This window comes from Paroedura picta, chromosome 10 (genome assembly GCF_049243985.1).
Source record: "Paroedura picta isolate Pp20150507F chromosome 10, Ppicta_v3.0, whole genome shotgun sequence".
NCBI classification, from domain to species: Eukaryota; Metazoa; Chordata; class Lepidosauria; order Squamata; family Gekkonidae; genus Paroedura; species Paroedura picta.
The window spans coordinates 17,747,454-18,900,886 of record NC_135378.1 but is presented as its reverse complement, the minus strand read 5'-3'; the positions used below and the strand labels follow the sequence as shown (position 1 = coordinate 18,900,886).

General features: G+C 44.5%; 4 protein-coding genes and 1 long non-coding RNA gene across 25 annotated transcripts; 2 read left to right on the top strand and 3 right to left on the bottom strand.

Moving 5' to 3' along the window:
- Nucleotides 1-266,853: 266,853 nt before the first annotated feature.
- Nucleotides 266,854-286,337, bottom strand: LOC143819688 (uncharacterized). 2 transcript variants are annotated; one of them, XM_077301595.1, is made up of 2 exons: nt 285,797-286,337; nt 266,854-267,026 (listed from the first exon to the last, which is right to left on the bottom strand). In XM_077301595.1, the coding sequence occupies exons 1-2, from the start codon at nt 286,335-286,337 to the stop codon at nt 266,995-266,997; spliced, it is 573 nt and encodes a 190-aa protein (XP_077157710.1). In that variant the 3' UTR covers nt 266,854-266,994. The 2 variants fall into 2 exon arrangements, with proteins under 2 accessions (XP_077157710.1, XP_077157711.1); XM_077301596.1 differs by lacking the exon at nt 266,854-267,026 and adding an exon at nt 271,325-271,580.
- A 425-nt stretch (nt 286,338-286,762) lies between these two features.
- Nucleotides 286,763-637,627, top strand: SLIT2 (slit guidance ligand 2). 9 transcript variants are annotated; one of them, XM_077301590.1, is made up of 41 exons: nt 286,796-287,157; nt 289,852-289,923; nt 291,104-291,175; nt 340,327-340,398; nt 502,169-502,240; nt 521,994-522,065; nt 532,421-532,492; nt 537,406-537,569; nt 540,504-540,642; nt 554,914-554,985; nt 555,837-555,908; nt 559,210-559,281; nt 563,340-563,483; nt 563,647-563,810; nt 564,530-564,553; nt 568,604-568,621; nt 569,792-569,942; nt 577,982-578,056; nt 580,167-580,310; nt 584,467-584,610; nt 586,377-586,543; nt 588,052-588,184; nt 589,065-589,133; nt 590,908-590,979; nt 591,457-591,528; nt 592,684-592,755; nt 595,248-595,411; nt 597,049-597,081; nt 602,802-602,926; nt 605,908-606,005; nt 608,659-608,798; nt 614,317-614,343; nt 618,354-618,447; nt 621,512-621,649; nt 621,750-621,990; nt 626,184-626,314; nt 628,749-628,903; nt 631,130-631,418; nt 633,895-634,045; nt 634,572-634,660; nt 635,723-637,627. In XM_077301590.1, the coding sequence occupies exons 1-41, from the start codon at nt 286,991-286,993 to the stop codon at nt 635,886-635,888; spliced, it is 4,608 nt and encodes a 1,535-aa protein (XP_077157705.1). In that variant the 5' UTR covers nt 286,796-286,990; the 3' UTR covers nt 635,889-637,627. The 9 variants fall into 9 exon arrangements, with proteins under 9 accessions (XP_077157706.1, XP_077157708.1, XP_077157705.1 ...); XM_077301592.1 differs by having other exon boundaries at nt 633,834-634,045; XM_077301594.1 differs by lacking the exon at nt 634,572-634,660.
- LOC143819689 (uncharacterized) lies at nt 612,258-618,104 on the bottom strand. The gene is made up of 3 exons (XR_013225040.1): nt 617,926-618,104; nt 614,250-614,324; nt 612,258-612,361 (listed from the first exon to the last, which is right to left on the bottom strand). It is a non-coding gene; the product is annotated as an uncharacterized LOC143819689 (long non-coding RNA).
- Nucleotides 637,628-645,714: 8,087 nt separating the features above from the next.
- On the top strand, nt 645,715-660,004 carry PACRGL (parkin coregulated like). 2 transcript variants are annotated; one of them, XM_077301566.1, is made up of 9 exons: nt 645,715-645,866; nt 647,582-647,661; nt 647,782-647,927; nt 650,968-651,035; nt 652,860-652,950; nt 656,250-656,384; nt 658,415-658,522; nt 658,960-659,040; nt 659,660-660,004. In XM_077301566.1, the coding sequence occupies exons 2-9, from the start codon at nt 647,610-647,612 to the stop codon at nt 659,714-659,716; spliced, it is 738 nt and encodes a 245-aa protein (XP_077157681.1). In that variant the 5' UTR covers nt 645,715-645,866; nt 647,582-647,609; the 3' UTR covers nt 659,717-660,004. The 2 variants fall into 2 exon arrangements, with proteins under 2 accessions (XP_077157681.1, XP_077157680.1); XM_077301565.1 differs by having other exon boundaries at nt 645,830-645,999.
- Nucleotides 660,005-661,862: 1,858 nt separating this feature from the next.
- On the bottom strand, nt 661,863-1,072,479 carry KCNIP4 (potassium voltage-gated channel interacting protein 4). 11 transcript variants are annotated; one of them, XM_077301554.1, is made up of 9 exons: nt 1,072,358-1,072,479; nt 715,617-715,722; nt 704,459-704,579; nt 677,337-677,406; nt 672,225-672,295; nt 666,789-666,896; nt 665,612-665,716; nt 664,061-664,123; nt 661,863-663,151 (listed from the first exon to the last, which is right to left on the bottom strand). In XM_077301554.1, the coding sequence occupies exons 1-9, from the start codon at nt 1,072,416-1,072,418 to the stop codon at nt 663,104-663,106; spliced, it is 753 nt and encodes a 250-aa protein (XP_077157669.1). In that variant the 5' UTR covers nt 1,072,419-1,072,479; the 3' UTR covers nt 661,863-663,103. The 11 variants fall into 11 exon arrangements, with proteins under 11 accessions (XP_077157669.1, XP_077157676.1, XP_077157675.1 ...); XM_077301561.1 differs by lacking the exons at nt 715,617-715,722; nt 1,072,358-1,072,479 and adding an exon at nt 975,241-975,745 and having other exon boundaries at nt 704,459-704,583; XM_077301560.1 differs by lacking the exons at nt 715,617-715,722; nt 1,072,358-1,072,479 and adding an exon at nt 860,454-860,943 and having other exon boundaries at nt 704,459-704,583.
- Between the last annotated feature and the right edge of the window lie 80,954 nt (nt 1,072,480-1,153,433).

Genomic DNA, 1,153,433 nt, shown 5'->3' with positions numbered 1-1,153,433 from the left:
AATTAATTTTTCAGGCTTCAAGCAGCCCCAGAAGTGGTCAGCTGGCTAGGTCTCCCTGCCATGCCACCTGGAAGTGGCCGGTCACCCAAAGTGACATCATCGCCTATATTAGCAGACAGGTTTGAGGAGAGGAAGGAGTCAGTTGAAGGGGGAAGGGGAAGCAATAGAAGTGGTCCGTTTCCTAGATTCTGGCCAAGCCTATGAAGGCAGGAGAGGAAAGGCCATAGGCCCCCTCCAGAGCTCCCGAGGACCCCTTAGAGGTTCGCAGACACTTGGTTGGGAATCCCTGCCCTAGATAAATGGGTAATGGGGTAAAGAGAGAGAGAGAGAGAGAGAGAATGGAGTTCTCCAAAATTAGGAATGATACGGGGAAAGGCACATTTTTATTCTCTCTTAATATTAGAATAGAGTAGAATATTCACAGTGGTTCATGTTATTTGGCCAAGCAGAGCACTCATCAGAGAAGAAAAACATGAACAAACAGTTTGGCACATAGTTCACGATATGCTTGACATTCTGTTTTAAAAAAGAAGGTTACCAGGCACTTATTTTCCCTTCTCCCCTCTAGGAAACTGTAGGATACTGAGAATTTTAATTTCTGGAATATCTAACCAGCAGGCATACTAGGCACTCCAGTTTTCAAACGGCACTGATGAAAAACAAAAGACTAAAGACAAAATATTGGAGGGAGGTTTTAAGGACCCTCCCTCCTCTGATATTGTTAGATTGTCTCTTAGCAAGAGCCAGCCACAGTCTGTCAGTCAAAGGGTTAAACTGTTTGTTTACACTTGTTGCTAGTGGGGACAGGCAGGGTGGGTCATCTGGTCTTGTTAGATATGCAGATTTGTTTAGGGGCCACTGCCTAACTCTTGTTTGTCACGCCCACAAGTTTAGCAGGAAGAGAAGAATTCTCCTTCCTCCCTTTGTTTGAGAAGAGATCTGCTTGAGATCTGCTTTAGGTAGAGAGTCAGATCCATCTTGAATCTTCACCATATAATAGCTAAGGTGTAGAGCTCCTGAAATGAGCTATAGGAAGCTATGCATTTTCTTGTTTTGTCTTCCAGGTTCCCCTATCCTGTTTAGCTAGTAAAATTGTCTTTTTATATGCAGTATAGCTGCCTTGTCTGGTCTCAAAATTGATATATTAACTCTGCTATTTTTATAACACAAACTACCAAATTACACCAACAGATATCCCACTGCCCCCAAACACAAGGCAGGTATTGTTGTCAGGGTAATTAACACACCAACGGTTCACAGCCTGATTAAAAAGTAGCTAAAGGTTTCTTTAGGAATTAATATACTTGATAGGACAGAGGAGCAACAGAGAATAGGTTTCAAACTACATCTCTAGAGGGGAGACAAAATAAGAGTGAGTGGGGCACTTCCGAGCAGAAGGTGGAAATTGCCCTGAGAGTAGCAATTTAGAAACAGACAAGGAAATGGGAGTTGACAGGTGGGAAGATGCTGACTTCACTACCCTAATTGTCTCCTTGCTGCCATCTGCAGGGTCGTCTTTTCTTCTTCCCAAGAGCAGCGGCTGCTCATCTGAAGAACCGGGTTCATTTCCTCACTCCCCCACATGCAGTGGAATGACCTTGTGTCAGTCACAGTTCTCTCTGAACTCTCTCAACCTCACCTATCTCCCAGGACATCTATTTGTGGGGAAGGAAAGGGTGGGCGATTATAAGCTGCTTCGTAAGGAAAAAGCAGGGTGCAAAAAACCAGCTCTTCTTCTTCTATGTACACCAAACGTTGACTTTTCCAACATATTTAAATCGATCCCTTCTCTGTCACGTGTTAGGGAGATGTCTCCTCACCTTTTAAAAAAGGAGATTTGATTCAATCCATAAAGATGTGGTCTGATTTATGGCAATGCCTACCGTGATGTATGCTTGGCACTGACTTCCTACCTGGCCACTGCCAACAGCTGCAGAGGAGTAACTAAGATGGCAGTTTAATTTCAGTGTGTGGGAGGTCAATGCAACATCTGTCTTCTTTATCCCTCTGCCAGCTTTCACAAATGGTTCTCCTCCTTCTTTCCTCTCCTGCAGCCCTCGGTTGAAGATCTTCTCAAGCACAATAATCACTCCCATCTTCACTTCATATTTTTCTTCTTCTGGAAAACATTGTCAGACTTCTGCAACTCATTTCAATCCTGACTTTTAGGGGTGCCCCAGAGCAGAGTCAGATTTTATGTTTTATGCATTGCTGATATGTGTCCATTGTGATCATGGTATCATCGGGAACCTCAGATTTTATTTTATTATTTTATTACATTTCTATATCGCCCTTCCTTGCAGATCAGGGCAATTCACAATGAAGATTTGTAGTACAATACAGAAAAAGCAGAGCCTCTTGTGGTGCAGAGTGGTAAGGCAGCAAACATGCAGTTTGAAGCTCTGCCCATGAGTCTGGGAGTTCAATCCCAGCAGCCGGTTCAAGGTTGACTCAGCCTTCCATCCTTCCGTGGTTGGTAAAATAGTACCCAGCCTGCTGGGAGGAATGGCAAACCACCTCGTATTAAGCCTGCCATGAAAACGCTAGAGGGCGTCACCCAAGGGTCAGACATGACCCGATGCTTGCACAGGTGATACCTTCACATTTACCTTTCAGAAAAAGCATCAAAATTATGAACTTATAACATTTATAACAGTAGAACATTTAAACTTTATAATTGTGTTTACTGCAAACCTCAAGTCTGATCCAACATTCAATCAGATTATAAAATTTGCTTGCAGCATGATATGGAAAGTGGGCTAGGATCCAAAGAGTTACTTTAGGATTGCTCAGGGGACCAGGCATGCTCACGGGGATTGTCCTTTTCTTTGCTTGTTTTTCTTTGAACAGCCGATTCCTACTTTTGAAAATCCACTCAGATCCAAATGAGATGTGATGCAGAAGGCTGATGAAGTTTCTCCATGAGGGACATCAATATGAATGAAGCAACGAGGGATGGGGAGAGTTCATATTATTTTCCCTGTTTGTTACCTGCCAACTAAAGTTGCTGCCTTGAAACTGCATTCCTTCTAGAGGGGGACAAATGACTGAATCACAACTTGGCAAAGCTGATGTGGCCCACAAGGAAAAGGTTATAAGCACCAAACCCAGCCCCACTACTGTTCCTAGATCAAATTCAGAACCTCCACAATTGGGTTAAAGCAGGGTGTCTCAACCAGGTTTCGTCAAACCCTGGGGTTTCTTGATGGCTCTGGAAGGGTTTAGACTTGGGCTGATTCTGCACTTACTTTGTTTATTCCGGTGTGGATCCTATTGAATTCAGATTGATTTGAACTTGGGTCTTCCTCTATCCCCCCTCCCACCAAATGAAAGAGAAAGTGTTCTGCACATGATTGGGGAAGCTCAGAACAGAGAGGGAAGGAAAGTGCATCAGGAGGCTCTTACTTTCTTTTCTTGAATGGGGAGGGGGGGGAGAGGATTGGAGACAGCAGAGGAGGGGGAATAAATCCAAGAGGCAAATCTCTGCTGAAAGAAGTTAGGGCTTCTGGAGTGAAGTCACTTAAGGGAAACCCTGCCCAATAAGGGAAGACTCCCAGGCATGGAGCTGCATGTTACTTCGCAAAAAAGAGCCGTCTACACATTTACTCATGGTGGTCTTTCAAATATTGAGGCTTATATCCACTCCAGGATATTGCGGGGAAAGGGAGGGTCACCGCAAATCAATCATGCATGTTGCAGTGAGAAAATGTATAGCACCCAAAATCAAAATGGAAATCGATTTCAGTGTAGACTGCAGTGATTCATTCGAACTGGGAACGGGTAAAAAGCCCCATGCAGACTACAACTTGTTTCAAAAGAGGATTATAGAACGGGATTGCTATTCTTTCTGCAAATACTCAGCCACCAGAATCACTTCCAAGGAAGAAAAACACAGAGGAAAAATGCGTACTCACCCTTTGTTCCTCTGGACTTGGGAGTCAGCAAGCCAATAATAACAAGAAATGCCAAGGAAGAGGAGTACATCACTAAACTATAAAAACCTAAATGTGGCATAGCATTAGAGAATCTGCTTTAATAATAGTGCCCAATACAGTTGGCATCTGGTAGGTGGTCCAGCGTATCTCCATGAGGTAATTGATCTGACTAATTAAACTTTTGTTTCTGTATTTTCATGCTTCATATTTAGTACTTAAACACCAGAGGTTTTCTGGAAATATAAACCTCTTCAAGATGTGATTTCATAAGTTCCAGGAAATACTTTGGAATATGACTTTTTAAAGATGCAACAGGCTTCACTTGGCCTCATTTCCCTCCAAATATAGTATTTCACAGCGAATCATTAAAAGTTAGGGTCAGATTCTAGTCTCTCTCCCATTCACATTGGCAATCCTTGTCATCGTTTTCATTCACCTTTAAAAAAAGCCAAATCTTCCAGAAGTCATCGATCTTAACTTCCCAGTCGTGCAAGTTGCAGAAAGAAACAATGTGGACATGATCCAGCAAGTCAAGTTAAAACTCATGAGAGCTCTAAAAAGAAAACACTTAAGCTGGATTGGACTGTGCCTTATAGTTTATAAGGAAAGTTTAGTATGTGAATAGGACTATAAAGTAGCTGTGCCATAATCAAAGACTCAAAGCATAAATCTCAGAAAGGGGTAAAAAAAACTGAATTAATTTTTGCACAGCCTAATGAGGAAATGAATGGCATGCGTTGGCCCCAAGCAAAACAAAGTTATGCACTCCAAAACCCCAATTTCAATCAACGTGATGGATTAGATGGGAGTAAATGAAGTGCCTTAGATTGGAGGGAGGGAACAGTGGCTGCATTCAAATGTCACAACACTTTGCAAGTCAATTGGGATCAAGCACAAATACAGCTGTACTCTTGCTCCTCCCTCCACATTACAGAGGCTGTTTCAAAACTTCCTGGATCAATCCAACTCCAGCGCATGGTGATCTTTGAATGCAACATTCCGCATGTTAAAATCCATGCACATAGAGCAGGAGCAGGCATGAATTGGTCGTAGGGATTGTATCCACTCCATGTGATGTTCGGTCAATTACAAAATGAACAGATTCATTGAAGGAAAATCTCTTTATTGAAAGAATAGTAAACGGGTCGTCACGGGGCTCTCACCAATACTAATGATCCTACCTCTACAGTCCCCATATCCAGTGGTCCCAAACCCCCAGTCCGGGGACTGGTACCGGTCTGTGGATCATTTGGTACTGGGCCGTGGCTCCTCCTCATCCTCTTCCTCAGCTGCTGCCTTGGGGGCTGCCCTGCCACTCTGCCACCGGCTCACCTTTGGTGCTCTCCAGTGGCCGCCATGGCTGGGGCTCCCCCTTGGTCTGGCACTGTGCAGCTGCTGCTGGCAGCGCCCCCCCTAGTGGGTGACAGGAAGTCAGGGGCGACGGCGGGAATGCAAGCGGAGCAGGGGCTCAGGTGGTGGTGACGTCCCTCGGCAAAAGACTGCCCCCCCCCCGGGCCTCAATAAAATTGTCAAGCGTTGACCAGTCCCCAGTGATAAAAAGGTTGGGGACCACTGCCCATATCTACTTTCCACCAATGGTTTGGATGAGAAGGCATTTTCCTGACCGAATGACCAGGACAGATGCAGGCACTGGCAAAGCCCTCAAAATAGTGGGAAATATGGTTGTCCCCCCCCCCCTTCAAACACAGGGCCTCTCCATAAAACCCCAGGCCAGTTTGCTACATTCACACCTATGCTAATCAATCAACAATGGATCAAATACTCATACAGCATCAAAGATCAGAGTGATATGCAGATAGGACAGGAAACAATCCAAGGCAAGGCAGGTCAAGCAATACAAGGTAAAGGTATAAAATATGGCATCAGAACAGTCCATGGCAATGCAGGTCAAGCAAAACCGGCAATTCATAGCAAAAGCATAAAGTATGGTTTTCAGACTCCAACCATGGTCCATTTACACTGGTTCCCAGTCTGTTTCTGGGCACATTTCAAGGTGCTGGTGTTAACCTTTAAAGTCCTACAGGGCTTGTAGGCCAAGTATACCTAAAGACCATAGACTCTATTAGGAACCTACCCAACCACTACAGTCATCTTCCAAGGCCATGTTTCAGGGAGCCCCACCTTCTGAGATAGCTCAATTTATTATCCCTTGTTCCAACGATTTTCTAGAAAAGAACTAGACATGTGAGGAAAGACTTAGAAGCAACAATGTATAGGTGGTCTTTGAAGCAGCTCTGAACATAAAGAGTGGCAAGGAAGGAGAAGAGTAATTTAAAGATACAAGAAGATAATATCAATTCAAAGATCACAGACTAGAATGGGCCTTGATGTGAGGGCAAAAAGATCAAGGAAGACAGAGCCAGGAAGGGAAGCTTGTGAAGTTTGTGATGCATCAAGGAGCAGACAAGGAATCCAGTTTTGGATCCAGCAACACAAGAGATTTTCCACCACCACCTCCTTCTACAAAAACCATGGCCCCAGCTTGGTGGAATGAGCTGCCAGTCAAGACCTAGACCCTGTTGAAACTATCCAAGTTCCACAGGATCTGCAAAATGACCAGGCATTTGGTTGAAATCAGAACAAACAAATTGCCAATAATATCTCTGGGCCTTCCTTGACCCGTCTCTGTCATTCTGTCTACTGAATCAAAATCAGAACAGCAAGACCTTTACCATCTACAAAACAAACTAAGAGATGGACCAGCAGAATCACCAGGAGGTACAATGGAGCACTGCAATGTTTTAATGGTGCTTTAACTGTCATTTTATATGGATTGATGCGTGAGGGGAGGGGTGATATAGAATAATAATAAATACTAAGAATAATAAATAAATAGTACCTGGCTTGGAGCCATATATCAATAAATCTGAATCTAATAAATAAATGTCCTTTGTACTGGGTCTTAATTTCTCAGATTTGCACTTGTAACCTGATTCATTTCAAAATCAATGCATTTGATGTGTAACTTCTGTTTGTGGCATTGGATCTATGTAGATCTACTCAAAAATATAAGGCACCATTTGTCAAGTCCTGAATACTGCGTGTGCAGATCGACCTTGTGCAAGGATGTTATGAATGCTCTCTCTCTCTCTCTCTCTCTCTCTCTCTCTCTCTCTCTCTCTCTCTCTCTCTCTCTCTCTCTCTCACATTTGTATGCCGCCCTCACCTAAGGCACAGGGCAGTTCACATACAACGTAAAAGAACAATACATAAAATTTACTGATTACAATAAATAAAAAGTAATAGTAATAACAGCAATACACAGAGAAAATAGCATTCAACATAGCGAACAATCTAACAGACATATGGTTGGTCCAATCTGCCACATGGGTTCAAGGGCCGGAGGGAGGTTCAGGGCCCAGTAGATGTTATTTAGTTTAGGTTGGTCTCAACCAAATGCCTGGTGGCTGGCTGTGCCTCTGTCTCCTTCATACATACCTTTAAAACCCATGAGTTGTACATACAGTATTTTCTTACTTCATAAGCAGTTAGTTCCAAGTTTGGGGGAGGGAAGGGAACACAACCTTCATATTGCCTGTCAATATATTCAGGACAGAGCCTGGATAGATCTTCTCGACACAGGGTTCTGCTCCAATCAGGAGGGAAGGCAGGATGTGTAGAAAGTGTTGACTTTTATTTCTTGAGAACATGCCAAACATTAATTGAAACACTTTCAGAACCAGAATTGTTTCAGCAGTGATGTCTGCTATCTCCATTTTCCAGAATGCCACATTGTTCAGTCTTAAAAGGGCAATAGCATATAAACAGCCAAACTTAAATGGTTCCTTCCTGTCACACTCTTCCTCTCCCCCCCCCCCATATAAAACATATCATATCTCAGTATATGTCACGTTGGTCAACCTCCACTGATAGTAAAATTACAAAAAGTATTGTGACTGATACCAAGGTCCACTCATCTGTGCCACAACTGAAAGAAAATACTGGTAAGAGAGTGTCCCAAACTGATCATATGTCAGCATCTGCAGGAATAATATTTCTTTTTCTAGGCCATTTGTGGTCTGTGACAAGTATATTTGAGGGACCATCTTTCTCCCTATGCCCCCTGCAGTGCTCTCTGCTCTCTGGGCCTGAACAAGTTTATGATACCACATGAGAAGTTTGCCTGGCCTCGACCAGAGACAGGGCCTTTTTGGCCCTGGCCCCTGCTTGGTGGAATGAGCTCCCAGAATAGCTATGGGCCCTGTCAGAGCTAATGCAGTGCTGCAGGACCTGTATGATAGAGCTCTTCTGCCAAGAGTCAAGGCCAGGCTGATTAGATGATCTGGCTCCTCATGGAGGGCTCCCTATAAATCACCCCAATTTGGGGAGAAAGAGAGGGGAAAGGGATTGGCTATGACTTTAGTTGTGGGTTTGTGGGAGGGTCTATATGTTTTTCTTGTATGTTTTTCTTGTTGCTTTTATTGCTTTAGCTGCTATGTGCCAGCTGGCCAGGAGCAGCGGCCTAAAAATGTAATTATAAATAAAATAAATAAATAGATGACCCACAGCATTCTGTGGAAGCCCAAGCAAGCCCGATTCCATTAGATCTCAGAAGCTAAGTTCTTGGAAGTGCCATGTTGCGGAATACCAGGGCCATGAGTTCGGGACAGGCAATGACAAACCACCTCCCCTTTTTTTCACCAAGCATCCAGACTGCCAAGGATCTCCTGGCTATACTACACACATGCCCTACAATAAATAAATAATGTGGAGATGCTACCATTCCAGTGCCATCCATTGTATTGGAAGGGCCTCATTTTTCAACACTGGGTTCAAGTCACCTTGTAGCCTGAGCCATGATGATGTCATGAAGTGACAAGAGGAGATTCTATTTGAGCCTGCGGAGTAAATACCTCTGTATCCAGGCTGAGAACAATAGCTGTGCAATTTCCCTTATCTGATAGGGGAACATAGCTTAGGTAATCTGCAGTTCATCATCCAAGGAACTGAACCCCATGTCCGAATCATCAGAGCCACAACATGCAGTTTTCATCTGATATCTAGCTATTCTAGTCGTGCCCTTTCTAGAGGCATGATCCATGGCTATGAAATCACAAGGATGTAAGAGATTAACAGCACCCTACCCTACCTCTGGCTCGACATGATCAAAGCTGACACAGGGATGACCATGAAGCAACTAAAAGAAGTGGTCATTGATACACATGGTGGAAACTTTCCTAAAGAATCGCCGAGGGTAGGACACAACTGAATGGAGACATCATCATCACCCATCATCAGATTGCTTGGTCACCTCCAGACTGGACTTCTGTATCTCACTCTACGCTGGCCTACCCTTAACTCTGACCTGGATATTGCAGCTGGTGCAAAATGAAGCTTCTAGGGTCTTCACGGGAACATCTTGGAGAGCCCACATCCAACTGGTGCCGAGGCAGCTGCATTGGTTGCCAGTTGTGTCCTGCAATGGTGTTAAGGTTGTAAAATCCATCAACTGCATCCAACAACTGCATCCATCATTGTTTCATTGATTCACCTGGTTATTGGTCTATGTCAAGTGGCATCATGGATAACTCACTAACATCCATATTTGATTTTTATACGGATCAGTTAATTCCCTTACCTAGTGGTGGGTGAGAATACTAAATCATGCAGATCATTATCCTTGTCCCCTGTGAATGTAGGCACAAAACAGAAGTAGCCTCACAATTTTTCTGTGACTGCCCATTCCAGAGCCATGAATTCCAATTGCCCTGCAAGTTGATATTTTAGTCTTTTGTTGCAGTGAGTGTCCTTGCCCAATACCTTGAAGTTATGTTTCCTGTCATTGATAGACAGCTGTGCCTAGTCCTTCTTCAAGGATATCCACATGTAAAATAAAAGGTATTTGGGTATGTTATTACTAGAGGCTATATTAATTGGTCCAGTAACTCATTCAATACATTCTGTGCTCCTTGGTCCAAGTTCCTGGTTGCATGGAAGGCATGTGACCAGAAAACCCTCTTTCTCCAGCCATTTGTTCCCTTTGCTAGATATATTTGTGAGACTCAGCTCTTGGGAGACACATTTGCAGGCCATACAAAGGTTTTTGCTACAGGATAAAAAACTGAAATATAAGAAAGAAATCCTGGTACGGAATGCAGATTTCATCTCTAAGATACTCAATGCCATTACATTAGTCAGTAAAAATGGAATCTAGCACCATTCATAAAGATCACAAACTGTAATAGTGACACGTGACAATGATGTTCTGTGGTATATACCCTTGATGGAGTGCTTTCCTCTGAACTAAATCTGCAAACCTAAATCTGCTTCCTAGTACATTAAGCACATCCTGAGTTCGAAGAATGGGCCGTCTGCTAAGTACCATTTTCCTATTCAGTTTCCAATGATCTTCGTAGAGGCAGAGTCTCCCATCCTTCTTTTCAATACAAATCAATAAAGATGAATACAGTGACTTAGATTTTGTAATACATCCACTGGTAAGGAGATCTTTTATGTATTCCTTTACTTCTTTATATATCTGCCTCACAGTACCTTTTGTTACTCCATTTCCAATCTGACAGGCCAGGTTTCTAAAGCTCGGCCTTTCTCTTTGCTGAAGATTTCTTCTCATGTACCTTGAAACCTTTCCTCTGGATTGATTCCACTCTCAGTGGTAGCTTCCTCTCCACCAACATTTTACTGTCAGTTGTGAAACTGATGCTAGGAGAAGGGACACAAAGGACAAGCCTCCTCAAATGGGTAAACAACAACAGGCAACATGGAATATTAAGGTCTCCTTACAAACTGCTGTCAACTACCACAAAACACACTGTTCAAAAACACAAACAAGAAACTTCAAGTGGTGCCTGTAGATTTTCTTGAAGCATCTGGCTGGCCACACATAGAAATAGGATTGAGTGATCCAGGGCCGGGGGACCAAGCCCTATGAGGAAAGGCTGAGGGACTCAGGAATGTCCAGCATGGAAAAGAAGAAGAAGAAGAAGAAGAAGAAGAAGAAGAAGAAGAAGAAGAAGAAGAAGAAGAAGAGTTGGTTCTTATATGCCGCTTTTTTCTAACTGAAGGAGGCTCAAAGCAGCTTACAGTCACCTTCCCTTTCCTCTCCCCACAACAGACACCCTGTGAGGTGGGTGAGGCTGAGAGAGCCCTGATATCACTGCTCGGTCAGAAAAGGTCACCCAGCTGGTTGCATGTGGGGGAGCGCAGAATCGAACCTGGCATGCCAGATTAGAAGTCCGCACTCCTAACCACTACACCAAACTGGCTCTCCAGTTGAGAGGGGACAGGATTACTCTCTTTAAGTATTTAAAAGGTTAACACTTAGACGTGGGCAGGGAGCATTTCCTGTTGACAGCAGAGGCGAGGACCCACAGTTATGGGTTTAAACTACATGTCAAATGGTACCAGCTACATATTGGGGGCGGGGGATTTCACAATCAGAGTAGTTAAGCAGGGCTGCCTAAGGTAGTGGTGAGCTCCCCCTCACTGCTGCCTTCAAGTAGCAGCTGGACAGCTATTTATCCTGGATGCTTTAGGCTGATCCTGCATCAGCAGAGGGTTGCACAAGATGGCCTCTATATGAATACCCTTCCAATTCTCTGATTCTATGTCCCAATAATTAATCCCTAGTCTGATTCAGCCAGGCTCCATTTATGCCTGTGTCCAACAAGGAACTGGGTGGCTTTTCTTATATTCTTCCACTATTAGATCACTGTGAAGACATTGAGTGGAGAAATAGATGCACACTCCTTCACAACCCAATGTATAATTATCACTCCTTTCGGAAACCATAAACTGTGGGGCTCAAAACAAAAGGAAAACATATGTGTTTATCCGCGAAGCTGCTTTGAACGCATCCCAAGTTCTGTTTTGCAAATGCGGCGGAATGTGTTTTTTCCGAAAGCGGCAACACTTTTCGCAAACTTGTTGGGAATTAATCGTTCGGCATATGCTTCTGTCAGATACTTTTCAACAGAATCACGTCTCTGTGGCAATCAGTGCTTTACCGAGACTGCAGCGGAGGCCTGAGACTATAGCCCCAAGTGACAGTAAAACAAACAAGAAACAGGGTACACTGCCTAGTGAGTCGCAGCATTAAACTCCTCCTTGGCAGAGCAGAAAAAACTTTCCTCTTTCTCTGGGCAGTAATTCCTCCCCACCCCCTTGCAAAAATAACAATTTCTCCTTTTTGTTTGAAGCTACATCATGGGTGACCAGCTTGCCTTTCAAAACACCGCCAATCTCTGAAGGGTGGTGGCAGTTGCTTTGTTCCTGCTAATTGTATCCAGAATGTTTGTTTGGAAATTGGTAAGCTCGTGCATCGGACACAAAAATGTGGCCTGCCAAATATGCTGGTGCTGCAACATTTTGGCTCAGCTTTGCTTTAAATACCTGGTTCTTGGTGCCACTTAGAATGAAAATGGCTATAAGATGCCCCTGCGTCTTTCCTTCACACGCAAGGTTCAGGAGTGGTTTACGACAGTGGTCCCCAACCTGCGGGCCGCGGCCCGGTGCCGGGCCGTGAAGGCCATGGCGCCGGGCCGCAGCTCATTCTCCCCGCCCCCCCGCCCCGCAGTAAAAAACTTCCCCGGCCGCAAGCTTGCGGCCCGGGAAGCTTCTTACTGCGGCAGGGCGGGGAGAGGGAATCTGGGGCCGGGCCGGGCCGCGCCCATGCGGGCGCGGGCGATGTGCGGGCGCGGCTCGCGGGGTGCGCCCCGATGCGGGGGCGCGGCCGATGTGCGGGTGCGGCCTGCGGGCGCGGCCCGATGCATGGGCGTGGCCCGCGCAGGCGCAGGCCACTGGCCGCGCCCCAATGCCCTGCCGGTCCCCAACCTCAGAAAGGTTGGGGACCACTGGTTTACGATACCATTCGCAATGGTTCCCCTCCCCTTCCACTACGTAAGAATTTCTTGTTCTTTCTTTCCATGCATATGGAAGATCTATGTCCTGATATGACCTTCCATGTGAATAGGGCAATTCATATAAAAGCATACAGCTAGGATATTGTATACACTCCAATTGTTCCCATTTATCAGTTCTCACGCTATGGTAAATTAGTTGGCCTGTTTTACAGTCGGGTAAGATTTTACTGATGAATGTCAAAAACTGTTCAACTAGAACCATTATTTCACCAGGCCAGCCTTTCTCAACTGTTTCACCATCAAGAAACTCCTGAAACTTTCTTCAGCCTTTGAGAAACCCCAGAGGTCATACAGAATATGGTTGGGAAGTATTGCTGTGTACAGGCCAACCTGGGGCCCTTCCCCTTTCCACCACCTCCAGGTCCATCATTTTGGGAGGGGGGCAGGTCAACATGATCATATATGGCAGGGGTAGTCAAACTGCGGCCCTCCAGATGTCCATAGACTACAATTCCCAGAAGCCCTTGCCAGCAATGCTGGCAGGGGCTTCTGGGAATTGTAGTCCATGGACATCTGGAGGGCCGCAGTTTGACTACCCCTGATATATGGTCATATCATGATAAATGTTTAACAATTGTTTTTAAATATTAAAAAAATGAATTAACTTCTATGCATTCAAGAAACCCTTCCAGGGCTGTCAAGAAACCTCAGGGTTTCACAAAACCCTAGTTGAGAAAGCCTGTACTAAGTTGAAGGGTTGATAAGAGTTTAGCAGAGCTAGAGATGACAACCTCCAGGTCAAACCTGCGAATTCTCCAGAATTACAACTCCTCTCCCAGTTATAGAAAGTAGTTCCTCTGGGAAAAGTGTATGTTTTGGAAGGTACACTCTAGCATTGTATCTCACAGGTCCCTGTCTTCCCCAGGCTTCACCCCCAAATCTCTCTGTCCTCCCCAAGCTCTACTCCCAGGAGTTTCCCAACCTGGATCTGCAACCCTAACCCCCGACCCACTGTCGGTGGTTACGGGGAACCTGGAAACCCTAGGCAGAATAGCCCAGTACTGATTGTAAAAACAACAGCACCTGATTCCTGTTATTCTGGGCAAAGTGACATTTTCAGTGAAGCTGATCTGAACATCCTCTATTCATTGTGGGAGGGGGGGGCAAACCAAAGAAGGTGGAAATTTCCCAAATATGTATTGACCTTCGACCCTTTGTGAACCTGGTCACTGCTGTTCTTAGCTCTAACGATCTGTATGTGGTCAGGTTTGGGGAAATGACGACAACACTTAAGATAATGAAGCCAATCTAAAGCGAGCACAGTGGATTCCCAGTTGGCTTCTTATTCCCTTTGCACTCCCTTTTTTGGTCCTCAGCAATGTTCAGTCCAGATCCTGTAGCCTTGCTGAGAATCTTCCCACAGACAATGAACTTCTGTCAGGGTTACTCATGTGCTGAAAGTCATTAAGGCTGAATGTTCTTGTAGGTTCCTTCGCTGCCCAGACTCAAAACACCACACACCCTGCCTTGCAAATTATCATAAGTGAAAACATAGATTTTGTGCATCCCACCAGGGTGTTACATTTCCACTGTAGTCAGTATAGAATAGTGATAATGAGTCAGTCTAGGAACTGGAAGATTCAGGTTTATATCCCCTTTTTGCCATTGAAGCTTGCTAGGTGACCTTGGGCCAGTCTATGGATACCAGCTACCCAGTGGGGCCAGTTGATCCCCTAGAAGTGGGAAAGCAAGTGGAGCGGTGATGTCCCTCGGCAAAAGACTACCCCCCCCTCCGGGCCTCAGTAAAATTGTCAAGAGTTGACCGGTCCCTGGCGATAAAAAGGTTGGGGACCACTGATATAAGGTGCTTTTTTCATTATAGTTCTCTCTCAGGCAAGTATGAAAAATTGACCCACTTGCACATTGCTTTCTGAGCAAATTGACAATCCATCGCCTAAATCCATGCTGTCATCTCTGCCTGGTACTTGAGAAGTCCTTATAGCTTGCTGATGCCAAAGTCATTCAAGAGAATGTCCAACCATCCCAAGGGATAGAAATTTCCAAGTCTAGGAATTAACATCTGGAGAACAAGAGTGTTTCCCAGAAACCATGTTGACCGCCTCTGTTGTGATATTAAACAAAGGAGATTTGGCATGCACATGGATGAAGATGGAGTGTCCAGTGCCAACACCTGAGGGGACAGAGCCACGGTATACCACACAATCAAGCCCCCCCCCCTTGCTGGTGAGATGCAGGCAAAGCCTCTGTTATCAGGGAGAAGGGAAGTTCTGCCACACTCTTACTCCTGTCTTCTTTTGTCCACTCCGGCGCTCCAAATGCAAGGTAGAGATATGGCCCATTCTTCCTTGGCTGGCCAAATCCTTGCCATTTAAAGGATTTCCTGTGGGTTGAGCCACCATGGGCTTGTTTAAATCCCCACCAAAAAAGGTCATGGTTCTACCAGTTGTGAGGAACTGAGGTGGTTGAAGTTTAGGGCCAGGCCTTACCCACCTGCACCTTTCCCTCCCTTATTATTTTATTTATTGATTCAATTTATAGGCCGCTGCTCCTGGTCCAGCCAACCAAGCATGAAGACAATCACAGTCCGTTCTTCAGGCAAGCACATGGGGTGGGAATGCTGCCTTGCATATTATTTGTGTCTGAGGATAGATTTTTCAATGAGTGGTTCCCCACTCCCAAGTACCTCTGTTCTCTTAGCAAACAGATGCCTGGTAAAAATTAGGTTGGCCAGTCTCCAGAAGAGGCCTCGAGCTCTCCCAGAATTACAAATGCCCTCCAGGCCACAGAGACGAATCTCCCTTGGGAAAATGGTAGCTTTGGATGGTAGATTCTATGGTGTTTTAACGTGCAAAGGTACCTCCCCTTCCCAAACCAGCCTCTACCTCTAAATTCCCTGGAATTTCCCAGTACAGAGTTGGCAACCCTAGAGAAGACAGATGGTTTTGATAATTTAGGGATCTTATATTCCTTGCCAATGCAGGAGACGCAAGACGAACAGCAGATAATTTATTATATCATGAAAAAAGTCCGTGAATGCAGCAACAAAAAACCATCCATCCTTATCTGGCTCATTATTTGAAACACTGAATGGCTGGATTCATTTGTTTCCTTTCTTATCAAGTACAGAGCAGGCTTCCGAAATCAAGCTTGCTGTGAAGTTCGTGTTTTAATTACCAAAAAAAGACAGGCTGATTTTGCTGTGATTATCTTATAATTTTGCTTATGTATCTTGTCTGAAAGGCCTATTTACCTCCTGCCAAAACACCTCACTTTATAGACAATTTACTTAACACGATTTGCATAACTTTTCAGCATATGCAAATTAATCATGTATGTATTATTCATGATAATCTGCTTTGGAAAAATATTGCTCTCAGATAAAATCCTTTGTTGATCTACCGGGTGCCACATCCACTTACACAACGCTAATCGCCCTGGAAGGGCACACCGCATCTTTGCAGCAGATGAGAGAATTCTTGAGCAAACAACGACATGGGCAGAAATTACATAAAATAACAAAAAAGGCTTTGTGTTTTGTTTTGTTTGAGCCCGTGCTCAGGAGCGCTGGATGAAATAATCCGGGTAACCTGCAATAAAATCAGTGCTTGGACTGGTTTTCTTTTCATTTTATACCATTTAAAAATGTACGTGGGGGTTGGGGGGTTGGTCCCCTATAATGCTGCCCAAGGTAGTTTGAAACAGTACGAAAAAAAAGAAAACAGAACATAGACTGAAAATGGCCTTGAAGAAGAAGATGAAGAGTTAGTTCTTATATGCCACTTTTCTCTTCCCGAAGGCATCTCAAAAGGACTTACAGTCGCCTTCCCTTTCCTCTCCCCACAACAGACACCCTATGAGGGAGGTGAGGCTGAGAGAGCCCTGATATTACTGAAGAAGAAGAGTTGGTTCTTATATGCTGCTTTTCTCTACCAGAAGGAGTCTCAAAGTGGCTTACATTCGCCTTCCCTTTCCTCTCCCTACCACAGACACCCGGTTAGAACAGCTCAGTGCTGTGGTGAGCCCAAGGTCACCCAGCTGGCTGCATGTGGGGGAGCGCGGAATCAAACCCGGCTCACCAGTTTAGAAGTCCGCACTCCTAACCACTACACCAAAAACAACAACAACAACGCAACCACATTCCCAAGCAGGGGTAGAATTCCAAGTCTGGAAGAAAGTCAGTCCCCCAAAGATCACTGATATGAAGCCACTGCTATAAATCAATTATAACACAAAACAGTACAATGTGTCACAACAACTATAAATAAGTACAGAGCTGGTGACTCGGTAGACTACTTAAACATGTGAGTGCCTAATTTTGGACATCAAAACAAACCTGCTGAAATGTGTGAGTTATACCCTTCTATATAGGGTTACCAGGTCAATCTTGAGAAATTGGGGGTAGCTTGGGGAAGGGCAGAGAACCCAGGGGAGGGGTCTAATGCCATAATTGTAATGCCAGGCTCCAGGTAGGACCTGGGGATCCTCTTGAATTCCAGCTCATCTCCAGGAAACAGAGATCAGTTCCCCTGGAGAAAAGGCCACTTAGAAGATGGACTTTATATTGAAGTCCCTCCCCAAACCCCACCCTCTGCAGACTATACCCCTGTAGTCTCCAGGTTTATCCCAACCCAGAGCTGGCAACCCTGGCCATAAAGCTTACCCTCAGAAGCTACCATTTGCTCCAGGAGACTATGTAGTCTGGCTACATACCAGGCAGCTGCCAACCCTATTTCTAAGTCCATTGAGGTCAACAAGCTTACAGGGAAGGGGATAACTTGCCTTAGGACTGCATGGTTGATCTTCTCAATATTTCCATTGTTTTCTGTTAGCCTAACACGAGTGCAAGGTAAAACTTTCTGAGCAAGGCAAGCAAAAAGTTAAACAAGAGCCTAGGATGATAATAACTTGACCTGCTAAGCCCACCTCAGCTCCCCATGAATTCCACCCCTACTACCAAGAAACCAAAATCAGGAGAAGTAAGAAGTAAGAAGCAAAAGCCTCTAGATTAGAGGTCTCCAGGACAGCGTCCACGAGGACTATGATGCAGTTCTGATTATCCAGATTAAAATAAGATTGTTTCAGTGGTAGCTGCTTCTTATTCTCTTTTACATCTCTTTCCCAGTGTATTTTCCAATTTCTCTCTTCTCTCCTGCACTTGAGCTTCCTTTTCATGAGACAGCCATTTATATTTGGCTCCATCACCTGTGGCAGCCATCTTATGGCTCTGCCCACTACCCTGTGACAAAATCCTGAAAGCGCCCACATGGTCCAAAAGATTTGGGACCCCTGTTCTTATTCTACACACTGCCATGTAGAAATGCATAGCCACTGTTTTCTGAGGCATCCATTCCTGGGACAATAATATGTATTCAAACCACCTATACCATGGAGATACCAGGAAGGAGAGAAGTATCTGTGTGGTAAACCACACATGGGTGCTGTTTCTTCATGAGATATTAGCTTGTCTCTGAAAGGGAGGAGAAGAACCCACCCCGAGCTTTCCTTATTTTCTCATACTGATGACTTCCTTGGGTGCTTTAAGCTGATCCTTCATTGAGCAGTGGGTTGGACTAGATGGCCTGTGTGGCCACTTCCAACTCTATGGTTCTATGATTCTTCTTGCATGAACTAAAGCTTCTGAGACACTTAATTTTGATTGGTTCTTGCTAACACCCTGATCTGCATGCTGTCTTGCAGTATTTACTCCTGTGGCTCACTTTTCCTGTAGCTGCCAAGTTCATTATTGGCTCTGCTCTGTTGTGTTTTTCAGTAGCCTAATGCTAAAAAAGGAAAGTCAAAATGCTTCTGGAAGAGAAAAATCTACTGGAGAATCCACCTCTTATTGGAGTCACAGTTACGAGAGTTTAGTTTGGATTTTTTTTCCTTCTTTTTTTTCTTTTTTGAGATAGCCCCTAACAACCTTGAGTAGCGATGTATTAAACACCCCATTGAGCTGTTAACCTTTTTTTTTCAAAATATTGAGGAAATATCCATAATAGATCCTGGATTGGTGGTGATACAAACATGACTAACAAATAAATAAAGGTCCAGCCCATTGGGAGATGCTTGACAGGCAGGACCAACCAGACACAGGAAAAGCTACCCAACCTTGTTTGTCTGTGTAATTCATAAAAATGCAGATAACCCCGAGAAGTTATCTATGACCTTCAGTTTTTCACAAAATCAATAAGGTAGAGCTCAAGAATTGCTTAGAACAGCCCAGCATCTCTGTCACTGATTGCAGTTCTTATCACTCTCCAAACAGTTTGTCAAGGAGCTCAAGTTAATTAAATAGCACCAGTATGTCAAGCATTGTTAAACTGTAGAGCTGAAAGGTGCTTACAAAAGTCCAGATCCTTCTGTCATTATGGGAAATAATGTGAGAGCAATTTTTTTCTAATCAGATTTGGGCTTAAGAAAGTGGTGTCAGTTATGTTTACATCCCTGCTGCTGGTCAGACAAGAGAAATTATTTATCCAGAGAATAACTGTCTTTGAACACAAAAATGAAATGTTGGTGTATAGGTTTAAGTAAAGGGAAATATATCAATCAATGAGTTCACTTACGATCGTAGATCATCCAATAAGCAAAAAACATAAAATTACAAATTTAAAATCAATGATGAATAGATAAAGGAATTATATAGGGATCCAGTATAACAAGTGTTAGTATGAAGGGTTGGTCCAGTTCATTCCTTATTTTAATAGCTATCCAAGCATATTTAGCAATTATTTTTGTTAGCTCTTTATTTGTGTCTGACAATATTAATACATTGTTTCCTCAACCCTATGGGACATTCTTTAAGCATTGTGGCTAGTGGACCTGTATGTAGAAGATGATAAAGTTTACATTCCAGTAGGTCATGTTCAGTTGTCTCTATTTGGCCTTCATTACAGATACACTTGCATGCTTCTATCGGTAGCCCTTTGAACTTTCTGTCCAGAAAGGTGGAAGGAAGAGCATTATAGCGGAGAAGAGTGAACATTCTTCTTTATTCAAGGGTTATGATATCGGTTAGATATGATATCAATATAGTCTTATTAAGAAGGCCTTTTTGAGATAGTGGGTCCAAGATCTTATTAAGATCGTGCTGCCTTTCTACTTCTGTTTCCCTGATCTTTATTAATTATTTCGCCTTATCAAATCCCAGACTCGGAACAAGTTGATATGACAAACCATAGGATCCTAGCTTTTCTAACAAATGAATCTGTCAATAGGAGATTAGTAAGACCCCTTTGCCGATATATCAGTTTTAGACAGAACATAAAGGTTGCCACCCAACATTAACCATTCCAGTCTCAATCCTAATTGCGATACTGGAAATGTTATTTGGCAATTGGAGAATTGTTCTCAAAAATTTAGACTGGACCTTCTCTAATCTAGACAGATTACCAGAGATGCTTAATAAGGGGAAATTTAAAAAGTACTAGAATTAAAGCCCTTTGTAGCTGTAAATACAACAGGTGCTTGCTTGGGGAAGGGTGTAAAATATATGGAAGAGAGAGAGGTAGGAAGAAAGAGAGTGCTTAAGAGACAGAGAGAGAAAAAGAGGAGATAAAAGAGAAAGTGAGAGATAAGCAAAGAGAGAAATGAGAATGATAGAAATAAATATAGAGATGGAAAGAAAGGAAGATATAGAGATAGAAAGAACACAGAGAGAAATATAGAGGGAAAGAGAGAGAGAAAGACAGAGAGTGACAGAGAAAGTGAGAGAATAAAAGAGATAAAAAGAGAGGGAGAGAAATGAACAAATAGAGAGAAAGAAAGAGATAAAAAGACAGAGAGAAAGAAAAAGAGATAGAAATAGAGAGATAAAGAAAGGGAGAGAGGGGGACAGAAAGAGAGAGAAGGAGAAATGTAGAAAGAGATCAAAAAGAAAAAGAGAGAGAGGAGAGAGAGAAAGTGGAAAAGGCCTGCCGTGGCATCTCCCAGACTCCTCAAGGCTTTTTTGGGGGGAGGGGGAAATTCCGTTCACCCACTGCCATGAAAAGGCCTGGCAAGCCTGAGAGATGCCCCAGCAGGCAGCTCTCCTGCCCTCACTCCCCCCTGGCTGGCCAAGGGCTGTCACAGCATCTTCAAGGCATGGTGGGCCTGAAAAGGTCCAGTGAGCCTTGCAGCCTTGCCCCCCACACTCACCTATGGCTGGGAGGGCTGCCTGCCATGACAACTCCCAGGCTTGGCCCAGCGAGGCTTGCAGAGACTGCAGGCAGGAACTCCATTCCTCTCTGCAGCCCTACCAACCTCCTTCCACAGCGGCAGTCAGAGGCAAACTGGCAGCAATTATGCCAGAGTTCTCCTCGCCGGGTAAGTGGGGATGGGTGTGACCATTCTGTGGGCCAATCAGGATGCACGCATCTTGTTTAGCCCATGGAAAAGAAGTGAAGACCAGACAGGGTCCGCCTAGGAAGGCTCTGCTCAATTATTTTAACAGTAAAAGCTGTTAAAGATAGAAAACATGTGATTTTAAATGTATTATGTATTAGTTTAGAGCAGTAGATATTAACCATCACAGATAAGATTGGGAGACTATTTAAAAATTCTGTCTTCTTCCCCACCCCCTCTCCATGTTCTTCTTCCAATTGTATTTTAAATTTTCTAATATATTATTATTATTATTATTATTATTATTATTATTATTATTATTATTATTATTATTATTATATAACAACAATAACTTTATTTATATAGCACACTCTTCCTGGTTAGCTCAGGGCAGGTAACAACAAGGCATATACAAGTCATAACGTTACATTGATATATAGTCATTAAATGTTTTAAATTAAAATTCATTAAATTGTATTATTAAATGACCTCCATTAAACCTTATAAAGGGGAATTCCTTTTCTGTTAGGCGGTTGTTGTCTTGTGGATGGGTCATTCCTGTTTTGTGAGCAGGGGAAAAAAGAAAAATATATTTGAAAAAAAGATGGTTGAATACCCTCATATAAGCATAAGCACACATGTATCTGTGAGCTACATACAAACCATCTTATCTCTATAACAGCTTCCAGGAAACTTGAAAAACAGTCCGGAAGGATTGGTTTTGAGTGGCTATTTTATCTCAGAAAAGGGTCAACACCATTCTCCTTTCCATTTTGATCCAAGAACTGAATTCTGATCAAACACAGAAGGCACTGTTTCATCTTTTGTCTTTCCTTGTTGTGTTTGAATGGAAGACCTTACCAGGTGTATGTTGTCTTTCCCCCCTTGATGGAATGTTAGGTACCAAAGCAACTATTCATACATAAGCTATTGCTGAGAGATAAAGGGGATAGGCTGCTGTTGTTCACTTTCCATTTTATAATGGCTTGTTATTCCTATGTTGCTTCATTTCAGCAGCAGTTCAGAAATATCAGGTAATTGAAGAGGGAGAGTCTGCACAGAACTGTATGCATTAAAACTACAAATGAAAAAGCCTGGTGGAGTTTTAGGAAAGCAAGCCCCCTGCCAAGTGAAGCCTGCTTTCCAATGCCTACTGCAAATGAACACAGGGACACACATGCACACAAGACTTTGAAAACATTGTTTTAGAGAAAACTACAGTCCACTCTCTCTGCTGTAATGTGGAATAGTCAGTAAGTCAGAAAATAACTTTACTGGCACTCTGGAAAGACTCCTATGAAAACTCCAGGGAATTGTGACAGAGCAGTCCTGTCCAATTAAGAAAAACTGATTTTTGGACCCCGCTTTTTACTACCCAAAAGACTCTCAAAGTAGCTTACAAATCTCCATCCTTCCTCTCCTTATTATTAATTAATTAATTAAACTTGTATACCGCTGCTCCCAGAAACTGGCTTGCAGCGGTTCACATAATACATAAAAACACAATATGTTGTTGTTAGTTGCGAAGTCATGTCCGACCCATCACGACCCCATGGACAATGATCCTCCAGGGCTTCCTGTCCTCTACCATTCCCCAGAGGACATTTAAGATCACACCGACTGCTTCAGTGGCTCCATTCTGCCAGTTCATTTTCTGTTGTCCCCTTCTTCTTTTGCCCTCAATCGCTCCCAGCATTAGGCTCTTCTCCAGGGAGTCCTTCCTTCTCATGAGGTGGCCAAAGTATTTGAGTTTCATCTTCAGGATCTGGCCTTCTAAGGAGCAGTCCGGCCTGATCTCCTCTAGGACTGACCGGTTTGTTCGCCTTGCAGTCCAAGGGACTCGCAAGAATCTTCTCCAGCACCAGAGTTCAAAAGCCCCAATTCTTTGGCGCTCGGCCTTCCTTATGGTCAAATTTTCACAGCCATTCATTGCAACTGGGAAGTCCATAGCCTTGATGAGACACACTTTAGTTGGCAGGGTGATGTCTCTGCTTTTTAGGGTGCTGTCTAGATTTGCCATAGCTTTCCTCCACAGGAGCAAGCATCTTTTAATTTCTTTGCTGCAGTCCCCATCTGCAGTGATCTTGGAGCACAGGAAAATAAAATCAGTCACTACCTCCATTTATTCCCCATTTATTTGCCAGGAATTGAGAGGGCTGGATACCATGATCTTAGTTTTATTGATGTTGAGTTTCAAACCAACTTTTACAGTCTCCTCCTTCACCCACATCAAGAGGCTCTTTAGTTCCTCTTCGTTTTCTGCCATTAGAGTGGTATCATCTGCATATCTGAGGTTGCTGATATTTCTCCCTGCAATCTTAATCCCAATTTGTGATTTATCTAACCCTGCCTTTCTCATGATGTGCTCCGCATACAAGTTAAATAGGTAAGGAGACAGTATATAACCTTGCTGAATTCCTTTCTCAATTTTAAACCAATCAGTGATTCCATGCCCGCTTCTCACTGTTGCTTCTTGACCTGCATATAGGTTTCTCAAGAGACAGATAAGATGCTCTGGTATTCCCATCTCTTTAAGAACTTGCCACAATTTGTTGTGCTCCACACAATCAGAGGCTTTAGCATAGTCAATGAAGCAGAAGTAGATATTTTTCGGGAACTCCCTAGCTTTCTCCATGATCCAGCGTATGTTGGCAATTTGATTTCTAGGTGTAAACTGCACGGAGCTTTTATTCCAACCCCAGATTGATTCAGTCCCTGCCCTCTACACAGAGTGCGATTTCTATTTGGATTTTGGGCGATTTAAATTTTCCTTCTGCAGCAAGAAGGATTGATCTGGAGTGAACCTACCTTTATTGCGCGATATCTTGGAGTGCTGAAAATCCTGAATAAAGAAAGCTCCATGGTAGAGAACCTCTGATAGGCTACACCTGGTCATGTGACATGCTTGCCTTAAAGGAGAAGCCCCTAACTTCTCTCAACTTCTGTCGGTCCTGGATTTTTCCTCCCTCCTCTGCCTTTTTCGATCCTCTCCTCCCCCCTCCCTTCAAGAAAAGAAAGAGGCTCCCTGCCTGGCTCCTCTCCCCCTCCTTCAAGAAAAGAAAGAAAGAGCCCCCCCCACCTTCTGAGCCTCCCTAACCACGTGCAGAAGACTTTCCTGTTTCAATGGGGAGGAGGGAGTAGAGGAAGACCTGAGTACAAAGCGATCTGAATTCAACAGGATTGACAATGGAATAAACAAAGTAAGTGCAGACTCTGCCCTAGTTCCTCTAGAGGAACTATCCCCATAAAAACAATTAAAAAACCCTTAAATTTATATCCTTATAGTAGTATTGCCATAATACTCCCCACATACATGGCTGATCACAAGCCACTGCCAATGTAACCCAGCCAACACCAACCCTTGCAATACTAACCTCCCCCCTAATCACTCACAATCCTTTAACAAGGCATGACTGCATCGCTCCTTTCTTAACCCTACTAAAAATTAACTTACACTACCTAGCTGTTACTAGCTATCTCACCCTAACCCACCCCACCCATCCCTCCCCTAAAACTCCCTAACCAACTTCCCTCCACCCCCTCACAACCTAACAACTAGACCCTACAATCACCTCCCTCATAGAGGGAAAGGCCCTACTAGATCCTGCCTTACAGGGCTCTCCTTATAATACTAAAGTTAAGCTCTAGCTACTCGATTAGGTGTTAATGGGTAAAGAAATCAGCACCAATCACTTCCCATCCAACAGTTCCCCACTTCCAGATCTTCAAAGTTCCTATAAAAAAGCATCTCTGCAACTGCCAGAGGGTGCTAAAAAACAGAGTCCTCCTTCTGACTCCTGTTCTTTGTCTGACCACTTTAATCTCTGGAAGCGGCCCACTCTGGAAGCAGGTGGATTCCAGTCCAGTTGGACAATAAGCAGTTAGTCCAGGGAATCCCAAGCAGAGGGAGGGGGCTGCAAAACATCCCCCCTTCTCTCAGCCATCATGTCTTTAGCCAAACCATTTCTGATCTTAAAGCCGGCTTTTCTGGCTCTACTTGGAATATCTACTCCAAGCAGCTTTGGCCTCATTGGTCCTCTGCTCCCCAAGCCCAGCCCCACACCCGGCTCTGCCACCATTGGGCTGAAGGGACTCAATTACCAGAGTCAACCAACACCACCTGAGGGGGCCTGGTGCAATCTCCACTGGTGCCCAGTTTGTCTTTGGATTTGAAACCCACCAGAAAGCCAAGGGGGTAAATGTTCCTGTATTAATCACCCCAACCTTTGCAAGGTTCTTTCCCAGGGTAAGGAACACCAGGAGAGAGGGGAGAGGGGGGAACAAAGCAATGTCCCAGCCAGCATACCTCCAGTCTAAGCTTCATCGGCTACATTTGGAAATATTTTGGATCGAAATCATGTATTAACCTCCGCTGTGACTAAATTTGCATTGCAGGCGACTAAAATAAGGAAGACATGGGAGAATCGAGAGAAAAGACAGTGTTAATTACAAGCTGCATTGTATTTTAATTTAAAATTTTATTAACTTTTATGGCTTGGAATCTTTTCTTGTTTTAATTTCCGTATATTCTGTTGTATCTGTACTGTAATTTGTTTCCTGGTCTCGTACCACATTAATAAACTGAACTTGAATCTGAGAGCCAGGTGTGGTGGTGATTCTAACTAGAACCTCGGGATGTTCGCCTGGCCTCGACCCAGACCAGGACTTTTTCGGCCCTGGCCCCAACCTGGTGAAATGAGCTCCCGGAAGAACTAAGGGCCCTGCCAGAGTTAACAGCTTTCCTCAAGGCCTGCAAGACGGAGCTCTTCCGCCAGGCATATGGTTGGGGCCAGGGCGGGCAGTCCCGACATTAGATCTGGGCTCCCTGGGTTCATCTGAATGATCTGATTGCCTCACTCCCATATTAGCAACCTGAGGTCCCCCAGCTAATGTGGGGCAGTTTGGGGGGGGGGGTTAGTTGGGTTAGTTAGTGCTCGTCTGTTGCCTAACATCGATAGCGTGAATTAGTTTTAATGGTTTTAACTATGGGTTTTATTGTAATTTTTAATGTGTAAACTGCCGTGAGCCTAAGGGAATGACGGTATAAAGGTTTTAATATAATAATAACAACAACAAAAACAACAACAACAACAACAACAACAACCTGGTTTAATTCTCTACTCCTCTACATGAAGTCAGCTGGGTTGTCCTGGGTCAGTCATGGTTTTCTCACAGCTGTCTCAGTCCCATCTCCCTCACAGGGTGTCTGTTGTGGGGAGATGAAGGGAAAGTGATGGTAAGCCGCTTTGAGACTCCCTCGGGAAATGAAAAACGGCATATAAGAACCAACTCTTCTTATTCTTACCCTCTCCTCATAATAGAAATCCCTCCAAGGACTGAATACATTCAGTGGCCATTGCCAAGCACAACATTATTGCCAGGCCTCAAGCTTTGTTTTCTGTCAGTAGAAGACAGGGAGAGGGTCAGAGTACTTTCCAGAGGTGCGTGGGCCTTTGAAGGTTCATTGGGGCCAGGCCTCACAGCAACAATCATGTGACTTGTCACCACACATCTTGCTTCATCCCTCCAAGTCTGGCTGCTTCCTACTTTTCAATAGCAGCCACCACACAAAAGCCAGCCTTTCTCAACATTTATAGTGCAGCCTTTCTCAACTTTTTTACCACTGAGAAACCCCTGAAACATTCTTCAGGTTTCAGGAAACCCCACAAGTGGCATGATCATGCAGAATATGGTTGAGAAAAATAGCTGTGGACATGCCCAGCCAGGGGCCCTCCCCTTCCCACCCACTCCAGGCCCATTATTGGCCATGGGGGGAGGCAGGTCAACATGACCATATATGGGCATACCACCCGATAAACATTTCACAAATCCAAAATATATTAAAAATTAATTAACTCCCACCCATTCAGTAAAACCTAGTTTTTAAAAGCCTGATGCAGTAGAATCTGGGAGTCCCAAGTTCAATTTCCCCCTCTGCTCTTTGGGTGTCCTTGGGCCAATTACACATTCCCAGCCTAACCTACCTCAAGGGGTTGTCATGAGGATACATTGGAGGAGAGGAGTCTGATGTGAGCTCCTTGGGTCCCCATTGCGGAGAAAGGTGGGTGTACATGAAATAATAAATATTGCTGAAGATGGGGCGCAGATAAAAGGTAGAAGAAGAGTTGTTTTTTATATCCCGCTTACTACTACCCAAAGGAGTCTCAAAGTGGCTTACAATTGTCTTCCTTTCCTTTTCCCACGACAGACACCCTGTGAGGGAGGTGGAGCTGAGAGAACTGTTCTGAGAGAACCAAACAGTTCTAACAGGACTGTGAATAATGCAAGGTTACCCAGTTGGCTGCATATGGAGGAGCAGGGAATCAAACCCAGCTTTCCAGATCAGAGGCCTTCACTCTTCACCACAACAGACAGGTGATTTGGTCGGTGGAAAGGACAGAAAGCAACAGGAAAATGCAATGAGAGCTTCCAGGAGGAGGAGGAAAGGAAGTATGTGGGAAGAGGGATGAGGTACCTTATGCAACTTTGTGCAAGTTCCCTGCCAGTCAACTGGACCAGATATGGCAGCTAGCATCACATAGAGTTTTCCCACAGAAATGCTGCCAGGGGATAGGAAGGGATGAGGAACTGAAGACAGAGAAGGAAATATAGGCCAATTAGCTAGTGGGTAGGAAGGAATTTAAGAGAAAGGAAAATGGGACAGCCTATCGAGCAGGCTTTCTCAACCAGGGTTTTGTGAAACCACAGGGTTTCTTGACATTGCTGGAAGGGTATCCCAAATGGGTGAGAGTAAATTCATTTTAATTGTTTTAACTTGATGATCATTTGTCAGGTGACATGACCATGTTGACCCACCAACCCCTCTCAAAATGGCCAGTGATGGGCCTGGGGGCGGGGGGTGGGAAGGGAACAAGCCCCAGGTAGGCGTGGACACAATTATGTTTCCCAACCATAGTCTGCCAATTCTCGGATTTCTTGAAGCCTGAAGAATGCTTCAGCCAGTTCTCAGTGATAAAAAAGTTGAGAAAGGCTGTTATAGGGACTTTCAGGACCAGGAAAGGGAACACATTGTGGGAGGGGGAAATGAGCTGCCCCCCTCCATCCTTGCACATCCACTACTTGTACTTATACATTCCGCCCAAAGATAACTGGTTTTAATTATAATGGCACAGAAGGCACTATTAAATTCTCAGGAGGCTGGGAAACTGGCAAAGCACCAGAACGGCACAAACAATCTTTAAATCCCCCCCTTTCTTTTCTTTTCTTTTTTGGTATTTCGACTGACAGCTAGGGTGAAACATCACTTACTGGAAAGACATGGAGGGGAATTCAACTCCATCTTTTCTATTTTAAGTTGTCAAAATAGAGATAATTTAATTCGCATTCCAGCTTATCTTGATCTATAAATATGTAACTGAGGAAAGAATGCAGTCTGTTGGCCAGTCCAAGAAAACACTGGCTTGCTTTAGATGTATAACATTTCACTGCTTGACCACGAACCTGTACTTCATTAAGCTCAGGTTGTCAAGCATGTGACTTCTTCCAGTCGTGTCATCTCACGCTCCAGCAACAGACGGAAAGGAGAAGGAGAACCTCCAAGCATAGCTCTCTGGGGACAGCCCGTTCTCTTCAAGACAAACCAGGAGGAGAATTTCGGAGTACACAATGTATTATTGATCCTATCTGCTTCATTGTTATGTTTGTTCAGGTGATGGGAAAACACTGTTTTCGTTGTCATTGGCTATGCACAGGTGTTTTAAGCATGTCCCAGAAGTCTAGAGATATACATATCTAAAGCCGTCAACTTAGAAGAGTACCCTGTTTTTCACTACCCGAAGGAGTCTCAAAACAATTTATAATTGCCTACCCTTCCTTACCACATAACAGATAACCTGTGAGGTTGGTGGGGCTGAGAGAGCTCTGAGAAAACTGTGACTTGCCCAAGGATTCAAAACTTGCTTCTCCAGATTAGAGGCTGCCGCTCTTCACCTTGACATCAAAAACTGCACTCTCTCCATAGAAATATTATCTACTGCACTGAGCTCAGCAAAAAGTCCTTGCACTAGTTTCCAGTAGAAGCTCTTTTCAATTGACTGGCTTTTGTGACATGAAAACCCCAGCCCTTTCCCCCGAGCATTGTTTTAACTATTTAAAAGAAACCAAAACCAACAACCCTGTTGTTGTTTTTAAAAAGCTGGAGACCAAACAAACATTGAATTTGGTATGTACTGTAAAACATTTAATAAAGCTTTAAAAATGAACCAAATGGTCCACTGGAAGCATGGCAGAGAAAGTCAGAAAGGAAAAGAAAATCAACCCTAGTGGAAAAAAGACTTTGACAAGGGAAAAAAATGTAGATTAAATATAAGATTCTATTGGATATGAAGGAAAGAGAGGGTTTGGGACTACCGGATTTGAAAGTATATTTTGAAAGGATGGATTTTATTGGAACATAGAAGATTATTGTATTTGGAAGGTTATGATCTAAAGTTTGGTTGGCATGTTTATTTATGCTATGACAATTTCAGATTTTAAAAATCATATTAGACATGCAATTTTAAGGATCTGGAGCAAAAATATCAATAGGTTTTATTCTAAAATATCATTATGGATCTCAACACAAGAAGCTTTTTTTCAGATGAGAGATGGGAACAAAGGGAATGAAGAATAAATGGTTAACTTACAGAGATATTTCAGATTTTGCTCAAGAGAAAGTAGAAGATTTAATAAAAGAAGGTTATAATTGTAAATTGTTCAAAAGATTTTAAACTGATTTAAAAAACATTGTTTTGTAAATTTTTAAAAGGCTTTTGAAATGGAACTATTGGGATATTTGATTAATATAGCAGAATATGGCACAAGGTGGTAAGGCAGCTGACATACTGTCTGAAGCTCTGACCATTCATTCCCAGCAGTTCATTCCCAGCAGCCGGCTCAGGGTTGACTCAGCCTTCCATCCTTCCAAGGTCGGTAAAATGAGTACCCAGTTTGCTGGAGGGTAAACGGTAATGACTGGGGAAGGCACTGGCAAACCACCCTGTATTGAGTCTGCCATGAAAACGCTAGAGGGCATCACCCCAAGGGTCAGACATGACTCGATGCTTGCACAGGGGCTTTCTTTACCTTTACCTTTAATAATGATTAATATTAAAGCTCTTATGGATGTATGATATGGAAGATTAATAGGTAAAAGACTATATGACAAAATGGAGTAAAATGTTGAGTACAATATACAAATGGAGCAATGGGAAAATATGTGGAATAAAGGCATTAAATTTACATTAATTCTAATTTTAAAGAAAATTTTTACAAAATGATGTTTAGATTGTGTATGACACCAAAGAAATTGTATAAAATGTGTCATAATTAAACAAAAAATGTTTGAAATGTGAACAACCAGGAATGTTATATCATAGATGGTGGACTTGTACAAGAGCTCAGAAATTTTGGACACAAGTACATGCCTATGGGTCCATCTTTTCCTTTCCCTTCCCTAAGAGTATTAAGTTATTTGGATCGGCATCTTCTCAGGGTCCCCGGCCTGAAGGAGGTGAATTTGGTCTTCACCAAATCTAGGGCCTGTTCAGCACTGGCCCTAACCTGGTGGAATGTGATCCCAGAAATCAGGGCTCTGCAGGACCTAAATAAGTTCCACAGAGCTAAATAAGGCAGAGCTATTCCACCAGGCTTATTGATGAGGCCCAAAATAAAATAACATCCACTAATAAGGGTAGCCTCACCAATAGGAGAGGAGGAGAACTAGAAAACCAGTGCCTAATTAAACACCCTCTGTCTGGGAATTTTGATGCGGCGCAAATATAATGATTTTTAACTTTAAATTTGTATATATTTTTAAATGTTGTTACCTGCCCTGAGCAACATGGAAGAGCGGGATAAAAATTTAAAAAATATATATTATAAAAGATTTTAAAGATTAATATATGGTTGAGGCTGGGATCAGCAAACTCGGGACATCCCCCCCCCGGGAGTTAGGAAGTGTACATTGCACTCCTCCATTATCTCTGATATTAGTATGGGGAGGGATGGGTTATTTTCCCTTTGCCGCCATGTTGGTATTAAAAAATTTTAATGGGGGTTTTGATGGGTTTTAATGGGGTTAAGATCATTGTCACCCGCCTCGAGCCTTCCGGAAGAGGCAGAAAAAAATTGAAATATGATGATGATGATGATGATGATGATGATGATGATGATGATGATGATGATGATGATAATAATAAATGAGGCCAGAAGCATTTTCTTGGGTTTAATGGACAATGATCTGGAAGTCCAGCATAATATTTTGTTTGGGTATATGACAATGACAGCAAGAGTTTTATATGCCCAGAACTGGCAAACTACAAATCTGACAACAGTTGAGGTCTAGATTGTTGAGTTGTTAGAATTGGCCAAATAGTCAAACTCACAGCAATGATTAGAGAAAAAACAATATTTTAATTTACGAAGCCATGGAAACCTTTTGACTTTTTATACAAAAGAGAAAGAAATGAGTGGATGATCTGTAGTTTTGAAGATTAAAGAAAGCAAACATAGACCTACTTACAATTTAAATATGAGGAAAGGTATAGATGATACAAAGAAAGTGGAAGGCATAGTTAGTGGTTTATGATTTACAGTACGGAGAGATTGAGAAGTTCAAGAGAAATAAATTACTTATAACTGTAAGAAGAAGAAGTAATCTTATAGTGTAATATGAGCGATGTAGGGTGCGTGTTCTTTATGCTTCATTTTTATGCTTTAAAATTTTTGTAAAATAATAAAAATCTATCTTAAAAAAATAAAATGAAATCAGGCCTGAATTTTTGGAGGCAACAATATGCAAGGAGCAAAAGCAAGAGGCAAATAGTGAAGCTGGGGGAGGGGTTGACAACTCTGTGTTTTCGGGGTGGAGCCTGGGGAAGACAGGGTTTGGGGAGGGAAGGAACCTCAGCAGGGTACAATGCTCTAGAGCCCATCCTCCAAAGCTGCCATATTCTCTAGGACAATTGATTTTGGTCATCTGGAGATTAACTGTAATGGCATTAGGACTCCAAGTGCCAACTGGAGGTTGGCAACCCTACTGTACTTCATCAGTACACCCCCCCCCCCCGCAATAAAGCATCATCTAAAAGTCCAGTTAAACTAGATTCACAATAAAGCATAGTGCATATTCTGTAGATGAAAAACTCACAATTTTTGCAACTTTTTACACCAATATTAAATTAACTAGCCAGTTAAAGAATTGAAATTGATTTATTTTTTTATGTTATTTATTTCTAATTTAACTTAGATACCATCCCTCTCAGATTTGCCGTCCTGGGGCGGTTAAAAGCAGATTCAAAACCATATTGCGTTATAAATGTTTCTAATTATATGCCTTTTGGTCAATGAATCCTCACTTTTTTGGTTTTGGTTTTAAATTGAGTATTACCAAAGCCAACAGAGGTGTCTTTTTCAAATGCTCAAGGAAGGAAGTAATCTGCGAGTTCATACACAAAAAGCTACTTCTTACTTTTACAGCCATTTTACTAGTTAAATTCTTTCGAATAATACCACCATACCAAAATAGGCTCTCTGTGACCTCTGCAGGATGTTCTTAAGAACACTTTCCTGGGAGTAAGACCCATTTGACAGACCTGAGTAGGATTCTGAGTAGATCTTTTTAGGAAAGCATTGATAGTCTCTTTCCTCCTGGTTGAATGTTTGGATTCTGCCAGTAAAACTGATTAAAGTACATTGCACCCAAGCTAACAGTTGTGTTTCCGTGGCTTGCCATCATCTTTTCCTGTACTGTATCTCCCTCAAGCTACTGATTGTATGGAGCCTTTGTTAGCAACATTTCCATTCCATATCTTTCTTCTTTAGCTCCATCCTCACGGTGATAGCCTTATAAATAATGAAGAAGCAACAGAAGACCTAAAATTAGACCTCAACATGTCTGGTTAGCATCACAAACTGTCCTCAACTTAGTTAGTCAGTCGTTGAGCTGATTGGTTCTAGTCATGGACCAGCACAAGTAAATCTGTAAAACAATGATGAATATACAAGTCTATACGGATATAAACAAATTTTAAACAATATGTTACACGGTGCTATTAGAGCCATAAACTAAACCATTTCTTACTTCAATTGAATCTTGGACTTTTTGATTTTTAAGCCCATGCAAACAATGATATTCTTTGTGACCCATAGGCGTCAATATCTGAAAGCAGAAAATATAATTTTCTCTGCATCTGGGTAGAAGTTTAAACCAGGGTGGATTCCTGTCAAGCATTTAGCCCTAGAATTTGCCTATAAGTCCTCCAAAGAAGAGGAGCCACAAGTACAATACACTGATCCCTAGGAATTTGCAAATAACATTGTCAATATAGCCAATGGTACAGTGTGAAAGCTTCTCTTTGACCGATCAAATTAATATCTGACTATTCAGATGAACCAAAGAAACCTCTACATATCTATAATTCCAACTGAGGGGGATCAATACTATTTCTTTTTGAGTACTTGGGCTATAGCCATTGACATTAGTCTGGGACCCCCACCAAAGTAGAAGAGGGATGCATAACCTCAACAAGGCTAGCTTACCTGGAACCCAGAAGCACCACCATCTCCAAATTTCTGGCTGTCCAAGGTACTGTTGCCACCAACAGGGAGGAACGGAGGGAAGATTCTGCAAACAATGATTTTTACCAACCAGCAAAATTACTGCAGAAGTTCATGCTCATAGACCTTTCTTTCCAAAGTGATTTTCCCAGTCATGTTTCCATCTCAGTAGCTTGGTGGAGGACTTTGATTCTACGCAAGCCATGGCTTCTGTTTTCTCAAGCTCTTATGTACTTCTAGCACTATGCCTGCTAGTCACAGGCACAGGCATTTTATTTGTACACCCAGGTATAGAGTCAGTGGGTATGTTTGCCAGCCTCCGGGTGGTAGGTGGAGATCTAATGGAGTTACAACTGATCTCCAGGCAACAGAGATCAGTTCACCTGGAGAAAATGGCCACTTAGGAAAAGTGGACTCCACTGAAGTCCCTCATAAGACCATCAGAAGTGCCTTGCTGGATCACACCAGTAGTATATCTAGTCCAGCCTTCTGTCTCACACAGTGGCCAACTAGTTCCTCTGGAGGACCTCTTGCAGGGTATAGAGGCTGAGCCCTTAATAAGGACATAAGAAGAGCCCTTCTGGATCAGGTCAATAGCCCATCTAGTTCAGTATCTTGTCTTACACAGTGGCCAACCAGTTCCTCTGGCGTGCCAACAACAGAGCACAGAGGCTGAGGCCTTCATAAGAACATCAGAATAGACCTGCTGGATCAGAGCAATTGTTCATCTAGTCCAGTGTCCTGTCCCACAGAGCAGCTAACCAGTTCCTCTGGAGCAGCAATATTTTGACTCTGTATAAGGCACTTTAAGTGATGGGTTTTAATTAAAGGGAAATCATAGCGGGGCCACAAAATGCTGGCTTTCCTTTTTTTATTGAGCCTAAGCACATTTCTGTGGGTTTTGGTCAAATAACGTGCCTGATTTGTGTTCCAATAGCAACCACTCATGAGGAACAGAAGCTGGAGCAGGGCAGTAAGTAAAAAACAACGTTAACCATTTATGATATTTCTTTGTTTTTAACACCATCTATCTGTTGTGCTTATTCTTTGGAATAAACGAACAATATCTCTGGGACCATGAACAAAAATTTTAAGATCTGAACCTAACTTCATCTTAGATTTATACATGTTAAACATTTTAAAAGTAGCACGAGCCAAATATCCTTTTTTTCACAGTCTGCAGCCCAATAAAACTCTCAACCTAAACATTATATTATGAGCCACAGCTAGAAAAAGTGCTTTATGTCCGTGTCTCTATATCATGTTGGAGGATGACCTCATCGCTCATACCAAATTCCGTAAAGTCAACCTCTGAACTTCTTTCTGGATTCCATCAGCAATTTCCACACAAGTAAATTAATTAGCAAAGCTCAATAAGAACACTTATTGGCCAAAGGGGTGAGGTCATATTAAACCTCCTGGAAATGAGGTCTTGTGCGATTGGACACAATTTGCCCCTTCAGCAGTGCCATAATCTAACACAGTTAAAGCAAGTTAATGCTCAATGAAATCACAGCCCATGGTGTGGAGAGCCAGGTTGGTGTAGTGGTTAGGAGTGTTGACTTCTAATCTAATTCTTCTTCTTCTTCTTCTTCTTCATGTTAATTGCAGGGCTTTCTCAGCCTCACCTCCTTCACAGGGTGTCTGTTGTGGGGAGAGGAAAGGGAAGCAATTGTAAGCCACTTAGAGACTCCTGGTAGAGAAAAGTGGCAAATAAAAATCAACTCTTCTTCTATGTGAATTATTGTCACTGGATGACTTCTCATCTTCATCCAACGTGATTGCAAAGAAAGTATGATAGAATAGCATTTCCTTCAGGCCATCTCTGGATTTCATGCTGGGACAAGACTCAAATCTAACAAAAGGGACTCACACTGCCTCCAAAGATTGCGAGAATCCCAGAATTCCATAATATATATTCACGCAGGGGTTCCCAACATGGGACCTTTGGCCACCCTGCCACCCAGTGACACCTCTTCTGGTAACCACCTAGCATTTTTAGGAAATTAGCGGGGCCAAGGAGTGTTTTTGCCCCACAATGCTTTTGATAGGCTATTGGAGATGTGATTAACTGGGCATAATTCTTAAAAAGTTGCTGTTGCAGCAGCTGCCACAACAGCACAAACATTCTCACTGATATAAAGCTGCAGCAATTGTTTTGCTGGTGGATCAGCCTGGTGTGGCAGCCATTTGGTTGCTGTGCCCAATGCACTGTTTCAGGATTCTGAATGTGCCCACAGACTCAAAAAGGTTCGCTTTTTGGTTTGCTGCTGTTTGATAAGTAGGATGCTGAGAATACTGAGGCAAGAGCTAGAGGAAAACAGCAAAGGAGGAGGAGGAGAAGGAGGAGGAGGAGATGGTGGTGGTGGTGGTGGTGGTGGTGGTGGTGGCGGCAGCATATGAGTGGTTTTGTGCCCTGATTTTCACTACCTGAAGGAGTCTCAAAGCAGCTGACAATGTCCTTCACTTTCTCTCCCCACACAGACACCCTGTGATGGGCGAGACTGAAAGAGCTCTGAGAAAACTTTGACTGGCCCAAGGTCACCCAGCTGGCTGCATTGGTGCACACCAGGGACCATAAAAGGAAACGGTTGGGCAACAAACGCCACAGCAATAAGGCTTGGGTCCTCCCCATCTTTGCCCCATAACATTTCCCAATAACATTTCCTTCACGTATCTATATGGCGTTTTTAATAGCTTCACACAAGAGCCTCTTGTGGCGCAGAGTGGTAAGGCAGCTGCCTGAAAGCTTTGCCCATGAGGTTGGGAGTTCAATCCCAGCAGCCGGCTCAAGGTTGACTCAGCCTTCCATCCTTCCGAGGTCGGTAAAATGAGTACCCAGCTTACTGGGGGGTAAACGGTAATAACTGGGGAAGGCACTGGCAAACCACCCCGTATTGAGTCTGCCATGAAAACGCTAGAGGGCGTCACCCCAAGGGTCAGACGTGACCCGGTGCTTGCACAGGGGATACCTTTACCTTTTTAATAGCTTCACATACTTGAAACTACAACCTACCCTTGGGGCTTTCAACTCTTTTCCTGGTGCTCGTCAAGTGTTTTTTTAAAAGTGTGTAGAGCTAAATGGGACCACTGATTGATCATTGGAGATTTGATTATCTCTGTGGATTTTTAAAGACACAATGGCAGAAATGTTATCAGTGATGGGTAATAACCAACTTTATCATAAAGAGTGGTGGACCTTATTTCTTAGTTGTAAATGCCTTATGAATCTAACTTATGAATCAGAACAGGAGAGATGAGGGGACAAAATGCTCTTTTGAAAAGCCTAGTGGATTGTTTCAGTGGAATTTTATCAATACTGCACTTATTTTTATTTACAAAATTTATACCCCACCTTTCTGTCTTCATCAGGGCCACCAAGGCAACTAGCAAATGACAAACATGCATAATAAAAACACATCTTAAAACCATTTAAACCAAACAAAAATACATTATTCAAATGATGAAAGCCACATGCAATAAAATACACATCGATAAAGTGACAATTATAAACAGGGGAAAGAAGAGGGTCACAGAGGGAATGACAGTCAAAACAGAAAAAGTCTTCATCTATTGGATGAAGTTGACAACAGAAGGGGGCAGACATGTTTCTATGGCATCACTGTTGGAATATGTAAGATCTGTGATGTGCATGATTTAAGAGCACGAGAAGACTATCCTGCAGGGGTCATCAGAGGAGATGTGTATTTAGCACATTTAGATTAGAAACTCCTGATTTTTTTTTCAGATAGTCTCCTATGTCCTCAATGGCTTTTTGGAGTCTTCCTGCTCCTTTGAGCACACTTCCTCTCTGATCACATTCACAATTGACAGAATGAATGAAGAGGAAGAGTTAGAGAACCTCTGATTGACAGCTGGCTTCAAAAGTGGGGCTTCAAAAGGGTACAATGCCTAAGAGTCCACCCTCCAAAGCAGCCATTTTTGCTTGGTGAGTTGATCTTTATTGCCTGGAGATGAGCAGTAATTCCAGGAGGTCTTCAGTCCATACCTGGGTTGGAAATATTCCTTGAGATTTGTAAGTGGGGCTTCAGAAGGGTATAATGCCTCTGCAGCTACCCCATCAGCCACTTAGTTCCTCTGGCCTATTTCAGGTGAAGAAAATGTTGCAGAGAGGAGGTAAGGTTGCCTAATAGGTGTAGGTTTATGTTCTGGAATCTGCACTTCCTAGGTGTGCTTGAACCTGCCTTGGGTCTGGACTGTGGTGCACAGAGAGACCTCCTCTTAGGGTTGCCAGCTTCCAAGTGAGGTACAAAACTCACACCAAACCATGAGCTAGTGCCTGTTGCATTACAGCACACAATGGGCTTTACTACTAAAAAAACAAGTAAATTGTGTTAATCCAATCTTAGCTCTAATTGGCCTTTCCTGGCTACACCCTCCCCTCCTTCTCCCTATACAGTGTGTAATGATTGGTGAATTCTGTTTCAGTGCTTGTACACGGAAGCTCACACCCAGAATAAAACTTTGTTGGTCTTAAAATGTGCCACGGGGCTCAAATTTTGTTCTGAAGCTATCCAGTTGCTGATATTCTGCGGGCAAAGGCTGAATTATATATTTTTAATGTATCCAAGCCTGCTCTTTTTTTTAAGCCAGTAATTTATTCTCATTGGAAATACTTCCTGTTATCACAATGTGCATGTAAAGGCACATATAAAGATTTGAAGATGAATCCGGGATGTCGCGTAAAGCCTTTGAAACCAACCTCTCAGGCATCTGTTTTTCTCACCAATATCCAGGACATAACAGAAGCAAAATTGGTGACATTTCAAAAAGACCAGGGGAAAAAAATGACTCGACGATCTGTGTAATAACCACTTGGAGAATCCAAAAATGATTCACTGTAAAATTTAGCCTGTAATTTAAGTGTACTTAAACCAACATGGAATGACCGAGGGTTGGCAAATGAGTAGCTGAAAAGGTCTTGCGGCAGAAAATCTGAGCGGATGTTCCGGAGATCGTGTGTCTATTTTTGTTTGTGCCGCAAATTTCCTGCACACCAGTGGGAAAGGCAAACTCGATTTTCAGTGATTTTCAATGGCTGCTTTTCACTTGCAGCTATGAGTTTAGTCTTACATAAGTTCAGCCCTGGGTGGCCATCTTCTCAGTTCTTAGCTATAATTTGACTTTGCATCAGATTAGATTTGATGATAAGGGTCCTCCTAGGGAAACACGGCAATAATGGTAGTGACTTAAAAAAATCATTACATTTGAAAATATAGGGTTGAATCCAACATCTCTCCTCTGCTAGGACTTGTTCCAACAGAAAAGAAGAAGAAGAAGAAGAAGAAGAAGAAGAAGAAGAAGAAGAAGAAGAAGGAAGAGGAGGAGGAGGAGGAGGAGGAGGAGGAAGGGAAGGAGGAGGAGGTGGTGGTGGTGGTGGTTTTTCTACCCCTCTTTTCACTATTCAAAGAAGTTTCAAAGTTACCTTTGATTGTCTCAGATAATAGTGTTCCCTTCCTCTCCCCACAAAAGACTAACTATACTCAAAGTACCTCATCTCTCTCTCTCTCTCTCTCTCTCTCTCACACACACACACACACACATGCAAGACAAATTTCTAGAACATTCCACCAAGAGAAGTATGTGTGTACAGTTTTTCCATGAATAATTCAAACACACACAAAGGAATGGATTACATGATTTATTTTTTTCTTCTTTCCATTGAAGGAAGTTGAACTTCCTAGCAATTAATAACGCCATATGTGACAAAAAGGGTATTGCACCGGTTCAGTTTCCATAGACACTTCAGACTCCCCTTTTCACATTTTTCAGTCTGTGGTCCCCACTGAAAATGACCAATCTAAAGGAGTAAATAAAAGATCACTATTCCACTAGGCTTAAGGTTGAGGCAGAACAAGGAAATAAAATCATATGGACCTCTCTCCTTCCCTCTCCAGAACATAAATAAATAATTATAAATAAATAAATCCTGTTAGCTCAGGGTGACTGACAACATCCCACCACTGAATACAGGCACTAGAAGCAGGAAGATGGAGCATGGCGTATGTATTGTTTAATTGTATTTATTGTATTTTAAAATGAATTTTAATACATTATACCATGCCCTGAGGCTATTCACAGTGAGGGGCAGTCTACACATTTAATGACTATTAATTAATGATGGCGGTAATAGTACTAATAAATAAGGAATAGTGGAACATGAGTCGATACCTACGCATACAATCGGAATAATATCTTTAAGGAACAGGATTTTCCTTATAACATATCCCTTCACCCTACTGTATTCGCTGGCAAAGTTTTTCTTCTCTCATCCATAGTACCTAATCTTACCACTCCTGTGATATCTTTTCAGTTTTCCTTTCTGGTGCTTTTAATCCTCATAGATATTCCCACTAGCTAATCCTTTGCCTGGCACGTAGACATTCCCACCCGTCTGCTTGCCCGTTTCCAGGCGCACGGGCAAAACAAAGGACTTACTTAATCTAAGGGAGTGTCTTGAGGGTTGTTTGAATTCAGGCTTGGCTGCCAGGTGTATTTCACTCCCCACACATGGCCCAGCTTTAAATCCTGTCTCACACCTTCTTCCAAGCAAGCACTATCTTGGCAGGTTTTGTTTCACCTGGGGAATCCTTTGCCAGCTGGCATGACAACTCCTGGCCCAAATCCTCAAGCGCCATTTGCTCAGATGTGTACAGCAGATTTATTATGTTGTCAATTATGGGGCGGTATTGTTTTCCCCTTTCTCTTGCTGCGGTATTCTTAAAGATAGATAGATAGATAGATAGATAGATAGATAGATAGATAGATAGATAGATAGATAGATAGATAGATAGATAGATAGATAGATAGATAGATAGATAGATAGATAGATAGATAGATAGATAGATAGATAGATAGATAGATAGATGAGAGAGAGAGAGAGAGAGAGAGAGAGAGAGAGAGAGAGAGAGAGAGACTGTGCTTTTATAGGGAGCACTATTTAAGGCCTCTCCTGTGCATGTTGCATCAACAAGGACTAAATTATTTAGCAGGTTTGATTTTAAAAAACCTACGGCAAGAAGACCGGCTCATAAACATAATGAATCTCAGCTAAGAAATGCACAGCAATTTGCAATGGTGAGCACGCCCATTTCCTCTGAAATGACTATTTAACAGGGAAATCTGTTTGGTTGATACAACTTCGTCGAGTGACCTCCAAGTGCACATGGAGGCATTGCTGACTATTCTCAACTCACCCTTTCTGCACATAGCAAGATGAGCCATGGACATGATGCCAGCCAGAGTGCTAAGACTCTGTGACTGCACATTACAAGGCTGGGCTGTATAAACAGAGGCATCACATCAAAATCGCAAGATGTTATAGTCCTGGTAAGAAAGCCAGCTTGGTGTAGTGGTTAGGAGTGTGAACTTCTAATCTGGCAAGATGGGTTTGATTCCATGCTCCCCCACATGCAGCCTGCTGGGTGATCTTGGGCTCGCCACAGCTCTGACAAAGCTGTTCTGACGGAGCAGTGATATCAGGGTTCTCTCAGCCTCACCCACCTCACAGAGGGTCTGTTGTGGGGAGAGGAAAGGGAAGGTGAATGTAAGCCACTTTGAGACTCCTTCGGGTAGAGAAAAGTGGCATATAAGAACAAGCTCTTCTTCCTTCTTCAGTGATTTCAGGGCTTTCTCAGCCTCACCTACCTTCCAGGCGACTGGGTAGTAAAAAGTGGGGTACAAAAAAGCAGCTCTTCTTCTTCTTGATTGTCACTGGAACTCATTTCACACACATTGGATAATGCACTTTCAATGTGCTTTAGAAGTAGGCTTTCCTGTTTCACACATGGAAATCCAGCTGCAAAAGGACATTGGAGGTACATTACCCAATGTAGGCAGAATGAGCACCAGTGATAGGTTAACACTGAGATATTGCCTTCTGTGAATCTTGAATCCCTCCAAACTATAAGAACATAAAAATATAAAAAGAGCCCTGCTGGACCAGACCGATAGTCCACCTAGTCCAGCATCCTGTCTCACACAGTGGCCAACCAGTTCCTCTGGAGGGCCACCAACAGGACAGAGTGTCCAAGACCTTCATGAGAACATCAGAAGAGCTCTGCTGGATCAGACTAATAGTCCATCTAGTCCAGCCTCCTGTCTCACACAATGACCAAATTGTTTCTCTTGACACCCAACAGCAGTGCATAGAGGTTGAGACCCTTCCCTGATGTGGCCTCCAGGCTCTTGGATTCTGAATGGAAGTTCCATTCCTCTGCATGGAAGTTCTTCTTAGTCACCATGGCTAGTAGCCATTCATAGACTTCTCTTCCACGACTCGATCTAACCCCCTTTTCAAGCTGTATATCCTTGTGGCCGTCTCAGCACCTTCTGGCAGCGAATTCCACATTTGAATCAATCTGTGTGTCAAGTAGTATTGCTTCTTACCCCTCCTGAGCCTTTGGCCCATCCTGAACCTTATTTCCATTTGCATTTCATAATGTGCAATTTCAGCCTCAAAATACATGTCCTTCAGGGTGACAGCTTGAGCTTTGAACGCGGAAACATTCAGTGAATATTCAGCAAATATTTGAGCCTGCAGGTAATATCTGGATGGCATTAGGCATAAAAACCTGCAAAGGAGAATGATTAGAAGGGAATTCATTTCAGCTCTATTTATACAGCTCCCCATTTGGGTCTTTGCACAGGGAACTGCACAAAGTTGTACTAACAAAGTGGAATCCCCAGCAAAGAAGGCAGGCAACATCAAAGCGGACCCCCCCCACACACCCCACCGTCTGCAATGAATAATCTTCAACTTTATCACTACAATATGGGAACAGAAAATGATTTTCCTGGCCAACAGGAATTTATCTTTATTTCCTTGCAGATGTAGGAAGTTTCTTAGTGTCAGCTGGCTTTCGGTTACTGCGGTTTATCAGGTGAACCGCCCCACAGGATAAAATAATCTGCCTGGATTTATTTTTTCTTTCCCCCCTGTCCATTTCAACTTGTGCTGTTCAACATTTCGGAACTGACAACTTAATGCCATTCTGCCAGAAAATATATGTCCTTTCCAAAAAGGGGGGGGGGGGGAACAACAACCTTTTTCATATTAACAACGCAGGCCACTTCAAGGGGGGAGGTTATCGTGAGATAATCGTACCCATAGGGGATCACGAGCTCATAGATCACCATAATCCAATCTCAAACGTTACTTCCTGATCGCAGGCAGGCGGGTGCCAACTGTAAATACATATTTCCTCTTTAATAGCTTTCAAAGAAGAAAAACATCAGGATCTTAGTCTCACTCTTCGCTTGCGTAGAATAAAACGGGCTCATAAAACAAAACATGCACTCGTCTTTCAGTGGGGCAACCAAAGCTTTTTTTGGTCCCTCTAATTTGGCCTAATCTCCGATTAGAAGGGATCTAAACCAGACTTTCTCAATTATTTGACTGCTACAATCTTCAGCCTCCAAGAAACCCGGGAAGTGGTACAATCGTGCAGTATATGGTTGGGAAGCAGAGCTGTGTACTCACCCACCCGGCGTCCCTCCACATCGCACCCCCTCCAGGCCTGTCACTGGACATTTTGGGAGGGGTTGGTGGGTCAACGTGACCATATATGGTCACATCACTGATGTTTAACAAACTTTAAAACTATATAAAACAATAATCAGCTCCCATCCATTCAGGAAACCCTTCCAGGAAACCCCAGGATTTCAGAAAACCCTAGTTGAGAAAGCCTGGTGTAGACAATTGGCCCTCTCCAGAAAAGCTTGAAGTTGTCCAGCCAATGATTGGTCCTTCATATCATGACGAAGAAGAAGAAGAAGAGTTGGTTCTTATATGCCGCTTTTCCCTACCCGAAGGAGGCTCAAAGCGGCTTATAGTCGCCTTCCCATTCCTCTCCCCACAGCAGACACCCTGTGGGGTGGGTGAGGCTGAGAGAGCCCGGTCTGAACAGTTTATCAGTGCTGTGGCGAGGCCAAGGTCGCCCAGCTGGTTGCATGTGGGGGAGCGCAGAATCAAACCTGGCATGCCAGATTAGAAGTCAGCACTCCTAACCACTACAACAAACTGGCTCTCTGTATGTGTGTTCCCTGTATGTATGTGCTAGATATGATGTGACCCTGTAGTCCAGGGGTAGGCAAATTGTGGCCCTCCTGATGTCCATGGACCACAATTCCTTGAGCCCCTGCCAGCATTTGCTGGCAGGGGCTCATGGGAACTGTAGTATATGGACATCTGGAGGGCCACAGTTTTCCTAGTCTGTAACTGTACTGAAGAAGAAGAAGAAGAAGAAGAAGAAGAAGAAGAAGAAGAGTTCGTTCTTATATGCCGCTTTTTCCTACCCGAAGGAGGCTCAAAGCGGCTTACAGTCGCCTTCCCTTTCTTCTCCCCACAACAGACACCAAACTGGCTCTCTGAAATGAGTGGCATGTTTCACGGGTGCTTACAATCAGGGATTCTGAGTACTTAGCAGGAGTGAAATTGCAGCAGATGCCCTAAATACGTCAAAATGCCTGTTTTTGTCGCGTCTAGACCCATTTTGGATCAACTCAATTTGCTTGGAAGTTCTGTTGCAAGATGCATTGTATTCTCACAATGGCAGCATTTGGCTTGCACATAACTTCTGTTCACGAGTGTGGGATGACTGTCTGCCAGCCATCACAAAACATCTCTTTTAAAATTAACTATTTTCAGTAATGAGAGTTGCTTTAGAGGGTGGACTCAGTGGCATTATATGCCATTATATGCCACTGAGGTCCCTTCCTATCCCAACCTTTCCCTCTCTAGAGAGCCCTGACAGCCCAAACAAGCCCAGTTCTGTCCAATCTTATTTATTTATTTATTTATTTATTTATTCATTCATTCATTCATTCATTCATTCATTCATTCATTCATTCATTCATTCATTCATTGGACTTATTGCCCGCCACTCTTATTACTGGCTCGTGGCGGATTACAGTTTGTCCATGTTAAAAACTCCCATTAAAACCCCATTAAAACCATACTGGATATTTCTCCATATACAACAAGCTCCTAAAAACATTTAAAAGACCATGTCAGACTACATTCCACTAACCCCTCAAAAAGAAAACTAATACAGGCGCGGGAGTAGGGATCGCAGATGACATATTGAGTGCTATGCTCTTAACATTGGCCTCAACCATAGGCCTGGTAGAAGAGCTCCATTTTGTAGGCCCTGTGGAATGCTGAAAGCTCCCGCAGGGCCTGCAGCATCTCCGGGAGCTCATTCCTCCTGGTAGGGGCCAGGATTAAAAAGGCCCTGGCCCTGGTTGTGGCTAGGCACACCTCCAGTTTGGTGTAGTGGTTAGGAGTGCGGACTTCTAATCTGGCATGCCGGGTTCGATTCTGCGCTCCCCCACATGCAACCAGCTGGGTGACCTTGGGCTCGCCACGGCACTGATAAAATTGTTCTGACCGGGCAGTGATATCAGGGCTCTCTCAGCCTCACCCACCCCACAGGGTGTCTGTTGTGGGGAGAGGAATGGGAAGGCGACTGTAAGCCGCTTTGAGCCTCCTTCGGGTAGGGAAAAGCGGCATATAAGAACCAACTCTTCTTCTTCTTCTTCTTCTTCCTCCCTTGGGCCAGGAATAACCTTGGAAGCTAAACTAGTATTTGGATGGGACACCTCCAGGATATGGGTGATAATTCTTCCTAGTTGATTGATTTGAACTTTGGTGCTGGAGGAGGCTTCTGTGGATTCCCTGAACAACAAAAACAGCAAACAAGGAAATAATATAGTGCATAAAGCCTGATATATTACGGGAAGGCAAAATCATGAAACTCCAGCTCACTTAGTTTGGCAATCTCACATGATCCAACTCCGTGGAGAGAGCAATTATGCTAGGACTGGCCAGTGATAAAAGGAAACCAGGCCAACAGAGAACATAGTAGTTAGGAGGATGGACACTGAAAAACATGGCAACAGTTGACCCATGGGGTGGCCAAGAGTCGGACACAACTGAATGATTAACATCCTTCTCCTAGGAAGAATAAGGCTAATGATACAGAGGCGGGCAATGGCAAATGACCTCTGGCTGCCATACAATCATTGGATCTTGTGGCTATATTACACATACCATACAATCAATAAACAATAAATACCCTCTCCAGGCTTCACATTCAAATCTTCAAGAATTTCCCCTATCCTAGGTCAACCTACATAGTGTCTGGAGGAGCATAACTTTAGGCCTGGGAACTTGAAATAAAATTGGCCAGTGCTTTCTTAGATGATTTCTTCAGGAAACAGATTCCCACCCACCCAAGCACCCCAATAGGGAAAGGTTTCTAGTTGTGGAAAGTTCAGCCTTGATGGTGAGATAATACATTTTGTTTTGTACATTGACTTTTGTACCCTTTGGGCACAAAATGGTATTGGGGATGGAGCTAGTTGTGGCCAAGCATTCCATGATGGCTCATGCCTCAGTTATTCTCTGTTTGGACAGTTTCTTCTTAACCAACACCAGGCCAGAAAGCCATGAAGGACAGATGAAGCCCTTGAAAGAAACCATTTGTTGAGTAGTTTGACTGTGCTGAACACAACTTCCAGACATCCCTTCTGCTTACAGTCATGGAATATCTCTCCTTTGTAGTTCTTGTAATCCAGCTGTAACCTGGGCTATGTTAACGTGATCAGTGTTGGCCTGATCAATGTGAGAAAATCTTGCTTGGAGGCTGGGAGCTTGAAAGTCCCTGCAGGAGTAGACTGTTTGCCATTAGCTACAGCTCTCACATTGGCCTGGGTGACTCGATCTTTGTTACATGCTGATGCTTAGTTGCCCTGTGTCCCAAGACAGTATTAACTGCTCTCAGGGGGATTTTCTCCCTCTCTCGTGCTTGTTGGCAGTACATATCGTCAATGCCTGGCTCATCCAGGAGTTTTGGATAGCTTAATTAATTCCTCTTTGGCTCACAGCCAGCATTTAGGATATAAGATGCCTAGTTTTAGTTATGCTCTCAGTCTCGAGGTTTACCTAAGCTTTGCTGTGCATGTGTGCGTGTCTCAAGACCCAGCTGATTATACATTAGCCTGCATTTGCTCTGATAACTGTTGGAATTGCAATCAGCATGTAATTTCTGAAGTCAGCCTTAAAGGGCTGTCATTAAGCTATTTAAGCAGCTGAGCCGTACCCAAGTGCTCCCTAGTGGCATCAAGTGGTCACAGGTGAGGTTGCAATGGGAAAACCCCAAGCACATGTTCCTTTGATTAAGGTGGGCTCCTGCCCACTTCCTCTTTCTTCAGGAAGAACAGATCAGAGTATGTGCTCTGAAGCAAGGAGCAGACTCCATTAGGCTCTCTGCTCTCTCCATGTAGTCTGCCTGCAGCTTAGGTACAAGAGGCTTGCAATGTGTTTTCTTTGTAACTATCTTTTAAGCTTTTGTGCTCTGCTTCAGTAAGGGGACTGAAGCAGGTGAATATGATACATTTCTGTAAATAAACATCCAGTAAAGATTTTCTCTCTTTTAAAGCTGTGAGTCTGGAAATGTGCCTCATCTACAAAGGTAACTAATAACTGCATACTTTCAAAATGCTCTGTTACTCTGCAGCTCCATTTCTCGGGAGGGACTCAGGTCAAAACCAAATCTAAAAGTTTCAAGAATAACTCCGATGGGTTATCCTCAGAAGTGAACCCAGATCTCTTGTGTCAGTTCTTTGGGGACATCTGTGAACCTGTAGAGCTCTTGGTCAGGGACCATAACAACTCTTTACTAGTGAGATCCAACTCTAGACTTCTATTGTTGCAGACTATCCCCTAGGCCTTTCTTACTTCGGGATACGTTATTGAGCCCCTTTATATATTTAAATGTTGTCATTGTGCATCTTTTTGACTGACCCATATGAATTACCAGGTATAGGCTACATATCAATTATACTTCCTTTATATGCCACAATAAAATCCATATTGAAAAACAGCTTCATTAATTTGTGCAGGAAAAATTCAATATAGCAGCACAAAAAATTATCATAATAAAGAAATCCAAGTAAAACAGCACTCTTGTGAAATTCAGTAACATTCCTATTTTTATTTAAAGGCTTTTCAGATATAGACCCTGGAGTCATAGTTTTCATCTATAGCGCCTGCTGAGCAAGTAGAACATGATGAACACCGATGGAGGAATTGTATATCAACCATACAGAAAAATTATTTATTTAGAAGTAGGAGAGTTCGCTTTTACCCCACTTTTCACTACCTAAAGGAGTCTCAAAATGACTTACAATCACCTTCCCTTCCTCTCCCCACAACACACACCCTGTGAGGTAAGTGGGAATGAGAAAGCTCTGAGAGAACTGTACTGTGAGAATAGCTCTAACAGAGCTGGGACTAGCCCTAGGTCACCCAGCCAGCTGCATGTGGAATCAAACCCAGCTCTCCAGTTTAGAGGCTGCCGCTCTTAATCATGACACCAAGCTGACTTCACCAAGTTGGTTTCAAAGAACACATCAGCAGCCCGGTTCTCCAGATAGCCAGAGGAGAAACCTGGCTGAGGCATATCCAGGATGTATCCTTTCACACACACCAGCCTGTTCTTCTCAAGGGTCAATATCCTCTCATTATCATGGACAGACCAAACAACTGGGTACTCTGTTCTCTCACAGAGGTGAAGCTAAAGCATTCTGCAATACTACCACAGAGAGTGATCCTTTGAACTACCAGTTTTTTTTTCCTGAGGCAGAATTGTGGTGTTTTCATGCATACTAAATTATACATTTTCAGTCCACTGTCAATGCAGGCTTGGACTATCTAACACCAGGTGGGCTTCCCCTGCCAACATGCCAGGTCCCATTGGTGACCCCATCAGGGGAGGAAACATGAGGAAACTGGCTCAGCATATATATACAAACTAGGGGCAAAGCCCGTTGTATCCAAGAATACAACGGGCTCTAGAGCTTGGCAGTGGGAAGAGGAAGGGGAGGAGTTGTCCAGTCTGTAAGGGTATGGGGTTGAATGTGTGTGTTGTGTGGGAGGTTGTGGTGGCGTAGTGACAAATGAGGGCATGGGTGTGGAGATATGGGTTTCAAGAACCTGTGGTGTGGAATGTTCATTGAGTGTGGGAGAGGACTGACCTTTGGGAATTTTTGCATAGTGGTTACAGATGAGCTTTCAAGAGCCATGTCCTCAGATATGTGAAGGGAAAATCAGACTGGAGACTCTTCTTAGGGGAAGATTACATGGCAACCAATTCCTCCCAGTTCTGCGTCATTTCCCTTCTTGTGTGAATTAGGCCACATTCACCGAAATGCCCCTCTGCCCTAATACACATGGGGTAGTCACAATACACAGGTGTCCACCCTGTTCCTTCTGTCTCCCATGTTTTCAATGTTGGTAAAATGTGCCCACATGCTTCTTTCATGGTTGCTCCTTAGAAGAATGGATTTTTGTACCCTATTGCTTACTACCCAAAGGAGTCTCAAAGTGGTTTACAAACACCTTTTCCATTCGTCTCTCCACAATAGTCAACCTGTGAGGTATGTGGGGTTGTGAGAGATCTGAGAGAACTGGGAATGGGCCGCAGTGACCCAGCAGGCCTCAGGTGTCTCAAAGCATTTTCCAATCATCTTCCCTTTCTCTCACCATAGCAGACTCCACATGAGGGAGGTGGGGTAGCGAGCCTCACAGGGAAGCTGGCAACCTTAAGAGGAAGACTCTCTGCGCACAGCAGTCCTGACCTTAGTAAGGTTTTTTTATACTGTGTTTTTTTTTTTTGCCAGGCCAAGGTTATTTGCCAGGCCAATAAGTCATTTCAGTTACTATGTGTCTCCAGACATTTACTTGTTCTCTATTTACAGTTTCAGGCTGTAAATATTTATTTAGATCTTCCTGCACTTTCCAGACTCACAGGACTGATGCTGGTCTGCCTGTCTGCACCCCAGAATACAAACAGTTGCTGGTAAGGGCAGGCCATAACCCATAGGCCAGGAGGGACATTCCTGCACCACTCCCTACCAACTTCAGGCAAAAATGGCTCATTTGAAGGCTGGAATCTGAGGCATTGTATGATTTTGAAGTCCCACCTCTAAACCTCCAGGAATATTTCCAACACAGGGGTAGCCAACCTACAGGTGTGGCCTGGAGAGCTCCTGGAATTACAGCTCACCTGGAGAGTATAAAGATCTGTTCCCCAAGCAGAAAGGGCTACTTTGGACAGGGTTGTGGTAGAGAAGAAACATTTAAGGCTTCCCACACAGGTTGTTGTTGTTGAATTGAAAGACCTGAGGCCTACTGCACAGGGTTGTTGTGCAGATGAAACAGGAGACAAAAGTGCCAGTTTCCTCTGCAGAATAACGCTGTGAAGTGGCCTCAAATCTGCAGAGAGTTGCAAAGAAGAAAGACACGTGGCTTGGCTGTGTCTAACCTCCGTCCAGAGCAGTATTTTAAGTGAGAAGGGGCTTTTCTGTGGCCTCCCTGTCAGGCAACTGTTTGGCAGAAGGAGAAAGCCGCCCCCCTCAAAAGGAAGGCCCTCAGTCTCCCCTGTGTTGCTCTTGGAAAGGCCTCCTTCCCTCAGTCAGGGCCTGTCAGAGGTTCCTTCACAGCAGGCCTGAAGGGGGGAGGGGGGGCCCTCTACAGCCTCCTGCCAGCTCTGTCAGGGTTCTGAGGCAATTTACAGTTGGACTGACAGTTAGGACAGCCTTGGGGCAAAAAGGGCTGGCGCAGCCTCTGTTCTCATCCCCCTTGGCAGCCCTACTGACCTCCTCTCCCTGCGGTGGTCAGGAGAAGACTGGCCGCCAGACTGGGCTGAGTGAATGGAATTTTGGTCTGTTCTGGTGAGGGGCCAATAGGAAGGCGCTTTGTGTGCCTCCCCATTGGCTGCTTGGCCCTGGATGGACACTCGGAGGGCTCTCTGAGTTTTTATCCTGGACAGAGCCCGCCCTAACTCCTCCCCAGGTGGCCTTACCCTTTTATTTAACCGCAGGAGCGGTTAAAGATATATAACCCACCCCGAGATGACTGGATCACGAGGGGTGGGCTATAATATCTGTCTGTCTGTCTGTCTGTCTGTCTGTCTATTGGATTTGTAGATCACCCCTCTCTGGAAACAGTCCTGGGGCAGTTAACAACATGTAAAAAACACTTACATACATAGTTTCAAAAACAGACAATTAACATTTAATTTTCTCTTTAAAATATAAATGTCCTGCCCATCTTTCTAAATACAATTTCTTAGTTGAGTTTTGGATCTGAACACCCGGTGGTGGTACTGGGGGGGCAGGGTATAGAGAGGAATGGAGGGAGGCCTGTTTAGATCTTTCTATGTGCTTGTGTTGGCCTCAGCTGTACAGCTGGCATAGAAAAGCATCATTTTGCAAGCCTTTCAGAACTCAAATTGCTCCAACAGGGCTTGGATCTCTGCTAGCAGCTTATTCCACCACACTGGATCTAGGGCCACAAAGGCCCTGGCTCTGGCTGAGACCAAACACCCTTCTTTGTGGCTAGGCACCACCAGCAAGTTGGAATTAGCTGGACATGACACTCTTTGGGGAGCATATTTGGAGAGACAGTCCCTCAGATACACAGGACCCTAACCTTCAAGGTCAAGACCAACACCTTGAACCTGATCCAAAATTCAACTGGCAGCTAGTGCAGCTGTTGAAGATCAGATCAAATGTGATCAAATATTCTCTAGGTTGTATAATTTTCTATTAGATGCTGGTAGTAAATGGCAGAAAATATTTGTAAAACTCTGGACAAGAGATCTGAAAACCCCAATAAACTCAGAGGTTTGGGCATCGGTGTTAAAAAAAAATGTTTAAACTTCCCAGGAAGCCTTCCTGCCAAAGAAAAGTTAATGCAAATATTATATCACTGGCAACTATCTCCCCATAAATTAGCATACCATCAGGCTAATGGGGACTGTTGAGAATACGAGGGTATCAATGCCAACTTTATACACATCTGGGGAAGGTGTAGGAGAGCAGCAGAGTTCTGGAATAAGATCACTGTAATTATTTTTTTAAGTATTAAAAAAGAGACCTGCTGTTATCCCTTAAGGGTTTTTTAATGGTTGTTGTTGTTAAATCATGTAGAATTACCTTTTAGAGATTTTTGTGATTTTGTTCTTAATTCCATAACATCTGCAAGACGTTTGCTGAGAACTGGAAGAATATAATCCCAGAGAAAGTGGATTGATCAGAGAAATAACTAGAATGTATTCATATATGTAAACTAACTTGGTCTGATAAATTTGGGAAATTGAGTGCTTTCATCTCTGTTGTTGTTGTTAGGTGTGAAGTTGTGTCCAACCCTTCGCGACCCCATGGACAATGATCCTCCAGGCCTTCCTGTCCTCTACCATTCCCCGGAGTCCATTTAAGTTTTTGCTTTCCTCTCTAGAATGAGAAATTAGTTTACCACTTGTATAATTGATAAAATCGTAGACTTATAGAGTTGGAATGTACATAGAGGCCATCTAGTCCAACCCCCTGTTCAATGCAGGATTAGCCTAAAGCATCCATGATAAGTAGCTATCCAGCCACTACTTGAAGACTGCCAGTGAGGGGGAGCTCACCACTTCCTTAGGTAGCCTATGCCACTGATAAACTACTCTGACTACGAAAAAATGTTTTCCTGATATCTAGCCAGTATCATTCTTCATGTAGTTTAAAGCTATTGCTATGGATCCTATCCTCTGCTGTGAACAGGGACCATTGCTGCCCTCCTACAAGTTATAGCCTTTCAAATAAAGAGAGCCATCATGTCCCCGCTCAACCTCTTCTTCTCTAGGCTGAACATTCCCAAGTCCCTCAGCCTTTCCTCATAGGGCTTGGTCCCCAGGCCCGGGATCATCCTCATCTCTTTCCTTTGCACCCTCTCAATTATGTCCAGGTCCTTTTTTGAAGTGAGGTCTAAGGAATAACACCCAGTACTCCAGGTACAGTCTGACCAATATGGTATACAGTGGGACTACAACATCTTGTGATTTTGATGCCATGCCTCTGTTGATACAGCCCCAGGCTGCATTCACCTTCTTTACTGCCTTGTCACACTGTCTGCTCATCTTTAGTTTACAGTCCACAAGCACCCCAAGATCTCGTTCATACACACGGCTATCCAGAAGAGTACCCAGAAAGGTATCTCCCATCCAGTATGCATACTTCTAATGTTTTAGAATAACTTTGTAATTTGAATGCTTTGTGTTAGTTTCATTTCTCTGTTTATTGAAAGTAAACAAAAAACCAAAAAAAATAAATAAGCAATGAATTAATACCTGAAAAAATACCAGTGCACATCTCTAGAGAGCCAGTTTGGTGTGGTGGTTAGGAGTTCAGACTTCTAATCTGGTGAGCTGGGTTTGATTCTGTGCTCAACCACATGCAACCATCTGGGTGACCTTGGGCTCGCCACAGCACTGACAAAGCTGTTCTGACTGAGGAGTAATATCAGGGCTCTCTCAGCCTCGCCCACCTCACAGGGTGTCTGTTGTGGAAAGAGGAAAGGGAAGAACATTGTAAGCCCCTTTGAGACTCCTTCGGGTAGAGAAAAGCAGCATATAGGAACCAACTCTTCTTCTTCAGTAATATCAGGGCTCTCTCAGCCTCACCCACCTCACAGTGTGTCTGTTGTGGGGAGAGGAAAGGGAAGGCAAATTCTTTGAGACTCCTTGGGGTAGAGAAAAGTGGCATATAAGAACCAACTCTGCCTGCCTAAAGAGATGAATAAAACTATAACAAGAAAAGGAGACATAGGAGAATTTCCTTGAAGAGAAGATGGAGGTTGGGGGTTTCCTCTGCAGTTGAGAAGCAGCTTCAAGGGATGAAACCCACCAGGCATAGGAGGGAAGTGCAAAGATGGGTCCCTGGAGCAAGGAACTGAGTCTGGAAAGATGAAGGGGCCAACTGTAAGGCAAGGTAAGAGGATAAATCAAAAAGCTACCAAAATTGGGCCTGGGGTTATCTTCTTATAGCCTTTTGCCTGAAATGAGGACAGGAAAGGGTGTTGACCAAAAAACCAAGAAAAATGCAGTCTTTCTAGGATGTGCAAGCCTGAAAAGAAATCCTTTGTTTACATGGCAGAGGGACATTCTTTTGTACATGTAAACTATCAAAAAATTTTCCTTGAGGAGACTGCGCTGCTGGATCTATGCCCAGGTACTTGTCTTGATCAAAGAATAACTGGAGCTTTCCTTTATGGTAATTTAGATGCCGAGTAAATGCCTGAAATCAATCAATCAATCAATCAATCAATCAATCAATCAATCAATCAATCAATCTATCTATCTATCTATCTATCTATCTATCTATCTATCTATCTATCTATCTATCTATCTATCTATCTATCTATCTATCTATCTATCTATCTATCTATCGTTGGTGGATTGGTTGGTTGGTTTGATGCTTTTCCCTTTAGGCTCAGGGCATCTCACAGAATATTAAAATGCAGTACAACATATAATAGACTGAATAATATAAAACTGAAAATTCAGTTCAGCATTAGTCAAAACAAAACAGAGGCCCCAATCTGCACAATTCATCTCTTATTCAAGGGATGGCCAAGGGGTCACTAATGCAATCTTCCGTGAGGTTTAATTGGGTGGATATGGATGTTTAGGCCAGCAAGTTTTAGACATCATCTTCAGGCCTCAGCCATAGGCCTAGCAGAACAGCTCTGTCTTGCAAGCCTTGTGGGATTGTTTAAGGTCCCACAAGGCTCTGATCTGCTTCGGCAGAGAGTTCCACCAGGTTGGGACCAGGGCTGGAAAAAGCCCTGGGTGAGATCAGTTTTATTTCTTTAGGGCTTGGGATTCTGACTAAGTTTTGGACACTAGACTGTAATGCTATCAGGGAGACATATTGGGAGTGGTGGTCCCATAGGTACGATGGTCCCAGACCATTTAAAGCTTTAAAGGCAATAAACAAAGGGTAATGAACAAAACCTTGAACCTTATCTAGTCTTCAATCTGGATCCAATGCAGCTCAGAAGCAAAGGTTGTATATGCATTCTCCAGAGGGTTAGGATCCATGCTGTGGATTGCTTGCTTGCTTGCTTCCTTACTTCCCTCCCCCTCTCTCCCTCCCTTTCCTTTCTGAAATCTGAGTCTTTTCTTAGGATCAAATTATCTGTGAGGAAGCTCCAAGGTCCTTGGGGAAAATGGCCCTCAACTGAATCCCTCTTAGAGTATGTTTTTCCATGAGTGATAGAGGAGCTACCCTGTATTTCTTTCTTCTTTGGCAAGATTTACTGCCTTTGATAATGCTTTAATTCGGGCTCCTATATAATTTCTAGGCCCACACTCAGGTGGATAGGTATATCAGATGGAAAAAACACCCTCAGGGCCTGAGGCTCTCAGGAGCATGACTGTGCCTAGTGCCTAAAAATTTGCTGAATTTGGTTTCAAAATCTTACAGCATTTGGAAACTTCCCAAACTATTTGCTGGCTGTGCGATTTAACAAGTTCTCTGAATGACAGGTGTGCTTTGCTTTCAATGTATTGGTCCCCCCCATGTGATTTATTACATAGTCATGCTATCATTTATAGTTAAGTATTGACCATTTATAGGTATTTCCCAGCCAAAATGTTTAATCATACAGTTATGTAATTCCTAAGATTTTTTTTCTGTTTTCCTCCCCAAAATAAGTCACTGCTCTGCTTTGTTCACCCACCAGGAAATGCCTCCCCTTATATTGCATACTTTGACGTCTGGCTTAACATTTCAGGATGAGTAACACCAGGTATGAATACCTTACTGACACTAAAGCCAAATTTACCTGGCAGAGAACTAGCTGTTTTTTCATAGAATTCATTTTTCTTAAGTGGATTAGACTAAGGATTAAGGGCTAGGCAAAAGAGACATGTCTGACTATTTATTAATATATTTGGTTTACAGATTCCTTCTTCAAAGGAATAATACTAGCTTTTTAAGAAATGTAAAAATGACATCTTTATTACCAAAATCTGATCACCAAATCTGTGTTTCCTTAGAATTTGAATTGCTAAGAGTCAATTACATTGCGATTTGAGAATGCTCCAAATAGGAACAAAAGAATTCCACAAGTGAATTGTCTCAGGGAAGGTGTTCTTGGAGGGGGGGGGGACAAAATGAGGGAAGCTATACTGAATTCAATGGGAATTATTTCTAGATAGTCTAAATATAATTGAGTTTCACTTGTTCTCTCATGAATAGGCCTTTCCAGTGTTTGCATATGTATGTCACATGTGAAATGGGTCTCCCCCCCCCCCTTTTGCAAGGGATCCTTATGACATTGCAAAGTGCATGAAACATTCAGAACCAAATGGGCTGGAAATGTTGCAAGATTTAATGAGGGCACTTTCGTGAAATATTTATGCGTAGTGATGTAATCCTAAAGGTATGCCAAAAATAGAAATAGCCCAACATTTTCTTTTCAGGCAATAGACAATGTGGTCCGTTTCAGAACTGTTGTCGGGAAAGCCCTGTGTAGTTAGTGAGTATTTATTCACATAGATACATGAGTTTTTTGTTTCATGTAAGCTATAGAAAATAACTTCCATTCAATAACAGTAATAGTATAAGTTAATTTTCAACAATATAAATGATCATCGGCATAGGAGATAGAAAATTTAGCATCCAGAAAGTAAATTAAAAACATTATTTGTTTGTGTTTGTGTGTGTGTATTAATGACAGCTTTTTATATGGTGCTAACTCTTGTGGCCAAGAGTGGTAAGGCAGCAGACATGCACTCTGAAGCTCTGCCCATGAGGCTGGGAGTTCGATCCCAGCAGCCAGCTCAAGATTGACTCAGCCTTCCATCCTTCCGAGGTCGGTAAAATTAGTACCCAGCTTGCTGGGGGGTAAACGGTAATGACTGCGGAAGGCACTGGCAAACCAACCGGTATTGAGTCTGCCATGAAAACGCTAGAGGGCGTCACCCCTAGGGTCAGACATGACTCGATGTTTGCACAGGGGATACCTTTACCTTTTAACTGAAAAACTTCCTTCCAACTAAAGTTGTGAGTGAATACATGGAAGGAAGGAAGGAAGGAAGGAAGGAAGGAAGGAAGGAAGGAAGGAAGGAAGGAAGGAAGGAAGGAAGGAAGGAAGGAAGGAAGGAACCATAAAGGTTATTATCTTTAAAAATATCCTTAAAACTAAAAACCATGGGAGAGACGTATTCTGTGAAATACAGACGATTTATGGAATCAATGAATGTGTTGCCCCACCGAAAAAGACTTATTTTTTATCTACACTCCCTCATTGAAAGAAAGGGAATCCTGACCAAGGCTAATGTTTGCTTTTCATTCCATAGCTGAGTAAAGACAGGGCCATTTCACACAGTATGTCCCCTCCCTACACACACCAGCTATTAGTGAGAGTCAAATGAATAACATCAAGTGTCTTCAACATCTCATTGCCACTCTATTCTCTCCCCCACTCTGAGGACCGCATCAAGTTCCATCTATAAATGATGAAATATCATACAGAATTTTATAATTGTAACAATTTTGAGAATTTTATCACTGTAATAAATGGTTTTAGTTATGCTTATGATTTCATCATATATTATAAATTGCCCTGAACTCATGAGGGAAGGACAGTATAAAATCTAATAAATAAATAAGCATAATATTATACACTATTGGCTCTGAACTGCATCTGAGATTCACTTTCTTTGGACCTTGATAGGAAGGCACTTTGTACGTTTCCCATCCTAATATATGTGTACTTTAAAAGGCCTCTCCATTATATCTCTTCCTTCCGTTGCAGTTATTCATTTTAAAGCAATCTCAACTGGGTCCAACATTTTGAAATTATTGTGTATTTGTTCAAAGTCTAGAACCACTGTGTAGTGCAGGGGTAGTCAAACTGCGGCCCTCCAGATGTTTATGGACTACAATTCCCAGAAGCCCCTGCCAGCATTTGCAAATGCTGGCAGGGGCTTCTGGGAATTGTAGTCCATGGACATCTGGAGGGCCGCAGTTTGAATACCCCTGGTGTAGTATGTAATTTGCTGGCTGGTAATTTGTATGTCTGTCCACTGAAGAAGGCTGAAATATGCATGGCCAAGGTCACATATGGCCCTTATTTGAGAATGTGAAATATTTTTATATGTTTGGAGGCTATCTTTGGGACCTATAAATTGCTTTTAATTATTTTGGAATAATTACATGTATTTTTCTTATAATTGATCATTTTAACATTGTATGTGGAAAATCTGAATTACTAGGCCTCTATATTTTGATTTATTTAATCTTTGGATTCCCAAATCATGTTTTTGGGATAAGTTTCTTTTTCTGATTGTTTTCTGTCCAAAATAGACCCTGTATAAGCTAGAGCAGGGGTAGTCAACCTGTGGTCCTCCAGATGCTCATGGACTACAATTCCCATGAGCCCCTGCCAGTGTTTGCTAGAGACATCAAATATGCAGAGGACCTCACCTTTATGGTCCTCTACATGCTCTCTGTTATGTGTATATTGAACTGAGGGGGTCCAAATTATGGTCGTCCAAAAAAGATGGCCCCAGGAAAGTGCTTAGGGAGAAAATATCAGATGCAGGTTCAAAAGTGTATAGTATGGACCCCCTGCAAGCTACACACCTCAAACAATGGGGAATATCATCCTGTGCTTGGAATTTGATAAACATTTTGATTGAATGTAGAAATGTATCCATTCACAAACCATTGTAAACCACCATGAGACATTGAAAAGTGCATGGAAGGTTCATGCAGGATGACCTACCACTGAAGTTGTACGGACTCTCCATTGGACAGAATGGAGAGATGGGGGCACCCTCTTTCAGAACCCCTGGACGTGCACCCCATGGTCCAATCATTGTGAAATTTGGAGGGAAGTCATGGAAGAGGGTCCCAGAGCTACCCTGAAAGTTCAGAGGCTGTACCTGGAACTCCCCCCCCCAGGCCCCAGGACAGGTGGGGATGCCAGACTTCCTATTAAAATCAATGGCGCCATTGACTTTAATGGACGCTGAAGCCGAATCCATTTGGATTGGGCCCCTGGTGCACAAGCCCAGTTTACTCTACAATCTGGGCAGAAGAATATTATCCAGGTAGGATTGCAAGTTCTACTTTTTGTATATAATAAAAATCAGTCCTCTTCACAGACCTACGAACCACCAGAAGTCTTCATGGCATTTACTTATCCTATTGATGAAACTGCATACATGAAAGTATCTTTGAAATAAGGCGTTTGTAGATGCTGGGTGTGTGTGTGTGGGGGGGAGTGCTCCACAAATACATATGGAACAGTTCTTCCCAGCTGGGCAGCCACTCCACAACTTGTGCGTTACTGTCAAAGCTTCTTCAGGCCTCACCTGACTGTAGCAATTCAGTTCAATAACTCACTTGTGCACCGTCCTGCAGGAATGTCACTGTGTGTTTCACACCATGCCAATCGTGCTGCGTTGGGGGGAAAAAATTGTTTAAGATTAAAATAGCCGGAATTCATTCAAGGAAATCAAAAACCACCATGCCCTATAAGTGTTTCTCTAGCTTTCTGACATGCTTTTAAAAACAAAAACACCCAATCTAGCGACAAATCCTTGTAATGCCACTTCCATTAGAAGTGGCAATCAAATTATCCAGAGTTTTCAAGTGTGGCTTGACCTGCCTTCGAGGAGGAACATATACCCACAGCACTTTAGAAAACATTAGAGGACATGATGACTTTGAGAAAACTTGACAGATCTGGGCTGCAGCCTTCAGTCCTTGAAAGACTAACAGTAAGAAGAATGTCCTTTACAGGCATGTATTCACTTGGCTGGAACTGTGTTTTTTCTGAGATGTGCAGAACACACTGGGTATGTGGGTGGCCTGGTATGTACAATGTGGTACCCATAAGCTAACAAAGATTCCCATCATTCCCTTGAGATCTTCCATAATGCCTCTCTCCAGTTTGCCCCATCCGCTCTGTTAACTCAGCTGTTGTTTGTGTGCTTTCTTTTTGGTGCTACATCTCAAGGCTGTGTCTTCCACCCACCTACTTATTCAAGCCCACTCCAGGGAAATAAACAGCCCTGCGAGTGAGGACAGATACAATGAAAGGAGATGGAGAACAAGAGATTCTGAACACCCAATATGGGATGGATTGACTTTAAAAACGAAGCCATGGCACTCGCTTTGCATGACATGAGCAAGGCTGTTAATAAGAGGATGTTTTGGAGGACATTAATTCATGAGTCTGAAATGACTTGCTGGCACTTCATGCATGCATATACACACACACACCAACTAGAATGAAAGTAAAAATAACCTCATACGTTATGATGGGTATACAGTACATTCAGAAGTCTTCAGGGACAAGGAAGCCATCTGAAAAAAAGGTGGCCGTGCCTTCAAACCTGGACTTCTTCTCGACTTTACCTTATGTCATTTGCTGGCAGAAAGACTCCGCAGCACAATGGTTTCACGTCATACATTAAATAAAAACAAGCTTTAGGATGCTTTGGGCTGATCCTGCGTGGAGCAGGGGGTTAAACTAGATGGCCTGTATGGCCCCTTCCAACTCTATAATTCTATGATTCTATGATAAGCTAAAGAGGCATGTCTCCTATCAAAAACAGCATTCCCGGCTTTTATGCACTGGTGTTTTCTTTCACTTTCGCCGTGTTTTCCCATCAGGTTTTCTTTTTCATTCTATATTTCGCCTCACTTTCATCGTGCATGTGTATCAGGCTTTTCCCCATTCAGAATGGATTTTCTTTGCTTCCGTGTTCAGTTCATTTTCTATTCCTGTTTCCTCACGTTTTGTGAGAGTGGTTTTGTGGTGGTGATTCCCCCCTTGTTTGGCTCCCAATGTGAAGGTGATTCAAAAGCATAATGATCTCCCTCACACACCCTGCCTTTTGTCTGTCTCTTGGAGGCCACTCCTCCACTGCCCACATTCTGCAGCGTGGTCTCTCTTTATTGGTCTCTCCTTATTGGCAAATTAAACTTATATTCATTGGTACTTCCGATAGTGTTTAAACATTTAAAAATTCTCCTGACTCTCAGTGGGTATGTGGGACACATACCTGCTCTGGGGCTACTTGGTCAGAGCCGCTCCCCTCCCTTGTAAACACACATAGACATACACAAACACAGAGAATCCTTTCTCTTCCACCTCCCGCCTTACCTGTTGGATTCATGACCTCCTCCTTGGCTCTCCCCCCCTCCCTCCCTTGCAAACACACACACAGCCACACTGAGACTCCCTTCTGCTCCCCCTCCTGCTTCCTGCCTTACCTGTTGGTTTCTCAATCTCCTCCCCGCCTTTCCCTCCCTCGCTCCTTCCCAAGCAAACAAACACACATATACAGAGAGAGAGATTCCCCACCATTCCTTGCTCCAATTTCCTCTTACCTATTGGTTTCCAAACCCCCTTCCCTCCCTCCCTAACAAACATACACACACACACTCCCCTTCCCCGCTCCCCCTTCCCATTTACCTTTTTACCCTGGGGCCACCTCCACCTCTTCCTCACCCCCCCCCCCACACTGACATCGCAGTTCTTTCCCTTTCAGTCTCAGCAAATTCAAATCCCATTAGCCAGTACTTGAAGCTCAGATTTTTTATTCCAGTGTGCAAAACCTTGCACTTTCCTGTGTTGAAATCCATTTGCCACATTATATCCCACTCGCTCAAGTTGTGGAGAGCCTCCTGGAGCTCTCCACATGTGTCCTTGGGTCTTGGCAAACTTGGCCACTGTACTACTCACCACTCGTTCCAGACCACTTACGAACAAATTAAACAGAACTGGACTCAATACTGATCCTTGTGGGACCCCACGGCTTACTTCCTCCGCTGGGAGAACTGTCTGTTTATCCCTATTCTCTGCTTCCTGTCATTTCGCCAATTTTAATCCTCTTATCCCATGGCTAGTAAGCTTGCTCAGGAGTCTTTCATGAGGCACCTTGTCGGAAGCCTTTTGAAAGCCCAAGTATCTATCAGGCCATCGTTATCTACGTGTCTGTACACTTTCTCAAAGAACGCCAAGAGGTTGGTGAGGCACGAATTACATTTTGCAGAAGGAATGCTTATTTTCCCTCAGAAGGGTTTTCCATGTGCTCAATATTTCTGTCCTTTATTAAAGTTTCTGCTCATTTGCTTGGGACAGACATTAGGTTTCATGGGCCTACGGTTGCCTGGTTCCCCTCAGTCCCCCTTTTTAAAACTATGTAATGTTTGCTGGTGGTCCATGGCCCCAAGGATGTACATTTGGCCTCAATCAGGGCCAGGAGTTTTCAATCCTGGCCCCTACTTGGTGGAATGAGCTCCCCAGGGAGATGCAGGCTCTGTTGCAGCTAGCCTGTTCCACTGAGAAACTGCTCAGTAGAAACCTGGCTGATTAAAGTAGAAGACTGGATCTAGCCAAGATGGCTCAACTGACATTAAGAGTTAATGGAAAAACCGACGTTTTTCAAGAACAATGGGGTCCTTATTTGAACTATTTAAGAAGATAATTTTCAGGCAGGACGATGAAACACAATGGGACAGAAGGGTTTTTTTTAATATAAAATGTTTTGAGTGTATTTTATATAATTTCTTACAAATAAGTGTCTTTTATACTTATTCTATTTCTATCTTTCTGGAAAATTAAAACAAAATACTAAAAAAAAAAAGAATTCCAGGATTAAGAATCCAGGATTAAATCCAGGATTAAGAATTTGGGGAACGAAGATATATAATTCTAACTCCCATTGCAGGTAAATGATCCATCAAGAGGAACTGCATCAAGGTGATTGCAATCACACCCGACTTGACAGCAGAAAAACCTCTTTGCTACTGTGAACTGCATTCCCTGCTCGGGCGTTATTAACAAAGGTGTGGAAATAAGGCTGTTTCATTTCCCAGAGTTATTGGCTCCATGCTCTGTGTTTATTATATCCAGGGGACTGACCCTTGAAATATGCATCAGGGGAGCTATATCAGACATTAACACGTCAAAAGTTTTGTTGCATAACCAAGAAAATGGAGTCCAATAAAGCTAAAACCTCAGGCAAATATGCTGTCTGCCAATTCACTCTTGTACAGCGCAGTACAATTACATAAGGATCCTGCAAAGATTATAAACTCTGGTAAAGTGGTTTAAAAAACCCTTCGAGGGCCATGAGTTTAAAAAAGGAAATTGAGGAGGGGGGGGGAATCAGTCAGCAGGATAAATAGAAGTCGTCTAGAAACATGTTCCCCAACCCCCGGGCTGCAGCGTGGTACCGGGCCATGGCAAGGGGAGGGAGGCACGGGCAGTGCGCTGAGGGGGGGAGGCACGGGTGCAAATGTGCAGACGTGGTTCCGTGCCTGCGCATGTGCACCCACTGGCAAGTTCCACTCTAGGATAAGCTCCCCAGTTATCTAATAATAGTAACTCATCAAACCACAGAGGAAGTTACATTTCTCTTGAAGATCTTTATGTATAGGCAATGAAAAGATTTATGTGATTCTAACTGACCATTGTGTCGCCTTCAGAACCCTGCATTTCAGGGCCCTGTCATCTGCGGGAAAATGGTGGCAAATCAAGAAGCCCTTTTGAGTCACGGCACCAAAATTGTGGATTTTTCTCCCTAGAGAGATTTGAGCACCAAGGGGTGAATACTTTTCTTTGACTCAATTGACCCTCCTTCCTGTTTTAATTGTTGTTCAATGCTGATACAGTTGTTTACCGCCCCAATATGGTGAGTCCGAGAGGATCGGTGTATAAATTAGAAGAAGAAGATGAAGAAGAAGAAGAAGAAGAAGAAGAAGAAGAAGAAGAAGAAGAAGAAGAAGAAGAAGAAGAAGAACCCAACAGTCTATAGGTAAATCACTTGAGGAGAGTGGGTGGGGTAGAGTAACACTTTTTTTCATATACACATTCAGTAAAATACTCTGGCTATTAAATTCTACCCAATCACATGGGCAACATGGGGAAAACTTACTACTTGGTAAAGATCCCAGTTTTGGCCACATACATGCCAAAAAGCATCATACACCAGTTTGATAATACAGATCATTAAGACATGACACGGTACAAAATTCATCAGTAACACTGGTTCAATTTTACCTTTTTTCACAGAAGCGAGTCAGTGGCTTCAGAGAGAGCATAGTAAGAACAGTAATTTCTTTTTAAGGAGTGGCAGGAGAATTAGGACTCGTGTCTGCTTGAAAGCTGCATTTGCTGTACGAGAAGGCCTGCTCTGTAATCCCAGATGTATGCAGGTGAACGGTGGTTATTTGCTGGTAAAGAACTGCAGTTAGCGTAATCTCGGAAACATTTTATTATGACTTCATTTGCACCGCAGCTGTGCCCTGGCACTGGAAACAGACTATAAGGATTAAATCCCATCTAATCCCCAAGCAGAGACTTGTAGAATGTTCAGCCTTTCAAAGTGAAGTTTGACACAGATCTGTAAGCCCTAAAAGTACCTTTATCCAAAACTCCATTGTTTATTTTAAATCAGTGCAGAGCAGACTACTGCAGAAAGAGCCAATGTGTGATAGTCATTTCAGCACCAGACTAAGATCTCAGAGATCCAGGTTTGAATCCCCACTGTGCTATGGGTGTTTGCTGGGTGACCTTGGGCCAGTCACACACTTTCAGCCTAACCCACCTCGCAGGGTTGTTGGGAGGATAAAATGGAGGAATGGCAGGGTATAAATTACGTAAATAAATTCATTAGACAAGGTGAATTAGTGTAGTGGTTAGAGTGCCATACTAGGACAATAGAGACCCCAATCCCTGCCCATCAATTACAAACTTTACTAGATGACTTTGGGTAAATCACTTAGTTTCAACCTATGCTACCATCCAGAAGAGCAGCCTTCCTAGATTAGACCAGTGGTTCATCTAGAGCAGGGGTAGTCAACCTGTGGTCCTCCAGATGTCAATGGACTACAATCCCCATGAGCCCCTGCCAGCTCATGGGAATTGTAGTCCATGAACATATGGAGGTTGACTACCCCTGATCTAAAGCAGCATCCTGTTCCATGCTATGGCCAACTGATTGCCCTGGAAGACCAACAAAGAAGGTTAGAAGGCCTCCCTTTGATGTTGTCTACCGACCCATTTTCTTTCCATGGGTCATTAATGGATCTTCTGAAGATTTTAAGGGTCAAAAGAAGGAGGAGTGGGGAAAACATGTATACAATTCTGAGCTCCTTTGCAGAAGGTAACAGGTAAATCAGGCTTTCTCAAACAGGGTTTTATGAAACCTTAGGGTTTCTTGATAGCCCTGGAAGGGCTTCCTGGATCAATGGAATTTAATTAAGTTTTTAATTTTTTTAAAATTGTTAAACATTTATCAGGTGATATGACCATATGCGGTAATGTAACTCCACTCCTTCCCAAAATGGCCAATGACTCTGGCGCTGCTGGGCCCTTGCTGCAGTTTCTGGGAGAGCCTACCCCTATCAGCCTTCCCCTGTAAGGCCTTGCTCCCACTATGCCTTTTCCTGCCACCACCCAAGGTTTCCTCCTCAGCACCATGCTCCCCTGGGTGCCTGGCTCCTGCTTCCCACCCACCCCCACCCCCCACTGAGCCTCTCACCCACTGCTACCAACAGGAGGAAGAAGGAGAGATACACCCACATGGGACCCTGATGAAGTGGACGCGGATGCCCTTCACCAGGGGGATTGCTGCCTCCCGACTGCTGGGAGCTGCTGTGGTCACTAGGCCTCTCTGCCCCATCTCACTCTCTCCACAGCTACACCAGCACACAACATTGATAGTGTCTTGCAAAGAGGCCAAGCCTTACACGTGGTGCCTTATATAGATGCTGAGAGCCCACCTCCCCCACGCCACAACATATGCTATCTTTCCACACCACACACGCACTGGCAAGGGCACCAAGATATGTTGCATCCCGTTCCAGCCAGCCCTCTGCCTCATCAACAGATGGCTGGCTGTCAGTTATATAGGCTCTGTGACCTATATTTCCTATAAAATGTGTTGTTTGCTCAGGCTGCTAAAAAGCTGAGGTCCAGTGTGGTCTCACTGGGAGGTGTTACTCAAGACTAATTTTTTTCCTTGTATTGTCGTCTTATACATTATGTAGTGTTTTATCTTTTATCTTTTGTTTTTGCAGTATTTCTTATTCTTTGCAATGGCCTATTGGCTTTAAGCAAATAAAATGTATTCATTCATTCCCTCATATTAACTGGAGGGGGCAATTTCCTCATTCATTCACTCTTTCAAACTTCACTGGCAATTCTTAGATTTCTTGTTTTTTTAGACGGTTCTTCAAACTGTGGCTCCTACTTTTGTTCCAAAGGGTCCACATGGAGGTCTAGTAACTTGAATTTACATATGACTGTAGATTACCTGCTTACCACATTTTTGAGGCCTGCCAGATAAACAAGCAAACGGATTCCATTGAATTAAAGAAGATGTTTTACTCTTCGACACTATAATGCCTTGCCTTCAGTTTATTTGGAAGGGAAATTTGAAAGACTTCCAATTGCCGAACGTACTTGTTTATGCAATGAAGGGTAAATAGAGACCTCTGAACACATTCTTTTTTAATGCAAATTCTATAATCACATATGAGTTGGTCCCTTGCTCTCAATTCCAGCAGACTGCCCCCATGCACTGAGATAACAATGATTTTGTCTGACACTCATAGAGATCTTACAACCAGGATTGCCAAATTGCCTGGCTACCTAGTAGAATACGAAAGCACGGGGCTAATGCTACGTAGCCTCCTTTGTCTGCTTTTTCTGCATATCTTTAGAGGATTTTAAAAATTGGGAGACTAAATATGCACAGACAGAAGTCATTGCTGCATAATACAAACAATTCTATGTCATGACCAGCCTTTGGGAACCATGTTGCCCGTGGCTGAAAACAGAGGATCTTGAGGTTTTTTGTCCCTTTTGGGATGCCATAGTCGGGGGGGGGGGGGGGGAGCCAGGCCTAGATGGCCTTCCGGATGGCCTAGGCCCATCATAGACCGCATTGGTGCCTGGGGCAGAAAAGGGAACACGGAAATATCCATGTTCCTTTGCTGTAGGGCAAACAAAGGCCTGAGCCCAGAGCCAATGTTGTCTGGAAGCAGGCTTTACTTGAATTCCCCATTTGGAAAAGGACATTGCTACTTTTCCTGGCAATATTACAATATTAGAAGGAGGGCAACTAGTTATTCAGTTGAGCAGCATGGGAACATTGCCTGAAATGGAACAACTACATCCCTTGACATCCTTATAATAACTCCAAGAGTACAGCTCTCAGGATTCAGTGTACCATCCCAGCACCACAAGACATAACCAATCGTTTGAAGGGCTAATAGTTGTTAGCAGAATTTCAATATGCTTAGATACTTAAATAATAAAATAGTTTTAATTCAAAACAAAAACAACTATGTATAGAAAGAGAAAGATAGAGAAAGATAACTATCGAGCTGCAATCATTCTGTCGTTCAGCAGTTGTTCAGCAGGCAAGCAGGGAAGAAGTGTGCTTAAACAAACAGTAAGGGCCATTCCGCACCGGGATCCATGTAGCAAATTGTTTGCTGAACGAAAAATCGCCATTTTAAATAGTGAAATTCAGCGTAACACATACCTGCCTTTGTAGTGGAATCCAGTTGCGTTTCTATCGTTTCCCGCAGGGTTCCGGTCTCGGCAAAAATCGCTAGAAAGGAAGCGCTATTGCTGAGCTGTGTCCCACCCCTGGCCGTCAAGCAGCCAATGGGCGGCCGTTATCATGCTCCCAAACAGCCCCTTTCCCTTTAAGGAAGGTTTAAAAAAAAACACACCCGTTGCAACAAATATGCGTTGATTCGAAGAGACCCATCCAGCTAGCAGGTGATGTTTGAGCTGCCGTTTCATCGTTGCCACGCTCCCCCCGAGTGAAAAAAAAAAAAATCCCCGCCCCCTCATGGGCGCGATTTTTGGCCGAAAACAGTGTGAAAAATAAAGTGAAAATAAACCAGCAAACGGGCCTCTGCGATGCTTGTGCTTGGTGACTTTAAACAGAGGGACTGCAGCCGGGGAAGCCTCACTGGGTAAACGAAGGCTTGCTGGTGCGTTGATCTCCGCTCGCTCAGAGAAAAAAAAAATGGCGATTGCTTGGCCGGAAGATCAGAGGGGAGAGCCAGGGGGAGGGGATTTGCAGAAACCGCAACAATGGTAACGCACAGAACTTTCCCGTTAGTGTTGCAGATTGGTTGCAGGCGTGTAGCGCTTTCCGGAGGGTGAATCCACTTTTTGGGATTTCCCTGAAAGCGCTACAACGAAGCGCTTTTTGCGGATCGGTTTCAGGAGTGTTGCACATTGTCAACGACGTTGTGCATAACTATAGCGATTTCAATTAGTAACCATTGTGCTATTTTGGACGAATGCGGAACGGCCCTAAGTCTCCTGCTGAGCCAATAAGGACACTTTGAAAATCATCAGAAAGTTCCTAATCTATGCTAAATATACATCTCCTCCAATGTCCCCTGTGGGACACCGTTTATATTCTGCTCAGTTATGCACACTGAAGATTTTATATAGTCCAACATTAGTGACCCCCCCCCCCCACAATAATTGTTAATAGCAAAACTTTGTTTTTCATAAGGGGGGATTCATACAAAAAAAATGAATCTTGTGTGTTGCAACAATCAATAAATTCTATCATGAGGGAAATTTCCTACACCTGGATCTGAAAAAATACATATTGTTGTTAGCAGACAAAGTCCTTGTAAAAAGCAAAACCCAATGTTCTTTAAATGTATGTACAGATGAAGAGAATATGAAGTGCAGAATTTATTTGAACCCACTTTTCCTTTCTGGGATTAGATCATTGATTCTCGTGATTTATATGAAGATAATATTAAAGGATAGTCAGTCTCCAGTAAGCATAAACAGATGTGTCTAGCACCGGCTATAAAAAAGAACATTCATTACAAAATAATTATAACCACATTGCATGTAGAAATTAATCACAGCGCTCAGGTAGAAAGGATCAGGCTGGCCTTTCATAAAAGTGGTGCTTTTGGAGGAAACACGTCTCTGCGATTTAGCCTTAAAATGCTAATGGTTGGATAAATATCACAATCTGTGTTGGAAGCCAATGCTTTTGGTTAGACTGTTTATTGTCCCAGTTCTGTGGTTTGATAGGGAATGATTCTTGCATGGAATCTTGAGGCATGGGAATTTGTGTGTGGGGAAAGACAACAGCCAGAAGAAAAGAGCACTAGGGATTGCTGATATTTTTTTTAAAAAAATGAAAACATGTGCTGCTCTGCAGCTCGTGAATTATTCAGCGCATTAAATGGCCTGTGGATAATTAAAAGCGAGCTGCTTAAAGATATGTTCTACACCCAAGGCATCTATCTTTGTTTTTGTTTGGGACTTGACCAGAGATTTAACACCCGGTTTGACTTCAGCAGTACGACCCTTTTTCAAAAGCAGTGCTTGTACTGTCTGGCTCTTTTCAGTGTTGGGGAAATGAGGGGAAGCTGGATCCAGTCCCCACATTTGTATCCCGAAAAAGTGGTTGGTGTGGACTGCATTCTGTGGAGGACTTTCCATGGATATTATAAAAATCCTGGATTGGGGAGAGCCATCATCCACATATGTGTGTGGTTCCACATCCAGCTAGGGATTCATTCAAAGAAATGTATGCATTATCAGACCACATAGACTAGGCTTTCTCAACCAGGGCTGATTCTACACTTACTTAGTTTATTCCGTTGTGGATCCTGCTGAATTTAGATCAATTTGAACTTAGGTCTTCCTCTATCCCCCACCCTTTCATTGCAACAGAAAGTGTTCTGCATGTGATTAAGGAAGCTCAGAAGGGGGGGGGGGGTAAACGCAGCAGGAGCCTCTGTCTTTTCTTGAAGGAGTGGGGAGAGGATTGGAGACAGCTCAGGAGGGGGAATCAATCCAAGGGGAAAATTTATCCCGAGAGAAGTTAGGGATTCTGGAGCTTCTGCTGAGAGAAGTTAGGGCTTCCCCTTTAAAGGAAGCCTTGCAACATGGGAACGAGGTAGCCTTTGAACTGACGCCCTGGCCAATCAGGGCTTTTCTACAGCGTTGGAGCTCGAGGCAGCAAGGTAATTTGGGGAAAGTAGAGAGCTGCACCTTTACTCATAACGATTTTTCAAATATTGAGGGTTATATGCACTCCAGGATATCATGGGGGAAAGGTAGGGTCAATCCAGATCAATCATGCTTCTTGCAGAAGGAAAGTTTAAATCAGCCAAAATCAAAATGGAAATCGCATTCAGTGAAAATGGCAGGGATTGAATCGACCTGAGATTTGAATGAAAGCTCCAGGCAGATTCAGCCCAGGTTTTCATGAAACACAGGGGTTTCTTGACAGCCCTGTCAGGGTTTCCTGAATGGCTGAGTTAATTTTTATATATTTTAAAAAAAAATGTTAAGCATTTATTGGGTGATAGGACCATATATGGTAATGTTGACCCTCCACCAAAATGGCCAGTGATAAGCCTTTAGGGGGTGGGAAGGGGAGAGGTCCTATGTGGGCATGTACACAACTATGTTTTCCCAACCATATTCTGTACCACCATGCCACTTCTGGGGTTTCTTGAAGCCTGAAGAATGTTTCAGGGGTTTCTGAAAGATAAAAATGTTGAGAGGCTGACATAGATATTCATAAGGGAACCTCTATATTTCAATAAAATACAAATGGTTTCCAGCAAGGCATATCCCCCAGAATGACAATAGGGAAGCTGCTTAAATATTCCACCAAAAGTATTTCTGATCATAAGAAGAGGGAAACAGCCTGAACAGGATTCAGGTGAGTAACCATGTTGGTCTGAAGCAGCCAAACAATGTTTGAGTCCATTGGCACCTTTAAGCCGAGTGAAGTTTTATTCAAGGTGTCAGTTCTCATGAGTACAGCACACTTCATTCGACAATGATATGGGAGGTACAAGACCACATGGATATAGATATAGGTATGGATTACTTTTAATGGCATACAATTAAAAAAAAATACAGATAACCACAACACAAATGGACATAGGTGATATACCCTGAAACTTAATGCGCAGGCTAGCATTTTTGTAAATACAAAATATTGACTTTTAATATAGAATTTAGTATATTAAGAATTTGCCATTCATTCCTCCAGTTCAGCCCTCATTTGGTTATATAGTCTTGAATCAGGATGAATTGGCTGCAAAAAGCCGGGAGGGAGGGAGTTGGGAACACCGCAACCATGGTCTCTGTGTTTCAGGCATATAGCACAACCTACTACAGGTTGCTTTTGAGGGGAAGACATTTAATCTTGCTAGGAGTAGTACTTTCCTTGCCTGAAGGGAGTACAAGGAATAAAAATAAGGAACAAGAACAAGATGCAGTTTAATAAAGATAAGTGTAAAGTTCTGCATCTGGATCTGAAAAATGAAAAGCATGCCTACTGGATGGGGGATACGCTTCTAGGTAACACTACGTGAACGAGACCTTGGGGTACTTGTGGTTTATAAGCTAACCATGAGCAGGCAGTGTGATGCAGCAGTAAAAAAGGCGAATGCCATTTTGGGCTGTATCAACAGATGCATTACATCAAAATCACAAGATGTCATAGTCCCATTGTATACGGCACTGGTCAGACCACACCTGGAGTACTGTGTGCAGTTCTGGAGGCCTCACTTCAAGAAGGACGTAGTTAAAATTGAAAGGGTACAGAGGAGAGCAACGAAGATGATCTGGGGCCAAGGGACCAAGCCCTATGAAGATAGGCTGAGAGACTTGGAATGTTCAGCCTGGAAAAAAGGAGGTTGAGAGGGGACATGATAGCCCTCTTTATGTATTTGAAAGGTTGTCACTTGGAGGAGGGCAGGATGCTGTTCCCATTGGCTGTAGAGAAAAGGACGTGCAGTAATGGGTTTAAAGTATAAGTACAACGGTATAGACTAGATATCAGGAAAAAAATTTTCACAGTCAGAGTAGTTCAGCAGTGGAATAGGCTGCCTAAGGAGGTGGTGAGCTCCCCCTCACTGGCAGTCTTCAAGCAAAGGTTGGATACACACTTTTCTTGGATGCTTTAGGATGCTTTGGGCTGATCCTGCGTTGAGCAGGGGGTTGGACTAGATGGCCTGTATGGCCCCTTCTAACTTTGATTCTATGATTCTATGATTCTATGAAACCAGAGTGACCCAAAAACTGTGGGAACAAGGGCTATAGGGGGCTGAGTTTATAGGTTGGTGTGCTAGATCTTCAAATCTTTGAGGAATTGTTTTAAATATATAATTTCCCTCTTGTCCCAAGAGCCAAAATATATCAATCTCTGCAGTTTTAATCCTGAAAAGAATTCAATTATACCAACCTGAAATGAATGGATCACTAAACATATCTGTAAGTAGGCATCCAGGAGAAGCTGTGAAGTTAATTTTTAGCCAGTACTTAATGGTCTGCAACCAGGCTTTGGTCACCAGTTGCAGCTGGCCCAATTCAGCAATTATAGTAAGATTGGTTACACTTTTGGGGACCTCCAGTATAAATCTTAAGAAAGCAGAATTTACAGATTCCAATATGTTATTGTAGGCCTCTATCCAGACCAGAATTCCATAGAGCAATCTAGGGATAAATTTCTGATTGTATACTTTTAGAATGGCTGGGACATTTTTATTGCCTTTCTGATGGAAAAAATCAAAAGAGCCAAGGACCCTTTGATGCTGTTGATTATTTTCTTTCTCTGATTAACCCATTTGTTGTTGTAGTAGTAATTTAACCCAAGGTATTTGAACTGGTTGATTTGTTCAATGGATTTGCCTCCAACAGTCCAAAGGCACTTGTGACGTGTTTTGGCAAAAACGATAACTTAGGATTGTTCAAAATTTATATCTGGATGATTATTACTACAGTAATCAAGCAAACCCAGTAAATAACAAAGCAGACTGATGGTTACCTGGAAGGGGAGACAGCATGATCAAGACCACATATGTAAGTTGAGATTGGGTCATGGTTTAGTAGACAGTATCATGAAGCTGTTTACTAGATACAAGGGTCTTATAGAAATAACAAGCTTAAGTTTATCAGGTTTATTCAAGTCAAGGGAGGGGAGGCACACAGTAAAGGAAGTAAAGATGTCAAGATTAAACATTAATGGACAGATGCATTCCCAGTGGTGGAACCAGAGAGTAATTAACAGGTTGACAAGTTCTCTTTTAATTACTGGGTAATTTTGCATGTGTTCTTTACACATGGGGGTTGTACTCCAAATATTATGGTCTCACACAGGTAGGCCATTCCGAGTACTCACGGAATCAGGGTTTCATGTTTCTTAGTGTTTTTTTGTGTTGTGTTATCCTAATCTAAAAGAACCACTTGTGGCACAGAGTGGTAAGGCAGTAGACATGCAGTCTGAAAGCTCTAACCATGAGGCTGTGAGTTCGATCCCAGCAGCCGGCTCAAGGTTGACTCAGCCTTCCATCCTTCCGAGGTCGGCAAAATGAGTACCCAGTTTGCTGGGGGGTAAAACTGTAATGACTGGGGACAGCACTGGCAAACCACCCCGTATTAAGTCTGCCATGAAAAAGCTAAGGGCGTCACCCCAAGGAAAAGACATGACCCAGTGTTTGCACAAGGGATACCATTTTTATCCTAATCTAGACCTGATTTCCCATATTTGATAGATGATATTACTTCAGAAGTTGTGTTGTGAAGGTGACATAATTTTGTCGACTTGGAAACCACCTTGACCCCCCCCCCAAGGAAAGATGGAGTAGAATCATAAAGTTGGAAGGGGCCATACAGGACATCTAGTCCAACCTCCTGCTCCACACAGGAACATCCTAAAGCAGGGGGAGTCAACCTGTGGTTTTCCAGATGTCCATGGACTACAATTCCCATGAGCCCCTGCCAGTGTTTGCTGGCAGGGGGTCATGGGAATTGTAGTCCATGAACATCTGGAGGTCCACCGGTTGACTACCCCTCGCCTAAAGCATCTCCAAAAAGCGTTCGTCCAGCTGCTGCTTGATGACTGTCAACGAAAGGGAGCTCCCAACCTCCCTAGGCAGCCGATCCCACTGCTGAACTAATCTAACTATAAAAATGGTTTTCCTAATATCCAGTCAGTACAATTCTCTTTTGACTTAGAGTGGTGCTTTTTGTTTATATCTATCCCGAACAGGAGTAGGATAGCCCCATGTCCAACAGCTTGGTGTAGTGGTTAGCAGCGCGGACATCTAATCTGGTGAGCCGGGTTTGATTCTGCGCTCCCCGAGCAGTAATATTAGGGCTCTCTCAACCTCACCTACCCTACAGGGTGCCTGTTATGGGGACAATTTATGTCAGAGGTGTGTTTTTAATCACATGTTTAATAGAAGCAACACTAAAACTTTATTGCAGATATTGTAAATATTCATAACTTCATGGAGATCAGTCATTCTCGTCTTCATCTTCTTCACCTTCACCTTGACTTTCACCTTCATCATCCCCCACTCCATGATAGGTAATGAAGTAAATCCATGCAGGAGGATGAGGTAGAAGAATGCTGAGATGGTATATTGGACTGTACTATTTCAAACTGCAGGGGAAGATTCAGGAGCACCATGTATTGCAGCTCTTTCCCTTATCTTAAAAACTCCCTGCATTCAGAAAACCAGCCCAACCATAGAACCGTTCTCCTTGTTGGCCAAATTTTCTATTTGCATGGAGGTCTCACAGCAAAGAAACATGCCAACCTGGAACCCACCATTTGCAGTTTGAAGTGGCACAGTCCATTTCACCACCTCAGGGTTCTACCTCATTGTCACCTCATTCTTTCAGGTCTCTTCCCTCAGATGTCACAAACAAACAAACAAAACACATTCTTAACGTCTGCCCACAGTCTTCATCCTCAGCTTCAAGGAAGTCTGTTCATTGCCCATGGTGATCTCTACATCTGCTCAAATTCACCAAACCACTCCGTGAATTTTAAGAAGTCTTGATAACTGATGGTATTACTTGGGTGATTTCCATATCTTTTGTTCCTGTTCCTCCTAACCATTGACCATGATCTTTTCATATTCTCATCCTTAAAATAAGCTTCACAAAATCTGACACAATCAAGTAACCTGGGCTATGGAGGTTAGGGCACTTAAATATATTGCAGTGGAATTATTAATGGTAGATTCTTAAGCAGAGTTACCCAGTAGATCCAACCAGCTTTTCTGCTGGATAAGAGTGGTAATCCCTTTGCCCACCCGAAACACCAGGGTGTAGTCTGCACGGGGCTGTTTACAGAGTCCTGGTTGAATTAATCCCTCCCATCTACACTGAATTCGATTTGAATTTTGATATTGGACGCTATAAATTTCCTCTCAGCAACAAGCATGATCAATTCGTGGCGACCCTACCTTTCCCCCACAGTATCCTGGATATAAGCCTCAATGAAAGGAGCAGAATTCAGGAGCATTCTTATTAGATAAGAGCCCGCAGGGAAGGGCAATATAAACATTTTAATATCAATAAACAAATCTATAAATAATGAATGACTGTTCTTTCTACAGGTGGAAAAATAACTGCAGATTTTCAGTCAAACCCAATCAAAACACTTTAAGTCAGAGGTATGTTTTTAATCACATCTTTAATAGAAGCATCACTAAAACATTATTATAGATTATTGTAAATATTCATAACTTGAGAGAGATCACTCTCTTCTTCTTCATCTTCTCCTTCACCTTCACGTTCAACATCACCCTCTCCACTTTCTGGTCCTTCACCCATAACTTCTATTGAAGGAGGGTTCTCAGATTTCTCAGCAGAGCTCTCTATGCCTTCATCTGCTATTGAAGATGCTGATTTTGGACTGGTGGCCTCTGTTGTTCCTGAACTCTTTTTTTCAATGGACTTATCAGAAGGAGTAGAAGGAGTTGGTGGTGGTGGTGGTTCAGGAGCAGGTGGTAGTGGTGGTGGTAGTGATGATGATTCAGGAGCAAGTGGTGATGGTTCAGGGGCAGGTCATGGTGCTGCTGGGGGTGGTGGTTCAGGAGCAAGAGGTGGTGGTTCTGGAGCACGTGCTGGTGGTTCAGGAGCAGGTGGAGGTGCCAGTGGTGGTGATGGTGGGGGAGGAGGAGGAGCAGGAGGAGGAGGAGGAGCAGGAGCAAGTTCTGCTGGTGATGGAGCTGGAGTAACAAGCGGACTCCAACTGGTCGAATCCACTTCTTCAAAGGATTCTTCATCATGCAGTTTGTCCAGTGTGTTATTATCCAGTTGATGCAGATTAGAATAGATATATTTGAACCAAAGAGGCTTATTCCTCAATGGAGAGGGTGTTCGGAGAATCTCTTCATCTGGCAGGAGTTTCTTTTCTTTGCCCAGAAAGCTCTTCTCCTTGGCTGCAGAGCGCTGAGACCAGACCACAATTAAGCAGATAATAACAACAATAATCAGAATGCCGGTGGTCACTGAAATAGCCAAGAGCAGCTTGTTGCCGTACCCATATGCTGGAATTCCCTCATTTGTTAACCTTCGTGAAGGCTTCTCCAGTTTTGGTCGGCTTGCTGTGGTCATATCAGCTGCATTCAAGGAGGGCCAAATATTCCATAGGGAGGATGTTTCCTTGAAGTGTTCACTAAAGAGTTTCATGAGGAGGTCTGTTTTCGTGATGAGTTTCGCACAAGCTACCTGGAGTGTGGGTGACGTGCAATCTATTTTCAGGATGCGGATCATGCGAGAGATGAGTTTCCTCACGGGTGTGTTTGGGATGAGGCCGGTCAACTTCTGTTTCAGCTGATTTTCAAAGACTTGACCATCACCCTGAATGTTGTCGTCTTGATGTGTCAAGAAGCCCGAAAGGGGAGAAACAGAAGTCTCCTGAGGTGAGGGCTCATTCAAGGAGGGTTCTGTGTCACCTGCCGAGATTTCTCCTGCAACGTGTTGAGTTGCCTGTAGGAGCGGTTTCAGCAGCTCTTCTTTAGTGAATATCTGTGACCCAAGTATCTTATTTAGTACTAGCACTGAGATTTCTCCATTAGGGAGGTTAGTCAAATCTTCACTGTCCACTACCATGGAGCCTTTGAGCTCTAGAACTTTGGGCTCTAGAACTTTAACTTTTAATCACATATTTAATAGAAGCAACACTAAAACTTTATTACAGACATTGTAAATATTCACATATCTTCTTCAAGATCAGTCATTCTCGTCTTCATCTTCTTCACCTTCACCTTGACTTTCACCTTCATCATCCCCCACTCCATGATAAGTAACGAAGTACATAAGTAAATCCATGCAGGAGGATGAGGCAGAAGAATGCCGAGATGGTATATTGGACTGTACTATTTCAAACTGCAGGGGAAGATTCAGGAGCACCATGTATTGCAGCTCTTTCCCTTATCTGAAAAACTCCCTGCATTCAGAAAACCAGCCCAACCATAGGACCGTTCTCCTTGTTGGCCAAATTTTCTATTTGCATGGAGGTCTCACAGCAAAGAAAGATTCCAACCTTGAACCCACCATTTGCAGTTTGAAGTGGCACAGTCCATTCCACCACCCCAGGGTTCTACCTTATTGTCACCTCATTCTTTCATGTCTCTTCCCTCAAAGGTCTCAAACAAACAAAACACATTCTTAACGTCTTCATCCTCAGCTTCGAGGAAGTCTGTTCATTGCCCATTGTAATCTCTACATCTGCTCAGATTCACCAAACCACTCTGTGAATTTTAAGAAGTCTTGATAACTGATGGTATTACTTGGGTGTTTTTCATATCCTTTGTTCCCGTAACTCCTACCCACTGACCATGATCTTTTCATATTCTCATCCTTAAACTGTAAGCTTCACAAAATCTGACACAATCAAGTAACCTGGGCTATGGAGGTTAGGGCACTTAAATATATTACAGTGGAATTATTCATGGTAGATTCTTAAGCAGAGTTACCCAGTAGATCCAAGCAGCTTTTCTGCTTGATTAAGAGTGGTAATCCCTTTCCCCACGCAAAACACCAGGGTGTAGTCTGCACGGGGCTTTTTATAGAATCCCAGTTTAATGAATCCCTCCCATCTACACTGAATTCAATTTGCATTTTGATATCGGATGCTTTAAATTTCCTCTCTGCAACAAGCATGATTCCACTGTGGTGACCCTACCTTTCCCCCACAGTATCCTGGAGTGGATATAAGCCTCAATAAAAGGCGCATAAGTCAGGAGCATTCTTATTAGATAAGAGCCCACAGGGAAGGGCAATATAAACATGTTAATATTAATAAACAAATCTAATAATGAATGACTACTCTTTCTACAGAAGGAAATATGACTGCAGATTTTCAGTCAAACCCAATCAAAACACTTTATGTCAGAGGTATGTTTTTAATCACATCTTTAATAAAAGCATCACTAAAACATTGCAACAGATTATTGCAAATATTCATAAATTGAGAGAGATCAGTCACTCTCTTCTTCATCATCTTCTTCAGCTTCACCTTCACCATCCCCCTCTCCACTTTCTGTTCCATCACTAATAACTTCTGTTGAAGGGGGGTTCAGGAGCAGGTGATGGTGGTACAGGGGCAGGTCCTGGTGCTGCTGGGGCTGGTAGTTCAGGAGCAGGAGGTGGTGGTTCTGGAGCACGTGGTGGTGGTTCAGGAGCAGGTAGTGGTGATGGTGGTGGAGGAGGAGCAGGAGCAGGAGTTGGAGGAGGAGCAGGAGGAGCAAGTTCTACTAGTGATGGAATTGGAGTAACAAGGGGACTCCAACTGGTCAAATCCACTTCTTCAAAGGATTCATCATCATGAAGTTTGTCCACTGTGTTATTATCCAGTTGATGCAGATTAGAATAGATATATTTGAACCAAAGAGGCTTATCCTCCAATGGAGAGGGTGTTCGGGGAATCTCTTCATCTGGCAGGAGGTTCTTTTCTTTGCCCAGAAAGCTCTTCTCCTTGGCTTCAGAGCGCTGAGACCAGACCACAATCAGGCAGATAATAACAATAATCAGAATGCCGGTGGTAACTGAAATAGCCAAGAGGAGGTTGTTGCCATATCCATATGCCCAAATTCCCTCATTTGTTAACCTTCCTGAAGGCTTCTCCGGGTTTGGCCGGCTTGCTGTGGTCAAGGAGGGCCAAATATTCCTTATAGAGGATGTTTCTTTGACATGTTCCGTAAAGAGTTTCATGAGGAGGTCTGTTTTCGTGATACGTTTCCCACAAGCTACCTGAGGTGTGGGTGAGGGCTCAGTCAAAGAGGGTTCTGTGCCACCTGCCGAGATTTCTCCTGCAACATGTTGAGTTCGCTGTAGGAGGGGATTCAGCAGCTTTTCTTTAGTGAATATCTGTGATCCAAATATCTTCTTTAGTAATAGGATTGAGTTTTCTCCATTAGGGAGGTTAGTCAAGTCTTCACTGTCCACTTCCATGGAGCCTTTGGGCTCTAGAACTTTCGTCTGAGAGTCCCATAAGAGGCACCAGGAACATACAAAGAAAGAGGTTAGCATAAGCCAGATCAGCATGGTGTATGCCACCGAGCAGGTCTTTGCAGACTGCACAGCCACCACTGTGGGCAAGCTTTATGCATGTCTGAAGACGGTTGTGACATCATTTAGCAGGATACTCCGCATTATAGCCTAACCATCCCTATGGCAACGATGAAGGCTTTGCTTGAAAGGCAAGGACTGATGGGCTTGAGACGCTGAAAGCAGCTGGGTATTGGCTGCAGGGTGCAGAATCATAGAATCATGGCACTGAGAGGGGTCTCCAGGCTCACCTCGTCCAATCCTCTGCACAGGGCAGGAAACATAACTACCTTGGCCCCCACAGTGATCCCAATTCCATGCCCAGATGACACATCTTTGGGAATGTTTTAAATTTACTGTCATAATAGTACCATACTAACATAGTTCTAAATATAATAGTGATATAATGTACAGCATATCCCTATTGTCCAAAATGTATTTCTTCCTTACAAAAATATGGATTTTAATGTTGATCTAGGACAATAAAAAGATAACGTATCATAACAGAATATCCTGAATAAATTGTTTAACATCTCAGCTTTGTCTATAAACTGTTTTCTCCAGGTACATATCTTACACAGAGCCATTCCTCTATAATTAGTAGTAGCTTCTGCTTCCAATATTCTGCTACTCAGACTATAGCCGCTATTAGCAAATTCTTTAGCAGCTCCTTATTGTTTCTAACCTATTAAGATAGCCGAACAGAACTGTCACTGGATTACATGCAATGTCACAATGAATAATTTCTGTTTGAATCTGATGTATTTCTTACCAAAACATTTTGACCAGGGATAGTAAACCTGTGGGCCTCCAGGTGTCCATGGACTACAATTCCCACGAGCCCCTGACAGCAAACACTTGCAGGGGCGCATGGGAACTGTAGTCCATGGACATCTGGAGGAACACAGGTTGACTACCCCTGATTTTGACCAAACCCATCGAATATGGATAAAAATACCTACATGCTTTTTAACATCTCCAGCAACTGAAAGAAGATGTGGATACCATTTTTGGCATTCTTGGTGAGGAATAAACCATCCGCGCATCATCTTATCTTATTGATATTTGATGAAGGTTTAAAAAAAAAAAATCAGCATGTCACAGTAGGTAAATAGTTTCTCTCATTGGCGTCTCCAAGTCAATTTAATCATTCCTTTTTCCATTCTCTGTATCTACTAAAAGCATAGATTTTGGGGTGAGTAGGTCCATTTAATCGATAGATTCAATATAGTTATTTGATGTTGTAGAGACAAAAGGGTACTATGAGTATATTGACGCATTAGATCTGGTGTTCATCCTACTTTACCTGTGACTTCCGGAAGAGTTAATAGGATAGACTGCTAGGGATGCCAGTCCCCAGGTCGGACCTGGAAATCCCCTGGTTTTACACCTCATCTCCTGGCAACAGAGATCGGTGCTTCTGGGTGACATGGCTGCTTCAGAAGGTGGATTCCATAGCAGTATGCTCCACTTAGGTCCCTCCCCACCCTAAGACCTACCCACATCCATCACCTCCAAAGTCTCCAGGTGCCTCCAAACCCATAGTTTGCAACCCTACTGAAAGCTCATGTATAACATCATTTAATTGTCCAGCTACGTCTTAAATGAATTAAAAATGATCATACCCATCATGAGTAAGACTAATATACATACTGATTCGTTCATTTTCAATTGAGACTTGCATTTATCCTGTGCCTCTGTCAAGGCTTCTGGAGTAGAATTCTCTTTTGACTTAGAGTGGTTCTTTTTGTTTTTATCTATCCCAAACAAGAGTGGGATGTCTCTATGAACTTGTTGGAGTGTGAACCCCCAGCCCCACGTCCAACAGCTTGGTGTAGTGGTTAGGAGTGCGGAATTCTAATCTGGTGAGCTGGGTTTGATTCTGCGCTCCCCGAGCAGTAATATTAGGGCTCTCTCAACCTCACCTACCCCACAGTTTGCCTGTTGTGGGGACAATGTATGTCAGAGGTGTGTTTTTAATCACATGTTTAAAAGAAGCAACACTAAAACTTTATTACAGACATTGTAAATATTCATAACTTCATGGAGATCAGTCATTCTCGTCTTCATCTTCTTCACCTTCACCTTGACTTTCACCTTCATCATCCCCCACTCCATGATAGGTAATGAAGTACATAAGTAAATCCATGCAGGAGGATGAGGCAGAAGAATGTCGAGATGGTATATTGGACTGTACTATTTCAAACTGCAGGGGAAGACTCAGGAGCACCATGTATTGCAGCTCTTTCCCTTATCTGAAAAACTCCCTGCATTCAGAAAACCTGCCCAACCATAGAACCGTTCTCCTTGTTGGCCAAATTTTCTATTTGCATGGAGGTCTCACGGCAAAGAAACATGCCAACCTGGAACCCACCATTTGCAGTTTGAAGTGGCACAGTCCATTTCACCACCCCAGGGTTCTACCTCATTGTCATCTTATTCTATGATGTGTCTTCCCTCAGATGTCACAAACAAACAAACTAAACACATTCTTAACGTCTGCCCACAGTCTTCATCCTCAGCTTCAAGGAAGTCTGTTCATTGCCCATGGTGATCTCTACATCTGCTCAGATTCACCAAACCACTCTGTGAATTTTAACAAGTCTTGATAACTGATGGAATTACTTGGGTGTTTTTCATATCCTTTGTTCCTGTAACTCCTACCCACTGACCATGATCTTTTCATATTCTCATCCTTAAACTAAGCTTCACAAAATCTGACACAATCAAGTAACCTGGGCTATGGAGGTTAGGGCACTTAAATATATTACAGTGGAATTATTAATGGTAGAATCTTAAGCAGAGTTACCCAGTAGATACAAGCAGCTTTTATGCTTGATTAAGAGTGGTAATCCCTTTCCCCACGCAAAACACCAGGGTGTAGTCTGCACGGGGCTTTTTATAGAGTCCCAGTTTAATGAATCCCTCCCATCTACACTGAATTCAATTTGCATTTTGATATCGGATGCTTTAAATTTCCTCTCTGCAACAAGCATGATTCCACTGTGGTGACCCTACCTTTCCCCCACAGTATCCTGGAGTGGATATAAGCCTCAATAAAAGGCGCATAAGTCAGGAGCATTCTTATTAGATAAGAGCCCACAGGGAAGGGCAATATAAACATGTTAATATTAATAAACAAATCTAATAATGAATTACTACTCTTTCTACAGAAGGAAATATGACTGCAGATTTTCAGTCAAACCCAATCAAAACACTTTATGTCAGAGGTATGTTTTTAATCACATCTTTAATAAAAGCATCACTAAAACATTGCAACAGATTATTGCAAATATTCATAAATTGAGAGAGATCAGTCACTCTCTTCTTCATCATCTTCTTCAGCTTCACCTTCACCATCCCCCTCTCCACTTTCTGTTCCATCACTAATAACTTCTGTTGAAGGGGGGTTCAGGAGCAGGTGATGGTGGTACAGGGGCAGGTCCTGGTGCTGCTGGGGCTGGTAGTTCAGGAGCAGGAGGTGGTGGTTCTGGAGCACGTGGTGGTGGTTCAGGAGCAGGTAGTGGTGATGGTGGTGGAGGAGGAGGAGGAGCAGGAGTTGGAGGAGAAGCAGGAGGAGCAAGTTCTACTAGTGATGGAGTTGGAGTAACAAGGGGACTCCAACTGGTCAAATCCACTTCTTCAAAGGATTCATCATCATGAAGTTTGTCCACTGTGTTATTATCCAGTTGATGCAGATTAGAATAGATATATTTGAACCAAAGAGGCTTATCCTCCAATGGAGAGGGTGTTCGGGGAATCTCTTCATCTGGCAGGAGGTTCTTTTCTTTGCCCAGAAAGCTCTTCTCCTTGGCTTCAGAGCGCTGAGACCAGACCACAATCAGGCAGATAATAACAATAATCAGAATGCCGGTGGTAACTGAAATAGCCAAGAGGAGGTTGTTGCCATATCCATATGCCCAAATTCCCTCATTTGTTAACCTTCCTGAAGGCTTCTCCGGGTTTGGCCGGCTTGCTGTGGTCAAGGAGGGCCAAATATTCCTTATAGAGGATGTTTCTTTGACATGTTCCGTAAAGAGTTTCATGAGGAGGTCTGTTTTCATGATACGTTTCCCACAAGCTACCTGAGGTGTGGGTGAGGGCTCAGTCAAAGAGGGTTCTGTGCCACCTGCCGAGATTTCTCCTGCAACATGTTGAGTTCGCTGTAGGAGGGGATTCAGCAGCTTTTCTTTAGTGAATATCTGTGATCCAAATATCTTCTTTAGTAATAGGATTGAGTTTTCTCCATTAGGGAGGTTAGTCAAGTCTTCACTGTCCACTTCCATGGAGCCTTTGGGCTCTAGAACTTTCGTCTGAGAGTCCCATAAGAGGCACCAGGAACATACAAAGAAAGAGGTTAGCATAAGCCAGATCAGCATGGTGTATGCCACCGAGCAGGTCTTTGCAGACTGCACAGCCACCACTGTGGGCAAGCTTTATGCATGTCTGAAGACGGTTGTGACATCATTTAGCAGGATACTCCGCATTATAGCCTAACCATCCCTATGGCAACGATGAAGGCTTTGCTTGAAAGGCAAGGACTGATGGGCTTGAGACGCTGAAAGCAGCTGGGTATTGGCTGCAGGGTGCAGAATCATAGAATCATGGCACTGAGAGGGGTCTCCAGGCTCACCTCGTCCAATCCTCTGCACAGGGCAGGAAACATAACTACCTTGGCCCCCACAGTGATCCCAATTCCATGCCCAGATGACACATCTTTGGGAATGTTTTAAATTTACTGTCATAATAGTACCATACTAACATAGTTCTAAATATAATAGTGATATAATGTACAGCATATCCCTATTGTCCAAAATGTATTTCTTCCTTACAAAAATATGGATTTTAATGTTGATCTAGGACAATAAAAAGATAACGTATCATAACAGAATATCCTGAATAAATTGTTTAACATCTCAGCTTTGTCTATAAACTGTTTTCTCCAGGTACATATCTTACACAGAGCCATTCCTCTATAATTAGTAGTAGCTTCTGCTTCCAATATTCTGCTACTCAGACTATAGCCGCTATTAGCAAATTCTTTAGCAGCTCCTTATTGTTTCTAACCTATTAAGATAGCCGAACAGAACTGTCACTGGATTACATGCAATGTCACAATGAATAATTTCTGTTTGAATCTGATGTATTTCTTACCAAAACATTTTGACCAGGGATAGTAAACCTGTGGGCCTCCAGGTGTCCATGGACTACAATTCCCACGAGCCCCTGACAGCAAACACTTGCAGGGGCGCATGGGAACTGTAGTCCATGGACATCTGGAGGAACACAGGTTGACTACCCCTGATTTTGACCAAACCCATCGAATATGGATAAAAATACCTACATGCTTTTTAACATCTCCAGCAACTGAAAGAAGATGTGGATACCATTTTTGGCATTCTTGGTGAGGAATAAACCATCCGCGCATCATCTTATCTTATTGATATTTGATGAAGGTTTAAAAAAAAAAAATCAGCATGTCACAGTAGGTAAATAGTTTCTCTCATTGGCGTCTCCAAGTCAATTTAATCATTCCTTTTTCCATTCTCTGTATCTACTAAAAGCATAGATTTTGGGGTGAGTAGGTCCATTTAATCGATAGATTCAATATAGTTATTTGATGTTGTAGAGACAAAAGGGTACTATGAGTATATTGACGCATTAGATCTGGTGTTCATCCTACTTTACCTGTGACTTCCGGAAGAGTTAATAGGATAGACTGCTAGGGATGCCAGTCCCCAGGTCGGACCTGGAAATCCCCTGGTTTTACACCTCATCTCCTGGCAACAGAGATCGGTGCTTCTGGGTGACATGGCTGCTTCAGAAGGTGGATTCCATAGCAGTATGCTCCACTTAGGTCCCTCCCCACCCTAAGACCTACCCACATCCATCACCTCCAAAGTCTCCAGGTGCCTCCAAACCCATAGTTTGCAACCCTACTGAAAGCTCATGTATAACATCATTTAATTGTCCAGCTACGTCTTAAATGAATTAAAAATGATCATACCCATCATGAGTAAGACTAATATACATACTGATTAGTTCATTTTCAATTGAGACTTGCATTTATCCTGTGCCTCTGTCAAGGCTTCTGGAGTAGAATTCTCTTTTGACTTAGAGTGGTTCTTTTTGTTTTTATCTATCCCAAACAAGAGTGGGATGTCTCTATGAACTTGTTGGAGTGTGAACCCCCAGCCCCACGTCCAACAGCTTGGTGTAGTGGTTAGGAGTGCGGAATTCTAATCTGGTGAGCTGGGTTTGATTCTGCGCTCCCCGAGCAGTAATATTAGGGCTCTCTCAACCTCACCTACCCCACAGTTTGCCTGTTGTGGGGACAATGTATGTCAGAGGTGTGTTTTTAATCACATGTTTAAAAGAAGCAACACTAAAACTTTATTACAGACATTGTAAATATTCATAACTTCATGGAGATCAGTCATTCTCGTCTTCATCTTCTTCACCTTCACCTTGACTTTCACCTTCATCATCCCCCACTCCATGATAGGTAATGAAGTACATAAGTAAATCCATGCAGGAGGATGAGGCAGAAGAATGTCGAGATGGTATATTGGACTGTACTATTTCAAACTGCAGGGGAAGACTCAGGAGCACCATGTATTGCAGCTCTTTCCCTTATCTGAAAAACTCCCTGCATTCAGAAAACCTGCCCAACCATAGAACCGTTCTCCTTGTTGGCCAAATTTTCTATTTGCATGGAGGTCTCACGGCAAAGAAACATGCCAACCTGGAACCCACCATTTGCAGTTTGAAGTGGCACAGTCCATTTCACCACCCCAGGGTTCTACCTCATTGTCATCTTATTCTATGATGTGTCTTCCCTCAGATGTCACAAACAAACAAACTAAACACATTCTTAACGTCTGCCCACAGTCTTCATCCTCAGCTTCAAGGAAGTCTGTTCATTGCCCATGGTGATCTCTACATCTGCTCAGATTCACCAAACCACTCTGTGAATTTTAACAAGTCTTGATAACTGATGGAATTACTTGGGTGTTTTTCATATCCTTTGTTCCTGTAACTCCTACCCACTGACCATGATCTTTTCATATTCTCATCCTTAAACTAAGCTTCACAAAATCTGACACAATCAAGTAACCTGGGCTATGGAGGTTAGGGCACTTAAATATATTACAGTGGAATTATTAATGGTAGAATCTTAAGCAGAGTTACCCAGTAGATACAAGCAGCTTTTATGCTTGATTAAGAGTGGTAATCCCTTTCCCCACGCAAAACACCAGGGTGTAGTCTGCACGGGGCTTTTTATAGAGTCCCAGTTTAATGAATCCCTCCCATCTACACTGAATTCAATTTGCATTTTGATATCGGATGCTTTAAATTTCCTCTCTGCAACAAGCATGATTCCACTGTGGTGACCCTACCTTTCCCCCACAGTATCCTGGAGTGGATATAAGCCTCAATAAAAGGCGCATAAGTCAGGAGCATTCTTATTAGATAAGAGCCCACAGGGAAGGGCAATATAAACATGTTAATATTAATAAACAAATCTAATAATGAATTACTACTCTTTCTACAGAAGGAAATATGACTGCAGATTTTCAGTCAAACCCAATCAAAACACTTTATGTCAGAGGTATGTTTTTAATCACATCTTTAATAAAAGCATCACTAAAACATTGCAACAGATTATTGCAAATATTCATAAATTGAGAGAGATCAGTCACTCTCTTCTTCATCATCTTCTTCAGCTTCACCTTCACCATCCCCCTCTCCACTTTCTGTTCCATCACTAATAACTTCTGTTGAAGGGGGGTTCAGGAGCAGGTGATGGTGGTACAGGGGCAGGTCCTGGTGCTGCTGGGGCTGGTAGTTCAGGAGCAGGAGGTGGTGGTTCTGGAGCACGTGGTGGTGGTTCAGGAGCAGGTAGTGGTGATGGTGGTGGAGGAGGAGGAGGAGCAGGAGTTGGAGGAGAAGCAGGAGGAGCAAGTTCTACTAGTGATGGAGTTGGAGTAACAAGGGGACTCCAACTGGTCAAATCCACTTCTTCAAAGGATTCATCATCATGAAGTTTGTCCACTGTGTTATTATCCAGTTGATGCAGATTAGAATAGATATATTTGAACCAAAGAGGCTTATCCTCCAATGGAGAGGGTGTTCGGGGAATCTCTTCATCTGGCAGGAGGTTCTTTTCTTTGCCCAGAAAGCTCTTCTCCTTGGCTTCAGAGCGCTGAGACCAGACCACAATCAGGCAGATAATAACAATAATCAGAATGCCGGTGGTAACTGAAATAGCCAAGAGGAGGTTGTTGCCATATCCATATGCCCAAATTCCCTCATTTGTTAACCTTCCTGAAGGCTTCTCCGGGTTTGGCCGGCTTGCTGTGGTCAAGGAGGGCCAAATATTCCTTATAGAGGATGTTTCTTTGACATGTTCCGTAAAGAGTTTCATGAGGAGGTCTGTTTTCATGATACGTTTCCCACAAGCTACCTGAGGTGTGGGTGAGGGCTCAGTCAAAGAGGGTTCTGTGCCACCTGCCGAGATTTCTCCTGCAACATGTTGAGTTCGCTGTAGGAGGGGATTCAGCAGCTTTTCTTTAGTGAATATCTGTGATCCAAATATCTTCTTTAGTAATAGGATTGAGTTTTCTCCATTAGGGAGGTTAGTCAAGTCTTCACTGTCCACTTCCATGGAGCCTTTGGGCTCTAGAACTTTCGTCTGAGAGTCCCATAAGAGGCACCAGGAACATACAAAGAAAGAGGTTAGCATAAGCCAGATCAGCATGGTGTATGCCACCGAGCAGGTCTTTGCAGACTGCACAGCCACCACTGTGGGCAAGCTTTATGCATGTCTGAAGACGGTTGTGACATCATTTAGCAGGATACTCCGCATTATAGCCTAACCATCCCTATGGCAACGATGAAGGCTTTGCTTGAAAGGCAAGGACTGATGGGCTTGAGACGCTGAAAGCAGCTGGGTATTGGCTGCAGGGTGCAGAATCATAGAATCATGGCACTGAGAGGGGTCTCCAGGCTCACCTCGTCCAATCCTCTGCACAGTGCAGGAAACATAACTACCTTGGCCCCCACAGTGATCCCAATTCCATGCCCAGATGACACATCTTTGGGAATGTTTTAAATTTACTGTCATAATAGTACCATACTAACATAGTTCTAAATATAATAGTGATATAATGTACAGCATATCCCTATTGTCCAAAATGTATTTCTTCCTTACAAAAATATGGATTTTAATGTTGATCTAGGACAATAAAAAGATAACGTATCATAACAGAATATCCTGAATAAATTGTTTAACATCTCAGCTTTGTCTATAAACTGTTTTCTCCAGGTACATATCTTACACAGAGCCATTCCTCTATAATTAGTAGTAGCTTCTGCTTCCAATATTCTGCTACTCAGACTATAGCCGCTATTAGCAAATTCTTTAGCAGCTCCTTATTGTTTCTAACCTATTAAGATAGCCGAACAGAACTGTCACTGGATTACATGCAATGTCACAATGAATAATTTCTGTTTGAATCTGATGTATTTCTTACCAAAACATTTTGACCAGGGATAGTAAACCTGTGGGCCTCCAGGTGTCCATGGACTACAATTCCCACGAGCCCCTGACAGCAAACACTTGCAGGGGCGCATGGGAACTGTAGTCCATGGACATCTGGAGGAACACAGGTTGACTACCCCTGATTTTGACCAAACCCATCGAATATGGATAAAAATACCTACATGCTTTTTAACATCTCCAGCAACTGAAAGAAGATGTGGATACCATTTTTGGCATTCTTGGTGAGGAATAAACCATCCGCGCATCATCTTATCTTATTGATATTTGATGAAGGTTTAAAAAAAAAAAATCAGCATGTCACAGTAGGTAAATAGTTTCTCTCATTGGCGTCTCCAAGTCAATTTAATCATTCCTTTTTCCATTCTCTGTATCTACTAAAAGCATAGATTTTGGGGTGAGTAGGTCCATTTAATCGATAGATTCAATATAGTTATTTGATGTTGTAGAGACAAAAGGGTACTATGAGTATATTGACGCATTAGATCTGGTGTTCATCCTACTTTACCTGTGACTTCCGGAAGAGTTAATAGGATAGACTGCTAGGGATGCCAGTCCCCAGGTCGGACCTGGAAATCCCCTGGTTTTACACCTCATCTCCTGGCAACAGAGATCGGTGCTTCTGGGTGACATGGCTGCTTCAGAAGGTGGATTCCATAGCAGTATGCTCCACTTAGGTCCCTCCCCACCCTAAGACCTACCCACATCCATCACCTCCAAAGTCTCCAGGTGCCTCCAAACCCATAGTTTGCAACCCTACTGAAAGCTCATGTATAACATCATTTAATTGTCCAGCTACGTCTTAAATGAATTAAAAATGATCATACCCATCATGAGTAAGACTAATATACATACTGATTAGTTCATTTTCAATTGAGACTTGCATTTATCCTGTGCCTCTGTCAAGGCTTCTGGAGTAGAATTCTCTTTTGACTTAGAGTGGTTCTTTTTGTTTTTATCTATCCCAAACAAGAGTGGGATGTCTCTATGAACTTGTTGGAGTGTGAACCCCCAGCCCCACGTCCAACAGCTTGGTGTAGTGGTTAGGAGTGCGGAATTCTAATCTGGTGAGCTGGGTTTGATTCTGCGCTCCCCGAGCAGTAATATTAGGGCTCTCTCAACCTCACCTACCCCACAGTTTGCCTGTTGTGGGGACAATGTATGTCAGAGGTGTGTTTTTAATCACATGTTTAAAAGAAGCAACACTAAAACTTTATTACAGACATTGTAAATATTCATAACTTCATGGAGATCAGTCATTCTCGTCTTCATCTTCTTCACCTTCACCTTGACTTTCACCTTCATCATCCCCCACTCCATGATAGGTAATGAAGTACATAAGTAAATCCATGCAGGAGGATGAGGCAGAAGAATGTCGAGATGGTATATTGGACTGTACTATTTCAAACTGCAGGGGAAGACTCAGGAGCACCATGTATTGCAGCTCTTTCCCTTATCTGAAAAACTCCCTGCATTCAGAAAACCTGCCCAACCATAGAACCGTTCTCCTTGTTGGCCAAATTTTCTATTTGCATGGAGGTCTCACGGCAAAGAAACATGCCAACCTGGAACCCACCATTTGCAGTTTGAAGTGGCACAGTCCATTCCACCACCCCAGGGTTCTACCTTATTGTCATCTTATTCTATGATGTGTCTTCCCTCAAATGTCACAAACAAACAAACAAAACACATTCTTAACATCTGCCCACAATCTTGATCCTCAGCTTCAAGGAAGTCTGTTCATTGCCCATGGTGATCTCTACATCTGCTCAGATTCACCTAACTACTCCGTGAATTTTAAGAAGTCTTGATAACTGATGGTATTACTTGGGTGTTACTTGGGTGTTTTTCATATCCTTTGTTCCTGTAACTCCTACTCACTGACCATGATCTTTTCATATTCTCATCCTTAAACTGTAAGCTTCACAAAATCTGACACAATCAAGTAACCTGGGCTATGGAGGTTAGGGCACTAACTAACTATGAACTTGTAGGAGTGTGAACGCCCAACGTCCAAGAGCTTGGTGTAGTGGTTAGGAGCGCGGAATTCTAATCTGGTGAGCCGGGTTTGATTTTCGCTACCCGAGCAGTAATATTAGGGCTCTCTCAACCTCACCTACCCCACCATTTGCCTGTTGTGGGGACAATCTATGTCAGAGGTGTGTTTTTAATCACATGTTCAATAGAAGCAACACTACAACTTTATTACAGATATTGTAAATATTCATAACTTCACGGAGATCAGTCATTCTCGTCTTCATCTTCTTCACCTTCACCTTGACTTTCACCTTCATCATCCCCCACTCCATGATAGGTAATGAAGTACATAAGTAAATCCATGCAGGAGTATGAGGCAGAAGAATGTCGAGATGGTATATTGGACTGTACTATTTCAAACTGCAGGGGAAGATTCAGGAGCACCATGTATTGCAGCTCTTTCCCTTATCTTAAAAACTCCCTGCATTCAGAAAACCTGCCCAACCATAGAACCGTTCTCCTTGTTGGCTATTTTTCTAATTGGCTAATTTTCTATTTGCATGGAGGTCTCACGGTAAAGAAACATTCCAACCTGGAACCCACCATTTGCAGTTTGTGACATTTGAGGGAAGACACATCATAGAATGAGGTGACAATAAGGTAGAACACTGGGGTGGTGGAATGGACTGTGCCACTTCAAACTGCAAACTACTCTTTCTACAGATGGAAACATGACTGCAGATTTTCAGTCAAACCCAATCAAAACACTTTATGTCAGAGGTATGTTTTTAATTACATCTTTAATAGAAGCATTACTAAAACATTGTAACAGATTATTGTAAATATTCATAAGTTGAGAGTAATCAGTCACTCTCTTCTTCTTCATCTTCTTCAGCTTCACCTTCACCAACCTCCTCTCCACTTTCTGTTCCTTCAATCATAACTTCTGTTGAAGGGGGGTTCAGGAGCAGGAGGTGGTGGTTCTGGAGCAGGAGGTGGTGGTTCAGGAGCAGGTGGTGGTTCAGGAGCAGCCACTGAAAGAAGATGTGAATACCATTTTTGGCATTCTTGGTGAGGAATAAACCATCCGCACATCATCTTATTGATATTTGATGAAGGTTTTTTTTAAAAAATCAGCATGTCACAGTAGGCAAATAATTTCTCTCATTGTCATCTCCAAGTCAATTTAATCATTCCTTTTTCCTTTCTCTGAATCTACTAAAAGCATAGATTTTGGGGTGAGTAGATCCATTTAATCAATAGATTCAATATAGTTATTTGATGTTGTAGAGACAAAGGGGTACTATGAGTATATTGAAGCATTAGATCTGGTGTTCATCCTATTTTACCTGTGAGTCCCGGAAGAGTTAATAGGGTAGACTGCTAGGGATGCCAGTCCCCAGGTCGGACCTGGAAATCCCCTGGTTTTACACCTCATCTCCAGGGAACAGAGATCAGTGCTTCTGGGTGACATGGCGGCTTCAGAAGGTGGATTCCATAGCAGTATGTTCCACTTAGGTCCCTCCCCACCCTAAGACCCACCCACATCCATAACCTCCAAAGTCTCCAGGTGCCTCCCAACCCATAGTTTGCAACCCTACTGAAAGCTCAAGTATAACATCATTTAATTGTCCAGCTACGTCTTAAATGAATTTAAAATGATCATACCCATCATGAGTAAGACTAATATACATACTGATTAGTTCATTTTCAATTGAGACTTGCATTTATCCTGTGCCTCTGTCAAGGCTTCTGGAGTACAATTCTCTTTTGACTTAGAGTGGTGCTTTTTGTTTATATCTATCCCAAACAAGAGTGGGATGTCTCTATGAACTTGTTGGAGTGTGAACCCCCAGCCCCACGTCCAACAGCTTGGTGTAGTGGTTAGGAGCGCGGAATTCTAATCTGGTGAGCCGGGTTTGATTCTGCGCTCCCCGAGCAGTAATATTAGGGCTCTCTCAACCTCACCTACCCCACAGGGTGCCTGTTGTGGAGACAATCTATGTCAGAGGTGTGTTTTTAATCACATGTTTAATAGAAGCCTTCTTCTATTAGTCGATTGCAGATGACTGCAGATTTTCAGTCAAACCCAATCAAAACACTTTATGTCAGAGGTATGTTTTTAATCACATCTTTAATAGAAGCATTACTAAAACATTGTAACTAAAAACATATTAGGGCTCTCTCAACCTCACCTACCCCACAGTTTGCCTGTTGTGGGGACAATCTATGTCAGAGGTGTGTTTTTAATCACATGTTTAAAAGAAGCAGCACTAAAACTTTATTACAGACATTGTAAATATTCATATCTTCTGAGAGATCAGTCATTCTCATCTTCTTCTTCTTCAATCTTCACCTTGACTTTCACCTTCACCTTCATCATCCCCCACTCCATGATAGGTAATGAAGTACATAAGTAAATCCATGCAGGAGGATGAGGCAGAAGAATGCCGAGATGGTATATTGGACTGTACTATTTCAAACTGCAGGGGAAGATTCAGGAGCACCATGTATTGCAGCTCTTTCCCCGTATCTTAGAAACTCCCTGCATTCAGAAAACCTGCCCAACCATAGAACCGTTCTCCTTGTTGGCCAAATTTTCTATTTGCATGGAGATCTCACAGCAAAGAAACATTCAAACATAGAACCCACCATTTGCAGTTTGAAGTGGCACAGTCCATTCCACCACCCCAGGGTTCTACCTTATTGTCACCTCATTCTTTCAGGTCTCTTCCCTCAAATGTCACAAACAAACAAACAAACAAAACACATTCTTAACGTCTGCCCACAGTCTTCATCCTCAGCTTCAAGGAAGTCTGTTCATTGCCCATGGTGATCTCTACATCTGCTCAGATTCACTAAACCACTCTGTGAATTTTAAGAAGTCTTGATAACTGATGGAATAACTTGGGTGTTTTTCATATCCTTTGTTCCTGTTCCTCCTACCCACTGACCATGATCTTTTCATATTCTCATCCTTAAAATGTAAGCTTCACAAAATCTGACACAATCAAGTAACCTGGGCTATGGAGGTTAGAGCACTTTTAAATAGGACAGGGTCCTATTAAATGAAAGAGTAAGGCCACCTGGGGAGGAGTTAGGGCGGGCCCTGTCCAGGATAAAAACTCAGAGGGCCCAATCAGGAGATGCAAAGCGGCTCCTGATTGGGCCTTCCGAGTGTCCATCCAGAGCCAAGCAGCCAATGGGGAGGCGCGCAAAGTGCCTTCCTATTGGCCCGTCACCAGGACAGAGCAAAATTCCATTCACCCAGCCCAGTCTGGCTGCCAGTCTGCTCGTGACCACTGCAGGGAGAGGAGGTCAGCAGGGCTGCCAAGGGGGATGAGAACAGAGGCTTGGACAGGCAGTGCCAGCCCTTTTCGCCCCAAGGCTGTCCTAACTGCCATGTCCAACTGCAAATGGCCTCAGAACCCTGACAGAGCTGGCAGGAGGCTGCAGAGTGCTCCCCTCCTCCTCCCCCCCCCCTTCAGGCCTGCTGTGAAGGAGCCTCTGAAAGGCCCTGATTGAGGGAAGGAGGCCTTTCCAAGAGCAATGCAGGGGAGCCTGAGGGCCTTCCTTTTGAGGGGGGGGGGACTTTCCCCTTCTGCCAAACAGTTGCCTGACTGGGAGGCCACAGAAAAGCCCCTTCTCACTTAAAATACTGCTCTGGCCGGGGGTTAGACACAGCCAAGCCATGTGTCTTTCTTCTTTGCAACTCTCTGCAGATTTGAGGCCACTGCACAGCGTTATTCTGCAGAGGAAGCTGGCTCTTTTGTCTCCTGTTTCATCTGCACAACAACCCCATGCAGTAGGCCTCCAGTCTTTCAATTCAACAACAACCTGTGTGGGAAGCCTTAAATGTTTCTTCTCTACCACAACCCTGTCCAAAGTAGCCCTTTCTGCCTGGGGAGCTGATCTTTATACTCTGCAGGTGAGCTGTAATTCCAGGAGCTCTCCAGGCCACACCTGTAGGTAGGCTACCCCTGGTTGGAAATATTCCTGGAGGTTTGGAGGTGGGACTTCAAAATCGTACAATGCCTCAGAGTCCAGCCTTCAAATGAGCCATTTTTGCTTGCAGTTGGTAGGGAGTGGTGCAGGAGTGTCCCTCCTGGCCTATGGGCTATGGCCAGCCCTTATCAGCAACTGTTTTTATTCTGAGGTGCAGACAGGCAGACCAGCATCAGTCCTGTGAGTCTGGAAATTGCAGGAAGATCTAAATAAATATTTACAGCCTGAAACTAAATAGAGAACAAGTAAATGTGTGGAGACACAACGTAACTGAAATAGTAACTGGCAAATAACCTTGGCCTGGGAAATAAAAAACAAACAGTATTAAAAACCTTACTAAGGTCAAGACTGCTGTGCACAGACAGTCTTCCTCTTAGGGTTGCCAGCTTCCCTGTGAGGCTCGCTACCCCACCTCCCTCATGGGGAGAGAAGAGGAAGACGATTGGAAAATGCTTTGAGACACCTTAGGCCTGCTGGGTCACTGCGGCCCATTCCCAGTTCTCTCAGATCTCTCACAACCTCACAGGTTGACTATTGTGGAGAGACGAATGGAAAAGGTGTTTGTAAACCACTTTGAGACTCCTTTGGGTAGTAAGCAATAGGGTACAAAAATCCGTTCTTCTAAGGAGCAACCATGAAAGAAGCATGTGGGCACTTAACATTTTACCAACAGTGAAAATATGGGAGACAGAAGGAACAGGGTGGACACCTGTGTACTGTGACTACCCTATGTATATTAGGGCAGAGGGGCATTTCGGTGAATGTGGCCTAATTCACACAAGAAGGGAAATGACGCAGAACTGGGGGGAATTGGTTGCCATGTAATCTTCCCCTAAGAAGAGTCTCCAGTCTGATTTTCCCTTCACATATCTGAGGACATGGCTCTGGAAAGCTCATCTGTAACCACTATGCCACAATTCCCAAAGGTCAGTCCTCTCCCACAATCAACGAACATTCCACACCACAGGTTCTTGACACCCATATCTCCACACCCATGGCCTCATTTGCCACCATGGCACCACAACCTCCCACACAACACACATGACAACCCCATGCCTTTACAGACTGGACAACTCCTCCCCTTCCTCTTCCCACTGCCAAGCTCTAGCGCCCGTTGTATTCTTGGAGACAACGGGCTTTGCCCCTAGTTTAAATATATTACAGTGGAATCATTAATGGTAGATTCTTACCATTATGTTACCCAGTAGATCCAACCAGCTTTTCTGTTGGATAAGAGTGGTAATCCCTTTGCCCACCCAAAACACCAGGGTGTAGTCTGCACGAGGCTGTTTACACTTGCTTTCCCACTGTGCCCCTGACTTCTGTTTACAGTCCATGGACATCTGGAGGAACACAGGTTGACTACCCCTGATTTTGACCAAACCCATCGAATATGGTTAAAAATACCCACATGCTTTTTAACATCTCCAGCAACTGAAAGGAGATGTGAATACCATTTTTGGCATTCTTGGTGAGGAATAAACCATCCGCACATCATCTTATTGATATTTGATGAAGGTTTTTTTTAAAAATCAGCATGTCACAGTAGGCAAATAATTTCTCTCATTGTCATCTCCAAGTCAATTTAATCATTCCTTTTTCCTTTCTCTGTATCTACTAAAAGCATAGATTTTGGGGTGAGTAGGTCCATTTAATCGATAGATTCAATATAGTTATTTGATGTTGTAGAGACAAAGAGGTACTATGAGTATATCGACGCATTAGATCTGATGTTCATCCTACTTTACCTGTGACTTCCGGAAGAGTTAATAGGATAGACTGCTAGGGATGCCAGTCCCCAGGTCGGACCTGGAAATCCCCTGGTTTTACACCTCATCTCCAGGCAACAGAGATCGGTGCTTCTGGGTGACATGGCTGCTTCAGAAGGTGGATTCCATAGCAGTCTGCTCCACTCCCCACCCTAAGACCCACCCACATCCATCACCACCAAAATCTCCAGGTACCTCCCACAGATCTAATAATGAATGACTACTCTTTCTACAGATGGAAACATGACTGCAGATTTTCAGTCAAACCCAATCAAAACACTTTATGTCAGAGGTATGTTTTTAATCACATCTTTAATAGAAGCATTACTAAAACATTGTAACAGATTATAGTAAATATTCATAAGTTGAGAGTAATCAGTCACTCTCTTCTTCATCATCTTCTTCAGCTTCACCTTCACCATTCCCCTCTCCACTTTCTGTACCTTCAATAATAACTTCTGTTGACGGGGGGTTCAGGAGCAGGAGGTGGTGGTTCTGGAGCAGGAGGTGGTGCTTCAGGAGCAGGTGGTGGTGATGGTGGTGGAGGGGGAGGAGCAGGAGGTGGAGGAGGAGCAGGAGGAGCAAGGTCTGCTAGTGATGGAGTTGGAGTAACAAGGGGACTCCCAACTGGTCGAATCCACTTCTTCAATGGATTCTTCATCATGCAGTTTGTCCACTGTATTACTATCTAGTTCATGCAGATGAGAATAGATATATTGGAACCAAAGAGGCTTATCCCTCAATGGAGAGGGTGTTCGGGGAATCTCTTCATCTGGCAGGATTTTCTTTTCTTTGCCCAGAAAGTTCTTCTCCTTGGCTGCAGAGCGCTGAGACCAGACCACAATCAGGCAGATAATAACAACAAGAATCAGAATGCCGGTGGTCACTGAAGTAGCCAAGAGCAGCTTGTTGCCATATCCATGTGCTGAAATTCCCTCATTTGTTAACCTTCCTGTAGGCTTCTCCAGGTTTGGTCGGCTTGCTGTGGTCTTATCAGCTGCATTCAAGGAGGGCCAAATATTCGATATGGACGATGTTTCCTTCACGTGTTGACGAAAGAGTTTCATGAGGAGGTCTGTTTTCGTGATACGTTTCCCACAAGCTACCTGAAGTGTGGGTGAGTGCTCATTCAAAGAGGGTTCTGTGCCACCTGCCGAGATTTCTCCTGCAACATGTTGAGTTCCCTGTAGGAGGGGATTCAGCAGCTTTTCTTTAGTGAATATCTGTGATCCAAATATCTTCTTCAGTAATAGGATTGACTTTTTTCCATTAGGGAGGTTAGTCAAGTCTTCACTGTCCACTTCCATGGAGCCTTTGGGCTCTAGAACTTTCGTCTGAGAGTCCCATAAGAGGCACCAGGAACATACAAAGAAAGAGGTTAACATAAACCAGATCAGCATGGTGTATGCCACCGAGCAGGTCTTTGCAGACTGCACAGCAATCACTGTGGGCAAGCTTTATACATGTCTGAAGACGGTTGTGACACCATTTAGCAGGATACTCCACATTATAGCCTAACCATCCCTATGGCAACCTATTAAGATAGCTGAACAAAACTATAACTGGATTACATGCAATGTCACAATGAATAATTTCTGTTGGGATCTGATGTATTTCCTACCAAAACATTTTGACCCGGGATAGTAAACCTGTGGGCTTCCAGATGTCCATGGACTACAATTCCCACCAGCCCCTGCCAGGGAAAAAACACTGGCAGGGGCTCATGGGAATTGTAGTCCATGGACATCTGGAGGAACACAGGTTGACTACCCCTGATTTTGATCAAACCCATCGAATATGGATAAAAATACCCACATGCTTTTTAACATCTGGTTAGGAGCGCGGAATTCTAATCTGGTGAGCCGGGTTTGATTCTGCGCTCCCCGAGCAGTAATATTAGGGCTCTCTCAACCTCACCTACCCCACAGGGTGCCTGTTGTGGAGACAATCTATGTCAGAGGTGTGTTTTTAATCACATGTTTAATAGAAGCAACTTTATTACAGATATTGTAAATATTCATAACTTCACGGAGATCAGTCATTCTCATCTTCATCTTCTTCACCTTCACCTTGACTTTCACCTTCATCATGCCCCACTCCATGATAGGTAATGAAGTACATAAGTAAATCCATGCAGGAGGATGAGGCAGAAGAATGCCGAGATGGTATATTGGACTGTACTATTTCAAACTGCAGGGGAAGATTCAGGAGCACCATGGGGCTTTTTGCACGGCTTCAAAATCGCACAATGGTTGCTAATTGGAAACGCTATTGATTTGCCATAACGCACGACGTCGTAGGCAATCTGCAACACTCCTGAAACCGATCAGCAAAAAGTGCTTCGTTGTAGTGCTTTCAGGGGAATCCCAAAAAGTGGATTCACCCTCCGGAAAGCGCTACACTCTTGCAAACAATCTGCAACACTAGCGATAAAGTCCTGTGCGTTAACATTGTTGCGGTTTCTTCAAAGTCCCTCCTCCTGAGCCTGTCCTCCAAACTTCCGGCGAAGAGATCGCCATTTTTTTTTCTCCGAGCGAGCGTGGATAAACGCACCAGCGAGCCTCTTTCTGTTTAGAGGCTTCCCTGGCTTCAGTCCTTCACCTTTAGTCACTAAGCACAAACCACATAAAAGCCCGTTTTCTGAAATAAAGTCCCTTTATTTTTTACACATTAATTCAGCCGAAAATCGGGCCCGTGAGAGGGGGGGGGGATTTTTTTTTATTACTCGAGGCAGCGTGGCAACGATCATACGATCAAACGGAAGCTCACATTAGGCAGCTGGATGGGTCTCTCCGTTGCAACGAATCTACACAGATTCGTTACAATGGGTCTGTTTTTTTTAAAAAAAAACCTTTCTTAAAGGGAAAGGGGCTGTTTGGGAGCATGCTAATGGCTGCCCATTGGCTGCTTGACGGCCAGGGGCGGGACGAGCTTGGAAATAGCGCTTCCTTTTCTGCCGAGACCGGAAACTGCGGGAAACGCTACAAAACGCAACTGGATTCCACTACAAAGGCAGGTATGCATAACGACGAATCCCACTAATTTAAATGGTGATTTTTCGTTCAGTGACCAATTTGCAACAAAAATCCCGGTGCGAAAAGCCCCCATGTATTGCAGCTCTTTTCCTTATCTGAAAAACTCCCTGCATTCAGAAAACCTGCCCAACCATAGAACCGTTCTCCTTGTTGGCCAAATTTTCTATTTGCATGGAGGTCTCACGGCAAAGAAACATGCCAACCTGGAACCCACCATTTGCAGTTTGAAGTGGCACAGTCCATTTCACCACCTCATTGTCACCTCATTCTTTCATGTCTCTTCCCTCAGATGTCACAAACAAACAAACAAAACACATTCTTAACGTCTGCCCACAGTCTTCATCCTCAGCTTCAAGGAAGTCTGTTCATTGCCCATGGTGATCTCTACATCTGCTCAGATTCACCAAACCACTCTGTGAATTTTAAGAAGTCTTGATAACTGATGGTATTACTTGGGTGTTTTTCATATCCTTTGTTCCTGTTCCTCCTACCCACTGACCATGATCTTTACATATTCTCATCCTTAAACTGTAAGCTTCACAAAATCTGACACAATCAAGTAACCTGGGCTATGGAGGTTAGGGCACTTAAATATATTACAGTGGAATTATTAATGGTAGATTCTTAAGCAGAGTTACCCAGTAGATCCAAGCCGCTTTTCTGCTTGATTAAGAGTGGTAATCCCTTTCCCCACGCAAAACACCAGGGTGTAGTCTGCATGGGGCTTTTTATAGAATCCCAGTTTAATGAAGTTTAAACATGACTGCAGATTTTCAGTCAAACCCAATCAAAACACTTTATGTCAGAGGTATGTTTTCTTTTTAAAGTTTTTATTTTTATTTTCCAAAATTAAGGACAGTGAGATATATGCAATCTATATTGTCAATACAGAAAAAGGAGGGCTATGCTCTTCATTTAATACATTTGGTTCCCTGTTTCAATCCCCTTTGTATTATTTTCTTAGTTAGTTCAGGTAAGGGCCCCATTGTTCTTGAAAGGCCTTTTCTGTTTTTCCATTAATTATCAGTGTCAGTTTAGCCATCTTGGCAAAGTCAGCTAGTTTATTCAGCCAGTCTTCTGTCGAGGGTAGTTCTTGCGTTTTCCATTTCTTGGCCAATTCTAGTCTTGCTGCCATCGTCGCGTAGAAGAATAAGCTCTGTGTGTGGGTTGGGAGGCACTGAGGAGGAACGCTTAATAACATAGCTTCAGCTTTCATAGGATTTTCTTTTCTTTGCCCAGAAAGTTCTTCTCCTTGGCTGCAGAGCGCTGAGACCAGACCACAATCAGGCAGATAATAACAACAAGAATCAGAATGCCGGTGGTCACTGAAGTAGCCAAGAGCAGCTTGTTGCCATATCCATATGCTGAAATTCCCTCATTTGTTAACCTTCCTGTAGGCTTCTCCAGGTTTGGTCGGCTTGCTGTGGTCTTATCAGCTGCATTCAAGGAGGGCCAAATATTCGATATGGACGATGTTTCCTTCACGTGTTGACGAAAGAGTTTCATGAGGAGGTCTGTTTTCGTGATGGATTTCGCACAAGCTACCTGAAGTGTAGGTGAGGGCTCTTCTTTAGTAATAGGATTGACTTTTCTGCATTAGGGAGGTTAGTCAAGTCTTCACTGTCCACTTCCATGGAGCCTTTGGGCTCTAGAACTTTCGTCTGAGAGTCCCATAAGAGGCACCAGGAACATACAAAGAAAGAGGTTAACATAAGCCAGATCAGCATGGTGTATGTCACCGAGCAGGTCTTTGCAGACTGCACAGCCACCACTGAGGGCAAGCTTTATGCATGTCTGAAGACGGTTGTGACATCATTTAGCAGGATACTCCGCATTATAGCCTAACCATCCCTATGGCAACGATGAAGGCTTTGCTTGAAAGGCAAGGACTGATGGGCTTGAGACGCTGAAAGCAGCTGGGTATTGGCTGCAGGGTGCAGAATCATAGAATCATGGCACTGAGAGGGGTCTCCAGGCTCACCTCGTCCAATCCTCTGCACAGGGCAGGAAACATAACTACCTTGGCCCCCACAGTGATCCCAATTCCATGCCCAGATGACACATCTTTGGGAATGTTTTAAATTTAGTGTCATAATAGTACCATACTAACATAGTTCTAAGTATAATAGTGATACAATGTACAGCATATCCCTATTGTCCAAAATGTATTTCTTCCTTACAAATTTATGGATTTTAATGTTGATCTAGGACAACAAAAAGATAACGTATCATAACAGAATATCCTGAATAAGTTGTTTAACATAACAGCTTTGTCTATAAACTGTTTTTTCCAGGTGCATATTTTACACAGAGCCATTCCTCCATAATTAGTAGTAGCTTCTGCTTCCAATATTCTGCTACTCGGACTGTAGCTGCTATTAGCAAATTCTTTAGCAGCTCCTTATTGTTTCTAAGCTATTAAGACAGCCTAACAGAACTGTAACTGGATTACATGCGATGTCACAATGAATAATTTCTGTTGGAATCTGATGTATTTCTTACCAAAACATTTTGAGCAGGGATGATAAACGTGTAGGCCTCCAGATGTCCATGGACTACAATTACCACGGGCCTCTGCCAGCAAACACTGGCAGGGGCTCATGGGAATTGTAGTCCATGGACATCTGGAGGAACACAGATTGACTACCCCTGATTTTGACCAAACCCATCGAATATGGATAAAAATACCCACATGCTTTTTAACATCTCCAGCAACTGAAAGGATATGTGAATACCATTTTTGGCATTCTTGGTGAGGAATAAACCATCCGCACATCATCTTATTGATAGTTGATGAAGGTTTTTTTAAAAAATCAGCATGTCACAGTAGGCAAATAATTTCTCTCATTGTCATCTCCAAGTCAATTTAATCATTCCTTTTTCTTTTCTTTGTATCTACTAAAAGCATAGATTTTGGGGTGAGTAGGTCCATTTAATCGATAGATTAAATATAATTATTTGATGTTGTAGAGACAAAGGGGTACTATGAGTATATTGACGCATTAGATCTGGTGTTCATCCTACTTTACCTGTGACTTCCGGAAGAGTTAATAGGATAGACTGCTAGGGATGCCAGTCCCCAGGTCGGACCTGGAAATCCCCTGGTTTTACACCTCATCTCCAGGCAACAGAGATCAGTGCTTCTGGGTGACATGGCTGCTTCAGAAGGTGCATTCCATAGCCGTCTGCTCCACTTAGGTCCCTCCCCACCCTAAGACCTACCCACATCCATCATCTCCAAAATCTCCAGGTGCCTCCCAACCCATAGCTTGCAACCCTACTGAAAGCTCATGTATAACATCATTTAAATGTCCAGCTACGTCTTAAATGAATTAAAAATGATCATACCCATCATGAGTAAGACTAATACACATACTGATTAGTTCATTTTCAATTGAGACTTGCATTTATCCTGTGCCTCTGTCAAGGCTTCTGGAGTAGAATTCTCTTTTGACTTAGAGTGGTGCTTTTTGTTTATATCTATCCCAAACAAGAGTGGGATGTCTCTATGAACTTGTTGGAGTGTGAACCCCCAGCCCCACGTCCAACAGCTTGGTGTAGTGGTTAGGAGCGCGGAATTCTAATCTGGTGAGCCGGGTTTGATTCTGCGCTCCCTGAGCAGTAATATTAGGGCTCTCTCAACCTCACCTACCCCACAGGGTGCCTGTTGTGGGGACAATCTATGTCAGAGGTGTGTTTTTAATCACATGTTTAATAGAAGCAACACTAAAACTTTATTACAGATATTGTTATGCTCAAATTAGAGTGGGAATTTCTGGCTCCCTAACCAACAAAATTCCAACATGCAAGGGCGTCAAGCAGGGATGTGTGTTGGCTCCCCTGCTGTTTAATTTATACATTAACAACATTGTAGAAAGACTCTCTGGCCCACAATTTGTTTCTCCTATACTAGGAGGTCAAAAATATCTATTTTACTTTACGCAGATGACATGGCCCTAATTTCCCTCACAAAAATTGGGATGCAAAGACTACTACAACAACTTGGTGCTTATTGTAAAGAAGAAGGTCTTAAAATAAACTACGATAAGAGGCTCAAATACCAGCTAAAGATTGGGCCCTGCATTTTAGCAAGGTATTTGGAGCCCATTTGGCTTCACCCCCAACAGCCATGTCACATTTACAACATATCCCTCCTGATCTAACAGATCTCCCAGTTTGGCCCACAGTTTCAGAGGCTGAAATCAAAGGCCTGATCTCCTCATTGACATCTGGTAAGTCCCCAGGGGAAGATCTGATCCCTACAGATCTTTATAAAGCCTTTCCATCATGGTGGTCTCCTATATTAGCAAAAACCTTCTTGCAAATAAACAATACAGGCCAAATCCCCCCTGGATGGAAATTTAGCATTGTTGTGCCCATTTACAAAAAAGGGGACAAATCAGCTCCAAATAACTATAGGCCTATTAGTTTGTTGGACATAGCAGCAAAACTTTACAGTAAGTACTTACTGATTAAGCTGGAGGAATGGGCAGATGAAAATCATATTTTATACCCACATCAAGCTGGATTCAGAAAGGGCTTTAGTACTATTGACCAATGTCAGATACTTCAGCAACTGGTCTATTCAGGGATAAATGGCCCTAAGAAAGTGTTGTACATTGCATTCGTTGACTTGGCCGCAGCTTTTGATTCTATAGACAGGCAGTGCCTATGGCAAAAATTAGCAGACTTGAACATTGATAGGCGGCTCCTATTTCTGCTGCGGGAGTTGCACTTTGACACTTATGCTCAAATTAGAGTGGGAATTTCTGGCTCCCTAACCAACAAAATTCCAACATGCAAGGGCGTCAAGCAGGGATGTGTGTTGGCTCCCCTGCTGTTTAATTTATACACTAACAACATTGTAGAAAGACTCTCTGGCCCACAATTTGTTTCTCCTATACTAGGAGGTCAAAAAATATCTATTTTACTTTACGCAGATGACATGGCCCTAATTTCCCTCACAAAAATTGGGATGCAAAGACTACTACAACAACTTGGTGCTTATTGTAAAGAAGAAGGTCTTAAAATAAACTACGATAAGACAAAAGTAATGGTCTTTAGAAAAAGGGCCAAAAAGTTCTCTTGGAGTATATCTGGAAATTCTGTTAGCCAGTGCAACTCATTTAAATATCTGGGTATCACATTTAGTGAGAGGCTGAATTGGAAACTTCATCTGGACACCATTAGAGCCTCTGCAACACACCTAGTGGGCACTATTCTGAAGTTTTATTATACAACAGGAGGCTTCCTCATCGATCCAGCCCTCAAATTATACAAGTGCAAGGTTATCCCCCATCTTTTGTATGAAGTAGAGGTCTGGGGATGGAAGGAAAACTTCATACCTAGGCTAGAATCTGTTCAAAATATATTCTTAAGGCGAATTCTAGCCCTACCTAGGGGAACTCCGGCTGTTTTGATGAGGGCAGAAACAGGTCTGCCTTCTCTTAGTGCCTGAGTACATTTGGCAATTTTAAAACAGTGGAAAAACCTTAGGTTAGCCAACATAAACAAATTTAGTCATCAGTCCTTTAATATAATGTTATCTAAGGATCCAGCACGGCATTGCCTTATTAATAGCCTTATTGCACGTTACTCCATCCCCGATGACCTCCTAAATCCTTCAGCTAATAACTCTCACCTTAGAGACTGGATCTTCAAAAGTGATGCCCAGTTAGACAGAATGCAAATTTTGGAAATAAAGACAGCAACATGGTTTAAGCGGTTTAAATATGACCATCGTAGATCCTCTTATCTAATGAAGATCACTAACCATAATCTCAGAGTAGCTTTTACATCACTTCGATTCGAAACGATGCCTACAGAGGTACTGGCGGGTCGATTTAGCTGTACGCCAAAAAACCAGCGTTTCTGTATTTGTGGTGCACAAGCTCTGGAGGATTTACCCCACTACATCTTTGACTGCTTACTTTATGCTCAACCCAGAGCCAAATTCCTCAATGAGACCTTACGGGGTTCTAACCTTCACTCCGTTGCTGAAAAGATAATCTATCTTTTATCTGACCAGGTTGATGATGTAACATATAAAACCGCCCTATTTGCCTTGGCTGCAAGGAAAATAAGGGCCAATGTTACAACCACTAAGGCAGCCTCTTAACACTCTTGCACTTTGTATGCTGTTTCAGTTTTTTGGTCTTAAATTTTATATTTTTATAAAGTTCCTTTTATTCTATTTTACTGTTTATAAAATTGTATTTTATATTTTGTAAAGGCCTATGGCTATATACAAATAAATGTATCTTATCTAAAAAAAAATAGAAGCAACACTAAAACTTTATTACAGATATTGTAAATATTCATAACTTCAGGGAGATCAGTCATTCTCATCTTCATCTTCTTCAATGTTCACCTTGACTTTCACCTTCATCATCCCCCACTCCATGATAGGTAATGAAGTACATAAGTAAATCCATGCAGGAGGATGAGGCAGAAGAATGCCGAGATGGTGTATTGGACTGTACTATTTCAAACTGCAGGGGAAGATTCAGGAGCACCATGTATTGCAGCTCTTTCCCTTATCTGAAAAACTCCCTGCATTCAGAAAACCAGCCCAACCATAGAACCGTTCTCCTTGTTGGCCAAATTTTCTATTTGCATGGAGGTCTCACGGCAAAGAAACATTCCAACTTGGAACCCACCATTTGCAGTTTGAAGTGGCACAGTCCATTTCACCACCTCATTGTCACCTCATTCTTTCAGGTCTCTTCCCTCAGATGTCACAAACAAACAAACAAAACACATTCTTAACGTCTGTCCACAGTCTTCATCCTCAGCTTCAAGGAAGTCTGTTCATTGCCCATGGTGATCTCTACATCTGCTCAGATTCACCAAACCTCTGTGAATTGTAAGAAGTCCGGATAACTGATGGTATTACTTGGGTGTTTTTCATATCCTTTGTTCCTGTTCCTCCTACCCACTGACCATGATCTTTTCATATTCTCATCCTTTACCTGTGACTTCCGGTCCATTTAATCGATAGATTCAATATAGTTATGGGATATATATATAGTTATATATAGTTATAGCTCATGGGAATTGTAGTCCATGGACTTCTGGAGGAACACAGGTTGACTACCCCTGATTTTAACCAAACCTATCGAATATGGTTAAAAATACCCACATGCTTTTTAACATCTCTAGCAACTGAAAGGAGATGTGAATACCATTTTTGGCATTCTTGGTGAGGAATAAACCATCCGCACATCATCTTATTGATATTTGAGGAAGGTTTTTTTTTTAAAAATCAGTAGGCAAATAATTTCTCTCATTGTCATCTCCAAGTCAATTTAATCATTCCTTTTTCCTTTCTCTGAATCTACTAAATGCATTGATTTTGGGGTGAGTAGGTCCATTTAATCGATAGATTCAATATAGTTATTTGATTTTGTAGAGACAAAAGGGTACTATGAGTATATTGAAGCATTAGATCTGGTGTTCATCCTATTTTACCTGTGACTTCCGGAAGAGTTAATAGGATAGACTGCTAGGGATGCCAGTCCCCAGGTCGGACCTGAAAATCCCCTGGTTTTACACCTCATCTCCAGGGAACAGAGATCGGTGCTTCTGGGTGACATGGCTGCTTTAGAAGGTGGATTCCATAACAGTCTGCTCCACTCCCCACCCTAAGACCCACCCACATCCATCACCACCAAAATCTCCAGGTACCTCCCAACCCATAGTTTGCAACCCTACTGAAAGCTCATGTATAACATCATTTAATTGTCCAGCTACGTCTTAAATGAATTAAAAATGATCATACCCATCATGAGTAAGACTAATATACATACTGATTAGTTCATTTTCAATTGAGACTTGCATTTATCCTGTGCCTCTGTCAAGGCTTCTGGAGTACAATTCTCTTTTGTCTTAGAGTGGTGCTTTTTGTTTTTATCTATCCCAAACAAGAGTGGGATGTCTCTATCAACTTGTGGGAGTGTGAACCCCCAACCCCAAGTCCAACAGCTTGGTGTAGTGGTTAAGAGCGCGGAATTCTAATCTGGTGAGTCGGGTTTGATTCTGCGCTCCCCGAGCAGTAATATTAGGGCTCTCTCAACCTCACCTACCCCACAGGGTGCCTGTTGTGGGGACAATCTATGTCAGAGGTGTGTTTTTAATCACATGTTTAATAGAAGCAACACTAAAACTTTATTACAGACATTGTAAATATTCATAACTTCAGGGAGATCAGTCATTCTCGACTTCATCTTCTTCAATCTTCACTTTGACTTTCACCTTCACCTTCATCATCCCCCACTCCATGATAGGTAATGAAATACATAAGTAAATCCATGCAGGAGGATGAGGGAGAAGAATGCCGAGATGGTATATTGGACTGTACTATTTCAAACTGCAGGGGAAGATTCAGGAGCACCATGTATTGCAGCTCTTTCCCTTATCTTAAAAACTCGCTGCATTCAGAAAACCAGCCCAACCATTGAACCGTTCTCCTTGTTGGCCAAATTTTCTATTTGCATGGAGATCTCACGGCAAAGAAACATGCCAACCTGGAACCCACCATTTGCAGTTTGAAGTGGCACAGTCCATTTCACCACCTCATTGTCACCTCATTCTTTCATGTCTCTTCCCTCAAAGGTCTCAAAAAAAGAAAACACATTCTTAACGTCTGCCCACAGTCTTCATCCTCAGCTACAAGGAAGTCTGTTCATTGCCCATGGTGATCTCTACATCTGCTCAGATTCACCAAACCACTCTGTGAATTTTAAGAAGTCTTGATAACTGATGGTATTACTTGGGTGTTTTTCATATCCTTTGTTCCCGTAACTCCTACCCACTGACCATGATCTTTTCATATTCTCATCCTTAAACTGTAAGCTTCACAAAATCTGACACAATCAAGTAACCTGGGCTATGGAGGTTAGGGCACTTAAATATATTAAAATGGAATTATTAATGGTAGATTCTTAAGCAGAGTTACCCAGTAGATCCAAGCAGCTTTTCTGCTTGATTAAGAGTGGTAATCCCTTTCCCCACGCAAAACACCAGGGTGTAGTCTGCACGGGGCTTTTTATAGAGTCCCAGTTTAATGAATCCCTCCCATCTACACTGAATTCAATTTGCATTTTGATATTGGATGCTTTAAATTTCCTTTCTGCAACAAGCATGATTCCACTGTGGTGACCCTACCTTTTCCCCACAGTATCCTGGAGTGGATATAAGCCTCAATGAAAGGCACATAAGTCAGGAGCATTCTTATTAGATAAGAGCCCACAGGGAAGGGCAATATAAACATTTTAATATTAATAAACAGATCTATTAATGAATGACTACTCTTTCTACAGATGGAAACATGACTGCAGATTTTCAGTCAAACCCAATCAAAACACTTTATGTCAGAGGTATGTTTTTAATCACATCTTTAATAGAAGCATTACTAATACATTGTAACAGATTATTGTAAATATTCATAAGAGTAATCAGTCACAATCTTCTTCATCATCTTCTTCAGCTTCACCTTCACCATCACCCTCTCCACTTTCTGTTCCTTCAATCATAACTTCTGTTGAAGGGGGGTTCAGGAGCAGGAGGTGGTGGTTCAGGAGCAGGTGGTGGTGATGGTGGTGGTGGAGGAGGAGGAGGAGCAGGAGGTAGAGGAAGAGCAGGAGGAGCAAGGTCTGCTAGTGATGGAGTTGGAATAACAAGGGGACTCCAACTGGTCGAATCCACTTCTTCAATGGATTCTTCATCATGCAGTTTGTCCACTGTGTCATTATCTAGTTCATGCAGATGAGAATAGATATATTGGAACCAAAGAGGCTTATCCCTCAATGGAGAGGGGGTTCGGGGAATCTCTTCATCTGGCAGGATTTTCTTTTCTTTGCCCAGAAAGTTCTTCTCCTTGGCTGCTGAGCGCTGAGACCAGACCACAATCAGGCAGATAATAACAACAAGAATCAGAATGCCGGTGGTCACTGAAGTAGCCAAGAGCAGCTTGTTGCCATATCCATGTGCTGAAATTCCCTCATTTGTTAACCTTCCTGTAGGTTTCTCCAGGTTTGGTCGGCTTGCTGTGGTCTTATCAGCTGCATTCAAGGAGGGCCAAATATTCCATATGGAAGATGTTTCCTTGACGTGTTGACGAAAGAGTTTCATGAGGAGGTCTGTTTTCGTGATGGATTTCGCACAAGCTACCTGAGGTGTGGGTGACGGCTCATTCAAAGAGGGTTCTGTGCCACCTGCCGAGATTTCTCCTGCAACATATTGAGTTCGCTGTAGGAGGGGATTCAGCAGCTTTTCTTTAGTGAATATCTGTGATCCAAATATCTTCTTTATTACTAGGATTGAGTTTTCTCCATTAGGGAGGTTAGTCAAGTCTTCACTGTCCACTTCTATGGAGCCTTTGGGCTCTAGAACTTTCGTCTGAGAGTCCCATAAGAGGCACCAGGAACATACAAAGAAAGAGGTTAGCATAAGCCAGATCAGCATGGTGTATGCCACCGAGCAGGTCTTTGCAGACTGCACAGCCACCACTGTGGGCAAGCTTTATGCATGTCTGAAGACGGTTGTGACATCATTTAGCAGGATACTCCGCATTATAGCCTAACCATCCCTATGGCAACGATGAAGGCTTTGCTTGAAAACAAGGACTGATGGGCTTGAGACGCTGAAAGCAGCTGGGTATTGGCTGCAGGGTGCAGAATCATAGAATCATGGCACTGAGAGGGGTCTCCAGGGTCACCTAGTCCAATCCTCTGCACAGTGCAGGAAACATAACTACCTTGGCCCCCACAGTGATCCCAATTCCATGCCCAGATGACACATCTTTGGGAATGTTTTAAATTTAGTGTCATAATAGTACCATACTAATATAGTTCTAAGTATAATAGTGATACAATGTACAGCATATCCCTATTCTTCATCATGCAGTTTGTGCACTGTGTCATTATCTAGTTCATGCAGATGAGAATAGATATATTTGAACCAAAGAGGCTTATCCCTCAATGGAGAGGCTTTTCGGGGAATCTCTTCATCTGGCAGGAGTTTCTTTTCTTTGCCCAGAAAGCTCTTCTCCTTGGCTGCAGAGCGCTGAGACCAGACCACAATCAGGCAAATAATAACAACAATAATCAGAATGTCGGTGGTCACTGAAATAGCCAAGAGCAGCTTGTTGCCATATCCATGTGCTGAAATTCCCTCATTTGTTAACCTTCCAGAAGGATTCTCCAGGTTTGGTCGGCTTGCTGTGGTAATATCAGCTGCATTCAAGGAGGGCCAAATATTCCATATGGAGGAAGTTTCCTTGACGTGTTCTCTAAAGAGTTTAATGAGGAGGTTGTTTTCGTGATGAGTTTCGCACAAGCTACCTGAAGTGTGGGTGAGTGCTCATTCAAAGAGGGTTCTTTGCCACCTGCCGAGATTTCTCCTGCAACATGTTGAGTTCCCTGTAGGAGGGGTTTCAGCAGCTTTTCTTTAGTGAATATCTGTGACCCAAGTATCTTCTTTATTACTAGGATTGAGTTTTCTCCATTAGGGAGGTTACTCAAGTCTTCACTGTCCACTTCCATGGAGCCTTTGGGCTCTAGAACTTTCGTCTGAGAGTCCCATAAGAGGCACCAGGAACATACAAAGGAAGAGGCTAGCATAAGCCAGATCAGCATGGTGTATGCCACCAAGCAGGTCTTTGCAGACTGCACAGCAACCACTGTGGGCAAGCTTTATACATGTCTGAAGACGGTTGTGACACCATTTAGCAGGATACTCCACATTATAGCCTAACCATCCCTATGGCAACCTATTAAGATAGCTGAACAAAATTATAACTGGATTACATGCAATGTCACAATGAATAATTTCTGTTGGGATCTGATGTATTTCCTACCAAAACATTTTGACCCGGGATAGTAAACCTGTGGGCTTCCAGATGTCCATGGACTACAATTCCCACAAGCCCCTGCCAGGAAAAAAACACTGGCAGGGGCTCATGGGAATTGTAGTCCATGGACATCTGGAGGAACACAGGTTGACTACCCCTGATTTTGACCAAACCCATCGAATATGGATAAAAATACCCACATGCTTTTTAACATCTCCAGCCACTGAAAGAAGATGTGAATACAATTTTTGGCATTCTTGGTGAGGAATAAACCATCTGCACATCATCTTATTGATATTTGATGAAGGTTTTTTTTAAAAAATCAGCATGTCACAGTAGGCAAATAATTTCTCTCATTGTCATCTTCAAGTCAATTTAATCATTCCTTCTTCCTTTCTCTGAATCTACTAAAAGCATAGATTTTGGGGTGAGTAGGTCCATTTAATCGATAGATTCATTAGAGTTATTTGATGTTGTAGAGACAAAAGGGTACGATGAGTATATTGAAGCATTAGATCTGGTGTTCATCCTATTTTACCTGTGACTTCCGGAAGAGTTAATAGGATAGACTGCTAGGGATGCCAGTCCCCAGGTCGGACCTGGAAATCCCCTGGTTTTACACCTCATCTCCAGGGAACAGAGATCGGTGCTTCTGGGTGACATGGCTGCTTCAGAAGGTGCATCCCATAGCCGTCTGCTCCACTTAGGTCCCTCCCCACCCTAAGATCCACCCACATCCATCACCACCAAAGTCTCCAGGTGCCTCCCAACCCATAGTTTGCAACCCTACTGAAAGCTCATGTATAGCATCATTTAAATGTCCAGCTACGTCTTAAATGAATTAAAAATGATCATATCCATCATGAGTAAGACTAATATACATACTGATTAGTTCATTTTCTATTGAGACTTGTTTTTATCCAGTGCCTCTGTCAAGGCTTCTGGAGTACAATTCTCTTTTGACTTAGAGTGGTGCTTTTTGTTTATATCTATCCCAAACAAGAGTGGGATGTCTCTATGAACTTGTTGGAGTGTGAACCCCCAGCCCCACGTCCAACAGCTTGGTGTAGTGGTTAGGAGCGCGGAATTCTAATCTGGTGAGCCGGGTTTGATTCTGCGCTCCCCGAGCAGTAATATTAGGGCTCTCTCAACCTCACCTACCCCACAGGGTGCCTGTTGTGGAGACAATCTATGTCAGAGGTGTGTTTTTAATCACATGTTTAATAGAAGCAACACTAAAACTTTATTACAGATATTGTAAATATTCATAACTTCACGGAGATCAGTCATTCTCGTCTTCATCTTCTTCAATCTTCACCTTGACTTTCACCTTCATCATCCCCCACTCCATGATAGGTAATGAAGTACATAAGTACATCCATGCAGGAGGATGAGGCAGAAGAATGCCGAGATGGTATATTGGACTGTACTATTTCAAACTGCAGGGGAAGATTCAGGAGCACCATGTATTGCAGCTCTTTCCCTTATCCGAAAAACTCCCTGCATTCAGAAAACCTGCCCAACCATAGAACCATTCTCCTTGTTGGCCAAATTTTCTATTTGCATGGAGGTCTCATGGCAAAGAAACATGCCAACCTGGAACCCACCATTTGCAGTTTGAAGTGGCACAGTCCATTTCACCACCTCATTGTCACCTCATTCTTTCAGGTCTCTCCCCTCAAATGTCACAAACAAACAAACAAAACACATTCTTAATGTCTGCCCACAGTCTTCATCCTCAGCTTCGAGGAAGTCTGTTCATTGCCCATTGTGATCTCTACATCTGCTCAGATTCACTAAACCACTCTGTGAATTTTAAGAAGTCTTGATAACTGATGGTATTACTTGGGTGTTTTTCATATCCTTTGTTCCTGTAACTCCTACCCATTGACCATGATCTTTTCATATTCTCATCCTTAAACTGTAAGCTTCACAAGATCTGACACAATCAATAACCTGGGTTATGGAGGTTAGGGCACTTAAATATATTACAGTAGTATTATTAATGGTAGATTCTTAAGCAGAGTTACCCAGTAGATCCAACCAACTTTTCTGCTGGATAAGTGTGGTAATCCCTTTCCCCACCCAAAACACCAGGATGCATTTTGATATTGGATGCTTTAGATTTCCTCTCTGCATGATTCCACTGTGGTGACCCTACCTTTCCCCCACAGTATCCTGGAGTGGATATAAGCCTCAACGAAAGGCGCATAAGTCAGGAGCATTCTTATTAGATAAGAGCCCACAGAGAAGGGCAATATAAACATTTTAATATTAATAAACAAATCTAATAATGAATTACTACTCTTTCTACAGATGGAAATATGACTGCAGATTTTCAGTCAAACCCAATCAAAACACTTTATGTCAGAGGTATGTTTTTAATCACATCTTTAATAGATGCATCACTAAAACATTGTAACAGATTATTGCAAATATTCATAACTTGAGAGAGATTAGTCACTCTCTTCTTCTTCATCTTCTTCATCTTCTTCATCTTCACCATCCCCCTCTCCACTTTCTGTTCCTTCACTCATAACCTCTGTTGAAGTGGGGTTCAGGAGCAGGTGGTGGTGGTCCAGGAGCAGGTGGTGGTGGTGGTGGTGGTGTTGGTGATTGTTCAGGAGCAGGTGATGGTGGTACAGGGGCAGGTCCTGGTGCTGCTGGGGCTGGTGGTTCAGGAGCAGGAGGTGGTGGTTCAGGAGCAGATGGTGGTGATGGTGGTGGAGGAGGAGGAGCAGGATGAGCAAGTTCTGTTAGTGATGGAGTTGGAGTAACAAGGGGACTCCAACTGGTCGAATCCACTTCTTCAAAGGATTCTTCATCATGCAGTTTGTCCACTGTATTATTATCTAGTTCATGCAGATTAGAATAGATATATTTGAACCAAAGAGGCTTATCCCTCAATGGAGAGGGTGTTCGGGGAATCTCTTCATCTGGCAGGAGTTTCTTTTCTTTGCCCAGAAAGCTCTTCTCCTTGGCTGCAGAGCGCTGAGACCAGACCACAATCAGGCAGATAATAACAACAATAATCAGAATGCCGGTGGTCACTGAAATAGCCAAGAGCAGCTTGTTTCCATATCCATGTGCTGGAATTCCCTCATTTGTTAACCTTCCTGAAGGCTTCTCCAGGTTTGGTCGGCTTGCTGTGGTCATATCAGCTGCATTCAAGGAGGGCCAAATATTCCATATGGAGGAAGTTTCCTTGACGTGTTCTCTAAAGAGTTTAATGAGGAGGTTGTTTTCGTGATGAGTTTCGCACAAGCTACCTGAACTGTGGGTGAGTGCTCATTCAAAGAGGGTTCTGTGCCACCTGCCGAGATTTCTCCTGCAACATGTTGAGTTCCCTGTAGGAGGGGTTTCAGCAGCTTTTCTTTAGTGAATATCTGTGACCCAAGTATCTTCTTTATTACTAGGATTGAGTTTTCTCCATTAGGGAGGTTAGTCAAGTCTTCACTGTCCACTTCCATGGAGCCTTTGGGCTCTAGAACTTTGGTCTGAGAGTCCCATAAGAGGCACCAGGAACATACAAATAAAGAGGTTAGCATAAGCCAGATCAGCATGGTGTATGCCACCGAGCAGGTCTTTGCAGACTGCACAGCCACCACTGTGGGCAAGCTTTATGCATGTCTGAAGACGGTTGTGACATCATTTAGCAGGATACTCCGCATTATAGCCTAACCATCCCTATGGCAACGATGAAGGCTTTGCTTGAAAGGCAAGGACTGATGGGCTTGAGACGCTGAAAGCAGCTGGGTATTGGCTGCAGGGTGCAGAATCATAGAATCATGGCACTGAGAGGGGTCTCCAGGGTCACCTAGTCCAATCCTCTGCACAGTGCAGGAAACATAACTACCTTGGCCCCGACAGTGATCCCAATTCCATGTCCAGATGACACATCTTTGGGAATGTTTTAAATTTACTGTCATAATAGTGCCATACTAACATAGTTCTAAGTATAATAGTGACACAATGTACAGCATATCCCTATTCTTCATCATGCAGTTTGTGCACTGTGTCATTACCAAGTTCATGCAGATGAGAATAGATATATTTGAACCAAAGAGGCTTATCCCTCAATGGAGAGGCTGTTCGGGGAATCTCTTCATCTGGCAGGAGTTTCTTTTCTTTGCCCAGAAAGCTGTTCTCCTTGGCTGCAGAGCGCTGAGACCAGACCACAATCAGGCAAATAATAACAACAATAATCAGAATGTCGGTGGTCACTGAAATAGCCAAGAGCAGCTTGTTGCCATATCCATATGCTGGAATTCCCTCATTTGTTATCCTTCCAGAAGGCTTCTCCAGGTTTGGTCGGCTTGCTGTGGTAATATCAGCTGCATTCAAGGAGGGCCAAATATTCCATATGGAGGAAGTTTCCTTGACGCGTTCTCTAAAGAGTTTAATGAGGAGGCTGTTTTCGTGATGAGTTTCGCACAAGCTACCTGATGTGTGGGTGAGTGCTCATTCAAAGAGGGTTCTTTGCCACCTGCCGAGATTTCTCCTGCAACATGTTGAGTTCCCTGTAGGAGGGGTTTCAGCAGCTTTTCTTTAGTGAATATCTGTGACCCAAGTATCTTCTTTATTACTAGGATTGAGTTTTCTCCATTAGGGAGGTTACTCAAGTCTTTACTGTCCACTTCCATGGAGCCTTTGGGCTCTAGAACTTTCGTCTGAGAGTCCCATAAGAGGCACCAGGAACGTACAAAGGAAGAGACTAGCATAAGCCAGATCAGCATGGTGTATGCCACCGAGCAGGTCTTTGCAGACTGCACAGCAACCACTGTGGGCAAGCTTTATACATGTCTGAAGACAGTTGTGACACCATTTAGCAGGATACTCCACATTATAGCCTAACCATCCCTATGGCAACCTATTAAGATAGCTGAACAAAACTATAACTGGATTACATGCAATGTCACAATGAATAATTTCTGTTGGGATCTGATGTATTTCCTACCAAAACATTTTGACCCGGGATAGTAAACCTGTGGGCTTCCAGATGTCCATGGACTACAATTCCCACAAGCCCCTGCCAGGAAAAAACACTGGCAGGGGCTCATGGGAATTGTAGTCCATGGACATCTGGAGGAACACAGGTTGACTACCCCTGATTTTGACCAAACCCATCGAATATGGATAAAAATACCCACATGCTTTTTAACATCTCCAGCCACTGAAAGAAGATGTGAATACAATTTTTGGCATTCTTGGTGAGGAATAAACCATCCGCACATCATCTTATTGATATTTGATGAAGGTTTTTTTAAAAAAATCAGCATGTCACAGTAGGCAAATAATTTCTCTCATTGTCATCTCCAAGTCAATTTAATCATTCCTTCTTCCTTTCTCTGAATCTACTAAAAGCATAGATTTTGGGGTGAGTAGGTCCATTTAATCGATAGATTCATTATAGTTATTTGATGTTGTAGAGACAAAAGGGTACTATGAGTATATTGACGCATTAGATCTGGTGTTCATCCTGTTTTACCTGTGACTTCCGGAAGAGTTAATAGGATAGACTGCTAGGGATGCCAGTCCCCAGGTCGGACCTGGAAATCCCCTGGTTTTACACCTCATCTCCAGGGAACAGAGATCGGTGCTTCTGGGTGACATGGCTGCTTTAGAAGGTGGATTCCATAGCAGTCTGCTCCACTCCCCACCCTAAGACCCACCCACATCCATCACCACCAAAATCTCCAGGTACCTCCCAGGTACCTCAGGAGCAGGTGGTGGTGATGGTGGTGGAGGAGGAGGAGCAGGAGGAGCAAGTTCTGTTATTGATGGAGTTGGAGTAACAAGGGGACTCCAACTGGTCGAATCCACTTCTTCAAAGGATTCTTCATCATGCAGTTTGTCCACTGTATTACTATCTAGTTCATGCAGATTAGAATAGATATATTTGAACCAAAGAGGCTTATCCCTCAATGGAGAGGGTGTTCAGGGAATCTCTTCATCTGGCAGGAGTTTCTTTTCTTTGCCCAGAAAGCTCTTATCCTTGGCTTCAGAGCGCTGAGACCAGACCACAATCAGGCAGATAATAACAACAATAATCAGAATGCCGGTAGTCACTGAAATAGCCAAGAGCAGCTTGTTTCCATATCCATATGCTGGAATTCCCTCATTTGTTAACCTTCCTGAAGGCTTCTCCAGGTTTGGTCGGCTTGCTGTGGTCATATCAGCTGCATTCAAGGAGGGCCAAATATTCCATATGGAAGATGTTTCCTTGACGTGTTCACTAAAGAGTTTCATGAGGAGGTCTGTTTTCGTGATGAGTTTCGCACAAGCTACCTGAAGTGTGGGTGAGTGCTCATTCAAAGAGGGTTCTGTGCCACCTGCCGAGATTTCTCCTGCAACATGTTGAGTTCCCTGTAGGAGGGGATTCAGCAGCTTTTCTTTAGTGAATATCTGTGACCCAAGTATCTTCTTTAGTACTAGGATTGAGTTTTCTCCATTAGGGAGGTTAGTCAAGTCTTCACTGTCCACTTCCATGGAGCCTTTGGGCTCTAGAACTTTCGTCTGAGAGTCCCATAAGAGGCACCAGGAACATACAAAGGAAGAGGTTAGCATAAGCCAGATCAGCATGGTGTATGCCACCGAGCAGGTCTTTGCAGACTGCACAGCAACCACTGTGGGCAAGCTTTATGCATGTCTGAAGACGGTTGTGACACCTTTTAGCAGGATACTCCGCATTATAGCCTAACCATCCCTATGGCAACCTATTAAGATAGCTGAACAAAACTATAACTGGATTACATGCAATGTCACAATGAATAATTTCTCCACACAATCAAAGCCTTTAGCATAGTCAATGACGCAGAAGTAGAAGAAGGCCCATGGCTATATACAAATAAATTCTACAACTACTACTATTGTTCATTCTATGCCATTATTTGTGGGCAGCTCATCAAACCACTCCTTTCAAAATGATGCAACTTTGATGATGAGACTAAATTCATTTTCTTACTAGGAAACAAAGAACTTCCTAGTAATTGAATTGGTTGCCACGTTTCTACAGTTGTGCAACAGTCTGGTCGACTGCTCCCAATAAACAGACTTTATGAAGAAATCTCTTTATTGAAAGTATAACAAAGTATGCATCTTTGCTAAAACTCCTTGGGACGGATGCCCTTATCAATCTCCAGACCCACAGCTCTCCACAAACATTAAATCATCCAAATGCCATGCCCCAAAGCTAGACCTGAAAACACAAGTTAGACACAACTCATACCTCAAGTTACACAGGGTCAGGGAGTGATAGTTGTTCTCAAAATATTGAACATTTTATAGTCGGATTGCAAAACATAGCTACACTATCCTAACCCAGCTATATTCACACCTACACAAACTAATTACAAACAGATTGCGTATGGGGCAGAAAGGCCAAGCTGACATTGGCAGCACAGTGGGCCGAATCCACACTGATGCACGATGTTGCCACCAGCTGGCCCCCTCCCAACCCCATACCAAGTTAGGGCCTACGATGGCCCTTGGCAAGAGAACACTGATTCTTCAGCATTTGCATGTTTGCAGGCTATATGGTCTCGTAACCGTAGTAGAACAATCAGTGCTTTATGATGAGGTTTTTTTTTGTCTTCTTGTTTTTTCATTCATTCTTGTTTTGCATTCAAGAACCAAGCCTATCTAAAAGCAGACCATTGTCCTAATTCTCACGTTCCCCAGAGTTATATCAAGTAGAAGTCACTCATTTGGTCCATGTCAGTCCATAGCATCATGTGATTTACAGGCTACTTCTAACCATATTCGCTCAGAAATAAATCCTCCAGATTTTCAAAGGATTGCTTTCCATATATATTTGCTTAGGTTTGCAGCCCAAGTTGCAATCAGTCAAAGGAAGTTAGTCCTGAGTGGTTTCAATGGGTGTAAATCGCAAATGATGGTCGCTGGATTGGGGCCAGCAACAAGACACCGGAGGCTGAACAATAGCTCTGTGAGTGTTCACATTGAGTAAAATTTTCATACAACCGTGTAGCTGAATGCATACTTCAAAGGAAAACATCTTTCCCCCCCCTCCTGTTCGGCAGGAGGAACTATATCAACACACACGAGTAGAGTCTTAAGCAGAATTATACCCTTCTAAGTCCATTGGAGCAAACAGCTTTGGAAGGGTTTATCTCTGTTTAGGATTACACCACAAGTCTTGTAGCAGGGCTGCCAGCAGATGCGAGAGTCACAGTTTCTCACAAGGTCAGCCTTGCCCTCTACGGGCATTTGAAATCCATCTGGTCCTGCAAATCCTCTCCAAACAACCTCAGAATGAACATAGATGATCCTTGACTGTTCCCTTTTGAAATACAGAATGAAAGGTTCTGGTGTATTTCAAAGTTTCCAGATGACTCTCTCTCTCTATTTTTTTAAGTACATCAGCAAACTGTTTTATTTCAGGGGGAAACACACTCTTGTGCGTGCCTGCAAAACATATCCAGTTTTCTACACAAATATTATCGGTCCGAGCTGGGCTGAAGCCACTTTGGCTTTGTATTCTCACTGGCAATTTAAAACACACACACGGAAATCTCAGAACTGTGTTGTGGTGCTGTTTTCACGTTGTTATTCTCAATATGTTTTAACTATGTTTTAAGGGAGAGCGAGGGGTGAGGCATGAATTGATATCAGGGGAAATACCTGCCTCTCAGGATGAATTCCCTGCCACTAACATACACTTTCAACTACGAGATTCTGTGCTGCCGCTTATAAAATACGTCAGCTATGGTCCACATAACATTTTATCTTAAATTTTGCTGTTTTAACTTATAACATTATTTTTATGACTGCTGATTGCCCATCTATACATTTGTTTTGTACATTTTTAATTTGCTGGTCTAAGATTGTATTAAAAAATACTGTACTGTTCTGACCCTAATTTAATCTCCCTCCCTTTTGAGAATGCTATGTCCTATGCAATTCAAAGAGTTGAGGGAGTTAATAGTTCAAATCAGAGGGAGAACTTTTTTTCACACCTCATTGGTTTCCCTACCAGGACCCTAGAGCTTCAGAAGGATGAGAAATCTGAAGGATTCTGTCTCAGCAGCTGAAGGAGAATGAGAATACAGCCTTCATGTCCCCTTCCTGGGATGCAAAGCATGCACCAACCAGCCCATCTTACCATTTGGTTCAGGTGGGTCACCCTGTTGGTCAGAAGAAGAAGAAGAAGTGTTGGAGGAGTCTCAAAACGGCTTGCAATCGTCTTCCCTTCCTTTCCTCACAACAGACATCCTGGGGGTGAGAGAGCTCCAACAAGACTGCTCTATGGCAGCAGTACTATCAGGGCTGTGACGAGTAGGGTTATGCGATTCAGCAGCTGAAGCAGCCATTTGCGCCCAGCGCAGCCGGCGCCACAATGTACGGGGGGGAGGCGTGGGCGTTGGCTCGCCGGGGGGCGCACACACGCAGGGGGCGCACACACGCCAATGCTGGCGCCTCCCCCCCACCCCCCGCAGCATGGCGTTGGCTGCGCCAGGCACAAACGGCCGCTTCAGCTGCTGAATTGCACAACCCTAGTGGTGAGCACCAGGTCACCCAGCTGGCTGCATGTGGAGGAGCAGGGAATCCAACCTGGCTCACCAGATTAGAAGTCACCACTCTTAACCACTGTGCCAAGTTTGATTCCAGTGGCACCTTTAAGACCACTGGAATTTTATTCAAGGTGTGAGTTTGCGTGTGCATGAACACTTCCTCAGACCTAAAGAAATGGGAATTTTGCAATTCACAGAAATATAGGCAGAAGGAGAGTAATAAATCTTTAAATATATACAAGCACCGTACAGGAATATCAAACTAAGTTTATACGGGTGACATTTGTTTGGGTTCAACTTGGCAGGGGCATAATGAAAAGAAAGAAATATGTTATGGTGAAATGTAGTGAAAGCCTGTTGTTCCCTATTGTTTTCTTTTGCAAGGTGGAATGCGGTGACATGGTCACAGTTAATTACTCTCCATTCCAAAATTGGGAATGCATCTATCCATTAATTTCCCATCTTGACATACTTATTTCTTTTTATGATTTCCCCAAGAATTGACAACTTTATAAACATAGCTTATTAATTCTTTAAGGCACTGCACCTCATGAGAAGGAAGGACTCCCTGGAGAAGAGCCTAATGCTGGGAGCGATTGAGGGCAAAAGAAGAAGGGGACAACAGAGAATGAGGTGGCTGGATGGAGTCACTGAAGCAGTCGGTGCAAACATAAATGGACTCCAGGGAATGGTAGAGGACAGGAAGGCCTGGAGGGTTATTGTCCATGGGGTCGCAATGGGTCGGACACGACTTCGCACCTAACAACAACAACAAATTTGTTTACTAATTTCAGTGGGTCACCATAAGTTGGAAGCAACTTGATGGCACTTAACACATACACAATATCCACCATACAATGTCGGACTGAATGTGTTTCAACCCCAAAGTGGGACTTCCTCAGAGATCTAAATCTGAACACACATGCAATAAAATAGAGAATGGAGATAGCAGCCAGTGAGATTAAAAAGTATTTTTTTCAATCTGTAAAAAATGAAAAAAGTAATTAGTTGACATATGCATAAATGAATTAAAACGGTTAAAATAGATAGCCCAGAGGTCATAGGCTCATAGATTCATTTTCTATGAATGACAAGATCAATTGAAAAGGAACTGATAGAAGATATATATTTATCAAGCATAAGTCTCCTATTAAATAATGTAAAAATATAATGTTGGAAATTATTTCTGGAGTTAAAAAAATGAGATTTTTTTTTAAAAAAAATAAAGTATACCTTCTCCAAAGCAAGCAAGACCTATAAACACCTAACTTTTGAGGTCCTAACTACTTGATGGCAAGTTTTGTTGGTTTTTGCATTTTGTAGCACTAACTCTCCTTTTTGGTTTTCTTTCAAGAACTAATTGGATCACATTATTCATAACTGAGCAAGCCAAAAACAGATCCGTAGTCCCACAGCATGTATCCACAGCAGCCCTTGCCCTTCTGTCCAACTCAAGCCGTTGCCCTTCTATGTAAAGGCTGGTGTATTCCTACAGTCTCTTATTAATACGGCTCCCATTTCCCTTCTCATTCTGTATTATTTCCACCCTGAGATCCATTTGCTTCAAGAACATTGCTCCTCAAAGCAATGAGGAATTTTTCATTGAGCATTACGGAATTTCGCTAACTTTTCAGGTGTTTCAAAAGGTGAGTGGGATGCCAGGCAGTGTTTGTCATGAAGAGAAAATGCTTTTTGAAGCTTCCTTTCCTCCAGCCTTTTCCCACTACTTGCAAGTAATCTGAACGCCGGCTCCCCTGGAGACGTATGAAAAAGACGAGCCATGAAATTGGTTTTGCTGAGTTATCATAATTTATAAAGGAGAACTGTAAACTGTGTAGGGATATGAAGTGGATCTTGTTGAACCTTCTCAACAGACTCCTGTTTCTTATTACTGATGGGCAACATGCCCATCCTGAAGACGGGAGAGCTCGTATATTGTAAAGGTCAGAAGGTGGCCCAGTGTGTACTGATGCCACACCACTGAGGGTCCCTCCAAATGAGGGGTACGACATTCAATGTTCATTGTTGGAAGTCACCCCAAGACTATTACTAGAGAGGGACCACCTAGAAATATAGTATAGAATAGCATAGCATAATAGAAGAAGAAGGAGGAGGAGGGGGAGGAGGAGGAGGAGGAGGAGGAGGAGAAGAAGAAGAAGAAGAAGAAGAAGAAGAAGAAGAAGAAGAAGAAGAAGAAGAAGAAGAAGAAGAAGAAGAAGAAGAAGAAGAAGAAGAATTTTATTTGTAGCCATTCTTGTATATGGTCACATTAGACCTTTGCTCTTATCTTGCTGTGTTTGGGGAAATTTGAGACAATTTGAGACAATGTGATACAGTGGTAAGAGTAGAGTCAGGGAGACATGGGTTTGAATCCCCCACTCTGTCCTCCAAACTATTTTGGATGACCTTAGGCCAGCCACACTCTCTCAGCTTAACCTACCTCACAGGGTTGTTGGAAGGATAAAACGGAGAGGAAAAATAGCTAAATAATAAAATTGTCAGCTTGTGTCTTATGAGTATAACTTGACCCATCTGACTGGCACTTCAGTGAGGCAATTTTTAAAATTGTCAGTGGTGTTGAGACTGACTGTTCAGCTCCATTTCAAACTTTTCAGGAAAAGAAGGGTTCCCACCCCCCCCCCCCCACCAACAGCAGCAAAGAATCCATCATCGGGATTCAGAATAAATGAGGGGTGTTTATAGAGATGTGCCAAAATTCACCAAAGATAAATAGGGTAATCATCAACTAATTACCACATCTGCCACTACTTCTGACCAGAGGATTTTCAATCATTCAAAATGTCAGGGGGTGGAGGTGGAGGTGAGGGAGATGAACATGCCTTGAAGCATTACCCTTTGTCTCCTATTCCATCGTACCTTGTACATTGTCACTAAACGTGTGTGCCCTTGGAATCACCAGCTGACAGAGCACTTTGTTATAATTCCCACCCACATATCAGCCGGGATCTGTTTTAAACTTAAATCAGATTGCTCATCACTGTATTTGGAAACCGGCAGGGAGAAATCCATTTCAAACAAAAGGAGGGTTTGAAATCGCTGCTGAGAAAAGGGCATTTAATACTGACCAAGAATGGATAAAAGTGGGGACTCCCCTGAGAAATTTCAATGCTAATGTTAGCCCTATACAAATTCTTTTCACTCTCTGTGAGATGACTCAGATGTTTTGCATGAGAACATCCAATATTAGCCGTGAATTTCGCTTTAGACAAAATCCGGAGTTGTGCAGTTGCCCCCTGGAGAAATTTCACTCACATTATCAAAACCATTTGGCTTCCCTCCAAATTCTTCAGATGCTTCACTGGAAGAGACACTCCCATATAAATGCATTTTGAATGTCACTTTGGGTGAAATTTTCAGTGACAACTCGAGATAAAACAGTAAAAGCGTAAAAGATTACTTCCTGGTATCCCCTGCACATTGACTTAATCATTTTGAAGGGACTTCTTTTGAAGGGACAGCTGTTCAACGTTGCCCCAATGTGGACAATGCAACGCTATGTGACCTCTGCAGAACCAGAAGTAACATATCAACATATGAAGTAGCCTCATACGGAGTCAAACCAATAGTCCATCGAGGTAAATATAACCTGCTGAAACTGACAATGGCTCTTCATGGTCTCAGGCAGAGGTCTTCCCTGGCCCCAGAGAGATCCATCTGGCCTTGACCAGAGCCAGGGCCTTTTTGGCTTTGGCTCCTCCTACCTGTAGAGTGAGTTGCCAATAGAGATCCAACCCCTGACAGAGCTGCCAAAATTCCACAGGGCCTGTAAATTGGCATGCTTCCACCAGGCCTGGGGTTTAGACCAGAGTGATCTAGAGTTATGTTTGAGTTCCCTCCTCCCCTATCCTGAATTCTCCAACCTTAGGCTTCTCCTCTGCCCTCTATTCCAGAAATATCTGTCAAATCTCAAGAAAGACCTGTGATGCTTGCATGGAATGATGGAGAACGAATTGTATTTTATTATGTTTTATTGAGTTATCACTTTAAATGTTTAAATTATTGTTGTAAAATGCCTTGAGGCCACCGGCAGGGAGGGGCGGTCTAGAAATTAAATTACAAATATAAATAAATTAATCACCTACTACCTGATTCTTTTAACTGATGATGCCAGAGACTGAATCACAAACTTTTAAAAAGCCAGCCAGATGCTGTGCCACTGAGCCACACCCCTTTCCTTGTCTAAAACAAAAATGGTGAAGGATTATTCAGAGAAGTTGCACGACCTTCAACTCAGGAAGCTACAAAAGATCAGGAAAGGGTAGAAGGCGCTCACACCATGAAGAATGGACAACCAAAAGATCCTTGGCCTTTTAAGCACCAGAGGACTAGGCAGGGTGCCCAACAGCCAAGGAGGCTGAAAGGTATCAGAACCTCTTGAGCCCACCAGCTAGGTCCCCCAACATTTTTGAGCACCTTTGGAATTCTGACACAAGGTACAACCAGAAACAGAAGGTGGAAACAACTCCAAAATGGCTTAAACGGAAGGGGGAACCCACTACAAAATGTCAATGAGCAAGCGGATACAAAACTCCCATAGTAATTCTTCAGCAGTTCAGATAGAAGACCCATCATCATGCCTCTGCAAAAGGCTATTTCGCCCCTTTGTCATGTCAAGGAATGCGTTGTTGTTAGTTGCAAAGTGGCAATGTATATAATTTACATGTATGTATAGCTTCAGTGCAGGCGATATAAAACTGATACATTGGGGGAGGTTGTAGTATCTCCTGAAGCTGTAGATGCATGGAAGTACTTCACATTGCCCTCCACACAAAATGGTGAGCACATGCATCAGGGTATATCAGAAACAGGCATGCCACACCACTACTGGGCCCAAGGAAACCCCCACTTTGGTATGGCTCCCCCACTTTGAGGGTTTCAGAAAGCAAGGAGAATCCACCCAAAAGAACTACTTTCATGGCGATCCTCACACCATCTCAGACCTCCCCCTCACCACATTCATTAAGACCAGGAAGAATATCCCAATGTGCTGACATCACCTGGAAGTGACATCAGCATGCATTTGGGGAATGATGATCTGGGTTCAGGGCAAAACTTTAGGTTCGAGGCTGATACTTTACCATAGCATTTTCCCAAAAGCCGGAGCATTGCACCTCGACATCATTTCTTCTGGATGCTCTTCTGGGTTTGGTTAAGGGGGGGGGGGAGCTCCTGGGGAGTGCTCCCCTCCCCTGTCAAAAGCTCAACAGCACCTGGCAACCCTAATCAAGAATGTCGTGGGTATCTCACATTCCTGGTCTATGTGATCATAATGTCTGAAAGAAGCTTGGAGCACTGAGGAAAGTTTGGCGTATTATTTCCTATTATATCCTTTGTAGTTAAAAAAAACCCATCAAGAACAACCGTTTTTACAATGCTGTGAATTTCCCAGAGGTGAATGTTAGAGCTGGTATATTCTTTTTTAAAAATCTCCTTTTGTTTGCAAGTAAATCCTTTTGGACATTGATTCCCAAGCCCATGTTGTTGTAATTAAAATCTCATTGAGAATTAAGAAGGCTTTTTCCCCCCCTGAATGGTCTAGATCTTGATCTTTGCCATCTGCTGAAGCGGAAGTGCAGACGGGCGAAAATTCCAACTTGAAGACAATGTTCGTCTTTGACTTATAGTGGTACAGTTTTGGAAGCAGTAAGCAAAACGCTGAGATTGTGATGGAGGGCAGCTTACTTTTTTATTATTTTTGTCTCCTGGGTCAGCAGTTCTCAAAGTTTAGCAATCCAAGGACACCATTTTGATGACAGATTTCTTCATATGCTCTCCTGCCCTCCCCTTCTCCCTTGCCAGCATGTCATCTGGCAGAAATGCTGATTTTATGAACTTAGGCAGATTGTGAGTGGGTGGGCAGGAAGGGATGTGCCAGTGTTTGGCTCTTGTTAGGCCCTTCCCTGCATACCCAGGAAATTGTGGATAGTTAGTGTGGGATGGTAGATAAAGTTCCTACAGGACAGGCTGGATACCGGAGATTTTTGGTGGGGGAGGGATCATTTGGGCATGAAATTGGGGTCACTGTGGGTGGGCAGGTAGTTGTGAGTTCCTGCATTGTGCAAGGGGTTGGACTAGATGACCCTGGAGGTCCCTTATAACTCTATGATTCTATGTACTATGCACCAGGTAGCTCTATTTCTAGTTATGGGCAGAAATCTTATTATACCCTGGGAAAGCTTCCATCCATTCTCCAGAAGACACAGCAAGACCCTGATCAGCTACCCTTTAAAAGCAAATTTAAGGGGGGGGGAAATTCTAGTGGCCTGCATCCTAGGGTCCCTTTCCACTTGCGGAAGCACAGCCCCTGAGCAGCTTATGATCCATCTCATGTAGTATTTCCAGCCTGCAGGTGAGGTTTGGAGATCTCCTGGAAACACCTGATCTCCAGACTAAAGAGATCAGTTTCCCCTGGGGGAAATGGCTACTTCGGTGGGGGGGGGAACTCTATGGCATTACACCCCACTGTGAGGAAGCTAAGGATATATATGTATGCCAATAAAGGTTTTCTGAGTCTAAGGATAAATGAATGGATGTCAGAGTGAATGTGAAAGAATATTCAACATACGTGTTTGAAGTGGTGGAACATAAGGAAGAAATTATTTTCTGAAATAGGTCTTCCACAAACATTTTTTTTAAACGAGTGCAAGAAAGGGATGACATCAAGGAAGGGAAACGGCTGTGTATTTCAATAAAATCTTCTTGACGATTACATTTATTAGACTATGAAATAATCTCAGAAGCAAAACACCAGTCCCCTGACAACTCATTTCAGTCGAGGCTGGACAAAAGACTAATAAATCAAGAGTAGAGAACAATACCATGTTGCCAAGGAGTTGGCCTGTTCAAAAGCTTCATGTATCGAATGTGTCTCTTCTCCAGGGAGTTTGGTTCTCTTTCAGTCCTCTTTGTAGAAAGAACATAGGAAGGAACATCGTCTCTAGCAAAGTAAAGTAACCACACAGAATTATTATTCCACAAGACAGTTCAGGATATAGTTCTCTGCTTTAAAGAACAAGCAAGAAGCTACCCTATTGGTGACCAGTTCGTGTTTTCAAAGGAATAAGATTTGTAATAAGTCACTGTAAATGTGATTCATGAAATCAGGAATTCATACAAAGTGTCTAGGAAATTGTATGATTGCCATTTAGATGTTCTGCTAGAAGGAATCCCAGTTGAGAACTAGAATCATGTCAACCTTTAAACATACAAAGCATTTGGGACTGCTTCGGATGAAAAATCCATAAATCAGGCTGAATTGGATGGTTCAGATTCAGCCTGAATCAAGTCAGGCCAAATCCAAAATGGTCCTAATTTTTTTTATTTTGCACATGCCTACACACAACAGTGGAAACAAATTTTTAAGTAATGAAGGAAAAACATTTCATAGTTTATGCATATGGAAGCATTTCGGACTGCTTCGGACAAAAAAAAATACACAAATCAGGCTGATTCGGATGGTACAGATTCAGCCCGAATTGAGTCGGGCCGAATCCAAAATGGTCCGAATTTTTTTATCTTGCACATGCTCACAACAGCAGAAGCACATTTTTAAGAAATGAAGGGACAACATTCCATAGTTGACGCACGAGAGCAGATGTCGTGTTCCTTTGAAATCCATCCATTGTTAGGTAAACTGGTCTCGCTGATTTCATTTGGTCAGTTAATAATTTTGGAATATTGATTGGACACTAGTGCTTCCCACCATTCTTAGTTATTTTTAATACAAGTCTTTATAAAAATGGGGGTGTCATTGATGAAAGTACATTCCTCCTTTCCCACACCTCCAAGCCACAGCATGCACACATCACCTGCATTGACGAAATTCTAGATTTTGTTTGAAATGGTTTCTTTCCTTCATATACAGCTTTGGGTGAATGTAGTCAATCAAAAGATGAAAAGTCCTGTGAATGACTAAAAAATGGTCCTATCCTGCCCACAGTAACTTGAAAGTAAATCCCATTGAAATGAGAACTGTGTTATGAGGCTTCTTTAATTGAGTGGCAGCTCTACTTTGGGGCTTACATATGACTAACTCTGCCATGGACTTTATCCAGTGCCCCCTTTTTCCTCGATTAATATTCCACAATCCTTTGGGCCTTCACAGATACGAAGGACAATTGTGGCGAACACTATTCCACATCATTTATACTTACAAGGAACATGCATAGTGAGATCTGTAATGGGGTGACAACCTGCATTGTGCTTATTGCCTTCCTTATTTAACATTAATAAAGGCATATATGACTTGCTTTTCTGGTACTGTGGCTGCTTCTGCTATCTCACACTTCAGAGGCCAATCACCACCATGTGGTTATCTTTTCCTATGAATGCCTGTGATTTATGCTCATGTTTCAGCGGCATGGCTGTGGTATTCTCCAACCAGTTGGTGCTTATTCCTGTCACCAGGCAATCACATGGAGCAGGCTTTTTCAACCTTTTGCTGAAATATTTTTTCAGGCTTTGAGGTAACGTGGAAGAGATGTCAGCTGGCCATGCCTCCCTGCCATGTCCCGCCCTTGGAAGTGAGAGGAGCCTTGGCTAACAAAGGTTGAAATGGCTGGGTCTCTTCTTACTGCTTCCAGGCCCATGATTGGCCACTTTGGGAAGGAGCAACATAACCTGCCCAAATAAGGATATTATTTTCTTTTAAAAAAAAATTCTTTCCTCTTTGCTCCCCAGGTACCTCCCCAGGTACCATTTTGAAAACCCTGATGCCACGTTACCGTTGAGGGACCTTCACGATGCCATAGAGCAGGTGTAGTCGACCTGTAGTCCTCCAGATGTCCATGGACTACAATTCCCATGAGCCCCTGCCAGTGTTTGCTGGCAGGGGCTCATGGGAATTGTAGTCCATGGACATCTGGAGAACCACAGGTTCACTACTCCTGCCATAGAGTACTGCGGTTACGTGGTTGGGAAACCCAGGGATAGAGAGATGCCCATGTACTTCAGGAATATAGTGGCACAACCACTACCAGGGTAACATGTATTAGAGTTTCTGCTTCTCAAAAGTTGGGTTATAAATATGCTAAAATAAATAAATAAACTGGGCTCAAGCTGGTAGTTCAACAAGTGTTATTTTGAGTACTGTAGAAAGAAGATCTTGCATCTTTCTCTCCATGGAAGACAATAGAGAGTTGTGCGATGGAACTTGCTTTTTGCAGCTGATAAATTGAGCATGTTGTCAAAGATCATGCTTTCCAAAGAAAGGATGCTGGGAATAACTGATAATTTAAATTTCAACACATTGCAGCGACCAGATGCTATTGATAGCAGAGTTTGCAGGCAACTCTGCAGCTGAGTTGCCAGTAACAGCATTCAATTTGTCACTACTGGAGAACATTATTGATTCAGTCAACACAGAAGAATTCCCCAGTGGAAAAAAAGAGGAATCTAAAAAAGGAAGTTAGACAATAGTTTTTAAAAAGAAGGGGGGGGGGGGTTAGATGATATAAGAATATTCACAGTTAAGGCTGCAAAATTTACACAGCCTGTCAGCATACATTCTTGAAGAACTAAGTCAACCACTCGCTGCCTCTGGTGAAGATAGGAATTTTCCCATCAGTAAGTTAAAAATTATTACATATGATTGGAGACGTCTAAGTCTTCCAAAGTATCAGCCACTGATATACAGAGCAGGCCACTACAACCGTACAGCTGTACATTGGAACACTTCTACAACTGCCTTTTCCACCATAATGAATGGAAACTGGTGACATCAGTTTAGGAATTGCACTCAGCATCAAAAGGCTATTTTGGATTGGGCATGAATAATTGCTCATTGATGATATTGGAATAACAAGACTCTTTTGCTGAACAATCCATTGACAAATTTAGTGGTACTTTTCATTAACAAGGTGATTTTTAATTGCAAAGAGCAATACTTCTCTGATCCACAGGGTCACTTGTGTGTTCAAAGAGGAATTCACCACTAAGCTAAATGGTGACTTCTTTCTTGGCTGGCCTTCAGACTCTACTTTCAATGGGCAGTCAGGACATACCTCCTTTACATGCTTTCCATTATCTCTCCCATGTTTCTGACTTCCAAATTATTAGTATTCTGAATATGGAAAACCCAGTTGATCCTAATGAAGATATTACATGGTTTGTGTTCTTGGATTTTGGGGGTTTATCTATGTGTGTATCTAACTCTTGCGCCCCCCAAAATGCTTTTAAATCATAGTAGTAAAATTGTTCTCTAAAAGAAAAGAAAACGATATGTATCCAAGAACGAGTAGAAATCCTGAAGATCCATTTCAAAATTATCAAGGGCAGCTGTCTTTTGTTCACCTGTGAAAGTTAACTTCCCTTATCTCCAGACAGCTTAAAAATAAGAAAATGGTTCATTTAGTTCTAAGGTTCAGTTTAGTAATGCTAAAATATATAATCAGATGCAATTTATATAAATGACACATTTTGTGTAGAATAATCAGCAGAATTTCTTCTGTTCTTCTATCCAAGGGGCTTTGCGCCTGCTTCAGAAATTCTGCTGATTGTTCTACATGAAAGGTATAACTTGTGTACATTGAGATCCATAAGAACCACATATCCAAGCAGTCAGATGGCTTGAATTAAAATAAAAGATTAATTTCTCCATTTGGCTTCCCTGTAATCATTAAAAAATATTTCTATAGTTGTTTGAAATATGGATAGTAACATATCTACCTTGCTCCAGATATTTTAGATCTTTTACACACATTAATTTCCTTCACTTTTAGTTTACATGTCCATTGTTTGTTTGTTTTTCTCCTTCTCTGCATATTTTGAGATTGCTTTCAGACTGATTATGGTTTTGTTACCTTTTCCTCCATGTTTTCTGAGTACTCTTTTGTAGCTATTCTCTTTTCCACTTCCAAGTCAAAGTGAAGTTTTCCCCCCTGCCTTTTGCCATCCCTTGACGTCAACCACCCCACCCACTTCAAAGTCGTCCTGCGCATTCAACCACCTCTGGCACTGTAAACAGAAACACAAGATGGGTCTGAAACATCTCCAAGACCTTTTTCGTCAATGCCAGCAGGGGACAGAAACCTCTTGTACTACTTTTTAATTTCCCTCCCTCGTTTTAATATTTCCCCTCAATGATCTGAAACTAGTGATAAAATAGAAGCCATAGTACCCGTGGCTGAACTTAGCTTCTTGTCACTAGACTAAAATCACTGAATTTTTTTAAAAAATTAAAACAACAGGGGGAGGGGAGATAAATTGAAACATGGTATGACAGTTTTCAGTGCCCTGCTGGTGTTGACTTGAAGCCCTGGCATGGATCGTCCAGGTAAGAAGAAAAATTGATATCTATACCCTGCTTTCACTGCCCAAAGGAGTCTCAAAGTGGCTTAAATCACCTTCCCTTCCTCTCCCCACAACAGACACCCTGTGAGGTGGGTGAGGCTGAGAGAGCCCTGATATTACTGCTCAGTCAGAACAGCACTATCAAAGCTGTGATGAGTCCAAGGTCACCCATCTGACTGCATGTGGAGAAGCGGGGAATCAAACCCAGCTCCCCAGATTAGAAGCTGCCAATCTTAACCACTGCACCATCCTGGCTGTCCACAACCACCACACCACACAAGCCTAATCCCGACAAATCTCAAAAGCTAAGCAGGGCCAACTCTGGCTCCAAGTTGAACTAGGGGTCATGATGCAGAGGCAGGAAATTGCAGACCACCTCCAGACATCCCTTGCCTGGTGGACAGACCATCCTCGGATCTCCTGGCCACACAACACACACCATATGGTAATTGACTAAATAATTGACTTGAATGGGAGATCAGGCAAATGGCAGCATTCCTAGTGCTGCATGGAAAAAAAATAAAATGGGGGAGGATTATCAGTGTGGAATGAAATTGACATAAGATGCTTAGAGAAAGAGACACTGGGGTGGAAGACGGGGATTTTGCCAAATAAAATCAGAGATTTATTCAAGGGGTGAGCTTTCGAGTGCTTGCACTCGAAAGCTCACGCCTTGAATCAATCTTTGTTGGTCTTAAAGGTGCTACTGGACTCTTCAGACCAAAGAATAAATCTGTGTTGGTCTTAAAGGTGCTACTGGACTCTTCAGACCAACACAGCTACTCATTTGAATTTAGTTTTGACAAGGTATGGCTGGAGATATGCATTTAAATGCACATATTGTTTGCAGCAAAGTAAGGCAGACAAGATGGCATAGGCCATATATTTTAGGACGGCTACTGAAACAGAGTTTTAGTCCTAAAACAAAGTTTTAGAATGAGTACTAAAGTCCGAGCAATTGAAGATAATGATCCCATCCATCTTTTCTTGTATTACTTTACTCAAGTGTCATATTTATTTTAGCTCCCCAAACAGACCGTCTCAATATTTAGAAGAGCCCAGTGCATAAATAAAGTCCTCGGAAGGTTGATCCAGCCTCATTTGTCCAGATTCATTAATCTAGCAAGCAATTGGCATTACCTCAGCAAGCTCTCTCTCTCTCAGGAAATTATTCCTAAAAAGACGGCATATTTGAAACCAATCCCATCGTAATTATTCCTAATATATAGAAAGCAAGGGCATCTACACAACGAGGGGTCTTGAGCCAGCAAGGTTGGGTTGCAATCCAAGTCCACTTATGACGGCATTTTTCGTATTGGTTGTGGATTTCAAAAATGGAGTGTCTGACCCCTTAACTAGGGTCTGGGAAATATAGATAGAGCATGAGGTGGAAGGTCACATAGTGAGAAACTACAGTGGCCTGATGGAAAGGCTGCAGTTGAAAGAGGCGAGCAGAACAAATAGGACAGCAAGACATCTTGACCAGGTGGTCAGTCTGGACTGTAGAGTGCGGTAGTATGTTATGGAGGCCCAAATTTCTAAAAAAGGGCTTGGCAAACGTAATTCGGGAAACTTTATTTTATGCCAGACGTACAAGAATGTCCGTGCAAGGCTGGATAATGAAAGGAGTCAGCATGAACGGTTCGGTTATGAGAAAAATAAATGAGTTTGCTTTAAGAAGGGTACATTGTAAAATCGTGCATGGTTTAGATCAGCCTTTTTCAAGCTTTTGACTGTAGAGGTACCAATGAAAAATTTTTCAGGCTTCAAGGTACCAGGAAGTAAAGCCAGCTAGCCACGCCTCCCTGCCACTACCCCCGGAAGTGAGAAGAGTCTTGGTTGGCAAATTGTTAAATGGCTGGGGCCCTTCCCTCTTCCCACTACCTCCAGGCCCATCCCTGCCCACTTTGGGAGGGTGTGGGTCAACCTGCCAAAATAAACATTGAATTAAAAAAAAAAAAAACATTTAAAACCTTTTTCTTTCACAGGGTAGGAGAGCTCTCTCCAGCCACCATTCTGGGGAAAAACCCATGCCATAGTACCATTGAGGGCCCTTCATGGCATGGTAAGGTACCCCAGTATCATAGTTAGGAAACCCCAGAAAAAGATTTATCTTTAAATCTAACCCTAGATAGAGTTGTTTCCATAACTCTGGTTCTCCCAATGAAATTATTGAACAGTAGATTCAGGACAGCTGAAAGAAAGTTGTCCTTTCTAGGAAGGACGATCACCAAAGCCCGAGGCAGCACATAGGAGAACAGTGCCATGGGGCGGAGAGGAGGGGTGGTGGCAGCACACCAGCCGGCAGCCCTCCACTCTGTGCCATGGTGATGGCCTCCTATGCACCACCTCAGGCTTCGGTGATCGCCGAGGCAGCCAATCCAAGCTGAGGATCACATCCCTAAATTGTATATTGCTATGGAAGTTATTATGCACACACCACCAATGCTTCCAAGGGGCAACATGGTAACTGTCAAAGTATACCCTGTTCCTCTGCATTATTTACCATCAGTTTCCTATCCCTTCCCTGCTGCCTGGAGAAACAGATAAGTGTGTGTATGGGGGTGGGTGGGGGATAATCCTGAGTCTGTGCTTCCAGCTAGCTAGCAAAAAGGACATGACAATGGAAGAGAGAGAACACTTGTTACAGAAACCTCGAAGATAAAATAGTGGAGAAGCTATTTATTAAAGAAACCTGGAGGCGGGGGAGAGAAACCTGGTGATTTCTGGAGTTTGAAAAATTGTTTTTCACCAGTATCAAGGGACATTTCTCTTCCTTTTGAAGTGGGCTAAATAAAATACAGTCCATCTGGCACCTTTTTCTCTCTTCTGACACTTCTTTGAGCATCCTCAAAACGGTTGGCTCACACGTCCGCATCCGGGGAACACAATCGGACAATGCCCCAGATTTCAAATCCTGAAATGATTTTTAAAAATGAGATGAAATTGGCAAGGGATTTATAAATTCCAGCTGCTTTTTGCTTTGCTACTGCAGGGGACAATTGTGTTGATTTGAGTTTTACCTGTGTCCTTGAATGACGGGACCAAATATTAAACATGATCTGTGTCATCAGAACATCATATTAAGCTTTCAGTTGTAGGTCGCTGCTAATAGGCTTCCTCTAACAGGAGCCAGATCTGGGGCAACCCCACCCTGATTATAAACTTGGCCAACATTACTGCCTGCTTCATAAATCTTGGCCTGCACTATGCTGAGAGGTGTTAAGCCTCATCTCACCCTCCCTACATGCCACTCAAACAGCTAAGGGATCGGATGATATTGCTAGGCCTCCCATTTACCTGCCTGTGTTACAGAATTACAATCACTTAGCTCCAATTTCCTGCCCCCAAGGAATTCAGGAGCTGGAGGAAAAAATGACCTCCATATAGTGACCTTATTATTTCCCTTAGTCTTTCTGGTAAAGTCCAGGGACTACAATTACCATGACCTATTTTCAGCTGCTCTAGGAATTTACTTTAATCTCTATGGTAAAGAGCATAGAGATACAGGGAAAATCCTAGAATGTCACAAGAGAGGTCATTTTCTGGCCCTTTTTTTCTCCCGCTCCTCAGTTTCTCCTGGGTGGGGAATTGGACCAAGGATAGGGGTTTAGCCATTATAGGTAAATGGCAAAACAACAGCACCTTGTATTGTACCCAGAACTGGATTCTGAATCTCTGATGTTTGTCAGATAAGCAAGCAAGGCTTTGACAAGTTGCTTTAAATCTGTGATTAATCTTTTGTGTGTATAGAAATTGATTTACACACAGAGATGTTTTGCAGAATTCATACCTTAGAAATCCCAGGTGTCATCTCCGTACGAACTTTATTATGTGGCTCTAAAGACACTGAAATCATCTCCACATCTGTAAACAGCCCGTGGCGCCACGGGCGCCACGGACTGTATAAAGGAGTAAGGGGTAGTGGGGAGGAGTTAGGGCGGGACCGGTCCGGGATAAAAACTCGGGGGGGGCCAATCAGGAGCCGCGAAGCGGCTCCTGATTGGCTCCTCCGAGTGTCAATCCCGCCCCAAGCAGACAATGGGGAGCCGCGCGAAGCGCGGCTCCCCATTGCCTGCTTCACTCACTCGGAAAATGGCGGCCCGCCTGGTGAGAGCCTCGGCTGGGGGGTGGGCCGGGAAGCCTTCTCTCGGCCGGCGGAGCGGCCTCGCAGCGTTGTGGACTTCCCCGCCCACCGCCGCCTTTCTCCGGAGTCTGCCGGACCCGGCAACCTCCAAAGGCTCCTGTCTGGGGCGGGGGGGGCTCGCCGGGAGCGCTGACATGGCCCCGCCCACCACCTGAGCTGACCGGCAACCTCCAAAGGCTCCTGTCTGGGGCGGGGGGGGCTCGCCGGGAGCGCTGACATGGCCCCGCCCACCACCTGAGCTGACCGGCAACCTCCAAAGGCTCCTGTCTGGGGCGGGGGGGGCTCGCCGGGAGCGCTGACATGGCCCCGCCCACCACCTGAGCTGACCGGCAACCTCCAAAGGCTCCTGGCTGGGGCGGGGGGGGCTCGCCGGGAGCGCTGACATGGCCCCGCCCACCACCTGAGCTGACCGGCAACCTCCAAAGGCTCCTGTCTGGGGCGGGGGGGGCTCGCCGGGAGCGCTGACATGGCCCCGCCCACCACCTGAGCTGACCGGCAACCTCCAAAGGCTCCTGTCTGGGGCGGGGGGGGCTCGCCGGGAGCGCTGACATGGCCCCGCCCACCACCTGAGCTGACCGGCAACCTCCAAAGGCTCCTGGCTGGGGCGGGGGGGGGCTCGCCGGGAGCGCTGACATGGCCCCGCCCACCACCTGAGCTGACCGGCAACCTCCAAAGGCTCCTGGCTGGGGCGGGGGGGGGGGGCTCGCCGGGAGCGCTGACATGGCCCCGCCCACCACCTGAGCTGACCGGCAACCTCCAAAGGCTCCTGGCTGGGGCGGGGGGGGGGGGCTCGCCGGGAGCGCTGACATGGCCCCGCCCACCACCTGAGCTGACCGCCAACCTCCAAAGGCTCCTGGCTGGGGCGGGGGGGGGGCTCGCCGGGAGCGCTGACATGGCTCCGCCCACCACCTGAGCTGACCGGCAACCTCCAAAGGCTCCTGGCTGGGGCGGGGGGGGGGGCTCGCCGGGAGCGCTGACATGGCCCCGCCCACCACCTGAGCTGACCGCCAACCTCCAAAGGCTCCTGGCTGGGGCGGGGGGGGGCTCGCCGGGAGCGCTGACATGGCCCCGCCCACCACCTGAGCTGACCGGCAACCTCCAAAGGCTCCTGGCTGGGGCGGGGGGGGGGGCTCGCCGGGAGCGCTGACATGGCCCCGCCCACCACCTGAGCTGACCGGCAACCTCCAAAGGCTCCTGGCTGGGGCGGGGGGGGGGCTCGCCGGGAGCGCTGACATGGCCCCGCCCACCACCTGAGCTGACCGCCAACCTCCAAAGGCTCCTGGCTGGGGCGGGGGGGGGGGCTCGCCGGGAGCCCTGACATGGCCCCGCCCACCACCTGAGCTGACCGGCAACCTCCAAAGGCTCCTGGCTGGGGCTGGGGGGGGGGGCTCGCCGGGAGCGCTGACATGGCCCCGCCCACCACCTGAGCTGACCGGCAACCTCCAAAGGCTCCTGGCTGGGGCGGGGGGGGGCTCGCCGGGAGCGCTGACATGGCCCCGCCCACCACCTGAGCTGACCGGCAACCTCCAAAGGCTCCTGGCTGGGGCGGGGGGGGGGGCTCGCCGGGAGCGCTGACATGGCCCCGCCCACCACCTGAGCTGACCGGCAACCTCCAAAGGCTCCTGGCTGGGGCGGGGGGGGGGGCTCGCCGGGAGCGCTGACATAGCCCCGCCCACCACCTGAGCTGTCTCCACACCATTTCTCAACTCACATTGCTCATGGCAAGGGCTCTTAGCTAACAGCATTCCTGCCTCATGAAAAGAGAGACAATTCTCTGCATCTCTGTTACTGTCTCTGAGAATGTGTGCAGGAGAGACAGACAGAGAGACAGACAGAGTCACAGACATGTAGTGAGAGAGAGATACCGCGAGAGAGAACAAGAGAGGGAGGCAGACTGACAGAGAGAAAGACCCCTTTCTGAGCTGCCTACTGAGCTGCCCGCAAACTCCACAGCATGTCTCAATTTACATTGCTAACAGCCAGGGCTCTTGGTCAGAGTCAGACCAAGAGACACAGAGAGGGACTAGCAGACACAGAGAGAGGAAAACCCCTTTCTGAGCTGCAAGCTGAGCTTCCCAGCAAACTCCTTCAGTCCCTGGCTGGGCCAGGAGGTGGGGGCAGCCCTGCACTGGCCCCGCCCCCCAACTGAGCTACCCGGCAAACTCCACAGCGTTTCTGAATTCCCATTGCAAACGCCAACGGCTCTTAGCTAACAGCAGTCCTCCGTCATGAAAAGGAAGATCGTTCTGTCCATCTCTGTGAGTATGTCCCTCAATGCCTGCAAGAGAGAGAGACAGAGACAGACAGACTCACAGACAGGCAGAGAGAGAACGAGAGAGAGCAAGAGAGAGAGACACACTGACAGACACACAGAGAGAAAGACCCCTTTCTGAGCTGCCAACTGTGCTACCCCACAAACTCCACAGCATGTCTCAATTTACATTGCTAACGCCCAGGCCTCTTAGCTCACATAATTCCTGCCTAATGCAAAGGGACATAGTTCTGTAAAACAATACCTCTGTGCATCTCTGTTACTGTGTCTGTGCATGGGTGCAATAGAGAGACAGAGAGAGACTCACAGACAGCCTGAGAGAGAGAGAGAGAGAGAGAGAGAGAGAGAGAGAGAGAGAGAGAGAGAGAGAGAGAGACTCACAGACAGCCTGAGAGAGAGAGAGAGAGAGAGAGAGAGAGAGAGAGAGAGAGAGAGAGAGAGAGAGAATATAATCAGCATCCTGTGCCACCTTTAAGACCAACAGATCTTTATTCAGGCCGTAAGCTTTCGAGTGCAATCACTCTTTGTCAGAGACAGACAAAGAGAGAGATACACACGCACACACAAACAGAGAGAGAGAGACACTGAGTGGGTGGCTGGGTGGATTTCACATCCCACCACAACTGTGCCTGACACTTGCACAAATCTTAACCTTTTTTTCTTACTACCACAAACTACGTTGCCTTTTCTCCTCCTTCCTTCATCCTTCTGCAGTACTGTCTCAGTGCCATTCTTGCTCAGTCCCATTCCGTACTCACTCCTTGATAGCCTCCTGCCCAACAAACTTTTCATACTCTACACCTATTCTCTTATGCCCCCCTTAACTCCCCACATCAAGACAACCCCACCACCCTCCAACTCAGCCTCTTCACAAGATAGCCATACACTACCTTTTTACACTACCACTTTAATCCCTCCTTAACAAAACACTACTGCACATTCCCACCAACTATATCTTCACTTTCCTGAACCTCTCCCATCCACTCTGCCCAAACACCTACAATACCACTTGCACCAACACCCAGCCACCAACAGCACTCTCAAATCTACACTTTCTAGCGCCCGTTGTATTTAAACATACAACGGGCTTTAAATCTAGTTAATTATTATTGCTTATTTTATAAGGTGTCTCTATTTCCCTATAGGTTATTGCTTCAAAGTTTCCGAATTTTAAACTGCAATTCATGTTGATTTTTGTGCTGACAATTTTATAATTGCTTGGAGAAACATATTAATTAGATTCAGGACACTATTAGCATACAGTTATAAAGTCATTACTATTTTTGAAGCATAGTGTTTAGAATACAGTTCTCTCACAAACCCTTTCTTTCTTTTCCAGGAGACGGTCATGCTTAAGGGGAACACTGAATACAAAGAAGTAAAATTATTTCTAATTTTATTCATGAAGAAAAAATAAAGGAAACATACTGCTGGGTAAAGACCAATTTGTGGGAAAGAAGGGAACTGTTTTCACAGTTTTGGCATCACAGAATTTAGGAATACATTTCTGGAGCCATGAGGCTTGAATCTGCTCTGGTTTGGTCTCACTTGGAGTATTGTGTTCAGTTTTGGGCACCGCAATTGAAGAGGGATGTAGACAAACTCGAGAGTGTCCAGAGGAGGGCGACAAAGATGGTGAGGGGTTTGGAGACTAAGACGTATGAGGAAAGGTTGGGGGAGCCTGGTCTGTTTAGCTTGGAGAGGAGGCGAATGAGAGGGGATCTGATAGCCGTCTTCGTATTTAAAAGGGTACCATATAAAGGATGGAGAAGAGATATTCTCTCTTGCCCCAGAGGCATGGACCAGATCCAATGGAATGAAATTAATGCAAAAGTAATTCCGTCTAAACATCCGGAAGAAGTTCCTGACAGAGCGGTTTCTCGGTGGAACAGGCTTCCTTGGGAGGTTGTTGGGTTCGCCCTCTTTGGAAATTTTTAAACAGAGGCTAGATAGCCATGTGACGGAGAGGCTGCTTCTGTGAAGGTTCAAGGGGGTGGCAGGTGACAGTGGATGAGCGAGAGGGTTGTGAGTGTCCTGCATAGTGCAGGAGTTTGAACTAGATGACCCAGGAGATCCCTTCCAACTCTATGATTCATGGGCCACCCAGTTGAACTGTAGACGGAATTTGTGATCAAAAGAGACAGGTGACTCAGCTCCGCCTCCTGCCTGGACTCTCCGCAGCCACTCTCTTCCCCTACCTGCAACTCATCTGGAGTTCTGCTGGCTATCTGCTTTTCTTTTTATTGAAATACCTTGAGCCACCACAGGCAGGCTGGTGTGGGAACAGTGGCATAGAAAAATAATAAAATAAAATAAAATAAAATAAAATAAAATAAAATAAAATAAAATAAAATAAAATAAAATAAAATAAAATAAAATAAAATAAAATAAAATAAAATAAAATAAAATAAAATAAAATAAAATAAAATAAAATAAAATAAAATAAAATAAATACAGGTTGCTTTGCATTCTCATCGGGGAGAAAGGAAGTATATAATTGGCGTAAATAATAAATATATCTGATGGTAGGTAGGTGAGAATAAGATAAAGAAGCAAATGACAGTGAGGATGTGGGGCTGCTAGGAAGAGGAAAATAACAACAACAATAGCAATACATTATACCTCATCCTCCCAATGCTCAGGACAGGTAACAGCATTAAAACATATACCGAAGTTAAAACTTTAAAACAGGGGTAGTCAAACTCCGGCACTCCAGATGTCCATGGACTGCATTCGCTAGCAGGGGCTCATGGGAATTGTAGTCCATGGACATCTGGAGGGCCACAGTTTGACTTCCCCTGCTTTAAAACCTGCCAGCTACTGTAATTCATGCCCCCAACTAAATGGGGAAGGTTTGGCAGGAGCTGATTTTTCATCTCTTCTCCCTCCTACCTTAGCTGCGAGGCCAGCTTCCCTGGTGGATGTTATTTTTGGCCTTGACCATAAGCCCGGTGGAATAGCTGTTTTACAGGCTCTGTAAAACTGATTCAGGTCCCACAGAGCCCTGATTTTTTCCTGGGAGCTCATTCTACCCGGAAAGAGAAAATACTGTGATAAGGGTGCTGGAAAAAATAGCATTTTACAACAATCTGCAATAAAAAATATATAAATAAGATAAAATACCCATACCGATATGCTGTAAAACCTAGAAGAAGAAGAAGAGTTGGTTCTTATATGCCGCTTTTCCCTACCCGAAGGAGGCTCAAAGCGGCTTACAGTCGCCTTCCCTTTCCTCTCCCCACAACAGACACTACAGGCAACTCCCCGTGTGGGTGAATTGGGTGACTTGGGGGGAAGAAGATAAATCCAACCCCAGAAATAGAGAGGGCAATATACATACCTCAATACATATAAATAGTACAGACATACGTATGTATGTATGTATGTATGTATGTATGTATGTATGTATGTATGTATGTATGTATGTATGTGTGTATGTAGGGGGAAACGGTAGGTGCACACTGGTCTCCTCCAAAGCTCATGGTGCAAATGGTAATGAGAAGCCCCTGAACAAACCCACCAGTGCATACAGCTCCGACGCAAAAGATCTACCTGTGGTTGCAAGTAATTGATCAACAGCTAGATCTAAAACAATTGGATCCCTAGTGGATCTGGCTGTGAGCTGCCCAATCAGAGTACGGCAAATACCATTTGAATCTACTGGCTCCTGTGGGGAGACCAGCCAGGCATGAGCCAATTGACGGCTTGGGAATACGATCCTGCCTCAGACCTCAAGCTCCGTGCTTGGCAGAGCCACATATGCAACATTGCGAATGCTTCTTGGGTAACCCTGTTACAGAAACGCCAGTCTTTCATCTAGATGATATGTCAGGGTCGGATTTGTACATGGACGGCTTCCGATCTGCTTCATATTTTTAGGGCCTCAGAAGGCGATGCTGCTCAAGACTACAAAAGCTGTCTGAGTTCAGCCTTGAACTTTCCATTCATTGCACCACGCTTGAATAACTGCATAGGGCAGAAGCTGAACCAGACAGTAGAGACACATCTATTTCCATTCCGAGATGTTTAGAATTTTAATAAAGAGGGTTTTTTTTTCCATACATCATCGAAATAATCTCTCTGAAAATGAACACTAAGACTAAAATTCTAGACAGACATAATGGAGTGTAAGCATCACGGAGCACGGTTGTATTTTCTTGCAAAATAACACACATAGGAATGAGTACTAAGCACGGTAATTCTTCGCGCATAATTCTTTTTTATTGTACTGACTTGTACTCTACAGTTTAGAGACAGACAGACAGGTGTATAGCAATACAAAGACACACGTACTATTGCTCAATGACAAAGCCTCTGCTTGGCATGCAGAAGGTTCTGGGTTCAATTCCTGGCATCAACAAATAACACAAAAAGGGAAACAAAAACCCAACCTGGAAAACAGGCGAGAACCAAAAAGGTTAGGCTCTGGCTCTGCAAACAATTAAAACAATAAAACAAAGCCAACCAAGGAATAAAAATGGAAGGGGGGAAACTAGAGGACAGCTGTTCCCTCTGCCGAAGTTCTGTCCCTGAATCTTTGAATCCAAATAGGAGCATGTTCTGCATTACTACTTCCCTGCTCTGCTATTGCCCTGCCCTACCCCGAACCATCTTCCATCTGGCCTACAAATTGGCTATTGGCCAGGAACAAATGTCCAACCAAGAAGAAAGGAGGGAGACCTAGGAGAGGAGAGGAGAGGAGAGGAGAGGAGAGGAGAGGAGAGGAGAGGAGAGGAGAGGAGAGGAGAGGAGAGGAGAGGAGAGGAGAGGAGAGGAGAGGAGAGGAGAGAGGCTCACATGATGTTAAGTCACTCTGGCTTCAACCATAGTCCTGGCAGAAGAATGTCATCTGACAAGCCCAGCAGAACTGCAATAGTTCCATCAGGGCCTTAATCTCTCATGCCAACTCATTCCACCAGACTAGGACCAGGTCTGAGAAGGCCCTGGCTCTGGTCAAGGCCAAGTAGATCTCTTTGTGGTCAGGGATTGCCAACAAATTGTCACTTGAATACAGTGATCCCCTGGGTTCATAGCTGTAAGAAACAGATACACCAGCTCCAGACCTTGGAGGGCCTTAAAGATCAACATCAAATCCTTGAACCTGATTTGTAATTCAGACAGCAACCAATATAGCAGTTGGAGGGCAGGTTGTATATGCATTCTCCAAGGGGTCCTCGTGAGTATTTGAGAAGCCCATTTTGTACCAGCTGCAATTTCTGGGTCAGGGCCAATATCCACACATTATTCCTAACATTGCTTACTGTACGGTACCATGTATGTGTGCAATTTCCACACAGCTTTCAAACATTTCAGTTTCTTTCACCCTCCATGCGGAACAGCTGGAAGCTCTGATTCCCTCTCCCCGCCCTCCCGCAGTAAGCTTGCGGCCTGGGAAGTTTTTTTACTGGGGGGGCGGGGAGAGGGAGCCGCGGCCAGGCACCATGGCCTTCGCGGCCCGGCACCGGGCCATGGCCCGCAGGTTGGGGACCATTGCCCTAGATGACCTGACACATTTAAAGACATGTGAATCTGAGAAGGAAACGAAGAAAAAGGGAAGTGAGAAATGGGCACGTCTGCTGGGGGTAGGATGGAAGGAAACAATGGTTAAGGGGGACAGCCTCTCTAGGAATGCATATTTCCTCCCTTTAACCCTTTACTTAAATGGAAACTATATCAAATACTTTCATGCAGCAGAAGAACCCTTGCTATAGCTATAAGTCAAGCCAAGGGTTGAAATGAGCAATTATGGATTTCTAAGGAGCTTTCTACATATAACTGAAGCAGTGATATTGAAACTATTAAGGAGTTGGTCCAACAGGCATCCTACCAGCTGCTCCATTGCTTTTGGACAAAACAGCACAAAGGTGATGCAAGGGACAAAAACAAAACAAAGGTCCTGGGACAAAACATATCTCATCTTCAAGTATAGGCTAACGGGGTCTGAACTTGCTGAGACTGAGAGGGGGAAAGATCTTGGGGTCGTAGTGGACAGCTCAATGAAAATGTCAACCCAGCATGCTGTAGCAGTGGGAAGGGCAAATTCTATGTTAGAGATTATTAGGAAAGGGACTGAAAATAAAATTGCCAATATTGTAATATCCCTGTATAGATCTATAGCAGGCATTCCCAACCAGGGGTCTGTGGACCCTCAGGGGCCCACGATAGCACTGTAGGGGTCTGTGGCCATTTCCCTTCCTTTAATGGACTTGACCACAAGCTAGGGAACCAGCCATTTCCATTGCTTCTGCTCCACACACACCCCAAGCCCAAGTGAGTACTCTCATGGTTTCTGCAGAGGGGGCAGAGCCTGCAAGCCTACTCCTGTCTTAAACCATCACCTCTCTCTCTCTCTCTCTCTCTCTCTCCCCCCATCAGTCCTCCTAGACCCTGCCTGTTAAGGTGGGGGGTTATGTCACTTCTGGGTGTAATCAGCTGACATCACTTCCAGAACTCCTCAAAGTTTGAAAAATTATTTCAATGGCTCTTCCATGGTCAAAAGGTTGAAAAAGGCTGATCTATGGTGCGGCTTCATTTAGAATACTGTGTGTACAGTTCTGGTCATTGTATCTTAAAAAGGACCTTGCAGAGCTGGAAAAAGTACAGAGGAGGACTACTGAAATAACAAAAGAGGTTGGAGCTCCATCACATGAAGAAAGGCTGAAGAGTCCGGGACCTTTCAGTTAGAAAAGAGATGACTAAGAAGGGACACAATAGAGGTTTATAACATGATGCATGAGGTGGAGAGAGTTAACTAAGAGAAATGTTTCTCCGTCTCCCAAAATATTAGAAATTTTGGGCATACAATGAAACTGATGGGTGGTAGGTTCAGGATGAACCAAAGGAGAGCAATTCAAATATGGAATTTATTTGCTGCCAGAGGATGTAGTGATGGCCACAGGAATAAACAGATTTAAAAACAGGTCAGTTAGATTCATGGAGGATAAGTCTATCAGTGGTTACTGAGGAAAACCTCCACACCCAGAGGCACTAATCCCCTGAATCCCAGAGCCAGGAGGCAACGACAAGAGAAGGTCTTGGCATCTATACCATGTTGTTGGCCTGCCAGAAAAGCTGATAGGCCACTCCATGTGACAGAACATTATATAAGATGGACCATTGATCTGATCCAGCAGGGCTCTTCTTATATTCTTATGAAACTTGTGAGCTTCTTGGTTTCTTGAAATTTAGATCAGTCTGAATCCTGGAAAGTTTGTGCCCCTAGGCCCCCTACCACACCAACCCTGCCTCTATGTTATCAATGCATGTATGTTTCTAAAGCATAGCCTCATCACATAAAGCTATCATGGAGTGATTATATGTACATGTGCATTGTTATTCTTTGTTTAAAAAATAGATTCAGGGGGGTTGCCATGTGTAAGTCCCATCTGAGAAAGCGTATGTGCACTCAAAAGCTTACACCCTGAATAGAAATAAGATTTATTACAAGTTAGTTTTAACAAAAGGTCAGAAATGTTGCAAAGGGAAGTTTTATGGGGTATAGGTCTGAATAAAACACTACAGAAAAGAAAAAAAAATCTTCAGACTTGCTCTATTGAAGTGATTGATTGATAGGCCATTTGCACATATGGAGGGGAGAATTATATTAATGAACCTAATGGGCTTGACAATATGGCCAGCTTATAGCAAAATTAAAATGTAGAGCAAGCAGAAATTATGGAAGGGAAAAGCATGGAACGGTAGTAGTTCATGCCTACTCAATACATGGGGCTAAAGTAACACAATTGCAGGAAAAGAGCTTATTGTGGTGAGCCATTTGTGTCAGCAGTACTTCAGGGGGACTTTTTTGTTTTTACCATTCCTGCATCTAAAGAAGTCAAATTAGCCTCATCTAGATGGAATACTCTGCTGAGCAAGATCAGGGCCTTGTGGGACCTCAACTAGTTCTGCAGACTGAGCTGTTCCATCAGGCCCATGGTTGAGGCCTATAAAGATAATACCATCAATAATTTCCCCCTTACACGTCAACATATATACGCCATTCCGATTTTTTTGATAATATTTTTAAACCACTGGTTCTTGTGTGCATTTTGGTGATTGGAGCCCAAAGCCTGTTTGTATGATGCTTCTCAGACTTGTTCCCCAAACATCTAGCAAACCTGACATGGGCGCTGAAGGCTCTGCTCTCGAAATGTCACAAATGGGACTATACCCACTGACACACTGCTGTCATGACGCTCACAAGGAGAATGCCTTGATGCAAAAGGACGTTTTGGGATTTTGCAGGCCGCTAAAACTTCCACACTGTTAAGCCTTTCCCTTTACCAAGGGGCAGGAGTGGTCCACCATTGACACGTCTGTCAGATAGTTTAAGATCGCATGGATGGAGGACAGAATCTCCCAACAGAGCCGAGAGAGAAGATTTCCTTCAGCCACATTCTGTCATATTAGATATGACAGCAGTAGAATTGGGGTGGAAAGAAGCACGCCTCACCTCTACACTTTTCCTAATAACAGAAACCATAAAGGTTCTCAATAACAATCATGAAATGAAACCCCTTTTGATCCATCATGATGACACCATCTTGCTCTCTCTGTTCATGGGATTCCTTCCCTTCCGGGTAAATTTTAAGAGACAGTTGGGGTAACTAGAATTAGCTTCTCCGGTGCCTTAATTGCTTTTGTTCTGCTCATAGTTTCTTCTCACCCTGCCCAGATCCTCAATAAAAACCTTCAGGCTACAGTCTTAGCAAATGTGTCATTGTCTGTCCATGTTTACCATGCTGTCACATTCTTGTTCTTGACAAGTAACCACAAGGCTGATGAGTCTGGGCTTAACCCAGACATAAAATATGACTTTGCTCTCAGCAAGCCTATGTAAAAAAAGGTTGCCTGAGGAAGAAACTAGGGCAGCTATTGCACTGGATTAGGGCAGCTATTGCACTAGGGCAGCTATTGCACTGGAGAAGGACATGAATAAGACAATGGCCATTGCAAGACCCAAGTGTTCTATGATGAATCAGAAACAGCAGGCTAGATCAGGAGATGATATCAAGTTGCTGCCTGATAAAGTAATAGTGTTTGCTCCTCCTTTGTTCCCTGCATTTGGATCTCTGTTCTGGGAGGAAATAGCATGCAATGGAAACATTTTCAGGTCCCAAACTGAAGTTCCTAATGGTGGTTTCGAATATTATTTAGTATTTTGGCTGATCACTTTAGTTTCAGGTGTGCAGTCAGCAGAGAGTTGCAGCCAATTACAAACCATGAACAGGTGCACTGGCATGAAACAGCTGTTTGCAAACTCATGTTTGATCAATTCACAGTTTACTTGGTGTCATGGTACCAGCTTGGTGTAGTGGTTAGGAACGCGGATTTCTAATCTGGTGAGCCAAGTTTGATTCCCTGTTCCTCCTCCACATGCAGCCAGCTAAATTGCCTTGCACTCACCACAGCTCTGATAAAGTTATTCTGATTGGGCAGTAATAGCAGGGCTCTTTCATCCTCACCTAACTCACAAGGTATCAGTTGTGGGAAGAGGAAAGGGAAGGCAAGTGTAGCCTGCTTTGAGACTCCTGGTACAGAAAGGTGAAGAACGGAGATAGGGAACAGAGGCGAGAAGCAGAGGTCAGAACAGAGGTAAGAAAAACAACTGAAGCAGAGGGAGAACAGGTCAGTGGGCTTACTAGTTCCATGAGCGGAGACTGGGGGAGAGATGGCTGTGGAAAGGCCTGGAGAGCAACCACGGGATAGCGAGCTGTGAGTAGCGATGGAGCGCAGCCAGTAAGCCTGAAAGAATGTGCTGTGACTGGCCTAGTGCTGTTTGGGTTGCTGCCTCTCCTGCTTCCTTTCTCCCGATCTCGACCGTCTCCCCTGAAGGTGCGCAACAAAGCCCCGGCCCTGGACTTTCTCTCTTGGAACAGCTTATAGCATCTCCATACAGAGAAATTAGCTCCCCTCTGTAGATAAATGTGATCAACTTGGAGCTGGCAGACCCTGATGTGACAGAGTGGAGGAGAGGGCTGCTGGCTGGAATAGAATATGAGCGAGTATCTCTGCCTGGGTTCCTCCTGTGTGGAGACTAAGACGGAATCAGGGCCATTGGACTGGCTGAAGATCAACAACCGTGAGGAGAGAGGATGGCCAAAAAGAGAATTTTTACTTTCTTATCTTTATTTCAGTGCTTGGGGAATGGAGTTTTTTTCTAGGTAGTTAGATAGGGGGTGGAATGCTAAGGGGAAGCCACTGGTACCCAGTGGGATCCCTGACGCAACACCATTTGGGTTACTGCTTTAGATGAGTTAGATTAGGGTGGATTCTGGGTGGGTTTTTCTTTTGGGGGTTGTGTGGGTAGCGGGAGGGGTGGTTAGTTTAGACAGCTAGAGTAGTTAGATAAGGTCCACTCTTGGTATGGGACATCATGAAAGGTAGTGAGGCTGAGAGAAGGGAGGCCCAGCCCAGTACTCAGATTCCAGTAGTGATGGGCCAAGGCAACTATAGCAGTGGGAGGGGGTTCAATAATAGGGGGCAGCGAAGAAAGGTCTGAGAAGGCCCCCAGTGGTGGAGTTTCCACTGCCGGTGGCCTGGTCGATATGGTCACTGCCCTTCAAACCTCTGTCCCATCCCTGGGTTTACAGGAGAGAGAGCTAGGGTGGAACCGGAGCTGATCCTATGCAACGCAAGGTCGATAAACAACAAGTCCTAAACCTTGCGATCCTTTTTCGCAAGGCATGTGACTGACCTGGCTTGCCTGACTGAAACCTGTGTGCGAGAGGGCGATACAGTCACTCTGAAAGATCTGGCACCACCTGGGTATTCAGTCCTGCATCAGCCCCGGCTCAAGGGGAGGGGAGGGAGGGGTGGCAATCCTGCTCAGAGAGTCTTTCTCCTTCAGGGCTCTCCCTGCTCCATCGATCCCGGGGATAGAGTGTGTTGGCCTAGAATGGGAGTCAGTCGAGAATGTGCTTATCTGGTTGGTGTACCGATCACCCACTGCACCTCTGGATTCCCTGCCAGGCCTGCTGGAGGCAGTGGCTGCCTGGACGTTGCAGTACCCAAAACTTTGTGTTTTGGGTGACTTTAACATCCATGCGGATGCGCTGCCCTCAGGACTTGGCCTGGACCTGGTGTCGGCCAGGTGTTGCTGGTCCCACTCATCAGGCTGGTCACACCCTCGATTTTATCTTTGGTACAGGCGTAGCGATAGATCTGGTGGTGAATAACATCATTCCATGGTCAGACCACCATGCCCTGAAGGCTGAGGATACCACCCCCTTCCCATTTGGATGATGGACAGATTTTTGTCCAGCCGCAGAGACTTATGGATTCTGAGAGATTCCTGAATGCTCTGTGGGACCCGATGCCAACTGGCGTCTCGCTAACAGCCTTCATGAAGGACTGGCAGTCCCGCCTAATGGCTGCTATTGACGAGATTGCTCCTAGGCACCCTCTCTGCCTCCGCCTCAAACAGGCTCTATGGTATACCCAGGAGCTTTGGGAGAGAAAGAGGGAAGTGAGACGGCTTGAGCGAGCATGAAGGAAGACTCACGACAAAGCTACAAGAACATCTCATTGCATGCTTATGAAGGCATATGAGAATGTGGCGAAAGCGGCAAAACAAGACTTCTACGCCGTGGAAATCGCATCCGCAAGCTCTCACCCAGCACAATTATTTAGAGTAATTTGGTCCCTTACTGCCCTTGAGGAAGGACGTCAAACGATAAGGAAATTGGATTTAAGATGTGTGGCTTTATCGACCTATTTCGCGGACAAATTTCTGTTGCTCCACCATGATCTGCCTGCCACGATTGATACAGTGAGTGAACTGGAGGCTCTGTGGCTATCCCAGCAGGTAGTGTTTGATGGCTTCAGGTGGCTTTCATTTACTGAAGTGGACAGATTATTAGGTTCAGTAAGAGCAACCACTTGCCTCTTAGATCCCTACCCATCTTGGTTGCTGAAGTCAGGCGATCAGTAGGTAGGAGGTCTTTTTAGTCCTCTATAAATTTGAGATTATCAACCTCTCCTTAACACCTGGGGAGTTCCCTGAAGGACTTAAGGAAGCAGTGCTGTGCCCTCAGCTGAAAATAACATTGCTAGACCCGTGGGACCCCACCAGTTACCGCCTAGTCTCATTTCTGGGCAAGGTGATAGAGCGAACCATGGCAGATCAGCTACTAGCATTTCTGGAAGAAACTTCGGCCCTTGACCCATACCAGTCTGGCTTCCATCCTGTCCATGGTGTGGACACTGCACTGGTCACCCTGACAGATGATATCTGGCTCCAGCTGGATCGGTGTGGTTTTGCCATACTCGTATTGTTAGATCTGTTGGCTGCATTTGATGTGGTCGATCATGAGATATTGTCACACCACCTCATCGGAACCGGAATAAGGGGGACTGTGCCACAATGGCTGGCCTCCTTTCTCCAGAACCGGATGCAGAGGGTTGCAGTGGGGGATGAGATATCTGACCCCTGCAAGCTCCCGTATGGGATCCCGCAAGGGGCGATACTCTCCCCCACTTTTCAACATTTATATGCACCCTCTAGCTCAGCTGGTCTGGGGCTATGGGCTGGGGTGTCACCAATATGCGGATGACACCCAGCTCTATTTCCTAATAGATGGCCAGCTGGACTTCCCCCCCCCCCCCAATATATTTGACAGTTGTTTGGAAGCAGTGGCTGGATGGCTCAGGCAGAGTCGCCTGAAACTCAACCCCTCCAACACGGAGGTCCTGTGGCTGGGTAGAAGAGGGTTGGATCAGGAAGCGAGTCTCCCAGGCCTGGATGGAGTGCAGTTGATGCCTGCCCCAATGGCCAGGAACTTGGGCATGACTTTTGATGCCTCCCTTTCTATGGAGGCTCAGATCATGAAAGTAGCCTGGACAGCATTTTTCCATCTTCACCAAGCTAGGCTACTAGTGCCCTACCTGTCCTCGGACCACTTGGCCAGAGTGATCCATGCAACGGTCACCTCTAGATTAGACTACTGTAACTCACTCTACGTGGGCCTGCCCTTGTCTTTGATCTGGAATTTACAACTGGTACAGAATGCGGCTGTTAGAATCCTCATCAGGACATCTTGGAGGGCCCATATCTAGCCAGTGCTTCAACATCTGCACTGGTTACCAGTTTGTTTCTGTATCAAGTTCAAGGTTTTGGTATTAACCTTCAAGGCTATATGCAGCCTGGGTCCTGCCTACCTATGGGACCACTTGGTTGCTTATGCCCCCCACATGGCCCTTCACTCTGTAGGTACAAATCTACTGGTAGTTCTGGGCCCCTGGGACATTCACCTGGTCTCAACCCGGGCCAGGGCCTTTTTGGCCCTGGCCCCAACCTGGTGTAATGAGCTCCTGGAAGAGCTGAGGGCCCTGCAGGAGTTGTCAGCTTTCCGCAGGGCCTCCAAGACAGAGCTCTTCCGCCAGGCATATGGTTGAGGCCAGGGCGGGAGGTCCCAACATTCGATCTTGGGCCTCCTGGATCCATCTGACTAATCTGGTGCCTCAATCCCATTAGGAGATTAGTAACATGGCTGTCCCTTGGCTGAACGAGGGGTATAGATAGTGAATTTTGCCTGCCACTTTGATATTATATTAATTGGCTTTAGAAGAAGAAGAAGAAGAAGAAGAAGAAGAAGAAGAAGAAGAAGAAGAAGAAGAAGAAGAAGAAGAAGAAGAAGAAGAAGAAGAAGAGTTGGTTCTTATATGCCATTTTTCTCTACCTGAAGAAGGCTCAAAGCAGCTTAGTCACCTTCCCATTCCTCTCCCATTCCTTTAATAGTTTTATTGAGGGAACTATGGGATTTTATTGTTATTTATTTGTTCTGTGAACCGCCGTGAGCCCAAGGGGAATGGTGGTATATTAATTAATCAATTAACTAATTAATTAACTAATTAATTAAGTTAGTAAGTAAATAAAAGCAGCATATAAGAACCAATTCTTCTTCTGCTACTTTTTAGGTATATGGCCAAAATAATTTGATAGTTAAAAGTGTAATATATGGAAAAGGCTCAAAGAGTTGCAGAGCAGTTTGCTTGGGGATCTAAAATAATTAACATCTATATTAACAGATTGGCCTCCTTCCTGTATCACACCCCACCCAGGGTGTTGGTTTATATTCCTGGGTGACATTTTAGAACTCTATAAATTTGAGATAAGCAGATGACCTTAGTAGCAGAAAATAGTGAAAACTTGAAATGACTACTGCTGAAGGCTAAAGCAGGATTGCAGCTGAACATCAAGAAGACAAACATAATGACTACTGGATAATTATACCATTTTGATGCTGACAGTGAAGAAATTGAAATGGCTAAAAGATTTCTATTCAGTGGCCCAAAGGGAACCCAAAGGGAACGTATACCCAAGAAATCAGAAGGAGATTGAGATTGGGAAGGGCAACCGTGAAGGAAACTGAGAAGATTCTCAAGTATAAACATGTGCCACTTCATACTATACTATTCCGCATGATTATGAGTATGGAAATTGAACAATGAAGAAAGCTGAATAGAAGAAAGTTGACTGATTGGAAATGTGGTGCTGGAGAAGAGTTTTAAGGATACCATGGATCACTAAAAAGAACAACTGAGTTCTAGAGCAATTCAAACCTAAATGCTCCCTAGAAGCTAAAATAACCAATCTGAGGTTTTTGTACTTTGTTCAAGATTCACTGGAAAAGATAATAATACTAGGAAAAGTTGGAGGCAGCTGGAAAACAGGAAGATCCACCTTTTTCTTTCCTTTCTTTTTATTCCCTTGGAAGTTAAAAGATCTATACATCTTGAGAAGCAGGGGGAGAAACACGTTCTTCAATTTTTTTACTGGGGGCAGGAGGACTGAGACACATTTTGCTACTGCTAAAGTAATTTTAAGATAATTATCTCTAAACAAACAAAACAGAGATTACAAAGTATTGGGTGGTGCTTGCTTCATAAAAAGCAGCTTAATATAGTAATCCCTAATATTCTCAACAACAGAACCTGAAGTCATGAGTCAGCCCTATTAAGGCCCGATGGACAAATTCCATCAGAATAAGGCCTATTCTAAAATCTTCCTTGTAGAACTATGGAGGGTTAAATATTTAATCTTCCAAACTGAAAGGCTCTACAGTAGTATTGCATAATTGAATAATACATATAAGGGGCTGAAGACTTGAGAGAGAACAAACTCAATGAGCATTGAATAATAAACTTCCATAATCGATTTCTTAAATTCTCCTTTTAATCAGAGAAAAAGCTTTTGTTTTACCTATGTCCATAATAAGCATAGTTGTCATACCAACAGGTGACAGTTTCTCATTGATAGCTCATCCAACTTAATTTGAAAGTGACTTGTTTCAAGGCATCTAAGACACCATTTGCAGCATACACAAAAGCCACCTTAATTATGGATGAAAGGATCTTGCTTTTAGGGATATTTGATCAAATTCCACCCAGAGTATAGCATTTGAAAAACAACATAGTACTTCCATCAGTTTTCAGAAAGCTAATGAAGAAAGGAGGCATTTTTTTTCTTTAAAAAATCAAATGCCAGCGTAGCCCTGGTTTAAGGTTAGCTCTTCTAGGGGTTTCAGAAAGTCCTTGATTAGCTATTTGCGCTTTTTCTTCTCTTTCACTTTGAATCTCTTTGTTGCCTTCTAACAGAATTGCAGTGTTAGTGATTTGAAATTTGAAAGGCTCTGTGGCCATTCCAAGAAGGAAGAAAGTCAACAAACATGCTCCACTTCTTTTTTGCAGTTGGTTCACAGGCATCAAATGGAGTATAAACATTGCACTGCAAATCTGAGACAAATTGAACATCCAATAGGAAGAGGGTTCCCATTTTGAAAGGCTGCATTACATCACTCAAATTGGCCCAAACTGATTCTATTCCAACTGGGGTCAAGAGGTTAATAATGACAGAAAATTAGCAGGTGAGGCAATAGCTTGTGAGTGTGTGTATTCCTAATCACACATGTTACCCTTTTCAGGGTTGTCCCTCTGTGTGTGTGTGTGTGTGTGTGTGTGTGCGCACACACATGCTAGCATTTTAAAACTAAAGTGCTTCCATATGTTTCTGACCTGTAACTTAATTAAAATATAATGCATGGTGAGATGTTAGAAATAATGTGGATCTTGAAGAACCATAGACATCTTAAAATAAATTCTGAAGTAAAGTTGTATTGTTTCTGTTTAATTTCAGATATATGAATGTGCACATACTAGAGTTGCAGATCTACAGGTGGGGCTTGGAGATCTCTCAGAATTACAACCAATCTCCCCTGAACAAAATGCTTACTTTGGAGGGTTTACTCTATGGCAGGCTGTCAAAATGCTCCTGGGAGCCTCGCTGTCCTGGGGGCCTCCTGGGAGCTACCTTGAATGACCTGAAGGAGTTCCTGAGCCCCACAGTGGGGTCCACCACTGAGTCCCTGGTGGCGAGCATGGCCGCCGAAATGGAGGAGTTCACAGCTATGACCCCTGCCATAATGGTGGCCTCTGCATCCACTGCTGGGGCCCAGAGCCTTGTCACCTCAGCTCCTGTTGCAGCTGCGGTCACCACCAAGGCCTGGCCAGGCACCAGCTTGGGTACTGCCAATGGGGCATTCATGGCTGCGAATGCCTCCTGGGATCAGGCAGGCCCCGGCTCGACTGGCTCCACTGCCACCACCGAAGTAGGCTCTACCACGGCTGTGGCCAGCATCATCACTGCTGCCACCTCAAGAGTGAGCCCAGGGAGTTCGGAAGCTCAGGGGTGGCCGCAGAGGGGCACCAAGCTAGCAGAGGGCCCTGTGCTAATTTGAGGGGCAGTGTCAAGCCCAGGGAGCTGCCACAGCAAAGACCTAGTATATTTCCCCCACTTCCACTCAAGCAACAGAGGAAAAAGGGATCAGGGAGGAAAAGGAAGGGGGGATTGAAGGGAAAAGGAACGGAGACCCCTTCTCCCCTCCACCCCAAAGTACACAACACTCACCTGTGGGAACTCAGGCAGAGAGGAGTCTGCCCAGGGGTGGACTGGGGCAGGAGCAATGGTCCTGGAGACAGGCCTGAGAGGAAAGAAAAAAGAAAAGCTGTGAAACAGGAAAGGGAAAGGTTAAAGTAAACTTGGGTGAGCTAAGAAGGAGAGGGCAAGGAGGGGACAGGGCAAGAAAGGGGAGAAAGGAGGAAAGAAATGTGATGGGAGATGAGCTGGAAGGAGAAGTCAGAAGAAGAAGTCTGAAGGAGAAGTCAGAGACAGGAGAGGAAGCAAGGAACCTGAGGATCATTCAGGGAAGGACCACACCCAGACAAAGGGATTGAGGTGGATGGAAGGAAGCCCAGACAAATCAACAAAGGAAGCTACAAGGAGATTTCCAGCAAGTCGGATTCATCTTCAGGGAGCTCTATTGAAAGCATCAAAACCCGACCTGTTTCCTCCTGCCTAGCCATTGTAACCTACAAGCCTCAGTAAAAATCTGAAGTTACTCTAAGACAGTGCTGCATCCATCTTCTTTTGTCATGTTGCTGTGAGGGAAGGTCCGCCTCAGGGGACCCCCATTGACCCTCACAACGGCTTCCTCAAGAGTGGTTTCATGAAGCCCTGGGGTTTGTCTGCAGCCCCAGGAGAGTTTCACTGTTTGGGTGGAAGTTAATTAATGTTTAATATATTTAAAAAATAAATATATTGGGTGATATGACTGTATGTAGTTATGTCAACCTGCCCAACAAAGGCCAATGATGGGCCTGGAGAGGGTGGAAAAGGGGAGGGGCCCTGGTCATAAAAACTCTTGCCAGCAGAAACTCATCACATGTAATGGTGACTGGAGTCCAGAGAGTTAAATTCTCTCATTTTAACTTAACTGCATTGTAAAGATGGCGGGGGGGGGAGGGGGAGGGATGTAGCAGCAGATGCTTATCCCAGATATTTTCCTGGCTCAGCAGAGTAGGCTTCTGGGCTATTTCTGGCATGGGGGGGCAGGGGGTGATGAAGCATGATGTCACAACTGGAATAGGCTGCCTAAGGAGGTGGTGAGTCCCCCCTCACTGGTGGTCCTTAAGCAGTGATTGGACTGATATCCTCATGGGTGCTTGAGGCTGATCCTGTGTTGAGCAGAGGGCTGGACTAGATGGCCTGTAAGATCCCTTCCAGCTCTACGATTCTGTGATTCTCTGACAGTAGCTCTGGGTGATATTGTAATAAATCTACTGTCTTAGGAGATGACTTCTTGTGGGTTTTGTTTGTTTGTTTTTTGCTTTGGGGCAGAATAGAAGATGATCTTTGTGCTTCGGTTTTTCCATGTCCTTGGGATGATGTATGTGTTGGCGTGTGCCTTTTTATAGGGTGATGGGAGGCATAATTCTGTGTGATGATCCCTAGACTGCTTACCATGGGCATCCTTTATATGTTTTGAAATAGGTACTGTTGCTCATAGAGAATTGACTCCATTTCTATTCCTGCCATTATGCAATATTCTTATGCAATGCCTAGTTCGGGAGACCCCAGGTAAAGTTTTAGATCTCCTTAACATCTAGGGAAGAAAGGGAAAATTCCACTGCAACTCTGAAGTAGTCAGTGTAGCACCAGTCCCTTTCAATATATCTCTAAGGTAATGGTGGCCTAGAGTCATAAAGACTGCTGGAGTATGCCACGCCAAGGCTAAACTGCTGAGTTCAGGCTGCAAATATATATCCAAAAGTTGTAGAAACTTCATGAAATCGATAACTGCACCACATACTTTCTGAGCCAAAAAGCGGATGGCAACAGAAGAGCTGTGCAGACATAATGGCACTAATTTGTTCAACTTGTGGGGAAAAGAGAGCTATATCTCAGCTGAGATCCGTGAATGGACAGGGGAGCAGATTTATAGTCATAATATAAGAAAAACTCCAGTGTGGCCAGGACAATACAGGAGGTGAATGATTTCAGTGGTTCTGTATCCTCCATTGTGGATCCTCCATTGGAATGCTGCAGGCTGCAAGTGCCAGGACAACAGCAGCTTGTTCATGGAGTATGGCCACAATGGGCATCGAGCATAAGATGCTCCAAATATTCTTTCTTTCATATGTTGGTTTGCCTATGTGTTTCAAAAGTTGATAAGGACAAAGGGCTTCCCTCATGCCCACGGGGAGGGTGTTCCAATATGGGGGGCAAAAGTTATGAAACAGGCCCCCTTCAAACACACTTTGTAATCCATTTTAGCAGCCAGTTCCTAGTGGATTTGGGGGTGACATTTCAGACACAGTCATTGTGGCTTCTAGCTGCGAGTGGGTTTTATATAGAAGAAGGAGAAGGAGAAGGAGAAGAAGGAGAAGGAGAAGGAGAAGGAGAAGGAGAAGGAGAAGAAGGAGAAGGAGAAGGAGAAGGAGAAGGAGAAGGAGAAGGAGAAGGAGAAGAAGGAGAAGGCAAGTTGGTTCTTACATGCTGTTTTTCTCTACCCAAAGTAGTCTCAAAGTGGCTTGCATTCACCTTCCCTTTCCTCTCCTCACAACAGACACCCTGTGAGGGAGGTGAGGCTGAGAGAACCCTAATATTACTGCTCAGAACAGCATTATAGAGCCCAAGATCACCCAAATGGTTGCATTTAGCTTTCCAAACAAAGCTCCTTGTGTCCTATTTGCAAAGCAGGGCTGAGCTGTATGTGTGTGTGTGTTTTAAACTCCGTTCCCCCAATTCCAGGTGTCCTTTGAGCTTTTGAATCACTCTAGTGTGGTGTTTGAAATGTCTGTGGTGCTTCTGAAAGTGCCACCTTCTTCCCAACCTTTTTGCTTGGTATCCTATTTCTGTTTTTTTTTTTAATATTCCAACTTTTGTGCCATAACACTATAGCAATATAGCAGTCAATGCTATATAGCGCTATAGCTATATTGATACATATTCAATGCTGTATTGCAAGAATTCAGATGGTTGTACATCCCCTGCTGGGGATCCATTGCCAGTAGAACCATGTTTGCTGAATGGCATGAGATACTTCTGGTAGCAAGACCCCTGAGCCTTAGGGGAGGGCAGTATACAAATATAATAAATAAATAAATAAATTACCATATAACTATGTATCTCCATGTTGTAAAGCAGTAATGCTTTCCCATTTATATCTTTTTCATTGCCAAAAATTTTGGTATGTGAGTTCAGCACTGGCAGAGAAGTGACTTCTGTGCCCCTAACAAGTTACTTTGACCACTTTTTCCATATTGAAAAGAGACAAGGAGCCCCCTTTGATCATCAAAGAGGATATGCTGAGGTCAGTACAACCTTTAGTTAAGAAGGGGAATTGGATGGCATTAGGCAATAAAACTGACTGGATCCAGTCCATTAATTTGGCCTCTGTCAAAGCCCGTTTCAACCTTTGGACCATGGAGGAATCCCTGAATGATTTTTCAGGCTTTGAGGAACCCCAGAATGGTGACATGCCCCTTCAGTGAAGTGGGTGCAGAAGTAAGATGCAGGAGCCAACCAACTGATTGACCGATCATTCACCATTTTCATTGTGGGGGAAGAGACTAGACTTGTAGACTCACAGGGGAAATGGGCTGCAGTCATGTCCGGTGATATCAGTGGCCAGCTGAATTTCTGAGAAAGGCCACATAACCCCTGATGAGCTCTGGTGGAACTCCAGGGGTCCTCAGAATCCTGGATAGGAATCCCAGTGCATGATTGTTCTTTGTTGGTTTGTTTTGCCATCAAGTCGCAGATGACATATGGCAACCACTTGGGTTTTTGAGGCAAGAGACTTTCAGAGGTGTTTTGCTGTTGCCTGCTGCCACATCGCTACCATGTTATTCCTTGGAGCTCTCCCATCCAGACATCAGCCAGGGCCAACCCTGCTTTGCTTCCGAGATCCAATGAGATTGGCCTAGCCTGAGCTACCCAGGTCAGGGCAAATTAATGTCCCTATATGAAAAATATGGTGTTGGGGATACATCTAACCCACATAGTCTGTTGTGTGCCCATGAAAACATCATGAGACAGAAAAGTCCCAATAACCAAGTCATTCATTTGTTGACCAACATGAAGGTTCAGGGCAGAGGGAACTCTTTGTCTATGTATTTCATGTCACCAAACAAAAGTGATGTTTATTTGTTTCATTTAACTTATATTCGAGCCTAGTACATCTCAGTGCCTTTAAAAGCTTATAATACTAATAATACCATGCATTTTTTTATGGATCTCAAATTTGGTTCCCAATAGAACAACTTGAGAAACTTCAGTCTGTCTTTTTCCACAAAATACTAACTCTCCCGCCATGTATTGCTTCTGATGCAGTGCGACTTGAAGTTGGCCTCCGCAGAATCTCAATGCAGATCTGGAAGGCCATAAAAAGATATAAATATCAACTGTTTAATGTTCAAACACCTCAGTTCTTCCTATGCCATCAGCATGTAAACACAGATGGTCAAGATGGCATGATGTTGCAGATGCTAAAATGAGGCACTTGAACTTCTGTAAAACAGAAAATTTAACTTTAAAAAGGACATTTGCTACTTATACAGAAACTTAAACCACCCCCCTCAGAATCCCATCAACAAGCCCTGGACCTGTTTGTATTATGATTGTTTATTGTTATACTGTGTTGTGTTTGGTTGCAATTGTTGGTTATTGATGTACATGTTCTACAGACTGTTTTATGTATGGTTCTCTGTTATAATGTAAACCGCCCTGAGCCTCCGGGGAGGGCGGTATAGAAGTATGATAAATAAATAAATAAATAAATAAATAAATAAATAAATAAATAAATAAATAAATAAATAAATAAATAGGAATCGTCTTTAATGAGAGGCTAGGCGGAAATGTTCTCCGCTCCACCTTGGAATTAAATACTCCTTTGCATTTGATCTGCCTCCGTGCTTTAACAAATTAACAGTTCCTAAATTGAGATGGTCATCTCTGATTGCATGAAGCAATGCACTACCACCGGCTTATAGAATCATAGAATCATAGAGTTGGAAGGGGCCATACAGGACATCTAGTCCAACCCCCTGCTCAACAGAGGATCAGCCCTAAGCATCCTAAAGCATCCAAGAAAAGTGTGTATCCAACCTTTGCTTGAAGACTGCCAGTGAGGGGGAGCTCACCACCTCCTTAGGCAGCCTATTCCACTGCTGAACGACTCTGACTGTGAAAAACTTTTTCCTGATATCTAGCCTATATCGTTGTACTTGAAGTTTAAACCCATTACTGCGTGTCCTCTCCTCTGCAGCCAGCAGAAACAGCATCCTGCCCTCCTCCAAGTGACAACCTTTCAAATACTTAAAGAGGGCTATCATGTCCCCTCTCGACCTCCTTTTCTCCAGGCTGAACATGCCCAAGTCCTTCAACCTATCTTCATAGGGCTTGGTCCCTGTGGCTTAGATGAAGGGTTGTTTTCTCCAAATACCTTTAATGTTCCCATGACTGTCAAATGGTGGCACTTGAGTCATTATCTCATATTCTCTTTTACTGTCTAAAAGAGGAAGCAGAAAGAGATAAATATCTGGGGAAATGTATCCTGAAATATTCATCCGTTTCTGCTAGTGTAAGATCAAAATGGACACCAGGCAGAACATTGCACGGCTAAGGGAGGCGGTGTGGGATCGGGAATTGTGGCGACAGCTGTGCCATGGGATCGCCAAGAGTTGGACATGACAGAATGGCTGGAAACAACAAGATCAAAATTGTTCTTGAACAGTTTACGTCAAAGCCATGTTGTTGATGTAGCAAACTTCTGTTGTACTGTTATTTTTTTAAAAAATCTTTAACTTTTAGATGTATGGCTTATGGGCCATTAATTCTTAATACAATGAAATGAAATGAACTTATACTCCTCCTTTCTCCCAAGTGAGGCTTACGTTGCTCTCTGCTCCCCCACTTTCTCCTCACAACTATAATGTGTGAGAGATTGGGCCCAAAGTCCCCCAGCAGTCTTCCTTGGCAAAGTGGGGATTTGAGTCTTGGTCTCTCAGACCATAGAATAAGAAGAGTTGGTTCTTATATGCCGCTTTTCTCTCCCCAAAGTTCTCACAAAGCAGCTTACAATCGCCTTCCCTTTCCTCTCACCACAATAGACACCGTTTGAGGGAGATGAGGCTGAGAGAGACCTGATATTACTGAAGAAGGAAGAAGAGTTGGTTCTTATATGCCACTTTTCTCTACCTGAAGGAGTCTTAAAGTGACTTATATTCACCTTCCCTTTCCTCTCCCCACAACAGACACCCTGTGAGTGCAGTAAGGCTGAGAGAGCCCTGATATTACTGAAGAAGAGTTGGTTCTTATATGCCACTGTTCTATACCAGAAGGAGTCTCAAAGTGGCTTACAGTCACCTTCCCTTCCTCTCCCCACAACAGACCCCCTGTGAGAGAGGTGAGGCTGTGAGAGCCCTGATATTCCTGCTCAGTCAGAACAGCTTTGTGAGTGCCGTGGCGAGCCCAAGGTCACCCAGCTGGCTGCATGTGGGAGAACATGGAATCAAACCCGGCTTGCCAGATTAGAAGTCCGCACTCCTAACCACTACACCAAGCTGGCTCTCTTAGGGTAGCACTCCAACCACTGCAGGACATGGGATCTGTTTTGTACCATTCCCATCCTACAAAAGAAGGACAGGAGAACATAGAAATTAATCCGCTTAACTTTGAGAAGAAAAAAAAAAAGTCAGCTTGACAGGGTAGAGAGATGAACTTTGATCCTTTACACGCAGGGGAGGCAGACTCGTCATTCAGCCGTGAAATAATAAAACCCTAATTAAAAACGTGGGGGATTTCCTTCTCAAAGATTTGGGATCATGTTATCTTTTATTGGGGATACTTTCTAAGAACATCTACTAATGAAAGCCAGCATCTCCCTGCTCTATGACCTTCATTCGTGTATAAGAATCTGTCTTCATTTCCTTTGTGGCCTCTTTTTCTGATTTCCCTTTTTACCGTCAAGACAGTCTGATTTGAAATTTTAATTTACCCAGAGGCCATCTATGTTTTTTTTTTAGAAAAAGAGAAGTAAACAACCAGCTTAGATGGAATCTTGTCCTATTCAGTGGAAGTTTGACTTTGCTGTCCACGACAATCCCAGAAAAAGAGTTGTCCGCATGACTCTGTGCACGGAGTACATGAATTCCCCCCCCCCTCCCACCTTTCCAGTCACCAGTTCATTAGACAATTTCTTTGAAGAGATTTGAATACTTGAATGTGTTGAAGTTCTCCTTTAAAAAAAAAAATCAGCAAGGAGATAATGCGGAAGCCACATTCAATTATTCCGAATGATTTAGCTGGCAGGGAACCCATTAGTTTAACTATATTTCCCCGTACTTTTCAGCACCATTGTTCTGTCATCTGGAAATAATAGAGGCCACAGCAGTGGATTTTGCTAGCTGGGGAGGCAGTGTGGAGGGGGGGGGCATAAATAGCAAGGATGGCTCACTTCCTATTTTTATGGTATGCTAATGTGAGCCCAGCTTAGCCAAAAAACGAGTGCTTCGTGGTAAACTTGGATTAGGTTTGCCTATGAAAAGCACGCTAAATTGGTGTTAAAAGCAACAGACCTGCTTTTACATATTTATACGCATGACGGCATGAACAGAAGCCAGCTAGCTATATGACTCCTGAAATAAAGCAACGTCGTAAACGGAATTCTCTCCCCCCCACTCACACACACCTCTTCTTCTTGCAAACCATATCCCAGTACAATGGATCGTCTCGTGAACACTCCTCTCATTGTAATGCCTCTTATCAATCCATCTGCCCTTCTTTTGCTGTTTAAACTTTCGAAATCCATCTGGGGTTGGCAAATTTAGCCATATATATATTTTTCCCCTGAACACTGTTTTTTAAAAAGAGCACAATTGACACCCTCTTTTGTAATTATTTCTGTCTGCTAGAGTCAGCATGGGAGCAGGGGGGGGGGGAGAGAGGGGTGGAGCTGGTTTAGCAAAGCTTACGAGACAGGCCAGGCAGATGAAACACGGACAACATGTCTTGCCCTCTGCACAGGATGCTATTTTTCACCGAGAATATTGTCTCCCAACCCAACGAAGACAGTCCATTAAAATTCATAACAAGGCTCAGATGTTGAATCCGGCAGAACCGCGAGGAAGCATGAATACGGCTCTCCTCCTCGGCCCCCCCACCCCCCTCCCCGCCCAGCTTTTTCGTTTGAAGGAACTGATACAGTTATCTTTTGACGGAATCATCGTTTTACCAAAGGGCGGCTCTTTATCTGAACTTTGGCTGCGGGAAAACTCTTTGAGCGAGGAGCAAAATTCTTCCACACTTTTCTAAGAAGAAAGAACAGGCCTGAGTATGCCTGGGCAGTTTGCCAAAGCTGGGGGCGGGGGGAGTTTAGAGGGGGGGGCTAACTCAAATGGCACAATAGGCTCCCAGCAATTATCCTTGATCTCAGCAGCTTGATCTAGGCTGTGTTGACCGTAAGTGTGAGATCCTTTAAAAAACTAGCTGGCCATGCCAATCCAAACTTCATAAAGACAACCCTGCATGGCCCAGACAAGCCGGATCTTGCCAGATCTTGGAAGCTGAGTGGGGTTAGCCCTGGATAGTGTTTGGATGGAAGACCACCAAGGAATATCAGAATCACTATGGAGATGCAGGCAATGGTGAACCACTTCTGAATGTCACTTCTTGAATATCCCACGGGTCACCGTAAATTGGCCATGACTTGATGCCACTGTCATGAGTCAGCCCCTGGCACAGGAGGACTCCTTGGCAGATGAAAGATCTGGTTCTATCAGTTTAGATCCAAACATAACAAGCAAACAGCCTGAAGCAAAGTCTCTGGAGAGAGATTCTGCGGAAAGTTCATCTTCTGATAACGAACCTCCCATACCTGTCAGAAAAACAAGTAACCAGCTTACCTGAAGCATGCACACCGTTCCAGCTAAGGAGATGGCAACAAAGACAAGAATTTAAAGAGAGAAGATGTAGTGCTCATCTACAGAATATCTGTCACAGGGAACTGGAAGAAGAAAGGAGAACTTTGCAGGATGAAGGCTGAGTGCGGGGATCCAGCTGCTGGAAATAATTCCAGGATCAGGGCTTGGAGATTGCCATGTTCTATATAAGTGGTTCACAACAGCAGCTCAGTGTGGGTGCAATGTGTGTGAATATTGGTCAGCTTTGTGCAGGACCCATCTGGCCTGCTCTGAAACCCTGGCTTTCATCTGTTGGACCACTGTTGGACCACAGTGACCTAGTAAGACCTTCCCTGGTAACCCAACAGGCCAATTCAACCTTAGAAACAAGTTGGTTCTTCTGTTCTGTTGCTATTTTGGCAATCCAGCCCTATGTAAGGAGCCATCACTGTATGCAAGATTTTTTAGTATGTATAATTGCCATTTTGTGTGAATAAAGCAATACATGTAGTTTCTAGTTTCAGTACGAGTTATCTAACCCAGGGACAGTCAACGTGTGGTCCTCCAGATGTCCATGGACTACAATTCCCATGAGCCCCTGCCAGAAAACGCTGGCAGGGGCTCATGGGAATTGTAGTCCATGGACATCTGGAGGACTACACGTTGACTACCCCTGATCTAACCCAGATTTTGGAGGGTATGTGCCACAGCTGGAAAATATACACGCTGCCCTGTTCACACAAAATGGCAACTACATTATTTAAGAGGAGTGTGTGTAGCATCCTCTTCTGTTTGGAGCCCCACATTCATAATGGCTTAACAGGCTTTAACTTAGGCACTACTGTCTTTTCTCTGTAATGTCTTCTCTGTGTTTGATCTCCACCCATAGTGCTCTCCAACCCATTTCTTGTCTTACCAGGCAGATATAGACAGGTAGACTGGGATATGCAAAGGAAACATGTTGGGGGGGAGGAACAGTTCATGGGGACCTGTCTGGCTGCTTCCCATTATAATTTTGGTATGAAACAAATGGCCGTGGAGTCCCATAGTAAACCACCTGAACCTCTGGAGAGAAAAAAACGGGATGGTAGAACCGAGTACAGCTTTTGTACTGAGTCCAGGAAGTTCTGTTGAACACTCGGCATGAGCACGAATTACTAAAACAACCAAACAACTCACACACACTATACCCCAGGTTTCCTCGACTTTTTTTACTATTGAAAACCCCCTGAAACATTTGTCAGGCTTTGAGAAACTTCAAAAGTGGCGCGATCATGCAGAATATGGTTGGGAAGCATAGCTGTGTACACAGCCAACCAGGGCACCTTCAGACCCAACATTGGCCATTTTGACATTACCATATATGGTCATATCCATTTAAATGCATAACAAATTCTGTGTGTGAGTGTGTGTGTATCTGTAAACCACTCCACGGGAGCAGTATAAATAAAAGAGTAAGGGGTAAGTCAGAGGAGAAAGGGGCGGATAAGAAAGGGCAGATAAAGCCATCCACGTGCCTCCCCCCCCCAACGGTAAGGCATCCCCGGAGTGTGTGTGTTGCTGCGTGTGCCAGAGAGAGAGAGAGAGAAAGAGTGGGAGAGAGAAAGGAGATAAAGGGATGGATGGGTGGAAGGAAGGAAGGAAGGAAGGAAGGAAGGAAGGAAGGAAGGAAGGAAGGAAGGAAGGAAGACAGAGAGAGAGAGAGAGAGAGATGGAGAGACAGAAAGGACAGAGAGAGAAAGGTAGGAAGGCAGGAAGGAGAGAAAGGGAGTTAGAGAGATGGAAGACAGAAAGTTAGAAATACAGAAAGTAAGAAAGTTAGAAGACAAAGATAAATGGAAGAAATAAAGAAAGAAAGACAGATGGTAAGACAGAAGAGAAAGGGATGGATGGGAGAGAGAAAGAAGATAAAGGGACAGATGGATGGATGGATGGATGGATGGATGGATGGATGGATGGATGGATGGATGGATGGATGGATGGATGGATGGACGGATGGATGGATGGATGGGTGAAAGGATGGAAGGAAGGAAGGAAGGAAGGAAGGAAGGAAGGAAGGAAGGAAGGAAGGAAGGAAGGAAGGAAGGAAGGAAGGAAGGAAGGAAGACACACTAGAAGCCAAGACACTCTCTAATCCACCCTTTCTAGCGCCCATTGTATTTACAAGTACAACGGGCTCTAAATACATATACACATACATATACATATACATTAAGGTGATCAGTTCCCACTCATTTGGGAAACTCTTTCAGGGCAATCAAGAAATCCCAGGATTCCATGAAACCTTGTCATGCCATCTCCCGTTTTCCCCTGGAGCTCAAATTCTATGTGTGGATTCCCCTCCTGTTTCGCTGATTCCTGTTGTTTGCTAGTGCCTCTAGGTATTCCTTTGTAGTTTCCTCTGGGCTATGTCATGTTTATCCCTGTCCTTGAGGAGTGTGAAGATACTCCAACGTCTTTGCAGCTTGATTAGTACCTGGGAACTCAGACATTTAGTCTCTGGTTTTTGTGCCCCATTAGATCAAAGGGGCACTGTATGAGAACTGGTTTTCCCTGCACTTTGTTAGGGGAGACACCCCCTAGTAGATATAAACCCTGTCCCCCCTTTGTTCCCCATCTTCGCCAATTTATCGGCTCTGTGTAACTTCTAGATAACTAAGCTCTGCTGCTATTCCTAATAAAAACCGAACTGCTTTTGGACTAAATGGAGTCATCGTGGTTCTGACTTAAAGTGAGTTTAGGCTGTGGAACATTTCCCTCAGTTCCTGAGAACCCTGGTTGAGAAAGCCCGCTGTAGGCCTTCACCATAACACCAGTTGCTTGAATGCATACTACTGTTGTATAAGTTTTGGTGTAGAGAGACAGTTTGGTGTAGTGGTTAGGAGTGCGGACTTCTAATCTGGCATGCCAGGTTCGATTCTGTGCTCCCCCACATGCAGCCAGCTGGGTGGCCTTGGGCTCGCCACGGCACTGATAAAACTGTTCTGACCGAGCAGTAATATCAGGGCTCTCTCAGCCTCACTCAGCCCATAGGGTGCCTGTTGTGGGGAGAGGAATGGGAAGGCGACTGTAAGCTGCTTTGAGCCTCCTTCGGGTAGGGAAAAGCGGCATATAAGAACCAACTCTTCTTCTTCTTCTAAAGGTATCTCCTGTGCAAGCGCCAAGTCATGTCTGACCCTTGGGGTGATGTCCTCCAGCGTTTTCTTGGTAGACTCAATACAGGGTGGTTTGCCAGTGCCTTCCCCAGTCACTACCGTTTATCCCCCAGCAAGCTGGGTACTCATTTTACCCACCTCAGAAGGATGGAAGGCTGAGTCAGCCTTGAGCCGGCTGCTGGGATCGAACTCCCAGCCTCATGGGCAGAGCTTCAGACAGCATGACAGCTGCCTTACCACCCTGCGCCACAAGAGGCTCTTACTGTTGTATATACAATTCATTTATGCACTCGGCAATGGAAAAGGATCTGTATCTTCACTTCTACAGTATCTTCCATCAACAACACACAACCTCTGTTGTGCCTTTGTGTTAACATTTCAATTAATATTTAAAATTTCTACCAGACAGTAGTTGAGGGCATATTGATCTCACCTAGAATTGCCCATGGTTGCTCAGACAAGGGCTTAAAAGATCTCAACTATTACAATGGAATTTATATTAATTGGCTCCCAACAATCTTCTCCCAGATGCTTCCTAAAATGTACTGATTTTATGTCAATAATCTCTAGACAATGGACCAACAATAGTGCAATGTCCCTATGTCTGGATATAGTCATTCTTTACTGGATTTTATAATGGAAAACAAAATTGACAGTTCAGCCCATCCCACCATTCTAGGAGTTTAAAACTTAAATTCAACCATGGGGAATACAATAGAGAGAGGAGGTCATGGAATCATAGTTCAGTGGTAGAGTTTCTGCCTTGCATGTCCAGTTAAACATATCAGGTAGTACGTGATATGAAATGCCTCTTTCCTGGGACCTTGGATAGCCACAGACCAAGCAAACAGAAATGCAATGAAACACTTTTAAACTCAGCAATAGGAGGCCTTATGCAATGTCTACACTTTATCAGGACTTGCCCCTCTCACATGCTGTTATAATCAGTAGTGGGGCACAATAGAGAAGAGCATAGGAATTCTGTACCTGGCTGCAGGAACACGGGGGCCTGACTCTCTGGATCTGGAGGTACCATTCCACAAGATTACAGCAGCATGCTTGATCTATCCCATATGTTTCCCATAACTTCCCTGCAGCTTGGCTCACAATTAGTGGGAAATTATTTGGAAACGTCCCAACAGATGTAGCTTGTAGTCATCAATATGTATATAAAGTACCCCCAAAAGCAAACAAAGGCCTGCTAAAACTTATTGCAAAATAAATCAGAGAAATTCATTCATATCCTGAGGAGCACACACCTAAATGAAGATAAATACCAAAAAAAAAAAAGTGCAGAAAGATAATAGGATAAGCTAGCTGTATATCTTATCATGTTTCTGTTGACTTTTCCACCAATGTCATTATATGTTGTTAAGGAACTGGAATAAGACTTTGGGAAATGAGTGCAAAACATCTGGAATAGAAAAGCAGCATGGACACCATTGTAAAATATTGCTAAATTTCAGAGTTGATGGCCAGAGAAAATTAAACATTGCATCTGCCTTCAAACTATGGGGATCCATGGATGAGATGGAAACATGGATCTGATGTGTATGTATTAAAGAGAATGTGGTGAAATACTAAATATTACTGCAGCGTGGACTTGATTTGGGACTTTCAGGATTGATTATGAACATTCAGGAGCTCTTCCTTTTATCTACAGCTTTGATTAACAGCCTTGTCTGTTATTAAGGAGCTGCCAGCATGCATGTTGATATTTGACAATGGATGTGGTTCACCCTCCACATTTCAGAACATTTGTTGGCATCTCCACTGACAAGAAAACCCATCCAAACGTAAGCTCTTGCTGGGGGGGGGGACGGGTTGGGGGAGAGAGAGCAGTGGCCAGCTTCTTGACACTGGAGGTGGGGCTGAACTTTGTGTTCTCAAGATGTTTTGGATATGTTTGGGATGGGCCCCACATTTCCCCGGACAAAACATCATTTCTGTTTTCGACCAGAATTATTCCAGGATGCTTTTGGTCCATAATGTCTCTCTATTGTAAGGCACAGCCGGCTTTTAACTACTGTAATATTTAAAGACATTTGTAGGGTTCCTATGGTTCTACAGTTGAGGATACGCTGGCTCATGTGTTGTGTGTTATTTTATATCATTATATGCAGGATGTTATTAGATATTTACTTATTTTGGTCCCAATTTTAATGGATGCAATTGTTGTAAGCTGCTTTGAGGTCTTAACCAAAGAGAAGCACTATAAAAATTGAAAAAAATAAATAAATATTTAGGATAAATAAAAGTTTAAAAACCTGTGTTTAATCTTATTGTGTTTTAATTATACGATGATTTTAACAACAGTTATGAGCCACGCTGGGCCCACGTTTATGGGAATGGGCAGTATATAAATTTAATTATAAATATTTTTTTAAAAAAATATTAGGATTGCATTTTGACTAATTCATTTCCAAAAGTATTTATTGGAAGTACTGATTTTAAATTGGGGTTGCAGTAAATTTTGGATTTGTGCTGTTTTTAGGGTGGGGTTTTATGGGGTCTTTTTACATGTTACCAGCCTTGAGTTCAAGGAGGAAGGCTGGCTAAAAACTATAATAATAATAATAATAATAATAATAATAATAATAATAATAATAATAATAATAATAATAATAATAATAATAATAATAATAATAATATAATATAATCGCCCTCCCCTTGCCTGGCTTTATTTGGTTTAAGGATGATGACTGACATGGAAGTATATCTGATTGGCTCTTCTTTTTAAAATAGTCATGGAAGTAATTAGTGAATGGAGCTCAGCAAGGGGGGGGGAGAATTAAGACGAGGAGGTTTTAGAAAACTTTTGTCCTTTCTCCTACAATCCCGCTTTTCACACCTGAATTCACACCTGGAGAAAATCCAGAGCAGCTCTAGTCAGAGACTGTCATTTCAGTTTCCCTGGCATGTTGGAGATGTTCTGAAGAAGCCTGCCAAGAATTTATGCTGTCTCGGACCTTTCTGAGCAGACCGTTCCCAGTATTGCCCTCTGCCACGGAATTTTGTTCTGGCTCGGCTCATGATTACAACTTTTGAAAGCACAGTCCAGAGCAGGGGCCTTGATTTGGCAGCAGAGCATCTGTTTTGCATGTGGAATGATAAAGGTCCAAGCCCCAGCATCTTCCATGAAAAGGATCAGGTTGTAGAGGATGTCAAAAACTTCTGCTGGAACTCCTAAAGAACTTACTCAGACCAGCCTTTCTGAACCTTCTTACCATTGTGAAACACCTGAAACATTCTTCTAGCTTCAAGAAACCCCAGAGGTAGTTTAAAATACGGCTGTGAAGCAGATCTGTGTACATGCCCACCTTGGGCCACTCCCCTTCCCACCCTCTCCAGGCTCATCCTTGACCATGGTTGAGGGATGGTCAACATGACCATATCTGGTTGTATCACCAGATAAATGTTTAACACATTTTTTAAAATGTATAACATTAATTAACTTTCGCCCATTCAGGAAACCTATCCAGGACCATCAAGAAACCATCAAGAAACTCCAGGGTTTCGTGAAACCCTGGTTGAGAAAACTTGGAGTAGACAGTGCTCACCTGAATAGGGTAATGGATTGATCCAGGATAGAGCAGCTTCATCTAGATTGATGGACCAGCTTACAGTGGGGCAAAGCAAGAGTATGGAAATTGAACACACACAAGAACTCATGAAGCTGCCTTACTTTGAAATAAACCATTGAGTATTGCTTAGGGTTACCATCCTCCAGGTGGCACTTGGGTATCTCCGGTTATTACACTTGACCTTCTCACAATCAAGATCAGAGAAAAGGAGAAAATGGCTGCTTTGGAGGATGAACCCTATAGCATTGTACCATGATGAGGTGCTTCTGTCCTGCATGCCCCACTTTCTCCAGGCTCTACCCCCAAGATCTCCAGGAATTTCCTGGCCCAGAGCTGGCAACCATATTGGCTGCAGTCTCAGCATGAGGTCTTTCACATCACCTACTGCCTAATCCTTTTAACAGGAGATGCCAAGCATTGAACCTTAAGCTTTCCGCATGCCAAGCAGATGATCCACCATTTAGTTAAAGCCCCTTCCCATATTGTTTGAGAGCCTCCCTGGAACTCCTGCAACATCCAATTGTTCTGTTCTTGTTATTATCCTGAGCAGTGGTGTATCTAGCTGATTTTGTGCCCGCGATGAAGGTCCTGAAAGAGAAATACCCTCCTGTAGCCAATGACTTCCTCATGAGTGGGGCAGTGGGATCAGCCACCTCAGGCCATGAGTTTCCCTGTCAAGCCAGCAGGAAGGTCATGGAAGTTTGTAAAGACTCAGGCAGCCAACAGGCAGCATACTACTCTGCTTTATGTCTATGGTGTCCACCTGCACTCACCCTTTTGCCTGATGTCTTGCTGCCTTCCCTGTGGGTGGCCACAGAGGGACCAGACACCTCAGACTGTAAGTCCCCCATCAATCTGGAGGGAAGGCCATGGGGAATTGCACTGGCCCAGGCAGCCATTGGGTAGCACATCATCATGGAGGAACACTGCACCCTGTCTTGGGTCGACAACATCCTGATATGCTGCCATACTCTGACAACCTGTGCCCACAGGGGAAGAATTAGGGGCATCGGAGGCACCAGTGGGCCTCCTGTGGATGCAGCAGGCTCCCAATGGAAGACAGGGCACAGGGCACAAGGGCACAGCTTCTGTGGCTCCCTCTTGGGTCCTCCCATCAAGTGGTGTGCAGGATATGTGCCCTGGCTGCCACCACTTATGTGAGCCTCTGCTCCTGAGCTAGGGAGTGAATTGTTCACAAATCGGTGAACAATTCAGGAAACATATGTTGTTGTTTTTTTTAATGTTCCAAGGAACCAAAAAAAATCAGAGGAAGAGCAGAGTTTTGACGTGCTTCTCGGGAATCATCTGTATGCAACCAAACATGGCACAGATCTGGAAAACTCTGGGGAAAAGATGTAACATTGGCCCTTTGTTTCTCTTGTGAATTCTAGAACAGGCTTACTGACCTGGACCATAGTGAGAGCAGGATTTAAAGTATGGGAACATGTGCTAGGAAGTTCTTTTAGTTTGGCTACTGTAAGAGTTTTCTGTGAAGATTGGCATTGTGAGGGCTGTTTTTTTCTGGAAGGAAATGGGTTTGCTTCATATGTATTAGTGGTCACTCCAGACTTTCTGCCATGAACTCCCATGAACCCTTCCCATGTTACAAAAACAAATCTTCCGATTTCATCTTTCCCCAAATCCACAACGCTTTGCACGTAAAACTGCCCAGATTTAGAGGCCTTCTGACCACAAAGAAGGCAGAGATTTCGGTACTTTCCACTGTGTGCCCTTTTGACTTGGCTGTTTCAAACCATAGGCTTGATAAAAGAAAACACAACAGACAAAAACAAGAATGCATTTTATAACAAATTTGTCCATGGATGTCTTGAAAGATCAGTTTCCATAGAAGCAGTTAGCTGTGCCTGTTAATGGATTTTTGGAGGAACTGTGAGCCACTCCAAAAAAGTAAATGTAAAAAAAAATAAAGAATGTGGCTTTGTGTGTTGTGTGCCTTCGAGTATCTTCCAGTTTATGGTGACCCTATGAATTCATGACCTCCAAAACACCTTATCATTAACAGCCTTGCTGAGGGCTGTGGTATCCTTGGTTAAGTCAATCCATCCCATGTTGGGTGTTCCTCTTACCCTGCTGCCTTCAACTTTTCCAGTGAATTTTGTCTTTTCATAAAGTGACCTAAAATATGGGGCAGGGTGTGAGCTTTCATGAGTCACTGCTCACTTCTTCATATGCAGCTAGAATATGAGTCCATCTGTCCTTGTATCTTGGAGAGTGGGGTGATTTCAGATTAAGAGAAAATTCTGGGCAATCAGCCAACAGATACACCACATCAAAAAAGATGTATCAGAGCTAGCTTGGAAAAACCATGGGTGGGAACCAGGAAAGCAGGTTAGACAATTTGTGTGAGAAAGGTACCAAAATCCCTATGCCAGCAATGCTGAAGCAAAAGGCCTCTTTGAAGGTGCTAGGCTTGTCAACTCTCCTGCTATAGTGAGAAACATCCCATCAACAGCCTGTCAACTCCAACAACCACTTGCTAGGCCAATTGGGTAAAAAATAAGGCAACAATTGCTGTCACATCAATGGTACAATATCATTTCCTGGGTGCATCAGGTAGTGCTGGCCAAGAGGACTAGAATGTCATGACATCACTTCTGGGTTCAACCAAGAAATGATGTCATACTGTTGATGTGACAGTACCCGCCATGTGGTCACCACCACCCTGTCTCCCACCAATGGCTAGTCACTAACTGACAACCCTAGAAAGCATCTTTACTCAAAAGACTTTGGATTACTCTGCTTCTTGGGGCATTCATGCAGCTCAGCTGTTGCCTTCTGAGAGTTTCTGGGGGAATTCCTGGCAGTTTCAGGGGCCTTATTGTGATATCTAACTCGATATTTCATCCAGGCAACTAATATTTTAAAGCCAGAGGATCTTGGATGCACAAAGCTATTGGGATCCCTGTGGGGGAGTGACCTCAAAGGTTACACAATCTAAGCCCCTTGAAGAAAGTGCAGGATAGCAAACACTTGAAAGACAGAAGTAAATTCCATTTATTTCAGTGGGACTGTACTTCCTAATCATATCTATATGTATCCAATTTTAGGCAAAAATGAAGCCAGCAGACTATTCAGACATTATCAACATATTAGACATGGAGGCTTTCTAGCTCTCCTTGTAAATTCTAAATGTCAATTTGCTTAAGAGAAGGCTTATCTTAAGCGGCAGTACCCAGTCTCATGCATGTATACTCTGAAATGTTGGGTTAATTCTTTCCTTCTCTCTCCATCCTTATGACCTCCTCTGATCCCGGCTAGGAATAACTCATGTTCTTCTGATTTCTGGGCTGTTTTTCTAACCACTGTTTGGTTGTCTCTGCTGAAAAGCCACAGGCACACACACACAAAAAAGAAAAACTTAGGGAAAATCTTGCCTCTGAGAATTGGATAGGGAGAGCCAGTTTGGTGTAGTAGTTAGCAGTGCAGACTTCTAATCTGGCATGCCAGGTTCGATTCTGCAGTCTCCCACATGCAACTAGCTTGGGCTCGCCACGGCACTGATAAAACTGTTCTGACCGAGCAGGAATATCAGAGCTCTCTCAGCCTCACCCACCTCACAGGGTGTCTGTTGTGGGGAGAGGAAAGGGAAGGTGATTGTAAGCCAATTTGAGACTCCTTCGGGTAGATAAAAGCTGCATATAAGAACCAACTCTTCTTCTTCTTCTTCTTCTTCTTCTTCTTCTTCTTCTTCTTCTTCTTCTTCTTCTTCTCATAGTCTACTATCAAATTCCAGTGCGTTTCATGATACCCAGTTGCTTCTTCAACAAAGCATCTCTTCCCAACAGCAAAGAGACTATAAGAACTATCTTTTATCCTCTTCAGTGGATAAAGTAAGAGTAAGAGATGCTTCAGAAAAGTCCTGGAGGCATCATGACCCCAGGGAATACTCATTCTGAAACATCATCTCTTCCTCATAGAAAGAAGCTTAGTTTTGAAGTTCTCAGTATTTGCCAACTGGCCCAAGTCTTTATGGCAGCCACTTTTTGGTGATGCCCATTCGTAGTTTTCCAAATTCCATCCGAGAGTGTTTCATGTGACAGGACTCACACAGACCTCTGTCTGGTATTGGCAAGAGCATTGAATGTTCTTTATAAATACAGACAGATTTGAAATCTTTCCACACATCTAGCAGAGGAGAATTATAAATCCAGAGAAGTCTGGCCAGTTGTAATTCATGTAAAGTTCTTAAGATAACTATGTCACTCTTAACACCCTTGTTAAGAACAGCAAGTGTTTAGCACCTGTGTTTCTGGGAAGCAAATAGGGGAAACTGGGGGAGGGGGGAGTCTTCCCAAAGCTTTGGCTTAAAGCGATAGGAAAATGAGGTAAGAACTGATAATAAAACAGACATTTGATGCAGAATATTTAATGAATACAACACCAAACATGTCGTAAGTGAGGGGTCTAATAAATACAATTCCATGTGTTTTGTTGAACATGCAGCTCTGAGAACTCTGAAAAGCGAACAGGATAACTGCACAATCCCCTCTGAATTTACTTTTATTTATGACCTTAAAATATCGTAGTTGGTGGCGATCCGAGTACACCAGAACCACAGAGTTTTCACTTCCTGTGAGATTACATCATTTCAAAAACGCAAGGCTGGCAAAACCCGCATGAAGATTTAAAGGTTTGTTAAATTCAGAGCCAAAGAAATCAATAACCATAAAATGATGGTAATTACCTGTATGGGTTACCAAGAGTGTCCAATAAATTACCTACAAAAGCTTTTCTATGGCATAGGAGAGGGGAACATGTCACCCAATACGGCTTCTCCTGCCATACAAAATGTAGGTCCATGTATACAGCAATTTCACTTCTTCCTTCTACTGTCAGTTTAATGGACTGTTATTTAGCAAGAACATATAGGTTATTAATTTATTTGGAGAAAACAACAGACGTTCCTGAAAATGATATGCTATAATATTGGCTTTAATGATATAGTTGTTCTGGGCCTTAGCCAGACTGTGATAACAAATGCAGTCATATATTTCTTTCTTTTCTTCGTCTTGTTTACTGACTGGAGAAAACCTTCTGGCCAACTATTGAAGGAGAAAGCAACCCAATCTGAGGCTTCCTATAGGAAGGTAAAGAGAAATACTATGAAAAGGGATGTAATTCGGATTGAGTCACCAGAGTCCTTTTGTTAAGGTTCCCCCAAGTACATTAGTTTCCCAGCTTTGGGTTGGGAAACATCTGAAGATTTGGGTGGGAGACCCTTGGAATAGTTGAGTTTGGGGTATAATGCCATAGAGCAGAGGTAGTCAACCTGTGGTCCTCCAGATGTCCATGGACTACAATTCTGATGAGCCCCTGCCAGCATTTGGACATCTGGAGGACCACAGGTTGACTACCCCTGCCATAGAGTCTACCTTCCAGAGCAGCCATTTTCTCCTGGAAGACAACTCTCTTTCCCCTGTCGATCACTTGGAATCCCAATAGACCTCCAGCCAGCATCCCCAGTAATTCTACCAGTACAAGAAATCACTGACTTGCATAACTCTTTTTAGATTTATGTTTCCTTTTGCTTGCCTTAAGGTGAGTAGAGAAAAAGGCCTGAGTTCTACAGTGTTCATGTGAGAAAAGGTGTTCATCTTCAAACAGGAGAGGGGCAAATATCTGTTAGAGATTTATGTTTTCCTTAGGGAGTGTTGTTTGTCCCTAGAAAAGTATCATTAGCAGTTTTTAACTCCAGTTTGTTCTCAGAGAATATGATGATGATGTTAGCCATTCACTTGAGTCACTGTTGGCAATCCTATGGCTCAGCTGTTGTCACAATTTTGATCTTGCACCAGTTCTTTTAGTTGTATTATGTTCTGGCCAGTGTCCATTTTGATTGCATCCCACCAAGTTGGTTTCCTTTTACAGCTGATCAATCCTAGCAGAATTGATTTCTCCATTGAGTTGGATTGCATGTTATGGCCAAAGTAAGTGAGCCAGAGTTTCGTGATTTTGTCGACCAGTGATATATCAGACTTTATGCACTGTAGTATTTCCTGGTTTATGACTTTTGCTGTCTATGGAATCCACAGAAGCCTTCACCAACACCAGTATTCAAATAAATCGATTCTTCTCTTGTCCAATTTTTTCATTGTCCAACTTTCACAGCCATTAGGAGCTATTGGAAATACTCTAGATATAACTAATCTGCATTTGGTAGTCAGGCTTATGTCCTTGCTTTTCCATGTTCAGTTCAACCTCATCATTGCTGAGCAACGTGGAACAATTTGACATTTTATTTCCATACTCCAGTCACCACTCTGATCAATTTGTGAGCCAAGAAAAATGAACTCTTGAACGCATTCAATTTCTTAACCATCAATTGTTATGGTGACATGTCTGTTTTTTTGCACTGGTCTTTAATTTTGTCTCAGAGAATAATCGGTATAAAAATTCTATCATTGGTTACCATTTTTATTATGTCCCTTTAGTTGGCTCCTAACGGTAAAGGTATCCCCTGTGCAAGCACCAAGTCATGTCTGACCCCTGGGGTGACGCCCTCTAGCGTTTTCATGCCAGACTCAATACAGGGTGGTTTGCCAGTGCCTTCCCCAGTCATTACCGTTTACCCTCCAGCAAGCTGGGTACTCATTTTACCGACCTCGGAGGGATGGAAGGCTGAGTCAACCTTTAGCCGGCTGCTCGGATTGAACTCCCAGCCTCCTGGGCAGAGCTTCAGACAGCATGTCTGCTGCCTTATCACTTTGCACCACAAGTTGGCTCCTAAAGGTTGCCAAAAGGATAGGGATAAAAAGAACAGTCTAAGGCAGAGAGATGATCTATTTGGCAGCAGATAATCCAATACAATTCTTGCTTTTGTCCTGTCCACAAATTAGGGTTGCCAGCTCCAGGTCTGGAAATACCTGGACATTTTGGGGGCAGATGGCAGTGTTTGAGCTATTTACAGCTGCAAAGGGAAGGTGTTTGTAAGCCACTTTGAGATTCCTTCTGGTAGAGAAAAGTGGCATATAAGAACCAATTCTTCTTCTTGTCTTCATCGTGTCTATCTGTCTTATTAGTGGGATAATTATCAGGTTAAATCAGATAAAATGGTTCCTTCTCTGTTGAATCATCATACCCAAAATTCACAAAGCTGGGATCCAGAATGGAAAGCTTCTACAACACCACTTTTCAGATGCTCACTCTCGGTGCACACTATTCACACAAAATGATGACTGTGTGCATATGGAAGATCTTCTTCCCTTGTTATGTGTGGTTAGTGCCCCCAAAATGAACATCTGAAGGGGGTCGATGTTAATTACTGAACCACTGGAGAACTGTTTTGGGAACTTGAGTAAACAGATCAGTCCTTAATGGTTACCAGAAGTACTCCTCGATTGGTGTCTACCTACCTCATTCATCAATGCTTTATTTGTTTGTTTATCCATTCATTTATTTATTATATGCTATTTATGTTCTGCTTTTCTCAGAGGGACTCAAAGCATCACATAGTGAATCAGTACAGTCAACAAAATGAGACACTTAATAATCAATAGGGATGGGCGCAAACTGGGAAAATGTGGTTTGATTCATGGTTTAGGATTGCACCACAAATCGAACCCTGAACCAAACCAAATCAGGAGAGTTGTTTACAAGCCAAAATACTTAAGACCCTGTAGACAGAATTTTCAGCAAGCCTAAAAAAAAACAGCTGAGTGGCAGGGAGTGGCTTGTTCCGTGCCTCTCGGCTGTTTTGAGTTGTCTGGTGTAGTTCCTTTAAACTGAGGGGAAATCATGGAACTCTGTTTCTATAATGACATGGACATGGTAGTAAGATGTGGTAGCCAGCCAATCAATCGATCATTTAACCGTTTCCACTGTGGAGAAAGAGAGTAAGCCTGTAGAGCAACAGGGGAATTGGGCTCTTGAGATGTCTAATGATGTCAGTGGCCACCCAAACTTCTGGGAAAGTAACCCCCGGAGAGCTCTCACAAGCAGAATCCTGAGTGGAAATATCTGCTTTAGGGTTTTCAAGTTAAGAGATTTCAGAGATGGTTTGACATCGCCTGCCTCCTTGTGGTAACCCTGGACTTCATTGGGGGTCTCCTATCCCAGTCCTAACCAGGGCCAACCCTTCTTAGCTTTCAAGGTCTAATGAGATAAGGTAAGGCTGAGTCATCTAAGCCAGGGCACTGACATAGCTACACCCCTGCAAATGATCCTGAAGTTCCCAATCTAAAACTCTGCCCTGCCTTTCCCCACCTCCCCAGAACAACACACCGTTACACTAGTCGACAACTCTCGAGAAAATTTGAAAACTCTTTTTGCTATTTTCCACCCACAGTGTCCAAATGCAAGAACAGCAAGCATAAACATCTTGGAAGAATGGGAAGATATTGATTTATGCACAGTCAACAGCTGAAATGAACAGAGTTCTTATAAATTTTATATTATAGTTTGGATAAAACTCAAAACAAACTGAAGAATCTGTTTGATCCTTTCAGTGCTTGTCTTAGTTCCAAACTTCTTGAGGTCTGCCTTAGTATAATGTCTCCCATAATATAATTACTCCTTTCAAGGAGAAAAGGAAGCTTGTAGAAGATTTTCTTTAAAAAAATAGTACATAAGGTGCTGATGGAGGGAAGGGAAGGAGACTCATTTTAATTTCCATTTTTTTCAACTGTTCCATCAATGACAAACGATTATGTTTGTTTTATTTAACTTATGATCCTTATTTCAAAATTTATGACTTCCACACAGTTCAAAAGATGCATTCTCTCTACTGGAATCCAGATGGTTAACAACAAGGGACATTGTAAAAAAAATGACAGCACATAGATGCATTTATTTGAACCTCATGTCTTTCAAATAAACATTAAGGGCATTTTTCGATGCTCTTGTGGTGGACCTCTGCTGTTGAAATATCCTGTCAGCCCCACCAGCGCATATTTCAAATCTTTTACTTTGGGGTGTCTGATAGGATATGGGGAGAATAAAACAAGGCCATCTCTGTGGAAATGTGCCCATATGGAACCAGTTTGAAATGCTGTTCAAAAACAGTTTACATGCATACAGTTTAGGTAGCCCTATATAATACGTGCCAACAAACCCAGATTTGCAACTCAGTATATCAGGCTTTCTCAACCAGGGGTTTGTGAAACCCTGGGGTTTCTTGACAGCCTTGGTAAGGTTTCCTGAATGGGAGGGGAGATGGATGGATGGATGGATGGAATAAATCTTTGTTGGTCTTAAAGGTACCACTGGACTCTGATTTTGTTTTGCTGCCCTGAAATATTCTTCAGGTTTCAAGAAACCCCAGAAGAGGCACAATCGTGAAGAATATGGTTAGAATGTATAGCTTTGTGCGTATTAAAAAATAAAATGGGCTTTATTTCTCGTATATATATAACCATGTATGTTCATATCAACCTATAAATGTTTAACACATTTTAAAGCTATGTTAAGAATTAGTTATCTCCCACTCATTCAGGAAACCCTTCCAGGGCCACCAAGAAACCCCAAGCCTGCTCCATGGTCTATATACAGCACTGTTTCAAGTACTTGAAGGGCTGTCACATAGAGGATGGAACAGAGTTGTTTTCTGTTGCCCCAGAGCATTGAACCAGAACCAATGGGTTGAAATACAAAATCATTTTCAGCTCAACATCGGGAAGAAGTTCCTGACAGAGTGGTTCCTCTGTGGAACAGGCTTCCCAGGGAGGTGATGAGTTCTCCTTCTTTGGAAGTTTTTAAGCAGAGTCTAGCTGATTTTATGAACTTTGGCAGTTTGTGAGTGGATGGGCAGGAAGGGATGTGTCAGTGTTTGTCTCTTGTGACCGTTCCTTGCATATCCCGGAAATTGCTGATAGCCATGTGGGGTGGTAGGTAAATTTCCTCTGGGCCAGGCTGGGCCAGATTTTGGGGGGGGGGGATCACTTGGGCATGACATTGGGGTCACTGTGGGTAGGCAAGTAGCTGTGAGTTCCTGCATTGTGCAGGGGGTTGGACTAGATGATCCTGGAGATCCCTTCCAACTCTATGATTCTGTGTATCTTCAACTAGTCTGCTCAGCAGAAGTGAGTTTGCCCTTTTATCGTTTTCTCTTGCCAGGACACATTTATTTTGCCTTCGGAATGAATCATTCATATCCTGCTCATTAGATTTCCTGGTATCTTCGCTTGCCCTTGCTTCATCTACTCTGCAATTATTCAGCTAACCCACATTTCTCCAAACGCTTTCCAGCTCTGTCCTCTTCACCTTTTTCTGTGACCTCAGCTCTTTCAAGTTGTAAGGCAAGAGCTATGCTAATAAATGTGTGCCTGGAAACCCCAATATTTCTCCTGCGAAGGGCTGGCAGGGGCAGGTCTGACTTTTCACCCAGCTGGACATACATCATGGGGGGGGGGGAATGGACCTTGCTCCAACTAATTTGTAAAGTGGCATGGAAAATAGCTGTCAATAGCTGCTGACGATTCCCAAGTGGACTCTTCTACATCAAATCCTCTTCTTCTTTGGTTGTGTCTGCTGTATGCAACATTCCATTTTAGTGGCTGGTGAAGAAGTCTTATTAATGGGTTCGTGGTGGAGGTTCTTGAACAGTTATAGGCTAATGAGAAATCCAGAGAATATATCAACCTTCCTCACCTTTTTTACCATTGAAAAACCCCTTAAACATTCTGTAGGCTTCGAGAAACCCCAGAAGTGGAGCAATTAAACAGAATATGGTTGGGAAGCAGAGCTGTGGACATGCCCATCAGGGAAGGGACCTCCTGGGAAGGGACCTCTTTCCCATCCTCCTCCCTTTCCTATCATTGGCAATTTTGGGAAGAGGGGGTCAACATGGCCATATATGGTCATATCACCCAATAAATGTTTAATAAATTTTAAAAATATATAAAAATTAGATCCCAAACCCCCTCAAGAAACCCAAGGATTTCATGATTCCCTGGTTGAGAAAGACCGGATGATATAGAGAAAGGTCAGTGTTTATGTGGGAAGGCAGTAGAATTGCCACTCCACATCCTTATAAGAAGAGTCTATTTTTATACCTCACTTTTCTCAACTGTGAGTCTCAAAACAGCTGACAGTCGCCTTCCCTTCCTCTCCCCACAACTCCATGTGAGGTTTGTGAGGCTGAGAGAGTTCTGAGAGAACCAGGGCTGGCCCATGGTCACCCAGCAGGCTTCATGGGGACTCTCCCAATTAGAGTCTCCTGCCCTTCACTACTACACCACACTGACTTTCTATGACCGTTTATGCACTGGAGGTTTCATGCCGGGCTGTAGGCTGGAGTTTTAGTCATGGCAGATTGCCCACCTCTTCCTGCACCCACATGGGGGAACATTTGGCTTGATGTACCTCATCCACCCCCAATTTGTACTCTTGCATGGGAGCTGGGGCAGTGAAGTTCCCAGTGCGTAAATGGTCTATAAAAAGCAAGCTGGATTTCCATGGATCAATTCAAATGGAAATTATTAATATAATGAAGCCTTCATGTACTCTCAGATCTTTTATATATATTTTTTATGTTATTCACAGATCACCCTTCTTACTGGGACCTGTGGAGGATTACAAAACCTGTTCAACGTTCAATCAGACAGCAAAAGACAGTTGATTTTTTTTAAAATGCTCTTGGACTAAGATTCAAATTGGAAAACAATGCAAACCACAAAAACAGAAGCAATAGTGAAAAATATCTATGTGTGATAAAGGCAGAGCAGTAAACAGAAGGTAATACATTAATGTTCCAGAAAAATTCTGTTGCACCTGAGAAACCAATCAAATGTTCTCTGGTATAAGAAGTTCTGCCTAAACATCCGGAAGAAGTTCCTGACAGTTAGAGAGGTTTCTCAGTGGGGCTTCCTCAGGAGGTGGTGGGCTCACTCTCCATCTTTGTAAAAATTTAAACAGAGGCTAGATAGCCATCTGACGGAGAGGCTGATGCTGTGAAGGCTCAAGGGGGTGGCAGGTTACAGTGGATGGGCAATAGGGTTGAGTGACCTGCATAGTTCAGGGGGTTGGACTAGATGACCCAGGAGGTCCCTTCCAAATACTATGATTCTATTATTCCATTGTGAGTTGAAGCTCACTTCAACAGTCCTTTGACTCATGAAAAGCTTATCCTGTGGGAAATATTATTGGTCTTTACAAAGAAGAACTGGTTTTTATACCCTGTTTTTTACTACCCAGAGGAGTCTCAAAGCAGCTTATAATCACTTTTCCTTCCTCTCCCTGCAGCAGACACTCTGTGACATAGGTGAGGCTGAGAGAGCTCTGGGAGAAGTGTTACTGGCCCAAGGTCACCCAGCTGGTTACATGAGGAGGAAGAGTAGAGAATCAAACCCAGGTCTCCAGATTAGAGGCCTCTGCTCTTAAGCACTACACCACACTACTAAAATACTATTGGACTCAATTTTTGGAAATTCTGGAGAATTGGGATGGGGGCACCTGGGGACAGTGAGGTTTAGGCAAGGGTTGGACCTCAGTAGGGCATAACACCACAAAGTCCACACTCCAAAATAGCTATTCTTTCCAGGGTAATTATCTGTGTAGTCCAGAGATCAGCTGAAATTTGGGAAGATCTCCAGAAGATCTAACTGAAATAGACTGCAATAATTTCCCTTAGAAAGAGACCTCTTTGGTTCTAATCTAAGCCCAAAGACAAAGGGAAATACAATCCATCTCTTTCACAAATATTATATAGGCAGTCGGGAAAGAGGAATGGAAAGCAAGACCATTGCATACTCCTTCCCATGCATTCTGCCTTTCCCAATGCAGGCTGGTTTGGGTGAAAGTAAAGTATTAGTAAGAGCTTTTTGCCAAGGGTTGTTGTTGTTGTTAGTTGCGAAGTCGTGTCCGACCCATCGCAAGCCCATGGACAATGATCCTAAAGGCCTTCCTGTGCTCTACCATTCCCCGGAGTCCATTTAAGCTCACACCGACTGCTTCAGTGACTCCATCCAGCCACCTCATTCTCTGTCGTCCCCTTCTTCTTTTGCCCTCGATCGCTCCCAGCATTAGGCTCTTCTCCAGGGAGTCCTTCCTTTTCATGAGGTGGCCAAAGTATTTGAGTTTCATCTTCAAGGGTAGGGTTGATAAATTCTCAAATTATTATTTTTTCTTTAACAACAAGTACTGATCTGTCAAATCTAGGCTTTCTGCGCTATTCTTCTTTCTTCCTTCTTTAAAAAGAAATTTTGATGGATTATTGGCAACAGCTAATGGCTTTATGGTAAGGCTGTTACGTGACCACTAAGTATTTGTAGCAGGGGTGGCCAAACTGTGACTCTCCAAATGTCCATGGACTACAATTCCTATTGTAGTCCATGGGCATCTGGAGAGCCAGTTTGGTCACCCCTGATTTATAGGTTGGATCCTGCAAGCAGTTTCCATTAAGGGCAGGAAGGCCATTTTCACCAGTTCCCCCTCTGACTACAGATCTCCAAGTACCCCCTTATACCTTTTCAGGGAAGACCTGTCCCTAGTAGCAGCATTGGGGGGATGCAATTTTGGTCTGCAGTGGGAATGGAGAGAGAAGGTAGTCCTGCAGCTTCACTGGCAGAAACTCCAGCTGAGATTTATTGCAGGGTTCAGATCCCTGTGTCCTTAAAAAGTTTCCTTTGAATGCCAAACCAAGCATTAATTTTAACAAGTTACAATTGGGGAGAATTACCCATCCAATATCAACTTGATATTTGTAATTACCGTAATAAGTATGTTCTGTACAACTGCGGAGGGTAATTGTTATGTACTTAAATGTGTTTTTATTATCTGCCAGCAGAACATGCCCAGTTGTGCATACAAGATTTAAATCATTTGATTCTTTGGGGAAAAGCAGTGTGGATGTTAATAACATGCTTCTGACAACATCCGTTTGAAGGTACATAGTGTAGTTTACAAAATGTTGCCAATGCAACCAATCTAGACAGCTCTGTACAATTGCATTGCTAGTGTTCATCACACTGGACGTACTGATCACCCTGTTTTGCTTGGACATTTCTTCCTGCCACCCAGTTGAGCAATGGTAGGCAATAGGAGCTAGAGGAAAGAGTTCCCCTGCCCCCAAAGGAAACTGGGAACCCTACTGCTTTCCCCTATGAAATTATGCCATTAGGTATGAATGCTGATACCAACAGAGTAATAAAGAATAACAAAAACAACAACAGAAGTCTCCATTTGATTTTATAGTACAAAGGAATTCTATTAAGACAACTTCCTGCATTTCTTATGCAACAAAGCAGATCTTTCTTTCTTCCATCCTCATCTACTGGTTTAATCTGCAGTTAATTTAAGCCAGGAGGGATAGTGTTTAGAAAATGTAAGAACAAATTGTTTGGGGTTTGTAACATGAGTCACGATCCACAGGAATCTACGGAGACCTCTTGTAATGAACCACTGTTGCCTAGTTAGTTAAATGAATGTTTGCACACACACCCATTTTGAATGATACAAAAATGAATCTCTGCCCAATGAACTTTAAACATCTGGTGTCAAATTTACACTGGAGCTCTTTGATGCCTCTATGGTTTCATTTAATCATATAAGTATTTATAAATCTCATAGATTGGCAGGGAATGCATCACTGCTCAGCTCCTACCTCCATGAGTGACAAAAGAACTGTTGCGGTTGACATCCGTGGGAACGTATGAAGCTTCTCATGACTCTAGATCAGGATTTCTCAATCAAGGATTTATGGAACCCTGGGGTTTCTTGTTGGGCCTTATACGGTTTCCTGAATGTCTGGGAGTTGATTAATTGTAATATATTTGAAAACATATATCAGGTGATTTCAGATCATGAGCTTCTTGTTGCAAAATTTAGGCTTAAATTGAAGAAAGTAGGGAAAAGCACTAGGCCACTCAGGTATGAACTAAATCATATCCCTGATGAATACACAGTGGAGGTGACAAATAGATTTAAGGAATTAGATCTGATAGACAGAGTGCCTGAAGAATTATGGACGGAGGTTCGCAACATTGTACAAGAGGTAGCAACTAAAACCATCCCAAAGAAAAAGAAATGCAAGAAATCAAAATGGCTGTCTGAGGAAGCTTTACAAATAGCTAAGGAGAGAAGGGAAGTGAAAGGCAAGGGAGAAAGAGAAAGATACACCCAATTGAATGCAGAATTCCAGAGAAAAGCTAGAAGAGATAAGAATGCCTTCTTAAATGAACAGTGCAAACAAATAGAAGAAAACAATAGAATGGGGAGGACCAGAGATCTTTTCAAGAAAATTGGAGATATGAAGAGAACGTTTCATGCAAAGATGGGTATGATAAGGGACCAAAATGGTAGGGACCTCACAGAAGCAGAAGAGATCAAACAAAGGTGGCAAAATTATACAGAAGAACTATACAAGAGCGAGCTTCACATCCCTGATGACCACAATGGGGTAGTTACTGACCTGGAGCCAGACATCCTGGAATGTGAAGTCAAATGGGCCTTAGGAAGTCTGAGCAACAATAAAGCTAGTGGTAGTGACAGCATTCCAGTTGAACTATTCAAAATCTTAAAGGACGATGCAGTAAAAGTGCTACACTCAATATGCCAGCAAATTTGGAAAACTCAACAATGGCCACAGGATTGGAAAAGGTCAGTTTACATTCCAATCCCAAAGAAGGGCAATGCCAAAGAATGTTCAAACTACCGCACCATCGCACTAATTTCTCATGCTAGCAAAGTTATGCTCAAAATCCTACAAGCTAGGCTCCAGCAATATGTGGACCGAGAACTTCCAGAAGTACAGGCAGGTTTTCGAAGAGGCAGAGGAACTAGAGATCAAATTGCCAACATACGCTGGATCATGGAGAAAGCTAGGGAGTACCAGAAGAACGTCCACTTCTGCTTCATTGACTATGCTAAAGCCTTTGATTGTGTGGAGCACAACAAATTGTGGCAAGTTCTTAAAGAGATGGGAATACCAGAGCATCTTATTTGTCTCTTGAGAAATTTATATGCAGGTCAAGAAGCAACAGTGAGAACTGAACATGGAATCACTGACTGGTTCAAAATTGAGAAAGGAGTTCGGCAAGGCTGTATACTGTCACCTTGCCTATTTAACTTGTATGCAGAGCACATCATGAGAAATGCGGGATTAGAGGAGTCACAAATTGGGATCAAGATTGCAGGGAGAAATATCAACAACCTCAGATATGCAGATGATACCACTCTAATGGCAGAAAGTGAAGAGGAACTAAAGAGCCTGTTGATGCGGGTGAAAGAGGAGAGTGCCAAAGTTGGCTTGAAACTCAACATCAAGAAAACAAAGATCATGGCACCCGGCCCTCTCAATTCCTGGCAAATAGAAGGGGAAGAAATGGAGATAGTGACAGATTTTATTTTCCTGGGCTCCAAGATCACTGCAGATGGGGACTGCAGCAAAGAAATTAAAAGACGCTTGCTCCTGGGGAGGAAAGCTATGGCAAATCTAGACAGCATCCTAAAAAGCAGAGACATCACCCTGCCAACAAAAGTGCGTTTAGTCAAGGCTATGGTCTTCCCAGTTGCAATGTATGGCTGCGAAAGTTGGACCATAAGGAAGGCCGAGCGTCAAAGAATTGAGGCTTTTGAACTCTGGTGCTGGAGAAGACTCTTGCGAGTCCCTTGGACTGCAAGGCGAACAAACCGGTCAGTCCTAGAGGAGATCAGCCCTGACTGCTCTTTAGAAGGCCAGATCCTGAAGATGAAACTCAAATATTTTGGCCACCTCATGAGAAGGAAGGACTCCCTGGAGAAGAGCCTAATGCTGGGAGAGATCGAGGGCAAAAGAAGAAGGGGACGACAGAGAATGAGGTGGATGGATGGAGTCACTGAAGCAGTAGGTGCAAACTTAAATGGACTCCGGGGAATGGTAGAGGACAGGAAGGCCTGGAGGATCATTGTCCATGGGGTCGCGATGGGTCGGACACGACTTTGCACATAACAACAACAACAATCAGGTGATTTGACCATACATGGTCATGTCAACCCACCCAACCCTCTCAAAATGGCCAGTGATGGGCCTTGAAGGGGTTGGAAGGGACCCCAGGTGGACATGTACACAGCTATGTTTCTCAGCAGTATGGACATTGAGAAATGCTGCTGTAGATACACAGCACAACAACTATAATTGAATACTACAAGATATCTGAGGGGGATTCTTAAGTATCTTAATTGAAAATCTTTTCCACTATAAAAAAAAACATTCCAGACCTGCAGTAAGAAGAAGAAGAGTTGGTTCTTATATACCGCTTTTCTCTACCAGGAGGAATCTCAAAGCAGCTTACTATTGCCTTCCCTTTTCTCTCCCCACAACAGACATCCTGTGAGGTGGGTGAGGCTGAGAGAACATTGAAATTAAATGCTTGGTCAGAACAGCTTTATTAGTCCTGTGGTGAGTCCAAGGTTACCCATCGGGCTGCATGTGGGGGAGCGGGAAATCAAACCTGGCTCACCAAATTAGAAGTCCACACTCCTAACCACTACACCAAGAAGGAAACTTCAGGTCTGGAAGAAGCCAGAAAGGCCACCTGAAGAGGCATTGGAATCTATATCAATATGACCATGAGGGTCCACAAGCTTGGATGGGCCTTTATGCAGTGTAGCTCCCAACACACTCCCTAGGTCCTGGGCCAAGTGTTCTGATGTCCCAACTATCTACCTACCTACCTACCAACTTTCTACCTGCCTACTTAACCAACTATCTACCTACCTACTTACCTACCTAATCAACATCCAGCATTTCAGTGGATAGAATAATCTCAAATCCATTTGTAACTTTCGAACTAGGAGTGGGGTGAAAGATCAACAATAAATCCTGGTTTCTATTTCCCAGCATTCTGAATCTGAGGTGCATTCTTATTTACTGTTTCTGCCACAAAATTGTTTGTTCAGTTTTGGATCCCCTCAGGTGATCCCCCGCCCCAGGATACGGGGTTTCTTTTGGTTTTCTTATGCCTTGGAGCTTTCCCTTGTTTTACATCCAGTGACAATTTGGCTGGCTTTCGGAAAAGCCCGCAACACACACAGAGGGGCGAGACCGAAATGTGGTCATGAGCAGTCATCGGTGTAAGGATCTTCTTAAGGTTAAAAAGGCAAACTCTTTACTTAAGCAAAGGTTACATTTATTAAGTCAGCAAGTACAGTTATTCAAGGTGTGGACAAAACTGGGGTTCGAGGCACAGGCCGTTGCATATATGTTCTCCTGGTCTCTCTCTCACCCCCCACTCCCATGGGAATCCCATACAACTGGAAACCTTTGCATAGTCAAAACATTCTGATAAGAGTCCAGGCTCCAGAATATGGGAGAGGGGGGGCAGGGAAACACAGGAGATGGTGCAGGGAGGAGAGGAGTAATGTGAAAGAATGCAGGGAGGGAATGAGATTGCTATAAACCATCAGAAGCGGCTTGCTCTAATTAACACAAGGTTGAATTCTAAGCACATAACGACATCTGTAAACCGCTCCATGGGAGCGGTAAGAATAAAGGAGTAAGGGCATTGTGGGAGGAAAAAGGGGCAGGGCGATTCTGGGCTAAAAACTCGAAGGGCCAAAGCCACGAAACGGCTCCCTATTGGCCCCTCCGAGTGTCAGTCCAGGGCCAAGGGGCTAATCGGGAGCCACACAGCACGGATGTGCCAGCCCTGCTCTGAGCCCGGCACTGAAGCTGCAACCTCGGGGGGAGGCGGCAGGGTGGGGGAGGCTTCAGTGCCAGCCTCGGAGCAGACCCAGCGCATCTGGGATGCGCCGGGGCTGCTCCAAGCCCGGCGCTGAAGCTGCGGGGAGAGGGCGCCGGTCTGAGGAGCCTTCAGCGCCGGTATTGGAGCAGCCACCGAGTGTCCCAGATGTGCCAGGCCTGCTCCGAGCCTGGCGCTGAAACTGCAGCCTTGCAGGGAGGCACACAGGCGGCGGAGGCTTCAGCGCCAGGCTCCGAGCCCCACGCTGAAGCCAGCAGATCAGGGGGTAGGGGGGCGGCCGGGGGAGGCTTCAGCCCCATTCTGAAGCCAGGGGCTGGGGGGAGGGGGGAGGGGGGAAGGCCAGGACCCTCCTGCACCCATCCACTGCCTTCTGTATTTTTGATATAGTGGGCTTAAATTCTAGTGTGATCTATATTTCATGGTAGAACCTGGAGGTTTCTAACAGTCAGGGGTGTGGCCATATGAGCCCGGTTCATGAGACGTGAACTATCCAATTTCATGTGTTTGTGGAGACCCGTGGGTTTGGTCATGCCCATCTCTAGCCAGCATATCTCATTTGGCTGCTGGTCTTTTGACCAACCCACCCATCCCTAGTTGCCCTCCTTCAGTCTTATTTATTTATTTAATTATTTAATTATTCAATGTATAGTCTGCTTTTCTCCTTGGACTCAAAGCAGATCACATAATAACACCGCACAAACCCCATAAAATCCCCTTTAAAACCTTGAAACTATAAAAAATCACCAACACAAAGTGATAGAAAACAAAAGTTCTGCAAAGTGAGCTTTGCCATGTCCATGATTGTACCATGAATAATGTGTTTTGAGAACATGTTTGGGCTGCATTGGCTTCATGTTGGATGCCAACATACAGCCCATTCTCAAAACATCCCTAAACCTTTCATCATCTGCATAAACAAAGGCAGATGTTTCATTCCCACACTCCATCTCTTGAACTGTCCCTGGAGCAACATAGAACTTTTCATCAGGCATAGAGGGATTAACACCAATTGCATCTTCCACCATATACAAAGGACAGTCAGACTACATCCCTACCTACCTTTACTTGCCCGAAAGACATCCCAAAATATTCAGTCCCTGGTGCTACCATGATTCTTCTCCAAAAACAGGTGTGTTATTTTTAACCATCTCAACACCTGCAGGTAGATTTCCTTCTGCAGGCAGAATTACATCCAAGGTGGTTTGTTTATTATGGACCTCATCCTGTTTTCATTACAAGCCCACCTTGGAGATGAGCTCTAGTCCCTTGGAAGCTTTACAGGACTTGCAACTTTCTTGGCTTTTTTGGGGCTTTTTTTTCCTTCTCTGCTTTCAATCGCTCGGAGATTAGCACATGATATGTTGGCAAAGTGTGCTGCCATTTAACAAGCTTAAGTGGTGTTTGAAAAAGAGATTTTTTCCCACTAAACTGTGGGATTAACTGGATAACTGGAAAAGAAGACCTTTTTTTTTGGGGGGGGGGGTAAGCAAAGGACAGCAGAATTACAGCCAGCTTTGCACTTGTTGTAACTTGGTGTATGTGTGTGTGTGTGTGGGGGGGGTGTATGTGCATATGCATGCATATTTGTTTGTGCACAGTCATACAGACAGGCAGGCAGACGGACAGACGGATGGGGAGAGAGAGAGAGAGAGAGAGAGAGAGAGAGAGAGAGAGAGAGAGAGAGAGAGGGTAAACCAACAAAGAAACTGCATGCCTGGACTGCCCTAGAGGTATTCTGCATGGAGCCAAAACAGTTTAAAAAACAACCAGTTTAGACCGCTTTATTATATTACAGTCATTGTTCTTCATTGAATATAGTATGTTGAAAAACTATGTTGCAATGCTCTCTGGATGAAGCAGTTCATAGGCCTGCCCCCTGTAGTTTTGCCAACTCCACTTTGTTCTCCAATGCAGTCACTAATCTGCATAACTAAGGAGTTTCTCTGCATGGCTAATAGTGCGTCTCAGTCAGGCAGGAGAGAAATGAATCGGTGAAAAGCATCTTTCAGAAACAACACTTAAAAGACGCTTAAAGCACTGAAGAGGCAGTTCACCATGCAGAGCAAAATCAGTTTTGGGGAATAAATTAACTCTTCTGTGCAGAGATCAGAAAAACAATGGTGTATTTAGTGAGTTTTTATCAGCTTATCGATCATGCAGAAGAGTCCCTAGTCTCTGCCCCCTGAATATGTATATGCAGCTTCAACGACTATGTTAGCATGGGCTATTTGTTTTAGTTAAAAGGTAAAGGTATCCCCTGTGCAAGCACCAGGTCATGTCTGACCCTTGGGGTGACGCCCTCTAGCGTTTTCTTGGCAGACTCAATACGGGGTGGTTTGCCAGTGCCTTCCCCAGTCATTACCATTTACCCCCCAGCAGCAAGCTGGGTACTCATTTTACCAACCTCGGAAGGATGGAAGGCTGAGTCAACCTTGAGCCGGCTGCTGGGATCGAACTCCCAGCCTCATGGGCAGAGCTTCCAGACAACATTTCTGCTGCCTTACCACTCTGCACCACAAGAGACCCGTGGGTTTGGTCATGCCCATCTCTAGCCAGCATATTTCATTTGGCAGCTGTTTTAGTTCCTTATGCCAAAAGTTGTTGTTTGTTTTCAGCTTGGATACACTGGAACTGTCTCATGAGACCAGATCAAAGCACCACAGAATTCATCTTTCACCTGAGGCTGACCAGCTATCTCTGGGAAGCTCCCAAGCAAGGTATAAATAAAAGAGCCCTCTCCTGTTGCTTCTCCCCAACACAGTGTGGGATAGTAACTAGAGAAATGAACCAGGATCTAGGAGACCATAACCTCAGGCTAATCTACCACATAGGGATGAAATGGAAGAAGGGAGGAATGGCATCATCCTCATCATTTTCCTCATCCTCAATACCTAAATAAAACAAACATTTGGAGATCCATGCTGTTGTTCATGGAAGTTCCATTTAGCTATCATAGTCTATCACCACAGATAGATTTATCCTTTCTTTTCTATCTAAGCCACATGTAGGCATGAGCACAAGCTACAACCAAGAAGCAAAATTTGTCACACATTTTGCCCTATTCATGGTTTGCAAGCCACAGCTCATGATGGATCTCCCATCATGAACTTCCACAAACTTTAAAAACATTTTGCGTCTGTTCTTGGTAGTTCATAGATAGAGTAGGAAGCAGGGGTTTAAAGGGAGCTAATTAGTCCCTTTAAACTACTGTTTTCTGTTCCTTGCAAAAGCCACCTTTAACTTTTGTGCACAAGAAAGCACAAAAAAAAAAAAACAGCTTGCTACAGCTTTCTTTTGGAATTTTTGCAAATCCCATTTAAAGGGAATGTGGTCCCTTTCAGCAAGGTTTGCGAAGCCACAAACCACAAACTGGTTCAGTTAACGAACAAACCTCCTAGTTTGGTTCATGGTTCAGTTAATGGTTCATGAACCATAAACCAACATGAACCACATTCTTCCAATTTGTGCCCATACCAGTAATGTCCCAGCATCTGATTATCTTAGGTTGTTCATGTTCCTTCAATCCACTTACACTCCGCCCTCATCTAAATTTAACCCACCTTTCCTTATGATGTGCTCTGCGTATTGATTGAAGAGATAGAGATAAAATACATTTTTGGCTGACATCTTTGTCAGTTGGAAACCGTTCTATTTCTTCATATTGTGTCCTAATTGTAGTCTTTTGTCCAGAGTACAGATTGAGCATCAAAACAATCAGATGCTGTGGCACACCCATTGCATTTAAAACTGACCATAGCATTTCATGATCCAAATAATCAAAAGCTTTTGTGTAATCTATGAAACACAAGCTCATTTTCTTTTGAAAATTTGGCTACAGTCTCTGGTTTCAACCCATAGTTCTTCCGGTTCAGGTTTACTTGAATTTAGTCATGCAAATCTGTTCTGTACATGGTTTTTAAATGTTGTTTAGATTTTGACACTATGGCTGCTTTTCTTCAGCTTTCTTCTGTTTTTTTTTATATTAAGAATTTATAGTCAGTAGCACTTCTCCATCTTCTGTTTCTATTTATGTAATCTCTTTGATTTCTGTATTGGCCATCTAGTGATGTCCACATATACTATTGTCTGTTTGATTGCCTGAAACATGTGTTTGCAATGAACAAATTGTTGTCTTCACAGAATTCTATAAGTCACTCTCTTCGCCAAAATTTTCTGATAAGATGTTATTCTATGTTGTTTCGCACTTTGGCATTCCAATCATCTAGGATTATCAGCTCATCTTGATTCAGTGTATGATCACTTTCTTCCTGGACAGGCACATAAAAGCTTTCAATTCTGTCCACTTTATCATCTGTAGTAGGGACAGAAACTTGAATGACAGTTATATCTATAGACTTTCTGGGGAGTTTTATTGGTTGTTGTCACTCAGGCTTTGCATTGTAGCCCCTGGTTGCTCATGCGACATCTTGCCTCACTTTTCGAGCAACTTTGTTTCTTCTGCATTTGTAATTTCCAGAGTTAAACGCATGATAATTTTGTCTGGAAATGCCCCCAACCTTTTTGAGGCTAGGGATCGGCAGGGCAACTGCCCGCCTGCGCATGCCGCACATGCCGCGACTGAAATCGCGCATGCGCAGTACTTTCGTGCATGTGCACATGTGTGAAAGTGCCGCGCATGCACGATTTCGGCAGTGCATGGTGCATCCTGATGGATTCATGGTGTGGTCCTGATTCCCTCTCCCCCCCTCCCGCAGTAAGAAGCTTCCCTGGGAAGTTTTTTACTGTGGGGGGGGCGGGGAGAGGGAGCCGCGGGGACCACTCTAGTCCACTTCAACCCACTGACGCCTGGGATTGCAGCATTTAAACACTGTGTTTCTTCTTTTACAATTTCACATTTACCTTGATTCCTACTTCCCAGGTTTCATGTTCATACTATATGAGGAGAAACCATTTATCACTAATGTGATAGCAAATTTCTCTGTATCTCTACCAGAATAAGATCAAGATGAACAATAGAAAAGCATAGGTAAATATTACTTCATTATCTATGATTATGTTTAAAGGTTAATGGATTAACTAAGCAAATTTTTTATTCTTGTAGCTAATATCCTATTATATATATATATATATATATATATATATATATATATATATATATATATATATATATATATATATATATATATATATATATATATATATATATATATATATATATATATATATATATATATATATATATATATATATATATATATATATATATATATATATATATATTAGAACATAAATATCCAAGGAATAATACATTTTTTCTTATGGCAAACAATATATCTGCACCTCATACTTACTTGTTTTAACATTGTTTAGTTTTCTAATATCTTTTCTTTATGTAGTAATACTTTTGCATTTTATTCATAATATTTTAATTATTATCTTTTGCTAGTAATTTTTATAGCTCTCAGTTTTGTATTATTAGTCAGACAAATTGACTGACTAAATCTACCTACCTACCTGCCTACCTGCCTGCCTGCCTGCCTGCCTGCCTGCCTGCCTGCCTACCTACCTACCTACCTACCTACCTACCTACCTACTATATATGTTCAACAGCTTGGGATTTCCCTACTGCATTCATTCACATCAGCAATTGAATGCCCTTCTGGCTTCAGCGCAGTTGTGTCATTAGGAACAGCTCTACTCACACATTTCTTCTGCTTTTCCCTAGTAGCTAATTGGGTGTGATCTGACCTGTCGTGTCTTTCTAAATATTTCTAAACATTTTTACTATTGAGAAACCCCTGAAACATTCTTCAGACTTTGAGAACCCCCAGAACTGGTGTGATAATGCAGAATATAATTGGGAAGCAGAGCTGTGGCCATGCCCAAACAAGGCCTCTCCCCTTTTGAACCCTTCCAGGCCCATCCTTGGCCATTGGGTGTGGGCAAGACATGACCATATGGTCATGTCACCCAATAAATGTTTAATGGATTTTAAAAATATAAAAAAATATTAATTAACTCCCATCCATTCAGGAAAGCCTTCTAGGGCTGTCAAAAAACAACAACAAAAACCACCAGGTTTTATGAAACCCTGTTGAGAAAGCCTGCACTAAATCTTTCTTTCCATTTTGGTGGTCTTACTATAGGGGCTTTGTGGTAAGAGATGGCCAGACATAGTTTAACATTGCTTTATTCTGTACAGTACTAACCAGGGGTAGCTAAAGTGGCCCTGCCATTGTCTATGAAAAATCCTCTGGCAGTGTCACCTTCTGCTTCTGCTGCCACCCAGTACCTACCTTTCAAGGCAGCCTTTTTCAACCTTTTGACTATGGAGGTACTGCTGAAATATTTTTTCAGGCTTTGAGGTACCTGGAAGTAATGTCAGCTCCCAGTCACACCTCCTGGTCACACCTTCAAGAAGTGAGCAGAGCCTCAGTCAGCAAAGGTTTAAATGGCTGGGCTCCCCCCCTTCCCACCCCCTCCAGGTTGTTGTTGTTGTTATATTTCTAGCCCGCCACTCCCAGAAGGCTTGCGGTGGATCACAACACATAAAACCCCCAATAAAACCACCTAATACATTAAAAGATCAAAGCCTAAAAAATCCAACCCAAACCCAAGTGGCAGTAGGATTTTCTCACCTAACCCAACATACTTATATCCGAGAGAGCAATCATTGGCCGATTTGGGAGCGGGCGGGTCAACCTGTCCAAATAAGGGTTGCATTTTTTAAACAATAAAAAAGTTTTCTTTCCTCTTTGCTCAGTGCTGGAAAAAGCAGGCAAAGAGTAGAAGGGCTCTCCCAAGCTGCTATTTTGAAAACTCCCATGCCACAGTACCATTGAGGGGCCTTCACAATACCACATGGTACCATGGTGAGGAAACCCTGCTTCAAGGACTGCTCCCGCTCCATCATCACTGGAAAGGTCAATCCTCTTTTGTTCATGTGGCCACTGCCTTCTGAATGTGCTAGAAGGATCTTAATCTGGTATCTCAGCTGTGACCATTCCACCTTGAGTGACTCTGTTTGGAGTTCAGCCTCTTGGCAGAGACTAGATCCCATTTGGCAGGGCTGGCCAAGTGGTGGCTGTCCAGATGTCAGTGGACTACAATTACACTGAACCCCTGCCAGCATGTAATTGTAGGCCATAGAGAGCCGCAGTCTGGCCACCCCTGCCATAAGGTGTAGTTCTCAGCTTCACTGACACTCACAAACTCGCTCAACACAAGAACCAGCTTGGAATAGTGGCTAAGAGTGGTGGCTTCTAATCTGGAGAGCTAGGTTTGATTCCTCACTTCTCCTCCACGTGCAGCCATCAGGGTGACCTTGGGCCATCCACAGTTCCCACAGAGTCCTCTCAGCCTCACCTACCTCACATAGTGTCTGTTGTGGGGAGAAGAAGGTAAGGCAATTGTAAGCCCCTTTGAGATTCCTCTGGGTAGTGGAAAGTGAAGTATAAAAACCAACTGATTCTGTGAAGGTTCAAGGGGGTGGCAGGTTACAGTGGATGAGCAATAGGGTTGTGAGTGTCCTGCATAGTGCAGGGGGTTGGACTAGATGACCCAGGAGATCCCTTCCACCTCTATGATTCTACGAACTCTTCTTTTAAAGTGTGCTTCTGAGATATCACCCACATACTAGACATAAATGCTTCTTGAATCCTTAACGACACACATGCTTAACTTTGCACTGGATTATGGCCAGTTTCCTTTTACTGTGGCAGAAGTAATTAAGGAAGTTTAATTTCCTCATTAAAAGAGAAAAAAAGCAACACCTGCAATCTATGGATCAAAATGAGGGGAACAAGGAGACAAGCATCTGTGTGAATCAATATTAAAGCCATGATCATATTAAAGAATTGCAAGGTGGAAGACAAGCTGTTGATTGCAAGCAAATTGGATCAGAAGGAGAATGATTCTGAGCACAACCTGGCACAATGGAAATCCAAATAAAAAGCTCCCTCTAGGGAGAGAGAAGAGCAAGTTGTAAGCAACAAGCTGAGCTAAATATGAGGACATTTGGGAGGCTCGCTGAACTGTGGGGCCTGTTGGACTTCTGTCTGTTGGGGAGGACTCCTGATTTCTTTCCTGGCCCCCACTTGGGGGAATTAGCTCCTGCAAAAACTGTCCCAGTTCCACAGGGCCTGCAAGACAGAATTCTTCTGTCAAACATATGGTTGGGGCCAGTGATCTCTATGAAATCAAATGGGTCTCCCCCAGACAACCCCCCATGCAACTTCTTCTGATAGGTTGCATTGGTGGTACTGAGCTGCTGAGATTTTGATTGATTTATTGTTTTTAAGGTTCTTAATTTCTATGTTCTGCTTGATGTGAACTGTATATTGTACACATCCCTGAGTCTCATTGGAAGCAGTTAGGTCTTTCTTAACACAGGAATCCCCCCTTTCTTAAAGAGACCGGGGCTGATTCTGCACTTACTTTTTTTATTCTGTTGTGGATCCTGCTGAATTCAGATTGATTTGAATTTGGGTCTTCCTCTATCCCCCCCCCCATTGAAACAGAAAGTATTCTGCATGAGATTAGGGAAGCTCAGAAGGGGGGAGACAAGTGCAGCAGGGGCCTCTTTCTTTCTTTTCTTGAAGGGGGGGAAAGGATTGGAGACGGCAGGGGAGGGGAAATAAATCCAAGAGGAAAATCTCTGCCGAGAGAAGTTAGGGCTTCCCCTTTATGGGAAACCTTGCAACCTGGGACGAGGAATCCTTTGAACTGATGCCCTGACTAATTAGGGATTTTCTACAGCATTGGAGGCTTGAGGCAGCAAGTTAGTTTAGGACAAACAGAGAGCTGCATGCTTTCTCATGCCGATTTTTCAAATGTTGAGGGTTATAGCCACTCCAGGGAATCACGGGGGAAAGGTAGGGTCACTCTGGATTAATCATACTTGTTGCAGATGAAAAATTTAAATCACCCCAAATCAAAACAGAAATCACATTCAGTGTAGATGGCAAGGAATAAATCAACCTGGGAATGGAATAAAAGCTCCATGCAGATTCAGCCCAGGAGGCACATTTAAATCTCCCCCTTCTTCCGTCCTTCCTGAACAGCTGACTGACATCATCTTTGTTTCTTTGTCTTTAGAAAAAGTTCCTCAAAGCACACATGGTTGGATTGGGGCCAGGGTGCAAATAAAAAGCTATAAGGAGGAAGGGGGGGGGGGCTATCAAGCATCAGGTAGGGATGTGTATTGGGATATTTTTGGTCCAAACATGCATTAAAAATACCTTATATGTATTTTTATATATTCAGATGGCCCCCAATCCCCTGACATCAGCCATCATTAGCGTCTTGGCACCAGATGACTCACCCCTCCCCTGCCTTCTGAGCCTCATGAGCACTGGAGGTGAATCTTGTGTACCAGTTTTCAGGAGCAGAGAGAAAGGAGAAGACTGGCGGCTCAGGGTCGAGTTAGCTTCAGTTCAGATGGAGAGTCCTTACAGGAGCCAGACTGAGACACAACCAAGTTGCAAAATTTTGGCACCAGCAGGTGGGACCTCTAGATAAAAGGGGGGGAGAAGGCAATAGAGCTAAGGTGTAGCAGCAATGCTGTGTTTATATTTGGATGCCACAGACCATATTTCTTTACTTGATATTCCCATCATGACTTTGGCTTATGATTTTGGATGCAGCTGCTGTCTGGCTCTTTGGACTTGGTTGCTTGTATTTCATTAGGACTTTCAGCATTGACATGAACTGTACTTAGATCTCAGCTTGTGTGGTTGGGTCTAGCTATGACAATAATCAAGAATGCAAACATTTTTCAGGTACCTCATGTATGGATCTGAAAAATACTGATTTCCCCCCCCCCCCACACACACACACACTGTTGGACATCCACAGCATTCACATTGGTCAGACTGCACTTGTATTATTGTGTGCAGTTCTGGAGGCCTCACTTCAAAAAGGATGGGGACAAAATGGAGAGGGTTCAGAGGAGAGCAAAAAGTATGATCCAGGGCCTGGGGACCAAGTCTTATGCAAACTTGGGAATGTTCAGCTTGGAGAAAAGGAGATTGAGAAGGAAGAAGGGCTGGTTTTTATATGCTGGTTTTCTCTACCCGAAAGAGTCTCAAAACGGCTTACATTCACCTTTCCTTCACTCTCCCCACAACAGACACCCTATGAGGTAGGGGAGGCTAAGAGAGCCCTAATATTGCTGCTCTGTCAGAACAGCTTTATCATTGCCACGGCGAGCCCAAGGTCACCCAGCTGGTTGCATGTGAGCGAGGAGCAGGGGATCAAACCCGGCCTCCCAGATTAGAAGTCTATACTCCTAACCACTACACCAAACTGGCTCTATTTTAAGTATTCGAAAGATTGTCACTTGAAGGAGAATAGGGAGCAGTTCCTGTTGGCAGTAGATAGGACCCACAGTAATAGTTTTAAACTGCATGTAGAACAGTACCTTCTAGATATCAAGGGGGTCCAGTCGCACCATTAAGATCAATGAAGATTTATTCAAGGTATGTGAATTCACAATTCCTCAGATAAAGGTAACACCTGACACATCCTAGTACAGTTACTATTCAGACTCCTGGTGCTGGTGGCTAGGACCAGTTTGGTGTAGTGGTTAGGAGTGTGGACTTCTAATCTGGCATGCCAGGTTCGATTCTGCGCTCCCCCACATGCAGCCAGCTGGGTGACCTTGGGCTCGCCACGGCACTGATAAAGCTGTTCTGACTGAGCAGCGATATCGGGGCTCTCTCAGCCTCACCCACCTCACAGGGTGTCTGTTGTGGGGAGGGGAATGGGAAGGTGACTGTAAGCCGCTCTGAGCCTCCTTCGGGTAGAGAAAAGCGGCCTATAAGAACCAACTCTTCTTCTACAGTAATATCAGGGCTCTCTCAGCCTCAGCTCCCTCACAGGGTGTCTGTTATGGGGAGAGGAAAGGGAAGGCGACTGTAAGCCGCTTTGAGCTTCCTTCGGGTAGGGAAAAGCGGCATATAAGAACCAACTCTTCTTCTTCTTGTTGTTGTTCTTCTTCTTCTTCTTGTTCTTCTTCTTCTAGAAAGGACACACTTTCCAGGGCAGATTGTTCCAGTGATGTGCGATGAAGGAATGCAACTCAGGACCAGTTTACCAATGCTATGGGAAGGGTCCCACTTAAAAGCACGAAGTTTCCAAATAAGGCTATCCTTGAGCCTTGCTGAATAGTTCTCAGGAATGGTTGGAGAGTCATGAATCTTGCCTGTGTGTGATGCAATGGAGCCCAGGTCCACTAGAGCCCTTTTCAGCATTCTGGATGCTATGACAACATAAACATTACTTCATCCATACACTATTGCAGTGCCGCAATTATCATCAGGTACAGGCAAAGCTGTTTGCATGAGCAATCACTGCTGTTGCTAGGATTTTACCCCACCTTAGTAAGGGCTCACTTAACATTCTTCTAAAGGAATCCATATCTGAGTCATGGTTCAAGAGATCAACCATCTCTGCAGCAAGATCAGCTGTCTGGAACCTGATTCGGCTGCATTGGTTCATGTTTTCTGAATTGGCCAAACTCGAATCAGTGTACCGAATCAGTGAGACGGTTGATTCAAGTTTCACTCAATCAGAAAAACGTGAATCTGAAAAGTACTGAGTCGTTCTCCTGTGTACATCTCTAACTGGGAGCCAATGTAGTCAGGCCATGATTGGAGTGGCGGGGTCACTACAACCGTCTTCAGTCAACACCCTGGCTGCAGCATTCGGCACCAGCTGAAGTTCCCAAAGACTTCTCAAGGGCAGCCCAACCCAGCGCACATTACAGTAATCTAATCTAAAAGTTCTACTTTTATCCCTTCTCCCTCTTTGTTGTTCTGATGATCAGCTCAGCAGGCAATTGTTTAATCAGAGAATGGAATGAATAAAAGAAATAAATGCTATGGTTTGTTTGTTTTTTCTTCAGTCCTGCCTGCCATTCAGTGTTTGTCTGATCAATTGTTTTAGCCATGTTAATACTTGCTGAACTCTTTGGAGTAACAGTCTTTTGTGCATGTGCAAATCTGCAACAGCTAACACAAGTTTATTCAATGAGTATTGCAGTCATTTGGTTCTGAATCAAAAAGACCCAGCAATTGGTTCATGTCAGATTGCCACAGTCTAATATGACATCTTCAACCATCAGACATTCCCTATAAAATTCACAGTTTCTGCAGAAATATCTGTTCCACAGTGTTGTATATAGAGATGTCAGGCCCATGTCAGCACTCCTCAGGAACACTTTGGAAACAGAAACTGGGAAAGGAAAGAGTTCCTGATACCACAGTCGCTGTGACGGTCTAACAAATCTCCCCAAACTCTATGATAAATACCACAGAACTCTAATCAGTGCTAGAGTGTCATGGCAAGGGAGTTCAATTGGGTAGCCATGCTGGTCAGAAGTAACATAACCAAAATTGAGTCCAATAGCACCTTTAAGACCAACAGAGATTTATTCAAGGTGTGAGCTTTCAAGTGCATGCACTCTTCCTCAGACAAAATAGAACAAGCATCATAAGAGTACAGATAGAAGGCAAAAGTAAATTAGTGGCAATTTAGTAAACTGTGTCATAATATCCAAATTATGCAGTATAGTAATTCTTTGCTAAAACAGCTAATCAGTCCTTTTGAGTTGTAGTTCACAAAAAACATTGGAGAAACAAAAATGTCAAGGGCAAGCAACTCGTCGCCTTTAATTACTTATTTTTACAACTGGGAAAGTATCTGCCATTAATTATTTCTGTGATTGGGTACCAATTACATCCAATTACCCTTCAAAATATTTGTGTGGCCTGGGCAGCTGTCCAGTCTCCTTTTGGCTTCTAGTATCTCAGGTTGCCTGATGGGGGCTCTGTAAAGTAAGTACCCAGATATGCAATATATTTATTAGACTGGAGGGAGGTGAGCACAGGGTTTGGTCCTGGGTCTGGTACTCTTCAATATTCTTATAAATAATCTGGATAAGGGCATGGAGGTACTACTCATCAGATTTGCAGATGACACCAAATTGAGAGGAACTGTGAACACCCCAAAAGATAGAGTTCAACAAGATCTGAACAATCCAGAAAAGCAAGCAAATGAGAACATCTACATCACAAAAATGAGAAGCATGCATACTTGATTGGAGACACACTGCTGCGCAGCAGAGTGGGTGAATGAGATCATGGGGTACTTGTAGACTGTAAATCACAAGATGTCATAGTCCCACTGTATACAACGTTGGTCAGATCCCACCTGGAGTCCTGGGTGCAGTTCTGGAGATCTCACTTCAAAAGGACATGAATGAAATTGTGAGGGTTCAGAGGAAAGCAATGAGGATGATCCAGTGCCTGGGGACCAAGCCCTATGAGGAAAGTCTCAGGGATTTGGGAATATTCAGCCACGAGGAGATGGGAAGGATGTGATTGTTCTGTTTAAATATTTGAAAGGTTGTTGCTTGGTTCCTGCTGACAGAAGAGGATAGGGCCCACAGTAATGAGTTTAAACTACTTGTAGAAAGGTGCTGGTTAGATACCAGGAAAAAAACTGTTCCCAGTCATAGTGATCCTGTACTGAGAAGAGGGTTGGACTAGGTCATCTATATCAGTGGTCCCCAACCTTTTTATCACCGGAGACCGATCAATGCTTGACAATTTTGCTGAGGGACGTTGCCACCGCCGCCTGAGCCCCTACTCCACTTGCTTTCCTGCCGGCACCCCTGACTTGCTGCTGCCTGCTGGGGGGTGCTGCCAGCAGCTGCTGCACAGTGCCACGCCGAGGGGGAGCCCCAGCCATGGCAGCCACTGGAGAGCATCAAAGGTGAGCAGGCGGCAGAGTGGCAGGGCGGCCCCCGAGGCAGCAGCCGGGGAGGAGGACGAGGAGGAGCCGCAGACCGGTACCAACTGATCTACGGACCGGTACCGGTCTCTGGATCGGGGGTTGGGGACCACTGATCTATATGACCCCCTCCAACTCTATGATTCTGTGATTCTAAGGCAAAGCAAGAATCCTAATAATGGTGACAGCAGATATCTTTCTGTCAGAAAAACAACAATTTCTAGTTTATAGATTGGGATCCCATTCTTTACCTCAAAGTGGGTGACAAAACAGATGCTATCTAAAGCAATTCCACTGAGCAACACCCAGAACTAAATAAAATTCTCCCACTAGCACTTGATGTTTTAGTGAACTTTACACTGTATAGAAATAAATCGATGGTAAAAAAAATTGTGGTGTCACGAACACCCTTCATTTTAACTGTATCTCCCTTTCTACAAAGCATAATGTTGCCCATGCAGCTAAGAAGCCGGGCGAAATCTACATATACATGAATCTGGGATCAATGGAGAAGATAAAAAGATCCTGGTATTGATCACAGAACTTTCCTACTTTCATTGACATAATTAAACGAAATGGTATCGCAGACTCTGAAAGGCAGAGATCGCCAAAGGAAAAAAAGGAGCTGCCTCCAGTACCCACTTTGATATCCAAATCTATCTTGCAGGCATGAGACCTACAGACACATTCAAGTATGCAAATGGCTGTATATGATGTAATGGCCCTTAAAGTTTGCATAATGAGCACTGATATCAAAAGGGACCTGAAAGGGAAGCATCAAAAAGACCAACCCAACAGGCCTGCAGCTCTTATCCAAAGAAATTGGCTCAACAGAAAATGCTGGCAAATCCAGAAAAGTCCAAAAGATGGTAGCTTGTTACAGAGAGGTTTTGTTTTATTTGTTTTGCCAAAAGCCACTTTCGGCGTGGGAAAACACATTTGAGGCATGGTTGGTGCACTGACAGAAAGATTGTTGTTATTAGAATCAGAGAATCATAGAATAATAGAGAGCCAGTTTGGTGTAGTGGTTAGGAGTGCAGACTTCTAATCTGGCATGCCGGGTTCGATTCTGCGCTCCCCCACATGCATCCAGCTGGGTGACCTTGGGCTTGCCACGGCATTGATAAAACTGTTCTGACCGGGCAGTGATATCAGCGCTCTCTCAGCCTCACCCACCTCACAGGGTGTCTGTTGTGGGGAGAGGAATGGGAAGGCGACTGTAAGCCGCTTTGAGTCTCCTTCGGGTAGGGAAAAGCGGCATATAAGAACCAACTCTTCTTCTTCTTCTTCTAATAGAGTTGGAAGGGACCTCCTGGGTCATCTAGTCCAACCCCCTGCACTATGCAGGACACTCACAACCCTATCGCTCATCTACTGTAACCTGCCACCCCCTTGAGCCTTCACAGAATCAACCTCTGTTTAAAAAATTCAGCCTCTGTTTAAAAATTTCCAAAGATGGAGAACCCACCACCTCCCGAGGAAGCCTGTTCCACTGAGAAACGGCTCTAACTGTCAGGAACTTCTTCTGGATGTTTAGATGGAATTTATTTTGAATTAATTTAATCCCATTCGATCTGGTCCATCTCTCCGGGGCAAAAGAGAACAATTCTGCTCCATCCTCAATATGGCAGCCTTTTAAATACTTGAAGATGGTTATCAAATCCCCTCTCAGTTGTCTCCTCTCCAGGCTAAACAGACCAAGCTCCCCCAACTTTTCTTCATACGTCTTGGTCTCCAAACCCCTCACCATCTTTGTTGCCCTCCTCTGATTAATTGTTATTGTTGTCATTACTGCTCCTGCCCATGGATGGGCTCAGAATGGTTCACAACATAAAACAGCCAACAATAAAACATCATCAATTAAAAAAAAATTCACAAACTCTAATAACAGTAACTACAGGCCAACTCATCTCTTTCCACCTACAGGCTGGTCGTTTGTCAGTGGGTCCCCTTGGAGGGGGAAAGAAATCTCAGAAAGGGGAAGGGAAAAGGTTGGAAAGTAGCTTGTGTCCTGTACCAATTATACAACCTGAACAAATTTGCATTTCTCTTATTTTGCATAATTTATTCCACATTCTTGACTGTTTGGGCTCATTTATTTTGTTTTTCCTTATCACAAGGGCATGCAAAAAAGCTGTTTGGGGCACTGAAGTCCTGTCTCTCCACACACATGATCTTGAGTCTCTGTTTATAGCCCTGAGCACTAGAATCTTGTTTTTCTTCAAAGCAGAAGTTCTCAGGAGCACCCAAATTCTGCCCCCAATGCCTCCCTGTCTGCATCTTCCCATATAAATTTGATCTTTTAAGGATAATTCAAAGTCTGCAAATCTGTGACATTTTCATCCATCCTGTCCTCCAAGGTTTTCATGGATTTCCCTTCCCCCATTTGATCCGTGGAGTAGATTAAAATTCCAGGGCATACTGGGGAGTTGAACCCTTGTTTAGAACATGGTGAGATGGAGAAGAAAATGTGTCATGAACGGTTTCAAGCTCAATATAGTGCAGAGAGATCTTGTGCGATCATGGGCTTCCTCAACCCAGGCAATGTTTCACCTTCGTTCATTTTTTTTCTAGCTCTTCCACTTCACCTTAGTCTTGTTCCCCTTTCTCTCTCAGAATATTGTGCATTCAATGTCTCCTTATATCCCCTCTTACCTGACTGCCTTGTGCTGTTCCGCTCACTCATTCACTTACTTGAATACTCAGTTTTTCACTTACTTGAATCATCTGGACTACTGCATTGGGATCCAATTTGGTGTTTGTCACTTTTACTTTGTCGGGGCTATTGCATCTATAACAGCAGCTTAGATTTCTACCAGTAGATTAAAACTCTCCTTCACTACATCTCTAAGCTTGGAAAAACTACTCCTGAATTTCTGCATTGCAGGTGTTACAGGCAAATATCTCTTTTTAAGTGGGATCCTTCCCATAGCATTAGTAAACTGGCCCTGAGTTGCATTCCTTCATCGCACATCACTGGAACAATCTGCCCTGGAAAGTGTGTCCTTTCTAGAAGAAGAAGAAGAAGAAGAAGAAGAAGAAGAAGAAGAAGAAGAAGAAGAAGAAGAAGAAGAAGAGTTGGTTCTTAGATGCCGCATTTCTCTACCCGAAGGAGGCTCAAAGCGGCTTACAGTCACCTTCCCTTTCCTCTGCCCACAACAGACACCCTGTGAGGTGGGTTAGGCTTAATGAGCCTTGATATTACTGAAGAAGAGTTGGTTCATAGATGCCACTTTTCTCTACCCGAAGGAGTCTCAAAGTGTCTTACATTTGTCTTCCCTTCCCTCTCCCCACAACAGACACCCTGTGAGGCAGGTGAGGCTGAGAGAGCCCTGATATTACTGCTCGGTCAGAACAGCTTTATCAGTGCCGTGGCGAACCCAAGGTCACCCAGCTGACTGCATGTGGGGGAGTGCAGAATCGAACCCGGCATGCCAGATTAGAAGTCTTCACTCCTAACCACTACACCAAACTGAAGAACGCACCCTTGAGTCACAACCAACTCTTTGGATGTTCAAGGCTAGAGATGAGGAGAGGTGGTTGCTATGGCTTTCCTCTGCATAACAAACCCAGTCTTCCTTGGAAGTCTCCAATCCAAATTTTGACCATGGCCAATCCTACATAACTCCCAACCTCTGACAAGGCTAAGTGGGGTTATTTAAGCAGTTCAAAAATTAAGATGTGCCATCATTCTATTCTGGTTAGAAAAAAAATAAGATTTGCATATTTAGCAGAGACAATAAATAAAGACATATGCTATTTAAAGGGGGATTTATTTGAGGATACGAGCATTAACAACAATTGCCTGCAGATGTTTTGTGCAGTTCACATGAACTGAGAGCACACACAGTATGCACTGCATATTGGGAGCATGCAGGTTTCTACAATGCACATGATTTGCCAGTGTGGTGCAGTGGTTAAGAGTGGCAGCTCCTAATCTAGAGAATGGAGATTGAGACCCCTCTCTTCTTCCACATGCATCCAGCTGGGTGACCTTGGGCTAAGTCACAGTTAGTCTCACAGCTCTTTCAGTCCCACATACCTCAAAAGGTGTCTGTTGTGGAAAGAGGGCAGAAAGGCAATTGTAAGTTGTTTTGAGACTCCTTGTGATACAAAAAAACAAAAACAAAAGAACAGCTCTTCTCTTCTCTTGTGAATTGGGCAACATGTGGGTTTCCATGTAGGCATGATTTCCATTCATGTTATCCAGAACCTAGTTTATCCAGGGCTCTAATTTGAAGTTCTATCTGCATGGAAAATTCACACACCTACAGTGCCCACTGATATGGTGCTCCTGAGTCACCTGTCTGGTAGACTCTTGGTTTGTGTGAATGGAATATTTATTTATTTATGTTTTGATTTATCTAGTACCACCCCCCTCGACCAAGTTGTCTTGGAGCTGTGCACAACAATTTAATAATTCTCAGGTTTGATGATAAAATTGTAAAATCAATTGAATTGAATGCAATTACAATACAATTAAAATACAACATCAAATGCTGTTATCCAGTTCAAATGGAGAAAAGTCACCCTAAAATTGGATGGTGAGCAGAAGATAGAAAATAGAAGAAACAGAATGGAATGAAAATGGTGGAAGCTTAACTAGATGGTAGATCTGAAGATGTTTTTTGCACTGGCATCAAGTATATTCTTGCTTGAAGAGCTCTGTTTTACAGGCCTTGTGGAACTCAGTGAGGTCTGACCGGGTCCTGAGCTGTTCCAGGAGCTTGTTCCACCAAGCTGGGGCCAGGGCTGAAAAGGCCCTGACCTGGGTCAAGGCCAGGCATACATCCTTGGGACTCTGCTTAGGTCTTTACTTGTACATAAATCCCATTTTAAAAGTACCTTCCAATATACTCCTCTCCTCATTGACATTAGGGTCCCTAACTTCTGAGTAAAATATTCTTGTCATCAGAGTGGCAGAGTATACAACAGAGCTATTTCCTTTTGGAAAGGTTTGCTATGCACAAGGAAACTTCTCAGAGTCTATTTTATGTCTTATTCCTTTATGTCTTATCCCTACACTTTTTTTTAATGGCACCATGAGTGTGTACAAAGTAGCATGGGCATCCAAATTCGACTTGATTAATATTTCAAAATCTCTGCATTTGTTGGTATGGCGGGAGAAAGAGGAGAGTAGAGGGTAGAGAATAAACCACAACAATAATTGTCCTTTAAAAAAAATAGTCCCGAGAGGGAAAACCCAAAAGGAAAATTAGATTTAAATGCATACTGTAATATAAACCAGTATTTGTACACTAATGGGTTTTGTGTGATATTCTGCAGCCAGGAAACGACACAAGGCACATCTGTATAAAATATATTTCCAATTTAACCAGTCTGGAATGACCACATTCATTTTCTAGTTCACTGCAAGGGTAAGTAATATAATAAGCACAATGTATTCACCAAATTTAATAATTTAGCATGCTTGGTTAGTTAACTTGTATTAACCAGGCCTACAGTCAAAGATAGACATTCCCCCTCATCTTGCTATGGACTGTATCGAACACAAAAAGACAAGGAGAGACAAAAGATACAAAAGGACAATTTCCTTCTTTTGTTTTCCTGTAGAACTGGATTTATGTCCAAAATGTACCATAGACTTTTTTTTTAACGGAGACTTGGGGTTAGTAAAATGAATAGGTTTTAGGTAAACATGCCTTGCTTTAATTCAGAAAAGGAAGTCATGCAGAGCAGTAAAAGTCATGAAGGTGAATTATAAAGCATGTTTTAAATGTTTCTTGAGGGATACTTCCATGAAATAAAAAATTAAGAATAAGATAACCAACCCGATGCAACGTTCCTCTTGAGAGAAGAATCCCATTGATATTAATGAGGCTCTGATCTAAAAGCAGGAAACGGGATCAGGTTCATCACAAGCAATATATTAAGAGATAAATCTGGCTCATAATTAGCCAGCAATCCAGACATTATGGAGTTACTTTCTTTGCATAATGCAGGAAATGTATTCCGTAGAGATCCACGATGTCATTTCCATCGGGAATAACATTAGCCGCAGCTGAAGGGCCAGAATTTAAGTTCATGAAATATGCATCTCAACCTCAAAATCAAATTAGTTAAAAACAGGTGTAACTATTTTATGGGTTTTGTGTTTCTTCTTGGAGGGCTTGATCATTATTCAAACGATATATTCAATATACTTGATTTAATATACTTGAACCTCAAAATGAGCAGAACAAAATACGGCCATTGCCCCCTCATCTGGCTCATATTTGTTGGAGTCCATTGAAATAACTCTCTGTACTTTCACATTGTCCCTGTGCTCTCTGGGTCACCCTCGGCCAGCATGCCACTTGAATAGATCATCCACATGAGAACTAAACTTTTTTTTTTTTTTGCTGTATTTCACCAGCATGCAAATGAGAGCTTATTTTGTCAGCTGATTTTGGTTCAACCAAGTAGTGAGACAATCATATCACTCTGTCTGGTCTGCTTTGGGAGCAATTGATCAGCCCTCAAGCAGGGTGCAACTGAATTTTCTCCCAAAAGGTTCTATTCTGAGAATTTTGATGTCATACATTTGGAATCATCTGCATTCAGACTGGATATTTGATACCTGTACTTGACATCCTGTGATTCTTACTTTTGATAATTAATAGCTGGCATGCAATTAGCGTTACCTAGTCCAGGTTGGGAAACACCTGGAGGCTTGGGAATGGTGCCTGGGGAAGACAGGGACCTCAGTTAGTGTCCACTCGGTGGACCAGAGCATCCATTTTCTCCAGATATATCTTGCAAACCTTTGAGGAAAAGAGAACTGTTTTGGATATACCAACTGAACTCTTTTACACACATGGCCTTAATGAAGAGATGGACTGGATGTCGGCATTTTAATATGTATCAATGTTGTATTAATGTACTTAAGTTTGCAGCTGGTAGACTGGGTATGGTGTCCTCCACCCCCTTTCCCTCCCCTACACACACACATTTTTTTTGCTGGACTTCAAGGCCAGTCCACAGAAGCTGATGCAACAATAGCAGGATTGCATCAGCCTTACAGATGGGCATAAATAGTTTCCTTCCTAATACAATGATATAGCTTTTTCTGACGCACATGAGATTACACTCTGAGTACTGAACTTAATGATAGCGAAGGTATGTATGGGGATACCCTGTTGGCAATATGGGCAATTTCACCCTTGAATTTTCTTTCAAAAGAAGTCTCTTATTTTTTACAGAGTGGTGACTTTTCTTGGATGCTTTAGGATGCTTAGGGCTGATCCTGCGTTGAGCAGGGGGTTGGACTAGATGGCCTGTATGGCCCCTTCCAACTCTATGATTCTATGATTCTATGATTCTATGACATAACATAGGAATTGGTCTCCAAAAAGGATATGATTTATACATATTGGTTGGAGCCATAAGTTACAGTAAGTCACCACTTCTTTTTGAATGATTTACAGATTAGACTCTTCTTTTAATTATGCTCATTGTGATATTTTCCAATATTTATTTATCTTTCAGGTCCCCACTCAACCATTCAGCTACACATTATAGAGAGTGCTATATAGTGTATTATTATAATTTTGACCACTGAGGAAGACCCGGAAGGGTCGAAACGCGTTTGGTCCTATGTGTTGTTAGTTCGGTATAGTTTTTAAGATGTTTTAATTCTGTTTTTAACTGTGCACTATAATAAATAATTAACAAGTTTTACATTGTTTTTATTGTTCAGCTCAACTCTTGAGCTTTTATATAACCACTGCATGCAGGCTGAATGTTCTACACTGCCCTGAGACAATGTACTTGAGAGGGGGCAGCATAAAAATTGAGAAATAAATAAATATTTTTCCAGAGATTACCCTCCCTCCCCCAAAAAAGGAAGAATTGTGAAATCGTTTTTGATTGAAACTAGACAAGGCATATTTGTACTGAATTAACTATCAGCCAGGTTATGAGATCACAGGTCTGAACACCTTCCAAAAGCAAAATAAGATGTCGCCTTCTTCTTGACAGGGCTCAGTCTTCCAATGTTGAAGCTGTTTTGGGGTGAGGGGAATCACATTCCAAATTACAGAGCTGAAGCTTGAAAAACAACCATTGGATTCTCCCTTCAGTGGTAATGGAGTGTGTGTCTGGAGAGGGGGTCTGTACAAACCGGGTCCCTTGGCCCCTCCACAGATTCCTTTGCCATACAGAGAAAAACAGGTTTCTTTTGTTCCTCCAGATTAAAGAGGAAGTCCCTGCGAATGGCATGATTTGTGCTCAGAATGGGCACCCTCTCATGTATACATTCCAATGTAATTCCAGTGCTTTCTGTCTTCCCTGGAGGGAAAAGCCTTATGTTGCAGCGTCCTAAAATGTTAGCCTGACCTGTCTTACTTACGGCACTTGGAAGACTGGCAAAAACCTTCCTTCATAGGCAGGTTTTTAACAAGAAGAGCTGTTTTTGTTTTTTATACCCTGCCTTTCACTACATGAAGGAGTCCCAAAGCGACTTACAATCACCTTCCGTGCCTCTCCCCACAAAAGATAGAGGTAGGCGGGGATAAGAGAGCTCTAACGGAACAACTCAAAGAGAAAGAGGAGGAGGAGGAGGAGGAGAAGAAGAAGAAGAAAGTTGGAGAAGGAGTCTCAAAGTAGCTTTCCCTTTTCTCTCCCCATGACAGACACTGTGTGAGGGAGGTGGGACTGAGAGAGCCCTAATATAACTGAAGAAGAAGAGTTGGTTCTTATATGCTGCTTTTCTCTACCCAAAGGAGGCTCAAAGTGGCTTCCAATCCCCTTCCCTCTCCTCTCACCACAAGAGATACCCTGTGAGGTAGGTGAGGCTGGGAGAGCCCTGATATTCCTGCTCGGTCAGAACAGCTTTATCAGTTTCTGTGGCAAGCCAAAGGTCACCCAGTTGGCTGCAGGTTGGGGAGCACAGAATTGAACCCTGGCATGACAGATTAGAAGTCCGCACACACCAAGCTGTAGTGAGTAGCCCAAGGTGACCAAGATGGCTGCCTGTGGAGGAGAAATAGGGAATCAAAATCAGTTATCCAGGTTAGATTGCCACTCTAAACCACAACACCTCACTGGCTCTCTTGTTGATCCTGGCTCTCTCACTCTGTTTTTCATTGAAGTATTATACTCTATATTAGGTTTCATCACTTATTTATTGGGCTTGTTAGATGTTTATTGCGTTAACTGTGTTACATATCCAGGCGAGGGAGAGACATATAATGAGTGATTGTAATGTTCAGGCCTAGAAATCATAATGAAAGGACAGCATAATTACAGAGATGCTGGATAGATGTACCTTGGCAACCTTCCTCTTTTCTGCAATGCAGAAGGACTCTTGGCTGAACATTTCTTCACCACAGGATATTGTACAGGATGTGTGAACAAGCTCAGAGAAGATGATGCCTCCTCCCCAGATTTGGTAAACACTGAAATATTATTCTACACATCAGAGCAGTCCAGCCATTTGTGGACTCTCCATTATCTCAGTTAAATTTGGTTCGGAACAGTTCGTGATCCAAAGGAAAGCCCTCAGTTCAATGTTATTTGCCATTTGTTCACTCTCCCCATAATTGTCAGTGGATATATCTGCATTTTGCACAAGAGATGGGAATAAGCTGAGGGAAAGAAACCCATACGCACATGTGTGCACACACAGAGTTGTTTTTCTTGGCTGAGTAAACAAGTGGACATTTGCTGGTCAGATTTCATGTGAAGTAATTCAATGAGCTTTTGACAAATTTTAAGCAGTCATATTTCAGGAGAGGTTTGCAGAACATATCCCAGTTACTATTTCACATTCAAATCATCTCTGGACAAGAAGGGTTTTTCGTACGATCTTGTTGTGCTGGGATAGTGTAGTGATTAAAGAGTGGCCAACTCTAATCTGGAGAACCAGGTTTGATTCCCCACTCCTCCATATGCAGGCAGCAGATGGGTGACCTTGGGCTAGCCATGGTTCTCTCAGAGCTCTCTCAGCCCCACCTGCCTCACAGGTTGTCTCTTATGCTCCCTGGCTTCTCCTGCAGCCCTGTTCAAATGAGACTGCATGAGAAGCCAGCCCAAAGCTGCTTCCTGCCAGCACAGATGATCCTAAGGCTGTCTTCTGCAGTCCCTTTAAACTTTAAAGAGACTGCAGTAGAAGGCTAACAAACAGCTTGGAGGCAAGAGCAGTTTTCAGATCTCTGCTGTTTTTGGGATCTACCCAGTAATTCCAGAATATATTCAGGATGAGAAGAAAATAAGTTGTTTTTTAATAACCCACTTTTCACTACCTGAGGGAGTCTCAAAGCACCTTACAACCGCCTTCCCTTCCTCTCCCTACAAAAGACACCCAGTGAAGTAGGTGAGACTGAGAGAACTTTGACAGAACTGCTTCATGAGAACTGGACTGACTATCCCAAGGTTACCCAGCTGACTGCGTGTGAAGGAGGGGGCACTCAAACCTGGCATTCCAGATTAGAGGCCACTGCTATTAACCACTATACCAAACTGGCTCTTTTTTGTTTTGTTTTCAAGGAAAAGAAATCCTGGACACCTTTAGGATGCCAAAATATACCTGCATAAATCTAAATAAGTCTTTTATATATATATATCCTGCCCATCCTAAGCGCTCAGGGCAGGGACCAACATGAGATAAGCATCAATTAAAATGTAAAATCATATACAGATATACACAATAAAACATAAATAAAATAATATTTATAAGGTATTTGGGGGATACATTTTTAGCTCAGGTAGATCTGAATGCACACCCTTATTCATCACTACAATGAAAAGCAGGACAGTTGAGTCTGATCTGTAGTTACAGTTTAGTGATGGGGGAATATGTATCTCCAAACAGAACAGGTTCAAGCATGCTGAATAATACATGCTATTCCCCATCTCCAGCTGTGTCACTTTGGAATGCTGAGGTAATTGTGTTTGACTGCACTCCACTATGGAATCAAATGCTCTGCATGTGGATAAAAGGCTACATTAGAATCCTGAGGCACTAGCTTTCCCCAAGCAAATATTGTCAGATGTGAGGAAGCATTCAGACGTGTCAAATGGGAAACAGGAACAACCAAGCTAGATCCATGCATATATTATTACTCCATACATTAATTAATTAATTAATTAATTAATTAATTAATTCTTTCTTGCTTGCTTGCTTGCTTTCATTTATTTGATTTCTATACCACCCTTCCATATGGCTCAGGGCAGTTCACATGCAACATGGGGGATACATGGCTTTTGCTACAGGCATTCAAGAGCAAACACAGTTTGGGTGTGCATTCTGTTTCAAAGCACAAAATCATTTTTTTCAGTGTTTCTATTAAACTGGGCAGGAAGGCATCTAATCCTGTAGGCATGTGCAACTGTACCATAGGTACATTTTTGTTGCTTTGGAGGAGAAAAGAGGCAAGAGAATCAACATCCACCCCAAGGAAGGGCCTGAAACCTATATATACTAATGTTTCCTAATAATACTTGCTGATAGCCCACTAAAGTCAACAATCCAGTGCATTTCCAAGGAGAAATTGCTTAATCCCAGTCTTTTTCAAGCCTTATTTTCTTTGGAGATGCTTCAGTTCTACAATTGCCATGGTAAGCTATTTTACAGCACAATCCTAAATAGGTGTACAACCGTCTAAGCCCACTGACTTTAATCAGTTTAGAAAACGTCATTCTGCTTTGGATTGCTTGTATGCCAATAAAGGTTTTGTGAGTCTTATGAGTCTGAGTCTTTGGATTGCATAGCTAGTCTAGTCATCTTGAACCCAACACAGTTATCCAGTGACACTCTGTCAGTCTTCCTTAATTTTCTTCCCTCGACTCTTTCGTCTCATTCCAACTGGGTATCTTGTTTATTGGTTTTGTCTCTATTCTCCTCTTGGCCAGATACAACCTTTTCTGTACTGGCAACTTGGCTGCTCTGGCTCTTGTGCAGAAGCACAAATCCAGGGTGGACGAGGTGCACTGGGCCAATTGCTCCCCTGTGTGGGAGCAGGAAGAAATGGGGCAACCTGCCCTGGCTCAAACTCTAGGCTGCAGCCCAGCACAAAGCCTCTAGCGCAGAAACAGACATATTCCACCGAAAGTGCCGACACAATCAGTGGGGGCATTATATTAACAGCAAGCTCTTGAATAAAGGATTTGGCAGGAGACCTAATCTAATCACAGTGGACAAGCTGGGAAGCAATCCCTTTCAATTTTCCTTGAAAAGGATAAGATTGGATGACACATTTTATGCTATTTCCATGGACATTTTTACAATGCGAAACCAAAAGTTTGGGAACAGCCCTGTTTCATACAGTATGAAAATGAAAATATTAAGAATTATATAGGCTATAATATGTGTGTATGGAAGAAATGATTAAGAAATGTATAACCAAGGGGTAGCCAAACTGTGGCTCTCCAGATGTCCATGGACTACAATTCCCCAGAGCCCCTGCTAGCATGCTCCGGCAGGGACTCCTGGGAACTGTAGTTCATGGACATCTGGAGACCAATAGTTTGGCCACCCCAGTCCTATTCAGAAAAAAAATCTGGATGCATTCAGTAACGCCAGGCTGACTGTGTGGGCGTCATTCAACAGCCGTATCAGATCACATAAACTTCTGTAAAGTCTGCTTCCCGATCATTCATCTACATATTTAACCCCTCTTGACAAATAAACTGAGTGAGATGTGAAAACACTGAGTGCATCTCATAAAAAAATGTTAGATTATTTATATTAATGTCTTGTATTGGATCCAGTCATTCAAAGAGAAAGCTACAGGCTGTTGTTTTATTTGTACATGAACATACAAAGATTTTATTTTAAGGACCAGCTGCATAAAGCCAGATTTGTTCAACAGAGACTGGACTTGCAATTGATAAATCAGGATTCAAAACCATGCTTTGCAGTCCATCTCGTATCTATTGTACTAAGGGATTGAGTGGTGGCAGCCTCTCATTTGGAGAACCAGCTTTGATGCCCCACTCCTCCATATGAAGGCATCTGAGTGACCTTGGGCCAGTCACGGTTGTCTCAGAGCTCTCTCAGTGCCACTTACCTCACATGGTTTCTGCTCTTGGGAGAGGAAGGGTAGGCAATCGGGAGCCGCTTTGAGGCTCCTTCAGATAGTAAAAAGTAGGATGCCAAAAATCAGTACTTCTAGTCAAGCTGGCTTAGAAGTCTGAAGATACCAAGGAGATGAAGGACAGGGCAAGTAGAAAATATGGATTAGGACATCAAGAAGAAGAAGAGTTGGTTTTTACACTCCACTTTATACTGACAGGAGTATCTGGCTTACAATTGCCTTCCTTTCCTCTCCCCACAACAGACAGCCCATGAGGTAGGTGGGATCGAGAGAGCTCTGTGAGAAACTGCTCTGTGAGACCAGCATTATCAGGGGTGTGAAGGTCGCCCAGCTGGATGCTTGTGGAAGAGCAGGGAATCAATCCTGGCTGGCCAGATTAGAAACCAGTACTCTTAACTTCTGCACTATGCTAGCTTTTAATAGGGCTGCCTTTATGCTTTTATGCCAATAAAAGGTGACTGACTGACTGACTGACTGACTGACTGACTGACTGACTGACTGACTGACTGACTGACTGACTGACTGACTGACTGAACAGGGTTGCCAATATCCTGCTATTACAATTGAACTCCAGAAAATCAAGATCAGGTCCCCTGGACAAAATGGCTGCTTTGGTGGGTGGACTCTATGGTATTATATCCTGCTGAGGTCCCTTCCCTCCCAAAACCCCACTCTTCCCAGGCTCCACCTCCAGAATTCCCAGGTTTCCCAGCCCAGAACTGGCAACTCTAGAAACAAAGGCTAGAAGTGTGGCTAGAAATGTAGGCTAGAAGTAGCATAGAGGGTTGAAAGCAACAAGAGAGAGAAATGGGAGAAGGAAATTGTCAACTGAGAATAAGAATAGGTGGACAGGTGAGCATCCCTAGGAGTACAGAGGTAAAAAGCACTGAAGTTTACATACTGAACTAAAATAACCAATCAGATATTTGCTAGGGGGGCATGAACCCTCAAAAGACACCAATACTGCCAACAGGAAAAGGTTTCCAAACAGGTCCTCTATTTTATTTCTCTCTCTCTCTCTCTCTCTCTCTCTCTCTCTCTCCACCCCCCATTTTGAAGTCCCGGCCAGCTGGCTCATGGCGGCTAACAACATATAAAATAACAATAAAAACAATATGCTGAAACCACAGGACCACTTCCACACTGGGAACTTCACTGCCCCGACTCCTGTGTGGGAGCACAAATCCAGGGTGGATGAGGTGCACCAGGACAAATGTTCCCCTGTGCAGGAGCAAGAAGAGGCAGGGCAACCTGCCCCAACTGAAACTACAGCCTGGAACACGACACAAAGCCTCCAGTGCAGAAACAGCCCTCCCATGCCAGTCATCCCCCTCTTCCCTGACTCCCGATTGCTGATATGACTCCAGAACGATGATATACCACACTTGCTGGGAATACTGGAGGAGGGGCAGGTTTCCTGTCTCCATCCGCCCAGTCTCAACGAAATGCCCAGCAAAAGAGCTCTATCTTACAAGCCCTGCAGAACCTATTTAGTTCCATCAGGTCCCTTTACTCTTCAGGGGCTAGGGCCAAAAAGCCCCTGGCCCTAATCGTGGCCAGGCAAATCTCACGGGGGCCGGGGAGCTCCAGTCTATTGGCAGTTGCAGAGCACAACGCTCTGTGTGGGGCATAGGGGGATTTAATATTAAGCAATATTTTCTAAATTCATATACAAAGAAGAAAATAAATATATAAAACAAACACTAAAGTTCCCATCCAACCAGGGACACATTTCGAATACAGATCTGTAGGAAGTAACAGCTAAGAATACAGAGAAAAAGTAAGAATTACATTAAGGAGGCAACCCCTCCAGAGGTGTTCCTACCCCTTTATGAGTCCAGGCTTTATCCCAGAAGCCTTTGAAAAGGCGATAATGCAATCCTGTATCCTGAGAAGAAACAGATGACTCAGAGGTCTGCTCCAGCAAAGAGGTATAGATTTCAAGCAGTTGTCCTATTGGTTTCCAGGCAACAGCAGTTGGATGATTTTGCTTATCCTTTCCCTTCCAGGCAGGTAGATTCTGGACTCCCTCTTTGGCTGGGGTGTAGAGCAAACTTTCCTAGCAGGCCATCGCTCCAACATTTCCCTGAGTTATTGGGGCATGAGACTCATACACCATTCACATACTGCCACTATTTATTCATATCTTAACCACGTCTAGATCAAGATCTTCATTGGTATATGTGTAGCGTTGCCAGGTGTGCTGGTGCCACCAGCAGGGAATGTGGAGATGCTTTCCAAGAGTGAGGAGGAATTATGCAACATGCTGACATCACCCAGAAGTGACATTGGTACATGGGGGACATTGGGGGCAGAACTCTGGCTTTTGGACAAAACTCTATGGTAGAATTAGCTTCTTCTAACCATACAATTAGCAAAAACCATACATTAGCTTCTTCTAACCACACAAGAGAGCCTCTTGTGGCGCAGGGTGGTAAGGCAGCAGAAATGCTGTCTGAAGGTTCTGCCCATGAGGCTGGGAGTTCGATCCCAGCAGCCGGCTCAAGATTGACTCAGCCTTCCATCCTTCCGAGGTCGGTAAAATGAGTACCCAGCTTGCTTGCTGGGGGGTAAAATGGTAATGACTGGGGAAGGCACTGGCAAACCACCCCGTATTGAGTCTGCCATGAAAACGCTAGAGGGCGTCACCCCATTGGTCAGACATGACCCGGTGCTTGCACAGGGGATACCTTTACCTTTAACCATACAATTTTCTCCAAAAACTGGAGTGTCACTCCCCCACAATCCCGACTTGCCAATCAGCACATCTTGTTAATTTGCAGCATTCTTCTGGTTTGGAAGGGTTGGGGAGGTGGGGTTTGCTCAGAAAGTGGGGGACCCTCATCTGGACCAGAGATCCTGGCAACCCAATATATATGTGCATTTCTTTTTGTTATATATGTTGGCTCAATAGTGCTAATTCTAAACACTTTGCAAATGAGGAAGCGTAAGCAAACCAATCACGGACTCTCCTTCTAAGGACTTATGGACCGATAACCAGTCTGTGATACGGACAGGCTAGGCAAACTGTATATACGTTTGTGTGGCATCTATGTTACCTGTTCGATGTTTCTGGTTAGAGTTTGGAGTTCATAAAGAGCGGATTGTTTTCAGAGAGCTGTGTCAGGGTCTACCAAACCTGCAGACAAAACCTGTTATGCAAAAAAAAAAAAAAATTAACACTGAAGAAAGTAAAAGAGAAGCTACAGTGTTTTGCTTTCATCGAACTTTTGAACTGTTCCCTTAATCCATCATCTTGAACCTAGTGTTATAAATGGACACTTTTTAGTCAGCTAGCTTTAAGCCGGCACTGGCCTCAACTTCACTTAATCAGACACACTATTTACTCTCTCAACTCCCAGGCCGCTATCTCCCCACTGCTCCCTTCATGGCTGTTTTCTAACGGTCTCTCCTCAACATGCCATCAGCACTCATCAGTCATTCTCAGGGAGAGGCAGAACCTAACCCGGGGTAGTCAAACTGTGGCCCTCCAAATGTCCATGGACTACAATTCCCAGGAGCCCCTGCCAGCGAATGGAGGGCCGCCATTCGACTACCCCTGACCTAACCTGTCCATCCCACAGGGATCTTTTTTTGAGAACTTGAACCTGAAGAGGAGTCCAAATTGACAACCGTTATTCCACTCAAATCCCCCACCACAACAAATTCCCTCTCTATCCAATTTGTTAATATTGAAATGATCTGATCCAACAAGAATTTTTGTTTCTGATAGGGTACATCGATACAAGCTAGAGATTCTGCACTCCCCCACATGCAACCAGCTGGGTGACCTTGGGCTCGCCACTGCACTGATAAAGCTGTTCTGACTGAGATGGAATATCAGGGCTCTCTCAGCTTCAGCTACTTCCCAGGGTGTCTGTTGTGGGGAGAGGAAAGGGAAGGTGACTGTAAGCCACTACTTTGGGTAGAGAAAAGTGGCATATAAGAACCAACTCTTCTTCAGTAATATCACAGCTCTCTCAGCCTCACCTCCTCACAGGGTGTTTGTTGTGGAGAGAGGAAAGGGAAGGTGACTGTAAGCCAATTTGAGACACCTTCGGGTAGAGAAAAGCAGCATATAAGAACCAACTCTTCTTCTTCTAAATATCCAACACTTTAGGGAAGCTTTTACAAAGTGAATATGTTCCTCTTTATCCTTATTCAGGGCCATGATCTCAACTTCTAATGGTTTTTCAAAAGCAGCCATGAATCCTTTCATTTTTTTAAAATAGCTTCAGCATGGTAAATATCCCTATTAAAAACTTTTCCTAAGTATTTCTGATGCACCAATTGCAAATTGGTCTAACGCATCCACACCATATCATAACTCTGCTTATGCAACGTCTAGCCTAATTTAAGTCGCTTTATGAGGCTGTTACATTCATTTATGTTCAGTGGCATGGGGTTTAGTGTAGTCATTTTTCACTAAGTTTATAATAGTAATGATCAAGTAATAAAGAGAAGATAAGCTAATGAGCCAGTCTACACATTCTTAATAAACTCACTTGAAAAGCAGTTAAAGGAATCAAAGTATCAGTTGTTAATGTTAATTTGCAATTGACTGTCCTGGACTCTCTTTGGGCATGAGAATTGCTATCCATGAGCATGAATATTTTCTCATACTCAGGTTGTTCCTCATTTAAATTATCTGCCCGTACTTCAGTATTGGAATTCAGAGTCTCCAACAGTCTCTTTGTATCTATAACTGTTCTAATGGTAATAATAGGCCGTTTATATCATACCACTAGCAAAAGGAAAACCCAGCATATAATCAGTTTTGTCTTTTGCCAGTCTGCTGGTCAAAGATTGAAAATATTTTCTTTTTTTTCTTTTTTTTTTCTTTTATTTTTTGTAGGAACTCAAAAGTTGAGCTGAACAATAAAAATAATGTAAAACTTGTTGGTTGTTTATTATGGTGGACAATTAAAAACAGAAGAAAATCTTCTTAAAAACTATACCGAACTAACAGCACATAGAACCAAGGACCAAATGCGTTTCGACCCTTCCGGGTCTTCCTCAGTGGTCAAGATTATAATAATACACTCTATATAGAAATATAGAACTCTCTATAATGTATAGCTCAATGGTTGAGTGGGATCTGTAATGTGTAAATTTTATCCTTTTGCCTTTTTGGAGACAAATTCCTAAAGTCACCACTTTTATTTTTTGTGTCAGGGCTGATATGTGAGGAAGAATTAACACCTTTTGCCGATCTAATCTTTAAACCAGGATTTGATCTTTAAAAATTCAAGATTTTATTTCTAATGATGTAAAGGTAAAGGTAAAGGTATCCCCTGTGCAAGCACCGAGTCATGTCTGACCCTTGGGGTGACGCCCTCTAGCGTTTTCATGGCAGACTCAATACGGGGTGGTTTGCCAGTGCCTTCCCCAGTCATTACCGTTTACCCCCCAGCAAGCTGGGTCCTCATTTTTCCGACCTCAGAAGGATGGAAGGCTGAGTCGACCTTGAGCCGGCTGCTGGGATCGAACTCCCAACCTCATGGGCAAAGCTTTCAGACAGCTACCTTACCACTCTGCGCCACAAGAGGCTCATCTAATGATGATTTCTATACAATTTAACAGATATGCCGAGTGAGAATTTTGTCCCTACTAATTCTAATGTTTATTCTTAAAGACCCATCTATTTTAACCTCTATTTCGGAATCTGAACCAAGGAAGCCTATGAGCAAATCTTTTAAATAGATTTTTTTTCAGATTAGAGCATACCACCCCTTTTTTCAATCCACAATTTCTTGCATTAGTTTTCCTCTTATTCTCTACTTCCTCTATCTTCTGTAACAATCTTCTGTACTAATAAGATCCTTCTCCAAAAGTTTTTTTTCTAAGTATCTATCTTGTTACCAGTCTCCTTATTCAGTTCCTCTATTTTTAGAAACCTCTGGTCTGTTTTTCTCCCCTAGCTCACTTACTTTTAGGGATATATCTTTCTTAAGCCCCTTGACAGATTTATTGAAATGACTAGATTCTGGTTAGAATTTTGTGCATCTTCTAGCTTTTGCATATCTTCTAGCATGGGCATTATCCCTTCTTGTGTTGTAGATTCCTTTTCTTTCTTTTTTTTGTATCTTATATTCATGCTAGTTTTTAAAATAATGCCTAATATCTGCACAGAGGGTCATTTATAATTTGAACAGAATTCCTTCTCTCTGAAGCTCTGAACCTCAACCAGTCTACTATCTCATGGCCGTAACTCACTTTACCACCTGGGAATGATTAGTAATCTACCACTATCATTTCACCCCTGCCAAAATAGCTCCTTAAAGGAGTCTATACTAGGGGGAGAGCATGACTACAATAACATCATTGTAAATGTCAAAAGATCCAAAAGATCCATGAGACCAGGAAAGATGTCAAGCGTTTTCTGACATAAATCCTTTCTGATAGCAGCAGGCCAAATCCAGATATTTAGATCCTCACTAACCAGAATGAACAGACATTCAAGACCTCCCCAGCAGCAGCAACTAAGTAGGTAATTCCTTCCCACGGCAGTAAATAATTAGATAATTCCTCTCCAGCAGCAGCAAGTAAATAAGCAACTTTCCTCCAACAGCAGCTGATAAATACTCAAGTTCTCTCTTGATGCAGCAGATAAACACTCATATCCTCCCCAATGGCAGAGAATCCTATGGAGAAGCAGCAAGAAGTTATTCCGGCCTTATTGACTGACAAATAATAATAATATTCCAGTCCACCCAACAGCTGCAGACAGTTATTCAAGGCTTAGTCGGGAGCTGTTGGTAAAGATTCAAGACTTATACAGCAGCTACTGACAATCATCTGAGTCTCATCAAAGAGATAGGCAAGACATTAGGCAAGTGTTCAAACCCAACCAATAGCCAAATATCAAAGCCCTCTCACAGCAGCAGATAAGAATTCAGGTCCAAGTCGGCAACACTGAGTGTTGATCTCACCCAACAAGGAGAGTGTAGAGCAGGGGTAGTCAAACTGCGGCCCTCCAGATGTCCATGGACTACAATTCCCAGGCTCCTGGGAATTGTAGTCCATGGATATCTGGAGGGCCGCAGTTTGACTACCCCTGGTGTAGAGAATCATGTTTTAGGCATAAAAGAATTCATGAAGGATCACGCCAGTAGCTCATCCAGTCCAATGCTGGAAACAAAGGCAACAGATCTTGCAAATCATGGCTGGCTGGTTATTTGCAGCTCTGGGTTGGGAAATACCTGGAAACTTTGGGGCTGGAGCTGGGATAGGGAGAGTCCCCAGTGGAGTATAATGATATGGAGTCCACTCTCCAAAGCAGCTATTTTCTCCAGGGGAACTGATCTCTGTCACCTGGAGATATGCTATAATGTCAGGGGATCTCCAGGTCCCACCTAGGGACTGGCATCCCTACTGGTATTGCCTTGGATCTAACCTGGTATATTTTTCTTCTGCCGCTGAACTTTCTGGAAGTGCTTCTCTGTCCTTTGCCAGCTAGGCCTGCTAAGAACATTCTCTATTCTAAAATTATTCCATTTCGACTTCTGTCAATCCTGACCCCATCGAAATCAATGGCCCAACTCCCACATGGAGCAGAATTTTCCCCTCTTTGCAGTGAGCTATTCTTGCTCTAATGATTCTGGGTTATTTGCTTTTAAAATGTGCATGTGAGTGATTTAATATCTATTCAAATATAAAGCCACAGAGACATGACCTTAAAAGATCCTTTCCTTGTGTTTATTTTTGTCTTTTCATTCATTTTTGTTATTTATAAAACCCTGTAAGAATAAACCCACAAATGGCACAATTCTAAAACCAGAAAAGAAAAACTTAGCCAATTATAACCCTGAGAGCAGGAGGTAGTCTGTAGTTTTTAAATCTTGAGGTAAAATTTTAATTTCATAACTTTAATTTATAACTATAGCTTATATTTGATTACATGTATTATAAATGTTGTTTATGAATACTGATGTAATCCACCCTGAGCCACTGAGGGAAGGTGGGAATATACATGAAAAAATTAAATTAATTTGGAAAAAAAAACATACAGAGCAGTAACTTCACAAAAGATTTTCAGTTTCAGTCAATTTTAATTGGCGTAAACAAAAGAATTTAAATACTAGAATTTTTTTAGAAAAACTTTACAATCTCTGTACCATGGAAGATGCTGAGAGTGAACTACTGTTTCACTTCACTGATAAATGATAAATATTAATTTCTTTGTATCAGCAGAGTTATATAAGGGACAGAAATGCACCAGGACCAAGACCTAAACAAGTGTGCCTGGCCTTGACCAGTGCCAGGGCTTTGGGCCATGTCCCCAGCCTGGTGGAATATGTTGCCAGTGGAATCTCAGCTCCTGACAGAGCTATCAAAAATCCACAGGGCCTGCAAAATGGCACTCTTCCACCAGATGCGTGGTTGAGGCCAGTGACACGTACATACAATCAAACACCCCTTACTTAGCCTCTTGAGTTTCCCTACCACAGATATTGGCTAGAAAAAACAGAGATAAATCTGGGGCCAAGAAATGAATCCAAACACAGGATCTAGGATATTGTTTTCTATTTTTACTGTCTTGTTTTTAACAGAATTTTGTATTGATGACTGATGTGTGTTGCCCTGAGCCAGACTGGAGAGGATGGTCTAGAAATCAAATGATTATGATTATGATTATGAAGAAGAAGAAGAAGAAGAAGAAGAAGAAGAAGAAGAAGAAGAAGAAGAAGAAGAAGAAGAAGAAGAATTGCTGTTTCCATACAGCCGCTTGAGGAAATCTAAAGTAGCGATCCCCAACCTGTGGGCCGTGGACCACATGTGGTCTGTCAACTAATTGGAGGTGGGCCCCAAAGGACGCCTTCTCCCCCTCTTTACTTCATCCCCTCCTGCCCTTTACAACATACTTTGGGTGTCATTGTTTCCCACACTCCCAGATGGGACTATCTCGTTGTAGAGAAACAAGCTCAGGGTTTCCATTGGTTTGTCATTGTCATGAGTTAAAATTTCCATGAAAATAAAATGTTCCTTATGTTCATTGTTGTGGCGTGTCTGTCTCTTATTTTGAAGGGATGTTTAAACATTACCATAGCGATCGGAGAGCGTTAGGGCAGTGGTTGAGAGTAGAGGAGTAAACTACCCCCCCCACCGGCCGGGCCTCAGTAAAACTGTCAAGCGTTGAGTGGTCCCCGGTGATAAAAAGGTTGGGGACCACTGATCTAAAGCATGTTCCACTGGGACAAGATATCACATTAAATGACATTTTTAAAGGATCAGATTTGTTCTGATGATTGCCATTTCCAAATTACTTCTCATAACATCTGCAGGAACTGGTATTCATTATGGGCAACCTTCAGGAACACCAAACACTCCTGTCGGCTTCATGGAGCCATGGACCTGGATGGGGCATTCTCTCACCCCCATGCTGGAGGTGGGGCCCCAGTGCCCACTGCTCCCCCCTTGCCACCACCACCAAGCCCCAGCATTGTGCGCATGAGCATGCTACATTGGGGCAGTCCATGTGCGCTGGAGGATTCCACCCTGCCACAAGGAACCGGCAGCATCCCAACTCAGCTGCTGCCATACATAATATGTCATGGAGGGGGAAAGGTGTGATAGTTTCTGTAGTGTTGTCCCACCCTTGTACCCACCGTCCCGTCTCCATTTCCTGCTCCAAGTATTTCATTTTTTAATGGTGTGGTCCATGTTGCAGCACGACCACAAAGCAACATTGTCAAAGGTTAAATAAAATCTTCCTTAAAGTGGCCATGGTCTTTTTGGGATCAGGCAGGCAAATCACGGACCCATCTGTTGTTTTTGGAAGCTGGGGAAAGGAGAAACGGGGTTCCTGGATGATCAAGCAGCTTTCTCCCGATCATCCAAGCATGCATGCCCCTTGTTTCAAAGCCTTCCACTTACACATAATGGGCTCCAGTTTCCCATGTGCGGCCTCTCAAGAATCCACCCAGTCATAAAGTTTTTAAAAATGTGATTCCCAAAAAGGGGGGAGGGGGATGCTGCATTGTTCTGGCATTTCTCCATAGCAACGTGGAAGTGTTGATTTTTATTTTATTTTTTAATGCATATGTGTTGTAGCATTGCCATATAGCAACACGGAAGTGCCTTTTTAATAAAAATTAATTTTGGGGCTCAGGGGACAAGAACGTTTCAGTCCTCAAGAGAACTGCTGTGCTGTGATTGGTGGCTTGCTGTGATTGACAAGCCAAGGAGCAGGGGGAGAAGTTCAGCTTGCTTTCTCTTGCAGCCTTATCAGGAGGAAACAACCTGCGACAGGGCAGAAGGAAAATACGGGAGGGGACTCCCTGTGAAGAGGGCTGCAAATGCAAGGTTTACCATCCCGTGTTTGCGAGCAAGAGGCCACTCGCGTTTGAGCCCTCCATGCAGAAATGGTCTATGTTTGAACTGTTTGCAATCTCCCTCTCCCCACTATAAGCTTTGGTTTTGGCTTCCCGATAAAATGCCTGAGCCCATAATTCAATAAACCCTAAAATATTAAAACACAAACAAAAATCAATGGACAATATATCCAGTGCACAACAATAAATGTCAAGTTTACAGCAGCAGAACAAAATTAATTGCAGGTCTAAGTAACAACAAAAGAGAAAAAAGGCCAGCACTGCAAACTGATAAGAAGAAGAGCTGGGTTTTTTGTACCCTGCTTTTTACTACCCAAAGAAGTCTCAAAGAAGCTGACAATCACCTTCCCTTTCCTCTCCCCTAAACAGACACCCTCTGAGGTAGGTGGGGCTGAGAGAGCTCTGAGAGAACTAATTGGCCCAAGTCTTCATGTGGAGGCTTCATGTGGAGGAGTGGGGATTCAAATAGACCAACATACTTCCAGGAGGGTGTCCCACAAACAGAGAAACTGAATCTCAAGAGGCCAGCCACAATGGTGGCACTTAAAGCAGGTCCACAGTGAATTATCTCAGTTCTCAGCAGCCCTGATTCAAAGCATTGGGCTCCTTGAGACCTCGCTTATCGCAACCTAAATATTGCCACTGACTCTGCCTACGATTTAGGAGCCAGGGAGACATGAAATATTAAGCTGACCATGGCATCAAAAAGACAGTGTTACTTTCCACCAATACATAAATCAAAATGAGCTCCTAGGTAAATTGCTTATTTTCATCAGTGTATCTACACAAAAAATAAACATTTCATACAGAACTGGTGCAGTATAAGAAATTATAATTTTTGAAATTATATGTTTTCAAACTGAATTAAATAAATCTCTTATTAATTATAACCCAGAATCCCCAGAACTCTCCAGCCTCACCTACCTCCTCCCAAGATGGCTACCTTGGATAAATGAAATGAAGGCAATTCTAAACTGCTTTGAGGCTGCTTAAAGCAAACTTTCTCAGCAAGGGTTTCATAAAACCCTGGGATTTCTTGACGGCCCTGGAAGGGTTTCCTAAATGGGTGGGAGTTAATCAATATGTAATATATTTCTTTAAAATTGTTCAATATTTACTGGGTGATATGACCATATTAGAGCCTCTTGTGGCGCAGCGTGGTAAGGCAGCCGTCTGAAAGCTTTGCCCATGAGGCTGGGAGTTCAATCCCAGCAGCCGGCTCAAGGTTGACTCAGCCTTCCATCCTTCCGAGGTCGGTAAAATGAGTACCCAGCTTGCTGGGGGGTAAACGGTAATGACTGGGGAAGGCACTGGCAAACCACCCCATATTGAGTCTGCCATGAAAACGCTAGAGGGCGTCACCCCAAGGGTCAGACATGACTCGGTGCTTGCACAGGGGATACCTTTACCTTTACCTTTATGACCATATATGGACATGTCAAACCACTCACCCACCCTCCCAAAATGGCCAATGATGGGCCTGGAGGGGGTGGGAAGGACCCTGAGTAGGCTTGTACACAACTATGCTTCCCAACCATATTCTGCACAATTGTGCCACATCTGGGGTTTCTTGAAGCCTGGAGAATGTTTCAGCGGTGTCTCAACACTAAAAAGGTTAAGAAAGGCTACCTTAAGGTAAAGAACAGTGGGGTATAAAACCAACTCTTCTTCAATCCTGGTTGGGTTGGAGACAGTTTACAATCACATTCATGCCAATTTACTGGGAGGGAAATTTGGAATCAGCACTAGGAAAATTACTGGTTACTGTAATCACAAATGCCTTCATGCAACCAATTTTCTATGTGTCTCATAAATTAATGAAATGGGTGATTGCAATTGCTTTTCAAGCAAGGAACCATATTTTGACGCTGTCTCCTCAAATCGTTGTAATAGAAATGTCTTTCCTACAGTTGAAGAGAAATATTTCCCCTCCTTAACCCCAGCCATTTGTTTATGTCATGTTTTATCAGCTGAGGGGGAAAATGTGTTACTTGATGTGAAAAAGGAATCGTAACACTAAAGGGGGCTCAGACAATTCCATGATAAGGTAATTTAGAGGGCAAGAGAGAAGATATGCAGATATAATGGCAAAGCGGAAGAATCTGTGGTTTTGTAGATAAAGCTGAGACATCTCCCCCGGAGACTGTGGGAAAGAAGACGCAGAGTAATTCTTTTGGCTTTGCTGCCCGTCAGAGTTAAGATTCAACCATGGTTCAATGAGAGCTGTGGACACGTGGGAAAAGGGAGACAGATGGAAATATGCAGGAGGTAATGGTTGTTCACACTGATATGTGGACCAAGACACAAAATGCGAAAGGGAGGCAAATCTATCAATATTTTTGTTGTTTTATTGTTTTTTAAGGCAGTAGTACAAACTCGAGCTTTATAAAAACACAGCGTGTGATATAAAAATAAAGTACAATCCAGAGAAAATGGTCACTTAATGCAATCCTATACAGAGTTCATTGAAGTCAGCTGTTGTAATTCAGCTATTCTAATCCTTTGTATTTTATATTAATGTAAATTGCCTTGAGCCTGCTGGCTGGGAGTGGCAGTAAATAAATGCAACCATCCTAACCATTGGAGGCTCTAATATTTCGGGGGGGAAAAACACTCTGGACACCACTAGGTGTCCAGCCAGTCTCCACCAGTACAGGCCACCCGGATTGGGCCAGCCCCTGGAGTGCCTGCCTCCGGAAGCTGGCCGCGAGGCGCTCAGACAACCTCACAGCCAGACACTGCCTGGCCAGCATGGAGGGTGCTCCCACAGTGCTGTGCCTTTGCTGCTGATTAGCCCACCTGCCAGCAGCCATGGCAGGCCAACCAGCAGCATGGCCATTGTCCAGCCTGCCAGTACAGTTACCACCTCGGCCACCATGCACCAGAATGACCAGCTGTGGGGCCGTTGCTCCAGTCTGCAGCACAACGCCCCCTTCAACTGCCGTGTGCCCTCTGGGCACCCACTGACCCATCGGCCCCACTACCAGCTCCCATGGTTGGTCAGGGGTCCACTAGTGCCCATTGCATCTTGGATGTAACGGACTTGAAGGCTAGTAAATAAATAAAAGTTGTTTAAGTTAAAGCTGGCTGCATATCCTTCCTGGGCTGAGCCAACAGTCAAAATATTGCCCAGTGATGGGGTGGAACAGCCAGAGTTCTTTGGCATAGAACTTTATGGAGATCAGTCAAGGGAAAGAAAAATGAAGGAGAAATCTTGCCTCTGAGAGAGGGATGGGGCCATCATACAGCTCCATAGCCAGAATCAGTCCCTTCTATTACATAAGCTGTAGTTCTTCGAGACTGGTTATGCATGGGGGGGATAGGCTGGGACAAATTCCCACTGACACACGACGTCACCATCAGCTTGGCCCCCTCCAGGCCCTGGCCTGATTTAGGGCCTCCAATACCCCACATAAGGGAATGCTGATTTTTCAGCACCCCCTTTTCTAATGCGGGCACCATCAGCACCTACTGTGTCCCAGCAGGGACACAAAATGCCCTGTTCAACTCCATGGCGCTACGCAGTACCGCGGAGCCAAACAGGGAATTGTTTCCCCCCACCCACAGTAGAATAGTGGTGTGTCACTATCTCATGATCGTGTGGGATAACCCACCATCACCACCACCACCCAGCCATCACCACCACTGTGGTGAGGCACAGCAGAACCTTTCTGGCCGGATGTTGTGCATGCACACACACAACTCTGGGGCAGACCATGTTTGCTGGGAGAATTCTTCCCCTGTTGGTACACAAGAAACTGCCGATGGCTTGGCCCAGCTACTGACATGCATAATCGGTGAGAAACACCTTTTCAAGGAATTAGGAGAGAAAGTTCTACAAGATTGTACTAACTAGATCCTACTGGATCCCCTCAACTGTGATTTGTGAATGTCATCAGAACATCTGGGTCCCTGTTTTGGGGCAACCATGAGAAGTCAATTTTTAAATATAAACCTTTGGATCTCTGTGAAAGAGCAGCCCCTCCTTTACAGCAATCTTTTAGGTCCAAATGTTCACCTTCTTTCAAAATAGCACCTCCCAAAATGGAGGAAACGCAACCCCTTGGCAAGGCATCACTCCGTGTAATCTTTCCCCTATAAAGTGGGATGCCTTTCACTTCAAGTTTGCTTTTTCCCCCTCCCCAAGCCTGGCCAGAGAAACCTTTATCCTGACAAGTGAACCCCATGAAAACACTGCCCAGCCCAACTTAAAATATCTTTAAATGTTACATAGTACTGCTATGGAGTATCATTCTTTCTAGTCTTTTCAAAGCCCAATGATGAACTCAAAGGAGCTACAGAAATCCCTAAACCAAGGGAAGCATTTCTTACAGATGAACAAAGGAAGCTTGATACCTAAAGAAAAGGTTGACATTTGCAAGGAGGTTGTTAATATAACATGGCTAGACAGATGTGGATGAGAGAAATGCCAAGTAAATAATTACAGACGAGTTTACATCCACCTCTAGGTCTGAGTAACAAGCACAACCTAGATTATAAAGGCAAGTGTTATTAAGTAAGGATTCTGTATGTCTTTGGCATTTCCAGATCCGATCGTTCAGAATCAACAAAGAATCCTGTGGCGTCTTGAAGTTTAACAAATTCATAAGGAGGCGTGTTTGTGGGTCAGAGTCCTCTCAGGCACTTGCTTGAAGTGAGCTTCAAGGCCACAATCAAATCATTTCATCAGTAAATTATTGTTAGCTATGGTACAAAAAGTGGACATGGGCAATGTCCCCTCTAATCCCCCCCCCTACTGAGCAGAGCAGTTCATATTCTGAGTGGAAAAGAACTGCTGTAATCTTAAAATGGGCAATGGGTAGCACAAGACCCTATGCGGCTTCAGATTGCTGCTGAGTGGAGCTTTCTGTGTCAATGAACAGCCATTCACATGCATAGCTTAGAGGGAACAGTGGACACGAGTCCCTGTTTTAGAATCTGCAGACATGAGAAACTTGGAATCAGTGAATGAAAAATAGGAGCTGCGACCAGGGAGATAAAGAGATCAAAACAATATCCTAGGGCCATTCCACATACATAAGATAATGCACTTTCAATGTGCTTTGGCAGCTGGATTTTCCTGTGCAGAATAGGAAACTCTACTTCTAAAGTGCATTGAAAGTGCATTATCTATTTTGTGCAGAATAGGCCCTCCTGGGAGACTTGAAGTAGTTGTACCTGAAGTAGCTGTTGAAAAATGAGGTATAGGATGTTTACAAGAGGGAAATTTCACATTACCAGTTCCGGGAAATGTGTGTGACAGATGCTTAAAATGCTTTGAACAATTATGCTGAAGGGAGGGAAACATATGTTACAACTTACAATGGGCTTCGGGAAAAAAAGATTATGGAATACCTTGTTTAACCGAAGTATGGAACGAGAGGATTTGATGGATGCAGCAAGCCTGTGCTGAGCACCAAACTATTCCCTAACTTGTCCCCACAAAAGATGTAAAAACTGACAAGTATTGCAAAAAGACCCATGGCTCAAAATGGGAGGCAAGTGACTGGAATTCTGAGTAATCAAAACAGCTGCCCTAACTGGGGAAGAAAGGTTAATGTACAAAACCAGACACACAATGGAATGCTTTAGTAATATCAGGGGGCTGCTCCCTCCAAGATGAAGAAAAAAGGGATATGACAGTGAATAAGGAACTGTTTATATTTGAGGCGGTGGTGGTTATGTATTATTTACTACCCCTTTGGCTTTCTCTCTGCTTAGTCTTTATGCTTTTCTTCCTCATAACCCTTGAGGAGGTTTTCAGCATGCGGTATAAAATGCGCTTAGGTGGGGTATGCTAGGAATGGTGGGTGATTATGCATTGCTTTAGTCCAGCCTTCTTCAGGAGCTCCTGAAATAACTTCTCAGTCTTCAAGGAGCCCCAGAAAAGAAGTCAGCTGGCTACACCTCCCTACCACCTCCCCCGGAAGTGACATGTCACCGGAAGTGACATCACCATCCGTAGTCAGGCTTGAGGAAGACTGAGGGGGGAAGGGAGACAGGAGGTGTTTTAAGGGGGAAGTAGGTGCACAGGCTCCGCCCCTCATAGGGAATGAAACAGTGAGAGAACGAGCTCATGTTCAGGATGGGAGAGAGGAGCAACGGAAGTGACTAGTTCCCTATCTTGTGGCCAAGACTATTAATGCCAGAAGGGGAAAGCTGCAGAGCCCCTCTGGAGCTCTTGTGGACCCTTGGATAGGAATCCCTCCTTTAATTGAATATAATTTAATTTATTTCATTTTTGAATCACTTCTCTTTGATTAAGAGCTCAAAACAATTTATGCTAATGAACAATTATATCAATTAAAACAGATACAAATATCCAGTAACGATACCCAGTAAAATGAATATCCAGTAAAATCCCATCTGTATGCTTACTATGGTGATTTTATTTTTCATTAACTGCAATGGTTTGCTGCAGAAGAGAGGAGAGCAGAGAAATGATGCTACAGTATAATATTATTGGATGTCCTGTTGCTTCACAGCATGCATTTCCACCATAGAGTAAGAAACTGTGTAACGGCTGTTGAAATCTCAGACAATGAAGAGTTTCCAAATAGGGTCACCTGGGTTTAGTTACCCAGCTTGGTGCAGTGGCTAGGAGCACCAACCTCTAACCTGTCGAGCCAGGTTTGATTCCCAGCTCCCCCACATGCAGCCAACTGGGTGACCTTGTGCTCGCCACAGCACTGATAAAGCTGTTCTGACCAAGCAGTCCTGTCAGAGCTTTCTCAACCTCACCTACCTCACAAGGTGTCTGTGGTGGGGAGAGGAAAGGGAAGCCACTTTGAGACTCCTTCTGGTTGAGAAAAGCGGCATATAAGAACCAACTCTTCTTCTTCTTCTTCTTCTTCTTCAGTAATATCAGGGCTCTCTCAGCCTCACCCACCCCACAGGGTGTCTGTTGTGGGGAGAGGAAAGGGAAGGCGATTGTAAGCCGCTCTGAGACTCCTTCAGGTAGAGAAAAGCACTATATAAGAACCAACTCTTCTTCTTCAGTAATATCAGGGCTCTTTCAGGCTCACCTCCCTCACAGGGTGTCTGTTGTGGGGAGAGGAAAGGGAAGGTGACTGTAAGCTGCTTTGAGACTCCTTCTGGTTGAGAAAAGCGGCATATAAGAACCAACTCTTCTTCTTCTCGATATCAAGGCCAAGGGCTCAGCTATAAGAATTCTCAAGAGCTCATCTAAGCCTCTTGTTCCACATTCCAGAAAAAGTCAACTGATCCTCATGGGATACCCCCATGCCCATCCTCAAGCTAAAACAAACCTTCAAGGAACCAGAGTCCACCTAACTGCCTTATAGTGACTCCAGGGCCTCCTCTCTGTGGACTGGCCTCAGACTGCTGGTGGAGAGTTTGTTCTGTTTCGAAATGGCTGCTCCCTTGGTGATCTAATCTTGAAGCTATGCTGCCAGACTCTGCAGGATCTTCAGTTTGGAGGGATCCTCATCCATCAGTAAGAGGAATGCCGCTCCATTCCACAGCCGGCGTGATTCAGTTCCGCGATCTTTGCCGCAACAAAGAATGAAGCCACTCAACGCTGCTTTATTTTTGGTTTGTTTTTTGGTTACCGACGGCCTGTGAAGACCTGCACACCAGGATCAGCTAGCTGTTTGCACAACACTACATAATATTTCGGTGTTTTACAGTTCTGGAATTACAGTAAACAAATGCACGGCAAAGAGTCCGCTGTTTGGGCTGCCCGTGCTAGTTGTTCAGCCCGTTCAGCTGTTCTATCCTTTGCTCCCCTTGTTCTCTACATCTGAACTAGTGCCCATGTCTCTGGCTCCCATCATCTCCTTGTCTTTATGAAGCCCTTGTTGCAACCTAAAAGGCTTTCAAGCCCTTTCCTGCATCGTCATATTGATTTGTGTTGCTGTTTAACGTTCGTTGTCCCCCCCCAACCACGCAACTCTTCTTTGAACTCTTCTTTTCCCAATATAAGGCTGTTTCTTGTATAGGGCTATCGTTTCTCTTTGAAGCCACTAATGGCCACATGAGATATATTCTGCCCATTACACAAAGTAAAGGTCTCTTTGAATTCAGGGTTGCATAATATAAGAGAGATGAGAATTTTTTTCTATTAAATTTTAGGGCACTCACTTCCTTCTGCACACATTTGAATGCACATATTTTTCATCTTTAAAGATCCCTGTAATATTATGGGATGTAGCATAAAATGTAGCAAACAGGAAGGGCCCCTCGAGTTCCTGGACTGGTTGCTTATGCCAAGGCCTGAAAGCCAGGATTCCTGAAAACTGATTAAGGTAGTTTTATATTTATTTTAACAAGCTGAAGCAATGTCTTTTCAATTACGAAACCCCAGATGGGACACCATCTGTTAGTATATGGCACTGGCTCTTAAATGACTGTTTACATCTGGGAGAACATGACTTCTTATTACAAAGAACAAGAGGATTAATATGATTTTTAAAAGTGAGGGGTGGTGGCCCGTTTTTATGGACATGGAAAGTACTTCCATTTTGTGGTGTAGAACATTAGGCAGGTTGAATATGGAGAGAGAGCCCCTTGGTTTTACACACACACAGGTGCATGGAAAAAGAAGTAAAAGACTGTAGCAGTTGAAAGCAAGACACTGTCCAGTGTTGGAAGAGAGTTTTAAGGATATCTTGGACCGCCAAGAAGACAAGTCAGTGATTCTAGATCAAATCAAGCCTCCATTCTCCCTAGAAGCTAAACTGACTAAACTGACGACAACAAGAAGAAAAATTGGTTCTTATATGCCACTTTTTTCTACTAGAAGGAGTCTCAAAGCAGCTTTCAATCACCTTCCCTTTCCTCTCCTCAAAACAGACACCCTGTGAGGGAGGTGAGGCTGAGAGAGCCCTGATATTACTGAAGAAGAAGAGTTGGTTCTTATATGCCGCTTTTCTGTAGCCAAAGGAGTCTCAAAGTGGCTTACAGTTGCCTTCCCTTTCCTCTCCACACAACAGGCGCCCTATGAGGTAGGTGAGTCTGAGAGAGGTCTGATATTAGGCACCTTCCATTGTTGGCCTCCTGGTCTATACCACTCCCCCTCCTCAAGCAATTTATCTATATACTAGTAGGTGCATCTTTTTAAATCTGTTATTTTACTAGTTGGTAATGATTTCATGAGATGGATTGACTCAGTCAAGGAAGCCATGGCCCTCACTTTGCAAGACGTGAGCAAGCCTGTTAATGATAAGATGTTTTGGAGGATATTAGTTTGGTTGCCATAAGTCAGAAGCTACTTGATAGTATTTAACCCACAAAATGCTGGCTGTCATTGGTTTTTAACTAGTTGGGATAGGCATTTGGGCCCAGTTGTACTAGAAAACAGTCTCTCCAGAGTGTTTCAGTAAGAGCAAGTTCTTGCATAATCAAGGCAGCCTGAAAGTGGTCACCCCATTCCTCACCTTTGTAATACCAAGAAAACTCTGGCTCATGAACAAAAACTGTGTTAGGGCTCTTCCCCATGTCAATATGGCCTCCATTTCTGAAGTGAGTTGGTGCTGGTTTGGTAGATTCATTTTTGTACACGAACCAAGAGTTCTGGCCATACCTCTTAATGGAACAGGAAGAAGCAATGATTTGCAACCCATGCATTGTTAGATGTTGTTCGTCTGTTGCATTCACAAGGAAATCCAAGTGTGAATGATCGCTAGAGTCCAATGACAACTCAATATCCAATATGATATGGATGCAACTTTGAAGAATGAATTACACTTCTGTTGTTATTCTTTAATTCTCTGTTTCCGTAGCAACTGTGTCCAATTCGAAATTCAGGGAACCATGGCAGGGGGCTATCTTACTCCTTGGAAGGTATTACCTGCTCACCTATTTTTCTCAAACAGAGCTCTGCGTCTCCCAGCCCACAAATGTGAGGCTGGCTGCAATTAGACACAGGGCCTACTTTGTGGTGATGTCCTGTCTTTGGAATGCCCTTCCCCAAACTGCGGCCCATGGACATCTGGAGGGCTGCAGTTTGACTACCCCTGCCCTAGATGATGCCTACTCCATTGACATTTGGGTGCAGGTCAAAACATTCTTGTTCAGATTTTTTACATTTGTTACCTCTCCCCCTTTTATTCTAACATTCTTTGTGTAAACGGCCTTGAGTAGTTTCTAGTTAATTTGCTAAACCAACTGCATCATTTTAAGCTGGTTATTTATCTGGTTATTTATCTGGTGTCATGTTGGTTTTATGGCTGCTAGCCAGAGACAGTTTTATTGCTGGTTGCCTTATTTTACTTAGGTTGATTATTTTAATGTTCCTTTTATTTGTTTTATGCCATAAGCTGCATCCTAGACTGATGGCACGTCAGTTTTCTAAATCGATGAATGTATTCTCTAAATCGATGAATGAATTCTCTAAATCAACGCATCAATAAATCCAGATCTCTATGCGCATGACGTTGTAATCTAATTAGTAAATGCTTGGTTTAATATTTTTGCACCCTCTCTGTATTAATCAAGTGTGTATTCTGTTAATTAGAGATGCGTGGCTTTTAAAAAAATGAATAGAAGAAAGCAAAAGTCGGATTAAAGATAATTTGGTTCTCTCTCTCATTAATGCCACTAGAAGCTATATCACAGTTCCAAAAGGAAACAAATAGCAGAACGTTTTAAAAATGAAGGTTGACCATAAATTCCCCAGCAAATGAACAACAAATATTCATATATTTTATTAGGCAGATGGATAGTCTTAGCACTGCATCAGCTAGGGACTACCACAATTTATTTTTAAATCCTCTGTAGTTGGTATATTACCAGTGTACGTGCTTAAAGGCCTACGGGATTGAGAAATCTATTCATCTGTTTCACTATTAAAGCAAACAAAATCAAAGCCTTCATTTGTTCCCCTGGAGAGTTATTTTATAAACCTATTCTGTCCCAAGAGTTCTAGTACCAGTTGCTGGCACAGAAAATTTATATCAAGCTGCACTTAATATGAACAAAACGGAAGCCATTCTTTTCCCCGGAAAGCTTTCCAAATACAGAAACTGTGCAAGTTCTACACAGCAGAGAGAGAGAGCCAAAGGGCAGAGGGTGGACCCTGGGTGTTTAAAGGTGGAACCAAGCTATGGCTATTTCTTAAGATGGAGGTAGGGTGGTCAAGTCTCTTGCTTCATCATTTGACCATAGAGTTTCATATACTCATGAGCAGTGACTTCAGGTTCTCAAGATGATGCCAGCAAACCAGTCCCCACCCTGAAATACTACCTGGGGTTACCACTAAAGGTCTGGCAACCCTGGGTATAGGTGATTAATTAGGAGAATGAACGGCCCAGTATTTTGAGCCCAAGAGAAAAACAATCCTGTATATTCCTTTGTTGTTGTTGTTGTTTTTTTGCCTTCTCCCAGAGACTCTGAAAAGGAGGCTTAAATCCTAAGAGAAAGAAAGCTCCCCTCAACTGAGGCCAGCCAAAGTCTTCTCAGCTCTGGTCCTGATCTGGTGGAATGCCCTGCTGAATGAAATCAGAGCCTTGCGGAACCTCAAGTTGTTCCACAGGACTTGCAATTCTGCCAGGCTTATGGTTGATAACATCGAGAAAATGCTATTCTGCCAGGCCTATGGTTGATAACATCGAGAAAATGCTGGAGCCCCTAACCAAGAACCAGCCCAATTACATAACTAGAATGAGATACATGGACTGGATACCGGACTCTGCTTAGACCTTGGCACAATCACCCAGCCGAGTGGGTGCAGCCCAGCAGGGCAGCATACCTCCTGTTGTCCTTCGATCAATCATACAACTTTCATTTAATCAAACAGAGACTATTAGATCATAAGCAGCACAATCTCTTGTCTTCTCAACCTGTGGTTTGTTCTTCTCTTTAAGGTAAAGGTAAAGGTATCCCCTGTGCAAGCACCGAGTCATATCTGACCCTTGGGAAGACGCCCTCCAGCGTTTTCATGGCAGACTCAATACGGGGTGGTTTGCCAGTGCCTTCCCCAGTCATTACCGTTTACCCCCCAGCAAGCTGGGTACTCATTTTACTGACCTCAGAAGGATGGAAGGCTGAGTCAACCTTGAGCCGGCTGCTGGGATCGAACTCCCAACCTCATGGGCAGACAGCTTCAGACAGCATTTCTGCTGCCTTACCACTCTGCGCCACAAGAGGCTCTTCTATTTAAACTGGCTTGCAAAATCAGTAGGGAAGAATTACGTCCATACCTTAGACTCTCCAACAAAAGGCTTTTATGTTAGGACAAAAAGAATCTGGGAGATATAGCTGCACCCCTTTCCATGAAAGACTTTGTCCAAATGAGATGGTTTACCTGATTCCATCTCCCATATAACCCTAGAATGTCCTCTCATAGGCATTCCTCATAAGAAATTTCTTTCAATCGTTCTACAGGACAAGGCTTAACTGGACAAAGATCTGCTTTCTGTGTTGTTCTTTCATTCTGCTTATTTTCAGAGGCAGTTGTTTCCTTCCTTCCAATGGGATCCTGACAAGAGAGGGACACAGAGCACTTCCAGCCAATCAACTGTGCCGATAAGATGCCAGAGAAAGGAATGTTTAAGGTAGATGTGTTGGTTTGCTGCATTGTCCACTTGCCGCATGTCCTGCTGCAGTAGATGGTGAGAAGCTCCAGTGATTCTCGCCTCCCATGTTTTCAGGTAGTACAGTTTGTATCTGTTTCTATTTTATTCGATGCATTTTCAAGAGAATAGTGATTAGCCTTCCATTTTTCATGCTATAGAAACCAACTACAGTGGATTGGGAGTATCTTAGGGAGTGGCTCCTGGGCTGAGGGCACATGAGCTTGTGGTTTGGTTTATTATGTTGTGTTCTCTGCAACTTTTGTGGGTAGGTGTGTTGTCAGAGGTAGTCTTAGTCAGAGGTAGGCCGTGTGGTTTCACAGTAAGGAGCACTATGCAGTGTGAGATTAGTGAGTGAGACAATGTCTGTCTTCACAGCCAAGTTTCACTTAGGAGAACCCAGTTGGACATAACTGAACTCCCGGGTGGTTAAATGAGGGGGGAAAATTCAAACCAGGAAAAGAAAATCAAACCAGGGAGGTTCCATGAGGTTTGACGCTTGCAGGTGATGACAGCTTAGGGACACTCCCCCATGTTTTTTTATAATTAGAGGTATAGCTGCTAGATATCCCTACCTATGGCTACCTTGCAGGTTTACAGGGGCGTTCCTGAGAATTTATTCAGATGGTTGTCATGTTGGTCTGAAGCAGCAGAACAAAGTTTAAGGCTAGTGGCACCTTTCAGACCAACAAAATTTGATTTGAGGTATAAGCATTTGTGTGCAAGAACACTTCTTCCAAAATCTGTAGCAATGTGAATAAAGGTTTGTTGGTCTGGAAGGTGCCATTGGATTCCAACTTTATTCCTAAGAACTGTTATACACATGGTTATTGAGAAATTAGTGGCAGGCCAGAGAGTGGTAAGCCAAGCACAATGAATGGAAGGCCAGTTAGGAGATCCAAGTTATACCCCCCACCCACCCAACCAACCAAAGATGCCACAGAAAAGTGCTTTTAGGGGAAATGTCAGGCACAGGTTCAAAAGTGTAAATTGCATACAAATGCACAAGGAATCTGTTGGTGTTTCTAAGGCTTGAGAATTTCACTTCCCGTGTTTAGAAGTTTCTGTCTCCCCAATACAATAGATAGCTCATCTGCTTCACAGACTGAAGGAAGAGAGAAAGAGAAGGGGAAAGTAAAATATTTTCTGAAGGTTAAAATATTTTGATTAGATTAAAGGTAAAGGTATCCCCTGTGCAAGCACCGGGTCATGTCTGACCCTTGGGGTGATGCCCTCTAGCGTTTTCAGACTCAATACGGGGTGGTTTGCCAGTGCCTTCCCCAGTCATTACCGTTTACCCCCCAGCAAGCTGGGTACTCATTTTACCAACCTCGGAAGGATGGAAGGCTGAGTTAGCCTTGAGCCGTCTGCTGGGATTGAACTCCCAGCCTCATGGGCAGAGCTTTCAGACTGCATGTCTGCTGCCTTATCACTCTGTGCCACAAGAGGCTCTTTTGATTAGATTATCACCATTCTAAAAAAACACCATATTTTAAAAGCTGGATTTGTCCAACATATAAAACTCTTTTTTAATATACAACTCTTTTAGAAAACTCTATATTACAAAATTCGAATTCACCAACTTCAATATTATGAGATTACAGGATTCAAAATTACATTTACCCCAAAACAAATACTCCAAACATTAAATTTTTAATAAGGAACCATCTTTAAAACTATTCATCCAGTTTCTTAGTAGTCCCTTGTGCACTGAACCAATTTATATACGCTCCCCACCACCATCTTATGCAATCGGCATTTCACAACCCTCTAGAGACAGCCACCACCTATGCTGCACTTGTGCTGGTTTTTGTTCTTTGTCATATCCAGGCATACTTTTTAGCCAATGTATTGGCCATTTCTGCATAAGGAAAATGTTCCTGGGTAGCCTTCGCATGCTGGCGGCATATAAAGACCCCTCCACATGACGATGCCTGCATCCCGAGGCTGTCCAGTAGCCAGGTCAGGATTTGGACATTTTTAAGTCACAATTTCGGGAATCCAGAAAACTGGATTTACCACCCTGAATCTTGCGAACCACCGGTGAACAGCCAGTGAGCAACTAGGGATAAGACTAAATGGAGGGGAAAACACTCAATAGTCTCAGCAGATTTGTCCTGCCCTTGCACCTGCCCTTCCCTCTCCCTTACCACCCCAAGATGGCAAGTTCAAGAGGGGCAGTGTATAAATTGAGCAATAAATAAATATATAAATCGAAAAAGAAAGATTCAGGTGAAGTTGCCATGTTGATCTGAAGCAACAGAACAAAGTTTGATTGCAGTGACACTTGTAAGACCACCAAAGTTTCATTCTGGGTATAACCATTTGTGTACATGCACAGTTATATTTCATTCATGCATGCACACAAAAGATTGAGAGCCAGCTTGGTGTAGGGATTAAGAATTGCAGCCTCTAATCTAGAGAACCGGGTTTAATTCCCCACTCCTTCACATGCTGCCACGTGTCCTGCATAGTGCAGGGGGCTGGACTAGATGACCCATGAGGTACCACCCACTCTATTATTCTATCATTCTATCATTCTATGATTCTACATGGGTGACCTTGAGCCAGTTATAGTTCTCTCAGTGCTTTCTCAGCCCCACCACCCTCACAAGGTATCTGTTGAGGAGAGAGGAAGGGTAGATGATTGTAAGCCACTTTGAGACAACTTTGGTAGTAAAAAGCAGGGTACCAAAAACTAGTTCATATACTCAGAATTAAACTTTGGTGGTCTTAATAGTGCCACTGGTCTCAAAATTTGTTTTACTGAAAAAGATGTCTATTTTATGGGGAATTTGACCAAAGGGAACAGAATATGGTATAGAAATACATATTAATGAGTTCAGTGACTGCTAAAATCAAAGTAGGTATTTTGAAGTTAGAGCAATGCAGATGAGTAATTCCTTAGCATCCCTAAAAGGTGCTTTATTTCACCCTACAAAATGATCAGGCTGCAAAACTGACTGCTTAGAAAAACCCCTTCACCGTGTGCCCACATGCAATATGCACCATTTTCAGCTATGTGATTTAGCTCCTAGCTGATTGTATCTAGCAGACTGTCTGATTCTTTTAAGGATAATATGCAAACCACAAAGAACCTGAAATCCACGAAACTATACAAATTGAAAGAGTATACATACAATTTTAATCACAATATGCAAACCCCACCAAACTATTCTCAGTTCCAATATACTCAATAAGTAATCAAAGGATCGTGGAAAAGTCACAAAAGGACAATGTTGCATAATGTCTCCTCACAAAAACATAAATCACAAAGTGTATCCATAGCTGAATTAGACCTTTATTTAGATATGAAGTTGATTGCATTAATTGAGAAGAGCAACCAAAGGCTTTGCTGTCTGTCTGTGCTGCAAGTATGTACTTCAACTAAGTTACTATCTGATCTTGTACATAGGGAGTTCTCCACCGGCTATCAGTAAGGACGACAAACACCATGTTTCTCCAGCTACAAAGATCCTTTGAAAGCTGTCTACAGCTGTGACCATCACTACATCCTCTGGCAGTGAATTTCACATTGTAATCACTCTCTGTGTAAAGCAGTATTTCCTTTTCTTTGGCCTGAATCTACTTTCCACCTGCTTCCTTGGATGCCCTTGAGTTCTAAAATTTGGGAGAGGGAGCAAAAAATGTGCTCTGTCCAGTCTCTCTATCCCACACATAATTTTATAAACCTCTATCACAGCCCTTTCCAGCCTTTTGACCATGATGGAACCCCTGGAATATTTTTCAGGCTTCAAGGAAACCCGGAAATGGTGACATGCCCCTTCAGAGAAGTGGGTGTGGCAGTAAGACGAGGGAGCCAGCCAATCAATCGATTGCTGAATCATTGTTGAGAAAGTGACTAGTCCTATGTAACAGCAGCAGAAGTGGGCTCAAGTGACATCTAGTGATGTCAGTATCCACCCAAAGATTTGGGAGAGGCCACATAACCCTCAGGAGGTCTTGCAAAACCCCAGTGCTCCCCGAAGCCCAGTTGAGAACCCCTGGATTAACCTACGAATGCAGGCTTCATTATTGGGAGGGGAGTTGTACTCTATTATTTAAACTTCCCTGGCATGACATTTCTTGGAGATTCCTTGCAAGTCTGAAAGAAAACAAGACATTAGTCCCAAGGCCACTTGACAAAACATGCTGGGCAGAAGCTGAAATTGGAAGGAAGGAAGGAAGGAAGGAAGGAAGGAAGGAAGGAAGGAAGGAAGGAAGGAAGGAAGGAAGGAAGGAAGGAAGGAAGGAAGGAAGGATCCTTCTGCTGATGCTGGATGTATTACCATGTGGGTCACTAGAGACAACGCATGCCATAGACAGAAAGAAAGAAAGAAAGAAAGAAAGAAAGAAAGAAAGAAAGAAAGAAAGAAAGAAAGAAAGAAAGAAAGAAAGAAAGAAAGAAAGAAAGAAGCTCCTGTGCCCCCCACCCCCTTAGTAGCAGACCCTTCCTTTTTTACAGGTCATTGTCCCCTCAAGGTCATAGCCTCAAGGGATATCTTGCAGCAATGAGTTTCAGATATTCATTAACATCTGGAAAGGTACCATGAAATGAAGAAACGATAGCTTTCTACTTGTAATTGCTCATAAGAAAAGGGAAGTGCTCCTATTAGGATGTAAAGCCAGAATAATTAAAGGACACCAGTATCTGCTTTACACATTAATGTTTGGCACAGAAAGTGATAAATGCTCAGGTGATATCCCTGGATGGGAGCATTCGATCGTGACATTATTGGACTGCAGCAAAGAAACAGCGCCAAAAAAAACGTTGATATTTGATGGAAATGCCTCTCTCCGTTTCCGTCAGGTAGACCTACAGTGCTGTGAAGAGGGCTGCAGCTCAAATGAAATTGCAGGCTTATCTCACTCAGGCTGGAGGGCTGGTTAGTTCTTCGGAGATAACAAATTGCAGTAAGACCTTTGGAGCTGCCCGTATCTGATCATTGACCTAAGCCCTCTATTAAGTGCCCACTGTTTGCCTTATCTAATACAAGGTAGAATGGGCAGGCCTTTTGTGAAGCTTTTTCCTCTTCAGAGTAAGAGGAGCCTGGGGGGGGGGGGATAGATATTTTTAAGGAGTCACTTTTCTAGCAAGAAGAGCTGTATATTGGATTGCCTCAAAGAGTTTTAAATAATATGAATTATAGTCAATACAAGCGGGGATCCACAAATAACTTGCAGGGGAGGGTGCATCCCTTCCCTTTTTGTTTCCACCCATTTCTAACAATCCTCGCACATATCTCACCCTCTTCCCTAGTCAGCTTTCACGACCTCTCGCCCACCCTTTCTCTGTTAATCTTCCCTATCTCTCTCTCTTGCCTCTCTCTTTTCTGAAACTCTCCCCCTCTTTCTCCCTCCCCTCTTATCTGTGAATCTACCACCCTCCCACTTCTACTCTGTCCATGTCCCCTTCCCTGTCAACCTTTTCCCTCTTTATTTCTCTCCCTCCCCTTCTCTGTCAACATACCCCTCTCCACTTTCCCCTCTTTCTCTCCCTTTCCTTCTCTGTCAATTTGCCCCCTCTCTATTTCTCCCCTTCTTTCCCTTTCTGTCTCAGTCATCCTACTCCCTGTCTATTCTTTCCCTCCCCTTTTCTGTCAATGTACCTCCCTCTATTTCTCCACTGTTTCTCCCCCTTCCCTTCGCTGTCAACCTACCCCTCTCTATTTCTCCTACTTTCCGTCTCTGTGAACCTTCTTCCTCTCTATTCTTCCTCTCCCCTTTTCTGTCAAGGTACCCCCCTCCATTTCTCCTCCTGTTTTTTCCCCTTCCCTTCTCTGTCAACCTACCCTATCTCTATTTCTCCCCCTTTCCCTTTCCTTCCCTAACCTACTCCCTCTCTATTATCCCTTCCTTTCTCTTTCAACATCTCCCCTCTCTATTTCTCCCCCTCGTTCTCTCCCTCCCCTTCTCTGTCAATCTACTTCCTCTCTACTTCTCCCCTTCCCCTTCTCTGTCAATATACCCCTCTCCATTTTCCCCATCTTTCTCTCCCTTCCCTTCTCAACCTGTTCCAATGGTGGTCAAACTATGCCTCTCCAGATGACCATGGATTACAATTACCATTATACCTTTCCATGGGCTCATGGTAATTGTAGTCCATGGACATCTGAACCACAGTTTGGCCATCCCTGTTCTATTCTCTCTCTATCCCCCCACCTCTTTCTTTCCCTTCTCTTCTCTGACAACATGAGTCTATGGGGTGAGATAAAAGTAAATAATAATAATAATAATAATAATAATAATAATAATAATAATAATAATAATAATAATAATAATAAACCTCTCTGTCTGTCCTTCTCCCCCGCTCTGTCAATATACCCTCTCTGTCCCTCTTTCTCTCCCTTACCTTCTCTGTCAGCATACCTCCTGTCTAATTCTACAATCCTCCCTTCTGGTCCATATTTCCCCCATCTCGCTTTCTCCTCCCTCTTTACCTTACTGGCTGCTGCAGCAGTGCTGTCCAGCATGGCCCCAGCTTCGGGGGGTGTCATTGTTCAAAAGCTGCTCTGGGCCCATTGCATGTACTCAAGAACTTTCATTCAGAACCTTTGCATACATTGCATTGTCAGAAACACATGCAAATTTTCAACTGTGCCTGTAAAACTGTAATGCATATAAGCCAGCTGTGCTGGGAAAGGCAGAATATACATTTAATTAATAAATAAAATAAATAAGTAAAAATCCTATTGAAGCTGAGCATCCATCTGGAAGGCAGCAAAATGTCACCAAAGAAGCACGTGGCGAGCCTTAAATTGAGAGACAGCCACTTGTTTGCCTCAAGAGAACCAATCACGAACTGCCTGTTCATCAATAGGCCAGAGGAAGTCAGCTGATCCTCTTTGATCACTGTAAAAGTTCTATCGCTGATGTCAGCAGCAAAGACGGAGTTGTCAGGGAGGTGATAAATCTCTGTCTGCTTTCACACTTTGGACTGCAGGTGAGGAGATAACACGATGGAACATTCCTCTTCATTAACAGGTAGCTTGGTCACTGCTGGTGACTAGAAATTATCCCCAGAGACCCTGGTTTGCAACAGACGGCCCTGAACAAATCTAGCTGTAAAACTATATATATATATCAATATATCTGCTGTACACCCTGAGTTCAGCACTGATTGAATTTGTCGGCCAGCTGTCAAGCCCTGCAAGAAACCTCCTGTTTCATATTGCGAAGTTCTGCTGTTGGAATCCTTTTTGCATCAATCAAGACAGCAAAGACAAAAGACTGAACATTGGTGAACTGTCAGCACTCTATCCGTGAGGCCTTTCTCTTTCTGTTTACCTTTTCCTAGCCCGGAGTAGGGCCATAGGGGAAAGGAGGAAAGGGGGAAAGGGATTGTTTTTTCTTTAGTTGGTTGGGTTTGCTGCTGAAATTGCATTTCCCTTAAAGGCATGTAAAACTGTGTCTGCATGGAGTTTATCCAATGACTTTTCAAGACAGCTTACGGATACACAGTGATTTTTTTCCCTAATGTTCAGAGATTTGGGGGGGTTGGGCTTTTGGCATCAAGACAAATCCTGGCCAACCTTGGTTCAAACTTGGGAGGGAGAGAGAGAGGGATTAACAGGGGAAACCTCTACACAGTTTTGTTCGAAGAAGAGCTCGTTTGGGTAGAAATGATGTTTTCTTCTTTGGACAAAGAAAGGTTTCTGTGTGACTGGGTTCATGATTTTTTAATGGGGTTCTTTGAAGTTACATCAAGGTAAAAAAAAAATTAAAGGGGAAGTGAGTTTCTTCCTTCCCCCCACACACAAAGGAGATTTTAAAAAAGGAGAAGAAGAACAGCAGAGGTTTTAACCAGTTTCTTGCAAAGAGACTGAGATTAGCCATTTTTAAATGTGTGTGTAGATATCAGTAATCGTTACTTCAATTGTTGGAGGAGGCTCATAGTTACTTTGCAAAATTGTGCTTGTCTTCCTGCAGAGAAAAACAAGCACACATTTCAGACAGTAGACTAGGGAAGAACCTTTGACAAGATAGTTTTCTACAGGAAGGGGAAGACTATTTTGTTTGGGAGATTGCTCATTTGTGTCAGCTGATATTTGCATTGTGAAATGATAACTCCCAGCTATGCTGGTTTATTGCCACAGTGCCAACAAATCTCAAGAGACGTACTTTAATTTGTCTTGACTCTCTCTCAAGTCACCATCCCTGGCACTGCCTGGCTATCACGTTTTTATCCTCCCCTTTCTCCAGAGACCTTGGGATCTTTACATGATTCTCCCCCTTTTTGCGCTGATGACAAACCAGGGAGGTAGGATAGGCTGAGAGAGACTGACCATTCCAGGGTCGTCCGGCAAATGTTACAGCTGAGCAAAAATTTGAACTCAAGATTTCCATGCCCTAGTCTGACACACCTTTTTTTCTTTTATACTTCTGATGCTATGCAAGTTTAAACATGCCCTAAGTGGTTCTGGAAACTAAATGCAGGTGCACATTTCTAGATTGAGAGCCAGCTTAGTGTAGTGATTAAAAGCTGCAGCCTCTAATCTGGGATGATTCTGCACTTACTTTTTCCCCCGTGGTGGTCACGAAGCTGAACTACCTATCCTGAAGTGGTGAGTGAGGGGGGGTTGGGTGAAGTCCAGCTGGCACTATTGCTTTATTTCTTCTCTTTTGACTCCTGAGCCAGCAGCAGCCTCTCTGAGAATGAGGCAAATCTCTGCTGAGAGAAGTGTGGGCTTCTGAAGCGCAGTCACTTTAAAACAGGGAAGGAAGCCTTGCAATAGGGAACCAGGAAGTCTTTGAACTGATGCCCTGGCCAATCAGGGAAGACTGCTTTGCTACATCAGCATTGCAGGCATGGAGCAGGAAGTTAATTCACAAAAAGCAGAAATCTACACATACTGGTGGAAGATTTTCAATATCGAGGCTTATATTCACTCCTGGATATCGTGGGGGAAAGGTAGAATCACTGTGGATCAAACCGTGGAAAATGTAAAGCACCCCAAATCAAAAATGCAAAAAGAATTTAGTGTAATCAGGAGGGATTTATTCAGGCTGGGAGTGGATAAAAAACCCTGTGCAGATTCAACCCTGGAGAACTGTGTTTGATTCCCCACTCCTTGTTGGGACTTTTGGATTAAGCTTGGTCCTGAGTCCCTCCAGAGAAATCGAGCTGCAGAGTAATAGAGTGTTTTGAAAGTATGCAGTTATTAATTACCTTTGTGGTTGAGGCACAGATTCAGACGCACAGCGCTTTGAGATTTAAAAGAGAAAATATACACTAGGAAAAATTGTTTATAAAATATATCATAATCATCTGCTCCAGTCTCCTTGTTGAAGCAGAGCTCAAAAGCTTAAAAGATGGAGCCTGGTGGCACATCTGGTGAGAGTGTTTGTGTGATGTCATTTCTGGTAACATGTGACTTCGGAGCAGGTGACTGGGAGGTGTGGCCTGCTGATGTCACTTCTGGGGTTTCTTGAAGCCTGAAAAATGTTTCAAGGTTTCTCAGTGGTAAAAAGGTTGAGAAAGTTTGGTTTAAATAGATAGTTATTGTCACAAATTATATCAGTCCTTCATAAATGTATGCAGATGGATGGATGATGAATGGACATTAATTTGTTTATATTTTTACTTTACTGGTCTGTGTCTTTTAGACCTAAGCAACATAACCATAGATAAAAACTCCACGCTCCAGGGACTGATCATCCAACAAAAGGCTGATTGCCTTGTCATATGATACATTAACAGAAGGCAGCAAAGGTAGAATCAGGCCTTGGTGAGGTCGATCATAATTAATACAATGTAAAATGGTATGATAAAGTGAATCTGGGGTCTCGATGGGTCGGACACGACTTCGCACCTAACAACAACAAAAAGTGAATCTGATTCATTATGGCAGAGCTGCAAACCCTTTTGTTGCCAGAGGTGCCCCTGTATCTGCCTGTAACCATAGCCAGAGGTTATACTTTAAATCTGGCTAACATAAACAGTCTACAATAAGATGGAAGTGTTAGATTTAAAAAGTAGTGGGCCAACATCCATTACATAGGATTTGGGAGCCATATTGGTTAAAATTAACACACTTTTCCTACTGCATGGAAATGGCCTGTGCAAACCTGATGCTATTGTTTGAATATGCAAACTGGATGGCTACTCTTCTACGATGTGCCTTTCTCTGTCTCCACACTGAATGGGCTTATTTCCAAGAAGTATCTGAAGAAGGGAGCAGCAACTCACAAAAGCTCCTACCCTGCCACAGATATTGTCAGTCTTTTAGGAGCTTCCAGACTCTTGCTGTTGTCTAGTCCCAAGCAGTGTTATGTGCCTCTTTAGCATTATTCAAAATTAGCCAAATAAAATATGCCAAGCATGTGAAAATAAACGAGATCCCCGTTTTGGTGAACTTCAGTTTGCCAATAGTTGACCCAATTGTACTCAGTATTGTCAGGAGTTGTAAAGATGAGGAAGCTGCCACAGAAAAGTTTGAAGAGGAACCTGAGAGTTCGTTGTTGAAGGCTTTCATGGATGGAGTCAACCAGCTGTTGTGGGCATTCTGGGCTTCAGAGACAGGACACGACAACATTTCATTGCTCCCTTTTGTATTTTGGAAAACAATCTCTTGACCTGGGAACCTCTGAAGATGTCGACCGCAGTTACTGGAGAAACATCATGGACTAAATCTACCAGACTGTGGCTATATCAACAGTACAATGTTGATATCATTGCTATTATTTAGTGTATATACTTGCATATAAGCCGACACACATATAAGCCGAGGCACCTAATTTTACTGCAAAATCTGGGCAAACTTATTGACTTGTATATAAGCCAAGGGTGGGAAATGCTCCATCATCACAGGCTTTCCCATCCAGCCTCCCCCCCCCAAACAAATACAGAAAAGTCTTGAGGTTGAATAGTTGCTGGGTTTTGTACCCCGCTTTTCACCCACAGAAACCAAAATAATAGTTTGGAAGACATGATTAAGAAGAGGAAGAAGTGAAGGCAAAAGGAAGAAAAAGATCAGAGTCCCTCAGTCAAACCGCTGATGTCCTACAAGCTGCCAGAGCAACGACTGGCTGGCTGGAGCAGGCTTTTATTTCAATTACCGTATATACCAGTATATAAGCTGAGAAGTGCTTTTTCAGTGTGAAAAAAGGTGCTGAAAAACTAGGCCTATACATGAGTATATTTGATTTATAAATTATCCTCTCCAGTCAGGCTTGGGGCGCTGCACATCAGCTGTCAATACAAAATTCTGATAAAAGCAGTAACACAATAAAAACAAAAAAACAATAGTCTAGGTGCTCAGAATTCATTTTTTTGTACCTTGTGTCTATCCCTGTCTTTCTGGCCAATATCTGTGATAAGGAAACTGGAGAGGGAGAGGGGGCCTCTGGCCTCAACCATACACCTGCTAGAATAGTGTCATGTTGCAGGCCTTGCAAAACTCTGACAGCTCCATCAGAGCCCAAGTTTCTGCCAGCAACATATTCTTCCAGGCTGAGGCTAGCATTCGAAGACCTTAATGTTCTTCTGGGGTATATGGGGTGAGGCAGTCCTTTAGATATGCAGGGCCTTAAAGGTTAAAACCAGAACTTTGAACTTGATTCTGGGTATATGTATGTCATGCGAACATCTTTTAACAATGTAGTTATTTGGTAGTTTTTTTGTTCCTTTTCTATCTCTTTGACTGTGCTTTAGTTTAATAAATCTTAACTTTAAAAAAAAGTGCTGTTTTGCATACTGTCATTCAGTCTGACAGCCAAATGACTCAGCATTGGAGTCAGTCTGGAATGCGATTGTTCCTAACTTTAAAATGTTCATAACTATGAAAGTCCTGCCTCATTCCTAAGCCTCCCTCAGAACTACTTTTGCCCTAAATTCCCCTGAGACACATATGTCCAAAGCCCAGCAAATTCTCTGGCCATGCACTTCCCTTCTCTTGCACATAACTCCTATTGTCTGACAAATCATCCCAGCCGCTGACTCAGAATGCCTTTCCCACATTCCAGGAAGCCGTGAAAGAGAAAGCATGAATTACTTGCGCTGTGCCTTTTGATGCGCCTCTTGTAAAGTGCAGAAAGAGAATCCATGCATCCCACCGACGGAGAGATAAACAAGGCTCTTCCCACATCTGGAATTTGCTCATTGCCACATGAAAGTGAAATGCAAGCTGACCCACTGCAGAAACTACAGGAGAAGCATGAAGCAGAAACTACGTCCTCCCTTTTTCACCACCTTGTGCTGCACGTGAAAGAGCTCGGACTGAAAAATGCCTTCCGGAGGAGGCTGTGACACATGCTGGGATTGGGTCAAGATGTACATACATCATTTGTGAGTCCTTGGAGAAAGTACACTTGCTTCAGTCTTCTACTAAGGAGGAAGCTCAAAGGAAACTTATTCTTCCTCTTTGCATACCACAACTTTCCCTACATGCTGGAAGTACTTCTGATTTTCTTGATCCACAGACATTGGAATCAGTTTTGGCAGGATTCATCAGTAGGTCTGGCCTCCCTGTGAATGTTCACCATTTTGGAGTCTGTTTATTTTAGCTTAGATAATGGGGATTTGCTAGGAAGGCTACTGTTGTCAACTGTGACAATAATGATGGCATTAGAGCACTCCCCTTATTCTGTAAAAAGGGCCCCCAAATATTGATATAATGTTGTAGTGTTGTAATGATAATTTATGTGGATTCCCAGCTTCCATTTTTTTTTAAGTAAGCCTCTATTCCCTTCCCTCACAAAGATATGCCTTTGTCAAGCCTCCATTGATTTCCAATAAGCAGATCGCTTATCCAAACAAGAAATCGCTTTATTGAAGAAAACGGCAAACAGAAGCAAGGATTCTCCTTGCTAGAACTGGCAAGCAAAACGAAAGGCACACTTTTACGCTATCCTCGCAAACCCCTCCCCCAAATTTGAATCTTGGCACATTCATCAACATGCCAGGCCAATTTTCCCAGGCTAAGAATGTGCGCCGAGTTCTAGACACAACAGGCATTCTTAAGATCAGGGGTAGTCAAACTGCGGTCCTCCAGTTGTCCATGGACCACAATTCCCAGAAGCCCCTGCCAGCGAGTGCTGGCAGGGGCTCCTGGGAATTGTAGTCCATGGACATCTGGAGGGCTGCAGTTTGACTATCCCTGCTTAAGAGCATAGATCAGTCCAGCAGGTTAAGAATGATGAAACAGGTGCAAGCAAGACACCACGGCCCCATTAAAGCCCATGTTGAAAACCGGTCAAAAGGAACATGACTCAGCCAAAACTTAAAAGCATATAAATATCATAAGATGGTTCAAGAAAACATGACATATAAATAGGTCAAGAAAACATTACATCGCAAGATCATGAAAACAGGCATGCATGATATTGACAGCGTTTTCACTGGATATCCTCCAAGGACATTAAAAAAAATAAAAGCTGGGAATTCAGAAAACCTGCTTAAAGTATTGATGCAACACTACATTGCTATATTGATTTTTAGAACCTTAAAAAAATGGAGGAATGTCTTGAGAGTGAGGGAGTGGCTCAACTATGACAATGGTCCAATCATTGAAAAGCTGTCTGGAGATGGATGGGAGTGGGCGGGGCAAAGAAAACCAAGAGAAATGCTATGTGCAAGGAAAAAGAAGACTCAAAAGTTGCCATCCAGAAAAACATTTGGGTAAAAGAGGCCTCCAAAGAGCTAGAAACGAAACTGGGGAGAAGAAAGAAAGAAGAACTGGGGAGAAGAAAGGAAGGGAAGGCTAAAGGCACAAAATCCCTGTGAAAGTCAGAAGATATAACAAAGCAATATGGGGCCAGAACCAATGGGCAGCAAGCAAAAAAGGCCCAGTTCAGCTTTGATTGAGCGTTTCCCAGTTCAGCTACAAGGCAGTCTTTGAAGCTGAATCTCAACTGATGGTGAAACAAACATTTGGGAAAATGCATACAGTGAACATTTTAAAAATCTGCATTAAACTCATAATTAGAACACCCTTCATTGGCATGCCAAATGCAAGCGGAAAACAGGATTGCTCCAGTTGTATCATACAAATCCTGGTCTTTGGTACATTCAGCGTTCTTTGCAGCAGAGTCATATGTATGTTTAGTCAAAAATAAGTTCCATGTTATTCAAGAAGGCTAACTTCCAGGTATGTGTCCGTAGCCTATCCAAAACTACACTGGAGTAACAGAACAAAGTTTGAGTCCAGTGTCCCCTTTAAGATCAACAAAGTTTAGTTCTGAGTATATATTTTCTGAAAAAGTGTGCGTGCACAGGAAAGCTTATCCCTAGAATTACATTTTGTTCATTGCTGGACTCAACTTTGTTCAGTTCCTTCAGACCATCACAGCTACCCACCTAAGTCTCTCTACCCTGGAGTCAATTATGTTAAAATCTATGAGATTTGCTTCTCTATAAACATTGGTAGGCTCAAACTGCACACACATTTTGGCGGTCAACTAAGGCTTTTTTTGTTGAAGTGTGATGGATTTCATTAACATGCCATTCAACTTGAGAAATGTCAATATTTAACTGGAATAACAGTCCCTAATATTACCTCTTTAATGGCACCTGGAAAATGCACTTTTCTCTAGAACAAACACAGGCTTAAAGAAGTGCAGGATCAATTGATTACCTGCGGAGTAACATAGCTTGGAGGTTTGGCTGCTCCGACACTAAAATATAATGGCTGTCATATATGTCTTTTTTTTAAGACAATATTTATTTATTTATTTATTATATTTATATACAGCCCTCCCCGGAGGAACAGGGCGGTTTACATATCTCAATGTGTGAAATATGTATTGTTTGATGCAGTCAGAGGGACAATGCAGTGAAGGGGTTAGAGCAGACTTTCTCAGGTTTTTTTTTCCCCCATTGAGAAACCCCTGAAACATTCTTCAGGCTTGGAATGTTGAAAAGCTAAGTGTGTCTTATTTGACTGGCTTGACATTACAGGGAACAAGACAAGGGTATGTTCACTTGCCCATTCGAACATTCCTTTCCATCTCCTGAAAACCCCTTCTCAGAGCCCATTTCCTGTTTGACCTAGAGCTGTGACAAGCCCAGAACTACCAAGTTTCTCAGTTGCAACCTCTTTTATGCCATGACTCCAATCATGCTACGGGTCGGGCATCGTAATGAGAAGTCTGTTGTTTGCTATTATGTGGCGACGGAGTGCGAGGACACATTCCGCAGCCATATGGATGCTTCTTTGCAGGGACATATGCTACACAACCCAAGGCACTGAAGCAATTAGCAGGCATTTGACTGAAAAGGAAGCATGGGCCCTTCCAATCAATTCCAGAATAGAAGTCTGACCGCAGCAAAATGCTCTTGAGTGAGCATTCTTTCAAAAAGAGAGAGCCAGCCAGATGATAAAAAGGACTGGGCCAGACGTGGTTGCATACAGCATCTGTCCCCAAAAGAAAGACGGCATGGGAATAGAATTTTCTTAGATAGGGGAGCAAGATGCCATACAGACACATATGCCCAAGCCATTGAGAGATCCTGTTTCAAGATCGGCAGAATCTCCTTACCCCTTGAGATACATTCTCAGTCTTTTCGCACAACACTGAAAAATAGAATTAGGGAGTATTGACATGGAATCTGGAATGGTTCCACATTCCGAGGAGGAAAGGGACCTCTTCTTCTCTCTTCTGTACCTGTCATGGTTGTTGCTTAGGAACATAACTTTTTTTTTTTGCAGCAGGGTAATTAACAATAAGAAACAGAACAGAACTGCAAACTTGTATGAACATGAAAGGTACAAATTGGTCATGGAGGGATTTCTATAAGAAGAGGCTTTTGGGGGGAAGGCAAGATGAGAAACACACATACTTTCCAAGTCAACAAGACAGCACAATGTAAGTGGTTCCTCTCCTGAGAAGAATCAGGTTTAAGAATCGCTAAAAGACAAAGACTTGAATTGCATCACAAATATTTGCAAATTTCTCCTTTCCCCTTCTCTTTCCCTCTCTTGTAGAAGCCCCCTATCCTCTTCCAGTGGGTATGGGGGGAAGAGAAGCAGAGATTTGTCATGGGAAGGAAGAATCAGCAGGAAATGCCATCATCACTCCTTGCAATGTCAGATATTGTCCAAGCAATTCAAGACAAGATTTTTAGAGATGTGCCCCCCCCCAAAAAAAAACATTCAAGCCAGTTTTTGTTCATTTGTTTTATTTTCACATCTATTTTGTTTCTTTTATTTTTAAGTTCTGCTTTCATACCACGGTTTTCAATGGGAAACACATTGTTCTCAGACATTTGATTCTTCTTATCTGGAGAAAGAGTCCCTCCTGCCCTGCATGTGACTCCTTTTCAGTCCAACAACTTGGGATGCCAGTTTCCAGGTGGAACCTGGAGACCCCCTGGAATTACAGATTATCTCGAGACAACAGGGATCAGTTCCCTTGGACAGAATGGCCACTGAGAAGGTGGACTGTATGGCATCACACCCCTCCCCAAACCCCACCCTATTGAGGCTCCAGGTTTTTTCCTAAAGTCTCCAGGTATGTCTCAACCCAAATCTGGCAACCCTACCAGCAAACCTGCAAGCCTCTTCCAGTCTCCACTGCTGGCCAATGCTGCCCAGACAACAGGTTACTCAGGAAACCATTCTTGGTTAGCACAGAATGAGTAGAAGAGGGAAGGAGAAGAGAGGAGGTAGTTGGGCAACAATGGGAAACTGAGGGGATGAAGATCAAGCTCTTGGAACACCCTGGAAGGCCCAGCAGGCCAGAATCAGACTGGGATGGGCCCTAGTCTTGAGGTGCAGGGGCTAGAGAGCCTTTTAAGGACTTGGAGGGCAAAGAGCCCATGGGCCAGGAGGCCAGTCACCTCAGAGAGCCAGTTTGGTGTAGTGGTTAGGAGTGCAGCCTTCTAATCTGGCATGCCAGGTTCGATTCTGCGCTCCCCCACATGCAACCAGCTGGGTGATCTTGGGCTCGCCACGGCACTGATAAAACTGTTCTGACCGAGCAGTGATATCATCGCACTCTCAGTCTCACCCACACCACAGGGTGAATGGGAAGGCGACTGTAAGCCGCTTTGAGCCTCCCTTGGTGGGGAAAAGCGGCATATAAGAACCAACTCTTCTTCTTCTTCTTCATGCTTGAGACCTATTGGGGAAGCCATGTCCCAGTATTCCTTTATTAGGCCTGCCTGGAGACAGCCAAGGGGGCAGAAGATCAGGTCTTAAACTCAGATTCCGAGGACAGGGAGAGAGGGAATCAAGGGGAAGGAATTCCCCCCTTCCCCATTGTTAAGGTATTGTTCAGAGACACTGGGAAAGGAGAAGTTAAAAAGTGGGGGCCCCAACTCTGCCCCCCCAACTAGCACAGACGGACACCTCTCAATGATTTCTCATGTAGAAATCTCTCAGATTGTTCTTTATTATATTTATTTTGTCTCTTGGTGGTTGCTCTCCTGATTTCTATTGGATATGGCAGACAGGATATCTGTCTGTAGAAAAAAGTGTTATCCCTTTAATAGAAGCTTAACTAGCTGTTTTCTTATCAGGTGATATTTAGCTCCAAACCATGATGAAGAGTAGTTTTTTTAATATCCTGCTTTTCGCAATCCGAAGGAGTCTCAAAGCGACTTACATTCGCCTTCCCTTCATATCCCCACAACAGGCACCCTGTGAGGTAGATGGGGCTGAGAGATCTCTGACAGGACTGCTCTGTAAGAACAGCTCTAACAGGACTGTGACTGGCCCCAGGTCACCCCGCTGGCTGCATGTGGAGGAGCAGGGAATTAAACCTGTCTTTCCGGATTAGAGTCTGCGCTCTTGACCATTACACCAAGCTGGCTTCAGCTGCCTGTTTGCACTCTATTAAAGGGGCAGGACATTTTCTCTGGGTCTGTTGGCAACAGTCCATAGGGAAAGCACTTTCCTCTGTGCCCCCTCTAGCCCTTCAGTCTTTGTCTACCTGACTGCCTTCCAGATGGTACAAACAATGAGGAACAGCTATTGTATTATGGTCTGCTAAGAATACACAAGAGCAGGGGTAGTCAAACTGCGGCCCTCCAGATGTCCATGGACTACAATTCCCAGAAGCCCCTGCCAGCATTTGCTGGCAGGGGGCTTCTGGGAATTGTAGTTCATGGACATCTGGAGGGCTGCAGTTTGACTACCCCTGCACAAGAGTCTTGGCAGTGGACAGATGCTTTTAGAGGTATAAGATTCATCATAAAAATTATGCATTGTTTGGCAATATAAGAACATGGAAAACTGGCAAGTCTCAAGACCAAAACAGAGGATTCTGCCAGTACGATTTCAACTCTGGATGTAATCAGAGTTGTTTTTTTTTATGTGATTTCCCTGAAATCTGAAGAAAAATAATGGCCTTTCAAATGAAAAGGAGGAAAAGGGAACATCTGTTAGATGAGAAGTAGAAAACTTTAAATAAGGAATTGCATGCTAGAGACAAAACAGAATGGAGAAAGAAGAGAAACTGAACATAGGAGAAATCCAAATCTTGAAAGTAAGTCCAAATTCATTTTAGGGGGGCTTCAGATTGTGACCATAATTGCAGAAAAGATTAAAATTTGAACCCAGCGGCTCCTTTAAGACCCACCAAGTTTTATTCAAGGTATGAGCTTTCATGTGCAGGCACACTTCCTCAGACAATGAAACAGAAATAATCAGAGTACAGATATAAGGAGAGAGTAAATTGGCAGTAAATTAGTAAACAGCATCATTAAGATACCCAGCAAACATGCAGAAAATGAAGTTGTTTAGCACAGTGGTCCCCAACCTTTTTATCACCGGGGACCGGTCAACACTTGACAATTGAGGCCCGTGGGGAGGGTAGTCTTATGTCGAGGGATGTCACCACTACCGGCTGACTCCCTGCTCCGCTTTCTTTCCTGCCAGCGTCCCTGACTTCCCGCCGCCCGCTGGGGGGTGCTGCCAGCAGCAGCTGCACAGTGCCACACCAAGGGGGAGCCCCAGCCATGGAAGCTTCTGGAGAGCACCAAAGGTGAGCTGGTGGCAGAGTGGCAGGGCAGCCCCTGAGGCAGCAGCCGAGGAGGAAGACAAGAAGGAGCCGCGGACCGGTACGAACTGATCTACGGACCGGTACTGGTCCCCGGACCGGGGATTGGGGACCACTGGTTTAGCACAAGCAAAGGTCTCACTAGAATAATAAACTGAGGCTTAATATATTCAAAAATAAACTGGAAACAATGTAACGAGAATGCTGGAAGGGAAGGGAGCATGTGAAGGGTGGGCGCTACTCAAACAGGGGCTATTGCATGCTCAATCAATGACTATCCCAGAAAGACGAAAACACTGCAGGAGCTCTAAGAAGCCTATTTGGATGAACAGAGAACTTCAAGAGGAACTAAGAAAAAAAAGGAAAATGTTCAGGAAATGGAGGGAAGGACAGAGCTCTAAAGAAGAGTACCTACAGGTTACTACGCACTGTAGATCAATCATCAGAAAGGCCAAAGCTGAGAGTGAGCTAAGATTGGCCAGGGAAGCCCATTGTAACAAGAAAAGATTTTTCAGTTATGTGAGGAGCAAACGTAAAGTAAAGGAGGCAATAGGCCCACTGTTGGGTGCGGATGGACAAACTCTAACGGAAGATGCAGAGAAAGCAGAAAGGCTTAGTGCCTATTTTACATCTGTTTTTTCTCACAGGTCAAAGTGTTTAGGCACATCTAGAGATGGCCATAGCCAAAGGACAGTGTCTGGGTGGCAGGTTAACATGGATAGAGAGGTTGTCGAGAGGCATTTAGCTGCACTGGATGAGTTCAAATCCCCTGGTCCGGATGAAATGCACCCGAGAGTACTCAAAGAACTTTCCAGAGAACTTGCACAGCCCTTGTCCATCATCTTCGGAACCTCTTTAAGGACTGGAGATTTCCCGGAGAACTGGAAGAGAGCAAATGTTATTCCGATCTTCAAAAAAGGGAGGAAGGATGACCCGGGAAACTACAGACCAGTGAGTCTGACCTCTGTTGTGGGGAAGATAATGGAGCAGATATTAAAGGGAGCAATCTGCAAACATCTGGAGGACAATTTGGTGATCCAAGGAAGTCAGCATGGATTTGTCTCCAACAGGTCCTGCCAGACCAACCTGGTTTCCTTTTTTGACCAAGTAACAGGTTTGCTGGATCGGGGAAATTCGGTTGATGTCATTTACTTGGGTTTTAGTAAAGCTTTTGACAAGGTTCCCCATGATGTTCTGATGGATAAATTGAAGGACTGCAATCTGGATTTTCAGATAGTCAGGTGGATAGGGAATTGGTTAGAGAACCGCACTCAAAGAGTTGTTGTCAATGGTGTTTCATCAGACTGGAGGGAGGTGAGTAGCGGGGTACCTCAGGGCTCGGTGCTTGGCTCGGTACTTTTTAACATATTTATTAATGATCTAGATGAGGGGGTGGAGGGACTACTCATCAAGTTTGCAGATGACACCAAATTGGGAGGACTGGCAAATACTCCGGCAGATAGAGACAGAGTTCAACGAGATCTGAACACAATGGAAAAATGGGCAAATGAGAACAAGATGCAATTTAATAAAGATAAGTGTAAAGTTCTGCATCTGGGTCAGAAAAATGAAAAGCATGCCTACTGGATGGGGGATACGCTTCTAGGTAACACTGTGTGAGAACGAGACCTTGGGGTACTTGTGGATTGTAAACTAAACATGAGCAGGCAGTGTGATGCAGCGGTAAAAAAGGCAAATGCCATTTTGGGCTGTATCAACAGAGGCATCACATCAAAATCACAATATGTCATAGTCCCATTGTATACGGCACTGGTCAGACCACACTTGGAGTACTGTGTGCAGTTCTGGAGGCCTCACTTCAAGAAGGACGTAGATAAAATTGAAAGGGTACAGAGGACAGCGACGAAGATGATCTGGGGCCAAGGGACCAAGCCCTATGAAGATAGGTTGAGGGACTTGGGAATGTTCAGCCTGGAGAAAAGGAGGTTGAGAGGGGACATGATAGCCCTCTTTAAGTATTTGAAATGTTGTCACTTGGAGGAGGGCAGGATGCTGTTTCTGTTAGCTGCAGAGGAGAGGACACGCAGTAATGGGTTTAAACTTCAAGTACAACGATATGGGCTAGATATCAGGAAAAAAATTTCACAGTCAGAGTAGTTCAGCAGTGGAATAGGCTGCCTAAGGAGGTGGTGAGCTCCCCCTCACTGGCAGTCTTCTACCAAAGGTTGGATGCACACTTTTCTTGGATGCTTTAGAATGCTTAGGGCTGATCCTGGGTTGAGCAGGGGGTTGGACTAGATGGCCTGTATGGCCCCTTCCAACTCTATGATTCTATGATTCTATGATTCTATTCTAATACGGCTTTAACAAGCCAGAAAGGAAAACATGGCGAAGAACACAAAAACCAGTCTCAAAAACATTGAAAGTTAAGAATATTGAATTCATGCTGTTTATTGTTAAATTCACCGATAAGATTAAAGAACTTTTTCATGAGGCAAAGTAGAAGTGAAGACAGGTTCCAGAGGAAGCCAAAAGGGGTAATTTGCTGAGTTCTTTCAGAGATCCCTGGTGAAATTTCTGCATTTGATTTGGGATCTCTGGTTCAAAGATCTAAGCCAGGGGTAGTCAAACTGCGGCCCTCCAGATGTCCATGGACTACAATTCCCAATTTTCCTGGGAATTGTAGTCCATGGACATCTGGAGGGCTGCAGTTTGACTACCCCTGATCTAATCTATTGGTTTGTTGGCATGTTAAGGGAGCTATAACCTGAAGCTGAAAGGACTCAGATGGATTTCTAAATGTGCCTACCAGATTTCTTAAAATTATCCATCGTTTTTACTGTAGCTTAAAAAATGTCCTAACCTATAGGTAGACAAGATCATAGCAATTAAAAATGCTCTGGTAAGAAGAAACCTACCACACCCCTTGAGCCTCTGGTCTGTGGAAAAATACTGAGCAATGAAGCGTATTAACATGACCAGGTAGGGAAGGAACCATGGGAACAGGTAAACAGGTAACATGTGAACAGGGTCTTGACACAGGGGAACTGATCGCTGTAGTCTGGAGAGCAGATTTAATCCTGGGAGATCTCCAGGCCCCACCTGGATGTTGGCAACTAATTCTTTCCTTCTTGTGACACTGATGAATGACATGATCAGAAGACTCAGAGGAGAAAATGTCATTAAATGCAAAACAGAGCAAGGAAAACAATGCCTTTAAGATGCCATGTGCATCATTTGTCTTGCTGTGTTTGAAAATATTTAGGTTTATCAAAGAGCTCTGAAACTTGAATGAAGAGCCAGCTTGGTGTAGTGGTTAGGAGTGCAGACTTCTAATCTGGTGAGCTGGGTTTGATTCCCCACTCCCCCACATGCTGCCAGCTTCTTCTTCTTCTTTGAGTATTCTCAGTACTCTTTAGTGCCTGATCAGGAACATTCTTGGTTATCCTCAGTCTGTAAATATTTTAATGCAATTGTGAGGCGGCGGGTAAACAGATGAATTGATGTTTCTGGCTATTGCAATATTTGGCTTTCCTTCACACTCTTGACTGTATTTTTGCAAGGCTCGATTTGTTGACCTTTGAAGTCTGCTTTGATGCTAGGTATGTATACATTTTAATTGCATAAGAAGAAAATAACTAGCATAAGAAGAAAATAACTCATTTTTGTAGTGTTTTCGTGCAGCTCTTTTACAGCGTAACACACCCTTTGTGCATGTGTGTTTAGAAGAGGAAAATGAATACTTATTTCAAAATGAAAAACAGCATTCTTTATGGGTGTTCCAGTATCTTTATCAGTAGGATCTTGAGCCAAGATATTTCTGCAAGCCTTTTGAGTGTTGAAATGGTTATAATATTTTTGGATCATTTTTCAGTATCTAATAATTTGTTCCCTTCTGCAGCATTCCAGTGTTCTTGTGTGTGCCTTGCAGGCATCTTTTCTCAAATATGTACTGTGATCCTGATATATTTTACCAGAGCTTTAGAGGGAGGGCAATTTCCATCAAAAGAATCACCCTGGAAATGTGGTAGACAGTTATGGAGGAGAGGTTATCAGAGGCATCTGGCTACACTGGATGAGTTCATATCCCCTGGGCTGGATGATGTTCACCTGAGAGTGCTCAAATCACTTTCTGGAGAGCTTGCAGAACCTTTGTCCACCGTCTTTAGGACCGCTTGGAACACTGGGGATTTGTCAAAAGACTGAAGGAGAATTAATATCATCCCAATCTTCAAAAAAGGGAGGAGAGATGACCCAAGAAACAGTGAGTCTGACTTCAGCTTCAGGGAAGATAATGGAGCAGATTTTAAAGGGAGTGATCTGTGAACATCTGAAGGACAATTAGTTGATCTGGGGAAGTCAAGCTGAAGGAAAAAAGGAAATCAGTAGGCTGGCAATAAAGATTTTCAAAGTCCAAAATGTTCTTTGGGTGATTTATTCCCAAAATTGTAGATAATTCAGATCAAAGTAATATGAAGCAATCAAAATAGGGTCCTAGGTAAGATACCCATTTTCCAGGAATTCTTCCTCAGTGATTACTTCCTAAAGTTATAAAAGTAAATATGTAATTTACAATAAAGGCTTGATAACAATTTTTAATTTCTGTAATATATATACACAACCTACCTCAGTATATGGGTAGCTTAATGTAATAATTATAAATCTCAGAATACCACATAGACAACTGCTCAGATGTAGTTTAATGTAAACCACCCAGAGCCGTATGGAAGGGGTGAATGAATGAATGAATGAATGAATGAATGAATGAATGAATGAATGAATGAATGAATGAATGAATGTTGTGGTCCATGTATACCCAATGAAAGACTAAACTCCAAAATGATCTGGGGAATTCAGCATGGATTTGTCTCCAACAAGTCTTGCCAGACCAACCTGGTTTCCTTCTTTTGCCAAGTGATGGGCTTTCTAGATCATGGAAACTCATTTGATGTTGTTTACCTGGATTTCAAAGAGACTCTTGTGGCGCAGAGTGGTAAGGAAGCAGACATGCAGTCTGAAAGCTCTGACCATGAGGCTGGGAGTTCAATCTCAGCAGGATGACTCAAGGTTGACTCAGCCTTCCATCCTTCCGAGGTCGGTAAAATGAGTACCCAGCTTGCTGGGGGGTAAACGGTAATGACTTGGGGAAGGCACTGGCAAACCACCCCATATTGAGTCTGCCATGAAAATGCTAGAGGGTGTCACACCAAGGGTCAGACATGACTCGGTGCTTGCACAGGGGATACCTTTACCTTTACCTGGATTTCAATGCGGCTTTTGACAAGATTCCCCACAGTGTTCTGAAGGCAAACTGGAGGACTGCAGACTGGATTTTTGGATGGTTATATTTATAGAGAACTGGGTAGAAAACTGCACCCAGAGTGATATTTCATCAGATTGGAAGGAAGTCAGCCATGGGATGTCACAGGGCTAAGGACTGGGTCTGGTACTTTTCAATATTTTGATCAGTGATCTGGATGAGTGGAGGGAGGGACTATCCATTAAATTTTCAGAAGATACCAAATTGGGAGGATGAGTAAATATCCCAGGAGGTGGGGCTAGAGATCTGAACATCCTGGAAAAGTGGGCCAATAGACTGTCACATTTCAGCCCTTTTAGGGCTTTCTTCAAAGGTCTGGTTTTAACACACACCTGTTCTTGAAATGTATAAAATATGCACAGCAGCCAATATCACACACTGCAATACATGCACTAATAAGGAAACAAACCATTGAAAATTTGGGGTAGATTTCTAAAATGCTAAACATGGTTCTTAGAGCCCAAAAAGACATTTTGTGTTAATAGTTGGCTTTAAAACAAGGTGCTCAGAGCCGTGTATGATTGGGAGATGGCTGCCATATAACCCCCCCCCCCTCTTTCCCAGCTCATTTCCAACCTCCAGAATATGTAAAACAGGGCTGTTTTTGCTTGCCCAAATTGTTAGGAAGCTAGACAGGTAGTTGAAGCCCAAAAAGACATTTTGTGTAAGGTGCTCAAACACCTGTATGATTGGGAGAAGGCAGCCTGATCACCCACCCTACTGTCTTTCCCAGCTCATTCCCCAACTCCAGAAAACAGAAATGGGGTTATGTTTTGCCTGCCTGATCCAAAAAAGACTGTGGACACTTTAAAGATTTTATTTCACCTTTGGCAATATAGGCTTGCGGTCATGCTGCAACACGGACTGTGCCATTAAAAAAAAAATTACGTGGAGCAGGAAATGGAGAGCAGAGGGCAGGTGAGAGGGCAGGACAAAGCTGCTGAAACTATCATGTTTTCCCCTCCATACAGTCTTATCCCTGGTTGCTCACAGGTTGCTTACCAATGGGACACATGATTTAGGGTGGTAAATCCAGTTTTGGCGATTCCGGAAGTGAGTTAAAAATTGTGACCTGGCTACTGGAGAGCCGTGGGATGTTGGCAACATCATGTGGAGGCAGAATCTAAAAGCCGCCAACATTCAGAGGCTGTCCAGGAACATATTCCTCATGCAGAAATGGTCACAGAACAGTAACAGATAGATGTAGTGGCATCATTGGGAGGTAGGGGGCAGCAGAACACACTGTAACAATAGCCTGGGATGTCTGCATCTCATCTATGCTAGCAGTGTAATTGACACAACCTTCAGTAGTTATGAGTGGCAGCCTCTAATCTGGAGAGCTGGGTTTGATTCCCCGCTCCTCCACATGCAGCCACCTGGGTGACTTTCGGTAGTCATATGGTTGTTAGAGCAGTTCTCACAGAGCAGTTGTGTCAGAGTTCTCTCAGCCCCACTTACCTCACAGGGTGTCTGTGGTGGAGAGAGGAAGAGAAGGTGATTGTAAGCTGCTTTGGGACTCCCTTCAGGTAGTGAAAAGTGGGGTATAAAAGCCAACTCTTTTTCTTCCTCTTAAACTATTGCATACACACACTAAACTATAATTAGTGGGGGGGGGGGGGAATGAACACATGTAACTTTCCCTACAATAGTAGCCCTAATTCATTGGCTGCAATTCTGTGTTTGTTGTTGTTGTACTGGGGCTTTTGTCAAATGCACAAAAGAAAAGAAGAGCAAGTTGTCAGATGAAATTACAGCAAGCAAGCATTACCGGCTTGATTTGTTTCATTGTGTGCTTTCACACCCTTGCGCCTTATTCACAAAGTGAGGCTGACAACTCAATCATAACTTTATGCAATTCTGCCATTCCTGTCTGCATACTTAACCATCTTGAACAATGGCTCTTCCACATTCTTCAGATTACTCTACTGTTTAGTGTTTGTAAACAGTCGTTTGAAATGAGAATCCCGTAATGCTGCAGTGCGTATGTTTTGGAGTGAATATATACTTCCAAACAAAATGGGAGCACCAGTTCTGGAGGAATAAAATGAAACTCACTGTGATGGCACTGGATAAATGGGACAGAATGAAAGGGGACAGCTGATGCCGCTAAGGATTTATCACATAAAGATGACAATGAGGCAAAAGAAAAAGACATTCCAGTGTTCTGAGCAATATCCCTCCCCCAGATTTTGTCATGGAGGAGTTCTCAATTTGCACTTAAAAGAGACAAGTTCCAGCACAAATGGTATAGGTTAGTCAGATTCTGCACCTTGAAGGTGCAGTATTTTTCCACACCTATATCAGAAGCTGTGCCAGCTTTTCTCCACTTTTTGACTGTGGAGTATCCCCTAAAAATATTCTTCAGGCTTTGAGTGACCCCAGAAATGATGCCAGCTGGCCATGCCTCACTGCCATGCCCCCATAAAACAAAATGCTTGCTGAAAAAGAACTGAGTTTCATTTTTGTGTGTACAGTACCTTGCCTGAGCAAAGCAAGGAAGCATTCATTTCAGCTGTCATAAAGCCCATCGTGCAAAAGCAGCAATTCTCCTTGGGAAAATGATATATGGAGACGTCCTATAACTTTGGGAGATCTCCAGGCACCACCAGGAGGTTGGTAATCCTAGAAAGTTCTGAGGAATCTGGCTGCTGGCTCACCAGCAGACCACTGATTACAGCTACGGCTGGAACCAGCCACAAAACAGGTGGTGTGACCAGGCTCAGCTGCTCCCCCCCCACATGAGATCCTGGAGCTAACACAAAATTCACCTGGCCACGTGGGAGGAAGTGGGGCAGGTGGGGTGGGCAGGGCTTGGAGCCTTTAACTGGGACCACACTAGTTGTTTTGTCTTCTGGTCCCAGCTTGTTGGCCATTTCCCACCCACCCACCCTCCCTGTACTTTATTTTGGACAAGTGACCCAGTCAGTTGATTGCTGTGACAAGAGAAGTGTGGCCCAGCTTGCCACAGAGGATATCTGAGGAATGTCAGCTGTGTCACACACTGAAGGGACATATCATCTGGTTTCTTCCAATATTACGGTCATGAGGGAATCAGATGGGGTCCAAGTGAAGGTGGGATGCAATATTTACGGCACCTGATGAAGGGACATTTACCTCAGTTTGGCAGCATGCCTGGAAGCTAAGCTAGAGACAAGAAGGAAAATTATGTATGGTTGAACTACCACCCTCTAAAACCTGAGCAGGATACTCAGCCAAAATGAGTATCCTACTACAGTGTTCCCCTGTTTCAAAAATTACAAGACACTTCTGACTGCTTCAGGATTAACCACACAAACGGAAACTGACTCTAATATCCAATTGGTCATTCAAGCAATGATGCTAATCATTATCGTGTATGGAAAATAATAAACAAGCTTTGGCCAATGTTTGATGGTTTGTTTATTTATAATGTGTTTTGAACAGAATGTACATTATAAATGTACCTCATCATATCTACATCTCTTGTTTCTACCTTTTGGCCAAGAAATATTCCTTCAGGGTTTAGCCATGTACAGGGGAAGCAAGGTAACTCTGATGGTACACAACACAAATTGTCACTGTAATGTAAAACCCAGTCCCTTGGTAGTTGTCCTCAAAATTTCCTCTCAACTGGCACCAAAGTCAGTCAGTTCTAGAGCTGTAATCAGAAAAAAATAGGCATGAAAATCCCATCATTACAATTAAGGCACAACAATCACAAACTATTCAACTTACAAGTAAGGCAAGTTATAAATGTGTAACAGATGCTTAATAAATTAAAATAACAATCACATAAGACAAGAAGTCTCTGGATAGAGATAAAACTTCCATAAAGTTTGACGCCATGAAAAAGAAGCATTTCTCAAGGAATATATACAATATACAATCTGGAATAAATACAATATAGTTCCTTGTTTATCAGACCCATTATTTTACTGCTTGAACAACTTAATGCATCATGTGTGCCGTCTGGCATGTTTATGAAATTTAAAAGTCTAAATGCCTTACGATACAATCTGAATCAGGGTTACACTGTTCTAAATCTATGGAATTTAATGGATTCAAAAGGGCGTAGCTCTGTTTAGTTTTCAAATAAAGGAGAAAATTTCCTTTATAAAGCTGATGATAAATCTCAAATGACCAACACCAGAAGACCATACATATCTTGGCCTCAAGGGCCTTCCTCAATTAGCCTCTATGTTTTAAATTATATTATTATTGCATACACTACAGAGTAAATATATTTCTTTTGATGCAAATTTTACTTGCTGAAGCCAAGCCTTTGAAGCATTCACTTATATATCCAACAAGCAAAACTTCAACTAAATACTAGAGGGAGATGATTGCAACCCAACTTTTTTGCCATCCTGAGACGTAGAAAATAAAAAAAATTGTCATGCCCGCAGCTCCCAACGAACTGCCTGGGGTTGTGCCAGAAGCTGTGGCAGACTGAGATTCTGAGCCTGGGTCAAGCCCACCACCCCCTGGGCTGCTGGAGCCTGATACCATTGATAGGGCAGGGGATCAGTATCAACCAAACCTGGTCCCAACTAGGAGACAACCCAGCTTTTTGCACATGTACCACCAGGGCTGCAGCATCAGGGTCCCTCTAGCCTTGAAGAGTCACCAGAGTGCTAAAGGTGGCAAAGGTAAGCCAACCTGACAGCTGTCAGAACATCAGCCTGGCTGTCAGCATGGTGTCAGTCTTGATGGTGAGCAGCTGAAGCTCCTTCCTCAGATAAGGATTAGGCTCAGCTGCAAACCCCCCAACTGAAGGTTATTCCACCCAGCCAACATGTACTTTAGGAGAGGCCTGGGAAAAACCTCTCTGTGGGTGCAATGTGTGTGTTGCCTGCCCATCTGTCTAGATGTCCAGTGTTCCTGGTTGGTGCAATGAACCTCTGCCCATTTGATCCTGGTTCCTGAGGTCAGCTTGACTCTTGACTTCATTCTGGCTTCCTGAATTCAGCTTGACTCTTTACTTAATTCTGCGTTCCTGACTTGAACTTGGCTCTTGACTTCATTCCTGTTTCCTGACTTGGGCTTCATTCTTGACTTTGCTCCTCGTTCCTGACTTCAGCCTGTCTCTTGACTTCATTCCTGGTTCCTGGCTTGGGCTTGACTCTTGACTTTGCTCCTGGTTTCTGACTTTGGTTTGGCTCTTGACTTGTTCCTGGTTCCTGACATCAGATTGACATCTGACTCTGTTCCCAGTTCCTGACTCTAGCTTGTCTTTTGACTCTGCTCCCTGGCTACTCAACTATGGTACAGCTTTGGAACTCTCTTTGGTGTCTGCCCCTGGCCCAGCTCTTGACTCCACACACCTTCACACTCCCTTGGTAAACTGACTTCCTTGGCTTACAACCCTGCAGATTGAACTGTGGACTCTGGACTTGCCTAATGATCTGGTCTTGATTTCCCAGCCAAGGGTGTAATTACCTGGTACCCAATGTGTGCTTCAGCAGGGCAGCATAAAAATGTCAAAAGCAGAAAACATAATTTTTGTAATAAACAGAAATATTTATTGTGTGGACAGAAATAATATCTGAATGCAACATGAACAATTTGGCCATGAGGTTAAACTGAGAGTGGAGCTTGTCCTACTGGCAACAGGCAGGCAAGATTATTATCCAAAGCCCCACTGGCTCAGTGACTGCAAGGACTAGGGCTCAGCTGGACCTAGTCACATGGAAGAAGCTGTAGGCTCCATTAGCAATTCCCCAATGACACATTGCTGAGAGCATGCAGATCATGTTGGCCACCATGGGCAAAAGAGACCTATCACCTTCAGAGGCACCTCTGGCTCACATAAGAAATCATGACCTTTTATTGCAGAGGGAGGGGGAAATGTCATTGATATCCAAAGGTAACACAGTGTAATTCTCTTAGTTAAAAAATACCTTCATACAATAAACCACATTGAAATGATCTCCTTAAAAAATGATCTCCTTGTGGAGGCAGAGCAGCCCATTACAGTGGAAAGAGGTGTCTCTCTGAGTGTCCTTAAAGAAGGGAAAGGGGGAGGGTATGGCCCTGATCCATGGGGGGGGAGACACCACACAGGGCCCCTGGAAGTGCAGGCCCCATAGCATGTGCTACTTGTGCTACTCGGATAAACCAGCCCTGTTTCTAACCCCCAAATGTATCCTCCTTCCACAAATTCTTAATCTGTTACTTTTTCACATGGTATCTTAATACCTCCACGTATGCAATTGAATGAAGTCAATCGGTCCACAAAGAGGCTTTTTAATTTTACTGTATGTACTTTATGTTTAATAAAAAGTTTTATCCAAGAGTAACTCTACCCCTGTCACTGGAGTTGCCCCTGCTTGGAAGCCATAGCTGGGTAGCCCAAGCAGAGCTATCTAAAACTCAACCCCTTCAAGACAGAGGTCCTATGGCTAGGGAAGAAGAGGGTGGGTCAAAAAGTGTGTTTAGCCACCCTGGCCAGGATGCAATTGAACATTGCGCCCTTGGTCAGGAATTTTGGGTGATCCTGGATGCCTCACCTCCAGAATTGACTTCTGTAACTAGTTGTCTCTGACCCGGAAATTGCAGGTAGTGCAGAATGCAGCAGCTAGGGTCCTCAGGGGAACATCATGGAGGGCTCATATCCAGCCTGTGCTGAGGCAGTTGCATTGGTTATTGATTAGGTTGAAGGTTTTGGTTTTGATCTTTAAGGCCCTTCACTGTCAGGGACCCACATATCTGAGAGACTGCCTTTTGCCCTATGCCCCCCACTGGGCTTTACACACTCTGGGTTTCAACTTACTGGTGATTCCTGACCCCTGGGAAGCCTGCCTGGCCTCGACCAGGGCCAAGGCCTTCTCAGTGGAAAAGCTGAGGGCCCTGTGGGAGCTTTCTGCATTCCACAGGGTCTACAAAATGGAGCTCTTCCACCAGGTTTATGGTTGAGGCCATGGCATGGAAAATCAAGGGTCCCTCCAGGAGAGACTCCGGAAGAGTCTATATTAGGCCAGACCATCAGCAGGTTGAACCATCATCATCATCTGTTGATTCCCCATGATGCACCGGGGGGATTAGTTAGTTGGGAGGTGGGGAGTGAGTTATATTTTTAATAAGGTTATTATAATTGTTATGTGGGGTTTTATTCTGTAACCTGCCACAAGATGCTTCTCTGATAGTGGCGGGAACAAATTCAATAATAGCAACAACAACAACAACAACAACCTACCGAGGAGTAGCAGAACTGTCACCTCAAAACTCACTGTGATGTCACAGAGAAGCCCATTATGGCGGCAGAAACAAGGAGGATCTCTGAAAGTGTGACCAAAGTCGGCTTAGGCTTTACCAGAAAAAGAAGAAGAGCTATTTTTAGTTTGGATTTTCACTACTCAAAAGACTGTCAAAGTGGCTTCCCTTCCTCTCCCCACAACAGACACCCTGTGAGGTAGATGGGGCTGAGAGTGCTCTGACAGAACTGCTCTGTGAGAATAGCCTTAAGAGAACTGTGCCTAATTAGGAACCTAAAGGTTGAAATACAAAATAATAATAATAATAATAATAATAATTTTAGTTTAAAATCCAAATATTTATTATAGCAATTGTGTGCCCATAATGAAAGTTAAAATCTCAGTTGTATATACTGAGCGGTAGAACAAGTACAAAGTCAACATGAATGCACAGAACTTCTAAGGAGCAAAAACCAGATGCGTTTCAACCCCTAAGGGGCCTTCCTCAGTGGTCAAATAAGTTTAAATGCACTTGTACATTACAGTATAAAAATGTATAATACTAGTGGCTAAGCCGGTTTTAATAGTGGGCTGGGGGCCCTGCAGGAGGTCGGCTAGAGTAATATTAGGGCTTACTGGGTGGTAAAAAATATATATCCCGGGGGGAAGGATGTTGTAATGAGCATTTACGAAAAAGATTTGGCAAAAAAAAATGATGTCTATTATTTATTATCATTAGTATAAATAAAAGTGACTAGCCCAAGGTCTCTCCCCCCACCAGGGTGCATGTGGAAAAACAGGGAATCGAACCCAGCTCTCCAAATTAGAGTCTGCTGCACTTAACCATTACATCAAGCTGTCTCTCTGGTGGTTCAGGTAGCGGCACGGATGGTGCAGCCTAGGATTCCCCTGAAATCTCACAGGACTTCTAGCTCTTGCAAGACTTTGAGGGTGGTTGCAGTGGCCTTTCAGGGAGCTGAGAAGGAAGCCAGAGAGGAGGAGGAAAGGTTGTGTTCAGGCTGTGAGAAGGAAGAAGAACATGGTGGTAATAATAACAACAGCGACAGCGAATTTCTATCCTTTCCGGTTTTGAAGCTCAGCAAAAAAAGAACAGAAAGGGCACAATGGATGAGGGAGCATCTGTAGACGCCCCTGAAACACACAGATATTGCATTCAATCTTGACTGAATCAAATAGGTGAAATGATTAAGACCAGCTACTTTAATTCACAGGTTGGGTCCTCAGAAAAATAGCTGAATGCACAATTCCCTCCCAAACGCTAATGGAAAGATGACAAAGTATAGGAGGGCCTGTTTTTTGACGTGGTGAAGAGCAGTGGCCTGTAATCCAGAGACCTGGGTTTGATTCCCCACTTCTCTTCCACATGCAGCCACTTGGGTGACTATGAGCCAGTCACATTCTCTCAGAACTCTCTTAGCCTTGCCTACCCTGCAGGGTATCTGTGGTGGAAAGGATTGTAAGCTGTTTTCAGACACATGAGGCCTGTTGAGTGACTGAGTGACAGTTCTCTCAGAGCTCTCTCAGCCTTATCTACCTCACAGGGTGTCTGCGGAGAGGAAAGGGAAGGTGATTGAAAGCTGCTTTGAGAATCCTTCCGTAGAGAAAAGTGGCATATAAGAACCAACTCTTCTTCTTGTGTGGAGAGGCAGGAAAGGCAATTGTAAGCTGCTTTGAAACGCCTTTGGGTAGTCAAAACTGAGCTACAAAAAACAGCTCTTCTCAAAGACTGTAGGGTAGTGGTGTGTGCAAAGAGAAAAAATAATTATAATTTTGTATCCAAACTTTGATGGGGGGTTAACAGGATTACTTATTTCTGTGGAGGACATTACTAGTTTGGGATTCAAATCCATCTGTTTACATAATTCAGAATAATTACTTTCAATGTGGAATTATTATTATTATTATTATTATTATTATTATTATTATTATTATTATTATTATTATTATTATTTCATTTATATCCCGCCTGCCCCCGGATGTATTTAAGGGTCTGGGGTAGCTGTTTTATTAAAGAAAATCCCACAAAAATTTCCACACAACATATCCCTCCCCATAGCTTAAAGACCCCCCCCCTATTTTCAAGTAACTTGGACCAAGGGGGTCAATTTTACAGTCCTCCAAAGTAGATGCCCCCTGGTGCAGAAGATAAAATAAACCAGCCTTTGATACTTCCAAAGAACGAACACATACGGACATTTTACGGTATGTAGATGGTTATGAGAAGGATTCTAATGATAGATATGCGTTTATTGAAGGCTGTTAACATAATAAATAGGGTTACCACATTGTGAAAAGAAAGACATATTACCCGACTACTCCAAGGTGATCACTATGACAAATCTCATTTGAAATATCTCCCTTCTATTGATAATTATTACAAACTTGGAATGCTCCTAATCTCCCAACCCCCAAAGAGGCCATTTTCATTGGTTAAAAAAAAAAAAATGAGCCCAAAAGAAAAGAGGACATGTCCTCTAAAAAGAGAACATCTGGTAACCTAACCCCATAATAAATGTATAGCAGGAAGTGTTCATGCACCAAATGCAGCATCAAAGGAATTTTATCATATGGTGCGAACATTCTGGAAAAGTTATTTGAGGGGGGCTCCCCGGTGCAGCCGATTCAAATGGCATAATACACACTGAGTTAGAGCAATCTTGAAAAGGGCATCTCTACATTACGGTGTTTTTCAGCAATACTAAATATCATGGCACCATAGGTGCCTGGTTACATCGTAAATGAAAGAAACTGGGGGCTATACATTCACACCGACACAGCAAACACTCAAGAAATTATTAATTTTATCAGATGCCGACTTGGATCCCATGTAGTATGAAAGGGCCTGTGCTGCATGAAGAAGAATTTTTCTGCCTTCCCTCTTCCCCATGTAGTTCTCTACCCCTCCCCTGATTGTCCACCCCTGAGTCAGTAGATTAACAGGAACACTGGGGGTCAGGTCAAAGTGGGTGGGAGGGCTACAGTCAAGAGGGGGAACTGTCAAAAATAGACTACCCCCTCATCAATGAATGGAAAGCGAGGTTAGGCTCTGAGATATTATTAAAGAGTATAATCAAGAAAGATATTAACCCGCAAACGTACACTGATCATGCCCCAATTACATTTAAAAACTGAGCTGTTGGCATTTCAATTGAGCGCTGCCGAAAAACTCACTGATGAAAGATTTTATCTTGAGAGAGTTATAATTGCAAACACATTTAAATCTAAATGCAATGCCCGAGATGTCTTGTAAGTCAGCGCGAGAGACAGGAAGCGATTATTTTTGTTCAAGAAATACATAGTATCGGGGAGGGGGGGGTGATGGACAACAAGTGTGCCGAGACAAATTTACTTGATTAGATCTTAGAAACAGAATATTTATTTATTTATTTATTATGTTTATATACCGCCCTCCCCGGGGGCTCAGGGAGGCCTGATATTTTTTGCATGATACAATAATTGCATGATACAACAGGGTCGACGTGTTTATGTACGATAAGCTTACCAATTTTTTGCATGATACAATAATTGCATGATACAACAGGGTCGACGTGTTTATGTACGATAAGCTTACAAATTTAAGACAATAACACAACAGGGGGGGAAATGATATCACACAGACTAGCATTTCTCAACTTTTTTTTACTGTTGAGAAACCCCTGAAACATTCTTCAGGCTCTGAGAAACCACAGAAGTGGCACAATTGTGCAGAATACAGTTGGGAAGCAGAGCTGTGGACACACCTATCATGGACCTCTCCCCTTCCCACCCCCTTCAGGCTCATCATTGGCTATTGGAGGGAAACCCTTCCAGGGCCATCAAGAAACCCCAGATTTTTATGAAACCCTGGTTGAGAAAGGCTAACAGAGACATTTGACAGTAGAAATCTGGATAGGGATGAGAGGATTGATGCTTGAGAAGGGAGAGCTAGAAAACAGCCAAGAAAAAAACGTAAACCAGAAATGTAGCTGGAGGAGGAAATGCAGAATTTATATTGTTCTTGGGAGAAACATCCTGATTTGGTGACCATTATTTATTAGATTATTAAAACAACATAATACATTAAAACAACATGAAAATGAATATAAAACATTAGATTAGAATATGAGGAAGAAAGATCAGGGAGTGAATGATCATAAAGCAAAAGTAGTTATGGATGCAAAGAGTAATCAAAGAGAGGGTCTCTTGGGAAGAATGAAGAGGAGTTTGGTCCTGAACATATTGCTTGCGAGACATCCAAGCATAAATAGCAAAGATGCAGTTGGAGATGCAGGATGGAAGGAGAAAGAAGGTCATCTCTGTGTGGATGGCACTGAAAACCATAGGATACGGTTAAGTCCTCAGAGGGCATTATGCAAAGTAAATATAACAAGGAAGAGTGTCCCGAGGAATTGCAATTGAAAGGAGGAAAGCATGTCTCAGTCAAAGCACTGAACAAATGGTTAGAACCTAACTCCTGCTGCTGAAAATAGAAACAGGATGGACTGGACTGCTATTCAGTTGGCAGGTTGTGGATTCCAGATTTGCATTTAAAAACTCCATTCAAATAGAAGCCTGACCAAATTGGGGGGGGGGGGGGATCTCTACCTTTTCTATTTGTTGTGCATGCTTCTTTTTTATTTTGCAGTTTTTCCTTCCAGTATACAGGAACATTTTTGAGATTCTCCACCTGAAGCCTGAGATGGTGCAGTCCATTTTATGACCTGCGATGGAAGTATGCACGAACAGAATAAAGGACTGTGAGGAGTTAATTCTTCACTGAGACAGAGTCTGAAGAGCTGCAGTCAGTCATATTTCTGTTTTGATTGAAGAGAGTCTGATTTAAGCTTTAGCTGAGCACAGTTTAACTCAAAAGGAAAATTGGGGGAAAGCTGGCAAGGACATTTGGGAAGTAGGTGAAGACTCCCATTAGGGTCAAGGAAAGGGGATACATATTCTAAAAAGAGAAGAACATTTCCTACCTAGTCAAACAGGGAGTGCAGAGTGCAGAGATTACTGATATTATATGGTTAGAAACTACCTTTAGAGACTTTAAGAATCAGTTAAAAACTCATGTTGAGTACTATTGTTTCAAGTTATTTGGGTATTGGAAAGAGTGTACCATCCTTCTGGAAGAGTCAAAAAAATATCCACAGAATGTGCACTGAAGTATTTTGAGAAAATGCTAACATAAAAATCCTCTCAACATAAAGATTTAAGTCACTGTGAAAATCTTAAGAACTAAAGTCTGTTCTTGTACTTGCTTTACCACAGAAATGTCAGTTCCTGATTTAACCTGACTTTTCCTCCCATGTTATGTTATATTATTTGGCTGGCTCTCAAATAGCAAAATATCAGTGCTCTCATGATGCAACATGGGTGAAGGATCAGGACCCGCTTTAACTTAAACAAAGTCAATTTAAATTAAATGGCATTTGAGGCATTTTGATATTTGTCCAACCATCTCTTGGTTACTAGTTGTGCATGTGATCCCTTCAAGCCAGGCGTAAAACCCGAAGACTGCAATTTCTTTTAGCAAGGCAGTGGAAGGCAGGTTCCCAAGTGAACCTAGATCACTTCACAAGTATCTTTCCAAATACATGTTTCTTTGCCCTTTCCATGAAAGGTGGCACCTTCCTAAACTCTGGTGAGAATGGTATGCCGAACTCTGGAAAGAGATTCCCAGTGGTGAGATCCACACTTAACAGTCATTCTCATTAATGAAACATTAAAAGATGTCCATGGGTTATTACTGAATGCTTAATGTAGGCTTTCTCAACCAGGGTTTCGTGAACCCCTGGGCTTGCTTGATGGCCCTGGAAGGGTTTCCTGAATAGGTGGGAGTTAATTTATTTTTAATTTTTTTTTTTAATTGTTAAACATTTTCTCAGGTGATATGACCATATATGGTCATGTCGACCCCTCTCCCAAAATGGCTGATGGGCCTGGAAGGGGTGGAAAGGGGGTAGTTATGCACACAGCTGTGCTTCCCAACCATATTCTGCATGATCACACCATTTCTGGGGGTTTTCGAAGCCTGAAGAATGTTTCAGGGGTTTTTCAATGGTCAAAAAGCTGAGAAAGGCTGGCTTAACCTAAGAAAGGAAGGTGTCCTTCATATCTGTAACAGTATCAATGTATTTGAGCTGTACATTAATCTTATCTTTCCTGGCTAGAATTCCCAAGTGTACAAATTCTAGCATGCTTCCCAGGAAGCAAAACCAGTTTCAATCCGTTGTGTAGACCAAGCCCTAAGCTGTAGCAAGTATCTGGAGTCGCTTCACTATATCTATTGTCTCTATACCTCTTGAAGCTCTTATCTTGGCAGGCCTCACCAGCCTCCTTCCTGCCTTAGATTATGCCTGTTCGTCTAGCCCTGACACCAGTCTTCTATGAAACTCTTTTTCCTCCCAACAATTCCCTTTCCCAGTTCTCATTCATGCCTAGAGGAGCTCTCTTGCCCCTCTCCATGCAGACCCCCTGAGACGGATGTGGCCCAATCTTGGCACTGCTGTTCCTCTTCTGCTTCAGAAAGGGAAGCTCCGTATAATCTTGGGAGATGTCAATTGCATCAGGTTTATATTGTTCTTGCACAGCCTAAAATCATCATTGCTCATAATTAGCTTCAAAGCAAAACTCCCCTAAAATGAAGGGCAATGCATCAAGAGCAATGGGTTACAGCTTGCCTAAACTCTTCACAGCTTTCGGGAGACGTGTTCAAAATTAGGTAATCAAAATTCAAAACAAATGCACTTTGTTCCTTGATATAGTTATGGTAGCACATCCAGATAGAAAAGTTAACATTTGGATATAATTAGGGAAGTTTATTCATTCTTTGTATCCTGATGCCTCTTGATGAAGCTTCAACTTTGGCAGTGATGCGGAGATGGGAAAGTGTGAATATCATGTCTAGGGATGCTGCCTTCCAAGCAGGCTCTGGAAATCACCCAGAATTACAGCTCATCTCCATAGAAAATTGATGTTTTGGAGCAGGGGTAGTCAACCTGTGGTCTGCGGCCCACTAGTGGGCCGCAAAGGCCTTGGTGATGGGCTGCCACGCCTGCCTCCCCCCCCCCCCCGCAGAGAGAAGCTCACCAGGCTGCGAGAGAAGCGGCCGCCAAAGCAGCTGCTTCACTCACGGCCCAACTAGTTTTCTGCTGTGAGAGCTGGGGGGGAAGATGCAGGCGCAGCCGCCGGCACGCTGGCGGGCACAAACGCGCATGTGCAGAGCTCCTGCGCATGCGTGTTAGCACCTCTAGTGATGAAAACTTGCATGCGTGGAGCTGCCATGCATGCACATTTTCATCACCAGGGGGTGCTAACGCGCATGCGTGGCGCCCGGGCCGCCGGCTCTTCACCACCCCCGGAGGCGGTCCTCAACCTTAAAAAGGTTGGGGACCGCTATTTTGGAGGGTGAATCCTATGGCATTGTAATCAGCAGAGGTCCCAAATCTTCAGGAGTTTCTCAGTCTGGATCTGGCAACCCTCTCTCCCCCCAGCACCACCCCCAGGTGGCCAGGGGGTACAATACCTGACAACCTTAATAACGTCTGTGCTTATTCACACAGACACAATCACAATACCTTTATTGGCCTAAAGCAAGTTAGGAGCAAGGGAAACAGAATAGTCATAATGCACGAGTCATTTTAGATTTTACAACTGCAGACAAAAAAAAAATCAGCCATCATAAAAATGACATTAGCACCCTTATCACACTCAGTAGAAACTGGCAGACCAGGTCTTTTTGATGAGTTCTCCATTTAGGTATAAGGGGTACGACATGCCTTCGCTGGAGCATGTACAAAAGGCAATCAAGTAAAATATGTTGGATAGCGTCAGGAACATTTAGTTCGCAAGGACATAATCTATTTTCGAAAGGAACCTTAGCAAATCTCCCTTGTAACACTTCGGGCTTATTCCGATTTCTGTAATCACTGTCTTAGGACACTGCTTATTAGATGTCTCTGCACATTAATTTTATGGATTTACACTGGGTAATCCACTTTTGAGTCAGCAAGACAAGTGATCCATAAATGTAGTAAATACATAAAATGGGAGATCATGACAGGAACAAATTTGGGGCTTTGACTAATTTGCTTCTCGAAGAAGAGCTGAGTTGTTTTCGGTTTCTTGTATCCCACTTTTCACTACCTGAAAGAGTCTCAAAGTGGCCTACAATAGCCTGCCCTTCCTCTACCCACCACAGATACCCTGTGAAGTAGGTGAAGCTGAGATAGCTCTGAAAGAACTGTCACTGGACCAAGGCCAGTTGTTAAGTAATATTGAAAAAATTCCACTCTCGTAGGTTCTAGTTGTCTAGAGCTGCTTGTGGTGCAGAGTGGTAAGGCAGCCATCTGAAAGCTCTACCCATGAGGCTGGGAGTTCAATCCCAGCAGCCGGCTCAAGGTTGACTCAGCCTTCCATCCTTCCGAGGTCGGTAAAATGAGTACCCAGCTTGCTGCTGGGGGGTAAAGGGTAATGACTGGGGAAGGCACTGGCAAACCACCCCGTATTGAGTCTGCCATGAAAACGCTGGAGGGCGTCACCCCAAGGGTCAGACATCACTCGGGGCTTGCACAGGGGATACCTTTACCTTTACCTTAGGTTCTAGTTTGTCATAAGACTGAGTGATTGTATATCAGAGAATTGTCTATCTGTTTATACAGATATGCAGAGCAGCATATATGAACCAACCCACCCCTATCATATCCTCGCAACAACCTTGTGATGTAGGTTATGGCAAGGCTAAAGCTCATGCAGTGACCTTCGTGGCTCAGTGGTCACCCTCTTCCGTCCCAATTCAATAATTTCTAAACGCTATAGGACACTGGCATATGGCTGCAACACGATGAGAAATCCCATTGTGTGCACATAGTTTGAAATTTCTAAGAAAGCGGGCAAGACGGTGTCATTGAGAGGGTTGAGAGCCAGGTAGCCATGCAACGTGTTTGCAGCTAAATTTATCTTCCACTTCTTTCTCTCTCTGCTTTACATCTGAAAAATAATTGCCATTGAAGCAGCACAACATGGATGCCCCCTTGTTGTCATGGTAATCAGAGTCACGCGGACTGAGAGCCAAGTGGGCTCCAACAAGGCTACATGTTATTCTCCAACTCTTGCCGCATTAGAGCCACCTATCTGAATATTAAAGCTCCTATGAACACCCCAAAATGTACCTAGCCGCTCTTCAGTTTGATTTATTTGATTTGATTTCTATTTCACCCTTTCTCAAAGGGTCAAGATGGATTACAACATTACGACTGCCTATAAAAATATGTTAACGTATTTTTAAAAAATCATCCACTGGCCATTCATACATAATAAATTATAGAGAAGTGGATGAGTTTCAGGAAGGCTCAGACCGCAATAACTAATGCAGGTTGTGTAAATGTTCTCACATTGTTCCAGTTCAGCAGGGGATATATGACCATGCAACCCCAAATCTCCAAATTGTTGCAGCTGCACAAAGCAAATTCACATTGATAAGCTTACTTCATGTAATTTAGAAGGAGGAGGAGGGTTGGTTTTTATACCCTGCTCAAAGCAGCTCATGATCACCTACCCTTCCTCTCCCCACAACAGGCACCGTGTGAGGTAGGTGAAGCTGAGAGAGCCCTGATATTACTGATGAAGAGTTGGTTCTTATATGCCGCTTTTCTCTACCTGAAAGGAGTCCCAAAGCGGCCTTTCCCTTTCCTCTCCCCACAACGGACAACCTGTGAGGGAGGCGAGGCTGAGAGAGCCCTGATATTACTGAAGAAGAGCTGGTTCTTATATGCCGCTTTTCTCTACCCAAAGCCACCAAAATGGCTTACATTCGCCTTCCCTTGCCTCTCCTCACAAGAGATACCCTGTGAGGTAGATGAGGCTGAGAGAGCCCTGATATTAAGAAGAAGAGTTTGTTCGTATATGCTTCATTTCTCTACCCGGAGGAGTCTCAAAGTAGCTTCCGGTCATCTTCCGTTTCCTCTCCCCACCACAGACATCCTGTGAGGGAGGTGAGGCCGAGAGGGCTCTGAGAGAGAGAATGCCCAGTAAGAACAACTGGCTTAAAGTGGAGAAGCAGGGAATCAAGCCTGGCTCACCAGATTAGAAGCCACCCCCCCTTAATCACTGCACCAAGCTGCCCAGGTTTTAAAAGGAGTTGGAATGTTTTGGCCAAGAAAAAAAAGGTGACAAGAGGAATAGCATGAGGAATAGGCATGGCGATTGTGTCCTTCTAGCAGAAGACCAATAGAAGTTTGGGACCAGAAATCACATGGCGTATCAGATGACTACTGGATTACTAGTCTGGAAGTATCCTTCCCTTGAATCTGTAGAGAGAGATTTGCAGGATTCCAAATTCCACTCCACTATGTTTTGGAGCCGTGAATTTAGAGAAGCACCAATTTTATATTTGAGCACTGAATGTCTTTTGTTGCATAATCCAATCAAGGATCAAAATGTCCCACCATCCACTAATTAAAAAAGTGATACCCAACTTTTGTTGATGTCAGATATCCACTAGCTCCTGCTGTGATTTGCTTGACCAAAGTCCCAGAACTCCCCACCTTGCTTCCCCCCCCCCCATGCTTCTGTTTCCATGCTCTGGGCCAATTCTTATGGCTGTTTTCTTCCCACATGCAGGTGTCAACTGTAAATTGTACCACCCTTTGATGATAATAACTGTTCTGTGTACAGAAAGGTGGAGGGAATTTGCCTTTATAATTGCTTTACATTTCCTTTTGCCTTTGCCTTTGGCAACACAGAAGACTTGTGATACCATTTGTACTCTTCTGAATAAATGACCTCAAGTTTGCTTTTTTGGGGGATATTTGCCATAGGACATGACAGCTGAGAATGAAATATGGATCAGACTCCCCCCCCCCCTTTTTTTTTTGCTATTCAGGAATGCAAATGCCTCCGGTTGGTTTCCTGCAAATGTTGTTCTGCAGCTCTGGAAGACGCTCCATGAGAAAGCTACACCTCAAAATGGATCCCAGACTGCCCTGATTTATTTAAAGATTCCACATCTACCCATGCAAAGGGTGGGGAAGAAGAAATGTTTGGGCTTTGTTCTAATGACTTATATGTTTTGTAAACAAAACTTTCATTATAAAGAGATGCCCCACCCGCTCCTCGCAGCATGAGTTTTAAAGAGATTGAAAAATCTGTTCTCTGCTGTGGTCCATTTCATTGCACGGTTGGTAAAAGCAAACAAACCAACAAACAAAATCCCAATGATTTTTGTGGAATAATAAATACAGAAAATTGATCTCACCTTTGATTAGACCAGAGAGGATGGTGTTTCCTAATCCATGGTAATGGTATCCCCTGTGCAAGCACCGAGTCACGTCTGACCCTTGGGGTGATGCCCTCTAGCGTTTTCATGGCAGATGCAATACAGGGTGGTTTGCCAGTGCCTTCCCCAGTCATTACCATTTACCCCCCAGCAAGCTGGGTACTCATTTTACCAACCTCGGAAGGATGGAAGGCTGAGTCAACCTTGAGTCAACCTGCTGGGATTGAACTCCCAGCCTCATAGGCAGACAGCTTCAGACAGCATTTCTGCTGCTTACCACTCTGTGCCACAAGAGGCTCTTGCGAATCAAACCCAATCTGTGGTAGGTAATGATTATTTTCAGTTTCTTTAGGCAGATTCAGTCTTCATATTTAAGAGTCGCAGAATCAAGAGGTTTACAATACACAGGCAGCAGAATGCACCATTGCATTTTTTCATTCAACATGACAGTAATCTGACAATGATTGTTTTTCTATGATTATCAGAAAGTGGAACCTATATGGTAGTGGGTAATCTGAAGCCTGGATAAACCTGAAAATATTCAAATAAATGCTGATATGAGTACTTTCCGGGCTTATCTGAGCTGAATCACACATTCCATCAGTTTAAGTGAGCCAAATCAGAGAATCTTTGGGCTTGATTCAGCTGATTGAGAAAGACCTTGCTAAGCAGCTGATTCTGAGGATCAGCTGTTTAGCAGTGTCTTTAAATGTCTCCCTAGCAGACTCTGTCTGAAGCTGCAAAGAGCAGGCTCTGCACAGCCTCAGACGGAGACTGCTGGAAAGAAAGACCTGAAGATAAGTTGCTTAGGTCTGTTTAAATGTATCCCAATTCACCAAACAGCTGGTTCCCTGAGAGGCTTCTCTCCACAGCAGGACTGATTGATTGATTTTAATATAGCATAATGCCAGGTACTGTAAAGTAATATCAAATAATAACACAGCAGGATCAACTGTACGGCAGCTGATTTGGCCAAATCGGTTTGAGTTTCCCAAATTGACCAAACTTGATTCAGTATATAGAATCAGTGACTTGGTTGATCTGAATTGTACTAAATCAGGAAAACTCAAATCCAAAAGGTACTGAATTGTTTCTTGGTCCCGGCTACCCTAGTCTCATCAGATCTCTGGAGCTAAGCAGAGTTGGCTCTGGTTAGGACTCCGATGGGAAATTCCAAGAAAGTCCAGAGTTGCTATGTGCAGAAGCAGGCAATGGCAAATCATCTCTGAACATCTCTTGCCTTGACAACACTATGGAGCTGCCATAAGTGGGCTGCAACTTGATGGCCAAGCCTGTTGCATTCAATGGGCACTAGATTAGGGGGGTGGGGTTGGAAGAACTCTGCAGACGGCCTTCCTCCCCCCCCCCCCCCCGGGGACCTGGAAAGGCTTCAGGCAGCTGTTAGGGAACTCACTGGCAGGGGCAGCTCTCACACAGCAGGGATTTTTAATTATTTAATTATATTACCATCCAAGAAGGGTAGGCCTCAGCAGATCCTGGTCTTTCCCCCTGTAGAAGAGCTTGTTTTTATACCTTGCTTTTCTCTTTTTTAAGGACTCTCCAGGCAGTTTACAATAGCCTTCTCTTCCCTTACCCACAACAGGTGGTTCTGAGAGAGTTCTGAGAGAACTGTGACTGGCCCAAGGTCACTCAGCAGGCTTCAGGTGGTTGGTGGAGGCGAATAAAACCCAGTTCTCCAGACAAGAGCCCACTGTTTTTCATCACGGCACTACATTGTCTGTGCTGCTGTTTTGATCTTTGAAGCCATCCTGTAAAGAAGTCAGTCTTTTTTTTTATTTACACATAATTCCTGCCTCTGTGATCTCCGCGTTTTACTTCCTCGCTACAAAACATACCTCACTGCAGTAGACCCAAAGCCTTGCTACCCTACGGAACATCCTGCAACTGAAGGGGAAAGAGTGGAAAACAAACGTGGTCCCCACAAAATCTGAGGCAGGGTAGGAACCTTTCTGGATCACTGCTCACCGCTTCAGGTACCTGAAGATGTGAGCAGTGACCCACGAAAGCTCCTACCCTGCGATAAATGTTGCTAGTCTTTCAGGTGAGAAGAAGAAGAACGGGGTAGGCAACTGTAAGTCTCAAAACAGCTTGACATCGCCTACCCTTCCTCTCCCTACAAAAGACACCCTGTGAGGGAGGTGAGGCTGAGAGAGCCCTGAGATTACTGAAGATGAAGAAGAGTTGGTTCTTACATGCTGCTTTTCTCTACCCGAAGGAGTCTCAAAGCGGCTTACAGTCGCCTTCCCTTTCCTCTCCCCACAACAGACACCCTGTGAAGCAGGTGAGGCTGAGATCGCTCTGAGAGAATCCTGACTGGCTCAAGGTCACCCAACTGGCTGCATATGGAGGAGTGGGGGATCAAACCGCTTCTCCAGATTAGAGGCTGCCACTTTCAACCACTACACCAAGCTGCCCTCTTGCTCTTTTCTACTGCTACAGACAGACTAACATGGTGACCCTATCTTGATGTGGCCTCCTCAGTTGGCCTAACACAAGGAACAAACCCTGTAGAAATGAAAAAATATATACAGTGTGGCAGAATTTGCTGATGACAACAGTTTCTTCCTGCGATGAAAGTATTTATTCGCAGAATGTGCTTGAAGAAAAAATAACTGGAAACGTTTCGATATGCACCTTCTTCAGTTCAGTTCTGTGAATCAAAAACAGTTGTATATCACATTCAAAACATTCAAATGGGAATTGACAGAGAACCTACAATGGGTTTCTCAGAGGCGGTCACTGAACCGAAGAAACGTTTTCAGTTCTTTTTCTCTTCAAGCAAATTCTGCTAGTAAATATTTTCACCAAAGGACGAAACTGTGGCAAGTTGGTTATTTATTATATATATATTGTGATTATCCTGTCCCTCAGTAGGTGACAAAGGCCTGTCCCAGGGGTGTGGGAAGCAGCATTTTGCACTGGCAGCCAGCCATAGCACCCTTGGGACTCCCGCCTCAGCACTGGGCCACCTCATTCTTTGGCAGGCCTCTCACACCCAAAGGACTGAGGTGCTCAAATGCTGAGGCAGGAAAGGGAGGCAGATGCACCAGGTTAGGAGAACAGGTGAGGGGAATGGCAGCTCCTCTCCAGACTAGGGAGATCAGTTCACATGGAGAAAATGGCTGCTTTGGAGGGGGTGGGGGAGTTTGTGGCCTTGTACCTATGGTTGTCAACTCTGGATTGGAAAATACCTAGAGATTTTGGAGGTGGATCTCAAAAGAATGGGATTTGGGGGCATGGAGAGACCTCAGTGGATTCAAATGTTATGGAGTCCACCCTCCAAGGTAGCCATTTCCCTACAGGGGAACTGATTCCTGTTGCCTAGGGATGAGCTATAATTCCAGGGGATCCCCAGATCCTACCTGGGGACTGGCATCCCTACATGCACCCCAGTGAGATCCCTGTCTTCCCAGGATCCACTTCCAAATCTCCAAGCATTTCCCAGTTTCCTACATCCTCTGTCAGTGGGCAACCTTAAGAATCCAGATTCCGAATGCATTGCAAGTAGAAAGCTAGCAGAGAGGGGGAGGAAGGGAGAGGGAGGGAGGGAAGATGGGAAGGAAAGAGCGCGTCTCCAGCCATCCCCTTTGCTTGCTGTGCTGACATTCTACTTGCAATGAATTTTTTAAAGCCCAGAGAAAACGGGCAGATTTCTCTTTAGCAGGGTTGGAAAAGCAAAGAAAAAAAAAAGGGGGGGGGGTGAGACGACACATTTCCTTACCACCAACTTCAAGCAAGGGCTCACTTGGACACATTTCATTTTAAAGCCCTCCTCCGACTGAATCTGCGATCCTTGCTGCTCTACTCCTAACCTGCCAATCCCCCCAAAAGAGGACATTTTCATCCCTTAAAAAAAAAAAAAATCGGGCGGGCATCCAGAAAAGAGGACTAGTCCTCTAAAAGGCAGCCACCTGCCCTCCCCCCCACCCTCCTCACCTGTAGGAGCCCGCAGGGCGCCCACCTGCGCCCCGGGGAGGCCAGCAATCCCTGCCGGGGCCCGGCCTTTCCCGCCTTCCGCTGCCCCTCTCCCTCCTCCCTCCTCCCACCTCCCTCCCGTTTCAGGTGGTGCCGGCGGGCTCGGTCGCCAGCGCTTGGGCCGTCTCCGGGCGACTGGAGCGAGGCGGCGGCGCAGGCTCCGGCTCCCGCCCCCGTCCCCTCCTTCCCTCCCCTCCCTCCCTCGCCGTCTTGCGCGCAGAGGGCGCTTGGCAGGCAGGCAGGCTGGCGTTGCGCGGGCTGCGCTTGGCACCGCCACAGGATCGGGCTCCGCCGGCAGGACCGCCGAAGAAGAGGAGGAGAAGGAGGAGGCGGCGTCGGCGTCCCGGAGCTCCGGCGGGGCTCCCTCCTCCACCAAGTTGCCTCCGGGAGTTTGCGAGGCTGAGATCTGAAAAGCAGCCGGGCGCCGGAGGGGCTTTTGCGCGTTGCGCTGCGCTGCGCTGCCCTTCTCCTCCTCCGCCTCCACCTCCTCCTCGCGGGTCATTTAACCTCAGCCGGCGCCGTCCAGCCTCGCCGGTGCAGAAGGAGAGCCGCTCGGCGGCGCGGGCGACCATGCGGCGGCGGCTGGCCCCGCGCTAGGCGGACGACGCCGGGTGGTCGCAATGCAGCTCCGTGCAGGCGGCGGCGGCGGCGGGAGAAGCAGCAGAGGCAGCGGCGGCGGCGGCGGCGAGCGACTCTCTACTAGCGGCGGCGGCGTCTAGCCCGGAGGGGGCGGTCCGAGTCCGGGTGTGTGTCCGAGCCCGGCATGCGGAGCTGAAGAGCGCGGCTCGGCGGGGAGGATCCGGCTGCAAAGGCTCGGCGGGGCTGTGTCCGCTCGGCAGGCAGGCAGGCGGGCAGGGAAGAGGGAGGGAGGCGGGAAGGGGCCACCAGCGCCAGGCCCCCCGCCCCACCCCACCCCACACCCCCCGGCGGGACCCGCAGCTCCGCTCCGCCCCGCGGCCAAGGAGGGCTGCCAAAGCTTCGCCTCCGCGCACCCGCCTCGACGTCGTTCGGCTCGCCTGGCCGGCGGGGAGGGGATTGCTTGTTCGGCGGCACCTTTCGGACTCGGCGGCCGGGCCGGGCCGGGGGAGGGCTCGCGCGCCTCTGCGCCTTCTCCCGTCTGCGGCCGGCGGATCGCCCTGCGCGGAGGAGCCGACGATGCGGCGGCCGCCGGCGCTGGCTTGGCTCTGCCTGCTGCTCCGTCTCGGCGCGCTGGCGCCGCAGCCCTGCCCGGCTCCTTGCTCCTGCGCCGGCAGCACGGTGGACTGTCACGGGCTGGCGCTGCGCAGCGTCCCCAGGAACGTCCCTCGCAACACCGAGAGGCTGTAAGTGGCACTGACCCTCCCCTCCCTTCCCCAGATAACAGGTCTCGGAGGCACCGGGCGCACCTTGCGGGGACCAGGCGGGCGGGAGGGCGGGCGGGACGGAGGCCTGACGCCCAGGATGGCACCGGCGGCCGCGCAGCCCACCCGGGGCGAGGTGCGCCTTTCGCCTCGCTCCGTATCCTCCCCACCCCCAGATCCGGATTGCTTCCCACCCACCCACCCCCCTTCCATTCCCTTCCCCCTCCCCCAATTGGGTCCCGTGCGAATGGCACATCGATCCGCTCCCTCCTGGCCGGATCCATCCATTTCCCCGGCCTCCCTTTGCCTCCGGCCTGGCCCTTTTTTAGGGGATGACCTCCGCAGGATCCCGTTGCCCTCGTCCTTCTTTCGCTTCCTTGACTTTGGGGGTGGCTGGGTTAGGGACCTTTATTTATGTTCGGCTTGACAGACGGTCCCTTCGGAGCGCCTCGCCCGGGCTTGGAGGGGGGCTGCGGACGGTGGTGCCCGCCTGCCCGCCGGCTTATTGATCTGGGGACTCCCCACTGGCCCGCGCGCCCTTCCCCTGCAATTCTCATTAAGGCTGGTCGGGGAAAGGGGTCGGAGACATGAAAGCGCCGAGCCATTCGTTCCAGCGCTTTGCTCCTTCCCCGGGAAACGGTAATAAGGCAAACACGCTGCGGCTTGGTAATTTGGGTCAGGAGGAGACCATGTGTGGAGATGGCGCTTCCCCCCCCCACCTCCTCCCCACCCCCAGCCCCGGCTTCCTGCATCTCTTTTTCGTGCCCCCCCTCCCCTCCAGCCCTTCTCCCTTTTGCAATCGATGGAAAGGCATCCTGGGCCGATGGGGGGGGGGGGTAGGAAACTTTCCCCCCTCCCTACAGCAATTTAACTGGGAGATTTGCACTGAGGAGGAGGGGAGAACCATTTTTGGAACTGCTGGGCCTGGAAGGAAACCTCACTCAAGGCGAGATGGATTCCAGCCCTCTTGTCCCTACCCATGAATTGCATTAGCTTTTTAAAGAATAAAGATAATATCTTTTCCCCCTTACCTTGGCACAGGCAGGGTTAAACTGGACTTGAATTGTTACAAGGGAGGCTCTTGAGATAGCCAGGAAAGTTACTTAAATCATTCCCTCCTTTATTATTTTGTAATATGCACACAAGTTGGCTGGAGCGGATTGTCACATTTTGGGGGGCATGACACTCCGAGCAGCTAGAAGTATCCTAACCATTTTTTTTCTTGTCTGGTCTTCTCATTTTACAAATGTTTCTCAGTGGCTGTTTACTGCCTGGGATTTTGGGTGTACTTGAATACCCAAACTGTCCAGGAAGTTCAAATGTTCAGGTATAAAGAGGAATGATAGGCTGGCACTTAACTTGACTGTTTATAACTTCAGTAAGTCAAGCAGGCCACTTCCTGGCTATTAAAATCTTTCGATTACATTTAAGGATGTTCTTCCAAAGTCACAATGATTTTTGTTGTTTTAAAATGGGAAGTCGCCAGCATTTCTGTAAAAAAAAAATTTTTTTTTTTGCTTTAAATTTTTTTAAAATGCTGAACTTTAGGAGAGGGGAAGATCTGCCTAAATCATTTGAGATTCCTCCCCGGTCTATTTGGTGGAAGTTCTTTTTCCCATCATATCTTTCCCAGATAACCTACGAGGCAATTAGGGTTCATTTCTACGAGAAGGGCGTAAACGTGTCTCAAACCATGTGATCAAAGTGAAGTCAAGCTAATCTATTTGGCCTTTAGTTAACTGATAACGGACAAAGATGGACACATTTAGATCCTGGACAAAAATATCGGATCAAGTCGCCAGTTACAGCTCAGATGCAGACTGAGGTTTTCATACTGTCACTGCAAATTGCACGATATAGTTAAAGTTTCTCAAATTAAAGGAGGAAATTTACCTTGCTAAAACCACAAATATGGGATTAATGTTGAGAGGGAATGCAGAACTCTGATCATAGCGTTTTTTAAACTCCCTAAATTGTTTCCTTAAGGAGGCTTAAACGTGTCGGGGCAATGGAGTTGTAGGAACTGCCAGAAGTTTTTGACAAACCATGACCACCAAAACCGTTCTGAGAAAGCTGTCAGAGATATTATAAGACCCTTTCCTTGTTCCTGGTGTCCCATTTGCTAAGTGTTCATGGGCCAGCTCTTATTCTGTAGGATATGCAAAGTTGGTGGGGAAGTTGTGGTGATTCTCGTCTGAAACACATAGTAGGACAAGTAGGCCTAGGAAAATCCCCCTAATCTCAGTGGGCTCTGGATTTGCTTTTCTGAACAAGTCAAGATATGTGTTGATTTCATGTCTGTTACACTCCCTGTATTCATGAAGACACTACGCTAACAAGTTAAGATGGCAGTGGACTAGTTTTTTCATTGTAATGATTCTTATAATCAAAGCCAGACTTATTGGTGTAAGATCTTGGAGTTATTCCCTCCCCTGTTTTCCAGTGGATTATATCTAAATGATTGAGGAGGGCAACTTTTTAAGAGAGGGAGACTGTGTGTGTGAGAGAGTGAAATTATTGTCCCCTTTGGGAATTCACACCAAGATAGGAGTGAGCACTGATGCACATATGTGATAAAAAAAGTTTGGTTCCAATAAAATGTTTCAGGCTAAAGTCGAAACAGTATAACCAGCAGTCGCAGAATGTTTTTCCTGCTTACCATGTTGTTCTTCTTAGGGATCTTAATGGAAATAATATCACAAGGATCACCAAGACTGATTTTGCTGGCCTGAGGCACCTTCGCGTTCTGTAAGTTGAGTTGCCCTTGTGCATGTTTTAATGTGTTGTTACTCCCTGCCGCAGATGTAAAGTCCTCTGCAAACTAACTTCTCTTAACAAACAAGCCTAATTCTTTACTTAACCTCTGAAATAACAGCATCTAAACTTACACGGCATGAGAAAAAGCAGTTGGGAGATGACATAAAAAATTGGATGACTGCCACAGTGGCAGTGCTGTATTTTAGCCACTTGTGGCTTTATGCTTTTCCTCAAATCTATAAATACAGCAAAATATCTGCCGTTCGGAAACCAAATAAACTTGAGCAAGCCTGGCAGGAAAAAAGGAAGAGAATATTTTGGATTTTTTTTTTGTGAAGACTGAAATAAATTGAATGCATTGCTGCAATAGGCTTGGATGTGAAAAATGCATTTTGAACTTAGATTTTGGCTTGGAACAAAAAGTAAACTAAAGAGAAAAATGTTTCTGACATGACTCTGTTCCAACTTCTGATGACATTGATTTCAAATGCAAAATAGTTTTATTGGCCATTTAGATATTCTTTAATCTCCCTTGTTTTGTTAATAGTTCGTAGGGCATGTTTATTTTTAAAGGTTGGGCTTAAGAAAATGGGATTGTAGTGATTGCTGTTTCATAATAATAGAAAATGCTTGTAAATCGGGAAGGAACTAGCTTGGCTCATTTTGACCATTCCCCTAAAAATGAAGAATTGCAACCTTCTTGGTGCAAGCAGCTCATTTCCTCCTTTGCAAAACAATTATGAAATACACTTTAAAATGCCGTGTACATTTCAACTGCCCTCCCTCCCAAACACTTCTTGTGTAGTTAACATTACAACTTTGTTATCAAAACAGTAGCTTGTTTCCTTGCTCCTTAGGTAAGGGGTTTTATTTTTCTCACCTTTGACCTTCAAGTTCTTGAGCAGGTTTAAAGTCTCATTTTTAAGAATGGAATGGGTATTCCACCTCAACCCCCCTCCCCCCAAAAAAAACCCATATGTCACAGTTGAGAGTAAGGTGACAGGTCTTAAACACATTAAATTGGATGTGAAGTCTCAGGCTAGAGTGCGAATTACAGAGTTAATAAAGGGGAGAGGATTGCATGCTTCCCCATTCCCGAAATGCAGTAATAACAGGTGTTAATCGCTGTTTGATTGCTGGCTCCTTTAAAACTCTTCACTTTGATTTGCAGTCAGCTCATGGAAAACAAGATTAGTACCATTGAGAGGGGAGCGTTCCAGGATTTGAAAGAGCTGGAGAGGCTGTAAGTATTTTTATTATTATTATTATTAATTCAAAAAATTACACAACAAGTCGGTATGAAGTCTCTTCCCTCCCCCTCCCCCCCTATTCGACTCTGTGTTAAACCACTGGGATTTGTTCACACTCTTGAATTACTTCTTGGAAGACAGAATAAAATTCTGCAGTTGACTCCTGGTGTTATGTGGCTTTAGAATCCAAACTGAAATTTCTGGTTTTAAAAAGGGCTGCAGAGAGACCAACCTGCCAGTTGCAGCAATGTAAACATGGGGATAATTTCTTTGGATCCGCTGCCATTTGCGGGATGTTTTTTTCAGTGACAGTGTGGATTGAATGTGTGCTTTGTTCCTCCACTGAAACTTTACCAGTGCATATATTTGGGTTTTTTAATTGTATGGATGCAGAAGAACAAAACTTGGGTAAGATTAAAAATCGTCCATTAAAGGCAGTGTAAGCAAGGCCTGTAAATCATGGGTTAATGTAACAATATGCAAACTTGTTTGTGGGTGGGCAGTAAGAAGCCGACAAAAAGTTTCATAAGGGCCTGATCAGTAAATGTTTAATTCAACGCCCCCCTCATTTGTTGTGTTATGTCTACATTTCTTCTGACGTTTTATTTCTGTTGTGTGAGTATTGCATTTTTCTGGCTCTCGTAACTGCAGTATTTTGTCCTTGGGGAATGCACTTCGACACAGGCATGATTTTATGAATTTTTGGACATTTAGTTCTCAGTTGGTGTACTTCCATGTTGTACAGTTCTTGAGTATGTGTTCCCACTGGCGACCTCAGCATGTCCCTTTGCTTACGTGGATATTTTGGGGAAACTTGAAGAAGAAAAAAAGAAGCTTTTGTGAGGCTGAATTAACAACAAGAAGTGGGCATCTGTTTTATTCTTTCTCCCCCATCCCCTCCAAATTGTCTTTCTGTATAGCAAGGAACTTTCAGTAATGCCATTTAAATGTTGGAAAGTCTTGGGCTAGCATGTTATTGATTGGCAAAGCTGCCAACATTTTTGAAGTTAGGGTGGAATGTAAATTCAGAAAGAAAGAAAGAAAGAAAGAAAGAAAGAAAGAAAGAAAGAAAGAAAGAAAGAAAGAAAGAAAGAAAGAAAGAAAGAAAGAAAGAAAGAAAGAAAGAAAGAAAGAAAGAAAGAGATGAATTTCTGTTTCAGTTGTGTGTGGGGGGAAGGCATTTGAAGAAATATTAATGTCCTATAATCTTTAATCATGCGCTGTTGTAAGCTTTTCACGAAACTGTTGTTTGAGTGCTGGTTAAAGCTATTCAAAATACATGTTTTGTGAGTTGTTGATTTTATATATTTCGTTCATATCTGTCGGAGATCCGTCATATGTTCCTTTGCTGAGCATTAGGGCTCAGTTCTGCCGGGTTATGCTTCCCTGGTGCCACAGGTTACATAAGATCTGTATTGATGCTCCTGAAATCAGAGTAGTTGGATCAGTTTCCTGTTCCATGTCGTATTTTTGAACTGGGTGTGCAATTTCCTGCTGCCTTTCAAGAATGAAGTTTGTCATTCCCCCGTTAGGATGGTCGTTAGTTGAAGTTCTTGTGCAGAGCTTGTTTCAATAAATGTTAGCTGCTAGCACGTGATCCTTGATATCTGAAAATGGGCATTTCCAGAAAGTTTTTTTCACGTGGGACGGTTGTAAAGCTGAAATGTACATACGTTTTGAGAAGTTGTTAAGTCCCATGCATGCATAGCTGTTACCTGGTGTAAGCTGGTTGCTAAATACTTGGTCATAAGCATACCTTGTCAGTTGCCCTGCTAACTGCATTTTCAGAAATGTCATTTCAGTTGGCCGTGAGTAGGATTGTACCCAGTGTCCAAATTGTAAAGCCTCCTATACATTTGATTTATATTGATATCTCCTTTCAGGGTTTTTTTTTTGGGGGGGGGGGTAAGAATTTAACATCAAATCATGATTGCTTTTATATAAAACAAATGAAGGTGTTCCCATGACTTAAAGTAGAGCAGCGGTTCTCAACCTGGGGCTCGGGACCCCTTTGGGGTTCGAACGACCCTTTCACAGGAGTTGTGGCAGGCCAAGCAGCTTGGCCAGGAGGGAGGGGCGCCAGCCACACAACAGCCTTGCGGGGTAGATCGAGATAGAGCGTTCGTCTGTCTGGAGCAGCGGAAAAGAGCGAGATCGGTATGGTGGGACAAGAGCCAGAACTGAACTGAGAAATCCGGGGGGGGGGGGATTTTATATACAATCATAAACAATGGATCTTCACGCCATTGGTCAGTTTCGTTTTAATCTCTGTGAAGGAACACTTGCATAATTTCATGGTTGGGGGTCACCACAACATGAGGAACTGTATTAAAGGGGTGAGGCATTAGGAAGGTTGAGAACCACTGCAATGGAGTATAAAGAGGGGGGAGTTGGGTGTGATACAAAGCAAAAAGAGGGTGTGACATTTCCGTGACCAGGTTCTGATACTGGAAGTTGGCCTAGCTAAATGGATGGCTGAAAACAAAATGCCCTCCCTAACGCTATTTTAGTTCTATAGAACAAAGTCGGAGTCCAGTAGCACCTTTAAAACCAATCAAGTTTACTTCTGGTCATAAGCTTCCGGGTTCATGCAAAAGCCAGGATTAAACTGTGGGTCTTCAAGGTGGCACTGGACTCAAAACTTTGTTCTGTTGCTTCAGATCTCTATGGCAAGCCACTTGAATCTCAGTTCTTCTATATTGCATGCTGGCTTTGCATGTGAGTGAGGTATCTGGCCCTTGTTTACAAAGGCAGGTCTATTGGCACTGCATTTAGTTTGGCTCTAGGGGTAGAACTGGCACATCAGAAACCGCTGCCCTTTCCTCCTGGGAACAGCTGTCCAGTATCTTGAATGAAACAGGCCCAGAAGTTGTTCAAAGGTTCATCTTTCTTCACTTTCCAGATATTTTTTCCCCTTACCCATGTCATGCTAGCAGCGTCACAGGTTTCTTTTCAGTGTAAGGCTCAAAATATGTGTTCCAGTGTGACAGAAGGGATTATAATTTTGAATGAAACCTAGTATATTTAAGATCTTTAAAAGCCATCCCCCACTGTTGGCTCATCCGATAGAGGCATGTTTGTTGTCTGACAGCCAAGTCATCTTTTTGGATTCTGGCATTAGTATTTCCTAAGAAATCCACTGATGCATTCATCAGACATTTCCTTTGTCATGCACATAGCATATCAAAGGCTTTGTGTTCACATGCAGAATATTTTCATACAAAGCTCTTTTTTTTTTTAGCAAACTAATCTAGCTATAGTGACACTCCTTTAGACTTATTAAATTGTCGTGGCATAGTGAATAGCCTTGGCTCTAAAGTGTTCTGTGGTTGATGGGTTTATTACAATTGGGACTGATGTTGTAAGATTTTTCAGAGCTGGCCTCCTTATGATCCTGCTGCGCATCGCATGTGTATATGTTAGCTCTTACTATGTTATCTTAGTAACAGCAAGCATACATTTAGAAGCAAAGTGTGTGTGATAATTCACATAGTCTACCATCTCCACTCACCATAAGGATTTTTGATGCCCCTGCATTGTTACTTTATATGTAGTGTAGTAATGAGGTTGTCATGGGATTTTTCTAACTTCTCTGTTGTACAAGTGTGCTTCCAGGTAGAGACCATGACATCTCTTTGAGCATCGTCTTCCCATGGCCTAAAGAGCAGAAGGCAGCAATTGATACCTACAGCCACAGATTTCAAGGGTCCCCTCGAATCCCATGACAACCAAATATAGTGGGAATAACACTTATGGCCAGGACTGGGTGGGATGGGTGATACCATGAAGACCACTGAACTTTCATTTAGAAGGCCCACATTGTTACCTGACATAGACCTTTCTCCTGAATTTATGATGTGTAATTAGTAATTCTAGGAGACAAAGCTTTGCGAGAATGGCAGCAAGTGAGAATTTCTCCCAATTTATATGGGGGGAGTATCTAGTAAAAAATCTCAGGCAGAGGCAGCTTTAGAAAGCAATACAAAGGTTTGAAAACAAAAAGTCCCTGTCATGCAAGCACACAAATTTAAACGAACGCATACACAGAGGAAATAAAAGAGGTGATTGTTTGTGATAGGGGGATGAAAGTTGGGTCAGAGAAAGTTACAATTACCATCTAATATGCAGAGAGTCCAGTACTGGGGAAAAGGAGAAGCAGCAACAGCCCAACCTGCAGGCTGGGTTCACGTACAGAGACCCAGAACATGAGGCAAAGATAGCTGCTGTTTGCCTCCTTTTTAGCTGATGTTTGCCTCCTGTTTGCCTTCGGTTTGTATCTCCAGGTTAAGATTGGGCGCAGCAGCCCTATAACAATGTCTTGATGTGATTAATGGCGCAAAATTAAAGTAAAAAAGTAACATTCTGGCCAGGTGTCCTGATAATGAAAACATGATGTCATCAGAGATGTCTCAATCTGCAACAGTCCCTAGTAATGCCTGGGGAAGTCCTGAGGAAGGATATCCAAGCCAAAACCAAAAAGGTGCGAACGGTCTACCTTAACAGGTCCTTAATTGCATATGGAAGCTTGACATTTCTGGGGAAGGCTTGAATGGGAATTTGGACCAGGGAGTGTATGCTTTGGGTGGAGCAGGAACGAAAAACATTTAGCCAAAGATGGGATTAGAAGACCTTCTGTGGCAGGCCATAGTCTTGCGGATAATACATCACTGCTGTGTTGGGAAAGTGACAAATTGGCAATTGGGGCATATCCTAGGTCAATTGACAGGTTACCTGCTATACAAAATGGAGTCTGGCTGGAGTGTACCTTTTTCCATATTTGTTTGTTTGCAGTTATTGGTGTTCAGTCTTGGGCTGAAACTGACACATTCTGGTACATTTTCAGTCCATAAAGGTGATGACCAAGCCATAGCAAGGTGCAGGCATGCTTAGTGAAGGGTCTTTGTAGACAAACTAGTACTCCTAGATTAAGTTCCCTGCTTGGAGAAGGCACAAAAGACTCCATAGGTGCAATACTGGAAGACACCATATTTTAGTCCTTGATGAAGGGTGGGTTTTTTTGGGGGGAAAGACAGAGATTTCATGTGGATAATGCATGGGTGTTGACATATGAAAGACAAGTGGGTTGTAGATCCAATCAAACTTGAACTCTTCCTAGAAGCTAAAATGACCATAGGCTATCGTATTGTGGTCACTTTGTGAAAAGCCAAGAGTCACTGGAAGAGTCAATCGTGCTAGGAAATATTGTAGGTAGCAGGAAAAGGAAGAGACCTAGCATGAAAAGGATTGACTCAAGGAAGCCACCGCCTACAGTTTGCAGATCTGAACAACGGTAGGGTGTTTTGAAAGTAATTCATTTGTAGGGTCATAAGTTACTTGTTGCCACTCCACACACACATGCACATACACTATGTCTGCTGCAATGGCAGCTACAGGAGGTGACATAGTTGGCTAGTCTCTTGCTGCAAAGATTGCAGTGAGAAACAGGAGATGGAGGTTCAACCACTACCCCTAGAACATAAATATGTGACCTCCACAGGGCACATCAGATCTTTTGGGGAGCCTGCCATCAGCAGCATCAAATTTTGATGGAAAAGGGGGCAGGATGCAGGATTAGAACATACCCTGGTCTACAACAGCAGAACCCACCCCTTACGGGGACCGAGCCCTTTACAGTCTCTGTGTGCTCCCTTCTCAGTATGGGGCCATGGTGCATTGGTTTACCATTCGAGAGGACCCAGGTTATGCTATCCGTTCTCAGAAGAAAAAGCTAAGAAGCCTCCACTAGAGGTGTGCATAAGAAAATCACCAAGCTGAAGGTATATACAGAACAGGCTAGTTCAGGTCAGTACAGTGATTTTCTGGACTGATATTGCAAATCCAGGGTTGTTTGTGTAATAAAGCTCCCTTCCCTGAAAGAATCAGTGCTTTTGTTTTTGTGTGTGGATGTTTACCAGCAAAACAGCATGCACGCTGTCTTTTTCTTTGATTCTACTTGTTTCCAGGCACTGGCATGTTGCTTCCAATCAGATTCTTGCAAGGGTGGAGCATAGAGACGAAGGAGGAGCATGTTGGGGTAGAGTCATTTTGTTCTTTGCAAATACTACGACTGGTAAAATACAGAGCTGGGGCAGCTTGCTCAGGGACCTATTGAGTTTGAGTTCTTTGTCCAATTTGCTTGAAACATGAGGGTTCTTTAGGATAGTGGTCCCCAACCACCGGGCTGATGCTCCCTCTCCCCGCTCCCCCCTGCAGTAAGAAACTTACCAGGCTGTAAGCTTGCGGCCCAGCAAGCTTCTTACTGTGGGAGGGGGGAGGAGAGGAAAATAGGGCTGCGCACACGCATTGCGCATGCATGGCCGGGTCGCGCATGTGCGGCCGGGCAATCGCCCTCCTTGCTGCCACCGGTCCGCAGCCTGAAAAAGGTTGGGGACCACTGCTTTAGGACATACAGCGCCCACTGCACTGCAATTTTGATGCCATTTGGTTGAAAAAACAGCCACTCTAGCCTTCCTGAAATTACCCCCTAGGAAATAATGTCCAACTAACAGGATGGGATTGGGAAGGGGGAGTCTGCAATTGTAGAGATGTGCAAAAATGAATGACAAGAATGCCTGCTGGGAACACTGGGAGAGTCCTGCTTCCTGAAGACCCATTAGATATAATGGAAGCCAGGAATGCCAGTTGATTTGCAATGAAGTTGCAGTGTGTAAAGCAAGGAGTGGCCAGACTGTAGCTCTCCAGATGTCCATGGACTTACAATTCCGATGACCCCCCCCCCCCATCAGCATAGGAATTGTAGTACACGGACACCTGAAGATCCAGTTTGGCCACCCCTGCTTTAAAGTAACCTGCTCTGGGCCTGGATGGACAGCCTTCAGAGTGCAAGAATTTTGAGGTATACTGTGTTGCTCTGCAGTGGAACAGCTGAAGTTGAATCCAATAGCACCTTAAAGACCAACAAGACTTTGTAGAATAATCATCCTGAACTGGTAATGTCCTGCCTGAAAGTAGCAACTGTGTCTCTCAGATCTCCCTCCAAATTCAGATTTAGATTTCTAGTGACGTCTTTCTGCACCTCTCTGGTGCCTCTTCCCCCCTCCACATTCCTGAGTTGACTGCATTATCAGCTGGAATGGCTGACACATAGATTGTCACTTCATAGAGATAGTAGTCTGTTTAGCTTGGACTCGAGGGTTCATTTGGAATAGCCTCTTCACCACATCCACTATCTCTCTGATGCTCATTTGATGGAATGATGATTTCCCCTGGACATCTCTGCTATCTGTTCCCCTTTGCTGCCCATGAAGACAGTTATGCTGGGGTTTGTGGGAAAGGGACTGCAGGGAAGAAAGAAATCAGACAAGGTCCCCCAATTTGTCATGCACTTTTCAAAAGACACTGGAACCATTGAAGGGAATTTTTGGCAACACCATATGGGAGACTGTCTCCCTCACTAGCTGCTGCTTCTGCTGCAGACACACTCCATGAGAGCACATATAATAAAACTTCTTCTGCTCCATTTACAACCATTCTGGGCTCTGTTTGAATTGCTGAGCTCCGTTTGCAAGACACTTGGGCACAGAATACAGTGGAAGATTCAGATAAGGCCTTGGGTGGGGTTGTCATATATATTTTCTATAGTTTCAAAACCTTTCAACAAAGGGGGGAAAGCAGTGATTTTCCCAAGTAACAAGCAAGTTTTACTACTTTTCAAAACTTATTTAATGCAGCTTTAGCTGGCTTTTCCTCCAAGGAATTCAGGGCATCTCCTACCATTGTTTTGTTCTCTGTTTTTATCCTAGCAATAATATGCATGGCTGCATATCGGGAGTTCGAACTCAGTCCCTAGTCCTTGTTCGGCACCTTAATTTGGGATCTCAACTTGTTGACAAGTTGTCTTTGGCATTTGCAGAGGCCATCTTCCACTATCCTTACACAAGATGCAGACCACGAACCAAGCTCATCAGAGCTTCTCCTAAAGCAGTCATGGCTGCTCGTCAAGGAGCAAGGCGCTGCTCCGAATGGCACTCCGAATGGCACTCAATGTGCTGCTCAGAATAGGCACAGCTGGCAGACATGTCCCTCTGGGTGTCACATGTGGGAGTGTCAAAAGAATGTTGGTGTCGCAGCTCCTAATGAGCCTGGAGCCATGAGCAGCAGGAACCCCAGGGGGAAAGTACTCTAGGTAGCTCTGTAGACATGGGTTTGAGTCCTGCTGGCCAGGATGGAGGAAGGCAGACTTTGGAATAGCGATATGGAAGCAGATGAATGCACAGTCAGCAAAGGCTGTTTTGTCCCCATAGTAGCACACTGGGGAAGGCCGATGGGAGCTCTGATTCACAGGAAGGAGGTTGTAGGCCAGAAGAGGAAGAGGAGAGGAAGAAAAAGAACTTTGCCGTGTCTGGGATACCATGATGGATTTCGATAAGTGGGATTGTCCACTCTCTTAGTCCAGGAGGACTCCTATACCTCTGCAAGTTTCATGGATTGATGACAACTGTAAGGGTGGTTTTTCTAGCTTCAATCAAGATTTAATCAAGGGTTTTCTTATTAGATTATTGATAGCTCTTGTCAAGTGAACCCCAGAATTCCTAAAACACCTAGAGTGGCAGATATCATAGAGGGGATTTTATGTGAAAGAAAGATCTTGATATAATGTTCTCAAAGAATCTCGCATTAAAAGACCAGGAGGTAGGAGAGCGTCTGCCTGTCTGAGTAGGCGATACTGTGCTTGATGCTCTGAATCATGATAAGGCAGCTTCACATGTGGGATTATAACACAGCAGAGCAGGGGTGACTGTGGTCGGTTTAAAAGTGGGGATTTTCCATCCTTTCCTACTTGTGTGGGGAGCAATGACTTGAACCCTCCTACTTTGAAAGAATGGCGCGCCTGGGTCGAGAAATGTCTGTGTACCTGTAAAGGTTCCAAGCAAAGAAGTGTTAGGCAAGTGTAGATTCCTTTGCCTGTTCCCTCTGTGGGGCTGAGGGCCTTCTGTGCATTTCTTGTTACCACCGTACCAGGCTAAGTGCCCCCCATGCTCTATGGTAATCAGAAACTGCTAGGTATTTGGCATAGGCTGGGATGGTTGGAGATAGAAGAATGCCACAAATTTGACTGGAACATATTCTCTGAGCTCGTATAGCTGATCTGACATAGTATACTTCCTTTATATAATTCTTGATAATTAGTGGAGAATCGCTTTCCCCAAATCTCAATATATTGTCCAATGTGGAGCCAAGACAAAGATACTTTCTTGTCTGTTTCTTGCATCCAGTAGGAACAGAAGTTATTTTGATTAAGCTCAGAGAGAAGTCCACCTTTCTTTGTTGAAAAAGAATCAGAATCATACAGAGCTGGAAGAGACCATCAACGACCATCAAGTCTCGCCCCCCACCTTCTCAGAGACTTATAAATCACACAGGCCTGACAGGTGCTCATCCAATCTCCTCCTAAAAACTTCCAATGGAGACTCCACCACCCTCCAAAACACTGTTTCATCTACAAACAGCCCACACAATCAGAAATGTTTTCTGGTAAAGGTAAAGGTATCCCCTGTGCAAGCACCGGGTCATGTCTGACCCTTGGGGTGATGCCCTCTAGCGTTTTCATGGCAGACTCAATATGGGGTGGTTTGCCAGTGCCTTCCCCAGTCATTACCGTTTACCCCCCAGCAAGCTGGGTACTTAAGTGGAATTTCCTTTTCTGTCATTTGAACTTGTTGCTCTCAGTCTCTAAAGCTGCAGTAAACAGGTTGTCTTTTCAGCATGTGTGCCTCTTCCATAGATAAACACAGCCATGATATCACCCCTTGCCCTCTTCCTTTCCAAGCCACACATACCCACCTCTCTCAATCTCATAAGGCATGGATTCCATCTTAAGTCATTCTTCTCTAAACATGTTCCATCATGGGAATATCCTTGAACTGTGGGCCCCACAGTATACCCAATGAGGTCCAACCAATGAAGAATTGAGTGGTATTGTTACTTCCCTTGCTCTACATGCTATGCTCTTAGCAATGCAGCCTAATATCACATTAGCTTTCTTAGCTGCCATATTGCACTGTTGGCTCAGATTCATCTTATTGTCTACCAGAACGTGTAAGTCCCTTCAACATCAAGCCAGGTTGTGGTGCATAAATACAAGATGAGGGATACCTGGCTTGACTTTTAAAATGACTTTTAACCTGTGTTTCAATGTTTGCAGCCATGCTTTGGCAGAGCCCTGCCCAGTTCTACTCTTAAGGCTATCCCAGCTACACATTGTGGGGTTTCTGTAATACATCACAAGACCTTCAAAGCCTTATGTGGTCTGGGCCCTGCATATCTGAGTGACCTCCTCTCATTCCCCAGATAGCTCTTTGATCACGCAATACCAACCCACTGAGGATCGCTGGCTCCTGCCCAGCGGAACGAGCTCCCAAGCAACATCAGGGCCCTGTCGGAATTTGAACAATTCTGCAGGGCCTGCAAGACTCTTCCTCCAGACCTATGGCTGAGGCCAGCTAGATAATAGCTAGATAAGAACTATAGCAAATATGGGGCCTTCCTCCTGCCCACGCTGCCCTCCTTTCCTCCCTCGTTCCCTCCTTATAGGTTAACTTCTCCTGGCTACAACTTAACCTCAGAAATCAGAACTGATACAACAGTGTTAAATTGTGATTCTGTGTCATTTTATATAATTTGTAACCAGGTTTCATCTCATGAATCATTGTTCTATTGAGATTCTAGACTTGTAAACCACCCCGAGATGGGTAACTGAGAGGGTAATAAGTGAGTCAGTGGGTGGGTAAGTGGGTGGGTGAGGGAATGATTGAGTGAGTGAGGGAGAGAGTGATTGGACATGTGGGTGGGTGAGTGAGTGTGAGAGAGTGAGTGGGTGGCTGGGTGAGTGAATGGGTGGGTGGGTGAGTCAGTGAGAGAGAGAAAGAGAGAGAGGATGGGTGAGTGAGTGAGAGAGTGGATGGCTGGGTAAGTGAGTGAATGGGTGAGTGAGTGGTGTAGAGGCTTATCTAATTGACTCAAAGTTTATGGCAGTTTTAGGTTTGTTCAGACTATAATTGCACTGTATATAGATTCAGGTGGGCAGCCGTATTGGTCTGAAGCAAAAGGACAAACTTAGGGCACACGAAAGCTTATACCAGAATTAAACTCTGTTGGTCTTAACAGTGCCACTAGACACAAAGTTTGTTCTGCAAGGTATCTACTGTGTTAAAGAACATGTAATTGCTACACTACAAAGTACTTTTTTCAGCTGGGAAAACAGAAGCCAATAATAATAAAACAGACAAGAGGAAATGTGTTTAGTTTCCAGACTTAGAAGCATTCTCTTGAAATGAAAGAAATATTTCAAAAACTGGAACCTCTGCTTACTGCAGGTGATTGAAGGCTTGGTGTGAATGCTATGAGCAATAGTTGCCTTCAGCTACCTCTGATGCTTTGAAAACCAGAAAGAAATCCATCTTCATGTCCGCTTCCAATATTTCAAATTACTGCATCATAGGTAAATTGGTCATAAAGATGAACTTCATTCATTCATTCATTCATTCATTCATTCATTCATTCATTCATTCATTCATTCATTCATTCATTCATTCATTCATTCATTCATTCATTCATTCATTCATTCATTGTCATTGACCAGCATCAAAACATAAGTAAAACTGCAGTAACATTATTAAGTTAACAAGCAAGTCACTTAACATCAATCAAGGATTTCTGCACTCTCCTGGCAATATAACAAAACTTTACCACTGAAGAAGAAACAGATTTAACTATCTGAAAGTAAGATGTTAACTATCAGATTGTTGTAATGACTCTGAACTCTTCAGTAGTATTTATTGCTGTATACAGTAAACACCTTGGTACTTAAGAACAATTTGGACAGAATCCATAGTGAGTAATTTGGGAGATGGTAATATTTTCAGTGATAAATTGGTATGTTTTGGAATTATCAGTAGTTTGAATGCACAATGCTGCTTTACACCGAATCAGGCCCTTGGTTCATTAAGGTGAGTATTGTCTACTCAGACTCCAGGGTCTCATGTGGAGGTCTTTCGCATCAACTGCAGCCCAGTCCCTTTCAGCAGAGATACTGGGAATCAGGCCCGGTTTACAGATTTGCAGGGCTCCCAGCACCAGAGCCAGTGGGGCCTTGGCAGAGCACGACTGGGACTGTTCTTTGTGTGCACAAGTAACAGTGGGGCACCCTCCAGGGGATAGTTTGGAACTTTGGAAGCATCTGACACCTTCAGACTTGAGTGTCTGGAGGAAAGGGAAGAGAAATTCTGTGCTAGTTTTCCAGGGCTTTTTCTTGCTTTTCCATCTTTGGCCTTGGACCATTTTGCTGTTGTTAGCTGCGAAGTTGTGTCCGACCCATCGCGACCCCACGGACAATGATCCTTCAGGCCTTCCTGTCCTCTACCATTCCCCGGAGTCCATTTAAGTTTGCACCGACTGCTTAAGTGACTCAATCCAGCCACCTCATTCTCTGTCGTCCCCTTCTTCTTTTGCCCTCAATTGCTCCCAGCATTAGGCTCTTCTCCAGGGAGTCCTTCCTTCTCATGAGGTGGCCAAAGTATTTGAGTTTCATCTTCAGGATCTGGCCTTCTAAGGAGCAGTCAGGGCTGATCTCCTCTAGGACTGACCAGTTTGTTCGCCTTGCAGTCCAAAGGACTCACAAGAGTCTTCTCCAGCACCAGAGTTCAAAAGCCTCAATTCTTTGACGCTCGGCCTTCCTTATGGCCCAAGGGGTTGGGGTTTTGAAGTTCTCTTGGACCATCAGTGGAGAGATGAGAGGGTAGGGTTGCCAGCTTTTGTTGGGAAATTCCTGGAGATTTGGGGAAGACAGGGACCTCAGTGGGGTACAGTGCCATAGAATCCACCCACCAAATCCATCCAGTTACTCCAGAGGAACAGATCTATGTAGCCTGGAGGTAAGCTATAATTCTGGGGGATCCCAAGGCTTAACCTATAAAATGTGCTATTGGAAATAGAGGGTTAGAGCTTGAATCCTGGTGTGCATCTAACCATGTATTAAGCCTTAAAATACCGAAGCCGTAAAATCCCCCCCCCCCCCCGCACACAGACAACTTTGGAATTCTACAAATCACATTCCTGTGTTTCTTTACTGTCATCTGGGATGGGGCTTTCTGGATCAGGGGAAATGAGCTAAATGCACCTCTTCGTTTAAAAAAATGCAGGGGGAAATGAACAAAGATGCTGTTTATATCCAAGCACATGTTAACAGGTGATGTTTTACCCATTAAGCAGAGCTAGGCTTAATTAAGCTGACCTAGGTTCTTCTCCCTTTGCTTCTCCCTCCCTCCAAACCCAGCACCACAAATTCCATTTTCAGTAAATCATGGCTTGTATTGAAGTGAACATAAGGGCTGCAATCTGTACAATATCATCTGTCTTGTGGTTGTATTAAATGTGATGGTGTGCTCTGTGTTTGTTAAAGATGTTTAGTTTGTTAAAGATGTTAGGCATGATGGTTATAATAATCTGTATGGCACAGAAGTTAATGGGGGAAATGAGGAAACTCTAGCAATTGGGCAGGAAATGCTCATTTGGTTCTGCTGGGCTTGCAAGACAGAGATGTCCCACCAGGCTTATGGCCGGGGCCTGAAGTAACCATCAAGAAGTGCTGGCCACAGTGTTGAGGTGGGGAAGATCCGCTCCATAAACTCTAGGAACTCCCCCCCCCATCTGCTATGTAATTAATCATGATGGCATTAGCTATTCAGTCATATCCTAATCTTGGCGATCCGATGACTCAGCTGTCTCCCAATCTTACACCGCTTCTTTTAGCTGTATAATACTCTGGCCAGGGTCCATTTTGATCGTATCTAACCACTGTATTCTTTCTCACCTTGATTTCCTTTTACCACTGACTAGTCCTAGCATAATTGCTCATTGAGTTGGGTTGCATGATATGGCCAAAGGAAGTAAGCCAGAGTTTTGAACGAGGACTATCTCCGGTGCATGTGCCCACCGTCATGTAATGTAGGTTATCTACTCCTTGATTCTAGACAAAAAAGAAAAAAAAAGCAGATTTCTGTTTTTGAAGTTCAGGGATAGCATTAATTTTTGCTCAACTTCAGGAGAGGACCACAGACACTAGTCCTCCCACCTGCGCTATTCCAGCTGCCTCACTTGCATCACTCCTGGTTACACATGCTGTTCAGCTATTCTGGAGAATGATGTGCAGGTGATGCTCAGCTGTGGTGCTCATGGGGGGGGCACTGCCAATCACACACACACTACCGAAAGCAGCTGGAGAAAGATCATGCAGTTAAGTTGGAGCATGTGCAGTGGGAAGACTTGCTAGTGGATGGGGAATGGATTCACAGGTAGAAGGGCTCGTGGGTGGTAAGGGAAGCATGAGAACAAGGTGGGCAAAGGAGGGGAGGGGGCCTGTGGGCACTCTTTTCCAGGGACCCCCCCCCCAAGACATGGAACTAGTCGTGGCTTATGCATATGCTACTGACAGATGATGTTAGCATTTCTGTATTAAGGTAGGGGTGGTGGCAGTCTTCGATTCAATGGTAGAGAGTTGGTATCAAAGGCATGTGCACAACTGAGTCAGCCATGTAGTTTGACACTGCCAGATTATGACTAACACGTTCTTTGCCTCCTGCAGCGCTTTTATTCCGTAGGAGTTTGATAATTTATTGGTAATTTATTTTAAATTGAGTGTGTTTAAACCTTGACTTTAACAGTCCTGAGCAGACTAGGGAAGGACAACATAATAATAAGAATAAGAATTCGTGTACATGGGCAGAAGGTAGCTCAATAAATTAGCTAGGAATATGGATCCCATTGTATCATAAAGATGAACAAGGATGCTTGAAATAGATGTCAGACGTGAACAGCCCCCAGTCTGTTTTAAAAGCAGAAGGTGCACACTTGTTTCAGGCTCACAAGGTTGGGTCATGGAATATAACTCCCTTCAAATGAGGGAGTAATGTCAGGTTTTGGGGGGGAAGCATGTGGAGAAGGAAAGAACCCCTCCTCCCCGTACTCTTGGGTTTAAGCTGGGTCAGGTCCCTGTGTACATTCAAAATGTCTTTTCCTGCAGTTTCCCAGTGGCTGCCAGAAAAGTGATCCTGGTCCAGGAACCTGGACCCAAATCGTTACAAAACACAACATATTGTTTTGCCCCAAATAAGAAGCTTCTTAGTGCTGGGTGGAATATGGAGTTCCTAAAAGCCTAAAAATGCAACATTGCAAAACTGCTACCTAAAATATGTAACTTATCGCTGAATCAGAAGCTTGGAAGGCAGCCAGTTTAGTGCCAGTTCTTTAAAAATGTATCCAGAGGGAATCCAGGAAACGACGTCTGTCAGCCTAACTCCTATCCCGGATAAAACTGGCAGAAAGTGTTAAGACAAGAATTGTGAAAATATACTGAAGTAAAGGCCTTGCTTTGATGAAGCGGCTCGTACTCAGTGGGGTAGCTTGATTTAATTTCTAAATTTGATTGACTGTGTCAGGAGACACGCAGAATTTCCGGAGCCCAAAAGGCATGGAGGAAGAACATTTCCTAGTATGTCCCAGCACAGTCTCAAAAGAGTAAAAAAAACCCCAAACAAACCATATTTCATTCTCTGGAAAGGGTTAAAGGCTTAGTGAGTTCTCTGAGGGTTGAAAACACTTGGAAATACTGAAGCTGCTGAAGAAAACACACCATTTGCAGAAGACCTAAGAAACTGTTATGGATAAAACAAGAGTATTCTGAGGATAGCGAAAGAATAACAGTCCGTCCGTGCTTTGAGGAATGAGCTGTGAATGACCACTGAATCCCAGACTAGCGTGCTTTTAAATGAAAACACAACTTGTCACTTTAGCTTCCCTCCACTGTGGATGACTAAAGAATAGAGGGCAAAAACTAGACATGGTGGTCAGACCTGTGAACACCATAACATGTAGTTTGGCCCTGAGAACAAATCATTTAGTGTGTGTCTTTCCTGGACACCACACTCTACATCAGTCAACCTGTGGTCTTCCACATGTCCATGGACTACAATTCCCATGAGCCCCTGCCAGTGTTTGCTGGCAGGAGCTCATGGGAATTGTAGTCAATGAACATCTGGAGGACCACAGGTTGACTACCCCTGCTCTACGTGCCTCCTTCGCCTGTAGACATACATCTTGACACCTGAGACAAAGGATTCCCTAATTGGCCTCACTGATAACTAAATCCTGCATGAAGGAAAAAAAAATGGCCCTTCCCTTTCAAGTTTCAAGGGGATTTGGTAGCTTTCATGAAATGGGCAGGGCTTTGTCCAACCCATAACGGATACCCTGTGGATCATTTCTGCAAGGCTATGGATGCCACTGCGGAGGGAGCCTGTGGTCTGGCAGCAACTGATCTAATCCCTTTGGGCAGAGGAACAAATAGAGAATTTTGAGAGGTCTGAAACTGGCATATATATATGAGAGCCCTTTTAGGTATGCGGGTCCCATGTCATGGAGAGAGCAGAGGAGAGAGGAATAGAACCTTAAATTGTATCTGAAACTGTATAGTTGAACAGTTGGATCTTTGTGGAAAAAAAAACCTGTGACATAGTTACACCCTCCTCTCCAGTCAACAGAAGTTGCTGTATTTTTGTATCTGAAGAAGTGTGCCTGTACATGAAAGCTTATACTAGGCTTTCTCAGCCAGGGTTTCATGAAACCCTGAGGTTGCTTGATGACCACATTTTGCTGAATAGGAGGTAGTTAATTAATTAATTATATACTTAAATCTGAGCCTCTTGTGGTGCAGGGTGGTAAGGCAGCCAACATGTTGTCTGAAGCTCTGACCACGAGGCTGGGAGTTCGATCCCAGCAGCCGGCTCAAGGTCGACTCAGCCTTCCATCCTTCCAAGGTCGGAAAATGAGTACCCAGCTTGCTGGGGGGTAAACGGTAATGACTGGGGAAGGCAATGGCAAACCACCGTGTATTGAGTCTGCCATGAAAACGCTAGAGGGCATCACCCCAAGGGTCAGACATGACTCGGTGCTTGCACAGGGGATACCTTTACCTTTACCTTATATGCTTAAAATCTGTTAAATGTTTATCGACCTACCCACCTCCCAAAATGGCCAATGATGGGCCCGGAAGGGGTGGGGAGAGGAGGGGACCCAAGTGGGCATGTCCACAGCTATGCTTCCCAATCATATTTGGCATGATCATGCCACTTCTGGGGTTTCCTGAAGCCTGAAGATTTCTCAATGTTAACCCCTGAAGCCTGGGGTTTCTCAATGTTAACAAAGTTGAGAAAGGCTGGCTTTTACCCAGAATTAAGTTTTGTTTTGTTGCTTCTGACCAATATGGCTATGCACCTGAATGTATTTTGTCCAGTTGAAGATCTGGATGGACCTCAAGGGCAGCTCCATGTACAGAGCATTGTGGCAGTCCAGCGTTGGACTTACAAAAACTAAATGTTATATGCTTTGAACCATTATAAGCTGAAGACAAATAAGGATGCGTTCAGCCCAGGTAGCTTGTTATCTTATTTGAAAAATGACTTCAGGTATAATGATGCTTACCAAGTTGGAGAGATGTTCTGTCGAACTGCACCAATGGATACATAATGTGCCCTGTGCTTAATACAGGGCAGTGATATGGCAGTTCCATACCTGACTCTCCTCCTAGTTTCGACAGCTAATTTGCTTGCATGTATGTTTCTTTTTTCCTTTCTTATCTTAGGCCAGCAAATGCAGGTAGAGATAGCCCCAGGCAGATGGAGAAAGTAGATATTCAGCCATGGGTAGGTGGAAACATTCCAGAAGAAGAAGAAGAAGTAAGAAGAAGAAGTAAGAAGAAGAAGTAAGAAGAGTTGGTTCTTATATGCCGCTTTTCTCTACCCTAAGGAGGCTCAAAGCAGCTTACAGTCGCCTTCCTTTTCCTCTCCCCACCACAGACACCCTGTGAGGGAGGTGAGGCTGAGAGAGCCCTGATATCACTGCTCGGTCAGAACAGTTTTATCAGTGCCGTTTCAGCCAGTGTACACAGCAGGGATTCGAAGGCTTTGTGAATTCTTCTCTGCTGTCATAATTTGGGTTCCTGGTTACCTTCCAGCAAGAAAGAAGATTTTATTTGGGGAAAAGAACACTTTTAAAAAGTTCTTATCTCATTTTGAATCTTAAGATATTCAACAGCCCTGAAAGAAAAGAACTGCATTTGTTTTGGTTCCGTTTCTTAGCACAGTCATGTCAACTAACCCCTTGTGTACCATGACATGTACTTTTATGCAACCAGTGGGCTTGTTGTGAGTGGAGTTCTGTCTTTTGATGTTGCAAAGAAGCATAAAATACACATTAAAAAAGGGTTAATCGTTTGCTATTTTTCGTGTGCCTGCAATGGTAATACAACAGTGGAAGAACCTTGGTTGTCTGACATGGAGTTCCACTCCAGTAAACACTTCTGTTAATGTGGAACTCTGATATACAGTGGGGAAACCTGTTAGCGGAAGCACCACTAGCTGTTAGTGACTTTTCCAGTTTTGGATAACAGGAAGATTTTCACATTGCCATTGTAAGCTGGATGTTATTAGTTGTTGATGCGATTTTGAGCAAAGACATACAGGGTTGGAGGGTTTCTTACACCTCACTTCTTTCCATTAATGAGTCATCTGCAAAGTGCTGTGGTCATTTCATACAGTGCCAGTCTCCCCCCCACCCCCACCCCCACTCCACAAATCTTCCTCAGTTCCCCCCCCCCTTAGAACGTTGCAAATTGAGTGCTATAGCACTAAACTAATGTAGCACTTCAGCGCTATATTGGTTTAGTGCTTTAGCGCTCACCTTAGAATGTTCAAAAAGGGAAAAGAAGATTGCACAGCTAATGGGGGGGGGGGGAGTGGCTGTGTAGGAAGTGCTATGAATGTTTTTAATCACAGCAATTCAGAAGCACAACAGAGGGGTAGAAAACAGAAGGAAGCCGTTTTCCTCCAAAGCGGCTCAACCACGCTTTGCTAACCCGATGCAAGTGGGTTTGTATGAGCAGGTAGTAGTAGTAGTAGTAGTAGTAGTAGTAGTAGTAGTAGTAGTAGTAGTAGGATTCTTTATTACGGTCATAGACCAGCAAAGTCAAAACAATTTCACAGTTACATAAATAATATGGCTAAAACACAGTTTTACTCATAAAATAGCATTATGTTAAACACTTAGACTATGAGTCTGCTAAAATATAAATTAGAATTAAATGGAAATATAGGAAATTGTTCTAATTGCTCTCAGGGTCTATTAAGTTTTAGTCAACTTCCACCGCCTTTTCATGGCTGCAGCACAAAACCTGGCGACACTATATGTGATGGAACAGTTTGTGTCTGTGAGCAGCAGGGAGATATAAAATTGTCCTGAGCACCCTGGGACTCTATGTAGCCATGGTGTGATAAATATGGAACGTATGTCATCATAAAACTGACAATACTAAAGGATATGTTCCAATGTTTCTCTTTGACCAGAGCCACAGGGGCACTTCCTTTCACCATATGGAGTTTTCTTGTATCTCCCTTCAAGTACAGCTGAGGGAAGGGCATTGCAACGAGCTGAAGTGAAGGCCCTCCGGTGGCTAGGCACCTCAAGATTCTTTAAATAAGCCAAGGGAGCTGTGACATACCTGTAGCCTTCACTAACAATGAAGGCAGAGGTATTCGCTAGATCATGTTGGCGTTCTATATCCACTACTTGCTGTTTGATAACCTCTTTAGCTTGGTCATAGGCCATCCGAACCAGAAATTCTGGAGTATGAGCAGGTAAATAAATCCCGCTAGCAGCCGGTTAGTGAAACGGGTCTGTCTGAAATGACGGGGGAAATCCATTAGTAACCCATTATTAAAACGGAATACAAAGACAGTTTGAAAGTCACTGGACTGTGTAAGGCTTGGCAGCTGAACAAGGGGAAGGGATCAGTAGAAGAAGCCCAAGGGAAAGGTGGCTATCTCAGCATTGTAGCAGACGGGTGCAGTAATGCAGAACTTCTCCCAACGAATTAGTACAACTGCAACAGCAACTTGTCTTACAGTAAGTGCTTCTGCCAGCTTTGATTCCTGTAGCAAGGATGAAGAGCTTTAAAGCAGGGGTTGTCAACCTGTGGTCCTCCAGATGTCCATGGACTACAATTCCCATGAGCCCCTGCCAGCGTTTGCTGGCAGGGGCTAATGGGAATTGTAGTTCATGGACATCTGGAGGACCACAGGTTGACTACCCCTGCTTTAAAGAACTGAGTGTGGTGATGAGACAGAGACACTCCCTATTGTACCTGGGAAGCCTCCTTTTGTGGTTTAATTCTCTGTCCATTCTCAAAGGCCATCCATAATGCAAATCCACCTTACCCCCCATATTTTTTGTGGGGCAGAACTATCTTCAGCGTGCACAATGAGATTTTCAAACCCCAGGTCGAGCTGGTCTCAGTACCATCTGGGATTTGCCAGGTTGGGCCACATGGTGGCAGAATATTTAGGCAGGATATGTGGCACTGGAGAAGTGGGTCCCCCCCCCCTTTTCCAGGATTACGTGGTGCAGTGTGTAGAGCATGGGTGGTCAAATTGTGGCTTTCCAGATGTCCATGGACTATGAGCACCATGCAGGCAGGGGTTCATGAAAACTGTAGACCATGGACATCTGGAGATCCACCGTTTGGCCATCCCTAGTGGCCAAATGGAGAAGCTAGGGTTGGCCAAAACAACTGTTGAGCAGAAGGATTCATCTTCTCATTGTGGCTTCTTCTCGCTTACAGCCGTTGCCTTAAACAAAGCTTATTAGCTTTGAAGGAAGCCAAGGAGAGTGAACTAATGTAGGAAAGAGAAGTTCTTGATGTTAAGCAAGCCGAGTGTTTCAGGGTCTCCAGGATTAAATTAGCAGTTCGAGAGTCCTTCTAATATTATGACAAATGTTAGAATAGTAACCAACTGTGTGTTTTCAGTAATTCAGTTGGGAGTCCCTTTTAATGTCATTACCCATTTTATTTGCAACCCTCCTCAAACCTTTGGGGTTAAATCTTAACTGCACGGTTTCTAACCATTTTGGCATCATTTTGCAAGGCTGTTGATATTGCCGAGCTGAGGAACGGCACAGATTTTTGAATGACTTCTTTATAAACTTACATTTGGATCAATCATTCTGTAGTCAATTTCTGGGTTTAAAAAGGTGTGTTTTTCTATATGGGCACTCGCCAACTGCATGAGAAAAGCAGAAAGTAAAACGGAGAACACCTATAATAAACGTGTCTGCTTGGCATTTTAATGGCTAATACTTCTGTTCCAGCATTAATTTGTTGTGGACTCAAGCTTACAGGAAGCAATGAATAGCATCCCCCCGCCCGGACCTAGTAAGTTAGATCTCCTCCCCACCCTCCTTGCCGCTCTGATAGCAGGGGATAGGAATAATGGGAGCTTCCGCCATATTGGCCTTGTTCTTAAAGTCTTTTAATGGGTATTAGACTATTGTGACCCGCCACGAGCCTACAGGGAGTGGTGGGAAATAAATCTTCTTCTTCTTCTTCTTCTTCTTCTTCTTCTTCTTCTTCTTCTTCTTCTTCTTCTTCTTCTTCTTCTTCTTCTTCTTCTTCTTCTTCTTCTTCTTCTTCTTCTTCTTCTTCTTCTTCTTCTTCTTCTTCTTATTCTTATTCTTATTCTTATTCTTATTCTTATTCTTATTCTTATTCTTATTATTATTATTATTATTATTATTATTATTATTATTATTATTAGATCTTCACTATGCTGTTGCTTTGGAAGCAAGCCTAAGTTCTACTCAGAAGTAAGTCCCATTTTACCCAGTGGGTCTTACTCCCCGGAAATGTTTTTTTTAAAGGCTGGAGCCTTTATGTAGTTAAAAAAGCAAGCAGCCACGTAAAGCAGCTCTGAAATGCAGAAAGCACAGAGGAAAGTGTAATGAAGCGAGATTCAAACCAAATCAAGAGAAGCAGAGAGACAATTCATTAGTTCTTCTAAGCTAGTTAACCCCTGTAATGTGCAGAGAAGCAGTAGGTTTTGCTAAAATGATTAAATTCCATGTTGTTTAAGAAACTTGCAAGTCCTTGCTCATCCCGTGGGGGTGAGGCTTTGTCAAGCCTCTTAATGAACTCTGATTCAGTGCTTTTCAGTTATTTTGCCTGAGAATGAGGACTCCGTAATAGTGTCACACTAGTAGTCTGTCCTGGTACAATGAAATGTTCTCCTGCTGGTATTTGAATGTATCTCAGTTGTATAAATCCTAGTGGGAAAATGAATGAGCCTTTTTTTACCACTGAGAACCCCAAAAACATTCTTCAGGTTTCGAGAAACCCCAGAAGTGCTGTGATCGTGCAGAATATGGTTGGGAAGCATAACTGTGGACATGCCCACCAGGGTCCCCTCCCCTTCCCACCCCAAGCTTGGTATAACTGCTGTTATTTGGTCTTGAATTGCCAGAATATATATGGGTATATGAGGGCATCATTGACAACTGGAATTGTTGTAAGGTCTGGTTTGTGCCTCTGGTGTACTACTCTTATGGTAAGAAACAGTTTTGGGTTTGCAGCTGACCTGTCTGTTAGGAAAGACCTACCTGAATTCTACTGACTGATGAAATGAGCATTGTAACTGAACAGATCTATGAGGCCAGATAGCAAAAAACAGTGAGAAAAGTAGAAGTACAGTATATGTATTTACAGCTCTGTTCTGGATAGACCAGACTAGCCTGATCTCATCAGATCTCAGAAGCTACGCAGGTTGTTATTTGGGTGGAGACTGCCCAGGAATATCAAGGCTGTGACATGGAAGCATGCAATGGTGAACTACCTCTGAATGTCTTGAAAACTCTATGGGGTCAACTTTGACTTGATGTGAAAAATAATAAAGCATCTCCCAGTATGTTCCTTGGAGATCTCTGCACTTGGCAAATGCCAACTTGCTGGTGATCCCTGGCCCCAGAAAAATTTGACTGGCCTCGACCAGAGCCAAGTTATTGCCCATTGGGGGTGAGGTGCCATGCAAGTAGTACTTATTGTTAACTCTGTAGGCTTTGTGGCTGTTGGGTTTTAATTTTTTATTGTGCAGTTTTAATGTTGCCTTCTTGTTAATTGTTGTGAACCACCATGTGCTGGAAGTGCCGTGATCAAAATCGCAAATATCTGTAAACTGCTCCAGGAGCGGTATAAATAAAGCAGTAAGGGAGGTTGGGGTGGGCCCAGTCCAGGATGAGGAAAAGTGCCCATTGGCCCTTGGCCCAGGACTGACAATCGGGGGGGGGGGCAATCGGGAGGTGCGAAACACCTCCTGATTGCCCCCCCGCATGGCTCCCGATTGGCCCCCTGAGCCCCGGACTGCCCGCCCTGCCCAAGAACCCACTTCCCTTGGAGCTTGTCTCCGACAAGGTAGGGGCAGCAGGCCGCCACTGAGTGAGGCTTCCTGGCGGAGAAAAGGGCAGGGACGGCGCGTCTCTGATGCGGCGGCTTTGCTCCTTTCCCAGCCAGGAAGCCAGGGCCTGGGGTGGGAGGGCGACGGGAGACAAGGCTTCCCGGCCTGGGAAAGGCGCCTGCTCCTTTCCCCGCACTACAACCAGCCTCCCGGGGGAGAGGGAGGCAGCGTCACCGCTGTGTGTGGGGGGGCAGGAACGATGCTAGTGCCTACTGTAATATAATAACCATATGTTGTACACTGCCCTGAGCTCGCCCATGGGATAGGATGGCCTAAAAGTTAAAATAGAAAATAAATAAATAAATAAATCCACTACCTAATTGGATGGGGGAACAAATCTGAATCAGCTGAGTACAACCAGCTCACCCTTGCAGATGCGAACCCGCCTGCTGTGGAAGGCATCTCAGACCCAGGAAGAGAAGAGCCAAAAGGCCAGTTGGCAGGAATTCTGCATCAATTGCAATTGCAGATTACCCTCAGGCCACTAGTTCTTAGGACCCTCTGAAGATTATGGATCCCCCCTTCTTTGTCCATGTACAGGCAAAAAGAGGGGGCCGGAAACACTGACCCCACTTGTTTAATACCTGTTTTAGGACTGAGAAAACCTTGGCTACCATATTGTTGACTGTTTGATTCTCTGAGGACCAGACTGTTCATGTCACGTATTACATGTCTGTTTGCTTTCATGTCTGAATGGGGGAGGCTTCTAAGTCTCTTTCTTGTGTGTCTCTCAGATCTGACTTCCTTGCATTGTGTAAAACAGGGGTAGTCAAACTGCAGCCCTCCAGATGTCCATGGACTACAATTCCCAGGAGCCCCCTGCCAGCAAATGCTGGCAGGGGGCTCCTGGGAATTGTAGTCCATGGACATCTGGAGGGCCGCAGTTTGACTACCCCTGGTGTTAAAAGGTTAAGAGTCTTCCCTTTACTTCTTCAGGTTATCTGCTTCTGCCCTTCTTGTGGGGGAGTTGTAGTGTACATTGCCTGGGCACCTCCATATCTGCTGCTCTGCCCCGGGCTGCTGTTCAACATATATTTGTCCTAGATGTGTGGCCGTTAAGGGTGTCCATTCTTGCAAAACTGCACTGAAGAAAAAGCACCCCTCCTGCACAAATGTCTTACTGGTATTTCCCAGTATGTTCTAAACCGAATACAGCTTAGAGAATCTGTTTCAGTTACTGGTTCAGCTTGACCGAATAAAAGCTGATAGCCAATATTCAGCTACACGGATCAGTTGGGGAGGTTGGAGCTTTCAGCTCCTGGGGTTTTAGCCAATCCTCTCAGGTTTGCGTGCGGCTGAGAGAGTTCTCTCCCAGCCTCATGCAGAGCCAAGACAGTTTCTGCTGCCTGGTCGTCTAAAGCCTGCAGAGACGGGACTGCGGGGGGTGGGGGGGAGATGTTTCCCAGGCCCTCACAGGTCCTGGATATGGAAATTGTCCCCAGGATGAGCATGGGGAGGGCTGAGACCTCTGCACCCCATATAGATCCTGGGGACAACTTCTCCTGTGGTGGGATTTAAGACTCTGCTAAAGGAGAGTTTTTCCCCCTTCTCAGGTCTATCAAACCTGAAAAATTCGGTATTACTGAAAAATCCCAGGTCCGAATATCATACTAGTACTTGGACCTGGGGTTTTTAGGAAATACTGATTTTTTTTTCGGGGTCCAATAGATCCAAATTGAAAAATAAAACATTTCTTTTTTTGTATACCCCTAGAATCCATCTCTAACACTGTAAAAAACAAGAGTCTAGTAGCACCTTACAGACTTACAGCATTTTTGGCAGGGTATGAGCCAGCTTGTTATATAGTGGTTAAGATTGGTGCCTCTAATCTGGAGAGCCGGGTTTGATTCCCCGCTCTTCCACATGCAGTCAGCTGGGTGACTTTGGGCCAGTCATAGTCCTGCAAGAGCTGTTTTCACAGAGCAGTTCATTCAAAGCTCTCTCAGCCTCACCTACCTCACAGGGTGTCTGTTGTGAGAGGCGATTGTAAGCCTTATTGAGATTCCTTCAGGGGGTGAAAAGCGGGGTGTGTCACTGCTCACTTCCTCAGGTACAATCCACAATTCGCCACTGCAACCCACAATTCGCCCACGGCAATATATTTGTTCTCGTTTTGAGCTTTCAAGGTCATTCGAGTTGGGTTGGCACAGCTGTTGCCGGTGTAATCCGAGGAGGTCAAAGACCAAGCAGGTACAGCTCTATCACATTTACAACTTGACATTTCCTGCTCTGGGACCTCTCAAAAGAATAAGAACATTTCTTTTAAAAAAAAAAGACAGTCTGCCAGATATTTAGACCTCCACTCTTGCCAGCAAGATGCTGTTTAACTTCTTGCACCTGCTGTTGCCTTACAAGACCCAAGAGATCCCACTTCTCCTGCAGCTCAACCCTAACTAGCATCACATGATGTTTTCTCCTCAGTCGCTCATTTAGCTAAATTGTAGCTTTCCGAGTCTCTGTATAACAGACCGCCAAAGTTCCAGACGACCGGCCTTTCAAATAAAGATCGGGACTTCAGTCCAGACTTGAATTTCCCCTCAGCGACCTGAAAACAAAGTAGTTATGGCAAAGCCATTCGTTTTCGGAGTGTTTTTTTAAAAAAACAAAACAAAACAAATTCCCACAGAATTCTAGTTAAAATACTCTTGTTTCCCTTAGCGTTTTAATTCCTTTGTATAAAGAGTAACCATGCATGGTTGACTCTCCACAAGCAGCTGTTACTGGGAATTTGGTTCCCCCCCCCCTTGAACAATGCCGATCGGTTATGAACTGCTGACGAACATTCGGATCCCACAGTCCAAGTGAGATGGAAACGTGCAAGTTCGCTTCCCACTACCGTCAATTCCTCTCCTTTAAACCTAGCGAGAAAGGAGATTATTTCCACCTTTCTTCAGCTGTCTCCTCTTCCATCCCCAGTTCTGTATGTGGACATAGTAGAGAATGCTGATTCAGGTCACTGCACCGGGGAAATTAATGTGGGCACTTTCCTAGTAACGGTCATGACCCTAGCAAGGGGAACAAGTATCGTATTCCTGGCCATGATAATGGATTCAGACGAAAGATTAAATTAGACCTGTAGTCTCTCTGTCTTTTTTGGGTTACATATTGGTGTGCAATGCACTTTTTAGCCAAAGGCATTTGTGTGTGTGTGTGTGTGTGTGTGTGTGTGTGTGTGTACATGTACAGATTACAAGTGTGGCTTTGAGAAAAGAGCAATTGCATTATTCCTCCTAATAATTCAGCAGTCCAGGATTCACTTGCTCTTATTGTGCTGGCGATCTTCTCTGAGAAGGCTAATTGGAGGGTTGGGTTGGGCTGAACAAGAGGAAGTCTCTGCAATTGACGGGGAAACCCTTTAGCGTTGTAGGGAAAAGCGAGAGCCCGGGAACGGTGATCTAAGCAGTTCTGTGCTTTTCTCAGTAATTGCCTGCCAGTCACGCTTGTGGGTCAGAAGTGGAAGATACATAGATTCAGGGGGTCTGAAGCAGCTGCTCAGCATATGAGCCCAGGGGCAACTTTAAGACCAGGAAAGTTTTGTTCAAGGTATAAGCGTTCAGGTGCAGGCAGTCTTCAGATAAGTAGAAGATCCGAAAGAGGGCCTCTCAAAGCCGCGTTCGCAGATGAAACATTCTTCGTGAATGAACCGGCCTTGTTGCTGAGAAACCCCATAAGTGGCAGAATATGGTTGGGGAGCATAGCTGTGTACATGCCCTTCTGGTGCCCCTCCCCTTCGTACCCCCTCCAGGCCCATCATTGGCCATTGCGTGTGTGTGTGTGTTGGGGGGGGGGTCGACATGGTCATATCATCTGAAACCCTTCCAGGGCCATCAAGAAACCGCAGGTTTCATGAAAGCCTGGTTTAAAGCAACCTTTAATTACCAAATTAACTGGGACTAGTTAACCCTGTCTAGCCAGACACGTATATTCATGTTTTACGTGTAACCAAACCTGATTTAAGGAGGTTGGAGGTTGGAAGCTAGAGTGGCTTCCTGTGCCGTTCGGTCCAGTGCACACCTGAGTGTGCATTTCAGGACGTGCTTTAGCCTTTCCTTGTACTCCTCCCCGTGGCTTTGCATTTAGGCTGTAGAAGTGGAAAGCAGCTGATAGTTCAGTGTGGACAAGCAAGCAGGAAGTCACTGTCAGAATCTCTGTGTTCTGCATTAGTTCTGCCATGCATCTAATGGCTTTCTAGATCTGCTTTCTGTATTCTACATGTTTCCTTTGCAACAACAACAATGACTTTATTGGCGTAACAGAAGGAAAGAATGAGCAGAAATAAAATACAGTACAAGCATGGTGTGGACCAGGTTTACAAAACAAAATTACAGACAATCAAGTTTGGTTACAGCAGTTGTAGCGTTCACCCGTTCCAAGTTGGCAACTAAAATCTGGACTAAGATCAGTGCATTCGCATGCATCTTAGCAGGGCCCTTCTCATTCAATACTATCCCAATGCAGTGTTTCCTGTCTAGATGGATAATGTTAGCCTTGCGGAGCTGCAGACACATGCAACATGAGCATTTCCTGAAGGAGTGAACCAGCAAGCAAGCAGCACTGGGACCGGGTTCTCACTGCAGGAGAGGTGGCAGAACCTTTTCCCAATCAAACATGCCCCAATGGCTTTAGGGTACAGGACTAAAGTCAGACGTAAGAGAAACGGCTTTTAAAAGTGACTGAGTTCACATACAAAACGTCAGAATGACGTGTGCACTTGAGAAAGAAGCGTAGGTAGTAATTTATAAGTACAGAACTCAAACTAGCTGTAAGGCCTAATGAACAGGCTGCCTTCGATCGTTGCAGCAGTAAAATGGCTCGTTTTAATCATCTGCCATTTGTAGCAAATTATTATTAGTGTCTGCCCAGTTATAAACTGCTGTTTGTAGCCAAGCTTGTGTAGCAGGATTGGACTGCACTGTGATCTGTGTGCTTCTTAGTGCACAACATTTGCTCTGCATGGGTTTTTTTTTTACACGGCGGTGGGGGGGAGAGGGTGTTTCTTATGTAGTGTCTTCCCTGCATGATTGTCAAAGCAAAGTATAAATGATGTTTTCTGGCCTGACTTCTGGTGGCTAGAGCAAAGATTTAAAGTGTGGGAGTTCGTTATCTGAGACTAATTCCACACTGGGAACTTCACTGCCTTGGCTCCCATATGGGAGCACACATCTGAGGTGGACGAGGGGCACCGGGCCAAATGCTCCCCCGTGTAGGAGCAGGAAGAGTTGGGGCAACCTGCCTCAAATCAAACTCCAGCCTGCAGCCCAGCATGAAGCCTGCAGTGCAGAAATGGTCTGAATCTCAGTTTTCAATTTAAAAGCTGTCCTGAAATCTTCCAGGTAGGTCACAGTGTTGAAGAGAATAAATATCAGTGGCCAGTCACCTATGGTGGGCTTTCTCAACCAGGGTTTCATGAAACCCTGAGGTTTCCCGATAGCCCTGGAAGGGCTTTCCAAATCAGTGGGAGTTAATACATTTTTTATATCTTTAAAAAATGTGTTAAACATTTATTGGGTGATATGCCCCACCCCCTCCCAAAGTGGGCAATAATGGGCCTGGAGGGGGTGGGAAGGTGAGGTGCTCAAGGTGGGCATGTACACAGGTAAGCTTCCCAACCCTATTCTGCACGATTGTGCCACTTCTGGGGTTTCCCAATGGTAAACAAATAGGAAAAGGCTGATTTATTATTACTGCTTTGTGCTTCCTTGCTTTTAAGTGACTTACAGACTCAGACCATGCACTTACAGGTGAAGATCAATATTCTCCTGTGAGCTGAATGAACATTGTAATAATTGTTCATTGTGGTCGCTCTGTGCAGTCTCACATGTGTACTGCGCATGTGTGCAAACCAGCCACCAGAAGATTTCTAATTATCTTAGTAACAGTAGGAAAGACCTCTCCAGTCAGAGCCATTGAAGACATTTTCCTGCCTAAGGGTCACGTGTTCAAGGGAGGGGCTCCTCTCCTTCCCTCAGCTCTCTCTTTGCCGCCGCCTTAAGGAGATCATAATTTGATAGCTCTCTTCCTTTCTTTGTCAGATTGTCTTTGTTCAAGAAATGTGCGACTTGTTCAACAAAGATGACTTGGACAGACAAACACTCTGTTTACTCTGCCTCGGGGAAAATTGCAACATTGTGGCATGTAAGATCTGTCAGCAATTTACCCTGAAGGCCTGTTCTAACACCCTAACAGCCAAAACATCTATGCTGGATGAACAATTCATTTTTTTTCAACCCTCACACCTGTATCAGACCGCACTTCCCACCATCTATTGGTCACTTCTGTCCAATCAGTTCCAAGGGTGAGGATCTGGAACAAGCTTCAACCAGGTCTTCTTTGGAACTTCCACCAGAAAAGCATGCCAAAATTGAAGCACAAGGATCGATGGTCCATATCGACAGATCTGACTGGCTGGTAGAGGAAGGGCAACAAAAAATATCCAAATTGGACTTATATAGTGAAATGCCACAAGCTAAAGCTTAGCTATTGTATGACCTTATACCCTGTCAAGAGAGTTCTTAATAAGATGAAATTAGTCTAAATATAAAAAACATCCCTTGGAAAAGCTGTAGGTGAAACGTGTCGGGACTTGTGTGAAATAAGAATAAAAGAATTACTGAAACTGAAGAGAGACAACTCTATATAAGTCCAATTTGGATATTTTTTATTGCCATATTGGTTCCCAGTGTGTCTGTACTATTCTATATTTGTCTCTTCACTGGGACCCACCCCTCCCAGTTCATTATTTTTGGTAGTGAAAGGGGGCACCTTCCAAGGAACACAAATAACTGGTTCTGAGATCTGCTACTGATATCAGTGGGCATGCATCCCCACGCACTCCTCCCAGATAGTGCTCCCCAGCATGGTCTATATTTGTTGGTGACCTCACTTCACAAGACGATGCTCTTTTGGAACGCCTTGCTAGATATCTAGTTTCACCACTTCTGTGGTTATTGCTGGGTTTGGAATACCAACACGCATGCAGCCTCCCTGTGCAAGGCTATAGAGAATGGCCAAGTTCTCCTTGATCACTGATGGAACTGAGGGGTTATAGTGTATGGTCGATGAAGATGCCGCAGACTTTGAGTCCAGGAGATTGGTTTGCAGTCTTGGATCTCCTGGATGCATATTTACATATTGCTGTCTACCTTGAATGCAGGAAATACTTACAGTTTAAATTTCAAGGGATCCCATATGAGTACAGGATTCTATCCTTCAGTTTTGTCATTGCTCCTCAAGCTGTTACAAAATGTATGGCTGCAGTAGTGGCTCATTGCCAGCTTTGTGTAGTGGTTAGGAGCACCGACTTCTGATCTGGCAAGACAGGTTCGATGTCCCCTCTCCTCTACATGCAGCCAGATGGGTGACCTTGGGCTCGCCACAGCACTGATAAAGCTATTCTGGCCGAGCAGTGATATCAGGGCTCTCTTAGCCTCAAAGGGTGTCTGTTGTGGGGAGAGGAAAGGGAAGGCAAATGTAAGCCGCTTTGAGACTCCTTTGGGTAGAGATAAGTGGCATATAAAACCAACTCTTCTTCTTCAGTAATATCAGGGCTCTCTCACCCTCACCTGCCTCACAGGGTGTTTGTTGTGGGGAGAGAAAAGGGAAGGCAAATGTAAGCTGCATTGAAACTCCTTCGGGTAGAGAAAAGTGGCATATAAAACCAACTCTTCTTCAGTAATATCGGGGCTCTCTCAGCCTCACCTATGTCACAGTATGTCTGTTGTGGGGAGAAGAAAGGGAAGGCTGCTTTGAGACTCCTTCTGGTAGAGACAAGCGGCATATAAGAACCAACTCTTCTTCTACAACTACTTAAGGTTGCAGGGATTTTTTTGACTTCCCTTATTTGGATGACTGATTATTTACTACCCCTTCTGAACTTGAATTACAGACACAGCTGTCACTAGCACTGGAGACATGCCAGAGATTAGGTTTATGAGTTAATTGGAAAAAATCCAACTTCGTACTCTCTCAGCAAGCATCCTTTACTGGTGCTTGATTAGGCTCCACTGCAAGTTAGTGTTTTCTTGCCAAGAGACTAGGCCTAATCCATAAAAGCTCTAGATAGCCATCTTATCTCAAATGGGCTCCAAAAAGCTATTAACATTCAGAATCTCCGGGACCTAATGTCTTCTACCACTTCCATGGTCCCATTTGCTAGGCTCAGAATGGGACCTCTACAGAACTGATACCTTTTGAGTGTTTAAACACACTATTCATTCTAAAAATCAGTGGGTTTTTTTTCCTCTCCTGAAAGTAGTTTTAAGGGGTTTACAAGGGTGGACCAATGAAATTAACTTGTTACATGGTATTCCAGTTGGGTTCCTTTTTCCCACAGATCACTATATCAGTTTAGTTCAAACTTTATTACAGTCATTCAGACCAAGCTGGAATATATCAGATGGCTCCCTTTCAGGCTGGGGGATTGCAAGGATAGGTAGGTTAGGGATATGTGGTCAGGGTCTGAAAAAGAATTATACATTAACCTAGAACTGAAGAGCTGAGTTTTTTATACCCCATCTTTCATTACCCAGAGAAATCCTAAGCAGTTTACAAACACCTTTCCCTTCCTCTCCCCACAACATACACCCTGTGAAGCAGGTGGATCTGAGAGAGCTCCAACAGAACCATTATTCTTTTATTTTGAATGCATGAATTCAGACAGGTTCCACAGTTATTTGTCTGCTTTGCTGGATCCTCAAAAAGAAAAGGAGCATTGGCTCAGACAGTGTCCAAATGGGTTGTCTCCACTATCAGGAAAGCATTTGAGCTGACCATGCTGGATTGTCCTTTATAGATAAGGGCACACTCTCTGTGGACTCAGGCAACATCTGTTGTCTTCCATAGAGGCATTCCATTGACTGATATTTGCAGGGCAGCAACCTGGTAATCTGCAGATGCCTTTGTGAAACATTATTCTGTGGACGTTAACACAAGAAGGGAGACATCAGTGGAGACAGCAGTTCTGTATTTGATAATCCAGTAGTTTGCTCACTCCTCCATCAGGTAAGACAATTTGCTGGTCTCCCATGTGTGTCTGCACAGAACAGTAACAACGGAAACAGTGTTGTACTTACCTGTAACTGTTGTTCATTTAGCTGTTTCTGTGCAGGCACACATTCCTCCCTCCTGGCCCACTGGGAGCTACTTAACTATATTTATTGACTCATAGCAAGCATAGCGAGCACCAAAGAGAAGGGACGGAGGGAGAGGGGCCCTTCCCTGCATAATGTGACTATTAGTTGAGACAGTAGCCTCAGTGGTTTTGATTCGAGGGGCTTTTTGTACTCTGTTGCTATGCTAACTAGAAATCATGCAGTGCATGTGTGCACTGTGTGTGCCTGCAACTAAACAACAATAGTGCATGTGTAATATTTCATATTTCATAAGTAATAAAGTTCATTCAGGTGTGTATCCGTGTTGTTCTAAAGCAACAGAATAAAGTTAGTCAAGTGGCACCTTTTAAGACAAAGTTTAACTCAGATATCAAGTTTTACCCAGAATTAAACTTTGTTGGTCCTAAATTCTGTGTAAAGCTTGATCTCTGAATTGGTCTTAAAGGTGACACTCGATGCAAATGTTATGTTCTTTTTCTTCTGAAAAATGGCATCTTGGTTTCTTTTTTAATGTTTATAGGTACAAGTCCTATTGATGACCTAGTTATTTCTAAACATCCTGTCAACTGAATTTTCTGAAATGGGATCACAATTAAATGTTTTTTTTTCTTCTCCTCTGTAAACTATACATTATCCATCTAGTATTTAAATTATATACAAGGTTTGAGCTAAATTACTCAATGCAGTGATTTTTTAAAAAAGGTTTAAAAGCCGGAAAACTACCAAAATAACTGCACCAAATATCTGAGCAAACAAAAATGTCTTCATTAGAAGCCTAAAACTAAGTGCCAATATCAGGTGAACTCCTGCATACAGATAGTCACTCCCAGTATGGCCCCAGAAGAACACTAAGGCCAATTATGCATGGGTGGAAAAGGCTTATCCCTACTTCCACATGATGCCATTGCTAGGGTGGGTCTCTCCTAGGCCTGCCATGTGTTAGGCCCTGGTTGCCCCACTTTAAGGGAATATGGATATTTTCCACATTTCCTTAAGCGCTCTGGGGTCCAACAAGGCCTAGCCCAGCGGAGGCCAGTGTGGATGCGGAAGAGCCTCCTTCCCATCCTGTGGAGGGCCAGAGGAGACAGAAAATGCCCAACTCAGCTCCACGATGCTGTAGGGCCACATGGGTCATTTTTTTGCAGGAAGTTGCAACCCTACCCTTGTATGGCGGAATCATTCCACGCCAGCCGTGTCTGTTGGGATGCACAAATCTGGTGAGTACTGGGTCTGCCGCTGAAATGTGTCCACCATGGAGACACAAAAAGCAGCGGAGCATACAACTTTGTCGCAACACACTGCTGGCAGCTCAGAGTGGTGCCACTGGAGTGGAATCGGCCTCTGATCATCAGGTACTAATATACTGAGGGACCCTGGCTCGATGAAAGTCCACCTGACCTCAACCAGGTTTAGGGACTTTTTGGTCCTGGCCCCAGCCTGGTGGATTATGCTGCTTGTGGAGACCCGGGCCCTGATAGAACTGTAAAACAACAGACAATGGAGGCCAGAGCAAACAAACACATTGGGCCTCTCCCCCTCCAAAATACATCCCCTTCAGATAGATAGTCAAAAGATATAGATAGTTAGTTTCAGATAGTTAGGTGGATAGGGAATTGGTTAGAGAACCGCACTCAAAGAGTTGTTGTCAATGGTGTTTCATCAAACTGGAGGGAGGTGAATAGCGGGGTACCTCAGGGCTCGGTGCTCGGCCCGGTACTTTTTAACATATTTATTAATCTAGATGAGGGGGTGGAGGGACTAATCATCAAGTTTGCAGATGACACCAAATTGGGAGGACTGGCAAATACTCCGGAAGATAGAGACAGAGTTCAGCGAGATCTGAACACAATGGAAAAATGGGCAAATGAGAACAAGATGCAATTTAATAAAGATAAGTGTAAAGTTCTGCATCTGGGTCAGAAAAATGAAAAGCATGCCTACTGGATGGGGGATACGCTTCTAGGTAACACTGTGTGTGAACGAGACCTTGGGGTACTTGTGGATTGTAAACTAAACATGAGTGTGATGCAGTGGTAAAGAAGGTGAATGCCATTTTGGGCTGTATCAACATGGGCATCACATCAAAATCACAAGATGTCATAGTCCCATTGTATACGGCACTGGTCAGACCACATCTGGAGTACTGTGTGCAGTTCTGGAGTTCTGGAGGCCTCACTTCAAGAAGGACGAAGATAAAATTGAAAGGGTACAGAAGAGAGTGACGAGGATGATCTTGGGGCCAAGGGATCAAGCCCTATGAAGATAGGTTGAGGGACTTGGGAATGTTCTGCCTGGAGAAAAGGAGGTTGAGAGGGGACATGATAGCCCTCTTTAAGTATTTGAAAGGTTGTCATTTGGAGGAGGGCAGGATGCTGTTCCTATTGGCTGCAGAGGAAAGGACACGCAGTAATGGGTTTAAACTACAACGATATAGGCTAGATATCAGGAAAAAAAATTCACAGTCAGAGTAATTCAGCAGTGGAATAGGCTGCCTAAGGAGGTGGTGAGCTCCCCCTCACTGGCAGTCTTCAAGCAAAGGTTGGATGCACACTTTTCTTGGATGCTTTAGGATGCTTAGGGCTGATCCTGCGTTGAGCTGGGGGTTGGACTAGATGGCCTGTATGGCTCAGATCTTCTGAGAAAATCATCAGATAGTTTCATCCGGGGCCTTTATGGATTGAAACTTCTTGGTCACTGGTCTAGTGACGGCTTCTCTGTTTGCACCTTTGCTGCTGCATCTTTGAACAAATCAAGCTTCCCAAGCTGCTTTCAAAGGCCAGGCCTTTGAAGCATGCTGCAGTGATCTAATCTGGATGTTTTCACAACATGGATTTGAAGCTTGTTTCCCAAAGAGATCTTTTAAAAAAAAATTGTGAACAGTCATTTAATTGTCAGTTTGCCTGGAGAACCACTTCCCAGTCTAGAAGTTGCAAGGACAGAAATCTGTACAATGTTATTTATTTATTAGAGCACATCCCACCTTCTTTCCTTGTGGTTCCAGGCATTCTACGACTAATCTTTCACCCCCAATTTAACCAAGGGTTAATGTTTTCAGGTTTCTGTCTGAGGGTAGGTAATGAGCTCAAGCAGAGAATATGCTTTTGGAACAGGCCTGGAGGGAAAAGTTAGAAAGTGGTTGCTCTTGGTTAATCAGGAATAAGGCAGACCTTTTTTTTACTTCTGGCTTGCATGCATAGTTTTAGGCGCATAGCACATTCTTTGTGAGAAGGGTGTGGAACGAGGAAGTCTGGGGTGCTTATCAGTTAGCAAAAGAATGTATATTACAGCCCCCCCCAATTATAAGAACTATACTTGCATTTCTGTGACCACATTTTGCTTAACTGTTAAAATACTTAGTCTGGTGTTGGAGCTTTCTGCATTTCCATAGTGCGTCAGAGGTTCTACTGGCTGGTAGAATATAAAATAGGAGAATGGAAGATGCCACAAAAAATATCTAAAGAACTGAAATCAGTCAAAAGGGCTGAAATCTATGCCTTATTCTCTGCCAGACGAAGTGTTTTTGAACCTGAAGGGATCATTGATTGCTGGAGAAAAATCTGCAAATTACTGACAATTGCAAATGCTTAGTACCAGAAAGTTATTTGGCAGTTTTTGTTCACATTCCAAGCTAACACAGCTCTCTACTAAATAAGGTTTCTGAATGTTTTAATATTGTCCAGAGTGCTGGCTGATTTTGCTAAATGAACACCTCTGTGAGAGGCAAATGTGAGAACAATATAGGAATATTTACTAAAGTAAAACAGAGAATCCCAGTGGAATGTAAGTGGAAATGCTTTAACCAACCAATGCAAAAACATCAGTGATTCTTAAGGCTTAATTGTGTTTCATTTCAGAAAATGAAATGCAAAACAGGTAAGGTTACTTCCAGTCCAAGCTCTGGAAGAAGAGTGCGGCTTTAGGCGTTGTAGCTGCCGACCCTGTGTACTTTGTGTGCAAAGTGTAGCACTTGTAGCTGTGCACTTAATTAATCTGAGTCTCATTCTCATGGGACTGTCTTTAACAGGTCTAGAAGTCAAATTGCAGGGAGAAGTCCTGTTTGCTCTCCGCAGACCTTTTTAGAAATTCCAAGACAGGAGGGCTGTTTGTTTTTCCCACATCTGTTTTCTGCTCATTCTTTGAGACTCTTGCTTGCTGGATGCTTCTTTTTTGTTTAACGACTTAAATTAGTTAGCACCATTGCCGAATGTCAAAATAAGCATTTCTGCATTGCTGCTGTAAAAGAGTAATGCTTTTATTGAGCGTGGCATCTTCACTTGCATGCATTCACTGAATTTTAAGATTTCCTCTGTCTGTAACAGACTTAGCAAATGAAAAGCCACAATTGTGTATATAGCTTTTAACTATATATTCAAATTTATATCTTGGGACGCAAGGAAGTTTCAGTTAATTGAAAGACGTGCACCATATTTAAAACATGATTTAATATGATTTCTACTGCATTTTTGGTTTTACTTACTTAAAAAAAATCTTCCTAAGACCCCTTGGCTTTCCAGTGTCTAAGACTCTTTTGAGAAATTTAAAAAAGAATGACCTTTTCTGTGTGCAGCTGAGGTCAGAGAGAAATGAATTGACCTATGTCCTGTTATTTTTTTAGGAAGAATTATCCCTTCTATATACCAAGTTTAAAGTATTTTTCCTGCTTGCTTAGCAGCCCTTGGTATAAATCTGGCCCCCTGTAACCTTTTCTTTAAAGCTTTCCAATTTGTCTGATACACAACCGCTTCTGCTAGTTCTGCACTGTAGCTTGTGGAAAAGACGCATGCATTGTGCTTTTCTAGATGGTGAAGTCTAGTATCATTGCAGCCCATGAAAGGCCTTGCGTAAAGCAGCTTTGGATCTGGATTTGATCATATTAGTGTCTGCTTGGTATCCCTCACACAAAAACCCATAGTTAGATGTAGGAGGCTCACAGCTGGCAGTCTTGGGAATAGATTCTCACTTGTCAGGCTTCTGGCAAACAAGATGCTCACTTGCCCTCGTTGCTTAGATTGTCACTGGAGTTGTTCATGGTTAAGATGGTTGTGCATGGCGGTGTCCGAATTGGCCGTTCCAGGCTGACGCAGCTAGTGCCGCACCATGGGGAGGGGGAGGGGAGGTGCGGGCACCAGTGCGTAACTCTGCCTGGATGGTTTCTTGGATGGGTAGGAGTTAATTCAAACTTTATTACAGTCATTCAGACCAAGTTATATGAAGGGTAGGAGTTACTTGTTGTTTTATACATTTAAAAATGATTAAACATTTATTGGGTGATATGGCCATATATGGTCATGTTGACCCCCCACCCCCTCCCAAAATAGGTCATGATGGGCCTGGAGGGGGTGAGAAGGGGAAGGGCCTTGGGTGGGTACGTTCACAGCTATGCTTCCCAACCATATTCTGCATGATTGCGCCACTTCTGGGCTTCTCAAAGTCTGAAAAATGTTTCAGGGTTTTCTCAGTGGTAAAAAGTTGAGAAAGGCTGGTCTGGAGCTTCATGAAACTGCAAGCTAGAGATTCCCCGCTCCTTTCCCCTTTCCCAACTACAAAGTTATTTATGCATGTGTAGAGCTGTGGTGGCCAAATTGTGGCTCTCCAGATGTTCATGGACTATAATTACCATGAACTTCTTCCAGCATGGTATGTTGGCAGTGGCTCGTGGGAATTGTAGTCCATGAATGTCTGCAGAGCCACAGTTTGGTCACTCCTGGTGTGGAGTTTCCCAGCTAGCTTTCTGCTGAAAGCAGAACATAATACTTATAAAGCAATCAAATGAATTGTAACTTTTCACAAAAGCAACTACAATAAGTAGCTAAAATCAGAATGACTTTGAAAAATGTAAAATGAAAATTATGATTGCTACCTGATGGAATTTTTCACAGTCAGAGTAGTTCAGCTGTAGAATTGGCTGCCTAAGGAGCTGGTGAGCTCCCCCTCACTGGCAGTCTTCAAGCAGCGGCTGGACAAATACCACTCATAGATTCTTTAAGCTGATCTTGCATTGAGTAGGAAGTTGGACTGGATGGCCCGTGTGGCCCCTTCCAACTCTATGCTTCTATTATTGTCTTCATATAGAATAATCAATGTATAGGATGTACGTCCATTACACACTACAGGGCCCTTCAACTTGGAGGAACATTAGGCAGATGAGATCCCCTATTGTCTTTTGCAGAAAGAAAGGTGATCATGCCTGTTGATAGTCATGGCCAGGTGCTTATAGTCCTATGTCAGGGATCACCTGAGTGCATATTATTTTTCCCAGACATTGCATTGGTCTTCTAGGCCCCTCTCCCTCAGTTTCAGAAATGAGGTGCATGGTTATGAAACTCAAGACCTACCATTTTGGAAAAACTCTGTTTCCTTCACTTGATGTTTTCATTGGACAACTTTCAGCACCTGGCAAAGACTATTTCAACGTGCTTTTTGTTAGTTGATTGCCCCTTTGTACAGGTTGGAAGCGACTGTCTGTTTTTAATGGCACTGTTATAGTTTTAGTTGTTATCTTGGATTTTAGCCGCTGCTTGTTTGTTTTGCTTTCTTCTGGGTTCCGTTTTAAAACGTGTTATTGTAGCTGTGAGCTGCCTTGCTCACTGTAAGTGGAGATACTGTATAAAATATTTGAAATATATACATATGGACCTTGGGTCCACTTAGCTGACTCATGTTTCCTTCAGCAGGTTTTTAACATCTTGAGCAGAGATGTCTGAGCATTCTTCTAAGACATAAGAGGCAGGGAAGTGAGCGTTGGCCAGGCAAAGCTTGTATTGTTCTACCAAAATGCGTGCTTCCATCCAGTCACTGTGCTCTGATAACTAAGACATCTGCAGTTGCTCCAACTGACTCTCCCTGCTCGCAGAAGGACCTCCACTTTTAGTATCCCAGAGGAAGTCAGCAGACTGATAAAGCACAATGTGTCTGTCTATGCCAGGTGTGGCCAAACTGTGGCTCTCCAGATGTCCATGGACTTCAATTGCAATGAGACATGGCCAGCAGGGAATTGTAGTCCATGGATATCTGGAGAGTCCATATGGCCACATTTGGTCTTGGCCTCTATTAACTTCTTTAGGCTGAGAGTTTGTTAAGTAAAACTTGAGTTGTGTGGAGTTTCCAGTGGTCTGAGGTTTTCTGCTTCTTGCAGAGCTAGAAGAGTTCAGGTGAGAAGGGAAAATAACAACTTTTTATCTTTTTACTTCTCTGTGGGGTTAGATCTATGTGGTTGGGGCATGATTGGTTGATAGGAATATTCCCACTCTTAGCATGCTTTAAATTTATTAATTACATTGCTGTGAGGCCATTCTTGATGAAATCCTCTGACACTTCAGATTTACGTCAGGCGATTATGGGCTGGTGACTGGAGGTCATTCTGTGACCTTAAGGCCTTGAAGGAAAGAAACCTGTAAAATGGCCTCACCAACCAGCGGGGACACTTGTGGTGGTCCCTTTCAATGATCCTTTTGAACTCCAGATATAAAGTAGTTTAGGACTGAATGTCATAGCATTTGGAACAGGAAGGATAATACAGAGTTGGTATGTTTTGCTAATAACTGATAACTTGAGAGTAATTAAAAAGAGAATTCAACTGTCTTGTATCAAAGAATACTCTTTCTCCTTAAGAAAGGTTAGCTTGGATCCACCAGAACATTTCCGCAGATGGCAGGACTTTCATCAGAGTACCATGACGTCCTTGCCCCCTCTTCTACCATAACCCAGAATCCCCCTCCCAAAATATACTGTTCCTGGTTGATGAGACCCCAGACAGTCATGAGGAGTCTGAGGTCTGCAGCAGAAGGGGAATGGGACAAATGGGGCTCTGTAATGCTTGGCCCCTAGAAGCCAGTCTGGCCCTTTGTTGTGGGCCTGCAGTAAGTCATTAAACATGTGTTGTTCCCTAGGTGGTCAGACTCCATATGACCAAGGTTTGTTTCCCTGGAGATAATAGCTGGTTTCATTCTCTCCAGGCGCCACCCTCCCCTAATCTCAAGGTTCTTCCCAATCCAGATCTGGCAACCCTATTTGTTCTAGAGGCATTGAATGAAACCTGGAATTAATTGTGCTGTGGTTTTGGATTTGGTTTAGTTTGTGTTTGGGTTTTTTAATTTCATTGACAAACTTGATCTGGAACTGTTTGGGTTTTATAATTATAATAATAATACTTTTAAAGGTTTGTATTGTATTGAAAAGTCTGCAGGGTTAACTTTTCTGACTATTGTTAGCTTTTTAGTGGGGTTTTTTTAGTGTTACATTTAGTGTTGCTTTTTTGATATTATTGATTACATTCCTATTGAGATGACTTTGTATTGAGATGTTTTGTATTATTTTAAACGTGTAAGCTACCTCAGCTCTGTCTTCTTCCTCTTCTCCTCTGTGTGTATTTGAGAGTTTAGGGGACAAAACTGGAACAAACAGCTCTCAGCATATACTTGAGGCCAACCCTCATTCCAGAATATACCAAGTTGGTGGGAGTTTTGCTCCCTTCATTCTTTAGGGTCCTTTCAGGGAATGTAGCTAATTAAGAAGTGCTGAGCTATGAAGTCCCAAATAAGTGTGCTTTCACATGAAAGCTTATATCCAGAATAGCATTTTGTTGGCCTTAAAGGTGCCAGTGGGCTCAGGTGTTAAGATAAAAGACTTTTCTGGATTTTAGTCAGTGGTTTATTGGCCTCACTGTAGCTGCTGTGGGACCCAAAGGAGAACTAAAAAAGAACCTCAAGAGAAGCGTGTTTAAAATGACAAAAGAGGTTGACCGCTGCTAGCAAGCCTCCTTCCGTAAGTTTTTAACTGTTGGAGATTTTACTCTTCTGTACAGTCAGTATTCTGATCATGGAAAGATCTTTATCTACTGCACAGTAACCACTCACACCTACTTGCCTACCTGGTGTTAGAGGACACATTGCTTGGCTGGAACAAGAGCTCTATCAGGAGTTGTTGATCTGGAACCTCCTTCCCTTTTAACACTTAAAGCTCAACAACAACAACAAATTTATTTACGGTCTTCCAGGCCAAACTGGCAAAACACACCCAAAACATTAGCAAATGCAAGGGAATGTGCTTACAGAAACATAGTTAAACCAACAGTATAAAACTTAAAACATAATTAAAACTCATCATTAAAACACCGCATGCAAATCAATGAAAATGATTTTGGAGGAGGTACTTTAGGCCCTATGTATACAACACACCATTTAATAGCAGCAGCACAGAATTTAGCAGTGTAGCAAACTGATACTGAGCCATCAAACTAATATAAGAGCAAGCCTTAAGTCTGGAATAATAGCGACAAGGGAAAGGAGTCAGCAAAAATTAAATATTAACTTAGTGACAGAAGAACATCAAGATATGCCAACATCAAGTTTTCCCCTAATATCATCTGATTCTATGCCATTATTAGACACATCATACTGATCTTCTCTGGAAGGAAACTTGGAGGTGCTAAAACCTTCAACGTCAAAGACTTTAACTCAGATATGCCTATAGTTCTGTCTTCCCCTGACTACTGAGACAATCTGAACAAGGAATTATCAGTGTTTAAAACTCAAAGATCATTGCTCCAAGAGGGAGTAGAATGGGACTCACCTGCTCTGCACAAGCGGTTTTCGGTGGCAGCCACAGGCTCCCCTTTTTCCATGTTTGGGACGGAGGTGTCCCCACCCACTGTTCCATGACACAGATGAGGCACAACAGAATAGAACATCTGGGATCAGCTGTCCACATGAAACCCATCAGTAAGTATAAAGACAGGCTTTTTTTGGAGTTGCAGAAGGTACTTCTCCCCTCCACTAATGGTCTGGAGCTCACAAAGGACTTTGTGTTGTGCCTGGCTGTAGGACCGAGGTCTGCAGGAGGTCTGTTCCATGAGGCTTATGGTTAAGGCCTACAAATAATGCTGCCCCCTCAACAGATATGTGTATGCCATCCAGCACTTAACAACAGCCCTTAACCTCCCCCTCCCTCCTACTGCAGAAAATGTTTTCTATGTACATTTGATTGTTTTAAATGTTCAATATGTTTTCTTTTTTGTACCTCATGATGTTGTGAGCTGTCCTGAGCCCACAAAGAAGAGCGGTATATAAATTTGAAAATAAATAAAAATAAAAATAAATGAAATAAATAAGGAATCTAGGAAGAAGAAGAGTTGGTTCTTATATGCCACTTTTCTCTACCCGAAGGAGTCTCAAAGTGGCTCACAATTGCCTTCCCTTTCCTCTTCCCACAACAGACACCCTGTGAGGAAGGTGAGGCTGAGAGAGCCCTGAGATTCCTGCTTGATCAGAACAGTTTTATCAGTGCTGTGGTGAGCCCAGGGTCACCCAGCCGGCTGCATGTGGGGGAGCGAGGAATCGAACCCGGCATGCCAGATTAGAAGTCCACCCTCCTAACCACTACACCAAACCAATGAGCCACAACTCTTATAGAGAACATAAAGGAATTTGCAGAAAGAATAAGGAATTGCTGGGTGACATTCCTTAATTTTATGCAGAGATCACATTGAATATCATCCCTTGATTGCAAACCTAAGCTCTTCCTAGATGCTTGTTTGTGAATGAATTCAGGAAAGCAGATTTCTGCCCCTTCTGTCACTCCCCCAGATGTTTAGAGCGACTCATTTACCAACCACTTGGTCACTGCCAGAAATGAGATTAAAAAGAGTAAAATTATTTGGTCAGGTAGCACAGTTTTGGATGGAAACTGTTTCATCAGAGAGGTTACATCAGACCGTTGAATGTAGATGAATGCTTAAAATTCAATTTAAGTTGTCATTAGCATATTGGAATTTTGGGTTGTTGGAGTTTTTTTGCTGCTTCAGATTGATCTGTTGCATGCTCGGATGCACACGCACTAAGTGTACTAGTATGCCCCTCCACCATAACATTTCTGGCTTCAGGCCTCCTCAGAACTGTTTGAACTGGTGAAGCGTGGCATCTCTGAAAGACCCAAAAGCTATTAATTGGGGAGGCCCAGCAGCTGACTGGAGACAGATGCTGAGAGAAAGATTTCTGACTGAACAAGCTGTGAGAGCCAGTGGAATGAATGGACTGGGTATATACTCTGTGTGGTAATCAAAACAACAACAACAAATATATCAGCTGTATATCCTTTTCAGTGGCTAGACTGGCCTTGGGGAGCAGCGGGCTTTGTGAAGAAATCAGGATTTCTCCTCCAAACTAGTTTTTCGTGTAATAAACTGAAATAAGTTGCTCACTTTTTTTGCTAGATCTAGAAGCTCTCTCTTCGCAGTTACGTATTATGGGGCTGTGGCATTCTTCTAGATATGATGTGTTTTTGTACTTGTCAAAAGAAGATTGATCCACCGTCATTGTGATCCTTGAGGGGACCAGCTCTTGTATTTCAATAGATCAAGTCAGTGTGCACCATTTTAGCGAGAGCCAGGGTGGCGGATTCTAATCTGAAGAACCAAGTTTGACTTCCCACTCCTCAACATGCAGCCAGCTGGATGATCCTGGATCAGTCACAGTTGTTTCAGAGCTCTCTCAGCCTCCTCTACCTCAGAGGGTGTCTGTTGTGGGAGAGGAAGGGAAGGTGATTATAAGCCGCTTGGGAGACTCTCTCGGGTAGTGAATAGCGAGTTATAAAAAACAGTTCCTTTCCTTCTTACAAGAGCAATCCTTTGACATTGAATGTTTTATTTGAAAGGACAACTTAAGCCAGTTCAACCATGTTAATTAGAACAATGAAATTCAGGGTGATTAATTCGTATCCTTTGAAAAATACTGACCTCAAGTTTTGCCAATAGCGGACTAGAAATCCAAGAATAAATCTGATGTATTGTGTATAAGATCCCCATAGGATGGGCTGTTTTCCCATGCTAAGGTCACGTGGTGGATTGCTTAGCTTGAAAGACTTAGACCTAACTTGAAGAGGACAGCAGGTGGGGCCTGCGTGGAGTAGTGGTGAAGAGTGGTGGATTCTAATCTGGTGAGCTGGGTTTGATTTCCCACTCTTTCACTTGAAGCCAGTTGGGTGACCTTGGACTTGTTACAGGCCTGATAGCGGTGTTCTCACAGAGCAGTCTTGTTAGAAGCTCTTACAACCTCACCTATCTCACAGGGGGTCTGTTGTGGGAGAGGAAGGGAAAGCGACTGTAAGCCGCTTTTATTTTCCTTTGGCAGTGAAAATCAGGGTAGAAAAACCAACTCCTCCTCCTCCTTCATCTGCAGCCCTGTATAAAGAGGGTTCTCGGTCCTTGGAACCCTGCACAGTAACTTGTTTTTCCACTGCCACTTTTAAATTGTGCCGAACCTATACAAATTCACCTCTGATCGAGACAGTTGGCTGCCTTTCCTTTTAGCTTGTCAGTGTTTACCATGTGGTTGGTACACTGTGTGTAACAAGCCCCAGTGTAAAGTTTCTGCAGATTATCCAATACATGGAGAGCCAGTTTGGTGTAGTGGTTAAGAGTGAGGACATCTAATCGGCCAAGCTGGATTCGATTCTGCACTCCCCCACATGCAGCCAGTTGGGTGACCTTGGGCTCGCCATGGCACTGATAAAACAGTTCTGACCGAGCAGGAATATCAGGGCTCTCTCAACCTCACCTCCCTCACAGGGTGGCTGTTATGGGGAGAGGAGAGGGAACTGTAAGCCGCTTTGAGACTCCTTCAGGTAGAGAAAAGCGGCATATAAGAACCAACTCTTCTTCTTCTTCTTCTTCTTCTTCTTCTTCTTCTTCTTCTTCTTCTTCTTCTTCTTCTTCTTCTTCTTCTTCTTCTTCTTCTTCTTCTGACTTAGTGCAAAGATCAAATTCATTTAAAGCAAGCAGGATAACAATTCCTTGTCAGGGCTGAAGCAAAGCAATATGGGTTCAGCATATTTATTTTATTTTAATTAATTTTATTTTGAATTTTACTTCCTACCACTCCCAGAACCGTCTTGTGGCGGGTTACAGATAGTCCAAAAATTAAAAACCCCATTAACCCCCCATTAAAATATCAAAAACAAGACATAAAAATGCAACATATAAATGATAATAAGAAATGGAGGTATAATCCCCCCATAACATCATCCAATCTAATAGGGGGAATAGTAAGGGGAGAGTCATAACCCTTGCCATAGGTGACCCTGGCATATAACTGCTTAGTACCAGGGGGGGGGGCAATCAGATATTCCACTCAGACCCCGTGAGAACCCAAGAAATGGTGGGAGATCTTCAAAGCCTAAACATCCCACTGTCAAAGAAATGCCCCAGGACAACTGTCTACATTTCCAGACCATTTAGGCTAAGATTGCCCCACTTTTGGAGGGACATCTGGGGGTAACTGGCAAATTGTGCTTACGTTGAAATTAAAAAATATATATTACAATACTATTTTTGCATTTATGCATTCTATGAAACTTTTTGTTGCTCCATATAGACCAAAGTTTTAATCAAGAACCCCCCCCCCCCCCTGGTCAATGGTATCCCACTTTACCAATGTTAAAATCTGGTCACCTTAGGCAATTGACATAAACAAGAACTGCTAACATCTACTTCTCTAACATTTGCTAAAATGTATGGCAGAAGCCTGGCACTTCTGACACCCAAGCTGCAAGCCCCAATTGGTGGTCTTCTTATGAACAAACTTGTCATGTACAGTGTCGAAATGGACGTAAGCTGCAAAAATGCGCATGCATGAATAGATGTGGGGTCGCACTGTTGTAAGATGCAGAGACCCCAAAGGAGTAAGCCTCAACGTGTGAAACGTTTGGAGTGGAAAACGTGTATTTAAGTAGGAGGTGGCCGTGCCACAGTTGAGGGTGGTGATGGTGATGGTGATGATGAGGTGGCAGTTGTGAACAAATGCCTACTAGTTTGGTTGAATTGTTCAGATGTGGGCAAACAGCCTGATAAACATTTGGCTGCTGTGCTTACTTTCCTGTAAATGAGTGATGAGCCAGATCACCTGCCAGTCCATCAACCTTGTTTGTAACTGGTACACAGTGTGCTTTATTTTCAAAGATTAATGTGGTTCTTTGGATGAGCATGCCTTCAAAAAAGCTAAGCCTTGTAGTGTTACCCTTGGAATATCTTGCCACCCAGGCATCTGACTGTTTTGAGAGTCTCCATCCCAACTGTCCAGTGTTGTGCTCATGAAATAGAATAAGGTTTCCCAACCACAGTATATTTCATTGGTACTGTGGCTTATGGGGGGGGGGGGGCTCAAAATGGCGGTTCTTCCATCCTATGCCTGCTGTTTCTGGCTGCAAGTAAAGAGGAAAGGAAAAGTTGTTAAAGAATATATATATTTTAAAAAGCTATGCTAGTTTGGGCAGGTTGACCCATCCCTTAACAAAGTAGCCAATGATGGGCCTGGAGGGAAGTGGGAAGGGGAGGGCCCCCAATAATTTAGACCTTTGTCAGCAGCCAAGACTTCTCTGAGTTCCAGGTGTGTGTGAGTGTGGCAGGGAGACATTGCCAGCTGACATCACTTCCTGGTACCTCAAAGCCTGAAAAAATATTTCAGTGGTACCTTCAGAGCCAGCTTGGTGCAGTGGTTAGGAGTGTGGACTTCTAACCTGGTGAGCCAGATTCGATTCCCCGCTCCTCCTCCACATGCAGCCAGCTGGGTGACCTTGGGCTCATCACAGCACTGATAGAGCTGTAATGACTGAGCAATAATATCAGGGCTCTCTCAGCCTCACTCACCTCACTGGGTGTCTGTTGCGGGGAGAGGAAAGGGAAGGCGACTGTATGCTGCTTTGAGACTCCTCCTGCTAGAGAAAAGCAGCATATAAAACCCAACTCTTCTTCTTCATCATGGTCAAAAAGTTAAAAATGGCTGAACTAGAGAGAGAGCTATATGTCACCATTGAAATAGATGATACTCTATATGTGGTGTGATCCTCTCTAAAAAGTGAGTATTCTTTTCTAAACTTGAGGTTTGTTTGTTTTTTAAAATTATGAATTCTCTGTTCTAGTCTCGCTATAATTTGTCCTTCTTCAATCTGATTCTGGAAGTTTGTCCATAGATTAGCCAGTTGAGCACCAAGCAGCGTGAACATCAATTTCAGCCCTGAGCATGGCTAATTGGGCAGAGGGGCCCAGACTTATTTCTTAGTAGCTTTGTCTGGAGCCAGACTAATTTGGCAAATTCTGTTGAGTGCCCCCTTCTTGCTGTAGAGGTCCCCTTGGGTCATTCCTTGAGGGTTCCCTGTCTCCCAGGAGCATCATTCTATTGCCCCTCCCCTTCCCACGACCTCCAGGCCAATCATTGTCCATTTTGGGAGGGGGAGGTGTGTCAACATGACCATATATGGTCATAAAAAGGTAAAGGTATCCCCTGTGCAAGCACGGGGTCATGTCTGACCCTTGGGGTAAAGCCCTCTAGTCTTTTCATGGCAGACTCAATACAGGGTGGTTTGCCAGTGCCTTCCCCAGTCACTAGCGTTTACCCCCCAGCAAGCTGGGTACTCATTTTACCGACCTCGGAAGGATGGAAAGCTGAGTCACCCTTGAGCCAGCTGCTGGGATTGAACTCCCAGCCTCATGGGCAGAGCTTCAGACTGCATGGTTGCTGCCTTACCACTTTGCGCCACAAGAGGCTCATTATATGGTCATATCAACTGATAAATTAAAAAAAATACATACAAAATTAATTAACACCCAGCCATTCAGGAAACCCTTCCAGAGCTGTCAAGAAATGCCAGGGTTTCACAAAACCCTGGTTGAGAAAGCCTACTCAAGACAACAGAATTTCCATGGCAGTTTTATGGGCTGCTTTAATGGCATCCACACGTGTACCCTTTAGATGCCTGTTCTTTAAGGGTTGCCAGTTCTAGGTTGGGAAGTACCTGGAGTTTCGTTTTATTTTTTTTTGGGGGGGGGGGAAGGTGGAGCCTAAGTACTGTTTGATTTGGGGTTGGGAGAAACTCTTAGGGAGTCCACCTTTCAAAGTAGTCATTTTCTTCAGGTGAACGACACTCTGTAGCCTCCGCTGGAGTTTGGCTACCTTGGGTAGCTCCCATTTGCTCCTGGGAGGGGGAGGGAAGGAAGCAATAGATATTGTACTTTGAACACTACTTGTCCGAGTCTCCAGTGGCGCGCTGTGGGACACATAGAAGATATGGCTCTCCTCTTTCCATTCACACCCTGCTGGTTCTAATGCTGAAGATTTTGCAAGTGTTTTTGTGCAAAAGCCATCTTGAAACTTTTGATTGCAGCGGTTCACATCAATTTAACTGGAACGGCTTCTCGAAAGATGAGTTGTTACAACCTGCTTGATTGCACTCTTCAACAATCCCTTACCCCCTTGTAAAAAGTTGTCGTAAAAGCCTGCCTGGAAAATGATCTTTCCGCTCAGTTCTTATTGCTGTTAAACATTTCTTTTGTAGATATGGAACAGTAAATGGAAGTCTAGAATTTAACACATACCGGTTGCAAATGTGTAGGAATAAAAATGTTAAATTCGCCATTGTCTCCTTGTATTTGTTACCAGCAGTCTGTGCCCTGATACTAAATGTGCCTACCTCTGCTATTGGTGTCACATAATGGTCCAGGGCCCTGTTACAGAACGTGGGAGACCCAGGTTCAGATCCTCATCCTACCATGAAATGCCTTGGACCATTTTACATTCCCATAAGACTGGTGTGTGCAGGATAAAGATGTACTAAATGAATAGAAGTACATGTCAGCATTTCTGCTGTTCTCTCTCTTTTTTTAACGCTCTAACTTTCCTTTTTTTTTCATTAAAGGCGCCTCAACAGAAATAATCTTCAGCTGCTTTCTGAATTGTTGTTCCTTGGGACACCAAAGCTCTACAGGCTGTAAGTAGATGTAATTCCTTGTTAATTTTGGAACGCTTTTTGATGCTCCTAGGCACTTAACGGTTTTAAATAAAACATGTTTTTTAAGTAGCTGCTCTTTCTTGTTCCGGCGGGAGCCAATGTATCTTCCACTCCTGTTTGTATTTTCTTTTCCGTAACAATGTGTGCGTTCTCCTTTTGGATTGCCCCTTGTGGTGTTCTATAAGATTTCAACTTTTGCCGTGGACTGACCTACATTTTGGAACTAGGTTAAGGGAAATCTAGATGTGCCTTTCCTTTTCTTCTGGTGCTTCCTAATGACAAAGTGGATTGAATTCTGGATGGAAGACTGGTTTGCATGTCTCCTTTCCCTTTTTGTACAGTAACACTGCAAGGAGCCAAGGTAATGAAGAAGTGGTGCTTTGGAGTATATTGTGCTTTTTTTGTAGTCTCTGAGACCGTTTACACACTGGAGGTTTCACGCCAGGCTCCAGGCAAGAGTTTATTTTGGTCGTGGCAGGTTGCCCCACCTGTTCCTGCACCCACACGGGGGAGCATTTGGCCCGGTGCGCCTCATCCGCCTCCAGTTTGTGCTCCTGCAAAGGAGCTGGGGCAGTGAAGTTCCCAGTGCGGAAACGGTCTGATTGTGGTTTCCAGTTATACTGGATTATATTTTGCTTCATGTATACTATATGCCGCGATTAAAAAATCAAAAGCAGTCATTCCCATGAAAGGTTTCCGGTAATGGTATTTTGTAGGTCCAGAGATTGGGGGGCGAGTTCAACATCCCAAAGAAGTAAACCTCTTTGGACTGAAGTGATTTTACAAAAGGAATTTGATATGGAACAGGGCTCTGCTTTCTGAATACATTTTTACAAAATTCACTGGGCAGTGAAAGTTGGTTTTGAAAAATAACCCCTTTTCTCAGGGAAGGTCACCATCAAGTGCTTTTGAAAACTCACATACGTAGCTTCCAGAGCAGGGGTAGTCAAACTGCGGTCCTCCAGATGTCCATGGACTACAATTCCCAGGAGCCCCTGCCAGCATTCACTGGCAGGGGCTCCTGGGAATTGTAGTCCATGGACATCTGGAGGGCCGCAGTTTGACTACCCCTGTTCCAGAGGCATGGAAGCTGAGTGGCATGGTGGGAATATTGTTCAAGACAGACAAGGCCGAAGTGCCCCTGGCACAGTCTACTAGTTATGCCAATTGTAGGGTTCCCTGCCCAAGTTTTGAAAGGCTTGCCGGAAGAACACACTCTAAACTTGTAGACAAACATGGCATGTTCTACAAAACAATGTATACAATTCGGAAAATGTTCTGAGGTTCTCCTATCTGCATTGAGAAAAATACCTGCCTGTTTATCTGTGATATTCAAATATAGATGCCTAAAGTGTACCAGGCTTGTAATTTAACCCATTTTTGTTACACCTCTTCGTGCTTAGAGCTCCATCTATCCTTTTGTATAGGCCTTGCGTCTGGTGTTGCTGCAACTACTACGTTCAGCACCTTTGTTCAGTGGTCCATAACACTGATAACTCAGCTACATGGAAGTCCAAATATACAATGCCATTCATTAGTGTGGCGGGCTTCTGAATTGAGTGGTATCCATGTGAACTGTAAGAGACAGCTGTTTGGTTAATACAACACTGGCACGGTCTGATTAACAATACCCCTTAGGCACCAGAAGTGTATCATTATAGTATTAGGACACCTTATTAAATGTAATAGCGCTTCCCCTACATACCTATAAGCATGTATTTCTTCAGGCAAAATGAGTTGCCTGTAGATTGCCCAAGTGGCAGAAGTTAGCCAGTCTTTTCCTGCTATTGCATATGCCGTGCAATCTTTTGGACATTAAAAAAAGGTAATGCTTTTGCAGTCGCTGCCTGACATCTGCTGTTAGCGAGATACTCCATTGCAAGATGCACAGATGGTTCCTGTGCGGCCTAAAGTGCGACGTGGAAGAAAGAGGGCACACTCTATGTGAAATATGATTAGACACGGTTGGATTGTGCCGGTGGCCAGTTAGACCTCCCTTTTGCTGTCTGCTCCAATTTCTCTTTGGACAAGTTGAGAGCACCGCTGCGTATGCCGGTCGAGAGGTTTGCCTGGAAACCGAAGTACAGTTGCAGCCCATTAAGAAAACACTGTAAAACAAGACTGGCCCTTTGTGACCTTCAGGACTGCATCAGAAAATGACAAGGACTAGACCAGGGGTGGTCAAACTGTGGCCCTCCAGATGTCCATGGACTACAATTCCCAGGAGCCCTGGGAATTGTAGTCCATGGACATCTGGAGGGCCACAGTTTGACTACCCCTGGACTAGATGGCCCATGGGGTGTGCAAGCGACAGACGTTTGCTGCTAGATGTGTCTGACCCAATATCCTTAATTTCTTGGGAGAAGTTGCTTTAGATATCTTACTTCCAGAAGTTTCCAGAAAAAAAATAATCACCTTCCTTCACTTGTTGTCTCCCTTCTCACCTCAGATGCTGTACCAAAGCAAACCTCTGTTTACAGGGCAGAATAATAACATTCCCATTGACACAATTTATAAAACATAGTGGCCGCAACCTGTAGCATGCTGTCGTCATTCCAGGTTGTGCTGCATTTTCAGAATACAGATTTTAAAGGGTCTCGGGTCAGCATCCTGTACAGGTGATCAAAGCCGCCATGGTACGGCGGAACAGGAGAGGCTGTCCTACAGATATGTGGGTCAGTATCCTGGCCTATACCAGTTGCCTACATCTCTTGTTCTACAAGTCTTTTTTTCTTTTTTTCTTGGAATGGCATGCGTTGTCTCTAGTGACCCACATGGTAATACATCCAGCATCAGCATCAGCATCTTTAATGCAGGAAGCCATTACAGACTGACTGAGTTCTGATCTGAGGCAAATAGATTTTGACTACTTAATTTGACTGGTTAGACTACAGTTCATCGATTGCCATTTGCTGGAGGGTACTCACTTTGGATCTCAAGCGTAGCGGTTTTGAATGATACCTTTTATAGATACTGTGTTTTGAAAGAATCCTGAAACCTGTTTGCCAAGTGCTGCGTGTTTTGGCTTCACTCGGTGTGGGAACTGTAGATTATCAGACAATCGAGAGTGGCAGCCCTTAAAAAACTGATATTCTGGTAGCCCGTTAATACTACGAAGCATAGAAAATAGTTTAAAATGTCATTCTGTTTCCTGTCACTGATATCTAGTTTCCAGCAGCCTTCAAAAAAACGACAGAAAGGGGTTTTAAATATAATTTGACTGGTGAGAAGGCACCCTGATACCCTGGGTAATCCATTCATTACATCTGTCCTTCTAGCCCAAAACAAATGTTTGAAACTTGCACGGGGAACACTTGCAAAATTCCCCCCTGAATTAAATTTCGGCTAGCTGCGATTAAAGCGTGTGGTACTAGATGTGTCAGACACCATAGTTCTCTGCTTCATTTTACTCCTGGCCTCTTTGGCCTCTGCCACAATAAATCCAACAATGGTTACGCAGGAATTGCAGGTTACAGTTGCTACGGTTACCGTTGTCCAGTTGTATCGACATCATTACTCATCTAGTGAGCGTACCGTGATAGCTACCGCTGGCTTGCATTCCTGGGAACGCTAAGGATATTTGTGGCAAAAGGGATAGAAGTTCTTCCGATGGCTCTTGTGCCTTGTTTTTGTTCGAGGGGAAAGCGCCTGCCGTTTTAGGAGGTTGCCATTAATACCTGTTTAGTTGTCATGCAGCTTTGAGTGTTTATTTTATTATTATTATTATTTTGGTCCTTATTTTAAAGTAGCCCCTGTCTGGCAAGGGGGAGAATGAAATAGTAGCAACATGCAAATGGCTTATTTAATAAGTGCTGCGAAATGCACAGCATCATCATCAGTAGTTATAAAATCAATGCACAGTTCTGTCGGTGTCTTCAATCTGTAAAGCAATTACAGCCAGAAAGGATTTATGAGTCATTCTTGTTAGATTAGGAAGGGGAAAAAAAAAAAGTTTCCTTACGCTCATCTGATAATCCATTTCAGGCTGACTTGGCAATTGTGCCATTAAAGAACTCTGAGACGGAGCCTCTTAAGTTTGCTTGTATTCAAAGCGCAAACAGGTGGCCTGGAGAATTGAAGTGTGGAGAAGGACTATCCAGTGGGAGAATTGTTTAGTACTGGCCCTCCCGTTTCCCAAATGGGGAGAAAAAAAAAGAATTAATTGGCAGACTTTTGACTTTTCTGTACGTGCATATTTTAGGTCTGTGGGTTTAACAGAAGAGATGCCTATCAGAACATGAATGTAAGCGTCAGAATATCACTGTTCTTTAAAAAGTTGCTAGTAGCGTTAATGATGAGGAATTTTTTATGTGTGCTACGGTGACTTAGTTTTATCATTGTCTTGTTGCCTACGTGTGCAGACATCCACAGAAGCTGCCTGTCCTTGGATAACTTTGCTTCCCTTGATTTTTGAAGTGGGATTACACAAAAGGAAAGCGAAATTTATATTGTATTCTTCTCCCCCCCTCCTTTAAAAAAGAACATTGCTAGAAAATTGCATTGAAATTCAGCAGCAATCTTATCATTAGTAGAAGCCTCATATGTGCTGTAGTTATGAGCTTAAAAACGCGCCCCCTCCCCACAATTCTTGCAAAAGAAGTTGCCGTCTTGTGACAATTGCTGGAATTGGAAAGGCTTGCCCCTTTTAGTCGTTCATCTGAAGACTGGCAGCTGTCTCCATACTTTAGTTGGGGGCTTCCCAGAAGCCTCTTTGCCACCCATTGTTTTAAACACGATTCTGAACTCGATGGAGGCTTAGTTCTTGTATGCGGATGAACATCTTCCGTAGCAAAACAAGTAGGGATCTTTACATTGCTCAAAGGAACGTTTCCTGGCATTTTAGGATTAATGTTAACTTAGATTGGCATCCACTGCCATTTTTCTTAAAAGGTTGGAAGATATAATGTGGGGCTGTATAGAGCTTTTTAAAAACAGTATCTGCATAAGATTGCAGTTTATTGCACTGAAGTGGTGGAAAAAGCAGGGACCTGTCCTAATTCTTGGGTCGGAAAACAAGTGTTTCTTTACACATGGAATGAATTAGAGCAGGATTTCAGCATAATATTATGTAGTTCTGTCAGCAGATGGTTTGTCAAGATTCCTCACCTGATATATATTGCCTTTCTTAAAAAATGAAAATTCAGCACTGATTGTTTTTTGTCTTGTTCAGAAACTGTAGCTAACAAATAGTAACGAATACCTTGATTTCTTCTAAAATATACAAATTCGTTCTTCTCACTGCAAGTGGGTTTGCATGGCAACAAAAGTGAGATTTTCTTATGTAATTTGAGGCCTTCTGCTAAAAAGAAAAAAGATCTTAGTGGTAATATTGTGAGCTAAATTTTATTGTTCTTACCGAATAGAGTTTTCCCTCAGGATTCAAGCAGTTCTGTTTTTGAATTGGATAAAAGAAGTGCTTTTCATTACAGGGGAGACCTTAAAATGCAACCAACCCTTTTGAATGGCCTAACATAGCATTTGCAGCAAGCAAACCTATATGCCCTGTATCTCTAATGCATACATGTGGCATAGTTTTTCGGTGTCCCATTCAACCCCAATTTTGAAGGCTCTGGAAGAGATGAAAACACAAATTAGTCAAATGTCTGCTCCCCCTTTAATTTAACTCTGCTAGAACCATAGGCGGTCATAGAAATTTTATTGGGTAAAAATGTCATTTAATTCATCCTGGGAGTGGACTACTTGAAAAACAGATGCAAGCAAAATTTCTGTAGAGATAACCAACAGTGTAGTCTTCAGCCAAATTGCACCTTTCTAAGCCCACTGTCTTTTGGGTCCTACTGTTCCCCTTGACAGTTTTTTCAGAAGCCGTTTGCCTACCACCATGTTCGCTCCTGGCAGCAGCCAAACTGTTATCTGTCTAATTCAGTCCCTGAGGTTCTTGTACGGTTAACGTCATGATATCCTGTGATATCGGAAACCTCTTAAGCCACAGTTAAGTAGGAAACCGAATCCCAGTTAAGGAAGTGATTTAAAAGTGCAGGAGTCAGGAAATACCACTATGTATTGGGGTGAGAAACCTTATAAAGGGGCACTGTGATGCTCGCCCCATATTAGGCGGACGCCTCTATTCATGTCCTCTTGATTAATAATTTTTTTTAAAAGAGAAGGAGGAAATGAAAACAGAATGATGGGAGAACTTGTAAACGGCAAGCCATGATAGTAGCGAGGGATTAAAGCTTGTAGTAACTCAATAGCTGAGAAGCGCTCAAAGGAAAGTTGATTGCTTCCCCTCCAACTGTTCCAATTGATTGAAAAAAAACCCCTAATTTAAAGTTCTGTTTGTTCTGTGCCTTAAACTATCCGAATTTCCTTTTAGAGCTGGGAGAATACTCCGAAGGAATCCGAGGATAAAAAGTCATTGCTAGCCAACAGTTGCTCCTAATCCTCACAAAATGCTGGAGAAATTAAATTTATTCTTTATTGCTCAGAGTGTTACCTAGGTCACTGGGCGATGGGAAAATTGAACTGGAAGTTGAGTGGCGCACTCTTTGTTTTGTGTCTAGATGCTTAACCTTAGACACGACAAGGCATCTTGGAGTATTGTGGGAACGAGGTTCAGGGTATTAGCACTGGGGCTTTTATTATCCTGGATTTATAATGGGCTGTGCTGTCAGTAAATCAAAATGTTATGTTTACATCTCCCGTATTAAACGATCATTTAATTAACACCTGGGGGGGCGAGGACTTGAAATTCTTTGCAGCTTTTATTGTTTCCATGGCGGCTTTAACAGCCCTGTAATACTTGAATGATTATATTATAACTGCGGAAGGTGCTATGAATTTAGTCAAGACAGCTAGCCTAACTGCCACTGATAACTTGATTGCAGAACACTTTAAATAGAGTAATTGCTGGTATGCATTTAAACTTTTTTTCCCCTGGGTCTTTTTGCTTAAAACTGTGTAAGAGATGAGTATTTTACAAACACCTCAATAAAAAGAATCAATGCAAATAGTTATCTGGCTAAATTCCTAACCTGTTTTATGCATTTGTTCTACAATGTTTTATATTGGTATGTTGAATTCTTACTGGAATGTATTTCATTCCTGAGTGTTTTGGGTTCGCAAATAAAGTTCATTTATTTAGGTGTGGTCATACGCAATAAAGTCTATTTACTTGTAATTCTGTATTTTGGTCAGATTTTTGTAGCACATTTACATTTCTACTTATGACAATAAAATCAGAGACCAGTAGCACCTTTAAGACCAACAAAGATTTATTCAAGACATGAGCTTTCGAGTGCAAGCACTCTTCCTCGAACTAAGAACTTCCTATATGACAGTGGGAACATATAGCAAAAATTAATTCTGTTAAATTAGTAAACTGTGTCACACATCCAAACACAGCCATATGATAATTCTTTGCCAATCCATCCCCTGGAATTCAGTTGTGGTTCACAAAAACATGGGAGAAATAAAACTCTGTCAGTGATCAAAGGCTCACACCCCACCATTTGCTGTTTGCCCCATCTGTTACCATGCAAACATGAAACATTCCTGTAAGGGAATTGCTGGCAATCATCTCATCCCAAAGCCAGGGAGATAAACTCAAAATTCCATTCCATTACCATTACCTTACAGTCACATTATCACAAATAAAATAAATTGTGAGGAATATAGATACACGAGTTGAACAAGGTTAGCATGAATAGTGAGATAAAAAAAACCTATGTCCTTGTTGAGTATGTCATAGTTTTGCGTGTTGTAATAACTTGTATACCTACTGTACATCATACAAATCATTTCTTACCTCCCGGTGTGTTGGAACCTCTCTCACCACCCAAGTGCTTTTTTTGTTTTGAGAGCCAGTTTGGTGTAGTGGTTAGGAGTGTGGACTTCTAATCTGGCATGCCGGGTTCGATTCTGCGCTCCCCCACATGCAGCCAGCTGGGTGACCTTGGGCTCGCCACGGCACTGATAAAATTGTTCTGACCGAGCACTGATATCAGCGCGCTCTCAGCCTCACCTACCCCACAGGGTGTCTGTTGTGGGGAGGGGAATGGGAAGGTGACTGTAAGCCGCTTTGAGTCTCCTTCGGGTAGGGAAAAGCGGCATATAAGAACCAACTCTTCTTCTTCTTCTTCTTCTTCTTCTTCTTCTTCTTCTTCTTCTTTATAGACCACTGTGTGAATCACAGATAGTTTCTGTATATAGTGACTCCATTCCATCAAACCATGGCATGCTTTTTTAATATTTTCATTTTCAGTTTTATATATTTTAAATGTGTACATTGGGCAGACGTTTTTACTTACTTACCATTCGCCATTTGCTTAGATCCAAGGCAAATTGCAGGATCTAAACCAGGGGTAGTCAAACTGCAGCCCTCCAGATGTCCATGGACTACAATTCCCATGAGCCCCAGCCAGCAAACACTGGCAGGGGCTCGTGGGAATTGTAGTCCATGGGCATCTGGAGGGCTGCAATTTGACTACCCCTGATCTAAACAGTGCAACCAAGCAGCTGAAGACAACCAGTGAACAACGGAAGAGAACCAGAGTTGCAGATTCAGAGAGCACCAACAACAATTTCAGGCTGATGGATTATAAAAAATATAGGAAGTGGATCCTGCGGTTAAGATAATGCAGTAAAGGTAATGAAGTAAAAGCAAGTCATACCCACTATAAAAAGTGCAGTGGGCTATGCTTTTATTCCATTATAAGGTTCTAATCTCTTTTTAGAAATGCTAACTTCAACATTACTGTGAACATTACTGTTCTGTACATTCTGCAGAATGACAGAGACATAGAAGCCTTCCCAACTTTCTCAGGCAGGCTGACCCACAAGGCAGAAGCCATTACTGAGAATGCACATGCACAGGTAGCTGCCATTCTGAGCACATTTGCAGGGCACCTTTAGAAGGCTTTGCACAGGTGATCAAGACTGTGACGGCGCAGCATAGTGGGAGAGGCTGTCCAACAGATATGTGGGTCCAAGGCCATCCAGAGCTCTGTAGGTGACAATCAGGACTTTGAATTAAACTCAGAAACTGTTTGGTAACTAATAGAGTGTCTGCAGTATGCGTCTGACATGTGTTATTCTGGGTGGCAGATAACAACTGTACTGCGTTGTTCTGCATTGATTGCAGTTTCTGAGTTGTCTTTAAATGCACACCCATGTGCAGTGCATTATGGTACTCTAGGTGTCAAGGTCACTATAGCAAGGATCCATGTGGCCAGTGGGCATGAGTGATGTGATTAAGCCTAAAAGGACCTGAATCAGTGCTGATTTGGGTGTTTTTTGCTCATATCTGAATCTCCTCTGCATTTGAAATGGTCTGAATCATCCTTATCTCAATCACAGTTCAGTAATCTGAGTAACTATTTGGCGTCATTAAAACCTATGGTCCCATTAAAGTCAACTGAGTCCATTAAGACAGGAAAGGAAAGTCCGTGGTTGGGAATCCCTGGTTTAAATCAATAGGCATGGTTAATCTGTGTATGATTTTTGGACTAGACACCAGATCAAACTGACTCTAAAGTTCAATGTTAGAGATTTCTAGTGCAAAGCATGCATTTTATTTGACAAAACCGTGGAATGTTACTTCGCAACATTCTGTTGTGTTTTTTTTTAATCCATATTTTGGCTAAGGTCATGTTGTGTTTGGCAAAGTAACTGTTAACAGACTTAGGATGAGGTTGAAAAGCAGACTTTTTCCTTGGCATGATTTCTATGGAGAGCTGTTTTACAGTAGGATATAGGGGGAGCAGGAAAATTATGCTAGATATAATGAACAGCTGTTAGCAATTGATAGCTTTTCAGTTAGAATTTGATCCAACAATGGCAGCAAAGCATCGAATCTTTTACTGAAGCACTGAAGCATTTCTTTTCCTGTGTACCAAGAAAGGTGCCACCCCATCTAGAACATTTCTATCTATCAGAAAGAAATATGGAGGTGGAACAGCCTGAAACGTAAGAACATAAGCATCCCGTCTCACACAGCGGCCAACCAGTTCCTCTGGAGGACCAATTACAGGACAGTGAGGCTGAGGCTTTCATAAGAACATAGGAAGAGCCCTGCTGGATCAGACTAACAGTCCATCTAGTCCAGGGTTTTGTGAAATCCTGGGGTTTCTTGATGGCCCTGGAAGGATTTTCTGAATGAGTGAGAATTAATTAATTTTAAAAATATTTTAAAAATTGGTTAACCATTTATTGGGTGATATGACCAGCCCCCCCTACCATAAACCATCTTGTTTGGGAGTGGTGGACTATAGATATAAAATTATAGAAATAAATATAAATAGAATAGTCAATGATGGGTCTGGAGAGGGTATGAAGGGAGGAAGCCCTGGGTGGGCATACTTTCAAACCATATTCTGCATGATTGTGCCACTTCTGGGGATTCTCGAAGCCTGAAGAATGTTTCAGGGGTTTCTCAACACTAAGAAGGCTGAGAAAGGCTGATCTCATCCATCTAGTCCAGCGTCCCATCTCACACAGTGGCCAACGAGTTCCTCTGGACAGCCATCAACTGGGCATAGAGGCCTAGGCTGTATGTTGCTGGGATTCTGAGGCTGTGCCTCTGAATGTGGAGGTTCCACTCAGTCACCATGGCTAGTAGCCACTGAAAGACTTCTCCTTCATGAATCTCTCTCAACCCTTTTTCCAGCTGTTTATCCCTGTGGCCCATCACAATATCCTTTGGCATTGAATTCCACATTCTAATCACAAGATTTCTGTGTAGAGAAGGTTTTCAAAACCCTTGCATTTCTTGACGGCCCAGAAAGGGAATTAATTATTGGGTGGGAGTTAATTAATTATATATATATGTTTAAAATCAGTAAAACATTTATTGGGTGATATGACCATATATGGTCATGTTGACTCCCCCCTCTCAAATGATCAGTGATGGGTCCGGACGAGGTAGGAAGAGGAGGGACCTCAGGTGAGTGTGTACACAGCTGTGCTTCCCAACAATTGTGCCACCTCTGGGGTTTCTCAAACACTGAAGAATGTTTCGGGGGTTTCTCAAGAGTAAAAAAGTTGAGAAAGCCTGGTGTAGAGCAATGATTGGTAGGAAGGTGCTCAAAAAGGGAAATATGGTATATACTGCTGCAAATTGTAGGAATCAATGTGAATGAAGTCCTCCCTGCAAAATACATTTTATCAGTGTCCGTATTAAAATAGTTCAGCCTTTTGGTTGGTCTTAATAAAAAGTCATGGAAGCTTGCTGGGTGACCTTGGACCATACTCTTCACAGGGTTGTTGTGAGGATAACTTGGATGACAGAAGCTGCTTTGGGTCCCCATTGGGGAGAAAGGAGGGAATGAATAAAGTAAATAAAAAGACCCAGATAATTAAATGGTATTCCATGGATTGTATTCTTGGTTTTGAGGTTTTCCCTTGGGGACAACATAGCTGTAACTAATTTCTTTCTAGTGCTTTTTGCCACTGTGCAAAATTTCACTAAACAGAAATCACAATTTCAACTACATTGGAATTTGTTCTAATCTACTACCCTGTTTGTTCTAATCCTGTACCCTGTTTCTCCTGTATTTCTTTTATACCCTTTCCCAAAATATATTCATATTCTTAAGGTCTTCCTTGGGGCTTTTGATCATTCTGTTTCTCTGTATCATAATCTTTTTAATGATGTACACTCATTTTGAACTGTACTCATTGCTGTTTTAAAGCTTATTTCAATGCTTTAGAAGTGCTATGTATTAAAATGGAAGTATTTGGCAGATTACAGAGGTGAAGGAAGTGTCAGATAATGAAGTCCAGTGGTTATTAAAAGGTGACTTGGGCCCATTTAGAAAGGTGTAGAGAGCTGGCTAAGGAAGCTTGACATGTGCTATGCAATTTCAGCTTTCCGACCTGTGCTCAATTTCCCACTCGTAAGTGCTTCTTGTAGCTGAATTTTGGAGTATTTGAAGTGATTTGGGGCCAGCCTTAGTATAACAAATGTGATGTCTGATGAAAGAATATTCTGCAGAAAGCAGGCATGTATAATATCTCTATCTTCGATTTGTAAATTCCAAATACAAGAATGTTACCAGTGTGTTGATTTCCCAGGCAGTGATGTTGCAGTAGCATGGCTGGCATTCTACCACCTGTGTCAAGCCAAGCTACCAGCACTCTACTTGCAGAATTGTGGAAGTTCGGGCAGGGCTCTAATCTTCTCAGGGAGCTCGTTCCACCAGGACCGAGAAGTATTCAGATTCAGAAACTACAGCTGGTCCAGAATGCAGCACCCAGCATCCTTACAGAAACAAAATGGAGGTCCCACATTCAGCCCACACTCCAACAACTGTACTGGCTGCCAGTAGAATTCCAGATTTAGCTTAAGGGACCCAGTGTACCTGAGAGACTGCCTCACTGCCTACACCCCCCAAGAGCCCTATGCTCCGCCACCTCCAACTGCCTGGTGTTCCCTGGCCTCAAAGAAGAGCATCGGTCCTCAACCAGGGCCAGAGCTTTCTCTGTCCTGCCCCCACCTGGTGGAATGAGTTTCCTAAAGAGATCAGGCCACTGCCTAGACTTCCATAGTTCTGCAGGGCCTGTAAAATGAAGCTCTTCCACCAGGCGTTTGGTTGAGGCCGACCAAAACATGGCATCTACCACTAGAAAACTGCTATCCACATACTGACTCCCACACCGGTCCTCCCATGAAAGCATCGTTGCATAGTTAGCAAGTTAACAATATGTTCTACACACTGTTATCACCAGTTAAATCCACTGTTATTATTGTTTACTTGAATTCATGAATTCTGCTCTACTTCCTCTTTATTATACATAAATCGCCCTGTGTCAAAAGGGAGGCCGGAAAAAAAAATAGAATTAATGAATGTTTAGCACAGTTTTAAAAATATATGAAAATATTAATTCAAGAAACCCCAGGGGTTCACAAAACTCTGGTTGTGAGAGCCTGTTTTGTAGCCTCTGCTTTAAGCTTTCATTTGAGTTAGAAAGTTGCTTACTGTGACCTTTAGACCTCAGGACCTTATCCTATTTGATGAATGTGATTGTTTTTACTGCAGATAATTTTCTAAGGGCCAATCCACTTATTTTCTTTCATGCATTACGCCCTTTTGCGCCTATGAAAAAGTGTGCACATCCTTAATCACGTACAAAGCTGAGTCGAGCAAACTATATCGCACAGTCACTTAGATTTGGCGGATTACTGTAGTCAGGGACTTTCCAATCTGCAACCACATGAAATAGTCTCCTGTGCCACGTACTTCTGGTGCCAGTCCGTTGGAGCTCTGTCTTGACATTTTTCCCCCCCATGGAAGTATTTCCGAGTAGAAAGTCCGTATTGAAAAGGCTCTACGTTACTCTTGCATTCCCCCCCATGAAATTAAAAGCAACCAAGGGGCGATGGTTACAAGGTTCATTTTTCACTTGCATCTTTGCTCTCCTTTTTGCCTGTTGTACATACTTCTTGTTGCAGATTTTAATTGGGAATATCCGCTCTTAAACTGAAAGGCGGCCTTAGGAACTGTCCTTGGTATCTTGGGTATTTGCAAAACACTGAAACGGAAAGACTTGGGCGGGGGGGGGGGGGTGCTTGCTTTCGTTCTTTGGTTCAGTTTACTCGCAGCAGTGAGCCTGCATGCAGAAATGAGCAACATTCCCTGCGCTGAATGCAGCATCCGTGGGTTTGGTTTGAGATGGTGACGGAGAGGAAGGGAAAGGAATGCCATCAAAAGCATTACCGCGGCGTCGTTGCTTGGGTGTGAGACCAATTATTGAAGTGAGACATGAAGGGATGAAATGTTGCCCTAGAGGTAAGGAAGCCATCCAGTGTCATAGGTCTGTGTGTCATGCTTCATGTGTTATGTGCTGAGAGAGAACTGACAGGATATTCTTTTCTGAATTGGATACTGAGCATCTGAGCCATGCCTTCCTGAAAGAAGGAAACTTGGCATTTCCTCTGTTGTAATTGTTCTTCATTTGTGCCAAATGCTGTCACTACACTCCTGTGTAGTGGCGTCAGGATTCTTTAACACTTCATGGCTTGTGTTCATGCTTTCCCGCATATGAATTAATTTATATTGTTCAAAAATATCTTCACAGGAAGGCCCTTGGGTGCAGAAGACTCTGGGATTGATGTGTTTGGAAAGCTATGTATAGACCCACCTGTGTTAAACATTGCATACAGTGAGTTACCCCATGTTGCAACAGGTTATTCCATGGTAAATATTACTGCACTTGTGAGGTACTTCTGTTCATGGTGGCTATGGAGAAACCCCCTTCACTCTGGAATTCATCCTAATAGTTCAGTTATTGTGACTATACTCTCTGTGTGCTTGGGAACCCAGCTGCAAACTTGTAGGTGGCCAAAAGGTGTGGGTTGGAGGAAGAAGCCATTAAAGTCCAACTGCAGAACACTCAAGCTCTTGATTATGCTAACGTCCCTAGTCAAAGTTGGGCAGTGGCTTACCACCATACTGGAAGGTAACACCCAAAGGAAGAGAGAGGAAACAGTTCGAATGCTAGTATGTATTTTCTTCTTAAGGCAGGAAGATCAAAATGAGCCCAAGGTGGGATAAATGTCCCCTAGGTCGATAATACATTCCCAGAAAACAGAGAAGAATTGTTCTTTCATTTCCTCTCCCATCTGGAGCAGCTCCTTCAATGAGCTCAAGCCATGAAGTACTAGGTTGGGACTCCCAACTTCTCTTTTTGGCAAAAGACATTGGGGTAAAGTTTCAACCATGGTACTTAAGGTAATGCTAAATTTTAACCTACTACAGCTGATGTCACTTCCAGCCTGTAAACATAATCAAGATAAATAGCAAGTACTGGCACAACATTCCATGAGACACATGAGAATACACTCAGAGAGGACTTCTATAAGGGTGGCACTTTGAAGAGATATATTTGGAGACTTCATTAGTGTGGGTGCCTATCCATTCATATTGTTTACCACCTTATACTCCCCACCTTATAGTAATTGCTGTATGCTTGGTTTGTGATAAGGACTGTTTTTGGGGGGAGGTTTATGGAAACTATTGCTTTATATTCGTAAACCACTGCAAGACTTTCCAAGAGCAGTGGTATAAAAATCAATTAATCAATCAATAAACAAATAAATGATTACATCACATGAATGTATTTAAATATTAGACCACTGAAAAAGACCCCAAGGGGGAGGAGTTGAACTGGGGAGAGGGGGTTTGGTTCTTGTCATTTATCCATGTGTCAAAATGTTTGGATTTGTGCAATAATGCTTGATGTATGTTGATGTTTCACAGTTTTATATGTGCAAATGTATTGAAATAAATATCTGTATTTTTAATATTTAATACCTATTCTGCTGCTGCTCAACCTTTTTAGGTTCCTAGCTTGTGTATACAGGTTGAGTCACTTTGTTCCCTCTTTTGTTGGTGTCATTTCGAAAACAGCCCGTGTCTATTCTGTCCTCATTTCTGAAGGGCAGCGGTGGAGCGTAGCAGTGGGTAGGCTCACCATTGCTGCTTTGCTTCGAAATCAAAAAGTGGCAACAGATATGTACACAAAGTTGTAGAAGCAAAGCAGGAGATCTAGCCACTACATGGAATACGTGACAAAGGGATAGAGTGAAGGATGCACAGTTCTGTTTAGCGAGAGAAGCTCTGAGTCACTGTGGCAGCAGGAGTTACCCAGCTTGGGTTTGGCATCCCAGGGAGCTAGGAGAAGGAGCAGCAACACTGAGCAAAGACTTGGAATGGTTACAGGTTTTTCTTATCTCTTGGGGACTAAGGCAAAGGAAGAAGGAGAATATGGAACGCCATTCCTTCACAGGAGCATTCTGTGACTCAGTGCTTTGCTTTCCAAGAGATTCCAGGTTCGGTCCCCAGCATCACCAGTTAAAAGAGTTCAGGCAGCAGATTTTGGAAATGGCTTCTTCTGCCTCATGACCCGGTGAGTCACTTCCGTGGAAGCCAACAATATCGACTTTAATTGAACCAGTAATCTGACGTTACAATGCAGCTTCTTATGTTCATGTCGTTCTCAATTCAGTTTTTGTCCAGAGCCTTAGTTTCTTCGGTTCTGATATCCTCCTGTATTAATTCTTCTCACCTGTTTAAAAGAAAGTCATCTGCTTAAACCGTCCTGTAACTGAAGTGCTGTGGTTTTAATTTTTTACATTCTTTTTCTGCTCGTACAGTTATTTATTTTGCTATTATGTTAGGGCAGGGATTCCCAGCCAGGGTTGCCTCACTGGCCTTTTCTCTATATCCTGCCTTAATGGTCTTGGGCACAAACTATTCCTGGCATGGCCAGCTGACATCACTTCCAGCTCCTCAAAACATGACAAATATTTCAGCGGTTCTTCCATGGTCAAAAGGTTGGAAAAGGCTATGTTAGGGTCTAAGACTGTTTGGCAGTTTCTATTTTTCTTTGTGTTCCCTGCCCTTGTTGGTTACAATGCCAGTGTAACAACTGTTTAGCTCTAATGCCCACACATTGGTGCTCCATTCCCATTCCATAGATGCATCATCACAAAAAAAGAGAATGTGAAAATCTAACAGGAGCAAGCCACACATCGATCCCAAAATGTAAATCCTAGCACCGTTCAAGTAAGGAGATCTTCACCAAGAGACAATGAAGCAAGTAATCTGCATGTGCAACAACACTGATACCTTGTTCTACAAGGAGCCATTAGCTTCCTAATTCCAGCAGGGATTGCTGATGACGTCATCTGCTGCAGTTTTCCTAAACAAAGAATTAACATTTTAATTCAGACAGATTTCACAATAAGTCAGAGGTGTCAGCTTGGGATCTAGTCCCTTCTTTCCTGTTCTGATATATCTACGCAAACTTTGAATCTGAGCTGTCAACTGATGATCTCTTTGTTTCAACTGTCTTAGGTGCCTTTCTTAACAGTTAGGTTTAAACTAGAATCTGAATTTAACGCAAATTTAAAATCTCATACAGCCGGTACAACTTTTAAACTTGGAGAAGCTGCTTGCTTTGTAAAAAAAAAAAAATCTCTTTGTGGAACAGCTTTGTTCAATGTCAAATAGCTCTGTCATCTTTATACTCATTGTTGATACTCGGGAAGGGGTTTATTTAAACCAGTGATTCTGTCAATCCTGCCTGAACTGAAAGTAGCAAAATCTGGAGTAATCAGAGATTATGTTCTCTGCATGTGCTTATAGGCAAATAAAGTTGTCTAGATGTTTCTGAGTCCTCCCCTTGAGCGGAGGACATCTTGTTGGGTGATTTCCCATGCAGTATTAGGGAGGCAAGGATAGGCTTTTTCTTCCACTTCCTTCTCCTGATGTGCCTGTCATCCAAGACTCAGTCTTCTTTATCAAGGTACCTACTAATCCAGCATTGGGTTGAACACGCCAGTCACCTAGTCTTTGTTTTGCATGGAAGTCTGGCCTTCTCTCTAATCCCTTTGGGATTAGAGTTCCAGTCAGCAGCAATCTGAGAAACTTGGATAGCGCTGTTTTTTTACATAATTGGTCCATGTATTTTTTATGGTGGTTGTTGTAGTAGTGGTGATGTGTTTGGCTCTTAATAAACATATAAAATAATTGTGTGATACACAAAGAAAGGCTAGGGGATTTCAGCTTTAAAAGAGGCAGCCTCTGAAGAGGAAACAGAGCGTGATTTTGAAATAAAAGTGGCAAAGTTGAATATCACAAAAATCTGTTTATTTGCCCACATTCCTCCTGAGGTAGCTACAAAGATATTCAATGGATTGCTTGCCTATCACTCTTTTTTATTTTAGGACTTCCAAATGTGATGTGTTTTCTGCCAGGTATAGAGAACCACTGCAACAAAACATGCAGTAGTTTAAAGAAGTGCCCAATGCAGATTAAAAAATATTCATAGTAATTTTAAGGATCATTTGATCTTCCACTTAGAATGCCTTAAGTCGCTAGTGCATTTATTTCATACTTAACTGAGGAAGATCTTGGATAGCCAATTGCCAATTTTTTATTGGGATTCTTATGACTTTCAAAATCACATTATCCTCTTTGGCCTTCTGGTGTTTAGCTAGAAAAAGGCTTTTACACAGTTGATTTTCCATATAATACTTTAAAACAGGTTAGTAATGGCTAATTTTTGTGTGCGTGAAAGACTGACAGCAAGCCTTGCGTTCATACTGAATGGGAAATGTTCGAGAAACAGGTTTCACAAACCCAAGTAAGAACTGTAAAGCGAAATATGTAAATAACCATTTGATCTAATGTTTTATGCATAATTGATACTGTGAAATAAAGCCTGGTTGGTATTTTGATCTCTGGGGAATTTCGTAATACATAGAGCCATGAAGGGAAAAATGGAGTAATGCCTTGCTAGTGCTGAGCATTTTCTTTTACTGGTCCAGGGGGAATAACAGTGGTGGCACGAACCTGAACGCCACTCTTGAGTTAAATGGAAACGGCAGAACATAGAGGTTTTGTGTTGGTGGCAGAACACCAAAGATAGAGGCAAACCATGAAATGCCATCCTTGACTGAGAGGGAATTCTTATCCCAGCATGCAAATTCCAGGGATGTTCAGAGTGGTTATAGCTAAGCTTTGCAAACACAATTGCAAAAATGTGTTTTTGTCTCACATCTCGGATTGAAATTGCAACATCAGAGAAAAGGAGAAGGTTTCCAATCTGGAAACAGTTGGGGTGTATGATTCACTACTGATCTGCTAGTTGAGGAACATCCCGACAACTTCATTTTGTGCTTGACCAGGGTTGGCTGAAGTTGTTTTGCCACCCTAAGTGTCCTCCTTCTTGGTTGCCTTTGCTAGAACCAGGCATAGAGACACTTAGTAGTATGGGTTGGACTCGGAGTCTGATGGCAAGAAGAGATGTCTAGATGACCATTGTCAGCTGTGGCTCTCGTCCCCTCACTTGTGCCACTCTCTGCCAGTTTTATGTTCCAACTGGTTATATGAGCAGTGAACATTTGGCCAAGACCAGGCTGCTAAGGAGGAGGAGGAGGTGTTTTTTGTACCCCACTTTTCACTACCTGAAGGAGTCTAAAAGTGCCTTCATTTCCTCTCCCCACAACAGACACCCTGCAAGGTAGTTGATGCTGAGAGACCATCAACTGTGACAGGCCCAAGGTCATCCAGCTGCTGTACATGGAGGAGTGGGGAATCAAAGTTGGTTTTCCAGATGAGAGGCCACCACTGTTAACCACTGCACCAAACTAACTCCAGATTTGGAGCTGATGCAATTTTGAGAAGGGTTGGTTATCTGGTTGCTGTGGATGGCATCTTCAGAGATAGGACATGGCAAGATAGGAATCTCTTTGGCACATATAGATTCCCATCTTGCTGTGTCTTACCTCTGAAGATGCCAACCACAGTTACTGGTGAAATGTCAGTCACTAAAATTACCAGACCACAGCCAGCCACACAGCCCGGAAAACCTATGACAACCAGTTGACTTTGGCCGTGAAAACTTTTGACAATTCAGGGTAGTCATCCATGTTTCTACTATTAGATCTTCCTTCATTACTCCATTCTTATCCATCTTTTGGATTATGGACATGATATCAGAGGAGCAGCCCTTCGGTGTTTTGAGTCATTTTTGTCTTCTCTTATGTTGACAGTTTCCTCTGGGAGGGAGTTGATACCACATTTCCATTTTCTCGCCTATGCACTTCAATATTTATATATGTTCATTGAATTAGATTATGAATGGTTTGAGGTTGTCAATATACTGATGGTACCCAGTTCTGTATTTCATTATCCACATTTCCAGAAACATCCCTTTGGGTTGTGAACCAGTGCTTTGACCAGGTTGGTGCAACCAGGTTGACCAGGTTGGTGCAATGACTAAGAATGCTTCCTACTGGCTGCATTTGGTTCACTAAGTTTCTTCTTCCTTAGACTCAGCTGACCAGACGATGCTAACGAATGCTTTTGTAAGATAGTTGCACAACTGTAAGATATTCTATGTGAGGTTGCTGTTGAAGATTGCGTGGTTATTGCAACTGGTTCAAAATGTGACTGCTCAGTTATTTTCAAGGGCTAGCTGGTTGGAACATATCTTTCCTATTGTAAAACAGCTGCATTTGGTTTCCAAATTCCCATCAAAAGATGTTTCTGACTTTTAAAGGATAAGGGCTGTCTCCCCTCTGTAGCCTTGTTATGGCCTTCTGTCACTTTCTGGTAGTGTTGCCAGCTTGGCATCTACCAGAGGTTGCCAGCTTGGCATCTGCCAGCTTGGCATCAATTAAGGTTGCCAGCTTGGCATCTAACAGAACACATCCCTATTCAATAGTGGTTCTGACCTTGCAGAAGGGGGCTCCTTTTGGAGATGAGAGGGGGTACTATTTTTAGAGTTGCAGTTTTATTTTATAGGTCTTCTAATGAGGTTTCAGTTGTAGGCATTTTCTTGGGAGGAGGTCTTTACTGTAATATGCTTGCTTCTAATTTAGAATTCTAAGTTTTTTCTGAGGCATAAGTGAAAAGCAGAGTATATTAATAAGTATTTATACACAGTTTTAATTGGTATTTAAATGCTATACATATATTTTAAATATTGTACACTGAAGATACAGCAAGCATTTGCCAGATAATAAAAGGAGCTATTTTGGGAAAGTCATGAAAACTTCAAAATATAATGGAGATGGCTAATTTGCTTTATGAGGGAAAAATGTGAGTTTTATTCAGCCTTGCATTGGTCATAACTCACTCAAAGCTAAGTAGTATAAATTCAGCATGAACATTTTAAATGTCTGTTAACTCTTTAATTAAAAGCAATGTTAGTTGAAAATTACCTTTGGCTACGTGTCTTTCATGTGAGGTCATGTCTTGCTTCAGTTTCAGGAGAACTTCTATATCAGTTTTTTTTTTTATTCTACCCTTTCTGTGAGGTGATCAGGGTGGCATGCATTGTTCTCCCTCCCATTTTTTGCTCCCATATAAGCTCTGAGAGGGCAATTGGGTGACCTTGGGACCAGGAATGGACACAAACTGGTTGATGAACCAAAATCCATGCTGAATTTGGCCTGGTTCTTGGCTTGCAGACTGTTGGTGGAGGTCCCTTACCCAAACAATTTTCTGGATTTTTGACTGCCTCGATTTGGGGTTAGGTTCATTTAAACCTAAGATCCGAATAAGTGTGGTGTACTGTCAGGTTTAAATGTTTGTGAGCGATTTCACCCATCCATCCCCTTCCAAGTGAAGTGGCATGATCCTGCAGAATATGGTTGGGATGCATTGCTTTGTAAACACTCACTCAGGGCCTCTCCTCTTACCATCTCTTTCAGACCCATCATTGGCCATTTTGGGAGGGGAGGACTGTTGACATGACCATAATATGGTCATAAGGTAAAGAGGTCCCCTGTGCAAGCACTGAGTCATGTCTGACCCTTGGGGTGACGCCCTCTAGCGTTTTCATGGCAGACTCAATACGGGGTGGTTTGCCAGTGCCTTCCCCAGTCATTACCGTTTACCCCCCAGCAAGCTGGGTACTCATTTTACCAACCTCAGAAGGATGGAAGGCTGAGTCGACCTTGAGCCGGCTGCTGGGATTGAACTCCCAGCCTCATGGGCAAAGCTTTCAGACAACATTTCTGCTGCCTTACCACTCTGCGCCACAAGAGGCTCTACTTATATGGTCATATCACCCAATAAATGTTTGACAATTTTAAAAAAATATATGAAAAATTAATTCACTCTCAGATATTCAGGAAACCCTTTCAGTACTGTCACAAAACTCCAGGGTTTTGCAAATGTTGGCTTCATCATTTCAACATACCCCCTTCAGTTTCGTCCCTTTATACAACCCCCATTTACCCTACATTTCCCATCATAATAGCTTTCAACTCCAACTAAAATGACCTGAACAAAGTTTTAGTCCAGTGACACCTTGAAGACCAATACATTTTTTTATTCTAGGTATAAGCTATTGTGTGCAGGCACACTTCTTCTGATACTGAGAAATGACCTGTAAGGTTTTCCAAGCATAGTATTAATTGTTTAGAGATTTCCATATAAAGCTTGTCTTCTGTAGCCATCCAGTTGGGACACTCTAAGATAGTCCTATACAGCAACTTTACTTGTTCCCCCTATCGGCCCAACATGTCAGATAAAACCTGTAGCTTAGTTGTTCTAGGAAATTCTCTCTAGCAATAGACTCATCACTGTAGTGTTCAGATTTGGTGTGGCTGAAGAAATTGGATATGGCAGAGGAGCTGCTTTGCATAAAGAAGGCTCAGTCTCCCATCAGGATCAGGTGGAATGTGATGTGAAGGACCTCTGCCTGAGACCCTGGAGAGCTGCTGTCAGTGTTAGCAGAAACTGGTGACCTTGATGGATTATAGTAGTGTGATTCAGGGCACTTCCGCATATCAATAAACAAAAAACACCAGCATAATGGTGTAGTGCTAAAATTTATTGCGCCTCCAGCTATTCCTCACCTTCTTCCTGTAACACTTCCGTCTTCCACCGTTTTGTGCTTCTTACACTCCACATGACTGCTTGAAATGGCGGAAGAGAGCAACACACTTTACACACGACTCTTCCACCTGCCAATCAAGCCAGGCAACCTTTCTCAACGTTTTAAAGGGCCCACGATACCCGCTAATTTTTTAAAAGAATTCAATCCTTCTCGGTTGAAATGCCTATGCATCTAATAATAGATGCATAGTGTTTTTAGAAAGCTACACCTTATGGAATCATGTGTATTGAATCTTTTAAAAATTAATCTTGTTCTTGATTTTGGGGGGAGGGGACTTTAGAGAGGCATGCTTTGTGTTTAAACTGTGAGAAAAATTATTTTTGGCTTTGCCTGCATGATTGAATGCCTGTTCCTTGTCTCCAGGCAGTTTGTTCTAAAAAAACAAAATTTGTCCACGGAAAAAGAGAGAGTGAGGTGGGTGCAAGGGTGAGACATTGGAGGAGGAGATAGCGCTTCTTCACCTCCATACATTTCTTTAGCATTATCTTGCTGGTTGCTCTTCTGTAGCTCGCACTTTTGAGGTTTGGGAAACAACCTTATGCGATTCCCCAACTAATTCTTTAAAATGGCAGATGTGATGTTAACTTTGCTGGCGGGACGCAGGAGGTTGGCAAGATGATGTGAAATGCTAAAAATGTAGTGTCTTCATATGGTCAATATAACGCTACATTAATGGGGTGCGGAATGGCTCTCAATCTATAAAACAACTTCATGTGTATAGCAGTTATAGTTCTGCAGTTTTGTAAAATGTGTGTGTGTTGGGGTACCATATATTCAAATTGAGAAAATAACCATGAACATACCTGAGGTAAATTTAAAGAACAGTGCGGTGCTTGGTGTGGTGCTTAAGAGCAGCAGCCAATCTGGAGAACCGGGTTTGATTCCCTAGCCCCCCCCCCCATGCAGCGAGCTGGGTGACCTCAGGCAAATCCCAGCTCTCTCAAAGCTCTCTCAGCCTCATCTATCTCACAGGGTGTCTGTTGTGGGGAGAGGAAGGGAAGACAATTGTAAGCTATTTTGAGACACATGAGGCCTGCCGGGTGACCTTGAGTCAGTCACAGTTCTCTTAGAACTGGGTGAGCCCCACCTACTTTACAGGCTGTCTGTTCTGGGGAGAGGAAGAGAAGGCGACTGTAAGCTACTTTGAGACTTGTGAGGCTTGCTGGGTGCCCTTAGGCCAGTCACAGTTTTCTCAGAGCTCTCTCAGGCCCACCTACCTTAACAGAGGGAGAAGGAAGGTGAGTGTAAACTACTTTGGGACTCCTTCATGTAGTAAAAAGCAGGATACAAAAATATTCTTCTTTTAATACCGCTTCCTGTTCTTGTAAACATTGTAGCACAAACTTGGTGGTGAGACAAGCTGGACTACGCATTGGAGGGTGTGTGTGTAAGGTTTGTTTATAGGACTTAATTAAGGTTTGGATGAAAACAGTCAGATCACTCTGCTTGAAACAAAGAGAGGAAGATCCAGATGAGTTAACAAGTATGTTTCCTGGTTGTCTGATGCCTCTGGTGACAGGTCTGAGAGCTGACTGGATCCTGTGAACTTATTATGCCTGTGTCAACACTTTTCCCCAGGGCAAGAAGACTTCTCTTGACGGGAAAAAAGCTCGATTCTTTAGCATCAAGGGGAAAGCTGGCTCCCCTGGAGAACAGCACCATTGTCAAGAATAAATGTATGAAATCCAACTTGACCTTGCCCACCAAAAGCCTCATGCATAGATATTCTCATTTTGATAATCCACTTCCAGGACATCGTAAGACATACTTGCTATCTGTGTCACTGTACAATGTGAATGCATTCTTTCTATCAGCTGCTGATCTAATTATTTATGGTCTATAATTGACTCGTCTAGTAGAGGAGAATATTTTTTTTACTGTATTGTACATTTAACTTTTCAATCTATTAGAAAAGGATATAGCTTTTGACAAGTGAAATATAAATATCAAATATATTTTCCCCCTTCCACACCAACAATTTGCACAGGATTTCTGTATGTGATTTTTTTTTGGGAAGGGGGGGGAGTGTCTGTATGTCTTCTTCGGCATACCAATTCAGCCTGCAGATGAACGAATCCCAAACTTGGTCTCGAGGGACGGCTCCATCTTGTGGAGGACTTTGTGGAAAACAGTTTCCTTCGGTGCATAGTGAATATTGAGAACTTGTTATGTTTTAAGAACGGGGCTATGTGTGAATGTTCCCAGGCCTCAATAAAGCCTGCTTGAGAGAGGTCTGGGAACTCTTCTCCTTGCTTAACTTTGTCTTCTTCGTTTGATTTTATTTACTGCGAAGTGATATTCCACCTTGTGTCAATTAGTCTAATCTTGTGTCAATTAGTCTACAATTTTCAGTAGCGTTTGAGCAAGCTATTAAATACTTGATTGAATATGATGACAATCGTATTTACTTTCCTTTTCCCCCTCCTTTGTTATTTAGGCAATTCCCCAAGAACATTTTAGCAGTTGTGATTGCAAAGGGCTTTGGCCATTAGCCGATTCACATTTTAACATCACACGAGGAGAAGCAGCTTTGTTTTCTAGCTCTGTCATGCGAGGATGGCCATGGCTGATTTGGGTGGATTTTTGACCGGTCAAAGCCAACTGCATTCCTGCAAGTTACCCAGTGCTCATGGAATGCAGTGTCCTGTTGTCATCTTTTTCCAGTACGGGGAGAAAGAAGAACATAGTTATCATGCCATTTACAGAATATAACAGCCAAATATGAAACGAGAAGGGAGTATTTTTCATTAAAGATGATTTTTAAAAATATAGTGATAAGTGACTAAATGGTATACCATTGCTCTGGAGGGGATTGGCCTCAGAGGTGTTCGAGACACAGAAAATACTGGTACATAAACATTCTCCTACTGGAGCAGTACAGCAGGTCAATACGCAGGCTGCACAGAAAAAGGAAAGAAATCTGATGTTCTCCCTCTATGGCAGAGGTCATCTTGGTGGTTGACTCCCACCCTCCATTCAGGGAGTCATTAATTAATTTTTTCTTCTTCCTGTCCCCTTGGTGAGAGTCACTGTTCCTTCAGTTCTTCTCCTGCCTCATGAGGGAGAACAGTAGGCTATCCTATTCCTCTATTCTATTCATTTATTACTTTCTTATTTTTTTCTTACTTATTTTGCTAGAATCTCATCTTAGCCTTTTCCTGCTCATATTCTTAGTCTTTAACTCTCCTTTGCTGGTTCTACCCATGCCTAAGATCAGGGAAGAGTGCGAAAAAAAAGTTTCAAATAGGAGCAGCAGCCATTTTAAGCAGGATCGTAAAGTGTACCTTGCAGGGTGATCAAGCTATGTACAGGAGAGAGAGCAGTGACGGCTTCCACTCTCACAATTAATTGGAGGTTCCAGTCACCACAGAGATCTGGGAGCCATTGGGTCAGATGGGCACAACTCTAGCCAGGCTGCCTTAGCCACGAGTGTTGGAGCACCTCTGACAGAACTCAAAAAGCACAAAAAAAAAACAATACCACTTAGAGAATGTGGCCTTAGAGGCCCAGCAGATTTCGAGCAGCCGCCATCTTGATAGCCAGTCTGATGTATGCAGAGACCTGTCTACAGCCTCTACAAGTCAAATGAGTCCAGAACTGGGAGACAGTCACCCCATTTCAGCCAAAGTTGAAATTTAATGTCAATGCTCCCGGACCCTTTAATTTCCCTCCAGAGTTCTTCATATGTATAAGGCAAACTATGAGGGTGGAGATAGAAAGTTTTTTGCTAGAAGGGTGCTCTGAGATCAGACAGACACTTATCTAGCTGCCCTTGATAATCCAAGGAAAACTATTTTGAGTCAAGTCACTATTGGTTGGCCTCCTAAAGCTCCACACAGAGAGCCAGTTTGGTGTAGTGGTTAGGAGTGCGGACTTCTAATCTGGCATGCCAGGTTCGATTCTGCGCTCCCCCACATGCAACCAGCTGGGTGACCCTGGGCTCACCACAGCACTGATAAAACTGTTCTGACTGGGCAGTGATATCAGCACTCTCTCAGCCTCACCCACCTCACAGGGTGTCTGTTGTGGGGGGAGGAAAGGGAAGGCAACTGTAAGCCGCTTTGAGCCTCCTTCGGGTAGGGAAAAGCAGCATATAGGAACCAACTCTTCTTCTTCTTCAAAGAGAGGACAAAATAGCCCTCCAATGAGATACGGCCCCTCCACAGAGTGTGACACTAGTGATAGGGAAGAGGGAGAATTTCTTCAGTTGAGGAAGATGGAGGGGACATAGAGATCCCTGACTAGTCAGTCAGATTTTTCAAACCCAAAGACTGTAGAATTGTGAACAACAGGATACATTAGCTTTGCTTTAACTTAAGAATATGTTTTATTATTTTTTCTCCCATTATAATAGTTTTTATTTAAAAGTGGTATACTACATATTATCGAATAGCTATTTCTTAAAAAACATTAAGCTGCTATTTTATAAAACAAAAAAGAAAAAAATATCTTTTTCTAGAAGAGAATTTATAAGGAAAAAGAAGAGGGAAGAAAAGACCCATAATATTTCATCCTCATGATGTCACTTTACATACCACGTACTACATCCTACATCATATTCTACAACTTCAATGTACAGTTTACAACCTAGTTATTATTTTCCATTTCATTTTACTGATCCGTATAGTTGGATTCCATTTTCTTCTGATGTTGTGCATCAAATAGGGAGGTTTTCCTATCACCACATATTCGACCATTTTGTTTGGCCCATAAGATCTGGTAGCGTTTCTTTTTCCCATCTTGATGCATATAGAATCATTGCAGCTGTTACTAAATACTTAACAGGTTCACTATACATTCTAATATTATTTGGTAGTTAATAATGCACATTTTGGATCTAATACAATTTTCAATCTCCTTTGCATCTTAAGAATGTTGTTGTTTTTTAATTTAGCTTTTTGACTTAATTCTCTTTTTGGCTGGGCCTTCTTTTAGTTAGCTTCTCCACTGATATACAGGAACCCTGATGTGTCAAAACTGAAAGACAGTTCAGAGCAGAAACTTGTCCTCAGAGGCTGCTTGTATGTAATACAAGAGATTATCAATACCTGCTATCAAAGACCCTAGTAGCACTAGATCTTAAAGAGTCTGCTTATTTCTGTTCCTGTGTTACAAAAACTCCCATTCTTGTGCTTGTGTCTGGCTGCCTTAATGTATCTTTCTTAGAAAGGGTAAATAGGTAAACAAAGTGATAGAAACAGCCTGGAATTTATCCATCCTCTTATTTATTCAAGTATTTATACTGTGCTGTTATCACAGACTTACAAAGGCCTGACCAACAGGCAATAAACAATTACTCAGTTGTCTTATATAGATTAATTGGTTTTAATTATAAACTCAGACACTGCAATGCTTATTAGCTGTCTATAGCAGCCTGAAGGGAAAGCCTTGGACCCCTCCCCCCCCCGGAAGCTAAAGTGGTTCCTTCCCCACCACCTTGGGGTGGGGGAGAACACCAGTGAAGTTGATCTGTGGCCATCAAAACATATTGAAGGGGAGATTTCATCCAGGAGGAGTCTGTGGGAGGATCAGAGATGAATGGCACGGGGTCATATTTTATTTTTGTTTTTTGTTTATTTATTTTATGTACTGCTATCCCTTGCAGCTCAGGGAGGTTGCCTCCGACATGCTTATTGTTGTCTCATGATTCAATAACACAGTCTCATGATCCAAATTTTGATGGGACTTCAGTGTAAGAACTAGTATGGAGTACTGCAACTCACTCCGTTCAGGGCTACCCTTGCATCTGATCTGGAAACTTCAAAAGGTCCAGAATGCAGGTGCCTGGCTCCTTACACGAACCAGTTGGAAAGTCCTCTCCCATTTGCACTGGGTCTAGATCGAAGACCGAATCAGGTTTAGGTTTATATTGTTACCTTTAAGGCCCTTAATAAATGTCCTGGGACCTCTGTACCTGCAGAACCATCTTTTCAACTATGCCCCCCCAAAGAAATTGACAATCGAGAACAGAAAATCTACTTAAGCACTCCTGCCCCAGAGTAGACAAATTAGCCTTAGCCAGAGCCAGGGCTTTTTCAGCCCTGGTGGAACATTCTCCCAAGTAAGATCAAGACCCTTTGGGACTTAAAACAGTTTTGCATAGCTTGCAAGAAACAGCTGTTCCACCAGGCCTATGATTAAGGCCTGCGAATACTACCAAGGAGCTGGCCCCCCTACATAAATGATAAACATGTGTATGCCCACTCAGCAATTAACATCAAAGCACTTTGCCATTCCTTCCCTCCTATCAGAGAAGAGGCTGTGAGTTCTTCTGTCTTGAATGTAAACTTGATTTATTTTTAAATGTCTAAAATGTTTAAATTATTATTTTATCATATGATATACTGTAAGCCACCCCAATGCTTTGGGGAAGGGCCCTTTAATTAGATTTAACAGATTTTTATTTCAATACGGACTTTGGTGGACATAGGCTCATCCACAAAAATTTATGCTGGGATTAAACGAAAAGGTTTTTTTGATGTCCCAAGACTACTGTATGGCATCAAAGCTATAATATTTCCTGATTTTTCTTCTGATGTGTTGGACATTCCTTTCCTGGGATGATCTGCCCATAAATGGAACCGATTACATCCCTGATTCTTTGGTGACACACTGCAGACTCCTAAAAGTCTTTCCAGTTCAGAGGGAGAGTTCAGATAAGGTATCATTTAGAAATGGCACTTTAAAAGAAAAATATTTCCTAGCTACACTAGATAACTGTTGTAGGCGTGCCTGCAGTTGAATCTTCCACTACCAAGTATTTCTCATGCAGCCAGACTTTGGAGACTTTCACTACAAAAAGACAAAATGGGGGTCTCTCTTTCCCCCTCCTTGCTCTCCTGGCTTCCAGATGTGAAACTGCCTGGATCTGTATTCTGTGGCCGTGAAAAACAAATAATAAATTACTCACAGCAGCCTGAAGAAGTTTGGGTAAAGACCATGCCCTGGGAGTATTTGAGATAACAAATATAAACAGGTTTTATCAAGCACACATTTGGGTTACTTGAGTAGCTGCTAAATGCACAAATTCTTCATTGCAATGACAGGGAACTGTGGCACCTCTTTCTCCCTGCTTTGCAAACAGAATGTAGTTTTTTTTGCAAGATGTGCTGATTTTAATTTGAAGTGTTAAAAAGCATAATTATTGCAGTGAGTGAAATGGCCTTTGGATACTTGGGTTGTTTGAACAAGAGCCATTTAGAGTGACAGGTGATTGACAGGGTAAACAGCCTAGTTGTAACTTGACATCACACTGTGATATAGTGCTGTAGAGAGAGCATAAGCCTCGGGAAGTAGCCACAGTCCAATTTTTCTTTATTAAACTCTTGGTGCCAGTGACTGTTGACGTTATTTTTTTTTAATTAGCAGGCAAAATGTGCCATAGGCTCCCTTGCCTCTTTGTAGCTCACACACCCCGTTTTTGCACATTTTTTGTTCTTGCACTGTGGGAGTTCTGGAATGCACAAAGCCACGCATACGCTAAGTCAACCTTTCTCAACTTTTTTACCATTGAGAAACCCCCGAAACATTCTTCAGGCTTCGAGAAACCCCAGAAGCTGTGTGGTTGTGTAGAATATGGTTAGGAAGCAGAGCTGTGTATGTGCTCACCTGTGGCCCCTCTCCTTCCCACCACTTCCAGGCTCATCACTGGCCATTTTGGGGAGGCGGATCAACATGACTATATATGGGCATAAAGGTAAAGGTCATGTCTGACCCTTGGGGTGACGCCCTCTAGCGTTTTCATGGCAGACTCAATACAGGGTGGTTTGCCAGTGCCTTCCCCAGTCATTACCATTTACCCCCCAGCAAGCTGGGTACTCATTTTACCGACCTCGGAAGAATGGAAGGCTGAGTCAACCTTGAGCCGGCTGCTGGGATCGAACTCCCAACCTCATGGGCAGACAGCTTCAGACAGCACGTCGCTGCCTTACCACTCTGCACCACAAGAGGCTTTTAATATATGGGCATATCACCTGATAAATGTTTAACAAAGTTAAACAAATATATTAAAAAATTAATTAACTCCCACCCATTCTGGAAACCCTTCCAGAGCCATCTCAAAACTCTAGCTAAGAAAGCTTACATTAAGTAGTCATGTACATTATTGTGCATATCTTTTGAATATATTTCTTGGGGCGTAAACCCTCTGTGTACCCACGACCAATACATGCTTTTGAATTTTGACCAAGGTAGATGCCACATCTCCTTGCTTGAGGCCACACGCTTGCCATGGTTAGTCCCCAAGTGGACAGCCTAACTTGACCTCACTCTATTGGCCACAGAGCAGTAATGGTAGCATGGCCATTAATCTGGGGAGGAACAAAGCTGCGTTTGGCACCTGGTGACTCCAGGTGCTTAAGAACCAGGCTTAGCCCTGTCGCAGTGTATGTTACTTGCATTGCTTTCACACCTGCCTTATAATGCACTTTCAATCCACATTCTGTGCACTTTTAGTGATGGTTTGCAAGTGGGTTTTGCCACTTCACACAGTAGTTTAGTCAAGGCTATGGTCTTCCCAGTTGCAATGTATGGCTGCGAAAGTTGGACCATAAGGAAGGCTGAGCGTCAAAGAATTGAGGCTTTTGAACTCTGGTGCTGGAGAAGACTCTTGTGAGTCCCTTGGACTGCAAGGCGAACAAACCAGTCAGTCCTAGAGGAGATCAGCCCTGCCTGCTCCTTAGAAGGCCAGATCCTGAAGATGAAACTCAGATACCTTGGCCATCTCATGAGAAGGAAGGACTCCCTGGAGAAAAGCCTAATACTGGGAGCGATCGAGGGCAAAAGAAGAAGGGGATGACAAGAATGAGGTGGCTGGATGGAGTCACTGAAGCAGTTGGTGTGAACTTAAATGGACTCTGGGGAATGGTAGAGGACAGGAAGGCCTGGAGGATCATTGTCCATGGGGTCGCGATGGGTCGGACACGACTTCGCACCTAACAATAACAATACACAGTAGAATCCAGTTGCAAATCACATTGAATGTAGTCTGAAAGTGTGTTATTCAGCATTGATGAAAGCACTTTTGGTTAGGTTGGACTGAGATAGAATGTATATAAAATAGGTAGTGTAATTACTGGCAATATTTACATCCCCTTAGCCTGCTATTTTCATACACAAAACGTTTGTTGTGGATAATATGGTGATACAGTTCCCCCTTGGTCTCTGGGTACAACACCTCTCTTAGATTTGGCACATTTCGATTCTAGTCCCATGGGAAAGCACCGTTTTGAAAGAGCTGCTGAAACATCTACACATGGGGGGGGGGGGAGAAAGCTTTTATCTCCTTGGTGTGGCAGATAAGGGCAATTCTTGTGAGGTGCTCTCAAACTTGCCACAGAACAGTCCTGATTTGAGGGCATTATCGGCTCACTGTGTAATGTTCGATCAGCCTGGTACAACTGTAGCCAGGCTGGTATAATCATGGAAAGCAAAGCCATTAAACAGGTTTTGTTCCTGGCTAGCTTAGGATTCTCTTCAGCCCCATTTTATGCATCCTTAAATGAATATAAGAGCCTCTTGTGGCGCAGGATGGTAAGGCAGCCAACATACTGTCTGAAGCTCTGACCGTAAGGCTGGGAGTTCGATCCCAGCAGCCAGCTCAAGGTTGACTTGGACTTCCATCCTTCTGAGGTCAGTAAAATGAGTACCCAGCTTGCTGTAGGGGGGTAAACAGTAATGACTGGGGAAGGCACTGGCAAACCACCCCATATTGAGTCTGCCATGAAAACGCTAGAGGGCATCACCCCAAGGGTCAGACATGACTCGGTGCTTGCACAGGGGATACCTTTACCTTTTAAATGAGTATAATGGGGCTTTTTTTGTTTATGTGTGGGGAAGCTGTGAACATTTTCAAGCTGCATCTTAATGGAAGTGCTATGTTGCAGAATATTTTTGTCTCTGAATTTATTTATTTTTTGTCAAGTGGCGTGGTTTCTGAATTGAAGATGAACCTCAGTTAAAGGGACAGTTTCATACATCTGTGTTTACAGAAGGGGATAATTCTTGAGACTGACATAAGTGGTGTACCCTCTTCTCCAATATAGAAATTCTGATTTTTCAAGAGAACTCAAGGCATTTTAGGTGATCCACTTTCTCACCCGGTCTCTTTCATATTTCTGTATGAGTTTTCCCAAGTTGGATATTGGCCATTTCAGTTTTGTAAGTAACTCTGCTTTTTGCTCAGACAAACTGAATGTTTCACTGACAAAATAACTGGTAATTGGAGTATCTTCAGTTTGAGCAGTTTATTCTTTGCTGTCCAAGTTGCTTCTCAAGTGGATCTGTGGCTCAGTGGTAGAGCATCTACTTGGTATACAGGAAGTTCTGGGTTCAATCTCCTGTATCCATTTAAAATATCTGGCAATTGGTGAAATACCTGAGACCCTGGAGAGCCACTGTCAGTCAGTAATCTCTGCAGGTGAGCATAAATATGATAATTGTCCCTGCAGTAGGACAACAACAGGGTAGTAGTCTGACCATGCCATGGGTTCACAAACCACCACACTTTTCAGCTCTGCATAATAGATCAAATCTAGGATGTGGCCGGTTTCATGCATGGGGGTCGATAAAACTGGGAGAGTCCCAATGTTGACATGGTAGCTGTGAAGTCTCAGATTGCACCAAGTAAGGACATATCTGCATGGATATTAAAGTCCCCCAAGACCAACCTGTGCGAGAGCAATTAATGCTCATGTATTGGATCTCAGTCTGCTTCCTTGAATGCACATTAGGTGACTTATTCACCCATCTACTAGAAAATGCCAAAACTTCCATCTCAGAGTCATCAAAAATGTTGCCATTTGGAGTGAGAAGTAATTTTTTTATAAATGGCCAAATGCAGCTGGCTGGTTACTGAGGATGTTGTGACCTCTGCTTCTAAGCAAACTTTGATAAAACCAAATATCTTGGGTGAACAAACTGTGATTTCATCCTGGCAAGCCAGTGTTTCTGTAGGTTAGTAGAAAGGCAGACCAGGGATTTAATATTATATGAGGTTACACTCCCTTTGAAAAGCCAGTTTTGCAACTTGGGAGTGCTACTCAATGCAGTATTCATCTCAGAAAATTTGGGGGCTTTTTCCAGCTTGGTGTGTTAGCAGCCTCCCTTCCTGGGTCACCTGCAGTGCTCCAAGCCTTAGTTGCATCTAGACTAGACTCCAACAGTGTCTTCTACTTGGGGCTACCCTTGAAGAGTGCTTGGAACTGCAGCTAGTGCAGAATACTGTGACTAGACTACAGGTCATGGCCAGCTATTGGGAGCATGTGCTCCTGAAAATAGAGCAATTCCACTGGCTCCTGACCCACTCCTTGAGCCCAATTCATGGTGTTGGGTTTGAACTTTAAAGGACTTCGTGGTTTGGGATCAAAGTATCTGAAAGAATATCTTCTCCCATATGTTCCTGCCCACTGGGAGAGGCCCTCTTGACTATCCCATAAATCAAAAACGCTGATTTGGTGGGTACGGAAGAGAGAATCCTTTCAATGCTAGACCCCTGATTATGGGTCAACCTCCCGGGGGGTGTACCTGCCCCCTTACTTTCAAGCTTTAGTAAGCTGCTGAAGTTGATTTGATTTAGATCTGAATTTGATCAAGCCAGTTTTAAACAGGGATTTTGGATTAAACACTCTTATTTTACTTCTTTTATTTATATTGCCAATCTTCCCAGAGAAAGATGGCTAATAAACTTTTGTAATAAACGAAACGTCTTTATTAAGGCTCAAAGATATTTAAATAGCAACCTAAAAATACAGACCTCCTTGAAGTGCCATAATAGCTCGCAGCTCGCGCTAGTTGTAATAAGAGAGTGTTTGCAGAGAGTTCTGGCTGTCCGGTTAAATACAAACACCCCGTTTTGTTTCTCTGAGGATTATTTCTGAAGAGAGCCGTTTTGCATGTTTGATGCGTTGGTCCAAATGAGTTGAGCTATGAGAGATCAAATATGGCGCTAGAAGTAAGATGGGTTAATGTTGCTGATGGGGAGAACTCAGAGCTCAAACTCAATATTGGGAAAGCGATAAGCTTTTAAGGATATTGGAAGCAGAGACTTGAATGGTTCCTGCAGTGTTGTGCGTCTATCACCTGGTACTTCGGAAAAAAATTCAAAGCCACACAGAACTTGTATTTCTGTCCATTCTCATCACTCAGGTGATGCTAGATTATGTATCTCTCCAGGCTGGTACAACCATGGAAAATTAACAGGCATAATTGCATTTCTGTAGGATATTCTTTCTGCTGGTTATGAAGATCAGATGCCTGCATTTCAGCCTCGGAGCATCACTGTTGAGCAGTTAAAATCCGGTTCAGGCAAGAATTGGGGCAGGAGTTCTGAGGCTTTGTTGTAATTATTAATATAGGAAATGTTCTTCAGAAATATAACAGAGAGCAAAAATCATGTAGCTTTGAGGCTTATTTTAAGCCAAAATTACATTACTTCCTCTCTTTTTTTAATCAGTCTGATTTAAATTAACTTGTGGTTAACGCTGAATATAGGAGGGGGGGGGAGGAATAGAGTGCTTGTAGAGAAAGTAACATTCTTGAGACAATCCAAAGCGATAACCCCCTGAAGAAGCTTGACTCAAACATGTTGGGGCTTTACAAGTATTAAAGATCCTTTCCCTATAAGCACCAGATGTGTTCTGTTCTATTTTCTTCTTGGTGCGGCCCTTTTCTTCTTTTAATGCTGAATATTGACAGCTCAGTGGAGGGCATGACATTCATAAACAGCCGTAAAGTTTCCAGTAATTCCTAGAGCTACCCTATGTCCCTTCCCTAGAAGAGACATAGAGATGCACATTTAAATAAATAAATTTCCCACCTCTGCTTGGAATGGCAAGCAAGGGCATAGGGTTGCCAGGCTGGCTTGGAGCTTTGGCATTGTGTACCCTGCAACATCTCCTCCAGTGGAAAACCCAGAAGTGACATAGTCGCACATTGGGTACCAACTTTTCAGTTTCAGTTTCCACTGCTACTGCTTAGAGGGGTGGCTGGGAAGGACATCTGCTGGCAGGAGGCTTACAATGAACTTGTTCATGCAGTCTTTTCCAACTGGATTGCTTGAAACACTGCCATCAGGTTTTAGGGAGCTTGAGCTGCCACCCTAAGGAGATTCTCCTGAGAGTAAACCCTCCTGAATAATATGGAATTGATTTCTGAGTAGACCTGTGAGCTGTGAAGTCACCAGTTCACATTTTACCCCAACCACACTCATCAAGGGGCTCTGTGGCTAGCAAATTCCCGACTTGGCCCCATTCCATGGACCCAAAGAGTTTAAATTTGCTTCAGCAAGAGCTAGGGCCTTTCTGCCCTTGGCATGACCTGATGGAACACTTTTCTTGATGAGATCAGGGCTCTGCAGGACATGGGACAGCTCCACAGGGCCTGCAAAATGGAGTTGTTCTGCCAGGCCTATGATTAAGGCTTGAAATAATTCTGAAATTCTGGCCACCCTTCCCAAAATTTCCCCTTAATAATACTGCTATACATTGTAGGCATGTATGTTTGGTGGGTGTGGCGGTTTGCATACTTGCATTCTTATTTGGGGGAGGGGGGGCAGGAATCCTAAAAATGTTTTAAAGAAGCATATCAGAGAGAAAGCTAGCTTGAACTTTATCCTTTGATGATGCTTTCAAACATGCAATGACCTTACCTGTTCCTTGAAGTGGTACAGTTCAGAAATATGGGGTTTCTTGATGCCCCTAGAAAGGTGTCCTGAATCAGTGGGAGTTATATATATTAAATTGGTTAAACATTTATCAGGTGATATGACCATATATGGTCATATTGACCTCCCCCCTCCCAATGGCCAGATGGTCCTGGACGGGGTGGGAAGGGTAGGGGCCCTAGGTTGGTGTGTCTACAACTATTCTTCCCAACAATATTCTGCATGATTGCGCCACTTCTGGGCTTTCTTGAAGCCTGAAGAATGTTTCAGGGGTTTCTCAAGGATAAAAAAAAAGTAGAGAAAAGCTGGCTCAGGCTGTTGAACTAATCCTTTCCATCAAGAGAGTAAGGTGCTCCAACATGGATCTTGTGTCTTGTCTGGATGCATTCACACTGAATAATTTTGACCTTCCCTGCTAAATGATGATACAAAGATCTGCTGTGTCCACCCAGCCTCAGAGAGAAGATGAGACTTCCTTTGTACTTTTCCGCATCCCACAATTATCTTCCTCCCGTTCCTTAACTTGCGTATCCTGTCAGACATTCATGATGAGCTTTTTGGAGCAGACGGTTTGTCCATTTGCATGCATAATGCATAGCGAAGGCAAAGTGAGTCTGTATGAAAAGCATGTCGTATTTGCCTTGTTCTTTCATCAGAAGAATTTTTTTCTTTTGTCCGTTTTATGCTTGTTTCCAGAGGCTTAAAATGAAAGCTTTGTTTCTGGAATAATGGCTTAGTGTAAGCTTACATTGTTGATCCCCTCAGTAGATGCAACGTAATCCACTTTGGTAATGTGAATTTTTAAACACTCACCACCTTTCACCATTAACCCTTGTAAACTAGTGGTAATACCCTAGGAAAAACTTTTAAAAAAGGAGTTTAGTGCCCTCGGTTTAACAGAAGACTCCAGAAAATTAGCATTCCTTTAATTTTTAAGAATGAACCCAAAGTTCGCACACAGTTTTCCCTAACGAAAAATGCAGGAAACTCTCCAAAGCCTTCTCTTAAGAAGAAAGAAAAACATTGTACAAGGGTGTGTATTTCGTTTGCTGTAAAATATGTTAACACGTTCGTTCATTCTGACGGAATATGCACTGGTTTTCTCTGCATTTAAACAGGCTTGGGGTTCTTCCAAGTACTCTGCGAAGTTGTCTTGGTGGAAATAAACTTAATTTCATGCCTCCCAACATTTCATAGATGGTAATAGTAAGGACAGTCTCATGCAGGAGCGGGGGGGGGGCGGCATATTCTAGAGCAGGGCTGGCCAAACTGCGGCTCTTCGGATGCCAGTGGACTACAATTACCATGAGCCTCTGCTGTAGTCTGTGGGCATCCGGAGATCCACAGTTTGGCCACCCTTGCTCTAGGGCAGGGGTAGTCAAACTGCGGCCCTCCAGATGTCCATGGACTACAATTACCAATAGCCCCTGCCAGCATTCGCTGGCAGGGGCTCCTGGGAATTGTAGTCCATGGACATCTGGAGGGCCGCAGTTTGACTACCCCTGCTCTAGAGAGTAAAGGTGTGAAGTTCAAGGCAATCCAGACTCAGATGCGCCTCAAGCAGGAAGCAGGAGTCCTCGCAGAAGTACAATGGATTTCCGGACTATAGGGATCAGTTACCCTGGAGAAAAAGGCTGGTTTGGGTGGGGGAGGAGTAGATCCGGCATCACACCCCTGCTGAATACCCTCCCCAGTCTTCACCCTCCCCTGATTCCTCTTTAAAATATTTGGGAGTTTCCTAGCCTGGAGTTGGCTATCCTACTTCTGGATGAGAATAAATAGGAAGACTAGTCAAAGATTTATTCACAATGCTTAGAGACTATGACCTATATGGCTATATATAACATTATGTAATTTTTGTACCATTCACGTGAGTACAGTGTGATGCTCCAGTGCTTTCTGGTTGGGCCCAGACTTTTACAGTCTGAATGCAGTACTTATCGAATGTCCCATATTGTTGACTGTACAGACTCACTATGTGTAACGTAGGCCCTCTAAAATCCAGTCCTCTGAGTACTGGACAATTCCATCAGAAGATTGGTCTGGCTATCGCATTACACGTGAACATGCATCGGTGATCCAGATCAAATGGCCAGGGATGGTATACTTAACATGTTCATCGCCCTGTTGTGTGATATCCCTAGGGACACCAGCCTACAGGTAAGACCTGGGGACTCCCATGAGTTACAGCTCATCTCCAGACTACAAAAAATGGGTTCCTCTGGAAAAAAATATATGCTTTGGAGGGTGGACTTTGTGGCCCAGGCTCCATACCCAAATCTCCAGGAGTTTCCCAACCTAAATCTGGCAAAACAAACAAACAAACACATCTCCTGCTAGTGGCCAGTGGTGACCTGGGCACCCTAGTTAGCCACCTACCCTGCCAAGTTCTTATGGAGGCATCAATGAATTTTAAATGCTCCAAAGACCCCAGGAGTGCATTAGAAGCTTCAAAGTATGAGAAAGTGGATTAGAAGAAAGTTTTCCTGCTGATAATTAATCCCCCCACCAGAAGGATCTGTGCTGAATTTGGGTATTGGGCTAATCTCTGAGCAGGGGGTTGACTGCAGGTCTTCCCATTCAAGTGCAGGAATTCACGAGCATCTAACAGGCATTCTTTGAAACCAAAAGGGGTATTGACAAACTGAGAATGACCGGCAGGTAAACTAAAAGCCGGATGGTGCCTTTGGAAGGCATTCAACATGCTGAAGCAACTGGTGAAAAGTTTTAGCCTTTAAAGCAAATGGATGATTATTTACTCAGATCCTCGCTCTGTTCATAACAAGTGGACAAAAATGAATGGTTGGGAACATTACAAAAAATGTAATGCATTGATAAGTTTCGGTAACGGAACCATTTGTACCCCGTATGATATTTTATAGCACTGGAGGCCAAAAATGTGACCAAACCCACAACTATCATGTAATGTTAATTCTGGTAACTTGAAGGTACTCTCAGTTCCAGTCTTTCTCAACCTTTTTACCATTGAGAAATGCCTGATCCATTCTTTAATCTTCAAGAAACCCCAGAAGTAGCATGATTGTACAGAATATGGTTGGGAAGCATAGGTATGTACATGTACACCCAGCCCCCCCCCAACCCCTCAAGGCCCATCAATGGACATTTTTTGAGGAGGTGGGGTCAACATGATCATATATGGTCATATTACCCAATAAATGATTAACAATTTTTTTTTAAACATGAAAATAAATTAACTTCCACCTATTGAGGAAACCTTTTCACAAAACCCTGGTTGAGAAAGTCTGATCTATTATTTTGAAGACACAATAAGGTAGGGTATGGGGAAGGGCTGGAAAACTAAAGAAACTAGGGAAAAATAGAACCATAGAATTGGAAGGGAGCTCCAGGGTCATCTAGAACAGGGGTAGTCAACCTGTGGTCCTCCAGATGTCCATGAACTACAATTCCCATGTGCCCCTGCCAGGAAACGCTCATGGAAATTGTAGTCCATGAACATCTGGAGGACCACAGGTTGACTACCGCTGATCTAGAATACAGGAAATTCACAACTATCTGCCCATTAAGAATGACCCCTATTCCATGCCCAGATGATCCCCCCCAAACCAAAATCCCCCCAAAACAGAATCCCTGGCCAGTCTGTCCTGGAGGAAATTCACCTCCGGGTCCCAAAGTGGCAACCGGCAGTTCCCTCAGCATGCAAGAAAGGGCTACAAGAACCCAGCACCGACATAATCCCTTCTGCCCACCCCCTACAATCTGCCCCCCCGCCTTTACTACATTTACTTGAAAGGAAGATGACCTTTAATGTGAGTGAACATCCATGTAATTTTTTAAAAAAATTATTGGACATCATTGTCACTTATCAATGAAAGTAAGATGATCATTGCTCTTTTGATGGCCTATCTGGGGGGCAGGAAAACCCAGTGTTGCATATGTGTAAATGCTGTACTTAAAGTCGTCACTAACATGAGCCTTTAACTCTCTCAGGTAGTGAATTCACTTACCCAAAAGGTGTTCCCTTTTTCATAGACCAAATCAACACTGTGAAATTAAGAAACCCTGATCAGCTCCTATCACTTTCCCTCCTGGATGACCTCATGAAGGAAAACTGCAAATGCAGTGTGTTCCAAGGGGAAAACCAGTGATGCCAAAGCAAGCAGCGGAATGTGTGGTGGCCATTAGGCCGCTTGAACAAGAGAGACCAAAGGAAAAAGTTACAGCTTAGCACCTGCTACTGGCATTTCTCAAATCCCTAAAGTGATTTGTGAAAAAAAAAGGAGCAGGCGGGATAATTCCACACAGTTCTTAAGTTGAAAGGCAAAATATTTATGCTTTTGGTATGCTGCCCATTAGAAAATAGCAATCAGAATGGTACTTCTGCCATTAGCATATGGCTTAGTTCAGCAATCATAGGGGTGTTGGTGCCTTGTGTTCCGAAACGCCATTTCAGCCGTTGTTTTAGTGAAAGATGTGTTGATGGTTAGCATTTCCGAAATTTTTGTTTCCCTGAGAAACTGGGAATATTTCTATCCATTAAGAAACCGAATGCCCCTGTGATTCTGAGGAGAAGGCAGTGCTTAATCACGCCGCACAGTAAAATGCCATGTAACAAATGGCATAATTGCATTAGGTTACCTGGAAAGAACAGAGATTAAGACACCAGTGAAAGCTAGCTTTTTTCCGTAACAAAATTATTATAATAAAACTTTCAATTTTTGACTCATTCCCAGCAATTGCACCAACTGATTACGCAGGGCTACCTGCCTAGTGATGGTAGTGCCAAGTAATCAAGGTTCTTTCCTGTAGACCAGTGGTCCCCAACCTTTATTAGGCTGGGGACCAGCAGGGCATCGGGCCGCGCCCGCGGGGACCGCGCCCACGCTTCTGGCTGCGCCCACGGGCCATGCCCGCGCATCGAGCCGCGCCCGGCCGCGCCCGCGAGCCGTGCCCGCGGATCGGGCCGTGCCCGGAAGCCACGCCCGCGGATCGGGTCGCGCCCGCGAGCCACATGGGCGCGGCCTGCACGGGCGCAGCCCGGCCCTGATTCCCTCTTCCCGCCCTCCCGCAGTAAGTAGCTTCCCGGGCCGCAACCTTGCGGCCTGGGAAGTTTTTTACTGCGGGGGGGGGGTGGCGGGGAGAGGGAGCTGCGGCCCGGTGCCATGGCCTTCGCGGCCCGGCGCCGGGCCGCGGCCCGCAGGTTGGGGACAGTGTAGACCAAAGTGAGTTAAAGCAGAGATTCCAGCTCCCCCAACTTTTTAAGCCTGAGTCTTTGACCAACTTGAGCAGGTGGAGCAGACAACAGCCTTTAACCCCCCCCCCCCAATATTTATCGAAAATACCACCAGTGGGGTTACTGAGCCAGCAGACTCTATTCAGTAGTTACTTTAGATTTATAAATTGCTCCTACCTAATAGGCTCTGGGCGGCGTGCAACAATGTGGTGCAGTGGTTAGGAGCCAGTGTGGTGTAGTGGTTAGTAGTGTGGACTTCTAATCTGGTGAGCTGGGTTTGTTTCCCCACTCCTACGCCACATGCAGCCAGCTGGGTGACCTTGGGCTAGCCACAGCACTGATAAAGCTGTTCTGACCAAGCAAGAATATCAGGGCTCTATCATCCCTCATGCACCTTGCAAGGTGTCTGTGGTGGGGAGAGGAAAGGGAAGGCGATTGTAAACCGCTTTGAGATGCCTTTGGGCAGTGAACAGCGGGGTATAAAGCTAACTCTTAAAATTTTCCATAAATATAAAACAATGACATGATAAAAACAGTAAAAAACCATACAACTATCAACCTGAGTTCCCCAGTCATCTCGCCTCTTAGGCCTTGTTCTTATTCTGATATCTTTAGGCCATTTATGTTGTTATACTCTGGAGGGGATGTATTCTGGAAGGAGGATGCCCAGTTATTGAATTTGTTTGCTGTGCTGGACTCAGCCATACACCTGGTGGGATAGCAGTGCTGTAAGAGACCCTGTGGAACTTTCCACCAGACTAGGGCCAGGCCCAAAAAGGCCCGGGTCAAGGCCAGGCACGTTTCTTTTGGGTCAGTGACCATCAGCATCTTAGCACCTGTTATTGGTATTGGTATTGTTATTAATGTGATTTATTTCTGCCGCTCCCAACAATGGCTCGTGGCGGGTTACAAAGTCCTCAATAAAAATCCAATAAAGTCCCCATTAAAAGGACGTTCAAAAATACAACAAGCACAATGAACAGGGCAATAAAACAACTTGATCCCTGCACCAATAATCCAGTAACTTACTACAGGGAGGAGGGCCCTCATTGGCAAAAGAACCCCAGGTGCTAGCACTAGCCCTGGTGGGAGGGGGCCATCTTCCTCACTGCCCTGGCCTCAACCGTAGACCTGGTGGAAGAGCTCCATTTTGCAGGCCCTGTGGAATGCAGAAAGTTCCCGCAGGGCCCGCAGCTCGACTAGGAGCTCATTCTACCAGGTCGGGGCCAGGACCGAAAACCCCTGGCCCAGGTTGAGGCCAAGTGTGCTTTTCTAGGGCCAAGAATCACCAAAAGTCAGTACCCGCAGAGCGTAAACCCTTGAAGGGCCTGGTAATCTTCGCGTTGTTCTGGGGGTGTATTGTTCTTAAAGGTTAAAAACGGTACCTTGAACTTGACTGGGAATTCAACCACTAGCCGGTGGAGCTTTTGGAGGATATCAGCCCTCCATAGTATCCTAGTGAGGACCCAAGCAGCTGCATTTTGCACCAGTTGCCGTTTCTGGGTCAAGGCCAAGGGTAGACCTGATGGCGTTTTACTGTTGTGTTGATGCAGAGTTGTCCTGCATTTTCTTTGGGAAAGGAAGGCACGGTATAAATAGAAAGAATCAATCAGTTTAAAAGAAATGCAGGCAGTATTACAGTTACCCAGATAATGAATATTTCTGCATCTAAATTCAGGGCTGCACAGCTCCTGCCTGCTGATGATTGCTGGATTTTTAAGGACTATGAGAGAGTGATATGAATCGGCGGTGAGCCTTGTAGAGATTGAATTTGAAAGTTCCTGTTTGACTGTTATTGTTGTTTTCAGTCAGAAAAGCTAATGGTACAGAGGTTTTTTGATATTTTTGAGTCATAAATTTTTCAAGTAACCTGTCAACAGGCTTCCCCGGAAAATAGCATATACTTAGCACTGTGTATCTTTGTATACTGTTGCAAGGGGGGGGGGGGAAGTCCAGTAAATTTAAGGGTCCTGACAAACGGGGTCAATTCTGCAGGGTCTGTAAGATGGAGCTCTTCCACCATGCATTTGGTTGGGGGTCAATAAATCGCAAGACAACTTTGGTTAAGCATTGTCTGGGCTCCCTCTATACGGATACCCCCCCCCCCCAAAAAAACTTGAGACATTCTCAAATGAATAAATTGCCTACACTGTTGGCCTACTTCACCTACCTCACAGGGTGCCTGTTGAGGGGAAAGAAAGGGAAGGCGATTGTAAGCTGCTTCGAGACTCTTTTGGGTAGTGAAAAGTGGGATATAAACACCAACTCCTCTTCATTTGAAGGACTGTCTTCTTTCTAGCCTGCAAGTTTTGAAAAAAATCCTCTTCATAGGCCCTGTTCTCTCTGCCCCCACCTATGGTGGTGAGATGAAGTGGATTGTGAGCAGAACCAGGGCTTTTGTAGTGGAGGCACCTCACCCTTGAGGCATTAAAAGCTCAGGTAAAAAGAAATGTTTTGGCCTGGCATCTAAGAGTAGATGCTAAGGTTGTCAGGTATCCAGTATTGATCAGTATGGTCTGGTATTTTCAGTGATTGTGCTAGAAAAAATCTGAAAAGAAATATCAGTAACTGTAATTTTAGATTCTAATGCAGGCTTTCTCCAACAGGGTTTTGTGAAACCCTGGGGTTTCTTGATGGCCTTGGAAGGGTTTCCCAAATGGGAGGGAGTTAATTAATTGTAATATATTTTTTAACTTCTTCCTTTCCCAATGGCCCAGGCCTGACATAGGCCCTGTTTGCACCCAAACTGAAAATGGGAATGTGGAATTTTCTACATTCAATGATTGCAGGGCAAATGAGGTTCTGAGTCAGGCCAGGCCTGGGATGGCCACGGCCCAGCGTTGATTTCCTGTGGAACTGGGAATTTGCTCCACCACGGAAAGAGCAGTGAGTTGGGGCAAATTCCTGATGCGGAAAAGGTCAATATGACTCTTGTGAGGATGAGAAACGAAAGGGAGTTTGTAAGCTGTTTTGGGACTCTTGTTGGTAGTTAAAAGCCAGGTATACAGAGCCAGCTCTTCTTCTCCAAAACAATTTTTTTAAATAAAAAAGCTTATCATTCCCTTGATTCTTCGGGGCTTGAGTGGAAAAACTACCCACAGGAAAGAGAAAGATGGAATGTCTTGCAGAAGTGTTGTGCCTCTTGAGGACTGGGGAAAGTATGTGCTAGAGGCATGTATCCGAAAACAATCCCACTGCCTCTACCTGAGGAATAAGCCACCCTCAAGCCACTCAGCAGTTCAGGTGGAACTCTTCTTTAAAAGAACACTTTTTAAAGTGAACAGATGTTTTAAAAACATTTTCTTGCATTCACATAACTTGCTTGCAGTTAAGATGGGTGGGCATGTTAGAAAAGAGGAAAAGTCCAAGAGCACCTTAAAGACTAAGCAGATCTGTGACAGACAAGGGGCTTTTCTGAGTCGTGGCTCACTTCTCTGGAAGTGAGAGGAGCCTCGGGTGGCAAAGGTTTAAATGTCCAAGGCCCACCCCTCCAGGCCCATCATTGGCCACTTTGGGGAGGGGGTGGTTCAGCCTGTCCAAACAAGGGTAGAATTTTGTTTCAATTAGAACCCTTTTTCTTTCACCGAGTGGGAGGGCTCTCCACAGCAGCCATTTAAGCCCCCCCCCCCCACACACACACCATGGTACCATTGAGGACCTTCAAAGTACTGTTTGGTATCTCGGTACTGTGGTTGGGAAACCCTGCCTTTGAAACTGCAAAGGGATATTTCAGTATATTTATTGTAATCGTACTTAGTACGTTGTTGGTAAGTATATGTAAAATTAGATTATAGTAATAAGTTGCTTTGATTGTTTTTTGTTTGTTTTTTTACATTTTTAAAATAGCAATTTAAATGGTTTTGTAAGTGGCAATTAATCAAGAACCCCCATCAGAAATGCCCAGTGGGAACATCTGGAAGGAGCAGTGTTAAGGACTGGACAACTGTTAATTATGATTTTAATATTTTAATGACTAGTATAATGTCACAAAGTAAATTAATAGGAGTTAAGAACTGAGTTTTAAATTATAGTGTAGTGTTCTTACTTGTTGCCGATTTATACCTTTTACTTAATTTGTTTACTGTTGTACACCGCTCTGGGACCATTTTTTGGAGAGGGGCAGTCTGGAAACCTCAGGAGGAAAGAATGAATAAATGAATGAATAAATAAATGAATGAATAAATATGATTAATTTTAGTATAAATTATATTTTGTATTTTCTGTTTAACTATGATGGCATCCTGAGCCATCTACATGAGCAGTATATAAATTCTATTATTATTATTATTATTATTATTATTATTATTATTATTATTATTATTATTATTATTATTATTATATTCATTGTTTGACGAAAGGCCCACGAGAAGATCTTCCTTTCCCCTCTCCGCAGTCCTTTGAGTAGGGGCAGCCCCCTTAGAGAAAGCGGTGGAGACTGGAAGGAACAGAGTGAGCTCCACTAGTTAATTTTTCTGGCCTGAGATCTGAAATGTGGATCAGAAAATGGAATAGGATTGGGGGAGGTGCTTGGTCTTTTAAGTAGTTTTCACAGTCCGCTTTTAGCCTGAGGGTTGTGTGATGTGTAAATAAAACAAGAATCCAGTGGCACTTTAGGGACTAAAAGAATTTGTTCCAGCATAAATTTTCATGAATCAGAGCTTACTTCGTCATCCCCCTCTCCCCTTTTTTTTAATGCATGAACTCCTTACAAAGAGGACTGGAGAATTCAATCACTTTCACACTGCAGAGCTGTGTATTTGTGGGACCTGACCTAAGCAATTATATGACTTCATTTTGTGAATTTTGCGACCTGCACCCTTTAAATCCCTCTTGTATCTGTAACATGCCCTCAAAATAAATCCAAGGTTAAGCAGCTCCTGACCTTCGGTAACTGACCAAGCTCAAAAACAGAAAGGGGGGGGGAGAATCAGATTTACAGCACTTGTTTTTCAGATTTCCAAAAAGCGGCTGGATAGGTTTTCGTAAAAATGACCTGCCAACATGCACAATAATCTAAAGGCTCTCTGTGCTGTTGCATGGATTCCACAAGGATTTTAAGTTTTCACAGCTCCTAATGAAGGCCAGAATTCACTTGTGTGTCTTGTTTTGCCTTCCTACAAAAGGGCAAATACAATATTTGGCCAGCGCGTTAATTTCCATTGTCATCTTTCAGTTCAGAGAGAAAACTGTGGTCAGTGGAACCCAGTGGGGATCCTCTCTTTCCTCCAGATGGCCGTGACATTTGAGTAAACCTTGAGGGGGATTAAGAGCCACTCCAGTGAGCACTGGCTGTAAACCCCTGACACAACCCGACAGTCCTCAATCGGGGTGGAGACAAACTTCAGCTGGCCCAGGCACGGGACAAAAATCAACAGCCCTGTAGATTTTCGAAAAGACACTGTAAAACAAGTTGTGTTCCATGTTTAAGAGGATCGATTTGTGAGTTGAGGAGGGCCTACCACAGGCTTCCGGACTGAATGTTATTATACAAATGGAATAATTTGCATCCCTGCCCACTCATTAATTTTAACTTGTCTAAAGCCTTTTGCCTGAGTGAGCACAGCACGATGCAAAGGGGTCTTTACGCTAGTTTAAATGGGGTTTGCAAACAACCTAAATAGTTAATTAATGGAGGACACTATAGAAACCCATCATTCCCCGGCCAGGTTGACTAAATGTAATTATGCACGGTCACCATCTGCTCCAATGTGATAGCAGAGCAAACATGGGTATGTTTTTCTTCTTTTTTAGTCTTTTGGATCCCAATTCCTCCATTTTCCTTCTCTCATAAAAGTGAAACACATCCTGTATCGGTCAATTGCTGAAATTAGTACGAGGAAAACGTTAGTCTCTACTACATGATGCAGCCGTAGAACACTGAAATTCTTAATTCCTTGTCATGCTTTCCGGTGGATTTTGAGAAAACATAATGTTACACATGGATGGAAATTCCGGGTTAATGCATGTCCTGGATTGTAAATCGAGCCCCTGAAAAACCATGTGGCAACAGGTGCGTGATTATCAGTCTTACACATAACTTCAAAGTCATGCATTTCTTCTGGATGAGTGAATATTTAAATCAAATTGCCGAACACTTCTACTTCTGCTAGTAAACAGACAATGGTACCGTCCTGGCCTGTAAACTGATCTGTGTTATCTATAGATTGCTTTTACTGCACAGCAATTGACTGCAGTAATTTGTGCCTTTCAGGGTTTTCTCTGTTTATCGAAGCATGACAGAAAGTCTGGTTTCATTCCATATTGGGGGATGAAGGGAAAGCACTGCTTTTTAATTATTATTTTCTGATTCCCCCCTCTTTCTCATTTCTAGCCTGAGAAGGTATGATATGAAAATGGTTACCGATAGGCCCCTTTGAACTGCAATTTGTCTCCTGTTTGTCGTATTATTGAGTATGTAATATATTTCGGGGTGGGTGGGTAGTGGGTTGTAGACTGCCATGTTTTTTAAAAAGGTTTTTAGGAGTCTGTTATTGTATACGGATGGATGTCCAGAATTGTTTTAATGGAGTTTTAATGGGGCTTTTAATGTGGACAATTGTAACCTGCCGCGAGCCAGTTTGGGAGTAGCAGGCAATAAGTAATAAATAAAATAAAATAAATAAATAGTCCATATAGTCCATAATTTAACTTTCCTGTGAAGCAGCTGAAATTGTGTTTCAAGAATTCTTGTCATACTTTCTGGCTTCAAAGGTGAAAGTCAACTTTTTTTGTTAAGGGGTTCACGATTGACTGAGATGTCAAAGTTTTATAGGAGGGTCTCTTTATCTCTTTTCAAACATGACCCTGGGGTGGGGTGGGTGCTTTTTCAGTAGATTACGTTGTGGTTTTTGAACACTTCTACATTTGTCATGACATGGCTGTTTGGAAATTGTTGCAGATGTGATATTTATGACCACCTCATTCATTGTATTGATATGACGTATTGCATCTCTGTTTCTGTATTACTGATATTGAAAATGACCATTTACCGATTATACCGGACACAGTTGTGCAATTAGGATTTATTTGCTATTTTTACCAGTTTATTATTGCTAATTATTGAACATAGGTTGCGATTGGTTGTTTGTTTTCAGTGCCTTTACCCAGACTTGTTCTTTATGGAGCTTTTGTCTGGACACCCTATTTATTCTTGCAATTTATAGGAATATCCAGGGAAAGGGGAACGAAGCATAGAAGTTGAAATTGATCTCAAACTTTTGAATTGCCTTTTGAATTGCCAGCTCCATTCCCTCCCCCCCCCCCTTTGGGATGAAACCGTTTGAGACTATGAAAGTTATAAAAGCAGAATATTAGTTGTCGGTGTAAAACATGGGCCATCTTACCATGGCATTCCAAGCATATTAATTACATACAAGCCAATTCACTATTGCCTACCAAGTTCTTTGCTCCCAGGGTGGTTTTCTAGACTGTGCCAGAAAAGCTGATTAGTGATCTTTGTGAAACAGCGTTGGCAGGTTAAGGTAGGCATATGAATTGAACTCAAATTAAAGGTCCCGGGCCCTTTGTATGGTAATTGCATAAAATAGTTGATTTGCCGTAACTTGTCGCTGGAAGACGTCCAGCTTGGAAAACGAGCAAGGAGAATGAGACATGATTTACATAGAAATTTAATCTGCATGTAAAAACTACCAAACACTGTTTGCTTATAAAAACGCAGACGTCTTAACTGTACTCCACGCTTCTGATCTTTCCGAGATCGAAGTGCGTCTGGGTATTAAACAGTACTACCAAATTATGCAGTCTCTGTACACCCTGTGCCCCTGGGTTACTTTGCCTTTAATTTCTGATCCTGTTTTATGCAGCCCATATTTATAGCCACTGGGGGTGCAGCTACAATGGCGTAGCACAGCCTTCCCTTTAATGGAGCCCTGCCAATGTTAGCTATTGTTCAAGCTGCTTGAGGCTGCTTAACTTTGTGAGGTTGCTTGGAAACCCTCTTCTTTTTTTCAGCCCGCTCTCCCCTGCCTCCCAAATCACACTGGCCTAATGTTTAAGACTTCTGAGAACAGAGGTCTGTGCGCTGGTTGTTTTTTTGGTTGACCTCTGTGGTACTAAACCACTGACCTCTTAAAGGCAGACATGTAGCTCTCCATTGTAGTTGGCCTGTCTGTCTAGTTAAAACAAACACCATACCAGCTGCCAAACAATTGTAACTGATGCCTGTAAAGTCACAAACACGACTGCTTTGCAAAAGAAACTTGTTGTCCTGCTCGGAAACAGAAAGCCTACATGTCCAATATAACGGTGCGGTGGAAGAGTTTGATGTTGGAAAAAGAAAAGTCCAGTCAACCTTAATTTTTCTTGTCAGTAATGCTTACAGTGTATCAGTTTTGATAAGAGGACCAACAGGATTTTTTACAAGCAAGCTTGAGGAAGCAGGAGATGAAGAAGCAGAGTTGTTTTCTATATCCCGCTTTTCTCTACCTGAAGGAGTCTCAAAGCGGCTTACATTTGCCTTCCCTTTCTCTCCCCACAACAGACACCCTGTGAGGTAGGTGAGGTTGAGAGAGCCCTGATTTTACTGAAGAAGAAGAGTTGGTTCTTATTTGCCGCTTTTCTCTACTCGAAGGAGGCTCAAAGCAGCTTACAGTCGCCTTCCCTTTCGTCTCCCCACAACAGAACCCTGTGAGTTGAGTAAGGTTGAGAGAGCCCTGCTATTACTGAAGAAGAAGAAGAAGAAGAGTTGGCTCTTATATGCCACTTTTCTCTACCCAAAGGAGTCTCAAAATGGCTTACAGTTCCCTTCCCTTCCCTTTCCCCTCAACAGATACCCTGTGAGGTGGGTGAGGCTGAAAGAGCCCTGATAGTACTGCTGTGTGGAAACAGCACTGTTAAAGCTGTGAGGAGCCCAAGGTCATCCAGCTGGCTGCATGTGGGGGAGCACGGAATCAAACGCCAGATCAGAAGCCACCACTCTTAACCACTACACCAGCCTTTCTCAACTTTTTGTTACTGCTGAGAAACCCCTGAAACATTCTTCAGACTTCAAGAAACCCCAGAAGTGGCATGATCATACAGAATGTTTGGGAAACATAGCTGTGTACACACCCACCTGGGGCCTCTCCCCTTTTCACCCTCTCCTGGCCCATCATTGGCCATGGGGGGGGGGAGAAACAACTTGACCATATATGATCATCTCATCCGACAATTGTTTAACAAATTTAAAAAATATATAAAAAAATAATTAACTCCCACCCGTTCGGGAAACCCTACTAGGGCTGTCAAGAAACCCCAGGGTTTCACGAACCCCTGGTTGAGAAAGCCTGCACTACACCAAGCTGGTTCTCCTATACACAAGGAGGGAGGCTCTTGTTCCGATATCGTCTTCCTTTCTAGCTTTTCGGTCCTGGCCCCAACCTGGTGAAATGAGTTCCCGGAAGAGCTGAGGGCCCTGTTGGAATTGTCAGCTTTCCGCAGGGCCTGTAAGACGGAGCTCTTCCACCAGGTATTTGGTTGAGGCCAGGATAGACCCCCAGTGTTTCCATCAAGGACCCCCTCCCAAAGTCTATCAAAGTCTACTAGAGTCTATTAGACCAGCACCCACTCACTCCTAGTGGAAGAAGACTCGGCCTCAGTAATATCAGGGCTCCATATGAACAAGGTGGGATGGGATAGATTATTTGTGTTTTGACCACTTGCTTGTTTTATTGTTAATTAGGGTTTTATGGGGTTTTATTGTATTTTAATGTTTTATTCTGTCAACCGCCGTGGGTTCCTAGGAAATGCGGCGGTATATAAATAATAAATAAATAGCTGGCTGTTCTATTTTGCTTCCTCTAGGTTTCATTCCTAAACAGTAACACCACCAGATTAACTAGCTATTCACCAGTTCTATTATATTCCAGTTCCAAGGCTATCATAATGTGGCAGACTGTAATCTGGAGAAATGTCTTTGATTCCTCACCTTCTTAAGGGGAAGAGGTAAAAAGAAAAACAGGCATTTTCAGTGGTGTCGAACATACATTTCATACATGGAATGCTACGTGATCTGATGCAGGAGCTGCCCTAAGCCTCAATGTGTGAAAGTATCCAGTTGCTCACTCAGTTTTAGAAATGATAGATTAATGTGGATTAACCAGTGTACTGCTGTGATTTGAGACATAGGGTGCACTTCCTGGGTCGTCTCCAGCGCTCGGTGATGGATGTCTCAGGATGTCTCAGCCGCTTTCCAATCTAGAAGTGATGATCTCTCACACCGTCTGTGATTTTAAAACATGATTTGTGAAGGAAAAGGATGCTTATGGTTTGTTTTAGGGCAAAATGAAGAAATGCGGAATCTCTGGAAGTGTGGGAGTCAGGTTCCGTGGGGATGTTTAGTCCTCATATGTTTATAGCAAGATGTGTTACAGAATGGGGAGGGATAAATGTTTACATTTGTAGTCACTTTGTTTCACTGGTGCCACCCTGTATGTTTCTAAAATAAAGCAAACGCATGCTCACATTCCTGTTTTAATATGTGGTAATGTGCTTGTTTCAAAGAGGCCAAATTGGACCTTTTAGGCCACTCACCCTGAAGTATAACCAGAGTTTTTCAGGACATGAGAAGACGAATGTAAGATGATACAGTCTGTTGTCAATTCATGCTGTAGGTTTTTTTCTAGAGGAGGCAATATGTTGCAGGCAGCTACAGGACAAATTTCCAAGTGTTTCAGTTTAGGTATTTGGACCCAGGGAATGTTCTGGGAGCAGCTGATGCTGATGCTGAACCAAATCAGAAACTTAGACCTTTTCCGCACGATGACTAAAGGCTGGGCTGGTGCTTATCCGGTAGCGGGGCTAATCCCCACTTCCAGATGACCTTGTGATGGCCCTGGCCCATGCAGTGCCCAATTCAGCATCTCCTCTGGCTCAGGCACCAATGGGGCCACTCTCAGGGCAGGCAAGTGTGGAACAGGAAGAGTTGGTGCTTTCAGGCACAGTTCCTCTTCTGCATGTGGTGTCCCAGAAGGGACAAAGAATGCCCAGTTAGCTCCATGGTGCTTTGCAGTGGCATGTCTTGAAAATAAGCCCTCCCCGTGCCACCGCTGTGAAGCACAGTGGAACCTTTCTGCCTCAGCTGCGTTGCCTAGAGGCAGTAATCTGGGGTGGACCAGTTCCGGCAGGGAAAGCACTCCCCTGTCTGGACCTGGGAAGAGATGGAGAAAACTGCTGTCTCATAGAACCACGAGCAGCAGTGCTGGCCTTAGAGAGCCAGCATGATGTAGTGGTTAAGAACAGTAGCCTCTAAGCTGGAGAACCTGGTTTTATTCCCTGTGTTTTCACATGCAGTCAGCTGGGTGACCTTGGGCCAGTCGCAGTTCTCTTAGGGCTGTTCTCACAGAGCAGTTCTGTCAGAGCTCTCTCAACCCCACCTATCTCAAAAGAAGACAGGGAAGGGAAGGCAGTTGAATAGAATTGAAATTTTATGTACTGCCATTTATACCAAACAGCAAAGGGAAGACAGTTGTAAGCCACTTTGAGGCTCCTCCAGAAAGTAAAAAGCAGGATATAAAAGCCAGTTCCTCTTCTTAGATGGGAGATTCTTGAGGGTTCCTTGCTGAAGCCTGATATAAGTATAATAAAATATTCTAAAAGCAGCATTTAACTAAGGTAGAATCAGTCGTTTACTGTAAGAAAATTATAGTGAAAAATCATGCATTTCATTCATAAACTTCTATTAAGAAGGCAACTTGATCCATCAGCCTATTTGGAATTGAGGTTTCAGCTAGGATTGAATTCCTTAGTGACACTGATAGCAATCTGTGACGTCTTTAAGTTTCCATATAATTTAATTCAATTTTCACTTGTTCAGCTTTGCAGTTTTTGAAATAGTATTTTATTCCCCAAACACTGTTTCCGTATATACTAAATACCCACTGTCCTTAAACTCCTGTAATGTACAGAAGCAATTCCAGTAGATTCCATTCTGTTTGCAAATAAAGGGTACAATACAGCCAAAATTTATACTCTTGATTTTGGTGGTAGTAAAGGGGGGGGGGAACCACCCTCAGTGGAATGTTTTTTAAAGTGCTTTGGCTGGATTAGTGTAGATATTGTTTTCTAATGTTTAAGTTGCTTTGTTTTGAATATCTGCACTCTGAGCAGATTTTTCAGGAAATGAAACTGCAAAATGTGCAAGAGCAGAAACAACATTTAATATTTAAACACCAAGTCCATTTTGTAAGAAGCAATGTAAATTCCAAAGAGACAGAAACAACTGCACCACAACACTTGATTGCTATTGAAATCAACATGAGATGTTGAAAACCCGCACATATCCTGGCTGGGTCGTTCTCACAGCTGTGAAACTGGACTGCATTATAAACAAGAACCTCTCTGCACTTTGATGTTTTGCATATATTACAAATAAAAACTATACACAAAGAACAACTGGATTTAAAAAAAAATCAGAAAGATTCCATTCCTGTATGAAAATCATTAATACCCAAGTGTACATGACATTTTTAAAAACGGACCAATATAATTGTCAATGTCTGGTTTTCCTGTCCGTCCGTCCGCCCATCATTCCCTCCCTCCCTCCCTCCCTCCCTTGACCCACAGGTTTTGAGCAGTGTTGATCTAATTCTTCTAGGAATAAAGGAATAAGGAATAAAAGGAAGAATGCAGGCCAGAGAGAACACCATTTTCAGATAGATATTACAGTTGTGGCTTAGGGATAACTAGAGTCTGCCCCTGAGATTTGTTTATTGTCATGGCAAAAGCCAACCTGATGGGGAATTGACAGCAGCAGAGGGAGTGACATCAGCGTGGCCAGGTCCAAGCCAGAGGTGTGTGAGAGACCCCCAACATGGGCAGCAGATGTGGGTATGTGGAAGCAGGGACTGATGTATAATCTAGGAGAGACCCTTGAATTAGACCTAAGGTCAGCAGAGTCAGAGGAGGATACATCTGGGACAGTGGTCCCCAACCTTTTTATCACCGGGGACCGGTCAATGCTTGACAATTTTACTGAGGCCCGGGGGGTGGTGGTGGTAGTCTTTTGCCGAGGGACATTGTTGTCGCCGCCTGAGCCCCTACTCCACTTGCTTTCCTGCCGGCACCCCTGACTTCCTGCTGCCAGCTGGGGGGTGCTGCCAGCAGCAGCTGCACAGTGCCATGCTGAGGGGGAACCCCAGCCATGGCAGCCACTGGAGAGCACCATAGGTGAGCCGGCAGCAGAGTGGCAGGGCAGCCCCCAAGGCAGCAGCCGGGGAGGAGGACGAGGAGGAGCTGCAGCCCAGTACCAACTGATCTACGGACCGGTACTGGTCCCCGGACCGGGGGTTGGGGACCACTGATCTGGGAGACAATGAATGGCTGAGAGGGTACAGTGTGTGGGAGTGTAAGGTCTTCCTGTGGGGGCCACTGCAGTAACTCCAAGGTCTTGACTAAAGTCTCCAGGTAGCAGGCACCCGAGTCCTGGCAACCCACACATGCTGTATGGAGGCTGGCAGAGGGCATCAGAGAGACACACAGAAGGGTGCACACATATATACAAGTAGATGCAAACATGCATTATGACGGTGGGGAGAGGACACCACACACACAAAGACACACACAAACACATGGGAAGCTGATGGGAAGGGCAGGTGGCTATGCAGGAGGAGGTGGTAGAAAGGCTGAGATTGCACAGAGAGGAGGCAGCGCCCCGTGGCTGTCCTTCGGAGGAGCCCCCCAGCACCAGGGGTACTGACGACTGAAGAGGTAGCCCTTATCTTGCTATCTTGCCTCCTCTCTGTAATTTTTTTATTGACCTGAAATAGGCTGGGGGCACTATGTGGCTGTTTGGGAGGCTGCGGAGAAATTATAGCCTTTTGAGGCCTCACTTTCAAACCTCAAGGAATATATCCAACCCAGGGGTAGCCAACCTCCAGGTGGGGCCTGGAGATCTCCTGGAATTACTGTTCATCTCCAGACTATAAATCAGCTCCGAAGGCAGAAATTTCTGCTTTGGAGGTGGACTCTGAAGTATTGTACCTTTGGGAAGCCCCACGTCCAAACCTCGCTTTAACTGGGCTTAGCTAGCACAGTCTGTGGCTTGGCTGCTGGTGTCTGCCCTTCTGAATCCTGAGGCTTACTTCTGGCAACTGCAGTTCCTGTTGTTTTCCGCAGAGCCAAATCATTGCCTAATATAACTGGAAAACCTCCCCCCCCCCCCAAGGTTCACTGTCTACTTTCCTATTAACCTTTTATAATGCGATCTCTCAAGCTAACTCCATTTGACATTCTGGGCAATTTATGTCTTTTATTTCACAGGACCTTCATGGCAAATACTGATTTTTATTTATCAGGCTTGAAGAAAGTCATGTCCTATGTTTCTTGTTCAGTTGCTTGTTTGCCATTTACAGGTACAGGGTCTAATTATTCCTTATTTAGATCTTTCTGCATTTTCCAGACTCACGGGACCTTCCTGGTCTGTCTGTGCAAAAAATTAAAAATTGTTGCTGGTAAGAGTTTGGCAGAGCCCACAAGACAGGTGAGACACACCTGTGCCACTCCACTGCAACCTCAGACTGCAAGCCTCTGCCATTATCTCTACTATCACTGCTGATCTCCTGACTATAAAGATCAACTCCGCAGGCAAAGCTTGCTGCTTTGGAGGATGGACTATGAAGTATTGTAATTTTTTGAGGCCCCACCTCCAAACCTCAAGGAATATTTCCAACCCAACGTAGTCAGCCTCCAGGTGTCAGGGTGTATGGTCAAGCGCAGTGCAACCTACCTAATTGGCCATTCATGGGATGTACGGCATCCAATCAGTTAGGCAATGAGTTGCCCTTATGCAACTTCAGAATTGTATTGTGCATTATGTAATATCCATGGCATAAGGTGGCTAGTGAGAAATGGATCAAGCCATTCCAGCAAATATACTTTTTTTAGTTAAATGCTTAATTCAGGCCACGAGAGTCTGGGCAGCTCATAATTAGACAATTTCTCTAACATAGCTCAGCCTGTTCCTAATATACGGCCTTCAGAGATCGCAGATGGTAACAAATTTAATCTTGCGAGCATATTTGCTTGCTTGTATCTTGGCACTGTAAGTTTATACAAGTATTTTGGGGTTGTAAAGAGTGGTGGGATTCCCTTATGGAGAGAACAGCAGATGCATCTAGTCTAGCAGATAGTACTATTGATATTACTCTTAATAATCAACTGCTTGATAGTTTTATGGGCCAGGGGCCACCCGAACTCAAAACCAAGTTTCTATAGACATCCTGTATTATTCAGTTTTCCTGTAGAAAAACCACTTTATTGCTGCAATAGAGCAGACCAAGGTAAACATTATCTTGTTTTCAGTTGGAAGACCTAGGTGTAAACTTCCCAGAGCTTTTATTCCAATCCCAAGTCAATTCAGTCCCTGCCATCTACACAGAATGTGATTTCCGTTTTGATTTTGGGTGATTTAAATTTTCTTTCTGCAGCAAGAATGATTGATCCTGAGTGACCCTACCTTTATTGTGCAATATCTTAGAGTGCATTTAATGCTCAATATTTATAAAATCTGGATTGAGAAAGCAGGCTGTTTTGAATCTGGGCTCTCTTCCGTGGTAGAGATGCCCTGATTGGCCAAAGGTGGCCATGTGACAACCTTGCTTTAAAGGAGAAGCCCCTAATTACACTCAACATCTGTCGGTCTTGGATTTTTTCTCCCTCCTCTGCCATCTTCGATCCTCTCCCCCCCTCCAAGAAAAGAAAGAAGCTCCCTGCTTGGCTCCTCCCCCCCTTCAAGAAAAGAAAGAAAGAGGCTTGGCTCCCCACCCCTTCTGAACTACCCAAACCACATGTAGAACACTTTCTGTTTCAATGGGGAGGGGGGGGGTAAGAGGAAGACCCCAGTTCAAATTGATCTGAATTCAACAGGATTGACAACGGAATGAACAAAGTAAGTGCAGACTCTGTCCAAATGAGAAAGACAATTCAGATCATATTGAGGGGGATTTTACATTTAAATTTACTCAAGGGCTGCACTCATTTGTTTTTTTGTTTTGTTTTGTTTTGTTTTTAAACCCAAACAAGCATTTTACCACACTTCAAACGCAGTGTTTTAATTCTTTTCTTTTAGCTTTATTTTTCTCTCTCTGTATTCTTGGACAGTGTTCTCTTTATTTCGTTGTATTCCCATATCTCTGCACTGTTCTTTTTCTCTCTCCTTCCCATAGCATTCGGTTTTCTCTATGCACATACTTTTCCTTCTCTTTTGAAGTCCCACTGTTTCCTTTTTTTCTTAAAAAAAATTAATGCCACCTTTCTAACCAGCTTATGGTCTCCAGCGTGGGAAATGATCAGAAACATTAGAACCAGCTTTAAAAATATGTATCTCTATTTTCCTGATATGTAACTGATATGGTTCTACGTGTAGTTTAAACCCATTCCATGGCCCTATCCTCTGCTGCCAACAGGAACCATGCCCTGCCCTCCCCCAAGTGACAAAATTTCAGATACTTACAGAGAGCCATCCTGTCCCCTCTCGGCTGCCTCTTCTCCAAGCTGAACATTCCCAAGTCCCTCACAGGGCTTGATCTACAGGCCCCAGAAAATTCTCTGGATATCTTGTATTATATAACAAAGTTTGAATCCAGTGGAACCTTTAAGACCAACTAAGTTTTATTTAAGGTGTAAGCCAGGATTTCTCCACCTGGACTTCATGATACCCTGGAGTCCTGGAAGGGTTTCTTGAGTATGTAGAAGTTAATTAATTTTTAATTTTTCAAAAAAAAAAAAGTTTATCAAGTGATATGACCATAAATGATCATGTTGACCTCACCCCCATCCCAAAACAGCCAATGATGGGCCTGGAGGGGGTGGGAAGTGGAGGTGCCTCAGGTGGGTATGTACACCCCTATGCTTCCCAACCATATTCTGCACTATCTGGCCACTTCTGGGGTTTCTTGAAGCCTGAAGAATGTTTCAGGGGTTTCTCAATAGTAAAAAAGTTGAGAAAAGCTGGTGTAAGCTTTTGTGTGCATAACACACTTCCTCAGACAAACAAAAGTCCACTTGAATAAGACGACATTTATCTTAAAGGTTTCCCTGGACTCAAATTTTATTCTGCTGCTTCAGCCCAACATGGCTTCCCACCTAAATTGTACTTTATGAATAACGCTTAAATGTTCTTTTCCCCAGTGCAACTAGAATGTTTACTGTTCAAGAAGGGAATTAATGAAGGCATGAAAAGTGGTAGGAAATCTGCCAAATGCGGTAATTACAAAATATCAAACAAATGGTTTATTTCCAAAGCAAGCGAAGAAAAACTATTAGTTATATTTTTGTCTGCTGCTGATAGAAATAGCTCCTTGTTAATTGTAGCTATATTCTCTGTTATTTTTATGAACAAAAAATGACATTGTGAATCAGAATGGCTAATTTAACTTCAAGGATTTTCCAAGGGGTTTCCTGGTTACGATGATGGCGTGGATACAGGAAAGTTTGAAATTTCCGATAATCCACATATGCAGCACTGAAAGCTATTGATTTTGGGAAAGAAAGGGGCAGTACTTGCTTGAATACCAGGGCCCTGTGAAGCTCCAGAACAGACTTAAATATATCATTTCATGTAACTGGTCCTTAGTGAAGAACGCATTGTGCCAAAATGGCAATATGGGCATGTCTGTATGTGAAGTAAGAAGTTCGAGAAGCTGTACTTCAAAAGGCAGTGGGCATCCTGAAAAAAGAGGCCTGACTTCCCATGCTGTCAGCACAAGCTGTTTTGGAAAAGCCATGTGGTACGAGAGACTGCAGTTGAAGAGACAAAATTACTACCCTTAGGCGGCCTTTCCTCTGCAAGAATTTGTCATTTCCCTGGCGTCACTGCTGCAAGTATAGAGGGTTGTTTTTCACGAGTAATGGAGCTTTTGCATGCATTTTGTGCACTCTTTTCTCCATCAGTCATTGCTTTCTACCCTGCATTCCCCTCCCCTGCCACACCATTAGAGGGCTTTTAAATACATCAGTACCTGCTATATTTAACTTCTTTTAAATATATCAGTAACTGCTGTACCTTGACCTGGATAGCCAAGTAAGCCCAATTCCCTCTTACCTTGGAAGCTAAGCAAGGCAGACCCTGGCTAGTGTTTGGATGGGAGACCTCCTAGGATTTGGGTTGTAGTTTCTCCAAGGAACAGCAGGGTTCATGGCACAGAGGCAGGCAATGGCAAACCATCTCTGAACATTCCTTGCCTGGCTCCAGATAGTCCTCAGATGTCCTGGCTACACAACACATGCCATATGATAAATTGTAACTCCTGTTGCACTGTGTGAAATAGCAGCATATTCAATTTATTCATTTGATATATTTCTAAGCCACATTTCCAACTAAGGAGATCCCCAGTACAGTGGTTAAAACGTAATGTAAACTGTCCTGAGCCCAAAGGCATATAAATAAATAAATAAATAGATAAATAGATAAATAAATAGATAAATAGATAAATAAATAGATAGATAAATAAATAGATAAATAAATAGATAAATAAATAAATAAATAAGATACTTAAGACATTAAAACAGTGTTTAAAATATAGTATATAGTAAGTATTTAAGCAGCTCAATAAATATATATAAGCACACATGATGTAACCAGGAAGGATGGCTGGTAACAGCTAGTGAGGGTGCACCAAATAATACAAAAACGTATTCACCCAATGTCAAAGGACAATGCCGGAGGGAGGCAGAGACCATTTCCGCATGAGGAAAATGTTCCTGGACAGCCTTGGCATGTTGGCAGCATATATAGCCCCCTCCACATGGTGTCACCAACATCTGAGGCTTTCCAGTAGCCAGGTCGCGATTTGGCCATTTTTAAATCGCAATTTCGGGCATCTAGAAAACTGCATGTACCACCCTAAATTGCACAAACCACTAATGAGTGATAAGTGAGCAACCAGGGATAAGACCACAAGGAAGGGAAAATGTGTGATAGTCTCAGTAGCTTTCTCCTGCCCATGCTCCCACCCTCCCCCCTACATTTCCTGCTTTGAGTAATTTTTTTTTTTAATGGTACGGTCCGTGTTGCAGTATGAATGCAAACCTACATTATGCAAGGTGAAATAAAATCTTCTTGAAAGTGTCCACGGTCTTCTTGGAATCAGGCAGGAAAAACACAGCCCCGTTTTTGTTTTCTGGAGGTGAGAAATAAGCTGGGAAAAGGGTGGACGGGTGATTGAGCAGCTTTCTCTTGATCTTTCAGCCATGTGTGCACTTTGTTTTTAATCCTACCATTAGCACAAAATGTATTTATGGGCTTCAGTTACCTGTCTAGCCTTCTCAGAACTCAGGCAACTACAGCCCCATTTGCATCTTCTGGAGGTGGGAAATGAACTGGGAAAGGGCGGGTGGGTGTTCTGGCTGTGTTCTGCCAATCATACAGGTGTCTGAGCGCCTTGTTTTAAAGTCAACCATTAGCACAAAATGTCTTCTTGGGCTCCGGGGACAATGTGCAGTGTCTCAGAAATCCACCAAGACAGAAATAAAGTGTATTATGTAATATCTATGGAATTCAAAAAAAGGGGGGGGGATCCTATATTGTTCTGGCATTTCTCCATAGCAATGGGGCAGTGTTGATTTTATTAAAGATGCATCTGTGTTATGGCATCACCATATAGCAATGTGCAAGTGCCTTTTAAAAATAATAATTTTAGGGCTGGAGGGGGGAAAGAAAGTTTTAGTCCAAGAAAGAACTGCTGTGTTGTGATTGTTGGCTTGCTGTGATTGACAAGCCAAGGAGCAGAGGGAGAAGTTCAGCTTTGTTTTCCTTTGTAACCTTGTCAGGAGGCAAAAAGCCTTGATGGAGTAGAGGCAAAACACGGGAGGGGGCTTCCCATGACAAAGGCTGCAAACACAAGATTTACCATACTACGTTTGCCAGCAGGAAGCCACTTGTGTTGTACCCCTCCATGTGGAAATGGCCAGAGGAATCTCCTGGGGAGGGATTCCTAAAGTTTTATTACCACTACCAAGAATTTCCTTGCTTGAATTGTCACCATTAGCTGGAGGGGACAAGCAAAAGAAGGCCTCTGAAGATTACCAGAATGGACGGGATTACTCATGTGGGAGAGAGCTGTCCTATAATGATCTGTTGCTGCCCAGCTGAAATAATGAAAATACATAACAATCTATTGCCAATAACTAGGAACCTGTTTTCATTGCAGTCATACAAAAAGAATAGTGTATCGCTTACATCTCCATAACAATAAGGGCTAGGAGTTTGGAGGAATTAGTAGATCATGGCAATAGATCATGATATCCATAACCCTGAAGTGGATAGGTCAAGTAAGCTAGATCCCATCAGATGTCAGATGCTAAACAGGGCTGACCCTGCGTTGAGCAGGGGGTTGGACTAGATGGCCTGTATGGCCCCTTTCAACTCTTTAATTCTATGATTCTATGACCCTGGTTAGTATTTGGATCAGAGACCTCCAAGGATGTGGATTGAGTTCCTCCAAGGAACAGTAGAGATCATGATGCGAAGGCAAGGAATGTCAAACCAACACCAAACATCCCCTGCCTGGCTGCCAGACAATCCTCAGATCTTTTGGCTACACTACACACGCCATATGATAAATAGTTAATAGTTATAAAGATATTAAGAGCCTCTTGTGGCGCAGAGTGGTAAGGCAGCAGACATGTAGTCTGAAAGCTCTGCTTTCTTGAGGCTGGGAGTTCAATCCCAGCAGCCGGCTCAAGGTTGACTCAGCCTTCCATCCTTCCGAGGTTGGTAAAATGAGTACCCAGCTTGCTGGGGGGTAAACAGTAATGACTGGGGAAGGCACTGGCAAACCACCCCGTATTCAGTCTGCCATGAAAACGCTAGAGGGTGTCACCCCAAGGGTCAGGCATGACCCGGTGCTTGCACAGGGGATACCTTTACCTTTACCTATAAAGATATTATAAAGCAGTGAACATTTGCCATTTGGAAAGCTTCCCCAAGCCCTCCTGAGAAGGAAACAGCAGCCACGAGGGACTTTGAAAAGTCACACCTTCATGTCAAGATGTTTGCTGACATGATGGGATTATGTGTGTTCTAGAAAAGATTGTAGTAAAATAGGTTTGAGAAACCTGTGAAGTGGACAATTGATGGACACCGTTATGTGGCTACTTCCCCATAGTGGAGAAAAAGACTTCCGTGTGGTTGCCTGCATAGATGTCGATGAAGCTAGTCGGGTTCTGCTGTTTGCTTTTCATGCTTGATAATCTGAAGGAATAAAGATTTATCAGGAGATCTATCAAGGGCAGTAAGAATTTTTTCATTTTTTTTTCTCCTTGTGGACTCAAAATAGCGGCAGCAGATTCCTTCTGCCCATATCGCCATAAATAAAAGAACCAGGGTAAAGGCAGCTTTATTTGCAAAGCAATTGTGTGTCCTGTGCCTTAAAGCAGTGGTCCCCAACCCCCGGTCTGGGGACCGGTACCGGTTCGTAGATCAGTCTGTACCAGGCCGCGGCTCCTCCTCTTCCTGCTGGCAGCACTCCCAAGCGGGCGGTGGGAAGTCAGGGGCGCCGGCAGGAAAGCGAGTAGAGCAGGGGCTCAAGCAGTGGCGACGTCCCTCGGCAAAAGACTACCCCCCCCCGGGCCTCAGTAAAATTGTCAAGCGTTGACCGGCCCCCAATCATAAAAAGGTTGGGGACCACTGCCTTAAAGCCTCAGCATTTGAACTCAACTGGAATTATGATGATAGTTGTGTCCCCTGTCTGATTTCTGAAGTTAGTTTCTGTTATCTTTATCTCTCTAGAGATTTCCTGGGAAGGATTATTACATGGTTCAGCGATCATGGTGTGGTCTTTTCTTTTTGCAATCTATAATATTAAAAAATGCCAGAAGATTACCCGATAGACTCAATCTATGTCCTTCGGCGTGTGGAAAGAATAGCACAATTGTGGTTGTGCGCTGGTGCGCAGCGGTACGAAACATGAACAGTGTTTGAAAAAGCGGGATACGACATGATGAATTTTAGAAAGAAAGAAAAAATATGCATGCCTGCTATCCTGCTTTTTCTCATTTGTGTTTTCATTTGTGTGAGTACAGTGATTAAGAAATAGCTGTGAAAAGCCCAGTTAATCATTTCTTTGTATGTGACAATTGTACTGGGACCGCAGACCACAAAAAATACAAGTTCTTCTTTGAATAACGCTAACATTTCAGAACTGGCCAATATCATTGTACTGCCTCAGGTCTCAAAAGAATAACTCTGTAAGTGACTCCAAATGGTATTGTGACGTTTCCCAAAAATGCCCTTCTATATTAGAAAAACGTTTCTTGATTTCCTAAAATAGCGTCTTCGTGTAAACGTCACTAGTGTTAGGGGGCTAAGTGTAATCGAAGGACCAAAGGCAGTGTGCTATCTAGGTGATTTGCAATGAAGTCCTAAACAGGATTACATTTTTCTACATCTGTTCAATTCAGTCGAATGTGGAAAGTAGAATTCTGTTTAGGACTGCACTGTTGTTGCTGTTGTTGTTGTTAATAATATGAATTCTGTTTATTACCTGCCCTTTCTCTTTGGGCTCTTGCAGCCTCACTCTGTACATTTGAACTTGGAAGGAAGACTGAGTCTATTAAGTGTTGTTAGGTAAGAGTTCATAGGATTCCAGACTTTGTATGTTGGACTAGTAATAAAACCCATTGTGGGGAAAAATACAGTGGGCTAGAAAAGGTGAGTGGGTGTGATAGGCTGTAGTAAAGGAGGGGGAAGTTTTGACTAAAGCAGGTGACGGCTGATGTCTTGCACATCAGAGGTAATGAGAGAGGAAGTTGGTGTGTGTAAAAAAGGCGGGAGGAGTAGACATGAGGCCCAGCATCTCTAGGAAAGGTGGGGGAACAGGCATGAAGTATTGGTTCCTCCAACATACTAATGTTGTACAGAAAAGTCATCAGCATGTTGGGGGATGCCGCTCATTGCAAGTACTCCTGGCAGCCGCTGCTTTAAGAAGAATCAACATCAATACGGCTTGTCCTTTATGTAGTAGAGCAGGGGTAGTCAAACTGCGGCCCTCCAGATGTCCATGGACTACAGTTCCAAGAAGCCCCTGCCAGCGAACGCTGGCAGGGGCTTCTGGGAACTGTAGTCCATGGACATCTGGAGGGCCGCAGTTTGACTACCCGTGTAGTAGAGGATTGCATCCAAAGTTCCTCTCGATTAGGTGGAGGGTTGTGGCTCACCAATTTCAGCAAATTTCCCTGTTGAGATGCAGTCACCCTTTGTACTCCTAAAGGCTCTCAGACTCCAGGAACCAATATTTATGGGCTGCAGGAGGAAGGGGTAGGTGGGAGAGATCCTTTTCCATTAACAGAGCCCTACTCTTGATTCACTGGATCGAACTCAGTCACTTTTCAAGGTTTGATTTAAAGCCCACCAGATTCAGGGTCTGCCAATGCCACCCAAACTAGAGTTGAAAGGGTGTTGTCATAGGCTTAGAAGAATGTAGCTTTGTTTGGGAAGGCGGTGTTCCCAGTTTAAAAAGAGCCTCTCTAAACAGCTAATCCTGATTAACATCTCATCTTTGTAACGTGCTAGAATGATTGGAGCATTGCTTTGGGAAACCCCACACTAAGCACAATGCCTAGTAGCTGGATAGTAAACAAGGCCATTGTCCCAGCCATTTGCATATTTGTTGGAAGCAAGTTCCGTTCATCCCAGTGAGGCTTAATTGAAAAGAGTTCAGCAGGTGCACTTAGAATCTCCATCTTGCTGAAACCAGGCTGGTCAGATGCTTGTGAGCAGAGGCTCAGAGGCAATGGACAAGGAGCTGCCGCTCTAGTTAGGTAGAACCTGAAGATGCTTTGGAAGGTGGACCCACCCCCCAAATATCCACGAGTTTCCCAACCTGGATTTGGCAACTCCATTCTTCACTAATTTGGCACTAAATAATTACATACTAGAAAACAGACAAGGGTAACGACAGGCAAGGAACTAGGGTCTTTGCAAAGAGCTTATTGTGGTATTGTCTGGTATAGAGGTTATTTGTTATGAGGGGCGGATCTGACATAAAAGTCACCTTGTCAGGTCAGGCCCTGCATGCCATAAAGTAATGCCAGGTATGGGAAATATATATAAACTTTATAAAGGACACAAGGAAATCCAATTAACAATATTAATATTGACTCAAACTATTGCTGTGAACTGCCCCAAGCCCATATGGGAAGGGGCAGTATAGAATTGTTGTTATTTGGATTTATATGGATGCCTCCCCTGGATACTGGCTTTACAACATGTAAGGATTACATTATAACATTAGACTGTTAAAACAGTTAACATTTAATGTTTAAAAGTATATAGTGCATAGGATTCCGCACCCAGTGGAATAAGCTTATGTGCAGATGTTATACCTTTAATTTCCTCTTTAAACATGCTTAAAACATTAACACGATATTTCCTTAAAGTATCTCCCTGCCCTTCCACTTTCAACGCCCATTACCCATTAGCACTGGGATAGTGCTCAGGGACATTATGCACAGCCTCTGTAATGACCAGTTGCTCACAAGCTAAATAAGAGGCCTGGATGAGCTGGTTCTGACCCCCAGGTCTTATGTCTGACTGCCCTGGTCTGGTGCTTTAATCAGCCCCCACCCGCACATAACTTCTCAGTTGACTTCCTTAATGAAAAAGAATGGAGGTTCGTTTTTGAACCATTGCAAACTGTTTTGGGGAAAGGGAAGGAATGCTTTAAAATGGGGAAACAGCAAAGAGGGAGGTGCCCCTCTTCCTCTTCTTCTGCTTGTGCCTTTTCCCTGAATTGCGTGGACTGCCATTTGCACCTGACAAAATGGGCTCTGTCTCACAAAAGCACAGGGTGTCTGTTGTGGGGAGAGGAAAGGGAAGGTGACTGTAAGCCACTTTGAGACTCCTTCGGGTAGAGAAAAGCGCCATATAAGAACCAATTCTCCTTCTCCTTCTCCTTCTTCTTCTTCTCATGCCCAGTATATTTGTCAGGGGACACGTAGGTGAAAGATGGACTTAACCAAGATGTAGCTAGATTTAAATTTAGCAGCATGTTAGAGACCAATGAGATTTTTGGGGAGTGAACTTTTGAGAATCAAAACTCCATCCATCAGATGCCCAGTGAAGGGAGCTCTCACTCTTGAAGAGATTCAGTTTGGTATAGTGGTGACGAGTAACATACTCTGATTTGGAGAACTGTGTTTGATTCACCATTCCTCTTTCATATAAAGCTGGTTGGGTGCCCTTGGGCCAGTCACAGTTCTCTCAGAACTCCCAACCCCACCTATTTCCTCACAAGGAGAGGAAGGGAATTAGGGATGTGCATGGACCTGAAAAAGGGGGTTTAGTTCGGGGTCCAAACTGGGAGGCCTGTTTATAAACTGAACCAGTTGATTCAATTTATGACCCTGCAAACTCGGTTGAATGGGATCTCAGTCGCTTTAAATGGGGTATGCACTAAGCCCAAAAACAGTTTAGTGGCTGAAAAGCAGCTAATATCCTCAGGGTACTTACTGGAATATTTGCCTGCCAAAGGCAGTATTTACAAAGGCAACGGTGTCAATCTTGATAATGTCTGTGGGTTGACAGCAAATACCAGGTTGCTGCATTACAAATATCCTCGGTTCTACGCTTGATTGATCGTTGCTTAGTAAATACTCCTGTGCTAATTTTTTCTTTTTCTGCCTCTATAGAAGTATTAGTTGAGTAGAACTCGAAATATGTAGTTCTTCTAGATTCTTACTTCCAGAATATTTAAACACAATACAGGGAGGGTGGGATCCCATATCCCTCCACATCACTGAGCTTGGTGAAACTCCACCACCCCTTACTGTGGGACCTCTGCACCTGTGCCTGAAACACCCACTAGCTTCTGCTGCAGGGTCCAGAGCAATGGCTACTAGCCTCCACACTCAGATCCCCAGGACCTGCTGGCCTGCACCACTGCTGCAGTGCCAAGAACATCAGCCACCAGCCTGCGCCACCGCTGCACCTGGATGTGGAGCAGTGGCCACCAACCTCCTCTGCTGTGGTCACCTTGTGTGCCATGCCCAAGCCCTCAGCCGCTGTCAGCTTTCACAGAGTGGCCAGTGGCATCCATTTTGGCTTAGCTAGAATGGTCCCCCTGTTCTCTGTGCATGCCACAGAAGATAGAAACTCTTCCATGATTTTTAAAAAGAAACTCTCCTGGGAGGTGGAGAAGATGCTGTGCATCCTCTCACTGGTCCATCTACTATAAACTGACCACTCCCAAATCATCTTGCATTTCTGGGAGTATTCAAGACTCATATCGCAGAATCGTTGCTGTTTTTAACCTATTTTATCTTGTTGATTTAAATTATTTTTAAATCTAATTTTATTACCGTTATTAACTGTTTTATTTCTGTGTACACCGCCCTGAGCCAGCTTGCTGGGAGGGTGGACTAAACATCTGATAAACACAAATGCAAAATGTTTGCATTGCAGAAGGAAATGTGACTCTTTCCATTATAATGCCCCAAACACAAGAGTAGAAAGCAGGCAACCATGAGCTCCATCCCAGTTCTTGCACCGACAGCTGAGATGAATGGTACCTTGTTTAGTTCATTCCAGGTTTGCTATTTGCACACACAAATGAAACTATCTTCCAGTGACATGTTAGTTCCTGAGGACTTAGCAGGGAGGTGTGACCAGCAGGGAGGTGTGCCTCAAAGCCTGATTTTCGAATTTGTCCACAGTTGAAAGGTTGAAGAAGGCCGCATTAGATGTCATAATGAGGCTTCAGCCATAGTGGTGTGTTCCTCTCTTTTATTGCGGCCAAACCAAAATCCTTGAGCTAGTTAGGAAATATCATTACATGACCTTGGACGACTTTGTCAAATGTGCCTCAGTTTCACAACCACGGCTATTGACAGTTGTTTATTTCTAGTTTGGAGCCAAGAATGTTTGGTCAGATCAGACTGGATTGTTTGATAATGAAATCAACATTTTTTCCCATTTTGTGGGAAAGTAACGGTCTTCTCTTGACTGTCTTAATGCTATGCTTATATAGAAGAAGAAAAGTTGGCTTTTATACCCTGCTTTTCACTGCCTGAAGGAATCTCAAGACAGTTTACAGTTGTTCTCCCTTCCTCTCCCCCCAACAGTTAGCCTTTGAGGTCGGTGAGACTGAGAGAGCCCTGAGAGGAACTGTGACAACAGTTCTAACAGGACTGTGACTAGCCCAAGGTCACCCAGCTGGCTGCATGTGGAAGAGTGGGGAATCACAGCTTTTCAGATTAGAAATTGCAGCTCTTAACCACTACACCAAGCTGGCGTTCATAATCTTGTGGTGGGGGCTTCAGTTTACCTGAACATGGGAAAACACATTTGTCCCAAAAGAGTTGTGGAACATGGGAAGCAATTCCACTAGCTTCTGTTCCTCTGTGCTTTATGTGTTTGGCCTATTATGCACAGCCGCTGAAACGGCGGCATGGAGAACGTGGAGGAAGAAGCGAAGCAAACCACTTACGCCTGGGATGGAACGCAACGGCAGCAGAACCCAGAGTATCCGATTATGCACGCAGCTACTCCAGAGCCACTTCTGGTTGTGTCCTGGTCCCGGGAAGCTCCACTTTCTTCCGCATCTCGCTAACACGGCTTTTTCGGCAGCATATGTTGACTCTGCGCCCGGTTGCCGCCTGCAGCATGCATAATTGGTGATTTTAGCCACCGCCATTCCACCCCGAATGCGGACCTTCCACTCCGTGCATAATGGGCCTTTGGCTGGCATTCTCAAAATCGACTTCAGTATGGTTTTGTGCTCTCTCTATCTTTTTGCTGTCTAGTCCCAGCTGATATATGGAGACCACCATTGGGTTTCCGAGGCAAAGCAGAGGTAAATTGCCATTGCCCGCCTCTGCATGGCGATCCTGGCTTTCCTCAGCGGTCTCCCTTTCACATATTAACCAGAGTTGCCCCTACTTAGTTTCTGACATATGCTGAGATCATGTTGTTCTGGACTCATCATCTCAGGCCAGTTTGGCTTTACATCATTTTAATTTGGATTGTTACATGTGGCATGAGCAGTTTGGAAAATTGAAATAATCAACCACAAGATTTTTAAAAATTATTATTGTTATTATTTTTGCATATACTCTATTGCCATATACTCTATACACCATTGGCATATACTCTACTGGATTGGGAAAAGGGTTACCCAGGGATGGCCAAACTGTGGCTCTCCAGATGTCCATGGACTACAGTTCCCATGAGACCCTGCCAGCAGGATCTCATGGGAATTGTAGTCCATGGACATTTGGAGAGCCACAGTTTGGCCATCCCTGGGTTATAGTAAGTCAAGTATTGGAACCTTGGTGTGCATGACACGTTCCAGCAAGTTCAGTTCCAGCCTACCAGGTGGTTTTGAGTCCGGGAACGTTTTGCAAAAATATATCAAAAAGTTATCATTGCACTGCGGGGCTACTTGGGTGCAGAAGTTAATGAGCAGAAAGAGGCACGGTTGCTTCTGCGAATTGATCACCCTCCAAACATTCCGACATGCAAGAGGCACGCCAAACTATTGTCGACACTCAGATTTCTGCTTAGCCTCATGATGATAAATGGAAATGTAGTTAAAATGAATTTGATGTTGTCATGGAGCTCTGAACATGATTTATTGCACATATTTTAGATAGAAAGCAGGGATTATGGCATGCTCCAAAGTGGTGGGATATATGCATTCAGTTTTAACGAGATTTTTAAAAAACAAAAACAAAATTCAATTTAAAAAAATAAATAAATGGTGGATTCATTTAACCCGTGACTACCCCCCTTAATGGAGGATTGCACAAAGGAAGGCAATCTGCCAAACAGTCACAATAGCAAACAACAAGGCCTGTATTGGCATATTAAAAAAGTACAATATAAAGGATGGAAATCCAGAAAGATATCCTGCTTTAGAGTGAGACAGAATACAGTCACGATCTCTCATGGCAAGATGTAAAAACTTTGCAGAGGATTCAGTTAAAACATGATTCTGGGAAATCAAAAGAAACTGAACCGTAAATTTGTCCGGATGCTTTTCTTTTTTTTACAAAGCAGCGGGTTAAGATGGTAAAATATAATGGACAATGGAAGAAAAAAACATGTGTGATCAAACAGTTAGAAGAATATTATTAATAATCTTAAAAAGGTGGAGGATCACCCATCAAGAAGACAAAATGAACCTTCCATTGATTAGGAAGTTGAGAATTCCACTTCCCTGCTTGGCTCAAACCATCCAGGACTGTTTCTGAATGACAGGCTGGGATGTGACAATTATTTAAAAGGTCAGGGAAGCCTGAGAGTGGCCTGTCGACTGCTCTGTCCAGAATCTCTCCCCATGCAGAACAATTCAACTCTGTGTTGGCTCTCTACTTTTACTCCAACGTCCCAGGGACAGCTGGGCGGAAGCAAACCTTTGAATATACTGTCCATTACATGGGAACTAAAAACATGTTACATGTTTTCGTTTATATATCTAAAACAAAGTGATGCATACATACCTAAACGCTTAATATGATATGAATATGATAAACAGCACACAGAAACCATCCTTATGGTATCTAAAGGACTGACTTTTTAAATTGTATTATAAAGATATATGGTAAAAAGGTTAAGGTAAAGGTAAAGGTATCCCCTGTGCAAGCACTGGATCATGCCTGACCCTTGGGGTGACGCCCTCTAGCGTTTTCATGGCAGACTCAATATGGGGTGGTTTGCCAGTGTCTTCCCCAGTCATTACGGTTTACCCCCCAGCAAGCTGGGTACTCATTTTACCAACCTCGGAAGGATGGAAGGCTGAGTCAACCTTGAGCCGGCTGCTGGGATCGAACTCCCAGCCTCATGGGCAGAGCTTCAGATAGCATGTCGCTGCCTTACCACTCTACGCCACAAGAGGCTTTAAGATATATGGACTAACAACCAATTCATCAGCTTCACGTTGAGGCTCCTTAACTCAGTCTTTCTCAACTTTTGTACCATCGAGAAACCCCTGAATTATTCTTCAGGCTTCAAGAAACCCTAGAAGTGGCACCATCATGGAGAATATGGTTGGGAAGCTTAAATGTGTATATGCCCACCTAGGGCCCCTCCCCTTCCTACACCCTCCAGGCCCATCATTGGCCATTTTGGGGGGAGTTGGTGGAAGTTGATATCACCCAATCTATGTTTAACGAATTTTGAAAATCTATAAAAAATTAGTCCTGGTGCTGCCCAAGTAATAGCTTACTGTTCAGAATGCTTTGAGGAGGATATTCTGTACCTTTTTGAACATGGTCTTCCTTTGTAAGGCTGTATTTTGCAAAGTGTTTTATGGAATTTCCTGTCTGTTAAGACTGAATACTGAGGAAGTATTGTCAGATTCTTGATGAAGGAAGTAGCAAGAGAGGCACAAATGTTCATACAGGGGAAAGGAGACGGAACTAAGCCTGGGCAAGGCAGATGCAGGCAGTTCCCAATTCCCGGAATTGTCAAAATTTAGGCTAGAATAAAAAAATGGCAGGGCATATACATTCCTTTTGTTTTCCTGTGTTTTCTGCTCAAACTTTATCAGATAATTTTATCAGATACTTTAAACAGCAAAGCTTAACGTTTTAAAATTCTAGCTTTGGGCCCTCATTTTAGAAACCTGGATTTTTGTACAGTGAACTGAAAAGCATTTCAAAATCTGCTTGGATGGACATATTTGGGATATGTTTGGTAGGGTCTAGCATGCATTTCATGTTCTTTTGGCATGATGCGTTTCCATAGATCTTGGATCAATGTGTCTCTCTGTGTGCATGCATACTTAGTGTACTACTACCCACCAACAGGATTCCAATGTTTGCTAAATATTGCATTGATTAATATTCTAAAGTGGGTAGGCGATAGGAAAGGAAGTAAGAGAAAATTCGTATTTAAGGACAATTTCAAAATGTTTGGCGGTTTCTTAGATTTCTTTTTGCTTAATGACAAATGGACCTTGGATTGATCCATCCATCCATCCATCCATCCATCCATCCATCCATTTCTGCAGTATGTAATAATAATATTTTACTGTGTATCTTGTAGAGTTGCCAGTTCTGGGTTGGGAAATACCTGGTGACTTTGGGAGTGGAGCTCCTCAAAAGGACTCATTTTCTCCAGGGGAACTGATCTCGGTCACCTGGAGATGAGCTGTAATTCCATGGGATCCCCAGATCCCATCTGAGGACTGGCATCCCTAGTTTCTTGACTCTGAATCTCCTAGGTAGCTTTTCTTCAGATTTGACAGGAGTGTCATGACCAAACAATAAATTATTTACTGTATGGCTTTGTCTGTCTGCTATAAAGTACCTGCTTTGAACAAAATATTTCCTACAAGTTGCTATAGCATTAGTTTTACTTTTGTTTTGGGACTTGAAGGCGGGGACCCCGCTGCATCTTGGTTACTTTGGCTTTGCTTTTTTATTTTACTTACTCACAGTTAATCTACACAAGGCTATTCTGGCTTGTCTGAATCCCATCTGACTCTGCTGCTAACAGCTGACATCATCAGTTTAGGCCTGAGGAATTCCGAATAAATTTTAGATTGTGAAATCTTGTAAGCTATGAGCAAACCCTTGTAGCCGCAGTCAGGTTCATGTTCTATTAATGATATTCTTCACTTCTAGGAGAGGATAATGGCAGCATCATTTTGCTTCTTGAAAGGTCTTGCTAGTCCCAAATAATATTGTGCCGCCTCAATACAAGAGTCAGTCTTTGACAATGTCATGATCTTAGCTCAAGGTTGAGGAGTAGAGTGACTGAAAACATACAAGTAAAAATATAGTTAAAAACAATATTAAAGCCAATTATAAACTCATGAACAAAGAACAATAGAAGGAGAGCAAACAGGTGTTATTGGTGGTATGTCAATCTTCTCCTGCTGGCAGAAAGCACCAATAGAGGTTAATTTCCCTGTGGAGTTCCAGAGTTTTAGTGCCATAATGGAGAAGGACCTTTTCCAGGTTGTCACTCATCTTGGATCAACTGGTGGAACAACCATTGCTGGGCCTCTGTGAGTTACCAGGGTGAGTGGGGCAGTTCATATGAGAGAAGGTGGTCTTTAAGGTTAGTTGGGAGCAGCCTGTATAGGGCTTTACAGGTCAATATAACATGCCGCATAGGGAAGGAAGCTGTTTGTTTTCCACAGCTGGGTTCGTTTTCCTGAGGTAGCTGTTGATGGGAGCTGATTTATCACCCTCGGGATGCCTACTCCAAAGTGAGACCTGAGGCTCCCCTGAATTTGAGCTCCTCTCCAGACTAGAGAGATCAGTTCCTCTGGAGAAAATTGATGATGATGATGATGATGAGGAGGAGGAGGAGGAGAAGGAAGAGGAGGAGGAGAAGGAGGAGGAGAAGAAGAAGAACAGTTGGTTCTTATATTCCACTTTTCTCTACCAGAAGGAGTCTCAAAGTAGCTTACAGTCGCCTTCCCATTCTTTTCTCCACAGAAGATACCCTGTGAGGTTGGTGAAGCTGAGAGAGCCCTGATATTACTTCTCGGTCAGAACAGCTTTATCAGTACTGTGGCGAGCCCAAGGTCACCTACCTGGCTGCATGTGGGGGATCAGGGAATCAAACCTGGCTCACCCAATTAGAAGTTGCGGATCCTAACCACTACACCAAGCAGGCTCTCAGGCTGGCTTTGGAGGGTAGACTGTTTGGCATTGTACACCACGGATGTCCCAGTCCTCATCAAGCTCCAGCCCCAAATCTCAGGGAGTTTCCTAATCAGGATCTTGCAAATTTACCCCTCCAACTGTTTTCCAGTTGGGATTTTCTTTCTGTGGGAGTTTTAAACTGTGTGTTTATAGTGCATAGTGTTGCTAAGCATTGGTTGGGAAATGGCAGGAGACGGAAGGGGTGGAGACAAAGGGCATGACATTATGTCAGTGGTGCAATGGCACTATTTCTGGTAACCTGGAACTAACCACTATTTTGATATGACATTCTAGGATTCCCTACCCCACAAGTTCTGTGGTTTTCTTATAGAGCACTTAGGACATGGGTAGTCTAACTGCGGCCGTCCAGATATCCATGGACTACAATTCCCATGAGCTCCTGCCAGCGAATGCTGGCAGGGGCTCATGGGAATTGTAGTCCATGGGCATCTGGACGGCTGCAGTTTGACTACCCCTGATTTAGGAGATCATAGAGCATCATGTTGATGCCACACTCCCCCCCCACACACACACACACACAGTGAGTGGCAGCAAGGATAGAAGGAGATAGCACATCCTGTGTTAGTTAATCTCCATTTACACAACTGGTTTTTAGCCATTTGTTGCCGTTTTGATTAATAAATTGGTCTTTTTCATTCACTTTGCCTGGGTCCTTCACCCACCCTTAGCCTTACTAGCTTCTGGTCAAGACTTGGCACGCCACTGTGAGCAGATGGTGTCATAGTGATCCTACGAAGCGTGAGGTGTGAAAGGCTGATGAGAATTGATTCAAGGCTAAACTTTGGTCTTGTAAAAGAAGACAACTGATAGGAAGTAGGCATTGACACAAGTCCATCAATGGCTACTAGCCACAAGGTATTGATGGAACGGGCTCTATGGGGCAGTGATGCTCTGTATTGTTGGTGCTTGGGGTTAATAGTGGGAGGGCTTCTGGAGTTCTGGCCTTGCTGGTGGACCTCTTGATGGCACCCGGGCTTTGGCTACTGTGTGACTCAGAGTGTTGGATTGGATGGATTGGCCTGATCCAACAGGGCTTCTCTTATGTTCTTGCTTATCGGAGTTTCGAAACACAACGTACAGAACAAAAGTGATCTTAGAATTATATTTTGGGGGAAGTGATGGTGGTGCTCTTGTTTATTAGAGCTTCTTCTTTCAAGCTTCTCATTAAAGCGTTCCACAGAAAATGAAGACTTTGTGATGCAGAATGTAATTTTTAGCTGAATCTGATAGTGATTTTTAGTTTATGCAGGTAAAAGTTCATGTATCTCTCAGCTTTGTTCAAAGGAACCAGCAAGTGTAGTTTGTAGTACTTTCCCATCAATAGATGGTGCTTTTACATACAGTAAGTGTAGAGGACCACAGAGAAAGAGAGATGAAGAGACATCAAAGTTCTGCAAAATATTGAAGCTTAAGAGGTTTTGCATGTGTGTATGGATGCACTCTTCAGGCCTGAATCCATGAGGCGTTAAACAAAGCACATCTGTGCTGTATGTAGTCCCTACAGACTGTCAGCAGACAGAACATTCAAATATTACAGCTAGAAGGTGGTTTTAAAAAAAGAAAGAAAAACAGCTTTCAAGATGTGCTCCTGAAAAAGCATTTGGATGCTTCGTACTCAGGTCTCTGCATTGTCGGCAGGGAGTTCTATAAAGAAAAGATCAAGGCCTCATATTGCCAAGGTAGATGGTCTTCAAGTATAGTAGGGCACCGTTGTTTCGTTTTCTTGGCCTCACTTAAAATAAATTTATGAACAATCTGGAGCATTAAGAAAACAAAAGGAATAAGTTTAAAAAAATGACTGTGGTTACAGTGACTTCAGTTAGTCTGGTGTTATCCTAAAGTCTTGTCAAAATATTTTTTAACATACAGACACACATGTGAGGAAACACACAATGATTTTCAGGGGGAGCATTTCATTTGCATCTCCCATGCTGGTTTCTCTTTTTTCTTTCCTGGCAGTCCCATAGGCTCTACCTATTTCTTGCTTCCTTCCTTTCTTTCCTTCCTACCCACCATCCAGCCTACCTGCTCTTCTGCTCTTTCCTCCTTTCTTCTCTTTGGCAACCTCTTGCTGAGAAAACTCCGGACAGATCAAATGCACATCCCTAGCTCAGCCTAGCTTGATCTTGCCAGATTTCGATAACTAAGTCGGGTCCTGACATACCTGGAGTACTTTGTACAGTTCTGGAGGCCTCACTTCTGGAGGCCTCACTAAGTTCTGGAGACCTCACTTCAAGAAGGACGTAGATAAAATTGAAAGGGTACAGAGGAGAGCGACAAAGATGATCTGGGGCCAAGGGACCAAGCCCTATGAAGATAGGGACTTGGGAATGTTCAGCCTGGAGAAAAGGAGGTTGAGAGGGGACATGATAGCCCTCTTTACATATTTGAAAGGAGGAAGGCAGGATGCTGTTTCTGTTGGCTGCAGAGGAGAGGACACGCAGTAATGGGTTTAAACTACAAGTACAACAATATAGGCTAGATATCAGGAAAACATTTTTCACAGTCAGAGTAGTTCAGCAGTGGAATAGGCTGCCTAAGGAGGTGGTGAGCTCCCCCTCACTGGCAGTCCTCAAGCAAAGGTTGGATGCACACTTTTCTTGGATGCTTTAGGATGCTTAGGGATGATCCTGCACAGAGCAGTATACATTTAGAAGAGAAACCATCAAGGAATACCAGATAATGACTTCTAAATGGCTCATCTCTGTCTGATCATACAAATATGGAATGGGGAGTTTTGAAAATGTTTAAAGAGTAGAATATAGGCAAACAAAACATACATACCTGCTTTGAATTCTCAGAGACTATAATTAGACATATCAGTCCGAAACCTTGTTGTTTAGAATTTGGGGGGGAAGAAAGATCAAATTCTTCCTATTTTTTAAAAATAACATTGTCATGTTGAGAACGGAAGATATGGCCCTAAACTGTCACAGTTGTGCCACATTTATTCTTAGTAATCCTTGTGTTGCATGATGATGAATTGGGATTTTATTGAAGCACAAAATAACGTTTTCCCCCCTCCCCATAGTAACAACAACAATGTACTGCAGAAGATGTTTTAACTCATGAATTTAACTTTTCAGAGATACATCTTTTAAAAGAATTTCAGGATACTTTTATTGCATTCAAATAAGGAAAAGCAATAATAATTGCATTATATTTTTAATACACACTTCAAAGGTGTTTGTGTATATTTGTTGTTTCTGTAAGCTAAGTAGCAAATGTTTCACAAGCATAGATTGATTCCTGAAGATTCTTATCTCTCCTGATCTGACAATAGGGTATGTCAAAAATGTTTCCAAATCCATCATTACTCATGTATGTATGTTTTGCCGTTTGGATTGGCCACAGCTCCCAGGGTATTTTCAAAGTGTCTAGCTCCAATTGCTGCTTATCTTCTCTTACAAGGCTGTCATATATTCCCATAGTTGGACAATTGGCTGTTGGTGTCAGATTCCGGAGGCCAATTGCTAAAACATTGTTCCCTTGTCTTGGAAACCTGTCAGAGGTTGGACCTCCTGGAAGAAGTCCACCATCCCAGAAGGTAGATTTTATTGGCTTAAGTAGAGTAAAGGATTTTTGCCCTATGACAGCATGCAGGCCATGACTGAATGGGTTAAACAGTTAAAATATAAATTTTGTTATTTTGCTTATGTTGATGTGTAAACCCTTTGAGCCTCTTGCTACATGTTCATTGGCTGAATTTTTGAAGAAAGTATGTTTTGTAGTGGCTGTTAAGTTAGCCAGTAGGGTAAGCAAGTTACCAGCCCTTTAGTTGGACAAACTGTTTCTAATTTTTTTTTCCTTTGAGGGTAGTCCTGCAGCACATTCTTAGATTTATCTCAAAAGTAGTTTCTAGGTTTCACCGATCCCAGAATATTATTTTGCCCATCTTTCCACCTGCACCAAGTTTGAAGGAGTGATTCTTGCACTCCTTAGATCAGGGGTAGTCAAACTGCGGACCTCCAGATGTCCATGGACTACAATTCCCATGAGCCCCTGCGAGTGGCTCATGGGAATTGTAGTCCATGCACATCTGGAAGGCCGCAGTTTGATTACCCCTGCCTTAGATGTTAGATGGGCATTTTTATTTTCCTTAAAAGAACATTAGAATTCCATAGGGGCAAAGCTCTATTTGTATGATTCACTGATCCTGATAGAGGAAACAGGGTTGTCCTCCCAAACTTTGTCTCAGTGGATTGTCTCTAGTATTTGAGAAAATAAGTTTTTAGCCTTCTTTTCTAATGGCTCTTCTCCCCGCCCCCATTTTAGCAAATGTAAAAATTTTAGGCGCACTGGGATGGGAGCTATGACATATATGACATATATGGGGGGCGGCCAGGGTTTTTGTGTGTGTGTGTGTGTGTGTGTGTGTGTCTGTGGGGGCGGGGACGCAGCGGTGGTGCAGTCATGCGGGGGGGGCGCCAGGGGGGTTTGGCTGATGTGTGTGTGTATGTGTGTGTGTGCATGTCTGTGAGGGCGGGAAAGCGGCAGCGGTGCAATCGTGTGGGGGGCGCCAGGGGGGGTTGGCTGGTGTGTGTTTGTGTGTGTGTGTTTGTGTGTGTGCGTGTCTGTGAGGGTGGGGAAGCAATCGGCGGGGGTGCAATCGTGCAGGGGGGTGGCGGCCTGGGGGGGTTGTGTGTGTGTGTCTGGGCAAGGGGAAGCCAGGGGGGGGACTCACCGTCGGGGAAGGGTGCTTCTCCTTGTGTGCAGTGAGTCCCCGGCTGGGCAAGGCGAGGCTGGGCCAAGGGCCAAGGGCCAATGGGGAGCCGGGCTTTGCATGGCTCCCCATTGGCCACTGGGCCCTGGAGTGACACTCGGAGGGCCCAATCAGGAGCCGCTTCGCGGATCTTGATTTGGCCCTCTGAGTTTTTATCCTGGACAGAGCCCGCCCTTTCTCCTCCCCCTTAGGGCTTACTCTTTTATTTATTCTGCTCTGCAGGAACGGTTAAAGATGATGAGCTAAATGCTTTTTATTTATCCAAAATGTGCAGCGTTCAAAATTTTATGTAAAGCAGTATTATCAACAGCATTAGATGATGCATACTGCAACCATACATAATATACTGCCAATGATATGTTAACTATGCCAAAAAAAGGTCTATGGAATGGAATGGAATTGATATGTTAACTGCTATATGCTGTTTGATGATAACACATAATTAAAGACTTTGCTGTTTTCAATATTTAAAATTGAAGTAGAGATCCATTTATGCTAGTGGTCCTATTATCATTCGGCAAGATTGCTGATTTGTGTTCAAATACACTCATTTATTTTTCACACTCCGGAGATGGCAACAACTAAGATAAATGTACTAAAGTAGCATAGTGTGCAACAGTTTACAGAACACCAGATTGCACTGAAAGGCATTTTTACTTTTATCTTCCATAAGTATGGTAAATAGTATAATTTTAGATGCTGAGTTATAGTTCATACATTTTATCTTATTTAAGCAGGTAGAATGAAATACTGCATGTGTTTTAGCAAACTTCTCCAGCAAATTGGGGTGGGGAAGAGGACAAACATTTCTGGAAACTTTACAACTCTAATGTAGATGAGATTACTAGGGGAAAAAAATGAACAAAAGATACCTAGAGATATATTACATTACACAAAACATAGGACAGATGTCGCCTTGATAAGGTTAGCTGTCAAGCACTACAGCTGATATATCAGATGTAAAACAGGGCTGCTTACTTTCAACTGTAGTTCATTGAGTATCTTCTATCTAGGAGCATCTGGGGACTGCACATGAGCAGGCATACCATCGGAGAAGTTCTTACAGCTAAGGACTTCCAGGGGGCGCTGCATGACAGAGCCAAGAGCTCATTTCCACCCATATATTATTGCTTCTATGTGGCAGCACCCCCGCAGCCTCGGTACCCACTGTGCCTCCAAAGTAGAGCAAGCAGTGGGACAGGAGGGAGGGTATGTGTTTCTGCACAGAAGATGCTAAATGAACAGGTGTTCATCAACCCTGTTTTCGTCACCAGTCTTCTGTGCAATTCCATGTGGGGATTCTGCCAAGCTACTCAGTAGGAAGGAAGGGTATGTTCACCTAATTGAACAACAAATAAAGTACTGCCTTCCCCACTCAAGTATATCACCTCGCCTGCAGATCCAAAGTGTAGTATTGCACAAACATGCCTCCTGGAGACCAAGTAGCAGCTCAGCAAATCTCCTCTAGGGGTATGCCATTGAAGAAAACTGCTGAAGAATCCATAGCCCTTAGCAAATGGACGTGGAAACTTAGTGGGCACAGTATACTGGTTAAAGCACAGTTCTCACATTTCCTGGACTTTCACATCACATTTCAACTTTGTTTCTGTTTTTAATTTGTCTTTGATGTTCTCATGTGGCCAAGTACCTTTCTACAATCATTAGCCAAAGCTAGCATGGTATAGTGGTTACAAACAGTAGAAGCTAACCTGGAGAACTGGGCTTGATTTCCCCCCCCCCCCATGACTTTGCTGGGTGACCTTGGGTCAGTTATGGTTCTCTCAGAACTCTCTCAGCTGCATCTATTTCCCACCATAAGGTAGAGAAAAGCATGGTATAAAACCCAACTTTTCTTCTTCTGCAGACATGATGCATAATTCCTAGCTCCCACTGCAGGCAGTCCTTGGCCTAACCTGAAAATGACTCTACCATCTAATGAGCAAGCCCTTTCCTGTATTCATGCAGAAGTACAGTTTTGCTTACTGTCTACTAGAGGCCAAGAAACTACTTGAATGCAGACTTTATGTCAGGTGCATGGCCTCTTCTGTCGTTCGCCTCTTACTGAAATAATGTATTCTGTTTCTTGGGGAAGCATCTTAAAGTTTTTTTTTTATTCAAGTGAATGAGGCCCCTATGCATGTGACTTCTTCACCTTGCCAGGTAAAGAATGCTTTTGTCCAACAGCAGGGGGATTCTGTAAACATGAACTAATCCCAGGCAACCCAAGTGAATGCATTCAGCGGTTCAGTTCCGTTAACATTTTTTTTTAACCTTTCTTCCCGCTTTGTATACTCTCTCTCTCTCTCTCTCTCTCTCTTGAACTTCTCTTTACAGAAGAAAGGCCATTTCCAAACAATAAGAACTGGAGACAATCTTCCGAACAGCCCTCGGGTTTCACCTTTTTGAGCCTTGGTTTTCTGGGCTGCTTTTCTGTTAGCATGATAAACTAATTGATCTAGCAGGGCCTCCCTGTGGAATTACAGCTTCTGCTTAGATCATCAGGAGCACAATTTGTTGTTTCATTTCCTCCTTAGATCCCATCAGGGAAATTGAATTGTGAAAAGACTGCCTACCGGGAGCATTCAGCCCTCATGACTGAATAAGTAACTTCTTTTTGGGTACTGTCTTAATTAACAACAAAGAGAAAGAGAGAGAGAGAGAGAGGGGGACAGAGAGAGGGACCATAGTCTGAAGAAGTCTGCTGTGATTCTGATACAGATGACTAACTTCAGTAACACAATCACTTGAACCACACGGCCTTCGGAAAGTCTGGGGCTCCGTGCAGGTGCAAAGCACAAAACTTCAATGCACTGCACCGGGCATTTTATCCAGCACAACTCAGAAAAGCTCTCAGCAGACCATTGCGGAGACTTGAGTCTGCTTAAGAAAAACGGGGCAGGGGGAAGCCAGGTGAAAATGCGGCGAATGCACATGAACTCTTATGCAAGCTACTGGAGAATAAATCACTGCAAATATAGCCAATTCATTCCTGTGGCCCGCGGCAGAATTAGATGGTAATATTTTATTAATTGCTCGCCCTGTTGGGAGGAAACTGGTTTATAATAAAAGCGAGTCATTGTGATGGCCTGAAGGACAGGGTCGCAATCCAGGGTCAAAATCCCAACCAAGAAATTACTTTGCCATTCTAAAGGGCTGAAATTGTTGACCATGGCTTTGTCTACTCTGTTTACAAAAAAGAAAAGAGAGAGAGAGAGAGAGAGAGAGAGAGAGAGAGAGAGAGAGAGAGAGAGAGCAAATTTTGATTGGACTTTGTACCAATAATATTCTACAAAAGCCTTTAAAGTTTGGCCTTTCTGATTCAAATAGCAGCTGCAGCTTGCCCTTTTGGGCTACGTTGAATGTGTTTTACAGATAAAGGGCAGCAGGTGGCAGCGTGCATTTAAAGCAGAGGTTCTTGTTCAACCCACAAAATTGCTTCTGTCCCCCCCCCCAAAAAAAAAAATTTGGTGCCATTTTGAAAGCACTAGAAGCCACCTTCTCTGTGCCGCGGGGCAGGGGGGGGGGCGTTAAAAACATGTCGTGGGCACAGAGAATTTCCCTGATGGTGACCAGAATAATTTTTATGGTTTCCACCGGCAACCATTTGTGGATCGGTGTTGATGGCTCACTCCCCAGGCAAATTAAATTGCAGTGCTAGATGGAGTGCATGTTTCTTAATTGTGTAATGCATAAGGATCAAGAAGATTTTACATAATGAAATTTATGAATAATTTTTTTTTTTAAATATCGTGCGATCTCCCTTGAAATCGCTGTATTATAGGATTGATACGTTTTTACATAGTCTTAATCCGGAGAACATGTTTGCAGCCGTATCCCCTTGTTCCAGTGCTTCAAATATTCTTTGGATTGTCCATAGTTGGTGTTTGACACTCCTCTACAGCTCTCTACTGCTGATCCATCCATGCATGTTTCTTCCATGTATTGATTGTGGTGCCTTAATATTAAAAAAACCCCTATTTTTAAAAGGAGTAGCAGCAGCAGCATCTCCATAATAAAGATGTTTAAAGTGAGTTGTCAGACTCATAGACTCGGATAGATTAGGGAAGAAAAAAGAAGAGGGTAGAGATTATAGGGTTGGGCACTTCGGCATCTGAAGTGGCTGTTCGTGCCTGAAGCAGCCAGCACCGCGGAAGGGGGGGAGGTGTGCCCGCTGGCATGCCGGCGCCCGTGCCTTCTCCCCCTGCTCCATGGTGTTGGCTGCTTCGGGTGCAAACAGCTGCAAAGCGCCCAACCCTAGTAGAGAATTTCCATTTCTGTTAGTATTTTGGACTTTGCACCATGGGATGTAGGGAATAAGGAACTACGGGTGGGAATTGGAAATAGGTAAGTGGAACAGTGGCAGCATTACCAGACAAATGTCCAAAGAAACATAACACACTCTTTTTAAGTGTATGCGTACTCGTAACACGCTTAGGTATGATTAATGTGGGAAAAAGCTGATTTAGTCTCAAAAGGTAATAGGCCCAGTGGGTGCCCTGTGAAACTGAAGGCATTATTATTTTACAAACAGGTTTATATGACTCCCTTAGGGATTGCATTTGAAGGTTATCCGTAGACCGAGCATAATCTTTTATATGGGAAAGGAGACTATTTTTTTTCACAATTCTCTCATCCCTAAGAATTCATATACCCAAGTTTCTTAAAATGTGATGTCAAAAGTTAAACTAAGATCACAAAGCAAATAGCGTGGGAAACATGATGTGGATGTAGGAGTTCCATCTGCATTTTTCCCATAAATCATAATCTAATTTCTCATTTATGAACCAGTAGAATACTGCTCTATAACAGTGTGCCAAGTATTAATGAACTAGGCAACCAGTACATGCATAAATCAGTGAGATTGTTAAATGCTTATCCATATCTATTACAGCACTGTATTAAACTCCTTTAATCTAGCTCTTCCGATTATGTTGCTTTTAAAGACAGTGACTCTTGAGCAAATATTTATTTCATTTATACCATACCTCACGAACATAAGAAGAACTCTACTGGATCAGACCAATAATGTCACCAACTCCAGCATTCTGTCTCACACAGGCTATAGAGTGCCCGGCTGTGCCAAGTGAGTTGAGTGTGTAGAAGCCGGAAGTGGAAATTGCATGGCAATGCACCTGTAGCCCTGGCTGGTGGAGGGTCAGAAGCGGCGCTCCCCCCGGGTCTGATGAGAGGGTGGGATGCTCGCTCTCTTCCGACTGTTTGAGCGTCCGCATCTTTCTCTAAGTGTGCAGGGTCCCTCTTAATTCGACGGTGGGTCCAGAAACGGGTCCCTCTTAATTAAACGGTGCTTATGCCTGAGTAACTATGCCTGCGCTTCCGCCGGCCACTGGCCACCGCATCTGCCCGCCTCCGCCACCACCTGCCTCCACCCACGACTGCCACTAACTGAGGTGGCAGCCAGCAACCTGGCGACTTCAGGGAGGGGGCCAAGCAACCCCAAATGGGGTTGCGACCCCAGGATTGAGAACCACTCATCTAATTCAAACCCCTGCAGAATGCTGGAAATTCACAACTACCTAATTTTGATTACTTGAAGTGACACACAAAATGATAATTTCCGCCAAGCAGCTTTTATCAGTTCTGGTCTGAGCAAAAGAAAAAAAAAAGAGTGTTTACAAAATTTTACTAGTAACAAAAGGCTCACAAGTAACAATTCTAGTACGAAAATGTATTTGTAATATAATCTTGCAAAATATAAAGCGCTCACCACAATAAAGAAGACTTGGTATGGATGAATCAATAAGTACTAAAGAGTACATTCAGTTTTCTGCAAAGCAACAGTAACAATTTATATGAACTTTTCTTCATTCAATAAAACTCAAAAATTACACTAACAATAAATTCTAACACCATTATTCACTTGAATAAAGCTTTGTTGGTCTTAAAGGGGCCATTGGACTCAAATTTTGTTGTACTACTTCAGACCAACACGGCTACCCACTTGAATCCAGTAGTGGTAAGTAAATGAGCTTTTAAAGATACCCAAATTATAAAAGTACTAGAAGAAAAGCCCGTTTATAAAAATGGGCGGAAGATGGGCATGGAGCAGGCTGTCGGCTCTGCGGGCATGGGGCAGTGTAGGCGGGCCATGCTCACGATGTCTTGTGCAGGGCCCCGGCTCGGAGCGTCACTGGTGGTGGAGCGGCGGTCTCCTTTTGTGAGCGGGCATTGTGAGGGCAGGCAGCGAGGGCTCGGGGCGCTGCTTGGGGCAGAGTGGCAGAGTAGGGGCGTCGGTGGGTGTCTTGCCGCATAGGCGCTGGCTCAGGGATGTGTGTTGGCTGGGTCGCGGCGGCTGAAGTGGCATAAGTGAAGCAGCTTGCCGGGGGGTTGGGGTGTTGGCATGGTCGACGGGGACAGGGGAAACTGCCGCGCATGCATGGAGGAGTGGGGTGGGGGGTTCGTGCGGCAGCTCGCTTGGTAGGGGAACCAGGCATGTGCGAGAGTCTGCACATGCCTGGCTCAGTCTAGGGCCGTGGCTGGGGGCACACGGGCAGCGCGGCCTAGGCGCAGCGGTGGAGGGACGTTGGCAAAGGGGCGGCGGAGCAGAGGATAAGGAACCGGTAAGTAGGTGCGGTGGGATCAGGGATTGGTGACGTAAAGGGAGGGTTGGGGTGAGGCTGGGAAGGTCGAGAACGCAGGGAGAGTGAGGAGGGTGGCAGAGCGGAATGGGTCTGGTGGCTGTCAGTGGGTCTTGGCGGCCCGGGTAGGGGTCCGAGGAGCGAGGGGGGGGTTATTGCTCGATCGTTGGGTGGGATTGTATGTGCGTGCATGTGTGTGGCGTGGTGGCGAGGCATTAAGGGGTATTGGGGGCGAGGGGGGTAGTCTTGAAGGTGTGTGTGTATGTGTGTGTGTGTGTGTATGCATTTTGTATAGGAAGCGGTGGCAGGAAGGGGTCTGTGGTGCGAGGGAGGTAGTTTGGAGTGTAAGGGATAGTTTGTGGGGAGCGGGAAAGGTGTAGGGACACCGCGTCTTTGACGTGGCATCCCTGCTCCTTTCCCAAGGGCGAGGGGAGGGCGCTGTGAGGATTCACAGTGTTGTAAGGCTGCTTGTCCCTCGGCGCGGTGAGTCCTCTGGCAGCCGGGCGAGGCCGGTCCAAGCCGGCAATGGGGAGCCACGCTTCACGCGGCTCCCCATTGGCGGCTTGGCCCTGGATGGACATTCAGAGGGCCCAATCAGGAGCCGCTTCGCGGCTCCTGATTGGGCCCTCTGAGTTTTTATCCCAGACAGGACCCGCCCTAACTCCTCCCCAACAGCCCTTACTCTTTTATTTAATCGGCTCCGCAGGAGCGGTTTAAAGATATTAAGTTCTCTTATCTGAAAAAAAAGAGGTAGCCATCACAAAAGCCATTCCCAATTTTAACATGAGCCATACATATGTGCCCAAGACTCGGAACTAGGTGGCCTTGCCCATAAATTCAGGGATTCACAAAAAAGGGGAGGCCCTGCCAGTGCCCCGTACTGCATCTCACTGCGTCGCACTGCTTTTGGGTTTTGAAGGGGGTTTAGCTGCGGGTGGTGCAGGTCCTCTTTGATAAATTTAAGTGAATAGAATAAACGGAGTTGTCTGTTTTTAACATGCAACAGAAGGAGCTCACTGTCCTTATTCCACATTTGCACGCAGAGAAGACAGTTTATCGATTACTGATTACTGGCTGCAAGAAAGCATCCTTGCCACTATTTCTTATTACATGCCAGTAATAGGGTACTTTTTATTGCCCCATATGTTCATGCAACCATTAAGAGTTGATTTTTTTAAAGAGAGATTGAAGTTTCACTCAGTCATTAGGGGCCTGCGAAGAAACCCAGATGCCAACTCAAGCAACACTAATATGGACCTAATAATGTCAGCTATACCAGCAGAGGCTCACTTACTTGAATGTCCTCTGATATGATATATTCAATTATCTGTCAAGAATGACTTCCTCCTGGCGACATAAGACAAATAGGCCGGTCTCTGGGTAAAAGGATAAATGGACAGAAATTAGACATAAAAAATGGCAGCACTCAGATGTTTGCCCAGGAAATTTCAATCCTCCAGACAAAAATTGCCACGACGTATTAGTGTACAGGGCCAACAGATGTGGAGGGGGAGCAGGTGTGCTGGCTCCCCCTCCCATGCACATTTGCCACATGTATTATGCACAGTGCTTACTTCTCTGCAATTATTATGCTTATAGGCAGGGGGTGAAGCCGGAGTCCTCAGCTCTGCTGCGCCTTTGCGTGTATCAATCATGTTTAAAAATAAATGCGTGTTCATTGACAAAGAAACTTTAAACAGACTCCAGTTTGAAATAGCTGGAGCAGAATGTATTCATAGGTGTATTTGTTGCTGCTTACATTTTTGTGCTATGAATGGGTGTGTGTGTGTGTGTGTGGAAATGCAAAACATGTCAGTTTTAGTGTGGAAAAATTAACATGAAATATATTTTTTTAAGTGGGGTTCTTTTCTTAGATGGGAGAAGGGGAAATCCAATGGAAATACCTTCATCCAAAATTCAGTTTGGTCCCTGGTTAAATTGTTTACCATCACTAGCTAGGTTGTTCCATTCCCAATTAGGCGTAGTGAACAGCTGCAGTGCTTATCTTGCATATCTGTGTTGTACTGCTTGTATTTCTTTGCCTTTAATTACCAGATCACATTTTTCCTTCTCAATGCATGCATATATATGTAGATTGGGGCATTATTTCAGACATCTGATGGAACAGGCTGTAGCAAGAAACATGTAATTACCAGAAATTTTGAAGCCATGGGAAACCCATTTTTCTCCCTTAAAAAAAAATTGGAAATTTTGTGGGGAAATTGATATTTATGCAATATTTACTCTCCCATAAAATTTAAAATGTATTTTATTTTATTTAGCTTTTTTGCTGAGACACAGGGATAGATTGGGAAAGGGAAAAAAAGAAAGGGAAAAACAGAAAGGGAAAGGGAAAAACAGAAAAGAAATAGGACATGGAAGTAAACCAGTGGTCCGCAACCTTTTTCAGGCCGCGGACTGGCGGTGACGGGGAGGGTGATCGGCTGACCCCACAGGCCATGCATGCGCGACACTCCTTTGCATGTGCATTTGCCCGGTGGTTGGGGACCAGCGGAGTAAACAATACCTATATTTATCACAAGAACATAAGAAGAGTTCTGTTGGGTCAGACCAGTAGTCCATCTAGTCCAGCACCCTGTCTCACACAGTGGCCAAGCAGTTCCTCTAGAGGGAGAACAACATGGCACAGGGGCTGAGACCTTCCCCTCTACGAAACATGAAGAGCCCTTCTGGATCAGACCAATAGTCCATCTAGTCCTGCACCCTGTCTCACACAGTTGCCAACCAGTTCCTATGGGTGGCCAATAACAGGCAACCAGTTCCTATGGATGGCCAATAACAGGCATCCTGGCTCTGCAATCACTGTGACATGTAGCCATAGATAGTAATCCTCCATGAATCTGTCTAATCCTCTTTGAAGCTGTCCGTCCGTCCATCCGTTTCCCCCCCCCCATGGCCATCACTACATCCTCGGGTGGCAAATTCCACATTTTAATCCCTCTCTGTAAAGTAGTATTTTCTTTTGTTTGTCTTGAACTTACTGCCCATCAGTTTCATTGGATGCCCTTGCGTATATAAAATTGCACTATTTGGCCTATTCACTTAATTTAAGGTCCTAATGTTGCAATCCTATGCAAAATTACTCCAAGCTAAGCATGCTGAAGTCATTGGTAGTAGATTCAAGTGGGTAGCCATGCTGGTCTGAAGCAGCAAAACAAATTTAGAGTCCAGTGGCACCTTAAAGCCAACAAAGTTTTATTCAAGGTATATGCTTTCATGTGCACACACACTTTCTCAGATACAATATAAGCCATGGGCCTTAGACCAAGGATCGTACCACATAGGATTATACTGTTATTTTTCCATGAACAAAACTGTAAATTTACCCAGTACTCAGAAGAGAGTTGTGAACAGCTTCCTTGTTTTATTAAACATGCGTATCTTAAAAAATTCAATGTTAGAAGGCAGGAAAAAAGAAGTCAAAAATCAATTATTGTTATAATAGGATAGGATGTGGAATATAGGAGGTGATGTGTTTTGTTACATACATCCAGGAGTCTGACAGTCTTTCATGCTTTGGCATGAACTCAATACAATTCTTGTGTTCCAGTCTGATTTGTTTGTGTGTGTGTGTGTGTGTATTTATATAGATATAGATATAGATATGCTTTTAAATTTATTTATTTGTGTGTATCACCCCTCCACTTCCTGGGGCCCCTCCACCCCTCAAAGCTCATCATTGGCCATTTTAGGTGTTGGGGAAGGGTTGACAAGGCCATATATGGTCATATCACCCAATAAATTTTTATCAAATTTTAAACTACACGAAAATGTATTAACTTCCACCCTTTCTGGAAACCCCTCCAGGGTCGTCAAGAGACCCGTGCCTTGAGAAAGCCTGCCTTAAATCTTAGTGTCAAACACACTTGCCACAATTCTGCTTCTAAGCCATCATGGAAGCTGACTAAACCCAATCCAAGTGAAGTTGACTTCCGTGAAGTTAATAGCTGTAGGGATCCAAAAAAAGGGTGCCTTTTTGTGCAGCTATGGCTTGATACTTCCCCGGGTGCAAATATTGAATCTGTCTTTTCCTCAACTGCGCTAATCTCAGAGCTAAGCACCTTTGTTTGCAATTCCAGTCTTGGACAAATTTAAGTGGCTGTTACCCATGCCTGGAAAATTCCTTCTGTGTAATCTCTGGAGGTTTTGTATTCTGTGCTGAACAACTTTTTAAAAACTTTGCCCCAATCAAAAACTAGCCTGTAGTGCTAGCTCCGAATATCAAAAAAGCACACAGGAAGTTGCTACGCGGCTGATTGAATTCTCCCTGGTCGAAAGACGAATGGGTTATATCCCCCAATAATGAAATATTTTTTTCTCTCTCTTTCTGCATCTTTAGGGGACTGATTCTAATTATGGTTCCATTTCGCCTCTTTATCAATTATTCACTTCCTTTAATTGTTACATTTACCTCTCCGGGGGTCTGCTGGAAATCCTGGAGTGTCTGCTGTTTCCATTGCTTTCGGTCTTCCCTTTCCTTGAGCTAAGCACTCCATCTTAATTAATCCTTGTCAGACTTGTACATGAGTGTTGTTCATTTCCCAGATTTTTTTTCTGGTGCTAATTGGAGTTGGCAAGATAATTCTGTAAGTTTCACATATTCCTGTCAGGTGGTTTTCACGTACTTACAGAACAGCCTGGGAAATAGCCAAGTTATTCAAATAATTAGAATTTGGGGAGGGCTTAAGGGGAGGGCCCGTTGATGTCGAAATTGCATAGGGAGAACATAGTATGGCAGTTCAGGAATATTGTGCTGTCAGAATTCAGAAACTGTATGATGCATTGTGCAACTTTTAGAATTTCTACTGTCAAGAAATTGTTTTCTGCATTGACTTGTCTATGCAGAAGATTCCTGGCACCTTCTGTGTGGTCCTGTTTGGTTTTACCTCACCTTCCTCAAAAGCCGAGAATGTAATCTAGAATCAACCAGCCCTTGCCCAAAGCTATCTGGAGAGGATGGTGGGAAAGCTGCCTTTCACTTTTTTAATGTGGGTCTCCCCGATAAGCTTCCGGGGAGCCCTAGAGATGCTGGGAATACAGAGGCTTTATTACAGGGGTAGTCAAACTGCGGCCCTCCAGATGTCCATGGACTACAATTCCCAGAAGCCCCTGCCAGCAAATGCTGGCAGGGGCTCGTGGGAATTGTAGTCCATGGACATCTGGAGGGCCGCAGTTTGACTACCCCTGCTTTATTACATGGTTTATTTCTCGCTAATAGCCCAAGGCCATCGCACTACGAACATATAATATAAGAAATAATAAAAATTTCAAAGGGAAGAAATATATAAAACCATACGCAAACCAAGCAGACCCCCAAACCTAATTTTTGTCATTAAAACAGCAATAAAGTTTGGATTTCCTTCCCATAAAACAAACTACAATGAGGTTGAACAATTTAATGCTTGGTCCGACATAACTTGAAGCAAATTCTCTTAGCTATTGATGTGTAAAGAGAAACCATGTAAGCGACATGGAGACCTGTACAAGGAATTTAGCATGTTATTTTCCCCCATACCTGAGTGGGAGTTTAAGTGCGCTTAAAAACATGAGAAATTTGCATCTCAGTTTATAGCAGAGCATGCAGTTTGGTTCTTTTCAAACAGCTTGAACCAAAGAAAACCAGATATAATTTGCTTATATGCCATGGAAAGTTACCGAATTAAAAACTGATAGATACATAGAAGCCTTTATTGGCATTTAGGAACAAAATATACAAAATATGCATAGTAATAGTAATATACTTATGATAGTAAAGGTAAAGGTATCTCCTGTGCAAGCACCGAGTCATGTCTGACCCTTTGGGTGACTCCCTCTAGCGTTTTCATGGCAGACTCAATACAGGGTGGTTTGCCATTCCCTTCCCCATTCATTACCGTTTACCCCCCAGCAAGCTGGGTACTCATTTTACCAACCTCGGAAGGATGGAAGGCTGAGTCAACCTTGAGCAAGCTGCTGGGATCGAACTCCCAACCTCATGGACAGACAGCTTCAGACAGCATTTCTGCCGCTTACCACTCTGTGCCACAAGAGTGTTATTTGGTTTTGTTAAGAACTTGGAATTAATTCTAAAAACAACACAAAAATGCCACAGTACAAGAGGTTCATGTAGGGGCAGAGCTGTCAAGCAGTCTGTTAATAGTTATTTCATCCAGTTTGGATTTAAATGTGGACAATATATTGTTAATCAAAATCGATATGCAGAGAATTTAGCACAGACCGAAATACTATGGGGAAGAAGGTCTGGGACCTAACACCCAGGGAGACACAGCCTCTCTGGTATAGGAATACAGTTAAAATTCCCCTAGGAAAACATTAGAAAACCTTGGGCCAGTCACAGTTTCTTTTGCCATTTTCTCAGCCCAGGGTGTCTGTTGTGGAGAGAAGGGGGGGGGGGAGGTGATTGTAAGACACTTTGAGACTCTGTTGGGTAGCGAAAAGCAGGGTATAAAATTCAACTCTTCTTCACAGCAGAGAAACTTTTTCTTAAATGATGAGGGGGGGGGGGTCTCTTCAACCCTCACAAAGGCATTTTGATGTACTCACTCCATTTCTGCATTGATCATCTGAATTCTGAACATCTGTTTTATGTTGTTCTCAATCCATGTGCACACTTTCTTTACCTATAGCTTGATACCATCAACATATTTTATATTCTGGATTTTTGCAAGGGGCCTGTGAAATTTTTCTTCCACGGTGTTCCAGTCAGACGAATGCAAAAAATGTAATAATATTGAAACTTGGATCAGCTTCATAGACTTTGGCGGCGTTCCAGCTCTTTGGGTGGGATTTATGGTTTGGGTCAAAGCCGTATGAAAAATACTCAATGGGTTCTCATGGTTGCTGCATGAGACCGAGCTGAACGTGACAGTTTTCAAGCACATTCTGGTTTGAGATAAGTCTGCAGTGAAATCATCCAAGTTGATTCTCGTAAGAACAGCACTTGGCATTCATTACTATAACACTAGGCTATTCTTTGAAGTGATGGAACAGTGGAAACCTTCTGAGTTTTCTGATTGGCTGTTTGATTATACAGTTAAATGTTTCTAAGGTTTGGTTCATGTATGTATGGCGTGGTGCAGATCACTCTCCTTTTCCTGAACTCTTCCATGGACTCATTTTTTTCTGCAGAGTTCCCTGGCCAAAAATGAAAGTCACACTCTTGATGGTGGTGGTGGTGGTGGTGGTGGTGGTGGTGTTTAGATGACTTGGCCATATACTTCATCTGCCTTAAGTTCTGTTCTAATGGGTAAGCTCAATACATAGAAGATCAACCTGGTTTATGTAACATATATGAATGTGGTCGGCGGTGGGGGGCAACACAAAGTCAATGGAATTAAAATTATGCCCAACCCATATAGTGATACAAAGTGAACCTTCTGTCTGTGGATCTGGGAGCTGACAAGTCCCGGATCCCTTCAGGAAAATATTGGGGGATCAGGAATACTTACCATCTCTCAGGATGCATGACACAAGTACAGTTTCTTCAACCACTGGGGAATCTCTCTGATGGCAGAGGGCAAGCACTGGTCTTCTTTTTGGGCAGGAGGATTCCATTTGGCCCAAACAAGAAAAAAAATCTGCCCAATCTTCCAATGGCAAATGGAGAGTGAACATTTTAGAGCAGTGGTTCTCAACTTGGGGGTTGGGACCCCTTTGGGGGGTCGAATGACCCTTTCACAGGGGTTGCAGCAGGGCAAGCAGCTTGGCTGGGGGGAGGTGACATCCACACAACAGTCTTGTGGGGTAGAATGAGATAGAACATTTGTCTATCAGGAGCAGCGGAAAAGAGCGAGATCAACATGGTGCGACAAGAGGCAGAACTGAACTGAGAAACCCCAGAAAAAAACAGTTTATATACAATCATGAACAATGGATCTTCATGCCATTGGTCAGTTTCGGTTTCATTTCTGTGAAAGAACACTAACATAATTATATGGTTGGGGGTCATCGCAACATGAGGAACTGTATTAAAGGGTTGTGGGATTAGGAAGGTTGAGAACCACTGTTTTAGAAAGTTCTTCAGGTACTCCTTGGTAGGGAACGCATTGAGGAAAATCCTGCTGACTTGCTGGGAGGAAGCACTGAGTGGCAGATTTTCATCTGGGCTGTTTGTCCAGCTCTCCTTGTACCTTTTTATTGTCAGTAGAATGAGAGGTGTGAGCCAATGGCCTTATGGCCACTAGTTTATAGACTGTGGCCTACAGTAGGCAGTTTCTGAACCAGGACTAACCCAAATAAGTTGGCATTCTCTTGGCATTTGTTTACTTTTTTAATTTTAAAGCATCTGTGGCCTGCTCTGTGTCCATTTGGTGGAAAAGTGATTTAGAGCTGCTCCAATAAATAAACAAAAACAACTAGAACAAAACTTCTTTTAGGAAGAAAGATTTCATCTCAGTCTTGAGAAGTCTAGAAATTTCACTGTATTTATTTCACTGTATTTATTCCACAACCATTATCTTGTCCTCTGGAATCCCTGATGCTCATGAAATACTTTGATGAAATGTATGCTGGTGATTAGCTTGAATTTCAGCTGCTTTAAATAGATAGAATTCATTTGCAATCAAGTTATTGGGGGATTCAAAAATGAATGCCAAGCCATGGATTATACATATTTTTTAAGAAGACTCTCCACACACTTTTGACCTATCAGAAGTTTCTTAGACTGGAATTCAATCAACCTGGCAGTTTGAAGGTGAGGATAAAGGGAGAACCAAGATTCAGTTTAAGAATCTACCCTAACAATGTTTCAAAACCATCCCTAATGGAAAAGTATTAGCCTTAAATAAATCTAGTGGAAAGTTGGTTAGACAGTTATTAATCAGATGCTGTTCAGGTGGGTTAGCCTTGATGACCAATGCCATTCCTTAAAGTTTTGAATAGTTTGCATTTTTAAAAATTACATCATCTGATGATCAATATGCTCCTTCTTGGCATTAAACCTCTGACAAAATTTCAGGTTGGCATGGTTGGTACAGGTAATCGGGTGAAGTTGGGAACCAAAATCTGAATGTGGTGGTGGAGGGCCATTGAAATGATCCTAGAGAAGACAAGGGTGCTCTTAGTAAATAAGAGCAGATGGGATGTTGTGAAATGAATGCGTCCTGCGTGAGACAGAATCTCTTCTGAAGGAGCACATCTGCAGCTTTGGAGTGGTTTCAGATCTGATCTTGCCGGGAGCGATGCAACACTTAGTGCCTGTAGCCAGTTTTAGCTGCTACCACAGCTTAGGCCCTACTTTGGCAAGAAATACTCAGAAGAAGAAGAGGATATTTTTATATCCTACTCTCCTTTTCTTCAGGCTTTCACAACCAGGATTTATTCACGTTCCTGGAAAGGTTTCCTGAATGGGTGGGAATTAATTATTATTTTTTAATTGTTAAACAGTTATCGAGTTATATGACCATATATGGTCATGTTGACTCCCTCCCTTCCAAAATGTCCAATGAAAGAGGTGGGAAGGGATTGGGGGGGGCTGAAAGGACTGGGGAGGGGGGGGCCTAGGTGGGCATATGCAGCTATGCTTCCCAGCCATATTCTGCATGATTAAGCCACTTCTGGTGTTTCTTGAGTTTTTCAGTGGTAAAACAGTTGAAAAATGCTGCTCTACCTTAAAAAGTCTCAAGGCAGTTTACAGTCACCTTCCCTTTCTCTTCCCCCAACATGTACCATATGAGGTAGGTGGGGCTGAGAGTTTTGAGAGAACTGTGACAGGCCAAAGGCCTGTCAACTGGTTTCATGTTGATGAGGGGGCAAATGCAACCCAGTTCTCCTGATCAAAGTCTGCTGCTCTTAATGGCTAAAGCACACTGGCTTTGATTCAATCTAAGTTGTACTACAGTGATACACTCAATGTGGGACTGCCATTGAAGACTATCTGGCTCTTCCAACCATCTCAAAATGAGGTAGCACAAATTGCTTGCAGGCATGAGATATAGACCCCATTTTACTAGCTGAAAAGCTTTACCAACCATCCGTTTGCACAGCAGTGGTTATTACCTATCAAGGCCCACATGGTAAGGGGCCAGGTACTTTAACCTTCTGAATAAGTCGGACTACCTGTGGGATCTTCTTCAGAAAATGCTCTATATCCAGGTTACCCCCATCATAAGCTTAAGGGACTGGGACTCTACCATAGTACCTCCTGGAAGGTTCATCAGCTACCAGTCTGTCACCTTCATGCACCGGATGAATTTGTGTTGATTTTGCCCAGCTTTTGAACTTTCTTATCTTAAAGGTAAAGGTATCCCCTGTGCAAGCACCGGGTCATGTCTGACCCTTGGGGTGACCCCCTCTAGCGTTTTCATGGCAGACTCAATACGGGGTGGTTTGCCAGTGCCTTCCCCAGTCATTACCGTTTACCCCCCAGCAAGCTGGGTACTCATTTTACCAACCTTGGAAGGACGGAAGGCCGAGTCAACCTTGAGCCAGCTGCTGGGATTGAACTCCCAGCCTCATGGACAGAGCTTCAGATTGCATGTCTGCTGCCTTACCACTCTGCGCCACAAGAGGCTCATTTTCTTATCTTATCTTAGCCCATTCAATAAATAGTGTTTGCAGCTGGTCTGCTTTTATGTTTTTAAAATGTTTTAATTGTTTCATCCTATTTGGCCACTTTAATAGTGGCTTGGAAGGGTCTTTGCTGCAGGCTATTTTTGTTTAGTTATGCTTGCTATGCTGTATTTATGAAGTGATCGAGTTTTAACTGAACATTATACGCTTTTCAAGGCTATACCATTGAAAGAGCAGGAGATGTGTGTGATAAATCTCAGAATAGGTCTCCACCTTGAAAATTGCTTGGCCAGGGGAGGTGCCATGCTTGGTAGCCAGTGCTTGAAAACTAGAAGCACAATTTTCAAATCTAAAACAGTCAAACAGTTCAGGTTTGATCTTTAGCCTATCACAAAGTTGTTCCAAAGTCGCTTTGCTTTTTATTTATTCAGCTCCCTTGTTTCCCGTTCTTTACCGAAATCTCGGCCCTCAAAAAGCAGCCAAGGCAGCAAGCTATCTAATTGAAATGTTATTCCTTGTTCATGCTTGTGTGAATACGTGTAAGAAGAGAACCTTTGATAGTGCTGCGAAAAGCCTTTTTAAGTTTTTATGGCGTGTTACGCCAAAGTCCTGACGCAAAGTTTTTATCATGTTTTATTGAAGATACTTTGGTGCACGGCAGTTCTAATATTGAAAGCTCAGCACAACCTGGGTATATTTCATCTGCTTTGGTACCTTGGTCTAGCAGTTGAACAATTTTATTCCGCTAGTGACAGATTTATGGTTGTTTCCAAAGGCAAGAGCTTGCTGACTAAGCAGTTGCTTGGATTAGTGGTGCCCCATCTTAAGTAAGAGGAACTAAAAGTCAGAAGTCATATAACCTTCAAAAGGCTGGCAGTTGTTTTGATTGGCTGAGGAAGCTGCTTAGCCTGTCTTTTAGCGTATAAAACGATATATAGGCTTACACCCAATTATAAGGTAAAGGTATCCCTGTGCAAGCACCGGGTCATGTCTGACCCTTGGGGTGATGCCCTCTAGCGTTTTCATGGCAGACTCAATACGGGGTGGTTTGCCAGTGCCTTCCCCAGTCATTACCGTTTACCTTCCAGCAAGCTGGGTACTCATTTTACCGACCTCGGAAGGATGCAAGGCTGAGTCAACCTTGAGCCGGCTTCTGGGATTGAACTCCCAGCCTCATGGGCAGAGCTTTCAGACTGCATGTCTGCTGCCTTATCACTCTGCGCCACAAGAGGCTCTACACCCAATTATAGTACTAAGTTAACGGGAAATTTGGGCAGGAGCGCATTCTCCTAGATTTTTCACAGAAAACAGTGGTATTTTTGTAGTCCCTTGCTATCATTGCTTCAGGCCCCCACCAACCCTCATTACCTATTGATAAAAACTCTTTTTCATCTGGTTATAAAATGTATTAGTCTACTACTCTTCAGTCTCATACTCTGCACTTCAAGGTGCTACAAGACTCTTGTTCATTCCTTTGAATTTGTGCAGCCTGTCGACTTTCTCAGTGAACACACTTGGCAATAGCAGCAGTAGCAATTTATTGAGGTATTATTATATTTATTACCACGCTCCCCCCCCCGAAGGCTTGAGGTGGGTTACAACATCAATACATCTGTTAAACAATATAAAAACCGAATACAAAACAACTCCCCATAGAACCAAGATGAAACGGAAAAAAGAACTATTTCTGAATCTAAAACCCCAACACCTAGAGGGGATGGTGCAAGAGGGTGCCAATTGACCTTGCTACCACCACTCCTATGGGGGTGGCAGATCTTCCGTGCCACCTGGCCTCAACCATAGACCTGGTGGAAGAGCTCCATTTTGCAGGCCTTATGGAATGCAGAAAGCTCCCTCAGGGCCTGCAGCTCCCGCAGGGCCCGCAGGTGTCAGGATTGTTAGAAAACCCTGTCATAAATTAGCCTGAGTTCTTCCATGACAGTTTTATTGCTTGGTGCCTGGGAGCCCCAGGTCCTATATCATGCTAACTAGTAGAGAGTGAAATGTATGTTATTGTAACCATTATCTCTGAATGTGCTTTTCCGTGGGGCCTCTTGGCTGGGCCTGGTTCTATTGCAAATTCCATCTTATCTGAGGCTGAAGCTAGCCGAAGCCAAGGCCATGTGAAAGCAACACTGGTTTTAATTGTCTGTGTCTCTTCTCTCACTCTCCCCTCCCTTGGGAACTTTCAAGCTTTGGGCGGGAGAATTGTATTGATAAGAAGAAGCAAATCTGTCCTCAAGCCAGATTTGACTTCGCTAGTCTAGATGTATGAAGTGCTTCTCAATAAACCTTTCTATTTCTAAGAAGTTAGTTGTGAGTTCTTGCAACGTCTGACAGCATGTAGCGATACAAAGCTCATGATTGTTCTTTCTGAAGCTGACTTGATAGGCATACATATAGACCTTTATAACCCCAGAAACCCCTCCTGTCCAATTATCAACAGGCGACCTTCCCCCGTTCCCAGGAAAAGCATGTGAACTAGTCTTGCATCTAGGTCAGGGGTAGTCAAACTGCGGCCCTCCAGATGTCCATGGACTACAATTCCCAGGAGCCCCTGCCAGCGAATGCTGGCAGGGGGCTCCTGGGAATTGTAGTCCATGGACATCTGGAGGGCCGCAGTTTGACTACCCCTGGTCTAGGTGCACATGATATCATTCGTGCAAGTCTGACTCAAGCCCAGGCTCCAATAATGGCCAAGCTCCCATTTTCCACAGCTCCATCCTCCCAAGAGAAAATTGGCAATCACAGTGCACAAACAAGCAGGCAACACAAAGCAAAGCAACAAAAAGTTACCATCAGTTAATGTTCTCAGACCCACTCCCTACTGGCCGATGACAATATACAGAATGACATTGACAAATGAAAGTACCAAATGATCATGGCAGGAGACTGGCAACCAGGCAGATCCTGACATCCTGTCCCTCAAGCCAAGCCCCCGTTAGATGGGTACTTCTGCCCCTTAGATGGGCCAGCTTAGATGGGGATTTCTTGTGAAATTCTCAAACCAGAATGGGTGCCCCTATAGCTGACAGGTATGTTAGATTCTTGTTCATTAAAGTATTTACTTAAAAAAAAATGTTTTCTAGAATGTTTACTGTAACAATTGATTGGTCTCTTTTTATTGTCAGTAGCTGTAGCCCAGAACATGTGGCAAGATTTACTGTTTGGACTGGTGCTTTCTTGGGGGGGGGGGGTCATGTTAGATGAAAGACAATGCCCTGATGTTTTCCCAAGCTGTATAATACAAGGGGGTGTGATTGTCTCCATGTTTGCATAGTTCGTATGATCCGGAATAAACTCTAAATTGTCCATTCAAGAACTCAAGGGAAGTGAGGATACATTCATAACTATGATTTTCACACCATTTTGGATACCTTTTTGTCATTGAGTTTATCTCTTCATGCTTCCTCCTGTAATTCATGTAAGGAACAAGGAGGGGTTGGGATACCCATGCAAAGCACACCTCCCCTGTTTGGACAGGGTGCAGCTAATACATGTACCTGTGACCAAGAATTTGGGGGTGATCTTTGATGTCTCCTTGCCTATGGAGGCTCAGATCACAAAGGTAGCACAAGCAGAGTTTTTCCACCTATGCCAAGCTAAGCTACTGGCCACAGTACAGGTTTCTGTTCCAGGAGAGAATTCTAAGCAAACCCACACACGTAGACTCTTATTATAATGAACAGTTTGCTAGTGGACACTTGATATTTACATATTTCTTTACAAATAATGCATAGGTGTGAACTAGACAAAGAAACCTTCCTCCCCTGTCCCATACTAGCATGTGGGAGCATCCAATGAAGTGAATGAGTATCTTTACTCCCCAAGAGATTAGAACATGGAATGCATGCAAGTAGATGTAGTGACATGCACTAGCGTTGAGGGATTTAAAGGGGGGGGTTAGACTGATTCATGGAAGATAAGTCCATCAGTGACCACTGAGCAAGACCCTAAAGGGAACCTCTATATTCACAGTGAGCAAACTTTGGAACAGCTGTCAGTGCTAGGAGGCAAAATCAGGAGAAGTTCATGGCCTCTGGACCCTGTGTGCTGGCCCCTTCCGGGGCAATTGGTTGGCCACTGTATGATACAACAGGCAGGATAACTAAACTACCAGTCTTATCCAGCAAGGATCTTCTTGTCTGGGTACTGCCATATAGAAGGATTTGTCTGCAACCATAAATATTCATCCTTTGGGGTTTCATATTCAGCAGAAGACTGAATAAAGATTAGTGCTAAACAGTAGTGTAGCCCCAAGGAAATAAAAGAGAAATGATTTTAGTTTTCTTAAATTCTCTGATTTGTTATGGAAAACATGAACTTCCTCCATCTTTTAGTATATTTTTACCATTGGAGAAAGCATAATCTGCAACATTCTGAGGAACTATCTCCCAGTGTCTTTTACCTAAACCTTGGACCCTCCCACCTCTGTTTATCCCCTTGCACACTTGGGTTCCTTAACTTGGCAAGCCATTAAATCTGTCTCAGGAACACTATTGCTCACCTGTAACTTAAGTGCTAATTATGCTTAGTTTGGATGCCATGCAAAACTGTACCAAAAAAGTGACAAGGATATAGGGAACATGCAAGCCAGAAGCATGTTTCTAATTCTCCAGGCATTGCTGAGTAACTCTTAATTGGCCCATGACACTTAGATGTGTGCTTACCCTGCCCTGACCCGGTTAGCCCAGGCAAGCCCAAGCCCATCAGATCTCAAAAGCTAAGCTGGGTTGACCCTAGCTAGCATTTGGATGGGAGACCTCCAAAGATTTGAATGGCAATTCCTCCATGGAACACTAGGGGTCAGGATGTGGAGGCAGGAAATGGCAAACCTCCTCTGGTTGTCCATTGCCTGGTTGTCAGACAATCCTAGGATCTCCTGGCTACACTATATCTGCCATATATGATAAATAAATACCCTGACCTGGATAGCCCAGGCAAGCCCTATCCTGTCAGATTTCAGAAGCTAAGCAGGGCTGACTCTGACTACTATTTAGATGGGAGACCATTAGGATTGGGGTGGTAATTCCTCCAAGGAACACAATTAGTATTAGTGTATTAGTATTAGTATTATTGTTAGTTGCGAAGTCGTGTCCGACCCATCGCAGCCTCATGGACAATGATCCTCCAGGCCTTCCTGTCCTCTACCATTCCCCAGAGTCCATTTAAGCTCGTACCGACTGCTTCAGCCACCTCATTCTCTGTCGTCCCCTTCTTCTTTTACCCTCAATTGCTCCAGGGAGTCCTTCCTTCTCATGAGGTGGCCAAAGTATTTGAGTTTCATCCTCAGGATCTGGCCTTCTAAGGAACAGTTCGGGCTGATCTCCTCTAGAACTGACCAGTTTGTTTGCCTTGCAGTCCAAGGGACTCGCAAGAGTCTTCTCCAGCACCAGAGTTCAAAAGCCTCAATTCTTTGATGCTCAGCCTTCCTTATGATCCAACTTTCACAGCCATACACTGCAATTAGTATTTGTATTTGTATTCCTAAATTTGTTACTTGCCACTTCCAAGGAGGCTTGTGGCAGGTTACAGGTGTCCAGTTAAACCCCCCTATTAAAAACCCCATTAAAATGGATGCAAAAATACAATAAACCAACAAACCCAACAACATGGCGGAGACCCTCCCTTCCCCACCCCCCATGCTCCACCCCTACCTCTAGAGGGAAGAGGAAGGAGAGACAAGGTAACCGACATTGCAGCTTGACACCTGGGATGCCCCATTGACCTTCCCCCACTGCCCCAGCCTCAACTGTAGACCTGGTGGAAGAGTTCCGTTTTGCAGGCTCTGCAGAGGTCATTATGCAGAAGCCAGACAATCCTCACATCTCCTGGCTACACAACACACACAACATGATAAATAAATAAATGTGCGTATACTTGTTCTTTTATCACTGAATTTTTTTAAAAAAATTAAATGTTTTCCATTTTTCTTGTGTGAATCAGCATGTTAGAAAGAATATTTTCAATGGGTTTCATAGAACCATAAATTATCTCTTTAAAAGCGTGGCTCAGGGAAATTGCAAAACACATTTTTGAAATCTCTGATGTGTTCTGGATTTCCATTTATTCATGGCAGTGACAACCTCAGGTGTCTCGGAATTATAAATACAAAATTGCAGATAAGGTGAAATTGCTTGTATTCCCAGCCATGACAAGAAAAAAAACATAATAAGCAGTCAAAATAATGCCTGGCAGCCTAGCTGTAGAATGAAATACCCAAACATATTGCATCATGCAACGCTAGTGCTTTAGTTTGTCCAGAGGGCTCCACATTCTGAGTTGGATCCAGACTAAATTTGCAATTTGTATCCATTGCCTCTGCAGGCCTGCCTGTTGTGTCACTCCTCAGGCCCCTGTACCTAAGCAGTAGAATTCCATGAAGGTGACTTGGGAGTTTTCTCCAATGAAAAAATCAAATTTCAAATTTCAAAAAAAAAACATTTAATGGCCTATAAAAACTTTATCAAAATAGGGGTAATTCATAATTAATTGATAATAATGACATAGTCTAAATAGAACAAATAAAAGAAATAAAATAAGCGGCAACCAACAATAGATTCCTCCAGAGTGCCCAGCAATCAGTAATTTCCACCAACTGTAGATGCCCCTGGGCTAGACCTGATTCTTGCCTAGCCGACTGTCCTTTTGTATCACAGTAGCCAAGAATTCGGCCACCAGTTCCGTTATTTCTGGGAACCTAGGTAAAGGTAAAGGTATCCCCTGTGCAAGCACCGAGTCATGTCTGACCCTTGGGGTGACGCCCTCTAGCACTTTCATGGCAGACTCAATACGGGGTGGTTTGCCAGTGCCTTCCCCAGTGCCTTCTGGGAACCTATCAGCTAGCAAATGTCTAATGATTCTGTCCATAAGGCCAGAAAGGTCCACCATGATAGGAACAATAAGTTGTTATCTGAGCATAAAATGCGATGGGCAATAAAGTAAAATATTTGGCACTGAGTCAGGCTCTAATTGGCAGCATTGACAAAATCTGTTCCCAATGGAAAATCTGGTCTAGCTCCATGCCCCCAATTCTATAGACCAGGATTTCTCAACCAGGTTTTCATGAAACCCTGGAGTATCTTAACAGTCCTGGAAGGGTTTCCCAAATGAATGGGAGCAAATTATTTTTCAATATATATATATATATATATTCAAATTTGTTAAATGTTTATCAGGTGATATGACCAAACATGGTCATGTCAACCTGCCTCCCCCTCCCCAAATGGCCAATGATGGTCCTGGAGGAGGTGAGAAAAGGAGGGATCCTGGGTGGGTGTGTCCACAGCTAACCTTCCCAACCATATTCTGCACAATTGCTCCATGCCTGGAGTTTTTCGAATCCTGAAGAATGTTTCAGGGATTTCCCATTGGTAAGAAAGTTGAGAAGGGCTTTTAAAGATGGTGGGGCTGAGGTTGAATGTGGTTTGCTCAGGGCATCTGTTGAGTAGCTGGCATTGATGGGATTGGATCGAGACCCTTGCTGAATCTCATACATCTCTCGGGGCTTCAAGGCTCACTCTCACCAATTTGGAAGGACAGTTTGTGTCCTGCTGAAATGCCTTTCTGAATAGCTCGTTTCTACATACTATTTTCCCATAATGTTTTCCCATAATGTTCCAGCCCAAGGTTTCTTATTTACTTGAAAAATGTACACCCCAGCATACTCCAATAGGCCAAGGTGGCTTCCAACAGTCAATTTAAAAATCCAGATATAATCAAGAATAATAAAATTACAAGAACTTACTGATGTCGCCTTCATTGCTTCCAGGAGGAACAAGAGAGCTGAAATCCATGAAGCGTATGCATGTATGAAAGAGAGAGTACATTTTTAGAACAGTTCAGCATTGCCCTAACCTTCTACATCAGGGGTAGTCAAACTGCGGCCCTCCAGATGTCCATGGACTACAATTCCCAGGAGCCCCTGCCAGTGAATGCTGGCAGGGGGCTCCTTGGAATTGTAGTCCATGGGCATCTGAAGGGCCGCAGTTTGACTACCCCTGTTCTACACAATTGACAACATGTAGGGTTTTCTATCTCAAACTTCTACCTCTTTCTGGGCAATTTCAACAGAAAGCTAAACATTTACTCCTTGCCACTTGTCCCTTCTTCCCAGACTTGGAGAGGGCAGAACAGAATCGCTGGCGTTTCAGGTGTAGTAACTAAGCACAGGGGAGCAATAGGAAATTGCAGTGAAACTGGGACAGATGTGACGGTCGGAGGGAAGAACAGAATTAATTGGCATCAGGCAGGTGGTATACAATTAATTGATAGGCAGAAAGCCAAAATTAATTGACATAGGCCTGCAAAACACATACTTAATTGATGTGGCAGAGGTGCTGGAGTTGTATAAAATTATACAGTAATTATACAGTACAGGGGAAAATGGAGTTTAAAAAATAGACAGAAACTGTTAATGCTGAATCCACAACGTTCTGGTTTTATGCATGGGATTTGTGTGCTTTTAGAATGTCTACATGGAAAAATAATTCCAAGACAACTCTGAGAGAACTGTGACTGCCCCAAGGTCACCCAGCTGGCTTCTTGTGGAGGAGTGGGGAATCTTGTAAAGGAGTAGGGAGCTTGTGTATCCCCTGATTTGCAAATTTGGGTGAACGAAGGCCAAACGTTGGTGGTACATGGTTGTTCTTTTTTTCCCCATTGCGGGCATTGAGTTACATAGCATTACATAAATCACAAACTAAGTCGTTGCAGGATGTAGATCATTAGAATCGATTTACTGGAAGTTGAGTATACGGAAAAGCTGGGGAGGCAGATCACAGGGCCCTGACCTGATCAGCTTAGGCTAGCCTGATCTGGTCAGATGTCGAAAGCTAAGCTGGGTCAGCCCTGGTTAATATTTAGAGGGGAGACCACCAAGGAATACTTGTCAGGGACCAAGTGGTTGAAGCCACCCAGTAGAGTCACACAACAGACATCACTCTTGGGCTTCAGGCTGAAGCTTTGTCTTCATTTGGAGAATCAGGGCAGGAATCAGCACATCACAGAAGCTCTTCAACAGGAATCTTGACAAAGATGCTGGGAAAGGAGATTGCAGAGAATATGCCTGGCCTTGGGGAGGAGGGTATAGAGTTGGCTTTTGGCTTTCGCACAGAAAAAGACAATGATATCCTCTGATCTCAAAGGTGCCAAACAGCTCAGCCAGCCATCTGGTGTTTAGACGCCAGGGAGGTGCCACAACTTAGCAGGAGATGCGGGAGCATAAAGAAACAAAGCAACCTCAAAGAAGATGAAAACCATGGGTCAGGAACTTGGGATTCATGACATGGAGGCAGGCCATGGCAAACCACCTCTGAAACTCTCTTGCCTAGAAAACCCCACCAGGGGTTGTCATAAGTCCAATGTGGCTTGAGAACAATTTCCATCCCACCACTCAAGATTACAGAGCCAGATAGTGCTCCCAATTTCATGTGTGTGCCTGTGTGTATTGGCCTTGTGCGGTGCTTCGTTCTTCACAAAGTACTGTAACGATCACCCCAGCTGGAATATTGTGTTTTATTAAGCCCAGCAGAGTAGTTTCAGACTTTGGCTGATAAGCATTGTTTTAAGTGGTTCAGTAGTACTGAGGGCATCATTAACGTCAACCTTCTGTTCAGGTTTAGCCTTTTGAGAAGCGCATCTCCTAAGTACATTAGGTTTCCCATTGTGGAGCGGAAAGTCGTTGCCTGTCTGAAGTTGATAAGTTTCCTTTGATTTGGTAACATGACGTATAAAATTCATCAGAGATAAAGAGCGGCTTTTAGTGCCTGGCTGGATTAGAACACAATTAAGTGAGACTGTACGGCACATCTTTGCTTTGGTTTCAAAGGTAACATTTGCTTCCTTTCCTGATGAGGCCAGATGACCTGGTTAGAGTCAGACAGGAATTGTTTCTCAGCTTCTGCACATAATATCCCATGGTCTCTGTTTGGGCTAGGAAACAGGCACACATGTGGTTATTTGTGTCTTTATGTAAGGCTTGATTTTTGAATATTTTTGTCGAAATTTATGTGGAGCTAGAGACATCCTCTTTTGCTGCTTTGTACTATACCATTGATTTGGTGGAACGAAGTTTGAGTCCGGTGGCACGTTTAAGACCAACAAAGTTTTATTTCATCCGGCTGTCACATTTTATCCCATCCGTCTTTGAAGGAGTTCAGCAGAGAAGACTCGGTTCTCCTGTGCGCGTATACATTCATTCATTCATTCATTCATTCATTGGTATTTTTGATTTTTATACTGCTGCTCTTCCAGTGGTCTCGCGCCTTCCGATTGGGCCCTCCAGTTGTTAGTCCGGTGGCAAGGGACCAGTTGTGAGCCACGCACAGTGCGGCTCGCAATTGGTCCCTTGCCGCCGGACTCCGCCCCCCATCGACTGTGCTCGCAGCCACCTGGCGCCCGCCATTCCCTCGCTCACCATCGATGGAGCAGGTCGCCGCCTGCCTGCTACACCAGCAGCTGCGGCCGTGGTGCCGCTGCCACCTCATGCCACGCCTCACTGAGGAACCCCTCGCTGCCACCACATGCGGCCAGGAGTGGCCTGTGGCGTCACACACCACAGCAAGACACCACCGCATCGCCGCTCCCACCGCCCGCCCCGCCAAAACTGTCCGCTGGTCGCCCGGTGGCACATGCAGCTAGGAGCGGCTGCCGTCGGCCCGTCCTGGAGCACCAGCAATGCCCACCCCGCCATCCGCCAGCCGAAGCTCACCCTCCCGTGCCCGAGGAGGTGCTCCGAGCCCGGCAGCTGCCTCCTCCCCTCCAGCCTGCCCACAGCCGGTTCCTCCCTGCCCTTGCCAAGACCGGTAGGCAGTGGCCCGGGGGGTTCCCTGCTGCTTCACAGGCCATTCACCGCCCATCCTCGGGTCCGTCCTCGACCCCACTGCACCGTGAAACTCCCCAGCCCCGCTAGCGCCCACTGTCTTCAGATTACAGTGGGCTTGGTTTCTAGTATAAATATAATATAATAAAAAGATAATAAATAAAATAAACCCTTCACTCACTTTCACTCATCAGAATGGGTTTCCCTGCTTTGCTGTTAACATTATAAAGGGGAAAGAGATTGTTTTTAAAAGGCATGTCTTTTTCCTATAAAATGTTAATACCAAGGCAGGAAACCAGCCTCAGTTATCAAAATCAGGGAGAGGTTAAAGGGTTAAAGCCTCCCTTTTCTACCTACATGACTCGAGACAAACTGAGACTACAGGAGCTTGTATTTTTAAGGTGGAAAGAGTATCATAATCTTTGTTATGTTTGTACGAACTCTGTTAAACCTGGGACAGCCTATTCTGGTGCCTTTTCTGCATGTGCAAAATATAGCAGGGCAGCCTCCGAATGTTGGCGGCATATTCCGGCCCCTCCAGATGACGTCACCAATATCCCAAGGCTGTCCAGTAGGTGGCTTGCGATTTCACCAATTTTAAAATGCTACGCGGCAAATCCAGGGAAGTGGATTTACCACCCTAACATGCGCAAGCCACTGGTGAGCAACCAGTGAGCAACCAACAAAAAGACAGTATGGAGGGGGAAATACGCAGCTTTGTCCAACCCTCACCTCTCCTCCATTTCTGCCATCTTGCTGCCCAAGTGCCTCCTTCCCTCCTTCCTCTCGTGTTACATCCCATGCCTTCTGCTCCTGTCCTCCCCCGCTCCCGCTGGTCCGCCTGCCTGCCACACAGAAAATAATCCTGCAAGGTAGGTTATGCAAGACACGTATCTGGACCAAGTCCACGTTCACCCAGCTGAGCGGATATTTAAACCACAGTCTCCCAGATCTTAGTCCAGTGCTCTTAACCACACTGGCTCTGTGCTTGCCCTTAGCCCTATTTGTTAACACCATGCAGAGATTTTGTAGTATAACATTACTCATGGCGGGAATGGGTCCGGGGAGTGGCTAATTAAACTATATAATCTTTGTGTTTATGCAGCAAGAAATTCTTCTCTATGAAGCTTCTGAAAACATACAGGAAAAGCCTAAACCAGGGGTGGCCAGACTGACTCTCCAGATTCCATCGGCCCCTGCCAGCATGCTGGCAGGGAATCATTGTAATTGTAGTCCTTGGACATCTGGAGAGCCACAGTTTGGCCACCCCTGGCGTAAATGATTCTGTCATGGAAGTATTTTTCCATCCATCATTGGTTGTTTTGCGTGCTGTTCCTAAATACAAAATCAACAGATAGGATACAGAACTGCAGGAGTTACACGGAAATGATTGTGCATGAATTGTTGCCAGTCTCCGAGGAGTTGCGTTTCTGTCACATGGCTAAGCTGAGCTTGAAACAGCACGCAGCTTTTGATACTGCATGTTAAATACAAGGACAATTAGTGTAACATAGTACAGATCCAGTGGATAATTACCATGTAGGAAGGGCTGTTTAACCACTCGAGAGCTTTTTTAAAAAAAAAACACTAGAATTTACTTTTAACATATAGTAAGAATGGCTGGAAGCAATAAACTGGCAATTACTTAGAACTTAAACATAAAACTCTACAAATGGCAATCATCTGGTGTAATTTTGTTCTTTACTGTGATGGGGTGGGGGGAGTAGATAGTGTCACCAGTAAGTACTAGTGATACTATTCAGCATGGATTCATACGGGTAGCCACGTTGATCCGAAGAAGCAGAACAAAGTTTGAGTCCAGCAACACCTTTAAGACCAACAAAGTTTTATTCTGGTTATAAGCTTTTGTGTATATGCACACCTCTTTGCATGCACGCTGAAACTGAAGTCACCAACCATTACACATAGGTGGATGGTGGAGAGGGTGTTGCCTAAGGTGACCAGGTTGTCCCACTTTTGGAGGGACATCTGGGGGTACCTGGCAAATTGTACTTATGTTGAAATTAAAAAATATATATATTACAATTTTTTTTTTTGCGTTCTATGAAAGGTTTTGTTGCTCCATATAGACCAAATTTTTAATCAAGAACCCCCCCGGTCAATGGTGTCCCGCTTTACCAATGTTAAAATCTGGTCACCTTAGTGTTTCCAGGAAGGACTAATTAGAGCCAAAATACATAAATAAGTCAGCAATAAATATGGCTAAGACTGCATGAAGGCAGTTAGTAAGACCTGTTGTTGTTGTTGTTATTATTATTATTATTATTATTATTATTATTATTATTATTATTATTATTATTATTATTATTATTATTTAATTTTTAGACCGCCCTTCTCCCAATAGGTCTCAGGGCGGTTTACAACATAAATAGTTAAAACACAATAAAATCCCCATAAAAACCCCAATTAGGGGTGAATAGGCACTAATGTGAATAGGCACTAATTAGCATACAGTATAATAAAAGAGTTTATGAACGGATGCGAGAATTGAATGATCTTAACTTGTGTAGTGGGAAGGAACCAATATCTCTGTTAAACCCTGGGGGTTTCATTATCTTGAGTGTTGTATTAACTTGAAACTCAGTGAACTCCCATTCTAGTCTGTTTCTGTGATTCCTGTGTAATAAAACAGCTACTTTGAGGTCCTTGTTGAATATTCTGGAAGGTTGAAATATTCACCTACAATTTTTCTGAATTTTGTGGTTCTTGATATCAGATTTTTTGTCCATTAATCCTTTGGCATATGGTTTGAACAGTTTGCCCTATATAGAGAACCTAAGGGCATTGATAGCATATACAATATTAGAAGATGAGTGAGTGAATGAGCTTGAGATGATATAGTTTATGTTGTAGGATCCAGTGATCATGTTGTTTGGGTGTATGTGGCAGCAAAGTTGGCATCTAAGTTTATTGCAAGCTCTGGTACCAGTGTCCATGCTCAGACTGGATATTGTATTATTATAGGTGAGGGGTTGTTTACGATGGAGGGGACTGTCTGTGGGCAAGAAAAGGTTTATCTCCCAGTACTTGTGAGGTTGTAAAGTTGTCGATGATGAATTGAACGGTTTTGAGTGGTGAGCTGCATTTAACCACAATGGTGTTCTGTTATTATCTCTTTGGGGCCTGCTTATGTGTGACACTGGTGCCATCCAGGCCACCTTCCGTCCCTGGGCCCTGTTAGGGCCTCTGATGCAGCAAGGGAATGTGGATTCTTCCGCGGTTGCTGTCCTTGCCATGACAGAGGTGCAGCCTGGGCAGGCCCACGCATAAGGGAAGAGCCGAGCCTTTGAGCCTTGATGGGCCTTTTGGGGGAGGAAGGGAAGCACTGGGGGGGGGGGGACTCCATCCCTCTGTTGCCTGGCCAGCCCTGCTTGGGGTGCTGGAAGTGCTGGCATAATTTCAGAGTGTATTGGCTTTTGACTGCTGTAGCATTTTCTTCTTGATATCCAGGGAAAGTTCTGCAGTATGGTTCTTGCAAAAGAATAAAAGAAAAATAAAGCTGCTGTTAGAGGGATCGGGCAGCAGTTGAGCAGTGACCTTCCCTGCACTACAGGCCTTGTGTGATGAATAAAGGTCCCATCCTGGTGTGCTAGCTACAAAGAAGGATGAGTAAAACCTCCAGCGCAGGGCAACCACCTGGGAAAAGAGCAAGCTGGACAGGTGGGGTGATGGACATGTTACTCCCAGGTGTCTTGGGTCCTCAAGCTATCATCTGAGCTACTGGCCCTCAAGCTGAGGAAGAGAACCAGAATGCGCAGAAGGAACCCCTTCCTTTAATTTTAGGGATCATAAGGGCTGTAAAGTTCCAGCAGTGAACAATCCTTCATGCTCAGAAGTATTTTGGTTATTTAAAAGGCTGCAATTATATATGTTATAGCGATAGTCATATCTATGATTGCTGAACTGTTGGGGGCACTTAACGCTCAAGGTTTCAAGTAGTTATGTGACTCTTTCAGTGGACAGTAAATGCATATGTGGCTCTCTGCAAACCATTGAGTGAGTAACACTGTGTTGTGCTTATTCATTCAGCACCTTCCCATAATGGCTCAGGACAGTTCTGTCTATCATTTATTATTTCAATGTATAGCCCACCACTCTTTGTGGACTTATGACAGGTAACATAAAACCAAGTAAACCCCCCAGTGAAACAGTCACAACCCCTAATGCCATAAAACTCACAAGAGGCAGCATAGCCCCTATTCCTTCCCCATCCTACAATCAATCATCACAGAATGGTACTATGTTGGCTGGTGGAGGGGCCCTAATTGTTCCTGGTCCAAAGAAAAACTCCATTTTGCAGGCCCTACAAAGTGAGAAAGCTCTGTCAGGGTCCTCAGCTCTTCCGGGAGCTCACTCCACCAGGTCAGAACCAGGACAGAAAAAGCCCTGGCCTGGGTTGAGGCCAGGAATGCTTTTCTGGGGCCAGGGACCACAAGGAAATTAGCACCCACATAGCGAAGAACCCTCCAGGGGGGGCATAAGGACACAAGTGGTCCTTCAGATAGGCAGGGCTCAAGCCATGGATGGCCTTAAAAGTTAGTACCAAAACCTTGAATCTGATCCGGGCCGTAACTGTCAACCATTGCATCTGCTTCAGCACAGGCAGGATATAGGCCCTCCACAATGTGTCAGTGAGGACCCTGGCAGCTGCATTTTGCACCAGCTATAATTTCCAGGTCAAAGACAAGGGTAGGCTGACAGAGTGAGTTACAGAAATCTAATTTGGAGGTAACAGTTGCATGGATCACTGTGGCTAGACACTCCAAAGGCAGATAGGGTGCAAATAGCTTTGCCTGGCGAAGGTGGAAAAATGCCATGTGGACTACTCCTGTGACCTTGGCCTTCATTGAAAGGGAGGTATCCAAAATCACACCCAAATTTATAGCTGAGGGTGTGATGCTAAGCTGCACCCCAGCTGGAGTGGATAGGCGTACTTCCTGTCCAGCTTCCTTTCTGCCCAGCCACAGGACCTCCATCTTAGAGGGGTTGAGTTTCAGGCAACTCTGCTCTAACCATCCAGCAACCACTTCCAAACATCTGGCAAATGTTTATGGGGGGCATTCGGGTGACCATTCATGAGGAGTTAGAGCTGGATGTCATCCACATATTGTGCCTTCATGCTGCCTTCAACTTTTGTTAGCACTGTTGTCTCCTCCAGTGACTCTTGTCTTCTCATAATGCAGGGGTAGCTAAACTGTGGCTCCCCAGTTGTCCATGGACTACAATCACCATGAGCCCCTGCCAGCAGCATGCTGGTAGGGGCTCATGGGAATTGTAGTCCATGGACATCTGGAGATCTACAGTTAGGCTACTCGTGCCATAATATGACTAAAGTACAATAGGCTTAGTTTAATCGTTTTAGGTTCTAGAGAACACCCAGGCTCGATTTGATCTACAGCCCATTCCTTTTTCTTTTCTGTGGTCCATTAGATATTTTACAGCATCTATGCGCCTGTATAAGATTTAGTAATTCTGCTCAAGAAAGCTCTTCTTTCCTCTCTAGATACTATTTTCTTTTTTTAAAAACTGTGCTGTTCATTCTCATGAAATTAATGATGTAGTTGATATAGAATGATGGGATCATATGTTGCAGCCATGGACTGCACATAGAAATGAGATCAGTACGGTGAATATTTCCCAGATAAACGGAATCACCATACATAGCACGTCCCTGAAAATGTATTTCCTTTGGGGTTTGCACAGACGAGATTGTTTGATCTGTGCTCCCTTTCAAAACTGTTTTAACCAGTTTGCTTTAATTATTCATTTTTCCCAATTTAAAAAAAAAAACTTTCTGTATAAAGATTTTTTGAGTTGATAAGAGTGGTTTTTTTTGCCTTTAGCTGAACCTTAGAAGAAAACCTTGACCAAATTTCTCAAGGGAAGTAAGTCCTGATCAATTCACATATTACCTAGGCCCACTCCACCACTGGCATTGTATATTCATGAATATTGCCATTGGCAATTCACTCAGCAAAACAGTGTTTCCAATTTTCAAGGTACAGCAACATGAACATAAAATACAGTGAAAGAAACACAAGTCAGGACAACAGACTAATTTGTGAAGAATGCATTTTGTGTTTATTGAACCTTCAAAAAAGTGGAATATTTGCTGCCAAGATTTAACAAATGCCCTGATTTACAAGATTTTTGGAAATGCAGAGACTGTGGCCCTGGCCTGGTGGAATACTCCACCAACTGAAATCAGGGTCCTGTGGGACCGTAATTAGTTTGTCAGGGCCTATAAGGTGGAGCTATTCTTCCAGTACTATGGTTGAGGCCAGGACTAGAACATCTACAACATCCATTTGATTGGGCTCCCTTGAAGGCGTCCCCAGAAGAAAGCCATCAACAGCATTGGTTACCATCTAGATTTTCAGACCATGCCTTGTTTTTCCTTTAGAACACCCTTTCTCAACTTTTTTACTGTTGAGAAACCCCTGAAATATTCTTTAGGCTTCGAGAAACCCCAGAAGTGGTGCAACCACGCCGAATATGGTTGGGCAGCATAGCTGTGTACACACCCACTCTGGGCCCCTCCCCTTCCTACTCCCTCCAGGCCCATCATCGGTCTATTTGGGAGGGGAGATATGAGTCAACATGACCGTATATGGTCATATCACCTGATATCATGTGAAACCCTTCCAGGGCCTTCAAGAAACCACAGGGTTTCTCAAAACCCTGGTTGAGAAAGCCTGGTTTAGAAGAACAAAGCCTTTTCCCTTTTCCATTTGCACTCCAAATTCATTATCATAAATGAGAGTGCTGCACTATGTAGCCGTGAACCAGATATTAAGGCTCAGTCTGCATTGATTTTCTGGATTTCCATAGTATTCCAGGAAATGGTTTGTTATTACAGATTATTGCAGCTGTGTCTCAGGTTGGGCCTGTGGGTCCCTGAATTAGCTGGCTTGGGTAGAAAGGTAGTATCTAAATGTTCTAAATAAATAAAATAGTAGTGCACAAAGATCCAAGTAATGGCAAAGATCCAGTTAATGGCAAGTTTTTAATTATACTTCCTATCTGTCTCAAATCTCACTCAAATGGATATCAATTGACCCATTATCATTCCGCTAAATATTATGAACATGCTAATTGAATCCGCCATGACATACTGGTTCTTAAGCATCTAATTAAATACCTGAGTGCTGCCTAATTATATTTTAATCTATAATGATCGAATACGTTTCAGTAAGCCATTATACTTCACTGCACAATGATAAGTCCAGAGAGCCTCATAGGTTAATATTTAAATTTAACATCCATGATATATTTAGTCCACAGTCCGTCATCTCATCTTCTTGCCTTTTAATTTGCTTCTGCAAACATACTGAAATTAATAGTTTTGAATTTGTGAGTGTGTTCAGAGTTGCACTATATCATGTACCCAGTATATAGTTACTCATGGAGTTCTTCTTGGCCACTGGAGGATTTTCTTCAATTGCCTTGCTGCGACTATATCTTGAAAGTGGGCATTTAGGTAAAAGCCTTGAGTGAAGGCCTTCCCATAACTATCCCAGCCTTGATCTTTTGACAAGGATCTTCTATCTCATTCTATACGCTGGAAGAGACAGGTAGCCTTACTCTCAGTTGACTGCCCTGCTCCTGTTTGTGGGCACTTAATTGTTCTTTAAGGGGATTAAAAGGGAGGGGGAGGAAATTGCACTAAATGACAGAACCCTAAAATGATAGGACCTTGTTACAGTATTCTTAATAGTAGTCTTTGTAGGTGGAAACAGAGATGGTGGGCTTTCAGGAGTCCACTATCCAAAGCAGCCATTTTTCCCAGGAGACATGGAAGAAACATTATTCCTGAGTATGTCCCCCAAAGAGCACTCTACTCAGCAAACTCCATATTGCTGGTGTTTACTGGACATAAAGAAATGTGTTTGGCTTCAACCAGAGCCAGCCTGGTGGAATGAACTGCCAGCAGAGATCCCAGGCCCTATCGGAATTATCAAAGTTCCAAGCGGCCTTTAAAACAATGCTCTTCCACCAGCCCTCCCCCCCCACTCCGAAGTGCTTTGGAAGTAGCAGTGAAACATTCTTTTAATGGGAACTTAGTTTAATAATTTTTCTGTAAGGGCTTTCAGTGTCGTTAGCCATCCTGAGATTGTTGTCAGAGAAGGGCAGTCTAAAACTCTAATAAAATAAATACATCTGTAACTCTTCTGCGGGAGCGGTAGGAATAAAACAGTAAGGGCATTGTGGGGAGAGAAAGGGGCAGGGTGAGTCCGTGATAAAAACTTGAGAGGGCCCTCTGAATGTCAGTGATTGGCCCAGAGGTCCAGACTCGCTGCTGAGCGCCACTGCTGACTAAGGTGGGGAAAGGGGATGGATGAGCAATCGCTCTAGCTGAGTCCAGGAACTGCTCTCAAAAGAGACAGGCCTTGAAACTCCAGCTGCCCCTATCGTCATTAGGACCAGCCCAAAAAACCTCACATAGTGGATGCTTCCGGATGCTTCCTTAGGCTGGAGATCGAGAGAGAGAGCTTTCCAAAAATCTCACTTCTTCTGTGGGTTTCTTTCCCCTCTCCTCCGAACTCCAACGGCTCAGGGTGGGGGAAAGGGAACCTGTCATTTCACTGCCATGGGTGAAACATGGTGTTCTTTGGACTTGGGGGGGGGGAGTGAGACCGGAGGGGGAGGGGGAGGGGAAGGGGGACACCGAGCATGGAGGGGGAGTTGGCCGACTGGACTCAGGGGGAGGGGGGGCCGGGGCCACCTGTCCCGCCCCATTCCAAACCCATCCTAGCACCCATTGCATTCCAAGTTGCAATGGGCTTTGTTTCTAGTATTATATAAATCATTTATTTACCATTTATTTTATTCGATTTTGTGATTCCAGTAGATCAACAACTCCTTCCTGGAGATTATCACTAATTATAATGCATTCTACAGGGGATGGTGGGAAATCACATTTTTCTAAGCTATTCAAGTTGAATGCTGGAGCTAGGAAGGCCTAAGCAAAGAATGAAGAAAGGAGAGCATGAAACCAGGATTTCAATAAATCTCCTTGCAGCTATTGGCCTCATGCTTTTTTTTTTTTTTTGGTTTCTTCTCTTGACTTTAATGCTTGGAAAGTGGAACTCCCTTGCAACAGAAATACTACCAAGAAGAAAGATTGTATGAATCTTCCACAACAAATGAGCTGCCGTACATCTATGGGGTAAAAAATCAATCCCATTGTAATCCCTAGTGCTCTCTTGTAGGCTATGCAGTAAGTTTATGTCTGGCAAATTTTGCACACGTGAGACACGTTTTGCACATGTGAAGTAGCCAAAACTATGAAAAGCATTGAACTGCACATTTGAAAAGCTGAAAGCATATGGTAGCAATTCTATTAAATCTCGATACGTAAAGGACTTTTCAGCACAGGTCAATGTGTCCAAAACTAGTTAATAACAGCTGCAGGACAGAGTTCTCTTGAAAGCTATTGGAGGATTTCAGAACGCACTGAGACTTTGAACAAGTGAGGCTGACCACACGGGAATGTGACGATCAGCCTTCTGTGGCTTAAGTAACCAGGGTATGAAGGAAGGGAAAGAGAACCATGGTGAAATATGCATACTTGAAGCCTTAAATGCCAGTATAAAACAGCGTCTTTTTCTGAGCATTAAGATTAGCATTACAGCTTGATTAATATTAATCATACTGGTGTTAAGTATAAATAGGATATAAGGTGGGAAGAGAGCTCGCGATACAATGCATGGATTAATTTGCCTGCCAAAATAATCTCTTAAAGTCAGTCCATTGTAGCATAATCCTGGGCGTAATACAACATGAGCTTCCAAAACCAGCTAGAATGTGAACCACGGAGCATCATAAAGTCCAGGGTGGGGGTAGGGGTGGGGGTAGAGAGGAAGACCTGGATGGCTGATTTTCACATGCATTTCTTTATATCAAATATATGTGGGGAGGTTAACAAGTTACCTTTGTTTGTAAGAAAGTTTGAGGATAGTGGCACCTTTAAGACCATCAAGTTTTATTTTAAATTGTATGCTTTTGTGTACACAGAATACTTTTCTAGATACATGGAAATGGAAGTTACCAGTCCAAACTTTTAGGTAGAGGGAAAGCCAGCTTGTTTATGTGGCGGCAGCCTCAAATCTGGAGGCTGCCTCGGTACTCCACATATAGTTACCTGGATGACCTTGGGCTAGTCACAGTCCTGTTAAAGCTGTTCCCATAGAACAGTTCTGTCAGGGCTTTCTCAGCCCCATCTACTTCACAGAGGGTCTATTGTGGGGACAGTATGTATTATTATTATTATTATTATTATTATTATTATTATTATTATTATTATTAGAGTTTATATACTGCCATTCCCAATTGGGCTCATGGTGGTTTACACAATAAAAGAACAAAAACACAATAAAACCCCATAAATACCCTAATTACATTACTAAAATTAATAGGACTAAAAAGACAGTGGTGATAACTACAAACTCAGTTTACCCCCTTGACCAGCCAGGTCATGTCTGTCTGTCTGTCTGTCTGCCTGTCTTACAGTTTATTAAACCAGAACAATTGTGGGGAGAGAAAGGGAAGTCAATTGTAAGCAGCTTTGAGAAAAGTGGAGTATGAAAAACAATTCTTCAAATCTGCATGTTGCTTCAGACCAACACAGCTATCTGCCTGAATATATGGGAGTGTAGCACAGTTCACACATGACTATGTGACCTGGAAGTGCATTCTCCTTTCTGCCCCATTTTGTTTGGGGACCCTGGAACCCATGTTCTTGATGGCGTACATTACTACTCTTGAATGCACCCAAAGCTGCGTCATTCTGAATTGGTTCTTCAAGGTCAGTAATGACTCGTCGGGATTTGAGGCAGAGGTCTTTCTCATTTTAACTGCACCTTCTAACCTAGCATACAAAACAAAGGTTCTGTCTCTGAGCCATGGTCCCCTTGCATAAGCAGCCTTTCCCAGGTAGGACCTTTATGGAGGCTGATTGGTTATTGCCGGGCTGGGTGACAATTAGTTCGACAGGTTATGTGTCTTCTTTTGCTGAGGTGGGAGGTCGGTCAGTTCGCAGCAAGCTGGAAGGAACAGGAAGAGGGGTTTTTTTCAGGGCCAGCAATCGTCTCGGTAACAGTCCATTATTATTATTATTATTATTATTATTATTATTATTATTATTATTATTATTATTATTATTATTATTATTATTATTATTATTATTATTATTATTCACGAGAAGCTGGCTTTCTCTCTTCCCAGCATAGATATTCGGGCCAAAGACTTCGTTTCAGACAGATACGTAAATTTGTCAAAAAATCCACCAAATCATTTTCTTTCTTTCCCAAAGTTAAATGATATGGTAAAGAGGTTGAGGATCCAGGCGGCAACAGGGGTTTGATTCGCTGCTCAGTCAAATCAGAGGTGGTCTCACTCTCTCTGTGATGAGAGAAAAACATAAAATAAACAAAAGTAAGAATTCTAAAGTGGGGATCTAAGGGTTCGCTTCACCGGTTAAGGTGTTCTGGATCCCATCTTGTTATGAGGAAAACATTACCATCAGGTTGGAGGATACACAGGGAAACCTGGGGTTATGTGAGAGCTGCCCTGGGGTTTCACGACCTTTCCCAGAAGTTCAGGTGGCCGCTGACATCCCTAGACATCACTGAAGCCCACTTCCCCTGTTGCTCTGTAAGCCCAGTCTCTCTCAAATGGAAATGGTAAAAGATCAATCGATTGATTGGCTGGCTCCCGCATCTTACTTCCGTGCCTACTTCGCTGAAGAGTCATGTCCCCACTTCTGAGGTTCCTCGAAGCCTGAAAGAATATGCCCAAAAGGCTGATTTATGCAGACAGAGATTAGTAACGTACAATTGAGCACATGAAACTGTCTTATATTGCCTTGGTCTGTCAGAGCCAGTATTGTCCACTCAGGGTGGCAGTGGCTCTACAGGGTCTCAGACTGTTTTCCTTCTGAGAGCCAGTTTGGTGTAGTGGTTAGGAGTGTGGATTTCTAATCTGGCATGCTGAGTTCGATTCTGCGCTCCCCCACGTGCAGTCAACTGGGTGACCTTGGGCTCGCCATGGCACTGATAAAACTGTTCTGACTGGGCAGGAATATCAGGGCTCTCTCAGCCTCACTCACCTCACAGGGTGTCTGTTGTGGGGAGAGGAAAGGGAAGGTGACTGTAAGCTGCTTTGAGCCTCCTTCAGGTAGAGAAAAGCGGCATATAAGAACCAGCTCTTCTTCTTCTTCTTCATCATCACCTCCTGCTTTGGTCCTTCTAATGAGAGACACTGCGGATTGAACCTGGGACCTTGTGTATGCCACACAGATGCTCTGCCAGTGAGCCGCAGCCCCTCTTGTGTTGCAAATAGCTGATAAAATATGTGTCTTTGTCAGTTAAGTAATAGTAACATTTATGGGCAAGCGTTACAGAAGAGCTTGAAGTTTTGCAGCATTTCCAAGCCTTGGGGTGCCCCTAGGTGGCCAAAATAAAAAATGCAGCATTAGCCGCTTTCTCATATTAATCTCCGTCTTTCTGACAGACTGCTAATCTTGACTGTTCTCAGGCTTCGTGCCACATTTTCGGGAGGTGCTCAGGCCAAGCGAGTGCTCCCATTGCTTTGGGGAGGTCTCTCCTGAACAGAAGAGCGTTTGTGTGGTATTAAGTCTAATCTGGAAATTGCTGACATTCTGAAGTGGCCGTCTATCATCGCTCCCACTTATGACTCCAATTTAGCCCTTGCTGTTTTTGTCAGTATCAATTGAGGATTGTTAGACGTGGGCAATCTGTGATCGGAACAAATCAAGATTGCTGGATCAACTGGGGATTAGGTGGGGGTTATGACTTCCAGAGCTGTTGGCCCCGTCTGCCTTCATTCTATTGTATTGTTGTTAAGGATAATAGTGCTACTACAAAGTTTGAGTCTAGCGGTACCTTTAAGTCCAACCAAGTTTAATTCTGAGAACAAGCTTTTGTGCATGCGAAGGCTTATTCTCCGGATAAAACTTGCTTGATCTTGGAGCAGACCTTGTTCTGCTGCATCAGACCCACACTGCTTCCCACCTGAATACTAGTAATTTTGTTCAGATTTGATGGTTTTCTTAATGGTCTGCAACATTCATTTGAAACTGAATACAGTATGTAAAATACAGCATCATTTTTAAAGCCATTTTGTGCATAGATGCTTTTGCAAGCCCGGGAGAGAGTTAGATCCCTGTCAGCTTTCTCCAAGAATGCACTTGGCAATAGCAGCAGAAGCAGTTTATTCAGGTAGTGTTATGAAGCGCATGATGATTGTTGCTGAAACTGATTTGGTAGGCTGATCAATAGAACCCTGAAACTCTCCCCCCAAATGACAACAGGCAGGGATCTTCTGTTTCTAGCAAAAGGTCCCTCCGTCGCTGGTCCCAGGGAAAAGCATGCACTTTAAATGCACTTTAGAAGTAGATTTTCCTGTTCTGCACAGGAAAATCCAGCTGCAAAAGTACACTCAAAGCGCATTATCCTACACATGCGGAAAACATCATAGAAAGGAACTAGGAAGAAAATGCCCCAAACAGGGAAGGGTAGCAAAGGGAACAGCTTCTGCCTCTAGCACACACAATATTTGTTGAGATATCTGCTGCTGGCGTATATTTCAAGACCACATCCTTTTGGAAGGACTGTCTCTTCCGGTACAAAGAGGCAACTAATTTCTTGAGGCCTGCCCCTGCCCCCTCTCTTTACCATGGTGGAAACAGCAGTGGCTCACAGGAGAACTTTTATGACAGTGTCTCTAGTGAATATCCCCCACCCCAAAAAAAAAAATAATGAGGAAGGTTCCAGCCTTGCTGGCTTTCTGGAGAGTCTGCAGAACTGTACTTTTGTGTTATGATTTTGATGACTATAGCCTCCTTTTGTGATCCAAACAAATTAATCTGTTATCAGGCATGGAACCTTCTGCTTCCCCACTGAGTGGCACTCTTTGCTCTAGCTGCGAGGAAAATAAGAGCGAATGTTATTCTAAACAAGTGGCCACTCAGTTTAGTTTTTACCTTTTATGTATGCTGCTCAATTTTAATGGAGATAACTGATTTAGAATGTTTTAGGTTCATATGTTTTTAATAATTGTCATGTTCTGGTCTTTTTTTTTTTTTAATTGAGCTGGTTTTGTACCCAGCTTTTTACCACCCAAAGGAGTCTCAATGTGACTTACTATTGCCTTCCCTTTCTCTCCGACAACACACACTCTGTGAGGTAGGTGAAGCTGAGAAACTATGACTGGCCCAAGGTCACCCAGATGGCTGCCTGTGGAAGAGGAGTGGGGAATCAAACCTGATTCTCCAGATTAGAGGCCACTACACCATACTGTCTCTCTGTGATGACCTATTTATGATGGTGATACAATAAACGACTTGAACTGCACTTTTGAGAAGTTTGCAAATTGGTCTAGATCTTGCAAATTAATAAAACTACTTGAACTGCACTTTTGGGAAGTTTGCAAATTGGTCCAATCTTGCAATTTAATTAAACATTGTGGGCAATGAAAATAAAAGCGTTTGAATTATATGTCTTTAATAAAATGTGTGTTTTTTTTCATTAATTTAACAGATGTTGAAGTTTTGGAGTATATCCATTGTTGTTACCTGTCTTGGATCATGCCTATGTTGGATACGGTGGAATCAAGGGGAGGGCACATCAGTGCAAAAGTATTATCTCACTTCTATGGAGAACCATATTTGTAGGAATCACCAAAAGCTCAGTGCTAAACTCTACTGTAAAACTGGGTTCTGAGTTTTCCCTAGAAGTGATGGGATACAGTTGCACTGATGGCAGTTTTTTCTTTCCCAAGACTGGCAGTGGTTCTTCACGGATGGAAACAACTGGGTTTACCTTTCTAAGAAAGGCAAAGAGAAGGAGTGCTCCAAGGAAGTCACATCCATCCTCACGAAAGCAAATATTTGTCTTTGCAAGACAAGTATGGAGGTCCCCGGAGCAGCAGGTTTTGCGAAAACGGGAATGAAGGGGCAAACCCATCTTTTGTGAAAGTCAGACGAATTCCATGCTCTTTTAACATCAACTGTGACTACCAGCTTCCCCTCTCCCCTCTAAGCAGGAGCCTGGCTCCTCCTTCTGCTGGAACAAAACAGCCAAAATGATTAAAGTTCACTCAGTAGTGGACAGCAGGAGGCAATCGCTCCAGTAGCTTTAACAGATGAAGTGAGTGCCAGAGGCCTTCAATAAGACTCCGGAGGAATCTTGAAGAAAGGGGGCCAGGATTGGAAGGATCTATAGAAGTTTGTCTTAATATTAGTCCGTTTCCTGTACTTGGTGTGGCCGCTTTGTGACATTGTGCAGGTGCCATTCTGTGCATTAATCTGCCAATTACAAAAAGCTGGAGCCAAGAGGGTTCCATCTGTACATTAATGCCGGTGCGTCGCAGTGTACGCTGCGGCCCGAATATTCTCCTCATGGAAGGAAGACTGGCCCAAGGAAAATAGAATCTGACCACAAACCACAAATGTTTACTACTTTCGATAGACTGTCATCATTCTGAATCTTGTACGTTTGTAGAATTCCTGGCCGGATGAATTAACCAAAGGCACTCTTGGTAGTATACCATTTGGGGTTCTTCCCTGCTCTCCCTCCCCCTCTCCTCCTCCTTAAAAAAAAAAACATTGCAATGGGCATTCACACATTCTTATAACTAATAGGATTAGAAGCGGTGTAAGGGGATTTCAACAAGATAATTAGTTTACGACTTATCCCCACAATATAGGCTGCAAAAACCATTGGGAGGAAATATGGACAAAATGAGTAAGAAAATGTGTGGGAAATTAGCTAAGGCCGCCGAACGGGGCCTCAATCAACGGCTGCCTTATGTAAAGCTCCTATGGCATCCATTCATTATTTGAGACTAACAGAGTTTTTCAATTGGGCCACCACGGGTGTCAAGGAGAGAGAAAATAAGCAATTGGGAGTATTTCTGGATCGCCAAAAACCCCTCTGTTTCGGGTGTTTAAAAATAGGCTTGGGGTGATCTTGTCTTTCGTGTTCAAATGGTTCAGTGTCTTCCTAAGCAGAGTTATTCTGTTCCAAGTCGTTTGAAGCCAAGGGGGTTAACTTTGCTTAGGATCGTTCTGTAACTTATATATACAGAATAATAGTGCAATGAAAAAGAAGTACGAAGGAATCTTTCAAAAAGTGCAATCAAAGTGCAGAATATTCTGGATTTCCACCACTACCACCCAGTTGTCGTTGCACTGCTTTAGTTAAAATACTGAAAACAGAATCCCACACTGCATTACACAGTGCAGGCGTAAGAAGAATTCTAACTTTCGGTCCCTTTTAATCTTTCCAAAGTTCACCCAGAATGTGTAGCAGATAAACTAATGACCAGCAAATCAGAAGCCCCCAAGTTCAGATTCTACCTCAGCCACGAGCTTACTCAATAACATTAGCCAAGCCAGCCCAGGCTCCTGCAGACTGTGTGAATGTTTTAATTTGGGCAGTTAATGTTGAACTTTCAAAGCTCTTTCCTCCCCTTACTGAACAATCTGCTTGAAGTTGTGTGTGTAAGCCAGGCTTTCTCTTATTGATGGCCCTGGAAGGGTTTCCTGAATGGGTGGGAGCTATTTTATTCATACATATATTTTAAATTTGTTAAACATTTATTGGGTGATATGATGGAAGTGCTCTGTGAGAACAACTTTAACAGGACTGTGGCTAGCCCAAAGTCACCCAACTGGCTACATGTGGAGGAGTGGGGGATCCCACCCGGTTCTCCAGATTAGAGGCCACCACTCTTAACCGTGACCCCAAGATGCCTTCTCTCATCTCCTCCCAGGCCTGCAAGGTGGGATAATAAAATACCTCTTATCCATTCGGTGGGTATATATGTCACAGTAGTTCAAGAAAGAGGTTTGATATTTTAAAATGTAATATGTTTTAAGATTTTTGGATTCTGTAAACTTCAAGTTTGTGTTTTTAATGACGGAATCCATCCTGCACCTTCGGGGAAGGGGACGAAACATATAATAAATAAATAAATGTAGATCAACCCCAAGGGAAGAGTCAGATCGAAAAGACAACAGAAGGCTTGCAACAGTCGAGGAACAATGAAAATACCATATGCTGCCCTAAGGAAGGTTAAGTATCCTACGTGGAGAAATGTGTCTTGGGTTTAAGAGTGGTACATGTCTACAGCATGCCCGCCTTGTATTGAAAAGCATTTCACCCCTTCTAAAACAAAATATTTCCTGAAGGGTTATTTTTTTTCAGCTTTCTCCCAAATTTCTAATTTTTCATCGAAAAATCTTTTTGAATTTTTTTTTTGGAAAAAAATTAAAAATATTTTCCTCTTGATTATTTTCCATTTTTTTCCCTGGGCCTCCACACCTCCAGCTTCAATAGGTTTAACTCTTTTGGGGGGGGGGTGCTGATGTTATGTAGGAATTTAGGATAGAGATACTTCTGCAGAGTCCCCATCCCCTGTCCATCCAGTTGAGGCAACCCCGTGATAAACTCATCTAGCTTACAAGGATGCAGCGATTATAAAAAGGTGGTGACCATCAATCGTATAAAGGTGGCATACAAATGTCCATTGAACATCTTGATGATTATTAACCAGTGAGTCTGCGGTTGTACATTCTGAGGAAGACAGATCTGCCTCCTTGAATTCAGAAATGACTGCAGAGATCAATGCAATCATGATTCTGGCCAATAGCGGCATGGATGATTTTGCACCACTCGTCCCAGATGTTGGTGGGATGAAACAATGTGCCGCCAGTGAGAGGGCAGAGAACAGGAGGCTCTTTGAAATTTTCTTCCTCTGTATTTGCCATCTTCCTTCCTTCCTTCCTTCCTTCCTTCCTTCCTTCCTTCCTTCCTTCCTTCCTTCCTTCCTTCCTGCCTGCCTGCCTGCCTGCCTGCCTGCCTGCCTGCCTGCCTTTCTTTCTTTCTTTCTTTCTTTCTTTCTTTCTTTCTTTCTTTCTTTCTTTCTTTCTTTCTTTCTTTCTTTCTTTCTTTCTTTCTTTCTTTCTTTCTTTCTTTCTTTCTCTGCAGAGTGCCTCATCTTTCTCTCCTTCTAGCAACAAACATGGGCATACCTGATCGCTTTGAGGCCCAGCAGGACTTTTGGGATTACATGTCTGATTGAGTGGGATAGTGGACTTTTCCCTTGCCTTCTTTATATACATTGTTGCTGGGTTGGTTATACAAACGGGGCTATCTCAGGTAGGGTTTTAATGCTCTGACTCGGTTTGGCAGGATTTGGGCAGGTTAGGTGCTTGCGGTTTAATTATATCTGCCAGCATCCTGAGGCATTCAAGGATGGGAGACACCCAGCCAGCCAATGATGGTTATATAGCCCTGGAAGACTGGGAGAGGTTAATCTGAAGGCTCTGCACATTGCTTGTTTCTTTGCACTGTACAGTATGGAGGGATAGGATTGAGGACCAACATTGCTCTGTGCAAGTTTGGTGTGGTCGTGTTGAACTTGGAGACCCTGTGGGTTTGCTTGAACAGTGACAAAAACAATGGGAACAGGCTCTTGAGAGCCAGCTTCGTATAGTGGTTAAGAACAGCAGCCTGTAATCTGGAGCACCAGATTCAATTCCTCACTCCTTCACCACATGCAGCCAGTTGTTTGACCTTGGGCCAGTCACAGTTCTCTCAGAGCTCTCCCAACCTCCCCTACCACCCCTCTATTGTGGGGAGAGGAAGGGTAGGTGACTGTAAACCACTTTGAGACTCATTTGGGGAATAAAAATTGGGGTACAAAATCAGCTTTTCTTAATAATTTGTTCAGGTCAGATTATAAATATCGAACCCTAGTTTTGCCCATGCATTTTGGCCCATGTTTTCTGTTTGAGATAATTAAAGGGTATTGAACCAGTAATAAGTTCCCCCAATGTGGAGAAATGTTGTCAGGAAGGCCCAATAAAAAGATGCTTGGTTGCTTTTTAATAAACAAAAGCCATTGTTCATCTGCCTACATCTCTTTAAAATATAAACCCGAGCACATAAACAAAGCTTGCCTTGATTGCCCAAGAAACAGTCGTGTAAATTAGTTTGTGGAAATCACTTGTTTGTGAAATGGGCTGGAGAAGCTTTAAAGGTATGCATTCATGTGTGTGTGTGTCTCTTTGTGAATATGGTATGAATCCCAGCTTGAACCGGGATGCTCAGAAATGTCAGGAAACACACTGACCCCATCTTGCCTGTGTGACTGCTGATATCCCAGCTCCTTTGGTGCAAGAAACAGTAGAGACAGCTCTGTTGAACTGTCCAGAGGAGGCACAGAAATAAGTTTTGCAGGTTTTTTTCTGTGTGTGAGAGAAGAAATCCACAGGGGAACTAGTTAGGAAAGCAAAGAGTTGAGGTTGTTACAGACTTCAGTTTAAAAAAACGTACGCAGACACCCTGCTGTTAGCTTCCAGTTTCACTCAAATTCATTGTACTTTTTGTTTGCTTTCCTACTCCCTCCTCATATGCAGTACAAACTAATACATTTGCCAGGAAGCGCTGAATATCGATTTTTACTCCGTAAAAATATAGCGGTGCTTAGTTCTTGCTTTCTGTCTAGCGTTAAAAATAATCTATGTTGTCTTTTACACAATGGAGGCATATTTCCCACGTCAGAGGATGTTAAGAGGCAAAACTTTCAGGAGTCTGTTCCATGGATTTGATTTGCAAACACGGCACAGTCTGCAATATTCATCTTCGGTCCTGTCCAGGCGCGCTTTGGGACTGCATGCAAAGCTTAGCCAAAGGAACCAGTATTCAGTCAAACTCTGAGGTTGGCAAGGAGTTTCTCCAATCTCTGTCCCGGTGGTAGAGTCTAGCACAGGATTCCTCAACCAGGGTTTCATGACAGCCCTGGAAGGGTTCCACCGATTGGGTGGTCATGTCGAGCCGCTTCCCCCCCCCATGGCCAATGATGGACCTGGAGGGAGTGGGAATGGGAGGGACCCCAGCCATAAAAATCCTTGCTGGCTGAGGCTTGTCACAGGTCATAGTGACCAGAGTGCAGAGAGGTAAATCCTCTTATTTAACTGCAGGATAGGATAGCATAAATCTGCCCTAGTCCTGATTCTGGTGTTTTTTCTGTTTAGACCAGCGGTAGTCAAGCTGCGGCCCTCCAGATGTCCATGGACTACAATTCCCATGAGCCCCTGCCAGCACTGGCCAGGACTCATGGGAATTGGAGTCCATGGACATCTGGAGGGCCGCAGTTTGACTACCCCTGGTTTAGACTCTCCTTGCCTAGATTTTTGTATTCCCAAGTTATGTCCAAAAATTCCTTCAGTAAGAATAAGGTTAAAAATAATTTAAAATTGTGGAGTGCATATACCTGTGCTAGTTTTGTTGAGTTTCTTCCTCTTTGCAGGGATGGGGATTGCTTGTTTTGTACAGGTGGTTCCATTATCAATGGAGGTTTTTGGACACCTACTGCCAAGGTGTCTGGCACTAACCCGATCGCCTCCACTATAAACAGTGGCAGACATCCAGTCTGCAAGCGTACGTGAAAGTTGATGATCTAGCAAAGGGGTAGTCAACCCATTGTCCTCCAGATGTCCATGGCAGGGATTCATGGGAATTGTAGTCCATGGAAATCTGAAGGACCACAGGTTGACTACCCCTGGTCTAGCACAGTGGTTCTCAACCTGGGGTCGGGACCCTTTAGGGGTCGAACGACCCTTTCACAGGGGTTGCGGCAGGGCAAGCAGCTTGGCCGGGGGGGGGGCATTCACACAACAGCCTTGTGGGGTAGATCGAGATAGAGCGTTCATCTGTCTGGAACAGCGGAAAAGAGTGAGATCAGCATGGTGGGACAAGAGGCAGAACTGAACTGAGAAACGCCAGGGGGAAATATATATGTGTGTGTGTGTGTGTGTGTGTGTGTGTGTGTGTGTATTCATACATACATACATACACATATACATACACAAATATATACACACACACACACACACACACAATCATCAATCATGAACGATGGAGCTTCACGCCATTGGTCAGTTTTGTTTTAATCTCTGTGAAAGAACACTTGCATGATTTGATGGTTGGGGGTCACCACAACATGAGGAACTGTATTAAAGGGATTAGGAAGGGTGAGAACCACTGGTCTAGCAGGAACTACCATCACTGTCTGGGATCCAGGGGGCAGTTGGAGGCCAACTCTGGAGGGAACAATATTCCCCAGAGCAGCAGCTCTTAGCTGAAAGGTTACCTGAATGTTTTGGTCAGTGGCTCCAGAAGGCCCTCTGAGCACCATGAAGTCCTGGCTTCCAGTATGTGTTTGCGAGGGATTTGGCGGGGGGGGGGGGTTAACTAACAGCCCTAGCAACGGAAGGCTGTTGCTTCATTCTAGCCCATCTGTAGGCTGCTTCCTAGGTGGTCGCAGGCATCATTTTTCAAAATATATCACCGTAACGATTTTTGGCCACGATGCAAAAAACAGTAAAGTGCAGCTACATTTTGCTCCAAGTCTTGGATATTTTGTTTTGCTACCTTTGGGAAACAGTATTTATGAATACCAAAGTCCCACTCAAAAGGCAGAGGCGATTTCCCAGGACTCCCCCCCCCCGTTGAAGACATGTGGCACTAAGCGTAGGTTCAACTTGCGTATTTATTTAACTTGATTCAACTTATACACATGGCTGATGTACGTCATTGCCTTTTCCAATAAGCTGGTGGTTTTCAGGGCGGGCCTTCCAGGAGTCGAACGCGGGGGTTGGCAAATCCACCCTTACTAGCTAAGTAGCAGGCCTAAGAACGTTCCTGCCAAACAGCTTAAACAGAACAGGACAAGTCTATTGATTATACAAATCAATTCCACACTTAAATATAGTTGCCGATTCCAGAATAGGCCCAGCAAGGATTTGAAAAATGTCTTCTGTACAATATCTGCAATAGCACTACTCTTTAAACATCTTTCTTCCCTCTTTTCGTTGTGTCTCCGGCTATGCTGTTTTATTGCAAAAAAACAAACAATGCTTGCTGCATTCACATAGCTTTCTGGCCAATAGCAGCTGCTTGGCAATCCTGCTGAATGTCCAGAATATTTTTTGGAGAAATGCACCTTGCGAGATATTTCTTCTACTGGGGCATATGGTGCATTGCAGCTGTTGATCCCCTGCCATGGGGCAGTTTTCCTATAGGACATCAATGTAAGCCTATGCAAGAGGAAGTTTATTATGTCCTAAATTGGCTGAAATGTACATGTAAAGTCGGGATGTGGGGCATTCTGAATGCCCCATTTGTTCTGTTATCAGTTAAGCTGTATGAAAGGGATCTTTATGCTTTCAATTGGCTGGCTATGTGGTATTTTTGAACAAAATAAAGTATACGTTAAGGCAGAGATTAAACAAAGCACTGGAGCGTGAGAAACTAGTCACAATGAATTGTTCATTCATTTTTCTTGTTTATGTCCCACCCATACTTTAATGATCTTAGGCTGGGTTTTCCCCCCCTCACTCCAAACAACCTTGCAAGGTAGGTTGTGCTAAAAGAGAGCAAGGGATTTCCCAAGATCACCTTGTAAGGGTCCTGCTTCAGGTGCCAGTCTCCCTCCCCCAAGTCAAGGACCATACCCACTACAGGACCATAGTTATCAGGTGGACATAAAGACAAATTCAGGCAGATGGCCATGTTGTTCTGAAACAACAGGACACAATTTGAGTCCAGTGTTAGTCATCCTCAGAGGTGTCACTGGGCTCAAACTTTGTTTATTGGAGGTGAACTTTCCTCCTTCCATTTTAGGTAACTTTGCTGTGGTCTTATAGTGAATCCATGAGGGGAAAAAGATTCAAATCCAGATTTTAGTGGTGATCTTTTGGCCACTCAAGTTTTGACAAAGTTATGGCATTTAGCAGGATGTATTAGCATTTGCGGGAGAAATATCCCTGGTCTTATATTCTTGGGGATGATTATATTAGTAATTCAGTCAAGTATACCTCTTGGCAATCCTATGGCATGACTGCCAACATGATTTCCAATCTTGCATCACTTCTTTTAGTTGCGTAATATTCTGGCAGGTGTCCCTTTTGATCCTATCTAACCACCACGTTCTTTGTCGGCCTGGTTTCCTTTTTCCACTGACCAGTCCTAGCGTAATTGCTCTCTCCAAAGAGTTGGGTCACATGATATGGCCAAAGTAAGTGAGCCTGAGTTTTGTGATTTTGCCTATATCAGACTTTATGCACTGCAGTATTTCCTTGTTTGTGACTTTCACTTTCCATGGAACCCACAGAAGCCTTCTCCAACACCAGAGTTGAAACGAATCAACTCTCCTCCTGTCTGATTTCTTCACCATCCAACTTTCACAATCACAGGTGGCTACTGGAAATATGATAGATCTAACTAATCTACACTTGGTAGTCAGGCTTATGTCCTTATATTCTTGGCCATCTGCATTCCTCCTCGATAGTGGAAGTGGGTTCCAGATGCCAAGCTGGTGATGTAGTCCTCCATTTTCCTTACCTCTGCATTTCCCCATGCTGAAGACTTTCATTGCAATATATTTTGGAAAGGCCATAGTCAAAGCATCTCTGGGTGCTGCATGGATGGGAAGTGTGGTTTTTGCGAGTCCCTCCCTCATCAGCACCATTTTCCTTGTCTCAGTTCCTGACTATGTCCTGAAAGGTTGAAGTGTTCTCCTACAGGTTTCTCTGTCCTATGATTTTTGGTGTTTTTGTGAACGACAATTGAACCCAAAGGAGTGATTTGTTGTTCTAGCAAGGAATTATCATCATACTACATATTTGTGGATGTTGTGATACTATTTACTAATTTGCTACTAATTTACTCTCTCCTTATATCGATACTCTTATAGTTCCTGTTCCATTGTCTGAGGAAGTGTGCCTGCACATGAAAGCTCACACCTTGAATAAACCTTTGTAGGTCTTAAGGGTGCCACTGTTAAGGATTCATTATGTGTCCCTAAACGTGTAAAGGTAAAGGTAAAGGTATCCCCTGTGCAAGCACCGAGTCATGTCTGACCCTTGGGGTGATGCCCTCTAGCATGTTCATGGCAGACTAAATACGGGGTGGTTTGCCAGTGCCTTCCCCAGTCATTACCGTTTACCCCCCAGCAAGCTGGGTACTCATTTTACCGACCTCGGAAGGATGGAAGGTTGAGTCAACCTTGAGCCGGCTGCTGGGATTGAACTCCCAACCTCATGGGCAAAGCTTTCAGGTGGCTGCCTTACCACTCTGCGCCACAAGAGGCTCTTCCTAAACTTGTAATAAGCTGCATTCTTTTGACATAGTCAGGTGTGTAGAGTGGCTTCTTTTATGAAATAAAAATAATGGCAATAATAATAATTGTACAACTCTGTTGGTCCATGCAAAATCCAGAACATTTGTGAAATAATTTTTTGTTGAAAATGTAAGATTCCTGCAGGATCAGACCAGTGGTTTCAGTAGTCTAGCATCCTGAGTCGAACAGTGGCTGACCAGTTCCTCTGGAGGACCAGCAACAGGGCATTGAGTCCGAGGCCTTCACCTGATGTTGCCTCCTGACACTGGGATTCAGTGGTTGACTGCCATTGAACATGAAGGTTCACTTTAGTCATCATGGCTTGTATTCCTTGGTCAACATATCCTCTATGAGTTTTTTAAAGCCTTCTGTGCCTGTGGCCATCCCATCATCCTGTGGCAGTGAGATCCACATTGTAATCATTCATTTAGGACCAAACAAACTGACACAAATGGTTGTGCAAACTTTCTAGCTCTGCAGAAGTCTTCACTGAGCTGGATAAAGACAAGATGTGGAAAGTAGATTCTTCAGGCCAAAGTGTTAAAGCCTCAACTACCTCCCACCATTTATCTTTTAGAATTTTTACCACCCAGCCTGGTGACCTCAGAAGTTTGCACAATATTTTATGTCCTCTGGATTTGTCCTTAAGCCTCAGACGAATGTTATTGTTCTTTCATGAAAATCAAAGCAGTTCAAGGCTAGAAGAAGAGTTGGTTCTTGTATGTCGCGTTTCTCTACCTGAAGGAGGCTCAGAGTGGCTTACAGTCGCCTTCCCTTTCCTCTCTCCACAACAGACACCCTGTGAGGGAGGTGAGGCTGAGAGAGCCCTGATATTCCTGCTTGGTCAGAACAGCTTTCTCAGTGCTGTGGTGAGCCCAAGGTCACCCAGCTGGCTGCATGTGGTGGAGCACAGAATTGAATCCGGCATGCCAGATTAGAAGTCCGCACTCCTCACCACTACACCAAACTGGCTACTATTTGTGACTCAAAACCAGCTGGATCTGGGAAGAAACATCTTTCTCTTGGTTGCTTTTTAAGCATGGAACCCAAATATCTATGTTGCCCTTCCCCAGGTACAGAAGGAAATGAGTGTTCTCCCTTAAAAATGCAATAGAGCTTCCTCACCTTTCCCTCCTTCCTGTTTTACCAAGAAGCAAAGATGGATTTAGGAAATAGAGTCATTTTAGATGTTCGGATTGAGGCACACAAGCATTAAAGGCAAGAATGTTTGGAGCAGTCCTTTGGTCAGCTTTCAGAAGCAGCTGCAGCTGCAGTGTGACATCACCGGGCATGGCTGGGTATGGCAGCAATTGCTGCTGGGGGCAGATGGATGAAACACAAGCTGGGGCAGGAATCTGCATTTCATCAGGCATCATTCCTTTCACTGTTTTTCCTGTGTGTGCCACTGTATTGGCTCCTGTCCACATGCACATTCTGCCATCTACGTGTATTAGAAACAGTTTCTGCATATCTGAAACGTGCATCTCGCATAGGCCTTCTGCCATTTGGGCTTACTCTGTTTTTGTCTTTGGATGTTCAGTTTCAAGTGCTTAACGGAATTTATTGATATAATAGGTAATGATGTACATTAAATATACTTGTTGCCAACAACAAATACCATTCTGATTTGTCTCTCCTCCCTCTTGTAGTTGAGTTAGGGGGGTTGAGGGTTCCGCCATCTTGCTTTGCTGTTTCTATTGTGTTGTATGGATGCTGTGATAGTCCATTTTAGTGGGGGTTTTACTGGGTTTAATGGGTTTTTAGCTGGATTTTGTAAACCGCCTTTGGGAGTGGTGGTCAATCAATCAATCAATCACTCACTCAATCACTCACTCACTCAATCAATCAATCAATCAATCAATCAATCAATCAATCAATCAATCAATCAATCAATCAATCAATCAATCAATCAATCAATCATTAACCAGTTTCAGAACACAGGTTCTGCTCATGAGATTATTATGAATAATATTTTCATCAGCTCCTCCTGGTGAGAAGAAATGCATATTAAGCAACCACCCAGTGCCTCTTGCAGCCTATCATTGGCCATATATGGTCATATCACTCAATAAATGTTTAATGCATTTTTAAAATATATTAAAAACTAGCTTCAAAGCCCGTTCCTAAGAATGGGCCCTGAAAGGGTCCCTTCCCCTCTGGCCAGGCAGCTTAAGGTGGCTTTGGGCTGCAGCTCGCAGCCAAATCAAGTGGGGCAGGCGGGCGGGCGGGGGCTGGGCAGCTCGTTAGCAGGCCCAAGACAGAGCTCCTTAGCAGTCAGTCAGCAGACCGGGAGGCCCTCGTGAGCAGGCCCAGCCTAGCAGGCCAGGAGGCCCTCGTTAGCAAGCCCTCCACCACCTCCCCTTAACTGCTGCTGGTTCCAGGCACTGAGGCATCTGAGAGCAAAGAGGCTAGAGTCCAGGGCTGGAGGGTGGGAGCCGCAGGGGCAGGGCCAATCAGGATAAAGCTGGCTGCACCCTGATTGGCCCTATTCCAACTTGGACAGCCAGACACGTCCCACCCTCTAGGCTGTTTCAGAAAAATATAGAGGAACAACAATGGATAAGGATTACTTAACCCCCACCCATTCTGGAAGCTCGTCCAGGGTTGCCAAGAAACCCCAGGATTTCATGAAACCCTGGCTGAGAAAGTCTGGCCAATTATAATGCATTTTGCTTAATATGAGTGGCCTGCCATGAGCATTCATATAACTGAATGCATTATTAAAGAGAATAATACCCAGTCTTACCTTAGAGCAGGCTTTCTCAACATTTTTTACCATAGAGAAACCCCTGAAATATTCTTCAGGCTTTGAGAAACCCCAAAAGTGGCAGAATATGGTTGAGAAGCATAGCTGTGTACACACCCACCCACCCAGACCCCTTCCCTTTCCCACCCCTCCAGGCCTACAATTGTCCTTTTTTGGTGGGGGAGGTCAAAATGACCATATACCTAACAGGACAAAACTTCCAGGAAATGTTTCATGGGGTGGCCCTCCTCTGAACCCAGGCTCAGGGGGTTTACAAACTGGCCAAACTTGTGATGAATTCAGTTTGTGTCCATCCCTGATTGGAACCTCTCTGGTTGTTGAATCCGAGGAGGATGGCATGGCACCAGTGAAACCCTAGCGCTTTCCTCCCCTTCTGGTTACCTGCTGGAGGAAGCAGCCTCTGAGTTGTTTTTGCCACTGTTGGAGAGAAAAGCAGATGCCTTTTAAAGTTTTCGCTAGCAAGAGTAAAATCATCTTTTTTTTTCTAAAACAAAAGCAGAGGGTGAGGAAATGGGCAAGGTTTCCCTCCTTCTTGCCCCACCTCCACTTCCCCCTGCTGTTCCCCTCCTTTAATCAAATTGTCCTCGATGCTGCGATGGATAAAGGAGAAAAAAAGGAATTTAAAATAACGGCAGTAATAGAAGATATAGAAGATCCCTGAGTCCTGAACACCTTGGAGGTTTTCCATCCTGTGGTCTTCCTTGTTCCCTGATACAAAAGTGCAGTGCCTAAGACAGGGGTAGTCAAACTGCGCCTCTCCAGATGTCCGTGGACTACAATTCCCAAAAGCCCCTGCCAGCTTTCACTGGCAGGGGCTCATGGGAATTGTAGTCCACAAACATCTGGAGGGCCACGGTTTGACTACCCCTGGGCTAGGAGTTTGGAATTTTGGATGTGGAATCTCCAGTGGGCTGGGGTTTGCAAACCAGAAATTTTCTCATGCCAACTCCCATCTTCTGTGTGCTCTGGAAGAGCTGGTAGTGTTTGTGTGTGTGTGTGGGGGGGGGGGTTTCCTTTGCTGGCCTGTATCCTCATGCTTTCTTCTGGACTGGCCATATCATAATTCCCAAAATGACAGCATCGTAAATATTTGTTCTGATGTTGGTATCCATCTGGGTTTTTGATGGGGTGGGTGAGTATCTTGTTTGCCTTTCCTTATGTTATACAATGGCTGGACAGTTCAGTCATAAGTAAATCTTGGAAGGGGCCATACAGGCCATCTAGTCCGGCCCCTGGCTCAACGCAAAATCAGCCTAAAGCATCTATGAGAAATCCAGCCGCTATTTTAAGACACCAGTCATGGAGCTCCTTTTCCTTGCTGATGCACGTGTATGTGTACATGTACGTGTGTGCGTGTGAACCTTGGGTATGGTTGGATGGAAAATAATGTAACAAACTTGCTGAGTGGGCTTGAACATGGCCTCGATAAGGCCTCAGAATCCTGTGCAAGCAGCCTTAAATGAAAGATAGAAGAGAGCCAGTTTGGTGTAGTGGTTACGAGTGCGGACTTCTAATCTGGCATGCCAGGTTTGATTCTGCACTCCCTCACATGCAACCAGCTGGGTGACCTTGGGCTCGCCACGGCACTGATAAAACTGTTCTGACCGAGCGGTGATATCAGGGCTCTCTCAGCCTCACCCACCCCACAGGGTGTCTGTTGTGGGGAGAGGAATGGGAAGGCGACTGTAAGCCGCTTTGAGCCTCTTTTGGGTAGGGAAAAGCGGCATATAAGAACCAACTCTTCTTCTTCTATAATCAATAAATACTTTTTTGGGGGGAGGGACCAGGGTGTTGGTTAGAAACATCAAGCATGGGTCATTTTAACTACACTCTACAGCCATGGTCCAGTCCTATGCTTGACGTTCCAACCATTTCAGTCGTGAAGTTAAGCATGTAATTAAATAATTTCACGTCCAATCTGTGGGACTGTGCAAAACTTAATTTTGACTCGCTTCTTCCTATATTACATGTGTATTATTTTTGTAAAAACTAGTGAAACGTTTTGAGTTTTAGAATCAGGGGGAAAGACGCTTACCCATTAACATAAAATTGAGTCAGTGGGGGAAAAGAGCAGGGCTGAAGAACCATTTGTATCATTCCCGACATGCAGTCATTGCTGGGTTGTTTGTTTGTTTTTTTTAAGTTTACTCTCATGGCGGCATTTGGCCCTTTCAGAATTTAATGGGATGGAACACCCGCAACCAAAATACAGAATTCACAGCCAAAGATCCCCAACCACAACTAAGCTGTAGGTGCAAGGATTTTCTTAGAATGAGGTATCCAAGCCAGCTGCTTGGATGAAATGAAAAGGGGGGGGATCATGTTGGTTAAACATTAAAGTAGGATGTTGCATGCCGAGGAATGAAGTGTGTGAAATGATGCCAAGAGCCCTTCATAATGTAATAGGCTTTCTCAGGTATGTGGGATATATGGCTTTTAGAAAAGGCAGACATTTGCGGCAGCCGTTTTTACGACAGCCTTTTTATGAATTCAATAATATTGCGGCATTTTGCTTCGTTGAAAGCGCCGTAAATTTGGAGGCGTTTTTACAAATGCATTTCACTAACTCTTTTGACGGATCAAGCGCGTTGGCGTGATTTAATGGCCCCGGGAAAGTAGCGCACCTGCTACTCCTGCTTGTACAAAGCATAGCATCTCTTTCCCCTTTTATTTTTTTTTCTCTAAGTCCTCCCCCTAATGAAAAAGTTCCAGTATGCAATTTAATTTTCTTTCGGCTCTGCCAGAAGATCAATTAATCCTTGAAACTTTCCAGCCACGGAGCGCTGGACGTCAGAAAGCAGTCTGTCCTCTTAGCTTCCTCCGCTATTAAATTTCCCCGTACACTTGTCGCAATCCCGCAGCATCTTGATATGTTTTAAGAAACGTGGCGCAGAAGCATAGAAGAATTGTCTTGTGTGGAGCTCGAAAATACAGACACGAATGTAGTTTGTTGCTATCCATCATTAGATTGCAACTCCCAAGGGCTAAATTGAAGTCTGCATCTGTGGCGAGCAGGTTTGCGCTATCAAACGTCCATGTGGGGACCAGATGTCGGGTTTCAAATCAGGATTGAGTAAGATTGCACTACACCCTCTAGATCAATTTATTGGCTTTTTAAATATCATTCCTGTTGGCTTGTGCATGTCTCAGAAAAAGAAAAAAAAAAACAGCATGCTGCACATGTAAAAGGCCTAAGATTGATAAGGCTTTGAATTAATGGTGTGTAAAAGACCTGGAGAAGACTCTTGGGAGTTACTTGGACTGCAAGGCGAACAAACCGGTCAGTCCTAGAGGAGATCAGCCCTGACTGCTCCTTAGAAGGCCAGATCCTGAAGATTAAACTCAAATACTTTGGCCACCTCATGAGAAGGAAGGACTCCCTGGAGAAGAGCCTAATGCTGGGAGCGATCGAGGGCAAAAGAAGAAGGGGACGACAGAGAAAGAGGTGGCTGGATGAAGTCACTGAAGCAGTCGGTGCGAGCTTAAATGGACTCTGGGGAATTGTAGAGGACAGGAAGGCCTGGAGGATCATTGTCCATGGGGTCGCAATGGGTCGGACACGACTTCACACCTAACAACAACAAAAAGATGGAAGGTAGGGTAGGAACTCGAATGTGGAAGACGTTCCAGCATTTTCTTTTCTGCTCCTCGGCCTCCCACCCACCCCAAACACTCTCTACATTGCCGTGCCTTGTATGCTGTTGGCAATTTCAAAATTGGTTGCTACATCAAAGAAAGGGCCATGCTTTGAGAGCCAGCTTGGTGTAGTGGGTAAGAGTGGCAGCCTGTAATCCCAGCTGTGGACCTATTTGCCCAAGGTTCAACTGGAAGGCCCCCTTGTTTGCTCAAGAACCAGTCTAGATACATTCTCCCTGGGGGATGTCTTCCAGTTAATTTGGAAACAGCCCTTATTTTTCACCTTTTCTCCCATCCCTCTGATAGGGAAGGTAATAGTCAAGTTGGTAAGAAACAATTCCCAGTGCATCCTGGTCACTCTTTTCTGGCCAAGACAGATTTTGTTCCAGGTAAAAGAAGAAGAAGATGATGATGATGCCGCTTTTCTCTACCGAAGGTGGGTGAGGCTGAGAGAGCCCTGATATCACTGCTCGGTCAGAACAGCTTTATCAGCACCATGACGAGCCCAAGATCACCCATCTGCCTGCATGTGGGGGAGTGCAGAATCGAACCTGGCATGCCAGATTAGAAGTCCACACTCCTAACCACTACACAAACTGGCTTACCAAGCAATTTGAGGGGCATATTTACAGATCTGCCTCAGGTTCAGACCTATTAAGTGTACAAAGGACATCCCACCCAGATGTCTGGTTGCTAACTCTGGTGAACAGCCTTTCTCTTACTTGGTGATGTCAGTTCTCATTGACCAGTCTCTCCTATTCTCATAAATGGAGATCTTTTGCCCTGTGCCCTACTGCCTTCCTGTTACCTCTGATTTTAGAATATTTACTATTCTTAAAGAATTGACATTTATCAGTGTCTTCTGTTAAGGTCCATGTAGCACAAGGAGTCCAAACTCCTTCTTTTCTTTCTGGCCAACATGAAGCAGAGCTGCCACAGTGGTAGCAGATGTGGGAGGAAGGAGGAAAAGGGTGCAGGTAATGATGTCACTTATGGGGGTGTGGCAGGGGGACATGGCCAGCTGACATCACTTTGAGGACTCCTCGAAGTCTGAAAAATTATTTCAGGAGCTCCTCCACGGTCAAAAGGTTGTAAAGGAGCAACCTCTGTGTCCAGAGGGTAAGCCCATCATTTTACATGAAGTTTCAAAGAGCCTTAATAATTTGCCCTCTCCTAGGACACCCATGCTACCTTAATGGTCTCTGTCCCTTGTACTGATTCATTTCTTACAATCACCTTTTAAACCTCCGGCCACTTGTTCCCTGGATAACCTTTCTTTGCAGGTGTTCTTCCTAATGGAAGGAACATCTGCCAGGAGAGTAGGAGCGATAACAGGCCTCAGAGCGGGCAACCCTTTTATAAAGTTTCATGATCAAAGGATTGTTTTAAGACTCAGCGTCCATTTCTTTTCCTTTTTACACAAAGAGGTTTCTAGATTCCACTCGAGTCAAGTTATTTCACTCCCCACCCATTTCCTGCACCCATCCACAGCTGAAAGCGAATTGCATACATTAGATGTTAAACATGCTTTGTTATTTCATTTAAAGAGGTCAGGGAGGGGCTCCATTATTGGTCTGTTTTGCTGGCCCCTTGGAAGGAAGGACAGTGTCGACTCGGGTGTTATCCAGATGGACAGCCTCCACGATCCGCAGAACCTACAAACTAGCCTCAATGGATTGTGCTTCACAGATAAGGGCAGGCTCCACTAGAGCCCAAGCAATAGCTGCTGCCTTCCAAAGAGGCATTCCCATTGGCTGAGTTTTGCAGGACTGCAACCTGGTCCTCAGCAGACACCTTGTGAAGCACTACTCTGTGGATGTGAACACAAGAAGGGGGACATCGGTGGGCAGAGCAGTTCTGCATCCGATATTCTAGTAAGATCCCTCCTCCCACCACCTAGTAAACCAGTTTACCAATCACTGGCTTATAGCTGTGGCTCCTTCGGGTAGTGAAAAGCAGGGTACTAAAAATCACCTCTTCTTCTATTTGAAGTGAACAAGAACGTTCCAGGGTCTCCCTCCCCCTGTATATGGGGACTTGGTTGTTTTGAGAATGACAGCTCCATTGCCTCAATTGCTTTAAATGCCTTTTCTGCTCGATCGGGATGGGTGGCCATGTTAGTCTGTCTGTCCCCACAGAAAAGTTCACAAGTCCAGGAGCATCTTCAAGACTAATAAAATGTGTGGCAGGTTAGGAGCTTTTGTGAGTCCGTGGAGAAGTGAGCAGTCTTTTCAACTGTTGTTATTATTAAATGTGGGTTTCCCCCCCCCCCCCACTGAAATGGGGGTCAGCTGTCTGACCTTATCCCGTAGTTCTTAATCTTCAGGTTAAGTCCTGTTGGAAGCAACAAACAAGGGCAGGTTTTGTGATTTTCAATGGAAACTCTAGAAGCCTCTGAACAGAAGGGGTGGGGGTACTTCTTTCTTCAAGGGCAGGAAACAAATGACCTAATATCCTGCCTCCAGGGATTACGGGAGAAGGAGTGCTGTGTGTCAGGATTTCCTCTTCTGTCTCAAATCAAAGGAACCCTCAAAGTCCAACGTTCCTTTCTAACCCAGTCATGGGCAAGTTTTTGTGGAATGTACAACTGGTGGCCTATACTTTCCTTAATTCGTGCATCTTTCTTAGGTGCCACTGCTGACATATGCCAGTCCCCCCTCAGACATCCCTCCATGGCCTGAATCAGTCTCTCCTCTTGGGGATCTTGGCTGGGTTCCATTCCTGTTGCATTGTTTATCACTGAAATTGCATTATTGGGTTGTTGTTGTTGTTGTATTTGTTTATAAAGGTAAAGGTAAAGGTATCCCCTGTGCAAGCACCGTGTCATGTCTGACCCTTGGGGTGACGCCCTCTAGCGTTTTCATGGCAGACTCAATACGGGGTGGTTTGCCAGTGCCTTCCCCAGTCATTACCGTTTTACCCCCCAGCAAGCTGGGTACTCATTTTACCAACCCCGGAAGGATGGAAGGCTGAGTCAAACTTGAGCCGGCTGCTGGGATTGAACTCCCAGCCTCATGGGCAGAGCTTTCAGACTGCATGACTGCTGCCTCACCACTCTGCGCCACAAGGGGCTCTTTGTATTTGTTTATGTTATGTACTAATTCGTTCCATGTATCCCCCATGTTGTATGTAAACTACCCTGAGCCATATGGAAGGGCAGTATAGAAATCAAATAGATGAATGAATGAATGAATGAATGAATGAATGAATGAATGAATGAATGAATGAATGAATGAATGAATGAATGAGATTTCCCTCACAAAAAAAAATGTCTAAGTCAGTCTTTCTCAACTTTTTCTTTTGTCAAGAAACCCCTAAAACATTATTTGGGCTTCGAGAAACCCCCAGAAATGGTGCAATCATGCAGAATATGGTTGGGAAGCATAGCTGTGTAAATGGCCACTTGGATCCCTTCCCATTCCCACCCTCTTCAGGTGCATCATTGGCCGTTTTTGGAGGGAGGGCCGGGTGGACATGACCATATATGGTCATAGCATCCAATAAATGTTTAATGAATTTTATAAAAATATATAAAACATTAACTAACTCCCACCCATTCAGGAAAGCCTTCCAAGGCTATCGGGAAACTCAGGGTTTCACGAAATCCTGGTTAAGAATGCCTGGTCTAAGATTCAAATAGGTAGCCATCTTGGTCTGAAGTAGCACAATAAAATCAGAGTCCAGTAGCACCTTTAAGACCAGCAATGATTTATTCAAGGCGTGAGCTATTGAGAGCAAACACTCTTTGTCGGTCTAAGTCAGGGGTAGTCAAACTGCGGCCCTCCAGATGTCCATGGACTACAATTCCCAGAAGCCCCTGCCAGCATTTGCTGGCAGGGGCTTCTGGGAACTGTAGTCCATGGACATCTGGAGGGCCGCAGTTTGACTACCCCTGGTCTAAGTAATGCATTCGTATTGGTGAAGAGAAAGCAACTCCTTGTTTTCCATCTTCAGAGAGTTATTAATAGGCTTAAAAATGATAATGTAATTGGTCTTTCACCAAATTTCCTTCTGGAGATGGGAGAAAAATGCTGTTTTCCTGCCCAAACCGTTATACTTTCAATGTGTTTGTCTCCATCCCAGTTGTTCCATGACGCATTGTTTGCTTGTTTGTGTGTAACATTAGCAAGTGTTTCCCAGTTCAGGCTCCTTTCTGTTGCTTTTTGTTCGGGTTGCTATGGAAATGATTTGCAAATAGGTTTTAAGTTTCCGGCTTCTCTGTATTCCTGACTGGAGTTCTGGGAGATATAACGGTCGGTCATTACCAAGAAGCTGCTGTTGGCCAAGTTTAAAACATGGTGCAGCAACCAGCGGCTTAGCCACATGCCCAAATTCATTTTGAGATAGGAAAACCTTCAGACTTTCAGATATTCATTTCTGATGTTCAGATCACAGGACCCATTCCTCTCACAGTGGTTAATGCACTTTCAGTGTACTTTAGAACTAGATCTCCCTGTTCTGCACAGGAAAATCCAGATGCAAAAGCACATGGAAAGTGCGTTATCCTACATGTGTGAAAAAGGAGAAAACCAACAAGAGAGATCAGGTAGCCCCATCCACTTCCTCTCCCCCTTTTAAGCCGTTAAAACTACCTAAACCTGAAACTTTCCTTATCACCAGGATCTGATATTGTTAGGATACTGGAGAAAAGCTAGCATGGAGCAGCTATTTAATGTATTCAGAAATGACCTAGAATCAGGGGGTGAATTGTGGTGGCCACGTTAGCGAATGGTACTGAACTACTTGGGATACGTGAAATGCTGCAAGGAGCTCCAAAAGGATGTCTCCAAGGCCCTTTATGCGCAGCGTCAGCTTCCCCGTGCTGGCGCCATGCTGTTGCAGTGGGGCACAATGCCCCACCATTTTCCATGTACGCACGGAAGCGGGGTATGCTGGGTTGCCCCAGTGTAGCGTGCATGTGCGTGCTTAACCCCGGGGCCAGGAGGGCTGGATCCGTGCCAGCGGAGATAAGTGAAGCAACGGGGGTGGGAGAGGTAAGGAGGGGCCAGGCCCCCTCCACACACACTGGTGGGGCCAGAGGGTCGCCCCTGCCAGTTCCGTGGCTCCACGGAGCCTGCAGGGGGGTGCGGTGTCCCTTAAGGGACACCATAGGGTCGGGGCTGGGTGGGCTGACAAGCCTGTTACTGGTGATTATGTACAGCGCCGGCCCACTGCAGCCCTGGCTCACTCAGGAAGCTGCGGAAGATCCTGCGGTCACTTACCGCAGGCCTTCTGTAGCCGTGGCCAGGAGGCCCCCACGCTGGTGGCAGCAGCAAGTGTTGATTTTAACCAAAATGCTCCTGCCGCCAGCGAGGGCCTTCTGGCCCATGCATAAGAGGCCCAACTAAGTGGATTGAGAGCCAGCTTGGAGCAATTCCGCACATGTTGGATAATGCGCTGTCAACACACTTTAAAGTAGATTTTCCTGTTTCCCTCAGAAAACCCCAGCTGCAAAAGCACATTGAACGTGCATTCTCCAACGTGTGCAGAACAGCAGTTGGTGTAGTGGTTAAGAACAGCGGACTTTGATCTGGAGAACCAGGTCAGAAAGAAGAGCAGGAGCTGAGAAAACAGCCCAGACCCTTCCCCCTGCGTAAAAAAAACGCCACTTCAGAGCTCCTGTGGACCCCCATGGGTCCATGAATCTCTACTTGGGAATCCCTGCTGTAAACACTTGGAAATATGTCTCATAGTCTTATATGCTTTTGTATTTTATTTATTATTTAAATTTGTATACTGTTGTTACCTGTGGGTGAAGGAGGAGAGGTCAAAAGTTGGCTTGAAACTCAACATCAAGAAAATGAAGATCGTGGCATCTGACCCTCTCAATTCCTGGCAAATAGATGGGGAAGAAATGGAGATAGTGAATGATTTTATTTTCCTGGGCTCCAAGATCACTGCAGATGGGGACTGCAGCAAAGAAATTAAAAGACGCTTGCTCCTGGGGAGGAAAACTATGGCAAATCTAGACAGCATCCTAAAAAGCAGAGACATCACCCTGCCAACAAAAGTGGGTCTAGTCAAGGCTATGGTCTTCCCAGTTGCAATGTATGGCTGCGGAAGTTGGACCATAAGGAAGGCCGAGCGTCAAAGAATTGAGGCTTTTGAACTCTGGTGCTGGAGAAGACTCTTGTGAGTCCCTTGGACAGCAAGGCAAACAACCCGGTCAGTCCTAGAGGAGATCAGCCCTGACTGCTCCTTAGAAGGCCAGATCATGAAGATGAAACTCAAATACTTTGGCCACCTCATGAGAAGGAAGGACTCCCTGGAGAAGAGCCTAGATTGGGAGCGATTGAGGGCAAAAGAAGAAGGGGACGACAGAGAATGAGGTGGCTGGATGGAGTCACTGAAGCAGTTGGTGCAAATTTAAATGGACTTCAAGGAATGGTAGAGGACATGAAGGCCTGGAGGATCATTGCCCATAGGGTCGCAATGGGTCGGACACGACTTCGCACCTAACAACAACAACAACCACTGTTACTGATTGGGCTCATGGTGGTTTACCCATAATTTCAATTACTAAAGTTAATAAGATGGCAGGTGAAAAAACTACTAGCTAAGCTCATCCCCTCGACCAGCCAGGGCCAACATTCTTGCTGTCCTCCTGGTGAGAGTGGGGAGACAGATCTATTTATTAACCGATGGACATGGGGGATCCCTTTTAATGTTTAATTATTTCCTTGCTTTACCATACCATTCTCCCCAATGAGGATCCAAGTGGCTTATATCATTCTCCTCCTCTCCACTCATTAGATGGGAGGGGAGATTACAATGAGATGGGACATTGTCCTTGAACTCCCAGGTATATCTGTTCTCCCATCTCATTGTCATAGTAAACTAAGCTATTTCAAGGGTCGTGTTCCATATTGGTGGCAGTCAAAATTGGTTAGCAGTATTTATGATGATGATTAAATTGAAAGTCACCTGTCCCGGTAACTTTATACATCTTGTTCCGGAAATGTCCGCTATCCTACACAAATACCAGATTTCTGTATTGTCCTTTTCCAAAGACAAGACAAAGTGAAAACATCATTTCAGTAGCCGTCATACTGAAGCAATTCATTTTGACCCTCACACAATACAGGCGGTTAAGCAGTTCTCTTACCAGAATAACAGTAGTGTCTCAGGGCTGAGGCCTGTAAACATCTCAGATACTTTGGCTGGATGAGCGCTGTTTGCAACATTTAATGTCAAGGCTCAGTCCACAGAATTCAAAGTTATCTCCTCCCATGCACCCAATTATTGGTTAACAGTATTGCCCGCTCCACTCCTGCCCGTTATCTTACTAATCATCAGAGGAACTGTAGTCACAATAGCATGAAGGCAGTAAGTCAATAGCTGTCACTCAACTGCCAGCTGTCAGCTTGACTTTTCCAGCAGGAGATGCAGCATTCGTTTTGTTTTTCTTCCCAGGGATTTCAAGGGCAGTTTGCTTCAAAATAACTGGGTCGGGGCCACACTTAGAAGCCTTGTCAAAGTTCTTTCCATTTCAGTGGTCAGGCCTGGGAGGTCTGCCAATGCAGAGGGACATCATAAGAGAATGCAAGTGAACAAAAGCCATCTAAGCAAGTCAGACTCGGGGTTACCACTGTATCTCAGAGTAGTGATTTACACAAGTTAATTTCCTCTTCCGAGAGCCTTTCCTTTTCTTCCGTCTCCCAAAGGAAAACAGCTTAGTAAAAGCTGAAACGTTCAAATGGTTCTGAGAATATCCCTAAGGGATCCTTCCCCATGCACACTATAGATGCCCTTTGGCTTCCCTAACTCAATAGTTGTCTATAAATGCACATTAAATAAGTTAGAAAGGTAACCGTAGAAGACTGCACATCTTTTCGGAGCATGATTTCAGGAACTTGAAGAAAGTGCCCGTGCGTTCCTGACGTCCTTCCCTTTTATTTTTATAATAATTGCCGTTTCTTATGCTGAACCATTGCCGTCTTTTGTAACATGAGTGGTAAAGCTGCTCAGGAAATTAATTTCCTATAATGAAAAAATATTTTCTGTCTGCTTAATATCATGCTGAGCAAATTACTGTAAGTGCATTTTTGGATGCGTTGCAGCTTAGAATTTATTCTTGCTTTGGAAATCGCCGTTGTTGATGCCTTATTTTATCCCAAGATTAAACATGACCCATCAGTAGATAAAAAGGTTAGTATCCTTCTAGCAGCTTTGCTCCGTGGAAGACTACAAAAATAAAGCTGCCTCTCCAAAATTTAAGGACACGGTTTAGCATTTTGTTCTGCAAAGGTAGGCAGATTGCTTCTCTCGGGTCGTGACTGAGAACAGACTCTGATGGACAGCCATTGGCATGGCTGCTTAGAGTTATGGAAAGCTCCTACAGCCGTATTTCTCAATAACTTTGTGCAGTTGGCCCCCCTTCAAAATTCATTCTACTTTTCAGGATTCCTGGTTCTGCAGCAGTGATTTCATCTGGTAGGAATCCTCCTACCCATCCTGCACATGTCCTATATAGACTAGTGTGTGTGTAGAGGTCTGAGAACTAGGGCACCATGACAGTAGACCCAGGCCTCTGCCTCCTTCCTAAGTCCAACCAGCCAAGGAAGGTGGCAGGAGAAAGAGACATTGTGGCCAGAAGCTTCCACGTGTTCTCTTCATCCAGGTGGAAACTCTGTCACCGCAGTAGGATCTTCTTCTCTGAAACCTCGCGTTCGTTCACCCGTCCAACCCGTGGAACCCTCCACAGCTTGAGGACCACAACTCTGTCTTGAACAGTAGTAGTGTGTAAACAGGTTTTACTGGTGATCTACCCTTATTTGGGCAGGTTGACCCATCCCCTCTCAAAGTGGCCAATGATGGGCCTGGAGGGAGTGAGAAAGGGAAGTGCCTGGCCATTTAAACCTTTGCCGGATGAGGCCCATCTCACTCTCAGGGGGCGTGGCAGGGAGGCATGGCCAGCTAATGTTACTTCCTGGTACCTCAAAGCCTGAAAAATATTTCAGCTGTACCTTCATGGTCAAGAGACTGAAAAAGGCTGATCTACAGTGATACAAAGTCCTTGAATTGGAGTGTTATTTGGAACTGGAGTGCCTGTAGAAATAAGGAGGGTGGCTTTGCTCGGTAGCATCAGACATGAACCTCATTAACTGACATCATGAGAGAGAAAGAAAAAAGCTATAGTTATCAAGTCAATGACTCTCCTTATCATGTGAGACTCCAAGAACTGATACCAAGGGAAGTGGGTCCTTTCCTTCATGTGGGCAGCTCAAATCTTGTGGGAGTGGAGCCATAGGGTTCCAAAATTTTCTCTCTGTGTGTCAACCCCCCCCCCTCCCCAGTTTCCTCCTCTTCTTCTCTGGACTGGCAGATGACTTGCTTCTCTGTGTGTGTCAAACAACCCCAAATTTGTGTGTGTGTGTGTATGTGTATGTGTGTGTGTGTTTGTGTAAGACACAACCCTACAGATTGGAAGGTGACTTGCTTCTGTCTCACTTACAACCTCCCCTGTTCTTCCTCTTCTACCCATAAGTGGGAAGTAGGGCTAATTTTAACAAAGTAGGGTCTGTTGCATGAGCAGCACTAATGTAAGGTGACCAGATTGTTCCACTTTTGGAGGGAGATCTAGGGGGTACCTGGCAGATTTTACTTATGTTGAAATTAAATAAATAAATAAATAAATAAATAAATAAATACACACACACACACACACACACACACACACACATATATATATTACAATACTATTTTTGCATTCTATGCATTCTATGAAAATTTTTGGTGCTCCATATAGACCAAATTTTTAATCAAGAACCCCCCTGGTCAATGGTGTCCCGCTTTACCAATGTTAAAATCTGGTCACCTTACACTAATGTGGGCACCACCATCACCAGTTGCTCCCCAAATGGATGAGCAGGCATGACCCCAGCCCTCCATTACAATTGTTGCCATGGACAGTGTCTGAGTGAAGCAATTTCTACTGTCGGGCACATGATGGGGGTATAAGGTCGACAGGTTTGGGAAAGGGTTAAGTCAGGGGTAGTCAAACTGCGGCCCTCCAGATGTCCATGGACTACAATTCCCACAAGTCCCTGCCAGCATTCGCTGGCAGGGACCCGTGGGAATTGTAGTCCATGGGCATCTGGAGAGCCGCAGTTTGACTACCCCTGGGTTAAGTCCAGTTTATTCCTCCTCACCCCATGATGGGCTCGCAGCTAGCTACATAATGGCGAATGCGTATTTGTGAAAGTGATTTGAAATGTTGTGTGTAATTGCGCCCAGATGTGTAAGTGTGCAGACAATATCACTCTTTAAAGGGCCTTGGGGAACATGTGATGCAAAGGTTGTGCGAAGAGACAACAAATGTCAGCTTGTAAATGTCAGTTGGCAGATGGTTTGCATCTGCCCAGCCAAAGTATCTGAATTGCAGTTTGATTTAATCTAAAATTCTGGTAAATCAGTCTAAGCAAATTCTCTACTGTGCTGTTGTGCAAGGAACATCCAGGGCCAGGTGGCTGCGGTGACCGTGAGTGAGAGACAGGGGTATAGGGTGAAGGTGGTCCAGTGGTGAAAAGTCTGGTAGCTGCAGTTAACCCATCAACCACAGAGGGCCACCAGGCATTGTTGGCTCCAGAAAAGACTGCTTTCTTTCAGTGTGGGCCCAGCTTGCGGATTTAGGTATCTGCAGTTTAGCCCACACTTGGTTATTAGATCTGCGTGCAATTTCAGAGAAACGAAAATTGTTCCGCGAGGATAAATGTCCTGAGTAGGAAATGTGTTCCACAAGTGTGCTGATAATGCTAGGCTGCAAATAGACTGGACAATCAGCTTCTGAACTGAGGAGCAGGCAGCAGACAGCCACTTAAGGGGCACTTAATGGGTCCATCAGCGGTCCAGCCAAGTTGATTCAGAATTGGTGCTCTCACAGTTACTTAGAATTAGGGGTGCTGGGTACTTTGTAAATTCAACAGTCTTATTTACAGGATAAATGGGGACTCAGTTATTCTCCTGTGAGAAACAGCAGTATTTCAGAGAAGGTAGAACATTTCTTGCTGTCTTGTCCAGATCTGATTATTGACAAATTTGGTTTAAAACGTAGTATATCATGTTACTTTACAGTCTCTGTTTCTTTTGAAGGTGCAAACATGGTGGCCTTTTAAAATCTGTCACATGTTGCGCAGTCTGGGGGAGAATTGGTCTCTGCCTTCCCCCCTCCTCCCCCGCCTTTGTACGTGTTTCGGGCATTGCTGTTTTGAGAAGTTGCTTTGTTTACCACAACACGATCCTAAATAGTTCCTGCTGTGCATAGCTGTGTTTTGGCTGTAGGAAACATGGCTTCAGGAGCCAAAATTGGTTGTGATGCTAGCATCACACTTGAATCCAAGGGCCTTAATTGGATTGAAAGGAGGAGTGCTTCCATAAAAATTTCTGTTTACATTGCTTGTGGGTTGGCTTGTTTGGCTTTGTCATATGTGACAACTTATTATATTCTGCCTGATTCCTGACATTGCAGAGATGTGTGTTGTCAAATCACGACCAACTCAGATCATGAGTGGGTGGGCAGAAGGGACTGTGTTGGTGCTTGGCTCTTGTGGCCCTTCCTTGCATGCCCAGGGAAATGCTGATCAACACTAGGGGTCAGTGTCAAAATCATGTTTGATGTTTTCACCATGATGCCTGTTCATTGACATTTATATGCCTCTGTTAGTTTAGCATAGTCTCATTCTTTGGTAAGCCTTTGATCTTTTAGCTAGCCATTCTGCCTTAGATCTTAGGTGTGAATGACCACGCCTCCTCCCCCAGCTGGGAATCGCCTAAAATCCCAAAGGCCTTGTAGGCAGGGACTCCCAATCATTGGGAGGGGCTGGGAGGAGCTATGTCCACTGGGTATATAAGGGGACACTTGCTTTGCATCTCCAGTCTTAGCAAGGACCCCATGGAGATCTAATCATTTTCTGTTTAATAAAGTAACAAAAATAGAGTCCAGTAGCACCCTTAAGACCAACAAAGATTAATTCAAGTATAAGCTTTCAAGTGCATGCACTCGTCCTCATACTAAATGAACAACCATCATAACTGTAGAGATATAAGTCAAAAGCAAATTATGGCAAATTAGTAAACTGTTGTAATATCCAAATTAAGCCATATGTTGTCATATGATAATTCTTTGCTAAAACAGCCAATCAGTCCTTTTGAGTTCAGTTGTAGTTCACGAAAATAAAGTGTCCTGAAATAAAGTGCTGTCTTTTCCTTAAGAAAAAACTGGTGTTGGGGGGGGGGCAGTTAGGGATTTTCACAGTCGGCAGCTGGATTTCTTCCAGGCCAGACTGGCAGGGATTCTGGGGTGATTTTTTTTTAGGGGGGTGGGTATTATCTGGGCATAGAATTGGATGGGTGAGTACGTAGTTCTGACTTTTCTACAGGATGTTGGACTAGATGACCCTGGAGATCCCTTCCAACTCTAAGATTCTGTGTTTTCAAAGCTGACCTCACCCATGGGGTGCTTAAGGCAAGAGATGAGCAGAGGTGGCTTTGCATGACTTTCCTCTTCATATCAACCACAGTCTGGCTTGGTGCCCCCCCCCCCCCGTCCATGTACTGACCCATGGCCAGCCTTGCTTAGCTTCCGGGCTACAATGAGTTCGAGATAATTGTATAATTATTTATGTATTTATCGTATGGCCTGTATGTAGTCTAGCCCAGATATCATATGATTGTAGAAGTGTTGGACAGTCAGGCAAGAGATGTTTGGAGGTGGCTTGCCATTGCCTGCCTCCATGTTCTGATCCTCATTTTACAATAGTATTGTAATATGTATTTTTTTACTTTCAACATAAGTACAATTTGCCAGATGCCTCCGGATGTCCCTCCAAAAGTGGGACAATCTGGTCACCTTAGTAGAGGAAGGGAAGGCAATCGTAAGCCGCCTTGAGACTCTTTCAGGCAGTGAAAAAAGGGGTATAAAAATGAACTCTTCTTGATACAAAAGCTTATGCCCAGAATTAAACTTTGTTGGTTAGTCAGTCAATACAACCTTTATTGGCATAACAATTAAGAACATTGAAACAGATCATAATTGGAGTGAGAGCCAGTTTGGTGTAGTGGTTAGGACTGCGGACTTCTAATCTGGCATGCCAGGTTCGATTCTGCGCTCCCCAACATGCAGCCAGCTGGGTGACCTTGGGCTCGCCACGGCACTGATAAACTGTTCTGACAGAGCAGTGATATCAGCGCTCTCTCAGCCTCACCCACCCCACATGGTGTCTGTTGTGGGGAGAGGAATGGGAAGGCGACTGTAAGCCGCTTTGAGCCTCCTTCGGGTAGGGAAAAGCGGCATATAAGAACCAACTCTTCTTCTTCTTCTTCTTCTTCTTCTTCTACGTTGAACATGTGAGAACTGTGAGTCCAGTGACATCTTTAAGACCAACAAAGTCAAATTCTGGGCATACCCTTTCATTTACACAGCACACTTAGTAAGACAATGGTTTTAAAGGCTCAAACTTTGTTCTGCTACTTCAGACCAACATGGCTACTAACTTGAATCTATCGACACAGAACAAAGTTGGAGTCCAGTGGCAGCTTTAAAACCCACAAAGTTCTGTTCTGGGTATGTTATCTTGTACATGAACACTTCTTCAGATACTTTGAAACATACTTTCTCAAGCCTTACATATAGGTAGGTAGGGTATTGCCAGGAAGTTACAGTCAAAATGAATAGCTGCTGCTGGATCCAAACTTTGGTCTGTACTGTTCCTGTTTCAAAGTTATAGCACCTACATGCTCTAAAGCAGCGGTCCGCAATCTTTTGGCGGCTGCGGACCGCTGCTCTGAGGTAGGGGGAGAGGGCGGCCCGGGGGGCCGCGCACGCGCGGCAGCCCCAGAGCAAACGCGCATGCGCGTTTGCACCGCCGCCATGCCAGCAGCCGCGGCTCCCCTTCCCGGCCCCTCCGGGCCGCCAGCAAATCAGCTGCCAAAGTGGCCAATTAGCTTGCGGCTCGGCAAGCTTCTCTTCCCTCCCCTCCCGAAACAAGAAGCTTGCCAGGCCGCGAGCTAATCGGCCGCTTTGGCCGCTTTGGCCGCTTTGGCGGCCGATTTGCTCGCAGCCTGGCGAGCTTCTTGCTTCGGGGGGAAGGGAAGAAGGAGCCGCGGCCCGGCGCCAAGGCCTTCACGGCCCGACACCGGGCCGCAGCCCACGGGTTGGGGACCTCTGCTCTAAAGCAGTGGTCCCCAACCTTTTTATCACCGGGGACCACTCAACGTTTGACAATTTTACTGAGGCCCGGTGGGGGGGGGGTAGTTTACTCCTCTACTCTCAACCACTGCCCTAACGCTCTCTGATCACTATGGTAATGTTTAAACATCCCTTCAAAATAAGATACAGACACTTCACAACAATGAACATAAGGAACATTTTATTTTCATGGAAATTTTAACTCATGACAATGACAAATCATTGGGAACCCTGAGCTTAATAACTCCCACCCATTCGAGAAACTCTTCCAGGGCTATCAAGAAACCCTGGTTGAGAAATCCTGAGGTAGACAAAGAACAAGATGAACAAAGAGAATCAAAAACATAAATGGATTGACCTTTCAAAAACTACAGACAGGGTTGGATGGTGGGCCTTTGTTGAGAATCTCCCAGTGATGGAACAACAAAAGAAATCAAATAATGTCTGAACTCTCCTTAGAAATCCAGAGGACTGAACTGAGACTATTGTACTTGGATCACATGAGAAGACAAGAGTTACTGGAATGCCAGGAAAAAGTAGAAGGTGGCAGGAAAAGAGGAAGATCCAAGATCTTACACACACATACACACACTGAAAACACAAACACTTTAAGCTGCCCTGAAGAAAGAGAAAGGACTAGAGAAGTCCCTTCAAGACATCTAGAGGCTAGAGAGGCTGTTTTGTTACCCAGGGGGAGGGGAGAACTGAGGAATAAATGCTCAAATCTGAGAGAAGTGGCCTAGAGATATCAGGGTTAAGAACTGAACTTATTCGGAGTGATCTCTGGAGGAAAGCCATTTGCAGAGGGCGGAAAAACTAGCACGTGAGGAAAGTCTAGTTCAACGAAGCTGTCAGCAGAGGTTAACGGGAGGAGGCCTTGGAAAGGGAGTAGCTGCGGAAATGAGGTATATCAGTGAGACTAGGAGGACTATGCACCATTAGCAGCCTGCAAATAAAGAAGCACTTATGTGTTTGGGGGGCCAGTGGCTTTGTCAGGATTCAGAAAGCATATTTAACAGTCATCAGGTTAAAACACAAACCTGGCTAGCTGCCAGGTATGCACGTTTGCTGCCTTCCCCCTCTCTCTTAGAGGACAATTAATGGATCCTGGTTAGAAGCAAACTCTGGTAGTTATCCATGATTTACAATCCCAGGCATGTGGGCTTAACCTGAGTTAAACCCACTCACCCGTTTCTAGAATTCTAAACCAGAATTTATTTCAAGTTTAGGGAAGCCGGTTTGGGCATTCACATGTCACGGGCAACAGTTTCTAAGTGGAATTCTTTGATTTAGGCTGTGTGCAAACCCATCAACATAGACGGGTTTGTGAACATGCTAACATACCGACAATTAAGTCTGCGGTCTAAATGCAGCCTTTGTATTGGGTACAAGGCAGACATTCAGAAACATGTATTTGGCTGTCCTGGGACTGTTCCACTTGAGAATGCAGGTAAAACAGATGATGTAGTACTGAGAAGCCTACTCTGTTTTATTATAGTTCCAGGATACCAGAATGTAGAAGGGCTCCAGACTACTTATAGCTTAGTTATGTGCCTGTCTGTCTCTCCCCTCCCCGCCCAGCAAACTTTCTTTCTTTCTTTCTTTCTTTCTTTCTTTCTTTCTTTCTTTCTTTCTTTCTTTCTTTCTTTCTTTCTTTCTTTCTTTCTTTCTTTCTCTCTTTCCATTATATTCCAGAGTGATCTGGCATCAGTGATACAATCCCACTGTCATAATTCATTTCCATGAGCAGGGGATTTATTTTGTGTTAGTAAGGGGAGAGGATTTAAACATGCCACCACACCCATTTGCATTCTGACATCCCAGGGGTGGTGGCTGCACATGTTATATCTTCAAGTGTGGTTTGACAAACAGAGCACAGTTAGTGAAGAACAAGGAAAGCTCCATGAGACCCATTGTGCACGGTGGTCACCACAGCGGGGCAACGTGACCCACTGCTTCTCATGGACTAACGGGGGAAGAGTTTCCCTGCCGGACGCGGTCCGCCCCAGATTTAGGCACACCAGCCAGGGTGGAAAGGTTCCACCATGTTTCTCCACGGTGGTGGGGGGAAGAGGGGTGGGGGGATTACTTCCACAAGGGAGGGATTGCATCACAATGCAATCACAACTTTGTGGGAGGTAAAAAAAAAAACCTGCCTCATTCATCTCTGAGGTGCCACAAAGCTAAATGGGATACTATAGGCTCTTTCCTGGCCTGGCCTGGCCACTGACAGTGACCATGGCAAAAAATGGGAACACTATAAATCAGTATTCCTTTGCTGTGGGGCATCGAAGGCCCTAAAGCAGGCCAGGGCCAGGAGGAGGCTGGGCTCGCATCGACATTGTGCACAAGTGGGAAATTGCCCCACTGCCGTTTGAGCACCGGCCAGCCTCCCCCCTCCCCATGCATAATCAGTCAGAGTCTAACCCTTGTCAGTATTGACTTGTGTAGATTGATGCTACTAGCCCCAGGGAGTAATTTGACACTTTTTATTTGGCTGGTTAATGTAGAAGGAGTTTGTAGTTTATTACTTTTTCCTCTACATAGCATGAAATAACTATTCAGAGAATGGGTTCTGGGCTAGCAGCTTGCCTCTGAACGTCTACCTTTTCCCTCTGAAAATCTAGGGTTGTTATTCCTTCTTCAATGCGCCGAACATGACGTGAAGCATTGGGATGGCATCATGGATTTATGATGCAACTGATCAGACTCTAAGGGAGGTTAAACCATAGAGGAAAAATAAAATTACCAGCAATTAAATTTAAAGGCCTGTTTGCCTTCTCCAGAAGATTTATTGCCTGAAAGTAAATGACGGCTTAGCGATACAAGGAAAAAAAAAAAAAGACCGATCCAACTTTAGTAGTGCATGATATCATCATTGCATGCAGCAATTTCCATTTATACAATTAAAATAATAACACTCAGTGCTTTGTGAGGTAAATGGCATATTCAACTGGAATTCTTCAGTGATAATAAAATAGCCGCAATGCAGAACTGGCTTCAGTTGTGAGGAGCTGACGCATTGTGGGTGATCCACTAATATTACGCCCCACATAAATTTTTACAAAAATACCAATGGAAATGTACAAAATCGGTTCATCAGACCTTGTATATATTGCATGAGCACGGAATATAGAATCCTCATATTAAAACGCTGCTGTTTATTTCACAGTAGAAGCACCTGAATGTGCCCATCTACTAAATTGAGCAATTGTGTCATTTTAATCTACTTGTAGGTCGCTCTAATGAGTAAGGTACCTATGCTGCTACAAAATCATGTATGCTGCATTTTACAACCTGTGCAGTACTCATTTAAATGCAAAACAGTATCATCATTAATCCAAGTGCAAACTAGTTTTTTGATGAAAAACCTTTGTACCATCTCTATTTAGTTATTCATTAATTTGCAAAACAGCATTGTTAATATCTTCTAGCTACTATTTCATTAGGGGGTCGAAAAGACAAATCAAATTAGCTGCGGAAACATTTCACTGTTGGAACAAAATAAATACAGTGCATCCAGGTTGTTGATATTTAGTTAGGTCTATCAATTTTATCATTCATGGGGGGTGGGGGGGCAACTTTTCCAGCAGTGAGGTCTGCAAATTCAACCCCTCTCCTTATTTGTTTGTGTCCCTTGTAGGGAAACTGCATACATCAGTTATTAACAAGCCTTCCCATACATAAACATACTAAGTCTGCTGTTACCTGTATATACTGATGTAATAGTGTTTCTTGCCCCCTCTATTTCTGGGGTAAGAATTTTTCATACTTTCCCCATGCTGGGACCAATGGAGTGGGGTTCACTGTCGTTTTAATGGAGATGCTACATGGATATTATAACTTATTTTACTCTTTCCCTGTTTTATTCTATATTCTGGTTATTGTAAACCCTTATTCTGTTAGCTGCCCTGAGACTCTGTGAGGGGTGGGATACAAATTAAATAATGAATGTATTTTAAAACAAAGCAGAAAAAGATGAGTTGGTTCTTATGTGCCACATTTCTCTACCCAAAGGAGTCTCAAAGCAGTTTATAATCGCCTTCCCTTTTCACTCCCCACAGCAGATACCTTGTGAGGGAGGAGAGGCTCAGAGAGCCCTGATATTACTGTCCTGTCAGAACAGCTCTATCAGGACTGTGTCTGGCCCAAAGTCAACCAGCTGGCTGTATGTGGGGGAACACGGAATCAAACCCGGCTGGGCAGATTAGAAGTCCTAACCACTACACCACTATACCAAGAAGAAGTTGGTTCTTATATGCTGCTTTTCTCTATCAGGAGGAGTTTCAAAGTGGCTTACAGTCGTCTTCTATTTCCTCTCCCCTGTTAGTGAGGTGAGGCTGAGAGAGCCCTGAGATTACTGCTTGGTCAGAACAGCTCTATCAGTGCTATGGCAAGCCCAAGGTCACCCTGCTGGCTACCTGTGGAGGAGGAGTGGGGAATCAAACCCAGCTCGCCAGATTAGAAGTCGATGCTCCTAACCACTACACCAGGCTGGTGTACAGATACTGAGCTCAACATCCAACAGCATCTGTTGGAATTCTCCTTGTGTATAGATCTTCTCCTGCATATTTGTGAATATTAGATGACAGTTCTCTAAGAAGACCCTTTCTTTTAGCACAGCTAAATAACCTCCCTTCCAAGATACCTAGAGGTTGTCTTTCAGACACTCCTTTCACTGAAAGGTTGCGTCTTCATGGGTGTCATGTTCCTGATACTTTATATCAACTATTGGTGGAGTGCCCCAGATTTCTCCACTTGCAAAACCACTAGTCCAATATTGGAAAAATCTACTAGTCATTATTGAGAAAAAACTGAAATTTACTAGTGTAGATGATGATCAAATAATACCGGAGATCATCTCAAAAGTTCCCAAGGTATTATCAACAATATACAGGAAAATTATTCATATCTGAACTCCATATTGGCTAAATAACAGGCTTCTGTGAATCCCATTGTAAACCACACATCAGGATATGACCATCTTGTAATCTAGTGCCTACTGATTTATATATTATTGTACATATTATTTTATCATACTATTCTGCTATTTTTTTATCTTTTACTAGTAGCTTAAACCCGTTGTAGCAGGAAATACAACGGGCGCTAGCATGGTGTGATGGTGGAGTGTATTGCTTAGACGTCCTGGGTTTGAAGGAAGGGAGAGAGCCCTTTGGGGTGACGCGGCAGGCCTGCCCCTTTGGCCGGCGCGAAGCCTTCCCCCCCCCCCAGCCCCCTGCCGCTGTACACAGAAAGCTGCCCCAGCCGGCCACCTAACTGGCATGTCGGTGGGCAGGCTCGTAATGGTGGCAGGGGGCCGAAGGGAGGCAAGGTTGGGGGGTGAGCGGGCCAGGAGGTGTTTTGCGGCTCCCAGTTCATCAGTCCAGGCCAAGGGGCCAATGAGTGCTATTCCCCATCGCGGACTGGTGTAAAGATTATGCCAATATAGGTACCCTGTATCTGTATTTGTAAATGGGTGTGGCCAAATGACTCAAAATGGCAGGCATGGGGAAAAACCTAATTCCACACATTTCCACAATGGGCAGGCCTAACTTAGACCTCATTAGACCCCTGCTTGAAAAGTTGAAATCCAGTTTTCTGGGGATTCCCTTGCTGCAGGGCAAGTAAGGGGGAAATTTGGCCATGCAGCTGAAGAAGCAAATTTTAGTGCAGAAACAGATGAAAAATCCGAACTATATCACTAGTGCAAGAGGAGTCAGATTCTTGGCAATCAGAAGACAGGACTGTTGGGATATTCTGGTTTTGGAGGGACGTAAGAGCTACTCGGGGGTGTTAAGGATCAATTCCCTGAAGAATAAGGGACACAGTGTACAGGCAAGGTTAACCATGCTCCTTTTTAATGTTAGACTTGTAATGAAATAAACCTGAGCTGCTTCCGGTCCGAATCTGTGCTTGTCAGTGGAGGGCAGGTTCAACATCATGCTTCCCCTTGGGTCCCGTGACAGAATGATTTGCCTTGTGCTGAGATCAGCAGAAAGAGTTTCCATGTAAATAAAAATGTACTCCTGAAAAGCTGTCTGGAGATTAATTGATGGCACTTATATTCATGTATATTAAATCAGATTGCTTTTACGTAGCAGTTTCATTCAAAGGCATTTAATGTATCGTAAGTTATATGCCATTTGCAGGGTTACTTAACTAAGACAGAAATTAAATCGCAACTCATGAGCATGTCTCTGATATTCCTGCTTGGTCCCAGTACAAATTGAGCTGTACCTGTGCTGTGTGCATCTTCTTCAGAGCACTGGATTAGATCACGAGTAGTCAACCTGTGGTCCTCCAGATGTTCATGGACTACAATTCCCATGAGCCCCTGCCAGCAAACGCTGGCAGGGGCTCATGGAAATTCTAGTCCATGGACATCTGGAGGACCTGGATTAGGTTATTGAACTGCTAACATTAAAACAAATGGTTAACAGTAAAATAAGCTCTATTTCCATTATATACTGCTAGAAAAATAGTGGTGTGTCTTATTGTTCCAAACAGTTTTCCGGAAATATGCTTTTGCACGTTCCAAATTTTAAAATATTGCAGTTTAGTTTAAAAAATATATCTCTACACTTGTTGCTAGTTGCAAAGTCGTGTCCAACCCATCGCAACCCCATGGACAATGATCCTCCAGGCCTTCCTGTCCTCTACCGTTCCCCGGAGTCCATTTAAGTTCGCACTGACTACTTCAGTGACTCAATCCAGCCACCTCATTCTCTGTCGTCCCCTTCTTCTTTTGCCCTCGATCGCTCCCAGCATTAGGCTCTTCTCCAGGGAGTCCTTCCTTCTCATGAGGTGGCCAAAGTATTTGAGTTTCATCTTCAGGATCTGGCCTTCTAAGGAGCAGTCAGGGCTGATCTCTTCTCAGACTGACCAGTTTGTTTGCCTCTACACTTACTCAGTTCTAAATCTATGCAGGTAGTTTATAAATTAACTAGAAAATAAGCCCGCTGTCACCGAAATACAGCGGGCGCTAGCAGGGCTTGCGAGTTAGGTGGCACGGCTCTCTGGGGCCAGGCCCGAACCCAAGGCCGGGTGTAGGGCGACCTCTGAGTGGGCCCCGAATGGTGGAGTGGGCCCCACGCTCCGCGGCCTACCTGCATCTGCGTGGTGGCTGTGGGTGGCCTGGAGTGCAGGAGCGAGGCCTCAGGGCAAGGCTGGAACGTGCAGCGATGCTGGGGGCGCGGCGGCAGCCGTGGCCGGTGGCAGCGAGTCCAACGGGTCGGCGAGGCAAAGCAGTGATCCGGAGTGGCTGCTTGCGGCGGGTTGGGGCGGAGCTGCGGCCACGGCTGCCGGATGGTGTGGTGCCAGCCCCTGGCGGCCCCATTGATCTGCGGGCGAGCTGTGGTGGGTGCGGGCGAGGTGGGTGGCGGCCACGTAGACTACGCTGTTTCTGTCGGCGGCGGGCAGTGGCGCAGGCCGCTCTCGGGTGGGGCATCCTGCGGCGAGGCATGACATTGGTGGAGGCCGCAGCAACGACACCGCTGCCAGAGTGGCGGCTGATTGGCCCTCCTTGGCGTGCGGGCAGGCGGCGACCTCGCGTGTGGAGAGGAAGCGAGGTAATGGCGGCGGGCGGCCGCATGCTGGTGAACTGGGAGGGGGGTGGATTTGTCAGTCCGGCGGCAAGGGACCAATTGTGAGCCGCGCTGTGCGCATCTCACAATTGGTCCCTTGCAGCTGGACTGACAATCGGAGGGACCAATTGGTCCCTCCGATTGTCAGTCCGGGGAAAGGGGTCTATCGGCACCCTTCCTCATCCCGGACAGGGCACGCCTTTGGAGCCCTTACTCTTTTATTTAATCCACTTCACTAGGAGCGGTTAAAGACTGTGGGGGGACAGGCATTACTAAGCACATATAGCAGAGTAAATATATAACTCTGGGTTGGAAAATACCTGGATCCTTTGGGGGTGGATCTGGGGGTGGGTGGGATGTGAAGTGGGGAGGGACCTCAGTGGAGTGTAATGCTATGAAATCCACCCTCCAGTGAAGCCATTTTCTCCAAGAGAATGGTTCTCTGTTGTCTGGAGGCAAGCTATAATTTCAGGGGATGGCATCTCTAATGCAGACTCATCTGTGGCATTCATACTAATAGTCCTGTGAAGATGAGCTGTTTTCCCCATTGGACAGAAAATGTGAGTGTGAGAAATAATGGACAGCTAAACCCACCACTTTTTTTTTTAGATGAGTCAGTAAAGATTTGAGCCACTCAGTCCAGGTCTGTGCATGCTATCTTGGCAGTCCCGTCAAATTCATTGCGGCTTTCATACACACCAGATTGCATCCTGAATCTCCCATTTATCCTGGAGCTTACCATGGACAATTACTATTTAATTTCACTTAATTACAACTAAACTCTCAATATCCCAAGGATCACAATGGCAGGCACCATGCTTTGACTCTCCTCATAAGCAGATGAGCCAGTCCCTAAAAGTAGGAAACTTCACTTGACAGTGCAGCTCTATGCAGTGATAAACTAGACTAAGCCCATTGACTTCAAAGGATTTAGTCTGAAGCAACTCTGCATAAGATTGCCCTGTAAAAGAACCAGCTGCTGTTGGGAAAGAAATGTTAGTAGTCCTATTTTAATGCATGCATTTTTCGTCACATATTTTAAAGATGGCAGCCTCTTTTTGAATTTTAAACAGTCAGTTTAAGACAAAGGGATCCAGGACAGGCGATTTGTGTCTTTCCTAGATTTATCTGGTGTTTAGCTAACACTTTTGGGTATCTTGTCTCTCCTGCCTCCTCCCTCTGGAGGTAGTAGTAGGAATTGGGGATGGGGGGGAGGTTTCCGCCATGTTGCTGGGTTGTGAGTTTTTGTATTGGTATTTGTATTGGTATTTCTTGTCCATTTTAATGGGTTTTTAATGGGAGTTTTAACTGGATCCCTGCAACCTGCTTGGGAGTGGCAGGTAACAAATTAAATAATAATAATAATAATAATAATAATAATAATAATAATAATAATAAATAACTATAAGACCCCAATGGCCTTCCTAGGGTGCAAAATTGGGCCTGCAACCAAGTTCACTAAACTAAAAGAATAAAAATATCAAAGAATGGGGTAACGTGTGGATTGTCTGTTTGCTGGGAAATTTCTGGAGATATTTTGGGGGAGGGCAGAATTTGGGGTAAAGAGGGACTTTAGTGGGATCTAATGCCACAGAGTCCACCCTCCAAAGCAGCCATTTTTGCTACGGGAACTGATTTTTTAAATAATCTGGAGATCAGTTGTAATTCTGGGAGATCTTCACGCCCTACCTGAAAGCTGACAACCCTGTTGTTAGTTTTGCTAGGTCACCCCTGGCTACAAGTGGGGGACGGGGAGACAGAATTGCCAGACTGGGAAACTCCAGGAGAGTTGGAGATGGAGCCTGGAAAGGGCAAGACCTCAGCAGGCTGTAATGACATGGAATCTACCGAAACATCAATTTTCCCCAGGGGAATTGATATCTGTAGTCTGGAGAGGAGCTATAATTCTGGGGTCCCACCTGGAAGCTGAATTCCTAATAAGTTTAGGTAGCTATAGTTTTGGAGATAAATGAAAAATCCATATGTACTTTGTTATGTGGATAACCAAGATTCTCCCCACCCTCCTTGATGTGTGTCTGCTAGTTCTATATATCATGTCAACATACTTACAAATAAAAGTTAATTTTCACTTGGGTTTGGTGTTTGTTTTCCCTTTACTTGTTTTGAAGTCTCCTTTCTGCACAATACAGACATGTAAAACTTTTGAATACATCTTTGAAATCCAAGCCCTTGAGAGTTTTCAAAAGTTCCCATTTGTTTCTAGCTGCATCATTCTGGGTAGGGATTATCTGGAATGTGTGCATTTTTAAGAAGTTGTATTTCATTGTTGTGTTTTTAAAATATTTTATAGTTAATAACAAATAAGAAAATATTATTTATTTTGGACAGCCAGTTTGGTGTAGTGGTTAGAGTGCAGACTTCTAATCTGGCAAGCTGGGTTCAATTCTGCACTCCCCCACATGCAGCCAGCTGGGTGACTATCTATGGTAGTGTATTCTGGAAAGGGAGAGGGCGGCTTACTGATTTTATTTGCTTCTCAGGCCTCAACCAAATGCCTGATAGAATAGCACCACTTTGCAGGCCATGCAGAACTTCGGTAGTTCCGCCAGGACCCGAATTTCCACCAGCAGCGTATTCCACCAGGCATTTGATTGAGACTGATTTGTAATTGGTAATGGAAAATGTATTACAATTATTTGGATTGACACGTAACAGAAAGTGAATTGCAGTGATTTGGATTAACTTGAAATACTCTTTCTTAAATTCCATTACAGAAGAACCTTTTTATGTTGTATAAGAGTATAATCAAATGAGCTTAATTCCACTATTTTTATTTTTATTTTAAATTAGAGACCTCAGTGAAAACCAGATCCATGCTATTCCAAGGAAGGCTTTCCGGGGCGCTGTAGATATTAAAAACCTGTAAGTACTATTGTTGATTTCAGACTGTTCACTTCTTATAAATCTGGATCTCCTTAAGTACATGGTCTTGTTATGTTTCTTTGCGGTAACACAGTTACGTATTATCCATTTGTGTCGGATAATAATGCTATAAAACGCAGATCTGCCCTCAAGTACTTAACTGTGGCATATCAAAATGAATTTCTTCAGTCTACGGCTCTTTGAAAAGACCAAAGGATAAGGTACAATTGTCTAATATACTTCAAGTGACTCTATGGATTAGATCAGGGGCAGTCAAACTGCGGCCCTCCAGATGTCCATGGACTACAATTCCCAGAAGCCCCTGCCAGCATTCGCTGGCAGGGGCTTCTGGGAATTGTAGTCCATGGACATTTGGAGGGCCGCAGTTTGACTACCCCTGGATTAGATAAACACTATATTCCATGAACCTTATAAAAGTTGGGGAAATTATTCCTCTCCCCCTTTCATTTATACCTTATATCTCAAAATCAAAACCAGCAAATGCTGGCAGGGGCTCATGGGAACTGTAGTCCATGAACATCTGGAGGGCCGCAGTTTGACTACCCCTGCCTTAGAGCTTCAACCTGATTCTGGGTACCAGTCTCCCCTTGGGGCTGGGGCGATAGACTAGTCCCTGGATGGTAAACCAGACTGAAAAGCTGATTTATACAAAGTTACCTCATTTCTGTCACATGATACAAAGTTCCTCCCCAGGAAAAAAAAATTATTCTCTGCATAGAAAAACTAAATGTCAGATATGTCACCCTGTAGCCTCCTCATTGTGTAAGGAGCAATTTTGTGATCCTCACTTGCAGAATAAAGTGGTTTCTTACCTTATTAACAGGTTGGCCACTGAGTTTTGGTCCTACAGGTATATATATATCTAACTCTGGAGTGACATGATAATTTTTCAGATTTTAACAGAAAGCTGCCACAGGGGCTATTATTAAAGGTGGAAACCTTCTTAGAGGGACAGAGAGTAGAATTTCTTTTCACTTTCTTTAATACAGTAAAGTGCTTCTCTGCTTGATTGTCAAATCTCCTAGAGCAGTGGTCCCCAACCTTTATTAGGCTGGGGACCGGCAGGGCATTGGGCCGCGCCCGCAGGGACCGCGCAGGCCACGCCCACGTTTCCGGCCGCGCCCGCGAGCCGCGCCCGGCCGCGCCCGCGGGCCGCACCCGCGGATCGGGCCGCGCCCGGCCGCACCCGCGGATCGGGCCGCGCCCGCGGGCCGCACCCGCGGATCGGGCCGCGCCCGCGGGCCGCACCCGTGGATCGGGCCGCACCCGCGGGCCGCGCAGGCGCGGCCCGGCCCTGATTCCCTCTCCCCGCCCTCCCGCAGTAAGTAGCTTCCCGGGATGCAAGTTTGCGGCCTAGGAAGTTTTTTACTGCGGGGGGGGAGGGGCGGGGAAGGGGAGCCGCGGCCCGGCGCCATGGCCTTTGCGGCCCGGCGCCGGGCCGCGGCCCGCAGGTTGGGGACCACTGTCCTAGAGACCTTTGATGGATACTTATATGAGTTCCCTAGCATAAGTAAAAGCAGTTGGGATGGGGTGATTGGGGCTGGTGGTAGCAGAAAACAGCACAACAGAAAAGAGATTCAAAAGCTCCCTTTTCTGCCATGTCCGTTAGCCCCTTTCAAGGGCAGGTCCTGTGGATGCATTCTGGGTTTTTCTTTGGTTCTAAGAATGGAAGAAATAATCACAGTGCTGCATGTTAGTGGCTCCACTGTGAAAAGAACAGATACCCAACAGCGACCTGCAAATCCTGATAGCAATCTTGGACTGCTGCGTACGAGTCCCTGTGCCACGACTTGGGAACCCCTGGCCACAATACTTAAAACATTGCTCATCAGAGTGTTGCTGCTGATGTGTGAAAAATAGCAAATCACTGTAAAGCATACAATATAAAATGCTCTTTTAATGGACAATGAATGTGTTAACCGAGTCTGATAACCTTGAATGACAGAGGCTTTGGATGGAATTCTACAGTTAAGAATGGCTGTTTGTTCAGTGGAAAGTTCTATTAAGGAGAGTGAAGGATTGAAGAGGGTCCTGAAAATAGGGAAATGAGACCAGTAGTCCTGCCTTGAGGGGGGAAAAGCTTCTAGTAAGGAGAGAGTGTAATTCCTATCTAAGCAAACTTCCTATCTTTATCAGTAGCAGAGACATAACCATTCAAGTCAGTATACCTTCTGTATCTCCCTGACTCTGTATTGACAGATACTAAGGCCCATTCCACACAAGGATCAATGTGGCAAATTGCTTACAGAAAGAAATAATGGAATTTAAAATAGTAGAATTCGGCGTAATGCATAACTGCCTTTGTAGTGGAATCCAGTAGTGTTTCAATCGTTTCCCACAGGTTTCCGGTCTCGCCAAAAATCACTAGAAAGGAAGCAATTTTTTCTGTGCTTTGTCCTGCCCCTGGCCGTCAATCAAATGAGCAGCCAATGGGTGGTTGTTACCATGCTCCGGAAAAGCCTCTTTCCCTTTAAGAACAGTTTTTTTAAAAAAAAAGAAAAACAAACATTGTAACGAATATGCCATGATTCCTTGATTCCTTGCTACCTCCTAACGTAGAGCCCCATCTAGCTGGCAGCTGGCGTATGAGCTGGTGTTTCATTGTTGCCACGCTCCCCCGAGTGAAAAGAAAAATCCCCCCCCCATGCACGGATGCGATTTTCGGGCAAAAATAAAGGGAACTTGCAAATGGGGCTGTGTTGTGCTTGGTGACTTGAGGGGAGCTTTAAAGCAGCTCTGTGGAGGGACTGCAGCTGGAGAAGCCTCGCTGGGTGAATGAAGGCTCGCTGGCTTGTTGCTCTCCGCTCGCTCTGAGAAAAAAAATTAGCGATCGCTTTGCCGGAAGTTCAGAGGAGAGAGCCAGGGGGAGGGACTTTGCTGAAACCGCAACAATGGTAATGCACAGAACTTTTTTGAAACTGTTGCAGATTGTTTGCAAGAGTGTAGCGCTTTCCAGAGGGTGAATCCACTTTGGGGGATTTCCCTGGAAGCGCTACAACGAAGCGCTTTTCACGGAACGGTTTCAGGAGTGTGGCAGATTGTGTGCGACGTCGTGCATAACTGCAAATTAGTAGTGTTTACAATTTGCCACACTCCTGCTACATTTAACTTGTGCAGAATGGGCCTAAGATATTTTATCGCACATGATGTAGAAAAAACAATGATAAGCAGTGTTTGGGGGGTAACTTTTATATTGACAATGTTCTATTTTGTTCATGTATAACAAGGTAACAGTTTCAATGCTACCTGAAGATTGTGGATGATTCCTCCCCTATTATTCCCTGAATTGCTAGTTACAGTTCCAAGAATCTGCCTAGCTGGAACACTCACCTTTCTATTTTGGAATAACCATTAATTTTCCTCTGTGCTCCTTATTCAGAATGTCGAGTTCATCTCATCTTTGATTTTTGATACTGCGTGTTTGTTTCTCAATTTCACTGATAATACACTTTGTTGCTTCATGCAATATTGTCATTGTCATTACAATTTTTAAAATGTGGCTTTTAAAAATTATTTAGCACACTTTTCTTTTCCTTTTTAGTAGAGGCCAGACTTTCCCCTTCTTTTTTATGTTTGTTTTCAGACCGTTCATAGTTCATATTAAAGTCCGTGTGAAATTTACTTCAGGAAACTTACATTTCCGATTTTCCCTGCTTGTCTTTGGATGTACCTTTACATCTACAGGTAGCAACATTAACCTGACCTAACTTTAAGATACTTGAGAATATCAAGTGTCAACTGGATTTGAGCTAGAGCTGATAAGGGAATAACATGCTGTTCATTTGTATATAGATTCTCCAAGAGGCCGGGTGTTCTTTAAATCAGTGGTCCCCAACCTTTTTATCACTGCGGACTGGTCAACGCTTGACAGTTTTACTGAGGCCCGGGGGGCAGTCTTTTGCCGAAGGATGTCGCAGCCACCAGAGCCCCTGCTCCGCTTGCTTTCCCACCGTCGCCCCTGACTTCCCGCTATCCACTGGGGGGTGCTGCTAGCAGCAGCTGCACAGTGCCACACCAAGGGGGAGCCCCAGCCATGGCGGCCACTGGAGAGCACCAAAGGTGAGCCGGTGGCAGAGTGGCAGGGCAGCCCTCAAGGCAGCAGCCGGGGAGGAGGATGAGGAGGAGCCATGGCCCGGTACCAAATGATCCACGGACCGGTACCGGTCCCCGGGCCAGGGGTTGGGGACCACTGCTTTAAATAATGCTGATTTATAAAGAGACTAGCTTTGGGAGCCATCACAACACAGTGTATGTGTGCATGTGAGATTTTGTAGGTAATTATAAACTTTAACAAGTTGTTACAAAGTAAACAGAGTAAGAAACTGGCTGATTTTTGTTCACCTGTTCTTAATGCACGGCAGAATTCAGTGAGAACTGAATTTACCATTTACAGATTGAAGCTCATATCCATTCTCCTATAAGATGTGGAATTGTAGGCATAGACAAATCCAGAATACCAAATTGATGGCTTTACCACCATCAATGCCTAGTAATTTCTGATTTATATAAACAAAGATTAAAAGTACACCTGTGCCTCTCTTACATTTTTCTGTTAAATATGAAGTGTTTGTAGAGTTTATAATATTTATTTGTGGCATGCCATGTGTTTAGAAACTCCATGTTCCTTGAATATACAACAATATTAGGGGACAGAAGTGTGAAATTAAAGGCAGGAATTGTGTAACAAAACTACTGATCCTTTCAGAGCAATGGAATAAAATTCCCATGATGCTTAGGGTAGGGATTAGACAATATGGGCATTTAGTTCCCTTTTGATTTCATATGTTGCTTAATTTTTATTCCTATTGGTCATAATTTTATCCCATTTTAATATACACAGTTTTAATGCCATCTGTACACCACTGTACAGCTCCCAAATAATAAGGCTCCTGGCATGGATAATATCCCATTGGAACTGCTCAGATCTGTTCCACCAGCAGCAATCACAGCATTATGCCAAAACATCTGGGAAACTGGCACATGGCCAATAGACTAGAAAAGGTCCGTTTTTATCCCATTATTAAAGAAAGGTGATGTTCGCATCTGCTCAAACTATCGAACTATAGCCCTCATCTCCCATGCAAGTAAAATCTTATTGAAGATCATCCAGAACCATCTCAAATCAACCACTGATGCCCAGCTACCAGATGTCCAAGCTGGTTTTCAACATGGTTGACCATACTGCAAATTTGCGCTGGATTCTTGAAAAAAGACATAGAGTCACAGAATCATAGAGTTGGAAGGGGCCATACAGGCCGTCTAGTCCAACCCCCTGCTCAACGCAGGATCAGCCCAAAGCACATCATAAATATCAAACGGCCATCTATCTATGCTTTATTGATTATTCTAAAACATTTGACTGTGTTGATCACAAGAAGCTATGGGATACCTTACATGAATTGGGAGTGTCGTCCCACTTAACCCACCTCATCAGTTCATTGTACACCAACCAGGAGGCCACAGTACGAACAATATATGGAGACACTGGTTGGTTCAAGGTCAGCCAAGGAGTGAGACAAGGGTGTATCTTATCACCCTTTCTTTTTAACCTTTATGCAGAGGTAATTAAGCGGAAGCTTAATCTGGAAGAATCTATGATCGGAGTCAAGATTGGAGAATGTAACATCAATAATCTCCACTATGCAGATGATACAACATTCCTTGCTGAATTGGAGCGTGATCTGAAGACCTTGATAAAGGGACTAAAAGAAGAAAGTGAAAAGATGATATCTAAGTATCAAAAAGACCAAGATCATGACAACTACTGGCAGTAGCACCAAAGTCACGATTGACAATGAGAATATTGAATGTATTGATGATTTCATCTTTCTTGGCTCTATGAACAATTAAAGTGGTGGATGCAGCTGTAAAATCAAACAGCGAATGACACTGGGCCGGAATGCAATGTTAGGCATGAACCGAATATGGAGGAGTAAGGATCTCAGCCTTAATACAAAGTGCCAGCTAGTCAATGCCATTGTCTTCCCCATAACAACCTATGGATGCTAAAGCTGGACCCTGAAGAAGGAAGACAGGAGGAGAATAGATGCTTTCGAATTACAGTGTTGGAGACGAATGCTGCAATTACCATGGATAGCCAAAGTTACCAACAAGATCATTTTAGAGAGGAGCAAACCAACTATGTCATTAGAAGGGAAGATGTTACGGCCAAAGCTCACTTACTTTGGACACATCATGTGATCAAACTCGCTAGAAAAATCATTAATGCTCGCCATGGTCAGCGGCAAAAGGAAATGTGGTCACCAAAAGATCTGCTGGCTCGACACGATCATAGAATCATAGAATCATAGAATCATAGAGTTGGAAGGGGCCATACACACCATCTAGTCCAACCCCCTGCTCAACACAGGATCAGCCCAAAGCATCCTAAAGCATCCAAGAAAAGTGTGTATCCAACCTTTGCTTGAAGACGGCCAGTGAGGGGGAGCTCACCACCTCCTTAGGCAGCCTATTCCACTGCTGAACTACTCTGACTATGAAAATTTTTTTCCTGATATCTAGCCTATATCGTTGTACTTGAAGTTTAAACCCATTACTGCGTGTCCTCTCCTCTGCAGCCAACAGAAACAGCATCCTGCCCTCCTCCAAGTGACAACCTTTCAAATACTTAAAGACAGCTATCATGTCCCCTCTCAACCTCCTTTTCTCCAGGCTGAACATTCCCAAGTCCCTCAACCTATCTTCATAGGGTTAGGTCCCTTGGCCCCAGATCATCTTTGTCGCTCTCCTCTGAACCCTTTCAATTTTATCTACGCCCTTCTTGAAGTGAGGCCTCCAGAACTGCACACAGTACTCCAGGTGTGGTCTGACCAGTGCCGTATACAATGGGACTATGACATCTTGTGATTTTGATGTGATGCCTCTGTTGATACAGCCCAAAATGGCATTTGCCTTTTTTACTGCTGCATCACACTGCCTGCTCATGTTTAGTTTAAAATCCACAAGTACCCCAAGGTCTCGTTCACACGCAGTGTTACCTAGAAGCGTATCCCCCATCCAGTAGGCATGCTTTTCATTTTTCTGACCCAGATGCAGAACTTTACACTTATCTTTATTAAATTGCATCTTGTTCTCATTTGCCCATTTTTCCATTGTGTTCAGATCTCATTGAACTCTGTCTCTATCTTCCGGAGTATTTGCCAGTCTTCCCAATTTGGTGTCATCTGCAAACTTGATGAGTAGTCCCTCCACCCCCTCATCTAGATCATTAATAAATATGTTAAAAAGTACCGGGCCGAGCACCGAGCCCTGAGGTACCCCGCTACTCACCTCTCTCCAGTCTGATGAAACACCACTGACAACAACTCTTTGAGTGTGATTCTCTAACCTATTCCCTATCCACCTAACTATCTGAAAATCCAGATTGCAGTCCTTCAACTTATCCATCAGAACATCATGGGGAACTTTGTCAAAAGCTTTACAAAATCCAAGTAAATGACATCAACCGAATTTTCCCGATCCAGCAAACCTGTTACATGTTCAAAAAAGGAAACTAGGTTGGTCTGGCAGATAAGGCCCGTGGGGGGGGAGAAGGCTCCAGAGAGAAGGCTCCAGAGAGCCTTCTCCCGGGCCATCTAGCGCCCATTTCATTTGCATGTGAAATGGACTTTAAATCTAGTTATTATTATATTTTAAAACTCAGAACAAACATTAAAAAACTACATCAGTGTCCCCCTTCATGGAAATTCCCCCTTGAAACGTTTGACTTCGCACATTTTTTTGAATGAAACTTACATGCAAGCAGTTCTTGACCTTTTCCAACAGGCTTTTCCTGAAGGTGGGAGGAGGTACAAGGTGTGCTCAAGAATAGGCACTATCTGGAGATTGGGCGGGGGGTGGACCCTGGGGAGGGCATGGTTTGGGGTGCGGAGTGACCTCAGTAGAAAGCACTGCCATAGAATCACTCCTCCAAAGCAGCCATTTTCTCTAGGGAATTCTTATCTCCTGCCGGGAGATCAGTTGGAATTCCAAGAGATCTCTATGTCCCACTTGGAGTTTGGCAGGTTAGTAACTGCTGATCTGGCTTGCTTGCTGGGCAGCTCCTTCCAAAGGCCCCCATTCAAATGAAGGAACCTGCCAAAGTGGTGTACGCTGGGAGAGGAAGTCCTGCAGAAGCAGCTTTTGAAATTTGGTCCCAGCCCTAGTTTTGAACCCATTGAGACATCACAATGAGCCATGCAAGGCATGCGTTAAGTTCTTTTTTTTCCTTGCACAGTCCTTGAGGAAAGCTGTCAGGAGGCTTTCTTGAAACTTTGAAAAGAGTGAAGATTATTGGCTCTCTTGCGCGTACCTTCTCAAAATGCAGATCTGCTGAAAAAAACTTAACCACCTTGGGTCAAGATATATCTTTTCTGCAGTATCATATTACATTACTGTACATAAAGACAGAAGGAAAACGGGGAAATGTCACAGTGATTTACCATCAGGTTTTATTCATTACAGTGCATGCCTAGATGGAGTTATACCCTTTAATCCTGTTGGCTTTGGGGCAATCGTGCAGGAATCACAGCTGGGTACATGCCCACCCAGGGTCCCTCCCCTTCCCACACCCCTCCATGCCCATCATTGTTTGGGGGAGGGACACAACAAGTCCATATATAATCATATCACCCATAAATTTAACAAATTTAAATATATATATTAAGAATAAATTTACTCTTACCCATTTGGGAAAACCTTCATGAAACCCTGACTGATAAAGCTTGGTCTGTGGAAAACAAAGTCAGAGTATCGCTTGAGAAGAGGAGGACATTCTAGAATGTCTAAGCATTGCAAGATGGACTCCATTGCTCCAGCTAATGTGACTTTTTTGGTGGTAGGTTCTGCAGTGAGCTCCTGTTTAAGGTCCTCCAAGATCTGGACCCTACATACCTGAAGGACTGCTTATCTGCCTTTGCCTCCCACAAAGCGCTTTGCTCTGCAAGTACTAACAAACTGATGATTCCCAGCCCTTGTAAAGTGCACCTGGCTTTGACTTAGGAGGAGTGTTGGTCTTGCTTGACACTTTGTAGGAAATTGATAGGAGATTATAAATAAACTAACAGTGTGATCCTAAGCAGAATGGCACTAGTCTGCTGAAGTCTATGTGCCAAGAAGGATGTACTTCTGTTTAGGATTACACTGGAAACGTTGGAGCTTGTGTTTTAGGCTATTTATCCCAGGCAGGTTCTGAGATCTTTCTGGAGAAGATGCATCTACAAGTTGTTTTATGACCAAAGGGCTTTCATCAAACACACAATAAAGGAAGAAGACATCATTGTATGTCACCAGAGCTGTTCTGGTCACCCTGATGCAGAAAGAGGCAGTGGTGTGCCTATAGATTTCTTGAATGAGGCTTCCTGGTTGATCTCAGCAATTGTCCCCACTACACAGTTCTCTGCATCTGCTTCCATTCATCATACAGCAGAATTCCACTTCGGGGGCAGAACATTTTTTGACTGTGCCAAGTTTAACTTCCAATGTACAAGTTCCGAGAGGCTGGGAAACCCTTTTACATTAAATCCTACCGTGCCGTAATCCTCACACTCTCACCTTAGCAGGCCTCACATTTTTAATTGACTAAACTTTATTTGACAGGCATTTTCAGAACTAATCAAGAAGATTTATACACACAGATAAGTTCAAGAGACCAGCCAGGATCGCTTCGCATAGCAGATGAGAACAGCGCTATGGTTCCTCTGGCAATATTTACCAGAAATTGTGTAGTCCTTGTGTTGGATGACCTTATAGGAAAGCATACTTTACCCAACAAGCAAAGCATACTATTTTATGATATACTAGAAAATAATGAGCCTCTTGTGGCACAGAGTGGTAAGGCAGCCGTCTGAAAACTTTGCCCATAAGGCTGGGAGTTCAATCCCAGCAGCCGGCTCAAGGTTGACTCAGCCTTCCATCCTTCCGAGGTCGGTAAAATGAGTACCCAGCTTGCTGGGGGGTAAACGGTCATGACTGGGGAAGGCACTGGCAAACCACCCCGTATTGAGTCTGCCATGAAAACGCTGGAGGGCGTCACCCCAAGGGTCAGACATGACTCGGTGCTTGCACAGGGGATACCTTTACCTAGAAAATAAGCCCGCTGTGCCTAAAATACAGTGGGTGCTAGCGGCCGTCAGACCCTTCCCGGGGCGGCTGGCAGCCTTCCCACCCCCCACTCCCCTGCAGCTGAGGCCCCACAACCGAGGCCTTGCCACTGGACTGACAATCAGAGGGCCCAATCGGCAGGTGCTTCACACCTGCCAATTGGGCCCTACGATTGTCAGTCCGGGGGAAGGGGCCTATTGGCACCCTTCTTCATCTCGGACAGGGCCCGCCCTCGGGGCCCTTACTGCTTTATTTAATCCACTCTGCTAGGAGCGGTTAAAGATGTGGGAGGTTGTTATGGGTGGGGGGTGTTCAGGAGCATACTGGAATTAATCAGCCCTGCAGTTAGCCATGCCAAGTTGCCCCTGACAATGCCACGGAGTCCTCTATCAAGTGTGATGATGATGATAAGTGGGTGAAGACTTTCCGACATCCATTCCCAGTGTTGCTGTGTTGGTCTGAGCTGAGTTGCCTGGAGGTCACTTGGCTCTGCATGGGTCAGGGTTGCAGTGGCCCCATGGGAACATTCCCTTTTGACAGAGCCAGTAACCCTTATATTCTTGTTTGGATAGTTTAGGTGCCATCTTTCTACTCTTCAAAATACACTAAGCCACTTGCAACAAGAAGGAAACAACAGGTTCTTCTGCATTCTCATATTAGTTGCTTCTACTTTACACAGAGAATGATCGAATTGTGGAATTTGCTGTCAGAGGATGTAGTGATGGCCACAGGAATAAACTGCTTGAAAAGGGAATTAGATAGATTCATGGAGGATACATCTGTCAATGGCTCCTAGCCATGGTGGCTGAGAGGAACCTCCACATTCAGAGGAACTGAGTTGTGAACCCCAGAGCCAGGAGACAACATCAGGGGAAAGCTTCTAGGCCTTGTACTTGGCCCTCCAGAGGAACTAGTTGGCCACTGTGTGCAACAGGGTACTAGACTAGATTGACCATTGGTCTGATCCAGCAGGACTCTTGGTGCAGTGTTTAGGGGTGCAGACTTCTAATCTGGTGAGTCAGGTTTGATTCCCCGCTCCCCCATAAACAACCAGCTGGGCGACCTTGGGCTCGCTACAGCACTGATAAAGCTGTTCTGACCGAGCAGTGATATCAGGGCTCTCTCAGCCTCACCCACCTCACAGGGTGTCTGTTGTGGGGAGAGGAAAGGGAAGGCGACTGTAAGCCGCTTTGAGCCTCCTTCGGGAAGAGAAAAGCAGCATATAAGAACCAACTCCTCCTCTTCTTCTTCTTCTTCTTCTTCTTCTTCTTCTTCTTCTTCCGTTCTCTATATTCCCATTGCTTCTCCTCTCCCCCTTTTCAACATGTTTTGCTTCCTCTGGTGGTCGATTCAATGCCATACATACTAGAGGGAGCCACATGCATACAGAAAAGAAAAAGAAAAGGCCAAACTTGTAGCAACAAGGACACACAATCAATGAAAATGGGGTGGTTCACACAAATTCACATAAAAACATAGAATCAACAGTTTGGAAAACAAATCAAATTCAAATTCAAAAACCTTTAATGGCCTATAAAACATCATAAGAACAAGGGTAATTCATAATTATAATTAATTGATAAAATTTACATAGTCTAGATAAACAAATACAAGAAAATAAAATGAGCAGTAACCAACAGTAGATTCCTCCGGAATGCCCAGCAATCAGTTATTTCCACCAATTGTAGGTGCCCCTGGTCTAGACCTGATTCTTGCCTAGCCAACTGTCCTTTTGTATCACAGTAGCCAAGAATTCGGCCACCAGTTCCGTTATTTCTGGGGACCTATCAGCTAACAAATGCCTGGTTATTCTGTCCATAGGGACAGTTGGAAAACAGTTTGTTTAAGACCAGAAAAAAAAATAACAGTCTGTTTCAAAGAAGTGTGATCTCAGAAGATGGAAGGGAATGAAATATGCTTTAGGTTTCAGTTCCACCAAGAATAAAGAATCCTACCACTTGGCAAGATCAAAAGCAAGGAACACAGCAGCACCTCCAAGACATGGAACAGCATAGTGGCAAGTCTAGGGATAGGCACGAACCCATTCATGACCTCTAATTCGATATGAATTTGGCCAATTAGTTTTGGCCAAACTGAACTCAAGTTTGGGGACCTCTCCCCTCTTGATCATTTCAATTGGTTTCGGTGTTTGGACCATTTAAACTGCTGGGCAGGGCAGTTTGCCTCTCATCTGTTCATTTTAAATGGCTCTGAGTCATTTAAATTGCCTGTTTCCCTCCCCCCCTTCCATGGGGGGGAGCAAAACTGACCACTAAAATGGGTGCCAAGCCCACCAGGTATTTCAGGCTGTCGGCGGTAAGGCTGAAGTAGTAAGGCTGAAATTGCAAAGCAAAATCAATCACTGAAACGGCTTGCAGTCCTTTTGGCATGACAGCCAAAAGTCACATGGGCCCGGCTGTCAGACCAAAATGGCTGCAAGTGATGTCAGTGTGCCAGATCATCCCCCCCCCTTCCAAGAAGAGGAAAACAATCTGGCACACTGCATAGTTTTCAGCCTGACAGCTGAGATATCTTCAGCTCTCACTGTTAAGCCAAAATTACTGCAAGCCATTTCACCATGTCAGATTATTCCCCTCCCCTTTGAAAAGTGATCCAGTGCACTGAAGTGACTAGCAGCCCTTTCGGCTTGACAGCTGAGAGGAGTATGGTCCCAGCTGTCAGGCCAAAAGGGCTACCAGCGATTTTAGTGTGTTAAATTGCTTTCCCCCCACTTCTAAGCAGAGAGAAGCTAAATAGATCCAATCAGCTTGTTTCCGGCGGTTCGGTTGTCTGGGTGCATGGGTTCAGTTTGGGAACAACACCCCAAACCTGAAACTCCAAACCAAGCTGGAATTTTCCTTAGTGGCAACCTCAGGAAGGGCCTTGGCATGAGTGCCTGCCAGTCTTCCCCCTTGTAGTGACGGTTCTTTTGCAATTTGACAGTGTTGTCTGAGGTCAGATTCTGGGCAGGTTCGACTTTGGGCAGGTGGACGTCATCTGCAGATCATTTCGGACTTCAAGGATGAAAATCCGCACATCCCAAGAAGCCCAACCAGAGCCAAGTAGAAGCCAATGTACTTTGGGAGCTACTGGCATTGTATTTTGGGGGTTTTCTTCCTGTTGAGGGCCTCTTTCACATCCTTGGCTGCTGCATTTTGCAACAGTTGAACATTCCAGCCTGCTTTCACAGCTAGTCCGACAAAGGGCCAAGCAGGATTTTATGTCTGACTTGAGTTGGGTCAGGGTGCCCCAACCTGGCTGTGTTCTTTTGTACACATGGACTTCACATCAGGGGGCCTGTGTTTCTAAGAGCACTGTGTCCAGATTGGGCTTGGAAGTCTGATGGAGGGGGAGGGGGTTCAGCTTTCCCTCCTGCACTGCTTTCCCACTTTCCTCCTTCAATGCTGCAGATAGACCCCGTGTGCTGCAGGAAGCCCAGACCCGGCCCAGCTCTTGTCCAAAGTATTGTCCAATTTGGTTCATATGGCACATTACAGAAGTCTAATCTGGACGTCACGGACGCATGTGAAAGCGGTCAGGATTTTGCAAGAATAATTCTCTTTCTGACTAATTCCTTTTCGGCAGACATTTGGAAGAAAATAAAAAGACAAAAACCTGTGGCCGGTATTCTGCACTACTTCAAAGAATGCGAAACAAAGAGCAAACCCTTTAATCGGTGCCCCCGGGGCCAAGGAAATCACTTGTGTCAAGTTTTATCCCAGGGTGAACTGTGGAGGGGGGGGGGGGACGACAACTATGTGGGAAAGAAAGAAGTCTGAGAACTGTAGCCAGCCTGAACTATAGCAATGTTTGGAGGACAGCATTAAAAGAAAGACACCCCCCCTTTCTCCCCCACTGATGCACCTGAAATCCTGCCAATTTAAAGGGGGGGGGGCGGAATCTGCCTTTCAGGTCTTGTAGGACAGGATTTGTTCAAGTACTTTCTATGCCATTAAATCTTTCCCTTTGTGTATAATATGGATGATTTAGGAGGAGTCGTGTCAGGGCTGATTTATACATTGACAGCTAAGGATAATAAGATATGGGCCAACCGTACAGCTCACCCTTTCCCAGATTAACCTGCAGACTGCATTAGGCAAATTTGATGGCATTAGAAGATTTTACCAATTTGTCTGGAAACAATTTCTCTTTTGTGTTGTGTCAGGGGATAACATTTCATGCCATTGTGCTAATTTAAATGGCTTTGATGAATTGCTCCGGAGGTTAGGAAACTCTACTGGAGATATTATTTTGGCCCCTTAAAATAAAAAGCCTATTAATTTAATTGTTAAACGCCCTTAATTACTTAAAACGGAAAGTGCCTCGGAATGAGGGTTTTTTTTAACCAACAAAAAAAAAAAATTGCTTCGTGACACAAGCATTGTGCCAAATTGATTAAGTGCGCGGTCCAGAAAATGATGGTTTCTAGTAGACAAATAATACGTTACGGTGAAGAACGGAGAAAATACATCCCCGTGCACAATTTCCTGTGAAATTAGCAGGAATTACAGACGACCTTGTGCAGGAGAACTTCTGGATCGCGCTCGACAAGTTGCGAGTGCCTTTATAAAACAGGTGGTCCTTGACCAAATGCTTTCTCCTGTGTGAAAGAAGAGCTTTTCCTCTTCCCCCAGCCTCCAAGGCCACTCAGGTTTCACAAATGAAGGATTATCTCTCCCATTCAAAGCAGCTTCTGTAGTTCATCATTACGGGTTTCATTTTGGCTGATAGCGGGTTGCCATCAAATCACAGCTGACCAATGACGAGGCAATAGACATTTAGGGGGTTTTTTTGCCATTGCCTACCTCTGTACCACCACTCTGGTCTTCCTTGAAGGTCTCTCATCTGAATACTAGCTACGGCCCATCCAAATACTAATCAGGGCTTCATTTCTGAGATCTAATGAGCTATCTAGATCAGGGGTAGTCAACCTGTGGTCCTCCAGATGTTCATGGACTACAATTCCCATGAGCCCCTGCCAGCAAACATTGGCTGGGGCTCATGGGAATTGTAGTCAGTAGACATCTGGAGGACAACAGGTTGACTACCCCTGATCTAGGTCACTGGTCATAGCAGTTGAAAAATAAGGATCCATGCCTTACGAAGAAAGGTTGAGAGAGTTCGGTGTGTGTTGCTTGGAGAAGAGGAGGCAAGGGGTAAATAGGATAAAAGGTAAAGGTAAAGGTATCCCCTGTGTAAGCACTGGGTCATGTCTGACCCTTGGGGTGATGCCCTCTAGCGTTTTCTTGGCAGACTCAATACGGGGTGGTTTGCCAGTGCCTTCCCCAGTCATTACCGTTTACCCCCCAGCAAGCTGGGTACTCATTTTACCCACCTCAGAAGGATGGAAGGCTGAGTCAACCTTGAACTGGCTGTGTTTAACCTCATAAAAGGGAGCTATATTGAAGAGGGGACCAACTTGTTTACTTCAGCAGGACTAGGAGCAATGGATTCAAATTAGGGGAAAGATTCCATTTAAATATTAGAAAACATTTTCTGACAGGGAGGGCTGTTTGTAGATTGAATGTGCTGCCTCAGAGGGTGGTAGAGGCTCCGGTGGACGTTTTTAGGAGGAGACTGGAGGAGCACCTGTAAGGAATGTGTGATTTGTAAGTCTCTGAGAAGGTGGGAGGGCTGGACTGGATGGCCCTTGGTTGTATTTTCCAGTTCTGTGTGATTCTGAAGGACACTGGTTCCCTACTCTCATGAAGTTTGCAATCTGGAATTCAACTCTAGAGCAGACTGCTAGGGTGAAGAGGGGAGGAAGGTGGAAGCAAGAGTCAGAATCTTCACTCAACAGTATGTAGCTTGGTGTAGTGGTTAGCAGTGCGGGCTTCTAATCTGGTTTGATGCTGTGCTCCCCGACATGCAGCCAGCTGCGTGACCTTGGGCTCACCACAGCACTGATAAAACTGTTCTGACCAAGCAGTAATATCAGAGCTCTCTCAGCCTCACCCACCTCACAGGGTTTCTGTGGTGGGGAGAGGAAAAGGAAGGCAATTGTAAGCCGCTTTGGCCCATTAGGCACAGGCCAGAATGCCCGCACTGGCGGCGACAGGGCATCGGGGAAAATCTCTGATTATGCACACACACACCCGCCACCAGCACGGGCATAGTCCGGCCCAGGGCCATGGAAGGCCTGCGTTATCGGAACACGGGAACTTCCATGGTCCCCGGATACCGTGGGTGCGGCCTGTGGATGGGGCAGGCCGGTGCTGTGCATAATCGCCAGCGCTGGGCCTTTTGGCCCACCCGGTCCTGACCTACGGTGTCCCTGTAGGGACAATGCATGCCCCTGCGAGCTCCACGGAGTGGGCAGGGGCATCCCCTTGCCCACACCGTAGTGCAGCATCCTGGGCTTCCCAGCCCCAGCACAGCACATGTGCGTGTTCTACACTGGGGCATACACCAGGAAGCCCTGCCCCCATGCATACGCAGGGAACGGCGGGGCATTCTGCCCTGCCACAACAATACGCTGACCGCCCAGCGTAGCAGCTGCCATGCATAATAGGTCTTTGAGACTCCTTTAGGTAGAGAAAAGTGGCATATAAGTACCAACTCTTCTTCTTCTTCTTCTTCTTCTTCTTCTTCTTCTTCTTCTTCTTCTTCTTCTTCTTCTTCTATCAATCTATATTTTTATAACTTGCTCATCCTGAACTCGCAGGGTGTGTAACAACATGGGATAAACATAAATTAAGTATAAAATAATATATAATATACAGAATAAAACATGTTCTATGTTTCAGTTTCCTCCCAACTGGTTTCAATGGCAGGGGCAGATCCTTGAAGGGCAGATCTTCCGTCAGTTTCTAGTGTTGAGGCTAGCACTTCTTGGTGGCCCATCCGGGTCTCAACTTTAGGCCTGATGGATCAGCTCAGTCTTGCATGCCTTGCATGCCCTGTGGAATTGGTGAAAGTCCCTCATGGCCCTGATCTCTGTTGACAAAATGTTCTTCCAGGTTTGGGCCAAGGCCATAATGGCCCTGACCCTGATTGAGGCCAGCCTCACCTCCTTTTGCCTGCAGTTTCTAAGCAGACTTTTGTCAGATGATCTTACCTTTATGATGAGCTGCAAGAAGAAGCAGAAGAGTTGGTTTTTATACCCTGCTTTTCACTACCCGAAAGAATGTCAAAGCAGCTTACAATCACCTTTGCTTCTTCTACTCACATCAGACACCCTATGAGGTAGGTGAAGCTGAGAGAGCTCTGACAGGACTGCTCTATGAGAACAGCTCTATCAGGACTGTGACTAGCTGAAGGTCACCCAGCCAACTGCATGTGGAGGAGTGGGGAATAAAACCTGGCTTTCTAGATTAGAGTCTGTTGCTCTTATTTATTATATTTATATACCGCCCTCCCTGACACCAGGCTGGCATTATGTTTGTAATAATAAGCTATTGTTTTTGTAATTCATTGAGCTCAGGGCAAAATTTACAGTTTACATCTCCAGTCAGGGGTAGTTGGCGGAGGGAGCAAAGAGGGCTGGGATGAGGTTTTAAAACTCTATTTTAGTATTGCAATATATTCTAATATGTATGTCATTTTAGTGCTGCAAATCACCCTAAATCCATATTTGGAAGGGGCAGTATAGAAATTAAAAGTGTTGCCCCAGAAGCAAGATGGAAGCTTTAGTGGAGTAGAACCGTGGGATACATATACAAGTGAAAGTAATGGGATGGTGCATCATATTATAGATCTGCTTTTAGAATCACTCCTCTAAATTTTGGCTTTAAACAGGTATATAGTCTGCTTCTATAATGTAACAATTGATTCTTATAGATCTTTCTGGGCAATAACCTAAATTGATATATTGCCTAAGGATGCATTTTGGTCCAGTTGTTAACCATTCCAGTTACTGGGGATGGGGGATGGGTGGGAACCTTAATTTGTTCCATTACATCTGGACATCACAGTTAATACGAGTGAGTTCCATCTTCTTCAAGAAAAGGGAAGCAAACATTTAACTGGTTTTATATCTGCCACTAATAAACAGGATCAAGTCTAATGTTTGAATGGCAGGCACAGTGTTACAGAGATACTTAGTGCAAATTTTTTTCCTGTGAAGTGAGTGGGAAGTACAGTTTGGTCCAAAAGAGATTTGTTGGGGAGTAAATCTGATTCTCCTGGAATTTTTTTAGAACTGAGAATAGTGTCATATCTTAAACCAGCATATATCAGAGCATTTCAAGTTTAGCAGTATTTTATATTAGAGTAGTTAAATTAACTTAGTATATATCTTTTATGCCCTTGTTTAGGGAGAAAGGACTTTTGAAGCTAGTATCTCTTAGTACTGAGCATAAATGGATTTCAAGCTTTCTTAGAAACATTCAGGAATTCTACCATGTGTGTGGATTTATGAAAGTTCTCTTTCTCATTGGTGTCCAGTTTTGATAATACAGGTATGGGATAAGTACACAAACAGAAGAAAATAGATTGATTCATAGGTTTGAGTGTGTTTATCAAAGCAAGAAAATGAAAGAGCAGCAATATGATCAGATGGCCAATATTTTCACAGGTTGTTGGGAGAACAACCTTTTCTTTCCAATCCTAAATACAAATATTTGGAAACATGATCTAGTAAATGAAACTTACTTATAGCTAATTTTGCTAAAGAAACAAGAACAGTCAGGTTTCCTTGGGCAATATTTATATTAATTAGCACTAGGGAAATAGTGTTTAATCAGGGCTGACTGTTAACCAGGGTCTGGAGGGGTTTTTTTGGCGGGGTGGTGGTAGTAAAAAAGTATATCTTCTTCTCCCCCCCCCCACATACTATCTTTACAAATGAAGCCGTCACCAGCGCCTTAACTTGGAGAAAGTAATAATAGTCTTCCGAACGCGAGAGTGTAAATTTTTCATATCTTAATACTTAAAGATTAATAATTTACGTGGACTAGCGCTGCTGATTTGAATGTGCGGAATTCGTTTCGCTACATCCCGCCTGCACCGAACCAGAAAAGAGCCCCAGCCGGGCGAGAAATCGTAGGCAGAGAATTGTTTTCGTGAAACTAGAATCTGCATCGGCAAAAGTTATTGGAAAACGTAACGCCCACGTCGTGTGCACATGCCCAAGAAGGTGGCATTGTGGAAGGGAGCTGCGGTGATAGAAGGAAGGGTGGTCTCCCCTGTTCTCTCCTGCCAAGACTACTGAAATTAACATGCAGCTGAGCTCCTCTGATAAATGGATTCTGTTAGGTCACTGAGGGGATGCGTGTGACATTAAGTGATTTACAGCCCTTTACCTTAATGAAATTGTTTCAGCGCGATGACGCTGAGAGCTTTTAATGGATAGCTTTTCTTGATGTAATGAAATTGCATTCCTTTGGCATTTAATATAAGGTGCAGTTATTATTTACTGGAGCTTTCCCAGAGCTGTCGTGGTGGGTTTTTTTTTCTTCCCCTTCCTTTTTTTGCGTGCACGGTTCAGAACAAAAAGAGATTTCACTGTCAGCGTCCAGCCCAGAATGGCGCGTGACGTTTCTTAAGCAGATGAGTGTATTTGTAGGGGGACTACGGTTTCCGTCCGTGTGGCCTAGCTCACGAGCCTCGTCTCTCCGGGAGCCTTTCTTGCCCCTAAATGCTGCCAGCCCTTCTGTCTCCTTCATGCTCTGCCTTCTAATCTGTTTCACAGGCAACTGGATTACAACCAGATAAGCTGTATTGAAGATGGGGCATTCAGAGCTCTCCGCGATCTGGAAGTACTGTAAGTAATTGCTTGTCTCTCTTACTTTTTTAGACAGAGCAGTCCAAATGCCGAAGCTAATCTAGCGCTGTATCTCTTAAATGTCAGAAGCCTTTAATGAAAAAGACGCCTTAGAATTCACGCACTGGCGAAGGCAAAGGGGAGAGAGGGGAGATGTTCCATATTTAACAAGAACACCACATTCACCAGATGCAATCATTGAAGGACAAATAATTGTCTCTCTTTTTTTAAGGCTTTTATTATTGTTCTTGTAAAACCCACGTTTTCCATTGTTCATGTGCCAAACAGTTCTATCCCTGCTTCAAAGCATAAGATGTGTTGTGCTGGACAGTATGCAAAAGCTTGTATACCTTGAAAACCACATCAAGAGCTTCCCCTGAGCTAACTTTCTCAAAGAGAATGTGGCATTTTCAATGTATGTGGCTTTCCCTAATGATATATATATGCATGTTCCTAAACTAATGTCTGCAAGCGATTCAGGGTACGATAACCTTGAGCCAAGCCGATAGGACAATTCTCCAGATAAGCAGATGGGAACGCTGCAGCTCCATTCAGAGTTACTCCAGTCTAATCCCATTGAAATGAATGGGTTAGGACGGGAGTAACTCGTCTTGCATGCCCAAGATCTAAAAGTGCTTTTTAGATCTCAGTACCAACGAGATGCCACCCGCGCTGAAGGGAAGGTGGGAAAAGCCTGCTGTCTTGGCGCTGCCCTTTTAAATGTACTCCTGTAGCGTAAATTATTAAAACGTCATTGATGACAAAATAATCTCTAGTTGCCTGTCCACATAAAACCGTTAAGTATGGTGAAAGAAATACCTTCTTTTTTTTTAATGGAAAATCATCATGGAATCATGCACCAGTTGCCTGTTCCTTGGAGATATCTTTTCAAACAACCAAGACTGCATATCCTCCATCAGTACAAAATGGTCCCTGCATGTATTTTGTTATTTGGTTTAATTTACCCTGCTTTTATATAACGAAGAGGCACAAACACGGATTAGTTTGCAAGAAAAGAAGTTTCAGATTGCTCTGTTGTTTTTGCTAACTTGGAAGCTCGGAAAGCATTTTAAAAATCCTGACTTTCTTTTAGGAAAGGGGACCAGAATAAGAAAGGGAACCAGCTCAGCTAGAGGGGAAACACTTGATCCTTATTTAGCAATTTAAGAGACCATCTCTATTCAAGATGTATGGTGAAGCTCAGTTATTACCACGTGCTTGTTTCACTGTAACGGTATATGATAACTGAACGTCATTCAAGGGCAGGATAGTACTTTAAAATAAAGACTTGAAATAAAAAATATGTGGATGATATGAATGGTCATATATTCTATTAACATAGATGAATGCGTTCTATATTATTGTGTCAGCATTTTTCAAAATCTGTACCACATCTCTTAGAAAATCTTAAGCAGATTTACACTATCACTTGCTTCTATAGAACTTTAACCTTGTGGTGGTTAATGGAACTGGTTCACAATAATCCTTCCTTAGGAAAAACAGGCAAGACCTTTCCTCAGTGTTTTCGCAAGGGTTTGAAGTTAGCTCGTGTAGTAAATGAAGTTACATCTCTTTCCTTTTCTGTTTGACTAATTGTATTGTCTATATTAGCATATCCACATATATGTGTAACATAAACAAGCAATGTGCATGGAATATTTGTATTTTACCTTTCTGTGCATTTGTAACATGCTTGTGTACCTTCTAAACCACGTAAACGTTATCTGCAGCTCACTCATGGCTTGATAGGGTCACTATTAGTGCAGACTTGCGAATCTGAGATGGAGATGATTTCCTGCCAGTAACAAAGCAGAGACTTGAAATAGCCTATCTTAAAATGATGGCTTGAATGGGTTGTAAGTAGTGGTTCTACCAATGAATCACTCCTGTGCATTCCACTGTGTTTCATAGGCATTCACCCCACCCTGGGCTGGAAGGGAACATAAAACATCCATTGGACTGAACAAAACAGGTCAACAGAACAAGCTTGTTGCCTCAGGCATCACGCAGCCATTTCCATGTATTGTCGCAATCAATCCATGGAACTAGACTGGTCTTATGAAAATGGATAGAACCTCTCTCATTAAACATCATGCCAAAGAATAGATATCAGAGGGACATCTTCCACAGAAAGCTCCCCGGTTCTCACAATACAGACTTGTTTTGACATAGAGTTATTGAAGAAAAAGAGTTGGTTTTTATACCCCACTTTTCACTACCTGAAGGAGTCTCAAAGTGGCTTACAATTGCTTTTTTCTACCTGAAGGAGCCTCAAAGTGGCTTCCAATCTCCTTCTCTTTCCTCTCCCCACCACAGACACCCTGTGAGGGAGGTGAGGCTGAGAGAGCCCTGATATTACTGAAGAAGAAGAAGAAGAGTTGGTTCTTATATGCCGCTTTTTTTCTACCTGAAGGAGCCTCAAAGTGGCTTACAATTGCCTTCCCTTCCTCTCCCCACAACAGACATCCTGTGAGGGAGGGGGGGGTTGAGAGAGCCCTGTGCGGTCAGACCAGCTCTTTCAGGACTATGACCAGCCCAAGGTCACCCAGCTGGCAGCATGTGAAGGAGCAGGGAATTAAACCTGATTAATTCTCAGATTAGAAGCTGCCACTCTTAGCCACTACACCAAGATGGCTTTATAAAATTTTCTTAAGAGTTCCTTGCTTAGTTACTTTATGTTGGGTTTGTTTCCTTGCTCATGTTGCGCTTTAGGGGGGGAAAGCCTCCAGCAGATATTATTTTAAATTTCAGTATATTGTACTGGTAGTTCATAGAACCACGGAAATCAATTGAAAACGCTTTTCCAACCAGTACTGTGGTGAATAATGCTCATTTCAACAAATCTTTCTTCCTTTATTTTTTCCAAACAAAAAGCACCGTGAAAGCATCTGGTATTTGCAGCAATAAAATAGCCCTGTTTAGATTTTCAAAATGATACAAATTTGAGCTTGCTGAGCTAGTTAGTACAAAACCCCAAAACGTAACTGCTGTCCATGCGCTTCTATGGACTAGCGTTTAAGAGTGGCCGCTAATCTGGAGAATCAGGTTTGATTCCTCCTTCCAACACATATAGCCAGCTGGTTGACCTTGCGGCAGTCACAGTTCTTTCAGAGCTCTCTCAGCCCCACCTACTTCACAGGGTGGCTGTTGCGAGGAGAGGAAGGGTAGGCAATTGCCCGCACCGCCCCTCCTTCCCCTGCACCACGACACTGGCTGCTTTGGGCAGGAACGGACGCTTCGGATGCTGAAGCACCCAACCCTAATTGTAAACCACTTTGAAATTCCTTTGGGTACTAAAAAATGGTGTATACTCTTCTTCTTCTAAAGCTTTAGAGCAGGGGTAGTCAACCTGTGGTCCTCCAGATGTCCATGGACTACAATTCCCTTGAGCCCCTGCCAGAAAATGCTGGCAGGGGCTCATGGGAATTGTAGTCCATGGACATCTGGAGGACCACAGGTTGACTACCCCTGCTTTAGAGTAAGAGCATAAGGAATGGCATAAACCTTGAACCCGAACAACCATTTCTAGCATGTTCCATTGCTTTGCAACCCTCATTTTAATTGAGTTTACTTGGATCTTTATATTTTCTTTCAAAGTTCAGGTCCATAGGGAACACGTTCTGTGAGCCATAGCCAGAGCATGCTATTCTCGCCCTGACTCCTGCTTTTCACTACCCTAAAGAGTCTCAAAGTGGCTCACAATCGCCTTCCCTTCCTTTCCCCACAGCAGGCACCTTGTGAGGGAGGTGGGGCTGAAACACTGACCAGCCCAGGGTTGAGGAAGAGTGGGGGAAGAGTGGGGAATCCAATCTGGCTGTCTATAGTAGAGTCCTCTCCTCTTCACCACTGCACCTCACTGGCTCTTGCCAGGTTTGCAGACATCTCTGTGTTTTGGCATGGTTGTGATTGTAGCACTGGGAGGGGACCAGAAGCTTATCGAGTTTACCCAAAGCAATGAATCTCTACAAAGCAGGCCTCTCTCATTTTGCCCCCCTCCCCAGCCACAAACTTTAACCCAGGCTTTCTCAACCATGGTTTCGTGAAACCCCGGGGTTTCTTGATGGCCCTGGAAGGGTTTCCTGAATAGGTGGGAGTTTATATATACACATTTGCTAAACATTTATTGTGCGATATGACCGTTTATGGTGATGTCAATCTGCTGCCCCCACCCGAAATGGCCAGTGATGGGCCAGGAGGGGGTGGGAAGGGGAGGGGCTTTGGGTGGGCATGTCCACAGCTTTGCTACCCAACCGTATGCTGCACGATCGTACCACTTCTGGGGTTTCTCGAAGCCTGAAGAATGTTCCAGGGGTTTTTTAACAGTAAAAAAGTCGAGAAAGGCTGCTTTAAGTAAATAATTTTGTCACAAATGTGAACTAGATGTTTCAGAGAGGGTGGATCCAGTCCAGATTATGGCTAACTGAGAAGGGAGCAAAACACCTTTTGTAGAGATCAGCCTGGAAGATAACTGACTACAAAGCAAAACTTCTGGTGACTTGGGGGCTGGTTAAATAACCCCTACTTGTGTAGCGACTCAGAATCACCCTCGAGGCACAGCCGGCTCTTTTGTGAGGCTGTGACTTCAAGCAGCAGATGTTTAGGGGTGGCTTCTGCATCCCCATCCCCATCCCCACCCAGAGGAGAAGGAGATAATGCTCCATCCCTCCTTAAAGCCCCGGGACCTATTCAATTTGTGCTGAGTTAGGTTCCACCTACTGGTTTTTGTGGGTTTTCCAGGCCGTGTGGGCATGGTCTGGCCACAACAGCCAGTTGACTCCGGCCGTGAAAGTCTTACATCTCTGCGAAGCACTCCTGCATATGACCAGCCAGTGGAATTGGATTCAAATGTACTCAATCCATTAGAAGGGAGTGAGTGTTCTGTACACTGGCTGCTGGGCAATGCAGTCCAATGCAGAGGATGGATGGCAGCAGCTTGGTTGATCCGCTGTAATCTCTAGATCAGGCTTTCTCAGCCAGGGTTTGTGAAACTCTGTTTGTTTTCCACAGTTTCCCAGAGGGGTGGGAGTTAATTTTTACATATATTTTCATGTCAACCCGCCCTCCCCTCCCAAAATGGCCAGTGATGGGCCTGGAGGGGCCGGTGGGGTAATTTTACAATTCATTTCCATTCAGGCACCCGTGAATGACACAGGTGAGTTGCAGGCCAGCAACATTTGCAGTATTTGGCAGCAACTAGCAAATACCATTAATTTCATGTTTTAGTACAGGAGTAGTCAACCTGTGGCCCTCCAGATGTTCATGGACTATAATTCCCATGAGCCCCCACCAGCATTTGCTGGCAGAGGATCATGGGAATTGTAGTCCATGAACATCTGGAGGACCACAGGTTGACTACCCCTGTTTTAGAACATGCACATTTCTCAATAATGGCTCGATTCTGCACTCCCCCACATGCAGCCAGCTGGGTGACCTTGGGCTCACCACAGCACTGAGAAAACTGCTCTGACAGCAGTGATATCAGGGCTCTCTCAGCCTCACCCGCCTCACAGGGTGTTTCTTGTGGGGAGAGGAAAGGGAAGACGACTGTAAGCCGCTTTGAGACGCCTTCGGGTAGAGAAAAGCAACATATAAGAACCAGCTCTTCTTCTTCAGTAATATCTGGGCTCTCTCAGCCTCACCTACCTCACAGGGTGTCTGTTGTGGGGAGAGGAAAGGAAAGACAACTGTAAGCTTCTTTGAGACTCCTTTGGGTAGAGAAAAGCAGAATATAGTACCAACTCTTCTTCTCTTCTTCTTCACGTGAGCCACAGCCTGAGGTAAAAGATATCATCATGCCTAAAAAAAAAAAAACCTTATCCGAAACCAACATCTCCTGATTTATCCTTTGGTAAAGGTGAGATCAAACCCAACCGTAATCCATCTCTGGCCCCAGTCAATTCGAAAGCAATGCCATCGGTTCTATGGCCACAAGTTCCACTCTCTTTGCCATCACCTCGTTATCCCTATTTTATGTCTTCCACATATCTGGAGTAACGGGGTGACTATTACAGACCCAGGCCACAGTCAGATGCTACATGAACCATCATCCTGTTTTTAGACTGCCATCAAAGACTGCTACAGCTACCACTTGTAGTTGTACTCTGTCTCCCAATCCAGAATCAGGGTTGGAGGAGTGTAAGAACCGAACCCCAGGTTTGGATGCTAGTTCGGAGGCACTATAAGATCTGAGCTCCGACAACAGGGTTTTGGGACCCAACCACTCTACCACCAACAAGGACCTAAAAATCTACAATGAGCAGATGCTGTGCATGGAACAGTTGTCGAATATTGAGGTAGCCACAACAGATCACAGACAAAGAAGAAGATTTTGGGATGTATATACACTGAATTCATGGGAATCATCACATTTCCAGTGCTGGAGTGCCTGCTTGTCATTACCCCATGAACCTTTGCAAAACCCAGCTTCCATCCAGTCCACCTCACAGAGAGTGAAACAACTCTACCGAGTTAAACAAGACTCATCAGCTTTCCTATCCATACATCCTCTAGTCTTTGTTGCTTATAACACCAAAGATGCAACCAAGAGGGCACCAGGCTTACTGTGCTTTTCTGGTTGACAAGGAGGGGAGGAAGCTGGATGCTTTGGGAAAAAAAGCTTTATTCATTGCCAGACTTAGGCCAAAGAAGGATGATCAGATACCACCTTGTGGGAAAAGCTGTCACCTTGCCTTGAACTGATTCCTGAAGAAAAACACTCCTGCTGGCCAAAGTAATTCAACCGGAGGCTGGCATGGGGCTGACACCACTGATGGTACAATGGCCAAGTTCATCATGATTAGACATCATTTTTGACTGCATTCTACCACATTGTCCAGAAAAACTAGGCAGAGAGTCAAGGACTTGACCACCAATGGCCCCAGGATAGTTTCTGAGAGAACTGTTGACATCCTTTCTCAAATTAAGAAGAATCACCAAAATTGCCAAGTCTCTATTTATTTTATTTATTTTTGAGATTTCTAACCCACCCTTCTCTGGAGCCCATCACAGTTTATGATCTGGTCTTTTCCTAGAAACGATGATTCCTCATAAAGAAGTTCACAAATCAGGAGGCTGACAAATCAATTCTTATGTGCTTGATAAGTCTCTCAAAAGTTTATTCCAATGTGTAGTGTAACCTATGTATTCAAACCTGTTTTCCCAATATTTCTTCAATGATTACTCCTCTCTCTATATTCTATATATGCAAAACTGTGCAAAACTGATTCAGTTGGGTAGCCCAGCTGGTCTGCAGCAACAGAACTAAATCTGAGTCCACTGGCACCTTTAAGAGCAACCAAGTTTAATTCTGGGTGCCTGTTTGGGGTTCATGCTTGATCATGAACCACCATGAGTAATGGCTGGTGTGATACTGACCAGCTGTAGTGGTTAATTTTATAATTTTAAGTTGTTTGCATTGTGATCAATTTATTTGGTCTTTTTTTTTTTTTAAATCATGAAACCCACCCTGGGACGGTTTTACATATATACATACAAGCATACATTCTTACATACATCCAGCCATACAGCCATTCAGTCACATCTGACTCTTTTTTTTAATTAATAATATTTTTATTTTTGTTGTATATAAGCGCTTACAGAAAGAAAGAGAAAAAGAAACAACCAGCTGAGCAAGTAATTATTGATACATGTAAAGGTATAGTCTGTTATTATCTTAAAGAAGAGAAAAAAAAGAAAGAAAAAAAAATAGCCAAGTAATTAATGCTTATAAGGGTACAATCTATTATTTTCCCAAAGAATATATAGTCAGTTCCCATTGTATATCAGCTTTAACCTAAAGGTTACTGCTGCCTTTCCTAAGAGAGACCAAGTAATTGCTCCACTGTTCATCCCATTCTTCAGGTGGTCGCAAAAGGTGAAATTGTGTTCTTTTCCAAGATGCATCTGCTGGCAGGTCACATCTGACTCTTGACGATCCTATGGCTTAGCTGTCTCCATGTCTTCCAACCTTGCAACCCTTCTTTTAGTAGAATAATGCTATGTTCAGTATCCAGATCATATCTAACCATCGTGTTCTTTGTCAACCTGGTTTGCTTTTTCTGCTGACCAATCCTCGCATAATTGCTCTCTCCATTGAGTTGGATCACGTAATATGGCCAAAGTAAGTGAGCCTGAGTTTTGTGATTTTGCCTTCCCGTGATAGGTCAGAATTGATGTGTTGCAGGATTTCCTTGCTTGTGACTTTTGCCATCCATGGAACCCATAGAAGCCTTCTCCAGCACCAGAGCTCAAACAAATCAATTCTCCTCCTGTTCGATTTTTTCATGCATGATACCCAGAATTAAACTTGGTTGATCATATAGGTGCCACTGGACTCTCTTTGTTATGTAAAACTGAATTATTTTTAATAAAGTTTTATTTGAGTTTCTGATTAATTACAGAATAGAGAAGACAAGATATAAAGTTAGCATTTGTTAAGAATTTGTCCCAATATCTTTGAAATTCCTCAGCTGGTCTGTGGTTTACAATGGCTAATTTAACCATTACTGCCAGTCTGAGGAAGAGTGCTTGCACTTGAAAGCTCACGTCTTGAATAAATCTTCATTGGTCTTAAAGGTGCCCCTGGACTCTGATTTTATTGTGCCAGTTCCCTGGTTTTCTAACACCACGAATCCATCTGCGGTGCCTGTTGTTGTTTCTATCCGGTAGCGAAGATAAGTCTTGTTGCTGTTGTTGCATGAAACAATTAATTCTGCACTGTCTTTGGGTACACCTGTTCGCAAAACACTCAATAGCATATATTTCGGTTCACATGCGAATTTACATTTCAGCATAGTTTGTAATTTGGCATGTTCATTTATCCATTCTTTTATCGAATTTACAATGCTACCATGTGAAAAAAAAGATCCTATTGTTTCCATACATTTCCAACATTTACCATATGTATGATTAGATATCCTTATCCATTGTTCCTCTTAATATTTGTGAAACAGCCAGGGGGGATGGAACGTGTCCAGGGTGTCTGAGTTGGAATAGGGCCAATCAGGGTGCAGCCAGAAAAGCTGGCTGCACCCTGATTGGCCCTGCCCCTACAGCTCCCACCCTCCTTCCCTGGATGCTTGCCACTTTGCTCTCAGACGACTGAGAGAGACACATAGAGACATAGAGAGTCCTGCCAAATTGCAAATGACCCCTGATTACCGGCTATAGTTCCTGCTGCCAGGGAGAGAGAGAGAAACTGCAAATGAGCCCCAAATTGAAAACAGGCCTTGATTTCCTGCTACAAACAAGTTCTGATTACCTCCTATGGCTCCTGCTGTGAGAGAGAGTTGCACCTGCCAGTGTCCCCTGGGTCCTAGCGCCCATTGTATTCCTAGTTGCAATGGGCTTTCTTGCTAGTTTTACATAACACTTTAGGGATCAAATACCATCTATAAAACATTTCATACCAATTTTCCCATACAGCCTGACACCACAACTGTGACCACTCTTCCATTAGAATTGGTTCCCCAAGATTCTGCATCCACTTTATCATGCAATTTTTCACTTGTTCTAACTCAGTTTCATAGCCAAGTAAGAGTTTATAGATTCTTCCCAAAAATATGGTTTGCTTTGCATCATCATCTTTTCAAAATCAGTCTGTTCATCTTTTGATTACCTGCTTCTTTATGCGGACAAAAGGATAGCACTGGACGCATCATTCACAAAGTTACTTAGGGAAATTATTAGTTTGCTGTAAGTTGGATCCTGCTACATAATCTTTCATAACACTTATGCCTTGCTTCAATTCTGGATTTTTAATTAAAAAAAAAGATTTCTGGCTGGTTCTACAACCCATATCCTGTTTCATTGTATATTAAATGTCTCATTTGGTTGACCGTATTGACTTTGTGCAATTCTCCATGAATCCCAGTGAGAAAGGTGGACTATAAATAAATAATTAAGTCAGATGTTGCTTTCGTGTGCATGCACATTTTCTCAGACGATGGATCATAAGAGTACAGTAATAAGGAGAAAGTAAATTAGCAGCAAACTTGTAAACAGCATCACAACATGCAAAATATGCAGTACGATGATTCCTTGCTAGAAAAGCAAATCAGTCCTAATTCTAGCCAGGAATTATCATACTGCATCTTTAGGATGTTGTAGTGCTGTTTACTAATTTTCTACTAATTTACTTTCTCCTTAAATCTGTACTCTTATCATCCCCTGATCTATTGTCTGAGGAAGTGTGCATATGCATGAAAGCTCACACCTTGAATAAATCTTGGTGGGTCTTAAAGGTGCCATTGGACTCAAATTTTGGTGGCACCTTCAGTGGTTGAATCCAAGTGTTCTTCAGAGCATTCCAAGCTGTGCAACTTGAACCATTCCTCCCCCTCTTTTATGTTTTCCAGCACTCTCAACAACAACAACATCACAAGACTATCAGTGGCAAGTTTCAACCATATGCCAAAACTCAGAACCTTGTAAGTAGTTGTGTGTCACTTTTTCTTGTGACTTCAAAAAAATCTGATCGGATGACACTACAAAGAAGCCAACAACACGTACTTGGAAATTATGTTTGCGTGTTGAGGCATTATTACTACTAGTAGTGGTATTAGTATTAATGTGACCAGAATAAATGAAAGAATAAGCTTTTTATATCTTAAATTGGGGGTGGGGTATCATTTGGTAATGCTGTTCCAACTTGGTCTGTACATTGGCACCAGTAGGACTTGATGGGCAATATGTCCAGTTGTATGGGACACCTTTCAGCTTGTGCAGTCTGAGGCTGTGGACATGATTCTTGGGTATCTGAGACTTACCAAATGCTTGTACGACCTTTGCTTCTTTTGGCTCCTTAAATCTGCCGGGGTGGGTGGGGCTGGTGGACTAGGTCTGGAAGACAGGAAATATCTCCTTGAGAGAGGGGGTGGTCCCTCCTGCCTTGAAGCGAGCAGTGGTACATCTGTTTCTGAGCAAGGTGATGGAACAAGTGATGGTGTGCAGTGAAGCATCTTGTTTGGAGCTCTTCAAATCTGGTTACAGGGACTAACCAGCCTTGGTTGTTCTGATGGATGACATGTGCTTGGAGATGAGCAGGACAAGAATGACCTTGTTAGTTCTCCTGGATCTCTCATTTTGTTCTGCGCTGTTTCTCATCCTAACAAGGATAGGTCTTGCCGTGTGGTGCTGGGGGACTGCTGTTCTTCCCATTGGCATCTGGCCTATGGATTTCCCCTGGGTTCCATTTTGCCCCCCCCCCCATGGTTTTCAGCACCTATGTAAGCCACTGGGAGAGGTCATCCAGAATTCTGGACTGAGTTGACCCCAATGTTCAGATGACAGTCATCTCCATCTCATACTACCAGGTGATCCCAGAGAGAATCTGGAAACTGTACAGGTGTCTGGAGGCGGTTTTTAAATGGACAATGGCTAACAAAGTGAAGTTTCATCCTGATGAAATGGAGACACTATTGGTAAAGGGAAGGTCTGAAATGGGATTATCCCCTGTTCAGGCTGGGGTTGCACTCCCCCTAAAAGCATAACTCATGAGTGCTCCTGCCTTTCGCCAGATTGTGGCCATTGTGTTGACTGGAGTGAGTTTTAGGGACCATCACTCCAGTCTTGTTCCTTCTGCTCTGGCTTCCAGTTTGCTTCCAGGAACAATTTAAGGCAGGGGTAGTCAACCTGTGGTCCTCCAGATGTTCATGGACTACAATTTCATTGGGCTGTCTTTGGGTAGTACATGTTGACATGTTGACATTCGCATGTGAAGAACACCATAAAACCTGTAATAGGTCAATATTTGGCAGTCTAAGACCTTCATAATGAAAATAAGTGCTGGTGAACAACAAAGGTGGAGAAAATGTTTTGGGTAACTGAATAGGTCATATTTCATTTAAGACATCAATACAATTTGTAACTGTTTGTCAGATATGATAGATGTGAAATCTTTACGCTGTTATTGCTATAATGCTGACAGTCCTAATTAAATTAAAAATGATGTTTCCAGGTTCTTTCTAATATAAAAAAACCCAGCATATTCTAATAGTATAATTTACATTGATGTACTATTTGCTTCAAGGGTTCCATCTATGTGTAAAATTTGCTTAAGGCTATTAAGAAATAAAATATTTAAACAAGTCCTTTAGCAAAAAGTTTGCTGTTTTATGAAAAATAGCCATGACAAATTATTCTGTGAAATTGATGCATGTTTTTAATACTGAGAATATGGGGAGTGAAAGCTAAGTAATGATGACCTCCATCGACTGACCTCCATCGACTTGTAATGTAAGGCATGCTAGTCTCCCTTCCCAAGGAGATAACTATTTCAGATATGCTCCCTCCTTGGAGTAGGGGAAGCTACACCTGAGTTAAAGTGGTAGCTTCCACAGTTTCTTATCTGTTCCGCAGCCAGTGTGGGTCAAAACTATTTAGATAACTGGATGGTATCTGTCAGTTCAGAGGCAAAGTCTGGTAGCTCAAGATAGACCTGGAGTAGGGTCGCCAGCCGTGGGATGGGAAATACCTGGAGGTTTTGGAGGCAGAGCCTGAAAATGAGTTTGGGAAGGGTGGGACTTAAGTTAGGTATAAAGCCACAGAGTCCATTGTCCAAAGTAGCCATTTTCTCCAGATGAATTGATCACTGTCACCTGAGAATCAGTTGTAATAGTGGGAGATATCCAGCCACCACCTAGAAGTTACAGAATGAACTGGATGCATGGTATAGGTAAAAAAATAAGATAAACCATGACCGATTGTGCACGGTGGCAGCTGCAGTTTGCTGCCGCTTAGCTTCCTCCTTACACATGGGGGATGAAACCCCCAATGCACATGGTCCACCCTGGAACTGTCCGTGCACACCCACAACTCTGGGGCGGGTAAGTTCCTCTGCACCTCGTGGGGGAATGATGGTTCCACTGCATGATGGTGGGAGAGCAACGTGTCACTATTCCACCATCACAGGCGTGTATGTGTGAAAATACTCCATTGTTCATGATGGTATATAAATTGTCCCCCCCCCCCGGGGTTTCTCAGTTCAGTTCTGCCTCTTGTCCCACAATGCCTATCTCGCTCTTTTCTGCTGCTCCAGACAGACAAATGCCCTATCTCGATCTACCCTGCAAGGCTGTTGTATGGATGGCGCCACCCCCAAGCTGCCTGGCCTGCTGCGACCCCTGTGACAGGGTCATTCAACCCCCAAAGGGGTCCCTACCCCCAGGTTGAGAACCACTGCTGTAGGGTTTTCAAGGCAAGAGACCTCCAAAGGTGACTTGCTATTGCCTCCCATTGCCACAACCCTGCTATTCCTTTGAAATCTCCCATCCCAATACTAGCTAGTTTTTGAGATCTGATGAGATTGTGCTAGCCTGGGCCACTGAGGTCAGAACTGTTAGTTTGAGAGAGCATGACAAATGTTGCCAATATATTTGTCTGGTACATATCATGGGAAGAGTGCTTTTGGCAAGTTGGCCAGGATCCATGCCACTTGCATAATTCCCTGCCAAAAGAGACATCTCACTCAGTTCCTTCTCTTTCTTCCATTAGCTGTTTAATTTGGGGCATTTCTTTCTGTTTGAGTCCCTTGGCATCCAAAACTAATCTGCCCCTGTCGTAATTGAACCAAAAGATGTGGAAGGAAATGTTTTATATTGAATTGTTTTGTCTTGTTCAGCAAAAATCGAATATGAGGTTCTCAGAAGTATGTCCACAGGCAGTCACTGCAGAGATTAATAATTACTCTACAGACTTGTATCTGCAATTAGAAGCCAGATCTTTTATTAACTTTTTCCATTTCACTGTCAGTGTGTTAATCTCTCCATGATGCGTCATTTCATTTTATTTTCTCTCCGCGATGTATATTTTGCTTTCACAGTTGAGAGGAAAGGCATTGGCACTTACATTTCATTGCATTAATTCGGACAAAATGTTAAAATGAGTGTAGAGTTATTTGTTGTTTTATATAGCAGTAGCATGTCCAAAAAGGATCTATGCGTCTTAGTAGACCACACATTGAACATGAGTCAACAGTGTGGGATTTTGGGCTGTATCAAACGGAGTATCGTGTCCAGATCACGGGAGGTGATGATACTGCTTTTCTCTACTCTGGTTCAGCCTCACTTGGAGTACTGTGTTCCGTTTTGGGCACCCCAGTTGAAGAGGGATGTTGACAAACTGGAACATGTCCAGTGTAGGGCAAAAAAGATGGTGAGGGGTTTGGAGACCAAGATGTATGAAGAAAGGTTGGGGGAGCTTGGTCTGTTTAGCCTAGAGAGGAGACGACTGAGAGGGGATTTGATAACCATCTTCAAGTATTTAGAAGGCTGCCATATCAAGGATGGAGCAGAGTTGTTCTCTCTTGCCCTGGAGGGACAAACCAGAACCAATGGGATGAAATTAATTCAAAAGAAATTCTGTCTAAACATCCGGGAGAAGTTCCTGACAGTTAGAGCAGTTTCTCAGTGGAACAGGCTTCCTCAGGAGGTGGTGGGTTCTCCATCTTTGGAAATTTTTAAGCAGAGGCTGGATAGCCATCTGACAGGTTTTATGATGACATATTTATCACACCATGGTTACATAGAGTCCCAGGGTGCTCAGGACAATTTTATATCTCCCTGCTGCTCACAGACACAAATTGTTCCATCACATATAGTGTCGCCAAGTTTTGTGCTGCAGCCATGAAAAGGCGTTGGAAGTTGACTAAAACTTAACAGACCCTGAGAACAATTAGAACAATTTCCTATGTTTCCATTTAATTCTAATTTATATTTTAGCAGACTCATAGTCTAAGTGTTTAACATAATGTTATTTTATGAGTAAAACTCTGTTTTAGCCATATTATTTATATAACTGTGAAATTGTTTTGACTTTGCTGGTCTATGACCGTAATAAAGAATACTACTACTACCATCTGACGGAGAGGCTGATTCTGTGAAGGTTCAAGGGGGTGGCAGGTGACAGTGGATGAGTGATTGGGATGTGAGTGTCCTGCATAGTGCAGGGGGTTGGACTAGATCAGGGGTAGTCAACCTGTGATCCTCCAGATGTCCATAGACTACAATTCCCATGAGCCCCTGCCAGCGTTTTCTGGCAGGGGCTCCTGGGAATTGTATTCCATGAACTTTTGGAGGACTACAGGTTGACTACCCCTGGACTAGATCACCCATGAGGTCCCTTCCAACTCTATTATTCTATGATTATATATTCTTCCATGAGATCTACTTTACAGTAACTTTTTTTACTGGCCCTGTGCTGTGTGTTTACTCGAGATGCAGGTTTACTGTTTAGTGGAACTCCCAAGGAAGGATGCATAACATTTTAGGTATAATCTGTAACAGTCTGTCATTTGGAGTTTATTGTTCATTGACGTGTATCGACTTTTCCCTGACTCATTCAGCCGACTTCACTCCAACAATCTCTACTGCGACTGCCATCTGGCTTGGCTCTCTGACTGGCTGCGACAGCGACCGCGGGTCGGCCTCTACACTCAGTGCATGAGCCCGTCGCATTTAAGGGGTCACAATGTGGCTGAAGTTCAAAAACGGGAATTCATCTGCAGTGGTAAGAACATCAAGAACATGTAGAGTGGCAATGAAAGGCAGCTTGGTAGGGACTAGGGTTGTCTGGAGATTTGGGGGTGGAGCTTGGGAAGGGTGGGGTTTGAGGGGGGGTCCAGCAGGGGCTAATACAATACAGTCCACTGTTTTCTTCACGGGACTAATCTGTGCCATCTAGTAACCAGCTGTAATTCCAGGAAATTTCCAGCCAACACCTGGAGGTTGGCAACTCTAGCAGTGGCACAAGCTTAGTGCAGATTTGGGAGGTACATTCGAGGAAGGGCAACATGTAAAATAGATTATATATAAATGCATATATAAACATTCAAGGCTCTCATTCTGCCTCAGAAACAGTTCAGGTTTAATAGTTGTTTACGGTATCCGGCCATAGGCCATCAGAAAATTATACTTAATAGATATTGAAAACATACACACTTAAAATATTCTAATCCGTACTCTTTGTTAAAAATTAAGAACATACCTAAAAAGTTAGATCAAGATTGAGTCGTCCCTTTTTGGGATCGTGCTCGCTGTCATTTTCCTTGGCTAGAGCAGGGGTAGTCAAACTGCGGCCCTCCAGATGTCCATGGACTACAATTCCCATGAGCCCCTGCCATTGTTCACTGGCAGGGGCTCATGGGAATTGTAGTCCATGGACATCTGGAGGGCCGCAATTTGACTACTCCTGAGCTAGAGCAAAAAGTGCTGCTCTGTAGGAAAGAGAAGGGTCCATGTCCGATAGCAGATGGATTCAGAAGTGGTTAGTCTACCAGCCGAGGAAAGTTTGGTGTCTTGTGAAAATCCCTCGGATGAGGCAGTTTTTGCCCACTCTGGCCATGGGCTGAGCCGAGGTTTTTTCATTGTCCATTTTCAAACGTCTACCATCATAGTATCAGTCATGCTGTATCTACTGAATTATATTTTTTCCAAGGGGGAGGCCCATAAATAATAGAAGAACCGCACCTCCATGAAATGAGTCTTGGGCCTTCATGCTGTATATGCAGTTTACCATCTTGCTCTAATACTTCCTGTGGTTTCAGGGCTTTCTCGATCAAAGGTGTTCCAGTGGAATAGATTAAGGAATGTCTTTACTACATTTTTTTATCATGCCTAAGACTGTTTACGCACTGGGAACTTCGCTGCCCCAGTTCCTGTGCAGGAGCACAAATCGGGGGCGGATGGGGCAGACCAGACCAAATGCTCCCTCATGTGGGTGCAAGAAGACGTGGGGCAACCTGCCCAACTAAAACTCCAGCCTGCAGCCTGGCATGAAACCTCCAGTGCATAAACAGTCTAAGACTATTTTTGCTTTGAAATGAAATAAGAATACAGCTAACCTTTGCTATTGATATTGTCTTTTCTGCATTCGTACCCACTAGATGAGGAAGAAGGCAAGTTTATCTTTTTTAACTATATATATATATATATATATATATATATATATTTGCACTGTGAGCGAAATGTTCAGTCAATGTTACTGTGATGTGTTTGAGCAAACTTTCTGTACAGAATGCTAGCAACTTTCTGTGTCCCATAAAATCTTCTGAAAGGAGGATCTGCAAAGGGCCAGATATTTGTTTCTTTATAGAAGCATTTCTGTCTTCTTTCTTGAATATGGCAATCCCTGGTCTCGCACATGAAACTGCCTGATACTGAGTGGGACCCTTGGCCCATTGAAGTCAGTATTGTCTACTCAGATGTGCAGCAGTTCTCCAGTATCTCAGGCAAAGGACTTTCACCTCACCTACTGCCTTATCCTTTTAACTGGAGATTAGGTTTATGCCCTTTGGTGCGCTTTGGCAGCCTGTCAGACGTTGAAAGGACTCACAACCAACTTCTTAGAAATAGAAAGTTTAATTGAGAAACACTTCATACACTTAGACTAGAGAAGTCAAATCTGCCTGAGGACAGATTTGCCTCTCCTTATCAATACATTTCTCCCGCCCAAAACTTGAAAGTTCCCAGGGGAGGGGAGCAAGAGAGAGGAGCCAGATACAATTAAAAACAGTGTTACGTTCACATGTCCTTGGCTGTCTACAGTGGTAGATAAGGTGTTATGGTTAGCAGAAGCTGGCCCAGCAGAGAGGCCTCATGGAAAAGTACATTCAGAGATAATGGCTACAAACACATAGTTTCACTTTTAATGAGCATGCATGATATAGGACCTGGAGCTCCCAGGCACCAAGCAATTTAACTGTCATGGAGAAACTCAGGCTAATTTATGGCAGGGTTTTTCTAATCCTGACACAGCCATTCAAGCCTAAGGCGGCCAGTGCTGCAGCATAGGGGAGAGGGGTCACGCTTGCAGTGGTGCGCCAGTCAGTGCACGCATTCAGGAGCAGAGCTCTGCACCTGCGTGCAGGTGCCAGGTTGCATGCTCCACCGGTGCAGCCCCTCCACCCCGCAGCACACGCTGGCCATCTCAGGCTTGAATGGCTGCCGAAGCGGCTGAAGTACACCGAAGCACACAAGCCCACTGGAGATGCCAGGGATTGAATTTGGGACCTCTTGCTTGTTGAGCAGATGCTCAGTCACTGAGCCACAGCCCTTTTCTTCAATAAATGCAGTCTGCAAAGAAAACAGCAAGCAGTCTGTGTAGTTATCCAAGGGAGTAAGTTGCTTTGCTAAATTCCACTGCCTGTTTTTGTATAAGCCAAGAGGAAGGCCAATAGTTAAAAGACAAATGCTTATAAGAAGTACCAATTCTGACCAATATGTGTAATGTATTAATGGTGAAATATGGATCATCTTGATCTGAGTTTCCATCAGTGTGTCAGCCTGTAGGAGCAATTTTGGCATGATGAGTAAAAGCATGTTAAAAATCGCGTGGAGAAGAAATAGAGCAAAAAACAATGATCTTTGCAATCCTTTATAACATTAGCCTTTTTCATTCAATGCATTCTGCAGTTTTAGAAGTAGCAATTTGTTCCTTTTCCAGGTCATCAGTCTTTTATGGCTCCCTCCTGCAGCGTCTTACACTGCCCCGCTGCATGTACCTGTAGTAACAACATCGTAGACTGCCGTGGGAAAGGCCTGACGGAGATCCCGACCAATTTACCAGAAACCATAACGGAAATGTATGTAAGAGGTTATATTTACTGATTGCATTTATCTTGCCTTTGCCTTAAATAGTATTGCTTGTTTGCTGTCAGAGGTGGTGCCTGCAGCATCATTTGCCCATTCCTGGTCTCACCGTTTGGTGTGAATTAACCAACAAGTTATTAAAGTAATCTTTTTGTTGTAACAAATACACACAGTGGGAGACTTGCATCTTTAAATCAGATTCAGAATGGAAAATATACTTATTTACTAATATTACATTTAAAATCTACCCCAGGATGCAAGATAGATTCTAATTTAAACAATCATGTGTGAACTAATAAGCTTTCGGTATACTCAAATTCTTTTTAGTTTCTTCTCCAATGTCAGCTGCTTCCGGTACACCGTAAGTTTTCATGATGAAAGGAGATGCCTGCAGATTATTATGTTTATGGTCTTAGTCATAAAGCAACTGATATGGTGCCCAGCAGATTTACTGATCATATCACAAGGTAGCTCCAGAACCAACTCAATTTGCCTTGTAATCCACTTAACTAACAAAAGCTATGCGGTGTCCTCTGGTTCTCCTAAATGTTCTATGTTCAATATCCATTTCAGGATATTGTTATTTTGAGTAAGTACAGTTAAGATTGCAGCTCCCCCCCTCCCCCATCCCATTATGTTCTCTGGCTGAACTCTCTATAGAAGCTAAAATGACTTAACTGAAGCTCTCATGCTTTGGTCACATTACGAGAAAACAAGAGCCGGTGGAAAAGACAACTTTAGGAAACAACTTTCCTGCCTTTAACAGTAAAAGAGGAAAATCCAATAGTTAGACTGAATTAAGGAAGCCACGGCCCTCAGTTTGCAAGACCCAAGCAAGGTTTACAGTGATTGGGCATTTTGGAGGTCCTTAATTTCTATGGCCTTCATAACTCAGACGGAGCTTGACAACACTTAACACACAAACATGCTCTAAGATCTACTAAGAGTACCTGGTATTTCAGCCATCTCTTCACCCAAGGGTTCATGATACATAGCAGGTTTTCTCAACTAGGGTTTTGAGATTGCTCTGGAAGGGTTACCCGAATGGGTGGGAATTAATTTTAATACGTTTTAAAATTTGCTGAACATGACCACATGTGGTCATGTTGACTCACCCGCCCCTCCCAGAATGGCCAATAATGGGCCTGGAGGAGGTGGAAAGGGGAGGGGCCCAGGGTGGGTGTGTACACAGCTATGCTTCCCAACCATATTCTGCACAATCCCACCACTTCTTGGGTTTCTTGAAGCCTGAAGAATGTTTCAGGGGGTTCTCAATGGTAAAAAGTGGAGAAAGGCTGATATATAGGCATTCATTGTACCTGCTCTGCTATCATGGGATGGCCCTTTACACTCACCCATGGGTCTGCCTTCTAGAAGTCATTCCGTCAGGGTAGTCAAATAGGTCTCCTGCAGTCAAAATAACAAAACTAAGTAGGTTGGAAGTGTATGTTTACTAGTTCCTAACACAGCAACACTGGTGAAATTTGTTAAACAAGCAGCTAACGATGAACAGCTAACCTGGAACAGTGGTTCAGAACACTATCTCAGAAAACGTCTTTTTATGCACTTAACCATGAAGATATAAGCCAGAATTTCTTATTGTTAAAGGGGAGGAACGTGCTTTTATTAAATCACCTGAAGGCTCCCCAAAGCATATTCAGAACATGAGAACACCCCCCCAAAAAAGATTGACAGATCTGGGGTACAGGGGAAGTATTTATATCTGTCTCTGGCCAGTCATGATTCATCTCTCTAAGATCTACTTTGTTTTTTGACATCTGTTTTTACAATTTATATTAAAAGCAGATGAGAAATACACTCAGATACGCTATCAGTTTTATTGCCATGTACAATCATCTCCTGCATTGGTCTAGGAGATGCATGAGGTTGCTAATCCTTACACTTGTCACGAAGTATTGGTCTCTTTTTACAGTGATTAAAAATGAAAGCAATGGCCAGGACAATCCGATGATCTCGGTATGCTGAAAACCACAAGCACTGTGGTTATATTGGCTTTGCCTTGGTCTGATGTAATCGAAACCATATTTGCTCCCAGAAGCCAAGTAGCAAAGGGGAGGGGGGGAAATGACTGCAGAAACAAGATACTGGGGTGGATCCAGACTAAAAAACTTTCCATTGTGGAATGAAACTTTTTTGCCTCCCCCACTGCCTACTGCACTTCACTGATTTCCATAAAATGCTTTTTCTAAGGATCAGGGACCCAGAAGTCTGACATGAAGCAGGAAAAGGGGGATTAGTGGAAATTGCCAATTTTGTCTGGATCCAACCCATTGCAAAGGGCACAGTGAATACATTGGAGCACAAAACGCTACAGATCTCTTGAATCCAGCTGATCCCCTGCAGCCTGCCACCTTCTGGACAAAAAATAATCCTTTGTAGTACTGGCCAGTCTAGGCCAGGGTCTTCGTTTGTGGCACAAGCACCCATTTAAGTGATGGTACCTTTCTTCCCTGAGAAGAAATGTGTTTCTTTTTACTGCACGGACATTTTTACACCAGCCATACTGTCTGCCAGAGACAATAGAAAGAGTCCAGTAGGATCTTAAATCTCTTCTTGAGATTTGAATAAGTGAGCAGCGACTCGCAAAAGCTCCTTCCCTACCACAAATTTTGTTTGTCTTTAAGGTGCTATTGGACTTCTACTCTTTTCTACTACTACAGATAGACTAACATGGTGACCTCAGTCTTTCTGCCCTGTCCCATCCTGTCTCTTCGTAATAATTTGTATAGGAGCCCCTCCCAAGTGGCATACCAACCCTAAATTTACATACCAGAAATCAGATCCTGCTGATTTCAGTGAAATGTTTTCTTGAGTAGATGTGGAACTAAGAAACTAAACGAATGAAACAACTTGCATACTTGGGGTTGGAGCATAGATTGTCCTTTGATGCTTATTTCGTGTTTACATCCTCCTTATGAGAAACCAAATTTTCCCATAATTAGCTCAGAAATGGTCACAAGAGAGCCTCAAACAAACAAACCCAGGAACAACACAGTGGTAGCACGAAGCACTTGTAGCAAGATTAGCAAGAAATGATTTGGTATCAGTCCTAGAAGAAAACCATGCCCTTGAGAAAATCTTCCAGACAATGGGTGGCTTAGCCCAAGCTTCAGCAGTTCTTGCATACTGAAGCAGCATTTGTCAGTAGAGTATCTACGCTGCAACATGAAGCTGCCAAATTTCTTTGCTCATTATGAGTATGTCATCTACTTACATTAATAGTAGACAGTCTGAAGCAAGCTTTCTCAACCAGGGTTTTGTTAGGGGTTGAACTAGATGACCCTGGAGGTCCCTTTCAACTCCATGAGTCTATGATTTCAGCTCCCTTTTTGATTTGCTGTGCCCCCAGTCCAAACTTAAGTTCTGGCCCAGGGAAGATGCAGGGAAATGGTCTACATAGTTTCTGCTTGGGAGTCGTGTTGCTCTAAAACAACAAGATTAGTGTCCAGTTGCAGGGTGTAAACTTTCAAGAGACAAAGCCCAACAAGAGACAAAGCCCAACAAGAGACAAAGCCCAACAAGCAGGATATAAACTTTCGAGAGTCAAAGCTTCCTTCATGAGATACAAGTAGGAACAAGTGGTCTCCTAGTTCCTACTTGTACCTAATAAAGGCAATTTTGACTCTTTAAAGTTTATACCATGCAAAACATGTTAGCCTTTAAGGTGCTGATGGGCTACATATCTGTTTCCTCAAAGGTAATTGTTCCCTGGGGCCATTTTAGGTCAGGGAAAACACTGTGTGCAGGGAGAGACTAAAGCGTCTTCTCCCTATGGATGAGGGTCCTGATTATAGAATCATCAAGTTGGAAGGGGCCATACTGGCTATCTAGTCCACCCCCCTGCTTGATGCAGGATCAGCCCAAAGCATCTGCGATATGTATCCATCCAGCAGCTGCTTAAAGACTGCAATTGAGCAGGAATCTGAATTAGGCCCACAGGTGTCTGATAATTGAGTTCCTAGCATGGATATCACATTGCATTTATTTATGCAGACCCCTTAAGGACAGAGAGCTTTGGTTAATGCCCCAGAATTATGTCACATGTAAAGGGAAGGAACACACATCAGTGCCCCTCCTAGTGATTTTCAGCCAAGCTTAGTGTTTTGTTTGCACCCAGCATTTTTCCCCATATTGGTTTGACTGCCTTCATGAAACCCTGTCATTTTCCACTGGTTTATTCAACTTCTTTCTGGAACTGATTGTTGGCCTACTCCTTATAATATTTGTTCGGAAATATTACACAGTTCAGCGGGACAATTCCAAGTGAATGTGCCCAGGTTTGTAAACTGTGTCTCACAAAGGACAGATCATAGCTAATGCTTTAAAATATGTGCACCATGCCGTCTTTCATATTCAGAGAATATAATATTGGAGCAGAAATGAGGAATAGTGACAACATGAAAATAAGTGTGCTGTGGTGTTTTTCAGCCCGGCTATGTAGTTTATGAACATTTGCCGGCAGAATTTTCTCCCCGAGTCCTAATTTCCAAAATGCGTTTTTGAAAAGTTACTTGAGCATGATCAATTTTGCATTTGCCGTGAGCCACTACATAGAACAAGAGTTTTTAATTAAGGTAATTTTATGAGGGGGAAAAAAGGCAAGTCTTCTTAAACTCTTTGCATCTAATTAGATTTATCTTACATAGAATGATCAATGGAAATACGTGTGCCATGAAATTCAATCTATAAAGAAGATAAGACAACAACAAATGGATTTTTTGTTATTGTTGTTCATTATATGAGAAAAGATTAATATCAAGGGGATTTCCCCCACTCTTCATATGCTAATATAATGCGTGAATTTGTTTAGAAGATACTGCTATAACCAATCTTTTATTTTGGAAAGCCTGTACCTTGATCCTGATACTACACAGGTATTTGCAATCTAAATGTTTGTCACGGGCAGGATCTATCGATACACAGAGCTGACTACTAGTCCCTTTTTTCTCATCTCTGCTTCCATCTTTTCAAAAATCTTCTGAGAAATACACACTGCTGGTTCCTTCCACTTACTCCTGTCAACTGCTGTGCTTTTAGCTCTGTTTGATCCTCTTTCAGTACAGCTAACTGTCTTCTGAGCTCTCCGCAGATCTGAAACAAATTGTCGCTGGGAACTCAGGCACTTCATGGAGAACAACATGTAATGTCTTACCTCACCGTAGTCAAACTGAATCTCAGATCAACAGTAGAAATATGCTGTTTTGTAATCCTGTGAATCCCATACTTATTTATTATTTTATTTTTATACCGTCCCTCTTGGCAAGTGGGCTTGGGGCAGTTTACAACAATGAGAAAAGATTTTTAAAAATGGTTAAATCATAGTTAAAAATCCATCATCTCACGCTGCCCTCTATAATCTCATCTGCCAGTTAACCATATTGGAAATCCTGAATACCTTATCTTCAGAACTGTGTGACCCACCATAATGCTTCCTCTCTCCCTGTGTCTCTGTGCCTCCCCAAGTCCCAATGAAAGAGACTTGGGGACCTTTTCTGCACTATGAATTCAGATGGGCACTCATCTAATTTCCACTTCTGGATGACATTTGTACTAGCACGGGGCAGTCTTGGGCCTGGCATGATTCAGGCCCTCATTTGGCCTGTGGCAAGGGAACACGGACCAACTGAGGGGCTGCATTGGGCCTGGCCTGGGACTGCCCCAGACTGGCATCATCATCCAGAAGCAGAATTAGCCCCATGACTTTACGAGCGCTGGGCTGGGCTCAATTCCTAGTGTGGAAAAGGTCAGAGTGAAGCAGTTGGTTACTTGATGCCTACTCCTTCTTTGTGTCAGCCCACTTCTGTTTCCATTTCAAGAGCCATTTTGCGTGGCTCATGCACCTAATCGGAAGGTATTGCCCAAAATTGTTTCCTTACCGTGCTCTGACTCCATGTGGTTGTGAGAGCGCTATAATTGACTACCCCACAATTCAGGGAGACTGGCAGTGGTCTGTACTGTAGGGAACCCAAAGCAGAGCTGCTGCCAGTATGGGTATCCTATCACACAGCCCGACCACAACATGTGGGAAGCCAGTTCAAATGTAGTCATAGTTGCACTGAGCTACAGCACTCTCAAGGAGTGATTTTTTTTGTCACAAACCACTTTGCAGTTGTCCATTAGAATTTGTCCAATCAACTTCTGTCTTGTTCAGCAGGACTTTTCCTGAACTACCCTATTAAGGTTTCTTGTGGGCCCACATGGATACCTTGTATGCACTCAGTTCCTGTGAAACCCTGAAGTCACTTGGTGGCTCTGGAAGGGTTTCCCGAATGGTTGGGAGTTAATTAGTGTTTAATATATGTTTGTTAGAGCCTCTTGGGCCCAGAGTGGTAAGGCAGCAGGCATGCAGTCTGAAAGCTCTGCCCATGAGGCTGGGAGTTCAATCCCAGCAGCCAGCTCAAGGTCGACTCAGCCTTCCATCCTTCCGAGGTTGGTAAAATGAGTACCCAGCTTGCTGGGGGGTAAACAATAATGACTGGGGAAGGCACTGGCAAACCACCCTGTATTGAGTCTGCCATGAAAATGCTAGAGGGCGTCACCCCAAGGGTCAGACATGACTCGGTGCTTGCACAGGGGATACCTTTACCTTTACCTTTACCTATATGTTTGTTTATTTATTTTTAAAAAATCAGGTGATATGACTGCATATGGTCATGTCAACCATTCCTCCCTTCCAAAATGGCCAATGATCATCCTGGAGAGTGTGGGAAGTGGAGGGGCCCCAGGTGGGCACGTACACAGCTTTGATTCCCAACCATATTCTGCATGATCACACTGTTTCTAGGATTTTTTGAAGCCTGAAGAACGTTTCAGAGATTTCTCAATGTTAACAAGTCGAGAAAGGCTGCTCTAACCTCTCTAGGGTTGGGTGCTTTGGCGCACCTCGGCCGCTTCGGCGACTTAACAGATCACAGTCATGTTAAACATATATAAAGTGATTTCCATCACTCCAGCCCTACAGGAAAGCCTACTTAAATCTTGTGGGCCAACTTCCCCCAACACCATGGCTTTGCATAACCCATGCTTATGAAGTCCTTTCCCAAACTACCCTTTATGTCAGCCTTTGTCAACCTTTTGACCATGGAGGGCCCCCTGAAATAATGTGTCAGGCTTCAATGAACCTCTAGAGTGGTGTCAGTTGACCATGCCTTCCTGCCACATACCCCGGAAGTCACCAAAAGTTAATAGGCAGGCTAGATGAGGCCTGGGGATGGGGGAGAGATAGAAGGCAGTTTAAAGTGGGGGTAAGCATGCAGGCTCCACCCACTCCCAGGTGCAGAAACCATGAGACAACTCACTCGAGCTCAAGAGAGGGGGGAGTGAGAGCAATGGAAATGGCTGATTCCCTGGCTTGTGATTGAGTTCATTAAGGCAGGAGAGGAAAAGCCACAGATCCCCTCCAGAGTTCCTGTGGACCCCCTCAACCATTGGGGTCTACAGACTCCTGGTTGGGAATCCCCGCTCTAAGACTTTGCTCCTTGCAAGCCCACCAAAACAAACTCATAAGCACCAGGGCGGATGCCCAGTCAAAATATGCAATAAGATTACAACACATTTACTCTGCTCCTGGGAACCAGGAGAAAGAAAGAATAAAACTAAAGACAACTCTCCAGCCAAGGCATGAGTCCTGCTGGGAGTCAGGACAACCAAATAGCACTACACCAAACCAAGCTATGGAAGAAGGCCAGCAGAGCTTTGTAGTCAGACCCCAATCCTAATCCATGGCATGAGCAGGCCTGCTCATGACAGGTTGCCTAATGGTGCTTTTGGTTTGGAGAACGGTGCCAGTACATCACTTGGAAGGTTATTCTAAAACCCGGGAACAAATTCAGAGCCTATATCACTTGGTTATTCCATAGTTTGAGTCCAACGGTACCAACAAAGTGTTCTTAAAGGTATAAACATTCATGTCCATGACCCCTTCATCGGATACCAATGTGGCTATCCATTTATTCTTCCATAGAGAGAGACAAGCAAAGAACTGATGGAGAATAAACGTCTGCATCAACGGACTATCTTGATTTCAAGCTGCACTGGCATTTCTGTTTGTAACAATGGCTATAGAAATAGTAAACCATCTTGTCCGTTGGCTGAGAAGGGAACAGGGAGTTAATAAACTTAAAAAACAAACAAAAAACTTGCAGCACATTTATATTAAAATAATTTATCCTACCCAAAACTGTTGCTACATAATCAGTTCTCTCAGCATGTCTGTTTCATAATTAATAACACTCCCTAGTAGTATCTGAGGCTATTAAAACCAAAAGAGACCATTATTTAATCTGATGACTTCCATGATGCATCACCCATAATTAAACCCAGTTAATTAAATGAGAGGTTGGCGTAAGCTGTTGTTTACTTATTTTCTTGTCAAAATGATCTTGGGCGTGATTTCACTTCATCCAGAAGCATTGCGATTTAATCCGTTCAACACAGAGCGGAGTTACCCAGTTTGGTCCGGCAGAACAAGAGACACGTCACAGGTGACACATGAAATTGCCTTATGTACAATTGGACCCTTGGTCTATTTGGTCAGTCTTGTCTGCTAAGGTCAGCTTTGAATACCCAAGTCACAGTAGTTTCCCAGGGTCTTAGGTTAAGGTCTTTCACATCACATTGATAATTGGATGACATAGTAATGAAAAGAGGTCACAGTTAGTTAAGTGTGGTGGTACTCCCTTGCAGGCATTTTGCCCGTTCCCATGGATTCTCCGCAGGAGACCCAGCATGATGTAGCAGTCAAGAGCACCCCCTCTGATCTGGAGAAGTAGGTTTTGTCAAACCCTGGGGTTTATTGCTTACCCTGTAAGGGTTTCCCCAGTGGGTGGGAGTTAATTAATTTGAATGTATTTTTAAAATTTGTTAAACATTTATATGGTGATATGATCCCCTGCTCCCAGAATGGCCAGTGATGGGTCTGTAGGGGTGGGAAGGGGAGGTGCTTTGGGTGGGCATGCACACAGCTGTGCTTCCCAGCCACATTCTGCACTATTGCCCTACTTCTGAGGAGTCTCGAAACCTGAAGAATGTTTCAGGGGTTTCTTAACAGTAAAAAAGTCAAGACAGGCTGAAGTAAATGAATGACATGAGGACTAAGTTAGGAGTGGCACTAATTTTTTATGCCTTATGAAATATACAGACTATTCACCCATGCAGTTACCAATTCACACTGTGGTCCCCTGTAAGAGCCATATGTCTCAATCAGGGAGCTCTCCAATCATGGAGAACCAGTTTGGTGTAGTGGTTAGGAGTGCAGACTTCTATTCTGGCGAGCACTTCCCCACATGCAGTCAGCTGGGTGACCTTGGGGCTCGCCACAGCACTGATAGAGCTGTTCTGACCGAGCAGTGATATCAGGGCTCTCTCAGCCTCACCCACCTCACAGGGTGTCTGTAGTGCGGAGAGGAAAGGGAAGGCGACTATAAGCCACTTCGATACGCCTTTGGGTAGAGAAAAGTGGCATATAAAAACCAACTCTTCTTCTTCTTCTTCTTCTTCTTCTTCTTCTTCTTCTTCTTCTTCTTCTTCTTAAGATTTATCTGTTCTGATGCTGCTGTCTGATACCAGCTTGTATCTGCAAATATGCTTAAAAGAATGCATGGGTCTTTATTTGCTAGGTAGGATGCGCAGAATTATATACATACTCTGTGCATGGACACGGTGCTGCACAACACTTACGTCCAGATCTTTTAACCAAAGATGCCAGGGACTGAAGCTGGGACCTTCTGCATTCCAAGAAGCTGTTCTGCCACTGGGCCCCACAAACCCTCTACACTTTTGCATGGGATCAATGTGTGAGAGAGAACCAAAGAGAATGAGAAAGCACACTCCTCTGTCCAACTGTGGATGTATATGCATCTTCCTCTGTTTATATACAAGTGAGAGTGTACACATGTGCATCGCTATGCATACTGAAGCAGTCCACTGAGAATTTTAAAATGTTTAATTTGCAATTGTTCACTTAAAAACAACAACAACATTAGACAGAAGCAATTTCTCTGTCTCCATCCTGTAGACATCAGCTGTCGGGGAATATCAGATTGCAAAGGATGTCTTGCAAATTTTCAGACATGATGTGTGTTTTCTTTTTTATGAGCAAAGCTCAGAAGCAGACATGGCCAGATGCTTCCTCCAGCTTTAGCCCACTCACTCTTTTTCTTTTGCTCTGTGTATAGACATGCTGGAGAGGGGGATACTCTCCCCTCCCACGCAGAATAGAACTAGAAAGTTGCTTAATTTTGTGACGGGTTAGGAAGAGAACCAAATTATTAATAGCATCAATGGGATATTGGCTTGTTGTGTAATTTTTTCTCCTTATGTCTTGAAGTTCCTGTGCCCTTATGAGTATTCAAACCGTGTCAGTGTGTCTTGTAGGAGCCCAGTACATATACAGTTCCTTAAGGAAAAGGAGCAATTGTATTTGTCTTAGAGGTGCAATTGTTTTTGTATTAGACAGTCTGATTCATCAGTTCAGTATTTTTGGCAGTCTATAGCTAGGCTTCCTAAGCTGATCGTCATGGGTGTCACAGCACCCACCAAGTGTTTTTGGGAAGCGAGCGGGGTCAAGTAGGGCTATTGACTGCTGGAGTTTTGATTGGCTATGCAGATTATTTTTCAAAACCTGTTTTGGCAGTAGCTGCCACTGCAGCACACTGATCTACACTGCATTACTGACGTTAAGCTATGACAGTCGTTTTGTGGCTGGCTCCGCCTCCTTCAGCAGCCATTTTGCAGGTGCCATTTTGATGCTGCACCCACCATGCAGTGTTCCAAATTCCAAATGTCTCTGCAGATTCAAAAAGATTGGCAATCCCTGGTTTAGAGGCCCTCGAGCAAGAATTTCATCTCAAAGTCTGAACTCCCGCTCTTATACATACTTCCACACATGTGCAAAGCATGGCATTGATAATGTGTTTTCACTTTAGTTGGCATCTCCTCATACTTCTGAGTTTTTCTGTCTATATTATCTGCGGATCGGCCTTGTCCAAAATGGCTTTTTTCTTGTTTTCCCTCTCACCTTTTCATTGTTTCATACTCGCTGTCTGTTGCTCAGTTCACAGGGGTGCAGTTCTTCTCGGTGGCCCGCTGTGCTTTGGTATAGTAGTTGTGAGTTATCTGAGAGACTGTTTGGTACATGCCATGGAAGCTCTCTGGGTGACCTTGGACCAGTCATGCTCTCTCCAGCCAACCTATCTCACAGGGCTGTTGTGAGATCAAAATGAAGGAGACTAAAACGATGTAAGCTGCTTTGGGGCCCCAATGGGCAATAAGGCAGGGTACAGATGAATTAAATAAATAAAATTACACCTGCTCTCACCTGCAGTATCCGTTTGCTGACTGCCAATGCTCCAGCTGATGCTTTCCCAGATCCCTAACTCAGTCTTTTCCAACCTTTTGACTGTGGAGGAACTGCTAAAATAGGTTTTTCCCCCAGGCTTTGAGGAGCCCCGGTAGTGATGTCAGCTGGCCACACCTTCCTGCCATGCCTCCCCCCCCCTAGAAGTGCAATGCCGCCAGAAGTGACATCACCACCTGTGGTAACAGACAGGCTTGAGGGTGACTGAGGGAGGAGAGACAGGAGGTGATTTAAGAGCAGATTAGGCATGCAGGCTCTGCCCCCTCCCAGACACAGAAACCACAAGAGAGCTCATGCTCAAGAGGGGGAGCAATGGAAGCAGCCATTTCCCTAGCTTGTGGCTTAGTTCAGGGGTCCTCAACCCCCAGTCCACGGCCTGGCATCGGGCTGCAAAGGCCATGGTGCCGGGCTGCAGCGAGAGGGGGGGAAGAGGCAGGCATAGCCGCCGGCACGCCAGCGATGCAAACGCGCACGCGTGGAGCTGCCGCACATGCGTGTTTGCGCCCCCTGCTGGTGAAAACGTGCACGCGTGGCAACTGCGCATGCGTGTTTATGTGCAGCTGCAGCGGCCGGGCCGCCGGCTCTCTCCCACCCTCGGAGGCGGTCCGCAACTACAAGAAAGTTGGGGACCGCTGGCTTAGTTTATTAAGGCAAGAGGGGAAATGCCACGACCCCTTTTGGAGCTCCTGTGGACCCTCAGGGGTCCCTAGACCCTTAGTTGGGAATCCCTGCAGCCTAACCTGTCAATTTGCCAGCATTCTCCTATCTTCCCAGCAACTAGAACTCTTCAGAAGCCTCCTTGATTCTCATTTGGCGGTTTCCTGTAAGAGGTTCACCATAATTTATCAAGTTTTTGTTTCACTTTGTTTGCATTCTGTTGGGAAACAATAATGTATTTCATTGAATCACCCATCTCTGAATTTGCAAGCTCAAATGCAATCAGACACTTTAGGATTCAATTGAGGTTCCTAAAATCGTAGAAATGGAGTCAGAAGCGACTGCAGTCAGACATCAAATTCAGTATCTTTCAAAAAGTAAGGAATGATTGTTATGTGCCCATCAGGTGGCTTCCAACTTTTGTTGACCCTATGAATTAATACATATACTGTTGCAGCAGCCCCTAGAGCAGGATCCAGTCCAATAAAAAGCAACATGGAAACGGAAGTCACAGGGGGACATATTCCAGAAGAATCCTCCATCAAGCTAACAACCTACAGTCAGCAAGTCTACACAAGCCCTAAAATGCCCTAGCCAGGATCTGTTGTTCTCTAGTTGGAATGGCTGGGTTTCCTAGTTTGCACTAACTGTATTTTGAGGGCAACATTAAGCTGTGGAATGCCCAGGCATCTGTAGAAGCTACTATCATTCTAGCAGCCCAACAACAATATGACACATCTAGGAAATGTGCCTTGTGAATGCCAGGGCAATCTTGTTGTCCATGAGAAACTACCTTTCATAGAATGAGCTTCCACAGAAAATCAGGGTCCTAACAGTATTAGCACAGTTCCATAAGGCCTGCAAGATGGAGCTCTTTCGCCAGGCTTACGGTTGAGGCCAGCTGGGGTATCCCCTGTTGCAACATACCCACCACTTGCTTGCTCTCCTTCAAATAAATGCTCAGAAATAAAAAAAACTCTATAGTTTTGGTACCACTAATAACCGTGTTCTGTTGGTTTTCACTTTGTAACTGTTTTAATTTTATTTTATGAGTGTTGTAAAATGCCTGGAGAAGACAGGTTTGATAGGGGCAGTCTAGGAATGTAATTAATTAGTTTAAAAAGAGATTGCTGAGGTTTGGGGGTTGAAAAGTCTTAATTCGGTAATCATAAATTTGCCTAATATACATGTCAGGAATGTGAAACCACACCAGTTGGGCAGTAGTCATTTTTTCATCGACATCCGTAGCACGATATCCCTCAATCTTTTACTTGCATTTTCTATTAAAAGATGAGTTGCCTTAAAACGGCCCAGGAAACTATCAGTGCTGCTTGTTTGGTGAGAGAGCCAGTGCGGTTACTAGACATCTAATCTGGCATGCCGGGTTCGATTCTGCACTCCCCCACATGCAGCCAGCTGGGTGACCTTGGGCTCATCACGGCACTGATAAAACTGTTCTGACCAAGCAGTGATATCAGGGCTCTCTCAGCCTCACCCACCTCACAGGGCGTCTGTTGTGGGGAGAGGAAGGGGAAGGCAAATGTAAGCTGCTTTGGGACTCCTTCGGGTAGAGAAAAATGGCATGTAAGAACCAACTCTTCTTCTTCTTCTTCTTCTTCTTCTTCTTCTTCTTCTTCTTCTTCTTCTTCTTCTTCTTCTTCTTCTTCTTCTTCTTCTTGCAGCACAGAATGCCCCAGATATTCATTTATTTATTTATAATCTAATTTATATGCCACCCTTCCCCAGAGGCTTGGGTAGTTTACAACATCTACAATAAAGCATAGTTGAATTTTAAAGTTGAACAGTAAAACATTTAAAATCTTGGAGGATCATTTCTATTTCAGGTTTGTATGGGGGGGGGCAAAGTGCTACAGTTCTTTCTACGGGGTACAGATGGTAACCTTTCCCTATCTGTGCACGTTGTGTGTTCGTACATATGTAGCACATGTAAAAGCAGATTAGTTCTCAATTGCAGCTGTCGTTACCCTGAATGTCAGGGTGATAAAATGTCTTTCTTTCTTTTTTTTGTTGTTGTTCTTGTCTTTTAAATGAAACCAGTCGCTGACCCTTGATTCCCATGGCATAATCTTTCACCAAGCTAGGGAAAAAAACACCTATGTTTTTAAAATGCATTCCTTTTCATTAATACTGACATGAATGATACATATTTTTTAGATTGCTCTTGTGTTATGATTTGGAGTTTTTCATAATATTATTTTTTCTTTGCTAGACGGTTGGAGCAAAACTCTATCAAGGTCATCCCTCCTGGAGCTTTCTCACCGTACAAAAAGCTGAGAAGAATGTGAGTGAGAAATATCTTAGGGTTTAAGATAAAACAAATTTGAATTTTAAAAAGCTGATCATGGTTGCATAAAGGACCTTCCATCAGTTTATCACTACTTAAGCAATTCTGACAACTGACAGATTGGTTGCTATGGCTGTGTCTGATTGTTGGGTCTATGTAGCTCTTTTTATCATGTTAACAGCTGCGACTTAACTAATTTATTACACAGAAATAATCTGAACCTCTACATAATGTTTCAGTTAACAAAAGTAATCTTTCTAAAAACAGAGTTTTATTTTAGAAGCCATGCCCTGCAATGCATAAACTGGGAAATTCTGGTTTGGCTTGGGATTCAGGGTGTTCCCAAACGAAACACCTGAGCCCAAATGACCCAACCCTTCCACCCCCCAAAAAACAAAGCAGACTGTTTTGCTTCTGCCCACTTAGGAGTGGGAAGAAGCAAAAAAAGGGGGGTGAAGTAGCTTGCAACCCTTTTGGTTTGAGAGCTGAGAGGCCCGTAGGCCCTGCTGCCATTCCAGTGTGTGACCACTCCCACCCCCTATCTTCCAAGGGAAGCAATCAGGTATGTTGAAATCGGTGGTGGCCATTTTAGGCTGAGAACGGAGTGCACACACCTGTCTGCTATCAGTCGAAATGGCAGTGTACCAGACTGCTTCTCTCTCCCTCCAATGGTAGTGAAGTGATTTGGGACACTGAAATCACTTGAAGTCACTTTGGCCTGAGAGGTCCATGAACTTTGCCTTATAAAATAAAATAAATAGCTGTTTATCCGTTTCACTGAAGATGAAGCCTGGCAGAGTGGAGAGCATGCTTGAAATAACTGAATGCAATCTTGTTTCTTGTTTTAGCGATCTGAGCAATAATCAGATCTCAGAGGCTGCACCAGATGCCTTCCAGGGGCTACGCTCACTCAATTCACTGTGAGTATGAGTCCCGTGTCTCAGAAGACGGGGCAGTGTCCCTTGCTTTGCTGAGGTTCAGGTGGCGAGTGGGGGTTGGCATCTTTCTTCTGGTTTTGAGTTTTGAGATTATACAATAGCTTCAGAACTGGCCAAAGGCTGATCTGGCATCCAGTATTCAGCCAGATACTTTATAGGGAGCCTAGAAAAAAGTGACTAAAGGAAGCTGCCTTATACTGAATCAGAATCATCAAAATCAGTCCTGGTCCATCAAAATCAGTCCTGTCTACTCAAATCTGACCTGGTCTGGGCCTTTTAGGACTGTTTGCCTAGTGTGCAGTACCCAAATAGAATGACCACTAGACTGGAAAACCTTTTATGATTTTATTCAACTGCAGACGAACAAAATGACATGGGGGGGGGGGGGTTGGTCCCAAAAGAGCCTGTGTGTCGGACAAAGGATTACATGAGACTTTATAATATTCCATTGAAGGCAGAGAAAGATGATGCTTTTCAGGTCAAACCAATAACCAGGGGTCTCCACCCCCTTGCACGTCCCACAGGATCAACCCATTTCCATTATGCTAAGTGACCGGAAGAAAGGTTACAAGAGGGAATTTTCTGTTCTTTCTCAATCCTCTGGTAACATAAACAATGGCATGGTATAAACAGTTGTCTCTGGCCTTGAGAATAGAACATATCAGATACAGTCAAGAACAAGTTTCTGGCCCTTCTGTTACGAAACAGTCTGGTACACCAAGCTTCGCATTACGAAATAATAATTTAAGAAAATATGATCTACCCCCCCCCCCCCATACACACTCCATCAAAACTAGCAGCGACTCTCCAGGGTCTCAGGCTGAGGTCTTTCACATTACCTCCTTCCTGGTCCTTTTAACTCAGTATGCCAGAGATTGAACTTGGGAACTTCTACATGCAAAGCAGATGCTCAGCTAGTGAGCCACAGCCCCTCCCCTTACATTTTAAGTGATTATTGTATCCAAGTGTAGGTCACAAGTGACAAGGGTATGTCAGTAGGGGCTGGTTTTCTGATATCTAGCTTTAGAATTCAGTTTACAGGGAAGGGATGTCTAAAACGTCTAGATGCCTAAGCTACCAGCTGTGTTCTCACCTTTTCTCCAAAACAAACATGCAGTACTACTGAGACTTTTTTTTTAAGTCTTAATGCAATTATATATAATCCACACATATTCTTCCATTCGTTCATGGCTCTTGGCCAGGAGAGGCTAAACAGTGGCTCTCCAGATGTCCGTGGAGTACTCATGAGCTGCTGCCCACATGGCCAGTTGTCAGGAGCTCATGGGAATTGTAGTCCATGGATATCTGGAGAGCCATAGTTTGCCACCCCTGCTCTAGGCCATACAGAATGGGTAATGGGGGAAAGTACCATTCAAGTTGTAGCCATCATGGTGTCCGCAGAGGATTTTCAAGGCAAGGGATGAACAGTGTGGTTTGCCATTGCCTGCCTTTGCATAGCAACCTTGGACATCCTTGCTGGTCTCCCATACAAGACATAACTAGGACTGACTCTGCTTATCTTATAAGATCTGACAACTTTAGACAAGCCTTGGCCATCCAGGTCCAAAATTACAAAGATATTTTCAAGAATGTTTGGTGGACTTAAACCAGCATTAACATTTCATGCAGCCATGTATCCTTGATGTCAGTTTAATCCTTTTAATTTTGACAAGATTTAGGTTCCCCTACCTCAAATCCAAATAATTTGTCACAGCTTCATTGCAGATCCAGCTCTTAAGGGGTTTAAGGGTTTACTGTTGAAGGTTTTGACCTTCATTAAATTAATGTTTCAAGTCACACTCTTCTAGATTGTCCCATTCTGAGTAATTATGTAGAGTTCAGGGCAACGAAAGCAGACACACATTACGTTGTGCAGTTTGTGTGTTTGTTTCCCTGGGAGAATTTTTTCCTTGCCTATGGTAAGACAGATTTCGAACCCACAGTTCACACTTGCCAAGCTTTGAAAATTCAGACATAGAGTCCTGTGCAAATGTTTATTCTGTGTCACATGAACATGCAAAGGAGGAGTATCAACATCAAGTCCATGGATTGTGTCATTGGCACATAAGCTAATGTGTGGTTTATAAGCTGGAGAAATGCAGGATCATGCATAGAGAACCAGTAGGCACATGTCTGACTCTTCATGCAACAGTTCCTATCTGTATGGGATGGGCATTTAAAAATGGCTTGGAAATATTCATTCATTCATTCATTCATTCATTCATTCATTCATTCATTCATTCATTCATTCATTTGATTTCCAGACCGCCCCTCTCCAAAGAGGTTTCGGGGCAGCATACAACAAGAGTAATAATCTTACAATAAAATCTTTATAATCTTAAAATTCAACTAAAATACACGACAATTGCCCTGTCAGTTAAACCATCTCCCAGGCCAGATGTTGAAGCAAATAGGATCAGGGGATGTTAGGGGAATAGCTTAGGCAGACACCTGGGCAAGCGGGTTTGGTGGGGTGGGGCTTTTAAATAGTAACAGTGCAGCCTTGGTCTTTACCAAAATCTGGTGAAAGAGCACCATCTTGCAGGCCCTTCTGAACTTTGGGAGCTCTGTAAGAGCCTGGATCTTTGATGGCAGCTCTTTCCACGAGGCCGGAGCCAGGGCCAGGCATACTTCTGTAGATATTTGCAGAGCTCGGGGGGGACGGACATATAAGCATAGTTTTCATTTTAACCATAGCTTCATTTGAGAAGAAAGCATGGAAGGCTTATTTAGTTGCTAATCACGTGGTTAAGGACACTTTAGTGATAGTATAGTCCATTTGTGGTACTTTGAGGAACAGATAGAACAAAAGCAAAATAAAAGAGGGCTCAAATTGAAAATGGCCGTTTCTTTGCTGTGAATCTAAAGAGCTGGAAGGAATGCTCCTTGAACTCTTAATGAAAATACCATGTTCCATTTAGGGTCACCAGGTCCCTCCTCGTCACTGGCAAGGGATGGGGGATAGTGTTCCCAGGTCCAGGCTGGAAAACTTCTTGAGATTTGGGGATGGATCCTGGGGAGGACAGAGAACTCAGTGGAGTACAGTGCCCCAGAGTCTACCCTAGAGAGCATCCATTTTCTTCAGGGGAACTGATCTTTGCAGTATGGAGATGAGCTGTAATTCTGGGAGATTCCCGGGTCTCACGGGGAAACTGGCATCCCTAATTCCATCCTGCAGCCTTTGCTTTCCTTGTGTCAGTCCTGTGCAATTGTAGAGCAGTTCTAGATGAGCACATTTCTGTTTCCAGTCGGTCACCTTTTCTGGATTGTTTATTTGTCACAGAGTTCTTTATGGAAACAAAATCACAGAACTTCCCAAAGGCCTATTTGAAGGACTCTTCTCCCTGCAGTTGCTGTAAGTATTTATCCTCTGAAATCTTGGGTTTTGTACATTGAGAAGTGAATATAAATGTAATTTGTACCAGGGTATTTCTGAATGTTTGTGGAGAAGGGGAAAACCAGCCTCTTGAAGATCATGAACCTTTTATGACTTTCTCTCCATATATTTGGTACACAGTCCCTCCCTTCACCGACAATGAAAACAACTCTTGTATATTGCAATATATTTCTCTGTAGTTATGCTTCATCTCATGGATATGTCTCTTTCATATTAACAATATTGTAGTAACATTTATATTTATAATAGTTGGTATAGTAGTACAGTTCAGACTTGACAATGAATGATGAATAAGGTAGTTGACCTATAACTGTAGGCTGGATCCCCCAGATCTGTTTCTCTAGAGAAGCTTTTATAAAACTTTTTGGCCATGGGGGAGCCTTTAAAATATTTTTCATACTTTGAGGAACCCTGGAACTGGGCCAGAAGTGATGTCAGCAGGCCACACCCCTGTTGTGCCTGAGAGGCCCGGAGGAGGGAGAAAGGAGGCAGTTTGAGCCAGGACTAGGGGTTCACACTGCATCCCCTTTCTCAGGTGTGGTAACCGTACAACAATGCCACCCCCAGATCAAAGGAAGTGGCCAGTTCCCTGCTTTCATGGCTATGCCGGGAAGAGCGTATATAAAATGAAAAGGGGGGGATGGTTCACAATGGAATTACAACAGAAAAAAAAGAAACCTATCTCCCTCCAGTTGACTCCAGTGCCCCCCCCTTCCAGTTTCATATCACAATCCATTCATCTGTCCCTGGTACCGGTGAGCCAATGGCCTATTTATATTATTAGACTAGGGGCCATGCCCGTTGCATTCAGGAATACAATGGGTGCTAGATTGGGGGGAGGCAGAGTGGAAGAACTCTGCATATGGCTCCCCCTCCCCCCAGGACCTGGAAAGGCTGCAGGCAGCTGTTAGGGAACTCACCGGCAGGGGCAGCTCTCAGGCGGCAGGTATCTGCAGCCTCCAAGCCTCAGAGAGAAGTGGAAGGAGGAGGGGTTGGTCAGGGATGGGTAATGGAAAGTGATTGGCTGGCTGCTGGACAGACAGGAAAACCAGTTGGAAGAGAAGGCATTCAGGGACAGGACAGCCACCCGGAGTAGGTGTTAAGTGCACTTAAGCCATGAGTCACGCTCCTCCTCCAAGCCCTTACCAGAAATATATTATGTGGAACAGATAAGCACAACAAGGTGACTTGGTAGAAATAATCTTTCACAGTGGAAAGTTCTTATAGCAGTTATTATAGGAAGACACAACCACTGAGGAAAAGCAATTGAAAATGGCATTTATCTAAAAAACGTTATGGTTGGTTCTTTATTTGGTCTTAAACATTGAAAAACAGATTGTAAAACTGTACATTTATTTACTTGTTAAATTGTACAAATTATAAATTACAGTAATGTAGCCCTAGGATGGGAAGAGCTTGTAGCCCAGTTCATTACAGCAGGAGATAGGGGAGAGGCCAGGGAGCCTTTGGGGAGCTCTCACGGAGCCCCGGGGGGCCAGGGAGCCCGGGCTGAGAATCCCTGCTCCAGAAAAGGGCACTTTTCCTCCATCAGAAAGGAAACTAGAAGCCATGGTCTGAAACTAATTTACGCATAGTGGTTTGTGCCAAGGCCATTCTGGCACCCCTCCTCACTGAAAGGTGAAGGGGAAAGCGGTGGTGGTTGCCACAGCAACGGAAGGGAGAGCAGGCCTTGACTGACTGCCTTCAAATATGAGAGCAGCGGTTTGTGCAAAACGTGGCTTGGAACGATGCCTGATTAACAAACCAGAACTGCAGCCATAGTTTCACCTCTGGAAGCGTCTGCATCGGAGAAATGGGAGAGTTGAGGCCAATGGAATCAGCAAAGATCTTAACCTTGGGTAGTCAAACTGTGGCCTTCCAGATGTCCATGGACTACAATTCCCAGGAGCCCCCTGCCAGCGAATGCTGGCAGGGGGCTCCTGGGAATTGTAGTCCATGGACATCTGGAGGGCCGCAGTTTGACTACCCCTGATCTAAACCCTGGTTTGCTTGCACATTCGGGTGCTGTATGGTTTGAGGGATCTGAACGGAGATTGGTTTGGAGTGCTCTGCACTGAGTAAGTGATTCAGATCAGGCCTGGGAAGTGAGGAGTTGTCTACCAGCCTTTGTAGAAATGTTCTGCAGCAGGGGTAACTCAGCAAAATGGTAGCAATAGTGGTGATTTACTGAGAGGGCAGGACAAAACTGGCTTTGTTGACTGGGACCATAGAAATATGAATGGTCTTTCACTTCTTGGTTTGGAGCCATTCATTTGGATCTGGCCAACATATCTAGATCATTTAAAATTATTATTTGTGAAAAATACTATTTTACAGAACACATGAATGATTTTTTAAAAATTATATCCTGTTGTGGGTTGAAGTTTCAGAGATTTGCTTTGACTGCCTCTCTCTCTCCCTCCCTGTCTTTTCATTCCTTGTTATACTATTTATTTTGTCTTGTTCTTTTTTCCTTTCCATCATTGAAGGATTAACAATGGTGCTTCCTTGCAACTGGTTAGTTTCCTTCAAAAACAAATAAACAGAAAGTTGTCTTTTCAGAACTGAAATCAAGCATGCTTCCCTTCAATTTATTTTGATGCTGCCTTAATAGTCTATTTGAACATGTTTCACCTAACCTTTTGTTCTATTTTGTGCAATAGCAGAATTGATCTGCTGTAAGTTTCTTGAGATGTTCTGCTATAAACATCTAGTCATCTGAAGCAGGATCCACAGGGTATGATCCAGTCATACGAAATTGGCTTGTGCTGAATTAGACCCTTGGCCCATCAAAGTCAGTAGTACTGTCTCCTCAGACTGGCAGTAGCTCTTCAGAGTCTCAGGCAAAAGTCTTTCACATCACCTTCTACCTGGTCCTTTTAAATGGGGATGCCAAGAACTGAACCTGTGACCTTCTGCACGCCAAGCAGATGCCCTACCACTGAGCCATAGCCCCTCTTCCTCCAACTTCATTGGCTTTTTCTCCTATGGAAGAACCACTTTGGAGGAAAGCAGCTTAGATTGGACTCCAAGCATTTTATTTTATTAGTGATGCCATGCACGTTATAAACACGTAATTTCCGGGGGGCTTGGCAGGAAGGTGTAGTCAGTGTGGCATCACTTCCAGGATTCCTTGAAGCCTGAAGAATATTTCAAGGGTTACTCTGCCACCAAAAGGTTGGGAAAGGCTGGGCTGGAGGAAGGCTTTGCACTTGAGCCAAGAAAAAAAATGGGTCTCCCTTCTCCAGTTTTCCAAAAAGAAAAGTGCCCCTCCTCCAGTCTCTTCCCACAAACAACATCTGGGTGACACAAGACAGATCAAGACCATGAACTGGAAAACAAACAAACGGATAGTAAGATGTTGTTTCAATCCTTTTATTCTTTCATGAAGTTTATAGCTTTATCTGAAACTTGTACTGTAATTGTACACCACCCTCAGCAGTCTGCATATGAAATAACAACAACAACAACAACAATAATAATAATAAACTTTGCTCAGTGGAATGACAGGACAGAAATAGAAATGCCTAGTCTGCTTTCAGACCAGGCTGAGTCAAATTCAGCCAGGGGAATTATGTCCCTTTACATTTAAAATGAATACAATAGCAATATTCTTGCTAATTGCATTTGACCCTGTGTTCCCTGAGCACATTAATTGCACACCCAGTGTTGATGCTTTAAGAAAGTTGGCATATCCCTGCATACGAGTATAGGTATATTTTATGGCAACTGAGTAACCGGGGCCCATTCTGCACACACTGGATAATGCATTTTAGTGCCCTTTAGAAGAAGATGTTCCTGTTCTGCACAGAAAAATCAGCTGCAAACGCACAGTGGAAGAACAGGGGCCTTTCCCCTGTATCCTGCTGTAATGGACTTGGCTACAAGCAATTCCAACGTGTGCAGAACAGGCCCAGTATAATCCAGTGCTTTTTTTTGCTCTCTCCAAAGCTGGGATGCTTCACAAGCAGTAAACAAACTCTTAATTCATGTCGCCATCCTTTTTGGCTTTGCAGATTGTTAAATGCCAACAAGATCAACTGCCTGCGAGTCGACGCTTTTCAAGACCTCCACAACTTGAACCTCCTGTCTTTGTACGATAACAAGCTCCAGACCATCGCAAAGGGCACCTTCTCCCCTCTCCGAGCCATTCAGACCCTGTATGTGTTAGAACTCTCTACGGGTTGCCCTGTCCTTCGGCCCTTTGCTGGCGGGGAGGGGAGGAGCCCGTTCGCAAACAGCCAAGGGAGGAAACTTTGGGGAACTAGGGAGGCCAGTCACCACCATGTAAAAGCGTTCTTTTCTTTTCTATATTTGTGAAAGGCATCTGGCTCAGAACCCGTTTATTTGCGACTGCCATCTGAAGTGGCTGGCGGATTATCTCCACACAAACCCTATTGAAACCAGCGGTGCCCGCTGCACCAGCCCCCGCCGTCTGGCAAACAAAAGGATTGGCCAGATCAAAAGCAAGAAATTTCGCTGTTCAGGTAATTTCCTTAGTGTGACTGCTACTTGGCTTTCGCTCCCCTTCTCTCTACCCCCCTCCATACAGAAAGCAGTGGCTCTCCACAAAGAGCAGCATGGTAGTTTTTTTTTTAGCTGAATTGTTAAGCCGTCGTGGCGTCTCGGGCCTGAACGGAACCGTTTGATCCCGCAGTGCCCCTGTAGATTGCACAGTCAGCACTTTCTCTGCTGGACGCAAAGGGGGAAGGGGCGGGGAACTGAGTACGCGGTGTGAGGTATTCCTCTCGTCAGTCACCTTTTGGGGGAAAAAGCGAGGAGCGATCAAAAACAAAACCTGATCTGGAATAGGGGCGACAGCTTCAAAACACAACCAAATGTGAAAACATGACATTCATAATACACAGGGAAGCTTATGCCATGCCAAACCGTGCTGTGTGCTTTTTTTTTCTGATCTTACTCCATTTCCTACTTCTAAAGCCTAACCTCTCTCATCTGGTGTCCAGCTGTTCCGGGCGCATTTCATATTGTACAGTTCATTCTGTGGAAGCAAAGCAGGGGAGAGTTTTGGCTCCGAGTCTGTTTGTTATCTCGCCACGCTCCTATCATCCATCGCTTTGAACATGCATCCCCCTGCCGTGCCTGCCAGTGATTAACCGTAGATTGTTCTCAAGTCTAATAGAATTAATTCTTTACTTGCTGAAATTCAGGTGCATCTTCTATTTTTCTCTTTTTTTTTATTTAGCTAAAGAACAGTATTTCATTCCAGGTAGGTTTGGCTGTACAGTAAACTAACTACAGGATCCTCCCCCTCCCCTCTTTCACCAACAGCTCAGGGCTAATGCATGCATTTTCCACGCTGATGAAACCCTCTGAAAATAGCTTTATTTTTGTAGTTTTAACGTGGGCTATGCATGCAGCCCTTGAGATCCAGCACCTACTTGAGCGCAGAGACTGTCCGAGTGGGACATCGGCTTGGTCGCACCAGCTCACTTGAGAAATTTCGGCATCTACTTTGCATATCCCCCTCAGGTTTCTTCTGCTCTGTCATTTAAAATGTCGCTCCTGAGCGACTTTTAAATGTAGAGAATCCTACTAGGATCTAAAGTGCTACTGTGCCCCCAAAGACCCTTTCAAAGGAACTACTTGCTCCTGGTTTGCTCTTCTGTACCAAACTCACTGTTCCTTGCTGGCTGTTGCTTGTTTACTCGTGACCTCTGATCCCTGTGTTTGCTAAATCCCACCACACACAAAGGCCAAGTAGAAAGGACATTCATGTCTGCTACAAAGGCATCCAGGGGTTGGAGGCTTCTTAGGGGAAAATATTTGGGATAAAGTGTGTGTGTGGGGAAGACTTCAGAAGTGAACCTATATCTCGCTTAAGACCATACAAATTATCTTGACATATTCCACATGGAAGATTGATATTGCCTCTTTGAAGCATCTTTCTTTTATCCCGTTGGCCACTGGCAGAATAGAGCTGTGAATTCTTAACTGGGGAAGGGCACCCTAAACCAACACAATCATACACTTACATTATGATAGCCCTCAATGGTAAAACACATTTGATTGGCTGAAGTACTCAAAAGTACTCAAAATGATGCTTTTGATTGAACGGTATGTGCATGAACTGACAGCCAAACAAAATAATTCAGCTATAATTTACAGTCTAGAAAACGACTGTAATAATTTAGTATGCCGTTGATGAAAATTGTTCTCCCATCATGATTCATTGACCAGTTTCAACTACATCCTTTTAGAATGGCACATTTAACTCCGCCTCTTTGGATGGTCCAGTGACACCGTCTTTCGGAAGGAGGAATCATAATTTTTTTTTAAGCCCCATTTTCCTCATTTTAGTCTAGTGCAGAAGGAACAAAATACATAGCTAACCATTCCCATTAATGAGTGCAGGGTTTTACAGTGCAGTCCTAAGTAGCATCGTACCTTTCTTGGTCCTCTAAAGTCAGTGTGCTTGAAAAGGTGTAACTCTGGTTAAGATTGCACAGTTTATGCTATAAAGGAGCTTGCCTGGGAAATAGGTAAAGGTAAAGGTATCCCCTGTGCAAGCACCGAGTCATGTCTGACCCTTGGGGTGACGCCCTCTAGCGTTTTCATGGCAGACTCAATACGGGGTGGTTTGCCAGTGCCTTCCCCAGTCATGACCGTTTACCCCCCAGCAAGCTGGGTACTCATTTTACCGACCTCGGAAGGATGGAAGGCTGAGTCAACCTTGAGCCGGCTGCTGGGATTGAACTCCCAGCCTTATGGGCAAAGCTTTCAGACGGCTGCCTTACCACTCTGCCCCACAAGAGGCTCTGTAGCCTGGGAAATAATTTATACATTATTTCTTGGGGGAGCATGGCAGTCAAAGGATGTATTTCACTGCCAGTAGGTGATATTAACTGATGTGTGTATAGAAAGAAGAAGAAGAAGAAGAAGAAGAAGAAGAAGAAGAAGAAGAAGAAGAAGAGTTGTTTCTTATATGCTGCTTTTCTGTACTCGAAGGAGGCTTAAAGCGGCTTTCAGTCGCCTTCCCTTTCCCCACAACAGACACCCTGTGAGGTGGGTGAGGCTGGGAGAGCCCTGATATTCCTGCTCAGTCAGAACAGTTTCATCAGTGCCGTGGCGAGCCCAAGGTCACCCAGCTGGCTGCATGTGGGGGAGCACAGGATCGAACCTGGTTTGCCAGATTAGAAGTCCACACTCCTAACCACTACACCCAACTGGCTTTTAAGCTTTTAAGAGGGGTGAAATAGATTTATGGAAGAGAGGTCCATCATTGACTTCTAGTCAAGGTGAGTGAAATCGATAGAGGAAGCAAACCTCTGAATACCAGTTTTAGGAGGCAGCAGCTGGGGATGGCCTTGGCTTCTATATCTTATTTGGTTAGCCCTCCAGAGCAACCGGTTGGCCACTGGGTGAACCAGGATGCTGGACTAGATGGATCACTGGGTCTGATTCTTCAAGCTCTACTTAAATTCCCATTTTCATATTGCATATGACATGGGGAAAGGATAATTTGAGAAGAATAACATTTGGTTCTCACCAAAGGGCAGACTTGAAAGATCTAAGAACTAAGAACACAGGAATCTCAGAGATCTGTCCACATGTGGGACCTCCATGTTATTCTACTGCATCGCCAACCCCCCCCCCCAAGAAACTAGAAAGGAAGTAACTTTTGAATTGGCCATGACTTGATAAAGCTGCAAAGTCACCCAAATGCTAAACTGAAGATCAAAGAGATAATGGTATTAAGAAAAATATCCTTGATCCAATCCTGGGCTGAGTTATACTGGTCTAAACCTGAATGGGCCAGACTACCTGGATTTCATCAGATCTTGGAAGCTAAGCAGGGTCATTCATGGTTTTACTTGGATGGGAGACCACCAAGGAATTCCTATGCATAGGAAGACAATGGCCTCTTCCACACTGACTGATCCATGGACCGATACCGGTTCCCGGACCGGAGGTTGGGGACCGCTGGGATAATGCTCTTTCACTATGCTTCTGAAGTTGGATTTTCTTGTCCAAAACAGGAAACACTTCTTCTAAAGTGCATTATCCAACATGTGCGGAATGGGCCTGGCCAAGCACATCTGTTAGTTACTCGCCTTGAAAATCCTTCGTGGTCACCATCAAGTCAGCTGTGACTTGATGCTGCTTTACCCAGACACAAGCCAGTGGATTTCACTGGGTTTATACAGGATTAACGCTGCATAGGATTGCACTGTCAGTATCCATGAGCGCAGCATACTTTAGAAGGACAACTAAAATACAAACCACTTTTCGGGGGGAGATCCCATTATTTCATGACTACAGGAAGAGAGGAAATAAGTATTTATTAGGAATGCAAAGTACTGGTGAACTTGCTTATAGCTAGTTTCTGCTCTTCCAAAATTTCTTTTTAAAATGTGCACATCCATGCATCACAATGGCATTCTGAATGCAGACATTTAAATGATGGGTGCAGTTTTTTGTCCATGTCAATACTCTGATCCTGAATAACATTTGGAAACTGTAGCCTGCTTTGTTTAAATTCCTTTAAAAGGCTTTTTAGTCTGTTCGAATCCCCAAAAGGGAGTAAGGTAACCGGAAGCTAAATGAATCATGGAGAGGGTTTTTCGACTTGCTACTAACAATCCGGTAATATGTAATATGCATTTATTTGGTCACTGAATGACAGTATCCTGGAACAATCCAATCTAATCCAAAATTTCTTTAATCGTATTTTTAAGTGGCTTATTAAGTAAGCCAACAGAGGCATCAAACTGTAGTATGCTGTATTTAAGAATGAAAATTTCAATACTATACTAATTGGCTTTGCAATGCATGTTATGCTTTCGTTTTATTATTACTTTTCCACTTCAAAGAACAAAAACAAACAAACAAAAAACACCCCAAAACCCCGTTTGTCAATTTATAACACTTCATTTTTCCGCCCAAATACGGTCTTCAGGGCAGACCAGGGCCCATTCTGCACACAATGTTTAATGCACTTTAAATGCACTTTCGAAGTAGATTTTCCTGTACTGCACATGAAAATCCAGCTGCAAACACTCATTGAAAGTGCATTATCCTACAGGAATGGAATGAGCCCAGGTATAAATTATGGTCTGGATATCATATAATCAAATGGAAAGCAAAGCCCAATTCCATTGATTTCAGTTGGAAGCCTAGGGATCGGCCTTGGGGGAGGCAGGGTGTACCCCAAACGCAAGCAGAGAGCTTTCAGGGGTGAGCTTTGTGATTTTTTTTTTAATCTCCATTGAGATCACTCTGTCTTTCTTTCCTTCTCTGGCTGTCTTTCTTGTTTCAGGAGTTCACCATTTGGGCTGTAAGTAACATGCAGTTGCGCGCACCAAACAACAGAACCTCCCCTAACCCTGATGCACCTTGCACTTCCAGTCTCCGTCCTTTGCACCTTCTGTCTGAGAAGAATTCATCAGTCTTTGAACTTTTTCTTTCTTTATTTTCCTCCTCCCTACCGCCACTATGCCCTACCCCTGGAGTCCTTTCTAGATGTCTCCTCCTGATCTGTACAGAATGTTACTTCCGTTCTGTCACTTGGCGAGGGATAACGAAGACGTCTTTCTTTCCTGCGCTGTGTTTCTGTGTTGTTTCCAAGTCATTGGTGTTGCAGCGGCGGTGGACATTCTGTAAGAAGAATTCCGTCTACGGTTTTCCGACTGCAGCACCATCCTGTTCTTTCCCACCCCTACCCCTTCTGTCTCCCTCTCTCTCTCTCTCTCTCTCTCTCTCTCTCCCTTTCTCTCTCTCTCTCTCTCCCCTTTGGCTGCTTTTCCTTGGCCTAAGTGGATGAAGTTGTGATAACTTAGCGAGATTTTCTGTTGTGCTTGATCTAACCATGTGGTTGTGAGGTATGAGTAAAACATGGTTCTGTCAAGCACCACGGAACGTCACGCAGCTTTCTACAGCATGGCGCGCTGCTGAGGCTTAAGTCAGGATGACACACGTCTAAAATTTAACCCAAAAACAAATTGAAGAAGAAAACAGGGCTTTCAATTTTATGGTGCTGAGATTCTGACGAGGGTTGTGAACGGAGAAATAGGTAGAGGGGGCTGAGAAGGGTGATGAAATGGAATACCAGGATCTGCTTAATCCTGAAACAGGAAAAAAAAAAAAAGAGAGAGATCTTGAACAAGAATTGGTGGTTTTGTGTGTGTTTGACAGTAAAAATGGAATAGATTGGCTGACAACTTAATCAGCAGGAAGTACAGCTGTGAAAAGCTCAAACAGTTAATGTTATCCCACCATGTGAATCTTTTTTTCCCGGCAAATGTCAAGCCCTCTGAAATTTAACCCTCTCTCAAACCTCGGTGTTCCTTCGTTATCACAGAATTTTACCAAACCTTTCCCCAGATTATCTCTTTGTATGTCCTGCTGGTCTGTCCCTTTTTTTCTGCAACTCCCCCCCCCCCAATTCCTTGTCTTCTCGGTGAACTTTATCACCTGTCTTTTGTTGTTGTCTTTTTTAAATCCACAGGCACAGAAGACTATAGATCCAAGCTTAGTGGCGATTGTTTTGCGGACCTGGCTTGCCCTGAAAAATGCCGCTGCGAAGGGACAACCGTCGATTGCTCCAACCAAAAGTTTAGCAAACTTCCTGATCACATCCCTCAGTATACAGCCGAACTGTAAGTCTCGAGTCTGCGGAGGCCTCCTAAGTGGGAATTGCTGCCAGCACAATGGTGGTTAGAATCATGGAGTTGGGAGGGGACACACAGGCCATCTAGTCCAACCCCCTGCTCAATGCAGGATCAGCCTGAATGTAAACGGGGTTCCTTATTTTGTTTTCAGAGTGTCCATAAGTGTTCAAACCCAGCGTGGTTAAGAGATATGGACTGTAATCTGGAGAGCTGGCTGTGATTCCCCACTCCTCCACGCACAACCAGACAGGTGATCTTGGACTAGTCACAGGTCTCTTGGGACTGTTCTTTCTGAGGTCTCTTAGCCCCACCTACCGCGCAGGGTGTCTGTTGTGGGGAGAGGAAGGGAAAAGTGTTTGCTTTGAGACTCCTTCAGGTAGTGAAAAAACTAGATAATAAACATTCGTCATTGTAGGCCTTATTAGGCTGCAGCTCATGTGTTTGCCTAGTTTGCATTAAATATTTAAGAAGAGAGAAAAAAACAATTGGAACGCTTATATCAAACATTACAGAAGTTTGCATTCTGTGCAGTTAGTGGCTGTTGGCCCCCGCCAAGTGTTTTAAGAAAGTGGGCTTCTTTCTTATTTATTGATCCATCGATTGATTATGTACCCAAGAGATCCAGGGATTGCCTGGCAGCCAGGCAAGGGACGTTGGAAAGTGGCTTGCCATTGCCTACCTCCATGTCATGACCGCTAGTGTTCCTTGTAGGCGTGACCACCCAAATCCTTGGAGGTCTCCCATCTAAACACCAGCCAGAGTCAGCCCTGGCAGCTTCCCTGGTCTGCTGGGATCAGGCTTCCCTGGGCTATCCAGGTCACCATAGCCATTGAAGATTTGATTGGCTATGCAGATTTTTAGAAATGTTGCACTGTGTTACTGCATTGCGTTACTGAACCTAAGGTGTGGCAATAGTTTTATGGCTGGCTCTGCCTCCTGTGGCAGTGGTTTTGTCACTGTGCCCATCATGCTGTGTCTGGAGTGGAGATTTGCCTGCAGGCTCAGAAAGACTGGAGACCCCTGCAGTAGATTCAGCCAGGTGGAAAGGAAGGAATTGGAGGTGTCACAGGCTCTAAAGCCTACATGGCTGCCTAGGACCTGGAATTTAACCAGGAAGCTTGCACCATTGTCAGTCCTCCCTGCTCCTAGTTTCCTTCTCAGAAGGAATTTTCAGAAGGGAAAGAAACAGCAGTGACCAAGGGCTGCTACCAATGGATGATTTGGTCCTTCTGAACTTCCTAGTGGCTTCTTCAAATAAGAAAAGGAAAACAAGGTTTTTTTTCAGGATTCAAGAAAACGTTTGACATTCAGCCAGTTATAAAATGCATCACAGAAAACTCATCACTACCAAACACGTTGGGATTGAGACCCAAAATTGCACATTCCTCTCAGTGTAGCTGAAGGAAGCAACGTACATGCCCCCTTCCCTTCCAGCTCACCTCTCCACCAACTCCATCAAACAAGGAATTGCAGATCTTGTGCTCCCTGGTGTAAAATGATGTTCCTGCATTTCACTTTCAGTTGTTCTGTCTCCAGGGAATCCCTCCTCCCTCCTTTAACCTGACCCTTCTTTATAATAAGTTGGGGGGGGGGTCTTTTGCTGTCAAGTCACAAATGACTTATGGCAACCCTACAAGTACTGGCAAGACCTTAGTTTGGCTTTGTGTAGTAGTTAAGACCAGCAGACTTTAATCTGGAGAGGCAAATTTGATTCTCTACTCCTTTGCATCAGGCAGCTGGGAGACCTTGGGCTAGTCACAGTCCTGTTGGAGCTGTTCGCATAGAGCTGTTGGGCCAGAGCTATCTCAGCCTCACCTACCTCCATGGGACCTTTACCGCATGGGAGGCTCCACGCCTGGCTGCCTCTTTGTGCTTGAGCCAGGGCAGGTTGCCCTACCTTTTCCCACTCTCGCATGGGGGAGCAATTGGCCTGGTGCACCTCATTCACCCTGGATTTGTGCTCTTCCCTAGGAGCCAGGTGGAGAAGTTCTACCGCACTACAGGGTGGTGGGAACCTGTTTTGTTTTTTTATTTTTAAGAACGTGCTATTGCATGCCAGTGCAATTCTGTTTAAATAATAAAAAAAAAGCTCTAAAAGCATTTTTTGTCCATTCTGGGATGCTGTACCCATGACCATGGGTGTAGAGGAGCTGGGTCAGGACAGCCCAACTCTTCCGTTCCGGACAGCCCAGGCCCAATATAGTCCACATAGTCGCCCAGGGCAAAAAAGGGAATGCGTATCCATGTTCCCTTGCCCCGGGACAACTGAATGCCTGAGTTGGGATGGCCCCAGCCTGGCATCGTCGCTGAGTGGAACTGGGAATTTACCCCACCATCCAACAAACAATGAGTTGGGACAAATTCCCGGTGCGGAAAAGATCAGGGTGTCTGTTGTGGGAAGAGGGAGGGAAGGTGATTATAAGCCACTTCTTTGGGAGATCCTTCAGGTAGTAAAAATGTGGTATAAAGAACCCAACTCTTCTTTTTCTTCTAATTTTGTGTTTTATACCATAACTCTTATGTGGCTGAGAAGCACCCTAAATATTCTGAAAGAAAATGACTATGGACATTGCCCACGTGTGTTCTTTCCTCACATGTGTCCATAGTGTGTTTTTCTCCCTTTTCCACACATTATTTTCTTCTTCCTCTAGTTGTTGCTTTGATATGTCATTGCTGTATCTCCAGTTTATTTCCAAGCCCAAAAGCCAGAGATGTGGCAATGAAATATTGAAGCGATCACTAAAGGCAGCAAAACGTGAGGAAAAGGGGGGAAACCCAACACAGAGAATCAACAAAAATACAACATGCAGGAAAAATGATAATTAGAGAAATAGTGCTGAAGAAGTCATGTAAAGCCTTTTGTGTGTGTATATATATATGTATTTATGTATACTAAAGTAAAGCTTAGTGTGGTCAGGAATGCTCTAGGAAGGGCCTTGGCGGGAAAGATTTAAATGGAACAGGCACAGAGAGACTTCTCTCCTCACCCTCTGGAGATGGAGCAGTTAAAGAGCCAGGCAATGTCTCTCCCCATTGGGAGAGGCGATGACCAGCTCCCTGGTTCCTGTGCTCTAGTCCAGGGGTAGTCAACCTGTGGTCCTCCAAATGTTCATGGACTACAATTCCCATGAGGGATTGTAGTCCATGAACATCTGGAGGACCACAGGTTGACTACCCTTCTCTAGGCTCCAGAAAGGTTTCTCTGTGACCTTGTGGGGATGGGGCAGTTAGCAAGCCAGGCAGCATTGACAGGAGATTGGCAACCCTGTTTGAGAGACTTTGAAAAGCTGGCAGGCAGATGGCAAGGCAGGGAGGGGAAAGGAGGCGTTGGCACTTGCACAGACATGCAGATTGAGTAAAGGAGTTCTCTGTTACACTAATGGTCAACATTTCCTTGTTGAATGGAATAATTAACCCTTTTGAAGGGAAAGGCAAGGAAAAAGGTGGGGGAGGAACTGAATTGTGGGGAGGCATCTTCAAAGGGAGGAGGAACGCAGGTGGCTAGGCTGCAGTTTGGGAGTGCAGGGAAAACCTGCAGTACTTGTTGAGTGCAGGGAAATGAGCTCAGACACACATAAACACACACACACACAGACTGGGAGGGAAGCAGGGGGGAACCTTGCACTTGCTTGAACACACACACACACACAAAGGCAGGGAGTGAAGGGGGGATGTTGGAACTTGCAGAAAGATGAAGACAGAGTGAAGGAGTTGTCATACAGGAGCTGTGAACATAAACTGCTGAATGGAAGAATTGACCCTTGTAAAGTGAGAGGCAAGCCCTCTTTACCTGAGGAGTCAGGAGCACACAAAAAGTAGAGGGCATTAACCCTCTACTTTCTCTCCATAGCAACAGCTGATGGTCATACATACATACATACATACATACATACATACATACATACATACATACATACATACATACATACATACATAGACTTTTAGTTAACATGACAGTGTGGAAAATGTGGTGAAACACCAATCCTTGTATTTGTTCACATGAACAAAAGAAGATACAAATTGCATGTGTTGGTGGCTCATCCCTGCTGGATGACCTCCATCGCTGGCTGAATAGAGGCGGGTTGGCCATGCTGGTCCTCTTGGACCTGTCAGCGGCCTTTGACATTGTGGACCATGAGATCCTGGTCCACCACCTTGCTGGCACAGGGATAGGGGCACTGGATATGCTCCTTCCTCCAAGACCGGACCCAGAGGGTCGCGGTGGGGGAAGAGTTCTTGCATCCTTACAGATTTGCGGGGTCCCTCAGGGCACAGTCCTCTCCCCCACATTGTTTAACATCTTTATGCGCCCTCTGGCCCAGCTGGTGCGGAGCTTTGGGCTGGGTTGCCATCAGTACGCTGATGACACTCAGCTCTCTCTCCTAATGGACGACCACCCGAACTCTCCCCCAAACTCTCCCCCGGAACCATTTACCAGATGTTTGGAAGCAGTGACAGAATGGTTCTAGCAGAGTCACCTGAAACTCAACCCCTCCAAGACGGAGGTCCTGTGGCTGGGAAGAAGGGGGTAGGAACAGGAAGCGCATTTACCCACCTTGGCGGGAGCGCAACTCACCATTGCGCCCCAAGCCAGGAATTTGGGGGTGACCATTGACACCTCCCTGACTATGGAGGCGCAGGTCAAGAGAGTAGCGGGCCAGGCATTCTTCCACCTTCGCCAGGCCCAGCTAGCGCCCTACCTGTCCCCTGACCACTTGGCCACAGTGATCCATGCAACAGTCACCTCCATATTAGATTTCTGTAACTCGCTCTACGCGGGCCTACCCTTGTCCTTGATCTGGAAACTTCAGCTAGTGCAAAATACAACTGCAAGGGTCCTCACTGGAACACCTTGGAGGGCCCACATCCAGCTGGTGCTGAGGCAGCTGCACTGGTTGCCAATTGCTGTCCGGATCTGGTTCAAGGTTTTGGTTCTAACCTTTAAGGCTTTACGCGGGTTGGGACCCACATACCTGAGGGACCGCCTATCACCCTATATGCCCTGCAGGGCTTTACACTCTGCGGGTGAAAATCTGCTGGTCGTTCCCAGCCCCAGAGAAGCGCGCTTAGCCTCAACCAGGGCCAGGGCTTTCTCTGTCCTGGCCCCTACCTGGTAGAATGAGCTCCCAGGAGAGCTGCGGGCCCTGTGGGAGCTGTCAGCATTCCGCAGAGCCTGTAAAACGGAGCTCTTCCACCAGGTCTATGGTTGAGGCTGGGATTGGCGTGGAAGAACATTGCCCCCCCCCCTGGGGGGGTTTGAAGTAGTCATCATTACCCTCCATCCCCCAATGCCCTTGTTCGGGTAGGGGAGAGTGGTATTTTCTGCTGTGTTGGGTATTTTTATGGTCTTTTAGGAGGAGTTTTAATGGGGGATTTTAAGACTACTGTTACCCACCACGAGCCTATAGGGAGTGGCGAGAAATAAATCTAATAATAATAATAAGAAGAAGAATGATAATAATGATAATAATAATATGATATTAGAGAACGTACCCAAATATATAATAACAAAGGCAGTGTCTCTAAATAAATGCATTATTCCAGAGCTAATTAAAAAATATATATGTGGAGGCTCTGCCTACCAAATGCTTTTAAGCAATGCCTCAAAGGCATTGAGCCTTTGGTGCTGTATTTTGTCCTTCCCTTCCTTTGGGGGTTGTTCTGGGTGGTGTTTGGAGATGTGAATCGCATTAAGGTAATCTAAGTTAAAATTCTAAAATGAGGGAAAGCTAACAAGTCACTAGGTACAGGTTATAGACACTGAAAGATTCTTAAGGAACTCAAATATAAAATCACAAATGTCCTCCCACTAACATGGAAAATCATTAAAATTCATCTCCCTACCGGAGGGCACGGAAGTAGAAAAAAGTACCATTAATTTCTTTAAAAGATGCAGGAAATGCTAAGCCAGTTAGTTTAAATTTTAATTAATTAATTAGTTAAATTTTATATAGTTTTAAAATTTGTTAAACATTTATTGGGTGATATGACCATATATGGTCATGTTGACCTGCCCCACTCCACCCCAATGGCCATTGATGGGGCTGGAGGGGGTGGAAAGGGTGAGCATGTACATAGCCCCTGGGTGCGCATGTACATAGCTATGCTTCCCAACCATATTCTGCACTATTGGGCCACTTTGGGGGTTTCTCGAAACCTGAAGAATGTTTCAGGGGTTTCTTGACAGTAAAAAAGTTGAGAAAGGCTGTATTATACACTGAATAGCAGAAGCATATATAGGAACAATTCACACTAAAAAAACCCCCAGTAACTTCTGCAAAGGGAGGTGCTACTTCAGCCATTAAGAGTCCAGTGAGCATATTAACTACAGCCGTGTAGCTATAGTTGAGCCAGTAGACATGGATTTTCAAAAAGCTTTCAACAGGGTCTTTCACCAAAGGCTCCTGAGTAACTTTAATTGTCATGGGATGAGAGGCATAAGTCCTTTTGTCATTTAGCAAACCCAGCCTTTCCATGGGTAAATGAAATGTTTATATTAAGAGGCAGTTGCTGGAAGGCAACAAAAGGGATTATAGACCTTTTGCGGTAACTGATTGGCTATTGTGCAAAACAGGATGTTGGACTAAATGGCCTGTTGATTTGGATCTCTTCTTATGTTTAATTCCCTTGTGTAATGTATACCCAGTGAAGTGTAAGAGTCTGAGTGTCATACAAGATTTGAGAGACTATGGGTTGAATCTCCCCTCTGCCATGGAAGCTTAGTGGACAACCTTGGACCAGATGCACACACTCAGTCTAAACCAGAGATTCCCATCCAGGGTTCTCCAGAATTACTCAAGGATTACTCAAGAGCTCCTCAAGGATTATGCAGCCTTTCCCAGAATTTCAGATGGCCGCTGACATCACTAGACATCACTGGAGCCCACTTCCCCTGTTGCTCTACCCGCCTAGTCTCATTCTTCACAGTAAATGTTAAATGATCGCTTGGCTCCCACACTGAATGATAAATGATTGATTGGCTCCCGCATGTCTCTGGAGGGTATGTCACCACTACTGGGGTTCCTTGAAGCCTGAAAAATCTGTCAGGGGTTCCTCTACTGTCAAAAGATTTTAGAAGAAGAAGAAGAAGAAGAAGAAGAAGAAGAAGAAGAAGAAGAAGAAGAAGAAGAAGAAGAAGAAGAAGAAGAGTTGGTCCTTATATGCCGCTTTTCTCTACCCGAAGGAGGCTCAAAGCAGCTTACAGTTGCCTTCCCTTTCCTCTCCCCACAACAGACACCCTGTGGGGTGGGTGAGGCTGAGAGAGCCCTGAGATTCCTGCTTGGTCAGAACAGCTTTATCAGTGTCGTGGCAAGCCCAAGGTCACCCAGCTGGCTGCATGTGGGGGAGTGCAGAATCGACCCTATCATGCCAGATTAGAAGTCCGCACTCTGAACTATTACACCAAACTGACTCTCATGCAATGTTGGCAAGGCCTAGAATTATAACTCATCTCTGGACTAAAAAGATCAGTTTCTCTGGAGAAAATGGCTGCTTTGGAGGGTGGTCCCACAGTATTCTATCAGTTTTATCAGTGCCATGGCAAGCCCAAGGTCACCCAGCTGGCTGCATGTGGGGGAGTGCAGAATCGAACCCGGCGTGCCAGATTAGAAGTCCGCCTGGCCTAAACTATCTCACATGATTGCTGTGAGGATAAAATGGGGGATATGAGAATAATGTATATCACTTTGAGGAGAACATCTGGGTATAAATGAAGTAAATAAATATTTTTATTTTTGTGAAAAGATTAGAATATAAATCAAATGGAAGAGGCCCTGTAGCATGTTTTTAAACTATTATATAGTCCCTAGAACCTTCAGCCTCTTTATTATTGTTGTTAACATTGGTGAAACATCTGAAATCGATTTACATTCTCTTACATGGGTTGCCCTTCTGAATAAAGCATTCTGCAAACTTTTGGGGACATACTCTCCATGGGAATATGTGTAATTCCGAGTTTTTCTTCACATTTCCTGGACAGTTTAACATTAATCTCAGTATGTATGTCTCTGTGCATGCCGCTCATACAGGCGACTCAACAACAATGAATTCACAGTGTTGGAAGCTACAGGGATCTTCAAGAAGCTTCCTCAGTTGCGCAAAATGTAAGTTTTTTACATTATCTCTTTGTATTGGCAACTTGCAGCTTTGGACAGTGCAATCTGGTTTTGGAAAACATGTGCAGCAGGACAAGGTATTTAAGATAGGTGGTAGCTGGCTACACTCTTATTGATGGAGCTGGCCATGGGCAGTAATAATATTTTCTAGTACAAGTGAGTAGCCATGTTGGCCTGAAGCAGTAGAACAAAGTTTAAGTCTAATGGCACCTTAAAGTTTAATTCATAGAATCATAGAGTTGGAAGGGACCTCCTGGGTCATCTAGTCCAACCCCCTGCACTATGCAGGACACTAACAACTCTATCACTCATCCCCTGTAACCTGCCCCCCCCCCTTGAATCTTCATAGAAACAGCCTCTCCGTCTGATGACTGTCCGGCCTCTGTTTAAAAATTTCCAAAGATGGAGAACCCACCACCTCCCGAGGAAGCCTGTTCCACTGAGGAACCGCTCTAACTGTCAGGAACTTCTTCCGGATGTTTAGACGGAATTTCTCTTGAATCAATTTCATCCCATTTGATTCTTTATTCTCCTCCTGCTTGGAAACAGAGAAATGGCAGTGGGTGTTTGGATTGTTTAAAACATTCGGAATAGTTTTCAGTTATTCTGGGTATAAACTTCCATCTGCATGCCCACTTTTTCAAATACCTGAACAAGTGTACATGCACAATAAAGCTTGTACCTGGAATTAAATTGTGCTGGTTCTAAACGTACCACTGGACGCAAACTTTGATCTGTTTTCTGGCACAATTGTGGCACATTCCAGTCAGTTGTGGACAGCTGTGACCTCTAGTGTGGCTATTATGTGGAAGCAGCGCCAAAAATTGTTTCCCCCTCATATCTTGTAACTTTCCTTCCTTTCCCCCTAAACATGCGGTTGTGCTTCTTGGACCACATCTGAAGTCTGTTTTTCACTTTATCCTTCATTAAACATTCATGGGGTGAGTGATTGAATGAGAATGTCTGTGACTGTGTGCGTAAGGACAGAAAAAATAATCTAAACTTAAATGACTGGTGGGGAAATTGCTTTGGTATCTCATGTGTTCCAATTAATTTCACTGAATTTCTTATTTCAAAGAAAGTTTGGAAACTCAGCTAATTGTTATGCTAAAGAAAAACAAACCTTCGAAGCAGGAATCAATCTGATCAAAAAAAAAACAGACATTCCCTTTTAAATAATGTATGATTTTTCAGAGTTGTAAAGATCTCTAGTCAGTAACAGTTCATTACAGGCTACTGCCCCAAGGTACTGAAATGTTCTTATTTTGTTGTTCATATCTACCTGAGGTAGGAAAGCAGCAACAGTGTCTTTCTAGGGCAGCCAAATGAGGATATTCCCTAGGACGGCCATGGAAGGTGCATTCAGAAATGTCGATATGTGGGATTTGCAATAGCAAAGCATTTAGAGGCCACCCGAATCCAGTGGAAGCTGTTGTGAAATGAGCTAATACATTAGCTAACTTGTCAATGTATTTTTATTTATTTGTTTGTTTGTTTGTTTGAATTTTATTTTATGATTGGATTTATATTATATGCCGCCCATCCCGGCAAGCCAGCTCGGAGCAGTCAACAACATAAACAGAATTACAGAATAAAAACAATTTTACAGTCATAAATTAATTAGTGAAAAAAAAATTCTTAAAATTCCATTGCCAGTCGCATCAAGCAGTTGCCACTTCCAGGGGAGATTGCCATAGAAGGGGCCCAAAACAGATGTTAAACTTGTCCAGGAGTAGATCTTCTTTTGGGCTTTGGTCAAGAAGTCTGCTTCCTTTGGTTAATTTGGGCAGCAACCCAGGAGTTCCAAGTTCAAATCCCCACCCTGCCATGGAAGCATACTGAACCAATCACGCAATTTCAGCCAGACCCACCTCACAGGGTGGTTGTGAGGATTTTAAAAGAATGCTGTAAGCTGCTTTTACTCCCCACTAGGGATACAGGTCGGGGTATAAATACAGTAAAAAAAAATTAAACTCAGCAGTGCTGTCTTGAAATACTATTGTTAAAACAGAACCCTGTCTTTCCTTCTGCATGCTTTAAAAATACTTTTGGAACATTTCCCCCCTTTTTAACCCTCTGTTCCATGGGTGCGCAACAGAAATCTGAGCAATAACAAAATCACAGATATTGAGGAAGGAGCATTTGAAGGAGCATCCGGCGTCAACGAGCTGCTGCTTACCAGCAACCGATTGGAGAACGTCCGGCACAAAATGTTCAAAGGACTGGAAAGTCTGAAAACATTGTAAGTCTGGGCTAAGTATCTTCTTTCTTTCTTTCTTTCTTTCTTTCTTTCTTTCTTTCTTTCTTTCTTTCTTTCTTTCTTTCTTTCTTTCTTTCTTTCTTTCTTTCTTTCTTGCTTGCTTGCTTGCTTGCTTGCTTGCTTGCTTGCTTGCTTGCTTGCTTGCTTGCTTGCTTCCTTCCTTCCTTCCTTCCTTCCTTCCTTCCTTCCTTCCTTCCTTCCTATGTTTGGGCTTCTTTTCTTGCAAATTTTCTGTTAAGGAAAGAAAATAACCTAAATGTTGGACGGCAGCTTTGTTTTAGCTCTCCTCCTGAATATAGTGTAATTACATGAATCATGTATGTGGTCCCCTCACAGCTTATAGCCAGAGGTTTCGTGTGAGCATTTGGCAGCCTGTCATGACTGAAGCCTGTTCGGTTCACAAGGGTAGGAGTGAGATGTATACCAGATGTGGTTCTGGATTGTTGGCCCTGCCTTGAATGGTGGTGTGCACATGTCCTTCCATCTGTTTTTTAACTCTTGAGGCAGGCTTGTATGCAGTGTTTTGATCATCCACCCACCCCAATGCAACAGCTTTTTGAATGAGAGATTCTTAACTACTGCTGGTTTTAAAGCCGTGGGGTAAAATGGTCTTTTCCCGGGAATTCTTGTGAGTGGCAAAAGAAGAAGAAAACCCTGGGGAAATTAAAATATATGTATGGGTTTCCCGTTAAGATGAAGGTTATTTGTTTTAATAGCATTTGACAACGAATTGTACTATTTGGTGTAATTATGAACATTTAATGAGCCTCTTGTGGCGCAGAGTGGTAAGGCAGTGACATGCTGTTTGAAGCTGTCTGCCCATGAGGCTGGGAGTTCAATCCCAGCAGCCGGCTCAAGGTTGACTCAGCCTTCCATCCTTCCGAGGTCGGTAAAATGAGTACCCAGCTTGCTGGGTGGTAAAATGGTAATGACTGGGGAAGGCACTGGCAAACCACCCTGTATTGAGTCTGCCATGAAAACGCTAGAGGGTGTCACCCCAAGGGTCAGACATGACTCGGTGCTTGCATGCACAGGGGATACCTTTACCTTTACCTAAAGGATACTAGATGTTTTCAGTGAGTAAAGCTTTGTTTTTAAGCGCATTGCACTCATCCTGGAAGACTTTGGCAGGTGGGAAGGGCAGGGCTAAGTCTTTCTCAACATGCTGTTCTCCTGGTCTGAATTAGCCCGCAGAAGCCACTGTTTACCCTACTGGGGAAAACATACATGTACCTCTCCTAGTTCCCATGTGTTTCTCTAATGGAGCAAATATCCACTCCACAGGGAGGTTTCAAGGCAGGGAAACAGAACAGAAGGAAGTCTATTGACCCTCCCTTCTCTTGTTCATCTCCAGGACATGTGATATTTAGAGAGAATGTTGGAGAATGTTGTTTTGTATGCATATTTTCATTGCTACATTGGTAAGAGCTGAGTTGCCAGTAGAGATCTAGACCCTGACAGAGCTAACAAAATTCTGCACGACCTGAAAAGTGACCTCTTCCACCAGGCCTATAGTTGAGGCCAGGACAACCAAGATACAACTGTGGACCTCCCCTTGCCTCTCCTATTTCATGCACCTTCTTTTTCTTGTTCCACGCCTATGGGGGCCACCATGACTGGAAAGAGTGATTGAATGAGACAGTGTGGGGTTGTGGAAACTATATGTTAACTCTTAAACTGTTCTATTATTGCATTAAATATGGTTTTAAATGTGATTATGTGTTGTAAGCTGCCTCGAGCCCGCTAGAGGGGAGGGGTAGCCAAGAAATCAAAATGTAAATTTAAAAAAATGTGTTTATACCTCAAGGTCCTGTCCAGGGTAATACCAAAATTAAGGAGTGATCTAGATGTGTGTTGTCTCGCTTCATGTCCCTTTCATTCTACTTCCTAATTAATCTATGTCTGAGTTTTTTTGATCTTAATTTTATCCTGTCTTTTAAACTTATTTTAGTTTAATAGTAAGTAGTAATTTTTATTGTTAGGACCTTTTCAGTTTGTTGTCTAATGTGAAATTATGGTTTTATAGATAGATAGATTCCCCCTGACAAAGACCTGTCACTCCCCCCCTTTTTTTTTGTTTGTTTGTTTGATAATGCTGTCATCTTTTCCACATTTCATAGTTAGCTTGTGTCCTGGATCTGATCCAAATCTGCAGACTGCCTGATGAGCAGTTTGGCCAAAAGCAAATTTCTTCTTTTCTTCCCCGAAGTCTGCTGACACCAGTGGTGTGCGGGGGAGGATAATCTCACAACTGCTCGAAGCAAATCAGCTCTGGTGGCTCTTCTCTAAGGCTCTCCTGCATCCAGTTAACTTTAGTCATGGGAGTACACAAACAAAAATGTCGTCCCAGTTGCATAGTGTACAGAAGTTTGTTTTGAGGAACTCCTGTAGGTAAATGTTCTCAGTGTGCCAAGAAGAGTCTCTTGAAGTGCACGAGTGGAGCACTTAAACCAGCTCTTCTAGCAATCAAGAAGGTTCAGGTATCTGTAAGAAAACCATAGGAGTGCATTCATTTCTATATATCTAGACTACACATGCACTGTGGTTTATAGAATGCCTCCCCCCCCTTTTTTTCTGTAGTCTCTTCACACAGACACTGATTAAATGTGGGGACAATACTGGAGTTCTCTTTGGCAAAGTTTGTGAACTTCAATGAAAAATCTTCAGATTGAATCCCCAGGAGCAGAGAGGGATGGACTTCTTTATTTCTTTAGCTTGTTTCCATCTGAATTAAAAAACACACAAGAGTCAGATTGACACAGATTATGTGGAATCACATAATCTGATACAATCTGATATTTACAGCGGCGTCTGGCCCAGCTCATGCCACTGCCTCCCATCTTCTGCCCCAGCTTCTTCATCCTGACATGAAGCTAGGAAGAGACTGGAGTCCTCGGCTGCAGCCATAGGATAAATGGTCATGGAGTCAGTTGGTATTGCCAAGCACTTTACCCATTACCCATATTCCACAGCTAGCCCTACCACCAGGAGTGTGGGTGGAGGTAGAATAGGCTGGCCAGGCCCAGCAGCTGGCCAGGCCCAACAATCAGTCCTGCTTGGTCCTCTGCTGTCAATACCTCAACAATCTGTTCCATGGCTGCCTCCTTCTGGGCTGTTGGCCTCAGGTAGAGCCTGGCACAGCAGCAGAGCAAGCAGAGTTCAGTGCCAAGCCAGGCCAACCTCCCCCTCCACCATCCATCTTCCTTCACATCTTCTGGTGCACTCCCTGTGGTGGGACAAATGGTCATCATGTCCATAGTCATTTCCGTTTCAAGGAGCCCACCAGAAAATGTGTTTCCATATAAATAAACAAGAAAGCCAGCTTGGTGTAAACAAATAATAAGTGAGCCAGCTTGGTATAGTGTTTAAAGCCTCGAATCTGGAGAACTGGGTTTAATTCCTCACTCCTTCACATGCAGCCAGTTGGGTGACCCTGGGCCAGTCACAGTTCTGTCAGAGCTTCCTCAACCTCACCTACTTCACAGGTTGCTTGTTGCAGGGAGAAGGAAGGGTAGGTGATTGTAAGCCACTTTGAGACTCTTTCAGCTAGTCAAAAGTGGTGTATAAAAATCAGCTTTTCTTCTAAATAAATTGTCCACTGGATAGAGATGCTGAAATCTGCTCAGACCCATGTTTTTTTTAAGTATTCAATTTTATATTAACTTATCATATTGTTTTACAAATGTAACAATATTTAATATAAATTATACAAGGTCCATTTGCATTGTTTTCTGCTTATTTGCATTTTTTTTCATTTTGAGGTTTCCACCTCCTTGTATATAGTAAACTGTAGCTCTAACACGTTTAATGTACTTGAAGGGGCAATTCAACTGCTATTCTTAGAACTGCTGCTAACCCTTCTACCAATTTTTAGAGAGTGGAATTGATTAATAAATGGAGAGGGCGGGGACAATGTGAAAAGTGGCCTTGTTACTTGCCAGTCATAGCAAGTTTTTTCTGATCTTGTGTCTCCCCAAAAGGAATGTACAATTCAAACTGAGTGCATTGTTGGAAAGCTCCTCACTCCTGGAATATCACACTGTTTAGTCACCTATAAAGAACTGTAAACAGACAAGTTGTGTGTGGGGTTGTCTCTTTCACAGGCCAACCAATTAAAGGGCTTGTTTTTTCCCCTCAGGATGCTACGGAGCAATCGTATTAGCTGTGTGAGCAACGATAGCTTCACTGGGCTGAGTTCTGTCCGACTGCTGTCTTTATATGACAACCAAATCACTACCATTGCACCAGGCGCTTTTGACACCCTCCATTCCCTCTCTACACTGTAAGTTTCCCTTCATATTTGTAGCCTATTGTCAACATGGGTGTGAATGTCTCTTTGCATATATAAATAGAGAGAATAAATGATAAAATATAATTTTGCAGACACCAGAACACAAAGCCGGGATGATTACTGAGCAATTTTCATGATGTTATGAGAATCATATTAATTAGTAGGGATGGGCATGAAACAACCAAACCCTCAAACCCAATCAAACAAGAAGCCACAAAACAAGCCAGCTGGTTTGAGCCGGTCTGTTTCTCTTTCTCTCTGCTTAGGGGTGGGGGGGAAGCAAAAGGGACTGTACAGAAGACAGTCACATGGGTGCCACTGTAAGGCAGTGATTGACTTTTGTCCCTCTTGATTCTAAGTTGCAGGGAGCAAAATGGATTGTTGAAATGGCTGGCAGCCATTTAAATCCTCAAGCTAGCTTCCCTCCCTTCCAGATGGAAAGAAGCAAAAGTGAGGTTTTAAATGGCCAGCAGCTGTTTCAGCCTCATTGTAGGGGGTGTGCCTGACCCCTCAGCAGGGTGAGTGAAATATTACACAGGTAGAAAAGCACCACGAAAGGTTATGATCTTCCCATAGTGCAACACAGGACCATTTGTAATGACCCACTTCCTGCATCTTTATGGGCAGAAATTAGGCCGGTAAAGGTGGCAAGGAGGTTAAGTCTAGTGGCTTTTTTAAGACCAACAACATTTCATTCAAGGTATAAGTTTTCATGTGCAAGCACACTCCTTCAGATACAGCAAAACAGGATTTCCTCAACCGCTACATATAGAGGGGAGGGGGGGGTTAGTTGCCAGAAAGGGCTAGAGTTAGAGCTAGTTAGAGTCAATTTGCACAGGTAATGGGGCTGAGATTGGATTAATGCAGGTGACATTAAGATCTGTGAATGGCAATCAATTAACACATAAATAAAGAGTTAACAGACAGATATGAGAACGAAGTTTGAGTCCTGTGATCAGTGTGGTAGATCCATTGGGGTCATCCCTGAGTCCTCTGCAGTTAACATACTGAATGGAAGAAAAGAAGGGCTGGGATGCTCAGAAATGTGATGTCTGCTACCTCTTCAGGAATTTCCTAGAAGAGAACGAAAGTGTGACATATTACTCCAAGCGAATAATTTGCACATATTAAAGATGGCATGTTTATAAATAACGAAATTGCCAAGAGGCCTGTGCTGAAATAGGAAGATGCCAAAAGTACTGAGACTTTAGAGGTAAATTCATTTTTATAGCTGGCATGTAATCCACTCAGCTGTCAGTTTAGACGGGAAACCTATTCTCTGGAGCAAATAAAAGATGGAAATCTCGGGGAGGCAAATTAATGAAAGAGCTGTTGTCAGGTTATAGCTAATAATATAAAGTAATCAGCCTTCATCTCTGTAATTAATTACTGTATTATGGAGAGTTAGAAGCCCGACAGCTAGTCAGCTCTGTGACACCATTAAATTATTTCTAAATAAGACATTTCAGGATTTCTCAGCTGAGACCAAGAATTGCTATTCTGAATTTTCGTGGAGCATGAAGGTGTTTCCGAGTGAGAATTTTATCATCATTGTTTGTGGTGTGGAACATACAAATGAGCATGTGCAGGAAGGGGAAAGCAGAGTGAAGGGAGTTAATGAAATGCATCCTGGTATTTCTCTCCAGTCCAAAAAGTCCTCTCTCTCACCCCCCCCCCCCATTTTTTTTAAACATATTTGTTTGAATGCTTTTCTTACTGGAAATGTAGCTCCTGTATTCTTCACATGTTCTCCTCAGAAACCTCCTAGCCAATCCTTTCAACTGCAACTGCCATTTAGCATGGCTTGGAGAGTGGTTACGGAAGAAGCGCATTGTGACGGGGAACCCTCGCTGTCAGAAACCTTACTTCCTAAAAGAAATCCCAATACAGGATGTTGCCATTCAAGATTTTACTTGTGATGATGGTAAGAAATGCAGTCGTTGTTCTCGTATCATGTAAACAAACAAAGAAACTGAACTTTAATCTTTTATATTATGGTGATCTTCTAAAGCAAGGATCCCCAAACCCCGGGCCACAAAGTGGTACCGGTTCATGGAACCCTTGGTACTGGGCTGCAGCAGGGGGGAGGGTGACGCCAGTGCACTTCCCTCCCCCCCCCCTGCGGTGCGGCACTCACTGCACCAGGAGCGATTGGGCGCTTTGGTGGCCGAATCTCTCAAGCCTAGCTGTAGGCCTAGGCTTGAGCGAATCGGCCACTTTGGTGGCCAGTCACTCCCAGCACAGCGAGCACCATGCTGCGAGGGGGGGGAGAGGTGCTCCCGCTGCCGCACACCCGCGCCTCCCTATCCCCCCCCACGGGCCTAGGCTTGAGCAAATATCAGTTTCATATCAGTTAGTGATATGGCATAAGTGTCTGTGTTCACATGCATAATTATTGAAAGAAGAACCATGGAGAATCCCTTGCACTGGCCTATATACATCATTGAACATAAGAAGAGCAATGCTGGAGCAGAGCAGAGGCCGACAAAGTCCAGCGCCTCCCATAGTGGCCAGCCAGATCCTCTGAAGGGCCAACGAACAAGACATAGGGCAAGGTTGGCCAAACTGGATCTCCAGATGCCCATAGACTACAGTTCACACGAGCCCCTGCCAGCACATGGGAATTGTAGCCCATGGACATTTGAAGAGCCACAGTTTGGCCAACCCTAGCATAGAGCCTTTGCCTCCTTCTACTGATATTAAAGATTTACTGCTTCAATATAAGGAGGTTCCCTTTACTTGTTATGGCCCGTAGCCTCTATTAAACCTATTTTCCATGAATCTGTCTAATTCCCTTTTCAAGCTATGCTTGTGGCCATCATTATGACCTCTGACAGTGAATTCCACATTTTTAAGTACTTCTTTTAAGGTCTGCTCATGTATTCTTGCCGCAAACACTATGGTTGTGTTAGCCATGCTAAGTCCTTTTTTTTCTTCAGCAGCTGTGGCCTCAAGTGAACATTGGCTGGGTACAGAGGGTCAGACTAGGTTCTAGAAGACCCAGGTCCAAGTACAATAGAGCAGGGAATTATGATATACACTATCCTGCCCACCCCTTGGAGGAAGGGCTGAATTAAAAGGTACTAAATAAAATCAAATAAGTGCTCCGGAAGCTGCCAATTATATCCTTCAACATGTAATTGACATTCCAGGGGTAGTCAAACTGCGGGCCTCCAGATGTCCATGGACTACAATTCCCAGGAGCCCCTGCCAGCAAACGCTGGCAGGGGCTCCTGGGAATTGTAGTCCATGGACATCTGGAGGCCCGCAGTTTGACTACCCCTGATTGTGAGTTACGGTTTATGATTTCTGTTCACCGGGATCCTTGCAAGCAAAACATTCATATAAATCTAAAATGGGATCGTGTGGTTGAAGACAGTGCTAAATGGTCTCAGATGAGTAAGGCCTATATGTATTTTTTTAATGAACTAGGGAATGATGACAACAGTTGCTCGCCGCTTTCCCGCTGTCCTGTAGAATGTACTTGCCTAGATACTGTAGTTCGTTGCAGCAACAAAGGCCTGAAGACTTTGCCCAAGGGTATCCCGAAAGATGTTACTGAGCTGTGAGTAGTGCCCTCTTTTTCTTGAATTTTATGCCAGTAATGATGATGTGTCTTGTAAGGATGACGGGGGTGATTCTGTGTTGGCGTGAGTGCTAAATTTCTTAATGCAAGTGGAAACGCAAGGAAAAACACAACACAATCCCATCTTTGTGGAAGGTAAAACAAAAATGTTCCGTTTGGCTCTGGGGTGCCATGAAGCCGAATACAGCATTTCCTGCCCTTGCTGGGACACTGAAGCCAGGGATGAGCCAAGCCTTCCAGGCCTGGCTCTTTCCTATGGGTGTTGGCCTGGCCTTAGCAAAAAAGAGAATACCAAAAAATTGACATGGAGCATCGGAAGCCCTAAAGAGTGCCAGGACTGGGAGGGGGCTGGGCCAATATCGACATTGTGCACAAGCGGGAATTTGCCCCACTGCCATATGAGCACCGGCCCGGCCTCCCCCCCCCCCCATGCATAATTGGTCTAAGAATCCCAGATAATACAGTTCTAGAAAATAGCAGTAATGACCCAAAATAGTGATTTCCATGAATATCTTTGGCTCTGGTGTTTTGTTACTCAAACTTTTAGTGCTGATATACAACAGATATCCTTCTGGAACCAAGGAGATATATGTACATTATGTTAAAACATCATTGTGTACTGTGGTAAAATTATTTTGGTGCAGGTGTGCGTCTAGCTCTTTAGCTTGCTCTTGGTCTCATCTAGTCCCCAGCTACCATGTTATCCTAACAAAGAAGGAAAATTGTAGGTAATTGTAGAACTTGTATTTTATTTACTAACCTGAACATTTCCGGCATGGGTCTTGCAATATTTCCGGACACTTTACTCAGGGAACTATTATTAATTTCGGTTACGTCATGCTGTATTTTCCTTTTGTAGGTATTTGGATGGAAACCAGTTCACGCTTGTCCCCAAAGAACTTTCAAACTATAAACACTTAACTCTTATGTAAGTAACCTTCAGCACATCTCCCTCTGCTGATGTTATTTAAAAATCTCTTCTTCCGTTAAATGAAGTCGTTTCAAGAAAAACATAAAATGTAGTGGACCTTTTAACAAATATGACTCTAGTGCACATTTTAGAAATGGTATCTTTTTAGTTCACCGATCACGACACAATTCGTTAGAAAATATGGAGACAGAAACCCCCATTACCCACTCCAAAAGTTGCATTCTCCCACAAAACACTCTGCGGAATATGGCCGCAGTTGTTCATGGGACAGAAGGAGTCCAGCAGACTGCATGTGATTTTCAGCTACCAAAGAAATTGGCACAATTTGTTTGGAACAAGGTTGCCTTACGGTGGGAAAGAACAGTGGGAAAGAGCATGATCATTACAGGAAGTTTTGGTTCTTTTAATAAAGTCAGTTGAGCCATAAGTGCAGTCTCCCAGCTAAGCAAGTTCACCAAGATTATATCATGCGGCAATATCAGTAAAACTTTTTTATGTTTAAAAACTCTGTCACCCACTAATTTGGGTCACAACCATGTAGGCCTGCCAGCCACCAGGTGATAGTTGGATGTCTCCTACTATCTCAGCTGATTTCCCAGCAACAGAGATCAGTTCACCTGGAGAAAAGGACCCTTTGGAAGGTGGAATCAATCAATCAATGTTTATTTAGGGCCATTCAGACCAAAATTAAAATACAAGCAATTAAAAACTAAGACAATTTAAAAAGGGAAAAAACAGTAATAGTACTATAAAAATTTTAAAAGATCTGACAACATAAAAACTTTAAAAGGTTACATTCAATATTTAAAACATAGTTTAAGTTGCCAGGGACAAATGTCTCTTTGTACTTCTGAAGTTGGATCAGAGAGAAATTTTCTGATCCACATACATAGTACGCAATTTCATGGCGGCAGTGCAAAATTTAGCTGTGCAGAGAGTTATTTGCCTGACTTCATCTTGAAGCAGCACCTTGACTTTCTCCTTGGGGGAAGATCTTGAGTAGGTGTTCAAAATTGGCTGAATAATGTTACATCTGATGGTATCATAAATAGGGCAGAACAGAAGCACATGTTCGTCTGACTCTATCCATCCGCTGGCACAAGGACAGAGTCGCCGAGCAAGAGGAATGTTGTAATTTTGTAATGCCCCTCCAATTTTGTAATGCCCCTCCAACACAGCTGTATGTAGAGCTGAGCATCTCACTTGGGCGAAGGCCCTTCTATGGGTGTTAAGATCTAGGTCTGACAGATATGGGGCTGGAACAAGCTTGAAATGGATCCTATCTGGACACAGAAACTCTGGTGGAAGGTGGAGTCTATGGAGTACACCCAAGTGAAGTGCCTCTCCTCCCCAACCCTGCTGTTCTCTAAAACTTCCAGTATTTCCCAACCTGGAGCTGGCAACTCTACCAGGGCTGTATACACATGTGCACTGTTTCTAAGTGCTTTTATCATCAGTCAAGAAGTCAGTAAAAGCTTCATTTTTACATCAAAAATAACAAGGCTTCATTTAAGTATTGGCCTCCAAAAACGCTCATAAGGCCTCATGTAGGTCATTTGTAGGATTACTTAGCTGCCTTTTCCTGTAATGATTTCTTTTGCCTTTCTTCCAACCCCAATAAATGTTTCCTGGGGTTGTACCCTGCATGCACACATCTGAATCAGATAACATTTTGAGAAAGGTATTAACATTATTAGATCTACTGATATGCTTTGATGTCTTAAAATTTGTGCTGTATCCTGAACGACTGAATTTCTGACTTTTTTTTTAGAGATTTAAGTAACAATCGAATCAGTACTCTCTCTAACCAGAGTTTCAGTAACATGACTCAGCTGCTCACCTTGTAAGTATATATGTGTCACAAAGGGTTATGGGAGGATCTGTTTAGAGAAATCATTATCACTTGAAGACCCACATACAATGAGACGAGTGGCAGATCTTTGTGCCTAAATGCATTATTTTCGTAGCAAATCCTACTAATGAGATAAATGGTTGGGAACAATTTTTAGAGCCACGCTTTCTGTATTATAGCTAATTCCTATATTATATCATATCATAGTATATACAATTTGATATAATATGTCTTATCCAGTCTATAATTATTTTGTGACAAATGTTTCAGACTCTGTAAATTTTTATCTGCGATTTGTCCATGACTGTAATAATAACAATAATTCTGGAATCTGAGACCGTGTTTGCCGTTTTTAGTACTAGAATTTCCATCTGGCCTGGCAGTGTGACAATGATCTCTGAAGAACAAAAATGCCGCACAGTTGTTTATGAGATGTCGCTTGACAATGTCATCTTGTTGTGCTTTCAGAATTCTCAGCTACAATCGCCTCCGGTGTATTCCAGCCCGAACATTTGATGGCTTGAAATCGCTCCGATTGCTGTAAGTAGTGCTGTTTAAGTACAGTTCATTTATTTGTGAGCTGCACTTGGAAAGGGGAGCCTGCTTCACTATGGGACTCAAGCAGCGGGGGGGGGGGGCTTGCCCACACAATGCCAGATACACAAATGGCAATATGGTATAAGAAGTTCCCATGTCAGTGCTACAGGAGTTGAGGAAAATGGGTTCTTTGCACGGGGACTTCCCACATGAACCATCTGCCACCCACCCCTACCCTGTAATTGTGCCATTTTATACATTATCTGGGTAGTTTGGGGATCTGTTGTACACCAGTGGTCCCCAACCCGCGGGCCGCGGCCCGGTGCCAGGCCGCGAAGGCCATGGCACCGGGCTGCGGCTCCCTCTCCCCGCCCCCCCTCCACAGTAAAAAACTTCCCAGGCCGCAACCTTGCGGCCCGGGAAGCTTCTTACTGCGGGAGGGGGGAGAGGGAATCAGGGCCGTGCCCGCGCATTGCGCATGCGCGGGCCCAACCGCACATGCTCAATGCGTGGGCGGGCAGTTGCCCTGCCGGTCCCCAGTCTCAAAAAGGTTGGGGACCACTGTTGTACACCAGTTGAGTAATGCATGAATTTATAGAGCCATGTCTAGACAAATGATCTAGAAAGCAGCCAGAGCATTATACAGCTAAAAGAAACAGCTTGATCAGCTTGATCTCTTCAGGCTGGGAACCGTTCACAGATTTTTCTCACTTCAGTGCAGCGTCCTAAGGAAGGGAGACCCCCAAGGAAGAACCTGCATAGGAAGGCAACAGCAATCCACCTCTGCTTCTCATTTGTTTTGAAAGCTACTTGCTGGGGCTGCCGTGAGCAGGCTGTGGCTAGATGCCACCTATGCAGAGGAAGGCTCTTGGTGCTCATGTATCTAGTGCTGTAAACTCTCTAAGAGTCAACCTACACACTGTGCCTAGATTGAAGAGATGTATAGCACCCTCCTAATAAGAGTTTGTTAAAGTCAACAAGCTTAGAAGGGTGTAATTCCGCTTACGGTGGAGCTGTTAGGTGCCCGGACATTCTTGGGACATTCTTGAGCTCATTCAAACACCTGTGCAAAGCAACTAGGGGTGCCTTTGATGCTGTATACTAAAGCAGCACTTCTTCATTTTTGTCCATGAATAATTTTTTCCTCTCGTTTGCTAGGTCCTTGCACGGCAATGATATTTCCGTTGTACCTGAAGGTGCTTTTAATGACCTTTCAGCGTTATCTCATCTGTGAGTATTGTCCCTGAGTCAATATTTACATTAATATTCTGGCTGTGCAGTTAATATCCGGATCCTGAGTGTTTAAATGTGTGTTGTTCCTGGAAACAGTTGTCTGAGGGGACTTCTGTGACTCCACAACTTATTGCTGTGCGGTGTTGTGCTTGTCCCATCGATCACCAGTGCTACGAGAATGTAATTCCTGTTTCAGTAAATCTTACATTTGGGCTATAAGATGAGCTAGATCAGTGGTTCTCAATCTGGGGGTCGGGACTCCTTTGGGGGTTGAACGACCCTTTCACAGGGGTTGCAGCAGGGCAAGCAGCTCGAGATAGATCATTCATCTGTCTGGAGCAGTGGAAAAGAGGGAGATCGGCATGGTGGGACAAGAGGCAGAACTGAACTGAGAAACCCCAGAAAAGAAAAGAAAAACAGTTAATATACAATCATGAAAAACTGATCTTCAAACCACTGGTCGGTTTCGGTTTAATTTCTGTGAAAGAAGACTTGCATGATTTTATGGTTGGGGGTCACCACAACATGAGGAACTGTCTTAAAGGGTCGCAGCATTAGGAAGGTTGAAAACCAGTGAGCTAAATGTTCATAGGCACAAGAAATAAATGAGTGGGGCTCACAGTGTAAATTATTTTGTAACTTCTGATTGAAAAAATTATCCTTAGTAAACATTTATCTGTTTTCTGCTCTTTTAAACTAATATACTTTCATCACTCATTTGTCTGTGAGTCTGTAAGACTACATTTATGTTAATAGTCATACTGGGCCAATCATATTTGGACACGCACCAAATACCTTGTGTGACATGAAAGCAGAAATTATCATGTCAAGCCTCCAACTACACACCTAAACAGCTTAATGGGACTTCAAATAGAATGTCAAACCTCATGCATTTATGCTTTGTGGAAGGTGCTCATTCATAAAAATCATAGAACCATAGAGTTGGAAGGGGCCATCTGGGCCATCTGATTCAACCCCCTGCACAATGCAGGATCAGCCTAAAGCAGGGGTAGGCAAACTGTGGCCCTCCAGAAATCTGGAGGGCCACAGTTTGCCTACCCCTGGCCTAAAGCATCCAGGAGAAGTATCTGTCCAGCCACTGCTTAAAGATTTCCAGTCCGAGGGGAGCTTTCCAGCTCCTTAGGCAGCTTATTCTACTGCTGAACTACTCGGACTGTGAACATTTTTTTCCTGATATAATTATGGTATGTGAAGAGGGCTTCCGTGGTGATCTCACAAGATAGCATTTGTCCATTGTGTCAGTTTAAATCCCACACTGTCCTGTACTTGAATCAAGATATTAACAGCCGTGGGAAATCTGTTCTTCTCTGATGGCTAGGTTTCTTGGTGTCTCTGTCTGATGATATCACATTCCTCAAATCTTCTAATTCCATAATTTCCTTGCAAGTATAGAGATTCCTAATCAGTCTTTTTCCCCATGAGAAAGAGGTGTTAAAATGTAAGGATGGGAAGGAAGAGACTAATTAATGGATGAAAGACGGCCCAGTACTCAAGTTGCATAAAAAAATTCCTTGGAGCTTTCTTTTGGTGTGAGCCAGTTTGGTGTAGTGGTTAGGAGTGCGGACTTCTAATCTGGCATGCCAGGTTAGATTCTGCACTCCCCCACATGCAACCAGCTGGGTGACCTTGGGCTCACCACGGCACTGATAAAGCTGTTCTGACCGAGCAGTGATATCAGGGCTCTCTCAGCCTCACCCACCCCACTGGGTGTCTGTTGTGGGGAGAGGAATGAGAAGGCAACTGTAAGTCGCTTTGAGCCTCCTTCGGGTAGGGAAAAGCAGCACATAACAACCAACTCTTCTTCTTCTTCTTCTTCTTCTTCTTCTTCTTCTTCTTTTCTCCCTATCAAGGAATGCTGGATTTTTACCTCATATTTTCTTTCCCTCTTAATTACTTGCTACTTAAGATCCACTTTTCATGCATATTTCTACAGCTGAAAGAATGAAACTCGGTGGGGAGCCAGCTTGGTGTAGTGATTAAGAGTGTCATCTTCTAATCTGGCGAGCTGCATTTGATTCCCTACTCCTCCACATGCAGCCAGCTGGGTGGCCTTAGGCTCATCACAACCCTGTTAGAGTTGTTCTGACCAAGCAGTCCTCTCAGAGCTCTCTCAGCCTCACTAACCTCACATGGTGTCTGTTGTGGGGAGAGGAAAGGGAAGGTGATTGTAAGCCGCTTTGAGACTCCTTCAGGTAGAGAAAAGCAGCATATAAGAGCCAACTCTTCATCTAATGTATAGCTAGGCTGGTCTGGGAATTCCCACATTGTTTTTCAGTTCTTCCTTCCCATCCTATATCAAAGGAAGCCAATTTTGAACCAAAGACCCATATTCCCTTATAAATTAATGCATGCTTCACTTTGGAATGTTTTGTGTTACATTTCAATGTTAGTTAAACTTTGAGAGTGTTCCTATGAAATGATAATTGGCTGTGTTTTTTCTTTTTTCTTTATCTTTTTATGGTCCACAGTGCCATCGGAGCAAATCCACTGCACTGTGATTGCAACATGCAGTGGTTGTCCGACTGGGTGAAATCAGAGTACAAAGAACCAGGGATTGCCCGATGTGCAGGTCCTGGGGAAATGGCTGACAAACTACTCCTTACAACTCCATCCAAAAAGTTTACTTGTCAAGGTACGGCTCGGTTCTTTGGTTTTGGTTTTTAATTTTCCTGTTTGTGTGTGGTCCAGTGATCTAGAATCAGTGAAGATAGTTTAACAAGAAACAGGGTTGATTGGGGAAGTGCTGCTTATCAGCAGCGCAGAGTCAACTGACCCAATGTTTCGCAGTATCCAAATACCCATGCTGATTAGAATTGCCAGACTCCAGGTGGGGATGGAAAGCCCCCAAGGTTACAACTGATCTCCAGGCAACAGAGCTTTGTTCCCCTGGAGAAAAGTATTGTTCTTGAAAGTGGAGTTTATGGCATTGTTCCCCATTGAAATATACAATTATTTCCCAACCTGGAGCAGAAAACCAAAGTGCTGAAAGATACTACATCCTCTGTAAACAGAGAAGACCTGTTCCCCAATCACTTTTGCTCATATTGGTTGTGTGTAGAGTTGCCAGCTTTGGGTTGGAAAATACCTGGAGACTTTGGGGAGCAGGTGGGATGGGGAGGGACTTCATCAGAGTCTAATGCTATGGAGTCCACCCTCCAAAGCAACCATTTTATCCAGGGGAACTGATCTCTGTCACCTGGAGACTATAATACCTGGTGGTTCCCCTGGTCCCATCTAAGGACTGGAGTCCCTAGTTGTGTAATTTATATCTTTAACTGCAGTGAGTTACGTCGTTGTCACTTACTTAAACTTTTCTTCTAGAAAGCAGAGTGCATAACAGTTGAGATGCCAAATTCTTCCCAATTTTCATTCAGTGGTATTTTGTTCCCTGTGTCCTTTAAAAAGCAAATAAGCCATGAGTGACATCATATGTAAACATCCCTGTTTATTAGAATGGGTGTCATTGTGGGCTTTGACAGCCATCATCGTTCTCCAGTTACGGCCATCTGCACAAACATCTTATGGACATTCTCTTATCATACATTTTTCTGGTATTCCCCTGCAGATATTGGATTGTTTTGCTATCATCTGTTGTGTTTGGTTGATCACATGGCAGATCTGCACATGAGCTCATGATGGAGACATTTGAGAGTCCTTGTGTTTTTAACAATTGGGATTTAGTAGAATAGATCCAGTGTGCTTAATGCTGAATTCCTGGGTACATCTGGCTTTGCTTTGGTCTTGTATACAAGCTCACATTTAAGAATGAATTGTTACTATCAACTGCAACTACGCAGAGATGAACATATATATATTTTTAAATATTGTAACCAATTCTTTGATTGAGTTCCTTATTATCCATTAGAAAAATAGTAATACCATCACCAGAGATTGTGTTCATGGTATACATTTCCCACTGCAACTCCTTTAAATTCCTTTGGCTGCCTGATTAGAATAGCCAATGGCTTTAATGCAGTAACTAACCCTAGTTTAGAGTTAGGACATCCTGGGCTCATACCCTTCAACATCTTAAATATATTATTTTTGAACCAGTCTTTGAGGCAGGATTATCAAGGGTGCTCTGATGTGTAAAATGTTACCTAAATGTTTCATTAGGAATATTGCGGGGTAAAGAGCATACTTCCATGGCTCATTTCTTCCCTAGAGTATTCACCCTCATTCCATCCCCGCCAATTATTTTGGAGCATCCCATCTAACAGGTTTTAACTTTTTACTTCTGGCATTTCAAAATCCACGCCCTGCTTCAAGAGGTTCCAGGGCCTTGTGGTTTTCTTAGACCAGGTAAGATTGTAAAGTGCCCTTAACTGGATGTCCTGTTTTAAGAAAAGACCTTCTGACCTACCTTACATGTTATTCAAGCAAATTTTCCCCTATCATGCATGCATGTATATTTTGGTCCTTCCCATTTGCCTGGATGATTTTTGTGTAGCTGTCCCTCAGTTCCTATTTGTTTGAACCCAAAATTGAACGTGTGGACCTTTGGGCTACCACTGAATCCAAACGTCTGTCTGTTAATTCTTGTACTTGTATGCTGATTGATGGCCATCCTCAAGATTCTGAGAACTGTTTCAATCCTATCTTGGCTATAATAGCATCTGTAGCTGAAACCTCCATGGCAATTAACACCATCACCCCTCGCCTTCTCTTATGCATATATGTACAGTTGGAGAGATTTCATTTCATTTTATCTGAAGAAGTGTGCATGCACAAAGTTTTATCTTGACTAAAACTTTGTTGGTCTTAATGGTGCCACTGGACTCAAGCTTTCTTTGAATGATAACTTGAGACTCCCTCCCAATTTGGTCCTCCGCTGTGGATCCTTGTGTATTATTTTCTATTGTGTTAATTGCACAACAGCGTGGATCCAAACCTTAGAGGCCAAAGGCAATTCTGTTGCCCCTGCCCGGGTCAAGGGGAGACCTCTTCCCTTATCTCATCTTTTCAGATGATCATCTGCATCACTGGAGACCAAGCTTCCTAGGCAAGTACTCAGTAGGTCTTCCAGCTCTGTGTTATGAAATGCCTGGAGATTTTAGGGATGGAGCCCAGAGAGGGCGAGGTGTGGGGAAGGGGGGGAACTCAAGCATGGAATCCAACTTCCAAAGCAGCCATTTTCTCCAGGGGGAACAGAACTTGGTTGCCTGGAAATCAATTGTAATAGTGGGAGATTGCCAGGTGCCACCTGAAAGTTGGCAACCAAGTACAACCCAACACCAAACATCAGGGATGGCCAAACTGTGCCTCTCCAGGTGTCCATGGACTACAATTTCCATGAGCCCCTGCCAGCATGTAGAGAGCCACAGTTTGGACACCCTTGTGATACATTACTAGAATGAGGCACATGGTTCAGGTATAATTCTGCCTCTAGTGTGAGGCAATACCACTTTTGTGGCCTACCGGTCAGATGCTTCTTAAGTTCACATCTGTATTTTTTTATTATTTTCACAAGGCCTACTGTCTGAATTCCTAAGCCAAGTGTTGTGAGGTGCCATCTGAAACTGGTGTCCCTTTTTTGGGAGGTGGGGGGTGGGAGTTCAGAAACGTGGAAAGCCACCAATTCTAACTAATCCTGCAATGTTTATCTCAGTCGCCTTCCAAGGACCATTCCACCGCATAGCTCTTTCCCGCATTTCCAATTGCCCTTTCCGTTAAAGACGCTCTTAAATATTTTCATCTGGTCTCATCTTGGACAATATTAATCAGTCTCTCTTCTCTGTATATTTTTGGCTATTTTTTGTCTACCTCAGCTTCAAACTGTTAATCCCTACCCTTAAATCTTCTCACAGCTTTGCCCCAAACCTTTCTCTCTTTTGCTTTCTTCCCTAATTCCTCTTTTCCCCCTGGTCTCATTCTGATCTTCATGTCCTTGATTTAGTTAATTTAAGTCCTTGCCTTCAGCATTTTCAGAGTGACGTGAAGAGAGCTATTTCTTTTTGTCCCCCTGGAGCTCCTTAAAATCTGCTATTTCTCCAATGCCATTTCTCACCCAGTTTGTGCTTGCCATTATGACTTAGCCTTTCCCATTTCTATCCTATATCAAATTTCTTTCTTTCCGTGTTCTTTTTGTCTCTTTGGTCTTGTCAGAATTTCTTTGTTGGCAAGAAAATGGCAGCAAAGATTGAATCCCTTGTTCTTTCCTTACTCTTGTGCGCAACTGGTATTGAATTAATGCCTGATATTAAAAGGAAATGCTAAAGATGGTAAGAAGCTGCATTTAACGACCAGCCACATTTTGCTCCTAAAGTAAATGTCCTCTTGATCATGAGCCACAACACCATTTTAGGGCAGCGAGTGCCTGTTCACACGTGGCGGCCTAGTGTTTTGTATGATGGCTTGCACTTGATTTTTCCCACAAAACGAACTTGTGTATGATTTTTTTTAATACAGCAGAGCTCTGTGGATGGTGGACAAATCTGTGCTTTGTCTATGAAAAGTTTGCCCCCTGATATTAAAGATAAAACCATAGATCAGTAATTTCTCTCTGAAATAGAAACACACTGAGAGTCAATTTGGTGTAGTGGTTAGGAATGTGGACTTCTAATCTGTTTAGCTGGGTTTGATTCTGCGCTGCCCTACATGCAACCAGCTGGGTGACCTTGGGCTTGCCACAGCACTGATAAAGCTGTTCCGACTGAGCAGTAAATATCAGGGCTTTCTCAGCTTCACCTGCCTCACAGGGTGTCTGTTGTGGGGAGAGGAAAGGGGAGGCGACTGTAAGCCGCTTTGAGACTCCTTCGGGTAGAGAAAAGCGGCATATAAGAACCAACTCTTCTTCTTCTTCTTCTTCTACAATTCCTACGAAATAAAAATTCTCTCTGTTGGCTAGTACTTGTTTCCTTAAATAGGCCATGGTTATGTATTATAGAATCATAGAATCATTGTTGAAAGGGCCATAAAGGCCATCTAGTCCAACCCCCTGCTCAATGCAGGATCAGCCTAAAATATCCATGATAAGTAGCTGTTCAACCACTTAAAGACTACCAGTGAGGGGAACTCCCCACCTCCTTTGGCAGTTGATTATATTGCTGAACTACTATGATGGTGAAAATCTTTTCCTGATATCTAGCTGATACCATTCTGCACGTAGTTTAAACCTGTTACTGCAGGTCCTAACCTCTACTGCCAACAGGAACCACTCCCTGGCCTCCTTTGAGTGCCCTCATCGTATATCCTGTCCCAATAGATTGTCAAGGCCATTAGGGATTGTTATGGTTGGGCCATATGACCATGCCCCTTGAACATTCACACCCACTCCACTAGGGCTTTGGCTTCTTCAGCAGCTTTTCTGGATGGAGTGTCTTTGATAGAGATCTGCAGAGCCACTATTTGGACATCGACAAATTTGTATGTCACTATATTTTGGATGTGAAGGCGAGACATGAGAATTAAATTGTTCCAGTGAGGAAAGCATGCCCCATCACCTGGTGGGACTGCAGATAAGATTGATGATGAAATCAAGGCTCTACTTACCTGTATTTTTTGTTCATCAAGTATCTTCTATGCAGGCACACATACCCTCCCTCCTGCCCCTCTGCATTCTCTTTCTTAGGTGTTGCTAAAGGTACTGAGGGTGGAAACGGTGCTATTGCCTAAGGAAGTGGTGAGCTCCCCCTCACTGGCAGTCTTCAAGCAAAGGTTGGATACACACTTTTCTTGGATGCTTTAGGATGCTTTGGGCTGATCCTGCGTTGAGCAGGGGATTGGACTAGATGGCCTTTATGACCTCTTCCAACTCTATGATTCTATGATTCTATGATTCTATGATTCTATGATTCTATGATTCTATGATTCTATGATTCTATTCAAGTGCATATGATCTCTGGACAGGCATAAGTTTCTGGCTCTGGTGCACAGTGTCCCCTGGAAACTTTTAGCTGTAAGGGCTGGCAGGCCTTCTTTAGGATGGCAGGGCTTCTCATGAACAGTCCCCATTATGTGCCTACACAAAAGATACCCAATGAACAATAGTTACAGATATGTGCAACTTTGTGTTTTCCTCTCTTTCGATTCAGAAATGTGTGAATAAAGAAATACCACTGCCTCCGTCACATCTAGTTTATTTATAGTTCAATCTTTAGACCACCCTTCCCCAATGACCAGCTTGGGGTGGTTCACAACAATTCTACGCATTTAAAAATCATAAAACTATTAAAACATAATACCATGGATTCCATTACCACAATTTAGCTGGTGAATTTAGTTTCATATATAGGGAAGATCTCATGTTGGGTGGGGGGGACTTAGAGAGTAGAGTAGGAAGGCCCATATTATTTCTAACCCAGCTCAGCCTCAACCGTAGTCCTGGTGGAAGAGTGCCATTTTAGACACCCTGCAGAACTGATAGGGGCTATGGATCACCAGCAAGCTGATATTTGTTGAACATAGTGTTCTTCAGGGAACATATTGGGAGAGGATACACAGGGCCCAGACAATTGGGAGAGGATACACAGGGCCCAGACCATGCAAGGCTTTGTAAGTTAATACCATTGTCTTGAAACTCTGTCAGCAACCAGTACAATTATCAAAAGGCGTGTTGAATATGAGCCCTCTGAGGTTTCCTGATAAAGAGCCAGGCAGCCACATTTTGCACCACCTGTAATATCCAAGTCAGGGACTAGGGCAGTCCCGTGTAGAACAAGATACAGTAATCTAGTCTGGAGGTGACCATTTCATGGATCACTGTGGCTAGGTCTTCCAGGGTTAGTAGTTTTGCTTATTAATTTGTTTGTTTGTTTGTTTGATTTCTATACCACCCCTCTCAACAAGCAGTCTCAGGATGGTGTACAGTAATAATAATACAGTTAAAATCAGTATCCCTCCCCTCCCCTCCCCTCTTAAATACCCTGCCTCCACCAGGCTAACCAGACTGAGGATGGTCTAAAAAGTGGGGGGGGGGAGACAATGAGAAGGAGGGAGGCCTGCATAATTTGATCCGAAGTATCACAAGTTCCTTCCCTGTCTAGAAGATTTGGAGGTTTAATATCTGAATACCAAGCAAGCCCTTGCATCTCTCTCCCCCCTTCCAGTTTTTATTTGTGAAATCTGCAATCCAGTTTTATTTGTGAAAAATAAACAGGTGTTTAGCCCTGAAGAATTACATTAAAATCTGCATGAATCATTTTTTAAATCAATTTGAAAGGCATTCTTGATTAACCCCCATCGTTTTTATGGATTGGGGGGGGGGGGCAGGATAGACCTTTTTCAGACTGACTTTTTCTGTTGTTTTTTTCATCCAGCAGATAATTCCAGTTAGACATCTTTGTCAAATAAGCTAATGATGCACGGAATTTGAAGTGACTATGACTTTGTTAAACTTAAAAAAAAAAAAAAGAACACCGTTTAATGGCAACCTGTTAATGGTTAAGCTTTCTCTCGATTGAAAGTTCCTCTTATGCGGAAGTGTCTCCACTTTAATAACACTGTGGTGAACACTTCTATGTTCAGTAGCAAACACTCTCCCGGAATGTGGGAAACTCTACTAAGTTTGAAGGGTTTATTGAATGTGTGTGTTAAGGTTCAATTTGGTATCAGTTGCCTGGAGAAAAGCATGTTTTAAGTGAACTAAAATAAATGTGGTTTCGGGGCATTATGCCAAGCTGTTGCAATACACAGAACTGGACAGTAAGGAATTGCCTATTGCTCCCTTAAGACAGTTTTGACTGCTATGGGTCCATCTGTATTGGCACTCCCCACACAAACAAACAACTAATGTTTCTAGTAAACCGATGGACTGGGATTGCAACTGGCAAAGTAAAATAAGGATTCAGGTTTGTTGTGTGTGATACCAAAAGGCTCCTCTCCATTCATTAGCAAAAGCCATGCCCCATGAATGGCTCTGGGGTCTAAGGGCCTTCTTCATTCCACAACGAGCGATGGCAGCAAGTTTTAGCCAACTTCATCTTCCATTACAGCAGGCATCCAATGAAACCTTAGTGCTGCTAAGAAAGAAAGGAAAAAAGCAGAAGCAGCTTTTGTGACGATGAATTTCTGTTTCTTTGAAGGTCCGGTAGATGTCAACATCCTTGCCAAATGCAGTCCCTGCTTATCAAATCCATGCCAAAATGATGGGACGTGTAACAATGACCCTGTGGACTTCTATAGGTGCACCTGTCCCTATGGTTTCAAGGTAAGGATAGCATATGGACCAGAGCCAGGCTGTCTGACCCAGTAAATATGTATTCCACTTGGCAGGGCTTGGGGAGAGAAGGGATTCTCCCTGCCTTGTTGATCTGAGATCCTTCAGTGCTAGAAATCATAGAACTATTGAAGTGGAAGGTGCTATACAGGCCATCTAGTCCATCTACCTGCTCAATACAAGATCAGCCTAAAGCATCCATGGGAAGTATCTGTTCAGTTTAAAGACTGACAATGAAGGGGGGTTCACCACCTCCTTAGGCATCCTATTCCACTGCTGAACTGCTCTGACTGATTTTATATTCCTGATATCTAGTCAGTACCATTCTACATGTAGATTAAACCCATTATTGCAGATCTATCCTCTGCTGCCAAAAGGAACCGCTCCCTGCCCTCCTTGAAGTGCCAGACTTTCACAGACTTAGAGAGCCATCATGTCCCTTCTCAACCTCCTCTTATCCAAGCTAGGCATTCCCAAGTCTCTCAGCCTTTCCTCATAGGGTTTGGTCATCCTCATTGCTCTCCTCTGCATCCTCTCCGTTTTGAAGCATTTGGAACTGCACACAGGACGCCAGGTGTGGTCTGAACAATGTGGTATACAAAGGGAGTATGGCAGGGGTAGTCAAACTGCGGCCCTCCAGATGTCCATGGACTACAATTCCCATTCTCCTGGGAATTGTAGTCCATAGACATCTGGAGGGCCGCAGTTCGACTACCCCTGGACTATGGCATCTTATGATTTTAATTTGATGCCTCTATTGATACAGCCCAAGGCTACAGTCCCCTTTTTACCACCATATCATACTGCCTTCCCATATTTAGCTTATAGTCTACAAGTACCCTAAGATAAAGAGGCTAATTAGATCATTATACACACACACACACACACACACACAGTATTGGGGATCCAGCAGGGGTTCACTTCCTTCTAATTTCTTTTTTCTCAAGAGAGAACTAGCCTTATTAAGCAAATATAGAAGAATACAAAAACAATAGATACATCAAGCTTTGGTAACTAATGATACCAAGAGATTCTGTGGTATTATCAATAAAAGTATGGCCACTAAGACACCCCCTGTGTCCTCAGTTTGTCCTGCAGGCTGGGTTCTCCGCTATTCAAGCCTCTTCCAGGAGCAGCTACTTGTGAGGGGGATTGTCATTCCCTTCAACTTCTCTAAGTTGGATAATTGGCCTCTGGTAACTCCCAAGGAAGTCTCAGGCTTAATTACCCAGTTAAAAGGTGGATTGACAGCAGATCCAGATTCAGTGATTCCTGAAATCCGAATTGCTGAGCTTAACTAGTGGGCTATTCCTCTCACTTCACTCTTCACCACAGTGAACCACTCAGGCATTCTCCCTGAGGCTTGGCTAAATGCAGTTGTGATGCCCATTTACAAAAAAGGAAGTCAGACTCTTCCAGCTAATTATAGACCTATTAGTCTTCTTTCAGTTGTAGGGAAATTGTATACCAAATATTTAGCTAGCAAATTCAGGTCTTGGGTCTTGAGGGGCAATATTCTATTGCAATGTTAATAACTTAAAACTCAACTCCAACAAATCTAAGATGTCTTTGGGAAAGCATGGAAATCAGTGTACATCAGTGTTGTTATTCATGTTGTGATTGTTACCTGATATATTGTTGAGATGTTCTTTGACATTGTTGAAATTGATATATTGTTGAGATGTTCTTTGAAATTTGTGCAATGTTATAATTGTTGTAAAGTCCTATGTAAATTTGTGCAATGTTCCATGTAAACCGCCCAGAGCCATCGGGAAGGACGATATAAAAATCCAAATAAATAAATAAATAAATATATAGATGATCAGTAGAAGGACAAGAATTAGAACAGGTTAAGGTCCTTGAATACCTTGAAGTTCACTTCCACCAAAATAGTTCACGGTCAACTCATAAAACTATAACAATCTATGTCACTTGTGCTAGTACATCAGCCATTGCAAAATTTTACTTTAGTCAGGGCAATTTGTATATTCCATCTGCTGTTAAAGTATTTAATGCCAAAAGTTCAAAATGTTCTTGGAAATCACAATTACTTTAGATAAATTGTCTTCAAAGATCTAGTCCCTTTTTTTACATAAGATTCTGGGTCTACTGAAATGTGTCCCCTATGCTGCTTTATATCTTGAAATGGGTCAAAATCTCTTAACAAAATCTTGGATTATTGTCTATAAATTTTGATTTAAGGGTTCACTTCAGTAGTGAAGAGGGAAATCTGATTTGATAAATGCTGCAAGAATTTGAAACCTCTAGTTGAACCGTGGAGGTCACACTTAAAGAACTCTGTCTCAATTATGACCTCTTACTGTCTCAACCTGAGAGGTAGATCTTCTCTTGTATTAAAAAAGGCTAATTGAGTTAGATTACCAAAAATTAGTTATTGATGCTAATAAATCATGCTGTCCCTTGTCCTTTCGGTATCCTCTTCCATCTGGGCCAAATGGCCCCATACATCAGCATCCTAACTAACCCAAACCTGTGCAGAGTCATTTCACAAGCAAGGTTTAACGCAATGCCATCTGCAGTCCTGGAAGATATATTCCGAGGGATACCCTCAGGAGACAGATTATATCCATGTGGTGCTGGTGCTAATGAATCCTTAGCCCAGATAATATTTTACTGTGCCTTTTATGGCCCTCAACGTTCATTTTACATGGAGAGTTTTTAAGCTGAGAATTAATACCTCTGACTTAATTAAACATAGTCTTCTTGTCGATACGGTGCCTGAGAGACTTGAGAAGACAGCCAGTTTACTCATCAGAGTCACAGTTAATGTTTTATCTGGAATTTTATCAGTTTTATGTATTACTGTTAACTGGAATTCTTCTGCATAATGCCAATTAAGGTCTTGTGAATGTACCCCAAGATCACACACACAGGTCCAGAGGTTTCTTGCATGCACTGGGTTTGCCCTGCTTCCCCACGGTCTCATAACTGTGCCTTTTCTTTATTCCTAGGGCCAGGACTGTGACGTTCCAATTCACGCTTGTATCAGCAGTCCTTGTAAACATGGGGGGACTTGTCACTTAAAAGAAGGCGAAAAAGATGGATTTTGGTAGGTTGGGTTTTTTTTTATTCTGGAAATTCAGAAAGGAAAGCCTAAGTTCCTTAGAGAGGTATCTTTAGGACAGGCTTTCTCAGCCAGGTATTTATAAATTCCCGGGGTTTCTTGGTGGCCCGGAAATTCATATATATATATATATATATTTAAATCTGTTAGACATTTATCAGATGATATGACCATATATGGTCATGTTGATCCACGCCGTCCCCCCTCCCGAAATGGCAATGATGGGCCCGGAGGGAGTAGGAAGGGTAGGGGCCCTGGGTTTCCCAACCATATTGTGCACAATTGCGCCACTTCTGGGGATTCTCGGAGCCTGAAGAATGTTTCAGGGGTTTCTCAATGGTAAAAAAGTCAAGTAAGTCTGTTTTAGGGGGCAGGTGGGAATCCGTTACAATAGCCCACATCTTATAAAGCTTGGATCTGGCAACTCAATGAGAAAAGCCTTTAAGGCAGGGGTAGTCAAACTGCGGCCCTCCAGATGTCCATGGACTACAATTCCCAGGAGCCCCCTGCCAGCACTGGCAGGGGACTCCTGGGAATTGTAGTCCATGGACATCTGGAGGGCCGCAGTTTGACTACCCCTGCTTTAAGGCTTCTGGCAGTATTCCGGAAACTTTTACCCAGCATCAATCAGCTCTCCCTTTTTAAATACACTGTTATTCGTCAAGGCATAACAGGGCACGACAACGTGGTGTTGACTCCATTATGCTAATTAATAGCTTGCCAGATCCCTGCTGAAGAGCCTTGCCGTTCGGCTGTTGTTTTGTGCATTACATCAACAGACAGCCCGTAAATGATCAGACGTAAATCCCTGCGAAACAAACCAAAAAAAAAAAAAATTAATGATTCGTTGCCAAACCAGCACACCAGTGGATAAAACATGCTGTGAGCATTCTTAATCTAGAGTTCTTTAATCACACCGTACAATTACCCCAAATGTACTTCATGAATTATGAAACAGAGTTCTTTCTTTTTTTTTAAAAATAAATGGATGTAATAATTTCAAATAAACATGCTAATCCACTCCTCAAGCTTGTTCGAGGCGGTCTTGGATGCTTCTGTTCGTTAAGAAGTTATCCGTATGCTTCCACATCTAAATTTGGGGGCAAAGGTTTGGCCGTTTCCTGTAAGGAAATTAGTCTGATACATATTAATGATGAGAAGGCTCGTCAGGGTTCTAATTGTAGTTATCTGGGGACTTAAATGGGAGAGACATACTTGAGAACACGTTGTTTTGGTAGGATTTGTGCAGGACGATGTTATAGGGACTCTATATAGCAGGGGTAGTCAACCTGTGGTCCTCCAGATGTTCATGGACTACAATTCCCATGAGCCCCTGCCAGCAAACGCTGGCAGGGGCTCATGGGAATTGTAGTCCATGAACATCTGGAGGACCACAGGTTGACTACCCCTGCTATATAAGGTTGGGTGCTTCGGTGTTCGCAGCAGCTGTTCGCACCTGAAACAGCCAGTACCGCGAGGAAGGGGGAGGCAGGGGGGAGGCGTGCCAGCAGGTGCACACACACTGGCGCAGAGTTCCGCGCCTGCATGTGTGCACCCACTCCGCCACTCCCCCTCACAGCACAGTGCTGGCTGCTTCGGGCGCGAACGGCCGCTTTGGACACTGAAGCGCCCAACCCTAACTCTAAAAGTGACTCAAGAATTATGTAATAGGAAAATTGTTTTCTGCCTCCAAATAGCTAATATCTTATAGTAGTAAAGTCCCTGCTGTTTACATCCACGTATATGCAAAATACCATTGTCCTACATTTCTTCCCCGATGGTGTATCCCCTTTGATCATTTATACTTTCACAAATAAAGAATCACCATCCCCCACACTAGGAATCCGGTGCTGGTTTTGTAAGAACTTGAAACAACGTTTCTTTCCGTTCTTGGTTTTCACTATTTAAGTTCCAATTTTTTCCATAAACGTTTTGGTTTTGAAACTACTTTGTGGCATATTTTAAAAATTCAGGACCACTCCACTGAGCAGAGTGCTTCTTTTAGATTTTGGTTTGTGTTTGAAACCTTCTTTTGGTTTGTGTTTGAAACCTTCTTCCAAGCTAAGAAACCTTTCTCCAATTTTAGAGAGCCCTATCCTCACAGACAATAGGTCTGTCAGTGGGCACTAGCCAGAATGACTAAAGGAACCTCCATATACAGAGGCAGTCAACCGGTGCCAGAAGGCAACATCAGGGGAAGACCATGGTTTCTGTATCCTGCTGTTGGACTTCCAGGAAGTGGTTGGCCCCTGTGTGAAACAGGAGGCTGGACTTATTGGTCTGATCCAGCTGGGCACTTCTGATGTTCTTATGAAGGCCTTGGCCTCAGTGTCCTGTTGTTGGCCTTCTGGAGGAACTGGTTGGCCACTATGAGAGACAGGATGCTGAACTAGATGGACCCTCACTGGTCTAATCCATCAGGGCTCTTCTTATGTTCTGGACTCTAATCTGGAGAACCAGGTTTCCTTCTCAGATTAGAAGCTGCTGCTCTTAACCACCGCACCATGCTGGTACAATAAAAAGCAATCTGGCAAGGTGCGCACATGCAGTATTATGTTTAAGAATTCATTGTCTCTCTTGGCTTTATGCTTGACTTATCCCCTTGTTTGAAGAGTGAGTGGACTGTCCTCATTTGCAGGTGTGCCTGCGCAGATGGGTTTGAAGGTGAACACTGCGAGGTGAATATTGATGACTGTGAAGACAACGACTGCGAAAATAATTCTACCTGCGTAGATGGAATCAACAACTACACGTGCCTCTGTCCTCCTGAATATACAGGTAGGAAAGAAAAAGAGTGACTCAAGACGCTCTGTAGACCCATGCCAGAAATATGCTTTATTATTATTATATTTATCATTTATTTTCAAATTGATATGCCACCCTTCCCCGAGGGCTTAGGGCAGCTCACGACATATCATAGGATAAAACAATGAACAACAACAATAGCAACAACAACAACAACAACAACAACAACTGGTTCTTATATGCCACTTTTTTCTACCCGAAGGAGGCTCAAAGCGGCTTACAGTTGCCTTCCCTTTCCTCTCCCCACAACAGACACCCTGTGGGGTGGGTGAGGCTGAGAGAGCCCTGATATCACTGCCCGGTCAGAACAGTTTTATCAGTGCCGTGGCGAGCCCAAGGTCACCCAGCTGGCTGCATGTGAGGGAGTGCAGAATCGAACCCGGCATGCCAGATTAGAAGTCCGCACTCCTAACCACTACACCAAACTGGCTCTGATTAAAACACATGAAGGAATTTAAAACAATCAGGAAACTCGCCACCTTCTCTCTGTCTGGTAGGAGGGTGGGGGAGGTGAAGAGCTTTGTCATTCACTTCTGAACCAAGGTTTGTCATTCATGCAGGGAGTCCAGCTTGTTGGTGGTACTTACAGGACTCATCCGTAAGCCCAGGAGAACAGCTCTGACTTGCAGGTCCTGTGCAACTAAGTGCCACAGTGCCCTGATCTCACTTGGCAGTGTTCCGCCAGGCTGGTGCCAGGGCTGATGCCAGGGTTGTCTCTGGTTGAGGCCAATTTTACTTCTCTTGTAGCCAGTGACTGGAATGTAAAAATTATTTGCATGCTGGCAGAGGCTCATGGGAATAGTAATCCATGGACAACTGTAGAGCTACAGTTTGGCTACCCCTGGTATATACTATGCAGGATAATGACTGAAGTGGCAAAAGCATGGATAACCAGGTCCATATCTGGACCAAGAGTCCATCATTTCCTCAATGAGTCTGGATATCAGAGATCAGTTTTCTCACATGCAGCGGGAGTGTTTTGATCTTGGGTCTGAGTGACAGATTAACCACAGCCACATGAGTTGTAGCAGCTAGAAAAAGTTCAGAAGCTAAAGAATCCTCATGCGAGGAGAAATCCAGATAGCACTGGTTATATTTTGATTGTCCTTTTCTGGTTTGCCAATTACCAAAGAGAAAATTAAATTTTAAGTGTGATTCTTCCCCAGTTTACTGGTGGGGCATTCTGTTTTCAAAACGGTCTGTACATGAATTTTGAGAAATCGAAGATCATGACCTTCACTAAGGCCTGGAAAGTCTGTCCATCGAAAGTGGACACATGGACAACCTGTGGAGTTAGTCAAAAGCTTTAGATATTTGGTAGTTATCCATACACCGGAAAGCCGCCCTTACAGTGGCAAGGGACCAGCTAAGTGCCGTCTCATACTTTCACTTTCATAATGGGCACCAGTTTGTTCCAGCAGTGGTCCAACTCTTTCAGACAAAGGTTGCTAATCAACTTTTATATGGGATCCCAGTTTGGATTCAGGCTATTAACCCTGAACTGGACTGTATAGCTACAATTGTTCTGTGACATATTCTAGGCTTTCCAAATACGATCAGACTCTCCACTCTTTGATTGATTTTATTAAAATTGATTGGTGATTGATTTGATGCTCCAGCCTTTGTAATGAAATTGGTCTTCATCTGCGGTCAGCTGGAAAGCGGTCAACCAGTATTAAATTCTGGCTAAGACTTCATCATTCAGGTCCCCAATAGCCTTCTGCATGATTCATTAAGAAATCCTTTCCTTATCCAACATACAATCCATTCTCTAGGCCAGGGGTAGTCAACCTGTGGTCCTCCAGATGTCCATGGACTGCAATTCCCATGAGCCCCGGCCAGCATTTGCTCATGGGAATTGTGGTCCACCCCTGCTCTAGGCATCAAACTTGTTAATTATGGCGAGTCCCAAATTTTAAGTTTATTAAGCAAAGAATTTGGGATATTGAGAGACAGATTATTGTACTTGTTTCCCCCACTTTTTTGGTCTAACCTTTAGGATGTGGAGCCACATATATGGAAAACCTTATTAACCCACTCCACCATTGGGCCTTTATGCTTGCTAGATTAAACATCTTCCCATCAGCGGTACTCTCAGAAAGTTACAGTAATATTCCATTGGAGAATAGATTATGTGAATTTTGTCTATCGGAACCAGACTCAATATCAATTTTACTCCATTGTCCGTTGTACACTAGGCTTAGACATCAAATTATTGAACCTATTACCATAAATTTTCTTGGCTCTTCGGATAGGATTATTCAACATCCGCATGCCAATAAGTCCCTAGAAATAACGGAACCTGTAGCTGAATTTCTGGCTACAAAAGGGAAATTGGATATGTAAGAAATAATTCTAGATTACTGGAATAATTGATGTAAACAAATATTTCCTGAGTATATTAGGAAGAATGTGTAGAGCTGGTAACTATTCTAAGTTTTCATCTGTTATTATCTGTCACTATGATTTAATTTTTTGACCTTTAGTCTAGGTCAGTGGTCCCCAACCTGTGGGTCACAGCCCGGTGCCGGGCCGCGAAGGCCTTGGCGCCGGGCCACGGCTCCCTCTCCCCGCCCCCCCCCCGCAGTAAAAAACTTCCCAGGCCGCAAGCTTGCGGCCCGGGAAGCTTCTTACTGCGGGAGGGCGGGGAGAGGGAATCAGGGCTGTGCCTGCACATTGCGCATGCGCGGGCACGGGCACACATGCGTGGCATGTGCGGGCAGGCAGTTGCCCTGCCGGTCCCCAGCCTCAAAAAGGTTGGGGACCACTGGTCTAGGTAATTGGCACTATTCATTTATTTATTGGTAGACTCTCTTTTATATATTAAAGGTTTTGAATTTGAACTTGAAAAGATTTGGTCTCCTGTAAATAAAAGATTATCGTGGATAATGTATAAGGAATGGCAAACCAAGCCTGTTTGACCCAGGAGCTGTCTGTATTTTCTGATTTTCTCCCATGCATGAATACCCCATCTTCCGAAGGCTGAGTTATTAACTATACATTGTCCTGCCAATGGCCCAATAATATTCTGTGTCTTAGCTGCTCAGTCACTTCAATAGGTGCTCGATGGTCTCAGTCAATTTTAATACCACCGAAACCATTGCCCTTGGTCATCTGTAGGCAAACCCTACATGAGTAGTAGAAATGAAGCTGTGTGTAGAGAAACTGCATGTGTCAAATGAAGGCTTTAAGCTGGTAGAAAACACAAAACAATCTCCACAATACCGTCAGCTTTCTTTGAACTGGTCCAGGGTTTCTCAATTCATGTGCCAGCAGGCGGTTCAAGTGAGACACTGTTCAAACAGGCTGTGTATCGAGTGCTCACTGTACTATCGCTGTCTCTGTTCACCAGGAGTGTTCTTCCCCCCTCCAGCAGCCATGGTGGGAATGCCTGCTTGCACTTACGGTGCATCCGCGTATTCTCATCAGTTGTCCGTTGTGTTGAGGTTTTGCTGGGTGCAGTGATATTAAAAATCTGTTCTTTGCGTTTTCATCTTGCGGTTGATTTGCTGACTTGTTTTGTAGAGATTGTGTACCTTGGGGGAAACGAAGTGGCAGGAGGGATGGAGAAAAGGAAAATGATTCAGTAATCATTACTCAGAAGCTGGAGCTCAGGGGGGTATTAACCTCTTGAGCTCCTTCTGGCCACAATTGCATAAGCTGAGGTCTGTCTAGGACAGAGGATAATCCCATGCTGGCTTGTCACTTGTTGCTTCCCATTAGGGAGGACAGCTTCCTGGTGGGATCTGGGGAATCCCCTGGAATTACCATTCATTTCCAGGCTACAGAAATCAGTTCCCATTGATCAAATGGATGCTTTGGAGGGTGGACTTTGTACCCCTTTGGGGTCCCTGTGATCCCCAGGCTCCACCCACCTGGATCTGACAACCCTACCGCTATCCCATGTTGTTAATCAGGAAAGACCTGGCGAACCCTCTGCCCCCTCCTGATGCTTCTGTCCAGACTGGTAATGATACCATCAATAGAGTGGACAAGGCTGAGAACTATCTTAAGAATAAGGCTCTCCTCATGAAATGGGGGGGGGGCAGGTACTCCCTCCCCCTGTGCCATTGCTCCAATCAGGATCATGTCGCTCCCCGTGGCTTTTGTAAACAAAGTGAATTTAATCCCTAAAATGGTAAAGATGACACACACACACACCCCCAGCAAACTCAGGGACACAGTTGGGCTGATCCCAAGACCATTCTAGTTGGGCTGATCCCAAGACCATTCCAAAACTAGACACCCAGTGAAACGTGGACTTCTTCGACAGGTCATTGTTGACCAAGCTGTTTTTTTTTTCTTTTTCAAATGCAATTATTTCTCTAATTTCCAAGATAAGAGCCTGGGTTGTTGTTTTTTAAGTTTTCTTTTAAAGGCTGCCTCATCTGTTCTATTCACAGTTTACACTGTGAATAGTTTACACTGTAAACTATACACAGTTTACACTGTGAATCGGGTTCGAGTGAATAGGCTGGACTTATCTAATGCAGCAATGTTGTTTAAAGTGAAATAAATATTAACTTGGTTCATCCCTAGGATGAAAAACCACTGGGAAACCCATGTTTGGGGGTCATTCTTTGGTTTTGTGCCTTCAAGTTGCACCTGACCTATGGCAACCCTGTAGGGTTTTCAAGGAAAGAGATGCTCAGAGGTAATTTGCCATGGTCTGTGTGGTCTTATTCTTCAGTGGTCTTCCATCCAAATACTAAGCAGAGCTGACCATGCTTAGCTTCTGAAATCTGACAAGATTGGGCTATTCTTTGTGCCTTCAAATTCTAACTCTAGCTGGATAGACTTGGTAGACTTTGATTTTTTACGTTTTTGAAAAAACCTGAGTGCCCTCTAGCGGGGAATACACAAAGTACTAACAAGCTAAATGTGCCGGTCTTTGTTGGTTTGTTTGAAAGCCAACAGTTTTGAAGTACTACCTGCTGTTCGCTTGAAAGTATTGCTCACCTTTGGTCCCAACCGAATACTGTTTTAGCACTAGAAACCAACTACATTGCCATGTGCATTTTCTGCAGACCAAAATCACAGAAAAACAATATGGACTTAGAGCAGACAGTTAGATGAAACGTTTGGAGATGAAATACTTTGCAAATCCTCTACCGTTATTTCCTGTGGCCTTAAAACTCTGTCTGACTTTCTTAACATAGTCATGTTTTTAATCCTCAGTCTTTATGAATGTCAGTGCACAGTTCTGTAGATTACCTGGTCATTTCTTCTGCTGTTTGTTGCCATCCACTATTAAGACTCCAAATACCTTTGGTCTATCAATAATGTTCTTTCTCGGGCCGGCAGTGGTACATACTACTTGTGTCTGTTTTGTTCTGCGGGGGTGGGGGTGGGGGATAAAAGCAGGCTTCACTCTTGCTTCTCTGACTTGGCTTCCCTGCTGCTGTTAATTGTGCATTAACTTACTTTGTGCTGTGCTTTCGGGCGGCAATGTAAACAGTCTCTTTGTCTCTTCTGTCTTTGTCACCACAAGCTGCTAATCTGAATGAAGTGGAAAAAGGTCAGTTGCCTTTTTAAGCCTATTTTCCCAACCTTGGTCTCTCAATTTCTCAGGTGTGTGCACTCCTGCCACTGAAATGGCCAACAAGAACTGACATTTAGGACACTTGGTCCCAAATTATTCCAGTTCTTGTAATTGTGTCTTGGCGCTGTTCTGCATGTGGATCTTGATATTCCAACACAAATTGCTTCAAAACTGATGGACACGTTTCTGATCTACTTAATGAGTCTGAAGTTTGCCAGTCAAGCAAAGGAAGGGTTCATTTTACCAAGTATTAACACCCATTTACTGAGGAGTCAACATTTGTAGGATTGGTTCCCCCCTTTAAATTAATGAACATGGTTTAGAGTGATTGTTTCGGTGTGTGCTGGTGGGGGAGGGGCATATTGTTGTTTTTTAAAGAAAACTTTAATGATACAAACTGTCTTATGCAGTCTTTTTCAATCAGGGTTCCATGAAAGGATGTTCCTGGGCCCGTCTGAAGGCCCCAGGTCGCTGCCAGCCGGGCGGGTGGGCGGGGGCCTTCTCCTGGCCCCAGGAACTGCCTCGCCGCCTTGCAGACGCAGCGAGGCTGTTCCTGGGCCTGGCTGAAAGCCCTGCCTGCTAGCGCCCGCTGTATTTTGCTTACAGCGGGCTTTAATTCTAGTAAAATATAAACTCATAATGATCCACAAAACAAGACATACTAGAATTCAGCCACTGCCCCTTGAGAGCAGTTTCACAGATCTGCTTCTAAAGGTAACCTCACAAAAAGGTCCCCATAGAAGGGAATCTCCATTTGGAGATCATTCTAGAGTACCCAGCAATGGATTGCCCCTAGTTAAATGATTCCATCTCATTCAATGCAGGGGGAATGGAGCAGGTGCCTGATCCGATGTCATTAGGTGACATCATGATTCCATTATTCTCTAAGGGGGACATTTTAGGGGCACTGGAGTGGCTTTTTACATCCCAAATGACACCATAATTGCAAGGAATCTGGTGCTCCTTGTCCACTAAAAACTACTTGTGGTTTTATTTATTTATCTATTTTTATTTGATTTTTTACTTGCCACTCCCAAAACTGTCTCACAGTGAATTACAACCTTTAAACCCACAGTAAAATAATAAAACACTCCCCATTAATGTATTCCCTCCCAGCAATAAAACAAACAAATTGGGAAAATGGGTCCAGTTCTCTGGATCCCTGAAAAAGAGCTTGTCCCTACCAAGGAGGGAGGGAGAAGGAGCCAGACAGACCTGCAGCTCTACTATGCCTTGAAGTTGGCTTGTGCAGGCCGTGAATTGCCTTTCTTGGACCAGGGAAGACTCACATTAGCCGAAAACCATCTTCCCCAAACTGGGAGAAATGTTTCCTCTCTTCCCCCCACCATTGCCTAGGAAACCTGTTTTGCGGAGGGGGGGGCGGGGCTGAGATCCTTAATATGCCAACACCAGATATTCCTGATTTTTTTTAGAAATACACTGCACCCTAAAAAGATCCCTTGATCCCCCATGGGAAAAAGTCCCATAAATGCAGGAAATCCAGATGGAGAGGCAGATATAAACCTGAACCAGCATAGAGATTATGGTATTTCTGCCCCATCCCCATTCCAAATCCCAATTTTATTGATTTGTTCTGTAAAATGCACACCACTAGACTTCAAGCTGTATTTTCGGTTTATAATGTCGGTGTGATACAGCATTCTTGACATCTATGACCTAGTTGAGTTGGTTGTCATCTGTACAGTTTAGAACAGCCTCACCTATTACAGATTGGTCATTTGGTCCCCCCTGTCTCAACAGCATCAAAGGGGAGAGATCAGTGAGCCCCTAAAAATGATACTCTTTGCTCCTTTGGCACAACCAGCAAGCCCCATGCTAAGGAAATGTATGGCGGTGAAGAAGCACTATCTCCACCTCCAATGTCCTGCCCTCACACCCACCTCCCTCTCCCTTCTTCCCCATAACGAGTTTTTATTGTTTTTTAAGCAAATTGCCTGGAATAGGCATTGATCATGCAGGCAAAACAAACAAACAAAAATTCCCCTACAGTTTAAACACAATGCATACCTCTTTAAAGTTTTTTCCCCCATGATCAGGAATGATTCTTCCCCTCCCCCCCCCATCAGAGGACTCACTAAGGGCCCGATCCGGCCGCCTGTGCTTTGGCGCCCATGAAAGTCCATAATAGAATATGGAGAAAGGGGATTGGCTGCTTGGCTTGATTGACAGGCAGAAGAGAGTTGCCTGTAAAGTGTGTAGCGCTCTTCTGCCATTTCAAGCAGGCATGCAGAGTGCAAGGAGCGTGGGAAGGAGGCAGGCAAAAGTGAGAGAGCCGGAAGGTGAGGAATGGACGAAGGCAGGATATTTTTTAGCACTATGCTGTTTCGCTGGTGTTATTTAAAATGTGCAGAATTGCCCTCAGTATTCCTGATTATTCCCAAATCCCAGTACTGATATTGGTATTTGGGTAGATCAGCATATAAAGGGGGGGGGGGATATACCTGAACCCAAACAATCCTGAGCTTTTTGTACATATCTGTTCAGCTTATTGGAAGCAGAATTCTGTCAACTGTATACCTCTTAATGTGTCATGTGAATGCTTATGAAAAGAGTTTCAGATGACATTTGGCCTGTTAAGACAATATGAAATGTAGCCTTTCCAATGTGACTGAGCACTGTAGCCACAGGTCATGACAGAAAGTGGAATGGTGCATAGGAGGAAAAAGTACCACAGGTGGTGGGAACAGTGACGAATGGCTGCCAGAAAGAAGGAACAGAAAAAATAACTTTAAAAAGGAAGGCAGTCCTGATACTGCACTGAACTTCTGGTATTACAAAATCTGGGACAGAGAAAGTGTTCTTGCCTTATTCACCAACTGTATGATTGCTAACTCTTTGTCAAAGAAGTGCTGAGGGAACAGGAATGGGTCAAGAGAACTATTGATAAATCTCTAAAGGAACCTCACTTTAGCCTTATTTGCTTTTGTTGCTAAGAGCCTGGAAGCTGGTTTCCCACAGCTCCTTCCATGGAATTCCAGTAAGGGATATTCCAAAATGCATGTGCTGAAGAGGGGACAGGGGAAGAAGCAATGAGGGGGAAACAAACTCCCCCAAAAGACATTTGTAATGAAAGAGGGATATTTAATATATGTTGTATGTTTAAGATAATGGGAAGGGGAGGAGCATATTTGTGCTAAATCAGATGAGCTTTTATCATCCAGCTGTATTGCCCTATGATTTGTTGGTTGTTCTGCCAAGCTAGTAAGCTGACCATCTGAACATCTGAACATATAAATAAAACGGTAAGAGGGAGTTGGTAGGAGTTGGGACTCACTACCTAACCGCAATCATGTAGGCTGTCTCAGCTGTCCCATCCTTAATTGGCTGTCCATCCAACCAACGGCCCATCAGGAAGGATGTCCTGCCCCTGGCTGCATCCCCCTCCAACTTCTTCCATCTGGAAGAAGTGTCAGCCCACGGTAAGCTAACGGGAGCTGGTAGGGAGGGCAAAGGCCTGGGACTGTGGGCTTGGGGGGGAGAGAAGGAGCCCCTGACAGCACTCCCCCTCCCCCTGAGCAGCCCTGGCCACAGCCTTACCAGGTTTCAGCAAGCCTGCCGTGGGGGGGGGGAAAGGCTAGTGCCCATTGTATTTTCCATTACAACGGGCTTTTCGGCTAGTTTATCATAAATCCGATCATCTTTGCTTGGGAATGATCACGCAGAAGTTGCCTTGTGTGGAACTTGCAGGCCCCCGCTTTACCTGATGACTCAGAGCCATAACAAACAAGTTAAGTGGCACCTGTGCATTCCGAAAATAAGCTGCCGCAAAACATTAACGGTTGTGAAAAGCAAAATTGCACCAAGAGAGAGGATTCTTTTTGCCAAATGCTCCTTCGGCTGATGTCATAGGACCCACTTGGCACTAGCTCCTGCGAGTTGCTATAGAAATAAATAGCCTCCCCGGTTTGCTTCTCAGGTCCCGTGGTGACCCCTCTTTCTGTTAACTTGGATGTATTTTGTTGCAGGTGAGCTCTGTGAAGAGAAGCTGGATTTCTGTGCCCAAGACCTGAACCCCTGTCAGCATGACTCAAAGTGCATCCTGACTCCCAAAGGATACAAGTGAGCCCGGCTTCTCTATTGTCTACTTTGTTTGTGTTTTTTTAATCGGGCCTTTGTTCTCCTGAATGGCCACGGGCTTGGTTTTCTTGTGGGTGAATTGGGCTGTCAGTCCTCATTCAAGGGAGTTGTGATCACCGAAGAATGGCTCAATAGATGTCTCCCTCGGCTTGCCCGAAGCTCCCCACCCCCGCCCCGTGTAATAACACGAAGATTCCCTGTTGAGTGACCGGTTTCCTAGCAGTGTGGATTAAGCCGGAACAATGAAGAATGGAAAGTTCTCTGTGTCAATCCTCCCAAAACCCTTTCAGTGACTTGGACTAGGACTTGAATAATTACGTTAAATTAAAGCTGGATTATGAAGCTGTAATTACAAGATGGGTTCTTAGCAAGACACATTGGAAACCATTATGCAATGAGGAGGTTCATCACCAGGAAGGCTAATCTTTAATTAAATGACATCCTGATGATCATTAATTAGTATGCGCACTTGAAAAGTGGGTTTTAATGGACTTGAGATGAGTAGATTTAGGGAACCCGCTGCTCTGAACTGCACCTGTTTTCGTGTGCTAGGTTTTGTTGAGGCAAAATTATATTAGGCCACTTGCAAAACTTCCACATTTAAACACCAGCTTGTCCTTTAAATTGTCAGCATTAATTTATGCTTGTGTGTGAACTTGTGCAATTTGTATTTCAATGAGTTTTACTAAACAAGCTTACCTCCTAGAATTCAGTTCAGTATCAATTTAGAAACAAACAAGATTTTTTTGGGGGGGGGAATAAGGTAAGGTAAAGGTAAAGGTATCCCCTGTGCAAGCACCGAGTCATGTCTGACCCTTGGGGTGACGCCCTCTAGCGTTTTCATGGCAGACTCAATACAGGGTGGATTTCCAGTGCCTTCCCCAGTCATTACCGTTTACCCCCCAGAAAGCTGGGTACTCATTTTACCGACCTCGGAAGGATGGAAGGCTGAGTTGACCTTGAGCCGGCTGCTGGGATTGAACTCCCAGCCTCATGGGCAAAGCTTTCAGACAGCTGCCTTACCACTCTGCGCCACAAGAGGCTCTGGGGATAAGGTACTGAGAGTCAAAGTGCCTTTCAGAACATGAAAGGAGTATTGATTTGCCAAGACTCTTACCCCAAAAATCTTGCTGGACTCTGATGCTATGGGGCTCAAATCTGGCTCTACTGCCACAGTCTAATACAGCCACCTTCAGAAACTGTGGTTACTTTATGTACATCAGAGCATCACAGATGGACACAACTGGAGAGAGAGGCCACCAAAAAAGACACAGTCCACCTCAGCCTGAAAATATTGTGAGAAAACATTGCCCTCCCCCCTCACACACACACACATACAATTTTTTAAAATTTATTTTCTTGCTGGAAAAAAATAGAAAATTGCAGGGGGGATTATTGAAAGCAAAGTGTAACTCGTTTTCAATTCACCTTTCTCACCACAACTTATGGCAACAGCTGGTAGGGCAAGAGACATTCAGAGACTGTTTGCCATTGCCTGCTTCTCTGTAGCAACCCTGGACTTCTTTGGCGGACCCTGCTTAGCTTCGAAGAGCTGATGCGATTGAGCTAGCTCAGGCCTGTATGATGTCTACTAGGAAATGCATGTTATGTCTTTCGCAATCAAGAGCCAAGGCAGCTCACAAACCAAGAAGCCTCTACAAATAAGGAGCTAAAGCTGGTTCCACACAAACCATTTCATCTGCCATGGTTTGTTCACTTGGTATTTATGGCCCAACCAGATAACTTAGTGGAAGGTATGGAATTCCACTATTTACTGTCTGGTGCTCACCTCCCCACAATTGTAGTAGTTCACTCCTTCTAAGAAGGAAACCACGGTGCCAGGCTGTCCTATGTGGACAACCAAAGATCAGCTGAAACATTCTTCCAAACAAATAAACAATAAATAAATCCATCTCTTCTCCTTCAAGCCTGATGACTTCTTTTGTTGGCGTTTCAATACATAGTTGATTATCAGCGGGGGTCAAGAATGGGATGAGGAATATTAGTTTGACTTTGTATCAAGTCATCGTTGAGGTCCTATACCCAGTTACGTATTCAAATACCTATCTTTATTCTTGACTACTAGTATTATTATTTGCATTTAAGTCACAGCTGACTGGTGGAGAGTCTCCATCAGTCATCTGTGACTTAAATGCAAATAATAATGAGGGACTACTAAGGAACACCAGGTCCGCTACACAGAGGAAGGCCATAGCACACCATCATGCCTCCATTATAGAAGCCCTACAAGCCCTATAATGCCTCCACTATTAGCCAAGGCCAACCCTGCTTAGCTTCTGAGATCTGACAAGGTCAGGCTAGCTAATATGTTCTAAATAAAGATCTTGTTTCTATGATCTGGAATTTTAAAAAAGGAGCTAGAATTTTGTAGGTAACCTAGTCAAACTTTGATAAAACCTTGGAGACTAACAAAATATTGCTCCAGCATCAGTGTTTCCCGAGTCAAGAGTTCACTTCATCAGAATTTGTATCTCATTTTTCATCTCTGTCGTCGATGAAAAATTCATTTCCGGCCAGGCTCACCTGATGTAAGCATACTGCTGGTTCTAGCGGTGTTTGCAATGGGAAAAAAAAGTTTAACCTCAAAGCAAAATCTTATCATATTTGTCTGGGTCCCCCAACTGAAGGCTTTATGTATTTGCTCGTTTTGAAAATTCTGTATGTAACTACAGTTCCAGGAAGAGCTGTCAGAATGATTCATGGGAGCCCTCACGATGTACCCTCTGAATATTTGATATAATGTCAGATAATGAGACAGAATAGCAAACAAGACATAACCTACATGCATTAACTTGTGGTCTCTCATGTAAAGCAAGGTCTTCAATCAATATATCAGCTTTTAGAAGCAAGCTGTTGCAGGGCTGTTTTTGTTTAAGGTCCAGTGCGGCACAGCACATCCTGAAAACTCGTTAATATTTTTCCCTAAGCACCGCTGCCTTTTAAATTACATCAGTGTCATCTTGCTCTTAAGCCTACTACTAAATTGTTAAGCACTGCACTTGTGTTTTTTTTTTCCATTCTATAGATGCGATTGCACGCCTGGCTACGTAGGAGAACATTGTGATATTGACTACGATGACTGCCAAGACAATAAGTGTAAAAATGGAGCGCATTGTACTGACGCAGTGAATGGTTATACGTGCATATGCCCTGAAGGGTATAGGTGAGAACTAATTGGTCGGCTTCACCAGAAATGCTACATGCCTATTGCTACATCTGAAGAGTGGCTTTTGTGATGTAATTGTGTCTTTGTTTGCATCCAGTGGTCTTTTCTGTGAGTTTTCGCCACCGATGGTCTTGCCACGCACCAGTCCATGTGATAATTACGAGTGTCAAAATGGAGCCCAGTGCATCACCAAAACGAATGAGCCTGTCTGTCAATGCTTGTCAGGTTACCAGGGCGATAAGTGTGAAAAGCTGGTCAGCATCAACTTTGTGAACAAAGAGTCCTACTTGCAGATTCCTTCAACCAAGCTTCGTCCTCAGACAAATATCACTCTACAGGTAATACAGGGTGCTCTGACATAAATGGAGAATTACATATATCCAACTACAAGTGTGCATATTAAGTGACCCCATAGTGGTACCATATGGGTTCAAGATGGTGATGCCACAAAATGGGTTCAAGATGACATTACTATAGCTTGGATACACATTTGATGGCTGTTTGGATGGTATTTATGGAAGCTTAGATGGTTTGTGTAGGAGCAGTCTGGTTAAATGACTGCTCTGGCCACCATCTTATTCTTCATAAATACGGGCCTGAGAAGCCAGCCTTCACCCTTCTATTGCAAAGTGATGAAAACATCAGGAGGAGTGTCAGACTCTCCATCAATTGACCTTTTCAGGTATAAACAGTCCCACAAAGGCACTATATGTAGCATTTGAAGAAGAAAAAGCAGAGTTGGTTCTTATAGGCCGCTTTTCTCTACCCGAAGGCGTCTCAAAGCAGGTCATAGTCACCTTCCCTTTCCTCTCCCCACAACAGGCACCCTGTGAGGTAGGTGAGGCTTCAGAGAGTCTTGATATTACTGCTCAGTCAGAACAGCTTTATCAGTACTGTGGTGAGCATAAGATCACACAGCTGGTTGCATGTGGGGGAGTGCAGAATCAAACCTGGCTCACCAGATTAGAAGTCCGCACTCCTAATCACCACACCAAGCTGGCTTTCTTGATCTGACTACTGCTTTCGATTCGCTTGATAGAAATCACCTATGGTTAAAGTTAGTAAATTTGAACAGCAACAAGTGGCATTTATTATTTATCCATTTATTTATTTATGGTTAGTTTTATATGCCCACCCCTCCTGGAAAGCCGGCTTGGGGAGGTTAACAACATTGTATAATAAATACAGTATTTAAAACCATAGCTAATTTCTCAATTCTGTTGAAGTACCAGTATATGTTAGCCTTTGCCTTCAGATGTTTCTCTCATTCCATTATTTTTACTGTGTGACCTGCACACGGACACCTATATGCAAATTAGGGTTGGAACAGTAGGATCTCTAGCCAACAAAAGCCCACTTTGTAGGAGGGATAAGCAGGGATATGCATTGTTGTTGTTGTTAGGTGCGAAGTCGTGTCCAACCCATCGCAACCCCATGGACAATGATCCTCCAGGCCTTCCTGTCCTCTACCATTCCTCAAAGTCCATTTAAGTTTGCACCAACTGCTTCAGTGCCTCCATCCAGCCACTTCATTCTCTGTCGTCCCTTCTTCTTTTGCCCTCGATCGCTCCCAGCATTAGGCTCTTCTCCAGGGAGTCCTTCCTTCTCATGAGGTGGCCAAAGTATTTGAATTTCATCTTTAGGTTCTGGCCTTCTAAGGAGCAGTCAGGGCTGATCTTCTCTAGGACTGACCAGTTTGTTCGCCTTGCAGTCCAAGGGACTCGCAAGAGTCTTCTCCAGCACCAGAGTTCAAAAGCCTCAATTCTTTGACGCTTGGCCTTCCATATGGTCCAACTTTCACAGCCATACATTGCAACTGGGAATACCATAGCCTTGACTAGACGCACTTTTGTTGGCAGGGTGATGTCTCTGCTTTTTAGGATGCTGTCTAGATTTGCCATAGCTTTCCTCCCCAGGAGCAAGCGTCTTTTAATTTCTTTGCTGCAGTCCCCATCTGCAGTGATCTTGGAGCCCAGGAAAATAAAATCTCTCACTACCTCCATTTCTTCCCCATCTATTTGCCAGGCATTGATAGGGTTGGATGCCACGATCTTCGTTTTCTTGATGTTGAGTTTCAAGCACTCTCCTCCTTCACCAATATCAACAGGCAATTTAGTTCCTCTTCACTTTCTGCCATTAGAGTGGTATCTTCTGCATATCTGAGGTTGTTGCTATTTCTCCCTGCAATCTTGATCCCAATTTGTGACTCATCTAACCCTGCCTTTCTCATGATGTGCTCCACATACAAGTTAAATAGGCAAGGCGACAGTATACAGCCTTGCCGAACTCCTTTCTAAATTTTGAACCAATCAGTGATTCCATGCCCTGTTCTCACTGTAGCTTCTTGACCTGCATATAGGTTTCTCAAGATACAAATAAGATGCTCTGGTATTCCCATCTCTTTAAGAACTTGCCACAATTTGTTGTGCTCCACACCAGTGGTCCCCAACCCCTGGTCCGGGGACCGGGACCGGTCCGGAGATCAGTGAGTACCGGGCCGCGGCTCCTCCTCCCTGGCTGCTGCTTCGGGGGCTGCCCTGCCACTCTGCCGCCGGCTCACCATTGGTGCTCTCCAGTGGCCGCCATAGCTGGGGCTCCCCCTCAGTGTGGCACTGTGTAGTTGCTGCTGGCAGCAGCCCCCAGTGGGCGGCGGGAAGTCATTGGCGCCAGTGGGCAAGCAAGTGGAGCAGGGGTTCAGGTGGCGGCAATGTCCCTCAGCAAAAGACTATCCCCTCCCCGGGCCTCGGTAGAATTGTCAAGCATTGACCGGTCCCTGGTGATAAAAAGCTTGGGGACCACTGCTCCACACAATCAAAGGCTTTAGCATAGTCAATGAAGCAGAAGTACATGTTTTTCTGGAACTCCCTAGCTTTCTCCATGATACAGCGTATTTTGGCAATTTCTGGAAGTTCTCGGTCCACATATTGCTGGAACCTAGCATGTAGGATTTTGAGCATAACTTTGCTAGCATGAGAAATGAGTGCAATGGTGCAGTAGTTTGAACATTCTTTGGCATTGCCCCTCTTTGGGATTGGAATGTAAACTGACCTTTTCCAATCCTGTGGCCATTGTTGAGTTTTTCAAATTTGCTGGCATATTGAGTGTAGCACTTTTACTGCATTGTCTTTAAAGATTTTGAATAGTTCTACTGGAATGCTGTTACCACCGCTTTATTGTTGCTCAGACTTCCTAAGGCCCATTTGACTTCACATTCCAGGATGTCTGGCTCCAGATCAGTAACTACATTAGCCCCCTATTATTTAAGTTATACGTTAATGATATAATTGACCAATTATTCACAATGACAGCTACGCCAGGGCACTGCCGGTTCCATGCAATGGAGCAGCATGCCCCACAACTTTCCATGTATGCATGGGGGGCAAAATCCCCCAGTACACACGGTCTGCCCCAGAGTTGTGCATGTACATGCATAACTTTGAGGCAGACAGGATCTGACATGCTGGGGATGCATGGGAGGTGTCCCTGCAGGAGGGTGGGATAGCATGGCTGTGCTATCCCACCATTATAGTGGTCAACGAATACCCCATTTGGCTCTGCAAAGCCAAACAGGGTATTTCCTGTCCTTGCAGGACACCATAGGTCGGGGAGGAGCTGGGCCTAAATGAACTAGCTCCTCTCCATATACACAGGCTGCATTATGAAAGGGAATGCTGAAAAATCAGTCTTCCCTTAATGCGAGGCATTGGAGGCCCCAACATAGGTCAGGGCTGGGTGGGGGCAACATCGTGCATCTGCGGGGATTCTCCTCGCCAATATGCAAGCGTGGCCCAGCATACCCCTTCCATGTATAATCAGTCAATGAGAGCTTTTCTGGACCTCAATTTATATCCCTTTCCTCAGAAGACTACAAAGTTTCGGTTCTATTATATGTGGATGATATGGCTCTAATTTCCCTAACCAAATTGGGTGTAAGAAGATTGTACAACTAGGCCTGTACTGTAAGGAGGAAGTACTTAACACCAATTCTGAGAAGACAAAAGTTATTGTTTTTAGATAGTGGGCAACTGTTTTTTCCTGGACAATCCAAGAATGTTCAAGGAAATAAAAATAGTTGCCAGTTCTCAATTAGTTACTTAAAACTCTTGGTGTAACATTTAGACCCTAAATTCGTTTAAAGGTATAGTTTAGGAGCAAACCAGTAAGGAAGAGAAAAGTTACAGCTACATTAATCAGGAATCTCCGGCCAGGCTGTCTTGAATGTATACTTGGAGGCAAACCCAGGATTGCCTTCATGTGCTACACGAAATGGTCTCTGCCATTGCACCACTAATGACTGCCTCTGTGCTGGATTTCTGCTGTTATTTTCTAAGTTTCAGAAAACTTGTTATATAAAACTACTACTGAGGGCTCTGGGGTAAAGAAATTTTTGGTTTAGTCAAAGCAATAGGATGAAATAAAGGCAGAAATGGCAACAGTGGTTTACAGTGTGGAACAAATACCTTTTTTTAAACTGTGAAACTTCTGTGAGTAGCTTCATTTTCCTATAACATAAACTTTGATTCATCATCAGATTGCTACAAGTGAGGACAGTGGGATCCTGTTGTATAAAGGCGACCGAGATCGTGTAGCCATGGAACTTTTTCGTGGGCGAGTGAGAGTCAGCTATGATACAGGATCATACCCAGCATCTGCCATTTACAGGTGAGCCTGATATATATCTCTTCATCTCATTTGTCTATGCCCATAGAGCACAAATGAAAGCAAAACGCTAGCAGCTGATGGGCATTTTGAACAGTCCCTTGAAGCAGAAGATGCTACTCGGCTAGTCTGGCTCCTTTCAAGCCATTGGACACCAGAATTGTAGAATGAAAGACATTTGTTCAAAGCAGTCTCTTGCAATTTTGAGCAGATACTTCTGAATTCAGTTGCCATTGGCCCATCTGGCAGGGATGAATTCAAGAGCATGAGTTATACATAAGTGGGTAGACAGCTGTTGGATATTCCTGTGAGCTGCATGAAAGCAACCATTGCCATATAGTGGTGCAATCCAAAGGTAAGCAAGCTTAGGGGGCAGAACTTGTAGGTGGACAGAGCCCCCGCCCCCCAATGCAAGCTGGACCGCAGCAGAAGCAGACTGGATGAAATGCTGCAGTCAGAGACCTGCTGTCTTAAACATGAGTTGGCCAAAGGAAGGGCCGGGTAGTTCTCCAGAATCAGTCTGGAAATCCCTTATTCTCTGGCAGATGAAGAGAAGAAGAGTCTCAAAGTCTCAAAGCTATTTATGGTGGCCTTGCCTCCCCCTCCCCACAATGAGCACCCTGTGAGACAGGTGGAAATTAGAGAGCTGGTCACTCAGCATGCCTCACAAGGAGGAGGAATGGGGAATCAAACGCAGATTAGAGTCTGCCACTCTTAACCACTCACTGCACCACATTGACTGGACTCTTATGAATGGGGATCAGGAGGCAAATTTCCTCCCGGCCAGATTGGCCAGGGATTCTGTTTTTTGTTTGTTTGTTTTGGTTTCTTTGTTTGTTTGTTTTTGTGGGGGGAAGCATCATCTACACGTGGAACTGGAGTCATTGTGGGTGGATAAGTAGTTGTGACTTTCCTGAATTCTGCAGGACTAGATGACCCTGGAGGTACCTTCCAATTCTATGATTCTATGTTTCTATGAATGGGACAGAAATCTTGTGTATCCTGATAACTGAGGAGGGATAGGAGTAGTTCAGGAGCTGAGGAGGAAAGGGCAATTGCCAGAGTGGGTAAAACTGGATCTCTTGTTTGCACTCATAAGCTTCAGTCAATTCCCATCCCCTACCCCCATTTCAGGCAACCCCTGTTGCTGAGGTTGGGGAAGACGCTCAAAGATCTGTCTGTGGTGGCAAACAGCATTGCCATCACAATGCACTTGCCTAAAGAGTGAGCACATCAGCTCATGTTTTCGAAACTGCAGAAGCAGCTGCCTGCCCATTTGAAATGCGTAAGCTTTTCCAATAATGCCCTTCAAATAGCCAAGCGGAATGAAAAACCTAAATCCATACCCTGGGGAAATAATGCTAAACTTTGTTAGGCAATAATATTAAAGGGCCCAGATGTTAGTAGATTGCTAAGAAAATATTTATGAATTAGAAAAAGGTTTATGTAAAAGCCAGTATTTTCTATACAATAACAGCACCCTCTTAACATTCTTTTTAAAAAGGCATTTTTCAAATACACTGTTAATTTTTATGACACCTTTGTTTATAGCTCTGAGAAAAGTTCTGTAATTGGGACAGCTAATATATTCTTTTCCACGAGCATAGATTCAGTCACATTGAAGAAAAACAGGATTACCACATACAAAAGAGCCAGTTTAAACACTGAAGCACAAAAAAATAGAATTAAGTTATCATTCTTCAATGTTAAATAAAGAGTTACACATTTAATTTCACAAAAAAAGAAGAGCAATGTAAGACAGAGCGGCGGGGATGATAAATTAGAACCATCCTAAGGTCATCCATGCCTTGAGATTTCTATTTCACCCGTGACTGGGTTCCTTGAGTGACTCAGTTTTTATTTTCTTTAATTTCTTTCTTAAAAAAAAAAAAGAACAAGGTGGGGGAAGGAATCTCTAATCCAGCAACAAAAGGGGAAAAAAGTATATATAGAGACAGAAATATAACTGTGGTGGCAGATCTATACTATATATATCAGCCTATTTCAAACCCTGGAGCAGTTCAAACACAACTGCTGTTGTCCCCAGTGTTTTCTCAGTATGTTGGGAGCTCTAGATTTTACTTTCTGTGTTGGGACTTTCTTTGAGAAACCCCTTCGAGAAGCTCCAGAAGTGGTGAGATCATGCAGAATATGGTTAGGAAGCTTGGATTTTTACATGTCTACCCAGGGCCCCTCCTCTTCCCACTCCCTCCAGGCCCATCATTGGCCATTTTGAGAGGTTGGCATGACCATATATGTTCATAGCACCTGATCAATAACTCCCACCCATTTGGGAAACCCTTCCAGGGCCGTCAAGAAACTGGGGGTATATGAACCAGCAGGAGGAGTTGAGTGGGAGTCCAAAGTGAGTAGAAAGAAAGACTCTTTCATTTCTAAGAAAGAGTCTTTACCAAAGTGTCACTCATTCTCATTTCAGTGTTGAGACAATCAATGACGGTAGCTTCCATATCGTTGAATTACTGGCCATGGATCAGATTCTGTCTTTGTCCATTGATGGAGGAAGTCCCAAAGTCATCACCAACTTGTCTAAACAGTCCACCTTGAATTTTGACTCACCGCTATATGTAGGAGGTAAGAAAGCACTTTAAAATTTAAAAAATAATAATAAAGTTCCTATATGAATATCTCAAGGACGCTGGGAGAAAATCAATGATAATATAATATTCCGAGTGAAACAATAATATTTGTGAACTTTCTGACAGCAGTAATTTCACAGTGGTGCATTGACAATAAAACTGAGCCTTGAGATTGATCAGAATCTGCAGAATCAGATTCAATCCATGGCTGCTTTCAGGATGGACATAGCACTGTGTGGAGTCAGAGTATTTCTTTTTTTTTTCTAGGTGACCAATTTGTAATAAAGCCAGCAAGCACCAAGGGTTTGTTTGTTTGTTTGTTTGTTTGTATGTTATTCATTCATTCATATTTGCATTTATATACCACCCTCCCTTGCTCTCAGAGTGCGTTACAGGGAAAGTGAAGTGGGTAACAGTACAATATCAATTCTGTACCTGTACATTAACAATGAAGTGTCATCAACAATGACTATAACCATGATATTAGCAACAGTAAACATTTACCAATAGTTAACATTACAATTGCAACCTTACAAAGTGGGCCTGTCTGAAAGGGGGGAGGGTTCTGGGGCCCCATAGATGTTGTTGCTGACCTCAACCAAAGGCCTGGTGTGTAAGAGCTTCATGTTAGGCCCGCTGACAATGTAATATGATAAAAAGGTGTTAATTTTCATATCCGTTTTAAATCATTCAACCACCTCAACTTTGCAGAGATCCCATTCATAACAATGTTGCTCAGCTTCCAGGAGACTCTAAGAGGCATAACATTAGAACCAAGTAAGAACCCAAATGGCCATTCTAAGATCTGGTTTGATCAAGAATGCAGGTCTCTCAAAAAGACACTTGGGAGTTTTGCACGCTTGTTATAGGGTTAACTCTACAGGAACCCTAATAAATGATATCAAGCAACTACAACAAAAGTACAAAAATACGATTCTTATCAAAAAGAAATAGGCCGTGCTGGAAGCCTGGGAACAAATTAGGCACACGGACCTCCATAGGGATTCCTCTCAGTTTGGGAAATTGGTGGCAGATTGCCCAAAAAACCCTTGCTTGGCCTCAACAATTCCATCTGAAATATGGGAAGCCCCCTATAAGATGTTATATTCTGCACTGGAGCTGAATATCCCTCAGTAGATATCGTAGATGAGGTCAAGCTGCCTGACTGGCCACAAGATGGCCCGACAGAGATAAGGAAGCTGATAGGAAGTCAGGTTAAGCTCCAGCTATGACCTAGTACCCCCTGATTTAATAAAGAGAAACATCGATTGGTGGATACCAGCCCTAACCATACTCTTTACAGCAGTGGTCCCCAACCTTTTTTAGGCTGGGGACCGGCAGGGCAACTGCCCTGCCCGCGCATGCACAGCCATGCATGTGTGCATGCGCCACGTGCGGTCGAAATCGTGCATGCATGGCACTTTCGTGCATGCACACATGTGCAAAGTGGCGCACATGTGCAATTTTGGCCGCGCGTGGCGCATGTATGCATGCGCGTCCCGGCCGTGCTTGCACAATGCACAGGCACGGCATTGATTCCCTCTCCCCCCCTCCCGCAGTAAGAAGCTTCCAGGGCCGCAAGCTTGCCCCTGGGAAGTTTTTTACTGCGGGGGGGCGGGAAGAGGGAACCGCAGCCCGGTGCCATGGCCTTCGCGGCCCGGCACCGGGCCGCAGCCCGCAGGTTGGGAACCACTGCTTTACAGTAACTGACAGATCATGCAGACTCCTGAAAAGGTGGGAGGTAGCAGTGGTGGTTCCAATCTACAAAAAAGGAGACAGGAATGACCCACAGGCCTATATGTTTATTGAGCACTGTAAGCAAATTGTATGCAAGGCATTTAAACTGGAAATTCCAAGACTGGTTAGAAGAAAACCTGCTTATTGAGGAACAAAGTGGCTTTAGAAAAGGAAGGTCAGTGCTGGGCTATTGTATGTTAGTTGATCACCTGATAGCCGAATATTTATGAAAAACAGTGACCTTCTTCCATACATAACTTGAAGAGAGGCAGGCCAAACAGCTCCATCATAACCAATCAGCGGCAGCCTGGCGTGGTGCCATTGGTACAGAAAAGGTCAGAGAAGTGTTTGTAAGTCACTTCGGGCATTAAAAAAACAGCTCTTCTTCTAATTATTAATTAATTATTTGGAATAAGAGAGAACAGTCTTCAAATAACAATGATGATTCATTTCAAGGGAGTGGCCAGACTTGTTTGTTTTCCAGGAATGCCTATGAAGAACAACGTTGCCGCTTTGCATCAGTCCCCAGGTCAAAATGGCACTAGCTTTCAAGGATGCATCCGTAATTTGTACATCAACAGTGAACTGCAAGACTTTAGGAACGTTCCGCTGCCAGTTGGGATTCTCCCGGGCTGTGAGCCCTGTCACAAGAAGGTGTGCGTCCATGGAACATGCCATGCAACGAGCCAATCAGGCTTTACGTGTGAGTGTGATGGAGGATGGACAGGCCAACTTTGTGATCAGCAAGCCAATGACCCTTGTCTAGGAAATAAGTAAGTGTGTTTTCTAATAACCTTTAATTCCTAAGGGAGGTGGTGTGGTGCATGGGTTAGATCACTAGACTTGGCCTACAAAGATCCAGGTCCAAATCCCAGAAAACTGGAACTCACTGGGTGACCATGGACCAGATATTCTTTGGTAGCCCAACCTACTTCAAAGGATTGTTGGGAGGATATATTAGAGATGTGTAGATTGGATGCAGGGGTTGTTTCCTTAATAGCCTTTTTCAAGCATTTGATCATGGAGGAACTGCAATATTTTTTTAAGCTTCAAGGAGGACTGGGAGGGGGAAGAGAAAGGAGGTGGTTTGAAACATGCCCTTTCCCAGGCCTGGTAACCACATGAGAATGTGACTCCCAGGTCAGTGGAAGTGGTCAATTCCCTGCTTTCATGGCAATGCCGGAAATAGATTGTGGCCAAGTCCATTATGACATGATATTGGGGAAAGGCCAGGGAGCCCCTGGGGAGCTCTCAGGGAGCCCTGATTGAGAATGCATGATCTAGGATATTCACAGACAATTCCAACAGGGCCTATATTGAATTTGTGTGAGTGGAAAAGTCTTTTGGTGAGAATGCTAATGTGAATCTAGATCTTTGTTGGCAGCAATGTTTTCCTTGCTTGTGTGCTCTTGTTGCTTTTGGGGGGAATTTGTTCTGTACATGTTTTGTTCCCTCTAGTGGTCAATTCAATATTACATAGTTTGTGTCTGGCATTTTAAAAAACTACTTTAATTCTACAAGGAGATATATCAAACATAAATAAATGTAATATTGAATTGACCACTAGAGGGAGCATAACTCATGAACAATAGGAGGGAAAGCCTAAAGTCATACACAAGCCAGAAAAATGAAAATGTGGAAAATGTACTTCAATTAATTACTGTGCTGTCTAGAATAATTGTCAGGAACTAGGTAAAAGGAGATCCTTGTTTCTGAGACAGCCTTTTTTTCTGTGTTTGTGATTACACCTGATTTCCCCCTTCTCTGCTGAGTTGCAAAGTTTGGGTGGGGTGGTGGTGGGGTGGAGTCTTGATGGTAACAACCTTTAGTACTTTGTCAACTCACAATCACCTCCCCAAAACTGTTCTTAAACTTTCATGGGGAACCTGTGCATATACTGTATTTTTCTCAATCACTTTGGGGAAAAACAGTTTTAAGCCTGATTAAGATGACTGGAGGAAACTTTGTATCAGAATCGAGGCCAAGCTAGTCATGATGAGAGCACTGACCCTTTGAGTCTCTGTTTCCCTTTCTTTTAATTGGAGATAAAATAGTCTCCCATTTCTCCAAGTGTGACATTCTAACGGAGTAACCACTCTGGAAATTCTTTGATTCTGTTCATGTTCTGGTTCTTAAATTTCATCTTGAATCTAAACTAAATGTCATCAGGAGTGCCCTTAGTCAAGGGCAACAGGGGCAGGTACCTGAGGGCCCACACTTTTTGGGGGGGAACAACCACCTACATCCTTTTTTCCCAGTAGGAGGAAGAAGAGTAGTCTCCATCTGGGGTTTGGACATCTGGCTTCCAGCAACAGTGGTGGCTCACACCCACTTCACAAGGGGTGAAGGTTACCCTTTACTTGGTCCCCAGGGGAAGTTGTTCTGCGGCCCCATCCTGAGCTTTTGCTTTGCACCCCAAAATCACTAAGACCAACCCTGGATGTCATCTTTTATTTGGATAAAGATCAAAATATGTAACACTGTAGCAAACTTTCTTTAACTCAAAAACATATTCTAATGTGAAATAAGAGGAGGAATGTCCAGCTTGGACTGTTGTAAATGCCAGGAATGATCTCCAATACCAACAGCACTTCTTACTCGGGCGTCTTTGTAGGGTATGAATGAACTGCAATTTCTGTTGGTCATGAAGTGTCTTCCTCTTCTTCCTCTTCTAACAGAAGGCTTTGTGGGGTGGGGGAGGGAGTAGGAGATGCAGGTAAGTTGTGGCTTTTTCACCTTTCAAATTCTACTTGCTTCCCCCCCCCAATTCGAGTCATTTTGAGCCAGATTATGCATTCCTTACCACCATAATACCTCACAAACCACCCCCCACCCCCCAAAAAAAAGCCTTTTTGCGTGAGGAATGCAGAATCTAGTATCTGTGACACACTGCTCAGGTCCTCCATAACACATCTACAGTGGCAGTATTCCAGCACTAACCAAATAAAGTCCTATGCGGTGCCATATGCTTGTACTAACCCTGCAGACCAAGGTATCTGCAAAAAAAAAATGTTTTACCATGGCTTTCTGGAAAAGAGCATTCTAAAATGGGGGGGGGGGCGGACACCCAAAACTACACACAATTGCCTATTTCGATCACAGTACAAAGCATTTCTAGCCAATACTGCTTTGCCTTCATTTGGATCAATAATTTCTTTTTATTCTCTTGGGCTTGTCTCCCCCTGTAGATGTGTACATGGTACCTGCTTGCCAATCAATGCATTTTCATACAGTTGTAAATGCCTGCAGGGACATGGGGGAGTCCTCTGTGATGAAGATGAAGAATTGTTTAACCCCTGCCAGTCCGTCCGATGTAAACATGGTAAATGCAGGCTTTCAGGCCTTGGGAAACCGTATTGCGAATGCAGCAGCGGATACACTGGCGACAGCTGCGATAAAGGTAGATCACCAATCTCTTTGTCATGGATTCACATAGAAATGGCCATTTTACCATCCCAAGATATAAGATCAGGGGTAGTCAAACTGCGGCCCTCCAGATGTCCATGGACATCTGGAGGGCCGCAGTTTGACTACCCCTTGTATAAGATGATACAAAATTTGTTCCATTTCCCCGCATACAGAGTACATTTTTCTTTGTCCTGGGGTGTGTGTTTCATTTTGTTTTTGGATTTTTTTTCCCCTTTATAAACTGTAGAGTTTGTCTCCATAAGAAATAGATATCTATTTTTGTATAATTTAAACTTTTCATTACTTTATAATGAAGAAAGAGAGGGGATTTTTTTTAACGAGTCCTTGAATTCTATATTAACATTTGGAATACTTTTGGCCCCATCAACTGTTTTGCTGTCACCCCTTTTTTTCCTCTTTTATTCAGAAGCGACTTTTTTTGCTATATTTAAACTGCTGCCTTTTACCTGCTATATCTTTCTGTATTTATTGTTTCTCTGCCTTCTGCAACTGAGAAGCCAAATCCAATGATTCTGCTCCTAGTTTTATCACAAACTCTACTTTTGACCTCCCATCTTCAGCTGATTTATCACAGCGAATTATACAGGTGAGATGGATGAAAACAGGATAACTTTTTTTTTCTTCCAATGTATTTTTCTTTTCTCCCCTTGACTATCAAGGCTGTCTTCCTTTTCTCTCTGTCCCTTTCTCTCCCACTCCCTTTCTTTCGTGAACAGGCATTTATTTATTTCGTTCTTTGCATCCAACGAATAGAATGCGGGGGTCGAGCCTCCAATCCAGATGTCTCCCATTTAAACCGGCTCAGTAATTTATGCTGTTAGTGGAATGTGACTTCTATTAAATAACAAACTGCATAATATTTAACTCCGGGTCTAATAAATGAAATTGCGTATAGTCTCAAGCACTTCCCAACAGTAAAAGAAACCAGCTGCCTGTGCCATTAGGAATAGATGATGTATATTTCTGTAATAAGGAAGAAAGATTTACATTTCCAATTTTCCAGTCATAGAAGTAATGCCATATTTATGATATAAGTCGTCACTGCAAAATACACTGATCTCAGGAATTGCCATCCAGTTTTAATTCTGTATATCAAAACCATTGTTTTCCATTGTGCAGTGCACAAAGCAAACCTGAAACTATATTTAGAAGCATTGTCGTAGGACTGTATATTGGAAATGCATGTATGCATTTATTTATTTATATTTGTTGCGATTTCTAGACCGCCCGTCTCCAAAAAATGGTCCCGGGACGGTATACAACAGTAAAAGAGTAGAAGGTATACAAAAAGAACAGCAGCTAAGACACTAAAATTTGATTAAAACCGAATTCTTAAATCCTATTAAGTCGCTTCACCTTAGACCAGGGGTAGTCAAACTGCGGCCCTCCAGATGTCCATGAACTACAATTCCCATGAGCCCCCTGCCAGCATTCGCTGGCAGGGGGCTCATGGGAATTGTAGTCCATGGACATCTGGAGGGCCGCAGTTTGACTACCCCTGCCTTAGACGGGAAAAAAACAGTGTAGCGAGCCAGGCAAATAGACTGAGATGTATTTTATGAGAGCCTCGCTCTCATCATCTTGAAACTAATTGCATCCAAAAGGGTCTGTAATTTGGTGAGCGTCCCTTTTTTAATATATATTTCAGAAATCTCTTGTCGAGGGGAACGAATCCGAGATTACTTCCAAAAGCAGCAAGGCTACGCCGCGTGCCAGACGACCAAGAAGGTATCGAGACTAGACTGCCGGGGCGGATGTTCAGCTGGGCAGTGCTGCGGACCGCTGAGGAGCAAGAGGAGGAAATACTCTTTTGAATGCACTGACGGGTCCTCGTTTTTGGACGAGGTGGAGAAAGTGGTGAAGTGTGGCTGTACAAAGTGCCCCTCCTAAGCGTCGCCCTCCCCGTTTTGCCCACGTCTATTTTTTTTTAAATGTTGTATACTTATTGACCACGTTGGACTAATTAATGCTTCATAGTGGAAAGATTTGAAATATATTGTAAAATACAGAACAGACTTATTTTTATTATGAGAATAAAGACTACATTTTTTTTCTTCACTTGCAAAAAATAAAAGAATAATCAAGTGCTTGAACTCTTAAGACTTCTCCTGATCAAGAGGAGCATTGAAGAAGAAGAAGAAAAAAATCAAAACAGAGACCTAGTAACATTTCAACAACAATTGGAAACTTAACTGCTTTTAACATCGGTCCTTCTTTGTAACATACTGAGGATAACCTGACACTTTCCAACTGACTTTTGACCCTTCCATCTTACTGATGAAAAATCAACAAGAATTTTCTTTTTCTACTTCCTTAACTGTAGTTTTTTTGGGGGGGTTGTATTCTTTTGACAAGACTATCTCATACTCGTCCAGGAGGTGGGAGGAAGAATGGCCAATGAGGAGAACCCACTTGTGAAAGTTTAACAAATGCATGTGATGCATTTTGTAGGGTGGAATCTCACCTCTTGGACAGAAGAGGATATCCCACAATCTGGAAATCTCCTGATGTACACTTTTCTGTGGGCACGTTGGCAAAAGAAGAAATCAAGTGTTTTTCCACCCTTTTCCAGTATTAATTTTTTTTGTACTATAAATGTTAAGGATAAAAAAAAATAGATTATTGTTGAGAAAATTAGGTATAATATGGAGGTTTTGTTTCTATGAGTTTTTGAACTGCTCTATACAGTATTCAGTTTATTGAGAAATATTTATTGTATCAAAGTACGTTGTACTTAACATTTTAGGCCACCCCTTTTACTGTCCCCCACCCCCAGTGCTTTAATATATATTAATTTATATTTGTCCTGATATTTTTGTATTTCCTGTTTGTTTTTTTAAAGACATAAAATCAGGATATTTGCAATAGGACTAACATAGCATATTCTTTTGGGGGTAAAATAGATCTGGACTGGTTTCTTTAATTCTGGGTTCTTTAATTCTCCCCCCCCCCTCCTCCCCTAACAACCTTTCATAGGGTGTCAACTGACAGAACTGGAAGCAACAATGAGTTGTACTTTTCATGCTAGCAAGAATAAGGCACGTCCCAGATCCCTGTAAAGTATAAGAGGAAGAAAAAAGATGTGTCTACCATAGACGGCAAGTGTATAGAATTGACCCTTTCCCTAGATATACATTTACTTTACAGCAAATGAATTGGTGTGTAGAAAATGACTCTAGAAAGTAGAACTTTACGAACTAATATTTCTTTGGAATTCCTTACCTTTAAAATTAAAAAGAGAGAGGCTGTATTTACCAAGAACTGTGATTCCCCCCCCCCCCAAAAAAATTAAAACTACTTTATTGCCCTAATGTTTCCCTTTGTTGACTATGTTGCTGCTAAATCACAATATAAAATTGGTAATAATTCTTCACATTGGGTTGTGTTCTTCTTTCAGTAAATCTTGGGGTATTCTGTTAAGAGGGTTTTTAAAAAAAAAGAATTAAAGAGAAAAAATTAGATGTACATGTGTTATACCGTGTGGCTTTGTCTGATTGGGACTGATATCAGTAAATTTACTGATGTTTGTAAATTAAACAAATATTTACTTCGGTGCCAGTTCTTATTTGCATTCTTCCGAGAAGTTTAACTCCTCTATGTAAACACCATTGGCTTTATAAAAATCAAATTTGACAAGCTTTATATTAGGAGGACACCTATTTTTTTTCAAGGTCCAAGGGTTTTTGGAGCAAAACTAATTCATCCAGTCAATCCCCATTTCTACATTTTGTGTCAGATGGGTGAAGCTAAGAGGTAAAACAGAGAATGACTTCTTACGAAAATCCCTATTATTTTACCTAATTTTTAAAAGAAAGGAAGAAGCTTTTGCTGCAGTTGTCCCCCACACCCAGCGTACTAGAAGTAGAGTTCGTTTTTATACCCTGCTTTTCTCTATCCAAAGGAGCCTCAAAGAGGCTTTCATTCACCTTCCTTTTCCCTGAGAGAGCCCTGATATTACTGAAGAAGAAGAGTTAGTTCTTCTATGCTGCTTCTCTCTCCCCGAAGGACTCTCAAAGCTGCTTACAGTCACCTTCCCTTTCCTCTCCCCACAACAGACACCCTGTGAGGGAGGTGAGGCTGAAAGAGCCTTGATATTACTGAAGAAGAAGAAGAGTTGGGTATTATATGCCATTTTTCTTGACCTGAAGGAGTCTCAAAGTGGCTTACATTTGCCTTCCCTTTCCTCTTCCCACAACAGACACCCTGTGAGGTAGGTGGGGCTAAGAGAGCTCTGACAGGACTGCTCTGTGAGAACAGTACTATCAGCACTATGAGCACTATGTCGAGCTCAAGGTCGCACAGTTGGCTGCATGTCGAAGAGCAGAGAAAACACTGATTTTCCTGAAGGCTATTGGCAATCATTTAAAAAGGGGATTGGTTGCTCACAAGATGATCTTTAAGGTAAAGGTATCCCCTGTGCAAGCACCGAGTCGTGTCCGACCCTTGGGGTGATGCCTTCTAGCGTTTTCATGGCAGACTCAATACGGGGTGGTTTGCCAGTGCCTTCCCCAGTCATTACCGTTTACCCCCCAGCAAGCTGGGTACTCATTTTACCGACCACGGAAGGATGGAAGGCGGAGTCAACCTTGAGCCGGCTGCTGGGATCGAACTCCCAGCCTCATGGGCAGAGCTTTCAGACTGCATTTCTGCTGCCTTACCATTCTGCGCCACAAGAGGCAACTCATGAAAACCTACATGGAAATAAATGGTATTTAAAATGCCACTGGTGTCCTGGTTCATTCCACATCAACACAAAGCAGTTACAGACCGTAAACTTCACAACAGTCAAGCACATGCATTCTACATTTATATCCTCCCTATTATCAAGTATTCAGGAAGAAGTTACTTCTGCTTCAATTTTTGATCTTCTAAAAGCAGCTTTAGTGGCATTGGCTGGTCATCGCACGCCCCATTTCCTTCCTGTAGAAGAAGAAGAAGAGTTAGTTCTTATATATGCCGCTTTTCTCTACCCGAAGGAGTCTCAAAGTGGCTTCCATTCGCCTTCCCTTCCTCTCCCCACAACAGGCACCCTGTGGGGTGGGTGAGGCTGAGAGAGCCCTGATATCACTGCCCAGTCAGAACAGCTTTCTCAGTGCCGTGGCGAGCCCAAGGTCACCCAGCTGGCTGCATGTGGGGGAGCGCAGAATCGAACCCGGCATGCCAGATTAGAAGTCTATACTCCTAACCACTACACCAAACTGGCTCTCAGCCAGGCAGCATCATGATCCAACATGAGAGCAATCTAGAGTTCGCGGAGCAATCGGCTTTCTGGCCTTTCTGGGACTGAGGGCCACGCTAGAGGTTATGGCAGCTATGGGCTTGACCTGCACTGCAGCCATTTTAGTGGAGAATTTGACCATTTTTTAAAAAATGCCTCTGGGGCCCACAGTGTAGGGGAAGCAACTGATTTTTATTCCCCCGCCTTGCACCTTTTCAAATACCGAACAGTATTTCATTATGTATTGCTGAAGGCTTTCATGGCTGGAATCAAATATTTGTGTGTGTGGGGGGGGGGGGGTTTCGGAATTTCTGGCCGAGGTCTGGAAGTCTTTATTCCTAACATTTCTCCAGCTTCTGTGGCTGAGATCTTCAGAGGTACGTCTTTTCTCAGTGGCAACTGGCAAGTGCGAAACGTGTGAAATGCTTGGTGTAGTTGGCTTTTAGCTACTGGGGGTGTGTTTTTGGCTGGCCTGTTTTCCAATTTGCTGGTCTGTTTTGGAGTTTTTTTTTTTAGATATTTGAAAAGGCTTGGAGGGGGGGAGATCACACCCACACACACAAACACTGCAGGTCCCTGCAACATTTTTCAAAGTGGTCAAATTCTCCCCTAAAATAGTGACACAGGTACAGGTCAAACCCATAGCCAACCTAACTTCTCATCCGGTTCTGCTTGCCTGGCTGCTTGCTCTCCATCTGCTCAGCTTTGATGTTGGAAAGCTGACAAAAGCCTAGCAAAAGATTTCCAAAATTTCTTAAAATTTTCATTTGTCAATCACTCTTCTCAACCCTGCCCCTTTCCCTCCATGCTGCTCCTGCCTCACGGGAAGTCTGTGGTGGGGACTCTTTTGGGTAGTGGAAAGCGGGATATAAACAACCAGCTCTTCTTCTCTCCGAATAAAATGGGTCTGTGTTGTGTATCGTCCTTCCCTTTCATTTAAGTAATATGTGTGTTCGATTATGGCAGCAGCTTGATACGATGGCGGTAAACCCAGTTTAGTAAAGGTAAAGGTAAAGGTATCCCCTGTGCAAGCACCGGGTCATGTCTGACCCTTGGGGTGACGCCCTCTAGCATTTTCATGGCAGACTCAATACGGGGTGGTTTGCCAGTGCCTTCCCCAGTCATTACCGTTTACCCCCCAGCAAGCTGGGTACTCATTTTACCGACCTCGGAAGGATGGAAGGCTGAATCAACCTTGAGCTGCCTGCTGGGATTGAACTCCCAGCCTCATGGTCAGAGCTTTCAGATGGCTGCCTTACCACTCTGCGCCACAAGAGGCTCAAACCCAGTTTAATGTTTGTATATCCCGTAGTATCCTTCCCGGTAGGCTGACAGCTGGACTTTTATCAAAACAACTTGCCATTGTTAGCACCGTATCAAAATAAAGATGGTCGTATTGATTACAGCAGAATAAAGTCTTGCAGCTCTTTATGAGCAACAGGCAATATTGATACATGCCATTCGCTGAAGCTTAGTTCTCATGGAGACGGGGCACTATCAGAACTAAGAGCGCATTTCAATGGAATACACCCCACTAAAGAGACCTCGAAATAATTCTGAATAGGCTGGTTTAAGATTTTTCTCTCTGTCTGGGTTGTACTGTAGAAGGCACCCTGGTGGGAGAATTTGGGAGGTGGGGACAGCCTCTTCAATGTGGCACCTTCTGCATAAAACTGGATGTGTTGATCTTTCAAGGGCCTTAGGTGTACCTTTCACCTTCTAAAATCACATGTTCTTCAAAAGGGTGTTTTTGGAAGAAATCTGTCACCCTTGAATCTCTTTTGTATAGTGCAGGGGTAGTCAAACTGCGGCCCTCCAGAGATGTCCATGGACAGAGAATGCTCGCAGGGGCTCATGGGAGTGTAGTCCATGGACATCTGGAGGGCCGCAGTTTGACTACCCCTGGTATAGTGCTTTGGTATATTGTTTGCACACTGTTCACTTAAGGTACTTCTGCAGTGATCTTTCAGCATCCCTAACTAAAAGACTTAGTGTACATGAAATGAGAAATGTCAGGTGTTCAAGCTGAATTCAGAAGAGTTGGTTTTTAATACCTTGCTTTTTCACTACCTGAACCTCAAAGCAGCTTACAATCACCTTCCCTTCCTCTCCTCACAACAGACACCCTTTGAGATAGGTGGGGCTGAGAGAGCCCTGATAGGCTTGCTCTGTGAGAACAGCACTAACTGTACTGTGACTAGCCCAGGGTCACCCAGCTACCTGAATGTGGAGGAGCAAGAAATCAGATCCTCTCACAGCCACCACACAACACTGGCACTAAAGGAGGAAGCATTGAAGGTCCTTTTGCAATTGTGTGTTGGTTACTGGAGCACACAAGAGCGTTTCGGAAAATCAGGCTTGTGTTTCATAAAGTACACCAAAGCTTTTGACTATGTAGATCATGAAAAGTAAGTTTTAAAAGTTTAAAAGACATTGGAGGTGATGCAACATCTGATAGTTTTAATATGCAACCTGTGCTCTGGACAAGAGGCTGCTGTGAGGACAGAATGGCTTCCAATCGACAAAGGCATCAGACAAGGATGTATTTTATCTCCCTGTCTCATCAGTCTATATGCAGAACGTATTATAAGGAAGGATAGATTAGATTTAGATGCAGGTGGAGTGAAAATCAGTGGAAGGAACAGTAACACTTGGAGACAAGCAGATGACAGCACATTACTGGCAGAAAACAGTGAAGATTTATTATGGTTGCTACTGCTGTTATTTTTATTATTATCATTATTATTAATAATAATACAATTTCCATTTCCTGCCCAGCAAGGGAGGCAGATTCCCACCCCCAGGTCAGTTCAACCCCTATTAAGTCTCAATGTAGTGTTTTACTAAGTGCCTCCTTCCCTTCCTTCTTGGTTGTCAGACCCCCGTCCCTTCTTCTCCTCTCCCCCCCCACACCCCACTGGCCCACCCACCTGCCGCTCAGCCATTCTCTTCTACAATCACCTAGGATTCCTGCCCCTCCACTCCCTCCCCGAGCACTTCTTAAGTGGGGCGCTGCCTCCATGCCACACCATGCCACCTCTACACTGCCCGTTCCACTTCCATGCCACCCATGCTGCTTCTGTGCCGCCCCATGCCTCCTCCACGCTGCCCGTGCTGCTGCCACGCAGCCAGAGCTCTTGCTTTGGGTGGCGGCAGCAGCAGTATGGGTGGCATGGAGGCAGAATGGAAGCGGCACGGGGCAGCACAGGTGGAATGAAGACGGAACGGGCGGAGTGAAGGCAGCATGGGGCAGCATGGAAGTGGCACAGAAGCAGCACCCCACTTAAGAAGTGCAAGGGGAGGAAGAGGGAGGGCTGGAGTCCTAGGCACTCTCTTGTGCTTTTTGTGCATCATGTGAGTAGGGAGAAAAGCGAGACACTGTGGCAGGAAGATTTTAAAGTATGGAGGGGAGAAATAGCTGGATTTATTATCCTGCTATTGCGGGTAGGAGGCATTGAGCAATTTGACCCTCTGTGCAGAAATTCCCCATGAATCCCTCTCCGGCTTCGTTTCACACTCCTAGCCCAAATTTCCCCATGTCATTCGATTCAAATTTGTTTCCTCCTTTTGTGGTTCAGTCTTGTACAGTTATCAGCACATCACATGTAGGTATGCGATCAATTTTTTCCTGGACGCAGAAAATCTTTCAATTTCTCCCTCTTCAACCTCTGGTTGGGGCATAAATCTAAATGATGATTAGATGGATAGGCTTTCCAGGAGGTTTGATGACGTGGTCAGACTTGGTAGGATAGCTCCCAATTGCTTGCACCATGTTTCACCTCGCTATTAGAGCAATTCCATTCCTTCCAGGTTTGTCATTCCCTGAGTAAAACAATTTGTCAGATTGAGAAAACCTTTATTGGCAAGAATCTGATGTACATACAACAAAGGTCAGATTTCCAAACAAAGGCATATGAATAACAAGAGTAGTATCTTATACCAGTCCACATCAGAGATAGATTTGTCCTTGAAAGAATCAGCAAAATATTTGCATTGTCCACAATCAATGAAGATTCCTTCCCACCCAGCATCATCTTCACCAGATGTTTCTCTTTGGCACACATAAACAATTTTTCCATATAGCCCCTGAAGCAATGATGGTACATCTGAAATTTGGGGCAGGTGAATAATAGATATGTTCCTCCAATATCATTAAATGACTATTGCTTGTAATCTCTTGCAGTGGGGCAAGACTTGTTAGCTCTCCCTGACAGCCGCTGCATGCCGCCAAGGATTCCACTGTGCATCATCTCTTTCCCAACATGCGCATTCTTGCAATATACAAGCCCTGTCTCTGCACACGCTGCATCCATCATAGTGACAGGCATTTTGGTACCATATAGCAATGGAGCAATAGTCAGAGGGCACGTGTCCCTCCTTCTTCCACGATAAATCTAAGCAAGAGAAATTGATTTGGGAAACAAATTGCCTGCCAGCTTGCTGCTCAAGGTCAGCCTCTTTGTATAAGTGGACTGTCGGGTCTCTAGGGTAACATAAAACCATTAAGTTGTTCTTTGATCTCATACCTTCTGTGCAACGTTCAAATCAATTAAGCATGAAGGTACTCGGCTCCTCTTCTTTACAGAGGCATAAAACCATGGAGCGCCTTGACGCATTAGTACATTATAGATCAAAGTGATTTGGGCACCCCAGGTCCAAGCAAGGTATTTATGAGGTGTCTTTCCCCCGCCAAAGAGAGAGAGAGAGAGACTTGTTACATATATTTGCTTCCAAGATAAAGAGAAGAACAGGATTCTGGTGGAGATTATTTAATAGGTAGTGAGGATGGATTGAGGGGAGGCAACTGGGGAGGGGACAGAATTTTTCTTTAGCCAAAGGAATTTGTGCTTTGTACTGCATCCCTCTTCTGGCACAGAGTGGTAAGCAGCAGACATGCTGTCTGAAGCTATGTCCATGAGGTTGGGAGTTCGATCCCAGCAGCTGGCTCAAGCTTGACTCAGCCTTCCATCCTTCTGAGGTTGGTAAAATGAGCACCCAGCTTGCTGGGGGGTAAACGGTAATGACTGAGGAACGCACTGGCAAACCACCCCGTACTGAGTCTGCTAAGAAAACGCTAGAGGGCGTCACCCCAAGGGTCTGACATGACTTGGTGCTTGTACAGGGGATACCTTTACCTTTACTACATCCCTGCTATATAAGCTTCTTTCTGATAATAGGTGTTCAGCTGGTAGAAGCAGCGAGAAGAAATAGTATTCTTGCAGCACACATCTGGGCTTCTTTCCATATGCCTTTGCTTCCTGCCTGCTCAATTTTGTACATAAGTAAGGTGTATGGCTGGAAGGCACAGTGTAGCAACCTTGTCGAAGTTAAGCACTTCTGTATCTGGCCAGTGCTCCTTATGCTTGGTCCCTTGACAGTTCAGTTCACGTCCTGCTCAGAATTACCGGTGAAGGAGCTGATTGTTGGAGCTGGCAACTTTATCAAAAGAATCCCTGGAACTTTTCCTTATTTGGACAAGTGGGAGACTTGAAAAAATATGCATTGATCTTTAAGGGCCTGGCACTTCATGTTTCCCTGCACAGAAGAAAATTCCTTCTTTCCTTCCCTCCCTCCTTCCTGCTGCACCTCCATCCAGAGGACAAAACTGAAAACTGAAAACAGCCAACGCAACCCCACCTCTTCTTTATTTCTGGTTCTGGAGTTAAGCGAGATTATTTCCATACGTGTGGATGAAAACGGCTTTCAGTCTGTTCCTAATGAGGAAGTAAATCCTCCACCCATTCAGATGTGTGTTGATTTTCCCTCCACGTTCTGCCATGTTAACAAAATAAATACAATATGTAAATTAATCTTCAGCCCCACCCCCCAAAATGCAAAATGTTCATATGCGGCCACCTTCATTTTATCCAAAAGGAGAAAATATTCTGAACCATACAAAAGACAAGAACCCAAACAAATCAATGAAATGAAGCCTATACAGGATGAAATGCAATTTTTAAAAACATACTACTAGTCCTTATTAACCGAGTTTAAAACCTAAGGCTTTTAGCGTAGGCTCAAGAAAATCAGTACAAGAACACCTACTGGTCAGTGGTCAGAGGTTGTCAAACTGCGGCCCTCCAGATGTCCATGGACTACAATTCCCAGGAGACCCTGCCAGCAAATGCTGTTGTCCATGGACATCTGGAGGGCGGCAGTTTGACTACCCCTGCAAGTAGTTATGTATGTTGGCATGGCTTTTCTTCTGTCTGGGGCAGTGACACTCTCTATTCTTGGTGCTTGGGGGGCTGCAGTGGGGGGGCTTCTGCAGTTCTGGTCCTGCTGGTGGACCCCTGATGCGCCCCGGACAGCAAGAAAAGAGATAATGTTCAAATGTGCACCGAGATCGCCCGCCGTTCTGGACTCCACCGGCAGAGGGCGCCCGCTCCTTCGGTCTCTCTCCGCCGCCCGCTGGCCCGAAGGTGTTTGTCCTCTGCGGCTGCCGTACCGGCCATAGCAACGGGCCGCGAAAGGCGTTGCCAAGGCCCGGGGAGCCCGCCAGCACAGCGTCCGTGCGAGAGAACTCGAGGCCGAGAACCGCCGCCGCTTTCCCTCCCCTTGGAGGGGGGAACCGGTAAGCCGCGGAGAAGGGAGCTGACAAGGCCCGCCCCGTGCTCGGCGGGCTTTCCCCATCCCATAATACTCCTACGACGCCCTCTCCCCCGCTAGAGCGGAGCACTTCGTGATCCTCACAACGATCCCGCGAGGTGGGCTCAGGGGTAGGGAAGCGGGCGAGCCTGGGTGGCGAGTGGAAGGGGCCACAGCTGCAGGGGTGCCAGCCTCCCGGGGGTGGCGGGGGATCTCCCGGAATTAGAGCTCGCCTCCGGGCGGCAGGGCAAGGCCGCCTGCAGGAGGAGCCCAGAAGTCCGGGAAGAGAACGCGGGAAGAGCCTCGGTCCGGGGGCCGAGGAGCCGCTTCCAGCCCTGCTCGCCTCCAGGGTCCGGAGGGAATCCCGCCCCGGCCGTGGCTGCCTTTCGTTTTCGGTTTCAGCATTGCTCTGCAACGGAGGAACGAGTTATGACCTCCCCTGGTCAGGCTGCAATGAGAGTGTTTGGATTGCTTTAGGGGTGATTTTCTTGGGGATTTTATGCACGCTTGTAACCCACCATGCACCTTTTGGGGAGTGGTAGGCTAGAAATGTAATCAAATAATAATTATTATTATTATTATTATTATTATTATTGTTATTGTTATTGTTATTGTTATTGTTATTGTTATTGTTATTGTTATTATTATTATTATTATTATTATTATTATTATTATTATTTCTACATCCCAATTTCCCCATCCCAGGTGTCCAATAATAATAATAATAATAATAATAATAATAATTATTATTATTATTATTATTATTATTATTATTATTATTATTATTATTATTATTATTTGGCTCTTAACAGAAAAGTCCCATCTTGCCACGTCCTCCCTGTCTTTGTCTGGTTGCTAAAGCCATCTCAGCTGGTGGCTGTTCACACATACATACACACCCCGGGTCTTGTGGCAGTGACTTCTGTTATGAGCCGCACAACCTGAGCTGACCTCAGTCTGCTGCCTGTTAAGAGTGCTTGGTGACCCTGAGCTCAGATGGGATGAGAAAAGGCCTTGCAATCCATTTACACGTGGATAAGGTTTGCAATGCGTTCAGCTTTACTTGCTTCTTTCCACATTGGTTGCTCTACAGTGGATTATTGTTTGCTTATTTGTTACTATACCACCCTCCTGGTGAACCGGTGTACATTAAATTAAAACATATAAATAATACAATAAAGTTAGTTTAAGTCTCAACATTTTTATCATTGAGAAACCCCAGTAGCATCATGATCATGCAGAATATAGTTGTGAAACATAGCTGTGTACCTGCCCATCCAGGCCTTTCCCCTTCCCACCCCCTCCAGGCCTATTGTTGGCCATTTTGGAGGGAGGGGGCTGATCAGCGTAAGCGTATATGGTCATGTCACATGCTAAATGCTTAATAAATTTTAAAATTAAAAATTAACTCCCACCCATTCAGGAAACCTTTCCAGGGCTGACAAGAAACCCCAGGGTTTCACGAAACCTTGGATGAGAAAGCCTGGGATAGAGCGTGAAAAAATTCTCATGAACCCCTCTGTTAATAAAGAATTCCTTTGGTCAGCTTCCTTGGAGATCCCTAGCATTCCTGACATAGCAACCTAAGCTTTTAATCTCTTTAACAAGCCTTCCCTTCACAACCTTCGTTAAGAAGATGTGCTACCAGGAATCTCAGCGCTGAGTGAAAACAACACAAATCCATTTATTTCTTGGCTGCAGGTGTCCACACAAAGGGTCCCAAAGAGGAATGCAGGAAGCAAAGAAATGTCAAGCCATAAAATTGAAAAATGGAGCAACTGGTATGCATTGTTATCGCACTAACATTTTACTTTGCTCAGCTCAGTCATTTTCTTTATTTTTAAGGAGAGATGAAAACTATTACCAGTTGTCTGTCTGTCTTTTTTATTGCTGTTTTGCAGGAAGCAGTGGTAGAAGAATGTCTTCAGGCTCTCGGCTGAAAGAGAAGACAGAAGAGACGCAGTCTGCTTCATCGACGTCTCCAGATTCTGCCATTAAGCCACAGCCCCGGCCAAGTGACCGACTGAATCCCAAAACCATTGATCCGGTATGTGTAGGTCTCATTTTGGGAATTTGGGTAGTGCTGGGATGGTGAGCCTTTCCAATGAACCCACTTGACATAATAGCAAAAGTGATTTATTAAAGAAGGATTACAAGATATTCCTGCTGACACTGATTTGATAGTCAATACTTTGATTATTACAGCCCCAAGTTCACACCCTCTCTACCAGCATAAACCCACCCCCAGATATAGGAGGCGGAGCTAAATTTTTTTCCCCAAGGAGATGGTGGGCTCTTCTGGCCCCATGAAAAGTGGGCGGAGCACCCAGGTGCACATTACACTGCTCATACCCAGTCGATCAAGGTCATGCCTCCAGATCACATACGACCTCCCCCTTCTCCCACAATTTCATCCTCTGTGAACGAATGTATTAATCAGGCTGTACAGCACAGAACATATGAAGAAACACTGTTGGTTTCTTGTAGAAATACACCCAAAGCAAACGAAACCAAAAGGCAAAAAGTTGTGTCTTCTTTAAATTTATTAAATTAAATATATCACATAGGCAACAGCTCTTTAGTAAAGGGGTCACTTCTTCATTTGTGTCAGTTTACTGAAGAGCTGTTGCCTATGTGATATCCTGTACCTGTCCTGGTGATATTATATGATGTTATCTTAAGACCACAATTGCAACCACTGAAGAAGCACTAGAAAGCGGGATTGAATACCTGGGACCCCGTTCTGGTTGCAAAATTATTCAGGATTGCATTTAATAAATTTAAAGAAGATGCAACTTTTTGTCTTTTGGTTTTGCACAGCACAGAAAGCAAAGCAGTGAAAGTGGTTGCCATCTGATACACACATCCCCAGGGGTGGCCAAACTGAGACTCTCCAAGTGTCCACGGATTACAATTCCCATGAGGTTTGTGGAAATTGTAGTTCATGGACATCTAGAGAGCCACAGTCTGGCCACCCCTGCATTAGCCAGTGACAGCTGGCACCAACAGGCTGCAATTGGCACCTCGTAAGTATCTTACAAAACCAAATCAAAATTACCATAGCAGAAAGCTACAACCAGGCAGACCCTGACACTGGGATGGATAGAAAAACCCGATCCCAGTCCCAGCAGCTTGTTCAGTAAGGACCAAAGTCTTGTGGGAAGGCAGCCTCTTGTGCTCCTACCTCCTTTCATGACCATCAGAAGGTGATAGAATGGCAGCCATGCCACTTTCATGACCTGAGCCTCCATTGAGAGTGGAAACTGTCTCAGAGCATTGTTCTATATCTATAGAAATTAATATTGGATCACCTTGCAATTGTACAGGAAATATTGGGGTGGGGGTCCAAATTCAAAAGGTTTCAGAACTGCTGGGGCTAATGTATAAAACCAGGTTGGTATTTTCTGCCTCATCAGTACATGTTGCATCAAAGGAGTTAATGACAAATTAATTTTCACTGAGGGGCTACTTACACATATATTTAGTATGTGTACAGTTGCCCAGTGATGCAAATAATGCCATGTGGGGCCGGTTGGGGTTGGGAAATGGCATGTGGGGCAGGATACCTTCCTCACACTGCTGCCCTGATCCCTGTGGTGCTTCTAAATTATGTTTTGTGAGAAATTTGAAGCTGGTGTCTTATTACAATTCCCAATGTGGTCACATGGTAAATATAATGCAGGTTTTCCCAACCAGGGTTTAATGAAACTCTGCAGTTTCTTGATGGCCCTAGAAGGGTTTCTTGAATGAGTGGAAGTTAATTAATTTTTAATATATTTTTAACATTTGTTAAAAACCTATTGTGATATGACCATATATGGTTATGTTGACCTAATTTCCGCCCCCCTCCCAAAATGGGCATTAATAGGCCAGGAGGAGGTGGGAAGGGGAGGGCCTCTGGGTGGGCATGTACACAGCTATGCTTCCAAACTATATTATGTATGATCGTGCCACTTCTGGGGCTTCTCAAGGCCTGAAGACTGTTTGAGGGGTTTTTCAATGGTAAAAAAGTTGAGAAAGACTGATGTCTGCTTATCGGCCTTGAGATGTTTTGCCCCAAGTTGCTGCAAGCATTTGAGGCGGCTTCTATTGCTTGACTTAATTTAAATCTGCTTCTTTCTATGGGTGTACAGTTGGCTAATTCAAGCTGAAAAAATACCCAGGGAATACCATAGTATTTTTGGGATATTAATGTAGCCAATTATTTTTGTCCATTCGCTATTTTCCAGGCTACTGAAGTGACTGAGCCTGAAATATACTGAAAATATTCTGGCTATTTCGGGATTGCCAGTTAGCTAGAGTTAGGGCAGTTAGATGGACTGAGATCTCTTTAAATGCTTTTAGACTCAGTGTTCACTCCAAGTTGTGGAGTTGCAGCTTGGAGTGATTTCTGTAACTGAGGCATTTAACAGGATCAGTTTTAAAGGGATCAAATTCTCTTTAAATGCCTTCTCCTTTCTGGCTTGGAGTCCCTTTAAATGCCTCGAACTCATGTAGATTAAAAATTCAGCATTCCCAAATATTTACCAAATCTGAACACCATACTGATACTGGGGTTCGGAACTACTGAGAAATATATTGGGGGGGGGGCACAGATTTGTACAACTTGTTTCATGGTATTTAACATTAAATTCTCCATTACATTTTAATACAGTCTCAATTCCTTCTGCTTAGTTTGCTTTAGAGATTCTCCTGTTTTATAGAACCGGACTGACCCAGACAGAGAATGATACTCTGGGGTCCACTGATTTTATTGAAGAGGTTTAAGTTCGTAACCTCGCAATTCTACGGAGTGAAATAGAACTTGGAGGGTTTAACTTACTCTTGTAACATTACAATTATTATTACTAGAAGACTAGATTCAAGTGGGTAGCTGTGTTGGTCTGACGCAGCACAACAAAACAAAATCAGAGTCCAGTGGCACTTTTAAGACCAACAATGATTTATTCAAGGCTTGCACTTGAAAGCTCACTCATTGAATAAATCTTTGTTGGTCTTAAAGGTGCCCCTGGACTCTGATTTTGTTTAATTATTATTACTGTCGTGGTTATCGCTGAACTAACCCAGCCTTCCTCTTCCCCTTGCAGTTTGGCGCCCCATCCAAAGCTCCTTCGGCCTTTGCTGCCATTTATTCCAAAGGAGGCATTCCTTGCAGGTGAGGCTCGGGAGCCCCAAGGGGCAAGCATGCTTAAGCAAAAGAGCCAGCATGGTGAAGCAGTTAAGAGGGATGGGCTAGGATCTGGGGGACATGGGTGCAAGGCCCCACATGTGCCCCAGAAACTCACTGGGTGATCTTGGGCCAGCTGCACTCGCTCAGCATAAACTATCTCACAGAATTGTTCTGAAGAGAAAATGGAAGGGGAAAGGACGATATTAGTCGATGTGGATGCCCACTGGGGAGAATGGTGGACTATCAATGAACTAAATTAATAAATATCAATTCAGAGTCATGTGTCCAACCAACTGTGGAACCAGGGGGGAGCATCCTTTCCTATTTCCCCCTCCTGCAGACTCTGTAGTCCAGCCCCCTGGTGAGCTGGGTTTGATTCCCCGCTCCTCCTCCACATGCAGCCAGCTTGGTGGCCTTGGGTTCATCACAGCCCTGATAAAGCTGTTCTGACCCAAGCAGTAATATCCAGGCTCTCTCAGCCTCACCTCCCTCACAGGGTGTCTGTTGTGGGGAGAGGAAAGGGAAGGTGACTGTAAGCCACTTTGAGACTCCTGGGAGAGAAAAGCAGCATCTAAGAACCAACCACTGCTTGAAGACTGCCAGTAAGGGAGAACTCACCACCTCTGAAGCAGCCCCAACCTCCTCTTCTTCAAAATGAACTTTCCCAAGTCCCTCAGCCTTTCCTTGCAGGGCTTGGTCTCCAGGCCCCGGATCATTTCGCTTTCCTCTGCATCCACTCCATTCTGTCCTTGAATTGTTTGTGTTATAAATACTTTTAAAGGGACCTCTCTTCACTTCATGACAATTTATATCACAATTAATAATTTTTGTGCTGCTGTCAGCAGATGTGTATATTTCTGTTAAGCAGATATATAGCAATTCTCCATGAAATACTGGTAGGAGAGTAGTTAGCATTTGTGGCTAACTATTTTTGGTGGGGGGGGTATTAATAGGAATTTGTAGAAGGCAATTTATATGAAATCGTCATAATAGCATTATGCTATGTTAATTCCAAGGCCTGCGTCAAATAGGGTTGTATATTACCCATGGTGAGGTCATGCAAAATTTATCTCTACTTGTACAGTTCTGGTATCTTTGGAAAAAATATTTTGGGAGCTTTTTGCATGGGGTAAAATGATGACAATGCAAGATGTCTTATTATTGATGTTCCTTGAAAAAAAAATTATTTTCAAAGAGAAATAGTGTAACACAGCTATTCTCAACAAGGGCCATACGGCCTCCTGGGGGGCTGTGGTACATTGGAAGGGGGGGGCACAGAATGACAAATATGAGAAGGGGAGCCTAAAGGTAACTGAACCAATGAAATATCTGTTTTGACACATGTGATGTCATTAATTGCAAGAAAGTCCCACCTTCCTCAAGCGAAAGAAAAAGAAACCTTGTATTCTGTTCCTTTGTGTATGCTTGAATTAATGCACTGGGGGGGGGACTGAATGCACATGCTTCGCTTGGTCAAAGGTTCTAGCACACATATATGAGACAAAGTACATTGAGTCCTGATTCAAGTAGGTAGCCGTGTTGGTCTGAAGCAGCACAACAAAAATTGAATCCAATAGCACATTTGAGTATAGTTAATTCACTCTTAGCTTAGGCGTTTTTTAGCCTGGCTCATTGTGTAAATGGCCAACCTACTGCAGAGAGCCCTGGAACCTGAGAAGGGCTCCTACAAGGGCCATGGACAAAAAATGGTTGCGAACAGCTGGTCTAACAAGAAAGAAAATCATACATCATACATTATATAATTTATAATATTTAATAAACATTCCTTAATCTGTTGTTTTGTTTCAGGTTGGTTCATGGCTCTGTCAAACACAGACTGCAGTGGGATTGTCATCCTGAAACCCTTCCGTTTGATCCTCTTCTTATAACTTTAGCAGAGGTTGGTCCTTGGATTTAGCTATGGTAGCACCAGTTTGTCCATGTCTGTTCAAAGCTTGTATTATGCTGTTTCTAAAGATGTAGGTCACCTATAGCCCAAATCCTCAGGCTGGTTTTGTGGAGAGAACAAAGTGCAGCGGGGATCTGAGATTATCTTTAAAAGGCAAAATCACTGTTAATATTCAGCAAACTAGTCTTTTACCAGGTAATTAGGAATTATCACAGAAGTGGTCCACTGAAGAAAAGCAGAAATTATAGCTGCATTTAAAGTACTTAATCAACAGGGAAGCAACCAACAGCTAGCAAGCAGTCTTCAGTATAATCCTCTAAGCCTCTCCTTCTCGGTCACCTAGCTGTGTGCTGGTTTTTCAGCAGGAAAGGGGCAAAGTGATTGGGTTCCGCCAGCCATAAAAACTTTTGGCAAAGCTGCTGCAGTCTGCAAGGGGCTACATCAAATTGTTCATGCCTGATTTTAAGTTGTTGTTGTTTATAATCATCATCATCATAGTAAAGTGAACTTTTTTCCCCCTGATTTGCATCTATGCATTGCCTGTTAGAATCGCCTCCCTTCAGCGCTGGTGCAGATTGCATCCCACCCTCCCTCTGTACACCCACACCCTGGTAGTGCCCATTATCAGAATTCTGTATCCAGGCTTTTGCTATAGGCTCTTAGTTGTTTTTCATTCTGTGTCATTGACTGTTTTAGGTGTGAATGCACCTAGTTTAGGGCAATGTAATTTGCACCAGGGATTCTATCAGGAAAGTTGTTTGATGTTTGGGAATGTGTGGTTATCTCTCCTTGGCCTTGGGGCCAGAGGCACCAGTTGTGTTTTCCAGGCCTGGTGGTATGGGATAGCATCTGGAGTGTTTCACAGCCAAATGGATGCATGGGGAAAGCCAGGGCAACAGTTCCTAGGTGCTTCTGTCTTAGCAAAGGTTTAGAGATGTTAGCTTTGTTGTATCTTCAGTAAAGAGATTTTCTTCAACAAAGTCTGCATATTGGAAGCAATTGGCTGAATTCTCACATCCATAAGCCAGGAGTCCCCAACATGGTGCCCATGGAAGCCACAGTGCCCACCAATGCTTTTCCTGGTGCACACCAAGTGTTTTCAGAATGTGGGTGGGTTTCCTACCATGCAGGGCTTCTGACTGGCTGTTGGAGGTCTGATTTGAAGAAGAAACAGAGCTGGGTTTTTTGTTCCCCATTTTTTATTACCCAAAGGAGTCCCAAAGCAGCTTACAATTTCCTTCCCTTCCTCCCCCCACAACAGACACCTTGTGAGGCAGGTGGGGCTGAGAGAGCTCTGAGAGAACTGGGACTGGTTCAGGGTCACCCAGCTGGCTGCATGTGGAGGAATGAGGAATCAAACCCGGCTCTTTAGATTAGAGGCTGCTACTCTTAACCACTACCCCACACTGGCTGCACAACTTACAATAGCATTTCTGCAGCATCTCCCACCACAGTGTTGATTTTGTTTTCTGTCATAGTTCTCTTAACAAGCCTGTTGCTGAAAGTCCTCTTGCTCCCTGACCTTAGGCTTCTTCTGTGTGTCTGGCTCCACTGCCTAGAGCAGCTATTTTGTGGTTGCCCCTTCCCCTGTCACGGTCAAAAAGGTTGGGGACCCCAGGCATAAGTAGTGTCTGCTGCTACTGCCTTTCAAGGATGGATATACAGGATTCTGTCTGTCTGTCTGTCTATCTATCTATTGTATGTCTACACTGTAGCCCCCAGCACAGCTGGCTCACGGTGGTACACAATAAATCACATCAATAAAAACATACTATAAAACAACCCCCTATAATATATTCACAATAATACCATTAAAACTTAACAATAAAATGTTAATAACAAATAGTGGTACAATATAATCTATGTATCGCATTATATAAACTCCTCCCCCAACATTTCAAGTCATTGGCGATAACATGGAATGACTAGGGCAGGGGTAGTCAAACTGCGGCCCTCCAGATGTCCATGGAATACAATTCCCAGAAGCCCCTGCCAGCGAATGCTGGCAGAGGCTTCTGGGAATTGTAGTCCATGGACATCTGGAGGGCCGCAGTTTGACTACCCCTGGACTAGGGGTTTAACAGGCAGGTTGCTTAATGGTTCAGGATAGGTCTAATACTCAATCTTGAGCCGGGGTGGGGGAGCAGTGTGCTAGACAGAGAACACAAATAAGTTTGTCTGCTTTCTGCGATAGCCTTCCAAATGACTTGCTTGTCCAGAATGTATCAATTCTGCAGCCCTTACTCCTAGGGGGCCTGCAGACAGCAGTTGAATCTCCATTAAATGTAAGCTTTGAGAAAGAAAGCTTAGACATAGAGCCTGCTTTTGAGAGTGCTGCCATGTATTTACACACTTTTGCCATGACTCCATTTTGTCTTTCTTTGCTATACGTGCCTGCTTAGTTCTGCTTAGTTCTGTAGTGGCTCATGGGTTCAATAAGGATTCAGAAGGTGGCGGAGCAGGGTTGGTATCTGATGCCTCTGCCATGCCATCAGGAGGGAATCGTCTTGGGCCTAGGTTATCTCTGTGTCCTTGGAGTCCAGGCAGGGATGTTCTGTCTGGCAGATAGTTTAGTTTTGGCATGAGAAGCAACGGGAGGGGATGCCATCAGGAGTTTTCACGCCTGAATTTTGATTTGGGGGGAGGGGGTATGGGGCTGCTGATATAGCCATGCCTTATACGCTTTAGCAAGAAATTGGAGATGTCCTGCTTCGTCTGTTCCAGAATAAAGAGATTTTCTTCTACAAAATCTATTTATTAGGAATATCAACTGGAACCTCACATCGTGCCTTTGGCACCCCTGTCGTACTGGTTCTGCCAGGCTACGAGTCAGCAGAGCTGTTGACCCTGAGTAGGTCAGGGGTGGGCAATGGAGGGTGCTGCTAGCAACCAGCTGTCTCATCAGCTCCTAACACTAGAGCAGACGTGCTACCACACAAAGAAGTGCTCTCATTGAGCTTCCTTGCCTTTCTCTAGTGGCACAGGTGATGGCACATGCAGAGAACTTGGAAACGGAAATGCTTCTTCTGCCTCATTTATGAATCCACGTTGAATTATCTGGGAGGGCAAAATGAACATCTTGAGATTAAAGCAACTGTTTTCTTCTGGGCTTGAACGGTTTGCGAATGGAAAACCAGGGGGAAGCTTGCTGACTTGCCTTATATTTCACAGGCCCACCAGGTGGCGCAAGTGCATTTGGGATGTCCCTCATGAAACTCCGGTAATCTACTCAACGTTTTTTCTAGGGACTTTGTTGCCTGTTGTAAATGTATGTTCTTCCACTGTGGCAGGGACTGAGAGAGAGGAGGCATCCCTATACGTTCGTATCCAAGGAGGGCTTTCGAGAACTGCTTTTGGTGGGAGGTGCGGCCCAGAAGGCCATCCCGCTGCTGCCGCGCCTTGTTCCCGTCTTAAAGGCCGCTCTGGTATGTCTCTTCTGTTTGTTTTCACCATCTGGGGTTCAAAATGACTTCAGCTGCCATCTCCAGTATACGTGCGGGAGCAGACAAATGTCTTCACAAAATGCTTCACAGAAGCTTCAGGAGGGAGGGCCAAACTGTAGCCAAGGGGCGGCATCATTCTGCCCACATCTGTGTCCTTCTGAATCCTGGACCAGAGTTTCCCACATTGGTGCCCATGGGTGACATAATGCCTGCCAATACTTTTTCTGGTGCTGGCTAGGTGTTTTTAGGAAGTGGGTGGGGCCCGGTAGGGCTTTTGCTCAGCTAGGCTTCTGACTGAGTGATTGACATTGGGCTTTGTACCCCACTCCTCGCAGCAGGCTGGCTCAGGGCAGCTTCCATCGTTTTAAAATCATATACATAGCTATGCGGTACAATTAATCTATAAATTAACATTAAATTAAAATATTAAAACATAAAAACTGTAAAATCGATCATACCAACTGATTCACTAACATACATTACTGCATTCTATTTTTGGATGGGGATCCCTATAGAGGGAGCCCGTCAGTGTTCATCTCAAGTCCTCATGATGTTCACTGGCCCCAACCAAATGCCTGGTGGAAGAGAAGAAGAAGAAGAAGAGTTGGTTCTTATATGCCACTTTTTTCTACCCGAAGGAGGCTCAAAGCGGCTTACAGTCGCCTTCCCATTCCTCTCCCCACAACAGACATCCTGTGGGGTGGGTGAGGCTGAGAGAGCCCTGATATTACTGCCCGGTCAGAACAGTTCTATCAGTGCCATGGCGAGCCCAAGGTCACCCAGCTGGTTGCATGTGGGGGAGTGAAGAATCGAACCTGGCATGCCAGATTAGAAGTCCGCACTCCTAAGCACTACACCAAACTGGCTCTGTCTTGCAGGCCTTTTGAAACTGAGCCGGCTCATACCACCAAGTTGGGGCCAGGACTGAAAAGACTCTGGTTCTGCTGGAGACCAGATGTACTTCTTTTGGGCCAGGGATCACCCATTTGTTGGAATTGGACAGTTGTAATGTCCTTTGTGCGGTAAGGTCAAATACAATGCACTCGTACCGCATGTGGCCTTGAAGGTTAACACCAGTATTCTTAAGCGGCGGTGCAGATTTTTTCTTTATGTGCCTATGGCAGAAAGTGCCACCATGGCACATGGATCCACACTGTGTTACTGAAGTTAAGTTGTGGCACTCATTTTGGCGGCTGGTTCCATACCCGGTAGCAGCCGTTTTGTTGTGCCCATCATGCCAAGTCAGAATTCGAAATGTTCCCACGTGCTCTACAAGGTCAGGGACTCCCCTTTCATCTGTATTTAAAGCTGTTCATGAATTTGTTCTTAATGCCGTAACATCTGCAAGATAAATATTTGCTCAAAACTGAAAGAAGAATACCATTCCAAAGGAGGAGGACTGGATAGAAAAATTAGCAGAGTGTATTAGCTTCTGTATACTAACCTGTTCATTGCATGACCAAACATCTGATACATTTGGGGCCCTGATATTTGTGTGTTTGTATGTGTCCAGGATGAGAAGCTAATATCAAATTTTATGTTTGATATTTATTTATTGTTTATTGAGGAGTTTTGTGCTGTGTGTACTGCATTTTAGAGTTATTTCATTGAACAGGTGGTGTGGGAGGGAGAGATCCAATTTGAAAGACTTTTGGTTGGGGCCAACATCTACCTGTTTCATGGTCCCACCCATCCACCTACTAGGTACCAACATGGAGAGGAAGAAGCTTCAAAGTGCTGCCAGACTTTTGCCTGCTCTGCATTATGAGAGGCCACTGCTGTTTCTAACCTGTTTGTGCCAATGAGTTTTTACATTAATTTTAAGCTTAAATTTTATTTGTTTTAACCTCTGTATTTTAACTTGTATGATGTACACCGCCCAGAGCCAGTCTTCTGGATAGGGTGGTATAGAAATCAATCAATCCAACAAATAAAAAATGTCTAGTCAGAAGAGTGCCACACTCCTTCGCATGTAACACGCTATAACCAGCCCCTTTCCCCTTTTTTGAAAGGCCCATTCAGATGGAGAGGTGTTTGAAAGGGGGCTGATGGCTTTGGTGCAGCTGAGTGCCGTGGTTGGCCCTGCGCTCAATGATTATCTCAAACATCTGCTTTCAAGTGTAAGTACAACAATGTGCAACGGTTGCATTTCTCTCAGGGTTTTGCAAAGCATGTGGGGTTGGCATGTGGACACTGTTGGATCAGACCAGACATACTCAGCTTAGATTTGTGTGTGCATGTGTATATACATACTGTTCTCCTATTTACATTTTATTCTGCTGGATTATGACCATAATACATGATTGATAGACTGATTGACATACACAGTTGAAGTCCCACCAAGCCATTACAGCCCAACTGCCACATATTGTGCCCTCCATGTATTTGACAGGTGTCACCACCACCCAACCTCTGCAGTCCTGTGCAGGTTAAGCGTGTTCCTAGGGCTGCATGGGCTTAATTTATCTTCTGATAGACCCTTCTGCAGAAAAATAATACGTATTGCGAAGATTTGGATCTTTTGAAACATAACAAACATATTTTCCTTTCCCAATAGCTTTCCAAGAGGCAGATGAGCAAGAAGTTCAAAGATCAAACAACAGATGCTTTGCAGAAATTGGAACAGTATGGTGGGAAGGTAAGCCAAATTGAGCAGTCTGACCTTCACAGGAGGTTCTCCTTGGGAAGTTTTTAAGCAGAGGCTAGATAGTCATGTGATAGAAATGCTGGTTTTATGAACTTAAACAGGTTGTGAGCGGGTGGGCAGGTAGTTGTGAGTGTCCTGCGTTGTGCAGGGGGTTGGACTAGATGACCCTGGAGGTCCCTTCCAACTCTGATTCTATGAGGAATGCTGGGGTGAAGTGGAACTTTCTGTCCTCTGGTCTGCTTAGGTAGCCTGTAGCACCCTCCACCAGTCTGCACAGAAATCAAATGAAAGAAGGAAGGATCCAGCTCATTGAAGCCTGAAAAATTATTTCAGGGGCTCCTCCATTGTCAAAAAGTTGAAAGACTGATTGATGATGAGACAAAAGGATGCATTGCTTGCTTTTACCAAATGGCACAAAGATTTCCAAATACCTGTCTGTCTGGTATTCTTAGCCCACATGATGATTTTGCTTCTTTCAGGTGGCAAAGTGGTGATCTTCTTAAGATCAGGGCAGTGGGGAGAGAGCTCTATTTCTTGGGTTTTTGAGATAAAAGTGCCCCCCCCCCCAGTCTATAGTACTTACCATGTTCAATTCTCTCTTTATCACCAGGAAAGCTTAACTGTTATAAAATCTAAAATTCCAACTTATTGTTCAATTGCCTCCTGAAGAGAGTTGTGAAGAAGAAATTCCTTCGGAGCTGCCTGTTTTCTTGTGACTACTTTGTCGACAGGACACTGTTCTGTCATCTCGCGGGGTAACAAGGACTAATCGAAGCTCACATCCAGAGTAAATATGTTCAAGGAGCATAATTATGAAAAGCACCAGTAATGGTACAAGCTTTGCTATCCGGTACTTCTCGCAGGAGTTGCAAATTAGTTCATCTGGTTTATTAAGATGAGATAATGGAGTCGTGTGTCTTTGTCCAATGTATAACTATAAAGAAAAATAGAGACATCTGCTGTGTATTTATGTGTTTTTTAAATTGTGGCATATGTTTACTAAATATGATGCATTTAACACTGAGGGTATGATCTTGTTCAAGTTAGGTACTATTGAGGCTTACAGATACCCTTGGCTGAATAATGGTATACTCCTTCTGTATGGGATGGTCATCTTCCACCGAGCATGCAGCTTTGTGAGGAACGCGCATGGAGCGGTGAGGGAGGTAGGGGACACTCAACTAGCCAGCCGCATCAGCTGAATCAATCCTGGTAATCAATGGTGTGGCAGATTCTATGCATGTATATTATGTTCTGGCTAAATGCTGTATTAACTAAATTCTAGTATGAGACTTAATTCGGTAGAAGGGTGTCAGCAAGCATTTAAATCATCTCAAAGAGGTCAAAGTCACGGGAAGCTGCTTGGATCTGGGTGGGTTGTATTGCCCTTAATTTATTTGGAAGCATAATCTCCTTGCCTAAGTCTCGGAAAAAATGTATTTTTATCCTTTTAAGTTAGAGAATGATTTGTTCCCTTAAGGATCAGGAAAATGTATAGCGCAAACCCTTCAAGGCATCTCCTTTGTTTTATGGTAATGTGCTTCACCCTTCTGATCGAAAATACAGTGAGGTTTTGGGTGTTAAAAGATAAAACTCAGAGATTTAACAAGCACTTCACCTGAGTGTTACATTTTTGAAGCTATACTTGTTTTGTGACCTTGAAAAATCCTTTGGGGGGTGGGGGCAAAGAAAACGCCCAGGCTTGCTGCATCGGTATGCCTTTATTTTATTATAAAATGTGCACATTTACTTTCACAGCCATACTACAGCAAATTTCAGGTGTGTATGTACTGTACTGCTTGAATTCCAACACTGGTGATAGCAGGAGCAGCCTTCAACCCCTGCCTTCTCTCATCGGTATCTACCCACACCAGAACAGATGCCTTGATTTCTGTTGGCAGACACAGTTGGCAGAATTTGTTGAACTCCTGTAAGCTCCTCCGATCCTTTGTGCAGAAATGTTGTCATTAAGATTGGCATCTGTCCTGGAGCAGTAACAACAGGCTTTTAAACAGAGATGTAGTAATGAATAATGCTTGTGTTATGTTGGGCAAACCGGCATTTTTCAGTCAGGAAACTGGCAGTGCTGAGAGGCAAGCCAGAGAGCCGGCTGTAGAGTTGTGCGCTTCGGCTCGGTTCGGCCGCCTCAGTGATCACTGAAGCGAGAAGTAGCGCATAGGAGGCCAGCAGCATGGAGAGGAGGTGTGGCGGCCGCATGCCAGCCAGCCAGCGGCCACCGCCACCTCCTCTCCGCGCCACTGGCCGTCTCAGGCTTTGGTGATTGCCGAAGCGACCAAACCGCACCAAAGTGCAGAACCCTAGACTTGGCTGGCATGTGTTTGCTCCCCTCCTTATCCTTGTCCTTGTCCTTCTCTGTCTCTCTCATCCTCTGGACTTCACACCTCATCATGTGCTGAGTTAGAAGAAGAAGAAGAGTTGGTTCTTATATGCCGCTTTTCCCTACCCGAAGGAGGCTCAAAGCGGCTTACAGTCACCTTCCCATTCCTCTTCCCTCAACAGACACCCTGTGGGGTGGGTGAGGCTGAGAGAGCACTGATATCACTGCCTGGTCAGAGCAGTTTTATCAGTGCCGTGGCGAGCCCAAGGTCACCCAGCTGGTTGCATGTGGGGGAGCGCAGAATCGAACCTGGCATGCCAGATTAGAAGTCCGCACTCCTAACCACTACACCAAACTGGCTCTTTGTTATTCCTGCTTTGCCGTTCCTGCTGTTGATTTGAATTGCACTGCTGGCTTTCCACCCTCCCTCTACGGAGCTTTCCTTCTATGTTCAATGATGATAGATACTAGCCAGTTTTTAAATAAATATTTTATTTCCCAAACTTTTTTGGCAGATATGCAGGAGGCGAAAATAACTCAAAATGCAGGGCCCTGCTGATGCTAGGCAATTTAGCGTGAGACATTTAACTACATTGGTATCCTGAAGCAGCAATTAGCCCACCAAATTAAGAACTAAATCGCAGTCTGATTTCTCTCGACTTTAACTAAAGAGGCAGTCGTTTAAAACTCCGGTAGAATTACACGTATATGGGTAGTCTTGCAGACAGAAGACATTTGTAGTAGGCAGCTAGCAAATTACCTGAATCATTTAAAATGTTTACTATAAAAGAACATTTTCCCCCATAAAATGAGCGATCATGATTTTTTTTAAAAAATGCAGATCACTGTACTGAGAAACACAGGCTGCAAGCCTTCACTTGGTGGGCACTACCTGTATACTCAGGTACCTGTACTCAGTCTGGCAGGGCATTATGGGGTATGGAAGCTACACCTTGGATTTGCCCACCTCCCCTGCCGCTTCCCTGCTTCAGGGAAGAACATGAACTCTGGAAAAGGCATGCAGAAGCATCCTCGTGCCTGGAGTCATTGAAAGGGACATGGTGGTGGCACAGAACAGGGAGGAAGAAAAAAAAATTACTTTTTATGCCATATAAAGACCCTGCCCATTGCCAGAAACTATTGTGCCCAACATAGAACTAATGGGAAATTTTTTTTAAAGAGGCTGAAAAAGTTTTACATTCTAGAAACTCATCTGATAAGAAATGAACAAAGTTAGAGTCCATTGGTACCTTTAGACCAACAAGGCTTAATTCTGGGCATAAAGGTGGCAACTGAATTCAGACTTTGTTCTGCTGCTTCAGACCAACAGGGCAGCCCACCTGAATCCAACCCGATTGAAATGAGTAGAACACCTTGTCTTTTTCGTCTCCCCCTCTGTCTCTCGAACATGATCTCTCAACAGTGGGACAGCAACAATGGCATTTTTTTCACTGTCTTCCTTTGGCGTGTTCTCCAGATCCAGTGCAGTTTAAGGATCATCTGCAAGAGCGTAGTTTAAAAAGAGGACTGTTTCATCTCAACTAGTGGGGGGGGAAATACCGTCTCGTTACAGAGGCTTTTATTAAACAAAGCTTATTTGCATTATACACATCTCTGTGTAAAGCTGGGCGATCCCAGAGTAGGGACGCCTGGTATGGAGTCGCTGCTGCTGCTGAATTGTTCATAGTGTCCATTAACTCAAAGGACTGCGCAGAGTTAAATCACATTTTCAAAGAGCTGCATGGACTGCATGATGTTTTCATCCTATAAAGAAAAACACAGCGCCTCGTTACCTGAGCGAGAGAGTTCAAAACTGCAAGTTTAAAGAAGCAGAAAGATTTTCATCGAAGAAAAGTCAGGCGGAAAGATGCAGCTTTAAAATTGAGATACCAAAACCCCTGGCAGGAGTGGGGCTCCCCTGTAGCCAGGCCTCACCTCTCCATTGTGCATCAGCCAGGTGGTAAGGTGGGACCTCCCCCCAAAAAGAGAAGAACACCTGACGTTTCAGCAATGGCCCTCCATGACTTCAACATGATTCAGAAGTGGCATATGCATTTTGGGGTGACACTCTTTTTTTTTTTTTGCCCCAAAGCAATTCATGGATGATGAGGCAGGACCGATCTTAGCAGGGAGAGTTTGTCAGAGGAGCCCTGGGCAGAGATTAAAATCAAGGGTCTAGGAGCACCCCAAAGACTAACCATGTTTATTGTAGTGTAAGCTTTCACAAATCGGAGCTCATTTTGTGAAGCGCATGGAAGACGATCAAGGCTGGCTGGTGTCAGTTTTTCTTATGTCAACACAGGAAAGTTTGAGACCAGTCATACCTTTAAGGCCAGCACATTTTAATTCAAAGTATAAGCTTTTGTGCGCAAGCACGCTCCTTCAGGTACCGGGAAACGGAATTTCCTCAACCACCCGCAGTCTCTGAGGAAGTGTGCTTGCACACGAAAGCTTATACCTTGAATTAAACTGTTGGTCTTAAAAGTGCCACCAGGTTCAAACTTTGTTCTTCTTCTCCAGGTCAACATGGCTACCCACCTGAACAGTCAACACAGCAATATTAAGAGTGCAGGAGGAGGGCGCAGTATTGTGCATGCAAAAGTTTTAGTTTGCCCACCTCGCGCTGAAGACCACATCCAGAACAATCGCTGAAAAGTGACCACCACAACTCACTTTTTGGCAGCTTTCAATGAATTCGTCCATAGTAACGACGCCGTCCTTATTTTTGTCCATTTTCTGCCAAAGAAGAAATGTTGCATGAGTCAGGTCAGCTTCTTGTATTGCCCTTGCAAAACAGGGACTATGTTCAGATGGGTAACAGAAGTGACACCAACCCTGTTGGTGGACTGCCGGTGTACGTAGTAACCGTATGGCACACCGAGAGGTAGCTTGTCGCTGCTGTAGGGGTAGGAGGATAGCTTTTGCCACGGGTACACAATTTTTAGTGGGGATATGACAATGTGCCTTTTATGTGGGGGGGGGGTTACTGTAACCCGCCACGAGACGGCTTGCCGAGAGTGATGGAAATTAAATCCAGTAATAGTAAGAATAGTGATAATAACAAAATGTTTTCCATCGCCAGCTGTTCAATTTTGCACCACATAGATTCCAACTGTGGTAGCGTTGGGGAAGGAGTTGTTTCCTTAAACTGCCCTCTAAGCCTATGTTTCTGAGGGTTTTTAGGGAATTATGATGTTTTTAAATTTTTGACTGGTATGTTTTATGGCTTGATTTTATTGTGAACCACCGCAAGCCAGCTATGCTGGGAGCGGCAGTCTAGAAATGTAATTATAAATAAATAAAAAATAAATTTAACCAAGTTCCTTGTGTGTTGGCTGAGATTCATGTCACTTGTCTGTATATTACAATTGGTACAAGCAGAGACGACCCGTCAGCCAAAGATGAATAAACAGAAAGAAATGTCCAAGCTGGTGATGGCAAAAAGCTTTATTCAGAACGAGTTCCTAAGTATAAAACCTCGTTTTCGTATTTTACTTCCTCAATAAACTTATTTTTGAATTGTTTTTCAGGGATACAAACAAAATCTTCAACCTACTACCTAATTCTTATATTTTATATACTTATACTTTATATTTTAAGCCATATAATTTGGGTCTAAGACTTTGGGTTGAAGACTTTGTATCCCTGAAAAAAAGTCAATTCAGAAATAAGTTTACTGAGGAAGTAAAATATGAAAATGAGGTTTTATACCTAGGAACTCGTTCTGAACAAAGCTTTTTGAATTGCCAGCTTGGAAATTTCTTTCTGTTTCTGTATATTACAGCACTAGATTCACAGCTAGATTCAAGTCAAGATTTTGGATCCTATTACATCTCTCCCTAGTTTCTGCTGGGGAGGCTTTTCTCCATCACAAAGCTCACTTCTTGTGCCATTAGCACTTCTCCTTGAAAAACACCGACCTTGTGAACCTGGAAGAACTAGCAACAGGATGCGAGCGACAACGTAAAACCTCTGCAGTGGCTCAAGGATAGCATGAAGGGAATGATGCATAGGATGTGAGCCTGAATCTCCATATATTATACCCAACCAAATAACAGTTCCCCCTGACAGGCCAAACCCCCCAAAAAGAGAAAATTAGGAGCCAGACTGCAAGGGGGGACTTAGTCATGGAAGTAAAGGACACCCAATAAGAGCCACTGGTCACAAAGCAATATGTCAATGTGATGTTTCTAAAATTATGCTTTTCTTTACTAATTTGCCTACTTGGAAAAATATTTCGACATGTTGCCTGGGTGCATCCTCCTTGAGAACAGGATAAGTGCATTTCCCCATCATATCGTATATGGCTTTCATAATATCAAGCATTTCCTGTGGAGCAAAAAAGAAAAAGACACACGTTGCCTTGGAAAGGATAGAACCAGGCTAGAAAATTACGTGTTTAAATCCCCATTCAGCTATGAAACTCACTTGAATAAGCTGGGCCCCTTCTTATCTTTCAGCCTAGCCTATGGGCTTTTCTACGTTTGTGTGTGTTCCTGCTGCTTGGGAAGGGGGTTCTGTTACTCTCACGTTTTGCTTCCCCTAGTAGTTATTTGATATGGCATTGCTTTATAACTGGCTCTGAGACCTGCAGTTTAAATTAACAGAGAGATATGCTGGTCATAAAGTAATGTAATACTAAATTGACCACTACAGGTAGAACAACAAAATAATGAGGCTACAGGATCATACAAGCAAGGCAAATGAGAATGTGGAAAAGCCTCTATTGCAGGGGAAGAGGGGAGAATCTGGGATACCCTGAGTATGTTTGAGGCATTTTTTTCAGGGGGAGCGTTCAAACATATAATTCATACAAACCCCATTTACTTATTATTATTTATTAAACTTTTATGCTACCACTCCTAGGCCAGCTAGTTCACAGCGGCTCACATCATCAATAAAATACAGTAAAACAATAAAACATAATTAACAGCTACCTCCCACCCTTCCCAACCACCCCCAAAAGACATTATTAAATCAGTCTACGAACCCCTTACCACGATCACTGAGATTACATAAATTGACTCCATTTTTGTGTCCGGGTGCAGGTGGAGCAGAACACAAGTATGACCAACTGTAATTTTAATGGTCAAGCAAGTATTCTTCATTCACTGGATTATTTTTCTGGATGGATTTCTCACTCATAAGATTTTTTAGCTTTTTATTGTTGCTAGATCAGTTTTATATTTATTTAGATTCTGGAACTAAACGTTGGGCTTTTCTGCCTTCTCGTTTCCCTCGCTTGTACGTTCTTGTTGCTGGGGGGGGGGGATCTTTTCAGTCGATGTTTTGCTCCCTCCAGTGGCTGATTCAATATTACAGCAGGTTACGTCTGGCATATTTCCCTGCAGAGGCATTTGGGGACCGGTTCAAATTACAATGAGTGAAAGAGACTCCTTACCTCTTTTGTTATATAACCATCCTTATTTATGTCATATAAATTAAAAGCCCAGTTAAGTTTTTCTTGCACTGTCCCCCGGAGCAAAATAGAAAGTCCCATAACAAAATCCTGAAAGACAAAGGAGATTTTAGAAAGATGGGAGGGGGGTGCTTTTTTGTGGTGACTTCAAAATAATAATGCATGTTGTAAAGTTTGAAGAAAAAACAAGTGCAGAACACTCTGCTAAGGTGAGCAAACAGCCTTATTTCACCCCCTCCCTTTAGAACTGGAAGAAACTAAAAACAGGGTGATCTGATCAATTTGAGCCATTTTAAGTCCCGTTGATTCCAAAGGGACATAGTTATTCTCCAGCAGGAATCAGTTATGTGCAACTTTGGCTGGATCATGCACAAAGGTATCACGGAAATCCTATTGATCGGTCACTGAAACCAACAGAACTATTCCTGTGTGTATGTATGTTCTCCACTCGACTATGTATGTACGTATGAATCGTCAAGCTGCAACAGATTTGGCATCCCTAGCCAGTAAGAAGTAGGGGTGACTTGCTCTTGCATTCCTCTGCAAAATCTTCCTTGATGGTCTCCCATTCAAGTACCAGCCATACCAGCTGGGCAAAAAGAGACATATAGAGAGGACCACTCCCTGTGGGACTCCACATGCAAACTGGTGGTGGCTTGATTGTCTCTCTCCAATTGCTACCCTCTGATCGTGACCCCCCAAAGAAAGGACATCAGCCATTGGAGGGCTGTCCCCTGTATCCCAGCATTGGTGAGGCAGCGAGCTAGAAGCTCATGGTCAACTATGTCAAACGCTGCTGTGAGCAGCACTGATCCGCCTTGGTCCAGCTGAAGGTGGATGTCATCCGTCAGGACGACCAGAGCTGTTTCTACCCCATGGCCAGGCCAGAAGCCTAATTAGGCTGTGTCTAGGACTGAAGCTTCAGGAATGTTGATATTTGGTCCACCACAGCCCTTTCCACCAATGTCCCCAGAAACGCTAGATGTGAGACAGGTCGGTAGTGGGCAGACGCATGTCCAAAGATATTTCTTTCAGCTCCTCCAGAAATTCTCAAGAAAATATACAATTATACCATGTAAGGAAGTTCTTTAGGCAATTCAAGAGTCTTACTAGAATAACAAGTCGAGTTTACGTGGTTACCAGGTTATCAGTCTTTATACACTGCTAATTTACTGTCTCCATGTATATGTATATAGCTTGTGGGAAATTCTAATTTTAATGCTTTGGGGTAATCCACACCCTGTGCCAGAATAATTTTTAATCATGTATTTATACGCCATTGGTGGCAGACTGTTCTGGAGCGAATTCTTTCCTCCGGCTAATTACAATGATTAAATAGAAGGAGTGTAATAACAGCTAAAAAACTGAACTGAGATTGTGAATAGAGATTATAATGCATTTGGTCCAGAACTTTTAACTCTTGTGTATGTGCGCGTACACTTGCTTTTGTGATGGGCTAAGAAACAGGGACACGCTTCAGTCTCAGATGTCCCACTGATAAGGCCAGAGACTCAAACACGGCCGAGACTTCTGTGAAAATGGTCAGGTTATAATGTGGGTTTTCTGGGGGAGGCTTTCTTGCCCTTTGCTTGATGGCTGGTGAAGGTGGTAGCCTCAGGGGACTGCTGGCCAGCCCCACATCTTCTGGCTTGCTCAAGTGTAGGAAGTTTTGGCTGGTTCTGTGCAGCGGTGGCTCGAGCAGCATGAGTTTTTTTTTCTGTGGATCCCCACCCACCCTCCCTTTTGGAGGGAGTGTGGAGCGTATTTGTATATATAGATGGCAGTTTTGCACAATTGAATGGGTCCGTTGGGGAGAGACAGGCCTATGTGTGTGTCTACCTCCCTCTTTTTTTATGGTAAGGATCCCCTTTTTTATGGTAAGGGGGTATCTGAGAGCTCCCCAGGGGTTACAGGGCTTGTCCCAGAGGTTCAGATGTCCACTAACATCACTAGATGTCACTGGAGCCCATTTTTCCTGTTGCTCTACAGCAGTGGACCCCAACCATTTTGAGGCTGGGGACCGGCATCAGCAGGGAGGGTGATTGCCTGGCCGTGCATTGCGCATGTGCGGGCAAAATTGCGCATGCGTGGCACTGCAAAATGTTTCAGGGATTTCGCCATGGTCAAAAGGCTGAAAAAGGCTGCCTTATGGGATCTTGGGTTTTGAGTCACCATGCGGTATGCCCAGATGAGCTGTGCCCAGGATCACCCCACGTGTCAAATGGTACAACTCAATGGCAGCCATCCTTGTGCTATCACTCATGTTTGTCACTCCTGGGTTTTCTGAGATCTGTCCCCATGCTTCACCAATGCTCTTTGAGAGCCATTGTGGTATAGTGGTTAAAGAGCAGCGGATTCCAATCCGGAAGACCAGGTTTGATTCCTCACTCCTCCCCATGCAGGCAGCTGGGTGACCTTGGGCTACTCACAGTTCTCTTAGAGCTGTCCTCACAACAGTTCTCTTACAGCTCTCTCAGCCCCACCCGTCTCACAGGCTGTCTGCTGTAGGGAGAGGAAGGGAAGGTGCTTGTAAGCTGCTTTGGGGCTCCTTTGAGTAGTGAAAAGCATATTAAATTAAAAAGCTCTTCTTTTTGTCATCGATAAATGCTGTGGCCTGGTTTTATTCCAAAAGGATGTGGTTTTATTTCAAAATGTTGTCTCGTGTGTTTTGCGTCTCTCCGTAAGACCCCTTCTTGCTAAGCCCTAGGCCTGCAAATATGTTTGTTTTCCTCCATGCCATTACGCAAAGCAGCTTCTCACTCCTTTTAGAAATCCTTTGCTCTCCGCACAACGTCATGTACAAACACCGAAATACCCTTTGAGCTTTGAGAAACAGATGGCACCCAGCCGAATCCCACAGATTTCGTTCCAGGCATGAAAAAAGGGGGACAAGCAAATCCCCAAAATGGCCTGGGGAAGATTAAAAGGCTATATATTCCAGAGTCTACAGTACCATCATCTGCTTCCTTGCTTGCTTCTGCCATTGTGAGATTAGGAGCAAATAAAAAGTGATACGCCGAAGGTACAAATGAGGACCTCTGTCCTTCGGCTGAATTCCAGCTTCCCAAGACTCCTCAAAGCTGTTTGGACATGCAAGTCTACCCAGAAAGAACCATATGAAAGTAGGAAACTTCCAATATAGATTTAGTGATATGTTCCTTAAAAATCAACTGAAAAGAATTGGGAAATGGCAGCATAGCAGCAGCAGCAGAAGGAAAAATGTTGGACATGTGGCACTTCATTCCCAACTTCTGCCATGGTTTTCTATAGTAGTTGAAGAAGAGTTTATAGACAGACAGACAGACAGACAGAGAGAGAGTCTCAGACTGACTTACAATTGCCCTCTCTTCCTCTCCCCCAACAGACAGCCTGTGACGTAGGCTGGGCTGAGAGCTCTGACAGAACTGCTCTGTGAGAATAGTTCTGTGACTGGCCCAAGGTCACCCAGCTTCTGCATCTGGAGGAGGAGGGCATCAAATCTGGCTTTCCAACACTTTTAACCACTGGCCCCTGAGGAAGGTGACAAGAAGATAATCTCTCCCATTTCACCTCTGCTGTTTCCAACACGTTTATTTATACCCATTTGACTCACCAGATATTTTTTTATTTACCCAGAGCACATTTATATCCCATCCCTAAGAACATTTACTTGGAATTACACTCCAGTGTTATCAAAAGGGCATCCCCTGACCCAGAAGGGCTTCTTGGCGTTGGAGTTCAGCCTTAAAGGATCTGCTGACAGAAACACCATCAAAATCTTGTAAAGATGATTATTTCTGGAAGGGATTGTTCAGTTTCTTCGAGGGGGTTTGAGCACCGATGCTCGACAACAATTGCGCTCGACACCTTGATTACACAATCAGTCATTAAGAGGGTACCAGACTCTTGACATTGCTTCGGCCTTGGAATGGTATTATGGGATGTGGGTGCTAATTGGAAGGCGGAGGATGCTGAAAGCGAGAAACGAAAACCACTTAAAGAACAATTCCTGCCTCTTTTCCTTGGTCTTCCACAATTAACACGATTTTGTAAAAAAAAAAAAAAGTGCACAGGTTTCAGTGCACATCTTTTAAAAATACATTTTAAAAACTGCACCGAATTAAAAAACGACTCTACTTCGGAGACAGGTCAAAGCGGTTTTTCTGCGGAACAACAAAATTCTGAAACTAAAGCAGAATTTTGATCCTGTTTCTACTGCTACTCCCGGTTGGAAAGCACAGTTCCTTTCCAAGTTAGATGTTTTCTGGATCCAGGGGATGAATCCTAACAGGGAAACTTCCACTGTGTAAGCCTGCCAACTCCACGTTGGAAAATCCCTGGAGATTTGGGGTGGAACATGGGAAAGGGAGGATTTGGGATGAGGAGGGACCGCCGCATAGTTTAATGCCATAACGCAGAGGTGACCAGACTGTGGCTCTCCAGCAGGGGTTCATGGGAACTGTAGTCCGTGGACATCCGGAGAGTCACAGTCTGGCCACCTCTGCCAAATGTCCTCCAACTGAACCAGAGAAACTGATCCTGATCAGATGCAATTCTGGGAGACCGCCAGGTCCTACCTAGAAGTTGTCACCCCTAACATAATTCCTGCTTCAGGGGGATGGGTTTCAAAATAGTCTCAGTCTAATAATTCCTCGACACAAACTGGTAAAGAAACAAAGTTTGAGTCCAGTGACATCTTTAAGACCAACCAAGTTTTACTAAGGTGTCAGCTTTCGTATGCAGGCACGCTGCTTCAGACAATGAAAAGGAAATCACAAGACTACAAATATAAGGAGAGAGTACATTAGCAGTACATTAGTAAAGTGCATCATGAAAATATCCAGCAAATATGCAGTATAATAAAGACATTTGGCAGATTCAACAGCCTGGCTAGAATAACAAGCTGAGTTTATAAGGTTATCAGGTTATCAGTCCTTTGGGTTCAACTCCAGTTTGAAAAACATGGTAGAGGAAATAAAAATGCCCAGATTAGTGATTAATGGGCAGATGGGTTTCCAGTTGTAGAACAGAGTAATTAAAAGAGACCTGTTGCTAGCCTCATCTGTCTCCAGCCAAGCATCATGGCATCCCACAAGTAACAGACAAATGTGTATCATGGAATTAGATCCTGGTCATGTCCCATAATTCCCTTGGGCAGATGGAGCAGCTAAAAATCTGACAAATCGATTGATCAAACCATTTTTTTTAATGCTATACAATATGGTGATGGTCCAGCCAAAGTGAAGCACTTCTAAGTACCATTGCTTTAAATGAGAGAATCACAAATACGTGTTTAGTTTAAAGGATTTTTAACCTGATGCTGAATTGGAACCTGAAACATAACAGCAATCACTACTCCTAAATTGGCCTGCATCATGCACTTACTGTTCAAAATCATAACTTTTAGACCAGCGGTGACTGAAAAGTGACGTCCCTTACCTCAAAGCTCACACTTCCGTTGTGATCCGTGTCAAACGCATTGAACAGAAAATGTGCATATGTTGTGGAATCTGTAAGGCAAGGAAGAATGTGAACTGTTAGCTGCACCTGAATAAAAGTTGGATTTTTCAGCTATACCAAAGATCAGCTGGAGCGGCAGGATCGACTGGAGCAGAGTTTCCAACCAGTTATTCATGTGACGGGAAGAGACTTCCTCACTGTACACAGATCCTGGGGTGTTCCGCATTTTTATTGCAACTTTTGTGTGCTGCAATACATTTCCTATATAAGTCAACTGGCATTCTATCTCTCATTATATCCAATGAGCCTTCAGACAGCAGGCTCTCCCAATGTTCCCAGTAGGCATTCTTATTTGTTTTAGTAAAAAGGTAAAGGTAAAGGTATCCCCTGTGCAAGCACCGGGTCAGGTCTGACCCTTGGGGTGATGCCCTCTGCCGTTTTCATGGCAGACTCAATACGGGGTGGTTTGCCAGTGCCTTCCCCAGTCATTACTGTTTACCCCCCAGCAAGCAAGCTGGGTACTCATTTTACCAACCATGGAAGGATGGAAGGCTGAGTCAACCTTGAGCCGATTGCTGGGATTGAACTCCCAGCCTCATGGGCAAAGGTTTCAGATGGCTGCCTTACCACTCTGCGCCACAAGAGGCTCTTTTGTTTTGGTACATCCTTATAATGGCAGACTGACACAAAGGGATGGGGGATGTGCAACTTTTACTTTGTGAAAGGGAGGGGGAAGAAATGGCAGAAAAGTAATATATTGTAACAGCAAAGCAGTCATGGTAGACAGGGTTCTTTAAAAAAAACAACATTGTGCCTGGCCAGAATTCTTCCACTAGCACCATTTTAGAGTTCAGAGGAGGTATCCGAATGCATGCTAAGAGTAATCTCCTTGGATGGGAATCTGTAAACTTGACCCCCTTGGTCCAATTCACTTGAAACTTGGAGTGGGTGGTGCAGTTTGATGGTACCTTGCAGAAATTTAGCTACATTTTCTATTATTCCTGTATTGGAGTTATCCCAAAGAAAGGAAACTTCTAAAAGGTCAAAAAATCCTCATTTATTCACCAAAATTGGGTTCAAATATTTTATACGGATACTGGTATAAAAAGGACAATAAAAAAGGATGTGTGGGACAATTTTGATATTGCTAGTTTTACATGGACAATATCTAACTCTGGATTTTTTTCCTAAAAGAATTGCTGAGAGTAGGGCATTGCATTTGGCCAGAGAGAAGGCTGTCTGTTAGTCTGGTGTTAGGAGATGGTGTAAATAAAGGCCTACTTTAATATCTGGCCTACTTTAGGTGCGATCCCCCAGATTCAAGGGAGAGCAGGTAGCATTGGCTGTACTAGTAAGATTTTGTATTTCAGTGTCTAGGAACCTGCACTTTATGGTTTGGAAAGCCTCAGATTCTGAGAGAGGCGGTAATGAGTCCAAGGCAGTATGGACCAACCAGTTTGAAAAACTGGATTCATTGTGCCTTTGATAGATGAGACTCAATGGGTTTGAGTTAGAATATAGATACAGCCAATATGTAATGGTTATTAGTCATGCTTTAGTTTCAAGTAAACCCTGACCAGATTCCAAGCATAGATTGTTTTATGTATTGTTGCTTGTTCTTATGTAAACCACACTGAGCCCCCGGGGAGGGCGGTATATAAATATAAATAAATAAATAAATAAAGCTGCATACGATACACCAGCGGTCCCCAACCTTCTAGTAGTCGGGGACCGCCTCCGAGGGTTGGTGAGAGCCGGCGGCCCGGCCGCCGCCGCCACTCACAAACGCGCATGCACAGTTGTTGCACATGCGCGTTTTGACCACTAGGTGGCGCTAACATGCATGCACAGAGCTGCCGCGCATGCGCGTTTTCGCCAGCAGGGCGCAAACACGCATGCGCGGCAGCTCCGTGTGTGCGTGTTTGCGTCGCTGGCATGCCGGTGGCCATGCCTGCTTCTTCCCCCCTCTCGCTGCGGGGGGGAGAGGAAGGCGCAGCTGCTGGCGGCCCGGTTCCATGGCATTTGTGACCCGGTACCAGGCCACGGACCGGAGGTTGAGGACACCTGCGATACACGACTTGGCATCCCAAAAAAATTCCGCAGAAAACTTCCTGCAGAAATTAAATCTGGTCCTTTTTCCTTCTTGTATATGGGTACTACTATAGCATTTGTCCATGCTTCTGGCATGAAGCCTGTTTTATTTACCATTGCAGATTTTTTAGAATTTTGGGAATTTTAGCATCAGGGAATAAGATTTAAGTCCTGTGAGATAAATTGACGTTTGGGCCCAGGTTTCCTGAATAAGAACGATATCGTGGGTCTTAATATATTCCCGAAAATCAGTCTGAAGGCCTGTGCCTCCACCCTGCTATATTCCATAAGATGAGCTTTAGTGTTGAGGGTGGAAGGGAGTTTAAGAGTCAATCAACTTCCATGAGTTGTCCTGAAGAGTTGCGTATATATCGAATGCAGCCATTAACAACACCCCCAAGTTTATCACTACATTCCGATGGAGAAGTTGGGGTTTCTTGATTCTCTCGCAAAATTGGTGGTAGGGCAGAATTCATGGTAATGGGCTGATACACATCCATCTTGAGATGAAATTCTGCAGGCCTTCTAAATATATATGTTGCTGTGTTGTGGGGAGAGGAAAGGGAAGGCAACTGTAAGCCATTTTGAGACTCCTTCCAGTAGAGAAAAGCGGCATATAAGAACCAACTCTTCTTCTATCTATTGTAGTTGGGTCCTCCAATGGCTCCTCCATTCACCAGAGAATTTCTGGGTGGGCAGTATGCAGTGCATTTTTAAGGTTTACTCTTACAGTTTCTTGTCTGTCGGTCACCATTTTTTTGCTCATCTGTAGGTAAATCCAGTACCTGTTCCTCTAAAATATTATCAATGATACAATCTCAGTTGATGATCATAAGTCCAAGAGATCAGGTCCTTTGTTGAAGATTGGTCATGCTTACCCCCCCCCCTCCATTCCTTAGTTACAGGGAACATGGTTTTGTTGTACCATTGAGCCTTATTATCAAAACAATCAATAATGGTACTAAAATTATGTTTATTAAAAAGCAAATCTCCTGGGTTTCCAAAATGCTTTCTGTTGGACCAACATCTTTGGAAATTTAAGGCTGCTGAAAGTTAACAAAGCCTTTTGATTTTGATTATTTAAAAGCTCCACAGGTTTTAAATCTACTTATCTGATTCAGTTTCCAAAGAAGTGTGATGAGCCCAAGGTCACCAAGCTGGCTGCAAGTGGTGGAGCAGGAAATCAAACCCATCTTGTCAGATTAGAAGCCATTGCTCTTAACCACTACTCTTAACCACTGGCTGCAGTGATAACTATTAGTCTGATCCAGCAGGGTTCTTCTGATATTTTTATGAAAGCCTCGGCCTCCCTGCCCCGTTGTTGGCTCTCCAAAGGAATTGATTGGCCACTGTATGAGACAGGATGCTGGGCTACATGGACTATTGTTATGGACCAACAGGACCGTTCTTATGCTCTTCTCAGGAAGACCTTGGCCTCTCTGCCCTGTTGTTGGTCATCCGGAGGAACCAGTTGGCCACCTTGTGTCTTCTCATGTTCTTAATAAAGGTGACAGCATTTTTGTAGCAATCTTGCCTATATTTCTGTTTTTTTCTTGTGATTCATGTGGTCATTCCAAGGCAGTGAAGACAACTGCGATCAAACATCAAGGGAAGGGTGATGCCCTTAAGCATTTAATTGCAGCCACTTAATGTGTTGTCTCTGTTATGAAGTCTGGGATATAAATCAGTAAAGAAAGTGGTGTAGTGAAATATGGCCTGTCTTCTATACTCAACTATCAAAACTTTTACAGTGCATTGACTTTCTGTCAGCTGGCAAGAGGAAGAATTCTGTGCCGCATACACTGTCCTGTTGACTCAGACCACATAACCAAAATGATCCAGCAGTCCAGTTTTCATGAGCATTGTCATGGAAGCCATATTTTTCAGCAGGACCAGGGTGGAGGACTTGATGCAGAGAGCTGAAGTCAACCTTTCTCAACATTTTTACCATTGAGAAACCCTTGGAACATTCTTGAGGCTTCCAATAACCCAAGAAGTCATGTGATGGTGCAGAATATGGTTGGAAAGAATAACTGGGTAGCTATGGTGGTGGATCTGGGAATGGGCAGGATTTGGGGCAAGGAGGGACCTCAATGGAGTTTAATGCTATGGAGTCCCCCCTCCAAAGTAGCCATTTCTTCCAGGGGAACAGAACCCTATTGCCTGAAGATGAGCTGTAAAACTGGGAGAACCCCAGGTTCTATCTGAAGACTGGCATCCCTACACCCCAAATGCCTCCAAGCCTGAGCCTCAACATCTTTTGAAAAAATATCAAACCTTACCTGCTTGTTTTGGCCTTGTACCTAGGGATGCCAACTCTGGGTTGGGGAATACCTGGAGTGTCTTGGGGTGGAGCTGGGAGTGGAGTATAATGCTATAGAGCAGGGGTAGTCAAACTGCGGCCCTCCAGATGTCCATGGACTACAATTCCCAGAAGCCCCTGCCAGCATTTGCTTCTGGGAATTGTGGTCCATGGACATCTGGAGGGCCACAGTTTGACTACCCCTGCTATAGAGTCTACCCTGCAAAGCAGACATTTTCTCCAGGGGAAATAATCTCTATCACCTGGAGGTGAGCTAGAATTTCAGGAGATCCCCAGGTCCCCCCTGGAGGCTGGCATCCCCAATCCACCCTTCAAAGCAGGCATTTTCTTCATGGGAACTGACCTTTTTAGTCTGGAGATGAGCTATAATTCCAGAGGATGCCCAGGTCCCACCGAGAGGCTGGCATCCTTACTTTTAGAATGCAGGAAAAGTGAAAAGCATTCCATGGGATGGAGCTATACATTTAAACAAATAACCTTGCGCTCTTGTCAGTCGCTGTTGCTTGTAACATTCCCACCCCTAATTAAAGGCCCAAACAACTGGCGTCCCCCTCCATTAAGCAGGCATGAAACGTGCCATTAACGAGAGCAGCAGTATTCAGGCAACATTTTCAAGCAAGGACAATAGCAATTGTTCCTGTATACAAACAAAGGCTCATTATCCGCATTGTACTCACCTCCCTGTGGGAAGAACTGTGAGTAAATCTCTTTGAAGGTCTCTTCATTAACAATCCCACTGGGACATTCCTAAAGAAAGTTGCAGAGAACACAACTGAGTCACACGCCCGCCTCCAAGCGCCATTTGTGAGCTGCAAAACCAATTGGCTGGCCCGATATTCATCTATTGACTCCACATTGTGTATAGGTCACCTGTCTCCAGGTGGACTGAACAGCCAAAGAGGCATTTCAAAACATAAAAGCAACTGCTGCCAGCAGCCCATCTTCCACATGATGAAGATCAGGGGTAGTCAAACTGCGGCCCTCCAGATGTCCATGGACTACAATTCCCATCAGCCCCTGCCAGCAAATGCTGGCAGGGGCTGATGGGAATTGTAGTCCATGGACATCTGGAGGGCCGCAGTTTGACTACCCCTGATGAAGATGAATGATCCGGATGCTTAGAACTGGATCCTCTCCTAGAAGGTTTTTTTTTTTTTGAGGGGGGTTGTTAAATACAGAAATTGATAGCCATGTCAGCCTTTTTCAACTTTTTGACTGTGGAGAAGCCCCTGAAACAAATTTTCAAGGTCCTAGGACCCCTGGAAGTGACATCAGCTGGCCACGCCTTCCTGCAACGCCCCCCTAAACGTGGCATGTCATCGGAAGTCACACCACCACCTGGACCCTTCACGCTCCTTTCATTCCTCCCCACACACCTTGACCACTATTACAGTGGCCTGGCCATATGTTGGCTTCAAAGAATGGCTGGGGCTGAGAAGACAGCCCAGATGTCCCATACTACATCCCATTCCACTCTCACCTCTCTGAATTTTACATCCACGGCCTACCTACCAAGCTTCTAGGTAGAGGCAGCCAGTTCCTTGGTGCAAAATAACCAGGTGGGGGCTAGTCACTTATAGTTCTTGTAGTAACGGCAAATAGGAGCCTAACATTTCTGTTGGCACAGTCTTGGTAAATGGATCCTTACAGGTGTGTCTATATCCAATGGCTCTGGGTCAGTTACAGTGTGCATAATTTATGGGCAGGTGACCTGATTAGACACTCATCTAACATCCTCCGTAGTGCAATGAAATCCACGTGTCTGGGGATAGAACCTCAGTCCTGCTTCCTTGAGCACTTAAATCCCTCCGTTGTCTCTTACAATTCTGAGACACAGGAGGGCAGCAGTGTGTTGTTCATCAAGAGGCTTTTTGAAACAAATGCACAATTTGGAATGACCCTGTTGCCTCACTTGGGTCTTGAACATGAGCACAGGGCAGATGAACGCCGGTGGAAGTGAACTGCTTGGAAAAGGAGCTTGGCTTGAGAGACAGCTTGGTGTAGTGGCTGAGAGCAGTGGCCCATTAATCTGGAGAACTGGGTTCAATGCCCCACTCCTCCACGGACAGCCAACTGATTGACCTTTTGGCCAGCACAGTTCTCTCAGAGCTCTCATACACAGTTCTCTCAGAGCTCTCAGCCTCACCCACCTTACAAGGTGTCTGCTGTGGGGAGAGGAAGGGAAGGCAATTGTAAGCCTCCTTGAGACTCCTTGAGAGCCAGCATAGTGTAGTGGTTAAAGAGTGATGGACTCTAATCTGGAGAACTGGGTTTGATTCCCCACTTCTCTACATGCAGCCAGTTAGGTGACCTTGAGCCATTCACAATCTTCTCAGAGCTTTTCCCGCCACACAGAGTATCTGTTTTGGGGAGAGGAAGGGTAGGCAATTGTAAGCCGCTTTGAGACAGGAGGCCTGTTGGGTGACCTTGGGCCAGTCACAATTCTCTCAGAGTTCTTTTAGCCTCACCTACCTCACTGGGCGTCTTTTGTGGGGAGAGGAAGAGTAGGCAATTGTAAGCTGCTTTGAGCCTCCTTTGGGCCCTTCCCTCTGCCTCCTTCCTTCCCATTATAGTGACAGACTTGCTGCTAGCCCTTAAATGCTCTCGACGGCTCCTGGAGGAAATCAGCAGAAGTTCAGTAATAGTAACTGGCCGGTTGGCTGGTTGAACGCTTCCAGCTTCAGATGTCCTCCTGATATCTCAATCGGGACTACACTGGCAACCACGCTTCACTGGATACTGCAGTGTCCCTGTGCCACAGCATTCTCACTACAAGAGAAGCCAGCAACTGAATGCAGGAGTGGCTTAAGGATTCACGGGGCCCCCAGCACCAGAGCCAGCAGAAGGATTTGTGTGGCCCCTAGCAGAGGGTAGTTGTGGTGGAACCAGACAGACCCCCCCCCAGTGGAAAGGGGTGTCACTCTGAGTGTCCTGAAAGAGAGAAAAGGAGGGGAGGAGAAGTCTGTGGCCCTTATCAGGGGGGAGGGGCACTTTGTGTGGCCCCTGAAACTGCAGTGCTACATGGAGGAACCAGCCCTGACTGAATGACTGCTAGTGTTAGTGCAATATCTATTGTGCATGGACAGCTCTTCTTTAACATCACCAAGCAGGCTGTGTAAAAATAGACTCTTTTTTTTTCCCGAGCACTGAAAATTGTCCTAAAAGTAAGTTTTCTGAACAAAAAAGCTACTACCTTTTTAGCTGGTTCAATGAAAAGCTGGGGAATCCAGGCTTTGTGCCAGAAACAATTCTAACCACTTCATTCCAGTTAGTGATATTGCTTCTTGTCACAGCCTCTGTTAGGGATCACGACCTTCCATGACAAGAGAGATTTCTATTTTTAAAATATGAGATTCTAGCAATAACAAAATATGAGATTCTAGCAACGACAATGGGAAGATGACAGAATCCACATTAACAATGGTTTGTCCAGGATTATAGGATTTATTTCTATCTATCTATCTATCTATCTATCTATCTATCTATCTATCTATCTATCTATCTATCTATCTATCTATCTATCTATCTATCTATCTATCTATCTATCTATCTATCATCTATCCATCCATCCATCCATCCATCCATCCATCCATCCATCCATCCATCCATCTATCTATCTATCTTGGACCTCAGCCAAATTTAAGCATTTTTTAACCTTTAAAAATTGCCAGTAATGTTATCTGCTCTTCTGCTGTGCTCTGGCCATTTTTGACCACTCGAGCTTCTGTGATTTTTAGCATTTAATCATTAGTTCCCGTTTAATCACAAAGTGGCAAAACTCATCAGATCCACTACTCTGAATACAAAACAAGAGAAACAGAAAAATTGATGCAGGCTGAATTCTGACAAGTACAAATGGCTCCCTGACCTTTTGAGGTGTCTTTAAAAGCAGCAAAGGCAAACCAATATAATTTACCCATTAAATCTTTGAAAATATGCCTATCACTATTTAAAAAAACCCTTTCTTAAAGGGAAAGGGGCTGTTTGGGAGCATGATAACGGCCGCCCATTGGCTGCTTGACGGCCAGGGGCGGGACGAGCTCGGCAATAGCGCTTCCTGGCTAGCGATTTCTGCCGAGACCGGAAGCCTGTGGGAAACGATAGAAACGCAACTGGATTCCACTACAAAGGCAGGTATGCATAACGACGAATCCCACTATTTAAAATGGCGATTTTTCGTCCCGCAAACAATTTGCAACATGGATCCCGGTGCGGAATGGCCCTTGTTCTTCTTCTTCTTCCTTGGGAAAACAAACAGCTGACTGGATCCCAGTTCCTCCCTGATGCATTTCAAAGCATCTTGCACCTCCACATCATAAAAGCAAACGATTCTCAGACTGTGCATCGGGATCCAGAGGTAAGTTGCAACTTTTTCATAGATAGGTTACCAGGCTGAGATGCAGGTGGAAAATTGTAAAAGCAGAAGAGTAGTCAAATATGGTTTCCCCTCTGTGCATAATGTTCCAAATGTCCAGAAAATAGAGCCTATCATTCAGTTATCTATCTATCTATCTATCTATCTATCTATCTATCTATCTATCTATCTATCTATCTATCTATCTATCTATCTATCTGTCTGTCTGTCTGTCTGTCTGTCTGTCTGTCTGTCTGTCTGTCTGTCTGTCTGTCTGTCTGTCTGTCTGTCTGTCTGTCCCTCCCTCCCCCCACCCACCCACCCACTTGTGGGGGGAATGTAGAGCAGAATTACTTTGCAAGTGGGCTTTCCCAAAGCAGAGTAAGCTGAGAAATGTGTCCCTCTTCAAAAGCTTGTGAACCCCCCCCCCACAACAGCAGCATCTTGGTGTTCCCCAAGGTGTTTTGATTACATTCTCATGCGACCATAGGGTATAATTCAAGGACAGTATGGCTCTGTGAAGCAATTAATCTCACACTAATAAAAAAGAAACATTTCAGCACTGGCTTCCTGGGCGTTCGGGACACGAATGCTCCACTGTTCAGTAAGTGCCCAGCATTTTTAACCGGAGAAAAGGGCATTTCAATTGGCTAATATAAACCTTAGGGCTTCGTGCTTTTAAGCTTGCTCATTTTTGCCCCAAGCAGCATATTAGGAGCTGTCGTACTCGTTAACTACTTCCCTTCCTTAATTATAGCTCTCCGTTTCCTTGCAGCAAAATATGCACAGGCCCTAGCAATTAAAATATCATTTTGGCTGCGATAATCTCATGGAAGTTTGCCTTGGAAAAGGCTCCTGAAGCAAAATGAAGATTAATTATTTTATTACGTGAAATATTTCACTGCCTTGCTACGAGCCCAGCTTCATTATGTGTCGCGCACACAGAGCTCCTCGGACGGAGAGGATTATAAATGTATTAAGTGTTATTAGGATCAAGGCTTGAGTCGCTTGCCTGAAAGTTTTGGCTTTAAGACCCGAATGAATTGTTCGGCTTGATATTCTAACCTCAATGCATGAGAGTATAGATTATATACGAGAGTCTGCTTTATGAGGAGATAGAGCATATCATGATTTTTTTCCTTGAGTTTCCCTCTAATGAATTACCTGTACTTGATTCAATTATCCTGCTCTCCACTCATTCGTTTTTTTTTTAAGAAGTTCAATTATCTGTTGTTATCAGAAGGAAGAGGTTAGAGAGCTATTCATTTAATACCCTGCCTGCTTAGAGTGCCCCTCCCCAAGTTTATGTTTCAATTAAATTTAAGACTTGGAGGGCTTGAGTAGCTATCCCTCAGCCAAAGTTAAAAAACAAAAACATATTTCATTTGACAACCTATGACTCTTTAGAAGGGAAAGTATAAACTGGCTCGTTTTCCCTTTTAAATGATTCTGCTCTTGTTTCTCTAACAAAGGTGTGGCACATGCCTCTTTCATACCTTCATATTAGGTACAATGAATGGGGAAGGGGTTATGGCAAGAACACTGATTCCCCCCTCCTTCCCCCCCCCCCAAAAAAAACTTAGTTCTCTTCACTGGCTTTCTAAATAGGAATCAGAGGTTAAGAGTCCCATGTGTGGATCCTAAAGAGCAAAAGCAGGATTGTACTACAGGAAAGCAACAACCCCCTAATAACGCCTCCACAAAACCATGGGATTTTTGAGTTCTGCCCTGAAACCAGTAGGTTTAAAGGGGTGTAACTCTCCTTAACATTGAACAGAAAATCACCCAGGAAATTGAGAGGCCTTCATGGTGCAATTGCTGGGTTGGAATGAGGCTTGCCAACTTCCAGGTAGATAGCAAAATGGAAATACACACAGAGGGATGTATGCAAACAAACAAAGAAACAAACAAAAACGGTGGGCCTCAATAAATCCTGAACATTACAGAAGAAATCATGTATTCCAAGTGGAGGTCAATGTTAAGCACAAAGGAAAGTAAAATTCTAGATAATACCTTTATTGTTAGACTTCCTCAGTTTTCAAATAATGATTGCACATGGCCAAAAATATCTAAGCAGTGCTCAAGGCCTCCTGGAAACAGAATAGACATCACAGAGGATTTTTTGTTTGCAAATTTCCAGGTAGGATCTTGAGATTTACAATTTTGACTGATCTCCAGACTACCAAGATCAGTTCCCTTAAAAAAGTGCCTGATTTGGAGAATGGACTCCCTGGCATCATAATTCTGCCAAGGTCACTTCCTTTCTAAATTTCCTCTCCCCCAGTTCTCTGAGAGTTTCCCAATCCTTATTTGGAAGCCCTACGGCAGTGGTCCCCAACCTGCGGGCCACGGCCCGGTGCCGGGCCGCAAAGGCCATGGTGCCGGGTCGCGGCTCCCTCTCCCCGGCCCCCCCCCCCCCGGCAGTAAAAAACTTCCCAGGCCGCAAGCTTGCGGCCCGGGAAGCTTCTTACTGCGGGAGGGCGGGGAGAGGGAATCAGGGCCAGGCCGCGCCCGTGCGTGGGCATGGGCATGGTGTGGGCATGGCCTGTGTGGGCGTGGTCCCCGCGGGCACAGCCCGATGCCCTGCCGGTCCCCAGCCTCATAAAGGTTGGGGACCACTGCCCTACGGAATCGTAGCTCATCTCCAGACTAAATAGATCAGTTCATCTGGTGAAGGTGGCTGCTTTTGAGGGTGGACTCCATAGCATTATACTCCACTGTGGTCCCTCCCCACCCCAAATCCTACCCACTCATGGCTCCACCCCCAAAGTCTCCAGGTACTTCCCAACCCAGAGCTGGCAACTTTATATACAGGCAACAGAGCCCAGTTCACCTGGAGAAAATGATTGTTTTAGAGAGTGGACTCCATAACAGTATACTTTCCTACCCCAGTCCCTGCCCCCTCCTGGCTCCACCTCCAAGGTCTTCCAGGTATTTCCCAACTCAGAGCTGGCAACCCTGGGGTAGAGTTCCCAGATTCACGCTGGTTAACTGCTTGGAATTTGGGGAGGACAATGGGGTACAATGCTCTAGAGTCCACCCTCCAAATTATCTTTTTAAAACCTTTTGAACATGGAAGGATCCCTGAAATATTTTGCAGGTTTTGAGGAGCCCCGAAAGAGGAGACATGCCCCTTCCAAGAAGTGGGTGTGGAAGTAACATGCAAGAGCCAGCCAACCTATCAATGGATCATTTACCATTTCCATGGAGAGTAACCATGGAAGAGTAACTGTAGAGTAACAGGAGAAGTGGGTTCCAGTGACTAGTGATGTCAGTGGCCATCCAGACTTCTGGGAAAGGCCATATAACCCCTGGGAAGCTCTTGTGGAACCCTGGTTGGGAATTCCTGTTCCAATGCATCCACTTTCTCCAGGGGAACTGATCTCTGTAATCTGGAGGTGAGATATAATTCTAGGTAATCCCCGGGTCCTACCCGGGTCTCACCTGGAGGCTATCTTTGCTATGCTCCAATGTTTTAGGAGTGGGTTTCCTGGAGTTATTGGAGGGAGGCAACCAGTAGCTCCTGTAGAATATGTGGGTTCAAGAACCACATGACACTGGAATCATCGCAGCTCTCTTTAATTATGAACGTACATGATACAAGCAGCACCAAGACTGCAACACTGAAGATCATATACCTTTTCAATTTTCCTTTGACTGGTCATCCATGGATGTTACGCTGAATAGGGCAGTTCTCAAATTGATCGAATACTGTTTGGCGTATAATCTGCTTGTTTTAAATAGCCTCGATCAATTTCCTGGTTCAAAGGACTTTACTTTTTGTACAACCCGTGGTAGGAGTGTACTTGACTATAGCTTATGTTCTTTCAATTTTTTTTGCATCAGTTTATTCTCTGTCAATAGACTCACACACTGAAAGTGACCATTTACCTCTCCAACTCTCATTCCAAACCCTTCATACCATTACTTCAGACCAAGCTCAACTTTCTCCCCTTGAAAACACTATGATCTTTAATAGAATCACATGTACGCCAAACATCTAGAACTTAAGGTACTAGATTTGGTAACTTCAAATAACCTAATAGGTCCCGAACAAATTGGCTTTACTAAAAATTGTTCTACTCTAGACCACTGTTTAACCCTCTATTCTCTTGCAGACCAATATCTTCATACAGGTAGGAGGAAACTCTATGCAGCTTTTGTTGACCTCAAGGGTGCATTTGATTCTATCTCCAGGTGTTTACTATGGAGAAAATTGCAAGACCTTAATATTGATTCGCGCCTATTACTGCTCCTAATAAACCTCTATTCCAACAATACCTGTCAGGTCAAATTTACTGAAAAGGGTCATCTAACTACCCAAATCCCCATCCTGAGAGGAGTTAAACAGGGCTGCATCCTTGCTCCTCATTTATTTAACCTTTTTTTACATGATCTTCCAAAAACCCTAAGACTTATAAATGGTCATCCTCCCAAACTAGATAAACTGCCAATCCCACTTCTTCTATATGCTGACGATACAGTCTTGCTTTCCTATTCCAGAATTGGTCTGAAAAGATATTTGAATGCTTTCTATGAATATTGCCAACTTAATGATCTATCGATTAACTTCGGAAAAAAAACAAAGTGATGGTCTTTGCACAGAAGTGGTCCCCCTTAAACTGGTGTATTGAGCAGGTCAAATGGTTCAAATACTTAGGAATCACCTTCCAACATAATTTGCACTGGACCAAACATAGAAATAGGATTATTTTGCAGGCTAAATGTTCTACTACCCATTTAAACCGTTTTTTCTTCCTCAAAAGTAATCAGATTGTCCCAACTGCCTGTCATGTGTTTGACTCAAAAATTCGTCACCAAATTTTATATGGCATCCCTATGTGGATCTCAGCTTTTAACAAAAACTTGGAAAGGTTACAGTCTGCCTTTTTCCGGCAGATTTTGGGAACTCCAAATTGTGTCTCTTACTCCTCATGTCTCAAAATCGGCCATAATCTTCTCAAAACGAAGGCCTGGATTTCTACCTTCAAATACTGGCTAAAACTGCACTTTAGGGTTCGATCAGATAGTATATTGGCTTGTTTATTGAGAGACTCTTGTAAATTTAAATGGTTCTCTACCATCCTGACTACACTCCAACAAATTGGCATTGACTACAATTACATCTTATCTCTGAATGAATCTTCCATTATGTGCCAAAGGCTCCTCGATCAGGAATTCTAAAAAGTCCATCCTACTGTCCCGGCAATTTTCTCTCCCCGTGCTCTTGGTCTCCAAGTGAAGCATGGGATAATGCCGGCTTATTTCTATAACTTGGCAAATCCCCTTTATTGCAGAGCGTTTTCACTTGCGCGGCTCAACGCCTTTCCATCCAAAGTATTACAAGGGAGATTTGCCAAGATTCCTTTTGAAAATAGACTGTGTCCTTGTCAATTAAACACTTCTAACACCTTGCAACATATCTTACTGGATTGTCCCTTGTTTATTGTCCAGCAAAGGCATGTTATACCTCTTATACCCAAATGGAGAAATCATTCAAAAGACCTGATCTGCCAATTTTTGTTGAATGATAAGGATTCCAATGTCGCCTTTATTATGGCTGAATTTTTGTCTTCAGTTTTTAAACTTAAACTGCTTGATGTATCCTGACTATCTCTGTTCATTTTTCTAATCTGCTTTATGCCAATAAAGGTATTGTGTGTGTGTGTGTGATTAACTTAAACCGATTGGCTGTTATGGTGGCTGAGACAGAGTGCAGCACCATTTCCACACTAGAGGTTCTGCACTGGGCTGCAGGCTGGAGTTTGTGTCGAGGCAGGTTGCTACGCCTCTTCCTGCTCCCACATTGAGGAGTATTTGACCCAGTGCAATTTGTCCACCCTGGATTTATGCTCCTGCATGGGAACAGGGGCAGCGAAGTTCCCAATGCAGAAACGGTCCAGGTCTACCTGATCCTACCATGGACCATGTGCTCAGTACTCTGTAGAATTGCCTGCATGCCTGCATACAAACAGCTCTAAACACAGCTGCCTCTTTCCCCCCCTCCAGTTGAATGACAGTATCTTCCCCGCCTGTCCCCCCCCCCACCATGAGCTCAAGCTATGAGAGAAAAAGAAAATTTGGACAAAATGCATGATAGGGCCTGAAGCCTCTGGAGTCAGACCAGTGACTCACACAGTGCCATCCCTCGCATCACCAAGGAGCCGTGAAGAACTTGCCAACCCATCTGACTGCCCTGGTCTCCATTGGGCAAATCCAGACTTCCCAGTGAGTCTGTCTTCTTCCTGTTCTTGCTCATTGCCCTGGTGGGGAATCTGGAGATGCCGTTTGGATGAACAGCAAAAGATGGAGGAGCTGTAATTAAGCTTAATGTACCAGAACCAAGAGTTCCAGCCGCTTGCATACAATCTGCTGCTGCAAACACTTCAGGAGTCATGCAGGGTACATGACGGTGAGCGGAGATGGCCCTCTTTAGAGCTTCTGGGACCTTTCCACGCTCTCTGTTTCCAGGCAGCACTGCAAACCAATGCCCTCCTATTCGATAAATGCCTGTTGAGATATGTAGCTACTGTTTTTCCTTGTAACCAAAGCAACTCCTCTCTCATATCCCTGAAATTGAATGGGTTGCCAACTCTGGGTTGGGAAATACCTGGAGACTTTGGGGATGGAGCCAGAAGTGGGTGGGATTTGGGAGGGAAGGGACCTCAGGGGAGTATAATGCTATGGGAACCTCCCTCCAGAGCAGCCATTTTACCCTAGGGAACTGGTCTCTGTTGCTAAAACCACAGATCCTCAAGTCCTACCTAGCAACTGTCATCTCTAAACAAAAGTGGTATGGGTCCCAGAGAATGAACCTCCTCTGCAGACTCTATGGTTGCCAACTCCAGCTTGGGATATATCTGGAGATCTGTGAGGGGGAAGCCTGAGGAGAGCTACCTGGTCAAAAAGACTGGGAAGAGAGCTGTTTTTTTTTTTAATATCCTGCTTTGCAATACCCAAAGAAGCCCCAAAGTGGCTTACAAACACCTTTCCCACAACACCTTTCCTTCCTTTCCCACAACAGGCACCCTGTGAGGTAGGTGGAGCTCTCACAGAACTCCCCTGCGAGAACAGCTCTAAGAGAACTGTGACGAGCCCAAGGTCACCCAGCTGGCTGCATGAGGAGGAGGAGTGGGGAATCAAACCCGCTTCTCCAGATTAGAGTCTACCGCTCTTAAGCACTACATGCTGGCTCTCTTAAGCACTGTCTACCTCACAAGGAAGTAGAAAGCATCCTTTAAGAAAGTTGAGGGGAAGATAACATCTGTTTTTTTTGGTTTTTTTGCAGTTTAAAAATAAAAGTTGAGTAGGAGTCCAAACTGCTTGAGGAAATTGGGAGTAAGAGGATTTTTCTAGTTTTCTTTTGTTTTGCAGAACCCCTGAAATGGAGCGTTCGCAAGGATCCTTCGGGACAAAGGGTTTTCTCATACTCTCCGTCCAGGAAAAAAACCAACCAACCAAATACATTGCACCAGGTTGACCTGGAGCAGGCAGAGAGTTTCATTTCTCATAAACTGTGCCGGTCCTCAAGAGATCTCCAGAAGGCCAAACACGTTCCTTCGTCAGCAAATACCTAATGCGATCAAAACGCTGCTGCTGTGAAAAGCTACAGGCCCTCCAGGCTGTTCTTTTGACCCCCACAAGGAATTGCAGTTTGTGAGAGGCAAAGAATGAAAGTTGAGCTGCATGAAGGAGAACAGGAGGGGTGCAGCCAGGGGAGGGGAGACCTTGGACTTCAATGGTGTTCTCACCTCCCTCCCCTTCAGTGCGATATCGGTCTGGTTTTAGAGGTGCTAACCAAGGCCTGCAGCTCAGAGGTCAAGATGAGTCTTATCATTTAATTTAAGGGGTTTTTATACCGCCCCTCTTGGACTTTGCAGTCTCTGGGCAGTGTACAACCGATAAGATAAAGCAATAAAACAGAGAAAAAATACATAAAAACAATTCATTGACAATAAAATCACAGCTAACCAATGTTGGCATCAACATACTGAGGTAAATAAAGTGAATTCCAGGAGCAAGTTGGAGGGAAAAAAGAAGAAGAAGAAGAAGAAGAAGAAGAAGAAGAAGAAGAAGAAGAAGAAGAAGAAGAAGAAGAAGAGTTGGTTCTTATATGCCGCTTTTCCCTACCCGAAGCGGCTTACAGTCGCCTTCCCATTCCTCCCCCCACAACAGACACCCTGTGGGGTGGGTGAGGCTGAGAGAGCACTGATATCACTGCCCGGTCAGAACAGTTTTATCAGTGCCGTGGCGAGCCCAAGGTCACCCAGCTGGTTCCATGTGGGGGAGCGCAGAATCGAACCTGGCATGCCAGATTACAAGTCCGCACTCCTAACCACTACACCAAACTGGCTAACAAAGGGTAACAAAGGAATGGACGGGAGGGAGGTTTTTTTTTTTTTTAATATTGATGTTATTCTGATATCCGGGCTGGCCTCAACCGCAGACCCAATGGAAGAGCTGTGTCTTACAGTCCCTATGGGTAGCCCAGGAATAGCCCAGTTCTCCAGCATCCCAAACCTGAGACTGATGAGATGGGGCTAGGGTGGCCAGCTCCAGGTTGGGATACACCTGGAGACATTGGGAGTGGAGCCAGGCATGAGTGGGATTTGGGGTGGGGAAGGATCTGAGAAGTATAATGTTATGAGGTCCACCCTTCAAAGCAGCCATTTTCTCCAGGGGAGCTGATGTTTGTCACCTAAGGATGAGCTGTAAAAGTGGTGGATCCCCAGATCCTACCTGGGAACAGGAATCCCTAGGTAGTTTTGCCAACTTCAGGTTTTGAAATTCCTGGAGATTTAGGAGCAGACCCTGGTGATGGTGGAGTTTGGGGAGGGGAAGGAGACCAAGGGGGATATAATGGAACAAAGTCCACCCATTGAAGCTGCCATTTAGCATTGCCAGGTCTCCTCTGGATTGGCCACCAGCAGGCAATGGGAGATTAGATTGCCAGATCCAGGTGGGGAAACTCCTCAAGATTTGGTGGTTGAGCCTGGGGGGGACAGGGACCTCAGTAGGGTACAATGCCATAGAAAGAAAAATGTGTCTCCATGCAGATATATGTTACACTCAGACAACACAGTTGTGCCATGGTTTGGGGAACTGTGAGCAATGACATGAAGCTGCATGAATAGCATACTCAGTGTATGATTAGGGAGTTGGCCACTGGGGGTCTCTGAAGCTGAGTCCAAAATGCAATTAGTGAAATCCTCACAAAGCCGATTACTCAAATCACAAGCCTTGCATCAGTTGAATTAATGGTGAGGATTCATGTCCATGTAGAAATGGTTGCTCAGCAGAAGGGTGTGCAAAAGGGAGCTCCTCCACCAGGCATTTGCTTGAATCCCACCAACTCAACATCTGCTGGTCCCCCCTAAGACCTGAAGCAGTCTGACCTCCCTGGGAGCTTGTCTTAAAAATCTAATAACAAACAAATAAATAAAAATTTAGACTACAGACCAACACAATATGAATTATACTAGGCTTCAAAGCCTGCTCCTAAGAGCGGGCTTTGAAAGGGAGGGCCCTGCCTGCTCGCCCCCCTCCCTGCCGAGTAATTGGCTTCCCTGCAGGCCTCGGAGTAGGCCCACTGCATCCCCGAGGCGGCAGGCCTGCTCTGAGACCCACAGGGAAACCTCCCCCATCCGCCCCTCCCTGTCGAGTCCCCATGCGGGGACCCCCTCCCTGCTCCCCACTGAGTCCCCGGCTTTCCTGTGGGCCTCTGAGCAGGCCCACCCAGTCCCCGATGCGGCGGGCTTACTTTGAGGCTTGCAGGGAAGCATCCCCTACCCACCCCCCTCCTTGCCGAGTCCCCGGCTTCCCTGCGGCCCTCGGAGCAGGCCCGCTGTGTCAGGGAAGTGGCGGACCTGCTCTGATGCCCGCAGGGAAGCCTCCCCTGCACGGGTCGATCCCTGCTGAACTCCAGCCAGTCAGATAATGGGCCAATCGGAATAGCTGGAATTCTTGTCAGTCCAGATGAGGGGCCAATCGGAAGGCGCTTTACGGACTGGCTCTGCCCCCTTTATCTGCCCACTTACCCCTTAACAAATTATAAAGAGGGACAGATAATTAGTTAAGATTGTGCAATCGGGTCCTCCCCCCCTCCCTGGTTCCTGTGCCCGGTGCTAGACTGTGCCAGAAGCTCTATTCCATTCTCAACTGCCCACCCATGGTTGTCATCTGAATCGATACCAAAGTCCCAAAACGTGGGGGGAAAGGCTTTTAGGTTAAATTGTATACCGCCCTTTTGTACACTGTTTGGGATTTTAGGACCATTATTAATTTGATATGGTTTCATTGGATATTGTTTTTATTTTTTGTGAACCGCCATAAGCCAGCTTGCGGGGAGAGATGGTATACAAGTTTAAACATAAATAAATAAATAAATATGGTCACGGAATCAGGACCCTACGAACTATTGTCCTAGAAAACATTGTCCATCAGAGGCTAGATGAGTGCCAAAATAGAAAGGGATGATGATGATCATTATTATTATTAGTGATTATGTTAATGATTATGATGATGACATAATAATAATAATAATAATAATAATAATAATAATAATAATAATAATAATAATAATAATAATAATAATAATAATAATAATAATAATAATAATAGTGTTTTATGGACCATCCTGCTCTGTAAGCAAGCTTGGGGTGGTTCACATCACCTCTCTACTATTATACCTTTCTATTATTACAATTAAAACATAAATAAAACCTTGTAGTGTTCTGGTTCTCCCTTTGAGGCTATCTTTCAATTTTTGGTAGGAATACCCCAGAGATGAAAGGGGGGCAGCCCACAGATTGGATTGGCTAAATTGGCTTGCTCTGGCCTCAACCATAAGGCTGACAGAAGAGTGCCTTTTTGTAGGCCCCGCAGAACTTTGGTAGGTTACTTCGAGGTTGTGGCGCCAAAGAGGTGGAACTCCCTTCCCAAAGGAGACTCTTCTGTCCCCAGTTCTTAGAACTGCCAGCTTCCAGGTGGCTCATGGGAATTGTAGTCCATGAGCATCTGGAGAGACACATTTTGGCCACCTCTAAGGACTATAATTTGATTTCATCCACATTTTGATATAATCCGAAAACGTAGACATTTAGGCAATAGGTTGTGAATTCATGTGTTCAGAGGACAAAACCGCAAGGCTTAGCAATACTGGAAACTAAGATAAGGGAACCAAAATTGCAGATAGCTGGCTAATCACACATTAGTTAAGATAGTTAAGATAAGTTGCTTGAGGTGTATGCTTAAAGCCTTTTTTATAAGCTATAATAATACATTCTCCTTCTACAGGCAGGTAGATAACTTATTAAATGTACGTGTGATGTACGGAATTGTATATTTAGAACATATAAGGAAAAGAGTGTGAGCCCAGCCCAGGAACACCCTGGGAAGGACAGTTTAGATGAATGGTATAAAATAGCAGTCCCCAACCTTTTTCCACTTGAGGACCGCCTCCGGGGTTGAGGGAAAGCTGCTGGCCTGGCCGCGCACATGCACATTTTTTGCCAGCAGGTGGCGATAATGCGCATGCGCAGAATAGCCGCACATACACGTTTTTGCCAGCAGGGGGCACCAACATGCATGCGCGGCAGCTCTGCGCGTGCACGTTAGCATCCGCTGGCATGCTGGAGGCCACGCCTGCCTCTTCCCCCAACTCTCACAGCAAGAAGCTAGCCGGGCCACGAGTGAAGCGGCCGCTTTGCTCGGGGCCTAGCGAGCTTCTCGCAGCGGGGGGGGGGGGAAGAGGCAGGTGCGGCCTCCAGCATGCCAGCGGATGCTAACGCGCATGCACAGAGCGGTTGCTGGCGGCCCGGCACCGAGGCCTTCGCGGCCCGGTACTGGGCCGCAGACCGGGGGTTGGCGACCCCTGGTATAAAAGACTGCTTTGGACCAGCAAGTTTTGAGAGATCTAAGTCCTCACAAAGAGGGCTAAGCTTTCTTCTGTTTGTACAAATATAAATCTTTATTTCATCCTGAAGTCTGTTTGCGAAAATAAAATCTCTTTATTACATTTTCTTTAAACAGTGATGAGAGTTGATGCTGAAAGCTAAGCTGAACAAGGTTCTGGTATATCCTTCTTTTCAGCTTGGTGTAGTGGTTAGGAGTGTAGAGCCAGCTTTGATTCTGCACTCCCCCACATGTAACCAGCTGGGTGACCTTGGGCTGGCCACAGCACTGATAAAGCTGTTCTGACTGTTCTCTCTCAGCTGTTCTCTCTCAGCCCCACCCACTTCACAGGGTGTCTGTGGTGGGGAGAGGAATGGGAAGGCGACTGTGACCCGCTTTGAGACTCCTTCAGGAAGAGAAAAGTGGCATATAAGAACCAACTCTTCTTCTATTTCAGCAGCAGCAAAAGTCTATGTAAGTATTTGCAATATACAAAATTATGTTATTTTGATAGATCTCCACTCATTATTTCCCTCCAGTTTTTTGATTAGGGCAAGACAAGCTAAACAGCCATTTTGAGCTTGGTTCCTTCTTAGAGCTGTTTTTAATGCTGTACAGGTAAGTCTCATTTCTTTTTCCTATTCTGTATAGTAAGGTGACCAGATTATCCCACTTTTCGAGGGACATCTGTGGGTACCTGGCAAATTGTACTTATGTTGCTAGTAAAATATGTATATTACAATACTATTTTTCCATTCTATGCATTCTATGAAAAATTTTGTTGCTCTATGTAGACCAAATTTTTAATCAAGAACCCCCCCCCCCGGTCAATGGTGTCCCACTTTACCAATGTTAAAATCTGGTCACCTTACTGTATAGACTTACTGCCAGAGTTATGAAATGAATTAAAATCCCTTTCAAGGTCTGATCTTCCCAAGTATTAGGGTACAACAGGGTGTTTTTGTCCTTCCAGAGTATAATGATTGGACAGTTTTCCTATCAGTTTCAGTTTCTCTTGACATTTCCTTTTAATTATGGTCTCAGATAAACCAGAGACACATTAAATATTTATGATCCAATCAGTTTTTTGTCAGATTTATATGTAAACATATGTGTAGTTAACTCAGTTAAAGGATCAATATGACCTACCTTACACAATGGTAGTGGAATTAGTGGCCACAGAAAGCAAATACATTAAGAATTTAAGCTAGATGGCTTAAGCAGCTTGGTGTAGCTTGGTGTAGTGGTTAGGAGTGAGTTTGATTCCGCACTCCTCCACATGTAACCAACTGGGTGATCTTGGGCTTGCCACAGTGCTGATAAAGCTGTTCTGACTGAGCAGGAATATCAAGGCTCTCTCAGCCTCACCCACCTCACAGGTTGTCTGTGGTGGGGAGAGGAAAGGGAAGGCGACTGTAAGCTACTTTGAGACACCTTTGGGTAAAGAAAAGTGGCTGATAAAAACCAACTCTTCTTCTAACCTCCTAGTAGATGTAGACAATAATGACACTGAGGAAGTTTCCAGCAGGACTGCTAGATGGTCTTGGTCAGCAACAATACTTATGAAACCATCTTAATAGCCTATGAAGCCGGGGGAAAAGATAGTGGATAAAGACATTCTGGAACAAGCTCTAAGCTGTTAAATGCAGACTTCCTTGAACCCTTTTATTCTACCATCTAAAACTGTTCTTCATTTTTGCTGACAGTCCTTATTTCAGGACGATGCTATAATTACATTTTTGAAACCGTCAAAATTGATACCAGGTCAGGGACAACATGAGATTACATATATGAAGCTTACTCAATGACATAATGACAAAGTGTGTTTACAGTGATTTTTGTAATTTTGAAAGGATCTGTATCTCTCTCCTTTCTGGGAAATAACTGATAATTGTGTTGTCATGAAACAATTATACCGGTTATTACCTACCCTTTCACCCTGTAGATGAGAATATTTTCCCCCAATGCCGCTGCTTTCTAATTTCTTTCAGAGTGAATTCTGATGTAAATTTGTGTCTGTATGCAGCTTGGCTCCACAATTATGAGAAAATATGGTGACATTAAACAAACAGATGCTCAGTTGATTGTCCAGGCCAGTTGGTTGAAAGGCCACACCACTATGGTTTGTTTGTATGGAAATATGTGAGATTTGTAGTCTGCATGATTGAACTGACATGAACAATATCCTACAGGGGGCATAATATGTAGCTAGTATATTTAGATTAGGAACTTCTGATGTTATTCAAATAGTCTCCTGATTGGCTCATTTGGTGACTTCCTGCTCCTTTAAACACTCTTCCTCCCTGCTTGCCTCTAAAACAGACAGAATGAATGCACATAACCATTAGATAGCTAGGACTACCTCTCTTCTTTACAAAGTTGTTTCTCTTTTTAATACAACTATTTTATTCTTTAAGGAGCTAGTGTTTTGCACCACCTTTGTATATTTAAACGGTTATGGGCCCAGTGTGAGCATTCAGGCTATAAAATAAGAGATAGTTTTTGATAGGCAAAGGAGAAGAAAAACAGAAAATGGGAGTTTCCTGCAGCATTCAACATAACTACCTACTGGATAGTTTTACTGAAGGCTGGTTTACTGAAGGCTGGCTAGAAGAAGAGAATGAAGAGCCACTTGTTAGAGATGGGACTGTGGCATTCTGTTAGAGACCCATAACTGGGAGATGACCTGCAGGCAAGACAAAGGACATGGGATTCTGGTAACGAGAAGGAAAGAGGAGCCCTGATTAATGGTTTAACTGATCGAGTTAAACCATTAAAAACTGATCGAGATGTTTTGAGGCTGAAGTTAGCAGATGTTTACTGATGGCTTTGGAACAAGAGGGCCCCAAAAATGGTGCTGAGCCACCTTTCTACAACCTGGTGTCTGTCCTTGTCATGACCCCTTTGGGTCCTAATTTCCTGGGTGAATAACAAATCCTTGTAATATGATTCCTCTGAATATTAGTTTATGCATTTAAAAACTACTGGCACTGTTGACTTTCAGAGGATACAAAAGAATGTTTTGCTCCAAGCAAAGAGTGTTGACACCGAAAGCAAGCTGGTGCTACATGAACGAAGAACATCTCTCTGAATGCTGAAATCTCACAGCAGCCCATAACGGGGTGTCAGCAGCCACGGCTCTTCCATTTCCCTATTTATAATGAGCCATCCAAGCTCCAGTGTTCTTGTGGCTGTGATTCTGCAAACGTTCACAGTCGGCAGGCAGTGCTAGTTCTCTCACTGCTGTAATTGTAAAGGTAAAAGATAACACCATTTTCTTTACAGAATTCACAATCAATTTGCAGTTTGGGAGGTGCCCGTTTCTTTCATACAGTCATGCAATTCATATTGGCTAGACAGAGGCAAACACATTTCAGATGGCTGGGCTTACTTGTGCTTTGCAGCCATTCACTCCTCCTTGATTTTGCCTGCCCCATCTTATTTTATAGCCACTGGCTGTATAGTTTTACAGGGACCTGGTCCCCCCCCCCCATTCTCTCATGATCAAGCCTGAAAATTCTATAACTTAAAATCAGGACAACCCATCCCTATTATCAGGGAGGGTGTGAACTCCCTCTCACTGGCAGTCTTCAAGCAGCGGCTGGATGACCACTTGTTAGGGATCTTTTAGGCCAGGAGTGGCCAAACTGTGGTTCTCCAGATGTTCATGGACTACAATTACCATGAGCCCCAGGGACCCCAGTTGGGCTACCCCTGCTTTATGCTGAGCCTGCTGGAGGATGGCATCTATATGCTAGAGAGCCAGGTTAGTGTAGTGGTTAGGAGTTCTCATCTGGCGAGCTGGGTTTGATTCCATGCTAGCCCCTCTTCCCTTGCAACCAGCTGGGTGACCTTGGGCTCACCACAGCACTGATAAAGCTGTTCTGACCAAGCAGTGATATCAAGGCTCTCTCAGACTCCGAAGGGGCATATAAGAACCAACTCTTCTTCTTCAGTAATATCAGAGCTCTCTCAGTCTCACCTCCCTCACAGGGTGTCTGTTGTGGGGAGAGGAAAGGGAAGCCACTTTGAGACTCCTTCGGGTAGAGAAAAGCGCATATAAAAACCAACTTGTCATCTTCTTCTCTCTCAGCCTCACCTACCTCACAGGATGTCTGTGGTAGGAAGAGGAAAGGGAAGGCGATTTTAAGCTGCTTTGAGATTACTTCGGGTAGACAAAAGCGGCATATAAAAACCAGCTCTTCTTCTTCATCTGCAAACTTCACTTCACTGCTTGCTCCCAGTGCTAGACCATTACTACACAAGTGAGAAAGCACCAGACCTAGAACCAATTCCAGTTGTAGCCTGCTGCTTGCCACCTTTCACTGGGAAACTGCCTATTTCTACTCACTCTCTGTTTCCTGTTAATGAACCAGTTTTTCATCCACCAGAAAATTCTGTCCTGCATGTGTTTCTCTCCGTTTTGTGGTCGAACCGATATTACACCACTTTACGTCTAGCATAAAAACATGCATGGGCATATGCTGGACATAATGTGATGTAACATCACACTGGCCACTAAAAGGAGTAAAACAGGTGCAGATCAGAAAAGAAAGCAGCAGGAACACAAAAGCAAGGAAAATAAGACTGTGGAAAAGCCTGCTCTTTTCTCTTCCAGGCAGGGATGAGAACCAGAGCAGCACCGGTTTGCCTGGGTGTGGGTGAGGACATTGACAGTATATCTTTCCCTTCCTCTCCTCACCCTGTGAGGGTGGTGGGACTGAGAGAGCTCTATGAGAACTGGTCTGTGAGAACAGCTCTGAAAGAACTGTGACTAGCTCATGGTCACCCTACTGACTGCAGGTAGGAATCAAACCCAGTTCTCCAGATGAGAGTTCGCCACTTTTAACCACTACACCAAACTGTCTCTGTCTGCCGATTCCTCACTGAGCTAAGCATCTGGACCAGTCGAGCTTTGACCTTCCACAGAGTTCATTTTCCAAACCAGACAGACTTCTTGGTGCCACCCACAAATAGCTCCAAAGTCACAATGTTCCTCACAAGAGAGAACAATCAGATCCAGAGGTCATCCCGGAGTCAGCAGGTCAGCTATCAAAATCCCGAGTAAACTCATGCCATAAATCAGCCTCAGGATTTCAGGAACCCTTTGTGGGTTTTCTCCAAAATAGCGAGCATGAAATACCAGCAATATCCTTTTTTTGACCTGATTTATACTGAGAAATTTAAATAGGAGAGATATAAAGTAGAGTTTCTTTGTTTGTTGAGTAGTTTCACAAATGGTTGGGAAAAGAACTCAACGTGACTCAATGTATTGTTTTCTATTGCCATAAATTTTTGCCTATTATGGACCTATCTAGGTAGACTTTCCATAATAGCATCATGAAAGCTAGAAAACATCCTGGGCAGATGGGGATAAATAAGCAAGTGGCTACTGCAATCTTTGTGTGAGTGTTTCTTCTTGTGCAAGAGCTCTAGAAGAAGAAGACTAAGACAAAGGGCCATTCCACACAGCGTTAATGTTGCTGAAGTCTTACCAGTGTGTAACGCTATTTTTTTAACATTATGCACAATGTCGTACACAATCTGCAAAACTCCTGCAAAATCGCTTCATTGTAGCGCTTTTTGGGGGAATCCACTAAAGTGGATCCACTAAAGTGGATCCCCCCTAAAAAACCCGCTAGACTCTTGAGAACTGAAATGGGAGTCTTCAATCTCTATAATTTCATTTGTGAGCTTGCCTATCCCAGAGTCACATGCTTCCCTTCCCCCCTCCCCTTCCACTGCTGATATAAATTGTGAGCAAATTCTTAAGGTATTTCTAGGTCATCTCTCTCTCTACCCCTGAAAAAAGGCAGATTTCACATCCAAACCTGGAAGTCACAGCTATTCACAGCATCAAAAGGAGTCCACACTTTCCTGGTTCTGAATGAAACAAAAGAATACAGTACTTTTGAGGGAATCTCGGTGGTTTTATTTGCCTGGAAAGCAAATAGGCTTAATAAAGAATGGTGGGAACTGATTAAAAAAATAGAAAGAAAGAAACACTTTCTCAGTGGCTGAAAGGGAACGAGAGACCACATGCCAAGGGCTTGCTTGATAGCCGGGGCAATTGACTGTGAAGGGCCACGTGTACAAGGCCTGCCACAGAGCCATTGGTTTGAAAGGTTAATGACTGCAGCAATCACCGTTTCATTTTGCACCAAAGAGCGGTGACGGGAAGCCTGTTACGAAATGGAGCTCTCCCACTGGGACGGCAACTGAGTGAGGATTCATCAGCCACCACACTGGAAGGACGGGAAACAGAAAAACGCGGAGAGCTTTTCAAGCCTCGAGGAACCGAGGGCCCTTTTAAAGCTATTTTCCAATTACGATGCACGATACTTTTTTCACGCCGCCGTTGGACTGTTTCACAGCTTAAGTAGATCTCCTGTCAATAGCTGTTTGCTAATTGGATAATTTGTCTCTTGCTCTTTTCTTTCTTAGTATCCCCACCCTTTATTTTAGCTTAGTCCCTGCTTTGTAAATTGTAACTAGATTACAGACATCACAATTTAATTGCAGCATGTACATGGATCAACCATTATATGTAACCAGAGTTCATATTCATATATGAAGAACTCCAAAAGTCCATCTCAGGGGTAGTCAAACTGTGGCCCTCCAGATGTCCATGGACTACAATTCCCAGGAGCCCCTGCCAGCGAATGCTGGCAGGGGCTCCTGGGAATTGTAGTCCATGGACATCTGGAGGGCCGCAGTTTGACTACACCTGGTCCATCTAGTCCAGCATCCTTTCTCACACAATGGCTAACCAGTTCCTCTGGATGGACAACAAAGGGCACCAAGACTGAGGTCTTCATAAGTACATAAGAAGAGCCCTGCTGGATCAGATCAGTGGTCCAGCTAGTTCGGCATCCTGTCTCACACAGTGGCCAACCAGTTCCTCTGGATGGCCAACAACAGGGCCCAGACTCCTGGCTCTGGGATTCAGATGATTAGTGCGTCTGAATGTGGAGGTTCCCCTCAGCCACCATGGCTAGTAGCTATAAATAGACCTACCCTACATGAAGCCATCTAATCCCCATTTAAAGTTGTTTATTACTGTGACCATCACTACATCCTCTGGCAGTTAAATCCACATTTTTATCACTCTCTGCATAGCCAGCTTGATGTAGTAGTTAGGAGGGTGGACTTCTAATCTGGTGAGTCGAGTTTGGTTCCCTACTTCTCCTCCACATGCAACCAGCTGGGTGACCTTGCCTTCACCACAGCACTGATGAAGCTGTTCTGACCAAGCAGTAACATCAGGGCTCTCTCAGCCTCACCCACTCCACAGGGTGACTGTTGTGGGGAGAGGAAAGGGAAGGCAACTGTAAGCCTCATTGAAACTCCTTTGGGTAGAGAAAAGTGGCATATAAGAACCAACTCTTCTTCTTCAGTAATATCAGGGCTACCTCAGCCTCACCCACCTCACAGGGTGTCTGCTGTGGGGAGAGAAAGGGAAGGTGAATGTCAGCCGCTTTGAGTCTCCTTCGGATACAGAAAAGCAGCATATAAGAACCAACTCTTCTTCTTCAGTAATACCAGGGCTCTCTCAGCCTCACCTAGATAGCCACATAAATAGCCATATTTCTTGTACTTATTTCTTTTCTCCCTGGGTCTTAGAGGATGTTTTCAATTGAAAAACAAACAAGATCAATACAACAATATAAACCATAACAGTCCCCATCGATAAGATCACACAACAAGGTAGTACCAAAAAACTACAAGCCCAGAGCTTAAGAATTTAACTGATTTTTAAAAGAAGAAAAATTGTTTTTTATATCCTGAAGGAGCCTCAAAGCAGCTTACAATCTCCTTCCCTTTTGCTCCCCACAACAAACACATTGTGAGGTAGGTTGGGCTGAGAGACCCCTGACATTACTGCTCTGTGAAAACAGCTCTAACATAACTGTGACTAGCCCAAGGTAACTCAACTAGCTTCATTTGGAGACAGGCTGATCAGATTAGAAGCTGCCACTCGTAACCAATACACCACACTAGCTCATTATGCACGGGGCAGAATGCCTGTGCTGGCAGTGATGGGGCTAATCCCCGTTGTTGTCTCCATCCCAGGCGCTGCGCAATCCTGGCTCAACTCAGGCCCTCGGATGGCCTGCGATAAGGGATGTGGCAGGCACCACTGGGGGCTAGGTCAGGCCAGCACTGTACATAATCGGGGGACACCACATGCCCCTGTCAGCTCTGCAGAGACACAGAGCTGGCCAGGGCATTCCCCCACCCCCACCTTGATGGGAAAGCAGCATGCTGCTCTGTGCCATCATGTGGTGGGGACCCAATGCCCCCCGCTGCCATTGCCGCCGGGCAGGGCACCGGGCTTTCTAGCCCTGGCGCTGTGCGTGCACATGCGCTATGCTGGGGCAGTCCACACAAACTGGCACACACACCGCCCATCCATATGCAGGGAGCAGTGGGCCATTCCACCCTGATGTTTGGGCCCGGCAGCAGCCCGGTGTGGTTGCTGCCATGCATATTGGGTCACTGGCTCTCACTTGTACAAGGCAGAAGGATGGTAAGTCTTACGGAGTCAATTCTATGTACATAAACTAAAGTTAAAAACAATAATCGACAGATGTGACCCTGTGATACAGTTTTAATGCAGTGTCTTTTGCAGAGCACACCACTATAAAATGTAACACTACGGGTGGTGCATTTTTTTTTTTAGAGCTTTTGTCATTTGATCTTCTCACTCGTTCTGTGGTGTTGTGAACTAGGCCTGATATGAACTGTAGGGAGCAAATATTTCTGAACATTGGGGAAGTCAAGTTAATTCAAACATGGAACCTTCACCATATCATGGCAAAAATACAAGAGACCTAGGTCAGACAGACAGACAATTTATTGACATGGTACTAGAGCAGAAACAGCAATACAAATAAAATAAAATACACTTCACTTTTCCACATGTGCAAATTGTAGCTGGACAGCCTCCGCACGTTGGCAGCATATTCAGTCCCTCCAAATGACATTGCCAACATCCCAAGGCTGTCTAATAGGTGGCTTGTGATTTCACCATTTTAAAATTGTGATGCGGTAGATCCAGGAAAGTGGATTTACCACTCTAAAACACGCGAGCCACCAGTGATCAACCAGGGAAAAGACCTTATGGAGGGGGAATTGTGTGATAGTCTCTTTAGAGTTGTCCCACCCTTGCTGCTTGCTTACCTCTCCATTTCCTGTCCAGCAAGGGAGGCGGATGCCCACCCTTGCATCAGTTCAACCTCCATTAAGGTTCTTTCTAGTGGTCCTAAGTAACCTCCACCAACCAAGCCACTTCCACCTCACTGCCCACATGCCTCTTTCCTTCCCTTCTCCAGGCCAAGGAGAGTGGTGGCCTGGCAGCAATGTCATATGGAAGTAGGGATTTGCCCCATTTCCAATACAAGAATTTGCGGGCAGTCAATGAAATTATTTCATTCATTCATTCATTCATTCATTCATTCATTCATTCATTCATTCATTCATTCATTCATTCATTCATCCATCCATCCATCCATTCATTCATTCATAGTCCCCCAGTACAGCCAGCTCATGAAGGTTTCCAACACATTCCAGCATACTATTTACAACTATACAAAATATATACAATGCCATTCAAATATATACAATGCCATTCAAGGTTTTTGACATTAAAAACAATACTAATTAAAACCTGTTAAAACCTGTCAACCAACTATTAGCCCACTAGTACTCTTCCCATGCAATTATCATAGCTTATTTAGTTACTTTGTTTCGGGGAGTTCACTGATGTTCACTGGCCTCAGCCAAAAGTCTGGTGGAAGAGCACTGTTTTGCAGGCCCTGCAGAACTGAATCATCTTCAACAGAGCCCCTAGATCAGGGGTAGTCAAACTGCGGCCCTCCAGATGTCCATGGACTCCAATTCCCAGGAGCCCCTGCCAGCATTCGCTGGCAGGGGCTCCTGGGAATTGGAGTCCATGGACATCTGGAGGGCCGCAGTTTGACTACCCCTGCCCTAGATCTTCTGGGAGCTCATTTGACCAGGTAGGGGCTAGGACTGAAAAGGCCCAGGCGCTGGTTGAGGCCAAACATACTTCTCTTGGGCCACGGATCGCTAGCCTGTTGGTATTGGCAGAGCACAATGCTCTTCAGGAGGTAAATTAGAACAGATTTTTTAAAAAATACTACTTCACCCAAGGAGTAATTAACACATAGAAACCACTGCTGCAGGGTGGTGGCTACAAGCACAGACAGCTTCAAGAAGGGTTTGGATAAACACGTAGAGCAGAGCTCCATCACTGGCTCTTAGCCACAAGGTAGAGAGGGAACACTCTGCCTGAGGCAGTGATGCTCTTTGGTGCTCGAGAGGAAACAGTGGGAGGACTTCTGGAGTTCTGTCCCCACTGGTGGACCTTCTGACAGCACCTGGACTATGACCATTATGCGACACAGAGAGTTCAACCGGATGAGCCACTGGCCTGATTCAACATGGTTTCTCTTCTGCTCTTAATGAAATTTCCAGGCTTGGAAACCCTAAGCTATCTCATCAGCACATATCCTCTGTCAATTCAGTCTCCATTTTATTTCTCTAGGAGACATCTCTGTCTGCCCTGCTTTTACCAGAGCACTTCCTCATCTTTCCTAGGTCTTTCAGCTTAGGCATTGGCATCTTGCCTTCTTGACAACAGGTTTGACTTCTGGAAGTGGTGTTGCACCCACAAATACACCATGTAGGCCCCTCTTAAATGTATCATTCTGTGAGCAGATTCTTAAAGCTGGATAGAATTTCCAATTGGTTTTAAAAAGTCACTCCTCCTATTGTTCCCCCACAATTGGGTACCATGCTTGATGGAGCTACAAAGGGCCCCATTAAGCCCATGTGGGCTTTGGGAGCGCTGCATCCAGCTCAGTCCACACCCATTAACACTTGTCTTGGCAAGCAGAGGACATTTTGGCAGGGCATGTGGTGGCCATGGGAAGCCTGGCCCCACGACACTATGGACCAAAGGCTGGACATGGCAACTGCTCACATTGAACAGAGCAACCACTGACAACTGCCTGTCATGAACTCCCACAGCCTTCCCTCTGTCATAGGCATTGGTATGGACCACTCCCAATGGTCGCCAGTCCCTGTCCCCCCTTTCAATGGTGGGAATGAGCAGAGGACTCATGGCCTGAGGTTGCTGACCCCTCTTCTGATGCCCCTTGGTGGGGACAGAGGAATGTCGGGTGGCATGAAGGGGGGCTAGTTCACAGGCTGGCATTTCTCTGAGGAGGCCCCACCTCAGCCCCCATGTCACCCAGCCTCACCCACCTGCTTGCCCCAGGCACAAAATGGTCCATTCCAGTTCTTCCATCCTTTGTCACATGATGACATTTAGCCAATAACCGCTAAAAATGACCACCATTACTATCATCTCAAAATTTGCTTTAGCCGGTTACAGTCATAATTAGAAATTCCAACCACCTTCTCGCTATTTTGTGGCCTTGTGACAATCAGGCTCATTTCCTGCTTTCCGTGAGATTATTGCCACAAACTCATTGTTAGTTAAAGAAGAAAAAAAAGATCACTCACATTTTTGAAACCTCTATATAAGATTTGAAGCTCCTTCTTTGTGAATTTGCTCTGGGCTTCCAGCAGTTCAAGGGCTTCGGGCCGATGCCGGACGGTGGCCATTTCAATTTCATCTTCTATGCTGTCTGTGGGAACAAATGGAAAGAAACATCAGCTGGAAATACATGGCCTATACATATATGATTAGTTGTCAGCTACCTAAATGAGGAATAAAAAGAAGCAAAGAGTATCCAAGGATTAACGAAGAATATAAACAGTCAGTTCATCATAGTAAGAGTGTGGAGGTGGGGGGACTAATAATTGGGCATCTTGATTTCTATTAATATTGTACTACTACTATTGATGAACTACAGAGGTTTCTTCTTAATATTTCAGATTTCATAATCATCTTCTTAAAATTCAACATTGCAAAATGGTCTCTACTACAGAATGAAGATTTTCCCCCAGATCTTTGAGCCAGAAGGCACTTGTAGAGTTCTAACACAGCATGGTGCGTGTAGTCACAAAATGGCTTCTGTAGGAGGTGGAGCCAGCCAAAAAGATGGCTGCTGCTGGAGCTTATCTTCAGTCACACAGTGAAGGCCCTTGTGCTGTGGTGTCAGTTGCTACCAAAGCTACACAGCCAATCTAGTCTCCAGTGACTCATCAGAAGCTAGGAATGTCAGTCCTCAGGTGGGGCCTGGGAAACCCCCTGATGTAACAGCTCATCTCTAGGTGACAGGGGTCCATTTCCCTGGAGAAAATGGCTGCTTTTGAGGGTGGACTGCATAGCATTTTTCTACATTGAGATCCTTCCCCTAATCCTTTCTACTCCCAGCTCCACCCCCAAAGTCTCCAGGTATTTCCCAACATAGAGCTGGAACTCTATCAGAAGCCTTGCTGGACAGAAGCTCCACCAGGACCTGTCTACTTTCTAAAAACACTTAATGGGCCCGAGGAAAGTTGGCACCATGTTGAGTTCCATGCTCTAGATACCTCCAATTTTAACCATTCATGACTTTAGCATCTGTCTTCTGTAAATGTCTGGTTCATGTGCATTTATTCAGATGGAAGTCCTACTGACGAACATGAGCTTACTCTTGTAGCTAAACTTATTTATCGGGAAGGAAACCCCACAGAATAAAATGTGGATTGGTTTGGCATGTAAATCAGCTGACAACTTTGGGCATTACAAATCTAAGACCTCAAACAGAATGTTCACATCAGATCACTGCAAATGCCATGTGATTTTCCAGTCAAGATGGCTCATTCATTCAGCCATCAGCCTTTTAAGTGCATATAATAGTGTACGCAGCATGTGCACTAACATGCAGCTTAGAGATTCATGGAAAGGTAAATCGCCATTGGTGCATTCCAAACAAATATCAGGAAATTCCTAATCTAACTATGTCTCCTCTGATGCCCTCTGTAGGATATTCTTCACATCTTTTGGCAGGCACACTACAGGTCTTTCATATTTCAACAGAGGCTACAACTTTAGTTGGATCCTACCAACTGGTTCTGCTAACAGCACAGCCTTCCCCCGAGATGTAGAATCATGTCAAAATGTTAAAGAAAAATCCCTGAATATTGAGATCTGACATATCAGGGAGAAAGGTTCTAACTCTGGGATTCCCAACATGGTCTCCATGGGAAACATGGTACCTGGCAACACCTTTCCTGATTCCCATCAAGTATTTTTAGCAAGTATTTTTTGAACATCCAGTGGGGATTTGCCCAGCAAGGATTCAGGCTGGCCATGAGACTTGATTGGCTGTGTAGGTCTGTAAAAACATTCCTTTAGCAGTAGCTGCCATTACAGTGCAAGAATCTTTCCTTTGGGAGCCATTTTGTGACTGGTTCTCCTGACTGTGGCAGCCATTTTGTGATCACCACACTGGGTCAAGGATTTCGAAAATGGCCACAGGCTTTAAAAGACTGGGGATTCCCATTCTAACTTAATCTCTGTTTGCTTGCTCTTGTTCACAACTGTGTTCCAAATCACTTGCTGTTTTCCAATAGGAACCTTCAACCACTATTCAGGGATGGCCAAACGTTGACTCTCCAGATGTCCATGGACTACAATTCCCATGAGCCCCTGCCAGCATGGACATCTGGAGAGCCACAGTTTGTCTACCCCTGCACTATATGAAACAGTCTAGTCCAGGGACAACAGTACACCATGATTCTCCCACCTGTGTAGGCTCTATTTCTGTTTAGGTTCTGTCTCTGTGCTGGATTTTGACCCATATTGTTGAGACTGTCCTGTCAGTCAACTGACAAAATGCAAGCTCAGTAAACACGTTAATATTCAGCTCAAAGTTCAAACGATTACTATTCAGAGCACACTATATATTAAACATTCCCAATTAAAGAAAAATTAAAGGCTTTTTAGAACCTGGCCAATTCAAATATTTCTAATTTGCATCTGAAAATTAAATCTCCCCTTTTCTTATTAACAAAGGAGACAGCGAGCACGTCTGCTCAATATTCAAGAGACCTGCAAAGTCTAATTTTCGAGTCATGATAAATGGCCTGTGAAAATTGGCTAGAACTTGCTCAGCAAGTACAACATCATGGGTGAGACATTGTTTTTTTAAAAAAAACACAACAAGTTTACGCTCTACTAATTTTTTATCTTCAAATTGGTTCAGGAAAGAAGTAATTCAATGAACAGACTTCCAGGTTTTCATCAAATAAAAAGGAGTACTTGGCTGCTGGAGGATCTTGAGCTGTGTTATAGTTAATTCCATTCAAGTTCTAAATGCTAATTCACTTTTGAGGACCATCTCCAACGTCTGAAGAACCAGAGCGGCTTATAACATATATTTTAGGCCACAATATTTATGGGATTATTAGAGACATCCCTGTCTTCCGGGGCAGTCATCTAAGCTCTGTGCTCCTCATAAAAATGGGAAACGGAGAGGGGAGATATTGCCCCCCTGAACTATCATTGTCTACTGCAGGCTCCATACTAAGGAAGCCTGCATCTTCTCCCAAGAGAAGCTAGTGGTCCCCAGGACCAGCTGAAGGATTTTGGGTGATGCAGGGTAGCCCAGACTAATCTGTTCTCATCATATCTCAGAAGCTAAGCAGAGTCAGCCCTGTAAGAATTTGGATGGGAGGCCACCAAGGAATCCCAGGGTTGCTATGCAGAGTCAGGCAAGGGAAAACCACTTGTTATCTATGTGGACGTAGAACCATCTGTTGATACTATGCTAATGAAGGATTGTAATGCACCCAATCGCTAACCTCTTCTGTATTCAGTCATGACCAATTAAAAGCCTCTTGAATAGACCAATCTTAAATCTCTGTTAAAAGCCAGTCAGGTTACTTAGCAGGAAGCCTAAGTGTGTATATGTTCATGGGGTGCTTGCATTTACTATTTGGTGTTTTGGTGGTGGTTGGAGTTTAATAAAGACCTGAGTTACTGAAGCAGCTGCATCTGTGCCTACTGAACTCACAGATCTAATGCCATGACTGTTCTGAATGCCTCTTGCATTGAAACCCTTCTGGTGTCATCATAGGTCAGCTGCAACTTGGCAGTAGGACAAAATGAAAGGGTACAGCACCCAAGCCATATCACCCTCACCCACTGCACTAAGGGGAGGTGGGAAGGTGGCATCTATCATCGTCACCTTAGATTACTGTCTAGGGATGCCTAGTGGATGGCTACCCCCAGTTGCTCCACAGTCCTTTGGAGAGCAGAGAATGCTTCTGGATTCTCTTTTATCCTCCATCTAGAGAGCCAGTTTGGTGTAGTGGTTAGGAGTGCGGATTTCTGATCTGGCATGCCAGGTTCGATTCTGCACTCCCCCACCTGCAGCCAGCTGGGTGACCTTGGGCTCACCATGGCACTGATAAAATTGTTCTGACCGAGCAGTGATATCAGTGCTCTCTCAGCCTCACCCACCTCACAGGGTGTCTGTTGTGGGGAGAGGAAAGGGAAGACGATTGTAAACTGCTTTGAGCCTCCTTCGGGTAGAGAAAAGTGGCATATAAGAACCATCTTCTTCTTCGTCTTCTTCTTTGCAGTGGATGAGGGCAGTAATTCTAAAACTTACAATACGGTCAATTGTCTGAAAAAGGGGCTGCCTCCTACCTCTCTTCCTAGAGCAGGCTCATGTAAAAGAATACATACAGGGACTCCTGAAAAGGTGGACATGTGGCTGCAGATGTGGATTCCTCGTAAGGAGAATCATTCCTCCAAGAACAAAACTGTCTCGCTGTTATATGGATGCAAAGTTCAGCAATCTCAGGCCACTCAGAAAGCAGTCCCCTAAAGCCCAGGGCTGTTTCCATGTAGGAGAACATCTGATGTTAGACCTAGATGAGTTTCTGTGTTAGTGGGGTTGCTGGTCCCCAGCTAGGTCCTGGGGTTCCTCCAGTTTGGAGCTTCTCCCCTTGTTCTCAGGCTCTCAGAAACCAGGGGAGAAGCACTGCAGGATCCCCACACTAACCCAAATCTTGTAACAGCAGTCAGAATACTGGCATCATGCGGAAGTGATGTTGGCATGTTGGAGATATAGGGGGGACACTCTTGCTTTTGGGGAAACTTTATGGTAATGAAGGTAATTTACCATAGAGTTTTGCCCCCAAATCAGAGGACCCTCTGTCCAGTGAGCACAGCATGCCAATGGTACTTCTGGGTGATATCAGCACGCTAAATGCTCTTCCTGGTCTTGATGAGTGGGAGATCTTAATGACTGCTGCGAATGTGGCTGTTTTGGAGGGGATTTCCACATTTCTGAAATCCCGAAGTGGAGGGGGGGAGCCATGGTAGAACAGGGGTGCCCCTGACCCCAGCAGGGGCCTGGTAACCTTAGAAGAGACACTGACATGTCGATGATGTCAGGTGGGGTGACACTCTAGTTTTTGGTCAAAACTCTATGGTAAGATGCTAATTCTACCATAGAGTTTTCTGCCCAAAAGCCAGAACGTCATTGCTGATGTCACTTCCAGGTGATGTCAGCATGTCAACATTAATTTTTGGCACTCCTCCCCACTCCTGGAATACACCCCCCATGCCAGTAGCTACAACCTGGCAACCTTATATGTTAGCCTGTCGATAGATGGACAGAGGGAACATAGCTGAAAAAATAAACACTTGCTCTTTTTTGAACTGTTAAACCAGTCTTTCTCAACCAGGGGTTTCTTGAAGGTCCTGGAAGGGTTTCCTGAATGGGTGGGAGTTCACTAATTTTTCATATATTTTTAAAAATTTGTTATTGTGTGATATGACCATACATGGTCATGTTGGTCTGTCCTCCCTCCCAAAATGGCCGATGATGGTCCGGGAGGGGATGGGAAAGGGAAGAGCCTCATGTGGGCATGTAAAAAAGTTGGGCAAGGCTGTTCTAAGCAAAGACTGAATTCTACAAACTGAGTAAACAAAAGATGACACAGAATAGTATGCACATTAGGACAATTAAGCCCATTTACTTTAACTGTATCAGAAGGAAAATTATCTTGTCAAGAGATTTCGAACAAGATGAATGGAAATTAGGTTAGTATTGAAGGGTGTTGTGATTTTCAGAGGTTGCCAGGTACTAGTATCAACCCAGACAATACGGGGAGGGGGGATCTGAACCCTTCCAGCATTTAACTGTGTGTGTGCGGGGGGGTTGCAATGAGGGTTGGAGGGCAATGAATCTGTCCTAGTGGCATGGCCAGATAGGGAGAGAGCTGGGCCAGAAGAAGTGCCTTGATGCCAATGGAGAGGCTGGGTCCCCTCCGACTGGGTCCCCTCCCCTCCGACTGCCTTTGCCATCAGAAAACAGCTGCAGGCCAGGGGAAGGGGAGAAACACATGCTCAGCACTACCCAAAGGGCACAAAGCAGCAGCTGGGGTGGCTGCTGCTGTCCTTGGGTTCACCTTTCCTCAATGCCTGTGAAGCACAGTGTCTGGTTGCTAAAACTGTCCGGCAACCTTGTTTTTAGGAAGAGGCCAAAAGGGACTGTTTTGATAGGTGCTGAAGAGGGAATGGAATATGAATATGGAAGCCAATGAGACATCACCCTGCGAACAAAAGTGCGTTAAGTCAAGGCTATGGTCTTCCCAGTTGCAATGTATGGCTGTGAAAGTTGGACCATAAGGAAGGCCGAGTGTCAAAGAATTGAGGCTTTTGAACTCTGGTGCTGGAGAAGACTCTTGCGAGTCCCATGGACTGCAGGGCGAACAAACCGGTCAGTCCTAGAGGAGATCAGCCCTGCCTGCTCCTTAGAAGGCCAGATCCTGAAGATGAAACTCAAATACTTTGGCTACTTCATGAGAAGGAAGGACTCCCTGGAGAAGAGCCTAATTCTGGGAGCGATTGAGGGCAAAAGAAGAAGGGGATGAAAGAGAATGAGGTGGCTGGATGGAGTCACTGAAGCAGTCGGTGCAAACTTAAATGGACTCCAGGAAATGGTAGAGGACAAGAAGGCCTGGAGGATCATTGTCCATGGGGTTGTGATGGGTCTTCACACCTAACAACAACAACAGCCGATGTGGAGAAGCAGATCCAAGCACCCACAGAACTGTAAAGCTCACAAGATCACCCTGGTCTGCTTACTCTTTCTCAGCTAAGGTTGACAGGTCCTTCTTGGCCACCAATGGGAGACAGGTAATAGCATTGCCAGACCCAGGTTAGGGAACTCCTGGAGATTTGGGGATGGGGCCTGGGGAGGACAGGGACCTCAATGGGGTGCAAGGCCTACCCTCCAAAGCATCCATTTGCTCCAGGGGAACTGATTTCTGTAGACTGCAGATGACCTGCAATTCTAGAGGATCCCCAGGTCTCACTTGGAGGCTGGCTGGAAAACTTCAACCTTCTGAAGTCTCCATCCAGGGACCCCTGGCAGCTGTCAGAAACCCCAGGAAGAGGACATGTATATGGCCCTCAGTTTCTTGCATGAAAGTTTGGTTACTGGGTGAAGCAATTTTATAAAAGGAACCAGGGATCCGAACCTCTGCAACAATTTTTTTAAATCTCCATTCCACATGCCTTCTCCTTTGCGACAGTTGGGAAATGTGATTGGGATCATCTACTTCACACAAAAAAAACAAAAAAAAAACACTGCAGCGAACAGAACGCCAGTACCTTGAACTGAGCTTGCCCTCCCCTTGTAATCTCATATAACTTCCTCCTACGTAACTATTAAAACTCCCAAAGAGCTATTGAGTATTCGCTAATGCAGTAGCTCATTGTTTGTCATAAACGTTACTTGCCAATCCCCTCCATTTATTGTTCAAGGCTTAATTCAAATTCTTTTTTAGTGTTATTGTGCAGCTATTTCTTTACCTGCTAGTGGATTCAAGTGTTTTGATTCTCAGGTTGCTGGTACCAAAGCATTCTTATAAGCAGAGTACACTGTCATACACTGTATTGGGCAGGTTCCTGAATTTAGAGTCCAGTGTCTAACAAAAGTTCATGCCTTGAATAAAACTTTCTTGGTCTTAAAGGTGCTACTGGACTTCAGGCACACGCCTAGTTCACACCCTTCGGTCCTCACTGTTCACTCGTGTGAATCCAGCACACCCTCTACAGCAGTGCTCTTTGACCATTCCAGGAGGAGCCAATGAGTGGCAATCATGAATCAGGAAGTCATGCAATGTCAGAGTCACATGACAGGAAAAGGCAAATCAGTGTTTTGCTGGGGGAGTGCGGAATTGTCTCTGAAATTGCCTGTGATAAAAAGGACTCCTCTCCACCAATTTGTAGCAACAGATCCTTCCCCTAAACAACAAAAAATCAGCATTTTTTAAAGGGGATCATGACAGCACCTGGAGCTTGGAAGTCTGTGAAGAAGAAGAAGAAGAAGAAGAAGAAGAAGAAGAAGAAGAAGAAGAAGAAGAAGAAGAAGAAGAAGAAGAAGAAGAAGAAGAAGAAGAAGAAGAAGAGTCGGTTCTTATATGCCGCTTTTCCCTACCCGAAGGAGGCTCAAAGCGGCTTACAGTTGCCTTCCCATTCCTCTCCCCACAACAGACACCCTGTGAGGTGGGTGAGGCTGAGAGTGGAAGTGGTGTCATGCTATTACTGAAGCCAATTTTCTTTTAAACGTTATCATGCTGGTTGTTGGAATGCCAGGGGAAAAGACTTGCTGGGAGCAGGAGATCACTCCATACAGTAGAGCTATGGAACCCTAAACCCACCTGAGATTGAAGACCCTTGCCCTAGGACAAACCAAGGGCAGATTACTGGGCAAATATAGTGTGGGTGGATGGGTCTGATGCTCTTTGGACCTTTGTCCACAATTATGAACTTTTTTTTAAGTGCATTCTGCTGTCTTCATGTGATGGACATGAGGCAGCTTAAAATAATGTCATTAAAACTGTCCAACAAAGGCGATGAACACAGAAAACATCTAACAAAGGACCTAGCATGTAAAACAAATACAAGTCAGAGAAAACAATAAAAGGAACAAGCAGATAAAAACTTTTCTGAAAGTTTCTGAAACAAATGTAGATGCCAAGATCAGAAACAGGAAGATCACCTGAAATCAATACCAGGTCAAAAGAAGGAAATAAAAAATTAAAAAAATAAAAACCCTGAATAGGGGCATTTTTAAGAGTGTGTGCCAAAACAAGAGCCTGATATCTGAAAGCAGACATGATATCAGCCAGACCAAGAGGAATTCCTCAAAGCCCTAACAGAAAAGATGTGAAAAAGAGCAGGACGCAGACTGTAACTTCTGATAATATGCATTTTAGTGACCGTTTTAGACTGTTGTGAGGACATATTTGAGACCAGTTCTGTAAACTTGAAATGCAGCCCACATAAAGTCTATTTTTTAAATTATTATTTACTTCAGGAACTTGTTGTCTCAAGCTGGCTCACAAACATAAATGTGAAAAGGTGATGAAAAGTGCTGTCAAGTCATAGCCAACTGGTGACCCTGGCTAATTCCGCACTCGTTGGATAATGCACTGTCAACACACTTTTAAAGTAGGTTTTCTCATCAAGTTCTCCTGACACCATCCAACATATCTTACTGGATTGTCCCTTGTTCAATGAACAGAGAAGGCATATTATACCTCTCATACCAAAACGGAGAAACCATTCAAGAGATTTGATTTGCCAATTTTTACTGAGTGATAAGGATGCTGATGTCACTTTTATTATGGCTGAATTTCTGTCCTCAGTTTTTAAATTTAAACTGTCTGACGTATCTTGACTAACTTTGTTTATCCTGCTTATCTGCTTTAAGCCAATAAAGGTATTGTATTGTAAGTAGGTTTTCCTGTTTTGCAGAGAAAAAACCCAGCTGCAAAAGCACATTGAAAGTGTATGGAATGGACCTCTGTAGGGTTTTCATGGCAAGAGCCCAGCAGAGGTTGTTAGCCTCTGCATAGCAATCCTGGACTTCCTTGGAGGGCTCCCATCCAAATATTAACCAAGGCTGACTCTGCTTAGCTTCCATGATATGATAAGATCATCTGTCCAAAGGCAAAGCAGTAAAATACCAACAAGTAAACAATAGGACCGTAAAACAATAAAACTAGTAAAAACAATACAATAAAAACAGTAAAAACAAAACATTGAAGAAGAAGAAGAAGAAGAAGAAGAAGAAGAAGAAGAAGAAGAAGAGTTGGTTCTTATATGCCGCTTTTCCCTACCTGAAGGAGGCTCAAAGCGGCTTACAGTCGCCTTCCCATTCCTCTCCCCACAACAGACACCCTGTGGGGTGAGTGGGGCTGAGAGAGCCCTGATATCACTGCCCGGTCAGAACAGTTTTATCAGTGCCGTGGCGAGCTCAAGGTCACCCAGATGGTTGCATGTGGGGGAGTGCAGAATTGAACCTGGCATGCCAGATTAGAAGTCCGCACTCCTAACCACTATACCGAACTGGCTCTCAGTGCTGCAGCCTAGATGTATTCTAGGGTTGTCATATTCCCTCGATCACTGGTGGGGGGGAATGAGGGTAGGGTTGCCAGCTTCAGTTTGGGGAATTTCTGGAGATCTGTGGGTGGAGCCTGGGGAGAATGGGGACCTCAGTGGGGTACACTCCACCTTCCAAAGCATCCATTTTCTCCAGCAGAACTGATTATAGTTTGGAGATGCGTTGTAATTCTGATGGATCCCCAGGTTCCCCTCTGGAGGCTGGCATCCCTATCCCCATTAGGGACACCAATCTCCAAGTGGGATGAGGGGGATTCCCTAGTTTTACAGTTCACCTCCAGCTGACAGATTCCATTCCCCTGGAGAAAATGACTGCTTTGGGATGGAGTGGATGGACTCCATAGCGTTATATTCCATTGAGGTCCCTCCCCACTCCAAATTTTGTCCACTCTCAGCTCCACCTCCAAGGTCCCCAGGAGTTTCCCAACCTAGAGCTGGCAACCCTACAGACAATGTATAAATGTGTCCATCTCTCAAGGACCACAGTGGATGTACCAGATAAAACAGGTTACCATTTGCAATTCCAGATCAGCAGAATCCCAAAACTCATCTTGACAGGGGAATAAAATCCTACTGAGGACAGATTGACAATTAACCTATCCGGCCTTATTATACAGAAACAGAATTTCCATTATGTCTGGCTGGAGCTTCAGTTTTGTCACTTATGTGAACCCCATAGAGATAATGTCAACCACAATGCTAAAGAAGGATTGTCATTTCTCCAACCAGAGACAATTTTTTCATGAAATTATGGGCCAGTTAATGGATTCCATTAAGGACCAATCAGCGCCCTTGGTGGGCTTGTACAAATGTATATAAGTCATTGTATTCTGCTGTTCAGTGTTTCTGGTTGGAGCTGGAGATAATAAAAAGCTGATTGTTTTCAAAGAGCTGTGTCTGTGTCTGCTGAATTCACAGACTTAATACAATTACTGGCCCACACCTACCCTGTTGCCCCTTCCAGAGAACAAACCTTCTCATCTGAGGAACTTCCTCCCCAAAGTTCTCCAGAACTTGTTTTGAAAGGCATTCTTGTTCAACATAAGATCTTGAGAGGACACAATGGAGGCCCCCTTACCCATAAGGCTCCACTGTTCTTTCAGAACATACCTGCTGATCATAATGGGCCACAATAATTTTGATGTGTGGGCCTCTCAAATACTTGCAACTGTATGCACAAGACTTCCAACATATGGTTATCCTGGAGAACATTGGCCGGAATTGTTTTGACAATGCAATTTGGGATGCATGCATCTCTGAACAGCAAAATCATAGCAAACTGGAGAGGGGGGAAAAAACTTGCTTTGAGAATCAGGAGGTGTCGTTTTGGCAGTGGAACAAAGAAAAAGCTTCATAAGCCTCTCTTTAATGCTGTGTTTGGTACTGTTCTGGGCGTAGAGGAAACCTAGAAGATACATGGATTACGTCTGTTAAAACTCTGAAGAATAAACTTGCATGTGGCTCATCAAATATCTGCATACTACTATGTAGCACAGCAAGCAGCCAGGCAGAGGTTCTCAGCCAAGAAAATATATATATATACCCCCACAAGGGCATATATACACACAAGGACAACAAAATCACATTTCATTCCATAGATGGCAGGTTTTTCGTCCAAATGTGCTAGTTATATAAGCTGATGGCCATAGCATAGCAAGCAAGGAAATGCAAACCCCAGCCTTAATTTCTCTCTGTAAATGAGAGCCAGATGTCTGGGTGGAATTTCCCCCCAAAATTAAATGACAAAATATTGACTGACACCTCTGAAATGGTGCTAATTGCCTGGTGATTCAAATATAAAATGAAATCTGCTTTGTTGTCCCTTATGCCGTTTTAAGTGCCACTGTGGAGTTCACATCAAACAATTTGCACATGGCATTCATTCAGGAAATGACGATCAAGCAGCTGGTACTTCTGGGTTTTTTTCCTTGATATGCAGCTACCTCTAAGTTTTGCTCTTGTCATTGCAAGTTAAATCATGAAGATCCGTGTTGGATTTTCACATACAGATGAGAAGCAAGCATCATTAGGCGGTTTAGCTCAAGGATCTCTAGCCTTCTTGAGCCTGAGGACACACTTGATGGGCACAGCAACAAAATGGTTGCCATAAGATGGCTGCCACGTGAGGTCACCAAATGGCTTCCACAGCTTCAGTCACACAGTGAAAGTCCTTTTGCTTGCTGTAGTAGTTAAGAACAGCATTCTGTAATCTGGAGGACAGGGTTTGATTTCCCATTCTTCCACATGCAGCCAGCTGGGTGACCTTGGGTGACCTTGGGCCAGTCAGAGTTCACTCAAAGCTCTCTCAGCCTCACCTACCTTACAGGGTGTCTGTGGTGGACAGAGGAAGGTGGAGGTGATTGTAAACTGCTCTGAGGCTTCTTTGCATAGTAAAAAGCAGGGTACGAAATCCAGCTCTTCTCCTTCTTTTAAAGCAACAGATCCACAAAGCTAATCAAATGTCAAATACTCAATCAGAAATTTGCTGGGCAAAAGCTTTACCTGGCCCCACCCACTTCACCCAAACATTTGCTGTTTGGCAGAAAGGAAGATGAACACCAATGAATCCATCAGAAAAGGAGCCAGGAAGGGCTTATGGCAGACTTTCTCAACCAGGGTTTCGTAAAACCCTGGAGTTTCTTGATGGTCCTAGAAAGATTTCGCGAATGAGTGTAAGTGAATGGACTTTTAATATATTTTTAAAAATTTTGTTTAATATTTATCAGGTAACATGACATATATGGTCATGATGACCTACCCCCCTCCAAATGGCCAACGATGGGTCTATAGGAGTTGGGGAGGGGAGGGGCTCTAGGTGGGTATATACCCAGCTGTGCTTCCCAACCATATTCTGCATGATCACAACACTTCTGAGGTTTCTTGGAGCCTAAAAAATGTTTGAGGGTTTCTCAGTGGTAAAAAGTTGAGAAAATCTGGTTTATGGAGAAAACAGACTACAGCAGTTTCTTTGGATTTTTAACCACTGTGAAATAAGTATCAGAAATAAGCCATTGACTTGCATCAGTGATTTGCCAAATTTGTTCCAGGGAACCCCAGAACAGTATAAAACCGGGTTATAACCTCTTGCTATGTACTTTATGCATCACTTATTTTAATATTAAAATATAGCTGGCCCAAAGTCACCCAGCTGGCATCACATAGAGGAGCAGTGGGGAGGAGAATCAAACCCCATTCTCCAGATTAGAGTTCCACCCCTCTTTAACCACTACACCATGCTTGCTGGATATATCTTACCCGGGACATCAGAACATCTTGAGCCAGCCCTACCCATTCATCATCCAGAAGGGAAAGACTGTCTGCCTCACAAATCAACGGCGAGGGGGGAAAATATTGCTGCTTTCATTTCCTGTTCTTATAGCTTTAAGAAGCACCTGATGCAAACACATTCAGTGAAGATTTTCGTAGAATCACGGAATCACACAGTTGCACAATGCAGGAACTCACAACTACCTGCCCATCATTTATAACCATGCCAGGGAAAAAAATCATCTTCAACCAGCACCTGCTACTAAAGGCTCAGGAACTAAGCCAGGGAAGAGTGCCAATTCTACAGAAGGAAATTAAATATTGTTGCTACTCATGCATGCCCTAACCATCAATTTTCATATTCCCGGAGTCAAGCTTTTGTTACGAAACCATGAGTTAGGGATAATAGTTTTGAAAGGAGTTCAGCAAGAGGGCATTAGCTGTAGACAGTAAGAATGGCAAATGAGGACTTGGAAGACCTGGGTTCAATTTCCCCTTAGCCATGAAACTCATTGGGTCACCTTGGGCTAGTCGCACCATCTCTCTATTGAGTATTGTTGTGAGTATAAGATGGAGGAGCAGAGTACCATTTTTATTTCCCTGAGCTTTTCTGAAGCAGAGCTCCCTGAGGCCATTGGGGTAAAACTCTAGGGTTGCCAGGTGCATGCCTGGAACCTTCAAGTAATTCAGGAGGGGCAAGGTATAGGCTAAAGGATGCTGGCAGGACTTCATGGAAATGACATCACCGATGCTCTAGGATTTTGCCCAACTTCCATGGTAAAAACCACAGAGATAGGGAAGATTCATAAGGTGCCAAGGACATCCTTTCCCCTTGTTTCCTCCATGCTCCACTACTCAGTTAAGCAAATGGCAAATCTAGTAAACACACCACTTTCCTTTTGTCCCACAACCATCTCTGGTCAAAGAGGTTTTCCGGACTTTCGAGTACAAATAACACAAAAAAGACGAGAGACCTCCATAGGAAACCACAAAAGGGAACACATACCAGAGGCCACAAAGAAAAAAAAGAAGTGAAAAAAGCAATTATCCTTAACTCTATAAAACCAAATTGTTAACAGATAGTCCAAAATAATACGGTGCATACAGTGTCTGATACAGCAAAGTATGACAATTAAGGTATTTGCACCCTGAGGTATCCTGGCCTAGGATAGTCAGAGTTGGTTTACCAGCTCTGGGTAGGGATGCCACACCATATCAGGGGCCAGGGGAACCCCTGCTTTGGTGTTGCTTCTCCACTTTGGGTGTTTCAGAAAACAGGGGAGATCCCCCCCAAAAACAGCCACTTTCATGGTGATCCTCACCCTTACCCCACCCCAGATCTCCCCCTCCGCATTACCCCTACACTCACCAGGACCAGAAAGAACATCCCAAGTATGATGACATCATCTGAAAGTGATGTCAGCATGTCAGGGTCATCAGGGGCTGATGCTCTGGGTTTGGGTTTGATTTTTTTTACATAGAGCTGCCAGAGAGTGCCTCCCTTCCTTCGCTGATAACTTGGCAGTGCCTGGCAACCCTTGCTCTGAACAGAAAAACAGCTGGAGATTTGGGGGACAGAGCCTGGGGAAACCAGCATTTGGAGAGAGGAGGGATCTCAGCAGGGTACAAGGCTGCAGAGTCCACCCTGCAAAGCAGCCATTTTCTCCACGGAAACTGATCTCTGTTACCTGGAGACCAGTTGAAATTGCAAAAGCTCTCCAGCCACCAGGTTGGCAACCCTGAATTAGAGGCTCAAGGGAATCTGTCTTTCGATACAGTCTCTATTGAGGCATGACCTGTCCTGACACATGCAAGAGAAAGCAGCTTGGCTATTGCCAAGGCCAGGGGTAGTCAAACTGCAGCATTTGCTGGCAGGGGGCTCCTGGGAATTGTAGTCCATGGACATCTGGAGGGCCGCAGTTTGACTACCCCTGGCCAAGGCTATCTTGGGTAGATTTTAGTGGTCCTGAGAACATGCAATTGCTAGTGAAAGCCACCCCACAGCATATGTTTCCCTTCCCTTTTCGTTGGTAGCACCCCATGAAACCGAACTTATTATGATTTATTTATTTATTTGTTTTTATTTTTTTATTAGATTTATAGGCTCCTGAACCAGCCATCTTGTGGTGGTTAGCAACAAGAAGGGGATACATTAAAATTGCAACAGTGTAAACTGCTCAAAACAATCCCACACCTCATATTGTCAGGATGACAGACTTGAAATAAAAAACTTCACTCGTGGAAAAGTAAAAGGTTTATTTGAGGCAGCTCTCCCAGGAGTCCAAAGCCGAATCTGAGCATTACATGTTACACATCAGTTCTTATCCCCTCAAGTTTCCCACGCCTTTCCCAGGCCCATTGAGATTCACAACACAGCCAGACACAACATCCCCTACAACAGGTGCCCAGCTGGGAGCTCAGCCAGACATGATAGCATACATTGGAGATGACCTTGGTGTGCAGTGCCTAATACTACCAGTGATACAAAACACAGCAAGAGAAAGTTCAAAAGCATAAGCAGACATTTCAAAATGGTTACACAGTGGACAGTCATACATCACAGATTCATGACAGAAACCTTGGGGTTCTGACACATATAGTTACCTTCTTCAACCACAGTTCTCAGGGTTGGTGCTTAGACATCATCAACAATAAAGACAACAAAATGGAGGGCAGGGTGGGACTTGCCATGCAATTTTATTTAGGGGAATTGCTTGCAATCTTCCCTTTTTGAATTGCTCACAGCGGCTTATCATTAAAACGCCCTCGGGTCAATAAGCAATATAAGAAAACGTTTCAGACCACAACAAAACACAAAATCTGTCCATCAAAATGTTTGAATGAAGTTACAGAAGAAACAAAAGAGAAAGGGAAGAAGCAGGGTTATCCTGTCAGAGGAAATGACCTCTGCTAGCAGAACAGACGTTCAGGATCCAACCTCTGGTACTTCCCTTATATCAATATTACAAAATCATGATTAATGATCAGGTTAGTGAGGGTAAAGTAACATATAATGGAGACATTATGTGCTCCCAGAAGAACTTTACGATCTTCTAATGCTCACATGTTGGTAGTCCCCAGTCCGAAGGGGATGTGTCTGACCTCGACCAGGGCCAGAGCCTTCTCAGCCATAGGGCTAGCCATGTCAGTAAAGACCCAGGTCCTGATGGAACTACCCAAGCTCCGTAAGGCCTGCAAAATGGCGCTCTTCCACCAGGCCTTCCATTGAGGCTGGAACAAACTAGCACCCAATAAAATATATGGGCCTCCTTCCATTTCATCACCAGGTTATTTCCTCCACCCACTCCGAGTTAGAACCCAATGAAAACATCATTCTGTCCATGATACAGACCAGGAGGCAGATCGACAAACTGATGAGCAGAATTAACAGAGCATCATGGGTTTTTAATAATGTATTTAACTGCACTTTTATAAACAATGTACATATGACACAGAGAGCCCCTTGTGGCGCAGGGTGGTAAGGCAGCAGACATGCAGTCTGAAGCTCTGCCCATGAAACTGGGAGTTCGATCCCAGCAGCTGGCTCAAGGTTGACTCAACCTTCCATCCTTCCGAGGTCGGTAAAATGAGTACCCAGCTTGTTGGGGGGTAAATAATAATGACTGGGGAAGGCACTGGCAAACCACCCTGTATTGAGTCTGCCATGAAAACGGTAGAGGGCATCAACCCAAGAGTCAGACATGACCCGGTGCTTGCACAGGGGATACCTTTACCTTTACCTTTTACATATGACACATGTCGTATACCACCCCTCCCTGCCCCCAGCCTGCCTGCAGAGAGAGCTGGTATATTCAAACCAATCAATAAACAAATAATAAATTATTTTAATTTTTGTGCAAATGGGGACATTACCAGCTAGTTTCCAAATGAACTTTACTTGTTCAGCCCAAGGCGACAGCAAAACAAAAGGAATCCGTGTCCACACTATGGGAGCCCAAACCAACCTCAAGCCACTTCCATCTTTCATAAAGATCCCCTCCTTCCAGCCTTATGCTTATACGTGGATGTGATGAAGCAGGCAATCCAAGACATGAATGATCTTCCAGTTATGCAATTACAGCTATTCTCTTTCCTGCAGATATTCCCTGATTCTTTAGTTCTGCTGGAACCATTCCGGTCAGATCCACGAAATGCCATCTCAAGCGGTTACAACGCTTAGCACTGAGCAGCAAAAACCATCTAGAGGTACCACTGAATACAGATCACTGATGTCTTCAAGATAACACTGCCAGATCCACAGCATGAGCCCCAAATTGCCTAGCTGCTTACATCAATGTCAGGATTATTTCAGAGCTGCCAGTATTCCTGTAACAAGGTCCAACTAGGGAGAACATTGAGCTGGAGAACAAGCAAAGAGCTCCGTATGTTTCCCATTCATCTTTCTTTTCACATTGTTGGAGGACCGCAGTTCTAACAGCCTCTCCTTCGGCTACATGCAAGAAATCGGTTTTCAATGGATTTTTCATAACAGGCGCTAATCCTGTTATAAATGAATGAAAATGGGAGGGGGAAGAAGGAAAGACTCAATCCCCTTTCCACATCACATTGCAGTTGTGATGAGGGAGCACAAAGTGGCATTGTTTCCCCCCCAGGATAAAGCCACAGTTTAGTGGTAGCGTTATGTATGTGGTTTTGTTAATGATTCTACTGAAGACCGCGCTTGAGGTCTGAGGTAGGATCGGAGAGAGCTGCTAGATCTCCATTGTGGGATCCAGTCTGTTTAAACTGAAATTGACCGATAGTGTGCACGGGCTGAAAGATCCATTGTTCATGTATGCATACAAGTTGGGGTTCTTGTGGGGTTTCTCAGTTCAGTTTTGCCTCCTGAACCACCATGCTGAGATCCTAATAAAGAGCTGATAGAACTCCCAGTGGTGGTAGGTGATGGTAAAAAATCTCTGCCTGAGGATGCTTGGGGATAGACCATGCCGGCCTCGACAGACAAATGGTCTTCCTTGGTATCAGGCAGTTTCATGTGTTCAAATGTAATAATGTTTCCCTAGTGAAAAGGGCCGCTTTGGAGGGTGGACTCCGTAGCCTCATACTCCACTGAGGTCGCACCCCGCCCCAAATCCCACCCACTCCTGGATCTACCCCTAAAGTCTGCCAGAGCTAGGAACCCTACTTTCATTTCTTTAAAAATTGAATTAAAATCATAGTTGAAAAATGGGGGGAGGTTTATTTTTTTATTATTATTATTATTATTATTAGATTTATTTCCCACCTCTCCCGACAGGCTCGAGGCGGGTCACAACAACTATGGGAACCAAAACCAACCTCAAGCCACTTCCAACTAATCCCATTAAAATTCCCATTAAAACATCAATCTACTAACATGATGGCTAAAATCCCATCCCTCCCCCAATTATTAAAGAGGTGAAGAGGAAAGGATAGGAGATGTACAAGGGGGATGTAGCACAGGGGAGCTTTCGATGGCCCCTCTTGACTAGTACTTCTCTGCCCTGCTTAGCAAGCCAGTCCCCAGACTCAAGTGGCCTTTGGGTACCGCCTCTGTGGGGGACAGATGTCAAGGGGACTTTCCAATGTGTTTGCAGCTAAGGAGTTCACAGGATGCCTCTGCTGTCTCCAAGTTTCAAGGTGGGATGGGAAAAGGACTGAGCGTACGAGCAAAATAACACTCTAGGCCCTTTTAAAGTGTCAGGACTCTAATTCTGGGAACACAAAGAAAAAGGAGTCATTGATTTTACAGCCTCCACTGAACAGCCCCGTAAGAGGCTAAAATGGAACGTCAAGGACCTTCAAAGTTAACAGCGGCACAAACATGAGAGAAGGACATGATTTAAAAGGAAGACGAAAACACTTCCAGCACTCAGAGGAAGAAGCACAGCTGTATTGTGTCTGTCTATTTAAACTATTTCTGTGCCGTCTCTCGGTAACTAGTGAGAACCACCACAAAACTTCAACAGCACAAAACCCAATAAATACGCATTGATGGCACCAAATCCCATACACAGAGCAACTTTAAAAAATCCCAAGAAATAAAAAGATGCTGATGTGAATACCAATAGTATTCCCCTCCTGGCAAAAAACAAGATCTAGATCCATAAACATGGAAAGATATATTTAAAAAATACATTGGAGAATTAAATAAAATGTTGGCCTGCTGTCCTAACCAGTTCCCTTTCATGACAAGGTGAGAACTGTTCTATCCCTCCCTCACATTTTTACAGAGTCGGGGGGGGGGGGGCTGTTTTGTTCTTTGTAAATTCTCTGGCTGGGAAAACAGAGAGGTGCGGGCAGCCCTGCTTGTTCAGGGCTTCATAATTCAAACTTTTGGTCCCATGTGTTCAGAACTTGGGGGTTCTTTAGAGGAAAGAAAGCATCCACTCTGCCGCCATTTTGGTTTCACTGGGTTGAAAAACAACTGCTCTAGCCTCCTGGAAATTTCATCATCATCATAATTCAAAAGAAATTCCGTCTCAACATCCAGAAGAAGTTCCTGACAGTGGTTTCTCAGTGGAACAGGCTTCCTCAAGAGGTTTTGGGTTCTCCATCTTTGGAGATTTTTAAACAGAGGATAGATAGCCATCTGATGGAGAGGCTGATTCTGTGAAGGCTCAAAGGGGTGGCAGGTTACAGTAGATGAGAGATAGAGTTGTGATTGTCCTGCATAGTGTAGGGGGTTGGACTAGATGACCCATGAGATCCCTTCCAACTCTATTATTCTATGATTCTATGATGCTATCATCCTCATCATCATCATCCTCGTCATCCTTATCCTCCTCCTCATCATCTTATTTATCTCCCCCCCTTTCAATGCTCAGGGCGGCTAACCACATAAAAACAAACACAAAAGTTAAAAATTAGACATTCTTATTTATCTCCTTTGATTGTGTGGAGCACAACAAATTGTGGCAAGTTCTTAAAGAGATGGGAATACCAGAGCATCTTATTTGTCTCTTGAGAAATTTATATGCAGGTCAAGAAGCAACAGTGAGAACTGAACATGGAATCACTGACTGGTTCAAAATTGAGAAAGGAGTTCGGCAAGGCTGTATACTGTCGCCTTGCCTATTTAACTTGTATGCAGAGCACATCATGAGAAATGCGGGATTAGAGGAGTCAGAAATTGGGATCAAGATTGCAGGGAGAAATATCAACAACCTCATATATGCAGATGATACCACTCTAATGGCAGAAAGTGAAGAGGAACTAAAGAGCCTGTTGATGCGGGTGAAGGAGGAGAGTGCAAAGGTTGGCTTGAAACTCAGCATCAAGAAAACGAAGATCATGGCATCCGGCCCTCTCAATTCCTGGCAAATAGATGGGGAAGAAATGGAGATAGTGACAGATTTTATTTTCCTGGGCTCCAAGATCACTGCAGATGGGGACTGCAGCAAAGAAATTAAAAGACGCTTGCTCCTGGGGAGGAAAGCTATGGCAAATCTAGACAGCATCCTATAAAGGAGAGACATCACCCTGCCAACAAAAGTGCGTTTAGTCAAGGCTATGGTCTTCCCAGTTGCAATGTATGGCTGCGAAAGTTGGACCATAAGGAAGGCCGAGCGTCAAAGAATTGAGGCTTTTGAACACTGGTGCTGGAGAAGACTCTTGCGAGTCCCTTGGACTGCAAGGCGAACAAACCGGTCAGTCCTAGAGGAGATCAACCCTGACTGCTCTTTAGAAGGCCAGATCCTGAAGATTAAACTCAAATACTTTGGCCACCTCATGAGAAGGAAGGACTCCCTGGAGAAGAGCCTAATGCTGGGACCGATCGAGGGCAAAAGAAGAAGGGGACGACAGAGAATGAGGTGGCTGGATGGAGTCAATGAAGCAGTAGGTGCAAACTTAAATGGACTCCGGGGAATGGTAGAGGACAGGAAGGCCTGGAGGATCATTGTCCATGGGGTCGCGATGGGTCGGACACGACTTCGCACATAACAACAACAAATTTATCTCCCTGACTAAAATCCCAATGGGGGAGGTTGTGGCCATAGCCAGTCTTCAGCATTTCCTTCTCCGTGGCTCTCCTAGTGGTATATAGTAGATGTTTTTTCTGGCTCCAACCGTAAGCCCTGTGGAATAGCTCTGTTTTGCAGGCCCTGCAGAACTGGTTTAGGTCCCATAGGGCCCTGATCTCTTTTGGGAGCTCATTCCATCAGGCTGATAAAGGTTGAGGCCAGTTTTACCACTTTCGAGCCAGGGACCCTGAGCAGATATTGTTCTGAGGATCTCAGTGTTCTTGGCAGACCAAGAGGGTGGATGAGAGGGGGAAGTTTGGCAAAGGAAATGGCGGCTTGACAGAAAGGGAAGAGAGGGATGTGCAAAGGAAGTAACTTTTTATTGTGTGAGAGGACATAAAGAGGCCGCAACCAAGAAGGATGTCAAATGCAGAGCTTTCAGTGGGTAAGTAAGCAATTTTTGTTGCCAGCCAGTCCTTGTAGTGTTGGAGAGAGTCACAAAGCGGATTACATTCACCTTCCCTTTCCTCCCCCCACAACAGACACCCTGTGAGGGAGGGGAGGCTGAGAGAGCCCTGCTATTACTGAAGAAGAAGAAGAGTTGGTTCTTATATGCCGCTTTTTTCTACCCAAAGGAATCTCAAAGCGGCTGACAATTGCTTTCTCTTTCCTCTGCCCACAACAGACACCCTGTGAGGGAGGGGAGGCTGAGAGAGCCCTGATATTGCTGATCACTCAGAACAGCTCTATCAGTGCTATGGTGAGCCCAAGGTCACCCAGCTGGCTGCATGTGGGGGAGTTGTAAATCAAACCTGGCTTGCCAGATTAGAAGCCCACGCTCCTAAATACTGCACCAAGCTAGTTCTAAAACATGCTGTCAGGGGATCTCCTACTGCCACCATTTTAGGAATCAGGGGAGAGATTTGAGTCTTGGCTGACAGGCATCTCCTCTCAGGATCTATAAAACCCCCTGGGTTCAGTGGAACTTGGGAAGATCATGTAGATCAGTCATTCTCAACTTTTTTTTTTTTTTGCTACAACCCTTTTAGGAGCTGTTCTCGGGTTCCAGGGTCCCCTGCAGGAGGCTTGAGCAATGAGATAGGCTAAAAAAAGGTCTAAGCCAAGAGTGAACTAACTAGACTCACCGTACCTTGTCTTATATATATAAAAAAGTAAAGTAAAGCACCGAGTCATGTCTGACCCTTGGGGGGACGCCCTCTAGTGTTTTCATGGCAGACTCAATACGGGGTGGTTTGCCAGTACCTTCCCCAGTCATTACCGTTTATCCCCCAGCAAGCTGGGTACTCATTTTACCGACCTCGGAAGTATGGAAGGCTGAGTCAACCTTGAGCCGGCTGCTGGGATCGAACTCCCAGCCTCATGGGCGGACAGCTTCAGCTAGCATTTCTGCTGCCTTACCACCCTGCGCCATAAGAGGCTTTTTATAGATTTTGGGTGATATAACCACATATAATCATGTTGACCTGCCACCCCCCAATGGCCAATAACGGGCCTGGAGGAGGTGGGAAGGGGCAGGGCCCAAGCGGGCATGTCCACAGCTCTGCTTCCCAACCATATTCGGCATGATCGCACCACTTCTGGGGTTTCTCAAACCCTGAAGAATTTCAGCAGTTTCTTAATGGTAAAAAAGTTGAGAAAGGCTGACACAGACTCTCTCAGGATTTTTAAAAACTGCTCTATTTGCAAGGTTCTATTCTTTTTCTTTTCCCAAGTGAGAAAACCAATGTTAGTCCTTATTTGCATGTAATAAACGAGCCTGCTTTTTATATAAACGAGAAAAATGATTTGCTTCACTGGGCTGAATTAATAAACTCCGTGGATAACTTAATGCACATCCTACCTATAATTAGAAAACAAGACCCTGTTTTGATATGGAACGCTGTCCTGATAGCACCGCTGCCAATCACAGCCCATCTGTTATCATCGCTAATTATTTTGGAAGGCAAAATGTGCTAAAAATTGGTCTCTGCCTCAACAATCTCATGAGCAAGGGTCTAGAAACAGCTGCAAAGGCATCCATGCGAACAGCTCCAATAATAATTCCCAATAAGGGCACTCAGAGTAAGGCTTAACTTTCCAGTTCAAATGCTGCTTCCTCCCCCCTGGGATGTTCTCTGGAGTGATAACAGGAATGGAAATCAGACCTGCGCATTTGATCTCTGTTTCCCACAGGACCCAACACTGTGGGTACAAGGGTACCAGGCGACTGGCACTGGAAAAAATACCATCAATTCACAGCCAATTTATGGCAACGCCAGAGGGTTTTCAAGGAAAGAGAAAAAGTGTTGGGATATTTGGACTTGACTTGATCCAAGCTCTTCCAGAAAGACAGAGTTGCAGGGCGTTTGCAGTAATTGGTTGCCTTTTGTGGATGAGGCACAGATCCGAACTCACAGTGCTTTGAGGTTTAAAAGGATTAATCTGGAAAGATTATACATAAATATATACCATATTCATCTGTCTTCTTACTGTCTTCTTTCATCCCTTTGGTTCTGGTCTTTCCCTCTGGGGCAAGAGAGAACAACTCTGCTCCATCTTCGATATGGCAGCCATTAAAATACTTGATGATGGCTATCACATCCCCTCTTAAACGTCTCCTCTCCAAGCTAATCAGACCAAGTTCCCTCAACCTTTCCTTATACATCTTGGTCTCTAAAGCCCTCACCATCTTTGTTGCCCTACATTGGACACACTCCAGTTTGTCTACATCCCTCCTCAACTGGGGTGCCCAAAACTGAACACAGTACTCCAAGTGAGGCCGAACCAGAGCATAGTAAAGCGGTCCCATCACCTCCCATGATCTGGACACGATACTCCGTTTGATACAGCCCAAAATCCCATTTGCCTTTTTAGCCACCGAGTCACACTGCTGATTCATGTTCAGATCCTATCTTCTGCTGAAGTCTAAGCATTCCTGCATAAAATCTAAGGCAAAGCAATCCTTTCCATTCATTGTGCCAACATATTGAAAAAGGAAATATCCAGTAGAGGAAGAAGTCATTAAGCTTACGAGGAACTAGAACAAGACATCAAAGGTTAGTCTTATGTCATCCTTTTATCAACACCTGACCAAGAATTATTCATAGACAGGACACACTTCAAACAAGACTGTGGAATTAATTAGAATTTACCATTCATAATGCATTGGGAACTTTTTGACCCAAAGACTTCAATAGATTTATTTCATACTGCTTTGACTCCTGGCTGCTGTTTCCTATGACACATCCTTCTAGGACAGGGGTAGGCAACCTGTGGTCATCCAGATGTCCATGGACTACAATTCCCATGAGCCCCTGCCAGCATTTGCTGGCAGGGGCTCATGGGAATTGTAGTCCATGGACATCTGGACGACCACAGGTTGACTACCCCTGTTCTAGGAGGTTACATTGCAGGGATCTTAAATTTCAGATAAGATGACGAGTGACAAAGCAGAAAGATCTGCCGTGTTACATTTTATTACCCTGTCCATTTTAATGAAACGAACACTGTTTATTAGCTTCTGGGAAATTTAAAATTATAATAAAACAGACATAAAAGGAATCTCACCCTTAAAAAAAATGAATGCATAATTCAGTAGGCCTTGCAGGTAGGTGAACAAATTCTCATGAATAATTCTCATGGTTGAAAGGCACCCACAAATAATTTACACCATTAGAATAGCAGGCTAGCAGGGGCGATCCGTACGCAGAAACTGATTTCAGCGTTGGGATCACCAAAGGAGATGAGTGGAGAGAATACCGTCACCACCAGGATGTACACACCATGTTTTTGACTTTTATAAACTTTGCTGAACAAATCACAACTGCTGTGAACTGTAAACAGGTTCAAGGTTGGTCACTTCAGCTGATTAAATACAGACATTTCACTTGATTAATCTGATCATCAGTTACATGTATCGAGTGTCCATATTATTAAACCTTAAACATAAGCGCCTTTTTTGAGATGTTAAGGCTTGGAGCCTATCCAAAAGGTCCATACATGGTAGAAGGAATTGTGTGTGTGTGTATGTGTGTTTATTTGCCTGCTTCCCCTTTATCATGGCAACCCTCCAACTCCCCCTAATGTTGCTTCTGCCAGCTTAATGAACACAAACCATTAGTCAACCAGCTTTGTGCAGTGGTGAAGAGCAACAGCTTCTAATCTGAAGAACCAGGTTTGATTCCCTGCTCTTCCTTCATATCATATGCAACCTGCAGGGTGACCTTGGGCCAGACACAGTCCTAGTAGATCTGCTTTCACAGAGCAGCTCCCTCAGAGCTCTTTCAGCCCCATATACCTTACAGGGTTGCTGCTGTGGGGAGAGGAAGGGATGGTGATTGTAAGCCGCTTTGACACTCCTGCAAGTAGTGAAAAGTAGGGTATAAAAACGAACTCTTTCCAGCTCAAAAGCATCACGTTTACTAATTACCCGTCACAGTAACACAACAGCACCAAAACACCCCCCCCCCCGGTACCAAACAAATTGATGTGTCATTAGCACTGATGGAAGACATACACTAAAAAAAATTAAAATTAACCAATCGTGATTAACCCACAACCGAGTTAATGGACTGAAACCAATGCGCTAGTGTAACTCTTGAAAAGATTGTATGGCTAATCTGGGGAATAAGGCATCATGAAAATAATTAGAAGTACTTCTTTGCAGGTAGACTGGGGAGAATGTTCAGTTTTGCACTCTTTATTATTCACTTTAACATTGGACCTCTTAACACGGTAGTCAGTGACCATGTATTTGGCACAAGACATGCAGGCCAGGGAGGCCTGAGCCACAGCAGTTCCCAGAGGTTGGGTCCGTGCCACTGGGAAGGAATCCAGGGAGAGGTGGGCTCCAGGCCACGAGCCTACTGAAGAGGCTTCCACATCAGCCAGGTCCTGGTCGCCAGTGTGGAGGAGGGGCGGTGGGCCAGGTCCTCCCCAAGCAGGAGTGCCAGTAGCAAGGGCAGATGGAGGGGGGAGAGGGAGGCCAAGCAGGGCTCAGCCTCAGAGGATTCCCCGTCCCCAGGCAGCTCACCCAGTCCCCACAGGGGCAGGGGCAGGGGCAGGGGCAGGGGCAGGGGCAGGGGCAGGGGCAGGGGCAGGGGCAGGGGCAGGGGCAGGGGCAGGGGCAGGGGCAGGGGCAGGGGCAGGGGCAGGGGCAGGGGCAGGGGCAGGGGCAGGGGCAGGGGCAGGGGCAGGGGCAGGGGCAGGGGCAGGGGCAGGGGCAGGGGCAGGGGCAGGGCAGGCAGATCCCACAAGGAAGGCCCAAGCATGATAGTTCCCAAGACCAGGGTGGGCTCCAAGGCCCCAAGGGCCTTCATCCACTGTGGCCAGCAGGGCCATCAGGCATCGCCCACTTTGACCAGTGGGGGAGCAGACTAGGCTGTAAATCATCCTCGAGTGCTGCACTCCAGCCCAGCCCCAGGTGACCCAGTAGCCAGGCGGGGTGGGCCTTAGCCCTGCCACCTGAAGATGCTGCCTATTGGTGGGGGTATTTGGCTGCCCTGGACCACATGGCAGGAGGGAGCCACAGCGGTGTTTCTGGGTCCCGCATGTCTTCACAGGGATCTGGTTCAGGTGAATTAACAGTCTCCAGTAGTTCCCCAGTTGGCAGCAAAGAACTTAAGGAACAGTCCAGGAGCAAGTGAGCATGCAAGAAGGAGCAGAAGACCAGGCGCAAGCTAAGCCCCTCCTCTGGTGAGTCTTTTTCCTGGGAAGGTGACGAAGATCTGTATGAAGGCTTGTACTGGCTCAAAGGGACCTATGTGCTGGGCTTGCCTCAGTGGCTTCTGAAGAGGAGTGAGGATTCTTTGCGGCTCCTGGATGAGGAAGGGCGTGGCTGAAGAAGACAGGTGATCTCCTGTGTGGTATGCAGCCACTGATGCTCCACCTAGTATTCACCTGCCTCCTAAAATTCATGAGCGGGCTCTAGAGGGGTTCTTTGTGGATGTGTTTGCAATACATAGAGGTCAGTGAAAAGGTGGGGACACGGGGAAGCACAAGGAGCTGCGCAAGCAAGCAAAACCAGCTGAAAGGACCTTTGATAATTGGATGCATGGCCTTTCAGAATAAATGGCCCTAGTCATGGTGGCTTATCCAGAAAGGGAGTGGCAAACCTGGAAATACCTCTGCCACATGTTGGAAGCGAGGGACTTAGTGGGGGATGAAGCAGCCCTCAAATATGACAGGGAGTTTCGACAACCCCACAACCCCTTGTCTGCTGAGAACTGAAAAATCAAGATACGTGGATAATGCAGGTGGGTCCCAGTGAGTGGCAGCAGAAGGAGCAAAAAAGCTGGCCGGCTACGTATGCTGGGATTATAACAGGACAGGGTGCAAACGGTGGCAGTGCGCTTTGAGCACAAATGTGAGAGCTGTGGAGGGGGACACGCATTGCCTGCATGTTCTCAGGGAGGTAGGAGCCCGCCCTTTCACCTGACTTGCTGGTAAGAAGAACGGTGGGTCGGGTACAACAGGGTCTTCTTCAGGCACAGTGAATTGCCGGCAATCTTATGGAGATTGGCCCCTATTCCAATCAAACTGGGCCCCCTTGTGGACTGGCTGGCACTGTATCACAAGAGGCGGGAGGCTATGTACTTAGCCAAGTGGTTCATCGAAGGCTTCCAGATCCCTTTCATGGGGGAACAGGTTGCCACCTCTTGTGGGAATTTGAGGTCAGCAAAGGAGCACCTGGACATAGTGGCAGAGAAGTTGCAGAAGGAATGCGCAGCGGGGCAGATGGCGGACCCATTTGCCAACCCCCCATTTCCTGGAAAGCGCTCATTTTTTAGATGACTTCCTGTTCGCTAATCCTGGGGGAACTGGAAAATGTGTAGAGCACTTGGGCACCTTCCAGGCTTTGGTTGCTGAGTTGGGGGTCCCCTTGGCCCACGATAAGACCGAAGGTCCTGATACCAGGCTCACCTATCTGGGCATCCAGCTGGACACAGTCGCTGGTACTTCCAGCTTCCCGGCGGATAAACTGGAGACCCTCCGCAGTTTAATCCGAACCATGTTGGGGAATAAAAATGCATGCAAGTCCTTCTGGGCCACTTGAACTTTGCGTGCAAGGTAGTGTCCCCGGGGCATGTGTTTTGCGCCCGCCTCACGCATGCCACGAAGGGGCTATCCAGGCCTGCGCATTTCACGAGGGATACATGAGGATCTGTTGGTATGGCAGGATTTTCTAGCGCACTTTTATGGCATGGCCATCTGGCATGCTGAATTGCAGTTGGGTGGCGCCCTGCAGGTCCAATCTGACACAGCAGGGGGAGTGGGGTTCGGAGTCCTATTCAGGGAGCGCTGGTGCACAGAAGCCTTGCCCCGCTGGTGACAATCAGGATGTGGTCCGCATTCTGAGCAAACAGACAGCTAAATCAGCCTGGGTCATGCGTCTGGTCCGTCGCTTGGTCCTGGTTTGCCTGGATTCCAACGTTACTTTCCAGGCATGACACATGGCCGGGGTGCAGAATGTACTTGCTGACAGTTTAGGCTCTACCTTGCAGTTATGGTGTCAGTGTAATTTTGGGTTGGCGGGAATGACAACAGGTGGTTCTCGTTCAGTGGCGGAATAGGGAGCATGAGGTAGAGTATATGGTGCAGGGGCCAGTTTGTACACTGGGACCTGAGGTGGGGGTCACCTTAAGAGAACGGCTGACACCGAGTGCAGCCTTACCCGGCTAGGAAGGGGCTCAGAGCCAGGAGGTGGGGATGGTTGCATGTGATGGACACCCAGCAGCCATGACATGCCTCCTCCCTGGGGAGGGCTTCAAGGGGCAAGGGATCCTTCCTCCTGGTTGGGAGGAAGGGGGACCCAGGGCGCCCCTTGAGCCCGTGTCAGCAGTTGGATGACTGTGCGGGGAAATACTCTACACCTCGTGCCAGGCCAACCCCTGGTTGTTGTTTGCTAATAAAGCAGTGGCCTTGTTGATGCCAAAAGCTGGCTCACGTCTTCATTGGCCATATACATCATTCCAGTCAATACTGGCAGCAAATGAACATTATAAAAATAAGGAAAGCTTAACTTGACAAAACAGGAGGCCAGACTCCTTAAGCCGCAATGCAATTCTTAGATGGATGCTCTCTTCTCACCACCTTTAATAAGTTCAGTTAACGTACAAACAAACTTACACATATTAAACGTCATGTTTTTTTTTTTAAAGGTTCAGGTAGTTTGATCCTTTGCTGCATCAAAGCCCACGCTGATCTGTGCCCTCACTGAAACAGGTGCAGAAACAAACTTCTGCACCAACTTCCACATCTTGCTCAGATATACTGCTGGGGGGAGGTGGCTTGTTGGGGTGGCAAGTGCTGCAGGGCGCCATGTGGAGTGGGCAAGCAAGTCAAGTCTTTATTATTATGGTACTAGACCAGTAGTCAAATTACAAGGGACATAAAAACATCTGGCATTAACAAGATAAAAGAATCATTGATAACTTAAATATTATATTAAAAAGATAAAAACATTCCAGCTATAAGAATCATTCTGGTGGGCAAGCACTACACACATGCTCGCCTTGGTGGTCAGGTGCGTCTTTGTCGAGGCTCACGGAGTGGTGAGCAGTGATGCTCGGAGGGCAGGAGCTGTAGGGGGTGGGCCAATCAGTGGGTGGTCAGCAAAGCGGGCCGCCCCCTGATTGGCCCTATTCCAACTTGGACATCCTGGACATGCTCCACTCCTCAGTCAGTTTCACAAATATTAAGAGGAACCAAGGATAAGATTGAGACATATTCTGCAATAATTTGTCACCAGCAGCACCATTTGATCTTCCCATGGCTGACCCACCAACCTTTAGAGAGCCAGTTTGGTGTAGTGGTTTGGAGTGCAGACTTCTAATCTGGCATGCCGGGTTCGATTCTGCACTCCCCCACATGCAGCCAGCTGGGTGACCTTGGGCTCGCCCCGGCACTGATAAAACTGTTCTGACCGAGCAGTGATATCAGGGCTCTCTCAGCCTCACCCACCCCACAGGGTGTCTGTTGTGGGGAGAGGAATAGGAAGGCGACTGTAAGCTGCTTTGAGCCTCCTTCGGATAGGGAAAAGCGGCATATAAGAACCAACTCTTCTTCTTCTTCTTCTTCTTCTTCTTCTTCTTCTTCTTCTTCTTCTTCTTCTTCTTCTTCTTTTAGTACATCAGTTTGTGAAAGTTTACTGAACTGTTTGCGAACAGTGCACATCATTCTTTCTCCCTTGCGGAAGCTAATTGGCCATCTGATGCTTTATGAGGATTAGCCATCTCTAAAAGCACAACCCTGAAGTCACGTCACTTTGTGATTTGCAATGGAGAGAACAAAAAAGAAAACCCAGCAATTTCAAATGTCAAGTTGACTTCCTCCGGCGCTGAGTGGCAAGAATAATGTAGAAAGTTCACACTGTATTTTCTCCAAATCGTAAAGACATCACCATTATGTTCTTCCTGGCAGATTTGTTACAGAGGACTTCTAGTGTTCATTGGGGGGGGGGCGTTATGAGTGGTTGGCAAGGTACTGAACCTCTGATGCAAAACGTTAGCAATGTGGCTCGTTATCAATCATGTAAGAATCCATAAAAATATTTAAAATTTATAAACTTTTCTTTTTTCAGGCTGTGAGATAGAGTTCACAAACACTAAGTCAATTTTGCACACAGGATGAGGGTAACATTTTAATATGTGTGTGTAATCCTCAAGATTTCTCCAAACAGACTGTCTATAGAACTACTCTGGCTTATTACATAGCATGTTCTACAGCATAATCTGGATGAAGGTTGGCTCCTGGGCCTAGTCTGCACACAATAGATAATGCACTTTCAATGCACTTTAGAAGTAGATTTTCCTGTTCTGCACAGGAAAATCCAGCTGCCAAAGCACATTGAAAGTGCATTATTCTATGTGTGCAGACTAGGCCCAGGTTACAAGACACTTACTGGAAAGTGCTTACCTTGACTAGGGTCTCCTTTTGAAACATTAGAAGCCTCAGTTTGTTTTATCTGGCCTTCTGATCCACAGAATTGACTATAGGTCCACAGTGTCCTGAATAGATCTTTCGATGTAAAGGAGCCAGCTGGCTATAACCATAATTGTAATCATTCCATATTTTACATATGCTGGTTTTGTGTGATGCTGGACTATGGATAAAGGCGGTAATGCCGAAACGTGCTGGGTCAGTGGAGGCATTAATATGTTTGCATATAATGGTTTTTATTGAGTCTATGCGAAAAGACTTGGGTTTTATACTTGATTAATTATATATTTCGGAGCCTCTTGTGGCGCAGGGTGGTAAGGCAGCAGAAATGCTGTCTGAAGCTGTCTGCCCATGAGGCTGGGAGTTCGATCCCAGCAGCCAGCTCAAGGTTGATTCAGCCTTCCATCCTTCCAAGGTCGGTAAAATGAGTACCCAGCTTGCTGGGGGGTAAACGGTAATGACTGGGGAAGGCACTGGCAAACCACCCTGTATTGAGTCTGCCATGAAAACGCTAGAGGGCGTCACCCCAAGGGTCAGACATGACCCGGTGCTTGCACAGGGGATACGTTTACCTTTACCTTTCATTATTTCCACCCTGTTTAGGCTTAAGTTAATTTTCCTTGTTATTAACCTTTTTAGGTTCTTGACTTATGACACAGCACACCATTATGGTGAGACTCTACCTTTCCCCATCCCCCATGGGATTCTACTATCCATCAGCAGGGCATGCCAGTCCCCAGTTGGGACCTGGGGTCCCCTGGAATTAAAGCTCACCTCCAGGCAACAGAGATCAGTTCCCTGGAGGGAGGACTCCATAGCATTATACTCCATTGAGGTCCCTCCATGCCCTAAACCCCTAAACCCCACCCACTTCCGGTCCCACCCCCAATGCCTCTGGGTACTTCCCAACCCAGAGCTGGCAACCCTACAATCAAGTAAGCTAGTGTGATATAATGGTTAGAGTATTAGAATAGGCTCCGGAGGGTCCAAGTTCCAATCCCCACACTGCCATGAAAGTTTGCTGCATGACCTTGGGCCAGTTACAGTTTCTCATCCTATCCTACCTCGCAAGACTGTAGCGAGCCTAAAACAGAGATGAGAACAATGCAATCTACTTTGTGGGAAAAGTTGGGGGTATAAATGAAGCAATTGAATCAATATATCAAATATAGTTCTTTACCTCTTCTACGTTTCTGCATAGTAGTCTTTTTCTTTAGTCTAGGACCCTCATATCTATGGGACTGCCTCTTCCCATATATTTCCCTAAATAAGGTCTAGAGGGCAAAACCAAAGATATCAAACTAGCCTCACCCCAGAGTCAGGGACCTTTCAGTCCTGCTCCCAGCCTGATGTGATGCTCTCCGAGTTGGTTTCAGGGCTCTGCAGGACCATGGACAGCTCTTCCGGCAAGACAGAGCTGTACCACCAGGCCTATGTTTGAGATCTAAAACAGGGGTAGTCAACCTGTGGTCCTCCAGATGTTCATGGACTAGAGTTCCCATGAGCCCCTGCAAGCCAACGCTGGCAGGTGCTCATGGGAATTGTAGTCCTTGGACATCTGGAGGACCACAGGTTGACTATCCCTGGTCTAAAACACTGTCGAAATCCTGGTTCCCGTGTTCAAAACAACAGTCAAATTTACATCTGAATTTGGAAAAAACCCTACACAATGGGATCACTAGGTCCACGAGCAACACTCATGTCCTGCTGGAGGACGACGGGAGAAGGGGCCTTTCCCTACCAAGGACTGAAGAGGGTGAGCCAAATTCAACTCTTTTCACTGGGCACGCCTGATCGGTGGGCTAATCCTGACAACTCATTTGTCATGGCTTCCCATATTGCATCATTTGTCCAAGGAACTGAAGGCTGCATTCTTGCTGGGAATGAGACTCCCTAGACTGTGTGGGAATTCTGTGCCGCTGGGGTGGCATCACTGCTTGAAATAGAAAATTCTGTCACGAGCATGGATTCCCCTTGCGTGGGTTGCAAACCCTGCAGTGCTTTCATATCTGGTCTCTAAATACAGATTGGCAAGGAGAGCTGTATAGGTTTACAGCATGCCCCCTTGGAGACCTTTCTACAAGCACCTTCACAGTCTTCCTTAACCTGCCCTCAGCTGGGCACCACCACGTGCCTCACCTTGCACAGGGCTTGGCTGGAAATCATTTGGGTACAGTCTTGGCCTTTCATAGATCCAACCTCTGGATTGAAGTAACATCAGATCTGGCTGGCTTTGTTCTTAGAATATATACCCTGATGCCCCTGAAATACCTGCAGGAGCACCTGACCCACCCCCTACCTTTGCTTCCTCCTCTCCCCTTAATTCTCTCAGCCTCTCACTATTTTCCCCTCTCTTTTCTTATTCTCTCACCCTTATTTTTCTGCTTATTTTCTTATTCTTTCTTCCCTTTGCCTATTGCTTTCTCTTTCTGTTCCCACCCCATCACTTGCTTTTTCTGGCTCCCCACCTCATCTCTCTCTCTCTTACTCTCTCTCTCCCTCCCTCCCCCTCTCTCTCTCCTCTCTTCTCCCTCTTTCTTCTCTCCACCTATCACTCTCATCTCCCTACTCTATCACTCTTTTCCCCTTATCACTCTCTCTGCCCCTACGCCATCACTCTTTCTTTCTACCCCCCCCCCCATAACTCTGTCAGCTGCCCACCCATTTCCCACCACTGCAATGGTGGTGGTGACTTTCCTGGCTGTCTCCCCACTTCCTCTCCTGATAGCAACAGCCACAGTAAAGGACTATCTGGTCCGATGATCCCAAGGGAGAGGTGGAGCTGGAACAGTGGCATTTCTGTGCTGGTTCTAAGAGGTGGGCCTGGGGGGAGATAATTTTTTTTAATCTATTAGAGGAAATTTTTTAGGTTTTTTTCTGGAAACCTACCATGTCCCTTGAGTTTGCCAAAAAGCCTTCTTACTCTCCACCAGGCCCCCATTTATGGATTTAGGCATCTGCAGATCAGGGTAGAGTTGGTTATTTGTACATATGCATATATATATAGTTATATTAAATGTGAATTCCTTTTGAATTGTAGGAAGAAGAAAAAACTTGGGGGTAACAGATGGGAAAAGCTTCTCTTTGGCATCATGCTTAGACATCCCCCTCCCCCCACCACTCTTTTATAATGCTGCTTCTTAGTGCTAAGAAAAAAAAATTCATTTCCTCTGAACGGGAGGCTTGTTATCATCCATCACGGCTCTTTTGTGTTGGATGCTCTGAAATGTTACTCATAACAGCTTGTAGTGATAAGACTGCAATGTTGCAATGCCACAATATCGAACGACAGATGGCCGGGGTCCTAATCAAACAGCCACAAACAACACGTGTGCACAAGGCACGCTATCTATCCTAGCGGCGACAGGCCCACCCCTGCAGTATCTCCTGCAGCTGATGCCTTCAAATCCATTACTTACAGTCTTTTGTGAGCATAGCTCCACCACTGACAATGCTTGGCTGTTGACATCTTCCCACAAGCAGGCGCGATCAACTGAGAGCTTTAAAATTACCTCGTTTACGCAGTGTCCCAAATCCTTCTCTGCATTGTCTGGACCTTAAGGAGTCTCAGAGTGGCTTACAGTCACCTTCCCTTTCCTTTCCCCACCACAGACACCCTGTGAGGGAGGTGAGGCTAGAGAGCCCTGATATTACTGAAGAAGAAGAAGAGTTGGTTCTTAGATGCCATTTTTCTCTACCTGAAGAAGTCTCAAAGTGGCTTACAAACACCTTCCCTTTCCTCTCCCCACAACAGACACCCTGTGAGGTGGGTGAGGCTGAGAGAGCCCTGATATTACTAAAGAAGAAGAGTTGGTTCTTAGATGCCACTTTTCTCTACCTGAAGGAGTCTCAGAGGAGCCTTCCTTTTCCACTCCCCACCACAGACACCCTGTGAGGTGTGTGAGGCTGAGAGAGCCCTGATATTCTTGCTTGGTCAGAACTGATTTATCAGTCCCCCCTCCTGATATCTAGCAGGTACCACATTACATATAGTTTAAAGGGCACGTAAGACAGAGCTCTTCCACCAGGCCTACAGTTCAGGCCAACTATATCTAAATCTTGGGCCTCCCTTTTGCCTCTTCTGCCCTCCCTCTTCTGAATCCTCCTAGTATCCAACACCTTGGCTGGCTCTAAACTAAACTATTATGGATCCAGTAACCTTGGCTCATGCAACTGTGTTTAATTTGGGGTTCAACAATTTGAATATTTTTTTGTTTTTGTTTTAATTGTGGCATATATTTCTATTGTGGAGTTTTTAGATTTTATAAACCACCCCGAGACGGCTTGTCCAAGAGGAGCAGCATAGAAATCCCTAAATAAATACATCAAAGCCATTACTGCGGGCCCAATCCTCGGCTGCCAACCGGAATCCTTCCCTGCCCTACTTGAAGATGGGCTGCAAGTTGTTGGTGACAAAGTGTGTTCCTTGGTTTCTCAGTGGAACAGGCTTCCTTGGGAGGTGGTGGGTTCTCCATCTTTGGAAATTTTTACACAGGGGCTGGAGAGCCATCTGACGGAGAGGCTGACTCTGTGAAGGCCCAAGGGGGTGGCAAGGTTCAGTGGATGAGCGAGAAGGATGTGAGTGTCCTGCATAGTGCAGGGGGTTGGACTAGATGACCCAGGAGATCCCTTCCAACTCTATTATTTTATGTTTCTATGATTCTATGATTCTATGCCACCACCGAAACCTCTGGAAGCAGCTGGATAGGAAAGCTAACTAATGCTTGTTTGGGGAAGAAAAATATTCAGCACTCCCAACCAGAGCGATGAAACTCTTTGCTGGCCAGATGAAATATTCATTTGCATGACCATGTCTTGGTCTCCTCCTGTGGTCTGCCCCCCACCCCCAGTGCACTAATACCATCAAAAAATGCTTCCACACACAAAAACATCTTCCGCCTCCCTGCGTCAGCTGCTCTGCTTCTTAATCTCTACATAGATGTAAATCTAATTCCCAAGAATTTGACATTTTGCATGCACAGCATATGCACACGTGGCGAGAGATCTCAGGAGGAGTGGGTGATTTCTGAAGCATTCCAAGCTTTTCTTAAAGCAGGAGACGCAAGAGTTCAGCAGCAGCGCACTAGCTGGTATAAACATTGTTTACATCTTTACTGCGTGGGCAGACTTGTAATCTATGGGGTGGTGCATGGATTACTAACTCACCTCTACACGTTACTTCCTTTGATGGTGCCCTTAATGAGCAATGCAATAAGTGTCTGAACAAAAGAGGTTATTTCCACCAACTCTGACAATTAGGGAGGAGGCCGACTAAGATTTACAAAGCTGTAGTGGGAGGGTAATGGCCCCTCAAGTTGTTTCAATATAACGATCTGACAACCCTTTGAAAACTACCTGGTTAATAACGCAAAGGAGACCAAAAAAATAAATAAAACAGAATTGATCCATGGCTCATTTGTCATGCAGAAAAACCCACATGCAAAAGAGGCTTTCAACATCCTGTGCTTCTAATTGCTTATGATGTAACTGTTTGTTTAATTGCCAAAAGGGACCAAGGGGAGAATGTCTACCAAATAAAGGACACTCTCATTCTGCACACACTGGATAATGTACTGTCAAGGCACATTCTTATTCTTATTCTTATTCTTATTCTTAGTCTTAGTCTTAGTCTTAGTCTTAGTCTTAGTCTTAGTCTTAGTCTTAGTCTTAGTCTTAGTCTTAGTCTTAGTCTTAGTCTTAGTCTTAGTCTTAGTCTTATCCTTATCCTTATCCTTATCCTTATTATTATTGATGCGAAACATCTCCTGGCAGGTCCCCCAAATGGAAGTCTACGGACGGGACATCTGTAGTCCCACCCCCAGGGACCATGCCAGTGGATGGACAGCAGCAGCAATGCCAGAGCACTGAGATGCACTCAGTGCTCTAGTGTTGCTGCCACTGCCAGTCTTCCAAGGCTGCTCCTGCCCTCCAGAGAGCGGAAGTAGCCTTGGGAGACTAGCAGGGGTGGGGCCAGCTCAGCAATGCACAATGCACAGTGCTGTGTGTTGCTGGGCTGGCCCAGCCTCCGCTATGCCTCCGAGGCTGCCTCTGGTGTCTGGAGGAGCAAGAATATTTGTCATTAGATTTCTTTATTACTATTATTTCAATTTTTATTTCCTGCCACTCCCGAGACTGGCGCGTGGTGGGTTACAATCGTCCACAATTTAAAAACCCATTATAATTACAAAAGGGACATAAACATGACAATACATAGATGAACAAATATGGCAGTAAAAATCCACTACACCCCCCCCACCCAAGAGATTTTCCTGTTTCACACAGGAAGACCCAGCTCCAAAAGTTGAAAGTGCATTATCCCACACATGCGGAATGAACTCTAACTGGCTGCTTCCCAACTCTGGGCTGGCAAATTCCTGAAGATTTGGAGATGAAGCTGGAAGAGTGCAGGATTTGGAAGGGGAAGGCTTCAGCAGGGGATAACGCCATAGCATCAGTTCTCCAAAGAAGCAGACTCCGATCTGGAGAACTGGGCTGGTTTTCCCCGTCTCCTCCACACAAAGCTCATGGCCTTCTGCTTAACTCACATTTAAAGTATTGACAGGGCATGATGGGCCACAGCCCAACATCTGTAAGAACAAACAAGACATGGGACTCAAATGCCCTTTGATCACACAAATGAATCCTAAGCCATCAGCGTTCACAGAATTCTAATTCTCAAAATTAAAAGTCAAAAACATACCCTACATTTCTAAGGTTTTAAATGCATGGAATCTGCTGCCAGAAAAGAGGAAGGGCCAAAAGAAACATGTGCTGAGAGTTCCTTATTCAGCCCCCCCCCTTCCCTACAGTGTTAAAAAACTGATCGCAAAGCCAATGTATGATTTTTAAAAGCTTGTTTCTAAAACATTTGATTTCTAAAGCAGCTGTCTCCCCATATGTTCCCCCAAGAGCCTTAAGATCTGGAGATTGTAATCTGCTCAGGGTCCCTGTCCCCAAGGAGATCAAATTGGCCTCCATCACATTCACGGCATTTTTGGCATTGGCTCCAGCCTGGTAGAATGCACTACCCAATGAGAACAAAGCCTTAATCAGTTCCACAGGGCTTGTAAGACAGAAGTGTTCCGACAGGCCTATGGCTGAAGTTAAAACCACCAAAAGCTTTTTCTGACACGCATGGAAATGCACTCTTGATGTAGAATTAGGCAAAAGCTGAGGAGTGGTGGCCTCAGATAATAAATATTTTAGAAGGTGGGCTCCAAACCAGATATTTCAGAAACACTCGTTGGAGCTACACTGAACAGATTTTTGTTTGCCACCCAGCAAGCCTTTTAGATTTTGATCTTATACAAGAGAGCATCTCACACAATATATTGACCACTGAGGAAGACCCCTGTGGGTCTAAATGTGGTTGGTCTATTCCAGTGGTTCTCAACCTGGGGATCGGGACTCCTTTGGGGGTTGAACGACCCTTTCACAGGGATCGCGGCAGGGGGAGCAGCTTGGCTGGGGGGGGGGGTGACTGCCACTGTTGCTGCTTGTCCTGCTTGTCCTGCAGGCAGAAAACATCGAGATCAGCATGGTGGGACAAGAGGCAGAACTGAACTGAGAAACCCCAGAAAAAAAATCAATTGATATAGAATCATGAACAATGGATCTTCACACCATTGGTCAGTTTTGGTTTAATTTCTGTGAAAGAAGACTGGCCTAATTTTATGGTTGGGGGTCACCACAACATGAGGAGCTATATTGAAGGGTCACGGCATCAGGAAGGTTGAGAACCCCTGGTCTATTCTGTCATGTGCAGTTAGATATGTGTTGTTTTTACTTCATTTTTAATATATATTGTGCACTTTGTTTAATAAATATTGGTAATGATTTTTTTAATATTGTATTGCAGCTCAACTTTGGGGTTCCTGACTTTTGTTCAGCAGAGGGTTTCAGTTCCCTTTTTGGTTTTGTATTGAAGTTAAAACCCCAGCACAAGCCATTGCCCTCCTGCCAGAAACCCAAATTAGCTCTCAGGATCCTTATGACCCTTCCTCTGCTCTCTCCCATAAGACCAGGCCATTGCTCTGATTCTGATCTGAATGTTTTAAAATGTATTTATTTATAGTCCTAAATTACATTTTATTGTTATGTAGCTACATTGTCCTGATCCACATCGAGTCTCCAAAAAAAAAGGACAGCAAATAAAGGTAACAATAAACAAACAGCTTTCTGAGTTCCTTCCCTAAACCCTGCCCTTCCCAGGCTATACCTCCAAATCTCCAGGGATTTCCCTCCTGGACTTGGCAACCCTAACTCGGAGGAATGTGACAGAGAGGAGGTGGATCCTTCTTACAGTTATCTGCTTTTTCCTAGGAAGGTACTCCTCATACTTTCAGTACAAACCTCTACAAAAGTCATGCTATTAAAATCAATAGGCATAGACAGGAGAGTCGCTCTGTGTAGGTTTCCACTGCTAGAATCAGTGAAGTAAGAGGAAGGAAAGTTTCCTCACAAATGTGAACATTATCATAGCGTGTAACATCCCATAGTACACATTGTTTTGATATTCATAGTCACTGTCTCTCTCACACACACATAGAGCATTTCTGCATTATAAAACATTAGTACTGTGGCAAATAACATGTTAAAATCGCAGCAGTATCACTTTTGAATACTCCGAGGAAACTGCAACTGGAATATGCAGTGAGTCCTAAAGGAGGGAAAACCAATGCACAAAACAAAACAAAAAAGCTAATATACATCCCCTTGGAAAGTAGTGTCATATGCAGATTTCTTAAAAAAAAAACTGACTGGAATTCTTATTAAAAACGAAGAAAAACACTGGTGCAGAAAAGGCCACACTGAATGAAATTAGATGATAACCTATTAAAAATCAGTCCTTGCCTGACGTTTTAGCTTCATAGCTGACACAGGCCAAGAATGAAGAAAAGGCATATAGTTGCCTTCTAAAGCCCAGTCAGTGGGGGAAGTGCCTGAATGGATGGTTTCCCATTGCCAGTCTCTTTATAGCAACTTTGGACTCCCTTGACAGTCTCCCATCCAGAGCCAACCCTGCACAGCAGCCAAGATCTAATAAGATTAGTCTAGGCTGGTAGGCTTGACAGCTCTGGGTTGTGAAATGCCTAGAGACTTTGGAGGTGGATCCAGGAGTGGGAGGGATTTGGGTCAGGGGGGGTCTGCAGTGAAGCACAATACTATGGAATTCACCCTCCAAAGCAGCCATTTTCTTCAGGGGAACTGATCGGTTTAGTCTGGAGATGATCCTTAATTCCAGGAGATCCCCAGGTCTCACCTAAGCCTGGCCCATCCAGATCAGGCCAAGGAGACGTCATTTAAGAAGACTCACTAACAGTTGGCCAGTTGCCAAAAGAGCTGTGATAAAATAGAAGCGATTGCCAAATGGATGTGCATATGGCAAAGTGTTTGTGCATTTAAAAGGCCAATTAAAATTAATGGCAGAGTAACAAATGAGCATTAAGCAGTTTCTAAGCAGCAGCCAAAAGGAAAATTGGAGAGATCCCGGAGAAGGAGAAAAACTGGGGTTTAAGGATACACATGTGAAATTCACTTGATCTGAACAACTGTAAAAATAAACTTTGACTTTTGACTTTGACACATAAAATTTAGGACACACATCATAGAACTGCACAGAGCTATTTATTAAAATCATATGCCTTTCTTTCTCAACAGTAACCTTGGCTGACAGCTTGTTTATAATTTATCAAATCTACACAGGTATAGAACATCAAGGGCTTTCCTACATTCTCACTTTCCTTTATTGTAAATTCCTGTTTCTTTCGGATTCTTTTCCGTTCCAAATGAGTTTTGCTTCCTTTGGTGGTCAAATCAGCTTTACAGCAGGATACATCTAGCATAAATACCTCCAGTTTAAATCTCCAGGGAAATATGCCAGAGAGAAACCAGTGTAATATTGAACTGACCACCAGAGGGAGCAAACCATGCAGAATGGGGCGGGACCCGGGAGAAACAGAAATTTACAAATGAGAAAAATGGGAATGTGGAACAGCCCCCAAAGTGGCTTTCAAACACCTTTCCCTTCTTTTCCTCACAACAGACACCCAGTGAGGCAGGTGGGGCTGAGAGAGTTCTAAGAGAACTGCTCTGAAAGAACAGCCCTAAGAGAACTGTGACTAGCCCAAGGTCATCCAGCTGGCTGCATGTGGAGGAGTGGGAAATCAAATCCAGTTCTCCAGATTAGAGGCCACTGCTCTTGAACCACAATACCACGCTGGCTTTTCTTCTCTGCCATAAAAAAAAGTTTTAATATACAAGAAAAGCTTTCCTTTAGATCTCGACAGAAAATATGCATCATAATACAGAAGGTGTATTTGTCTGAATCTTTCTGAATTATTGATGCAAAAGCAGTTGTATTATTTATGCAAACTATCATGATTACTTAAGTATATGATTAAGCATGCAGACCTCAAAATAATCGGCTGCTGAACAATCTTGCATACCCAAGCAAGTTCTATCCCCGCTACACACATGTTTGTCTTCAGAAAGGAATATTTGTAAATCAAACCTAGGTTCTTTATACATCTCCAAAGTAAAGATTCATGCAGTGTTCTTCTTTGTTTGCTACAACCCAGTGGCTGATGGGAAAGAGATATGTTTTTGCTATGGGTAGCTCTTCCACAAGAAAAAGAAATGAAAACAATGATTAGCGTAAGCAGTGGAAATGAAAAGGTGGTTATAAATGAAAAGCGGATTCAGTTCAGCAAGCTTTCACAGCTGGACGCAGGATTTGGGCAGATAATAAAAGATTATTTAGATGCCCCTGAAATATAAACACGCCAATTTATCATCCCAGGCCCCTGGGTTTAGCAGTCCTTGAAGGAGACAAAATATCTCGACGTCTGACACTCACTGCTCATTTCTAAGACACACAGCAATCAGTTCTGAAAGTCCGGGGATGACGTGATTGGAAACGTTTCCGAAATCTCTGTCCATCACCCCTAACGCTGTACATCATACAAACAAGCAAAACAATGCATGTAGAAATTTTCTCCTGAGAATGTTCTAGATTTAAAGTAAAAATAAAAATAATGTCTCAGAATTGAAGGTTTCAAACCCACTTTTACTGCATTCAGACTACAAATACATAGGCTCCTATATTGACCGAGGGGGGGGGGGCATGGTTCTTAGGCAGGCCAATGTTATTAGCTGATAAGAGGATTGCAGTTGAAAAAAAGATTGATTTGTCTAAGCAGGGCTGCTGGACTTCCCCCCCATATCAGGAGGCCTTCCACTGTATGTCATGTTTTGCTGCTTACACAAACAGTGGCAGATAAATGAAAACAATTGTGTTCTGCTATGTCACTTCCATGAAAAACACAGAAGTGACAGAGTAGCTCTAGGAATTGGTGGTAGCTTTATGGTTTTAACACAGACTTTCAAGCAATGCCTAGAGCAACCATGCCCCACTTTCAGTTAGCGGTACACAGGACATACTACTCAACCTATATCCCCACCCAAAACTTTCCACTAAACCCTTATGTCTAAGGCCACTACCCATCTAGAGATAGCTCCTATCACCCAGGTGAGCAAACTCTTCCGGACAGAGAAACCTATCCTGCTATTACTCTGTGAAACTGTTAGGCCTGGAGGGTGAATCAAAGTTGTGGCCTTCAGCTCTTCATTTATACATCAAACTAAGGGCAAAACCCATTGAATCTAGGAATACAATGGGCACTAGGATGCAAGCCTGCACTGTGTCCTTCCTGGGTGCTGGGACTCTTCCCCCTGTTCCCAGCTCAAATTTGGGATGCAACATGGTGAAGTGGTTAGAGAGTAGCAGACTCTACTCTGCTGGGTTCAGCAGTCTGGGCCCAGTGTACCTGAGGGACCATATAACTCCCTATATCCCTTGCAGAACCTTGCGCTCTGCAAGTTCTAGCAGGTTGGTGATCCCTGGCCTCAACCAAGACCAGGTCCTTTTCGGTCCTGGTCCCAACCTGGCGGAATGAGCTTTTGAGAGCCAAAGCTTCCTCTGTGAGCTTCGGTGGGGGGAAATGAGATTAATTCTGTATTAGAGATTTGCCTCGCCTTCAAGACAATGTAGAGGAGGACCTTCAAACACCTGAAATCAGACTTTCAGAGACCACGGATGATACACCTGTGTATTTGCTAGGTTGCCAACTCCACCTGGAGAAATTCCTAGGGAGAGTGGCATTTGGGAAGGGGGGCACAATGCGCAGCACAGAAACAATGGCATGAACTATGCTCCAGACTCATTCGCCCACTAATCAATGTGATGGCACACCAAACCAATTCAGAGCGGATTAGATAACTTCTTGATGACAAGCCGCAGTTCTCTCTGCCGACGGCAAAATTCTGTGCATTTGTGATTCAAGCTCAGCGGAAATATATTGAAAGATCTAGGATTCTAAACTCTTAAACTTTTAATTTTTTCCCTCCCTGTTCATTTTATAATGATATTTTTTAATGATATCAAGGGTACCAACCAAAGCTGCCACTTTCTCCCAGAGGCAGAGACGACCCATCAGCCAAAGTTGTGTAGACAGGAAAAAGCTGGCAATGGCAAAAACTTTATTCAACCAATATAAACTGTTATAAGAGTCTTAGAACAGCGGTCCCCAACCCCCGGTCCGGAGACTGGTACAGTCTGTGGATCAGTCGGTACCAGGCCGCAGTTCCTCCTCACCCTCCTCCCCGGCTGTTGCCTCAGGGGCTGCCCTGCCACTCTGCCGCCGGCTCACCTTTGGTGCTCTTTGGCGGCCACCATGGCTGGAACTCCCCCTCGGCGTGGCACTGCGTAGCTGCTGCTGGCAGCACCCCCCAGTGGGCGGCGGGAAGTCAGGGGGGGCAAGCAAGTGGAGCAGGGGCTCAGGCAGCAGTGATGTTCATCAGCAAAAGACTACCCCCCCGGGCCTCAGTAAAATTGTCAAGCGTTGACTGGTCCCCAGTGATAAAAAGTTTGGGGACCACTGTCTTAGAAGATTCCCTAGAGCAGGGGTAGTCAACCTGTGGTCCTCCAGATGTTCATGGACTACAATTCCCATGAGCTGGCAGGGGCTCATGGGAATTGTAGTCCATTAACATCTGGAGGACCACAGGTTGACTACCCCTGCCCTAGAGGATGATTACCTGTTGGACCTTTGATGTTAGTAGTCCCAAGATATATGTCTAAGAATATAAGGTTGCTTGCTGAAGACTAACTTTGTTAGTACCATTGTAAAAACCAATCTAAAGAAATACTACACTATATTGATAAGTTCACTGATCAAGTGAAAACGAAAACGAGGCTGTTGTACCAAGGAACTCGTTCGGCTTGTAACAGTTTGTATTGTCTGAATAAATATTTTTTCCCATCGCCAGCTTTCTCCCAGAGAGATGATTTCTCTAGTGTGGAGGTCAGATGTAATCTTGGAAGAAGTCCAGTCCCTACCTGGGGATTGGCCTTGTTATCCTCTGGGGAGGAGACCATCTCATTATGTTGTATTGTTACGCCAAATTGGATGCTCCTTTCACTAACCATTACGTTCCTTCTCTAAGTCCTTCCATCAGAAAATGAATGCTGCCCCGGGTGAAAAGGAGGCCGCATACAGGCGCTCTCCCCGTCACAGCAAAGAAGCCGAAGGATGTCAGAAGATGAACGCTGTTGTGGCTCTTGAGGCAGACTAGCAGGAGACCTTAAAAATGATTATACGAAATTAAGATGATCAATGGGGGGTGGGGAGGAAATCAATAAAACACTTTAAATTTGCGGGGGAGTCTGAAGGAAGGGGAGAGAGAAGTGTGTCTCCGCACAAAAGCAGAAGCTAAAATTAGACTGCCCATTACGCCTTCTTGGTCGGGATAATTTGTTTTCTGAGGCTGCAGGGCTGGGCTGGATTCTGCCGGCCTCTGCCTGTCGGACAGAAGTTGCTGGGATACGGCCGGATTGTGTGGGACTTTCTCACCTGTTTGGAAATTAATGGGGGGAGATGTTGAGGGGAAGGGGCAGCTGTGCCTTTAGAATCCTGGGAGGAGTCCAGTGAGGCTGTGAGCCTGGGATGGGCTGGATGAGGCTTAGTGGAGATAGAAGAATTGTCACGATCCGGTGGTCATGTGTCCTTGCCATCAGGATTCAATGATCTCTGTTGCATTTATCCATGTGTTCATGTGTCCTCCTTGCCGCTATACTCTTGCTGTGTTTGAACAAAGACTAGGGGCTTCTGGGAAACATCTTGTGATCTTTGTTATTGTGAACTGTCCTATGGCAGGGAGAATCACAGTAAATTTCCAAAGAACCTCCTATTTGTCTCGTGGTCATCTATTATTACTATTATTATTATTATTATTACTATTACTATTATTACTATTATTACTATTATTACTATTATTACTATTACTATTACTATTATTATAACTATTATTATTATTATTATTATTATTATTATTATTAGGCATTCTCAACCAGGATTTCATGAAACCCTAGTATTTCTTGATGGCCCTGGAACGGTTTCCTGAGTGGGTGGGAGTTAATTTTTAACATATTTTTAAAACTTGGCAACCATTTATTGGGTAATATAATACTATATGATCATGTTGACTGCCTCCCCCTTTCAAAATGACCAATGATGGGCCTGGAAAGGGTGGGAAGGGGGTGGGTATGCACACACCTCTGCTTCCCAACCATATTCTGCATGATTGTGCCACTTCTGGGATTTCTCGAAGCCTGAAGAATCTTCCAGGGGTTTCACAGTGGTCAAAAAGTTGAGAAAGCCTGATCAAGATGGATTGGCTGCCTCTCCCTGAAGACAGGTCTGGGGCGGCTAACAACAGCAAAACCTATACAAAGTAGATGTAAAAACATTTACAGAACAGCAATAATATTTAGCTAAACTCTCAAATAAAGTGGTCTGAAAAATTCTGACAGTGTTATCTTGGTCTTCAGATGGTAAAAAGGTGGTGAGGAAGTGGCCCTTGGATGGTTGGGACTATGTTCTTGGTATGTCTTGGGTGGTTTACATTATCACTTTCCCTTAGGCAGGCTTGCAACGTGGCAGCATTGAATTACAGCACCTGGATTTTTGGTGCCAAAGGGCAGGCTGGTGCTAACTTTAGTTTCAGCAAAGAACATTGTGTGCCTGTTTTGCAGATCCGTTCAATAAAAAGATTTCTTCCATCAAGCACCTACTTACTGGGGAAGTCAACCGGGCAGCGACGGTTGGTGTGTCAAGGGCTGTCAGGTCGCAGCCGACTTCTGCCTACCCCAGCAAGGGGCTTTCAAGGCCAGTGAGTGAGCAGAGGAGGTTTTGCCATGGCCTTCATCTGCCAGAGTTGTCATGTTCCCTCTGGCCGGTGAGAGAGGGGTTGGGTTGCCAGATCAGATTGGGAAACTCCTGGGGAGTTTGGGAATTGAGCCTGGGAAGGACAGAGTCCTCAGTGGGCCACAGTACCATAGAGCCCAATTTGTCTTAAGAAATTGATCTCCGTGGTCTGGAGATGAGTTGGAATCCTAGATCTCCAGACCCCACCTGGAAGCTGGCATCCCACTCCTCTGCAGAGTCTTCTGTGGCGGTTTCCCTTCTGAGAACTCAACCCTGCTTGGTTTCAAAGAGCTGACGAGGTTATTGATGGCCACTTGCAGGCTAGACATTCCACAGTAAGTTTGGTAGGGGCTGAATGGGGGAAGTGTACGATGCATTGCCCCGGAGAGAAGGCTGTTGGTTGAACGGAACTAAGAAGCACAGTAGGGAAGCAGGACTACTGAGGACCAAAGTCAGGCTTCTTACTTAGAAGGGGTCTCCAAATTTAAAGGAAAATTCCTAGAGCTTGACACTTGAGGGCGGGGGTTGGCAAATTGTGGCCCTCCAGATGTCCATGGACTACAGTTCCCATGAGCCCCTGCCAGCAAATTCTGGGGTTTGATTTCACCCTCTGCTAAGACCATGCAAATGTGAAGAAGCTGTGGATTTGGCCTAGGGTGGCAGGAGGAGGGTTGGGTTCCCACCTCCAGGTTGAGGAACTCCTGGAGATTCGGAGGTGGAGCCCAGGGAAGACAGTGACCTCAGGGGAAGGGGGATTACAGGCCACAGAGTCCACCCTCCAAATCATCCATTTTGTCCATGGGGACTGATTTTAGTGTTAGTGGTTAAGAGGGGTGGCCTCTAATCTGGAGAACCAGGTTTGATTCATCACTCCTCTACAGGCAGCCAGCTGGGTGACTGTGGGCCAGTCACAGTTCTGTCAGAGCTCTTTCAGCCCCACCTACCTCACGGGGTGCCTGTTGTGGGGTAGCCCTGAGTATCTCCACCATTTCATCCAGTTACAAACCATATTGCAAAGAAGAAGCACACCCCGCTTTTTACTACCCCAAGGTGTTCCAAAGCAGCTTACAATCACCATCCTTTCCTCTCCCCACAACAGACACCCATGAGGTAGGTGGGGCTGAGAGAACCCTAAGAGAACTGCTCTGCAAGAACTGCTCCGAGAGAACTGTGACTGGCCCACGATCACCCAGCTGGCTGCATGTGGAGGAGCAGGGAATCAAACTTGGTTCTCCAGATTAGAGTCTGCCACTTTTTAACCACTGCACCACATTGGCTGTCATCGAGACCAATTGTTTTCTTAATGTACCCTTGTCTCTGTTATTCTTAGAATGGCTCACAAATATTTTGAACTTTCCCACCATGGCTTTGCCTTAGAAATCACTGGCCTACATTTAATTAACAGGCCGACGATTGAGGTTCCAAACAGAGAAAGAACAACATCTGATAAGAAAGGCATGCTAACAGATATCCCGGTTGATCCTGCCCAGTTAAAAATAGCTTGCCACTTCAATGGCTGTTCAAGAACAAAGGGCGCCAAGTTCATTGCACTCATTTGAAATGACAGGTGTAATGCCTCCGTGTATATTAACCCCATTTGAAATAATATCGCAGCAGAAATGGAAGGGAGGGGGTGCGTAACCCGCAGTTCATTTCAATTATAATTCCCGGCGTATTCGTAGCCGATTGCAGCTTCTGAAATGCTGCAGAGCAGAAGTCTTTCTGGTAGGGAGGAGATGACTGCCGTCTCTCCAGATCTGCTGCATGGGAGAAACCAGAGGGAGGCCAGGCGTTCCTGTGGATTTTCCCCACCCTAATCCCTAGTATTCTCAATGAAAGGGGCTTTTCTGGTAGCTATTTATTTTATTGTTATACTATTATTCTTATTTATTTATTTATTAGATTTATAAACCACCCCTCTCTAACAAGCTCAGGGCATTATTCGACATTTTAAAATGCTCCATAAACTCTGATAGATGGATAAGGTAAAGGTAAAGGTATCCCCTGTGCAAGCACCAGGTCATGTCTGACCACTTCTGGGCAGTGCACCAAAAGACTGACCAGGTTGCCCACCTCAATGGGCAATCTCCTTTCTGTGTCAACCCTCAATGGGGTCATGGGAACTAAAATGAGGAGGGGAATGGGATCCCATTCAGGCCCCCAAAGGCACCCAAGCAGGTGACCTGAGAATCTGAGCTGGCAACCCCTGGCCCTTCAGAGCTGGAAAAGGCTGGACTTGTATGATGCCCTGCCCTGCATAGCCAACACTAGCCCAGTCTCATGAAATCTCAGAAGCTAAGCAAGTTCATCTCTGGTCCCTATTTGGATGGGAGGCCACCAAGGAATCCAGGGTTGCTAGGCAGAGGCAGGCAGTGGCAAACCACCTCTGAACAATGGCTTTAACCCTTGGTGTTACTCAGGGAAACTGTCCTAGTGACTCCAATGGATTTGAGCTTTGGGGCTCATGCCACTGTAAATACCATTGGGGCAGCTGCCTCCTGGTAAAATCCTGAGTAGATTTTGCTTGCTTGGTCTTAAGAAACTTTGGAGGACATATAGGGAAAGGCCATCCCACAGAAATGCCGGTGCCAGACCAGGCTTTAAAGATAATAACCAAACTCTTAAATCTGATCTAGTCTTCAATCTGGAGACAGTGCAGCTAGAAGAGGATGGGTCAAATACAGGCCCTCTATTTAGAGGGGAAAAAATTCAGATCCCACCAGCAGGGCAATCCTTCTACACAAATCCAATGAATTCAGAAGGGTGTAATTCTCCTTAGGAGGTGACTGTACGGTACATGTTATGTATGTGGAGAGAATGGTGTTACTATGAACCACCATGCAAATAAAGGCTTGTAAAAGGAGCTCATGGGCTCCAATTCCTGAACTCAATGGACCAATCATAGGGCCATGTGAAGGGCCAATCAGAGCTCTTGGTGGGCCCACTGAATTGTATACAAGTCCGTTTTTTCCATTGTTGTTCATTGTTCTTGTTGGTGTTGGAGTAAGAGCTGTTGGATTCGGAGAAGCTGCGTCTGTGTCTTGCCGAACCCACAGAATTATTAGTATACGTAGGAAATGAATTTGAATCAGTCAGGCAGAAGGAAAGCCTTTGTTTGGATACTAATGTCTATAGTGCTCCATACAGGGGATCCTCAACTCATTCAACATCTGAGAAAAAGGATAGGATACCCCCTCCATCCCCTTTACGCTGCCACCAAAGCTCAGAGAGCATGGATGGACATGATTCAATAAACATTGATAGATTTGACAACTTTGCAACTGGAAGTGACATTCGCCTTTACCTTTCAATTAATTAAGATGCTTTAGGCCAATGGGCGAAGAGTTAGCCTGAAGGCTTGGATTACATGTCAGGCCATAATTACAAATCCCAGTGGCTTTTGTTTCAATTTGTAAGCTAACATCCTATTTGCAGCATTGCTCACCATCATGAGGGCATTGACGGCGCAGCTGAGAAAAAAGTTTTATTTCATACCATAATTAAGGACGGTAACATTTTGCAGGGCAATGAATCAAAAAACTGCTCACTCTCTCTCTTAACACCTGGATTGGATAACACACAAAAAGAGATCACTGAAACATTTTTCAGGCTTCGAGAAACCCCATATCACCTGATAACTGTTTATTTTTTTTTAATTTAAAAACAAATTAATTCCTATCCATTCAGAAAACCCTTATAGGGCCCTCAAGAAACGCGAGGGTTCCACAGAACCTTGGTTGAGAAAACCTGGCATAAGGTGTTCAATTACAGGTGTAAAACCATCATTCAGACAGGTCTGCTCTGAACCAGCCCAATAGATCAGAAGGTCTCAGAAAAAGGTAACTTCCCAGGAGGTTTTCCAGAAACATTAATGCCTCCTTTAATCGCCTTTAATTTATCATAGCACAGACTCAGTTCTGCAGAGCATTCAGTTCTCTCATGTGGACTATCGTTCTGCCCCATCAAATCCACAGAGATGGTTCAGTTCTGTGGGGTCCTGGAAGCATTGTTCTGATGTTTATGCCTAATGGAATTCTTTCAACACATATGTGGACAGAAGAAGCAAGAACAGACAACATCTACACACCGTTCCATCACAGAAACTACTGGAGAACCACTACCATCCCTCCAATCCACCGAAGAACAGAATACTGACCACCACATACCAACAAAAAAACAACAACACAAGAATAAATACTTCACATGCCACCCTGGACCTCTGCATAGAATTCTTCTGCTGCAGAGTACAAACTGATGTAATCAACAAACAGCATCACACACAGCAGACTATCAGCTTTGCTGAAAGGAAGACCACAGACAGCCTTAGGAACAATCTGGATACAATAATTAAATAAGCAGAAAAAGAGAGGAGCTGTTGTTATCATAAATAGATCAGACTACATCCAGGAGGCTCAAAGACAGCTCTCAAATACCACCTTTTACAAACAACTGGACTCAGACCCCACACAGGAATACAAAAAAAGAACTACACAAAATTATCAAGGAATTAGCCCCACACATTCAGGAAAAAATCTTTTCAGACACAACAAAGAAACCGCAACCAGGTACCTTTAATCTTCTATCCAAAATCCACAAAACTGGCAACCCACGATGCCCAATTGTCTCAGGCATAAACACTATCACAATGGGGGTATTTGGCTATATGGACTCTGTTCTAAGACCCTATGCCAAAAACGCTGCTAGTTACGTTTGCGACACCACAGACTTTCTGAAGAAAATACAATCTTTGAACAACCATTCAGAGAATACTATTTTAGCCACAATGGATGTGGAATCCCTGTATATCAACATCCCACACAAAGATGGATTACAAGCCATTAGGAACTTGTCACAATACCACAGCTGACTTGAACACCAAACTGTGCCATTTTGTTCTCACCCATGACCCCTTCAGATGTGGTGACAACTTGTTCCTTCAGATCAATGGTACAGCCATGGGCACCTGCATGGCCCCTCAATGTGCCAATATCTTCATGAGAGACCCGGAGCAATGCTTCCTAAATGCTCACCCACTCCAGAGACCTGGAGCAACGCTTCCTAAATGCTCACCCACTCATACCTCTCTTATACCTGCGATTCATTGATGACATTTTTATCGTCTGGACGCATACAATGCCTTTCGCCCCACCGTCAACCTGACAAGGAACCAATCTGCTCAAGAAATACATTTTCTAGATTCTACTGTAAAAATAAACAATGGATGCCTAGAGACCACCTTATACCGAAAACCTACTGACCGACAAATGTACCCGCATGCCTCCAGCTACCATCCTAAACGTACCAAACAATCCAATGTAAACAGCCAGGCTCTACATTACAACTGCATCTAGTCCAATCCCACAGACAGAGATTCCTACCTGAAACATCTACGACAAACCTTCTTGGAACTAAAGTACCCACCCAATGAGGTCAAGAAACATTAACAAAGCCAGAAGGATACCAAAAGAAAACCTATAGTAAGACAGGCCCCAAGGAGACAATAACAGAACATCCTTAGTGGTTACAGCAGTCCCTAGCCCCCGGTCCGGGGACCGGCACTGGTCCGTAGACCAGTTGTTACCGGGTCGCAGCTCTTCCTCATCCTCCTCCCTGGCTGCTGCCTCAGGGGCTGCCCTGCCACTCTGCCGCAGCTCACCTTTGGTGCTCTCCAGCGGCCTCCCCCTCGGTGTGGCACTGTGCAGCTGCTGGCGTCCCTTGGCAAAAGACTACCCCCCCGGGCCTCAGTAAAATTGTCAAGCATTGACCAGTCCCTGGTGATAAAAAGGTTGGGGACCACTGACATATAGCTTTCAACTCAAAACAGTTCAGCGCATCATCAGTGACTTACAACCTCTACTGGATAATGACAGTTCTCTTTTCCCAGTACCGGGGGTTAAACCTTTCCTTGTGCATTGACAAACCCCCAATCTCAAACATCTCCTCATCCACAACAATGCAACATCAAATTTGAATATGGACACTGGTACTTGAGCTTGCAACAAACCCAGAAGCCAGCTTTGCTGCCACATAAATGTCAAGAAAGCAATCACTGGACCTAACAGCATCCCCTACACCATCAAGGGCTAATTCACTTGCTTATCTTCTAACACTGTGTATGCCATTAAATGCCAACAATGTCCCTCTGTTCTCTACATGGGGCAAACGGGTCAAACCTTCTGCCAAAGAATTAACGGACATAAGTCTGACATAAAAAATCACAGGACTGAAAAACCTGTAGGGGAACACTTCAGCCTTCCAGGACATTCAATAAGGGACCTCAAAGTAGCTGTTTTATTGCAAAGGAACTTCAAGAACAGACTAGAAAGGGAAATACTTGTCTAAACCACCCGTCTCTGACCTTTTGTAACCAGTGGGCACTTTTGAAATACTGACACAGAGGCTGAGCACAACCACAAAATGGCTGTGCAGGAGGAAGAGGCAACCAAAAAATTTCCACCAGGAAGTTGAGGCAATCACAAACTATCAGAGTGTGAAGTTATGCGTAACTCAGTAGCTATTCAACATCTCAAGCAGAAGCTTTCTGAACTAAATATGTAGTTGAAAAATGTTTCATTGCCTACACACAGCTCACTTAGGGTTAGACAATGAAGAGCTGTTGCCAACATAATGCCTTTGGTGTTTTTTAAAAATCTCAAAAGCCAATTAGATCTCAAATGGCTAACAAGAAGTCCTATTAGGGTCATGCCCCAGCAGGCCCCACCCATTTTCTAAAAAGCAATAGGTGGCCACCAAAGAAAATGTTGGTAGCAATCCTGGTGTTCAGGGACCCCATCTTGTGGATCTCTGGTCAATATGTACCCAATGCACTTGATTTGCATGTTGTTCAGTAGTCTTTTGGGGATATACTTGTCATATTTACCTTGTTCCAAAGACATGTATGAAGGACAGAATCAAAAGCAGCCTTTAAATCAACAAAACCAAGTGTGCCTTGAACATATTTGCTGATCAAAGAGGCCAAAGTAAAGCCATGATCTACACAAGAGCAGTCTTTTCTGAAACCTGCTTGATCATCACCTAAAACATGAGATGAGACCATCAAGCCCAATCTCCATCAATGAGGCATGTACTAAAGATCAATTTATATGTAACAATATGTTTTTTTAGGGTCTCTAATTAGTACTGGAGACAGATTAGTAAAAGCCATAGCTTGCAAACTGAGACATCCGCTGATATGGCTGCAGCTTTCCCATGATGTTCTGCCCGGTTTCTTGATGAAAGTAACTATTGCCCATAAATGTGCAGCTACATCTGTATCGCACTTTCTACTTTTGTGCATGAATCATTCCAGAAGGTGATTGGCACACATCATGTAACCTTAAGTAATCAAACCAGACAAGACAAAGTGGAAAGCTTCCAGCAGGAAAACAAAAGCCTAGAATCCAAAGATAATAAAGGATAACTTGCTGATACAACTCCTTTTGCTAACATCCAGAAAACCTCATACCAGGCAAAAGCCAGAAAAATATGAAAAAGGACGAGAGATAATCACCAAGACAGACAGACACCCCTACTCACAATAGTGCAGCTGTCCACACTGAAGAAAAGAACAAAACAATCGTAAAATACAAAAACACCCAACAAGTGTTGACATAATCTTATTTTAGAATAATTCTATAAATATTTATTAAGGTTTTGTAAACCACAGGCCATATACTTAAAAACTCAAGAATAACGAAAACCCAGTAAAATAGAAGTTTGCTACATCAACAACGCAATTTCAACATAAACTCAAAAACAACCTTAGTCTAACATTAACAGTCAGTGATTTGTTAGAGATCTTCCACAGTCTCATTTTCCTTACTTATATGTCCCTATTGCTTCAGGGTCTCCCCCCCCTCCGTTTTCTGTACATTTTGCTCCCTCTAGTGGTCGATTCAAAATCATGTTGCTGGATCGCCCACATATCTCCTGGCAGAGTTAAACTGCAGTTTTATATGCTAAACATACAGTGATGAAATATTGAATTGACCACTAGAGGGAGCAAAACACAAGCAGAGATGAAAAAAAACCTCAAAGCAATAAGGACACAATAAGGAGGAGCCCTAAGTGACATCTACTCTCCTAGCACATAGGCTGCTACAGTTACATCTCTGGTATTTATTCTGAGTTGTCACCTGGATATCAGCTCCAATCCTAGAAGGTCTCTGGGGACTACTTGGAGCTTGGCCACCATATTAGTACACCACGTCTTCGTTTTAAAAGATGCTCATGATGGCTAGTCTTGTATGATTTTGTAATGTTGGTTTATAGTGCACTACTCTGGACTCAGTCTCAGGAGTTTATCACGGTCATGTTACCCCTCCCCAATCTGCAGTCTGCCCAAGACCGGTTTTATCACCTCCTCTATAGTTTGTTAACTAGGCCATCAGAAAACCTGATACAGAAAATCCTACTTCGTCCTTACATTTTCCATAATAGAGTATACTTTACAACAAAATGTCTCATGGTACTAAGGAAAGAAAAGACTCATTGTATTATTGCCAACTAAGCTTGGTGTCTCACAAAAAGAAGGGAGCTAATGCAAATGCTCAGGATGAGGCCTCCCCCACTTTCTTTTGAACAATGAGTATTCCTTTTCAAAGAACTGTAGAGCACTTGCACTTTTCAAACCCACAAGGATTACAGCCTTGGCCTCCAATCCTGTAATGATGAATTCCATTTTGCCTGTTTGCTTCACTTCCCTGGCTTTTCAGTAAGGACACTCAACTGACAACAAACACTCAGCAATGACAGAAATTAGCTGAAATGCCATTAGGGAACTTTCTTAGGGAACAAAGGCTGCAATCTTATGCTCATTTACTGGAGACCAAGCTCTGCTGAACTCAATGGGACTTCATAGGATTGCATTGTAAGAGGATGATTGGCATGCCTGAATGGTAGGGTTGTTTCCCCTGCCTCTGGAAATACCTGGGGAATTTGAGGGTGGAGCCTGAGGAGGGCGGGGTCTTGGGAGGGGAGGAACTTCAATGCCATAGAGTCCACAGTCTTAACTCTCACAATTTCGCAGGGCCTGCAAAATGGAGCTCCTCTACCAGGCATCTGCTTGAGGCCGACAGATCCAAAAACACCCGCTTCCCCCCAAAGACACTCCCCTTCCATGACCTAAGAATCTGACCTAACCAAGGCTGTGTCAATGTTCCTGTTAAAATATTGTTCTGGTTGACATGTTATGTTATGATTGTTATACTGATTATATTTGTTACAATATTATATGTAGTTCCCCTGTGCTGTTCTATGTAAACCGTCCAGCATCGTATGGAAGGGTGGTATAAAAATATAAATGAATGAATGAATGAATGAATGAATGAATGAATGAATGAATGAATGAATGAATGAATGATCTCCAGATGAACTGAATTCTGCTGCCTGGAGATCAGTTGTGGGAGATCTCCAGTTACCACCGGGAGGTTGGCAACCCTATTGAATGATTGTAAAATTGAGCTAGGGTTGCAAGCACTGGTCTGGCAAATACCTGTAGATTTGAGGGTAGAGCCGGTAGAGGTGAGAACTTGGAGCAACTTCACCCGGAAACTGTAGTCTGCCCTAAAAGCTGCCTTTCAAAGCATCCATTCTCTCCAGGTGAACTGATCTCTTCAGTCTGGGGATCAGCTGAGATTCTGAGAGAACTTCAGGCCCTACCTGGAAGTCAGCTACCCAACATCATGCATGTTATACACCTGATACATTGCATACCTTAAATATTAATTACTGCTCTGTCCAAGGTTCCAGCTTAAATTCCCAACAGGACTGCTTTTTCGTGATCCACCAGGAATGTTTGTAAATTGTACAGTCTGATATTTGGAGCCCTAATGCTTTTAATTGATATGTGCACACTATATAATTAAATATATATATTTATTTGTGGTAGCTTGACCCTTCTGACCCGAAGAAATTGGAACATGTTTGGAGCTCATTCTATGCAGACCTACCTTTATCCCTGTCCCAGAAGCTACAACAGGTGCAGAACATAGCAGCCAGAGTTCTCATGGGATCACCTTAGAGGGCTCACATCCAGCCCATGTTCACTGGTTACCAGTTGAATCCAGGATCAGGCTTAAGGTTCTGGGACTTGAGTACCTGAGGGGCTGCCTCTCTGCCTACACCCCTCAGAGAGCATGTCAGTCAACTAATAGAATCATAGAATCATAGAGTTGGAAGGGGCCATACAGGCCATCTAGTCCAACCCCCTGCTCAACGCAGGATCAGCCCAAAGCACCCTAAAGCATCCAAGAAAAGTATGTATCCAACCTTTACTTGAAGACTGCCAGTGAGGGGGAGCTCACCATCTCCTTATTCCACTGCTGAACTACTCTGACTGTGAAAAATTTTTTCCTGATGTCTAGCCTGTATCGTTGTACTTGTAGTTTAAACCCATTACTACATGTCCTTTCCTCTGCAGCCAATGGGAACAGCATCCTGCCTTCCTCCAAATGACAACCTTTCAAATACTTAAAGAAGGCTATCATGTCCCCTCTCAACCTCCTTTTCTCCAGGCTGAACATTCCCAAATCCCTCAACCTATCTTCAAAGGGCTTGGTCCCTTGGACCAACAAACTGGTGATCCCTGGCCCCAAAGAAGCACATCTGGCCTCAATCAGAGCCCGGGCTTTTTTGTTCATGGCTCCCACTTGGTGGAATGACTTCTAGAAGAGATCAGGGCACTGCCAGAGCAAAAACAATACTCCAGGGCCTGCAAAGAGCCTCTTGTGGTGCAGAGTGTTAAGGCAGCAGACGTGCAGTCTGAAGCTCTGCCCATGAGGCTGGGAGTTCGATCCCAGCAGCCGGCTCGAGGTGGACTCTTCCATCCTTCTGAGGTCGATAAAATGAGAACCCAGCTTGCTGGGGAGTAAAATGATAATGACTGGGGAAGGCACTGGCAAACCACCCCGTATTGAGTCACCCCAAGGGTCAGACATGACCCGGTGCTTGCACAGGGGATACCTTTATCTTTACCTTTAGGGCCTGCAAAATGGAACTCTTCCACCAAGCCTTTTGTCAGGGCCAATGAGATCACCATCAACTAGATACCCAGGGGCCCCTCCTACCACCAACCCATGCACAGTAGAGACACAGAGAGACTCTTGACCCTGAAAATACTCCCAAAGAATCGACAACCACAGTTATTGCAGCTAACAGTTATAGAGATGCAGAATATGTAAAGTTAAATTGCCCATTAATGTTAGAAAAGTTACAAGTTACATATATAAGTTCATGAATGCTTGTGCCCTGTACCAACCACCACCACTAGCAGCACCTTTATTGGCATAAATAGTAAGACAAGTCAGAATACAATCAATTAGTTTTTAAGTTCATGCTGCTTAATTGCCATTGGTAACAATTTAGCCACTTTATCACTTGTATCTGGATCCTGATTGGAGAGAAGGAACTGTACCTTGTATTTATCAGAGTCGCCAAAACATTTAACTAAGAGTGAGCATTTGCTGGCAGGGGCTCCTGGGAATTGTAGTCCATGGACATCTGGAGGGCCGCAGTTTGACTACCCCTGCTCTAGAGCTTTAGCCTGGATAGTATTGTATATAGGGCAGTAAAAAAAAAAAAAAAAGAACACATGTGCTGTATGGTTTCTCTAGAACTTTGTTTACAGGGGCAGTGTCTCTGTATGTAAGGAATCTTCTGAAATCTTCCCGCCATACCGGCTGATGGGAGGATGTTAAACCTGGCAAGCATAAAAGCCCTGTGTTGTGCCTGTACCACAAATATGTACTGTACTTCCTTTTTTTCATTTTCATTGTAAACCACCCTGAGCTGCAAGGGAGGGCGGTATATAAGTATAATAAACAATTAAAACTCCAGGGTGGGAACCTCAGTAGGGGTCAATGCCACTGAGACTACAACAGCCATTTTTATCAACTCACTTGGAGAGGGGCAAAGGCCATTACAAACAAGATTGTACAATGACGAATAAGCAAGACATTAAAACGGGATTGCTGCCATTAATGTTAAATGTCAAAAGATGCCTTTTTGCAAGAATTAGAAACTCATGTCATAAAAATTGTCTCAGTTGTAATTCCAGATCTCCAGGCCCCACCAGGAGGATGGCCACTGTAAAGGAAATGACCCTTGGATATCTCATGTTCTCTTATCAACTGAAGGGCAGAGTAACTTGACAGATATTTGTTTTATTTTAAAAGAAACCTTGAAATGAAGAAAGAATTCCAGTTCTTGCTGTTATCCTGAAAGATGTTGCTAAGCAGAATATGATGTCCTAATTTATTAATTTAATTATAGAGAAAAATGTATAATCCTTATTAGACTTGTAGTCCAAAGAACTGTGTAATATAGTAATTACAGACGTGTAATACGGTAATATTTTACCATATTTTTTAATGTCCAAAAATCTTCTGTAATTACTTGAAATATGAAATATTGTACTTATTGGGCGTTTGCTGGCAGGGGCTCATGGGAATTGTATTCCATGGACATCTGGAGGACCACAGGTTGACTACCCCTGGTTTAAAGCATCCCCCAGCCTTTGGCTCTGCACTGTAGGGATGCTAGTAATCCAACTGCCAACAGCAGGAGCCTTCTTCAATGGAAGATGCTTTTCTACTACTGAAAGAATCTGTTGTAACAAAGGCAGGAACCTCCACTAAAACAATGAGAGCCAACCCCTGAGGTGTAGGTTTGGCCATACAGTGATGTTCAACTGAAAATCGCACAGTGCACCAAATAGAGATGGTCACCACCATTACCACTAATGGAAGCTCCAGTTTTGGACTAGTACTAGGAAGCATAGAGCTCTGGCTGATCTTTTCCCACAAATTAGTCAGGACCACCACTATGGAGAGGCTATGAACTTGCTCTGAGGACACAAAAAGACTTGTGCAATATAAGGAAGGAAGAAGTTCTGTACGATGGCTCAGCTGTCATGTTAACAGTCAACTACATTTCTATAGCAAGGCAATTCTGATTGCACATTGACAGTGCAATCCTTAACAGACTTACGCCCTTCCAATCTCATTGACCTCAATTGTTTTGGGTAACTATAACTCTCCTTAGGATCATACTGTAAATGGCCTACTTTTCACATCTGAACTTTTCAATTGCTTCAACTTAGCATCATAGACTCGGTTTTAGCGTCAGAGGCATCTAGGGAATTAGCAGAAGAATGATCTGAGCTATCAACATAAATTAGGAAGTGGAAAAAAATAGCAAGAAGTTGTGTTGTGTTTTGTTTTGTTTTTGTAGAGGGGGAGCTTGTAAGGCTCTGCATGAAAATCCAGCCTCTCTTTGACCGTTTACACACTGGGAACTTCACTGCCCCAGCTGCTGCGCAGGAGCAGAAATCGGGGGTGGATGAGGTGCACCAGGCCAAATGCTCCCCCGTGTGGGTGCAGGAAGAGGTAGGGCAACCTGCCATGACTAAAACTCCAGCCTACAGTCCAGCCTGAAACCTCTTGTGTATAAAAGGGCTTTAACTAGTTATTGTAATTAATCTGAATCTTTGAGAACATTCAGAAACAAGGAGGAAAATATGTTATCCTATGTATGCTCTCTGGAGCTTTCTGGATGCTGTTTCTGTTCCATAAGTCATGAAGAAGCAAGGAAAACGGGGGGAGAGATAAGAAATGTCCCTGACATTGCTGATATCCAACCAGAACAGTTTGTCACTATTACAGCTGAACAAGGTTATCTTGATATGTATAAAGGGTTTGCACTTTCTCCAAATCACAGTAGTGGCTTGGAAATGGTGGGTTTTTATATAAATAAGGATGAGTTTTATATGAAGTGTTTCTAGGGATGCCAGCCTCCCAGTGGGGCCACAGGATCCCCAGAATTACAGGTCATCTCCAGACTACGGAGATCAATTTCCCCTGAAGAACATGGGAGCTTTCGAGGGTGGACTCTATGGCACTGTAGCCCACTGAGGCCCTCGTCCTCCTCAGGTTCCACCCCCAAGCATCTAGGAGCTTGTCAACCTGGACCCAACAGCCCTATGCCCCCATCCTCTGCTGGTGTCCCTGGGGAATCTGGCAATTCTGTTTCATTTGCTTTGGGTGCACTAACTTAGGTAAACCTTTGCTTGTACCATCTGGAAGGCAGCACAGCAGAGAAGACAAATCTAAAGGACCAAGCCCTACCCTCTCCTTTGGTAAGAGATAGTCCTTGCATTGGCTTAACAGAAGCAAATGATTTAACTGGGAAAACAGTGCTGCAGATAGTGGGGTGGAGGCAACTAAGGCAGAGGCCCAGCCTTCGCAGGCTGCAACAGATACAAATACTTTACTTCAGCCATCTGTTACTAAGGGCAGTAGCGATAGGGGGAGGGAAACATGGGTAGACCACCTGCTTGCTTTCCAGATGGGGGAAAGTGACAGTCTCAGTATGGTCTTTATGATACCTGATCAAAGTGGATCTTTGTACTTGTCTGTAGCAGTAGAAAAGAGCAAGAGTCCAGGAGCAACTTAAAGTCTAACCAAATTTGTGGCAGGGGAAGAGGTTTCGGGAGTCACGGCTCACTTCTTCAGATACAGCTAGAATGGGAGTCCATCTGTCCTAGATATTGGAAAGTGGAGTGATTTCAGATGCCAAATGACATTAGCAAGTGAATGACATTAGCAGGAATTATTGGCTGTGATGTGCAGAGGGGTAGCAGGTGTTGCGCAATGAGACAGGAAACCTGGGTTTCGAATCGACAGCCCTATGCCTCCAGGGTTTCTTGTCCCATTGCCATTCACCTGCTATTGCCATTTGCCCGCTAAAGTCATTTGGCACCTGAAATGACTCCACTTTCCAATGTATAGGTTGGGTGGACTCACATTCTAGCTGTATCTGAAGAAGTGAACCACAACTCACAAAAGGACCTCCCCTGCCTCAAATTTTGTTAGTGTTCCTGGACTCTTGCTCTTTATGGAGCATACTGTGCATGTCCGCATCTCTTCCTTTCTCTCATGCGCACATACACACACCTGGATTATCTATCTCCAGGTGGTACTGGAGAGCTCCTGGGATTTCAACTGATCTCCAGGTTCATCTGGAGAAATGGGCCACTTTGGAAGGTAGACTCTATGGCAGCATATCCCATTGAAGTTCCTTCTCTCCTCAAAGCCCGCCCTCCTCAGACTCCACCCCTAAAATCTCCAGGTGTTTCTCAACCTGTAGCTAGCTGCTCTAACACACAAACATTCTGCCAGAAAGAAGTGTCCCTCACTTTGCACTTGTTTGTTAGTTAGTTAGTTAGTTAGTTAGTTAGTTAGTTATTTTAGACTGCTCTCCCAGCATGCCGGCTCAGGGCAGTGTACAGGATTAAGTAAAATACTGAGTTAAAAGAAATAAAATTAAGTTTTAAAATTAATTTGAATAAATAGTGGCAGGTTAAAAACAACAGTGATATTTCCACAGGGTGTCTATGGGTGGGTGGGACCATAAATAGGTAGGTAGATAGGTGTGAACTTTGCCCGCAGCCAAAAGCCTGGTGGAAAAGCTTGGTCTTACAGGCCCTGTGGAATTGTGCTAACTCCAGCAGGACTCTGATGGGCTTGGGAGCTCCTTCCACCAGGTAGGGGCCAGGATGGAAAATGTCCTGGCCCTGGGTGAGGCCAGACAACCTGATTTTGTTGTTCAAATAGAAATAGTTGCTCACATTTCCTTTTCCATTTCTTGTATTTAAGGACGTATCTGTCAGGGAATTAGTCATGCAGCCTACATGTGACAGTCTTCTATCTGCTCTACTTCGCTTCTTAAATTTAATAGCTGCATCTGCCATCTTGTACGGCCGTTTGATCTTTTAGCCAGGTTTATTCCGTTAAGGCTTTTTAAAAAATTTGTGTTTCTGTTCCTTGAGGACAGTCTGCCATGGTCAAAAATAATAACAGCCATAGGCAGCAATGAAAATGTGGGTCACAAGAACTGGCCACTTGACTGCTGGCTACACACACTGTTCATTTCTAGCTCATGTTGGGATCTTGAAAGTTTCCTGACCCATGTCCAGTGAGCGATTTGCACTTGCAAGCATTTGGAGAACCGAAACGAGGGCATTTTAATAAGCAGGGCAACAGTGTCATTTGAATTGAACCAACTGCATTGAAAGCATCAAAATGGGCAGGCAGAACGTGTCTCTTATATGTAGCGCACCACAGGAAGAGCAGAGAGGAAGGCACCCAGTTGGTGAACACTAGCTTATTTGTATTTTCAGCATTTTTGTGGAGAGAAAGATATGCTGCCGTGTTATTAAATAGAACCCACCCACTTGGGTCACAGGATCTCACTTGGGCCAGTCCCTCCTTCTAAGCCTAACCTACTTCACAGGGTTGTTGTGGGGAGAAAACAGAAAAGAACAGAATGATGTAAGTCACTTTGGGTCTCCACTGGGGGAAAAGGTGAAGTACAAATGCTTGGATCCTGGTAGAACAGATCCATTTTGCAGGTCCTCTGGAATTCTTTAAGATCCCAGAGGGCCTTGATCTCTTCAGGTAGAACATTCCAGGGCCAAAAAAGTCCTGACCTTGGTTGAGGCCAATTTCATCCTTTGCCATGAAAATCCCATGGGATTGCCATAAGTAAACAAACAAACAAACAAGAATAAAATAAAATGATGAGATGGGTCCATTTGGGATGGGCCCTGGTAAAATGGATAGGGGACAGAACTAAGGCTGCCCTTTGGCCATTGCTTCCTTCCCATGTAATAGCTCTGCATGCTCTGCAAATGCGACGGATGGGTAAGAGTGGGCCACAACCAATAGGGATCACTCTGAATGGTTGAGTGTCTACAGCACAATCTCAACAGTATTCTTGCTATTTGTGTAGGGCAGGGGTAGTCAAACTGTGGCCCTCCAGATGTCCATGGACTACAATTCCCAGGAGCCCCTGACAGCGTCTGCTGGCAGGGGCTCCTGGGAATTGTAGTCCATGGACATCTGGAGGGCCGCAGTTTGACTACCCCTGGTGTAGGGGATAATCTAGATGAAGACAGTAACCCTAGGTCTAGGGATTAATCCCAGGAAAGGATGGCACAGTTAAGTCATTCAAGAACTTCCATTGAAATTCTCTATTAACTCTACTGACATTCGCCATGCAATTCCTTTAGATTAATTCAAAAGCTTTATCATAGGAGTTTCAGCCATAGTTATGGATTTTTATGAATACTACTAGCAGTAAAGCCCATGGAACAAAAAATACAACAGGCTCTAGGCCACCTGTGCTCCATATCAGTATCTCCTCCCACCCAAACCTGCAAACGTAGGGGGGAGTACTGAAAGGGAACACCAACTCTGTAACATCTGATCATGAAACCTGCAGGGCTGTCATGAGGGGGTCTAATTCCTTTAAATGATCCCCACCAGCCTGGTAAGCCAGAGAGAGCATTTAAACAGAGGAGGAACCCCGCATTACAGCTGCCCATGACAGTCCCATGGCTTTCATGATCAGCTATAATGCGGCAGCATGCTCCCTTTAAATATCCCCCTCCTCTTTGCAGGCAAAGCATGTCCTGTGAAGGGGGAGGACTGCATCTTGAACATTCCAAAGCCTTCTGATGTCGGTGGAACTCTTCCTGGAGGCTTTGGAATATTCAACATGTCATCGGAAGTATGGACCCAATTTTATACATTATTATAAAAATGCTATATCCTAAGTTGAATATTGAAAATGACAACAGGCATGGTCCTTCCCACATGAACAGTTCACTTACCCAAAGCAGCGATTCTCAACCTTTCTGTTTGGCCATGGCCCTTTAAGATCTTTTCAGGTTTTAGCTTCTTGCAGTAGGTTGGCCACTTGTGCAGTGATCTAGGCTTAAAACAGCCTAAGCTAAGTGTGAACTAACGATCCTCAATGCTCCTTATCTTATAAATACCTGAGAGAGTTTTCTAGAATATTCGATCAAGATAAGCATGTGCATTCATTTTTCCCCCTTGGAATGCATGAATTCAAGCACACACAAAGGAACAGATGATTTCTTTTTCTTTCCCTTGATGAAGGCCTACCTTTCTAGCAGTTAATATCATACATGACAAAAAAGGCATTTCATTGATTCAGCTACTCACCCCCCCCCCCTTAAACCCTTTGGGCTCCCCTTCTCACATCTTCCAGTCTGTGGCCCTCTTCAAATATTCCAGGGCACGCCAGGGTGCCATACAGCTTTCATTGAGAACGGCTGACGTAAAGTACCTGTGCCTGCAACTTTGTCAGACAATTAAGCACAGAGTAATTTTTCTCCTCTAAACGTATATATGAAACATTAAAAACAAAAACAAATTGTGCTCCTGCTACAAATTCATACCCCTGGAAGTTTAAAGGCTGGGCTTTTTCTTTTTTTTAAGTGAAATGTTGCCAATTTCACTTTCTGTAGTGATTATGCAAATTCCTGAGAGTAAAAAATTATTCTTTTTTTCCTCCCACATGAAAGAGGGGAGGAGAACAGGGCGGGGAATTCACTTTAGGCATTTGTAGCATATGCTGCGCCTGTTCCACTTCTAATGAAATAAATTGGAGTCGCCTAAGAGAAAGAATGAGCGAACGGCAAAATACCCGAGAGTTCTCCAGGAGCCCGTCTGATCGCGTACCTTCCCCATGGGGCTTATGCTATTTAAAGCATAGGCAGAGCACTGTTTTAATATCCCATGGCACATATGGCTATGTTTGTATGGTTTTTCAAGACTGGCTTTTAAATAAGAAATTGTAGCAGATTATCAGATCTAATACTTTTTCGGAACTTGAATTTCTCTGCCAAAACAGATGGAAAGTTTCACCTGTTTGTCACATTCCCCAGAAAGAGCCTCAGCACAGAGAAAGCCAGCACAATGTTAAGAAGAAGAATGATTAATTTACGCAGCAAAACTATAGATTAAGAACAGAGCTCATAAATGGCTTAAAAGATTGATCCACACAGCTTAATTCCTTAACCCAGACGTTCTCCTTCCTCTGTGCGGAGAACACAGTCAAATGGAAAATTGTTCTTAGAAGTCAGTTATTCATGCAAGGAACTCCCATGAGTTATTATCATAAATATGGAATTGGGGGAAAGTACCAGTTTGATATAGCAATGATAAATATGCAGGGAGACCTTTTGCAGGTCTGAATTTTGGCTATTAGCTTTAAAAAAGGTGGGCTGTGATTGATGGAGACACATTATCTGTGGGCTTTCAAGCCTTCCTTACAACTGGCATGCTATAAAAGATAACATTGCAGTACTCTTGTGATGGAACAGTGCAAAATATAAACAGGGTTTGCAAGCCTTCCAGTTATTAACCAGGCAGTGGCTTGGCAGAAAGAAAGAAAGAAAGAAAGAAAGAAAGAAAGAAAGAAAGAAAGAAAGAAAGAAAGAAAGAAAGAAAGAAAGAAAGAAAGAAAGAAAGAAAGAAAGCCAATTTTGACACTCAAAAAAATCTTGTGTACTTACACAGCCTCTTTTAGAAGACCAGACACTCTACCTTACAAACAGCACAAACCAGAGCGACCACTTTACCTTCTGAAAAATCAATCAGTCCCAGCAAATGCAGAAGCTTCAGAGACGCACAAATAATCACAACAATACCCACTGTTTGCAGTCCCTCGGACTCCCACTCCAAAGTCAACATCCTTCCAGCAGGCAAATCATTCCCGTCAGCTGTCAAAACGCTGAAGGAAAGTGAAGAGACTTTGACAGGTATGTTGCTTTCCCCTCCCGCACACAGCCACACAAAAGTTGCCGGAGAAGTGGGATGGGCGGAGGAGACTGACTGACCACACAGGTGGGAGCAAAGTGTTAAGTGAAGCCCTTCGTCTCGTGCATCCTGATGCCTTTTCAACTTTGGCACGTCCACTCCAAGTGCCGGTGCGCACCTGCAAGCCCTTCCAAGAGCCCCGGATCCCGCGGGTTCAGAGCGGCGGAGAGGGCATCTGCTCCACGACTCGAGATTTTTCTGTGTCCGTTCAGAAAGCAGCAAAATCTCCCAGGGAAGTTGCTCTTGAGAGCATGCAGCGACTGCCACAGCCTGAACTGAGAGCTTGCAGACTCATGCTTCACGAGCCAGCCTCAGCACAGGACTGCTTTCGAGCATGCCAAATGCCAGATGAGACGTTCTATCCGATTTGTATCATCCGAACGTATTAGAGATGGGATTTTAGGAAAGGTCAGTTCTAGGAACACGGCTTCCCTTCCCCGAGCGAAGGGCCGAGGTCCGTACCCTTTAACCTACTATCGAGCACACTGCCGAGCATATGACATTAGCATCGAACGCCTCCCGAGCCGTCAGTAAAATAGTATGACAAAACAACCTCAGTCCAGAGAAGGCTACTTTACCAGCACAGGTATATTGCTCGTGTCTACTGAATAGTCACGTATGCTTCCTTTACAAAGATCTCAAACATACATTTGAGGAGCCCCTTGTTCCAGATGTCCACCAGTCTCCTTCATGCTAGGCTGGATTCCTATTTCCCGCGTGCGATTTTTTAAGAGCTGAGGCTCTGTGGTTTTATCCTCAGGGTGGAGTGAGCATTAGAAAACAACTCTCCTTCCCTAGTCATCAAGTGTCATTGCAAGGGGTGAGGACAAGGGGCTGCCTAAATGCTCCAAACTGCACCCCTTTATTTTGAATGTCCCCCGCTCCCAGCACTGTAAATAGTGTTGCCAGGTCCACCAAGGCTGGGGCACTTTCTGGGAGTAGGGAAGAACACCATTTTTTGCTGACATCACCCAAAAGCAACAGTAGTGTGTCAGGGACACTGGGGGTTGACACTGTGACATTTGGGCAAAATTCTATGGTAGAATTAGCTTCTAGCCACAGAGTATTGCCCCAAAACCACAGTGTCATCCCTGACAGCCCCTATGTGCTGATGTCACTTCTGGGTGACATCAGCATGATGTGGTGTTCTTCGTTTGGGAGGGATTTAGGGGGATTTGGGAGTCAAGGTGTATCCAGAAAGCGAGATACCCTTGTTTGGACCAGGTTATGACCTCACAGAAGACCCTCTTCTTGGCATTCAGAAAGTCATATGTTCATTCCCACGGGTTCATTACCTGACAACTCGAGTTAAAAGGATCAGATAATACATGCTGTGGAAGACCTCTACCTAAGACAATGGAGAATTAGATCCCTTGATCCAATTCATTTAAAAGTTCAGAAGGGTTTAGTGGACAGGAAGGCCCAGATTCTCTGTCATTTACTTAATAAACAGTCAATCCAAGTCATTCCAGATACAGTCTTCCATCTGTAACTACTCCGCAGAGCAGTATAGATAAAATGATAAGGAGTGGGGGGATGGGCGCTGTCTGGGATGGGGGGGGGCAACAATTGGCCCCTGACCCCGGACTGACAAGATGAGGGCCCAATTGGGAGATGTGAAGCGCCTCCCGATTGGGCCCTCTGCTTGCCAGTCTGGGGCCAGGGGCCCAATCAGCAGCTGCATGCAGAATGGCTGCTGATTGGCCCCTAGCCCAAGGACTGACCAGTTAGAAGGAAGCGCCTCCCAACACGCCCTCCCCACGGGGGCCACATTTGCCTCATGGTGGCCATTCCTCTGCTGTCCGCCGAGAGACAAGAATGGCCCAGAGGCCCAAGTAACCTGGCCCGAGAGTAGGGGGGAGAGGCCTCACAGCTGTCCAGAAACGGCTCCTTCCCCAGCTGCGACACCAGGAAGGTAGGCCGAGAGGGGCGGACCTTTGGGGTATGGAGGCCCAAGCCCCGGCCTCCAGTGCAAGCAGAGGGCTGGGGGGGAGCACTCTTCCCTGTTGCCCGGGCAGCGTGGCTGCCAGCTCCAAGAGCCGCCGGCCACGCTGCCCGCCCACCGGGGACAGACTCCGGCTGAGGAGGGTGGGAAAATCCCTTCCCTGATGCCCAGCCAGCACAGCTGCCGGCTCCAAGAGCCACCGGCCATGTTGCCCGGCTGATGGGGAAAGGCTCAGGCCGGGAAGAGGGGGAAATCCCTTCCCTGACGCCCGGGCAGCACGGCCGCGGGCTCCAAGAGCCAGCGACTGTGCTGCCTGGGCACTGGGGAAAGGATCTGGCTGGGGGGGGGGAATCCCTTCCCTGATGCCCTGGCAGTGCGGCCGCTGGCTCCAGGAGCCAGCGACCATGCTGACAGGGCTCCGGGGAAAGCTTGAGGCCTAGGGGAAGGGAACCCTCCAGCTCCCCCCCACACCCCTCCCAACTCATGGACCCTTCCCCCCTCCTTCTACCCCCTCCTTCCCCCTATGCCCCGTCCCCTTCCATGGCACCTTCCTTCCTTCCTTTCTTCCTTCCTTCCTCCCTCCATGGGGTGGCCCTCCTGCACCCACCCACTACCTGCTAACCGCCACTGTATTTTTCTTACAGCAGGCTCAACTTCTAGTAGGGAATAATGGACCCCTCAACATTTCAGTATTTCAAGTGCTAGTCCTTCCTCCACTCAGCAGTTATGGTGGGGAGATTTCAGAATTCCTTACATACAGAGACATTGCCCATGTAAACTAGGTTCTATAGAAACCATGCAGCATGTCTTTTTTTACTGCCCCATATACAATGCCATTCGGGCTAAAGTTCTAGACTCACTCCTAGTTAAATGTATTGGCTACTCTGATAAATGCAAGGTACAGTTCCTTCTTTCCAATCAGGATCCAGATACAATTGTTAAAATAGCTAAATTCTTACAAATGGCAATTACGCTGTGTGTCCTTAAGAACCAATTGACTGTATTCTGATTTGTCTTATTTTTTATGCCAATAAAGGTTGTTTTTGTGTGTGTGTGAAGTGCTAGTCCTTAGATGGGTGGAATGAGGGGTCAAGGAGACACTATGTTCCAAAATAGATATATTATTTTAATTCCATTAACACTAGACTTCTCTACCAGGTGTGTGTCTGTGTGACATAGACTCTTACCAGGTTGGGGGTTCTCCCCAGAGAAACCTTGTATAGTAAACATTAATCCCAGTTGAGACTAGCTGAAAATAGAACTTGGATATATTTGCATATCAAGGGCTGTTACACTATTACCCATCTACAAATGGAGGACCAGAAGGACTTGCAGAGGGCATCTCATTTCCCTCTCTCCATTTTTCTTTTCCTTCAATAATTCTCACCGGTTTCTGCTGCCTTCTCTCCTTCCTACCCACCAGCCAACTTTTATCCACCTGCCATGTCTTCAGCTTTCCCTTCTTCTCTTTCCCTGGCAGCCTAACTCCAGGAAAATTCATTCCCAGTCACCCAGTGCACACTCTTCCCCATATCTCCCTTCCTATACTAATCCTACTCCTCTCCTCCTGGCAGCCTGCATATCCGCACCTTCACCTGCTTCCTTCACTCCTTCTCACCCACCAACCAATGTACAACCTTGTGAGGTAAGTTTGGCTGAGAATGTGTAACCAGATTAACGATACCCAATGAGCTTCCAAAGCAAAATGGTAACTCAGACCTGGGCTTGCCAGATCATAGTGTGAATCTCTAACCACACTATTGCATGGTATTTTTGTTAGGTGGCAGTTGTTGAATAGTACCAAGCAGCCAGCTAGGTGAGTTATGCAAGTCATGGGGTAGCAAGTCTTCTGGAGTTTGCTCCTAGGCTGAGACTAATGAGCTCTGGGAAAGACCCTGCCCCCTTTCCACCCCATCTTTCTTTGAGGGAAACCAAACCTTTAATGCAAGGAAAACTGTTGTGGTTGCTTAGCTACAGCCCTTAAGGTTTTTGTTTTTTAAAGCTACAAGCAGTCCTTTTATCATTTTCATTTTTTAAGCCCCCCAATTGCTAGATTATGGTATTCTCTGATTTGACTAGGTTGTGAATTCAATGTATTTATTGTAATCATTCTTTACTGAAATACTTTGCCCACATGGCAAAATTCAGCTGCACTTAATTGCTAAAGAGTTAGAGATTATCCAGTGATATGTGGACGTGGCTCATATTGTACCAGCACTAACTCTTTCATTGTATATTCTCAACTGATCCACTTCAGTTGAATTTGGGTCCTTGGCTCACTGATCATTTATGGTGTCAGTTCTCAGCTTTCTTGTTTCTGGTATGTCAGCTTTACATGTGAAGCCAATAGGAACTCAACATATTGCCAAGGTTGAGCATACTACCATGAATTTGCAAAACGGTAATATTAAAAGTTTTCCTAAGTGACAGAAGGCCATGTGAAAACCACAAGTGACTGGCATGGGAAGGTACTCCAACACAAGCTATTATGTTTCCAAAAATAATTTAGTCTCCTGAAAACTGGATGGGGAAATTAGTTGATTCTAGGCGACAAACAAGAGGAGTAACAAACAAGATCTCCACCTATGTATACCAGAGTGGACCCATTAGAAAACATGGACAGTGGTCAAATTTGAAATTAAATAAAAGGATCTTAATTAAAAAATAAATTTTAAAAACCTAACACACTTGCATATGATTTAAACTAACATAAACACATCAGAGGAAAATAAAGAGCTGAGATGGTGTGATGGGGGTATAATGATTTGGGTCAAAGAAAGATTAATAGTTAACTTCTAAAATGTGAAAAAGTCCAAAGAAAGATAGCAAGAGATCCTGCATGTGTGTTAGGTGCATAGCCTGCTTATGTACCCTATTTGATGTCTGCAAGTTAAGGCCAGGTAGCTAACCCCTAAAACAAAGGAGTTAGTGTTCACCAAGGTGAGGTGAAGAAATAGAGACCCGGTAATACTTCTGCAAGTTCTGCAAGTTCGGCAAGGCTGTATACTGTCACCTTACCTATTTAACTTGTATGCGGAGCACATCATGAGAAAGGCGGGATTAGAGGAGTCACAAATTGGGATCAAGATTGCAGGGAGAAATATCAACAACCTCAGATATGCAGATGATACCACTCTAATGGCAGAAAGTGAAGAGGAACTAAAGAGCCTGTTGATGTGGGTGAAGGAAGAGAGTGCAAAAGTTGGCTTGAAACTCAACATCAAGAAAACAAAGATCATGGCATCCGGCCCTCTCAATTCCTGGCAAATAGATGGGGAAGAAATGGAGATAGTGACAGATTTTATTTTCCTGGGCTCCAAGATCACTGCAGATGGAGACTGCAGCAAAGAAATTAAAAGACGCTTGCTCCTGGGGAGGAAAGCTATGGCAAATCTAGACAGCATCCTAAAAAGCAGAGACATCACCCTGCCAACAAAAGTGCATTTAGTCAAGGCTATGGTCTTCCCAGTTGCAATGTATGGCTGCGAAAGTTGGACCATAAGGAAGGCCTAGCGTCAAAGAATTGAGGCTTTTGAACTCTGGTGCTGGAGAAGACTCTTGCAAGTCCCTTGGACTGCAAGGCGAACAAACCGGTCAGTCCTAGAGGAGATCAGCCCTGACTGCTCTTTAGAAGGCCAGATCCTGAAGATGAAACTCAAATACTTTGGCTACCTCATGAGAAGGAAGGACTCCCTGGAGAAGAGCCTAATGCTGGGAGCGATCGAGGGCAAAAGAAGAAGAGGACGACAGAGAATGAGGTGGATGGATGGAGTCACTGAGGCAGTAGGTGCAAATGTAAATGAACTCCGGGGAATGGTAGAGGACAGGAAGGCCTGGAAGATCATTGTCCATGGGGTTGCGATGGGTCGGACACGACTTTGCACATAACAACAACAACAATACTTCTGCAATTGTTGAGACAGAAGCCCTTGATTGAGCTACCAGTTGCTCCCAGGTCAGGGAGGACAGCGATTATTGCTTCAGGATTGACCCTAGTGGGTTCCCCAAGTGAAGATAAAAGAGTGACTTGTAAGGATGTCCAGGTATTTGACTCCCTGGTAACTGAGGAGGAGAGCTGGCTGAGGTAGGTGTGAGAAACATATTTCAAGCTATCAAGGAAAAAAACAAACTTCTAGATGTCATTATCCCATCAATAAGTTTTATTATCATAGGGTGAGGGAAAGGTCAGGAGAAGGGGCCCTTCATGAAAAACATATTTTTCTACATACTCCAGAATCCCCATGGATGGTTGTGGCTTCCAGCTAGACAATGTACATTTTGTTTGCGGCCTGAGTGACAACATGGCTTGGTCAGCTTTCGGGGGTGAAACTGGCATGACTTGGAACATATCTGGCCAAGCATTGCTTTGCTACCGAGATGAAGGCAACATGCCCAAAGGGTGGTTTGCAAGCAAACTCCCCCTTTGCCCATGGAGCGGTCCAGGTCCTAACAATTCTATAGCATTCCCCCCTGCAAAGCACACTCCCAAAAATGAGAAATAGATGATGGTTCACAAAATTCTGAAGTATATAATTAGTTGCCCATAATTCTACCGTCTCCTCTCCATGGGGAGCTGTCAGTTTACCAGCCATAAACAACTCTCTGAAAAGAACACAAAAGAAATAACCTGAACACAAGGGAACCCGATCTTGCAACTTTTGGCTTTCATTTCCATATAAATATTTATCCTTTTTTTCAGAGCTGCTTTTTCAAACAACTTCATCTAAGCTATGAGCTAAGGATCAGAGTCTTAGTAATATTGGACAGAGTTTTTCATATCCATGTATACTGCTTAATGCAAGGAGGAATTCTCATTTGGCAGCAGAATTGAACACTACGGGGACCCAAAGGTTGTATCCTGGGCCTCTTCATCCCATCAGGATCCAACCCAAATGCTTTTGGGAAGCAAATCTCATGACTTTCCCAGGTCCAGGAGCCACTGAGGAGATTAGCCCCCACCCAGGCATTGCCTCTCAACAACCTGCTTAGCAAAAATAACAGATCATATAGTCCTCTGATAATTTTTATGCCACTATCTGCATACATTTTAAATACATTTTCTGCTTTACTGATAACTATAATTTTTGCTCAGGATATAAATATGCATGCCCCATCTTCTTATCACAAGATCCTCTTGGTGTAGAGGGTGAATCTTGATTGCTCTCTCATTCTCTCTCTTATGCTTCTGTTCTTAATAATATAGCATAACCAATATGTCCCAAAATATAAAATTGGCATGGGAATCATTTTGGTCATTTGAAGCTAATTATTTCCAAACAGAATGGTGGATTGATTCAGCTATAGATCCAAGAGTCAAATAAGGTGTCAAAAAGAAGACATTCTTTATCCTCGAGTGGTAATTTCCCAGGCAACCAAACCATCCATATTATCCTAAGAGCCACATTATCCCATACTAGATAGAGATATCTTTATATGTATGTAGCAAGAGGAAATTTCTCATTACTCTTCCCTCAACAGGACGTGCTTTCAAATTGGTTTGCCCACATAGGACAGAAAGTCATTTCATTCTTATAAATTAGGTTTCAATCGCATCATCAGCATTAATAATTTCCTTTTTTCAGTAAGGATTGCTGAAAGTATGAATCAGTAATGTTGTATGAACAGAAAACACTCCTGGGGAGAGGGAATGCAGCTCTCTCCAATGAATCATTTTATTTTGGACTCAAGTACAAGAAGAAGAGCTGGCTTTTTGTGCTCCATTTTTTACTATCCAAAAGAGTCTCAAAGCAGCTTACAATTGTCTACACTTTCTCTAGCCACAACAGACACCTGTGAAGTATGTGAGGATGAGAGAGCTCTGAGAGAACTGGGGATGGCCCAAGGTCACCCAGCTGACTCCATGTAGGGGAAGGAGTGGGGAATCAAACTTGGTTCCTCAAATTACAGGCCACTACTAACCACTACTCCAAGCTGGCTCTCAAAAAAGAAGCCAGTTCCTAATGGCCGTGAAGACTGAAGTCAAGGTTGGACTTTGACTTGGTGACTTTTGAGGAGAACAGGTGGGGGTCTGAATCTGGGCATTATCACCCAGCTGTGGCCAAAGGTAGGCTTTGTGGCCTCAAGATGTGACAAAGATAAATAGCGTCCTCCAGATTTCTTGTTTGGTTCATACAGGGCCCTTGGCATTACTGTCAGCATTCAGGCCGAAGTCTTAGGAGGACAGAAAAGAAAGGGAACCTTTCTAAGGCAATATGTTTGTAATATATACAATGAGTAAATACAATTTCTTTTACATCTTTTATATACCAGAAGGAACAACCATAACGGCTTCTGGATCAATTCCATTTTCATTGGCTTCATCAGTGGTTGAAACCTCCAATCCTTATATTACCTTTGTTAATATTTTAGTATCAATCAGCCATAGGCTCTCTAGGGTACTGCGGGGAATGCTAGTCAACGACCACTCCCAAAGGTCATTGCATATATTACAAACATATTGCCTTAGAAAGGTTCCCTTTCTTTTCTGTTGATTGTTCATTGTAAACCTTTCTTTTTTTGTACTGTAATTTCAGAAGAAGTAATTTCTTTTATTCAATTGGAGAGTTTCAACACTTTCTTTTGAACCTCTTAAATTCAAAAGAAAGTGTCAAAACTCTCTAATTGAATAAAAGAAACTATCAGAGTGACACAAGCAGCAATCTTGATGCAGTGATCAAAACCTGTTGCAAACTTAGGAGATTCCAAGAGATCTGGGCTTTTGCCTGGTGAATGTGAAGTTTAGGGAGTGGAGTGAGCTCATCTGGACTGTAAAGGCCAGCTGCTAGAGCAGGGAATCAGTCTCTGTAGTCTGGTTGTAATTCTTGGAGAATTGCATATCCCCTCCATTCTGGCTTTCTTGATCTCCCACTACAGACTGTCCAGGGCAACAGCAGGAGAAAAATGGTAGGGAGAGGTCCCATTGTGCTTATGCCACAGTCACATCTGGTCTCAGATCCAGAAATGAGGTCCTAGATGACTACAATGCTCTAGCAGTCCCCTATATCGCTATGCTGCAATGCCTGGACCATAATGTACTATGGCTATAATGTCACTTTTGGTTATGCAACCAGTAGAGACATTGTGTTCAATTCAGACTCTTGGTTCCTAGAGTAGAATACTGTGGAGTCCACCCTCCAAAGCAGCCATTTTCTCCAGAGAAACTGATCTTTTTAGTCTGGAGATGAGTTATAATTCCAGGCCTTGCCAACATTGCATGAGAGTCAGTTTGGTGTAATAGTTAAGAGTGCGGACTTCTAATCTGGCATGATAGAGTCGATTTTGCAGTCCCCCACATGCAGCCAGCTGGGTGACCTTGGACTTGCCATGACACAGATAAAGCTGTTCTAACCGAGCAGGAATATCAGGGGTCTCTCAGCCTCACCCACCTCACAGGGTGTCTGTTGTGGAGAGAGGAAAGGTGACTGTAAGCCGCCTTGAGCCTCCTTCGGGTAGAGAAAAGCGGCATATAAGAACCAACTTTTCTTCTTCTTCTTCTTCTTCTTCTTCTTCTTCTTCTTCTTCTTCTTCTTCTGCTTCTGCTTCTGCTTCTGCTTCTTCTTCTTGATACTGCTGGCAGAGTCTCATGGGAATTGTAGTCCATGGACATCTGGAGAACCTTAATTTGGCCACCTCTGGAATAGACAATAGTGATCCTGATGGACAAAGGGGTCTGATTCAGTCTAAGGCAGCTTCATGTGTTCGCTGCCACAAAGCCTGTCCATCCAAAGCTCCATTCCTATATCTCCAGAAGTTTCCCAACCTGGAGCTGGTGACTGTACCAGTCACGAAAGAGGCAAGGAGAATGACTTGCCACCTACATGTTACAGTATGCATAAATGAACTCAAAACCAATTCAAGATGGGTCAAGCTATATTGCTATCAATATAGCTTGATGTACCTAATTATTTGGCACATATTTAAACAAAACTGCACTGTGGTTTTGCATCCCAGATTTCTTTTAAAATGATGCTTGGAAGTGCATCTTATCTGCATTTGATGAATTAACAGGGGGGTCAACCATAGATCGCTTTCATGTCTTAATGCAGGCGGACAGAAAATCAATTATGGACCTTTCAGGGACAACACTTTCCCATGCATGTGATATTCTGCCGGTTCAGAGACTCTGAGTTCAGATAGCATAAAATACCAAATTGAAGAGGGACAGTTTCTGACAATGGAGACCTTTACAGGGATCAAAGGTGTTGTTTTTATAAGAGCACTTTATATAGTGCATGAAATATATTGTGAGTGTGAGCGGTTGGGATCCCTGGATTAGTATAATCTTGGTATCCTGTAAGCGGACTCTTTCCAAATTGGGTCCATACAATCTGGTCCAACTTTGTTCTGCTTCTGCTCTCTGTATCTAAAGTTGGTGGAAAGTCGTAGCAGAGTAACGCAACTTTATCTGAAAAATGGCTCACAAATGCCTCACAGCTGATGTCTAATTTATGTCTGCTTTGGCACCTTTCTTTGAGGGTGGCGAGTGACTGAACTACCCTGAATAACTGTGCTGGGCATGAGTTTATGGATGCAATGGAAATTGAGTAAAAATTGCATTTTACTGACTTCACTGCCATCACATAGGTTTTCATGGAAGTCCTGTAGGATGCTCTCTACAGTTCATCACAAGTTTTCCTCCAAACCTGCTCTAGCCATCTCAGTTCCCATTTCAATTTGTGGAGCTCCTCAGTATACCAAGGGGCTTGCTTTTGGTGGGAACAGAGAGGGCATCAGGGGGCAATCTCATCTATGGCAGTCAGCATCCTGTCATGCCAGTCGCTGACTAGCCCATTTAGAGAATCACCAGGAGGCATCGGGTCCCATAGAGCATTCAGGAATCCGTTTGGATCCATAAATCTCTTTGGGTGAGCCAGAATTTGCTTGATACCCAGCTGAGGGGATGGTATTAATTGGGCCTTCAGTGCATAGTGGTCTGCCCATGGGATGGAGTTAACAGTTATCAGCTCTACTTGCCTGATGGGTGGGGCCGGTGACAAATTGTGAGAGCATTAGTGTCACCATGGCCAATACCAGATCCAGCCTATTTTCAGAGGACAGCAGCTCAGCATACACATTAAAGTCCCACAGGATTAGTAGTCTGGGGAACGGTAGTGTCCAGGCCTCCATCACCTTCAGCATGGCTGGCAGGGCATCTGGTGGTGCACTGGGTGCATGGTACACGACCCAGATGGCCAAGCTCTCAGCTGCATCCCACTCAAGGCCAACACCTTCTATGCCTGGTATCAACCATGCAGGAAGGACTCTGAAGGAGTAATCCTTCCAGGTTAGAACTCCCACCCTTTCTCCCCACCCCATGGTCTGCAACTGACAGAGGACAGAGAACCTGGCAGGGGGCAGCTCTTTTAAGGCAAATGTTTCACCCTCCCTGACCCAGGTTTCTGGCAGACACTCCGGGTCTATTTTCTGCCCTGCAAAAGATCTTATTTTTGATCAACCTGGCATTACACAGCATCAGTGTTGGAGGCGATTTCTTCCTCTTTGCCTCCACCCCTGAGTACTGAAGGATGGGACGGAGATTAGAAGGGATCATACCATCTCCTCATTTTAAAAAATGAGTTAAAGTTAGCCAAGCAAACAGAGATGAAAGAAATGTCAAAATGAAAGAAAGAACTTTGCAGAGACAAATGACAAACTGCATGACTCCAGAGTTGTTGGGTTTTCTTTTAATCGTTTGAAAACTTCTTATGTAGAACTATTTTCTCTGAATTTTTTGGGTCGTGGACATTTGACATTGGTTCAGCAGAATGGATAGGAACCAATCATCCAACCAGCTCACCTTACAACTTAAAATAACTGTAGTATGTTTTTAAAGGAAATCAACTGGAAATAAAAAAATATATTGTATAAAATCGTTGCAGGGCAAAATCTTACTAACTTGTGTGCAAGTACCTTTGGCTGGCCTTTTGGCTGCAGGATATTTCTAAAATCCAGTTCCGCCGGGAGAGTTGATTTGTACTGCACAATGCACCGACACGTATACCTTGATGAAAAATAAATCATTTGTTGTTTGGTCTCGCTCACATTCCTATCTCTGGATTGTGATTGACAGGGAAAGTTTTGTGTCGGGCTGAAGAAGACAAATTGCGCCCCCGAAAACTGTTTGGAAAGTAGGTAGAACAAATAAATATTGCATACCTGATACGTTCGTTCTGTTTTTGTCTCCACAAATCTAACAATTTAAACTTTCAGAGACAGTTTGGGGCTCAAGGGCTGCTCTGGGCCTTCTTGTTTTCAAAATTCTGTTAGATAGGTATCATCTGTTAATTTAGAACTGCATTTCTAACATTTAAAGGCCGAAGAAACTCAACTGAGAATGACACGCAACAGGATGTTCCTTCCTTCCTTCCTTCCTTCCTTCCTTCCTTCCTTCCTTCCTTCCTTCCTTCCTTCCTTCCTTCCTTCCTCCTTCCTTCCTTCCTTCCATTCTTCCTTCCTTCCTTATTGTTTTGTTCTTTTTGCTTTGATATCCATTGTGCTTCATGGTCTATTTTACAGAGACTAAAAAATTAGTTAATTGGTTAGCAAAGTCCCAATTTGTATTTTATTCCTCACAGTGTCCAGCTCTTGATTTCAATTTTTTAAAAATTATATAGAGATAAAAGTCACCTATAGGAGGAATGCAGCTACGGTGTTGTGAACTGTTTTTGCATTTTGATGTTTGTGTTTACATTTTTGCTATTAAATTCATTATTTAAACTGGAGAGCTAGCATTCCTAGGCTACCAAAGCGAGGAAGAAGGAGGACGAGAGTTGTTGTTTTTTTGTGCCCTACTTTTTACTACTGGAAGAGTCTCAAAGTGACTTACAATCACTTACCCTTCCTCTCCCCAGCTGGTTGCATGCGGAGATGGACTGGGAAATCAAAGCTGGTTCTCTGGATTACAGTCCGCCGCTTTTAACCACTTCACCATGCTGGCTCTCTCAGTGGTTAGGCCACTGGATCCTTGTCATACTTACTGTGCCATCATCAGTAGAGCAAAACCCTTCTAAGCCAAAAGGTACTTTGGAAAATCCAAGAGCAACAATTGTTTGGGTGAAGCCAAAAGCTGCACCTAGGATCCAAAAGCTGCACCGCCAGCTTTACAGCTCACCTCCACATGACAGAGATCACTTCCCCTGGAGAAAATGGCTGCTTTGGAGGATGGACTCCATGACATTGTACCCCACTGAGGTCTTTCCCCGCCCCATCCAGTGCCAGCTCCCCCACGTGTTGGGGTCTGTGCATCTGCCTTTTGTACCAGCTGTAACTTCTGCCATTGGCTGATCAGAAACACAAAGGAGGAGTGGTACAAATTTCAGTATCACAAATGGAAACTGTACAAAGGGAGCACAATATGGGGGGAAAGGCAAAGGAATTCAATCTTCAGCATTTAGGTTGCCGTGCCAGGACTACAAGAAAGATGGGGGAAAGGGAGACAGATTAGCCTCCTATTGTGCTGATCTGGGTAGGTTATAGATCAGCCACATGTTAGACTGCAAGGACTTCTGTGACCAGTGTTTAATAGACCTTCTAAATTTACCCTTGGGGAAAACTTATTGGTCACAGTGTACCAGGAACTTCTGCACAAATGCCATTTTAATAGTTATTGCTTAAGCCATCTCCATTTCTTCAACAGTCACTTGTGCAGAATGTCCTGAGGGATTGTGCCTCTTTAATTTATTGCCCTGGTTTTAAGACTACTTCTGTATAATTCGGTGTGCATCAGATTCAGACAACAGGTATATTCTAACTAAATGGTGCACATTGGCCATGTGTTCCAGCCAGTTCCCATTATTGACTTTGGAAGGCAAAGAACAATGAATCCAGGGGATAGTGGCTCCCATGAGGAATGCCGCCAGATCAAATCTCCTTATCAGCCACAAGCCCATTTACGTAGCCTTGGGTAAGTCATACACTCTCATCTTCATATTGCCATCTGCAATACGAGGGTTATTAATACCATTCAAGGATGTTATATAGTATGGATTACTATGATTAGTGCATAGAACACAAGAAGGAGGAGGAGACTTAAGAAGGTTGGCTGAGCAGAGTAGTAAGAAGCAAACCATAGATTTTTAAACTGCTACTTCATTTAAAGTATTGTTTATTCATTCATTATTAAATTTATTAAATTATTGTCAGAGCACTTTGGGATTAGCAGCAAGACCCACCTGGTAGGAGAACATCAGAAGAGCCTTGCTGGATCAGGGGCAGAAAGATGCTGTCAGGAAAGCCCCATTAACAGGACAGTCCAGCCTAGGGAAGGCCAGTGGTCCATCTAGTCCAGCATTCAGTCTCTCACAGATTCCAACCAGTTCCGCTGGAAAGCCAACAACAGGGCAAAGAGGCGGAGGCCTTCATAAGAACATAAGAAGAGCCCTGCTGGATGAGACCAAGAGTCCATCTAGTCCAGCATCCAGTCTCTCACAGTGGCCAACCACTGTGGAGGGCCAACAGCAGGGCATAGAGGCCAAAGCCTTCATAAGAACATCAGAAGCGCCCTCCGGGATCAGACCAGTGGTTCCTCTACTCCAACATCCTGTCTCTCACACAGTGGCCAATGTGTTCCTCTGGAGGTCCAACAGCAGGACGGAGAGGCTGAGTCTGTCCCCTGATGTTGTCTTCGTGCTCCAGAATTTAGAGGATTAATGCTTTTAGTACTTCAGAGTAGGGTTGGGTGCTCCGGCTTCTAAAGCGGCTGTTCGCATCTGGAGCAACCAGCACCGCAGCATGGGGGGGGGAGATGCCAGCACCAGTATACTCACGGGTGCACACATGCAGGCGCAGAGCTCAGCAGTGGTGGCAACCATCGAAGTACCCAACTCTACTTCAGAGGTTTAGTTCCAGTTTAAAAGGCCTTCCAACAGTGGCATTCACTCTGGTTGATTTAAGCTAGAGGAAGACTCCTTTAGGTTGAAAAACTTGGCTAATCAGAGTGGTAGGAAACAAACCAGAGTGGTGGGAAACAAACCAGAGTGGTAGGAAACAAACCAGAGAGTTTCAAATGGATGCTTCATTTTAATTTCTTTGCTGACATAAAATGCCATGTTTTCATGGGCCAATTAAATAATTCTAAAGGAGATGGCCATTTCTTTCCCACCCCCTTGCTGCATAGACAACATAATACCAGCATACATAAATGACTAATATTCCTTCGCAGTTTTGCTAACCATCCAAGCGCTTTCTTGGCGCCGGGTGTGAGAAGGCCTTTTTTGTTTAATGATGAAGCAACAATGGTATCCAAGTGCGGCGACAAATTGGATATCCTCCTGTTAATTCAATAACGCCCTGAGACTTGAAAGATGTGACACATTATAGCTTGTGTAATTGTCTGGTGGCAGTGGTTGAATAGAATTAATTCTCAATTTAATATAATAAATAAGCTTAGGGAAGCCTAAATGGAAATTAATCGCTTTTTCTTGGAAAAAAAAGGCCTGGAGCAGGATTTAGTTTCTTGCCACGGTACCCCACAAACAAGGGCTGGCTTCTCTTGAATACTAGGCCAAATCTCCTTAAAAAAACAAAAAAACAAATGTGTAATGCCTTTTATTAGGACCAGCCGAAAGAAAAACAAAGCGGCGTGAGAGCTCAAAAAGAGAGAAAGGAAACAGACTCTGAATGGTGTCCAGCACTGCTGAGAGCCATTGTGTTCAGGTATGTCTGCCTTTTCAGTAGCTGAGCTGCCTCCCACAAGTCTGTTTACTGCCTGCGTAATCAACTGATAGAGATAAATAATAATTTCCAAAGTATTATGAGCCACAAACGATGAAAAGATTCCTCATCCTCCCCCCCCCCACAAACACACAAATACCAGCTTCTCCATTTGAAATCTGCAAAGAAATAGACGCACAAAAAGCAGAAGCATAACCCACAAGCACTGAATTCTGGGGAGAAGAGAAGGATTTTTTATCCCCCACTTTTCTCTGCCTGAATAATCGCCTTCCCTTTCTGTCTCCCCAACAGGCACCTTGCGAGGCAGGTGGGGGTTGAGAGAATTTGGAGAGAACCATGACTTGTCCATGGACACCCAGGTGACTTCCTGTAGAGGAGGGGGCTTTCTTCCCCCTCCCTTAAACACTATACCACATTGACTCTTTGATGTCTAAAGCTGCTCTCAAGACCAAATTAGGTTATATTGGAAAACTGGGGTTTGGGAGATTCCCAGAGATTTGAGGTCAGTGCCTGGCCTCAAGGTGGGTGGCGTTTGGAGCGACGAAGTTCTGTTGGGATGTGATGCAACAGGGTCTGTCCTCTGAAGCTGCCATTGCCCCCCTGGGGAACAGACCTCTGTAGTCTGGATATATGTTCTAATTTCAGGTGATTTCCAGGTGCCACCTGAAGGTTGGCAGCCTTGCAAAAAATCCATAATGACCACATCTGACATTTGTTAAAGAATTCCCAGGGGAGCAATGTACAGCTTGGAGAATTGGGTGGGGTGATTCCAGAGATGCCAGCCTCCAGGTGGGACCAGGTGATCCCCTGGAATTATAGCTCTTCTTACGGCAACAGAAATCAGTTCCCTTGGGAAAGAACAGCTGATTTGGGGGGGGGGAGTGGAGGATTCCGTAGCATTATATTTCATTGAAGTCCCTCCCCACCCCAAACCCCATCCACTCCTGGCTCCACCCCCAAAGTCTCTGGGTATTTCCCAACCCAGAGCTGATCATTTAGGGGGTTCTCATCCATCAGTGGGCCTGCTACCTAGTATAAATCTAATTTTTCCTAACTTCATTTCCTTGGCCTGTCATAGTTTTCACTAGGACCTCTTAGGGTTACAGATCAGGGAGGGAGGATCAAGGGATTGTGATGCAAAATGGGGAGGCAAGAGTATTCATTTTCCACTTTTTTTTGCACATTGTTACAGAATAGGCGATCGGTTATTGAATTGGGGTTCCATCCCTTCTCTCCCATCCCAGAGTTATAGGTATCCAGAGCAAAACTGACATGAGCTAGCACAAGTGGGTTAGAAAGAAATAATGTAGAGCAGGCTTTCTCAGCCAGGGTTTCATGAAACCAGGAAAGTGGATTTTCCACTCTCTATCATGTGTCTCGAGCCTCTTGTGGTGCAGAGTGGTAAGGCAGCAGAAATGTTGTCTGAAAGCTCTGCCCATGAGGTTGGGAGTTCAATCCCAGCAGCCGGCTCAAGGTTGACTCAGCCTTCCATCCTTCCAAGGCCGGTAAAATGAGTACCCAGCTTGCTGGGGGGTAAACGGTAATGACTGGGGAAGGCACTGGCAAACCACCCCGTATTGAGTCTGCCATGAAAACGCTAGAGGGCGTCACCCCAAGGGTCAGACATGACCCGGTGCTTGCACGGGGGATACCTTTACCTTTATCATGTGTCCCAGAGGTGAACAAGCAGCGAGCAGCCAGGGATAAGACCATATGGAGGGGAAACATACAAAAGACTCTTGAGCATTGTCCCGCTCTTGCTGCTTGCTCACCTCTCCTGGCCGCCAAGGTTGCGTGGCCCGAGCATTTCGAGTGGTGTGGCTGCAGCAGCTTGGATGGCACAGCACAGTGGAGGGAAGGGGTTGAGGGTTGAAGCTGCCACTCTTAACCACTACACAGAGACTTTTTTTGTTTTTGTTTTTTTGCAGGCTTGAATCCAGGCAGATCCAGATGGAATTCTAAATTCCAATGACAGCTATCTCAGTGAGATGAATCTCTCTGCTAACATAGAGCCTGGTGCATCTGTCGTGAATAAAACATCCTTTCCCTCAAACACAGTGGATGGTGAGCCTGGCCAATCCTTTACGGAGCTTTCTCCCCACTCAAGATTTATTTGCTGCCAGAGGATGTAGCGATGGCCAAAGGAATAAACAGCTTGAAAAGGAGATTAGAGAGATTCATGGAGTGTCTACTAGCCATGATGACTGAGAGGAACTTCCACATTCAGAGGCACTGCTCCTCTGAATCCCAGAGCCAGGAGGAAATATCAGGGGGAAGTCTTTGTCTTTTTCTCCCTTAACAGCTGCTTCTGAAAAAGCAGTACCTGAATCATAGAGTTGAAAGGGGCCACAAAGGCCATCTAGTACAACCCCCTGCTCAACGCAGGATCAGCCCTAAGCATCCTAAAGCATCCAAGAAAATTGTGTATCCAGCCTTTGCTTGAAGACTGCCAGTGAGGGGGAGTTCACCACCTCCTTATGCAGCCTATTCCACTGCTGAACTACTCTGACTGTGAAATTTCCCCCCCTGATATCTAGCCCAGTGGTCCCCAACCTTTTAATCACCGGGGACCACTCAATGCTTGACAATTTTATTGAGGCATGGTGGGGGAGGGGGGGGTAGTTTACTCCTCTACTCTCAACCACTGCCCTAACGCTCTCTGATCGCTATGGTAATGTTTAAACATCCCTTCAAAATAAGATACACACACTTGATCTTAGCCAAAAGGCCGAGAAGCAGACAGAAGCAGAATACAGACACGCCACAACAATGAACATAAGGAACATTTTATTTTCATGGAAATTTTAACTCATGACAGTGACAAATCAATGGGAACCCTGAGCTTGTTTCTCTGCAACGAGATAGTCCCATCTGGGAGTGACGGGAGACAATGACACCCGAAGTGTGTTGTAAAGGGCAGGGGGGGATGAAGTAAAGGGCTGGGGGGGGGAGAAGGCATCCTTTGCGGCCCACCTCCAATTAGTCGACTGACCACATGTGGTCCGCAGCCCACAGGTTGGGGATTGCTACTCTAGGCAACTTGATGATCATTGAAATATGCAAGATCTGTAGTGTGCATGATTCAAACACATATGAAGAATATCCTACAGGGGCACTGATATGTATTTAGCATAGTTAGCTTAGTAACTCCCTGATACTTTTCAAAGAGTCTCTGCCTATGCCCTAATTGTCTCGTGTGGAGACTTCCTGCTCCTTTGGACACACTTCCTCTCTGCTTGCCTCCAGAGCAGACAAAAGGAATGCAGAAGAACAGTATGTTAGACCAGTGGTCCCCAACCTTTTTATCACCGGGGACCGGTCAACACTTGACAATTTTACTGAGGCCCGGGGGGGGTAGTCTTTTGCCAAGGGACGTCACCGCCACTTGAGTCCTTGCTCCACTTGCTTTCCCGCCGGTACCCCTGACTTCCCGCCGCCTGCTGGGGAGTGCTGCCAACAGCAGTTGTGCAGTGCCACACGGGAGAGCCCTAGCCATGGCGGCCACTGGAGAGCACCAAAGGTGAGCCAGCGGCAGAGTGGCAGGGCAGCGCCCGAGGCAGCAGCCGGGGAGGAGGATGAGGAGGAGCTGCGGCCCGGTACCGACTGATCTACGGACCGGTACCGGTCTCCTGACCGAAGGTTGAGGACCACTGCTCTAGAGGCACTATATGCTTGGTAGAAAAAATGGCTGCTCTTGTATTCCGAAATGAATGCAGTGAAAGAAGGCAACCTGTTCCTTTCATGGAGATCCTTGTTATATTATAACGACGGTAAAAGTTGGTGGAGTAATTTATTACATGAGAATGCATAACACTTTGTTCTACAGCAGCGCATTACACTGCATAAATGTTTAATAAGACGAGGACTTTGCTATTTTGCATCAAGTTGAATCAGAATTCAGACAGGCTGTAGATGAAGAAAAGGGCATTTTAGACACTCTACAGTACCAAAGGGCTACCTTTTTCCCGGACTGTTCCTCTTCAGGAACAGGGAGAGTCTTCTGCATTTGAATGCTCTTCCACCAAGAAACAACCACAGTTGTCATGCAGAAGGCTAGGGTGATATTTATTCCTGATGATATTGCTTTCTATATCCTAAAATTATTTTCATGAAGAGCTAGGAATGCCAGACCCAGGCCAACCCTTCCTAGAGAGCTATTAAGAGGGCTGGGTTTAGAAGCAGAAAACATCACTGAAGCTTTGATGTCACTTCGGGGTGAAAACTCCCAACGTGGTGGTGACAACCACAAATTGAAGGGGCCTAAAGCCTTCCCCTAGCCATGCTGATTTCCTAATCTAGTGGTTCTCAACCTTCCTAATACTGCAATCCTTTAATACGGTTCCTCATGTTGTGGTGACCCCCAGCCATAAAATTATGCAAGTGTTCTTTCACGGAAATTAAACTGAAATTGACAATGGCGTGAAGATCCATTGCTCATGATTGTATAGAAATTGGTTTTCTTCCAGGGGTTTTCAGCTCAGTTCTGTCTCTTGTCCCACCATGCCAATCTCGCTCTTTTCCGTTGCTCTAGACAGACGAATGCTGTATCTCGATCTACTCTGCAAGGCTGTTGTGTGGATGGTGCCCCCCCACCAAGCTGCTTGCCCTGCCGCAACCCCTGTGAAAGGGTCATTCGACCCCCAAAGGGGTCCCAACCCCCAGATTGAGAACCACTGTAATTGGTAATGTCCTTAGAACAGGCATTATTAACCAGGGTTTTGTGTAACCCTGTGGTTTCTTAATGGCCCTGGAACGATTTCCCAAATGGATGGGAATTAATCTCTCTCTCTCTCTCTCTCTCTCTCTCTCTCTCTCTCTCTCTCTCTCTCTCTCTCTCTCTCTCTCTCTCTCTCTCTATCTATCTATCTATCTATCTATCTATCTATCTATCTATCTATCTATCTAAACATTTATCAACCTGCCCCTCTCTCCCAGAATGGCCAGTGTTGGGCCTGGAGGAGGTGGGAAAGGGAGGTCCTTGGGTGGGTGTGTACACAGCTATGCTTCTTATCCATATTCTGCTCAATTGCATCACTTCTGCGGTTTCTCAAAGCCTGAAGGTTTCATGGGTTTCTCAATGGGAAATAGCTGAGAAAGGCTGCCCTAGAGAACTGTTGTTCAGGTTAAAAATACAGGTAGACATTTTGCCATGTGTAGGAGCAACTGAGATACACCTTATGGGTGAAAATATTAGTAGATAATTCTCTGGGAGCAACTGATTGCTGGTAATGGCAAGGAAAAGAATCAGTAAGAACTCTTCAGGCCCCCAGAACTAACTGACTGGGGTGTGTTAGGTGATATATATGGTTGGCTGCCATTCCCGGCATGCACTCAAAGCGTGATGCGGGGAGGGGGGGTGGAGAATCCTGTCATCAGTATGTTTCTTCTGTCAATCCAGGGAAAAGGGCACATCTGCTTTTCATAGGAGAGATGAGAAATCTATTAAATCTGGCACCCAAAAGCCTCAGAAACACTGGCCTGTGCTTTGAATTCAAACTTAATAATTAGCAGGCTACTTCTTAAAACAAAATAAAAAAAATCAAACATTCATGTGCATGCACATATTTCTCGTGTGGAAAATGATTAAAAAAAACCCAACTACAAATCTTAGAGAAAATAATACTTGGTTCTGGGTTTCATGTATGTGTTGGTTTTCAAAGCCTTTAAGTCCTTCGTACCCATGATGCACTTGGGTGGTTGCATCCAAATATAACCGCTGTACGAGCCCTAAAAGCCTTTGATCAATAGTTGTTGGGCTAAATTTAATCCATCGTTTGGAGCGAATTATAGAATCAAAGGATCCTTTGAGGTCAATGAAGTCAACATGTAACCACCCCCTTAACAGATGAATATTTATGAGCCAAGGACTAAACGATGGGCATAAATTGAAGAGCCCTGCTTAAAACCAGTCAACTCATGGTCTAATACAGCTTCCGATTCCTTTTATTCCAGTAGCTTCTTAAAATAGGAAAGAGGCTCTTTCCAAATGAAGAACGAAAGCCTACTGTTCAAATCCAGTCTGGAATCCTTTGGGAATATTGAGTCTATACCTGGGAGTCTCCATAAATCAGGCATCTGCCCTGTTGAATTAAGGTTAAAGACTGGAGCCAGTACTGGAACTCAACCCAATGGTGGGTCATTAGGGATAAAATCAGGGCCAGGTACAGTTCCCAACAACTGTTGGCAGGGGAAGGGTGGTAGGGTTGCCAGCTCCTGATTGGGAAACTCTTGGAGATTTGGAGAGGACAAGGACCTCGCTGGTATACAATGTCATAGAGTCTACTCTCCTAAGCATTAATTTTCTCCAAGGGAACTGATCTCTGTAGTTCGGAGAGGAGCTTTAATTCCTGGGGATCCACAGGTCACACCTAGAATCATAGAATCATAGAGTTGGAAGGGACCTCATGGATCATCTAGTCCAACCCCTTGCACTATGCAAGACATCGCTCATTCACTGTCACCTGCCACCCCCTTGAGCCTTCACAGAATCAGCCTCTCCATCAGATGGCTATCCAGCCTCTGTTTAAAAATTTCCAAAGATGGAGAACCCACCACCGCCCGAGGAAGCCTGTTCCACTAAGAAACTGCTCTAACCTGAGGATGGGGCCTTTCCCAGTTATAGTTCTTTAATGAGACATGCAACTTCCATGGTTGACATCTCAGGCCAAAGAGCGCCATAGAGCCGAGTGGGGCATTTCAGACCCCTCCCAGACATGATAGTATAGGGAGGAACCTTTGTACACAGACCTGCCATGGCCTGGCTGCTGATGGAGGCTGCGGCAAAAAAGGGAACACTGGAAAATCAGCCTTCCCTTACCACGGGCCAGGGCTGGGAGGGGGCCAGTCCAGCGTCAACGTTGTGCTTGAGCAGGGATTAGCCCCGCTGCCATGCAAGCGCTGGCCTGGCTTTTCCTGCCCATGCATATTTGGTCAATGTGTGCTTCAAATAATTATATTCCAAGCTCACGAGCTACAATGTCATAATATTTGGCAATTTCATTTTCAGCATGATCAAGCTTTTTAAAAATTCCTAGATTTTGCTGCGAATTCAGGGGAAAAGAAAAATGGATGTGGAATTTTGATGGGCAATTGCCTGAATGAAAATTGCGAGTTTTTTTCTTCTTCTTCTTCCCCTTTGTAAAGAAGCTTTCAGTGGTATTCACAGATCCTGGAATAATTTATTGTTGGAGGAAAAGTACTGTTTGTAAACTGACAAATAGAAGGATAGATGTTGGTGCTGTTCATTTATCAGCAAGACCAGAGACATTCACCTGAATAAATGTATACTGTAGATTTTATTACCCGTGACAAGTTTGTTTGGAAAAGTAATAGGTAGTGCAGCTTCTGTGACCTTTTATATAGAAGATTTTTTTATGAGTTGTTCATTGAAAACTCTTCTGAAATATTTCTGAAGTCAAAGAACTAGGCTTATTTGGTTTCAGTGAAATGGCGGCCATCTTGTAATAGCTGTGCGTCCATCTTTGAAGCTTATAGATGCCATGAACTATATTTCTGTATATCTATCATCAGTTATACTTGTAAGTGAGAACACTAAAAACAACATCAACCTCTGTCCTTTTGAGAATACACAACTGATAACTGTAGGAGACAAATTGCTTATTTTAAATTTTTTGACTTGCAGTTGGGTTTTTGGGCGGAATAAGGACAGAGACACCAGGCTGGCTTAAACATGGACACAGCTTTTATTTAACACCTGAACATTGTTGGCACAAACTTGTGCCTGCCCCTTCTTAAACCCATAGCAGTTTGCCACAGCGGCACCAGGGAGCTATCTGCCTCCACCTCTGGGAGCCCAGATCCCCTTTTTGCCACTGGATCACCCTTCGGGAGGTGTTCCAACCTAGCATGCCAGAGGAAGGTGCAAATCTCCTCTGGCCACACAGGCCACCTGGCTCAGCGAGCTTCCAGCCACCCAGCCGGGTTAACAAGCTCCAAGCCGCCCCAACTTGATGGGGGCCCAACCCTTCTTAGTTTGATCACCTGCTCGGACTTGGCTGCTTAGCCCTGGAGTGTCACTCGGAAGGCCCAATCAGGAGCTGCTTTGCGGCTCCTGATTGGGCCCTCCAAGTTTTTATCCCAGACAGAGCCTGCCCTTTCTCCTCCCCTTTAGCCCTTACTGTTTTATTATTACCGCTCCACAGGAACGGTTGCAGATTACAGATGTTTATGTAACTAGAATATGTAGAGTTTCAAAACTGTGTAGGAGATTGGGGAGCTTTAGTTTATGACCCTGATGTTCTTTCCTGCATTTCTGTTCCCCCTCCCCTCTTTCTCACCTCTAAGCAACCAATTTGCTCCATTCCTTTTCCTTTTCCCTTCTCCCATGAAGCCGAATTCCCATCTGCATGTCAACACTATTTGATGTTTTCCCATCCTCACTGGATTCCCATGGGAGGGGGGGGCACAGTTTGGAATATATGCAAAGACCTTAGTCCATGGCCCCAGTTTTGACAATGCCTTGAGGAGAGGACTTTCTTACTTAATAAAGACATCTTTGACTATTTGCCAAGAGTTTGCTTTCTGAGTAAGCGAAGATCCTCACAGGGTGTACTACAAAAGCATTCCAAATAGAATTTCAGGTTGTGTAAATGGTAAAAAATCCAAAAAGGTCAACTTTATGGCCACTCCTGTGATTCTGTAATATTAATCTGAGTCAAAAGCAAAACCCTCAACTCCAATGGGTCAGCAGCAAACTAGCTTTTAAACATTTCTTCATGAAAACAACCACAACAATCAGGAATTCTTTAACATTCCTTCATCAGCAACAGTACTTTGCAATGCTGTGACCAGGCACATTCCATTAACAGCAGCAGAAACAGTGTTTCTACACAAATAGAAGAGAGAAAAGAGATTAGTATTGTCAGTAACATGCTCCTTGGCCTCAAGGAAGTCATATGTGGTATCATTACAGCCATGATACCCTGCAGTGATGCATTATCTTCAATTAATTTTGCCCACAGACCCATCAACCATCAAGTGAAGTGTTAAGTTTTACAGGGAATAAGAAGTCATTATTTTGTTTTGTTTTTTCCCTCCCAGGTACCGTGCAAAGAGACTTATACCACTTTGAACTCCTATTGGCAATAGGAGGCCAGCTCAGGGATATTGTTAACCTCTCCCTGTCTACTGTGGGATTCCCTGAGCTGCTGAAGGGGATAGTGGTTCACCCACTCCTTAAAAAAATCAAAGGACCCGCGGGACCCAGCCAGCTACCGCCCGGTCTCACATCTTGCGTTTCTGAGTAAGGTACTTGAAAGCGCTGCTGCAAACCAGCTCCTGGCATTCTTGGAAAAAACTTCAGCTCTGTATCCATACCAGTCTGGCTTCCATCCTGGCCACGGGGCTGAGATGGCGCTGGTTGCCCTAATGGATGATATCCAGTATTAGCTGGATCAGGTAGGGTTGGCAATACCCGTTATGTTAGACCTGTCAGCCACCTTTCATGTGGTCAACCATGAGTTATTGGTATACAGCCTTGCTGGGGCGGGGATACGGGGCGCAGCCCTTGATTGGCTGTGATTGTTTCTCTAGAACAGGACCTAGAGGGTGGAAGTGGGGACTGAGCTGTTGCACACCTGCAGTCTCCCTTGTGGAGTTCCACAGGGGGCCGTGCTCTTCCCAACTCTCTTCAACACCTTTATGTACCCTCTGTCCCAGCTGGTCTTGAGCTTTGGGCTGGGTTGTCATCAATATGCCAATGACACCCAGCACGATTTCCTCATGCATGGCAGCCCAGAATCCCTCCCCAAATCCATTTGCCAGATGTTTGGAAGCTGTGGCCAGATGGCTTAAGCAGAGTCACCTGAAACTCAACCCCTCCAAGATGGAGGACCTATGGCTAGGAAGGAGAGGGCAGAACAGGAAGCTTGCTTGCCCATACTGGCTCAGACACAACTGACAACCATGCCCCAGACCAGGAATTTGGGAGTGATCTTGGATGCTTCACTGACCATGAAGGCACAGGTCTGGAAAGTAGCCTGCCAGGCATTTTTCTATCTATGCCAGGCAAGGCTACTAGCACCCTATTATTATTATTATTATTATTATTATTATTATTATTATTATTATTATTATTATTATTATTATTATTATTATTATTATTAATGATAATAATGATAATAATGATAATAATGATAATAATGATAATAATAGCCCTGAGTCATATGGAAGGGTGGTATAGAAATTAATGATGATGATGATGATGATGATGATGATGATGTATTATTTGTACACCACATTTCTACTATCTGTGGGTAGCTTGGCACCCCCCCCCCAACACCTTTTCTGGTGCTCATCAAGAGCTTTTAAGCTAGACGGGGCTTTTACTAGCAAGGGTTCTGATGGCCTATGTAGATTAAAAGAAATCCTGTTGATAGGGATGGGCATGAACTGGGAAAATGAAGTTCAATTCATGGTTCGTGTGATGGGAACAAACTGACTCATTAATGAAAATTCATTACCCATGCTTTCTGCTCCCTGCCCCTTTTCATGGGAAAAAACCCTGCTTTCTGTTCCATAAAAAGCAGCAGGGAGGAGAAACCAGGGTTTATGAATTGCTAAAAAAACAGTTTGGTTTGTGGAACCAACCTCCTGGTTCGTACCAGTTCATGGCCATGAACCATGAGCCAAACCACAAAATGTGGTTCATGTCCATCTCCACAAAATTTCAATGGGTCCAGAAGATCCATAGACATAGCTGCTCACGCAGTCAAAATCTTTCTCCCAATACCCACAAACACACTTAGGACATAGGGTGGCAAACCCTCCAGCAACAACTATTCAGGAAAGCCTATTTGGAAATAGTAACTAGTCATCAGCCATTATCTAGGGAGCTTTGTCTGATACTGTTGATCTCAGTCTCCAAGTTCAAATAGATAAGGTACACAGTTTGAGAACAATGTTGTGTATAACTGAATGCACTTGATGCTAACTTTAAGGACAAGGAGCCGCTAACGTGATCTAAGAGACTCAGAAAACAATGAGGTTTTTATTGATCAGTTTATAGAGATCAGAAAACAAACACACTGGAGTTTCAGGAAACTTCAAGCCCTTCCTTTTGTCTTTCAGATTTCCTTTGACTAATGGCTTCCATCTGAGTGGGGTTAACGTGTAAATTCTTCTATCTAGAAACAGTGAGTTTGCTATAGCTTCAAGACGGAGATAAAATTTTCTTCAGATGGCATAGACCAGGGGTAGTCAACCTATGGTCCTCCAGATGTCCATGGACTACAATTCCCATGAGCCCCTGCCAGCGTTTGCTGGCACAGGCTCATGCAAATTGTAGTCCATGAACTTCTGGAGGACCACAGGTTGACTACCCCTGGCATAGATTACTTATAATACCATTAATTAACAGGGTAAGTTAACCTGTCAAGCTGTTAATTACTCTCAGTTTCCACAATTAGAAATGCGATGATGTTGTTATCCGTTCAGTCATGTCCAAGCCTTGGTGATTCTATAGGAAAATCTTCACCATGTGCCCCTGCCTCTGACTGCTTCTTTTAGTTGGTTCATGGTCATCCCTGTATTGGCTTTGATCATGTTGAGCCAGCGGATCCTTCAGAAACCACGTTTCCTTTTGCCCCTGACCATGCCGAGCATTAATGATTTTTCTAGCGAGTTTGATCGCATGATGTGTTGAAAGTAAGTGAGCTTTAAGCCCTAACATCTTGCCTTCTAATGACATAGCTGGTTTGCTCCTCCTCCTCTTGTTGGCAACTTTGGCTGTCCATGGTATTTGCAGCATTTGACTCCAACACCGTAATTCGATGGCACCTATTCTCCTCCTGTCTTCCTTCTTCAGGGTCCAGCTTTCACATCCATTGGTTGTTATGGGGAAGACAACAGCGTTGACTAGCCAGCACTTTGTATTAAGGTATCCTTAATACAAGATATCCTTACTCTTCCATATTCTGACCATTAATCTTTAATCTTGACATATTCATGTCCTTTATTATGCCCCTCCAACCCAAAGGAATGCTGACCCGATAAACTTAGCTGGTTCTTTCTGTAAGATCCACGTATCTGGTATACTTCTTAACTATGCTGTGTCCTACTCCATGACCCACTCTGTATTATACATGTGATCTTGTAACTCCAATTTCATTGTCTGATGAAGTGTGCCCATGAAAGCTCACAACTTGAGTAAAACTTTGTTGGTCTTAAAGATGTCATTAGACTCAAACCTTGTTGTGTTACTTCAGACCAACATGGCTACCCCCTTGAATCTAACACCAAAATGGTTCCTCGCGTTACCTTTTATTGTCGAGTCACTCAGAGGGAAGCTTTTTAATCTGAAAAATCTAAACAAAAGGGGAAAGTCAAACAATTAAACTGAAAGGATTCTAAAGCCTGGGGCGTTCAGAATGCATCTTCCTGCTGTTTTTACATAGCTATTACGACGAGTTTGAAACCGATTTCTATTCAGACAATATCCAATTATAATATTATGTTCAGAAATGGGGCAGTAAAAAGAATATCCAAAACGGAAGGGTTTTTGATATCAAATGATTCTTGCGTAATACTTGTATGAAGGGGAAGGCTCCAAAGCTGAAGTCATGCTTGAATTAGGACAGACATTCACAACAGCCATGAGTGGCTACTAGATGGGACATGCACAGAAATATATTTTTCCAGGTTTATACTTGAAAATTGAAATCTGCAACATAAATCAACTGAGAAAAGAACATCCATCAATCTATTTTTGTCTGTGAATAATGATGTACAACAAAAACTGTCCCTGAATAATCCTGTGATTGTCATCTTGAGGCTAAAACCTTTGATTTCCCGCAATACCAGTTATATCACTTGTCTATAATGGACAGTTTTTTAAACCCATAACCTGTAACACGTCATTGGTTTTGCAGCTATTAAAAGAACACCATCCCTAATTTTCAAATGAAGCACCAATAAATAAAATAAATGACTGTCTATCTGGAGAAGACATAAATGGAGATTGTGTGAAAATAGCAAGCAACTTTTCTTAGTTTTTCTGATTTTTAAATGTTAACTATATAGCATTGTGTGGTTCAGCCCCTTGGAGATACTTTTCCGCTTGGTCTAGTGCTTAAGATAGGCAGCCTCTAATCTGGAGAACTGGATTTGGTTCCCCACTCCTCCGCAGGCAGCCAGCTGGGTGACCATGGGCCAATCACAGTTCTCTCAGAGCTCTCTCAGCCCCACCTCCCTCACAGGGTGTCTGTTATGGGGAGAGGAAGAGCAGGCAATCATAAGTGACTTTGAGACTCCTTTGGGTAGTAAAAAGCAGAGTACAAAAAACAAGTTATTCTCTTCTTCCGTGCATCATTGAAATCCAGATGGAATATGTGTGACCCCAAATGGGGTCCTAACCTATTCATGAAGTTCCCAAGGCGTAATGAAAGCTGCCAGAGGTTTACTTTGAGCAGTCATTAATCCCTAATGATGTGCTAGATCTAAAACAATGAACTCTCCATAACCCCTCTAATACATCTTGGAAATGAGAAAGGGGCTGTTAACCTGACACATTCTTTTAATCCTGCTCATAGCAGTTGAAAGACACAAACTGCCAACATTTCTCGTTTCACCAGGGAGGGAACCAGGAAAACATTAGCAAGAAGTTCTGATCCAATTATTACTTAAAGCATTACAGCGCTAAAGGTTGAGTCATCTTTAACACAATTCAAATGGCCTTTAACAAACTTGCAGAATACAGAAAAGAATGAAACAGCAGTTAATTATACCAGCACGGGCTACGGCTAAGCACTAATCTGAGGGTAGAAGCGATGCCAGTCTCCAGGGGGGACCTGGAGATCCCCTGGAATTACACCTCATCTCCAGACTGCAGATGTTACCCTGGAGAAAACGAATGCTTTGGGGGGTGGACAATTATAGTGTTGTACCCCACTGAGGTCCCTCTCCTCCCCAGTTTCTTTCCCAAATCTCCAGGAATTTTCCAACCTGGCTTTGGTAACCTTATCCCACCATCTCATGCCAGCGGCCGGGGGGGGGGGGAAACCTGGCATAGCTATGTACAAACCAGCCCAGGTTCACAGATATTGTTCCATTAACTATGAGCATGATTTGGCAATAAGAACATGATGCTTTCTTGCTAGTAGTAAGCCTTTCCATGTGAGGCTTCTAATATGTGACATGAATATATGGCAAAACGGCAGAAATTCAGACAGAGAAATGAATTCTGGGCATTATTAGTTCATTCCAAAGTTCAAAACTGAATGCATATTGTTGGAGGAACATGTTCCCCCCCCCCGAGTTTATATCAACGTTCTCAGACCTGTCCATCTTTTGACTGTATCTCAAATCGAGTGCCAAAGCCCGTTGATGATTATTTAGGTTAAGGATTTTTCAAAATCAGGTTGTTTGATATTCTCAGCTCAGAAAAACGTTGGGGGCTGCAGAAATAATATCCAGGTCTGATTAATCAGTTAAAGCGCTTAACTCCCAATGGTTTTGACGCTGCGAACGTCGGCTAAATTGCATCTCCTACTTTAAAGTGTTTAACCTAGAAATATAAATTTAGCTATCTAACAAATTACAGCCAGGGCGATGGATAGTGTGCCGCCTACTGCTGTCAGCCAATTAAATTAAGCTCGGCACAATTTAAACCCACAGGCAAGAACTCCTCTGCCCCACCGTCCTGGACCCAGCATGGCAAAGTGGTAGAAAGCTCACGAAACACCTTGGAGGTTGCTTTGCACCAACAATAGCCACACAAGATCTTTTCTTAGGTCCACTAAGACAACACAGTGTACAGACTTTGAAAGACTCCAGTAGGAAGAAGGGAAAAAATGTTTCAAGCTATGATCTTACAGGGGTTGTTAGCTTTGGGTTGGGAAGTTCCTTGATTTTGGAGGTAGAGCTGGGAGAGGAGAGGATTTGGGGCACTACAATGCTATGGAGTCCTCCCTCCAAAGCAGCCATTTTCTCCTGGGGAACTGATCTCTTAAGTTTGGAGATGAGCTATAATTCCAGGGGATCCCCAGGTCCCACCTGGAGGCTGGCATCTTTATTCTCCCCTCCAAAGCAGCCATTTATCCAGGGGAACTGATCTCTGCTACCTGGAGATGAGCCATAATTCCTGGTGATCCCCACATGTCACCTAGAGGCTGGCATTCCTAGATCTTTTATCTTTTTGAAGAGAACTCGGTGCAGAATTCCAAGCTGTTGACACTCCCTAATCACTGTTTCTCGTTCTCTCATATGCAGTTTGGGAATGAGAACACTGGTCCATCTTAAAGGACTGTTGCAAAGCTTACTGAAAACTTATGAGATTCTCTAAAGGTTAGTGTCAAATTTAACATTAGTCTACTGACCAACAAACCGTTCACCACTATGATGCATGTGTGTAGAGGTACCTCAAAGAATCCCTGCTTCCCTTGTGCAGTCCCCCATCAACAAGTGCCTTCACCAAGCATGGTACCCAAATTCTGGAGCTTCCTTTTCCCCTCCATAGTCATGAATAATGACTGGCCATTCATTTACAGCAACCTTTCTCAACTTTTTTTTGTTGGAACAGATAGTAATTCAATTTCTAGATTAAGATATTCCTCTATTCTAGTCTCAGAATTATCGAGCGATCATGTGTGCTTCTAGGAAAATTTGCAGTATACGTTTTATACATTCCATACTCACTGCTTTAGGATTCCAGGCCACGTCTTCGGCCTTTCTTGCAGGAAGGTTTGCTCAGATTCCAAATGAATTACACCTCTGTTTACGTGGTGTCCCAGTTCTTGAGGACATACAGCATTAGGTACTATTCTGCCCTCTTTTCAAAGAACCCCGAACCAATCTATAGATAAGATCCTGGGGACTTTTCCCTTTATTTCCTCAGTTCTTGAAAAAAACTCTCATTTCTGTTATTTGATGACAGTCCCTCTATAATGAATAGAGAAGCACTCTTTTCTCTGGCTGCTAGGAAGCTATGAGCCAAGCAAGCAAAAGTTTTGGAATGGCAACAGGGATATCAGTTTCGTTAAACCACAGGTTCCTTGTTGGTCTCTCCCTGGCTTATTATAAGCACTTATAAGAATGTCTCTGCTATCTTTGTTTTAATCTGAATTTTGTATGTTATATTGGATATGCTGTACTTATTTAATACTGCTAGCGGTTTCAATTGTTACAGCCTATGGCCATACAGAGAAAATACAACTCCGCAACTTGTACAGTCCATACAAAATATAGTTGCCAGCCTCCATTTGGACCGTGGAATCTATGGCCTTATGCCTGTTAGGCTTCAGTTGAATTCTGAATGACTGGGGAAGGCACTGGCAAACCACCCCGTATTGAGTCTGCCATGAAAACGCTAGACATGACCCAGTGCTTGCACAGGGGATACCTTTACCTTTACTTAGAACTAAAGAGCAGGCTTACAAGCATACCTTTATGTTTCCCCTGTGACCCCTCCCCTAGTTCAAATTCTGGCACACTAAACAATGTACCAAACACAAAACTTTCCCAAGCAGGTTTTCCCATGCAAAGCATGCCCTGGGTCTCAACTCTGCAAAGCATTCCTATGCTATGTGTCTACATGGTCAGAAGCATCAAAACAAGCTCTGGGAAGAGAGGAGACCCTTGAGGCTCTGATCTGTGGAAAATTACTGAAGCATGAAACCAGGGAACAGGTCAACAGATAACGGCACAACTTTTGACTGGTTACTTGACTGACTGACTGACTGACTGATTGATTTGTATGCTACTCCTCTCCTTAGGTCTTGGGGGTGGCTCACATCATCAGCAGGATTAGAAGCCCGTACAAATTTAAAATTCTAAAATACAGTAAATCCAGTTCAGACATCTATCTCCAGCACCCATAGCCAGGCACAGAATAGAGAATAAGAGAGGTTCGGCTGTTGAGTTGGGAGGGGCATTAGATGGTAATGGTGGCCCTTGACCTCAACCAAATGCCTGGTGGAAGAGTGCTGTTTTACATGCCCTCTGGAACTTTGGGAGCTTGGTGAAAGCCCACACCTCAGTAGGCATCTCATTCCATTAGGCCAGGACCAAGGCTGTAAAAGCCCTGCTTCTGGCTGAGGCCAGGTGCACATCTCTGGGACCGGAGGCTGTAAGCAAGCTGATGTTAGCTGAACAAAGAGTCCTCCAGATGATGTACTCAGAGAGGCAGTCCCTCAAGTAAGACCATGGAACTTATACCTTATACCTTATGGCAAGAGCATGGGAAAATTGAAGAATAATCCTTGAACATGTGATCAGAGTCCTGACATTACCCCACTAAGATCCTTCCCTATCCCAAACCCCACTTTCCCCAGGCTTAGTGGGGAACACACTGAGATCTTGCACCCCGAGAGAGACACAGTTCAATGGACTGCCACCCATTCAGATAATAGATGGGCTACAGATAAGACAGCTGTTGAGAATTGTGCCTGGTACAGTGTGCAGACCCAGGAAAATGCAAAGGAGTTCTACTTAAGTACAGCTTTTTTACTCCCCCTGGTTGAAAAAAAGATTTTTTTAAAATACTTATATTGTATTTGTAACTGTGTGTAATTTACTGACCCCTTATTAAAATGTTGCAGATGGAAACGACTTAGGGCCAAGTTATTTCTACTATTGGTATGTATGTTAGACTGATATGTGTGTGACCAATGAGGAAAAGTGGCCCCCACCTGGTGGAATGAGCTCCCGGGAGAGCTGCGGGCCCTGCGGGACCCTTCAATGTTCCGCAGGGCCTGCAGGACGGAGCTCTTCCGCCAGGTCTATGGTTGAGGCTGGGGCTGCTGGGGTACATCGACTGCTCTCCCCCGGGCGTCTTTTTGAACATTGTTGACCTCCTTCTCCTCCACCCCCCTTTTTTTAGGAATGGGGGTAGGAAGGGGATCTTATTATTGTGCTGCCATGTTGTGACATTTTAAAGTCTTTTAATGGGAGTTTTAATGGGGTTTTTAAGACACTGTAACCCGCCATGAGCCATTTGGGAGTGGCGGGAAATAAATCGGAATAATAATAATAATTATTATAATATTTATTTATTTATTTATTTATATATAAAATTACCTTGAGCTCTATTAAATAAACTGTATATTCAATAGATTTTTATACATTTTAGTCCATCGCCTTTTTTTGTTCTCACCTGTTTTTCAGGTTGGATTTTTTGTTTGTTTGTTTGTTTCCCCTTACTTGGGGAACCTCCAGGAATTTCCCAACCAAAAGTTGGCAACCTAATGCAAACCGAAGCCCATTAATTTCTATTGTCACAACTGAAACCTGGGGGAGCTGTTGAAAACAGAACCATTGGGGGAGGGGAGGGGAGGGGGAGACGACCTTTTAGTGAGTGAGCCTAGTTTAATTACATGGAAGGAGCTAAACACTGGCTTCCTCCAGACAACGGCTTCACCCTTTTAATTTACTGGCCTTACATCATTAAATCCAGCTGCTCGTTGTTTGGCCAGCATTTCCCCATTTTAGCATAATATTTGCAAGTTAATTAAATGCTAATATAAAAGTATGGCTCATATCACCGACAGACCAGAATGCAGGCGGTTCAATTACTTCCGAATTAACAGCTCGCCGACTTGCAAAAGGGAACAGAAACCTTTTTTTAAATTAAAAAAGAAAACCCTGCTAAACATCAATTATCATAGCATTAATACCCAAGAAAGTGTCGAGGATACATTTCAGGAAGATAACGACACTCCAAAATCCAATTAAATAAAGCCAAAAGGGATCACCTTTCTTATTGAAAAAGAACACAAAATCTAAGCAAGCAAAACTGGAATATTACACAGGTGCTGCTTGTATCAGCTGCTCCCTCATGGTTGTGAAATACATGCAGGAATCGAGAACTTTGTGGAACCTGAGGGCACATTGAGGATTTTGAGAAAAGAAGGTGTGTTTTTAATACCCTGCTTTTCATTACCTGAAGGAGTTCCAAAGTGGCTCACAAACACCATTACCTTCCTTTCACCACAACAGACACCCTGTGAGGTAGGTGGGGCTGAAAGTGCTCTAAGATAACTGCTCTATGAACACTGCTATCAGACTCAGAAACCTTTATTGACATACAAGAAAACAGCTATAAGGGAACAGTGACTAACCCAAGGTCACCCAGCTGGCTGCATGTGGAGATGAAGAGAAATCAAAATCTGGTCCTCCAGATTAGAGTCCACGGCTCTTAATCACTAGATCCAGAGAACCATAACAAAATGGTTACCATGAAGTCCAACTGCAAAAGGAACAGAAAATTATCCTATGATGGAGACATCATTTTCTAAAGGTTACTCCCTGCAGACAAAAAGGAAGTGAGTGATCTAATTCTTATCCTATCACTCTACTGCGCAAAGAGTATTTATGACTTGAAATATGGATACTACACTTTTGCTTTTAGTTCAAGTTTGAAGTCTCCCTCCAATCTCTGCAGATTACCTCTGATTTAAGTGGCTCTTCCATTGGCGAAAGAGTAAGTTAAGTTGGGGGAAGGCTCCTTAGGCTAGAAGAAAGCTACTTAAGAACACCAGAAGAGCCCTGATGGATCAGACCAACTGTCCATCTAGTCCAGCCTCCTGTCTCACATAGGAGCCAACCAGTTCCTCTGGAGGGTCAAAAACAAAACAAAGAGACTGAGACCTTCCTCTGAGGTTGACTCTTGGCTCTGAATCTGATGCCTTTCTATGTGGAGATTTTAGGAAGTAATCTTCATTGTACTTCACAGTGAAGAAACTTCCTTGCAATTGGAGTTCCCTTATTGAAAACAAATGGCTGAACCCTCACACTCCTAAAGGCCCAAATTGGCTCAGTGCTTGCTCGGGGGACAAGTAGGCACCAGGAAGCAAACTGCCAGGTTTGGGTGACTGTTGTCCAACCTCAACCTGTGTGGGGAGGAGAACTTGTTTAGTTCTTGTTCATTCAGTGTTCTGGTTGCAGATACCATATAGCATCAATTTTTATAAACAACAACAATTACATGAGTGTTTATAACACTTTCTTATGCAGTAGGAATAGTTTCATACGTTTGTTCACATTATCAGAGAATGTATGTCCCTTCCCCCATTTCTGCATTTCCCAGCTGAGTTTCTCCTTCCCCGGTCACAAAGGTACAAATGTCAAAGTTTCCCCAAATTGTGTTTACAGCAAGTACAGGAAAAGACGAGTACTGTCATGTTGAAGTGTTTGGATGTTGAGACTCCACACCATGGCTGAAGGCCCAGACAGGAGTGAAATATGGGTGAGTGTTAACAACATGCCTGATTTTGCCATTTGTTCTTCTATTGCTTTGCTCTGTTCTCTGTCCATCTAAATGATGACCTTAGATGTCTTAGGTGTGAATTATAGCAGTAGAGGGTTGGCAAGTTAGCAGGAGAATTTCCTGTCCTGTCGCCTGGCACTACTAACTCTATTGTAGCCTCTTCCAGCTCTGCGGAATTCTGATTCTGCCTGGGTAGAAGCATTGAGGGACGTGAGAGTGTGGAGTTGGACAGGAGGAGGACCATGCCAGAAGCTCAGTCTTGCTTGTTCCCCAGACCCCATGAAGCTCTACCTCATCTCATCTTGCCTTGGTTGAGCCTCCATGCTGCTGGCTGCTTTCTTGATAGACAGGCTCCAGGTGAGCTGAAGGCAGGCCCCTCCTCTCCATGGTGTAGGGGCAGCAATATGTGGCAAAGGAAACAGAGGGTTGTGGGTGACACTGAAATCCTTCCTCTCTATCAATGGAGGCATTTCCACAGGCTCATCTTGAAGGATCTTGGAGGGCAATTCCAATAGAAACGGATGGGCGGATCACATTTTGTCAATTATTGACTCAATCCTTGAAAAATCATGATTGTTTCCCTAAAGCAGAAATACAACCATGAGAGGAGGCATAGAGGGCTACATATAGGACATAGCTAACAGAAGCAGATTTTCTGAATATAAACCTGTTGGACCGAAATGACCTGGAGAAAAATGAGATCATGCCTCAGTGAATCAAATACTGAAGCGCTGCAAAGCACTGGAGGAAACCACAGCATTTGTTCAATTACTCGAGAAAGCATTCAGCCAAGATCCAACTTCTATGGTTGCAGATATTCTTGGCTGTGATTTGGAAGAGATTTGTGAAACTTACCAGGGGAAAGGAGATCTCCTTGATGATACTGATGGAAAAGTCAACAGTGTATGTCCACACAGGTTTTTCTTCCCATTCCTGACTTGCTGGTGCCTCCTTTCTCCAAATTACATAAACTACACAAATTTGGCAACCCATAAAACTGTGGTTCCCAACCTCTTTTTACTAAGGTGACCCGAAAATCCAAAATGCTATGGTGACCCATTCAAGATTGGCCCAAGGGTTTTGGCACCCTAGATAACGACGACTTTGACACCCATCTAGTTCAGCATTCCATGTACTACAGTGGCTAACCAGATGGAAGTATCAACAACCATCATACAACAGATGCAGCTCCCCCCACCCCAGGAACCCCATGCAAGTGGTGTTCCAGCATGAACTGGTTTTGCATATGGATATTCTAGTCCAGTGGTGGCTAAACTATGGCTCTCCAGATGTTCATGGTCTACAATTACCATAAGCCCCTGATAACCGGCCATACAGGCTCATCTGAAGAGCCACATGGACATCCGAAGAGCCACAGTTTGACCTCCCCATGGCTACTCTTTGACCACTCATCCTTCCTTTTCTCCCTCTAATATTGCCTGAGGTTCTGAGAACCAGCTCCAGCTACCATCAAGTTTACTTAATCGACATATATATGCATTGAGGACCCCCCCCCAACACACACACACCACCACCATCTCTAATAGGGGAATTCTGGTCTGCAATGCACAGTTTGGGAAACACTGCCATAGTGAGAACAAAAGGAACTGAAAGCCAATCTATGGGTACACAAACTGCTTGGTCAATCTTTTTTTTTCTTTTCTGCAGAACTGTATTAATTTCCTTTCTTCCATAGGGCTTTTTGAATGAGTGCAGAGAGCAGCAATTGGCAACTCAACCCAGATATCATAAAAAACCTCCTGTTAAGGGTTATTGAAAACTGTTGATGTCAGCTGGATTTCTAAAAAAAAAAGTCACATGAGGCTTACACTTTTTGCTTGGATTCACATCAGAACACTGCTCTTTTGACATCTGCTATGTGGCTTAAGAAATTTGAAGTGCAAATAAAAAGGCAATATAGAAAAATATCCAACAGCCTCTTTTTATTATCACTATTATTTATTGTATTTTTCCCCATCCTTTCTCTTCGGACTAACAACTAAGTTCATCATGAAAAATACATAATATATAAAATACATAAATATATAAAAATACAGTATACAATAAATAATTAAAAATCTAAAGTATCTAAAAATTGTTTCACCCTTAATTACCAATTCTAATAGATACAATGGGAAGGAAGAGGAGAGGGTGCAGAAGAGTCTTACTGGTCCCAGATGATATATAATTGGGGTTTTGATAAGGAAGAAGAGTTATTTTTATACCCCACTTTTCACTAACCAAAGTTGCCTCAAAGTGGCTTATAATCACCTTCCCTTCCTTTCCCCACAACAGACTGGCCCAAGATTGGCCCAAGGGTTTTGGCACCCTAGATAACTACGACTTTGACACCCATCTAGTTCAGCATTCCATGTACTACAGTGGCTAACCAGATGTTTGTGAAGTATCAACAACCATCATACAACAGATGCAGTAAGGTAGGTGGAACTGAGAAAGCTCTGACATTAGTGCTCTGTGAGAACAACTCTATCAGGAATGTGCCTAGCCCAAGGTCACCCAGCTGGCTGCTAGCCCCACAAGAGGCGTGAGTTTCTGATGGGGTTACCACAGGGTAGAAGGAGGGAGGGAAATTTGGGTGGGACCCAGCCCGTGTAGAAGATTCCAGCAATTCTGAGCCAAGGGAGATATAGCGATAGGGGGAGGTTCAATAATAGGGGTCAGCAACATAAGTAGGTCTAAGAGGGCCCCGGCTGTGAGTATCTCACAGATGTCAGCCTGATTGATATGCATGTGGTCCTTCAAACCTCCATCCCATCCCCAGATCTGGGAGAGAGAGGACTATGGTGGAACCACTGTGGATGCTCTGCAATTCCAGGTCTATCAAAAAAAATCTGTGACCTTGTGGGACTACATCACAAGACACGAGGTTGACCTGGCATGCATGGCCAAAACCTGGGTGCAGGAGGGTGAGATGGTCGCCCTCAGAGATCTGGCTCCACCCGGGTTTTCGGTCCTTCATCAGCCACAGCTCTGAGGTAGGGAGAGTGGCAGTACTGTTCCGGGAGATTTACTCTTTCAGGGCTCTCCCGGCGCCATCGATCCAGGGGTGGAATGTGTTAGTCTACAATGAGAGTTGGTTGAGAACATGGCAATCTGGGTGGTGTATTATTCACTCACTGCACCTCCAGATGCCCTGTCAGGCCTGCTGGAGGAGGCGGCTGCTTTGGCATAGCAGGTCCCTAGATTTCTGATTCTGGGGGACTTCAACATGCATGTGGAATTGCCCTAGGACTTGTCCTGGACCTAATATGTGCCATGGTAACACAGGGGTTCTTGCAATTTGTTGATGGCCCCACCCTTGATTTGATCTTTGGCACTGGGATAGAGGAGGAACTGCTGGCAAGAAACTGCTGGTCCGGGGTTTTATGGTGGGATGTCATCAATATGTGGATGACACCCAACTCTATTTTCTGATGAATGGTCAGCTGAACTCCCCCTCCAAAAATATACACCAGTTGTTTGGAAATAGTGGTTGGATGGATAAGGCAGAGTCACCTGAAACGTAACCCCTCCAAGATGGAGGTCCTGTGGCTGGGCAGAAGGGGACAGGATCAGGAAATGTACCTCCCCTCCCTGGATGGGGTGCAACTTACACCTGTACCAGCAGCCAGGAATTCGGTGGGTGATGCCTTCCTGCCTGTGGAGGCTCTTATCATGAAAGTAGCCTGAATGATATTTTTCAACCTATGCCAAGCTAGGCTACTAGTGGTCTACTTGTCCTTGGAACATCTAGCTAGAGTGATCCATGCAATGGTCACTTCCAGATTAGACTTCTGTGACTTGCTCTATGTGGGCCTTCCATTGTGCCTGATCTAGAAATGGCAACTGGTATAAAATGGAGCTCCAAGAGTCCTCACTAAGTCATCGTGGAGGACCCATGTTCAGCCTATGCTGCGGCAAGTGCTTTGGTTGCCGGTTAGCTTCTGGATAAGGTCAAGGTTTTGGTTTTAACCTTCAAGGCTATACACGGTCTGGGTCCTGTTTATCTCCTTATGCTCCCCACAGGGCTCTTTGCTGGTTGTCCAGGGCCCTTGGAAGTGTACCTGGCCTTGCCCATGGCCGGGGCCTTTTTGGTCCTGGCCCCAACCTGGTGGAATGAGCTCCTGGAAAAGCTGAGGATCCCGTTGGACCTCTCTGGGTTCTTCAGGGCCTATAAGATGGAGCTGCCAGGCCAGGGTAGTAAATCAGTTCCCTCCTCTTTGTAATCCTCTATACCTCTTATATCATAAGCTCTTCCAGGCCAAACATTGCATGTGCTCATCTATTAGCGCCACAATGACAGCTGCTCAGAAGGTCTAAGGGTTCGCATTGGGGAAAGTATTTTGTGGATTGTTGCCGCCATCTCTCAATTGTACTGGGGGTTTTATGTTGATTTATCTTTTTAATGTAAAACACCACAAGCCAGCTGTGCCGGGAGTGGCGGTCTATAAATATAAATAAAAATAATAAATAAATAAATATGGAGGAGTGGAAATCAAACCTGGCTCACAAGATCAGAAGCCGCTGCTCTTAACGACCATATCAAGCTGGCTCTCAATTTGAGAAATAAAAATAAATAAATATATTCAGCATAAATGGTGTATCAGCACCATCGCTGCCCGTAGCTATCACTTCAAGCGCCACCTGAACGTGCTTCCGACAATGCTGGCTTGGAGTTCCAGAGCGAAGTGTGACTGATTAAGTGCCATTCACCGGTGTTTTCTTTGTGTGCCAGGAATAGCCAAAGCATTGTGCACAAAGAAAATGAGTTTGGCCTTTAAACTATTTCCAATTAAAGGAAGAAAGCACTTGTTAAGGTGGTATCATCAGAGATAAACATGATATCTGGTGTCCATACAAGAAAATAGGCTGGAGATAAATTAACACACCCAGAAGGACATTCATTGTCACTGTTCGCTGCTCATTCACAACCAGTGTCAACCACCTTCATGGAACTGAGCTTCAAGGAAGAATTCTACAGATCCCAAACATTCTTTAAACTATTTCCTTGCAGCTGTCAGGTTCAAAAGGTACCAAGTTCAATAATCATTTATTTGTTTGTTTAAAGCACTTATATCTGAGCATTCCTCCTAATATGCCTCCGGGGGGGGGGATTGCAATTGATTTAAATTCAACACAAGTAAATGACAGTATACAACACTGTTCTTTTTCTGCTGTAGTGGAGAGGGTGGTTTATAAATCTAAAGAAATCAATGAAAGATGACCAGTAAACTAGCTAAGCATTCTTCGGCTGCCAGACCCTCTAAAAAGCAGAGGTGAAAGAAGGTATTCCATACCTGGCTGCATATAACTACAGAATAATATATACAACTAGAATAAAAAAGAAGACAACTTTTATATGCACCTTGGAATTTTTGGTTGGTTTTGCCAGCTAGGCCATGATGTTTTTTCTTAAACAGTTGTTGAGACACTCTGGAGAGCCAGCTTCGTGTAGCTCTAATCTGGCAAGCCGGATTCGATTCCCCGCTCCTCCTCCACATGCAGCCAGCTGGGTGACCTTGGGCTCACCACGGCACTGATCAAGCTGTTCTGACTGAGTAATATCAGGGCTCTCTCAGCCCTACCTCCTCACAGGGTGTCTGTTGTGGGGTGAGGAAAGGGAAGGTGACTGTAAGCCGCTATGAGATTCCTTCAGGTAGTGAAAAGTGAGGTATAAAAAACAACCTTTTTACTAATAGTCCTCATTACTCAACACTACTTCAACTGGGGGGGGGAGCAAAAAAAAAATCAGTGTTATGTGCACTATGATGGTACTTCTGAGGAAGTGATGTTGAGTATGTCTAGGAATGGGCAAGGAATCTGTGGTTTAATCATAGGGTCTCAAATGATTCCTAGAGCTATCCCATGTCACTTCCAGATTGTCCTTGGAAGTTATGTCATAGTACACCTGATGACATACCCCCTATGTCCCCGCCCCCCAAGCTGTTGCTGGCTGCATGGCCTAGCAATCCTAAACCCCTCTCCCAAGTCAGCCCTTCCAAAAATAATCAACAAAATTAAGATTGCTACTTTAGAGTACCCGATTACATTGATCCCACCTCTATTATATTTACTAAAAGATTTTGGCATATACTTAGGATTTAAAATAAATAAAGCTAAAACTAAAATTTTATTACAAGGTGTTTTGGACTCAGACAAAAACCATAAATGAGTTCACAGGCTGTGAAGTTAACCCAAAATGGGTTAAATACCTTGGGATCTACTTAGATAAAGATTTTCAAAAGCTTTTCAAGGGTAACTATGAAAGACTTTGGAATACAATTCAGTCTGATATTAAGAATTGGGATGAGCTAAAACTGTCTTGGTCTGCTTGAATAGCAACAATTAAAATGAGTGTATTGCTGAAAATTAATTTTTTTATTCCAAATGCTGCCTATGGAAATCTCATAGAGAACATGGAAAAAATGGCAATCTGCAATTAATAAATGTATATGGAGACCAAGAATAGCTTTTAAGATATTGCAAGATGAGAAGAAGAGAGGGGGACAAGGCGTACCCAATCTAAAATTATACCATCATGCAGCAGTATTGACGTACATATCAGATTGGATCCGAGAACCGTCATTGAGAGAACTGCTATTTGAAAAGGAAGCTGTAGGGGGCAGCTTTCATGAGAAACTGTGGCCATCAGAAAAACAAAGAAAAGTATAGAATTCCTGGACTGCTGGACTTTTAAAGGTATGGGAGAAGTACAAAGGAAGACTGTCTCCAACTCCATCTATATTAAAATCCAACTCCATCTATATTAAAATCCCCAATTGAAGCACAATTTAGCAAAGCTCAACAAAAAAGCCTGCCTTAGCTACAAAGACATGCTAACTAAAAGTGGCAAGTTTAAAGAAAGACAAGTATTAGAAAAAGAAGGAGTAGAAATTTATTGGTTAGATTATAACCAATTGTTTTCCAGATTTAAAGCTGAATTCAGCCAACCGCTAGATCTAAGGGCTTTTATACCAGAATTTGAGAATTTATTGATTCAAGAGAAACCCTACCTACAAGGCCAAATATACAAAGTGTTACTAAAATATGAGACCGAGATGGAGCAAATTAAACCATGCATGATTAAATGGATGCAAAATATAGAGATGAATGTGATAATTGAACAATGGGAATATATATGGTCTAGAATTCCTAAATTAACTAATAGCCAAATTCTCTGGGAAAACTGGTATAAAATGTTTTATAGGTGGTATGTAACACCGAAAGTGATTACCAAAATTGCAAAAAATTGTAATAACAAATGTTGGAAATGTTCAGACAAAGTGGGTTCATTTTATCATATGTAGTGGAAATATACATAAAGTATATACATTTTGGGCCAAAGTTCATTCTATCATGCAGAAAATGTGGGGTCTTAATTTTCCAATGAAGCCGGAGTATATGTTGTTAAGTTTACCACCGCAGTGCCTCCCGACATGTACCAAAGGACTATTTTTTTACATGACGACGGCAACCAGATTAGTAATGGCTAGAAAATGGAAGGTACAAGAATTACCATTGATAGAAGACTGGCTGAATAAGCTGGCGGATCTAGCCAAAATGGCAAAACTGACACTGATGGTCAATGGGAAAACTGAAGAAGCCTTTCAAGAACAATGGGGCCCCTATTTTAACTATTTAAATAGATAGCTGAAGTTGAATGAGAAGAAGGTTATTCTTAATATCTTGTTATTATAATGTGTATAAGTAATATGATGTACTAACGATAACAATTTTATTTCTTTCTGTTCTTTTTTGAAAAATAAAAATCTATTAAAAACAAAAAAAAACAAAATTAAGATTGCTAAAGAGTACAACTAACCATGAGCCTCTTGTGGCACATAGTGGTAAGGCAGCAGACATGCAGTCTGAAAGCTCTGCCCATGAGGCCGGGAGCTCAATCCCAGCAGCTGGCTCAAGGTTGACTCAGCCTTCCATCCTTCCGAGGTCGGTAAAATGAGTACCCAGCTTGCTGGGGGGTAAACGGTAATGACTGGGGAAGGCACTGGCAAACCACCCTGTATTTAGTCTACCAAGAAAACGCTGGAGGGCGTCACCCCAAGGGTCAGACATGACTCGGTGCTTGCACAGGGGATACCTTTACCTTTACCTTTACAACTAACTAATATCATAAATCGTTTTCAACTGCCAGGTCCAGAATTTGGCATCTATAAAGCAAAGATCCAACCATCTTTTCTGTTGCAGGAAGGAGGAATTTCCTCTGACCACTGCAAAAAGCACCAATAGGGATGGGAGGGCATCTCTCTATGGGATTTTTATCTCACCATTCTTCCAAGGAACTTTGGGGGGGGGGGAGTTGACTTGCCACCCAGCCTTATGCTGAGCGATGTGATGAAAGTTAAGTCAGACAGCAAGAGAAGGGTTGCTGCAGTGGTGTATCGGTTGCCAGTTTGGTGTAGTAGTTAAGAATGGCGGCTTCTGATCTGGTGAGCCGGATTTGATTCCCCATTTCTCCACATGCAGCCAGAGGGTGACCTCACAGATGGGCTCATCACAGCCCAATAGAGCTGCTCTAACAGAGCAGTCCTGTCAGAGCTCTCTCAGCCCCACCTCCCTCACCGGGTGTCTGTTGTGGGGAGAGGAAAGGGAAGGCAATTGTAAGCCGCTTTGAGACTTCTTCAGGGAGAGAAAAGCAGCCTATAAGAAATATAATTTAAAATATGTAGAGCCAAATAGGTGTAGTGGTTTAGGAGCACCAACTTCTAATCTGGTGAGCTGGGTTTGATTCCCTGTTCCCCCACATACAGCCAGCTGGGTGACCATGGGCTTGTCACAGCACTGATAAAGCTGTTCTGACCGAGCAGTAATCTCAGGGCTCTCTCAGCCTCACCCACCTCACAGGGTGTCTGTTGTGGGGAGAGGAAAGGGAAGGCGACTGTAAACCGCTTTGAGATTCCTTCGGGTAGAGAAAAGCAGCATATAAGGACCAACTTCTTCTGTTCTAACTGAGCAGTAATCTCAGGGCTCTCTCAGCCCCACCTTTCTCACAGGGTGTCTGTTTTGGGGAGAGAAAAGGAAAGGTGACTGTAAACCACTTTGAGACTCCTGATAGAGAAAAGCGGCATATAAGAACCGAATCTTCTTCTTCCTCTACTTTCTAAAACACATTCTGTGAGGGAGAAATCTCCTTGCATATAACAGCAGCAACATCATATTTATTGTATCTGGCCAAAGGCCTTTAAATAAAAGAGAATTCATCAATAAAAGTGCAATGGAGTATTTCTCAGCATAATCTATAAAATCGGCAGAATGAAACAGAATCTGTCAGAGTAGGATAGATCAGACCAACATTTCAGATGGGTGGCCCTCATTAAAAGTTCTTTAGCTCGGATTTTCCTGACAGACAGAGCGAAAAGTGCCATGATACGTGAGACACAGGAGTCAATATCTGATAACTGACAGGTTAATTTGTCAGAATCAGAGAGAAGATATGAACTGGGTATTATCTTGGCAGCGAATGTGTATCTTGGTTCCAAGGCCAAGGAACAAGCCAAAACATCGTGGGGAGCTCTTCCAGACCTGAATTCCCACGTATGCTATGGCCTTGAGCCAGAGGTATTTGAGAGTAGAGCACAGAACGCATAAATGATGGCTCTGTTTCAAGCCATAAAGCTGTTAATGCCATTTTAAGAGTGTGTGCCGTGATATTTACTAAACAGAATGGTTTTATTCCATGAAGCCAATTTGGACTGCAAGATTAGGGAATGGCCAATTGAAGCCTTGCTTTTGTAGACACATCCTCGCCCATCTAGGATCTTGGCTGAGGTGCAAAGTAGATCATCTGGGAGGATAGATTGGGAAAGGATGGAACCCAAGAAACCTGATCAGGTCTTATCTTTGCTCAGTAGGAGCTTGAAGCGTTGGTGGCTAAAGGAGGCTAGTTTTGATGATATATTTTTCTTCCAAGATTTCCCAATAGCTAGATGAGAACAAGTACTGATTGAGGGAAGCAAAGAAGGATGAGAGAAAGGTTTGGCTTAGCCAAATTTACTCTGATCTGGAAGTTTACTACATGCAAGGAAGGATGGGATTTTTTTTTTAATGTGGGGAAGTTTTTAAAAAAAATGAGACCGACATTTGCACTACGAACCAACACAATCCTGGATATTACTATTTCAATATACCATCCCTCTTTGTAGAATGGAAAGACCACTATGAAAACAAAATGGGTGAAGGTTGTAGACCACCGCATACATGCACTTAACAACTGCAAGAATAAAAGTTGTGTCAAATTTAGGGAACCGATGCAGGTGGCTGCTTCTCGAATTACATATTTTGATCTAGAATTAGCGAGTGAAAGATTTATCTGGGCAGGGGTATCAATAGTCTTCCGTCTATGAATTCCCATGCCACCATTCAACATTTTCACTTCCTAACAAAAGGGTATGAAGGAGAAGACTGAGCCAAAGTAGCAAGATATTGTTGTTGTTGTTGTTATGTGCGAAGTCGTGTCCGACCCATCGCGACCCCATGGACAATGATCCTCCAGGCCTTCCTGTCCTCTACCATTCCCTGGAGTCCATTTAAGTTTGCACCGACTGCTTCAGTGACTCCATCCAGCCACCTCATTCTCTGTCGTCCCCTTCTTCTTTTGCCCTCGATCGCTCCCACCATTAGGCTCTTCTCCAGGGAGTCCTTCCTTCTCATGAGGTGGCCAAAGTATTTGAGTTTCATCTTCAGGATCTGGCCTTCTAAAGAGCAGTCAGGGCTGATCTCCTCTAGGACTGACCGGTTTGTTCGCCTTGCAGTCCAAGGGACTCGCAAGAGTCTTCTCCAAGATATTAGAGCTACACAAACCTCATTTGACATCAGCCAATCTTCCAGCAACACACACCTTTCACACAAGTGAATCACAGTGGAAACTGATACTGGAATATGTAAAACCTGCAGAGTGCATAACTGAGCAGAATATAAAGGGTGCCCTGCAGGGGGCATTGGCGGAGCCAGTTTGGTGTAGCGGTTAGGAGTACGGACTTCTAATCTGGCATGCCAGGTTTGATTCTGCGCTCCCCCACATGCAACCAGCTGGGTGACCTTGGGCTCGCCAGGGCACTGATAAAACTGTTCTGACCCAGCAGTGATATCAGGGCTCTCTCAGCCTCACCCACCCCACAGGGTGTCTGTTGTGGGGAGAGGAATGGGAAGGCGACTGTAAGCCGCTTTGAGCCTCCTTCGGGTAGGGAAAAGCGGCATATAAGAACCAACTCTTCTTCTTCTTCTTCTTCTTCTTCTTCTTCTTCTTCTTCTTCTTCTTCTTCTTCTTCTTCTTCTTCTATATTTACTATAGATAAGAGAGGATTTTCCAGATAATTTTCAAGTTATCTCCTCCAATGTTCTGATTGGCTCAACAGAGACTTCCTGCTCTTTTTGAGCAGATTTCCTCCCAGCTTACCTCCAGAACAGTTGTTGAACAGTAGAATGACTGCAGACAGCAGCTAACAATTAGTTAGATCTGTTCTCTCCTCTTTCTATACATAGTTGTTTCTCTTCTTGATAAAACTTATTCTTTAAGCAGCCTGGTGCTTCACCCACTCTGCCTATTGAAATTCTGCCAAACAACAGACTCATTCTAAGCTGAAGAAGACAGCCCCATCACGAGAGTTGAAGGTTCATCAACTGAAAAGGGCAGGTGATTGGAAAACCTTGGATTCCTGTACACCTAACACGAAACGCAGAAAGGCATCACAGTCTGATGGTAGAATTAGCAAGAGCATATCCTTTTCAAGATGACAATACCAACACAAGGAAATTAAAAAGGAATTCATAGTGGGAGAAATATGAGAGTTCAGACAACATGGGGAGATCATTTTTGCCCCAGTTTTCACCCCAAAAATAGTAGGTTTGCTAGTTTCCATGTGATAACTACCAGAAATGTGTCATTATGACTCTGAACCTGCAAATAATGCTTCCAAAAGTGCAAAATAGTCATGTATAAAGTATCATCAAGACAAGCATAAGTAATAACCAAACAATACTGTAAATTTGTGTACATTACAACAATACAACAAGCATGATACAAAAATAGTTTGGGCAACACTTCAACAGGTTAATTCCAACTGAAGTCCAAATGAGGATGAAGAAAAAGAAGGTTGGTTCTTATGTGCCGTTTTTCTCTACCTGAAGGAATCTCAAAGTGGCTTACATTTGCTTTCCCTTTCCTCTCCCCACAACAGACACCCTGTGAGGCGGGTGAGGCTGAGAGAGCCCTGTTATTACTGCTTGATCAGAACAGCTTTATCATGGCTGCATGTGGGGGAGTGTGGAATCAAATCCAGCTTGCCAGATTAGAAGTCTGTACTTCTAACCCCCGTTTCTCAGGGTGGCTTCTATAGGACCGTTTATGCACTGGAGATTTCATGCTGGGCTGCAGGCTGGAGTTTTAGTCGTGGCAGGTTGCCCCACCTCTTCCTGCACCCACATGGGGGAGCATTTGGCCTGGTGTGCCTCAACTGCCTCCAATTTGTGCTCCTGCTCGGGAGTTGGGGCAGTGAAGTTCCCAGTGCATAAATGGTCTAGTGGAAGCCTAAATGATAGAGGTGAAATAATGTAATAATATCATCCTCATCATTTTTATCAGGCCCCTTTTATCTGGGCCCACTAATCAGTTATTCTACATTTTATTATTCTGAGACCGACCACTTGTGAAGGGCATGGCTGATATGAGTGATATATACTTATGCCCTCCCAATGAGACATTACGTATCTTCTGAGCCAAAGGAAATCTCAGCTGGTTTCTCGCTCTGTGAAAATGCCAGCAAAGCGAGTCCTACAGCAACACTACTGCTAAGAAGGCCTTTTAACACACCTTTGATTCCTGGTACAGATTTCTGTCTTATTACAGGTCTGTCTCAGATGCCAGTAAGTGGAACCTCAAACTTGGAAATGATAACAAAAATACTGCTGGTCTGACACATTGATTGCTATGCCCTCACAGTGATCCAACTAGAGCAAAAATCTATTCCTGCCCGCAGATGTTGAACATACCAGTATAATAAGGATGTGTGCCATTCAGCATGACAACAACTGCAGAAGTTATATAGGTTTGTTTCCAAATTTGGTAAACAGTCATCATGCAACTACCATTGTTCAAAAAAAATAAAATAAAATTGGATGGTTTTAGATTTGGGCCAAATTTGAAGCACCTGAAGCACCTTCCCTGGGACAGATTCATCCAAATCAATTTGACCAGATCCAAGTCAAGGGAGAAAAGGGTTTCAGTCCCTTGTACAGATTTCTGTCTTGATTATTACAGGTTTCATGGAAAGGTAGTTTTTGTGGGTCTCAAGCCATTCAGAGCTCCAGGTCTTTTCTAGATGTCAGTAAGTAGACCCTCAAAATAGAAAATGGTACCAAAACCACAACTTTGAAGACACACCTGTTATCAGTGGAGACTGGAAGTATCACTGCTAGTCTGACACGTTAATTGCTATGCCCTCACACTGATCCAACCAGAACAAAAATCTATACTAGAATCTATTCCTGCCCACAGGTGTTTAGTATACCAATATAAGGATGTGTGTCATTCAGCATTACAATGACTGCAGAAGTTATATAGCTTTGTTTCCAAATTAGACAGTCATTGTTGTCTGTGTGATCATTACAGCAAGATTAATTTTGGCAAAGGGCTGGGAACAAGCAAATACTTCAAAGAAAACGAACAGGCTAGGAAAAGTTAAGGATTGTTTTAAAATGATTAAACACATGGCTTTTCAAAAATGTCAAGATATTCATAAACTGGAAAAAAATGTGAAAGGTTATGCCGATTCAAATAGACTTGAAGTAAGCGCTTAAATTCAAGTTGTTCTTATCCTTTTTTATTACTTATGAGTTATTTATCATTTATATATGTACTAGTAGAGGGCAAGCCCGTTTTATAGGATAACACGGGTTCTAGCATGGCGTGGTTTGCAGGGGGAGTAAGCTGGCCGCACTCTGATATGCCCAATTCCATCTTGGACAGCCCGGACACTGTCCACTTCACATTATGTCCAGCATAAAAGCAGGGTAATATCAAACTGGCCACAAACACACCCTAAAGTTACAGGAATGCACAAGTGAGAATCATGAGAATGAGTTTTAATGTATTTAAATGTGTATTGTAAGCCACCTTAACCTCTTATGGGAGTAGGTTGCTTTAGGATGCTTTGGGCTGATCCGGCGTTGAGCAGGGGGTTGGACTAGATGGCCTGTATGGCCCCTTCCAACTCTATGATTCTATGATTCTATGATTATAGGTGAATACAAAAAAAATCAATAATAAATAAATTAACTCTCCATGGATTGAGTATAAACATTAAGAACAAAAGAAAAACTAAATTCCATATTACAGAGCTTCTAACTTTATTTTGCACTTTCTATGATAGAAATCAATTCTTCAGGGGGGTTCCGGATAAGCATTATATTAATCTAACAGTACATTCTGAAGCACTTCCCTGGGAATAAGTTCTATTGAATATCTGGGACTTCTAAACAGATACAGGTATGCTGAGTGGTATGTGCTATGGACATTTTAAACAGCGTACCACAGTGATTTGTAAGTGCAATAAAAATGTGTACCTAGCCTATTTGGTGGCTGGGGTGAGTGGGCAGGCATGGTGACATGGGGGGCAAGTCAACCCCACCCAGAGAGGCCACAGTGAGGAGACTGGGGCACTTTGGTCCTGTGCATCACCCCACCTTCCCAGAAAACCACCTGCACCCCATCATTTTCATTTGCGTTCATCACCCCAAGCTATGCCACTCCAGTCACCAGCAGATTGTGGGAGAGCTCTGTCTGGACCAGTTGGGGTGTGACATTGTGGTGGGAACTGAGCAAGAAAGGCACTCTGGTACAAAATAACATAGATCGGTGTGAGGCGTCTAGTAAATAACAGGTATATAAATTCTGCCAAAACCCCCACAAAACCTTTAGCAACCAGTTTCGAAAACAGAATTCAAAGGCAGTATGAAAACAACCCATATCATTGCTGCTCTCTGCTGGTCAAAAGAATAAAACCAAACCATCTCATGCAAAGTTGAATCAAACACAGTCCCCCCTTCCCCCAACTCCAACCTTAATATAAATGCTTCTGGTAGCATTCGAAGATAAAAATGCATACAGCTGTCATTCATCTATGGGAGGGAGGCCTGGTGTGTGTGGGGGGATGATTGCTGTGAAAGTGGCTATTTCTCATAGACTCATAGAATCATAGAGTTGGAAGGGGCCATACAGGCCATCTAGACCAACCCCCTGCTCAACGCAGGATCAGCCCTAAGCATCCTAAAGCAAAGGATCAGCCCTAAGCATTTCTGAAACCTTAAAGCAGGGGGAGCAATGCCAAAACAGAGGTCGCCTCCACCCAGCATGGGTCTGGCATCCCTATCCCCATAGCTTCCATGTAGCTGAAGGTAACACTTCAATGCACTTGTAAACAAGTGTAAAACGTCATCTGCTCTGAGGTAATCAAGGGGATCCTGACATCGAGCCATACCTACTTAGAGGAACTGGGTCACAGACCCCCACTCCCCTTCTGTTTCAGATCAGTTCCCCATTACTCTTCTAGGGAATATAATGAGGTAAGTAAATCTCCTACAGGCGGCTTTTTGTGCACATGAATCAAATGCTGTCCTGTTCATAAATCACGGTGCCCCTTACAATAAAATGTTTTTCAAAGCAGTCCGTCACTTGATCATATTCCTTAAAATCTTTCCTGACTCAGCTTGAATGACAAATATGCCTGGTCTAGGGATAACGGTCTCCAGGAGGGATCCCCCAGAATTCCCAGGTCCCCCTACCTGACCAGCAGTGGGGACTGAGGGATAGAGTTGTCAATTCCCCAAGTTGGGAAACTCCTAGAGATTTGGGGTGGCTTTTAGGGAGGATAGGGACACCAGTGGAGTGCAAGGACACCATGTCCACAATCCAAAATACCTACTTTCTCCAGGAGAACTAATCTCTGAAGAAGAAGAGTTGGTTTTAAACTCCAGTTTTCAGTACCCAAAAGAGACTCAAAATGTCTTACAATCGCCTTCCCTTCCTCTCCCCACAACAAAAATAGAGTCCAATAGCACCTTTAAGACCAACAAAGAATTATTCAAGGCATGAATGAAATCTCCCCACAACAGTCACCCTGTGAGGGGGTAAGGCTGAGGGAGATCTGAGAGGACTGCTCTGTAAGAACAAATCTAACAGGACTGTGAGGGGTTCAAGGTCACCCAGCTGGCTACACGTGGAGGAAGAGAGGGGAATCAAACTTGACTCACCAGATTAGAGGCCACTGCTTTTAACCACTACACACTAGAGATGAGTTGTAATACACCACAATCTGAAGAGGGCTGTAATTTGGGGTCTACTGCTGTGCTAACTTCGTCAGAGACTCTCAAGTATTGGAACTGTAGAATTTTTGGAGACAGTGGATGAATTCATTCTCTACTCCTCAAACATTTCTCAGGGCCATGCAATACTTCTAGCAACAAATCTACCGGGACCATCCCCCAAAAAACTATCAAACAGGTTTAATCAATCCCACTCCCAACCCAGTCCCTGTTAGTATTTCAGATTGCTAGCCTGTTTTCTAATTCAAGCTAACTTGGACTTTTGCCGTAGAGATATTCTGCAACCTGTGACAACAGTGGGTCTCAGTCAAATACTAGAAGTATTGAACTGTATTGAATTGAGGTCTTTAAAAGAATTATTCTAGACTCTTCAAAATCAACATCTGCAAAATTAAAATGTTTACAATCTGAAAGATTTACCAATATTAATGTCCAACCTTTTCAGACGTATAACCATTTTACAATAATCTAGAACAATTTGTATGCTTATAAAGTTAATGGAATTGAGTCACTTCCTTTGGTGAAAAAAGAAGATAGTAAATAGTGACAGCAGCAAACAAGGGGGGGGGGCTTCATGAAGAAATAAAATATCAGGAAAAGAATAAGGGCAATGAAACCCATTGTTTACCACAGAACGGTATACAAGTAACAACAGCCTGTTTCTAATTATTACCTAAACGTCGTCTATTAAATTGAAATGTCAGGTTGACATTCTCTCCAGATAAAATATGGAATATCTCAGCACACTTTCTATTCATACCAAATGCCACGGAAGGATAACTGGGCCACGTTTATGAAGAGGAGAGGCCAAATTAATATTTGGTTTATATTCATTAAATTCAGTGATAAAAGAGTGGGTGTTGTGAGACGTGGCATGGCAACTGAAGGCTTAGTGTTGGTACATGAATATTAAAGATTAAACACACATGTTCACACCAGAATCTTGGGGACTCAGAACGATGCCAGGGCACTTGCAGGACAACTATATGATTACTCAGGTCTGTGGGTAAACTCTGAGTCTTAACTGAGTGGAACAAGCTGCTGTCGATCAGTGGTGAGAAAAAGGTACTCGGTCTGTGCTCAGAGGAATTTCTCATTGGTTTCTTTATTAAAGAAGCATAGCATCATATTGCCATGGTTAAAGGAAAAAGGGTCGGGAGCGGGGTTGCCGGTTCCCGATGGGTCTTTGATTTGCCTCCAGGAAGCCACCAGTGCTCTGCCACCAGGAAATGTCACTTTGAGGGGGGGGGGGAGTGTGAGAATTAAAGGCTATTGGGCTGATGAAGTGACATCACTTTCAGGTGGGGAAACAAAAGTAATGTCATACCTTTCTAGGAAATGCCAAAAATTATTGTAAAATCATGGAGTTTCCAGAGATTTCTAAAGAGGCATGAAGTCACTTCCAAATGTTGTCCCCGAAGTGACATTTACGCCATCACTAACATCCAATGTCTCCACCCACTGGTTGGTTGCCTGGCTGGTTGGTCTCCCACTGGCTGGTTGCCTGGCTGGTTGGTCACCTGGCTGGTAGGTCTCCCACTGGTTGGTTGCCTGACTAGTAGGTCTCCCACTGGTTGGTTGCCTGGCTGGTTGGTCTCCCACTTGGTTGGTTGCCTGGCTGGGAGATCTCCCACTGGTTGGTTGCCTGGCTGGATGGTTTTCCAATTGTTGGTTGCCTGGCTTGTTGGTCCCCCACTGGTTGGTTGCCTGGCAGGTTGATCTCCCACTGGTTGTTTGCCTGGCTGGTTGGTCACTCACTCGTTGGTTGTCTTCCTACCCTAGTGGGAAGGACAAGCCAAAGGCTATATCTTTATCCCAGATATTCTGAAAGCGAGCCCCACTGCAGTCCATGGGACTTGCTACTGAATAAATATGCCTAGGGTAAAAATGCAAGAGAACATGTTTCCCCTTGTACTGGTAATTAAACATAATATTGAATTTGATCCAGGTTCTTACTTCAGTTCCAACTATTACTTCTGGTTGTCAAGGCTATGGAGATAACATGAGCCAGTTTACTGTAAGGAAACCTAAGAATGAATGTCAAATCTAATGCACATTTTCATTTCCTGACATCCTCTCCTTAACTCACTCTCACCGAGGGATGTTCAGACTTCTACTGGCATGGCTTCCTATCCTGCTCACCTGTTGTAACCAGGGATCCAATTACAAGAACTGAAAGTAGGCAAGGCAGAGAAAGAGAGAACCAATCTTTAACACTTTGCTCTATTATATAATTCTCCAAACAAATCCAGAAAGTCAAGCCCAGAAAGTTGCCAGCTTTGGGTAAATACCTAGAAATACCAGGAAACTTTGGGGTGGAGCTAAGAGTGGACGGGATTTGAGGCAGGGAGGGACCTCAGTAGAGTATAATGCTATGGAGCACAGTGAAAAGCAGGGTGGTTCCCCATTTCAGTACTTGTTCTTAGTGTCAGATAATTAGGGCTCCTACTGTCATCTACTGATGGTGTATCTCAAACACTCAGCAACATGAAAGCCAGGCAGGTGAGGCTTCAGAGGGTTTCCAGGTCGCTGATGAAACAGGTCAGGAGAATACTTCTAAAGGACCATCCCATCTGGTTTTTGTTTTAGGAACAGCTAAGTATGTTATTGTCCAAAGGATATGGATGCTTAATTTGTACATAAATCCTCAGAATGAATTACGACCAAGCAGCAATTTGTATTTGACCCATCACTGCATGTCGGAGAGATCTCCCTCTTTTTTTTTGCAGTGTGTGTGGGGGTAAATTTTCTTCCTAGCTGGTGGTCAGCAGGGAGGTAGGACCTGTCAGCAGGGGATCCCCTGGAGTAAGGCCAGTACCTCATCAGTGAAATCAATTTGCTTTGAAGTATCATTTCGCCTTTACACAAAAGATACACCTGGGATAGAGCTGGGTCATAATTAAGGAGAAATGACCTTCAGTGAGAGAAAACATCCTCCCTATTGTGTTAGTCAAATTGTACCATAACGGAATGCTAAACGACAGTCATACGTCAGTTACTGAATCTGAAATTGACAGAATTATCCTTCAGGGATGTAAACCTCAGGGCTTTTCTGCACAAGGACCAATGTTGCCAAATGTTTTCAGTATGCAGAAATGCTATATTTAATAGTGGAATTTCATCATTTTGCATACCTTTAATTTTAGTGGAATATTGAAGTCCCAGTAGCATTGTAAGTACCTTTTTTGCTGGTGTAGGAGCTGGTGCTTAATCGTTTACACGCTGTTCAAATACACCCCCCCCCCCCATGGGCGCGATTTGTGGCCGAAATTACAGGGAGTTTTGAACAGGGGGCTGTATTGTGCTTGGGAACTTTAAAGACACTTGCAGTAGGGAGCTTTGTTTTACTGTTAATCACTTCTGTGGAGGGACTTCAGCCGGAGAAGCCTTGCTCGTTTGTTGCTTTTGCCGGTTTAAGGGGAAAAAAATAGCGACCGTGTCTCCGGAAGCTCAGGGCGAGAGCGAGGGAGGGACATTCTTTCTACTACTATTTTGAGAATGCACATGTCTTTCGCTGATGTGTTGCAGCTTGTGCTCAGAAGTGTAGCGTTTTTTTCAGGGGGAATCCACTTTTCTGGATTTCCCCCTAAGCGCTATAAAATTCCGATTTCGCTGATGTGTTGCAGCTTGTGCTCAGAAGTGTAGCATTTTTTTTCAGGGGGAATCCACTTTTCTGGATTTCCCCCTAAGCGTTATAAAATTCCGATTATTGCAGGAGTTTGGTGGGAGTTTTGCGGTTTGCTTATGACGTCATGCAGAACGTTAAATTAATAGCGTTCACAAAAGGTAAGACTTTGGCTACATTTAAGTCGTGCGGAATGGGGTATTTCTCAGTCCTTTATTTCAAAGCAGTGCCTTCAGCATAAACATTAAAAGTCCATTCTGTTCATATAATAGAACCACAGAAGGATACAAGAAGGCCTCATGAAAATGAATTAACCATTTTAAAGAATGTTTATCAAAACTTCTTTACTCCATTAAGAACTTTCACAAATATGGCTATTTAGACCTAAAGATCAATATACCTTTTTTTTTTTTTTTTTTTTAGAAATCACAACTTTTTCTCAATTCTGTGTTCCTCCAGTTCAATTAAAAGACACAGTTTTTGGAACTGAAATTAGGTAAGGCAGAGGAAGGGAGAACCAATTTAAATAATAATTTGCATGTTCACAATGCTGTGGGGTACTACCCAAGTTGCTGATTAGATGCACCTTTGTCTCACCCAGCTAGACAGTTTTTTATTATATGCCATGCTTTTGCAATACCCAACATCCTCCCCAGCCTAATATTATTCAGTGTAGATATGTCACTGCAATTCTTAAAAATAATAATAATAGTTAAAGCAAATTCATAAGAACTTGTGCCGTAGTTGAGGTTGCAATTCTAAAAATAAACAGAAGGCAGAAACAGAACATGTTTGAAGTTCATATTGACATCAACCTAATTCTCTCCTTGTAGTAGGGTTGTTAATCTCCAGGTGGGACCTGGAGATCTCCCAGAATTAAAACGGATCTTTATATGAGAGATCAGTTCCCCCGGAGAAAATGGCTGCTTTGGTAAGTTGGTTCTATAGTATTATATTATTCTGAGGCCTGTCCCCTCCCCAAATGACACCCATCTAAAGCTGTACTCCCAAAATCTTCAGGAATTTTCCAACGCAGAGTTGGCAATCTTGCTCTCAAGGATATGCTCTTCTCTAAGGGGCTTTAGTAGACCTATTGCTTTCATCATCCTCTATTTCACTTCCACTTTTGATACTCAGCAGCTCTCAGCCCCTCCCCCCCTTATCAGCTTGATCAGTTCATAATAGGCCATTGATGGAGAGGGCTATAGCACAAGGACTTTAGGAACTTAGGAAAGTGAATTCCTTGCCCCTATCTCATGCTGCAGAGAACCCACTCCTACCCTCTGCCACATCTTGACCTCTGATGACATCTGTCCCCTCTGTTAATGCATTGTTTCTCAAAACCTTGTAGTTCTATTCCATTTTGGATGACATTCCTCTGAAAACTGAAGGTCAAAAATTCTGTACCGGAGGCATCCATACATGATCGTCAACCACAGAGATCAAAGAAAGTGTTCCTGGATCAAAGACCTGGCGCCAGACCAAAAAACTTCCTTAAACTAGGGTATGATAACCAGCAGCCCTGGATTAACCCTTAAGCAAAATAAGCATAATGGAAGGGGGGGCATTACACATCTATCATGCCCTTAACTCTTTCATGGCCACACTTGACTTCAGTCAAATTTCTTGAAATTGTCCTTATCTGCCATGTTCAAATTTACTTTGCTTCGTCCAAACGAGTTTTATTTGGCATGGTGAGTGAATGAAGTTTGGTCTGAAGATACCACATTTAGTTCCATCTCACGGAGTGAGTGTTTTGCTTCTGTCAAATGGAAACACAGCTGGTTGAATCCGGTTAGCATTTAACCGATACGCTGATTTGCGAAACAGACCCTAATGCTCCTTGTTTTATTATTCATTATTATACAGATTTTTCACCACACAAACAAAATAAGTTTAAGGGGCAAGGGGCACCATTGTTAAGCTGTTCTTAGGGTACTGCTTGGCCTTCATACGGCCCCGATAGCTGGACAAGAATTCTGATTCAACTTGAAACAGCCAATAAAGGAGAAATCAAAATGCAACTGAGAGAAGGGCCCAAAAGGAACTAGTCCAAATGTTCTCATTTATAATGGAATAGAGAGAAAAGAAAGAGAAAAAAAACCACTGAGAGTGAACAGCATTTTTGATCATGGTTGTACATTTCTCATAGTTGGGTATGACTGTGAGAGTTGCCATGGAGCATACAGAGCTTTGCCACGATCTCAGCAGGAATGGAGGGAGAAGATCCAATGCTGCGTGACACACAAGAGAAGACCAAAAGCTTTATTTCTATATCCTGAGTGCCTTCACTGCACCATGCTGAGGCACGTTACAGGGGAATGTGACAAAACACATAATTCAGTTGTTGTTCTTCTTCTTATTTATTTAATTTATATACCACCATCCCATGTGACTCCCATGTGAATGTATACACCACACATTCACATCAATAAAGCATGTATATTAAGAACCTTGTTGGTGTTAGGTGCGAAGTCGTGTCCGACCCATCGCGACCCCATGGACAATGATCCTCCAGGCCTTCCTGTCCTCTACCGTTCCACGGAGTCAATTTAAGTTTGCACCTACTACTTCAGTGACTCCATCCATCCACCTCATTCTCTGTTGTCCCCTTCTTCTTTTGCCCTCGATCGCTCCCAGCATTAGGTTCTTCTCCAGGGAGTCCTTCCTTCTCATGAGGTGGCCAAAGTATTTGAGTTTCATCTTCAGGATCTGGCCTTCTAAGGAGCAGGCAGGGCTGATCTCCTCTAGGACTGACCGGTTTATTCGCCTTGCAGTCCAAGGGACTCGTAAGAGTCTTCTCCAGCACCCGAGTTCAAAATCCTCAATTCTTTGACGCTCGGCCTTTCTCATGGTCCAACTTTCACAGCCATACATTGCAACTGGAAATACCATAGCCTTGACTAGATGCACTTTAGAAGCTCATTAGACTAGACTAGAAGCTCATTAAGAACCTTAAAAGCAATAAATAAATCAAAGTGTTAAAATCTCGGCATGTCAGTACCACCAAGCTGTTTTCTAATGCAACCTATCAGAGGACATTCTCCATGGGGGAGGGGGGTTGTCCAGGGGAGGCCCATTTGATGCCAGTGGGGTCACTGGCCCCAACCAAATGCTCAGTGGAAGAGCTCCACCTTGCAGAATCTGCAGAACTAGGACAGCTCCAACTGAGCCCTGGTCTCCTTGTTAAGCTCATTCCACCAATTGGGGGCCGGGATACAAAACGTTCTTGCCTTGGTGCTTCCTTGGGGCCAGGGACTGCCAGCTTGTTGGAGTTCCCAGAGCGCAACATTTTAAAAACATGTTACCAAGGGAAAAAAGGCAGGCGAGGTACCGAAATAGCATAGAGGCATGGCTTGTCTCCTCTGACTTCAACACACTAATCTTCATTTGTTAATGTTAACTAGGTTACAAAATGGAATGCCAGTTTAGAGCTAGAGCAGGGGTCCCCAATGAGGTACCAGCAGGTGAAACAGCCCACCAAGTACTTGCCCACCAAGTACTTGCAGAAAGAGGCTGGGCTAGGAAAGCCTATTGCCTAACAGGGCTTCCAAATGCCATCTGCCATGCAGCTAAAAGGACATCCTGTTAAACAGAGCTTTTGCCTGAAACATTGCAGTCACTATGAGAAATATAAATAATGTCACTCCCAGATCATTGGGGTAGGCTTTGCCTTCTGTTGCAGCAATTTTGGGATTGCCTCCCCTACTCTGTGCCCACAGGCTCACAAAGGCTGGGGACCCCTGAGCTAGAGAAGAATAAATGTTAGCTTTTATACCCCGCTTTTCACTGCTTGAAGAAGTCACAAAGCAGCTTACAATTGTCTTCCCCTCCTCTCTTCACAACAGACACCCCATGATTTAGGTGAGGCTGAGAGAGCTTTGACAGGACTGAGGTAGAGAACAGCACTATAAGAGTTGTGATGAGCCCAAGGTCATCCAGCTGGCTACATGTGGAGAAGGAGAAGATAATAAAAAACCCAGCCCGCCAGATTAGAAGCTGCTGCTTTTAACCAGTATGTCATGACTTTGCCCGTCAACATCAGACCTTTCAGAATAAGCACAAACAGAGAGAGAGATTAGGGTTTTCAGGTCTGCACTGGAAAAGCATGAAGATCTTAAGGGTGGAGCCTAGGGGACGGGAGGACTTCAATGTAGGTAATGCCCTATATTCCACCCTCCAAACCAGCCATTTTCTCCAGGGGAACTGATCTCTGTCACCTGGGGGTTAGTTGTAATGCCAGGAGATCCCCAGGTCCCACCTGGAGGCTGGCATCCCTAACACTAACCAATCCAAAAAGAAATGACCAGCCTCTTTGAGGCCTGATGTCACATCAGATGGAATATGACAGGGGAACTGAAGCGTCCAGAATATCCGAGTCAGCCATGATTAATGTGTCAGTCAAAAGATGACAGGAAAATGTGACCAGACCCAACAACTTGAGAAGCCGCCATCTTCGTTCCTATAGTTTTGCCAGATACTCATATTAGATATGACACACAAGGGCAGTGTAACCTCCCAGTTTGCATCAGACCCAAAACCACAAGTTTCTTGACTTTCTGCTGAAAGGCTTGCAGGAAATAGTCAGAGTAGTTCAGCAGTGAAATAGGCTGCCTAAGGAAGTGGTGAGCTCCCCCTCACTGGCAGTCTTCAAGCAAAGGTTGGATGCACACTTTTCTTGGATGCTTTAGGATGCTTTGGGCTGATCCTGTGTTGAGCAGGGGGTTGGACTAGATGGCCTGTATGGCCCCTTCCATGATTCTATGATTCTATGATTCTATGATTCTATGAAATAGGTCATATCTATCAAAGGTATGAAGGATTGCGTCCTGTAATTAGTCGAAAGACAACAAAACCAATAGGTAAAAAGTGTTATCTTCTTGAAAGTTATTAAATGCAGTCCTAGTTTCTTTATATGTCCTGCAATTAGTCGGCAGAACGCAGGGATGGGCAGGATTCTGCCTGGGTTCTTCTCCCAGCTGACCATGTGGAGGTGGAAAGGGGAATCAAACCCAGTTCCCCAGATCAGAGGCCACCAACTCTTAACCACGACACCACACATTTGCTGAAATCAAACAGATGCCCCATGCTCTTCACGATGTAAAAGTTCTTACAATCATTATAGTACTTACACCTATTGTTACCCTGATTGGAATGGGCAACATCAAAGAATGATCCTTGCATAGTCCAGGTGATTGGGAGAGAGGAAAAGGTAGGATTTGAATGATTTTTTCCCCACTCTATTGCACATGTTCGAGAACGCAGACACATTTCCCAATCCCATCACGCAAGATGCACAGTTGGCAAGACATGCTTGGAAGTTTGAGCCGCCCATCTAGAAAGATGCTCTCTTTCCATAATCTGCTTCAGCTGTGCCTGCTGTCAAACAGCATCCCAGTCTGCGGCGTCCCCTATGCTTTGGAGCATATGGCGCCAACATCAGAGCAAGCACAACACAGTACATTAGGTCAGCCCCTTTCCAAAAGCAGATTGAACGCTTATCCTCAAAGCCAATCTCAACATGGGCTGTGAACATGCTTTGAGGCACAGATGGGGAACGTCATGAACGGCACCTCGCCGACTACTCAGGCTCTGACAACTGCCAAGCTCTTTCATCTGTGCCAGTTTGGGCTTGGCAATATCACTTAAGCCGATATGTAAAACCTTCATAGCTTTCAGAATAGTTTTATGTTCTGTTTGCAAGGCAAGCATTAATGGACATCCTTGACATGGTGCATTGCTAAGTAGACACATGGCACAGCACCACTAGGGATGCCAGTCCCCAGGTGGGACCTGCGGATCCTGGACTAAAGAGCCTGTGTCATATCCTGTGTCCAGGGCAGCTCTGGAAAGTTGGCTTAGGTCTCAGTTGGGTCAATCTAACTCCTTCCTCAATTCCCGCCCCCCCCCCACCTTTGCTCTCTTGGTTTCCTGTCATCTGTATTTGCAACCAGGAAGCACATCTGCCCATTCCCCCCCCCCTGCCCACTGGGAACTTGGTCTTATCCATCAGTGTCCTCGGCTCACAGAGAGGTAACAAAACAGCCAGCTGGGAACTGGGGAAACAGCCATCTGGGGAAGGAGACTCGATGTCTTGAGAGTTTGCAACTAAAAGATCAAGGGCCTCCTCTATGTGAACCACTGTTCCCGCCTGAACCCCGGCCCTATATAATACTGGGGAGAATTATAGTTCCTTGTCTCTGTCAATAGCTACCATTCCTGTCTCTGCGAGTTCTGCTCTGCTTTGTGGATATTCTCAATAAAGACTAGCTTTCCTTTTACAGTCTACGGAATTGTGTTGGAATTTTGTCTGAGAGAAGGTCTCTTCCTTGCACCAGAATCCTCGAGTTGTGACTGCCTGCTGTTTTGGAGGGTGCACACCATAGCCTTATGGTTCCTCTCCACTTCAAATTCCATCCACTCCCAGTTCCACCCCAAAGTCTCCAGGTATTTCCCAACCCAGAGCTGGCAACTCTAATGAGGGATTGGGGCCCTGCTTTCATAAGACCCAAGGAAATCGTTCCTAATGAAAATAAATGGTTATCTTTGGGCCCACCTAATACATTCAGCTTCACAGAGAGAACTTGAAAAATTCTAGTCCTGAATCAGCCCAAAACTTCTTAACCCTATTGGTGGTGGAAAATGCCATCAAGTCACAGCTGACTTGTGGCAACTGGTTTTCAAGGGAAGAGACGTTCAGAGGTGGCTTGCCATTCATTGCTTGCCTATGCATAGGCCCCGAACTTCCTTGGTGGTGTCCCATTCAAGTTCTAATCAGGCCAACCCTGATTAGATCTGATGAGATCAGGCTAGCCTGGGCCATCCAGGTAAAGGGGTTGCAATTCCCAACATCTTCTGGGGAAAGCCAGGCTAGCAATGCTCATATGAAAGCAATATAAGATGCACCTCAGCAATGCATTAAGATGAATCAGTTTGACTGGAAAAAGACTCAGTGGACTATCTGGAGTCTGGCTGTAAAGGAGAAGACATTCCTCTAATTAAGAGGTCCTCATCACCCACAGCTGGATTAGGCACCTCTGGATCCAGGCATCAGTCATGTCCCTTTCCATAACTAAGTGAAAAAAAACAATTTAATTGCTAGCAACCCTAGTATGGATTTGGGAATATCTAGTTAAACACGCTTGGATCTTTACAAGTATTCCCACCCTTATATCTATTTATGATGGGGCTGCCAACTTCCTAGAGAGACGTGGAGATCTTTCGGAATTACAACTGCACAGATCAGTTCCCCTGGAACTAACGGGAGCTTGGGAGGGTAGACTTTCTGACAAACCCTGCCCTTCCCAGAACCACCTGCAAATCTCCAGGGATTCCTCAATCCAGAGTTTATATATTCTGATATTGACTTCCTAAAAGGCCCACAGCAAGAGACTTCAGCTATAGTCTAAAGCAGCCTTTCCCAACTTTTTTACTCTTGAGAAACCCCGAAACATTCTTCAGGCTTCATGAACCCCCAGAAGTGGCCAGATAGTACAGAATATGGTTGGGAAGCACAGCTGTGCCCACACTCACTCTTCCCTTCCCACGCCCTCCGGGTCCATCATTGGCCATTTTGGGAGGGAGGGAACAACTCAACACGACCATATATGGTCATATCACCAGAAAACTGTTTAACAAATTTTTAAAAGTAAATTAACAATTAATTAACTCCCACCCACTCAGGAAACCCTTCCAGGACCATCAAGAAATCCTAGGATTTCATGAAACCCTGGCTGACAAACCCAGAAGGGAGGGAGGACTTATCCCAAAAAAGAGGGAAATCCATCCAATGTGTAGTGACATGTCTGCCCATGTGACTCGGCAGTGACATCATAACAACTGGGATGCTCTAGTACTTGGGCAAAAGCTCTATGGTAGAAACCAAACGCCAAACCTCCAGGTGGTAACTGGGGATCCTCTGCATTTACAGCTGATCTCCATACTACAGAGGTATCCCTGGGTACCACATTGTAGCCCTCTGATCTAGAAGATGCACCCGGTGCTTTTCTTCCTTCACTTATTATGTTGTGCCCACCAGCTCAATACTTCTGGCCTTTGTATTTGTTCAGAAAGGAACAAAGAATTACCTACATCTATTAATGAAAGATCGGTGGAGGGTAATAAATAAAAGCATTCTAAATGGCAGAGGCTCCTTCCAGGCATACAAGAAGTTATTGGTCTGTCCTGTTTAATCAGGGAGGTGCTGATTTCGAAAGAACATTTGATTGCTAGGTTACACTTTTCTCTCTCTTTCCCTCTCACACACGCTGCCAAAATGCTATGCAAAAAAGGAAAGGCTTGAAAAGACCAGAATTATCTCACGCCAGTGGTTTAACCCCATTATCTGTCCTGTGCTAGATCAAAAACAAAGTTTGATTCTGGGTGTGAGCTTTCATGCACAGGCATGCTTCTTCAGGTAACACTGAATGTGCACAAAAGCTTCTCCCTGGAATTCAACTCTGTTGGTCTTCAAGATGCCCCTTTGTTCCGCTGCTTCAGACCGACACAGATGCCCACCTGGATCTATGAGTTCTGAAAAGAAGAAGAGTTGGTTCTTATATGCTGCTTTTCTCTACCAGAAGGAGTCTCAAAGTGGTTTACAGTCACCTTCCCATTCCTCTCCCCACAACAGACACCCTGTGAGGGAGGTGAGGCTGAGAGAGCCCTGATATTACTGAAGAAGAATGTGAGTTGGTTCTTATATGTCACTTTTTTCTACCTGAAGGAGTCTCAAAGTGGCTTATATTCAACTTCCTTTTCCACTCCCCACAATAGACACCCTGGGAACATAAAGCTCTCCTTCCCCAGTTTTGCACAGGAGTTTTAAGCAAATATTTGGGCCAAAGGTTGATTGCATTTTAATCAGCTCAAACAAACTTGAAAATCTTCTAAAGCATCTAAATCAGTTTTTCTTTAAGTTTCCGAGTCCATGCTGCATTGAAATTAACATTCTTCATCGCAGCTGCCGCACAGCTGCAGAGACACTTCCTATTCTGTGCGGTAGTAGCCTCCTCCCCCCCACACACTTCCCAAATATCACGAATGGCATCAGTTTCATAGTTAATAATAAAGACCCTCACTATTCCATTCCTCAGTCTTTGTGATCATTAGAATTAATAGTCTAATTACTATGAAGGGTGTGAAAGCGCAATTAGTGGTGTGACATTTGCAATGGCAACGAGGAAGGACACTTTCTGCTTGCAAATGCCATCCTTTGAACTGGTCTAGTCCAAGAATCTAATTCACCCAAAGGGCGCTTATCAATAGTTCGTCTTTACCTTGGAGGGAGGTGACCAGCGGCGTACCGCAGAGTTCTGTGCTGAGGTTGGTTTTCTTGAACAGTTCCATTAATGATTTGGAGGAGGCAATAGAGCAGTGGTTCTCAACCTGGAGGTCCCGTTTAGGGATCGATTGACCCTTTCACAAGGGTTGTGGCAGGGCGAGCAGCTTGGCTGGGGGGGGGGGAGAGCACCGCCACTGTTGCCGCCCCTCCTGAAGCCAACAGCCAATTTATATACAATTAATAACCAATTTATATACAATCCTGAACAATGGATCTTCACCATTGGTCAGTTTCGGTTTAATTTCTGTGAAAGAATACTTGCATAATTTGATGGTTGGGGGTCACCACAACATGAGGAGCTGTATTAAAGGGTCATGGCAATAAGAATAATAGAATCACAGAATCACAGAGTTGGAAGGGGCATACAGGCCATCTCGTCCAACCCTCTGCTCAATGCAGGATCAGCCCAAAGCATCCTAAAGCATCCAAGAAAAGTGTGCATCCAACCTTTGCTTGAAGACTGCCAGTGAGGGGGAGCTCACCACCTCCTTAGGCAGCCTATTCCACTGCTGAATTACTCTGACTGTGAAAAATGTTTTCCTGATATCTAGCCTAGAAGGTTGAGAACCACTGCAATAGAGGGCATATTGATCAGATTTGCAGATGATGCTAAATGGGGTAGGATGGCTGACACCCCAGAGGAAAGGACCTTGACTGTCATGGGCTTTTAGCACTTATGCCTTTGTGGGCCCCTCCCATCATGGCAATATAAAATTTTAAAATTATTTTTGATATAACTTTAAATTAGTCAACTCTTCTCCTGGAGAAAATGGCTACTTCGGAAAATGGGCTGAATGGCATTATCTACTACTAGAAGTTAAGCCTGCTGTAGGTAAAATACAGCGGGCCCTAGCTGCGTGTCCCCCCACCCCCTCTCCCGCCTGATTCCCCAGCTTCAGGGCGGGCAAAGGAGCTGAACCCAGGTCCTTTGGCCACCTTGAAGCCTCTCACCCCGCCCCCCTCCTGCCCAATTCTGTGGCTTCAGGGCGGCCAAAGGGGCCGGGCTCACACCCGGCTCCTTTGGCCACCCTGAAGCCTGTCCCCCCCCGCCCCCATCCTGGCTGAGGGCTTGGCCTTGGCACAGGAAAGGAGCAGGACCGCTGTGTTTCTGCTGTGGCGCCCCTGCTCCTTTCCCCATGGTGAAGCCTCACCTGGCTGTGTGCTCACCTCCGAGGCCGGGAATGTCTGGGCTAGGCCAAGGAGCCAATCGGGAGCAACATGCTGTGCGGCTCCAGATTGGCCCCTTGGCCTCAGACTGACATTCTGAGGGGCCAGTTGTGGCTCCTGATTGGCTCAAGTTTTTATCCCGGACTCGCCCCTCCCCTTTCTCCGCCCTTACTCTTTTACTTGTACCGCTCCCACTGGAGCGGTTTACATATGGTTTCTCCCCTCCCTATACTTTATTTTCTGAGGCTCCCCCCTCAAATCTCCAAAAATCCTAAACCCAAAGTTGGCAACTCTTCGTCATGAGCGCCCGAGGGAAAGTTGGCCAAAATGGCCAATCTGCCCCAGGTTAGAAGTGATAAAAAGAACAATACTCTATTTTGGCGTTTTGGCTGTTGTTAGTTGGTTCTGCTCAGTCATAATGTTTGACTCACGTATTGTAGTTGTTGGCTTGATTTATTTTGTGTTGCCAGTTCCTTCTAGATGATACTTATCCTGATATTATAATAGAGGCTGCCAAAGTTCTAGTAGGTTACTACTAATTCTTAATTGCTATTTTATGCTGCGTAATATTGTGGGTCTACTAGCTAACTTGTATGTTATCTTTTGATCTGCTGTAGCATTTTATTTGTTAATTTGTGCAGTTTTTCTCTCTGGATTTAATAGTATTTTTCATTTTATAAACAATTTCTGCCATTAAAGGTGTTGGATTGATTGATTATTTTGTGAAGTTTTTATTTGAGTTTACTGCACAATACATTGATTTCTGTTATGCTTCTATAAAGCTTTCCACAAACAACCTTATCTTACTTCATTTTCTTTCTTCCCCATGGAAGAAGAAGACTTGTTCTTATATGCCCCTTTTCTCTACCCGAAGGAGGCTCAAAGCAGCTTACAGTCGCCTTCCCTTTCCTCTCCCCACAACAGACATCCTGTGAGGGAGGTAAGGCTGAGAGAGCCCTGATATTACTGAAGAAGATGACTTGATTCTTATATGCCGCTTTTCTCTACCTGAAGGAGGCTCAGAGTGGCTTACAGTCGCCTTCCCTTTCCTTTTGACACAGGAGAGGGGGAAAGAAACTTCAAAAAAATATTCTAGCAAAAGGGATGAAGGGACAAGCCATCTCCCTATCATGTACGTGAGGGTCTGGGTACGTGCCAGAACATTTCCAGCAAAGCCACCAAGAGACATGTCTGAGGGAGCTCACTGTTTGCTAAGAACAGTCTTGAAGAAGAAGAGGAGGAGGAGTTGGTTCTTATATGCTGCTTTTCTCTGCCAGAAGGAGGCTCAAAGCAGCTTAAAGTCACCTTCCCTTTCCCCTCCCCACAACAGACACCCTGTGAGGGAGGTGAGGCTGAGAGAACCCTGATATCACTGCTCAGTCAAAACAGTTTTATCAGTGCCGTATCAATTCCAAGGTCACCCAGCTGGCTGCATGTGGAGGGAGTCCAGAATCGACCCTGGCTTGCCAGATTAGAAGTCCACTCTCCTAACCACTACACAAAACCCAATGTGACTCACCACCCTCCACTCCTCTGTTTAATCTTCACAATAACCCTGTATGGTGGGGTAGACTGAGAATGTGTAAGTAGCCCAAGGTTGCCCAGCAAGCTTCCGTAGTAAAGTAGGGATTTGAATCTGGGTCTCCCCAACACTAATCTTAACTACTATTGGACACTAGAGACAACTTTAAGACCAACAAACTTGAAGAGCTGGAACTTTTTACTAAAATGTAACTCAGGGCAGATTCCTCCACATTCCTGCTTCTAAGAGGCTCTGTTTGAATGGGTGTAATGTTCCAAGCTCACTTTTTCATATGCTTTTTGAATGTTCTAGGTTTGTTCAATTGCGTCATCCTTTTAGTGGGGCACTGGAAGAAAATTAGACTGTTCTGTGTGGACGAGAAGCATGCGATCAATGTAACATTAAGCAACAAAGACCGTACATTAATTGTGATAGTAGCCAAGATATTGTTGGCTCTTCTAAATCATACTCATGACTTCATGAATTCTGTAACTATTTTAATTTCTATTTTTTCTCACTATGTTGTCTATATATGCCAATAAAGGTATGCTGATTCTGATGACCAACAAAGTTTCATCCTGGATATAAGTTTTCACGTACACTCCTTCATGCACACTTCATGCACTCTAGCCTCCAGCTTTGTTCTGTTGTTCAGATCAACATGGTTACACACTTGAATCTAATATCAAGATAGACAAATTCACGAACTCCACGGAACTACGCATTTGGTAAACAGATCTGTACAAAAATACAATCTGGCTAGCTTCATGAGCCCGCTTAGTGTAGTAGTTACTCGAATTTGGAGAGCAAGGTTTGATCCCCCACTCTCCGCATGGAGCCATCTGGGTAACATTATGCTAGTCACAGTCCTGTTAGAGCTTTCCCCACAGATCAGCTCTGTCAGAGTTCTCTCAGCCCTACCCTCCTCACAGGGTTTCTGTGGACAGAGGAAGGAAAGGCCATCATAAACCACATTGAGACTCCTTTGGATAATGAAAAAAACAGGGTATAAAAACCAATATTGCTTCTTTTGCAAAGCTCTTTTTTTAGGACTGTGTCATAAACACACACATACACACACCACTTTCCTGTCAGTTTTTATATATGAGAGGCCGAGAAGATGACATCAGAGTTCGGTTGCACTGCTTCTATCATTTCCACTTTCATTTAGCAAACAAAAGATGATGACTTACAATCCACCTTTTAAGCTCTTATCCTGCGGCGGTTTTCCCTCAGTCATTTTGACAGAGATCGATAAGGAGAACCTTACCGAAAAATGACAGTGGGCTATTTTGGAAAAGTTTATTCTTAATGCGTAAAGAAAGAAAAATAGGCCATGCTTCGAGTGCAACAAAAGGTGTGTATGTGTGGTGGAAAATAGGTTCAACTCCCCTCCAAGTCAAGAAGCCTGCATAGTCCCCACCTCTCCCCATAGCTGGCCTTCAGGAAGTTACTTCCTCTAGGGCTAGGGCTAGCCTAACTTGGCATGATCTACAGTACACTAAAGAATAGAAGTACAGAAACTGTCCCATGTACACAGCTTGGAATGCTGCAAAAGACAGGGCGGTTACAAATGGGGAAGTGCACAGTGAAGGAGGAAGATGGGATATTGGATGAATCTGTAAGTGGCCCAGGTTGATGGCAATGTTATGGACCAGGCAGCCCCAGCAAAGCTCAGTGATGCAGACAACTCCTCTGAGGAAGAGGCAACCAGCAGACCTGACCCAAACCCACAGCCAGTAACTTCATGTGAGTCCTGTGACCTCAGGAATAAACTTTTCCAGGGTAAGAAATGGCTGATGAGGAGAAGGAAATGCAGGGAACATCTGAGAACATCAGCATGTTCCATGGATGAATTGCAGGATCCAACCCTATAGTGACCATTAGTCCTGCATTTTGCGGGACAATCACACATTCTTTAAAAATATCCTGTGTCCCAGGGCATTTTTTAAAAGTCCCGCCTGGCAAGTCAAGCTGCTGCGTTCCCCCTGCAGGCCCCTGCGCCCCTAGGCCAGGTGCTGCTCCCTCCATCATGGCACTTGCAGGATGGGCGGGTGAACTGTCAGAGCCTCCCTCCCTCTCGGAACCCTCCCTCCTTCCCGCAATGCCTCGCAGGGCCAAGAGGAGCTGCACCTCAACCCTCCCTCCTCCCACCTCAGGCTGACTGCAGAGCACATGAGCGGGATCAGCAAGAGCACACCGTGGTGCTTCCCCGCTTGTGCACATGGATCCCCTTGCAGCTGGCAGCGGTGTTGGCAATGGAGGAGGAGCTGCACAGCTGGCCTGCCCAGATGGGGCGGGCAGGCAGGCAGCTGCCTCTGCCCCGCTCCCCACTTTGCTCCACCCACCCGGCCAGCCAGAGAGGAGGCAAAGGCAAGCCGGGTGGCAGGCAAATCAGGCGGGCGTGGCTGGGGCCAAAATGTGCTGGGGCACGCTCCCTCTTCCCGCCGAGCCTGAGCTCCTCTCTCACCGCTGGCTGGGCTTTCGTGCATTCCAGCAGACATGGCCGGGAAGAGGAAACAGGAGGAAGCTCCACACAAAAATTAGGCAGAGAGCAGCAAGATGAGGTTATATGACTCTGAGCCATTTAAATGCCTGCCTTGTGCTTACCTGGGAAAAGCAGCAGGGAGCAGAAAGCTGAGTTTACAAACTGATACAAACTGGCTCATATTGGCTTGTGGTTTGGTTCAAACAGCCAAGGAAATACGGTTTGTGCCCACGCCTATTTTGCACAACTGCAAAACGGAAACCATAGACTGGGATCATTCATTCCAGAATCGCTAGTGGAATATTATGCAAAATGTCACTTCCAGTTTTGAAACAAGAGAAAAGCGGGGGCTTTGTACCCCTCTTTCTTCTACACAAAGGAGTCTCAATGCAGCTTACAATCATTTACCTCTCTTCTCTCCACAACAGACACCCTGTGAGGGAGGTGAAGCTGAGAGAGCTCTGTGAGAACTGTGACTCATCCAAAGTCATATAGCCGGCTGCATGTGGAGGAGGAATACGGAATGAAACCCGGTTCTCTAGATTAGAGGCCTCCGCTCTTAACCACTACACCAAGAAGTGACATCACAGTTGATACCAGGCCCCACCCCCAAAAGCTCCCTTCACCCCTCAGATACCTCAGGTCATGATTAGTTTTCCAGGTTCATGTGCTCCAGCAGACCCTTATGTCAGGGCAACAGGCTAATGTGGCTACTCTTCTGGAATTCATCCCTAGACAAAGCTCCTCCCCCCCTAAATCATGGGTCATAGAGCAGAATTAAAGCAGGCTTCTCCACACAGAGGTCTCTGAGATATTTCCAAGGTCTTTGCAGGAACCTGGATTCATGAAAAATATTTTGCTATTTTGCTATATCGGATGCCTGTCAAACCAGTGGCTTGACAGGCATCCGATATAAATTAGCTTTCCAACTTCAGAGATGACTGGAAACCTTGATACATCCTAATCATTTAGAAATATATCCTTCAGCTGAGCAAAGCCTGATGCAGCTCCAACGGGTTCTTATTTTGGATGAGAAAGTACCTCAGGTAGAGATCCATCATACGGAGAGAGCGGTTGGCTTCACTATGATAATAAACACAGGCAGAGTTTCATCTCAGGGTTTCGACAGGCAAAAAAATACAGAATGAAGCTCCAGAGAAGTTGATCAATAACCCCCCCCCCCCATTGATAAAAAGCAGACCTACCAAAAAGACACCTACCAGCTACATTTAAAAAAACAAACAAACATGAGGCAGCTTGGAGTAGTGGTTAAGGGCAGGGGCCTGTAATCTAGAGAGCTGGGTTTGAGTCCCCCCTCTTACTCCACATGCGGTCAGCTGGGTGACCTTGGGCCATTCACAGTTCTCTCAGAGATCTCTCGGCCTCACTACCTCCCAGGTAAGTGTCTGTTGTGTGGAGAGGAAAGGAAGGAGATTGTAAGCTGCTTTGAGACTCCTTCAGGTAGTAAAGCTACATTGGTTGCCATTTGAATTCCAGATCCATTTCAAGGTTTTGATATTGACCTTTAAAGCCATTTGTGACCTGGGACCAGTGTATCTTAGGGACCATCCAATACCCTATGCCTGTCACAGGGCACTATGCTTTGTGAGTTCTAAGAGGTTGGTGCTCTCTAGTGCACACAGAATCTGCCTGACCTTTTTGGCCTTGGCCCCTGCCTGGTGGAATGAGCTCCTGGAAGAATTATGGGCCCCGACAGACCTAATGTAGTTCCGCAGGGCCTGTAAAATGGAGGCCTTCCACCAGGCTTTGGGTTCAGGCCAGGTTTAGAGGAGATCTTGGGTCCCTCCTCTGTTACCCTATGACAATATCAATCTATATCCCCACTGAGTTGCCAGTTGTCGCCTTTGGAGAGGTTAAGGGGACTGGGTGGTTATTGGGTTTTGTAAGTTTTATGATGCATATTCTAAATCCTGTATTTTACACTTTGTTGTAAGCTGCCACGAGTTGGCTGTGCCAAGAGCGGCAGCATGTAAATATAATATCCTAACCTAACCTCTAATATTTTGGAAAAGCCACTCTGGGCGGAGTGCTGTTCAGGACACTACTGGGTATCTGGCCTACACTTCCACCTGCACAGGCGCACCCGGATTGGGCCAGATGCTGCCTGTCCGATGAGTAGGGCACTCCTGCGGTGCCATGGCTTTGCCACTGATCGACCCGCCTGCCAGCAGGCATGTCTAGCCAACCAGCAGTGCGACCGTTGCCCCACCCACCAGTGGGGCTGCTGCCTTGGCCACCAAACACCAGCCCAACCAGCTGCGGCACTGTTCCCCAGCCGGCAGCGCAATGCCGTGCTCGACCACCGTGTGCCCACCCACCAAGCCGGTGGGACCCACTGCGAACGGCTACTGTAGGTCAGCCACTGGCAGCCCCTCTCTGGGGGCATGCACCGCTAGTGCCCACTACGGGCTTGCAGGCCAGTAACGAAATAAAATACAAAGCAGGCTACAAAACCACAGCTCTCTCGCTCTGTGTCTTTCTCTTTCTCAAATGCATCAGATTTAAATTCTAGTCAAACTTGCATGTCTCTTCTGATGGCATCAGGGAAAGATATGCCAATTATTAATTCTATTAAAAGCTTGTTACCACTAAATCATGGTCCCGAGAAGACAATGGGTATAGCACAGCATAAAAGAGTCAGGGGATGAGAACGACAATGTCAGTTTCCCTTCCTTCTGGACACTTGCTCAGAGGACAAGAGCTGGCAATCGTACCAACAAAGATCATTATAACAACTTACATGTTTCCATTGATTTATTTAGCTCAGCCTTTCTCAACATTTCTACCCCTGAGAAACCCCTGAAACATTCTTCAGGCTCCAAGAAACCTCAGAAGTGGCACAACTCTGCAGATTACGGCTGTGAAGCATAGATGCACATGCTCACCTGGGGCCCCTCCCCTCCCCACCCCCTCCAGGCCCATCATTGGCCATTTGAAGAGGGGTGGGTGGGTTAACATAGCTATATATGGTCATATCACCTGATAACTGTTTAACAATTTTTTTAAAAAATGTAAATAATTAACTCCCACAGATTCAGGAAACCCTTCCAAGGCTGTCAAGTAATCCCAGGGTTTCACAAAACCCTGGTTGAGACTGCCCATTCTGGTCATGGACTCTGAGGACAAGAGCTGGTAACCGTCCCAATAAAGATCATTTTAACAACTTACACATTTCCATTGCTTTGCTTATCCCATCTATTTCCTGTGATCTTAACAATGATATCCAAACTTTTAAACAGCCACCCTTAACAGCAGTCAGTTAAGATAATGATTTGATACTGTTTAGCAGGGGTAGTCAAACTGCGGCCCTCCAGATGTCCATGGACTACAATTCCCAGGAGCCCCCTGCCAGCTTTCGCTGGCAGGGGCTCCTGGGAATTGTAGTCCATGGACATCTGGAGGGCCGCAGTTTGACTACCCCTGCTGTTTAGGAATGGGCACAATACCATTAAGCAAAAAAACCAAACAAAAAAACACCCCTCTCCAATTACCCTCAAATCTAAATCAAAGACCAGGGAAATGAATTGACCACCATCTTCATGAACATCCCTGTTCTGCCTTTGCATTTCACCCTTACAAACTCTCTCTGTGGCTGAGAGTTTGTGGCTGGTCCAGAGTAATGCATCAAGGTTCCATGGCAGAGTAGTGATTCGAACCCGTATCTCTCAGATCCCAGTCTGTTGAGGTTTTTGTTGTTGTTGTTTTTTTGCTAATGATACTGCTGCTCATATCATTTGTTATCTGAGTTCAGTTTAAATGCCTGTCCCTCTCTACATCTTAACCTATCCTCCATGCTCAATAAAAATCACTCTATTGAATCTGAAGGGCCCTCAAGCTAGCTCCCAAATTGGCAATAGACTTCTAAAGATTCTAAATGTCAGGAGCCATGAGTGCGTGCATGAAGATCATATCTGCATACCTCACCCACTCCTGGTCACATGAACACATACAAAGCTGTGCTGTACTGAATCAGACCATAGATATTGTCTATACAGACTCACAGTGGTTATCCAGAGGCATCAGCTACCGCCTGGTCCTCATTAACTTGAGACACCTAGAATCGAACCTAGGACCTTTTGCATCCAAAGCAGAGGCAGTTCTACTGAGCCACAGTGCTTCCCTTTATTATTTACTCCCTTTATACCCTGCCTTTCTCCCCAGGGAGGGTCTGTCTTCTGGCCTCCTTCACAACTGCTGGCAGACTTTAATTATGCAAGAGAGCACAGCACTGGCAGCTAAAAAGAGTAAAATTGATTTATTGAGAAGATAAACAAGCATTATGAGTGAAAGAGGAAAGTGTTCTAATGGTCTGAATAAGTTTCTGGAGGGAAAGAGGCAGGAAGTGTACTCAAAGGAGCAGGATGTCTCCAATTAGAGCCAATCTGGACACAAGAGGAGAACATTTGAAAAATATCCAGAAGTGCATTCGTTTATTTATTTATTATATTTATATACTGCTCTCCCCGAAACTCAGGGTGGTTCACATAAAACAGAAACAATGCAGATAATCTAGATTAACAGTAATAAAGTGATAACCACAAGCAACATTGAACAGTAGAAAAATATGGAAAACATTAACTCAACCCAGTGGGTTGGGCGGAATTGTGTTGGGTGCCATAGGATAAGGTGACCAGATTCCGGGACACCATCCCGGAAGGGGGCCAGCCTGGCCCGAAGGTCACATGGATGGAGGCAGTTGCCCAGGCCCAGCTGAGTCCCCTCCCTCCCTCTCTCCGACTGGGCTCACCGTTGCCACTTGCAAGGATCCATCTGGTACGTGCACCTCCTGAGAGCACAGGTCTCGTCCTGTCACTCTCATAGGAAAAGCAGGACTTTGTGCCGAATTCCCCCCTTCCGGCAAGAGCCCTTTCCCCTCGGATCCTCCCCTCCACTGCGAGCCTGCTCCCTGTCCAAGTTTCCGGGTGCAGGCAGGCAGCCTGCTAAAAGCAAAAGCGCCAGCCCTTCCTTTGTCTCCCACGAGCCCGTCGGTTTCCCGCCCGGGCCAGGCTGGCTGCTCCTCTGCTGCTGAGGACCTCACCTCCTGGGGGCGGTACTTGCGGAAGCAAAGGTGGGACAGCCAGGGCTGGGCAGAGCCATGCCGAGCTGTGGCAAGACTAGCGGCTGGCCACTAGCCGCAGCTAGCAGGACTTTTGAAGACTCGGGTGGGATGTGGGACAACGTCCTCAAAGGCGGGAGTGTCCTGCAGAAGTCTAGACAGATGGTCATCTTACCATAGGAGGGAGGTTCAGGGGGAGGGCCCATGGGAAGTGGTGATTCAGGTCGACCGCAACCAAATGGCTGCTGGAGGAGCTCCCTTTTGCAGGCTCTGCGGAATTGTTCAAGGTCTCCTACTATTCCTAGGGATTCTAGTCCCCAGGTGGGGACAAAGATTCATTCCTCTGGAGAAAATGGCTGCTTCGGAGGGAGGACTCCATAGCATTATACTCCGCAGAGTTGCCTCCTCATCCAAAATCTCTCCACCCCCAAAGTCTCCAGGTATTTCCGAACTCAGAGCTGGCAAAAGTACTGATGCCCCCTGCTCTTAAATCATGTATGCTACAGATCTTGCCCATTTCAGCAACAACAGCCCTGCAAGGTAGGTTAAGTTGAGATGGTGTGACGGGCCAGCTTCCACGGCAGAGTCAGAATTGGAACCAGGGTCGCACAGATCTGAGTCTGCCACATTCATTGCTATACCACAGTGGTCTGCACAGTAACTATCAGACCTCCCCCCCCCCCCCCACTAGCAGAATGACACACTAGCATTGACGATGGTGAATGATTCATGAAGATCACAGTACAGGGCAAGTCTTCTCCACTCTCCAGGGTGCCCGCTCTTTGGATGGCCCCTGAGCCGGCTGGATTTGTGAGGAGAATGTCAGGGCCTGCCACACGCTTTGGAAGCCTGTCCTTTCCATTCATGCCCTGCGGATGTTAGAAAATAGCAAGGAGAGCCTCTTCCTTCCCAAAAGACCCCTGCCAAATGCCATCTGTCACTATATAAGGCGACTGTCCGCACCAGTTCCCATGCAGACCAAACATTAGTAACATAACATTCTTGGCAATCTATTCCGGCTGTCGATGTCTACATTTGCTATCTAGCCAGAATAAAGCTGTTTTGTGGGAAGTTTGCAGACATCAGTTGGTGAAGCATGCAGATAAACATCTGCTAGTTTTCTGCACATCAGGGCATAATTAGGCAACCTGATGACAAAGTTGGCCATTACAGAATTAATCACACAGTCTATTGTGACACCTTGGGGTAGTGGTGAAGAGCCTTTAATTTGGAGAAGTGGACGAACTTTCTGAAGAGCAGATCACATTTTGTCAAGTATTAAGTATCCAATCCTTGAGAGCCAGCTTGGTGTAGTGGCTAAGAGAGGCAGTCTCTAGTCTGGAGAACTGGTTTAATTTCTCACTTCTTCTTCACATGCAGCTGTCTGGGTGATCCTGGGTCAATCACAGTTCTCTCACAGCTCTTTAAGCCCCACCCACCTTACAGGGTGTCTGTTGGGGGAGAGAAAGGGAAGTGGATTGTACACCACTTTGAGACTCCTTTGGGCAGTGAAAAGCAGGGTACAAAAAACAGCATTTCTCTCTAATGCTGATTTGGGTACTTTTTGGACCTATCCAAGCTGAATTTCCATCCCTGCACTATAAATGGGCTGAATCAATAGTGGCTGACTCAGCCATGATCTGGCCAGTTTAAAGGAAGGGTCTGGGGGGAGAGAGAGCACACCAAGTAGCTGATGCACTGCCAGAGAAGGCTGGGGTGGGGGGAGACATTTAAAGGGCTCACCAAGCAGCTGATCATGACATATCAGCTGCTTGGTGCTCCCTTTAAATACCTACTGTGATGTTTGCTGCCTGGGAAGATGGTAGGCTGAGACAAGAATTCAGACTGCATTGGATTTGCCAAATCGATTCAGCTGAATCTGAACTATGGATAGGTGGTTTGTGTGATTCAGATTTGATCCAAATTGATTCTGGCCCAAACCAAAATGGTTCAATCCCCCCCCCCCCCATGCACATACCTTGTAGCCATGGAAGCCTGAAGCAACAGAACAAAGATTGAGTCCAGGGACACCTTTAAACCCAACCCAGAGCTGTTTTTTATATTCCGCTTTTCACTACTCGAGGAATCTCAAAGCAGTTTACAATTGCTTTCCCTTCCTCTCTCCACAATAGCCACCCTGTGAGTAGAGCTCTGACATAACTACTCTGTGAGAACAGGTCTAACAGGACTATGACTTGCCCAAGGTCACCCAGCTGTCTGCAGGTGAAGGAGTGGGGAATCAAATCCGGCTCTCCAGACCAGAGGCCACCTCTCTTAACCACTACACCAAGGCTGCTGTATTATATCTTGTACAGGCTGGTTCCTTCATCCTTGCATGATTATTCATCCTTGCATGATTATTGTCTAGGTTAGGATTTCTCAACAGAGGTTTCATGAAACCCTGTGTTTTTGTGGTGGCCCCCAAGGGGTTTCATGAATTTGGGAGGGAAAATTAATCTTTATTCATGGTTCCTCTATATATTTGTGAAAGAGCCTGGGGGGGAGGGACATGTCTGGCTGTCAGTGTTGGAATAGGGCCAATCAGGGTGCAGCCAGTAAAGCCTCTGCAGCTCCTGCCCTCCATCCCTGGCCTCTGGCCTCTTTGCTCTCAGACTCGCCTCAGTGCCTGGAGCCAGCAGCAGGTAAGGGGAGAGGGCCCTGGGCAAAGGGTCATGGTGGAGGGCTTGCTAATGAGGGCCTCTTGGCCTGCTAGGCTGGGCCTGCTAACAAGGGCCTCCCAGCCTGCTGCCGGCCTGCTAAGGAGATCTGTCCTGGGCCTGCTAACAAGCTTGCCAGCCCCTGCCTATCCCACTTGATCCAGCTGCGAGCTGCGGGCCAAAGCCTCCTTAAGCTGCCTGGCCGGGGGCCAGGGGAGGGGGCCCTTTCAAGGCCTGTTCTTAGGAATGGCTTTTGAAGGTAGTTTTTAATATATTTTTAAAATATTTTTTTAATGAACCGGGGAGATGACCATATATGGTCATGATAGCCCCCTGCTCAAAATGGCCAGGGATTTTCCTGAAGGAGATGGGGGCCTGAAGGGGAGGGGTCTTGGCCATAAACATCCTTGCTGGCCGAGGCTCATTGCACGTGGAGCGACTGGATTCCAGAGAGGTAAAAAACTTACTCAATGGTGGGAGGGTCCAGACCCACAATCAGGGGGTCAGGCCTTTGCCACTGGGAGGCTTTCCAGTGGGGTCGGGACAAGGGGGTAATTGCCACTTTGTCAGGAGGCCCATTGAGGCTCCCCAGTGTAGTGGGGGCTAGGGGATAATTAGGCTTTTGTTGTTTTGTTATTTGTCTGTTGCCCAGGGTGGTGGGTGTAAGGGGGGAAATCGGGCTTTTACAGCATTGGCAAGAGGCCCATTGAGGCTTCTCCTTGGGGTGAGATGGGGGAGCAATCACTTATTTTGCTACCCAGGATCATGCAGCAGCTTTGTGTGTTGAGGAATAAGAATCCCTGTTGAGAATGTCTGTGGAGGGAAGGACTGCCATATCCAGGTTGAGAAACTCCGGGAAATATGGGAATGGCTCTTGGGAAGAATAGGGAACTTAGCGGGGTACAATGCCAGGTTGTCTACTTCCAAAACAGCCTTTTTCTCCAGGAAACTCATCTCTTTAGTCTGGAGATGAGTTGTAATTCCAGGGGATCCCAGGTCCCACATGGACATCCCTAGTTGAGAGCTACAATACCTGCTGGATCCAGAGCAAGGACTGTGCACAGCTTGCACAAGGATTCTTTTTTCCCTGGTTTCCCCTTGCCATGGCAGCCATTTCTGACCCTGTAATCATATATTCCCAGGTCTTGCTAGGATTGCCAATGGGCTGGTGATGCCTGGAGTTCTCCCAAAGTTACAAGTGATCTCCAAATCCCACCGATTATTTCCCCTGAGAAGAATTGCTGCTTTGTACATTACAGGGCTATATAACAGCTGAGATGAATCCTTCCTTGTTTTGTTCAGCGAAGATGTGCTGTTTAGCATACTGCACAAACGAAAATAAAACTAACTTCTTTTATTTCACAAGCTGGGGTACTGGCCACCTCAGGCTTCGGTGATTGCTGAGGCGGCCAAACTGCGCCTAAGCGGTCACGTCTAGTCTGAATGGCTGAATTCTGGCTACTGTGAGCAGAACAATAAAGAAACAATAAATAGCTTGATGGAAAGAATAAATAGGGCTATTGAGAATTGAAACAACTTTGTAAAGAGAGAGGAGACAGACATCCATTCCGCACAACCACCTATGTAGCCAAATGTAAGCGCTATTGTAAAGAAGCTGCAATTAATAGCGGCAGGTCTTGATAACGCACACAGCCGTTCCTACCGGAAAAAAAGGCTCTCCCACTAGGGCTGTTTTCCTTTCACACAACAAAAACATTTAAAAACATCATTCTGTTGCTCCACAATTTTCCCAGCTCACCTTATCCCCAGCCTAAGTGGGGAGAGGACAAGAAGGTGATTATAAGCCGTTTTGATACTCCTTCAGGTAGTGAAAGGCAGGATTCTTCTTTGCCTTCATTACTAGGAATGGGGGGGAGTGTATTTCTCCCTTACTGGATGTCTTCAAGTAGAGCACAAGCAGGCAGCTGCCAGGGCTGTTCAAGCATTCAGAGTCTTGCACTGATGAAAGCGACAGACCTAGACAGCTCCTTCCCTCTCTTGAGATTCCATGAACATTCCCATTTTGTCTTACAAAAATGCTATCTTTGCAATAAACTTGGATAATGAATCCACGACAAGTCACGTAACCATGAAAAAACTGGTCTCTTATCAGGAAGCTTCTGTGACCCACCTAATTAAAGTATGTGAGTGGCAAAGCATACATATTTCAGAGTGCTTCTGCCTTATAGCTGGGGAAAATGTGTGCCAGAAGTTTCCCGCAACTCAAGGCTGTGCACAAGGGAGGTTCAGTTCATCCTACCACAGGAGTTGAGAAAGCAGAGTTGGCAGAGTTGAAATATGCAAAGGAGGAGCACAGCACTGGCTGTGTCAACAATAGTTTCATTGGGAAGAGGAACAACAATGTAAAGAAGAGAGAAGAGATAGATTCCTGTCTAACTGACTAGCTGTTGTTCTGCAGTCAGAGAGGAAATGTGTTTGAAGGAGCAGGAAGTCTCCAATTGAGCCAATCATGACACAGGAGGAGATTATGTGAAAAATACCAGGAAGTTCCTAATCTGATAATTTATTTATTTATATTTATATACCAGTCTCCCTTTTGGCTTAGGGCTCCTTCCATGCCATATGTAGGATATGCTATTGGCTCAGGCATACTAAAGATCTTGCATATTCCAAAACTCTGCAGAGCACTGAAGGGTAGATCCAGACACCCTTTCTCCTAATGATACTTGAACTTTGCAATCATTAAGTAGCAGAAGCTAAGCAGAAGCCTGTTTCCACAGTTTCCTCTCGACAGACAACTGCAACTCCTGCAACTCCGCTGCTTTACTAACAAGCAACTGCAGCCAAAAGGATCCTTCTCCACCTTTCTGACGGCTGAGTCCCAGCTGATTCTGACCACCTGCTGATGTTAGTCAATACTCCTCCCCGAACTACGCATTCTGTTAAATGCATGTCAGCTGCCTGAAATGACAACCAGGCATCTCATTCCTTCTCATTTAATCTATCCCCTGCACATGCATGCAACATAATGTGTAGGGTTCGTTATGTACCCATGTCCTTACATCCTATTATAGCATGCTTTTCTGCCCCTGGTAGGCGGCCTGGAAACACATGGTGCTTTGATATTTGGGATGGATAAATTGTTCTAAACGTTACAGAGAGGATTAAAATGCTGTGTTTTCATTTATGTTTATTTTATTGTAACACATACAATGCCTTGGGGAGGGAGGGTATCCGAGATTCAGAATTTAGCCAGGTCAGCTAGCGGGAAACAGCTGGTCTGGGGAAAGGAAAGTCACTTGTGATTGATGTCAAAAATTCAAAAAAAAGTCTATAATTTGAGATTCAGGACTGGACAGCTTGATAGAGTCGGATCCAGCAATTTTTTTTGCTCAGTCTCATCTCATTCCCCTCTTTCCTCCAACTGCTACCCTGCCTGCCTTTTGCCCATGCAAGTCCCACTATCTCTAGGAGAGTCTTTCTGATTGTTGAAGGAGATCCCACCTTTACATTAGTGGAAAAGCCAGTTGGATCCAACCCAATATGGTATGTTTGTTTTCCTTGTTTAAAAGGAGCGAATCATATTTTATTTATTTAATTTCTATACCACCCCTCCCCACAAGCAGGCTTGAGGTGCTTTACAATAATAAAATCAGTACCTCTCCCCACAACCTCTTATGTACCCCCCACTGGACTAATTAGGCTGTGGATGGTCTAAATGGGGGGTAGGGTGGCAAAGAGTAGGAGGAACACGTAGGCCTATTCTGCACACAATAGATAATGTACTTTCAATGCCCTTTAGAAGTAGATTTCCCTGTTCTGCACAGAAAATTCCAGCTGCCAAAGCACATTGAAAGTGCATTATCCTATGGGTGCAGAATGGGCCCTGTATAGTTGGTTGTGCCAATTTCTACCATCTTTAAACGACCCGTGGCGCCTGCGGGGCACCACGGACTAAATAAAAGAGTAAGCCCTGGCAGGGAGGAGTTAGGGCGGGCACTGTCCAGGATAAAAACTCGGAGGGACCAATCAGGAGCCGCAAAGCGGCTCCTGATTGGTCCCTCCGAGTGTCCATCCAGGGCCAAACCGCCAATGGGGAACTGCGCAAAGCGCGGCTTGCTATTAGCGGCTTGGCCCGGCCTCGCCAGGCCGCCGCAGACTCACCTCGCAGATTGTGCTTGTAGCCCGCGGGGTAAGTCCTCTGGCCCTGCCACTCCGCCATCTTCAGCAAGGAGGGGGCGCCACGTCGAAGACAGCGAAGGAGCGCCCGGGCCCGGCAGAAGCCGCTCCCCGCCCACCCTTGCCGTTCTCCCAGCTTCTGCCAGGCCCGGGTGCTCCTTCGCGGTATAGAAATGGTATAGAAATTCGCTACAGCGAAGGAGTGCCTGGGCCCGGCAGAAGCCTCGACCACCCACCCCCGCCATTCTCCCGGCTTCTGCCGGGCCCGGGCGCTCCTCTGCGGATGCGAAGGTGCACCTGGGCCCGGCAGAAGCCTTCTCTCCCTCTGCCACCGTTCTCCCGGCTTCTCCCAGGCCCAGGCGCTCCTTCGCGGACGCGAAGGTGCACCTGGGCCGGGCAGAAGCCTCTCCCTCCCTCCACCGCCGTTTCCAGGCTTCTGCTGGGCCCAGCCGCTTCCTCGCGGCTGCAAGGGTACGCCTGGCCCCGGAACAAGCCACCAAACTTCTTAGGCTTCTGCCGGGCCCCGGATTCCCCTGGGCCCATCAGAAGTCCACCCAACACACACACACACACACACACTGCTCTTCCCCCTGCCCAACCCACCTCACCTCTCCCTTAACCCTCCCTTCCCGACCCACACACACGCACACACACACACCTTTTAAACACACAAACGTGCGCACACACACACACACTGCCATCTCCCTCCCACTTTCCCCCTGCCAACCCGCCCCTTCTCATATACCCCTCTCCCGTCCCATTCTATCTACCTTCCTGCCTGCCTTCTTCCCTTCCTTCCTTCTTTCCTTCCTTTCTGCATCTCCTTCTTCTCTCTCTGTCTCTCCCTCTCACTTACTTCCTCTCTTAATTCCTTGATCCCTTCCTGTTCTTCTCCCTTCTATCCATCCCTGCAAAATCCTCTTCCCTCCTTTCTCCCTCCCACTCCTCCTCCCCTCTTCTACCTTCCTTCGCTACATTCTTCCTCCCCACGCACTAGCGCCCGCTATATTTCCCTTCACAGCGGGCTTTATTTCTAGTTTTTACATAAGAGGAGTCCTTTTTCATACAGTAACCAACCAGTTTCTCTGCAGAGCCTACAGGGCACAGAGGTCTTCCCCTGGCACTGGGATTAGGAGGTTGACTACCTCTGAACATGACTGTTCCCTTTAGTCACCACAGATAATAGCCAGTGATAGACCGACCGTCCTTGAATTTGCCTAATTATCATTTAAAGCTACCTATGCCCGTGGCTATCAGTACATCTTCTACCAGTGTGCTACATTTCAACCACTTGGTGTGTCAAGAAGTATTTCCTTTCATCCATCCTGATTCTACTGCCCATCAGCTTCATTGGATGCCCTTGAGTTCTAGAATTTTGGGAGAGGGAGAAAAAGTTCTCTTTGTCTACTCTTCTTATGCCTTGCATAATTTTATAAACTTTCTCTTGTCAGCTGTCTCTTTCTTTCTTTCTTTCTTTCTTTCTTTCTTTCTTTCTTTCTTTCTTTCTTTCTTTCTTTCTTTCTTTCTTTCTTTCTTTCTTTCTTTCTTTCTTTCTTTCTTTCTTTCTTTCTGCCAAGCCACTTTCTTCCTAGGAAAAGTCCCTGAGTCCCCTAATACTCTTTGTTACCTTCCTTTGTATTTTTTCCATCTCTGCAATTTCCTTTTTTTTAAATACAGCAACCAGAACTGCACCCAGGATTCCAAGTGAGGCCACACCATAGATCTATATGATGTATTATAATATTAGCTGTTTTATTTTCAAACTCTTTCCTAATAATCCCCAACACAGAATTTGCCTTTTTAAAATTGTTGCAGCTTGCTAGGTTGACACTTTTATTAAGCTGTCTGCTACAACTCGAAGATCAGCTTCCCTCTGAGTTTCAACAAGTTCAGACGCCATTAGCTTGTATTTGAAGTTAGCATTTTTTGTCCCAGTGTACATAAATTTACACTTACCGGCACTAAACTTCATTTGTCGCATTGTTCCCACTCAAATATGTGGAGGTACTCCTGGTACTCTTCATAGTTGGCCTTGGTTTTCACCATCCTGAATAATTTGTGTCAACTTGGCTATTCATCGCTAGCTGCCATTTTAATGTTAGGCTTCTGGAGACTGCCAAAATGTCCCAATCCCCCCCCCCCCCTCTTCACTAAAGCATTAAAGGGAAAATGTTTTCAAAGCTTTAACCTTCCCATCCCAGTGTCTCTCTCTACATCTAACATTAATTTCATCCAGGGCTGATAGTTGCTTCCTTTACTTTGTCTGCAAGCAGTGCCAAAATCTTTTTCTTTTCTTTTTTTGCACCTGGGACACTGTGATTTGCCTCCTCCCTGATCTCCCTTTTAAGTCAATACTAGTGGGGAACTAAAGCTCATGCAGTTCTTTTTACATTTTCCTCCCATCATTTTAATTTTGCTATTCAGTGACCTGAGACTAGTGATAGTCTCATACTGAGAGACTTCTGCCACTTTTCAAAAAAAATTAAAAATTTTAAACAAGGGAAAGAGCTTGTATACCAGTGAAGGGGAGGAAATGGCAGAAGATGCAAAGTGCATGGAATGACCTTGATGTGACCTTTGATTGGCAGCTAAAAGTTGCCAGGGAGAATCTGAAGGAATCTGTACTGTGCTTTTGGAATTACCTTCTGCTTAGAAATGAAACAAGAGAAAAATTGGAACAAAAGCACTCTTAGAAAACCAAGGGAAACAACAGCCAGAAAGTGAACTGAACACTGGAGGGAGATAAACGCATAATGGCAAAGAAAACCCAACATTCATGGTGAAAGCAAGGAAAAACACCTTCACAGGTTAGGCTCATGCCTTAGTGTGCATAAAGAAGGGACATTTCAGGAACTCCAGTTGTGGGGTTTCACAGTGTCAGTTGTCCTATTTATACATTGACAGTTCCATCATGAGTTATATCATTCTAACCTAATAAAACCCAATGGATTTAGAAGGGCATTCTACTTTGGGTGGTGTTATTAGAACTGGTGACTAATTTGAAAAAGCCCTCTTCAAATAATACTTAAAGTATTTTAAAGTAGCAAATGGAAGAGTAACACATTAAAAAAAAAAGAAAATCAGTTTATTAAATCTATCTATTATCAACCTCTTCCAAAAACATAGAATCATAGAATAACAGAGTTGGAAGGTACCTCCTGGGTCATCTAGTCCAACAACCCCCCCCCCCCACGCACACAATATAGGATACTTACAACCCTATTGCTCATCCACTGTCACCTGCCACCCCACTGAACTTTCACAGCCTCTCCATCAGATGGCTATCCAGCCTCTGTTTAAAAATTTCCAAAGATGAAGAACCCACCACCTCTCGAGGAAGCCTGTTCCAGTGAGAAACCGCTCTAATTGTCAGGAACTACTTCCGGATGTTTAGACAGAATTTCCTTTGAATTAATTTCACCCCATTGGTTCTGGTCCGTCCCTCCGGGTCAAGAAAGAACTCTGCTCCATCCTCTATATCAGTGGTCCCCAACCTTTTTATCACCGGGGACCAGTCAACACTTGACAGTTTTACTGAGGCCCCCCGGGGGGGGGGTAGTCTTCTGCCGAGGGCCCCAGCTCCGCTTGCTTTCCCGCCGGTGCTCCTGACTTCCTGCCGCCTGCTGGGGGGTGCTGCCAGCAGCAGCTGTGCAGTGCCACAGCAAGGGGGAGCCCCAGCCATGGCGATTGCCAGAGAGCACCAAAGGTGAGCCAGCGGCAGAGTGGCAGGGCAGCCCCCAAGGCAGCAGCCAGGGAAAAGGACGAGGAGGAGCTGCAACCCAGTAGTGACTGATCCACAAAACGGTCCTGATTGGGGACCACTGCTCTATATGACAGCCTTTTAAATACTTGAAGATGGTTAGCAGATCCCCTCTAGGTCCTCTACTCTCCAGGCTGAATATTATCCTAGGTCACATAGAGGTTACACACAATGGATTTATTAGTTTGCCAGATTATGTCTATTTTATCCCACTCCAATAGTATTGCCAGCTCTGGGTTGGGAAATACCTTACAAGTTGGGGAAAGGGGAGCACGGGGAGGGTGCAGTTTGGGGAAGGGAAAAAGCTCAGCAGGGTACAGTGCCATACAGTTCACCCTTGAAAGCTTCCATTTTCTCCAGAGGAATTCATCTCTGTATTCTTAAGGTACATTGTAATTCTGGGATATCTCCAGGTCCTAGTTGGAAGCCGGTAACCTTACACTCAAGGAACTTTGGGAGGCTTAGATGGTTTTTCTGCTCCCTCACAACAATCCTTTGAGCTAAGGTAGGCTTAAAGGGAAGGGTTGGACCAAGGTCATCCAGCGACCTTCACAGCTGCATGGCAATTTGAAACTGCTGTGACTTCTGACATGGGGCATCATAATGACATGTGGGTCCGGGTGCCCCCTGACAAGGTGATGTTGGCTTCTGAAAATTTTGCTTTGCGCTTCCTCTTGAAACTGATATTCCTTCAGGCTCCCATTCCAAGGAGGCCACAGTGACAGCACAAGGCCTGTAAAGGGAAGCTAGGCCATGTAGCTAACCTGGGATGAGAGATTGCACAAACTCTCTAGAAGAAGTTTTTTAAATTACCCCCCCCCCAAAAAAAAAGAAAAAAAAAGGACAAGAGATGGGGAAATTATTATTTATGTAACTGTGAAATTGTTTTGACTTTGCTAGTCTATTACTGTAATAAAAAATACTACTACTAAAAGAAAGAAAAAGATATGCATTAAAAGAACAACAACAACAAAAACAATGGTAGACAGATCTACCTGAAATCCTGAAGAGCCAATGCCACAATATCAACTCTGATGGTCCCAGGGTCTGATTAAGCATAAGGCAGTTTCCTGTATGGACACATGGTATCTTAATGCCGAAAAGGAAGTCCATACGCAATTGCTGTCTATATGTCATGCATTCAAATCCTGATAGAGTTCTAAGCTCTTCATTCCATTCATCTATCAGAGGTGGGCTTTTATCTTTCCAACTTTGTAAAACTCTCTGGAAGAAGATGTAGGACAAAGGGTTGTTAGCTAAGGGGTGTATGTATGTGTGATGAGATTTTCCTACTGCGCAGGAACCCTCCCTCTTGACATTACTATCCAATGGTCCCATGGTCTAGCAGAAAGATGTCACCTACATGAGGGGCCTTCTTGATAATTCTTGACTGGTCCACAGAACAGGGGTAGCTGCCATAGCATCCTGACAGCCCTTGCTAGGAAACTGGATCCTGAGGACGTTTATGATGTTTAATAATTGAAATCTAGATTAAATAGTATAAGCAGCCTTGAGAGAGAAATCACGCTGGCAACTATTGATTTTTTTAAAGTACAAATTAGTGGTCAAATGTTCACTGTAAGAGACAAGAGAGAACTTTGCACTTAAATACATCCAACTGTGCCTGCTACATAATCATGATCCATGGGACGATCGGTTCATTCCATACTTCACTTGTTTTTCATTCGGTCACATTCACACTGTAATATTTAGGTTGGACTAAATCAAGTAGAAAAAAATTGGGAGCTCCAGAGCTTATTCTGGGAAGAAGAAGAAGAAGAAGAAGAAGAAGAAGAAGAAGAAGAAGAAGAAGAAGAAGAAGAAGAAGAAGAAGAAGAAGAAGAAGAAGAAGAAGAAGAAGAAGAAGAAGAAGAAGAAGAAGAAGAGTTGGTCCTTCTATGCTGCTTTTCTCTACCCGAAGGAGTCTCAAAGCAGCTTACAATCACCTTCCCTTTCCTCTCCCCACAAAAGGTACCCTGTGAGGTAGGAGGGACATAGAGAGCCCTGATATTACTGAAGAAGAAGAATTGGTTTTTATATTCCGCTTTTCTCTACCGAAGGAGTCTCAAAGTGGCTTACATTCGCCTTCCCTTTCCTCTCCCCACAACAGGCACTCTGCAAGGTGGGTGAGGCTGAGAGAGCGCTGATATCACTGCTCAGTCAGAACAGCTTTATCAGTGCTGTGACTAGCCCAAGGTCACCCAGCTGGTTGCATGTGGGGGAGCGCAGAATCGAACTTGGCTTGCCAGATTAGAGGTCTGCACTCCTAACCACTACACCAAACTGGCTCTTGTTCTTTACTTGCACTGATTGATATCCTTCTCTAACTAAATTTAATGTACGTTTTCTGCAATATACTATTACTAGTAGTCGTATTATCCAGACACTTTTAAATACTTTTCACAAAAAACGTATTGAACTCATCCTGCCCAAAACTCTCACTTAGCCCGATACCTCAGGGCAGTACGGTGAAGACATAGAAGCAAAACCCATCAGGGTGACTTTGAAAGAAAAGTTTGCGATAACAGCCAACTAAGCTATCTCCAAAGTTTGAGATTGTGAGCCATGCCTCCAAGCCAAACTCCATGTGCGTTCCCAGTCTTTTTGGCTAGCCACCTCACAACTGAATGTTCCTGCTGAAACATTTTAGAGCAGGGGTAGTCAAACTGCGGCCCTCCAGATGTCCATGGACTACAATTCACAGGAGCCCCTGCCAGTGAATGCTGGCAGGGGCTCCTGGGAATTGTAGTCCATGGACATCTGGACATCTGGAGGGCCGCAGTTTGACTACCCCTGTTTTAAAGGAAGGAGGACAATGTTCAGAACTATATAAATGACGGAGAAACACGGCAACTGATTCTGAAACCAAAGCCCAACTATTCACAAATCACAGAGTCTAACAATATGCTTGTCTTTCAGCACTGCATTTCTTGCAGCGATAGATGTGTTCACCGTTATCTGTCATGTCACTATTCAGTATTTCCACAAAAAGAGATACTGGGCTATTTCTCCCAAATAGGAAGGATTTTCTGCCTTTAATGGATACATAAACTGTCCCAAATAATCTTCTTTACACAAAAGCTCTGGGTACCACAACTGCGGGGAGACACATTCCCCTTAGAAGCCGTATCCGATTAGGTTTCCTAAATGCCTGACAGACAAAAACAGCCTGCTGTGAACTTTCTCTCGGAGACAATCTCTCCCAGCATTTCTTTAAAGGGTTATATAAACAGGATTTACTTTAAGCCACAACCAGAGAAGCAAACTTAAATTGTGGTGATTTTGTATTTTCCCCCCCCTGTTTAGATTATAAATCCTTAATCTACACACAGAGCAAGTGCCTAGTGTGATATACCCAAACATTCTTCCTCATGCAATAAAATGGAATTTATTTCCAATCTTTTCATCTGGCTTCTGCAGAAAACTTAGCATAACAAAGAACACGGTCCTTTATTTCTGCAAGAAAGAGGCATACTAGGTTAGACCAGCTCTGGTGAGGACACGGCTTCAAAACATGACAAAAGATCAACTGTCCTGAAAACTTTTAGGGAAGCATGCACAACTACATGGAAACTACAACTCAATCGCTCCCGTTTGTATTTGACATTCCAAAACATTTCAGGAAGGAGAGGATATACTCTGGGAGAAATTGTGCCTTTGTTAATGATAATCTGCAGTTACCCTTGACTGCCATCACTGTATTTGTCTCATCCAAAGTTTTAACATTCCTCACAAACCCTACACCTTACAGTCCCACAGTGTTCTATGAGTTGTTGCAATTTCTTGGAAATCTTTTGCCACAAAACCTGGATGAGACAGTCAAGAGTGGAAATGTTCATCCTATCACACCCCACCTTTACTCTACCCTCCCAAGTGTTAACCATCCAAGATCAATTACAAGGCAAGGGGGGTGGAAAAGGATCAGTTCCAAGTGGTAACGTTTACACTGGAACACCGGTGCGCATTCCACTGAGGGTGACGCAGGTCGCACCTGAACAGTCTCACAAGGAGGTGCCCTTCAGAACCCCGCACGAGATCCGGCATTTGAGGAGAGAGAGAGAGAGAACAGTTCCTCAAAGCCAACTTACCTTCAAAGCCCGACTCTATCAGTCCAAATTGTTCCAGCGCCTTCACGAAGAGGACAATCATGACCAAGACAGCTATCATTTCCAGCCCTTCCAGATTCATGGTGAGCTTAGGTCATGGTCTGCCACAGCCACCGAGGAACAACCTGTCTGGCTTCCTTGGCAAAGCCATTAGACTACATTAAGAAATCTACAGCGAGGGGAAGAGGGGGAAGGAGAGCGGAGTCCGGGAGGCTGACGGAGAGGCTCAGAACGCATTCCGTCTATCCGAATGGAGGCCAGGAGTAGCAGCCAGATAAACTCCGGCATGTCAGGATTATCCGCTTGCTCATTATCACTCTGACACAGAAGAACAGCCATGTGTAGAAGCCAGGGCCAGTCACCCCAGGGCTCGAGGGGTCACCTGGCAAACGTCCCTTGTACAAAAAAACGAGGCAGCTTGAAGTGATAGCTGGGCATCTGGGGATGTGTTTTCTCCCTTCCTCCTCCTTATGCCGGCACTGCTGATCTTGGAGGATTGTTGTTGTGGGTATTTCGTTGTCTAGGTAACAGAAGCTAACTAATCGGTGGATTCACATTGGTCACCGAAAGACAGAGCACTGAAGTAAGGACGCACAAATAGTCAAGAGGTTTGGCGATTAATTTTTGAAACATCCCTTCCCTGGGGGAGGGAAAAAACACAGTGTTTCGACAGTGGCAGGCAGGTATTCTTTGAAGGCAATCCTGAACAGGATTCAATAACTTCCATGGGTTTAAAGGGAACTGTTTGAGAACTATCTTGAGCAACAGAGGGAATTCAGTAGAAAAAGAAGAAGAGTTCAAGAATCTCTTAAAGACTAACAAAATTTGTACCAGGGATGAGCTTTTGTGAGTCACTGTTTACATCAGATACAGCCTCGGATGGAGATGGCTGGAGATCTTGCAGAATGTGAGTCCATCTGTCCTGTACTATATAATAGAAAGTGGAACGACTGAAGATGCCGAATGACAATAGCAGGTGAATGCCAGTAGTAAATGTGATTGGATGAGGGGTGATATTTATTTTTCTTTATTATTTTGCAATTTTTTGCCTGCCACACTTGGTGGAGCTGGCTTGTGGAGGCTTACACTGTAATAAAATAGATACAATATTCTAAAATAATAAAAACCCAGTTTAAACCCCCAAACAGTATAATAATAATAAAAGACAGCAATTAAGTTTCCAACATAATTTCCTCCCTTGGTGGGTCTCTAAACCTTGTGCTGTGCAGAGGGAGAGTTCTGATCATTTGCCAGGGGGCAACTTAGCATGCAACTTCCAGGCCAGACGGATGCTTAAATCATCCTTGTAAGTGGGAAAGAGAATGTTGCCACCAGAGAATCAAAAATGCTACCAGAGAATGAGGAAGCAAATAAACAGTCCCTTAGGTTGATAGTTGCCCTGCTCCTAATGAAATAGAATGTTTGCTAGCTCAGGTATAGGGTCACAGACCTGCAGAACTATAGCTAGATCTTGCATGCAATGCAAGCTGTGTGCATATGGTTGCCACCCTCCAGGTGGTGACTGGAGATCACCTGGAATCATAACTGAACTCCAGGCTACACAAACTACTTATTATTTCTTTAAAACACATATTCCACTTTGTCTGGAGAAAATGGCTGCTTTGAAAGTGCATTGTGGCTTTATATACTCTACTCTCTCAACCCCACTTTCTCAGGCTGCACCCTCAATTCTCCAGGTATTTCCAAACCCAGAGTTGGCAGCCCCAGACATACATCTGCACAAAAAACTCAATAATGCAATCCAGAGCATGCAAGTCCTGCCTTGCTTTTGAAGACACTTTATTTCCAGAAAAAAATCTGTTTGAGAGCATGCTTAGAACAAAGCTGAACAAAAATGGTAGCCCCGTGGATCAGGAATCCTGCAGTGAATTTGTGAGTTCTATAGAGAACTTGTAACCTACCCTCCAAAGCAGCCATTTGAACATTCCACCTGACAATAACACCTGCCTGACAGAGTGTCTGTTGTCAGGAGTGGAAGGGAGTTTGTAAGCTGCTTTGAGCCTCCTTCGGGTAGTAGAAAACAAGGCACAAAAACCCAGTTTTTCTTCTTGCAGTAAGACAATGGGGGCACTTCTGACACCAGACCTTGTCCTCTCTAGGCTCCAGGCCCTCAAATATCCTGGTATTTCCCAACCAGAGCAGGCAACCACATCCCAGATCCATCTTAAAATGCAATCTATTCCAGAATGCTCTTCTGACAGATAGAATTATAACAAAGGTTTTTTTTTCTCCCTTTCCCCAAATACTAGAATTTGAGGCCATTCAATGAAGTTAGCGAGGCTGGAGGTTCAGGACCGAGAACAGGACATATTTCTTGATGCAGAGTGATTAAAATGTGTAATTCACTGACAGAAGCTGTAACGATGGCCAAAGGAATAACCAGCTTGAAAGGAGATTAGCTAGATTCATGGAGAAGTCTAGTGATGACTACTAGCCGTAGTGATTGAGAGGGAATCTCCACATTCAGAAGCACTAAGCCTTTGAATCCTGGCACCAGAAGGTAACATCAAGAGAAGGCCTTGGCCTCTGTGCCCTGTTGCTTACTGTCCAGAGGGACTGGTTGTTCACTTTGTGAGATGCTGGACTAGATGGAGTATTGGTCTGATCCAGCAGGACTTTTCTTATGTTCTTCTAATTCCAGCCTATTGCGTATTGAGCATTTAGCTGTTTTATAGGGAAAGAGCCTCTTGTGGTGCAGAGTGGTAAGGGAGCCATCTGAAAGCTTTGCCCATGAGGCTGGGAGTTCAAGCCCAGCAGCCGGCTCAAGGTTGACTCAGCCTTCCATCCTTCCGAGGTTGGTAAAATGAGTACCCAGTTTGCTGGGGGGTAAAACGGTAATGACTGGAGAAGGGAATGCCAAACCACCCCGTATGGAGTCTGCCATGAAAACGCTAGAGGGCGTCACCCCAAGGGTCAGACATGACTCGGTGCTTGCACAGGGGATACCTTTACCTTTACCTTTATAGGGATAAAACTCATCATCAAAGGGACTAGATTAGTTAAACAACTAGCTCTTTTAGAAGTCCAGGGCAGTCCTCTGGAGACAATATTGCTATGGTTCTAATTCATTCTATTTCAAAAAATGTCCTTCAATACCTTCAACCTATTAACTATGTTCCAACACAGCTTGAGGCCTGAAACAGAAAACTATATTGCCAGCGTGGCTATGGAAAACCAAAGAATTCTTAGTTTTATTTATCTCACAATGAAGTTTTAAAATCTCATGATGCTGGGCTACGGCTTGCAGCTTGCCATTGCTATTCTCAAACTGCGTACTCCACGGATTAAGTGGAAAGGATTAAAGACAATGAAAAAGAGATGTAAATCTACAAGGGGTCTTTTTTTGATCATTTTTCTTTTATCCAGAACTACAAGAGGATATTGAAACAATCTGCTGGCTGCATGCGGCATGTGTTGAGGCTGCTATCTGGGGTACTTTTGATTTCAGTACTTTTAGGCCACAGGTAGTCAACCTGTGGCCTCCAGATGTTCATGGACTACAATTCCCATGAGCCCCTGCCAACAAATGCTGGCAGGGGCTCGTGAGAATTGTAGTCCATGAACATCTGGAGGACCACAAGTTTACCCATGTTTTAGGCTATTCAGTTTCTGCTTTGAAACCTCCCCTAGAAGGCCAGGTAAGGAGTCTTTTTGTTCTTTTGTTGTCACGTCATAGTAGGCCCTGGCCAGGATAGTAAAGGCAGTCCTGATCCCATGAAATCTCAGAAGCTAAGCAGGTCTGACACTGGCTTGTATTTGGATGGGAGACTTCTGGAGATTTGGATGGAATTCCTCTAAGGAACACTAGGGGTCGTGACACAGAGGCAGGCAATGGCAAAACCATCTTTGAATGTCCCTTGCCTGGATGCCACTCAATCTTAAGGATCTCCTGGCAATGTGATACTTTCCATACAATCTTTAAACCGCCCCACAGTGCTGGCACCGCGGACTAAATAAAAGAGTAAGGGCCCCGAAGGCGGGCCCTGTCCGGGATGAGGAAGGGTGCCAATAGGCCCCTTCCCCTGGACTGACAAGGGGGGGGAAGGGGAAGCAAACCCTCCCCTAGGGACCGCTGTATTTTTTTGACAGCGGGCTCTACTGCTAGTAAACAAATAAACACACAGCAGACTTATGGCAACCTGGTGACCTTTTCAAGACTAGAGACTTTCATTGTCTGCTTCTGTGCAGCAACTCTAGACTTCCTTGGTGGTCAGAGAGATGGAAGCTATATCCATGATCAAGTGCTAATGCTCCAGGTCTGGACTTAGTACCTAACAATTTGTTATCGGCTTGATGGCTCACAATTCTAGCTCCCATCTTTTCTTAGATCAACTGCTCTGAAAGGTTTTCCCCAATTTGGAAGCACTCCATAATCTTTCCGATTAGGGTTGTGCGGCACGGTTCGGCTGCTTCAGCTTTTACTGAAGCCCAAGGCAGCCAGCGTCATGGCACAGTGTGGAGGGGTGGCTCTGGTCCCCTCCGCTCTGCACTGCAGCAGTGGCCACCTCAGGCTTCAGTGATCACCGAAGCGGCCAAACCACACCGGAGAACGCAATCCTAATTCCAATCTTCAACAAGGTTTTCAAATCCTACCCACCTTCTGATTGGCCTCCTCTCATGAGTGGGAAAGTTCATTCTTCATACTTTTACCACAAACTAGAGGAATTGATAACCGCTAATAACATTCCTGGTTGGGAACAAATTTGCTTTAGGAAAGGCTTTGCACCTCAAGATTGCTGGATCTTAGCTGAAAAATGCACCCTCCCACCCAGAGGTAAACTGTGTGTTGCTTTTATAGACCTCAAGAGAGGTTTTGACACTATACCTAGGAGTAAACTGTGGGGGACACTAGAACATACTTCATCTACAAAATGACTAGGGCCGGCCTTGTGTAGCTTTTGAGGTGTAGGCTGGGCTATCCAAGTCGTGGGGTTTAAAACGTTTCATCAATAAAACATCTAAAATGTTTTCTTTAAATACTCAGGCACAGAGATGGTAGCACATAATGTCGATGGAACCTGATCAACAGATGTGGTAAATCTGTACAGGACTAAGAAAGACAAAATGTCAAGGGTAATTTCTTGTGCATGCACAAACTTTACAGGAAAAGGAAAGGGCTGCTTCAATTATATCCCTGTTATAATGGTCTTTTCAAGGGACTTGTGCCTAGCTGTAATCCTCAAATGCTCAGCTTTAGGGAGCTTTTAATAATACCGCAGGAAACATCAAGGATGTATTCAGAAGCAGAGTACCATAAAGCTGAATTGCGGTGAGATATTGGCCCAGATGCAGTGTGATAAGTGTGCATGTAATGGATATGAAAACATTTGCAAACAAGAGGAAGGTTTATTGGAAAATCTGTGACACTATTTATGACCGAACGGTCAAACAAAACAGATGTGTAATCGCTTGTTTTAATCACCTGAATAAATGTAGCTATCTTCAGTCAGAAAGCACATATGTTCTCGCGTATCCCTCTCCCATATCCACTCATCAAGAGACATCCGTTGCTATTTCCAGGATAAATGCATTTACAGATGTTACTCTTGGGGCTACATAATGAAGCCCAAAGGCCATGTGAAGTAAACCTTCTGTTCCCTGCCAATAAGGTTGAGGTCAGATATTAATAAAAACGTTATCCTCCCCCCCCCCCCATGAAGGAACAGCCATGGTGGAACATTCCACCATGGAACACAAGGTACATGTGGTCATGAATGCTCTAGGCAGAAAAAGTGGCATGTTATAGCTTCATTTCATCAGATCTCACAAGCCAAGCTGGGTTGGTACATGGACCTAGGGATGCCAGGCCCTGCTGGAACCAGGGAAACCCCCACTTTGGAATCTCTCACCCTGCTTGTGGGTTTCAGTAAGCAGGGAAAATTCTCCCCCAAAGCTGGTTTCATGGTAATCCTCACCCACCCAGATCTCCCTCTGCACCCCTCCCTACTCACTCCCAATGTACTGACATCACTTGGAAGTGACATTAGCACATCAGGGTCATTGGGGATTGATGCTCTGGGTTTAGTAGAAAACTCTATGGGTTGAGGCTGATTTTTTTTTACCATAATGATTTCCTAGAAGTAAGACTGTTGCCCCCAACATCTTTTGCATGGTGATGTTATTTCTGGATGACATCAGCATACCAGGTGCTCTTCTGGGTTCAGGTAAGTGTTTGTGTGCGTGTGTGTAAGCTCCTGGAGGTCTTAGAACACACACCCTTCCCCCACAAACAGCTATAAAGACTATAAAGATAAGCTCTTCCGGCAAAAAATGCCTGAAGGCTGGGCTCTGAGGCACTGTATAATTTTGAAACCCCACCTCCAAACCTCAAGGAATATTTCCAACCCAGGGGTAGCCAGCTTCCTTGTGGGTCATGGAGATCTCCTGGAATTACAGCTCATCTCCTGTGAGGCCTGGGGTCCCACCCCCTTTGTCCCCGAACCCTTTGGCTGTCTTGCTGCACCATTGCCTCTTTAGGTTCCAAGAAAACTCCAAGCAACTCCGCCGTTTTCTTCTACAATGGTGACCTCCTGCCTGTTTCTCCCTCGACTCAACAACAGCCCACCAACCCATGCTTCCCGTCTCTGCCTTATATCTCTCCTGTGGCTCCTCCCCTCCCTTCTTATCTTTCCGTCCCCAGTTCCTGTTCCTTTCCTGACTCTTCCTGGACGTTGTCTTCTTCCTCCCGGACCTGCTCTGGTAAGTATCTCTGCTTGTTTTCCTCCCACAGATTTCCATTTTCAACACATACCTATCAGGCCCATAGAAGTGTTGAGGGGTTGGCACTAACCTCCTGGTTCCCACCCCTTTCTCCGGTTATTTGGGCTCATTGAGACCTATAGTTTGGACGAGCACTGCATTTATGCTGTTGAAGGTAAGTGTGCATGGCTTTCCTATGCTCTGGTCTCTTCTCACTCTCTCTTCCTACTTTCTCTCCTCCTCCTTCCCACTGTCCCTCATTCCGGGCTGACTCCCACTTTGCACACCCACTTGGGTCTTGGGGCATGGCAGCCAATTCAGATGGATGCTGGAGGCTGCCGCTGATCTCAGTTTCAGCTTGCAAGTCAGGTGGGGCAGCCATTTGTCACACGTGGGCCGTTTTCCTGGCTCCGTTTTCATCCCCATCTCTCTTCAGTCCGTCAGCGCTGCTGTCGTCTGGCCCAAGGCTCTCGTCTGGGCTGCCAGCCATGTGGCCTAGGTCTGGACATCTCCAGACTATAAAGATCTGGCAAAAACAGCTGCTTCAAAAGGGTGGACTGGGTTGTGAAGATAAAACATTTAAGGCCTCTGACACATGTTGTTGTGGTGATGAAACACTTCAGGCCTACTACACAGTGTTGTGCAGATGAAACAGGTGGTAAAAGAACCCCTGCAACAGCATCCAGTTTGATCTCCACAGCAATCCTGAGCAGTAGACCTCAAATGTTCAGAGAGTGGTAGAGAAGAGACATGCATGACTTGGCTGCATCTTCCCTCCAGAAGCAAGGACAGCCACAGCAATATTTTAAGTGAGAAGGGGCTTTTCTGTGGCCTCCCTGTCAGCCAATGGTTAGGCAGAAGGGGAAAGCCCCCCAACCCAAAAAAGGAATGCATGTGCACACTCACAGACACTCCTACCCTGCTCTTGGAAATGCATCCCTCCCCTCTGTCAGTGGCTCTTAGAGGCTTCCTTCACAGCAGCCCTGAAGGAAGGGTGTATGTGTGGAATCCTGAGCAAGAGCAGGGGGAGATTCCACCAATAGGAGGCTTTGGAACCTTCAGCATGTTGTGAGAAGTACAGGAAGCATCTGTAAACCGCTCCGTGGGAGCGGTAAAAATAAAACAGTAAGGATAGGGCAGAGAAAGGGGCGGGGTGAGTCCAGGATAAACGTGCATGGATGCGGTTCCACATACCGAGGACTCATTCCAGTAGGAGATGAGGACATGAGCCACATATAAGAATGTGGCTACTGGAGCAGAAAATAGCTTTTGTTCTGGAGGAAAAAGGGAAATGGATTCTTAAGAGAGATCGTAGAAATGTAGAGTTGGAAGGTGCCACACAGCCCCTCTAGTCCAACTCCCTGCTCAATGCAGGATCAGCCTAAACTGTCCATGATAAGTATCTGTCCAGCTGCTGCTTGAGCACTAGAAGAAGAAGCGTTGGTTCTTATATGCCGCTTTTCCCTACCCGCAGGAGGCTCAAAGCGGCTTACAGTTGCCTTCCCATTCCTCTCCCCACAACAGACACCCTGTGAGATGGGTGAAGCTGAGAGAGCCCTGATCACTGCTCGATCAGAACAGCTTTATCAGCACTGTGGAGAGCCCAAGGTCTCCCAGCTGGCTGCATATGGGGGAGTCAGAATCGAACCCAGCTTGCCAGATTTGAAGTCCGCACTCCTAACCACTACACCAAACTGGCTCTGAGAGGGGGAGCTCACCAGCTTCTTTGGAAGCCTACTCTAACATTTTCCCCTGATATCTAGCTAGTACCATTCTACACATAAGTTAGACCCATTATTGTGTATTCTATCCTTTGCTGCTACCAGAAACCACTCCCTGCCCTCCTCCAAGTGACAACCTTTCAAAGACTTCAAGAGAGCCATCTTGTCCCCTCTCATCCTCTTATTCTCCAGGCTGAACTTTCCCAAGTCCCTCCACCTTTCCACAAAGGACTTGATTCCCAGGCCCCAGAACATCCTTGTTGCTCTCCTCTACACCCTCACAATTTTGTTCATGTCCTTTTTAAAGTGAGGCCTCCAGAACTCCAGGTGCAGTCTGAGCAATATGGTAACAGATTTTGCCAAAAGAAGGCAAGAGAATGAACTAGACTTAAAGTCCTTGCATCTATGCATACATGTGCGAGTGAATGTGTGTGCGAGAGATCATGTGTAGGGATTTTTGGAATAAAGGATTGGGGCAAATGAAACAAAAAGATCTCCACTAAATGTTTTACTGGGAAAGGGGATGTGGACCATAACAGCTTGAATTTCACAAACTCTCTGGATCTTATGAAGAATGCCAACCTGGAAAGAATATATTGGAAATAATATTGTTCAAGAGAGAAAAGATGACATGGTTCAGCCCAATCTTATTAGATCACAAAAGCAAAGAAGGGTGGGAGACCACAAAGGAAGATTCTGCAGAAGAAGATGGTGGTGAACCACCTCTGCTTCTCATGTGCCATGAAAGCCCCTTGATGGGGGTCACCATTAGTTGGCTGCAATTTGATGACACTTCACAAGTACACACAATTGTTCAAGATGTTAAGTCAACAAGATGATTAACGGTTGCAACTTAATTTCTGAAGAGGACCTCCACCCCAGGGATGCGGCTACTATGATTTTGAAGTGCTCATCAAGAAGAATGATGCCTTGAACTGTAAACAGAGAGTTTGAAAGACAGAAGAGTGCTGTACTCAAGTTTCACATAAGAGACATCATAGACTCCAAGAACACTGAATCTGGAGTGAAGGATTTGTCATAACATTGACAAATCCGCATTACTTGTGAGGAAGAAGAAGAGCTGTTCTTTTTGTTTGGACATATCATGCGATCAAACTCGTTAGAAAAATCATTAATGCTCAACACGGTCAGCGGCAAAAGGAAACATGGTCGCCAAAGGATCCGCTGGCTCAACACAATCAAAGCCAATACAGGGATGGCCATGAACCAACTAAAAGAAGCGATTGACAGAGACGCTTGGCGGAAACTTTCCTATAGAATCGCCGAGGGTCGGACACGACTGAACGGATGACATCATCATCATTTGAATACCTGAAGGAGTCTCATAATCGCCTATCCTTATAATCGCCTACCCTTCCTCTCACCGCAACAGACATCCTGTGAGGTAGGTGGGGCTGAGAGAGCTCTGAGGGAACTGTGACTGGCTCAAGGTCACTCAACTGGCTGTATGTGGAGGAGGAGGAAGAAGAAGAGCAGTTTTGTACCCTACTTTTTACTACCTGAAGGTAGTCTCAAAGTGGCTTACGATTGTTTACCTTTCCTTTCCCCGCTTTAGATACTCTGCAAGATAGGTAAGGCTGAGAGAGTTCTGAGACAACCGTGACTCACCCAGGGATACCCAGCTGGCTACATGTAGAGGATGAGTAGAGAATCAAACCCAGGTCCCCAGATTAGAGATAGCTGCTATTAACCACAACACCAAACTGGCTCACATTCATGTATTTCTCCTTGATGGCTTGAAAATAAAGGATCATTGAATGCTGTATGAAGAGAGTTGTCAGCTCCAGTTTGGGGAATATGTGGAGATTTGAGGGATGGAGCCTGGAGAGGCCAGGGTTTGGAGAAGGGAGGGAACTCAGTGGGGTACAATGCCCTAGAGTCCACTCTCCAACGCAGCCATTGTCTCCAGAGAAATTGATCCCTGTTGTCTGGAGATCAACTGTAATAGCACAACATTTTCAAGTGCCACCTGGAGTTTGGCATCCCTAGGCCTGGTCGAGTTGTTATATTTTTTAATGGCTCCCTTCCTCTCCTCCCTCCCAACATTATCTCTGTTCAAAGAAACTTTGGAATCAGCACAAAAATTTTGCAAAAATATTTGATCTAAAATGATGGCTGGCTGGCTGGCTGGCTGGCTGGCAGGCAGGCAGGCAGGCAGGCAGGCAGGCAGGCAGGCAGGCAGGCAGGCAGGAAGGAAGGAAGGAAGGAAGGAAGGAAGGAAGGAAGGAAGGAAGGAAGGAAGGAATATTGCAGAATGTATCATAATATCAGTTCTTAAAGAAAGACATGGTTATCCATCACTAAAGATAAGCACGCACATGCGCGCACTCTCTCATACACACAGATCCTGTGTTGATGTGGATTCGCTGTTGTCAAAACAATGGATACATAAATCATTTTGCTCCAAGGCAGGTGAACATGAGGGCACAATGTAAGGCTAAATAACATGTTTGATGCACATCAACTTGATGAGCTCCAATTGCGTACAATTTGCTGCATGTTGCAGAGAGTCAGGATAAATTGCATTACAATCAATTGTCAATGAAACGCAAGGCATCCGCCCGCTCAGCATTCAAATATGATGCACTTGAGTGACTGGAGGCAACCGATCTCCATCTCAAGAAGAAATCAATCAAATGTTCTCAAAAATTGCTGGAGTGAACCCACCTCAACAACGCTCTTTGTTTAGCAACCACAATAACCAACCTCAACAATTAATACAAGAACTGTACACACTGGTCCATTGTTTGGCCCAAAGTGTATGTGCTACGGATGCCCTGGAATTATAGCTCATTTCCAAACTAAAGAGATCAGTTCCCCTGGAGAAAATGGCTGCTTTGGAGGGTGGACACCATCTCCATCAGAGACATCAAGAAAGGGCTTAGACTTTTATTTAGCTAACTGTGTGATTTGTAATTGGGGATGAGAACAGACTATAATTTATTGATCTAATATACCGAACTGTATAGAAAGAGTTTCTAGGTGGAAAATATTCTGCCTCATGACAGAGTTGGCACAAATGTAGGGTTACAGAGTCATCTCAACTGACTAACTTAGGCAGGAGCGGTTTAAGGATTTGTGAGGCCCTAGAAGAGTTCAGTTATGGCAGGAGCAGCCAGACTGTGGGGGAAAGACCCCCACAGTGGAAAGGGGTGTCTCTGAGTGTCCTTAAAGAGGGAAAAGGGGGAAGAAGAGAGGCTGCAGTCCTAATCCATGGTGGGGGGAGGCATTGCACGGGACCCCAGGAAACACAGGGCCCATAGGATGTGCTACATAGATAAACCAGTCTTGAAATTAGGGTGACCAACACTGGGTTGGGAAATTCCTGGAGATTTGGGGGTGTTCCTCGGTATGGTAAGATTTGGGGAATGAAGAAACCTCAACAGAGTATACTTCTAGGGATAACCAGTCATATTTTGATTTACTGTTCTTACCCCTTTTTTGGTTTTTACGTATTTAGAAAATATGATCGTGCTATGGTCTAAACATATAACATGTATCTTGCAGTCAGTTTTTCTGGACTTTCCTGTTCCAGCAAGTCTCTCAAGGTGCCATCTAGGGTTACCAACTGCTATTATAACTGATCTCCAGGCAACCAAGATCAGTTCCCCTGGAGAAAATGGCTGCTTTGGTGGGTGGATCCTGTAGTATTACACCCCCACTGCAGTCCTCCCTCTTCCTAAACCAATCCAATTAAACTATTACAGTCGTTCAGACCAAGTTATATGAAGTTGATACATAAGAGACCAAAATAATATGGTTATCTAATGTAATACAATTTAAAACAGATCATAAAATAGAACTTAAAACTATGCTACTTTAGAATTTTTATGGCAACGGCACAAAACTGACCCAGCTGAGTTGTCACCTGGACCCATTATGCACGGGGGTTTTAGCGCACATTCAGGGTGGAATGGCGGCGACTAAAATCACCGATAATGCACGGTGCTGGCTGCAACCAGCTGCAGCTTCGGTGCATGCTGCCGGAAAAGCCGCGTCAGCGAAACGCGGAAGAAAGCGCAGCTTCCGGGTGATCGGGGCGCAACCAGAAGTGGCGCCGGGATCGCCACATGCATAATCGGCTACTCTGGGTTTTGCCGCCGTCGCGCCCTGCCCTGTGCATAACCGGTGTGTGTCGTGTCTTCCCCCTCCGCGTTTTCCATGTGACCCGAAATCGCCATTTCAGCGGCCGTGCATAATGGGCCCTGGGGGGACTCATCACTAAGCAGCCTCTTTGCTAGATCTACATCATGAAGTTCTGGCAACTTTTTAAGGAGTGGTTCAATCAAGTTGCTACGAATGTCTACATAAGCAGGGCAGTGGAACAATATATGGTCTCTTGTATCAATTTCACAGGTCCCACAAAAACATTGTCTCAGTGTAAGGGGAATGTTCTTATAGCGACCCTCTACAAGAGCTGAAGGCAAGACGGAGCATCTTGCAAGGGTAAATGCCCTTCTTTGTTTACTTATTACCAGCTGAGACAGGTAAGTGGCAGGGGTCAGGACATATCTTGTTTTAACTGAGGCAAAAAATGTTGGAGCTTTACTCAGGTCCAGTTGACTGTCCTGTATCCACTGCTTAACTAATGATGCAGCTTGATCATGAGCTAATTTGGATAAGTGTGTGGAGAAGCCCAGACTTTGGATTCCTCTGTGGACAGCCTTAGTCCAAGATGATTGGAAGTTGTCATTCAGGGTTAAATAAACTATACCCTGTGGATTATGTATTAATTTCAGCCACATTCCTATTGCTAACAAGAAGATTTAGTCTTGGACCATTAACATTCCTGTTTCCAGATGTACCATGGGGTTGGTTACACAGCATGGAAGTTGGAGGAGTGCCCAAAGGAATTTAGACTGGACCCTTTCAAGCTTGATAGGCTCTTCCTAAACCTTGCCTTCCCCATCTTCACCCCCAAAGTATCCAGGGATTTCCCAACCCAGAGCTGGGAGCCTCATACTATCATTGCAAGCAGAATATTGTTCTAAGTCTTCTAAAGGCAATGGGCGTATTTCTGAGGTGCCAATGATGCGGGGCAGAATGAAATGTTAGGGAAGAGTGGATGGTTTTATCGAATTCCAAAAGTGCTTGAAGAAGGAAAAAACAAAAAGAAAATCCTGTCTGTGCTTTGCCAAACTAGAGAAAATTAAAATGAGTTGAGCAGCCATGGGAAGAGCATGCTTACTAAAGATATGTCCTAAGAATGAAGATATTTATTCATGAATCTTGTGACTATGATTTCATCCTTGCACTGATAAAACGCAGATGTTCTTCAAGGTCAAGGAAGGTCTTTGTGGCCAGGTTATGTGTTGGATGGCAGGGAATGATAAATTTGATACGCATATACAGTATATCAACACATTCCTTCTTGCAAGGTCATTTTTTCTCTGGGGAGAAAACACCCCAAATTAAATGTTCTCAAGTCATTTTTAGTATTTAGTTACATTTATTTATAGTTATATTTCTAGCCTTCCCCTCTTGACCCAGTCATTTTGGGGCAAGTTACAAGAGACTGATTTGACAGTTCTGGGATTTAAATAACCACTTATGTCCAACTTACACCATAGCCAGCTCAGTGTAGTAGTTAAGAGCAGCAGCCTCCAATCTGGAAAACCAGGTTTGATTCCCCACTCTTCTTCCACATGCAGCCAGCTGTGTGACCTCAGCTCCAACTACCTCATAGGGTATTTGTTGTGGGGAGAGGGTGAGGTGATTATGAGCTGCTTTATAATCCTTCAGTTAGTAGAACAGGGGGTATAAAAGAACAGCTCTTTTCCTAGAAATTATTTGAACATATAAATAAATGGGAGGGGGGTGGGAGTAGTTGGGACTCATTGCCTAACTGCCAGTCAGGTAGGCTGTCCCATCCCTGATTGGCCATCCATCCAATGAACAGTCAGTCAGGGAGGATGCCCCACCCCTGGTTGCATCCCCTGCCGGCTTCTTCCATTGGAAGACGTGCCAGCCTGTGCTAAGCTAGGCAGCCAGCAGGAGCTGGGAGAGAGGGCCAAGGGACCCCGTAGGTGGGAAAGGAGGAAGGGAGCCCCGCCAGCAGCCACCACCACCCTGAGCAACCCTGACTGTGGCTTCACCAGTCCTTGGCAGGCCTGCCTGGGGTGGGGAAGAACGGAGTCCCTGTCAGCACTCCTCCCCACCCCAAAAAAGCCTGGAGAGTCCATGACAAGCATTTTTGGTAGGGGAAATGAGAGGAAGGGAGTCCCTACCAGTGCTCCCTCCCTGGTCAAAAAGGACCATTGTGACCCCTCCAAGCCTCAGTGGGCCTGCCCGGGGGAGGAGAGGATTTGAAAGCCTAGTGCCAGTTGTATTTTAAGGAAGAATGAGTTTAGATAATAGCAGGCAAGCCCATCCCAACAACAGGTGGTAAATATTTTTCACAACCCATCCCTACACAGCGGAATTGGTTTTTATACCCCGCTTTTCACTACAAAAAGGAGTCTTAAAGCGTCTTACAATCGCCTCCCTTCCTTTCTGTACAACAGAGACCCTGTGCAATGGGCAGGGCTGAGAAAACTCTGAGAGAACTGTGACTGGCCCTATGTCACCTAGTTGGCTGCATGTGAAAGAGTGGGGAATCGAACCCATGCTCCAGGTTAGAGGCTCTGGTGTAGGTAGGACATAACTGGTTATTTGAACCCCAGAACAGTCAAAGCCTTCTGAAAATGACTTGAGAAGAGTTCTATTCCAGTTTAACAATCGTGGCTCTTCTTCTAAGGAATTTCAGGAACAGCAATTGGTGAAGAACATCCTCACAGAACATCTGAGCTCTCAAGCCAAGTGAGTCAGACAAGTCCTTCATCCTGAAGGTAATTAAAAAGGTGGGGCAGAGGTCATAACACAGGAGTGGGTGGAGGAGGGAAAGTTTCTCTGTCACTATTTAGGCTTTGTGCTGGAGAAAAGGAAAGACAATGAGACAAAGACAGAGACAGTGAGCGAGCCTTGCTATATTTGGTTTAAAACAGCTATATCACAAAGCCAATTCTTCTGGTGGGGACTCTCTGGAGTTGGCAGGTGTCCCAGTATGGCAGATGTCCTCCATCTGGTAGCCCCACTGCTTTCTACCATTTTGTTGGCCAGCAGGAAGAAAATAAACTTTAAAATGGCCACTGACACAATGGAATTTCATCACTTTGAGGGGGGGGGGGTGGAAGCAACATTATGCTGCTCTAGGAATCCCTAGAAATGAGAGTTTTCCCTGGAAATGATGCAATGACTCAGCCTAGGTTTAAAGATTTGTGGGGCCCGTTGAACCAGAGCCTGTTTAAAGATTCATGGGGCCTTAACAACAACTTGTGCTGTTACTTATTTCAAAGGATAGATGGAACTCTGAAAGCAGCTGACAGCTTCTTCTTCTTCTTCTTCTTTTGTTCTCGCAATCCGCAAGCCTCCTAAGTAAGAAGTCCCCCTAACAATCATGGTGCAAAGGCCCCCTAACCATACAGCACCACTGGGCCCCTGGAACTGCAGGGCCTGTAGCATGTGTTCTATGTGCTACTAGGATAAACCACCTCCGGATGCATCCTGGTGGTGCTCCAAAGAAGCCCCTTTCTATAAACCCTGTCCTGTAGGTCTGTCTTTGAGTTTCTAAGATCCAAGGGAACAGTCTTCCTCAACACATTTTGAAAAATCAAAACAGCTCTCATGAGAAATGCACTGAAATGAGTCTCATTTGGAGGGAAGAAAATGTACACAATCAACCCAGGAGAATGGGTCAGCATGATTTTCATTTGGGGAATGACCAACAGTTCCAGAAGGCCTGCAAAATGGAGCTCTTCAACTGGGCCAATGAATGATCAATGATAGAACATCTATTGGCCTCCTCCCACTAGACTCCAGAAGAGCCCCCCCCCCCCAGCGGAATAAATAAGATCCAAAGTAGGCTATGCTGACGACTGGAATTCTGGGCCTTTGAATAATTTTGTTTATGGTTTTACTGTTTATGGTGAATGTTTTAATGTATTTACCATGTTGCCAACTGCCCCAAGCTGATATCCAATAAGGGCATATAAATCTAAATACATCAATATAGAATCTAAAAAGTGATGGGTGGTGGATAGGATAACAGAGGCAGATGTACTTTTTAGCCTTAATCACAGGGAAATACTTGCCAAAGGGGCAACAGCACTGATTTATTTCTAGGTCCCTGGTCCATCCATTCGCTCCACCTGCCTTTCACTCTGCATTTGGTGTTCCCCAGCCTATGCAAACACATTCAGATTTATGCAGATAGCGAGGAATGCGTTGAACACTTGCACATCCCCCCTTTCTGTTTTCAATCAGAAGGCGATCGGCACACACCTGACTCCCTTCATTGGCTATGCAAAGCTATTCCTAGCCCGTCCGCCCCTTTGAATGGCTAATAGGTTTCACACTGTGAGAGAGCCAGTCGATCCACTGAAATTAGGGTGGGCGCCAGAGCAAAAGAGAGAAGAGAATGGTATGCCGAAGTGGCCGGGCTTCCATGGTAACCCCAGCCGCGGTGATGTCACTGGCTCCTTGCCTCTCCTTATTCTGCTTGGGTTTCGTGCCAGGCTGGCCACAGGAAAAAAAAAGAAAAAAGAGTTCAGCGTTTCACTCTATTTATAGCACATCCTCAGCCACGGCAAATGAAAGGACACGTGAGACGCACTCACAGGGTGAGCGAGCCAGCTGTCATCAGCACTCATGTGCCGAAAGCCGGTTCTGTCCACAAGGAAAGGTCCACCAAAGCCAAATAAGGGCATGACCTCTACTGAAGACATGCATATGGAGTGTGTTCAAGGAGCCTGCAGTGCTGATTAAGGAAAAAAGGTACAGAATGGATCCTGAATGGCACTGAGCAGGCCCTGACTGACAGACAGGAAGCTGGCCACAAGGCTAAATTGAAAATGCCAAGCCACCAACAGGAAAATATCTGAGAAAATAATGAAGAAAAGAGCTGGTTCTTCATACCTTGATTTTCACTATCCAAAGGCGTACCGAAATGGCTTATAAATACCTTTCCCTTCTTCTCCCTGCAATAGACACTCTGCAACATAGGTGGGGCTGAGAGAGCTCTGCTCTGAGAGAACTGTAAGTGGCTCATGGTCACCCAGCTGGCTGCATTTGAAGGAGTGGTGGGGAATCAACCCTATCCAGATTACAGGCTGCTGCTCTTAACCAGCTTGGTGTATAATGGATAAGAGCAGCAGCTTCTGATCTGGAGAACCGGGTTTGGTTCCCCGCTTATCCTCCATATGCCGCCAGAGTTCCCTCAGCCGCACCTACTTCTCAGGGTGCCTGTTGTGGGGAAAGAAAGGGTAGGTGATTGTAAACTACTTTGAGACTACATCGGGTAATAAAAAATGGAATACAAAAAAAAACATCCAGATCTTTTTAAACCACTATACCATGCTGATTAGAAAATGATAAAATGAAGGGTCACAAAACAAGTCCCAAACAATGCCCAGAGATTAATGTCTATGTTTTGTCACCTTAATGAAACACATCTTCATGCATGGTTGTCTAGATCCTCCTTAGCACTCTTGGTGTAGTGGTAAGGAGTGCAGACTTCTAATCTGGCGAGCCAGGTTCGATTCTGCACTCCCCCACATGCAGCCAGCTGAGTGACCTTGGGCCCACCACGGCACTGATAAAGCAGACATATAACTCTTATGGCCAACCTACTCAGCCAGGAAGGAGAAGACAAACAAAATCCCTGAAGATATCTCATTCTGCTTGGGGGGAAAGCCCACAGCCTGCTGAGAATTTTAATCATCCCAGTTATGAATTTACCACAGAACCAACAATTGTATGGACTGAAAAAGCTGCCACAGAAGGTCACCTGATCCCATCAGTGGATGCAACATCTAAGGACTGCGTTAAGTGCAACTAAAGACAGCCACCCCGTTTCCTCCCCATAGTTAAGTGACATCACTTCTATAGAAGCCAGTATCCAGGTAGGACTTGGGGATCTCCTGGAATTACAGGTCAGCTCCAGACTAAAGAGATTGCTTTCCCTGGAGGAAATGGCTGCCATAGCATTCTACTACACTGAGGTCCATCCCTGCCTCAAATCCCGCCCACTCCCGACTCTACCCCAATGTCTCCGGGTCAGCCTTTTCCAATCTTTTGACTATAGAGGAGCCCCTGAAATAATTTTTCAGACTTTGAGGAGCCCCAGAAATGGTGTCAGCTGGCCATGCCCCAAGAAGTGACATCACCGTCTGTATTAAAAGGGGGTCTGAGGGTGGAATTGGAAGAGGCTGGATCCTTAGCTTGTGACCGAGTCCATTAAGGCAGGCTGGGAATCTCTGTTCCAAGTGTTTCCCAACCCAGAGCTGGTAACATGAAGCATTTCATCATCATTGGCTTGGGGGAAGGGGGGCACAAAGGGGAAGGTGGTGCAATCATAGTGGACATGGCAAGCCTACATTTTACAAGAAAGGGAGTGAAGACAAGTCAGCAGCGATTCCTAGTTGTTCATGCCTAATTCCACCACCTAAAATCATCCAGAACACACACACACCCAGCCTATTTCTCATAAGATCTATCCGATACTCCACAGCATCCAAATCAACATTTAATAATCATATTTCTCCCACTTTTTAAATTACCATTTGTCAATTTTATTTTTCTAAACCAGGGCCTAGTCTGCACACAATAGATATTGGACTTTCAATGCACTTTAGAAGTAGATTTTCCTGTTCTGCACAGGAAAATCCAGCTGCCAAAGCACATTGAAAGTGCATTATCCTATGTGTGCAGACTAGGCCCAGGAGAGCTACTTGACAGATCCCCTCTAGCAGCCAGCAAGTGGTGGAGCCTGGGAAGGACAGGGACCATGGTGGGATACAGTGCCATGGAATCTACCATTCAAAGCAGGGGTAGTCAAACTGCGGCCCTCCAGATGTCCATGGACTACAATTCCCAGGAGCCCCTGCCAGCAAATGCTGGCAGGGGCTCCTGGGAATTGTAGTCCATGGACATCTGGAGGGCCGCAGTTTGACTACCCCTGATTCAAAGCATCCATGTTCTCCAGGGGAAGTGATCTCTGTAGTCTGGAGATGAGCTGTCATTCCAGGGGATTCCCAAGTCCCACCTGGAGGCTGTAGTTAAGGGACAACCAGGGGTGCCCACCTTTTTTCAGGCTGTGGGCACAGTCTGAATGTTGACAAAGGGAGATGGGCACAATCAGAAAATGGCCACCTGAGAAGCCTAAGTAATAGTAGCAGGAGTGGTAATGTTTAGAAAACACATGAGAAAGAAGAGTCAGTAAGAGAAGAAACTCTTACTATAGTGAAAGCTGCTGCTGAAATGTTATTTTAATCTTTACAGCCAATCACATCTCCAGTGAGTGATCAGAAACTCTGCAGGGCAGGAGCACCACCTGATCCCACCCATTTCCTTAAGCACATGACAGGTGCTGGAAAAGGTGTGTTTGGCACTCCTGGGGGCCACCCTTAGGATATGTACGCTAGGCGACTTACAGAGTGAAACTATGGTGCTTCCAGACTATAAAACAGGAATATAAAGTAACTCAGGGTTAACAGTTCCCTGTGAGTTTTTATTTATTTATTCTTGGGGGGCCAGATAATGAATGATATGAAGAGACAGAATTAAACAGAGGGCGCCTACCTCAGAATTCTCCAGCATCCTAAACAAAAATTGGGCAGTCCCACTCTGCCAAGGGGAACCAAAGGTGCTGTGATTCCTCTGCCTTCCCAGACTCACTCTGATGTCACAGCAGGTCAGCCAATGGCTTTAGAAGAGCCAGAGGAGGCAATGAGGTCCATGGTAAATGCAAGGAAAGTATTTGGGGGAGGTTTGGCAACAACGAATATTCTAGCTTTATGCACAATTGCCATAAAATCTCTGCCGTAAAAACAGACCTCCACATCTGGGTAGCGGTGGCTGGGGGAACTGCGCTGAAGAAGGTTAGATAATTGTAAAGAAGTGGGATTTCTGTCCTTTTCCTCAAATAATTATGAATTAAGTTAGGATTCTCTTTAGCCCCAGCGGCTGCCAGGAAAACAGCCCAGAAATGGGTACAATATTTGGATTAAACACAGAGTGCAAAGATACATTCTTGGATTCATGATTTCATGGTTGTCCCAATCTGTAACTTTATAATGGACTTTCCAGATTCTAAGCCTTGACATGGTATGACTCACTGCAGAGCTATTCCCCCCCCCTTATTTCATCATTATTTCAGATTAAATTACCCCAGGGAGAAGCTCAAACTCCTGCATATGTTTCCATAGCACCTACTCACAAGTAGCCCTTAATTCACCCATGCCTCTGGAGAGCCCTACTCTAATATAATTTTGAATTATCTAACAAGAGTTCTAGGCCTGCGGCGAGACAAGAGCCAGTTCAGTCCACGTTATGTTCAGAGCAGCAAACATCTGTGTCAGCCCTGCTATATTTCGACAGCTGGTCTATTTCTTTTCCCATGCCAGAAAAAAAAAATCCATATAATTTTGGTTGTTTTTTTACCCTGGCTGTCATTTATGTGTCATAGCACAGAGCTCTGTAACAAGATAAGGTGATGATTTCCCAGCATCTATTGCAAGAGGCTGGCTTTTCGTGTCACACAAAGCAAAGCCCTTTGCACAAGGGGAGGGGAACGTGTCAGAACAAAACCAGAAGCCCGACTGCTAGGTTCTCATGCTAGACGGACAGGAATCAGAGAAGCAATTTCTCATCTTTTCCAAACAAGTATAACAAACAACAAAAGAGCAAGCGAGAAATTAGATAAAATCAAGGCTAACAGATTAAAGATTGCTTTTGGCATTGATTAATGTCCTGCCTTTGAAATGTTTGGCTAGTTAATTAAATTTAAATAAATAGACTTCCCATAAGAATCTGAATATGAGATAGTGTGATATAGAGGTTAGAACAGCCTTTCTCAACTTTTTTTTATAGTTGAGAAGTCCCTGAAACATTCTTCAGGCTTCGAGAAACCTCAGAAATATGGTTAGGAAGCATAGCTGTGAACAAGCCCACCCGGGCCCCTCCCCTTCCCACCCCCTTCAAGCTCATCATTGGCCATTTGGGGAGGGGGCGGAAGGTCGATATGACCATATATGGTCATAAGGTAAAGGTAAAGGTATCCCCTGTGCAAGCACCGAGTCATGTCTGACCCTAGGGGTGACGCCCTTTAGCATTTTCATGGCAGACTCAATATGGGGTGGTTTGCCAGTGCCTTCCCCAGTCATTACCGTTTACCCCCCAGCAGCAAGCTGGGTACTCATTTTACCAACCTCAGAAGGATGGAAGGCTGAGTCAACCTTGAGCCGGCTGCTGGGATTGAGCTCCCAGCCTCATGGGCAGAGCTTTCAGACAGCTGCCTTACCACTCTGTGCCACAAGAGGCTCTTATATATGGTCATATCCCCTGTAAAATGTTTAACAAATTTTTAAAAGATATTAAAAATGAATTAACTCCCATTCATTCAGGAAACCCTTCCACAGCCATCAAGAAAACCCAGGGTTTCACAAAACTGGTTGAGAAATCCTGGGTTAGAGCATGGGACTATGACCAGGGCTTATTGGGAGATCTGGTTAATACAAAAGTGAGTTTATTGGGAGATGTGGTTAATAAAAAGGTGTATCAGCAGCTACCTAAAATTTCGAGTTTGCACCCTTTTAGCTGCATGGAATTTCACAGAAAAATTGGGCTCCTCAAACGTAGATCCAGAGGAAATGCTGCCATCACACAGTTTTTTTGGAGTTCTGGAAAACCACAAATTGTGTCCCCTACTGCATACGGTCAGCATTCTAAGTGGCTTCTCTCTTCTTTCCATGTCCTCAAAATGCTTTCATGGACCTGTGATCTGCTCCCCTGCTTCTCCGTCTCCTGTTTCATTCCCTTAAGCCCTGCCACTTTTTTTTAATATATATATTTCTGGTCACGTTAAAATGCATGAACATTGTTTTTCCACCCCCTCCTTTTCACCTTCTTCCTGAACAGGCTCTTCACCCCCCCCCCCAAAGTACAATCCAGTGGCACCTTAAAGACCAACAAAGTTTTATTCAAAGATTAATTCACACTTCCTCAGATACAAAGATATCACAAATACATTAAATCGAAAATGTGTTATTGCTTGCATACAAAAAAAGAAAAAGGGAAAAAGGAAGGGAGTGGGGCTGCCCAGCCCATGCCTACAGCAAAAACCTTTTCCCCCACAATATCCAGAAGTAGATATAGCCCTCGATATTACAAAAACCACCATGAGTAAATGTGCAGATCTCTGCTTTTTGCGAATTAACTTCCTGCCTCGTGCCTCCTATGCTATATCAAAGCAGTCTTCCCTGATTGGCCAGGGCATCAGTTCAAAGACTTCTTGGTTCCAAGTTGCAAGGCTTGTCTTAAAGTGACTGTGCTCCAGAAGCCTTAACTTCTCTCAGCAGAGATTTGTCTCTTGGATTTATTCCACCACCTCTCCTCTGCTGTCTCAAATCCCCCCCCCTTCTGGAAAAGAAAGAGACTCCTTCTGTGATTGACTCCCCCCTCCCCATTCTGAGCTTCCACAATTGAGTGCTCAACACTTTTTCAATTGGGGGTGATGGTGGTATAGAGAAAGATTCAAGTTCAAATCAATCTGAATTAATCAGGATCCACAATGGAAAAAATAAAGAAAGTGCAGAATCAGCCCTGGAGAAAACAAACAACTTCGGAAACAGCCCAACAGAACTTTGCCAAGTTGTAGAAGTGTGATTCTGGGTGTGGTGGCTAAACCTCCTAAGAAGTACACTGCAACAGTAAAAGTTACATTTTTTTTTCAAGTAGAGCAGTTCACATTCAGTTTGTGGCTGAAAGGAGAGACGGAGAGAAGCCAAACCTAAAGAGTACTTTCCCTATCACAAGTGGTCAGCTGAATCTGGCATCACGCGTCTGGAAGTATGAGGACATTGTGTCTACAGGAAAGATCCGTAGAGATGTCTGACTCCATGAAGAGCCATGCGGAGAAGGGGCTGTTGATGCTCCAACAGCTCTTGCTCTCTGGTCAAGAGTGCTTACCTTCAGACTTTACCCAGGGATTCTGCATGGGGCAGGGGTGATAACTCTGACTTGAGAAATTCCTGGAAGGGTGAAGTTTGGGGAGGGCAAGGAACAAAAAGGGGATTGTGATAACATCTCCACTCTCTGAAGCTGCCAGCAGTGTAGCTCCAATCCAGTATGCATACTTTTCATTTTTGTGACCCAGATTTAGAACTCTGCCCTTATCCTTTTTGAATTGTATCTTGTTCTCATTTATCCACTTTTATATGTGACTATACATGATATAGAGCCTCTTGTGTCGCAGAGTGGTAAGGCAGCCGTCTGAAAGCTCTGCCTGTGAGGCTGGGAGTTTGATCCCAGCAGCCGGCTCAAGGTTGACTCAGCCTTCCATCCTTCCAAGGTCAGTAAAATGAGTACCCAGCTAAATGGTAATGACTGGAGAAGGCACTGGCAAACCACCCCGTATTGAGTCTGCCATGAAAACGCTAGAGGGCGTCGCCCCAAGGGTCAGACATGACCCGGTGCTTGCACAGGGGATACCTTTACCTTTACCCTTTTTATACATGATATATTTATATTCTGATACCTACCTATTTACATTCTCACTTAAGCCACAAGAAAATGAATCTCTGAAAAAAATGTATATCACTTATCAACACTCTTTGGTTAATTTTTTCCCCCCTGAGTGGAAGGTAATTTGATTTACACACTTTTTTTTTTTTTTGCAAATAACTACATGACAGGTGAGACACTTCTCTATTCCAGACTTTTTCAACCATTTGACTACAGAGAAGCCCCTGAAATAATTTTTCAGAGTTTGAGGAGCCCTGGAATTAGTCAGCTGGCCACATCCTCTTCCATGCCCCAGGAAGTGACATCACTATCTTCACTTGTAACCCTTCTTTTGTTTGTTTATTTGTTTTTTATATTTTGACTTATATACTGCTGCTCTCAGAGACTCACAGTGGTTTACAATAAAAGAATAAAACCACCCAACCCGTAACCCCCCTGACATATTGAAATGTAACTATTCATTGGAGTTAACTCCCCATCACCCCTGCCTTGTCCAGCTGCAGTCAGGATCTCTTTCCGTAGTAGAGAGGGTCCTGATTGAGGCCAGGAGAATGTCCCAGGGGCCCGGGATGAACAGCAGATTCATACCCACAGAACGGATTGCCCTGTGGGAGGCATAGGCAGACAAGCGGTCCCACAGATATGCAGGGCCGAAGCTGCATATAGCCTTATAGGTTAAAACCAATACCTTAAATTTGATCTGGAAACAGACTGGTAAGCAGTGCAGATGATGTAACGTTGGCTGGATGTGGGTCCTCCAAGATGTACCAGTGAGGACCCTCACAGCAGCATTTCGTGCCAGCTGCAATTTCCGGGTCAAAGGAAAGGGTAGACCCACATAGATCAAGTTACAGTAGTCTAACCTGAAAGTGACCATTGCATGGATCACTGTTGCCAGATGATCAGAGGACAGGTAGGGCACTAGTAGGTATGCTTGACGCAGATGAAAAAATGCCGTTCTGGCTATCTTTGTGACCTGACCCTCCATAGAAAGGGAGGCATCGAAGACCACCCTAAAATTACTGGCAGTTGGTGCAGGTGTCAATTACACCCCATCCAAGCATGGGAGGCATGCTTCCTGATCCCACCCTCGTCTCCCCAGCCACAGGACTACCATTTTGTAGCGGTTGAGTTTCAGTGCGGCCTTTCCTAACCACAGCCTCTACTACTATTGTGACAGTTCTGCCTCATGAAGACCAGAAAGAAAAGTAGGAGCTGAGAAGACAGCCCAGACCCTTCCCCCATACCATACCACTTCAGAGCTCCCATGGATCCCTTCAGAACTCCCACAGACCCCCAGGGGTCCACAGACCCCGGTTAGGAATCTCTGCTCTAATTAAACCAGGCAGGGGTGAATGCACAATCCTTATATATACCCCTTTACATTCTAATACGTTATTATCATATGAAACCAGTGTGTGGTAGTACTCAAGTGCTCTGTTTATAGTGGCCCATGTGACTTGGGAAGAACACAGACAATGGTCAAGTTTAGACATAGCCCATTTTATTTAAACTCCCTGTAGGCCATGTTCCGTCACTCCTGCCTTTATGCTCGGAAGCAAGCTTTGCTTACAAAGCAGTCACGCCAAAATTATTAATGGGATTATTCACTGAACGGTATTAATCCATCCAGTGTTATCCAGGCTTTGAAAAATATCCCCACTCTTCAAGTTGATAAATGCCTCTCTTCTGGCGCCATCATTACAAGCTCCCTGTATTTGCATTAAAATGTTGCGAGACAGATGACAGGGCACAACGGTTACTAATTAAGAGACGGAAAGAAAACAAAAACACTTTATATTCCAAGTTCGGAGGGGGGATATTAACACAGACTCTCCCATCCCTTTGTACCTCGAACACAATGATAAATATTATCGATTACACTTGAAGCAACACAAAAACTAATGTCATAAATCTCAGCAAAGATCATTGGGATGGAGCGTGTATTAAAAACGTTCACATACATATCCTATTCCGAGTGTGCATTCTTGTGACATAATTAACACAATAATTTTTGTGGGTCTACACACACATGGTTCTGGCTGGGAGGGCTCATGGACATTGTGGTCCATAGACATCTGCGGAACCAGAGTTTGGCCACCCCAGTCTAGAGAATCAACATAATAAAGTGGTTGGAAGGTCAAGTTAAAGCAACAGCAACTGTTAAAGTTCAAAACAAGGGAAATGTGTGGGGGATGTGAAAGAATTTTATAAAATTATGACAGGAGTGTAGATAGATATTCTGTTTTCCTCCACTCATCATAGCATAGCAACTTGGGGGGGTTCATCAAATAATTCATGGTCATTAGAACCAGGATGAACAAATATATATATGAAGAAGATGAAATTGCCTTTAAAGTAACAATTAGGAGACAGTCAAGGAATGACACTTATCAGGAGACAAGGTGCGGTTATCACTATTCTATCTATCTTCTTGCTGTCCCCTGCTTTGTATACCAGACATTGTGTTTTCCAATACTGGCGACCCCGGACTCATTAGGAATAATGCAAAACATATTTGAATATCACAGATGGGGTTAGACCAGGATAGTCCTTTGTCCACCACACACACCCCGTACAAGAAATCTGACACAGAACCAAAGATTGTTCCATAAGGGAAGGATACAGAAATGTCAAGCAGCCTCTGACCTCTCCTTGCTTTCCAGGAAAGCTCAGAGGTTCCCAACCAGGGTTCCAGGGAAACCTGGGGTTACCCAAGAGCTCCCCAAGGGTTGTGTGGCCATTCCAAGAAGTTCGGGTGGCCTCTGAAATCACTAGATGTCATTGTAGCTCACTTCCCCTGTTGCTCTATGGGTCTAGTCTCTTTCTCCAGAATGGAAATGGTAAATAAAAATTATTTTAAGCTTTACAGCTTAGGATATATACAATCAGAAGCCCTCCTGGCCCAGAACCCACCTGGCCCCACCCATTTTGTGATAACACCTGGTGGACACTCCAAAAGGTGCTGATGGACATTACTTTGGAGACCCCTTGGGTTACAGTGTCAATGGTTACCATGACAAAACAAAATTTGACATCATTTTTATCTATGTAGGCAGTTGGATCTTCAGTGGCCAATCAGAAACCCTGCTAGATAAGAAACCAACCTGGCCCCAGCCACATACCAAAAAAAAAACACTTGCTGGGAACCAAGAAAGGTATCAGTGGACAATATGACTCATAGTAGCAGAACTGCCTGTTTACTGTTTTGGCTCTCTAATGACTGGTTTATGCTATTCACCCAAAAGCTGTGTGTTTTTAAAGTATGGTAAATTAGAGGCACAAAGCAAAGAGCAGCTTTCAGAAACAAAACTTAACCAATCTTACCAACTGGAGCACATGAAGTGGTTTTAATTTAAAAAAAAAAATCCTGCTTGGCTATATCCAAACCGTTGGGCTGCCAGGTCTCCCAGCATCTCACTGCCTCTGATTGATAGCTATTAAATTAGATTTTACCTCTTCAGTTCTGTCCAGATTAAATACACTTATAGCCCAGCAGGGCATAATGAGGCCAAGAAACAAGTGGCAATTGCTTTATCTATTTTAGTCTGCCACATTAAGGATCATTTCAGCGCGATAATTGGAGATTATGGGCAGGGTCTGGGACTAGAGTGTCTGAAGAAAGAGAAATAAAATTAAACAGATCCACCAACCTAAGCCTCTTTAAACCTCAATGGTTTTTGCAAATGTCATGATTCCAAATTGCACTTCTCCAGCAAGGCCTTTCGAGATGATGGATTTACAAATGCAAAGAATACACAGAGTGTTCACTTAATGTTTCCCCACTCGTAGAAAAGCTTCTCCCCACAATATTGCATTGTGCCTGACTAGGGTTGCCAACTCTGGGCTGGAAAAAAAACAGGAGATTTTGTGAGTGGAGTCCAGGGAGGGCAGGGTTCGAGGAGGAGTCAGAATGGTTTAGTGCCTTAGAGCAGGGGTAGTCAACCTGTGGTCCTCCAGATGTTCATGGACTACAATTCCCATGAGCCCCTGCCAGCAAACGCTGGCAGGAGCTCATGGGAATTGTAGTCCATGAACATCTGGAGGATCACAGGTTGACTACCCCTGCCTTAGAGTTAACCCGCTAAAGCTGCCCCCCCACCAGAAACGAGAACTTGGACATCAGTAGATTAACTGCAATAGTGGGAGATCTCCAGGTGAAACCTGGAGGCTGAAGCCGAAAAAATCCACAGGGCTGAACATTTTTTGAATAATAATGGAAGTACTTGTATTTATTTCCTATGAACGAGCAACCGAAACGAGTTCCTAGGTATCCTACCTGTTTCCACAACAGAAATCTTCTTCAGTGGTTATGGGAATAGGTGCAGTTTTTTGCTTGTCAATTTCAAAAAGTAATCTTCAAATATCACATAGGTTGTAGCTCCTAAAGTAATGGGGCTGATCCATGCAAGAGAGATCCAAACCTTGTATGGATACCTAGGAACTCTTTCATATGAAATAAATGCAAGTGCTTTCATTCTTATTCAAAAATACATTGTGGCTCAGCACTGTGGATGCTTTTCTTTTGGCTTTTTCTCAAAGAATTGATGGTTCTCTTTTGGATGAAACCTGGAGTCTGGCAGCCCTACTCAGGTCACAACAGAGGAGAGTTCTTTTTAGAGCCAGCTTAGAGTCACTGTGGGTGGGCAGGTAGTTGTGAATTTCCTGCATCCTGCAGGGGGTTGGACAAGATGACCCTGGAGGTCCCTTCCAACTCTATGATTCTATAGGGCCACTTTAATGGCTTACCAGTTAGCTTACCAGTTAACAAAGCATGTTATGGTCCAAACCACCACCATTCCATGTTGCCAGATCTAGGTTTGGAAATACACAGAGATTTGGGAATGGAGCCTGGAGAGAGTGGAGTTTGGGGAGGGGAGGGTCTTCGGGATGATATAGGGTTGGGGGAGTGGGAGAAGGTGGGGAAGTCGAGTTGCCAGATATAGGCTGGGAGATTTGGGGATGGAGCCTGGGAACAACCACCACCTCAGTGGGGTATAATGCCATAGAGTTCACCTTCCAAAGTCACCCGTTTCTCCAGGGGAACTGACCTGTGGAGTCTGGTAATAAGTGTAATCCTGGAGGATCCCCAAGCTCCATCTTGGGGCTGGTGTACCCTAGGAAGGTACAATGCCATATGGCCCACCCTTCAAAGTAGCCATTTCAGACATTTTCTCTAGGGGAACTGCTACCTGTTGCCTGGAGACCAGTTATAAGAGTATGAGATCTGGAGGACGCAGCAGTAATTTCACAGAAGTACCTCTTAGGATCACGTTATCATACTAGAGACGGAGCCCTATGAAGCTAGTTAGCATGCCTCATCTTGCTGCTGAAGGTTCACCCAAGCCAGCCACTTACTGGAGGCATGTCAGTATAGCACAATGACACTTGGATCGCAGATTTTTCATGTTGGAAATTTTCATGCTGGGATTTTTCATATTGGAATTCTTATGGACAGTAATAAAACAGGGCATTTGTTGGAATTATTTGGATTGTTACTGTCATGTATGCAGGCAGCCTAGGTCACAAGACAGTATGCAAATGAGGGAATGTGAGCTGAACAGTTGTAACCAATCAATAGCTGCAGATTGATTTTCTGAATGTACCAATGAACTGCTTTCGCTTAGGACCAATCAGGTTCTTTGGTGGGCATTCCAAAAGTTATAGAAGTTCATGTCTTGTCTATGTTCATCGTTTGGTGTTCGGAGTTGGTGTTGGATTAAATAAAAGAGTTTTGGAAGAACTATGTGGTCTGTATTTATAGAACCCTCAGACACTTCAGTTACTATCACACAGAATTTTATAATTCTTTCTTTCTTTCTTTCTTTCTTTCTTTCTTTCTTTCTTTCTTTCTTTCTTTCTTTCTTTCTTTCTTTCCCCACATGGATGGTGGAACTCTGCTTCCACTCAAATCAGACGCCAAAAAAGCCACTGGGGTATCCTATAGGGTAGTGGTCCCCAGTGGTCCCCGCGAAGGCCTCGGCGCCGGGCTGCGGCTCCTTCTCCCCTTCCCCCCCGAAGTGAGAAGCTCGCCAGGCCGCGAGCAAATCGGCCGCCAAAGCGGCTGATTAGCTCGCGGCCCGGCAAGCTTCTCGCTTCGGGAGGGGAGGGAAAAGAAGCTTGCCGAGCCGCAAGCTAATCGGACGATTTGCTCGTGGCCCGGAGGGGCCGGGATGGGAAGCCGCGGCCACCGGCATGGCGGCGGCGCAAACGCGCATGCGCGGACTGCCACGCACACGCGTTTGCGCCCCTACCGGGCGCAAACGCGCGTGCGCGGCAGTCCGCACATGCGCGTTTGCGCTGGGGCTGCTGCGCGTGTGCGGGCCCCCGGGCCGCCCTCTCCCACCACTTCGCCGCAGCAGTCCGCAGCAAGCGGAAGCTTGCGGACCGCTGCTATAGGGTTCCCAACCCTGGGTTGGGAAATTCCAGGAAATAGGGGGGCAGGGCCTGGGAAGGTCAGAGTTTGGGGCAGGGAGGGAGGTTGGCAGGACAGCAGGAAGAAAGGCAATAGGTTCCATCCTTTTAACTGGGGAAGGGATCTTTGTAGCTGCCATTTTCCTCCATTGTGGAGGGGATCTTTGTAGTGTGGAGATCCACTGCCAAACTGGGAGAATTCCAAGATCCTCAAACACTGAGAGGCTGGCAACCAAAACAACCACTTGACCGGTCCTCTCCCTTTGCCTTTTTTCATAATGAACGGCGAAAACTGTCAAGCACATGGTCCCGACTCGATCTCTGCTGCCGAACTGATGTTTCTCCCACCATATAACGAGTTCCCAGAATGTAATTCACAGTTTAGCTTTTCTCCTTTCCCCTCCCGTCTCTGAAGGCAACCATCAGTCAAGACGAACGGATTCCTTAGCAGTGGTACAATAATTCTTCCAATCACAATCTGTTAATTGATACTGAATCGAATTCCTTTTTTTTAACACCGTGGTTCTTTGTTGCGCCTCTCTCCTGAGAAAGATTAAACAAAGCCCCCGAGAATTGCTGTTATTTCAGCTCTGCTAGGTGATTTCCCACCATATTAATAAGTGTTCGTGGCTGGCACTTCTGGAAAAATAGACGTTCACTCCTGTACCTGTGATTTAAACAGTAGCCAACTCTTCCCTTCTCCTGGCTAAGAACTTGACAGCTCCAGAGCTGTTGGGCTAATAGCCATCCCATTAAAATCACAATGAGCAAACAAGAGGGACAAGATGGGAAAGGTCATTCCTAGGTGAGGTTTTTGAAAACTGGTCACCCAAAGTACACGCAAGCCATAGCAGCAGCACAAACAATTCAGCAAGCCAGAGAATGTCAAGCACTTCATGTCTTAGCAAGGGTATGAGTGGAGGCTGGCAACCTGACTTCCCAGAACCACACCGCCAAATCCTTCAGATATAGCCCAAGCAGGAGTTGGCAACCCTGCATAGGTTAAGGACTGCAGGCATTGGAATAAGAGCCAAAATCCCTTCAGCTCACAACTTTCTTGGTGGCCAGGATTAAATAGCTGCTGAGAAGAAAATTAAATCTATCCAGGTGGGGCTCAGACACTTCTTGCTGGTTTACGGTTAATGGTTCCCTCCTGAAGAACCAGGTTTGATTCTCCATTCCTCCTCCACAAGGGGAGGTCTACAGGGGGTCAGGTTGCCAGATGCAGGTTGGGAAAATCCTGGAGATTGGGGGGGGGGGGGCAAGGAAGAATAGTGACCTCACTCAGTTACAATGTCAGAGTCCAGAGAAGGCTTGCCAGCTCTGAGTTGGGAAAATTACACAAGGGCTGGAGAGAATTAGCAAAGAGATATTTTTTCTCCCTCTCCCAAAGTACTAGAACCTAGGGGGCATCTAAAGAAATTGAAGGACAGTAGATTGAGGATGGACAAAAGGAAATCATTCTTAACACATTGAGTAAAATTGTGAAATTTGTTGTCAGAGGGCATTGTGATGGCCACAGGCAGAGACATGTTTAAAGGGGTATTAGACAGATGCCTGGAGATTAGAGGTGAACCTGCACTGGGCTTTTTATCCCCTGTGACCCAAATGAAAGAAAGTCATCTACACGTTATTCGATATCCATTTTGATATTTAGTCCTTTAAATTTTTTCTCTGCAACATCTATGATTGATCCATGGTGACACTACTTTTCCCCCACAATATCCAGGAGTGGATATAACATGCTACATTTGAGAAAACCACTCTGAGAGCCCCAGTATTAAGTGTAGATGTTCTGTGTTTTGCCAGATTAACTTCCAGCCCCATGCCTCCAACGCTGATATAGTGAAGCAGACTGTTGCTGATTGGTCAGGGCATCAGTTCAAAGATTGCTTGGTTCCCTGTTGCCTAAGGTGACCAGATTGTCCCACTTTTGGAGGGACATCTGGGGGTACCTGGCAAATTGTACTTATGTTGAAATTTAAAAATATATATTACAATACTATTTTTGTGTTCTATGTATTCTATGAAACTTTTTGTTACTCCTTATAGACCAAATTTTTAATTAAGAACCCCCCCCCCCCGGTCAATGGTGTCCCGCTGTACCAATGTTAAAATCTGGTCACCATTTCCTTTCAAGACTTAATTTTGCCCTCATTTTTGGGATCTGTTTTAAAGTGACTTTGCTCCAAAAGCCCGCACTTCTTTGAACAGAGATTTGCCTCTTGGATTTATCTTTTCGTTCTCTGTGAGGCTGCTGCCTCCCCTCTCCTCCATCCTACCAACCTGCTCCTGCAGGAAAAGATAAACAAGCAGCCCTGTGCTCCATTTCCCCCTCCCCTGGCTTGCTCTGGCTGTATCATTATGAGTCAAAAGGCAGGAAATAAAGCAATCTCCAGCCTTATGCTCCTTCAGTGCTGGCTGGAGCTTCACCCAACTCCCCCCCCCCCCAATTCAAACAGTAAGAAGACCGAAAATTGGGACAATGCAAATGCAGAAGGGTGGTAAGTTTAAAATCAGGAAAAAAAGGAATGCTTTAGATATGGGTTCAAATCGACCAGAATTCAGCAAGATTTACAGTGGAAAAAATGTGACTGCAGAATGTATCCAGGTCTATCAGTGGCTACCATCCACCATTAATGGACCATCAACATTCAGAGCCAGTCAGCCTATGAATCCCAGAGCCAAAAAGCACCATCAGGGGAAGGCCTTGACCTCTTTGCCCTGTTGCTGGCCCTCCAGGGCAACTTCCTGAGACAGGATGCTGGATTAAATGGACCACTGGAAAAAGTATAGCTATCTAAAAGTAGCATCATAACTCAGCTGCAGAAAAATGAAAGAATGATTCAGATTAACGGAAAGCAAATACTGACTTCTAGCTACATTTGACAACTACAAACAAAGAGGGGATTGGCGAGTGAAATCTGAGTAAAAGATAATCAGAAATATCAGTAAGATCATTTCAGCTTGATGAGAGAAGAAAACAATTACTGGCCCAAAGGTTTTTAAAAAGCCTGAAGGGAAAAAGAAAATGAGGGAAATCTTTCAAAGGAGGATGTTTTAACTTCAAAGATTGGGCCAATTACAACAAGATTAGCAAGAAGATGGGAGCAACTAGGAATAATGAAATATTGTCAACATATCTACAATTAATCCCAGCTATTTTTATTTATTTTATTTATTTAGATTTCTATACCACCCCCACATTATATCTTACATGGAATGATATACAGACTGTACCATCAACAACTTTCAAATAAGGCATCAAAAGATTATAAATATAATATAATATAAATATATAATAATATAAATAACAATTAACAGTAACATTGGGAGGTTAATTCTTTCAGTCATGGAGGGCCCAGCAGGTGTTCTAAATCGGTCAGCTTCAAGCGAATGCCTGGTGTAAGAGCTCCCTCTTGCAAGCCCTGTGGAACTGTGGAAATTTGGGCAGGGCTCTGATCTCCTCAGGGAGCTCGTTCCACAAGGTGGGGGCCAGGACCGAAAAGGCTCTGGCCCATGTTGAGGTCCAACGTGTTTCTCTGGGGCCAGGGATCCACAGCCAGTTGGAGGTGGCGGAGTGTAAGACTGTTTTGGGGGTATGGGCAGGGAGGCGGTCTCTCAAATACACTGGGCCCAAACCGCATATGGCCTTAAAGGTGATAACCAGAACCTTAAGCTTGATCCAGAATTCAACTGGGAGCCACCCAAGTTGTTGGAGTACCAGCCGGATGTGGGATCTCCATGATGTTTTAGTGAGAATCCTGGCTGCAGCATTCTGCACCAGTTGTAATTTCCGGATCAAGAATAAGAGTAGGCCTATGTAAAGCGAGTTGCGGAAGTCCAGCCTAGTAGCTTGGCTTGGCGGAAGAAGTCCAGCATCAGTAGTAGCTTGGCTTGGCGGAAGTAGTAGAATGCCAGCTGTGCTTCCTGGCAGAGTGCACACCATCCAGATTGGGCAGACACCCTTCCTCCCATGGTCCCTTCCTACCCAACCATAGGACCTCCCTCTTTGTAGGGTTGAGCTTCAGCTGACTCTGCTTGATCCATTTGGTCACTGCTTCTAGACATCTGGCCAAGGGTTCCAGGGGAGAATCAGGGAGGTCATCCATCAGGAGGAAGAGCTGGGTGTCATCCGCATATACGTGGCAGCCCAGCTCAAACCTCAGCACCAGCTGTGCCAGAGGGCACATAAAGATGTTAAATAAGATAGGAGAGAAAAGACTAAGAAAGACAATATAGACAAGAAAAAATGCCAAATATGCCGAAGGATGAAGGAATTCAATGTCAGGGTGGATTTAGTAGGGTTACTTGAACAGAAGGTTGCTGTGTAGCCAAGTCATACCCACTACCCCTTTCTCCCCAAAGATTCCCACTTAGGCAATGAAAATCTTCTGTTGAAGGTTGAAAGGCCTTCAGGACAAAGGAGGAGGAGGAAGAAGAAGAGGAAGAGTTGGTTTTTATATGATAGTTTTATCTCCCCAAATGAGTCTCAAAGTCTTACATTTGAGTAAGACTTACATTTGCCTTCCCTTTTCTCTCCTCACAACACACACCCTGTGAGGGAAGTGAGGCTGAGAGAGCCTTGATATTCCTGTTTGGTCAGAGCAGCTTTCTCAGTGCTTTGGCGAGCCCAAGGTCACCCAGCTGGTTTCATGTGTGGGAGCACAGAATCAAACCCGGTTCACCACATTAGAAGTCTGCACTCCTAGCCACTACAGCAAGCTGGCTACAATGAAGAGGAGCTTGAAGACCACCCCGCAGTCAAAGAACCATGTCAGACTTGGGCAGTGTTATCCCCACTCCCATTCTCTCCAGACTTGGGCAGTGTTCTCCCCACTCACTCTATGCTTGAGCAACTGTTCCTAATTCCCCTTTCTTAACCACTGTTGCTGGTGGTTGCAACTCCAACCTTGGAATTTCCTACACCTTTGAAGGGCAGTGCCTAGGAAGGAAGGAGTTTGGGAAGGGAAAGAAGCTCAGCAAGATTGTGACATTGGATTGCCAATTCTGGGCTGGGCAATTTGTTGAGATTTTAGGGGGAGAAGCCTGGGGAGGGTGGTGTTTGAGCTGGACAAGGATCTTAACAAAATATGATCTACAGAGTCTACCCTCCAAGTCAGCCTTTTCTCCAGGAGATCTGACCTCAGTTTTCTGGAGACAGTGTTGCCACACCTAGGCTGGGAAATTCCTAGAGATTTGGGGTGGAGTGTGGAGAGGGTGGGGCTTGGGGAAGGGAGAGGGACCTCAGAGGGGTTTAATACTATATGGCCCACCCTCCAAAGCAGCCGTTTTCTTCAAGGGAACTCATCCCTCTAGTCTGGAGATAGGGATGCCAGTCCCCAGGTTGGAACTGGGGATGCCCCGATTTTACAGCTCATTTCCAGGTGATAGAGATCAGTTTCACTGGAGAAAATGGCTGCTTTAGAGGGTGGACTCCATAACATTATACTCCACTGAGATCCCTCCCTGACACAAATACTTCCCACTCCCAGATCCATCCCCAAATTCTCCAGGTATTTCCCAACCCAGAGCTGGCAACCCTATCTAGAGATCAATTGTAATTCCAGAGAACTTCAGTCCCCACTTGGATGCTGGTCACCACAGCTCAGTGAGGGACACGTAACACCCAGCAGAAGTTCTATGGGCCACACAGAGGGCTGGCAGTGGGGAAGATCCTTCTGCCCTGAGTTCCTTCTGCTTATGGAAGAGTGATTTTCAAAGTAGGCCAACCTGAGACAGAACAGAACCACCAAGGCCACACTAAAAAGAGCATGCCAGAATCCAAAGAGAGAAGAGAAACAGATTGATAGTTGACCTATGGAGGAGAATCAAAGGTACAGGTGTTGTTGTTGTTGTTTAATAGATCCACACTGAAGCATGACGGGCTCCTGCCCAGGTCCACAGAAAATGGCTATTTTCAGAAGAAGGTATGGTACTGCTACAAAGGTGGAAGTTATTGCTGGTGCTATATCAGAGACTGCATGAAAGGGAGCCAGCAGTGCCAGCAGACACCAAGCTGGTATGTGGGGGAGGCTAGTGGAAGCATCAGTTACTTGCTCTCACTGTTTTTTTCCACATGTTATTTCTGTTGGTTTTGTGCTTGCATTGTATCAGGGTTTTTCTTTTTCTGCATTTGTTTTGCTCCCTGTAAGGGTTACTTTAATTTTTAAACATTTCCCTCCCTGGTTTTTTCAAAGTTCTTAGGCTATTTCACATCCTAATTCTTGTCACTTGTGTGTCTGTATTATTTTCTCTATGTTTTGCTCCCTCTAGTGGTCGATTCGATATTACATCTCTCTGTCTGGCATAAAACCCTGCAGCGACCACTAGTGGCAACAAAATACACGCATGAAAGAAAGAAAAACACTGATGAAGCAGGGACATGCAACAGATGGAAATAACACATGTGTAAAAATCCTCTAACTCAGGGTTATGACTGTAATAGCTCTAGTTAAAAATAATTAATGTATTTTCCTCTGAAAATAGAACTCTTAACATTTGAGCAAACTAGGTGCTTACAGTCTCCAAAGCCTCATTTTTATCTAAAAAACCCCCACAAAAAACCCAGTTATCATTTTCTCAATTAATAGTTAATTAGAGGAAAGCCTTCTGGGGAAAAAAGACAATTCTCTGTGAACTAACAAATAGTACTTGACACAGTTTATTCTTTTTGTTAAAGATTATAAACCATATTTTATTGGTTGACACAAAACATGGATTTATACAACCTCTCTTATCATAATTTGAAAGTCTATTAAATTAAAAAAAATATCTTGGAGTTTATTTGTAAGCTTTGGGATCAGGATCAGTGTCAGAGACAAACCACTTACATAGCAGGAGTGTCAACATAGTGTGTCATGGTTTCAGGAGTAGTCCAGGGTATGTGAAAACCAGGTTTAAATCTTCACTTAAAATGGTTGCCACCCTTTCACACCATAACCTATTTCATGCTGAGAATGTCAATTTGGAAATTCCTGGAGATTTAGTGAACAAGCCAAAAAAGTGCAGACTTTTGGGAAGGGAGGGAGTTAAGTAGGATATGATCCCATAGACTCCACTTCCCAGAGTTGCAACCCCCCCCCCCCCAGGAGAACTGAAGTAAAAAATCAGCTGTAATTTGGGGGAAAATTCAAGGTCCCAACTCTAACCACTGGACTGCTTCCCTCTTTTGACTCATGGAGAACACTTGTATGGGAAGGATCAAACATTTCAGTTCTGACATTCAGTGACAATGCTGCCATGTCACAGTTACTGAGTTGCTAAGGTGGATGCATGATGGTTGCTCCTAGTCCAGCAGCAATTTAAAGACAAACTTCATCTATTCCATCTGTCAGAGCTAAGCATGGACCCAGGAGAAGAAGAAATACACATGACACAACTGGGTGCAGCCAACCATGATTAGTGGATAGAGATAGAGTTGCCAAATACATATCCAGAATCTACAGAATACTTTTCAGGGTGGAGCATGAGGAAAAGAGGAAAGAGAGAGGGATTTTTGTTGTACCCTGCATTTTACTACCTGAAGAAGTCTCAAAGTAGCTTACAACGATCTTCCTCTTCTCACAACAGGCACCCTCTGAGGTAGGTGATGCTGAGAGAGCTCTGAGAGAACTGTCACTCACCTAGGTCAGTCAGCTGGCTGCCTGCAGAGGAAGCGTGTGGAATTAAACCCACTTCTCCAGATTGGAGGCCACTGTTCCTAACCACTGCACCAAGCTGGCTATCAGAGGATATGGTCAATTTCATTTCTTGATGGAATCCGGAAGTGACATCACCAATGCTGGAGGATCTCTATGGTAAACACCACAGAATTCAGAAAGATTCTGAGAGGGACACCAACATCACTTCCAGGTGCCAGGTGGAAGTGATATCTGTGGCTCACTGATGCCCCCTGCCTTTCCCCAAAGGCTCAACTAGGCACCGACAGTGGTAGGGAGTACTGTTAGAAATTGACAGAAGGCAATTGATGTTGCACTCAGTAAATGCGGTGATGCAAGGACACTGCCATGCACTATTAACAATGCGCTCTGACGCGGCCTGAGACACTGATAAAGTATGCACATTAACAATGCCATAGTTTGAAACCACGGTTGCCATCCATGTCAGTCAAGCTGCCTGAAAGGGAAAGATGGATGAAAGGTAAACTGGAAAGGAATAATGGATTCCTTTTGGAGTTGAACAAGATGGGGTGGAACTCCAGCACATTTCCCCCAGGGCTCTAAGGACCCCAAGTGTGAATGAAGATTGGAGAGAGAGAGATTCTGGGCCAGAAGCAGGGGCCTTGGAGCAGAAGCAGGCTTGCCATAGGCAGTGGCAGACTTGAAAGGTATCCCGCAGAGTCCCATTAAGAGCTCTGATTTCTAACGCAAGGAATGCAACCCAGCTCTATGCAGCTTCTTTGCTGCCCTCTAAAGTTCATCAGCAGTAACAGACGATCTCCAGGCAGCAGCAGTCGATTTCTCATTTCATCTGGTAGCTCCAAAAAAGAAAAGGAAAACCCATCTGAAAATAGTTCATTGTGTTTATTTTGACAGTTTCTAAAGCTGTTTCTCTGGGCTTGGATCCCGCGCCTCCACTTAGTCAAGTCTGAAAGACTCCTCTAATGCAGAGATCCTAACCAGGGTCTTCTGTGGCCTTTCGCAGAAATTCAGATAGATGCTGAAATCACTGTAGCCCACCTCCCCTGTTGCTCTGCAGGCCAAGTCTCTTTCTCCACAATGGAAGCGGTAAATATTGATTGATTGACTGATTGATTGACTGATTGATTGATTGATTGATTGATTGGCTGGTTCCTGCATCTTATTTCTGTGCCCACTTCGTGGAAGGGTCATGTCACCATTTCTGGGGTTCCTCAAAGCCTGAAAAATCTTACATCTTATTTATATTTATTTTTTCTCTCTTATGGGACCCCAAGGTAGATTGTGCACCAATGTCCCCTCCTCTCCTGTACTTTATCCAAATAACAACAATCTTGTAAGGTAGGTTAGGCTGAAGATGTTCACAATAATGCTGAGATTGGATCCCAGGTCCTAGTTCAGAACTCTAACCACTACACCACGCTGCCTCTCAAAGTGCTTTGAGTCATTTCCATTGGAGGAAGACTCCTTAGGATGCAGGAAGGCAAATGTTGGTGAGTGGAGTGGTAAGATACAAGTCAGGTTTTGCCAAAAAACAAAACCTCATGCCGAAAGAGCCAGCTTGGCGTAATGGTTAAGAGTGGCAGCTTCTAATCTGGAGAGCGAGGTTTGATTCCTCACTTCTCCTCTGCATGCAGGAGGCAGCCAATCGACTGATCGATCGACTACCATTTCCATTGTGGAGAAAGAGACTAGGCCTGTAGAGCAGCAGAAGTGGGCTCCAGTGATGTCTAGTGATGCCAGCAGCCATCTGAATCTCTGGGGAAGGCCCCATAATCCCTGGGGAGCTCTTGCGTAACCCCAAGGTTCCCCCAGAACCCTGTTTGAGAATCTCTTTCAATCTATCTCCACTTAACAAGCTTGCCTTCATTTTGTAAATATTTTATTGACCTATTCCTGTTGGAGGCACACAGTCACCATGGTATATTTCTTGGGAATGTCAATATACCATTCTACATGCCCTTCTGAATATTAGGTTGCTCTTAGTGTAGCACAATACTATTACAAGAAAGGCATAACATAAGATATGAAAGGTTAAGTGGCAAGCATGAGTTTCTTAATTGAAGCAGAACAGAACACCTCCTACGCAAATTGTACAATAACAACGAGAAACGGGTCTTATCTACAGCATCTTTCAAAAAGTGTTTAACACACACACAAAAAGAATAATAATAATAATAATAACCCTGCCTGGATATGGACATGAAAGTGATATTCCTTGCTGCAGGGTCTAATACCTTTTTCATTTGATTGGGTTAATTAAAATGCAAATGTAATTTAAAGTGGAGATGTAAAGATAAAAGCTTTGAGGAATAAGGCGCACAGTATCAAAAGCACCGGTCGCCTCCGCCCTCGGCGATACGATTATCGCCACCAAATTGCAAAATTCATGTCCATCCTTTCCCCGCTCTGATGAGATGAGAAGTTAAAGCAAGACCCCGGACCATCACAGAGTTTCCATTTCCATCCACTGTGCTGCAAATCACAGAAGAACTTACTGCAAATCACTGAAGTTTGGTTACATCCTCAGATTAAAACACTGTGCTGCTAATGGGGCAACACCCAAGAGGAAAGATAAATACCCCTCTAATGTGAGCTAGTAGCTTACTAGCCCAATTAAATGGCAGGTCATTAAAAACTGGCTTATTGGGTGAGAAATGACTCTCTCCCAATAGAAGTGCTAATGATTAGCCAGTTGAAGAGAAAGTTAAAAAAAGAGTGTGTGTGTGTGTGGGGGGGGGTGTTGGACCCCACTTTTTACTACCTGAAGGAGTCTCAAAGTGGCTGACAATCACCCACTCCTTCTCTCCCCACAACAGACCCCATGCGTGTTGATTCTGCAAAAGGCAGTATATAAAAGATAAGAGTGTAAACATGTTTTCACTAGATTCAAGTGGGTAGCCGTGTTGGTCTGAAGCAGCACCACAAAACATAATCAGAGTCCAGTGGCACCCTTAAGACCAACAAGGATTTATTCAAGATGTGAGCTTTCGAGTGCAAGCACTTGCACTCGAAAGATCACACCTTGAATAAATCTTTGTTGGTCTTAAGGGTGCCACTGGACTCTGATTATGTTTTCACTATGTAGCCATATTAGTCTGCACTAAAAGAACAAGATTTGAGCTCAGTAACACCTTAGGGACCAACATGATTCCCAGGGTATAAGATCTCAAGAGTTAAGGGAATTTGGCCTCTTGAAACCTCATATCCGGGAAATCTTGTTGGTCTTTAAGGTGCTAGCAGACTCACATATGTGAGAGAGGAAGAAAGCTATCACAGTGCATGGTGCTTTACACAATAAACAACAGCTCCTGGTCTTGAGCATGTCCTTTCCAGTCCAAGAGCCTCTTGTGGCGCAGAGTGGTAAGGCAGCCGCCTGACAGCTTTGCCCATGAGACTGGGAGTTCGATCCCAGCAGCTGGCTCAAGGTTGACTCGGCCTTCCATCCTTCCGAGGTTGGTAAAATGAGTACCCAGCTTGCTTGCTGGGGGGTAAACAGTAATGCCTGGGGAAGGCACTGGCAAAGCACCCCGTATTGAGTCTGCCATGAAAACGCTGGAGGGCGTCACCCCAAGGGTCAGACATGACTCGGTGCTTGCACAGGGGATACCTTTACCTTTACCTTTACCTTTTCCAGTCCAGCCCCTAATCCAGGCTTTCTCAACCAGAGTTTCGTGAAACCCTGAGGTTTCTCAACAGCCCTGGAAGGGTTTCCTGAATGGGTGGGAGTTAATATTTTATTTATTTTTTATTTTTATTTATTTATTATTTAAATTTATATACTGCTGTTCCCAATTGGGCTCATGGCAGTTTACACAGTAAAAGGATAAAAACACAAAAACCCCCTATAAATACCCATTAATTTCAATTACTAAAGTTAATAAGATGGCAGGCGAAAAAACTACTAACTAAGCCCATCCCCTCGACCAGCCAGGGCCAACATTCTTGCTGTCTTACTGGTGAGAGACTGGTGGGAGACAGATCTATTTATTAACAGATGGACACAATGGACATTTTGTTAAACAGTTATTGGGTGATATGACCATATATCGTCATGTTGACCTGCCCCCCCCCCCACACAAGCAGCCAATGATAAGTCTGGAGGGGGTGGGATGGGGAGGGGCCCTAGGTGGGTGTGTACACAGCTTCCCAACCATATCCTTAAGAATATTTCAGGGGTTTCTCTACTGTAAAAAAGTTGACAAAGGCTACCCTCATCACTCAAAGGAAACTGGGCATAAGAAAGAACACCTTCCATATTCTTCCTCTCATGCTGCGGAGCTGCTGGATTAGATTTCATCTGTACTTTAGCAGGGCAAAGACCAATATAGGCATTCCTCCATCATCACCATGCCCGTCAGCTGGCCCCCCGTTTGTCTCAGTTCTGATCTTGGAGAGACACACACTCTGATCTACTTCCACCCAAGAGAGATTCCAAATAGATGCCTGTTGAAGATTTGGCCTGGTGTACAACCATGTGTAAGAGCAAATGGCAGACCCAGGAAAGTAAAGGCATGCTACTTAAGTCAAGAGTTGTTACTAGGATTGTGCACGGCGGTGTCCAAATCTGCATTCCAGGCCGATGTAGCCAGCGCTGTGCCACAGGGGAGGGGAGGCGCAGGCACCAGTGCGTAACTCAGCGCACACACATAGGCACGGCCTGCATGTGTGCGCCATGAAAAGGATTGAGGGGTGGTCATTGACCATATACTAATCATGGGTCAACAGTAGGGTTGCCAGGTCCCTCTGAACAACCAGCAGGGGATGAGGGACACTTATCAAGAACAGCAGGTAGGCCCATCTGATGTAAAATGACATATTCATATCGCTGCCCACATGACCTGGAAATGACATCATCACATTCAAGATGGCAGGGTGGCATTCTGATATTTGGGCAGAAACCCCATGGTAAATTTGGATCTACCATAGAGTTTTTGCCCAAATATAAAAATATTGCCCCGGTGTTCCAGATGTGATGACATCACTTCTAGGTCATGTGAGCAGTGATGGAGACACCTAGGATGTCTCCCTCTCTTTTTCAGGCTAGGTGATTTTAAGCCATACTGAGATACATGAGACCTCCTGGGTGAACTTGGGCCAGTCCCAGTTCCCTCAGAGTTCTCTCAGACTCACCTATCACATAGGATGTCCGTTGTGGGGAGAGGAAGGGCAGGCAATTGTAAGTTTCATTGAGTCACAGGCCTGCTGGATGACCTGGGGTCAGTCCCAGTTCTTTTAGGCCTCTTTCAATCTGCTGTATCTCACAGCGTGTCTGTCCTGGGGAGAGGCAAGGAAGGGGATTGTAAACCCGTTTGAGACTCCTCTGGGCAGTAAAAAGCAGGGTGCAAAAATCCCAGCTTTTCTTCTTCATCCAAATAAGCAAAATGAAGTCACCTCCAAAGCACAACTGATTGCCATTCCTGGAAAAGAACCAGTCTGGCAATGACGGGGTGTTAGAGCTGCGTGTAAAACTTACTATTTGGAACTAGCATTTTCCCCCCACTATGTGGCAGCAGAACCTTGCGAAAGGAAACCCAGCTCTGAAAGCCAAGGAAAAAGTTGCTGCTGAATTCAATAGTTAGATACTGACTACATCTCAAAAGGACACTTGAGCTAGGTGCACGTGACAGCCGTTCTGCGGCAGCTGCCAAGAAACAGGAGTCCTGCATCTTTTGCTCCTTTGCAAAGGCATGGTGGGACCATTCCAGTCACAGGGCTCAGAGACGTATGGGATGCCAGGAGACCTAGGAATGGGATCCTCATCTGTTTTCCATTCTGAATTCTGATCAGGGCCAGGGGCCAAAGAGAGGCAAGTTGTAAGATTTGGCTTCCACAGTTATCCTGATCCAAAATGGTCCAAGAGGTTAGACTGCTAATCTGCCGGTGACCCCTGGAGATCTGCTATTACAACTGATCTCCATGTGATAAAGATCAGTCCCCTGGGAGAAGATGGCTGCTTTGGAAGGTGGACTGAGTAACATTGTACCCTGCTAAGGTTCCTCCTCTAACCGAACCCCACACTTACTGGGCTCCACCCCAAAATTCTCCAAGTATTTCCCTACCCAGAGATGGCAGCCCTATCCAATAAAGCACTATATGTCCATGTACTGGTTTGTTTGCCCCAGTGGAGCAAACTTCATCTATTTAAGTATGTTTTAACCTGGCTTCCTTCCTACAGCCCTGCGAGGTTGAGAGGCTATAATTAGCTCATGGCCATCTCGTAAGGTTTGTGGCAGAGAGGGGATCAGATCCTACAACTCCCAGATCCTTGGTAGAGGAGAGTCAATGGGACCCCTGCAAGTCTGATGTCTCTGGCATAGGGGGGACAGGGCTTCTGAACTGAACCAGCTCCTTTGGAGCCTAAAGGTTCATGATAATTTCTAGCTCATGTACGAGGAACACCAGGAACCATGGACCAAAACAAACTGCATTTTTCCAGATTCATACCCATCCCTACCCCATTTGCCTAATTTAAAAAAACGCTTGAACCTTTGTTCACAGAACTCTGCATCACTTAGACCGTTTATGCATTGGAGGTTTCATGCCAGGCCGCAGGCTGGAGTTTTAGTTGTGGCAGGTTGCCCCACCTCTTCCTGCACCCACATGGGGGAGCATTTGACCGGGTGCACCTCATCTACCCCCATTCTATGCTCCTACAGGGGAGTGGGGCAGTGTAGGTCCCAGTGCATAAACGGTCTTATAGCTGATCCCTCAGAACTGCTGTCGCTGCTGGTGGAATGATGGTAGGGTAAACTCGCTACATAAGAAAAACGCATTACACATTTGCATTACTAAAAATTATGGAGGAAAGAGGAGGAAATAAGACCAGATGCCACCTTCAGGGGCTGCTGTATTATGTAGCTCTCTCTTAACATTATAAAGTTTCTGGCAAGAAATGCTTGCCTATAAAATGTTAAAGAGACTTTTCCACTCTGCAACTCTGCATCTCTGATTTTAACAGATGTTGATTACAGTGTCAAAAAAAAAAGAGAATCACTTTGAGCTTCTGTGTTAGAACCCAAGAGAAGCAAGAGGGTCTTTTTGAAAATCGGTGTGATGGCATTCTGCAAAGATGAGCATAACCCCAAAAAGGGGGAGGGGGAGGGAACAGAACAGCACAAGAAAGGTAACCAAAAAGGTTGGATCAAAGGAAGGAAAAAATATTTATGCACGTATTGGAAATGTCTGAAATATATAATTTAAGAATACATTCAGAAGTGCTCAAATATCATTTCAAACCAACTATCCTGGGGTTCGGTGCACGGACCTCATCCCAATATAAATGCAAATGCCTATTTACATAAATGCAGGTTTACAAAAACATCTTGATTCCACATGCAAGAGGCTCTGGAAAAGCACGTTCTTAGGGCAGCACCTTGGCTACTTCCCCAATTGATCTCAATATCAAAGGCCAGACCATTAATTCAACCCAAATCAGATTAATTCACTCCAAAGACCTTCTGGGAGAACAAGTCCCCCTGATGCCCATTCACTATTAAGTTAGTCCCCACAAGGTCACCCTTAATCAGCACTTAATTTTAGTGTGTTACCGTACAGCCTTGTGAAATAACGCCATCAATCTTTAATGACTGCACTTTAAAGAATTGAGGACATCTGCTGCCTTGTGCGAATGAAGATCCCCCTTCTTATTGATCCCAGATCAAAGCCTTCCTTGATGCTAAAAGGTACATTGTTGCACTCCCATCATGCAATTACATTTTCAAAATCCCAAGATAACCATTTCCCGGCTGAGCTTGGCGTTAACTTGATTAACTCAAACAATTGTGCTAGACTCGTAGGGGTAGTCAAACTGCGGCCCTCCAGATGTCCATGGACTACATTTACCATGAGCCCCTGCCAGCAAATGTCAGGTCCAGGACAAGTCCATGGGAATTGTAGTCCATGGACATCTGGAGGGCCACAGTTTGACTACCCCTGGACTAGAGCCTGGGATTTCTAGATGCCATCCTCCTCCTAACAGCTGAGCGCATGGGCTGCCTGGCTGGGAAATGTACAAGAAAAGGCACAAGGCCAGGAAGAACATCCCGGAAACCTGTGACAACCTGTGATGCTGTACCACTGCAACAGTTGGCCAATGCATTCGCTGGCAGGGGCTTATGGGAATTGTAGTCCATGGACATCTGGAGGGCCGCAGTTTGCCTATCCCTGCCATATGCAAATGAAGGAACTTAAATGGGCCAATGACTGATTTAAATGAGAGTCTGTAAATGAGCCAATCACAGGGTGCCATTAAGGGCCAGCCTGGGGTTTTGGTGGGCTGCCTCAAATGTATACAACTTCCATGAGTTCTGTTGTTTAGTGTTTCTTCTCTTTTGAGAATCTTGTTTCAGTGGTTTAAGAGCTAGAGGGATACAACCTCTTTCCACCTCCTCATTAGTAAACAACCTCTCTAAAGGACAGCTGCATACCCCCAGTTATAGTTTTTGTAATCAAGAAAGCACCAGAGACAAAAATAACAACAATTCTAATGCTGGCAAAACTCTCCCTGCCATTACCCATGGTTCTGAAGGCCAGGCAATGGTGGGGCCAGAGGAGTTCCCCATGCCCACCATAAGAGCCACAACCAGCCTGGGCAGCCACAGCAACACTGGCAGGACAGGAAAAGCCCTCATCGTACTCTTATGCTGCCAAAGAACAGCACTGGCAGGCTGCATCAACTGCGAAGAGTCTGAAGCAGTTGGGGAAGGCAGGCAGGATGAGCCAAGGCAGGGGTCAGAGTGGTAAGGAGCAGGCTTTGACCACACACCCAAATTAATGTGGTCATCACAGACCAAAAGGGCCTGAGTAAGCAAGGTGTACGAGCCACAGGAAGGGCTGGGAGACAGGCAGAGGCAGGAGACTTAAACATCCTGGAAACAGGCACCAGCTAGCAAGAAGTTGTTTTGAAGGTTCAGGTTGAGTGGGGTCAATGAGGAAGGGGAGTCCAGAGGAAGGCCCATTGGGATTGAGCCAGGCTCACACCTAATTGGAAGGCATTGGCAGAGGCATTCTCAGAGGAACAGTACTTCCATCGCTAAGCAGATAGAGAGTGGACCAAGGATTGGGGGGGGGGCTCCTTCTCCCCTTGCATGTGACATATATGTGTTGTGCTAAAGAAAGGAGGTTCCTACAGGGTGTACCCATCCCAGACTCTGATGCATAGCAGCTGGAGTCCGACAAATTCCCAAAATCTTTTGATTTCAACATTAAGGTGTTTTTTAAAAATAAATTCCAGCCAACAAATCCGTCATGTGCTTGTATGTGCTGTAGCAGGAGATGTCCTTGCATCTGATGCTTTGCCTCAAGAAATGGGGTGTTTCTGAAAATGGAATGGTGTCATGCCGATGTCACTTCTGGTAAAAGAGGGAAATGACATAGTAGATACTCGAGAATTTACAGAAACTCTATGGTCAAACCATAAAGGGCTTGTAAATTTCAGAGCATCTAAAGATATCACTTGTGGTTTTTAATGGAAATTCAGTCAGTAAAAAAACCAATCTCCAGTTGTCAACAATTCCAGTGATTAATCATCTTTGCCAGTTTTCTAATAACTTGGATATGGTGGAACATGTTGCAGTGAATGACTTAGCTTGCCTGGACCTTGGGGTTGCTACATCCCTCTAAGTATGTAGGGGTTATCTCCTTCAATGGGTTGCCTCTCATTGTCTTAACCCATTAGGCACCCACTGACTCCTCCTCATCTGTCTCTTTACGCTCTCTCTGCACATGGCCTTCCATGGAGACACATGTCTCTCTTGTAGATATTGTATTCCCACACACATCTGGCCACATGTGATAGGGAAAGAACTCTTTAGATTAGGCATCTCTCTACCCTTTCTACTCCCAACTGAACATGAGCTGGATCTCGAATAAATGGAATTTTTGCCTTTTTTGCAATAGGCTTAATGCCAGATTTATATCCTGCACTCAGTATCATGCTTCTATGACTCAGCAAAACTCTGCTACATTAACCAAATATTCCAGTACAGCACTGATTTTTGCTCCCATCGACACAAACTTCGGGCATAGGGTAGCAAATACACTCCATGTGCCTCTTTTTGTGTACATTTTCCAGAGAGTTGCCAAACTGTTAAGTTTAGTGATGGAGTTGCAAAGCCCTTTACACAACACAGTAGGGCAACATTCCAAGCCATGTTTAGGATGGAACAGATGGCTTGTGTATATGTTTATATATTTAAATATACATGAAGGCCTATTGCATTGGCCTATCTAATTTGCAAAGCGTACAAGTGGCAGACGGTTATAGTTAAACTTAGCATCTTGGGTAAAAATAAACACTGTTTTTATACTTGGGTTTAAAATATGTTGGGGGGGAGCAAGGAAACAGATGACAGTTCAATAATTGGCTTGGGGGAGAAACGTCTTCCTACACCCAGCCTGTTGGCTTGCATTGCGGAAGGCGTACAAGTTGAAATGGCACACAATTTCATTCCAACTAGTGCTGTTTTTAATTTCACCTTACAGAGAGAGTCCTAAACCAGTAAGTAAACTGAAGAATTACTCCAGTCTGAGCCCCTTGGTTTATTTAGACAGGAGTCACACGGCATATGAGTGTGCTGTAAGATTGTTTGTATCAGTCATAAGAGAAAGGGAGAAAACCGCTGGTGGGCAATGAAGTGCACTCCCAATAATAACCGTTCTTAATGACACACAACATCCAGGAGTCCTGGGTGTCACGCTCCCAGCCAACGTCTCCAATAAACAGGCTTGGCGTGTTCAGCAAAAGCGATGTGTTGAAAAGAAACCAACTCAGCTCATGACACTTTTTGTGCAATACCCATGCGGATTGATCTACTCCCCATTGCCCCTGCCTTCATGCCACATCATGCCACCCCACTTCGAAAGGTAACCTTCCAACTTCCCCAGGCACATTTCTTATACCCAGGTGTGAACGCCAACCACCAGGCCCTGTGGCTTCAAGGGCAGTGTTGGAGATAGCACTGAAGCTTCCTCTCCTCCTAACAGCCTGTTATGATTGCTGTTGTTATGAATTGTGCTGTATTATCCCTTCATTTTATGTAAACTGCCCTGAGCCTCAAGGGAGGGCCGTATAGAAATATAAGAAATAAGCAGACAAACATAAAGTTAATCCATAGCCTACACATTGATCAAAGTGAAATTATAAAAACCCCACACTCCTGAATATTCCCAGGCTTACCCAATGGTCACTCCATCCCTTCTTCCCACATGAAACATAAGCATAAAAGAACATGGCAGGGATGCTGATGCCAACACAGACCCTGACACCGGGTAAAGGTAAAGGTAAAGGTATCCCCTGTGCAAGCACCGAGTCATGTCTGACCCTTGGGGTGACACCCTCTAGCGTTTTCTTGGCAGACTCAATACAGGGTGGTTTGCCAGTGCCTTCCCCAGTCATTACCGTTTACCCCCCTGCAAGCTTGGTACTCATTTTACCCACCTCGGAAGGATGGAAGGCTGAGTCAACCTTGAGCCGGCTGCTGGGATTGAACTCCCAGCCTCATGGGCAAAGCTTTCAGACGGCTGCCTTACCACTCTGCGCCACAAGAGGCTCTTCTATTGAGTCTGCCAAGAAAACGCTGACACCGGGTACTCTTCATAAAACCAGGCTAAACCATCTAAAGAAGAGGAGCAAGACCAGACTGATCACAGGGGGACCAAGGTGCCTGTTTGTTTCTCCATTTGCCCCACTGCTTTCTGCCCTACAGGTGGGAGCTATAGGTAGGTTGGTAGCAGGATTATTGAATGGCGGGGCTGATTTCCTAGGAAAATGTTAAATTCATGGGTTCAGAGACCAGGACACTGGGAATACATTATAGCTCTCTATTGTGACCCCGGCGTGATGGTGCAAGAAGTAACTGAACTAAAACTGAAATAAGAGAAACCCAACCACAACCCCAACCACAACCCCAACCCCAACTTATATACAAATGCAGAACAAAAGATCTTCTCACCAGTGTGCACAATGCGTCAGTTTCACTTTGATCTGATTGGATTCAGCAGATGGGATCTGACCATACACTAGTGAATTGCATAATCAGAATTATGATCCTGCCTTTGCCCTCAAGCGTAGTCCTTGGCAGGACTACAAACACAACAGAAAACATCTGGGTTTTTCAGCTAGTGTGCATTGCCCTGTAATCTGCCATGACTCAGTAGTTAACTTGTTCTTGTGAATCCCATCAAGAGCTCTATCCGTATGTAAAATGAAAAGCTCCTTGTCCTTGCAAAATAGGTAAGCAAATTATGCTCAGGTCTCACTGGGAAGGGAGCATGGGGTCTCAGGACTATGTCTCAAACTATAGTGTGGCTAGAACAGTATGTTGTGTGTTTGCCAGCATTTACCGGTTGTTTTCCTAACTTAACCCCTTCTGCATGAACAACCTTGGCCAGTGTCTTCTTTCCCTCAGGAAGCAGGTCTTTGTATGTAGACAAGTGGTGCCCGAGGAACATCTGCTAACAACTAATTATTGCATTAAAATTTGCTACCCTGAGTGCCAGATGCATATATCTTGTAGTTTAAGCCATCCCAAGTTACAGCCCTCCTTATTGCATGGAGAGATTTGTGAGCCAGCCCTTTGTTTAGGTGGCAGAAATTCTGCCCTCCTTCTAACCCTATGCCACTGCTCATGTTTTCTGGCAGAGGCAGGGATAGTAGTTGGCCTAGCCCAGATGTTGGTGGCAATATCCAGCAATCTTTGCAGCATGCAAAATGCTCCTTGGCCTACGTTGCTGATACATTATATACCCCTTTCAGAATTGGATCCAACCAGTCTGGATCCAACAAGGTTACAACAAGCAAGAGTACAGAGTTCTAGAAATTTGCCCATTCAGATTAGTTTCTCTGGATAGAGGTGAAGATCTGTAGTCGGGGGGGGGGGGACACGACTAGATCTCTAACAATATTATAAGATGATTAAACCAAACATCAGAACCAAAGTCCAAAAGTGAAATTAATCCATTGTCCAAATCCAAAACTTGAGGGTCCAAAGCTGGAAATCAAAGTCAAAGGACCATGCTGTGATTTGGAGCCACACACAAAAGATTGTGATGGATGGGACACTGGTTGTCATGGAAAAGAAAGGAAGCCATGAGGCCTGTGGAGGACTCCTGCAAGAACAGGTTGGGGGGGGGCAGCAAACCATGAATCAATGTTGGAATGTGTTTCTTCAACCAGTGAGAATCAAATATCATAGGTGGAGATAGTATCTCCATAGCCTCACTGTCCAAGAAAGGAGAACCATTCATGGTACCAATGATGGAAAAGAGGTACAGGAAAAAGGCACAGTTGGAACCAATCCAACTGTGGAGTGGGGGGTGTGGGGTCGGGAGGTTTCGCCAGATACAGGAGCTGGGGGTCCCCTGGGCCCTTCAAAGCCCAAGATGAAGGGAGGGAGGGAGGTGTGCAAGGATAGAAGGGAGGAAGAAAAAAGACACAGATAAAGAAAGCAAGATGGAGAAATAGAGCCAGAGAGACAGACAGAAAGGGGGGGAGAACCCCCAGCTGGAAGGAAGGAAGGAGAGAAACAAACACCCTGTCACCAAATACACTCTGCATTCCAGCCTTTCTAGTGCCTGCTGTATTTCAACGTACAACGGGCTTAAAATCTAGGAATTATGATATTTCCTTACCATACAAAAAGTAGACATTCTGTATACATTAAGCCATACACTGAAAACAGGACATCTGCACTCCTGTATTTCTGTATTTTGTAGAGGATCAAAATAAACATTGGCAGAATTACATTGACTAGCCTAAAAGTATAAGCTCAAAAGCAGGAGATCTTTAAATATTGAAGACTGAGATAGAGTTGATGTGAAACAGAGCACCAGCAGTCAAAAAGTTCAATATGCCCTTGGAAAAATGAAGTACTACTGATTCATTTTTCAACAGGAGTTTTCAAAATAACAGGGTTTCATAATCACATTACAAGGATGAAGATCTGACAACTCTTGCAATATTTTAGAAAAACAGAAAATATATTCAGCTGGGGCAATCTGCACAAAAAATTGAGGAAAAACCCTTACAGTTAGTGATTAACCAATTGTAGTTTTAACATTATCCTTGATTGATCCCAGGTAATATCTTCTTATTAAAGGTAGGTTTGGTCACAGAATTATCAACATAAAACAGCCACAAGACTTCCAGACATCTAAAGTTGTTCATTTTCAGTATGTGGGCTATTGTGTATATTTTTCATCAGAATTTTGTATGTTTTGTTTTGTTCACAGTGATATTGCCAGTACTGTAGCATGTTGCAGTAATTGTCCAGATATTCAGAGTCCATTTTTCCACCTGTGTCTTCATCACCTCTGGGCAGAGAAGGATATTGACATGGGTATATATCATCATTCTTACTGGAGGAAATGAATTTTTCCTCCAGTTCTATATTTCAAATAATGGGTGAATGAACATCCACACAGCATGTATTGCAGAAGTTTAAAACATTTCTAAAAGCCTTGATTACTTTTTATTTGTGCTTGGAAACCCCTCCCCCATCATGAACATTACAAAGTCTTTTAAGTAAGAAACCTTCTTAAAATGTTGTCTATAACAGTCCAATTACACTATCAGCTATGGTAAATACTTGGGTTTATGACAATTCCTTAAGAACTAAATCAGTGTAACCCACTCCATGGCTTGCAATTACCTTCAAGCTGAAGATCCACAAGACTACTATTGGTCTTGTGCACCACCCCACAAGATACACACATAATAAGCATTAATATTAAAATATATAATGATAACCTTTTAAATTACCAATGTACTTTTGACTATATAGGTTTCTCTCTCCTTACTCCATGGAAACTTAGCCTGCCCTTCTTTATCTGAAGTGTCCATGATCTGCCATCTTTAACCTTGCAACTTTGATCCTAGTAGGATTGCCAGGTCCCCCCTGGCCATCCGGAAGGGGGTGGATGAGGACCTGGTAATCAGATCCAGCTTCGGGAACTCCTAACAATTTGGGGCCAGACCTAGAGAGGACAGGGACTTCAGTGAGGTGCAATGCCACAGCATCCTTTTTCTCCACAGCAACTGATCTCTGTAAGTCTGAGTTGAGGTGTAATTATTGGGGATCCCCAGGTCCCACCTGGATGCTGGCATCCCTAGATCCTGGGGCTTCATTGATGAATGTTTTTGTTTTGTCATGCAAATATTTCATTTAACATTCAAAAACCATTGACAGACTTTCGTCTTTGTTCCCTAATCGTAGAAACCATTTATATCCCATCAACTGTCCAAGGCTATGGTATGGATTTTGGTGTTTCATTTCAGCTCTATCTTTTTGCAACTTAGCAGTCTGATAACTCCTTCCAAGTTGTCTCTGACATTCAGACAACCTTGGACTTGGAGACATCAACAGTACAAAGTTATGCAGTTAGTTCGTTCTAAGTCCTGGGAATCAACAGATTTACAGTGGAATAACTCGGCACAGAATTGCACTCCAATTATAGATTTACATTTATATTACTTCCACATTAGCTACAAAGCCATGACATCCTGATTTCTAGGAAAAATTTAAAAAAACAGGACAAGTTTAGGTATTATAGTTGTGCCCTCTGTGATATCTCTTGACTCAGCCTGCAGGAGAAGATTCCTTAACAAAGAGTCAGTGAGATACGTAGACCTTTCTGATCTCTCGGATGCAATCCCTTTTAGAATGAGACTCTTAGGGACAACTTCCTGATTCCTGATTCCTCTTCAGAAATTCCTCTCTCACTTTCCAGTCTGCCTGCAATATGGTGGGTGGAAAGATGCCTCCTGCATCTCTCTCCATCTAACTAGCTGGATTAGATTAGGGACTATCTTCTTACCTTCCCTATCTAGAATGGAATGCTCTAATAAATAGTTGTTATATTAGTTTAATACAGCCTTTCTCAAAGTTTTTATCATTGAGAAATATTCTAGAGGCTTAAAGAAACCCCAGGAATTGCATGAAGCATAGCTGTGCACATGCCTTTCTGGGACTCTTCCCTTCTCACCTCCTCCAGGAACATCATTGGCCATTTTGGGAGGGGCGGGCATGGGTCAACATGACCAGGGGCACCTTGCGGCTCTGCTGGGCCCACCAGCATACCTACCGCGACCGCGATGCCCCAGGTAAGACCCCACCTCCCTGCGGCCCCCCCACATCCACCCAGCCATTCTCCCTCTTCGGTCTTCCGCTCCCCGCCCCCCCAAAGCGCCCTCGCGAACCGCCACCACTCCGCAGCAGCTTTCCTGCCCCCAACACCCCCACCTGGCCACGATCCCTCCCACCCAATGCACCCAACCCCACAAGTTGCTGCTGGGCTCCCCCCTCCGCCATAGAGCACCCAACCCTTCTGATGGACCCATAGCTGTCTTCCGCCCCCCACCCACCCAAAACTCCCCCCCTCCACCGAGGATCCCCCGAGCCACCCACTCACCCGTCGCCCTCTTCCGATGAACACTCCCCCCAAACCTCCCACCCCAATCCGCCCCTGCTTCCCCCACACTGCACAGCCACGCACCCACCCCTCTCTACCCCATGCTATTCCCCCCTGCCCAATTTGCACCCCTTGCCACTCCCACCTCCACTCCCAGTCCACCTCCCTCCCTCCCTCCCTCCCTCCCTCCCTCCCTTCCTTCCTTCCTTCCTTCCTTCCTTCCTTCCTTCCTTCCTTCCTTCCTTCCTCTATTTCTCTATCTACTTCCTGCCTCTCTCTCTCCCTCTCACTTCCTCTCTTTCCCCCTTCCTGTCTTTCTGCCTTTCTCATTTCTCTCCATACCTTGCCCTCCTTTCTCACTCCCATCCCTCCTTCCCTCTTCTACCTTCCTTTTGTTCCTTATTCCTCCCTATCCACTAGCGCCCGCTGTATTTTTCCTACAGCGGGCTTAATTTCTAGTTATTAAGATATTAAGTTAGGTTATTTATGGATCTTGATATATTGCATTATATATTGAAGTATTACCTATTGGTTTATCTTTTACAATGTTGCTTTGCTTTAGATAAAAATTTGCAACCAGTGAGGAAGAATCAGAAAGTGAGACTGAATACCTGGGACCCCACTCTGGTTGCTTATACATTCAATAATCAGGATCATATTCAATAAATTTGAAGAAGAAGGTGCTTCTTGTCAATTGATTTTATGTTTGGATGTTAGCCCAGGCCAGTGTGACAGCCACAGGATGCCAGATGCCCCTTGGCATGAGGGAGGAGCTGCCCTGCCCTCCTCTTCACCCAGGCATCAGAGAATGCAGGCCAGTGTTTTATAGCCCTGTCAGATGCTCCAGGTCCCAGCACTGTCAGCCAGTGGCTCTATTTATAGCATGCTTGCCAACCCGCTGAGGCTGACTGAAATGATTTGTCTAGAAAAATGACGGGCAGGAAGTGCAACCAGTTTCCTTGTTAACTTTGCTTCCCTCCCATCTATACAGCTGGAAGGGAAGAGGGGAAGACAAGGATACTTGCCGTTTTCATACATATAACGAAGCCCTACAAAGCAAAACATCCCTATTACTTTGAGAGAGGTCAGGTGAACCTGAGCCCATGGGATGAATCCAGCCACACACACTTTCTATCAGCCTTTTCCTGGTGTTGCCAATATCCAGGTGGGACCTGGAGACTCCAGAATTACAACTTGATGCCAGAAGATAAAGATCTGTCTTCCTGGACAAAAGGGCTGCTTTGGAGGGTGTACTGAAGCATTAGATCTGGCTGGGGCCTCTCTTTTCCCCAAATTATGTCCTCCCCAGAGCTCTATCACATTTCCAGGGATTTTCCAACCTGGAACTGACAACTCTGTTATTTGCTAGTCTCTACCATGCTCATGGGGAGGATAGCTGAATCTTTATCAGGGGCAGAGTTACCAACATCCAGGTAGGACACGGAGTTGGCAACCAGGGGTGTGATACTGGAGGGGTGGATAGGAAAGGAAGGAAAGGGCTTGACTTAGGCTGAGATCACTTGGCGGTGGTGGTGGTGGAAAGGATTTAATGGTTTCATACTGACTTGGTTTTACTGATCAAAACAGGGACACACACACACATTTGTCCTAGAAAGCAAGACAATGTTTCTTTGTCCATTTTTCGTAAGCCTAATAACAGCCTGTGACAGGCCCTTTCTGTCTGCTGAGGGGATTCACACAGCTTCCCATGATTCTGAAGAATCAGGTTTATTTAAAACTGCAAACCTTTCCCTCAGTTAGCAAAAGTTTTTAGGGTAGCAAATGTAGAGGCCTCGGATCACTGCCATGAGATAAGTTCTCTGGTGTGCAAGTACAATATGAAAATCACTGAGGCAGGAACCAGGAAATTACAGGCCAGTCAGCCTTATGCCCATTTCAGGCAAATAAGTAGAAACTGTAATCAAAGATTACAGAGGAACAAAACCTGTTGAGGGAAAATCAGCATGGCTTCTGCAAAGGGAAGTCCTATCTCACCAACCTTCTGGAGTTTTCTGAGAAAGTAAACAAGCACGTAGACAATAGCATTGGTAGACATTATATTATATATAATTTCCAAAGGTTTTAGATGAGGAACCTCCCAAAGAATCCTAAGGAAATTTAGCAATCATCTGATGATAGCAATTAATCTTATGGATTAGAAACTCATAAAATGACAGGAAGCAAAGAGTAGGAATCAATGGGCATTTTTCACAATGGAGAGAAATCAACAGTGAGGTTCCACAAGGGGTCAGTTTAACTCTACCCCAAATGAAAGCTGCCTGTAAGGAGCTCAAAGAGGATCTCTGCACCTTCTTTTGCAAATGGAAATTTGTTCCATCACCGAGACTACGTGGTTGGATACATTCTCTTGCCTTTAAACATGACAGTGTTCTCCACCCAACTGACTATAGTTATGAATAATGAAACTAAGCTTGCCCACATACAGGTGAGGCCTGGAGAACTCCTAGACCAGGGGTAGTCAAACTGTGGCCCTCCAGATGTCCATGGACTACAGTTTCCAGGAGCCCCCTGCCAGCCTTTGCTGGCAGGGGGCTCCTGGGAATTGTAGTCCATGGACATCTGGAGGGCCGCAGTTTGACTACCCCTGTCCTAGACTTTAAAGATCAGGTCCCCTGAAGGAAATTACAACTTTGGAGTGGGGACTGTAAGGCACTATACCTCACTGAACTCCCTCCCCTTCCCAAACCCCACCCTCCTCTGGCTCCATCCACAAACCTCCAGGTTTTTCCAAACTCTTAACCCCCCCCCCCCCATACGCACTGCTATAAACAAGGACAGATAAAATGACTTGTGCAGATGACTCTTCATTGCTTTCAAAAAAATGTTACACATGAGCAGAGCAGCAGCACAGATGTGGAGTCATCCCAAACTTTCTGGCCCTTTCCCGCTTCTCACCACTTTTCAAGAAATTTCACTGATCTTGGTTGTGGGAAAATGCCCAGTGAGCTCCTTCACTGTACGCTGGATAGCAGTTCAGTATAAGTCTGCCAGGTCCACTAGTCTGGGTGGGGGTCCTCCACTTTCCAGACACACCTTGCCCCCCAAACTCCCCCCCAAAAACTTACCCCCACCTGTAAGTATACTGCATTTTAACGCAACATACTGATGTTACCCAGAAGTGATGGTGGCATGCCAGGATTGTCAGGGGAGTGACACTCTGGTTTTGGGGGGAAACTCTATGATTTGAAACTATTTTTACAATAGAGCAGTGGTTCCCAACTTTTTTATCACCGGGGACCGGTCAACACATGACAATTTTACTGAGGCCTGGGGGGGGGGGTAGTCTTTTGCCGAGGGATGTCGCTGCTGCCACCTGAGCCCCTGCTCCACTTGCTTTCCCGCCAGCGCCCCCTGACTTCCCGCCACCCACTGGGGGGTGCTGCCAGCAACAGCTGTGCAGTGCCACGCCGAGGGGGAGTCCCAGCCATGGCGGCCGCTGGAGAGCACCAAAGGTGAGTAGCAGGGCAGCCCCTGAAGCAGCAGCCAGGGAGGAGGACGAGGAGGAGCCATGGCCCGGTACTGACTGATCCACAGACTGGTCCTGGTCTCTGGACCGGGGGTTGGGGACTGCAGTAGAGTTTGTCCAAAAGCCAGAGCATCACCCCCCAATGTCTCCAGCATGCCAGTGTCACTTCTGGATGATGTGAGCATGGCAGAAAGCTCGTGAAAAGCAACCCTCCATCCCCCTCTGGCAGCACCAATAGATTGGATATCCCTAGTCCAGTGTCCAGAAGTCAGGAGGTTTTCTTCCAGGTCTGGGAGTAAACAGGTAAGCCCCCGAATCTTGTCAAATCGAATTGATATTAAGGAGAAAGGTGCAGAAATCAGTGCTTGGGCCTCATTAACATTGTCCGACTTGAGACAGGACTGCATATTAGCATGTAGCCCCATAAATGACTTCAATGTCATTATCTTGACTTTTTGAATTTATCTTAAAATTGAGATTTCTTAATTTTTAAAATAGCATTATAATTATAACAGGCTATACGTAAGTGAGGGTTCAGTACTGTCATTCTTTGAGCACTCTCCAACCTTCCCATTCTGAATTGATATTTGGTTGTTGTAGGTTCTCACCAGTTGGCTGTTTTTGAGCTACAAGGCAACGTCCTAGCTGAATTATTAAACACTTTTTAGATCTGGCTCAAGTTCATGGGAATTTGACATTCCGAAAGGCTGCATTTGATGTGCTACCAGAAGACTAAACATCCTTGACAGCATGATAAAAAATGGATTATGCTTCCTACGATTTGGGAGGATAAGAAGGGGAAAAAAGGCAAAAATTCACAAAGTTGGAGACTTTAAAATACTGGAGGCTTTTAAGAGACAAGGTATAGCATCATTAAGGAACGGCAGCTCCTGCCTTCCCTGCAAATCCGCTTTAACATTCTGCTTCCTTCCAGATGTCTTGTCCTTGGTAGTCATCAAGGGGATGTTTTGTGAATGGCCAATACAATCTCCAATAGTTACTCAGAAGTCTTGTGGGGTAAAAGCCCTGCCTACCTCCTGAAAAACTCTTGGTGGGTGTCAGAAAAGGTGTTAGTCTTGTGGGCACCATGGAACCCCTGCCTTTAAGGGGTCACAAGAATCTTTGGGTTTTATGTCACTGTTCCCCACCCTGGAGTTTTCCCTATCCTCAAATGCTAACCTATCACCAGGGAAATCTCCTATCCGGATTGAAATGCAGTAATGAATACATTCAGTATAGCATTTAAGAAGATCTGCACAACCCAGCTTTTTGGTAACACTCTTTTTGGGAACAACACAGAAATATTAGCCAGCAAATTTGAGTGCTGCATGTTCAGCCATAAAACAATAACTTCTGGGCCATATTTATTTACAACAGAATGGAATTGTGGCACTTGAAAGCCATTTGCCTGAAGATGTGCATGAATAAATTCAATTTATAAACACAAAGCACTTCGGTTCAGAGTTTCCCACAAAAAGCCATCCATTCAGCATAAAAGTCCCGAGGCAAATCATCCGATTCAATTGGTGCGATCCATACTACTACCAACATGTAACTACATAGTTCAAGTTTCGCATGCAAAGGGAAAAGGACCAATGATTTAACAAATAGCTTGGGAATTCTGGAGAAGAACATAAAATGTTTTTTCTTTTTTAAAAAAATAGCATGACATCATGCTGTTTGTTATAAAGGACACTTGACATAAGCATTAACAGAAGAATACATGGGAGATGAGTATGGCAACTAAATGGGTCGGGGTACTGATCATGTACTTGGCAAAGAGCTGTGAGCTATGAAAGACACCATGTCTTGAACCGTGAGGTTCAAGGCTCCTTACTTTCCAAAATATTTCCTGCTTGTATTCAGGAAGTGTAAATATGTCCTACAGATGCTGTTGTAGGGCTTTTCTGCATACTCATTTTCCTCCCCTGTAAGTTCCTGTTTCTTCAGAGAAGGGGGTCTATTCCGTATGTCTTTTGCTCCCTCTAGTGGTTGCTTCAGTGTTAAAAGTTAAAGGTAAAGGTATCCCCTGTGCAAGCACCGAGTCATGTCTGAGCCTTGGGGTGACGCCCTCCAACATTTTCTTGGCAGACTCAATACAGGGTGGCCTTGCCAGTGCCTTCCCCAGCCATTGCCGTTTTACCCCCCAGCAAGCTGGGTACTCATTTTACCGACCTCGGAAGGATGGAAGGCTGAGTCAACCTTGAGCCGGCTGCTGGGATCGAACCCCCAACCTCATGGACAGACTGCTTCAGGCAGCATTTCTGCCGCTTACCACTCTACACCACAAGAGGCTCCTGACCACAGGAGGCTTCAGTGTTACACCAGTTTATTTAGAGCATATCTCCCTTAAGACTGAAAGATTTGTATTGAGTTGACCACTAGAAAATGATGCCATTATCTCTCATGCGTCTTATGATTTACATAAAGGACTGCCAGTCCTCAGGTAGGACCTGGGGATCCCTTGGAATTATAGCTCATCTCCAGGCTACAGAGATCAGTTCCCCTGGAGAAAATGGCTGCTTTATACTCCAATGAGGTCCCTCCCCTTACCAAATTCCTCCCACTTCTGGCTCTACCCTCAAAGTAACCAGGTATTTCCCAATCCAGAGCTGGCAATCCTAAGGAGGAGCACTGAGGAACACTGAGTTTCAGATACATCCTGAAGATATAACAACCGGGAGGAGGCACACAAGGTCACAGTCTGTTCCCAATTAGTGGTGATTGAGAACCAAATTTAAGAGCTTCTGCAATACTCAGCAACCAATAAGGGATATACAACTGCTTCTTGGTAGAAAACCATCATGAAGAGAGGTGATTACCAATATTACTTCTTTATTGCATTGCATGTGCAATTTAACCAGGAGATCTGAGGGCTGTCTGGCAGCCAGACAAGGACTGTTGAAAGGTGTTTTGCATTGTTTATATTTGCGTTATGTTCCATGGTGTTCCTTGGAGGAACTACCTGTAAGTATCCCATCGAATTTCCAATAAGCAGACTCTTGGTTCAAAAGAAATCTCTTTATTGAGGAAACAGTGAAACAGGTGCAAGGAACTTACCTTGCTGAAAGTGACTACAAAGCCAGCATGCCTATATGGAAACCCCAACCCCTGCCCCCTGAACTTGAGCCTTGGCACAGAGATGCCAGGTGCATTACATTGACTTCATTCCCATGCTAACAAGCCCACATAAACTGGAGCTAGAACAGTTATGCCAACCCTTCAAGGCCAGTACAGCTGGATAAGGAAGAACAGAGAAGAGAGTTCTGTAGGAAGTTCCTACCAAACTAACTGGGGTCAACAGGCTAAGTGAACTCGAGAACATGACAGAGCCAGAAAAATGGGTCAAAGGAGCAGGACATACCCACATATCCATCCCTCCAGAATACAGTTTAAAACACAACTCAGGGCAAGAACATGTGAACTTGCTGGTCTCCCATCCAAATGCTAGCCATGGTCAGCCCTGCTTAGCTTCCAAAATCTGATGGGCTTGGGCTTGCCTGGGCTACCCAGGTCAGGCAACTGCCCGTAAAAAAAGAATTGAAAGTGCCACTTCTCCAATGCAAATGGATCTTATAACTCTGCATTCAACTGTATATGTCCGTGACAAAACAGAACGTTAGTTCCCACTCAACGGCAGTACTTCACAAGGGCAGGCTGCCTCCTGTGGAGGGGGATCGCTTTGGTTTTCGTATGGAGTTTCTAAAATATTTTGCCTGCTTAATGACCAGGACATAATGAAGATATAAGTGCAGCCATTTATCAAGCTTCATTTATTGCCTTTATTTTTTTAAAGAAAAAAAAATCCAATTTAAAGAGGGACCTCTGCAGCCCTTCAGCGAGGGACACCATTTATTTTCATCCAAAGCAAGCAGGGTGTAAAGACCAATTAAGCCCCGCTGCACCCGATTCCGATCCCACCGTTTTAGAGGAGCATGTAAAACTCCTTAGTGCCCAGAACTGACGAGCTCGTGCTTCATTTTAATGGCACCATTTCCATTAATTGAATTATGTTGTTTCGGCTGAGGCCAGCAGAAAAGAAAACATGCAAGTTAGACTGATAAAGGATTTGTGCTCTGAAACTTCTTCTAGTTCCCTCTGCCTGTTTGGTAACAATATTACTTTTCTGCAAAGATGCCTCTCTTTGCTAAACTGGGGTCGCCAGTGTCTAGGTCAGGGGTAGTCAAACTGCGGCCCTCCAGATGTCCATGGACTACAATTCCCAGGAGCCCCTGCCAGCAAACGCTGGCAGGGGCTCCTGGGAATTGTAGTCCATGGACATCTGGAGGGCCGCAGTTTGACTACCCCTGGTCTAGGTCCTCCCTGGCCACAGGTTGGAAATGATTGGGGTAGGGTTGCCAGGTCCAGTTTGAGAAACTCATGGAGATCTGGGGATGGAGCCAGGGAAGGACAAGGACCTCAATGGAGTATGATGCCATAGAGTCCACCTTCTGAACCATCCACGTTCTCCAGGGGAACTGATCTCTGTAGTCTTGAGAAGAGCTGTCATTCCGGGGGATCTTCACGTCCAACCTGGAGGCTGGCATTCCTAGTCTAAATGTAGGAATTAAAGAAGAAGAAGGAGAAGAAGAACCCAAAGGACTCTCAAAGCAGCTTACGATTGCTTTCCCTTTCCTCTCCCTGTGAGGTAGGTGAGGCTGAGAGAGCTCTGAGGGAACAGTAAGTGGCCTAACGTCAACCAGCTGACTTCATGTGGAGGAGTGGGGAATCAAACCCAGTTCTCCGGATTAGAGGTCGCCACTCTCAAGCACTAAACCAAGCTGGCTCTACCAAGAGTGTCCTTACCAAACCTCTCCGATTTGGAAGATTCAATGGAGAAAGATACATTCTCCCCCTGGAATCCCTGGAATGCCTGGGATGAGAACAGTTTATCTGCAGCTAGATGAGGCATTCCGGGCTCCGTTTTATTTTGTGTTCCATAAAAAAAAAACAGCCCTGCGAGGGTGGCAGGGTAGGCTGCCTTGTGTGACTGTCTGGCAAACTCCCTTGACAGAGAGAGGATTTGAACCTGGGTCTCCCATAACCTCATCTGACATGCTAACCCCATGTAATTATGACATGGAGAACTTCTGATTATATATATTATACTACAATAATAATAAAGATCACAATTATTAGTAATGTTTGGGTGAAATATTTCGGAGCTTCCATTGCATTACTCTTTGTACATGCATCACCGGTCTTACTGCATTGTTTTTGTAAACAATGTTTCATTGCGACATTTGCTAGGCTTACTAAACTGTCCAGATGGTGCTGGTTTTGGCTGTGCAGTACACCTTGACGCTCTACAAGAACAGTGGACTATCAACCAAGTAAATAAAGCCCTCCTACTGCTGCCTCCCAAGCACCAAGAACACAGAGCATCACTTGGAGGCTATTAGAGATGCACGTTGTTAATGGGGGTCTTCAAGTGTGTTTACTAAAAATAACATGAGATTTCTTCAAAGCTTAAGGCTGATTTCACAGGTGTCAGATAATACACTTCAAATGCACTTTGGTAATAAGAACTTAATAGAAGCCTTGTTGACTCAGGCCAGTGGCCCTTCCAGTCCAATCCCCAGATGTCATCGAGAGGTCCACCAGCAGGGCCAGAACTCCAGAAGTTCTCCCACTGTTGCCCCCAAGCACCAAGAATGGCCAATGGCCCATCCAGTCCAACACTCCGTGTCACATAGTAGCCCAAGCCCAGGTGCCATCAGAGGGTCTACCAGTGGGAGAAGAACTCCAGAAGTCCTCCCATTGTTGCCCCCAAACACCAAGAATACAGAGCATCACTGCCCCTAACATAAGAACATAAGAGAAGCAATGATAGTTCAGGCCAATGGCCCATCCAATCCAACACTCTGTGTCACACAGTGATTCAAAGCCAGGAATGGAGCCAGAACTCCAGAAATCCTCCCACTGTTCCCCCCCAAGCACCAAGAACACAGAGCATCAATATCCCAGACAGACTGTCCCCTCTCTACCGTGTGGCTAAGAGTCACTGATGGACCTTCCATTTGTTTATCCAATCCCCTCTTCAAGATGTCAATGCTTGTAGCTGCCACCACTTCCTGAAGCAGTGAATTCGACTGTTAATTACTCTTTAGAAGAAGCAGGACTTCCTTTTATTTGCTCTATTCATGTGGCAGAGAAGGCTGCCTCACTAATTCCCTTTGCTGGAAATAAAGGGCCCCTCCTTTTCCCAAACTGAAATCCTAGAGGTTCACCTTCCCCTACCCTTCTGGTAATAAAAAACTCCGTTCCAAGGTATGAACCAAATTCTCAGTGCTGTGCTGCACCTATTTCTTTGTCAAGCCTTTCGCCTTGGAGAAAGGATGTGAAGAATATTGTGGCTAATGAGGTGTGAGCCCTGCCTTCCAGCGAAACAGTCCATGGCAACTGAAAAGCTGTGATCTTTCCACAGCTTTCTCCAGAGCTGCTGGTGGCAATGAAAGCAAAGGAGGCTACAGGGTTTGAAAACAGCTCAATCAGTTCAAGTCCACCTACAAATCCAGGACTCACATGCTCTAGGGATGCCAGCCTCCAGTTAGGACCTGCGGATCCCCCAGAATGACAGCTCATTTCCAGACTTCAGAGACCAGTTCCCCTGGAGAAACGAGATGCTTTGGAGGGGGGCCTCTGTGGCCTCCTACCCCACTGAGGTCCCTGTTTTCTCCAGGCTCCCTCTCTGTTTCCCAGCCCGGCTCTAGCAACCTTGTGCTCCTTCATCCTTCACTGGTGACTGTGGGGGGGAGGGGCTGACAACTCTAGCATGACCCCCTGGAGACAGGACAAATCCCATGCAGAGAAGTGCTGGATTCTCAGAACCTCCCAAAATATGGACATCCAGGGGAAGAAACGAACCGAGCCAGTCAGGTCACTTGGAGAAGTTTCTAAAGCCTTTAGAAGAACTAAAAGATCTGAAGGTACCGGGACCCAACAAGCATGGGGTAGGACTCATCTTTTCCAATCAATCATACCCACCTCTACTTCTTGCTACAGGCCCCACCCCTCGTGACTTTTGTCCACGAGCTCCATCCTTCCTTACCAGATTGCCTGTCCTAGCAGGAAACCTTCCATCCATCAGAGGAGAAACCGGGGTAGAGGTAATGATGACACACTGTGGAAATAGTGGAATTCATCGTTATGCATACCTGCCTTTGTAGTGGAATCCAGTTGCGGTCCAATAGTTTCCCACAGGTTTCCGGTCTCAGCAAAAATCGCTTGAAAGGAAGCGATTTTTTCTGTGCTTTGTCCCGCCCCTGGCCATCACTCAAACGAACAGCCAATGGGCGGCCATTATCATGCTACCGAAAAGCCCCTTTCCCTTTAAGGCAGGTTTAAAAAAAAAACACGTTGCAACGAATCTGCGTTGATTCGTTGCAACGGAGAGACCCATCTAGCTGGCAGGTGGTGTGTGAGCTGTCGTTTCATCGTTGCCACGCTCCCCCAAGTGAAAAAAAATCTCCCCCCACCCCGTGCACGGACGCGATTTTCGGCCGAAAATAAAGGGAACCAGCAAGAGACTTTGAGGTCTGCCTGAGTTTATTTTGGTCATGTGCAATTAGCATACAACTGAGGATGTCTGATGAAACTAGCTAATCTCTAGGATAATAGTTTTGTTTTTGATTAAAGATACTGAAGACAAGATACTTTTCTTCTTGCATGGCTTAATGTTGACCTCCAATCGAAATAGAAGGAGGAAAAGAAGAGTTGGTTTTTATACTCCACTTTTCCCTACCAGGAGGAGTTTCAAAGCAGCTTACAATCACTTTCCCTTCCTCTCCCCACAACAGGCACCCTGAGAGGTAGGTGGGGCTAAGAGAGCCCTGACATTACTGCTCTGTGAGAGCAGCACTATCAGGCCTGTCACAAGTCCAAGGTCACTCAGCTGGCAACATGTGGAAGAGTGAGGAATCAAACCTGGCTCACCAGATTAGAAACTGCCACTCTTAACCACTACCCCAAACTGGCTCTCGAAGACCATATTACTGCAGTTGAAATGAATTCTTTGGAATCTTTCAGGATTTACTGAGCCACACCTTTTGTTTTTTCTTGTCAAGGCACAATGTAACACATCCAGCCCTGCCAAAAGGATTCTTCTAATTAATGGAGCTCCAATTATAGTTTTTCATTGCTAGAAGGAGTGGCTGACTGTGGCTCTCCAGGTGTCCAAAAGCTACAATTACCATGAGGTCCTGCTGGCATCTAGAGCAGGGGTAGTCAACCTGTGGTCCTCCAGATGTTCATGGACTACAATTCCCATGAGCCCCTGCCAGCAAACACTGGCAGGGGCTCATAGGAATTGTAGTCCATGAACATCTGGAGGACCACAGGTTGAATACCCCTGATCTAGAGAGCCACAGTTTCGCCACTCCTGATTAACAGCTATCATCTTATTTTGCAGAGATCTGGAAGTAGGGTGGTCAAATCCAGCTCAGCCTTCGGATCGCTGCACACCACCAGCCCTCATAAGGTTATGTTCAGTATTTCAGTTAGTTATACAATCTGGCTGTCTTCTGGGATGGCTATTTCTCATCAGCCTGTCTATGTTTCAACAACTGCAGCAACTGCCATCTGGATACCAAGATGAAGTTTCAAATTCTGTTTTTAGCTCCAGCACTCCTGCCTGTTGTCACAGCAACGAAAAACTTTATCTTTACCAACAGTAGCCAAATGTGTTCACGCGAGAGCCACTAGTGACTAAAAGTTATCACAGGTGGTGAATTTGCTCAAGTTTGTATTCAATCATTTGTAGTCAATCATTTGTTTGTAGTCAATAATTTTCCTAAAGTATGGGCGAGCGCTCTTTTTCTCTTCTCCGGGAAAATATAGTCTAACAACAACAAATACAACAATCAATAAAAATCTTCTTCCATGATTATATATAGAATCACAAAGATTAATGGCTTTATAGCCATTTTATTCACCAAGGCTTTTAATGGAGAGCAGGCAGCAGCTTAGTAGTAGTAGTAGTAGTAGTAGTAGTAGTAGTAGTAGTAGTAGTAGTAGTAGTGGTAGTGGTAGTGGTAGTGGTAGTAGTAGTAGTAAAATTATTAAAATTATTATTCATAAGCCACTGTCTGTCCCCATAACAATAATTATTATAATATTTCATTTTATAGGCCACCCCTTCCTGCAAGCAGGTTCGGGGCAGCTTACAGTAAGTGTAATAGTAACATGAATGCAACCTTTTAAACACATCACTGCTTATAATTATGTATCATTGTTTCCAGCACTCATTGTTCCAAGCTTGTGGTGAAGAAGAAGAAGAGTTGGTTCTTATATGCTGCTTTTCCCTACCCGAAGGAGGCTCAAAGCGGCTTACAGTCGCCTTCCCATTCCTCTCTCCACAACAGACACCCTGTGGGGTAGGTGAGGCTGAGAGAGCCCTGATATCACTGCCCGGTCAGAACAGTTTTATCAGTGCCGTGGCGAGCCCAAGGTCACCCAGCTGGCTGCATGTGGGAGAGCGCAGAATCTAACCTGGCATGCCAGATTAGAAGTCCGCACTCCTAACCACTACACCAAACTGGTGAGAGGTTTTTCCATGCAGGGAGGAACCATCATATGTGGAGATGCTGAAATGGGGGAGGCGGAGGGAAGCCCATAACTGTTTTTGTTTTATCCAAGCCTCACTAGCTCCCTCAGGGGCCAGTTCTTCACAGGTAGCTCATTCCACCAGGCAGTGTCCCTGGCTCTGGTCAAGGCCAGTCGAATTTCTCTGGGGCCAGGGATCACCAGCAAATTTGTATTTGCAGACCTTAACTAACGTTTATCACGAATTTTGGCCGGTTCGTGGAATGGTGTTCACGAACACAGAGTGCCTAATTAGCTCCTCTGGATTTGTTTGTTTGTTGTTAATCATATTTATATGCTGCTGCTCCTGGACCTACTGTCTTGTGGCAGCGAACAACAGTAGTAATAAAACATGCAGTAAAAAGCAATATCAAATATAACAGACCTGTAACCTCCCCAGACCCTAACCTCCTCCCTCTCTCTGCTTCTTCCTCATCTGCCAGATCCACTGAGTCCTCCGGTTACAATGAAGGACTAATCTAGAGGAGGGCAAGATCTTCTGTTCTCTGTGAGACAGGATGCTGGACTAGATGGACCATTTGTCTGATCCAGCAGGAAACTTTTTACGGTCCAAATTAAAACCTCGACCTCTCCACCCTGTTGTTGGTCATTCAGAGGAACTGGTTGGCCACTGTGTGAGACAGGATGCTGGACAAGGTGGCCTATTGGTCTGACCCAGCAGGGCTCTTCTGATGTTCTTATGAAATGTTCTTTTCACAGGCAGCCCCTTTCTGAATCACGGCACTTGAGCAGGCCATCTGAAGCTTTTATTTATAGCAAGAAACAAACAGTAGGCTATCAGGACAAATAAATGACGTACCATTGGTGTCTGTAAAGAACATCAAGTTAATGGGGTTTGCTTTGCCTCGCGTATCTGATAGCCTTTCCATTTCCATTTCACATCTCTTTGGGACCTCAATCCAATTCTATCTCATTTCCCTCCTCGACTCTCCCCCCCCCCTTTTTCCCCAGCAGTTTCCATTTTTATATAGGGGACTCGGGTAGGTTGTAATGATACACAGAAGAAATTGATAAATTGGCTGCTACAAGCACCCTTCAATGAGAATGCCTTTGCCAAGCGATGACAAAACTGGAGAATTGTTCACAGCACGCTCGTTACAGCAAAATCCAAGGCTGACCTGTTTCCTTGGCACTGTTTCTCCACTGAATCTTGAAAATCTGTCCAAAAAAGTCAAGAAATCAGGCAAACACAGGGTCTTCTTCCTGTTTCCCACTCAAAAACCAAGCCTTAAGAGCCATCTTGGTGTCGTGGTTAAGAGCGGCATCCTCTAATCTGGAGATCCCCACTTCTCCTCCACATGCAGCCTGCTGGGTAACCTTGGGCTGGTCAATTCTCAGAGCTCTCTCAGCCCCATTTATCTCACAGGGTGCCTGTTGCGGGGAAAGAAAGGGTGGGCGGTTGTAAGCCACTTTGAGTCTCCTTCCAGTAGTAAAAAGCAGGGTGCAAAAAAACAAACAAACAAACAATTCTCCTTCTTCTCAATAATGGAAGCAGATGGAATTAGGAATATTCATCCATTCACTTAAAAACGTCTGTTCTGCGGAATGCCCTTCACTTTCAGGACAGGAATGCCAGTGTCCAAGGGGAACCTGTGAATCCTCCAGAATCACAAGTCATCTCCAGAGGGTCAAGATCAGTTCCCATGGAGAAAGCGGATGCTTTGGAGGGTTGACTCTATGGTTCTGCACCCCACTGAGGTTCCTGCCCCCCCCCAGGTCCCTCCCCAAATCAGGAGTAATTAACAGGTCCCTTCCTCAAGGATGGAGAAATACAGAATCCTGGTAGAAAATATCTTTTAAATCTCAATGAAACGTTTCAGAGTGTTTGCAGTAAACGTAAAAGCAAAACAAGTTTCTGAATTTTGGAGAACCAGAGAAGCTTTCTCATGCAAATCTAATCAGTTTCTCTAAAACCTGGTTTCAGAGGAAATCGTTTGCCATTTGCCCGTTGGAGAAGCACTCGTTTAGCAATGACAATAGACTCAGCTTCTGCAAGGCAATTTGCATGCAGGAGTGGGTTTGCATGTAGGAGTCCATCATTTCTATTTACCTACATTGAAACTGCTCTGGAGAACTCTTCTGGCTTTTTTATGCCCCACGGAACAAGCTCTGACCCAGCTCTTATAGTTCCGCACATTCATAACATACCTCTGCGTAGCTGAGGCAATCGGGCTACATCATCCAAGGTTGGTAGCAAGATAAGCCCCAGCTATGGTTGTCAATCTCCAGGCGGTTCCTGAAAATCTTCCGCTATTACCATTGATCTCCAGAAAAAAGGGATGCTTTAGAAGGTGGACTCTATGGTACTGGACCCTCCTGACATTCCTCCCCTCCAGAAACCTCACCTTCCCCAGGGTCCACCTGCAGCATCTCCAGGTATTTCCCAATCCAGAGTTGGAAACTCTAGCCTCAGCCTCCCAAACCATCTCCCAGAGCAGCTGCAAATTACAATGTCCCCCTGGCAGACTTTGGTGTGCAAGTGGTCAACAATGGCAGGACTATGATTGGCTTCCATCTCCCATATAATTCACAGGAGTCGCTCCAGAAGAGACATTCGTGATGGATTATCTCTCTCATTGTGTTGACATTACAGACTGATGTTCTCCTTGAACAATAGATGACTTTCAGCTTTTGAGAGCCATTGCTTTTTCAGAGGTAAACTATTTCCATGTTAGCCATTTATATCCCACCCTTTCTTCAAGAACTTGATATGCTAGTGTTCCCAAGGTCTACCTTCACAATTGCTCTGTGCAAGTTAGGTTAAAACAGACTGACTACCCTAAGAAAATCAGAGTCTAGTATAGCACCTATAAGACCAACATTTATTCAAGGTGTGAGCTTTCAAGTGCAAGCACTCTTCCTCAGACTCTAGTTTGTTGGTTTTAAAGGTGCTACTGAACTCTGATTTTATTGTGCTACTTCAGACCAACACAGCTCCCCATTTGGTTATCCCAAGGATGCCTAGAGAACTTTATGGCTAGACAGGGATTTGAATACAGATCTTCCCAGTCTAATTTCAACACTCCACTGCTTTGCTAATCACGGGAACTGAAGGCTTTTAACATTACTAAATCATCTATTTATTTATTTCCAGATTTACACACTGCTCTTCCCCAAGGATTCAGAGTGGCTCATAATATACCATAGGCTAGAATAATGATCAAAAGATTTTAAGCCTTTAAAAACAATCAAATTTACATTTAAAACAAGCAGGAAACTCACCTCCTCCTCTCCAGTAGAAGCGCTTTGTTGTTCACCATTGAAAGGCATGTTTGTCATTTCTGTAGGGAGGCCAGCTGATTTGTGACATTTGCTTTCATGCATGCACAGAAGCTACTGACACACAGCCCAACGATTTAACAGCAGTGGAGAAGGAGACTTACATTTCATAAGAGGACATCTTCTCTCAGTTCCATTTTTATTAATCATATATTACCCATAGAGAATAAACTGAACTTTTGAAAATCTCACAGGGAGATTTGGGGGATCTGTCTAGTTTGGAGGCATGCTGCACTCTCTGTAGCTCAGCCAATTCAATGCTGCCAAAAGGCAATGGGAAAATGTCACGGGAATAGGGGATAGTGAGCTATGCTTTGTACCACTTGGTGCAAAATATTTTGTAGTAAAGGGAATGAATTGAATATCTACTCTTGGCTTTTGCCCCTCCTCTACTGCAGGGTTTTGTGAAACCCTGGGGCTTCTTGATGGCCCTGGAAGGGTTTCTAAAATGGGTGGAAGTTAATTAATTGTTTACAGATTTTTAAAATGTGTTAAACGTATGTGGTCACGCTGACCTGCCCCCACTCCTAAAATGACCAATGATGGGCCTGAAGGGGGGAAGGGGGGTTCTCTGGGTGGGCGGTTAGACAGTTTTACAACCATATGCTACACGATCACGCAGCTTCTGGGGTTTGTCGAAGCCTGAAGAACGTTTCAGGGGTTTCTCAACCATGAAAATGTTGAGAAAGGCTGCTCTACTATATCACACGTGTGTTCCGGATTAGACCTCTACGGAAGATCCATTTTGGGGTCGAAACGTGTTAGGTCTAGCATTGTAGATCTAGCAATGTATGACACCTATTTTGTGAATTCAACTATTAACCTATGGGCTTTGTCTATGTTTTTAACTGTTTAACTTTACGAGTTATGCACAATACATATTATTTTGAGGACACCTAACCTTTTGGGTCTGACCCGCAGGACCCTGATCTCACTCAGGAGAGCATTCCAAAAGGCTGGCACCAGGCCTGTGCGTATTCCAAAGCGAAAGCAAAGGAGAAAATTCAACATGGATTTAACTTCTGATCATATCACAAGACCATTTCCACAGGGCTTTATTTGCCTATCCACTGCTTTAATAATTCCCCCCTCTTTCCAAATATACATTTTCCACCTGCTTTTGACAGGCTTATCTATATAACAGATGATCTGGCTGCTTTATTTTACCTACCCCTGACAGAAAAAAGAAATTAAATTAGTTCCAATTCTATTAGCTTGCATTATGGATTCATTAATGTGCCACCCTTCTTTTTTTTAAAGATCCCCCATGACAAGGGAATTTCTCTTGATCAAAAAAGCAGGGCAAGGAAAGGTCGAAAATAAACCTAATTTACCACTAAAGATTAATTAAGAGATAAACGGAAAGCTTCAATGAGGCTGCATCATGGCCTCCTAAGTGCAAAACCATACCACTAGCAGCTGCATCAAGGAAGGCTGGAAATCCCTCTGACTCAAAAATGGGCAAGAAAGAATTTAGAAGAGAAGAATACTAGCAATATGCAACAATGGTAGAATAATTGGCTGTTCTCACCCACAACCTTTTGGGGACTTCATTGATCAGTAGAGTTGCCAGCTGATTTTGGAAGGATTTGGGGGCATAGACCGATGTTCCCCAATGTACTGATGTCACACAGAATTGTCACCAGCTAAGTTGGAGATGACACATTGGCTTTTGCCCCCAAACCCAAGCAAGCACCGCATCTCAGGCTTGCTCCCTCCCCCCGCTGCTGCCACAAATGTCAGCTCTGCAGGTTGCAGGTGGTGGGAGCAGGTGCATGCAATGGAGGCAGGTAGTGTGTGTCTACAGCAGAGCAGCACACTCTGGCTCTGCGAGTTTTGGGTGGGAGGGGAGCAGGTGTGCATAATGGCGGCATGTGCGGGGAAGCCACAAACTCCGATCTGCATGTTTCAGGTGGAGGGGTTTGGAGGGATTTCCCTGCTTTATTAAACCTTTAAAGGGTGGGGGGAATGACAGAGTAGAGTTCTTTCAGCCCCAGCGGAGGTCTGGCATCCCTATTGCTTGGTCCCTTTAGCTGCCTGGCATAAAGTCTTTGGCCTTTCAAATCCCTTTTATCCATCCGTTTCTTTCCAGGCAGTGCTAAATACACATTGGCCAATCCGGCTGTCCAGGGCCCATTCCACGCACATTGTTTAATGAGCTTTCAATGCACTTTAGAAGTAGATTTTCCTGTTCTGCACAGGAAAATCCAGCTACAAAAGGACATTGAAAGTGCATTATCCAACCTGTGTGGAATGAGGCCAGGTTTCTCCAAAACATCTTCCTAATCCCTCCTTTCTTTGGCTTCATGCCCCACAATCCATTGTTTCAGATCATGGCCTTCTTTGCTCCACTTCTTTCAGCCATCTTGTTTCATAGTCCTCCTGGCAATCCCTTTGCCTACAGCAGGGGCTTCTGGGAACTGTAGTCCATGGACATCTGGAGGGCTGCAGTTTGACTACCCCTGGCCTACAGCATCCAATTCCCCTCCCCCAACCTTGCCAAATCCACCGTAGAAAAGTTCTGGAAATTGAGAAGCAGGACCTGGAAGGGGATTTATTACTTATTTATCGTATGACAGTATTACACACAAGAAGCACATATCTTATATACATAATGAGTGATTCATACTTCCGACAACATTGTGTTTTAGTGATTTGCAACTTGTTTCTTTGTTGCTCCTTGGAGTCTAGGGAGTTAACGGTGGGGGTAAAGGTAAAGGTATCCCCTGTGCAAGCACCGGGTCTTGTCTGACCCTTGGGGTGACGCCCTCTAGCGTTTTCATGGCAGACTCAATACGGGGTGGTTTGCCAGTGCCTTCCCCAGTCATTACCGTTTACCCCCCAGCAGCAAGCTGGGTACTCATTTTACCGACCTCGGAAGGATGGGAGGCTGAGTCAACCTTGAACCGGCTGCTGGGATCGAACTCCCAGCCTCATGGGCAGAGCTTTCAGACTGCATGTCTGCTGCCTTACCACTCTGTGCCACAAGAGGCTCATAACGGTGGGGGTATAATATTTCAAATCCAGAAATAAAATCTGTTTTCAGAAACAAATGTAGTACAGTGTTGACAATTTCAAACCAGCATGTGATCTTTCAGGGACAAGTTTCTTTTCCTTCATAACTTTCATCCCATCATTTACCAGCTCCAACTTTCTTCACTGATGTTTCCCTATCAGCATTTATTTAATATCTCTACTTATTCCCTGCCTAGCTTTTCAAGGGGGGAGGAATGGTAGGAAGAGGTGAATGGCTATGGAACCAGATATCAAAAGTGAAAAGGGACTTTTCTGTCAGATACAATTAATTTCAGTGCAAGACCGGCATGTTCTCCTGTACAGAGGGATTATCCAGAGAGGTCAAGGAGTCCTTCTGTGGGTTGCTTAAAGAAGTAAAGAAACTTAAAGTTTATTGTAAAAGATAATAACTTGGCTGAATTTCATGCCTTTTAGCAGAACGTGTTTTATTTCTCATATGCCAAGAAAAATGAGTGATAGACAAGGGCAGAGTCTGCACTTACTTTGTTTATTCCATTGTCAATCCTGTTGAATTCAGATTGCTTTGAACTCGGGTCTTCCTCTCCCCCCCTCCTCCCCATTGAAACAGGAAAGTCTTCTGCACGTGGTTAGGGAGGCTAAGAATGTGGTGGTGGGGGGAGCCAAGCCTCTTTCTTTCTTTTCTTGAAGGGGGGAGGGAGAAGAGCCAGGCAGGGAGCCTCTTTCTTTTCTTGAAGGGGAGGGGGAGAGGATCGAAAAAGGCAGAGGAGGGAGGAAAATTCCAGGACCAACAGAAATTGAGAGAAATGAGGGGCTTCTCCTTTAAGGCAAGTGTGTCACATGACCAGGTATAGCCTATCAGAGGTTCTCTACCACGGAGCTTTCTTTCCCAATCTGGATATTGAGGATTAACAGCACTCTGAGATATTGCACAATAAAGGTAGGGTCACTCTGGATCAATCCTTCTTGCTGCAGAAGGAAAATTTAAATCGCCCCAAATCCAAAACGGAAATTGCATTCTGTGTAGAGGGCAGGGACTGAATTGATCTGGGATTGGGATAAAAGCTCTGTGCAGTTTATACCAAGGACTTGTAAGGGAAGACTCCCATTTTCCACTTCTTTGCCATGTCCTCTTCCCTTTTCCATGAGCCAGCTTGATGTAGAGGTTAAGAACACAGCCCTGTTCTAACTAAGCAATCCTGCCAAAAGCTCTCTCAGCCTCACCTACCTCACAGGGTGTCTGTTGAGGGGAGAGGAAGGGATGGCGATTGTAAACCACTTTGAGACTCTTTCGGGCAGTGAACACTGGGGTATAAAAACCAACTCTTCTGCTTCTGCTTCTGCTTCTGGAAGCCACCATAGCCTCTCCACGTTTCCTGCTTCCTTCTTCTTTCCCACCTACCAACCAGCCTGTCTGCATCTGCCTCCTTACTTCATCTTCAGCTTTCTTTTCTTCACTTCCGCCGGTAGACTCTCTCCAGGAAAACAACCCAGTCACTCGGTTCCATTCGGGCTACATGGGGGAGAACCTGCAAGGACTTGTGAGGGGGGCACCTCCCTGCATCTTCTCCCCACAGTATTTCCTCTTTCATTCATTGTAGCAACTCCCAATCCTCAGCTTCCCCTGCCTCCTTCTCTCTTTCACACTCACCCCCATCTAACTTTTTGCTGCCCCCATCTTATTTGCTTTGTATATATCCTGCCTTTCTCCACAGTGGGGAGCCAATGCAGCTCACGCCATCCCCTTCTCCTTCGTTTCATCCTCACAAGAAACCTGTGCAGTTGTTACGCTGTGAATGTGGAACTGCCCGAAGGCCATCCAATGAGTTTCCACAGTAGAACCGAGGTATGATCCCAGTCTGAAACTGTAACCCAACCTTTCTCAATTTTCCTTCTAAAATTTTCTTTAAAAAGTTCTAGAAACTTGGTACGGGAGTTTCCCCAAAAGTTTGAATAAAAATCTACCTTCTGCAACTGTGTCCTCAATATTTACATTTAAGGATCTGCAGATTGGGTCCACACTTCACAGTTGCCAGCAAGTGACTTGCAGAGATATGTCATGTTTCCCCCTCCGGAATTGTTTCATCGAGCCTCTTGTGGCGCAGAGTGGTAAGGCAGCAGAAATGTTGTCTGGAAGCTCTGCCCATGAGGCTGGGAGTTCGATCCCAGCAGCCGGCTCAAGGTTGACTCAGCCTTCCATCCTTCCGAGGTTGGTAAAATGAGTACCCAGCTTGCTGGGGGGTAAATGGTAATGATTGCGGAAGGCACTGGCAAACCACCCTGTATTGAGTCTGCCATGAAAACGCTAGAGGGCGTCACCCCAAGGGTCAGGCATGACCTGGTGCTTGCACAGGGGATACCTTTACCTTTAATTTTTTCATCTCCCCTTTCCTTGAAAGTCCCCATTGCCACTTCCCATTTCCTACTTCCTTCTCTACTTCCTACCCAGCCTACCCTTACCCCCCCCCCCCCAGCCTGAAACAATTATAGCCTGAATGCAGGTTACCAGCAGCCGGGCCACAACCATTTGCAACTTAGGGGGGCAATTTTCTTCATCTTCTAGATTTACTATTATCCTTTGTGTCTGTGCAAAATTCTGCAGTACCACATGGGAGAACTCAGTAGAAATAAATAGAAAACAGCAGATACTCTGGAACTTGTCCTTATTGTTTGGCTCCTCACAATGAAAAAGTTAAGAGGGCAACAGGAAATCCTAGGCCATCCTTGACGGACAGAACAAACTCCTTGAAAAGTCTGGCTTGTTTGTGCAAAAGGAAGTTATCCAGGGAGGTTAAGTAGGTCACTAGCACAGGCCCGTAAGGGGAAAGTGACATTTGAAAGCAAAACAGAGAGTGGAAGGGAGTGCAGATATGGGAGAAGAAAAGCCATCAAGCAGTCGTAGCGATCTCATTCTGCTGTGGATGTGCTGGGGCCGGTTATACCTAGGCAGTGCTGGCGTTCAAATTATTTTGAATTTCCCACAAGAAAGGTTTGTGGGGTAGCAATAATGCCCAATAAGCAGTTCGTGAGGCACAGTCATTTTATGCCGTTTCATTGAGCGTCTTCCCAATAATTTTTTTTATTTGGGATACTTTTGATTTCTCACATGCAGAACCAATTGGCAGTCCTTTGGAAGACGAAGTGGTGCTAGGTGGGGATGGGGAAACGCGCATGCCCTTTAAGCCTCTCCCCAACAGAATGAGCATTCTCATAGAGGGCAACAGAGCTAGCAACGCTCAAGAGGTCAGTCCCTGCACCCTGCCTTTCTTTGCCCGCTCCCTAGCCTTCCTGGTTCTCTTTCTAATTGCCAAAAGGACAAGACCTCTCTCCAATCTGTTTAGACAGACAGCTAGAACTTTTTACTCTACATTTCATATCCATCCATTTCTATCTTTCCTGAGGCATTCCCTTCACAATAAAACACTTCTATTTCTTTTCCAGAATAAATGTTACGCAAACTGTATTCCGTATGCAACTTCTTTCTGCAGTACAAACCAAACTCTGTTGCTGACGGAAGCAGAGTTGTTTTTTATTTCCCGCTTTTCACTACCCAAAGGAGTCTTGAAGCGGCTTACAATCGTCCTCCCTACAGGCACCCTGTGAGGTAGGCAGGACAGAGAGCTCTGATAAAACTGTGTTGTGAGAACAGCTCTAACAGAACTGTGATAAGTCCAAAGTCACTCAGCTGCCTGCATGTGCAGGAACAAGGAAACAAACACATCTCTCTAGATTAGAAACCAATGCTCTTAACCACTACACCAAGCCGGATCTCTACATCAGGGGTAGTCAACCTGTGGTCCTCCAGATGTTCATGGACTACAATTCCCATGATCCCCTGCCAGCATTTGCTGGCAGGGGCTCATGGGAATTGTAGTCCATGGACATCTGGAGGACCACAAGTTGACTACCCCTGCTCTACATCAAGAAGCTAGGGGCTCATGGGAATTGTAGTCCATGGACATCTGGAGGACCACAGGTTGACTACCCCTGCTCTTCATCAAGAAGCTAGGTCATAAATCTTGTAACCAGGTCCTCAGACCACAAGAGTGTCATGCAATTCCCATCTGGACTGTAGCCCCCATTCCCACATGACTTCTCTACATGCTGGTCCCAGGATTCTCAGCAGAGTCTTTTGTTTGGTCAAAGAGCCTCCTCCCATTTAATGCAGATTAAAAAATTAATCTAGTTCCTGATTTCTTGGGGGGGGGGGCATGCGTTGTATGACAACTTTGAGGAAAAAATATTTTTGACTTTGCCGGCACGCTTGTACATCTATTCATTGCTCCAGACAGTTTGCTTTTTTTAAAAAAGCCATCCGTTCAGGACGCTAGTGCTCTGGGAAAGTGCTCCAGACAGTTTGCTTTTTAAAAAAAAGCCATCCGGGGGAGAAGAGGGAGGGAGGCGGGTGCGATGACAGGACATTGGAGGCAGAGGTAGCAGTTCTTCGCCTCTAACATTTTTTGGCATGTAGTGTAGTGTAGTGTAGTGCTGAGGGAAAGCGTTTTTTAGGTTGGTGAATCCACTTTTTGGGATTCACTAACTTGCACTTTAAAATGGTGGATTTAATGTGAAGTTTGCTGGATGGATGTGGGAGGTTGGTGATGTCATGCAGAGTGCCTGGAATAAAAGGGGGGGTAGGTATCACGCTAAATTTATGGTGTGTGGAAAGGCTCTAACTGTTGCACTTGCATGCTTATTTACAGCAACTCACAGATATATCGGGTTGGATCCAATCAGTTTTGCTGCTTGTGACATGGGAGGACTCTCTTTGACCAACCAAAAAGACTATGCTGAAAATCCTGGGGCCTGGATATAGAGAAGTTATGAGGGAATGAATGCCCCTGGACTCTGTTCAAATGCATCCTACGTACAAGTACAAAAAGGAGGTAAAGCAACCCGTGCTTTAAAAAGCAGGCTTCCTCAACGACCTGACCCATGACCTTGGGGAATAACAGCTGAATTCCTGGACAACTGAGAAGATCAGGTTAGCTAAACATGCAGCCAGACCCAGGAGTGAATGAAACTCTTCTACCAAGGCAAGACTAACTCATGATCTCATCACACACCAGCACAAAGCTGCTCAGCATAATGTTTGATCAGCCGCTGATCAGCAACACTGGGGGGCAGGGTCCCTCAGGGGGGATGACTTAGGGTCAACCAATGTTGGAATAGCTGGTGACTGTGCCTGGGCTGAAGTTCTCAGCAAATATTCTTCCATGTAGGTGCCTGTGTTTGCTTTTAACTACTTTGGCTCAGAGTGAACAAGGTAGAAGGTTGCCAGCCCTTGGTTGGGAAATACCTGGAGACTTTGTGGATGGAGCCAGGAGTGGGTGGGATTTGTGTCGGGGAAGGACCTCAGTGGAGTCTAATGCTGTGGAGTCCACACTGCAAAGCAGCCGCTTTTTCCAAGGGGCCTGATCTCTTTAGTCTGAAGACGAGTTCTAATTTCAGACAATTCCCTGGTCCCATCTGGGGACTGGCATTCCTAACAAGGCATGAACGTTCAGGACCCTAGTGCTCTGGGAAATTTCACCAAGACTGATGGGCTTTCCCCTTCAAACTTTCATCCTTTCCTTCTCCACTTACTTAGAATCACAGAGTTGGAAGGGATCTCCAGGGTCATCTAATCCAGGGCTAGTCAACCTGTGGTCCTCCAGATGTCCATGGACTACAATTCCCATGAGCCCCTGCCAGCAAACACTGGCAGGGGCTCATGGGAATTGTAGTCCATGGACATCTGGAGGACCACAGGTTGACTACCCCTGATCTAATCCAACCCCCTGCAGAATGCAGGAAATTCACAACTACCTGCCCACCACAACGACCCCAATTCCATGCCCAGATGATGTCCCCGTAAACCAGAATCACTGGTCAGTCTGGTGATTTCCTTCTTAATTACCCTTGTTCCCTGTCTTCTTTCCCCTTTTGCAGTTCACATCTTTTTCTACTCTTTGTCTTTTTAAAGTTCATATTGGAAAAAGGAATTTTGAATCTCCTTGTTATTGCAGTCCCCCGGCAGGTTCCGCATGCGTCTTTGCAAGATAGATGCTTTGGTATAAAATACTAGCCCAGGGCAGGCAGGCAACAATCTTGCTTTGCTTCACACCTAATAAAATTCCCTGTACTGATGCACTTCTTATTGCGCATTGCAATGGTTCAATTACAGCTCACCACACTAAGAAGCTAACATCTCCTTTTGGTCTCTGCAGGTAAATCTGGGCACCGGACGAGGAGTGGGGGGAGGCTTTAGAGATAAACTGGTCTCTTTACAGAAACCTGTTGTGTTTTGTGTATGCATGCATGTAAGAAGAGGAATCTTTTCTTCAGATATACCCTCTGCCCAGCCTCTAATGCAACAGCAGAACAAAGAGAAAAGCTCCGGGCTGATTATATAAACCAAGCATTAGTTTTCATTCTGCTTGGGACCTTGCAGCCCTAAAATCCGACGTTTATTAGCTCAGTGATTTTGCTGAGTGAACATCATTGCACATTTCGCCTTGCTGGAACAATTCTATTCTTGCAAAACTTGCAAGCACAGGGCCTCAACTGCATTCAAAATCCTTACTAGGTCGATGGCAAAGAATGGATTCTTTCTTTTCTCCCGGATGAACAGAACCCAGATCCGTGCCTTCACCTCTCTTTGTGGTTGTCCTCTCCGTTCATTTATTAACACCGTCTAGATTTGTTCAGTCTAGTCAAAAGGAAAAGAAAGAGAAGACATTCCCTGAAGACTAAAGAAAAACTCAAAAAGCCTCCGCCGTTCAATTTGTAATCAGGAAACTAGGGCCGTTCGTTCCTCTCTTGGAGAACACTCTCATGTACCCCAAGACTTCTCATTTATAAAAACCAACACAAAGTGCCCAACAGTAACTGATGCTGATTTCCAGGAGCCAGTCTTTCATTTTTCACAAACAAAAGTAGGGGACTTGCAAGGACTCGCAGGGGTGTGTGTCTTGTTTCCCCTTCCCCCACTATTTTCTCTTTCCCTTCCCAGATAGTCCCTGTTGTCTCTCCCCTCTTCCTACTTCCTTCTCACCCAAAAGTCAATCTGTCTTTATCTCAATCTTCAGCTTCCCCCACAACAGCCTCTGACTGGGAAGACGATGGACCAGGTTCCTGGCACAGTAAAGAAAACACAAGGGCCACCTTACTTGTCCCTGTAGTCCCCCTCCCCACACTATCCTCTCTCTTCCTCCCACTGGCAACCCCATATCCTCTCCCCTTTCCCTGCCTCTTTTGTCCTTCTCAGCCATTCATCAGCCTACCCCGGATCCACCACCCGTTTTCTTAAATTATTTGCTTTGATCATAGAGTTGGAAGATACCTCCTAGGTCATCTAGTCCAAGCCTCTGACGAATGCAGGAAATTCACAGCTACCTGCCTAATGACAGTTGCCCCAATTCCACACTCCGATGATGCCCTCCCCTAAAAAAAATACACCAGAATCCCTGGCCAGTATGGCCTGAAGGAAATTTGCCTCCTGACACCAAAGTGGCGATTGGCATTTCCCTGGGCACACAAGAAGGGGCCACAAGAGCCAAGCTCTGACACAATCCCTTCCTGCCCACCCACTCACCATCTGCCTAAATCCACAGAATCAGCATTTCTGTCAGATGGCTCTCCAGCCTCTGCTTAAAAACTTCCAAAGAAGGAGAACCCACCACCTCCTGAGGAACTGAGGAACTGCTCTTCATTTATATTTTTATTTATTTATTAAATGTATATATCCCACCACTTACAGCACTTCATTTATACTCTGCATTTCTGCACAGTGAGAACCAGAGAAGCTTCTCCAGTCCTCATCTTTCACCTCACAAAAAACCTGTAAGTTATGTTAGGCTGTAAGAATGGCTCCCGGTCACCTAGGCCCATTATGCACGGAGTGGAAGGTCTGCATTTGGGGTGGAATGGCGGCAGCTAAAATCACCAATTATGCACGCGGCAGGCGGCAACTGGGCGCAGAGTCAACGTATGCCACCGAAAAAGCCGTGTTAGTGAGATGTGGAAGAAAGTGGAGCTTCCCGGGACCAGGGCGCAACCAGAAGCGGGACCAGAGTAGCCGCATGCATAATCAGATACTCTGGGTTTTGCCGCCATTGCGTTCCGTCCCATGCGTAAGCGGTTTGCTTCGCTTCTTCCTCCGCCGCGTTCTCCATGCCGCCGTTTCAGCAGCCGTGCATAATAGGTCCTAGTGAGTTTCCATAGCAGACTGGATCTTTGCTCTAACCAGCACACCATACTTTTTTTCATAGGTGTGTCTGCTATTGAACAGTAGCAAGCAGCTGTGAAGTATGAGCAGATTGCTTTCAATAAGAAAACTCTACTTGTAGAAAAGTTTCTTTATTATAAAGTACAACAGTGTTTCATCCCAAACAATCCTTGCTAAGACTAAAGTCAGGAGACTTCTGCTCTGTTTTAACCTCTAGTGCCCCCCCCCCCCATGGTTGTCCTTTTGGGCAGAAGAGTTGTGATAGTGTTTTTTTCTGCTAGCCACATTCCAAGAACCAGAGATAGTGTTGTCATAGTGATTGGGCAGAAATGAGAGTCTCCCACAACTAACTTTCTACTGCGAGAATTCACACCTAAGACTTCTAAGACAGAGAACAATACCAGCAAAGAAAAAGACACACTGAGATGACAAAAACAAGTCTGGTTTTGACAGCAGCCAAGCCTAGGTGAGTCATGCCTGACTCAGATAAGTCTGCCCGCAAAAAAAAAAAAGGTCCCTTCCCCCTGTCTTTTACTGGGAAAAAAAAATCAAGACCAAAGCACTGGCAAAACTGCTGTGCCCTCCCATCAAAGACAACTGAGGGCATCTATTCCTTAAAACTACAGTCACTCCAATTATCATTTGGATTTTTTAAATATCCTTCCTGAGCCCAAGGACAAAGGGCAGGTAATAAATACAATTAATCATCATCATCATCATCATCATCATCATCATCATCATCATCATCATCGTTATTTTAGATTTTTTCAGCAAACTTGGAGCATTTTTCAGGTTTGTAGAAAGACCTGTCTTGACGCTTAATCTTCCAGTCTCTTGATTTGAGTATCCTCAGATTTGACCGGGTTGAAAATTAGAATGTGCAGGTAAGGATCTACAACAAAATATTGCTTATTGGGTTGCAGTTTATTTTCAGTGCCATTTCGTCCCCCTTTCCCTGCGCTGATCTCCATGGTCTGGCTGGTTACAAGCCAGCAGGACAGCTGAGTTGGAAGCTTCTTCTCACCCCAGCCTCCACAGCTGCTGACTTGGACATCCTCTTTAAATTGTCCTGTCAGCCACACTGAAGGGAGATGAAGCACCAGAACTAGGCAAGTGGGAGCCAAGAATCCTTCTTAACACCCCCTCCCGCCACCACTACTACAGATCTGGCCAGTTAGAAGCTGGTGGGGAAGTTTAAAGGGAGCTCCTGAAGTGGCAGCTCTGGAGGCATGGGGGTGGGTGAAGAAGAGGCTCCTCCCCATTGTCAACAGCAAGTCCCACTTGGTTCACAGTCACCACATCTTCCAAGGCTTGCTCCAGTGACATCAACTGACACTGGTAAGCCCCACACAGTTCCCAGATTCCACTGGTGGGTCACCAAGTTTTGCCTCCCCCTCCCATGACTAACGCTAGTGATCCCCACATGGATCCTGGCCTCCACCACTGTTCCTGCTAGAACTACTTCCCCACCATCAATGGCAAACATCATGGAGCTACCCAGTGATGGACCAAACCGAGCCTAGAATATATGACAGTGATGACCCACCTGATTTGGGAGCTATCAGACCAACAGGTGTCACAACACATCTCTCTGTCTGTCCCAATGAGAGGAAACAAACGTGATTAGAATGAAGGAGAGGATCAGGAAGAGGAAGCTCAATAGAAGATAAGTTTATAGCTGTTAGGGAGCCTTTGGCTCTGCTAGTCTTAATAATTAATCCATCAGTGGAAAGAAAGTTGATAAAAGACAGACCCAAGATATGGCCAATGGACTCCATCCAGACCTTTCCTCCTTCAAAGGCAAATCAGACTTTGGTTTCTAGGATCCCAGTTGACATCATGACACCCATTGGCACAGACCTGATATTTGGAGCAGAACAGAATGACCAGTGTGAGTCACCAGACACTCAAGCGCAAGAAGAAGAGTGGGAGATGCTTGAACGGCCACTGCTCTTTCAAAGTGCACTTCTGTGCCTGGTTTTCCACCTTGATTCCTCTTGAGAGACTCAAGAGCTTGCTGTAGCCTCCTTTGCTTTTCCATATCTAGGGAAACGACCAGGTAAAATGCAAGCACTGCTGCTAAAAGCCTTGTTTTGAAAGATATACTCTGCTATGATCCAGCTCACCCATTAAGATCTTCCTTCCAAGCCTGCTAAACTAGATATTAAATTTAAGTTTTCAGGTAATTCCACAAGCTAGAGGGGTAACCAGTGAGATCTCCACCTGCTTTCCTGGTTTGTTCTCTGAGAAACTCACATACAGGCCAAATTAAAAGAAATGAGAATGTATTTTTTTTTAATTGAAAAAACAGCTTTATAAAAAAAAACACACAAATTATTTCACATAATTTAACCTAACCACACAGAGAGAGTGAGTAATTAGAGAAGAACGAGAGAAGTTATAGATACTTAGCAAGTAAGTTTGCACCTGCTTCCTCTTTTGCTTTTGAGTTTTACCCTTTTTCCTTACCTGGGTATAGGAAGCCTTGCTCTCTGTTCAGAGGTGAGAAAGATGCAAGACCAGAGACAGGGCATTTACAGTGCTGGCTTCTTGCCTTGGCAATGCCCTCCCCCTTGCGGCTAACCAGGGCCTACCATCCTGTCCCTTAGGTTTCGGGCCAAAATGTTTCTTTTTACCCTGGCTTTTAACTGAGGGGTGTTATTTATTTTTTTAAATTATCTGAGATCTGTTTTATGCCATTTTTATGGCCTTGGCTTGTTTTTAATGACATTTTTCTGCACACATTTAAGAACGTGTGGTGATTTTATCTTATCTTATTTTATCTTATCTTATTCTTTCTTGTAAGGTGCCTTGAGAATAATCCTGACAGGTAGTACAAACATTTTCCAAACACTCAATAAGACCTATTCTGCACAAGAAATCTGGCCTGGTCCAGGATTTGTCCAGTTATGGGGCTAATTGCTGTTTCTGGATGTCCTCAGCGCTTGTCCAGGGTGATCCCTAGCCTGGCATGATGCAGGCCTTCAGTTGGTAAGGATCTACAACAAGGGAACACAAATCCACATTCCCTTGCCACAGGTTGAGCAATGTCCTTGCTTTTGCCAGACTTGGGACCACCTCAGACTGGCATCGACATTTTCCGGAAGCAGGAATTAGCCTCATGACGGGACAAGAAGAAGAAGAGTTTATTCTTATATGCTGCTTTTCTCTCCCCAGAGGAGTCTCACAGTGGCTTATAGTAAAGTGACCAGAAATCTGGGGCCACAAGGTGGGATGTGGCGCTGTGGCCAAAAAAATTAATAAAAAAAAATAAAATTAATTTTTTAAAAATGGAGAATGCCGCGGGACAATTAGACACAGGGCAAATGCCCCAAATGTGGGACTCTCTCACCAGAGACAGGACGCCTGGCCACCTTACTTATAATCACCTTCCCTTTCCTCTCCCCACCACAGACACCCTGTGAGGTGGGTGAGGCTGAGAGAGGCCTGATATCACTGCTCGGTCAGAGACAAGTGCTGGGCCAGGCCAAATTTCTCATGTGGAAAAGATCTCAGTGTCACGACCCCAGAAGTGAGTGAAAAAGTTCTCTCAGAACAAACATACATGGATCCCAGGCATTGGGATAAAACTGAAGTTAGACTTTATTGTAGGAAAGCAGGAAGCAGTCAGAGGAGATCATAGGCAGGCAACCATTGTCAAAGACAATATTACTCAAAGAAACCAAGGTAGTTATACCCTCTGAACCCATGGCCTCCAATTACCACATTGTGGGCATGAATATACTTTCCCACATATTGTTCATTTGATAAGTTATGGTGTGAAAGCAGGAGACCATTTGTCTGAGAAACGCAAAGGAAATCTTCTGCTTTGATGGTTCAACCCCCCTCCCCATTACCACCACTACAGAAGACCAACAAGGGGAAAATGTGCCCCAAAATTGCCATTCCATTGACAGTGTGAAATAATTTCCTGGGTGAACTCAGTGCTTCATGATTCAGCAGATATACTAAGGTTATCCAGGAAATTTCACCTGATTGGATCACTTTGGTGAGTCAGTCAGGACCTTGACTCATGGGTGATGGAGAGGGACGTTCACCTGGCAACGCTGTTTGTATCAAGGTTCAGAGCATGCCTTGTCTGAATATTCTTACCTGTCTAATCCTATGGAGCCAGTGATGGCCTGAATGAAAATGAACAAACTAAAACTTAATCCAGACAAGGCCAGATAACTGTTGGGTGGAGATCTGATTGAACCAGGAAGAGGTGTTCAGTCTATCTTGGATAGAATCCCCTCATCATTCAGGTTAGCAATCTGGGCAAGCTTCAAGAGTTGGCATTTTTGCTGGATGACCAAGTGGAGGCGGTAGCTGAAAATGCCTTTTTTATCAGCTTTGCTTGGTATACCAACTGTACCCTTTCCTGGAGATGAATGATTTAGACATAAGTCTTCAATGCCCTGGTGATGTTTAAATGAGATTGTCGAGATGAGTTATTTATTTTAATGAGTTCCAGGACTGCCTTTGAAGAAGTCTCAGAGATGACAACTCATTCTCAGAAGCTCAAAACCAACAGCTGGTCAAAAATGCAGTTGGGCCAGGCTGCAAGGAATACACAAACCCAGCATTGGCTCTAAGCTCTGGGTTGGGAAATATCTGGTGACTTTGGGGGAGGAGCTAGGAGTGGGCAGAATTTTGAGCAGGGAGCGACCTCAGTGGAGTATAATGTTATGGAGTCCACCCCCCAAAGCAGCCATTTTCTTTAGACTGGAGATGAGTTATAATTCCAGGAGATCCCCAGGGGATAACCTGGGGATGTGGCTCTCGGGTGGGTGGTTTCCAGACAAAATTGAAAGAGTCCTTTTGGATCTTCACAGATTTAAATGATCTGAGTCTGGAATCGACAACCTTCTTCTTTGCAAACATACCAAATTTATCACCCTTAGAGGATGATTTAGCTACAGGTATTCATTGCCTTGGTCACATCTAAATGAGATAGTGGAGATCTCTCATCAGGTCTCAGAAGCTAAGCAATGTTGACCCTAGCAAGTATTGGGGTGGGAGACCTCCAAAGAACTCTAGGGGCCATGATATACAGCACTGGTCAGACCACACCTGGAGTACTGTGTGCAGTTCTGGAGGCCTCACTTCAAGAAGGATGTAGATAAAATTGAAAGGGTACAGAGGAGAGCGACGAAGATGATCTGGGGCCAAGGGACCAAGCCCTATGAAGATAGGTTGAGGGACTTGGGAATGTTCAGCCTGGAGAAAAGGATGTTGAGAGGGGACATGATAGCCCTCTTTAAGTATTTGAAAGGTTGTCACTTGGAGGAGGGCAGGATGCTGTCCCCATTGGCTGCAGAGGAGAGGACACGCAGTAATGGGTTTAAACTTCAAGTACAACGATATAGGCTAGATATCAGGAAAACATTTTTCACAGTCAGATTAGTTCAGCAGTGGAATAGGCTGCCTAAGGAGGTGGTGAGCTCTCCCTCACTGGCAGTTCTCAAGCAAAAGTTGGATACACACTTTTCTTGGATGCTTTAGGATGCTTTGGGCTGATCCTGCATTGAACAGGGGGTTGGACTAGATGGCCTGTGTGGTCCCTTCCAACTCTATGATTCTATGATTCTATGATGCAGAAACAGGTAATGGCAAACCATATCCAACCACCTCTTGCCTAGCTGTCAGATAATCCTAGGATCTCCTGAATACAGTGCACACATGCTATATGATAAATAAAGAAAACCGAATTTATCAAGACCATCCTCAGAATAATGAGACTGGAATAACGGGAACATGTGGAGTTTTGCTATTAGCAGACTCCCGTGTTCAGCTCTTGATCCCTGGGCATAGCTTGTTGCATTCAGAACCCCACTGGGCTTCCCAGCAAGATTTCCCTTGGCCACCCCACATGTCCAGAAAATCATCTACGAAATGCTTGTTTCGAACATACTTTGATGCTGGTCAATGACCGTAAATAAATAATCTAATCTAATCTTGTTTCGAATGAGTTTGCTGCAATTATCTCCCAACTTCTCAGGCGAACGGAATTCATGTATTATGGTCATTGGCCAGAATATCAAATAGCACATACAGTAATTTTAGCGATGCTTAAGATATGTAATGAAACAAAAACAATAGAATAAATCTTCCTATAAAACCATAGCAATTACAATAAAACCATGTCACTGATTAGAATTATTCAGTTAGCTAGTTAATATGATATATAATTATGTATTTTTATTATATGACTTGCTTTGGGATCTTCTAATTTTAATACCTGACCAGAAATATTTGGCAATGGGAAGAGTTAGCTCACAGTTCCTGTCTGAGAACATTTTCATGGGCTTGGTGGTTCTCCGTCTAGCGGGGAAGCCTGATAATATGGGGGCTGATAATATGGGGGCTATAAGCTCTTGACAAATTTGATTGTAAATATAACACTAAAAATGAGCCTCTTGTGGCGCAGAGTGGTAAGGCAGCGACATGCTGTCTGAAGCTGTCTGCCCATGAGGTTGGGAGTTTGATCCCAGCAGCCGGCTCAAGGTTGACTCAGCCTTCCATCCTTCTGAGGTCGGTAAAATGAGTACCCAGCTTGCTAGGGGGTAAACGGTAATGACTGGGGAAGGCACTGGCAAACCACCCCGTATTCAGTCTGCCATGAAAACGCTAGAGGGCATCACCCCAAGGGTCAGACATGACCCAGTGCTTGCACAGGAGATACCTTTACCTTTATAACACTAAAATACCCCATGTTCTGCTGTCACAATGTTCCCATCCTGACAGATACATGTATGTTACATATACACAACATATTATCATCAAAACATTAAAATCATACATTAGTCTTCAAGGGAAGACTTCTGTAGAATGCATCACAGTAGTCTAGTCTTGATATTACTATAGAATGGATCCAAGTAGCCAGATTGGCTAAATCAAGGTCAGGGGCCATTCGCTGGCAGGGGGCTCCTGGGAATTGTAGTCCATGGACATCTAGGGTCGCAGTTTGACTACCCCTGGTGTAGTGGTTAGGAGAGCCAGTTTGGAGAGCCAGTTTGGTGTAGTGGTTAGGAGTGCAGACTTCTAATCTGGCATGCCAGGTTAGATTCTGTGCTCCCCCACATGCAACCAGCTGGGTGACCTTGGGCTCGCCATGGCACTGATAAAACTGTTCTGACCGAGCAGTGATATCAGGGCTCTCTCAGCCTCACCCACCCCACTGGGTGTCTGTTGTGGCGAGAGGAATGAGAAGGCGACTGTAAGAAGGCGACTGTAAGAAAGAAAGAAAGAAAGAAAAGGCAAAGCCCACAAGGTCTAATTAAATGTAGTTTAATTTAAAATTCCCAACATTTACCACAGCTGCATCTTGTAGAACATAAAAGAGTTGAGTCAGTTTGGGGATACATATTCTCTAAGTCTTACGAGGAGAAGAGATGATGGGCTGTATCCAGCCCCCGCCTCCTCCAGTGTCACCCAGTTCTCCTCCTTCCCCTTGGTTTTTGGCCAAGCAGGGGCCATGATCCCTGGACCAGACTTTTTAGTGGCTAAAGGGGATCCTCTTCCCTTTTTTACCAATGGGAAAGCTAGTTGGCCTCAACCCAGTATGGGTCTAGGTAATTAACCTCCTCCCCAAGAAAGACCTGTAAATTGAAATGAACATTTTTAATAATAATTTTTATTTTGCTGGCTTTGGTCTTTGTATTGTATCTCATTTTTAATGCAGACTCACCTATTCAAGACCACCCCCCTTTGTCCCAGTGAACTCCTGATGCTCACATGTGTCATTTATTTATTTATTTATTTATTTATTTATTTATTTATTATTTATTCTTTGATTTATATCCCTTCCTTCCTGGTACTGCCAGCTCAGGGCAGCTTCCAACACAGCCTAAAACAATGCAATAAATAAGTTATAACCAATTGTTAAAATTATTGAAAATATTATTGAAAATATTTCTACTTGGAAAGGTTCCATCTAAGGAATTCTAAAGCACTGGTATGAATATGATGTTCTGCTTCATTTCTCTCCACTACATTTACTATCCATTGAATGAGTGCTAGTAATTTATTAGTGTTATGGCCACAGGCCTTAAAATCATGCAATAGACAAACTATAACAATGAGAAGAACGCCTGCATTTCCACATCAAGAACTTCCACCATTTTGTTCTGACTGGCCGCAGCTGCCTCATTGCCCTGGCTAACAAAGTATTGTTCTGCATGACCTGAGAACGTTCAAGACACTTCTGCAAATGTATTGTTTAAAATAGTTATTATTTGTCATGTGTCCGCTGCCCTGTTACCAAAGGACCTCAGGGTAGTGTAACTGTCAAGGTCATGCACAAAGGTTTTTTGGGGAAGGAGGTGGTTAACTCCCCCCCAATTAAATTAAAGAAACAAAGAGCGGGCTAGAATAAAGGGAAGGCCGCAGTTGATGCGGCAGGAGAAGGGGCCAAGAATGGCGTGGCAGTGGCCAGCCTAGGGAGAGCATGCGCGCCAGGTGGCATTCACGGTACAGCATGAGGGGCGTGGTCATGAGGGCTTGTTATGATATTTTTGGGGTGAAGCAATTGCAGTAGGAATTATGGAAAATGGTTTTTAGTATGTACCTCTTTTATTTCACATAAACTTGTATCTATTTTATAGAAAGCTGCCCTGCGACCTCTTTGGAGAGGGGTGGCCTAAAAACCTCAAAATAAATGAATAAATAAATAATGACAGCGACGATAGGATGGTTTTTCAGTGTTTCAATTAAATATCCCTTCTTAACTTCCCTGAGAACTTCAACGCAGATCCAGCTAGAACCCAGTATGGTGTAGTGCAGGGGTAGTCAAACTGCGGCCCTCCAGATGTCCATGGACTACAATTCCGAGGAGCCCCCTGCCAGCGTTTGCTGGCAGGGGCTCCTGGGAATTGTAGTCCATGGACATCTGGAGGGCCGCAGTTTGACTACCCCTGGTGTAGTGGTTAAGAGAGGCAGACTCTATTCTGGAGAACCGAATTTGATTCCCTGTTCCTCCACATGCAGCCAGCTGGGTGACCTTGGGCCAGGTAGTTCTGGTAGAGTTCTCTCAGCCCCACTGACCTCACAAGGTGTCTGTTGTGGATAGAGGGAAGGAGAGGTGTTTGTAAGCCACTTTGGGAACTTGGGTAGTGAAAAGTGCAGTATAAAAAGCCCAACTCTTCTTTTATTAAATTTGCTTCTGACGTTCCTCCCATTTATAGTGGTTGTTTGCCATATATAGAAGCGGCACAAAGTATAGCATGTAGACATAATAGTTTTGTGGTAAAATGACTAAAAGCCACCTGGCATCACAGATTGTTCAATTATGTCCCTATGAAACCTTATAATTAAATAAACTAGTTAATTGCTACAGTTTAGAACTCCTGTGCCATGTTTACAATCAGGCCATTTGTCACATTCTTTCCAGTTAGTTAGCCACTTCGAGTTGAAAAATAAAATAAAAATATAACCCTGCCAGTAACAAGGAGGGGAGAAAAAAAATAAACTATATAGTGCAGGCGCAAAATTGAATTCATGGTATTAGGGTTTTTAAATATTTAAATACTAGGTTTAACCTAGTAAGAAAATACATTTCTGCTGCATTGATTTAATCATTGTTCCTTATATATTCATGCAAGTTTGCGTGTGTGCGTGTGAGTGTGTGTACTCTCTTCTCTAAAAAACCTGAAAAAAGTCACCTTGTTGAGGTCTAATGAGAGGGAACTGAAATGAATTAACAGAAGGATTTCTGTATAATGAGAGAATTAGTAGGGCCAGATGGACCATTATGTGAGAAACCTACATGGAACAAGGGGGCCTTTTCATCCAGCTGGGTGCAGTGGTTAAGAGTGGTACCTTCTGATCTAGAGATCCAGGTTTGACATGCAGCTAGCTGGGTGACCTTGGGCTAGTCACAGTCCTGCTTCTCTCAGAGCTCTCTCACCCTCACCTACCCCACAGGGTGTCTGTTGTGGGGAAAGGAAGAGAGGGCAATTGTAAGCTGATTTGAGACTCCTTCTGGTAGTGAAAAGTTGGGGTATAAAACCAACTCTTCTTCTATTACAATCCTTAATCCACTTTTCAAACTGACCTCCTGAACACTAAGATGCAAAGGAGGATTTAGCCATTGAGCTTCCAGGGCATTTGGCCTGGGACCCAAGCTGGGAAGTCCTAATGGAGAGGAAAATCCCTACATATATATATTAATTAATTATTATTTATTCTTTGATTTGTACTCTGCCCCCTCCCGGCATGTCAGCTTGGGGCTGCTTCCAACATCTTTAAACTGCTCCGCGGTATTAAATAAAAGGGTGGCTAAGTGGGAGGAGAGTGGGTGGGCGCTGTCCGGGATAAAAACTCGGAGGAGCGAATCAGGTGCCATGAAGCAGCTCCTGATTCGCTCCTCAGAGTGGCAATCCAGGGCCAAGTGGCTAATTGAGAGCGCTCCTCCCCATTGGCTACTTGGCCTGTCTCCCGAACACCGCGCCGCTGACTCTCCATTCCTCCAGAGCCACCATCCTCGCTGCTGCGCCCTCCGGCTGGTGAGTCGCCTGCAGACTATGGCCGAGGATCAGGATGGCCACGGGGGAGGAGGGTCGTCCCACGCCGGAGGACTCAGGGAAAGCTACTTTCCCTCCGCCCAGCGACACCCCTTGCCCACCCAGGGACCTCGCCGCTACCCCCCTGCGCCTCCCTGGCGCTGGTGCCCATGCCCTTCCCACCCTGACCCCGACCATCCGTTTGGGGCCCCCCACAAACCTTCTCTGAGCCCCCACTTGTCATTTGCTGGTTCGCCCACTTGGCCACCTGTCCCCGGCATTCCCCTCCAGCGCCGTGCCCAGGCCGCAAGGCCCGCCTGCCTGCCGCCATGATGGACAATCCAACAATGCCTGTGTTGCCCCCCAGCCTCGCTGCCCCACTGTCGGCGACTGCAGATCGTGCCCGCCACTGCCGCCGAACCGCTCCGCACCATGCCGCTCCGCCGCCACCGCTGCGCCTGGCCCTCGGGGGCTGCGCTGCACCACATGTCCATGCACTTCCGCCCTCCCCTCCTTCCATCCACCATCGCCTCACCGCGCGCCCGGCCCCCCAGGATTGCCCACTGCACTGGCGACCACCGCAGAGACCCACTGCCACACCTGCCGAGCCTGCCGATGGTGAGTCTGCCCACGGCAATGGGGGGGAGCCCAAATGGACAGGTCATAGTGGCAGCGTCCACGGCCGCCCGGACAGCCACCCAGAGCCCCACGCTCCCGCACCTAGCGCCCGCTGTATTTACAGCACAGTGGGTTTAATTTCTAGTTGCTACATGAAACACGTATAATAATATAGTGATAAACAATTTTAACTTTAAAATCATTATGTTAAAAAATCATGTTAAAAACAATCATGCCAGCTGTATTGACAACTGTTCCATTCAGAGCATCTCAGTTTTTGGAGGAGCGGGAGCAAGGATCATTATAGAAGGAGCCCAGATGATATTTAATCAAATTCATCATCTCATTGGTCCCAACTAGATACCTGAACATAAGAGCTCAGTCTTACAGGCCTTGAGGAACTGAGCCAGTTCTGTCAGGGTCCTTCACTCTTCCACGAGCTCATTCCATCAGGTTGGGGCCAGCCAGGAGCCAAAAGGTCTTGGCCCTGGCTGAGGCTAGATGTATTTCTTTCAGGTCAGGGTCCACCAGTTTGTTAGGACCCAAGCTAGGGGGGTCTAAACACCCACTACCCCTCTGTCCCAATAGAGAGGAAATCTCTATAAACATTTGAAAACAGAATTCCTGAAGTACTGTCTACTCCCTTATGGACCTGCCTGATCACTGCAGACCTCTTCAGAGGCCTTGCTTTGGATGCCTCTGCTTCCTGAGATTAGCCAGGTGGCAATACTGATTTTGGCAGACAAATGGTCTGACTCAGTAAAAGCCAGCTTCATGTGTTCATGAAAAGTGAATTTGTGAGATCTGCATGGAGACACACAGCCTCCACAGAAGATACGAGGCACATCTTCAACATGATCCTCTGCACATTGCAAATAAGAATGGAGAACATGGGGACATGATCCAGTTTTGTATTTCATTCTGCTCCTGATCCCAGAGTCTGGTAAAATCTAAAGCCCCCTGGGTCTTGATACAGATTGTTTGCTTTTATCTTGTTTATCAAAGATCTGAGTTTCATTTTAAGTACATAAATGCCATCAAGTTGCAACTGATTTCTGGCAACCCCAACCAGGAGCTTCCAAGGCAAGTGAGAAGCAGAGACAGCTTGCTATTGACTTACTCTGCATAACCTTCCTAGGTGGTCTCTCATCTACCCTGCTTAGCTTCTGAGACCTGATAAGATTGGGTTATGCCATGCTGCCATCCTTCCATGAGTTGGTGACCCCAACCAGGAGCTTCCAAGGCAAGTGAGAAGCAGAAACAGCTTGCTATTGACTTACTCAGAACCTTCCTAGGTGGTCTGTCATCTAAGTACCAACACTGCTTAGCTTCTGAGATTGGGTTATGCCATGCTGCCATCCCTCCATGAGTTGGCGACCCCAACCAGGAGTTTCCTAGTCAAGTGAGAAGCAGAGGCCATGGACTTACTCTGTAGAACCTTCCTAGGTGGTCTCTCGCCCACGTTCCAACTCTGCTTAGCATCTGAAGCCTGATGAGATTGGGCCATGCCATGCCACCATCTGTCCATTTTATTTCCACCTTATTTCTCGCTCTAAGGGCATTTCTCCCATTACAACCTCTGTTCTGCAACTGTGTGTTTAGTTAGGCATTTTGGAGTATATGGGAAGAGTTGGAAAAGAGCTCTTTGCAATCCAGCATTTTAAAGATCCTTGTACCATCTTTGTACCATAATCAATCCAGTGAAAGAAGAACTTACGACTATCATATTTGTCTCTATCTGTGCTTTCTCCCTAGGAAGAAATAAAATAAAATAAGATAAAAGCTTCTTGGTTAAAGTGTTTTTTTGCAAAGAGCCAAGGAAATTAAAGTTCTTGCAAAATAAATCTCCTGCAGAAAATACTGATTTATATTATTTTGTACTTCATCATGCACTTCCTAAAAGAAAGGCAGCTAATATTGTTTCTGTACACGTGTGTGTGTGTGTGTGTGTGTGTGTAGGTACAGATTGGAGTGTCCAACCTTTTCAGCTGCTGGGCACATCTGGAATTCTGATGTGAAATGGCACATGCCATAACAAAATGGCTGCCCCGAAATGGCTGCCAAATGAGGCGGAGCCTACTACAAAATCTGCCACGGCCTAATTTCCATAACACCTTGCAGATCCTTGTATTTGGGGGCAGCTGCTGCCAAAGTGGCATCTAAAAATATTAGCACAGTCAATGAGATCTCCAGTAATCAATATGAAGCATTCCTGGGCAGAAGCCCCACCCATTTCCTAAAAACATTGGCAGGCACCAGAAAAGGCACTGGTGGCACCCATAGGCCCCATAGTGGGACCCCTACTGTAGACAGATAGATATAATTTATTCTCTGGATTCATAACCCATGAAAATGTGAATGTAATAATATCATACAAAACAGATAATAGACATCTTGGTGCATTAAATACATACCCCTTAAATTTCACTATATCACATAAGCTCTGATCTCATCTAAGCGAGAAGAATCATTGGAAACACAGCATGGCCTATAAGACATTTATTCTTCACACACTCGGATGAGAAATGATTTAGAGCACAATCTATCTGTATGATTTAGATTTATTGCAAGAAACAGAAAGAGAACTCAGAGAAAGAGCGCGTGGCTAATGTAGCATTATTCTTTTCAGAAATTTTCAGAACAGAATCCACAGATGGTACGTGAGATGACCAAAAAAGTTTCCAACGCTGCAGCCGATGAAGTGGGGCAGGAAACTTAGTTAAGTTCTGCAGCATAATAATCATAATGAGGGGCTCCATCTGCTCCTCTTTCTCCCTCCTATGTTGGGCAGAATTGGGTCTTCTGCCGCATCTTTTTCTTTTTTCTTCTTTTTTAATTTTTCTCTGTCTTATTCATTTGATGTCTGTGGTTTTAAGGGAATTTTAAGGGGGCCTTTTATGCAGACGTTTTGTAACCCACCCTGAGCCGTTGGGAGTGGCGGGTAAAAAATCTAATAAATAATAATAAATAAATAAAATGATGACAACAAGAACAAATGATTTTTATAGTCCGCCCTTCCGGTTTGCTCAGGACAGGTTACAACAGATGCTGACACATCTGCTTACTGTTTGGCGCATCTTACTGTTAAATGGAAAAGTTCAAAAAATGTGTTTAATTAAAAGAAACAAACAGATGACAACAAAAGCAAAGGGATGAGAAATGTTAATAGCTTGGGATGCAGTAACATCATGACAAAGGACCATATCTACTGTGGGGGAATTCAAATAATAATAATACTCAGTATTCCGGTGGGGTCCCATTTTATTCAAGGTATATATATATGAGCCCTCATGTGTACTCACACTTTTTCAGATACTCAAGTGTGAAGTGTGCCTGCACTTGACAGCTCACACCTTGAATAAAACTTGGTTGGTCTTAAAGATGCCACTGGACTCAAACTTTGTTCAGACCAACACGGCGACCCAACCTAAATGCTGACCATTGTTATTTGTATATCTTCTAGTGGTCCAACAGCAAGGCGTATACCCTCGAAAGTGTCCCCCTTGCCCTGAGATTCAAAGATTGGCTACTTCTGAACATGGAGGTTCCCTTTAGTTAGCATGGCTCTTAGCCAGTGATGGACCTACCTTTCATGAATCTATCTAATCCCCTTTTCAAGCTGTCTATGCCTGTGGCCATCACAATGCCCTCTAGCACTGAATTCCACATTTTAATTGCTCACTGTGTAAAGAAGTATACAAGAACATAAGAAGAGTCCGGGGCCCATTCTGCACTCAATGGATAATGCACTTTCAGTGTGCTTTTGCAGCTGGATTTTTCTGTGCAGAACAGGAAAATCTACTTCAAAAGTGCATTGAAAACACATTATCTAGCATGTGCAGAATGGACCTTCCTGGATGATGAGTCACAAAACCCTGGTTGAGAAAGTCCACACACACACACACACATGCACCTGTCACTTTTTCTTTTGACAGCACTCCGGAGGAGGGGGTAGTGGGGATAAGATTCCTTCCAGGTTAACAAACAAACAAATAGTAATAATAGGCAGGAGTAATAGTGGGTTGCTCTTATGTTGCAGAGGTTTTGTCAACTCTCACTTCTTCTGCATCTGTCTTCCCAGGTGTCTGGAGTTTCAGATGGGGTAATGTAAGCTGAGAGACTGCTATCTAGAGACCTTCACCACAAACAGGAAATCTGAGCCCAGATATTCACATCAGAGGTCTCAGAGGATGTGGGTTGAGAAGTATCCCAGTTTGTCCACTGTTTGAGGAGTGTTTTGCAAGATGCGATAGCCAAAGCATGCACCCACACACACTCTCACAAGAACATGAGCAGAAAGGGTGCTCTAATGGACCCAGACTCCTTGGAACACGACAACCGCTGCATGACACACTCGACCTCTGCACACACAAAAGCCATGTAACTGAAGAACTCACTCTTGAACTTGCCGTAAGCAATACAAACGATTCAATTAGTTGCTCACAATAGACTACGCTCTTTATTTGAGGAGCGTTTTGTCAAAAGAGAAATGCCCTTCAGTTTTTCATTCACATTTGTTGCTCTTTGCAGAATGGAAGGACAATGAGCGGGAATACCAAAATAACCTCTATTTAATATAGAGAATGTCATATAGAAAATTGAGAAGCGTTCTTTTCTGTTGCCTCAGAAGGTCAGATCAGATTCAAAGGGTTGAAATTAAAATCAAAAGAGCCTTGGGCTAAACATTGAGAAGAACTTCCTGACAGAGGGGTTCCTCAGCAGGACCATTTATGCACTGGAGGTTTCATGCCTGGATGCAGGCTGGAGTTTTAGTCGTGGCAGGTTGCCCCACCTCTTCCTACACCCACATTGGGGAGCATTTGGCCTGGTGAACCTCATCCGCCCTCGATTTGTGTTCCTGCACGGGAGCTGGGGCAGTGAAGTTCCCAGTGCATAAATGGTCCAGAACAGGCTTCCTTGGAAGAGGGTGAGCTCTCCTTCGTTAGAGGTTCCTAAGCAGAGGCTAGAGCGCCATCAGAGAGAAATACTGATTCTGACTTACTATATATGAATTTAGGCAGACTGTGAAAGGGAATATACAACCATCAGACAGAACGTAAGAATAAGAATATAACATAAGAAGAGCCCTGCTGGACCAGACTCTCATTCTAAAAGGTCCTCATTTACTTCATCCCAGCACAAACAGCCTGTCAAATCTGACAGATGGTTGAATGGAGATTTTCATGTCTTACCACATTCACAAAGCCAAGAAGGGAATTTGACCGCGTCCTCTGCTCCATCTCCATGTTCAGCACCTTTTTATTAGCAGGAAGACATTTGCTTACAGAAGGCGGGAGGGGAACTGTGGATCCTTTTCCATTATGAAGTATCTCCAGTAAGGCTCTCAGGGACTAGAAGTGAAAAGGGTCTCCATAGAGATGCTAACCTCTTTACAACTCATCTCTAGACTACTAAGATTAGTTCCCCTGGAGAAAATGGATAACTTGGAGGGAGGACTCTATGGCATAATACCTCATTGAGGTCTCTGTCCTCCCCAGGCTCCATCCCCAAACCTCCAGAGGTTTTTCATTTTGGATCCTGGCATCCAACCTTTTGCTCTTATCATACCAGTGAATAGGACTCCCTCCCCAGTTGCCATGCTTAGGTGCTAGACCAGCAGGAACTACCCCAAAGTGTTTTCCATCCTCAGCGGTTCCAGCCTCTGATTCAACAGCATTAGAGGTCTAGGAGAATTAAATTGGTTAACTGCCATCTTGGGAATTTGTGTAATATTAGGATGTTTACTATATATATAAATATCCTTATCCATGATTCCTTTATATATTTGTGAAACAACCTGGGGAGTGGGATGTGTCCAGCTGTCCAAGTTGGAATAGGGCCAATCAGGGTGCAGCCAGCTTTGCTGTGATTGGCTCTGCCCCTGTAGCTCCTGCCCTCTGTCCCTGGACTCTACCCTCTTTGCTCTCAGACGCATCTCAGCGCCTGGAGCCAGCAGCAGGTAAGGGGAAAGGGCCCTGGGCAAAGGGTTGTGGTGGAGGACTTGCTAATGAGGGCCTCTTGGCCTGCTAACGAGGGCCTCCCAGCCTGCTGACTGCCTGCTAAGGAGCTCTGTCCTGGGCCTGCTAACAAGCCCATCCCACTTGATCTGACCTTAAGCTGCCTGGCCAGGGGAGGGGGCCCTTTCAAGGCCCTTTCTTAGGAACAGGCTTTGAAGCTTATAAATAAATATATATATAATCATCAGCCAAAATCTTTGAGAATGGCAGTATATAAATAAAATTATTTATAAATAAATAAATAAATTGATGTCACTGCGGATTTTAAAAACAGAAGCAACGTAAGAGACAGTATAGCATTTTTACAAAAACACTATGGGAAAAAATTAGTTTTTTTTTTTTTGTAAATCCAAGAATATTTAAAGATGTCATTTATGGTTTTGCAAGAAGTGATGTCACTATGCTGACTTGGCAGACTTTACCTCCCCCCACCTCCATCCCCCACCTGGTTGCTGGCCCATCAGCCCTACAAAAAACAGACATCCTCCATGCATGGGTGTAGTCCCCTCGTAAAGCATTTAACAGTAACTGTTCATCTTTTTTACACTGACAAAAATTAAATTCGACTACACCATTTGATCTGTAGTAAACAATACTATCAAGCGGCATCCCACCCATTCAGAATTGGTTTGCCACAAGTAATAGCACTCTAGAGCATTGAGCAACTACTTGAACTGATTGATACATTTTTAAAAAATACTGTCTGATCCTCAGCCCACCACGGATCTTGTTTTGATGATGATTCCATTTTGCAAGCCACTTAGAAGATGAAAGGCATAATCATATCGGGGCACAAGGAGTTCCTTTCAGCAGATTAACTGGAGAAGTCTTGTTCTAGTCAGATGTTTCCAATAGATGAAAATCAGGTTGGTTTTATTTGATTGAAACAGGACAACTCATTTTTATAAGCGGCACTTTCAGAGTCCGGCAGAGGTACAACTTGCAAAAGCTCGGGGGCAGGGGGGGGGGTGGAATGTATCCATCTCATCAAAACTCTTTCGACCTCTCTGGAAATTCCACAGATGATCTGCACAAAGAGGAACCTTCAAATGTGCTTCAGGTTTCTCTACAGTGAATTCTTCTAATGAATGCCAACAGCAAAGGTGTGTTTTGCTAGGCAGAGCATTATAAATCATGGTGCAGCACATATTAATACAAATTTCAATTAATGTGCTGCAGCCAGTGAAAACCTCCCACTTGCCCTATAGCTCTTGCAAGAGCAGAAACACAAGAAAAAAAATCATATTAACTGTCAGCGCTAAGTCAAACCTATCCCTGTTTGCATTTCCATTTGTGTAAGATTTTGTGCAACCAGCTTCTAGGAGCTAACGTGTATAGGGAGGAAAGCTGCAGGCATTACACAATGTCTTCAGCAAGCAGACCATGCTAAATCCATTTACATCTCCAGCACACTTGTGTATTGCTGGATCTAAGCCAATGAGAGTAGTTCAGATAACTATGGGATTTCCCCTATTCTCATTTTCCTTGCTTGTGTGTTACTGTTGTTTTGGAGTTGTTGTTTTTTTTCTTTTCTGCATATGTTTTGCTCCCTCTAGTGGTCAGTCCAATACTACATTGCTTCATGTCCAACATATCTCTCTACAACAGCGTTTCCCAACCAGGCATCCATGGGAGTTCTGAAGGGGGTCCACGAGAGCTATGAAGTGGCACAGTATGTGTGTGTGTGTGTAATGGGCTGTTTTTTCAGCTCCTGCTCTTCTTTCCGGACTACATAAGTTATTGCTGCCATAGCAGTAGTAAAGGTGGGGTAAGGGAGCAAAAGGAGGGCTAAGGGTGCAGCGAGTGATGTTACTTCTGAGGTTGTGGTGGCAGGCAAGGCCCACTGACATTCCTTCCAGGGTTCCATAAAGTCTGAAAAATTATTTCAGGGGGTCTTCTGCCATCCAAAGGTTGAAAAAGGCTACTCTTCAGGTTTAAACGGTAGGTTTTTGTCTCAGGCATAAAGCAACATAATATTGAATTGTCCAGTAAAGGTAAAGGTACCCCCTGTGCAAGCACCGAGTCATGTCTGACCCTTGGAGTGATGCCCTCTAGCGTTTTCTTGGCAGACTCAGTACGGGGTGGTTTGCCATTCCTTTCCCCAGTCATTACCATTTACCCCCCAGCAAGCTGGGTTCTCATTTTACCGACCTCAGAAGGATGGAAGGCTGAGTCAACCTTGAGCCGGCTGCTGGGATCGAACTCCCAACCTCATAGTCAGAGCTTCGGACAGCTTTTTGGCTGCCTTACCACCCTGTGCCACAAGAGGCTCTTTTGAATTGACCACTACAGGCAGCAAAACATGTGTGTGTGTGTGGGGGGGGGAGCCCAAAACAAAAGGCATACAAACAAAGAAAACAAAAATATAGAAAAGCCCTATATACTAAACAGCCACCCATAGTAGTTTATCATTTTTGATAGCTGAGAAGTCCCCAAGACCAAGAGGCTTCAATATATATATATTCTTTAAGCTTGTAAATCATTTATTGTGTGCTATGATCATATATGGTTATGTCAACCAACCCAACCCACCCAAAATGGCCAATGACGGGCTTTGGAGGAGGTGGGAAGGGGAGGGGACCCAGGTGGGAAGGTACACAGCTATGCTTCCCAACCATATTCTCCATGACTGTGCCATTTCCAGGGTTCCTCAAAGCCTGAGGAATGTTTCAGGGGTTTCTCAATGGTAAAAAGCTTGAGAAAAGCTGGATTACAGTGTCAGGCTACAATCTGGGAACAACCAAAGTTGAATCCCCCCTTTGCCATGGAACCTTGCTAGGTGACCTAGGTCCAGTCATGTGCTCAGTTCAACCTCCCTCACAGGGTCATTGTGAGAATAAACCAAAGGAGCAGGGATAAGGTGAGCTGCTAAATTAAGTCAATGAACTAAATGCATAATAAATATCCTGAGTGTTTGAAAAATGCAATTAGAGTTAAGTGCTATTTACACTAATTAAGATCCTGCAACAGAGTTTAACACTTTTTGAGAGCTTACAACCTTCCCATGCTCTCAAAGGGTCTAGCCCTGACATTATTAAAACATTTTACGATTTGACACATCATTGGAAGAAACAAAAAATCACCTCTGTGTTTCCTTTATAAGGCTCAAGTTCCTCCCTTACTGCGTCAAACTTATATCACTGTTCAAGTGATGTTGTTTTTCCACTGACCATTAACGGAATGGACATACGAATTAGAAACATGTAACTGAATAAAGTTCGGGTCTTAAAATCTTTCTTTTCCAATTAGGATGATTTTGTTTATGCAGGTTTTTAAAGACAATTTCCGTGCCCCCTCCCTAGAGAACTCGTTTATGGAGGCCTACAAAGTAAATTACACTAAACACCGTTATTTTTTTTTGGTCTGTTTTTAGGCTGATTTCTCACCTGCCTTTCTAACAGACAAAAGATGCCATGCAATATATAAATCCAGTTTCTGTAAAACCTTTCTGAACTGCACTCAAGGCAGTTCATAAGAGGAACAACCTGTATTTTATGCTCCTTTCAACCATCACAGTAAAAAAGACTGGTATAATATCGGTGCATAATGATTTTTCCATCATGCTTCCACCAAATGCTGGATGAAGCTGTTTATGTTTTTCTATATTATTCATATAGATCAGGGGTAGTCAAACTGCAGCCCTCCAGATGTCCATGGACTACAATTCCCAGGAGCCCTTGCCAGCATTCGCTGGCGAATGCTGGCAAGGGCTCCTGGGAATTGTAGTCCATGGACATCTGGAGGGCCGCAGTTTGACTACCCCTGATATAGATTGATGACATATCTACGCTTTCCTGAAAGTCCAAACTTGGCATGATCTCTTTGCCAGTTCCCCACTGGCTAACTGGTGGAAGAAGTGGGGTAGGGTTGTCAGATCCAGGTTGGGAAGCTCCCGGAGATATGGGGATGGAGCCTGGAGAGAACAAGGACCTCAGTGGGGCACAAGGCCATAGAGTCCACCCTCCAAAGCATCCATTTTATCCAGAGGAAATGATATCCATAGTGTGGAAATGAGCTGTAATTCCAGGGGATCCCCAGGTCCCACCTGGAGGCTGGCATCCCTAGACTATAACCCCCAAAGGCCTTTCTCTGCTCCTTAACTGCCTTTAATTATTTATTTAGAATTTATATTGATGGGTTTTCCAGACCACCCTTCCCCACAAGTGGACTCGGGGGAGGGGGGGAGCAGTTGAAAACAACTGCTTGACAGGTAAAGAGAGCCAGTTTGGTGTAGTGGTTAGGAGTGTGGACTTCTAATCTGGCAAACCAGGTTCGATTCTGCACTCCCGCACATGCAATCAGATGGGTGACCTTGGGCTCGCCACGGCACTGATAAAGCTGTTCTGACCGAGCAGTGATATCAGGGCTCTCTCAGCCTCACCCACCCCACGGGGTGTCTGTTGTGGGGAGAGGAAAGGGAAGGGGACTGTAAGCTGCTTTGAGACTCCTTCAGGTAGAGAAAAGCGGCATATAAGAACCAACTCTTCTTCTTCTAAAGCCATTAACAATAAAAACATTGTAAAAACATCGTAAAATTATTGAAGACTTTGCCATTCTACCACCACTCTCTAACTGTTTTCAGTGGTAAGATGTTCCCTAGTAGAGGAGGGGCATCTGAAATAGGGGGAAGGCTATGGGGAGGAGGAGAAGGAAGCCCCTAATACTTCTAAGCTGCCCTGGCCTCAACCATAAGCCTGGTGGAAGAGTGCTGTTTTATAGGCCCTGCAGAACTTTGACAGCTCTGTCAGGGCCCAGATCTTCACTGGCCATTCGTTCCACCAGGCAGGAGCCAAGGCTGAGAAGGCCCTGTATCTGGTCAAGGCCAGCCGCATCTCTCTGGGGCCAGGGATCCCTGTGGAGGACACCAGAACAGCTTGGTATATCTTTATGGGGAAGAGGTATCTTAAATGAGCAATGAGACAAACAGGACATTTTGGAAATGCGATCAGTGTCGCAACACAGTCAGAAGAGTTGCTGTCAGGGGAAAAAAAACACCGATCCATAAATCATTATGTACGATTCATGCAATTCAGTCAATTTTCTTGACGCTGTCAACTGCTCACCTCTCTTATTAACAAATCAACCATTTCTACCTCCTGCCCGTCTGGGAAGCAGCTGCCTTGATAAATATACATTCAGGCACCTATTAAAGATGATCATGAAAATTTTCAGCCGTTGCAGACAGACATCATTTGAGGGGAGAGAAAGAGCTGAATCACTTATTAGGAAGAATGTTTTCACTTTATTTCACTGCGATAAAAAAACATAGGAAATTATCCCTTTCCTTTTGTTTTATTCATGGTCTCAGCTAAATGTCAAGAAAAAAACAACAACAGAACTATTAAATGTAAACCCCCTAAATATTTCGTTCCTGTTGTGTCTGCAGATCTGCTGAGGACCAAGTTTGAGGTCTGGGGCAGAATCGTAGCCCTGCACTGTAATTGACCAATGTGTGGGTACATCCCGTCTACCTGATCCAATCAGCTGAAAGTGAAATTGACCAATAGGACACAGTGGCAGAAAGATTGATTGTGTGGCTTGTGTATATAAGTTGAGGTCAGCTGTGGATTTCTTTGGTTTGGTTTTGGTTCTGTGCAATCATGCTGGGGTCACAGTAAAGAGTTGAAATGAATTCCCAGTTCCTGGTCTCTGAACTCACGGATCTAACCATTCCAGTATTCCATTGTACATAAACCCAAGTTAAGAAAAAATATTTTCAAAAGAGCAAGACTGGGTTAAGCTTTTATTAAGTTCATTTTAAAAGATATAGCTGTATCCCTATTTGTTACAGTAGAAAAAAGCAAGAGTCCAGTAGCACCTTAAAGACAACCCAAAATTTGTGGCAGAGTAGAAGTTTTCGTGACTCAGGGCCATTCCGCACGACTTAAATGTAGCAGAAGTCTTTGGTAAACGCTACAAATTCAACGTTCCGCATGACGTCGCACACAATCTGCAACACTCCCGCAAAAAGCGCTTCGTTGTATTGCTTTTCAGGAAATCGGGAAAAGTAGATTCCCCCTGAAAAAATTGCTACACTTCTGCGCACAAGCTGCAACAAACCAGCGAAAGACATGTGCATTCTCAATGTAGTGGTAGAAAGAAAATCCCTCCCCCGCTCTTGCCCCCAAACTTCCGGAGAAGCAATCGCCATTTTTTCCCCCTTAGACCTGCGAAAGCAACGAACGAGTGAGGCTTCACTAATTTCACGCCAGTGGGGGGAGGGGGGGCCACAAATCGCGCCAGTGGTGGGGGGGATTTTTTTTCTACTTGAGGAGCATGTAAATGATTAATCACCAGCTCCTACACCACCAAAAAGGTCTTTCCGATGCAACGATTGAATGCATATTCATTGCAACGGGCGTGTTTGGCTTTTTAAAAAACAGTTCTTAAAGGGAAAGGGGCTTTTCGGGAGCATGAACACAACAGCCCATTGGCTGTTCTGTTTGATTGATGGCCAGGGGTGGGAAGAAGCACAGAAAAAATCGCTTCTTTTGTTGCAATTCCAGCGAGACTGGAAACCTGTGGGAAATGAATGAAATGCTACTGGGACTTCTATATTCCACTAAAAATAAAGGTATGCAGAGTGGCGAAATTCCAATATTTAGGGGTTTTTCGCACACCTTCAAAATCGCACAATGGTTGCCAATTGAAAACGCTACTGATTTGCCATTATGCACAACGTCGTTGACAATCTGCCACACACCTGAAACCGATCCGCAAAAAGCGCTTCCTTGTAGCGCTTTCAGGGAAATCCCCAAAAGTGGATTCACCCTCCGGAAAGCGCTACACTCCTGCAACCAATCTGCAACACTAGCGGGAAAGTTCTGTGCGTTACCATTGTTGTGGTTTCTACAAAGTCCCTCCCCCTGGCTCTCTCCTCTGATCTTCCGGCGAAGCGATCGCCATTTTTTTTTCTCCGAGCGAGCGAAGTTCAACCCACCAGCAAGCCTGTTTAGAGGCTTCCCCGGCTTCAGTCCCTCCCCAGAACTGTTTATTCACTAAGCACAAACAACAGACAAGCCCGTTTGCTGATGTATTTTCCCTTTGTTTTTTACACTGTTTTTGGCCGAAAATCGGGCCCGTGAGGGGGGGGGATTTTTTTTTTCACTTGGGGGGAGCGTGGCAACGATGAAACGACAGCTCAAACACACCTGCCAGCTGATGGGTCTCTCCGTTGCAACGAATCAACACATATTCATTGCAATGGGTGTGTGTTTTTTTTTTTAAAAAACCTTTCTTAAAGGGAAAGGGGCTGTTTGGGAGCATGCTAATGGCTGCCCATTGGCTGCTTGACGGCCAGGGGCGGGACGAGCTCGGCAATAGCGCTTCCTGTCTAGCGATTTTTGCTGAGACCGGAAGCTTGTGGGAAACGATAGAAACGCAACTGGATTCCACTACAAAGTCAGGTATGCATAATGACAAATTGCACTATTTTAAATGGCGATTTTTCGTTCAGCAAACAATTTGCTACAAGGATCCCGGTGCGGAAAGCCCCCAAATATAGTGTTTCTGCGTTCTGTGAACAATTGGCAACATTGGTCCTTTTGCGGAATGGCCCTCACTGCTCACTCCTTCAGATAGATATCTGAAGAAGAGTAACTCATGAAAGCTTCTACAAATTTTATTAGTCTTTTAAAATGTTACTGGACTTTTGCCTCATTTATTTATTTGTTTGCTTCTCTGATGTATTTCCCACCACCATCCACGAAGTGTCTTGTGGCGAATTACACAAATAAAATGATAAAACCCCACATAAAAATTAAAAAGCAGTCTCAGCCCCCCACTACACTACATGGTGGCGGAATAAAAAACCCAACCTCCTCCTCCTATTTCCAGCTACCCCCTCCTCGTGCCTTGGGGGAAGGTTCAGGGGGTGACATCAGTCCCAGCATGGTACTAGCTGATGTTTAACCTGGAGGGGTCCCTCAGATCTCCTGCACCCAGGCCTCAACAAAAGACCTGGCAGAAGAACTCCGTCACAGGCCCTGTGGAACTGCAAGAACTCCTGCAGGGCACTCAGCTCTTTCAGGAGCTTATTCCACCAGGACAAGGCCAGGACTGAAAAGGCCCTTGCCTTGGTTGAGGCCAGACAAACCTCCCATGGGCTGGTCACCACCAGCAAGTTAGTACCCACAGTGTGCAAAACCCTGCAGGAGGCATAAGATGCTAGGCAGTCCCTCAGATATGCAGGTCCCAGATCGTGAAGGTCAAAACTAGAACCCTGAACTTGATCCAGGATGCAACTGGCAACCAATGCAAATGCCTCAGCATCGGCTGAATATGGGTCCTCCAAGGTATTCCAGTGAGGACTCTAGCAGCTGCATTTTGTACCTGCTGCAATTTCCAGGTCGACAAGGGAAGGCCCACATAGGGCGAGTTATAGAAGACAATTCTGGAGGTAAACATCGTATGGATCGCTGTGGCCAGGTGTTCTGGGGACAAGTAGGACACTAGCAGCCTCGCCTGGTAAAGATGGAAAAATGCCTGACGGGCTGCTCTCATGACATGTGCCTCCATAGAAAGTGAGGTGTCACAAATCACCCCCAGATTCTTGGCACAGAGCATGATGTGAACTTTCACCCAAGCCAGGCCAGGCAAGTGCGCTTCCTGACCCGCCCCCTTCCTTCCCACCACAGGACCTCCATCTTCGAGGGAATCAATTTCAGGCCACTGCTTCAGCCACTCAGCTATGGTGTCCAAACGTCCAGTGAATGATTCCAGGGGGAATCCAGGTGGCCGTCCTTGAGTAGATAGAGCTGGGTGTCATCCGCTTACTGATAATATCCCAGCCTGAAGCTCCAGACCAGCTGGGAGCTTCTACTGTTACAGATTAACACGGTGACCCATCTTGATCTGTACCCATTTGTTAATTACCATTTTAAAGAAATGAAGGAAAATGACACCAGCGTGGACAAGACTGAGAAAGCTCTAAACATTCCCAGCCACACAGCAGCAACTTGCCCTCTTTCAAAAAAACAAAACTAAAAAATAAAACTAAACAGGTACGATCAGAAAAAAAAAATCCACAAAACTAAGAATCACCACATTATGACCGTTTATGCACTGGAGGTTTCATGCTGTGCTGCATACTGGAGTTTTAGTCATGGCAGGTTGCCACACCTATTCATGCCCCCACACAGGGGAGCATTTGGCCTGGTGCACCTCATCCACCTCCTATTTGTGCTCCTGCACGGGAGCTAGGGCAGTGAAGTTCCCAGTGCATAAACGGTCTATGTGACTATAACGGAGAGGCCACATTAGCCGATTAAGAAAATCCTTAAGACAGTCATGTTGAATGTAGAAAGTAGAAAGTGCTGAAATGCCCCTCGACAGAAAGTCTGTCAAAAGGACAGGCTGACAGGACAAGCATCTGATGTGTTAAATGTTTCGCCATCAGAAAAAGGCAGGGTGGAAGAGCATGTTCGAGTGGAAAAATCTCCTAACTGATTGAAACAAACATCATAGTTAAGCATGGTTTTGGAAAGAACTCAATAAAAGTGGCAAAAAGACAGAAGGTGCATGAAAACACGGTGATGCGGGGGGAGGGGGGATTATCACCTCCTATCAGCATCAAAGCTGGGCCAAAAACTAGGTGTGAATGATGATGATGATGATGATGATGATGATGATGATGATGATGATGATATCCGTTCAGTTGTGTCCGACCCTCAGTGATTCTATAAGAAAGTCTACGCCATGCCCCCGTGTCTCTGACTGCTTCTTTTAGTTGGTTCATGGTCATCCCTGTGTCGGCTTTGATCGTGTCAAGCCAGCGTATCCTTTGGCGACCACATTTCCTTTTACCGCTGACCATGTTGAGCATTAATGATTTTTCTAGCAAGTTTGATAGCATGATATGTCCAAAGAAGGGAGCTTTAGTTGCAGTATCTTCCCTTCTAATGACATAGTTGGTTTGCTCCTCTCTAAAGGTGTGAAAGTCACCTGCAAATCTCCCCTCATATATTTCTATTCCGTAATTCTACCTGCTTGCTTCAACTTACGGAGGACTTAATTCAAGCCCCTCCCCCAGAAAGAACCCTGGGGTATCTTAAGCCCACGTTACATCCCTACGTCTTACTACTGCAGTTTCCTTTATACCCTCACAAAATTCTTCTTCCCCTGCAAGGCATCTCCCTAGCAGAGAGGGGGATTTAGCATAATTCTGGAGCTGCTATGTACAAATTCCCTTAAGCCAAATAAATCATGGCATGTGCTCTCCTTAAAATGTGCAGCAAATTTAAGCGCTCTGTTTGATTCCAATCCCTGAAGTCACAGAGTGATGCTCAAAAGGAGTTGTCAGCACCAAGCTAAAAAGCATCCACTAAGAAGTGAGCTCAGGATTTTAAAAAAAAGATTAAGGCACATTTCCGATTCTTCTCAAAGTACCCTGAAAATGTATTGTCAGAAACGACAGTGGAATTTGCACGAGAAGAAGCAGAGTGGGTTTTTATACCTCCCTTTTCACTACGTAAAGTGTCTCAAAGCAGCTTACCATCACCTTCCCTTTCTCTCCCCACAACTGACACCCTGTGAGGGAGGTGGGGCTGAGAGAGCTCTGACAGAGACTGCTCTGTGAGAACAGCTCTATCAGGACTGTATCCCCAGGGTCACCCAGCTGGCTGCATGGTGAGGAACGGGGAATCACACTTAGCTCAGAAGAGAAGAGAATGGTGCAGATTGGATCCTCTGCTTGGCAGGCAAGCTGTATCAGGCATCTGGACGGGCCAGAATAAGCATAAGCAGGAGGCCAACAGAGTCCTACTCTCTGCTTGCTCTATTAGTCCTGGGCTACGTATGCGGCTCGAATGTGGATGTGAATGAGGGGATCGAATGCTGTGATCGAACGGGCTGAAAATCCTCCTGTTTTAATTAAGTCCTCCTGACATGAAGCACTCCTATAAAGGGACCTCAGAGGAGCCCTTTGCCTGCTATTTACAGAAAATTATTAAGGCAATGAAAAATCCCTAACCCTGTAATTCTGAAGTGGTGCAGTCTACTCTACCCCACTCAACACTACCATTTCCGCTTCATCCTGCAGCACGTTTAGACCAGAGGGTAGAGTCCCCAGGTTCTAGTTCCAGCTCCGCAGACGGTCGGGTTCCTGAACTCACAGCTACACTTTCCAGATCCAGTTTCAGTTACAGCTGTGCATGGCCCTGACATCTCTCCCGATGACGAAGGCAGATGGTAGTGGAGTTCTTTATAGCAGGGGTAGTCAACCTGTGGTCCTCCAGAATGCTCGCAGGGGCTCATGGAAATTGTAGTCCGTGGACATCTGGAGGACAGGTTGACTGCTCCTGCTTTATAGGAGTTCAGCAGCAAACACCATTCTCCACCAGTCCAAAGTTCCTCACATCTCATCTTGAGTTACTAGTCCTCTGGCTATTGTTGATTCCAAGGGTTGCTAGCCTCAAAGTGGGAATTGGAGAACTCCTCCTATTTGAGTTTCCAGGTCTACTAGGTCTTGTGGGGAGCCCAGCTTTCCAGACTCACCTCACCCCCATCACCCTCCCCCCAACTCACCTGAAAGGATGTTGCAACCGGCCCAATGTCAGCCAGAAGTTATATCGGCATGCAAGGGTCATCGGGGAGAAGGGTAACACTCTGGTTTGGGGGAGAACTCCATGGTTTGAAGTGCACTCTACCATAGAGATTGGGGGAAAAGGTAGAGTGACGCTCCACAATATCTCTAGCATGTTGACATGGCTTCCAGGTAGCATCAGCGCATTGGGGAGCATTTAAAGGTTAGCACTTACAGGTGAGGTGCAGGGAGGTGCCTTGACTGAGAACATCACCAAACACAGGAGAATGGGGGGGGGGTTTCCTGCAAAGAACGCCAATTTCTGATTTCAACAATAATTGGACACAGCTAAAAGATGAACCCAGAATTGGCAGGGTCAAGGCATAAGTGGCAGATAGAAGGTGGAGCTAGAATGAATGCTGAGGGTTATGAGGTGTAGCCTAGGCAGAAGCTAGTAGATTGTAGGTAGGACCCTACAAAAGTCCATGCATCATACACATAGCCTGAAAGAACCTGGAGTTTGCTGACATTTCAGATCCAAACCATGGCTACTGCACAAGGTTTTTACAGGGCAATTGGCCCAAATCTACCCAATGAGGTTTGAGTCTGTGGAAAGATCTAAACTATAATTTTGCTTGTCTGTGCGATATTCTGGTCCAGTCCAACACACACTACTGCATGCTGAATTCTAAATAATGGGCAGGTAGAAATTCTGAATGCCTACAAGGAGCACTCTCGTGGCATCATCTCCACGTACAAATGGAGTGGGAATGGAGGAGGCATAACATCCCAGTTATAATGTAAGGAATCTTAAACTATAGCATCTAGAGCAGAATTATGCTAAGGTGGGGTGGGGAGATAGTAGCAAGCAGAGGCTTGGCTGAAACCACCCTGTTGAAAAATGAAAATTTGGTCCCCATTCGCAGTCAATGCATTAGCAGGATTATGCTGAAATTAAAAGCTTCTAAGTCCTCGCTGATTTCAAGAGGAGATATGAGCAATGAGATGTAAAATTTGTTTCACTCAGGCTGAACTGTGTCTTCTGTTGCATCTGCTTATTTATTGACCTCACTGGTACCCTACCTTTCTCCCAAATGGGGGACCCAAAGCAGTTTAAATCGTTCCCCTCTCCTCCGTTTTATGTCCACACAACCTGTGAGGTAGATTAAGCTGAGAGTTTATGTTCCAAAGTTACTCAGTGAATATCCACAACAGAGTGGAGGTTGGAACACTCAGCCTTTCTCAACTTTTTTGTCATGGAGAAACCCCAGAAACATTTGTCAGGCTTTGAGAAACCCTCAAAGTGGTGCAATCATGAAGAATATGGTTGGGAAGCAGAGCTGTGGACACGCTCACCAAGGGCCCCTCCCTCTCCACTCCCTCCAGGCCCATCACTGGCCATTTTGAGAGGGGGAACAAGTCAACATGACCATATGTGGTCATATCACCCAATAAACTTTAACAAAATTTTAAAAAAATGTATAAAAAATTAACTTCCACACTTTTGGGAAACCTTTCCAGGACAATCACAAATCCCCAGGGTTTCCCAAATGTGTGGGAGTTAATGAAACCCTGGTTAAGAAAGAAGAAGAAGAAGAAGAAGAAGAAGAAGAAGAAGAAGAAGAAGAAGAAGAAGAAGAAGAACAAGAACAAGAACAAGAACAAGAACAAGAACAAGAACAAGAACAAGAACAAGAACAAGAACAAGAACAAGAACAAGAACAAGAACAAGAACAAGAACAAGAACAAGAAAAGTTGGTTCTTATATGCTGCTTTTCTCTACTCAAAGGAATCTCAAAGAGGCTTATAGTTGTCTTCCCTTCCTCTCCCCACAACAGGCACCCTGTGAGATGGGTGAGGCTGAAAGAGCCCTGATATTCCTGCTTGGTCAGAACAGCTTTATCAGTGCTGTGGCGAGCCCAAGGTCACCCAGCTGGTTGCATGTGGGGGAATTAGATTAGAAGTCCGCACTCCTAACCACTACACCAAGCTAGTGTACACAAAGCATGGTCTAACTATTACGTCACGGTGGCTTTCTACATAGTCTCAAGAGAGCAGCAGAGAACCAACATAGCTCCCCAGACAGTGGTTCACTCTGAACCCTACTTCTCACCTCTCAAATAGCACAGCAGCTCAATGTGCCCCACAATTTTGTCTCTCCCCCCCCCCAGTCCCTTGCTTTCAATAGCTCCAAACTGGAGATGGAGCTCCAATCCTGGGATGAGCTCAGAGGAGAACAACTGCATGAATAAGTGCTAGGGCTACCAGATCCCCTCCCGGCCACCAGCAGAGGAAAGGGAGTAAGGGTTGCCAGATCCTGGTTCGGAAATTCCTGGAGATTTGAGGGTGGAGCCTGGGGAGGATGGGGACCTTGGTAGACTGCAGTGCCACTGAGTTCACCCTTTAAAGGATCCGTTTTCTCCAGGGGAACTGATCTCTGTAGCCTGGAGATGAAGTGTAACTCTGGGGAATCCCCAGATCCCATCTGGAGGCTGGCATCTCTATGAAGTATCAGAGAATGGGGGCATCAGCCAGGATAGGCAAGACCTGACAGTCACCCCATGCAGTGCAGTGCAGCCATCCCAGACTTCATAGCCCTCTTAGATTAAGTGAGACAGGTAGGTGAGATGGGAAGGTTTCCCAGGTGAGTGCAGCCTTAGAAATTCATCAATGAACTTCTGCATGACTTATCACGAGGGGAAGATGACTCCAGTCTACAAGTTTTCCCAGTAGCTCTGACAAGTACCATGGTGTACATAGCAACCCAAAGGCAGGAGATGAAATACACAATTGGAAAAGAACTTATATAGCAAAGGGCATCCTTTTTTTTAAGGACACTTACTCTACAACTAGGGGGATTGAATGCACACTTTTCCTGAAGAGATGCCATTGTACACAGTTCTGTGGAACTGCTGCAAAGTCTAGTCCAAACACAGGTAAACAATTCCAACAACGCACACACCCGCTGCGTAGAAACGGCTGTTCACCATTCAAGCATGCTACTAAGAAGTCTTTTGATCTGATAGTGAAAAATGCAACCTTTTTACGCTTTTCCAAAACAGAACTCATTTTACAAAGAACTACCCACTGATGCACGGGCTCCTTCTGGATTGACTCCCGGCCGTGTCTTTCATTAACACGTCCGCATGGACACAGAGGTAAAAGTTCATCGCAAACACATTTATAACAGCGCTATTTGGAAAGGCAAATAGGAAGTCAGTCCGAAAATAGCAAGTCACATTTTTAGAGTATCCTGAAGCACTCCGAAGCATTACATAAACCAGTCTATTTCTCTTTGCCAGCTGACTTGAATGCACAAATGCTTAACACAACAAGGAACGTGCATTTTCCACTGTCTTCTTCAGGTGGCCATTTGACTTGCCTGCTGAGACTCCAGTTTGAAAAAAAAAAACCAAAACAAGGAAAAAACTGCAACTTGGCCTTGTGTTCTGTTCCCACCCACCTTAGAGATTAATCAGCAACACGCCCCCCCCCTTCCCACTCACAAGCGTTTCCCTTTGGGGGCTTCAACGGTGTCAAAAGACCCATTACAGACATTTCATGGACTTGAAACGCCCTGAGAGAGAGGCTTTTTTGAAACTCAGCCTAATAGAATTTTAATGTCACCCTAGCATCCGACATCTGATTTATATTTCAAGACCGGCTCTGCTTGCCAACAACGATAACGCGAACATCTCTCATGCGTTAAGATCTGCCTTTCAAAGCAGAGAAGAAGGAAAAGAGCAACACTGCTCCATACACTCCCCTTCGGGGGATATACAAACATGTACCGGGATTTAACATTAGCATTTTGATGGAAACTCAATTATTATACTTGTATTGTATTGTATTTATTTTTTTTTAAAGCCTTTAAATACAATCTCACAAATCTACAACTGTCGCATACACTTTGCATCCGCAGATCCCGAAACACATCCCTTGGATGCCTGCTTTTGCTTTGAAGTTTACCCAAAAGAAAAGGACCGCAAATAGATGGTCGCCCTGCGGCTGGCTACCCCACACACCTTGAGTGCAAAGATAAGGAGATGCATTACCTGGATGGATAGAGCCCGTGATCAGCCGGAGAAGGTACTGTGCAAATTTCAACAGTTCCCGCTTGCAGCGTTTTCGACATCCACTCATCTTAATACGCAGCACAATCAGGTATTGCTCTGAGCAGAGCCCACACACTTGCCCCCACCTTTCTGGTAATAAAAGCAAATAGTTTTCGACACGGAACTTCTGTTCCAGTTTTTAGCAGTCTGCAGGGGCTCTGTTCTCTCTCTCTCTCTCTCTTTACAAGCTGTTTCCTTAAAGCCAGCTAAAACTCCTTCGTCTTTCTATGCAAAAAAAAAGAAGACTCCTTTCAAGGGCTGGAAGGGGGGAAGAAACCCAGTGAGGAGGGCAGGAGGGTGCTGCTTGGGATGATGGTTCACAGGTCCTCCTCTAGGCACCTGGGCAGGCTGTCCAGTCAGGGAACACTTGTCATCCAGCTGGATCACAGAGACACGAGACACGTTTTCCCCAGAGCCGTCTCAGGAGTCGATCTTGCTGCAACCTCCCCAACCACTCAGTCAGAGGCGGGGCCTGCCGGTCCAACTCTACACACGGTCCTCATCAATGAATCAGCTGGTAAGCAGGTAAGGGAAGAGACAGAGAGATGGCCAGACACCCTGCCTTGTTTCTGGTTTTCAAGGGAAGAGGAGCGGAGGGGAGAAACGGACCTGCTCAAGACACAGAGGCATGCTGCTGGGAAAAGAATAACTCTGTAAGGATGAACAGGCACAAAGGGTGTGTGTATGTGGGAGGAACACTAAAAGATGTGCTGTTCAAGGTCAGGCTATCAGCAAGGATGATGCATGGCAGCTGGAAATGAAAGGCTTACCTGTAGGAGATAATGAAAGGGCAGCCTTTCCCCCTTAGACACACAGCAGTATTGAGAACAGGTAAAATCTTTCAAGGGGCTGCCAGTGTGCAGGGCCCAAACCAAACCATTGCAGTCCACCTCAAAAGGAGTCAAAAGTTTTAACGGAGACCAAAGGGATGCAGATTCGGAATATGGGGGGGTGGGGGGATGACTGCACAATGAGTGAAGAAGCATCTTCATGAAATCAGAGGGCAGGGCTTTTTTAGTTTCAGGGAAAGGGGTTGCCCAGGCTGTCAAACAAACATGGACATGCACATTGTTTATGCGTGGCAGAATCCCACACCCCCACCACCCTTGAGTTTACCTCTATTGATCACAGAATGCCAAACATGATTGCCAAGATTGGGTCAAAATCCATGACTCAGATCCCAAATCTGAACTAGGATAGCCAAGTCCAAGCTGAGAAATTCCTGGAGATTTGAGGGGTGGAGCCTGTGGGGGTAAGGTTTAGGGAAGGGGCAGAGCTCAACAGGGTGCAGTGCCCAAAAGTTCACCTGTTGTGGACCAGCCAGTTCCAGCAGAACCCAGTGATGCAGAGGACTCCTCAGTGGAAGAGGCAGCCAGCAGGTCTAATCCAAACTCACAGCTAGTGACAGACACTGCAGGAGGAGGCAGTTTCTGATGAGCCAGACTTGGACCCACAGCCAGGTCCCCGTACAATGGCCCTGAGCCCCCCAGCCCTGAGGGGCAACAGAGAGCCAACTGCTAGCCAGTTCATCTCCCCTGTCACCCCGGGAACAGCATAGGAGGAAGATAAAGAGGGAGCTGCAAGCTCAGTGCTAGATTGGCAGCACAGCACGGGCTCCACATCAGTGATGGAAAAGAGTGTTTGCAGGAGTACGGCTGATTTTACTGGCAATGTTAGTGCAATGTCAAAAGCACAAAAAAAGGAGTGGCTGCACAGAAGCAATGCATCCTTTAGTTACTGACTTTGTAGCCTGTATCTTGGACTGAATCCCTGGTCTGTGCTCTAGTAGTCTGCTATTGGATTTTCACTTGAACCTGAAGCTGTGCCCCACCTGGCTAGAAACTACCTTTGTCTGCTTCCTGTGTGTCCACAGATTGTTGGTGAGGCCCTAGGCCCAGAGGCCCAGAGTACCATGCTTCTTGAAAGAACAGTTTTATCATGAAGTGAAACAAACTTTGTATAGAAAGAGGAGAGAGAAATCCCATACTGTCTAACTGGTCTGTGTTTATTCATAGAATCATAGAATCCTAGAATTGGAAGGGACCTCAAGGGTCTAATCTAACCCCCCTGCACAATGCAGGAAACTCACAACTACCTGCCCACCCACAGTGACCCCAGTTTCATGGCCAAGTGATTCCCCCCACCTCTCTGTGAAAAAATCTCCAGAATCCAGCCTGGTCAGGAGGAAATTCATCTACTATCTCACAGTGGTGATCAGCAATTCCCTGGGCATGCAAGAAAGGGCCATAAGAGCCAAGCACCAACGCAATCCCTTCTGCCCATACACTCACAGTATGCCTGAGTTCACCAAATCAGCATTTCTGTCAGATGGCTATCTAGTCTCTGCTTTAAAACTTCCAAAGTAGGAGAACTAACCACCTCACGAGGAAGCCTGTTCCACTGAGGAACTGCACTGTCAGGAACTTCTTCTAGATGTTGAGCCAAAAATTCTTTTGAATTAATTTCAACCCATTGGTTCTGGTCTGACCCTCTGGAGCAACAAATATAACTCTGCTCCATCTTCTATATGACATTCTGTCTGTTGTGGAAGGAAATGTGCTCAAAGGAACAGGAAATCTCCAAAGAGCCAAACTAGGGGTAGTCTTCACGGGGCTTTTAACCCACTTCCAGATTAACTAAATCCTTGCAGTTTATACTGAATTCAATTTCCATTTTGATTTTGGGCACTTTACATTTTCCCTCTGCAACATGCATGATTGATTTGTGGTGACCCCACCTTTCCCCCGCAATATCCTGAAGTGGATATAAGCCTTGACATTTCAAAAACCACCATGAGTAAATGTGTAGATGTCTCCTTTTGTGAATTAACTCACTGCTCTGTGACTCGGAACAAAGCAGCCTTCCCTGATTGGCCAGGGTGTCAGTTCAAAGACTTCCTGGTTCCTGATTGCAAGGCTTGTCTTAAAGTGATTGCGCTCCAGAAGCCCTAATTTCTCTCAGCAGAGATTTTCCTTTTGGATTTATTCCCCCATCCTCTGCTGTCTCCAATCCTCTCCCCACCTCCCCACTCCTGTTCAAGAAAAGAAAGAAAGAGACCCCTGCTGTGTTTGGCTCGCCTCCCCACTCTGAGCTTTTCCAATCAAAGTTCCTAATCTAACATGTTAAATATGCAGTTCCTCCAGTGCCCCTGAGGGATATTCTTCCCACGCTTTTGAATCATGCACAATACGGATCTTGCATATTCCAACACAAAGCAGCCATTTCCCCCAGGGGACTCAGTTCTGCCTGCTGGAGATCGGTTGTAATTCTGGGAGATCTCCATGCCCCACCTGGAGGGTGGGATTCTTGTAAGCCTTGTTTCCATAGGCATTTCACTTCATCCTCTCTGCAGGTGTTCTCTCAATAAACCATGCTTTCCTGTGGTTTCCTCTGTGATTTACAAAAAACGGAAGCACCTAGCACCACAGGAAAGGGGTGTACAGAGAAGAGGAGGAACTTTTTAGCAGCGGAGAGGGGCGGCATGAAAGTAGTTTGATAATTACCTAACAATCATCCTAATGTGTAATGGTTTTAGGGGGGGTACTCTTCTTTTATGGCCCCCCTCACACACACGACGAGTTCTAAGATCTACTAATCAAAGGTTGCTCGGGATCCTCAGCCTCAAGGAGATTAGATTGGCCAAAACCAGGGCCAGAGTATATTTGGACCCAGGCTGGAGTAGCACTTTTCTGAATGAGATCAGAGCCCTGCAAGACCTTGGACAGTTCCACAAAGCTTGTAATACAGAGCTGTTCTGCCATAACTATGCATGAGGCTCAAAGTACCATCAGAATTATTCTGGCCTCCCTGCCAAAGCCCCAATGTATATGTCAACTGGGGATCTCCCATCTCCTCTCTCCTTTTCCAGAAAGTAGATCTGGGCAGCTGCCATCGGAACTGCTTTAGATTGCAACTGTGTTGATTCGTATATTATTGTAGATATATTTTATTATGAGATTATTTATTTTCCAATTTATATGCCGCCCTTCCCTGAAGGCCCCAGGACAGCTTACAACATGTCTGTTTATTTATTTATTTTTCAATTTATTCCCTGCCTCTCCTGGCAACGTCAGCTCCGGGCAGCTTACAACAGATTATATAAAATGCATTAAAACAGCAGTTTAAAAAAACACACACAAAAAAACAATCCTACCCACTATGTAGGCAAATCCCAGAGCACCTCGGTTTCTGGGCAGGGGCAGGGGCGGGGGTGGGTATCCATATAAAGGGAGCCCAAGATGTTAACCAATGCCGTTCTGATGTTGATTGGCCCCAGCCAAACGCCTGGCTGAAGAGCTCTGACTTGCAGACCCTGCAGAACTGACTCCATTCTGTCAGGGCCCTAAACTCCCCCAGGAGCTTGTTGCACCAGATCACGGGTAGGGCTAAAAATGCCCTGGCCCTGGTTGAGGCCAGATATCCTTCTTTCGGACTAAGGATGACCGGTTTATTTGCACTGGATGATCTTAATGTCCTTTGGGAGGGGGTCATAGTCACAGTAAAACAAAAATTAAAACATATTTAACAATTAGCAATTAAAATCAGAGGAGCTCATTGTTTCTACTTCAGTAGGGGAGAAGGGGTAAAGTGCTATATTGTTGTCAGCTAGGTGGTTTAGGGTTGTGCGCAGCGGCGTCCGATGCAGCCAGTGACGTGCCGCATTGGGGGAGAGGAGGTGTGGACAACAGTGCATAACTCGATGCACACACACAGCCATAGAGCTCCGCACCTGTGTGTGTGTGCCGAGTTACGCACTGGCGCCCACGCCTCCCTTCCCCCCCTGTGGCACAGCACGGGCTGCGTCGGCCTGGAACGGCCGATTTGGACGCCGCCACACACAACCCTAGTGGAGATAGATATCCCTTTACAGGCATGGTCAATCTGGACAAGCGTCCAGATATTGATGGCATTCAACCACAGGTCCAGTGGAAAAGTACTGTCGTGCAGGCCTTGCAGAACTGGTTTTAGGTCCTGCAGGGCTCTCATCTTGCTGGGAGAGTGTTCTACCAGGTTGGTGCCAGAGCTCAAAAAGCCTTGGTGCTAATGGGAATGCTCAAAGGAAAAACCCAGAGGGGTGGACCCTTGCAGTATTTCATCCCCCACAGTGCTCAGGAGCTGGGGCTGTGGGAGACCACAGGGGCGAGACCTCAGGTGTGTAAGGGGCAGCTAGGGCTCCTGGCTCAACCAGCTGTGACCCTGTACTTTAGCCAGGTGGTGGCAGCGGTTACCCAGAGAATTCATTTTACCACTCGTCTGGAGTTGGCAACCGGCTGGCTCAGGGGGTGGGCAAGGACGGAACTGGGCCTGCAAGGCAGAAGCGGGCCAGTTCCGCCACACTTGGTGGTAGCGGTGGGATAAGTACAACAGAGAACTTGATTGGCCAGGACATTTGTGAATTTGCACTCGCATGCACAGAGAAAGCATTAGAAGTTTTGTTTTTGTTTCGGGTCAACTGGAGTAGGGAGAGACTAGATTAGCTAGGATGGACTTAGCAGAGGGAGTCAGAATACTTCAGCTGATCAAGCACAAGTTGCAGGAAGAATGCAAGGAGCGGAACATAGCCTGTGAGAACAGGACTGAAGATGAGGTGAGGGCTCTCCTGATAAGCTGGTGTCAAGCAAGAGGGGCGGCTACATCCCAGTGCCCAAGCCGACCGGGTGAGATCCGTCTTCAAAAACTAGAACTTGAGAGGCTATGTCTGCTGGCAGAGAAGGAGAGACGGGACCATATAATGGAGCTCCAGAAGCTGATGATGCAACAGAAAAGGCTACAGGAGGAGAAGAGGCTGGAGAGAAAGGAAAAGTTACGACAGGAAAAGAAGAGGCATGAGCTTGAGATTCTGCAGCTACGATCAGAGCTAATCAGCAAAATAAAAATGACCCCAACTGTTCCTGTGGCATGGGTGCCTGTGGAACGGAGGGGGCTGACAGACCTCACAGAAATGGGGGTTGGTAGTCAGTGTTCTGAAGAAATGGTAACATACAGCCAAACCCTGGAAGGGGGGTGGGCGGAGGCAGGAGTCTCTGTGGAGATCAGCTCTCCATCAGCCCAAGGGGAGGAAGTGGCTCAGGTTGCAGCTGGAGAGGTAGGGGGGCAGCCCATCTCAGAGGAGGGGAGAGGATGCATTTCCACCCACATTCAGCAGGAGGCTGAAAATCTGCCTTGCGAGGTAGGCCTTGGCGCAGAGCAGGCTGAGGGGACAAAGGGAGGGGGTGAGGATTCCACAGGAGTTCTTGAGGACAGCAGGGCTAGTTCTGGCTCAGAGGAGCAGCTAGCTAGAGGCTTGGGGGAACTAGAGGTAGACCTGGGAGAGGTACTGAATGACCTTAGGAGGAACCGGTTCACCAAGTAGCTGGGAACCAGGAAGTGGAATCCTCAGAGACTCTCTCTGAGCAGGATGTCTGGAAGCAGAAAAGGCAAGGGGCCTGGGAGGCAGATGGACAGCTTGGGGTTCCTAAAAGGAATGGGGAAAGGACCAAGAATGTTTGTGTGGATAAATGGAAACCTGATCTTGATGGGGAAGAAGTAATGCAGGATGTGACATGGAAAGAAGAAGGGAATGGGGAGCCAGAGGGAATGTTAAGATTTGGCTCACTTCTCTGAACCCCTCCAGGAAGAGAAGCCGGAATGGCTGGTGAGGGGGTCAGTCAAGAGCAAAGAAAGGATCTTCTCAGTTGTACCTCAGGGGGAGGTGAGGTTCAGGAAGAAACCAGGGGAAATGGGCTGTTGGCAGCTGGTACTGGAGGAAGAGGCCAGAGTGAAATCTGCCTTCAGCACTCTAGCTGGTTCTCCAGAGGTCATAGTGGGGCTTTTTGTATGTAGGCACACAGGTGCAGGTGTTCTACAACTGGCAATGGACTTGTGGGATGGTAAGTGTGCCTTGGTAGCAGCTAACGGGGATTACATCAAGGCTTTTTCCAGGGACTGGGGTTTGCACTGGCAGTTGGGGAATCCAAAGGTGGTCTTCTGGATGGGGCAACTCAAAGCAGTTCAGGCCTCTGACCAACCACCTCTACACTGGCTGCAGACCCAGAAGACCCCAGACTCAAAACTACAACAGGGGTCCTGGAAGATGGAAGAAATGGATCAGAGACTGGGACATATTGTGAGATGCAACCAGGTGGATTGCAGACTGACCTGGAAACTTGAACTGGCCTATGCCTATTTATGGTGCAGGACGGAATGTTTACCTGTATGTTCTGTATGTCGAAAATGTTATCTGGGGCATTTCTTACTTCAGGGAAGAGGATGTCCTTCCGTGTGGAATCTTGAGGAGGGGGAGATATGACGAAATGCCCCCTTGTTATTTCCAAAGGACAGTTTTTTTCCACTCTGGGCTGGGGGGGGGGGTGGGGGGGAGGGGCTGCTAAACCCCTGTTCACCTTCCCTTTCACATATTAATTGACCTGGCCAGGAAAGAGGTACCTGGAGGGGGGGGGGAGTTTCTTCCTCCCAGAATTCCTAGGTGAAGGGCTTCCTGTGGGAGGGGGCAGGAGAGTATATCTGATCCTGAGCACAGGAAGGAAGGGACTTTGTCTTTGGGTCTTCGCCTGCTGATCATCAGGGAAAGAGCCTGCTCTTGGAAGAGGAGGTAAGCAGCAATCTTGGACATGTGAGCAAGGCAAGAAGACTTTGGGACCTCTTTAAGTAAACGTACTTAACACCAGATAGGGTAAGTTTAGCAGAGTGACGGAAGGACTGCATTTCCTCCCTGTTTTTTTGGTCTTTGTTGTTAACTCTGTGCTGTGCTATTCATGTAGAGCTCCCCTGCCTCAGGAACATTAACGGGAGTGCAAAGGGAAAACCCAGAGGGGTGGACCCTTGCAGTATCTCATCCCCCACAGTGCTCAGGAGCTGGGACTGTGGGAGACCACAGAGGCGAGACCACAGGTGTGTAAGGGGCAGCTAGGGGTCTTGGGTCCCCCAGCTGTGACCCTGTACTTTATCCAGGTGGTGGCAGCGGTTACCCAGAAAGTTTGTTTTACCACCTGCTGGGAGTTGGCAACCGGCCGGCTCAGGGGGTGGGCAAGGACGGAACTGGGCCTGCAAGGCAGAAGCGGGCCGGTTCTGCCACAGGGGGCCAACCTCCAGAGTGAAACTGGAGACCAACTGATATGACATTACAGAGAGCTCACCTGAGTTGCCTGGAGAGGAAGGGATGCCTCTTACAGGGCTTGGGGAAGAAATCTCTAAACACACTAGGAGTCAGACAGTGGGCCAACCTCCAGAGAGAAACTGGAGACCAGCTAACGTGATATCACAAAGAGCTCATCTGTGTTGCCTGGAGTGGAAGGGATGACTTTTACTGGCCTTGGGGGGGGGGAATCTCTAAATACACTAGGAGTAAGACAAGGGGCCAAACCCCAGGGAGAAACTGGAGACCAACTGACATGACATCACAAAGAGCTAGCCTGAGTTGCCTGGAGAGAAAGGGATGCCTATTAGAAGAAGAAGAAGAAGAAGAAGAAGAAGAAGAAGAAGAAGAAGAAGAAGAAGAAGAAGAAGAAGAAGAAGAAGAAGAAGAAGAAGAGTTGGTTCTTATATGTCGCTTTTCCCTACCCGAAGGAGGCTCAAAGCGGCTTACAGTCACCTTCCCATTCCTCTCCCCACAACAGACACCCTGTGGGGTGGATGAGGCTGAGAGAGCCCTGATATTACTGCTCGGTCAGAACAGCTTTATCAGAGCCGTGGCGAGCCCAAGATCACCCAGCTGGTTGTATGTGGGGGAGTACAGAATTGAACCTGGCATGCCAGATTAGAAGTCCGCACTCCTAACCACTACACCAAACTGGCCTTGGCGCGGCGGGGGCATCTAAATACACTAGGAGGCAGACAGGGTTCCAACCTCCAGAGAGAAACTGAAGACCAAGTGACATGACATCAGAAAGACCTCACCTGCGTTGCCTGGAGAGGAAGGGATACCTCTTACTATCATTGGAGGGGGGGGGAAGTAATCTCTAAACACACTAGGAGATTCGCTACATAACATCCTCAGGGAAGAGGATGTCCTTCCACATGGAATCTTTAAAAAAAAACTTTTTTATTGAAAGTATTTCACAACCACAAAAAAAGACACAAAAGCTATAAAACACTACCACCAACACCACTTCTATAACCCCCAATAACAAATAATAATAGAATTGTATTATCATGCTGCAAATTTTGTTTGGATCAAGGACTGGTTAACGTTAAGAAATAATAATATTTTGAAGTTAGAAGGTCATGATGTAAAATTTGGTTGGCATACATACCTTTGGTTTGGGAAAGTAGGAACACACCAAACATTTAAAAATCATTGTATAAGGCGGGCACTATTTAGAGTTTGGTCTAAATATAAGAACCAGTTGTGGCCAAAAATTCCATACTGGGTGTCACCACAGGAGGCATTATATGGTAGGGAAAAATGGCACTCAAAGGAGTATCTAAAATATAAAGATCTGTTAGATTACTCTGAACAGCAAATAAAATTTAAACAGAGGGAAGATATAACAGTAGCAAGTGGTACCTGCAATTGGTTTCTATATAGACAATTATATGACAAATTTAAAACTTAGACAGATTTATCAGTTTGAAAATTTAAAAAATGAGGCTGATCTGTGTATATAGGAACAAGAAGAGAAATTAATTGCAAAGATCTACAACATGTTACTAAAAAAAGACACTGAGAAGGAAATGATAAAAGAATCAATGATTCGCTGGGCACACAATATAGGGCACATTATTAAGCTTCAGCAATGGGAGATGGTATGGAAAGGAGATATAAAATTTACATTAGCAATTAATATAAGGGAAATTATTACAAAATGCTTTATAGATGTTATTTGACTCCGGTATTACTGTCCAAAATATACAAAAGCGGTTTAACAAAATGTTGGAAATGTAAAAATGTTGGAAATGTAAATTTGTTGATGGTACTTTTTACCACCTTTGGTGGACATGACCAGAGGCAAAAAGATTTTGGGGAAAGATCCATCAATATACTCAAAAAATAACAAAACTTGATGTGAAACTTAAACTAGAATTATATTTATTAAGTATTTTGGATCTGAAATAGTAAAAGCAAGGAGAATACTATTACTTTCCATGATATCAGCAGCAAGAATAATTTATGTTCAGTACTGGAAAAATGGAAAAAAAAATACCAAGTGTAAATGAACGGTTGGATAAGGTTAAGGAGTATGCAGAATTAGATAAGTTAACAATATTAATGAGATACCAAATGCTAGATAGTTTTATAACAAACTGGGAGCCATTTGTAAATTATCTTAAAAGTAATAAGGTAAATGAGAGTATTTGGTGATGTTGAATAAATTAGTTAAGACAAGGATTCAATGTATTCTAAAGTGAATATTTATTAGATGTAAATATGTATTTCATCATATTATTATTTTTAATTAAGGATAAGTATTATAATTATGAATGGTTAATGAAAGATTTAATTTTGAAATTTTGATTTCCAATAATATTTTTTATGCTTGTGGTATTTGAAAACTAAAAAAACTAATTTGTAGATGGTCGGAGTTTTTTTTTTTTATTGTATGTCTTTGGTTTTTGGGGGAGGTGTCTTTATTATTATTTATATTGGGGGTTATAGAAGTGGCATTGGTGGCAGTGTTTTATAGTTTTTTGTGTTTTTGTGGTTGTGTAAAACTTTCAATTAAAATGTTTTTTAAAAAGGAAAGAGAAATACACTTGTGTTACTGCAGTCAATTGAGTAGCTAATGCTAGGTGGTACTAGCTAAACTTTCAAAACAGTGCTACCAAAAGCTGGGAGATTAGAGGGGAGCATCTGAAGGTGAAGTTTCAAGAGGAAGTGATGCCACTTCCCCATGACACTCCAGGAATTTTCCACAATCTTTTTGGTAGAAACCACAGAGACAGGGATTTCCTATTGTGTCACAATCTATCTACTCCCTTCCATTTTTTTTCTCTTGTTCCTCCTACAGGGGACTGGTTGTTCCCAGTTTACAAACCATAAACCCAGCAGTAGCTTGTGCAAATATGAACCCTTGTGGAACAGGGTGAGGGCTTTGATGCCATCCCTGGAAGTGTTTTAGGAGGGCCAGTAAGGCCACTTTATGGCCAAGGACTTTGAATTTAAGCCGCAGACATTTCCTTAGTAAGAGTCATTCATGGAGTTTTATTGCATTTTATACATGATAGACACCAAATTTACAAGCCGCCTTGAGCCATACTTGAAAGGCAGGCTTTAATGTTTTAATTTTAATAACTTCATGGTATCCTAAGAACTCGTCCCGTCCTGTAAGAGCAAGGCGGCTAACTGACGGATTTGCACATGTGCTAAAAACGGCAAAGAATGAAAAAACAAATGATAAATGGCGTCTCAGTTGATGGACAAGAACCAAATTAGTTCTTTTAATATCCTCATTCATTATTTATACGACGGGATATAGAATGCCCAAGAATGCTCGACTGGAGAATGTTATAAATACCCTGGAGAACAAGATCTATTATAACAAGGGCTAGCAATTGTTGAAACGGGAGGGGGGCGTGGATAACTGTAATTGAACTTTGAGAAATGAAAGGCAATAAATAAAGGGAACAAACAATAGCAAGGAAGCAGCAGACAAAGACCAAAGGCCCGTGAGGGTCAGCTATGGATTTCCCATACATTATGGCCCAAGACAGGGAAATCAATGTACATATAGACAAAAATATATAAAGAAACACATGTGCTATTAAAACACTGTTATGCAATCTGGAGTCTACATCTGGAAATCTATAGTGAATGGCACATCCATAATTCTCCATCAGCCTCAGATGTTAGCAAATAAACTAGGCATTCTCCAGCCAAAGTTGATGTACATTAAATACCATTTATTTCAATCGTATGCAGAATCACTCCCCATGATTCAATAAGGAGAGCCATGCCCTCCTCCCTTTCCCCCTGCATTCCACTGCAAAATTCTGGATCTAGGGCCATCTCCTTCCTCATTCCCCAGAAGAGCTGCCAATTCTGATTTGGGAAATACCTGGAGATTTTAGGGGTAAAACCTGGGCAGGATGTGTTTTGGAGGAGGGGTACAATGACAATGAGTCTACTTCCAAAGCAGTTATTTTCTCCAAGAGAACTGATCTCTGTTGTCTGGAGATGTTGTAATGCCAGGATATCTCCAGGTCCCATCTGGAGGCTGGTAACAATATTCCCCAGGCATCCTTAAACGTAGTATGAAAAGCCACATTATCTCCAATAGCACACTAATCCCCAAGGTGATTCCATCAAATGATTTGTTTTCTGTCACCCTCCTCCTTTTCTCGAAACCTAAGAACCAATCCCGGCTTCCTTCAGCTTCCTGGGAAAAGGAGTTTCTTCAGAGAGCCCAAGAGGTATCATTTTTGTTCCACCTCTTTGGAAACTCTTGCCACCACAATAGAAGTATGCTTGGCTTGGATTTTCCTAATGTTTTGTTGAACTTTCCAACATTTTAGGACTGGCTTCCATTCCTCATGGCAGCCATTTTGTGAGGTAGGTATTTTATTGTGGGGCCTACTTACTACCATTGCATGCCATGCTGTTTTAAAAGCTCATGGGGAGGGAAGAAGCATTTTGGGCACTGGCGCATGGACAGGGGATGAGATGGGTATTGGGTATGAGAATGAAGAGGTAGACGTGGTACTGGTAGAAATAAGAACATAAGAAGAGCCCTGCTGGATCACATGAGTGGTCCTTCTAGTCTGGCATGCTGTCTCCTGCAGTGGCCAACCAGTTCCTCTGGACAGCAAACAACAGTGTATAGAACAGGGTTTCTCCACCAGGGTTTCATGAAACTTTGGGGTTTCTTGATGGCCCTGGAAGGGTTTACCAAATGGGTGGGTGTTAACTAATTTTTAATCTCTATTTTTAATTCATTAACCATTTATCCCTCTGAATCAAAAGAGGGAACACCTTACAGAAGAAAAATAAGTGCAAGAGTAAGTAGGGCTGTAAAAAGAGAAGATTACGAAGAAAGATGACTACTGAGAAAGAGTTGGGCGCACAAAGGTAAGCCAGAGATAAAGCCTGAAAATGAAGGGGCACTGAAAGGGGAAATAAAGCCTAGCTGAGAAACAAATTATACTCAGCATCCCCTCGCTTCTGCCAGGATTTATGTAGCAATTCCACCTACATGCAGCCTCCAGATTTATCTGTAGGATTTCTGCACATTGCACGAAAACTATGTCCCTAATTAATTCACTCAACGAATGTTCATAAAGTGAACGAAATAGCTGATTTTTAGTAAAAAGCATGTGATTTCTGAGCACCCTAAGCAAACTCCATAATAAAAGACTCAACACACGCATTGTGTGTGGCCAGGTTTGGGTGGACTTGCCAGGCTGTTAAGTTTAAGTGGCTGAGCGCCATTTCAACATAACAGTGTAGCGGGGGTTATGTTTAAACGGCCACAAGCCATTTCATCGGTCTGTTTCACTTTCCCCTGCTTGGAAGCAGGGTGGGGGAGAAATGGGCTAATCAAATGGCTTGCAACCATTTCAACCTGCACACAGACTTGTCAGGTTGTTAGATTTAAACGGCCGGCAACCATTTCAGCCTAACAGCAGATGGGCTCACCCACCCTGCTCAGCTTGGTGTAGTGGTTAAGAGCAGCGGCTTCTAATCTGCAGAGCCTGGTTTGACTCCTCCACATGCAGCCAGCTGGGCTAGTCACTGTCCTGTCAGAGCTCATCTACTTCACAGGTTGTCTGTTTTGGGGAGAGGAAGGGAAGGCAATTGTAAGCCACTTTGAGATTCCTTTGGGTAATGAAAAGCAGGATGTTAAAACCAACTCTTCTTCTTCAGCTGTTAGGCTTAAACAGCCAAACAAAAGTCTGGTAGATGTTTGGGGAAGGTGCCTTCCCCAAACACTGATTCAGGCCTCTGAATTGGTTCATGCCCATGCTGAATTTTGGCTTGTGAACCAATTCATGCCTATCCCTATTTTCAGGAAGCTGAATTCTGTACCAAAACATGCTGTTCTACAGAATCAGCCTGAATCTAACCCTGCCTAACCCCTATGGGATTCAAGAATATTTATGTACATGTAAGGAGTGTGCGATTGGACTCATTATACATATAGAGTCCAAGACAGAGCTGTGGGCAACAGAAGGCACCCAGGAGATGATTTATTATTAGCAAAATTGCCAAACAGCTGTCGAGGTTAATATGTCCTCCAGAACTTTGACCTCATCTTGCATCCGTTGCTTAGCAATTATATATTTTTAAGTCCCTGCATGATTCTTCTGCAGCAAAGCTCTCGTTCCGTGTAGGAACTTTCATAGATCAAAGTTTCCTTTGCAACAACTTCTTGGGCATTCTGGTCTGAGGCTGGCTTCCAACTCTCAGATCACGGGCCACAGTGTAAGTGATCTGCTTCTCTTGGCTCTCATTATGGCCAACAACTGTACATCGTTGTATGATGAACCAACAGAGTGCTGCATCAGTCCTTAGCAGCTGGTGGGCAATGCGGTGGTGGCCCAGTCTCCTCCCACAATGGCCCGCACTGCCCCAGCTGTCCACCTGCCATGGTGTCCTGCAGCTGCCCCAGCCTCTTCTGGTGTGCTCTCAGGGGTGGGACTATGGACATCATGCCCGTACCCATCTCCATCCCAGGAGCCGTGCTAGAAGATGTGTCCCATGTCAATAAATTGCAGCATGAACTGAGAGTATGCCTTAGAAGAAGAAGAAGAAGAAGAGTTGGTTCTTATATGCCGCTTTTCCCTACCCGAAGGAGGCTCAAAGCGGCTTACAGTCGCCTTCCCATTCCTCTCCCCACAACAGACACCCTGTGGGGTGGGTGAGGCTGAGAGAGCCCTGATATCACTGCTCGGTCAGAACAGTTTTATCAGTGCCGTGGCGAGCCCAAGGTCACCCAGCTGGTCGCATGTGGGGGAGTGCAGAATCGAACCCGGCATGCCAGATTAGAAGTCCGCACTCCTAACCACTACACCAAACTGGCTCTCTTAGGGCAGGGATAGTCAACCTGTGGTCCTCCAGATGCCCATGGACTACAATTCCCATGAGCCCCTGACAGCATTTGCTGACAGGGGCTCATGGGAACTGTAGTCCATGGGCATCTGGAGGACCACAGGTTGACTACCCCCGCCTTAGGGTTACACCTGAGAATCCTAGGATGCATCCTCAGCTGTGAACAAAGCTTCTGCGCAGATGCATTGCTGAAAGCAAACTGCTGTGGACAAACAAATGTGTTGGCTGCTCAGCACTGTCAGAATTTACCTATGAGGAATGTCTACATGTCATCAATTTGGTACTGCTTGAAAGAGAGCCATCAGCATCCTAGGGAATGGTGGCCAGAGGACATGCATGCACTACGCATGGAAGGGAGGAGAGCTCTGGCACACAAATTCCTCAGGACTTTGCAATCAGGTGTTGGGCTATGAGTTCTGGGTTGAACAATGCCTGGAGACTTGGGTGGAACCAGGAGTGGGTGGGATGGGATGCCAGTGGAGTATAATACTATGGAATCCAACCTCCAAAGCAGCCATTTTCTCCAAATGATCTGTCACCTGGAGATGAGCTAAAATTCCAGGGAATCCACAGACTGGCATCTCTAACTGGGTGTATTTTGAGACTATTGATCATGAATAATGGGAAATGAGTACCCAGCTTGCTGGGGGGTAAACGGTAATGACTAGGGAAGGCACTAGCAAGCCACCCCGTATTGAGTCTGCCATGAAAACACTAGAGGGCGTCACCAGGCATGACCTGGTGCTTGCACAGGAGATACCTTTACCTTTACCTTTTAATGGGGAGGGTACATGTCCTGCAGTCCTCCCAGTACCAACAGTCACCCTGTTGTGTAAAAAGGGCTAATGTAAAAGACGAAAGATTTATATGATCTGAAGAGAAACCAAATTACAAAAGGTTATAAAAATACTTTTTGGAAATGTAGTGATAAAACTGGCTCTCTTTTTTTCATATGTGGTGGAGCTGTACTAAAACAGTCAATGCTTAGTTTTAAGTTTCCTTTAAAACCGGAAAATATGTTGTTGAGTTTTTATCCAAAATAGTTGCCACGTCAAGCAGAGACTTTCTTTTTTACACTATGACTGCGGCTAGAAAAACTTTGGCAAAGGAATGGAAAATGTCAACTTTACCATCAATATCTACTTGGTTAGACAAACTTGCAGATCTTGCAAAAATGGCTAAGCTGACTAGTCAGATTAATTGAAGACAGATGCAAGAATTCCAAGAACAATGACATTATTATTCAGACTTTTCTTGGTAAATAGAATAAAGACTGCTGATTCATTATCTCCGGTCCTGCTGGGAAGATCTTTCTGTATTTTTGTATTTCTTTATTTCTATTTCTGTATCCTTTCTTACCATTTATAAAAATAAAAATGTTTGTTAAAAAGGGGGCCAATATACAAAGTTACTATGCATATGATCCTGCGTTGAGCAGGGGGTTGGACTAGATGGCCTGTATGGCCCCTTCCAACTCTATGATTCTATGATTCTATGATTCTATGTGAATGTGAACTCTGACAAATCCAGTCATTGGTCAAACATACCTCTACACAAATTCACAGGTCAACCTCTTCACACTACATGTCAAGGGGAAGCCAAGGCGGTGCTTCTGCTCAGGGAGGCGGGGTGGCTGGGGCGGGGGAGGGAGGCACAGCTGTCGGCATGCCAGCGAGCGTAGGCACGGAGCTCTGAGTCTGCACATGTGCACCTGCCGGATTGTCTGCACATGTGCGCCTGCCGGGCATCTGCCCGGGGGGGGGAGGGGGAGAAGGCGTCCTTCATGGCCCATCTCCAATTAGTCGACGGACCACATGTGGTCTGTGGCCCACAAGTTGGGGATCGCTATTCTAGATGAATCTGCATGACTGCTGGATATCTATATTCCAGATCATTGTAGCCGATTCTGTTTGAATAATGTATTGTGGAACTTTAAATGGAGAAATTCTTTACTGCTTTCTCATGACTTCTCTCACAGTGTTTCCTAACGTGAATGTTCCCTCTCTGGACTCAGCATCCAGGCAACAACCATTGTGGTTTCAACCAACGTACAAATATGTCAGCATGCTGTAGCTGTTAGAAAATCTAACTAGGAATGGGGAGACCCAAATATGTATCTCTACTCCGTCATGGAAGCTGACCAAGGGCCACTCCCTCAGCCTAATTTACCTCACAGAGCTGATGTAAGGATAAAAGGGACAGCAGAAAATGATGGTGTAAGTCATATAAGTCCCCACTGGTGAGAAATATTGTGAATAAATATCCAAATAAATGTTTGGTTTTGGGGAAAGGAGGGACTTCAATGCCATAGAGCAGGTGGTGGCCAAACTGTGGCTCTCTGGATGTCCATGGACTAAAATTACCATCGAGTCTCTGCCAATTGCCCATGCCAGCAGGGACTCATAGTAATTGTAGTCCATGGATATCTGGAGAACCACAGTTTGGCCACTCCTGTCTTAGAATCTACCTTCCGAAGCAGCCATTTTCTCCAGGAGAACTGATCTTGATCTCCTGGAGATCAGTTGTCATCTCAGGAGAGTTCCAGCTACCATCTGGAGGTTGGCAACCATAGTTCAGTGGCATTTTGGGGAACAATGCAATAGACTCTATTCTACAAAGCAGCTATTTTTCCTCAAAAGGACTGATCTCTGTAGTCTGAAGATGAATTGTAATACTGGAAGATCTTCAGGCCCCACCCGAAGTTTGGGTAACCCTATTTGCATGTGCCTCTATGCTGAAGTTTGAGTTTATACACATGAATCACGGAAACAAAATAAACCCAAAGTCTGTCACAAAGTTTAAGAATAAATTCGGAAATTAAAACTTCTGTTCATGTCCTTGCAACAGGGTTAAAAATGGATCACTATTATTATTGCCAGTTTTTGCCTGTTCCCATGCCCTTGAGTTCACTCTGTGGATTTGTTTTCACACAACAGCCTCCGGAAGATTACACAGCAAAACAGGCAACTCCAAAGGCCGCTGGAACCCCCCCCCTTTCGTTGCCTGATGAAATATTCACAAGAACCTGAAAATGAGAGGATGCCGCTGCAAGACACTTCAGGGGTCTGACCTTCCCTAGGAGGGAGCTCTGAAAGGATGTTGGGAGAATAAAAACAGAGCATAGGGCCACAGCCACAGTGCAAAAAAAAAAGAGAGAAGGAACTGTAATGCAGTTTCCATGTTCAACGTGGAAGCCCTGTGAGCATCCTGTTGAATTCTCACTGCTGAAGCCAAAGCAGGCAGAATCTCTTAATGTTCCGCATCTGATGCACCTAAGGTGCCTGCTTTATATATATAAAGCCCAGGACAGAGCTCGTTAGCAGGGCAGGATGGGACGGAGCTCCTGAGCACACTGCAGGATGGAGGGAGGTCGTTAGCAGCCCTGAAAGGAGAGAGGTCATTAGCAGCCCTGGACGTTAGCAGTCCTGGATGGAAGGAGGTTGTTAGCAGCCCTGGACGGAGGGAGCTCATTAGCAGCCCAGGATGGAGCTGGTTAGTGGCCTGGAGGGCTCGCCCCTTCCACGACCACCCTTCTCCCAGTGCCCTCCCCCCGGACCTGCTGCTGGCTCCAGTAGCGAGGCGCATCTGAGAGCAAAGTGACTAGCATTCAGGAATAGAGGGAGGGAGCTGTAGGGGCAGGGCCAATCAGGGTTGATTGACCCTATTCCAACTCGGACACCCCGTACATGTTCCACCCCCGCCCCCGGCTATTTCACAAATATTAAGAGGAACAATGGATAAGGATATATATTTTAAAAAGAAAGTAAACTTTGCATTTTTAGAACCCAGTTGGAGCCCTATGACACCTTTATGACCAACAAAGTTTTATTCAAAGTGTGAGCTTTCATGTGCATGCACACCAACTCAGACAATGGACTACACATAAAAGGAGAGAGTAAATTAGCAGTGTATTAGCAAACAGCATCATGAAAATATCCAACAAATATGCAACACAATGAAAATGTTCAGCAGATTCAAGAGTTTTGCTAGAATAACCAGTAAGAACAACAACAGTGCTTTTATTGACATATATTACAAAGTACCATAAGGTAAAGGTAAAGGTATCCCCTGTGCAAGCACTGGGTCATGTCTGACCCTTGGGTGACGTCTAGCATTTTCATGGCTGATTCAATACGAGGTGGTTTGCCGGTGCCTTCCCCAGTCATGACCGTTTACCCCCCAGCAAGCTGGGTACTCATTTTGCCGACCTCGGAAAGATGGAAGGCTGAGTCAACCTTACAAAGTACCATATAAGGGAGCAAAATACAGATGGCCCCACAGCAATACAAACAAAGTAGACAAAATCGGATATCCTACTTTACAGTGAGGTAAAGTACATTCTCAACATCTTATTGCAAGTTGTAAACACTTTGCAACTGATTCAATTATAACAGGATTCTGGGATGTCAAAAGAAATTTAATCTTAAATTCATCAGCACACAATTCTCTTTTACAAAACAGCAGGTTCAGAAATTTAGCTCAGATGGTAGAACAAAATGGACAATGAAATGTGTGATTGATTCCATGCAGCATTGTCTATGGCAGGGGTAGTCAAACTGCGGCCCTCTAGATGTCCGTGGACTACAATTCCCAGGAGCCCCTGCCAGCGAATGCTGGCAGGGGCTCCTAGGAATTGTAGTCCACGGACATCTGGAGGGCCGCAGTTTGACTACCCCTGGTCTATGGTTTAGTGGTTAAAGTGTCGGACTAGAGAAATCCAGTTTCAAATCCCCACTTGTGCAATAGAAGGCCTTACACAGTCGGTATCTGAGGGGCCACTTGCCTGAACATTATCCCTCAGATTCAGCAATACCGATCAGTTCAGGGTCTCTAGCCCTAGAGAAATCAACTTGGCCCTGGCTCCTGCCTGGAGGAATGAACTCATGAAAGAGATCAGGGCCCTGAAGGTACTTGCTGAATCCCTTAGGGCCTGCAAGACAGAGCTCTTCCACCTATGTTTGAGGCCAGCCTGGACTAGAGGAAACATTAGTATAAAATGCCGGGCCTCTCTCCCATCACTCCCTTGGTGTCCTCGTCATCCTCCCCCACCTCTTTCAATTTTGCTCCTGGAATTCACAGAGTTATGTTGGTGCTAACATCGATTAGTTGTCAAATTTTATCGTAAATGAATTGCTTGTATGTATTTTATCTGTTATTGTCTATGAATTGGCTGTAAATCGCCCCAAGATGGCAAGTCCAAGAGGGGCGGTATTGAAATCTCTAAATAAATAAATAAAGCTTGCTGGATGATCTTAATCCACTCACACACACTCAGCCTAACCTACCTTGCAGGGTTCTTGTGAGGATAAAATGCAGGAAAGGAGAATGCTGTAAGGCGGTTTGGGCCTCCAGTCGGGTGAAAGGCGGAGTATAAATTGCAGGACAAGTAACAGTAGACTTGGAGTGCGATATAAATCAATAACGGCCATTCTAATATTTCCAACTGTTGTGACAGTTAATAAAATTCCCACTAGAAATGCAGACTGAAAATTATAGGGAGTCTGGAAAGATAAGCACAAAACTGGCATTTGGCAGTACGTCTAAATAACCCTATAAATAACAGTACTATGCAAATAAAAATACGCATTCTAATATTGCCAACTACTGTGATGGTTAATAAAATTCACCATGCAAACGCAGAATGAAAATGATAGAAAGTCTGAGTTCGGGAGAGATTCATGCTCAGATTTATTTCTTTCCATTGGATAATTTTTCAGTATGGGAGTCCATTGCAACGGAAGATAGCAAGAGCTTCTATTTATCACCCGTGTCCTATCTAGTTAATCCTGCATCCGCGCCAGTTAAGCAAAAAGGACTCCCATGCCTTTATCTATTTGCCTCGACATCAAGTTTATCAATATTGAGTGCCCTTAAATTATGGATGAGAGACCTTGTGCACAAGAGATATACAGTAGTGCTTTATTATTAAAGAGGGAAGAGGGATAGGGGGTTCATGAGAAGACAGACAAGCAAGGGGGAGGGAGAGAAAAGGGAGAGAAAAGGTATGCACCTCGTCGCTTGTAATGTAACTTTGTGAATGGGAAAGGTGGTTATTACCCATTGTCATCAAAAAGTTGGTTTAGCTAGGGTTGCCATATTTTGATAAGCAAAAAAAGAGAACATGCAGCCCGTTGGCTGGCATTGAGCTAATCAGAGTTCTGTGAGAGCTGTTCTCACAGAGCAGTTCTGTCAGAGCTCTCAGCCCATCTACCTGATATATCAGTTCTTACAGAGCTCTCTCAGCCCTACCTGCCTCACAGGGAGAGGTAGGTGATTTTTAAGCCACTTTAAAACTGCCTTGGGTAGTGAAAAGCAAGGTACAAAAATAACAGCTATTCTTCTTCAAGCAGCAGCTGGACAAATCTTTCTTAGGGATTCTTAGGCCAATCCTGCACTGAGAAGTGGTTTGGACTAGATGGCCTCTCTGGACCCTTCCACTTCTATGAATCTATTATTCCAAATCCAACTAGTTGTGTTTAGGACTGTTTACTGTTCCTGGTTTTGCTTCAGGTGGCAGTTAATGGGGATCAGGCCCCAACCCCATAGAACATCCATGTCCTTGTTAAACGTTTTCACATTGGATAGTGAAAAGCGGGGTATAAAAATAGCTCTTCCTCTTCTTCTATTTCCTGATGGATTTTTTCTAACAAGTGATCGCCATGTCCAGTCACATGTCAACGACCCTACTACCGAAGCTGTGATAATTGCAGCTAACTAGGAATATTCCTAACCTTCCATTCCCAAAAGAGGACATTTTCATCAGTTTTCTTTAAAACATTTGGTGGCATTTGGTGGGGCCGACTGAGCCATAACATCTACAGGTACCCCCCCCCCCCGACTGAGGGACCGAACCTACTGAGGGATTGTCAAGTTATTGTTGAAGTGCCGTTCTAATTGTCCCAGTTGATGTGTTGTTGTTATTGTTATACTGTTATATTGATTTTGATAGTGTTCTATGTGAAGGTTCAAAAATGTTTTATGTAAACCGCCCAGAGCCGTAGAGAAGGGCGGTATGTATAAATAAATAAATAAATAAATAAATAAACAAACAAACAAACAAACAAACAAACAAGAGAGGCCAAAGTTGGATGGACAAAGTGGGCATGTTCTCTGAAAAGAGGATGCCTGGTAACCACGGTTTACCAAAACGTGATCTGAACAATGTGCTTGTAAGAATACCCTTGTCTTTTCCACACAGATACACACAGGAACCTAATTATTAACAAGTGAAAAGGTATTATATGGAGGACAGCAGAACGCCGCACCAGAACATGGAAATTTTGGGGTCTGATTCAGCTGCCAAGAGACATTATGTAAATTACTCTTTCATAAATATCACTGATTCACACACCTTAATGTGGCTGTTTTCTTCCAGGTTGCTAGAGTTGGAGTCAGTGGGTTAGAAGGGTGTGAACTAGGGTTGTGAACTTTCAGATGGAGGCTAGAGATCTCCTGGGATTACAATTGATCTCCAGGTGAACAGGGATCAATTCATGGCTGCTTTGAAGCTGCTTTTGTATGCCTTGCTTTTCACTACCCGAAGGAGTCTCAAAGTGTCTTACAATTGCCTCCCCTTCCTCTCCCCCCAGTAGACACCCTGTGAGATAGGTGGAGCTGAGAGAACTCTGACAAAGCTGTTCTGTGAGAGCAGCTCTAACAGGACTGTGACTGGCCTAGGGTCACCCAGCTGGTTACATGTAGAGGAGCAGGGATTCAAACATTCAAACTCTAGGTTTGAAGCCGTTGCTCTTAACCACCCCACCAAGCTGGAAGTTAGACTCTATGGGATTCAACCTCACTCAAGTCCCTCCCCTCCCCAAACTCCACCCTTTTCCAGCTCCACCCCCCAAAATCTCCAGGTATTTCCACACCTGGAGCTAGCAATTCTAGTGGTCACTCTCTGCACACTAAATCTCAATAAATATGTGGAAGTAGAAGGATCTGTGACTCAAGACCCTGGTGAGGTGGGCTTGATTCCCCATTCCTCCATATGCAGATAATAGATAATACATAACCAGATATCAGCTCAAACGAAATCTTTGCAGTGCAGTCATATGCCAAGGGTTGACCTAGATATTATATTCTTTTTTATCCTGCCCTTTCACCAAAGAGGTCAAAGTGACATATCCTGTTTTCCTGCAAATATATTCTCACCACAACTTGGTGAGGTTGGTTAAGCTAAAAGAGCATGACCAATCCAAGACCACCCAGCTTCATGGCAGAACCAGGATTGGAACCCAGCTCCTGACCTAACCACCAAACTCACTCCCTCCTGCTCTAGATGTATTGGTGAAACCTCACTGTGCAAGACAGTATTGCATGGGAGAAACAGTGCCAACAACCTGCAGCTGGAATGCTTAAGATGTGATTCCATCACACATGCAACCCAGTCTCTACCAGGGAAGAGGGGATAGAGATAGGAGGATCCATATGATTGAGTCTCAAGGCCTAGAATGGACCTCACAGGTGAGTCAGTAAGACAACATCACTATTAACAGAGATAGATATGCAAAGGACAAAACACCATCCTGCTTAAAAGAGTTTTGTGGTAAAGAACAACTGTGTACAGAAAGAGGTAGAGGAGGCAGAGAGTCCGAACAATCCTAACAGTCAAATTGTTCTGTTTTGCATTTGTTCTGGAGGCAAGCAGGGAGGAAGACTGTTCCAAAGGAACAGGAATTCTCCAACTGAGCCAATCAAGACACAAAGGAGATTTTTTGCAAAATATCAGAAAGTTCTTGACCTAATTATGCTCATTACACTACTCCTGCTGTGCCCCTAGCAGGACATATTCTGCTCAGTCCTGCACACCACAGATCTTGCATACTATAACAATTGCTACATGTAGAAGAAGGGGTATTAGGCTGGCCTGCTTCAGATTGGGAAATACCTGAACAATTGAAGAGTAGGGCCTGAGGAGGGCAGGGTTTAGGGAGAGGAGGGACTTAAACATGGAAAAGTGTCAGAATCCATCTGTCAAAGTAGCCACTTGCTCCAGGTGAACTGCTCTCTGTTGTCTGGAGATTATTGTAATCTCAGATCTCCAGCCACCACCTAGAGGTGGTAACCCTACAAACCACAGATTGCATCATTTCAGACCACTGTGTGTGTGTGTGTGTGTGGCACAGGTAATGTGTTCACGTTATTTTGTCTACCATTAATACATCCCTGCAGTTAGAAAAGCAGCATGTGAGCGAAGGGCGGGGCTACAACCATTCCCCGTGGCTTTCTATCTTCTTAACATGAAGGGGACTTTTTAATGGGCAAAGTATTCAAAACCATTTATTTCCTAAATTCCTTCATATGCAGGCCACCTATCCTGTTGAGACTGGAGATGGATTAGTAGGGTTGCCAGCCTCCAGGTGGTGTCTGGAGATCTTCTGGGATAACAGCCAATCTCCAGGCAACAGTGATTAATTCACCTGGAGAAAATAGCCACTTTAGATGGGAGATTCTATGGCTTTATTCCCAACTGAGGACCCTCCCCTCTCCAAGCCCTGCCCTCCTCGGGTCCCACCCTCCCAAATCTCCAGGTATTTTTCAACCCAGAGCTGGCAACCACAGGGATTAGCGACTTAAACCTGCCTGAAATTTAACACGACACAGTCATTTCCCCCTCATTTTCTTATATCGTTTCCTAGCCCCCTGCATGATTTGTTAAGAAAGCGTGAATAGAATAAATAACCAACAGGAACCTGTACACCCAACCACCCCCCCCCCCCCGAACCTTCAATAAATAAGATATCAACTAGGATCAGAAAATCTTTTATATCGGAAGACAAATATAATATTTTTGCAGAGTTAAGAAACACAAGCACACAAAACCAACTAGCTACTAAAAGGAAGCTCCTAAGAAGTAAATATTTCTAATGCTCAAGGCATATTGTAGTCAGTTGTTTGTTATTATACTTTAATGATCACCGATCTGTTTGCACCTGACCATTACAAAGAAAGATGGCTCCTACTTAAAGAATGTGTTCACAAGTGGCCAGGGGAACATCCATCATCCATTGGGTAACTCCGGGCGCTTTTCCAGCTCGCTAGACTAGAACTGATCAATTACTGTCTTGATTGGTAACTAATGCTCTTCTCATTGCTTAGACCAATTTGGACATAGTGGTTTTATAACTGAGTGGAAGTGGGCAATGAGGTTTGCCCATCAGCCAGGAAATCCACCGTTCAAATCTCACCTGAACTGCCTTTTTGATGTGGAAACACATTTACTGGTGAGCCGACTGAAACGGATATGACTACGGATGTGACATCCATTGTCCCAACCCAGGGAGCACATCAGCAGATGGTGGCTAGCCGGCCCAGCCCGGCCCAAAGCCACACTCCCTGTGCCTCTGCCACCTTCATTGTCAGGTGTGCAGGAACAGTCTCAGAAGACAGGTGATGGAGGCAGCAGCAGCTGGCAAGGTCCAATGCTCATCCCCAATCACTGCGCTGCCACCACCGCCCATCTTCCATCGCTGGTCGTACCCTCAGGATCATGGAGTCAACATCAGAAGATGGGTGGCGGAGACAGCAGCAGTGTCGGCACAGGGAGCAGGGCTCAGCACCAGGCCTTGCCAGCTGTCACCGCACCCATTGTGTGGAAGATGTCCCAGCCCTGAACACGAGTGGAGGAATAAATGGGGAAAGGAGAACAGCTGTTGCTGCCACATGTCCGAACAGCAATGGAGCCAGAAGGCAGAATGAATGTCAGGGAGGGTAGGGGGAAACAACCTCCTTTCTCCCCATACCTGTTCTCAGCCCATAAAGCAGGGGTAGTCAAACTGCGGCCCTCCAGCTGTCCATGGACTACAATTCCCAGGAGCCCCTGCCAGCATTCGCTGCCAGGGGCTCCTGGGAATTGTAGTCCATGGACATCTGGAGGGCCGCAGTTTGACTACCCCTGCCATAAAGGAAAAAGGGGTCTGTGAGGACAAAGAGCACTCCTGGAGGTTTAGGGGAAAGCTCCTATGTCAGTCTTTCCTCTCAGCCCTGCTGCTACTATAAGAAAAGCAGGAGAGATGAGAACTGGGGGGATCTGGGTGAGCCAAAACAGACACCCTGAGATGTAGGCAGGGCTGAGAGCGCTCAGACTGAACTGCTATGTCAGAACTGCTCTAACAGGACTATGAGTAGCCCATGGTCACCCAGCTGGCTGCATGTGGAAGAGCGAGGAATCAAGCCCGGCTCACCAGATTAGAAGCCGCCACTCTCAACCACTACACCAAACTGGCTGTCTCTGAAAATCTCCGAATGGAATATAAGCAGCCAGGGAAACTAGATAACTAGAGTTTTAAAAAGACAGGAAATTATATTGACGTAAAACTCCAACTAAAATGGAAGAGCCAGAACCCGCCCCAGTTCCACTCAGAGAATCACAAAGGCAACACAGTAGGAAGCTGTGTTGATTTTCTGAAGAAAAACCTCAAAAGATTGACCAATAGAATCCAACGACTAAATAATCCACTAATCCAGTTGTTCAACATCCAGGAGAGCTGGTTGCTTAGGTTGCTTCCATTGAGAAGATCTCAGAAAGACCATGAGTTTAGATTTTATTTTTTTTGTAATTTATCCCCTCTCTGGTGAGTCATAAATCTTCACTAATATGGGTCATAGACCAGCACATTTCTTAGCAAAATTCCCAATCACCACAGGGAATATAAGAAAACTTAAAATTAGTTCCCACACATAATAATTCAAAGAGAAGTACATGTAAAATAAACTCTAAGATAAAATTATTAAAATTATTCAGTATGTTCATATAAAGTCTTAAACCACCGGCATTTGGTGAATATTATAGGCTGCTGCACAAAATTTTCACTTACATGCCGAAGTCTGATGACTTGCTCAGAGAAACTACCCACTTCATTAACACCATTGAACCATTAACTATTAACTATCCCATTGTATTCTTTATTGGTCACCATGGATGTACAAGCCCTGTACAACAATATACCTTTGGAAGAAGCAAGATTGTCTGTGGAAAACATTTTAAATGCACATCCTAATCTTTTGGAGATCATTTTAGAAAATAATGTTTTTGAAAATGATCAGGAACTGTATTTACAAATTTATGAAGTAGCCATGGGCAGCACCATCGCACCTGCCGTGGCCAATATATTTATGAGAGACCTTGAGAATGCGTGTCTATACAATTCGTAGATTAATCCCTTTTACCAACGTGGTTTTTTACACCTGTTTTCTAAATGACACCTTTTTGATCTACTCAAACGCTAATTGTATAGATGATTTTGAACTCTGGCTCAGTAGCCAACACCAGTCTATAAAATTCACACATCAAAAGGATGTTAAATCGATCACTTTTTTGGACACTCATGTCTCTTTAAATGACCTTCAATGATCGGAAATTTCGACCCACAGCAAGGATATCGACAGAAATACCCTCTTACATTTTTCAAATCTTCACCCTTTACATATGAAAGAGAACTTACCCTTAGGACAAATCCTCAAGCACAGGGGGATTAATACCAAGGAGGAGGATCAATGATCAGTGATCACCTGCACACTCACCTGGAACAATGGGACTAACGTCATCAACAGGACTCACCACAGGGCTTTTGTGACTAAGCATGAGAACTTACTGAAATACATGAGCAAGGCTCCTTTCGACAGGATAGTCTTTTCCTTTGAACATTCCATTAGGGCTGGTAAAATCAAAGCCATAATGAATAAACACTGGCTTATTTATACTTAATAACTATGCTTGCCGTTCATCGACCATGAACCACAACCCAAACAGGTAAAATGCAGTTTGTGCCTACCCATAATGGTGATCTCAAATACAATTGTATATCACGACCAGGATAGCACAGGATAGCCTGATCTCATCAGATCTTGAAAACTAAGCAGGATCAGTTCTGGTCAATATTTGGATAGGAGACCACCAAGTAATACAAGGGTTGTGACATGGAGGGAGGCAATGGCAAACCACCTCTGAACATCCCTTGCCTTAAAAACAAACCAATGAGGGGTTGCCATAAGTTGGCTGCGGCTTGATAGCAAAACAAAAAGAAAAAGGAAAAGCCCACATCAAAATCAATAGTACCCTAACATCGTTTTTTAAAGCATCCAGACTGTTAAAAACAATCAAGCTATCATTACCTTTACAACACGCACCAGAACACAATGATTAATATAATACAAAAAGGTCCTAATTCAGAAATGTTGTCCCGATGTGTCATTGAAACTGATGGCACATTAGCTGTGCTAATTGAAATGCTATTAAATCCGCTGGGAATTTAAGTACTTCTTTTTCCAGATAAAAGAGGCTATATATACATAACAATCATACTTACCAACTTCTTCTTCTCAGGGCATATCAACACTTGGGCAATTTGCTTTCATATCTGAATGTCATTTGAAGCTGAAGGGAATAAGGGTTTTAAAGTAGGATGATTTCTGCCCCCCCTCCCCATCTCAGCGATCCAAGAGGCCTTTTCTGCGCACGTTATAGGTAATAGGGTTGCTCGACACAATAGATAATAACAATGATAGCTAATAAAGTTGCATAGCCCAAAATGGTTTTGCAAACTTGCCTGGTTGAATGATTAAGAATTATGGTCTATACCAGGGGTAGTCAAACTGCGGCCCTCCAGATGTCCATGGACTACAGTTCCCAGGAGCCCCTGCCAGCGTTCGCTGGCAGGGGCTCCTGGGAATTGTAGTCCATGGACATCTGGAGGGCCGCAGTTTGACTACCCCTGGTCTATACTGCTGTATTCAGCTTACTGTAAGAGGGATCCAATTGACGAAATTTCCATATTGCTTCATGCTATGCTTAAGAATATAAGAGCCTTGCTGAATCAGACCAGTGGTCCATCCAGTCCAGCATCCTGTCTCACTAGTTCCTCAGAAGTGTACCTCCAAGCCAGTTTGGTGTAGTGGTTAGGTGTGCAGACTTCTAATCTGGCGAGCCGGGTTCGATTCTGCACCCTCTCCTGTGTAGCCATTTTGTTGCACCCTCTAGTGGCTGTGTACCCTCTAGTATAAAAATATTTCCTAGTAATATTGCAAATATCTATTATTTTTCAAGACTCTTCAGCACTACTCCAAGAAACAGATGGTGTTCTTGAACAAAATCAACTCTGGCACCCTGGAGGCCTCTGGCATGCCATATTTTGACCTAGTATGCTGAAATCAATGGCCTGTGCATTGTCGTAGATCCCAGATTCATGTATAGCAACATTGACAATGAACGATGGATTCCTTAAGGGAAAATGGAACCTCGAATATTTCAGTAACTTTCCTTTACAACCATATTTCAGAAGCATCCCTTGCAGGACGGAAAATACTGCATCCAGTCAAGATTCCTCAAGGGTCTACTTCAAACTGTCAACTGCAGTATTATTTCTCGGAAAAGCATCCTATACAAACTCTGCAGTACAAGGAAAATCAATACTTCAGCTCTCCTTTTTCTTATTTTTTTTAAAGCTCAGGTGTAATAGAAGTATGATTGCCAGAAGTATTATAATGAAATCCATCATTTTTTCTTACTATGGAATTAAGTGGGATAGTTTCAAGTTACTGAATAAACACATTGGATATGCCGCAATTATACTACCAATTTTGATTTAAATCGCTGACATCCTGCCAACGTATTTGCAAGGAGATTGACAGGCACTGGTTGGGGATGACAGTGAATTGTGCTAAACCAGGGATGTTCATACTGTCTACATGCTGTGAATAAGTTCTGCATCCAATCAAGAGGCCCAAGAATATCTGTCGTGGAACTGCTGCACACTGCAAAGGATTCTGGGAATATTCGCTCACAGCTCATTGGGGTGGTACTGACCCATCATAGTGGGCTGGAGGTTCTACCCATGTCAATGGAGATGGTACCACAGGACATCTACCTGAACATTGCAGAAGATATGCATTAGTAGCAGAGAAGAGAGGCCTCTGCATTATTCGGAGTCCTTGAGCTGGCTTAAAACAACCTTCCTCAACTTTTTTTTTATCATTGAAAACCTCCTAAAAACATTCTTCAGGCTTCAAGAAACCCCAGAAGTGGCATAATGGTGCAAATATGGTTGGGAAGCATAACTGTGTACACGCCTACCTGGGGTCCTTCTCCTTCCCACCCCTCCAGACCCATCATTGGACATTTTGAGAGTGTGTGGGTGGGTTGACACAACCATGTATGATCATATCACGTGATAAATATTTAACAAATGTTATATTTAAATTAACTCCCACCCATTCAGGGAACCCTTCCAGGGCTGTCAAGAAACCCTAGTTGAAAAAGCTTGCCTTAAGGCCTCCGAAGCAGACATTCAATAGGAGATAGAGGTCCTTGTGACCACTATTGGCTTTCTAGTGGCAAGGTGTAAATTTTGCAACAGAGTTTCTCCACTGCAGAGAAAGAGTTCCTTTACCACTGCAAGTATGCTGCAACATGGCTGTTTATGTATGTTTCAAGGGGGGGGGGGTACAACACAAGTGAACCCAGTTCACAGCTGAAAATGGAGGCAAGTTGCTATTTGAGAATGTTACGGACCTCAAAATGGATCCTAGGAAGGATCCACCAGTGGCAGGGATCAAAATGGAAACTCACTAACAACCAGTCTCTCTTTTTTTGACAATGCATGTCACTATAACATGACTTAGCATGCAAAAAGCAAAAAGGGTTTTGTTCATGTCACAGTGCATGACAGGAGGCAGCACAGACCCTGTTACAAGTAAACACAGAACTCGTGAAGTGGGCCTGATCCTTGCTCAAATGTCCTATTGTGGAGCGAGCACCACAGACGTGGAACAAAAGCTGGGGCTTCAACTGGGTGTTAAAATGAGGTAAGAGTGTACATCGGAAACTGAGTGAAAGATAAAAGAATATGGATGGACAATACAACCCAAAAGATAAATTCCCCCAGTTGATTCTACACCTCTGGTGGAGACTCTGTGTCCTGTTAGACCAACCCTGTATTCAAGACGGTGTATAAAGAATGGAGTGGTCAATTGTGGGAAGGTCCAAGAGTATCAACAGGGAAGATTGGGCCCCGTTCAATTTTAACCAAAGATTGTTCCTTGCTGCAACTAAAGTTGTCTCAGGATCAAATCCAGGCCTAGAGTATGATTCAAATGGGTCAAGGGCTTCCTACTTGGGAAGAAAGCCTCCAAGGGAACTCTGGGGCTGCTATACAGAGGCAGGTATCTCTTTGTGTCTTGCCTTGAAAACCCTACTGATGGGGTGACCAAACAGTGGCTCTCCAAATGTCCATGGACTACAATTCCCATGAGCCCCTGGGCTCTTTCCTCCAAATGTTAAGTATGACAGGACCCCTGCCTCAGAGACTGGCACACTGTCTTCTGCAACCAGCAGCACTCCTCAATACTCTAGTCTTGAGCCAAAGCCAATACACCCTTAAAGCCTGCCAAACCAGGCTAGACTCCATCTTCGAGAGCTTATTCTCTGCCACAGATTCAGAATGACACCCTCTGCCTGACCCAGGTGCCCCCTGATTCAAATCTTGCTATCCGCCACACTCCATTGTATTGCTGATCAAGTGGACCGGCTCAAACCAGTTTGCCCAGGGGCTCCTAGGCAAACTTCTTTGTCTTGCACATTACTCATACTTGGCCCCTCTGCCAGGGGAAATCTCTTCCCCAAATACCAGCAGCTAGACCCATTGAGACATAATGGCTCCCTTTTCTTAGACCCATTAATGACTTTGTCTAAGCCCATCAATGGCCACCTCTGGACCTAGCCAGGGCATTGCCCAACATCCTGACCCATGGAAAATCCCATCATGTGCTCACCTAAGGCCACCTCACAGCCCTGTCTCCAAAACTCCTATATAAACCATGGCTTCCCACAGCCACTTTGAGTGCCTTCCAACCCGGGGCCCATTGGAACCTCCCTTCACGCTGGCTCGTGTCACTTACCTCTGACTCTCCAGTCTTCAGGAATGGTAATTATACTGAACCTTCTCTTCCCACCCTGATTTCTTCTCTATACGACTGCTTGATAGGTGTGTTAGATATAGTTATGCTTTTATTATTTTCTTTTATAATAAAGACTGTTATTATTTTTATAGTTTAACAGTGTTGTGTGCCTTGAGTTCTTAAGGGTTTAATTACCTCGTAAAACACAGGCAAAATCAATCCTAACCTCCTCCCCCCCTCGCTTCTCAGCTAATTCCCCATGGCTTAATATGCATGTTCCAGGACACAGGTAAGCGTGATTCGGGTAACACAAAGCATTTTGTACCAAAGAGATATGAGTACTTTGCATATCATCATTGTAAAACTGCTTCTTTAAACTCCATCTTTCTTACCTTGCATACAGCCAAGGGCTCCCAACACTGCCCTGGCAACTGCTAAAAGATTTTGAGGATGGTGATGGAGATAGAGTTTGGGAAGGTCATGATGTCAAATCCAGGCAATGATGCCTGCCACCTCCCCTGGTTGATATGGTCTGCCTGGGGGAAATTTCCAGTATGTCATGATGTGGAGAACATTCTTTCTCCCACTATGCAATTCCTCTGAACTAGGATTTTAGACTGGCTGAGAATGCAACTGTGAAACCACAATAATTTGATGAATTAACGACATGTTGATTTCTTCCATTCCACCACAATTATTTCTTTATTGCAATCAGCAATCTATGGAAGTATTTTGCAAGTCTAATTGGATTTTTTGAGTATTCCTCAAAAACCTCGCCAAAATAAGATGCGCACTAAGAATTCAGTGCAAATTCAGATGAAATAATCATTCTTTTTTTTTTTTTTGTATTTTGGGATGACAGATTAGAATCCTTCATCAGTTTCACACTTCCAGAACATGGAGAAGTGTAGGCCCATGGGCTTCAATCTGTAGCTTGGGCTCTCAGTTGGATCAAGGAACCCCCTGCTGCTGGATCACAAGTTGCTATAGAGCTACCATTTTGGCTGGTTTTTCAACCAGTGTACTGGGGGACAGCAGTTTATGTCAAAAGGCCCTCAGATGTACTGCACCAGATTCCAATATGGCAGCTGTGAAGAGTCGGCAGCCACTGCCGACGCAGCCTCTTTGCATATTTTAATTTTGTTTTAGTTTTATTGTTTTTATTTTATTTATTATTTTATTTGCACATGGGGCATCACTCACCCAAGTGTGATGGGGTGAGATGATGGGCTGGTTTTTATGCTTATTTGAAGATTATATTTGCATATGGGGTGTGGCACGGGTGTGGCCAACTGATAACACTTTCATGAGTCTGAAGTATATTTCAGGTATACCTTCATGGTGAAAAGTTTGGAAAAAGCTCTCTCAACACTACTCCAAGACATAGATGATGCTCTTGAACAAAAATCAACTCTTACCCCCTGGAGGCCTCTGGTGGGTCTCATTTTGACATGGAATGATTAAATCAATTGTCTGTCCATTGCATTAGATCCCTGGTTCACATGTGGCTAGCTGACATAACTTCCGTGGTCTCTCAAAGCCTGAAAAAATATTTCAAGGGTACCTCCACAGTCAAAAGTCTGGAAAAGGCTGACACAGAGAGCCAGGATGTCAAGCCTCCTAAGATCATAGACTACCAGTCTCCTAGTGGGACCTGGAGATGATAGCCCGGTTCATATTTGCTTTGCAATAAGCTCCACTGTACACAACAGAACTTAATTCTAAATAAGTACTGCAATTTAAAAAAGGCAAATGCTATGCTGGGGATTATTAGGAAGGGGACTGAAAACAAATCAGCCAGCCTCATAATGCCCCTGTGTACATCTATGGCATGGCCTCATTTGGAATACTTTGTACCGTTCTGGTCAACAACTCAAAAAAGATATTCTAGCATTGGGGAAAGGTGCAGAGAAGGACAACTGAAATGACTAAGGGGATGGAACACTTTCTCATTGAAGAAGGGTGAAAGAGGTTAGAGGCTTACAAAATAATGCATGGGGTTCAAAAGGCAGAGAAAGAAGTACTTTGCTCCCTTTCTCACAATACGAGAACTCGTGGGCACTCAATGAACTTAACAAGCAGTAGGCGGACAAAAGGAAGATGTTTCTTCAGCCTAAGAGTAATTAACTTGTGGAGTTCACTGGCAGAGGAAGTGGTGGTAGCTACAGGCATAGATGGCTTCAGGAGGAGAGGTCCATCCATGGCTTTTAGCCACAAGGTATAGATGGAACACTCTGTCTGGGGTAGTGATGCTCTGGATTCATAGTGCTTGGAGGGCTATAGTGAGAGGGTTTCTGGTGTCCTGGCCCTGCTGGTGGACCTCCTGATGGCACCTGGGGTTTGGACACCATGTGATACAGAACATTGGACTGGATGGGCCACTGGCCTACCTTAACATGGCTTTCCTTATATCTTTATTAGGCTCTGAATTTGTTTTCTTTGTATGCCACAAAGCAGACACGAAAGTGAATGGCTTAAAAGAAGAAGAAAAAATCATGACGCCCTGAAATGTCCAAAGATCAGGTCTGAAGAGTAAAACTACAACCATAACAAAGATATTTTCTAAAAGGCCATTTTGAAACATTACAGCTCCTGAGAAATTTATGCTTGCCTTGCCAACATCCAATGTATGGATTTTTTTAAAAAAATGACAGAACTCAAATCAGATTGTTACTTTTGGGATTTTATACTGAACAGTAGCAACGTTTAAACTGGCAACTCATCCCCAAAATGTGACAGGTCTGAGTATATGATCAGGACACAGACAAGCAGGTACAAACTTCTGCCTGGAAAAATAAGGATTAGTGAAAATCCACACAGCATTCACGACAGGCACCCATTTTGATCTTCATGACTGCAAGGAGGTATCGCTGGCAAGCACTGCATCTCTTCAGGTGTCAGCATGGCTGCTGCCATGAAAAACTAGTGGAAGAGGGAAAATAACTAGAGAATATCATTTCGGAGCATAAGGGTTGGATTGCAGAATTCTGTCATGAGCTTCGGAAATGAACATGAAAATTAAAAATACATCTGTCCATGGAACATCTTGTTCACAAAAGGTAGAAGGACTGGTCATGTGATGTAAGAAGGACCTCTGACCAACAATGTAGTCTCTGCCTTGATTTTATGCCCTTGCAGATCTCCGGATGTTCCAGGTTAGCCCAATCTCATCAGCTCTCAAGTTAAGTAAGGTGGGCCCTGGTTGGGACTTGGATGGGAAACCACCAAAGAAGTTCACGTTGCTATACCCCATGGGTGTCCAAAGTGTGGCTCTCCAGATGTCCATGGACTACAATTACTATAAGTCCCTGCCAACCGGTCATGCTGGCAAGTGCTCATGATAACTGTAGTCCATAGACAGCTGTTCTAACCGAGCTGTTGGTACTTTCTCAGTGTCACCTACTTTACAGGGTGTCTGTTGTGGGGAGAGGAAAGGATAGCAATTGTCAGCCGATTTGTGACTCCTTTGGGCAGTAAAAAGCGGGGTATAAAAACCAACTCTTCTTCTGTTTGAGGAAAGGCTGAGGGACTTGGGAAGAGAAGGTTGAGAGGGGACATGATGGCTCTCTTTAAGTATCTGAGAGGTTGTCACTTGAAGGTGGGCAGGGAGAAGTTCCTGTTGGCATCAATGGGTAGGACCTCCAGAAATGGGTTTAAAATATGTCTAGAAGATAAGGTAAAGGTAAAGGTATCCCCTGTGCAAGCACCGAGTCATGTCTGACCCTTGGGGTGACGCCCTCTAGCGTTTTCATGGCAGACTCAATACGGGGTGGTTTGCCAGTGCCTTCCCCAGTCATGACCGTTTACCCCCCAGCAGCAAGCTGGGTACTCATTTTACCGACCTTGGAAGGATGGAAGGCTGAGTCAACCTTGAGCCGGCTGCTGGGATCGAACTCCCAGCCTCATGGGCAAAGCTTTCAGACGGCTGCCTTACCACTCTGCGCCACAAGAGGCTCTTTGTCTAGAAGATACCAGCTAGATATTGGGGGGGGGGAGTGAGTCACAGTGAGAGTACTTCAGCAGTGGAATGGGCTGTCTAAGGCAGTGATGTTCTCCCCCTCACTGGCGGTCTTTAAGCAGCTGCTGGACAAATATTTATCATGGATGCTTTAGAGCAGGGGTAGTCAAACTGCGGCCCTCCAGATGTCCATGGACTACAATTCCCACGAGCCCCTGCCAGCATTCGCTGGCAGGGGCTTGTGGGAATTGTAGTCCATGGACATCTGGAGGGCCGCAGTTTGACTACCCCTGCTTTAGAGTGATCCCGCATTGAGGAGGGAGTTGAACTAGATGACCTGCATGGCCCTTTCCAACTCTTCAGCTCTATGATTCCATGAAAACAAAATGTGGCAGAAGCACTCCCAACATGCATTCTTGGCTCTGATAACCGACACCCTGGAAGGGAGCAAACTTTGTGCATGTTCCGAATGTCCATCTGCCTTCATCCAGGATTCTGCACTGCAAAAAGCTACCTTTAAGCAGAAGTGAAAGAAGTAAGGGCAAGTTAACAAAGTTATCCTATCAAGAAAAAAACAATACAAAGGGGGAATTACGATTTGATAAAAATTTTCATTAACACTTTAAATTGTCATAGCCGTTTCATTTAATTTAAATCCAGCACTTCCTCTTTTTTTTAATAAGACAGAACTAATCTCGTTTTTTTCTTCCCCTTTATTTTACGCTTGGAGTGCTAGATTAAACTTCTTAGCCAGCTTCCACAATTTACTTGAACTCCTAAATGAATTCTCAGTACCTTTCAAAATGCCTCCAGCAAAACATGTTCCTATTGCTGAGATAACATTATTTTGCCTTTAATAGTTCTCTACAGGCTTTTGAGATCTTCTCTTCCATAGGACTTGTTCATATTTCATGAAACATCGCCTTCTCCCCCTCTAAGAATAACTCCTAGGTTTGGAAGCTCTGGTTTTGAGATGCTACTGGGCTCCTGTTTAATTTTCAGGCATGCCACAGATCTTAAGGGAATCCCCTTTCCATGCAAAGAGATCCCCTCCAACCAACTCCAGAAATAACTGTTGCATAAATAGATATGTGGCCATTTGAAACGGCCTTTGCATTCCATTCTAGTAACTGGCTGCCAATGGATTTTTTTCTGCCAGTTAAGACAAACCCATTTAAGTAATCTGTTCTTTGCAGAATTTATTTTCCTATTCATACGAACCAGCTTGAGTCAGATCAGCAAACTGTGGTCGAGCTGCTTTTCAGGGCTACAGCTTTCTTCCATTTTCTACTCCTTTGTTACCCTTCTGAATCACTATGTTATGCTGCTTAAAATGTCCATAGTGCAATATCACTTTCCCCCCTGCCCTTTTTACCATGCAACTTTCCAGACTTTTTTACTATTCTAAGTTGAGCGCTATAGCACTAAACCGATATGGCTCTTCAATGCTATAGCAGCACCATTGATATGCCTTCACTTCATTGATGCCTTGAATCTCTGCTCAGCAACACCCTATCATTACTACATCAGGAAGGCTCCTCACAGCCTAACAGTTTGGCTCTCGTGTAATGTGGAGGGAAGCATGGAAGCAGAGCTAAGATGCAAGATCACTGAGGAACAGACATTACTGATGGAACCCCAAGCTCCCAAGAGGGTCCTCAGCCTCCTCTGTAGCATTTGTAGCCTCCTCTTTAGTATCTGATAAGGAGGGAACATCAACCAGCGTGCCAAGAAGTGGGCAATGCCAATAACGGGGAAACCAACTGTATTTGTAGGACCTGAGATCAGGAATTACTTCAAACATAGCAAGAGCATCATGGCTACTAGCCATGAGAACAAAAGGGAAGCTCCACATTCAGAGGCAGTAAACCTCTGAATACCAGATTGAGAAGGTGAAATCAGGGAGAGGTCTCAGCCTCTACACTTTGTCAGTGGCCCTCTATAGTAACCAGGTGGCCACTATGTGAGACACAATGATAAGACTAGAAGGACTGCTGGTCTGATCCAACAAAGATCTTCTGAATTTTACAATACTCTGTGCAAAGACAAAGGCATGGAAAAAGAAGTACCTATCCTTTCAGGTGAGAAACTGGAAGTTATCCCAACAAAGGCTGTGTGTGAAAACTGGAAGACGAATTTTCTCAGGAGCAAAAAATGCAAGCAGTGGCAACCACATGAGAGCATGGTAGTGTACAGACCAACCAGAACATGACAGCGAAGCTGGCTCCAATCCATCGTCTAGGCATGTGCTAACATTTTGCTCGCCATTTGTACAAATAAAGATAGAATGCTCAGAGTGGAGCTATCAAGCTGAGGGTGAAAGACACATCTTATTGCAGTCAGTAATAGGGCAGAGAAGAAGGGGGAACCTTGCAAATGTACTTCAATCACCCCATTATCTAATGTGCGGAAGTGCCGTGCATGCGCGGCCGTGCCCGCGTATCGCGCATGCGCGACCGAAATTGCGCATTTCTTGATGGTCCCTGAAGGGTTTCTCAAATGGGTGGGAGTTAATTAATTTTTAATATATTAACATTTGTTAAACAGTTATCGGGTGATATGGTCATATATGGTCATGTCAGCCCACCCACCCTTTCCCAAAATGGCCACCAATGGGCCTGGAGGGGGAGGGGCCCTGGATGGGCGTGTCCACAGCTATGCTTCCCAACCATATTCTGCATAATCACAACACTTCTGAGGTTTCTCAAAACCTGAAGATTATTTCAGGTGTTTCTCAAAGGTAAAAAAGTCGAGAAAGGCCGGTGTAATGGTTAGAACGTTGGGCTATGATCTGGGAGACTTGGGTGCGAATCCCGAGGGCATCTAAGATCTTGAGCCAGTCTCAGCCTAAATTACCTCAGAGGATTGTTGTGTGAGGATCAAATGGAGCAAAGGAGAACACTGTTAGCTCCTTTGGGTCCCCACCAGGGCAGTTTAAATCCAGAAAATACGAGTGTAAATCAAAAAGCATTGCTACTGGTGTTCCAGTTCACAGATGCACATGTTTTATTTTAAAAAACACACAATTTTTTCCCCAAACAAAATTATTTTCTTAAAGGCCGCAGGACAACCATAGGGGCTTATCAGGAAGAAGTTTTAAGAAATCTGTAAACTGCATTGGTAAAAAAAAAAAAAAAGGCCAGGGAAGATGTGCAGAGGAATTATTTTTCCTTGCAGCAATGTACCTGCTCATTCTTCGAGAGTAGCAAGAGCTATGCTATGAGAATTTCCCTGGGAAACATTCCCCCATCCACCCCACAGCCCTGATCTTGCCCCTTCAGACTTCCTTTTGGACCCAAAACTCAAAAGAACATTTAAAAGGAACCAGATTTGATTCCCCTAAGACTGTTTATGCACTGAGAACTTCACTGCCCCAGCTCTCATGCAGGAGCACAAATCGGGGGTGGATGAGGCACACCAGGCCAAATGTTCCCCTGTGTGTGTGCAGGAAGAGGTGGGTCAACCTGCCTCAACTAAAACTCCAGGCTGCAGCCTGGCATGAAACCTCCAGTGCATAAACGGTCCAAGGGATGCCAAGACTGCTGTTGTAGTGTATATCACAGAACACAGAATTCTTCAGGGCAGGGTTCGAGAGACGGGAACGCCACCTTCAGCTGTGTACAGACCCAGGAGGGTACGTCAAGAAGCAATCGCTCCACATTTTGATATTTTTGTTTCATGAAAGTTTTTATGATTCTGTAGCAAGACTTTTCTTTACTTCCCCTTGCATTTTGTCCTGGAGAAATGGATTCCCTCCCCCCCCAAAAAAAAATATAGGCACTCTCACTTCACCAAGGCCAAGAATCTGTCCTGTGATTCTCCTCATTTAGCAAAAGACATTTGCTGCTTTAGGGGAAAGGGAATGGAAATGCAGAGAAAGCATCCCCAATCCCTCAAGAGCCCAGCGGGCTGCTCTGAAAACACCCCCGTGATAAACAGCCTTCGATAGTTTGAAGTAAACCAATGACAGGGGCAAGGGCAGGACCCACCTATGCGCCACGCGAACTACAAAGCACCCCAAAGTCGTTGTTTTCTTTTCAATTAAAAAAAAATATGCTTTGAGCCTTCCATTTTATCTCCCATCTGTGGGATCGCAAGAGGCTTTGCTTGCAGACGGCTCTTTATGAGATACCCAGAACGGGTAGCCACTTTGCTCGCAAAGTCATATGAAACCAGACCGAAATCGATACAGGAGACAGGCCATTTCGCTCAAAGTGTTTTAATCTCTCTCTTCCTCCTGAAATGGTTCCCTGCTGATAACAGGGAGAAGAATGAGGTGGGCAACCAACTGTGGCAGTCCAGAGGAAGGGACGGCAGCAGGGCTCTCTTTGGGCGGAGGCAAGCGTGTAGATTGCTTGGAATGCTGGAGTGGGAAGGGGCCATCTGGGCCATCTAGTCCAGCCCCCTGCTCAGTGCAGGATCAGCCTCAAGCATCCAGGAGAAGGATCTATGCAACCACTGTTTAAAGACTGCCAGTGAGGGGGAGCTCCCCACCTCCTTAGGCAGCCCATTCCACGGCTAAACTAGACTCACAGAATCCTAGAGTGGGAAGGGGCCATCCAGGCCACCTAGTCAGCTCAATGCAGGATCAGACTCAAGCATCCAGGAGAAGGATCTGTCCAGCCACTGCGTAAAGATGGCCAGTGAGGGGGAGTTCCCCACCTCCTGAGGCAGCCCATCCCACTGCTTAACTGGACTCCTAGATTCCTAGAGTGGGAAGGGGCCATCTGGGCCATCTAGTCCCAGCCCCTGTTCAGTGCAGGATCAGCCTCAGGCATCCAGGATAAGGATCTGTCCAGCTGCTATTTAAAGACTGCCAGTGAGGGGGAGCTCCCCACCTCCTTAGGCAGCCCATTCCACGGCTAAACTAGACTCACAGAATCCTAGAGTGGGAACGGGCCATCCCTGCCATCTAGTCCCACCCCCCTGCTCAATACAGGATCGCCTCAAGCATCCAACCATCTGTCCCGCCGCTGTTTAAAGCCAGTGAGGGGGAACTCCCTACCTCCTTAGGCAGCCCTTTCCACTGCTGAACTAGACTCACAGAATCCTAGAGTGGGAAGCGGCCATCCAGTCCATCTAGTCCAATCACCTGCTCAATGCAGGATCAGCCTCAAGCATCCAGGAGAAGGATCTGTCCAGCCACTGTTTGAAGACTACCAGTGAGAGGGAGCTCCCCACCTCCTTAGGCAGCCCATTCCACTGCTGAACTACTCAGGCTGTAAGAAAAGTTTCTGCTGAGAGCTAGCTTGATGCATTCAGAGACTCCACCCCCACCTGACTGTGCAGAATGCTTTGTAGAATGATCATGTATATTCCCTATCGATTGAGGTTGCATCTGGAGCCAGGCTGGTGTCACGGTTAAGAGCAGCGGCCTCTAATCTGGAGAAGCCATTTTGATTCACCACTCCACTTCCACATGCAAACAGCTGAGTAACCCTGGGCCTGTCACTGTTCCCTCAGCCTCACCTACCTCACAAGGTGTCTGTAGCAATGAGAGGAAAGGAAGGCATTCGTAAGCCTCTTTGAGACACATGAGGCCTGCTGGGTGACCTTGGGCCACTCCCCGTCCTCTCAGGGCTCTCTCAGCCTCACCTACCTCACAGGGTGCCAACTGTGGGGGGGGGGGGGAGGAAAGGAAGGTAATTGCAAGCTGCTTTGGGGGCTCCTTCGGGTAGTAAAATACACAGTGCATGAAACCTCTTTTCTTCTCTTCCTCTTGTCATCATTGGGGCTGTTATGGTGACGGAGGGGGAAACATGGCAGCCTTCAGGGACACAGAGGGCAGCATCCTACCACTCCAGGTGTAGAAGGGTCAGTTATCTCATGTTGTTCTCCAAAGACATGACTCTTTCTGACCCCCTGGAGGGACCCATCCCATGGTTGTGTGGCCTGTGTAGAGTAACAGCTGTGTAGTTTGGGCCGGTATGACCTGAGGAGGGACAGCCCCACTGCAAGGAGGGGGGATTTAATCCCCTAGCTCCTCCTCTCTCTGGACCATCAGCTCATTGCTCTGTGGAGCAGTCTCATTCTGATGCCTTTCCTCTCGGCTTCAGACTTCTCTCTTCCATTTGCAGCTACTCAAACCTCAACCCCCCCTCCCAAAAAAGCAAGGATACCAAACTTCATCTGTGTTCAAGCCTCTATTGACTCATCCTTTTGCAATGTTGGTGCACACTGCCATCTCCTGGCCACTAGGAATATTGCTGCTGCCAAGTTCACAGGTGACTTACGGCAACCAGGGCTGGTTTATCCATAGAATCCTAGAGTTGGAAGGGATCTCTGAGGTCATCTAGTACAACCCCCTGCACAATGCAGGAATTCACAACTACCTGCCCACCCAGAGGGACCCAATTTCATGCCCAAGTGATCCCTCCCCTCCAAAGATCTCCAGAATCCATCCTGGCCCGGAGGAAATGCATCTACCATCCCACAGTGGTGATTAGCAATTCCATGGGCATGCAAGAAAGGGCCACAAGAGCCAAGAACTGGCACATCCCTTCCTGCCCATCCACTCACAATCTGCCTAAGTTCATAAAATCAGCATTACCATGTAGCACATGTTGCACATGCTATGAGGCCCATGCTTCCAGGGGCCCCACGCAATGCCTTCCCCCTCCCATGGATCAGGGTCACAGCTCTCTCTTCTCCCCTTTTCTCTCTTTAAGGACCCTCGGAGTGACACCCCTCTGTTCCCCGTCTGGCTGCTTCTGCCAAAAGTGTACTCTGCTAGGCAAATCCTTAAGCTGGCTTTGATTTGCTACAGGCCCTGCAAATCCTTAAACCACTCCTGATGGCAACCACGTAGTTTGCAAGGCAAGAGACACTCAGAGGTGGCTTGCCATTGCCTGCCTGCACACAGTGACCCTGCTATTCCTTGGAGGTTTCCCATCCAAATATAAGCCAGGGCCGACCTGCCTTTGCTTCTGAGATCTGATCAGATTCGGCTACCCTGGGGCTATCCAGGGCAGGGCAATAACCTCACTAGGCATGTATTTTCCCAAAGAAAATGAATTGCATCAAATCATATAAAGGGGGAGGGGGCTAGTAACTGAAATGCACACAAACGCCATCCCATCTCCTAAACAAGTTCATAAGAGAATCCCTTTTGCGTATCCTGGGTCTACTGGCCATGATTCTCGTTCCCCTGTGATCCAAACTTGCAAATCCACAGTTTTCACGTCCAACCCCAAGCCCCAGTCACATTCTCTCCCCCACCACATCCCTGCAAGAATCATCCGACTGAAAGACTTTCAACTAACAGAAGGACAAAGTTACTCTTTCCTGCTCTGCACTCTCTTGCTTCTTGTGCAGTTGGGAGAAGGGGAGACCTTCCTACCACAAGCACAACACAGCAGAATATTTATTTATTTATATACTGCCAGTCACAACCAGTCATTTCGTGGCAGTTCACAAACAAGTATTAAAATTGCAATATAAAATCCCCATAAAACCATGTACAAGAATATAGACAACATTGCAACCAGGAATGCAATGGACACTAGGACCCAGGGGACACTGGGAGTTGCAGATCTCTCTGTGTCTCTTTCTCCCCCTCTCGCTGTGTGTCTCAGTGTGCCTCGCAGCAGAAGGCATAGCAGGCAATTAGGGCTGGTTTGTATGAGGGAAGAAGGGCTAGTGTGCAGTTTCGGGCAGCTCTCTCTGTCTCTCTCCCTCCGTCACAGCACGGGCGGCTCTCTCTGTCTCTCTCTGTGTGTCTCTCTCTGCCTCCCTAACAGCAGGAGTGATAGAAGGGAATGAGGGCTAATCTTTAGTCTGGCAGGGCTGTGTGTGTCTTTCTCTGTTTCTGGTGCATTCTTTCCATTCCAGCAATACAACCACGTGCTGCGGTTCTACACGCCGACCCCACCCATCTCTCTTGCCTTCCTTTTATCTCCTTTTGTATCCCCACCCCGTTCCTTAACCTTCCCCAGTGTCACTTCCATTTTCCGTTGCCCCTTCCTTACACAATTTGTCCTGGTAAGCCTTCTTTTCTTCTTCCCGGATCGTCTAATTTCTCTCCCTTGAACGGACCCTTCACCGGGGAGCAAGAGATGGGCTGTTAATTATCTTCCTGTTTCCCTCTCCCTATCTCAGCCTCTCTACTTTTACCAAGACCGAGCTGGGTCACTGCCGTTCTGTCTCTCGCCGCTTCTCCCTCTCTACCGTCCCAACCTGTCTGTGGGGGGTTGGTGCGTGTTCTGTTGTCTCGTCCTGCCTCATTCACTGCCACCAGTTTAGATGAAGGGGGGGGGGGATGTTCCTTGTTTGTGACAGCTCCTGCAGCCTCTCCTGCCCTAGGTCTCATCCCATGGTCATTCTGGGGATTTTGCCTGACCATTTTAAGAAGAAGAATAAGAGTTGGTTCTTATATGCCGCTTTACCCTACCCAAAGGAGGCTCAAGGCGGCTTACAGTCGCCTTCCCATTCCTCTCCCTACAACAGACACCCTGTGGGGTGGGTGAGGCTGAGAGAGCCCTGATATCACTGCCCGGTCAGGACAGTTTTATCAGTGCTGTGGCGAGCCCAAGGTCACCCAACTGGCTGCATGTGGGGGAGCGCAGAATCGAACCTGGCATGCCAGATTAGAAGTCCGCACTCCTAACCACTACACCAAACTGGCTCTCAATGTGTCTTCTTCCTTTCCCCTTGTGACCCGACCAGACATTAGTGCCCTGTAGCTTCCCACACCTTCTGTTTCCTTGAAACCCAAATGAGTATCTCTCTGTTTTGATTCCTTTGAACTGTGCCTGGTTTGAGTTTCCAAGGTAGGGGGAAGTTCCTGCATTGCTTACCCTATGTTTTGTGAATTATTTCTGACTACGTCTCCGAAGCATTAGTTACTTGCAATTCTCTAATAAAGAAGCTTTCTTCAAAAGTTTACCTATTTATAATTTGAACTCTCTCACATCTTTTCATAGAGCAGTTGGGGGAAAGGCTTTTTAATTAAAATTAAATTAACAGCATAGGAAGTAGGGTTGAGCGTTTCTGCATGGTTGGGCCGTCTTGGTGAGCACTGAAGACCGAGGCAGTGCATAGGAGGCCAACACTATGGCACAGAGAGGAGGGGCGGTGGCAGTGGTGTGCCAGCCAGTGACCACACACAGGTGCAGAGCTCTGCCCTTGCATGTGGCCACCAGCTGGTGCACCACTACCACCACTGCCCCTCCTCTCTGTGCCACGGTGCTGGCCGCCTCAGGCTTTGGTGATTGCCGGGGCGGCTGAATCACACCGAAGTGCTCTACCCTAATAGGGAGCACTTGGAACATTTTTAAAAGCTTCAACAGTATTCTCTGAGAAACTCTGGGCAAGTATTCCCTGAAAACCTCCAGGCAAGCATGGTGTTGTGGTAAAGAGCGGCAGCCTCTAAACAGGAGAACCAGGTTTGATTCCTGCTCCCCCATAATGTCCACTGTCTCTTCTCTAGCACCCCCTATAACTCCTCCCCTTTCCCTGCTTCCTTCTTGGCTTCCCGCCCACCAGCCCATCTACCTTTATCAGCCCCTCCGTCTTCAGCTTTCCCGCTTTCCCTGGCAGCCTCTCCTGAGAAAATTGTGATTCCAACTGTTGACTTAAAGAAGAAGAGCTATTTTTGTACCCCACTTTTTACTACCCAAAGGAGTCTCAAAGCAGCTTACAATCACCTCTCCCTCTCTCTACAACAGTCACCCTGTGAGGTAGGTGAGATAGGAGAGATCAGAGATCAAGGTCACACAGCTGGCTGGAAGTGGAGGAGGAGTGGAGAATCAAACCGGTTCACCAGATTAGAGGCAACTGCTCTTAACCATGACACCAAACTAGCTCTAAGCATGGGCAGCTGGTCCTGTCCCTTCCTTCCTTGTTTGTTTGTTTTCACCAACCAACCTCCCCCCTCATGGGAAAAGTTATCACCAACCAACCTCCCCCCTCATGGGAAAAGTGCCAAATGATCCCATTCTCCATCTACTGTGTGGCTCATATGCCCCCCCAAGCCTTTTTGGGACTGATGATGATGATGTTATTTTGGGATTAAGGCAAGGCTACTTGCATCTTTGTTTTAAGTGTGTCATTTCAGGCACTATTTTTTAATTTTAAAAAATTAAAGTAATTGTGTTTTAATAGTCATTATGCTAGGTCATTCCTACGATGTAAAACAAAGATGTTTATTTTATTTTATTTTATTTTATTTTATTTTATTTTATTTTATTTTATTTTATTTTATTTTATTTTATTTTATTTTATTTTATTTTATTTTATTTTATTTTATTTTATTTTATTTTGGGAAAGCCATGGGAGACTGCTGGATGAAATTAACAAGGTTGGTAGCCTCCTTGCCTTGAAACTGACCATGGCTGGATTTCTCTTCACGAAACTGACAGAGATCCTTCAAAATTGCTGGAGGGGAACGTGTATGTGTCCTGTTGTGCTACTTTGAAACTACCGTTGTGACATAACCTTGTTCATATTTTCTGTAATCCAGTAGGGAGGGCAGGCAGAGATACAACATTGGTTGGATCTCAAACACCATCATTTTGAGGTGAGAAACAGTGCAGGAAGCCAATGCAACTTTTGAACTCCACTTTGGGTTAATTCCTCCCAGGGGAAGGGGATTCACAAAACACACAGCGAACAGGGAGCACAGTTGGAGCTATGCCTGAATCAGGAGATTTTAGTATGAAAGTAAGGAGATTCCGTGGAGCTTTATGGGTGCTGCTGTAAAGTTTTAAGTCACTGCAAAAATGGCCTGAATAATCACCAGCTACAACAACACTTGTAAGAAGCAGCAAGAAACCCCCTCCCCAGTATTTATTTAAATCCAATCAGTTCAATTGAAAGCCTTTCAAAATAAGCAGGCTTTAAGACAATTCCTGAAGGATAAGTCAGAAGCAGGCCTGCTAAGCCCCTTTCCACAAGAGTATTATTATTAAGACATGAATATTTAAAATAGCTAAGTCAGCCTTTCTCGACTTTTTTTTTTTTACTATTGAGGACTCCCTGAAACATTCTTTAGGTTTCAAGAAACCCAAAAAGTAGCACAATCATGCAATGTATGGTTGGGAAGCATAGCTGTGTACCTGCCCACCTAGGGCCCCTCCACTTCCCACCCCATCATTGGCCATTGGGGGGGGGAGCAAGTCAACATGACCATATATGGTCATATCACCCAATGTTTAACAAATTTAAAAAATGTATATTAAATAATTAAAAAGGTAAGGTATCCCCTGTGCAAGCACCGAGTCATATCTGACCCTTGGGGTGACACCTCTAGCGTTTTCATGGCAGACTCAATACGGGGTGGTTTGCCAGTGCCTTCCCCAGTCATTACCGTTTACCCCCCAGCAAGCTGGGTACTCATTTTACCGACCTTGGAAGGATGGAAGGCTGAGTCATCCTTAAGCCGGCTGCTGGGATCGAACTCCCAGCCTCATGGGCAGAGCATTCAGACTGCATGCCTGCTGCCTTACCACTCTGTGCCACAAGAGGCTCTATTAAATAATTAACTCTCACCTATTCAGGAAACTCTTCCAGGGCTATCAAGAAACCCCAGGGTTTCACAAAACTCTGTTTGAGAAAGCATGAGCTAAGTGAACATATATCAAGCTACTGACTTTAAATACACTCAAATAACAAATGTTTCTGATGCAATTCTAAAGATTGGAAGCAAATAGTCAGAGTTCAAACAGATTTTTCTAAGCAGCTTTTTAAGGAGGGTTGCCAGTTTTCAGATGAGGGCTGGAGAGTTCTGGGAGCTGTGGGATCTCCAGACAAAATGGCAGCTCTGGGACATGAACTCTATGACTTCACATCCCCACTCAGCTTCCTCCCTTCCCCACACTCCCCTCTCCCTACTTTCAATTCAACTCCCCCAGAATGTTCCAGCCCACCATGGGCAGCCAGATGACCCAGGCAATGGGAGAAGGTGGAGCCAAAGAAGCCCCTGCTGCCCCTCCAGAGATCTAGCAGGGACCGACGGAAGCCAGGAAAACTGTTTGTTTGCAAGATTGTCCAGCAATGACAGGCAGGAATACTGCAAGAGGAATTGTGTTAATTCACTTTGGCTCTTCCTGCTGGGTCAACAGCACTGGCTGCATTGCTGAGAAGAAGGAAAAAGGAGGGGGAATGCAGCAAGGAGGAACAAGTACAGAAGACTCAAGCAGGTGCATAGTGCCTTTGAGTGCTGGAAGTTCTTCTTTCCCCCTCCTTTTTCCTTCTTCTCAGCAATGCAGGCAGTTTGGTGTAGTGGGAGTGCGGACTTCTAATCTGGCAAGCCGGATTCAATTCTGCACTGCCCCACATGCAGCCAGCTGGGTGACCTTGGGCTCGCCACAGTATTGATAAATATCAGGGCTCTCTCAGCCTCACCTACCTCACAGGGTGTCTTTTGTGGGGAGAGGAAAGGGAAGGTGATTGTAAGCCACTTTGAGACTCCTTCGGGTTGAGAAATGCGGCATATAAGAACCGACTCTTCTTCTTCCTCAGTAATCTCAGGTCTCTCTCAGCTTCACCTCCCTCACAGGGTGTCTGTTGCTGGGAGAGGAAAGGGAAGGCGATTGGAAGCCACTTTGAGACTCCTTCGGGTAGAGAAAGGCAGCATCTAAGAACCAATTCTTCTTCCCAAACCCAACAACAGTCCAGTAAGGAAGTTGTCATTCCTCTTGAAATCATGCAAAACCAGCAGCACCCCTATTATTCACTAAGAATCAAAGCCCATTTTGAAAATGGGCTTTGAAAGGGGTGGCAGGCAGGAAGGCCTTTGAAAGGGGTGTCCGCGCCCCCTCCCACCATCTGCACATTGGGCCGCAAAGCTTTGTGGCCAAAAGGGAAGGGAAAGTTCCCCCACTCACTAAAACAAACAAACAAAAAACCTTCGCACCACCCAACACCGGTTTGTAACGATCCGTGCTGATGCAAAGATTCTTGTTGGTCGCCAAACAGGAATGTGGCAAGCTGAGCCATGTCAACCAGCCTACTCTCCCTTCTTATATTGTACTTTTATATGCTATTAAAGGCTTGTTGTTGTTGTTGAACCAGCCCACCAGCACAAAAGAAGCCCAAATGAACTCTTCAGATACAAATTTGGAATCTGTGTGGAAAACACAAACTTGACAAGGCTCCTTTGAGCACACTTCCTGCCTGCTTGCCTCAGCGAACAGAATGATGGCAGACAACAGGTAGAACAGATAGTTAGGACTCTTTCTCTCTGTTCTACACAAAGCTAAAACTGTTTTACACTTTAAGCAGCGTGGTTCTCCTGTCCCTTCGCCCATTTAAACTCTGCCAACACCAGGTTGCCAACCTGGAAGCAGATCTACACAACAAGCTACACAACAATTCAACAAACACCACCATGATTTTCACCCCAGCCAAAATCTTTATCTGCTTTATCTGCACCACAAGCTGCCTGTTTCTCAGAGATGCCTCCCCAAGCTTGCCTTTCCTTTGGCGGCCATTTTGCAAATTGTTTGTGTGATTCAGGTCAGGGTCCTTGAATAAATTGAGGAAGTGCAGACCTTAATACTTTCATGATGAAAAGAGGTACTCCCCGCCCCACCCCAACAAAGTAGCTGTATCTTGCCAAGACATTGGAAGGGACCGAGTCCTCTTTCAAAAGAAGATTTTTATAGCCTACTTTTCTATTTTCTATACTTTAAGGCAGGGGTAGTCAAACTGCGGCCCTCCAGATGTCCATGGACTACAATTCCCAGGAGCCCCTGCCAGCATTTGCTGGCAGGGGCTCATGGGAATTGTAGTACATGGACATCTGGAGGGCCGCAGTTTGACTACCCCTGCTTTAAGGAGTCTCAAAGCAGCTTACAAACACCTTTTCTTCCTCTCCCCACACCCTGTGAGGTGGGTGGGACTGAGAAAGGTCCAAGAGAACTGTGATTGGCAGGCCTCATGTGTCTCAAAATGGCTGACAATCTCCTTCCCTTCCTCTCCCCAGGTGAGATGGAGAAAGCCCCAAGAGAACTGTGATTGGCCAAAGGTCACCCAGCAGGCCTCGTTTGGCTCAAAGCAGCTTATACTTGCCTTCCCTTCCAGCTGTGAGGTAGGTGAGGCTGAGAGAGCTCTTTGAGAACTGTGACTAGTCCAAGGTCCCCCAGCTGGCTGCATGTGGAGGAGGAGTGGGGAATTGATCCTCGTTTTCCAGATTCGAGTGCATCACTCTTTAAGGCCACTCCAGGCAGACAGTCTCGAATTGTCACCATGATGCATATTTCAGTAGCTTCATTCGCAGGTTTATCACCTCATGCTACCTCTGCATGAGCCGTCTGCCCACAATACGCCTGGGGGGGGGGAGGAAGCGCACAGGATTCAAAGCAATAAATGTCAAAGAAGGAATGGGCCAGGCAGATGAATTCTCGCTGGAGACAGATGAGATTATAATAGCTTTTATCAGGAACAAAGAATTTACCAGATGGCACACGGAGCCCCTGGCTTGCTGCTCACCGGGGGCTCCTTTGTCAGACGCTGCCCTGAATTGGGCACCCGTTTGAAGAGTCAGAGACGGCAGCCTTTCACAGCTACTAGGAGGGGGGGAAAACGTTTGGCACTTCAGGTTTCAGAACAGTACCTTGGGACAAAGGAGTCTGGGAAACAGAGGTCCTCAAAGCAATGCCCATGAGTGCCGTGGCATTTACGGGCACCGTTTCTGGTGCCCAACAAGTATTTTTAGGAAGTGGGCAGGACCAGGGAGGGCTTTTAACAAGCAAGGCTACTGATTGGCTGGTGGAGATTTGATTGGATGTGCAGATTTTTTTTAAAAAACGGTACTTTAAATCTAAATTGTGTTACTGAACTTCAGCTGCAGCAATCATTTTGCGAGGCATGACGCACCACCAGAGGGCGCTCCGGGGCACTGTGAGTCGGCCCTGGCCAAGCGTCCCGCCACCCGATCCTTCAGAGCCAGGCACTGAGCATCTGGCTGGAGACCAGGACCGGCTGGACTTACCAGTGAAAAACTGCCTGCTCCCAGCCAGGAACCGACCCAGCTCTTTGTAGCAGCACCACTGGGTGCAGGCTCAGAGGCTCCATCCAGCCGTGAAGGCTGGCTAGACAGGGGTAGTCAAACTGTGGCCCTCCAGATGTCCATGGACTACAATTCCCATAAGCCCCTGCCACCATTTGCTGGCAGGGGCTCATGGGAATTGTAGTCCATGGACATCTGGAGGGCCGCAGTTTGACTACCCCTGGGCTAGAGCAAGAGAGACAGCACAGGCGAGCAGGTTTGACAGCTCGCTGGGAAAGTGCAAGGCCGGTATCTAGATTTCAAGGAAGATGATGTGCAACTGAGGGCCATTTCTCAGAGGAGGACTGAGCTCAACTGCAAGCAATCTGGGCCCAGCTAAGCTGCATTTCAGGTGAAGCTTGGGCCAAGCCTCCCTGTGGGTACAACATGTGCGTTCCCTGCCCATCTGCCGGAACACCTGCTTCAAGCTCTTCCTGGTGAAATTCTGTCAGTCTGCTCTCCAGTTCCTGAGCTCAGCTTGGCTTCAGACATCTCTCTGGTTTCTGACTGCGGCTCGGCTCTGGACCCCATTTCACCTCACCCATCTTTCCCTGGTGATCTAAACTCCCTGAACAGACCTCTTTGGCCTGATTTCCAGACTTTACTATTGCCTGACGATTTGGTCTCAGCTTCCCAGCCAAGGGAGTATTTACCCCATCTCAGCATGCAGCCCAGGTGGACAGCTCATTGTGGCTAGCTCCGCCTCCTGTGGCAGCCATTTTGTTGCTGCCCCCACCATTCTGTTTCAGAATTCCAAATGTACCTCCAAGTCTTCACACAGAGAGTGATTAAAATGTGGGATTTGCTGCCAGATGATGTAGTGCAGGGGTAGTCAAACTGCGGCCCTCCAGATGTCCATGGACTACAATTCCCAGGAGCCCCTGCCAGCATTCGCTGGCAGGGGCTCCTGGGAATTGTAGTCCATGGACATCTGGAGGGCCGCAGTTTGACTACCCCTGATGTAGCATTTTAAGAGAGGATCAGATAGATTCATGGAGGAGAAGCCTATCAGTGGCTACTAGCCAGTGACTGAGGGGAGCCTCCAAGTTCCAAGCACTAAACCTCTGCATCCAAAGCCAGCAGGCCACATGAGAAGGCCTTGGACTCTCTGCCCTGTTGTTGGCCCTCTGAAAGAACTGGTTGGTCACTGTGTGAGACAGGATGCTGGACTAGATGGACCATTGGGCTGATCCAGGAGGCCTCCTCTGATGTTCTTATGAAGGCCTCTGTGCCCTGTTGTTGGCTGGCCAGGTGAACTGGCCAGATGAACTCTCATGCCACTGCATGAGACAGGATGTTTGACTAGAGGGTCTGATCTAGCAGTGCTCTTCTGATGTTCTTATGAAGGCTTGAACCTCTGCCTTGTTGTTAGCCCTCCAGAGGAACCGGCAGTCCCCTGTGTAAGACAGGATGCTGGACTAGATGGACCATTGGTCTCATCCAGCAGGGCTCTCCTTATGTTCTTACATATACTAAAACTTACCATAGACTTTTGGTTCCTCCTCTCTGGCTCCACTCCCAGATCAGCACTGAGTTTCGCCCTGTACAACAGGGTCAAAAGACACATCAGGTATTTTTCCCTACTCTGCCCCCCCCCCAACAAAAAACTGAACAAGTACAAGGAAGTAATTTTCTCACAGGAATTTATTTCATCCCCTGGTCAAGTCAGAGGCATTCAGAGGTGGTTTGCCACTGCTTGGCACTGCGTTATGACACGATATTGCTTGATGGTTTCCCACAGAGCCAACTCTGCTTAGCTTCCAAGATCTGATGAGAACAAATTTGCCTGATCTAGACTGTTTATGCACTGGAGGTTTCATTCCAGGCTGCAGGCCCCACCTCTTCCTGCACCCACATGGAGGAACATTTGGCCTGGTGAGCCTCATCCACCCTCGATTTGTGCTCCTGCATGAGAGCTGGGGTAGTGAAGTTTTCAATGCATAAACGGTCTTACAGACTCAAGGCAGATGCAAGATTCTCCTCCACAGGAGGAGAAGTGGAGAAGTGGAAAGGATAAGAAGGAGGAGGAAGAAAAGAAGAAACTAGTTTTATACCATGCTTTTTACTACCCAAAAGATTCCCAAAGCAACTTACAATTGCCTTCCCTTCCTCTCCCCATAACAGGTACCTTGTGAAGTGAGAGAGCTCTGAGAGAACTGTGACTGGTCCAAGGTCGCCCAGCTGGTTGCATGTGGAGGAGAAGTAGGGAAGCAAATCCGGCTCTCCAGATTGGAAGCTGCCACTCTTAACCATGACACTGTACTGGTGAGAGTGATTGAGACCCAGGAGAAACTGAAATATTACTGGAATAAACCTTATAACACGGTGTGTTCTGCCAGTAAAATAACAATCCAGTAATACAATAATAAAAACCCAATCACAAAAGCAAAGAACAGAATGTGTTTTTACAAACTACCACTAGATGGCGAACACTACACATGTCACCGACTGGCTCTTTCAATTTTTGAGAAAGGAAATAGAGAGCCAGCTTGAGATGTCCATATAGCTAACAACTTGAAACATGCTCAACTAAAATACAGCTTCATTGAAACCCAACAAGATTTTCTTAGAGGAAACAAGTTAACAATTGGGTTGCAAAAGGCATTAAAAAGATCTATACGATTTTGAAACATATGGAAGTGCTTTAAAGTATACAAAATTCAATTGTCTCCTTTCCTACATGACACTCACATTTCTATTGTTTTTTTTAAATATACTTTGTGTCAAATTCACAATCAAAAGCCCTTCTGATACCCAAGCAGATTAACAGGTTAATCCAAACCTCTACTTCAGTGGCCACAGATCTTGTTTAAAGAATCATCAGGAAGACTACGCAGTAGTCACTGAACAGCGAGAATCTGTACTTCTCTCCCTTTTTGAAAGGGGAATGGGAAAAATAACCTGAAGAAACAAGAAGCTACAAGCAAACATGCATGTTGACAAACTTCATTAACTTCTCAAAGACTGGCATGGGATGGAGAAGGAGGGGGGATCTCTTTGAAGACGGAACTGTACTTAACTCTATATAGGCCATTTGGCCAGAAATTTCAGGTATCAGTCAACACTAAACAATAGATCTGAACAGAGACCGCTTCCTTCAGTATGTTCCCTGAAGAACATCACAAGCAGCAATCGCAAACCTGCTAATGATCCCTGGTCCCAGAGTGATATGGCTGGACTTCACCATTTCAGCCCTGGGTGCCACCTGGTGGAATGAGATGCCAATGGAGATTTCGGCCCTGACAGAATTGCCAGGATTTCACAGGGTCTGTAAAACAGCCCTCTTCCACCAGGCCTATGGCTGAGATCAGGGCAGTTTAGAATGACATTAGGCCCCCTCCTTTCCCCTGCCCATTTTGTCCTATGACAGGCTCCCCTACCACCACCTAAAGGTAAAGGTAAAGGTATCCCCTGTGCAAGCACCGAGTCATGTCTGACCCTTGGGGTGACACCCTCCAGCGTTTTCATGGCAGACTCAATACGGGGTGGTTTGCCAGTGCCTTCCCCAGTCATTACCGTTTACCCCCCAGCAAGCTAGGTACTCATTTTACCGACCTCGGAAGGATGGAAGGCTGAGTCAACCTTGAGCCGGCTGCTGGGATCGAACTCCCAGCCTCATGGGCAAAACTTTCAGATGGCTGCCTTACCACTCTGCACCACAAGAGGCCACCACCACCTACTGTCATCAAAAGTATTGATAACTACCAGCAAGAGGAATGAATTGGTGGAAGGATGGATCATTTTAGAATTAGGATTTTTTAAATCTATCATTGCATTGTATCACTGGCAGTCTTCAAGCAAAGGTTGGATGCACACTTTTCTTGGATGCTTTAGGATGCTTAGGGCTAATCCTGCGTTGAGCAGGGGGTTGGACTAGATGGCCTGTATGGCCCCTTCCAACTCTACGATTCTATGATTCTATTTAATTATATTTATTTGAAAGTGGATTTTATGTGATAATATATTGTTGTAAACTACCTTGAGTCCACTTACAGGGAGGGAGCGGTGAAGTAATCAATTCATAAAATAAAAATAATTTCCAATTTTCTTCCACATGCAGCCATCTGGGTGACCCTGGGCCAGTCACAGTTCTACGAGAGCTCTCTCAGCCTCACCTGCCTCACAGAGCGTCTGTTCTGAGGAGAAGAAGGAAAGGCTATTGTAAGCCACCTTGAGACTCCTTTGGGGAACAAAAAGTGGGGTATAAAAACCAACTCCTCTTCTTCCTCTATTTAAAATGAAAGTTATAAGACTTAACAGCCCTAATACTTGGAAGGATGATGCCTCTGAAATCTCAACCAGAAAAAAAAGGAATATGGGGATCTTATTGAACTGCACACTGTAGTATGCAGGGAGACTGTGGCATTTTGCAATTTTCATGAGATGCCTCGATACAGCCCAATACCTCATTTGCCTTTTTAACTACCACATCACACTGTCTGCTCATATTTAGCTTACAGTCCACAAGCACTTCGAAATTTCGTTCAATAGTAGTGTATTTCCCATCCAGTATGCATACTTCTCATTTCTGTGCACTCTGCACTTCTCCTTATTGAATTGCATCCTGTTCTCATTTGCCTTCTTTTTCTGCATGTTCAGATCTCATTCCCATCTCTACCTTCTGGGGCGTCTTCTCCTCTTTCCGATTGGGTGTCATCTGCAAATTTAACAAGCAGCCCTTCCTGATCCCCTCATCCAGATCATCATTAATAATGATGTTGGAAAGTAGCAGGCCCAGTCCCGGGCCCTGGGGCACCCCACTGCTCACCTCCCTCCAATCGGATGAAACACCAATGACAACTGTCCTTTGGGGGCGGTTCTCCAACCAGTTCCTCATTCGATCGTTTTTTGTTCTCCTGTCGACAAAACGGGAAAAGAGAAGGCCTGCAACTTCGTGAATTCTACCTTAAATTAGTTCCGCTATGCCGAGAACAAAAGGTGAGGGCCCATTTGTGCGTCTGAGCCAAAAATAAAGGTGCAAAAGGAATTGGCTTGGATTCTTTACACTTTAATCTTCTTGGGTAACTGACCTGCACCCAGACCAGTGAAGTGAATACAAACAAGAGGCTTGATTTAAAATCTTGCTCTTTAAGCCTTCAGCCACTTACGCCCCAGATTTAAACTGGTGGTCTGAGAACGAATGAGACAGTCAGGTGTTGCCAAGCTTCTCTCAACCCTAGGGAAACACGGCCCCTATAAAGCCTCTTCTCCTAGGCCAAGGATCCCCTATGTGATGCTCAAGAGCACTGTGGAACATATGAATACCTTTCCTGGTGCCTATCAAGTATTTTCAGGGGGTCGGTGGATCCAAGTGGGATCCTGCCAGTAGAGCTTCTCACTGGCTGTAAAGATTAAAACATTTCAGCAATAGCTATGTGGAAGTGCCAGGCTTCTGCCATACAGTTTAGCAAATGTTAGAAAAGTAGATGTTAGAAGTATTTGTCTATGCTAATTACCCGAATTGCCTGCTCAGTTTTTCCTCTGACTTCACACGCACACACACACATAAACATCTTTACGTGGTTCCAGGAATGTAGACGAGTGTCCTTCAGTGTCTCTTTGATAGTGGGATGTTTAGGCTTTGAAGATCTCCCACCGTTTCTCGGGTTCTTACAGGAGGCGGTTCGAATGTGTGGTTGTATGCTGGACCCATATTGCTTTGCCTCAGTCCTGACAAGGAATCGTTTAGGTGAACTTGCTTGCTTTCAATAAATTTGATCTTTTGCACCAACTCAAAGATTTGTGTATTGGACAATCTGCAGAAACCTCACAAGCTGTCACTACAGTGTTGGTTTTTCTTCTCTCTCTCTCTCTGACTCTTCTTTCCCTGTGTAGTTCTTAAAAATGTACCTGTGCTTGGGCTTCCCAGATGGCCATTTTGGGGTTGCTACATTCGCCCTTGAGTCAGAATTCAACGTGTCCTCACAGACTCAAAAAGGTCGGGGAGCCCTGCATGAGGTCCACCCCATAAGCCCCTGGGATGAGGAAGTGGCTCCCCACATCTCTTTTATCCCTTTCCAATCACCAGGTGTTGGATGATCTATATTCAAAACATTTGTACAACCTTGACTTGCTCCCAGCCCAGTCAGCACCAAAGGAGAGGCCTTATCCCAATTATGCAATGCTCCAGCCTAGAGCATTTGATAGCTTCATAAACCTTAGCTAACTGGTACCATAGACCTGCTCTGGACTCACTGCTGGGTCCAAAATGGACAGTGCCATGTTGAATGGAGCTGATGCCAGGCATACAGGACAGTCTGTTTTTACTTATAGCCCCTTCTTTTTTCCCGATGGGCTCAAAGCAACTCATGTTGTTCTCCTCTCCTTTTTGTTTTCACAATAACTCTGTGAGGTCGGCTGAGCAAAGACAAGCTTTCTCAACCAGGGTTCTGTGAAACACTTGGTGTTTCTTGATGTCCCTTGGAGGGTTTCCTGATTGGGTGGGAGTTAATTAATTTGTTAGATTTTTAAAAATTTGTTCAATATGTATCAGGTGATATGACTATATATAGTCATGTCGACCCACCCACCCTTCCCAAAATGGCCAATAATGGGTCCGGAGGGGTTGGGAATGGGAGGAGCCTTCGGTGGGCATATACACAGCTCTACTTCCCAACCATATTCTGCATGATTGTGCCACTTCTGGGGTTTCTTGAAGTTCCCTTTTGTTATCCCCACAACAATAAGACAGGCAAGATCTTGACTAATGGATTCTCTAGTGAACTCCGCCTGGGTGCAGGAAAAAACAATTCCCAGTGGATTTGCTAATGAACTCCACCAGACACAGGAAAAGTGCTTCCTAGTTCCAGTCCATCCCCTAGGAGATTCCCAGAAAGTGATGTGATATACAGAGAGAGACACACACACAAACAAAGTAAATAAAGATGCCATCCAAAGTTACTGGTGAAACATCAGGAGCAAGTTCAAGTTTCTAGTGTTAACCTTTAAGGACATCTGCAGACCGCCCATCACCTTATGCCCCCTGCAGTGTTCTGCACTCTATGGGTACAAATCTGCTGGTGGTCCCTAGCCCAGGGGAGGTACTAATGGCCTAGACCAGGGCCTTCTTGGTCCTGACCCTGACCTGGTAGAATGAGCTCCCAGAAGAGCTGAGGGTCCTGTTGGAGCTTTCACAGTTCCGCAGGGCTTGCAAAATGGAGCTCTTCTACCAGGCTTTTGTTTGAGGCCGGGGCAAGGAAGATCAGGGGCCCCTCCTTGGCTTAGTCGGGACAGCTGTCTTCTCCCCATGAACATCTCACCCCTGTGGGGTGGGTGAGGCTGAGAGAGCGCTGATATCACTGCCCGGTCAGAACAGTTTTATCAATGCCATGGCGAGCCCAAGGTCACCCAGCTGGTTGCATGTGGGGGAGCGCAGAATCGAACCTGGCATGCCAGATTAGAAGTCCGCACTCCTAACCACTACACCAAACTGGCTTGAGTGAATGGTTACACATGAATGCATGAAACTTCCTCATACTGGATCAGACCCTTGGTCCATCAGATTCAGACCACCAGCAGCTCTCCAGCGTCTCAGGCTGAGGTCTTTCACATCCCGTACAACCTGGTCTTTACCAGAAATGCCAGGGATTGAACCTGTGACCTTCTGCATGCCAAGCAGATGCTGTGCCCCTGAGCCACATGGGGAAACTTAACCCACGGTCTTCTACAGGTGACCTTCCTGTGGCTCAAACAAACAAGTTGCCTGCGTAGACAACTGTCATCCAGCCCTTTTGCTGGCTGCATCTCCATAGGGATAAAATTTAAACCTGCTCTCCAAATTCTCGGACTAGACATTCAAAGAGTAGCTCACAGCCGCTCGTGTTCCCTGTAAGAAGAAGTTATTTCTCAAGGCTGCCATAACAACACCTCGTGGCTAATCCTGTATTCTCATTACCGTTTGCCCAGTCCTACTCTGTGCAAATGGGTGCGAGTCCATTTGCGTGACAGCCAGACTTAATGAGACGGCTTGAAATGGACAAAGGGGTCCACACGGCCAGACCGCTTGGTGCCAATCCATTAGCCTTTGCCCATTAACGAGCTTGCTGCCCTCCGTACCATCTGTGCCACCAGCTGGTGAGGAACTCCAAAAATAGCTCTTCAATTACAGTATGCAATTAGATTGCAGTATAAAATCAATTGTCACTTTAAGTGAATGATAAAAATTAAAAACCTGCTCTGGCTACCAGGTTTGGGCAATGCTATTAACTATAAGCCAGACCTTTGTGGTCCCAGCCTCCTGCTGAGAAGCCCTCCCAGCATGAGCCACCCCGAGCGTGTTCGTGGAGAGGGGTGGTACACAAGCTGAACAATAAAATAAAAAATAAAATAGTATGTTGCTTAAAGAGCAGTGGACTGGAGAACTGGGTTCAATTCCCTACCCCTCCACATGCAGCCACTTGGATGACCTTGGGCCAGTCACAGATCTCTCAGAGCTCCTTTTCAAGAGCAGATTTCTTAGGGCTCTCCCCACCACAGACAACCTATGAGAAAGGTGAAGCTGAGAGAGCTCTGAGATTACTCGGTCAGAACAGCTTGATCAGTGCTGTGGCAAGCCCAAAGTCACATAGCGGGTTGCATGTGGAGGAATGCAGAATCAAATCTGGCATGCCATATTAGAAGTCCTAACCACTACACTAAGAAGAAGAAGAAGAAGAAGAAGAAGAAGAAGAAGAAGAAGAAGAAGAAGAAGAGTTGGTTCTTATATGCCGCTTTTCCCTACCTGAAGGAGGCTCAAAGCGGCTTACAGACGCCATCCCATTCCTCTCCCCGCAACAGACACTCTATGGGGTTCGTGAGGCTGAGAGAGCCCTGATATCACTGCCCGGTCAGAACAGTTTTATCAGTGCTGTGGCGAGCCCAAGTTCACCCAGCTGGTTCGAACCTGGCATGCCAGATTAGAAGTCCGCACTCCTAACCACTACACCAAACTGGCTGTAAGCTTATGGCCTGACTTGGTAAAAGGATGTTTCAAGCATTCATGCAGAACACAAGGTTTTCTCTGGATGAGTCTCGAAAATGTATTAGAAGCAAACCACTACTTCCATCCTCCCCTCTCTTGTTCATGGTGTTATTTTCTGTCTCTACTGGCAAACGATGGTCCAGGCTTGCCCCTTTGGACACAGGAGACACTCTCTGGAAGGGCAACTAGAAACCGCTTCTTGTTGCGTCAGACATCACAGCCCACTACTCAGTTTTGCAATTAAAATGAGCTGGATGCAGAAAGTGAGAAAGGGATGGGAGGAGATAGAATGTAAATCAATAGCCTGTTCACGTCCTTTCATATTGTCTCCAGTCAAGACAGAGTCAATGAGCTGCTTTGCCTTGGGTGAAATTACCAGGGCTTTTTTGCAAAATGTTCTACTTCAGCACCTTGGACAGAGAACTTGGCCTTTTAAACCATCGCTTGCATCTGTTCTAACTGGAGCTGCCGCATCTTCCATACAAATATTAGATCACTATTACTAACGGCAGAGGAAAGGTTAGTCCAAAAACCTCCCTTCCCCTTAAACTGCTGGCATGGTGGAGGAGAGGAGGAAGAGGAGGAGGAGTTGGTTCTTATATGCCACTTTTCTCTACCCGCTCAAAGTGGCTTACAGTCCCAGGAGCCTTGGCAGCCATTTAGAACTCTGGCCTGCTTGGTTTCTTTGAGTGGCAGCCCCTTGAAGGAGCACCAACTTGCAGCTGTGCTGTGTTGGAAGATCTTCTGTTCTTCACAGAAGTCCCTGATATCTTTTCATTCTCCAGATGGAAGGCACCAGGATACAATTGGGAGCAGAATTCCTTAACTAAAAGAGGTTGCCCTGATGGAGTTACATCTGAAAGATACCACACATGATAAATGAAGAGGCTGGAACTGTGCCTAAGGCTTCTGACCCCTCGCCAAGCTGGCATGTTCTCAATTATGTTCCCTGGAGTGAGGGAGAAGCCCAGGGCAGCTCTCCCATTAATCCAATATTGAGATCTCCAACATCGAGATCATTTGTTAGATCGACTGGATTGACTCCCATCTTCTTCTGAATATTATTTCCCACCAGGCTGAACATGGGGGAAGCTGGGTAATTGTGATTAGAATTGTGACCGCTTCCACTTATATACGTTATATGATGTATGATGTAATTTGTAATTTGGGGTTTTATGGGGATTTTATTGTGCTTTTAACTGTTTTATGCTGTAAACCGCCCTGAGACCTAGTTGGATAATGGCAGTCTAAAAATTAAATAATAATAATAACAACAATAACAACAACGTCGGAATCAGCTCTTAGCAGTTTTGACGGTGAATACGAAATGTACCAGGCTGCTAGAAAGAAAAACAGAAGCAGCGTGCTTTGGAATGGGCTGGGGCTTCTGTATTGATGGCACCCAAGCAGGCAGGTTGATTGTTATCATGACTTCCCTCTGCTCAGTAATTCACCTGTTCCTTTGGGTCTTGGAGAGGAAGATGGGGAGGCCACCAGGAGATGAAACCACCTTCCCATTCCCCCTTGCAGGAAGATAAAGGGATGTGATTGTATGACTGGACAGGCATTTTCAGAAACTTACAGTGATTGTAAAAATGTTTACTCAAAAGCAAGTTCGGGACTGCACCTCCAGTTTACAAGACTGCAGGAAGCAGGGATGGGGAAAGACCTGTGCCCCAGAGAGCACATTATCCTAGTCCAGAGGGGTCTATGGCAGGGCACTACAAGGTCTTTGAGCTTCTGGGCACCTTGGATGGCATGGCAGGTGTAGCCACACAACTGTGGGTGCAGGAGGTGGAACCAGCCAGCTAATGGCTGCTCTGGCTTGCCTTCAGTTGCACTGTGAAGAGCCTCCTGGTGGGGCAGCAGCTGCGGCTGAAGCATCATTTTTAAAACATCTACATGGTCAACCAAATCTCCAGTGGCTAATCAGAGGTCTTGCTTGGCAGATGCCCTACCAAGTACCATCCACTTTCTAAAACCAACCAGGAATGGTTGGCAGGTGCCAAGGCACCCATGGGCACCACATTTGGGACCCCTGGTCTATGGTCTGACAATGGATTTAAAGTTGGTGAGTCACCTTATTTCTTTCTGTCTTTCTGTGCGGTGTCACAGAATCACAGGGTTGGAAAGGGCCGTACAGGCCATGTAGTCCAACCCCCTGCTCAATGCAGGATCAGCCTAAAGAAGGTGTGGCCAATTACCATTAGTCCCTGCCAGTCTAGCCAATTGGCAGGGGCTCATGGGAATGGGATACATGAACAGCTGAAGAATACATGAACATTTGACCAGGCAAGTTCTAAAGTCTCCATGTGATGTGTCTGTCCATTGGCTGCTTGATGGCTGCCAGGGAGGGGAATCTCACCACCTCCTTAGGCAGCCAATTCCATTGCTTAACTGCTTGGACTGTGAAATTTTTCCTCTTGATATCTAGATTGGACCATTCTACATGTAACTGAAACCCTTTACTGCAGGTCCTATACTCTGCTGCCAGCAGGAACCTTTCAAGTACTTCAGGAGAGCCATCCTGTCCCCTCTCAAACTACTCTTCTCCGGGCTTAATGTTCCAAAGTCCCTCAGCCTTTCCTCACAGGGCTTGGTCCTCAGGCCCCGGATTATCCTTGCTGCTCTCCTCTGAACCTTCTCAATTTTGTCCATGTTCTTTTTAAAGTGAGGCCTCCAGAACTACACACAGTAGTCCTGGTGTGGTCCAACTAATGTGGGATTCAGTGGGATTATGACATCTTGCTATTTTGATATGATGCCTCTGTTGAGGCTTCCCAGCTCCCACTTACCTGGCTGGCACTTCTTCCATATGGAAGAAGTTGGAGGGGGATACAGCCAGAGGCAGGACATCCTTCTGATTAGCCGTTCATTGTACAGGCAGCCAATAAGGAATGGGACAGCTGGGACAGCCTACCTGATTGGTGGTTAGGTGATGAGTCCAAACTCCTCCCAGCACCCACTTACCATTTTATTTATATGTTATTGATTGATGATTTATATATCAGTTTTCTCAAGGCAGATTACACAAACCAAAGCAAGAGGACGAGGCGCAACAGCAGCAACACCTTTATTGGCGTCACAGAAGGATCGGCAGGTATCCAGTGACCTCAGTCAAGACCTTAGGGTTGCCCCTTCCACTTTCTGGGAAATGAAGTTGTCAGCAAGTCAAGAATTTATTGGATTTTTCATTTTTCGAAGAGCTGGTCTTCCAACAAATATCTGGGCAATTGAAATCTCCCATGACCACTAGATCCTGTCTCTCTGAGAACTTTGTAAGCTGGTCTAGGAGCATCTTATCCAAGTCTTCTACCTGGCCTGGTGGTCTACAGCAGACCCCCACCGTAATATCACTATTATTTCCTACTCCTTTCATTTTTACCCAAAGATTCTCAGCTGAACTCTCATGATCAGACACATATTTCCTCACAACTATATACATTCTTAACATATAGTACTCCTCCTCCCCCCTCCTTTATTTGTCTGTCACTTTTAAATAAGTTGTACCTCTCAACCATATTCTTCCAGTTATGAGAGTTATTCTACCAGGTTCTGTAATGTCTATTATTTCATAGTCTCCTTCCTGTATTAGGACTTCTAGTTCTTCCTGCTTGTTTTCCAGTGGGCAAGAAATTGAGAAAAGTTGCAACAAACAATGCAGTGGGAATATGGCTTTAGAAACAATTTGAAGTCTAAACGTCGAACCAAATCATAGAATCATAGAGTTGAAAGGGTTCTCATGGGTCATCTAGTCCAACCCCCTGCACCATGCAGGACACCCACAACCCTATCGCTGACACTGTAACCTGCCATCAAAAAAATTAAGTAGGTATTTTTAACAACCGATCATTAAACAGTTGTGAGATTCAGATTGTTGCATAAGATGTATGTGAAAACATCAAATGTTAAAACTCCATATTTTTTAAATTTTTGTTTTTTTAAAAATTCATTGTTTAAATTTAGTCAAATTAAAGATCTTGACGAAATGAAACTGTTGGTTGTTAAAGTTTTGAAATCACCTCCAAAATAACTGAGATATTGTGATGCAACAATGGAGGGTTATGCTTGCAACTTGCAGCATAGGGCTCAATAGTGAAGTGGGCACCTTATGCATGGCCTTCTGGGTGTTTACAGCCCATATCTCTGTGTCCTTTAAATTTTGTCGGTCGACAATGACTCTTATAACAGATTTCTGCTATATTTTTCACTGCATATCTGTAACATTTTTCCTATGGCTGTAGCATTAGATGTTTTTGCATCAAACATGTCAACATGCATCTGATTAATGTTGAACCCTCTTTATTTCCCATTGTAGTGAACCTACCTACCATGAAGGTGGACAGCCACACTGATTCTCATAACTATTTACTGGAGAGACTAGTCCCGGGCATTTCGGTCCCATTACACCAGCATATTCCCTTCCAATGAACGAGTTGATTCCTTGGAAGCCTCAGCCTTTATTCTGTCTGCATTTTCAATTAGCCCATTAAAACCTTTTAAGTCCTAGACTAGAAGGAACTGATTTCCCCCATTTCCCTCTTAATGTCCTGAAAGATAACAACATTGTCCTTCGAATGTTTTCTCCTTAAATTGTCCCATTACCTGTTAACTGTCATTATCATTAGGGTTGTAATGAAACTGCTGCAACTGACAGGCACAAAATCAACATCTACCTGTTTACGTAAAAGAAGACAACAAACGTGTCCAGCTTCGCTAAGCTGCTTCTTGGCTCTGGCTCCAGAATACCAGGGATGATGTCTTATAGAGAGCGTCATTTCATTCCTGATCATACACCCCTCCACCTAGAGGGCTTGCTTCAAAATGAACAAGTTTAGGAGTGGGCTGTTGGATTAAAGTTATCCTGTGTTCCCCCCCTCTCCTCCCTCCCTCCCTCACACACACACACACACACACACACACACACACACACTCATTTCCCCTGACCCCCTTCCTTCTCCCACCTACCTCTCCTTCCTGATCCTTCCCCCCTCTCTCTCACACACATGCACACACATAGATGCTCACACACTCAACTTTCCCCCCACTCCCACCTTGCCTCTCGTTCCTTGTCCTCCCCCTCCCTCCCTCTCAGACAAACACACACTTTCCCCTCCTTACCTGTCACAACAGGACTTCTACGGGTCACTGCTGGTGGCACAGCAGAACCCCTGTCGTTCTCAGGATCTCCTGACAATATTGCACACAGGTCATATGATAAAATAAATAGCCTAAATAGCCTAGACCAGGGGGGGGTCAAACTGTGGCTCTCCAGAGGTCCATGGACTACAATTCCCATGAGCCTCTGCCAAGCTCAGGATCTCCAGGTGATATTACACACATGTCATATCATGAAATAAATAAATAGCCTAGAACAGGGATGGTCAAACTGTGACTCTCCAGATGTCACTTTTAGTCAGCTGGGACTTGACGGCACTTTCCTCCTCCGACAACTAACAACAGTTCTTGCAGAGGTCCTCTTTCAGACCAATTTCCAGAGTTTAATAAGCCTAAAGGTTTTTGTGATGTCACTAAACCCGTTTGTCTTTATGGTACTTGTTTGTGACACAGGCTGCGGCAGAATGACACAAGGCCCCTTTTGGGAATCACTTGCAGGGGTAGTCAACCTGTGGTCCTCCAGATGTCCATGGACTACAATTCCCGTGAGCCCCTGCCAGCAAATGCTGGCAGGGGCTCAGGGGAATTGTAGTCCATGGACATCTGGAGGACCACAGGTTGACTACCCCTGACTTAGAGGGTATAAGCTGCTTTGGTCTCCTGCAAATAAAATCCGATAGGATGAACCAGATTAACATCATGAAAAATTCTGGCAGGGGCTCATGGGAATTGTAGTCCATGGACATCTGGAGGACCACAGGTTGACTACCCCTGACTTAGAGGGTATAAACTGCTTTGGTCTCCTGCAAATAAAATCTGATAGGATGAACCAGATTAACATCATGAAAAATGCTGGCAGGGGCTCATGGGAATTGTAGTCCATGGACATCTGGAGGACCACAGGTTGACTACCCCTGACTTAGAGGGTATAAGCTGCTTTGGTCTCCTGCAAATAAAATCTGATAGGATGAACCAGATTAACATCATGAAAAATGCTGGCAGGGTCTCATGGGAATTGTAGTCCATGGACATCTGGAGGACCACAGGTTGACTACCCCTGACTTAGAGGGTATAAGCTGCTTTGGCTCCTGCAAATAAAATCTGATAGGATGAACCAGATTAACATCATGAAAAATGCTGGCAGGGGCTCATGGGAATTGTAGTCCATGGACATCTGGAGGACCACAGGTTGACTACCCCTGACTTAGAGCGAAGAATCCCATTCCTTGGCTGTCAGCCCCTGCTCTCCAGCTAAACAGCTCATACTTAATTCTGAGGCTTCATTAAAGGAGTACAGCCAGCCTTCCCCATTCATAATCCAATCAGGACCTGTTCCTCGAGGTATACCTTGATGACTTCCCAGGTCCTTTTACCTCAGTCCCTTGATTGGGCTCAGATACAAGAGAGTCCCACCGAGAGGAACGGTTTCCCTGGCTGTTCTTCCCCGGCACAAAAAACATCTACCTCAAACGTTCCTTACCTAACAACCAGTGCAAGTTCTGTTGCTCAAAATGAGACCCATGAGTGCATGTTTCTGTGGCAGCCAAGTGCCCCCAGAATGTTAATTGATTTTAGGGGAGGGGGGTTATAAACAAGGACGAGGAGGAACTGTTTTTATACCCCACTTTTCACTACACAAAAGTCTCAAAGCGGCTTACAAACACCTTTCCCCAACAACAGACAGCCTTTGAGGTAGGCGGGGGAGGAGAGAGCTCTGAGAGAACTGCTTGGCAAGACCAGCTCTGTGAGTACCGTAACTGGCCCAAAGTCTCCCACCTGGCAGCATGTGGAAGTGAAGGATCACCCTGGTTCTCCAGATTATAGACTACCACTGAGAAACAGTTTGGTGTCGTGGTTGAGAGTGCAGACTTCTAATCTGGCATGCTGGGTTCGATTCTGCACTCCCCCACATGCAGCCAGTTGGGTGACTTTGGGCTTGCCACGGCACTGATAAAACTGTTCTGACCGAGCAGTGATATCAGGGCTCTCTCAGCCTCACCTACCTCACAGGATATCTGTTGTGGGGAGAGGAAAGGGAAGGCGACTGTAAGCCGCTTTGAGCCTCCTTCGGGTAGGGAAAAGTGGCATATAAGAACCAACTCTTCTTCTTCTTCTTAACCACTACACCACTGGCTCTCCTCACTCTCACTAACCACCAAGGTAACCAAGTATATCTTGGCTCACACTCTTCACTCTTCCTTCTCTGCAAAGATCATAAACAACAGTTCCAGGTATGTTCATGCCAAACTACAGCTTGGTATTGACATGATTGAGCCTGGAGATTTTGATGAAGCGCTCAAGTTCTCCACCTCTGACACATCAGCTTGTCATTCTGCTTCACGGGAAAGGCACAAACCACAGTTGGAGACCATAGCAAACTGTGGCTTGCCATAAGCCTGGGAGGGAGGTAACTGAAGACCACCAGGAGCGTGCAAGGACAGAGCATGCAAGGACAAGGACTCCGTGTGGATGCATTCATATCAGTTTAAACCACGCTCTATAGGAAGAGGCCTGCTGGATCAGACCAGGGGTCCATCTAGTCCAGCATCCTGACAACAAACAGGGCACAGAAGTCAGAGACTTCCTCTGTTATTGCCACCTAGCATTAGCATTCAGATGCTGATTGCCTCTGAAGGTGGAGGTTCCACTTAAGTAACTATGGCTGGTAGCCAATGATCTGGTAGCTAACCTTCAAGATTTAACAATCTCTGGCAGTAGGATTCCCAGATCCCTTCGTGCAATGTGGGGGGGGGGGAATTACCGGGAGTCCCCATTATGTGTCAATGTCACTTCCAATGTGTACTGGAAGTGATGTCATCACACTGGAACATCCTAGTAATGCCCTGGCATTTGGGCAAAAACTCTATGGTAAAAGTGGCTTCTACCATAGAGTTTTTGTCCAAATACCAAAGTGCTTTCTGGACAACATAGAGGAGAGGAAAATGATCTAATGTGTGCTGGTCCCATTATGGAGAAAGGCATGGTATAAATGAAGTAAATAATAAATGCAGATGAAGAAGGGGCAGGGGAAATATAAAGAAGATGTGGTGGGTGGGAAGGAAAGAAGGAACAAGGGAAAGGGAATGATGTGGAGGCTTGCAAACCTAGGGATCCAAGCCAATGTAAAACCCAAGAATCCAATACATACCACTAACCCAAAGGAAATTAAGCAAGGAACGAAATGTTGCAGGACCAACAAAACCAATTTAAAAGGTCAGGATCTATGCAAAAGCAAACTGGCAAGCCAATACCAACCCCGACAAGAACACAGACTCACAGTAAAATTAAATTTTAACAATTTTTAAAGTAAAACTTTCCAATGACAGTTTTGGACAGATCACATGTCTCAGAGGAACAGATCAATGTTTAGGTCCAAACTACCACGTAACTGAGGTTTTTCTCAACCAGGGATTTGTGAAAGCCTGGGGTTTCTTGATGACTCTGGAAGGGTTTCTGTAATGGGAGGGAGCTGATTAATTTTTAATATATTTTTAAAAATGTGCTAAACATTTGTTGGGTAATGTGACCATATATGGTCATGTCAACCCACCCACCCCCTCTCAAAATGGCCAATGGTGGGCCTGTAGGGGTGGGGAGGGGAGGGGAGGGGCTCCGGGTAGGCATGTCCACAGCTATGCTTCCCAGCCATATTCTGTACAGTCGCATCACTTCTGGGGTTCCTTGAAGCCTGAAGAACTTTTCACAGTTTTCTCAACAGTAAAAAAGTTGAGAAAGGCTGCTATAACTGTTCTTGGATCATACTATTTCAGAAGTGAGCCAGACTGATCCCTCAGGAAGGCTAGCTTTGTATGCACAGAGCAAACAAAACAAAACAGGGAACAGATCTAGAACCTACAATCTCAAGTAGTACAGTTGAAGACTAGTTTTATCATGAAGCTGTCTGTACAGAGACAGCCTTGATCATAAAAATATTGATCTAGAATTTTTTTTTTAAACTTCAGCATTACTAGACTTCAGGTCTTGGGGTGTGGGGGGAGCACCTTTGTAGCATGAAACGGCTAAATCCTAGGACAGGTCTGCAGAATTTTAAGGAATTGCTTACCTAGTTTTCAACAACACTCATTTTCCATGGAAAGATCCTGTGTTACCTGTTGCCTTGGGGATTGAAATCGAGACACAAAATGTAAGACAGCCCCCTTTCCCAAAGGATCGCTTGTCCTTGCATTAAAAGATCAAGTCATTTAGCTGGCTGAATAATGGAAGCCATATTTAATGGACTAATCAGCGGTAAGGAAAAACATGTTCCTATCACCTATCACGCCGTTCATTACTTTAGCCGATATAATGGCTCTAATTCACTGAGTGCTTTTCATTACACAGCTGATATTCGAGAATCTTCCGTTTTTGGAATGAGCTGTGAGGAAGGACTCATAAATATGAAAAAAATAATGGTGTTTTTGACTTCCAAGTGTCATACTGATGGATGAGCAACTAAAAAATCGCCATTGTACACCTGCTGTATGTTGTAAAAGCTTCTAGGCTTGTAACTTCACTGCTATAAACCATATATATGGAGCTGAAAGGTCACTGAAAGTCTGAAATATAGGAGAAAAAAGGCAGATATCGTGCATGCACAGGTTGACTGTAGACAAGTTGCTTCCGACTTACAGCCACCCTTGGAATTAATGTCCCCGGACATTCTATCACCTTTGTCATTTCAGGAGGAAAGCTCCCTTCTTAATTCTTGCAAAAGACAACTTGGTGAGAAGCATCAACACTGTTATGTCTTCCAAGATTTGCACCAATGCCCTTCTAAGACCCATAAGGACAACATAGGGCCTAAAGCTTGACTTTGCTTTTCAGATTGTATCACTTGCAGAAAGACAGCCATGTTTAGTCAGCTGTGGTCAAAAAAGGGAGAGAAAGCATCCTGCAGCAACTCAGACTAGCATTTTGAATATGGAATCGCTCTTGTTGGCTGACTGTGTTAGAAGCATGAGGAGGGGGTTCTGAACTTCATGGGTTTCTATATGGAGGAAGACACCCCTCCCTTGCTACACCATACCTGAGCCTTTGGGGAGGGTGGCATATAAATAAATAAATAAACAAACAAAGAAACAAATAAATAAATAGAAAGAGAACAGTGCTTAGAAAAATAAGAAGAGTTAGTTTTTATATGCCACTTTTCACTACCCAAAGGAGTCTCAAAGCGGCTGACAATTTCCTTCCCTTCCTCTCCCCACAACAGACACCCTGTGAGGGAGGTGGGGCTGAGACCGCTCTGACAGGACTGCTCTGTGAAAAAATCTCTAACAGGACTATGACTAGCCCAAGGCCACCCAGCTGGCTGCAGGTGGAAGAGTGGGGAATCAAACCCAGCTCACCAGATTAGAAGCCACCGCTCTTAATTGCTACATCAAGCAATTATTGTGTTTATTGTGTCCAAATAGATTCAGCTTGAATCCAAATAGACCCGAGAGCCAGTTTGGTGTAGTGGTTAGGAGTGTGGACTTCTAATCTGGCATGCCGGGTTCGATTCTGCACTCCCCCACATGCAACCAGCTGGGTGACCTTGGGCTAGCCATGGCACTGATAAAACTGTTCTGACCGAGCAGTGATATCAGCGCTCTCTCAGCCTCACCCACCCCACAGGGTGTCTGTTGTGGGGCGAGGAAAGGGAAGGCGACAGTGAGCCACTTTGAGCCTCCTTTGGGTAGATAAAAGTGGCACATAAGAACCTTCTTCTTCTTCAAATCCTCAGTCTGCTCTGAAACCCACTTGGGGACCTTGGAGCCAGAACTCTTTCCCTCTCTCAGTCTTACGTATCTCATGGACTTGTTGTGCGGGTAAACTGGGGAATGGGGAGAACTATGGACATGGCCCTGAGCTGCCATGAGGAAGATCAGGATAAAAGTCAAGACAGATGGGTGAACAGTTTGCAATGCATAGACTACCCACCCTCCAGTAACAATTATTTGTTACTACTGAAATGGATACCAGCTCTTTTTTCTGCTGTGTAATGCCAAAGAATACCTAGTTCCATCAATTCAGTCCAACTTAATTAAACTCAACCAGAAGAATGCCAAATCGCTGTTGAACAGGTTCAAATTCCACCCCCGCCCCCCACACTACTCTTCGTTTGGACTTTCTTCAGTTTTCCTGGTAGGTTCCAGGTGCTGAGAACCCTGGGCTTCTAGTTAGCTTTCCTATGTCGGATCATAAATCATCTTTGGTTCGTTTGGGGTGAAGCGTACAAATCAAAATATTACAAGAGAATCTCGCCTCCGCTTAATCTTTTCATTAAAACGTAATTACGTACGCTTGTGCTGATTTTACATAGATCAGGGGTAGTCAAACTGCGGCCCTCCAGATGTCCATGGACTACAATTCCCAGGAGCCCCTGCCAGCGAATGCTGGCAGGGGCTCCTGGGAATTGTAGTCCATGGACATCTGGAGGGACGTAGTTTGACTACCCCTGACATAGTTAAGGACGAGTGATGACTTAAGTCCATTAAAATGGCTTAGAAAAGGGAAACAGTTTACAAGCAAGGGACATCTTCAAAGACAATGCTCAGGATCAGACGTTTCTGGCTGCCAGCCACCTAATTTTACAAATTAAGGCCATGATTCTATATGCATTTGTTTACTTTGACTGACTTCATTTATACCCCACTTTTCTTGTCAAGTCGGACCCGAAGTGATTTACTATATTCCCCCCTTCCTCCATTTGCTTCTCATCGCTCCCCTCTGAGGAAGACTAGGCTGATAACGGGTCTAGAACCACTGAACTCAATGGGATTTGCTTGGAGGTAATCATTTGCTGGCACGGGCTGCACAAATCTATGAGAAGCGCATCGGCAAACTGATTTCCTCGCCCTCCACCAAACTGAATTGAGTGCAAATGGTCTGGGGCAAAATAAATGTGCATTTGTCAGCAGGTATCTCCCAAAACCTATTGAAGTAGTAGCCTTTACCAAACGAGATGTCTGAAATGCCTTAAGCTGCAACCCAAAAGACACTTTCCTGGGGGTAAGTCCCACTGAGTAAGCCTGTATAGGACTGGTCAGTATGGATTTTAGAATAGGATTATGTTACACTGGGGGCCAAGCCTGTTGGATTCAGGAACACAACAGACACTAGATTGGGGGAGGGGAGGGTGGAATGGAAGAACTCTGTGGATGGCCTCCCCCTCCTCCCAGGACCTGGAAAGGCTGCAGGCTGGAGGCTCCCAGGTAGGGAACGCACCAGCAGGGGCAGCTCTCACACGGCAGTGATCTGCAGCCTCCGAACCTCAGAGGGAAGTGGAAGGAGGAGGGGGTGTTCACGGTGGAGGACGGAAGGCGACTGGCTGGCTGCTGGACAGACAAGCAAGCCGGTTAGAGGATCATAGAATCATAGAATAGAATCATAGAATCATAGAGTTGGAAGGGGCCATACAGACCATCTAGTCCAACCCCCTGCTCAACGCAGGATCAGCCCAAAGCATCCTAAAGCATCCAAGAAAAGTGTGTATCCAACCTTTGCTTGAAGACTGCCAGTGAGGGGGAGCTCACCACCTCCTTAGGCAGCCTATTCCACTGCTGAACTACTCTGACTATGAACATTTTTTTCCTGATATCTAGCCTATATCATTGTACTTGTAGTTTAAACCCATTACTGCATGTCCTTTCTTCTGCAGCCAATGGGAACAGCATCCTGTCCTCCTCCAAATGACAACCTTTCAAATGCTTAAAGAGGGCTATCATGTCCCCTCTCAACCTCCTTTTCTCCAGGCTGAAGATTCCCAAGTCCCTCAACCTATCTTCGTAGGGCTTGGTCCCTTGGTCCCAGATCATCCTTGTCGCTCTCCTCTGAGGCACTGAGAGATGGGACAGCGGCCCTGAGTGGGTGTTAAGCGCTGAGTGGCACTTAAGCTATGAGACCAGCTCCTCCTGCAAGACCTTACCAGAAATATATAGTAATATATAGTGGAACAGATGATTATAGTAATAATCAAATAGGATTACTTTTAAACATTTATACCGGATGCTGTCTGAACACTCTCAACATCAAATGAGGAAGAAGCATCCTAAAAATACCAACTTCCTATCTGGTTTTGTATTCCAGCTGGAGTTGGTACCTGAAGAGCAGCTCCCTTTTAATTCAGCACTCCAATCTCAGCTTTCTTAATTTGAGGACTAGAGTTCATAGAAAAAACAGGTCTTTGGGCAAGTGGGTAATGTTTTGTACATCTGCACTATGAACGATGGCTGCCAACTTCCAGGCAGATCCTGGAAAGATTCCAGAATTACAACTGATCTCCAGGTCACAGAGATCAGTTTTCAAGAAAGTATTTTTCAGTTATGTGAGGAACAAATGTAAAGCAGTGGTCCCCAACCTTTTTATCACCGGGGACCACTCAACGCCGGGGACCACTCACTGGGGACCACTCAACGCCTTTTACTGAGGCCCGGTGGGGGGGGTAGTTTACTCCTCTACTCTCAACCACTGCCCTAACACTCTCTGATCGCTATGGTAATGTTTAAACATCCCTTCAAAATAAGAGACAGACACGCCACAACAATGAACATAAGGAACATTTTATTTTCATGGAAATTTTAACTCATGACAATGACAAATCAATGGGAACCCTGAGCTTGTTTCTCTGCAATGAGATAGTCCCATCTGGGAGTGATGGGAGATAATGACACCCGAAGTTTGCTGTAAAGGGCCGGGGGGGGGAAGGTGTCCTTTGGGGCCCACCTCCAATTAGTCGAAGGACCACATGTGCAATAGGCCCACTGTTGGGTGCGGATGGACAAACTCTAATGGAGGATGCAGAGAAAGCAGAAAGGCTCGGCACCTATTTTACATCTGTTTTTTCCACAGGTCAAAGGGTTTAGGCACATCTAGAGATGGCGCTAGCCAAGAGATAGTGTCTGGGTGGCAGGTTGACATGGATAGAGAGGTTGTCGAGAGGCATTTAGTTGCACTGGATGAGTTCAAATCCCCTGGGAATGAAATACACCCGAAAGTGCTCAAAGGACTTTCCAGAGAACTTGCACAACCCTTGTCCATTATCTTCGGGAACTCTTTAAGACCTGGAGATGTCCCAGAGGACTGGAAGAGAGCAAATGTTATTCCGATCTTCAAAAAAGGGAGGAAGGATGATCCGGGAAACTACAGACCAGTGAGTCTGATCTTTGTTGTGGGGAAGATAATGGAGCAGATATTAAGGAGAGCGAACTGCAAACATCTGGAGGACAATTTGGTGATCCAAGGAAGTCAGCATGGATTTGTCTCCAACAGGTCCTGTCAGACCAACCTGGTTTCCTTTTTTGACCAAGTGACAGGTTTGCTGGATCATGGAAATTCGGTTGATGTCATTTACTTGGATTTTAGTAAAGCTTTTGATAAGGTTCCCCTTGATGTTCTGATGGATAAATTGAAGGACTGCAGTCTGGATTTTCAGATAGTTAGGTGGATAGGAAATTGGTTAGAGAACCGCACTCAAAGAGTTGTTGTCAATGGTGTTTCATCAGACTGGAGGGAGGTGAGTACGGTACCTCAGGGCTCGGTGCTTGGTCCGGTTCTTTTTAACATATTTATTAATGATCTAGATGAGGGGGTGGAGGGACTACTCATCAAGTTTGCAGATGATACCAAATTGGGAGGACTGGCAAATACTCCAGAAGATAGAGACAGAATTCAACGAGATCTGAACACAATGGAAAAATTTGTAGGAGAGCAGGATGCTGTTCCCATTGGCTGCAGAGGAAAGGACACACAGTAATGGGTTTAAACTACAAGTACAACAATATAGGCTATATATCAGGGGGAAAAAATTCACAGTCAGAGTAGTTCAGCAGTGGAATAGGCTGCCTAAGGAGGTGGTGAGCGCCCCCTCACTGGCAGTCTTCAAGCAAAGGTTGGATACACACTTTCCTTGGATGCTTTAGGATGCTTAGGGCTGATCCTGCGTTGAGCAGGAGGTTGGACTAGATGGCCTGAATAGCCCCTTCCAACTCTATGATTCTATGACTCTATGATTTCCTGGGGAAACACGGCTGCTCAAGTGGGGTGGTATGTATGGCACGGCTTCCCTCCCCCCCTCCCCCCGCCAAGCCCCACCTTCCTTAGTCTTTACTCCCTCTTTATTTCAACTAGCCATTTACAAATAATTAAGGCAAGCATACAAATTTCTGAGACAGACTCACAGGGGTTACTGCTGATTTGATACGGCAATTTTGAATTTATGGTTTCAATCTCGAGTCCGTCCATCATCTCTGATCTTGACCTCCCTGATGACCTTCATATCAAACCAAAGTCTTGCCAGTCATGCAACACCCCCCCCCCTCATCCCACTTTACCAGGCTGAAGAAGGGGATTGTTCTATTTTTCCAAAGGTTTGAAAGAAGAGCTCTCAGGCCAGCCGCAGCTCTCAAGCTATCTGCCCTGTAGGACTGCACACTTTTCTTAAGGTATCGATTGGAGGTGCATTGAGCATGGTCAGTTCACTGCAGAAGGTGTCCTTTATAGTCAACAGGTGTTTGCATTGAGTGTGAACAATAGAAAGAGCCCTGCTAACATCCTTCAGGAGTCTGTTTATGGATCTCAGAAGACGGCTTGGGGACTCACAGGGTTCACACACAAAGCCTCTGCCAGCTTTCACCTTCCTCTTATTGCATCTTCCTCAGGAACCCAAAGAACAGCTCTTTCATTAAGGCTGGCAGCGTTTGGTTCACACCGGGTCTAATTTTAAGACTCCTATAAAGGAGCGGGCTTCTGTTCTATCTTTGTGTACCTGCCCTCCGGAGAACAAATTACCGTTTATATTTCTCAACAGGAGTTAAAGGGCATTCGACCGGTCTGTTAAATCAGAAAGAAATTTATTCTAGTCCTCTTGTCTTAGTCCCAGCCCCAAATTTCACTTTCCTTTTGATGTTGTGCTAAAAGATTAAATCCCCTCTTGCCTCTTTGAAGTGTCAGGGCTGTTATTTTCAAACCACAAGCTTTTATCAGATATAGCCAGGATTACAGGAGTATGGCTGCTCGTCTTCCATGGAGGATGTTTCTGTAGGGTTACCAGGTGGAAACAGGATGGCAGTATGGGGGCAGGAGGATTTGGGAGGGCATGGTTGGGAGCTCTCCAATGTGCTGATGTCACACAGAAATGACATCAGCACATCAGATGGAAAGCTCTGGCTTTTGGACAAAACTCTATGGTACAGTTTTGCCCAAAACACAGCGCAAGCCCTGCACCTCACTCCTGCTCCCCCCCCCCCAAAAAAATACTTATAGAACCAGAGTTTGCAGCTTTGCTGCAAACACCACCCACAACTATCACACACATTAGCTCAGCCAAAGCAGGGGTTCCCCCAGCCCCCGTGGGGATCTGGCATCCATGTTTCTGTAATCCAACATCAGAGCTGTGCTAAAATCTCAACTAATCCATGAGACATGCCAAACAGGGAGTCCAGAAACCCAAAATACAGTAGCACTGGAGTGGAATTAAGAAACAAACTAATAACAACAAATCCATCATAAATTGTACAAATGGTATAATTAATATCAGCAGGTATGAGAACCATATATGTGAGAACCATTCCTCCGAGAATGGCAAGAAAGTCCAATGAAATATAATAGTGGAAATATAATTCAAATATGAGGTGCAAAGGAGGAGGACTGATGGCTTCCCCTATCTGATTGGTCCTCTGGGCGAGTGCCCTCCCCAATGGCCAATCAAGGAGGTGGAGGCAGTTAGGGGTGGACCATCCCCTGCCTGATTGGTACTCCAGGGCGAGTGATTCCCCAGGGGCCCAATCAGGTAGGCAATGAGTTCCAACTCCTCCCACCATCCCTCTCCAGCTTTATATATGGTACGGATACGGATGCTTTTGGAAACATAAATATGGATCAAAGATTCCCAACCTTTTTGAGTCTGTGGGCACGTTTCAACTTCTGACATGGTATGGTGGGCGCAGCCACAAAATGGCTGCTGCAGGAGGCGGAGCCAGCTGCAAAGTGATTACCACAGCTTCATTTCTGCCATTCAGCCAAAGACGCTTGTGCTGTCATAGCAGCTGCCACCAAAGGAATGTTTTTGAAAACCTCCACAGACAATCAAATTATCTTGGGTCAGCCAAGGAAGATTTGGAAAAATCAAGCCCTGCGCCAAAGAGATCCTCACTTGACCAGCTGCATCCAGCAGCAAACCCCAACAAGGGAAGTACTGGGATGTGAGAACACTTCCCAGTCACTGGCAGGCTGTTCAGTCTTCCCCAAAAGTGCCTCCATCTCTCAGAGCTCTCTCGGTCCCAACTACCTCACAGGGTGTCTGTTGTGGAGAGAGGATAGGAAGGTGATTGTAAGTGGGGCTCCTTCGGGTAGAGAAAAGTGGGTTATAAAACCAACTCTTCTTAAAATAAATCTTAAAAATACAAATAGAAAAGCGAAAACATGTTCATTTCCATTTTTATAATACATGATGATGAATTGTCAGGTACAGGTTTCATATGCTAGACTCGGAATTATCTTCACATCTGGTGGCAGGATATTCTAGACCTCTTTTGAGTTCGCATTACCCCTCACCATGGGCTCACTTAAACCCTACGTTCTTTTTACATACATCCAGCAGAATGGATTTGCTGTCTCTGTAGCAACTGCGCTCCTCGAAGATATTCCCCTGAGAAAGACTCACATTCCCCTCAGGCAATATGTAGCCCCTGGGGAGGTGAATCATTTGCTTACTGGGCAATGTGTGGCATGCGGGGGAGGAGACCTGAAACATTCCTACGGCTGTAAGGAAAACCTACGAATAAGGCTGTTCTTGCCTCTGGGGAAAGGGGCCAGAAGGATTTCTAGGCCCCCTTGTTGGGCCCAAATTAGAACAGCAGCAGCCCACACAGATAAACAGTTTGACAGAAAACTCCGAAGAAGAAGAAGAGTTGGTCCTTATATGCCGCTTTTTTCTACCCGAAGGAGACTCAAAGTGGCTCACATTCACCTTCCCTTTCCTCTCCCCACATCAGACACCCTGTGAGGTGGGTGAGGCTGAGAGAGCCCTGATATCACTGCCCGGTCAGAACAGTTTTATCAGTGCCGTGGCGAGCCCAAGGTCACCCAGCTGGCTGCATGTGGGAGAGTGCACAATTGAACCTGGCATGCCAGATTAGAAGTCCACACTCCTAACCACTACATCAAACTGGCTCAGAATCCATGTGTGCATCAAGGAGCTGATTGTGCACAGAGGAAGGCAACCAAGATGATGTCAAAATTGGAGCACCTTCCCCAGGAGGAAAGAGGAAGAATCAGGGACTTTTCAGTTTAGAAATGAGATGATTAAGCAGGGCATGATAGAGGTTTATAGAATTATGCTTGATGACTGATAAAGCAAACCTTTACTCCCTCTCCCAAAAGACTAGAACTCAGTGACACAGATAGGCAGTAGGTTCAGGATAGGCTGAAGGAAATGCTACTTTACACACAGAGTGATTAAAATGGTGCCAGAGGATGCAGTGATAGCCACAGGAATACACAGCTTTCAAAGGGAGTTAGATAAATTCAGCCTTGGATGGATCACTATCCCACATACAATCAGCATACCAAGTAAATTTGCACAATTGGACTGAAAAGATAAAGAACCACTATCTGAAAGGTGCAAACAGGCAGTTAGCTTAACTTTGCCGCTTGACTGCTGGTGGGCTGTCACATTCTCTGGGAAGCTGAATTCTGTCCATCTTGTTTGTTCACAGAAATCCAGAAGCCAACCCAGGTAAGAAGAAGAAAGCCAAAAAAGGGAATAATGTTACAAAAAAACAACAACAACAAAGCTAACCATCCAGTAGTTTGGAGCCAAAAAGGTTGACCCGTCCCTCCCAAATTGGCCTACAAGGGCCCTGGAGGTGGTGGGGAGGACAGGGGCCTTTGCCAGTCAAGGCTCCTCTGTCATGGACAACCTGTTGGTTGTGGCTAAAGTCCCACATGGTAAGTCCTCTTGGGTTATGTGGAGGGGTTGTTTGGAGGCAGTGGGGTGACATGCCACTTCTGGGGGCATGGCAGAGAAGCATGGCCAGCTGACATCATTACAAGGTTGCCTTGAAGCCTACAAGAGTTTTCAAGTCAGTAGGTTGGAAAAGGCTGCTATAAGGTGTTCTGTCATCTTGTAAAAGGATTATTCTTCAGGTCAGAAACCAGGAGTGGTTTAAGGATTTGCAGGGCCCGTAGCACCAGAACCAGTTTAAGGATCTGTGGGGCCCTAGTAGAGTATAACTGCAGTAGAAGCAGCCAGAATGGGGGCAGTGGAAACAGGTGTGACTCCAAATGTCCTTAATGAGAGAAGGAAAGAGGCTAATCCATGAGGGGGGGCACCGTGCAATGCCCCTGGAATCATGGGGCCCATAGCATGTGCAACACAGATAAGCAGGCCCTGTCAGAAAGACAATGCAAAGAAGTATTTTATAACCCACAAAATCAAGATCTGAAATAGGAGGTGCCAGGGAAAACTGTTAGCTTTGAAATAGTATATTTAAAAAATCATGTAACTTTTCAAAACTTTATTTTTTTTGCTGTTTCTAATACAGCCAGGAGCTGCCTTCTGGAAAAACCATCCACTGTAAATCTTTCCTGCCACCCCTAAAACAGCCGAAATGGAATCACTGCCACACAGAGGTAAGCAACCAGGCAACGGCTTGAAATTCAACAATGATGAATAAAAAGAGCAGCAAGGCTGGGTGGTTAAGTTTCTGCCAATAATATCCATTACCCTTTTTAGTCAATGCTCAGAGAATACATTATTTCAAACAACTGGCTCTGAAGAAGGCCAAAATAATCTTGGTTTTAAAAAATTACCAAGCCATTTACCCTGCAGCTGAGCAATGATCTGGATGCAATGAAAAAGGAAGGAGGGTTTGGATACTAAAGGTAAAGGTAAAGGTATCCCCTGTGCAAGCACCGAGTCATGTCTGACCCTTGGGGTGACGCCCTCCAGCGTCTTCTTGGCAGACTCAATACGGGGTGGTTTGCCAGTGCCTTCCCCAGTCATTACCATTTACCCCCAGCAAGCTGGGTACTCATTTTACCGACCTCGGAAGGATGGAAGGCTGAGTTGACCTTGAGCCGGCTGCTGGGATTGAACTCCCAGCCTCATGGGCAAAGCTTTCAGACAGCTGCCTTACCACTCTGCGCCACAAGAGGCTCTATGAATACTAGGTTTGGATACTAGGAAAGGACAATTACAAGCCTCTTTGGTAACCATAAATGGGGAGGATGTTCTGACAGCCAGCTTGGTGTAGTGCTTAAGAGCAACATCTGGCGAGCTGCGTTTGATTCCCCGCTCCTCCAAGTGAAGCCAGCTGGGTGACTTTTATGGTACCACCACAGGGGCTTTTTGAAAAAGCAGTAAATCATTGAACAAGTCAAAGTAGGTTCCAATCCATATTCCCAATGAGCAGATTTTGACTAAGAAAATCTCTTTATTCAGAAACATGCGAAGCAGGAAATCTCCAATTCTTTGCTAAGACTAAAGCATAGCTACAGACGCACCCCTATATCACCAAGCTCCCTTCCTCCCCCCTCCCCTATTCCAACTTCAGGCGCAAAAACTCCCTATGACACCCTACCCTTTGCTTCTCATGCTGAGATGAAACTAGTCACCAGACTAAGCCTACCTGCCTGAATGCCAAGGACATGAAGATAATCTGAGCCCAGGCACCAAGGAGAGTTACAGAATAGCAGAGGGGGCAGATATCAACCCTATACCTTCCACATCTGAACCCTTACTGAATCTATTGCAGTCATTACAGATCTAAGCAAGCACTAACAGCAAGGAAAGACAAAATGAAGTCACAACAGTCATGGCAAAAGTGTAGATACGTTGGTAGATATAGGGTTTTGATCGTTAGCGCTTTCCAGTTGGATCAAGAGATATCTCAGCATTACAACTGATATACAGACGATAAGAGATCAGTTCTTTTGGGGAAAATGGCTGCTCTGGAGAGGGATTCTATGGCATTATACCCCACTGAAGTCCCTCCCCTCCCCTAATTCCACTATCAGTTTCCTTTGGCATAAGCTCTTGAGAAGGGCCTTGTCAGCAGGCTGCTGTGTGTTAATTTACTGCTTACCTTTTGCCTGTAAGTGTGAACCAGTTACTTCCATTCCATGAAATTGTACCTGAGGAATGTGCTTACACACGTAAGCTCTTACCTTGAATAAAACTTTGTTGGTCTTAAAGGTGCCAGTGGACTCTAAGTTTGTTCTGCTGCTTCAGATCAACACAGCTGCCTACTTGAATCTATCTGCAAAGCATACCATTTAATCATTCAAGCAAATTTTACCCAAGCTGTGTGTTAAACCTAAGACCTAAGAGTTTAGGCAGAATATTAGACTTTCTTTCCAATGCTCTTTCAGCCCACGGTTCAGCAAGAACAACTGACCTATATTTTGCTCAAGTCCTGAGAACTAATCCTGACCGGGCAGAGGCTCATCCTGAAAATGTCATTCGGAGGGGTGCAAGCTTCGCAAATAGCTCAGGCTCAAATGGGGGGAAAGATGGGGAAATTTCCATTTCAAGGAGTTGACCTCAGCAGCATCAGTGGAGAGGGATTTGATTGCCGGCAGTGGGAGATTCGTGGAAAGCTTTTAGATGAGAGTAATCACACTGTTGCAATTACATAGGTTGGAGTTACGATGAACTAAACAGCGCTTTAAATGTCGGAGTGGTTTGAAAAATGCGCACAACGAATGGCACAGGAACGTTCTGCTTTTTATAGAACACCCAGAGTGCGGAATGAATATGCTAAAAATTATCTGATGAAATTAGTAGCCTGATACAAAGAGCAATTCTGGGGGGGCAGTTACAACATGTCATACGGGAAAGTTTAGAGCAGGGGTAGTCAAACTGCGGCCCTCCAGATGTCCATGGACTACAATTCCCAGGAGCCCCTGCCAGCATTCGCTGGCAGGGGCTCATGGGAATTGTAGTCCATGGACATCTGGAGGGCCGCAGTTTGACTACCCCTGGTTTAGAGTGTCTGCTGAGTGATGCTGGATACCTTACCTTATTAGGTTTCAGAAAACTTGGCCACCAGATTGCCAATGGAGAATAGGAATCTGTAGCAATTGTGATTGTGCATAAGCCATGAAGTGGCATTCCTATATATCCCAGAAAGCTTGAAGGGGAGGGGGAAGAAGGTGCTCACTTCATGCCAGATGGTATAGCTAGATCAGCCTTTCTCAACGTTTTTACCATTGATAAACCTCTGAAACATTCTTCAGGCTTCAAGAAACCCCAGAAGTGGCATGGTCATGCAGAATATGGGTGGGGAGCAGCACTGTGTACAAACTCATGTGGGGTCCCTCCCTTTCGTACCTTCTCCAAACTCATCCTTGGCTACTTGGGGAGGGGGTCTCTTTTTGGTTCTTGACTTTTATTAGGGTCAGGATGTCTTCCCCAGGATCCCCAGTTCTTTGGACAGCAAAAGTCCACAGCCTCAGTACTTAAATATCCACCCCTTTGCCTTTGGGAAGCAGGGAGGAGCATTCTCGCACTGACATAGAATCATAGAATCATAGAGTTGGAAGGGGCCATACAGGCCATCTAGTTCAACCCCCTGCTCAACGCAGGATCAGCCCAAAGCATCCTAAAGCATCCAAGAAAAGTGTGTATCCAACCTTCGCCTGAAGACTGCCAGTGAGGGGGAGCTCACCTCCTCCTTAGGCAGCCTATTCCACTGCTGAAATACTCTGACTGTGAAAAAATATTTCCTGATATCTAGCCTATATCGTTGTACTTGAAGTTTAAACCCATTACATCCACTCCTCCAATTGCAAAATTCAACTGAAGATAGTTAAAGCAAAAGCCCCCAGTTAGAGAGAGAGCAATTCCAAAACTGGGAAGTCGATGGAAGAATCCACTCATCTCTAGTCAGTGTATTTATTAGACGTTTGCTCCATCCTCCCCAACACCACCACTTCAGTTCTGGTAAATGAACACTGTGGAATAAACAAAGATCTAGATCATTTCTCAGACCCATTTCTCTTTTGTAGTGTTCCGTGTGCCAAAATGTGAAACTCAGAAATGATAAATAGGACTATTTGTAGAAAGTCGCTTTTGCTGTCCAAGACTGTAAACCAAACCAATCATTGTGAGTTTCTGCTGATCAGCGGCCTTGGAGCCAGAATTGTTCTGTAAGTGAGGTCTAGACAAAGGCTCATAAGCCTCAAACCCTCACCAGCCTCCCTCTGCATTGGCTCAGGGCTTATAGACCCCTTGCAGCAGAAAAATACCCAGCTTGAGTTGGAGTAGCACCCTTGGAAAAGGGGCTCAGCTCAATCCTCACCATCTGTTGTGAAGTGGATCAGGTAGCAGGCAAGGTGAAAGACCTCTCTACCTGAGACCCTGGAAAGGCGCTGCCAGTCAGAAGACTTAAGACTGAGCCACAAAGACTAAGCGGTTGAGTCAGGTAGAACCTCAGGTGCATCCACACGTGGCTAAGTTTTGAAACATCAGGACACTGAGGCTTGGATGCTCCTTCTACCATGAATATGGTTGCCAGTCTTAAAATAACAGCTGGGGACCTTCTAGAACAGTGGTCCGCAACCTTTTTAAGGCTGCGGACCAGCGGCAGTGGGGAGGGTGATTGCCAGCCGCGCATGTGTGTTTGCGCCATGCGCGGCCGTAAAACGAAACTGCCGTGCATGCGCGTTTGTAGCAGCGCATGCACATTGCATGCGCGCCCCTGCTTCCCTCTCCCCCCCACACACAAAAAGAAGCTTGCTGGGCTGCAAGCTAATTGGCCGCTTTTGCGGACAATTTGCTTGTAGTCTGGGAAGTTTCTTACTGCAGGGTGGAAGGCAGGGAGAGGGAGCCGTGGCCCAGCACCGGGCCGCAGTCCGGTGGTTGAGGACCACTGTTCTAGAATCAGGAATGGTCTGCAATTTACAAAGATCAGTTCCCCTGGAGAAAACGGCTGCTTTGGGAAGTGGACTATGGCTTTGTACCCCACCCTCCCAACCCTAAAATCTACAGGAGCTTCCCAACCATTTTACCCACACGTGACCTCTGCATCGCGTTCTTCCTCATTGTGTGTAGACTATGCAAGCCTTAATTGAAAACAGTGATAAAGGACTAATTAAAAATCACTGCAATGCAGCACTATTGGAATCAGGGTCCATAAAAATCACTCCTCTTCGTTCAGTTCAGCTATCTGTTTAAAGAGGTTAAAAGTTTTCGAATTAACATTTCATTCATCTGAACTGGACTCTTAAAAAAAAAAAAAAAAAAAACACCCCAATCCTTTTCTTTCAGACCTCCCACTTTGCCCTGAATCCATTGCTGCTATCCTCATTCTTCGGTGATAATTTGTAAATGCTGAGAGCGGAAGAGCCGCCCACAAAGCTTTAGCAACAGATGAGGCTCCACAATCTGTCGCTTTTATGTTTACACTGGACTGGGTATAAAACATGGTACTTATTTGGAGGGGGGGAGGGAATACACACTTTAAACAATTATAACTTGTTGGTCAGAACAAAAACTATTTAGCCCATCAACATCATCTGTCCCCAGCTACCAAGGAACTACTCAAGGATTTTTCTTCTACAAGCCCAGGGCTTGGACTCCCCTTGGGGGACCCTCCTTCAGGGCCAAATTATATGTTGCATGTGTTAGCAGAATCTAAATATGCAGCAAAGCAGTGCGTAAGTAGCACAAGAATAAAATTGGAATTGTAAAGAATAGACTAGAACAAACCTTGTAGGATAGAGCAGAGCCAATCAAGAAATAGGAAGGGAACAATGGGGGGAGGTCCTAAACCAACAGACTGAATGCACTTTAGAAACTTGTGCTACCAGTACACAAATGGAGGGAACAGGAATTATAACACTGGGGGGCATTCCGCACAAACAAAAAAAAAGCAGTGAGACTCTCACCTTCCGCAGACATTTTTTTTCTTGAGGTTTTAAATGACACCATCAGCCTCCCGCCTCCTCCCAGTGCAGATCTCGCTACATCTTCCGATTTGTAGATCAGGGTAATCCCAGAAAGTGGATTCCCCTGGGGAAATCCCACCAGCTGCCACAAGCAGCCAGCTAAGGGAGAGTCAGGAGGCGAGGGCAGTAGTCGTCAAGCAAGGAGATGTCCCGCCCTCACTTCCGACCCCATCATTTCAGTCACCGGGGTTATGCTGTCTTTTTTTAAAAAATGGCAAAGCCACTGGAGCAATGAATAGGCATTTTCAAGGCTACAGGATGGTTTAAAAACATGTCCCAGTTCTAGGAGTGGGGTTTTGCTGTCTTTTTAAAAAATGGCAAAGCTGCTGGAGCAACAAATAGGTGTTTGTGAGGCTGCAAGATGGTTTAGAAACATGTCCCAACCAATGCATATGTGAATAAACATGTCCCAACCAATGCATATGTGTTTCATCACATAATTCATATATGTTTTTAAAAGAGTTTGCAACGATCCACAGGGGTTTAACGTGCCATGCTGCGAGGTGATTGGTTGTCAGGAGTGATTGACGGGCGCAAGCTGGGGGAGGCACTGGAAGCTCGTAGCGTGTTCCTCACTCCTCGGAAGGAGGGGAGGAATGCTGCAAATGCTACGATCGTGGGGAGAAAAGCAGCAGGGCTCTCTAGTGTAAACTGAATGCATGATGCTACAAAATGTCACGCTGGCCCATGCAGTGCTGATCATGTTCCTTTTCCCATTGTGCAGAATGGGCCGGGGCCTCATCCCTACAACTCAATTACTGCAAGGCCTGCATGTACACAAAATGTATAAGATCTGCACGTAGGGTCACAGACTGTGGGTTTTTTTCCAGAGTCTGCATGTACAGGGAAAACATGCCTAAAGTTTGAACACATGAAGACTATGAGGAATACAAGTTACAGGTTTGTGTTAGCAGGCTCTCCCCCCCACACCTACACATACACACACACAAATGGTATATGCATTTACTGTACAAATTTGCAAAAAGCACATGGTCCCAGTTAAGAATCAACTTGGTCTGGCGGGCCAGGTTTTTCCCCAGTCCTCCACATGCAGCCAGCTGGGTGACCTTGGGCTAGTCACAGTCCTGATAATTCTGTTCTCACAGAACAGTCCTGGTCAGGGCTCTCTCAGTCCCACCTACTTCATAATAGTGCTGTACAGAATAAACTAAACTACGGGTGTCTGTTGCGGGGGGGGGGGGAGGAAAGGCTATTGTAAGCCACTTTGAGACTCCTTTGATTGTGAAAAGCGGGATGTAAAAGCCAACTCATTGTCTTCCTATCATCCCAGATATAGAAAAAAGAACAGATAAGCAAAAAAGCTAATCATCCAGAACTATTTTAAAAAAAAACTTTAAAATTACCACTGACAAAAAAAAATCACATCCCATGAAAGAAACCTTTTGAGTCAGAGGATATTTTAAGAGCTGCCAAAGGAGACGGTTTTCAAAAGGGCCAGTCGCTTTCCTACAACAAATAGCTTGAGAAACTCATTTGTGCTTCGCCATTAGTCTCGACCTGCCTGGATGTAATTTCTGCATGCGAGACAATTAAAATAGTCTGACAGCTGCACATTTGTCGAGCGCTGCGTTTCTTTGCCAGTGTGCGCCTGCTGAGAAATAGGCCACCCTTCCTGAAACTTCAGTCACACTGTCAGTTTGACAGAAATGGATCTCAGCAGAGGGAGGCAATCCCTGGAGCATGCTTGATGATTTGGCTTGGAGCAGAGGTGCTTGGAACTTGCCAGTTCCCCTCTGGCCACTGGAGGGGGATAGGTTGCCAGGTGCAGAATAGGAAGCTCCTAGAGATGTGGGAGTGGAACCTGGGGAGGACAGGGACCTCAGGGGGATATAGGGCTACATAGCCCACCTTTCAAAGTGCCCATTTTCTCCAGGGCAACCGACCTTTGTAGCCTGGAGTTGGGTTGTGCGCTTTGGCTGCCTCAGCGATCCCCACAGCCCAAAGTGGCGCATAGGAAGGCAGCGCCACAGTGCAGAGAGGAGGGGCAGTGGCACACCAGATGGCAGCCGCTTGCAGGCACAGAGCTCTGCCCCTGTGTGTGGCCACCCCGCTGCCATCACCGCCGGCCTTTCTCCCCATTCTGTGGCACTGGCCACCTCAGGCTGCAGTGACCGCTGAGGCAGCTGAACCAAGCTGAAGCAACCCTAGAGATGAGGTGTGATTCCAGGGGATCCCTCTCCAATGCCCCACCTGGAGGCCAAACAAAAAAAGATGAATCAATGCGAATAAAAAAATGTAAACAAGAACTTGTACTAGCTTCTGCTTCAAGGCAAACAAAACTTGTTGCCCTCAAGGGAAAGAATCCTCCTTATGTCTCCAGTCTCAAACAATTTCTAGTAAACGTTATTTTCACCAAACATTCATGTTGGAATCAAACAGCTCTTGTGAGAAATTTGGCTGCAATATGTCTTTAAGCGGCTAAATGTCTGTGTTGATGCTCTCAAGTTCTTTCATCGACCTTTTAGGTCATATGCACATTTGTCTAGAATTAGACACTGCCTATTTTTTAAAGCCTTCATCCTCAAAAATCTGAAAATTGAAAAACTATTTGACACACGTTGGATAGTGCGCTTTCAAAGAGCATTTGCAGCTGGACTGTCCTGCGAGAAACAGGAAAATCTACTTCTAAAATGCACTGAAAGTGCATTATCCAGTGAATTGGAATGCATGACTGCAGAAGAAGACTGTATTGCATCTCTGCATGTCACAGAGGCACCAATGGCACCTGGCCAGGATGTATGGTCTCTGCTGTTTTTCTGATCCACCCACAGTGATTACATCGCAATCCAAATCCACTGAAGTCCACAAGCTTAGAAGAGATTAGGATAGTACTGTTAATAGGATGCTAAGAGAGCTAGCTTGGTGTAGTGGTTAGGAGTATGGACTTCTAATCTGGCAACCGAGTTTGATTCCTCTCTCCTCCTCCATATGCATCCAGCTGAGTGACCTTGGGCTTGTCACAGCACAGATAAAGCTGTTCTGACCAAGCAGTAATATCAGGGCTCTCTCAGCCTCACCTCCCTCACAGGGTGTCTGTGGTGGGGAGAGGAAAGGGAAGGCGATTGGAAGGCAGTTTGAAACTACTTATGATACAGAAAAGTGGCATATAAGAACCAACTCCTCCTCCTCCTCAGCTTGGTGGGGTGGTTGAGAGGGTGGCCTCTAATCTGAAAGCTGGGTTTCATTCTCTGCTCCTCCGCATGCAGCCAGCTGAGTGACCTTGGGCCAGTCACAATCCTGTTAAGAGTTGTTCTCACAGAGCACTTTCTCTCAGCCTCATCTGCCTCACCGGGTGTCAGTTGTGAGGAGAGGAAGGAAAGGTAAGCCACTTTGAGACCCCTTTGGATAATGAAAAGCTGGGTATAAAAACCAATTCTTTTTCAAAAATCCTGGTAAGAACGACAAATTTTTACACATTTTTTTCCCTTCTAGCTATTAATAGGTTTATAATGGACTTCACACCTCTCGGCTTATTCAAAGATACAATTATTCACAAATACCATGCTGACAATTCCATATTTCCAGTCTGCAGCTGCTCACCTTCCTTTTCGAAAAAGACTCATTCACACCACAGCATTACCGCAAGGAGCACCTCAAGATCTGCAGCACATTAATGGGATGTTCAAGGATCGAGCATCAGCCATTGGTGTTCTCAAGAAGCCCAGAATCAGCCCCTTGAGTCCAAGCCCATCCGTAAAATCCCTTCAAAACAGCAATCCTCGCCTCCAATACCACCTGGACAGCTGCTTTTGAACCAGACAGGATTTCATGATGATTTAGAGCAGGGATTTCCAACCAGGGATGTGCAGACCTCCAGGGGTCTGTGAAAGCACTGGAGGGGGTCCATGGTCTTTCCCCTCCTGCCTTAATAGACTCAGCCACAACCTAGGGAACCAGCCACTTTCACATTTCCCCCTCTAAAGCAGGGGTAGTCAAACTGCGGCCCTCCAGATGTCCATGGACTACAATTCCCAGGAGCCCTTGTCAGCATTCGCTGGCGAATGCTGGCAAGGGCTCCGGGGAATTGTAGTCCATGGACATCTGGAGGGCCGCAGTTTGACTACCCCTGCTCTAAAGCATAAGTTATCTCATGGTTTCTTCACCTGGGAGGGGGAAGAGCTGGTGTGGCTGCTGATATGTCACTTCCAGGGGATATGACAAGGAGGCGTGGTCAGCTGACACCCTTCTGGGGTGCCTCGAAACCTGAAAAATTATTTCAGGGGCCCCTCCATGGTCAAAAGGTTGAAAGGGGCTGATTTAGGAGATGAGATGAAAGGAAGGGGAACAGCAAGTCAGCCCTGAGGATATTACACGAGAGATGGATGTATAAGAAGAAAAAGGAAACTGTAGTCCAGTGACTAACCATGAGTCAGAAAAGCTCATGGTGAATTAAGAAACTTCCAGGGTTTTTTGCAACAGTAGCCTAATGCAGCTACCCAACCCTCAGAACTGCATAGGAAGAGGGACAGTGAACACAGGAAGAACTCCATTTTGTAATCCGCTTTTCACTACCTAAAGGAGTCTCCAAGCAGCTCACAACTACATAACCTTCCTCTCCCCACAGCAGACACCCTGTGAGGTAGGTGAGGCTGAGAGAGCTCTGAGAGAACTGTGACTGGCCCAAGGTCACCCAGCTAGATTCATGTGGAAGAGGAGTGGGGAATCGAACCAGGCTCTCCACATCACAGGCCACAACTCCTAATCACTTTTTGTTAGACCCTTTTGATTGAGAACAATATTTTCAGGCTCAAGGACCAATTGTTTTTACAATTACTTGGGATTGCTGTGGGTTCATCCTTGCCTCCAGGGCTGTCCAGATTTATGAATGAAAACAAGGGTTTATGTAATATAGTTGTTAACCCCTATTGTGAACATGTCTTTTTTTAATTGTCATTGTTTTTTTTGGGTGATTCCCCCCCCCCATTTTTATAGCACCACACCTGTTGGATGACTTTATTCAATGAGCTAATTGTCAACAACCCACTACAAAACTTATCAGTTCTAGTGAACTCCATGAGATTCCTTTTTTTAGCCCCCCTGGTCCACAGGGGAGAAGACAACATTTTATGGGTCTCCAGTTATAAGAAACCTACTGATAGAAATACCATTCTTTTCAACCCACACACTTACTGAACAACTTACTAGTAGGTCAATTTACTAGGCATAAGATGATTGACACTAAAGAGGAACTTTTTCAACAAGCAGCACTTTTACAAAGGGGCTAAACATAAAACAGCTCTCAGAAATAGAGGATCAGTCTTTCAACAGTGGATACGCCCAAAACATGACAGGGTTATACATTCTTTTGGACTGGGACTTATAAGATCAGGCAAATTCTTTTCAAACATTGGCACACTGTGTTAAATATACAGGAATGTAGGAATATACCACTTTTGGCTTTTAGATGTACATGCAGATCGCAAAAATAAGGAAGACAGGACCATTTTTACCTAAAGGCAACTACAAGTGCAGCAGCTGTCCTGTCTGCCATATATTGTTAGAATGTGCAGAATACAACTTTATAAAGGTTAATTTTGTTGTCAAAATGAATGGCTTTTTTAATTGCAACTCTAAGAATTTAAAATACTGCCTGACATGCCCTTGTGAAAAAAATATACGTGGGTATGACAGCAAACCCAAAAACAAGCATTCCTGAACATCATTCCAGGATTTAAAAAACCAAAAACTTAGAAACTCCTCTAACTGAGCTTGGCTTGTGGAACAACATGACTTAGAGCAGGGGTAGTCAACCTGTGGTCCTCCAGATGTCCATGGACTACAATTCCCATGAGCCCCTGCCAGCGTTTGCTGGCAGGGGCTCATGGGAATTGTAGTCCATGGACATCTGGAGGACCACAGGTTGACTACTCCTGACTTAGAGGGCATAAGGTGCTTTGGTCTCCTGCAAATAAAATCTGATAGGATGAACCAGATTAATATCATGAAAAGGCTGCTTCAAAAAGCAGCAGGTTTCATTTAAAGACTGAATTCATTACAACCTGAAGGTTTAAATTCTTGTTTAGATTGGTCTTGTTTTTTATAAACTGGATGTGGGCGCTTTAAGATCTGTGATTCAGGCTCACTGCCTTTCACATTTAAGGATTTTAGATTGTGAGGCCTGTTGGAAGAGCCCTATGCTTCTACTTTGGCTTTTTGCCATTCTGAAAGCAGGCCCGCCCTTAAAAACAGCATTTTTGAAAAGTGCGACTCATAGTTTGTAGGTATTTTCTATGATACCACTTTCGGTAAGTGCTTTATGGTTTGCCTTTCTGCATCTACAGCATCTAATGACTATTCTTGTGTTATTTTCTGGAGAAATTTGTGTTTACAGTTTGATATTTACTGCCTGGGAGAGGGGGGGGCAGAATTCCTGGCCAGTCTGGCCTGGAAGAAATTCACTTCCCAAAAAACTTTAAAATGGAGGCAGCAGCCATGGTCATCCATGGTCATCATCACTAACTAGAAGATGGGGAGGGGGGAAAGATAGTAACCACCAGGGGGATGACCATAGAGTTTTTGAGGCAAATGCTAGAGCACCATCCTGGCCCCATGCTGGCACTTGATGTCATCTCCAGGGGACAAATATCACTTGCCCTCTGTTTGGCCAGCCTGTTTCCACCCGTAAATTAGCTGAGTGTTGCCAAGCGGCCGCCAACATTGCTTGGAGGTTGCCAGCCATGAGTGATGGGATCTACTATTCAATCTACTACCAACTGGATCTATGACTGGCCAGGTTGAGCTGCTCTTGATCCCTCCCCTGCCCCTTTTCAAGGCTCCACATGACTGTGAGGATGGGCTACAGCATACAGTGCGATCCATGGGTGCTATCTGAAACCAGAACACCATCTTACAGCAAACTGGAAAACCCTGTCATTTCAACCACCACCACCCCCCCTGAGCCCACGCACACCCCATTGAAAAAGCCCCACAACAGCCATCGGAGTCCCTTTACTGTTTGTTTCCAAGGTAAGCAGATGGCATCTGGAATGAAACACCGTCTTCAAGGCCAGTGCAGCTTTCTGCCTAGCGCCCAAGAACTAGTCTCAACTGTTCCAATGGCAGGGACACAATTTGGTGTTTGCAACTGGGGGGGGGGGAGGTTCATGCTTTTCAAGAGCTGGGTTTTTTGTTTTCATATTGAAGGCAAACTTTTCTCCATATTCAAGCCCTCCCCCCATCCCCACCCCCCATCTACCTCCCTTTCAGAGTTAGCAAACATTATACCGATGTGTGGTCAAGTACTCGAAAGAATTAGCACATACACGCGCTCCATGGAAAAGAAGCAGAGAATTAGAACTCAAGACCTCAGCCTCCATTAACAAGCTCACTTATTAGTTATGGATTGGACAGCTGTTCATCCATTTCATGAAATGCTCCAGTTTGGGGTTTTCTATGAAGTCAAAAAGTAGAAAATGCAATTCCTTCAGACCCTGGGGACTCCAGTATTGGTCTACATTACATCTCTCTCATGCCCCACTGAATCTAGACTGACTATTTTTGTCCTGAAAGAAGTTCTCTTGACAGATGCTCCAAGTGAAACGGTTTCATGTGTCACTAAGAGAAAAGTCGTGAGAATTATTATTTTCAGTGTTTTATCCAGTGGAGGCTTTCATCGTTTTCTCTATGTTGTCTTATGGTACAGATTTATCCGTAATCAATTTATTTGTAACTATCCAAAATCCATAACCTGATCAACACCCAAGAGAGGCCCACAGGATTTGACTTGTCACATAAAGTATGGAAGAGGGCTAATAAAGTATGAACTGCTCTGGCAGGCGTGCGGACCTGTTGTTTACATGGGGCAAGGTATCAGCTCCCGAATGTGATTGTGGTGCAGCCCACCAAACTATTTTTCATCTGTCACAGGAATGTGAGCATTGTGCTTTCCAGGGAGATGTGGTGGAGCTCTCTGTACTCTCCTCCCTAGCTGCGACTGAGTGGATTGAAAACTTAGATACAAGTATTTAGGGCAGTGGTTCTTAACCTCAGGGTTGGGACTCTTTGGGGGGTCGAATGACCTTTTCACAGGGGTCACGGCAGGGCAAGCAGCTTGGCCGGGGTGTGGGGGCACCATACATATAACGGCCTTGCGGGGTAGATCAAGATAGAGCGTTCATCTGTCTGGAGCAGCGGAAAACATCTAGATCAGCATGGTGGGACAAGAGGCAGAACTGAACTGAGAAACCCCGGGGGGGGGAAACAATTTATATGCAATCATGAACAATTGATCTTCAAACCACTGGTCAGTTTCGGTTTAATTTCTGTGAAAGAACCCTTGCATCATTTTATGGTTGGGGGTCACCACAACATGAGGAACTGTATTAAAGGGTCGCGGCACTAGGAAGGTTGAGAACCACTGATTTAGGGGAACTGCCCAATCAGTCTGCATAACCATTGTAACCTACTTGGCTACGTGTTTTATTTTATATAATAATAATCATATAATATTATACATATATATGTGTGTGTGTGTGTGTGTGCGTGCGTGCGTGTGTGCGTGTGCATGTGTATACACACACATACATACACACACACACATATAAATATGCTTCCTGCCATGCAATCAATAATAATGATAAATAAATATATATTATCTAATAAAATAATGAATGAGAAATAGAAAACATGTTCAGGCTAACATATGTCTTATTTTGACAGTCCTTTCCTTTCGACAGCCATCTGACATGCAAGCTTATAGTAATGGAAGCTCTTGGGGGGGGGCACAGAGTTCCTTGGTGGCTAGGATTTCCACCACACTGCTGGCTTGAAAGAGCCAGGAACACTGTCCGGTCAAAAAGTTGGGATCCCTGCCTGAATGAGAGTTCTGCCTCCAGTAAGAGTGCTGCCTCTATTTATTTTTTTAAAGGGGTGGACCCAGGGCCTTACAGAGCTAATAAGGAACCCCAAACAGGTCTGTTATCCAAAACACTCTTAACAACAGGATTGGGGAAGGAACCAAACAGCCCTCCTTTATTCTCTGGAACATTTGAACTGCGGAGTTTAATAAGCGGACGGATGCTTGCCGCAGTCATTAAGGGACTGTCTTGTACCATGTAACCCCCCAATGTAGGCTTTAGTTCGAACTCTTTCCATTGCACCATTCTGTTCAAAGCGAGAAGGGTTTTGCCAGTCTTCCAACCCCTCAGAGGAGGCTCCTTTGTAGAGCAGAAAACTCCAAGGCTGACCCCCTTCCTGTTAAAGCTGTCCAAACTGAGCACTGAAACAATGCCCTGGAAAGTCACTGCTGAGAGCAGGCCAGCTTTTATGGCCATATTAAAGGATGCTCAAGGTTTCCCTGGCCCCAAGCCCACTCTTCCCTTCTGAGAGCTACAAGCACAAGGAACAAAACCAAAAAGGCAACACCAACCAAACCGCAAAGAGAAGACTCTGATCCCTGATAATATTGACTTCGAATAGAAGCATGCTGAAATCCAAGGCATTTGGGAAGGAAGAGAGGCTCACGAGGGCATTATAGGCCCCTGGGCCAACCAATACGCCGGGGCCCTACGGATGTAACCACAAAAGATCAATCAAATTAAACTCCTATATACCGGATAGCAGAGATCAATTGACGCAAACATCGGGACAATATAACATGACCCTTGAACTTGAACAGTGAAATAACTCCACATATGCATGGCACTCAATTGGTCAATCATGAAAGTGGAGATGGTACAGCGTGAACTTACTATTAATGATTTCTGGGTCTGGACATCTCATCCCTTAGCATGCAAGACGAAAGGACGATACTAAAGCTAATATCACTGTTGGAGTATGCAATGTCTGGTGTACAAAGTTAACCAGGAAGAGGAAGACCCTGATGGGGACAGCAAGAAGGCTGTTAGATAGATCAGAGAGTTCAGGACCTTTCTATCTTTTAAGTGTGCCTTTTGTCTGTCCCTAGATTGCTACTCTTAGGGCAATTTCCTCTTTCTTCCCAGATGCTTCTCAGTCTGACCTTCTCTTGAGCCAGCTAGATGTAGGAGCTCTATCCTCCGCCTCACCTTTCCTATCCGGAATGTCCTTCCATAAATAAAACTTTCCTTTCTAAGCTAAACAGCGTCTGCATATCAATGAAATAACTTTGCTATGCTAACAATCACAGAGACTAGAAGATCAGGATACACAGATTCTGGGCTCCTCTAACAACAGTGTACGTTCTCCCCGCTTCTGGGATATTCCCTTATCTTACAAATCCATGCCCATGTATCTCCAAATTTTGGAGACACACCAGTTAAGAAGAGCATTTCTAGTAGCTCACTTAAACATCTTTCCCTCAAATGTCACCCGAGGTAGATTTTTGAAGATCCCTCCTCAGGAGAGATACTGTTTACATGGATGTAGTGTCCCTGAAAGGTTGCACCATATACTTCAGGTGTGTCCTAAGTTTGAAGTATTTCGTCGCCCGTTAGCTAATTATCTGAAGAAATTGAAATTCAGCTGTGTTAACGAGAAACACTGGATTAAAATGATACTAAATGTGAGGGACACAGCAACTATTATAAAGTAGCAAAGTTTTTACTGGCAATTTTAAATGAAAATCTTTTACGATAGATTTTACATCTGAAACTGTTTGAAATTTTCATTTTATGCTTTGCAATTTTATGCCAATAAAGGTACTTGAATCTGAATCTGAATGATTTATTCTGAGTCAAGTGTTCAGCACTAACATTTGCAAAGTTCCTTTGCAGGGAATTGCTTTCTAATTGGCCCTGTCTTCTAAAAGTAATTTTCTATGCAAATGAGTGAGAGCCAGTTCATGTATCACAGGTACATGAATTAGCATGGGGAGGGGGGCTATGCTCATGCTCCCCCCCATAACTGCCTATGTGTTAAGACAGCCCGACACCCCTTAACACAGCAAAAACACTTGGTGAACGGAAGTCGGCAGCATTTTGTTGTGGGCTCTTTGGAAAAATAGCAACAAGGGAAGGGGGAAGAGAACGTTAAAAAACCCCCTCAAAATGCCCAAAATTACTCCCAAGGCCTTAGGCTGTGTCGGTCACCCTGCCAATGAATAAGGAGAATCTTGCTATCCATCCGTTTTCTGACAACAGGGTCACAGCTAGGGCTACCAGACCCCCCCCTTTTTTTTCTGGTTCCCATCCCCCTTCTTAAAAACTTGGTGAGAATGTCCTCTTTTGGGCTAGGACGGTTAGGAACAGTCCTAGGGACCAACAGTTCTCACATGTTTAACAGGAGGGAATGAGATTTCTCCGGGTGGTCCTTAGTTCAAGGTTGTCAGTCCAGAAAGCCACCAACACATCTGGCCACCCTAAAAGTTCCAGGCAGGCCAGCCGGGAAAGGGTGGTCTGCATGGCTTTCTAGCTTCCAGAGGAACTCAGGACCGAGAGTCCCCAGCCACTCTGACCGGGAACTTGTTCCAGAGAGCCACCGAAGGGGGGGTCTTCCAGGTGCCAGGGCGAGAGCCGGCCTCTGGACCCGCCACGCTGCGGCCAGAAGAACTCTTGTTAATTCCACACGCAGGTGAGATCGTGCGCTTTCAAGGCGCTTCAGCACTTGTTTGCAAGGAGATCCCCCTGTTGCGCACAGGAGACGAGTCCAGCTGCAAGGGAGCGCCAAAGCGCACGGGAAAGGGCACGATCCAACGCGCGTGGAAAATAGCCTGCAAGAAGCCGCGGCCGCTTCTGGCACTTTGACCCCAAATCGGGAGCTTTTACGCGTCTCCTCGGAAAGGAATCCTCCACCCCGCCTCACCCCTTTCGGTCCACTTCGGGACGCTGAAGAAAGCCTTTTTTTTTTTCCGCGCGGAAATCCTGCGAAATCCCAGCGGAACTCCGCGGCCACGGTTGCCCGGAAAGCGCCGCCATCGGCGCGGGTGGGAGCGAAGCGAGCGCCTCGGCTTCCCCACCTGGCCGTCCCGTCCCACCTGCCGGCCGCCTGGCGAGACATCAGCTGCGCTTGGCTAGGAAAAAGCGAGAAAGTACCAGCCCGGGGGTTGGGGGGCCGAAGGAATCGCGCATTTAAGGAAAGGAAAGGAAAGGGAAGCAGGCAGACGCACGCACATTTGGCTCCGGCAGGCACGTTTCGTTTGCGCACACAATACACACACACACACACACACCGCCGTTGCGCAACTCCCGCAAAAAGCGCAAGCCGCCTAAGGCCCACCGCCTCCCCCGGAGCCGCCCCCGGCGAAGTTTGCGCCGCTGCCGGTCGGGCCGGAGCCCCCCGGAGCCCTACCGCCCGTCGAGCCGCTTTCCTCCAGCTGCGCGGAGACGCTGGCCACCCTCCTGGCGTCCATGGCCGGCGCTGGCGAGAAGATGCCGCCCGCAGCAGAGCCACAGAGCCCCGCGCGGCTCCACTCGCCGCGGCGCCCCTCCCCGCCCCTCCTCTCTCGCCTAGCCGGGCGGGGGTGCTTCCCGCCGCCGCCCCCTGCTGGCTCCCGGGCCGGAACGCGCCGCAGGTGAACGGAGAGCGCCTCACCTGTAAGCGCGGCAAGGCCACTGGGCTCCGTCCCCACTTGGCAGCTCCCACCCCTGGCTAGCGGCTGGAGGGAGCTGGTGACAAGGGGCTCGGAAGGGCCCATCTGGTTTCACTGGTGAACAAGGGGTCAGGGTGAGGTTGCCAGCTCAGGGCATCCTGCCCTCAGGGTCCACCCTCCAAAGTGACCCTTTCCTCTGGACCAAGGTCTGGCTTTTGGAGAGGTGGTGTGATGGGGCGGGGGTCCCCAGGTCCTACCTGGAGACTGGCAACCCTAGTGGATCATGCACGAGGCCTCCCCATCATGCCCTCAGGAATTTTCTTATAAAACTATAAACTATATATCTATATATTTTATTTAATCTGTCTGCCTCTTGTCTCCTGTTAAAATGAAAAGACGTTCTCCAGACCTGCAGGCACCCCGAAACAGGAGCAGCCTGGCCTCTCTCCAAGGGCCCTTGGGCTGAACTCGCACCCGGGCTGCTCTAACGTCTCAGACAAAGGCCATTGACAGATTTTGCTAGCTGGAAGAACTTGGGACCACCTTAGTAGCGGCAGTCCCTTGCCCGCTTATTTAGAAATGTGGCCTCTGCATTACCCAGATAGGACCCACTCATTGCTTGTTTGGGGAGATACCTAGGAACATGGTGCCTGTGATATATGTGTAAACCACTATTGCAAATTAAAGCTTGAAAGTTAACCAATCATAGTCTATAACCTCTTGGACTCTATGGACCAATCAGAGCGCTTCATTAGGGGCCAATCAGGGCTCTTGGCGGGCTGACTCAAGTGTATGTAAGTCAGTGGTTTTTCTCTTGTTCCTTCTTCAGTATTGTTGATTGGTGCTTACTTCAATAAAAGAGCTCTGTGGAGTCTATGTCTACATAATAGTGTCCCAGCTGGACTATGTGAACTTAGTAGAGCTTACTTCTGAGTAAACGCAAGTCAGAACGGCTTGTGTGACCTTCCTCCAAACCTCAGCCCCAAATGAAGACTCCAGGATTGCATTTACCTTCTGCCACCTTTTCCCCCTCTTGTGGGGCTCTTCCAGCTTTAACAGCCCTGTGACAGGCAGAAGTCCAACTGGGACATGTTTCTTCCAGCTAAAAAAGTTGCACCTAAAATTCTGCTTGATCAAGCTAACGTCCCTGTAGGGGAATAGTCCCCCCCTTTCCCCCCCTGAGAGATAGAGTTACTTGGCCCATCAGGACTAGTATTGCCTACTCAGACTAGTAGCAGCTCTCCAGGGTCTTAGGCAGAAGTTTTTTACGTCATCTACACCAAATCCTTTACTGGAGATGCCAGGGATTGAACCTGGGACCTCCTGCAAGCCAAGTATATGTTCTATCACTGAGTTATGCCCCCCCCCATCTGAGTGCTTCTTTATTGGGTGGTCAGATATATAGACTTTGAAAGAATGTTCTTTTACTTACAGACCACCATTCTTGCGAAGACTAAAAGCAAAGAAAGGGGGAAAATATCAAGTGAATTTTGGGTAACCTCATACAGATGTGCAAATCGTGGGTTCCTTATGGAGCCATGAAGTTAAATATCTCAGTTAATATCAGTTACTCATAATTGGGGAGGGGGAAATCTAAAAGTCCAAGACAATGGTTTTCTGAGAAGTAAAAACAACAAAACGTTACCACATCGGCTGAATACAAAAGACAAGAGTGTTAGTTTGGACCATTTCCAATAAGAAAATATTCATCTGACAGCCTCTTCCCGTAATAAACAACCGGTCTGACAGCAAGAATGTAGTTTCATCAAAGGACTGAAAACCAAAATCTACTTTGTGTGTTACTGCAATTTCTCAGGATAAAAGTGATGAAGCTACAGGCAGTGCTCCAATAAGTGGGTTGGATCCAAAAGGGAAGGAGTTGATAAAGCAGATCTTTTCCCTCCTTCTTCCCCAAGAAATTTGCTGTTGGCCCTGAGTGTTGGGAGAGCCTTTCCAAGAAAATACAAAGAAGCAGAAGGAAGTGGAGGAGCCAGATTTTCTACCCCAATTTCTATTACCCAAATAAGCCTCAAAGTGGCTTACAACCATCTATCCTTCCTCTCCCACAATAGACACCCTGTGAGGTAGGTGAAGCGGAGAGAACTCTGAGAGATCTGTGACTGATCCAAGGTCACCCAGCAGGCTGCATGTGGAGAAGGAGAGGAATCAAACTCCAGATTAGAAGCTGCTCCTCTTAACTGCTACATCAAACTGGCTTTTGAGGGGGCTGCTGTCAAGAAGAGGACTTAGAGGAAATTGCTTTGTGGATGGGGAGATACAAACAAGACACAGCAGTAACTGCTGTAAGGGGAAATTGGTACACATGCCACATCACAATTCTCCACTTGAAGTTCAATGATCTGGACCTCTGTTTGCAAGGAGCTCAAGCAAGCTATATCAGGTTGAATCCAACAGGTTGAATTTGTTCTGCCAACAAATGATACTTCTGCTAGCAGAACAGAACTTTCATGTGCCCCTCTCTTCCCCTCTCTTTCTCTGGGGAGGGGAATTTCTGCTCAGCATGCAATTTCCTCCCTCTAGTGGTCAATTCAATATTACACTGGAAGAGAGCCAGCTTGATGTGGTGGTTAAGAGCAGTGGCCTCTAATCAGGAGAACTAGGTTTGATTCCCCACTCCTCCACATAAAGCCAGCTGGGTGACCTTGAGCCACTCAGAGTTCTCTCAGAGATCTCTCAGCCCCACCTACCAGGATGTCTGTTGTGGGAAGAAGGGTGGGTGATTTAAACGTGTTTTGAGACTCCTTAAGGTATTAAAATGCGGTGTACAAAAATGAGATCTTCTACTTCTTTTATGTCTGGCATAAAAGCCTGCAGTTTAAATCTGCAGGGACTTTTGAAGGACATTCAGTGGTGTAATCTCCAATTGACCACTAGAGGGAGCAAAACACATAGAGAACAGGAAAATACTGGAACTTGCAAGCAAGGAAAATGAGAAAGCAGAAAAGCCCTAAAATGAAGCCTTTCAAAGTTTACTAGTGAAATTACTGTTCTAAAGCAGACGCATCTAACACACTTCCGAACAAAAACACATCCACTTTAAGAAACGTGCTGCAGAACTCCAGTTTGCTGTTGCAGCAGACAATGAGAGCAAGCCTAAGCAAGTCTACTCAGGTGTAAATCTGGTTTTATTACATGGGGCTTTATTCCTCAGGAAGTGTCCTAGGTTTGCAGCCGTAACTCAGCTATGCCACCAGAACTGGGAGCTGCTCTGCAATTGGATCAGGTCTCTCTTCTGAATATGCAACATCTGCATCCACATCTGCATCCATTTTCTAAATTACAGATGCCATATTCCAACTGCAATCTGTTATCTGTGCTCAGATTATTAGCAGGCCTTCCGACTGCCAAATCAAACTTGGGGTTGAAGGTACAGTCTTAAGCAAAGTAAGATCAAATGTACTGACTGCTTCCTGCTCACAGGAGTCCCCTGCATCACCTTGCTCTGCTGGGGCTAGGCTGGTCCATGGCAGAAATGAGAATGCAACTGAATCGTTTATCCCCCAGTCTGTTGCTGTTAAATCCGTGGGTTCAGGACTGGACATGGACTCTGGAAATGATTTGAGCTATGGATTGTGTCCCCAGCATGGTACAACAAAGAACTGAACTGAATCAAAACCAACCAACCCCTTTCCCCTAGAAAACCCCAGTTTATATACACAGGTAAACAATGGATCTTCCCACCAGTGCATGCAATTGGTCAGTTTTAGTTTAAACGACTAGATCAGGCAGCCAGGATCTAGCCACGCATTGGTCAATTACTCTGTAAGCCTCAGATTTCAAGCACCGTCCTCAGCAGGTCAACAAATATGACAGTTGCTTTTATGTTGGGATGACCCCACTTGTTGGGGGGGAGGAGGAATTTTTTCAGAAAGGCTGCATATTAAATTTCAACACAGACATGCACAACACAGACACGCACAAACTCAAGAATGTTTGAAGAGCATTTGGGTTGATTACCCTTTTTTAAGTTATGACCACCAAAGAGGTAGGTTCTCCTAAAGAAAAGCACAGCTGGTCTGAAGTCCCAGAATGTTGGGGTGAGGAGGGGACTGAGGCAATTTTGACAAGCTATCTTTCAAAGGATAGCACACTGGCTGAATGGTATGGGGTACATCTCGAAGCAGCCGCTGTTCCCCTTCCCCATTAAAGATACATGTGAGGGGAATTCTTGGGCATCCTCTGGAAAGGGAGTTTGGCCTTCAAAACTCTTTAAAACCAGCTTGGTGTAGCGGCTAAGAGGGGTGGCTTCTAATCTGGAGAACTGGGGGCAAGGGGTTGATTCCCAACTCCTCCACATGCAGCTAGCTGGGTGACCTGGGGCCAGTCACAGTTCTTCTAGCGTTCTCTCAGCCTCACAAGGTCTCTGTTGTGCGGAGAGGAAAGGAGAGGGATTGTCAGTCACTTTGAGACTCCTTCAGATAATGAAAAGTGGTAATAAAAAAACCCCTAACTCTTCTTCTTCTTTTGATGTTTCTGCATTGTATAAGGGGAAACAGCCGAAGCCTTGGAAAACACAGACAGAGTGGCCAGCTGAAGGATCCTGTGGGGGAACTTCTAAGTGCCGTTTTGGGCATTCATGGGATGAGTTACGGAGCCTGCAGTGGTACTCAAGATGCTTTGGGAACTCTGGAGACGCTTAACGAGTGATTATTATTAAACCATTTGTTGTCGTAACGGGGATGTTGCTTAAGTTATTTCATTCATAACCTTTTTCTCCGTCTAATGTGGGATGCTTTTATGAAAAATGCATGCTCCACCCACTGTATTGCACCATTCTATCTGGGTGGAAGCACCTAGGAGAAAAAGAAGAAGCCAAGAATGGGCTGCTCAGATGAGCTTCAAAGATTCCATTACCACGTTGCTGCTGATGCACAGATGTAGAAGCGAAGGAAGCAGAAGTAGTTGGAGGGACGGACTCATGACAAGGTTCAAGATCCCACTGTCAGATGATGATGATGATAAATTTATTCTTGTAGCCTGCCCTTTTCAGCACACTCAGGGTGGGTAACGTCAGATAAAAACACAGTACAGTACAATATATAAAGGAAGAATTGAAAAGGTCAATAATTAGAAAGGGGCGACCCTGTCATTCACTGCAGCAAAATTAAACAGAAGTTTCATTTTAATCAAAGACACTAATTTCAGTAGATGTACTATTCTACGAATCCTTGATGGAATGTAATAAAGGATATGAAGAGCTACAGAAAACAGATGAAGGCTCCCTCAAACATCTATCAATTCCATAAATAAATAATACGATATAGCTGCTTAATCCAGTCCGTTTAATTCCAGGGGGATAACCATAGGCAAAGTATTAATCCAATAGGGTAAAAGATTCATAGTCAGATTGACTCAACTGAGTTGTCAAACCTTCTCAGAAGCCTGAAAATCAGTAAAGTATTGTACCAAGGGAGTATCAATATCCTGCAGCAATGGAAAACCCTCTACGATTTTTTCAACAGCTCTTTGTTTCTAGTGTTCACGTACCTATACTCCACATTTGCTTAGGATTCCTTTCATTTCCTTTGAACTGTTTCTGAATAGCTGCAGAGAAAGCTGTCTCCAGACAAAGACTGCCATAGAGATAACCAGAAAGTGCTTTGGTAAAAGAATGTAGTTTTGAGGGAAAATAGAATTGACACTATGGATATGAGATGACCTTTTCACCCAAATTTTCCTTTTATTCATACAGTATCATCGAGTCTTTGTGCCCAAATTTAAAAGGAACCAAGTTGTTTCTCTCTTAATTTGAATAACTAAGTACTCTGTCGTCATGGAAATCATTGCCCCGAAAGTCCTTGAGAACTGTCTCTCTCACTTCAGTCTGCTTCCAAATGTTACCTCCTGTAAAGCAGGTTTTTCAAATACCTTCATAGTATGCATAGCTCTGAGTTTATACATGTATGTTCAGAAGTAAGTTTTGCCAGGCAAATAAACTAAGGGGACAAAATTGTAGAGTCCCAATCAGCCCGGATAAGTCAGCCTTGTTCAACTTTTTGACTGTGGAGGAACCCCTGAAATATTTTTCAGACTTTGAGGTACCCCAGATGTTGTGATGTGCCTCTTCAGAGATGTGGAAGGAGAAGTTTGATGTCAGAGCCGGCCAAATCAATCGATCGATCATTTCCCATTTCCATTGTGAAGAAAGAGACTAGGCCCAAAAAGCAACAGAGGGGGAAAGCTGCAGTGACATCTAGTGATTTCAGCGGCCATCCAAACTTCTGCAAAAGGCCTCAGAACCCTGGGGAGCTCTCTGTCAATTCCCAGTCAAATTCTCAATAAGCAGGCATTGGGTGAAGAATTCTCTTTATTAAATAATGTAACAGAATAGGCACATGAAGTTCTTTGCTGAAACTAAAGTTTACACAAGCTTGCTCACCTATGTGACCACCCTAAAGCCCATGCCCTCCCCCCATATCTCCTTTGGCACACAAAAGCCAGGTGCAATATTTCAATGTAATCTGTTCCACATAATGTATTTCTGGCAAGGTCTTGGAGGAGGAGAATGTTTCATGGCTTAAGTGCCACTCAGTGCTTAATATCCACTCAGGGCAGCTGAGTGGTCATTCCCGACCCCAGAGAAGTGCGCTTGGCCTGAACCAGGGCCCAGAGAAGTGCGCCTGGCCTGAACCAGGGCCAGGCCCTGGTGGAATGATCTCCCGGAGGAGCTGTGGGCCTTGTGGGAGCTCTCAGCGTTCCGTAGGGCATGCAAAACGGAGCTCTTCCACCAGTTCTTGGGATGAGGATGGGCTGCATGTAAAATCTGGCCCCCCTTACAGCAGCAGTAGCGAAATCCATCGGGCACCCTCTATCCTCCCCACCCCTCTATAGTAGGGATACTGATAGGTAGTGTAGATTGGGCTGAGTTTTTACCACATCTTGATTACTACATGGGGAGTTGTGTATGGTGTGTGTTTTTTATATGTTTTATTGTATGGTTTTTAATGTTTTTTTTTAATATCTTGTAACTCACCTCGGGCCTCCGGGGAGAGGTGAGTGATAAATCGAAGAAATAAATGCATAAATAAAATAAGTAAATAAATTTATTTATTTAGATTTTTATACCGCCCTTCCCTACGGCTCTGGGCAGCTTACATAAAACATTTTGGAGCATGTACATAGAACACTATCAAAATCAATATAACATTAACAATAACATACCAACTAGAACAACTAGAACAGTATTTCAACAATAACGTTGACCCTCCCTCAGTAGGTTCGATCTCTCAGTCTGGGGGGGGGGGACCTGTAGATGTTATGGGTCAGTCGACCTCATCAAATGTGTGGTGAAAGAACTCCTTTTTGCAGGCCCTGCGGAATTGTGGAAGTTCTGATCTCTTCAGGGAGCTCATTCCACCAGGCGGAGGCCAGGACTGAAGAGGCCCTGGCCCTTGTTGAGGTCCGACATGCCTCTTGAGGGCCAGGGATCCTCAGCCTGTTGGAAGTGGCTGAGCGCAGTGCTCTTCTGGGGGTATAGGCAGGGAGGCGGTCTCTCAGATACACTGGACCCAGACTGCCTATGGCCTTAAAGGTGATTGGCTGGCAGGAGGCCAGATTGGCAGAAGGAAGACCCGACTACATGAGCTTTTGGCTTAAATTTGGCCACAGCTTTTATTGTATAACAAGCACCTCCCACCGGAGGGTTGGCGCAGCATGGGACGGTCCAAACCTGAGCAGCCTGCTGGCTGCCCCTCAACCCACAAGGTGAAGGAAGATGTCAAGATCCCAGCTGGGAATACGTGGCCCTCAGCTTGGGTTGCTAAGATGGGGAGACAACCGCAGAAATAGTCAAAGGGTGCAAACCTCCTTGGCTTCAATCTTGAAGTTGTCTGGTCATTGACAAGCAGCACTGCCCACCCCGCTGGGTGTTGAACTGTTCGCAACCACCCCTTTAAGGGGGTCCCATAGTTGTGGGGAGTCCGATCGCACACCGGCTCCCCACACAATCGGCTCCTTTCCATGCGAATACCCCACTGTGACAAAGAAACAAACGCAATTAACTAAACAACAAATAGGGAACGGGAGGGCGGGAGACTTGCTCAGCAGCCCAGCAAAGAGGCGGGAACGCGCCAGGCAGCATCTCAAACAGACGCTCCCGAGGGTGCCGGGCGTGCTGCCACTGACAGCACGCCCGACCGCTTCAGGAGCCAGCAGAGCCGCCGCGTCTTCCCTGCCCGCCCTCCGCCCGCCAAACAGCAGCTTGGGTTAGTCCTTGCCGCAAATTACCAAAACCTTAAACTTAATCCGGAATTCAACTGGGAGCCAGCCGAGTTCTTGGAGTACCAGCCTCCTCCTCCAATCAGCTTGCCTCTCTGTCCAGCAGCCAGCCAATCACCTTCCATCCCTCGCTTCTGACCATCCCTCCTCACTTTCCTCTGAGGCTCAGAGGCTGCAGATCCCTGCTGCGTGAGACCCAACACGGCAAGAACATGTGAACTAGAGAAGAGGATTTAGACACTCGCTTAACCCCAGGATTCTCCGGAACCCTGTTTGGGAATCCCCGAGATAAGTCATATGATTTGTTTGGTAGGGGTGAGGAGGAACCTAGAAGAAATCTTCAGATTTCAGTAGCACCAAATGATGTCCAAATCCATCTCTAATGAGGTATCTCTGAGTTCCTTCACGCTCGTACAACGGAGAGTACACAAGACTCCTACGAAATGGCAACAATTTCTTGAAAGAGATCAAGGCTCCAGTCCTAAGAATATAAGCACTCCTTGGAGCAAGGCCCAGTGAATAAAATGGAACTTACAAATGAGTAGATGGGCTTAGGATCACTTCCCAAGTGCTTCCCAATTTAGTGGTTCAAAGGACATATCCAAATTGGGGACCGCCGAGGCAAACCCCCACTCTGCCATTCAGCTTGCTGGGTGACATCTGGGCCAGTTTCTCTGTCACCCACATGCTCTTTCTCTTGCTCTCAGCCTAACTTAACTCACAGGGTGGCTGACAGCATAAAATGGCGGAGAAGCTAGTTAGCTCAAGGGCTTCCATAACCCTTACAAAAAATGGGCAAAGAGGAGCACCTCTTCACAATAAGAAAGCAACAGTGCTGTCCCTGGATCCACAGCTCCACATTCTCCTTAGTATCTTTGTCTGCCAGACACTGCTTTGGGGAAGAATAAACCCATGTGCTCTGGGTCATGGCTGTGGGGAGGGCAAAACCTGGCCACCATCTCAAATGGCCTGGCCTCCATAGGGCTCATGTGAGTACATGCCATGAGCAAAGCCCACAGAGGCACAGTATTCCTCAAGCCCATGGGTCTTCTCACAACATTTCTTCATTTCTTCCTAAACCACCATTTAAAATGGTCAGTTTTACATATTTGCTGTTAGGCTTTTCCCTCTGAATTCTCGCCACGTGGCCAACATTGAAATATAATCACCTACTGGCATTTCTTTGAAGCTCCCAAAGGCACACTAAGGACAAATCTTCTTGATGTTGTATTTTATACCCTCGCCTGCCTCAAACGTAGAAGGAAAACTACGGGAAACAGGCTGGAGGGTGGATGAAGTCTGGGGTTTTTACCTCAGCTTTTTCTAGTAAGTCTCCCAAGACGGTCCCCAAGAGTCACTGGCTAATGTGATGCCTGCCACAACATCATGATGGAGGGAAACCATTGCTATTTAGTAAACAGGATCTGTTAATGCCCATTCCTGCCAATATGTAATCTCTCACTCTTCAGGAGCCTGAGGGGGTATAGTTAATCACCACACTGGCTTGTCACATCCGTTACCTCAGACCTGACAGTAAAAGAACAGCCAGTCTCAAGAAGGTGGCAATTATTTCTTGCCTGAATTGCTGATGCTAGGACTTCAGTGTACCACCTCTGGCTTTCCCTGTGTGCGTAGGCATGAAAGGGTGACAAGTGCGTGATGAGAAAGTCTGTCACACGTTAATGCTGAACTAACTTAAAATTGCCCCAGTCTATTGTTGCTTCCATGGCACAGACAATTCACACTGCGCTATATGAACGGCTGGTTTCTCTCTGTTACGTTATAATCACAACAGCCCCTCCCCATCGGAAAACATTAAAGATTTGTGTGGGTCATATACCTTTGTTTTATTTCCTGCCTTTCTCCCCAGTGGGACCTACAGCAGTCTGCAAACATTGTTCTGCTCTCTTCCTTTGCATCCTTCCTGCAACAACAACCCGGTAAGGTAGGTCAGACTGATGTGCCCAAGATAATGCAGATAATGCAACAAGATAATGCAACAAGGCGAAGTTGGGATTTGAATCTGGGGCTTTGAACCAGCACTGTCATCACTATACCATGCTGCCCCTGCATGATATGGAATAATATATGTTCAATACACTTGGGAAAGTATGACAATACATTGTTTATTTCCACTGATTGACAATATTTTAGGCCCTTTATGTCAAGAATTGTTTCTGCACGTGTGATATTGTTCAGATTAGCATTTTTAAAGAGTCGACTCTTTGGTCTGTTTCTGCACTAAAATGTGTTTCTTTAGGTGCTGAATTGCCCCCTCACTTGCAGCAAAAGAATCCCGGGTCCAATGGGGTCTAATGGGGTCTAATTCAGGGCTGCCCAATGCAGAAAAGCATGCAACTGGGTTCTTCCCTGCACCTGCCTTTTTGAGTCATTTGGGACACCATTTTCCTCATCACTATCCTCCCGCCCCCAGCTTTGTGTAGTGGTTAGGAGTGCGGACTTCTAATCTGGCGAGCCGGGTTTGAATCTATGCTCCCCCCCATGCAGCCAGCTGGGAGACCTTGGGCTTGCCATAACACTGATAAAGCTGTTCTGACTGAGCAGTAATATCAGGGCTTTCTCAACTTCACTTGCCTCACAGGGAGCCTGTTGTGGGGAGAGGGAAGGAGAATGTAAGCTGCTTTGAGACTCTTTCTGGTAGAGAAAAGCGGTATATAAGAACCAACTCTTCTTCATCCTAAAACTCTAGATTTTTTTAAGGGGATGATTACGTTAAAATGCTGTTTCTAAGGTTTAAAAAAAAACCAGTCCTGCAGTCTTACACAGCAGCATTATCCTTATCCATTGTTGTTTCTCTATATATTTATGAAACAGCCTAGGGGGTGGGATGTGTCCAGCTGTCCAAGTTAGAATAGGGCCAATCAAGGTGCAGCCAGCTTTGCCCTGATTAGCCCTGCCCCTGCAACTCCTGCCCTCCATTCCTGGACTCTAGCCTCTTTGCTCTCAGATGCCTCAATGCCTGGAGCCAGCAGCAGGTAAGGAGAGAGGGCCCTAGGGAAAGGGTCGTGGTGGAGGCCTTGCTAACGAGGGCCTCTTGACCTGCTAGGCTGGGCCTGCTGAAAAGGGCCTCCTGGCCTGCTGACTGCCTGCTAAGTAGCTCTGTCCCAGTCCTGCTAACGAGCTGCCCAATCCCCACCCACCCCACTTGATCTGACTGTGAGCTGCAGCCCAAAGCCACCTCAAGCCGCCTGGCTTGTGCCCAGGGGAGGGAGCCCTTTCAAGGCCCGTTCTTAGGAATGGGCTTTGAAGCTAGTAATGTTATAACTCAGGGTTAAAAAAAATACACATTGGGGGGGAAGGGGGAGGCAATAAAGAGTGCAAAATGGTGAGATTAAGGGGCACAACGAAAACAAAGGTGCAAACAGGGACCATTTTGCAAAAAAAAACACATTTTTTGAAAAGGGGAAAAGTCTAATGGAGTAAGCTAAGAACAAACAAAGGTGGTGAATGGAAGCAGAGGTTGGTGGCAGGTGGGTTATGTATTAAACATTGTTTTATTGCTTATATCGATGTTTTATTGATTCTATTTTATCCTGTAAACTGCCCCGAGCCGGTCTAAGGGAAAGTTAGTATAGAAACATCATCATCAATATTCAGTTAGTCAGTGTGTTTATTATATGATGCTACATAAAAATATTAAGGTAATAAAACAATGTTAAAAACAATGCATTGTCGGACTCAAATGTAATGATATTGTGGGTAGCGGGGATAAAGGGTTATAACATATAAAGAAGAAGGGGGAAGAAACCTCAAAGATGTTAACTACAGGACAAGGAATCAATGCGACCATCCATGACCCAAGTGATAAGATGGCATTAACCTATCCATTACTATCGTTCAGACATTCTTTTTGATCGTATTCTAGTAGAGATGTAAAGAAATTTTGCTACCATGTTGGAAATAAGTGGGCCTTTATCCCTTAGCAAAAATTTAACTAGTGTTACTATTATGAGAGGACAAAGGTGAATGTCTGGTGTACGATTAAATATTTTCGGATGCCGTCATAAAACAGACAATATAATAAGATATGTGAAATTGTCTCAGATCTGGCAGTATCACAGGGGCATAAACTTAGCTCCAGTGGATAATTGAGAAACCTGCTCTTGATGGAAGCTGAGGGGAATTAGTTAAAACGTGCTCTTGAGAAGGCCCATCGGTATTTTACTATGGAGATGTTTGTGAGATATGGAGCTGGAGTATTTCCTGGTCAACCTTTCAGAGTACTATATGTTCTAGAAAGAATTGTAAATTCGTCCTGAGAATCTATATCAAAAAGACATTGCCGTACGACAGCTTTGGCTGTTTTAAGGCCAAGTTCTATTAGATGGATTGGATCAAGGTCCAGAATTTGGATTTTTCAGTGATTTTACTATTCCATGGGAATTGTGAGGAGACTGCTAAAAATTTCGGGATTAGTCCCTTTGGGTGGAGATAAATTTTTAACCAGTAATTGATGGTTGTCAGCCAAGCATAGGTTTCTACCTTCAGAAGGCCAGATTCTTGGTGTAATACAACATTTGAAGTGCAGTTAGGTATTTTATAAAGATCTCTCAAAAATTTTGATTGCACTCTTTCAAGCAGCACATAGCTCCTGTAAGGACCCAATTGGGTACCATACAGGATTTGTGCTAATACTTTTGCAGAATATAGCTTCAGAGCTGCTGGGATAAATTTACCACCTTTGGTATAAAAGAATCTAAGAATGGCTAGAGCACTTTTTTTTTGGCTAATCTGTGACCGAATGTATACGGACGTAATGGCCACTGTTATATTGGAAGTTGACTCCTAGATATCTAAAACACTTAACCTGATCAATTATGTGCCCATCAATATACCAGTGATGTTTCTGAAACCTGTTGTTACAATGCATTATTTTAGTTTTCTCATAGTTAATTTTTATATGTTCTTCTTTGCACTGTTGGCTCAAAATAAGCAAAGCGCATTTCAGGCCAATTTTGGTCTGTGAAAGGATCACAGTGTCATCTGTATACATAAGAATTGGTATTTTCTTGGTATTTTCATCCAACTTAGGAGCATGGATATCAGAATTCTGAATGCATTTGATTAAGGAATCAACATAGAAGTTAAATAAACAGGGGGCTAGAATACAACCTTGTCTAATGCCTTTCTGAGTTGTTCACTGGTTTTGTTAGGTTACCCTTGTTACTAAATCTCACTTGCAGTATGGTGTCATTTTGTAACGTGACTATCAAATGAAGCAGCCTTTTATCAATGGAGGAATTGGCCAGCTTGGCCCACAATTGGTTTCTTAGGATGGTATCAAAAGCAGCCTTGAGATCAATGAAGGGTGCATATAAGGAGCCCTTAGCTGTTGTGACATGTTTATGGATTAAGTACTGCAAGAAGGCAGTGATCCATGGTTGATCTCCCTGGTCCAAAGCCAGCTTGTTCATCTTCTAAGATTTTTTCTTGTTCTAGCCATTTGCATAGTTTAAGGCATAGGTGTTTAGAGTACAGTTTAGAGATCACATTTAATAAACTAATTGGACTGTAGTTAGATGGTTCAGATCTGAGGCCTTTCTTGAAGACAGGTATAATTATGGCAAGTCCCCAATCATATGGGATTTGTGTGGTTTGATCCATGTATGTAAAGACTGATGCCAGAATAGGGGCCCACCAATCAATATTAGATTTTAATAGGTCAGGGGAGATAAAGTCACTGCCACATCATCAATATTAATTATTAATAATGTTAATAATGTTGATGAATTTTTACAGCCCACCAGTTGCCAGAACTAGGTGGTCAACCTTAACACAGAGTCACCAGTAAGTCAATTCCTAACCTTCTGGCCTCAGCCTGTAAAGTGCCTGGTTTGCAGCCCCAATACCTTGGTTTTTGTAAGCATTTAAGAAAAAGGCTCCAAACGACCATGCATCTTAATCAAACTTGTAGGCAGGCCTCTCTTTATTAGCTTACTCCATTAGTAAAAAGGCAAAACTAGTCAAGACTATGAAGAGATGGCCAATAGTATCTCCACTCCTCACAGGATCAGAAGCGGGTTTAAAATATGGTTTTGCATTAAACTGACAAGACCATTAGACAAATCGCATACTGTGCCCAATTCAATCCAGGGTCAATACTTAAAGCCCCTTTTCTGTCATCTGCTCCTCGAATACATGTTTTGATCATTCCCCATTTTTCCGAAACTAACATCTCTTTTTGTCATGAAAACAGGTCAAGACTGATGAGGCAAAAGGAAGCAAAGAAGCGGGTGTATATATAGAACTACCTGTTTTGAATGTCATTACTAGCCTATAATACACACATTGCATGACTTGGCCAGTCATTTAGGGCCAAAATAAACATTACTGTTTTGAAAGGGTCAACTCCATGTTCCCCAGGCCAAATTTGTGTTCCCCACAGTCACACAGCAGCTGCAAAGAATGACTGCTAGAGGAAGGGGAGGGGTTCCTGCCTCTTCGCTAAGCTGTTTTCTGTGTAAAAACTGCACTGGGGGGTGAGATTTCCCCCATGAATATGGGGTATCAAAATGAGGGAAATAACTCCCCCCAGGTGCAACTGGCAATGACTGGAGAAGATTGCTTCTAACACAGGCTAGGTGGGACCCGAAGATTACATCTCATTTCCAGACTACAGAGATCAATTCCCATGGAGAAAATGGATGCTTTGGAGGGTGGACTCCATGGCATTGGACCCCACTGAAGTCTCCGTCCACCCCAGGCTCCATCATGAAACCTGGATCTGGCAAACCTCCCTCTTCATCTTCCACTGGTGGCCCTTTGTTACAGTTCTGTCCCCAGTACCAGCTCCTTCCTGTTTCCTGTTGCGAACACCATTTCCAACATGGTTCCTTGACAGCCCCCAGAGAAAGGTGATTCTCCCATAGTCTGCTTGGCCATCTCATACTCAGGGGGCAAAACTAAGTTGTCCCTATTTTGCCACTCTTAGCTTTTCTCAGTCCCATTAAAATGCCAACTTCTGGTTCCCTGACATGGCACTGCCATCACCTAATAACACACCAGTGAGAACAGGTGATTATATGTGATCTGAATAAGGCTGCCAGCCCTGAGCCAGCAAATCTTGAGAGTTCTGAGGAGGCAGTATATGGGGAGATTGGGGTTTTAGGTGATGTGCCATCACATCCTTTCAGATCCTCCAGGAATGCCTCCAAACTTGTGTTAAAACCTATGAGAAGGATGGTTGAGACTGGGGGAATGTAATACCAGCTTCAGGGATAGGGGTCTGGGTGGGGCTTTGCCACAGATTTTTTAGAAATATCTAGAGCACTACCATTGATGCTTTTCCTCCTATTTTTCTCCCTCTCCTCAAATCATTGTGGAGAGGACTGCCCATTGTCAGTAGTAGTAAGAAGAAGAAGAGGTTTTTTTATACAATTTCACAATCATCCGCCGGAGCTACGCTTATGCTCTTGTGATACTGCCCGACTTGAGACATTCTCACATATATTATTATACTAGAATTAAAGTCCATTGCAGCTTATACAACGGGTGCTAGCAGGGGGGGAGGGGGGAAATAGCAAAGAGAGAGGGAGATAGAAAGGAAGAGAGTGATTAAGAGAGAGTTTGGCATTGGGAAGAATAAGGGGAGGGGGTTGTCCAGTCTGTAAGGGCATGAGGTTGAATACGTGTGCTGTGTGTGGGAGGGCGGGTATACTGATGCGGTGACAAATGAGGGCATGGGTGTGGAGATATGGGTGTCAAGAACCTGTGGTGTGGAATGTTCGTCGAGTGTGGGAGAGGACTGACTTTTGGGAATTGTGGCATAGTGGTTACAGATGAGCTTTCCAGGGCCATGTCCTCAGATATGTGAAGGGAAAATCAGACTGGAGACTCTTCTTAGGGGAAGATTACATGGCAACCAATTCCTCCCAGTTCTGCATTCAACCTCAGTCCTCTTCTTGCGTGAATTAGGTCACAGATACTGATATGTCCCCCTGCCCTAATCCACATGGGGTAGTCACAGTACACAGGTGTACACCCTACCCCTTCTGTAGCTGTGTTGGTCTGAAGTAGCACAATAAAATAAAAGTCCAGTAGCACCTTTAAGACCAACAAAGACTTATTCAAAGAGTGAGCTTTCGAGTGCTAAGGAAGCCTAAGGAAGAGTGCTTGCATTGGAAAGCTCACACCTTGATTAAATCTTCATTGGTCTTAAATGTGCTACGGACTTTCATTTTATTGCCTAACTTGATAACTTAACTGTATGAAAATCCGTATTCCTTTACCAAATTTCTATGAGTAAAATAATGTGCATTTTTTTTTACATATCCCATAGCCATTCCCAACCACATCACTGCTTCTTCCCCAGGTCTAACGCTTATACTAAACCCCCAAACTACCCACCCTAACCATAAATAACGCAACACTTACCCTAAATTGAGAAAACCATATGACAATCCCTATTCCTTTACCTACTTCTTACAAGTAAAATAATGTGAAAAAATATTTATATATCCAGTGGCCTTTCCCAATCATGTCACTGCTTCTTCCCAAGGCCTAACGCTTCTACAAAACCAAAACACTACCCACCCTGAACGATATATAAGGCAACACTGACCCTAAGTTGAGAACATACATAGAGTCCAATCTAGGGTTGTGCATGATGGACCCGATTCGGACTGATTCGAGTTCAGGTGAACCCGATTTGGAATGATTCTCGTTTGGATTCAATCGATTCAGATTGATTTGGATTTGGCTGAATCATCCAAATAGTCCAAATCACTTTGGAGCCAATGCAAGTCAATGGCGCCATTAACTTCCATTGGAAATCCTGCCTCCCTGCCTTGCCCAGGAGCTGGGGGAAAGGGTTTACGTTACACCCCTCAAACTCCTAGGGTAGCACAGAGAGGGTATTCCCTGACTCCCCTCCAATTTTCAAAAATATTGGACCAAGGGGTCCAATCCTAGAGGCTCCCATAGGTCCAATCCTCGAGGCTCCCTACCACCCCATTGGAAACAATGGAGATTCGGCTCCATAGGATATAATGGGCCATTATATCCTATGGAGCTGAATATCTACTCTGATGTTGGTTCTCATCATAGGAGATAATGGGGGGGGGGGATATGGCGCCGTCTTTGGAAGTCCCTAGGATTGGACCTCTTGGTCCAATCGTTTTGAAAATAGGAGGGGAGTCAGGGAAGACCCTCCCTGAGCTACCCTAGAAGGTTGAGATCTGTAACTTAAGCACACACCCCCTCAGTCCCCAGGAAAGGCATAGATTTCCAAGGCAAATGAACTGCAGCTGAATTCAAAAGGAGTGCTTGGCTGTTTTTAGCAAAGAAATAATATATGGCTGCTTTTGGATGTTATGACAAAGTTTACTAATTTAACAGAACTAACTTTAGTTTTAAATCCCACTGTTATGATGGTAGTAAATAGTCTGAGGAAGAGTGCTTGCACTTGAAATCTCACGCCTTGAATAAATCTTTGTTGGCCTTAAAGGTGCTATTGGACTCTATTTTTGTTGAGTTACTTCAGACCAACATGGCTACCCACTTGAATCTCTCCTAAGTTGATAACTTAACCATATGAAAATCCATATTCCCGTACCTAATTTTTACAAGTAAAATAATGTGAGCAAATATTTATGCATACCATAGACATTTGTAAACATGTCACTGGGTCTTCTCCAGTCTTAACACACCCAATGGGGATTTACATATGGTTAAGTTATCAACTTAGGGGAAGGGTTAAGGTAAATAAGGTTCAGGGTGTGTAAATTTTTACTTTTTTGGAATTGTTAGGGCTGGGTGAGGTGATGTGACACGGTTGTATAAATATTTTTTCACACGGTTGTTGTTAGTTGTGAAGTCATGCCTGACCCATCGCGACCCCATGGACAATGATCCTCCAGGCCTTCCTGTCCTCTACCATTCCCCGGAGTCCATTTAAGTTTGCACCTACTGCTTCAGTGACTCTATCCAACCACCTCATTCTCTGTCGTCTCCTTCTTCTTTTGCCCTCGATCGCTCCCAGCATTAGGCTCTTCTTCAGGGAGTCCTTCCTTCTCATGAGTTGGCCAAAGTATTTGAGTTTCATCTTCAGGATCTGGCCTTCTAAGGAGCAGTCAGGGATGATCCCCTATAGGACTGACCAGCTTGTTTACCTTGCAGTCCAAGGGACTCGCAAGAGTCTTCTCCAGCACCAGAGTTCAAAACCCTCAATTCTTTGACGCTCGGCCTTCCTTATGGTCCAAATTTCACAGCCATACATTGCAACTGGGAAGACCATAGCCTTGACAAGATGTACTTTTGTTGGCAGGGTGATGTCTCTGCTTTTTAGGATGCTGTCTAGATCTGCCATAGCTTTCCTTCCTAGGAGCAAGCGGCTATTAATTCCTTTGCTTCAGAGTGCCAGTGGATGCACACATGCAGACGTTGGCTGTGTCGGGAGGGACTGGTCGCTAAGGGCACCAATGCACCCAACGCTACTCCCAATAAAACATTAATCTCCCCAACCTGAAACAAAATTAAGCATAACAAACCATTCCCAGGCTAACATACCAATAATTTAAGAATATACCCCAAAATAAATCCCTATATATTTTCCTGTAATATAATTAAAAAAAATATTTATACATCCCATGGCCTTTCCCAACCACATCACTTTTATAGCTTTATGAATAAACTGCCATCCCTAAACCATATTTATCTTAAACCTAACCTTATAAATATTTGGACACTCCATGGGCTTCCCAACCATGTCACAGCATCTTCCCCAGCCCTAAGGCTTCCAATAAACCAAAAACATACCCATGCTGAACTATACTTACCGTAACCCTAATCCTAATTTGAGAACTTTACCAGATACAAATCCCCATTTTCTTCCATAATTTTTACAGGTAAAATAATGTGAAAAAAATATTTATATATTCCATGGCCTTTCCAAACCATGTCACAATATCTTCATGAGCCCTAACGCTTCCAAGAAACCAAGAACCTACCCAACCTGAAATATACTCACCTAAATCCTAACCCTAAATTGAGAACTCAACCACATACAAATCCCCATTTTGTTACATAATTTTTACAGGCAAAATGATGTTTAAACTTATTTATACACTCGACAGGCTTCCCAAGTCATGTCACAGCAAATTTATCAGCCCTAACAGTTCAAAAAAAGAAAAATGTACCCACCCTGAACCATATTTACCTTAACCCTAACCCTAAGTTGAGAACTAAACCATATGCAAATCCCCATTTTCTTACTTAACTTTTACAGGCCAAATAATGTGAAAAAATATATACTCTATGGGCTTTCCAAACCATGTAACAGCATCTTTCCCAGCCATAACAGTTCCAATAAACCAAAAAAAAAAAAAAATACCCATCCTGAACCGTATCTACCTTAAACCTAAGTTGAGAAATTAATCAAATGCAAATCCCCATTTTCTTCCATAATTCTTACAGGTAAAATAATATGAAAAAAATATTTATACACTCTATAGGATTTCCAAACCATGTCACAGCAACTTCCCCAGCCCTAACGTTTTGAAAAAGTAAAAATCTACCCACCCTGAATTATATTTACCTTAACCCTAACCCTAACCCTAAGTTAAGAACTTAACCACATGCAAATCTCCATTTTCCTATATATTCTTTATAAGGAAAATAAGGTCAAAAGATATTTATACACTACATGGGATTTCCCAACCATGTCCCAACATCTGCCCCAGCCCCAACACTTATGAAAAAGTAAAAATCTACCCAACCTGAACCATTTTTGCCTTAACCCTAACCCTAATTTGAGAACTTTTCACAGTCAGAGTAGTTCAGCAGTGGAATAGGCTGCCTAAGGAGGTGGTGAGCTCCCCCTCACTGGCAGTCTTCAAGCAAAGGTTGGATACACACTTTTCTTGGATGCTTTAGGATGCTTAGGGCTGATCCTGCGTTGAGCAGGGGATTGGACTAGATGGCCTGTATGGCCCCTTCCAACTCTATGATTCTATGATCCTATGAACTTCACCACGTGCAAATCCCCATTTTCTTACATAATTTTTATAAGTAAAATAATGTGAAAATTTATACACTCCATGGGCTTTCCCAACTGTGTCCCAGCATCTTCCCTAGCCCCAACGCTTCCAAAAATTTTAAATCTAGCCACATGGAACCATGTTTACCTTAACCCTAAATTGAGAAATTAACCATGTGAAAATCCTCATTTTCTTACACAATGCTAAGAAGTAAAATATTGTGAAAAAATATTAATATACTCCGTGGGTTTTCCTAACTGTGTCCCAGCATCTTACCCAGCCCTAACGCTTCCGAAAAAGTAAAAATCTACCACCGTGAACCATATTTACCCTAACCATAAGCCTAAGTTGAGAACTTAACCATGTGAAAATCCCCATTTTCTTATTTAATTTTTACTAGCAAAATAATATGAATAAATATTTATACACTCCATGGGCTTTCCCAACCATGTCACGGCATCTTCTCCAGCCCCAATGCTTCCGAAACAGTAATATCTACCCACCCTGAACCATATTTACCTTAACCAGAAACCTACATTGAGAAATTAATCAGATGCAAATCCCCGTTTTATTACTTAATTTTTACAGGTAAAATAATGTGAAAAAATATTTATACACGCCATGGGCTTTCCCACCCGTGTCCCAGCATCTTCCCTAGCCCCAACGCTTCCAAAAATGTAAAAAATCTAGCCACCTGGAACCATATTTACCTTAACCCTAATCCTATGTTGAGAACTTAACCATGTGGAAATCCCCATTTTATTACATAATATTAAGAAGTAAAATATTGTGAAAAAATATTTATACACGCCATGGGTTTCCAAACCATGTAACAGATACTTTACCAGCCCTACCGCTTCCAAACATGTAAAAATGTACCCACCCTGAACCATATTTACCTTAACCTAACCCTAATTTGAGAATTTAACTACATGCCAAGCCCCATTTTATTACTTAATTTTTACAGGTAAAATATTGAGAAAAAATAATTATATACTCCGTGGGCTTTCCCAACCGTGTCCCAGGGTCTTCCCCAGCCCCAACGCTTTCGAAAAAGTAAAAATCTACCCATCCTAAACCATATTTACCTTAATAGTAACCCTAAGTTGAGAACTTAACCATGTACAAATATCCATTTTTTACTTAATTTTTACAAGCAAAATAATGTGAAAAATATTTATATACTCCAGGGCATTTCCCCACCGTGTCCCAGGATCTTCCCCAGCCCCAATGCTTCCGAAACAATAAAAATCTACCTACCCTGAACCACATTTATTTTAACCAGAAACCTACATTGAGAACTTAATCAGATTCAAATCCCTGTTTTATTACTTAATTTTTACAGGTAAAATAACATGAAAAAATATTTATACACGCCATGGGTTTCCAAACCATGTAACAGATAATTTACCAGCTCTAACACTACCAAAAAAATTAAAAATCTACTGACCCTGAACCAGATTTACTTTAACCCTAACCCTAAGGTGAGAAATTAACCACATGCAAATCATCACTTCCTTACATGTTTTTTACAAGCAAAATAATGTGGAAAAGTATTTATACACTCCATGGGCTTTCCCAACCATGTCACTGCATCTTCCCCATCCCTAACGCTTCTGAAAAAGTAAAAATCCACCCACCCTGAACCATATTTACCTTACCCGTAACCCAAAGTTGAGAACTTAACCACAGGCTGAAAGGAAAAGGATGGATACACAGGGACTACTAAAACCATTGGCACAATCGATACAACATTAAGGGCCATTCTGCACAACTTAAATGTAGCCGAAGTCTTACCCTTTGAAAATGCTATTAATTTAACGTTCCGCATGATGTCATAAAGAAACTGCAAAACTCGAGCAACAATTGGAATTTTATAGCGTTTAAGGAAATCCAGAAAAATGTATCCCCCCCCCAAAAAATGCTACACTTTTAAGCACAAGCTGCAACACATCTGCAAAAGACATGTGCGTTCTCAAAGTAGCGGTAGAAAGAATGTTCCTCTCTAGCTCTCACCCCCGAGCTTCCGGAGACACGATCACCATTTTCCCCCCCCCTTAAACTGGCAAAAGCAACGAATAAACGAGGCTTCTTTGGCTGAAGTCCCTCCACAGAAATGCTTAACAGTAAAACAAAGCTCCCTTCTGCAATTGTCTTTAAAGTTTCTGAGCATAACACAGCCCCCTGTCCGACACTACCCGTAATTTCGGCCAGAAATTGCACCCATTGGGGGGAATTTTTTTTCTTTTTTTTACTTAAAGAGAGTGTAAACGATTAAGTGCCAGCTACTATGCCAGCAAAAAAAGTCTTTCTGAGACATTGCATGAACAAATATTTGTAACTACTAGTGTTTTTAAAGGGAAAGGGGGCTTTTTGGGAGCCACGAACACAACAGTTAATTGGCTGTTCTGTTTGAGTGATGGCCAAGGGTGGGAAGAAGTGTGGAAAAATATTGCCCCCTTTGTTGTGATTCCGGCGAGACCAGAAACCTGTGGGGAATAGACTGCTACTGGGAATTCAATATTCCGCTAGAATTGAAGGTGTGCAAAATGACAAAATTCCACTATTAAATATAGCATTTCTGCATACTGCAAACATTTAGCTACATTGATCCTTGTGCAGAATGGCTCTAAGAGTTGTTAGATCCCATTTATTTCACTGGGAGAATTAAACATATGCTTAAATTCCACCTTCAAAGTCAATGAGACTTAATGGTACTTGATTTATTGAGTATACCCATGTAATGGAGAGAGATTCTGGATTTGAGAAGAGCCAGGCATTCCTAAAGGTGTGATAAAACAAGACAAAAATCAAGCAATCAATGGGACTTGAGGGTCTTTTGTTAGTTCAAGAAGATCTACTATGTGATTAGAAGAAGGGAAACCTAGTCACATTCAATGGAATAGCATTAATTAAGCTATTGATTTATTCACTAATGGGAACCCAGAGCAGCTCACATCATCATTCCCTCTCCTGTTTTATTGTCACAACCACACTTTTGCGAGGTAGCCAAGGGCTGACAGAGAGCGGCTGACCCAAGTCACTGAGTGAGTGCTCAAAGCAGAATGAAGATTCAAGTGTGGTTCTGCCAGGCCCTAGTCCAGTCCCTCCAACTGCTGCACCATGCCAAGCTTTCTAAGAAGGAAGCCTGCCGACACAGCTCATTTACTGCAGCTACAAAGGGAAAGGACGTTCTTTGTCTTGGTTTGTAAAGTTCTGTGGCTCAGAAACAATTGACAGCAAAGAGCAACAGCATCCAGAGACAAATGTGGGTTTTGGTGTGGGTTGTTGTTTGTTTGTTTTTTTGCAGTCTTATTTTACTCACTGGTAAGTTCCCATTTCTTTGGGGGAGTTTTCCTCTTCTACACCACTTTTCCTCCCTCTAGTGGTCAATTTGATATCACTCCGGTTTATTTCCAGCATATTTCTCTACAGGGAAATAAACCTGTATAATATTGCATCAACCACTGGAGGGGGCAAAACACATGCAGAATGGGGGGGGGGGATGCTGGAGAAACAGGGACCAAGTAAAATAAGAACAAGGAAAAGCCCAAGAAAAGACAGTACAATAATCAAGTATACATGGATCAATTACGATGCAGGGGAAGGAAAAGATTTGGGGGAGGGGAGAAATGATTAGCAGCAGTGCACTGGGGAAACAATGCTCACTGAGATGGCAGAGGGGAAAACAGGCAAACCATGACCACAAAATGGGGAAGGAAGCTGACTATATGGCTATGGAGAATGGGGAAATGGAGGTGGTCCCATGAAACAGGGGTAGGTCCTCCAGATGTTCATGCCTGCAAATGCTGGCAATGGCTCGTGGTAATTGTAGTCCATGAACATCTGGAGGACCACAGGTTGACTACCCCTGCCATGAAAGGCTGAAGAGCTACTTAACTGGCTCAGGATTCAAGAGCAGAAAGTCACTAGCAGAGAGTCCAGGAGCTACTTGACTAGTTGCAGTTAATACAAAAAGGATCCATGATAGCCTCTGTTGTTTTTTATACCACACCTTTCACTACCCGAAGAAATCTCAAAGCGGCTTACACCCCCCTTCTCATCCCCTCCCCACAACAGACATCCTATGAAATAAGTGAGGCTGAGAGACCTCTGAGGGAACTGTGACTGACCCAAGGTCACCCAGTTGGCTGCCATTGGAGAAGTGGGAATCAAACCTGGTTCTTCAGAATACAGACCACCGCTCTTAACCAGTACCAGCAAAAAGATTTCAAGTTTTTTTTTCCATTTTCCCTCCTCAAAACAGAGGGGGGGGGCAAGAGGGATCTGCTTTCTCTAGGTCTAAACCACTATCACCACTCTGCAGGTTCTGCATGATGACCGTGCTTGCCAAGTGCCAATTAAGTATTTTAAGTCTACAGACCATGATGTTAAAAAAGCACATGGAGACGTTTGGATAGGAAGGGCTTACGTGTGCATGCAAACCAAATCCGGACGTTATATTAAAAACAATCGGTGTGGCACATGCGACATTTTCGATTTAATATAGACTCTGTACTCTTTTCTAGACATAATGAATTAACAGGGGGATTTCATTATCTGCACAATGTTTAGAACTAATTTACGCCATCCCTCAGGGTAAGATTTTAATTATTACTGCATACTCCCATGGAATATAAATTCTTCTGGATTTGATTGATAAGGAAGAGCAATACTTTCCGCAACAGTAACTCCCCAAAATGCTTCCTTATAGATACACTTTGCTTCTAAATATATAGCCGAGTCCTTCTGTTTTTTTTTTCCACATAAGTTGGAACAGTTTTGACATTTTATCTGAATTAAGTGATACAGGCCTCCAGCAGGCTTGGCAGGGCATCTGGTGGTGCATTGGGTGGATGATATACCAACCAGATGGCCAAGCTCTCGACCAAGTCACAACCAGTGCTGACACTCCACACCACTGATTGCTAAAGACAAGGCTTAAAGGCTAAGTCAGGATACATACAGGCTGTACCCCAGGCCCCCCTTCACTAGGAATTTGCATGCCAAAATACATTCCCAGGAAAGAGGGCGTTTATCTCCAAAGCAAAAGCAAAGCAAAAACAGCTCAGAGTTTGATACCTGAGAGTTGCAGTGCAGCAAGGCCATTTGCACTACAGACACTACACAGGCAGTATAACATAACATAACATAGTATAACATAAACAACACTGCCAGGGGATCAGATAACCCAAGAAAAGGGGGAGTGGGGTGCACTGAGGCAAAGGAGCATATGGAAAAAATACCAGGAAACCCACGGCAAAGCAGGACCTCTGGCTGATGGCATGGAGCCAGGGAGAGGGCAACATGGCAAAATGATGGCTCCAGCTTAAGTTACACTGTGGAGGTTCTTGTGCCGTGGTGCCGGCTGCTTCCACTCAAATTTCCAATAGTCGCTCTGAAGCCTTGCTTGGCAGAACCCACCTCCTGAAACACTTGGCAGATACCTGAAAATGTTTCAGCAGTTGCCATGGACCCCATGGGCACCCTGCTGGGGGACCTTTTGGACAAGACATTCTGAACACGTCACCCCCAGTTCAGGTTCACTATATTGGCTGCCAGTTTTTCAGTAGGAATCACTGGTACTAAGGCATAGATGTTCCTTTAAACATCCTGGTCAAAAGATTATTTAGGGTGTCATGGGTAATAACCAGAAATCTGCATTGTGCCTGGAATCAGAGTGGCCACCTGTGTAGATTGTCTAAAATTGGCAATTTTAGACAATTTTAGAATGTTATTTCTAAGATAATAGCAAGGGTATTCAGCCTTGTCTGTTTGATCAACATTAATGGCCGCCTTTAAACATCCTGGTCAAAGGATTATTTAGGATGTTATGGGTAATAACCAGAAATCTGCACTGTACCTGGAATCAGATTGGCCACCTGTTTAGATTGTCTAAAATTGGCAAGGTGTACCCCCTGTGGTCAACTTGCTCACCTTGAAGCTTCCAGTCTCAAGAGGGTTAGACTGATGAAGCTTCACCCCACTATTCTGCTAATCACACTTATTGTAAAATGAGGGGACAAGATGAAAGCATGCAGTGCCCTACAACTCAAGAGACAGGGATCTGCCAGCAGTGTTAGCCAGAGAGGACAGGAACCATTCATGAACAGTGACCTTGACCAGGCCACTGTGAACTATGATTATCAGAAATTACTTTGAGTTCTTGGAGAATCAAAGGAGTCCCCCCCTTTGATTTTTCTCCCAACAATGGTAATCCAGTTGGGTTACTAAATTAGGGTCACGAGCCTTCAGATAGGAACTGGAAGTGCACAATCCAGGGTACCTGTGTGCCACGTTCCTTCCTGTGTGTACCCAGTGTCCCTGAACCCAAACTCCCCCATTCCTGCTGACTTGCCATGCTTCCCCATGCATTTTTTCTGAATTTTATTTCTAAACTAATAGCCTGCTATTCAGCCTTGTCTGTCTGATCAACATTAATGGCCACCAAAGTACCTGGATCTGCTGCTGTTCCTGTAGGTACATTTCCATAGGACCTCAGAGGAGTGGTAGATTTCTATTCCTGTGTGTCTCCAGTGCCATCTAGTGGCCTCCAACTCAAGGCAACCCTATGGATTAATGGCCTCCAAAACAGTGGTCCCCAACCTTTATTAGGCTGGGGACCGGCAGGGCATCGGGCTGCGCCTGCGGGGACCGCGCCTGCGGGGACCGCGCCCGCACGGGCCACGCCCACGCATCTGGCCGCGCCCGCGGGCCGTGCCCGCGGGCCATGCCCGCGGATCGGGCCACGCGGGCGCAGCCTGCACGGGCGCGGCCCGGCCCTGATTCCCTCTCCCCGCCATCCCTGCAGTAAGAAGCTTCCCGGGCCGCAAGCTTGCGGCCTGGGAAGTTTTTTACTGCGGTGGGGGGGGGGCGGGGAGAGGGAGCCGCAGCCCGGCGCCATGGCCTTTGCGGCCCGGCGCCGGGCCACGGCCCGCAGGTTGGGGACCACTGCTCCAAAACATCCTGTCATTAACAGCCCTGCTCAGAGGTCTTGCAAACTGAGGGTTGCCATACTGGGTTGAACAATGCCATCTCTGGTGGGATTTTCCTCTTTTACTTTGGAAAAGTTCCTTCCTAACCCTGACAATTCCCAGTCCTGTCCTCACCCACATCTTCAGAATTTTTCCAACCAAGACCATTTCCACATTTGAGACATACCTTGTCTTAGCCTCGCTTTGGATTTCCAGTAGATTCTTTGCTTTTCTCATTTGAAGAAGAAGAGTTGGTTCTTAGATGCCGCTTTCCTCTGCCAGAAGGAGTGTCAAAGCAGCTTACATTCACCTTCCCTTTCCTCTCCCCACAACGGACACCCTGTGAGGGAGGGGAGGCTGAGAGAGCCCTGATATTACTGAATAAGAAGAGTTGGTGCTTATATGCTGCTTTCATCTACCCCAGGGCATCTCAAAGCAACTTACAATCGCCTTCCCTTTCCTCTCCCCACAACAGACACCTGTGAGGGAGGTGAGGCTGATAAAGCCCTGACATGACTGCTGGAGCTGTGAAAGAGAAGGGAAAGACCAGGAGAGCAATGAAGGCAGAAGAGGGAACGAGAAGGGGACAGACACACAGAGTGCAGCTGCAGACACAGGAGTAAAAGGGGCAAACAAAACTTACCTTATGCTGTCCTCCCAGGAAGAAGGCAAAGCCAGGAGCAGCAGGACTGGAATGAAACCTGGAAGGGAAGGGAAGCTGTTAGGAGGGCGGGGTTAAAGTAACCTTGGGTATCTCAGAGGGAAGGAGGAGTTAGAACAGGGAAAGGGTATAAAAGGAAAGACAGGTGTAGCTAATGGTGGTGGGTAAAGTTGGAGACAAGGAAGATGGAGGAGAAATGAAGAAGTGGAGCAACAGAGACCTAAGAGAGGAGTTGTGGTAGCCTTAATAGCACCTGCTGCGAAGTCAAGCCAGCACTGTGGAAGGCAGAAAAGCCACCAGATGGGATAGGAGAGAACCCCAAAAGGTCCCCAGTGACTCAGACAGCTCTTCTAGCTCAGACTCAAGGTCTTTGGAGGGGTCGACTGGGAGTATAGTGGAGAATCCTGACTTCACTACCCAACCATCTGTTGTATCCTCACAAGCTCCATTAAAGAACCCGAGTGATGCCAAACCTTTGTGGGAATCTTCTTATTAGAGTAAGGGCAGTGTGGAGGGCTGGCTACGCCAAGGTACCCTGAAAGCCCTCACAATGGACCACTTGAATTTTCTTATGTCCTTCAAGGAATCTTGTCACAGTAGCTCCAGGCAGAGAAAGGATTTATTAAGCTGTGCTCCTGCTTGAAACCAATGCTGCCTTATTTTAACACCTTAGGGATACAACAGCCAGTTTCAGATGGACCACTGGTCTGATCCAGGAGGCCTCTTCTTCTTAAATCTCCAGCAGTTTCCCACCTCCAGCACTTTCCTGGAACCCTATCCCCCATCTCTCATGGATGAGTGGGGGTGGGGGCCTGGCAATTCTAGCTTCAGCCTTGGGGGGGGGGTGGCTTCCAGAAAGAGTAGGTTAACACTTTTGGAATGCACGCTGAGTTTGCCAGTATCAATAAAGAGCCACAAGATCATGGAGTTTTGAAGCTGAAATATGCTAATTAATATTTCCTAGGGGAAACCGATATAAACCATTTAATAAAGCAAATCAATTATTTTAAATAAATTGGTTCTCTTGTGACTGCCACAACGGAATGAGGGACTTGCTTTCTAGTGGCACAGATAAACACATGCTTCTTTTAAAATGATAACATTATCATAATTTTAACAGTTGACTGCTCAGCAGAAAATACAATTCAACCTGGAGTCCCCCAACCCCCACTTTGTTCGGTGGGTTCCTCGTGACATTGTAACTAGAGATTAACAAAGTTATTTTCAGCACTCTGGAACGGAACAAAGTATACTTTTCCCAACTAATGCAACATATCACAGAGCCCTTCTACTGTTCATGGAGCAAGCGTGGGGCTTTCAGAACAAACCAATAAGGCTCCCAGACGGAGCAAGAAGGTTCTCAGGGTTACAGTTTTAATGGACAATCAATTCCTGCCATGGCAAAGGAGGAAAGCATTTTAAGGGGATAATCTGCTGTAATACAGTCCCCACTACAGTTAGCATCTATTCGTGCTAGCCAGAGAAATGAGCCTGATTTACCACACCAGAGGAAGTGGTAGGACAAAAGGAAAGACTACACAGGAAACGATTAAAATGTGGAATTTGCCAGCAGTCAGTATAGTGATGGCCATGGGAATGAACAGTTTGAAATCAGATAGATTCATGGAGGATGCATCTGTCAATGGCTTCACGTCATGGTAGCTGAGGAGAACCTTCATGTTCAGAGGCACTGAATCTGAATCCCAAAGCCAGGATACATCAGGGGAAAGGCTCATCTTCTCCCTGTCTGTTCAGAGGAACTGGTTGGCCACTGTGTGAGACAGGGCTCTTCTGTTGTTCTTATGAAGGCCTGCAGATGAACTGGCTGGCTACTGTGTGAGACAGGATGCTGGACCTCTGGTCTGATCTAGCAGGGCTCTTCTTGTGTTTGGAGAGGGGAAGATCTCAGCCTCTATGCCCTGTTGTAGCACTGCAGAGGAACTGGTTGGCCACTGTGTGAGACAGGATGCTAGACTAGATGGACTATTGGTATGAACCAGCAGGGCTCATGCTCTTCTCAGCAGAAGGCCTTGGCTTCTCAGCCTTGTTGTTGGCCTTTCAGAGGAACTGGTTGGCCCCTGTATGAGACAGGAGACTGGACTAGATGGACTATTAGTCTGATCTAGCGGGGCTCTTCTGATGTTCTTATGAAGGCCTCAGCCTCTCTGCCCTGTTGTTGGTCCTCCAGAGGAATTGGTTGGCAACTATGTGAGACAGGAGGCTGGACTAGTTGGCCTATTGGTCTGATCCATAAGGGCTCCTCTTAAGTTCAGATGAGACGATAGGCAGTTAAACTTGTAGAATGGGCTGGCTGTCCCGCTCCAAACTGCAGGGGTCAGATTTCAGCTTGGGGTATTCCTTCACATTAAAAAGTCCCTTTGTGTAATATAGGAAATCAAAACAGCAGGGAGGAATCTTCTACCCCTATGCCTTGTTGGTTTTCTTTCAGAGAGCTTTTATATGAGGAAGTCTTCACTTTTAGTGGACAAGGCAGATCAGGGCTGGTTTATCCATGTAGAACATGGAGCGTGTCTTATGGGCTCCACAGTTCCAGAGGCCCCACACAGTGCTTTCCCTCCATGGGTCAGGGCTGTAACCTCCCCTCTTTAAGTACACTCAGAGTGACACCCCTTTCCAGTATGGGGGGGCCCCCTCCACCCCCAGTCTGGCTGCTCTTGCCACAATAGTCCTCTGCTGAGGCCCTGCAAACCCTGAAACTGGCTCTGATTCTACGGGCCTCGCAAATCCTTAAACCACTCCTGAGGAAGATGCTCTCCCATTTCCTTTCTCTTAGGTTGCTTTCCAAAAAGAGCCAGAGGAAAGAGATTCCCGAGTGCACAAAAAGTATACTTTGGTTCAGGTTTAAATTAAGTGGCTGTATTCATAAGCTGGGTGCTGTGACAGGTAGGGTTTTTTTGTATCAAGATGTAGAAATGACACATTGCCTACCCACAATTTAATGCTGTGGCCAAAATATGTGCATTTTTAACAGCCTCCTTATGAAAAACATTCCTCTTCTGCAGCCTTTAGCTATGTTGAATGACATTTCTCAGGCAGCAGGAGAAATGGGGGTGGGGGGGGTGGGGGGGAAATATTCTTACAAATACAGAATATTTTAAATTCACAGCACTTTTCTCAAGCCGCACTCCTCGTGTCCTTCTGTTTAGGTGTCCTTTGAGTAATAATTAAAAATAATAATAATTCAGCCATAATTGCTGATGAAGGAGACTTAAAAAAAAATAGTGTGGGGGTGTAATCCTGAAAGCATTCGACAGACCAGTGCTATAATTTTCTTGTCAGCCTGGTACCAGCTCATACTCCCTTCCAATGTAATTTGAAGGAAAAAACACCGAAAAGAAATGTGGGGGGAGGGGAAGAGAGCAGAAGAAACGCCTCAAGAATAAGCATTACACTTAAGGGATCTGCTTGCATCATCCTCTCCATAATCATAAATGGCTAAAATCCTTCCCTCATACCAGCACTATGTATGTATCTATATGTGGTGAATGAAGCCGGTTTACATATTGAGCAGAATTAACCAGGAATGCCTTTCCTGCACTATAGAGCCAGTTTGGTGTAGTGGTTAGGAGTGCGGACTTCTAATCTGGCAAGCCAGGTTCGATTGTGCACTCCCCCACATGCAGCCAGCTGGGTGACCTTGGGCTCGCCAGGGCACTGATAAAGCTGTTCTAACTGAGCAGGAATATCAGGGCTCTCTCAGCCTCACCTCCCTCACAGGGTGTCTGTTGTGGGGAAATGAAAGGGAAGGTGAATGTAAGTGGCTTTGAGACTCCTTCAGGTAGAGAAAGTGGCATATAAGAACCAACTATCTGGGCTCTCTCAGCCTCACCTCCCTCACAGGTGTCTGTTGTGGGGAGAGGAAGGGAAGGCGACTGTAAGCCGCTTTGAGACTCCTTCAGGAAGAGAAAAGCAGCATAGAAGAACCTTCTTCTTCTTCAGTAATCTCAGGGCTCTCTCAGCCTCACCTCCCTCACAGGTGTCTGTTGTGGGGAGAGGAAAGGGAAGGTGACTGTAAGCTGCTTTGAGACTCCTTCAGGGAGAGAAAAGTGGCATATAAGGACCAACTCTTGTTTTTCTATACCATTTCAGGCTGCAGGTGGGATAGGGTTGGCAGCTTTGCCTTGGGAAATACCTAGAGGTTTTGAGGGTGGCACTTAGAACTTCAGTGGGGTCTAATGCCACAGAGTACATTTTCCCCATGCCTCGGGGTAGTTTACAGATTCAAATAGAGTGAGGTTCGACATAGCCTCCATCCCTCTAAAAAGGCCTATAGCATAACGATTACTGAATGTCCCGGCAAACAATTCCTAAAGAGCCATGTGCTGTTGTGGTTAAGAACCGTGGACTCTGATTGGGTGAGCTGGTTCAGTTCCCCACTCCTCCTCCACATGCAGCCAGCTCGTGACCTTGGGCCTGTCACAGTTCTCTCAGAACTCTCTCAGCCCCATCTGCTTCTATTGTGGGGAGAAGAAAAGGCAATTGGAAGCCAGCTTGAGATTCTTTCAGGTAGTGAAAAGCAAGGTCGTCATCTAAATACTTCAAAAGCCAGCTTCCCACACTCCCATAGACCTCTTTAGGGACCCTACCCCCACAAAGCTGAGTTGCAATGTAGAAAACACACATTCTGGTTTTTATTTTCTTTCCTTACCACATTTATACCCTGACTTTCTGCCCTTATGAGGGCCACCCTGGCAGCTAATCATTTAAAACATGCAGGATAAATGTCACATTTCAAAGCCATTAACACCAACCCTGCCCAAACACATATACCATGAAACAATTTTTCATAGAGTTAAAATATGTACAACATGAAAGTAGGAGTTATTGAGGGAATGAAACCTAAAAAGTCTTCACTTGCCGGCAGAAGAAAGGTCAATTAAGAAGGGTCAGGTGAACAGCGAGTGCTGTAGTTGGACATATAAGAAAATGTAGTCCTTTGGGTATTTGGGTCCTAGGCCAGAAAGGGCGTTTAAAGGTCATAACGAACACTTTAAATTGTGTTCAGAAAACTTATTTATTCTACCTTTCTTCCCAACAGAGACCCCAAGCAGCTTTCACTGTTCTCCTCTCTCCATTTAATCTTCACAACCCCCCTGTGAGGTAGAGAGGCTAAATGTGCAGGTGACCCAAGGTCACCCAGAAAAACTTCCATGGCAGAGTGGGGATTCGAACCTCCTCTAAAATCCTACTCTGCTGCCCCATGCTGGTTCTCAGGTGGCATAGAAAGAGGCTTGTGTCTGTAAGACCAGCAATCTGTCCGATGAGACCAATGCTTCTGAAATATAATGGAACTGCAAATGCTGCAGCATCATCCTTGGTTTTACATCCTCTGGTAATATTTGAAGGGTGCCGTCAAAACCTGGTCTGTTGTTTGTCTTTGAGAAGAACCAGTTTATAAATGCTTGAATTACTGCAGCACCCTATAACGACTTTCCGCCTAAAGCAATCTTTCTCAGCTTTTTTACCATTGAGAAATCCCTGAAACATTCTTCAGGCTTTGAGAAACCCCAGAAGTGGTGCAACTGTGCAGAATATGGTGGGGAAGCAGAGCTGTGGACACGCCCACCCAGGGCCACTCCCCTCCCCCCCCCCATGTATCATCAGCCATTTTGGGAGGGGAGGAGGAAATGGGTCAACATGACGACATATGGTCACACAACCCGATAAATATGTAACACATTTAAAATATATATTAAAAATAATTAACTCCTCCCCATTTGGGGAACCCTTCCTGGACCGTCAAGAAACCCCAAGGCTTCATGAGAAGCCTGCTCTAAAGAGTCTGATTCATTGGAAAAACAATCCCTTTTTTGCAGTTGATGGTTGCGATGGGAAAGAGAATTTTAACAGCTCCAGCAAACTACATGATGTTTACAAAACTGTTTGGCTCTGTTAATTGATTTCCCCTCCCTCCCCTTTAAAAAAATATGTCACAGCAGCTAGAGGACTGATTTATGAACACTGCGAAATATACCAACTTGCTCTCTTCTTTAGCAGCACTGAAGGGTATCTGAAGAAGTGTGTACACTTATCTGGTTCTCTCTTGAAGCTGTCTTTGTTTGCAGCCACCACCATTTCTTGCAGGCTTCTGGAACCCAGCAGGGAAAAAAGTTCAGAGAAAGTGACAATCAAAGCATAGCCAGAGATTAAAGTCTGTAGATAATTCTCCAGGGGAAACTTTTCTCACCAGTGTGCATGCCTCTGCATTCACAGCAATGATGAAAGAAACACAGACCATTTCCACACTGCAGGCTGGAGTTTGAGCCAGGACAGGCTTCCCTGCATCTTTCTGCTCCCAGATGGGGGAGCATTCACCTGGTGCACCTTGTCTGCCCTGGGTTTATGCTCCTGCATAGGAACCAGGACAGTAAAATTCTCAGTGCGGAAATGGTCACAAAGAATTTTCAACATGTGGGAGTAGCTTGAGACAACTTTTCACTGAACTGTCCATAGGTGCTTTTTTCTGGTCAGTGCCATCAGCATGTAGATAATTTTTTTTTTAGCCCTGATCAAAAAATTACCCTTTTATACTTTGTCCTTCCACCTCATTTGCCACTAATTCACTCAAACAAGAAAGACTCCTGCAGTTCTTCACAATTGACTTGGACTTTCACCAGCCTGAATATCCATGCTGAAGAGACACTGCATCAGTAAAAAAGAGCAAGAGTCCGGTAGCACCTTCAAGACCAACACAATTTGTGGCAGGGGAGGAGTTGTTGTGAGCAGCCACTCATGGCGTCCATATCCTGCCACAAATTTAGTCTTGAAAGAGCTCCTGGACTCTTGCTCTTTTTGATGTGGAACACATGTTCTGCAGTGCCTCCTCATATGGATATGAATATCCGTCCTGCCCCAGGACGTACCAGAAGATGTAGAGGAGGCCAATGCAGTTCTATCAGGACTGTGACTAGCCCAAGCTCACCCAGCTGGCTTCATGTGGAGGAGCGGGCAATCAAACCTGGCTTGCCAGATTAGAGGACCCCGCTCTTGATCACTACACCAATTCTGGCTCTCTTTGATGGCTGCCTACATCCTGTCTCAAATATGAGCATGCAACCAACATGTCAGCAAGTACTTTTCTAGCCTGAACTGCCTGCCCAAATCCCATCTTCTGACCCAGCCAGGAGTAAAAAAAATCCTATAAAAATAGCTCGGGTGTTAACTAGGTCACTGAGGACACTTATTAATACTCTTATTTTAAAAAGAGCCCCAAAATGGCAATGTCACCTTGGAAGTGATTGCTTCCCAGCACTGCCTTTTGGACATGCTGAGTGTTATTTAAAACCTAGGCACAGAATTACTATTAAAGATGATTTGTTCTAAAGGGAAACCAAAAATGTAGGTTTGCAAATGAAAAAGCAAAGCAATTTTTTAAGGTGGTATAAACACAATACTCTGAAATACAAGCTCCCTAAACTAGCTGATGTTCTGACCTGGATAGCCTAGAATAGCCCACTCTTGACAGATCTTGAGAGCTAATCAGGATCGGCCCTAGTTGGCTTTTGGCTGGGAGGTTGCCAAGAGCTCTTGGGTCTCTGCACAGAGGCAGGCAATGGCAAACCACCTCCGAACATCCTTTGCCTTGAAGCCCCTACAGCAGCCTTTCTCAAGTTTCTTGCCATTGAGAAACCCCCGAAACCTTTGTCAGGCTACGAGAAACCCCAGAAATGGCATGATGATGCAGAATAAGGTTGGGCAGCAGAGCTGGGTATATGCTCACCTGGGGCCCCTCCCCATTCAACTCTCTCCAGGCTCATCGTTGGCCATTGGGTGGGGGCAGGTTGACATGACCAAACATGGTCATATAGCTTAATAAATTTTTATTAACTCCCAGCCATTCAGGAAACCCTTCCAGGGCCATCAAGAAACTCCACGTTTTCCCAAAACCCTGGTTGAGAAAGCCTGCCGAACTTGACATTTTCTACCATCACCACCACACTGGTTGATGCTGGGGTCAAACCAGGGCACAGTGCTTGTAATTGGCTACAATGTTTTTTTAGGCAGAATCAAGATGGAGTTGGCTTTCTTGGGCTGTCTCAAAAAAGAAGCAGAAAGTGTATAATCGCTGGCTAATCAGTCTCGGTCACAAACCTATAGACTGCTGCATGCCACATGCAAAAGATCTAATACATTTAGGTATTTCCAAGGAAAACTATGACCTGGATAAGAGGGGGGCCTCTGGTTGTTAGCCTATGGACAGAGGCAAGTCCTTCGCCTAATGAGATAAGACCCAACATTCCCAGCCAATAAACCATGAGAATTTGAATCAAGTTCTGAGACTTGCTGGAAATGGAGGAACCTTAACTTAAAGCTGCCTTTATTTCAATCATCATTTAGACTAAGGGAAGATTCAGGTGGGTAGCCATGCTGATCTGAAGCAGCAGAACAAAGTGTAAGTCCAGGGGCATCTTTAAGCCCAGCCAAGTTTTGTTCAAGGTATAAGCTATTCTGTGCGTGCACAGTTCTGTGTGCTCAGCAGCACCTTCGGGACTGAGAAAAGTTTAATTATTCGAATGAGCTTTCATGTGCATGCATGCATCATCAGATACAGTGAAACAGAATGTCCCCAACCATTACGTATAGTAGGGGTGGCCAGACTGGAGCTCTCCAGATGTCCCTGGACTACAATTACCATGAGCCCCTGTCAGCAATGGCAGGGTCTTATGGTAATAGTAATCCAGGGACATCTGGAAAGCAAGTCTGGCCACCCCTGACATATAGGTAGAGAGGGGGCAGGGGTGGCGGCGGTAAATTAACGTACTAATTTAATTTAATATTTTAATGAGATAATTTAATCTAAGTGGTCAATGTGACAACTTTAATTAATGCACATAATTTGATTTAAGTTACACTGTGATTTGATTTGAGAGTATAATTTTAATTAAAATCCGATTTATCTTAAAAATGTAATTTCATTAAAAAAAATTAACCCCTCTGCCTGTATATAATGGTTGAAGATATTCTTTTTCAGATTCTATCTGAGGAAGAATGCATGCACAGAAAAGCTTATACCCTGAATAACATTTGGTTGGTCTTAAAGGTGCTACTGGACTCAAGCTTCGTTTTGTTGGGCCAAGGGAAGATGTAGCCCACTTCACATCTTGTCAGCACAGCACTGAAATAATATCAAAGACTTAACCCAATTAAGGAAACGTCATCACATATTCTGTCAAGAGAAGTATTGACTTTTTTGGAGAAGACAGATCATCCATGTGCATAAGGGTTAGATAGTAACAAACAATTGGTTCACAGTCTGCCCACCCACCCCCAGAGACCTCAATTGGCCAACATCTCCCCATTCAAGAGTCCCCCTGCTCAGAAAAACCCGGCCGAGACTTACCTCGACCAAACATTGACGCAGCGGAGGGCTTGTTGAGAGACAGAGGTGACCACCCAGAGGCCCTTTACTGTGCGTGCTGCCAGAATGCAGCACACACAACGTTAAGGGCAGGGTGGGACCCGTGGCACCTATTGAAGTCACCATGTCCATGGGTCTCGCCCTCTTCGCCAGGGAACGCTGCGGGAGCTGCTTCCCTCCCACCCACCCTATATTGTATACAAAATTGTTCAGGGTTTTTAGGTGGATGTTTTGTTCAATAATTGTCACAGCTGCAGGTTTGCATGGGATGGAGCCTGTTGGTAGGGAGTCCGGTGTGCAATTGGACTCCCTGGGGTTTGGGTCAGTGCGTATACGAGTGTGGCTTACCCAGCTGGGAGGCCAGGGGCTTGTTTGCCAGGTGGCGTGGGGACAGCCAAATGAGGTGGATGCCCGTTGCCTCCCCAGCATAGGTCACTTCCCTTAGTGGCGGACTTCAGTAGGCAAGGGGATCTGCTCTCCCAGCTGGGAACGGTGTGGGTTCCCAGGGTACCTCTGGACTCCGTGGGTTGTTGGTGCAGTCTGCTGACTGCTAGTTCAGGCTCCCTCTCCCATGCTGTGCCAACCCTCCCGTGGGAATGTTATAAAGTTGTGGCCTTGTTCATCCCAGCATCGGTGTCACATCTTATTCCAGCACATAATGCCCTCCTGCAAGTTAAATTATTTTGGTTAAAGGTGGTAATAATCCTTGTCATTCTTTATACAGTCCTGTGGGGGGAAAGCCATTCAGCTACTCAACCTGTGATTGTGGCAGGATTTTTAAATGAGGTCAAGGATGAGGAAGTTATTCATCCAGGTATTAAAGGAAAGTATTCAGCATAAATAGGCAAAAGCTTCTAAAATTAACTGAGCTCATGCAATATACAGTGTCTCATACCAACGGTTAAGCACGATCTTATGCATGGCCGCTCAGCAGTTAAGGTCCACTGTGCCGGAGTTTACTCCTGAGTAGGAAATCTGGCCTTGGAGGAAAGGGTGGGAGACTGTTCTGTGGGTCCTAAAGGAAGCGTTGGTTTCCCATTCATTTAAGCGACATGTCCACAGGGAAAATGCCAGCCCCCCCTAACAAGGCAAGATGGCTAGAGCCTTCAGTGAGTGTAGCTGTAACCCAACCTTTCTCCACTTTTTTAACCATTGAGAAACCCCTGAAACATTCTTCAGCCTTTGAGAAACCACAGAAATGGTGTGACCATGGAGAACAGAAAGCACAGCTGTGTATATGCCCACCCAGAGCCCCTCCCCTTCCCGCCCCCTCCAGGCCCAGAATTGGCCATTTTGGGAGGGGGGGACTGGCCAACATGACCATATATGATCATATTGCTCAATAAACGTTTAACAATTGTTTTGAAAAAATATATAAATTAACTCACTCCCACCCATTCGGGAAACCCTTCCAGGACTGTCAAGAAACTTAAGCGTTTCATGAATCCCTGGTTGAGAAAGCCTACTATAACCAATTAAATGGGTGGTATTTTTAGGGCTGCCAGGCCCAGGTGGCACCTGGGGATCCCCCAGTTTTGCAGCTCATCTCCAGGGAACAGAGACCAGTTCCCCTGGAGAAAACGACAATTTTGGAGGGTGGACTCCATAGTGTTACAGATAGCCAGCTTGGTGTAGTGGTTAGGAGTATAGACTTCTAATCTGGTGAGCTGGGTTTGAACTCAAATGTATATATCAATTGATAAATAGATAGGTTAGGAGTGTGTTGGGAGGAGAGACATCCAGAGAGTAGTCCAGTGTCACTAGTAAGTTTGATACCTAAGTGGAAACTGGAACACAAGTCTCCTAGTCCAATTCCAGCTATCTCTAACCTAGATCACCTGCACACTTGGCATGGTCTTTAGTTCCCTATCTGCTGCTCCAACCCTTACTGCACAAAGCCCCATTAACTGAAAACTAGACAGCACAAATAGAAATTTAGCTACTGAAACTACCAGAAAAGTAAATTCTGATCAGCACCTTTCACTGCCAGAAAAGTTCATGTTTTAATGTCTACTCTGTGCTCTTTCTTCTTTGGAACTAAACAGTAATATAGGCTGAGAGAATGTATGCCTGCAAAAATTATTGTCCTTTCAAACTGCTCAGTTTTTAAAATACTTCCCCATCCTCAGTTATGCAAGAGTTTTACTGAGCAATATATTTCCTGCAATATTTATGATGCTAGGGTGAGAAATACTGTGAGGCTTCAGCCGATTGCCTTCAATAAGAAAACTCCATTTGCAGGAAAATCTCTTTATTGAAAGGAACTATGTTGCTAGCTACCTGGAAGCTTTGCTAAGACTAAACTTCTACTGTCCAGTGCTCCGCTGTAACCTCCAAGTCCCCCCTGCACCCCCACCAGCCTATTTAGGCACAAAGATTCTAGGACTCCATCCTTCAGTTAGCTAGAGAGACACAACCATCCTTCAAGGCCACAGAAGAGATAGCGGTGCCAGGCAACAGGACAAGACAGAAAATCCCCCACTAGCCAACTAACCCCCTACTGCAATAATCCACACCTAGACCGATTATGCATGGGCCGGAACACCCACGCCGGCAGCGGCAGGGCATCGGGGAAAAGTTCCTGATTATGCACGCCGCCATCACCAACCAGGGCCCGGCCCAGCCTAGGCCCTTGGAAGACCCATGTTAATGGAATGCAGGTTGTTCCGGAGTCCTGGGATTCTCAAGGGCTCAGGCAAGGGCCAGCCTGACAGAGCCCTGTGTATAATTGGAGGAGCCGGGCTTTTGGCTTGGCTTCTCCCTCGACCAATGGCATCCCTGCAGGGATGCCTCTCACCCCTGCTAGCTCCGCAGCTCTGCAGAACTGACAGGGACAACCCCCCCCAGCCCTGCCATGGTGGGAGAGCAGCATGCTGCTCCCCACCATCCTGCATCGGGGGGGGGGCTGCTCCTCAATCTCCCCTCAGCTGCTGCCGCAGCTTAAGTGTGCTCCCAGCCCCACGTTTTGTATGTGCAGGGCCACTGCACCGCGGCGGCCAGTGTGCACCCTGGATGCTCCATCCCCGTGCATACTCGGGGGACAAACGGGGCTTTTTACCCCAGCACATTGGAACAGCGGCAGCCAGGCATGGCTACCGCCATGCATAATCAGTCATAATCATTTAAAGGTAATCAGTTATATGGACAGAATGAAACAATAAAAGAGCAAAAGAGCAAAATCGGGCATGGTTTTGACAAATCCAGCAAATTCATCACAACAGCACACTGCCATTCTCTGCTTTCACAATTTGAGGCTGGTTCACACCCACATCTCTGTGGCTTGCAATGTCATCCTCAACGGAGCTGAACCCCTCAAAGTCTATCAAGGGATGGGGATAGTACAGCTTAGAATGATCAAGTAAGATCTCAGAAGCCAAGCAGGATCAGTACTTGGATGGGAGACCACTGGCAAAGACTTTGCAGACCTTGCAATGGCCAACCGCCTTATGGAAGGTCACTCTGTAAACCTTTCCCCACCCTCTCCCAAATGAAGCTTCCAATCCCACAGTCTTTGGTTTTGTTCAGGAAGGGGCATAGCTGCCTTTTGTTACAACCACTTTGCTAAGAACCTACCTTCCATAGATTCTTTGCAATTTCCATGGTCTTGACTCTGTCAACTATGTGCAAATTCCAGAAGCCAAGTCAGACAAACAGGATCCACAGTGACCATTTTACCACAGCAATGGAGCAATCTCCTTTTGGAGATTTGGAGAGTCGGTATTAAGAGAAAGGGACGCTCCCTTCCTTCTCCCTCTTTCCACTTCCATTACCTTCCCCACGCACTTGCGGCTTTACCTTCCGTCCCCGCCATCTTGACTCACGCAGAATGGTCTTGTGCGTCTCACCCAATCACAACCCTTAGTGCCGGGTCAGGTGACTTTCTCCACGGCCATTGGTTTCCCATTCGCCCAATCACCAAACCACAAGCATTCATAAAAGCATAGAGTTGGAAGGCCATCTGGTCAAATCTCCTGCTAAATGAAGGAACAGCTTAAAGCATCCATGTGAAGTACCAATGTGACCATTGATGCCTCTCTAACACTCGAGGCACAGGTTAAACAGGTAGCTAGCCGGGCATTTTTCTATCTTCGGCAGGCTCGGCTACTAGCTCCCTATTTGTCCTCCGAACATCTGGCCACAGTGATCCATGTGAAGGTCACCTCCAGACTAGATTTCTGTAACTGGCTCTACACTGGCCTGCCTCTGGGCTTGATCCGGAAACTGCAACTCGTCCAAAATGCGGCTGCTAGAATCCTCACAGCTACACCGTGGAGGGCTCACATCCAGCCAGTTCTGAGGCAGCTGCACTGGTTACCGGTCGCCTTCCGGATCAGGTTCAAGGTTTTGGTTTTGACCTTCAAGGCCATCCGTGGTTTAGGCCCAGCATATATGAGGGACCGCCTTTTGCCCTATATCCCCCGCAGGGCTTTACACTCTGCGGGTGCTAACCTATGGGTCATTCCCAGCCCCAAGGAAGCCCGCCTGGCCTCAACCAGGGCAAGGGCCTTCTCGGTCTTGGCCCCAACCTGGTGGAATGAGCTCCCGGAAGAGCTGAGGGCCCTGCGGGAATTACCAGCATTCCACAGGGCCTGTAAGACGGAACTCTTCCGTTAGGCTTATAGTTGAGGCCGGGCGGTAAGAAGATCAGCCCCCCCTCACAAACTGGCGGTAGAGAGTGTCACGCCCCCTCCTGTAATTGAGGAAGGGAGACCAAATGAGTAAGATTAAGCCATCGTTGTTGCCACTATTGTAAATTATTGGATCTTATTGTTATTTTATGGTTTTTAGGGGATGGGGTTATGTAAGCCACCTTGAGCCTTCGGGGGGAGGCGGGGTATAAATACATTAATCATCATCATCATCATCATCATCATCATCATCTAACCACTGCTTGAAGACTGCCAGTGAGGGGGAGCTCACCACCTCCTTAGGCCGCCTATTCCACTGCTGAACTGACTGTAAATATTTTTTTCCTGAGATCTTTCAGTATTGTTCAGCCTGTCATTTAAACCTGTCACTATACATCCTATTCTCTGTTGCCAGCAGAACAGCTGGTTTTTGTATCCTGCGTTTTACTACCCAAAGGAGTCCTAAAGCAGCTTACAAATACCTTTCCCTTTCTCTCCCCACAACAGACATCCTGTGAGGTAGGTGGGGCTGAGAGAGCTCAGATAGAAATGCTCTGTGAGAACAGCTTTAAGAGAACTGACTGGCCAAGGTCACCCAGCTGGCTGCATGTGGAAGAGTGGGGAATCAAGCCCAGTTCTCCAGGTTAGAGTCCACTGCTTTTTAAACCACTACGCCCTACTACTGAAAGTGTTCTCAATATGGCTAGTTTTTCAATGGTCAAGCCAATATACTAAAATAATGGTTAAGGGGCCAGCTGTTTCCCCTTCCCCCAAAACAAAAATGTTCCTTCTCTGCAACCAAGTGGAGACATGCTCCACTGCACCAACAATAATTCTCTCAGGCAGGTGCCAAATTGATTTTTACTAATAAAGTCAACTTTTAATATGCCCTCATCCAATGTAGCCTGTGAATTTATTATTCTATTTGACTTGATTTGGCTCCTGCTCTTAAGCGGGATCATAAATTTGCCATTCGTCTTTGACTGTACTCCATCTGCTTTCAAGGTGACTTCCGCAGATTTATCACTTCACTTGCTAAGGTAGCCTCCTTCTAGTGTGTGATGCAACCTTTCTCTTGAAAGAAAAGGCTGAACACTGACATACTTATATGCAGAAGCCTGCCAATTAAAGGCCTTGTCTTTCCTCCACAGCCATGAGAAATTATTTTATTGACTGTCTTGAAAACAGTTGTATTATTCCTTTCTAGTCCAGGATCCAACTAGAAAGCAGTATATGAAAACTACAGCATATCGGAAGTAAACGGTGACAAAAACACCCAATTATACCACGGATGTGTGTGAAATGCCATCAACCTGCTTCCGAGTTGTCATGCCTCAATGAATTAATGACCTCCAAAATGTCCTCCTGTCAAAATGTCCTCTCCATAATGTCCTCTCGCTAACTGAGTCAGTCCCTCTCACGTCTTCCTTCATTGAGTCCATCTGTCTCTTTTCCTGCTGCCTTCAACTCCTCCGAGATTGTCTTTTCCAGTGACTCTTGTCTTCTCATAACATGTCTGAAGTACAGGGACCTCAGTTTAGCCATTCAAGCTTCTAAGGAGAGTTCACAAGACAATGACCACAACTTGCCCTGAACCAAATGCTCCCCAGAACAGTACCAAGGACCTCTTTTTGATGTGGAAGCACCTTATGTAGCAGCCACAGGGGAAAATCTTTAAGATATGCAACTAGAATAGAATCATAGAATCATAGAGTTGGAAGGGGCCATACAGGCCATCTAGTCCAACCCCCTGCTCAATGCAGGATTGGCCCTAAGCATCCTAAAGCATCCTAAAGCATCCTAAAACTAAAAATGCAACGGAAATCCGTTACAGAAGTAATCATCACGCTCCCTTCCTTTTCCCTCTTTTTATTAAATTTAAAGGACACAGAGACATGAGTTGTAAATGTTGAAGAGAATGGGCGGGAGGTACGCACTTCACTCATGAGCCATACTCAGTGTCGGATGGCTGTAGGCAGTAAGCGTAATGGTCCAGCGTCACATTGTGATGCCTCTGTTAAATCTCCCATATGAGTTAGCTGAAGGAAAAGTTTAGAAATGGGCCCAAATAAGGGCCTTTCTTAATGCAGCTTTGACTAAATTATTCAGAAAGCAGAAGAAGCATCTATTAGGCTTTAGACTAGGGTCCCATACTGAAATTTTTGATTTTTGTACCAAATCATGATCACACACAGCATCCTTCTCCTGGACGCATGCCTAGATTTTATCAAACTCCCATGATTTAGAAGAAAAAGAAGAGTTGGTTCTTATATGCCACTTTTCTCTACCCAAAGGATTCTCAGAACAGCTTACATTTGCCTTCCCTTTCCTCTCCCCACCCTGAGGCTGAGAGAGCCCTGATATTACTGAAGAAGAGTTGGTTCTTATATGCCACTTTTCTCTCCCCGAAGGAGTCTCAAAGCAGCTTACATTCACCTTCTCTTTCCTCTCCCTACAACAGATACCCTGTAAGGTGGGTGAGGCTGAGAGAGCCCTGGTATTACTTAAGAGGAAGAACAGTTGGTTCTTATATGCCACTTTTCTTTACCTGTAGGAGTCTCAAAGCAGCTTACATTCGTCTTCCCTTTCCTCTCCCTACAACAGACACCCTGTGAGGTGGGTAAGGCTGAGAGAGTCCCAATATTACTGAAGAAGAAGAAGAGTTGGTTCTCATATGCTGCTTTGCTCTACCCGAAGGAGTCTCAAAGTGGCTTCCATTCCCCTTCCCTTTCCTTGCCCCACAACAGACACCCTGTGAGGGAGGGGAGGCTGAGAGAGCTCTGATATTCCTGTTCGGTCAGAACAGCTTTATCAGTGCCATGGTGAGCCCAAGGTCACCCAGCTGGCTTTATGTGGGGGAGCACAGAATCAAACCCGGCTCGCCAGATTAGAAGTCCACACTCCTAACCACTATACCAAACCAACTACTCTTCTCCTTCCCTTAAGAAAATGGCCACTTTGCAGCAATAGACATCATACTGACCTCAGATCTTAGCAAAGCCAGTATTCCTTGATGTATCCCAGGATTTTCCTAATGAAGGAGTTTCGAATGGCTTCAAGTCTATACAAAATATTTGTCCTCACATATATCTTACATGACAATCTTTTTTTCTTTAACAGATTTAGTTGTCAGGATTGATTTAACCAGAAGGTGAATGGTGGGGGAAGAGTGAGCAACTGAACCTCTTGCTCCTCGGCTATTTTCTACCTGGAAAAAGCCACCCCAGAACTGCTGTTATTCTCAATGGAGAAACATATAGGTCACTGTAAACGTATGTCATGGGGTGGGGTGAGGTGTTGGGTTCAAGGAGAATAAAGGTGAATTTTGTGCTCATATTTCAAAGGATTCAGCAAATGCTGGGCACCAGTGGAGGAAAAAAAATTAAGTAGAATCCCCAGTTTTTGAATTTTGGAAACCGCTGTGCTATGAGACAAACCCCATTAAGTTATGATTCACTCACAAAAGGCAAGCAAGATTCCCCGCCGTGACTCAGTTAATTAAATGTAATCTATGTTCTCTCTGTTTTAGCAGTTTTCCTTCTTGAAGTCAGACTACTACACTATATCAACATATCACAACAAATGAGGAATGAACCATTTCATGATATCCAGGGCCATCTTTAGCATTTTCCGCCCCTCTGGCCAAAGCACTGCACTGGGACCCTAACTACACAACCACTCGCAGGAATAAAAATATCAATCAGCAATAAAATTAAACTTATCTTTGGCCCATTATGCATGGCTGCTGAAATGGCAATTTCAGGTCACATGGAAAACGCGGAGGGGGAAGAAGCGAAGCAAACCGCTTATGCATGGGATGGGACGCAACGGCAGCAAAACCCAGAGTAGCCGATTATGCACATGGCAATCCCGGCGCTGCTTCTGGTTGCGCCCCGGTCACGCGGAAGCTGCGCTTTCTTCTGCATTTCGCTAACACGGATTTTTCGGAGGCATGCACAGAAGCTGCAGCTGGTTACAGATGGCGCCGTGCATTATCGGTGATTTTAGTCGCCGCCATTTCACCCTGAATGCGCGCTATCCCCCCCCCCCCGTGCATAATGGGCCTTTATCGGTACCGCCAACAAAATCAGTGTCTAAACACTAACAAACATGCTGTAAAGCAAAAACTAATCAGTATAAATGTTTGGACAATATAATATGTATGAGCCATGAACTTGGAAAACGAACATTTCAACATGTACATGGTACTCGGTAAATCATGCAGGCAGAGATGGCACAATATGAAATTTCTGTCTAGGTCTACCTTCTACAATTTTTCGTCTCTTGCATAAACAGTTTGTGTATTCGCAGATCACAAAGTCTCAGTACATACCTAGCAGGGGGTCCCTGTGCTTGGGGGCCCTCAGGCAACTGCCTAGAATGCCCATGTGTTAAGACAGACTTGATGATATTGACTATCTCATTACTTCCTTTTATAAACATATCCTCCAATTCAAAGCAAGATGGGGGATTGAAACCCTACAATGGGTTTTTCTAGGGGAATCCAGCTTCAGGTGGCATATTTAGGACAGTGTATATGTGTGTGAGAGGGAGGGGAGGGGAGAGGGAGAGAAAGAGGGACGCTTTCACACATGCAAAAAAAGGCAATTTCAATCCACTGCCACAACCGTTGCCATTGGCAAGTTGGATGTTGCTATTTCACACAGGAAAACCCAGTTCCGAAGTGTATTGGAAATGGATCCAAAGTGCATCATTTAGAGTGGTGAAGGCACCCTAGAGCAGGAGTGGCCAAACGGTGGCAGGGGCTCATGGGAATTGTAGCCCGTGGACATATGGAGAACCACAGTTTGGTCACCCCTGCCCTAGAGGAAGCGATTAACCCTTTTCTTTCTGACATTTGTCTACTCCAGACTAGTCCTGCAAATTCCTTCTCCCACAAACCACACTTGGGACCTATGTTTCCGTGGGCAAACATTGTTTGGAACCCCCTTTGCGGGTAGGTGAGACAGAGAGCTCAGAGAGAACTATGACTGACCCAAGGTCACCCAGCTGACTGCACATGGAATAGGAGTAGGAAATCAACCCCACCCCTCAATTCTCCAGGTCAGAGGCTACCGCTCCTAACCACTATACCAAGCTAGCAAAATCTAGGGGCTTTTCGCACGCCTTCAAAATCGCACAATGGTTGCCAATTGAAAACGCTACTGATTTGCCGTTATGCACAACGTCGTTGACAATCTGCCACAGACCTGAAACCGATCTGCAAAAAGCGCTTCCTTGTAGCGCTTTCAGGGAAATCCCCAAAAGTGGATTCACCCTCCGGAAAGCGATACACTCCTGCAACCAAACCACTAGCGAAAAAGACCTGTGTGTTAACATTGTTGCGGTTTCTACAAAGTCCCTCCCCCTAGCTCTCTCCTCTGATCTTCCGGCGAAGCGATCGCCATTTTTTTTTTCTCCGAGCGAGCTGGGATAAACGCACCAGTGAGCCTCTTTCTGTTTAGAGGCTTCCCCAGCTTCAGTCCCTCCCCAGAGTCACTAAGCACAAACAACAGAAAAGCCCGTTTGCTGATGTATTTTCCCTTTATTTTTTACACATTCATTCAGCCGAAAATCGGGCCCGTGAGAGGAGGGGGGATTTTTTTTTTTCACTCGGAGGGAGCGTGGCAACGATCAAACGACAGCTCAAACACACCAGGCAGCTGGATGGGTCTCTCCGTTGCAACGAATTAACACAGATTCGTTGCAATGGGTCTTTTTTTTTTTTTAACTTTCTTAAAGGGAAAGGGGCTGTTTGGGAGCATGCTAACGGCTGCCCATTGGCTGCTTGACGGCCAGGGGCGGGACGAGCTTGGCAATAGCACTTCCTTTCTAGCGATTTTTGCCGAGACCGGAAGCCTGTGGGAAACGCTACAAAACGCAACTGGATTCCACTACAAAGGCAGGTATGCATAACGACGAATTCCACTATTTTAAATGGCGATTTTTCATTCAGCAACCAATTTGCTACAAAGATCCCGGTGCGGAAAGTCCCCTAGTCTCTGATCCAATACTCCGCAACACTGGTTCCTTAAAAAGGATCTCAAATTCTGGTGAAGTCCCAAACGTGACCCGGCTACCTGCTGAGACTGCAACATCCCAAGAGTGTGCTTCCAACTTGATTCCAATTCATACATTTGTCTGCATTAAACCGGATTGCTGTGGATTTCTTAATTAATAATGCCATCCGAAGCAGACTTGCAGTCCTAAGCCGCTTGACTCAACCGGATTTAGAAAGGTTTTAACTCTGCTTAACGTGGTACTGGTACCATATCAACAGCCTCATGCGTGAGCATGCAATTATTCACTTTCTTTCCCGAAGAGATCCATTTTAAACTGTGTTGCAATAAGAGCAAGGAAAGGAGAACCCTTTGCCCTGGCTAGTGTCTGCTACAAAAAATGAAAATCAATGTTCCCGAGGGCAGCCCGGAATACAAATTGCTGGCTGAATATTGGGTCTCCGCATTTAAAAATAAAGAAATCATCGACAGCGACTTCAAAATGAGTCCCAAAGCTATCTATTATCCAGGGTGATTTATATAACTTGGTCTCTGAGAAGGAGCCAAAAGAGCAAGGTGTACACATCAGGTGGCAAAGAGCTTACTGGCATTCGTTATATCGATCAATATTCCAAATCCGTGAATATCCACTTTTATGATGGGGAGAGTATATGTGTGGGGGAGGAGGGAGGGGGAAGGAGGGAGAGAGAGAGAGAGTGCATGCTTGCATGTTGCAGGATATCTCGTAGGTTAGAGATGCCAGCCTTCAGGCGGGGCCTGGGGATCCCTTGAAATCACAACACATTTCCAGGTTACAGTTCCCCTGGTGAAAATAGCTGCTTCGGAGGAATTACACTATGTTATTCTACCCCACTGATGTCCCTGTCCTCCCCCGTCCACCCTTAAATCCTGAAGGCGGTAACCTTTCCCTCCTATCCCCTGCCTTTGGCCGGAGGGGCCTGGCAACCGTATGAAGAGTGTGTTGCTGCTCTGAAGGTTTTCAGGAAACTGAGGTCAATAACACCACCTGGGAAGTAACATCCCACTAAGTCTCTGTAAAAGAGCCTCTTGTGGCGCAGGGTGGTAAGGCAGCAGAAATGCTAGCTGAAGCTGTCTGCTCATGAGGCTGGGAGTTCGATCCCAGCAGCCGGCTCAAGGTTGACTCAGCCTTCCATCCTTCCGAGGTCGGTAAAATGAGTACCCAGCTTGCTGCTGGGGGGTAAACGGTCATGACTGGGGAAGGCACTGGCAAACCACCCCGTATTGAATCTGCCATGAAAACGCTAGAGGGCGTCACCCCAAGGGTCAGACATGACTCGGTGCTTGCACAGGGGATACCTTTACCTTTACCTTTAACAAGGAAGCCTAGAAGCCAAACTGTAAACAGAAATCACCAACCACTACATATAGGGAGAGGGTGGAGAAGGCTTGCCAGCGAGGACTAATTAGAGACAAGATGCACACGTAACGTATTATGCTGCATCCTAATTTGCTTCTGTACTTAGGCCTTTCCAATGATCTTAACTATATATTTATTGATTCAGAGCCTCTTGTGGCGCAGAGTGGTAAGGCAGCCGTCTGAAAGCTTTGCCCATGAGGTTGGGAGTTCAATCCCAGCAGCCGGCTCAAGGTTGACTCAGCCTTCCATCCTTCCGAGTACCCAGCTTGCTGGGGGGTAAACGGTAATGACTGGGGAAGGCACTGGCAAACCACCCCGTATTGAGTCTGCCATGAAAACGCTAGAGGGCGTCACCCCAAGGGTCAGACATGACTCGGTGCTTGCACAGGGGATACCTTTACCTTTACCTTTAAGTCTCTGTAAAGGGATAGGACATTTCTCCCCAATTGTTGCCAACTGGAGGCAACAATAAGGTGACCAGATTGTCCTACTTTTGGAGGTACATCTGGGGGTACCTGGCAAATTGTACTTACGTTGAAATTAAAAATATATATTACAATACTATTTTTGCGTTCTATGCGTTCTATGAAACTTTTTGTTGCTTCATATAGACCAAATTTTTAATCAAGAACCCTCCCCCCCCCCGGTCAATGGTGTCCTGGTTTACCAATGTTAAAATCTAGTCACCTTAGGCAACAAGCATCAAAAAGTGCTAGCAGTCCTTCTCTGCATCCAAGCACGGGGTAAAAACTTAAAAGGGGATGTTGTGTATATGGTTTTCAAGGGATCTAGTAAGCATCCTCAAGCCTGGCTCTACGGCTGAGATCCTGAGCCCTCACTCAGGATTCAACATCCCTGGACTCTTAGCCAATCCTAGAACACACTCATGGACCAATCACGGGCCTCCATTAAGCACCAATCGTGTCTTGGCTGGAGCCTCAAGTTTCACAGTTGTGATTGTTGCTGTTCAGTATTTCTGGTTCCAGTCAAGTTGTTGGAGCCGAGAGCCCGTGTCTTACTGAACCCATGAATCCTCTGCACAGCCCCATCCTGCTATTCTATTACTTGATCATGCAAAGACTGCAAAAGAACATCTGAAATATATCCTAATGTAATTGGAAGGGCTATTCTAATAATGTGGTTTGCATAATGCTGGTCGGCGAGTGGGGGGTGGGAGAACACTTACATAATGAGCCCGATTTCTTCTGTGCCTCCACAGGCTTGTTAAGCCAATTTAGGCCTTGCTTGCTTGATTAAAGTTATTATCCCAGGTGGCTGTAAAGGGAAGCTTCCAGGTGGGAGGTAAATGCAGCCAGAGACGATGACATTTCTGAACAGAGACATAAGCTGAATGGGAAAAGAGCTGGCAGTCCCCCATCAGGCCACCATCTCTGGTCAGGGGAAGCCTTCTGCTTTGTGTAAAGCAGGGGTCACCCATGCAATGCCCGTGGGTGCCATGGGGCTGCCAACACCTTTCCTGGCCCCCAGCAAATGTTTTTAGAAAGTGGCTGAGGCCAGGTACGGCTTCAGCTAGCGAGGTTTCTGACTGTGCAGATTTCGAAAAAACCTTGTTTTAGCAGCAGCTGCTAGTGCAGCTCAAGGATCTATTAGGGGATACTGCAGCTCAGCAGTCGCAATCTTTTTGTGGGTGGCCCCACCTCCTGTGGAAGCCATTATGTCGCTGTGCCCAGTGCGCTGTTTTAGAATTCCAAATGGGCCTGCAGGCTCAAAAAGGTAAGGGACTTTGGGTGGGGGGAAGGATTCAAGCCCACAGTTTACCATTTCAATACAAAACAAGTTCCGGCCAATGTAAGATACAAAGGATGGCCCCATTTAGTACATTTTCCTGTTTTGCGCTTTAGAAGTTGATTTTTCCCCTGGTCCGGATGAAATGCACCACAATTTGGTGATCCAAGGAAGTCAGCATGGATTTGTCTCCAACAGGTCCTGCCAGACCAACCTGGTTTCCTTTTTTGACCAAGTAACAGGTTTGCTGGATCGGGGAAATTCGGTTGATGTCATTTACTTGGATTTTAGTAAAGCTTTTGACAAGGTTCCCCATGATGTTCTGATGGATAAATTGAAGGACTGCAATCTGGATTTTCAGATAGTCAGGTGAATAGGGAATTGGTTAGAGAACCGCACTCAAAGAGTTGTTGTCAATGGTGTTTCATCAGACTGGAGGTGAGTAGCGGGGTACCTCAGGGCTCGGTGCTCGGCCCAGTACTTTTTAACATATTTATTAATGATCTAGATCTAGATGAGGGGGTGGAGGGACTACTCATCAAGTTTGCAGATGACACCAAATTGGAAGGACTGGCAAATACTCCGGAAGATAGAGACAGAGTTCAACGAGATCTGAACACAATGGAAAAATGGGCAAATGAGAACAAGATGCAATTTAATAAAGATAAGTGTAAAGTTCTGCATCTGGGTCAGAAAAATGAAAAGCATGCCTACTGGATGGGGGATACGCTTCTAGGTAACACTGTGTGTGAACGAGACCTTGGGGTACTTGTGGATTGTAAACTAAACATGAGCAGGCAGTGTGATGCAGCGGTAAAAAAGGTGAATGCCATTTTGGGCTGTATCAACAGAGGCATCACATCAAAATCACAAGATGTCATAGTCCCATTGTATACGGCACTGGTCAGACCACACTTGGAGTACTGTGTGCAGTTCTGGAGGCCTCACTTCAAGAAGGACGTAGATAAAATTGAAAGGGTACAGAGGAGAGCGACGAGGATGATCTGGGGCCAAGGGACCAAGCCCTATGAAGATAGGTTGAGGGACTTGGGAATGTTCAGCCTGGAGAAAAGGAGGTTGAGAGGGGACGTGATAGCCCTCTTTAAGTATTTGAAAGGTTGTCACTTGGAGGAGGGCAGGATGCTGTTTCTGTTGGCTGCAGAGGAGAGGACACGCAGTAATGGGTTTAAATTTCAAGTACAACGATATAGGCTAGATATCAGGAAAAAAATTTCACAGTCAGAGTAGTTCAGCAGTGGAATAGGCTGCCTAAGGAGGTGGTGAGCTCCCCCTCACTGGCAGTCTTCAAGCAAAGGTTGGATACACACTTTTCTTGGATGCTTTAGGATGCTTAGGGCTAATCCTGCGTTGAGCAGGGGGTTGGACTAGATGGCCTGTATGGCCCCTTCCAACTCTATGATTCTATGATTCTATGATTCTATGATTCTATGATTCTATGATTCTATGATTCTGTGTGTGTCTCTCTTGGTCTCGCCGTTTCTGCACGCACAGTTTACTTCCAGTTTTCAGAGAATCCAATCTGGTAGGGCTTTTCTTTGAATCCTGTGCCTGCACTCTGCACTGTTTTAAAATCTGATTTTCTCTTGGGAATTGCAGAAAATGTTTTCTGTATATCTAGGAGAAAAACTGAATAGCATTGCAAAACAGAGGCTTTGTCTGGTAGGAGGCTGGGTGCCCATGGTTGATCTCTCCTTATTGATCAGTTTTGCACTGTGTGCCTGTGTATCTTTTTTTTTGCAATTGTAAGTAGAGAATCAGTAGCTATGTTAGCAGACCATTAGTGCCCCCCCCCTCACTGTCCTAGCTCCACTACCTGTTTATGTTTTCTATCAAGTCAATTTCTAGTTTGTTTGATTTTTTAGGGGGAAAAAGCACTGTTTGTCTAAATGAAATTTCTGTAGAAAAAAGATAGGGAAAAGCTTTAAGTGGTGAGTGTGTATCCTCTCCTCACATCATCCTGCGGTCCCCAAGTCCAAAGTGGGGACTGTGGCAGCCATTTTGCTACTGTGCCCACAGGCTGAAAAAGGCTGGGGACCCCTACTTTTATCCTAGCCTCTGGCTCTCCCAAGTTATGCTGCTAGAGATCAATCTCATAGGACAGAGCCCTTAGAAAATCCCATGTCTGTAAGCAAAGAGAGGCACAACCTGTGTAGGGAAATATGCTTGGAGGATTGATTTTTGTCTTATAGTGACTCTCTGAATTAGTGACCTCCAAGATGTTGTCTCATTAGCAGCCTTGCTCGGGTCTTGCAAATGGGGGGCCACTTTTGCTTCCTCAACTGAATCAACCCTTCTCATGTTGGGTATTCCTTTTTCCTGTTGCCTTCCACTTTCCCTAGCAATATTGTTTTTTTCCCCCAGTGCATCTATCTTGTCTTCTCATAGGGAGACCAAAGTGTGATAGCCTCAGTTTGGTCATTTTAGCTTCCCAGAGTTCAAGTTTGATTTAACCTAAGTCTCAGAGCAATAAGGGGGATGATCCTTTCCAAGGTCAGGGTAGACAGCAATTAGGAGCATGGTCAGAAGTGAGGCCAAACTTTAAAACAGGCAGAGGGTCAAGGCATGGTCTGGATTAAGCAGTTCAACAAGAGAAGGTCAAGGTTTCAGAGCAGGAGGGATTCACTTGTGCAAAGGTGACCCTACAATCACAACCCTTTCACCCACACTGACCTGCTGTTGCAAACCGCTTGAGCAGTCCTCCTGATCCTGGAATTATTTCCAGCAACTTGGCCCCTGCATTCAACTCTCATGCTTCAAAGATGTCCCTTCTTCTTTCCACTTCCCTGCAATAGCAAGCCCATAGGCAAGCACTGCATCTTCTCTCTCGAAACACTATTCTTTGCTGCTAGCTCCTTCGCTCTAATGGTGTGTGTGCTTCAGTTGAGCTGGGAACTTGTTTCTCTAAAAGTGCTGATGGCTCAGATGTGGGAGGTTTATAATCAGGAGATGAACCTTCTGCTGCTTCAGGCTGTTTGCTGGTTATGTTTGGATCCAGGCTGATAGAGCCAAGTTCCTTGTCTCCTCAGGAGTCCTATGCCGAGGACTGACTCATGACAATATTCATAAAACTCTCCTCCGATACCACATTCCAAATGGATCAGTTTTCTTCCGGTCAACTTTCTCCATTTTTCAACTTTCACACCTAGACATAGTAAAAGAGAATGCTGTGATATGAATTATCTTGATCAGGGGTAGTCAAACTGCAGCCCTCCAGATGTCCATGGACTACAATTCCCAGGAGCCCCTGCCAGCATTCGCCACATGTCACATATATATGTCACATATATATATGTCACATATATATAACTTGCAACATAAGTACAATTTGCCAGGTGAGCCCAGATGTCCCTCCAAAAGTGGGACAATCTGGTCTCCTTAGTATTATGCTATATTTATTATTGTTGTGAGCCCCAGGAGAAGGAAGGCACATGGAAAATAAGATAAGGTTATCCTGCTTTATCCTGCTTCTACATGCATACATCTTTACACCTCTTGACTCTCTGAACAGGACTTCTATTTCCTCATACCCCAGCTCAGGGTTGTATCTAAAGAGGAAATCTCACTCATCAACAAATTTTAGACATGAAGCTTGCTTTGCTGAAAAGGTGACATTTCCAATCGATACTTATGCTAGCTGTGTCTTATTTTAATAACCCACCCCCTTAATACAACTCATTTGCATAAGTTCTTATTTCACTCCTCTCTGTAGAGGAAATTGTAGGAATGGCTTAAATTAATATAAGAAAGAAGAAGAAGAAGAAGAAGAGTTGGTTCTTATATGCCGCTTTTCCCTACCCGAAGGAGGCTCAAAGCGGCTTACAGTCGCCTTCCCATTCCTCTCCCCACAACAGACACCCTGTGAGGTGGGTGTATTAAGATATGCTAACCTCCAGGTCTGGAGATGGGACACGAGAGCCAGAAAAGGGAAGTTTATAGCCTCTTTATTAAATATTATAGCAATTAGCTGTGCTCCTTTTATTGTTATCAGTTAACTAGAGAACACAGGAATTCCAAGGGGTCAGAAAAATTTCATTAAAAGGAGCAGTGAAAGAGTTCCACTTGTGGGTACATAAACACTGGTATCCCTGGAGAAGAATATAAGTTGTTGGGTGAGAAGTCATAAATATGTGGGTTTTAATATGTGTATTTTAATTGTTTTTGTCATGACAAGGAAAATTATAAGCGTGTTCAAGAGAAAGTTGAAAAGATTTTGAAAAATATGGATAAATATAGGTTGTATTTTGGATTTCAGGGGCTCCTGTTTGGTAGTTCTTGCAGATGCCTCTTTTATTCTGCAGTTGCTGAATAAAGATCTTGCTTCTCACATATTTTCATGTGTTAATTAATTAATTGATTGGATTACTAAAAGTGTTTAAGCACCACGTTATGAATCTAGAAATTTAAAAATTAACCCAACAAAATGACTGCATTGGGGGAAAAACAAATAAACCAAGTTCTCTTTTTCCTGTGCTAACTTAACCAAACCTACTTTTATTCCTATTAAAACCCCAGCTACTGTTTCTGCGAGAAATATCAATAATATTGATTGAAATTCCTGTCACCATTCTCCACCCCTCTTTCATGACTGTATAGCTAAACCTGAAGATGTTCTCTAATGAGAAATGAAAAAAAAAAAGTTTCATATAACGAGAACTGGAAAATGTGGCCTTTTAATAACAATGAAATAAAATCAGTATTGTGAATGGTGATCATATGTGTGCACGCACAACACATTCCACTCCATAATGCTTTTCAGAGTATAGCTGATAGATGTGCTACCTCCAAGATGTATGGTTCTCCAAATGAGCTTTATCCGCAGCTGTTCAATGTACCGCTCCATCCCTATACAGGCTGCAGTGAATTGAATTAATGAGAATGTGTCCAGCCTTTAATGCTCCCCCTGAATGGCACATAGCACTGGGCCCCTCTCATCAAAGAAAGCGCAGATTCAGCCTGCCAAAGACATGTGGTAGCTAGTTAAAGGCTGACCAGCTCATCTTGTTTGGCAGTCCAGGAACACGAGACGTGAGGAAGAGACAACGGTTAGCATTTGCCAAGCATCTGAAATGTCACAGTAGATGGCTGATAGAGAGTGTCCAGCTCAGTGAAGCAAGTACTGCTTCTGGAATAACAGCTCGATGATTCTTGGACACCATCTACAGTTTAGAAATCTTGCCCTTTGCATCTTACATTGGCAAGCAATTTGACTTTTGCCATTCCATCTCTATTGGGAGGGGAACGAAAGGCCCGAAAGATATACAAGAACATAAGAAGAGGCCTGCTAGATCAGACCAATGATCCATCTAGTTCAGTATCCTGTGGCCAACCAGTTCCTCTGGATGGTCAACAACAGGGCAGCGAGGCTGAGATCTTCCCCCATAAGAAAATAAGGAGAGCCCTGCTGAATCAGACCCTTGAGAAAGGAGTTCAGCAAAGCTGTATACTGTCGCCTTGCCTATTTAACTTGTATGCGGAGCACATCATGAGAAAGGCGGGATTAGAGGAGTCACAAATTGGGATCAAGATTGCAGGGAGAAATATCAACAACCTCAGATATGCAGATGATACTACCCTAATGGCAGAAAGTGAACAGGAACTAAAGAGCCTGTTGATGCAGGTGAAGGAGGAGAGTGCAAAAGTTGGCTTGAAACTCAACATCAAGAAAACAAAGATCATGGCATCCGGCTCTCTCAATTCCTGGCATATAGATGGGGAAGAAATGGAGGTAGTGACAGATTTTATTTTCCTGGGCTCCAAGATCACTGCAGATGGGGATGCAGCAAAGAAATTAAAAGATGCTTGCTCCTGGGGAGGAAAGCTACGGCAAATCTAGACAGCATCCTAAAAAGGAGAGACATCACCCTGCCAACAAAAGTGTGTCTAGTCAAGGCTATGGTATTCCCAGTTGCAATGTATGGCTGTGAAAGTTGGACCATAAGGAAGGCCAAGCGTCAAAGAATTGAGGCTTTTGATCTCTGGTGCTGGAAAAGACTCTTGCGAGTCCCTTGGCCTGCAAGGCGAACAAACCAGTCAGTCCTAGAGGAGATCAGCCCTGGCTGCTCCTTAGAAGGCCAGATCCTGATGATGAAACTCAACTACTTTGGCCACCTCATGAGAAGGAAGGACTCCCTGCAGAAGAGCCTAATGCTGGGAGCAATTGAGGGCAAAAGAAGAAGGGGATGACAGAGAATAAGGTGGCTGGATGGAGTCACTGAAGCAGTCTGTGCAAACTTAAATGGACTCCGGGGAATGGTAGAGGACAGGAAGGCCTGGAGGATCATTGTCCATGGGGTCACGATGGGTCAGGCGACTTCGCACCTAACAACAACAATAACATGATTGTTATAGCCCATGGCTAATGCAATGAAACATTTACTACTACTTTTGTTTCATATATACCTAGTGAGGCAGTTTGACATACAAGTGCTTCTAAGGAAGAAACGTGATCTGAAATATATTAGGAAAGATTTCTAGTTCTTTGTAAAAATGTAAAATTGTAATGGTAACCTACTGAAACTGTTTCTGCACAAGCAATATCATTCAAATTTGCATTTTTAAAGGGTTGATTTTTCATCCATTTCCACACTATAATTTGTTTTTTCAGATGCAGTCCCAAATTGCCCCCTCACTTGCCCCTAGCAAAGAATCTCCAGAAAACTGTAACATCTCCAGTAGCATCTAACAGGATCTAATTCGGAGCTGACCAATGCGGAAACGTGTGCTGATAGGTTTTCCCATAGGCATTTGGGAACACCTTTTCCCCCATCACCATCCTCCCTCCCCCTCACTTCCTCCTTTCTGAAAAAAATCTGCTTTAAAAAAAAGAAAAATAACAGAAAGATGTTCCTAAGTTTTTTAAAAGAGCAATCTCACAGTCTTACAAAGCAGTGTCATAATGTTATAACGCAGGGTTTGTAAGAAATTATCTTCAAGACACCTTGGGGGGAATGGGGAAGGCAATCAAGAGCGCAGCATGGTGAGATTATGGGGTGTGATGAAAACAAAGGGGCAAGCAGGCACCATTTTGCAAAAAAAAACCAACTCCACATTTTTGGAAAAGGGAAGGGAGCAAAGCATGATGGGAGGCTGCCTCTGTCAGACTCAGTGTCGGATATATACTGCACATTTCAGCCTGGGAAATAAGGGGAGGAAAGCCCAAATGGGGAAAGGTTAGAGTCGACTTGCAGCATCCTTAGGAAATTCAAAGTTCAAAGTGAGGCTAAAAAAAGGCATGTCTCCTAATGTGGAAACAGTTGGAGCCTTAGCCTTAGGGAAGCACGGGCTATATAATACCATGCGACAATGTCATATTCATATATTGGGGGTGTGCTCACCAATCCATCTCCATGGGATTTAACAATTGCTAGAAATGATTAATTTTGTGAGAGAAAGTACAGATATTTTGGCAGGCCTGAAGATTTATGGGAGCTTCCTTTTGAGAAATTAAGGAGGCTTGCCCATCCCGAACCCTGAGTGAGCTATTCTACAGGAGAAAGAAATTAAATTCAGTGACCTTAAAAGGGGGCTAGAAAGATATATGAGTAAAAGATGAGAAATAGCTCGAAATGGGGGGGGGGAGGTAGAGAAAGGAGTAGATGAAGCTTGATCATTCTAAAGGAAATGAATCACAAATGCTGTTACTAAGCACATTTGTGGCTCTCAGAGTTGCATTTACATTGGGATAGCTGAACTTCTCAGGATCAGGAAAGGAATACTTTGATCTGTGTGGATTTTTGGAACCCAACGTTTACTTTCAGATGCCAAATAATTGTGTGTGCACAGGTGTTGTGGCATCAAGTCCAGATTACTCTGGTCATAACTGAATGCCATTGGTATATCTTCAGTTTGGCCTTGAGAATAGAAGAAGAAGAAGAAGAAGAAGAAGAAGAAGAAGAAGAAGAAGAAGAAGAAGAAGAAGAAGAAGAAGAAGAAGAAGAAGAAGAAGAAGAAGAAGAAGAAGAAGAAGAAGAAGAAGAAGAGTTGGTTCTTATATGCCGCTTTTCCCTACCCAAAGGAGGCTCAAAGCGGCTTACAGTCGCCTTCCCATTCCTCTCCCCACAACAGACACCCTGTGGGGTGGGTGAGGCTGAGAGAGCGCTGATATCACTGCCTGATCAGAACAGTTTTATCAGTGCCGTGGTGAGCCCAAGGTCACCCAGCTGGTTGCATGTGGGGGAGCGCAGAATCGAACCTGGCATGCCAGATTAGAAGTCCACACTCCTAACCACTACACCAAACTGGCTCTGGTAGAAGAAAAGCTACTTCTGCAAGCTTTTCTGTAGAGACCCCTGACCTTTTTGAGCCTGTAACTACATTTGGAATTCTGATACAGCATGGCAGGCTCAGCCACAAGGTAGCTGCCACAAAATGGCTCCAAAGGAGGCAGACCCAGCTATAAACAGGTGGCTGATCCTTACCTTCAGTCACACAATGACAGTCCTTGTCCTGTGGTGGTAGATAAGGCAAAAACATTTTTTTTAAAAAATTTGCATGGCACCCTTTCTGAAAAAACTAGGTGGGTGCCAGGAAATGTGTTGGGTGGGCACCATGTTGGGGACACCTGGGTTACAGGTTCATGTGCATGGCTGCTTTTCTCATCCCTTGCTTCCTTACTGTTGGGCACTTAGGCCAGCCAGTGACACGCTCTAAGCCAGGCGTTTGCTGGCAGGGGCTCATGGGAATTGTAGTCCATGGACATCTGGAGGACCACAGGTTGACTACCCCTGCTCTAAGCTACACAACCAACTGTCCAGCAAGTTTGCACAGAAGCCTGAGATCACCTGCATAGTCTTTTGCCAAGTCCAATTACATCCCTTCCTCCCCCATCCCATTTATTTTTCTTTCCACCAGCACCCATCCCAGAGATCCTGGAAGTGATGCACTGACTGGTCCTAAGGAAAATCACGCAAATCACCTTGGCCCAGTTTGCTCCACTGAACCCAACAAGGCTGCCTGCAACACCCACAATTTGAAAGTCAGCACACAAACACAACTCTTGTTCCTAAGTTGCACACAAGCTAAATCCTTGACCAATGAAGGAGGAGAGCCAGCTTAGTATAGTGGCCTCTAATCTGGAGAACCAGATTTGATTCCCCACTCCTGTCCCAGGTGGTCTTGGGCCAATCAAAGTTTTCTTAGAGCTCTCTCAGCCTCACTTCCCTTACAGGGTGTATGTTATGGGGAGAGGAATGTGAATGTAAGCCGCTTTGAGACACATGAGGCCTGCTGGGTGATCTTGGACCAGTCACAGTTCTCTCAGGGCTCTCTCAGCCTCACCCACTTCACAGGGTTACTGTTGTGGGGAGATGAAGGGAAAGTGATTGTAAACCACTTTGAGGCCCATGAGGGTTGCTGGGTGACCCTGATTCAGGTGACCCTGAATCAGCCACAGTTCTGTCAGAGCTCTCTCTCTCTCTCTGCCTCACCTACCCCACAGGGTGTCTGTTGTGGGGAGAGGAATGATAGGCAATTGTAAGCTGCTTTGAGACTCCGCTGGGTAGTAAAAACTGGAGTCCAAAAAACCCAGCTTCTCTCTTCTAATTTCTGCCTGTCATGCCTTCCTGCTTCAGACCACTGACTAGTCCCTTTTACAGGCCTTGAGGGTCCCCTGTCCCCCAGAAGCAGGACTTTGGGGTGATCAACGGCTACCAGGAGGCAGGAACGTTTTCTTCCTTCTGCTCATGGACGGCCATTCTCCCCACATCCAGCTGCGTGCCAAAGTCAGAAACTGGGCAGCCCTCTCTGCGGGCCGCCTACTGCTTCTTTCGGCCTCCTGATTGCCACTTGTTGCTCAGAAGAGCCTGGCACCAAAGGAGCACTGCTGGAATCAAGCAGCGACAATTGGAAGGGCAGCTGGAGCCAGAACTGCCGCTCTGATACTTTAAAGGCACAATTTCGGAAATGCACGAGAAGCTCATTAGTGAGGTGGACAGGAGGAACGTTTCACCCTCGAATGCAGATGAGAACCGAAATGCCTTTAAATCAACTGGGCACGGTTTGTCTTTAATACGCTTATCGAGCAAATGGAAAATGCATTTAAAAAATGGCTCCAGACCTAGCCGGGGGAGTGTAAACCCTGCAGCCCAATCCTGTGCTTTTTTCCGCAGAATTAAATCCCTTTGTAGTTATTCAGTGGGGCTTGATCCTAAATATCTGGAGGATTGAAGTCTTAGAATATTTCCACGAAAAGGCACAAAAGATTAAAGCTACGGGACGGTGGTTTGAAACTATCTTCTTGGCTTTCTCAAGAACAAGTCATGTCAACCTTATCTCTTTTTTTTGAGAAAGTTACTACCTTGCTAGACCAGGGGAATGCTGTGGACAGTTGACCTTGTTTTCAGAAAGGCATTTGATAAGGTTCCACATGATTTTCTTATTGAAAAGTTGGTAAAATGCAGTATGGATCCTATTGCAGTTAAGGTGAATGAGAATTGGTTGACAGATCGTACCCAAAGGGTGCTTTTAAATAGTCATCATCTTCTTGGAGAGGAGTGACAAGTGGAATGGCTGAAGGATCTGTCCTGGGTCCTGTGTTGTTCAACATATTTATGATTTGGATGAAGGAATAGAAGAAGAAGAAGAAGAAGAAGAAGAAGAAGAAGAAGAAGAAGAAGAAGAAGAAATGGTTCTTATATGCCACTTTTCTCTACCTGAAGGAGTCTCAAAGGGGCTTACAATGGCATTCCCTTTCCTCTCCCCACAACAGACACCCTTTGAGGGAGGTGAGGTTGAGAGAGCCCTGATATCATTGAAGAAGAAGAGTTGGTTCTTATATGCCACTTTTCTCTACCTGAAGGAGTCTCAAAGCTGCTTACAATCGCCTTCCCTTTCCTCTCCCCACCACAGACACCCTGTGAGGGAGGTGAGACTGAGAGAACCCTGGTATCACTGCTTGGTCACAAAAGCTTTATCAATGCTGAGGGGAGCCCAAAGTCACCCAGCTGGCTGCATGTGGTGGAGCGGAGTATCAAACCCACTCATCAGATTGGAAATCAGCGCTCCTAACCACTATACTCTTGGGGTACTTGTTAAATTTGCAGATGACACTAAAAGGGGAGGGGTAGCAAACACACCAGAAGACAGAATCAGAACACTTGATGATCTTGACAGATTACAAAACTGGGCTACAATGAATTTCAATAGTGATTAATATAACGTTCTTCATTTTGGTAGGAAAAATTATATGCATCACTATAGAATGGGCGAAACTAGTCTTGGCAGTAATAGTATGTGTGAAAAATATGTGGGGGTCCTAGTAGACCAGACACTGAACATGAGTCAGCAGTGTGACTCGGTGGCTAACAAGTCAAACAGGATTTTGGGCTGTATTAAAAAGAAGTTCAGATCACGTGAGGTAATGTTACCACTTTACTCTGGTTAGACCTCACTTGGAGTACTGTGTTCTCCTGGTTTTGTCCACTCCCCTCTGTTCTGGGCTTCCCGACTCCAGCTCAAGTAGGTTGCCACTAGGGGAGTCTGGCTCAGCTTGCCCCCGGCCCCTACTCATGGTCCTTGTAGCTTCCTCTCCCTTCCCATTGGCTAGGCTATTGCTGTCTGCCCTCAGCCAAGGCCCATCTTTGGGCTTGGCCTCTGAGGCAGGTGTCAATGGGATGGCACAATGGCCAGAGGAAAGGGAAGGCTACTGTAAGCTGATTTGAGACTCCTTCAGGTAGAGAAAAATGGCATATAACCTCCTCCTCCTCCTCCTCATAGCGACTTATAATCACCTTCCCTTCCTCTCCCCACAACAGATACCCTGTGAGGTAGGTGGGGTTGAGAGAAGTTGCTCTGCGAGAACAACTTGTGATAGGACTGTGACTAGCCCAAGGTCACCCAGTTTGCTCCATGTGGAGGAGCGGGGAATCAAACTCGGCTCAAGAGATTAGAAGCTGCTGCTCTTCACCACTACAGCAAGCTGGCTCTCTAAACTGAACTCTATTGCCTGGAGATCACATGTAATCCCAGGAGACCATGAGCTACCCCTTGTCAGGATCAGTCCCTGCTCTCTGCCATGCTTGCTGCTCAGTGAACCTGTCTGACTCCATCTTGGATGCTGTGTCTTGTTGAAACGTTCCCATGTAACCAGAACCCATGCCTGTAGTTTTCCTTTGATTCCCCCCCTCCTTTGATCCTTGTATTTTCACACTGCATATTCTCCCCCGCTGTGAAACAATGTTGCCTGGTTCCTGTAAACATTTTATCAGCTAGCCTGAGGCGCACTAACTTTAACACCTTGGCAGGAAGCCTGGGATGGCACTTGGGTGAGGGGCTTCCCCTCTCCCTTGGGAACATTCAAGTTTTGTGCAGGAAAAAAGTAACTGATAAGTGCTTACTGTTCTTGTATCGAACAGTCTTGACTTCAAATGTTACAGTGAACTGATCTGCTTCCAATTAAAGCTTTCTTCTTATAGAAGTTTTGTTTGTCAGTTTTGTCAGCGCTTGACACCCCTGGAGGTTGGCAACCCTAGCCCCCACCAGACCAAAGGCAGCTAATCCAACATTTATGGCACTCTTCAGGAACCAGAAAGTTCTGCCTGCCTGGGACTACAAACCCGCTGAGCATGCCTTGTTTTACTGTCCCATGTGCATGCATTAATGCTCAGAAGAATATTTCCTGTACTCAAGGTGTCCTTTCATTTGAAAGAATAGCTTCTCACAAAATGAAATTAACCTAAGAGCCCAAAGATAAAGTGAGCTAAGCCAATAAACTGAATGAAAAATGCATCTAAAAATAACAGCTTTTAAAATATATATCTATATCTTTTTTATGCAGATTAGAAATCTGCACACGTTGCCATCTTTAGACTGTTAACAAGAAAGGCCAGCCTTGAACAATTGATAAATAAAAGAAACCAGTTCCTTTCAGGTCCAGAGAATGGATGGAAACTACATGGATGAAAAATTATAACGATAGTTTATAAGGGAATGATAAAAGTTTCTTTTATCAAGAAGAAAAAAACCTGCAAGGAATAAAAGAATAAGAATGCACGTCAAGACTCTACAAATGGTGCATCCCGGCAGGCTGGCTGTTGATTCAGCTTTGTAGAAAAGGCAGGAGCACAAGAATATTCAGGGCCTTACGCCTCCACACTCACACCTGTGATTAGCAGCTGTGCTATAGCAAAGGATTTAAAGAGGCACATGATTTGCTATCCTGCTGAAAAGATGAAGCCCTGGTCTTAAAGAGAAAGCGGATGCAGACACCCAAAATTCTGCAGCCCAAGTTTTCCATTGTGGAATATCTGTCCGTCTATATAGCCCTAAACTTTGAGCTGGGCAGATTCTTTCTTTCTTTCTTCCTTTCTTCCTTCCTTTCTTCCTTTCTTCCTTTCTTCCTTTCTTCCTTCCTTCCTTCCTTCCTTCCTTCCTTTTCTTAGTTTTAATATACTGCCTCTCCCTGCACACAGGCTTGGGGGAGGGGGGGCTTCCAACTTGTGTCACATGTACGTTATTTCTAAAATTACAGTTAAAAACATTATTAAAAACTGGTGGTGCTCTGTTTCTTCTGCTCATCGATTTCTCAGTCCACCTACTGGTTCTTGTATTGCACATTATTTAATCAGAATCATGGGTGTGAAAGTTGGACAATAAAGAAAGCTGATGGGAAAGTTGATTGGTCTGAAAGCTGATTGAGTTTTACGGACAGCACGGACGGGTTCTAGATCAAATCAAACCTAACCTCTCTCAGAAGTTAAACTGACTAAATGGAGGCTTTTGTTCTTTGGTCCCATTATGAGAGGACAGGAGTCACTGGAAGAGACAAGATTGCTAGTGATAGATTGGTGTTTTAATCAATTAATTAGATTTTTAGCCTGTCATTCTCTAGAGACTCGTGGCAGGGTACAATATAACCCCCCCCCCCATAAAAACACTATCTCTTAATAGAAGGAACAGAGCATGAGCTAAAAAGATTTTAAAAGGTGGTGGTGTAGCCCCCACCCCACCCCAGCAGCCATCCAACCCCCAGGGTGGGGTGAGCTAGATGTTGTGCGTAGGCTGAAGAGACCCTGTTGTTCCTAGCCCTGACCTAAACCAAAGACCTGGCAGAAAATCTCCATTTTGCAGGCCCTGCAGAACATTGATAACTCTGTCAAGGGCTCACAGCTCTCCCAGGAGTTCATTCCACCAGGTCAAGGGTGGACTGAAAAGGTCGTGGCCCAGGTCAAGGCCAGGCATGATTCCTTATGGCCAGGGACCTCCAGTAAATCAGCACCTGCAGAGCGGATAGCTCCGTGGGGGGGCAGTCTAGAGGTGACCGTTGCACAGTGGTTAGACAGACCAGGGGAAGGTAGGGTGTTGTCAAGGGCAGACAGACTAAAAACTTGCTTCTGGATTAATAGAAAGCTTTATTGATAGCAGATCAGCACACCTCAGCGATCATAGTCGATTCTGTTCGATACAAGTCAAACAAGCACTTTTACTCTTTCCCTTTTTACGCAACATTTAGCAGCTCAAAAAGAGTCTCGGAAAACAGGCGAGAAGAGGACAGTAAAAAATATTGTAATTATCTCCTCTTAATAAAAACTTCTGCAAAAATAATCATCTTTGACCTATTGCCTAAAAGAGAGCAGAAGTGGCATCGGGTGAATTTCAAGAGGAAAAGCAGTCCATGGATCAGGTGCCATCACGAAAAATGCCATAGCCCTTAATCTAGAACAGGGGTAGTCAAACTGCGGCCCTCCAGATGTCCATGGACTACAATTCCCAGAAGCCCCTGCCAGCATTCGCTGGCAGGAGCTTCTGGGAATTGTAGTCAATGGACATCTGGAGGGCCGCAGTTTGACTACCCCTGATCTAGAAGATCTGAGCAAGGCTCCCTAGAGGTGGGTTGTCATAGAATTAAAGTGGAGTTAAACTTTTATTAAGATGTTCCTCTGAAGTTGAAAATTATAGGATTTTGAGGGACAGTAAGAGAATCGTAGCCATGGACAAAGGTGTGGGAGTTTATGTTCCTTATGAACACACAGTAAAAAGGAAGTCGTGTTCTTCTTTCCTCATGCCGACACCGTCAACACCGTCAATCCCACAATGAAACAATACAAGGGACATCACAGTTCTCTAATGAGTTCAGCCGGCTCTAAAGCCAGAAACCAAACCTGTCGTCAAGACTTTGCCTCCGCAAAACCAGAACAGAAAGGTACAAGTTTGTTTAATGAGATAACCAAGTCAATGGGAGAGCAATCCACGCCATGAGAATAAGTCCCATTTCCTTTACAGACTTCTCCTTTGGAAAATGACATTGCACTGAGTCACTGGGCTATTTTTATTTGATCAACTGCCAGATTCCCACAAAGCTCAGAAAAATCTTTATTAGTCTTTTGGGTTTGTTTATTAAAAACATCAAATCTGAAACAGAAACCACCTGAGCCATCTCCATTCTTATACCACTGTATTAATCAGGTTCCTGGATGACTTCATGCTCCAGTTTTGTTACGGGGCACACAGACTTTCTTCTCTCTGCTGGTTTAATTTAATCTGCATTTAATTTTGTTTCTCTCTCGCTCATGCTGTTTCTAGGTCTATCAGCGGTATTTTCCCAACAGCTTTTCTGTGATGCCAGGGGCTACACTCTGGCTATTACGAGCGGAAAGTCAGACTCAAAACCTTTGCCCAAATTTTTTGCCCAAATCCCAGAGCAAGGGTAGTTAAACTGCAGCCCTCCAGATGTCCAAATTCTATGTCCAAATGATATCCCCATACCTATGTGAGCCTGTGGCCAGTATTATACTATCTTTAACCCGCTCCTAGTGAAGCGGATTAAATAATCGGTTAAGGGCCCTGAGGGTGGGCCCTGTCCGTGATGAGGAAGGGTGCCCATAGGCCCCTTCCCCCGGACTGACTACTCAGGAGGCGTGATGTGCCTCCCAAACCAGCCCCCTTCCAGTTTGCCTACCTGTGGATGCCTGCCGCCATTTTCTCACTGTCATGCAGCCCGGACGGTCGCTGCCTCGCAGCGCACCCTGCAACTGCCAGCTGCCATGGCCCTGCCGCAGCCTCCGGCATGCCTGACCCTCACCCACACCGCCCAGAGTGGCTTCCAATGGCTTTTTCCTTCCTCTCCTCACAATAGGCCTCTTGTGAGAAGAGACGTAGGGCTGAGAGAGTTCTGACAGGGCCACAGTCTCCCAGGAGGCTTCATGTGTAGGAGCAGGGAATCAAACCTGGCTCTCCAGACCAGAGTCTCACTAAAACACACTGACTCTCCAGCATCTGACATGGCTGCTACTGTCATGGATGTGCTTGGGCTGTGTCTTTCTACACCACTCACCCATACCCCTCCACCATGGAGAAATCACAGTCCCAAAAATTTGTTGCCAGTTCGCAATGCCTTCCAGCATGAGTGTCAGACCCTCCTTGCCTACCAGCAAGCAGTGTTCAGCAGTGGAAGCTGGTGGGTCTTCAGTTTACCAACACATGAGCATTCTGTCCTCTCCATGGACAACCAGGGGAAAAGGCACTGGGTCTCTGAAGGCAGCCCAAATGAGCTGTGCTAGAGCAGACCTTGGCTGTAAAATCAAGTCTTGTTGTGGGGAGCCATGCAGCATCATCTGAAACTAAAGTGGACCGTTTCCTCACTAGCGATATCATTTGGTTCTGCATTCGTAAAGGCTAGATTTTTTAATCCATTTCCACACTAAAATTTGCTTCTTCAGGCACAGTACCAAATTGCCCCCCCCCCCACTTGCCACACAGTAAAGGAATCCACAGAAATCTAGATTTCATCTTTTTAAGCAGGGTCTAACATGGTCTAATTCAGCATTTTATTTTTTTTTTGTAAAGGGGAAGGGAGCAAAGCATGATGGGAGGCTGGCTCTGTCGGACTCGTTGTGGAAAGCCTGTCGTGAATTTCATCTCGGGAAATAGGGGGAGAAAAGCCCAAATGTGGAAACACTCTTGCAGTATCCAAAGGAAATCAAAAGCAAGGTTAAAACAAGATGTGTCTCTTAATGACCATTTACGCACTGGGAACTTCACTGCCCCAGCTCTCATCCAGGAGGACAAATCGGGGGTGGATGAGGCACACCGGGCCAAATGCTCCCTTGTGTGGGTGCAGGAAGAAGTAGGGTAACCTACCACAACTAAAACTCCAGCCTGCAGCCCAGCATGAAACCTCCAGTGCATAAATGGCCAATGTGGAAACTGTAATGGAGAGCTGCTGAACCAGCAAGGGTTTCAACTGAAGGCTTATCTAGAGAGCTGAGAACCTCTCCCTTCCCTGGAGCTGTATGGGGGCCTGGTGGATGCCAAGCTGCAGAAGTGGGGAGGGTCAGAAGAAGAAAGTCCACAAGCCCATGTGCATCAAATTCTTTGATTTCCCAGCTTTGGCTTCATTGCAACTGAGACTCTAGAGCCCTTTCCATTTCAGAGATATGCCTTTCCCTTTATGACTGCACTATTGGAGATAATAGAGAGACTTAATTTATTTTTAAAATGAAATCAGGGAATTCAGTAAACCTGGTGTAAATATATGCTACAGCGTTATATCAATATAGTGATATCCCAGTAGCAATGTTTAGAAAATTAATGCTTCCTGCAGCAGGGGATGCGGGTGAAAATGACTCCTCCACGGCCACACTCAGGGGAAATCTGGAGGACCCAGCTAATGTAGCCGCTCCTCCATAGAGGATAAGGGTATAAGAAAAGCCATGTGGGATCAGGCCACTGGACCATGCAGTCTAATCTGCGTCACACAGTACCCAAACTCAGGTGCCATCAGGAGGTCCATAAGCAGAGCCAGGATTTCAGAAGCCCTCCCACTGTTACCCCACAAGCACTAAGAATATGGAGAATCACTGCCCCAGACATAAAGACATAAGAGAAGCCATGTGGGATCAGGCCAATGGCCCATGCTGCCCACCACTCTGTGTCACACAATGGCAAAGCCCCAGGTGCCTTCAGGAGGTCATCCAGCAGGACTAGAACTCCAGAAGCCCTTCCACTACTGCTTCCCAAGCACCAAGTGGGCAGAGCATCACAGCCCTGGACAGAACGTTCCATCAGTGCCTCATGGCTAAGAACTACTGGTGGACTTCTGCTCCGAATGCTGCTCCATTTCCCTCTTGAAGAGGTCTATGCTTGTATCTGCCACCACTTCCTGCAGCAGCGAATGACAAAGGATGAGACTGACTTTTTACATCTCCTCAACTTTCCTTCTCCGGTAAGCATCATGGAACCATAGAATCATAGAATAATAGAGTTGGAAGGGACCTCATGGGTCATCTAGTCCAACCCCCTGCACTATGCAGGACACTCACAACCCTATTGCTCATCCGCTGTAACCTGCCACCCCCTTAAGCCTTCACAGAATCAGCCTCTCCATCAGATGGCTATCTAGACTCTGTTTAAAAATTTCCAAAGATGAAGAACTCACCACCTCCCAAGGAAGCCTGTTCCACTGAGAAACCGCTCTAACTGTCAGGAACTTCTTCCTGATGTTTAGATGAAATTTGTTTTGAATTAATTTCATCCCATTGGTTCCAGTCTGTCCCTCCAGGTCAAGAGAGAACAACTCTGCTCCATCCTCTATATGGCAGCCTTTTAAAAGTTTGAAGATGGTTATCAAATCCCATCTCAGTCGCCTCTTCTCCAAGCTAAACAGACCAAGCTTCCCCAACCTTTCTTCATACATCTTGGTCATCGTCTTTGTTGCCCTTCTCTGAACACGCTCCAGTTTGTCTACATCCCTCTTCAACTGGGGTGCCCATTCGTAGGTGGTTATGAGCTTGCATTTTACTTTTCTTTTTTTCCCCTTTTATGAGTAGAAATAGTGTGGGTTTTTTCAGATGAGTCCTTTTGGGGAGTGACTGAAGTCCTGCTTCATTCAATAAGCCTTATTCTGAGGCTCAATTTTACCTCCCCATTCCATTTATAATGTAGTTCTGTATTTCATCTGCTTCCCTTCGCTAGGGAGCCTTTCTGATTCCACTTGCTCTCTTCTACTTCTTTTGTTGCATTGTGCCCTGTTGGAATCTGAGCAGCATAAATAATAAATTAAGTAAAATCTATAGTTTAATACTCCTGGTAGTTTAAAAACTCCTGGTAGCTATTTTTCCTGTAGCCTTTCCTATGTAATATACAATTCTTCGATTGTTTCTTTATGCATGGTATCACAAAGCCAAGTGATCTGGATAGCAGGTATGAACGCTAAATTGAACCTCCATGTTTAGTGGTGGTATATAGTATACTATGGGATGGTAGTTTTTGAGGAGCAGTAACAGAGGAACAAAGGAAATCAAATGGTGAATAACATGGGCTAGAATGCAATGTTAGGCATGAACCGAATATGGAAAGATAAGGATCTCAGCCTTAATACAAAGTGCCGGCTAGTCAACGCCGTTGTCTTCCCCATAACAACCTATGGATGCGAAAGCTGGACCCTGAAGAAGGAGGAGAATAGATGCTTTCACATTATGGTGTTGGAGACAAATGCTGCAAATACCATGGACAGCCAAAGTTACCAACAAGATAGTTTTAGAGAGGAGCAAATAAACTGTGTCATTAGAAGGGAAGATATTATGGCTAAAGCTCACTTACTTTGGACACATTATGCAATCAAACTCGCTAGAAAAATAATTAATGATTGGCATGGTGAGCGGCAAAAGGAAATGTGGTTCCTGAAGGATCCGCTGGCTCGACAGGATCAAAGCCGATACAGGGATGACCATGAACCAATTAAAAGAAGCCGTCAGAGACAGGATGCATGGCGAAGACTTTCCTATAGAATCGCCAAAGGTCGAACACAACTGAACGGATAACATCATCATCAACAGAAGAAAGCTTTGGCCTCTGTGTCCTTGCTTGTGGACTTTCCAGGACCTGTGGTTGGCTTGTGGAAAACAGGATTTGCTTAGATCACATTAGATCTTGAAATCTCTCTCGCGCAACAGTTTGCTGATGCTACAGTAACTGGATTTATAGAGTAGATACTGGGCAAACAAGCTTATACCTGCCAACCAACTCCAAAGCTGAATGACATCACTTGATGAGGGGCACAGTCTTAAAAGGCACGTGATCTTTTATTAAATCAGTGCCCAATCACTGTGCTGAAGGACAATAATTGATGCCGCTACTGCTTGTAGATGCTGCTAATACATTTTAAACTGTTTTAATGGTTTATTATGTTAATTTATTATATGTTCTCTTATGTTCTCTTATTTTGACTATTTGTATTTGCTTTAATTTACACAACCCTGAGCCAGTTACAGGAGGGTAGTATGGAAATGTTGTTGTTGTTGTTGTTGTTGTTGTTGTTGTTGTTGTTGATGATGATGATGATGATGATGATGAACAGGAACTCCAGGAAATTGGTATTTTAAACTGGGGGAATGATACAGAGAAGAAGAAGAGTTGATTTTTATACCCACTTTTCACTATCCTGACCCCTTCCTGACCCCACAACAGACACCTTGTGAGGTAGGTGAAGCTGAGAGAACTCTAAGAGAACTGTGACTAGCCCAAAGTTACCCAGCTGGCTGCATGTGCTGTAGCAGAAGAAGAAGAAGAAGAAGAAGAAGAAGAAGAAGAAGAAGAAGAAGAAGAAGAAGAAGAAGAAGAAGAAGAAGAAGAAGAAGAAGAAGAAGAGTTGATTCTTATATACCGCTTTTCTCTACCAGAAGGAGGAATCAAAGCGGCTTACAGTCACCTTCCCTTTCCTCTCCCCATAACAGACTCCCTGTGAGGGAGGTAAGACTGAGAGAGCCCTGATATTACTGAAGAAGAAGAAGAGTTGGTTCTTATATGCTGCTTTTTTCTACCTGAAGGAGTCTCAAAGCTGCTTACAGTCACCTTCCCTTTCCTCTCCCCACAACAGACACCCTGTGTGGTGGGTGAGGCTGAGAGAGCCCTGATATCACTGCCCGGTCAGAATAGCTTGATCAGTGCCGTGTTTAGCCCAAGGTCACCCAGGTGGTTGCATGTAGGGAGCGCAGAATTGAACCCGGCTCGCCATATTACAAGTCCACACTCCTAACCACTACATCGAGCTCAGTTATCCAGAATAGAGGTCAGTGCTCTTAACTACTACACCAAGCTGTTTATCATAGTACCCACCCTGGGGTATTTAAATGCCAGCTCTGCCCACCCTAACCCTGTTCAAAATGATCTGCTAAAAGTTGAAGCATCTTGGATACATTTATTTGTTTGTTTGTTTAATTATTGGATTTATATACCACTGGTCCCAGCAAGCTGGCTCACGGTGGTTCACAATCACATAACATTTAACTCTAGTTAAATATTCCACTAACCTTTGAAGGCTGGGATGGTGATCAAATGAAGGTTAAATGATGTTAAATGAACAGGAAGCGCATTTACCCACCCTGGCAGGGGCGCATCTTACCATCGCGTCCCAGGCCAGAAATTTGGGTGTGACCATTGATGCCTCCCTGACTATGGAGCCGCAGGTCAGGAAAGTAGCCGAGGCATTTTTCCATCTTCGCCAAGCTCGGCTACTAGCGCCCTACCTGTCCCCTGAACACCTGGCCACTGTGATCCATGCAACCGTCACCTCCAGATTAGATTTCTGTAACTCGCTCTACGCGGGCCTACCCTTGTCTCTGATCCGGAAACTCCAGCTAGTACAAAATGCAGCTGCTAGGGTCCTCACCGACACACCTTGGAGGGCCCACATCCAGCCTGTGTTGAGGCAGCTGCACTGGTTACCAATTGCCGTCCGGATCCGGTTCAAGGTTTTGGTTCTAACCTTTAAGGCTTTACACGGGCTGGGACCCACATACCTGAGGACCCGCCTACCACCCTATGCCCCCCGCAGGGCTCTGCGCTCTGCGAGTGAAAATCTTCTGGTCGTTCCCGGCCCTAGGGAAGCACGCCTAGCCTCGACCAGAGCCAGGGCCTTTTCGGTCCTGGCCCCCACCTGGTGGAATGAGCTCCTGGGAGAGCTGCGGGCCCTGCAGGACCTTTCAACGTTCCACAGGGCCTGCAAGATGGAGCTCTTCCGCCAGGTCTATGGTTGAGGCTGGGGCTGCTGTGGTACATCGACTGCTCTCCCCCGGGCTTCTTCTTGAACACCATTGACCTCCTTCTCCTCCACCCCCCCCTTTTTAGGAAGGGGGGTAAGAAGGGGATTTTATTATTGTGCCGCCATGCTGTGATATTTTTAAGTCTTTTAATGAGATTTTTAATGGGGTTTTAAGACACTGTAACCCGCCACGAGCCATTTGGGAGTGGCGGGAAATAAATCAAAATAATAATAATAATAAAATAATAATGTGAACTTCTTTCTTATTCCTCCACCACAACCAGTGTGTTCAAAGTGTCTTTCTCTCCCTTAAAAAGGTAAAGGTAAAGGTATCCCCTGTGCAAGCACCGAGTCATGTCTGACCCTTGGAGTGACGCCCTCTAGCGTTTTCATGGCAGACTCAATACGGGGTGGTTTGCCAGTGCCTTCCCCAGTCATTACCGTTTACCCCCAGCAAGCTGGGTACTCATTTCACCGACCTCGGAAGGATGGGAGGCTGAGTCAACCCTGAGCCAGCTGCTGGGATCGAACTCCTAGCCTCATGGGCAAAGCTTTCAGACTGCATGACTGCTGCCTTACCACTCTGAGCCACAAGAGGCTCCCCCTTAAATCCTATCAAATGAGTGAGCCACACCATTAGTCAGCTATTGCATTTTCACTGGAACCCCCCTTCATTTCATTTCTCCACTTAAAGCATCATTTAATTAACATCTGAGCCACCAATTCTTTCTTATCCTCTCTTACAAGTAATCCAGCCAAATTGTCTGGGGATTATATGAAGCACTTTGCCTTGTTATCTCCTTTGTCACAGTTAACATTTCCTTCCAAAGGGGAACGACTCTGCAGCAAGCCCACCAAACATGGCGGACCCATGCGCAAACACCGCCTTCAGCATTTGTAAGTGGAGCTAGCTTGTGTACAAAAGTGTGTCTTTGAGATTTCTGTTTTGATCCACTGTTTTCTCCACTGCCCCACTCTCTTTCAGGTCTCATTGGGCATTACCAAGACAGTACCCTGCCCCTACTTCCTACTCCTGCACACCACCCCAAACCCTACTTCCTGCCAAAACCCAGTATCCAAGCAGGAGGTAGGAATTTTGGCATGATATTTATTTATGTATTTAGATATTTATTGAATTTATAGACCATCCTCCTGGCAAGCTGGCTCAGGGCAGTGTACAAAATTATATAAAATACCAAGTTAAAACAAATAAAATTGAGTTTTAAAATTAATTTGAATAGTGGTTAAAATATAGTGGTTGAATAGCAGGTTAAAAACAACAGCGATATTTCCACAGGGTGTCTATGGGTGGGTGGGGCCATAAATAGGTAAGTAGATAGGTGTTAACTTTGGCCACAACCAAAAGCCTGGCGGAAGAGCTCAGTCGTACAGGACCTGCGGAATTGTGCTAACTCCAACAGGACCCTGTTGAGTAAATTAACAGTTCTGCCTATATGAAGCTAAGGCCTATTTAAGTTCTAAATTCCACAAATATATCAAATATTACAATTCTCTATAAGTAAGCTGTAAATTATGCATGTCACATTGCTAAAGCAGTCAAATGAGCTTAGGTTTGAAAGGATGTTAAGTCTTACATATATATGATTTTTTCTTCAAGTCTTTGTTTTGGAGGGGGGGTGGAATACTGACCTTTCCCCCCTCCCCATAGCTTTGACATCTCTGGACATTTTACATCTTCACAGTTGGAGCAGCATGCATGTACCTTAGAGCAGGGGTAGTCAGCCTGTGGTCCTCCAGATGTTCATGGACTACAATTCCCATGAGCCCCTGCCAACTTTGCTGGCATGGGCTCATGGGAATTGTAGTCCGTGAACATCTGGAGGACCACAGGTTGACTACCACCGCCTTGGAGCATGTGAAGCTGAGCCGGACTGAAATACAGCGAAACAGACGATCTACAGCAGGTGAGAAATTCAGCACTGCATGAATATTTCCTTCTTTTTCTCTGCCCAGGATTTGTTCAGCTAACGTTTCAATCATTGATGGCATAATCAACTTTGATCTCATTTTTTAATCTCTTGCCGTGGCTGCCTTTTGCATTACGCTGGGGACCTTTTCCTCTTGCATTTACATACCGATTTTCAAGGTTTCTTTAGCAACCAAGCACCCTTCATGTTTTGTGTGTGTTCCTGCTTCCTTTTTGGCCCAGTCTGGAGTGGTGGGAATAACCTTTTCTTCTCTGTTCTGCAATCCTATTTTAATTACCCTTTTACTGAAAAGAGAACCGGGTTTTTTCTATTTGTATTCATTTATTTTATGTCCTGCCAGAGCCCTAATAACCTGCGCAATTCAGATACATATTTCATGTGTTGCATTTTTAATTAGTACAGGTGTGTAAGATGCAGGGGCCCTGCTGAGCATGTTTTTATTTGGTGACTTTCTACTCTACTTCAATGTTTCAAAAATATTCTACTGGCTAAACACGACTAAAACTAGGGTTGCCAGCCTCCAGGTGGGACCTGGAGGTCTCCTGGAAATATAACTGATAACCAGACAAAGATCAGTTTCCCTGGAAAAAAATAGCATTGTACCCAGACGGGGTCCCTCCCTCTCAGCCCCACCCTCTCCAAGGCTCCATCCCCAAATCACCAGGAATTTCTCAATGCAGAGCTGGCAGCCCTAACTAAAATTCCCATCAAAATTGTCAACATGAAATCTAGCATGGTTGATACAATTGCATATCTGCAGGACCCCTCTCCCTATACAGGGCCACCTGTCCCTGCAGCTGTGGAATTGCGGCTCCCTTTACAGCAGTGGTTCTCAACCCTCCCAATGCCGTGACCCTTTAAGAAGAAGAGTTGGTTCTTATATGCTGCTTTTCTGTACCCAAAGGAGACCCAAAGCGGCTTACAGTCACCTTCCCTTTCTTCTCCCCACAACAGAGACCCTGTGAAGTGGGTGAGGCTGAGAGAGCCCTGATATTACTGCTCGGTCAGAACAGCTTTATCAGTGCCATGGTGAGCCCAAGGTCACCCAGCTGGCTGCATGTGGGGGAGTGCAGAATCGACCCTGCCATGCCAGATTAGAAGTCCACACTCCTAACCACTACACCAAACTGGCTGTTCTTTAATACAGTTCCTTATGTGGTGACCCCCAACCATAAAATTATACAAGTGTTCTTTCACAGAGATTAAACCGAAACTGACCAATGTCATGATAGATGATGATTTTATATAAATTGTTTCCCCCCCACCCTGGGGTTTCTCAGTTTGGTTCTGCCTCTTGTCCCACCATGCTGATCTTGCTCTTTCCCACTGCTCCAGACAGAGCAATACTCTATCTTGAGCTACCTTGCAAGGCTGTTGTGTGGATGGCGCCCCCCCCCCAGCCAAGCTGCTTGCCCTGCCACGACCCCTGTGAAAGCGTCATTCGACCCCCAAAGGGGTCATGACCCCCAGGTTGAGAACCAGTTCTTTACAGGGAAAACCTTAGAATCTGTGAGAAAAATTTGCTCAATATCCCTGGATCCAAGGAGATTTTGGTCCTGGCCCCAAACTGGTAGAATGAGCTCCCTTTGATTACATAATTTTGTGCCCTCAAACAGAAAATTGGAAAGTACTTTATATAAAAAATAACCAATCAAATAAATATATAATGGTGTGCTCACCACCACTGTACTCATTCCCCTTTTCCAAATGCTCTGGCTCCGGGCTGGCTCACAGTCCTTTTCTCCCAGCAGATGCCCGTCTGCAGCCTACTCCCCCCTTCCCCCGCCGTGTACTTTAGATTTAAAATAGATTGCTCTGAAGCAGTCATTCATGCCTTGATAAGTAAGAAGTTTTGTTTTGCCCAGTAAATCAGTTTTAATCACACTTTATACCAGGGGTAGTCAAACTGCGGCCCTCCAGATGTCCATGGACTACAATTCCCAGGAGCCCCCTGCCAGCATACAAAGGGGGATAAATTTCAAAAGAAGTTCCAAAACAGGTGCAAGAGATTGAAGGAGGGTCTTTCTGAACAACGCATACGACAATCTTGTATCCCTTGATGGCGTGGTTAAGAGCGGCAGCCCTTGATCTGGAGAACCAGGTTTGATTCCCTCAGTTCTCCACATGCAGCCAGCCAGGGGACCTTGGGCTAGTCACAGTTCTCTCAAAGCTCTCTCACCCTCACAAGGAGTGTGTTGTGGGGAGAAGAAAGGAAGGCGATTGAAGCCACTTTGAGACTCCTTCGGGCATTGAAAAGCAGGGTATAAAGACCAACTCCTCTTCTTTAAATAAACCATCATTTTCAGGGGGGAAAACAAACCATTTGCGACCAGAAGACATGCAGTAAAACCTTAAGACAGACAAGAAACCTTTGCGTTGGTCCTCTTTCCCACAGTTGCAGGATACAAAGTCTTCTGCTGAGTAATTCTAATGCTGTAAGATAGATTCAAGTGGGTAGCCGTGTTGGTCTGAAGCAGCACAACAAAACAAAATCAGAATCCAGTGGCACCTTTAAGACCCACAAAGATTTATTCAAGGCATGAGCTTTCAAGTGCAAGCAGTCTTCCTCAGACTATATAGAGGAAGAGTGCTTGCACCTGAAAGCTAACGCCTTGAATAAATCTTTGTTGCTCCTAATTCAGTAAATATCAAAGCACAAATGCAAATACAAGCATTTAGAATAAAGTTCCCTTTTCATACAGTCTGGCCTTCTCCTTTGCTCTGTAAGAACCCTCCCCCTTCAGGGGCTTCTTTGTGAATACGATCAGTATGCAAGGCAGACATTGCTGGCCACCTCCCCAGGAAGCAAGAAAACAAGGTTCACTTAGGTGAGGAGGCTACCAAGTTAACAGAAAACCCTTCCAAAAAAAAAAATTTCTTCTTCTTTGGAGTCCAGCCAGAATGTCCTCTGGAACTTTATTTTGCTTTCCACAGTCTTTCCTTAGACTGAACTTACAATTTATATAAGACAAGCCAAGGCTTCAGTTTCAGTTAACTTCTTGAGCTCTTTAAAGGGCCTTTATGGCATCTAGACATATCTATTAAAGCAGTGGTCCCCAACCACCGGTCTGCGGCCCTGTGCTGGGCTGTGAGAGCCTCGGCAGTGGGCCACGGCCCCCTCTCCCCGCCCCCCCTACAGCGAGAAGCTCGTCAGGCTGCGAGCAAATCGGCTGCCAAAGTGGCCAATTAGCAAGCTTCTTGCTGCGGAAGGGGGGCGGGAAGGGAAGCACGGCCGCCGGCATGCTGCCGGCACAAGCGTGCATGCGTGGACCGGCTGCGCATGCGCGTTTGCACGGGGCTGCCACACATGCATGGACCCCAGGTTGTCCTCGCCCCCCACCCCTCGGCAGCGGGCTACAAAAGGTTTAAAAGGTTGTGGATTGCTGTATTAAAGAAGGAAACATTCTTCTCCTCCTCTCAGAAAACCCAGCCTTCAAGTGAAGTCTACAAGGATGCTTTGATGGTAAATGCAGTCCTAGAAACTGAGGAAAGATCCGGGAAAGCAAAATAAAATCCGGAGGTCGTTCTGGCTGGACTCCCAAGATGACAAAAAGTTTAGAGAGCTTTCTGTTAATTAACTTGGTGGACTTCTCACACAGGTATTCCTTGTTTTCTTGCTTATTGCTGACCTGGGTGCTTCTATGTATTTGACCTCCCCAGGAAGCCAGCTTGGTGTAGCGACCTCTAATCTGGAGAACTGGGTTTGATTCTCCACTCCTCCTCCACATGCAGCCAGCTGGGTGACCAGTCCCAGTTCTCTTAGAGCTCTCTCAGCCTCACCTACCTCAAAGGGTGTCTGTTGTGAGGAGAGGAAGCAGTTTTGAGACTCCTTCAAGAAGAAAAAAAACAGGGTACAACCCAATCCCCCTAGCTCTTCTTCTTTACCTGGTCCCCTCAAATTTGATCTTAAGGAAGCAGCTGAAGATGATTTTATTCAAGATGGCAATTGATTAGTTTAAGTTTTTCCTCCCTATTTATTGCAAATTTAGAAATCTAGAAATTTTAGAGCGGAGTCACTTGTGTATTGTAACTCTTTTAAAGTTTTAAATTGTATGTTGATTTTATTGCTATTACCCACCCTGAGTGTTTGGAAGGGTGGATCTAAATTTTTTAAAAAATCATTATAATATTATCATACAGCATCAGAATCTTAGAAGTGCCCACATGCTAGGTTTTGGGGAAGGGCCTCAGCAGGTGACAAAGCCATAGCAACCACTGACCAAGAACATTTTCTCCAGGGGAACTGATCTCTGTCACCTGGAGGTTGTAATAGCAGATCTCCAGGTGCCACCTGGAGGTTGGTATCCCTAAACGTTAATGTTGTTGCACATCCTTTTAGAAAGTGTTTGGATAGCCCAACTTCCATCTCATTTGGTGCCCACAGGACCATGAAGATTGATCGCCCAACTCTTTTATTATATTTTTTTCCACACAAACAAGCACTGGAGGCATATATTTAGAAATGCAAAATTGGACTTCGGATAATTGTGACAGATAATTGCAACTGTGCTGCATACCTGGATTGTGCACTTTTTCCCAGGAGGTCACAGTGAAGTGGCAGCATGAATCATCTGCGCGCACATTTTAATGATGCTTTTAATGAGTCCCAAGTATGGAAGGGGATAATTGACTCTATGAGAGAAGTTGTGATCCGCAGAAAGGGAGCAGAAGAATTAGAGCCGTGAGGTAATTTTCTAGAGGACTAACTGGGATGTGTTCTGATTGGTTCATTGTCATCGCCGGACTCGGGTAGGTCAAAAAGTATAACTAGCATAACAATTTAGAGACAAAGGCTGGCTTGGATTTGGAGAACTGGAGGCCTACACTTTCAAGCTGATGCCAACACTGTGGAAAGATGTTTGCGCTAAGCTAGGGAGGTGAGTCCCCATTCCCTGGCTTTACAGCTCTTCTCCAGGCAACAGAGATCAGCCCCACTGGAGAAGGTGGCTGCTTTGGAGGGTGGACTCCGCAACATTATACTGCACTGAGGTCCCTCCCCAACCCAAATCCCGCCCACCCCTGGCTCCACCCCCAAAGTGATTTATATACCACCCCTCACTGCAACGTTGCATGAAGGTAAGATTGTGCCTTCTGACACAATATTTGTTCCATTAGGAAGCTGACCTAGCATTTATTTTCTGAGCTATTAGATTTTAGAGAATTACTCATTTCATACACTAATAAAAATATATAATTTTACAAGACACTGTTGTTAGCACACACTTGCCTTGGAGACCCATGGGGTTCAAGGCTAGACCCCTTGACAAGGGGAAAATTCACGAGGAAGGGAAAAGTGAACAGTTCTCAAGATCAGCAAAGAATTCTTGTCTTCCTATGGTGGTGTCTATCCCTTTCCTCTATGCACAGAAAGTCACGTGTGACTGGGGTTCCCCACCTTTTGATTTAGCCAAGTGTATTCCTCATCTAGAGCCTCTTATGGTGCAGAGTGTTAAGGCAGCAGTCATGCAGTCTGAAAGCTTTGCCCATGAGGCTTGGAGTTCAATCCCAGCAGCCGGCTCAGGGTTGACTCAGCTTTCCATCCTTCCGAGGTCGGTAAAATGAGTACCCAGCTTGCTGGGGGGTAAATGGTAATGACTGGGGAAGGCACTGGCAAACCACCCCGTATTGAGTCTGCCATGAAAACGCTAGAGAGCATCACACCAAGGGTCAGACATGACTCGGTACTTGCACAGGGGATACCTTTACCTTTACCTATGTCTGTGCATGAGCCTCTTGTGGCGCAGGGTGGTCTGAAGCTCTGCCTATGAGGCTGGGAGTTCAATCCCAGCAGCCGGCTCAAGGTTGACTCAGCCTTCCATCCTTCCGAGGCCGGTAAAATGAGTACCCAGCTTGCTGGGGGGTAAACGGTAAT

What these genes read in the sequence shown, in the direction of transcription:
- LOC143819688 (XM_077301595.1), bottom strand. Translation starts at nt 286,337, where the DNA reads ATGACCCGCGAGGAGGAGGTGGAGGCGGAGGAGGAGAAGGGCAGCGCA. An exon ending in CGCCCTGCGGGCTCCTACAG is followed by an intron (nt 267,027 to 285,796) that starts GTGAGGAGGGTG and finishes TTCTGATTACAG; the next exon opens with CTCTAGAACTGACTGACTTT.
- KCNIP4 (XM_077301553.1), bottom strand. Translation starts at nt 1,072,418, where the DNA reads ATGGACGCCAGGAGGGTGGCCAGCGTCTCCGCGCAGCTGGAGGAAAGC. An exon ending in TATATAGAGGTTTCAAAAAT is followed by an intron (nt 677,407 to 704,458) that starts GTGAGTGATCTT and finishes AACTTTCTTTAG; the next exon opens with GAATGTCCCAGTGGGATTGT. An exon ending in ATGGTTATATAACAAAAGAG is followed by an intron (nt 665,717 to 666,788) that starts GTAAGGAGTCTC and finishes TTTGCTCCACAG; the next exon opens with GAAATGCTTGATATTATGAA.
- PACRGL (XM_077301566.1), top strand. Translation starts at nt 647,610, where the DNA reads ATGCAGGAAGCAAAGAAATGTCAAGCCATAAAATTGAAAAATGGAGCA. An exon ending in ATCCCAAAACCATTGATCCG is followed by an intron (nt 647,928 to 650,967) that starts GTATGTGTAGGT and finishes TTCCCCTTGCAG; the next exon opens with TTTGGCGCCCCATCCAAAGC. An exon ending in TGGAACAGTATGGTGGGAAG is followed by an intron (nt 659,041 to 659,659) that starts GTAAGCCAAATT and finishes CTTTATCACCAG; the next exon opens with GAAAGCTTAACTGTTATAAA.
- SLIT2 (XM_077301584.1), top strand. Translation starts at nt 286,991, where the DNA reads ATGCGGCGGCCGCCGGCGCTGGCTTGGCTCTGCCTGCTGCTCCGTCTC. An exon ending in TACAAAAAGCTGAGAAGAAT is followed by an intron (nt 554,986 to 555,836) that starts GTGAGTGAGAAA and finishes TTCTTGTTTTAG; the next exon opens with CGATCTGAGCAATAATCAGA. An exon ending in ATGACTCAGCTGCTCACCTT is followed by an intron (nt 590,980 to 591,456) that starts GTAAGTATATAT and finishes TTGTGCTTTCAG; the next exon opens with AATTCTCAGCTACAATCGCC.